A 1,025,143-nucleotide genomic window follows, 5' to 3' on the forward strand; every position below is an offset into this window, starting at 1 on the left:
CTTTTTGAACTGCAGTCCGCGCACAGTGCGCAGACCCCGCGATTTAAAAAATTATTATATATTTTTTTTCAACGTTCGGGGTCCTTTACAGACCCCATGACAAAACCTAGGAGGCTCAGGAATCTCTACCCTGCCTCCTTGTCAACTATTACACTTCTGTTTACAACCACTCTCATCTGCCACAAAAACAAGATGGCGGACAACACTTCCTCATTTCGACTGATTGGAATGTTGACAGACGTCCAACAGCCAATCAGAATTCCGCGCGTGCATACAAAGGTCCGCGCACGTGCAAGGACAGAGCAATGGCGGAGCATGCCCGTGCGCGCACCGTGTCCCGCCCATAGATATATAATTTGAAAAAAGTTGATTTTCTCAACAATTACTGGAGGGATTTTAACCAACTATACAAAAGGCACTTCTGCATACCAGGCTCTTCCATTTTGCCAAGTTTGCAGTAATTCCATTCAGACATTCGGGCTGTAGCTGTGTCTAAAGGTCCAATGGAAAATTGCATTGGACTCAATTTCACATTCAATTTTCTCATAAACTACTGGAGGGATTTACACCAAACATACAAAAGGCACTGCTCCATACTAGTCCCTACCATTTTGCCAAATCTGGTGTAATTCCGCTCAGCCGTTCGAGCTGTAGCCTTGTCAGAATGTCCCTATGGAAATTAACATGGGGAAAACACATTTTGGGACCCCCCTTTTTTCTCGGCCCCCGCTTGACGAATCCCCCTGAAACTTTCAGGGAAGGAGCGGAGAGCAGCAGGGCAAATTTGAGGACAATTACAGGCATATCCCTCAATCGGCGCCAAAGTTATTCCCATTTCGGCATTTCCTATGGTAACTAGGTCCTAACTATATATACCTACTGGCTATCACCAAACCACTTCACCAGTAAAGGAGAGCGCGGAGGCCAGAGGGGGGTCCTTTGAAGAAAGCTTTATTTCACAGCATTACAGGTAGGTGGCGGCGAATGCATTTCGGCTCCTTCCACCTTGGTCAGCGCCCTGCACCCACCAGAGTTCAAATGATTACCAGCTGATTGTGCTCCACCTTTGTAGCGATGATGTCACTGGTACCCCTCCCCCAGGTAATCGTCCATTCACCTGCTAGAGTCCTCCCACCTTGTAGCGGACTCCAACCCCCAGAGTGCACCTGCCATGTGCACACAGGGTGGTGGCGTGGGGAGCAGAGAAGAATGCTGCTAAATCCAGCGACTGTGAGCACTGCCGGTTGGACACTCGTTTGTGCTGCTGTGGTCCAAAGTTCCTCCTTGGGTCCCTTTGGACTGTGACGGCCTGTAAACAGCATGTGGCCTTCATGCAGGGGCAGCCATGAGGCTCACAGCACCCTTACGAAGGTTAAATACCTCCTTCCGCATATGACTCACTCTCCTCACGGCGGACACCGGATTCCTTGATTCCTCAAGCGCAAAACGCACACCGCAAGCAGTGTGCTGCCAGCTTCTATTATATATATATATATATATATATATATATATATATATATATATATATATATATATATACCTACTGGCGGTCGCCAGTAGGTAGTTATAGTTAGGACCTAGTTTCCATAGGAAATCCTCAACATTCTATTTGGATTAACTTTGGCCCCGGTGGATGAATCTTTGCGTATTTCTCAAAGAAGATGGCTCGGTCCGCTGCGCTCCTTCCCTGAAAGTTTGGGGGGGGATTCGTCAAGTGGGGGCTGAGATAAAAGGGGGGTCCCAAAACGTGTTTTCTCCATGTTATTTTCCATAGGACGTTTAAACACGGCTACAGCTCGAACGGCTGAATGGATTTATAAGAAATTTGGCAAGAAGGTAGAGTCCGGCTCGCAGATTACGCTTTTGTTTGAATGGTGTAAATCCGTTTAGTAGTTGCTGAGAAAATTAAAGTTGAACTCAATTATTTATCTATAAGCGCGCTCGGGTGCGCGCACTAATGCAGCTGTGCGCGAGCGGAATTTTTGTTTTGGTGTGTGACGTCTGTGAACGTTCGATTCGAAGGAAATCAGGAAGTGTTCACCGCCATTTTGTTAGTGCGAGTGAATATATTGTACATTTCAAAGCATTGGAACATGGAAAGGGGACAAGGTAGAGATTGTCTGGCCGCGTAGGTTTTCTCAGGGGGTGCAGTAAGGCCCTTGAACGCGAAAAGAATTTTTTATTTTTTAAAATAAAAGTTGCGGGGTGCGCGCACTCGGTCGCGCACACCTATTTACAAGAGTGTGAAAATGGAGATAAATCAGAAGTTTGAGTGTTTAGATATAAGGTGGCTCTGAAAAGAGCCCTTGTGTTAATTGAGTTTTTTCTGCTTTTATAAGTAAGTATCGATGCAGAGTCTCATATTACAGAGGAAGATTCTGTTTCCCTCATCCGTGAAATGAACACCATCTCTCCTATAGATGCCTTGCATGTTGTAACGCAAGTTGTTGTGGTAAATAGAACCCATGCTATAATCTCTGAGGAAAGCAGAAACAGATTTATTTACATGTTTCCTTGCTTTCTCAATTTGTGCACAATGTTGATTGGACCAATTCCATTTCTGTCTTTGGCATATATTGGAATATACCAAGGCAGTTCGAGGAAAAAGTGTCATCAATTGTCGAAAGGTGTCTTTTAGAAGCATTTCCAGACCTACCCCAGTCAATGTGCCTAGATCGTTCCCACCACAGTACACAATTATAAGGTCAGGTTCTGGAGAATGCATAAAAGTTTTCACCAATGGTATCAATTGGTGACATCTCAATCCTCTCTGGCCAATCCACGTTATCTGCACATTTGGTAAATCAAGGTTGGAAATTCGTCTGTTTGCTGCATATTTTCCACTCCAGTGAATATAACGGTGTCCTAAAAGCCAAAACTTCATTTTCAAGGCAGATGCACTCGTAGTCCGATGGGTTCTGGAAGTGGAATGGCAGTTAGAAGCTGAAAGTCAGGATAAAAAAATGGATGAGGCTTGGTGTGGTTGAAAAAATAAAAATGATTGGTTGATTGTAATACCTCAAGATTGAAGACTACGTTGCATGTTAATGTTTATGTAAAACGAAAAGTACTATTGGGTGTCAAAAAAATGACATGTAACAGAGCAGTGGATAGGCAGGTGTTTTTGGAGGGAAATCAGCATTCTTGGTTTGATGTAGAACGTTGAGATATGAACTTTTGACCTGTGCCTTCAGCCAGGTGCAGAATGAGGTGTTACCATGGAAACGGCCAGAGAAGGCAGTGGGTGATGGGTGACTTTTATGTGACATTGAAAATATTGTAAGGGACAACCAACTGAAATGCTAATTTGATTTTAAAATTTTGCGGGAACAAATATGATTGGTTGAAGAGACATATATGAGTCTGTATTGACAGGATATCTGTGCCATTGAATTTTGGTTGCAGTGATAGAAGCATTATTCAGAGTTCCGCAAACGAATATCTGTTTTGTGACTGTCACTGTTCTACATCGTACAAAGCATTGATAAAGGTAAGTCTGTAACTGTTTGTTTTGTCATGTACCGTAAAATGTGGTTTAGTCACTATAATTGGTTCATTTCCCTCACAGTCTCTGAGTAACCTCATTATTGACTGTGATAATGTCTTGTATTTTTAAAACTATTTTCCATTTCGTTTAATCACTCTTTAACGACATTATTTGTTTGCAATTATTAGTTTAAAATTTTGAATAATAAATTTCAATAAGCTGAATGGTCTTCAGTCATGTTCTTATGTAATCTTTTACTGTTAGTTTTTATAATTCACTGTCAGTCAGAGACGAAACTGGAACGAAATTTTGGGGGGGGGCAAATTAAAAAAATGTTGTTAGGCGTGCATGAATGTTTAATTAGTAGGCAGAGTAAAGCTACAGGGGCTTTTAGAAGGGGTAAAACAACTGAAAGGCCTAATTAACATGCAAATGGATGTTTACAGAGACGTGAAACGTTCAGGTGCGGCTGTGTGTGTATCTGGAATATATATGTTACCTTGGGCTGCCACACCAGACGGGAGGGGGGTGGGGGCCTGAAGGTCTGTGAATTTAATGGGGGTTGCGCGCCTTTTCTTCACATTCTTTCAAGTGTAAATTATAGTTTTGTATATAATTTTGGTGAACAGCAACAAATGGAGTATAAAATATGTTTAATATAGACAGTAATTATTTGTGTGATTTTGAAGGGTTTACATATAATGAGAGAAGTTGGTTTTGAGATGAAAAAATGGTATTAGCAGAGACACAGATAATGCAGATAGAGAGAAAAATGGTACATTACATGTGATACCGTCGTCAAAAAGTGCTAATGCTTAAGGTATTCCTAAACTTTCTGTCAGACGACAAAATTACAGTGTGGTTTGTGGCCGCGGGCTGCACTGGTGGGGGTGGGGTGAGAGGGGGAGGTGGCCGAGTAAAATAAAATGAAAAGTTGTGACCATGAGGTTGTATACAGGTTTGTGCAGGACATGACTTCATACATTGAGGTAGCAGACCGAGTATACAAATATCTCTCTCCCTCCTGCCGTTTGACTCCATCTTTATCTCCCTCCTGTTTTCCGTCTCCGTTGCCCTGTGTTATCTTAGTGTGTGTGTCTGTCTGTGTCTGCCTTCAGTCCGGGATGAGGAAGTTTTCTCTGCAGGCACACACAGATAGTCGCATCAAAGTACTTGGCAGGTTTTCAAAAAACTATTTATATAATTGAGATGCTTTTTTGAAGCGCTAGTGAATGTCTACTTTCACAATTACCGCTCGGTTGGTTCCATAGAGCAGAGGGTATGTCGTATTTGACTTCTTAGTGCCTCTGCATCTGCACTCTGTTCTCTGGTGGCTGGCGGAGAAGTGTTTGTATAGTGGAGATGACAGGGTGATAAGGAGTGAAATACGACATAGCGTCTGGTCTGTAGAAGCGGGGGAGCAGTGTTTATCAGTGTGAGTGAAGCGCAACTGCGGCGGTGCTTGGTAACAGTAATACATTATTTTCTTACCAGAGGTACGACTGTTTGCATGGTCCGTGACCCGCTAAGAAAGGCTTGACGGGCCCGCGGGTTGCAGTATGAGTAACTCAGGTCGACAAAAGAAAACATGAACTTAGTACAGCTGAGGTTACGTGGAAGACATGAATACTCTTTCAGTATACAATTATTTCAGTTCAGAATATGGATTAAAAGAGAGAATGTGTATATTTGAAATGTTTATTCAGAAATGCACTGATTTCAAGGCAAGTTTCTTATCTAATACGAGTACAGATATTGTAAGAAACAAAGTAATCGGCATATTCACTAGTACATAGAATACAAACGGTATAGTTGATGTAAAATGAATATGGTTTAGCAAAATTTATTCTACACCGTTATGAGGAAGTACATTACATTTTATTATATCTAAGAAGTTGTCTTGCCTTTAAGTTTAGCAACGATACATGAAAATGCTAGTGGTTAGACATCAGCTCATTAACAATCAGCTCTCTGCATGCGAAGCACTATCAACTTTGTGTAATGCTATTGTGTAAGGGAAAAAAAACGCACCAAAAGCGACAAGTTGGCTGGAGGTGCATGTATGTTATCTGTTGGAACGTTCGAAAATCAGTGTTGAGAACAACTACTGTATTGACATATCTTTGAAAGGTTTCAGTACTCCATCTGAAATACAGCACGAAAAGTAATGCAAATATTAGTGTAAGAACATATTTTTCTCGTATGAATTAAAAATATTTCAGTACATGGAAAACTAAAGCAGCAGAGGTGTGTGAGGTGCAAATAAGCAGCTGAAAGGGGAAATGGTGTTTAAACTTATAAAAAACTCATGCTAACTTTACACATTAATCAGGGCACATGTAGCATATATTACCCTGCTTTGCTCCGAGTACGTTTGAAATAAGATAAGATAAGATATGCAACTGAATTGTTGAAATTAGAGTTCAATAAAAAGTTAAGTTCGAAATCGAGTAGCTGAGGAAAAAAAATTTAGTCCACATAAAACACGAAAATCTGACCAGCAGGAAATTGTAATGTCAACTGTTAGTAAAGCCAATAGGTCTGTTGATATAAAAAAAGTTTAAGAAAACGTGAAAAAGGGAGGGAAGGGGGGGAGAAGCCAAGCCGGCGTCCACGATGGCCGCCCAGTCCCTCGGCTCCGAGTACCATCTCCTCCCGAGGGTACCTTCTGCCTAATATCCTGACCCGAAAGGGCACACACGGGTGCAGGACCAGTTCCGGCGATCGATGGCGCGTCCCCGAGGTTCGTACCAGCTCCACACGGGGAGAAACAGCCAGCGGCGTTTGCGGCCCGCGGCAGCTCAAAGACCGGGGACTCGTCTGGACTGCAGGGTCGGTCACCAAGTGAACAACAGCGGCCACCAGTTGCAGTGAGGGGCCGGTCGGCTCCGGATCAAAGCGGAACGGCTGATTTTTAGGATCATTCGCTTGGCTGATTGGGGGCATGAGTCGGGGATCAGCCTTTCATGGTTCCCCTGAGTGGATTGTGTCTTTCCTGGAACTTTGCTCGCTTGCCGCCGGGGACCGTGGTGAGACCCGTCCCGCTAACTGCGGGAGAATCCCGAATTTGTGCCCAGCCGCGTTTTAATAGCGCGGATTCCATCGGCGGCTGCGTTTTGGCTACACCTTAACTGTTTAGGTGACCTGCTGGCGGTATCATGACGCCTGACGCCCGCTGAGTATGCCCCGGCCCTTATCCATGATGGTGCTTCCCCGGAACGTAGCGAGGGGGGCAGAGTGCAGCTTCTGGGAGACCGAGTCCCGACCCGATTTACATCATATGGAGAAAGGGAGCTTGACAAAAGGGGGGCACGGAGCAGAACTACACCTTGGCGATCTCCTGGCTACCCTAGCTGACCTTCGCGACGCCTTGGAGCAGGATGCCCGATTAATGGGGGATAAACTGGATGATGTCGTCTTTGTGGCGGAACTAATGAGACCGGGTGGTTCGTGGACGCACAGTGAGATGCCTCACTTATTACCCAGACGCAACAATATGGCGTCGGCCACTGACACCGAAAAATCCGGGACACAGACTCTCGAGCCATCTCCAGTTAGTGACGTCGGTCATCTAGAACTATCCGTGGGCCCTAGCTTGGAACCGAGCGATGGACTTCCTTTCCACGTCATGCTGTTAGTGTCTCTGGTTCTGCTCCAACCGTGCTTTGACATTGTGATGATCTTCCCCTGCCCTGTTTTGCCGATCGAAATGGGGCGGTCATGTTATTGCGCCAGGTTGGGTTCATCACGCTGGCAGGAAGCGGGCTCGGATGAGGTCCGGTCACATCGCAGCACTGCAGACTTGCTGCTGTCCGGGTTTGCTCTGGTATTCCGATTCCCTACGATTGTTGATTTGGAGTGCGACAATTTGGTGGGCCATCGCGATATGCGCAGGACTGGACAAGGATAAATGCTGTTTCCTCTGTGTTGATACTTTCAGTTTACGGGTTTATGAGGGATGTGCGGCATATTGTTTTCCTTATTGACATACTGGGCTGATCCTGTGCCTAGTGCACTACTCTATTGTACTGATTTTAGCAGAAGTGTTTTACGTCCTGTCCACATACGATACTTGCATGAGGGAGAGGCCGGGGGACAGTTAGGGGGCTCCCCTCCGTTTTTCATTTCCTTCTTTTCCTTCCCTCACTTGGGTTCTTCTTTTAGTCTAGGTGGGTGGTAGTTCCTTTTCTCCCTCTACTAAATTTCGGGTTTCATACAATGGGCGACAGGCACGCTGCTGAGGGGGAGGCCGTAGCCGGAGGCAGGGGTGCAGGGAGGGGGATTGGGGGGAGGGGTATTCTCTGTTTTCTTTCCCTTTTTCAGTCTCTAGGGCCCCTTTTTCTCTCTTGTTCTGCTTGGCTTTTTCTTTCCTTTCTTTCTTTTTCTTATCTTTGGGATTCCGAGTGGTAGGTGGCTTGCTGGATGTTCTTATGTCTCAAACTATAATGGGGGATGTTATAATAGAGCTTTCAGATACGGCGGGCGTGTGCTGCATTGGGGGGCGTAATGTACTATTTACTGTCTATCCTGTTTAATGTGCGTTAGCGCCAACGCCCTGCCTGCAGTGGTCCCGAATGTGAATATCCTGTTTTGTGATATCCCCCAGTTCTGGTATTATTAGATTGTATGGTATCGGATCCTGTTCTACCTTTAAACTTTTTAAAAAAAACCTCTCTTATCCTGGTACCATTACGGTGCGACAGTATCCTGGGCGTCGAAGGGGAATTGAGGAGGTGGAATGTATATGATTGGATTTATTGATTTGCATTGACCGTCTCTGGAATAATGGCCGGCTGTGCTTATTCTGGCCTGATGTTGTATTTGCCTTATGTGATAATAAAGGTTTACCAAAAATTTAAAAAAAAAAAAAAAAGGGAGGGAAAACAAAATGTAGACGTCAATGGCTTGCATAAGAGTCATCCAACAACTGTGTAGGCGAAATAAGCAGCTACCGCTTCTAAAAGGAAGTCACTGTTATCATCCGAAAACATGTCAGCCATCCAATTGAAAAGAGGAAAAGAACATACATGGTCTTGAATTACCGGAGCCTCTAGTACCATCAGAGGGCAACTCAGTGTCTTTTCTATGTAGCTGTGTGCCAAGAAATCTTGCGCTGCTGCAAATATATTCCAATGACCCAGAACTCCATGTATCGCTGCAAAGGCCATAATCCCTCCGTCGGAACAAAGCTGTTCATGATCAATTAACGGATTCATGAGATGATTGTAATTCACTTAAGGAGACACCAAGTTGCAAAGACATAAGTCCAGGGCCCACATGAAATCACAGCTCAGGCAATGAAACACAGGCTGCACACAGGTGAAATAGGAAAATCGAAATGATAATGCATATGACGCACTCAAAGTCGCAAGTGGCAGGATGCCATAGTACTCAAGCATCCTCTGGCGAAATAGTTCTAAGTGCTCCCGCTCGTTTGCGAAGACAGGACGGACATTCATTTTGTAATAAACAAAATAGGAACAGAAGCAGCTGCCACTGGTAGTAGAACAGGAAGTCCAGAAAAATAGGTCGCCGACTATGGAGTGAAGAGTAGCAGAGTGACTTCAAATAATTTCTGGCAAAGAAGTCACTAAACCATTGCTTAGTAGTTATAAAAAAAAATAGGCCTGCCTTGAAGTGGAGGATGTGTTAAAGATTATGGGAGTCACCTCAGCAAATTGTAAAGGAAGGTCACTATTTTATAAGGAATGGACTTCTCTGTGAATATTAGCTAAGTGAAAGAGATATGTTTGTGAACAGATGGTAGGGTAACTTGTTTTTGTGACAATAAGGCTGTTGTTCATGTCTTGTGATTCAAGGCCGGAATTCGCGGCCAGATGGAAACATCAAGGTTCCCATGCGGGGGTGGATAAACTACATTCTTACAGGGAAGGATATGCAGAGTGACTATTACCGCGCAAGCTTTGCCGTTTAAAACCTCATAACAATTCTCATTACATGAAAAAAAAAAAAACAACGTTTAAGAATAAGGAAAAAGTCGGCATTATAGCATGCACTGGTGTATCTTTGAAAAGACATGCAACATTACAGCGCTTCTAGTTAAATAAGTCATGTAATTGAAAGTGCCTGGATGTGAACGACTAATTACATGTTTCAGTACACTCATCTCTATACAGACATAGGGGCAGATTAACATGCTCCGTGCGGCACTTTTGCTTCACTTGTCCCATGTTAAAAGTGACGCTAAAGTGGCGTAAGGGGATTGTAAATCTGGCCGACATTTTTTTGCCGTCTCCAAGGCATTTGTAAGTGAAAGGGAGCGACTTGGTTTTATGACTGTAGGAGGTACTGAGCCGCTGGTATCTATTTATGTGAAGAAATGTATAGAATTTGAACACTGAAAAAACGCGAAAGGTAGACTAATTAATTTGTGCATTAGCCATGTTGCAGTTGCGACTTCGGATACTAAAAAGGGAAAAGTGTCTAGGCGTTGAATGTGGAACATTGAAAAAAAAACGTGTGTCATGGAAAGCAAACGTGGTTTGTAAATGAAATGTAAAGGTTTAAAGAGAGAGGAGAAAATTAAGATAGTTTCAGGGCTTTAAGTTGGCCCGGTCTGTTCGGGTTTCAGCACAGGCAGTTTCTTAAAGGTAGGCTTGCTGTCTATCGGGCTGCACTTTTGAGGCCTGGCGTAGGCAGACTTTTTAGTTAACTTGTGCAGCTATTAATCTGTGTCAAAGGTATTAGTACTTAGTTGCTGTAGGTATGATGTTACGTGTTGTACCATACCTACATGTAAAAATATGGAGGGCAAAATTTACAGTGTGGTTTGTGGCCGAGAGCTGCAATGGTGGGTGAGAGTTCAGAGGGGAAAGTGTTGGGGCTAAAGGGAAACAAAGAGTTGTGAGTTAAGATTATGCAGAAGTTCCTGTAACAGATACGTTCTTGCACTAAGTTAGTGGAGTCAGTATACATATATCTGTGTTGCTGTTTTCGTTTTCTCAACATACTGTTTTTGTGCTGCTTACTTCATATATTTTAGTGTGTCTGGCTCGCCCTCTGTATCTCTGTCTACTGTGCAGTTTTTCTCCATGTTGCCTATCCTCTGATTTTTACCGTTCCTGTCTCTCATACATTTTCTCTCTATGCAGTTGTTGTTCTCCCTAACATGGGGCTTTATTTATGAAGGCCTTGCGCCGGTGGTGCGTCACTTTTAACATGGGAAAAAGTGACGTATCTGTGGCGCAAGGCTTTCATAAATGAGACCCTTTGTGTCCTATTCTTTTTGTTTCGCCTGCTCTCTCTGTCTTTGCTGTGCTTTTCACTATATTTATTCAATTCTGTCATTCTTTTATTTTCTGGCCTGAAAGAACTCTTACCTTCACTGTCCCTTGTGATATCTCTCTCTTTCTCGTGCTCGTTTTGTATCTTTCTCTGTGTCCTGTTCTCAGTCTTCCTCCTACATTGTCTGTATGGTGGTGTATATCTCTTTCCCTCTTATTCACTCGTCTTCTCTCCATCTTTCTCTCTCTTCTGCTTTGTTTGTCCATCTCTGTGTTCCTTCTGCTCTCTCTCACCCTATTGTAGTGTTTGCCTGCTGTCCTCTCTGTCCCTGTACCTAATGTCTTTTGTCTTCTTTGTGCTCTGTCTGTTATTTCTACTCTGTGACTCCGTCTGCATGGTCATCTTTTTCTTTATTGTACCTTCCCTTTCTTTCTTGACTTTTCAGTGGTGCTGTTATTTTTCTGCCTATCAATTTGGGCTTTGAATGCTAGTCTGTCTCTGTATGTTCCTCTTCCTGCTACTGTCTCTCTCTTTCCTGTAGTCTCTATCTCTCCTGTCCTGTATCTATTTTCTACTCTATATTTAATATTTTATTTAATATTTAGTTATGTCATGTGTTCAAAAAACAATTATTGAACTTAGTTAGGCATTAGGATATCTAATGGTAGAGAATCTTAGGTAATTTATCTGTTAGGCTTGTTGTTTGCTACAATGGCTCTATGTTGTGTAATAAATATGTCTGTAATATGTTAATTAAATGTCATTATTTCTCTTTTTTATAGTGTTTGGTGCTGAACAGCAACAACCTGCCTTCTACATTACAGAATTTCAGGAATTATATTCTTTTTTTCAGGTGAGTTGGTATTTTTGAAAGGCAATTTTTTTGGGTGCACATTAAAATAATAAGCCAGATTTTTTAAAATATTTGCAAAGTTTCGGTTTGGAGCATGATTTTATCTTCTATTTTTGCCATGTCTGTATCTGCTTGTACTAGATATGTATTTTGAGATATTTTTCCACTGACAGTTGATATTAACTTTTTATGGGCCTGGTGCATGTGTTCTTTTCGATGGAGTTCTGGTTCATCTATCATTTGACTATAATTCTTTGCGATTTCCATGGAATAATTCTTGCTAAGTGTTCATTATTTTTCAAACTCATGCTGTATTATCTTTGGCAGTCTTTTTTCTTCATTTACAGAGGTGTATTATGATATGGCTCTTGGTGTGATGGGCATCTTTTCAGCATATCTGTGACTGTACTATCTGTATGCACTGTTTTACATATATTTGCAGAGCTTTATTATGATGTGGTTCCTCATGGTTAGCATGAAATTTTGTACATGCTATGAAATTCACATGCTGAGTATGCTGTTGAAACATAAAAGCAACTGTCTCTGTGGGAAGTAGTAATCTGTTCAGTGAATGTTATGGTTTGTACAATGTGAGCCTCCCCTTCAGACTGTATATAGTTTGAATAGCAGTTTGTAGTGGTGAACTCAGAAAATGGATCCCTAAAAATTAATTATAAAGTTTATCAATAGTTGTGATATCTAGAAAATCTAAAAACAAATTTTACAGTAAGATGTCTTTTTACAGCAGTAATTATTAAATGAAAAAAAAGGAACAGTGTTAATGTCTAGGCTTATAGTGTCAATTTGTTTTCAAAACAAGAGGAAGGTGCTATCTTAATATATGTAGTTAATGAGTTAGAAAGTATAAAAATATATCTAGTTTAAAAATTAGTAAAGGTACTTTTAAGTTATATATTTATAAAAAGATATAATATAGTCTTTATATTTTTTTAAAAGGATACAGAAGAACGAAAACAAAATAGAGATGGAGAATTGTTCTGAACAAAAGGAAATACATTTTGAAATTATAAATGATCTGCTGGAGGACTTACTAGAAGGAGTGTTTGAGGACGAAAAAAACGTTGAAAATGAGGACTTTATGGGTATATCATTGGACAGTGCTTATTTAGAGATGGTGGAAGGGGAAGAGGAGAGTTTGGAGGATGAGGGTCATGAATTGGAAGAAGTACCCAATGACATTATGCTTCAAATTCTTTTAGATTATGAACTTTTAAATAAACAAAATTATTTTGGATAGTAAAGCATTCTTGAAGACAGTTTTCTTGTCCTATTCGTCGTTGATCTGCTTTATGAGAGTGACAATACATGTTCTCATGAAGTGTATAAGAGATAATAGTAAAAAAAATTAAAGCACTAGGATCACCGACAGTTCTTGAAAAACAGTGTACTGTTTGTATGCTTTAAAAAATAGAATCAGAAAATACGTCCATAATGTTAACACAGCTATGGACTGTCATAAATTTAGAACCAACATTCACTACAGGATTTCCTACTCTGTTCAGAGACTGTTTCCTTGTCTTTATTCTACTTAGAAAATGAATCTGTAGTTTTAATTTGTATGTTATATGCTAGTAGCCAACTATAATATTTGTTATGTTTGTGTTTTACAGATTGTCATTTTCATCAGAAACATAAATTAGTATGCCGACCAGAAGTGAAAAAAGAAAGCTGTATAAACGGACATACCATTTGAAGAGGAAAGAATTACAAGAATTATCAAAACAACAAAGGACGGATAAAAAGAAGAGTGCTCCTCGTAAGAAAACCAAAGATTTTTTAAGAAGATTATGTCAAAGGAAAAGTATAAACGATAATCTTCAAAAGGAAAAACAGTTATCAGTATCTAGAAGGACAAATGCTACAAAAAATAAAAATGTTTCTGGAATCAGCAGAGAGGAAAATGTATACAGCAAAACACGTACGAATCAGTTTACGGAAATCAGGAAGCGTATGTTTTATAACAGAGTAGTTTCGAATTTATTAAAAAAGGAGAAAGTTTGTAAAAGAAGATCTGCTTTTTATAAGAAGAAAAAACATATAGAGGATGTTGTTCAGCGTTTATTTTAGTAATTATTAGAATAAATACACTAAATAAGGCAATCAGAGTTTTAAAAGCTAAAAGTAAATGGAAGAGACACATAAATAGAAGTAATTTTTGTAAAGTGTTTTCTGGGAAGTGGATGCATTCTTCAACTTCTGAGCCATTTTTTAATGAAGAGAGTTACTTTCAAAGTAACGATTTGTTGCATGCAGTTGACACCAGTGGTCGAGCATATGAGGTGAAGGATGGTTGTGCAATTGAGAAAGAGAAAATTGTGGTTAGAAATGCAGAAGAGGTAATAGCTGGAGAAGTTTTAGAGGGACGTCCTAATGTTCCTGTTTACAGTTGGAATTGTAGTAGCATTTGCAGTGTACGACAGGATTCAATTGATTTCTTTCGCAATTTCTAACGTAAGTACACTAAGGAAAGTCTTTAAAAAAAATTGTAATGTTGCAAGAATTAGATCATTGCAGAGTGCGAGAAAAAATAGGTCTGCAAGGCCATTCTCTGGCTTGTCTTTCTAAAAAAATATGCCAGAGTGTGTTTCATCACTTCAGGATGTTAGCAGTACATCATACGAAAATGAGAAAATTAGTGAGAAAGTTGTATTACGCAAAAAGTCCAGCACTTAAACTTAAACAGTTAAATAGTGCTCTTTTGCATGGATGTGAATTAGATGTTAAGAAGATTTGTGCAGAAATTGAGGTAAGTTATTGTGACCGTGGGACTATGGTGGGCCGGAAAATCAGGCAAGGAGGCCGTATGTAGTGGGCAATGATGGGTCTTTATTCGTGTCTGGTGATGGATCGTGAGGGGGGGAACCTATGTACTAAGTGCTGTACAAGTTATGACGTGCTATACAGAGTCTTTACAGTGAAGGCCAGGCCTCGTGCTGCTAATTAAAGAGAAACGGACAATATATACAAAGCACCTAGTGTGCTACGGAGGCGGATTCGGTAGTACTCACACGCTCCGCCGCAACTCCCAGTTGAGTTGCGGCTGCTCTTCAGCCTCCCCCTCTGGACTCCACCAGTCCTCGCTCCACTCGTCTTCTCCTTCGTTCGCCTGGTCTGCTTCAACGCCGGTCCGAGCCTCCTGCCATGAGATCGCTGCTCCGACGGCGTCTCTGTCCTTGCTTCCGCTTTTTCCTTGTTCCGGCGGCGATTCCGAGGAGGGACTTCCGGGGTCAAGGGGTCGTGGTTCCGGGAGACGGCTGCTCCGGATTGGTTCCTGAAAGACAGAGAGGGAAGGGGTGCTGGTTGTCAAGGCTGTGTCTAAGGACGCCCCATTGCAGGTTGCCGCGAAGGGTGAGTGTCCGAGAATGGGAGGTCCGGGCGGGGCCGGCGTTAGACCCATATCACAGTTATTTTGGTCCAGATGAAGACAATGCAGAAACTGATATAATTATAGAAGGAAATGTGTTAGAAAATTTTGGAAATTTTAATATTGAAAATTTTGAACAGGAAATAACAAAGTTAAAGGTCATTGCAGGTGAGAAACCAAATTTTCCTTGTGTGTGTTGTCGACGCATTCATTACAAAAGTCAAACTAGGTTAGTTGATTTATATTTAAAAAGTGAAGATGAAAGTAATAGTCAATAGAAAGATTTTGCAACTTATTTGTTGGTAGAAAACTATTTTGATTTGGGTTTTAAGCAACGTATTTGTAAGTATTGTAATAATAAATTAAATGAAAATAGAATGCCTGCTAGAGCTGTACATAATAATCTTGAGTTGATAAATATTCCATCGGAACTGATGGATTTAAATACTTATGAGACTATTCTGATTCAATGTGTACATCCTTTTCAGGCTATTGTTCGTATGGAGCCTAAGACTGGCAAATTAAATCCTTCAGATTTACAAAGAGGATTAAAGGGTAGAGTTGTATATTTGCCACTTGATTTAAAAAAAAATATGGAAACAATTGGTGTTGAAAATGTAGAAGAGGAACCTCTAGTTATTCTGGTTAATGGTGTACCAACAAAGAGTAAGAAAATCTGGCAAGATTTAATGGTGTCATATGGTCACTGCGTTTCTATATACTGTGTTAAGTTAGCATGAGTTTATTAAATGTTTAAACAACATATTTTCCTTCGGCTTCAGTTTGCACACGACACCTAATTGTTATTGTAGCTTTCAACCTAGACGAAAGATGTGATTTATTTGAGAATAATATGTTATTGCTCTGATATCAGTTGTGCTTGGTACACTTGGTACAACTGTCTGCACACTGAGAACTGCACCCTCTAAGAATAACCTAACACAAGGTTGCTGAAGGCCTGATCCTCGCACCACATTAGACATAACACAAATAATGTTGCTGCCAACATTGGGCTCTACGCGGGTTTAAGATAGAGTTACAGGGAATGAATCAACACACTTGATGCTTAGCATGCAGAGAGCTGGTAGCTGTTGATGTGATCTTCTCCTACTGACCATTAGAGGTATGGGCCCGCCCTGTTAAAAACCCAAATGAGACCTTCTTAGATATAATCTAGTATGCTAAATAGGGTGCGCAAAATATAGGTGATACAGATTTCTATAGAATTTGTATTATAATATGCTATCACCTTTTGCTTACTATGGATTAGTGACTATGCTGATAACTCTGTTTTTTATAATATGTATGCTGGTATTATATAGGATACTGCGTTTGAGAACCTTGCATTGAAAAATAAAATTTCAAACTTGCCCGTGTGTTCTTTGACTCCCAGTTTTGGTTTGTAATGATTATATAACGAAAGAGTGTTCATGTGTTCCACGATACCTGAGGTACCCTAAGTTCATGTTCTGGATTGTCTAAGTCATTGGGAGTTTATTAGAACCAATGACACACTGTAGCTAGCTCGGTAAGGGGATTTCTGATGCTAAAGTGAGTTTTGGGTCACCCTAACTCACCCAGGTTCTAGATCTCTGTGCACAGTTCTGTGGGAGAACGGAAACCCTGCTACATGGCGCCCATACGTTGTTGGCCTTATATCATGACACTCGAGTAGTATATCATTCTAACCTTAACCCCTTCATTCCCATTTCCGGAAAACGGTGGTGTCGGACAACCTACCTATTTTTGACATAGGTCTTTTTCAAGCTTGAATTCATCTAAAACGGTTTCCTTGAATTACTACCCAGTTGTGCTACAAAGTATTCTTTGTTTTTTCGTTTTCCTGTGCTGACATGGCACAAGCCGTGGACATCCCGCAGCATAGTCGCATTGCGGTGCGTGACCACTTGCGGGCTTTTAATGTCCCTGTGGAAGGCTTAGCTGTGGTTCTGGTAGTGAGTGCGGAACATGCTTACCCGTACAAACTATTTTATTCGTGGGTGACATTTCCGGCGGTGGACGCTAATTCTGGAGTGTTCCATTCATACACTGCTTCAGCTGTACCTGCTGCGTATGCTCTGTACAGGGCACTGGAGGTTCCTATTGATGTTTGGCAGCATGGAGTTTGGTTTGGTGGCGCCCTACCACACGCTTTAACCGCTCCGAGGTTGGGTCCTTTGTCCATTCCGGGCACTAATTGGCCCGCTTTGGCTGGATTCACTCCTCACCCTAATCGCGCCACTTGTAACGTGGCTGATCTGCGGCGTCTTCATGAAGTCGCAGTGTCAGTGATTAGAGCGCTTGTTCATTACACAAGCCGTAATGTTCAGGACGCGGCCCCTAGGGGTGCGCAGCTTCGAGCAGAACAGGCTGGTTTGAAAATCAGTCCTGTCATGGTGAATTCCATAATGGGCAAGAAGCCCCAGGATAAGGATGATTTTCCTTTCTGGCTTGCCGAGAAATTCGACCAGCTTGAGGCTGTGTTTCCTAATACGAATCCTGGTGAAAAACCCCCGGATTCTTACACTAAGTTTACCAAAAGATTTGGCCCCTGAACTTGTTGACTGTGAGACCTGGGGTAAGACTTTTGCAGCGGTCTATTCGAGGTGCTATGGCACCCCGTCTGTGACCAACCTGTCTGCGGTCCTTAAACGTGTTCAAGATGATACGGACCGGAGTCGGCGGTTGAGTTGGGTATGCGCCTGTGTGGCACCTTTGATATAGTTTGCGATCTGATCCTTGCGAATGTCAAGGGGGATGCAGTGAACTTTCAGGTGGCTAATGCTTTGGCGTTAATTCCCGAGGCCGAGAAACCCCGTCAGTTAGCAAGGATAATTGTGGCGGCTTATAAAACGGTTGGCCGCAATGCAAAGGGTCTTAAGACTTTTTCTGATAAAGAGAAAAAGCAGCCCCAGGGTCAGTCTTCGGAAACTAGTGGTCAACCTAAGTCCAAGAAACAGAATTGGCCTAAAAAGCAGAATCACTGTAAGCAACAACAACAACAAACACAGGTTTCTACTCCTGTGTCTCCGTTGCCTGCGCAGTCGGATCGAGTTTATGATTTGCGCGATCGCGCGATGATTAAATCACCTGAAAGGTTTCAGGCTTCTGACCAACGCTCTCCTCGTTCCTTTCAGGACTCATCGGCTCCGTCAACCGGTGGTGGAGGGGGCGGCAGGGGCCGGGGTGGCCAGCAAGGACGTGGTCAGCCCCGCCCGCGTAACGGTGGAGATCAGCAGGAAGGCACTACGCCCAAGAGACCACAGTTTGCCACGAAGAAAGTCGCCGCCCTGACAGCGCATCGATATGCCCCAGATAGTGAGAACGCGGCTTCGGAATCTGACGTGGGCTCTGACCTTGCTGGACAGCGCGGCGGAGATTACCATAGTGAGAGAGGCCCTCCGTCCACTGTTGAAGTAGTAGTAGTATATCATTCTAACCTTAACCCCTTCATTCCCATTTCCGGAAAACGGTGGTGTCGGACAACCTACCTATTTTTGACATAGGTCTTTTTCAAGCTTGAATTCATCTAAAACGGTTTCCTTGAATTACTACCCAGTTGTGCTACAAAGTATTCTTTGTTTTTTCGTTTTCCTGTGCTGACATGGCACAAGCCGTGGACATCCCGCAGCATAGTCGCATTGCGGTGCGTGACCACTTGCGGGCTTTTAATGTCCCTGTGGAAGGCTTAGCTGTGGTTCTGGTAGTGAGTGCGGAACATGCTTACCCGTACAAACTATTTTATTCGTAGGTGACATTTCCGGCGGTGGACGCTAATTCTGGAGTGTTCCATTCATACACTGCTTCAGCTGTACCTGCTGCGTATGCTCTGTACAGGGCACTGGAGGTTCCTATTGATGTTTGGCAGCATGGAGTTTGGTTTGGTGGCGCCCTACCACACGCTTTAACCGCTCCGAGGTTGGGTCCTTTGTCCATTCCGGGCACTAATTGGCCCGCTTTGGCTGGATTCACTCCTCACCCTAATCGCGCCACTTGTAACGTGGCTGATCTGCGGCGTCTTCATGAAGTCGCAGTGTCAGTGATTAGAGCGCTTGTTCATTACACAAGCCGTAATGTTCAGGACGCGGCCCCTAGGGGTGCGCAGCTTCGAGCAGAACAGGCTGGTTTGAAAATCAGTCCTGTCATGGTGAATTCCATAATGGGCAAGAAGCCCCAGGATAAGGATGATTTTCCTTTCTGGCTTGCCGAGAAATTCGACCAGCTTGAGGCTGTGTTTCCTAATACGAATCCTGGTGAAAAACCCCCGGATTCTTACACTAAGTTTACCGAAAGATTTGGCCCCTGAACTTGTTGACTGTGAGACCTGGGGTAAGACTTTTGCAGCGGTCTATTCGAGGTGCTATGGCACCCCGTCTGTGACCAACCTGTCTGCGGTCCTTAAACGTGTTCAAGATGATACGGACCGGAGTCGGCGGTTGAGTTGGGTATGCGCCTGTGTGGCACCTTTGATATAGTTTGCGATCTGATCCTTGCGAATGTCAAGGGGGATGCAGTGAACTTTCAGGTGGCTAATGCTTTGGCGTTAATTCCCGAGGCCGAGAAACCCCGTCAGTTAGCAAGGATAATTGTGGCGGCTTATAAAACGGTTGGCCGCAATGCAAAGGGTCTTAAGACTTTTTCTGATAAAGAGAAAAAGCAGCCCCAGGGTCAGTCTTCGGAAACTAGTGGTCAACCTAAGTCCAAGAAACAGAATTGGCCTAAAAAGCAGAATCACTGTAAGCAACAACAACAACAAACACAGGTTTCTACTCCTGTGTCTCCGTTGCCTGCGCAGTCGGATCGAGTTTATGATTTGCGCGATCGCGCGATGATTAAATCACCTGAAAGGTTTCAGGCTTCTGACCAACGCTCTCCTCGTTCCTTTCAGGACTCATCGGCTCCGTCAACCGGTGGTGGAGGGGGCGGCAGGGGCCGGGGTGGCCAGCAAGGACGTGGTCAGCCCCGCCCGCGTAACGGTGGAGATCAGCAGGAAGGCACTACGCCCAAGAGACCACAGTTTGCCACGAAGAAAGTCGCCGCCCTGACAGCGCATCGATATGCCCCAGATAGTGAGAACGCGGCTTCGGAATCTGACGTGGGCTCTGACCTTGCTGGACAGCGCGGCGGAGATTACCATAGTGAGAGAGGCCCTCCGTCCACTGTTGAAGGTGACAGCGACTGACACTTATGTTGTAATTGAAACGGATGATACGCATGTTGCTCCCCCTGAACGTCTTTTTGAAATTGTCCTGTTAATCGAAGGTGACATGCAGCGAACTGTAAAAGGGGTATTTTGGGAAAATCTTTCGTCTACGTAGGACATTTTGCTTTCGGAGGCTGACTGGCCCCCACCTTTTGTTCTCGCAGCTCCGCGAGGGGAGGAGGTGATCCTCCCCAGTTTCGCGCACACTGTATCGAGAGTGGAAGCGCTGCATTTTGCAGAAGAGTGGGCTCCGGCGCTTGCGCCGGCTGTGTACCGCAATCGTGTGGCTGGGATAAATTGTCTCCAAGCCACAAGATTCCTTTACGGTCTCAGCCGCAGCCTCAACCTCAATATCCCATACGGCGTGAAGCCAAAGCTTCAGTCGCGGCTATCCTTGAACAATTGGAATATCAAGGTGTAATTGAAACGTGTGTGTCACCGATGAATAACCCCCTTTTTACTGTGAACAAGCCGGACGGCTCATATCGTTTGGTTTTGGATTATAGGCATTTAAACTCGCATTGCCATAACTGCGCAGTACAGAATACTCATGGCTCTGCTTTAGTGAATAGTCTTGAGCGTAAACGGTTCAAAACCACGCTTGACATTTCCAATGGTTTTTATGCCCATAGATTAGATGGTCTAAGTTCCCAACTACTTCATTAAAGGTCTAAGTTCCCAACTACTTCATTAAAGGTCAGGTACGTGAAACCCACCGTCCCCGGGATGATTCTTATCTCCAGATTGGTCTGGTTATCACGAGTCTGTAAGTATTCAGAAGCGAGCAAATCAGCCTGCAATGACTGCAGAATGGCTGAATGCTCAGGCAGCCAGCATGATTTGGAAAAAGATGGTTGTATCAAAGCATACAAAGGCTTGATACGCTGGGCATATTCCGGCATGTAAGTCCTCCCGAAATTCAAAAAGCCCAGTAAAGACTGTAATTTTTTCATTGTCGGAGAACGCAACTGTGCGCATTTCTCCAGGAAGTGAGGTGCCAACCCCTTTCCCTCTTTGTTAAGCTCGTAGCCGAGAAACAACACTGTGTACTCTGCAATGTGTGATTTTGCAAAGTTAAACTTGTAACCTATGTCTGCAAAGTTACAAATTATGCTATTAACTCGACACAGATGCTCCCAAAGATCGTCGTCTGTGAGATAAATGTCATCCACATACGAACAAGCAACTGGGTCGAATCCCTCCAAAAGAGAGACTATGCGGGCGTAGAATACTCCAGGAATATTCTTATAGCCCATCGGGAGACGTCAAAACATTTTTTGGACACCGCCGCAAGTAAAGCTGGTCCATTGGGAACTTAGACCATCTAATCTATGGTCATAAAAACCATTGGAAATGTCAAGCGTGGTTTTGAACCGTTTACGCTCAAGACTATTCACTAAAGCAGAGCCATGAGTATTCTGTACTGCGCAGTTACGGCAATGCGAGTTTAAATGCCTATAATCCAAAACCAAACGATATGAGCCGTCCGGCTTGTTCACAGTAAAAAGGAGGTTATTCATCGGTGACACACACGTTTCAATTACACCTTGATATTCCAATTGTTCAAGGATAGCCGCGACTGAAGCTTTGGCTTGACGCCGTATGGGATATTGAGGTTGAGGCTGCGGCTGAGACCGTAAAGGAATCTCGTGGCTTGAAGACAATTTATCCCAGCCACACTGATTGCGGTACACAGCCGGCGCAAGCGCCAGAGCCCACTCTTCTGCAAAATGCAGCGCTTCCACTCTCGATACAGTGTGCGCGAAACTGGGGAGGATCACCTCCTACCCTCGCGGAGCTTCGAGAACAAAAGGTGGGGGCCAGTCAGCCTCCGAAAGCAAAATGTCATACGTAGACGAAAGATTTTCCCAAAATACCCCTTTTACAGTTCGCTGCATGTCACCTTCGATTAACAGGACAATTTCAAAAAGACGTTCAGGGGGAGCAACATGCGTATCAGCCGTTTCAATTACAACATAAGTGTCAGTCGCTGTCACCTTCAACAGTGGACGGAGGGCCTCTCTCACTATGGTAATCTCCGCCGCGCTGTCCAGCAAGGTCAGAGCCCACGTCAGATTCCGAAGCCGCGTTCTCACTATCTGGGGCATATCGATGCGCTGTCAGGGCGGCGACTTTCTTCGTGGCAAACTGTGGTCTCTTGGGCGTAGTGCCTTCCTGCTGATCTCCACCGTTACGCGGGCGGGGCTGACCACGTCCTTGCTGGCCACCCCGGCCCCTGCCGCCCCCTCCACCACCTGTTGACGGAGCCGATGAGTCCTGAAAGGAACGAGGAGAGCGTTGGTCAGAAGCCTGAAACCTTTCAGGTGATTTAATCATCGCGCGATCGCGCAAATCATAAACTCGATCCGACTGCGCAGGCAACGGAGACGCAGGAGTAGAAACCTGTGTTTGTTGTTGTTGTTGCTTACCCTGATTCTGCTTTTTAGGCCAATTCTGTTTCTTGGACTTAGGTTGACCACTAGTTTCCGAAGACTGACCCTGGGGCTGCTTTTTCTCTTTATCAGAAAAAGTCTTAAGACCCTTTGCATTGCGGCCAACCGTTTTATAAGCCGCCACAATTATCCTTGCTAACGGATGGGGTTTCTCGGCCTCGGGAATTAACGCCAAAGCGTTGGCCACCTGAAAGTTCACTGCATCCCCCTTGACATTCGCAAGGATCAGATCGCAAACTATATCAAAGGTGCCACACAGGCGCATACCCATCTCAACCGCCGACTCCGGTCCGTGATCATCTTGAACACGTTTAAGGACCGCTGACAGGTTGGTCACAGACGGGGTGCCATAGCACCTCGAATAGACCGCTGCAAAAGTCTTACCCCAGGTCTCACAGTCAACAAGTTCAGGGGCCAAATCTTTCGGTAAACTAAGTGTAAGAATCCGGTGTTTTTCACCAGGATTCGTATTAGGAAACACAGCCTCAAGCTGGTCGAATTTCTCGGCAAGCCAGAAAGGAAAATCATCCTTATCCTGGGGCTTCTTGCCCATTACGGAATTCACCATGACAGGACTGATTTTCAAACCAGCCTGTTCTGCTCGAAGCTGCGCACCCCTAGGGGCCGCGTCCTGAACATTACGGCTTGTGTAATGAACAAGCGCTCTAATCACTGACACTGCGACTTCATGAAGACGCCGCAGATCAGCCACGTTACAAGTGGCGCGATTAGGGTGAGGAGTGAATCCAGCCAAAGCGGGCCAATTAGTGCCCGATGTGGACAAAGGACCCAACCTCGGAGCGGTTAAAGCGTCTGGTAGGGCGCCACCAAACCAAACTCCATGCTGCCAAACATCAATAGGAACCTCCAGTGCCCTGTACGGAGCATACGCAGCAGGTACAGCTGAAGCAGTGTATGAATGGAACACTCCAGAATTAGCGTCCACCGCCGGAAATGTCACCCATGAATAAAATAGTTCGTACGGGTAAGCATGTTCCGCACTCACTACCAGAACCACAGCCAAGCCTTCCACAGGGACATTAAAAGCCCGCAAGTGGTCACGCACCGCAATGCGACTATGCTGCGGGATGTCCACGGCTTGTGCCATGTCAGCACAGGAAAACAAAAAAACAAAGAATACTTTGTAGCACAACTGGGTAGTAATTCAAGGAAACCGTTTTAGATGAATTCAAGCTTGAAAAAGACCTATGTCAAAAATAGGTAGGTTGTCCGACACCACCGTTTTCCGGAAACGGGAATGAAGGGGTTAAGGTTAGAATGATATACTACTCGAGTGTCATGATATAAGGCCAACAACGTATGGGCGCACAACACCTAATTGTTATTGTAGCTTTCAACCTAGACGAAAGATGTGATTTATTTGAGAATAATATGTTATTGCTCTGATATCAGTTGTGCTTGGTACACTTGGTACAACTGTCTGCACACTGAGAACTGCACCCTCTAAGAATAACCTAACACAAGGTTGCTGAAGGCCTGATCCTCGCACCACATTAGACATAACACAAATAATGTTGCTGCCAACATTGGGCTCTACGCGGGTTTAAGATAGAGTTACAGGGAATGAATCAACACACTTGATGCTTCGCATGCAGAGAGCTGGTAGCTGTTGATGTGATCTTCTCCTACTGACCATTAGAGGTATGGGCCCGCCCTGCTAAAAACCCAAATGAGACCTTCTTAGATATAATCTAGTATGCTAAATAGGGTGCGCGAAATATAGGTGATACAGATTTCTATAGAATTTGTATTATAATATGGTATCACCTTTTGCTTACTATGGATTAGTGACTATGCTGATAACTCTGATTTTTATAATATGTATGCTGGTATTATATAAGATAGTAGCATTTGAGAACCTTGCATTGAAAAATAAACATTTCAAACTTGGACGTGTGTTCTTTGACTCCCAGTTTTGGTTTGTAATGATTATATAACGAAAGAGTGTTCATGTGTTCCACGATACCTGAGTATTAAATACACCAATTATCCCCGAATTAGAAGAATATTCAGGTTGGGGTAATTTTTCTGATTTGTCTATTCGTGAGATACAGTCTCTATTACACAATTCGTCCTTTAATGTATCCAGTTTGGATCCAAAGGGTTGGCTGTTGTGGCAAAGAAGTGCTGATTCTTGCCAACGTCGCTTTCTGGGGTTGGCTGAAGGGTTCACACAAGTCAGACCAGATCCCCGTTTTGAAACTGATTATACTGTCACCACTTACTCTGTGGGGAAACTGTGTCAGAATTGGTTACAACATTCCACGTTAGCTGCAGTTAAACTACATCTGTCTCAGTTAACTGGTGAGTGGATGGCAAGGAATTGCCTGAAGCTTAATTCCGATAAAACGGAGGTGGTTATCTTTGGCAATCTCTTACCAGCCTGGTCTGCCGATTGGTGGCCATCAGCCTTAGGTACACCTCCCTCCCCTACGGTCAAAGTCAGAAACCTAGGTGTTACTTTTGATGACCAGCTGAACTTCATGGCCCATGCAAATAAGGTGGCAGCCAACGCCCATTTCAAACTTAGAACGGTAAGAAAAATCATACCGTATCTACCGGACTCAGCAGCCAAAACGCTAGTCACCTCTCTAGTTTTGACATCACTAGATTATTGCAACGGTCTGCTGCTCAATGCTCAGAGCAGAGTTATTAAAAAACTACAGACCGTGCAGAATGCGGCCGCTCGCGTACTATCAAAAAGACCCAAATTTGCACCTATCTCAGATACTTTGAAAAATTACCATTGGCTGTCCATTCACAACAGGGTGAAATTCAAAGCTCTATGCACAGTCTACAAGACATTACAGGATCAAGGACCTCGTTTCCTTAAAAATCAATTGATACCCTACAACCCATCGAGAACCCTCCGATCCACCTCACTCAACCAACTAGTGGTGCAACGTAGCCGAACAGTTTCTTGGGGTGATCGCCGCTTTTCAATTGCGGCCCCTAGACTCTGGAACACCCTTCCAATCCACATAAAAACATGCCCTTCGCTCCTTCAGTTTAGAAAAAAACTGAAAACGTGGCTATTTAACCAGTAATTTACATCTCCGCACTTCCTGATCAGGGTGAGACAACACTTGCATTTCTAGCGCCGAGACGCCTACGGGTATTTGCAAGCGCTATATAAATATCATAAATAAATAAATAAATAAATAAATAAATAAACTGAAAATGTGGATTTAAATGATTTTATAAAAGGCCCGGCTAAGGGTAGATCTAAACGGTGGATTTATGCAGTTTACAATGAAATTTGGAAAGTTTCTCAAATTGAGGCTGCTAAGCGCCTAAGGGCAATTGACCAAGCAAATTTGGAAAAAGTACTTGCAGTTGTCGATAACAGTATTAACATGCTTTCTTCCCGAATTTACACGTTGAACAATATTGTTTCTTCTGTTGTTGACATTGTGCATGATGAAGTGTCCGTATTGTATCATGGTCAAAATCAATTGCGTTCTGTTATGCAGTTTGCTTGGACACTACAGACTCTGAAAGCTGGTTGAGTGCCTTGGAGTTACATGAACGTCTCATCACTATTTGCCCCATTTATTTTGACTGACAAGCAGCGCATGCTTTCCATGCGAGATGCATCATTTTCTATGTTACACATTGAAAAATTAGAATCTTTGCCCTTTTCTGTAGTTGAGGCAGCTGCTGCTACATGGCTTATCCATGGTATTATTACTTTACCATTTGCTCTGTATAAATTTACAAATTGTATGCGATATATTGCTACAGGGCGATATGAACCACTAGGCAGTGCTTTCCTACATGAGACATGGGGCCAGATGTATCAAGGCTTTTGCGACTCGCAAAGGCTGAAAATCGCAGATTTTCGGCCTTTGCGACTCGCAAACGGCCGTTTTGCGATATTTCACATGTATGAAATAATCGCAATTTATTTAATCGCAATTGTTAAGTCCAAACGCCCCCACGACGCTCAGCGCTGGTTTACCTCCACTCTTAAGGCGGACAAACTCCGCCTTAGACAGGCTGAGCGCCGTTGGCGGCGGAATTATGACCCTCTACTCCAAGTCACGTATTCTGATTTATTAAAGGCTTATAAACGGTCGATCATTTCGGCCAAATTATCTTATTTTTCTCAGAAGGTCTTGACCTCGGCATCCAAGACCAAAGAAATTTTTTCTATTGTAGCTGAGCTCTCCCTTCCTGATCGGGTCACCCCTCAGCCCCTTCCCACACAAGCTCTGTGTAACTCTCTTAACTCTTTTTTTTCCGACAAAATTTCCGCGATTAAAAATAACATTCCCCTCACTACTCTGCCTCATGATTCTGTTCTCCCCCCCCCGAATCCCCACTCGTTCTCTAAATTTCCCCCTATCTCCCTGGATACATTTCTCTCATTGCTTCAGACGGCGAGCTCTGGCTCGCCTAACGATTGCTGCCCCACGTCCATCTTAAGAGCTGCTTTCGCGGCTTGCCCCGGTCCCCCTCTTGATCTCTTAAATCAATCTCTTCTGTCAGGCTCTGTCCCTAAGGCTTTTAAAAGCGCTGTGGTGGTTCCCATTTTAAAAAAACCGGGCCTTGACCCCTCCACGTTAGCCAACTACCGCCCCATCTCCCTCCTCCCTTACTTAGGAAAGGTCTTAGAGACCTATGTCACCCGCTGCCTCAGTGCCTTTATCGAGGAAACTCATTTCCTCGACGACCGACAGGCTGGGTTTAGACCCGCCCACTCCACTGAGGCAGTTGTGGTGGCAGTCATAGACACACTGAAACAGGGAGCTGACAGGAATCTGTCCCAGGCCCTTGTACTCTTAGACCTCTCAGCCGCTTTCGACACGGTCGACCATGGTATCTTGGTCGACCGTGTCAGAAACGCTGGCATTTCTGGCTCGGCCCTGTCATGGGTAGTATCCTTTCTTCATTCTCGTTTTCAATCTGTCCGGCTTTCTTCCTTTTCTGCCCCTCTATCCTCTCTTTCCTGTGGTGTCCCCCAGGGTTCTGCTTTATCCCCGCTTCTGTTCAATCTTTATATGCAGCCCCTTCTTGTCTCCCTTCGTCAGTTTTCACTTATTGCTTTTAACTATGCAGATGATCTGCAGCTTATTTTTCCTCTCAATTCTTCTCCCTCCTCTTGTTCTCATTTTCAAAATGCCATGCTCTTCATCTATGAGTGGATGAACCTTAGTCAACTTAAGCTCAACCCCAGCAAAACGGAGCTGGTGGTGACCGGCGGCCCTATTACTCCCTGGTCTCCCAACTTCTGGCCTGTAGCTTTGGGTTCCCCTCCCTGTCCAGTGAACACAGTGAAGAGCCTGGGGGTCACTATTTCTAGTGACCTCTCAATGCGGCCTCACATTAACACCGTCACTTCGGCTTGTTTTTTCCACCTCTGCCGAATCGGGAAGATTCGCAGGTTTCTATCTCAAGAGGCCCTTATTCTTGTTATCCTGGCCCTCATCACCTCACGTCTAGATTATGCCAACTGTCTATACGTGGGGGTCCCTGCCTGCCATCTTTCCCGACTTCAACTGGTCCAGAATCAGGCAGCCAGACTAATTTTTCGGCAGCCTAAACATCAACATGTCACCCCTTTGCTGAAAACTTTACACTGGCTCCCAGTTGCACAGCGGTGTGTTTTTAAAATGGCCTGCATCATTTTCAAATCCCTGTTTTCATGCGCTCCTGCCTTTATTTCTTCCTGTTTACTTGCCTATGTCCCTTCCCGTAACCTCAGATCCTCGGCTCACAACCTCCTGATCACCCCTAGGTTTAACCGCAAGAAACATGGAGGAGCTTGCTTCTCCTTCCTTGCTCCGGCTACCTGGAATTCCCTCCCTCTTGCCATTCGTCTGTCTACCGACTATCGTTGCTTTCGTAACTCTCTAAAAACTTACCTGTTCCGTTTGGCGCATGGCTAGTTGCCCGGCCCCTGAATGTTCTCCTCCCACCCGGTCTTGAGCGCCAAGAAACCAATTGGTGTATGTGCGCGGTACCAAATCTTTTTTAATAATAATAATAATAATATTTGCGATTCCTTCTTTTGCATAGCATTTAAGGAATCGCAAATTTTGCGATTCCTTAAATGATATGTATGACACATTTTTGGTGTGCGAATTTGTGTAAAAAAATCGCATTTTACCATCAACTTGTAGTTGGTGGTAAATTGCGATTTTTTTACACAAAAGCCCTAATTGGCATTTGTAAGGGTGGCATGTGACACTCATACATGCCCATAGGGCATGTATGTGTGCCACATGCACACACATGTAGATTTGAGGGGTGCAGCAGGGTGTCTTTGAGACACCCCTGCACCCTTGAAATAATTCTCAAATTGCGATTAGCAAATTGCGAATTCGCAATTTGAGAATTACTGCACAATCATTCCTATGGGCCTCCTGGCCCATAGAAATGAATGGGAAAATTATTCCTTAATTGCGATTAGCAATTTGCTAATCGCAATTAAGGAATTTTAAGGAATCGCTAAAAAATAGCAAAATTCTACATACATACCATTTTGCACTTCTCAAATAGCGATTCCTTAACAATCGCTATTAGAGAAGTGCAAAATGGTTTCTTGATACATCTGCCCCATGGTCTTTACCATACACATACAGATGTCTGAAGGAAGGGAAGGAAGTGAATCTGAATGGTGAAGAATGCACTCAGACGCCTGACCGTTCACTGATATGCAGACACATCCAGTTGCATGGTTCTTGTAATCAGGACCGGCCTAATTTAGCCTGTGTTTTAAAAGGCACACCGGTTCCTGCAATAGTTCCCACATTCACTTTATTGACTAACGGTAGTTATTTACTTTTGAATAACGAGGAGTGTTGTGGGTTAATGGTCGGTATCGCCTATGTGGTTACTGTATCAGAACGTGAGGTGTGTTGCAAGAACGTGTTATATCCACCCACGCATGGGAATTCAGATGTTTCCATCTGGCCGCGCATCCCAACCTTGAGAGCGGAGTTCAACGGTTTGAGCCGAATAAGAGCGCTTTTGTCTCAAAAAGAAGTGGACCTGAGCTCGGCCCGTGAAACTTATGTCCTTCACATAGCTAACACACGCACAGAGGTGCAGGCACTTTTAAATACTGACTTGCCGTTTCATTTCTGCGAGCTGGTTCATCAAATCTTTAATGCCTCCTCCACGTCTGGACTCGCACATTTTTTTTAATTGGTTAGCAGTGGTCTTGTGACTACGTTTGAAAAAGTATTTGGTATTATCCCTGCGTTCTTTCATTCCATATTCGCAAGTTTGTTTGGCGGATTCCCTGTTTTGCTGGTTTTGGCTGCAGGCGTTTTGGTGATATTTTGCTTTATAAAACATGGATGCCCATCCTGGGCAAGAAGCCGCTCAGCCCCTTCTGGCGCTGTTCCGCAACCGGATGCTTGATTACTATGGCACCTTGCCGCTTGCGACTTTAAGCACGGCTTTTGGATTATCATTTCGATTTTCCTATTTCACATGTGTCCAGCCTGTGTTTCATTGCCTGAGCTGTGATTTCGACTGGGCCATTGAATTGTGTCTCTGCTTGACGACTTCTCCTGACGTCGATTTTGATCAGCTGATGAGCCCCGTAGTTGCTCACGAGTTGGTTTGTTCTGGCAAAAGGGTTATGGCCGTGGCAGCGATGCATGGAGTAATGGGTCAGTGGGACATACCCGCAGCGGCGCATGACTTTCTGGCACATGGCGTTCTCGAGAACCCACTGAGTTGTCCTCTGATGTTGCTAGAGAATTCGGTGCTGGAGGAGCACGTATGTTCTTTCCCATTGCTTAATTGGATGGCTGAACTGTTTTCGGATGATGACAGTGATTTCATGTTGGAAGCTGTGGCTACCTATTTTGCATATTCTATCCACCCATGAGTGGCTTTGGAGACTTTCACTGTTATGGCACGTGACTTTTTAGTAATTCTGAATGGTGCCTTTTCTGTTACGAACATTCGACTTTTATATGTTCTGGGCCTATGATTTTATAATTGGCCTCAAGTTCAAGTTTATTTATAATTTTGTGTGGCCACTATAGGCATTCATACATATTTTGTATTATTGATTTTTATATACATTTACATACATTTAGCGTGGCTCAATATTGTTGAACTCTGCTTTCATGTTTTACCTTTCTTATAGTTTTGGCTTGTTTTTTTTTTCCTTTTTTGACCGTCCTCGGATCATTGGGGGGGTGTCATATGGTTACTGCGTTTCTATATATTGTGTTAAGTTAGCATGAGTTTATTAAATGTTTAAACAACATATTTTCCTTCGGCTTCAGTTTGCACACGACACCTAATTGTTATTGTACCTTTCAACCTAGTCGAAAGATGTGATTTATTTGAGAATAATATGTTATTGCTCTGATATCAGTTGTGCTTGGTACACTTGGTACAACTGTCTGCACACTGAGAACTGCACCCTCTAAGAATAACCTAACACAAGGTTGCTGAAGGCCTGATCCTCGCACCACATTAGACATAACACAAATAATGTTGCTGCCAACATTGGGCTCTACGCGGGTTTAAGATAGAGTTACAGGGAATGAATCAACACACTTGATGCTTCGCATGCAGGGAGCTGGTAGCTGTTGATGTGATCTTCTCCTACTGACCATTAGAGGTATGGGCCCGCCCTGCTAAAAACCCAAATGAGACCTTCTTAGATATCATTTAGTATGCTAAATAGGGTGCGCGAAATATAGGTGATACAGATTTCTATAGAATTTGTATTATAATATGCTATCACCTTTTGCTTACTATGGATTAGTGACTATGCTGATAACTCTGATTTTTATAATATGTATGCTGGTATTATATAAGATACTGCGTTTGAGAACCTTGCATTGAAAAATAAACATTTCAAACTTGCACGTGTGTTCTTTGACTCCCAGTTTTGGTTTGTAATGATTATATAACGAAAGAGTGTTCATGTGTTCCACGATACCTGAGGTACCCTAAGTTCATGTTGTGGATTGTCTAAGTCATTGGGAGTTTATTAGAACCAATGAGACACTGTAGCTAGCTCGGTAAGGGGATTTCTGATACTAAGGTGAGTTTTGGGTCACCCTAACTCACCCAGGTTCTAGATCTCTGTGCACAGTTCTGTGGGAGAACGGAAACCCTGCTACAGTGGATGCTAGAAAAGTCAAAAAGGCAACGTTGTATTTAGTCAAAAACAATAAATACTATAAAGATGTATACGTAGAAGAAGAAGTAAGTGAAGAAGAGGACAATGATTTGTCTATTGGACAAATAGAAAAAGTTGACTTATCCAGAAGTGAAGAAATTTATGAGCATTACAGTGTTCATCCACTGCATTCCAAAGAAGCAATAGGGAATGCTATTGAATTATTTCAGATGAAAAAAGCAAAAGGAAATCCTATTAGTGTATGGGAAGAAAGTTTGGAAGGTCGTTGTTTCCCACAGTTATTCCCTACAGGTGAAGGTACACGATATGATGATCGACCTATGCAGATTCCTGCATCTGAGTACCGGACAACAAGATTATATGCAGAAGATCCGAGTTTTCGCCAATGCATTCCATATTTGTTTCATCTTCTGTTTGAGAGTAACTTAACTGGTCTTTCTCATGCAGTAAACCATATCTTAAAAAGTGGAGTGCATCTGCAGAATGTTTCAGCAAAGGAATTTATGGATAAAGTGCAACAGAAAGATAGTGTTTTGGATTCACACCTAATTAATTTAATGGCTTGTCAGCGTGGTACTAATGAGTATTGGTACCGTCGTCATGGAGATTTGAAGTGCATGCTTAGAAACTTAGGAGCACCTACATGGTTTTTAACTCTAAGCTGTGGAGAGTATGCTTGGGAAGATTTACTTGAATTTCTTCGGGAGGCGAATGCAAACATGGAAAATATAAACAACAAGACACCTGGAGAACTGTGTTCGTTGGATCCGGTTAATGTTTGCAGATATTTTAATCATAGATTTGAAGCTATGATGTCTTTTATTACAAACAAGAAAAATCCACCTCTTGGTGAAGTACTGGATTTCTTTTGGAGAAAAGAATATCAAGCAAGAGGTGCTCCTCATATTCATATGCTGTTATGGATCAAGGATGCTCCTAAATTTGGAACAGACTCGGATGAGACTGTACTGTCTTTTATTGAACAATATGCCACTTGTGACATACCTAATAGTACAACTGATAAGGATTTAAGAGGAAAAGTGTTACGCTTTCAAAGTCATCGTTGTGGAAAATATTGTCGGAGAAAATTCAAATCAAAGACTAAATTCTACACTAAATGTTGTTTTGGATTTGCACGACCTGTACTTTCCAAAGGAAGAGTCAACAATTTGATGTCATCTTTGCGACATAACATCACAAGAAGGTCACCTAAAAATACGTACAATTTAAGAAGAGGTGAAGAATCCAAATATATAAATGACTATAACCCAGTCATTTTGTCCATGTGGAATGCTAACATGGACATACAATATGTTGCAGACAACTCTATTGCTGTGGCTCGATATGTAACGTCTTACATCATGAAATCTGAAAAGACGGAACTGAAGGAGATGTGGGAAGACATTTCTCATGAAAAGAGCCTAAGCAAGAAATTGTATACGTACAGTTTGAAGATGTTGTCTCATCGAGAAATTGGAGCATATGAATGTTGTGATTGGTTATTATCAGCAAGTCTTTATGCAAAATCAAGAACTATCCTCTGGGTGAGTTTGGGTCTTGCAGAAACATGAAACCGTGTTCTGAAACCTGTGCAAGAAATTGAATATTTAGCACAGAAAGAACCAAACAGTACAGACATTCTGAAAACAAATATAAAAAAGGAATATTACAGAGAATATTGATAAAGGTGTACACGCTGTAATTGGACATGAAGGAGTTGCGAAACACCTGACAAAAGGGAATTTTACTATTTAGCTCTTTTGCAACTCTTTAAACCATGGCGTACAGAAGAGGAACTACTTGGTGACTTTGATAGTTATGAAGATTAATTTAACGCATCTAAAAGTAGTATCGAATGTCCTGTTTTCAGTAATTATCTCCAAATGTTGAATGCCGAAATAGAGCAAGAAGCAACAATTGCAGCGGAGATTGCTAGAGACAGTTCACAAGGTAGTCAAATTTCGGCTTCATTAAGTCAAGATCCACTGGGACAACCAATTATCCAAAATAAAGCAGCCACTGCCATGGATGAGGTGGAAAGAGCAATGCAGCAAGGTCAAGAGGAAGTAATAAACTTAGAAGAATTGAAGAAGCAATTTAATCTTGAGCAAAGACAGATATATGATGAAGTGACAGAGCTCATTGAGCATGGCTTTCGTCATGAGAAAAAAGAATGCTCATGTATGTCATTTGAACCTATTCGACTATATGTAAGTGGAGAAGCTGGAACTGGTAAAAGTTTCCTAGTTAAAGGAATTACTACATATCTACAGCAAAGAACTCAGTCAACACTGTCTTGTGTTGTTACTGCTCCAACTGGATTGGCAGCACATAATATTAAAGGTATGAATTTACATCGTTTACTGATGCTGCCAGTTGAACATGAAAATAAATTACAATATCACAAGCTATCTGGAGAAGCTTGTTTTGAAGTTTCTAGAGTCCTTAAAAAAATGAAACTTCTCATTATTGATGAGGTAAGCATGGTATCCAATTTCAATTTAATGCTTGCTTTTGTGCATTTAAGAATGCAACAGATACTTAAGACAGAGTATGATGTGTTATTTGGAGGTAAACATGTCATAGTTTTTGGAGATCTACTGCAGCTAACTCCTGTGAAAGGACAACCTGTATTTGAAACTGTTACACATGAAGAGACCAGAAAGTGCCTGGGCGGTATTGGAAATGTTAATATATGGTCACATTTCAAATATACTGAACTGATTCAAAATATGCGACAGGCAAAGGATACTAAATATGGAAATATTCTTCAAGATATAAGGATTGGAAAACTAACTGAAGATGCGAAAGAAACTCTACGAACACGATTACTTTCCAAGCTGTTTCCTAATGAAGATAATGTACCTGAGAACATATATAGTAAAGAGGTAGCAGATAAGTCAGTCATATGCTTGATGCCAACTCTCAAAGAATGTTCTGTTTTCAATGAAAAAATGTTGAAGTTAGAAAATCAAGAAATTAAGAAACTGGAAGCTAAAGATAGAATAGAGCATGAAGGTAGTACTATTGTTTTGTCTGAAAAGTTGAAGTTAAAATTGGATTCTCTTCAGAAATCTATATCTAAAACTGCTGGCTTAGAAAAAAATCTGTATGTATGTTTAAATTGTCGGATTATTTTACGAAGAAATTTACATGTAGAAAGAGGTTTGGTAAATGGAGCAATGGGGGGTAATGTTGTTGGTTTTGTCAATTACTCAAATAGAGATGAGATTGAATTTTTAAGAATCAAATTTGATGGAATTGAGGAAGTTCAACAATTCAGTCGCTGTTCAACTCGTTTTTTGCTTGTGAAATACTTATATGTCCGTCGGAAGCAATTTCCAATTTGTTTGGCATATGCAGTGACTATTCACAAATCTCAAGGTTTAAGTGTAGATTGTGCTTTGGTAAATATTGGAAGCACTGTATTCAAAGAGGGTATGGCATATGTTGCTCTATCTCGAGTTAGAACTTTATGTGGACTTTATCTAATTGATTTTGATGAGACAAAGATTAGTGCAGATCTAAATTGTGTGAAGGAGTATAATAGGTTAAGAAGAGAATATGCTCCAAGTTTACCTAATATCCTTTAATTGAAAAGTGTATGGTTGGTCAGAAAAGGAGACATGTGGAAAAATGTACCGAAGTAGTAGAGAAACGAAGAAAAAAAGATGTAGCTGTCAGTGGTAGCAGTAAGAAAAAGGTTAGTATTGAACAGATTGTTGGATTTAAGTTTGAAAACAGGTCTGGTGTCAACTGCTATGCAAATGTAGTAGTTAATGTTGTTTTTTTTCTAAAAGAATTTCAGCAACAGATTGTACAAAATCGGGAGCAAACATTTTGTTGTTCGTTAAATTCTGTATTTGAAAAATGTAGCAGTGATAATAGTGAAGTAGCAAGTGTTTCAGAACTAAGGAATGTTTTAGACATATGTGCAGGACTAAATCAATTTTCTCAGAATATTCAGCAAGATTGTCAGGAATTTATTATGTATATGCTTACAGTTTTGGAAGATGAAGGTGTAGATATTGATAGTCTTTTTGGCCTTTCTTATAAATGGGAACATAAGTGTGATAATTGTTCATTTTCAAGTACTATTGATATACACACTGAAAGATTTATATATTTAACATTACCAGACTGTAAAGAAGTGTCCTTTAATAAACTAGTTAAAGATGTGCATCAGAACATGGTCTGCTGTCAATGTAACTCTGAAATGTTATCAACATTATTTATCCACAGAAATGGACAATATGTAATTTTAATGTTTCAACGATGCAGAGCTGATGGGAGTAAATTGTCAACTTTAATTACAAATTTTGTGGCTTCTCAAGTATCTATTTCTAGAAGAACATTTGTAACTGTAGCCATTATTTTTCATGAAGGGCTTTCAACTTCATCAGGACATTACACAGCTTATTTGAAGTCTCCAATAGGCTGGACACTCTGCAATGATAGTCAATTGACTTTTAAGAAACGTTTGCCTTTTGACTTAACTAATTCTTATCTGCTATTTTTGCAACCCAAATTTTAGTAAAATTACTTGGTGTAGGAAGATTAACACTGTAAAGATATGAAACTCTGTTGTTTAGAAATATCATGTGACTGAGGGTGTGCAAATCTAGAAATTAAATTTATATTTGGCATAGTGATAGTATCAGGTACAAGTTTACTTAATGTTTGATGGTACAGAACACATTAGAATTTTTATTTGAAAGGTTGAGAAAAAAATGGATAACAGTAAGATTAAGTAATTTGAGAAAATAACTACTTAACTCATACTATTTGGCCACGCGGAAACATATGAGACAACAGAATGTGTACTTGAGATAAATGTTTTCAGAACATATTGCAACGGAAGTTTGTTGAGAGGTATTTAAAAAATAACGAGTTAACTCATACTATTTGGCCACGTGGAAAGGTATGAGAGAAGAAAATGTGTACTTAAGATAAATGTTTTTAGAATATATTTGGACGGAAGTTTGTTGAGAGGTATTTAAAAAATAATGAGTTAACTCATGCTATTTGGCCACGCGGAAATGTATGAGAGAAGAAAATGTGTACTTAAGATAAATGTTTTAAGAACATACTTGCACTGAGCTTAGTTGAGACGTATTTAAAAATAAGTGCTAGGGTTTAATTAGTTTGTAACTGAGGAAGATGTACTGTGCTTACTCAAGAAATTGCGAATTAGAGAAAAACATTTAAGACATGTTTTTTCAGGTATTTATATTATATATAGAGATCTTGTACGGGTTTTTTAAACACAATCATTTGGATTGTGGGTTTTTTCCCTGCTGTTACATGATGATTACTATTGAAATCACTGTTTATAGTGAAAATCAATATATTCTGAGGACAGCAAAAATAAACCATGTAATATGTTATTTAAGTTATTTTGTTACATTGGATCTCTTATCCTTATTCTTTTCATCACCTTCCTTTGTCAGTACTGTTCAGTCACGCTTATTTCGTTTCATTTATCCACATTTTGCGTTGTTTAATTTTCTCGCCTGTTTCTCTAACATCTTTTCTGTCACTATTTTATTCAGTCTATCTATCTCTTCAGTTTGATTCTTCCGTTGTCTCATGGTGACTCACCTTTATTGACCTTATATCAGCTTTGTTTCTAGAATCTTAATTGGTTTGTCTTACTGTACCTTTAATTTTATTCCCTTAGTCTGCTTTCATTAATTATGCTCAATTCTTAAACTTAAATCTAAAGGACCTCATTTATGAAAGCCTTGCGCCACTGATGCGCCACTTTTTCCCATGTTAAAAGTGACGCATGGGCGGCGCAAGGCCTTCATAAATAAGGCCCATAGTTTACTTCCCTTACCCTACTTCATTTCTATTTATTTGTCTCTTACAGTCCTTGTGTATTTCTACTCCGTTCATCTTCTGTTTCTCACCCTTTTTTACTCTGTTTCTCTTACTGTTTTTCCTTTATTTTATCTATCTCCTTAAGATATTCCTGTACTCTTACTGTGTTTCTTTAAGAGACTGTTTATTTCGTGTACTATCACTGATCATACTCTTATTTTCTCTCTCACTTTACTTTCGTTTAGACACTCATTCCTTCAGTGCTATTATCTCTTTCAATTAATTACCTTACTCATTGATTTATATACTACACATTCTGTCTGTGTCTCTTACTCTCCCTCAGTCTTTTTTCTTTCACTTTCTGTTTCATTCACTCCTACTTTTTCTTTGTTTTATGAAATGTACATTATAACCTTATTTTTACTTTTCTTCCACAGATACTATGTTTTTTAAAGAAATTTAGTTTTACTTTGTTACTATTTCTTAGGTAAGTATAAAAAATAAAGAAACTTTTCCATCACTGTGTTATTTCTTTGTGTATCCTGGTCATACCAGCACTTCCACAAAGGATTGGGTGCACTGTCATAAGGAGCACCTTAAAAGTGATTTTATGAAATCAGCGACATTTCACTAAGTGAGTTCAACAACGCTGATATATGAAAACATTGGAGGTAAATGATGTTAAATGTTAAATGGTGTTGTTTCCAGGGCTTTAAGAGGTGTTAAAAAAATTGGGGGGTCTCTTCAAAGAGAGTGTTGGTTGTAATTCAGAGGGCAGTTTAAAACACATAGGCTAAAAATCTGCGCTTAGTATAGTGTTGCGCCCGACTGGTATTATGTTGTTTCTGTCATTCTATGCAGATATATAATATAGCAAGTATTTTCTCACGAAAAAGAAACCATGACTATTGGCTTTGTGAATGATTGCTAATTTCTTAAAATAAAAAAGCAGCAACCATGACATTGTTGAATATAGTATTGTAAATACTTATGTTCAAGAATGATGAGAGAGTAAAAGAAGGTTAACCTGATCTTTTAAACTTATTTCACAGGCTTCTTTAAAGGAAGTGTTCTATATCATTGTAGTGTGGGCGTTTCACTTTATTATACCTAACACAATCCCTTCTGTACGCTGTAGCAGGAGGAGCGCTACATACTTGAACATCCTTCAGTGCCCCATTTTCATTCAGTGAGTGGCAATGAGCCCGATACAGAACTTCAATGGGCGGGAGGGGCTGCTCCTGTGCTCCTGGAGGAGTGCGAGTCCGCTACAGCAGTGGGAGTGAGGCCTCTCAGAGGGGAGCAGTGCAGCTTCTTCTGCTGGCCACAATTGCAGATAACAGGGTATGGATGTCCGTGGAATTTATGGACGGTTAGTCACTCAAGACTGTGCGCGGCGCCCCTGGCACCTCATTACGGCGCAGAGGGGAGCCGCGGTGCATATTTTGAGAATCAGAGACTTAGGAGATAAACCTTCATAATAGCAAGGCTCGTAAGTGATAAAAATCGCCGCTGCTCGGCGTTCTAAATATCGACGCTATCAGCGGAATTTTCTGCGGTGTTAGTGCTTTAATATCAATGGGAACACACTGGCTCCCGGTCAACAAGAGAATCACCTTCCGTCTCCTTACCCACGCACACAAAGCTCTTCACGACCAAGGCCCGAGCTACCTCAACAACCGCATCAACTTCTACGCTCCCAAACGACACCTCCGATCAGCCAGTCACGCCCTCGCCGCCGTCCCCCGCATCCGAAGAACGACAACAGGAGGAAGGTCCTTCTCCTACCTGGCCGCCAAGACCTGGAACTCCCTCCCGACCGACCTGCGCCTGACCCAAGACCACCTCGCCTTCAGGAAGAAGCTCAAGACCTGGCTGTTCGGGTAGCAGCAGCACCCCCCCCCCTAGCGCCTTGAGACCCTCCGGGTAAGTAGAGCGCTCTATAAATGCCTATGATTGATTGATTGATTATGTGATAGTAAATCCTGTAACAGCCGGCGGTACTTAATATTACCGCGTGAAAACAAACGTTGTTTTCACGCAGCAATGTGTGCCTTGTAATTAGGCGACGGGGTGGATTTAGGTTTATTTTCCACACCCTCATGTTAACGCTGCCGAATGCTTGATTAGAGCAGGCTTTAACAGTCCTACGATAAACAAGTTTATTCCACCTCTTTTTCTCGCTACGCCTCTTTTTGTGATAGGGTGTTTTCCCCTCCAACCACATTTTGCATGTGCTTTGATCTACGCCCACTTTGCATGTCATTAACTTACTGTGCGCAACATATGCAAAGTGGTCTTACGGCAGGCGATGTAATGCCGTTTTCACGAAGGTGCTGGAGAATATTTTCAAGGATAGGTAAAACCTTAACGCCGCTTTTATCGGCAGAAAAGTGCAGATATAGCGGCGATAACGGCCTTGATAATATGCTCTATGAATTGCAATCGAACCTAATGTTAGATGTAAAGACAACTAACGTAGGTTTTGGTTGCAATTCATAGAACATACTATGAAGGCTATTATCATCGTTTTATCGGCAGTGTCCTGTCGATGAAACCGATGATAATGTATTACGTCTCCTTCATAATATGCCCCAAGTATCGTCGCTTTTTTCCATAATTGTCCTGAAAAAAAGCGTCGATACTTCAGCTTGTGAATAGAGCTCTTTTTGGTACAATGAGTTAGTTCTAAAAAGAACTTTTTTTTTGTTTTTTTTGGTAACAAGTGTTATATTGTTTTTGACTTTTAAAACTGGAACCGAAATTTTGAAGTTTAACACTGTGAAACTGGATCAAAATGAAATGAGAAAAATCATCTTCTGTCGGAGCATTGATGATTATTAATTCTAATTTCAATAAGAGTGAGGCTCTGCTCTCCGTACACAATAACTTCTCCACACAAGTTGCATTTCATATGCACCTTTGACAAATATGGTCTCAAGTCCATCTCTGCACTGGATGGAGATACAGGTCGTCCACCAGAAGATGTGCTGGCCACAGCTGATGGTAGTTGTGTTGCCAGAGCTCTTGTCGATGCCTGTGCAAATTTCTCAGGATGCACTTGCCTCAGATGCCTCATCATCGTATGTATTGAAAACGAATACTTTTTGGAAGGATTTCCTCTTGAAAGAATTGCGTCAAAAATTGTGCAAGTGACTTTGGGCGCATTCACTGTTTTTTGATCCTTAGGAAAAGAAAAAAATTGCCAGATGAAAGATTCCTTCTTTTTTGTTAAAGGTAGCCGATAATTTTCTTCAGATTCTGACGATGAATTCTGTGCGGCAGCCATTTCACCAAAGTCTTCGGAAAGATGTAAAACGTTCTTCTCTCTTGAGAGTAAAGAAGATAGTGAGGGAAGTGGGTGGGATCCGAAATTCCAGAACAGAAACTACTAACAACCAATTGGAAGTGTTCTTTTCGAGTCACATGACTTGACATGCGCGCATTAGGACGTGTACGCGATGACATTTCCCTGGTTACGTACGTCATTTGGAAGTATCGGTCTAATTCACTGAAGTTTCAAAACGTAAAAAGTAGGAAAGCTAAACACAGCGTGATCTTGTACATCTTCTCAGAAGATGCAAGTTCAAAATTGTGAAAGTGTAAAACTTTTAATGTTTTTGTCCTGGGGTGCGCGCACCGGGTCGTGCACGAAAGTTGAAAAAGGCGTCGTGTTCGACTTAGTCAAAAGTTTCAAAACGTTAAAAGGAAGGCAAGGTACAGTCTCCTTGACCTATTATAACTTCTCTGGGGGGTCTATGAAGAAATTCGATGGGTCGAAACTGCAATGTTTTCCGGAAATATATAGCGCGGTGCGCGCACCCGGTCGCGCACGAAAGTTTACAAAGGCGATCTGTTTTAAAAACTGATAAATTTCAAAACGTTCAAAAAAAGGCAAGGTACACACTCCCTAATCCACTAGAGCTTTAAAAGGAGTCCCTAAACAAGTCTGCAAATTAACAAAACTGTTTTTTTCCCAATAAAAACATTTACTGAAATTCATTGATAAAACTATAAGTTGTAATCACGATATAATCAATAATTAGCATTTTAAAAACCTATGAAATTCACTGAAAAAACCATTGGTTTTAAACCCGTTATAGTTAGGAAGTAGCATTCAAAAAACCTATGAAATTCACTGAAAAAACCATAGGTTTTAAACACGTTATAGTTAGGAAGTAGCATTTAAAAAACCTATGAAATTCACTGAAAAAACCATAGGTTTTACACACGTTATAGTTAGGACGTAGCTTTTAAGAAACCTATGAAATTCACTGAAAAAACCATAGGTTTGACACATGTTATAGTTAGCTGGACATTTCACTCATATAAAACCAATGAAATTCCCCCGTTATAGTTACTTCAGCTAACTATTACTCGCGCGCCCGTAATGCACTGCTGATGACTTCACATATTACATCACTCATCACATGATCAGTGACATCACTCATGACATCACTGATAACATCTAACATATGCTGCCTACAACATATAGGAATAGTATGTCACTGATTCTTGCATGTATGCAATATGTAAAATCTCCTAATGTAGCATATTAACACTTAGACACTGAGACACTCTTACTAATAATAAAGAAACAATAACCTACATAGACATAATGTACCAGTCATATAGCTACTCATCAACACATTCAGCCACTAAAACAGAAACTGATAGACTGACACAGATATGTATATATTTAAACATTACTCAGTAACCCATGTACTCATTAAGATATATTTAATCAGTCAGTTATAGAATCTATTTTTCACCAAAAAAGCAACCGTTTATACACTTATATACTAAATTCTTGTTCAACCAACCTTCAGATCTACATATATAAAATATATGTAATTTTCAAAACTAACTCATTTAATAGATGATGTCATGAGTGATGTGATATGTGAAGTCATCAGCAGTGCATTGCGGGCGCGCAAGTTATAGTTAGCTGAAGTAACTATAACGGGGGAATTTCATTGGTTTTATATGAGTGAAATGTCCAGCTAACTATAACATGTGTCAAACCTATGGTTTTTCAGTGAATATATATATATATATATATATATATATATATATATATATATATATATATATATATATATATATATATATACCACAAAGCAGTTGATATCAATCAAGGATAAAGACACTCCGCTTTCAATTTCAAGGATAATTTTAATGTTGACACATAGACAAGGTGCAAGTACATCCAAATTCACTGCTTCGTCAAGTTTAACTTGATCTTTCCATGTGGTTGCCCTGCTACCTGACCCTGGTATCACCTGTCTACATGACTCCTCGAATACCATGATTTCAGGAGATTCTGTTGATAACACAAAGAGCCATCTGACACTCAAACACACGTACGCAACAGAAGGCAGAATTTGATGCACTCCCTCCTTCCTGAACAAGCACAACACAAAGCAGAACAGAGTACCCACAAATCCCTCACTCACATAGACTGTAAAACACTCCTCACACAAGAAGCCAGTCACTGAAAACACTCCCATACACACCAGGTGTCCCTTCTGATCCTTCAGCTTCTTTTTCACACTTTCTGCCACTACTCCAGTCATCCCACTCTGAACCATGTTATCTTGACTCCTTTGCTGTTCTAAACTCTTCCAAGCATTAACCACCCTGAAGGCTGGCAATTATGTATCGACTACACAATCAACTGCTCTTTCTTACCTTTTACTACTGCCTTAATTAGTTTTGAGCTCAAGAGAGCAATCCAATCCATTTATGCCTTTGTCCTAACTGTCAACAAACCTTTTGTTATTGTTTAGTCCACCCCCAAATAGAGGAGCGGGATGACAAGGGTATTTATGTGTATGCAGAGTAATACTCCTGTAGTACTCTTTTACATACCCTTGCATGCCTTTATTGTTGGAAAGTGGATTATTACTAGTGATAAGTAGTGACTTACCACCAATAATAATGCCACATGTTTGTGTTGGCTTTAGGACTCTGGGAAGTTTACCACTGCTGATCTGTGCTAAGTGCAAGTGCATCCTGTGTAAATTGTGATTATGATTGGTTATCCAGGCTTGTCATATTTGATTTACTCGTACGTCCCTAGTAAAGTACACTGTGTGTGTCCAGAGCCTATAAATCAAATGCTGCTAGTGGGCCTGCAGCACTGATTGTACCACCCACATGACTATCCCTGCTAACATGTCTCAGAGCTGCCCCTGAAGTGTCTGTGAGTGCATTTGTAAACTGCCATGTCGACCTGGCATGTGCACCCAATTGCCAGGACTAAACCTTCCCTTTTACTACATGAAAGGTGCCCCTAAGGTAGGCCCAAGGTATCCCCAGGGGCAAGGTGCAGTATGTGAAAGGTAGGACATGTATGTGTGTGTTTTACATGTCTTGATAGTGAAGTATTGCCAAGTTCATTTGTCACTATTGCAAGGACTATCTCTCCCTTTGGAGATGCCTTGTAACACCTTACAAGTGTAACTTTCGATTGTGAAAAGATAGAAATTTGGAGTTTAGGTTCCCTGCACTCAGGATTTAAAACCACGTTTCTGTGAAGGTGATTTTTAAAATATGGGTTTGAAAATGCCACTTTTAAAGAGTGGACATGTTCTTGCTTTACCATCCTGTGCCTCTGCCTGCTTGAGGGATCCATTTCTAGTTTACATTGACGGTTGGGCTGTTTGTGCTTTCTCTCTAGACAGTCACACAAAGGGAGCGGAGGTATGCACTGAATAGTATGATAAAAACAACAGTTGATGGACAGAATTTTTTTATTTATTTGTTTGCTTGTATAGCGCAGGATTCGACCCCCGAAGGGGTATCTCCGCGCTTATGCTATATCCAAAATAACTGGCCAAGGTCCATGAGATAGTACTATAATTTAATATGCCGAGAAAAAATGAGTTTTCAGTAATATCTTAAAGGCCTGGAAATTGGTGTTTTTGTCTCTGATTAGAAGGAAGCGAGTTCCAGAGTACCGGGCCTTTGTAAGATAAGAGCACGACCTCCCTGTCTAACCTTCCTAATTTTAGGGACCGGAAGAAGCAGTTGATTGCTGGAACGTAAAGAGCGCCCAGGATTATACAGATTGAATTTTTCTGCCAGATATTTAGGGCCTGAGCCAAAAAGACACTTGTGTATTATACAGCAGTCCTTGAACTTGACTCGTTGTCGAACAGGAAACCAATGAAGTTTGTTCAAGAGGGGGCGTGAGGGAGATCTGGCCGAGGCATTAAGGACCAGTCTCGCCGTGGTGTTCTGGGCCACCTGTAATCTACTGAGCTGCTCTTCATTGGCTGAAATAAAGAGGCCATTACAGTAATCCAGTCTGCTGGTAACAAGAGTCTGGACCAAGGTCTTTCTGTAATTGTCGGGCGGAAATGGGAACACACGCCTTAAGAGTCCGATGATCCGAAAACAGGAGCCAGTTACCTGGTTAGCATGTTCTTTTAGCAATAATGTTTGATCAAGCCGCACTCCAAGATTCTTCACTGCCTGCTTGGGGCATGGTACCGGTTCCAAATCTGATGGCCAACACTCAGGAGACCACAGGAGAGGAGCCTCCCCGAAGAGCATGACCTCAGTTTTGGCAACATTACATTGGAGGCAGTTGGAGGCCATCCAATCAGACACCGCTCGCATGCCTTCAGCAAAAGAGTCTCTAAGTGCGGGTGTGAGAGTCTTAAAAGGGAATAAGAGCTGGGTGTTGTCGGCGTACGACACCGGGGTGAATCCGTGCATTCTCACAATGTCAGCCAAGGGGGCCACATACACATTAAAAAGTGTAGGGCTTAGGCATGAGCCCTGTGGCACTCCCTTGGTGAGCTTCCTAGAGATGGAATGATGAGAGCTCAATTTGACACATTGTGAGCGGTCCGAGAGAAAGCTCTCCAGCCAGGACAAGGCCGAACCTCCAATCCCCACCTTCCGTAGACGACCGAGAAGAATATCATGTGATACCGTGTCAAAGGCAGCAGATAGGTCTAACAGCACTAGAATCATACAACCCCCTCCATCCATAGTCATCCTGATGTTGTTGGTCACGGAGAGAAGGGCAGATTCAGTGCTGTAGTTAGGTCTGAACCCAGATTGAGAGTAGTCTAGACCTTCCGCTGCCTCGATGTATCTAGACAAGTGGGTGTTCACACGTTTCTCGGTAATCTTGCTAAGGTATGGCAGAAGGGAGATGGGGCGAAGGTTAAAGAGATCAGTCCAGGGCAAGACCGCGTTCTTCCGGATAGGGTTCACCACTGCTTTTTTACACTCTAAAGGCACATATTCCTCATTAAGGGAAAGATTTATTATGGACCGGATTTCAGGTCGAAGCAGATTGCTTAAAGAGGCACCATCTTAGCAGGCAGAAAGTCATCAGGGGATCCTGTTTTAGTTTGACTAATGATGGAAGTAAGGTCAGGATCATTAACTTCCGGGAACTTCATTAATGAGAGTTGATGATATTGTTTCTAATTTCTGCGGCCTTCATGATTTTTCCATAAATCAACTCTATTTTGTTCTCAAAGAACAAAGAGATCTCATCACAGAGAGATTGTGAAAAATCATCAGGGCTCTCACAGGCCACTGGTCTTACAAAGGTCTGTAAGATTTTGTACAGTTCCTTAGATGAGTTGCCTGCTTCAGCTAACTGTAAAGTCAAACAATTCCTCCTAGCTAACTGTATGTTTTTATAGTAGCTTTATTGAGCGGCTAAGTATGCTTTCTTACTACCCTCAGTACGTGATTTCCTCAATTTTTTCTCCAGCTTTCTGCACCCCTGTTTCTCTGTTCTAAGCTGTTCTGAGTACCATATCTCTTGCTTTGTTCTGGGGTACTGTTTATGCAGTTTCAAAGGGGCCAGCAAATTAAATGCCTTTACAAGAGAGTTGTTAAACTTAGATATTGCGGACTCCGTACTGTCTGTTACTAATATGACAGGTTTCTTCCACGCCCTTTGTAACTCCTCTGCTGTTACCTTATGCCATTGACGACGTAAGACGGGCGGGAGAGGGGCCTTTTGGAAGGGCTTATCCAGACCTATCAGGGAAAAGTCGACCAAAAAATGGTCAGACCAATTTACTAGAGTTGCAGGACAACACCGGATTTTGGAACAGTTAGAAAAGACCAAGTCCAGAGTGTTACCCCCTATATGTGTGGGGACATTATTCTGTATCATAAGCCCTAAAGAAGATAGACGGAAAGCAGGGATATAGTATCGGGTGTGTGGGAATATCCACATGAGTGTTAAAGTCACCCAGGAGGAAGAAATCTTCATTTGCTTTAAAATGAGGAGCCAGTAATTCCATGAGAGAAAGAGTAAAACCTGAATGAGGTCCGGGAGGGCGATAGACCAAAGCTCCCTTCCAGTAATTTTTGGAGGCTGAGTTGATCTTAAAATCAAGATTTCCATTGATGAACAACTCCTTTGCTCAAGCACGGAAATCTTCAGATCTTCTCTATATATATTAGCTATGCCACCCCCTACTTTATCAGGGCGGTCCTGTTTTAAAATTTTATATCCCACGGGAACCCCCAACATTATTGCTGGGACTGTATGAGGTTTCAACCAGGTTTCCGTTAAAAAACAGATATCTGGTTTCGCCGAATGGATAAGGTCCCAAAGTTCAACATAATGTTTGGGCAGGGAGCGGATGTTCAAAAGAAAGTTTTTCAGGCCTCAAGGTTGTGTAACTTCCCTGGTGTTCCTGCCATTGGAGGTGGTAGTATGTGTGGCCTGAAAGCGACAGTTGTAACAAGAAAAAGGGCCTTCCAGACATGGCCAGGAGCTCAGAGCACATCTCGGCAACAAGACTATCTGAAGAACTTTCAGTGCTCGGGCTGTATATCTAATAACATGTACCTTATCCTGAGCTTGGTCCGTTAGGGTAGAGTCCATAGCCCCTAGCCCCGTCCTGTCGCGGACGGACGCAGACGGACCACTCTTTGGCTACTCTTCGGCGTAGCTTCGGCTCCCCTGTGCGCGACCGCTGCGCCCTCGGGGGCAGGCGAGGGCTAAATAGCCCCGTAAATACAATCACTAGAGCGCTAACCGCTCAGTGGTGAACAGGAAGTTCCTGGCTCTCCCTGACCCGCCCTCCACGCAACGGTACTGGCTACCGCGTCGGACCGGGGCGGGCAGGAGTGGTAACCGAGCCCAGGCTTCCTGCTACACTGAAAATACCGTCCCCCCCTCTCAAATCAGGATGGGGAACCGCGTGGGACACCAATGCGCTCCAAATAAAAGCGAGCGTTAGCGCGAGTGATAAATGCTTCAGAATTCAATTTTTAAAAATGCACAGTTAATAAAATAAAGGCATTAAAATTAGCACAAGCACAACATGGAGCACAGCTTAGGCACTTTGGAAGTTCTAGCGGGTTGGGGGACACTGCCACTGCCAGAACAATGTCATACATTCACCCCAGTACAGAGATCTGGGCCTTAATCCATCATTCTTTTGCTCACCATGCCATTCCCGTTTGAACACAGCCATATGCAAATCAGTCTTGACCCTGTGCCCCATGGGAATAGACTAGCCCTAACTGCCAAGCCAGGTCCTCCCTGGACTGGAAACAAGCCTCCTAGGACCGGTTTTGAGCTTTCAGCTTGATTGGGAAATGTGGCATGTGTGTGCACAACATGAAACTTTGAAAAATGCACAAAAGTGCATCTTTCAAAGTTTTCGCAAATTACCATGAGGTTCAACCCCATGGTAATTTGCTTCCCCTAATTACGAAATTGCAATTTTTAAAAGTTTCATGCATTGCCTTTAAGGAATCGCTAAATGCAATTCCATAAATGCAATCGCAATTTGAGAATTCGCAAATATTTGCGATTTCTCAAATTGCGAGGGCCTTCACCCTTCATGCATTCCAAAAGCAGATTTTGCAATCGCAAACGGACGATTTTTGCGATTCGCACTGTTTGCGATCGCAAAATCCTTTGATGTATGTACCTGTATGTTCCTATTTAGAGACTAACAGGAGTGGCATACACAGGGCTGGTCCATGTGTGGTACTGATGAAAAGCTAGGGGAAGCTTGAAACATGTCGACCGCACACTGATCCCACCTTCATTACAGGTCGGAACACAGTGTCCTACCCCTATTTTTGATCATACCAAACTAGGAGCAGTAATACATTTGTTGAGGCCCACTAGCACAGTATTTTTAATCACTCACACCCACTCCACTACACTTTGCACTACACATAGTCCTTCACAAAAAAGTGCTCCTATGTAATTCGCAAGTCGTAGCACGCCCCTTCTCGTAGAAAACTGGGATGGCCCCACCTTGGGCTCTATCTTTTCATATTTGTAATACTGCCCATATATTTCTACATTCTCGTATTGAGGTGTTTATATGTCCAACTAATTTTGGCTTTGTAATAAAATGATATAACTTGGATTAGGAGTCTGTGGTCCTTAGGGTTCATGGGACTTTATAAAATAATTGGCTAATGATTTTTCTTCCCCTACACACTTGCAAACAGGGTTATCAGCACAGGGTTCCAGGGTAAGTTTGGAACGTGGATCCCGGCTCCATCAAATATAATGGGATTTATATTTTGGCAGTTGGGATATCCGTCAACATTGTGACGGAGTCCCCCTTTTGCCAAGATATAAATCAAACATACATCTGCAAATCTTTATGAGATTTTCCTTTAATATGAATTGCCCAGTGAGGGTAAAGGATTGGCCCGTGGCTTCCTCCCGGAGTGTGCTACTTTACAGCCTCCAAATGTTCAGAGAAAGCTGTAAGTGCTGATGGGGTTTTTAAACTTTGTAAGAGCTCCTTTTCCACGTTATAATGAGTGAGTTAAGCCCTTATATGAATCAATCACTTCCATGTTTTCTGGGAAGAACTGGACGAAAAACACCAAGCAACTTAACATGTACTACAGGCAAATATGTTAAAGACTTGGGGCCAGATGGTCTAAGATAGCATTAAAAAATGGTCACAATTTGTGCACAGACTTTTTGCGATTCCTATGGTATTTTGTAAACTGACCAATGTACGTGTAGGTCGGTTCATAAATAACGTAATCACAGTGGGTCGCAATTCAGCCGACTCGAAGAATATTAATGAGATTGACTACATATTGTGACAAACTACAATTCGCTGCTATCTCAAAGAGGAGGGCCTGCTGAGGTTAGCAACCACCATTTATTTAATAGCTTTTAAATAAAGCATTTTTAGGTCGAGCAGACCTACCCTCAATGCGTGAGCATTGAAGGTGTCTGCTTCAGACCTATTGTGGCCCGTATTTAGGAATGTGGACAGCTACCAGACGCGCGCTTTGACGAGGTCAGATTTCACCTCGGGAGCGAGCGTCTGGTAGCTGCGCATGCGCGGTGCAAAGCCCTTGCTCACACACAGACACAGGCAGCCCCCACCCCTCTGCATGCACGCACGCACGCACACACACACACAGGCGCGCGCATGCACACGCAGGCATACGGCACCCATACAGGCACACATACAGGCACACTATACCCTACCTCGCATTCTCTCTCAATCACACACAGTCACGCATGCGCACACACGTTCCCTCGCGCACACACGCACACACGCGCGCACACACTCCCCCCCCCCCGGCATACACACAGGCACGCACGCACTTCACATCAGCCCTGGGCCCCACTCACCAACTGCGCTCTTCCGGCGGGGCTCCTCACGGCGCGTCTCCTCATCTAAATCGGGGCTCCCTCAGGTCAGAGGAGCCCCGCAACAGGCGCCACACTCCTCCTTCTCCCCGGCCCCCTCCTGGGGACCCGGGCTACACCGGACGGCAGGGCGCTCCATGCGCCGGCAGCTCGCGGACCTCGGGAGGCGGGACTTCCGGTCGGCCGCGAGCGGATTGGCCGGCCTGCCAAGAGCTTCCGGGTCGCCGCGGGCAGCGCGGCGGCACTCTCGTTCCTAGTAGTATTGGTAGTTGCCACTGTTGTTTCTGTATGTAATTGGGTGGATGTCAGACCTCTATCTGCTGACGGAAATGCCCCCCCCCCAATATAATCAACCCAATAAATAATAAATAAATGCACATGGGTAGATTTTCGCACGCCGCAGAAGGTGTTTTGTATCTTTTTATACCCATAACTAGGCTTTCGCTGGTTGGACTTCTTTCTAGGTAGTATAGTGCGTAAGAAGTTTGTTTTACGTCTAATTCCTTGACATTTTCTGTCCCACTAAATAGTCTATTTTTAAATGTAATTATTTCAATATGTTCACGTGCTTTTGATCGCAAAAGGGTAGTGTGCCTCGCTTTCGGAATTCGAGTAGAGAAGATTAATGCGTACTTGATCTCGTAACAGCATAGGAAAATACTGATATCTTGCCTGGGTATGACATGGCCGCCACACTGCGCAAGCTCGTTAGCGGGAGTTTACGGACCATGAATCGTGAGAGTGGCACGTGCGTCAAGACACGACGAGCAGTGCGCGAGCGTTTTAGATTAAGGGCCGGAAATTCTGTGAGTGCGGCATTTCCTCAGGCGATGCTTTTCTTCTTAAAAAATAGATTTATTCGAGCTTATGCCTATTATCTCTGTTGTTCCTTCGTTCCTCACTTGTGTTACTGTTTGTTGCCGGCAAAATATTTGCCTTTTTAGCACTTTAAATGATGTTATATAAAATTGTAGTTCCTGGTACCCCCGTCCATACAAGCGACGCAATGTAGTTCAATAGTCTATTGAGCTTTTTTCTTTCATGTTATTGTTGTTAACTATAACATGTTTAAACGAGGGACTTTTTTAATATTAATCGTGTGAGGTATTTAAAGGAGGGGGTGTTTACAGGTTTTGGTACGGAGACTTAGCTTTGAGCGGTGCTGAGGATGAATACTGTCGTTCGAGCGTTGTACACTTTGGGTTTGAAATTATATGGAATATCTGGAACATTTTTGGGTTTAAATAAAGACATTTTGAAAAAAAAATGGCAGAGATTTGGGGTTTGAATGAGGGACGTTTTGGTGTTGAATGAGCGACACTGCATTATTAAAGTAGATGATGGGGTTTAAATGAAGGGCTTAAAGTTTGTAAATATAATTTATCTTTCAATGCTAGTACTTAAGCTACAGAAAATGTGTCATTAAAATTAATTTGCATTATGTTATGCTAGGTTCTGCTACTCTACTGTATGTAAACAATGTGTGTTTGTTCTAAACACACATTGAGAGCAAGCACACATTAGACTGCTTCCGAAGCTCAGAAATAGAGTGGAAAGTTCTTGATCTTCAATCAATCAATCAATAAATCAATCAACCAGGGGTTTTAAGCGTGCTACTCGCCCGTGAGAGTCTCAAGGCTCTAGGGGGTGGGGGTTCTGCAGCTCTGTTTAGTTGAAAAGCCAGGTCTTGAGGGCCTTCCTGAAGGTGTTCAGGGTGAGGGGCGAGTCTGATGCCTGCCGCCTGCCGCCTGCCGGGAGCTCTTTCCAGGTTATGGCCGCAATGTGAGAAGGATCTTTCACCTGCTCTGGCTCTGCGGATGCGAGGGGTTTTGGCCAGTTCGAGGTTAGAAGATCGGAGGTTCCTTTTGGGTATTTATTTATTTTTATTTTACAGGTTTTATATAGCATTGGCTAGGCCCGGAGGTATCCGAGCGCTTCACAGGTGCCTAAACAAGATTCCAAGAGTTGATCAAAAACACAGAATATGCAATACAATAAAAACAGACGTTCTATTGTGGTCTGATAAACATGGTCACTACAAAAGCATATAAATTTGCATATAAAGTGGCTGGTGAGGGGAACATGCTTCAGGGCTGAGCTGTAGGTGAGGTAGAAATTTGTCAAAGGATAGGCGAGGTTAACAACAGATTGGGGGGATTGTTAAAAAAAAACATAGCTTAAACGATAGGATAACAACAAACGTTTCATTGAGGTCTAGTAGACATATACATAACAAAAGCAGGTACGTATACGCAGGGCCGGCGCTAGGCATGGGGAGCGTGGGCAGCTGCCCAGGGCCTCGCACTCAGCCCACCAGCATGGGGCCTGAACCAATCGTGTACCCTCCCCCTCACACCCTTGCACCCCTCACCAACACTCTCACACTCACACCCCCTTCACCCTCACACCCCCTCACCCTCACCCCCACACACCCTCACCCTCACACATCCTCACCCTCACACACCCTCACCCTCACACACCCTCACTCACCCTCACCCCCCCTCACCCACCCTCACCCCCTCTCCCTCACACACCCTCACTCCCTCTCACCCTCACACCCCCCTCACCCTCACACCCCCTCACCCTCACACAACCTCACCCTCACACACCCTCACCCCCCCACCCTCACACACCCTCACCCTCACACCCCCTCACTCACCCTCACCCTCACACACCATCACACACCCTCACCCCCTCTCACCCTCACACCCCCTCACTGAACCTCACACCCCCTCACCCTCTCACCCCCTCACCCTCTCACCCCCTCACCCTCACACCCCCTCACCCTCACACACACCCTCACCCCCTCTCACCTTCACACCCCCTCACTCCCCCTCACCCTCACACCCCCTCACCCTCACACTCCCTCACCCTCACAAAATCACTATGTGCTACCACAGCATCACTCGTTTGCCATCACAACATCACTCAGCGCCACCACATCATCAATCTCTGCGACCATTCAACAACACCTGGTTCAAATATGCTCTCTCAATGTTTGAAGCTTTATTACAAATGTAACAAAAACATGTTAATATTTCACTTCTGTTCTTGGAATTTCGTCACAATAAAATACACTGAACATGATCTTCACAAAAGTTATTTACAAAACTTTAAGCTATTGCCATTATAAATTACAATAACTTTTATTTAATTATTAACTATTAAAAAAAAATTAAAAGCCATTGTTATTTGTAATATCAATACATGTAAGTCACGTAAATACAACACATATTGCATTACAAATGCTATAGGTGTCACATTTGCGAAAGTTATAACTATTGGCATTGTAAATGACAAAGCTATTAATTTAGTTATTTTCAAAAACAAAATATAAATAAAAAAATTGTCATTTACAATGCCAATAGCTCAATAGCTCCTAATGCGAGACCTATTGCATTGCAAATGCTTGTTTTTTTATTCAGCCCGTATTCCTGGGCCCCAATAGCGATTACGCTGCACATCAGTACCGAGGCCGCTCCTTCGTGTTGGTGACTTGTGAGCATTTAGTGTTGAATTTGTAATAAATAATGTTCCGTGAATCTTATTAGGTGTCAGCTTTAGGGAGCACATTTTCTTTTAATCGTACCACCAGTGTGGTGAAGTTTTTGGCTTTCATTTTTTTCCCTTTTTTGTGTTGTCTTTCTTAATTCGCTCTTACATGGAATTTTTTTTGGGGGTGACCGGTGAGTTTTATTGTTTGCATTTGTGAAGCGATGATTTAAGCACTGATTAGCATTATGACCCCACATGCTATCCACAAACAGATTAAGGGACCCGCCCTCCATGCAACGGTACTGGCTACCGCGTCAGACCGGGGCGGGCAGGAGTGGTAACCGAGCCCAGGCTTCCTGCTACACTGAAAATACCGTCCCCCCCTCTCAAATCACTATAGCAAATCGAGGCAGCTCCCTTTAATGCCCAGTCCTGCTTGCAGCACCTGCTGCCTTCATTTCATGTTTCTATGAAATGGTTTTCAAATTATTTGGGCGATTAAATTCTGTGTGTGGTGACCTCAGGTTTTTGTACCCCCAAAACGATGTTTAAAAAAGTGTTGTGACTGAAGGTAAATATGATAAATATGTATCTTGATAAATTATATAGCTCATTATATTACACTACTAGAAAGACAAACCTATAATCTTTGCAGAAGACATCCCAGTGTATATGAATGTGATTTTCAGCAACTTTTGAACACTCCATTCCCAATGCATTTTGCTGATCTATTGCACACTATAATTCATGATTCAAATACGACTGGTATTATTTCATATTTTTCAAACCATTGTATCTGGCATATTGACAAGCTTTAAGGAACAAGTTACTTACATTCGGTAACACTTTAGCTGTTAGAGACAATATGTAGCTGCAGATTCCTTACCTTTGAATTTCCCCAGGTGTCAGACTGGATCATGAAGATTTTTCGTGAGCAGAGCGCCTGCATGCTAGTTGGTGGTGTCTGTTGGCTCCACGTGGCGGCGTCGTCCATGCCAGAAGTGACGTTTGGGTCACCTATAAAGGCACCACCTCAGCGCTCTGACGTCAGTTACTTTTCACGACTTTCCACGCCAGAAGCGCGGAGCCATGAAGTGCACGGACACAGGTTTGTCCAAACTACGGCCCTGAAAGGGATCAGCCTTGACCCTAGAATCTGTCCGCAGAGCGGGGAGGATAGGTGGTTAACTTGTTCATCTGATAAAGACATCAAGCCACAGATTCCTTACCTTGAATACATACTCAAGCAATACCGTGCCCAGAGGTGGGTCTGCAGACAAAAACAAATTTAGACCAGTCCTGTAGGACTGATAGGGTGAAATGCCCATCCCTGCGGATATGACTGTCCAGGCAGTAATGTTTGGTAAAAGTGTGCAGGGATGCCCACATTGCTGCCTGACAGATGTCCTGGACTGGAACTCCACATGCTAACGCAGTGGCCCCAACCTTAGCTCTGGTGGAATGAGCTTGTCACGTAACAAACAACACGGGAGGCCAAGGTGGATATCAAAGGTAGGTTTTAATTATACTATTGCTGGTAAGGTAGCCCATACAACTATGGGGATGTGGTGTTCCGTCCTTCTCTCCTGCCTCCTTGGCTCTGTTTGTCGGTTCATCTCTGGCTTTGGTCTTCCCCTCGGGTAAAAACACAAAAGAGAAACACAAAGGAGAGTATCAAAGTCTTACCTGTCGTTGATACTTGCCACTGTTATTCATCTGCTCCCTCCCTGCTGTTGCACTAGGGGTGTCGTTGCGGGATAACCGTGTTACATCACACGGTATGGGGACAGTACGGGACCGGGTAGTCGGTGTAGTGTATGGGTGGAATAGCGGGTGTGCAAATGGTGTAGGGAGAGATAATCCTCTCTCATGCCTTTACTATGTGTGCCTCCAAACCCCTAACCTGACCCTGTAGTCTATACCAGCTCTCTGGCCTATAAAAAGGCCTTCAAAACAAACCCATTTATGGGGAAAACAACAAAGCAACCGGTCCTTTACCCTAGGGTTTGTTGGCCGTGTTATATGCCCAAAAAGAACACCTGGGTGAAAATCCACCCTCCCAACAGTCTCCCTGCCGTACGGGTCCCTTGCCTGTAGCCATGGCTCTTTGAGTGAGCCACGGCTGCCTCATCCGAAAAGTCTTCCCTCGGGTAGACCTCGGTCTCTGCACGGTGGTTCCAGCCCTCCCTCTCTACTGGGATTTTGGTCTGTGTCTCCCGGTCCTCAGCTCCCATCTCGAGGTAGGTTTCTGTGCATGCTTCCTCCTTGTCTCCTACTACCTCTGCAGTTCTCGATTTCCTTTCCTCGCCTCCTTCGCTTACGTCCATCTACTCTTCCGGGTCTGGGCTCCACCCTTCTGTGGATGTAAAGAGGATCTCTGTGGTGCCCCGGAGCTTCTGAGGGCAGCCTCCGAGGTTGCCCTGTCACAGAGCTCTTAAGCCTTCAGAAGGTAGCTTCTTTGCCAGTGCGTAGCAGATCGTAATGCAGAAAATGAACCATTGAGCGATGGTGAGTTTCTGCATAACCCAACATTTCTTCGCACCAAAATACCCCACGAAAAGTTGATTATCCACCCAGAACTCTCCTCTGCGGTCAAGGTAAAATGACAAAACTCTTTCTGGGAGCAGACAGTGGAGTCGCTCCTCTTCTTCACAGGGATGTGGAGGAGCGTAGAAAGTGGGCAAGGTAACAGATTGGGCCACATGAAATTATGTTACCACTTTTAGCAGGAAAGAGGCCCTAGAGCAAAGCACCAGTTTGTAAGAAAAACCAGATATGAAGGGGGGCTTGAATGATAAAGCTTGCAGCTCACTAACCCTCCCGACTTATGTAATTGCCACAAGAAAGGCTGTTTTGATGGTGAGCAGCCTGAGGGGACAATTGTATGAAGGCTCGAAGGGAGCACACATCAGAAATGTGAGAAACACATTAATGGTCCCACTGAGGCATAATGAAAGGGTAAGGTGGGAACATATGTACAAAACCTTTTAGAAATCTACTTACAATGAGAGATTTAAAAAAGGAGGGTTTATCAGGCAGCTGCAAGGAGTCAGACAGGGCAAAAAGATACCCTTTTAGAGTGCCCAAAGAAGAGCCCTGCTGTCAAGGTTCAAAAATAAAAAGCAAAATATCAGAAAGGGAGGCAGAAAGAGGATCAATAGTCTTTTCTGTACAATATAATACACACTTTTTCTCTCTGCAGGCATATACCATCTTGGTGGAGGGACACTTGGACAGCAAAATGAAATTACAGACTTCGGGAGGATGGTTGAAAGCTATCAACTGCTGCCGCTCAATCTCCAAGCAGGAAGGTGAAGAGTTGAGAGTTGGGGTGGAGAAACTTCTGATGCTGTTGCGACAGAAGAAGGGGCAGCCTGATCGGAGGATCGATGCTCATGTTCAGAAGCTATGGATAGAAATAGAAATACCAGCATTTGTAAAGTGCACAGCTACCTCCGCAGAGGAGTCCTGTCGCTGGGGGCTGTCGGGAAGATTCAGCGAGCTATTGCCCAGAGTCAGTCAGTCAGTCATTGGATACCAGACTCTCCGTGCCCAGTCCGGAGCCACAAGGATCATTTGGGCTTGGTCATTCCTAATTGTCTTGAAAACACTGGCAAGGAGTGGTATGGGCATAAAGCCATACAGGAGGTCTGAGCTCCACTTGAGACAAAAATAGTCTTCGAGCAAGAGCCTCCTTGGAAACTCCAGTGCAAAGAGCTGCTGACGTGCATTCTCGGTGGAGGCGAACAGATCTAAGTAATGTTCTCCCCATTGCGGAAAGAGAACATGTGCCACCTCCAGATGGAGATGCCATTTATGTTCTTTTATGTTAGTGATATTTATACAGCGCAGCTGTTACCTGGGGTGTCCTGGCGCTAGTTACATCTCCTGTGACAAGAAATGGGGAGATTTATTGGACAAAAAAACAGGTTTTGGGCTTTTCCTAAAGGCTAGAAGTTTCGTAATGCATCTTAGTTGGAAAGGCAGGTTATTCCAGGCTGTAGCCGCACTGTAGGTAAAGCTTCTGCCACCCCATCAAACTTTTTTTATGCATGGTACTGAGACAAGCCTGGCTCCTGATGAACGAAGTTGCCTTTCCGTTGTGTACCAATGAAGGTTCTGATTTAAATAATCCAGTACTGAGCTGTGCAGTGCTTTGAAAACTAAACAAAGGGCTTTGAAGCAAACTCAGGGCCAGATGTAGGTAATCCAGACTTACCGATTCTAAAATACCGAATTTTACCGATTCTGTATTTTAGAATCAGTAAATGGGATGTAGGTAAAAATTCGTTAAATATTACAGAATCAGTAAAATTCGGTATCACCCATTCGGTATTTACCGATTTGGTATTTACTGAATCAGTATTTTCCGAATCGGTAATTCCCATTCATTCCTATGGCCTCCAGGCCCATAGGAATGGATGGGAATTACCGAATCGGTAAATACCGAATCGGTAAATACCGAATCGGCTATTCAAAAAAAAGAAAAACCCAGGAGTCAGCCAATCAGGTGCAACCACCCCCCTCCCAACCAAGTGGCTACACCCAGGCAGGTGCAAGCAATCAGAAGCTTCTGGAGAGGCTGTGAGAGCAGAGCAGAGTCCCTGAGCCACAGGAAAACTTTACTGTTTTTGAAAGTGTAAAAATGGCAAACACCAGTGAGAAGGAAGGTGCAGAGGGGAAGAGAAAAATAAAATTCAGCACCATAAAGCTGCAGGTCCTCGTGGAGGAGGTGGTAAAGGAGCACCGAAAATTGTTTGGGAAGCAGTCCCTGTGGGTGGCAGAATCTGCCAAAAGGAAGATTTGGCTTGAAATACAGTCAAAGGTAAATGCAGTTGGAGTGACCTCACATGAGATAGACGACTTGAAGAAGAGGTGGTACGACCTCAGGAGCTTAACCAAGAAAAAAATTGTAGAGCTCCACAAAGAGGCAAATCGTACTGGAGGAGGGAGGAACAGGGCACCTGCCCTGACAGAGCTGGAGGAGCTGGTGGAGTCCACCATAGAACCAGAGAGTGTCTGTGGACTGGGAGATGCAGACAGCTCAGCCAAAGCTGCCACCAGAAAAGGTAAGAAGCATACATAGCAATCACCCCCACCCTATCACCATCCCTTTCCAGTGTTAAACCCACTCCAGTAGAGGTAGCAATATACACCAGCAATGCATTATGTAAGATGTAATCATTGAAACACCTACCATGTCATACAGCACACCAAGCAACAAGTTATGCGACACACATCAGTGATAAGCAAGCTGAGGCAATAGCTACAGTGTTTCAGTGATTAGAATGTAATTGTATAAGCAGTGCTGCAGGAACACAGAGCTAATGTACGCTTTTATGTCCACAGGCGAGACATCTCGCAGGCGTGCCAGGGAGAATGAAGGCAGTGCACCACAGAGGGACGACACCCAGGAGGCAGACACAAGTGCAGGGAACATCACAGAGGACACAGGAGCACAAACAGCACAGCCAGCCTCTCAAGACCTGCAAATGTCTCCACAGCTGCTGGCCTGCCCAGAGCGTTCTGGCTCCCCTCTGCTACTGTCCTCACCTGAAATGCCTGCGTCACTGCCTCATACAACACCTGCAGTTCAAAAGAGCAAGAGGCATGTAGTTGCCACACTAGTCCAAATGGAGCCATCAGCAGGTGACATGGTGGGGGATGAGACACCAACCTTGGCTGGGGAAGAAAGCACTGCCATACAGCAGTCCAGCGCAGAGGGTGCCCTCACAGGTACCAGACGCAGCAGGCCTAAAGAACAGCAGTGCTGCACAACATGTGGAGGGTCCCAGTGTCTTCCGTGGGCTGGAGGGTGGCATGGTAAAAATACAACGAATGCAGGGGAAGGCCATCCAGTCGGTGCAACGCCAGATGAGGCACCTGAATAAACACATGGCAAACATAGGAAAGGGCATCAGTGCATTGGTGGATGAAAACAAAGAGATGGCATCAGGCATGAGGGAGATGGCTGCAGGGATGCGGGACATGTCACAATCCGTGCTGCTCTTGTGCACAAAACTGGACCAGGGAAGGACAACAAGGCGGAAGGAAAGGCAGCAAGTGCAGCAACACAGTAAGGCATTGAACCACCTGGCCACAGCCACTTCCCTTCTTTGCAGGTGATGCGTGAACATGCAAGAGGGACTAGCACACAGCAGCAATGAGGTGTCCAGGGGCCTTGCAAGGGTGACGAGTGCTGTAGAGGTACTGCTTAATGCTCAGTCAGCACATACTACTGCTATGGATGTACCTGAGAGCGAGGAAAGCACCAGTAGGAGCAGCATGACAATCCCCCTGTTGCTGAGACACGGAGGAGCAGCAGGCTCCATGGTGCTCCCACTGCCCACACACCCAGTGAGGACAGCCAGCCAATTTCATCTGGCACCGGTAGGCGTGGCCGTAAATGACTTATGCTGCCCACACTCCATGACCTTTAATGGGGAAGTGAGCCAGGACTACCATTATTGATGGATACCATTTGTGTTGCACATTTGTACCTTTGAGTACTTGCGTAGTGCCAAAAATTAAACTACGTTGAGTAAATACTCCACCTGTCTGTGTCTCTTCACTTACTTAAAAGTAGTTGCGTGTGATCTCAGCCCGTCTCTGTCTCCCATCTGTTGCTGGCGCCACTCCTGCTGCGTTGGGGTCAGGCAGTGCATGTTCATCATCGTGGTCCTCATAGTCGCTCAATTCCACCTCAGTGCCCTTCTTTGTAGCAAGGTTGTCCAACATTGCGCAAGTTGCAATGATCTTACAGCAGATGAGTGGTGAGTACTGCTGTGCCCCTCCGCTTTTGTGGAGGCAGCGGAACCATCTTTTTAAAAGCCCAAAGGTGCGCTCCACAACGTTCCTAGTGGATTTGTGTGCCACGTTGTATCGTCTCTCGCTCAGGGTTGATGGGCTGCGGTAGGGTGTCAGGATGAACGAGCGGACGGCATAAGCGGTATCACCTATTTGGAAATGAGAGAGCCATTAATCACATGCGCACAAACACATACATCTGCAATATCTATCAGGGTGTGTCACAGTGTTTTACCTAGCAGGTATCCTTCTCCAAATTCCCCCGCTGTCAGACGTCTGTGGATCCCACTGTTCTGAAAGATGTAGGAGTCGTGGGTGCCTCCTGGGAATTTGGCCACAATGTCTGTGTTTATCTTGTTAGCATCACAGATTACCTGCACATTGATAGAGTGGGTTGACTTCCTGTTTCTGTAAATGTACTCTGTGGCAGCAGGTGGGCAGATTTGGATGTGGGTGCCATCAATACAGCCGATGACGTGTGGGAACTGTGCCAGTTGATAGAAGTCAGTCTTGGTCTTTAGCAGTTCCGCATGTGTGTCAGGGAAGCTGATGTAATGATGCAGTCTCTGCATCATGGCCTCTAGGAACTTCCGGAAGAAACAAGACAGGCAGCTCTGGGACACCCCACCTACAGCAGCAATCACCCTCTGGTAACTCCCAGATGCAAGCAGGTGTAGGCTACAGAGCACCTGCATATGGGGTGGGATGGCGTGCCCCCTTGGTGTTGGGTGCTCCAAGAGTGGATGCAGGTCCCTAATCAAGTCCAGGATGGTGTGGGGGTGTAGCCTGTACCTTTGCAAGATCTCTGCCTCAGTGAGGTGGAAGAGCGTTATCTGTTGTCTGTAGACTTGCTTCTCCCATCGCTCCTCCCATCACCAGACCCTCTCTCCTGCTGCCTGTAGCAGTAGGCGCCTTGCTATCACGTAGAATGCCGCCATTCTGGTCACACTGTTGCATTTTGGAGCCTTTTTTATAGCCTGCACCTGGTTACCACCTGCTTTCAATCCATATTAATTACCGACTCTCAAATACCGAATTTCATGAAATTCGGTATTGTAGAAGTTTCCTACATCTCAATTTTCATTTTTTACCAATTCTTATTTACCGATTCGGTAATTCCGATTCGGTAAATTCCGATTCTGTAAATTCCGATTCGGAAAATAGCGATTCGGTAAATTACTGATTCGTATTTACCAAATCGGTCTTTTTTGGGCTCCTACATCTCAAAAGCCCTATACCAGTCGGTAATGGCCGAAATTCTGTATTTTCGGCCGTTACCGACCGGTATTTGGTTACCTACATCTGGCCCTCAGTTCTTTACTGGTAGCCAGTGTAGTCTCTTAATTTCCTTGGTCATAGGTGCAAATCGAGGTGTGTCTGATATTAGTCTGGCTGCTGCATTCTGTAGTATTTGGAGTTCATTCAGGAGCCTTTGTTGAGCATTAAGGTACAAACTATTACAATAGTCCAATCTCGAAATAACGGGACTGGTGACTACTGTTTGCCGGCTACTTGGGGGCAATAACAGCAATATTTTTCTGATTGTTTTCATCACATAGAAGGTTTTTGAAACTACAGAATTAACCTGTTGACTAAAGGCAAGACATTCATCCATTATCACACCCAGGTTTTTCACCTTATTTGTGGGTAAGGGGAGAGAGCCCATCGAAGCAGGCCAGCAATTTGGAGTCCAGAAGTTAGTATTGTTGCTGTACAACATAACCTCAGTTTTATCCGTATTGAGTTTTAGGCAGTTCTCTGCCATCCAACTCTCCACTGATAACATGCATTCCTGGAATCGATTGCCTAGTCCTGCCTCGTTTCCAGGTAGCAAAGACACCACAATTTGGGTGTCATCTACATATGATGTCACGCCAAATCCAAACGCCCTGACTATGGGTGCCAACAGGAAACCTAACATTAAAAAGCATGGGGCTAAGGGAGGAGCCCTGTGGCACCCCACAGGGCAGAACAAAAGGTTTAGATTGATAGTCTCCATAAGCCACAACTTGTCTTCTACCTGATAGAAAAGATCTTAAAAGATCCCAGGCCTGCCCGAGGATCCTGCATGCCTTTAGATGGTCCATCAAGATATCATGATGAATGATATCAAAGGCAGCGGACAAATCCAGCAACACCAAAGCTTCCTTGCCCCCTTGATCCACAGTTCTCCTGATCTAATCTGCAGCTTTAAAGAGGGCAGTCTCAGTACTATGACCCTCCATAAAACCATATTGAGAGGAATCCAAAGCTTGTGACTCTGCTAGAAGGGTACTGAGTTGTGTGTTCATGTTTTTTCTATTAGTTTTGCTGGAAGAGGAAGCCTAGAGATGGGGCGGAAATAGTTTGGATCCTTAGGGTTCAGACTGTTTTTTTTCAATAAGGGCAGGATAGAGGCTAATTTCCAACATATAGGAAACTGTCTCGATTCATTCCTGCCCTTAAAACATGATTGTAGCAGCGACGCAATAGGGATCGGAGCCAGCTTGGCCACTGCCACTGGGCATGGTTTGCAGGGTGACCATGAGTTGGCTGCTGTGAGGAGCTCTTGAATGTCTTCAAGGGACACTGGTACAAATGTCTCAAACGTGCAATTGGGAACTGTTAATATTAGTTCCTCTGCAGTTACCTCCATTCCCCCCATCCTTGATCCCCTGAAGGCACAGAAGATAGACTTTACTTTAGTCAAGAAGAACTTGGCGATGTCTTCGCAAAGTTCCTGGCTGGGCTGAATTTTCGCTGGACTTGGTGAGGCCAGGTTGGAGACTGTTCTGAATAGCTTTTTTGCTTAGTTCTTTGCCTAATCAATGCGGATCGCAAAATACTTTTGTTTAGTGGCAAAGATAAGTTGTTTGTAATTTTGCAGACTGAGTTTATACAGTGTTTTCTCGGTTTCACCATAGCTTTTCCTCCAGTTCCACTCCAGCCTTTTACGCTTGAGCTTCTGATTTCTCAGATCCTCTGTGAACCATGGTGCTGAGGGTAGCGATCTTTTAGGGGGCAGAGACTGAACTGGAGCTAATATCTTACAGGCTTGTTCCAGCCAATTTTTATACACTGCAGAGGCTTCATCCACTCCCACAGGCAGTTGCCCTGCTGTGGCAGTAAGAAGCTCCTGCAAATCTGCCCCTTCAACTTTATTCCATGCTCTAGTAGTTATGGGGCCTTTAGGGCACTGGCCCCATTATGCTCAATCCCATTAATGTCAGCTTGAATCGGACGGCGGTGTGATCCGACCAGACGAGTGGCATTAGTACCATAAACTTGAGACCTGGATGGTTGGGAAAAATACCATCTAAGGTATGCCCTGTCTCATGAGTAGGCCCGACCACCAGCTGCCTTAAGTACACGCTGTTCATTATATCATTTAGGGCCAAAGCACAAGTTACTTACCTTTGGTAATGATATATCTGTAAGAAACAGTAGTTAGCATTAGATTCCTTACCTTAGAATATCCACAAGCGTCAGACTGGATCCGAAAAGTTTTGAGAGCAGCACCACAAGCGTCGGTAGGCTTCGTCTGTGGCTCCGCGTCTGTCATCGGCATCTTGAACGCCGGGATGATGTCGTCAGAGCACTTAGACGCCACCCTTGTGCTCTGACGTCAATTCTTGTACATAGCTTTCCGCGCCAGGAACGCAGAGCAATGCCAGAGACCGACACTGGTGCCATGAAACTAGGGCCCTCAAAGGGAGATACCTTAACCCTAGATATCGGTTCACAGAACTGGGAGGATGGATGGGGCGGTAAGGAATCTAACACTAACTACTGTTTCTTACAGATATATCGTTACCGAAGGTAAGTAACTTGTGCATCTGAAAGAAACAGGTTAGTGTTAGATTCCTTACCTTAGAATAGATACCCCAGCAATACCAACCCCGGTGGTGGGTCTGCGAACCAAGATCACACCAGAAAGTCCTGGAGCACGGATAGCCGAAACAGCCATCTCTCCGGACTTGGCTGTCCAGGTAGTAGTGTCTAGCAAACGTGTGCAGCGAGGCCCACGTAGCTGCCTGACAGATGTCCTGCAAGAGGACTCCCCAACCCAGGGCAGTAGTAGCCCGCGTGGCCCGAGTGGAAGGTGCGCATAGCCCAACAGGAGGCTCCTTGTTGGCCAAAGAGTAACAGACCTTGATGCACAAAACGACCCACTGAGAGATGGTCCGTTTGTGCATCGCCCGTCCCTTCTCAGTGCCCACGTAACTAACAAAGAGCTGGTCGTCCACCCGGAACTGGCGTGTGCGGTCTAGATAAAAGGAGAGTGCAGGTTTTGGGTCCAGACGGTGGAGCCTCTCTTCCTCTTTCGAGGGCTGCGGAGGCGGAAGGAAGGAGGGCAAGGTGATGGACTGCCCGATATGAAAGGCTGTAACCACCTTGGGCAGGAAAGAAGGACGAGTACTCAAGACAACTTTGTCCGGATGGACAGAGAGGAAAGGAGGTTTAGAAGATAGTGCCTGGAGCTCACTCACACTCCTGCAGAGGTGATGGCAACCAGGAATGCAGTCCTAAGAGTCAGAAGACAAAGAGGGCAACTGTGAAGTGGCATCACGAAAGGAACAGGAGGAAACATGTGTGTGATGCCTTTCAAGAATCTAGTTACAACAGGGGACTTGAAAAGAGAAGGCTGATCAGGAAGCCTCAAGAAGGCTGAAATGGCAGAGAGGTAGCCTTTGATAGTGCCCAGAGCAGAGCCCTACTGGGCAAGAGGAAGAAGAAAGAGGAGAACCTCTGAAAGGGGGGCAGAAAGCGGATCCACAGCCGTTGCTGTGCACCATGCCACAAAATTGTTCCACTTGCAGGCGTATACCGATTTTGTGGAGGGACGCCTGGCTGCCAGAATCACATTACAGACTTCAGGAGGCAAGTCAAATGGCCTCAACTGTCGCCGCTCAATCTCCACACTTGTAGGTGGAGACTGGACAGGTTCGGGTGGAAGACCGTTCCCTGCTGCTGCGACAGAAGGTCCTCCTGAAAAGGCAGACGAATCGGGGGATAGACTGACATGCTGAGTAGCTCGGGATACCATTATCTTCGTGCCCAGTCCGGAGCCACAAGGATGACTTGGGCCCGGTCGCGCCGGATCTTCTTTAGCACTCTGGGCAGAAGTGGTATAGGCAGAAAGGCGTACAACAGACCGCAGCTCCACTCACGACGAAAAGCATCTCTGAGCGAGTGCCGCCTTGGAAATTCCAACGCGCAGAACGAATGACATTGCGCGTTCCCTTCTGTGGCGAATAGATCTAACCAAGGCTCGCCCCATTGCTGAAAGAGGCCTTGTGCCATGTCTGAGTTCAGACGCCATTCGTGATCCATCATGCACCGGCGGCTGAGTTTGTTCGCCCTGGCGTTCAGGGAACCTGCCGAGTGTTGAACCACCAGGGTGACGCTCTGGTGTTCCAGCCATTGCCAGAGTCTCCTAACAAAGGGTCCACGACTCCACCCCACCCTGTTTGTTACAGTCCCACATGGCGGTGGTGTTGACAGTGAACACCTGTACTACACTTCCCCGAACAGAGGAAAGGAATGCTTTCAGTGCAAGCCCTATCGCCCGCAGCTCCAGGAGGTTGATGTGGAGCCGGGACTCCGCCGGAGACCAGAGGCCCCTGATCTCTGCCTTTCCCATGTGGCCTCCCCAACCCCGGAGAGACGCATCTGTCACAACTACGTGCTCCGGTTGGGGTAGGGAGAGGGATCTGCCGCTGACCCAATCCCGTCCGTGAGCCACCACTGCAACTGTTTCGCAGTGCCCTCCGAGATCCGGACGTGGTCTGACAGGTTGCCCTGATGGTGGGTCCACTGAAACTTCAGGTCCCACTGCAGAGCCTGCATCCGCCACCAGGCGTGATGCACCAGAAGGATGCAGGATGCCATCAGCCCCAGAAGCCACAGCGTCTCTGAGACTCGGGATAAAGACTGGAAAATCGGAATCAGAGCCTGAATATCCCGAACCTGCTCTTCGGGAGGATGCACCTGAAACTGCGCCGAGTCCAGAACCGCTCCGATGAAGAGGAGCTTCTGAGAGGGACACATGTGTGACTTCGGCACATTGATGGAGAACCCCAGCAGGTGCAGGAAGTCGGCTGTAGTCTGGAGGTGGTTGACGACGGTCTGTGGCGAGCCCACCTTCAACAACCAGTCGTTGAGATAGGGGAAGACTGAGACCCCTGATCTGCACAGATGAGCTGTGACCACCGCAATCACTTTTGTGAACACCCGAGGGGTGCTGGTAAGGCCAAAGGGGAGCACAGTAAACTGAAAGTGCTCGTGGCCTACCGTGAACCGCAGGTAACACCTTTGGGCCGGTGGGCTGGTAGGACGGGGATATGGAAATATGCGTCCTGCAAGTCCAACGCTACCATCCAGTCTCCAGGGTCCAGGGCAGCTAGGACCTGAGCTAAAGTCAGTATCTTGAACTTCTCCTTCCGGAGGAAGCCGTTGACACTCCAAGGGTCCAAGATAGGGCGTAGGCCTCCTTTGCCCTTCTTGGGAACCAGAAAGTAGTGGGAGTAGCAACCATGTCCTAATTCTGGCCCAGGAACGCGCTCGATGGCCCCCTTGGGCAAGAGGGCCATAACTTCCTCCTGCAGAAGTTGGAAGTGATCCTCCGACATGTGGTGACACTGCGGTGGCATGGCTGGAAGGGTCGCCTCAAAGGGGAGGGAGTAGCCCCTTTGGAAGATATGCAGCACCCACCTGTCCAATGTGGAGGAGGTGATGGCGAACCCTGCCCCCAACTGGCGTCAAATGGGTCTGAAAGCTCGGGCTAGGAAGGCTTTGAGGCAGATGCTGCGGGGGCGGATGTGGAATGACCTTACTGTTGTCCCCCGGCATCGCCACAGCGGTTACCACGTCCGCGACCGCATTGAGGTTGGTTCTGCGGTCTGTCGCTAGCTGGACATGGGGGCGCCACTTCCTTGGCCACGAAAGGGGTGAAAAGTGGAAGTTTGCTGGCGTTGACTGAGGCCCAAGGACTTGGCCGTAGCCCTGGAGTCCTTGAAACACTCCAGCGCACTGTCTGCCTTGTCACCAAAGAGGCGACAGCCATCAAAAGGCATGTCCATTAGGGTGGCCTGGACATCTCCCGAAAAGTTGGCGGACCTCCCCCAGGCGTGGCGGTGAACCGCCACTGTTGTTGCAATCGCCCTACCCAGAGAGTTTGTGGTATCAAGTCCACACCGTATTGAATAGCGTGCTGCATACCGGCCTTCCGCTAGGGCTTGGGTAAGCTTTGCCTGGACCTCCACAGGGCCCTGTGGCAGCACTTCCGCAACCGTATCCCACAGAGAGTGGGTGTAACAGCCCAAAAGGCAAGCGGAGTTGACAGACCACAGCCCCAAACTCAGGGATAAGAACAGTTTCTTCCCAAACTGATCATACCTTTTGGATTCCCGATCTGGAGGAGGAGTCTGGAATGCGGTCTGGGATGTAGAGGCCTGGATCACCAGGCTCTTGGGGGTAGGGTGAACAGACAGGAAGCTGGGGTCGCCCGGAGGCAGGTGGTGTTGTCGGGCCACGTTCCGATCTACAGGAAGGCCCGTAGAGGGCTTGGACCAGGTGCCCACCAGAAAGTCAGTGAGGGCTTCGTTAAACAGCAGGAGAGGCTCTGAGGAGCTTGCCTGCAGTTTGAGCACCTCAGTGGGGAGGTTAGTTCTCACGGCCGCGACAGGAAGCTCAAGAGCCAAGGCCTTGGCTGCCCTAGTCAACGATGTAAGCAGACCCCTCCTCCATATCCACGGTAGGAGGGGAGACAAATCCAGTGTCGGGCGAAGTGTCCAGACCACTGGCCTCCCCCAGCTCGTCTGCCCAGTCCTGGCTCTACTGGCACTGCAGTGCCAGAGGGTCCTTAGACGCCTTCCAGTCCTCCTCGTCATCCATCTCCTGATAGTCAAGGTAAAATGATGCAGCCGGGTTGTCGGTGAATGGCTCACCGATCGGCGTCGAAGACGGCGCTGGGTGGCGCCGGTCCGACGCCGGACCCGGACCGGGGACGATGTCGTCCGGGGACGGCGTCGTGATCGACACCCTTGCGGACGGCGCCAGCGGAGGGGTCGTAAGGTCGACTGGCGACGTCCCGGATCCAGGTTTGGATCCTATGGAGCCCTGCAGCATCGGGACCAGAGTCGTCGACGGTGCGCGGGGCCCGAAGGCGCCTTGACAGGGCCCGGCAGAGGGAAGTGAGTCCTCATGGCCACGAAGAAGTCATGAATCTCCTCCGGCGTCGCGTGCAGCCCAGGGACCGGCGGGTGTGGAGCTGGATGCGGCGCTTCCGGCTCCAGCGGAGTCGTGTTGGCGGTGTCGCACAAACCCCCGGCTGCGTCGTGCGAGTGTCGGGGGGAGTCAGAAGAGCGATGACGCTTCTTCAACTTCTTTTTCGAGAGCCCCAACTTACCTGAGGATTTGGAGTACGACGAGTGGTGGTGACTCATCGAGCGGCAATGACTGCGGCCCCGCGACCGGTCCCTCAACCTCCTCCTGGATCGGGACCTCGAGCGGCGCGGGGCCGACTGCCGGAGCTCAAGTCACTTACGTGACCGCTCACGCCTAGCCTTCGAGGTCAAGGCCCGGCAGTCGGGGCAAGACTTGTCATCGTGGTCTGCCCGAGACAGTAAAGGCACCGACGGTGGGGGTCAGTCACCGACATCAAGCGGAGAAAAGCCTCGCAAGGTTTAAACCCAGACATCCCTAACAGCACCGCGAGTCGAAGATCGACTCGAGACGTGATCCAAAATAGATCAAAAAGTTAGTCAAAAAATGACCAAGAGTACAGCTCTTCCCGAATCTGCGCTTGCTGGCACGGAAAAAACAACTGATGTCAGCGCATGAGTGCGGCTTCTAAGTGCTCCGACGACGTCATCCCGGCGATCATGACGACGGACGCGGAGCCGCAGACAACACCTAACAACGCGCAGGGGCACTGCTACGCAAAACATTCCGGATCCAGTCTGACGTCTGGGGATATTCTACGGTAAGGAATCTAACACTAACCTGTTTCTTTCAAATGTTTCTGTGTCAGAAATGCCTCTAAATAAAAGTTGAAATCTCCCATAACCGTATAGGCATCTGTACATAGACCTTCTTCCAGTACATTGACCAGTGAGGCTAAAAATGAGTTTCTGTGTCCTGGTGGCCTGTACAATAACCATCCTTTAAAAGTGTGGTGATGGGATACACAAAATTAAAGAATAGTACTTCACATGCCTCCATTTTTTTGTCAAATCTGTTTATCGGCATTTTTTGAGTTAAGACAACACACTGTATGAGCAGGTTCAACAGTAGGTAAACAGTAAGCAGGCATGCCAGGCACTGTTCAAGAGTCCATACACCCTACATGTAAGCGTTAAAGTCTCTGATCGAAGTAAGAGAGGATTGTCCCGCATACTGCTGAGAGATCATAGGTTGTCGGGCACCTGCCATGAGAGAAGTCCGTGACCGCCCACACGCCAAGTGGATGCATTTTAACAAAATATATAGGGTGGATCTTCTCTACACCAGCGTTATGCACATCTTTGATACTTATACAAGAACTACAAATCAATAGTAAAGTAAGTAAGTACGTAATGAACAGCAGCGGCAGGAGCACTAATAAAGATATCATTTAGTACCGTTCCTATCTCTCCCCACCCACAGCTCCACCCCCCTGCCCCGCGCTCACGCGCCCGCCCCCCAGGACATTGCTAGGTCCACTCCCTGGACCTGTGTATCTCTGATGCACAGTGACGACGGTCTGTAGAACTAGTAGGTAGAAGCTCGCCACATTGCATACCCCACCCTCAATTGGTGCCGATTAGGTTCCCTCCCCTCCTGTGTCCCCAGTGTCGTCTACCAGCCGCAAGGCTCTAAGCATGACTAAGCATGACTTCCCAACAGTCAGCCATTGGTGTCAGACAGAGCCCCACTGTTTCCTCCCTGAGCAAGGCCGTCCACTCCGCTCGGCCCACGCCAGAAAGGAGGAGGTCCACGCCTGTTCATGTGGTGGGTCACGTGCCCTCCAGCGCCTTGTGAGCAGGCGAGTAGCCACCATCAACCCTAGGTCCAGGAATCTAGATGTTACTTTATCTTTAGGTAGCCTTCTAAATAAATGCAGAATATACTCCGGCCAATCTAGGGGTATAGCACGTCCAGTACAGTCGCGTAGCTGCTCACCGATAACACTCCAGTAGGAGCCTAGCCTGGGGCAGCTTCACAGCATATGAAGGACCCCCGCATCAGGTTCTTCGCATCTGGGACAGGACGCATCTGCGCGCTGGAAATATCTGTTAATAAGCGCAGGCGTGAGGTAGGCCCTGGAGTTGTATCTGGTGGAAGCGCAGGTTTCTGGGGATTCGCACCGGACTCCTAAGGACCCTGTCCCAATCCTTATCAGACAACTGCCTGCCCAGGTTGTGCTCCCATTTATCCCTTAATGGAATCAGGCTAACCGCTGTGTTCACCCTCAACGACCATTGAAATTCAGTGGCTTGATGTTTCGCTTCAAGGAAATGGGAAGTCAGTCAGGAAGGAAATGGGAAGTCAGTTTGGTGGCTTGTCTCGCACACCGGCTCGTGCTCTTGTGCTCCAATATACGTATGCGGACCTTCCTTGTGAGCAACCGATATGTCACCCAATAGGCGAACAGCCTATATGACATCCAATAGGACCGCTGTTCCTAACGGGGAGTTGTCCAGTCAGCTTATGCGAGTTGGACGCGTCACACTGCCGCGCTTCCAATAGCGGCTGGGGTGTGATTCAACCTTCACTTAGCCTGCGACTGACTGGGCTGACTCGGCAGCGTATTGCTGCATCGGATTGCGGGGACACCTGCCGATCCTCAGACGCGAGTGAGTACCCCACGTGATCTTTCATCCTATTACGGCAGGGCTTATTAACACTTCCTGACCAGCTGTTGGTACCTCCCCAGATGGCCAGGACGCCGGCCAGGAGTACCGACGGTTAGGTAAGGTGAACCCTCGCGCTATTGCCAGCATATTTATAACAGGGCTGTCTACTCACGTTGAGCTCGCCTTTTTTAACATCCAATTATTCGGTTTGGTCTAGATGACCATTTGTTCTCTGCTTTGGGATGCCTTAGGAGCTTTGTCTGTATTACGTGCATTTTATGTGTTAATGTGTGTCTCACATGTTTTTTAGAGCGGTGCTTCATTTTCCCCTGAGCCACAGCCAGGTGGGGTGAGGCTATCTGACCTTACAAGTTAAGGTAAGAGTTTACTAGCATTTGGTATTTTAAATTCTTGATCCAAATGTATCTAAATTACGTCTGCATTCAGGTGGTGCATTCTCATAACAACTTAAAGTTAATTTTCAGTCCAAATCATATTTAATGGTTGGACCATTTGGCCCATTTATTATTTTAAAACCTTCTCCTCACCTTCTTCCCACAGTGTTTTGCACAGACTGTAAGGACACCCAGAACGTGCAGGTGACTGTATGCACTTGTTTTGTGTTCCAAGGGTGTAACTTTGTTTCACTTGGTGTAGTAGCTTTTATTTTTAGCCTTTTGGTCCTGAAGAAAGCAATGACAAAATTAGTCCTCTAAATTGCTGAAACTAGTCGACCTGAGGCTGTCCACATAATTTGACAGTCAGCGGGCGCACTGATTTTAACATTGGTATGGTAAGCACAATTGTAATAAATCTTTGTTTGGTGCTTATCCCTAACCAATTTTAAACCCACTTCCTTTGGTTTTTTCCTTCACACCTTCCTTTGCACTACACACCCCAGTCCCATCCTGTTTCTACCACTCACCATCATCGAGTGGTACACCACACTGTCGTTTCTCTACTCTAGTGAGGATACCCCCTACCACCGGGTTGACCTCCTAGGAGAGTACCAACAATCTCTGACGGGTGGTACGGATAAAATCCCAAATGATGAAGGGCGGATCCGAATGGTGACTGATGGGTATTTGTCCTCATCCACGGGGAGCTCTCTGTGATATAACCTGTTTGTAGGGGTGAGTTCTTGTTTGGGTTTTCTTATGTTTATGGGCACATTTACCTGAGACCCTCTGGTACCTTTGTTGTTTACAGGTTCAGCGTGTAACAGTCCACACACACCTCTCAGATGTCCGCAACGCCGGGGCAGCCGGCGCGCCTCAGTTCAGTGGAGGGCACCCGTCCGACCCTTCAGCGGCCAAGTCCCCCCATCCGAGTGTTTCCAATGGCCGAAGTCCCCCCGTCAGTGTAACCCCCACAGGCAGTCACCGCCGGCACCCCCTCTCGCTTCTCGCACCAGCGGGCACTAGCACGGGGGCAACACTGTTCGTCTGACCACCACCTCTGTTCTCAGTGCACAATATTCAGGGGTCAGCGTCAGGCCCCCTGACGCACCAACCACGATGGCCCCTGACGCACCAACCACGATGGCCACCGCAGCCCTGGCCTTTCTATGCCTGTCGCCTGCCGCCCCAGATGGGTTCTCCTGGCTCACCTCCGGTAGTCCCGTCCTCGGACACTGTCCTCAGGCGCGCCATCCGGCTCACATCTGTTAATGGCCGCCTCGAGATCGGCTGTTACAGAAATGGTGCCAACGTCCACTCCAAAATGGCCCCCGGGGCCCACTGCGTCGGGTGTCAGGCACACAGTCCAGCCCAATGTTCGCGTCCAGCCCCAGCTAGTTCGACGCTCACAGGCACCTCAGGGCCCGCTCCTCAGGCCTCTTCTCCACCAGTCCCCGTGTCCGTCTCTGCTTGTGTCGGGCCGGCCTTCCCCGCTCCGTCAGCTCAGGAGCAGCACAGCACTTCAGGCCCCTGGGACTGTCTCCTCTGTTCGTTCCGCTCTCGGCGTGGGCCCCAGTCACCACATGGGGCCTCCAGACCACAGTTTTCTTGTAGGGCGCCGTTCAGTCCCCCAGATCAAGGCTCCTCTCAGGGCTCCTCGCAGTTCCCGGTTCTCGCTCCTTACCGGGTAATCGCTGGGGCTGGCACTCTCGCAGTTGCCTCTCGTGATGAAGGCACGCCCAGCCACAGGCAGCAAATGGTGGCACCAGCTCCGTCTGGCTGCAGCCGCAAGTTCTACCTCGGCCGCCCGGAGCACCTCGCCGGCCGTCTCAGGCTGTCACTCCGTCGTACTCCGTGGGCAGCAGCGCCAATGCCCCCTCGCCTCTTCGGACCAGCCCAGGCGCCAGCGCAGCGTCCAGCCTCTCGCAGCCACCACACAGCAGCCGCCGGTGCCCCACGCGCCACGGGCCTGTCACCATCTGCCGCCGGCCGCCCACTGTCTCGCGGTCCCGGCTTCGAGTCCGCTGGGCTCCCGAGGCTCCTCACCACGTCCCCACACCGGTTCCCGAAAGCACGGGCCCGGGGAACACCTCCAGCAGATAAATGTACAGGATAATTAGGGGCCGTAGTGCGGAGCTCTACACAAGCGCGTCCACCATGCCGGCTAGCTAGCCACCTACTTCACATGCCTCCATAACAATAGGCTGAAAGGCTGCCTTGATTGAACCGTGGTAGATCACAGCCAGACCCCCCCCTTTCTTATGAGGCCTGTCTGACGTATAGCATAAAAACCTAGGAGGGGTAGCCTTCACTATATCTGGCTCAATAGAATGGTCTGTCCAGTATTCTGTAATGAAAGCAATTTTTATCTCCTCTTCCTCTATTAGCCTTGTATATTCCAGGCTAAGCTTGACCAGAGATCCAGCATTGAACATTATGCATTTGAGAATTTGGTTCATGCCTCCAACCAGCCCTGCAGTCTTCGCAACCTTTGGGGAGATAGGGTGCAATAAGATCTTTAGTAAGGGCATGCTTCTGGAAAGGGAGCTGGCAGCACACCCAACGAAAGACTGATACAGTCCCTGCCCCTTTACACACCATTTAGCTCCAGCAATCTTGATCTATCATAGTAGCGTGGAGGGAACATACCTGATCCAAAACTGCCAGGGGTCTTGGCGCTAAGCGCGGGCCAAGCCTGGACGGGCGCAGATGGGCTTGCCTTTGGCACGCCAGCCTCGTTTTTAACATCAGGACAGGGAAAGCCTAGACCGCTGACCCTGCTCCTCCCCAAGATGGCTGCCCTCTGTAATTCAGAGCCACCTCAGCCCCACTATGAGCAGCAATTGCATGTGAGTAAAAACACTGTTAAAATCGGGTATTTAAAAAACAGAAAAATCAGTGCACCAAGGTAATTCAATAAGTGAATCTAGGTCTTATTGTGCAAATAGCAAGGTGCATAAACGCCGACAATTACAGAAACGGCCTTTGTATTCCCCCGGCTCAAGCCTCAGGAGGCTAAACTCTGCGCGCTCGCGCCAGCATTGTTTTAACATCATGACAGGGAAAGCCTAGACCGCTGACCCTGCTACTCCCCAAGATGGCAACCCTCCGTAATTCAGAGCCACCTCAGCCCTCTATGAGCAGCAATTGCATGTGAGTAAAAGCCTTAGGTTAGCAATCAAAACAGGCTAAAAACGAAACACTGTTAAAATAGGGTATTTAAAAGACAGAAAAATCAGTGCAACAAGGTAATTCAATATGTAAATCTAGGTCTGATTGTGCAAATAGCAAGGTGCAAAAACACAGACAATTACAGAAACTGCCTTTGTATTCCCCCGGCTCAAGCATCAGGAGACTAAACTAAAATGATCCGCTAGGCATCGACAACTAAGTTTGTCTACCCTGGCTTCAGGGAACCTGCCAGGTGTTGAACCATCAGGGATATGCCCTTCTGTTCCAGCCATGTCTAGAGACACAGGGCCTCTTGACAAAGGGTCATGATACCACCCTGTTTGTTGCAGTACCACATGGCAGTGATGTTGTCCATTAACACTTGCACTAGCCTTCCCTTGATTGAGGGAAAAAAGGCTTTCAATGCCAGTTGGATCACACAGAGCTCCAGCATGTTGATGTGGAGTCCGGATTCCGTCTGAGACCAGAGTCTACTGATCTATACCTCACCCAGATGGCCACCCAATTCCAGGAGTGAAACATCGGTCACTACTGTGAGATTAAGTTGGGGATGAGAAAGACGATTGCCTCTGACCCAATCGCTGTTCGTAAGGCACTACTGCAAGTCTTTTGTTGTTCCATCTAAGATCTGGTCCATGTCGGAGAGATTCCCTTGCTGCTGCACCCACTCGAACTTCAGGGCCCAGAACAGAGCCCTTATATGCCTTCTGAAATGTGTCTCTAGAACGATGCCCGTGCCCATGAGGCCCAGCTGCCTCACAGTCAGTCTCACGGAAATCCAGGATAGAGGCTGAAACATCGGTATCATAACCAGATTATCATGGACTCACCGCTCAGGAGGATAAGCCCAAATTTGCACTGTGTCCAGAACAGCTCAAATGAAAGGTAGAGTCTGAGAGGGAGTGAAGTGAGACTTTGGTATGTTGATAGTAAACCCCAGCAAATGCAGGAGGTCCACTGTAGTCTGGAGGTGGGAGACAACAGCCTCGGGCGAACCCACCTTCAGCAGCTAGTCGTCAAGATAGGGGAACACCGGCAGCCCAAATCTGCACAGATGAGTTGCAACCACCGCCATCACTTTGGTGAACACCCGAGAGGCGGTGGTAATGTCAAAAGATAGCACGGTGAACTGAAAATGCTCATGGCCTTTTGTGAACTGCAGGTAACCCCGGTGGGCAGGCAGGACGGGGCTGTGAAAATAGGCATCCTGCAAGTCCAACGCAACCATCGAGTCTCCTGGCTCCATGGCAGACATGACCTGAGCCAATGTGAGCATCTTGAATTTCTCCTTTTTGAGCAAGTAGTTGAAGGCTCGGAGATCTAGGCTAGGACGAAGGCCCTTGTCCTTTTTCGGGACCAGAAAGTAGCGGGAATAGCAACTATATCCTACTTCTGGTTGCCGGAACCCTCTGTATGACTTCCTTGACCTAGAGAGGCATGACTTCCTTGCGGAGCAGGGACAAATGATCCTCCTTCAGCCGGTCGCAATATGGAGGCATGAAAGGAGGGGCAATCTTGAAGGGGAGGGAGTAGCCCCTTCGGACAATCTGCAGAACCCACCTGTCCGATGTTATGGACTGCCAGTGGTGGAGGGGATGGTGGATCCTGCCACCATCTTGATGCCCATAATCTAGAAGGGCAATATTAGAAGGGTTTGGAGGCTGCAGCTGCCAAGGGGTGGTGGCTGGACAAGAACACTGGCTACTAGACCCACGAGGTTGGTATGAAACACGCCCTCGTCTGCGCAGAGGCTGGGACGCTTGCTTAGTTCAGTTCCTGGAATATGGTTGGCCACCGAACTGTCTGGAACCGAACTTCAGTACTTTGAGGGATTTCTCTGGTTTTGCTTCTCTGCGGCACCCATTGAAGTGCCTTGTATAGGGCAGATAGGCCCCCTACCAAACGGATACGAAATACAGATACTTATGACTCCTATATGGATGGATTCCTGAAACAACTTCTCTTCTAGAATACATATCTCACTATATTTATGACACATAGGTGGTGCATTCAGAAGCATTTTGTGTACAGGACTCACTGCTCATCAATTTAACTATAGGATTGGAATCTTCTCACCAGTATTTTTCTGACCTGAAGAAGTCCATTGTCTATTGGACGAAACGCGTTGGCTGTTTTTTTATGAGCATTAATAAGAAGCACCAATAAAAGATGTACACTATTGGATTGTATGAGATTTATTTCCACCAGTTTGCAAAATACTTATGTTTTTGTCTTGTTGTTTGAATGTGATGCACGCCTTGTTCTCGCATTTGTATCTATTTATCCAGGGAGGGGAGCACTTTTTGGGCAGAACGTACATACAGGATAGTGCACACATGATACATGATATTGTTCAACGTTTTTAACTCAGTGGGTATAACGGTGTAGGTGCTGCGTTCTTTTTAGTTCCACTGCCAATTTGTATGTATATCTAGAGATTCAGATCCACTGCGTACCACAGAGGATCTGCGAATCCACACGCCAACAGCAATGCCGTAATGGCTGGCAACAACCTGAAAGAAAAGATGCAGCCGCCATTTTGTCAATTCTGACACAGTTTCTGGGGGTGGGGAATAAAGTGTGTATAGGATATAAGGGGTCAGGATATAGATATCCTGAACCCTGGGACTGATGGAGGGTCTGTGAGGGATCCTTAAAGGGCAAAGAAATGTAAAACAATATGTTGGGGGGGCATGAGAGGATCTGCAGATCTTCCGCAGCGCTCAGTGCGGCCCCTTTGGAAATCCATTAGACATCCACAATCCTGATCTCAATTGAAAAAAAAAAAACACTCACACAACCACTCTCACATCCATTCAGCCACTCACACACCCATTCAGAGACCCAGAACACCACTGACACACCCACTCACCCAAAAAAAATTAAGGAAAAACCTACCCCATAGGAATACTTATATGTCTGGTAGAAAAGGGAAAAACAATGAAAAACTAGAAAGACTCCCACACGACCTGTATTTCTTCTATATAGGCCTTCTACGGCTTCATTAGCTGATCAAAACTGAAATCATTAAGTCATAAACATGTACATACTGTTGTTTGTCATTTTACAAAATTGCCAAAACTTATATGTATGCTTTTGCAAAAGGGAATTTATTTTTTCATTCAATAATGAACAAGTTACTTTCCTTTGGTAATGCTTTTTTCTGGTGCATACATTATCTGCCTGTGGATTTCTTACCTTTTGAATTACCCCGTGCACAGCATTCCACTGAAACTTTTCTCCATAGCTCTCCCACATCGACGAGGACGTCACAATGGTTGGCTCCGCCCGCAACTCCACGTGATGTTATTGGAGCCATAAGACGACCTCGTTGGCGTGCTGGTGTCAGCTCCACCCATTTTTTCTGTGCCTTTCAGGCGATTGGGTGAACCGACAACATTTTCGCAAGTATACACAGTGTACAAAATCCAAGAAAGAAACTAGAAATTCTAAAATATAGACATTTCCTAGTGACAAATATCTCATCATTTCAAATATACCACAATCAAATACATGAATGACATATCAATAATTTTTTCGGTAAACAGTTAAACAGTTAGGCAACGGGGAGGAGAGTTTGACAGTGAGGAATCCACAGACAGATACCGTATCCACCAGAAAAAAAATTACAGAGGGTAAGTAACTTGTTCTTCTGATGGATACATCTGCCTGTGGATTCCTCACCTTTTGAATTGAATCCTCAAGCAGTCATGTTCTTGGAAAGAGCGTGCCTGCCTACCTATACTGTTAGACTTGGCTGTCTCTAGTTGGCAGAGGTCTACACTTCTGACAAATAGGGACTCACCTCCTCTAGTCAGGGCAAGGGGATCACACACTCAGATAACCCCTGCTCACCCCCTTGGGAGCTTGGCAAAGCAGACAGGCTTGTCTCAGAGGCAGTGCGTTAAGCATTTATGACCACATACAGTAATAAAGTGAATACACTACAAATGGATACGACACAGTAGTATTATAAAAATAAGGATTTTTATATAAGGCTTAGCACAAGACCAAATAACGACAAAAATATACCACAATCTTAATAAATACTCTTGGAAGGAAAAATAATAGTTCAAGTGTAGTTTCTTCTTAGCACAAAGTCTTTAGTAACAAAAGCAATTCTTCTTCTTTAAATCACAGTTCTTGGCAACAATGTAACCCACACAGGAGTCACATGACGTCGAGGCAAAGTTAATCCAAAGGTTCGGCGTCGACCGCGAGGAGCGCTACGTCCAGCAGGACTCACACGGACCCCCACAACACAGTACCTTGGAAAAGCGAAGCACACGATGATCAGCGGCATCGAGATGTCCGGTGTCGCGTCTTCGGCGTCGATTGGGTCTCGGAGTCCGGGCGATCTGCAGCGGCGTTGACAGATGTCCAGCAGGAGCAGCGCTCCCGAGGCGAAGCAGGATACGGTGTCGTCGTCGATGTCGATGATGATGTTGCAAGAGTGAGCAGCGCTCACGGCGTCGAGAGGGCTCGGAGTCGATGCGATCAGCGGCGATGCAGACACAGGGTCACTTGGAGCTGGAGCCGAACTCACTACTCACTGGCGTCGCTACTGGCGTTGATCGGGCCCGGCGTCCGGCGTCGAGGAAGCGGGACACTGGAGCCGTTACTCACGATGTTGAGCTGGATTCGGCGGCGTCCGTCAGCGTCGAGATTGCTGGATTCTTTCAGAGGTGCTGGATTTTCAGGTTCCAGCAACAAGCACTTTTAGCAAATAAATGAAGTCCTTTAGCCCTGTGACTTCAACAGGAGGCTGGCACTCTTCCAACCCTTGGAGATTTTCTTTAGCAAAGTTTGAGAGTACACACACATTTCCTCTCTCTGGTTCCTTGGAAAAAATAAAGAAGTGACTGCAGGATTCCCCCCAGCAAACAACACACTGGCAGAAGGGTTAGGCAAGTCCTTGGATCAGCAGGCTTTTTGTCCTTGGTTCAGGTTTCCTTGTCAGAAGTGATCTAAAGTCTTGGTTCAGGGGTCCTTCTCTTATACCCCTTTTTGGCTTTGATCCCTTTGTCCATGCAGGGGAATTCCCCTCATCCTGGGTTTGTTGTGGATGTAGCCAGGCAGAGGCACCTGGCCTATTCACTGTGCAGGGCTGGGTCCTCAAACGCCCAGCAGGAGTTGGAGTCAGTATTGTCACTGGCAGGAGCATAGCTATCAGTCGCCCGGCAGGAGGTGGAGCCAGCATTGTATCAGGCAGGGCAGGCTATCAGGAACTACTCTCCCCCTACTCTCAATGCAAATGCACCACTCACCCCACATTGACTCATCCAGAATTCTGGAGCCACCCAGCCCCTGTCACACACACACCAAACCAGAAGAAAACAGAAATAGTTAGACAAGAAAATAGCCACTTTCTAAAAGTGCTATTTTCAAACCCAGAGTCCAAAAACCATCCACACAAACGGATGCGTTATTAAACCCCGAGTTCAGGGATACCAAACTCGACATTGCACCATGCTCCCTGAGCCAGCTAGGATTATAGCATTAATAACCCCGGCAGCCCATTCTAACTTATGGAGAGCAGGAAACCTTACAATAGTGAAAAACGAATATGGCTGTAATTCACTATTAGGACATGCCAACCTAGTCGGGCTTGTCCACCTTATGCTTACAACGCACCCTGCCCGTGGGCCTACCATAGGGGTGACTAACATGAAGTTAAGGGAAGGTTTAGGGACTGGCAAGTAGGTGTACTTGCGCAGTCTGCGTGACAGTACCAGACTGCACGTAGGTCTAGCAATGGCAGACCTTTAGACATACTTTTACAAGGCCGCTCCTGTGGGTGGCACAACAATTTGCTGCAAGCCCACGAGCGGCATTTGTATTTACAAGCCCTGGCACTCCTGGTGCACTAGACTAGGGACTGACAGTAAACCAAATAAGCCAAACATGGAATTCAATCAATACAGTAATTTTACATAGGGAGCACTTGCACTGTGGCACTAATCAGCAGTGGCACAGTGCCCAAAGCAATATACCAGCAAAATCATCGTAAAGAGGGGAGGCAAACAGAAAAAAATGGAGGAGAGACTCAGGCCAATGATGTCAGGTCTAACGTGTGTCCCCTCCAGCTGAAATGTGGGGAGAACTACCCTTGACCTAGGGAGTCCTCATCACTAAGGTGGAAAAATCTGGACAGACCATCAGCATTGGCGTGATCTGTTCCAGGGTGGTGTTCCACCGTGAAGTCCATCCCCTGTAGGGAAATGGACCACCTCAACAGCTTTGGATTCTCACCCCTCATCTGCATCAACCATCTGAGGGGCCTGTGGTCTGTCTGAACCCGGAAGTGAGTCCCAAACAGGTAGGGTCTTAGCTTCTTCAGCACCCAGACCACAGCAAATGCTTCTCGCTCTATCGCACTCCACCTCTGTTCCCTGGGAAGTAACCTCCTACTGATGAAGGCTACAGGTAAGTCTCTGCCCTCTTCATTCACTTGAGCTAGAACAGCCCCCACGCCATGCTCTGAAGCGTCCGTCTGGACAACAAATTCTTTAGAAAAGTTGGGTGCCTGAAGTATAGGTGCTGTGCACATGGCAGTTTTCAGGGTGTCAAAGGCCGTCTGACAGGCGTCAGTCCAGATCACATTTCGTGGCTGCTTCCTGGAAGTCAGCGAAGTCAAGGGGAGCACAATGTTACCATAATCCTTGACAAACCTCCTGTAGTAACCCGTGAGACCTAAGAAGGCTCTCACCTGAGTTTGGGTTTTGGGCGGTGCCCAAGCCAGGATGGTATCTATCTTGGGTTGCAGGGGGGCCACCTTGCCGCTCCCTACTTGGTGCCCCAAGTGCACCACTGAACCCTTCCCAATCTGGCACTTACTGGCTTTGATTGTGAGTCCTGCTCTGCGCAGGGCCAACAACACTTCCTGGAGGTGGCGCAAGTGTTCCTCCCAGCTGGCGCTGAACACTGCGATGTCGTCCAGGTAGGCGGCACTGAAATCCTCCAGTCCAGCCAAGACCTGGTTGACCAACCTCTGGAAGGTGGCAGGGGCATTCTTCATCCCAAAGGGCATAACCCGGAACTGGTAGAGCCCATCTGGTGTGGAGAATGCTGACCTCTCTTTTGCCCCATCAGTTAAGGCGATCTGCCAGTACCCAGACGTTAGATCAAACGTACTAAGGTACCGTGCAGCCCCCAACCGATCTATGAGCTCATCAGCTCTGGGGATGGGGTGCGCATCAGTCTTGGTGACTGAATTGAGTCCTTGGTAATCCACACAGAACCGAAGTTCTGGTGAAGCACCAGGCGCCGCAGCCTTCGGGACCAAGACCACTGGGCTGGCCCAAGGACTGCTAGAGGACTCAACCACCCTTAAGGCAAACATTATGGAGACCTCCTCCTTAATGTATGCTCTGACCTTGTCAGTCACCCTGTAAGCCTTGTGCTTCACAGGAGTGAACACACCACTGAGTGACACCAGGAATCAAGGAGAACAGATCAGGGAATTGTCGCAACAGGTGGCGACAATCTTGCTGCTGCTCAGGGGTCAGTGTGTCAGAGAGGACAACACCATCCACTGACCCATCTTGCTCTTTTGCATACAGGAGGTCAGGAAGAGGCTCACTCTCCTCCTCCATTCCAGCATCTGTAGCTAGGAGCATGCCCACTTCGTACCTTTCTAAGTGGGGCTTTAAACGGTTGATATGCAGGACCTTCAAGGGGTTCCTGGGAGATTTCAAGTCCACCAAGTAGGTGACATCGCTCTTCTTCTCCACAACCTTAAACGGTCCAGTCCACATGTCCTTGAGCGCACAAGGTTCCACAGGGGACATGACCCAAACTTCTTGACCAGGCTGAAGTTCGACCAGAGTGGCATTCCGGTCGTACCACTGCTTCATCTCTTCCTGGCTGGCCTCCAGATTTGCCTGAGCAAGATCTCTGAAGCGCCAAGTCTGGTTCCTAAAGGCCAGCATGTAGCTGTATGCATCCTGGAGAGGTTTCCTGGGAGATTGCTCCCAGCCTTCTTTGACCAGACTCAAAGGTCCTCTTACCGGGTGACCATACAAAAGCTCAAAGGGGCTGAACCCTAGAGACTTCTGCGGCACCTCTCGGTAAGCAAACAGTAGGCATGGCAAGAGGACGTCCCATTTACGCCTCATTGGTTCTTTAAGACCCATGATCATGCCTTTAAGGGTCCGGTTGAATCTCTCAACCAGCCCATTACCTTGAGGGTGGTAAGGAGTGGTGAACTTGTAGGTTACCCCACACTCCTTCCACAGAGACATCATATAATTGGAAATGAAGTTGGTGCACCGGTCTGACACCACCTCTCTGGGGAACCCCATGCGGGAAAAACACCAATCAGTGCCCGTCTCACCACGGGGGCCTTCACTGTTCGGAGAGGGATGGCTACCGGGTACCGTGTGGCATGGTCCACCAAGACCAGGATGAACCTGTTGCCCAGGGCTGTCTTGGGGTCCAGGGGCCCAACAATGTCAATCCCCACCCGGTCAAAGGGGGTACTGACGACTGGAAAAGGTTGGAGGGGAGCCTTCTGCTTCCTTCCGCTTTTCCCACTTGCCTGGCAAGTGTGACAGGTTTTACAATGGATGTCTACATCCCTTCTCATCTGAGGCCAATAAAAATGGGTGACAAGCCTGTCATAGGTCTTGTCCTGCCCCAGATGTCCAGCTAACGGAACGTCATGAGCCAAACCCAGTAGGAAGGCTCTGAAGCGCTGGGGTACCACCAGCACACGGGCTGACCTAGGCTCAGCAGCCTTAGGCTCGCTATACAGGAGGTCGTTCTCCCAGTAGACAAAATGTGTCCCTGACTGATCACCTGCGGTTTGGGCTGAGGCCTGCTGCCTCATACCCACAAGAGAAGGGCACACTTTCTGTTCTGCACAAAATTCTTCCCTGGAGGGACCACCATCCTGCTGCCAGTGGGTCAGCTCGGGCAGGTCTCCCAGTTCAGCAACTTGTTCCCCTGTGGGCTCCAGGGCATCCCCCTCAGGGTCTGCCTCCTCCTGGACCACGTGAACTATGGGGGCCGGTTTCCTGCGCCTCCTGCCTCTTCTCTTCACAGCTGGGTCCTGGGCCATACTTTCAGGCTCCGGGACCCCATCAACACCCCTACTTGCTGTCATCAATTGAGTGGTCGCACACACCCACTCTGGCACACCCAACATTTTCAAATGTGTCTCTCGCTCCACCTTAGCCCAAGGGGAGTCTTCCAATTTATTGCCCAGGAGACAATCAACAGGCATGGCGGGCCTCACAACAACTTGAAGGGTACCTGAAACTTCCCCCCATTCAAAGGGAACCTGAGCTACCTCACACTCTTTCTGGGAGTGGTCAGCAGCTATCACAGGGTAGAATGCGTGGGGAACCACCTGCTCTCTGGACACCAAGTGACACTTGACAGCTGTCACACTCGCTCTGGTGTCTCTGAGAGCTTCCACTCTAAGGCCATTAATGGTCACCCACTGCCTATATTTATTAGTGTTACTAGGCAGAGGGGGTGGAGGGACCATTTCCATGTCTCCAAGCGAGACCAGGGACATCTCTGCGGGACCCCTCCCACCAGGAGCAACCATCTCCTCCCCTCCCAGGGCTACACTCGCCAACTGACAGGGGGTGCACGTAGTGGTGCATTAGAGTCCCTCATGGGACACTGCGGATCATAAAAACAATGTCCCACCTGCTTACAAACATAGCAGGTCATTGGGCCCCTATGAACAGGTTTACCTGTCGGGGCCCCTGGCTTCTTCACAGGGGGAGGCTGGGAACCCTTCCCTTGGTTCCCTTGGGGATTACTTTGGGGCCCTTTCTGGAACTCCCTCTGTTTACCCTTGTCCCCCCCACTCTTCTGCTGGGGACCCTGCCCACCTTTGGCTGAGTCTCCCACTGGACCCTTGTGGACCCTGGTACTGACCCAGCGGTCCGCCTCCTCAGCAAGTTTTCTAGGGTTAGATATCTTGCTATCAATAAGGTGCTGGCGCAGCTCTGGAAAACAGTTATTAGACAAGTGCTCCCAAGCAAACAAATCTTAAAGAGCTTCATAACTTTCCACTTTGCTGCCCTTTACCCAACCATCCATGGCTCTGTAAAAAAATGACACATATTCAACCCACGTAGTACCAGGAAATTTCTTACATTCTCTAAAGGTTTGTCTGTACTTTTATGGGGTTAGGCCATACCTTAACATCAAAGCATCTTTCATATGAGCATAAGACATCCTATCCTCAACAGGCATGTCCAACAGGGTATCTCTCCCCTCATTCACAAAGCGACCCCACAACCCCGCTCCCCAATTCTTCTCAGGGACCTGGTGGGCCAACAATGCTAACTCATATGCTTTAAACCATTGACAAATATCCTCATTCTTCTGAAAATCTTTGATCACATCTTTGGGAAAATAAAACCTACTTTCTGCAGGCACAGATGGGATGCTGCCACCAGAGGGATTAAATTCTAAACTCTTAGCTTGGAGCTCCATTTACCTCACCATTTTTTCACGCTGAAAAGCTAACTTTTCTCTTTCAAACTCCAACCTTTTGATCTCCATATCAGCTTCTCTCCTGCCTTTTGCATTTTCTAACTCCAACTGCCCATTTATCTTAAGTTTTGCCATTTCCATGTTGTATGCACGCTCCTTCTCCCTTTCTTCTCTTTCTTCAGGAGAAAGACCTTTAGAGGACACACTGCTACCGGGAGGAGACACGGGCCCATTCACTGGCACCTCCTCCTCCCCTTCCCCTGGCGGTACCACCACCGTATCAGAGGGATTTCTGGCCTCTAACCAGGCTTCTAATGCCTTGAGATAGTTTTCCTTAATCTTGAGGCCTGTGGTAGGAACTTTAAACTGCTTGCAAAAGGATTTCAGTTCATGTAACTTGTATTCGTTTATCTTTGCTCTATCAAATTCCTCCACAACAACAACAGGGGTAGTGACTCCGGCATCACTCATGGTCAAAACTGGCAGTGTTAAAAAAATCAAGCTTCAGAAAAGCGGAGAACAAAAATAGGATCCTACCAAATTAGATTGTGGCTGCGCTATGGTCTGCTTTCACTATGTATCGCACACTAATCACTGCACATGGGTCATAAATGCAAAGTTCAAATCCCACCGCTGCCACCAATGTTACACTTGGCTGTCTCTAGTTGGCAGAGATATACATTTCTGACAAATAGGGACTCACCTCCTCTAGTCAGGGCAAGGGGATCACACACTCAGATAACCCCTGCTCACCCCCTTGGTAGCTTGGCAAAGCAGACAGGCTTATCTCAGAGGCAGTGCGTTAAGCATTTATGACCACATACAGTAATAAAGTGAATACACTACAAATGGACACGACACAGTAGTATTATAAAAATAAGGATTTTTATATAAGGCTTAGCACAAGACCAAATAACGACAAAAATATACCACAATCTTAATAAATACTCTTGGAAGAAAAAATAATAGTTCAAGTGTAGTTTCTTCTTAGGACAAAGTCTTTAGTAACAAAAGCAATTCTTTTTCTTTAAATCACAGTTCTTGGCAACAATGTAACCCACACAGGAGTCACACGACATCGAGGCAAAGTTAATCCAAAGGTTCGGCGTCGACCGCGAGGAGCGCTACGTCGAGCCCGGAGTCACACGGACCCCCACAACACAGTACCTTGGAAAAGCGAAGCACACGATGATCAGCGGCGTCGAGATGTCCGGCGTCGCGTCTTCGGCGTCGATCGGGCCTCGGGGTTGGGGCGATCTGCAGCGGCGTCGACAGATGTCCAGCAGGAGCAGCGCTCCCGAGGCGAAGCAGGATACGGCGTCGTCGTCGATGTCGATGATGATGTTGCAAGAGTGAGCAGCGCTCACGGCATAGAGAGGGCTCGGAGTCGATGCGATCAGCGGCGATGCAGAAACGGGGTCACTTGGAGCTGGAGCCGAACTCCCTACTCTCTGGCGTCGCTACTGGCGTTGATCGGGCCCGGCGGCCGGCGTTGAGGAATCGGGACACTGGAGCCGTTACTCACGATGTCGAGCTGGATTCGGCGGCGTCCGTCGGCGTCGAGATTGCTCGATTCTTTCAGAGGTGCTGGATTTTCAGGTTCCAGCAACAAGCACTTTTAGCAAATAAATTAAGTCCTTTAGCCCTGTGACTTCAACAGGAGGCTGGCACTCTTCCAACCCTTGGAGATTTTCTTTAGCAAAGTTTGAGAGTACACACACAGTTCCTCTCTCCTGGTTCCTTGGCAAAAATAAAGAAGTGACTGCAGGATTCCCCCCAGCAAACAGCACACTGGCAGAAGGGGTAGGCAAGTCCTTGGATCAGCAGGCTTCTTGTCCTTGGTTCAGGTTTCCTTGTCAGAAGTGATCTAAAGTCTTGGTTCAGGGGTCCTTCTCTTATACCCCTTTTTGGCTTTGATCCCTTTGTCCATGCAGGGGAATTACCCTCATCCTGGGTTTGTTGTGGGTGTAGCCAGGCAGAGGCACCTGGCCTATTCACTGTGCAGGGCTGGGTCCTCAGACGCCCAGCAGGAGGTGGAGCCAGTATTGTCACTGGCAGGAGCAGAGCTATCAGTCGCCCGGCAGGAGGTGGAGCCAGCATTGTATCAGGCAGGGCAGGCTATCAGGAACTACTCTCCCCCTACTCTCAATGCAAATGCACCACTCACCCCACACTGACTCATCCAGAACTCTGGAGCCACCCAGCCCCTGTCACACACACACAAAACCAGCAGAAACCAGAAATAGTTAGACAAGAAAATAGCCACTTTCTAAAAGTGCTATTTTCAAACCCAGTGTCCAAAAACCATCCACACAAACGGATGTGTTATTAAACCCCGAGTTCAGGGATACCAAACTCGACATTGCACCATGCTCCCCGAGCCAGCTAGGATTATAGCATTAATAACCCCGGCAGCCCATTCTAACTTATGGAGATCAGGAAACCTTACAATAGTGAAAAACGAATATGGCTGTAATTCACTATTAGGACATGCCAACCTAGTCAGGCTTGTCCTACCTTATGCTTACAACGCACCCTGCCCGTGGGCCTACCATAGGGGTGACTAACATGAAGTTAAGGGAAGGTTTAGGGACTGACAAGTAGGTGTACTTGCGCAGTCTGCGTGACAGTACCAGACTGCACGTAGGTCTAGCAATGGCAGACCTTTAGACATACTTTTACTAGGCCGCTCCTGTGGGTGGCACAACATGTGCTGCAAGCCCGCGAGCGGCATTTGGCATTTGCAAGCCCTGGCACTCCTGGTGCACTAGACTAGGGACTGACAGTAAACCAAATAAGCCAAAACATGGAATTCAATCGATACAGTAATTTTACATAGGGAGCACTTGCACCGTGGCACTGATCAGCAAATCAATCAAAAATGGAGGAGAGACTCAGGCCAATGATGTCAGGTCTAACATATACCAAAAAATCTTGCAGCACAGAACGTGGAAAGTGGCCGTCCCTCCTCACCTCCAAGTCTAAGCAATAATGCTTCGTGAAAAATGTGGAGGGAGGCCCAAGTTTCCTAAACAGGGACACCTCTAGCTAAAGCCAAAGAAGAAGACTTAGTTCTGGTGGAATGAGCTCCAATACCTTCAGGAGACACCTTCTTTGCCAGGTGTAGCAGATCTTGATGCAGAGGAGGATACATCTGGATAGCGTTTTCTTGTGGACATCCTTGCCCTTTATCTTGCCCACATAGCCAATGAAGAGTGGTTGTCCAACCTGAGGTCTTTAGACCTGTCCAGGTAGAAGCTGACCGCCCTCTTAGGGGCCAGGCAGTGACGTCTCTCCTTGTCCTTAGAAGGGTGTAGGAGAGGATAGAAAGTGGGTGAAGTGATAGATTGCCCTAGGAGGAAGGGAGTGATAACCTTAAGCAGGAAAGCAGCTCTGGTCCTAAGAACCATCTTATCTGCATGAAATTAGATAAACGGGGGCTTGAAGCTAAAGGCCTACAGCTCACTAACCCTCCTAGCGGAAGTGATTGCAAGCAGAAATATTGTCTTAAACGCTAAGAATTTCCAGGGACAACTATGCAAAGGTTCAAAGGGAGACCCCATCAATAAAGTTTCCAATCCCACTGAGGCACGATAAAGGAAGTGGAGAAAACATATTGGTGAGAACCTTAATGAATCTCATAACTATTTGAGATTTAAATGAAGAGGGTTGGTCTGGTAAACAGAGAAAAGCTGACAAGACAGACAAGTAGCCTTTAACCCTGTTGTGCCAGGGAAAGAGAGAAACTCAGAATATTAGACAAACAGGCGCACAATGGATCAACAGATCTCTCCCCACACCATTTTACAAACTTGGCCCACCTACCAGAATCAACAGATTTGGTGGAGTGTCTTCAGGCAGGAGAGAGAAAGAGTTTAGGTTGCCCTGTTCAATCTCCAGGCATGAAGTTGCAGGCTCTGGAGGTGGGTGTGTAGAACCTGCCGCTGCGACTACGATAGGAGGACTACCCTGAGAGGAAGATGGAGCGGAGGGTGTAATGAGAGGTAAAGGAGGTCTGTCCAGCACACCCTTCTTGGCCAATCCGGGGCGATCAATATGACTTGGGCCCCATCTCGGCGAATCTTCCTCAGAACTAGAGGAATTAAGGGTATGGGAGGAAACGCGTTCCCCAACCCTCTCCGCATCGGATAGTGGAGACTGAAGAACGATGGGCAGTGCGCTCTCCCGTGAGTGGCAAACGGGTCCAACCGTGGAAACCCCCACATTCTGAAAACGTGATGGATCACCTCTGGATGCAGACACCATGTAAAGGTTTTATTCCAAACTCCCAGGATCGGTATGTTGCTCCAATGGGTCCACCTCTCAATTGCCCCACTCTCTGATGCTATAATAGCACAGAGGGTTGGAGTGATTAAGCGGGGGAAGGAAAAAAAGGGAACAGCAGGGAGGGAGACCTAAAACACAAGAAACGAAATATAAGTGGCTGTCCTGCTTTCACCTTACCAATCTGTCCAAAACACAATTTGAGAAACCAATGCATAAACTACCTGTAAAGGAAAATAACACAACCGCCTTGTAAACATTTGTTGCTTGAGATGCCTTATCGTCTGAAGGCTCTCTAGAGATAAGACAACACCAATCAGCATGTGGTGAAACAAATCACAATTAAGATTCACTCAACTCACTCATTCGTTACCAACCACAATAAGGAATTGATCTGGCGTCACAGGGGAGGTTGGGAACACAACACACACACCTTATCCCCTGCTATAAAGGGAAACATAAGTACTACAACGGTAGTCAGGAGCACCATCCTCAGCCGCCTGGACTATTGCAATGCTCTGCTTTTGGGATCTCCGGGATAACTGATTACCAGATTGCAGAGTATCCAGGCGGAAGCAGTGAAGTTAGCACTCTCCCGACGACGTCGGTCATCAACAACACAAGCACTGGTGGATCTACATTGGCTCCCAGTAGCTCAACGGATCCGGTTTAAATAATTGTGCATTGTGTTTAGAGCACTCCATGAACAAGGCCCTAAGCGACTTCAGGACACGTTTCAGTTGTACAAAGCTACCCGGAATCTTCGCTCTTCTACCGCCAATTGTGTCAGAATTCCCAACATAAGGAGGGTGACCCTGGGAGGAAGAGCCTTTAGCGTGGCAGCAGCTCGCCTATGGAATGAGCTACCTTTAGAAATTAGGAGAACACAAGGTCTGCTGCTGTTCCGCAAAACAATTAAGACCTGGCTCTTCCCCAGGGTATAATATGTCTCTACTTGAGGGTAGTAGTAGACTTGCTGGATGGTAGGCTCTAATTCTCTGTTCCTGTGCCGGATTGTTCTCTTAGCGCCAGGATGCCCGCAGGGTTACAGGGCGCTCTCTAAATGTTTTATAATAACATAATAATAATAAGAACAAACATAAAGTAGTGTCAACATCATTATTTCACTGTTAATTTCCAGAAGATGCATTGGTTTCATGCCCTTCACGATGTTGACTGTTTCAGCACAGCCCAATATCCAAGTGACCCAATAAAAAGCAATAATGTCAGGAAATCAGCGTTCCACTAGACGCAGAATGAAGCAGTCCATAAACTCATTGACTAACAAGTGAGGCAAACCTAAATGTCAAGAAAGTTCTGCCCAAAGAATTTCAAGGAGGCTTGATATCTTTATCAAGCTTTACAAATTTCAGGAATGGTGACCGAGTCACCCTTACCTCCCTTGCAGTGTAGAAGAGTTTCAGCATCTCAGCTAAACTCGATTGAGCACCTGTTTCAATCCAACTCCACACGGAATACGCAGCACAGGAACTGACACAGCGAGGCTGCAGGAGATTAGGATGGTCTGATAAACCCGTTTTCCAAATACTGATCCAAGTAAATCTCAAGCTCATTTTCCGGTTCAGTGAGAGCATAAATTCTGCTACAGGGTACCACAGCTCCTGGCACTAGGTCTATCTGGCAGTCGTAAGATCTGTATGGGGGCAACACATTAGCTTGTTTCTCATTGAAGACATCACAATATTGCTCATATCTTGCAGGCAATTGAGTATCTTTTTCTGCTGTGGTGGCGACGTGAAGCAAAGAGGCTAAGGCCTGCACTGGAGGGTCTTTGTTGATTTCAACAGCAATATTCTTTGCACCATTGACTGTGAAAAAGAACAGTCTTGACAACTCAATCAATGGTAGGATTATGCTTTACCAACCAAGGTAATCCCAAAATAATCCTAAACTGTGGGGCACGTATTATGTTGAAAACAAAGATTCATGATGAAGAGGAGTACCATACACATCTAACAGTTCAGTGGAAAGATTATTTGGACCCGTTGTCAATTCCCTACCATCAATAGCCAAAACAATCTCAGGAGTATTTTTCACTACTAGAGACAATTGCAAAGCGTCTGCTAATTCTTCATCCATGAATAAACCAGTTGCCCTATAGTCTATCATAGTTTCCAGTTCCTTCCACTCCCCTTTTACAAGTATTTGAATGGGAAGACTAAAGTGTTGTGTCTTAAGGGTACTTGTTTCCAGTGTTGAAGGGATTTCTAACCCGCTCAAAAAGCTCCCTTCTTTTCCTTTTTCTTTCCTTAGTTTTCCGACCTTGGAAGTCCCGAACTACCCCCGTTACCAAACCCTGTTTTGTTCTTGGGTTTAGCCAGGCAATCTCTAACATAATGTCCCTTCTTGCCACAATACATACACAATCCCTGTTTTCACCAAAGATCTCTTTCCTCGGGTGTTAGAGAAGCCCTAACCGTTCCTATTTCCATAGGCTCGGGAACACTCATCATACTAGGTTTAGAAATCCGAGGTTTGTCAAACTCAGGATTAAACTTATCCGTTCTTCTGCGTTCATTCTTCCTACTATCTTACCTCAAAGCCAGATTCATAAGGTCATGACATGTGTTAGGCTGTGGATCTACTTGCGGAATTACATCCTTAAGGTCATCATGCAATCCTTGATAAAACAAGGCAGCTCTCTTTTCCTCCGGCCATCTAGTTTCTGACCCTAATCGCTGAAACGTATTAAGATATGCAGTTAAGTCTTTGTTGCCTTGTTTCAGCTCCAACAACTCTTTATCCTCTGAGAGACTATGTGCTCGTCTGTCAAATATGTTCTCAAATTCCTTTCTGAATTCATCCCAATCATACAAAAGAGGATTGTCATTCCGTACCAACGGAACTGCCCACGAGGCTGCATCTCCAACACCCAACACCAACAGTATGCAGGAAGCAAACAGACCGAGCAGGCACAAGACCTTCAGGACTGGCAAAGCTGCTCCATTCTGAAACAGTGGAATCCTAGCCTGGATGTCTTGAATCCTCTGCAGAGGTGGGAAGGCACAACTCACAGTAGTGTCTGGTACCGCCCCTATGAATAGGTTTTGCTGAGAGGGCACCAGGTGAGATTTGGGTACGTTTATCAAAAAACCCAAGTTGAACAACAGATGCGTTGTTACTTGAAAATGATGCAGCACCAACTCCAGCGACTTTGCTTTAAGCAGCCAGTCGTCCGGATAGGAAAAAACAAGAATCCCGATCTTCTGAGATATGCTGCTACCACCGCCATTACCTTTGTAATGACCCACTGTGCAGAAGTAAGACCAAATGGAAGGACCACAAACTGGTAGAACTGTAAAACGGAGATACTTCGGATGCGACTTCAGAATGGGTATGGGAAAATACGCATCCTGCAAATCGATCTACACCATCCAGTCTTCCTACTGCAATGCCAGAAGAACCTGAGCCAGGGTCAACATCTTGAACTTCTCCTACCTGAGGTAAAAATTCAAGACCCTGAGGTCTAGGAGTGGCCTCAATCGACCATACTTTTTGGAAATCAGGAAGTACTGGGAGTAGCCTCCCTGACCCCTTTCCTGCTCAGGAACCACCTTTATTGCACCATTCTGCAGCATTGATAGAACCTCATGTTGCAGAAGCAAAAGATGGTCCTCTGAGCATCAACCCTGGCATGGGGGAAAGGAGGGGGAAACTCCCAGAATAAAGGGCATACCCACTTTCTACGAGATCCAATACCCAGAGATCTGAGGTAACAGACCTCCAATTTCGTAGCAAATAGGACACCCGCCCTCCGTCGGGACCAACATGTTCTAGGATGGAGGAACTTAAGCTGCTTCCCTGCGGTATCAGTTGGAGGGACGGGAAAGGAGGAGGAGGACACTTGCTACCATGCTGTGCCTCGCAGACGACCTCTACCTTTTCCTCTGTACAACCTATACAGAGGGTTCACCTGTTGCTGATGGTGTGACTGCTGCTGCTGTTTGGCTCGAAAGGAAGACCTCCTGCCAAACCCACGAAATCTGCGGTACCCAAAACCTCTGGGCTGGGACTGAAGACACAACTATCTTGCTGTGGCTCTTCTATATTTAAAGCGCTGTAGCGCCGAGTCAGATTTGACACCAAAAAGACGAGAACCATCAAAAAGCAAGTCCAATAGGGAGGCCTGTGCATCAGATGAGAACCCATACCCCCTTAGCCAAGCATGCCTCCCGGTTGCCACGAAGAACCCATAACTCTGGTGACAGAGTCCGCCGTAGCAAGTCCTGACTGAATGACCTGATGGGCAGCAGCTTGGGTGTCCGATAGAACTTTCGCAAAATGGCCCTGAACATCCTCCGGAAGGTTGGGGAGCACCTCCTTTGAGGAGTCCATTATAGCATGGATATAGCGATCCAGCAGACATGTTGCATTTGACGATTTCATAGCCATACTGGCCGAAGAAAACACCCTTCTTTGCCGACTGTTCCATCCTCTTGGATTGTCTGTCAGCAGGCGTAGATGGGAAAGAGGCAGCAGACTGTTTAGTATAGCACCATGCCTGGACTTCAGGACCTACCTTATATCTCCTTACTAGCGATCTGGACACCGCATGGGCAGTCATTGGCTTCTGCCACACCTCTAAAATGGGCTCAAAGCCTCATTAAAGGGAAGCAGAGATTCCGAAGCAGAATTTGATACTTCTGTTAAAATACTGGATTTAAGCTCTGCAGTAGGTAACGGAAAATCCTGTAGATTCGCTGCCTTCCTTATTATTGAGTGATAAGAGGAAACCTCCTGCGATGATGGGCCTTTTTGTGATGAAAGCTGCCATTCAGGATATGTGTCCAATTCACTAGCCTCCTGCAGCCCCTCATGGGGTCAACAATCTCCTCCTCTTCAGCCTCCTCGAGCTGCCTCGGTGCCTAACTTCTGGATCTCATCCTAGGGACCGGCATCAATGGAGGCTCCACAGGAATAGTTGAAGGCGCCAGACGAGGTAGATTTGGCGCTGGACTGGAGCCAGATGGTGCCGGAGAATGCCCATTAAACGGCACTCTTCCCTCCAGGGATTGCACCGGTGCAGAGTAACTCGGCGTCCGGAGATGCCAACTCCCCGGAGCCAATGGCATGAAAGGTGCCTTTGTGAAGTGAGGTGGCAAAACTTCAAGGAAGTATGAAAGCGGTTCTTCCCATGCGGCCAACCAGCGCACTAGCAAGGTTAGCCGCTCTGGCAAACACGACAAACATCGCATTCAGGAAATGCGAAGGTTCTGTACCTGGAGCTTCAAAGGATGGATATCCTGGATCCGGTACCACCAGTTCAGAGACCGCATGAGGAGGCAGTCTAATTGGCTCTGGTTACGGTACTGGAGACACTGGAGCCAGGGATGGAGGGGCTGGAGGTGAAGACGTCACTTCTCTGGGTGCCAGTAAGACTCTCAGAGCCGGAGAGTGTGCCGGAGTCACCTGAGAAGAAGGGGAAGGAAAGACTTTATCCTTGCGGTTATGTTGAGGCACTGGAGACCCCGATTTTGGTGTTTCATTATTCTACAACCTACGTCTGGATGCATGGCGCTGCTTTTTTGTGTGCTTCCTCGACAAATTTGAAGTACGCGGAGTCGGTGACTTGGACTTGAAATCTGACCTCCTGCAGCCCTTTTATGCTTTTTCGCCCTGGCCATAAACAGCTTGGCCTCCCTCTCTTTCAAGGCCTTTGGATTCATGCACCTGCATGACGAATTCCCCTCGACATTTTGGTTCGCAGAGCCACCAAAACAATCCTCATGGGGGTCAGTAATCGAAAAAATGACCCCCACATTCCCTGCAAAGTTTAAAACCGGACTTCTGGGTAGCCATGATCACTGCTACAATTACAGGAAGAACCTGCAACAAAGAAACTCCAGAAATGGAGAGCTATGGCAAAAAATGTTACGCTTCGACGGCCCAGAAAAAAGTGAACTGACATCAGCACGCTGACCTGGTATCCATATGGCTCCAATGACTACTGTCAAGGCATTAATGCTTGGTAAACGTGTGCAGCGAAGCCCACGTAGCTGCCTGACAAATGTCCTGCAAGGGAACGCCGCGTCCAAAGGCAGTAGTGGCCACCGTCTCCCTGGTAGAATGGGCACCCATCCACTCAGGAGGCTCAGCCAACGAGAAACACGCTTTGATGCAGAGAACGACCCACCAAGAGATGGTTCGTTTGTGCACGGCCCGACCTTTTTTGGCACCCACGTAGCCAACAAAGAGTAGGTCATCCACCCGGAACTGTTGTGTATGCTTCAGATAGAACAAGAGCGTGCATTTTGGGTCCAGACGGTGGAGCCTCTCTTCCTCTTTTGAAGGATGCAGAGGCGGAAAGAGGTAGGCAAAGTGATGGTCTGCCCGATGTGGAAGGGCGTGACAACCTTTGGCAAGAAAGGACGGGTCCTTTAAACCACCTTGTCCGGATGAACAGAAGGGAAAGGAGGTTTAGAAGAAAGAGCCTGGAGCTCACTCACTCTTCTGGCAGAGGTGATAGCTACCAGGAAAGCCGTCTTTAGAGTGAGAAGACGTAAATGACAGTTATGAAGAGGCTCAAATGGAGCGCACATCAGATAGGTCAAGACAAGATTTAAGTCTGATTGAGGCATTATGAAAGGCATGGGAGGAAACGTGTGTGTAATGCCTTTCAGAAAACAGTTAACAACCAGGGACTTAAAAAGAGAAGGCTGATTAGGAAGCCGAAGAAAGGCGGAGATGGAAGAAAGATAAGAACAATAGTTACTTACCTGTAATCTGTGGTTCTCCAGTATTGGTGTCTTTCATAGATTCACATGTCTGAATCATTCCCCGTCGTCGGAGTGGGATTCCCACGGTACATAAAAAAGCAATAATATGCACATAATAACCAAAAAACCTTGGTAATAAGCAACCAGGATGTAAAGTAGCCCTAAGCTACAAGAGCAAAATCTTCCACACTCATGACTATCCTAATCATTTTGTATAGTCCAAACTGCAGCCAATCAGGCGAAAGCACCCGCTAGAACCTTCTCCCCAGAAGCTCAGGCTCTCAGATTTTCTTGCACAGGAGTGAAGCTAAACGCCATAGCCTAAGAGCCTCTGGGGGAGGTGGGTGGGTGCATGTGAATCTAAGAGACACCAATACTGGAGAACCACAGATTACAGGTAAGTGACTATTGTTCTTCTCCAGTATTGGGGTGTCTTTCATAGATTCACATGCCTGAATCAGAGTAGATTGCAGTCCAAAAAGATAATGCTCGTTGATGCCCCTTGTATCACAGCAGATATGTAAATTTGCACCTCAATGCAGTATGAGCAAATTCTTAAACATATATCTCTGTCTCTGTCTCTGTCTTTAATTATGCCGACGTCCTCCAGCTTGTCTTTGATCTCTCCTCCACCACGGAATCCATTCTTAAATTTCAAACCACACTCACCTTCATTTATGATTGGATGAATCATAACCATCTAAAACTCAATCCGGACAAGACGGGGTTGGTCTTGACTGGCGGCTCCACCAGCCCTTGGACGTCCGCCTTTTGGCCTTACGTCCTTGGTTCCCCCCGGTACCTTCTGTGTCTGTCAAAACCCTGGGAATTAAAATAAGCCAGGACCTTTCCATGCGTCCCCAGATCAGTTCCGTTGTCTCGTCCTGCTTCTTGTCCCTTAGAGTTATTCGTAAGATTTCCCGTTTTTTTTCTTTCGAAGCCCTCAAATTCATTATCCAGGCCATGATCATGTCCCGTTTGGACTATGGGAACTGTCTGTACGTGGGCATTTCTGCCTATGAGCTGCGGCGCCTTCAGTCCATACAGAATCAAGCCGCCCGTCTCATCTACCGGCTTCCCAAGTTCCATCGCACTACTCCCCTGCTTAAGTCACTTCACTGGCTACCCATTCTGCAGAGATCCCTATTTAAGATGGGCTGCATGGTCTTCATGACCCGTGCAGGCACGCCCCAGCTTATGTTAACTCCATGATTACCTCCTATGTTCCCAGCCGTAGCCTCCGCTCTTCCACCCAGGCCCTCCTCAGCGTCCCTGGGTTTCGGAGGACCAGGGTGGGCGGCATGAGGTTTTCTTCTTTGGCCCCCCGTTTCTGGAACCCCCTCCCCTTGCTTATCAGGTCCATAACCGTCTATTTGGATTTTCGTAAAGCCCTAAAAACCCACCTCTTCTCTCAAGCCTACCCATCATAGTAACCCTCCGGTGTCTCCCCTCCGCTGTGTCAACCCCCCAGCGCCAGGAAACCGCTTGGTAACAGAGCGCTTAACAAATCACTTCAACTTCAACTTCATATATCAATACAAGTGATTACATATGCATACTGTGTAAGATATAAACCACAAAGTAAGAATAAGCGTCTAAAAAGAGCATAGTGGAGGAGGGAGAACAGAGGCTCACCTTATTTACAAAGATTGCGAAGAACTGCTCGTCCCACTGACGTATCTGCATCACTTGCAGTGTCCAAACAGTAGTGTTTGGTAAAAGTGTGTCTGTTGAACCAGGTTGCCACTCTGCATATCTGATGGAGAGGTACACCAGCGAAAAGAGCGGTGGATGAAGAAATCATTCTTGTAGAATGCGCTCTTGGCGTGGTGCGGAGAGGCCTTTCCGCCTGTTGATGACACAGGCTAATTGTTGAAGACATCCATCGAGCTATTGTCTGTTTGGATACAGAGTGACCTTGGTGCAGTCTTCCATACGCTACAAAAAGCGTGATCTGACTTTCTAATTGTTGCAGTTCATTGCAGATAAAACTTAAGGCATCTTCTGATGTCAAGGGAATGCAAAGCTTTCTCTGCCACTGTTTGAGGATTTGGAAAAAATGTTTTCAGAATTACCAGCTCATTAAGGTGAAAATCCGTTGGTACCTTAGGCATAAAACTTGGATTAATCCGAAGCACCACTGAATTTGATGTGAATTGCAGAAAAGGTGACTTAATGAATGCTTGTATATCGCGGACTCGTCTAGTTGAAGTCAGCGCCAGCAGAAGAGATACCTTCCACGTTAAGAACTTGAGGTCCACTTTATGAATTGGATCGAATGGTTGACGCATGAGTTGCGCGAGCACCACATTCAGATGCCAGGATGGAGGTGGATTTCGAATAGGAGTGAACATCCGAAATAGTGCTTTAAAAAATTGCCGAATAATTCTAGAAGAGTAGAGAGAGTTAGAACCATCTTGACGAAACCTCGAAATAGCTGCCAAGAACACTTTCAACATGGAATGAGATAAACCCGCTTTAGCTAAATGAAGAAAGAATGGCAAGATCTGATCCGGTCTGGCCAGAATTGGATGCAAATTGGCATATTGACAGCAGTTGCAGAGCCTCTTCCATTTGAGCTTGTAAGTTTTAATTGTGGCAGGCGCTCTAGCATTGGCTAACACTTCTTGGCAATCCTCAGGGATATCGAAGTGTGCGAGCTCAAGGTGTTGAGGAGTCAGGCTGCTAATTTCAAGGAGGCTGGGCCCGGGTGAAAGATATGACCTTCTTGCATGGTCAGAAGGTTCGGTATTGGTGAGAACTGAATGGGACCGCACTCCGAAAGGAGGAGAAGTTCGGTGAACCAGTATTGGCGAGGCCATCTGGGAGCAATGAGAATGAGGCGACAAGGCTGTCTCTTCATTTTGCGGATGACTCTGGAAACCAACGGAATCGGAGGAAAGGTGTATGCATATATCTGAGACCAATTCATTGAAAGCGCACCCCCGCATGAGTCTCTGTGGGGAAGCTAGCTTGCAAAGTGTGGGCATTTGCGGTTCTTACTTGTTGCAAACAGATCCAGATCGGGGTAACCCCATTAATGAAAGACTTTGTTCAACGTTGGTTGATGTATCTCCCATTCGTGATTGGATATCGCAGATCTGCTGAGAGAATCTGCTAGCACATTGGAAACCCCTGGAACAAGGATCGCTGAGAGTTTGATCCCGTGACGTAGGGCCCAGTCCTTAGATCTCTTGGGCTTGCTGAGAAAGCGGGGCTGACCTCAGAGGGCTTAGAAAGTTTTTTGATTTTCTTCCTCTGACAGCCAGGAAGACGGTGACAGTAGCACTGGTAACATCTCGTTTGGACTACTGCAACAGTTTATATGCAGGATTAAATCGATCTGTCCTGCATAGGTTGCAAGTTGTCCAAAATGCTGCTGCCCGTCTGGTCCTAAAATGGCCGAGGAGGTCCTCTGCCTCTGCCGCCCTCAAGGCCCTACACTGGCTACCTATTCACAAACGCATACTTTTTAAAATCCTAGTGATTACCTTTAGGGCATATCACCAAAAAGGACCCAAATACTTCCTTCCCTGGTTCAAACAGTATGCACCAACACGCTCCTTAAGATCTGCCAACAAGAATTTACTACAGACCCCTAAATTCAGACTCTCAACTAGAGGAGGGAAATCTCTCGCAACACTGGGCGCAAAAGCTTGGAATACACTCCCTTCCAACCTGCGCCTGATCTTCGATGAGAAGATTTTCCGTAAGGCTCTGAAAACCTGGATTTTCAACCTCCCAGATTCGGTCTGTCTGACCCTGGTTTAGACACAGCGCTCGGCTTAGATGAGATAGATGTGTGAGTTGACCTTTCCGGCCTTCCATCTAGGCTACGGGCTACAAGCGCCAGGATGCTCCTTGGAGTGACAGTCGCGCTATAAAAGAGCACACTTACATTACATTACATTGCATTACATTGTTCCACCCTGTTTGTTTAGGTAATGCATATTTGTTGTATTGTCTGTCCGAATCAGTACAGAGGACCCTTGGATGACTGTCCCGAATGAATTCAAGGCCAAGAATATGGCACACAGTTCTAGGAGATTGATGTGCCATTTCTGTTGTTGTACATTCCACTTTCCGTTTACCTTCATTCCCTGAAGATGTGCTCCCCATCCCTCGAGCGAAGCATCCGTTTTGATGGTAAAGCTTGGTACTTCCGCTAGGAATGAACATCCTTCTTGTACATTTTTTATCTGAGTCCACCAGCGGAAGACTTTCCGCATCCAAGGATTTACTTGAATTTTGTTGTCGAATGATCCCGAAACCTGTAACCATTGCAGGTTGAGTTCTTCATGTAAAGGTCTCATTCTGAGTCGACAGTTGGGTATCAGAGGGATGCAGGATGAGTCATTCCTAGAAAAGATTTGAACATCCGAACTGAAACGTACTCTTTTCCTTGCAATAGGCGAGCCATCTTGCAAATCTTGAGCTGTCTTTCTTCTGAGACGAAAGCCTGGGTGAGATGAGTGTCTAATGTGGCTCCCAAGAATAACTTCCTTTGAAACGGAGTGAGATGGGATTTTTTGAAGTTGATTGAGAGACCCAGAGATTGGAACAGTGACAGGCATCTTTGAACATGCGCTCTTGCGGTTACTAAAGAACTGGCCTTGATAAGGCAATTTTCCAAGTATGGGAAGATTTGAATGCCCTGTAAGCGAAGATGTGCTGCCATGGTGCTAGAACTTTTGTGAAAACACGGGGCGCTGAACGAAGACCGAATGGGAGAACCTTGAACTGAAAATCCCTGCCAGCCACTCTGAATCTTAAGAACTTTCTGTGCCTGGGAAGGATCGGTACATGAAAGTAAGCACCCTGAAGGTCGAGGGTGGCCATGTGATCTCTCCCGATAGAAGCTGGAGGATTTCTTGAAGCGGTAACATCTGGAAGGACAATTTCTTTAGGTATTTGTTGAGGGCACGCAAGTCGAGGATGGGGCGCCACTCCCCAGACTTCTTGCGTATGAGGAAGAACCTCGAGTAGAACCCCGTCCCTTTTGCAATTGAGGAACTTTTTCGATCGCTCTTTTCCGAATCATTACATTTATTTGGGAGAACAGCTCCTTGTGATGAGCTGGAGGTGGGCCTTTGGAAGGAGAATTTGGAGGGGTTTTGACGAATTCTAATGCATGGCCCTGGCCACTACATCCAGGCGCCACTTGTCTGTATTAATCCTTGACCAGTGCGAATAGAAATGGGATATTTTCCTCCAACTTTTGACCTGGGAATAGGCAGAGATGTGGCAGGTGGCATTTCTCATTGCTTCTTGGAGGAACCCCTTCCCTGATAAGAAGACCTTCTATTTGATTGCGAGTAGTTTTTACTTCGCTGTCTGTATGTTTGTTGTTTGTATGGTTGAAACCTTTGGTTTCCTTGGGATGTTTGGTAAAATTGTTGCTGAGTGTAGCCCCTCAATTGGAGAAGGATCCACGTCTTTTGGCACTGCGAAAGAACGACCTACAAAACTGCAGCCTACCCAGTGACCTTGCAGTTTCTGTGTCTTTCTTTATTGTCTGAAGGGCCTCGTCAATGTGCTGGACAAAGAGAAACTCCCAATCATATGGCATGTCGATGATCTTAGCCTGGACCTCCTGGCGAAAGGATGTTGACTTCAGCCAACCCTGCCTCCTCAGCACTGCTGCCCCCGCCAACTGCCTGAAACCTGTAGATGCCGCATCTACAGCTGCATCGATCATTTCTGCAGAAGTGCACTCTCCTTCATGTAAGATCTTCCTGGCTTCTTATCTTTCAGGCTCTGGAAGCTTCTCAATATATGGTGAGATATCTGACCACATTTGTCTATTGTATCGCCCTAATATTGCTAGGGAGTTTGCAGCACGAACTGTAGTTGCTGCAATAGTTAAGACCTTCTTGCCAATGGAGACGAGACGTCTGCCATCCCTGTCTAGTGGAGCAGTAATTGGTGAAGAGGGGTTTCTGGCCCGTCTCTGAGCCGCTTGGGTGACAACTAAATCCGTCTTCGATTGCCCTATAAGGCAAGCAGGGGAGGTGTGCGGTGCTTTATATTTCTTGTCTACACAAGGCAAGACCGCAGGAAGGGAATTAGGTGTTGACATGACCTTCAGTCCCTCCTTGATGAAGTCTATTATGAGATTTGTTCTCACTTGCCTCTGCGGTTGATCCTTAAAATCGTAAAGGAAACAGTGGTCCTTTTTCGTTTCCATGTTAATTAGAAATCATTTTGTAGCTCTTTCTTTTATGAGATGGAAACCTCCAATATCTACAGGCGGAGAGTCCGCAGCAGGTAGAGCAGATGGTGATGGGGTTTGTATTTGATATGCATCCCACTCAGACAGTACAGACTTATCATCAACTTCTCCTTCTTCCCTGTCCACATCAGTGGTGACAGCCTCCAGGGAATGGTTGGATGGCGCTGGAGAAGGTGGAATTGTAAATCGCCTTTCGGATGCTGGTGTTGAAGAAGATTGTCTTGGAGATCTGAGCGCCGATACAGAGACTTGCGTCATGGGCGTCAAAGGAAGCGACTCTGCCAATTCAGATGGTGGAAATCGGCGATAGTAGTCCTCTAACATATACTGCAAGTGGTTGAGGAGAGCTAATGGCATCTGTGCCGTAGGCACCGTGGCAGGAGCCTGACCTGTAGGCTCAAGGAACTCTCTTCTTCCTGATCCTCGTCCTGATACTTTATAAGTAGTTCAGATGGACTCCTAGAGGTGCGGAATCTGTCATCCACATCAGATTGTTCTTCATCCTCTTCAGAATCCAGTAGCTGTTCAGGCAACTTCAGTGGGGACAGAGCCGCTAATAGAGAGCCTCATCTTTCCAATAAAGAAGCTATCTTAGACAGCAAGGCCAAGGAGACTGTAGATGGTGACCACACCTGCAATTCTTTACAAGATGAAAGAAGAGGGGTCAACAGTGACGTCAACGTAGATGGCATAAGGATAGTGGTCACCGACGAGGCAGTCGATTTCGTCGCCGATGTTCTCGACGACGAGGCAATCTTCATTGACGAAGCTTTCGACGACAAGGCAATCTTCGTCGACAATGTGGCTGTCGACGACTATGTAATCTTCGTCGACGGTGAGGTTGTCGACAGCAAGGTGATCTTCGTCGACGAGGAAACCGTTGACGGGGAGGCTTTCGTCGACGGAATAGGCGTCGACGAGGTGGTCTTCGTCGACGATTCGATCGTTGACGAGATCTTCTTACCCTTCGTCGACGATCGATGGCATTACCTTCGTCGACGAGATGGGATGAACTGACACAGAGACCAGCGTCGACGGAGAAGAGGCCGAAGACATTATCATTTTAGGCATCGGCGACGTAAAAGTGACCATCAGCGTTGAAGAAGCGGCGACGATGATGATCATCGGCGGTGGAGTCGTTTTCTGAGGTAAAACTTTCTGAGGTAGTCCTTTTGATGACAAAGACTTTGCCGACTTTCTCGGGGGCGTTTTAGGTCTAGATTTCGAAGGTGGAGAAGCCTTTTTTGAGGAAGAAGTTGAAGACAAGCTAGAATCCTTGGTGGATTGAGCTTTTCTCGACACCTTTGCCCCAGGAGAAGATGCATCTTCCTCAGCCATCCTCTTCCTAGAGGAAACAGTTGACCCCGAGGCCACACTTCCTACCTCAGATAGGGGGTTGTCCTTATCCTTGATTTTTTGCGTCCACAGAAATGTGTCCCGTAGGGTCTTTTGAGGGAAGGTCCTGCAGATCTTACAATCCTTTACCTCATGGTCTGTATATAGGCAGTAAATACATTTCTTGTGGGGATCTTCCTTAAAAAGCCTGAGCTTCCCACAACACTCACAAGGCCAGAAAAGAGATTTAGAAGATGACATTCTAAGGGTAGGTAAAAAACCAGCCAAAGATGTGAAGTACTGAGCAGCGCTCAGGGAGACTCCCTTCACATGACGTGCGGTAGAAACTCTGAGAGCCTGAGCCTCTGGGGAGAAGGTTCTAGTGGGTGCTGTCACCTGATTGGCTGCAATTTGGACTATACAAAATGACTATGATAGTCATTAGTGTGGAAGGTTTTGCTCTTGTAGCTTAGGGCTACTTTACTTCCTGGTTGTTTATTACCAAGGTTTTTTGGTTATTATGTGCATATTATTGCTTTTTTATATACCGTGGTACTCCCACTCCGACGACGGGGAATGATTCAGGCATGTGAATCTATGAAAGACACCCCAATACTGGAGAATCCTTGATAGAGCCCAGAGCAGAGCCCTGCTGGGCCAGGATAGTAGGAACAGAAGGACCTCAGAAAGAGGGGCAGAAAGGGTATCCACAGCCTTTGCTGTGCACCACGCCAAAAATGTGTTACACCTGCAGGCGTATACCGTCTTAGTGGAGGGACGCCTGGCTGCCAGAATGACATCACAGACTTCAGGAGGAAGATCGAAAGCTGTCAACTATTGCCGCTCAATCTCCACGCATGGAGGTGGAGGCTGGACAGGTTCAGGTGGAGGGCCATCCCCTGCTGCTGCGACAGAACATCCTCCCGAAGAGGAAGTCAGATCGGGGGATTGATTGCCGTGCTGAGCAGCTCGGGATACCAGTATCTCTGTGCCCAATCCGGAAACATAAGGATGACTTGGGCCCGTTCACACCGAATCTTCTTCAGCACTCTGGGCAGAAGTGGTATATGTGGAAAGGAGTACAACAGACCGCAGCTCCACTCACAACAAAAAGTGTCGCCGAGCGAGTGCCGCTTTGGAAATTCCAACGTGCAGAATTGATGACATTGCGCGTTCGCTTCAGCGGCGAATAGATCTAACCAAGGCTCTCCCCACTACAGAAAGAGACCTTGCACCACGTCCTAGCTAAGATGCCATTTGTGATCCATCAAGTACCGGTGGTTGAGTTTGTTCGCCTTGGCGTTCAGAGAACCTGCCAGGTGTTGAACTATCAAAGTAATGCCTTGATGTTCCAGCCATGTGTAGAGGCGCAGAGCCTCCTGACATAGGGTCCACGACCCCACCCCGCCCTGTTTGTTGCAATACCACATGGTGGTGGTGTTGTCCGTGAACACTTGCACTACACTACCCCGGACAGAGGGAAGGAATGCCTTCAGTGCAAGTCGGATCGCCCGAAGCTCCAAAAGATTGACATGGAGCCGGGATTCTGCCGGAGACCAGAGGCCTCTGATCTCCGCCTCTCTGAAGTAGCCGCCCCATCCCAAGTGGGACGCATCCGTCACCACTCTGTGCTCCGTTTGGGGAAGGGAGAGGGATCTGCCATTGACCCAATCGCGATTAGTGAGCCTCCACTGCAATTGTCATGCAGCGCCCTCCGAGAACTGGTCATGATCGGACAGGTTACCCTGATGCTGTGCCCACTGGAACTTCAGGTTCCACTGCAGAGCCTGCATATACCACCTGGCATGTTGCACTAGCAGTATGTAGGAGGCCATCAGGACCAGGAGTTGGAGGGTCATCCTGACTGATACCCGGGATTGACCTGGACTCACTGCTCTGGAAGATAAACCCGAAACTGTGTCAAATCCAGAACAGCTCAGATAAAGGGGAGCTTCTGAGAGGGACTCAGGTGCGACTTCAGCACAAATGCAGGAGGTTGGCCATAGTCTGAAGGTGGGTGACGACTGCCTAGGACGAGCCCACCTTCATCGAGGTAAGGAAAGACTAACACCCCTGACCTGCGCAAATGAGCTGCGACCACCGCTATCACTTTCGTGAACACCAGAGGGGCGCTGGTAAGGCCGAAGGGGAGCACGGCAAAGTGAAAATCCTCCTGGCCTAGTGTGAACCGCAAGTAACGCTGGTGGGCCGGAAGGACGGGGTTGTGAAAATATGCGTCCTGCAAGTCCAACGCTACCATCCAGTCTCCTGGGTCGAGGGCAGCCAAGACCTGAGCCAGAGTCAACATCTTGAACTTCTCCTTCCAGAGGTAGGGATTGACGTTCCTGAGGTCCAAGATGGGGCGCAGGCCCCCTTTCTCCTTTTTGGGGACCAGAAAGTAGTGGGAATAACAACCACGTCCTACTTCTGGCCCAGGAACGCGCTTGATTGTCCCAGTAGCCAAGAGGGCAGTGACTTCCTGTTGGGGAAGCGCAAAGTGATCCCCCCACATGAGGTGGAACTGAGGTGGCTTGGCTGGGGGGTCAGAGTCAAAGGGGAGGGAGTAGCCCCTTGGGACGATTTGCAGCACCCACCTGTCCCAAGTGACAGAGCGGCAGTGGGGGAGGTGATGTTGAATCCTGCCGCCCACCGGCATGGGATGCACCTCAAAGCTTGGACTTGGAAGGCGTTGAGGCGTATGCTGCGTGAGTGGAGGTGGACTGACCGGCACGCTGGCCCCCTGTGTCGCCACGCCGGCCACCAAGCCCACGCTGAGATTGGTTTTGCACAGGCTTCTGACTGAATGAACGTGTAGGGGCACCCCTTCCGTGGCCACAAAAGGAACGAAAGGTAGATGTGGCCGGGCGTGTGGTGGAGAGACCGAAGGACTTGGCCGTAGTCCAAGAATCCTTGAAACGCTCCAGCACACTGACTGCCTTATCGCCAAACAGGCGAGTACCATCAAAAGCATGTCCATGAGGAAACTCTGGACATCCCCCGAAAACCCTGTGGACCGCAGCCAGGCATGGCGACGCAAGGCCACCGTCGTGGAGATGGCTCTCCCTAAAGAGTCCGCGGTGTCCAGCCCATAAGAATGGCGATCGTTGCAGCATCCTTCCCCTCCGCAACAGCTTGGGAAAGTACAGCCCGAACCTCTTCTGGGCAATGGGGCAGGGTTTGCGCCACCATGTCCCACACAGTGTGAGAGTAACGGCCCAAGAGGCAACTTTTTGCCAAACTGCTCCAGTTTGTTCAACTCCTTATCCGGCGGAGTGGTAGGGAATGCACTTTGGGAAGTGGAGACCTGAATGACCAGGCTCTACGGGATCGGATGATTTGTTAAAAAGGCAGGGTCACCCGGTGCCGGGCAATGAAGCCTGGCCACGTTTTTATCCACAGGAACCCCTGTGGCTGGTCTAGACCAGGTGCCCAGCAAAACATCCGTCAAGGCCTCATTGAACGGAAGCAGAGGTTCCATAGAACTTGACGCCAGCTGAAGCACTTTGGTAAGGTGGTTTGTCTTGAGGGTAACAGTAGGCAGATCAAGGTCAAGAGCCTCAGCTGCTCTATGGAGCACCACAGTGTATGTGGCGTCTTCCTCCATGACAACGGGAGGCGACACAAACCCAGGCTCAGAGGAGAGGTCAAGGTCACCTGCATCCTCCGAGTCCTCCGCCCACTCAGTCAGTCAGTCAGTCAAAAAGTTCTTTATTCGGTTAAATAAAACCATAAAAGCATTCTATACACAGAATTTTAAATTGATATACCGTTTGTTAGCAGCAGAAATGTTACACTAATTATAAACATAGAATAATCAAAGACAAACAGTTTAAAATACGACATTAAAAACCCTGATTTGTTAAAATGAATTAATGTAAACTAGGTCATATAAATCACTCTCACTTTTTTCTTCCTTATTCTAACTGCAGCAGTAAGGAAACTCACTATACTAAAAATCTCCCAAACATTGGACAGCTACTGTAAATACATAAGTGCTGGTTTTGCCTGTAAAAATCCTTTGTTCTTTAGAATTGGGAGGATAAAACATTTCCGAATGTGCAAAAAATTCTCACTAAATAAAACAAAGTGCAATGTGTCCTCGGTGGAGAAGTTGTCACATGAACATACTTCCAAATCCTCCACCCTTCTCCATTGCGGCGGACCGGCAAGGAGAAAATGTAGCTGGTTCAGCCTGAATCTTACCAGAAGAAAGCAGTGGTTAGAGTTGGTTACCACATTCAAATAAGGTTCAATTGCACAAGACGTTTTTAGCAATTGGTGAGCACGTACCATTGGTTTTGTCAACTCCCTTTCTTCTCTTTACATAAAAGCATATATCAGTAAGATTTCTTCATCCACTGCATATAATCCTTTACTAATCTGTCTGGGGAATTAAATAATTCTGTCCGTCCGAATTTCACTGCCAGCCTTTTGACATGACACAGCCAAGGGATACTACTAGCCCACTCATGTTTGGACTTGCACTGCCGTGCAAGAGGGTCCTCCGACCCTTCCCAGTCATCCCCCTCCACCACGGCCTGAGGCACAGGCTGCAGCGGCGGGGGAGGCACAGGAGAAAACAAATTCTCCAACGTCACCGGGAACAGCGCAGATCCAGCTCCATGTCCCAATTAGGGTCCCAAGCTGGAGCAAAATTGCCCGGAAACACGGGCAAGGGTGGAGGTGGGACGAACGGAACCCATTACGGCACCAGGAACGGGCCGCAGGGGGGCGCCGGAGCCGGAGCCGCTGGCAGAGGACCCTGCGGTGCCGGAGCCACCGGCGGAGGAGGACCTTGCGGCGCCGGAGCTGTTGGCAAGCAAGAGCCCTCAATAGGGACCGCGGGGCCCAAAGGTGTGCCCGCGGGGACCCTTGGCCTGAAAAAGCGGTCCATGGCGGCAAGAAACTCTTACACCTGGGCCAGAGTTGCCGATGGACCCGGATAGCGCGGGTAGGCCGCGGGACTCTCAGGCTCCAGCAGAGCCATGGGTGAAGGACCTATGACCCCCTCGTCCACATCTGTAGACTGACGGGGGGACTTCGGAGAACGCACATGCTTCTTCGACTTTTTCTTGTGTCGTCTCTTACCCGATTCCGAGGGTGAAGACTTTGACCCTGAGGAGCGATGATGATGGCTCTGCGGTTGGTCCATCGAGCGACCCCTGGACCTCGAACTGCACGGAGACGACTGTCGGGCTTCCAGCAGCTTTCGTGACCGCTCCTGCAAAGCCTTCAGAGCCATGGCCAGACAGTCGGAACATGACCGGGAGTCATGGTCACGCTCCAGACAGTAGAGACAGACGCCATGGGGGTCGGCCAACGGTATCCTACGGTGACAGGCCCCGCAGGATTTAAACCCAGGCATCCCTACATAGCATCAGGAGTCAAAGACTCAAAAGAAGTAGAGACAAAAGTCTCAAAAAAGTTAGTCAAAAAGTAACTAGGGTACGTGTTCTAACCGGATCTGCACTTGCTGGTGTGGAAAAAGAAAGAACTGACATCAGCACACATGGGTGGCGCCTAAGTAGTCTCCGTGACATCATCTCAGCTCTTACGACGCCAGCGTCGGACACGGAGCCGCACGACCCCACCTACCGGCGCGCAGGGGTACTGCTGATGAAAAACTTGCCGGATCCAGTCTGACTCCTGGGGATATTCTAAGTTAAGGAATTTATCACTAACGTGTCTCTTTCAGATACAAAATTACATAATTAAAAACATATGAGACCAAAGATGCTATCATACAATATTTCCACATAGTGACACGTTGAATGAAAATCATCTACAGATAAAAGAGATTTAGAAGACAAATATCTATTGTTACAAAAAGTCTACTCCCTGTAGTCAACCACACCTGACCATTCTCACCTCTTCACACCAACAAACTAGCATACTCTCATCTCATACATGACCTTCCCAACTAATCGCATACACTGCTGGTTTCAGCTGCAACTATACATCAAAAGAATTTCTGTTGTAGTGTTGTGGGTTGGGAAAAACACCACTAGGTCAACGCACGTTTCGGTGGAATTTATAATCCATGCCTACCTTCATCAGGACCTCCCCTTTATATGATTTAAGGTGAGGGGGGTATAGCTCGCTTAAACCGGGTTTATAGGGTTAGACTGTATCCACCACATGGTCAAGAATTCAACCTCAATGTTTCTATGCAAATACGTGTAATAGGTGGTATTGGTATCCAATATATTCATCCAGCACCACCCCTAGGGCATCTTGCAAACCTGTAAATTTCGTAACTTTGAAAGTACTTACTATAAATCGCAGTTCTTGGTCTTAAAAATTACATTAAAATGTATACTATTTTTTATAAATTGGTCTTGGATCTATAAACACTATGACAAACAGAGTGTCAGTATTATCTACTTTTGCCTCTGTAAACAAATATGGGACTCACAGGACTCTGCACATTGTACTTCGTTTTAGTACACTATATATAGAGAGCCAACTTCAAACATTGGTGGATCAGTGGTGGGGCATACGACTTTGTGTTTGCTGATACCATTCTTTCAGTAAGTGACCACACAAATAAATCCAAAATGGTCTTTAGCCAGTCCAATTTTTTCAGGTTATTTTTCTAAATTTTTAAATTAACTGTTATGGCCTTGGTTAAGTCCCAGTATCCAGTTGTTAGAACTTAAAAATATTACTCTAGTTAAGACCATGAAAGGTGTTAATGTTTTTTAACTTTATAAAAAGGTTCCAACTTTAGCAAAAATAATGAGTTGTACCAATAACCAGGATCAGGAGCTCGACTTGACCCCTTACATGCACCTGTCCTATGCCATTTGCAGGGCCCTCTGTAAAGGTTATGGTATTAATAATGGCAAAAATGCTAACAAAGAATACTTAGAAGATTGAGAGAGATAACCCAGAACTAGTAGCTCAATCTGATGAAGATGAGACTGCTGAAAATCATACTAAGGACATGGCTGCGTCCATCCACTCAGAGCCAGATGAGGACCCCTCAGCAGAGGATCTCATGCTGAAAAGCTTGACCAGGAGATTGAAACTTAGAAGCTCGACTCCTGGACATATAAAGACAAAGAAAAGAGATGGGTATCTGGTGGCAGCAATTTTTCAAATATCGAGAGAGAAGATTCTTTTGACTCATAACTCCCCAAAGTTATTATTCCTAAATATTCAGAGGGTGATCATATCGCCAAATGGTTCACTGTGTTTGAGAGAACCTGCCTAGCTAGGAAAGTAGCCAGAAATAAATGGGCTTCTCTCTTGTGGGAAGTATTCTCAGGAAAATGCAAGGATAGACTCCGGACATTGAATAAGAAAGATGCTGATTTCTATGACTTCAAGAAGGGTGCCCTAAGTCAGACCTGGGTGGAATTTGTTGACTTTTCAATGAAAGCACTAGGTGGCTGGTTAACTGGTAACAATGTGCATGACTATGAAGGAGTATTGAATTTGAGAGAGCATCAACTAAGGAACTGTTACGATGAGAAGTTACATCAGCATCTAGTAGACCTAAGTCCACTTTCTCCTGTACAGTTGGGGTAGAAGGCATACCAACTTTTTGATTCACTGCATCGCCTGACTACACTTGGTCACTAGATGGCACCCTCCCAACTCCCCCTTTCTTAAGATAGCCTGGAGATATTCATTTCTTCAACTTCACCCTTCTTTATGTTCACATATACCTCTGAGTTGCCAAGGAATAGTTTTTCTCTCTATATTATTTAGTTTTGTTACTCCATCCTATACACTATGTCTCCTATGTGTGAAATCTCTCCATACCCATCCATGACTGGTATTCATGTGACCCTGAACTGTAGGCCAGCCAAGTTCCACCTGTAAAACGCCACTCCCAATATGGCGGCCGTATTTCCATACTTTTCTACCGGTTAAATATGTATAGTCTTTCTGGTTTCCCACCAGATGCTCTGGGTTGTGGTTGAAACTTAGGCACCTCAGGATGCTATTTAACGCTTTTCCTTCTATCCCCTCTTTACTTGCCGATTTCCAATGGAAGACGGAACGCAACTCTACACTCCATTAAGTAAGATTGCTGCGAGCTCCCCTCGTCCCTAAACTTCGGTTCTAGGAGTGCATCATCTTTTCCCGCTGCTACTACCTCCAGAAGCAGAACCTTTATGCCTTAACTTTTTCTTTATTCTTGGCAAACCCCAACCTCCCCCAATATTTGCTGGCAATCTGCCTATTGGTATTTCCAATAAATAGGGTTACCTTCATCCCTGTTTCTGATCCTTCACATTCCAAGTCTGCAGCCAACTGAGGTGGGGATACATTATATAGCTCCGTTTTCTCTCTAAGTCACTTTATTGATCTTCTCATCCCTTGCAGACTTCTTCGCATCATTTGAACTTATCAGGAACTTTGAACCATGAGATTAAGAGCACCACCATTTCACCTTGGTTACCTCTACTGATCCTAGATTGACAGTAGTGGCTCCTAGTTTCCCCTTGGACCGTATACAAGGCAAGTACTTCCTAATGCAGTTTCTGGAGACCCTTACTCGCCCTAATGACTCCGATTACTTTTCAATTTGTATACACATTTCTTACTTCTCTATTAACACCTGTCTGCATATACCATATATCTTTCCGTTATTTAGACACTTCCAATATCCTGTGCTGTTGATGGGAAACCTTTAAGTTCAGGCCTAACCCTGAACTTGGTACTTACAAGATGATACCCTCCATGGATTTGAGATGACAACCATAATCATATAATATATGAGTAGGTATTCCTCCTTACATCTGAATATCTCTCTATCTTTCTCTTTTTCAGAATGACCTATAGAATGATCACCTTAAGAAGGTCTATTTTTTCACACCACCTTCTATTCACCCCTCACGATTCTTTGAATTAAGGTTGTCACGATGGGACACACTGTGGTACTATCTCAACGATGCATGTGGGTCAGAGTTCTTATGCACCCATGAGCACCCCTGGGACACTAGAGCTTCTCGGATCTTTATTTTCCTTTCCCTGGCCCGCTTTTCTATCGTATGAATTAATGTTATACATTTTCATATTTCAGACCAGTACTTGAAATCTGTTGTGAGCCCCCACTAATGTTTGAATAAATTCAGAACGGATGGCAGTTGCCACTCATTATTGAGCACAGACAACGCCCTGATGAAGGTTGCACCATCTTCTTCAACCAGTTTCTAACTTCCAAAATGCGCGTAGACGCAACTCTGTCTATATATATTTTGCTTCACAAATTAGAAAAAGGATACAAGAAGTCTTAAAGCTGTATGACAATTTTAATCACAATATGGAATAATTATCATGATATCTTGCTTTATCTGTGTTAATGTTTTGACATGTTTGTCTTTCGTATAGTATGACTGGGTGTAATTGTTCCTTTAAACACGCTATGTTGTTATACCCCTTCTTTTGGTTTTGTTTATGTATATTTTGAACTAATGTGGCAGCTCACAAAATCTATGTATATATATTTATGAAAATCTTTTCTAATGCAAAATACAAATATTTATATTGATGAAAAATAAATTATGAATTTAACTGGTCTGACTTATGGTTCCTTAATATTGTAAACATATTGTTCATAATATATATACTTAATTGGAGAAGTTTATGTTCAATTTTGCTGTTAGTATCCTTCACTGGATTCTTCTCCATACACATACTAGTTTTTTCAGGGACCCTATTCTATATCTGAACACCACTGGGCCAAAACAAGGGTGACCAAGACTACAACTGGGGGTGACCAAAGAAAAGAGGTCAAAAAGATTGCCCAAGGGAAAGATGGTGACCAAAAAGATAAAAACAAAAATTAGCCTTCTTCGGGCCCCTAAAAACTTCCGCTGGAGGGTGGGCACAGATAATCTTCACATCCCGAGGGAGGGGTACAAGGGTACAATCTGGCATCCCAAAAAGTCTTGGTGTAGTGAGTGTAAGGCCCTTGAACACCAAACTGGAGACCCTAGCTGTAAAAACAAAAAGAATGCCTCTAGCACACATGTAGTAAATATAGTATTGGGTCTCTAGATGGGATCAAATACGAGCCCTGACAATATCAAGGTGTTCAATGAGGCAACTCGAGTCTCAGAGGGAGGGGTGGATGTAGATAACCTGGCTGTCTGTCCTAGTAACCAGGAGAGATACAGACAAGAGCCTAAATATCAATATGATTAGGGTGGACGCCCTGAAAGTCAATGAAGCCACTGGTGTCCTCAGATCAATATCTGCTTGGAAAGACCTAAACAGTCCTCAAAGCTGACAATCAGGCCAAAGTGCATCCAGTGGCAGTGGTGTCCTTAGATTAGATGAGGGCTAGTGGCCTCAATAGAATAGTGGTGTCTTCTGCTATCCATGTACAGTGTCTGCTTGGGAAGGAGTTTGAGGGTGCAGACACTCTAAAGGTAGGAAGCCCATAGCCTACTACCTGTGTCCCCCTTTAAAGAACCTGAATTTAGTATTTAGGTGGCATCCCTGGACCTTGGACCTTAGATTTGACGGACAAGAAGAAGACATGGATAAAGAAGAGCTGCTGCCCGAGAACTGAAGCCCTGCTGCAGAGAAAATTGGCGTCAAACCCTGCCTGCTGTCTCAAGGACTCGACACTCGTGGTTGTGCAATCTCATCCTGAACCTGTTAAGCCTTTGAAAAATCACCAAGAACCTCCCTTGGAGTGTAGGCATCACTCCCCTGCACACCGCAGGCACCAATCCCGCTAAGTTCAGTTTGTTGACTTGCTGCTCTCGGCAACTCTAAAGCAGCACCCAAACAAGAAGAAGTACATTCGCTCTGGAGGGCCAGATCTGTCTCCCCACCAAGTCTGGAGACATCAGGACCTACCGGAACCGCACAGTAGCATTACCCATGGTACCGGCCTCCCTTCAGTAAACAGCGAGGTGAAGAGTCCGTGCCGGATTCCAACTACCCTTGAAGTAAGCATCCGTCGAGGGACGTTGAGACCCCTAAGACCATCATAATGAGTGGCCCAGGTGTCCCGTTACAATTTGGACCTCATAGGCACGCCTGAGGGGTGGGAAGGGGGAGCAGGGAGGATGTAGCTGATGGCAGCAAATATAAAGATGATTGCACTACATGAATGACTGGATGATATTGACAACGAATACTGCCACATTGCTCTTTCAAATATTCTCACTGTAACTGTACTACCTGCCAGGGGTGGAACCTGTGCCCCCATTTTTGTTGTTTATAAAATCAATATAAAAGTGTTTAAAAACAAAATGAGTGGCCCAGGTGTCCCGAAATCGCCTCTCCATGTTGCCTGCTCCTAACAGCGAGGACATCTTGACGCACGGCGCCTAGCTAACCTATCTACTCTGCACCCGGCCTGACCAGCCCTGATAACGATGAACAAGCTGTGCTCCTGTGGTCCTGAGACCCTACTGGACTTACCTTTAAGTCCTCCTGTGAAGTGTTGTTTCAAGTGGCCCCCTACGTCGTAGTGCAGCAACTCCCAACACCCTCAGCACCCTGCTCCCGGCCAAATCGGGGAAGCTCCCGATCTTCTGCTGCTGGAACATTGGACCTGGTGGTCCTGCTATTGTATCCACGGGTCTAGCCAGACAGTTAGAACCACAAAAGACCTAAAAATGGTAACCATTAACCTACATAACTCTAGCAGACTATAGAAGGAAAAATCCTATAAAAGGACGGATTCCCATAACTCACCAATGGTGACATGGCTTGATCATCTGGGTCTCCTCCTAGTGTCACACTAGTGGCACAAAGGGCTGCAACCCTTTCAAAGGAGGAGCTTGTGGATGTTTTTTCCAAAGCTATACAAATTATAGCGATAAAACACGCTATATTTGGACCTACAGATGTGAGTAGTCGATTTGTGTGGGAGTACTAGGTGCAGTGCAAAAATACAGTGAAGTAGTGAATCTTTTATTAATATCTCTCAAAGATTAAACCTAAAAACAGTGCAAATGACAGTTTTCAACAAATGACTGTCTGAATGTGAAGGGTCAACATGTTTCAGCATAAACGGACATGTTTATCCTATGCCTTCTTCAGGACCACAAAATTATTGCTACTGCAAAGAGTGAAAGAGTGATATATATATATATATATATATATATATATATATATATATATATATATATATATATGCACAAAACTCCACACACCACTTCCGAGTCAGACCGGAGGTCAAGTCGGCGCAGGAACAGAGGAGACGGACCAGCTGATGCGCTACACAGGTTCTTTATTTGCGTTATAGTCGGTAGCAAGAGGGCACTACGCGTTTCGGGCTTCAAGAGCCCTTGTTCACATGCAAGTGAACCAGTTAGATTTTTTTAATTTTATAATGCAGTGTGACACGATTAGCCCGCCCAGACACGTGATGTTGCAGTCTGATAGACATAAAAGACATACTTTTATATATATATCGAATCAGTTGTTACATATGGTCTTTATACATTATTGCACACAAAGTATGTGTTAAAAGACATTCTTTAAAGCAACATACCATAAAATATAAACAAATGCAATAATAATGTCATATGATCCCACACACATAGCTGATAGGAATTTCATATTTTCAGGATAAATCCCTTAAAAAAGACCATACATTTCATATGTATAAAATCTTTAAAGTGACTAGCGGACTAATGTCTAAGTGTGAATATATTTAAATTAGACCGGTTCTGAGCCTGCGTCAAGTGGAGTATATTTAAAGTGCATGAGGGAATGAGGAGGATGGGAATAAAGTGCTGAGCCAACATATTGCACAAAAGTACCATGTGTATTCAATGCATAAATGCAGTTTAACAGTTAGAGATAGGACATTGTCCTTTACTATATCTCATATTAAAAACTGTAAAAACATTTGATACTGGTATTAAAACTACAATATGTAAAATTCATTATGACTAAAAACACCCAGTGTAAAAAAAGTGCTGATCAAATAAAATTAGGTAGTAAAAAGTGTATACAAAATTTTAAATAGTAGTTAGTGTATATTTACAAAATAGGAGGAAGTAAGGAGCTATCTGTTTTTATGAAAAGGAGGCCAACAAGGAACTTGACTGGCCACCTGTCTCGCCTATCAGATAAGTCATATCCTAGGTTATATTAGAAAACGATATGTATATATATTATTACATATACAGTCTTCTATATATTCATTTGGTCCACTAGGTAACAGGGAACCTGACTACCTAGGGGAAGTTACATCCAGAGCTGATACTTTGTTTACAAGGACTCCATGTTTACATCATAAACCTTATTATATAAAGTGACGAAGATCCTCTGTGATGTTAAGCCCATTTGGCCACTTACTATCATATTCGAGAATCATACGTGACTCCAATTGTCGGAGTTTTAGTTCTCGATTACCCCCTCTTCTTGATTTGAGAACTGAAGCCACAACATAATATGATAGACAATTGATGTCTTTGTTGTGTGAGCTCAAAAAATGGCGGGCGACAGGATAAGCAGGATCTGAGTGTAGAATGGCCCGAATATGCTGCAAGATTCTGACATGCACCGGTTGTATAGTACTGCCTACATAATTGAGGCCACAGGTGCATGTCAGTACATATACAGCATATTCTGTTTTACAAGTAAATTGGCCTTTGATAGGAAACTCAGTGTCGCTGAAGGGAGTTTTGTAGTGTGTCTTATTTATTCCAAAATTACAAGCTCTACACGTAGAGCATTTTCGGAATCCCTCCTTAATTAGCCAATTGGGTTTCAGTTTGAGCTCTGGGCTGCTTTGATCTAGTATAGCTCCCATATTCAGTGCCCGACGAAAGGTAACTAAAGGTTTGTCAGGAAGCATGTTGCCCAAAACATTGTCAGTTAATACCGTGGGCCAATGATGGTTGAACATTTGTCTTATTTTGTTGTGTTGGCTGCTAAAGTTCGTGATAAACCTGGGACATTCTTGTTTGGCAATATCCAATGTTTCGTCAGGTAATTCTGTATTATCAGAGGCTTGCATTAACAAACTCGCCCGGGTTCTACTCTGAGATTTAACTAGAGCTAGATTAAACATTTTTTCAGTGTAACCACGGGCTTTCATGCGGCTACGCAAGTCATCAACACAGGTATCAGTATCAGATGCAACACTACAAATTCTTTTTAACCTCAAGATTTCTCCATATGGAATACTTTGAATTGTGTGCCTGGGATGTAAACTGGCGGCATGGAGGGTAGTGTTGCCTGCCGTGCTCTTACGGTGAAGGGTAGTCTGCACTCTACTGTGATTGTCAATATAGACCATGACATCCAAAAATTCTGCTTTTTTAGTACTGATCTTTGAAGTAAATCTGAGGTTATAAGGATTGTCATTAATAGCCTCAACAAAAGCAGTAGCCTCTGTTTCACTACCTTGCCAGACTATAAAAATATCATCAATGTAGCGGAGGTACCGGATGACTTTCTCTCGTACCCACACTTGATGCGTAACATTGAGGACCCGCTCCTCCCACCAGCCTACGTGTAGACACGCATAGCTGGGGGAGAAGCAGGCCCCCATTGCCACGCCCCTCAATTGCCTCCAGATTTCCTTGCCAAACAAAAAATAGTTATTATTTAGGCACCATTCAATTAACCCCAGAATCATTTTGTTGTGCTCGTAAAAGTCAATTGGCCTATGACCCAGGAAATGAGAAACTGCATTCATACCATCGATATGTGAAATGCTTGTGTATAGTTGTTCTACATCCAAGGTCAAAAGCAGCATGTCATCTTGCCATTCTAGGTCCTCTATTTTAGCCAAAAAATCTCCAGTATCACGTACAAAGCTGGGCAGGTTGCTTACCAGTTCTTTCAGGAAAAAGTCCACATATTGTCCTACTTTTTCTCCACAACTGTTTATCGCGGAGATAATTGGCCTGCCTGGCACTGGTGATAGTCCTTTGTGTATTTTAGGAATTAAATACATATTTGGCAGAGTTGGATGTTCATTAAGCATGAATTTATACTCATCCTCCGAGATTAAACCCACTCTACGATGTTTGAGTAGGAGTTTGCTTAAATTTTCATTTGCCTTCATGTATTCCTTGTTGGTAGATTTTTGGTAACATAGAGGATCCGATAGCTGTCTTTGTGCTTCCAGAATGTATGCTGATTTGGGCCAAATAACGATGTTTCCACCCTTATCTGCCATTTTGATCACGATATCTGGATTGTTCTTTAGTTTTTTCATAAGTACATGATATTGTGCTTGTTTCACATTGAATCTCCTTCTTTTTTTATGGATATTGCTGGTTTTATGCAGTTTTTTCATTTCCATGATGATGCAGTCCTGGAACACATCAACTGCATCACGAGTCATTATAGGCACAAATTCAGATTTTCTCTTAAATGGAGTGATGCCTGCTCCAGATTTGGATATGTTAATCATTTCAAGTCGGTTCTGGGTACTCACAACTTCTCTCTCATTTATTGCCTCATTACTTAAATCATCCGCCAAATCATGGATAGTAAGGAGTGTAGATGCATCCAACACTGACAAGGGCTGTTCCGTGTTAGTAGTAGCTGTATTAGCTGGATTGTTTGTGCTGGCAGTACCTTTTAACTTTTGTAGGGCAAAGAATTTGCGTAACTTTAATTTACGGATGTAGCAGTACACATCTACTCTGGTGGAGGCATAGTTGAAGTTCTGGTCAGGGCAGTAATTTAGACCTAAAGCAAGAAGTTGTTGCTCCGCTTTATTAAGGACCACATCAGATAGGTTGATAATTGATCTATCCCCTATTGCTTCTTTTTCTTCCACTGTTGGTTGTTTTTCTGTTGTTGTTTTTTGGTTCCTTTGTTTGCGACTTCTCCGCCTTTCCCGACGTTTTTGGTTGCGGCGGGATCTGTTGCTGCCTTTTGATATGACCGGAGTGTGCGTAGTCTCTCTGCCACTAAAAAACCCAACTTCTCATCGATCTCCAAAACTGGCAAGGGTTGATTGATGGCATCTAAATCTGTGTTCGAACCACTGGACCCACTGTAGCTGGACAGGGTGTCGCTGCTTGCGCCAGCAAGAGCTTTATTATCGGTTGCATTTGCAGTTGCAGTTGCTGAAGGCTGTGCATTGGGTGTAGATTTTGAAGCACCTCTAAACTGTTGTCTTTTTGTGGCGTTGTACTTTCTAGAGAAAGTGAAAATTTGCCCATTCATATAGTCTGCGGCATCTCGGGCAAATTTGCTGATCTTTCTTGCCTTAATTTTCTCACCATGCTTCTTGAGGCGGTCATCCATTCCTTCTCTCAATTGTTTGACCCCTTCTACTTCACCCAATGCATTTATTTGCTCTTCCAACCCAGCAATGATTAACAGGATAGCCTCCCTGTCGATAGCGGCATATTTGATAAGAATATGGACCAAATTCATATATATATATATATATATCTCAAAGCTCGTTTTCCACTGAAAAGCGGAGCACTCCCAGGCGGGTGCGGCCAGCGGCAGTGAAAACCCGCTAGAACATCGCGCTCAAATCTTGCTGCATTGTACGCAAAATAAGCCGCACTCACACGGAGGGAAAACTTCTTAGCAGAACTTCTTTAATGCGTTGTAAACAGACACGTTTCAGCCAGAGCTGTGAACAAAGAAACATTGCAATGTTGCAGCTCCAGGCTTAAACCAGCCATTATAAGCCCAGAGATACTCCATTGTTTTCAATCAAGCTCCCAACATTCCAATGTTCTAATAAAACAATATTGTGTATATTTCAATAGACGTTGTAGTTACTTAACTACTGGATTCTGTAACTAAACAAGCACCACTTGATCTGAATCGCAGTGTAGGCCAGAGTTTCAGTGGTCATTAACACCTCACAGCCACGTACGGTTGGATTCGAAAGCACGGAGTTGGTTGCACCTGATCAGAGTGTTGTGTTTCTATCTAGGACCCTAATTCGATATTCCCGATTCATGCCCTTATGTGGTTATAATTAATAATATCCTTATAAAGGCATAAGAATCATATCCATATTCAGTAATAGCCCATGAGGTCCAAAGCACAGCACGGCTACTCCCATAGACTCCTAGAAAGCACAACGGTTTCTTTAAACAAACCAAGCCTCCAGCAGCCCGGGAAAGCCCCTGCTTTTGTTTTTATTTGAACAAGAACTCCTGGAGTCCAGAAAGAACTGTTAGTTCTTGGTGACGTCTTATGTCCAACCTTACGTCAAACCCGGCACATTTCAGGTATAAATATACCAACAGTTACCTTAAGCAAACACACGGTGGGTTGGAGCAGAGCGGCTATCTACTTGCCCGAGAGCCCAGCTGATGTGAGAGCCCACGGAAGCCATGCCTCCCTTTTGACGCACTGAGAGAGACGCTGTCTTTTTCTCCAGCCGAGACAATCCAGCTCCGGTGTTTCCAGCCACCCATGCGGGTTGCTGGGAGATCGAATCCTGAAGAAAGAGATACCAGACCTCCCACATTCTATTACCAAGGTACGGAGCTGACTAAACCCTTAAGAGAATTCTTGATCCAGATTCTTGGCAAAACCAACTTAACCAACTTAACTTAAACTGCTACTTACTTACTCCTTCCCAAGTATTAGGCTTAGGTCAGGTACACCGGGGTAGGCGTAGTTAGAAGCACCAGTTGAGTACGTTAGTCAATGTTTTTATGTGTGTATATATTTTATCTATTTTAAAGTATCATATGGCTAAGAAACCATATCAATGCTTTTACAGTATTATTTCATAATACTACTTTTACTGTACGCACTTTACTTTATGATAAGTATTGCAATTGTGGCAATTCATTTCTCTTGCATGAGAAAGAAGACTGTTCAATAAATACCAAATTTTTATTGAAAACGCCCGTCTCTCTATTTTTCTGCACTCTGGTGAAACTAAGTAGGCACGATTGACTGAGTGAAATAGCTGCCTATTGTTTTCACACGACTCTAGAGATACACTCTATTCTGAGGGAGCAAAGTTGTCATGTTTATATGGTTGTCAGAAGCTAATCCGTTCTTGTCTAAATCCGGAGAGTTAACTCTTTCCTGAACATTCGAGAAAGTTTCTAGTGACCTCTGAGCTAGCTGGCAAAACTAATTAAGTCTAATATAGTCAGTAGAGACCTAGTCGACCTCAGTCCTACGTCTACACTGCTGTTTATATTATTCCAATGCGCAGAGCCTATTGGGAATATAGGAACTACACTACATGGCGCCGAACGTTTGGTAAGGCGATAATCTAACGCAAGACACTGGAGTAACTCAGTCATGCTTTTTCACACAGAACCCTTTTCCCGTGAAAAATCCAAAAGACGTCTGGAGTGGGTAAAAGGTTAATATGCGCCGGAACTTAGTAGGAAGAGATTCCTATGTATTCGTTTTTGGTTTAGTCAACGTTGAAGGATACAGTGTTCCAAAATATTGTGCACCTAATCTTTGTTTCCTTGAAACTTGACCTGTAACAAAAAGCTTTCTGTCAGTTAAAATGCTGGAAAGTGACGATGAAGCAGAGAGAGCTAGAATAGCGGCTCAGCTCGTAGAGGATGACACAACCATCCAAGACAATGACCCGAATGCTATAATCATTCCGGTAAATGTAAGAAGAACTATAACTCTTAAACTTATAGAGAATGGACTATCACCAAGAGGTGGTACTGTCATATTCGTGGTAGAGGCCCGTGAATATCTGCAGACAGAGGTATTCTATTCATAGACACATTTTCCAGCAGCACACGCTGTAACAAAAGAATTCCACTATTACAAAATAGAGGAACCTCCGGATGAATACACTCCTTTCGAGAACGTTGAAATCCCACTAAATTACCAAGAGCACCTGCTCTGGTTTAAAGGCGCCCTAAAAACCAGGCACGGTCCACTAGGTAGACCAGGAGCCACGGGACCGGTTCTAGCGAGTTACGCAACACACCCAGACATTGAAACAATGTCAAGCGAAGAACTCCTAGTTAAACTAAAAGAATTAACAAAGGCATATAGAGAATTCGTTCAATTGGCAATGGATGACATAACGTACCTGCAGAAATTGAAAGAAACAGATATAGCAGACTAACCATTTGAACTTGCCAGAATCATAGAAAAATCCTATGAAGAACTAGGAAGAGATAGTTTGGGTGGGAAACCAGTAAAACCCCAACTAACTGAAAATCCTGAAAAAACCTTTATTAAAAATAATCTGAATATTCCAAAAAAGAGTTGGGATGGTAATAAACAGTCCACTCCCAGGGAAAAACAATTCCAGGACAGAGGAAGGTCTCCTCAACGGAGAGAAAAATCTCCAGACCGAGGAAACAAGTCTCCCCAAAGGGAGCCCTCTGAGAAAAGATACAACCTTAGAAATAGGGATAATTTGAAAAAACCTGATAGATATCAAGATGTTGATACACGTCCCTCTCGATCTTTTCAGACTTCCTCACAGAAATCGGAAAGAAGAGGACGGTCAGAACACAGAGAAGAGCACGTCAAGTCCAAAGACAAGGAACCTGCTCATCAAAGTAAAAAATTACAATATCCTAGAAAGAAGGTAGCTAGTATTAAAATTAAACATGCCGAGGATACTGAGAACACAACTGAAAAACTGAGAATGGGCCCAGACAATGCTAGACAGCGCCGCAGAAGTGACCATAGCTCGCAAGATCGTGATGAATCTTCTGGAGACAGTGGACACGAATGAATACATTCAGGTGGAAACTGCAGATACCAGGGTTAGCAAACCTCATAAAATATACGAAATAACATTGCGTATAGAGGGGGACAAGATGAGGAAAGTAAGGGGTCTCTTTTGGGATAACCTTTCAAAAGGCTATGACATCCTGTTAGCTGAAAAAGACTGGCACCAGAGTTTGTCAGGGAGTGCCCTCATGGCAAAGAAATGATTATGCCTGCCTTCTCAAATCATGTCCCGATTCATAAAAAATACACATTTGCAAGAAAATGGGCAGTAGCCCAAGCTCCTGCATTATATAAAAATCATGTAGGATGGGATGAGGATTCACCTCACCACAAAATCCAGTTAAAAAATCAGCCCACTGCAGTACCCAGTTGAACAAGAAGCTAAAAAGCAAGTCAGGGAGATCTTAGATCAACTTGAATATCAAGGGGTGATTGAAACATGCACCTCTCAAATGAACAATCCTTTGTTTCCTGTCTTCAAGCCAGACGATTCATATTGTCTAGTTTTGGACTACGGACACCTTAACTCCTGTAGTAAAACATTTGCAGTACAAAACTCACATAGTGCAGCACTAATGAATAATATTGTGCGCAAAAAATATAAAACGACATTAGATATCTCTAATGGATTCTTCTGTCAGAACATTGCACCTGAAAGCAGGTATTTGACCGCTTTTTCAATAATGGGATCGCAAAAACTATTTTGCCGACTCCCACAGGGATTTAAGAATAGCCCAGGATTATTCTCAGCAAGGGTCACAGAGTTACTACAAATATATGATGATGAGGCATTATCCTATGTCGATGACATCTATCTCACAGACGATGGCCTGGAGACACACTTAAAAAGAGCGAACACCATAATACTTGGGTTCGCATCAGAGGGTTACAAATTCAACTTTAAAAAGTCACAAACTGCCCATCTAACTGTCCTGTTTTTAGGATATGAATTATCAAGTGAAGGCAAGAGCCTAGCTGACAATTTCTTGGAGAAATGTTCTGTACTCCAAGCACCAAAAACGCTGAAGGATTTACAATCAATAATAGGTTTCCTGAATTTCTGAAGAACATACATTCTAAATTATGCAGAGAGGGTTAAACCTCTCTATGAATTAATAAAACCAGATTTCAAACCAATCAATTGGACTCAGAAACACACAGAGATTTTGAGATCGTTGCAAACAGACACGTTAGCTAAAACAAAATTACAAACTCGCGAAAACGTACGCAACCTTGTAATCCGAGTCATCCCAGGAAGATGCGGATTCACGTACCTGACCTCGAATGAGGGAGAAACGGTACCAATAGCTTACAAATCTCATTTGTACACACAAGCTGAAATGAAATTCAGTTCAACTGAATAATTTCTAATAGCGGTTCAAACTGCTATAGCAAAAGAAAGAGCCCAAGCCCAAGGCAGAAGGATAACTGTTTTAACAGCAGAATCAGCCCTTGAGGCATTAACAAGCCCACGCAATTTAAATACTGTGGCATTAGATCCAAAATGGATACAATGGGAAAATTCTCTTGCTACAGAAGACGTGAAATACTATTTTGACCCGAAACTGAAAAAACTAGATGATCTAGAATACTAACAAGAATATCCTCTGCCAATCGAAATTCTGCCTCTCGAACAGTACACATGTGTAATCTACATGGACAGATTTGCACAACACTACGATGTAGAGGAAAAATCCTACAACTCTGCGGGCGCGATTGTTAAAGGTCGCTGGCACTTTGGTAAATTCAGACCAAAAATAACCAAAACTGAATCACTCAGAAACTGTTCAGCTCAGCGAGCTGAAATAAGATCTTAAAAGATGGCGCTTGAAAATGCCGATCGTGAATTCCCGACACTAATAGTGTTCGATTCGCATTTCTGCATCAAGTCTTACAATAACGACTTGCAGAACTGGGTTAAAAACGATTACAAAGATGACACAGGTGCCACAATAAAGCATAAAAAGCTCTGGGAACAGGTAGTTCTTTTACAGAAAGAACTACAAAAGACTCACGTGATACATACAATGAGTCATCGACGTGATGGCGTTCACGTTGCAGGGAATTCATTGGCTAACAGAGCCACAGCGAAGCGGTTCAACCGGCTTCCGTAGCCACAAAAAAGCGTTCTAAAAAACACATAGTTGGAGAAACCATGCTGGCGGTAAAAGCCTCATTAAAAGGCAATTATGCAGCATTACCTCTGAACTATCCACTCAGTAATACATACATAATTGATGCAAACTCTGTTCCTTTTGCTCAAATCCCTGGAGTGGGGGATAGAGTAATTCCAAACATGAACAGGAGTGTCTTCTTGATTGAAGACGGACACATGGGACTGGGTCCGAAGCACCAGGAGATCTTGAAATCTCTAATAGAATTACAATTAGAGTACTGGTGGCCGGGAATGAGCGTGCAAATTTACAAATTTGCAATGGATTGTCCAGACTGCAACAGAGATCACAGTTGTGAACCGGACCAGACTGTTGCCAGGACATCTTTGTTAGAAGGCATCAGGCTATCTATAATGCAGAAATTCAACCGGAGAAATGCGTCCCCATAATTATTAAGACAAAATTAACTTTAAAATGTAGACCAGCAGCACTCGGCTGACGCCAGAACTGTTATAAAAGATTTGCGAGTCTTTATCGGCATATACGCAATTGGCATGCTACATTCTGATCAGGGTCCTGCGTTTAGCTCTAGAGCTTACAAAGAGGCCATGAACACATGGGCATTGCATTGCGGTACTCTTCTCCCTTCCATCCTGAGAGAAATGCGGTAGTGGAAAGAAAAAAACGGGACATAAAGCAATCTATAACAGCGAGGGTATTAGGTTCGAGTGATGTGTGGATCAAACATTTAACAAGTGTCCAACGTAGTCTTAATAATCTGCCAAGAAATTCTCTAAAAGGTCTCACTCCATACGAACTATTGTTCGGTACTAGAATGCACATTCAGGATCTTGATTGTCACACTTCAGTGGTAGAAGAAAAATCCTTTGATATCAAAGACCGTTTGGCTGTTTTACAGGATTTAAATGAAACAAGAAAAGGCCTGAGTAACATAATGTTGAAACAACAGCCGACAGCCACTGAAGAAAAAACACCTGTCCCAGCAAGACCTGTCTGGATTCCAAAGATTGGGGATCTGGTCAGAGAGAAGATCGCGGTGAAGAAGGAATTTGGGCCTTCTTACAGAAAAGCAGTACCTGTCTTAGCTGTCAGCGGAACAAGATCAATTGTACTACCGAGCCTTGCTGGTAAAAAGGAGAACCGAGTTGTATCCATCGACCTGGTAAAACCACAATCATGTGGCCAATAATATGTAGTAGGCCCAGTGGACTCCCAAGAAATAGCAGAATACCGAAATTTGCTACAATCCAAGAGGTTCAAACTGAGAGACTAATCACATTTGATAAGCCTGCAGTGAATAAAAAAGGACTATGCAATAATGCCATGGAACTTGCGCCTCTTGAAACCCAAATTGCAACAGTTTGTCAAGAAACACCAGTCTACAATGATGTAGCCTCTGATTATGCTAATGAAACAAAGAAAAATACAAAAGCACATGAAAGTCCGGAAATAATTGCAACAATTGACAGAACTGCATCTGGCTACTTCATCAATTTCGATGACTTTTCTGAAGATCCAAGCGAGCATGAAGAAACGCCAGCAACAAAACCTTTCAAAGACAAAGTAATTGAACTTTTTCACCAACTAAAAGAAACATCTGATTTCACCATGGATTGAATTTTGGATTGTGTTAGGTGTACTTTTTCTCCTGCTTTGGCTCATCATGGTTCTATGTTTGGGAAAATTAATTGATGGAAACTATAGTACAATGGACACACCAAGTCAGAACATCAACTTGGTCCTAAAGCCTCACACATACTCTCACATCGAGAAAAGAGAACTGTCATCAGTGAACATCACAGCCAATCCAATACCCGGTGGGGTAGCATGGGACAGAACTGATTATGACATTTTTGGCCCGGTTTAGCTCTTGAAATATCCACACCAGTTCAAGGTTTCAATAAGTGACTTTGTGACACCAAGTACTCTCTCTGATGATTGGGACTTTGAAAACATTAATAATATAATGTCAGATTTAGTCATGTCAGCCAAATTTACAGAACATGATTACTTACAGGGTTCATCGAATTATGAAGAGTTATACTGTTATAATAATTTTGGTGATCACTGTTTGCATAAAACTGCTCAGCCTAGAAATGTTTTATCTTATAACCAATGGGAACACTGTCCAACTCCGCCAAAAGGCAGCTCGAAAACATTTTATGAGAAATTCCAGTACTTCTCAGGGTTTAACAACAGTGATCCAGAACCGTTTTATTTTACAATGTTAATTAGGACAGGAATGAAAACAATGTTGACAAATACTAAATTGATTTATTCTGAAAAATTTTATGACAAAATGCCTACATTTGGTTTTGAATTTTGGAAAAACAACATTGAAACAAAAACGATCTGGGGTACCAAAGATTAGCAAGTACAAGGCCTAGAAGCATTATTTAGGGCCCGCATGATCCCAGAACAAATGATATTCTTGAATGACACAATTCAACAAACTACTTGTCTTGGCCTAGCTAAGATAAAAGACACCGTCTATTCCGAAACTGATAACTGATAGTAATAGCACTACAGATGTGGAGATAGACGTATCCCATATTTTACACCAAAACATAACACATCCTGATTGGAAAAAATGGTTGATCTGGCCAACAGACACAAATAACTGTCAAGATAGATTCCTGAACATAACACAGGGGTTCAAAATGACCAGGCCAGACCCAAGATACTCCCAGAGACAACATCCAGGGATAGTTACAACATACAGTGTAGGGAAACTATGCCTTGAGTGGCTACAGAAATCCACACTGGCTGAAATTAAGCAACACTTGACTTTACTTAAAGACGGTGCTGACTTGCGTGATTTCGTACTGGGACCACGCACACAGCGTCAAAAACGTTTCATAGCGGCCGGTATATACGCTGCGTACAACGAAGTTTGGAAAGTAATGCAAATTGAAACAGCAGAAAAAATACGAGAAATTGATCGTATACATTTGGAAAAATCACTTTCTGTAGTGGACAATGGGTTAACGACTCTGTCCTCCAGAATATATTCACTGGACAGCATTGTATCATCTGCTATTGATATAATAGAGCAGGACTTACTAATGTTACAACATGGTCAGTCCCAATTACGTTCTATTGTACAGCTTGGTTGGACGTTGCAAAATCTGCGTTCAGGCTACGTACCATGGCGTTTAATCAACACAACGTCATTATTCGGGTATCTTTAATCTTACTGATAAACAAATCAGTTTGTCACAAAAAGGAGCAGACTATACGATTCCGAGCATTGAAAAACTTGAGAGATTACCATTGACAATGTCAGAGAGATCTGTCATTGAATGGATAATACACGGAACAATTACAATTCCGATAACAACTTTCCAGTTTAAATACTGCCAAGAGTATATACCTGCGGGCCAGTATGAAAGGTTGGGTAAAGGATACATCAAATCAACCTGGGATTTACCTTATACACACAAATGTTATAGTGAAGGGAAAAAGGAAGTATTCCTTAGTGGTAACAATTGTAGAAAATCACTAAGCGGCACACTTCTGTGTCAAGGTATTAACTTGCATGGAGCCTGCAAAGGGTCTTCAAATAACCTTTCATGTCACCTGCATGGCACGACTGCAAAAAAGATAGAGACATTTTTTAGACAACTTTGTAACGGGAGTTACATTCTGATAAGTGACCACAGCTGTTGTGGAATGGTGCCAGGAAAAGCCTATCTCGTGACCGTTACTTCCAGGGTCGTTTGCTATATGCAAGTATTGTATCCACACAACAATCCAGGTATGGGGGCTGCGTTATGGCCTTCGTTGATTATCTCTTCTATTCCAATTGATACTTTAAGCAGAATGAAGTCTATTCTTTTACAGACAACTGTGCCTTTAACGTCATCCAAAGAAACGTATGATCTGCAAGTGGCAAGGACATCGGCAGAGATACATTCCCTTTTATCGACAAATTGCCCCGTACATTTCGTAGAAATGTTAAGCCAAATCTTAAACATGTCTGATACCAGTGGCATCGCACATGTATTTAAGACAGTTTTTTCGGGACTGTTAACACCCTTTGACACAGTTCTGGGCATCTTCCCGAATTTTGTCCATTCTGTCTTTGGCGGCCTACCCTTAATCTTGGGACTCGTGGCAGGAGTTTTATTTTTGTTCCTTCTGCTCCGACATGGCAAGCCAATCCACAGACAAGACTCCAGCAGCAATGGAAGAAACGATCCAGCAATACGATACCGAGACAGTATCACTAAGGTCCTCGGATTGGCCCGGCTAAGAGATCTGAGTACAACCTGGTTTCTTTCATTCAGACCAATCTGGCATAATTGCATCTTACCTGTGCTTCGATGTCTGCTATGCGGAGAAGAATGCGTGTTGGACGTCTGTCTTACACTACCATCAGCAGTACCAATGGATATCGATACCTTGCTAGGTCCTGTAACGACTCATGCATCGTGTTGTCCCCAGCGGCTACCTATTCTGATGACGGCATTCGTTGAGACTTCACCACTACGAGTAGGTGGCGGTGAGGTACGAGAGGAAAGCAGCACCAAACAGGTACAACCTTCTGCGAGCATTGCTGATCCAAACATCGATGATAGCAATCACGCTCCAAACTGCACAGTTACAGCATTTTCGAACTTGGTCAAACTTTCACCTGATGTTGTAGACCAATTTTTTGCGAGTCTGTCTGATATGATGTTCTCTCCAGTCAACGAGAATAACTTTTAAAAACAATGATCACACAGCGTTCCCTGAACTCTGAATTCGGCCATTTAGTTTTGATAAACAAAGCTCCTGAAAACATTTGGAACTATTTTTTCCCCTAAAAGCGAAATTATTTTTTCAATTTTTCCAAAATATTTACTTTTTTTGGCACGTAGTACTCTGCTTAAAGTAGAACTATTCTTAGAGAACAGAGCTTCTATTTTTAGGATACTAGAGACAATATTTTACCTCAGCCTCTAGCACATATACAGCATTTTGTATAAATATGTGATGGAATGGTCTCGACATTCTTTTCTGTATTTAGAGCCATTTCATGTGTAATTTTCGCAATTCATTCAGCTTATATATATATGCATTTAACTGAATGATGACACTGCTTGAAAAGCGTACAGTAGCAACACTCATTTTCGTGTATTTACCATATACCATTTCAAATGCGAAATATGTATTTTGGGGTGGGTTGGAAAACACACATGCATCGTTATATGTTTACTATTGCTTAGTTTTTTAGTAATGATGGACATTAATCCGTGGAGTGGGTGTTGTGTTTCTATCTAGGACCCTAATTCTATATTCCCGATTCATGCCCTTATGTGGTTATAATTAATAATATCCTTATAAAGGCATAAGAATCATATCCATATTCAGTAATAGCCCATGCAGTCCAAAGCACAGCACGGCTACTCCCATAGACTCCTAGAAAGCACAACGCGTTCTTTAAACAAACCAAGCCTCCAGCAGCCCGGGAAAACCCCTGCTTTTGTTTTGATTTGAACAAGAACTCCTGGAGTCCAGAAAGAACTGTTAGTTCTTAGTGACGTCTTATGTCCAACCTTACGTCAAACCTGGCCCCTTTCAGGTATAAATATACCAAGTTGCCTTAAGCAAACACACAGTGGGTTGGAGCAGAGCGGCTATCTACTTGCCCGAGAGCCCAGCTGATGCGAGAGCCCACGGAAGCCGCCCCTCTCTTTTGACGCACTGAGAGAGACGCTGTCTTTTTCTCCAGCCGAGAAAATCCAGCTCCGGTGTTTCCAGCCACCCTTGCGGGTGGCTGGGAGATCGAGTCCTGAAGAAACAGATACCAGACCTCCCACATTCTATTACCAAGGTACGGAGCTGACTAAACCCTTAAGAGAATTCTTGATCCAGATTCTTGGCAAAACCAACTTAACTTATTTATTTATTTATGAGATTTATTAAGCGCAAACAAATGCCCAAGGGCGTCTCGGCGCTGTAGACGGAAGCAGATCAATGAAAAAGTGAGGAGAGCTATTGGTTAAATAACCAGGTTTTTATTTTTCTTTTAAAGGCTATAAGTGTAGGGCAGGATCTGATGTCAATATCGAGCGAGTTTTGCTGTGGCGACAGTGAAACGGCGGTCACCCCAGGAGGCTGTTTTGGTCCGGGGCACGGTCATTAGCAAGGCATTCGAAGACCGTAATGCTCTGTTGGGGGCATAGAATGCTAGGGATTTTTTGAGAAAGTGTGGGCCTAGTTTGCGGGAGGCTTTATAAGCTATGCAGAGTGCCTTGAATTTAATTTGATTCTTCACCGCTAGCCAGTGGTAATTTTTAATCGTTTGGGAAATGGGTTTGAATTTTGGAGTACCCGAAAGCATTCTTGCTGCTGCATTTTGTACAGATTGTAACTTATGAATGACTTTCTGTTGGGCATTGATAAAAAGTCAGTTACAGTAGTCAAGAGATGACATGACAAAAGCAGTGACCAGAATTTTTCCTGAATTGTGGGGAAGAAATGGGAGGATTTTCTTAATGGTCTTAAGCTTGTAAAAAGCGGTAGACACAATGGAGTTTGCATGTGTAGCAAATGTTAGTTTGTCATCTAGCAGTATTCCTAAATTTTTAACTTTGGTGACTGGTGTAGGTGGTGGACCTAGTTCGGTGGGCCACCAGGAGCCTGGCCAGTGAGGGGGAAGGTTTCCAAATATCATCCCTTCCGTTTCGGTAGAGTTTAACTTGAGACAGTTGGTTGTCATCCAGTTGCTGATGGTTACCATACCCTGGTGGAAATTAGCGGCAATTTCATCTCCATTATTTTTTATTGCTAAAATCAACTGGGTGTCGTCCGCATAGGATGTTAGGCTCATCCCAAAGTCCTTGATGATCCTTGCTAAATCTGTCACGTAGACATTAAACAGCATAGGACTTAGGAATGAGCCTTGAGGGACGCCGCAGGGAAGTGTCATCGGGGCGGAACTAAAATTACCCAGTTGTACCGTTTGGGTGCGGTTGGAGAGAAAGGAGGAGAGAAGATCTTTAGCCTTGTCCTGGATACCTATGGCACTGACACGGTCGATCAAGATGTTGTGATCGACCGTGTAAAATGCCGCAGCTAGGTCGAGCAGGACAAGAACTGCTGTCCCACGTTGATCGAGAATAGTTCTTATCTCGTCTGTGGCTTTGATAAGGGCTGTTTCCGTACTGTGGTGTTTGCGAAAACCGAACTGGGTGTCGTCTAGTAGGGAGTGATCCTCGATGTATTGGGATAATTGTGCATTCATCAATTTTTCTGCTAGTTTTGCAGCAAAAGGCAAGCTGGCAATCGGGCGATAATTGTTAGTGTCCTCGGCGTCCAAGTGTGTTTTTTTCAATAGGGCTTTAAGAAGGGTATCCTTGCTAAATCTGTCACGTAGACATTAAATAGCGTAGGACTTAGGGATGAGCTTTGAGGGACGCCGCAGGGAAGTGTCATCGGGGCGGAACTAAAATTACCCAGTTGTACCGTTTGGGTGCGGTTGGAGAGAAAGGAGGAGAGAAGATCTTTAGCCTTGTCCTGGATACCTATGGCACTGACACGGTTGATCAACATGTTGTGATCGACCGTGTCAAATGCCGCAGATAGGTCGAGCAGGACAAGAACTGCTGTCCCACGTTGATCGAGAATAGTTCTTATCTCGTCTGTGGCTTTGATAAGGGCTGTTTCGGTACTGTGGTGTTTGCGAAAACCGAACTGGGAGTCGTCTAGTAGGGAGTGATCCTCGATGTATTGGGATAATTGTGCATTCATCAATTTTTCTGCTAGTTTTGCAGCAAAAGGCAAGCTGGCAATCGGGTGATAATTGTTAGTGTCCTCAGCGTCCAAGTGTGGTTTTTTCAATAGGGGTTTAAGAAGGGTATCTTTCCATTTGGCAGGATAGACTCCAGTAGAGAACATGGAGTTAAAAATTTCTGTCAGTTGGGGGGCTACTATTTCTATTGCAGGAAAGAGAATTTGAGGCGGACAGGGGTCATAGGCTGAGCCTGATTTATGGTGGTCATGATCTTAGAAACCTCGGCTATATTGGTAGCTGTAAACTGCTTAAAGGCAGGCTGGGTGGAGTTAAGTGATGTGGTTTGAAGGGGGTGGGAGTAGTCAATATTCCTATGAGAAAAGTTAGTGTAGATGTTATTAACTTTGTCATAGAAGAAGCTGGCAAGATCATTACAGAACGGCTGTGAGGGAGTAGGCAATGATTGGGGAGGTAGCTTAGACAGTTTAGATACAACCTTATACAGTTGTTTATTGGAGTGTTTAGCTTCCTCAATTTGGGTAGAGTAATAGAGGCTTTTTTCTTCCAGAATCATTTTTTTATATATAGCAAGTTCAATTTTGTAGAGAGATTTATCCTCAGGGGTGTACGTCTTTCTCTAATGTCGTTCTTGATTTCGACATATCTGTTTTTGTTTTCTAAGGGCGTTGGTAAACCAGGGGGCTGAGGGAGAGTTGCGATTTTTGGAAATAGTTTTTGTGGGTACTAATTTATTCATGGATGTGGTGAGCCAATGGGTGTATTCATTGGCGGCTATGTTGGGGTCCTTAGAAACAAATGGCTGCGTAGATGAGAGGGTTTCGATAAGTAATTGTTTGTCAAGATCTCTCCACGATTTAAAAGTCCCGGAGTGTGTAGTGGCGGTTGTTTGTATGGAAGAATTCAGTTGAATTTGAAACATTACAGCATGATGATCAGACCATACTATTGGCAGAACTTCCTTTATTTTGATGTTTTTATCATTAGAGAATAATCCGTCCAACGTATGGCCGGCTTCGTGAGTGCTGCTAGTAAATAGTTGTGTCTAGCCCAAGGATTCAAGATCTGATAAGAGTCTTTTGGTGTCTTTATCTTCCTGATTCTCTAAGGCAAAGTTGAAGTCACCTAAAATGGTGGTTGTATTATCAGTCGCTAAGGATTCAAGGATGTCAGTGAAGGAAGCTAAGAATTCAGATTTGCTACCTGGTGGACGGTAAAGTAAGATGCCTTTAAGGCGTTGAGAGGGTGTGAGTATTGAAGAGAATTGTATAGCTTCACATGTAGTAAGAGGAACTGAGTTTATAGAGGTTTTAAAGTGGTTACGATATATTATGGCTATTCCACCACCTGTTTTCAGGGCTCTATCTTGCTTAAGAATATTATAACCTTCTGGGACTGCGACTAGTAGGTCAGGTTCTGATGAAGGATTGGTCTATGTCTCAGTAATAAAGAGAAGATCGAGTTTTGAAGAAAGGATCAAGTCTGCGATTTCTTCTTTGTGTTTACATAGCGATCTTGCATTAATAAGAGCAGCCAAAATGTGGGTCTTTTTTTGTTTGTGATTGGGAGGTGAAAAATGATTGATGTGAGGTTCGAGTGCAGAAGGGATTTTAAAATGACAGTGTGTACATGCTTTTGGGAGGTAGGAGTTTTCATTAAAAGTAAGGGCAGTGCCAGAGCATTTATCCAGGGGACGCAGATTTAGTAGGGCCTGCCGAGAGTATCCTCCTTTGAACACAGGATCGGTAGAGCCAGGGATTGTGGCCCTGGGCCCGGGCCAGGCGCATACGAGCGCAGACGGGCTTGCCTTTGGCGCGCCTTCGGTGGCCTTCAGCGCGCCCGCTGCGCCCACCCACTGCGCGGACGGGAAGGCCTAGTGCTTTTATACATATTTAAGAGGGAATTAGAGGAGGGTGGGAGGGGTCCAACAACTGCACCGCAACCCTTACCTCCCAGCAAGATGGCGGCTGAAGTGGGTCGAGTCAGGTGTCAGCGCCTGAAAATCGGCTGCGCTGTGCGAAGAGAGAGGCAGTTGACAACCTCGGAGCGACGCTAATCTCACGCCAAGGTAAAGGGGGCAGTATTAAGATTAAACTGCTACTTACTTACTCCTTCCCAAGTATTAGGCTTAGGTCAGGTACACCGGGGTAGGCGTAGTTAGAAGCACCAGTTGAGTACGTTAGTCAATGTTTTTATGTATGTATATATTTTATCTATTTTAAAGTATCATTTGGCTAAGAAACCATATCAATGCTTTGACAGTATTATTTCATAATACTACTTTTACTGTACGCACTTTACTTTATGATAAGTATTGCAATTGTGGCAATTCATTTCTCTTGCATGAGAAAGAAGACTGTTCAATAAATACCACATTTTTATTGAAAAAGCCCGTCTCTCTATTTCTCTGCACTCTGGTGAAACTAAGTATGCACGATTGACTGAGTGAAATAGCTGCCTATTGTTTTCACACGACTCTAGAGATACAATCTATTCTGAGGGAGCAAAGTTGTCATGTTTATATGGTTGTCAGAAGCTAATCGGTTCTTGTCTAAATCCGGAGAGTTAACTCTTTCCTGAACATTCGAGAAAGTTTCTAGTGACCTCTGAGCTTGCTGGCAAAACTAATTAAGTCTAATATAGCCAGTAGAGACCCAGTCGACCTCAGCCCTACGTCTACACTGCTGTTTATATTATTCCAATGCGCAGAACCTATTGGGAATATAGGAACTACACTACAAGAGGGGGTACAAAGAAATCATCACAAACTTTAACTTATGACATCCTCAATAATAGATTCAAGACCGCATTTCACTGTTCGGACATGCTGTACCGCAGTATACTTCACCAACTAGTGTCAACCAAGCCCAATAACCATGTGCAGCAGTTAGCTATGGAAGCAAAGAGTGTAATGCACCTCAACAGACGACATTCTGACAAAAGCAAGCAGCAGGTAATATCAGACATCGTCCATTGTGGGATCAAGACACCGTTCCAATGTTGGGACCTAGAGCTGGTTGCACCTGGTCGAAGAGAATACCTTCATCTCCACTCTTAGATGCAGTTCTAACATCGCCCATTGTGGGACCAAGACACCTTTCCACTGTTGGGACCTAGAGTTGGTTACAGCTGGTCGAAGGGAGTACCTCCATCTCCACTCTCAGATACAGTTCTAACATCGTCCATTGTGGCATCAAGAGACAGTTCCACTGTTGGGACCTAGAGTTGTTTGCACCTCATCGGAGGGGGTACACTGACATCATCACAAACTTTGACTTCTGACATCCTCAAACATAGAATTAAGACCCCGTTTCACCTGCTGTACCGCGATGTATTCCAGCGATAGCAGTCAACTAAGCCCAATAATCATGAGTAGCAGTTAATTACAGAAGCACAGAGTGTAAAGCACCTCAACAGAGGGAGTTCTGTGAAAACCAAGCAACAATATCGGACATTGTCTATTGTGGGATGAAGACACTGTTCCACTGTTGGGACAAAGTGATTCTTGCACCTAGTCGAAGAATGTACCTTCATCTCCACTCTCAGACCCAGTTCTAACATTGTCCATTGAGGGATCAAGACACCATTCTTCTGTTGGGACCTAGAGTTGGTTGAGCCTCATCAGAGGGGGTACACAAAAATCATCACACTCTTTAACTTCTGACATCCTCAATCATTGAATTAAGACCTTGTATCACTGTTCGGACCTGCTGCACCACTGTGTGGTCCAGCGACTGCAGTAAACCATGCCCATTAATCATGGGCAACAGTTAACTACGGAAGCACAAAGTCTGTTGCACCTCAACAGAGGCAGCTCTGTGAAAAGCAAGAAGCAGGTAATATCGGACATCGTTCATTGTGGGATTCTAGAGTTGGTTGGACCTGATCGGAGTGGGTGCACAAAAATCCTCACACAATTAAACTTCTGACATCCTCAATCATAAAATTAAGACCCTGTTTCGCTGTTCACACCTGCTGTACCGCGCTGCAATCCAGCGACTACAGTCAACCAAGCCTAATAATCATGTGCAGCAGTTCACTACGGAAGCACAGAGTCTAATGCACCTCAATGGAGGGAGTTCTGTGAAAACCAAGCACAAGGTAATATCGGACATCTTGAATTGTGGGATCAAGACACCGTTCCACTGTTAGGACCTAAAGTTGGTTGCACCTGGTCGAAGGGAGTACCTTCATCTCCACTCTGAGATACAGTTCTAGCATCGCCCACTATGGTATCAAAACACTGTTCCACTGTTATTGCCTGTTGGACTACTGTGTTAGTAGTGTACAGAGAACTCCATGCTCCTGGGCCTCAGGCTGGGCGCTGTGTGCCTGTTTTGCGGTGGCCAGCGTTACTCTCAAGAGCCTTCGAAGGTCGCAGATCTCAGCCCAGGAGCTTCTGGCCAGCACATGGTGGGCACTCTTTCACATACGACTGTGTCGAAAGGTGAACTGTGCGGCATATATGCTTCGCAGCAGCCATGACGGTTTCTGGATACTGTGTCTGTTATTCAGAATGATCCTCGCACGTTCGAGCCATAACACATTTGCAGCTGTGGCCACCTCGGATACTGGTGCGTTTCATAATGCATTGTGGAGACAAAGTTACACACAGTTGGAGAACTTTCGTATCTTGACAGTTTGTGGAGCACTGAATGTGATCCACTACTGCTGAGTACCAGAGGTATGGGTCTGCCCATGTAATCCTACTAGACTGTTGTAGTTATAAACTAATCTGCTAGGTAGGGAGGGTGAAATGTAGGTATGTTTTAAATGTGTTTTCCTTTAGCATTATAGGATGTTTTTTCCGTTTGTATTTTATAGAATAGTAACAATGTTGACAACCTTGTTTCTGATAATATGTTTGGTTGTATTATCTAAGGTACTGTGCATGAGGTTATGGGGTTAGAAATAAACATTTCAAAGTTGCATGTGTCTTTATATTGTTTTGGACTGGTGTAAGACTATAATGAAAGAGTGCTCTTGTTATCCACTTTACTTCATGTAATCCAAGTCACATGTTCTGGGTTGACTAGTCATTGTTGTTTTTGCTCTAGGGCGAAGAACCAATGAGTCACTGATTGCTAGTCTGGTAGGGAGTTTGTGTAGTAAGGTGGGGTTTGGTACACCGTAATTCACTGAGGTCCTAAGTCTTTATGCACAGTTCTGTGTATGAGCAGAATTCCTGGAACAGTAGTTACAACAAAAAGGCTCGATAAAGGGCTTGGACTTTGAATATGAATATAAAATAGAAGAATAGTTGATAATCACAGCTAAGGAATGCAGCAATTAGATGTGTGTATGTTTGGATGATGTGTAGATTGAGTGGAAGATGAAAAACGTGAAAAATAAGAAAGTCTGGAGAGACGCAAACTACCCACTGCATTGTCAGTGAAGTGGATCTTTGGATTTCCAGGTCATTACACAGATAGGGTGTTGGATTCCGCAGTGGGAGCAAGAGACACTAGTACCACATCTAAGGAAGGCAGCTAGTGCATAAAGTACACACAGTTGGGCAGATTTACAAGCTTGTGGGGAAAATGATGCAAAAGTGGCACAAGGGGCTTGTAAACCTGCCCTAGTGTGTGGTAGAAAAGACGCAAGAAAGGACGGAAGTGTGCAAATTACCCACTGCTATTCACGGGTAGTAGTTACCAAGAAGGCTGAATAAATGGCCTGCACTTTGAATTTTAATTAAAGAAGGAGAATTGATTAGCTCAGCCAAGAATGGTAGCAAGTAGGTGTGTGTATTTGTGGTTGTTGTGTTGATTGAGCGGAAGATGACTAAGGTGAAAAATTAGAGAGGTTGCAGAGATGCAAACTTTCCATTTCTTTGTAAAGGAAGTGGGTGTTTAGTTTTCCAGTGCATATATATATTCACTGAAAAAACCATAGGTTTCAGCCACGTTATTGTTAGGAATTAGCATTTAAAAAACCTTGGAAATTCACTGAAAAAACCATAGGTTTCACACATGTTATAGTTAGACATTTCACTCATACAAAACCATTGAAATTCCCCCGTTGGAAATTTTAGTATCTATTTTTTAATGTGTGTATCAAAGGTTATATTAGGGTAAGAGGAGGTGTGCCACTCTTTCACAAGGATAATGTCATCAGTGATGTCATTTGAGATGTCATGAGTGATGTCGCTGACCATGTCATGAGTGATGTAGTATGTGATGTCATCAGCAGTGCATTGCGGGCGCGCGAGTTATAGTTAGCTGAACTAACTATAACGGGGGAATTTCAATGGTTTTGTATGAGTAAAAAGTCCAGCTAACTATAACATGTGTGAAACGTAAGGTTTTTTCAGTGAAAATATATATATACTAGCAGCCCGTCCCGACCTTGTCCGGGAGCAACAGGCTTCCCCGACCCCCGCCCGCCCCGACATTGTCCAGCAGCCCGGGCCCCAGCCCGGCCCGTCCCCCGCCTCCCCCGACCCCCGCCTGCCCCGACATGGGTCCCCTTACCTCAGCCGCCGCTCCTCCCGCCTGTCCGCTACTCGCACCGCCGCTGGTATGTCCGCTGCTCCTCACGTCACCGCTCCTCCCCCGCGCCATGTCCACCGCTCCCTTACCTCAGCCGCCGCTCCTCCAGCCTGTCCGCTGCTCGCACCGCCGCTGGCCTGTCCGCTACTCCTCACGTCACCGCTCCTCTCCCGCGCCATGTCCGCTGCTCCTCGTCGCGCTCCTCGTCGCGCTCCTCATCGCGCTCCTGGACGCCGCTCCTCCCCGTGCTCCTGACGTGAGCACGCACGTCGCGGCCGGCGCTACTTCGGAGGGACTACTTTTTTTTGTACTGTTAATTTTTAAAATAACGTTTTTTTATTTTATTTATATAGCCTATAACCATCTACACACCCTGACGATTCCAACTGTGTATCGGGTGTGTGGATTGGCGTAGTGGTTCCCGAGTTTACCCGCCTCAAAGGCGAAAGTTCTTCCTTTATTATAGTAGTATAGATATATATCCTGTAGTCAGGGGTGTGTAACAATCCCTCTGTAATTGACGGAATGTTGATAGTAGCTGCAAAAGAGTAAAGTTCAACGATCTACAATGTAAAGGTTGGTACGAAAAAAGGACTCAGGGATTCAAACCATAAAATATTGTACATACTGACAAATCAGATCATTGTCTCAAATAATGTCATTTCTTAAATGCATATGATGCATGCTTACCCGTGTTACACGAGGATAAGACCTCACCTGGCCGCGGCTCATAAAAAAGTAGGCACCTCTCTGTGAAAAAACGTGGGAAAAGAACAAGCCATGCTGATAATACCATGCTTTTCACTATATCTCTATTTCTCTCTAGTATAGCAGGAGCACTGTGTACACAGACAGACATAGGAACACAGGTCTAATTAAAAACCATAAATAAACTTGCTCATATAATGATATCCATACTTATCCCCTGATCTATAATGGGGATCACAATATTGTTACATGTATATGTTTTGAGAGTGAGAACCTGCACCGTCCATCATAGCTACCGTGACTGACAGCACTCGCCCCTACTCACATTCTCATATTTAACATGTTTCTCTACATATATCTATTTCAGGTAAAAGATAATAACTCCAATTCAGCCCGAATAATAGTGGACTCACTGCCTGTTTTTTTCAAGGGCATTCTGATATTGTTGTCTAATCGTGGCTCAAGCCATGATCGCTGTACATAATCATCGCAATCCAACCTTCTTTCTTTGTGCCTCGATGTTTATTCAATAGCTCAGCAGTGGAGCCAACTCCTGTCATGTACCGCCTAGTGGCTTCAAGCCTATGGGTGTATACCGCATCCACTCAGAGCTAGTAGTAGTCAGTAGTAATCTGCACAACATTTGAAATGTGTCCATCGTCAACCATGGAGCGAATACCAACCGGCTCAGAACTCCTTCTGCACTCTGCCAAAGAATTCACTTCGATGATACCAAAGATCGTGCGGATGCTTTAATTTAAGAAAACGCTTTAATTTAAGCACGTACCCACATATCAACAGGACGAATTTACGTATGCGCCTACCTGTCCGTCAGTACCTCAGGCGTTCCAATGAGCCGTCTGGGGAGGTAACGATCGTCAGGAAACGCCATCTTTAAAAAGATTGTTTGCATACCTGCGTCACACGCAGTGTTTGCAAAACGCTCGATCAAATGGGTTGTCAAATCTAAGGATCGAGGGAATTGTAGTTATGACGGTATATTTGCTGTGGTTCCGCTTTTCGACGATGAAAATAGAAAAAAAAGTATTTCTCTATAAAAACTGATAGTTTAAAAAATGAATCACGCTAATAATGCCCCGGAATAGCATTATCCTGGAATATTTTAAACACCGACTCACTAAAATGTGTGACATATCTCGGCCCGAGCTTATCCAATAAAGATTATAGGCATTGCCCAATGAAGATCATAAGCATTACAAACACCAGGTCAAAAATGCATAAAACGAGAGGCAACAACCCAGGGGTTCATATCTCCTCTTATCTCATACGCCAGCTGGCATAGTTATTTCTGGCTCTCCTATATGACTATATTCCCCATAACATCAAGTGGTACTCATTTTTTTCAATCATATGCGCGTTTTATCACTTGAGCAATTTTTCTTATATCTTAAGTCACTGCATTGACCTCTTGTCAATGATGCTGGATTGCTTCTGCATGTTATGTGTATTGCTACTAAAAAGGCATATGTTACTCTTGCCTGTCTCTGGGGCTCATCTTATTTCTTAATGATTACCCAAAATCATATGCCCCATTTATCCTGCTAATCTTACAGCCTGGTTAAGGGGTCGTTTAGGTTTGTATTGACCTCTTATCATTAATGCTGGATCGCTTCAGTATATTAGATGTATTGCTACTGAAAAGCATAAATTATTCTTGCCTATCTCTGGGGCTCGTCTTATTTCTTATTTATGCCCATCGTCATAAGCCCCATATAGCCCTCTAATCTTATGGCCTGGTTTTGGGGTTGTTTGTATTTGAATTATCTCACATATCATTAGTATGTCCGTGTAGCTATCCTAAGGATACCACTAGAAAATCATCATAGCTAAAATCATGTCTCATCATGTGTATGTCTTTGCCAAACAACTGGGGGAACATATTCTTGCGTGTTGGGTGTATATATCTCATAACTTAGGCAAAAATGTAGCCCTTACCACATTTCATCCACAGTGGAAACATTATCTCAAGACTGCATATTTAATTACCAAAAGCAGGTTTGACTCTCAATATAACCCAAGGTATTGCGTTGTTCAGTCCTGATTTAGCGCTCTGTAATTTAAGAACCCATTTCTGTTCTTTGACCAGTAGAAACCTAGAGATGTCTGTGACATTTTTATTTATTTATTTTTATTTATAGAGTTTTGTATAGCGCGAACGTGACCAATGGTTATCACAGCGCTTCTCATTTACAATGGGTACATATTAGATTTTTGCAGATAACTGATAATTTTTTCTTTTACCATCGTAATGTCTTTGTGGTCATTTTGTGCAGGTTGTATGTATACAATACAGGGCTATTCGGATTCTGGTTTTTAACCCCTTCCAGGCTCATGACGAGCTGGGCTCGTCATGGCGTAGCCTCCTCGCACGCTGATGCCGAGCCCAGCTCGTCATGAAACATGGGATTTTGTAAATCTGAGCACAGGAGGAGAATTCTCTGAGCGCGGATGTGGTTAAACATGGAGCAGACGAGGAGCAGTCCTGTCTACGGAAGGAACTTGCTCATTAGGAAGATCTTCGCTTCCCTCTTGAAAGTAGCCAAATTTTGAATTTTTCTAATGTTTCGAGGGAGTGAATTCCAGATTCTAGGTGCCGCTTCGGAGAATGCTCTCATATTTTTTTTTTTACTAAAAATGGCGGTTTCAGCAATAGCTCTTTGGCACTCCTGGCCGGCCTGCTTCCCCCGAATAGCTCAATTTTTTGGGCTAAGTACATTGGTGTTTTGTAGTGGAGCGCTTTGTGGGTAATACAAGCCAACTTAAGTTGAATTCTGGCTTCGTATGGTAGCCAGTTTAGTGCTTTCAGATGTGGGGAGATGCAGTTGTATTTTCTAGAGCCTGTAATGAGTCTTTGCGGCCACATTGAGACAAGCTTTTAGTGGTGCTTTGGGGATTTTTGATAGACCTGTTAGTGTTGAACATCCATATTCAATCCTTGAGATAACCAAGGACTGAACTGCCACTTTGAGGTCCTACGTAGTATTGAATGGTTTCATTTTTCTAATATAGTTCAGGTGAAAGCGGGCACTATTAGCCATTGATTTGATGTGGGCTTTCATGTCTGGGTTCTTATCAAGCGTGATTCCCAATGATTTGGTCGAGTCAACTAGGGTAGGTGTGCAGTTTAGAGCTGTGGTCAGCTTGGTCCATTCCTTCACATTTGTAGGGTTATTAGGTGGTGAAATTAGTAGGAATTCTGTTTTTTGTGCATTTAATTTCAGCTGATTGCTGGTTAACCATTTAATGTCATTATTAAGGCCTCATTCATTGTCTTGATCTCTTCCAGTGATGATATCTTGATATAGATCTGGGTGTCATGGGCGTACATGTGATATGTTTGCGCCTCAGAGGATTACTGTAAGGGGTTCGACATCAAGATTGAATAGTGATGGAGATAATGTTGATCCTTGTGGGACTCCAATCGAATTTGGGCATGATGGGGAAAGCATCTGGTTGACCAGGAATCTTTGTGTTCTGTCCTGAAGGAATGACTTAAACCATTTCAGAACATTTCCAGAAAGTCCCATCCTGTCTTCAAGCCGGGCTAGCAATTTTTCATGATTTACTTCGTCGAATGCAGACGATAGGTCAAGAAGAACTAGTAGGCAAGTTTGATTATGATCTAAAGCCTGTAGCGCATCATCCACTATATGTAAGATTGCTGTTTCCATACTGTGGCCTGGTCTGAATCCAGATTGGCAGTCGTCCAGCAGGCTAAAATTATTGATGTGGTTGATCAGCTGATTTTGCACACATTTTCCAATTAGTTTGGCAAGTAAAGGAATATTGGTTACTGGGCGAAATTTATTTGGGTCTGCAGGGTCCGCTGTAGGTTTTTTGATTATGGGTAGGACTTGACCTGTTTTTAGGCATTCTGGTAGGACCCCTTGAGATAGTAAGGCATTGATTATATTTGTCCATATTGGGACAACAATATGGTTGATTCTTTTTAGGCATTTAGAGGGGAGGGGATCATTGTAGTGGTTATTTGGTTTGATATCCAAGAGAGTTTTGGCAACGTATTCTGGTCAAAAAGCTTGAAGGCTGACCATTTTGCTTTGTTTTTCAACCTATCTAGGTCGTCTTTCATGGTAACATCGTTCAGTGGAGTAAGTTGGCTAGTGATGTTGTCAGCTGCCATCGTGAGATCTTTTTCAAGCGTGTTGGCTTTGTCTGTGAAGAATGTTGAGAATTCCCCACAGCTCAGTTTAGTTATGGTTGCTTCTTGGGCAGATTTGGCCAATTTATTGGATTGATGTTTTAACATTTCGAAAAGTTTCCGTGGTCTGTTTTTGGCGTTGTCTAATTTGGATCTAAAAAATTCCTTTTTGGAGTACAGAAGACTTTTGTTGTATTCATTTGTGATTTTTCTGAGAGATTTTAGCTGGGGGGATGACGGGTGCTATCTCCATTTTCTTTCCGCCAATCTCAGCTTCCGTCTGTCTTCATTCAATGTCCCATTAAACCATGGATTTTTATCTTTCGCAGAGATTCTTTTCAGTTTTAATGGCATGTTGGATTCAACTATAGTCATCATTGATGAGGTGTAGTGATCAGTGAGGTCGTTGACGTTCATCACGTTGTCAGGTGGGTTTAGATCGTTCTCACATCTTGCTACAAATTCCATATTAGGGTCTTTGGCGTCTTGTGTCCATTTCTTAATTTTGACAGGTTGCGTGATCGTGTTCCTTTTTACGGTGGATATATTGAAGGTTATGTCATGGTGATCCGACCAATCGCACAGAACAATTAAGTGGATCTAAATATGCTTAACTCTCGAGATTACCCATTCTGAGGTTTCTCCTTTTGAGTGTGTTGGCAGTGTTCAGGCTTGAGTTAGGTTTAGGTCTGTTAGAAAGTCTTTAAGTGCGTTGACCTGTTTGTCATTCTTGTCGTCCCAGTGTAAATTAAAGTCGCAGAGGAATATGTCATTAGTGTGACTGTCAGAGTTAGCTGTGATGATTTCCAGTAGCTGGTCTATGAAAGGGGCATTATCGCCTGGTGGGTGATATAGCGCATGTAAATTGCACCTTTGATTTTCTGCAGTTCTCATACCAAGACCTAGGTATACACAGGATTCAAGAGGGTCGTATTGTATTTGGCTGACCTCGATATCAGGTTGGTGTATGCAGACTATACCACCGCCTGTTTTTTTTTGTCTATCTAGTCTCATAATATTGTAAGGAGTAGGCACCAGCAGATCCATGACCGTGGATGAGGATTCCGTGAGCCATGTTTCAGTTAAGATTGTCACGTCGATTTCCTAATTAATGATGAGGGCCGCAATGTCCATCTGAAATCATCCGGACGGTGGTTCATTTCAAGGAAATGACTTGTCAATCTAGTCACCTGTTTTTTACATCTCACCATGCTTTTGTGCTCAAGAATTCTCAATTTTACCCTACAAGTGGTCATGCCCACATATTTTAAATTACATGGACATGTAATCAGGTAAATGAGTTTGTCACTATTGCACAATTGCAGTTGGTAAACTTCTTTTGTAATAGCAATAATTTTGTGGACCTGAAGAAGGCATAGGATAAACATGTCAGTTTATGCTGAAACAGGTTGACCCTTCACATTCGGACAGTCATTTGTTGAAAACTGTCATTTGCACTGTTTTTAAGTTTGATCTTTGAGAGATATTAATAAAAGTTTTTTTCTCTCAGCGGTCAATTTTAATTTACTACTTCTCGGTATTTTTGCACTGCACCTAACAACTAAATTATCAGATGCAATAGGTCTATTAAAACTGGGGGGTAGGGGGGACATTGCCTGCATCCATCGTTCTAGCCTCGTTCTGAAGCAGACCCATAATGATATGATGTTCTATTGTGAGGTACTAGTCACCGAAATCAGGAACAAGGGCAAGATGGTCTGTGTGCTTCACTCTATCTATCATCCCCCGGGGATAACCTACGTTTTGGAGAACAACTGATGGAGTCCATCTCTGCTAGCGCAGACCTCCACCCTACCATATCTTCCTAGGTGACTGCAACCTTCACTGGAATGGGGTGACAATAGCGGCGAGTCAGGCAGCTCACTTAGCGCTAGCCTCCTCCGTGTTCATGTTTTACTTTGTATATTGCTATGGTGTGATTTTAGACACTTGTTGCGAATTTTAAACTTGTTTAACGCTACTTACTTGCTGCTCTTCTTGCTCCTGACCCCGTTCCGCCGCGGCTGTGTGCCGATCGAGCGGAGGGTCTCCTTGCGAGCAACACGCCCTACACCACTTCCTGCCTGCCACGCTCTCCACGCAGGTCAGCGCGCTAGTTGCTGCAAAGCTCTAGGCTACTTCTAGGGGTGGGCTCTGTGCTCTATGTGACAATCGCGGCGAGTCAGGCTGCTTGAAGCTCACTTAGCGCTAGCCTCCTCAGTGTTCATGTTTTACTTTGTATATTGCTATGGTGTGATTTTAGACACTTGTTGCGAATTTTAAACTTGTTTAACTCTACTTACTTTCTGCTCTTCTTGCTCCTGACCCCGTTCCGCCGCGGCTGTGTGCCGATCGAGCGGAGGGTCTCCTTGCGAGCAACACGCCCTACACCACTTCCTGCCTGCCACGCTCTCCACGCAGGTCAGCGTGCTAGTTGCTGCAAAGCTCTAGGTTACTTCTAGGGGTGGGCTCTGTGCTCTATGTGACAATAGCGGCGAGTCAGGCTGCTTGAAGCTCACTTAGCGCTAGCCTCCTCCGTGTTCATGTTTTACTTTGTATATTGCTATGGTGTGATTTTAGACACTTTTTGCGAATTTTAAACTTGTTTAACGCTACTTACTTGCTGCTCTTCTTGCTCCTGACCCCGTTCCGCCGCGGCTGTGTGCCGATCGAGCGGAGGGTCTCCTTGCGAGCAACACACCCTATACCACTTCCTGCCTGCCACGCTCTCCACGCAGGTCAGCGTGCTAGTTGCTGCAAAGCTCTAGGCTACTTCTAGGGGTGGGCTCTGTGCTCTATGTGACAATAGCGGCGAGTCAGGCTGCTTGAAGCTCACTTAGCGCTAGCCTCCTCCGTGTTCATGTTTTACTTTGTATATTGCTAGGGTGTGATTTTAGACACTTGTTGCGAATTTTAAACTTGTTTAACGCTACTTACTTGCTGCTCTTCTTGCTCCTGACCCCGTTCCGCCGCGGCTGTGTGCCGATCGAGCGGAGGGTCTCCTTGCGAGCAACACGCCCTACACCACTTCCTGCCTGCCACGCTCTCCACGCAGGTCAGCGCGCTAGTTGCTGCAAAGCTCTAGGCTACTTCTAGGGGTGGGCTCTGTGCTCTATGTGACAATAGCGGCGAGTCAGGCTGCTTGAAGCTCACTTAGCGCTAGCCTCCTCCGTGTTCAAGTTTTACTTTGTATATTGCTATGGTGTGATTTTAGACACTTGTTGCGAATTTTAAACTTGTTTAATGCTACTTACTTGCTGCTCTTCTTGCTCCTGACCCCGTTCCGCCGCGGCTGTTTGCCGATCGAGAGGAGGGTCTCCTTACGAGCAACACGCTCTCCACGCAGGTCAGCGTGATAGTTGCTGCAAAGCTCTAGGCTACTTCTAGGGGTGGGCTCTGTGCTCTATGTGACAATAGCGGCGAGTCAGGCTGCTTGAAGCTCACTTAGCGCTAGCCTCCTCCGTGTTCATGTTTTACTTTGTATATTGCTATGGTGTGATTTTAGACACTTGTTGCGAATTTTAAACTTGTTTAACGCTTCTTACTTGCTGCTCTTCTTGCTCCTGACCCCGTTCCGCCGCGGTTGTGTGCCGATCGAGCGGAGGGTCTCCTTGCGAGCAACACGCCCTACACCACTTCCTGCCTGCCACGCTCTCCACGAAGGTCAGCGCGCTAGTTGCTGCAAAGCTCTAGGCTACTTCTAGGGGTGGGCTCTGTGCTCTATGTGAAATAGCGGCGAGTCAGGCTGCTTGGAGCTCACTTAGCGCTAGCCTCCTCCGTGTTCATGTTTTACTTTGTATATTGATATGGGGTGATTTTAGACACTTTTTGCGAATTTTAAACTTGTTTAACGCTACTTACTTGCTGCTCTTCTTGCTCCTGACCCTGTTCCGCCGCGGCTGTGTGCCGATCGAGCGAAGGGTCTCCTTGCGAGCAACACGCCCTACACCACTTCCTGCCTGCCACGCTCTCCACGCAGGTCAGCACGCTAGCTGCTGCAAAGTTCTAGGCTACTTCTAGGGGTGGGCTCTGTGCTCTATGGGACAATAGCGGCGAGTCAGGCTGCTTGAAGCTCACTTAGCGCTAGCCTCCTCCGTGTTCATGTTTTACTTTTTATATTGCTATGGTGTGATTTTAGACACTTGTTGCAAATTTTAAACTTGTTTAACGGTACTTACTTGCTGCTTTCTTGCTCCTGACCCCGTTCCGCCGCGGCTGTGTGCCGATCGAGCAGAGGGTCTCCTTGCGAGCAACACGGCCTACACCACTTCCTGCCTGCCACGCTCTCCACGCAGGTCAGCGCGCTAGTTGCTGCAAAGCTCTAGGCTACTTCTAGGGGTGGGCTCTGTGCTCTATGTGACAATGGCGGCGAGTCAGGCTGCTTGAAGCTCACTTAGAGCTAGCCTCCTCCGTGTTCATGTTTTACTTTGTATATTGATATGGGGTGATTTTAGACACTTTTTGTGAATTTTAAACTTGTTTAACGCTACTTACTTGCTGCTCTTCTTGCTCCTGACCCTGTTCCGCCGCGGCTGTGTGCCGATCGAGCGGAGGGTCTCCTTGCGAGCAACACGCCCTACACCACTTCCTGCCTGCCACGCTCTCCACGAAGGTCAGCGCGCTAGTTGCTGCAAAGCTCTAGGCTACTTCTAGGGGTGGGCTCTGTGCTCTATGTGAAATAGCGGCGAGTCAGGCTGCTTGAAGCTCACTTAGCGCTAGCCTCCTCCGTGTTCATGTTTTACTTTGTATATTGTTATGGTGTGATTTTAGACACTTGTTGCGAATTTTAAAATTGTTTAACGCTACTTACTTGCTGCTCTTCTTGCTCCTGACCCCGTTCCGCCGCGGCTGTGTGCCGATCGAGAGGAGGGTCTCCTTACGAGCAACACGCCCTACACCACTTCCTGCCTGCCACGCTCTCCATGCAGGTCAGCGCGATAGTTGCTGCAAATCTCTAGGTTACTTCTAGGGGTGGGCTCTGTGCTCTATGTGACAATAGAGGCGAGTCAGGCTGCTTGAAGCTCACTTAGCGCTAGCCTCCTCCGTGTTCATGTTTTACTTTGTATATTGCTATGGTGTGATTTTAGACACTTGTTGCGAATTTTAAACTTGTTTAACACTACTTACTTGCTGCTCTTCTTGCTCCTGACCCTGTTCCGCCGCGGCTGTGTGCCGATCGAGCGGAGGGTCTCCTTGCGAGCAACACGCCCTACACCACTTCCTGCCTGCCACGCTCTCCACGCAGGTCAGCGCGCTAGTTGCTGCAACGCTCTAGGCTACTTCTAGGGGTGGGCTCTGTGCTCTATGTGACAATAGCGGCGAGTCAGGCTGCTTGAAGCTCACTTAGCGCTAGCCTCCTCCGTGTTCATGTTTTACTTTGTATATTGATATGGGGTGATTTTAGACACTTTTTGCGAATTTTAAACTTGTTTAACGCTACTTACTTGCTGCTCTTCTTGCTCCTGACCCTGTTCCGCCGCGGCTGTGTGCCGATCGAGCGAAGGGTCTCCTTGCGAGCAACACGCCCTACACCACGTCCTGCCTGCCACGCTCTCCACGCAGGTCAGCACGCTAGTTGCTGCAAAGTTCTAGGCTACTTCTAGGGGTGGGCTCTGTGCTCTATGGGACAATAGCGGCGAGTCAGGCTGCTTGAAGCTCACTTAGCGCTAGCCTCCTCCGTGTTCATGTTTTACTTTTTATATTGCTATGGTGTGATTTTAGACACTTGTTGCAAATTTTAAACTTGTTTAACGCTACTTACTTGCTGCTTTCTTGCTCCTGACCCCGTTCCGCCGCGGCTGTGTGCCGATCGAGCGGAGGGTCTCCTTGCGAGCAACACGGCCGACACCACTTCCTGCCTGCCACGCTCTCCACGCAGGTCAGCGCGCTAGTTGCTGCAAAGCTCTAGGCTACTTCTAGGGGTGGGCTCTGTGCTCTATGTGACAATGGCGGCGAGTCAGGCTGCTTGAAGCTCACTTAGAGCTAGCCTCCTCCGTGTTCATGTTTTACTTTGTATATTGATATGGGGTGATTTTAGACACTTTTTGTGAATTTTAAACTTGTTTAACGCTACTTACTTGCTGCTCTTCTTGCTCCTGACCCTGTTCCGACGCGGCTGTGTGCCGATCGAGCGGAGGGTCTCCTTGCGAGCAACACGGCCTACACCACTTCCTGCCTGCCAAGCTCTCCACGCAGGTCAGCTGCTATTTGCTGCAAAGCTCTAGGCTACTTCTAGGGGTGGGCTCTGTGCTCTATGTGAAATAGCGGCGAGTCAGGCTGCTTGAAGCTCACTTAGCGCTAGCCTCCTCCGTGTTCATGTTTTACTTTGTATATTGCTATGGTGTGATTTTAGACACTTGTTGCAAATTTTAAACTTGTTTAACGCTACTTACTTGCTGCTTTCTTGCTCCTGACCCCGTTCCGCCACGGCTGTGTGCCGATCGAGCGGAGGGTCTCCTTGCGAGCAAAACGCCCTACACCACTTCCTGTCTGCCACGCTCTCTACGCAGGTCAGCGCGCTAGTTGTTCCCTCCCCTTGGGCTATTTAAGATGGAGACCTGGCGGAAGTGCAGCGGACGAGCGCAGCGGGTGCGCCGACTTCGCGCCGAAGTTACGCCAAAGTTAAGCCTGTCTGCGCCCGTCCGCCCGCGTCCAGCGGCCTCCCACTATGTCCATCGGATAACGTATTCCTCCGCGGATCTCCCTGCCCTTTAACATTCTGGCCCACTCCATTCCCGTGCTACTGGTGCCGCCAGTGACTGCGGTATTTTGACCTCTCTGGGCCCCTTTTTGGGTACACACGCCCTGAGTACCCCTACAAATTGCAGTGACTCTTCTATGACTTCACCAGTCGCTAGGCCCTCTGTACCACACTCTTTTGCAATAGTCTACCTCAATACCCGCTCGCTGGTGAAGCATCAGCTTGAGATATTTCAGCTGTTGGACGATAATAAAGTAAACATCCTTTTCCTTTTGGAGACTTGGTTAACCTATGACTCTACCCCTGATAGCCTCGCTGCTGTTCCCACAGGCTACTATATCTTACAATCTAACAGGGCAGTTGGGAGAGCAGGAGGGGGGGTTGCAGTTATTATTTGTTCTCAGTATAAGTTTACTATCCTTGAAACTTTTACTCTCCCTAAAACTGATATTCTTACTTTGAAATTTACATCCCCTCAAGAGATCTCCGGTCCACTGCCCACAACTTGCTCATTGTCCCTAGGTATAAACGCAAAAAGCATGGAGGCTTATGTTTCTCTTTTCTGGCCCCCTCACTGTGGAATTCCCTCCCGATTTCACTCTGATTTTGCCCCAGCTATACTTGTTTCCGTAAACTACTTAAAACTCATCTCTTTCAATTAGCTTATGATTAATCTTGTTGTTCTGTCCCCCCGCAATTGTCTGTGAGCGCCATGTAACCGCTTGGTGACCGTGCGCGGTATAAATATTTTTAACATAACATAACAATGACACTAATGATCCACTAGTTTGCTCTCTTAAGTTGTTACTCTCCGACCTCAACTATATACAGGCTTGCAACGAACCCACTCTGTCCAAGGGCGCTACCCTCAACCTTTTTAAAGCTAGAGATCACATCATTCAACTGGATGACATAGTACCATGCGATTGGGCGTATCATCACCAAATCTACTTTCACATCCAGAAAAAGGTATTGCTCAGCTAAGGCCAACCGCTCAATAACAAGCAACTGTCTCGTAACCTGAGAGTCATCAACTTCCCTAACCTCATCAACTTGAGCAAGAATCTTCTAGAACCTCCCACTAACATGAATAATTTGGAAGAGTTGACAGATCACTACGTCAACGCCATGCCAATCATTCTTGACTCTGCAACCCCAAAGCAACTCAAAAGGATTCCTTGCAAACAATCCAAACCTTGGTTCAATGGTGCCCTTAATGATGAAAGACGCAATTTGAGGCTCTCTGCGACAGCTGGAGAATGCCCCCTCCACTTCTAGTCTCAAACAGTTAAGGAAGAAGAGAAGCACTTATAACAAACACATTCGCATTGTTAAATCAGATCATTTCAGAGCTCAGCTTGACAGCGCTAAAAACGGTCCTAAAAACTGTTTGATATCATCAAACAACAGGCTTTTCCTACTCCGACAATCAAAACCACTGGTCCCTATGAAGAAGACTTCTCAGCGCACTTTTCGGAAAAGTCTAGGAGTATTGATCGTGAACTGCAATGTGCCGCCGCTAACCTGCTGTCGATGAGCTCCCTGGGTTTGACAGTCCAATGCAGCAGTGAGTGCTCCCCCTTAACCCATTGAGTAAACACCCAAAAACAATGCCTGCTGGAACACCTTCATACTCCCTGACTCGGAGGAGGTATCACATTCATTGGCATCTCTTAAACCATCTACCATTTCAGTGATTCACTCCCCGCTATGCTGCTCAAAGACCTCAACACAGCCTTACTGCCTCTCTGGTCCAAGATCATCCAACAATGTCTCTGACAGGGGAGGATTCCTGACTGCCTTAAAATGGGGCAAGTCTCACCTATCCCCAAGAAACCCAATGCAGACCTAGCAGACCCCAATAACTACCGGCCAATCACCAGCATCATGTCTTTAGCGAAGTTGCTCAAAAAATGCGCTCACACACAGCTATGCAAACACATAGAGAAATTTCAGCTGCTAGACCAACATCAGTCAGGCTTTAGACCAGGTCATAGTACAGAAACATCCCTAACGCACATTGTAGATGACGCCTTGAGAACTCTGGCCCAAGATACACCTGGTCTTCTAATTCTTCCGGACTTGTCCTCTGCTTTGGACACTATTAAACATGATAACTTGATTAACCTTCTGAAATAGAGGTTGGGGCTATCTGGCTCTGCCTTAAACTGGTTCTCCTCCTTCCTGCACAACGAACACAGAGAATCAAAGTCAACCAATCTTTGGCTGCTAGCACCCCGGTCACTATTGGGGTACCTCAGGGATCTGCACTCGCATCCATGCTCTTCAATCTCTTCATGGAACCACTAACTGCTATTCTGAACGGGTCAAACATTCAATACCATATGTACACGGACTATACTCAACTGTATTTGAAGATCTCCTCTCCAGATGCCATTAAAGTGCAAGTTACTTACCTTCGGTAACGGTGTATCTGGTAGAGATGATTCAAGCCGCAGATTCCTTAACGTAGAATTACCCCCAGGCGTGAGACTGGATGTGGAAAATTTTCTTTGCCTCAGCATCTCTGCGCGCCGAGGGACCATGTGACTCCGCCCTGACATGGTCCGCGGGCGTGACGTCAGCGAGGTCACATAAACCCCACCCCGGCACGCTGACGTCAGTTTTCTTCGGAGAACTTTTCCGCGCTACAACGCGGATCCATCACAAACAAAACTGTGGAGAGTATGGGAACAGTGTGCGGGAAAGCAGATAAAACAGAAAGGGGAGGAACGAAAGGTGAGGAAAGGCACCAGTCGAAAAAGTGCCAGGCACTAAGGCACAGAAAGCCATAGCAGTGAAAGAGCAGAGCACCGCTCTGAGGAGCAAACTCGCAGAGCTATGGCGACATCCTCCCTGGATGCCCTCAATGTCCTAAAACCTCAGAAAACCATCACAGTGAGAAGCTGTGACAAAGGGGGCGGGATTGTGGTTATTGATACTGACTGTTATATCTCTAACATGAACACATTACTTAACAATCCCCTACATTACCGAAAAATCACGACGGACCCAACATCTAGAGTTCAACGCAAAATTCGAATACTCACCAACAATGCTGCTGAACAGGGTATCATATGTCAGCAAGAGAGAGACTGTATGAATGTTCCGCCACCCCGTATGGCCAGTGTCTACGGAGTTCCAAAAATTTACAAGGATAGCAACAATCCTCCCTATAGACCTATTTTCACCACAATAGGGTCAGTAACGGAACATATCTTTAAATACATTGATCAAATTTTAAGACCACATGTCTCTAAAACTCCATCTCATGTTAGAGATACCAAGGATATGATTTCAAAGATAGAGGGCTTACCCTTCAACAGATAAATAGATACATTGGTATCATTAAGCATGGAGTCCCTGTATAGTAACATCCCTCAGATTGAGGCTGTAACAGCAGTGGAATGGTTTATCACAACCTTCTCCATAGACTATAATGTACCTTTTATTATTTACCTCCTTACCATTGTACTGGATGAAAACACCTTCGAGTTCAATGGAGATCTATATAAACCGATCAAGGGCGTCAGCGTGGGGGCATCATGTGTCCCCACTATAACTAACATCTATATGGCTTTCTTTGAGTACCAATTCATTTATAATGAAATAGCCCAGTTTTTTGAGACGATATACCAATGGTCACGGTATATCAACGATATTCTGTTCATTTGGAAAGACTAACCTGAAAAGCTCCATGATTTCTTGGAATGGATAAATCTTTGTGATGTGAATCTACGTTTCACCGCAAATACCAAGAATGAAAAATTCGAATTGCTGGATATTGAAATTAAAGAAGGAGATTCAGTCCTTCAAGTAGGTCTATACACCAAGCCAACAGCGAGAAATACATTATTGCACTTTTCTAGCTATCACCCTGTCCCAGGGAGGGCTGCGAGACGGGGAGCTGCCATGTAGAGACTGTAGGGCTAGGGGTGAACACAAAGATTGGATCCTTGATTAGGGATTTCAACGAAGGTTTTATTGGAATGTAAGTCTTAACTATCCAGCTGATAGTCTACCCACCATATGTGATTTTTGTAACCACACTCTTTCAGCACCTGAAAGTAATACCTTGCTCTTAGCGAAACCGAATATGATACTACTCAATTGTATGTCGATAAAAAAACATTAATTGGAAATACACAATCTTATAACGAGTAATAACCTCAAAGTGTTATTTCTAACTGAGACATGGTTGGATGAGGAGTCTGCCCCAGAAGCGCTAGAAGCCATCCCCCCTGGCTACTGCTTATTGCATCTAGACAGACACAAACAAAAAGGGGGAGGGATAGCCATCATTCATAAAACTGGGTTACAATGCACCCTTACAAAAGCTAATATATTGCACAGTGAAAGTGGCCAATTTACCATCAAATATGGACCGAGAAACATCATTAACGGCCTGTTAATATATCGCCCTCCGGGAGCAGCTGGACAATTCGAAAGTAATCTTTTTGAGTATATCACGCATCGCTATAAAAAGTTCATAATTTTAGGTGACTTAAACCTCTATTTTGAGGATAGGGAGTGCAAAGATGCACAAGAGGTGGCCACGGCACTGGCATCGAGTGAAGTAGTGTGGCTCACTGGTTAGAGGCGGCAGACCCGAGAGCAGAGGACGGCCTGGGACCAGGGTTCGATTCCCGGCGCAGCAGGTTTCTGGACCAGGGTCAGCGGACTCGATAATTCTCTCGCCTCGGTGCCCACTCTGATCAGCGATCACACTCGGCAACTCTGGGCATTAGCTTGCCTCATCTTCACTAACGGCCCCACCAGACCGCCGGGGATGCCTGGTCTCACCCTGGAGATACCCATTAAGGGACCATCTCTCAGGGAAGCCAGGAAGGGTTTCGCAGCGGTCGAAGCGCCTTGGGACCCTACGGGTAAGTAGTGCACTAAATAAATGCCTATACATTTACATTTACATTTACATCGTTGGGATTGAACTTACAATCGACTACTCCATCCCACCAACACGGCCATCTCCTGGACCCCATTTTTGCCAATTGGGAAGGCATTACTGCCTCTCCTCCGGTAAAAATAATTTGGTCCGACCATTTTGTTATTCCATTTTTGATACATAATACTCTCATAAATAACAAAATCCTTAAGCCCACTTCCTTTAAACAAAGAAACTGGAAGAAGTTTGACCAAGAAACCTTTAGACTTGCTCTCCAAAAAAATCCCCCCTTGCGAAGTAATTCTCTCCAAGAAGCCTAGGAAAATTATGAAAACTGGTTGTCCAATGCCTTAGATGAGATAGCCCCCTGGACATTTAAGCCCCCTGTCAGGCAGTCTAAAACCGCTCCGTGGTTTTCTGAAAAATTAAAACTTGCCAAAGCCAAATGTAAAACGCTAGAGCGCAATTGGAGAAAGCATTACAATCCGGAGGATAAAATGCTTTTTAAGACTGAACTCCATAAATATCACAAATTAGTGAGATCGGAAAAAAGCTGCCATCTCAAAAATAGAATTGCCTCAGCGGATAATCCTACTAAAGAATTGTTTTCAATCTATAGAGAACTTACTATTCCTACTAGATTGGAAGCTCAGGACATGTATTCCAAAGAACTATGTGACTCCATTGCCGATTTTTTTGTCAACAAGATTGACAAAATTCATGCCACCTTCATAAAAGATGAGTCTAGTTCTAGCGAATCGACAGAAGTTAACAACAGCAACACGAGGACCTCAGATCTTACGTGCTTCATCACCCCTGAGAAACAAGAACTTCTCAGCATTGTTAACAGTATACAATCTGGCTCCCCGAGTGACGTATGCCCACCGACTCGCTGCAGAGGAGTCATGGAGTCTACGGTTATTGATTATATCAATCAAATTGTATCTTTGTCCTTTGAGGAATGTAAGGTATTAGATGCCTGGAAAATCGCCCAAGTAATCCCCCTGAAAAAAAAGGCCAACATTCACATCTCCCAATTCCAGAATCTCCGCCCCATATCCCTCCTCCCTTTCTGTGCCAAGATTGTGGAGAAAGTAGTGAATATGCAGCTCATGAGTTATCTGAAAGATCACTCGCTCTTACATCCTACTCAATCAGGGTTTAGAGCCGGATACTCCACTGAGTCAGCCCTACTTTTCTCCACAGAGAGTCTTAGGCGCATAGTGGATGAGGGAGAGACAGCAGCGTTGGTATTATTAGATCTAAGTGCAGCCTTTGACACCGTGCTGCACTCAACGAACAAGTTACTTACCTTCGGTAACGATATATCTGTAAGTAACATTAGTTAGTATTAGATTCCTTACCTTAGAATATCCCCAGGCGTCAGTCTGGATCCGGAAACTTTTGCGTAGCAGTACCCCTGCGCGTCGGTAGGCGTCGTCTGCAGGCGTCCCCTGCGGCTCCGCGTCCGTCGTTGGCGTCGTGCGCCATGATGACGTCGCTGGAGTATATAGACGCCGCCTCCGCGCGCTGACGTCAGTTCTTTGTACACAGCTTTTCCGCGCCAGAACACGCAGAGCCGTGTGAGAACCAACACTGGTGCCATTTTGAAACTAGGGCCCTGAAAGGGATGTCCTTAACCCTAGGTATCAGTTCGCAGAACGGGGAGGATGGGTGGGTTCGGTAAGGAATCTAATACTAACTAATGTTTCTTACAGATATATCGTTACCGAAGGTAAGTAACTTGTTCATCTGAAAGAAACACGTTAGTATTAGATTCCTTACCTTAGAATAGATACCCCAGCAATACCAACCCCGGTGGTGGGTCTGCGAACCAATACATTCCTACACCAGAAAGTCCTGGAGGACAGAACGGCCAAAGAAGCCATCCCTCCGGACTTGACTGTCCAGGCAGTAGTGCCTCGCAAAGGTGTGCAGCGAGGCCCACGTAGCCGCCTGGCAAATGTCCTGCAAGGGGACTCCCCGGCCCAGGGCAGTAGTAGCCGCCGTGGCCCGAGTGGAATGGGCCCTCAGCCCAACAGGAGGCTCCTTCCGAGCCAAAGAGTAGCACGCTTTGATGCACAGAACGACCCACCGAGAGATGGTCCGTTTATGTACCGCCCGTCCCTTCTTCGCACCCACGTAGCCAACAAACAGTTGGTCATCCACCCGGAACTGGCGTGTGCGATCCATATAGAATGAAAGCGCACGTTTTGGGTCCAGACGATGGAGCCGCTCTTCATCCTTTGAAGGATGCGGAGGCGGGAAGAAGGAGGGGAGGGTGATGGACTGCCCGATGTGAAAAGTTGAAACTACTTTGGGCAGGAAAGAAGGTCTAGTCCTTAGAACCACCTTGTCAGGATGAATGGACAGGAAAGGAGGTTGGACAGAAAGAGCCTGGAGCTCACTCACTCTCCTGGCAGAGGTGATGGCAACCAGGAAAGCCGTCTTTAACGTCAGGAGACGGAGAGGACAAGAATGAAGGGGCTCAAAGGGAGCACACATCAAAAAGGTTAGAACCAGGTTCAAGTCCCAATGAGGCATCACAAACGGAACAGGTGGATACATGTGTGTGATGCCCTTCAAGAATCTTGTTACAATTGGGGACTTGAACAAAGAAGGCTGATCAGGAAGTCTTAGAAAGGCTGAAAGGGCCGAAAGGTAGCCCTTGATAGTGCCCAGAGCAGAGCCCTGCCGGGTAAGAGAGAGAAGAAAAAGAAGAACCTCGGAAAGAGGGGCAGAAAGAGGATCCACAGCCTTTGCTGTGCACCATGCCACAAATCTGTTCCACCGACAGGCGTATACCGACTTTGTGGAGGGACGCCTGGCTGCCAGAATTACATCACAGACTTCAGGAGGCAAGTCAAATGGCCTCAACTGCCGCCGCTCAATCTCCAAGCATGGAGGTGGAGACTGGACAGGTTCGGGTGGAGGACCGTCCCCTGCTGCTGCGACAGAAGGTCCTCCTGAAGGGGCAGGCGGATCGGGGGACCGACTGACATGCTGAGTAGCTCGGGATACCAATACCTTCGAGCCCAGTCCGGAGCCACAAGGATAACTTGGGCCCGGTCGCACCTGATCTTCTTCAGCACTCTGGGCAGAAGTGGTATAGGCGGAAAGGCGTATAACAGACCGCAACTCCACTCGCGCCGAAAGGCGTCGCCGTGCGAGTGCCGTCTTGGAAACTCCAACGCGCAGAACTGATGACATTGCGCGTTCTCTTCTGTGGCGAATAGATCTAACCAAGGCTCTCCCCATTGCAGAAAGAGGCCTTGCGCCACGTCCGAGTTCAGACGCCATTCGTGATCCATCGAGCACCGACGGCTGAGTTCGTCCGCCCTGGCGTTCAGAGAACCTGCCAGGTGTTGAACCGTCAAAGTCACGCCCTGACGTTCCAGCCACTGCCAGAGGCGCAGAGCCTCCTGGCAAAGGGTCCACGACCCCACCCCGCCCTGTTTGTTGCAGTACCACATGGCGGTGGTGTTGTCTGTGAACACCTGCACTACACTCCCGTTGACAAAGGAGAGGAATGCCTTCAGTGCTAGACGAATCGCCCGTAGCTCCAACAGGTTGATATGGAGCCGGGACTCCGCCGGAGACCAGATGCCTCTGATCTCCGCCTCTCCCAAGTGGCCTCCCCAGCCCTGGAGGGACGCGTCCGTCACGACAACGTGCTCCGGTTGGGGAAGGGAGAGGGATCTGCCTCTGACCCAATCGCGGTCCGTAAGCCACCACTGCAGTTGTCTCGCAGTGCCCTCCGAGATCAAGACGTGGTCGGACAAGTTGCCCTGATGCTGGGCCCACTGAAACTTCAGGTCCCACTGCAGAGCCCGCATCCGCCACCGGGCGTGATGCACCAGAAGGATGCAGGAAGCCATCAGCCCCAGCAGCCGCAGCGTCAACTTGACCGAAACCCGGGATAGCGGCTGCAAGATGGGAATCAAAGCCTGTATATCCCGGGCCCGCCGTTCCGGAGGATAAACCCGAAACTGCGCCGAGTCCAGAACCGCTCCGATGAAAAGGAGCTTTTGAGAGGGACACAGGTGTGATTTCGGCACATTGATGGAGAACCCCAGGTCGTGCAAGAGGTCTGCCGTCATCTGAAGGTGGTGGACGACTGTCTGGGGCGAGCCCGCCTTCAACAACCAGTCGTCTAGGTAGGGGAAGACTGAAACCCCTAACCTGCGCAGATGGGCTGCGACCACCGCCATCACCTTTGTGAACACCCGTGGGGCGCTGGTAAGGCCGAAGGGGAGCACGATAAACTGAAAGTGCTCCTGGCCTACCGTGAACCGCAGGTAACGCCGGTGGGCCGGCAGGACATGGATGTGAAAATACGCATCCTGCAAGTCCAACGCTACCATCCAGTATTGCGGGTCGAGAGCAGCCTAGACCTGAGCCAATGTCAACATCTTGAACTTCTCCTTCCGGAGGAAGCCGGTGACGTTCTGAAGATCCAAGATAGGACGTAGGCCCCCTTTGTCCTTCTTGGGCACCAGAAAGTAGTGGGAATAGCAACCACGCCCTACTTCTGGCCCAGGAACGCGCTCGATGGCCCCCTTGGCCAAGAGGGCCGAAACTTCCTCCTGCAGAAGTGTCAAGTGGTCCCCCGACACACGGTGATTCTGCGGTGGCATGGCTGGAGGAGTGGTCTCGAAGGGGAGGGAGTAGCCCCTTCGGACGAGTTGCAGCACCCACCTGTCCGATGTGATTGTGCGCCAGCGGGCGTGGTGATGGCGAACCCTGCCACCCACTGGCGTCACATGGGCCTGAAAGCACGGACTAGGAGGATTTGAAAGCAGATGCTGCGGGGGGAGGTGTGGTCTGACCCCGCCGTTGACCCCGACCGCCTCCACGGCGGTTTCCACGGCCGCCACCGCGTTGGAAGGATTGTTGCGGCGCGTGGCTGGCAGCACGTGTGGGGATGCCCCTTCCTTGGCCACGAAAGGAGCGAAACAAACCCGTTTGCTGGCGCTGGGTCGAGAGACCCAAGGACTTGGCCGTGACCCTGGAGTCCTTGAAGCGTTCCAGCGCGTGGTCCGCCTTGTCACCAAAGAGGCGACAGCCATCAAATGGCATGTCCATCAAGGCATTCTGGACATCTGCCGAAAAGTTGGCGGATCTCAGCCAGGCGTGGCGACGAATCGCCACCGTCGTTGACATAGCTCTGCCCAGCGAGTCGGTCGTATCAAGACCACACCGTATGGAATATTTAGCTGCGTCTCGGCCCTCAGCCACAGCCTTGCCGAGCTTCGCCCGCACCTCCATGGGGCATTCTGGCAGCAGTTCCGCGACCGTGTCCCACACAGAGTGGGTGTAGCGGCCCAAGAGGCAAGCGGTGTTGCAAGACCGCAGTCCCAAACTCAGGGACGAGAAGACCTTCTTGCCATACTGGTCATACCTCTTAGATTCCCGGTCGGGCGGGGCCGACGGGAATGCGGTCTGGGAAGTCGAGGCCTGGATCACCAGACTCTCAGGGGTGGGATGGGTGGACAGGAACTTGGGGTCGTCCGGACACGGACGGTGGCGTCTGGCCACGTTCCGATCAACAGGCGAACCTGAAGAGGGCCTGGACCACGTGCCCAACAGAACGTCTGACAAGGCTTCGTTAAACGGCAGCAGTGGCTCCTGTGGGCATGACTGCGGTTTGAAGACCTCAGTGAGGATGTTAGGCCTCACGGCCGCGACGGGGAGTTCAAGGTGTAAGGCCTTGGCAGCCCTCATCAGCACCACTGAATACGCAGCTCCCTCCTCCGATGCCACGGAAGGAGGAGAGACAAAGCCAGGGTTAGGAGAGTCTTCCAGACCACTGGCATCCCCCAAATCACCTGTCCAGTCCACGTCATACTGACACTCACGTGACAGAGGGTCCTCAGACCCCTCCCAACCTTCCCCGCACTCTTCATCATCTCCATATTCAGAGTCAACGATGTAGACCGGCTCCTCGGGGTTCACAGGCCCCATCGGCGTCGAGCCCGGCGTCGAGCGACGTCGGTTCGACTCCGTGTCCGGATTCGGGGAGGGTATGGGGACGACGCCGCCCGGAGCCAGCACAGGAGAACCGGCGCCGAGCGGGGGCGGCGTCGGGGGCAACCCCGATGGAATCGGCGCCGGAGCGGCCGGCAGACCACCCGGCGTCGACCCCAAAGGCCCTTGCGGCGCCGGGGTCGGAGCCGTCGGCGGCACCGGGGCCGGAGCACCCGATGGCGTCGAGTCAGGGACACCCGAGCCGCCAGGGCCCCCAGACGGGTTCACTGGGCCCGAAGGCGCCGGAAGCCCCGTCGGAGAAGTGAGCGCCCTCATGGCCACGAGGAACGCCTCAATCTCCTCAGGCGTCGCACCTTGCCCAGGGACCGGAGGGTATGGAGCAGGCCGCGCCGGCGACTCTCGCGGAGCCGCGGGGTTGGGGTCACCCGAACCCCCGGCCGCGTCGTGCGAGCGTCGGGGGGAGTCGGGGGTACGATGACGACGCCCCGACTTCTTGTGTTTCTTACCTGAAGAGCCCGACGAATGGTGGTGACTTCCGGAGCGTCCGGCGCGGCTCCTTGAACGCTCCCTGGACCTCCGGCCGGACCGGGACCGCTCCCGACGCGGGGCCGACACCCGGAGCTCGAGTAGCTTGCGGAACCGCTCCCGTCTAGCCTTATTAGTCAGAGCCCGGCAATCGACGCAGGCGTCCACGTCGTGGTCGGGGCCCAGGCACCGGAGGCAGAGTCGGTGATGGTCCGTGACCGACATCGTGCGGTCACAACCGTCACAATTCTTGAAACCGGGCATCCTACCAGGCACCAAAAAGAGATACAGAAAGTTAACAAACTTGGTCAAAGACCGGAGTACTGCTCTTCGGATCTGCGCTAACTGGCGCGTAAAAAAGAAGAACTGACGTCAGCGCGCGGAGGCGGCGTCTATATACTCCAGCGACGTCATCACGGCGCATGACGCCAACGACGGACGCGGAGCCGCAGGGGACGCCTGCAGACGACGCCTACCGACGCGCAGGGGTACTGCTACGCAAAAGTTTCCGGATCCAGACTGACGCCTGGGGATATTCTAAGGTAAGGAATCTAATACTAACGTGTTTCTTTCAGATGCTGCTGTCTCAGCTATCTGGAATGGGAGTAAAGGGGTCAGCCCTTGCGTGGCTGGAGTCTTTCCTGGCCAACAGAAACTTTCAGTTGCACTGCCCCCCCTTTAAGTCCTCTCTTAGAAATGCGAGCCACGGGGTTCCTCAGGGCTCAAGTTTGAGCCCCACCTTGTTTAATATCTATATGGAGCCCCTGGCTCGCATAGTAGGGACTCATGGGGTGGGCATTGTCAGCTACGCTGATGACATCCAACTGATGTTCAAACTGACGCCCGACCACAGAGAGGATGCCACCAATTTCTCCAACTGCCTCTCCTCCGTGGCAGCTTGGATGAACAATAACTGCCTTCGCCTTAATGGCGATAAAACCGAGCTGTTGGTGGTGGGAAAATCCTCCTCCGCATGGTCCCACATGTGGTGGCCAGCGGAACTGGGCAGTTTACCTTGCCCTGTGGCTTCGATGCGGAACTTGGGCATAACGTTGGATTCTAACCTGTCATATAAACCCCATGTGAATAAAATCACTGCAAGATGTTTCAGCATACTGAGGGTCCTCCGGAAGGTACTTGATCTTCTTCCCATAGACTCAAGAAAGACCATCGTCCATGCCCTAGTCACCCCCCATCTGGACTATGGAAATGCCTTGTTATTGGGTCTGAGCAAGAAGAGCACTTACCAGCTCCAATGTGCTCAGAACGCCGCTGCGCGCCTTGTGCTCAAGCTAACCCGAAGAGCCTCAGGGAGACTGGCTTTGACCAGACTCCATTGGCTCCCCATCAAGGAGCGAATTAAATTCAAGGCCCTTTGCTTTGCCCACCGCATAGCCCATGGAACTGGCCCAGGTTACCTGCATAGTTTACTTACTATACATCGCCCTACCCGGAATCTTAGATCTTCCGGTACGATGATGTTCAAAATCCCCAAGATAACTAGAGCCAAGATGGGCGGCTCCTCGTTCAGATACCTGGCTGCCAAGGGCTGGAATGAACTCCCCATCGAGATACGGATCCCCACCGAGACCAGGAAGACCGTCACCCAGGCCCTCGTCACCAGCCGACTGGACTACGGCAACGCCCTCTACGCCGGTACCACCGCAAAGCTCCAGAAGAGACTCCAGCGGATCCAGAACGCCTCAGCCAGACTCATCCTCGACATCCCACGAACCAGTCACATCTCCGGACATCTGAGAGACCTTCACTGGCTCCCCGTCAGCAAAAGAATCACCTTCCGCCTCCTCACCCACGCACACAAAGCCCTACACGACCAAGGCCCGAGCTACCTCAACAGCCGAGTCAACTTCTACGCTCCCAAACGCCACCTCCGATCAGCCAACCACGCCCTCGCCGCCGTCCCCCGCATCCGAAGAGCGACTACAGGAGGAAGGTCCTTCTCCTACCTGGCTGCCAAGACCTGGAACTCCCTCCCTACCGACCTGCGCCTGACCCAAGACCACCTCTCCTTCAGGAAGAAGCTGAAGACCTGGCTGTTCGAGCAGTAGCGGCACCCCCCCCCCCAGCGCCTTGAGACCCTACGGGTATGTAGCGCGCTTTACAAATTTCATTGATTGATTGATTGATTGATGGAACCTTCTGAAATAAGATTTCGAGGAAAATTGAAAACTTTCCTCTTCCCCCGCATCTGATCCACTCTCTCCCCCTTGCCCCTGTTCCGCTTTCTCCTGTGTTCATTCCTTTAGGCTCCTTTGCGGTTTTCAGCGACGGGGACACTCTGTTTTGAGTAACCAGGCGCTTTATAAATGGCTTCTATTCTATTCTATTCTATTCTATATTAGTCTTCCTTTGCATTGCAAGCAGTGCATTATATATGTCCTTGTAAATAGGGGGTTGCAATGGGCTAAGTAGGAAGGGGACCGGAGGCTCGGATCAAGGGTTGTAAGTCTCTCCCTTGCAAAGGCAGCGGGGTAAGTCGGGACGTTCTTAGGAAGGTTGGAGGGGTTCAGGGTGCTTCCGTTGCTGTACTCGGGTGTTCACTCTTGCTCGGGTAGGAGAGCCTTCTGCCACTCTGCTCTCCTGTTTGGTCGGCACGCCGGGGCTATAGCCGCTGTCTTCCGCTTCAGGCGAGGGGTCCACAAGACCGAGAAATGAAAGAATAAGGAGATCGGTTACTGGGGTGACCAGTACATGTAACGTAGGGGGGGGGGGGTGCAGGTGTTTTTATACACAACGTAGCGCAGTGCCAACAGTGCTCGTGAAGGTAGGGGTACAGGGGACGCTATGTACACTTTATACAACGGCTTCACTCTGTAGGCAGACCACGCCGTCCCACCCACCCCGCAACTCTGCCCCGTACCTTGGAAAGCCACGCTCCTCCCTCGGGAATGTGGCGGGGCGATGCACCGAGACGTTGGCCTCCTGGCTTGTTGGTTACAGCTGGGCTCGTCTGGTCCTCGTCTTCTTCCTCCCGGTTCTTCCTCTCGCTGCTTCTCCTCCTCACCGCACCGTCTTCGTCCTCCAGGGAAACGCCGTCCGTCGTTTTACTCTCTCTTCCGCCTTTTGACGTCCCGCCGCTGTAGAGGGGCGGGACTACTCCTTCGTCTTCAGTCCAGTTAAAGGAGCCATGTCCCGAGTCCGACGCTGTCCCGTAGCCTTCCTGTTCTTCCCTCTACGGGGTTTCTGGCAGCTGTGGGGACAACGGGCATGGTGAGAGGGGAGCGGCGGACCACCACTCCGGGGAGTTATTCCGTATGGGTTCTCCCAGTCCACTTGCCCCGTCACACACCCCAAGTGCCAACGAGAGAGTATACCTATGGGGCAATTTCTACGTGTTCAACGAATTTGCACCAGTGTACATGATTTTGACTTGAGGGCAATAGTAATGAAGCAAAATAGATCGTGGTTATCCCAGGAGACTTGTGAGAGAAGCATATAAAAAGGCCAGATTCTATGATCGGGACCATTTACTACAGACTACCAGGAAGAAAGATCCCCCAAAATTGGTATGTGTCACTAGACATTCATCTTTAAATGAGAAAATCCGACAAACAATAAATGCCCAATGGCACATACTCAATGTAAACTCTGAACCAGATAAGGTACTCCCTCGCCCTATGTTTGCTCATAAGCGAAACAAAAATTTAAAGGATCTGGTGGTTCATTCCAGAATGCAATCTAAACCGCCGTTCATACAAAAAACTTTAGGCGGTAGCGCCCCCTATCACTGGTAACCACAAATGGTTCCACTGCAAGGCATGTGACTGGGCTATAGTCACAAATACATTTCTTTACCAGAAGAAGGAAATTACTCTCAGGACATTCACCAACTGCAAAACAGATAATGTTATATATCTGTTACTCTGTCCTTGTGATAAAGGATATGTCGGCGAGATGTCACAACAATTTTCGGTCCGCTTGACAGAGCATCGCTCAGCCATCAAAACAAAAAAAACTCATGGCTCTGATAGTAAAACACTATCTAGAAATGAATCACCATGAGACAGAAATAAGATGGCTCATTCTGGAAAAAATTGAAAGTAAAAACATTCAACAGGTAGAGTAAATTAGAAAACGCAGGGAAGTGTTTTGGATCTTTTTATTGAATTCACATATCCATGGGTTAAATTCAGACATTCCATGGGACCAAGCTATACGCTATAATGACTAGCAAGATTAGTGGTACCCCATTATTATGTTTCTGGGTTAATCTTTATACTTACCAGCATATTGAGGACCTTCTTACATTCTGGTTGTGAACCCATAGACGTGGACAAACACGACGTAGTGACTGTAACGATATAGTTGCAGTAGGTGTTGCTATATATATATGTACAGAAAATTCTTTCTTGGTCAACATCATTCTCTGATTTCATATGAAACTAGCATGGCAGTTGCTGGGGTCAGGTTCTGCATCTCGTCTGGCCTCTTTGATTGTGTATCTGTTTTTGTTGTTGTCTGCCGGGCTTGGCTCCGCCCTCTTGTAGAGTGTTATGAATGGATACTCTGCTACCACTTTGTGGGTACCTGAATGCTTCGCACTGTTCTGTATCGATATATCTTGTTATACATATGTATTCTATTGGTTCTGGTCTATTCTTCATCATAGATCCATAACCATAGCAGATGGACGTTTTTTGTAGGCAGGGTAGGTTTCCTTCGTCTTGGACGGCTGGCTTGGCTCCGCCTCCTTACCACCTTGGCCGTTTGAGTGCAGGTGGGTGCGTGTTGCACTCCGGTTTTTTGTTTATTTTGGCCGGGTCTGACCCCGACTTTTTTCATCACGTGCCAAGGTCAGATGGCAGTGCATTCGCGAGCATTTAAAAGTAACGTTTATTTCGCGCCCTGTCCGTTTGGCATTTTCTCAGGCTCTCAGATACTGGGTGGCGGTGGCACGAAGATTAGAGCTGCCATCATCACTTCGCATTATCACAGATACTGGTAAGATACACTTGAGTGTTTGCGGAAGTTTTCACTCACAGGAGTTTGCTATTATCTACCCGATATAATTATATATGCACACTGCAGAGGCGCAACTAGAGCCAAATTTCGGGGGCTAAGAAAAAATTTCGGGGGGGGGGGGGCGCTGAACCGTTAATCAGTAGGCAGAGTGGAGCTGCAGGGGCTCATAGAAGGGGTGAAACAACTGCAAGGCCTAATTAACATTCAAATAGTCTTTTAAAGACCTGTGAAACGTTCGGGTGCAGCTCTGTGTGTGCCCGGTATACTGACGGAGGACAAGGTCTAGTTGTAAACTTACACTTAACACCCACCCACCACCAGGCGTCACAGGTCAGATGACCCTGGCTAATAAAAGGGGCTGAGTGCACGTGCTCATGGCCCATTACCTATCCCCATACCATTGTGTCCGTGTCTCATTTACCTGTCCACAGAATGAGGGCTTAGCGCCCTCACCAAACTCTACGATGGCGACGAGGCGGAGGCTGTGCCACGCGTGCTACAGCTGAAGAAATTTGTGGGGAAAGAGGAGAGAGCTGCAGGGCGACGTCGCCCCTCCTCCCCCACAGGATCGGCGCCAGCCTGCCGAGAGGCCCGCGGGGCGTGTGCCTTGCCCCGGGCCTAGATGTCTATGATGAGGTGACCGGGAGCCCACCCGGCACCTCTCAAGCCCAGCTGAGCCCCACCAGGAGGTGACCGACGTGGAGCCCACCCGCGTGGTCGAACAGGCCCGCCGGCCGAGTGTGAGCCCCAGCGCCGAAGGTACAGCGAGCCGACCGGAGCCCACCCGCGTCAGCCGCCACTGACCTGTGCCCCCAGGATGAAGAAGCGGACCGGACAGAGCCCACCTGCACCGGCCGCAACTATGCCCCAGCGAAGAGCGGACCGATCGGTGCCCACCTGAGTCGGCCGCCAGTAAGGTGAGGCCCGAGTGGCCCGCAGGCCGGAGGTAAGCCCGGGCAATGGAGGAGCCTCGGGGGGCCGCGTGAGCCTGAAGCGACCCCCCTTATGACTGTACACGAAGCGGAGCCCACCCGCATAGTTATGGCGTCTTGCCAAACTCAAACACTATAAACATTAGGTAAAGCAGGGCCAGCGGAGCCCACCCGCGGCCTGCCTGCATCGTCCCCTGTACCCCGTGTGTGAGATGAGCGAAGCCTACCCGCTAAAATGAAACCATCGCCCCGCCGGTGAAAGCGCCAGGCTCCGGAGGAGAAGCAAGTAAGGGCATGTGGGGCCGGACTGCCATGAGGCCGGCCACCGCTGCAAAGGGCCGAAGAGAGAGTGAGGCATGAGAGAAAGCGCCTGCAGCGTGTGGAGAGCTGCCAGGCGTGAGTGCATTGAAAGCGGAGCCCACCCGCACTCGCGACGAGGCCACGCAGTTGGCAAGCGCCCCCAGCACAGCCAGGCGAGGTATAGGCTGCCGAGGGCCCCAGCGTAGTGTGCCACCCGGAGGACTGCGCCAGCACCCCTCCCCCGCCGCGCCGTGTGTGGATTCTGAGGCGGCGGAGTATTGATAGAAAAGTGGCGGTATCGCACCCGCATTCACCACGAGGCCCCTCACCTCCCTCACAAAGCACCTGAACCATAGACACTCACCTGCTGTGATCCTGTTCCCAGGAGAAACATAAGCAAGGTAAGACTGCCTCACCAATGGTGCAGGGAAAGTCCTGCTGTAAGGCGTGAGTCCAGGAAAGGGATTGGGAGGCAGCAGATAGATTGGAGGCACGAGTCCCACAGAGAGGCGCTGCACCCAGCTTCAAAGGCCCAGAGTGAGAAGAGGGCCTGTGAGAGAGTGCTCCCGGGCCATCTACTGGACGTCTTTGGTACTGCAGCCAAAATGGGAAAACAAGCCAAAGGAGCATAGCAGCAACACAGGACCGGCTTGCAGCCGCCTGGAGTCTGGGCAAAGAGCACCCCTAAGGAGAAGGAAAGGACCTACTTGGCAGACACACAAGGAAAGCAGGCAAACATGCAAGAATGATTGCGCAAAGGCCTGCGACCAGGTGCCACCACACTCCAAAACTGCAACAAGAAGGCACTGGTCTGGGGAGAGTGCAGGAGTGCGCCAGGAGCGCATGGACTCTACACACACACCGGGACAGCACAGCACTGCGCTGCGCAGGCAAGCGCGAGGAGTGAAGGAACTCCACGCCCGAAGGAGTACGCGGCGACCAGTATTCACGCAGTGACCAGGAGCAGGAGACAGAACAGAGGCGCAGACCACCTGACGCACAGAGGACAAGCAGAGACCAACTGCCAGCGGAGCGGCACCTGATGGCCACAGTTTGTCGTTGCAACCGCAGGGAAGAAACTGCAGCACCACCACCACGGGAAGAGACAGAGGTCCCAAGACTCCCCAACAAGCAAGTGCAACACAAGGAGGAAGCGCGACGACCGCCGACACTGCTCCAAGGTCCCAGAAGAAAAGCAAGCACACCTGTGACGTAACGGGAAGCTGACCTAACACGAAGAAGCATAGAGTGGTGGCGTAACCCTCTGCACAAAAACGCAGCACAGGAAGAGCGCGGACGAAAGCGCGCCAACTCTCAAGCACCGGAACGGAGCGAAGAGCGACCCAACCGAAAACAGCGAAGCGTGAGGACTCACGCAGAAGACCACCCTGTCTGGTCGCATAGAAGGTAAAGCCGACCCCTCAGACGGTCGCACGTAGAACCGGGGCGGTCACACACGTGCCACACCCAAGAAGCCGGCCAGCCGATGGCCGCACCAAAAGCCGACCCACCGGGGGTCACGAAAGGAGGTGACCGAAGCAAGGGTCAACAAACCACAACCCAGCAAGTATCCCACAAGAGGACAGAAGATAGCCTGCCACCATCGGCAGAGTGGACCGGCCAGAGGTCCCAGAAGTTCGAACATCAAGACACAGTCCGCGAACAGCGACAAACGAACTTCACCAACCACAAGTCAACACTCAACGTCTAAGGAGAGAGAGAAGATCGCAACGCCCGGTCCAGTCACAGACGAGTAGAGACAGTGTCCGTGAACCAGAACAAGACTGAATGGAAGCAGGCGGAGTGCACGCTGCCTGGAGAAGTCTGGCCAGGAAGAGGAAGACAGCAAGGTGACCAGACCGCGTTGCGAAAAGGAAGTAGAGAAAGTCTGAGTGGCACAACGCCACCAAAGAAGAAGAAAGGAGAAGAGGACTGAGTGGCACGTCTGCCACCACCAAAGAAGAGAAAAAAGGAGAAGGTCTGTGTGGCACGTCTGCCACCACCAAAGAGAAAAGGAGAAGGAGAAGAAGTCTAAGCAGCACGACGACAGGAAGACAAGAGGATAGAAGAGAGCAAAGAGGAGTGTGGACCAAGACACTACGACACCCAAAAGGGGAAACACCAAGGAGAACGTGAGAGGTGCACGACAGTCCACACGCACGACCGGGATACAAGTAACACCACTGGAAGCAAGCATCCAAGTGCGAACCCGACAGTCATCCAGGAAGGACAGAAGCGAACAGGCTGGTTTGTTGGTAACAACCACCTTTGGGATGGAACGGACACAAGGGCCGTGGAAATCCAGCGGCAGAGGCCTCAGGGACACCGGTGGCAGCGGATCCCCAACGAGAGACGGACTGTGGAAGCTCGCGCCGAAGATCCTGGAAGACCGAAGGTCGCACAAGGCGGAACCAGTGCCAACAACACCCTTTCAGGTGGAACTCGGACACGGAGAAGAGGACCCGTAGCGACGTCCTTCAACATGGTGAAGAGGCAAGGCGGCATGTCCACCGGTCCAGTGGAAGCCTGGCAGAAGGGCCTCTGGGTCGTGCAGTGAGAGGGGACACCCAAGAGAGAGGGGTATCCGTGAGAGGGATAACCTGCAGCTGAAGATCCCGTCGGGAATAGACACCAGCTTGAACCAAGCACTTTGACCAGGACGGTCCAGCGGAAAGCAACACACTTGGGACCGGCTATGGATACTTCTACACGTTCACAGGATGTGAAGCAAAGCGAAATAGACTGTACGGCCCACCTTCAATCTGCACGTCTGCAAAGGCAAGAAAAAACACCATTGCCAGCAATCAACGTAACCCACAGTGGAGAGGACTACGTGGGAGTCGTCGTGATTAAGGTTGGGGTTTGTGTGAACTGTATTTCCTTCCCACAGGTTGGACTTTAGTTAGGGCAAGTTTCTTAACCAAGGTTGGGAGGGATGTACTGGCGGAGGACACGGTCTAGTGTCTCAGTCATGTTCTAATCTTACACTTAACACCCACCCACCACCAGGCGTCACAGGTCAGATGACCCTGGCTAATGAAAGGGGCTGAGCGCACGTGCTCATGGCCCATTACCTATCCCCATACCATTGTGTCCGTGTCTCATTTACCTGTCCACAGAATGAGGGCCTAGCGCCCTCACCAAACTCTACACCCGGGATCGGTCTCATCCCGGGCTACCACACACGACATGGGGTGTTGCGCGCCTGGCACACTGTGACATCTTAAAAGAGAATACTTCTGAAGCAAGGTAGAAGCTTCGGCGGCATTAGGCTTTCCTTTCTCAAAGAGAAACGTTATATCTTGCTAATCCTGAATGCTTTTGCCTATTAGATACAATTATGTATGCACCCCGTGATGTTTTAAGGGGGCACATTTCCAAAAGATAGCTGAAGTTTTGCGTCATTAAGCATTTTCCTCCTTTCAAGTAAAAGCGCCATTTTCCGCTATATATGCATGCCTGAAGTTTCATTTAAATATCGGAAACCTCCGCAAAATTATGGAGCTTGTAAAACTTCCCCATAAATACATCTTGTTATTTGTAATTGACATTAGACCGGCTTGATGATATGAATAGAAACATGTGTTTGAGAGTATTTTATACTAATAAAACACATTATCATTAATCTCCTTCTGATGTTTACGCCTAAAGTCAGATATGCGAGATTGGGTGGTCAGTCTATTTCTGTCCAAGCTGCTCGGTCGTGGAATGCCCTGCCGCTCTCTTTGCGAGCTTCAGCCACACTGACAGAATTTAAGAAGGGGTTAAAAACCCACCTTTTTAATCTCAGTATCTAGTTGCTTTTTTTTTCTTTCTCCTTCTGGTTTGGCCCTGTTTAAGCTCACATATCGCGCCAGGATACTCTGTAGTAGCAGAGCGCGTAATAAAATATTTTATACATACATACATACATACATTATTCCTGTGATTCTATCCCAGCACAGTTTTTTAATCATCTGAAGGATCTGAAGTTCGTCCGCCTTGACGGTTTTTGATTATAGAGCAGGTACGTTTTGCCGTTATTAGCAACTAAGAAATACATTTACCCTCCGTTATTTAGAATATCGGTTTGTCAACTATTCTAATATTATGTATTTGGGTCTATGTATCTGTTTCAGGGCATCCCCCCCTGCCTATTATTAAGAACCCGGTCATCTTTTTAAACTACTTTCGCAAAAGGGGTCGCCATTTGTTCAAGCTTTTTTAGAAGTCTACTAGCGCATCCTATATAAGAAGTATCTTCTCATGAAATACATGTCTGGAGTGTCTAAATAGACATACCGGATGAATATGTAATAAAAATTCATATTTACTAACATTGTTTTGTTATCTAATTTTGATTGATGTTTTTACATCCTGTAATTCATATGCATATCTGTGATCATATGCATGTTTTCTCTGTAGAAACAGCTTCCATTGGAATGTATTGGCATATTCATCTACTAGTCAGAGACATTCATCTATTTTTGTGTGGTAAGGGGCTTGGTTATTGCTACTATGGACCTCAAAACAAAAGTGCAGATTGTTAATATGAGTGACTATATGTTATTAATGTCTCTGTGGGACTATTTATATGTTCGTTATGTGTTGCCAGGCTCTTTCAGTTACGAAAAGAAAATGTGAGCTCAATATTTTTTTTGAGTTTAACAGATGGGTTTGTGCTACAATATGTAAATATTTGATTAATGTACAATAGTCACACTGTAAAGTTTTTTTGTATGCACATGATGTATGCATTATTATTATCTTTTACAGAGCACAACATTCTGAGATGAGACTCCTGATGAAGACGGGTTTCTGTCGAAATGCGCGTAGAGTCATTGAGCCACTGAGTTATTGAGTCACTTTGGAAACCACCCAAAGGAGTTTATCACTCTTGTTGTTTTCTGTCATTACATTTATTATAAATGTCATCAGTTCGTGACAGAATAATCATATATATCGATATGATTATGTAGCATGGTTGTGAATGTGAATGAATATAGTCAGAATGTTGTGTATGTGCTAGTCTCTGCATGAATTCCTTGTCTGTTAACATGTTTTTTTTAATATCATTTCTATATAAATTATTTAAAAAAGATAAAAATAAATAAACTGTTTTTCATACTTTTCTAAATTTATAGTGTCACGATTGTCTTTCTCCTTATAATGGTCTGAGGCGTTTATGATTTGGAGTAGCCCTAGAATATTTACACTAATGACATCCTCCCTGGAGGCAGGAAAAACATGTGACAAACATCATAGCAGATTAAAGAGAGTCAGAAATCACAATCCACAACAGTGAAGGGTAACAAATCCGGAATAGATAAGTAACAGCAAATTACCCCAAAACAACACCATCAAGGAGGGTCGTATCCGCTGGAAGGAACCAAAGGCTGAGGTACAGTCAATAGACCCCAACTCAGAGGACTGCAGAGGAATCAGAACCCCGAAGCCATTTAAAGGGAAGAAGAGTAAAAATAGGCCCCCACACTGGAAAAAACCAGGGTGTAGGGATGCAGAGGTACACTTGAACCAACCGACCTTGCGCCAGCAAGGAAGGGGTGGAACAATTAAACAGAACCAAGCATCCCGTCAGGGAGGAAGTGAAGCAGACACTCGTAGAAGACAAGCCACCCGGAGGGAGGCGAGTGCAGAAAACCAAGCTGAAGGTCCACGCAGAACGGGGAGGATGGGCGGGTCGTGAAGGAATCTGCGGCTAGAATCATCTCTACCAGATACACCGTTACCGAAGGTAAGTAACTTGTACATCTGATAGAGACTACTAGCCGCAGATTCCTTACCGTATACCATACCCAGAGGGGAGGAGGACCTGCAAGAGAATCTCCCCAGCTTGGAAGAAACACAGGGCCCCAACAGGGGATGTGTCATGGGGACAGGAAGGGCTGCCCAGCCCCCACCAAGCAGAAGGAAGCAAGAACAAGGTTAAGGGAAAGCCAGGATACCCCAAGACTACCCAAGGTACAAGTGACATCCATCAGAAAACCCAGGAGGGATAGAAAGCACCAGAGGAGCACCAAGGAAGAAGAACCATCCCAAACTCCAAGGAGAAGAGGAGGAACCGGAGGCAGAGCCAGCCGCAGAAGGACACACACATACCCAGCGAAGGGGACAGCCGAACAGGCATCAGACCCGAAGCAGCGGGCAAGGCCGGAACGGCCCAGCACCCAAGAATCGTAGGCGTGATAAGAAAGACACAGTCGCACAAAGCTCCAGCAGAACAAGGGGCAGGAGCACAAGGGCACACGCCAAGGCCCATAGAGGTGGACCATAACGCCCAAGCGTGTGCAGCCGGCAGCTGGCAAACACCATGAAGCAGAGCACCCAGAAGAAGCCAAGCGCAAGGTGAAGGCAGAGGCCAGGGAACCCCAGAACAAGCCCCAAAGAATGACCTTTCCAGAGATACCACCCAACCCACAAGGAGAAGTGGGACCAGCCAGTAGAGAAAGAGGAGAAATATATAGGACGGATCTAAGGCCGTCAACCAGAACACAAGAGAAGACTAGGAGTATCCTAGACGCCCTGGAACACAAGGCAGAAGACCAGGTCAAAAAGCCAAACAAGAAGGTGGAACCACTACGACACGACGCAGTGAACGACATGCCAAAGGCGGTCTGGCGATTTAGCGGATACTGAGAGGACAGAACCTGGAGAAGCGCAAGCTGCGCTAAGACAAAAGAGACCGCACCAGCGGTATACAGTGACGCCAGGAAAGGCGAGGAACCCAAAAAGGTGTCCACACCCTCCCAGCTCAAGACAAACCTACACAATAGCTACAAGTACCCCACTTAGGGTATGACACGAATGCAAACACAACATGGGAACACCTCTTAGGGAAAAAACTCTGCAGCAGAGGACAAGAACATAAAGGACCTGTGGGTAGAACCGCAGATGGGCTATCAATCAGCCAAAAAAACACACCACAAAGGCCAAAGGGCTGTACCAGCAGCCAACAGCACAGAGGGGCCAACCTAAGGACCCCAAAAGCACTTCAAGCCACACAGACGGGCCAACCGAAACACTAAGCCCAAAGAAAAAGGTGAGATAAATACCTCCCATAAAGCACCTAAGGACCCACAAGCCAAAGCTTACGGAGGGGGAGGAGGACAGAGCCCCGCAAGGAGCCACTGAATGGCAGGGTCCGCGTGGGTGTTAAACAAAAGAACCCCATCAAAAGGCAAGTCAACCAGACGTTCTCTAATATTCTCTGGCAAAACAGCAACCCACAACCAAGCATGGCGTCGGAGAGCCACCGAACTTGCCATAGCGCGGCTGAGAGCATCAGCAACATCCAAGGCCAAACGGAGAATAAATGCGGCCAACTCCCGGCCATCCAACACGTGGTGCCGCAGATCAGCACGGACACCGTCGTGACAGACGCAAGACAGAATGGACTCCACAGAATTCCGCAGGCTGGAGGTAGCCCTGGCCAACACACAAAGTGTGTTGAGCGCTTGCAAAGCAGCACTAGAGGAAGAAAAGATATTACGTCCCCATGATCCCAACAACCGGGCCTCCCCTGATGGAGGAAACAATACTGAAGGCAAGGAAGGAAAAGCAGTCTGCAGGAGAGGGTCCTGGGTGGAAAGAAAAGCAGACTGGATCGTGTGTAGCAGGACGGTGACGGTGCAGGAGCAGCTGAGGCACTGGATCACCCGTGGCAGGACGCCCCAGAAGAGAATTGTGGAGCGAAGCTAGCAATGGAAGAAGCAGCTCCCCTCCACCAGAGCCCTGGTAGAGAACTTCTAACAAATGGTCCGTAGGGAATGGGGTGACTGGGTCACCCATTCGCAAATTGGGAGCAGCCGTGGATATGGCCCTGACAAAGGCTACACCCGCCTCCGTAGGGCGTCGCGGGGGAGAAAGCAATTCCTCCTTGGGCGGCAGCTGTAAATTAAGCCGTCCATGCCAGAGTCCAGTTGGAGGAAGAAACGGCCAGTCCCTGAATAGTGGAAGATCCACAGATGAGTGGGGGGCCTGAAGGGCCTCCGGGGAAGGTGGAGAAGCCTGCGGAGCAACCAACAGCAAGTTGCAGAAGAAAGGGTCTGAGGGTTGTGGCCGCGGAGACGACGAAGAGCCCTCCCTGGAAGATGCCAGGGAAAAAGCAACGACACAGCATCCCGGCTCTGGAGAAGAGGAGACCAGAAGATGACAAACATCCGGAGAGGAGGGGACCTCTGGAGACGAGTCGATAACCCAATGCCGGCAAAGAGCTATGGAGTCCGCCACAGGCGCCTGTGCAACGTCGATCGGTACCGGAGCAGTCACTGGGGGCACTGAGTCGACCTCCACCACCACTTGCCTCCTAGGAGAATGGGGCGGGGTTGGAGCCGGGGCGGCTAAAGAACTGCGCCGACTCGACCTCCGACGAGGCAGCTGCCTGCGTAGAGGGCCAAGAGGGATCCGGGGAGGCACCCACCCCGGGCCCGAGCTACCAACTGCGCCGCCAGGGCCGGGGAGGAAAGCAGTCTGCGCCGGAACGGCGTTGGCTCGGCCTCTGGTAAGGCAGCTGCCTGCCCAGAGGACCAGGGGGACTTTGGGACGAACGGTGAGTCCCAGCGACCTCTTGTGACACCACAGGGACCCCTAGGGGATTTGCGGCAGGGCAGAGGCGCTGTGGGTCGAAGAGGGCAACCCCGTAGGGCCGCACCTCAACGACACCACACCTCCAACACCTGAAGCCGAACTCGGCGGCACCGGGGACTACGCAGAAGGCCCTGCACATGGCAAAGAACCTGCAGACGTCTCAGGAAGAGGAGGAGGAGGGGCCAAGGAAGCCTGCAGAGTTGTAGCGTAGGCCTCCATCTGGTCCCTAGTCGCCCCGATGCCAGGAAACGGCCGGTAGAGTGGCGACGAGCAAGGCCGCATGTCCCGAGGGGAAACCGCTGCCTCTGCAGGATGGGGACCAGGCCTCGGTGACACGCTGTAAGACTTACCGATGGGCAAGCGACGCCCATGGAGCCTTGGCGAAGGATGATGCAGTAGAAATCAGTGGTTTCTGGACCCTTCCGAGGTAGGGGACGGACACGGTGATCAGACCGACCTGGACAAGCGGGCCGAAAGTAGTTTCATCCGGCGCTCCCGTCGGGACTTTGGCTTCAGATGCTGGCAAGCGTCACAGTCCGTAGAATCATTGTGCTCGCCCCGACACCTCATACAAATGGGGTGAGGGTCCGTCGCCGACATCTGATGTGTGCAAACAGTACACATCTTCAAGTCCGAAAGCATTTGCACACTGTTCCTCAACGCAAAAGCGTGAAAAGAAGGCCTCAGAACAGGTCAGGGACGCGATCCGGATCCGCGTTGCACGCGGAAAAGAAGGAAAACTGACGTCAGCGCACCGGGGTGGGGCTTATGTGAGCTCACTGACGTCACGCCCGCGGACGACCTCAGGGCAGAGTCACATGGTACCGCCCCTGGCGCGCAGAGATGCTGTGGCAAAGAAAATTTTCCAGATCCAGTCTCACGCCTGGGGATAATTTTACGTAAGGTATCTGCAGTTAGTAGTCTCTATCAGATACTCTTAATGGAACGCTCCAAAAAACTCAACAATGGCTAACACATAACCATCTGTTACTAAACTCCCTCAAAACAGAATTTCTCCCGATTACACCCCACAACCAAGAGTCCCCAACGCAAAATTGGATCAAAAATATCTCTGCACTCAACTGCTCCCCGCACGTGGTGGACTCCTGGTCAGATATCTAAACATGCAAGGACACATCAGGGCCATTACTTAGAGTGCCAATCATCAGCTCAACACTCTCTGGGAAATCGAACCTTTCCTACCTCCCGAGGACATCCAGTCAGCAGTCCAATCCCTTGTTATCTCGCGAGTAGAATATGGCTTGGTAACCCTGGCAGGTCTTCCTAAAGCAAGGTTAGCTCAGGTAAGAGCTACTCTGAACGCTTCTGCAGACTTATCACAGGCTCCATAAAACATGATCATATTACACCTGACCTAATTCAACTTAACTGGCTTTCCATTGAAGCAAGGATCTGCTATAAGATATCATGTCTGACACATAAAACTATACACCGCAATAGCCCCGTTTACCGGGCAAAGAAACTCGAGCTCTCTGGTTCCAGTGTGGAAAAGTGTAAATTTTACGTTAGCATTAGCGGCAGACATTTTGACTGTCGCATCCATTTTGTTTCTGTCGTGCTCCTTTACTCTCTGCTGTTCGTCCTTTTACCCAGCCTGTGTCCTCAACTTTAGCTGACCTCGCTGACATGGTCAATTTGTTGTATGTGCTGGGGGTTTGCAACGGCCGGTGCACCTGGTCTCAGATGTTATCTATTCATAGCTTATTGCTGCCATCAACATTCCTTACTCCCCCTCCTCATCTCCGGACCATCTGGTTAGCCTTTGTTCTTAGCTAATAAACCTGTTCCCTCAGATTTTCCTTCCCATGGGATTGCAATGCACAAACAGTATATGAAGACAATGGTTTCTACATTATGTGTACTTCCTCCTGCAGCACTCAAGGGTGTTATTTGGATGCGGTCCCACTCATGAGTGACTAATAAACTTGATTTGTTTTGCTTCAACTCCAGTGTCGATCTCTATTTTGGTGGACGAGAGGGTAACCCTGCCCTAAAAAAGGTACATTTCCACAATTGGCTAATTAAGAAGCTCCAATACCTTACACCTGAAACCACCCAAATTCAACAAAAAAAGAACTTACAATGGCACCTTTTCAGGGCTGGCTCCAAGAATCTGGAATGCCCTACCGACGGAAATCAGAGCCAACCCCTCATCTAGCTTCTATGTCATGTGATAATCACTTCCCTCGAGTGCTTGACAATCATTTTTACTTTGTGTATTGTAATGTATGCCTGACAATCATTTTCTCTATATGTTTTGAAATATGTACTAAAGTCAAAATGTACTACATCGTTCTTGGGTAGTAGTGCGCTGCTTAAACTGCAGAGCCTCGTCTAATAGGGCCTTCACCTGGTTCCTCCCATTCTATCTTTTTTGTATTGTACTATTACTGTCTCCTCACGGCAACGCTAATTGTCCTCTTTCGACAGTGCGCTGATACCCGATCTGGGTCTTGTTCGAGCTTTATAAAACTTTTCAAATAAAATAAATAAATAAACTATAAACTGACTTTAACCTTTGCTTTTTTTAATTTTTGAGGTTGTTTTAACGTAAAGTAAAATCTTATTATCATTCCTAAATGTACTGTACTGTCAATTTAACCTTCATTAAAAAAAGTTTTTTGTCAATGTTAGGTTTTGTTTCCACGAGGTTCACTAAACTCTCTCACTGCATATAGCTTTCCGCCTTGCATAGCAAGGGGTTGGCCAAAACCCCTGCTTTACATGGCCAGAGGTGTGTGGTTGCCTTCTGGGCCTGGCCCGTGGCTAGGCAACGCACCCAACCACCTATAGGATGCCAACCACACACCAACACCAACCACACATTTAAAAAAAAATAATAATTCTGTAACACCATACGGTAGGTACCGCACCTGAATCGCCATCCGCAGTACCGTGAGACTGCAGCTGCAATTTTTCCCAATATTTCATTTATTAGTTGATATCGTTGCCATTAATCTGTTTGTTTTAATAGTCACAAGTATATTCAAGTATGTAACACACACAAGTATAGTGTGTATGTTTTGTGTGTTTATTGAAAAGGAAAAAAAGTTTGGAACCTACTAACAACAAGCATTTGTGAGTGTCACAGGACTGATTGTAATGCTCAGGTGGTTCTTGGGTTACAGTTCACCTGGTTCTTGGTCCCATGTTGACACTGCCAGACGATCTAGAGATCACAAAGCTATTCTGAATACGTTTCAGAAAAAGTATTACTGGTAGGGTTATAGCCTCCGACCATGAACCGGAGGTACTTTCTCTAATCCTTTTGGATAGTCAACTTAAAGTAAAGGCCCAAAAGTTGCTCAGTACTGCTGCTTGTAATTGGGTCAAAGTCAGAATCTTAAACTTTAGCAGCGAGAGGAACTGATTTAGATCGCAAAGATCAAGCAAGGATGGGGCTGAACTCACCTCCCATATTCCCTAAAAGGAAGTAGAATAAGTAATATACCTACCCACCTAATAGACATTGAACTACCTCAGTTACTCTTAAGGACCTCTTGCAAAGGTTCATGGACTGAAATATGATGCTTAGGTGGCCCGGATATTGTAGGCTATGTTTGTGTAAAATATAGACCGTCCCTAATTACGATGATGACCCATGTATCTGTGTTTATTTGGGGTCCAAGCTGGTTGGGGGGAGAAAGTCTTATTCCAAATGGGGATGAGGAGGTCTCATGAGATGGAGCAGAGTAAAGTGGCTTTTCCACGAAGGACTTTTTTGCCTTACTTGAGACCAGAGGAACATGCTTGCTGTTCCCCCTAAGGTGTCTCCTATTCGCTAGCCTGCATCCTGAAGAGGAGGAAGCCCTGTGTTCTTGGGGTGAAAAGAACTCACCTGCCTCAGTAAACTGTAAGGTCATTTCCAGCTTGAAAAGAAAAAGAGACAGGCTGGCACTTACTATTTAGTTGCACTTATCTCGTATTACTGGAAGACATCCTCTGTGGTGGGATCAAAAAAGTTATTTGCATCTAAAAGAAGACTTCTGACATTATCCTGGCCCACCGGATTCAGATCCGAGGACTTGAACTATGATGACTGCTGCATGGAACAAACAGTGCTTAGGGCCCTGGTGGCCTTATCAATGAGGACCCTGGTGATCAGCAGTTTCTGTTCTGTAGATTGTTTGTGTGCAATAAGCATGAATAGGTACTCTTCATGGACAACACAGGATGCAGGGAGGCACATGAGGTATACTCAGGCCACAGTTGGAGAGTGTAGAGACCATAATAGCACTGCCTGGAAGATGATTTTTACATTAATCTCCAAATCCTTCCAAAAAAGCCATCATTACAAGACATTGGGGTTTACAAGATTATACAGTGTTCTGTTGTGAACCGGCGTTCAGTTACCTGAAAATCCCAGGTTCTCCTTGGCCTTATTGAGGATGTGGGGCTCTATAACCATGGCTGGTCATATTTGGGAAGTAACTAAAGCCTCAAAGGTATAAATGTGGGGTGTGACAAGAGGGCATAACAAGTGGTTCTTCAGAGAAATCAGCCACCATTAATGACCAGTAGTTAGAGCTGGGATTGAGATTAAGGCCAGTACAATTATCAGAGGTGGAAAAGATGGCTAAGTCAGTGGCAATGGTGCTGTAGGGTGATCCTCAGCCCTCATGGAGCTGCAGCTTGCAAATGTAACAGCCAGATGGAGATTTGAACTGGAGGGTTCAACAAAGTGGAAGTTCTTGAACCTGAACGATACACCGTTCCTGGGTGATTCATGCCTTCTAACTGGAGCTTGATAAGTCATCATGTACTTTGGGGTGAGAGGAATAGATGTCCTTGTGACCAAGTGCTTTCATTTGTCCTGGGTTACTCGCATCACTTGTGTACAGCAAGTAAGGGTGACCTCCAAGAGATTGGCTCTCTACCTCATTGTGGCAGTGGTAAAGGGGCGCAGTGTACCATGCCCGGTAGCCTAAGATGTGTACTTGCCTCCTGTCTTTACTTCCTAGTGATCTGCTTTCAATACCGGTGCACCCTCGCTCTTCATGTAAGTCAGACAATTTTGGAGGGTCCCCACACCAGTGGTAGCACACAGAGGGGAGGTGCCTCTTGTCTTTTTCATAGACAAAAGGTTAAGAAGTTATGCAGGTAAACTGCTAATATCAGAAAGTCCATGGCATGAAGCCGGAGTTTTGCAGCATTAGCCACTAAAAGAAGGAGGAGATAGGAGGCAGAAATAAAAGCATATAAAAGGCGCAAACCCTGTGGCAGGAACCCAAAAGCTAGGGCAAAGTCCTGCTACAAATGTTCTGCATGCAAGACAAGCAGTTTTCTGATCCAAAGTGGAATTTGCAAGGTTGGACACACAGGAGTGGGGAGTCTCTTGTATGGCACATGCATTTGTACATAGAATAACAGTGCACAATTCTGAATTTTAAAGAGGTTTAGATGCAGTTTCTGGTCCTGCCATGAATGGGCAAGGATACCCACCAGTTAAGCAAGGGAAAGAGCTATGACATACGAGACATAGGGGAATCTCACTTATTTCTTACATATTTTAGATGTACGATTAACAACGAATGTGACATTTTTCATACATAAAAAGACAAAGGAACGTGCATATAAAAATTATTTAATAAAGATGTGTCCTTGAATGCAACTACTAAAACTTTGCACCATCAAAGTAAGGTACATATGATACCACAATATAGATGTTTTATTAATGTTTTCTTTCTGAACAGTTAACAAGGTTATCACCACAAATTACAGGTAGAAAAGTGAAAAAAAAAAGAAAATTGCATCTCAACAGCGTTTTCAGAAAGAGGTTTGTCCAAAACAACGTTTTAAAACAAAAAGCATCAGCCCTATTGTATGCCTAATTCACCACCATCACATAACTGCAAACAAGACCATCTTGCCATGAGAAGATAAAATCAGCGAAATTTTTTAAATAACATACAATAACAGAAGTAAAAATAGCATTGACTTAAAAAGAACATTGTAACAAATCAGTGGCAGTATCTTACAAAACCAATGTAAATGTAGAACACGGTTGTTAAAATTGTGTGAAGTCAGCACAGTTGTCCTACAAAACTTACAATTTCAAAGACCTTTGGATTCAACAAGACTGCACACCATCTAACTTAGTAAAGATTCCGGTAATCCAAATTTAACCTGAGTACCATTTGAAGATAAAACAGGTCTGCTTACATCATTAATGTTCATTGTGTAAACATGTGGTTTTAGTGGAAAAATACACAATTTTCCTCTGCTTCTAAACACACGTTATTTTATGTTATAGGTTTTAAAGAGAATAGCAATCTCAGTAATTGCTATATTACTGCAAAGACCATTTACAGTGCATAAAAGTATATCTTTAATAAAAAAAATAAATGTCCATAAAAATGGCTTGCAATTTAAAAAAAATTCAAGAAAACTTTACTGATTTTTGACTTGCGTGGCAAAAGTTGTAATGGTAAACACAAAAAGAATCGCAGAAGTTCTCCATCTTCTCATAACTTCCACGTTGATGATGCAACCAGTTCTGCAAAGAGTGCACTCACCAACCTCAGGCAACGGATCTTTCTCAGGGCCTTTACAGTACATTTGACTCAGGCAGCATGTATGCCTCACAGTTCTGCACGTCGGCTGCCTCCGTCCATGAAGAACGGTCTACCTCCCATTAAAAATGAAAGGATGACGCAGATGAACCCGTGAAGCAAAGCGGTTACCAAAACACGAGCCCCAGGACAGGACTTCAAATACATTCCACACAATCAGAAGACTGTAGAAACACTTTCTAAAGTCCTGTCAGAGTTTAAAGGGATCTATTCTTCCAAAGCCTAGCTCGAGCAGAAGCGGGATTCCCCTCAGTCTGACAACGAAGGAGAACGGATGGAACGCCCGCTGGCAGGACTATTTGAGAAGGTGAAAGGCTCGCGCTCCTTCTCCTTGCTTTCGTGCTTGTGCTTGTGTTTATGCTTGTGCTTGTGCTTCTTCTTTTTCTTTTTGTGCTCGTGGTGGTGGTGATGGTGGTGGTGGTGGTCACTGTGCTTGGATGAGTTTAGTTCCTTGCCGAAGAGCGGGTGGGGACTGAAGGGGACTGGAAGCATGTGCAGATCCAGAGATGACTGGTCTTTTCCTGGGAGGGAAAAAAATAGAAAAATTATTAGAAAGAGAATGTTTTATACCAGTTGGCCATACAGAAATCACATACTCCCCTTTCTAAACTAAACACAGGTATCTACTCTACCAGGTGTAATATTTCAATATGAAATGTTTCCAAACTACATTCCAGTTTACATCATAGCTGTGCGTGTTTGGGTTTACGGTATGGAAACATTCAACAAGGAAAAAGCACATAGATGGAAAAGACATATGGAAAACAAAACCGTGTATGCAAAGGCATCTATAGCTGGTTTAAAAAAAACATATCCTCCAAAACAATGTAAATCTGCTACCTGGTCATATGATTCAAAACAAAAACACCAGCAAGAGTGCTGCTTTTTTCTTGTATGAACGCCATAACGTATGGACATGGCTAATGAAGTTATCTGGCAGAAGAGGGCCAAATTATGGGGCAGGGTTAAGCAAATTATGTTGCAAGAAAAGCCATATTATGTGGCACATTTTGTAATAGTATTACTTTGCAATTTTGTCATTTTTAGGTCTCGCCTGGGCAGCGCAAGCGCTGTCTCTTCGATACATGCTGTATCTAGTACATGGACTTCAAGCATCTTCCATGTTTCTATTGGCTCCTGTTAATGTCCTTTGCATATGACTGCTTCTGATTGGTTAATATGGTAAATTCGTCCTGCCTTTTGCTGTTTTGGACCCTCCGAGCAGACAGCCCCTGTTACATATGCTCTTCCTTTTAACACCTTGGCTGCTAGAGGTTTTCCCCTCCTGTGCTGCTCATAAGGCTTTCCCATTGTTCATGACGAGCTCAGCTCGTCATAAGCACAGCTCAACCGTGCCTCATGACGAGCTGAGCTAGTCATGAGCATCAAAGGGGTTAAAAAAAATGTATTTTCCTTTGTGGCACTATTTTCTTTTTTGTTCGTCTCAAGAGCTCACTCCCACCTGGGCAGCGGAGAGCACGCATAGGAGGCTGCCGGGAGATTCCAGATGCCTCACTTGTTTTTATGGTTTCCTGTGTCTTTGGCTCTTATTTTCATATGCGACATTCCAGATGCCTTGTTTTTATTGTTTCCTGCATATCTTTGGTGCTTCTTTACAGTTCCATCCAAGATACATGCATAGGAGACTCCGGGGAGATTCCCGATACCTAGCTGTCATTGTTTCCTGTGTGTCTTTGGTGCTTCTTTACATTTCCAGCTATCATGCACGCATAGGAGGCTGTGGTTCTCCATTGCTATTTGTCACACTGAGAGCCTTTCTATCAAAGACGGACTGCACTATAATCTTCCTCAGAGATAAACTGCAATCAGTCATAGAGCTCATTGGCAACAAGTGGCACAATGCAACAAATATATTTTATGACACCGCTGGTTTTATTTTACCTTCACTTAATGCTTATTTAGAGCGTAGTAAGAAAGAATCATAATATCTAATTCCTGAGAGGAATAAAATAGGAGCTTGCAGTTTCGTACAGGATTGTGGGTATGCAGATATTTCACACAGGTTTGTGGGACTAGAGACGTCATTTCCTTCACAGCTTAATTTGAGGTGGCTCCCCCCTTCCTTCATTATCTCCACAACCAGCGGCTCCTCCTAATATCTCTCATACATGGCAGCGTTGGAGTAGCCCGGGTACAGCAGCCCTTTAAGGATTGCTTTGTTCAATGTAATGCCAGAAAAGGGGCATATCTGTTCCGGAACTCTCATCTTTCTCGCGCATAAAAATATGTGCATTTGTTTACTTGAAGGTTCGCATCATGCCACCTTACCATGAGACCTGCAATATAAATACATTTTCTATTTCCACACACAATTAAAATTGTAATGAATAAGAACAAAAAGTAACACCTTCTCACTCTCCAGGAATAGCAATAAATTATTTTTCTGCTCATTTGATTTACGGAATAAGCACAAGAGGCAGTGACTGGGTGTCCCTGTCTTAAGCTTGTGAGGGTGCAGTACTTCAAGTCATTACTAGATGTCACTGTAGAGTCAGCAGTACAAGGTGCAGTGCAGTAGGTCATTACTAGATGTCCATGCAATGTCAGCAGCACAAGGTGCAGTATGAAGTAGTATTCCCACAATACGATGCAACACTGGCATACATTTAATCAAAGTATTCCCCAAGCTTAGTTGTTAAAAATATGCTGCATGGCTACACTTTCTTTTAAAGTCATGGCTTGTTTGGTTTACTTCTGGCCAATCACTCCAAAAGAGCATTCCGGCACTCCAACCCCCGCTGCTCCCTCCATCTTCCCTTGGTAGTCAAATACATTGCAATTTACAAGGCCAATAGCTCTAACTTAAAAAAGAAATGTGAGACCTATTGCATTTCCCATGCTTGTTAAACTTGGCAACACTGTCTGGGCCTTGGCTGTACCTGTTTAACACCCAAATAGAGCAATAAGCAACAGAAAGGTAAAAAGTCCAGCTACGCAAAGGGCCTCTCACTGTGCCGCGACACGTGTTGCTGCATTTTTAGTTAACTTTTAAACCAAACTAGAAATAAATCGTTTTTTGTTAAAATCTGCAGGTTATACGGCAGAGAGATTGAGTGGCAAAACTTTAATTTGCGTAAATCGCTGCAAACTTACAATCACATAATTCCAGTGGCCCTGCGTATAGATAAAAACACAATTTGTAAGTCACACCCCGCAGGCTCCACTTCCACCCCGGTACACACGACTGAGCACTACTTATAGCATAGGAAAGCAGTGGGGGACCAGCGCACAGACACTGTGCTCCCATCATACACACACTACATGGTCTTTTTCTGAAGTGGTTGCTGGAGACCAGTCGAGGTGGGCAGATAAAACAGCGACTGTTATCCACCAGCAGATGTGCCAGTGTACAGTAATACCTGCACACAATGAGCTACTCATTGCTGTGCGATTCCACCTCCACATCACTTTTATTTCACCTCCATAACTGTCGTTCATAATGCACTTTCGAAAAGTATTAATCCTGGCCAAGTAATGGTATTTTCTTACTAATCTAGTATGGCAGTTAAAGAAGACCAAGAGAGAGTCTGTGGTAAATGCATGCTTTTTCAGCCTGTTCTCTTATTTACGATCAGCACGATTAAATCTGCATTTGTGCTTCAGTTTATGTACTGGTATTCGTTTCAATGATTTTACAGCAACGCCTTTTTGCAAAACCGTCTTAATGCACAGAACTGGCTGGCATACTTAAATCATAAAAATGACTGCATGAATGAAGTAATGAATGACATGATTTCTAAAGTACAACAGCTACTCCAAGGAGTGTCCTGGAGCTAACAAAGCAAGGAACTATCAACAGTGAGGCAGGCTAGCAAAATGAAAACAGACATTTGTAATCGTTTTCTGATATGCAACTCATCGTCAGTATGACAGAGTGCCGGAGGAAGATGGCTCCAAGCCTTGGTTGCCAAGAAAAAAAAAAGATTGCCTTCCCCTTCTGGAAAGTCACATCCTGGGAATCTAAATACACGTGCATCAGATCTCAAAGTTCTAGATGGAGTTGAAGACTGGCGTCGGTTAGACAGATAATTTGGACCAGAAATAAGAACTCTGGTGCGAAGGCTTTTTGCTTGAGCCCCACAAATGAACCACAAAGCACATGGCTTTGCCCAGGCGTAATGGTAATTTAACATACACTAAAGGCCCTCAGCAATTTAGAAATAATGTCGGAGCTGCTGTAAAGATTTAGATACCCGACTGTCCTATTAGTGAGAGTTGGTTGGTCCGCCAAACTTAACAGGTGCAACTATCCGCATTAAATGCTTCCCACTACTCTTGTAGACTCAAACATAACTGTCTGCCCAGGTAGGCGGTATTACCAAAGACAAGCACTCCATGACTGACGATTTTCACTTTGTGTACAGAGTTTCTTGGGATCATGTATACAGACAGCTGTCTTGGAAAACTCCGACATAATCTCCACACCCTAGTTTCCCAATGATGCCACATTTCGTTGACGCTTTGACAATGCTGCAGGCTGTACGTGTAGACGCGTTCCACATGTCTTTGGCTATATGTACATAGCGAGTTGTACAGTCGCAACCCACCTGATGAATGCACAATGGGTTAATAGAATGCAACTGATGGAGAACATCTTGTTTCCCATAGCTGAAACAATGCATCCAGCACTAGGCTAAAGGAAATCCATTTGTACCACAAACTGATCTGCTGCAGAATTGCCATATGGCCTAGTTTTATGATGCATCTTGAATTTTTGTTTCCTAATTATTTTTGGGAGGTATAGCAAATCCAAGATAGGACAGAAACCTTCTCCCAGTCAGAAACTGGACAAACTGTAGTAAAATCCTTGCCCCAGTTCCAACATATAACCTTCTCCACCACTCCCTTGGCCATGAGCTTTCCCATAGTACACCTTCCAACTGTAATTAAAGAAGAGGTAAAGTTGTGAAAGAAGAAGATGGCTGCTGGTACTGGCTGTCTCAAGAATACTCTTCCAATTGCAAAAAACAATGCTGCTGTCAGGAAAGCTTTCATTAATTAATCTTAACAGATGCGTACTTACATTCTAATTTGCAGTATTGTTGTCTTGCCTTGTAGATTGCTCTGCTTAAACCTCAATATCTATTGGCAATCAAAGGGCATTTGAATTTCCTATACATCCGTAGGAAACCTGTTGAACTCTTCAAGATTTGACATCTTATAGAGACTCCTGTGCACATGAATGCGAGAAATGACCCCATAGGGACATATTTTGTGCAGAGACTAGGCTTAGAGGCGGGGGGGGTCCATCCTTCACCAACTACATAAAGGAACTATACACATATTATGGTAGGCTGTACTTGTCCAAGTACATTTAGGTAACAAACAATTTGACATGTCAAGAGGGGTGTTAGGAAATAAATAGGACTTCAGTTTAGTTGACATTGTTGGGACCGCAAAGCTGGCTGGACCTAAATGAGAAGAAAGACATTTGATACCGGTAAAAGCAGGTCTCTGTCTCCTTGCCAAATGACCTGGATGGCGGATGCAGAGAGGGGGTTTTCCGATACAGCAGAAGTGGTGTGTATTAACGAAGTTCTGCTACGTGACCTGATGGTACAAAATTACTACAAGGAGATCAGAATTTTCTTCTGCGGGGGAAACTGTTGATCTGATCCAAGGCGTCAGCTGGTTTTGGGACTATCGCTGAACAGGACAGCTGCTTGTTGAAGGCAACAGTGATGAAGAACAAAATCTAAATATTTGTTACTTCTCTCTTAACATCGTCTTCATGCTTCCTAAACTGTTTATGTGTCACTAATCGCCGAAATACTTTGCTTTTTAAAACCTCACTCACCCGTTTACCTCTCTGGAGCGGGCTCAGAACCACCAAAACAGCGACCACTTCGCTGCAACGCTAAACCACCTAACAAACTTCTCTGCCGCCATTCTCGGCGAGGGAGAGAGGCCACGCCCACTTTAAGGCCACGCTCACCCGCCCCTTTCCTACACATTTAAGATGTGCAACTACCGGACGCGCAGCGGACGGGCGCAGCGGGCACGCCGTCAGCGCGCCGAAGGCGCGCCAAAGGCAAGCCCATCTGGGCCCGTCCGGGCCCAGAAGGCCCTAGGCCCCGTCACTACGCCGGGTACTCCTCAGGTTCGAATAATGTACACAGCGGATACCTTACACGACTTACGGCCTAAGAACATCCTAGCCTGCTACCACTCGTTTACTGCAGGTAAGGCATTCTCGACCTGTCCACAATGCAACCCGACTCCTATCCTGAAACCAACCACCCCTGCTTTGAAACTAGGACTCCTTAACTGCCGCTCCCTCCCCAAACATGCCACCGAAATGAACATCCTGATCCAGAACCAGGAGCTTGACCTACTGTTCATAACGGAAACATGGCTCACTGACAACACCGACTCGGATATTGTAACAGCCCTCCCCACCGGGTATATCTGCCAAGCCCTTAATAGACCTAGAGGGAGAGGAGGCGGGGTAGCTATAATCCACAGGGAACAATTCACCTGCCGGTTGACCAACGCTGGCATTGAGGACTGCGAGAGCGGTCAATTCTCCATCCAAATCTCCCCTACTCTTACCCTGGCAGGGCTTCTAATTTACCGACCCCCAGGGGCCCCGGGTAATTTTATCAACGCTGTATCCGAATCCGTCTCACAACTAGCTTCTTCCACCCCCAACTTTCTTATATTAGGTGACTTGAACTTCCATTTTCTGGACCCCACGGATCGAGCAGCATCGGACATTAGACACGACTTAACTTCTTTAGATTTTTGTCTAGTGAACAACGAGCCTACCCACGACAAAGGCCATCTATTGGATCCGATCCTCACCAACATAGCAACAATCACCACTAACCGACCGGTGACCCTACCATGGACGGACCACTTCCTGGTCCCCTTTTTTTGGGAAATCCCCACACCCATTTACCCAACTCCTAAAACCCAAGTCACCGACCGACAATGGCGCAAACTATCACCTGAGATATGGGCAGACTCTCTTGCAGAGTCCATCCCTGCGCTCTCCTCTGACCCCGATACAGCTGACAAACAATTCAGCGATTGGATCACTTCCTCCCTGGATACGCTGCTTCCAAAAACTACCACCCTCAAACAACCTAAAAGAATACCCCCTGCTTTGTGGTACACCCCAGAGCTCAAAGTTCTGCGTCAAGAGTGTAAAAAAACCGAACGCTCCTGGAGGCGCGATAAAACAACAGCCAATAAGAACATCTACTCTATTTCTCTTCTGACCTATAAAACTGCTATTCATAAAACCAAAAGCATGTTTTTTCAGGAGAGAATAGAGAAAGCAGGAAGCTCCAGTAAGGAAGCGTACGCCATCCTTAAAGAGCTGTCAAAACCCCAAGGACAAGGACTAGGACCCACGTCCGATCCTAAAGTCGACCTGGAGAAATGCCAGCAACTGGCCAACTTCTTCCACGACAAAATCCGGCGAATTCTGGAATCTATCCCCCCCTCCAGTCCTGAGGCAGAAATCGCTCTCCCATACACCTCCACCTGTCTGTCCACGTGGGACCAGGTCACGGCAGACGAGGTGAGAAATACCCTCAACTCCATGAAGAGCGGCTCCCCCAGCGACCCCGCTCCTCTTCGCATCCTTAAAGAGGTAGCCCCTACCATCATCCCCTCCCTTACCCACCTAATTAATATCTCACTCCAACAAGGAGTTGTACCCTCAAGCTGGAAGAAGGCGGTGGTAAAAGCCCTATTGAAGAAACCTACGCTTGACCCCGAGAACCTGGCTAACTACAGGCCCATCTCCCTACTGCCTGGAGTGAGCAAGGTCGCAGAAAAATTGGTCAACAGGAAACTCTCGCAGTTCCTAGAGGCCAATAACAAATTAAAAAGCTCCCTCCGTTCCAATGCAGAAAACCTTATCAACACCCCAAGATTCAGGAAAACCCGAACAGGAGGAAGACGTTTCTCGGTACAAGCCTCCCGCCTTTGGAATTCTCTTCCTCGCAACCTTCGACTTGAACCTCAATACCTGCGCTTCAGGAAGCTGCTAAAAACCCATCTCTTCCCCTAACCTGTGCACCCCCCCCCCCTGTCTCTGATCTTTCATTTTCCCTTTCTTCCTTTCTCAGTCTCTTGCCCCGCTGTTTGGTGAATTCAGGGTTCCTCAGCGCTGGGATACCTCCGGGTGACTATCGCGCTCTATAAAAATAAATAATAATAATAATAAAATTGAAGTGCCCTGAAGAAGAATCAAGAAAAACTCCAAATCTGCCCTATTCCTGTGGGGAAAATGTTCTGCATGGGCTAATTTTTCAAGGCCCCAAAAGTCTTGTGTTCACAGTTTAAAGGAGCTTGGAGCGCGAGCTGGTACCAAAGCTTTTGCGCTGGTACTGTGCAACTACTTCCTGTTTCGGTATTCCGTGCCGGCTGTATGAAAACCCTGTAATATCACGTTAGAGCTTGACTGAAGGTAAATATCTTGCCCTTCTGATGGATAGTTTTAACTGCAGATTCCTCACTTTTAGAATAGATATCAAATCAGTATCTCCCCCATGGTGGGTCTGTGGAATGAATCAATCAATCAATGTTCTGATACAGAGTGACTACTCACCCGTGAGGGTTTCAAGGCCCTGGGTGGAGGGTGGCTCTATGGTTCAGTTGAAGAACTAGGTCTTGAGGTCCTTCCTCAATTGCAGCAGTGATGGTGATTGCCTGAGGTGCAGAGGCAGGGAGTTCCAGGTCTTCGCAGCCAGGTAGGAGAAGTATCATCCTCCAGCCGTGGTCTTGCAGATCTGTGGGATGGTGGTCGTGGCCAGTTGTGTGGAGCGGATAATGCCTGTAGGTACGGTGTTGTGGAGGGCTTTGTAGGCATGTGTGAGAAGCTTGAAGGTGATTCTCTTGTTGACAGAAAGACAGTAAAGGGCTCTCAGGTGGCCAGTGATGTGGTTGCGGCGTGGGATGTTCAGGATCAGTCTGGCGGAGGCGTTATGGATGGTTAGCAGTTTTTAAGGAGTTTCTGAGTGCTGCTGGCATAGAGTGCATTGCCGCAGTCGAGTCTGCTGCTGACGAGGAAATGGGTGACCGTTTTCCTGGACTTGGTGGGGATCCACTTGAAAATCTTACGAAGCAGGCGGAGCGTGTGGAAGCAGGAGGACGAAACAACATTTATTTGGCGGTTTCCTGATAACGAGGAGTCCTGGATGATGTTGAGGTTTCATGCGTGGTTCGTGGGTGTGGTGAGATTCCGAGCACTGCCGCCCCCAAGAGTCGTTCCAGCCTGAAGGGGAGGAGCCCAGAATGAGGACTTCAGAATTGTCTGAGTTAAGTTTTAGGAAGCTGTCCTTCATCCAGGTGGCGACTGCCTTCATCCCATCGTGGAAGTTGCTCTTGGCAGATGTGGGTTTGTCTGCGAGGGAGATAATCAGCTGGGTGTCGTCGGTGTAGGAGACGATATGGCTTCTGACCAGGGCTGCAAGTGGGGTCATGTAGATGTTGAAGAGAGTGAGGCTCAGGGAGGAACCCTGAGGCACTCCATAGATGATCTCTGTGGGTTCTGAGTTGAACAGTGGAAATCTGACTCTGCATTCGGCCAATGAGGAAGGAGCAGATCCATTCTAGTGCTTTGTTGCGGTTGCTGGCGTTGTGGAGTCTTGCACAAAGTCTTACTCAGATCAAAACATCCTGTAGTATTGTATGTTCAAAATGCACTTCCTGTCACACATGGCTGTCAAGGTGGTAGTGCTATGGGTATATATGCAAAGATGACCACATTGCAGCTTGGCAGATATCCAGGACAGGTACTCAGTGTGCCAATGCAGTGGTAGCAGCCTTGCCTCTGGTGCAACCAGCTCTCAACTCTTTTGGCAGTTGTTTCTTGGCCACAAAGCAGAGGAATATCAATCTGGACAAAGTCAGTTTCTGCATTGCCTTTATTCACTCCAGAGAACCAGACAAAGAGCTGATAGTCTACGCAATGGCCTTTGGTACAATCAATGTAAAAGCTGAATAATCTCTTGGGGCCAAAGGATGGAGTTTTTCCTCCTCTTCGAAGTGATGAGGTGGGGCAAACAACATCTGGAGAATAATGGACTGTTTGACATGGAAGGAAGTTACAGCTACCAGAAGAAAGGCTGGTTTAGTCCTCAGCACCAGTTTGTTCAGAAAAGACGGTGGTGTAGGGCAGCTGGACTGACTCACAAATTTCTGAAGTTATCCAGATGAAAAAGACAATCTTCAGGGTGAAGAGATGTAGGAAATAGCTGTGCAATGGCTCAAAAGAACACATAAGGAAAGTAAGGACCAAATTAAGGTCCCACTGTGGAATCACAAACGTTTAGGGGAAACATTTGGGCCAAGCATTTGAGAAAATGCTTCACAACAGGTGATTTGAAAAAGAACGGTTGGTAGGTAAACGCGAAAGGGCTGATAATTTAATTACAACAGTTGCCACTGCAAGTGTTTTCTGAGCCAAAGAGAGAACAAACAGTAACACATCTGACAGTTTAGCTGGCAATGGGTTTGTGTTACGTGAATTACACCAAATTGCTGTGCATGAATTTGAAGGGGCTACACATAAGCAAAGCCAGGACCGAATTAAGATCTCCACAGTGGCATCATAAATAGTTTAGGAGGGAACAGGTGTCAAATCTTCAGTAAAATACATCTCAACAGGTGATTTAAACAAGGAAAGCTGGCCTGGCAAATGCACAAAGGTTGACAAATAACCTTCCAGAGTGCACACTTCAAGCCTTTACTAGGCCAAGGAAAACACAAACATAAATTCATCCATGAGTTTGGCCTTTAAGGAGCCTCTTTTGCAGACTCTGTACCAGGCCACAAGTCTGTCCCAGTGCCTGCATGGATGGACTTTGTAGAAGGACGCCTGGATGCTAGGAGGATATCCTCAACCTCAAGTAGCAAATCCTGATTTGATGATTGATGCTCAATCTCCATACATGGAATGTAGATTTTGCAGGTACGGCGGCAAAACCCTGTCCTGCAGCTGTAACAGAAGATACTCCGACAGTGGTAACCTGAATACAGGACAAATGCTCAGGCCCAGAAATTCCAGGTAGCAATCTCCCGTGGCCCAGTACATTGCCACTAGGGTGGCTTGAGTCCTGATGGTTCCGATCATCTGGACAGGCGAGGGAGTGGTAGAAAAGTGTACAAGAGTCCTGTGCTCCACCCTAGCCTGAATATGTCTCCTAGAGAGTGTGTTCTTGGAAACTCTAATAAGCAGAATTCTTAACATGGCATGTCTTTAATGGCAGTGAAAAGATCAAGTCAGTGCACGCCCCACTGCTGGAAGATGTCCTGAGCTACTTTTGTGATCAACTAGTGTCGGAGGATGAGCTCGTCCACCCTGGTATTTAAAGTTTCCGCCAGGAGGTTTACAATCAGGAGAAAACCCTGAAGCTCCAGCCATCTACAGAGGTGCAGCCCCTCTTGGTACAGGACACCACGCCGCCCTGCTTGTTGCAGTACCACATGGTTGTGATGCTGTCTGTGAGAAACTGCACTGGTCTTCTCTTGATGGATGACAGGAGAGCCTTCAACACCAGGTGGAAGGCCAGTAGCACCAAAAGATTTATGTGGGGCCAGGTGTATGCCAGAAAACAGTCTTCTGATCGCCACGTTTCCCAGAGGACCTCTCCAGCACAGAAGAGATGCATCTGTCACCACCATCAGCTGTGTGTGGGGAAGGGAGAGGATCCCGCCGCTGACCAGGTAGCGGTCTAGCACCCACCACTGCAGATCTTGTGCAGTCTTCTCTGAAACCTGGATGACATCTGGCAGGTTTCTTCAGTGCTGGACCCACTGAGACTTCAGATCTCACTAGAGAGCCCGCATATGCCACCTGGCACAGTGGACAAGCAGGATCCATGAAGCAAAAAGATCAAGAAGCCTCAGATCGTCTCTTACTTACTAGGGTGCATGACTAAGGCTGAAACATCAAGATCATAGCCAGCCTGTAGTCGTTAGGGAGAAAAGGCCTTTAACTTCACTATGTTCAGAAGAATTCCTATAAAAGGGAGTCTCTGTAAAGGTGTGACTTTCTCTGGTTGTTCGAGAACCACAAAGATGTCACAATCTTCGCGGTAATTTGGAGATGGTCTACAAATGACTGTGGCAAGCCAACCTTCAACAACCAGTCACCGAAGTAGGGGAAAACTGGTATCCCCAGCCTCCTAAGAAGTGTGGCGTCCACTGCCTTCACTTTTGTGATCACTTGAGGAGAGCGATCTGGGTTGAATCCATTATCGTTCTTTAGCTTAGTTTGCCATCCCAGTTCAGACTCCGCTATATGCAAATAAGTCTTGGCCCTGTGCCTCATGGGAACAGTCCAGCCCGAACTGCCAAGCAAGGTCTTCCTTGGACCGGAAACAGGCATCCTGGGACCGGTTTCGGGGTAACACCCCTCATCAGCCAGGCGAGCTTTAATCCAGTGGCAAAGTGAGCAAGGGATTCTGTCAACACTTAGTCCCCCTATACAAAGGCCATCAGCCAACTATTCACAGGCCTGTGACCCAGGACACAGGCTGTAGTCACCAAATGGTTAGGACAAGATAATGCCAACGTTCTAAAATCTGTAATGGAGAAGCAGGGGGCTGGTTTTAAACGCTCATGGCAGTGACCTCTGACGAAGGGCGCTTGCAGCCCGAAATGCATTGGTTTTTTTATGAATAAAACACTGCCATTGACGAAACATTGCTTCAGTCGTGTTCATGAATGAGAGGTCCGGATGGTCACGTTTTGAACATCATAAACTTGGAAAAATGCACATTAGTCTACGTGTGGGCGATTAAAGACTAAAAGGATGTGAAAAGAAATAAAAGTCATGGAATAGATGGATTAGATTGTTGAAAGTTAAGGAAATATGGATGCCAACTAGGTGCTCACTGAGTTGTGCAGCTGGTTGGGGGTGAGATGTCGCCTCCTCCTATCAAATTGTTTCAAATGGGTGCCAATATGGGCTGGCACCATACCAGCTGCACGCTATTTCATGATAACATGGTAGATCAGTTTAAAATATATCGCATTAGGTGTGCATCCCATCCACCCCACTACATGAACTTTCTAAAAGTGGCATTTTCAGAATTATGACTTAAAATCGGACTTTACCATTAAAGAAGATTTCATCTTACAATTCTTGTGAGACTAAACATGACATTTCTGCCTGTTCCCAATCAAAAGTTAGCACTTATTAAATGTACTAAGGTAACCCAATATCCTATAGGCGAGGTAGGCCTCACTGTAGTGAAGAACAAGTTCCTTACCTTCGGTAACAATGTATCTGTAAGAGACATAGGTTAGTTATAGATTCCTTACCTTAGAATTTCACCCAGGCGACTGGATCTGGAGAATCTTTCTTTGCAATACCCCTGCGCGTCGGTAGGTGGCGTTGGTAGACACCGCGACCATCGTTGGAATTGTGGTCGCCGGGATGATGTTGCGGTGCCTACTTAGATGCCACCCTTCGCGCTGACGTCAGTTCTGACACGACTTTCACAGCAGAAGCACAGAACCATGAAAGACACTGACCACTGGTGCGTCACAACTAGGGCCTTGTAAGGGAGTGCCTATCCCTAGAAGTCAGTTCACAGAGCGGGGAGGGTGGGTGGGGCGGTAAGGAATCTATAACTAACCTATGTCTCTCACAGATACATCATTTCCGAAGGTAAGTAACACGTTCATCTGAAAAGAGACAGTTAGTTATTGATTCCTTACCTTAGAATAGGTACACCAGCAATACCAACCCCGTAGAAGGGTCTGCAAACCAAGTTCACACCAGAAAGTCCTGGAGAACAGAGAGGGCAAAATTGCTGTCCCTCCGGACTTGACTATTCAGGAAGTAATGTCTGGTGAATGTGTGCATTGATGCCCACATTGCCGCCTGGCAGATGTTCATGAGTGGAACTTCACGAGACAAAGCAGTAGTTGCTGCCGTAGCCCTATTGAACTGAGCACGCAGCCTCACTTGAGGTTCCTTTTGGCTAAAGCGCAACTAATTTTTATAAAAAGGACAACCCATCTTGAGATGGTACACTTTTGGACAGCCCAACCTTTTTTGGCACCAACGTAGCCAACAAAGAGTTGATCGTCCACCCAGAAATCTTTTGTGCGGTCAAGGTAGGACTGCGCACGTTTTGGGTCCTGAAGGTGGAGTCTCTCCTCCTCCTTGGAAGGGTGCGGAGGTAAGAAAAAGGTGGGCAGAGTGATAGTCAGTCCTAAGTGAAAAGGTGTAACTACTTTAGGAAGGAACGAGGGTCTTGTCCTAAGCACCACTTTGTTCAGATGCACACTGAAGAATGGGGGCTTAGAAGAAAGAGCCTGAAGCTCACTTACTCTGCAAGCAGAGGTGATGGCAACAAGAAAGGCAGTCTTCAGAGTGAGGAGCCTGAGAGGACAGTTGAGAAGAGGCTCGACAGGAGCACACATAAGGTAAGTCAAGACAACGTTCAAGTCCCACTGGGGCATTATGAAATGAGATGGAGGAAAGAGGTGAATAATGCCCTTAAAAAAATCTATTTACAATAGGGGACTTGAATAAAGTGGGCTGAGCAGGTAGCCGAAGAAAAGCAGAAATGGCTGCCTGATAGCCTTTAAGAGTGCCCAGAGCAGAGCCCTGCTGCGCTAAAGAAAAAATGAACCAGAGAACCTCAGAAAGAGGGGCAGAGAGGGGATCCACAGCCTTTGCTGTGCACCATGCAACAAACTTGTTCCATCGACAGGCAAATACCGACTTAGTGGAGGGACGCCTGGCTGTCAAGATGACGTTACAGACTTAGGGCGGAAGGTCAAAAGCTGTCAACTGTCGCGGCTCAATCTCCACGCAAAGAGGTGGAGGCTGGTCAGGTTCGGGTGGAGGACCGTCCCCTACTGCTGCAACAGAAGATCCTCCTCCCGAAGAGGCAGTCCGATCAGAGGCTCGATGGCCATGCTCAGGAGCTCGGGGTACAAAACTCTTCGTGCCCAGTCCGGAGCCACAATGATGACTTGGGCCTGGTCGCGCTTGATCTTCTACAGCACTCGGGGCAGAAGTGGTACAGATGGAAAGGCGTACAGGAGGCCGCAATTCCACTTGCGACGAAATGCGTCACCAAGCGAGTCCCGCTTTGGAAACTCAAAAGCACCACACTGCTGACATTGAGCGTTCTCTTTGGTGATGAACAGATCTAACCAAGGCTCTCCACACCGCTGAAAGAGACCTTGTACCACCCTCTGAATTAAGACGCCATTCGTGATCCATCAGGCATTGACGGCTGAGTTTGTCTGCCCTGGCGTTCAGAGAACCTGCCAGGTATTGAACCACCAGGGTCATGCCTTGATGTTCCAGCCAGGTCCATAGGTGAAGAGCCTCTTGACATAGTGTCCACAACCCGCCCTGTTTGTTGCAGTAGCACATGGCGGTGGTGTTGTCTGTGTTACATCAATATTGGTCAATCTTTCATCAATGTTGCAGTACATTAAAACATGTATCCCCGATGCATTTCGAGCCGTAGCTCTTCTTCAGGGGGAATATTCTAAAAGAAACGTACAAAAATACTTGTATCTCTGTCCAAGGACGGAATGCATCTGATCCAAAAAAGTGACTGTTGTTCTAACATATAATGTGGAATCGACAGAGTGCACAGATGGAAAAAAGTGTACAATGCCTCAATGATCTCCAAGTGTCCGAAAAGCTGAATAATGTGCCAGTATTCAAGAAAGTACAATAATGCTGTAAGAAAAGCAAAGCGTGTGGAGTGAAACAAAAGTGGAATCGATGTGTGGCTGACCTGAATGATTAATGAGGTCATGCAAAAATTTGTCGCTGCGAAGTGAAGTGATGAAACGTGTGTGGAGCGAAAAAAAACGAGTGAAAACCTGTACTACTTCCCCTTGAGGGAGGGACGGAAGTCCTTCAGTATCAGGTGAATTGCCCAGAGCTCCAACAGGTTGATATGAAGCCCTGTCTCTGCCGGAGACGAGACTCCTCTGATCTCCGTCTACCCCAGATGGCCGACCCATCCCAGGAGGGACCCATTGGTCACCACTGTTAGTTCTGATTGGGGAAGGGAAAGGGATCTGCCACTGACCCAATCCTGGTCCTTTAACCACCACTGCAACTGTTGTGCAGTCGCCTCTGAGATCTGGACAGTCGGAAAGATTCCCCCAATGCTGTGCCCACTGGAACTTCAGGTCCCACTGCAGAGCCCGCATATGCCATCTGGCATAATCCACCATCAGGATGCAGGAGGCAATGAGGCCCAGCAGCCTCAGGTTAATTTTCACCGAAATCCAGGATAGAGGCTGAAACATCGGTATCATAGCCCGAATATCCTGGACCTGAAACTGCACTGTGTCCAGAACCGCCCGATGAAAGCAAGCATCTGAGAGGGAGTCAGGTGTGACTTTGGCATGTTGATAGTGAACCCAAGGGAATGCAGGAAGTCCGCCGTAATCTGGAGGTGGGATCTCGCCTTCAACAGCCAGTCATTGAGATAGGGGAAGACTAGCACCCCTGATCTGCGCAGATGAGCTGCAACCAACGCCATCACCTCCGTGAACACCCAAGGGACACTGGTAAGGCCGAAGGGGAGCACGGTGAACTGAAAATTCTCATGGCCTACCGTGAACTGTAGATAGCATCTGTGGGCTGGCAGGACAGAAATATGGAAATAGGCATCCTGCAAGTCCAACGCCGCCATCCAGTCTCGAGGGCAGGAAGGACCTGAGCCAACGTGAGCATTTTGAACGTCTTCTTTCGGAGGAAGCGGTTGAGGGCCCTGAGGTCTAGGAAAGTATGCAGGCCTTTGTCCTTCTTGGGCAACAGAAAATAGCATGAATAGGAACCACAACATACTTCTGGTGCAGGGACCCTTTCGACAGCTCCCTTGGCCAAGAGAGCGGAAACGTCCTGACGGAGAGGCGCCAAATGATCCTCCGACATGGGATCGAAAGACGGTGGCCTTAAGGGGAGGGAGTAGTCCCTTCAGACTATCTGGAAAACCCAACTTTCCGATGAGATGGTTTGCCAGTGTTGGAGGTGATGGGGAATCCTGCCACCCAATGGCCGTTAATAGCCCTGAAAGGTCTGACTAGAAGGGCTTGAAGGCAGCTGCAGGGGGGAAAGAGCCCTCCCGCTGGCTCCCAGACCCGCGGGACCGCTTGGTCCCATGTCCTCGACCATGCAGAGGCTGGGCAGCTTGCGTGGACCTGTGGCTAGACTGGCCCGGATGTGGTGGGATGCCCCTTCCACAGCCACAAAAGGAGCAAAATGCAGACTGTGGTGGACAGGAGGATGCAGCAAGGACCAAGGATCTGGGCGTAGCTGGAGAGTCCTTGAAGCGCTCTAGCGCCAAGTCTGTCTTGTCACCAAAAAGGCGACGGCCATCTAAGGGCATGTTTAGCAGGGTTGCATGGACATATACCGAAAAAAACAGACGTTCTCAACCAGGTGTAGCGCCAAAGGGCTACCGATGTGGCAATCGTTCTGCCCAGTGAGTCAGTGGTATCCAGTCTACATCGAATCGTGAATTTTGCTGTGTCTCTCCCATCTGTCACAGCTTGGGAGAGAACGTCCCAGGCCGCCTCCGGGCACTAAGGCAGCACCTGTGCAACCGTATCCCAGATTGAATAGGAGTATCGGCCCAAGAGGCATGTGGTATTCACGGACTGCAGTGCCAAGCTGGAAGAAGAGAACATGCGCTTCTCAAGATGGTCCAGCTTCTTGGATTTCCTGTCTGTCGGAGGAGAAGGGAACGCACCCTTGGATGAAGAGGCTTCGACAACCAAGGCTTCGACAACCAACCTTTCGGGGGAAGGGTGTTGGGTGAGGAAAACTGGGTTGCCCGGACCCAGGCGGTGGCGGCAGGCAATTGTTCTTTCCACAGGCGCCCCTGGGCTGGGCTTGGACAAGGTTACCAGAAGGACATCAAAGAGGGCTTCATTGAAGGGCAGGAGGGATTTAGAGGAGGTTGCCGCAGGCTGAAGCACCTCTGTCAGGAGATCAGTCCTGACTGCCACTGAAGGGAGCTCAAGGCCAAAGGCTTCGGCAGTACTTCGCACCACCACAGCATAAGACACTCTCTCTCCTCCATAGTCACGGTAGGGGGAGAAAGTATGCCAGGGTCTGGGGAAGTGTCCCGACCACTGGCGTCACCCAGGTCCTCTCTCCAGTCCGGCTCTTCAAGCTGGTCTGCTAAAGGGTCTGATGACCCCTACCAGTCCTCATCACCACCCGCTGGGCGATAGGGAAGACCAAGGATGAAGGAAACAAAAGTACCCTCCGGTGTCAGATTCGATGTTGGCCGACGTCGATCCGGCTCCGAGTCTATCTCGGAGATGAGGATGGGGATGGTATCAGCTGCAGGGACGGTGTCGGCTGGGGGCACGGCAGACGCCGGGGAAGGTCAAGTAAGGTCGACCGGCGTCGATCAGGATCCAGGCCTGGATCCTCGGGCCGGGCCGCTGGTATCAAAGCCCTAGGACCCACTGACCTGTTCAGTGGGGCCCAAAGGTGCACCAGCGGAGTCAGGCTGCCGGAAAGATACCATGAAGGACTTCATAAAATGCACAAAGGTGAGCAGGGGACGCCCCGGCTTCCAGAAATGGAGGGAGGCCCTGAATGAGGCTCCGAATACGGAAGTGGTGAGCGACAACACTCCCACCTGGCATCAGCCGAGACTAAGAGCGACATGGAGCCAACTGCTGGGTCCTCCAAGAGCTTACAGGACCGCTCCAGCAAAAACTTTGGATTCATGGCCTGGCAGTCAGAGCACAACTTTGGGTCATGGTCACGCTCCAGACACCAAAGGCACACAAGGTGCGGGTCCGTCACAGACATCAGTTTGTGACATGCCTCGCAGGGTTTGAAGCCGGTCCGACAATGGGGTATCCTTCAAGCAGCTCAAGTTGAGGACTCAAAAAGAACCATATGTATGCTTTTCTCTTGTAACCTACTTATGTATGGCTAGGAGGCTAGGAAATGGACTACCATGTAATTTTATTTTATTTGGACTAGGCATTTTTGCACATTATATTATGAATTGGATGAATCTAGTATGTATTATAAAGTCGTAAACAAAAGCTTCATCAAAAAATGATTAAAAGGGTAGCTCTCTCCAGATTTGTGCTAGGCTGGTGCGGAAAAAGAAATAACGTACGTCAGTGTGCAGGGGTGATGTCTAAGTAGGAGCCGCAACGTCTTCCCGGCAACCACAATGCAGACGACGGACACGGAGTCGACCGACACCACCTACCGACACGCAGGGGTACTGCTAAGAAAAAATCTCCAGATCCAGTCAGACGCCTGGGGAAAATTCTAAGGTAAGGAATCTATAACTAACTGTCTCTTTCAGATAAAAGAATTTTAGAACTGCACCCAGGTCTATGACATTTCAGAGCCTACCCTAGGCTCTTAAATGAGACTTTGGCTGAGTAGGGGAGGAGGAAGATGAGCCTGTAGTTGGCAGGTTAGTTGGTCCACTGAGGTTTTCTTGATGGGGTAAGATGTCTGAGAAAGTAGCAGCTTAGAGGTTGAGAATGGGTGTAAGGGCTATGTAGATGGTGTGTGCTCTTTGGTGAAGATGTAGAGCAGACACAGATCCAATGGAGTTTCTGATGGATGATGTTGGCTGTCCAACAGTTCAGCGCAGGTTTCAGGGTGTTTCCGTTGTTGGCGTGTACTACTTCGAGGGTGGAAGGAGGTCCGGTGGCAGGAGGACGTGGGAGAGGACAAGTTGCTCTAGATGGTGTTTATTTTGTTTGTGAGGTAGTGCAAGTGTTGTGTGCATGGCTCCTGGAATATGGTGAAGGCCATGAAGCCGATTGGTAGGGACATGAATTCCTTCATGATGGTGAAGATTTCTTTGGAGGTATTAGAGTTGTTTTGGATCCTTTCACGGAGGGCTAGTGTCTTGGAGGTTTTGAGGGGCTGGTGGTAGATCAGGAGAGATGGTGGAGCGGCACCACTGCCATTCTAGATGCTTGCAGTGAAGTTTAGTGAGCTGGAGATCCTCACTGTACCAGCCAGCTGGCAGCTTAGATCAGAGAGTAGGGGTGGTTCTTAGGGGGAGCCAAGGAGTCTACAAAAGAGGTAATCCACCTGTTGAAGTTGATGATGGAACATACTAGGGCAGGAGGGGGGGTGGGTCTGGGACCGGAGCACAGAGATCCAGATGTCCTCTGGGATTTTGTTCTATTGGCATCGGTTCTTCTGGGTGTAGGCGGTTATGGGCTGGCTGACCAGGTGCAGGGTGAAGCGAATGGGGAAGTGGTCCATCCAGGTGAGTAGAGTAGGTTTGTCTACCTTGATTCTGGGAAAATTGGTGAAGATGGGGTGAGGAGGCATTCGGCCACTTTGGTGGGGTCATGCCCTTACTGGGTGAGTCCTAAGATGCTGAGATATTTCAGGAGAGTGGTGGAGCTGAGGTTGTTCTGGTTCTCTAGGTGGACATTGAGGTCACTGAGTAGGATGGAGTTGGATGTAGGGTCCAGAGGGGGATGAGGTCAACAAGAGTAGAGATGAATTTTGATCTGGGTGAGTGGTTCTCCTAGGGTTGCGGTGCTCAAGGTACTGATTTTAAAAGCCATGTTTTCTTGCTGATAGCTTGTCTGAGCAAAAGTGGTGGAGCAGCCAAGGTCCTTTTGGTAGATAATGGCAAGTCCACCTCTGGGTTTGTTGGATCCTTCTTGTCTTGCGATACTCTACCTGGGGAATCTGCTGCTGCATCCAATTTTTGGTGAGAAATAAAAGGTCTGAGGAGAAGTCGAGCATGTGGTTCCAGACTTCTAGCATGTTTGGAGAGGGAGCAGGCGTTGAGGAGTATGCAGGTGAGGGTGGGGTGTATGTTGTGCGAGGTAGCAGTGTGCTTGTGTGGTTATGTCTGCAGTGTGCTTAGAGTGGGGCAGAAAAACCAGAAGGTGGAGAAGGAGAACACACCTTCTGTCTGCATTGGGGATGTCCTTGGGCACATTGTGGGTCGGGCATCTGGGGTTGAGCGAGCACAGGGTTTCAGTTGCAGTGGATGGGTAGTCAGTGGACAAGAGGTCCTAGCGCTGAGCACAGTCAGGCACAGATAAGCTTGCATTTGGTGTGCTTTCAATTTGCCAGCGGTAAGTCTACTTTGGCTGTCATTAATACAGCTTCAGTGAGGGAGGAGGCTAAAAAACTAGTAGAAAGAATAGAGGCAAAAGAGTAAGAGTCTGAGTGGCACAAAAGGAGAGACAGTAAGAGGCAGAAATGAAGGGCAGGAGGCAGAGGCACACATAGAGAGATAGGAATGGTAAACATACTGCAGACAAAAAAGGGTAGTAGATGAAAAGAGACATAAGAGGTACAAGAAAGAGTCAGTGAGAAGCAAGATAAGAGAGAAGCATTAGGACGGAAAAACTAGGCACGGTGAAAGGGACAAAGGAGGCGGTAAGAGGAGAAATAGGCACAAACTGAGAAATATCAGGAGTCGGCAAAGGGGGAGGGTGGGCAGACACATTGCAGTACCAAAAGGGCGAGGAGTCTTGGTTGTGGAACTCACACAGGGGGTGGGGAGCTGAAGCACCACCCAAAGATAAGGATCACACAATCAGGCAGGAGTCAGCCAACCCGCCTTCAATAAAAAAGATACATTGATCTTTCAATCCTAGTAGAGACTCTTCCTAATTTTTGCCTGGCAAAGGTTGCCCCTGAGAATAACACAGAGAATCCTGAGAGCCCCCAACACAACGGAGGAATAGAATAACTAGTAAAGTATAATAGGGTAACTTTGCTTGAGATCGTGGCTGAATGGTCTCTGAAAGTCTCCGCTCTTTAGTGTAATCACACAGACAGGGTAATAGCAGAATGCTTGTTGTGGGACGTGGTATGGCTTACTAGAGTATCACAACCCAAGCCTACATTATAGCTGGATTGCAAGCAAAGCAATGGACATCTGGGCTTCTATGACCGGTATTTCGAACATCATGACTTACATCCCAACTGATGTCCATTGACAATAAGAAAGATTTCACACCAGCCAGTGAAAGGTAAAGGATTTAAGTAAAGGCGGGATGTAAACAGTAGGATATTAGCAGATTGTAATCAAGGAGGCTAAATCAGGTCCTTTGAATATTGAAAAATGGCTTTAGTGATGCCAGAAATACAGCGAGAGATTCTGATATCAACAACTGCTCCACTGAGCACTGCACCTAGTTAACAGGGCTGCTGAAATGCATGAAAATAGTCAAAGCATTGGTTTACAGCAAGCTGCTATAAACATTCGTCATTAAAAAATATTGCCTCCATGAACTTGACTTCACACAGTTGCACTACGTTTACATTTTTTCTTTCTCTCCTTTATTTCATTCTCTCTCTGCCTTTCTTTCCGACTTTTTAGTTGTGTTTCTTTTTTCATTTTTTTCCCCTTGATTTCATCTTGCTCACCTTTCTAAATGTAATATCCTCTTATTTATCCTCCTTTATCTCATTTTCTTTGCTTACTCCTTTCCTTTTGTTCCTTTTCCTTCTTTCCTTTTTCTTTTCTGTTCCTCCTTTCACACATAGCATTTTTCTACCTGTTCAAACTTTTTCTTTTTGTCTTTCTGCCCCTTTCTTACTTCCTTTTTCCTTTCTCATTTTCTGTTTCTCGTCCTTTTTCTTTCTCTAATCTTTTCTACCTTTTCTCTTTCTTTCGACCTCCACTTCTAGATTTCTTTGCTTCCTTTATTCCTTTCTCCCTTCATTGCTCTATTCCTTACTTCCTGTCTCCATTCCTCTATTCTTTCCTCTCTCTGCATTCATTTCTCTTTCCCTTCCTCCCTGCTTTTTTATCGTGCTTTTTTCCCAACTTCTCTTCCTTTATCCCTTCCTTCTGCAAGTGTGACACTGCTTGAAGTCTGAAATTTCAGGGGACATCATCACCCTAATGGTATATTCTCAAATGTATTTTAGAAAAAGTAAAAAACAAAAGGAAAGGAAACTGGATATGTGTTTCAAGGGTGGGTAAAAAAGCACTGATATCAACACGCACAAAATATATTGCTCCATGACAACATATCTTAAGGCTGTTCTAGAGCTGGAGCCCTGTGGTGCCACCTGTTGGTGCTAGGGAGAAACTGCAATTTCCCAATCTAATTTGGTGAATGAGAAGGAGTCATGAGGTAAGTAATCTGCTAGTAGCAGTATCCACCAGAAAAAGTTTAACCACAACAATGTTAGAGTAAATGCCAAAAAATAATTGAACGCTGTAAAATCACAGCTGTTTCGGAGACTATGTCTTCCTGAGCTGATGATGCCCTCAATTATCCAGATGTACAACAATACATGATGCCACTCACCCACCTTGGGACCAGAGGGACAGATTTATAGACTAAGAGATTTTCATTATTAAATAACCTTATCCTGCACATAGTTATATGAACACATGGATCTCTAGTAGCCAAGGCTCAAGAGACCTGCCCTCAGCCCATGCCAATATTGCAAACTTTTTTTTGTCAACTTCTCTCATCCCAGGATAAAATGGTCAATAGGAAATAGTGCCTGCCACCTCCAGAACCACATCCCTGAAGTTAAACGATATTAATAGGTATACACAGACAAAACTTTAGCGGCGGACTGTTAATACTGCACCTCAATCCAAATACATCAAAGTAGGTGTCCCCTGCACAATTCATCCGGCACATGCCGCTTGTTAGGTGCCACTGAGAACCAGATCAAAACCTTTTTCAACAATAGGAAGGTGCACCAGGAAAGAAGTTCATGTTTAATCTTTATTAGAAATATATACTACATAAGCTAAAAACCAGCCAACGGGTTTCGTTCCATGTTACAAAGGAACTTCATCAGAGCTCAAGAGAAATGTTGTGTGGCAGTCATGTATGCCGTATGTGGTACAATATCACCACGTATTAGGAAACACTCTTATTCTTATGTTCAATGGAACAAAACGCGCTGGCTGGCATTTAATTTATATGCTATATATTACTAATAGAGAAGATGATCGCAAAATCAGATTAAACATGGACTTCTTTCTTGGTGTACCTCCTTATTGTTGAAAAAATATTAATAGGTATACCTATGATAAACACCAATGCAAGAAAAGACATCTGGGGGAAGACAATGATCAAGTTCTCGAACAGGTGCCATTTCCGGAGCTCACTGGCAGTTTTTGCTTGTTGTGTGGTGGGCAAAGCTCACAAGAAAAAAAACAACTCAGGAAGGTCCTGACAATACAAGATGTAGAATGAATCACTGTCTTGAGTACTCTATCATTCAGATTGGTAAAGATGTTTCGGGGGAATTTAAACACTTCTAAAACAAACTGATTTTCTTCTGGGTTGAGAGATTCATTTTCTTTGACAACAGAATCCCAATTGCTCAAAGTAGGTAGCTCGTTCAGTGACTAATGACAATTAAATTCTTACTGAGTTATTGCGCAAATTCAATTGCCCATATGCATTCCTTTCACGGACATCAGGAGGGCTGTCTTCAAGCTAAGCAGGTAGCCGTAAATCTCTACTATGCATCACAAGTAACAACTGTCTTAAAAATATAAGCAGGAAGACCTGCTATCTTGCTATCCAATTGTGGAAAGAAAATCTCTTTCCTGTAAGGAGACACCTACCAAGTGTAGTCCCAGCATCCTAAGGCAAGTTACTTTCAGTTCTTTTTGAAGGTGTATAAAGCCAGGCCTGTAGCATTCCGGAAATCATTGTTTCATCCACCTGGGAGGAGGGTGGCTCGCTTATGACTATAACAGAGATACTCCTTCTACTGAACTGGAGTTACAGGTAAGAAACTAATCCTTCTGTAGTAGGGGATCTCTGTGTATAGTCATAATCTGTGAATAGAATGGCAAGCCCATCCCAAACAACCAACCCAGCGGTGGAAGAAACCTAGAAGAAAAAACCTTACTGAGCAAATATATTCCTCAGCGAAGCCTGCCTAACTTGTGCATCTGTCCTGGCATCAGAATCCAAGCAGTAATGCTTACCAAATGTGTAGACAGACTTTCACGTAGCAGCCCTACAGATGTCTGCAATAGGAACGTTACATAGCAAAGCCGCTGAAGCGGCTTTGCCTCTAGTTGAATGAGACTTAGGCTTACCCCCTAGAGTCTTGTTAGCCTTCTGGTAACATAGTTGTATACAGGACACAATCCACCTAGATATGGACTGTTTAGAGGTACCAAGGCCAGTCCTGTATGAACCGTAATTCACAAACAACTGATCTGACCTACGAATGTCCTTGGTCTTATCTAAGTAGAATTTCAACACCCGCCTCACATCAAGTGAATGAAGGGACCTCTGCGCCAGAGAGGAGGGATGTTGAAAAAACGTAGGCAATGTGATTGTCTAGTTGACATGAAAATCAGATATCAACTTAGGGAGAAATTTAGGGTGAGTCCTCATGACAACCTTAGAAGCACGAAATACCGTATAAGGCTCTTGACAACACAGAGCCTGAATCTCACTCACCCTACAAGCCGATGTTATCGCCACAGGGAAAGCCGCCTTCCAGGACAAATGCTGTAGAGAAGCCTCATGAATAGGCTCAAAAGGCTCCTTCATCAACCTTCACAGCACTACATTCAGCTTCCACGAAGGCGAAGGATGCCTAACAGGGGGAAATACCTTCTTCAAACCCTCCAAAAAATCTTTAATCACAGGAATCTGGAAAAAGGATGTTTGTGAAGGGCATTCCCTATACACAGTCAATGCTGCGAGGTGAACCTTAATAGAATGGGAATTAAGGCCATATTGAGCTAAATGCAATAGGTAAGGAAGGATGGCATCTTCCTTGCAGGATGTAGGGTCAGCATTCTTGGACGTGAACCAAATGCAGAACCTTTTCCACTTGTAGGCATAGGAGGTCTTGGAGGATGGTCTCTTAGCCTCCTTGAGTATTTCCATGCAGTTGTCAGGCAAGTTCAAGTGTCCATGCTGTACTATCCCAGGATCATACATATACAACTTGCTCCCCTCACACTTCTTTTCTGCTTGATAATTTAAAGCACATAAATCAGGACTACTTCTGAATATGTGGGTTTATTTAGTTTCACCCTTCACTTTTCAATTTTCAAATACAAAAATTCTTTTATAGCATGTTTGAAAAAGACACGCAACATGTAACACTAAATGACAATTATGCAAAACAAGAATTACCAACACATTAATTTCAACACATCAACAATGAACAAAAATGAAACATATATGCACAATATTTTCATATGGCGGCAATTGTTCAAATCATCTAGTTTGGAATGCCGATATCAAAAGATACTCCTTTCTATTTTCTGTAAGGTCATTGAAGGACAAAAGAATCTGAAAAGAGGGCCAACTGAATACAAATAAATGAATCCAAATCGCAATTAATCCTGTTTCTTTCGTGGCCTTCTTAATGCATTAAGGCATTAAGAAGGCCACGAAAGAAACAGGATTAATTGCGATTTGGATTCATTTATTTGTATTCAGTTGGCCCTCTTTTCAGATTCTTTTGTCCTTCAATGACCTTACAGAAAATAGAAAGGAGTATCTTTTGATATCGGCATTCCAAACTTGATGATTTGAACAATTGCCGCCATATGAAAATATTGTGCATATATGTTTCATTTTTGTTCATTGTTGATGTGTTGAAATTAATGTGTTGGTAATTCTTGTTTTGCATAATTGTCATTTAGTGTTACATGTTGCGTGTCTTTTTCAAACATGCTATAAAAGAATTTTTGTATTTGAAAATTGAAAAGTGAAGGGTGAAACTAAATAAACCCACATATTCAGAAGTAGTCCTGATTTATGTGCTTTAAATTATCAAGCAGAAAAGAAGTGTGAGGGGAGCAAGTTGTATATGTATGATTTTGAAAAAGGGTCCAGCCCCCCCCCACGTCCCGGGACCTAACTCCTTAAGCTTTGGCGTACTATCCCAGGAGCCATACCGCCAAACTCAACAATGAGAGGTTGGGGTGCACCATCTGCCCCCGAACTTCGTTACAAAGTCCGGCAGACATGGAAGCCGCAGGTGGGGTTGAAGAGACTCCGGAGCAATGAGGATCATTCACGCTCTGGACTGAGACAGCTTGATGAGCACTGCCGGAATCAGGGGAAAGGGCAGAAAAGCGTACAGAAAGCTGTTCGACCAGCTGATCCATAGCGCATTCCCCTGAGTCCCCGGTTGGTAAAACCTGGAGGCGAAGTCTCGGCATTTGCTGTTTTCAGCGGTGGCGAACAGATCTATTTCTGGAGTGCCCCATCTTTCAAAGATGTCTCCTAGCACCTCGTTGTTTAAGACCCACTCGTGGTTTTCCTGAACGAGTCTGCTGAGTGCGTCCGCCTGAGCATTCTGCACACTTGGTAGATGGGTAGCCGTTATTGTCAGTCCCCTGGCTAGCAGCCAGTGCCAGATCGCTTGCGCTTCCTGAGACAGTGTGCACGATCTTGAGCCCCCCTGCTTGTTGAGGTAATACATTGTGGTCGTATTGTCCGTCTGCACAAGCAGGGAGCTGGTCCGGAAGGAAGGATGAAAGGCCTTCAGTGTCAAGTGAACAGCTCTGAGTTCCAGAAAATTGATATGATACTTGGACTCAGCCTGGGACCACATCCCCTGAATTTATAGATGGTCCGAATGCGCTCCCCAGCCCTGGAGAGAAGCATCCGTCACAGGGGTCTGTATTAGAATTTCCTTGTGGAATGGAACCCTCTTGAGGAGATTCTCCGCTGAACACCACCACTTCAGGGACTGCTGAGACAGTCTGATCCTGTCCTCCCAGCTCCCTCGTCTCTGGTCCCATTGATCCTCCAGACATTCCCACAGCGGCCGCATGTGAAGGCGGGCATGTGGTGTAAGGAATATGCAAGAAGCCATCGACCCCAGGAGAGATGACACTGTCCTCACCGCCGTTGATGGAACAGACATGAGAGCCTGAGCCTTCCAAAGGATCGATAAGCGTCACTCCTCCGAAGGACACACGCTTGCCCTGAGAGTATTGATGGAGGCTCCCAAGTACTGCAGACACTGAACCGGAGTCGGAACGGACTTGGACATATTGATGTGCAGACCCAGTTGGTTCAACTGAACAGCCGTCCTGTTGAAATGCAATTGCGCTTCCTGGAAGGTGGAGGCTTTGATCAACCAGTCGTCCAGGTACGAGTAGACAAACACCTTGTTCTTTCTCAGGTGTGCCGCCACCACTGCCATGCATTTTGAAAAAGTCCTGGGTGCAGACTTCAGACCAAATGGAAGTACGGTGTACTGATAGTGGTTGGTGCCGACTAGGAAGCGCAGGAACTTCCGATGTCTCTGTGCTATGGGCACATGGAAGTATGCATCGTGCAGATCTATTGCGCAAAGCCAGTCTCCTCGATGCAGCGGAGGATAAATCTGGTGCAAGGATAGCATGTAAAACTTCTCCCTGCGAATCCATTTGTTTGCCTTTCGCAAATCCAGAATGGGCCTGAACTCGTTCTTGTCCTTTTTACGCACAAGAAAGAACCTTGAGTATAGACCCTTTCCCCTTTGAGACAGAGGGACGCCTTCTATCGCCCTTTTTCTTAACAGGGTATTGGCCTCCACTTGGAGTTCGCGCAGCAGGTACTGTGAGCGAACCAGTGGAATAGCTGGAGGAGGGCTGATGAAACGAAAACTGTATCCATTGCAAACAATATTCAGCACCCACTTGTCCGGAGTAATTTTTCTCCACTCTGCCGAGTAATTCTGTATGCTTCCCCCCACCAGAGTGGGTAACAGAAGAGGGGGAAGTAATCTCTCAGGGCTTAGACCTAGCCGGGCCCTTATTCCCCGACGCAGCCTGCTGGCTGCCTCTGCCCCTCCGACGCTTAAGGAAGGGCTGCCTCTGATATTGTTGTTGTGGCTGCTGCTGTTGCCCAGTTTGACGACCCTGCCCACGATGGAAATGTTGGGAGGAGTAGCACCGTGTGGTAGGAATGGAAGGGCTTCCACAGTTCCATTGGCTTCTCCAAGCCCACAGCCTTCAGCGTATCAACTTCCGCTTTCATGCGGGCCATTTCCTCGTCCGCATGTGTCCCGAAGAGGGTGGAACCCAAAAAGGGCAGATTGGCAATCCGCTGCTGCGCCTCTGGTTTTAGGGAGGTAAGGCGCAACCAGGAATGGCGTCTCAAATTCACCCTGTGGCAGTACCCATGAGCAGCCAGGAGAGAGGTGTCTGCAGCCGCGCTTATGATTTGATTGGAAACCATCATGCCCTCATTCAAGATTTCTTGAAAATCTTCCCTTTTGTCCCTCGGGAGGAGTTCAATGAATTGTTGGAGTGACTCTCATAGCGACCAGTCATAGCGACCCAAAAGCGCAGTAGAACTTGCGATTTTCATGGAAGTGGCCGCTGTACTGCATACCTTCCTTCCCTCCGAATTCATCTGGCGGCTCTCCTTGTCCAGAGGGACCGTAGACGAAGGAGTAGTAGAATGTTGCTTCTTGGCCGCTGTCACAATGGCTGAATCCGGTGCAGGATCCGTTCTCAGAAAGGCAGAGTCCGAATCTGGTGGCCTGTACTTCTTCTGAAGTCGAGATGGAGCAGACTTCACCGAGGCAGGCGTCAGGAACAGCTCCATGGTCGGTTCCTCCAACCCTGGCACCAAAGGCAGTAACGGACGAGAGAGGTGCCTACGCTGCAGCGTTTCATAGATGACAGAGGTGGATGTGGTAGGCACCGTCAGTGCCTTCCCCAGCTTCGCTGCCCCCCTCAGAAGCACGTCCTGGAACGTCACAATGTCATCCACCCGCAAAATTCTCGTAGGCGGAGAGTCCGACAATGTAGGTGAATACCTCCTGTCACTGGAAGAGTCTGTGTACCTTGTATGTCTGGACCGCGACCTTTCTCTACGACAGCGATGTTGTGACCTGGTCGAAGACCTTCGCCCACAACGAGAGCAGTGTCTGCCCCGGGATCTAGGTCTCCTGGGAGCCTCTGGAACCACCGGCACAGGTGGTTGTGGAACAGGCAGAGGCTGAGCCGGAATAAAAGGCCTCGGTTGTGAAGGGGGTGGAGGCCGAGGAGGAGGAGGTAGTTGAGGAAGAGCAGGCGTAGGTGTCCTAGGACGTGAAGGTGGGTAGGTCCTGGAGTAGTCAAAGTCCGGAGACCTAATTACTCTCCTCTTCTAACGAGCAGGCCTCGGGGAGGGTGCTCTGGATGTTGACTTCCCAGATGAAGAGCGCCGGCGCCGGCGTGACCGGGTACTCTCTGAAGTGGAAATGCTAACCACAGAGGATGAACTTCCACTAGACACTGTTCTGGGCGTCGACTTTCCCTTTGACGTCGACTTTCGTCGCAACATCAACTCCTTTCGCGACGTCGATCTCCTTGACGTCGATCGTCTCCTTGACGTCGATCGTCTCCTTGACGTCGATCGTCTCCTTGACGTCGATCGTCTCCTTGATGTCGAATCAAAAAAGCTCAAAAAACTGAAGTAATACCAATAAAGGTAGAGCTCAATGCTCCAGGGTGCTGCTAGCAGGAGCCGGAAAAAAGAACCGAAAGTAACTTGCCTTTGGCTGTGCATCATGGGATACTAAGGGTCTCTGGAGGGTTCCTTAAAGGCACGGTATCCCTTTTCCAGACACATAATGGCAGCCTATGGGGCTTGTCTGTCCAACCCTTCCTCTCTATCATGACAAAGGATTTTTGTGAAGGGAAGTTTCTCTATGTGTGAAACTCTGTAGAATGTGTAAATTTCTATATTATTTGGCTATCCTTTTTCACTTCAGGATGAAGTGCTGGCCAATGTAGCCTTGTTAATGTCAGGCTGCATTATTTGTCTTTGATTTTCTCTTAAGTGTCTCTGCAGGACTGCAGAAGAGGACAACTTAAGAGACTATTTGGATTGCTCCGGGGTCCACGCACATGGGCGGGACTATTCACAGATTATGACTATACACAGAGATCCCCTACTACAGAATGAGCGCTACAGATCCCGACCCTACCTTCCTGTCTCAGATAGGGATGCTTTCCAGAGCAAACTGAGACTCCCCTGGATCACGCTGATGGTGTGTGAGACAGCAGAAACTCCTCTGGGGAATTACGGAACGCCATAAAGGAGATGGCACAACATAAAACGCCCGGCATAGACAGCTTGCCCATTAAAATGTACTCTACCTTTACCTCCCAACTGGTTCCGAAACTTGAAAAATTAAGTAGTGCTTCCATGGAGGCAGGAACATTGCCTCCGACCACCAAACAAGCCCTTGTCACCTCTCTAGTTAAGTCTAGCCGAGCCTCTGATGATCTGTCCTCGTATAGACCACTCTCCCTTCAAACGACTGAATATAAAATTCTTACCAAAGTACTGGCATGCAGACTACTCCCTTTGCTTTCAGGCCCTGATGAACAAGTTACTTACCTTCGGTAACGATATATCTGTAAGAAACATTAGTTAGTATTAGATTCCTTACCTTAGAATATCCCCAGGCGTCAGTCTGGATCCGGAAACTTTTGCGTAGCAGTACCCCTGCGCATCGGTAGGCGTCGTCTGCAGGCGTCCCCTGCGGCTCCGCGTCGGTCGTCGGCGTCGTGCGCCGTGATGACGTCGCTGGAGTATATAGACGCCGCCTCCGCGCGCTGACGTCAGTTCTTTGTACACAGCTTTTCCGCGCCAGAACACGCAGAGCCATGTGAGAACCAACACTGGTGCCATTTGAAACTAGGGCCCTGAAAGGGATGTCCTTAACCCTAGGTATCAGTTCGCAGAACGGGGAGGATGGGTGGGTCGGTAAGGAATCTAATACTAACTAATGTTTCTTACAGATATATCGTTACCGAAGGTAAGTAACTTGTTCATCTGAAAGAAACACGTTAGTATTAGATTCCTTACCTTAGAATAGATACCCCAGCAATACCAACCCCGGTGGTGGGTCTGCGAACCAATACATTCCTACACCAGAAAGTCCTGGAGGACAGAACGGCCAAAGAAGCCATCCTTCCGGACTTGACTGTCCAGGCAGTAGTGCCTCGCAAAGGTGTGCAGCGAGGCCCACGTAGCCGCCTGGCAAATGTCCTGCAAGGGGACTCCCCGGCCCAGGGCAGTAGTAGCCGCCGTGGCCCGAGTGGAATGGGCCCTCAGCCCAACAGGGGGCTCCTTCCGAGCCAAAGAGTAGCACGCTTTGATGCACAGAACGACCCACCGAGAGATGGTCCGTTTATGTACCGCCCGTCCCTTCTTCACACCCACGTAGCCAACAAACAGTTGGTCATCCACCCGGAACTGGCGTGTGCGATCCATATAAAATGAAAGCGCACGTTTTGGGTCCAGACGATGGAGCCGCTCTTCATCCTTTGAAGGATGCGGAGGCGGGAAGAAGGAGGGGAGGGTGATGGACTGCCCGATGTGAAAAGCAGAAACTACTTTGGGCAGGAAAGAAGGTCTAGTCCTCAGAACCACCTTGTCTGGATGAATGGACAAGAAAGGAGGTTTGACAGAAAGAGCCTGGAGCTCACTCACTCTCCTGGCAGAGGTGATGGCAACCAGGAAGGCCGTCTTTAAAGTCAGGAGACGGAGAGGACAGGAATGAAGTGGCTCACAGGGAGCACACATCAAGAAGGTGAGAACCAGGTTCAAGTCCCACTGAGGCATCACAAACGGAACAGGAGGATACATGTGTGTGATGCCCTTCAAGACTCTCGTTACAATAGGGGACTTGAACAAAGAAGGTTGATCAGGCAGCCTCAGAAAGGCCGAAAGGGCAGAAAGGTAGCCCTTGATAGTGCCCAGAGCAGAGCCCTGCTGGGCAAGAGAAAGAAGGAAGAGAAGAACCTCGGAAAGAGGGGCAGATAGAGGATCTACAGCCTTTGCTGTGCACCATGCCACAAATCTGTTCCACCGACAGGCGTATACCGACTATGTGGAGGGACGCCTGGCTGCCAGAATCACATCACAGACTTCAGGAGGCAAGTCAAATGGCCTCAACTGTCGCCGCTCAATCTCCAAGCATGGAGGTGGAGACTGGACAGGTTCGGGTGGAGGACCGTCCCCTGCTGCTGCGACAGAAGGTCCTCCTGAAGGGGCAGGCGGATCGGGGGACCGACTGACATGCTGAGTAGCTCGGGATACCAGTACCTTCGAGCCCAGTCCGGAGCCACAAGGATAACTTGGGCCCGGTCGCGCCTGATCTTCTTCAGCACTCTGGGCAGAAGTGGTATAGGCGGAAAGGCGTATAACAGACCGCAACTCCACTCGCGCCGAAAGGCGTCGCCGTGCGAGTGCCGTCTTGGAAACTCCAACGCGCAGAACTGATGACATTGCGCGTTCTCTTCTGTGGCGAATAGATCTAACCAAGGCTCTCCCCACTGCAGAAAGATGCCTTGCGCCACGTCCGAGTTCAGACGCCATTCGTGATCCATCGAGCACCGACGGCTGAGTTCGTCCGCCCTGGCGTTCAGAGAACCTGCCAGGTGTTGAACCGTCCGAGTCACGCCCTGACGTTCCAGCCATTGCCAGAGACGCAGAGCCTCCTGGCAAAGGGTCCACGACCCCACCCCGCCCTGCTTGTTGCAGTACCACATGGTGGTGGTGTTGTCCGTGAACACCTGCACTACACTCCCGTTGACAAAGGGGAGGAATGCCTTCAGTGCTAGACGAATCGCCCGTAGCTCCAACAGGTTTATATGGAGCCGGGACTCCGCCGGAGACCAGAGTCCTCTGATCTCCGCCTCTCCCAAGTGGCCTCCCCAGCCCTGGAGGGACGCGTCCGTCACGACAACGTGCTCCGGTTGGGGAAGGGAGAGGGATCTGCCTCTGACCCAATCGCGGTCCGTAAGCCACCACTGCAGTTGTCTCGCAGTGCCCTCCGAGATCAAGACGTGGTCGGACAAGTTGCCCTGATGCTGAGCCCACTGAAACTTTAGGTCCCACTGCAGAGCCCGCATCCGCCACCGGGGTAATGCACCAGAAGGATGCAGGAAGCCATCAGCCCCAGCAGCCGCAGCGTCAACCTGACCGAAACCCGGGATAGCGGCTGAAAGATGGGAATCAAAGCCTGTATATCCCGGACCCGCCGTTCCGGAGGATAAACCCGAAACTGCGCCGAGTCCAGAACCGCTCCGATGAAAAGGAGCTTTTGAGAGGGACACAGGTGTGATTTCGGCACATTGATGGAGAACCCCAGCTCGTGCAAGAGGTCTGCCGTCATCTGAAGGTGGTGGACGACTGTCTGGGGCGAGCCCGCCTTCAACAACCAGTCGTCTAGGTAGGGGAAGACTGAAACCCCTAACCTGCGCAGATGGGCTGCGACCACCGCCAACACCTTTGTGAACACCCGTGGGGCGCTGGTAAGGCCGAAGGGGAGCACGATAAACTGAAAGTGCTCCTGGCCTACCGTGAACCGCAGGTAACGCCGGTGGGCCGGCAGGACGGGGATTTGAAAATACGCATCCTGCAAGTCCAACGCTACCATCCAGTCTTGCGGGTCTAGAGCAGCCAAGACCTGAGCTAATGTCAACATCTTGAACTTCTCCTTCCGGAGGAAGCCGTTGACGTTCCGTAGATCCAATTAATTAATTAATTAATTATTAATTAATTAATTATGTGCTTATATAGCGCAGGACTCACTCCCGAAGGGGTACCTCCGCGCTAGATAGGACGTAGGCCCCCTTTGTCCTTCTTGGGCACCAGAAAGTAGTGGGAATAGCAACCACGCCCTACTTCTGGCCCAGGAACGCGCTCGATGGCCCCCTTGGCCAAGAGGGCCGTAACTTCCTCCTGCAGAAGTGTCAAGTGGTCCCCCGACACACGGTGGTTCTGAGGTGGCATGGCTGGAGGATTGGTCTCGAAGGGGAGGGAGTAGCCCCTTCGGACGAGTTGCAGCACCCACCTGTCCGATGTGATTGCGCGCCAGCGGGCGTGGTGATGGCGAACCCTGCCACCCACTGGCGTCACATGGGCCTGAAAGCACGGACTAGGAGGATTTGGAGGCTGATGCTGAGGGGGGAGGTGTGGCCTGGCCCCGCCGTTGACCCCGACCGCCTCCACGGCGGTTTCCACGGCCGCCACCGCGTTGATAAGATTGTTGCGGCGCGTGGCTGGCAGCACGTGTGGGGACGCCCCTTCCTTGGCCACGAAAGGAGCGAAACGAACCCGTTTGCTGGCGCTGGGTCGAGAGACCCAAGGACTTGGCCGTGACCCTGGAGTCCTTGAAGCGCTCTAGCGCGTGGTCCGCCTTGTCACCAAACAGGCGACAGCCATCAAACGGCATGTCCATCAAGGCATTCTGGACATCTGCCGAAAAGTTGGCGGATCTCAGCCAGGCGTGGCGACGAATCGCCACCGTCGTGGACATCGCTCTGCCCAGCGAGTCGGTCGTATCAAGACCACACCGTATGGAATATTTTGCTGCGTCTCGGCCCTCAGCCACAGCCTTGCCGAGCTTCGCCCGCACCTCCATGGGGCATTCTGGCAGCAGTTCCGCAACCGTATCCCACACAGAGTGGGTGTAGCGGCCCAAGAGGCAAGCGGTGTTGCAAGACCGCAGTCCCAAACTCAGGGACGAGAAGACCTTCTTGCCATACTGGTGGTACCTCTTAGATTCCCGGTCGGGCGGGGCCGACGGGAATGCGGTCTGGGAAGTGGAGGCCTGGATCACCAGACTCTCGGGGGTGGGATGGGTGGACAGGAACTTGGGGTCGTCCGGGCACGGACGGTGGCGTCTGGCCACGTTCCTATCAACAGGCGAACCTGAAGAGGGCCTGGACCACGTGCCCAAAAGAACGTCCGACAGGGCTTCGTTAAACGGCAGCAGTGGCTCCTGTGGGCATGACTGCGGTTTGAAGACCTCAGTGAGGATGTTAGGCCTCACGGCCGCGACGGGGAGCTCAAGGTGTAAGGCCTTGGCAGCCCTCATCAACACCACTGAATAAGCAGCCCCCTCCTCCGATGCCACGGTAGGAGGCGAGACAAAGCCAGGGTTAGGAGAGTCATCCAGACCACTGGCATCACCCAAATCACCTGTCCAGTCCACGTCGTACTGACACTCACGTGACAGAGGGTCCTCAGACCCCTCCCAACCTTCTCCGTACTCTACATCATCTCCATATTCGGAGTCAACAATGTAGACCGGCTCCTCGGGGTGCACAAGCCCCATCGGCGTCGAGCCCGGCGTCGAGCGACGCCGGTCCGACTCCGTGTCCGGATTCGGGGAGGGCATGGGGACGACGCCGCCCGGAGCCGGCCGGAGCCGGCACCGGAGAACCGGCGCCGCGCGGGGACGGCGTCGGGGGTAACCCCGATAGAATCGGCGCCGGAGAGGCCGGTAGACCAGCCGGGGTCGACCCCGAAGGCCCCTGCGGCGCCGGGGTCGGAGCCGTCGGCGGCACCGGGGCCGGAGCACCCGATGGCGTCGAGGCAGGGACACCCGAACCGCTAGGGCCCCCGCACGGTAGCACTGGGCCCGAAGGCGCCGTAGGCCCCGTCGGAGGAGTGAGCGCCCTCATGGCCATGAGGAACGCCTCAATCTCCTCAGGCGTTGCGCCTAGCCCAGGGACCGGAGGGTATGGAGCAGGCCGCGCCGGCGACTCTCGCGGAGCCGCGGGGTCACCCGAGCCCCCGGCCGCGTCGCGCGAGCGTCGGGGGGATTCGGAGGTACGATGACGACGCCCCGACTTCTTGTGCTTCCTACCTGAGGAACCAGACGAATGGTGACGACTTCCGGAGCGCTCGGCACGGCTCCGCGACCGCTCCCTCGAACGATCCCTGGACCTCCGGCCGGACCGGGACCGCTCTCGACGCGGGGCCGACAACCGGAGCTCGAGCAGCTTGCGGGACCGCTCCCGTCTAGCCTTATTTGTCAAGGCCCGGCAATCGACGCAGGCGTCCACGTCGTGGTCGGGGCCCAGGCACCGGAGGCGGTGATGGTCCGTGACCGACATCGTGCGGTCACAACCGTCACAATTCTTGAAACCGGGCATCCTACCGGCACCAAAAAAGTATAAAGAAGTTTACAAAACTTGGTCAAAAGACCGGAGTACTGCTCTTCGGATCTGCTCTTACTGGCGCGGATAAAAGAAGAACTGACGTCAGCGCGCGGAGGCGGCGTCTATATACTCCAGCGACGTCATCACGGCGCACGACGCCGACGACGGACGCGGAGCCGCAGGGGACGCCTGCAGACGATGCCTACCGACGCGCAGGGGTACTGCTACGCAAAAGTTTCCGGATCCAGACTGACGCCTGGGGATATTCTAAGGTAAGGAATCTAATACTAACGTGTTTCTTTCAGATCCATGTGGATCAATTTGGCTTTGTCCCACGCCAGAGGACATCACTTAATATTAGACAACTATATCGGGTAATGGAAACAGCACACAATATCTTCCCCAACACCGACTGTCTGTCTTTGGATACCCAACAAGGTTTTGATTCTTTAGATTGGGAGTATATGTTCACAGTTTTGCAGATCTACAATATACCTCCGTCTTTATTAACTGCGTTAAACTATTACATGTAGTTCCCACGGCAAGGGCCAAAACAGGTGCATACATCACGTGGAGTATACAATAGGTAGAGGTACACTCCAGGGCTGCCCCTTGTCACAGTTGTTTTTCATACTAACTGTAAAGCCTCTGGCACAATAACATCGGCAGGAGGCCTTGTTAGAGGCCCCCCGGCACATGCAATCTCCTTATACGGCAACAACATGCTTGTCAATACCCATAACCTGAATTATGGATCTTACGCCAATCACTTTGGTCATTCGGGGGCCTTGTCTGGCCTCCAAATGTTTGAATCAACCATGCAAAATCTTATGCATTCTCCTCTCAGGACACTATCCAGCATAACACCACTGACATGGGTGCGCAGACCGTACCACTTGCACGACATACATTCCGCTATTTAGGCATTCAGGTTTATAGCTCTCCTACTGACTTATTGGAAGGGAACCTACTTAAGGCTATTTTCGCGCTTAGGACGCATGCAAAGTTTTTAGTCACACTACCCCTGTTGGTGACAGGCCACCTAGTCCTTTCAAAATTGGTTATGCAGCCCAAATTACTTTATTATATTGTTAATCTACCAGTACTTATTCAATGGCGCCCTCGATTCCCTCTTACTGGACCTAATTTGGGGCCCAGGTCGATGGCGCGTTAGTCTCCAAAAATCACAAACTACCTACGGATGGTGGCGGACTGGGAGCCCCTGACTTTCGGTCTTAATGTTTTGCAGCCCAATTGCAGTGGCTCTACCCATGGCTTGAGGGGTACATTTACAGGAAATCGGCTATACACGGTCTACATTGTGCACGGGTCAGTTACATAAACTGCTGCTGCTAGGAGTTGCACGCTCCCCTGCACTTCCTCTACTTCTACGAAACGCCCTGCTGTACTGGAAGGCTGCGCTCCGTACCACACAAAACACTATGCCGGATGCCGCGAATGTGCCTTTGTACGGACAGCCTACCCCACTGGGCAGACTCATGTTGGCGAGATTGGCACTGTGGGAGGCGGTGGGGGTTACCATTGTTGGTAATCTCTTTGAAGACGAGCTGCTTTTGTGCCATCAGGACTTTATACAGCTCCACAGGCTGCCTGTGACTCTCTTCATTACATAAGTAAACATTATACGCTACGTCCGTACACACTGGTCATCGGCGGTCTCGGAGCTCGCCACACATGCATTTGTTCAAGCAGTACACGGTATGAGAACTGTTACACACAATGGCTCTATATGGGCTCCCACTTGCACGTTTCACTTATTCCACTGAGGACTCAATGGGAAACAGACCTTGGCCACATACTCCATGACAAGGAAAGGAGTTTTTCTGTAGAAAATCCAAGTTAAATACCCCACAACACGCGGTTCAAGTTCATCCAGTTTTCACTTTCACTGTTGCACACAAGATCTTCCCTACACTTCCATCCTTGTGGCCATGCTGTGACACTGACAAAGCAAACTTGTTACATATGTTTTGGTTATGACCCAACAGCTCCCTTATTGGGAGGAAGATAGAGAATGCCTTCAGTCTCTTACAGGATGAATACATTAGACACAGTGGAGCACTGTATATTAGGACTCTACCCTAGACCCAAATCATTAAAGACTGAAACCCGCTTTGTGGACTTGGTGCTTCTTCTGACCAAGCGGCAGATCACACGCCGCAGGAAGACTTCTACTGCGCCATCAATGGCTAGTTGGCGAGATGAGATCTGGAGATGGAACTCTGCTGAAAGCAAAGCACATCGCTGCACAGGGAAGAATACGGAGTGCTGCGCAAACAGCCCATAGCCATGGAATGGAATGCAGTGTTGGAGCTCTTTAGGCCTCAAGGAGAAGACATTGACTGATGGGCTGCTGTGGATTTGTGGCTGCCCAGATCCGATCTCCCAATCCTAGCGTTTCTACCATCTTTCCCATGCCCAACAACATTGACAAATTGTATATTTGCCTTGACTATTCCAACACAGGGACCCAAACTACTCTTATAGCTAATAATTGTGTAACTACATCATGACCACTGTTCCCTGTAAGGTGAACGCGCGAGCACCTCTGTCCCTCCGAGCGCGCAGTGCTGTGTGTGCAGCCCGCACACACAGAACAGCCCACAAGAGAGTTTGTGCCGCTGCTTTTAACAGGCGAGCGGCACGAAAAATGGGCATTTCCTGGTTGCGGAGCAAGATGCCACAGTGATGAGGACACAAGGGAGCTGCAGGTAAGTGTGTCTCTTGAGGCTCGTTGGATTATGGAGGGCACGCATTCACCAGCAATTGGCTCTTGCACTTGCTGCATTCTTTTGTTTAAAGCGCGTGGCTGCGGGCAGATTATGTGCTTTTGTTTAAGTATTCATGTTGATTGAAGCGCCGGTCACGAGCTACAATTAACATGAAAACTTTCACAAAAGCACACAATCTGCCTCGCAGCCGGGTTTTAGTATCAAACGAAATTCAACAAGTCTACAAACACGGCGTGTGCTTTCAGAATCACCTGAAAGCACACAACATGTTAGTAGTCTTGCTGTTTTTCTTTTCTTAATAGAGCAGGGCTGCGGGGTGATTGTGTGCATTTGTTAAAGTTTACATGTTAATTGCAGATCAGGATGGGTGCTGCGATTAGACATGAAAACTTTAACAAAGGCACACAATTACCCTGCAGCCCAGTTCTATCAAGAATAGACATGAAGCAACATAGCTGCCAAGGTTTCATATTGCTATGTAGGATTTTTTTTATAATTTTAGTGTACAGTGTACAAATTACCAGGCAATTTTAAATTGAAATATTTTTCCCTTTCTTGCTCATCATCCAGGTTCACAGTATCATCTGCATCAAAAGATACACACACAGGTTCTATCACAAATATGAAATGGGGTGATCCAATCTGACTGAAAACGTATAAAGCTCTCAGCTGGATACATGCAGTGTACTGTACTAAATTGTAAATCAGAGATATGTGGCAAGTTTATGTGGATGCTATTGATTCATGTTTGTAATTTTACACCGTTACAGTGTAATTATGAGCAGGGCTTTAAGTGGGATGACAAAACTGGGGGGGGGGGTGAGGGGGGTGTCTCTAAAAGGGGTATGGCCAACAAAATTAAGGGCATGCAAATCAAGGAATGTTGTATAGACTGGAAAAATGCATGAAGTAATACGTCCGCTTACAATTTTAGAGCTCCCCTGCTGTACACCACTAAGTAGATGAAAAAATTAGTGAGTCCTCTCTAGGTGCGAGCTCTTGGGGGCTCAGGGAGAGGCGGCAGTGGTCGATCTGACTTTGCAATGAATTCCTACAGGGCAGTATAATCACAGATGGCACCAGCAGTTCCCACATGGTGCTACTAGCATCCTTTCAAAAGTAGGCCTTAGGTTTCTCTGCATGACCAGTATATGTTCCTGTGCACCTGCACCCTCGCCTTTGAGGTGACATTAAAAATGAAAACAGATTATTTTGCTTAAAGTGCTAGTTTAGTATCGTGTCTGACCTTTACACCAAATTAAAATGTTAACAAGGGGCTGGTATTTGTCTCTCGTAAAGACGCAATCATTTTGGGATAATAAATAGGTATGTTGCAATCTGCGTAAAGCACTTTAAGACTAAGGAGGGAATGTTGTGTGATCTGCCATTGCAATGACGGATACAAATGACAATCGGGTTTTATGCACAGAATTATTCCATCAATGACTGGCTATACATTAATTAGAAATCCTTTCTTTGGGAGTATTTTGTTACCACTTCATACCACTCATCCCACAAGCCTGGCCCATGGACAGGTCGTGAAGTGTGAAATAAACAGAACTAACAGATCAGGAGTTTTACAAACCAGCTGCAGGCTTCAAGCAGTTGAATGTGTCTCTTTACCAAACCACAGCACTGCTAAGGCACCGGCATGCAGTGAGTAGCCAGTGAGTCATGGCCTAAACACAGAGCCCGATAGGGACCCATCTCAGCACCTGCTTTTTTGAAATACCGGGTCTGAGCACCTTCAAGATCGGGCCCACTTAAAGCCCCGATTATGAGTGGCATTTGAACAGGGCCAGCTTTAGTGCTGGTGGCGCCCGTCGCGACAATGTCTGTTGCCGTGCCCAGTGACCACCTCTACCACCCTTTATTAACAGTGCCCTCAGGGTCTCCATAACCGCTCTCTCTGATGAATTTATTTTGTTTAGTAGCGCCACTCATACCAGTGTAATGTGTAAGCACTTTACATCACATACACATTACACAGAGACACTGAATCATAGTGTGTAAATCAATGTATAGGAAATGTTCCATCAGACAGAGTACGGGTGTAGGAGTCACAAGTCATCCATACTGGTAGACAGTATAGTTTAAAAGTGCTTGGTCTGAAGAAGCACACACTGAGAATTTAAAACGTAACACCATGGTAGGGAGTTGGTTTAACTAATAAGAATTGATTTCTATCTAAGTGAAACCTTTTTGCAACATTAGGATAATGAAAGACTGGGGGGAAAAATCATAATGCTCTAATCTATACCTTGCAGTTTGCATGCAGCTCTTGTTGATAGTTAATAAATTCCAGTAGACAAAACTCCAATCTCTCAGTAGCAGGACCACCAGTCCCCAGAGTTATCTTGATATTTTTTATGGCTGCCTGAAAATTGTTGGTGGCAAGGAATGAGGCAGCTGGTGCTTTTAAAACTGTATTGTACCTTAAGACCCTTCTCGTGGCACTGTATGTGTGGAAATGCACTGTCTTCACTTTTTTAAGGAAAAGTTTGGAGTGATATTTGGCGCTGCACCCACACATGCAGTTTGGTTACTGACGCACATAGCCTTGGCTGCAGTGCACACAAAGCTTACACTGCCGCACACACAGGAATAAAATTAGATGGAACATTGGTAATGATGCACGTTTTTTTTCTTTGAAGAGGGTTTTTTGGGGGCGGGGGGGTGTTTTGAAAAACCGTGTAATATCTAGTTTTGCATTGTCAACTACATTCTCATAATGCGTATTTAATGAAACTATCTTCTCTGCTGCGTACAGACACGCTATGTATATGTTAACTGTACTTATGATACGGATAATGCCCAATGTTCCTGAGTGTCATTGTAATAAAATCTGATAAATGACTTGTTCTTGGTTGGATCAATCAATAAAATGCATTTACATTAAAGAAAACTACAGCGATATCCTGGATAAAGAACCCCCAGCAGCTTGCATCCCCCCGGCTTGCCATTCGGCATAAACATACGCTTGTTAATGTCCAAGAAGAGTGGTAGCCACCAGATTGACAACCGCTTGGGGAAGGGGGGATTGCACAGTACCATCCGGATCACACGTTCCCACACCCATACTACCATACAGACCACATGCAGGCTCGATGAGTCTAGCTGCGGTCCTGCCATCAAATTAACTGCCAGGCTGTCTGCCCCAGGGTCTCCTACCAACAATCTCTGCTCCCAGCTTTTGTCCACTGTGCACCAAGTAGCCACGTGTTGAAGCTGCGCTACAAGGTAATAAAGCTCGAGGTACGGAAGTCCCAATCCACCAAGGTCACGGTCTCTCTTCAGAACCTGAAGTCCCTCTCACCTGCGCTTGCCTGCCCATTCTAGCGCTATGAGGATACTGTTAAGTTTTTTTAAAGGGCTCCTTGGTATCCTGCACTGCATCTTCTGCAGGGCATACAAACATCTAGGGACCACCACTATTTTTGCAAGTGCCACTAGGTCAGCTATAGATAACAGCAGTTTATTTCAAAACATCAACGATCTCCTCAAGCCCATGAGGACCCTCCTTATGTTGTAGTCATATTGTTTATCCGGTGTGTGGGCCACCAGAATGCCCAAGCAGTGGCACTTGTCCAGTTCCCACCGTACCTCTAGCGCTGGAAGCAGATCCCGCAATTTATCGTTCAATCCGGCCAGCGGGAAAGTCAGTTACTTGTCCGTATTGATTTATAAGCTAGAGACCCTCTCATATCTCTGCAACTCCGGCATTAATAGCGGCACAGCCACATCAGGACTGCGCAGACATAAAAGAGCATCATTGGTGTGCACCCATGTTCCAACTCACATCTTTCAGTCATCCAGTGCAACATGTAGGTGTTCCGCCACTGGTTCCTTAGCTAGCGCAAATAGGAGAGATGAGAGGGGACATCCCTAGTGAGTACTCTGCTCAATATCCCATTTTTCCGAGGTATATCCTCCCAACTGGACTATAGCATTCAGCCCTATGTATAATAGTTGGACCCAATCCAAGAACTTGGGGCCAAACCCAGTTTGATTAAGACTGCCCGCATATAGTCCCAGTATACTGTATCAAACGCCTTTTCGATATCTAAAGCTATCAGCACTACAACTTCCTTTGTCCCCTGCACCGAACTCATGATATCCGTCAAACATCTGATATTGATTAGGGTGCTTCTAGCAGAAGTGAACCTGCACTGATCTACGTGAATCAAGGAGCAAAATGCCCCCTTCAATCTATTTGCCAGCACCATAGCCAACACTTTAACATCTGTCTTCATCATAGACAAATGGCGGTATGCCACCAGGCTCGGATTTCAATCCGTTTTTGGGACCATTACCATGACTGCCTCACACATGGTTGGTGGGAGTGCCCCCATTCTCCAACTTCCAGTAATACTTGCAGTAGTGTGTCTGCTATGATTCCCATAAATATATATATATTAACATTCAGAGGGCAGGCCATCCAGTCCTGGTGAGTTTCCCATGGGCTATTTCCTCCCTTGACAAGTCCCTCTCCAACGTCTCTAGCTGATCTCCTGTGATTCTGGGCAGTCGCAGCAGCCCTAAAAACTTCTCTAACCTTTTAGGCGGGCCCTTTCCCCAGTCTGTACAAAGTAGTCAGGTGGTGCCTAAGCACAGTGTTGAGGGCAGTCTAGGTTGTCGCCCTTTCCCCCTCGCCATCTTCCGGCACAATAATGGAACCAGAAGGGCATTCCCAATGCAGCTGCAAGTCTAACTATTTTCCTGGCTTCTCTCCCTCCTTACGAGGCAGCTGTCTGTAATTCTTATTTGTGAATTTGTCGTGTCTCCCCTACTTTGCACCTGGCTTTGAGTTCAGCAGTTCCACCACCTTCCGGCCGATCCCGACGCTGAACATGTGCCAATTCCTCCTCCTTGTGAAGTTCCTGATGCAATGATTGAGGAGTCAGGGCAGCACCAAATGGGGCTCCCAGGTTCAAATGTAGTCCATTAGGGCCCGGGAGGGATCCTATAAGTACCGGCCCAGATGCTCAACTTTCTGCACAAGACCAATTAGAGAGCGGGACAGCAGGATCCTGTCAAGCCTGCTATACATATTGTGAGTAGAGGAGTGAAAGTTGTTTTGTCGGTCTCTGGAGTTAAAGACTATCCATAGATCTACACAGTCCAACTGCGACATGACCCCTGTCATGGATCTCGTCATACCAGATTTAGTGTGGTATCTCGGGGTGAGAGATCCAGCTCTCCATCTAGGATGCGGTTAAAATCGCCCACCCAGATTAAAAAAACACCTTGACATCGCAGTTTGGTGCATGGGTTTCCTGAATCTAAAGGGAACTCCTGGAACTTCTTTCAGAGCTTCTTTGCCTCTGCGGACATCAAATGGGTATCTTGGAGGAGTGCAATGCCCACCTTGTACTGACTCACGTAAATATGAACCCTATACCCCTGGGCTTTGTCTAGTCATGCAGTCCTTTCACATTCCAGGACACTAATTGCATTTTCCCAACCATATAGCTACAGTGAACCTGTCCCTCTCTCTCTGGAAGGCTGGAGGCACTAGGTCCCCATGATCAAGCGTTCCCCGTCCCCCCACAACATCTTGCATGAGCCCAGGTGTTCTGCTCATGCCCTGCACTCCTGTCTCATCAAATATGTTATTTAAACGATCTTCTGTAACCAACCCATCCCCACCTCTCCTGGGTAAACACCCGCAAAAACATGTGTGTGCTTTTTACACATAAGCAGAGCCACAATTTGACCCACCTTAAACACTCCCTTAAACTAGTGACATGCCCCCTTTCCTCCTGAATCAACCCTGAACTAGCAGGCGGAACCCACCACCAGCTGAAACTAATAAGAAAAAATAACAAAATGTGAGAGCTACCCAGGAGCCTTTGCTCTCGTCCAGAAAAAAAAGCTCTGACCAGAGCGTGAAGAGCAGGTGATCCTGGAAATCCCACTGAAGAGCTCAGTATTGCACCTATTGGCTACTCAAAGTTTACAGGTGCAGCAACAATAGATGGGAGGACAACAGAAAATAGATATAGATGGGGTTAGGTAGAGCACCGACAACAAAGAATATGCATGTTGTGAACCCCCACTCCATTTTCGTACCCTCGTCTTCTAATACCCGATGTAGTATACTCCTCTTTTTGGTCAGTATGCAGCCTCTTTCACACCAGCAGCTCTCCCCCCACACCTGAACATTACTCTTCCCAACAGTCATGTCTTCTAGCCTGCCAGGTGGGCAGACCACAGCTCAACATTACCCTTCATGATCCCAGGCAGTATAAGCCATCAATCAATGGAGAGACAGGGAAGAGACCCCCCAGCCCAGGCTCGACACACTCTGATTGTCCTCAACCTCCATTTTCCACTCTCTTGGGTGGCAGGGTGTGTAGATTCTCTCTGCTCTGATCCATCTATTCCCGAGGAGGTCTCCATCTATTCTCACACCTCCTTGAGTCATTCATAAAAGTGGACACCTCCGCCGTGCAGCATCTTGAGCTTGGCAGGGTACAGTAACATATATTTCACATGAGACTGCACAGATTCTGTTTTACTAACAGGTAGGATTCAATGTTTTTCCTGCACTCTGTGTGCATAGTCCAGAAAAATCCTAATAGTTTGGACCCCAAATCGGGATCTCCATGATTGCGTCCCACTTAAGTAAATCATCACTGTCAATGTAGTTAATTAGCTTCACAATAATCGTACTCGGGCCCCCCCCCCCCCGGCCCTCCCCAGAGGGGATGCGGGACTAGGGCTCTGTGGGCTCTCTTGGTGACAAAAAAGGGCAACAATAGATCCGGATCCATTACTGCTTTAAGCCACTTCTCCGAAAAAGCTTTGGTCTTATTCCCCTCCCGTCACTCTAGGAAACTCAGAAATTGGAGGTAACACCTCCTTGCTTGGACCTCAACTTCCTATACTCGAGCATCCTGGAATTGCACCTTTCCTGACAGCAAGCAGCCTGTAGTCTGTAGGTCGCGCACCTCCTTAGTCAGGCTCTCCACTTTTTTCCTCATTCTCTGGTCCGCAAGTCTGCTCAGAGCATGTCCATATTGAGAGTTCACTTTTTGCTCCAGCGTCTGCTTTGATTGTTCAATAGCAGTCAAAATTTGGGTGCCAGCAGGTTCCAGCTGAGTTGGAGCGGCTGTTCATTCTCCTCCCGGGCCATGCCCTTAGCTGCTCCCGTAAATTCTTGCATGCGGGTCTGCTTGGCACTCTGATCACACCCAAACGTATTGCGCACTCCCTTTCACAAGTCCAGCTTCAGCTCTCCTCAAGAACAAAAAAGCCTAATGTCTAGCACAACCTCCCTGATGACACAAAAGCTTCCACCTCAGGACACCAGGGAGGAACGTACCTGTGTTTGTATGTCGCAATATGTCCTGTAAGGTCTGCATCGCTCCATATTGGGCTGAAGCCATTCTTCCCGTCTAGACTGGTGTCAGCATACAGTTCTCAGTGCAAGAGCTCAAAAACATCAGCTCCCAGTAGTCTCTGCATAGTGGTTCCCACTCCCTGCAGTCCACTTAGTAAGATTTAGTGGGCCTGTCCAGTTCACCAGCCAGAGACTGTCACTAGAGAAGAAGGCCACTAATCAGGTGAGAGTCTCAATCAAGGAAGCTTCCACCGTGCCAAGCCCAAAGTGTGGCTCCCCAATCAGCCTGCTTCTCGGTTACAGTTGGCAGCCGCTTCGCCCTGTGTACTCCTCTTTGCAGAAGCTGGCTGCTCCTTGCCACCTGCACTGCAGATCCACCCGCATCTAATGCAGTCTCAGCCACCGTGGGTCCAAGTCACTCCCCGCTGCTTCCGCCTTAAGGGGATACCAGAAGGCCGCTCTCCCGCTCACCTGCCCGCAAAGTCACAGCACAAATCCACAGCATCAGGGGTCTACCGTCACTCAACCTGGCTGCCATCTTGAGGGAGCATGGGGCGTGTCACCTCTGGTGTCACAGAATTACTCTGCACCGGGCCCAGCTCGGGAGGCGCTCCACACGGCAATGACTCTATGGGTCAAACCAGGCTCATCGGGAGGGCAGGAGGGGAGACCCACACTGCTCATCAGTCCACAGTGGGCGACCTGGGGCCCAGGCCACCTGCATCTTACTATCAGCCAACATCTAGTTTTTTAACTCTGGCCCAGCTCTCCACTTAGAGCGCCCATCGGGAACCCAGCATTCCAAGCCAGCACTTCTCCAGCCTCTTTGGGGCTCCTCCAACCTCTGCAGGCCATCAACCTGCAGCGGGGACAGGATGTTAACGGACTACAGAGGGAGTGGGGGAGGGTCTATGGAGCTTTCACCTAAAGCGTGCCTACAGTCATCTTGCTTGGCCACGCCCCTGTCTTAGTTGTTAATAGCAGGCTACATCCTTTTAGTGAATGTGCTGTGCCAATCTGCTTGTACTGATTTTGCTTTGATCAAACCGGAAGATAGAAATAGTGGAAACTGTTCCATTCAGGGAAAGGATAAGGAATTGTGAAGTCAACTGATCACTGATTGATGTGGCTCTAGAGAGGACAGCACCTGAATATTGTCCTGCCTGGTATTTCCTGGTTTTCTAGAGCACTTGATTGGCTGAGTCCTATCCAGAACTGAACCCTATTATGCCAATCCTGTCCAAAGACCTTTAAGATAACAGTAGAAAGGAATTGAAATGTTTGTTTTTGTAATGTTAAGTTGATAATAATACATATCATTTTACTCTATCCAGTCCGACTTCTGCTCTAAAGGTGTGGTGGAAGTGAAAGCCATCTGACAGAGACAAAGTCACTAGAAAGAAACAGACCACGGAGGAGATGAAGTCAAATTGCAAAAAGAACATATTAGCCTAGCCATGTTTATAAGAGTAGATAGTAGTTGTCAGTCAGCAGCATGCAAGACTATGGCAGAGAATGCAAAACAATTATTTGGCAATGAAAAAATTATTAGTTGAAACTCATAGTCAAAAAAAGACAAGTACATTGTAGTTGTTGCAGGTGCTGTATCCACCAACTTTTGGTCTCTGGAGGTAAGGAAGATTCAAAATGGAAAGGATCCATCATCTTTGCTATTTATTGGGTGTCATGCAGTCACCAGACAAGTGGACACTTGTCTCTCAATTTCAGTTGATGAGTATCTTTTAAAATCAGAAATCCAAGAGATAAAAAAGTGGCTGATATTGCCTAAAGTGTCAAGAAATTTAAATGCGTATAGAGCCATCAGTGAGAAGATTTTGAGGTTGGCTCTACAAGATTTTTTGAGGTTTTACGTTATACTTATTGAAAAATATATTCCTAACAGCAAACAGTATAATGTCTTGCTGGTTGAAGAGCGCTTCAATACAACTCTGCCTATGCTGAGTAAATAAATTATGCTTTTTGACCAAATGAATCTATTTTAGTGGTAGAATAAGCACATCCCAATCAGAAGTAAAAAACACAGCATTTGAAATGAGAAGGAACGGTAAGCGTAGGCATTTGATCCTATAGCTCCTCACTTCACAACCGAAGGGGAAAAGACCACAGGCTCTTCTTATTTTCTCAGCCATGATATCTGGTCTCTGCAACCCTATGTTGATAGTAATAAATGTCTTTATGCTTTGCAGATATGGGTAGTGATTCTTGCATGGCTCCTGAAGTACTTAAGAAGAGAGAGAACGTCTAAAAACTTAGCAGGTTCCCGGGATATCCCTGTAGAAGCAGAAAAGAGTACTGAGAGTATTATGAGCAAGTGCCAGAGGACAGGAGCATATTGACTGGAAATCTAAAAGATCACTACTTATGACTTTGAGAAGCTATTGAAGAGAAATGTACTTCTGAATGTTGCAGAATCCTCTGCCTGCAGCCAGGAGATTATTGAAACAGCATGAAACTAATTTATAACCCAACATGTAACAATTCATTTGTGACGCTGGGAGTGGGGGAATTAGTTTTTTTTTATCACATACTGTTTTCTCAGATCAACCTGGCAGGCTAGTTATAGGTCTCCTGGAGCAGAATTAAAAAGAGAAATAATTCGGACTTGTATAATTTACTGATATCACATATTCAACTTCTCTGACTCTTACCACGTTCACCATGCGGTGTAGACTTTCCAATCCTGTTTAGAAGGTTCATGTAAGCAGTTTCTGATGCACCTTGCATTTGACATGAAAGTAAAGGCAGATCTCGGCTTAGCAGTTTCTTTTGGAAATCTGAAGACGGGAGGGTGGAGCTATCCCGTTGGTCTAGATAAGTTAGGGCAAATAAAAAGAGATACTGTTTTTCATGTGTGAAACCTGAATGTACATGATTTCAGGGGCTGAAATGCGTTTTCCAGATTTGCTTAAAAATGAATAGAGAACCTGTAAGATGTATTATTTTTCATGTTTTATCATTCATTTGATTACAAGAAAGAATACATACTACACAAATGCAGAGATAGCAGCTATGTGGAACAGCTATGTTGACAATGTGTTTTGGACTTCCAGAATGTAATTGATGAGGGCAAAGAAAAGGACATACATAAGACTATACTTTTGTCATGTATTGATTGCAGTACAATATGCACATTTACAAATCACCACAGACTTGTATTTGACACTAGCCAGGTGCCTTTAAGCTACTTAACTCATTTTCAAACAGTTCAAATATGTATTTTTTCATTATGAGGTTTGTTCTTTCCACACCTTACTTATATAGGATGTTGGGTCTTCACACTAACTGCCCATCATGTGTGCTAAAATTAAGCTAATAGCTGCAGGTCTAACAAAGAAAAGGTTGAGATTTGTATCAAACAATACTCTCATTTGCCTACTAAAATGTTTAATGATCTCACTCTGATACTAGATGAGCTTGGGAAACATGGTAAAGTAAGTAAAGTAGCTGCAGTTATGACTAGTGCTGCTACCGTGATTTACATTTACCCTCCAACCCACTGATCAGAAACGTTATAAAGGGAAATAATTGGAGAAGAGAGCATTTTGGGATTATTAACAAAGAAGAAACTATTACTTTAGTTCAGTCAGCCCTTACACACATTGGGATGGTTGGGTTTGACTTGAATGAAAGTATCCATATTAATGGGCCTTCATAAAACATCTCGCCATGCTCAAGATGGGCCATTACATTTGAATTAGCAGAATGGTCCATCTGCAACTAGACCCGTTGGATTCCTCTGGGAGTCCTCAAGTGCTTGGTAGTGCCATTTGGTATGGTATATGTGGAAGGCTAAGGAGAATGCAAAACCAGATTGCAGTAGACACTCATGGAAGTTGTTTCCTTTCTACCCTACGCCTGTGTGAGTAAAGATGACGTGAGTCAATTGCCTGATTCTCATTGCCGGATTAGTGGAAATCAAGTCTACAAAAACAGCAACTGCGTATTTCCAGATAATATTGTTCAGTACTGCATAGAAAAAAGTTGCTGGCCTTCCCAAAGAAGAGAATTTCCATGTGCAAAAGTAAAACCATGGAAAAAGTAATCAATACCATTGCAAGGCCTGGCACCAACCACTGGCCTTCAAAAGACACCTTCAAATGTTTACATTTTTTAATATTTTCTTCTATGCAGGTAATTTAACCTAATGCACTGTCCCTCTACCCCAATCAAGATGACGCATTGAGACCTTCCATGCTGGTGAAAAATGATGTCTACAATACAAAGGTAACAATCTTCACAGGGGTGTCTCCAAGCTCTATCAGCCACATGCACTTAAGAGTCAGATCCCATTTGAATTTTGTCAAGCTGAAAAAAATCTATAAAGAGACTGTTGGTAGTCACCTTTCTCCATTAGGTAACATCGATTTTGTAAAAATTCCATCGACTCGCTAAATCCATTTCTTCTAGCTTTAGTTTATCGTTGAATATTTTGTGATGCCATTCTTTTAAATTAATATACTCAGTTTGTCCTACATTTGTAATTTATAAAATGTATTGCTTATTTGAATAGCTGATCTTTACACGCACAGTATCTCTTGACCTTCGACTTCACTGCTAAGTGGCGACACAAGGACATTTATACAGTTCTTCAGATTATAACGGCATATAAATGTTTTTTGTCTGTACTCCTCTCTGAGCTTGGCTAGTCACTTTGGTACACTTACCAAAAGGTGGCCTAAAATACTAACAGGTAAATGCAACTATTTCATTGGGCACTTTCGCTGAATTAAAGAAATGTGACCATTCATATCCGAGATAATTTTTCTTAAACTGTCAAGTGTTGAAAAGCTAAAGATCTTAACATGGCTGCAACGTACACATAGTGACGAGAAGAAGGAAACTCATCTCCACCCACTGTATTGCTTACCACAGACATAATTAAAAAACTGTTGGTTGTAAAGGAGTAAAATATGGATGGACACACAGGCAAGAAAAGAGAGGACGCTTTAGTAGATATTTCAATACATCAAAATGCATATTGGACCAGTTCACTGATAATAAGCATGTGTTTAATACCAAGAACATTCACATGGAAGTTGCCTATAGGAGTTTGGTGGACATAACAATTGCCTTGCTAAAAACTGATCGCTAAAGAACCTTATATTTGAGTTCTGTAGTTTTGAGTACCATATCACTATTATTGACTGTAAGCTGAGAAATAAATTAATTTTTGATGACAACAATTTTTAGTATTTTGGGACTAGGAATATAGTTTATAACTGTTACAAACTTGGGCAATATCACTTTGTTTATAACTATACTACACAGTGGGAAATCTGTGAACGTTGTACATGCTGTTAACACGCAAGGAGAAGTTTCTTCTAAAGCGATCAGCACAATCAGAGTATATCCTAGCTGCTGGTTAGTTGTTCCTGCACAGATAGGGAAAAGGAGCAGGAAAAGGTGGGTGTAAAAGCAAACAACAAGATTACTTGCCGCTGTATGCCAATTACATTTGCTACTATAACATGATCCCTTGACTTAAAAAGGCTTCAAAAACACTCAAACACTGTAATTCTCCAAACATTAACAGTATGCAAAAAGGTTTCCCAATATGCTGGGGATCATTTTCAAATAAGATAACAATAACATAGCAATTGGTATGAGTCAGCATTTACAAAGAAAATATGACCTGGAGTAACACCCACTGCGAGTTATAACCCAGAATTAATAAGAGCTCATATTATGTAAGGCCCACTCCTTTTAAATGGTTTAAAATATGTCAGAAACCAGCAAGGATTGTATGATTCTGATGTTCTTTTGTACTGCAGTTTTATGTAATTGTAAATGCTCGTTACCTCATCTGATGATGTTTTAAGAACGCTAGGCTAGCCGTCTATGGACCAACTTAAGAAGATGTGCATTTCTAAACATCATTTTCTTGAAAAACAGGCTTTCTGAAGTCTACATTTCTTTATCATTGCACAGTTGAGTTGTGCTAAGAAAGATGGATTTCCATTTCCGGCAGTAGAGCCAGAAGGAATGATTAAAACATTTTCAAGGAGCACACAGGCCTTTTCAGGAATGTGTATTGAGAGTAGAAAGGATAAGCTAGTTGGCCAACTTTCTAAACTGACATAAACGTCTTAAAACAGATGCACTGAGGTAGGGGCAGCCAATCAAAAACCTTCAGGAACAGTAAGATAAGATTTCTTTCTGTTTTTGCAATGCACCAGTCTGTGTGGACTGTTGTCTTTGTAGAGTGTTCTTTAGGAGTGTAGGCTGTAGGCAGCTGTGAATTATACTAAAAGAGAGATATTTTGTGGAAACTGGTTAAAGGAGGTAGTAATCTAACAGAGGTTCCACAATTCTCAATTGCTAGTTAATATAGCCACGTTGCCTATATTGGTGGATTCTGTGCCCTTGTTGTACAGAAAAGGGCTATATTAAAATCAGGCCCTTGCCTTAGTGAGTGTGTGTATCTTAGTCATATGTTTGCAGTAAGTGAGGAGGACTTTTTTCTGTTTCTATTAAGTTTCAGTGATATGATGGTGAATTAATTGGAAAATTTGTGGCAAGGATGTGTTGCCTTGTTATGTTTTTTCTTTTTGAAAATTTCTCGAGATGTGGGCCTCCTCCTAGCTTGAGTGCCTCCAGAACGAACATGACAGTGTTACACTACATGCTTATGCATAGAGGGACAACAATTTACAAAAATGCAAAATGATACTCAGTATGCAGAACCCACAGCCTGAGGTCAGGAATTGGTTCCTAAACAATCCAGTGGTTGGTAAGCCTGTATTACTTTTTGCATCCAAGTATTACTTGTCCAGAAAAAAAGAACTCATTCTAAAACCTCTGCTGGGACTGAAAAGTAGTGCACAAAGTGCAAGTATATATAGATCCTCTGTTTAGAACCTTACTGCTAGACTCTCTTCGCTTTGAGGAGTACACATTTAATATGTTATCTGAGAAATAGAATTAGAGTATCAAGCAGACCTCACTTGATCTCTTGTATGCTTTAAACAATATAGATTATATTCACACTTATTGCCCTAAAAACATTATAGGTATTTTAACTGGAGGAGTTTCGCTGAAAGGTAAACATGACATTATTTTTGCCATCCCCTAGACATTTTAGAACTCAAGAATAACATGTAAAAACGTACAAACATTACAAATTATAGGTGAAATAAAAAAACTATGTTTAATGGATCACAATATGTAAGATGAAACAAGCATTGTGTTGAGTTTGCATAACACATTACAAGCATTTCCCTGTATGATATAGCAGTATAGGTTTATTAGAAAAGTTTAACATTGTACCACAAACTAACATTCTGCAATTGTTAAACAATGTTCTATATTCCTTCTCCTTCATACTAGCCAATTGTTTTTCTCTAAGCCACCCTTTTGCTAGTTTGCATCAATAAACGAGACACTTAATTTACAAAATACATATGGGCTTGTCTGGCTATCAAAGATACATGACTATCTAGGGTACTTACCTGGGGTCTGCGGTCTTTCTGGAATATTCAGATGATGGTAGATAAAAGCTTGACTGTCATGAACAGTATCCATGTCAATCTCCTCTTCTTCTTGAGAGTTTGAAAACTAAGAAACACAAGTTAGAACAGTGAATTTGTAAAATTAAAAAAGAGATTATCGCTGAAAGACTTCACTCTCTATTCAGAATGGGGAGATTCTTTTTTAACACAAATGTGCAAAACAGAAAAATCTCCCATACTTTCTCTGCAAATCTTGCTTTTGTCCTTGGCAATTTCCAATAAAAAAGCAAAGAAAAGAAAAACACTGCCACCTCAAACAGATCTTCTTGTGGAGAATCGAGTCAGTGTACTGACGAACAGAGGGGGAAATATATCTGTAGTACAACTGAAACAATGAAGTTATCTGAAAGGCGATTTCTTGAATGATTGAATAAGCACACAGCTAACAAACATGGTTTGTTTAGGTCATGTTCAGGATGACAACATTTTGTCTTGCTCAGCCAATGCAGCAAAATGTGAGAGGCATCAAGAGCTCTGCTTTGTGTCCATTTGCATCATTATGAGGAAAAACGAAGGATTTCAGCTAAAACATAAAAAGATAGCCATGCTTTAAATATGTAATATGTATCAGGGCGACATGTATCTTTAGGGAGGATTTGTTGAAGTGTTCCACAGAAGACACTTGGCCAATAATCAGCTTGTACTATGTTTTACCAGGCAAACCAAATGTCTTTTTAAAGTTCTGGCAAGTTAGTGATCAGGGAAATGACAATAAATTTTAGGGGAGAGCAGGAAAGATGAGTGTTTGAATGATGAAATAACAAGTTAAGTAATTTGAAACAAGTTTTGATAAATGTGAGGTAAAACTTTGCAGGTGGTGGGATGGGTGGAGGATCGGGTGATTGTGAGAAAGTGCCATCTTTCTTGCATGGTATGCCCCCACTTTTTGCTGAATTGCTGATGTACTTTGACTGAGTGTGCCCTGGGTTCCTGCCAATCAGGTACCCAGGGCCTGTGTTCCTTCCCTAATCTCTGGCCACAGGTAAGCCCCTGGTAAATGGTACCCTAGGTACCCAGGGCACTGTGACCAAAGAAGATCCCTAAGGGCTGCAGCACTTATTGTTCCACCCTTAGAGGCCCTGTACCCTGACACACACACACACACTGCCTTTGCAGGCTGAGGGTCTTGGTGCAGAACTAAACAGAGAGTCGACATGGCACAAATCCCTGTGTGCCATGCCCACAAACATACTGCCCTGGTATACCTCAGCCACCCCTCTAGCTGTGTGCACTATGCCAGTGGTGTGGGCACAGGTGCATGAGCCCTGTGACCCTACAGTACCCAGACCCAGGGCCAATCCTGGGCACTGTAAGTGCAGTGATGCCATTAAGAGTATATGGTGCTGGGAGGTTGTCCTCACAAACTCCACAGCACCATAATGGCTACACTGAAGACTGAGAAGTTTGGTATCAAACTTCTCAGCACATTAAACCTGCACTGATGCCAGTGTGGGATTTAATTGCAAATGCACGACAGAGGGCATCTTAGAGATGCCCCCTGAAACCTAACCAACTCACTGTGTCCTGAATGCGTGGCTTCCGAGGCTGCCACCACTAGATATGTTTCTGGACCCCTGGGTCGAGAGCATGCCACTCTCGGGGACTGAAACAATGCACCTCCTGGCACAAGGTGCCAAGCCTCCTCCCCCAGGCTGGGCAGGGGAAACTTCAAAGGCATTCCGCTTTTTGTGAGCCACTTGCTGTACTCAGCAACTGTCCCCCACCGGTTCTGACCCCCACTCTGGTGGGAAGACAGGCAGGAAACCCTAAGTAAGGAAAGGGGGTGTGCCAGCCTCAGCCAACCCCACCCCTCAGGTGGGAGAGGCGAGGCGAAGCACAACTCCGGGCTCCCTACCCAATCAGAGCTAGGCTCCTGCCCCCTTCCCACTGGAGAGTGGCAGGATAGGGGGTGTGCTCACCCCAGGACAGGGACCCATTGGTCCCTGCCCTTGCCCTACCTGTAACGCCCCTGAATTTAGTATTTAGGGGCTCCCTGAACCTTCCTTCTTCAGATCCCTATTTTGAAACAAGAAGAAGAACAAGAAGAAAGAAGACCTGCCGTGCAGCTGCTAACAATAGGACGACACCAACTGACCTACCAGCCTGTTGATCCCTGAACCTGCTCCTGATAAATTCCGGCGTCTCCAGCGGTCAGCAACCTCGAAAACCCCGGAGGACTGGACTGCCTTGCTCATCAAAAGACTGGGACTCCCACGAGCAGTGGTTCTGCTCAAACAGCAACAACCCCTGGTGCCAACCAGGAACCTTCAAATCCAGCACACTCTGCAGCCGCGGAGCCCGGCCTGTGCCTGAGTGAACAAAGACCACGAGGACGTCCACCCAGCGATTGTGACCACGAATCCAGTGTCCAAGGACCCTCCTCAACGCTCCTGATGACGCCTGCTGCCTCACAACAAGGGACCCCTCGAACCGCGACAAGCTGAGGGTAAGATTTCCGACACCCAAAGTCACCCCTGCACCCGACACCCCACGGCCCCCTGTGCCCAACTCCTGGGTGGCTACCTAACCTCCAGCTTCCCAAATTACCTCTCGAAGTGGTGGTCACACCTGAAGAATCTCCGTCCCCAAGTCTGCAGCCTTTGTTCAACATTCAGCTTTCCTATTGAAATACATTGGGCGCCCAACGGCCTAAAAGCACCCTTCACCCAGCTGCCCGAGTGCCAATGGAAGTGCAGCAACTATACTATCTTACTTCCCCCCTTGCCCTGTGTAAGTGACCAGGAGCTCAGCTCCCACAGTTGCGTGGTCTGCCTGCTAGTAGCCACCAACCAAAGGCTCCATATCCTCGTAGGATAACATTGGGCCTACCCACTCTGAACCTGGCTGCCTCTGTGCCGCTGAGGGTTTAACAACTGTACTTACCTGACCCTGGGAGACCCCTGAGTCTACCCCCAGAACCTTAACTCTGCCAGCCGAGTACTTACCCAAAGACCAACAACTTTATTTTCTCCATAGGGTAACATTGGCTGGGTTTCACTCAGAATTTCTTCTGTCAAGTTTTGCAACTTTGAAATATTCCTTAAAAATCGTCAGAACAACAAAAACGAAATTACTCACCTGCAATCAGGAGAGACCCTAGTGCTGGATCTTTTGGCCCAGCACTCACCCTCAAAAGTAAATATAAGAGTGATTTACTGTTAACCCAATTTGCCTCCATTGGAATACATTGCCTAGTTTTTGCCAGACTTTCTTCCAAGTGTCGATTTTCAAAACTTACAAATATTCCTTAAAAATCGCCTGTGTAACAAAAACGATTTATTTCAACTGTTTACAAGAAATGCACCAGGGCTGAATCCAGGATCCAGCCCTGAGTAAAAAAAACATTCGTAAAGTGATTTTATTGCATTTACTTAAAACTTCCTATTGAGCTCAATGTTATTTTGTGTTTAACTTGTGTTGCATATTGCAACAACTGTAACTATTGCATTCTAAAGTCTATTGCTATTTGAAAGTATTCAATTGCAACATCTCATTTTGAGAAAGTATTTATGATACCTACTGTGGTTCTAAAGTATGAGTTACTTACCTTCGGTAACGATGTATCTGGTAGAGACGATTCTAGTCGCAAATTCCTTGACGTAGAATTATCCCCAGGCGTGAGACTGGATCCGGAAAACTTTTTGCCACAGCATCCCTGCACGCATGGGGTACGGCATCACGCGACTCCGCCCATGCGTTGTCCACGTACGTGACGTCAGCGAGGTCGCATAAGTCCCATCCAGCTCGCCTATGTCAGTTTTCTTCGGAGAACTTTTCCGTGCCACAACGCGGAGCCAACAGAGAAACTGTGAAAGCATGGGACCTGTGTGCGAAACAGCAGGAAATTAAAAAGAAAAAGGAATGGTGACGAAGAGCACCATAAGGAGCAGTGCCAACACTGCAGTACCCAAAAGCAGGGAAAGAAAAAGGGACAGAGCACAGTCCTGAGCAGCCATCCTGCCAGTCATGAAAACAGTACCCCCTTGTAGACAAGGAACATATGCAAAATGTCATGACAACATGTAGCAGGACTACAACCCCGACCAAGACCCATGTATGGGAGCCAGTTCCAAGACAAACAGGGAATGACAGACCTCCAAGGCAACCTCAGCACAGAGTGCGACAACCCATATCCAACCCCCCCCCCCCCCAAGGGAGCCAGGTCAGGGCTCGGCCAAGTGACCCACACCCAGAGGGTAGCAGAGGGACCAGGACCTTCAGAAACGCAAGGGAGGAAATGGAGGGACAAAGGAAACCCAGCCTCAATCCTGGAGCAACCAGAGCAGAGGAGCACAGGAGTACCCATAGATCCAACCTCTACAGAGGAACAAAAAGCAAGCAATGACTTGTCAAAATAGCGAAAGAATGCACACACTCACCATAACCATTCACCGGGAGGCGAGTGAAGAAGGGCAAGCCAAAGGGTACTCACAGAACGGGGAGGAAGGGTGGGCTGTGAAGGAATCTGCGGCTAGAATAGTCTCTACCGGATACATTGTTACCAAAGGTAAGTAACTTGTACATCTGATAGAGACTACTAGCCGCAGATTCCTTAAAATAGAATAGATACCCTTGCCATACGCACAGGGAAGGAGGGTCTACGAAAGGAACCCACCAGCCTGGACATATAGAGGGTCCCACAGGGGACTAGTTCAATGGACAGGGCGAAGAGCCCCGTCCTCCCAGGCAAGGGGGAAACCCCCACAAGCAGAACACCACCGACCGCAAGAGGGATGTGGGAAGAAGAAAGAATTTAGAAGAAGCCCGTTCACTCTCAACAGAGGAACCAAGGGCAAGGCCAGGGAGGCCGAAGCACCCCACGCCCCTACAAGGCAACAGAGCTTCCATCCAATGCCAGGACAAGGAAGAGGAAGAAGAAAAGCCTAGAGGGCCCAAGGAAATGAGGGAAAGAAGGAGAGCCCACCATAGACGGAAGGCAACAGACCAGACAGAGCGGCGCCAGCAGTAATAAGCCGCTATAAGCAGGAAGAACTGCCCGGGCCCCAGGAAGACCGGGCAGGTTACACCTGACAAAGGGAGAAACACAAAACCATCCCAGTCTCCAGGACAGGAGCATGAAGGCGAGGAAATGCCCGGACACACTACTACGAGGGGTCCGCGCACACGACCCAAAGAAGCATCAGACACATACATAAACACCATGGAGAGCAGAGGCCCGAAGGCGACCAGAACTCCCTAGCAGAGCGAAAGCTATATAACAGCTACCACTACCCCACATAGGGTAAGTTAAGTCCCAAGATATGGGAACCCTCTTTGGAAGGAACTTCCGCAGCAGAGGAAAAAACGAAAGAGCCACAGGGGGAAAAAAACCACGGAAGCCTTATCAAGCAGCCCAAGAGAAAAACAGAAGACCTAATCTCAGTGCCAATTCTGTGCAGATGACTAAAGCAAAAACACACAGTCAACAAAAGGGCCGTCCAGAAGCCAACAAAGCCACAGTCCCAGCATAGAAGGACTTTAGTGGCCATAAAACACACCACACAGCAAGTGCAACCGGCCCAAAAGAAGGTCCAGAACCAGCTCAACTCAAAAGTCAATGAGGAGGGAAAGGAGGAGGGGGAGGATAGGGCAGAGGAGGAGGACGGAGCCCTGCCAAGAACCTTTGGATGGCGGAGTCTGCCGGGACATGGAATAACAGGGTGCCATCGAATGGAAGATCAATCAGCTGCTCCCGAACATTTTCAGGAAACACGCCGTCCCGAAGCCAAGCATGGAATAAGCGCCGCTAGCTCCCGGCCATCCAACGCATGATGCCGTAAGTCCACCTGAACAGTCTCTTGTGAAGCAGCGGATCCCAAGGACTCAGCCGAGTCCCATAAACAAGAGGTGGCCCTAGCCAACACATATAAGATCCCGCAGGGCAGCGCTGGTCGAGGCGAACACGTTGCGCCCCCAAGAGACCAGCCAGCGGGCCTCCCGGGACGATGGAGTCAACAGAGGCGGCAGGGAGGGAAAAGCAGTCTGTAAAAGTGGACTTGAGGCAGAGGGGTGGAGGGAAAGACACGCCGGGTCACGCGGCGCCGGAAGTTGCCGGTGCAGAAGGTGTAGAGGCACAGGATCCCCTGAGGTGGGGCGCCTCCAAGCCCCCATCAGGGAAGAAAGGAGACAACCCTCAAAGGGAAGCAATAGCTCCCTCCCACCAGAGCCTTGGTGGAGAACTTCCAAGAGATGGTCCGCCGGGAAATGAACAACCGGTCACCCATGCGCAGAAAGCCCACAGCCGTGGACACTGCATGGGCGAAGGCCCCGCAGCGGAGAAAGCAGCTCCTCCGTGGGCGACGCTGTAAACTAAGGCGGCCGTCCCAGAAGCCAAGAGGGGCGGGCAAAGGCCAGAACTGGAAGTCAGAAGGAACCGAAGAGTGGGGGACCGGTCGCTCCTCTGATGAACACCTGAGCCTCGGGAATGGCGGGGAGCCGCCCTTCGATGACGCCGGTGAAAAAGCCACCATGCGGGGGCCTGTCCCCGGGGAGGATGACACACGTAGGCACCCAATCTCTGGAGAAGAGGGAGCGTCCGAAGACTAATCCGCGACTCGACCCCTGTCTGGTGCCATAGAGTCCGCCGCCTGAGGCAGGACGTCAGCACCATCCGGCGCTGAAGGAGACGCCGGATAGGGCTCCTCCAAGCCACACCACGTACCGGAGCGGAGCCGAAGTGGCCAAGGAGCGGAGCCGGAACGATCCGACTCGCCCTCCGATTAGGCAGCCGCCTGCGTGGAGGGACGAGAGGGGGCGGAGGAGGACGAGGGGTCCCCGTCCAGCCTCGATCCAGACCAGGACAAGGAGGGTCCACTGACCCCTGTGGCGGCGTCAGCTCAAACGTGGACAAGGCCCCCGCTTGTCCAGAGAGCCAAGCGGGGCTCGGGGATGCGACCAGAGCCCCAGCAATCTCCCGCGACACTACAGGGACTCCCGCTGGAGTTTGAGGCGAGGCAGAGGAGCCGTGGTCCGAAGGAGGGACCCCCGAAGGGCCGCAACCCACAGCACCACATCCTCCAAGCCTGGAGGAGAACCAGTTGGCGCCGAGGCGGAGCCACCGGCGATGCCACGGAGGGCCCCGCTCAAAGCAAGGGATCTGCTGGCGCCCCAGGAGGGGAGGAGGAGGAGACGCCAGCGAGGCCTGCAAAGCCGCCACATATGTCTCCATCTGGACTCTCGACGCCCTTTCACTGGGAAACGGTGGATAGGAGGCCGACACGCGGGGCCGCATCAGCCGCGGAGAGCACACGCCCCCGGCAGGCCAAACAACAGCTCCCGGGGACAAGCTGAGACACTTACCCACTGCGGACCGACACTCTTGCAACATCGGAGAGGGATGTGGACGCCGCCGACGCCCGTTCCTGAAACCGTCTGCCGAGGCTGATCGAGGAGATGAAGCCGACCTTGAGAGACGCGACGAGAGTAGTTTCATCCGGCACTCCCGGCGCGACTTCGGCTTCAACTGTTGGCAAGCCCCACAAACAGTGGTGCCGTGATCCTTCCCCAAACACCACATGCAAATGAGGTGAGGGTCCGTCGCCGACGTAAGACGCCCACACGACATGCAGGTCTTGAAGGCCGAAGGCCTTTGCACACTGTTCCACCAAAAGATATCACAATGATGAAAGAAAAACGGGCACAAACAGGCCCGAAAAGAGACCGGATCCGCGTTGCACGCGGAAAAGGAAAAAATTGACGTAGGCGGGCCGGGGTGGGACTTATGTGACCTCGCTGACGTCACGTACGCGACGATGCATGGGCGGAGTCGCGTGATGCTGTCCCCCCGGCGCGCAGGGATGCTGTGGCAAAAAGTTTTCCGGATCCAGTCTCACACCTGGAGATAATTCTACGTTAAGGAATCTGCTGCTAGTAGTCTCTATCAGATATAAAGTAACTATATATTTGTATATACAAAACAATTGGCCTAGAGTTCAGTACTTGAGTGTGTGAGACCATTTGCTGACTGAGTGTGTACAACAAATTATTTACACTGTCCTCTGATACTGCCTTACTGCTCGACCAAGCTACCACTTTAGAGAGTAAGGTTATATCTAACTTTAGCCTCTGCCATACTTCTGGGGACTGTGGACTGTGGACTCTGTGCACACTGAACCTTACTTTGGTGCAGTATATACAGAGACACTTTCTTACAGTGATTTCCAGCCAAACAGAACCAAAGCAATGCAGTGCTTTTAGTTACAGCTGAGAAAGCTACAGACGCTCTCATGTCAGTAGCCAACATGATCAGATGTTGAGAGGGTAGCAGGATCTTCTGGTACAACTCTGTATGACTGAAAGAAGTAAGATATCTTTATATTTTCATATTTTTAGAAAGTTATGGACTGGCTCCCTATCAACCCAGAAAAAAGTTGATGCAAGTCAACACACACACAAACAAATGAGTGTCCCTGAAGGTCAGGATGAATCCTGTTTCTGCCTTAGTTATTCACAACAACAGTTTCCACTTTACTCCTACATTTGAGGCCTAACCTGCAACAGTCAGTGCTATTAAAATATTGATCCCACCAAAAGATGACTTACTCTTATGCAAACAGGGTAACAACAAGATTTAGACAAATATGAACATATTAAAATTGTCCAACGAAAGACTTTCAATAATAAATGTATACTTTATTCGGCCAATGCCGCACAGCATGAAGTGTAAAAAACAATATAAAAACAATGTAGCAGCATCAAAATATTGCACAATTTTATCAGCAAGACATTTTATAAATATATTAAAAAAGGTTAAAAATTGCTCCAGAGAACAGATATAAAGTGTTGACGCGTTTCGGTGTCTCTGATGACCACCTTCTTCAGGACTGTATTCTCTCTACACAACCTACTGATTATTGCAACCTTCTGTGTACATCTGGGGCACGGATCTTACTATTGAGTGCTGCAAAACCGTTTTGTTAACACACTGTGTAGTAGCAGTGCGCTTTGTCAATTGACGCTCTTTATTTCAATCTGGTCTCGTACATTCAATTGTCTCTATACCTATTCTTCAATGTAGGTATATTGGAACTGAATGCCCACGTGTCTTTGATTTCGGTCCTATGGGTTGCCCTCTGCCAGATAGGAGCCACCGATTGTGTACCGAAACCAGAAACCCCGGAACTCTGCCGTACTAGGAGCAGGGAGGCCGACCCAATTTAAAACGAGATCGCGGAGGATAGAAGGCCAACCTCTACCTTTAATGTGCCAAGGAAGAAAAGTTGAGAATACCCGGCTACAGCGATAAACCCCTATTATGATATAGATCTAATTTTTCAAGAATAATCGGTGGCTCCTATCTGGCAGAGGGCAACCCATAGGACTGAAATCAAAGACAAGTGGGGATTAAGTTCCAATATACCTACATTGAAGAATAGGTATAGAGACAATTGAATGTACGAGACCAGATTGAAATAAAGAGCGTCAATTGACGAAGCGCACTGCTACTACACAGTGTGATAACAAAACGGTTTTGCGGCACTCAATAGTAAGATCCGTGCCCTAGATGTACACAGAAGGTTGCAACAATCAGTAGGTTGTGTAGAGAGAATACAGTCCTGAAGAAGGTGGTCATCAGAGACACCAAAATGCGTCGACACTTTATATCTGTTCTCTGGAGCAATTTTTTACCTTTTTTAATATATTTATAAAATGTCTTGCTGATAAAATTGTGCAATATTTTGATGCTGCTACATTGTTTTTATATTGTTTTTTACACTTTATGCTGCGCCGCATTGGCCGAATAAAGTATACATTTATTATTGAAAGTCTTTCGTTGGACAATTTTAATATGTTCATATTTGTCTAAATCTTGTTGTTACCCTGTTTGCATAAGAGTAAGTCATCTTTTGGTGTGATCAATATTTTAATAGCACTGACTGTTGCAGGTTAGGCCTCAAATGTAGGAGTAAAGTGGAAACTGTTGTTGTGAATAACTAAGGCAGAAACAGGATTCATCCTGACCTTTAGGGACACTCATTTGTTTTACAGCTATCTCCCCATGTCCCTTATGTGCTGACCCAGGGGGCCTCCTATTGTTTACACACAAACACACACACAAAGCCAATCTAAAACATAAGAAATGGGGGCGTGGCCAAGATGGCGACCGAGTAGGACGTGCCTGCTCGTCGCTCTGTCTTGCCGACAGGGCCCGTGGACACAACCTTGAACAGCGGGGTGGCAGTGTCGTATAATAGCCCTCAAGCGGTGGCCCGTACCGGAGGCTACCCAGCAAGGTGCAGGAAAGGAAGAAAGTGATAGGTGTCCGCCGGTGAAGACAGGGAGAGGCGCAGCGCGCCGAGACCAGACCGCAGAGATCCAGTGAGGGATTGGAGTGGAGCCCCCACCCCCCACAAGAAGCTCCACTAACTGCCGAGGGAAGAGCGCCTTCTGCAACCTCGGATTTTGGCGGAGATAGCACAGAGGGAGACAGATTCCCTCGAAAACAAGACACAAAGACACGGGAGAAGGTGCGTGGCGCCAGGAATGAGCGGGCCTGGGCGGCTGTGACGACGCAGCACGGCGGGCCGAATGCGAGGCCTCCGCAGCAAGGAGAGCTTTGCAGAAACTCCAGCCCGAGTGAGACAGCGGCTGCCCCCGGGGAGGCCGGGGGCTGACTGAGGCGGCTACGCCTAGGTCGGGAGAGGGAGTCTGCAGCTGGGATCCGCTGCATAGAGGTACCACCAAGAACTGTGACCTATGCGCTCCCCGCAACTTAAGCCCAACATATGGTGGGCTCTGACTCCTTTTAAGTGAGAGCCTGCATTGGAGGGACACAGTTGTGTTGGGTAGCTAAGGGCAGAAAAGTAGACTTCCCAGCCGGTCCCCGGCTTGATTTTCTGACCTCCTGCGGACTCCCCCCTGTCGGCTGGAGACCAAATAGAAGAGGGGGAGAATCAGCCTGTTGAATTGGACATATTGGGCAGTGGCCGGACCTCCTTTGAAGTCAAGAGTCCAGACGATGGCCTGAGCACTTACCTGGCGGCACGTTGAATTTCCACGCACAGAGGCCCAATACCTCTTGGATTGTCCTAGGGGCGGTTCGGCTTGAATCGGGGGTGCAAGCACCCTTGAGCCCTGCGGGCGAGCCCTGGTAAGTGGTCAAAGCCCGTGGACACGTGCCCCGTTGGCAGCGAGAGAGCCATCTATTGTGGTGGGTATGAGGGGCTCCAGCAATCAGTGCGCCCTCTAGCATGGCCGCACTAAAGGGGAAAAGGATCGATCAGTTAGGACTTATTGCTCAAATCGACCAATGTAGGATCATCAGAGGCGCAAAACACGGTGGAACAGGGTGGCACAAAGGCTCCTCTCACACATTCCTTTATCGAATCCCTGTTTGCCACGCTCCGAGAAGAGTTTAAATCAATGAAAGCAAAAATAACCCAGGAGCTTGGTGAGGTGTGAAAAGACGGCGATGCATTAGGAGACAGAGTTGACACGCTCAAGTCGCACAGCGCTAACTGGGACGAGGAGCTCGAGTCATTTTAGCAGGAGGTAATTTGCCTCTGGGACCAACATCTAGACCTTCAACCGTATACTGAAGATCTGGAGTACCGCTCACCGTGAAACAACATCCGCGTACGTGGAGCCACGCAAGGAGCGGAAGACCAGGATATTGTCCTCTTCATCGAGGGTCTCTTCAGATCACTACTGGAAGGCCCCAACGATATGGAGATCAAATTGGACCACATACATCGAGTGGGCCTGAAGAGACCTGCACCAGCCCCTCAGGCGGACTTCCTAGCTTGCATCCAAGATTTCCAACTGAAGGAGCACATACTGCAATAGGCCAGAGACTCCCACTCCATTCGCTATCAAAGCCTACAGCTCTCTCTCTCTCTACCAGGACCTGTCAGCTTCCACGTTGCAAAAACGGAGATCCTTCAGACCGGTCACATCATATCTACAAGCCAACAAGATCCCATACTCCTGGGGACACCCTTTTCAACTCATCTTCCGCCATGAAGGGAAGGTCCAGCATATCCACTCACTTAAGGAGGCATGCCAGTTACTGGAAATCGACAAGGATACTGCAGTAAGCCTAACACGTTCTGAAAGAGCTCCTGAAGGCCACGACAGGAACAGGTGGGGGTGGCCGGATCTGGTCGTGTCGCGCACCAACTGGACCCAGAGACTAATGCAAAAGAAAGACAGGCGCTCCTAGCCACCCTGGGAGAAGATTCGTCCGGCATCGCTTGAACACAACCATCCCCCGTTTGCATGCATTTCTTTGAGCCAATATGGTGACTGCGGCCCAGGGCAGTCACCACGTGGTGTCCGTGGGCCTGGGGGAGGCGGTACGTACCGAGCCACTTCCACCCTCTTCCCATGGCCCTGACCACCCAGGACATTACGACTGTATTATTATGTTGTTTGTTGGTTAATTTTTGATTTCTGGGTGGTTTCTCTCTCCTGTGCTGCCCAAAAGAATATGTTTGTTCTGCTCTCCTGCCGCCCACTCGCCCCTTATAGAAGTACGCCCCACTCCGCCGCCACAATGCCTCTATCATTCTCTCTACAAGGCATCTTCACAGTAGCACACCACACGGGATATGATGCCCCAGACATTTAAGATACTCACCCTGAACGTCAAAGGGCTTAATAATCCAGTGAAACGCTGAGCCATACTTTCCTACCTAGAGAATTCAAGTGTGTTTATCTGCCTCCTCCAGGAGACCCACCTCCTCCCGGATGACACACCGGCTTCGCGCCGAAGCATTTCCACAGCAACTATTCTCCTCTCTTTCCACTGAATCTGCGGGAGTAGCTATACTGATATCAGCCTCCTTTCTTGGAAAATTGGGCCCTAAACAAGCTCAACTCAAAGGGAGATTATTACTGCACTCCTTCCAGGTGGGCTCGCAGTCTCTCACGATTGGAACCATCTACGTCCCAAACAATAAACAAGAGAAATTCATTCAGTCAGCGGTATCGGAGGTCAGCCTTTTCCCCCTACAGATTGTTAGTGATAGGAGGGGACCTGAACCTGACATTTGTCAACACCCTAGACAGATCAGTCATATGACATGGACAGACAGGTGCGCTATCTGGGGGGGCGACAGACCCGGAAGAGCGCTGGACTGACGGACATCTGGAGAGATGTGCCCCCCACTGCCAGAGAATACACATTCTACTCCCAAACTCATAAAACGTATGCCAGAATAGCTGACCTCCTAGGCACCCCCGCCTTCAGATCATGTGTCACACAGGTGGATATACTCCCCCGCACTCTGTCCAACCACTCGGCAGCGATGGTCGATTGTACACTGCCTGCTGCAAACCCCAGCACCTGGCGCCTGCGAGACACACAGATATACCACCCGAGGTGGTAGAGAGAATCACTAAAACCATAAAGTATTACTTCCAGATAAATGACACCCAAGACTTTAACTGCAACCCTGTGGGACACCTTGAAGGCGGTAGGAAGAGGGGAATTCATAACTGTCGCAGCTTCCGATAATAAACTGCAACAGGAGAAGAGGCACCTTCTTACGGCTCAAGTGCAAGAACTTCAGCGTATGCATCAGAGAACCGGAGCCCCGAGGGTCTGGAGGAAGCTAGAGGCTGCACTCAGCTGGCTGTGCTATATATAGACAGAGCTGAATATGCGGTGCTTAGGCTAAGACACACCTTTTATGCGGAAGGTGACAGAAGCGAAGATTACTGGCTAATAGATTGAGAATGCAGAGACATGCAGGCTGTATTGCTTCGTTCTATGCATCCAATGGGGCGTTATGCGAGTCCAACCAGCAGATCACAGACGCCTTCCATCAATACTACGCAGAACTATAGGGGGAACAGAAACTACCGGACGGGACGCCCTCTAGGTACTTGCCAGGGGTGGCCCACAGCCAAACTGACGCCTGACCAGGCTGACGCCCTAGAATCTCCCATTCGACCTGAGGAGGTCATCACGGCTATTGCAAGGCAGAAGCTATTAAAATCTCCTGGAAAGGATGGGTTCACAGCCCTTTTTTACAGAACGTTCTGTCAGGTCCTGACGCCAGCTCTCACTAGAGTGTTTTATGTTATTAGGACATCCTAGCAGATCCCACAATCCATGTTAGTGGCCTCAGTAGTGGTGATCTCAACATATATTTAAAATTATTCACCTCAATCTTGGCAAGTCATCTGTTCCCTCTCCTTCCAGGTCTGATTGATCCTGATCTGGTGGGATTATTCCCAGGCCGCCAGTTTTCTGACAACACAAAGAGACTGCTGCACATAATAGATAAAGCAACACCCTAAGACGGGGAGGTTCGAAACCGAGCGCATGCTGCTTTCTGTGGGCGCTGAGAAAGCGTTTGACAGAGTTCACTGGCTCTATTTAAAAGATACCCTGGTCCACTTTGGGTTCCCCAACAGATATATAAACTGGGTGTTCAGTCGTTACACAAAGCCAACGGCTTCTGTCAAAGCGAATGGCTACACTTCCTCTCCTTTTCCGATCCCTAGAGGGACCAGACAGGGGTGTCCTCTTTCCCCTCTATTGTTTGCCCTCAGAGAGTACGAGATTACCCACATATCACAGGAGTGGCCTTCGGAGGGGATAGGCATACCCTAAGTCTGTACGCCGATGACGTGATCGCCTCGCTGGAGGTCCGCCAAGTGTCCCTTCCAGCGTTTTTGGACGAGCTAAACCGGTTCCCCCAAGCCGCAGGCTTCAAAATAAACATTCAGAAATCACAGGCCCTTAGCCTTTCACTTAAAGCCTCTACGTAAGAGAACCTTCGCGAGGCATTTCTCATCCAATGGGTGCAGGCCGAAATTCCATACCTGGGACTTAAGCTTGCTGTTTCTCCACACACACTGTATTGCTGAATTACCCCGCACTGCAACACCAGATATAGGCACACCTTAGTCGCTTGAAATCATACAAGCTTTCCTGGATTGGCCGCATAGCGGCGATAAAAATGACAATACTTCTCAAAATCTTATTTCTTTTCCAGACAATGTTGTTAGAGCCCCCACCAGGTATCATCCACTCTCTTCAACAAGATATAGAGAGGTTTATCTGGGCCGCTAAGAGACCCCGGATGCACCGGGAACTAACCCACAGGCCCCCAGGGAGGAGGGACTGGGGATTCCAAACCTTCAGAACTACTTTTATGCAGCTCAGATATATTCTTTTGTAGAACGGTCCCATTCTGAATCTGAGAAGCACTGGCTATTCATGGATAGGGCACAAGCCCTGGTGCCCCTATGGAGTAGTCTCTTTCTTCCTAGGCAAGCGTGTCCTCCAATCCTTTATCTATCACTGGTTACACTGACTCCCTTAGCGGTGTGAGACAAGGTAGCTGAAAAAAGGCCTTCACAACGTCCCCATCTCCTCTGACGCCCATAGTAGCTAACCCAGAGGGCAGTGGGTCAACTGGGCATTTCTTCGACGAACACGGACCCTTTACATTTGGGGACATTTGCCAACAACAGGGCCTTCCTGAGAATGAACAATATAGATACCAGCAAATTAGGCATTGGGTGATGCAACAAAGTATTCGCCCACAAGCACAGTGACACCTGACAGCCTATGAGAAGTGGCAGCTAGCCAAATTATCTGATACCCTCCTAATAACAGAACTTTATAATTTGTTGAAGCTCCCTCCAGCAACTTTTAAATCCCGCAGTCAGAGAAGATAGGAACACGAGTTGGGCCGGGAATTGACAATGCAAGAGTAGGAAGATATCTATTATAGAGCTAGACACACAGCTAGAAATGTAGCCGGTATTGACACAGCCATCAATATTGCTACCTATTGGTATCTCACGCCCGTTGGGCTGCACAAGTGGAATCCAACTAGGGACCCCCTCTGCTTGCGGAGGTGTGGGGCTCAAGGAACCTTGATGCATATCCTATGGGACTGCCCGAACTTAGAAGGGTACTGGGATCAGGTTATCGCTTTCTGGCCTACACCCTCCTAGGACTACCCAGCCCCCTTATGTTCCCCCCTAAATCTTGCAGAGGCCAACAGATAGGCTTGGCTCTTGGGGTAACATTAAAACATATCCTAGCGTTATGGGGCACGACCCGCCGTTCCACACATACTGGATTGCTACATCACATATTGCATGTCTTATGCATGGAGCGCATCTCTCTATCACTTGCTAATCAGGGAGCTTCATTCCCGGATCTAGGAAAACCATACATAAAGATGCTCTCTGCTGAGTTTAACAAACTCACATGCCCCAAGTATCTACAGATTTTAAGGCTCACGAATCAGCCACAGACTGAATCTCAAGGGATTGCATAGATGTACACTGATGGGAGACGGGGTAGGACAGGGGTAAGGGGGTAAGGGAGAGGGGTTTAGTTTGGGGGCTGATATGTTTCTGTTCAACGCTTAAACTATTATTTGCCTTGATGTGCATCAGTAGATCCAAAATGTTTGATTTTTGCTGTACAAATGTGTTTAAGAATTCAATAAAGAGATGATAAGCCTAAAACATACGAAATACGGAAAGGGATGAGGGGGCATTGAACAGGAATCAGTCATACACACTACACAGAAGAAGTGTTGGAGGAAAAAAGTGAGGGATAGAGTGCACAAACCTTGCAGAATAGCTGAATACAAATATTAACGTTACAAATGCAGCATTCCCAGAAATAATGACATTTTAAAAGGTAACACATAAATTAAACCAATGTGCTAAGCAAGCCATATGAACTCCATCTGACAGCAGTACAGTGTATGTAATCTTTTTTATGGCTATGTCATTGAAAAAGCTAAACTAGCTGAAAAGGTGAGAGCATCTGAATGGTAGTCTAAACACAACCTACTAAAGGAAAGAAAAAATGAAAGGTAAAGTAATTAATATAGTGTGCCTCAGCATCAAACAACACATGAAATGTTGATTTAAAATAAAGCTGGCAATCTTTAAAAGTCCCTCAACTTATGCTCACTGGTAAATCATGGCAAACTTAACATAAGATAGTTGAGAACTATCATGGCCGAAGAGCCTTACAGAGATGGGTTTAGGTGAGGTATCCAACCTTTATTTTAAGCTGTAACAAGATCTGGAATTGCACAATGATTGGAAAGCGTGCTACACTCCCTCAACAGTGGTCAAGTTTAGGTCAAACACTGCAGATACTGTGGCCAACAGGAAGCAACCCAATCGAAATGGGAGAGTTCATGGTAGGGGGTGATGATGAAATTGAACAGATAGGCTCCAAACACAACCAGGAGTAAGCAGGTCCTTCCACTCCCACCCTTTGGAACAGCAGATGCATGATGCTCTTATTGAAGATAAACAGAAGTATGTAGGGTGAAATGAAATGCCACAGAATGTGTGTGTATGCAGCTGTTCAGTTTGGCGGTTATCGAATCTGAACTATTGTGATGTCAAGCGTTTGTTGTGTTTGAACCTTTAAAAAAGGTTCTTGAGAAAACAAAGAAGAGCATTAAAGATGCTGTATAAATAATATTCCACAAACAACCCAAAATATAACAGACTGTAATGCCTAAAGCTTTAAAATGAACATGATGTTAGATTTTGATATGGAAATTATTCTTGGAGGCTCTCACAGTGAGCATTTAATAAGATATTTTAAATCATAGAGCTGTGTTGCTCCTCAAAGACAAAGTAAACTACAGCAATGTTCCTGTGCTTATTATATTTTTTTGTGTTCAAAATATTTTATTGAAAATTTTTATCATATGTAACAATAAACAATTTGATCAGTTCAATGAACTACATCCACAAATGTGTTCTATTTTCTAGGTCTACATTCATTTTTGCTGAGCTTCAAAATGGACCATAGTTCAAACAAAATCCACAGTGATTCTGTTATATAATGCACCAGTTTAAAGTATTAAAATATAGAAGTATTTGAGTTGTTTAAATTGAGTAAAACATATTGTCAAAAGGATTCCTGAGTCAGATGAGTTTGTTGTAGTAGGGAAGAAACTGATCTCAAAAATGTAAGTTTGAGGAAGGAAAGGAGAGGGTTTGCGTTTGAAAAAATATAATCTTATCAGAAAAGATCAAGTCTGTCTGGATTCTGGAAAAATGTCAACTTAAATGTAAATATGTCTTTACAATAATTGTATGTGGACTAAAGTCTAATGCTGCATAAGAAACACTGATTTTAGGTTTGATGTTACTGCTGTCATAATGTTTCTCCGCTACCTGACCAGGTTCCACTGGGGATCCAAGTGGAGACTCAGCTTTTCTTTTCACCCCTTGCTGATGGATGGGTACAGCTGATGGTGCATCTTTGCCAAATGGATCATCATCCTTAAACAGAAAAAGCATGGTCAGAATCTTACATGAAATAAGATTACACTGCATTTTCATATAATGAAAATTACCACTATTTTTCAAATCCTGGAGTAATGATCATCAAATGCAGTACACAGAACGCTTGACCACACTGAGCATTGTATGTAAAGTATGGAGAACATATGATTTGACTTTCCTTCGCATTATAAATTTGGCAAATTTCATGAAATGGCAACACAAAATCTGACATGATCACAACTTGTGATCTGAACTGGTGCAGCCTTGGAAGCAGAGAGAAAAGAATCAACACCTTTAGAAAAAAAATATCTATTTAGTTGTAAGAAGTGTCTGTTTTCGTTAAGGACACACATTTCTACTTAAACACAAGTGTGAGGCGCCCTAAACACAAACACACATGGCGCAATGTATCACTGCACTGGGTTATTAAAAAAACTCTGCTGCAGACATTACTCTATAAAACAGAATAAATATTAAACACAGTACAAACATAAGTATATTACTGAACTAAAGAACCAGTTACTTACCTTCTGTAACGTCTTAACTGGTAGCGACTATCTAGACACAGATTCCTTACTTTACAATTATCCCCAGGTGTAAGACTGGAGCCGAAAATTGTTCGTGAGTGGTCCCCATGCATGCCAGTAGGTGGTGTAGTTCGCCTTTGTAAGTGCAGAAGTGATGTGTGCGGTGCCTATATAGGCGCATCCCCAGGACACTGACGTCAGTTTCTTTTTGCGACTTGCCACGCCAGGAGCACGGAACCTCAAAGAACACTGAACACTGGTGTGTAAAACTAGGGCCCCGAAAAGGAGAACAGCCCTGTCCCTAGCAATCTGTTCGTATAGCAGAAAGGATTGGTGCGTCGGTAAGGAATCTGGGGCTAGATGCAGTCTCTACCAGATAAGGAGTTATCAAAGGTAAGTAACTTGTTCTTCTGATGTAGGGCCTTATTATGAGTTTGGCGGTCTTGGAGCGGCCCGCCACACCAGCGCACTGCTACATACCCGCCAAAACCATATTGTGATGGCCCGCCGGATTTCGAATAAAATCCAGGTTGGGGAGTCCGGTGCGGCTGGCCCACGGCAGTGCAGTGCTAAGGCTAGCGTTAGCTTTAACAAGGCACCGCAATGGGAAGCCATTGCAAGTACCTGCACGGCATGGACTGTTAAATCCATGCCCTGCAGGAACTAGGGATGCATGTATCCTTTGGCACAGATGCACAGGGAGCCCTGCAGAGCCCCCTTAGTTTCCTCACCGCCACACTTTTCATTGCGGTCGGACTGCCATGAAAATTGTGGCAGTAAGGAAACTGCCACCGCCAGCATAGTACCAGCCTCTCACAGCAGTCGATGTAGGTCGATGCTTTGTGGTCACACTCAAGGCACCGGAAACAAATATGGTGCGGGTCCAAAATCTGCTGATGACAGGCACAGCAGGGCTCTAAGCCGGCCTTCCCAGTTGACATCCTGCCACACCAGGAGAAAAATCTCAAAAAAGCTTCAACAAAAAATCGAATAAGGTCAGTCAAAAATTGACTGGGGGTAGCTCTCTCCAGATTTGCACTGACTGGCACGTAAAGAAAATAACTAATGTCAGCACGCTGCTCTGGCTTCCATATATCGGCACCGCACTTCTGGCACGGACGACGCCACGCAGAGCCGAAAGACGCCACCTTCCAGAGCGCAGGGGTACTACACATAAAAATGTTCCGGATCCAGTCTGACGCCTTTTTTTATTTTAAATAAGGAATCTGCAAAGAGAAGTTCTATTCTATCAGATCTCAAATGTAAGCAATTTTATCTTTAGTATTTTTTAGAGCAAAAGGCAAATGGTGGTAGGGCAATCCAAAATACTGACAGTGTAGCGTTTTTCTTTAAAACATTAAGTGTTTCCTATGTTTATTCCAGATATATTCATCCTTCAGCAAATTCCTTATCTTTTGAGATCCCTCCAGAAAGTAGACTAGATTCAGAAATCTTCAGTTGAAAGGGGCACCAGAGTCCCTGCATCTCCATGATAAAGGTACTACTTGACAGTGTAAAGGACACATTCACCATATATCTAAATGAAACCACATTTACCACTTTAACTAGGCCTCCAACAATTTCCCCACATCATAGCAATAGCAACTGGAGAGCGGTGGAATGAATAATGCAATAGCATCCCAGAGAAAAGGGAGGTGAGTGGAAACCCATATGAGGGGGATGTATCAACCCGAAAACAATGTTTCCGATGTTTAAACTTCTGATACATAACTTCCCACAAAGTTTTAAAACGTGAAAAGTCCAGGCTATAACTGTGACTCATAAGTATGCCATTATAAGGCTGTATCCAGCACATATACTTATAAATTATGACTGCCAATGCTCAAGAAATGCCAACGTCCCTGTGCTAAAGGGATTATGAATTTACAGATCTATTATTTGTGTTATGTAATGCCATCAATGATGTTATTGCGATTGGTATGTTTGGGATATATTTACACTGCCAACTGGAACTGGAAAATTTCATAGGGTTTGGGGTTTTGAATTCTAACTTTATCCTTCCCTTGAAGTGAAATTTTCTCAGTGGTATTATAAAGTCTTACAACGTAGGTTGATATATGGCTTTAAGCAACCATTACATTTCTGAAGCTTTTTTTCTATGAATTCCATCCATTTTGCAATTTTATTGATGGAAACTGATGCTGTGTCCTGTATGTTGCACCAACTGGGAATATACTTTGAGCACGTCATATGACCACTGTATTCCAGGTCAAACAGAGAAAGGTCTGGCCATTGTAAACCTTGCATAAAGGTTCTACCAGCTGCATGCAACATCCACAAATGGTAAAGAAAAGGTATGGCGTGGTGAAGAAAAACATAATTTTTTAGCTACAGATACCCATCCAGTTCCAGATGAACTTCAGATTGGAATTCCTGGTGGAAATTAGGAGTGCCTTTGAGCCAATGGAGACGTTGTGAATCATCAGTGTCATTATAAAGTCTACAGCCAGGCTGAGAAAGACCTAGAATTAAAGGTCCAATATAAACAATAAACAGCAATGGCGAAAAGGACGCACTCTGAGGTACACTGCAGGTAAGTTGAGAACTGGAAGAAGTGAAAGGGCTGAGCTGGCCTTCCTGTGTGCGAATCCCTCATGAAGGAAGATAACCAGTTAAGAGCCAGATCTGAAATGCCTGACACTCAAGATGGTCCAACAAAACGCGCATGGTCGACCGTATCAAAGGCAGCAGAGAGGTCGGGAGGATCGAAGCTGTGACCCAACCAACATTGGCCTCTAGCCTTAATCATCAATTACTAACAGCATCACTACTTAAGTACTGTGGTCTGAGCGAAAACCAGCTTGCAGCGGGTGTAAGGAGTTAGAGGCATGAAAATAATTATGCAGCTCCTGGGCGGCATATGTTCCCAGAATTTTGGCCGAGTAGGAAAGGAGAGAAATGGAGCAGAAATTCTTCAAAAATGTAAGATCATATCCTGGCTTCTTCAGCAACGGGAGAAACACTGCTGTTTTAAGTGTGGTCATGACATCTCCCTGGAATAGTGACTTGTTGAACAAGTTACTTACCTTCAGTAATGATATATCTGTAAAAGACATTTAATAGTTATAGATTCCTTACCTTAGAATTACCCCCAGGCGTCAGACTGGATACGGAGAATTTTTTCCTTAGCAGTACCACTGCGCATCGGTAGGTGGCGTCGGTCGACTCCGCGTTCGTCGTCAGCGTGGTGATCGCCTGGATGATGTTGCGGTATCTACTTAGATGCCGCCGCTGCGTGCTGACATCAGTTCTTTTACATGACATTCCACGCCAGAAGCGCAGAGCCATGCAAAATACTGATCACTGGTGCACAAGACTAGGGCCATGAAATGGAATCCCTTGCTCTAAAAGTCAGTTCGCAGAACGGGGAGGATGGATGGGGCTGTAAGCAACCTATAACTAATATATGTCTCTTACAGATATATCATTACCGAAGGTAAGTAACTTGTTCATCTGAAAGAGACTATTAGTTATAGATTCCTTACCTTAGAATGGATACCCCAGCAATACCAAACCCAGAGGTGGGTCTGCGAACTAAGTTCACACCAGAAAGTCCTAGAGAACTGAAGGGCCAAAGAAGCAGTCTTTCTGAAGTTGACTATCCAGGAAGTAATATTTAGTGAACATGTGCAGAGAATCCCACGTAGCTGCCTGGCAGATATCACTGAGGGGGACTTCAAGTCCCAAAGCAGTAGTGGCTGCCGTTGCCATGGTGGAATGGGTGCACAGTCTTACCAGAGGCTCCTTTTTCGCCAAGGAGTAACAGATCTTAATGCAAAGGAGGACCTTTCTTGCCGCTCACATAGTCAACAAAGAGTTGATCGTCCACCTGGCATTGTTTTGTGTGATCCAGATAAAATGATAACGCACATTTTGAATCAAGACGGGGGAGTCTCTCCTCCTCTTTGAAAGAATGCGGGTCGGGAAGAAGGTGGGCAAAGTGATGGTCCATCCTATATGGAAAGAGGTAACCACTTTGGGAAGAAAAGAAGGTCTAGTTCGAACAACAACCTTGTCCGGATGGACAGCAAGCACAGGGTTTAGAAGATGGAGCCTGAAGCTCACTCAACCTGCGAGCAGAGGTGTTAGCAACCAGAAAAGCAGTCTTTAAGGTCAAGATCACAATTATGTAGTGGCTCGAAAGGAGCACACATAAGGTAAGTTAAGACCAGATTCAAGTCCCACTCGGGCATTATGAAAGGAATAGGAAGAAAGAGGTGAGTAATGCCCTTAATAGGGGACTTGAAAGGAGAAAGATGATCAGGAAGGCGAAGAAAAACCGAAATGGCAGAAAGATGGCCTTTATGGGTGCTCAGAGCAGAGCCCTGCTGGGCCAAAGATAGAATGAAGAGGAGAACCTCTGAAAGAGGGGCAGAAGTAAGAGTTACTTACGTTCGGTAACGATGTATCTGGTAGAGACGATTTTAGCTGCAGATTCCTTAACGTATAATTATCATCAGGCATGAGCCTGGAACCGGAAACATTTTTGCCCAGCATCCCTGCACGCTGACGGGACGGCATCAGGTGACTCCGCCCTGACGTTGTCCGCGTACGTGACGTCAGCAAGGTCACATAAGTCCCACCCCGGCGCGCCTACGTCAGTTTTCTTCGAAGAACTTTTCCGCGCCACAACGCGGATACCTCAGACAAAACTGACAGTATGGGAACAGTATAGGAACAGTATGCGAAACAGCAAAAACATAGAAAAGGAATGGTGAGGAACAACACCATAAGGGGCAGTGGCAGACACTGCAGCACCTAAGGGCAGGGAAAAAATAATAAAGAACAGGACACCGCCCTGATCAGCAACCCTGCCAATACAGAAACAGTTCCCCCTAGTGACAGATCACATGAAAAAATGTCATGATAACATGTAGCAGGACTACTATCATAATCAATAACAATGAAGGGAAACCAGTCAGGGACAAACAAGGAGCAACAACCCCAGAACAAAGAAGAAATGCCAACGTCCCTTTGCTAAAGGGATTATGAATTTACAGATCTATTATTTGTGTTATGTAATGCCATCAATGATGTTATTGCGATTGGTATGTTTGGGATATATTTACACTGCCAACTGGAACTGGAAAATTTCATAGGGTTTGGGGTTTTGAATTCTAACTTTATCCTTCCCTTGAAGTGAAATTTTCTCAGTGGTATTATAAAGTCTTACAACGTAGGTTGATATATGGCTTTAAGCAACCATTACATTTCTGAAGCTTTTTTTCTATGAATTCCATCCATTTTGCAATTTTATTGATGGAAACTGATGCTGTGTCCTGTATGTTGCACCAACTGGGAATATACTTTGAAAATACATAAGTCCCACCCCGGCGCGCCTACGTCAGTTTTCTTCGAAGAACTTTTCCGCGCCACAACGCGGATACCTCAGACAAAACTGACAGTATGGGAACAGTATAGGAACAGTATGCGAAACAGCAAAAACATAGAAAAGGAATGGTGAGGAACAACACCATAAGGGGCAGTGGCAGACACTGCAGCACCTAAGGGCAGGGAAAAAATAATAAAGAACAGGACACCGCCCTGATCAGCAACCCTGCCAATACAGAAACAGTTCCCCCTAGTGACAGATCACATGAAAAAATGTCATGATAACATGTAGCAGGACTACTATCATAATCAATAACAATGAAGGGAAACCAGTCAGGGACAAACAAGGAGCAACAACCCCAGAACAGCCCAGCACAGAATGTGACATCCCCCATAAGGAACGAGAGCAGAGGCCCGGCCAAAAGACCCCAACCCACGGGGCAGCAGAGAAGCATAGGGGCTAGAACCCCAAGCACTGAAAGGGGGAAGAGTCAAGGGGGGTAGGGGGGTGAAGGCAGCCCCTAACCTGGAGCAACCAGAGCTAAAGGGCACAGAAGCACCCATAAACCTATCCTCCCATGACCAAAGGGGGAGGAATCAGAACAAATAACAAGACAACATTCTGCCAAAAAGGGACGAAAGACTGCACTCACAGAATACATAGCCACCCACAGGGAGGCGAGTGTAGAAGACCAAGACAAAGGCCCTTGCAGAACGGGAAGGAAGGGTGGGTCGTGAAGGAATCTGCGGCTAGAATCGTCTCTACCAGATACATCGTTACTGAAGGTAAGTAACTCGTACATCTGATAGAGACTACTAGCCGCAGATTCCTTAACATAGCATAGATACCCTAGCCATACCCAAAGGGGAGGAGGGTCTGCGAGAGGACCCCACCAGACTGGACATATTAGAGAGTCCAAAGGGTACGAGGCCAACGGAAAGGGAAAGAACCCTGTCCCCCACGGCAAGGGGAACCCCTGCATCCAGAAGATCCCCAACCCCAGAGGGGATGCGGGAAGACAAGAAGAGAGGCAGGCCGCCGTCAAGCAGCAGGGGAAACGAGGGCAAGGCTAAAGGAGGCCAAAGCACCCCACACCCATTCAAGGTATCAAGAATCTCCACCAGGAGCCCCAAGGCCCCAGCAATGAAGAGGAGCACCTAGGAAGAAGAGCAACCTAGAGACTCCAAGGAAAAGAGGTAGAATGAAGGCAATCGACAAGACAGAACGGCAAGGCGGCAGGCGGAGCAAACAGGGAGCCCGAGGTTACCCAGGGAAAACCGCCCAACACCCCACAGGGACAGACAGCGCCAGAGGAGGCACAAGAAACTCAAGAAACTCCAGCACTACCGCCACCCCAGTGAGGAGAGGGAGAACTGAAGACAGGGCCCACTCGAAGATGGTCAACAGACCCCAGCCTCAAGCAGCGGACAAGGCAAGGACGACTGTCCCGCCAAAGTGCCAGAAGACACAGAGATAGAAAGAACAGCAGGTCGGCACCACAGGTACAGCCCGCTGCGGAAAATGCACGGAACGATGCACCCAGGATAAGCCAGACGGCAGCCAAAGACAAAGGCCAGGAAGACCAAGAAGGCCTCGGACACACCCCAAAGGAGAAGTCCGCACACCCGGCCCAACTACAAAGAAGCGGAACCAGACAGGGCTATGAAGCCAGACAGCAGGCCAGCAACGCAGCGACCCCAGGGAAGGACAGACCGGGGTACAGTGTGAGCCATTCCAAAACCCTCAGCAAGAGGAACGCACCAGGGACATACCGTGACGCCATAGAGAGCAGAGGTTCAAAGGCGACCACACCTCCCCAGCACATGCCAGAGCTATATAATAGCTTCCAGAACCCCACATAGGGCAGGTTACGTCCCAAGACATGGGAACGCTCTTAGAAAAAGTTTCCGCAGCCGAGGAAAAACAGAAAAGACCTGCAGAGAACCCGCAGAAGGCGTACCAAGCAGCCAATAAGAACAACAGAAGGCCTAATCTCAGGGCCAACACGGCTCGGCAAAAGACAACAAAATCACAATTCAAAAGAGAGGCTGGACCAGTAGCCAACAGCACCACAGTCCTAACCAAAGGACTTAAATACATAGTAAGCCCACAGAACACACACAGGGGGGACTCGCCCCAACAAAAGAACAACTCCCAAATCCAGATCAACTCAAAGGTCACTGAGGGGGAGGAGGAGGAGGAGGAGGAGGGGTAGGAGGAGGCCGAAGCCCCGCCAAGAACCTCTGAATTGCTGAGTCCGCGGGGGGCGTGGAACAAAAGAGCGCCATCGAAAGGAAGGTCCACCAGCCTTTCTTGAACGTTCTCCGGGAACACACTGCCCCGAAGCCAGGCATGCGATGAAGGGCGACCGAAGAAGCCATGGCATGATCAAACACCTCCGAGATGTCCAGAGCGGAGTGAAGAATAAACGCTGCCAGCTCCCGAACATCCAATAAATGGTGCCGAAGATAAACACAGGCACCCTCCTGAGAAGCGGTACAAAAGGGGGTCGTGATGGACGGAGCATCTGAACCAATCAAACACTCAAACCCAGTCAACAGATCTGGGTTTAATCCATCACCGTTCTTTAGCCCACTCTGCCACCCCAGTTCAGACATGGCCATATGCGAATCAGTCTGACCCTGTGCCTCATGGGAACAGTCCAGCCCGAACTGCCAAGCCATGCCTTCCCTGGAGAGGAAACAAGCTTCCTAGGACCGGTTTCTGGCACTCCAGCCGTCTTCAGCCAGGCTTGCTTGAATCCAGTGACAAAGTGAGCAAGGGTCTAGGAAGCTTGTTTCTGGTCCAGGGAAGGCATGGCTTGGCCGGTCGGGCTGGACTATTCCCATGAGGCACGGGGTCAGACTGATTTGCATATGGTCATGTCTGAACTGGGGTGGCAGAGTGGGCTAAAGAACGGTGATGGATTGAACCCAGATCTGTTGACAAGGTGTGAGTGTTTGATTGGTTCAGATGCTCAGTCCATCACCACCCCCTTTTGTACCGCTTTGTTCGACATAAGTTGGCAGGGTATGCTCTGACGTGAGTCCCTTGCTCACTTTGCTACTGGATTTAAGCAAGCAAGCCTGGCTGAAGACGGCTGCAAAGCCAGAAACCGGTCCTAGGAAGCTTGTTTCCGGTCCAGGGAAGGCATGGCTTGGCAGTTCGGGCTGGACTGTTCCCATGAGGCACGAGGTCAGACTGATTTGCATATGGCCATGTCTGAACTGGGGTGTTATAGTGGGCTAAAGAACGGTGATGGATTGAACCCAGATCTGTTGACTGGGTGTGAGTGTTTGATTGGTTCAGATGCTCCGTCCATCACCACCCCCTTTTCCCTGGTAGAAGGGTGGAGGGAAAGACACACAGGACAAGCGGCGCCGGATGGTGGCGGTGCAGAAGGTATGGGGCACCAGATCCCCCGTGGCGGGGCGGCCCCAAGCCCCCATAGGAGAAGAATGGAGCGAACCCTCGAAGGGAAGCAGCAGCTCCCTCCCACCAAAACCCTGATGGAGGACCTCCATTAGGTGATCCGCGGGGAAATGGGCAGCTGGCTCAGCCATGCGCAAGATTCCCCCAGCCGGGGAAACAGCGAGAGCAAAGGCAGCACCTGCCTCCATAGGGCCCAGAGGGGGAGAAAGCAGCCCCTCAGTAGGTGATGGCTGCAAGCTAAAGCGGCTGTCCCCAAAGCCAACCGGAGGAAGGAAGGGCCAGGTCCGGAAAGGAGGAAGAGGGACCAAGGAGTGGGGGACCTGCAGCGGTGGAAGATTGCAGCGACGGCGAGGAGCCGTCCTTGGATGACGTCAGGGAAAAAGCCACGACGTGGCATCCCGTCTCCGGCGAGGCTGAGACCAGCAAGCGTCGAACCTCTGGAGAAGAGGAGGCGTCCGAAGACGAGTCAACGACCAGACATCGGCCTGGAGTCCCCAATCTGAGGCAGGACATCGTCGTCGTCTGGCTCCAGGGGAGAAGCTGGAACGACCTCCGCCACAGCGCACGGCACAGGAGACCAGGGCTGGACCGGAGCTGGGGTGGCAAGGGAACGGCGGCAGAAAGGCACCGACCTGACCTCCGACGAGGCAACCATCGGCGTGGAGGGGCGAGATGGACCGAGGGAGGGACGAGGGGTCCCCTGCCACCCTCGGCCGTGACTGGACGAGAAGGGCCCTCCGCTAATCCCTGTGGAGCCGCCAGGGTCATCAGCCGCCGGCGCCTAAGTGGTGCCACCTCAGCCTCGGACGAGGGCACTGCCTGTCCTGAGGGCCGATGGGGGGCTTATGGATGCAACCCGAGCCCCGGCGACATCCCGCAACACCACAGGTTACGGAGAGGCTCCGTGATCCAAAGGAGGGACCCCCGAAGGGCCACACCCCAAGGGCACCACATCCTCCGAACCTGGATCCGAAACAGTCAGCGCCGGAGCCACCGGCGACGGCGCGGAGGGCTCTACACACAGAAAGGGATCCGCAGACGTCCTAAGAGAGGAAGGAGGAGGAGGGGGGAGAAGCCGCGAGGCCTGCAAGGCCGCCGCATATGTCTCCATCTGGGCTCTAGATGCCCCCACACCGGGAAACGGCAGATAGGGGGATGACACGCGGGCCGCACCACCCGCGGAGTGCCCACGCCCCCAACAGGCCGGGAACCAGCCCTTGCGGACAAACTGCAACACTTACCAACAGGTGAGTGACGCTCTTGCGGCCTGAGAGAAGGCCGATGTCGAAGATGGAGGTGGCGACCCCTAAAACCCTCCGCAGGGGCCTGACGTGGTGACGACGCCGAGCTGGACATGCAGGCTGAAAGAAGTTTCATCCGGCGCTCCCGCCGGGACTTCGATTTCATCTGCTGGCACACCTCACAATCAGTGTAGTCTTGGTGTTCTCCCAAACATCACATGCAGATGGGGTGAGGCTCTGTCGCCGACATCTGGCACGCACAAGACGAGCACGTCTTAAAGCCTGACGGCATTTGCACACTGTTCCCACACACACGCAACAAACAAAGAGAAAAAAGGGCCCGAAACAGGCCAGGAGCACGATCATGAGCCGCGTTGCACGCGGAAAAGGAAAAAACTGACGTAGGTGCGCCGGGACTTATGTGACCTCGCTGACGTCACGTACGCGGACAATGCAGGGCGGATTCACGTGATGCCGTCCCCCCGGAGAGCAGGGATGCTGGGCAAAATTTTTACAGGATCTAGTCCCACGCCTGGGAATAATTCTACGTTAAGGAATCTGCGGCTAGTAGTCTCTAACAGATAGGGGATCCACAGCCTATGCTGTGCACCATGCTACAAATGTGTTGTATCTACAGGAGTATACCGTTTTAGTGGAGGGACGCCTGCCTGCCAAGATAACATTACAGACTTCGGGAGGAAGGTGAAAAGATGTCAACTGGCGCCGCTCAATCTCTACACAAGGAGGTGGAGGCTGGACAGGTTCGGGTGGAGGACCGTCCCCTGCTGCTGCGACAGAAGATCCTCCTGAAGAGGCAATCTGATCGGAGGATTGATGGCCATGTTCAAGAGCTCAGGATACCAGACTCTTCGTGCCCAGTCCGGAGCCACAGGAATGATTTGGGCCCGGTCACACTTGATCTTCTTCAGAACTCCGGGTAGAAGTGGTATAGGCAGAAAGGTGTATAGAAGACCGCAATTCCACTTGCGCCGAAAAGCGCCGATGAGCGAGTGCAGCCTTTGAAAGTTCAATGCGCAGAACTGCTGACATGGCCCGTTTTATTCGGTGTCAAACAGATCTAACCAAGGCTCTCCCCACAGCTAAAAGAGACCTTGCACCACCTCCAAGTGAAGATGCCTTTCATGATCCATCATGCACCGGCGGCTGAGTTAGTTAGCCCTGGCATTCAGAGAACCAGCCAGGTGTTGAACCACTAGGGACATACCGTGATGCTTCAGCCATGTCCAAAGGCGAAGCGCCTCTTGACACAGGGTCCACGACCCCACCCACCCTGTTTGTTGCAGTACGACTTGGCGGTGATGTTGTCCGTGAACACCTGCACTACCCTTCCTTTGACAGAAGGAAGGAATACCTTCAGTGCCAGACGGATTGCCCGGAGCACCAGAAGATTGATGTGGAGCCCAGACTCCGCCAGAGGCCTCTGATCTCCACCTCTCCCATGTGGCTGCCCCATTCCAGGAGTGATGCATATGTCACCACTGTTTGGGAAAGGGAGAGGGATCTACTGTTGATCCAATCCTGGTACGTTAGCCACTACTTACTACACTTGGTGTGCAGTGCCCTCTGAGATCTGGACACAATCAGAAAGATTCCCCTGATATTGCGCCGACTGGAACTTCAGGTCCCACTGCAGAGGCCGCATATGCCACCTGGCATGGTCCACCAGCAGGATGCAGGAGGCCATGAGGCCTAGCAGCCTCAAGGTCATTCTCACTGAAATCTGGGATGGAGGCTGAAACATCGGTATCATAGCTTGAATATCCCAGACTTGCAGCTCAGGAGGATAAGCCTAAAACTGCGCTGTATCCAGAACTGCTCAGATGAAAAAGAGCTTCTGAGAGGGAATCAGATGTGACTTCGGGCACATTGATAGTGAACCCCAGTGAGTGAAAGAGGTCCTCCGTAGTCTGGAGATGGGAGACGACATCCAGCCGTCGAGATAGGGGGAAGACTGGAACCCGTGATCTGAGCAGATGAGCTGCGACCACAGCCATCAGTTTTGCGAACATCCGAGGGGCGCTTGTAAGGCCAAAGGGGAGCACGGTAAACCGAAAATGCTTGTCATGGACGCAACACCACAGCACAATCACTACCCTGACACCACCAGCACCTGCTGTAGCTGATACACTCAAACGCTGCAATGACACAGCGGAATTTTTCCATACAAAAATTCAATCAATCTACCTAACTTTTCCTTTGCCGACTACCGCCAAAACCTCACTCAGACGGATATTGCGGGGAGACAATTAGCAACGACTTTAGAAGCCTTCCCTCCCATGGGCCTGGAGTCCCTATTAATTCTTTTGAATAAGTTAAAGTCAGGATCTCCAAAAGACATGGCCCCACCTATCGTTCTAAATCTAGTCTCTCACACAGTCGCCCCCACCATTTTAGAACTCATCAACCTATCCCTAAGCACAGGCAAGGTTCCATCTTCATGGAAGCGAGCCATGGTCAGAGCACTGCTGAAAAAGGTAGGAGCCGACCCAGAAGTGTTCTCGAACTATCGCCCCATTTCTTTGCTGCCAGGAATTGCAAATATCACAGAGAAACATGTGAATGGTATACTGTCCTCATATCTGGAAGGGAGCGGCTGTTTTCATCCCACACAAACAGGGTTCAGACCCCAGCAGGGCACAGAGACAGCCTTGATCGCCTTCACTGAGGAAACCAGAAAAATTATGGACGCAGGAGGTTCGGGGGCTATTATCCTCCTGGACCTAAGTGCAGCCTTCGATACCGTGAACCCCCACCTGCTTATCTAGAGGATTAGAGAGGCAGGAGTTTCGGGGTTGCACTTAGTTGGCTGGAGTCCTTCCTTGTGGGCCACTCCTTCCAGGTCTTTGAGGAAAATTCCACCTCCAAAATCTTGCCTCTGAATTGTGGGGTGCCACAGGGCTCATCTCTGTGCCCCACCTTTTTAAATATTTATATTAGTCCCTTGGCCAAAATTGTGGAGCCCTTTGGCATCCGAATCGTCACATACGCTGACGACACCCAACTGATAGTATCCCTCAACCAACCTGGACACAGCCCAGATAATCTAGCCAACTGTCTTAAAAAAATATCTCAGCCTGGATGGAACGCTCCTTCCTTCAATTAAATGGAGCAAAAACAGAAGTGATGCTCTTGCGTAAACCTCTTCCAGAGGGGTCCACTCATATTTGGCCTAACTGTTTGGGCACCTCACCGACCCCTAAAGATCAAATATAGAGTCTAGGAGTCTGGCTGGACAGTAAACTAAACATGAAAGTTCAAGCACAGAAGGTTGCAGGATGCTGCTTTGGTTTACTCAAGATGATGAGAAAAGTTTTCCGTCATTAACCTAGGAGACCAAGAAACTAGTGGTCCAAGCATTAATTCTTTCCCGCTTGGACTACGCTAATGGTCTTTATGCGGGAGCACCCCGGTTCACAATAATGAGACTCCAGGCAGTCCAGAATTGTGCAGATAGAATGCTTCTGAATATTCCCCGCAGAGAGTCAGCCCAAGCAGCTATAGCCTCTCTTCACTTGCTACCCGTCGCTGAGAGGATTTTATTCAAAGTCCTCTGCATCACCCATAAGATCATGACCAAGAAAAGCCTGACAATTCTACAGTCAATCATTGCCCCATACCACCCCAACAGAGCTCTTTGCTCTGCAAACAAATGCCTAGCTACTAAACCGAGAATCTACAAGACCAGAAGCGGGGGCCAACGCTTCTCTTACGTGGCCTCCAGAAGATGGAACACTCTCCCTGAGCACATTCCACTGGAAGAAAACCATTTGGTTTTTCGTAAGCAGTTGAAAACATTCCTATATCCATCCAGTTAAAGTGGACACTCACACAAGAGGTCCTTAGCGCTGGGAGGCCTCATGGTAGCCATGCGCTCTACAAATACCTTTCAGTTCATTTCATAGGAGGCTCCCTCCTCCGTGGCCATGGTAGGGGGTGAAAGTATACCAAGGTATGGGGAGGTATCCAGACCACCAGCCTCACCCACTCATCTCTCCAGTCTGGCTCTTGAAGCTGGTCTGCCAGAGGGTCAACAGACCCCTCCCAGTCCTTCTCACCCTCCTCTAGCAGCCACTCGGGACGATAAGGGATGCCAAGGTAGAACAGTTGTACAAAAGTGCAGGTACCAGCATCTGTCGATGCTGATCCGGCTCCTTGTCCAAATCGAGGGGGAGGCTGGGGTCGAAGCTGGCCGGGAACACAACCGGCGTCGGCGGCATTGTCAGAGGGATCAGCACCGGGGGAGGTGTTGTGAGGTTGACTGGCACCGATCCGAATCCAGGCCTGGATCGCTGGGGACCCTGCGGCATCGGGACCGGAGCCGCCGGTATCGAAGGTCTCATGCTCCCAGCAGAGTCCCCGGGGCCTGAAGGCGCACCAGTGGAGTTGGGCTGTCTAAAGATGGAATGGAGGGCTTCGTAAAAGGCACAAAGCTGGGCAGGGGAAGCTTCAGCTCCCGGAAAGGGAGGGTAAACACAGAGTCGTCCCAACATACCCCGTCACGTCTGCCGACGGATGGGGAGGAAGTGAAGTGCGACAGTGCTTTTTTGCCTTCTTCTTGTGCTTCGACTTACCCGATGATGAAGACTTCGAGGAGGAATGATTGTGGTGACTCAGCGACCGGTCCCACAACCTCCTGCTCGACCAGGACCTCGAGCGGAGCGGAGCTGACTGCCGGGCCCTCAGAAGCTTTCAGGATCGCTCCCGCAAACACTTTTGGTTCATGGCCAGACAGTCGGACCACGACTTCGGGTCATGGTCGCGCTCCAGGCACTTTTTTACTGTGTCTTATATAGCGCAAACTTGACCAGGTATCGGGTATCAGAGCGCTTTTACATAGCACCAGTTGCATTACATGAGGACACATTCATTTTTGTTAGGCGCGGGGAGATTAAGTGATTTGCCCAGAATCACAGGATGTTCAGCGTCATTGCCGGGACTCGAACCCGGTTCCCCAGATTCGGGTTCGACCGCCTAGCCATTAGGACAACTCCTCTCCCCAGGTTTGAAGCCGGTCCAACGATGGGACAGCCCTACGTGCCCCAGGAGTTGAACAACTCTAAAAAGATGTCGACAAAATTTGAAAAAGAGTTAGTCAAAAAGCGATTAAGGGTACCACTCTCTCCGGATCTGTGCTGGCTAGCGCGGAAAAAGAAGGAACTGACATCAGCGCTCACGGGCAGCGTCTAAGTAGATACTGCAACGTCATCCTGGCGATCACAATGCCGACAATGAACGTAAAGTAGACTGACGCCACCTACCGACGTGCAGGGGTACTGCTAAGGAAAAAATTCTCTGGATCCAGTCTGACACCTGATGGTAAATTTAAGGTAAGGACTCTATAACTAATAGTCTCTTTCAGATCAGTAGTTCAAGTAATGGTTCGACAACAAATTCAGACAAGGCTAGCATGGAGGTCGGAGAGCAGAGATCCTTAGAGGATCCTGAATCTACCTTATGCATAAGAGAGATGAGTGTGTCATTCTGTAGGTAAGAGAAGTGGACCAGGGGTTAAATATTCCAATCACTACTCCCCTCTATTACATCCATCTGATGGAGAAATGAATTAAAGGTAATGTGTTGCTTTATTAGCTTGGCTTGATCAATGAAAAAAGTATTTAGGAGTCACACAGTTCCTCGGAAGGCTCCAATTCCAGCCAGAGTGATCCTCTTAGAGCTGAATAGTTCTTTAAGATTTTTAAAAGACTCCTTTTGTTTGTTAGCGGCTTCTTTTATATGGGTACTAAAAATAGTGGACTTCATATTAAAGTAACAATTATTTAGAATTCCTCATGCCCTCTTTAAATAATTGTAGGTTTGTCGTATGATGTAATCGATAATTTCGTTTCTGACCCAAGTATGAAATCAAGAGACAAGTTTGTTGGGATATAAATATAATGCAACTTACACCACCTGCTGCAGTTCGGATCTTATCAAGCTGTGTATCAAACTAAATATATTATTAATGCAACATTTTATGTAAAAAAAGGGTTGAAGGGTACCTTCATTTATGCCTTTTGGGCACTACATACAGAAAAGGCCAAGAAGGGCATCACCTTCACCATGCAATCAACGGAGAATGCAGGCAGGATGCCCTGTGCACACAATATACAAATGCAGCACCCACAATTCAAATTTTATGTCAATATCACGTGGGCATGTACAAAGAGAATGATCTGTGATCATGCTCTATGCATGGTTCATTTACTAGTATTTTCCAGACAGGCAAGCCTGGTGTCCAAGAGAACCTTGTGGGTTATACATTGATCCTTTAACAGGGTATGAATGGCAAGGGTACCATAAAATATTTCGCCAGGGTTTTTGTGGGTCTATTTTGTTATATCGGTGCCAAATAATTATTTCTCCATCACTCTTTTGTTGATCGAGGGGCCTTGTGTAGGTGCAAAAGAAGATGACCCCAGAAAAGAGATAACTTAGGCCTAATCGACTTTCACCAGACTAGAAGGCCTATTAGGATGGCGGACGGACCTGCGTCCGTCCGCCACCCCGAGTTGGAGGGACCGTCCGCAGGGGCAGCGGCGTTCCCTCCCTCGGAATTAGGATGTGACCTCCACCCTGGTGGTCACATCCCGTATAGTTAACATTGCGGTGGGTGCTGCTTGAAGAAGCACCCTCCGCATTGTTAAATATGCATGTTTTCCCTTTGCATGCACAAAGCGGCAGGCACCGCGTGGTGCCTTCCGCTTTGTGCATGCAAAGGCAGGTGGGTACCATAGGTACCCCCCATGTGCAACCCCCACCCCCCAACACCCCTGGGGGCCCGCAACGGGCCCCCAAACACAAAAGACCACATGCTTTTCCACGCCGGAAAAGCCGCAGCGGAAAAGCATGTATTCTGCCCCATCCTAATATGGCTGGCGGTGTCTGATAGACACCGTCACCATATTAGAGCTTTTCCACCACGGTCGGAAGGTGACCGCGGCAGAAAAGCGGCGGACGGTCTTCCCGTCCGCCGATGACCCCCCCAGCCATCCTAATCTGGCGGGGGGTCTCTGAAGGCACCGCAGCGGTGAATCCGCATCCTCCGGGCCAGCGGTGGCTTCCACCGGCCCGGAGGTGCGGATTCACCGCAATCCTAATCGGCCCCTAGGTTCAAAGCCCAACCTATGAAGGCTTATTTAAACGTTAGAATCATTACATAAAGCAAAACGTCAGATCAAATCAAAATGGAAATAAAAGCATGTTTTCAGTCTGTATTATAATTATAAAGGCAGAACCAAATCCTATCTAGCACAGGGCAAATAAAGCATACCTCTGCTCTGTTCAAAGGCAAGGGAAAAATCCTGAAAAACATCCAAGTACCGAGTACATAAACGAACTAATGTGGAGTCTGTTCTCTAATGAAAGCCAAGAGGGTCTCAGGAAACATTTTAAAAACAGCAGGTTACATAGTTTTTAAACAGAGAAATCGCACTGTTGGCATGTGAAATAAATAATATAAAACAATATCTAATGGTAAGGGTAAACACATCAGATGGTAAATGACTTTTGAAATACTACTAATTAATAACCCTGTATTGTGAAAACAAAGGCACATTTGAAATTACACACACAACCTCTGCCAGCCAGAGAAAGTAGCCTTGTAAAAAAAAAAACAGTCAGGTCTGCTCCTTCCTCCAGAATGCATTTTAACAATGCAAGGAAAAATAGGAAAGTAAAACTGCTTGAATTAAGAGTATTTTACAAAATGCTGAAGGACACATTTTCATCTCAAGCTGCTAAGAGAGAAACAAGAAACTATGCTAAAATGTGCAATGTACTACAAATGCAAATACATTGGAGGCATGACTAGGCCTGTCAGATTTAAAGCATATTGCGTCAAATACTGCTCAATTAAATTATTTGTTACCAGCTAATGTTAATTAAGCACAATTTATGTATTAATTCTAAATTAAATTCTGCAGTTTTCACAGATCCTAGTTTGGATCAGCGGATCCAAAATGGTTGCCAGAATAAAAGTAACCAGCTCATTGCAGCCACAGCATAGTATAGATCTACACAATTGTTAGCATTTTTCTTCTGTAAATATTTCAAAATCAATAGAACACATTTATATCTAATAAAAAAGATTGCAAGTTCTGTAAGCGCTGCATTTTGTTTAACTATGGTGTCATTCTGCTTCTGTGCAGTCTTTGACAACAAATTCTTTATTTTTTTTAATGTGAGATACCGTTTTAGGACACCTGAGAACTCCTAATGACCAATTAAGACAACTTACCAGGATTAAACTTTAGTGGAGCAACTTTCTTAGGAAAGTTTTGTGCGGATTCGTCAAAGAGGGTCAAAGTTAAGCAACTGAAAAAATGATTCAACCTCAACAAGTGCTGTTGGTGGCAGCCTATGTTATTTACATTTGCTAAAACTTTATATAAAAGCTGATTCCTTAATTTGCGAATTCCCCCCACCCAGGCACCAAACTGGATCTGGAAACTTTCGCAGCAATTCCCTCATGTTTCGGTAGGAGGCGTTGTGCGGCTCCACGTCGGGTATGTCCTAGACATGATGTTGAGGCCGGTGAATCTGTGCCACCTCTGCGTGCTGACGTAAGTTTCTTTCTGATCTGGTGCTGTGCCGGCAGAAGCAGAGCCACTGAAATCAGAATATGGAAGTGTGTAGACTTTCAGATTGGGATCTTGTTAATGGACCATATGAGTCCATTCCACAGAATGAGGACAAGAGTGGATGAGGAATCTGTGGTTAGAGTCTGTATCAGAAAAGGTAACTTGTTCTTCTGACAGAGAATTCTAACCGGAGGAGAGGCATAGAAAGAAGACAAGGTAATCGATTGCCCTATGTGGAAAGGCGTGATTATCTTGGGCAGGAATGCCACTTTTGTTCAGATGACCAATTTATCCAGAAAGGAAGTGCCTGGTGGAACTAACGACAATGTCTTGAGTTCACTCATTCACCTGGCTGATGTTATGGGGTTTAACTATGCCGTTATGATTGTAAGTATATCTCAGAGGACAGGAAACAGCCTTTACCACACAGTCTTTACCACAAAGTGCCTTTATCGTGTGAGAAAGGCACTTTATCAAGCTCTCCTGTGTATCGGATCAAAGGGAGTTAACATTAGGTAAGCGAGTACCAAATTAAGATCCCATTGCAGCATCACAAATGGTATTGGCGGGAACATGTGATTGAACACTTTCAGAAAAAGCATCACAATAGGTGACTTTAGAAGGGATGGGTGATCGGGTAAAAGTAAGAAGTGCGAAAGGAAACCGTTAACTGTTAAAACAGCAAGACAGAATATGAGAATACGTGGTTACTTTACACTGAGGGGTTGAATCTTTTGGGAGGAATAACAGACAACAAACTTATCCGAGCGTCCTGACAGACAGATTTGGTAGGAAGGTCGAACTCCGTCAACTATCACCGCTCAATCTCCATCAATAAAGGTGTAGGTTGTGCTAGCTTGGGTGGAAGACTCTACCCTGCTGCTGCAACAGGAATTCCTCCTGAAGGGGCAGCCAAATCAAAGGATATTTGTTCATGGCCAGCAGTTCCGGGAGGGAGGTTGGAGCTCATGGAGTTGTAAGAGTCCCAATCCCCAATGCTGATGGGAGACACCTCTGAGGGATGACTGCTTTGGTAACTCCAAAGTGCAAATATTTTGACATTGCGCTTCTCTTGTTTGTTGCAATGCCACATGGTGGTCATGCTGTCCCTGAGAACCTGTACTATTGTCTCTTGATGGTCGCGAGGAACACTTTTACTGCCAAGCAAATTGCTTGCAGCTCCCACAAGTTAAGATGCGGGCAAGCCTCAGATGGAGACAAAGTACTCTGACCTCCGCTCCTAGATGAACTCCACAGCCCAGCAAGATGCATCTGTTATGACTATTAGCCCGAGGAGGGGTAGGGAGAGAGTTGTGCCGTCAGCCCAATCGCAGTTGAGCAACTGCTACTGGAAATCTTTCAAAGTCTCCTTCAACACCTGGATGTACTCTGAAAGGCCCCATTGGTGTTGAGTCCACTGGGACTTCAGATCCCACTGCAGTGCCCACATGGTGCCAGCATGTGTCACCTGGTGTGGTGCGTGACCAGGATGCAGGAGGCCAAGAGGCTTAGAAGCTTCAGATCCTGTCTTACTAAGAACTAGGCCAAGGGTAGCAACATCAGGATCAAAGCCTGAATGTTCTGGACTCGTTGAGGCAGAGGGATGCCTCGGAAAACCACTGTGCCCACTATGGATCCAGCAAAGGGGAGCTGTTGTGAAGGAGTCCGGTGGGAAAATGGGAAAACCCAGTGATGTTAACAGGAAGGCTGTCAGCCAATTGTAAAGGAATGGGAAGACTAGTATTCCCAACCTCTGCAGATGGTCCACGATCGTCACCATCACCTTTGTGAACACCTGAGGTGCTCTGTTAAGGCCAAAGGGGGGCCGATGAACTGAAAGTGCTCTTGGTCTACCTGAAACCACAGGTAATGTCTGCGGGACTGTAGGACAGGGAGGTGAAAAAATGTTCCTGCTAGTCCAGCATTACCATCCAGTCTCCTAGATCCAGGCCAGGGTGAGCATTGTGAACTTCACATAAGTTGTTCAGAGAGAGAAATTCTAGGATGGGGCAGAGGTCTCTATCTTTATTCAACACCAGTAACAAAAGTAGCAGCCAGTTGAGATCTCTGATACGGGCACCCTCTTTATTGCTTCCTTGGCCATGAGAGCATGAACTTCTCCACGGACTATGGAAAAGTGGTCCCCCTAGAGGTGTTGTGGTTCAGGTGGCGTGGAGTAGGGTAGGACAGAGAGGGTAAGCGCTATCTGTGTGGAGTACCCACTGATCGGACGTAATCCCCACCAGCTGGGTAGGTGGAAAAGTGATGTGATCTCATACGGGTTGATCCTGGGCCTCCCAGAAGAAATTAAGGTAGGTTTGCAGTGATTGTACAGGGAGGAAGGGGAGTGGCTGGGTTTTGGGTATCTTGTTGCTGCTGGGGTCTAGGAAGCTGTCGGCCTGGACCTCTGTGAAGTGCATATCGTCTCTGCCTCTGAAAGGGTCACCGTTGTCGGGGGACCTGCTGGACTGGCAGAGCTAAGCCGAGCGAGTGGTGATTGTCCTTACTCTCCTGAAATCTTTGAATTACCAAGTCTGCATTTGTTTAGAACAGCCTAGAGCCATCTAAAGGCATGTCCATGAGGGGCGGATGAACATCGGTTGAGAACCCCATTGAGTGAATCCAGGTTTGGTGCCTAAGAACCACGCTGGTGCTAACTGCCCTACACAGGCAGTCGATATTGTCCAGACCAGATTTAATTCAGTATTTTGCAGCACACTTTCAGACTAAAATAAGCCTCTGCAAGGTTGGTCTGGGACGACTGGCAAGATGTCCGACACTCTGTCCCATAAAGCATTTGTTGATAGAGTCACTCTTCCGAGGTTATTATATTATTTTGGGACCTTGCCGATTTGGATCCTGGCAAAATACTTCACACAGCACTGATTGCTGATCATCTGCTTTATCTGGGGCACTGGTAGACGTAGGGTGGCGCTCGCTACACTTATGCGACCAAGAGCAGAGGGTGGTCTAGCGGTCCCCGACTACGAGACCTATCATTTGGCAGCACAATTTCAATGGCTCACACAGTGGATAGCCAACGCCACCAGGGGGGGGAAGACGAGCGCAGGGAGGAATTCAGGATCATATTGCTACTATCCCGCATTATCCTGCGGCTCCCCAGCAAAGACACAACCATCAATCTGTAACTTAGCACAGCACGAAAATGCTGGAACATGAAAATGCTGGAACAGATATCTGCGCCGGACAAACACTAGATGCCCCTATGCGCGGGAAATCCCCGTACTTATGTGCAGAGCCCTGCCCCATGGAGGTACCTGGCAGAGGCTATGGACTTGGGCGGAACAGGAGTTGGCTAGCATTGGAGACCTATATGAGGAGGGAGCCATGATCTCATTTAATGGTCTACAAGCTCACTATGATCTACTCGGGGGAGATTTCCTACTGTATACAGCCCTGACTGCAGCTATCCGCAAACACTGGGGAGGGGGACTCAGGGAACCAAAGACATCACTGGGCTGCCAGTACATGGTAATGGCGGCAGGTACATTTAAAGGAGTAACGTGCCTATATAAGCGCATGGCGCTAGAAGCACTCCTTCCCTGACCTGAAGCTCAAGAGGGAAACTGATCTGGGGTAGGCCATCCCGGAAAAGTCATGGGGAGAATTAGTGTAGAGAGCTTGGAAGAGTACCTGGAATGCAGGATTCCAGTTAGTGCACTTCCATATTTTACATAGAGCATACCTTTCTCCAGCAGCCTGCCAGAGGTGTAATGCAGAAAGCACAGATTTTAAACATATGCTCTGGGATTGTCAGTTTTTAGCCAGCTATTGAGAAGAGCTGACGGCGCTACTATCAGATCTCATTGACCGAGAGTTAGAACCGACCTTACAACACTGCATTTTACAGTAGTTCCCCCACACCTCAAAGAACAAAATCACTAGCACATTTTTAGATTTGGGTCTTCTTCCTGCCAAGAGAAACATAACCATTCATTGGAAGGCGAAACAGAGTCCAAGCATAGCATGGTGGAAAGCAGAGTTCCTTGAATGGGCTGAATGTGAAGGAGTGGGCAGGTTACAAATAGCAAAACGAACGGGGAGTGAGAAGGCCCTTGAAGGGGCGACAACTTGGGAAGCACTTGCCGTAGCACTCAAATCCCCCGAAAATAATGCAGAAGATGCCTTCATAGGGGACCCAGCAGTGGCCGCAGACTAGTGCGTGGACAGTAACAGGAATTTAAGGGTCTGAAGCCTCACTGCCAGAGATGACTTTATATTCCCTAGCTGGATCAAGGCCCATCACAGCACTATCCCATTCAATGTTGAAGCCCCACTGAATAAGTTGGGCTACTGTACTTTAACAATTTGGCCTTAAGTGACACGCCTGGGGGGCGGGAATGGTGGGGGGGGGAGGTTGTTTTTGCAGCTGATAAGAATACACATTGTGTTTGATTACACATGAACGGTTTGAAGCCATGGATACTATATGTTGCCACACTTGTATCTCAAATAACCTGAATAACTCTCCTAAGTGGCAGGGGCGGGATCCTTTGGCCCCACACTTGGTGTATGTATGCAAAATCAATAAAATCTGTTAAAAAAATAAAAATAAAGCATTTGTTGAGAACGTGTAAGCTGGAAGCGGAGAACATTCATTCCCTGTCAGAAGAAATGGCTTAGAAAGAATTGGGGTTCAGGAGGGTGGCAGAAGCAGGCCTGTGACACATCACCACTAGTCTATCAACTGATGAGCAAAATCCTGGTTTGGTCCAGGAGCCCACCAGCTTATGTATGCAAAATCAATAAAATCTGTTAAAAAAATAAAAATAAAGCATTTGTTGAGAAAGTGTAAGCTGGAAGCGGAGAACATTCATTCCCTGTCAGAAGAAGTGGATTCGAAAGAATTGGGGTTCAGGAGGGTGGCAGAAGCAGGCCTGTGCCACATCACCACTAGTCTATCAACTGATGAGCAAAATCCTGGTTTGGTCCAGGAGCTCACCAGCTTATCATTCAGGGCCTCATTAAAGGGGATTAGAGGCTCATGGCTGACTTATGCTGGGTTAAGGACCCCAGTTAGCATGTTCGTTTTAACTTCTTGAGTGATCAAAGTAAGGTCTAGCACCACTCTTCAAGTTACTGTTGCAAAGGAGGCCGACTCTATATATAGTAGCTTAGTGTTAGGTGAAGACAGACCAATGTCTGGCTAAGTGTCCAGACCCCTGGCATCCTGGAAGTCATCAAATATGTTGCCATCATCCCCATACTGGTTATCACTGTCATAGTCAGAATCCTCCAGTGTCATATTGTGGGGGATAAATGTCTGATTCAGCATAATGTTGAATCCTGGGCAGCCGCCATAGGTTTCTGAGTCCGATAGAACTATTTGTGCCATTCCTGGCATCTGTGACATTGGTACTGGCATCGATACCCGAGGCGGTGGGGTCGTTTGTAATGTCGAAAGTGGTGTTGAGTGTGGTGCTGAAGGTGGATTCGAGGGTGGCACATGAGCTGGCAGCGCTGAAACCAAGGAAGATGTTGACCTCTGTGTGAGGTCAAGGAAAATAGTAGGTGTTCAGAAAGGATTCCCAGCCAGTAACTGGGCTGGTGGCCCCCTCTGATCCATGAGGCCCAGAGGCCACCCCACCTAGAGTGATCCGGTAGACCACCAAAAATGTCTTCCATGGCTACCTTTAGTTGCTTTAGATACTGTGACATCTAAGTCCATTTGAAAAAGGGACAATGCTGGACTAGCATTGGGATCTTCTCCACATGAGGGAAGCAACTCCTCTGACTAGAGGTGCCTGGAGCGTCGCATGACTCCGAGTGGTGGGTGTGGTGGGATGAAGAGGACCAATGCCTTGGATGTTTGTTTTTGGTGTGACTTTTTGGACTTTCCTGGGCCCTGTGATCTCAATGATGACAGGAGCGGCCTTCGGAGCACATCTGTGCTCTCGATTTCGACTGGGACTGCTGTGCTCCCGGCTTTGACTGTGGGTTCTTTTTTGATCAACGAAGTTTGGAGACAGTGAGTTTGCCATAACAGTTGCAGATGGCTTTCTTATTCATCTTGGCTACGGTGTGTACTGAGCAATGCGGTAGTGTGAATTATGGTGTTCAATGTGTGCTGCACATGATAACTGGTGAATTTATAAGCTTTTCAATTTTGTGATTGCTTAATTACTACTGACCATTAATTGTGTTGTTATCCAGTGAATCTCAAGTTTTTTATGTTCTATACCACAACCCCATGGAAATGCCCATTTCGATCTGTGTGCTTGTCAAAACCAACAGAAACCTAACCCACATAAAATATCTGCCAAAGTTCGTGGCGACACATCAAACAGTGTGAAGTACTGTAAGGAAATCGGTGACATGGAACTTACAGTGATCAAAAAAGAACAAATCACGTACAAGCTTTATTTAAAATGATGCACCTTCCTGGCTACCTCTGATCTGGCAAACTTCCCTCACCCGATCCTATGGGGTTTCAATCACTCACATGCAGGAATGTGGCGTTCTTCTGGAAGGGGTGGTTGGGGGGTATCAGGGTCACACTGGGTGGCCTCTACCTCTCCGAGAAAGTCCTCCTTTGATGGGGGCCGTGGAATGACTGACATTTATAGGTCTTACCTCAATGCATACCTGGTACTGATTAAATGAGGGGTTTACCAGAGGTTGGGACGACCCCGCTTACCGCGCTGAGTTACACCTCATGGGCCTTGAGGATCTCCTCGGTCTCCTCTATGGTAGCCGGATACCGGATGCTCTTCCTTCCTGTACCTGAGTGTCATTACTCTGATGGAGAGCAGCCCAGCGTTTCATCCATTGGGATTTCCGTCATACTGGAGTGCTGCCGCTGTGGGAGGATACATTGCTTCAGCAGGCGTTGGGTCTTCACGGGTTCACATAGTGGGCCTGAATAGGGATTACTTATTTGGAAGATTTTAACCGAGGGGGGACGCTGATGTTGTTTCAGGAGCTGCGAGAACTTTATCGCCTCTCCCACATGCAATTCATTTCTTACCTTCAATTACGTCATGGCCTGCTTGCCTACATCTCGGTAGGTCCCCAGATCCCAAAGTACAATCCTTTTGAAGCTAAACTGCTGATGGGAAGCTTGGGCCAAGAAGCCATTTCAATGCTTTATCATTTCCTGATAACCAATGTACCGGATGGCTTCCTCCTCCTGAGACATAAGTGGGAGGGTTGGGTAGGAGAATTGGATGATGATGACTGGAGGGAGGATTGCTTGGCCCCAAGAGAATTAGTGTTTTCCTCACACCTTCGGATCTTCCAAATCAACTATCTCCATGCTAAATATTTGACCACCCCCAAAAGATTGCAGCGGCACCCTTGCTTTTGAATATATTTTGTGTTACTAAGAGAATATAAACTTTTCTATGAATTGGTGTGTATATTGTTTCTTATTGATTAAGTGTTTGTAGAGGACTATTGCTTAGCTTTTAGGTGGGTGATTATTTGAGAGGATGGAACTACTGCAGGACTTTCAGAAAAGTCACCGATTTTGAAAATAGAGGAAACTGACTGACAGTCCACTCAACTCTACATCAGTCCAAAGGACAGTACAAGTTAGACCATAAAGAATCAATCCCCATGTTTCTACATTCATTTAAGCAGAGGGTCCCAACGAGTGAATGAGTTAGTAGTGTTGGAATTATTTACCTTTTCCAGGACGCTTGCTGGTAGGAATTTATATGAGGTATAGTGGATAACAATGCATCAAGTAACAGCAGTCTAGCAGACCTTGGAAAGAAGATGACTTCAGTGTTACAAATCAGCCTTTACTCTCTTCCTTGAGGTTTTTCCAAACCTCCACCTCTCTCGCTTTTACCCCTGCCAGTCCCACATGTTTTTACCAACCAAACTGTATGGCAATATCGGGTCAATCAAGATGGGCAAATGACACTAGAGTGAAATATTTCCCTTTAAGCATCCTTAACAAGGTTATTGTTTCACGCCTCTTAAGTGACTTTATTGCTAAATGTACAAGAACTGAATACTCAAATGCGGAACTTTGACTGGTCACTTTTTTCAGCCTAACTGGAAAATATATCTACCTTTGAGCAGGGTGCAGTGCAGTGGCGGCTGGTGACATTTAAATGTAGTGGGGCGTAACATGATTGTCGCACTGCACTGTGTTTAATAAAGCAATTATTTGGGTGTCACACCTTAAACACCCGCGCCCACCCGAAGCTACACCTCTGTACACAGCAGACACACCAAATATTGCATGTAATTTGCAACCTGACACACTCTACAGACTGTCCATGTGGCATCCTTCCAATCAGAGATGCTGATGCATGGGCAAAGTGGGCAAGCTTAGAGCTCCCTTCTTCCAGGGCCCCCTCTTACAGTGAATGGAACTGTCAGGCGTTGTGCTATAATAAAGCTTTTGACCTCGTCTACCTCACCTTCTCCTCTCTCAACCCAACCTCTTTCTTCATACCACAGCTTTCTAACACATGTGCACAGTGCACACCTATCCTCACAAGTGTGCATAATGGAGCACGCCTCGTCTCACACGTGGGCACACTGGAAGGTTGCCTGTCCTCATGTTTGTGCACACCTAAGCTTGCAACGCACAAAGCGAGAGAAAACATGCTCACGCTCAAACACAAACTTCCCGAGGTGGCGTATCCTGACCTCCACAGCACTGGACAAGCATACATTTCACAACAAGACAGAGCTTGTATTAAAGCAGGCGTCAAGGGAGCGGCGCTAAAATGCATTCCCAGACAGGCGAGCCTGATGTTTTGGGAAACCACAAACGCCAAAGTCAAATTGTTTTTAGTTGCTAAATGTTCTTACAGTGCCCTCGTGAACCATAGGCGCCTAACATATCAGGAAGCCTGCAGAATGAGGAGCATGGCACAAATGCAGTGCATGAGATGGCGGCCCCTGTTCCTTTCTCATGTTTGCGATCATTGAAGAGGGATTAGCGAAGACTCTTAGCAAATTAACAGAAGGATTAGGAATGTTACTGAACAACCAGGAGATTGTATACGGGATATCCCGTATTACATTCATAATGCCACTGTTCATCGTCTCCCCACCCCATGTGCCAGAAACGAAGGACATACATTTTAGAACAAACAGGCTACTAGTACAAATATATATCAAATAAATAAAAACAAATAAACTTACCGTCCGAGACTCGTCCCGTCTCCCGCCTTCCTCGTTTACAACTTCTTCAACGTCCTGCAGCACGTCATCAGGAAGGCGGCGCGGCAGGCAGCCTCCCTCCCCTCCACTCCACTCCACTGAAGTGCTTTTCATTGGTGCGGCCGGCTGCCCCAGGCTACGTAATTTTTTTCTCTGCCAGCATACAGAGAACAGGGAGAGTGAGTGGGTGGGTGCACTACTCGAGGGCAGGGGGGAGTGGCTTGGGGGAGTGGCTTTGCCACTGTTGTTAATACTGTCTGTTTGGGCGGCCTCAGGCTGTCCAAACAGTCAGTATTAACAACAGTGGCAAAGCCACTCCCCCAAGCCACTCCCCCCTCCCCTCGAGTAACACACCCACTCACTCTAAACCAGGAAGTGTTCTGCGTTCTCGCCGTGCAGAAGGCAGAAACAAATCACAAATGGTAGTTATATAACTACCATTTGTTTCTGCCTTCACGCACGGCGAGAAAGTAGGGGGGGCGGCGCCCAAATGCCCCCATGGAGGAACCGCCACTGGTGCAGTGTATGTTTTAGAGATCTTAGAGAAAGATCCCCAGATGTGTACAGCTTGGAACCCAAGAAGGTTAGCCATTTCCTTTGATGATCCTTGAAGAGGAGAGCGAAAACAGTCCAGTGTCTTCACGGAAATATACAGCTTAATGGTGAGTTGTTTACTAATGTTATAGGGTATGGCATATCTACAATGTAAATCTAGGATAGAGCTACCACTTTACTGAAGCCACTGTGTTGACAAATGCAAGAGACATAGTAAAAACATTTTTTTTAAAAACACTATCATTTTTCCATTAATTAAAAGAGAACAATGTTTTTGGTAATTGGCTTAGAAGAAAGGCTATCTATGGGACAACGTCAGTGACTGAAGATCAAACATATGACTCCTGTTAATTATTTTGGAAAGGAGTCTACCTCCAGCGCTTATAAAATCCACTGAATCCTTACTCAGACAAGGAACTTTGGTAGTTGCTGTGAAAATGTAAAAAAATTGCCTTTTATCTTAAATTATTCAATAAATTCTGCAAATCACTTTGGGCCTTTTGTACAACTCTATTGTTGGGTTGCAAATGCTGTGACTAGCAAAATATGTACGTGTGAAACCGCAAAATAGTTTTTTTTCTACGTACTAATTCCATTTTAGGAGTTATTATACTTTTACTGACCGCTAAAATGGGACTGCAAATGTCTACCAAATCAGAGCATAGAAGGGGAGTGTTGTAGGCGTCCCTTTCGAAATAAGAATTGGTATGTGAAAATCAATATTAGTGACCATAATCCGATTGCAAAACAATGAGAAATTACAGACTCTTGAGTTGGGGTGGAAATGAATTCGCAAAAAGGAAGGGGTCCCAATGGAACCCCTTCCACTTAGTGAATTATAAAAAAAATGCAGTGCTGTTTCTTTTAAGTTAATACAGACTGCATTTTAAAAAAAAGTTAACTTTATTTAAAAGCGATCACCGACATGTTGACCTGCTGACTACAGCAGGCAACCATCCACGTGATGGCATCCAATTTTAGTAGGTTACACTTTGCGACCCACCTCAATAAATTTCATGCAGTAGATCAGATTGTGACCCACTCCGAATGGGGATATTGCAAGTTGACCCACTAGTACATAGATCGCTTGACTAAATTCAACACTGGTTGCAATGTTCAAATAGTGTTTTCTACATGAGGCTCTTAACTGTATAACTGGAATCATATGTGCTATTAATAACGATGAGATTACTTAAGCCAATTGTCATATGTGGTATGAACCAGAAAGATTAATAGAATTTGTGTTTTGGTGTGCCCAGTGTTAATGGTGTCCGAAATGACAGTGAAGGGTACATTTATCACAGGTCAATGTGCGTGAGTAACAGCCTCAAATCGATATCACAGTATGAATGTAACCACTCAAGAAAGATTTCATTGATGTGTGATAAACCTTAATGTCAGTATATAAAATGTAAATGTAAATATAGTTGTACTTGTAAAGCGCACGGCTGCCTCCGCAACGGGGCGTCCCGGCGCTGCACTCATACCGCTGTGGAACCCTTCCTGGCTTTCCTGTGAGATGTCTACTCCTGGGCACCCCCAAGGTGAAGCCAGGCATCCAAGCGCTGCTGGGGCCGTTGTGTAAGCAAGCTATTGCCCAGAGTCACAGAGTGGGAACCATGATTAGACAAGGCACCGAGGCGAGAATTATCAGGTCCAGGGAAATTGAGTCCAAGAGCCGCCGAGTCGGGAACTGAACCCTGGTCCCGGGCCAGACCTCTTTATCAGGGTCTGCCGCTCTAACTATTGAGCCACACTATATATGCCAGTACAACCACTAATAAAATCACAGTATTTCTGTAATACCTTATGGAGTAAGGGTCATATATATGTCAATAATGACCTTTTAAACTAATGCACCGGGACTTCTATGCCCTATTTGATTACTCCTCTAATAATTAGAAGCCAATACAGAAGCCTACTGTATCTGCTGTGTCTTCAAATGAGAATCATGTCATTGAACATTATTTCCCAGTGCAGTGTAAAAGTAAGATTCTAATAAACACCACAATAGTACCACCGGAAGCCTGAAATACCTCCTAGGTTAGTGTATCCTTATATCTAGTCCAACCCTTAGAGCAGGGTTCTCCGAAGTCAGTCCTGGAGGCCGGATCCATGCCAGATTTTTATCATATCTACATTTAGATAAATGTAGTTATCTTAAATATCTAGGTTGGATCCGGACCTCCAAGACTGACTTAGGAGAACCCTGCCTTAGAGCACTGTTGTCGCAGGAGTGCAATATGCTTACATATATTTTGCAACGTCTAAGGGCCTGGTTTAGAGTTTGGTGGATGGGTACTCTAGCACAAACATGACAGATATCCCGTTCACCTTATTATAAGTACACTGCATCTTGATGCAATCGTAATAAGGTGGACGTGATATCTGGCACGTTTGTGATGAAGTACCGGTCCGCCAAACTCTAATTCAGGCCCTTAGTTTGAGACCAATAAGCCGATCAGTGCATAAACACTCCCAGTACAGTATCCTTGCATGTGTTTAAGAAAAACAAAATTCATGTATCAAGTGTAACAACCAACACAAATAACTCTCTTTTGGACACAAAACTTAAAATAAAAAATAAAAATTCAGGTCAATTAAAATGTAAAAGATCCTTACAATGATTTGAAATCCCATAATCTGTCCGAGATTAGAAGGAGCGGGCATTAGTTCTTGACCACTCATTTGCTCAGGGATGATGGTAGGGTTGAGAACAGCCTTCTTTTCTTTTAGATTAACGACCAATCCAAGCTCAGGTAAGGGCAAACACGAAGGCCTACTGAGGCCAAAAAGTATGTGATACAAGTCAACGGAACCACATCTTAATCTCCAGTCATGGGAAGTACCTACAACCAATAACACGAAATTTAAAATTATGTTTAAAGCAGTTTCTGTAAAGTAGCTTATTGTTTTAGAACAGATGACAACGTTTGACAGCTCATGCAAAGAATTAAGTTATCTGGAAATAGAAAGTTCGTGTTGAGTAAATAAAAACAAGATGTTCCGATTATTCATGCTAAATTTGTAATAATGATCTAAATGTACAGTGAATGGACAATAAACACAACTTAACTGTGGCAGATATGTTGTTTTGAGAGTCAGAAACAATATGCCACATAACGATATGAGGGTGGAGCTCCCACTTTATTTTTCCTTACAAGCTATTGTGCTGCTCTGCAGCATTTTCTGGCACATTTCTTAAAAAGACAATGGGTCAATTCACAAAACATTTGAGAAAAAAATTGACATTTGCTAGCTGTTGTTTATTCCTATGCTTGGAGCAAATTCCTTTGTTTATTTTTAGGAATGCTCAAATAATTCCTGGACTTCTCCAGGGAATCTGTGAAAGATACCGAATTATTTCATCTTGTGTCAATGTAATGTTAAAGTCTTCTGACACTTGTAAACTGTTTTTATGATTCTACCACGGGGAAAATAGTTCATCCTGTGTTAAATTCCAGTTCTGCGCCCCCTTCAATTTTGCTGTGACTTCTCTACATTCCTTTCATGAAAATACATTTCCTCCTGTCCTTACCATAAGTACAATTTCAAACGTTCTCAGTTTGATAAACTATCTACAAATATTTTCCAACACTGGCCATATCGCCCCTCCCCCCGTGTTAGTGATGTTCAACAACTGTCACTGATAGGCGTAATCAGGCTTAACCCACAAAACCTGCTGCAAGTAGTAGATGTGGCCACATGGACATTCCACCTCACTGGCATAATTTCTGTTTAAAAAGCAGGAGCAGATTCGGACCATTGCCGATTCTGTGAATAAGGGATGAAATGTTTCCCTCTCAGATGCCGTTGTTTGAATACCACAGATGTCCTGGTGAAGGCAAAAACTTTGTGAATTGATCCCAGTGACATCAAAGTAAAACACTGACAAAACCGATTGTTCTCAACAATGCTGTAAAATTATGTAGAAGCAAGATTCTTCCAAAGAACAAGTTCCTTACCTTTTGTAACAATCTTCCTAGTGGATGCTCCATGTAACCACAGATTCCTCAACTTGTCAATATTGCCCAGGTGGATCTGGACATTTCAAAGCAGTACTCCTCTGTGCTGATGGGATGCATTGTGCTGTTCTGTGTCAATGTTGTTCCGCTATGGAACTGACCAGCGGGGGCGCACGGAAGTGCAACTCATTTGCTTTCTCAGGCTGTTTACACCCTCAGGCGCAGAGCCGATCGGCAGACTGCTTTTACCAGTGTGCAGATCTCTGAATTGCAACCTTTTCAGATGTAAAAGAGTCCACTTCAAAGAACTGGGAAGTGGGAGGGTTGGTGAGGAATCTGTTAAGAGTACCGGGTCTGCTGGCTTAGTGGACTAATGCATCCACTGCAGGGGCCAGTGTTCGACCTAATGGTCAAAGGTTCAATTCCCAGCGGGTCCACTTAGCCTTTCTTCCATTCTGAGGTGGATAAAATGAGTACCATTGAGTTGGGTAACAATAAACATCTGTTATTCAGCGCCAAGTTGCCCCTTTGGGGGTGAACGTTAGCTTTACAAATACACATGTTATGTTACCGAACAGAAAAATGAAAGAAAGAAGGTAAGGAACTTGTTTTTCTGATGGATCCTTTTAACTGCAGATTCCTCACTTTGTGAATAGATACCATAACAGTACCTATTCCAGGGGGTGGGTCTGTGAAATCACTAACACCCAAAAATCCTCAGAGACCGACTGGGCAAAATGGTACTCTCAAGGGACCCAACTTTCAAGCAGTAGTGCTATGTGACTGTATGTGCCTATGCCCACATAGCTGATTGACAAATACCTATGCAAAAAGAAAGATTGATGTTAAACATTCACCATAGTACAGAGATCTGGGCCTAAATCTATTGTTTTTGGCAGTTCGGGCGGGACTGTTCCCATGAAGAGCAGGGTCAAGCCTAATTTGGATATGGCTGGTTCCGAACTGGGGTGGCACATTGAGCAAAAGAACAATGGATTTAACCAGGCTCTCTTGACTGGGGGTGAATATTTGATTTATTCAGCATTTCGTCCAGCTAGTGTTGCTTCAGCATGAAAAATATCTAGGACAGAAACTCTGTGCGAGCACAGTCGCCGCAGCTTTGACTCTGGAGAAATGAGCCCGTAAGAATTCTGGAGGCTGCTTCTTAGCAAGTGTGTAGCAGATCCTAATGCAGAGAACAATCCATCAGGAGATGGTATGTTTTTTCATTGCCTGGCTCTTCTTTGCTCCGGGGAACCCCACAAATTGCGGATTGTCTACTTTGTGTTCTTGGGTGTGATCTATAAAAAAACTTAGTGCTCTCTTAGGGTCCAACCAATGAAGTCTCTCTTCCTCCCTAGAGGAAATTATGTGGAGAAAAGAATTCCAAAGGATGATAGCCTGCCTGGCAATCAATGGAGAGAACACTTTCAGCAGAAAGAAAACTTAGGCCCACAACAACAAATTATCTGCGAAGAATGTTGTAGAAGGTGGGTAGACAGAAAAAGTCTGAAGCTTGCTCACACACCTAGCTGATGCTATGGCTATGAGAAAGACTTTTTTAAAGTCAGAAGCCTTAACGAACAACTGTGCATCAGCTCAAAAGAGGCGAAAATCAAAAAACTAAGAATTAAATTCTAGTCCCACCGTGACATCACAAACGGCTTTGGCAAAAGCAAGTGTTGCAAACCTTTAAAAAAATCTCATCACAACAGTTGATTTAAATAAAGAAGGCTGATCCAGAAACTGCAAAAAAGTGTTAAGAGCTGACAAGTAGCAGTGCCCAAAGCAAGTCCTTGTTGGGGCAGGGTCAAAACAAACAACAGATGTGATTGGGGGGCGCATCGCGAAATGGCCGCACGTTAGAGCTGCTCCACCAGCCGAGCTCCAGATCCGGCAACTATCCTTTGATGTCCTGGGCGCTAATCACCGCAAATTGCTGTATTAATCGCCCAAACGGCGGCGGACTGCAGTAGCTGTGTTTGAAGAAGAACTGCAGCGTCTTTCCCAAACAACTGGAGCGTGAGGCAACTGACTCGGCGCGGACAGCGTGGTGGCTCCGGGCAAGCTCGGTCTGGGCGCTTAAGGTAGGCCGAGGCTGGCGCTGTCGGGCCCGGGGGGTTACCGGGGCTGAGTGCGGATAACTGGCCTGGCACTGGTGTGCTGTGTGGCGGATTCGGGGAGGGCCGGCGACGCTCAGCTGCCTGGATATTGTGCACTGGGGTCCCGTGCTCCATCGTGCTGCCTGCGTGGCCTGCTGGTGGCGGGGCTAGAATCTGTCTGTGCTGCGTCTCCGGGACTTACGGCCCGCCGGCGTGGGAGTGCGGGCCTACTAGGAGCTTCTTGGTGAGCCGGGCTGCGCTCTGTGCTTCTGCCGCTTAGCGAGCAAGCTCAACCTGCGCACTGCCCTGTGGTTTGCTGCTGTCCCTCCCTGCTGCCACTGACCCTGCAAATACAACAGTTGATGGACAGAATGCAGAACAATGTCATACATTCACCCCAGTACAGAGATCTGGGCCTAAATCCATCGTTTTTTTTGCACTCCACACCACCCCAGTTCAGACATTGCCATATGCAAATCAGCCTTGACCCTGTGCCTCATGGGAACAGTCCAGCCCGAACTGAAGAGCCATGTCTTTTCTGGACCGGAATCAAGCATCCTAGGACCGGTTTATGGCTATCAGCCGTCTTCAGCCAGGTAGCTTGACTCCAGTGGTGTGGAGAGCATGGGACTCACGTCTGAGCATACCCATCCCATTCAGGGTGACAAATGCAAAAACAACAGTTGATGGACAGAATGCAGAACAATGTCATACATTCACCCCAGTACAGAGATCTGGGCCTAAATCCATCGTTTTTTTGCACTCCACACCACCCCAGTTCAGACATTGCCATATGCAAATCAGCCTTGACCCTGTGCATCATGGGAACAGTCCAGCCCGAACTGCCAAGCCACATCTTTCCTGGACCGGAATCAAGCATCCTAGTACAGGTTTCTGTCTATCAGCCGTCTTCAGCCAGGATAGCTTGACTCCAGTGGTGTGCAGAGCATGGGACTCACGTCTGAGCATACCCATCCCACTCGGGGTGACAAATGCAAAAACAGTTGATGGACAGAATGCAGAACAATGTCATACATTCACCCCAATTTAACGATCCGGGCCTAAATCCATCGTTTTTTTGCACTCCACACCACCCCAGTTCAGAAATGGCCATATGCAAATCAGCCTTGACCCTGTGCCTCATGGGAACAGTTCAGCCCGAACTGCCAAGCCATGTCTTACCTGGACCGAAATCAAGCATCCTAGGACGCATTTCTGGCTATCAGCCGTCTTCAGCCAGGATAGCTTGACTTCAGTGGTGTGGAGAGCATGGGACTCACGTCTGAGCATACCCATCCTAATCGGGGTGACAAATGTAAAAACAAAAGTTGATTGACAGAATGCAGAACAATGTCATACATTCACCCCAGTACAGAGATCTGGGCCTAAATCCATCGTTTTTTTGCATTCCACACCACCCCAGTTCAGACATGGCCATATGCAAATCAGCCTTGACCCTGTGCCTCATGGGAGCAGTCCAGCCCGAACTGCCAAGCCATGTCTTTCCTGGACCGGAATCAAGCATCCTAGGACCGGTTTCTGGCTATCAGCCGTCTTCAGCCAGGATAGCTTGACTCCAGTGGTGTGAAGAGCATGGGACTCACGCCTGAGCATACCCATCCCACTCGGGGTGACAAATGTAAAAACAACAGTTGATTGACAGAATGCAGAACAATGTCATACATTCACCCCAGTAAAGAGATCTGGGCCTAAATCCATCGTTTTTTTGCACTCCACCCCACCCCAGTTCAGACATGGCCATATGCAAATCAGCCTTGACCCTGTGCCTCATGGGAGCAGTCCAGCCATGTCTTTCCTAGACCGGAATCAAGCATCCTAGGACCGGTTTCTGGCTATCAGCTGTCTTCAGCCAGGTAGCTTGACTCCAGTGATGTGGAGAGCATGGGACTCACATCTGAGCATACCCATCCCACTCAGGGTGACAAATGCAAAAACAACAGTTGATGGACAGAATGCAGAACAATGTCATACATTCACCCCAGTACAGAGATCTTGGCCTAAATCCATTGTTTTTTTGCACTCCACACCACCCCAGTTCAGACATCAACCTTCACCCTGTGCCTCATGGGAACAGTCCAGCCCGAACTGCCAAGCCATGTCTTTCCTGGACTGGAATCAAGCATCCTAGGACCGGTTTCTGGCTATCAGCCGTCTTCAGCCAGGATAGCTTGACTCCAGTGGTGTGCAGAGCATGGGAAGCACGTCTGAGCATACCCATCCCTCTCGGGTGATAAATGCAAAAACAGTTGATGGACAGAATGCAGAACAATGTCAGACATTCACCTCAGTACAGAGATCTGGGCCTAAATCCATCGTTTTTTTGCACTCCACACCACCCCAGTTCAGAAATGGCCATATGCAAATCAGCCTTGACCCTGTGCCTCATGGGAACAGTCCAGCTCGAACTGCCAAGGCATGTCTTTCCTGGACCGGAATCAAGCATCCTAGGACCGGTTTCTGGCTATCAGCCGTCTTCAGCCAGGATAGCTTGACTCCAGTGGGGTGCAGAGCATGGGACTCACATCTGAGCATACCCATCCCACTCGGGGTGACAAATGCAAAAACAGTTGATGGACAGAATGAAGAACAATGTCATACATTCACCCCAATACAGAGATCCGGGCCTAAACCCATCGTTTTTTTGCACTCCACACCACCCCAGTTCAGAAATGGCCATATGCAAATCAGCCTTGACCCTGTGCCTCATGGCAACAGTCCAGCCCGAACTGCCAAGCCATGTCTTTCCTGGACCGGAATCAAGCATCCTAGGACCGGTTTCTGGCTATCAGCCGTCCTCAGCCAGGATAGCTTGACTCCAGTGGTGTGGAGAGCATGGGACTCAGTGAGCATACCCATTCCACTCGGGGTGACAAATGCAAAAACAACAGTTGATGGACAGAATTCAGAACAATGTCATACATTCACCCCAGTACAGAGATCTGGGCCTAAATCCATCGTTTTTATGCACTCCACACCACCCCAGTTCAGACATGGCCATATGCAAATCAGCCTTGACCCTGTGCCTCATGGGAACAGTCCAGCCTGAACTGCCAAGCCATGTCTTCCCAGGACCGGATACAAGCCCCTTCACTATGGAATTCTGTTCCCCTTCAGTTACGAAAAGAGCCCAACTACCTTAGCTTTCGCAAACAGGTGAAAAATTGGTTATTCAACATGTAGCCTCCTCCCCTCCGACTTCCCCTCTTTATTAGTTGGTTTTAGCGCCGGGAAACCTTCGGGTAGCTGAGCGCTTTATAAACTTAAATATAATAACAATAATAATAAGCATCCTGGGACCGGTTTCGGATCCATAATCCTCATCAGCCAGGCTATCTTGAATCCAGTGGCCAAGTGAGCAAGGGACTCACGTCTGAGCATACCCTGACAACTTAGGGCTAACAAAGCGATACAAAAGGGGATGATGGACGGAGCGTTAGAGCAAATCAAACACTCACCCCCAGTCAACTGATCTGGGATTAATCCATCACCATTCTTTTGCTCACTCAGCCACCCCAGTCCAGACATGGCCATACGCAAATCAGTCTGACCCTGTGCCTCATGGGAACAGTCCTGCCCGAACTGCCAAGCCATGTCTTCCCTGGACCGGAAACAAGCATCCTAAGACCGGTTTCGGATTCATAATCCTCATCAGCCAGGCTATCTTGAATCCAGTGGCCAAGTGAGCAAGGGACTCACGTCTGAGCATACCCTGACAACTTAGGGCTAACAAAGCGATACAAAAGGGGATGATGGACGGAGCGTTAGAGCAAATCAAACACTCACCCCCAGTCAACTGATCTGGGTTTAATCCATCACCATTCTTTTGCTCACTCAGCCACCCCAGTCCAGACATGGCCATACGCAAATCAGTCTGACCCTGTGCCTCATGGGAACAGTCCAGCCCGAACTGCCAAGCCATGTCTTCCCTGGACCGGTAACAAGCATCCTGGGACCGGTTTCGGATCCATAATCCTCATCAGCCAGGCTATCTTGAATCCAGTGGCCAAGTGAGCAAGGGACTCACGTCTGAGCATACCCTGACAACTTAGGGCTAACAAAGCGATACAAAAGGGGATGATGGACGGAGCGTTAGAGCAAATCAAACACTCACCCCCAGTCAACTGATCTGGGATTAATCCATCACCATTCTTTTGCTCACTCAGCCACCCCAGTCCAGACATGGCCATACGCAAATCAGTCTGACCCTGTGCCTCATGGGAACAGTCCTGCCCGAACTGCCAAGCCATGTCTTCCCTGGACCGGAAACAAGCATCCTGGGACCGGTTTCGGATTCATAATCCTCATCAGCCAGGCTATCTTGAATCCAGTGGCCAAGTGAGCAAGGGACTCACGTCTGAGCATACCCTGCCAACTTAGGGCGAACAAAGCGATAGAAAAGGGGATGATGGACGGAGCGTTTGAGCAAATCAAACACTCACTCCCAGTCAACTGATCTGGGTTTAATCCATCACCATTCTTTAGCTCACTCAGCCACCCCAGTTCAGACATGGCCATATGAAAATCAGTCTGAGCCTGTGCCTCACGGGAACAGTCCAGCCCGAACTGCCAAGCCATGTCTTCCCTGGACCGGAAACAAGCATCCTGGGACCGGTTTCGGATTCATAATCCTCATCAGCCAGGCTATCTTGAATCCAGTGGCCAAGTGAGCAAGGGACTTACGTCTGAGCATACCCTGCCAACTTAGGGCGAACAAAGCGATACAAAAGGGGATGATGGACGGAGCCTTTGAGCAAATCAAACACTCACCCCCAGTCAACTGATCTGGGTTCAATCCATCACCATTCTTTATCTCACTCAGCCACCCCAGTTCAGACATGGCCATATGCAAATCAGCCTGACCCTGTGCCTCATTGGAACAGTCCAGCCCTAACTGCCAAGCCATGTCTTCCCTGGACCGGAAACAAGCATCCTAAGACCGGTTTCGGATTCATAATCCTCATCAGCCAGGCTATCTTGAATCCAGTTGCCAAGTAAGCAAGGGACTCACGTCTGAGCATACCCTGCCAACTTAGGGCGTACAAAGCGATACAAAAGGGGATGATGGACGGAGCGTTTGAGCAAATCAAACACTCACCCCCAGTCAACTGATCTGGGTTTAATCCATCACCATTCTTTAGCTCACTCAGCCACCCCAGTTCAGACATGGCCATATGCAAATCAGTCTGACCCTGTGCCACATGGGAACAGTCCAGCCCGAACTGCAAAGCCATGTCTTCCCTGGACCGGAAACAAGCATCCTTGGACTGGGTTCGGATTCATAATCCTCATCAGCCAGGCTATCTTGAATCCAGTGGCCAAGTGAGCAAGGGACTCACGTCTGAGCATACCCTGCCAACTTAAGGCGAACAAAGCGATACAAAAGGGGATGATGGACGGAGCGTTTGACCAAATCAAACACTCACCCCCAGTCAACTGATCTGGGTTTAATCTATCACCATTCTTTAGCTCACTCAGCCACCCCAGTTCTGACATGGCCATATGCAAAACAGTCTGACCCTGTGCCTCATGGGAACGGTCCAGCCCGAACTGCCAAGCCATGTCTTCCCTGGACCGGAAACAAGCATCATGGGAACCGGTTTCGGATTCATAATCCTCATCAGCCAGGCTGTCTTGAATCCAATGGACAAGTGAGCAAGGGATTCACGTCTGAGCATACCCTGCCAACTTAGGGCGAACAAAAAGATACAAAAGGGGATGATGGACGGAGCGTTTGAGCAAATCAGAAAACGGTCCTCGGAAGCGTTGTTTCCGGTCCAGGGAAGGCATGGCTTGGCAGTTCGGGCTGGACTGTTTCCATGAGGCACAGGGTCAGACTGATTTGCATGGGGCCATGTCTGAACTAGGGTGGCAGAGTGGGCTAAAGAACGGTGATGGATTAAATCCAGATCGGTTGACTAGGTGGGAGCGTTTGATTGGTTCAGATGCTCCGTCCATCACCACCCCCTTTTGTACCGCTTTGTTCGCCATAAGTTGGCAGGGTATGCTCAGACGTGAGCCCTTGCTCACTTTGCCACTGGATTTAAGCAAGCCGTGCTGAAGACAGCTGAAATGCCAGAAACCGGTCCTCGGAAGCGTTGTTTCCGGTCCAGGGAAGGCATGGCTTGGCAGTTCGGGCTGGACTGTTCCCATGAGGCACAGGGTCAGACTGATTTGCATATGGCCATGTCTGAACTGGGGTGGCAGAGTGGGCTAAAGAACGGTGATGGATTAAACCCAGATCTGTTGACTGGGTGGGAGAGTTTGATTGTTTCAGATGCTCCGTCCATCACCACCCCCTTTTGTACCGCTTTGTTCGCCATACGTTGGCAGGGTATGCTCAGACGTGAGTCCCTTGCTCACTTTGCCACTGGATTCAAGCAAGCCGGGCTGAAGACGGCTGAAATGCCAGAAAACGGTCCTCGGAAGCGTAGTTTCCGGTCCAGGGAAGACATGGCTTGGCAGTTCGGGCTGGACTGTTCCCATGAGACACAGGGTCAGACTGATTTGCATATGGCCATGTCTGAACTGGGGTGGCAGAGTGGGCTAAAGAACGGTGATGGATTAAACCCAGATATGTTGACTGGGTGGGAGTGTTTGATTGGTTCAGATGCTCCGTTTATCACCACCCCCTTTTGTACCGCTTTGTTCGCCATAAGTTGGCAGGGTATGCTCAGACGTGAGTCCCTTGCTTACTCTGCCACTGGATTCAAGCAAGCCGGGCTGAAGACGGCTGAAATGCCAGAAAACGGTCCTCGGAAGCGTAGTTTCCGGTCCAGGGAAGACATGGCTTGGCAGTTCGGGCTGGACTGTTCCCATGAGGCACAGGGTCAGACTGATTTGCATATGGCCATGTCTGAACTGGGGTGGCAGATTGGGCTAAAGAACGGTGATCGATTAAACCCAGATCTGTTGACTGGGTGGGAGTGTTTGATTGGCTCAGATCTCAGTCCATCACCACACCCTTTTGTACCTATCTAAAACGGCAGCGCGAACTGCGTTGTGTAAATAGAATGTGTTTTGTGCTCGGATGATTTTAAACTCGCACTGTTTTTATAAGCTAATTTCTGGGCACTTACTGGCACTTGTATCTTTCGCCTCTGCTACCCCGGTCCACCGCAAGCCATAGGCTTGATTGCTGTGGAGGGTGCAGGGCGGTACCTTTTTTCTCTGGGGGCTGATGTCATTGGGCTAGCGTGGTGAGGCAGAGCTAACTAAGAGCCCGTTCGCTACTTAACCCCGAGGTCAGTCAACACGCGCAGCTGACGCGCTCTCTATCTAAAACGGCTGCGCGACCTGCATTGAGTAAATAGAATGTGTTTTGTGCTCTGATGATTTTAAACTCGCACTGTTTTTAAAAGCTCATTTCTGGGCACTTACTGGCACTTGTATCCTTCGCCTCTGCTTCAAGACTTCTGCTACCCCGGTCCACCGCAAGCGTTAGGCTTGATTGCTCTGGGGGCTGATGTCATTGGGCTAGCGTGGTGAGGCGGTGGTCGGACGGTCATCTGACTTAGAGCCCATCCCTACTTTAGCCAATGCCATGCAGTACGCACAGCGGACGCGCGCAGCGGACTCGTGCAACGGTCGGGCCGTCGTCGCGCCGAAGACGAACCAAAGACAAGCCCGTCTGTGCCCGTCCGGGCCCAGACGGGGCAAGGGGCTAAGACCCCTCCTCCAACAGTTCTAAATCCTCTGGTATTTACATCCGAACAATTAATGACCTTGCGCCCCCCTAAACAAAAAGAATGTACTGCACTTAAAGCCCATTTGGCAAATAGCGCAAGTTGTCCAAATTGCAAACTATCACTCCTAAATGTCCAACTAAACCCTCCTATTGATACAAATCAGACATTACATGATGCCCATATTGTCCGCACTGCCGATAATTTTCGATTTTACAGTTTAAATTGTCGCTCTCTGCCAAAACACAAACTGGATATTTTTAACCTTCTTTGGGATGAGCAGCCAGATGCTCTTTTTCTGACAGAAACGTGGCTACACGATAGTGCTGGCCCTGATATTTCAACAGCGCTTCCTACTAATTACGCTATCGTAAGGAGGGACAGAGCCACGAAAACAGGAGGTGGTATAGCTATCATCTTTAAAAATCACCTGAAATGTAGGTTTGACCCTGCAAATATCCCTGAATGTGAAGCAGCTACTTTCAAATTAACACTAACACCAAAATTCATCTTATCTGGCATGTTGATTTATGAACCTCCATTTAATTCTACCCAGTGGGCTAACACCCTAGCGAATTACATTACCCCACTTCACCTGGGCTCAAAAAACTGTTCCCTTTTAGGGTATTTTAATCTTCATTTAGAAGACCCTTCAAATATTACTTGCATTAATTTGATCGATGATCTGTCTGCCATGAATATCAAGCTTCTTAATTCCGGCCCTACTCATAAAGCGGGACACTTATTGGACCCTATTTTTTCTAGTCTAACAGAACTGGTATGGCACTCCGCAATTTCTTTATGCTGGTCGGATCATTTTTTAGCTAAATTTACTCTCGAATTACCTGCCCCATCAGCCCCTCTTCTTTTTTCACAAACTATAGCAAGGAAAAACTTGAAAAAGCTGGATCTCTTAGACTTCAATAAAGCACTTGGTGTAAATCCTCCCCCAAATGGCCTAAATATGGAAAGTGCAGCTAAGACCACTCAAAACTGGCTTTCTGACGCCGCTGATTCATGCTTGCCCACACCACACATAAAATTCAATAACCATCGTCCCCCTGCCCCTTGGTACAATGATGTACTAAAAATTGAAAAATCAAAGTGCAAAGCACTGGAGAGACAATGGCGAAAGTACTACGTACCGGAGAAGAAGGCTATATACATTAAAGCAAGAAATATTTATCACACTTCTTGCATAAAAACAAAAGCCTTATATGTCTCCAAAACTATACAAGAAGCAACCAATAAATCCAAAACATTGTTTAATATGATCAAGGTCTTAGCAGGCTCTCAAACAGTTGCAACTCCCCAACCTCTAAACCAACAACAGTGCGATAATCTTGCTCAATTTTTTATTGGGAAAATTGACAAGTTAATCAAGGAAATGAATATTTCAAATCATGTAACCAATGACCAAGAAGCAACTGAAAACGTCCCTGCTCCTACTGGCACCTTAGACTGTTGGCCTCCTATCAAAATAGAGGATTTTAAGACTATTCTCAATAGTATTAAATCAGGATCACCCATGGATCCAGTGGCAATTAATATCCTAAAACAATTGGATTCTTCCCATTTGGAAGTAATCCTTGATACCCTTAATACTTCCTTCCTACAATCTACGGTACCCGCTCTTTGGAAGCACGCAATGGTGAACCCTTTATTAAAAAAAGCAATGGCCGACCCCGAGGTACTGTCCAATTACAGACCTATCTCTCTCTTACCAGTGTTCTCAAAAATCTCAGAAAGACATGTCCATTCCTTTCTAACAGACTTTACAGAAACTAATAATTGTCTTCACCCCTCCTAATCTGGTTTTAGAGCAGGCTACTCCACTGAAACAGCACTTTTAGGAGTTACCGAAAAGATCCGTAAGGTCCTGGACGATGGCCAAACAGTTGCCCTCATCCTATTGGGCCTTCGATACCATGTCGCACAAAAGGCTGATTAACACCTTGAAAAATACTAGTGTAGGTGGCGCAGCTCTTAAATGGATTGGTTCCTTCTTGGAAAATCGCACTTTCCAAATTATGTCCGCATCTGCCAGTTCAAAAAACTTTATTTCACCACAGGGAGTACCCCAGGGTTCTATTCTTAGCCCCTGTTTTTTAATCTTTATGTCAAACCCTTAGCAGACATAGTTGACAAAGCAGGTCTTACCCTTATGACCTATGCAGATGATTCCCAAATCATCTTCTCTCTCTCGGACTCCAGTTCATTTGCTCCCTCTAAACTTAAACTGGGTGTTACTGATATTTTTGACTGGATGACTGCAAACCAGTTAAAACTAAATGGAGATAAGACGGAGGTTCTTGTCTTAGGACAACATAAAGATCTTTGGAACTCCTCCCATTGGCCTACCCAAATGGGAAATCTCCCAGTTCCGACTAGCCATGTTCGCAACCTTGGTGTGATTGTGGATAGTACTTTATCTATGAACCAACAAACTGGCAAAGTAGCAGCCCTTTGTTTCACTATTTTGAAATATCTGAAAGAAATTCTGTGGATGCTACCTGTTTCTACCCAAAGACCGTAGTCAATGCGCTTATAACATCTCGACTTGACTACGGAAACATCTTATACCTTGGGTCTAACAAGGTTGTGGTACGCAGATTGCAGTTGATACAAAACTCTGAGGCCAGACTGCTCTGCAAGGGTGCCAAAACAGTTAGCATCTCTGGCCATCTACGTGACCTACACTGGCTCAGGGTGGAGAATAGCATCAAATTCAAAGCCCTGAGCTACATGTTTAAGATAAAAGCTGGGACCGCTCTCAAATACCTCCAAGCACTAGTGCATCCTTATGTACCTACACGTCATCTAAGATCTCAAACTGCAGCTAATTTCTGTGTGCCGAGGTTTAAACTTTCTAGAGTAGGTGGGAGATCGTTTTCATACTTAGGTCCTTCTATTTGGAATACACTTCCCACCTTCATACAGAAAGAAACCAACTATGTGTGTTTTTGAAAAAACGTCAAGACATGGCTACTTGACCAATAAAATGTATGTTTAGGTTGTTTCTGCTGTTTTGCTCCGTCTTGGTGCCGGGAAACCCTTTTTGGGTAGCTGTGCGCCTTACAAACTTAACAAATAAAATAAAAAAAATAAAATAAATAAATGTCAAGACAAGGTTTAAGTCCCATTGAGGATGAAAAGTGTGCGTAATGCCTTTCAGAGAACGGTTAACAACCGGGGACTTAAAAAGAGAAGGCTGATCTGGAAGCCGTAGAAAGATGGCAGAAAGATAACCTTTGATAGTACCCAGAGCAGAGCCCTGCTGGGCCAAGGAAAGAAGGAACAAAAGATCTTCGGAAAGAGGGGCAGAAAAGGGATCCACATACTTTGCTACCATGCCACAAACTTGTTCCACCTGTAGGCGTACACAGTGTTCATGTAGGGACGCCTGGCTGCCAGAATGACTTCACAGACTTCGGGAGGAAGATCGAAAGCTGTCAACTGTTGCAGCTCAATCTCCACGCATGGAGGTGGAGGCTGGACAGGTTCAGGTGGAGGACTGTCCCCTGCTGCTGCGACAGACGATCCTCCCGAAGAGGCAGTCGGATCAGGGGATCGATCGCCATGTTGAGTAGCTCGGGATATCAGTATCTTTGTGCCCAATCCGGAGCCACAAGAATGACTTGGGCCCGGTCGTGCCCAATCTTCTTCAGCACTCTGGGCAGAAGAGGTATAGGTGGAGAGGCGTACAATAGACCACAACTCCACTCGCGACAAAAAGCGCCGCCGCCTTGGAAATTTTGATGCGCAGAACTTATGACATTGTGCGTTCTCTTCGGTGGCGAATAGATCTAAATCAAGGCTCTCCCCACTGCTGAAAGAGACCTTCCGCCACATCCGAGTTCAGACGCCATTCGTGATCCATCAAGCACCGGTGGCTAAGTTCGTCCGCCCTAGCGTTCATAGAACCTGCCAAGTGTTGAACATGATGTTCCAGCCATGTGCAGAGCCTCCTGATATAGGGTCCAGGACCCCACCCGCTCTGTTTGTTGCAATACCACAAGGCGGTGGTGTTGTCAGTGAACACCTGCACCACACTTTCCCAGACAGAGGGAAGGAATGCTTTCAGTGCAAGTCAGATCGCCCAAAGCTCCAAAAGGTTGATATGGAGCCAGGACTCCGCCGGAGACCAGAGGCCTCTGATCTCCGCCTCTTCCAAGTGGCCTCCCCATCCCAGGAGGGAAGCATTTGTCACCACTGTGTGCTCCGGTTGGGGAAGGGAGAGGGACCTGCCATTGACCCAATCGTCATTTGTGAGCCACCACTGCAATTGTCGTGCAGTGCCCTCCGAGATCTGGGCATGATCAGACAGGTTGCCCTGATGCTGTGCCCACTGGAACTTCAGGTCCCACTGCAAAGCCCGCATATGCCATCTGGCATGTTGCACTAGCAGGATGCAGGAAGCGATCAGGCCCAGGATCCGGAGGGTCATCCTGACTGATACCCGGGATAGAGGCTGAAAGATCGGAATCATAGCCTGAATATCTCGGACTTGCTGTTCGGGAGGAAAGACCCGAAATCGCGTCAAATCCAGAACAGCTCTGATGAAGGGGAGCTTCTGAGATGGACTCAGGTGCGACTTCGGCACGTTGATGGAGAACCCCAGCAAATGCAGGAGGTCGGCCGTAATATGAAGGCGGTTGACGACTGCCTGGGGCGAGCCCACCTTCAACAACCAGTCGTGGGGGGAAGGGGAAGACGGACACCCCTAACCGGCGCAGGTGAACTGTGTGGGACATACGGAACGGAAACTGAAAGTTCGCATAAATGAACATAAAAGCACTATCAGACTTAAATCTCAAAAAACTAGTGTGGCGGAACATTTCACACAGATGCAACATAATGTCAGCCAACTACGAGTATGCGTACTTGAAACACTGCCCAGAATGGAAGGTTCCATGAACAAAATTAAGTTGCTGAAACAGGAGAATTACTGGATTTATAACCTGGGCAGTCTGAAGCCCGGAGGACTCAATGAAAGAACAGAATTTCTTTGTTACTTATAAACATTCGAGTCACACCAAATGAGTTAAATATTTTTATTCGTATTGTATTGCATTAACACCTTTGAGCACAATTTTCATAGTGCAAGCGTAACAGCAGCATTAGTACATAGTGGAAACGAGCACTGGCTTAGATCCCCTAGAACAAAACACTAATAAAGTTAGTGAGATTACACATATAAAAAAAAAAAAAAAAAAAAAAAAAAAAAACAGAATAGCGAGAGTTAAATAGAGCGCAGGCGCCAGGGGCGTAATACCGGAAGTATCAGAATCAATCCGTAGAGGAATGGCGCGAGGAGCAGAAACGCTGAGGTAAGCCGATAACCAACTTAGGCTGTTTAAGCGCGTATAACAGCAATTATTCTAGTAATCAGACTTAGTCTAGCAACAGTGAACCTAAGCATGATGTGGTTGAGCTATGGTTAGACCGACACCGCCAGCGCGTAAAGCGAGACTTGTCAATATCCTTTGTTCGAGCGCTTCAGTAACGGCAGTAAACAACAGCCAGTAACCGAGCGTAACGAACCCAATCGTTTTAGAAACGAAGTGAAAACTAGTTTAACACATTCCCACAGCGCTAAGGAGAATTTAAAGCCCCTATTAATCAAAACAGAATGCTCGCTGACTTAGTCATTATAAAATGTTGGCAAATATTGAAAAGTTAAGATGAAAAAGATGCAATATACCAGACATGTATATAGATTAAAAATGTGTTTCTTTAATTTGTAGATATTCTATTTCCCTGATGAAGGCAGAATAATACTGCCGAAATGCATTGGATTTTCATGTGAAATAATGGAAAACGATTTTTTGGAAAATAATTTCATGACGATTAAATGAAATACAAATGAACAATGAAGTAACCGTTTTATTTGGAAATAAGGATCTTTATGAACTTAATATTTGAATAACTATAAACTTAGAGCTGATTCAGCACATATCGGTGCCCGGGGGGTCAGCTATACCCAGCCAGGTATAGCTGCTATCAGAGGTTGGAACTGCGACCACCGCCATCACTTTCGTGAACACCCAAGGGGCGCTGGTAAGGCCAAAGGGGAGCACAGCAAACTGAAAATGCTCCTGGCCTACCGTGAACAGCAGGTAACGTCGGTGGGCCAGCAGGACGGGGATGTGAAAATATGCGTCCTGCAAGCCCAACGTTACCATCCAGGGTCGAGGGCAGTCAAGACCTGAGCCACAGTCAACATCTTGAACTTCTCCTTCCGGAGGATTGATGTTCCTGAGGTCCAAGATGGGGTGCAAGCCCCCTTTGTCCTTCTTGGGAACCAGAAAGTAGTGGGAATAACAACCACGTCCTACTTCTGGCCCAGGAAAGTGCTTGATGGCCCCCTTGGCCAAGAGGGACATAACTTCCTGCTGGAGAAGCGCAAAGTGATCCCCCTACCTGAGGTGGAACAGAGGCGGCATGGCCGGGGGGTAGACTCGAAGGGGAGGGAGTAACCCCTCCGGACGAGTTGCAGCACCCACTTGTCAGAAGTGACAGAACGCCAATGGGGAAGGTGATGTTGAATCCTGCCACCCACTGGCGTGGGTTGCGTCCCAAAGCTCAGACTAGGAAGGCTTCCAGGCGGTCGCGGGCGGAGGTGGACTGACCCTCACGCCGGCCACTGAGGTAACACCTGAGCAACGGTATCCCACACTGCGTGGGAATAGCGGCCCAACAGACATGCAGTGTTCACCGACCGCAGCCTCAAGCTGGCAGATGAGAACAACCGCTTGCCGAACTGCTCCAGCCTTTTAGAATCCTTATCATGCAGCGCCGAGGGGTAGGCACTCTGGGACATCAAAGCTTGAATGACCAGACTCTCGGGCGTAGTATGAGTGGTCAGAAAGGCAGGGCAACCTGGAGCCGGGCGATGACGCCTGGCGACGTTCTAGTCCACAGGGGCCTCTGTGGCCGGCCATGACCAAATGCCCAACAAGACGTCAGTGGCTCCGATGGAGTGGACGCCGACTGGAGCACCTCAGTGAGGAGATTAGGCTTTAGGGCCACCGTAGGGAGATCAAGGTTAAGGACCTCAGCTGCCCGAAGGAGCACCACTGTGTACAAGGCACCTTCCTCCATAGTGGGCGGGGAGAGGCAAAACACAGATTAGAGGAGACGTCGAGGCAACCGGCCTTCTCCAAGTCGTTCGTCCAATCCTGCTCAGAGTCACACTGACAGGCAAGAGGGTCCACAGACCCCTCCCAGTCGTTCTCTACCTCCGCCGTATGTGGCGCAGACCTCGGGGCAGGGACCGGGGAAGGAACAAATGATGTCGGGAACGGCGCCGGTCGAGGCCGAACCGGCGCTGTGTCCCAATTCGGAGCCAAGGTGGGGACAAAACTGTCTGGGAACCGGGGCAGAGGCGGAACCAACGACATCCACTGCGGCACCGCAGGTGGAGCTGAGGGTGACGTTGGGGCCGGACCTGGCAGCATGAGACCTCGTGGTGCCGTAGCCTGAGCCAACGGCGCAGGATCATGCGGCGCCGGAGCAACTGGCGGCACCGGGGCCGGCGGCAGAGTCGACGTCCGGCAGGATCCTGACACAGGACCACGGGCCCAAAGGCGCACCGGCCGGAGCACGAGGCCTACACAGGCAGTCCATGGCAGCAATAATCTCTTGCACCTGTGCGGGAGTCGCCGACGGACCCGTGTAAGGCGGGTAGGCCGCGGGACACCCTGTCCCCCTCGTCCGCATCCGGGGACCGACGGGGGGCATCCGAGAGCGACAACTCTTCTTCAACTTCTTTTTTTAGTCATTTCTAACCTGAATCAGAGGGTGAAGACTTGGAGCCCAAGAAGCGATGATGGAGGCCCCGCAAGCATTTCCTAGAATGGTCCCTGGACCGGGAGCGGCGCTGGGACGAGTGCTGAACCTCAAGCAACTTCCAGGGACGCTCCCTCAAGACCTTCGGGGCCATGGCCCGACAGTCCAAACAGGACCGGGAGTCGTGGTCACGCTCCAGGAAGTAGAGACAGATGTCATGAGGGTCCGCCACCGACATATTGCAATGGCAGACCCCGCAGGACTTTAACCCAGGCATCCCTACGTGCACCAGAGAAGAACCACAAGAGACAAAAGTCCCAAAAAAGGAAGTAAAAAAGTGACTAAGGTACGTGCTCTAACAGGATCTGTGCTTACTGGCGCGGACAAAGAAAGAACTGACGTCAGCGTGCATGTGCAGCGCCTAAGTAGTCTTTGTGACGTCATCTCGGCGCTTACGACGCCAGCGACGGACGTGGAGCCGAACAACCCCACCTACTGACGTGCAGAGGTACTGCTATCGAAAACTTTCCTGATCCAGTCTGACACCTGGGGATATTCTAAGGTAAGGAATCTATCACTAACGTGTCTCTTTCAGATGTGGCTTACACAAGAAGCATAAGAGTGCCCGACCGGGCAGTATGAAGCCAAAGTGAGAAACAACCCACAATATAGACTTGCAGGCAGTAGGCAATGACCACTGCCATCAGAAGAGCTGCCCAGCAGGCATAGGTTTAACAAAAGTAGGTGATAATTTGGAAAAAGGCATATCCGAAGGAAGTGGCCAAAAAACACCACGTTAACAAATGGTGGAATAGTCTTAGAATCCGAGACCAATAATCCAGAAAAGACACGTACAGCGTCGAACACCAAAAAGGGAGCATATGTCAATTTGGGAAATCACTCCAGTAAGCGGAAGCAAGGAGGAACCTATGGGCAACTTGCAACAACTCAGAAAAGCTCCCCCACACATGGAGATATTGGCCCAGACATCGCAGCCTCGACAAGAGGTGGCGACTTAGGAAGAGGATACCAAGGCAACCAGCACGAGATAGAACTATTCAGGAGCAAGAACATGTCCATACCGGACCATACCTGGTTCAGTAAGGGCAGGTAGGAGCAGTTTTCGAAGAGGAGACCATGAAACCTCCCAAGGAGGTGGGTGACCATGGCATAAGCAGATAGCACCATGGAAAAACATAGAACACCGTACAACGGTCCACCAATCGATGCATGGAGCCCAAGGGATCCCCAGGCACAGGTGAGATAAGCAAAGCTATATAATAGCGTACAAGTACCCCAGATGGAGTATGCATACCCCAAACAACGGAAACACCTCTTAGGGCAATAAGCCAGGCCAAAAGAGCGCAGTAACGAACCGAACCCGTGAACTTGAGTTCCGAGCCATAGGACATTACCGAGCTGAGCGACAGGCTCAATACCACAGTCAAAGGACCAGACACAGCAACCTGTGGAACACGGCCACAGCCGGCCAACAGGCAGCTCAAAGCAAAATACATCCAAGGGATGCCAATAAAAGGGTAATCACCCTTGACAGGAAAAAGAAGATGTAAGGCTCACTGCCCATGGTAAACACAGAGCGCATGGAAAGGATGTGAAAGGAAAAAGTACCACCACAGAAGACATGTCTAAGAGGACCTAAGTGGGAGGACGAAAGGCCACCAGGAGCGGGTGAACCGCCGATTCGGCGGGAGCGGGAGCATCAAACAGCAAAACCCATCAAAGGGTAAGTCAACCAGTCGCTCCCGGATATTTTCAGGGAAGACGCTATCTCGCAACCAAGCGTGACGCCTTAAGGCAACAGAACCCACCATGGCTCGACCCAAAGAATCCGCAGTATCTAAGGTTGAACGGACGGGGAATTTGGCAAGGTCGCGCCCATTCCGGAGGAGGTGAAGGAGATCAACGCGAGCACCTTCAGAGTTGGCAGGAAGCAAAGACTCTGCAGAGACCCACAGGGCAGAGGTATCCCGAACCAAAAAACACACTGTATTCAAGGACCGTAGGGCTGCACTAGTGGATGCAAAGATGTTCCTACTCCATGACTCAAGCCATCTGGACTCCCGAAAAGGAAGAAGTGTTAGAGGGGGCAGAGAAGGAAAGGCAGTCTGTAACACAAACCCCTGAGCATCAGGGTGCACAAAAAGACAAATAGGATCATGTGGAGCTGGACGGTGGCGGTGCAAAACTGAACGAGCCGCCGGGTCACCTGAAGCAGGCCGGACCCAGGTACCCAAAAGGACATCATAAAGGGAAGCCTCAAAAGGCAAAAGCGGCTCCACATATCCAGACCCACGGTGGAGGAACTCAAGCAAGGGGTCAACAGACAAAGGGGCTGAAGGGGGTTGCATATTAAAAATGTGGGTGGCCTGCAGATCCCGGACATCAAAGACAGCCTGATTGAGCGCACTGAATTTTATTTCGCGGAAAACGTCGGTTCTGTGAGCTCGGCTGTCACGCTTTGGGAGGCATACCTAGCGGTAGTCAAGGGCGAGGCACTGGCACTTAAGATGGGGTATTTATGCAAGCACAACAAACAGATTCTTCAGGCCGAATCTGACCTCATTAGCCTCGAAACGTCCCATAATGCGGCCCCCTCGGAGGACACAGCTCGCCGTCTCCGAGCCCAGCAAATGGCCTACAAAGCGTTAGCAAAGGAAAAGGCACAAGCTCGATTGCTCCACACGCGCAACCACATGTATGAGTTCGGTGACAGTGCGGGTAAGGTGCTTGCATGGCTGGAACGCCGCGACCAGGGGTCTAGATGGGTGTCATCCATAATAAGACCGGATGGGTTCAAAGTTGTAGATCCACAAGAAATCGCAGAGGCCTTCGCCGACCATCTGGAACTCATTTATACCGCTGGAGCATGTTATACGGCAGAGGAGTCCAGGCAACTTCTGGATGAGATGCGCCTATCCACCATCTCAGACGCTGATAAGGAGACCCTAGACCCCGACATTACGGCGGAGGAGCTCACTACGGAGCTCTTTGCCGTTAACTCCGGCAAAGCTATGGGCCCCAACGGGATCTCCATTGAATTCCTGAAGGGCATGGTTCCAGGAATTGTCCCTTATCTCAAAAGCATGTTTGAAGAAAGTCATGAAAGTGGTACCCTCCCGCTTGATCAACGACTAGCCTCCATCGCGGTCATCCTCAAGCCGACCCACTGACTGGGGTTCTTATCGACTGATTTCCCTGATTAGTGCGGAGGCAAAGGTCCTGGCTAAGCTCCTGGCAAACCGCCTCCTTCTCGTGCTTCCCTCCCTCATACATGACGACCAGTCCGGTTTCCTCCCGGGACGTAACACAGAACTAAATCTACGGAGGGTGAATAATGTCTCGAGTCGACAATCTATCATACAACAAGACGCCGCCATTTTATCCCTCGATGCCACGATGGCATTCGACTCGATCGAATGGCCCTATCTCTTCGAGGTCCTGCTTCGATTTGGCTTCGGGCCCAAGTTTATTAGCTTGGTGCGGCTCCTGTACACAGACCTACTGGGCCAAGTCCGGGTCAACAACCACACGTCTCGACAATTTCGCCTCCACAGGGGAACCCGACAGGCATGCCCCTTCTCTCCGTTGTTGTTCGCCCTCACCCTCGAACCCCTAGCCCACCGGGTCCGCACGGATGTCTCCATCAGAGGCCTCCAATGGAATGAGATAACGGACAAAATTTCCCTCTATGCCGATGACATCCTGGTATATGTAGCTTCCCCCCGGTTCTCTATTAATAGTTTATGTCATATCCTTACTAACTTTGGGAAATACTCGGGTTACTCGATCAACTGGACTAAATCAACATTCTACATGCTACATGACCCCCCCCCGCCCGCCTACCCCGGGGGTTTTCCATCGCAGTGGCTCCAGATGGATTTAAATACCTTGGTATTTATGTCACGTCAGACCCCAAGGTGTTCCATGAACGCAACCTGCTGGGTCCCCTGCGCAGACTACACAGTGATGTGGCCCACTGGCGGTCCCTCCCACTTTCCCTTCCCGGCAGGGCGGCCTTGTTCAAAATGCTGGCGCTCCCACGCTTCCTGTACGCTCTGCAAAACTGTCCTTTTATGATCCGGACTCCTATTTTAGCACGGTGGAGAGTGAAATCCGTCTTCTGTTGTGGGATGGCAGGTCAGCTCGTATCGCCCTTCACAAACTCTTCCAAGGCTGGTGCAACGGAGGCATTGCCTTACCTAATCTCCGCCTCTACTATTGGGCGTCGCAATTGGTGGCTGTCAATCACTGGATTCATGGTTCGCCCCTGAATCCGGCCTTCCTCCTTGACAGATGTCAGACTGGACTGGAGGGATACCTGGGGCCCTCTACAGCAAACCAGCTTGGAATAGATATGTCGGACCCATGGCACATACGGTCGCAAAAGGGCCAACAAGAGTTTGGGGTGGTCAGATAAACTCACTGAGGCAACCCTCTTATGGTCGTCGCAACGCCTGGGTTCCCTATGCTTCCTTCAGGGATTCGACAAATGGGACACGATAGGGATATCGACGGTGGGAGACCTTGTTCTGCTACTGACATTTACAGATCTTCAGGCAAAATACTCCCTTGCATTGACAGAATCTTTCCGATATCTGCAAATCAAACACGCCATCCTTGCCGCCATCCCAGACCTTACATCCATACCCGAGACTTCCCCCTTAGAGATAAAGGCTACTATCAGAACCCCTCTCTGCGCAAGCCATCTCCTACACTTACCGCATGCTCTGTAACAATCTCCCCGATCCGTTCCAGTCCCTGCGGAATAAATGGGAGGCAGACCTGGGTCCCTTAGATGAAGAGGATTGGCGGGCGGCCCTAATGTCCCCTAGAGAATCGGCTATTTGCCACAGGTTCAGATTAATCCAACTGAAGGTTTTACACAGAGCCTACATGTCCACTCCTACACTGGCCAAAATTGGTAGACGCCCTGACGCATTGTGTCTGCGGGCCTGCGGCTTACCTGGCACCATCTATCACATCTTATGGGAATGCCCAGTGGTGCAACACTTTTGGGGTGGAACGATACGTAAAATGAGCAGTTCTCTGAGTAAGCCACTCCTACCGTCGCCAAAAGAATGTGTTCTCAATATATGGGGGGCCACAGACTTGAATGAACTGGAACTGCAGTGGGCGGCGTTGGGTTTTCTACTAGCTAAACTCTCCATTGCGATGAAATGGGGCTCCCAAGAAAAGCCGCTAGTGGTGGGTTGGATGGCTGAGATGGACCATTGTATGATCGCCGAGAAGACGGTGTACAAAATAAGAGGTTGCCACAAGAAATGGGACAAGAAGTGGGGACATTAGAACAAGTATCGAGGCGAACTCTGCGAATCTCCGACAACTGAGCTAGCCATGGTCCGAGCTGGACCCTTAGGACGAATTGCACGCTAATTTATTTATCTGCTTGATTTGTACCTTGACTCAAATGTATAGTTTTGATGGTGACTGAGTTCCTGACTCTGTTTTTCTCTTTAATAAAATCTTATGTCTAAAAAAAAAAATGTGGGTGGCCAATGAGACCACTCTCAAAAAAGCTGCACCAGCCTCTGTAGCCCTCCGCGGAGGAGAAAACAGCTCATCAGTGCAGGAGGGTTGTAAGCCGACCCTCCCAAGACACTGAGGGTGCGCCCAGTACCCCACGGAAGGAAGCCCCATGGAAGAATGAGGATCATGACGGGTCTCCTGGGAGGCGAACAGCCTGCCGGATCAGGGAGCTCCTGAGGAGGCTCCACAAATTCCAAGGGGGACACTGGCAACACTAGCTCCGGTGACGCTGGTTGGGAGGGCAGCGTCGAACTCTCTCCAGAGACCTCTATAGAAGAATCCAGAACTCTGCGTCGACACAGCGCTAAAACGACGAGCATTGGCGCCAATCGTGCCTTGTCAGACGCCGAATCTGCCGCATCCGGCGTGGAAACTATGACAAGCTCCCCTCTGAAGGAGAGGGCGCCGTGGCCGGTGAGGCAAACTTCCGGCACGGCCCCAGCGCCGGCTCTGCCTCATCCAGAATAGGCTCCTAGTCCGGAGAAAGGAGCGGAGGCGGAGCAGATCTCGGCTCCGGACAGGCAGACGCCTGCCTGTAAGGCAGAGGTGCTGCTGCAAAAAATTTCCGGATCCTGAGGACCCGCTTCTACAGATCCGCATGGCAGAGCAGAAAAGAATAAACCAGAGTCGACGTCATCACGGTGTCATACGACACCATCCAGCGGTGCAAAGAGGTGGTGCTGAAAAATTTCTGGATCCAGATTGGCACCTAGAGAGAATTCAAAAGAGAGGGAATCTACGGCTAGATGTCTCTATCAGATAGAGTCTTTCACTTTCTCTCTTGAATTAGTGAAGTAAAACTATGTCTTTAATATGGAAAGAATCTGCTCCCAAGCCAAGCATTAGGCACAGATACTCTGACAACGTCTCTGGCAGAGGAACAGAAGGGGACCCGGGCACCAGAGCAGCTATGCAGCGATTTTGTAGAAGATTGATCAGAGTCAAGGCAGGAGTCACCAAAAGATCTTTTGTAGGATCTGAAGATTCCATGGGCTTAGAATGCCCACCAAAAAGGACAGAGCAGATCAGATTTAGAGCATGGCCTGTCACCTACTCTAGTTCAGCAGACCGCATTGGAAACTAAAAAGTGCAGTCCAAGGGTGCTACCGCCTTTAGCACACTTGGTGACATACCGGATCCAAGTGTTGTTACTCTAAATAGATGAATGGGTGTTATTACCGGGGTGAGTATGAATGCAGAAGTAGAAATTGTTACTTTGGGATCATCTGAACACAATCTTATCTTTTGGAGCCTCAATGAGTGTTTAATGAAAGATGCATTAAAGTAGTTAAAAACCCATATTAAAGACACAAAAATAAACGTAGGTGCACGTTTGGTAATAGGTATGCTGGTGAAGGTGCAGTGCAAGTGTAATGGTGCAAAAACTGAAATAGTGCAAAAAGTGCACAAAGAATCCAATAAAACAGTCACATAGACAAATTAATCATGAGCCCAGACGTATACGAGTTCAGGGGTTTAGTTTTCACAATAAATGAGTGACCAAGAAATAATCTGTTGAGGTTTCAAACCACAGTATGAATTTAAATAGCCCTTCCTCTGGAAAAAAGAACAAATAGCACGTAACTTGTTTGATATACGACAATGGATTTGTCTTTGCATGTCTAATCACCGCTGCTTTGTCTTCATAGTAAGATAAGTGCTTAGAAGTCAAAAAGATAAAATTTTTGATAAAGGCCCTCAAGTAATATTGGCCAAACTGCTCTTTAGGTGAGTGCCAATACTTACACTGTTTTGCCTAGCCTCTTGTTCAATCAGTCCTCTATCTCCTCAAGCCACAGCAACAAGTTAGTGAAACCTGCACACCTCCGTGATCCTCTAGGGGCCTCTCCGGGCTGAGACTCGTTTGGGCAGCAAATTCCCTCATGTCATTTACACCTTGCCAAGTGTCTTCCGAGGCAATACATGCAGCTGAGTGACTCCAGATTGGATCAGCTTTCCAGACTCTCAAGGGCCTTTACTTGAGCTGGTGCAGCAGATATCTAACACCCCTCCTCACCTCTGCTCCACATTTCAGTTTCTGACCTGACCCCAGATATATAATCTTTTCTCTGGCGTACTAGGAGGCTGCTGAGCACAATATTTGTTACAGGCGGAAGGTGCAGGTACCACTGCCATTTTCAGCCTGGCAAACTGACTGCTACTCATTCTCATGTAGAGCGTCCAGATGGGCCTCTATTAGTGATCAAGCCACAGAGTTCTTGGCAGCTGAATGCAGTTTCAAGCTGAGTAGCTGCACAAAATCTTCCCAACTCAGGTGAAAGGAGCAGCACTGAGATTTTCCTTAGGCAGGTAAAATGGCACTGCACTGCTGCCATACTATTTTCCTACCCAACCTACAGCTGCAATTGGGCTCTGGAAAGCTTAGCCTTATGCTTGGATAGCCTCTCCAAGTTTTCCAACATCTACTCTGGCAAGTTGTGTGGCCACAGGGTTATTCCAGGCTGACGAGTGATGGTATAATGCCATGTTCGAGTGGAAAACAATCTTCAAATGTTTCACTCCATGCCTCTCCCCATGCTTGAGCCCTAAATTTCAACATTAGCCTTTAAAATGCAAGGGTCTACAGCAATAAACAACATCATGTAGAATACTTAACTTTGTTTGACCATTGAATCGAAACATAATTCTACCAATGTTCTTGACTAAACAAGACAACTAGTCAAATACGGCAGTGGTGATATTAAGGGAAGCATCAGGACATTAGGAAGGTAGTCCACTGGTACAGTTGTAGACTTGCACATCTGGCAGATATCATTGAAAGGTAATAGTTCTCGCTTCCCCATAAGTACAACAGCTGAAAACAGTTATAGCATTGCAAAGAGTGATGTAAAAACTGAACAAACAGGCTATAAAAACTGTATCCACAAAGCAGACAAAAATACTTTGGGTCACTCAAGCAGCGTGGTGTAATTCGGGCACATGGAATGGAAAAAAGGCTAAAATATGAATTGAATTCTCAAGAGAATGCAACAGAAGTCGACTAGTTTTAAAGGGCCTCAGTAAGCATTCTATAAACACAGATATGCATGTTTCTACCAAAAGAAGTTCGCATTTATATCCATGCGCAGCGCTTCAGGTATTTCCTAAGTAAACAGAGGGAAAAGCTGTGGAGTGGGTGTCTGTGTATGTCCACACAATTTCTAATACAACTTCTAAGCCCCCACTGCCTTGAAACCAGCCCACCTGACAAATGCCTCCACTCCCTGACTTTACCCAACCTTCCTACATCTCAGTTCCTTGCTCCATTTGCAACTAGGACTCAGATGAATGACACTTACCTGGACGACCAGCCCATTGCAGCCATAAGGGTAGCAAACACATACTACAAGGCAAATCAGCTATTAAAAGAACAGCAGACATGTCTCCATTCACCCAATCTCTCCATATTTTTAGGGCAGCAAACTGGATTCACACAAAAGTAGGTCACAGCTTTCCATATTCACTAAATATTGATGAACTGTCTAGATCCAGCAGACGACACCTTCAACTCCGCCGAACACCTGCACTTCCGGATCCACACCGACCCCAACACCACCCTCAGAGGGACACTCCTCTACAGGCCCCCTGGACCCTGGGCTCAGTTCAGCGACTCCATCACCGACCTTGCCAGCACCCAGGCACTCCCCTCCACGGACTACATCCTCCTAGGGGACCTGAACTTCCACATGGAGAAAAACAATGATGCCAACTCCACCACCCTGATCGACAACCTCGGCCTCAGACAACTCATCACCGCACCCACCCACGTCGCCGGCCACATGCTGGACCCCGTCTTCTCCACAGGCCCACGTCACCTTCAACCACACTACCGAACTCCACTGGACCAACCACAGCTGCATCCATTTCACCTTCAAGAAACCAACCACACACCACCGCCCCTAAAAGCTACCTCGCCAGTGCCGGAGCAAAGTCACCGACGACCAGCTGATCACCACCCTCGCCCAGAACCCACCCACCGACCCCACCAACCCAGACGCCGCAGCCCGCAACCTCAGACAGTGGATCGACGACTGCGCTAACACCCTCGTCCCGCTCAAGAAACCCTCCAACAACCACACCAGCAAGAGAGTCACCTGGTTCACTGACGAGCTCCAGACCTCCAAACGCGCATGCTGGAAACTGGAGAAAACATGGCTCCACGAACCCACACAGGACAACCACTCAGCCCACAAGGACGTCACACGCAAACATCACCACCTTATCAGACTAGCCAAGAGATCCTCTTCGAGTAGACAACAATGCACACGACAGCAAAGAGCTCTTCAGCATCGTAAAGGAACTCTCCAACCCCAGCGCCAACACCAACGACATCCCCCCCTCACAAGAACTGTGCGACTCACTAGCCATCTTCTTCCACCGCAAGATCACTGACATCCACGACAGCTTCAACACCACGACCACCCCGACTACGCCAGACGCCACCTCCTCTGTGAACACCACCAGCGCCAACCGCTTGACCTCCTGGTCCATCGTCAACGACGACGAGACAAGCAAGGTCATGAACTCCATCCACTCAGGATCTCCTTCAGACCCGTGCCCACACCACGTATTCAACAAAGCAGACGCAGCCATCGCACCCCAACTATGGAAGGTCATCAACATCTCCTTTGAAACAGCGACATTCCCGGAAAGCTGGAAGCACGCCGAAATCAACGCCCTCCTCAAGAAGCCCAAAGCAGACCCCAAGGACCTCAAGAACCTCTGGACTATCTCTCTGCTCCCGTTCCCGGCAAAGGCCATCGAGAAAACCGTCAACATACAAATGGCCCGCCACCTGGAAGACAACAACATCCTAGACCCGTCCCAGTCCGGATTCAGACGCAACCACTGCACCAAGACAGCCCTCATCGCTGCCACAGACGACATCAGGCGCCAACTAGGCAAAGACGAAACATCAGCCCTCATCCTCCTGTTTGAATGTTTGAATGTTTACAGATTTATAGAGCGCATGGCTGCCCGTAAGTGTCCCAGCGCTAGAGAAAGAAGAAATAGGTGAGAGGGAAGTGAGTTAAGGAAACAACCATGTCTTTAGGAGTTTACGAAAGGAGAGCAGGTTCGGTTGAGCCTGGATATCCAGTGGGAGAGTGTTCCACAACTTGGAAGCATTGTAGGAAAAGAGACGGCCGCTGGAGCGGGCTCTCTTAATTCTAGGTATTGAGGTGAGGTGGAGGTGAGATGAATGGAGGACTCTATTGGTTGTGTGGGGGATAATAAGCTCCTTCAATATCGGGGGGGCTTTTTTGTACAGAATTTTGTATACAGTACACAAGGCTTTAAAATGCACTCTTTGTTGAATCAGGGCTTTGAGGGAAGGTTTGGCTGAACAGTGGTTACGCGTGCCTGTAAGGAGACGGGCCGCCATGTTTTGTACAACCCGGAGTTGTGAGATCACTTTTTTGGGGGCTCCAAGGTACAAGGCGTTTCCATAGTCCAGGCGAGACAATATTAGACCTTGGATCAGGAGTTTTTGAGATTGGGGGGGCAGCAGTGGTAGTATTTTCCTAGAGGTCCGTAGAAGACCAAAGCAAGTGCCCGCTGTTTTTCGGGCTTGGGCGGAGAAGGTAAGGCCTTCATCCAACCAGATCCCCAAGCTCTTAATTTCATTCTTAGGGGTTGGAGGGGGTCCCATGCAGGGGGGCCATAGGGACTCGGGACGGTAGTGGGAGGGGTTGCCCAGGATCATGATCTCCGTTTTTCCGCTGTTTAACTTCAGATGGGATCTGTCCATCCATTTGGATATTCCTCCAAGGCAGGTGTAGAGGTCAGGGGAGAGGTGGTTTTGCTGACTAAGAGATACTACCATCTGGGTGTCATCTGCATAGGTATGAAGTTTAATTCCTGATGCAATGACGATCTTCTCCAGGGGGGACATATAAACATTATAAAGGGTTGGGCTCAATGACGAGCCCTGGGGAACCCCACAATGTAAAGGAATACTTTTGGAAATGAAATTCCCGTCCACCACCTGGAAGGACAGGTCACTCAGAAAGGAGGTAAGCCAGGACAAGGCGACCCCTGAGATTCCCGTATCCTTGAGCCTGTGAACCAGCGTGGAATGGTTCACGGTGTCAAAGGCCGCGCTGAGGTCCAGGAGGATCACTGCCACTGACCCTCCTTCATCCAGGATCTTTCTTGCTTCTTCGACCACAGCAACCATTGCGGTCTCTGTGCTTTGACCCGGTCTAAAACCCGTCTGGGAAGATTGGAGTAGACCATTAGACTCAAGGTAGTCGGAAATCTGAAGATTAATTATCTTTTCAGCAATTGTGCTGAAACCTGGCAATAGGGAGATTGGGCGAAGATTGTTTAAATCTAGTGGGTCAAGATTAGGTTTCTTGATCAGAGCTTTAACAATTGTTCTTTTCCAGCTAGGTGGCACCACACCATGTGAAAACGAGGTGTTAATCAAGTGGGTTAAGTAAGGCAGAATGGTCGGAGAGACCAATTTTAGAATATTTAGAGGGGCAGGATCCACAGGGGATCCGCTATTGATTGATTGTAACACGGATAGAAGTTTATCAGGGGTTGTAGGAGCAAACTGATCTAATTTGGGCATCTGAACATGGGAAGGGAGTTCCAGTGGGACAGGAGGGTCAAGAGTATCAAGGGAAGTGTCGAGATGTTCGGGGGGGGGGGGGGGGAGGCTGGGAGAGAAATAAGGATTCTTTTGATTTTGGCATCGAAAAAATCGGCTAGTTCGTTGCAGCGACTGGTCGAGGGGTCCACAGGCGGAGGAGGGTTAGGGAGTTTAAAAAGTTTTTTTTACTATTTGGAATGTCTCCCTGGACGAATTAGCAAATGACCTGATCTTTTCATCAAAATACATGGACTGTGCTGTTTTGAGTTTTTTTATAAGAGAGCATCATACGTTTGTAATCTAGCTTTTTTAAAGGGTCAAAGTCCTTCCTCCATGCCCTTTCAGATTTTTTGCAGAGCTTCCTTTGGAGACGTACTTCTGTGGTGAACCAAGGTGAAGACATTTTACTTCTAGGTTTACACGTGGATTTTTTTAGGTAAGGTAATATCCAGAGTTTTCCCTATCCATGTCGAAAACTCAAAATCAGCTGGTAGTGGATCAGGGACACACAATGGAAGGGAGCACTCCAGGTTGTGCTTCCATGTTTCTGGGTCCAGTTTTGCCCATGAGCGAGTGGGTTTGCTCAGTGGTGGTCTGTGGCGGGGGGGAGTGGGAATCTGCCACCTGAATGATACTAGATGATGGTCTGACCATGGTATCGGGGATGGACTGGAGATAGAGAGATGGGAAACATTGGAAAAGATCGGGTCTAAAAGGTGGCCCAACTTGTGGGTGTTGACGGAGACTCCTGGACCTGCCAGCCGCCTTCGACACGGTATGCCATCACACTCTAAAGACACGCCTCCTAGAAGCCGGAATCCAAGAGAAGGCCCTTGACTGGACCACGTCCTTCCTCTCAGGTAGAACCCAGAGTCCGCTTCCCACCCTTCCGATCCGAAGCCACCGACATCATCTGCGGCGTCCCCCAGGGTTAATCCCGACGCTGTTCAACATCTACATGGCACCCTCGCACAAGTGGCCCGCCATCATGACCTCAACAACATCTCCTACGCCGACGACACCCAGCTCATCCTCTCCCTCACCAAGGACCCGCACACCCCCAAAACCAACCTCCACGAGGGAACGAAGGCCGTCGCCGACTGGATGAGGAGCAGCCGTCTGAAGCTGAATTCGGACAAGACTGAGGTCCTCATCATCGGACCCACCCCCTCAGCCTGGGACGACTCCTGGTGGTCGACCACAATGGGAACAGCACCAACACCCACCAACCATGCAGGCAACCTAGGATTCATCCTCGACTCCCCCCTCTCCATGTCTAAACAGGTCAACGCCGTCTCCTTCTCCTGCTACAACACCCTGCGTATGCTCCGCAAGATCTACAAGTGGATCCCGACCGAAACAAGAACGGTGACACATGCCCTCTTCAGCAGCAGACTGGACTACAGCGACGCACTCTACGCAGAAATCCCAGATAAACACCTACGACGACTACAACGCATCCAAAACGCCTCCGCCCGACTGATCGTCAACGTCCCCCGGATAGCCACATCATCCCCCACCTGAAAAACCTACACTGGCTCCCCGTCGACAAGAGGATCACCTTCAAGCTCCTCACCTGAACAGCAGACTCAGCTTCCACACCCCCACCCGCCAGCTCCGCTCTGCCAGCCTCGCCCTCGCCGCTGTCCCCCGCATCCAACGTATGACCTCCGGTGGCAGATCCTTCTCCTACCTCGCCGCCAAGACCTGGAACACCCTCCCTACCCACATACGGCAGACCCAAGACCTACTCGCCTTCAGAAGACTCCTCAAGACCTGGCTCTTCGAACAGTAGCAGCAACCCCCCCTCCCCTCAGCGCTTTGAGACCCTCAAGGGTAAGTAGCGAGCTTTACAAGTACTATGATTGATTGATTGAGATCAGTGGATCTTCGCTTTGACTTCTGTGGACACACACTTAATCATAACTTAAAGTCAGGGACCTCAACTGAACCATTATTGGAGTCCGAGGATCTACAATGAGTCGTTACTGGAAGCCGGGGACCCCGGGCTCAGCATTTTCGATGATTTAAACCGTCGAACAATTCACAAAAATAAGCATTCATTAAATGCACCAATGATAAATTATTTTATTTAATTAAAAAAAATACAAATACATATATATATATATATGTATATATATATATATACATATATATATATATATACATATACACACACGCGGCACACACACACATATCTATATCTATCTATATATATGTATATATCTATCTATATCTATATATAAATTCATAGGAAAGTTTGAGCTTTGGATCCACTAGCAATGCCCCCACGAATCAGTCTGAGGATACTACTTTAATTTATAGCCTCCAATTTTAAATTCCTTCACATTTACAGAAATTTAAAACAAATTCAATTGTACATTTTGCTTCTTACACTTTATAAATCTGTTATTTAATTTTTTTAAAGAGTTGCAGACCCCCTAAGTAGGTTGCGTGGGCCTCGAGCGGGTCCTTGGACCATACATTAAGAACCACTGGTCTAGAGAAAAGACAACATGGTCCAAACATATACATGCATGGGATGGAAATCTGGTAAAGAAGTCTTTTTGCTCAAGAACGAACCTAATCCAATATGCTCTCACAACAAACTGTACACTTTCAGACAAAAAGGAAAAGCTAGAAGAACTCTAACCTGAATTCATAAGATTCCAAAGCTGATCGACTAAAGCTTCATTGCACAATGGAGTATCAGAGGTCTTCGTAAACGGTGGGTTCTTGGTTAACATACTCAAGATTTTATGCCTGAAAAAATGATCGGATTCCAAAATAAAAGTCATTATACATTATATTCTCACTGCTGTTGCCCAATTTTTTATACTCTCAAATATGTTATTATTTAGTTTAAACAACAGAAGTTTCTAAATGTCTAGTGCAAACTAAAATAGTTGCTTACATTACAAATATCAGTGATTGAAAAGAATATACAACCCTCCCCAAAAAAGGAGAGACAGGAATTTTTTTGCATTCATTACACAAATTTACAAAGACAGAATATGTAGTTTATATATTTTTAGTTTTTCTTATTAACACCTATTTCTGATGAATATTTATTCACACAAATGGCTCGCCTTATGATTATCTTTGGACATCATGCAGAATCCTTTCTTCGAACAGTAGCTCTTATAAGTAGCTTTCCAGTGCTCCCAGGTGGCACTACATAACTCCACCCAACCCACAAGTGAGGACACTCACCTATGTATTGTGCTACCTGGCATGCTGGCTTCAGTTCCTATTTGTCTGCACATTACCAACAAGGGTCCAGAGCTCTTCTTCGGTTTTTTTATTATTTCATTTTTCCATGACGCTTGCGCGTCAGAGTAGGTCAAATGTTACCCCTGAAGATGTCAGGATTTAAACACTGTAGATGCTCTTATAAGGAAATCTCTGTTCAATTCACAATAACTTGGTTTGAGGTAACTGGGACTGGATACAGATCCTTCAACATTTGGTTCTTGCATCTACATACATCCAAAGGCAAGAAGATGCACCTGGGACTGGATACAGATCCTTCAACATTTGGTTCCTGCATCTACATGTATCCAAAGGCCAGCAGGGAGCAGAGACCATGCTGATCTGGGACCATATCCGTAAGAAGACAACTCCGCTCGCTAGGAGCAGGCCTTCTCGCTGTCCCCAGACACAAGAAAGCCAGAATGGGAGGAAGATCCTTTCGTACTTTGGCGGCACACAAATGGAACTCTCTCCCCCTGAGCTTAAGAGTGGAAACATCGGAGCTCATCTTCCGCAGGAAACTTAAAACATTCCTCTTTCCTAAAGACTAGCCCGTCTTGTTCTGACTGACGGAGTAGCTGGCCCTTCTGACAGCGCGGGGACACACTGACAGTGTAACCAGGCGCTTTACAAATTCAGAAATAATAATAATAATAATAACCAATCAGTCCCTTTCACCTCCTTTAACAAGTCTCCTGAAACAATATGATCCTCAAGAGAAAACAAAAAAAAAAACACCCATAGGAAGTCCTCCACTTCCTCACCTAGAAAACAGCTGATACACACCATTACAGCCTCAGAGCTCTGTCTGGGAAGTCACCTCAGTAAAGATAGCAGTTAGTCAGGCACTTGGGTCACTTTCAACATCGTCCTTTCTGCATTTTTAGAGCTACATTTAGTGCCTTGTCAATCCTTGACATTGACAGAGACTCATCCACTAGCTAGAGAAAAGATGTGTCTTTTAATGATCAGCATCAAACTGACCCTCTGCCAGGCTGAGAGACTGGCATGCATTGGCACTTTGGCTCAGATTCAGACATCCCCAACTTGGAGTTCTAGTGCCCTTACGAAGATGATAAGGAAGCTCTTTCTCCCTTATCATATCTACTTTGGAATGTGTCCGGAGCTTCCCAAGGCAAGTGGCTGTCAGATTTGCGAAGGGATAAATACCATAGCTTTTGCTGGCTAAGGCGGTATGTTCCCATCATGTGAGAAATGGCAACATTGGTTTCCATGCAAGGAGCTCAGTCTTGGACTTTTACGGGATGGCTCTGATGCTTTTAAACAGATTCTGAAATATTATCTGTATTCTGCTAACTCTATGGAAGGTTCTTTGACCTTGAGCAGGCATGACTGGATGTGGGCAGTACGATTATTTGGAGACATCCAGATTGTACTGATGGATATGCTATTGTAAAACAAAACACAAAGAGGAAAAAAAAAGACTCCTCTTTGGAGGAGTTTAAGAATGGCCTCACTAAAATGCGCTCCCTGAGGTGGGCCTCCCTGATTATATAAATTCCCCATCATTACCAATATTAAATACCTGGACGGACGAGCTCACCTGTCGATGCCTAGCCGGTCACGAGTGGCAGTTGCATCAGGAGGTGCTGCAAGGACTCTTAGAGGAATGGGGAGAACCTTGGCTTTTATCCATTTGCCACTGTCAAGAATGTGCATTGTTAGCATTTGAGTGTTGAAGCTTCCAAAGCATCTCTCACTAAGAGGTGCATTCTGCCTAGGGTGGAATTAAACCCTATATGCCTTACTGCTGATACTCCTGCTGCTCAGAGTTCTAAAAAGGCTCAGGGCTAAATGGGCAAAAGTCGTACTTGTAGCCCTGGATTGCGCATGGAGAGTATGGTATCCAGAGCTCTTGGACATGAGCATCTATCCTCCAACCAGGCTGCCCCTCCGGGATGATGTGCTGCAGCAACGGAGCAAGGTCCTGCATCCAGACCTTTGCAAACTGCACCTTCATGCTTGGAGATTAAGCTGCGACGGCTGGTGGGGGAGGTGGTTAATGCCATCTTTGTTGCAAGGGATGCCTCAACAAAAACTGTACTTGCCCGTTATTGGGATACGTGTGTGGTTTAGTGTGGCACATGGCAGATAGAACCCCTCCAGACAAAGTTATCTTATGTTTTGCTACTTTGTTTGTCACTCGCCTAGCATAGCTGTGCTCTGGGCACAGTAAAAGGGTATTCTTTTGGCTTCTTCTGCCTTTTACAGTTGCCAGACCAGAAATCATTATTCAAACTACCTGCTGTGATGCATTTTTTAAAGATTTGCAACATCAGTTTTTTCTTTCTCATGCCACATTGTGACCTTAACTTGGTCCTCCCATATTTGATGTGCACTATCTTAGAGCCACTACACAGCTGTCCCTTGTGGCTTTTTAAATTCAAGACAGTATTCCTCATGATCATAACATTGGCACAGTGGGTGAGTGAGCATCAGGCTCTGTGTTAACTCGCCGTATACCACCATCTTCCAAGACAAACTGGTTCTGCTGGACACAGGCATTCTTCCTGCCAAACACGGTTGTGCAGTTCCATGTCAGTGAACATATCACCTTACCGGTGTTCTTTGCACGACTTCACCCCTCTTGGGAGGAGAGACTCCATTGCTTGGACCACAAAAGAGCTTTGAGGTTTTACACTCAGCATACCAGAGACAACCGGGTTGGACAATCAGCTCTTTTTTGCTAGAGCAAAAAAATGCAAGGCTATGCAGAAGAGGACAATCAGCTGATGGACTGTGCTCTGCATTAAGATCTGCTACACAATGGCCAAAACTCAGCCTCTGGAAGGTGAAACAAAGCTGCTTCCACTGCATTGGCACACAGAGCTCCTATCCTGGACATATGCCAGGTGGCTACGTGGATGTGCCTCCATACATTTACGACTTGTAACAACAAAGGGAGTTTGGCCCATGCGGACGGAAGTGGGGTAAGGGCCCAAATTACTGTGTAAAAAGAAGGAACCCACACTTCGATAATTTCACACCATTAAACTTAAGGCTGAAAAAAGAGATAAACAAAGTTTAATATGTTTATCTGGGCGATTAGTTGCGCCGTTTTATTTTTCAATTTTGTCAAGGAGTAAAAAGTAACTTCGGTCTAGAGAAATCACAGTGTCTTGAACGTACTCGCCACAAGCGTACGACAAGAAACTTAAATCAAACAGTGCATCAAAACACAATAATTTAACGCAACATACAACGTGAATTGTGAAAACATACTACCAATGAAAATTACAGTGTGCAAAAAAACATGTGACAATATTTCACAAAAGAAGGGGAAAAAAGATATATAACCATATATTTTAACATGACATGATCAGAAAATTGTTAAATTTGACCAATAAGGAGTCTATTGATGGATCTCCAAAAAAGAACAAAACGACCTCTCGGTAGCAATGTTAGCAGGCTTGTAGTTCCTAACAATTTAATCTGTTTGTCAGAACTGAGGACTTGATCCTGTCCGCCTACGCGTTTCGAGTTTGTGAGGTGTCTTCTCAAACTCTCCTCAGTTAGTTCTAAAAAGAGGCCGGGGGTTGTGCCGGTGGCCTTTCAACAGCGACAAGTGCCGTGAGTCTTGCAGCTTAGCAGCGTTCTTCACTTCCTCATTCCTTCACTTAGAGTGAATGCGGCTTTTACTCTGAAAGGCCACCGGCACAACCCCCGGCCTCTTTTTAGAACTAAGGCAACTCTAATTTCCGAAAAGCTGATCATAACAAATTAACTATGTGGAAAGTGATTTGAAAATCGCAGCAAACCAATGATTTTCCCTGCACGCACAGAACCCACCAACCCCCCTGAGATCGACACATGTGGGTTGGATGAATTGAATCACCTCTATTCCCCAGAGGTTTAATAAACGGGGAAAAGAATTCAATTGGCCCTGAGGAGAGTTTGAGAAGACACCTCACAAACTCGAAACGCGTAGGCGGACAGGATCAAGTCCTCAGTTCTGACAAACAGATTAAATTGTTAGGAACTACAAGCCTGCTAACATTGCTACCGAGAGGTCGTTTTGTTCTTTTTTGGAGATCCATCAATAGACTCCTTATTGGTCAAATTTAACAATTTTCTGATCAGGTCATGTTAAAATATATGGTTATATATCTTTTTTCCCCTTCTTTTGTGAAATATTGTCACATGTTTTTTTGCACACTGTAATTTTCATTGGTAGTATGTTTTCACAATTCACGTTGTATGTTGCGTTAAAGTATTGTGTTTTGATGCACTGTTTGATTTAAGTTTCTTGTCGTACGCTTGTGGCGAGTACGTTCAAGACACTGTGATTTCTCTAGACCGAAGTTACTTTTTACTCCTTGACAAAATTGAAAAATAAAACGGCGCAACTAATCGCCCAGATAAACATATTAAACTTTGTTTATCTCTTTTTTCAGCCTTAAGTTTAATGGTGTGAAATTATCGAAGTGTGGGTTCCTTCTTTTTACACACTCCATACATTTACGAAGCACTAATATATGGACACCCAGATTCGCTGAAAGGGGCATTTCGCCTAACAGTTTTGCCTGCAACGGGTCCAGACAGTCACCGCTCCAAACCATAAACTAGTCCCATCGTCCAGCATACACCAATTTTGTTGAAGGATACCTGGCTTCCGGGATGACATCAACTTCCTTGAAGGAAGGTCAAGTACTGGTTGCGGAGGGTCCGGTGCTGTACTCTTGCTGGTGGGGTAGTGAGAGGGCTCTGCTGCTGGTTCAAAGGCGACCAAGCAGCCACCACTCAGATCTTTTGCAGCCTCCTCCGACACCTGGATGGAATCCAACAGGTTCCCATGTGCTCACTGACACTTCAGATCCGACTGCAGAGCCTACATAGGTCATTGTGCACAGCATGCAAGCAGGCCAAGAAGCCGCAGAGCTATACTAACTGAGACCCAGCATGGAGGGCGAGACAATGGGATCATAACTCAATGTCTTGGACTCGCTGGTCTGGATGAAAGGTGTGTAAGTGCACAGTATCCAGGATGGGTCTGCTGAAGGCAAGCCTCTATAAAGGAGTCAGGTGTGACTTTTACAGATTGACTAGGCATCGCACAGATGTACGAAGGTTCGCCATCGCCTGGAGGTGGTATGCAACTAACTGTGGCAAGCTCACCTTCAACAGTCAGTCGTAAAGATAGGGAAGGACTGGTACCCCCAACCTCTTAAAATGACGAGTGACCACTGCCATCACCTTTGTGAACACCTTAGGGCACTGATGAGGATGAAAAGGAGCAGGGCAACCTGAAAGTGCTTGTGGCTCACTGTGAATCGCAGGTAGCGTCTCTAGACTTGCAGGAAGGGGATGTGAAAATTGCATCTTGCAGGTCAAACATCACCACTCCGTCTCAGGGATCCAGGGCATAGGCAACCTGGGCCAGTGTGAGCATTTTAAATTTGTCTTTGAGCAGAAAGGCATTGAGAGGGCGAGGATACAGGATAGGAAGGAGGCCTCTGTCCTTCAAAGCACAAAGACGTAGTGGGAGGAACGCCCAGTACCTACTTCCAAGACCAGTACCCTCTCTGTACTTCCTTTGTCCAAAAGTGACTTTTTGGCATAAGACGAACCTGTGGTCGTCCGAGAAGTGGTCTGAAGCAGGAGCAGTGGGTCAAAAAGAAATGGCAAGAGGTATCCCAGTGGAACTATTTGTATGACTTATTTATCAGTTGTGATTTGCGGTCACTCCTGCAGGAGTTGGCTGATCTTGCCTCCTAACTAGTAACTGTGTGCTGGCAAGGGTGCAATAAAAGAGCTGTGAGTTTGTGGCTTCAAAGGCAGAAGATTGTGATGATCGCCCCTAGTAGCCTGGTCTTGATCTGTTGGGCCTGTGGCACGGACCTTGAAAGGCCTGTTGTGCAGGCAGAGGACACTAATGCTGCCAACGTGCTATGCCCCTGGCATATCCCTGAAAAGGATGAAACTTTTGGGGGGGATTACCTGACTGGAGCTCAACCCCCAAGGAGTATACCCTGGCCCCGCTCTCCTTAAAGCACGTTCGGGCCGAATTTAACTTCCCACTAAACAGGCATTGAAAGGCACATCCATCAAAGACGCATGGACATCTCCCAAGAAGCCAGCGTGCCTCATTCAGGAGTGTGGTCGGAGCACCACTCTAGTTTTCCATAGCCTTACCTAAACATTCCTTGCTGTCAAGGCCCGAGTGAATTACAAATTTGGCCATATCCCAACCATCCTGAATAATTTGCCATACATTAGGTCTTTGGGGACCATGGGCAAGAGCTCACCCACCAGGCCCTACAGTGCATGGGTGTAGCGGCCTAACAAACAGTTTGTGTTGACCGATTTCAAGGCGAGGCTGGCAGAGGAGAATATACGTTTCCCCCTTGTGTCCACTCATTTTTTTTACTCCTTGACAGGGGTTTGTGGTCCGAAACGAGTCAGGGTTGACTCTACCGTGGATGCCTTTACAACCAGACATTAAGGGGTTGTATGCGGTCTTAAGAAGTATGGATCTTCCGGAGCAGATCTATGGTGGCAGGCGAACTGTCTGCTGACTGGAGGATCATAACATGTTTGAGCTAGGTGCCAGGCACTGAGTCAGCGAGTGTTTCATTGAAGGGCAAAAGAGGTTGTTGGTGCTTGGCTAGGCTGTAGGAGCACTGTCATTGAATTTATCTTTGCCTCGATAGTAGGGAGGTGGACCTCAACAGCCCTCCTGATCATTGTAGCAAATAATGTGCTTCCTCAGGTGGAGGCGTGAGGAAGGAAGAAGCAACGCTGGCTTGGAGTTAAACACTACAATAGGTTACGGTTCTTCTTCTGGCACTTATCGCGGATTACTTCAGAGGTCACCATTGACACAGAACCCGAAACAGGTTCAAGGGGCCCAGATGACGCAGAGGATGAACCCACTGGTGGGAACCCAACTGGGAGACCCTGAAGATCATTGGGCCCTAAGGTTCAACAAAGGAAACCAGTAGTGTGCCAAAAATAAGCAGCATGGCCTCACGAAAGGACTCTACCTGCTGCAAAGTAGCTGATGGACATAGGAACTCAGGGTGCATCAGGCCAGAGATGAAATCGACTCCTCCATGGAAAAGGACCGAGACTTGGAGGTACAGTGAAGACCTTGTGCCTTCTCTGAAGATCGAGAGTAGGGGGAAGTGGCAGAGCTCCACTTAAGACTACTGCACAAGCAGGACTTACGATTTGGATAACATTCTTTTGGTCGATTATGTATTTTATCTGTACAGGTGTGTTATGGTAAAGTAAAAGTTTTAATGATCTTTTATTTGTTTCTTCTCCTTTCACAGATGCATGGACGTCTGGTCCACCGGTTCATGGATCATCCCTCGGAGGAAGGGAAAAGAGGTAAATGGACAGGTTGAGGTGTACTTCACCTTTACTCAAGTTAGGGGCTTGTGAAGGATTGTTTTCCCAAATTGTGTTATCATGCCACAAACACTATCACCCAGTGTATAGAAACAAGCTTTGGCATAGCCAAGAGGTCTCGTCTTTGGGACCTTATAAGTTTTTAGTTATCCAGCACAATATCCTTTGTGCAAAAACATCAACTGTTGCATGGCTAAACACTCCCAAAGACGAGACCTATTGGCTATGCCAATGCTTGTTTTTGTTATTAACAAGTACACATTAGTGTCCATTTTGGCCAATTTTTAGGTCTGACGCGTTATGGCGCTGGGGCGAAGAGGAGGGAACTGCTGATCAAGAGGAGCATACATTAATATACACAAACCTAATTATTAAAACGGCAGTGAACAAATCTGGAAAGGAAAATGCTACTTACTAGTATGCTTCTGTTCTTGGCATGTAGAAGCGCAGAGTTGTACACTATGCATTAGATCGCCACCTGGTGTTAGGCTCGGATGATTGCAGGTTGTTGTCGTCTTGGAAGAAGTCTTTGTAGTCACGAGAAAGGTGACTCCTCCCTTGGACAATACAGCGCATGGTCATCGGCTCCATCCTTAGATTGTTTTTCACCATGATGGGAAATGATGGAGTTGGTAGAAGTAAAGAAAAAAGGATGTCCATGTGTGTGCATCTAAGTAAGATGAAAAACTGGGACGGATACAAGTCCCGGGGAGGCGGGAGGGCGTGTACAACTCTGCAGCTCTACATGCCAAGAACAGATGCATACTAGTAAGTAGCATTTTCCGTTCGAGGCATATGAGCTGCGGATTGTACACTATGCATTGATTGTGCAGCAGTGTCTCCCTTAGCGGTGGTCACCTGTATCCGTTGCAGTAGTTTGAAAGAGAGTTCTAAGGACAGCCTGGCCTACTGCAGCTTGCTGCTTGGCTTGCACGTCAACACAATAGTGTTTCGTGAAGGTGTGTGGTGTAGACCATGTTGCTGCCTTGCATATGTCCTCTAGGGGTATGTTTCCTAAGAAAGCCATAGAGGCTCCTAGTTTGCAAGTGGAGTGCGCTCTAGGAAGAACTGTTAATATACGTTTAGCTTTAATATGGCATATTTGTATACACTTTACAATCCACCTTGCAATCCCACCTTTGGAGATGGGGTTGCCTTTGTGTGGAGGAGAGAAAGATACAAACAGTTGTTTTGTCTTTTGAAAGGATTTAGTTCTATCTATATAGTATAAAAGAGCCCTTTTAACATCTAATGTGTGTAAAGCCCTTTCCGCTACAGAGTCTGGATTTTGGTAAAACACAGGTAACTCTACCGATTGATTTAGGTGAAAAGGAGTGATGACCTTTGGAAGAAATTTTGGATTAGATCTAAGAACCACTCTGTTAGTATGTATTTGAAAAAATGGTTCTTGTATAGTGAAAGCTTGTATCTCACTTACTCTTCTGAGAGAAGTAATGGCAACACAGAAAGCTGTTTTCCATGTTAGGAATTGCAGTTAACATTTATGTAGAGGCTCGAAAGGGGGCCCCATGAGTACTGTAAGGACAAGATTCAAGTTCCACACAGGAGAAGGTGGCAATCTGGGTGGGATTATTCTTTTTAATCCTTCCATGAATGCTTTGATTGCAGGTACTCTGAAGAGAGACAGATGTTGCCTGTTTTGTAAATAGGCTGCAATTGCTGCAAGGTGGAGGCGTATGGAAGAATATGCCAAATTAGACCTTTGTAAATGTAAAAGGTAGCAAATGATATTCTGGATGGAAGCATCCAGGGGATCAATTTGGTTATTGTTGCAATAAATGGCAAATCTTTTCCATTTAGCGGCATAACACGCTCCGGTAGTAGGTCTCCTAGCCTCTTTAATGATGTTCATACAGTCTGGTGGTAGGTTTAGATAATCAAACTCTAAGACTTCAGGAGCCAGATCGCCAAATTCAGTTGGTTTGGGTCTCGGTGTCTGATTTCTCCATGGTTCTGTGTTAACAGGGAGGGTGTGAGCTGTAGCTTTTGATGTGGAACTAGAGAGAGATCTAGTAGTGTGGTGAACCACGGTTGGCGTGCCCATGTGGGAGCTACTAGGATCAATGTGAGAGACTGTTGTATGAGCTTGCGCACTACTAATGGAATTAGTGGGAGAGGCGGAAAAGCGTACGCAAATCTACCTCACCAGTTCATCCATATCGCATTGCCTTCGGACAGTGGGTGTGGAAACCTGGCGGCAAAGGCTGGGCATTTTGCATTTTCGTGGGTAGCAAACAGATCTATGTGTGGGTGCCCCCACCTTTGGAATAATGGTTGAAGAACTTGCGGATGTATTTCCCATTCGTGAATCTGTAGTGACTGCTGACTTAACAGATCTGCTATCTGATTGTAAACTCCTGGAAGGTGTTCCGCTAACAGATGTATGTTTTGAGGAATGGCCCATCTCAAAATGTTCTGTGCAAGCTGGGACTATTGCAGAGAGTGTGCCCCCCCTGTTTTTGTATATAGTACATGACAGTCATATTGTCCATCCGGATTAGGACAGCTTTGTTTTGTACTTGAAATTGGAAAGTCTTGAGTGCTAAGAATATTGCCAGCAACTCTAGATGGTTGATATGGAACAGTTTTTGTTGATTGTTCCATTGACCTTGAGTTGTGTGATGTAAGAGATGGGCTCCCCATCCTGTGAGGGATGCGTCTGTTGAGAGCACTACTTGTGGAACAGGCTCGAGGAACGGCCGCCCTTTGTCAAGTTTTTGGTGTTCCACCACTGCAGAGAGCGATGAGTGCGGCTGTCGACCAACAACAGGTCTTTTAGTTGATCTTGAGCTTGTTTCCACTGTTGTGCTAGGCACTCTTGTAGTGGACGCATTTGCAATCTTGCGTGTGGTACTATGAAGATGCAAGATGCCATCATGCCTATTAGTCTCATGAACACCCTGGCTTGTAGAGACTGTTGGTGTTGAAAAGTGTTGACTAAGGCTTGAATGCTTTGTATCCTGGCTGGACTGGGATACGCTAGGGCTGTAGACGTGTTTAGCGTAGCCCCTAGATATTGATGTACTTGCGAAGGCTGCAGGCGCGACTTGGTGTAGTTTATTGTAAACCCTAAGTCGTGCAACGTTTGAACTGTCTGATGTGTGTGTTGGACACACTGATTGAATGACATGGCTTTTATGAGCTAGTCGTCTAGATAAGGGAAGACATGTATTTGTTGTCTTCTGAGATGTGCTGCTACCACAGCTAGGCACTTTGTGAATACTCGTGGTGCCGCTGTCACTCCGAATGGAAGGACTTTGAACTGATAGTGTTGTCCTTCCAGTACAAACCTTACATACTTTCTGTGAGCAGGATGTATGGGGATATTGAAGTAGGCGTCCTTTAACCCCTTCCATGCTGGGCCGATTTTGCTGCTGTGCTGGACTTTTAAAGAGTCAATGGGTTTATGACGGCCCCCAGCCGTCATCAGCACACGAGCACTGTAATGCATGACGGATGGGGGCCGTCATCAGCATGGAAGGGGTTAAATATAGTGTTGTAAGGAAGTCACCTTGTTGCAGCAGTGGAAGCATTTGTTGTAGAGTGATCATACGAAAATGATCTGATTGTATGTAATGGTTGAGGGGCCTGAGGTCGAGAATTGGCCTTAGTGTTCCGTCCTTCTTGGGAATTAAAAAGTACAGTGAGTAAACCCCTGTTTCTTGTTCTTCTAAAGGAACTATTTGAATAGCATCTTTTTGTAGAAGTGATAGAACCTCCTGTTGAAGCAGAGTCAGATGGTTGGTATACATTGGACGGTGCCTGGGAGGTATGGTTGGAGGGGTTGCTGTAAGTTCTAGGCAGTAGCCATGTTGGATAATCTGTCTTACCCACTTGTCTGTTGTAATGGAGTTCCAGACAGGCAGGACCTGTGTCAATCTGCCCCCTACAGGAGTGGAATGCTGTGGGGGAGTGGAATGCTGTGGGGGGAGCAGAGGGAAGTCACTGTTTTGTGGCGGAAGAGGATCAGTTCTTATTGTTACCGCGACCTCTTCCTTTGTTATTATTGCCTCTGTATCCTCCTTTAAAGTATCCCTTGTTAGAGGACGTCTGTGATTTGAAAGATGTTGTAGTGTCTGCTCCAGTTTGTTTGGAGCCTCCTCTGTAGAAGGAGCGACGAAAGGAGCTTCTAGCTGGTGTGGACTGTAAAGCCCCCATAGACTTTGCGGTGTCGGTATCTTTCTTCATTTTTTCCAGGGTAGTGTCTTCTTCTGGGCCAAATAACTGGTTCTGGTTAAATGGTTGGTTTAAAATGGTGGTTTGCACTTCTTGTTTAAACCATGACATACGTAACCACGCATGTCTCCTAAGTATGACACTGGTATTTACAGCCCTAGATGCTGTGTCTGCGACATCTAGCGCACATTTTATAGAGGCATTGGATATTAGCTTGCCTTCCTGTATAAGGTCATTTGCTTGATCTTTGTACTGATCTGGTAGGTGCTCAAGTAGTTTTTCTAATTGATCATAATGAGCCCTATCGTAACGAGAGAGGAGGGCTTGTGTATTTGCCCTACGCCAAATGTTTGAAGCTTGTGCAGCTATTCTTTTACCTGACGCATCAATCACTTTTGACTCCTTGTCAGGTGGGGGTGCTTCTCCAGAAGTTTGAGAGTTTGCCCTCTTTCTAGCATTGATTCAAAAAAGGGGGTGGTGATGAACAGAGTGTCTGAATTAAGCAGACCACTCTTACCCAGTCCAAAGATCATTGCTTGATCCATCACCGTTTTTTAGCTCACTGCACCATCCCAGCTCAGAACTTGGCTATATGCAAATTAGTCTGACCCTGGCCCAGTGCATCATGGGAACAGGGCAGACCAAACTACCAAGCCAATTCTTATACTGGGAAGGAAACAAGCTACCGGGGACCGGTTTCTGGCATTTCAGCCGTCTTCGGCCCGGCTTGCTTGAATCCTGATGGTGCAATGAGCAAGGGACTCACATCTGAGTATACCCTTCCACGCTTATGGTGGACAAAAATGATTCAGAAAAGGGGGTGGTGATGAACAGAGTGTCTGAATTAAGCAGACCACTCTTACCCAGTCCAAAGATCAGGGCTTGATCCATCACCGTTTTTTAGCTCACTGCACCATCCCAGCTCAGAACTTGGCTATATGCAAATTAGTCTGACCCTGGCCCAGTGCATCATGGGAACAGGGCAGACCAAACTACCAAGCCAATTCTTATACTGGGAAGGAAACAAGCTACCGGGGACCGGTTTCTGGCATTTCAGCCGTCTTCGGCCCGGCTTGCTTGAATCCTGATGGTGCAATGAGCAAGGGACTCACATCTGAGTATACCCTTCCACGCTTATGGTGGACAAAAATGATTCAGAAAAGGGGGTGGTGATCAACAGAGTGTCTGAATTAAGCAGACTACTCTTACCCAGTCCAAAGATCAGGGCTTGATCCATCACCGTTTTTTAGCTCACTGCACCATCCCAGCTCAGAACTTGGCTATATGCAAATTAGTCTGACCCTGGCCCAGTGCATCATGGGAACAGGGCAGACCAAACTACCAAGCCAATTCTTATACTGGGAAGGAAACAAGCTACCGGGGACCGGTTTCTGGCATTTCATCCGTCTTCGGCCCGGCTTGCTTGAATCCTGATGGTGCAATGAGCAAGGGACTCACATCTGAGTATACCCTTCCACGCTTATGGTGGACAAAAATGATTCAGAAAAGGGGGTGGTGATGAACAGAGTGTCTGAATTAAGCAGACCACTCTTACCCAGTCCAAAGATCAGGGCTTGATCCATCACCGTTTTTTAGCTCACTGCACCATCCCAGCTCAGAACTTGGCTATATGCAAATTAGTCTGACCCTGGCCCAGTGCATCATGGGAACAGGGCAGACCAAACTACCAAGCCAATTCTTATACTGGGAAGGAAACAAGCTACCGGGGACCGGTTTCTGGCATTTCAGCCGTCTTCGGCCCGGCTTGCTTGAATCCTGATGGTGCAATGAGCAAGGGACTCACATCGGAGTATACCCTTCCACGCTTATGGTGGATCTGGTAGGTGCTCAAGTAGTTTTTCTAATTGATCATAATGAGCCCTATCGTAACGAGAGAGGAGGGCTTGTGTATTTGCCCTACGCCAAATGTTTGCAGCTGTGCAGCTATTCTTTTACCTGACGCATCAATCACTTTTGACTCCTTGTCAGGTGGGGGTGCTTCTCCAGAAGTTTGAGAGTTTGCCCTCTTTCTAGCATTGGCCACAACTAATGAGTCTAGTGGTAGGTGGCCTTTAATGTAGACTGGATCTGTGAGGGCCGGTCTATATTTTTTCTCGATTCTAGGGTTTAATATTCTAGAGCGTACAGGGTCTTTAAATACCTCTGGAGCGTGTTTGATGACTCCCTTGATCATGGGAAGAATTTGAGCAGACTGCTGAGACTGTGCAAAAAAGGTATCTAGGAGAAAATCCTCCTCAATGTCATCGGAATGCATAGGGACTCCATGGTAAACAGCAGCTCTGTTTAACAGATGACCAAAACCAACGGTATCTTCTGGAGGGGAAGGTTTTGATGGAAATGACTGCAGTTCAGGAATGTCAGGCACATTTTGAGGGTTTGTAAAGTCCCATATCGGCACATTTTTTGGGTTTGAAAAGTCCCATATACCCTCATCTACATGGTATGAATCAGGTTCTTGCATGTCCTCCCCTCCACCCAAATTGTATTCATCATCATTCTGCTGTGGGGAATGTGATGATAATGGAGAATGTACAGGAGAGATTTGAGCTGATATGTGAGGAGGAACAGGAGAAAAAGGAAGAGGGGGTGGTATAGGAGAGGAAGGGTGCATAGGAGATGTTGCACAGTCCTTTTTCTTGGCAGGAACCACGATTGTGGGTGGAGCATCTGCTGGTCTCTTTTTGTGAGGTGTAGCACCTACATGACCTGTCTTTGGGTCTATGTAGATTTTCTTTTGTCGAGGATCTGGTCGAAAAAGTTCCTCCTCTTCTACAACCTTCTTGGGCGTCGATTTTTTTCGGTACCAGGGGGAAGTTGTCGTGTGTCTTTAGCCTTGGGAGGTGTTATAGCGTCCTATGGCATAGTTTTCGGTGCAGAAGATGTCGTTTTCTGCTTCGTAGGCATGTTCAAGGATTTGGGCACCTCGGAATCAGGCTTTGTGTTCTTCGGCGCCGAAGATGTAGAAGTGGACGGCTTCGGAGCAGGAGCTTCTTTCGGTTTCGGTAGCGGTATGTCTTTATGTTTCGGTGCCGGTACTATTTTAGGCTTTGGTGCCGAAGTGTCTTTCGGCTTCGGCGCCGAGGCATCTTTATTTTTCGGTGGCGATGGAAGAGGCTTGCTCGGTGCCGAAGCACTGGAAGGCTAAGTTGTTTTCTTCGGAGGCGGGCTGGAAGGCTGGGCTTTCGAAGCAGGTATTAGGTCTCGACTGGGCCCTTTGGGCGGAGTGCTGACCTTTGCATTCAGTTTGGACAGGATATGTGGTGCAGGGGCAGTAGTACTCACGCGCTGACACGATGGAATGGAGTCATCCGAGTCGTCTGCCTCTCATACGATCTGGAGATCAGGTGAGTCTTCTTCGGGAACGAGGGGAACCTCTTCGTCGAATATGTCTTCTGGTGCTGGAGCTGATCTCCTCATTTCGTGTCGACGGGGTCTCCGATCCTGGATGGTTTTCTTCGATCGGAAGGATGCACAAGCTGTGCAGGTCGACTCGTGTTCCGGCGATAGTCAGAGGTTGCAGACCTCGTGGTGGTCGCTATGTGGAAACTTTGCTCGACATACCAGGCATCTTTTGAACGGAGTTCTTCCCATGTGGTGTAGGCCGCACGGCGTCGGTGGGCCCAACTGCCCGCGTCAATGACCGGAATGGAACTGATGGCGTCGAAAGTATTGTAGTCGATGTTGAGGGTAGTTTGTAGAAGTTTGAGGAAGTTCTGGGCTTCGAAGTTGCTGAAAAGTCTTTTTCTAGCCAGAGCGGAGAAACTTTCATCCGAACCGAGTGGCGGAAAAAAACAATCAAAGGATGGAGCCGATGCCCATGCACAGTATTGTCCAAGGGAGGAGTCACCTATCTCGTGACTACAAAGACTTCTTCCAAGAAGACAACAACCTGCAATCCTCCGAGCCCAACACCAGGTGGCGATCTAATGCATAGTGTACAATCTGCAGCTCATATGCCTCGAACAAGTTATTACTGATAGGCAATTAAGTTCATTTCCTGGCTGGAAGTGGGTGACAAAGTGCATGCGTGTGCAGGTGGAGGTGAATGTCCTACTCTCATTTCCAATAAAATAAAGGACCACAAAGGGATCACGTAACAGTTACATTTTTAAAAGGGATAAGATATCAGCGCGGTCTGAATTGATGTGTGTTCAGAGTTGCCAATTATTTAGATTAATCACGGGAAGATACGTCATTCCGGGGCCCTCCGTTTTTCGGAGGTGGGGATCAACAACAGATAAAAGTCGGAAGGGTAATTTTTTAAGAGGCTATGTTTAAAAAATTAATAAACTTTAAGCCATTGGTTTCTTCGAATCATTACTTCATTGTATGCAGACAATACAGTTACCAGCAAAGAGTACAACTCCCAAAGGTGTGTTGGGGGTGGTGTAAACAATGCAGATTAATATCAGGGATATAGGACACGTGCCTTACCAAAAGGTGGTATGGCTACAAGGTACAGCAAATCCAACAAGTAATATCTACCTCAACAAAAATCGCTTGATAACCAAACAAAACCAGTTGCTTACGAGATAAAGGGCACGGCTCGCACAGAGCCTGATTTGTTTACAGTGGTGTATCCAAAGGAACCACTTCTAAGGAACAGTTCAGTAGCCAGACGGACCAGGCAAAGGGCATGCTTGCTTTCTTCAACATCCACTTGAGGAACGGATGTATATAAAGGGATTAAAGATGTTTCCGTGAATGACGGATGTGGTAGAGCCGATGTTAATGACCAGTCCGTAAATCTGGCCGACGGTGTTCCGTAATACCGATATTGCCAATAATGACTGTTCAACAGACTATTATTGGCAGGGAGGCAGTGGTCATCACACGCACTTCCATGGCGGGGCGACAGAAATGGCGAAACCTAGACCATAGGACAAGTTGAGTGGAACACATTGCATTTAAACTGCCTCTGATAAGGCAAACTAATCGGCAAACCAAACATAGCATAGTCAGTTATGGATCGCTGATTAACTGGGTCCGCCTAGTGGCACAAAAAAAAACATCTCATGCACGTGCTAAACGGATTTGTTATATTGGTGGGTGGCAGCAGCTGGCCCACAGGGAACGGCCCCTATGTAACGTAAAAGGAGGAGGCACTAAGAGTGCAGTCGCACACTAGGTAGAAACCTCGCACGTTGCAAACAGGAATCAGCGATTCGCTTCCCACAATATCCACACACTTGAACAACCAGGCAGACACACATCTTTGGAGAGGTACGAGGTACAAAGGAACTCGCTGCACCACGATACTTAGAACAAGCGCACACGCCTCGCGCAGCAGCAGGGGGAGGGGAGAGAGGAGGGGGCTTGCACGATTCCCTTGCCCTTGCCCTTGCTTGGTGCTGCTGCTCGCTTGAAAGCAATGCAACGCGTGCACGTTTTTGGCCGAAAAAGGGAACCGATGGCTAAAGGTCTTTTTCCTATGCAGCGAGACCTAAAAAGCACCATGGGGGCGTGGCTACAGTGCCAACCGTATGGTTATACATTAGAGGAGCTCTGCACCTGCTCGGGATTGTTTAGGAACCAAGGAGGCGATCCATTGTAGTGGTGGAGTAGGCTTGTGGCCCTTCCCTCGCCTGCACAGAAGCCTGGAAGCAAATGCCTGGGGAAAACACAGGGAAGATGCCTGGTGGCCAGAACGACCACGGAGGAGTGGACAGTGAGGCTGCTGGAAGGGGAAGGAAGAAAAAAATGGATTGAGTGCATGGTGAGGCCAGGCAGATAGAGCCACCTTGGGAGCCACAGAGTAGCAGAGAGACACACAATAGTGGATGGCAGGGCAAAAAGGAAGGTAACAAGCCCTGAAGAACACCCAAGGGTGGGACTGTACCCCTCTTTGTGATGAGGCTCTAGTGGGGTCTGCTTAGATTGCCTGGACACAGGCAAGAGGGTTAACTAAAAAGATCTGGACTGCCCATACTGCTTGGCAAAACAACTCCTGGAGAGGTAAAGCTACACAGGCCAGAGTGGCAACTGAAGGCGGCCTGGGGACCCGGCGGAGCAGACTGGAAGAAATGGACAGAAATCGCCTGGGAGGCAGAAGATAATTTGGCTATGGCAATACACTAATTGCACTACAACCGTGCAGGAGGTGATCACTGAAAAGCGTGAGGTGCGGAGGCAAAAGTGAGAAGCAGGGGAGAAGACAGTGGAGCATGGCGGGGGTGACTCCACTTAGGAGAGAGATACAGACATGGGCAAGGCCAAGCTAACAAAATGGACAACTATGCTGTGATTAGGACACAGGCGTTGAAGGCGGGGGACCAGTCAGAACACGAGGGACCAGTGGAACCCACTCTAGGAGAAATAATGGTGGCAATAGCAGATCTAAAGGGAACATTGAGCCTAAATTGGATGCAGTGACATCAGATGTTATTCTCCTAAATGCAGACGTCCATAAGATCTCGGAGAAGGTCTCAACAGCAGAGGTCAATATAACACAGTTACAATCATCGGCGAAGAGTGAGTAGATCATCTAACTAAACAACAAGTGGTCTTGGCAGCAAAACTGGAATATCAAGAAGGAAGGGCCTGACGGAATAACACACGAGTGGTGGGAGTGCAGGAGGGAGCGGAAAGCTCGATTGTCTACCTCTTCTTGGAAGATCTTTTCCTTAAACATCTGCACATCTGCAACCCACCAGCTTGTCTAATTTTTTCTCCGTTGAGCAGGCCCAAATGGTGCTAGTCCCTAAGCCACAATCGGGAGCGCCCCACGTACAATCATAACCCGGATCCTGATTTATTGAGATAGAGACGCTATCCTGCAGGCTGCACGTTCACATGGGGACTTGAAAAATGAGAATACAATAATCCGTTTTTCCAGGATTTTACTCTATAAGTCCAACACCAGTGCAGATTGATTAAAGCCTTGAAGAGGGAGCTTCGGGCCAAAGACCTTAAATATATGATGTTGTTCCCTGCCAGGCTCTGAGTTGTGGCAGAGCGGAAAATGTGGCATTTTAACACGCTAGAAGAAACGTGGGAATGGTTGGAGGGCTGGCTAACAGTGGGGCGATGCATGCCCCGAAAGGCAAACAATTGAGGGGTCCAGGGCGCATTGAACCGAACAGATAAGGACCACAGAGACAGAGGATCTAGATGACGAGGGGCGGAATCCACTAGAGAAGAAACACTGATGGTGGCACAATCTAACAAGAGGACAGCAGGCCGAACATTGTGATGAAACCAAAGCGATATCCTTTGGTTTGGTGTTTTTGGGGGGTAGGGGGAGGGATGTTGGGCAACGTAAAATTCGCAGCAGGTACTCCAGGGTCAGGACTATAATGACCCTGCTGTGGTCTTAAGCAAGCCAAGCAGCGGAGGTAAACAGAGGTCAGACCTAGACCACCCTAAAATAGTTGAAGGTAGTTATTGAGAGACAGGCACTCTCCACGATGGGGGTGGGAGGTAGTTCTAAACCCACTAGGCAGGGTAGCAGGGAGGGAGGAGCTAAGCAATGAGAAACATTATAGACAATTTGTTTTCTTTGTTTGTTAGGTTTGCTCTGAACCTGCTAATGATAGAAAACAGGGACCAATACATGGAACAAGGGGGGAGGGGTGGGAAGGGTGCATAAGCCCAGCAGCCCAATAGGTACAGATACATTGGGATCCGATATGATTAACCCATTGATGGAGATACAACCAAATGGTGATAGGTTAGCCTGTACCCCACTGGGTATCCAGGGGGGAGAGGGGTTGAGAGTTATGTCTTGGAATGTAAAGGGGTTGGGGAGCAAGATAAAATGCACAGTAATCCTACAAAGCAATAAGAGACATGCTCCGGACGTAGTCCTCCTGCAAGAAACACCTGAGGGGTAACTACTACAAAGCACTGGATCGATATGGCTATGCCCTGCGAGCACATGCGGGTTACACATCTGGCTCGAGGGGTGTGGTTATCCTAGTGAAGATCTTAACTCTGCTAGTATTAGAGCGTAAATGGTACAATACATTGGGCAGATCTGCAGTAATCACAGGAACATAGGGGGGAGTAACGGTAAATTTCTGCTTGGTGTATGTTCCCCCTGCTACATGGAGAGACACTTCTGGCACTAGGAACCCTACTGCATGAACGTCCGCTGGGAGTATTAGTACTGGGAGGGGACTTTAACTGGGCCATGGTTCCAGAAAAAGATAGAACCCCAAGCCTCATGGCGAGAGCTGGGAGGGAGCCTTTGCAGGGTTTCGTAGAAGCCATGGATCTGGCGGATATATGGCCTGAGAACAATCCCACACAACAGCAATACACATACTATTCTGCCTCCCACAACACCTATGCAAGTCTGGACTATAATCTTACACTATAAGCACACGCAGGTCTCTTCTGCTTGGCTACCCGTCTAGCAAGAGGGATCTCCGACCATTCACCGGTGGAGGTACAACTAAGGGGCCTCAGTGGGACAACAAGTTTCCCCGAGATTAGATGAATGTAAATTCAAGGACAAAAACTTCCGGCATAAGGCACGGGAGCAGCCGGAGCTATATATATTTTTTTTTTCAAAGAGTCAGTTACGTGTGCAGATATGCTGTGGGAGACATATAAGGCAGTCATACAGGGGGAGGGAATGATAGGAGGAAAACAAAAGGAGAGGCACTTGAAATATAAAGAGCTTGAGAAAGAAATTACAGAACTAGCTGCCGGGCATTGGCCGAAGGCGCGGAAGCAGCGACAACTGCCCATCTGGTCTGGGTTAAGCAGAAAGAACTGAGAGACCAGGCTGTCTATGCACTGGCAACACAGATGAAGCTCTACGATGTAGGAGATCAGGCCAGTAAAATATTGCCGTGGCTTGAGAGAAGTAACCAGGGTAGGAACTGGTTGCAGGAAGATGGGACACTTTACAGGACTGGGAAGGAAATAGTGAGAGCCTTTGCAGACTACTATGAACAACTGTATGCTTCGGTCTCAACACGCAACGCAGAGGACTGCATAGAGCTCTTGCCAGATATAACACTCCCAGGACTGTCCGTGGAGGACAAGCAGATCCTGAAGCACAACCTATCTGAGGAGGAGATAGTAGGGACTATCCAGGACCTACAATCGGGTAAGGCCCCAGGCCTAAACGGCCTACCAATCGAACTCTATAAAGGAGTGGAAAGTTAGAAGTAAAACATATGCTCAATATGTTCCAGATGGCTTAAGACAAAGGGGCACTTGCCAGATGATCAGCATAAGCTTTAATAATAACTATTTCTATGCAGGAGAAATCCCTGGAGCTATGTAGCTTTTATCGGCCTACATCCATACTTTACTAGGAGGTCAAGGTATTGGCGAAGGTCCTTGCATCTAGGCTGTCCACAGTTATATCTTCGGTGGTACATCCAGACCAGTCAGGCTTTATAGCACAAAGAAGCACTAGATTAAACTTCAAGCGTTTATATGGGGTTCTACATATTACCCAAGATAGACCAGGGGAATAAGCTGTCCTGATATCGCTGGAGGCCCGAATGTCCTTTGAGCGCATTGAGTGGCCGTACCTATTTGCAGTATTCGAGAAATTGGGATTTGGGTAGGGGTTCATCAACTGGGTCAGGTTATTGTATAGAGACCCGAAGTCGAGAGTCTGTGTAAGCCTTTACATTAAGACAGGAGACAGGACAGGGATGCCCACTGTCCCCGATGCTGTTCGCACTAGAACCGTAGGCAGCATTGGTCAGGGCTGATTGTATGGTGAGAGGCATTGGAGGCACAGAGGGGTGCGAAGAACGAATCTCGCTGTATGCGGATGATATTCTCCTATTTGTCACCAGACAGTACAGCACAGTGTCCAGACTGCTCCACATCTTCTGGCTTTTTGACAGCTACTCCAGCTACCAGATCAACTGGGACAAATCCCTCCTGCTTCCCTTATCAGGAGATATCCCACCTAGACTGACGACAGACACACTCCTACCAGTGCGGATGAGTTTTAAATACTTAGGTATACAGCTCACCAGGAACACACATGATTTTCTAAGAGATAATCTTCTTCCACTGATCGAGAGACTTGGGACAGACATGGCGCATTGAAGGGGCCTCCCCTATTTAAAGTGAAGGCCCTATCCCACTTTCTTTATGTTCTACAAATAACCCCTGTGGGGTTCCTCCTGACCTATTTCAGAAGTCAGACGGAGAGGTAGGTGGGCTCCTCTGGAATTGGGGCAGCTCTAGATTTGCACATTCCAAGCTACAGTGGAAGGATTACGAAGGGGGGTTGGCAGTCCCAGATATTAAGTAGTACTACTGGGCAGCACAGTTGAGTATGGTTAATGCGTGGGTGTATGCGAATAGGGAAGACCAGCATCCTGGTAGATCGACAAGTGATAGGCGACAGAGGCTATCCATCAGTGCTATACCAAAAAAGGGATTAAGAAAACTCCCGCTGTACAACCAGACACTGACCTAAGTATGGTATGAGATAAATCGATATCTGAAATGTGCAAATACCTTGATGGAAAGAACCCCTTATGTGACAGCGACATGCTAGGGGAAGTACTGGGAATAGAATTGCTGGGGGATGTGTGGAGGAGCCAAGCTCTGAACACATTCCAGGAATTGTAAGAAGAATATATTATGGTAAATACTGTAAGGTTTCACTATCTACAATTGGAACTTGCACTTAGGACACATATTCGGAAAGGAGAGAGCCTACCAGAGTGCATGCCTTTGGAAGATAGACTCCTGCTGCACTTTATAGAGTCCAAAGCAGTCTTGTTGACATACAGGAAGATCCTTAATAATTCGCCAGACCCCTTGGTCCCACTGCGAGAGGCATGAGAAGCAGAAGTAGGTATCTTAGAGGACGATGATTGGTCAGAAGCGCTACAGGGACTGAAGGAGGTGGCCATAAGATCCTGCTTCAGGTTACTGCAGCAACGAATACTAGTTCCTCTAGCTCACTCCTAAATAGGCTGGGACGTGGGGACCCATAGTGCAGAAGGGGCTGTCAGGAGGTGGGATCGTTCTTCCATATTTTGTGTGAATGCCCAATTATCCGGAGCTATTGGAGAGGTCACCAAAGCTTTGTTGGAAGTAGCCGGCAGGGCAGTATTATGTATCTCAGGGGAGAAGCTGTGGCCCAAATATCAGAAAGTGTGGCTTATGACAGCGGCAATTGTGGCCAAGAGAAACGTGGCTAGGGAGTAGGGGGAAGGGGGGGGCTCACCACCCAAGGGTAGAGGCTTGGGGACAGGATCTCGATGGTGCAGTCAGGCTGAGAAGATCATCTATTAAAATAGGGGCTACCCAGGGGAATGGACAAAGGTCTGTGATTGGTAAGTGGGAAGGCTACTGGGGACAAAGAAGAGATTCTCCAGCTCCCTCAGCAGGAGACATGAGCTGCTGTTAGGCTCGCTCAGATAGACCAACGGGGCGATACTAGGCACCAGCAGTCCTTTGCTATTCCACGGGTATGGGGAGAAAGACAACAATGAGGGTTTTAACCTGTGTTTAATTGATTGTAAATATTAAGTGTAATGTATCTGAGCAAATGGTTGAATAAACAGAACTTTAAAAAAAGAAAAGCATCACAGGAAATAAGAACACCAAAACTCCATCCTTATGGTTGAGAAACTATTAACTCAAAGCAAACAGGATTGCCCAGCACAGACTATCACCCATACCCAAATCATACATAAATTCCACTCAGGCCTAGATTAGCAATTGATCCTGATTCAGGCTATGTAGTCTGGGATTGCTCTTTACTTAAATTGTGGTTTATTCTGAGGCAGGATAGCTCACTCTATCCTGACTCAAAGAAGAAAAAGAAAAGAACCGCAACACATCACCCACGAAGTACTTGGTGTATCTTCACTTGATGATAGATTGTTAAAATGTGGCGGAGTGAGAGAATATGGACAACAGAGGGCTTTTTATGGGGGTGTACAGCCTACCAATCGCCTTAAATGACTAATATCTTTGCATTATCATAGGAGAGTCGCAGTCCCTACCCACCCTAGATCTGCTCCCTCCCACCTCCCTTGTCTTCCCAGGATACTCGAGACAACCATGCTCCTCCAGGAGCGAGGCGAGGCGCTGGGTCCGAACGGGGGCCTCCTGGCTTCTCAGTCGCTCCCTAATCTCGTGTTGTGCTGCCTGTCTCGATCGTCATTGTGTCCGAATTGGGAAGGGACGTCTCTCACACCAGGGCTTCCTTGTGAAGGTTGCGTTGTTTCTTCCTAGGCTCCGCTGGTTCCAGGCACCACGATGAATCGAGCTTCTGAATCGGCATGTGTGCCATGGTTACATTTGCAGACGTTTTAAAAGAAATGTGTCCCATTGGTTCAAGTTTCATCTCTACCGACTGTTGTGTGGCGTTTTAGGATTCAAGTGAATTTTTCAGATTCATGTCCTCATATAGGTACAATTCACATTGCCCTTATATAGGCATAAAAATCAAGCCCTTATTTAGGCATAGCCCATGCTACCCAAATACAGGCATGGCTACTTCCACCCGCACCAAACGTCACAGCGATTTCTTGGAAAACCAGCTTAAGCCGTCAGGGACTTCCTCTTGCTTGAATATTGATTTCTCCAAGAACTCAGTTAGTTTTACAATGAACGACTATTCTTTAGGGGTTCATTTATGATGTTCATATGCCCAACTTTACGTCAAGCTATTGCATTCCTAAACACCTTCAAGGTATAAATATACCTTCACTTGCTATGGCAAACTACTGTGGTTCGGAGCAGATTGAAGACCTACTTGCCCGACGCTGCTTGCTACAGCAAGTGCCGAAGGAAGACGACTCTCCAGCTGACGCACTGATCAGGAAGCTGCCTTTCTCCTGCTGAGAATCCAGCTCCAGTGTTTCCGGCTCCCCTAGCGAGGTGTTGGGAAATCGAGTCTCGAGAAAGAGATACCAGACCTCCTTCATTCTAAGGTATGGACCTGATTAGAACCTAGAGAAACCTTTGGTAGATTATTGGCAAAGAAAACGAAACCTATGCTACACAATACTTACTTCTTCCCGCATACTAGACTTAGGTTAGGTACATTGGGGTAGGCGTATTTTAGAAGCACCAGTTGAGTATTTTAGCCTGTGTATTTATGTATGTATTTTTATATGGCTTAGAAACCATAAAATGCTCTTACAGTTTTATTTCATATTACTGTTTATGCTGTACGCGTTATACTTTGCAGTCTGCATAACAATAGTAGCAGTTCACTTCTCTTGCATGAGAAAGAAGACTGTTCAATAAACCTTTTATTGAAAACGCCCGTCTTTCTATTTCTCTGCAACTCTGTAGAAACGAAGCATGCATGATTGACTGAGTGAAATACTTATCTATTGTTTCCGCGACTCTGAGAGATATATTCTTATTCTTGGGAAACAAAGTTGTCATGTTTATGCGGTTGTCAGAAACGAATCCCTTCTTGTGTATTCGAGAACGTTTCTAGTAACCTCCGAGTTAGCAGGCACACACACAATTAAGTTTAGTATATTCGATAGAGACCTAGTTGACCTCTGTCCTACGTCTAATCTATAGGATATATTATTCCAATGCGCAGAGCCTATTGGGATGCACCACTTCCAATCAGTGTGATTGCGACGTACCTTCAGTATGTCCCTCACACTGTTGCCTGAGCTACTAGAGTTGCCAGCTGTCAGCAAAAACAGGAGTTTGAATGGGCGAGTCAACATTGCCCCTCATGTGCCAGAGAAGACTGTCATCCTAACATAGACTTCTTGTGTTTTATCTTTAAATCACTCCGAACTTGACAGCAAGGAATATCTACCTCAGGAATTACTTCGATATCTGTTCTCACCCTTCAATCAATCGATCAGGATTTATAAAGTGCAGAAAATCACCTGTGAGGGTCTCAGAGCCTGCCTTTGACCTGTAGTGGGATCAGCATGGACCCTTCCAGTGTTTCACCATATAGAACTTTGCCTTATGGTCACGGACAGCCTTTAAGTGCATCTGGGTGCAGTTGTTGTACGGCATGGAGTTGTGAGAAAAACCTAGACCCCAGAGGTACAACTCATGGGAATCTGCCACAAATATCTATGTACAACAGTCTGTGCAAGCTTTGAATTCTTGAGCAGTACCCCATGTGCACTGGTAGATGGCTTTTTTGGCTCTGGGTCTGCTGCACGGGAAGAGATGTGTGCTGTGCCTATATAGGTGTCACCCCAGTGTGCTGACATCAGTTTCTTTTTGCGACCTTTCCACACCAGAAACGCAGAGCCACGGAGGACGCTGATGTACTGGTGTGCAGCAATAAGAGCAGCAGAAAGGTGATCCTTTGCTGATATCATTTCGCAGAGTGGGAAGGATCTGTAAGGGATTTGCAGATTGATAGTCTCTACCAGATAAGGCATTACTGAAGGTAAGTAACTTGTTCATCGGATAGAGACTTCTAGCTACAGATGTTTTATCTTGGACTAGATACCCAAGAAATATCTTCCAGAGTTGGGTCTGTGAACAGACTACACCAAAAACTTCTGAACGGGCTAAGTGCCCGTCATGATAGATCGGACAGTCCAGGAAGTAATGCTTAGTAAATGTGTGCAGAGATGCCCACATAGCTGCCTGACAGATGTCCTGGAAAGGGACTCCTCGAGCTAATGCAGTGGTCGCAGCCTTAGCTCTATCGGAATGAGCAGGCAAGCCCTCAGGGGATTGCTTTTTGGCCAGTATCTAGCAGATGTATATGCAGAGAGTTATCCACCATGAGATGATCCTTTTCTGCAGAGCCTTCCATTTTTTGACCCGGACATGGCCAACAAAGAGATGATTGTCCACTCGGAACTCTTAAGTACAATCAACTCCTTTTGAGTCCAGGCGCTGGAGGCTCTCCTCTTATTTAAAAGCACGGGGAGGAGCAAAGAAGGTAGGTAGGGTGATATTTTGACCCACATGAAAAGGTGCCGCTACTTTGAGGGGAAATGAGGCCCGAGTTCTCAGAGCCAGTTTGTCTTGGTTGAATGTCATGAAGGGAGGCTGCACAAAGAGTGCTTGCAGTTCACTGATCCTCCTGGCCAGTTTTATGGGCACCAGTTGTTTTAATAGTGAGTAAATGGTGTGGATAGTTGTGTGGTGGGAATAGATACCGGAGTCCCTTTAGGAAACGAGTCACAACAGGTCACTTGAACAAAGAAGGTTGGTCCATCTATGGCTAGAACGCCAAAATGGTTGACAGATCACCTTTACCAGTGCCCAGAGCTCTGTTGGGTCAGAGAAAAGAAAAAACAATATAATTTGGGATAAGAATGCAGAAAAAGGTCAACATTCTTGGAGGCAGACAACGTCACAAATTTGTCCCAAAGCACAAACTCATTCTCTCCAATCTCAGAAGAGACCTTGCACCACCTCCGGATGGAGGCGCAATCTGTGATCTGCTAGGCATAGACGGCTGAGTTTGACTGCTCTAGGATTCAGAGAGCCCACCAGGTGTTGAACCACTAGGAAAATGCGATGCCATTGCAGCCATGTTCAGAGATGCAGGGCCTCTTGACACAGGGTCAACCAACCTAACCCGCCCTGTTCGTTGCAGTACCACATGGTGGTGGTGTTATCTGTGAACACCTGCAGCAGTCTTCCCGTGATCGAAGAAAGAAAGGCGTTTAATGCAGTGAGATGACCCATAGCCCTAGTAAGTTGATGTGTAACCCAGAGTACCCTGAACTCTACCTCTCTCAGATGGAACCTCAGCCCATGTGTGACGCATCTGTCACTATAGTCCGCTCTGGTTGAAAAAGGGGAGAGGGGTCTGCAGCTGACCCAATTGTGGTTTGTTACTCAGCACTGCAGGTCTTTTGCAGTTCCCTGCAAGGTCTGAACTAGGTCGAAGAGATTCCCCTGATTCTGCACCCACTGGACCTTCATGCCCAATTGCAGAGAACGATTATGCCAATGGGCATGTGTCACCAGCAAGAAGCAGGAGACCGTGAGGCCCAATGGCCTCAGAGTCAGTCTCACCAAAATCAAGGATGGAGGCTGAAACATCAGAATCATAGCCTTAACTCGTCATTCGGAAGGATAGGTCAGAAACTGCATTGTGTACAGAAGAGCTCTGGTGAAAGGGAGAGTCAGCATTGATAGTGAACCCCAGCGAGTGCAGGAGGTTCACTGTGGGTTCTCCCTAGGTGCAAGACCACCTATGGAGAGTCCACCTTCAGCAGCTAGTCGTTGAAGTTAGGGGAAGACTGAAACCTTTCACCTCCGCAGGTGTGCTGCAACCACTGCCATCAGCTTGCCACACATCTGAGGGCTGCTGATAAGGCCAAAAGGGAGCACAGTAAAATGATAACGCTTGTGGCCCACTGTAAACTGCAGGCAATGCCTGTGGGCAGACAGGTCAGGGTTGTGTGAAGTAGATGTCTTGCAATTCCAGCGTTACCATCCAGTCTCCAGAGTTGAGGGCAGACAGAACTTGAGCCAATGTAAGCATCTTGATCTTCTCCTTCTTCAGGTGGTGGTCTCACAGATCTGTGGTAACCACATTTGTGGCATCGAAAAAGCTGGGAAGACTCTTAGCTTGCCAGCTGAGCTGGAAAAGATTTGATTGGTAACCCCTACAGTAGCTCTGGCAGGCTAAGGTTGGCAGGGGGGTTTGAATAGGCCCAAAGATCTGGACGTAGCCTGTCTTTAAAGCGCTCCAGCACTGAGTCTACCTTTTTGCCAAAAACGTGAGTCATCAAAGGGCATGCTCATGAAGGAAGTCTGGACATCAGCTGAAAAGCCACTAATTCTCAACCAGGTGTGCCATCTAAGTGCCACTGATGATGCAATCGCTCTGTCTAGAAAGTCAGTCATGTCCAACCCATATCGAATAGTGAACTTTGCTGCAAGTCACTTATTAGCAATACTTGGGTGAGTATGACTGAGGCCTCCTCTGAGACCATGGACAGTGCAACCGAATCCCACACAGTGAGGGTGCATCAGCCCAAAAAGCATGTGGTGTTTACCGACTGCAGTCCTGGGTTTGCGGAAGAGAACATCCTCTTGCAGAAGGTGTCCAGCAGGAGTGGTAGAGAATACACCGGGGTTGATTCGGGAGGTGGAGGCAAAGACCAGCAAGCTATTCCAGGGGGGTGCAGGGTGAGGAAACTGGGGTCTCTAGGAGTAGGGCGATGGCAGCAAGCAATTTTCCTGTACACAGGAGCCCCTGTGCAGGGCTTGGGCAAGGCCCCAAGCAGGACGTCCGAATGGGCTTCAATAAATGGAAGTAAAGGTTTGTTGGGGCAATTCCCAGCTGAAGCACCTCCAAGTAGACAGCCACAAGGCTAGCTGAAGGTTCACAACTTCAGCAGCCCTTCGCACCACCACTGCAAAAGAGGCTCCCACCTCTATAGCCATGTGGGAGGAGAGACCAAGCCAGTGTTTCCTCCAGTTTCTCGTATCAGTTGTCTTATGGTTCATCAAGGGCGTTGTGATATCCATAAGGGTCCGGGGACCCCTCCTAATCATCCCCCTCTCCAGGCCTATCAAAAGAAAAGGGTACTGGCCAGAGTCTGGTGACGCCGATCTGTTTCCATATCGGAGTCAGGGATGATGATAGGGGTCGGCGCTCCTGCGGGGCGTCGGCAGCACAAGTAACAATGGACCTGAAACAGGCTCCTTGGAAGGTCACAGCCTTGCGGGCAGAGCCTCTCAAGATTCAGCATGGATCCGTAGGTCCTGATTGGCACTGAGGAAACACACCAGTGGGAATCCAGTAGGGGTGCCTTCCAAACCCAGGAGTTTCGGAGGGGTCTGCCACCCAAATATGATGTGCATAGCCTCATAAAACTCCTTGAGGAGGGTGGAGTCGCTCCAGTTTCATGAAACTCTGGCCACACAAAGCGGAGCATACCCATACACAGGCTCAGCGGTGGAAGCAAGGCCTCGAACAGTGTTGTTCCTGTGCCTCTTCCGAGGACATGGACTGGGGCAATGAAGTTTACGGGCACTTCGACTTCTTCTATTTGTAGGACTTACTCGATGACTTGCAATAGAAAGACGAATGTCGGGACCAGTTACGTGAGCGGTCCCGGGTAGTACAGCACAACAGGGGTTTTGAAAGTCGCTGCGTTGTCCGACTTCTGCAGCGAGGAAATTCAGACAGTGTTACTGCAGCACCTTAGGATTCAGGGTGCAGCAGTCCATGCATGTCTTAGAGTTGTGGTCCCGCTTCAAGCACCTCAAACATACCAAGTGTGGGTCTGTTACAGACATCTTCCTGTGGCAGCTACCATAAGCTTTCAGACCTGCTGGTTTCTTTGGGAATGTCCCTAGCACAACAAGAGAAAAGTTTCTTGAAAAAACTTTTGACAAAAGCTAGATTAAAAGTCAGTCAAAAACTGAATGGGGATACCCCTCTCTGGATCTGCGCTGACTGGTGTGGAAAGAAAAGAACTGATGAACAAGTTACTTACCTTCGGTAACGATATATCTGTAAAAGACATAGATTAGTTATAGATTCCTTACCTTTAGAATTACCCCGAGGCGTCAGACTGGATCCGTAGAATTTTTCGTCAGCAGTACCCCTGCACGTTGAAAGGTGGTGTTAGACGGTGCCCTCGCGCGCTGATGTCAGTTCTTTTTCAAGACATTCCACGACAGAAGCGCAGAGCCATGCAAGACACTGACCACAGGTGCACATAAACTAGGGCCCTGAAAGGAAGTCCTTAACCCTGGAAGTCAGTTCGCAGAATGGGAAGGATGAGTGGGGTGGTAAGGAATCTATAACTAATCTACATCTCTTACAGATATATTGTTACCGAAGGTAAGTAACTTGTTCATCTGAAAGAGACAATTAGTTATAGATTCCTTACCTTTAGAATAGATAGCCCAGCAATACCAACCCCAGAGGTAGGTCTGTGAACCAAGTTCACATGAGACAGTCCTGGAGAACAGAATGGCCAAAGAAGCCGTCTCTCTGGACTTGGCTGTCCAGGACGTAATGTTTAGTGAATGTGTGCAGAGATGCCCATGTAGCTGCCTGACAGACATTGATGATGGGAACTCCCCATCCCATAGCAGTGCTAGCTGCCGTTGCCCTGGTGGAATGGGTGTGCAGTCCCACTGGAGCCTCCTTTTATGCCAAAGAATACCAAGCTTTTATGCACTAAACAACCCACCTAGAGATGGTCCGTTTGATCACGGCCCGACCTTTTTTTGGCACCCACGGAGCCTTCAAAGAGCTGGTCATCCGCCCGGAATTGCTTGGTGCGATCCAAATAAAAGGAAAGCACACGTTATGGATCCAGACGGTGGAGCCTCTCTTCCTCCTAAGAAGGATGCGGAGGCGGAAAGAAGGTGGGCAAAGCGATGGTTTGACCAATATGAAAAGAAGTAACCACCTTGGGAAGAAAGGAAGTTCTGGTTCTTAGGACAACCTTGTCTAGATAAACAGCCAGAGAAGGAAGTTTTGAAGAAAGAGCTTGGAGCTCACTCACCCTGCGAGCAGAGGTGATGGCAACCAGAAAGGCAGTCTTTAAAGTAAGAATTCTGAGAGGACAGTTATGAAGCGGCTCAAAGGGAGCACACATAAGTTAAGTAAGAACCAAGTTCCAGTCCCACTGAGGCATACGAAAGGAACAGGAGGGAAAAGATGAGTAATGCCCTTAACACCTTGGCTGCTAAGGCAATTCCCAGCCTGTGCTGGAAATTGCTATTCTTCTTTATTCATGACGAGCTCAGCTCGTCATAAGCACAGCTCCAGTGTGCCTTATGACGAGCTGAGCTCGTCATGAGCAGGGAAGGGGTTAAGAAAGCGATTTACAACAGGGGACTTGAAAAGAGAAGGCATATCAGGAAGCTTAAAAAAGGCTGAAATGGTTGAGAGGTAGCCCTTTAGAGTGCCCATAGCAGAGCCCTGCCAGGCCAAAGACAGGAGGAACAAGAGAACCTCAGAAAGAGGGGCAGAAAGCGAATCCACAGCCTTTGTTGTGCACCATGCCACAAATTTGTTCCATCCGTCTTAGTGGAGGGACCCATGGCTGCCAAGATAACATCACAGACTTCGGGAGGAAGGTTGAAGACTGAACTGTCACCGCTGAATCTCCACGCAAGGAGGTGGAGGCTGGACAGGTTCGGGTGGAGGACTGTCCCCTGCTGCAGCTACAGAAAATTCTCCCTAAGTGGCAGTCTGATCGGAGGATCGATGGCCATGTGTAACAGCTCGGGATACCTTACTCTTCGTGCCCAATCCGGAACCACAAGGATGACTTGGGCCCGGTCACGCCTGATCTGCTTCAGCACTCTGGGCAGAAGTGGTATAGGTGGAAAGGCGTATAGAAGACCGCAACTCCACTCGCAATGGAAAGCATCACCAGGCGAGTGCAGCCTTGGAAATTCCAACGCGCAGAAATGCTGACATTGCACGTTCTTTTCGGTGGTGAATAGATCTAACCAAGGCTCTCCCCATTGCTGAAAGAGACCTTGCCCCATCTCAGAGTGAAGACGCCATTCATGATCCATCATGCACCTGAGGCTTAGTGCGTCCACCCTGGCGTTCAGAGAACCTGCCAGGTGTATGTCCTAATGTTCGACATAGGGTCCACGACCCCACCCCGCCCTGCTTGTTGCAGTACCACATGGCGGTGGTGTTGTCCGTGAACACCTGTCCTACTCTTCCCCAGACAGAGGGACAGAGGGAAGGAATGCCTTTAGGGTAAGACGGATCGCCCGGAGCTCCAGAAGGTTAACGCGGAGCCCAGCCACCACCGGAGACCAGAGGCCTCTGATCTCCGTCCCTCCCATGTGGCCGCTCCACCCCAGAAGTGATGCGTCTGTCACCTCTGTGTATTCTGGCTGGGGAAGGGAGAGGGATTTGCTGTTGCCCCAATTGTGGTTCGTCAGCCACCACTGCAATTGTCGTGCAGTGCCCTGATGCTGTGCCCACTGGAACTTCAGGTCCCACTGCAAAGCTTGCATATGCCACTTGGCATGATCTACCAGCAGGATGCAGGAGGCCCAGCAGCCTCAGGGTCATTCTGACCGAAACCCGGGATAGAGGCTGAAAGATCGGAATCATAGCCTGGATATCACGGACTCGCTGCTCGGGAGGATAAACCCAAAACTGAGTTGTCTCCAGAAGTCAGGAGTGACTTTGGCACGTTTATAGTGAACCCTAGCAAGTGCAGTCGGTCCGTCCTAGTCTGGAGGTGGAAGACGACTGCATGGGACGAATCCGCCTTCAACAGCCAGTCATCGAGATAGGCGAAGACTGGAACCCCTAATCTGCGCAGATGAGCTGTGATCACCGTCATCACTTTTGGGAACACCCGAGGGGCGCTCGTAAGGCCAAAGAGGAGCATGGTAAACTGAAAATGCTCGTGGCCTACTGTGAACCGCAGGTAGCGCCGGTGTGCCGGCAGTACAGGGATGTGAAATTAAGCATCCTGCAAGTCCAACGCTACAATCCAGTCTTATGGGTCGAGAGCAGACAGAACCTGAGCAATGTCAACATTTTGAACTTCTCCCCGAGGAAGTGGTTCAACTTCCTGAGATCCAAGATAGAACGCAGGCCTTTGTCCTTCTTGGGCACCAGAAAGTAGTGGGAATAGCAACCACGTCCTACATCTGGGGTAGGAACTCGCTAGATGGCTCACTCGGCCTAGAGAGACGTAACTTCCTGTTGGAGAAGGGCCAGATGATCCTCCGACATTCAAAGGAACTAAGGTGACATGGCTGGGGGGCTAGTCTCGAATGGGAGGGCTTAGCCTCTTCGGACTATCTGCAAAACCCACCTGCCTGACGTGATGGTGCACCAGTGGGGGAGGTGATGGCGAATCTTGCCACCCAATGGCGATTTGTGGCCCTGAAAGGTCGGACTAGGAGGGGTTGGAGGCTGCTGTAGAGGGGGCGTTGGTGGACTGGCCCGCTCGTTGGCCCCCAGATCCATAGCGGTAGGTCCCACGTCGTCAGCTGCGCAGGGGCTGAACAGCTTGCCCCGGCCTGTGGCTCTGGGTGGAATGTGGCGGGGCACCCCTTCCGTAGTCACGAAAGGGATGAAAAACAGACGGATGGTGGAGCGGCCCAAGGACTTGGCCCTAGCCCGGGAGTCCCTGAAGAGCACTAGCGCGCTGTCTGCTTTGTCGCCGAACAGGCGACGGCCATCAAAATGCATGTCCATTAGGGTAGCTTGGACATCCCTGGAAAAACCAGTCGACCTCAGCGAGGTGTAGCGTCGAAAGGGCTACCAATGTTGAATTCGTCCTGCCTAGCGAGTCGGCGGTGTCCAGCCAACATCGTATGGTAAACTTCGCTGCGTCTCTCACCTCGGCGACTGCACAAGAGAGCACGGCTCGGGGCTCCTCATGGCACAGGGGCAGCACCTGCGCCACTGAATCCCCATGTAACGGCCCAGCAGACATGCAGTGTTAACCAACCGTAGTCCCAAGCTGGTGCAGTAGGGAATGCGCCTTTGGACATTGAGGCTTGGATCACCAAGCTCTCAGGGGCGGGTGTTGGGAGAGGAAATTGGGGTTGCCCGGAGCTGGAAAGTAGCGTCTGGCAATCATCCTATTCACAGGAACCCCTGTGTTGGGCCTGGACCAGGTGCCCAAAGGATGTCAGTTAGGGCTTCATTAAACAGTAGTAGGGGCTCCGAAGAGCTTGCGGCTGGCTGAAGCACCTGTGTCAGGAGGTTAGTCCTGACTGCCACCGTAGATAGCTCGAGGTTGAGAGCCTCGCCGCCATATGAAACACCACTGCATAAGAAGCTCCCTCCTCTGTAGCCATTGTAGTAAGAGACAACATGCCAAGGTCTGGCAAGGTATCCAGACCACTGGCTTCCCCCAAGTCCGGATCATACCCCAACTGGTCAGTTAAAGGGCCTCCACACCCCTCCCAGTCCTCCTCACCCGCCTCTGGTTGCCAATTTGGCATGAAAGGAACACCAGGGTAGAACAGGGGTACAAAAGTTCCCGTTGGCGACGGATCTAGCGTCAGATGACACCGATTCGGCTCCGTGGCCACATCAGGGTGGAGGCCAGAGTCGACGCGTGCTGGGGACACAACCGGCATCGGCTGCGGACGTGGTGCCAGTGGAATCGGCGCTGGGGGAGGTGTTATGAGGTCGACCGGCACCCATCCGGATCCAGGCCTGGATACAAGCGTACCCTGCAGTGCCGGACCTGCTGGCGTTAAAGACCCAGGGACCCCAGCCAAGTCCGCGGGTCCCGAAGGCGTGCCAGCGGAGTCGTGCTGCCCAAAGATGGCATCGGAAAGGGAGGGAAACTCGGAGCTGACCCTTCGGGCTCCGCACACGGAGCTGCGGGAGGGGTATCACCCGCATCCCTCGCCAGTCAGCCGACAGACGGGAAGAAGTCGAAGAGCGATGATGCTTCTTCAACTTCTTTCTGTACTTCGACTTACCTGAGGAGTGCGAAGACTTCGAAGACAATTGGTGGTGGTGGCTCCGCGACAGGTCCCTCAACCTCCAGCGCGACTGGGGAAGTTGAAAGGCACGGAGTGGACTGTTGGACCTTGAGAAGCTTTCAGGACTGCTTCCGCTAAGACTTCGGATTTATGGTCAGGCAGTCAGAACACGTCTTGGGATCGTGGTTGTGTTCCAGGCACCAAAGGCACAGGCGGTGAGGATCCGTCACCTACATCAACCGTCGGCAGGAGCCACAAGCCTTGAAACCAGGCATCCCTAACGTGCACCAGTGTTGACAAAAGTCAGTCAAAAAGTGACGGGAGGTACCGCTCTCTCCGAATCTGCACTGGCTGGCACGGAAAAAGAAAGAACTGAGGTCAGCGCACGAGGGCAGCATCTAAGTAGCTGCCGCGACGTCATCCAGGAGACCACGATGCCAGAGACGAACACGGAGCCGACCGACGCCCCCTTCCGACACGCAGGGGTACTGCTGACAAAAAATTCTTCGGATCCAGTCTAACGCCTGGGAGTAATTCTAAAGGTAAGAAATCTATAACTAATTGTCTCTTTCAGATAAAATCTCTTTGGTGTTGCATATATATAGGCACCATGCACGTCACTTCCCGCGCGGACGATGCCGATGATGAACCTACCAGCACACAAGGATACTGTTCAAGAATATCAAGATCCCGTCTGCGCCCGTCCGCGCCTGTCCCGGGCCCAGTGCCAGGACCCCTGGCCCTTGCCGAGGCAAGACGACCCGACGGACCTACGACGCCGCAACACTCAACGCACTCAACACCGACCGGAACCCTGCCTGCTACCGAGCCACCCCGAGACGCACCCACGGACCCTTCGTCTGCCAAGCCTGCCGTTTCTCCTGCCACCGAACCGGTACGGCCCCCGCCAAACCCTGCACCAGCAGCAACCACCTGAAGTGCATCCTGCTCAACACCCGCTGCATCCACAGGCATGCCGTGGAACTTTGGGACCTGCTCGACACGACAGCACCGGACGTTGCCTTCCTCACCGAAACCTGGATGAACGCCTCCTCAGCACCCGACATCGCCATAGCCATACCGGACGGATACAAGATCACCCGGAAGGACCGCGTCAACCAGACAGGATGAGGCATCGCCATCGTGCAAAAGAACACCATCCGCATCTCAACTAACTCCGACGAAACCTTCACCGCCGCCGAACACCTGCACTTCCAGATAAACACGGACCCCAAGACCACCCTCCGCGGCACCCTCATCTACAGACCACCGGGACTACGCACACGATTCAGCGAAGGCATCGCAGACTTCATCAGCCCGCACGCCCTTCCCTCCGCCGACTACATCCTCCTAGGAGACCTCAACTTTCACCTGGAGAACAACAACGACAGACACACCACCGCCCTGCTGGACAACCTCGCCAACCTCGGACTCAAGCAACTGGTGAACACCCCCACCCACTACGCCGGCCACACGCTTGACCCAGTCTTCTCATCCAGCAAGCACATCTCCTTCAGCCACGCCTCCGGACTCCACTGGACCGACCACAACTGCGTCCACTTCAGCTTCAAAAAAACTACGACCCACCACCACCCGCAACAGGTCCCCCGCCGATGCTGGAGCAAGATCACCGCCGAGCAGCTCACCGCCTCCCTCAGCCAGAACACTCCCACCAGCACAACGGACCCCAACGAAGCAGCCAGCAACCTTACCAAGTGGCTGACCGCCTGCGCCGATGACCTCGCACCACTGAAGAACCCTCCCAGCAGACACGGCAGCAAGAAACCCCCTGGTTCACCGACAAACTCAAGGAATCCAAGAAGAACTGCCGCACCCTCGAGAAAGCCTGGCGGCTCGACCACACCACAGACAACAGGACCGCCCTCAAGCACGCCATCAGCTGATCCGCGCCACCAAGAAGTCGGCACTCAAAGAACGACTGGACAACAACACCCACGACAGCAAGGAATTCTTCAGCATCGTCAAAGAATTCTCCAACCCCAGCGCCGGAAACAACGACATTACTCCCTCGCAAGACCTCTGCAACTCACTCGCCTCGTTCTTCCACCGCAAGATCGCCGACATACACAACAGCTTCGACGCACAGACCACGCTCCCTACCACCGAACCAACGCCCGCCACCACCACCCTCTGCAGCTGGATCCCGATCAGCACCGAAGACACCACCCGCACGATGAACTCCATCCACTCCGGATCACCAACCGACCCGTGCCCACACCACGTCTTCAACAAAGCCGACGCCACCATCGCACCCCATCTCCGAGACACCATCAACTCCTCCTTCCACACCGCCACCTTCCCAGAGAGCTGGAAGCACGCCGAGCTGACCGCCCTCCTGAAGAAACCAACGGCGGACCCCACCGACCTCAAGAACTTCCGTCCCGTCTCGCTCCTTCCCTTTCCGGCCAAAGTCATCGAGAAGACCGTCAACAAACAGCTGGCCGCCTTCCTTGAGACGAACGGATCCCTCGACATCTCACAGTCCGGATTTCGGGCCAATCACAGCACCGAGACCGCCTTGATCGCAGTCACCGACGACATCAGGACCCTGATCGACAACGGGGAAACAGCGGCCCTCATCCTCCAGGACCTCTCTGCGGCATTCGACACAGTCTGCCACCGTACTCTTGTGAAGCGCCTCAGCAACACCGAAATTCGAGAAAAAGCGCTGGAATGGATCATCTCGTTCCTCACCGGAAGAACCCAGTGAGTCCACCTCCCTCCGTTCAGATCCGAGGCCACCGAAGTCATCTGCGGCGTACCACAAGGATCTTCACTCAGCCCAACCCTCTTCAACGTCTACATGAGACCCCTCGCAGCCATCGCACGCCAGCGCAATCTCAACATCATCTCCTACGCCGACGACACCCAGCTCATCCTCTCCCTCACCAGCGACCCCACCACCGCCAGAGCCAACCTACACGAAGGGATGAAAAACGTCGCCGACTGGATGAGGAACAGCCGCCTTAAACTGAACTCAGACAAGACGGAAGTCCTCATCCTGGGATCATCACCCTCCGCCTGGGACGACTCCTGGTGGCCCCCGGCCCTGGGCACCGCTCCCAAACCGACGGACCATGCACGCAACCTGGGCTTCATCCTGGACTCCTCCCTGTCTATGACCAGACAAGGCAAAGCCGTCTCATCCTCGTGCTTCAACACCCTGCGCATGCTCCGCAAGATCTTCAGATGGATCCCCACTGAAACCAGGAAGACCGTCACCCAGGCACTCGTCACCAGCCGACTAGACTACGGGAACACCCTCTACGCCGGAACCACAGCAAAACTTCAAAAAAGACTCCAACGCATCCAGAACGCCTCCGCCCGACTCATCCTCGACGTCCCCCGACACAGCCACATCACCGGACACCTGAGAGACCTGCACTGGCTCCCCGTCAACAAGAGAATCACGTTCAGACTCCTCACCCACGCACACAAGGCTCTCTACGACCTGGGACCCGAGTACCTCCATACCGCATGACCTTCTACACGCCCACCCTCTAGCTACGATCGACCGGCCACGCACTCGCCGCACCACCACGCATCAGCAGAGCCACCGGCGGAGGAAGATCCTTCTCCTACCTGGCAGCCAAGACGTGGAACTCCCTCCCCACCCACCTCCGGCGAACCCAAGACCATCTCGCCTTCAGGAAGCAGCTCAAGACCTGGCTGTTCGGGCAGTAACCTTCCCCTCCCCCAGCGCTTTGAGACCCTCCCGGGTGAGTAGTGCGCTATACAAATGACGTGATTGATTGATTGATTGATTGATTGATGGCCATACTGTCTTGCTGTCCTCACATGTCTGCTACTCCTCTCTCCCAATAACAATCCACAGCACATACTGCACTCTTTGTTCTAATGACTGCACTAGCAAGTCAGAACTATGTTTCTGCCCTGGATTAGTGGCCCTATATACAACCTACACCATGTCTATGCAAATCAACTAAGCATAACTAACAGCGTGCACAGACGTGTTTGCAGCGCTTTCAAGAGGCACAAGCCGACATGTTCTGAGCTACAGAAAACATTAAAATAATCTCCATGAACGCTCGGCAGCTGAAGCACACAGCCCGCTACACCACCGAAGACCTAGGCCTGGTGTAGATCCAAAATAGAAGGAACAACATCCTATTCAAACCATATTAATTAACAATACGTGCATTCTTCTACTTTATTAACACTAGTTAGCGCACCCGTGCTGCCATACTGGGCCTGTAGTAGTTGAGCTTCTATCATTTACATGTACATTTTCATTGAGAAACAACTTCAATTTCTAAATATCATTCAATACTGCAAAGATTTGACACACTTCACAGCCCAAAACCTTAAGCTTCCTTTCCCCGGTCTCCCTCATCATGTGCTTGACCAACTATTTTTTTTCTTCCAACTCAAATTTTGATACTTGCTCTAATTCTACAACGAAGAACAACGGACTACGACTACCATCACCAGGAGGAGCGGGGGGCAATAAACAAGCAAGGTCTGGGTGAACATTTCACACACGATGAGCGATAGATACACTGACATTTTGCTTTAGAAGAAAATATTTCTTTGCACATCAGCAACACTAACCCAATGGGTGTAAAGGAAATCACAATTGGGCAGACATGTTATCCACCACATATAACACACACACCCCCAAGTTAGAGGAAGTAAAGGTCTGGAAGGCTCAACTGTAAAAGCAGGAGCGAGGGGCGGTCCAATCCCACTTTCCCGAGGGATCGAGATCAGGTCATTCAGGGCAAGTCATTTGAAGGCCTCCGACATTAAGTTCTCAAAACTGCCACTGCTCAGCGACAGGGTACATTACGGGATAAAATTATTATATAAAAATGACTATGAGAGGGATACACGTTCGGACCCAAATGTCATCAATAAACCGGAATCCCATTTTAGTGTCTAGGTAATTATGTATTTTCTTTAGAGGTCATGCGTCTGTGTTTACGTTTTCCTACGTATTAAAAAATGTAATATCTAAAGAGGAGTCCCTAAATGGCACCGTTGTAAAGTGCATGGGGGGTTTTCAACCTTCCCATCAGCACTTAAGTGGCTCTTCGAGAAAACAACTCGGTTACATCATAGGCTCAGCAGAGGAAACTACAAATAGTGCCGATTAAACTGATCCCAAATGCCCTTAAACAGTACAAGGCTGCCGGCCTGTTCAAGGGATCTTTGAAAGCAGCACCAAAGAGCCCCTGAAAGGAGAGACCGGGATAAATGTGCCTAGTAACCTCATGGCAACAGGCCCCCCACCCCACACATCAGCATGCATCCCGCAAATAACAGACTAGACACCAATGTTAGATTGGGAAAAAGCTGCGCAGGTTTATTACATACAACATTATGTAATCATAGTGGGTTAGCTTATGGGCGATCCAAGGGCAGGACGCCTTCTCGCCACCTGCCCGCCTGATGAGCCAGGCAGCACCGTGGCGAACCACCTATGTGCTGCCCCTTTTGTTAATGATTATACTCATGCCCCTTGCGGGGCGGTGCGTAGCTAGGCAAGCCCCCGGTTGCACAGGCCCACAACCGCCCGAAGGACTACTGGGGCACCGACACAGGTTCCCGGAACCTCCCCTGAGGCCCCTGGTATTAGGCTCTGGCACCCCTATGTGCCCGCTGAGGTACAGTGCTGTACCTCACTGCTTCCGGATCGCCCTGTAACTCCGCCTGCAACGAAAATAAAAACATTAACAAGTTCAACTGGTCTTCCCCCAAGCCAACACACCGGGTGAGGGGTCGGGAGGGAAAGAGTGTGTACGGCGACCCGAGGCCACCACGACGCGTCCGGAGCGGAAAAGAGGCAGAGAAAATGGCGTGGGTGACTTATGTACCCCTCGCCCTGCCTGGCGCCCCAGATATGACGCACCGCCCCCTCCCGGACTCCTCCTGTCCAGGGGAGGAGTGGTGAGCAGAGGAAAGGTGGGGGGAAGCCCTCGGTTACAAGACGGCTGCCCTCTTGAGTGGCCACCGGGTGGCCTCGGGCAGCCTTATTTCCCGAAGCAGGGCTGGAAAGAATAACCGAGGCGTGTCATTCCCTTCATTTATGTAAAATGCGCGTGTGTTTGTGGCTTGGCTGCGACTGCCGCTCTGCTGAGAAATAAATGCCTGTTATGCTGAGCTAATGTTTATCAACGTCAGCCGGTTACAGATTTACAGCGGGCTACACAGCGTCCTATTTTCGTGCTTTATCTGCATTTCCAGGGCAGCACTCGACAATGCAGGCTCGCAGACAATCCCGGGGATTCCAAACATTACACAATACCACTGTCTACACGGGAAAAAATTAACAAGCAAGTGGTGCGCCCGTGCACGCCACAGCGAGACATCTACTTTGCATTATCGGGCACGATAATGTAAAACAGATGTTGGCCGTGCGGGTAACAGACACCAACAGGCCATAGGCGGAGCTACGCGCCCGTCTCTGGCCTATTGGTGTCTACCTCACAAAACAGCAAGCAGTCAAAGGCCAATAGCAGGCCACAACAAGCATTTACAATGCAATGGTCTCTGCATTATTAAAGGTAGAGCTATTGGCATTGCTCATGACTTTGTTTTTCATTTTTTTTTTAAAACATAAATAAATGACACACACACAGACAGAGCCGAGCACACACACACAGACAGAGCCACACACACACGGAGCCCAACACACAAAGCCCCCCCACACACACACACACAGAGCCCCCCCACACACACAGAGCCCCCCCCCACACACACAGAGCCCCCCCCACACACACAGAGCGCCACACACACGAAGCCCCACACACACACAGAGCCCCACACACACACAGAGCCCCACACACACAGAGCCCCCCCACACACACAGAGCCCACACACACAGAGCCCCCCCCCACACACACACACACACAGAGCCCACACACACACATAGAGCCCCCCCCACACACACCCTGAGCCACACACACACACCCAGAGCCCCACACACACTCCCAGAGCCACACACACACTCCCAGAGCCACACACACAGGAGAGCAGGCACAGTGAGGGGGCAGGGAAGCAAGCACAGAGAGGGGGCAGGGAAGCAAGCACAGAGAGGGGGCAGGGAAGCATGCACAGAGAGGGGGTAGGGGAGCAAGCACAGCCAGGGGGCAGGGGAGCAAGCACAGCCAGGGGGCAGGGGAGCAAGCACAGCCAGGGGAGCAAGCACAGCCAGGGAAGCAAGCACAGCCAGGGGGCAGGGAAGCACGCACAGCCAGGGGGCAGGGAAGCACGCACAGCCAGGGGGCAGGGAAGCAAGCACAGCCAGGAGCCAGGGGGCAGGGAAGCAAGCACAGCCAGGGGGCAGGGAAGCAAGCACAGCCAGGGGGCAGGGGGCAGGGAAGCAAGCACAGCCAGGGGGCAGGGAAGCAAGCACAGCTCGGCTCCCCGTGAGAACCATGAAAGAGTACATATATCTGTACATTGGCCCAACGCAGCCAGCATGTACCTTGCCTTGTTCATTGGTCTATATCTGGCTTTAACTGCCTGCCGTGTGCATTGGCTTAAGGTGGGTTGCATCTGCCTTGCCCTGTGTATTGGCCCGGGGAGGGGCAGCGCTACCTGCTGTTTGTGTCGGCCCAGGCTGGGGCTCCAACTGCCTCGCTATGTGCATCGGCCTGGGTCAGGCTGCAGCTGCGTTAGCTTGTGTCTTCGTTGGCTCGGAAGCGGGCTGCGACTCCTGAGGAAGCCAGCCTCGTAGCAGCAGAAGCCACTGAGTACCATCCTGACAGTCCAAGGCAGCTACGCTCAGTGAAGACACGAGCTTTGCATGACGTCCATGGTGTCCATTGCTAAGGCAGCACATGAATACCACCGGCCACCATATGCGGTCAGAAGCCTCTCCGAAAACACTGAGGTGAGTGCGAGGATTGTTTTTCTGTCCATTCAAGCGACGGGTAAGAACTAGAGTGGACAACGAACTGACTGCACATTTTATTTGTGGGAAACGTAATTTGCACCTGAGCCTTATTCGGGCTCTACCGAAGCTGGCTGGGGACAATCTTAGAAAGGGTGACCCGGGTGGCAGAAACATGAAGAGGAGGGACAGGTTTTAGCCCCCACAGTGAATTGAGATCAGAGCCATCACTCTGATTTTGTCATTGATTTGTGTAGTGTTAAGTACACCTATGTCCTTAAAAGTACTTTTTTCCCAAAACAAAAAAGGTAGGCTGGGATTTAAAGTTAATGTTGGTCAACAGTCGAGTTGTGATCTTGTGTCCCCACGCTACCTTCCTGGGTAGCCTGTAGGGTCAGGGGGGTGCGGGGGGCACAAGCACAGCGAGCAACAGGGGGCGGGGGTCAGAAAAGCGAGTGCAACGAGGGTCAGGGGTGGGGGGGCACGAGCACAACGAGGGTCAGGGGGGCGGGGGACAAGAGCAAAATGAGGGTCAGGGGCGGGGGGGCCACGAGCACAATGAGGGGCGGGGGGGCCACGAGCACAACGAGGCACAGCGGGTGGGGGGGCACGAGCACAACGAGGAACAGCGGGTGGGGGGGCACGAGCACAACGAGGAACAGCGGGGTGGGGGGTCACGAGCACAATGAGGAAGAGACACACAACAGAATGAATGAGTAGAAGAGGTGAGGAGGAAGAGACACACATATAAAAAAACAGGAAAGCGACAGGCAGTCTGAAATCACAGCAGTGGAAGGGACAGAGATAGTCGAATGAGAAAAAGAGGAACGACAGACGCTAACGTACTAAAACAGGGGAGAGGGTGACCAGACTGAAACCACTACAGACAAACAGCCACGGCAGACCGGACACACTGTACAAGAAGAGACACAGCAACAGACTGAAACCTGCAGGGAAAGAGACACGGAAATACTGATAACGCAGTACAGGGAGAGACGCGCGGACAGACGAAAACCGTGACCATTCAGCAGACAAAGAGTCTGAAACACAGCAGAACAAAAGAAAACCACATAGAGAAAACACAGAAAGGCAAGAAACAAGATAAATACCGAAACACCTCCGGGGAACAGGCATGAAAACAGGTTGGAAGCACAACGGATGAAACGACGGGCGAGTATAGAAAAGACACATATTGAAAACGGAAAAGGGAAAGGGGCCTTTGACGAGGCTAAACACGCAATACATTAAGAGATAGGGAGAAACAAAAATCCTCAAGAGTCACATACTGAAAAAAAGCAAGGTTGGAATTAACAAACGAACAGGGTATGGATTAATGAGGAGCCGGTAAAGACAGGCAAACGGGGACAACTGCTATCGAGGAAATGCGCAACTAAGGGAGAGGCGAGCCTTCATATCTGAGTGTTAACTTTTTAACATTTTCTTGCTGAAAAGTTCGACGGTACTCTACCAACATTCATTTGAGCGAATTCCATAATAAAAAAGTGCAAATTCAGGAAGTGTGTTCCATTAAATATATTCAGTTCAATAGTATGACAATTATTCGAGGAATTAAGTGCAATGAGCTTTAGAATTGGGGCGAGTGGGGTACTTCTCATGAACTCATGGAAGAAAAAATTGCACGGCCACCGACTACCCAAAATAAATGAATGTGCTCCTACAGAGGGTTTGTTAACCTAACCACTGTGCAATGCATTTCTTTGCCTCGTATGCACAAGTTACCACTTGTGTAACGATATATCTGTAAGAGACATTAGTTAGTGATAGATTCCTTACCTTAGAATATCCCCAGGCGTCAGACTGGATCTGGAAATTTTTGCGTAGCAGTACCCTTGCGCGTCGGTAGGCATCGTCTGCGGCTCCGCGTCGGTCGTCGGCGTCGTGGGCGCCGTGATGATGTCGTCGGAGTACTTAGACGCCGCCTCCGCGTGCTGACATCAGTTCTTAGCCACAGCTTTTCCGCACCAGGAACGTAGAGCTATGCTAAAAACCAACACTGGTGCCATTGAAACTAGGGCCCTGAAAGGGGATGACTTTAACCCTAGATATTGGTTCGCAGAACGGGGAGGATGGGTGAGTCGGTAAGGAATCTATCACTCACTAATGTCTCTTACAGATATATCGTTACACAAGTAGTAACTTGTACATCTGAAAGAGATACGTTAGTGATAGATTCCTTACCTTAGAATAGATACCCCAGCAATACCAACGCCGGTGGTGGGTCTGAGAACCAATAATCACACCAGAAAGTCCTGGAGGACAGAACGGCCAAAGAAGCCATCCCTCCGGACTTGGCTGTCCAGGCAATAGTGTCTTGCAAACGTGTGCAGCGAGGCCCACGTAGCTGCCTGGCAAATGTCCTGCAAGGGCACTCCTCGGCCCAGGGCAGTTGTAGTCGCCATGGCTCGAGTGGAATGAGCCCTAAACCCAACAGGGGGGTCCTTCTTAGCCAAGGAGTAACACGCCTGGATACACAAGATGATCCACCGCGAGATGGTCCGCTTGTGCAAAGACTTTCCCTTCTTAGCGCCCACGTAACCAACAAAGAGTAGGTCATCCACCCGGAACTGGCGTGTGCGATCTAAATAGAAAGAGAGCGCACATTTTGGGTCCAGACGGTGGAGCCGCTCTTCCTCCTTTGAGGGATGCGGAGGCGGAAAGAAGGTGGGCAAGGTGATGGACTGCCCGATGTGGAAGGCTGTGACTACCTTGGGCAGAAAAGAGGGCCTTGTCCGCAATACAACCTCGTCCGGATGGACCGAAAGAAAAGGAGGTTTAGAGGATAGAGCCTGGAGCTCACTCACTCTCCTGACAGAGGTGATGGCAACCAGGAAGGCAGTCTTCAATGTAAGAAGGCGGATAGGACAGTTGTGAAGTGGCTCAAAAGGAGCGCACATCAGGAAAGTAAGAACCAGGGTCAAGTCCCACTGAGGCATCACGAAGGGAGCAGGTGGAAAAGTGTGAGTGATGTCTTTCAGAAAACGATTTACAATAGAGGACTTGAACAAAGATGGCTGATCAGGCAGCCTGAGGAAGGCTGAAAGGGCAGAAAGGTAGCCCTTGATAGTGCCCAGAGCAGAGCCCTGCTGGGCAAGAGAAAGAAGGAAGAGAAGAACCTCAGAAAGAGGGGCCGAGAGAGGATCCACAGCCTTTGCTGTGCACCATGCCACAAATCTGTTCCACCTGCAGGCGTATACCGACTTTGTGGAGGGACGCCGGGCTGCCAGAATGATGTTACAGACTTCAGGAGGCAAGTCAAATGGCCTCAACTGTCGCTGCTCAATCTACAAGCATGGAGGTGGAGACTGGACAGGTTCGGGTGGAGGACAGTCCCCTGCTGCTGCGACAGAAGGTCCTCCTGAAGAGGCAGACGAACCGGGGGATCGACTGACATACCGAGTAGCTCGGGATACCAGTATCTTCGTGCCCAGTCCGGAGCCACAAGGACAACTTGTGCCCGGTCGCGCTTGATCTTCTTCAGCACTCTGGGCAGAAGTGGTATAGGCGGAAAGGCGTACAACAGACCGCAACTCCACTTGTGACGAAAAGCGTCTCCGAGCGAGTGCCGCCTTGGAATTTCCAACGCGCAGAACTGATGACATTGCGCGTTCTCTTCGGTGGCGAATAGATCTAACCAAGGCTCTCCCCACTGCTGAAAGAGGCCTTGCGCCACGTCCGAGTTCAGACGCCATTCGGGATCCATCATGCACCGGCGGCTGAGTTCGTCCGCCCTGGCGTTCAGAGAACCTGCCAGGTGTGAACCACCAGGGTCAGACCCTGATGTTCAAGCCACTGCCAAAGGCGCAGAGCCTCTTGGCAGAGGGTCCACGACCCCACCCCGCCCTGTTTGTTGCAGTACCACATGGTGGTGGTGTTGTACGTGAACACCTGCACTACACTCCCCCGGACAGAGGGGAGGAATGCCTTCAGTGCTAGACGAATCGCCCGCAGCTCCAAAAGGTTGATATGGAGCCGGGACTCCGCCGGAGACCAGAGTCCTCTGATCTCCGCCTCTCCCATGTGGCCTCCCCAGCCCTGGAAGGACGCGTCCGTCACAACCACATGCTCCGGTTGGGGAAGAGAGAGGGATCTGTCGCTGACCCAATCGCAGTCCGTGAGCCACCACTGCAGCTGTCTCGCAGTGCCCTCCGAGATCAGGACATGGTCGGACAGGTTGCCCTGAAGCTAAGGCCCACTGAAACTTCAGGTCCCACTGTAGAGCCCTCATCCGCCAACGGGCGTGATGCACCAGAAGGATGCAGGAAGCCATCAGCCCCAGAAGCTGCAGCGTCAACCTGACCGAAACTCGGGATGAAGGCTGAAAGATTGGAATCAGTGCCTGTATATCCCGAACCCGCTGCTCGGGTGGGTAAACCCGAAACTGCACCGAGTCGAGAACCTCTCCGATGAAAAGGAGCTTCTGAGAGGGACACAGGTGTGACTTCGGCACATTGATGGAGAACCCCAGCAGGTGCAGGAGGTCGGCCGTAGTCTGGAGGTGGCAAATGACCTCTGCCAAAAACTTGCAGATCGAAATTACCCTAGGAATGTAATCAGCAAGTGTAAAAAACGGGATCACAACCAAAATAGAGGAGGTCTACTGAAAACCACAGAAAAAACAGCGCAAGAAGAACTGATAACATGCATCACGACCTACAGCCCTGTAACTAACAATGTTAACACCATCGCTGCTGCAGCAATTCTCCTCATATGCTGACTCTTATGTTTTCCCATTGTTCATGACGAGCTCAGCTCGTCATCAGCAAAGCTCAACCGTGCCTCATGACGAGCTGAGCTCGTCATGAGCATCAAAGGGGTTAAGAAAATAATTAACAAGAACTGGAGGATTCTAACGTCGGGTACATTGACATGGCCTAAACCAAGGTACGCCAACAAGAGAAGCCGCAATTTGAAAGACATTCTTGTCCACACAAGACCACCTCCCAATAAACCAAGAGTTAGAACAAATCTATGGGGACATCCATCAGTTACAGGTCACTACCCCTGTGGCTCCTGCTCGGTCTGTAGCCTAACCAAACACAAAAGAACTACAACTCCTCCTGAACTTCAAATGGACCATGAGGAACCATACCAACTGCAACACAAGTCACGTGGTATATATGATAACTTGCCCGTGCAACATGCGATACATCGGTATGACTTGTAGAAAGGTGAAGCAGAGGATATGCGAGCATCAAAGTAATCCACACAGTAGAAGAACTTAATTGGGTCATCCTAGAAACCCTAACTAACAAAGACAGGAATGCAGAAAAGATCCACAGACCCAAAACGAACTCCATGGGCCTCAATGATAATATTCCTTGGCTGAGCCTGGCAAAATAAAACTAAACTGAATGATAGAATGACGGCGACAGCCATTTGTTTTCTGCCAAATGAGAATGCTGAACACTTACATCTGTTTCTCAACCCGTGGACCACATTAGGTCCTGCCCACCTCTGGCAAAAACCTTCCCCCTTTTCTTTCCTGACGATGTAAAAAAAACCCTATTTCATTAGGACATTGTGTAAAAGCCAGAATTTAGGCCATTCATAAATAGGCTAACGTTAAGGATCATCCCCAAACGTTATTTCCCGGGCAGCAACATCCATCTGCTTCAGTGTTAACTTCTCTAGATGAGACGGACAGTGTTTCAATACATCGGAACCTCTTTATTAACATCTAGCATGATGCTAAATTTATAACATTCATCCATTTGGTCCCCTTTTTTGTTAACCTATATATGCAAATTACTTCAAAATACTCCCGTTTGGCCATCATGCCTTTGAACAGTTCCAATTGCGGCTCCAAAGCTTCGGGTTTTTTTTTTTTAACTTGACTTTTCTATGAGCTTAGCGTGTTTAAAATCTATTGGAAATTTAGATAAAATTTAAATAAACCCATTGTACACACATTAATCGTATTAGTCCTCTTTCAGTTACTATGATGGAAGGTTCTTTAAAAACAGACCAAGTAGCGACTTACAGCGACTTCAAGGTTACAGGAGCAGAGTCAGCACATGCGACGCTCGAGGACAGGAGCTAAAGGGTACCAGAGGCGTTTCTCCATCCAGTCTCTCCTAATTGGAACCGCAAGTATACACAAACTAATGTTCCTCTACCTCTTTCTATAGTCTAGCCCCCTTGAACCCCTGCACAACCCGAAGGAAGTGTAAAATCTACACACTGAAGGTATGTTTGCTAATTACTGCTCTAACCAGCTATTACGTCATTTAAGTAATGCGCCCGGTGAAAACAATGCTCCCGTACGCAGTTACAGGTCCTTTTTTCACGATACTTTAGTCGCGCACATGTCAAACTTGGAGCAGTGCACTTTAGCAATGACGCTAATTTTACCGCTAGTAACATTTCGCGCCCGATGAATGTTAATGCTCCCGTACGCAGTCACAGGTCTTTTTCATGATACCTTGCGCACGCATAAGTCTAATTTTGAGCAGTGCACTTAAGCGATGACACTAGTATTTTCGTCTTATCGACATGCCTAAATATATGCCCAATCTTAATGCGATTATTTTTGTGCATGTGATACTTTGTGGAGAAAGAGAGAGTTGACACCACCATTTACTAAGTGGTCTGTAAAGTATTGCCAACTTTCACGAATCATGATTTTAAAATGTCTGTAGAAAATCACTACATATATGTGTCTCCCCTCACCTTTACCCTTCTTTATGTCTGTATGTTTTACAGGTACATTGTGACCACATTCAAAAGAAACAGGTTGAAAATTTCCCTTTTTCTTACACTGTTTACAATAAGACAAATGATTGTTGTAACTTCTTGACTTCTTTCACTAATCATAGTTGGTCCTGAAGAAAGCCCATAAGTCCAAATCTGGCAGAACAGGCTGAAACATGTCGACCATTTTTATTGACCATTAGTGCGTTAGAATTCCTAATAGATTCACGGAACGCATGCAAATTAACATTCCCTCATGGGCTACCCGAATCCAGACCAAATAAAGTGAAATATCTGGCTGTCCGGATATTTTAACTGACCACTACCCACATCACTAGATCACTACTGTTTTTAACCATGGGCAAGAACCTCCTGGTGGAGGCTGCATAACCAAACTAACCCTATGATTATGCACACAAGTGTATGAAGAGCGGAGAACCAACATATACCGCTACCACGATTCAGAAAACACGTGCATGAGGGTTTTTTACCGGAGACACTTTGGATTTTTTCTGCATACCCAGGTTTTTGCAGGACGAGTGATCCTTTCCCCCTTGATTAGTTAAGCTCAAAATAAGGAAACTGAAGGGATCAGAATTTCCTCCTCCCCCACTTGATTAATAGGTGGCTGACGACTGTCTGGGGCGAGCCCGCCTTCAACAACCAGTCGTCGAGGTAGGGGAAGACTGAAACCCCTAACCTGCGCAGATGAGCTGCCACCACCGCCATCACTTTCATGAACACCCGTGGGGCGCTGGTAAGGCCGAAGGGGAGCACGGTAAACTGAAAGTGCTCGTGGCCTACCGTGAACCGCAGGTAGCGCCGGTGGGCCGGCAGGACGGGGATGTGGAAATAATCGTCCTGCAAGTCCAACGCTACCATCCAGTCTCCTGGGTCCAGGGCAGCTAAGACCTGAGCCAGAGTCAGCATTTTGAACTTCTCCTTCCGGAGGAAGCCGTTGACGTTCCGTAGGTCCAAGATAGGGCGCAGGCCCCCTTTGCCCTTCTTGGCTACCAGAAAGTAGTGGGAGTAGCAACCACGTCCTACTTCTGGCCCAGGAACGCGCTCGATCGCCCTCTTGGCCAAGAGGGCCGAAACTTCCTCCTGCAGAAGCCGCAAATGATCCCCCGATACGCGGTGGTGTTGCGGTGGCATGGCTGGAGGGGTCATCTCGAAGGGGTGGGAGTAGCCCCTTCGGACGATTTGCAGCAACGGACACTCTGGCAGCACTTCCGCGACCGTATCCCACCGTCGCCACGCCTGGTTGAGGCGGACCTCAACCAGGCGTGGCGACGAATCGCCACCGTCGTTGCCATCGCTCTACCTAGTGAGTCGGTGGTATCCAGCCCACACCGGATAGAATATTTCACTGCATCCCGCCTTCCACAAGGGCTTGGCCTTGTTTGGCCCGTACCTCCAACGGACACTCTGGCAGCACTTCCGCGACTATATTCCACAGAGAGTGGGTGTAGCGGCCCAAGAGGCATGCGGTGTTGGAAGATCGCAGTCCCAAACTAAGGGAGGAGAATATCTTCTTACCATAATTCTCATACCGCTTGGATTCCCTGTCTGGCGGGACCGACTGGAATGCGGTTGGGAATTCAATGCCTGGATGACCAGGCTCTCTGGGGTGGGGTGGGTGGACAGGGAACATGGGTCGCCCGGGGCCGGGCGGTGGCGTCTGGCCACGTTCCTATCTACGGGCGAACCCGTAGCGGGCCTGGACCAAGTGCCCAAAAGAACGTCGGTCAAGGCCTCATTAAAGGGCAGCAGAGGCTCGGCCGAGCTTGACTGCGGTTTAAGGACCTCAGTGAGGAGGTTAGTCCTCACGGCCACGACGGGGAGCTCAAGGCCCAAGACCTTGGCTGCCCTCATCAACACCACACTGTGGGTTACCCCCTCCTCCGTAGCCACGGTAGGAGGTGAGACAAAGCCAGTGTCTGGCGATGTGTCCAGACCACTGGCATCCCCAAGTCCACCTGTCCAGTCCTCTTGAGACTGACACTCTCGGGTCAGAGGGTCCTCAGACCCCTCCCAATACTCCTCTTACCCATCCCCTGATAGTCAGGGTTGTCAAACGATGAGGCCGGTTCATAGAAGCTAGACTCCCCAAGCGGCGTCGAAAGCGGCGTCCAGCGGCGCCGTTCCGACGCCGGAACCGGAGCGAGGGAGGCATCGGAGACGGCCTGTGGGACCGGCGCCGGTGAGGTCGTTAGGTCAACCGGCGACGACCCGGATCCCGAAGCAGATCCAGTGAGGTCCTGCGGCGCCGGGCCCAAAGACGCCGGCGGCGTCGGGCCGAAGCCCCTGACCCGCTAGGGGCTCCAGACGGGTCCACTGGGCCCGAAGGCGCCGTGGAACTCGTCGGGGAAGAGAGCGACGCCTGCGACTCCGGCGGAGCCGCGTGGGCGGAGTCACCCGAACCCCCGGCCACGTCGCGCAAGCGTCGGGGGGAGTCGGAAGAGCGATGATGTCTCTTCAACTTCTTGTGTTTCTTACCTGACGACGACTTCGACCTGGAGGAGCGATGCCGACTCTCGGAGCTGTGATGGCTCCGGCCCTGCGACCTGTCCCTAGACCTCCTGCGGGACCGGGACCTCTCTCAGCGCGGGGCCGACTGCCGGAGTTTGAGTCGCTTGCAGGACTGCTCCCGCCTAGCTTTCGAAGAAAGGGCCCGGCAGTCGAGGCAGGCCTTGTCGTCGTGGTCGACGCAGAGACAGTGGAGACACCGACGGTGAGGATCCGTAAACGACATCAGTCGGGCGCAATCTTCACAGGGCTTGAAACCAGGCATCCCTAGGCACCGTCCGGAGTCGCAAGACTCGAGAAATGTGTTCAAAAGAGATAAAAAAGACTAGTCAAAAAGTGACTAAAGTACTGCTTTTTCCAGATCTGCGCTTGCTGGCGCGGAAAAAAGAAGAACTGACGTCAGCACGCGGAGGCGGTGTCTAAGTACTCCGACGACATCATCACGGCGCCTACCACGGTCGCGGAACCACAGACGACGCCTACCGACGCACAAGGGTACTGCTACGCAAAAATTTCCAGATCCAGTCTGACGCCTGGGGATATTCTAAGGTAAGGAATCTATCACTAATTAATGTCTCTTACAGATATATCGTTACACAAGTAGTAACTTGTGCATACGAGGCAAAGAAATGCATTGCACAGTGGTTAGGTTAACAAACCCTCTGTAGGAGCACATTCATTTATTTTGGGAAGTCGGTGGCCGTGCAATTTTTTCTTCCATGAGTTCATGAGTAGTACCCCACTCTCCCCAATTCTAAAGCTCACTGCACTTAATTCCTCGAATAATTGTCACACTATTGAACACGACGCCGAAGACGGACGCGGACCCGCAGACGACGCCTACCGACGCGCAAGGGTACTGCTACGCAAAAATTTCCGGATCCAGTCTGACGCCTGGGGATATTCTAAGGTAAGGAATCTATCACTAACGTGTCTCTTTCAGATTTTGAGGCTATATTGAATTAAACAGAGATGCCTTCTCATCTAAATAACCGCAAATGTGATAGTTCTGTGGTCTTTGCCGCGCAATAGAGAGGAGCGTTGACGTCATCACGGGACGCGCTCTTCCCAGTGACTGACCGGGACCCGTGTCGGGTCATTCAGTGCTCTTGGAGGGAGGGACTAAACACGGCTCTGGGCACTGGCCAGTCACGGGAGCCTCAAGCACCAGTGTCCAAGGTTAGCCACGCGCTACTGCCCTCTTGGCACCGGTCAGTCTGAGAGACGCAAGCACCAAAGCTTCCGGTTTGGTGCCTGCTGCGGCTCCGACCTGTCAGCGCTGGTACAGTTCCCGGGTTTAATTTTTTCAAGTGAATTATTTGGCCCGCCCCTATGCGTTCAGTTTTTATATTCTATCATTTGTTGTTGTCAGGTGTTTTATATGTGAGGGTTTCTTATTAACTGTTTTCACAGAGTTTTATTCACTTTTTTACTAACTTTTTTTTATTTTAGCTAGCAGCTGGTTGTTTTAACAATCGTGCAATTCCAATTTTACATCTACATGCATGTGAATATTTCCTCTGTGGTTTCGCCTCCCCATATTTCCTGTACTTCATTAGTTTTCTGTCACTCTGAGCCATTAACCCATATTTATACGCAGAAACATATATATTTGCATTTAACACTTTTGTGCGTGTCTCAGTACTGCAACCAGTGTTACATTCGCAAGCCATCTCACCCCACATAGATTAGCATTAGAAAAAGGAGCGCCCGCCCAGTAAGTGGCCCCGAGTACCTGCGCTCGACTGCACCCTGGAAATAGAGCCTTTGATGTGTGACCTGGCTGGTTGCATCCCAGGTACACATACCCCCGGTGGCCCTCGCTGTGGCACGAAGATAGTACTGCCAGCGTGTACCAAATGCCTCGTTGCTTCATGGCACACTTCTGCCGTTTCTAAACCACCGATATATCATATATGGCCATTACCCAATTTAATGGTCATTTATAGACCTGAGAAGAATGGATGACTCAGTTGGCCCTAACTAGCCGTATATCACTGCAGGTGTCAGCGGCCCCTGGAATGACGTATGTTAACTGTGTAATTTTCGTTAAATATACATTCTGCTTAACTAGGGGCGTGATAATTACATAGCAATCGCATCGCTCACCCCGACATGACCCAAACAGAGGTTTCTGGCAGCAGCGACTGTGTTCCGTTAACAACGCAACACCGCCTTTTGTGCTCGTCTTGTGTGACGTGTCCACAAAACACGGCAAAGTGTCGCCATTGAAAAGCAATGGGCCGGTGTTATTTGCACAGTTCAATAGATCAACACAGCACAGCCCGAATTATATTCATCGGCTCATACGGACTGCCAGTAATCCCTCGAGACCTGTAAAACAAGACAAGCATTGGAAATGCAATAGGTCTCGCAATAGGAAAGTTGGAGCTATTGGTCTTATAAATGACATTTTTTTTAATTTATGTGTGGTTTTTTGAAATAGCTAAATAAATAGTTTTGTCATTTACAATGCCAATATTTATAACTTTCGCAAATGTGACACCTCTAGCATTTGTAATGCAACATGTTTTGTATTTACGTGACTTAGATGTATTGATATTACAAATAACAATGGCTTTTAACTTTTTTTAAATAATTAATACGTACATAAAAGTGATTTTATTTTATAATAGCAATAGCTTAAACTTTTGTAAATATCTTTAGTTAAGATTATTTTCAGTGTATTTTATTGTGACGAAAATCCAAGAACAGAAGTGAAACATTAACATCTTTTCTGTCATTTGTAATAAAGCTTGAAACATTGAGAGAACATATTTGAACCAGTGATGCTGTGGTGATGCTGAGTGATGCTGTGGTTGCGCTGAGTGATGCTGTGGTTGAGCTGAGTGATGCTGTGGTTTGCGCTGAGTGATGCTGTGGTTACGCTGAGTGATGCTGTGGTTGCGCTGAGTGATGCTGTGGTTGCGCTTGAGTGATGCTGTGGTTGCGCTGAGTAATGCTGTGGTTGCGCTGAGTAATGCAGTGGTTGCGCTGAGTGATACTGTGGTTGCGCTGAGTGATGCTGTGGTTGCGCTGAGTGATGCTGTGGTTGCGCTGAGTGATGCGCTTGCGCTGAGTGATGCTGCGGTTGCACTGAGTGATGCTGTGCTTGCGCAGAGTGATGCTGTGCTTGCGCAGAGTGATGCTGTGCTTGCGCAGAGTGATGCTGTGCTTGCGCAGAGTGATGCTGTGCTTGCGCAGAGTGATGCTGTGCTTGCGCAGAGTGATGCTGTGGTAGCGCAGAGTGATGCTGTGGTAGCGCAGAGTGATGCTGTGCTTGCGCAGAGTGATGCTGTGCTTGCGCAGAGTGATGCTGTGGTTGCGCAGAGTGATGCTGTGGTAGCGCAGAGCGATGCTGTGGTGGTGCTGAGGGATGCTGTGGTGGTGCTGAGTGATGCTGTGGTGGTGCTTAGTGATGCTGCTGAGTGATGCTGTGGTTGTGCTGAGTGATGCTGTGGTGGTGCTGAGTAATGCTGTGGTGATGCGATAGAGTGAGTGCGATAGATAGATAGAGGGAGGCGATAGATAGAGGGAGGGCGATAGATAGAGGGAGGGCGATAGATGAGGGCGATAGATAGAGGGAGGGCGATAGATAGAGGGAGGGCGATAGATAGAGGGAGGGCGATAGAGGGAGGGAGGGCGATAGAGGGAGGGCGATAGATAGCTAGATAGAGAGTGAGGGTGATAGATAGAGTGAGGGCGATAGATAAAGTGAGGTAGATAGACAGATAGATCAGCGATTGAAATATTCATTCGACCGCTCACATTTGCGAGTCAGATTAATTCAGGACGAGCTATTTTTAGGTCCTACTCGCCCTTTCTGGCGAGTTGGAATGCAAACTGACACTTGAAGAAAGATTTACAGACATGTTTTCAAGCCGGGGAAAGCTTTGTTTTTGATTGCAAGAAAAATCGCTGCGTCCATGAAGCGGGCTGATGCACGAGCCGAGGGAAAGAATAACAAGCAGTAGATTAAATGAAACTCCAGGGGAGAGAGAGGGGAGGTGCTGGCGGCTGGGGAGGGGGAGGAGAAATGAGAGCCTGGCTGTGTGCAGGGAGAGAGAGGGGAGGTGCTGGCGGCACCAAGCTGGGGAACAGATGGCGAAGACTGGCGATTTGATGCTGTGCACGCGCATTTTAACTCATTGCGCTTGCGCATTGAGCTAAAAGCGCACATGCACTTCATCAAATCGCCAGTGTAGTTAAACGCTGTTTAAGCCCCTATAGTCTCGCTCCGCTCAATACGCATGCGCATTGAGAGGGGAGACCTAAAAATCAGTCCATGTTTCCTCTTAGGGTCAGAGCTTTCTTTATAAGGTTTTTGATTTCATTTCAATTATACTTTATATACCTCTCTATTATTGCTAACTTAATAGTATTTTGTTATCTCGTGGCCACCTGCATGCGTTACAGGGTTACTGAATCTTTCAGAAGATTGTTTTCAGTTTAAAAGCTTTAACTTCGCACACGACAGGAACCATTCAGTCATTCTTAGATTAGAAACCAAACACGTGGAACTGGCTGCACTCTCCGGCTGAGGCAAAGCGCTTCAAAGTAAAAGAAGGAGGTCTTCAAGGAGAGGACGGAGGGATCTTTTTCACGAGGACCAGCTTCGAGAACCTTCCTCCCCTCTCCCACCCGCTGTGTTTTTCAAAGCCTCCCCATGCGGTAGCGTTCATTTGTTTAACTGCGTGGTCTCGGTCTGACGTCGTAGTTTCTAGTGAAACCAAAGAGACGCTCAGATCTAATGAGTAGACGCCAGCCCCTTATGTCTCGTAAACCGCCCCAGGGTTCAAGCCTCAGTTCGCGTGCCACAGGCCTCTCTTCCGGATCTCTGCGTCACTTCTGATTTAAAATAAAAATAAAATCATCCTTAAATCTCCCGTTATGTGCTGATTGCCTGCGGCATGCGTATGTTGATTGTTGTGGTTTCTATTTAGGGCTGCTGGTACACGAAAATTCTCCCGTTATGTGCTGATTGCCTGCGGCATGCGTATGTTGATTGTTGTGGTTTCTATTTAGGGCTGCTGGTACACGAAAATGTCATTTTTTCGTGGGCATGCGTTCGCATTTCTAAGCGATCCATAAACTTGCATGGGAGATGGGGAGAGACAACTTGTTTCCAGGCTGGTTAATGTAATTTCAAATTCTGCTGACGCTTGTACTCAGGGGCACAGCTATCAACAGTGCAACAGGTGTAGTGGCACCGTGGGCAGGGTAGCAGTAGGCTAAATGCACCAAATGATGGTAGTATTTTCTGGTCCAGTCAGTGTGTTGGGCCCATTTACATTGCCTGCACCAAGGCAAATTGTACCATTGCTACCCCACTGCTTGTACTGAGTTTAACTCCAAGTGCTGTCCTGTTTGTTTCAATAAAACAGGCCTTTCTGCTGATCGCTGTCTTGTAGGTTTCACTTTGCACAGCTAGCACAGCACTTTGACAAATGTCTCAGTGTAAAAAAAAGTTTACACAGTAACCACACATTGGCAAAGTCAACAGGTCTAGACTACAACTACAGGAGACGATGGTTTTTTATTTATTATTTAAGCGCCATCAAACCAGTGAGCAGGAATGAAGAATGAACAAGACGGAGGGCATTGCTGTGGGGAGGGGGAAGGAGAAATGCGACACGGCCGCAGCAGGGGGCGGAGCAGGGAGAGCGGCCTTTGAAGTGCACTTCACACGGCCGGCTGAAACTGAAAGCACGGCCGGGCGGCCGTGAAAGCCTTTGATGCCGCAGGGGGTGGAGCGGCACCAAGCTGGGCAACAGATGGCTGACAATTTGATGCTGTGCACGCGCATTATAGGTCAATGCGCTTGCGCATTGACCTAAAAGCGCACGGGCACAGCACCAAATCGCCAGTTGGGTAAAGTCTGTTTAAGTGCCTATAGTCTCGCTCTGCTCAATGTGCATGCGCATTGAGAGGCAAGACCTAAAAAACTGCACAAACAGGGAAAAAAATGGCGGACGCAAAGCTCAGAAAATTTCGGACTAGGGGGCGTGTTTTGACGTTCTGAGTGACGGGTGACGTCACAGTCGAAAGAACGCAAAAAAACACGCCCCCGAATCCTAAAGAGACGGGACTTTAAAGGAGTGACGCCAGTCTCCTCCAATGGCTGGCCTCCGTTTAGGAAGCCAGCCAATGGAGGAGAGAGGCGGGTTCAAGCCCCCATTCTCCAAAACATTAAGGGCCAGATGTAGGTCGCCAATTACCGGTCGGTAACGGCCAATTTCGACCGTTGCCGACCGGTAATTGGTTTTTGAGATGTAGGGGGCCCGAATTTTACCGAATCTGTAAATTTACCGATTTGGTAAATTTACAGATTCGGTAAAATACCGACTCGGTATATTTACCCAATCGGTAATTCCAGATGTAGGTGGCACAATTTGCAGTGCCACAGGCCCTTAGGAATTCTTATTTTACCACCCAATCCTATTGGGTGGTAAAATACCGAATTCCAGTCTGTGCATGTACATCTATGCCATGTGACACACAGACATGCCCTTAGGGCGTGTATGTGTGCCACATGGCACACAAGCCTGCAATTGGGGTGCTAAAGGGTGTCAAAGTGACACACCGTTCCCCCTGCCAGGATTCAGTATTTACCGAATCGGTAAATACCGATTCGGTATTTCCCATTAATTCCTATGGCCTTCAAGGCCAATAGGAATCAATGGGAAATACCGATTCGATTTACAGAATCGGTAATTGGAGAAAAAAAATTACCTACATCTGCCTACTTCCAATTTACCTACTCTTAAATACCGAATTGGTCAGATTCGGTATTTAAGAGTAGGTAAATCGGAATTACCTACATCTGGCCCTAAATCTCCTCCCGGAGACTGCCAAAGCGCAACCTTCGGTCCTCGACCTAAAAAGAAATCGCACGCACGAGCCGTGTGGAATGTGCAGGTCTATTTTTAAAACTCCTTTCAAGAGGGCTCTCTTGCGAGCACTAGAAAGAAGTAAAGAGAGGTGTATTTGTCTCAAGAGAGTCAAAGTAAGCAGGCTGGTGGTGGGGATGTACATATATGTGTTTTGTTGTGCGCTTTTTTTTTCAGTGGAACTAAAGTGAGGAAGGGCATTTTGAGGTTTGGTCAGTTTCAAAGGGTGACCGAAGTTGGTGGTCAAGCCAATGCTGGCAAATTGGCCCACGGTAAGGGGTAAAATTGTGAGCGTGGAATCAAGGTTGGCAGGTATCATGTGTTGGATGCGGGTGGAATTCAATCTGGAGGATTTTGCTCCTCGAGGTCCATTTGAGTGCTGGACATAGTGGGAGATATGATGGGAGAGGTCTAGATACTGCTCTGAATGAGGATTCTAAAAGTAGGTTAAGGACAAGCTGTCGGGAAAGGAGAAAGTTGCCTTTCAAGTTGAAGGTTTGTGTCCTTTATTGAAGTGCTTGTAAGGTTTAATTCCGTTTCAAATTCTAACTGTCCGTCTTGCCTTTTGTCGTTTTGTATTCCATTTAGTTTGGTTGTGTTCAAAGTATTTTATGCTTCGTGTCTGTGGATCTTGTTTTTTATTTTTCCTAAGCGTGTTGTCTAGTGTTGTACTATGACCTGTGCTCTCATTGGTTAAAAGGGAGGTCGGATATGTCTTCAGGGATCTGCTTTTGTATGAGGAGTTCTGGAATGTGTGTGCTTGGTTGGGCTGGGAGGTTCTCTCGGCAGCTGGGAGCAGATGTGGACAGCAGAAGACGCTCTTTACTGCCATGGCTGTTTCTGTTGTACCTCATTTTTGGAACAGATCTGTTTGACTCTGGCTCATCTGAATCTGTGTGGTCGGCTCTTCAATTTAACAGTGAAGTCCCTTGTCCTTGACAGTATTCCATCCTAGGTGTATAGAATAGGGTCCATCAAAACAGTGGTCCCGCCGGAAAGGATTTATGTCTTCTAGGCATTAACACTACCAATAAAGCAAAATCAACTGAAAACACCTTCAGAGTCTGTGCAATATATTTATACGAGGAGGAAGATCACTCACATGTAGTTGCATTTGTGACAAGGTGGGCTGGTAGTCCAAATGTGATATCCTATCACTATTGTACAGTATGCGATGCCGGATACAAAGGTCCACACTGCAGACAAAACAGGCGCTGTTGTTTATTACCACACCCTTCCTGTGAGGGTGCAAGCAGGGGCCTTAAGCTGGTGCCTCAGACAACATGTTAGGGGAGTATGACCAAGTAGAGACGTGTCAGAATGCAAACAAGTTAGGCTAAGTGGCATTTGGCAAGATGAACACATAAGTTGTTATGTAACGGTTAATTTGAAAACTCAATAAACAAACAAAAAAAATAACTTTTTATGGAATGCTTCATAACACACGTCTCTGTCTCTAAGTGCAATAACAGCTGTTACCATTGTTCAATGTATGGTACTTAATTTACCGACCATGGAAGGATAGAAGGCTGTCTGCTTCCTACAATTCAAACGAGCCCTGTATATCAAATACCATCAGACCACTGAAATAGCTAAGCAATACTGTCAGTAGTGAACTTCCTCTCAATCAGGACTACTGGCAGTGTGCATTTTACCGTGCAAGCCTCAAGATAACGCTGCACACAAGGCACTGGCAGCAGCATGTGCAGGGGTGCTGAGATACTGCTGCAATCTCACCAGAGTACATTTGCAGGCAGTTAAAATGTGACATTGTTTTGATTTGAATGTGGAGTGGAGGCCGCCAGGAAGCAAACAACTGCTCCTATTGGATACTGATATCTGCTGGCAGGCGTGAGAATTACTCTTGAGGACAGACACTGGAGGGAGAGAGGGGAACAGGAACTATAGACCAGACGGGAAAGTGGAGACCGTGGAGTGGCAGTGTGGAGGAGGAGAGGGGGTGCAGATGGCATCAGCAATCTGGTTCATTCATCCCCGCCGCCCTCCTCCGAGCTGGCCCTCCCTGCATCCATGGGAGGAAAGTCTGCACTACCCAGCAGCAGTTTGCTTCTCTGACTCTGCACAGCCACAGAACTTCTATCATTTAAGCAGTCATCTTAACAACAAATGTCTTTCTGATTGACAGAAGAAAAATGCAAAATAGAGAATTGAAAATTGTTATCTATAAACCATCTTTTAAGCGTGTAATCATGTTACTGAGTTATTTCAAAAACAAAACATGTCATTATATCGTACAGCACCGAGCTGTTCACGTTTTGCGAATTCCCTGCTGATGAGTACCACCACAGCCAGTGACTTATTTTCCTGAGCATCTTCCTTTGGTAAAGTCCCTCAGATGAGCTTACACTGAAAAATACCATGCATGCCTCGGCTGCGCAAGCTGGGGTGGTGGGATCTCAGATGCTGGACATACAGAAATACCCATTACAGACGCAGACTGCGCGCAGGAGAGACAGAAAGGAAGCACTACAGATGCAAAGTGAAAACGCAGATCTCTTCAATAAAGCAAAACAAGCCACATACATTCAGACACGCATTTAACCATCTCACTCAAGGACATTACCGACACTGTCTCCAGTTCTGAACGTTTTGCTTACATACCATTGTTTTCAGGTGTATTAGTTCATTAGATGCAACAAGACAGCAACACCCAGGATGCATTAGTTTATTTACTTGGAAATTCAGGACTGGACATGTATCCGTAATGACCTGAAGAGCAGTACTCACCCTAGATATAGATTAGTTGTGTTAATATACAATTTCTTGCACAAACAATAAAATAACAAAAAGTTTTGGGAAAATATATTCTGACAAATATTATATAGGGCATTCAAACACTTAACTGCATCGAACTTCAATTAGTTAATTAGCACGTTGAATGTGGTTCTGTTAATGGCGGAAACCATTTTCTCAAGCTTGCTTCCACATTTAATCAAACACTCCGACAAATTAAACAATTCCCCTCATGAATTGTGATAGACGTTTTGCCAGGAGGCAGAGCAACGCATCTAACCGCCAATAGCATGACGGTGATGGTAGTATACTCCTAGGGGCGACTGATACCGTCTTAAAGAAAGGGCTGACAAGAGCTGAGCCAAACAAGCAACGTTCAAAGTGGGTGGAACAAAAACCTCTCACTTTATACGTGCAGGAGATGGTTTTCCCAGATCTAAAGTGAGTTTCTTTTACTAAGAAACGAATATGTGAAATATGCACTCCTTGCAATAAATATTTTAGAATGATTTATGAACCCAGTGTTCATGGCACATCCTGTTATCACAGTCAGTCTGAAGGGTTTGTGAAATGTGCTACTAATAACAATACATATTATTTATGCATTGCAAGTCTGGACATACTCTTGAACAAACTGAATACTTTATACAAGACCCTAATGTATAGTGCTGTTCTATGAAGCTATATAAAATAAGCGGATTTGTTTTAGCTGGTGAACTTACTTGGTCAATTGACCCCTGCAATCCAGAGCCGTATCCTTCACAGGCTGTGAAATACAATTGTGTACACCAGCCTGAACTCACTAAAGCTAGAATTCCCTCTAGCACTCACCCCTCCGTTGTGCTCTGTCTTCTTACACCACCCCCTTCCTTGCCATAGCCATTTCTACAAGAATCCCCCAATGTATCCTATTACCAATGAATACCCGTGCTTTAAGAATCAGTGAGGAGAAAGATCGCCAAAGTGCTCTGCTTTCCGAGTACAGATGTGTAAAGTCTCTGCAGGATGGTACACTTATATTTATCCCCAAGGATTTAAAAAACATATTTTGTTAAACATCATGTGTGCCATTACATACCAAGACTCTCGCACTTGTGCATGGTCCTATCTGAATCCAGTCTTTACCTTATAAACAGAGCTCAGCTTTACATTTTAGTAAAACAAAAAATAAATCAAACCTAATATTAAGGCTTAGAGGGACTTTGCGCAATTAATCAAAGTTATTGTTGCATGAAATCCATAACTCACTGAAAGTTACCAAGAAGTGTTCAGGTGCAAAGCAATAGGTTTTGAGGGTGCATGTCTTTAGGTTTTTTAAGCTAATTAAAGAGGTGACTATGAAAACAATGAATATGAAGTGAACTTTCACAGCATTTAGAAAGTGTGAGAGAGGCATCTTAACATGTTACAAAACAAATATAATAGGTTGCAGACACAATGCTTGACCCACTGACCTTATGTAGGGAACAGTGTCATTTTGAGCCATGTCCAGCAGCCACTGGAACTCCTCATAGCTTCTGTCAACTTCAAACCAACATGTAATAAAATATATATTACTTAACAGCGAAAACAAACCTAAAGTACAAAATCTGTAATTGGCAAACACCAAATAACACATACATTTAATTTACATCAAAATATCTACAGGCACTCATTCATACCGTTATCATATGCTACAAACAAGTACATATTAAGTTTAGGTTCACATTTTTCCAGATGAAAATCGGCAATATGGAATAAAATGCACTTCTAAAATAACAATGTGAAACATGGAGCAACTATCGGGTACCAATTATAGGCTTAATGGGACTGTGCAATATGGGTACCAACTAATGGAAACAATGCTTTCTTTTTGGAATAAACTTCGTGTGCATGAAACGGAGTAAGCACAGGAACACAAATTACTGCGCAAGAAACTTTTATTTATCTCAGAGAGTCAGACACTTTTGCATGTCGTCCATATACAATTGCAAATTTCACTCCAAATAAAACTTGTATAGGCCCCCTCTGCATCAGCCCTACTGTCGGTGACACCCATATTATTTCCTTCTTTTTCTTCCTTGCTGTGTGGTGCTGTAGCATGTTTCAAACCTCTGAATATGATAAGTATCATATTCACCAGTGTGAAACATGCTACCACTATAACACAGCAATTGGGCACTGAATTAAAGCTCTATCACGTTGATATTTTCTGAACGTGAAATCATCTGCTTCATCTCTCCACTGACAATGGCATCATCATATATCGTTTCGACATTCTCCAGTCCCCTATCATCTTATGTTTGCAACTTACATATCTACTACAAAAGCAATATGTGACCCCCCAGGATTATAGCTTCAACTGTCAGTAACAACGTTTCTGTACCTTTCTGCTCCTTCATAATTTTAGAAATATCCCCCATGTGAAATGGGGATCCAGAAAAATACTTGACATAGTATAGACATTGAACCAAACTCTTTAGTGCACAGCCTTTCTGAGGACTACTTCCACACAGTGGCGGCTGTGTTGCCCCACTGCCTGGCTCACAGCCAGCAAATGGAGAAAAAGAAAACATGTTCTTAATTTTTTAATTCTTTAATTTACCAGCTCTGACCCAGCTCGTGCAGTGAGGGGCTGGGCGGGGCATGTGGAGGAGTGCTACGCGCACTCCCTGAGTGCGCATATGTGTTTTGCCGGCCGTCTCGGGCTGAACAAAAGACACATGCGCACTTAGGTTTCTGCAGCCTGGCTGCACTGAATAGCTGGGCTGGAGAAACCTCCACAGACTCCCAGGTCATAATATGAGAGCGCGAGGATTGCACAGGGAGCCCGTGACGTTGCTTGCTGGGACCAGGAAGAAAGAGGCGTGACACGAGCGTCAGCTCCAGGTAAGGGTTTATTTGTTTAATAAATATTAATCCCCCCCACATGCGCTCCCACGCTCCCTCGCACCTCTCCACCTGCCTCACCACCTTCATCGTGGCTTCCACAACAAGACAGTAGACATCTACAGCAACTTTGCAAATTATGTCGTCCACCTCCTGTCACACACAGACGATCCCACCCCCACCTGCTCACCGACTTGACATCGCTCTCCATGCTGAACACAACAGCCATCAGGACCTCGATTCAGTCCGGAGCCCGACCGACCCATGCTACCACTATGCCTTCAACCTGGGACAGAAGGAAATCAGCAGCGCACTCACCAAGATCCACAAGTCATTCATCACCACTGCCACTGCCCTCGACACATGGAAATCTGCATAGGTTAAACCCCTCCTGAAGAAGCCCTCCGCCGACTCCAGCGAGCTCAAGAATTACAGCCCCCATCTCGCTGCTCCCATTCACTGTAAAGATCCTGGCGCAAGCCATCAATCACCAGCTGACAGATCACCTGGAAGGAAACAACCTACTCTACACTTACTAGTCTGGCTTCCGCAACAACCACATCACTCAGACCGCATTGATGTACGAGTTACGTACCTTCGGTAACAATGTATCGGGTAGAGACGATTCTAGCCGCAGATTCCTTAACGTAGAATTACCCCCAGGCGTGAGACTGGATCCGGAAAACTGTTCTGCCACAGCATCCCTGCGCGCCGGGGGAATGGCACCATGCAACTCCGTCCTGACGTCATCCGCGCTGGTGACGTCAGCGAAGATACATAAGTCCCGCCAAGGCGCGCCTACATCCGTTTTCTTCCGAGAACTTTCCACGCCACAACGCGGAGCCATCACAACAAAACTATGAGAATACTGGAACAGTGAGCGAAGACCCAGCTATACAGAAGGGAAAGAGACGAAAGGTGAGGAACAGCTTATCCAGAATAGTGCCAGGCACTAAGGCACCAAGTCACGGCATGAAAGAATAGAGCGCAGCCATTGTAAGCAAGCCTGCAACCAACCAAACAGCTTCCCTGGAAATAGAAAGCATGTGAAAAAGGGCACAGTCAGACGAAAAAACCTGCAACCACCGCTCGGAGCCAAGAAAGGGTCCAAGGTCAGAATGGAAGCACAATTGGACTTGTCGGCGGCGTTCGACACCGTCCCCCATGATGGCCTTCTCGCAAGACTCTTTGAGATAGGTCTGCGGGGGACGGTGCTCGGCTGGTTTTCCTCCTTTCTAGCCGGCCGCCGGCAAACGGTCTGGGCCTCGCCAGATTCCGCCGTGATGCCGCCTCTGGGAGTCGGGGTCCCACAGGGCTCTATCTTGAGCCCGACCCTATTCAACATCTTCATGACCCCGTTGGCGGCATTGGCGGAGTCGTATGGGGCCCAGATCGTATCCTACGCCGACGACACCCAGCTCCTCTTCTCGTGTAAGAGAGGAGGAGACTTTGACGGGGAGAGTATCCGGGATTGCCTTGGGGCTGTTTTCCAATGGTTCCAACTGAACAGCCTCAAGTGCAATTCCAATAAGTCCGAGGTACTCTTCTTTGGGTGCGACACAGAGCCAGACTGGCAGGCCTGGTGGCCGATTAATATGTTTCCTCCGTCTTGCTCCTCCCAAGTCGCCAAGAATCTGGGGGTCAAGATGGATAAGGGGCTAACATTGAAATCCCAGATCCTCGGGGTGTCGGGCACCTGCTTCGGCATCCTTAGGATGTTGCGGAGGTTCCTTCCCCTGCTGTCTGAGGAGCATAGGAAACTGACAGTGCAGGCTCTGATCGGGTCCAGGTTGGATTATTCTAACATTCTTTACCTGGGCCTGCCAGAGTATTTGCTGCAGCGGCTCCAAGTGGTGCAGAACGCTGCCGCGAGAGCAATCTTTGGATTAAATAGACGGGCCAGTGCATCGGGCCTGTTGAAAACCTTGCATTGGCTTCCTATCCGGAAACGGATCGCCTTCAAGGCTCTGACTTTGGCCTATAAAGCTCTCCACGCGGTGGGAGCAAAGTATCTTCAAAAGAGACTGGTCTTCTATCAACCGACCCGGTCTTTGAGGTCGGAATCCCTGTTTTTGGCGGTTGTTCCGCGTGTGAAGAGAGCTCGCCTGGGAGGCCGCTCTTTTGGACTACTGGCGCCACAGTTGTGGAACTCTCTGCCGCTCACTCTGCGGGGAGCTACCAGCCTACTAGCTTTTAGAAAAGGCCTTAAAACCTGTCTGTTTACCCAGTAGCCTGTTTTTCCTGTATGTATTTGTTTGGCATTCTGTCCTTTTTTTTTTAACGGTGTTATGTTATTGTGTTGCAGCCCTCCTTTTCCAAAAAGCGCCGGGACACTCTTTTTGAGTAGCCGTGCGCTATACAAAAGAATAAATAACATAACATAACATAACAATCACAATTCATCCCCCAACAACACCAGCAGCAGCGGAGGGGGGATGGGTGACTCCTAAAAATAACCGAGGTCGAGACCCAGCCAGGGGACCTCAACCCCAAGGACTGTAAGAGAAGAAGTGCAAGCAACACAAGGAAGCAGGGCACAACGAACCCTACATTGGAGACCAAATGCATGGGCGCAGAAGTACCCAGGCATTCGCCCACCAATCACTAGAAAGGAAGGAATAGAGCAACGACAACAACAAGGCGAGCATCCCCCAGGGAGGGAGCAGAAGAAAGCACTGGGAGAGGACCACCGCGCTGAAGTAGGCAAGCGTAGAAGACCAAGAAGGGCCCTCGCAGAAACGGGGAGGAATGGTGGGTCCTGAAGGAATCTGCAGCTAGAATCGTCTCTACCAGATACATCGTTACCGAAGGTTAGTAACTCCCATCTGATAGAGACTACTAGCCACAGATCCCTTAACGTAGAATAGATACCCTAGCCATACTCCAAAGGGGAGGTGGGTTCTGCGAGAAGACCCCTCCATCTCAGAAAAGCCCAAGACTCTTCACAGGGGACCTGTTACGGGTACAAGGAAAAATAGGCCATGCCACCGCAGCAGGGAAGAGCCACCAGCTCCCCATCTGCACAGCCACACGGAACCTCGGCAGCTCCAATGGTAAATGATCAGACCCGGTAACACGAACTGGCAAGTACGAGTGGGGTACGATGGATTGCGCTGTACCACGCAGCAGCTGTAATGGCGGCCGGACAGTCTAAAGAACGCTGCCGAGAGCTGCGTGGTATTATCCTGATATGCACTGGGGCACAATGACATAACATTATTTGGAGGATTGCACGGCGCACTAGTGTGTTGTAAAAAATATGCCCCACGTGAGAGGTTATTAACGAGTGAGAAGGGCTGTGCTCTGGGCACGATTAACCAGCGCGGACAAGATGGCGGCGCCCGCGAGGCGGAGAGTTTGAATTGTGCCGAATATGAAGCGGATGGCAATTCATTTGGGCAGCACATACAAATCAGTGGTGGTTGGCAGTATTTATGTGGATTGCTGTTATAGCAGGGAACATGCCGAACAATGTTTATCCGGTGTGTGCTCTGTGCTTGTGGTCCCGGTTCTGCTTTTTAGATGAAGTATTTTGCAGAACGACTATCTACTTGTAAAGAATAGCCTTTGTCAAGATCTCTGAGACTATGTGAGAGCTGGTATCTTGATTTGCAGCATATCTGAAGGTTTTTGTCCTCGTTTACTCTGGCAGTAAGGCTGTGCCCGATGTCCTCTTCCTCTGACACCTCAAGCTGGGTTGCGCCTTACCTTCATCACCAGGCTTTAATCTATCAGTCACACTGGCTGCCATGCTCCTTACAGGATGTGCCTTCAGCATAGGAAAGCGATGGGCAGGGGGGGCCTGTGAGGGAAGAAGGGGCTCTCCAGAAGCATCAATGTCCAAACTAAAATTTTACACTAACTCCTAAGCGCAAAGAGACTGACCAACAAGGTCGATGTCCGGTGGAGCTGCCTAGACAGCTATAGAGGAGATCGACTCTGGGTCACCGCCTTGGCCGTCACCTACCCAGCTGGACCTTGGACATAGTTCTCATGTACCTTTGTAACATTGCTATTTGTTTGTCTTTGAGTATGCATCACCATGCTCCAGTAACTGTTTGTAACCATGTAACTTTTACCGATCTACCTACCCCCTTCCCCTCCTTGTTCTACTCCTCTCCACTTTCCTGCTACTGACCTCTGCCCTCACCTGTCCTGGCCCTAGCCCCCACCCTATTTACCTGTGAATTTTCCCTTGTCATTTGAGATCTAGCTATTTTGTTTGATGCCCGATGGAGCTACCTGGTTTAGCAACAGGGGAGACAGGTCGGGGATTCCCTCCTTGGATGTCACCTACCCAGTTGGTCTTAAGCCAGACTTCCTTTCGTCTTCCCTGTCGTCTCTTCCCGCATCCTCCCTCTATTTATGTCTCTCCTTCTCTCCTCTCTCAATGTATTGAGACTGAACTATAGGTTGCCGAATCAGCACTTAAGAAGAGAGGTTTTAAAACTGAGAATGGGCATAAACCCCTGTTATGTAAATACCAGGGTTAAAAATTACATGATAAATAGTAATGGCAATTGCACATGTACGCTAGGTACCTCCTGTGATATTATTCATATTTTATTAGACTGTAGGATGACCCTTGATCTACGTAAGGAGATTTTAGGCCCGCTATTCAAAACTTATAGGATTATGAATAGAAAGCAAGCTGTAGATCTCCTGGTGGGTGAGGTGCCGGGTTTTAGAGACCCGGTGTTGCCAGGGGACCACACCCGAAGACCTCTGAGTTCTCCCTGTTCTGGACTTACAGAAACACAGAGTCTTCTAGTTGAAGTCAGTGATCGAGTTTTATTGGCTGCAACCAAGTAACATGCGTCCTAGAAGTACGACAACACGGGCCGTAAGTTCTCAGGAGACTGTTCGTTTTTACAGAACCAGCCTTCTCCTTATATACATGAATAACAGCTGCAGGCAAGAATTCTTGAGTTTATGATATGGCTATACAAATATTTCCACAAAAATACAAAGAGCGAAGTCATGCTGGTCAGCACATATTTTAGATGTCCAGTTGGTGATGGATTACCCCGCCAGATCCAGAACTCCCATCAGATATCGATGAAACACCAATAAGGTCGGGCACCCTCCCATCATAAACGGGTCATAAACAGGAGTCATGGACAGGTGTGTGTGTATGGAAAACAGGGTCTGTATGTAGTGGATGGTTTATGACATGTTGTGCCTTGATGATATCTTGCTCGGCCACTGGGCGAGGAGCTGCCCAAACAGGCTTGGCTGGAGGCAGTGGAGGCAGCTTCGGCCAGGTCATGGGGAAGTCAGCTACAAAGGACGTGACCTTTTAGATCAAGCTCGGCTTTAATCAATTGACTTATATGAGGGCAAGTCATAAGATGGATGCCGTTTACAAAATGGAGTCCGAGGGTTCGGGCCGGAAACTACGATTTAAGGGTGTTAGCATCACTCAATCGTGACGCAAATGCATAGGGATAATGCCCTAATCATTACCGGTCTGTAGATACCAAATTCGTCATGGTACGACGATATTTTGTGACACGAGTGTTGGACCTCGATATCTGTGAAACAGCGGGGTCCGGATTTGCAGTACCACAGACCCTCCTTTTGCCCTCATATTAGGCAATAACTCACGCTAATCTGAGTCCAAATCTGTATTGATGAATTCACGGAGATGCTGCTGTAGCATCATTCTGTTGCTCAATTCGTCCCTTGACACAGGCTTCCTTACACATGAAGTGGCGCAGAGGCCACATATTGCAGGAGCGCAGTGCACAAACAGGCAGAACATAAACAGAACGGCTAAGATCATCCCGATGAAGATCAGAGTTTTCCATCCCCAGGCAGAGATCAGTTCCCAGAACCACCCTAGCAGAGACCAGTCTCCTTTCTCCATGTGAAGGGAGTCAGAGATTTTGTGTAATTTGGAGATGGCCTGGTATACCGTCGGAGCATTATCGGGGATGAAAATGCAGCAACTAGATTGGATCACTCTACATACACCACCACGGTCTGAAAGTATGACATCTAGGGCAACCCGGTTCTGAAGGGTCATAAGTCGATCCGACTGAAGCTCAGCTGTCAAGTTGCTAAGGGCACCGGCCGTTTCAGTCACGGCGGATTCAACTATTCTCGTCAATTGTCGAATGTTCCTGCTGTTCACCATGGGCCCCCAAAATGGCAGAAAACCCTTTGCGAAGTCTCCAAACTCCTGACCCGCAGTGTCGTCTTGACTCACGACACCCCTAACTGTCCTTGTCCGATGGTAATCTGCCCCGGCCGTGTAGGTGGGTGGCAGCAGAAACGAGATGAAACATGTGCCCGAGAAGTCAGGGGGCAACCACGTGTAGGCTTTGTCATGGCAGACGAAATAGGTGCCTTTAGCCGCCAAGAACGGAGGGGAAGTTCGGGAGGTAAACACATACGTCTCCGTGCATATGCTCTTCCCCAACTGCGCTTTGGGATCCCTGCCAATACCTTGCAGACATAAGTGATCTCGGTGGGCTACTATCCAGACTGGGGAGGATTTCTTGGATTTCTGGCTCTCACTTAAAGAAATCCCATACTTGGTGATGTTCCACCTGCTGTATGGGGTAAACTCGTCTTTGGGAGTTGCTCTAACCGTGTCAATGTCTCTACTCATATTGCGGATCCCTGCCACTAGTGCCTTATTGTTTGAGTTCTCCCCTCGAACGTATGGTTCAAGGGAAAACAGGAACATAGCCTGGAAAGCCCGTAGAGAACCGAAATAACTAAATGGCAGGACAAAGTAAGGGATGCCCTTATCTGTAGTGTGTGGCATGAGTCCGCATATCCAACCATTCGATGTGTTCATTATAGACTGGTGCTGGTGTAGGAGCTGGATAAAGGAGTTATTTACGAATTCTAGTCTTCTGGCAGACTCGTGTTCAGGTAGAGGGTGAAAGGAGTGTGTGGGAACAGTAGGAGGAGGTGCGAGCTGGGTGTTGTGTATGAATGGGATTCGAAAAATGGACAGAGCATAGCCAGTTAAAAACATTATTATACTACACAACATTAAGATGCTTAACACTAGAGTTCGTCTTTTTGCCATTACAGTACATATTTTCTTTTCGAAGGTCATGTGTCTAGCAGGTCTCTCAACCCCTGGAAACTCCATCCTCTGGTTGCTGCCCGCGGTGGGAGGTTGCTTCTGCCAAGATGTGCGCTCTGTCCAGTCCGGGGTAATTCCCTCAGACTGACCAGAACCGTTGACTTAGGCGTCCCCAGCTGCACTCCTCAGACTTCAACCGCGGCCCTAGCAGCAGAACCGGATGGCGGTTCGAAAATCAAAAATGAGCTAGTTCCCTGGGCGAGAGAGCTGTGAAATCAAAAATAGTTCATGGGAAAAGGGGGGGAAAATCGCACAAATTCGATTATGTCAGTTCCTTGGTCTTGGCCTCAGATTATATCGTTCCTTTCCAGGCACGGTGTGATCTTCAAACAATGTTTCAGGTTCTGTAGTGTCCAACTGCATCGACGGAGGCACAGATCCTTGCAAAATACAATCACTCTCTTTGTCGGTACCAGTTCCTTTTAATCGTGCATCGCTGAAGGGGACAAAACGAGGTGTAAACTCAGTTTCGGAGTCAGCGACTCCTTGCCGGACCCATCGGTCATATGGAAGGGGGAGCGGGACCCTTTTGCAATGGGCGCCGTGCACCCAGTGTTTCTTCCCGAGGACACGTACTGCAGAGCGGGTGGACAGCAAAACCTGGAAAGGTCCGGTCCAGCGAGGCTCCTCGTTCTTGGTCCGTCTGAAATTCCGAATCAGGATCCAGGAGCCGGGTTCGATGGCGTGGCCTGGATCGTCAGACGCCGGTGGAGAGGAGCTGTGGACCTGTTGATGTAAAGCATGCAGTTTAGTTGTCAGTTCGTGCAAATAGTCAAACAGTGCAGGGTATTCTATTTCACTGAGCCTCTTGGGTCTCGGTACTCCTCATATATTTGCTGGGCGCCCGAACACGATCTCGTGTGGGCTAAGTCCTAATCTGGAATGGACAATCATCCTGGTAGACAGGACTGCTAAAGGCAGGGCGTCTGGCCACTTGAGACCTGTGCTGGCTTGGATCTTGGCCAGTTTCAATTTTAACGTGCCATTATAGCACTCTACCAATCCTGCCGATTGGGGATGGTTTGCAGCATGGAACTTTTGGCGGATGCCTAGACACTCACACACTCTCTTCATCACTCGTCCCACAAATTCACTTCCGTTATCACTCCAGACAATTCTAGGCATGCCAAATCTAGGGAAGAATTCCTTGACAAGGGCTTTGGCAGTTGACAATGCAGTGTTGTTCTTAAGGGGGTACGCTTCTACCCACCTGGAGAAGGTGCAAACGACAACAAGGACATATTTCAGGTTATTGCACCTCTCCATGTGAATGAAATCGAGTTGCAAGACCTCGAACGGGTACGTTGGAGGTGCAAAATGACCAGCTGGGGTTGGGGTCCCCCTACCGGGATTGTGCTTCAAACACACCATACAATTTCTGACCAGATTCTCTGCACATTTTGGAATACCACTATTCTGCCATACTGGGGCCAACAGCTTACATATTCCTTTCACACTGATGTGTGCCATTCCATGGGCCATCGTTACCACTGCGAGCACATAGGCGTTAGGTAACAACCATCGCTGATGTTCTGACAGTTCGACCCAACAACCATTCGTGTCTAACCTACCCTTGCTTTCTCTCCATTCATTTTTTTTTTTTTTTTAATTACATTTGTTAAGCGCGCAGCTACCCGGAGGTTTCCCGGCGCTAAGGCAAACAGAACGGTATACAGGGTGAGAGGAACATCAGACCAGAAGTTTAAGTATTGAAAAGCCAGGTTTTAATTCCTTTACGGAATGTCAAAAAGCACAATTCAGAACGTAAAGATTGAGGTAGGGAGTTCCATAAGGAAGGTGCTAGCAGGGAGAACGAGCGCCCTCCCATTTTGGCTCTGTTGACGCGCGGAATCCTAAACTTGTTCTGAGTAGATGACCTAAGTGTGCGGGGGGGGAATATATTGCTGCACCAAAGCAGAAAGATAGTGCGGGGCTCTTCCAGTCATAATCTTGTGCATGAAACAAAGTGCTTTGAATTTAACTCTGCTCTCAATTCGCAACCAATGCAGTTTACGCATATGAGACGCGGCCGAGGCTCTGGCAGGCAGGTTACAAATAAGGCGAACTGCCATATTCTGTACCACCTGGTACTTCCTGGTTACCTCCTTGCAGGCACCCAGGAGTAGGATGTTCCCATAGTCCAGGCGTGAGGTGACAAGAGCCTGGACTACAGTCCTCAGGGTGTCAGCAGGCAGCATCCACGTGATTTTCCTCAGCCACCTGATGATGGTGGTACAGGTGGCGGAGACTTTCACAGCGTGTTGCTTGAAGGATAGTTGATTGTCGAGGAGGACCCCAAGATTACGAGCTGTCACGGTTGGAGTAGGTAGAGGGCCCATCTCCGGCGGCCAATGTTGTGGGCCCCAGAGCGAGGTATCTGAGCCAAACAGGAGCAGTTCTGTTTTGTCCCCGTTTAGTTTTAATTTGTGCTTAAGCATCCAATCAGATATTTGTTTCAGTCCAGATTGAAGAGAGGAGGAGGGAAGATTTTTATTGGTAGAAAGTGAGTAGATGACTTGAGTGTCATCAGCAAAGGAATAAATTGTGAGACCGGCCTGTTCCGCCAAAAAAGCAAGAGGTCTCACATACAGGTTAAAGAAAAGAGGGCTAAGGATAGACCCTTGGGGAACACCGTGAGTGGAGGGGAGTATTGACGAAACAGATGTGGAAGAAAAAACTTGAAACGTGCGATCAGAAAGGAAATTAGCAATCCAGGCCAGGGCGGAGCCACCGACACCCACAGATTTCAAGGTGGACAACAAGATGGAATGGGAGACGGTGTCAAATGCGGCACTCAAATCAAGCAAGATGAGTGCCACTGTCTCCCCATTGTCCACCTGTCGTCTGATGGTCTCCGACACACCAAGGAGAGTGGTTTCAGTAGAGAAACCAGCCCTGAACCCGGATTGAGAACCATGAAGAAGATTAGAAGTTACAACGTGGGAATTGAGCAAGGAATTGACGTGTTTCTCCAGAATCTTAGAGAAACATGAGAGCAAAGAAATAGGGCGAAAATTAGATGGGTTGTTGGGATCTGCGTTAGGCTTTTTTAATAATGGGACCACCATTGCGTGCTTCCATTCATTTGGGACAATCGCTTCAGTTAGTGAAGCGTTCAAGACCTCCAGAATAATATGGAGTAGGGCTGGGTCCAAGGAACTCAGAACTTGAGGGGGCATTGGGTCATGGGGGGAACCAGATTTTATGTCTTGGAGATACTTTTTTAGAAGCGCAGGGGAAATAGGATCCCAAACATGGAGTAGGGGAGTAGCGGGCGTAGAGCAGGGGATAGTAGCAGGAAGGGAATTGCATAAGACTTGATCAGAGTGAGTGGAAGCAGCGGGAGTGGAATTAAAAATATCATAGATCCTATCAATTTTCTCAAGAAAGAAGTTGGCTAAAGCATTACACTGGGCAGTGTCCAGACAGGGGTCCTTGGGTACAGAGGACGCACCTGAAAGCTCTTTGACTATTTTAAACAGGGCCTTGGGTCTATTTTGAGCCGTAAGTATAGTGTTATTAGCAAAATTGGCTCTGGCGATATCACAAGCCGAGTGATAAGCTTTAAGGGCAACCTTGTATTTTACTTTATGATCTGGGTTGTAATTGGAACGCCATATGCGTTCCAGTTTTTTACAGTTGGATTTTTCTTGGCGAAGGGAGTCATTAAACCAAGGTGCCGGTGGATGATGAATTTGTGATTTATTCCTTTGAGTTGGAAGACAGGAATCCAAAGCTGTTGTCAACCACGATCTGACAGCAGGTAGCTCTTTAATAGTCATACTGGAAAACGTAGGTTTTGAGTTGGCAAGAAAAGAGTTTAATTTGTCTACGTCTAGACGTTTCCAGTTCCTACTGGCTTTGTGAGGGAGAACAGGATTAGAGGAATTAGTCACAGTCATTTTAATTGAAAAGTTAACAATAAAATGGTCCGACCAGGTGACCGGAGTTGAAGATTGATAGGAAATGCCAGTAAGGTTAGAAATGATGGGGTCTAGAAGATTACCGGCCTTATGGGTAGGGTCGGAATTATGAAGGTGTAGATCTAAGGCTGCAAGATCCTGTAAGAGGCGTGTAGAGATGGCACACGAGACAGAGTTAAAATGGATATTTAGGTCACCAACGACAATAAAATTAGTTGATTGTGCTAAAAACGGGGCAATAAGTTCAGGAAGGGAGGAAGCCCAACTACTAGCAGAACCCGGTGGGCGATAGATCAGGGTGCCGGTTAAAGTAAAATGAGGAGAAAGAGAGAGTTTAAACAAACCAGCTTCACAGTTAGGAAAATCGAGGTCTTCCCATTTACAAGAGAATTCTCTCTTGAAAATAATGGCAATTCCCCCGCCCTCTTTAAGAACCCGGTTCCGCCCCACATAGGTGTAATCATTGGGGAGAGCCATGGCGATGTCAGGGCCAGAGCTATCATTTAACCAAGTTTCAGTGACAAACATGGCAGCTGGGCTAGCTGTCTCCAGTAGGTCAAAAATATCTCTCTTGTGTTTCGAGAGAGATCGACAGTTAATACTAATAAACCTCAGAAGGGAGCAGGGATTGTGCGGAGTAGAAGGGGAGGTGTGTATAGGGGAGGGAAAAATCCAGAAGGTAGAAGACATGCAGTCTATGCTTGAAGTGAAAGAGTCCAATGCAAGGGAGCAATTTGGGCAAGTAATGGGCGCATTTTGACAGTTAAGGACAATGTCCGAGGAACAGGGCGACCCCCGCAACCGCAGTAAGGCGGTGCGAGAATAAGATACATGATCGCGGGCAAGGGGACTGGTCCCTGGGCCCGTGCTGGCGCGGACGGGCGCAGACGGGCAGGACTTTGGCACGACTTTGGCGCGAAGTCGGCGCTCCCGCTGCGCTCGTCCGCTGCGCTTCCGCCATTGTGTCATTAAATATGCAAGGGAAGAAACTCACTAGACCGCTAACCTGCCAATTGGCCAGCAGGGCGGAAGTGAGGATGTGGGGGCGGAAATGAGGTTGTGCTCGTGTGGCCACCGCCGCTGCAAACGGCACAAGCCGTGGCGGATCGGTGCCAGGAGCCAGATACAGCGTGAACAAAATGCAAATATTTAAAAGCGCAGATGAAGGGGCGTTGCGCCAGAGCGGCGATCAAATGCAAGTACAATTTGTTTTTAACATCAACAATAGTACCAGGATGTCAAGCGCTAAGGAGCGATTACTACATTAACAATTTAATCTGTTAAAAGAGTTTTAAAAATTATCCAGTCATACACGGAGCCTCTGCAGCCTCTCTTACCAGCAGTTAGCCCCGACTGACGCTAGCGCTGGATTTAAGTAGAGCTGAATATTCCACTCACTAGACCGCTAACCTGCCAATTGGCCAGCAGGGCGGAAGTGAGGATGTGAGGATGGAAATGAGGTTGTGCTCGTGTGGCCACCGCCGCTGCAAACGGCACAAGTGGTGGCGGATCGGTGCCAGGAGCCAGATACAGCGTGAACAAAATGCTAATATTTAAAAGCGCAGATGAAGGGGGCGTTGCGCCAGAGCGGCGATCAAATGCAAGTACAATTTGTTTTTAACATCAACAATAGTACCAGGATGTCAAGCGCTAAGGAGCGATTACTACATTAACAATTTAATCTGTTAAAAGAGTTTTAAAAATTATCCAGTCATACACGGAGCCTCTGCAGCCTCTCTTACCAGCAGTTAGCCCCGACTGACGCTAGCGCTGGATTTAAGTAGAGCTGAATATTCCACTCACTAGACCGCTAACCTGCCAATTGGCCAGCAGGGCGGAAGTGAGGATGTGGGGGCGGAAATGAGGTTGTGCTCGTGTGGCCACCGCCGCTGCAAACGGCACAAGCCGTGGCGGATCGGTGCCAGGAGCCAGATACAGCGTGAACACAATGCAAATATTTAAAAGCGCAGATGAAGGGGCAATGCGCCAGAGCGGCGATCAAATGCAAGTACAATTTGTTTTTAACATCAACAATAGTACCAGGATGTCAAGCGCTAAGGAGCGATTACTACATTAACAATTTAATCTGTTAAAAGAGTTTTAAAAATTATCCAGTCATACACGGAGCCTCTGCAGCCTCTCTTACCAGCAGTTAGCCCCGACTGACGCTAGCTATTCATTCACCTCTTTCTCGGTAGCATCAGCTTGTATAGACTTCACGCTTTCGATGGTGTCCTCACACATACCCACATCAGGGGTCCATCTAGCAGGACCTACAACATACATCCGACTCATTGTGTTCCTTGCAGTCTCTTTCGCGACCTCATCGGCAAATGCATTCCCTCGGCCAACATCATCTCGGATTTTCCTATGCGCGCTACACTTCACAATCGCAACCTGTAGGGGCAAGGTCAGTGACTCAAGAAGGTCGTGTACTAGCTGGCCATGTTGGATTCTCGCACCGTGTGACGTCAGGAACCCACGTTCACGCCACAATCTTCCAAAACTGTGGGCTACGCCAAAGGCGTACTGACTATCAGTGTACACATTCACTCGTTTTCCTTTCGCCAACACACACGCTCTTGTGAGTGCGACTAACTCTGCTGCTTGTGCAGAATTCTGGGGGATGCGAGCTGTCTCTACAATCGTGTGTAATGTTGTCACGGCATATGCTGCAGTCGTATCGCCATTTGGCAACTTGAAACATGAACCATCAACCCATAAATTATCATTACATTCAGGGAGGGGGGTGTCCTGCAAGTCTACTCTCCCTTTTGTCTCTTCCTCTGTCCTAAAGCAGCAATCATGTTTGTCGACCTCTTCTGCCTCTGCTGGTGGAATGGGTAGTAATGTAGCAGGGTTGAGTGTATCACACCTCTTTATGTGAATGTGACTTGCTAACAGGGTTAATTCATAGCTGGATAGTCGAGCACTAGTTAGATGTTGTGTTTTCGTCCTGTTTAGTAGGATATCTACTGCATGTGGGACCATAACGGTCAGAGTATTATTCATGACTAACCCAGCCGACTGTCGAATACAGACAGCCGCTGCGGCAGTGGCCCTCAAGCAACTTGGTAATGCCTTAGCTACAGGATCTAGAGTCGCGGAGAAATATGCACATGGGCGTTGTTTGTCCCGAAAGTGCTGTGTCAAGACTGATAATGCGCAACCTTCCTTCTCATGGACGTATAATGTAAAAGGCTTGCTGTAGTCGGGGTTGCCCAACACAGGAGCCGAACATAATGCCTCACGCAACTCATGGAAACTCGCCTGACAATCTTCAGACCAAGGCAAAGGATTGGGTGTGTCTTTACGCATTAATGCCAGCAAGGGTTTGGCCAACAGTGAGAAATTCGGTATCCATTGTCTACAGTATGATGTAATACCCAAGAAGGCACGCACTTCTCTTTGTGTCTTTGGGACACTCAATTCTGCAATTGCCTGTATTCTTTCTGGGGTCAGTCTCCTTCCCTCCTTCGATAAGATGTGACCTAAGTAGGTTACTTCTTGTCGGCAAAATTGTAATTTGGAAAGCGAGACCTTGTGCTTCATGTCACATAAATGACGCAACAATGACAATGTAGCTCGCTTGCAAATCTCTTCGGAATCTGCAGCGATCAGTAAATCGTCTACATACTGAATCAGAGCCGCGCCACCAGGTAGAACAATCGTATCTAGTTGTGTTTTCAGAGCCTGACTGAATATTGATGGACTCTCACAGTAGCCCTGAGGAGCGCGTCTGAAGCGGAAGCTTCGTCCTCCTAAATTGAAGCCAAAGATATCTCTGCTCTCCTCGGCAATCGGGATGCTGAAGAAGGCGTTCTTCAGGTCAATCACTGAAAACCAATTGGCTGAGGCTGGAACCATTGTCAATAAGGCTGTAATGTCGGGGACGACTGGAAACTGCGGTACAACGATCTTATTCACTTCCCTTAGATCGATCACAAATCGGTACACAGGGGGCTGTGAAGGATCGGTACGCTTTAAGACAGGCAAAACAGGACTGTTACAAATGTTGCCTGTAGTCTCTTCGATGCCATCTTTCGCAATTAAATCGTGGACTATCTCTAGCAAAGCCTTTTCGCATTCTTTTGACATTCTATATTGGGGAATACGTGGCAACCTGACATTAGCTTTCAATGTTATGACATACGGTGCTATCTCCAAATGACCTACATCATTTGAACCATTCGCCCAAAGTACATCTGGAAGAGATGACAACTTAGTCGGAATTCTTTCCTTTGACAAATACATCGGGGAAATCACTTTCTTACCAAGGGTGAGTTGTACTCCCGAAGGAGAACAATACAAAGTCGCATATAATCTCTTCAGTAAATCCAAACCTAACAGATTTTCGCCACAACCTGTTGTAAGGATGAGGGGTGCTTCTAATTCGCATGGGCCCACAGAAAGGGGCATGGGACTGGAGATCGGGTTTCTAACAGGGGCGCCAGAAAAACCTACTGAAACATTCATTTCGCCGGACAAAGGTGCGCCAGGAAGTTTTGAGTGCATAATGGAACTTTTTGTAGCACCAGTATCCAGCAGAAATGGCTCAGATACTCCGGATGTAATTACCTCGACATAGGGTCCATTCTGATCTACTGGAACTGAAACAACTCCCTCTCTTTGTCCATGGCTGTCCTAGCAATTATTACCCTCATTCTCGTTTTCTCCGTAATAGTCATCTGCATAGTACTGAGCTGACCTGGAAGATGCATTGTTCTGTTGGTCAAAGCTATTCATAGAATTCTGAGGCGGAAAAGAAATGGTATTTTGGGAGAAATTTCCACGGCCCCTACCTCTAGGAGCCTGTTGAACACCTCTACCTCTTGCGCCGGAGACACCGTTTAAAAGTCGTGCAAGAGCTTGGCAATTACTTTTGAAATGGCCCTCTTCTTTGCAATATGCACATTGATTCGGGCCATACGGAAAACGCTGGTGGGAAAACTCGTTTCCTTGCGCGTTTCTCGAATACTGCTGTGGTTGCTGATAGTTGGGCTGACTAGGAGTGCGAGGCGGATAGGCTTGTTGGAGAAGGACTTTAGTTTTTAGTTCTTTAGTCTTCTTGTCTGACTTATCTAGCTCGTCTTTGCGTCTATTTTCATAGTACTGGGCTGTGGCTAAAATCTGCGCTGACGTGGAAACAGCCCAAGCACTCTCTGAATCTTTCAATTTATTGCACAATTCAGGAAGCAGATTATGTACAAATTTGTCTACAAACAATCTTTGGCCACCCTCGGTAGCCATGTCCTGACCACTATGATCAGTGAAAGTCTCCTCAAATCTCGTGAAAAAGTCAGACACATTCTCATCTTTCTTTTGCTTGCACGCAGATAGCTTGTCCCAATTTACACGTAATTCAGGCATCAACGTTTTCCTGTACGCGATAATCCTACCGGGAAGATCTGCTATTAAAGGCTCGGGTTTAGAACCACCAACTTGTCTAGCATCTGTACCAGTAATATTAGCCCATGAGTCACCTAGTTCTTGATCATGATCTACATGACGAATTTTACTCCATAAAGGATGCGGAACAACATTCCCGAACAACATGTCTATATCTGCTAAATTCATTATACATGAGCTGGCGGTCTGTGATAATTCCTTGTAATATCCTGCTGGGTTTTTACGGGGATCGGGTAGTGTCTGTTTGAGTGCTAAAACTTTGGATCTTTTCCAGGGGACATGTACCCATACACGCTGGAAATGCTGTGGAACAGGCGGTTGCGCATTCGCATCACCTTCCCTCCATACCGGAGGAACCTCTCTCATGGGGTACTGTCGCGCCTTTTTCCTACCCGACACATCATCCTCATTAAACGATCTAGAGCTGTTTCCCTTACTCCTATAAGATAACAGATCCATTGCTTTTTCAACATCTGCACCTATAATCATGCCTTCGTAAAATTTGAATCGCATGCGGGCTAGTTCCTGCATCCTGCGTTTTGGGTCATTGTCTTGTAAATCTTCCCAGAGGTACACACACATTTCCTCGAATACGTATCTTTGAGTGGATGGATCCCACTGACGGAAGACTGCCATAACAGACTGAACATCATATCTTACAGTATCAGTAACCCATTTGCGTGCTAACTCATTCAGTACCTCTCTTTCCTCGTAGTCGGGTAGTTGACTACGCAACTGTCTACGTTCTGGTTTAGGGGTCGTTTTAGGCGACCCAAAGAAGGGCGAGAATAGACCAGTGACAGTACTTGTCACTCTCTGTCTGACAGAAGGAGAAGCTTGCGGTGAGGCAGATGCGCCAGAAAAGACAGGCTGATGTAAAGAGGAAGTCGAAGCAACAGCAGAGGAAGTCGAGGCAGTAGCAGACGTAGTATCGTAGTGAATAGTTGGAGCAGTAGGCAAAGTTGTAGAAGTAGATGGAGTATGTAGCAAAGGCGGCGGCCCTTGAGAAGGCTGCGCGGGAGAAGTAGGAACCAGCTGAAGAGGAGCTGGTGCTTGCGCAAGAGCTGCTTTTCGTGCGCCAGGGCGCGGTATAACAATACGTCTCGGGGGTCCAACAATACTCGATGTATATGGGCGTGGTGAGTTCAATAAATGGGACATTAATGGATCTCTCTCGGATGTTCCCTTTGAGTCTTGTCCCCCATGTGGTAACATCGGGTAGCATTTATCTATTGCTGGGTTTCTTGCTTCTGAGCATTTGTTCACTTTCCTGTTCTTCCTCATTATCCCTGTATGCGATGGCAGCTTGTACCATCGACATGCCTCTTTTATTTTTCTTTGCTAATTTTATTTCTTTCTGTTTGGCTTCTTTGCGCCATAAGCGAAAAGAGTCAAACATCGCCGGCCGGGCTTTCTTCTTGAACAATTTGACCTCAAGGTTATCTAATATTTCTGAGTCAAAACTACCATATTGGGGCCATTTTAAAACACCATCCTTGCGGGTGTATTTTATCCATACCTCATTATATGTGATAGGACCTACTCCGTGCTTTATATATAACTCATATGTTGGAGTTCCAATCGGAGGAACTGGACACGAATCCTCTAATCGGGAGTCCTTACTACAACCAAGACAAAACAAGTTTCCAAGTCTGCTGAGACCAGGCATCTTCGCTCACTAGTCTAGCTTCAAACTTCAAGGGATTATCTAATTATGATATTTGTCGTGAATACACGAACCCCTCGGTTTTGGTGCTTGCAAGAACCAATACAAACCGTATCTCTGGGATACCAAAACTAAGAACCAAACTAAGAACCAAACTAAGAACTGGGAGACGCTCCACTTATACTTAACTGAATATTGAAGATCGGTGACGTCACTAGAAGACTCGTCTATCGTTTCGCTCTATCAAGGATCACTGGGTCCAAAACAGGGCGATAGTCAGGGCAGCAGTCCTTCGTAGCCGTCGGGACGCGGGGAACCTCGCAGCAAAGACCTTCGGAACCACGTCGACATGCAGGGGTCGCTGAAGTGGCTGGCCGTCCTCCGGAATTTTCACACGAAGCTCCTCACGAACATCTGGCTTGGACCGTCACTGCTTGATATCGCCTTGAGTTGGGCGCCAACTGAGGTGCCGGGTTTTAGAGACCCGGTGGTGCCAGGGGACCACACCCGAAGACCTCTGAGTTCTCCCTGTTCTGGACTTACAGAAACACAGAGTCTTCTAGTTGAAGTCAGTGATCGAGTTTTATTGGCTGCAACCAAGTAACATGCGTCCTAGAAGTACGACAACACGGGCCGTAAGTTCTCAGGAGACTGTTCGTTTTTACAGAACCAGCCTTCTCCTTATATACATAAATAACAGCTGCAGGCAAGAATTCTTGAGTTTATGATATGGCTATACAAATATTTCCACAATAATACAAAGAGCGAAGTCATGCTGGTCAGCACATATTTTAGATGTCCAGTTGGTGATGGATTACCCAGCCAGATCCAGAACTCCCATCAGATATCGATGAAACACCAATAAGGTCGGGCACCCTCCCATCATAAACGGGTCATAAACAGGAGTCATGGACAGGTGTATGTGTATGGAAAACAGGGTCTGTATGTAGTGGATGGTTTATGACATGTTGTGCCTTGATGATATCTTGCTCGGCCACTGGGCGAGGAGCTGCCCAAACAGGCTTGGCTGGAGGCAGTGGAGGCAGCTTCGGCCAGGTCATGGGGAAGTCAGCTACAAAGGACGTGTCCTTTTAGATCAAGCTCGGCTTTAATCAATTGAATTATATGAGGGCAAGTCATAAGATGGATGCCGTTTACAAAATGGAGTCCGAGGGTTCGGGACGGAAACTACGATTTAAGGGTGTTAGCATCACTCAATCGTGATGCAAATGCATAGGGATAATGCCCTAATCATTACCGGTCTGTAGATACCAAATTCGTCATGGTACGACGATATTTTGTGACACGAGTGTTGGACCTCGATATCTGTGAAACAGCGGGGTCCGGATTTGCAGTACCACATGGGGATGGTAAATCTGGATATAGCCTGCGCTTTGGGTAAATACATGAGCCGAGTCAGGGGGTTTCTCCAGAGTACAGAGGTATAGTCGTATGGTAACGAGATTGCACTTCCATGTATGTATTATGTTTGGAAGACCTGGTCACATATGTTTTCTCATGTTCACCCTTGTAATTTTCACATCCTAGGAGGATACTGATTAATAACAAAGTTACTGGGGTTTCCTCCCGGAAAGGACTGATTTGCAATTTTACAAATTTTATATATTTTGTGTTTTTATAAAGTTTTATAAATGTATTGTGTATACTTTTATGGTTGTAATAACCCGAATAAAGTTTTAATGACTGACTGACTGACTGACTGAACTATTTTGTCTGATGCCCAATGGAGCTACCTGGTTTAGCTATAGGGGAGATGGGCCGTGGACTCCCTCCTTGGTCGTCACCTACCCAGTCGGCCTTTACACAGACTTAATTTCGTCTCTCCTTGTTGTCTCTTCCCCTATTCTCCCTTTCTCACCTTCCCTGTCCCCTCTCCTCTACGCTCCATTTACTTTGCCCTCCATGTTCTTTAAATGTTTCCCATTGAGACCTAGCTATTTGGCCAAAGCCCGATGGAGTTACCTGATAGCTATAGAGGAGATGGGTTTTGGGACTTCCCCCTCGACCGTTACCTACCCAGTCAGACTTTGGGCAGACTTTCCTTCGTCTTTCTCCCGTATCTCCCTCCCACCCGTTTACCCTTACCCCCTTCCCCTCTACACTTCACTTATCTTGTTTTCTATGCTTTTGTAATTGTTTGTCTAGCAACTGATATAAATTGGAACTGATGTAATCTTGTAATTTTGTGGAACCTCATGTAAAGCGCTCTGATACCTCGGGGTCTAGCCAGTGCTATATAAAACTCTTAAAATAAAAATAAATAAACAACTAAATAACAGGAGAAAGCAATACGAAGGGGGAGGGGGGAGGCAGAACACCCCAAGCCCAGTCAACGTAGCAGGGACCTCCACCGGAAGCCCAAAGGTACAGGCAGCGCAGAGGAAGAAGTGCCACCTACAAACTCCAAGGAGAAGAGGCTCAAAAACGGCAAGCCCTCCACCTGGAAGCATGCCCAGGAAGAGGGCCGCCGAGACCATCACAGCTTGAAGTCAAAGACAAGACTGAACAACGCCTCTGCAGTAAAGCAGGCAGAAAAATAAGAATGGAAGCCCACAATGGTCCCAGAGGAGAAGGCAGAAGCTCCAGGGCCCGTGCCAAGGAAGGAGCCACGCAAGAAGATGCTGAATGGCGGAGTCTGCATGAGTATTAAACAACAGGACCCCATCAAAAGGGTGGTCGGCCAGACGCTCTTCAACATTTTCAGGGAAAACATCATTGCATAGCCAAGCATGGCGATGGAGAGCCACAGAAGTAGCCATAGCACGGCCAACAGCATCAGCACCATCCAAAGCCACACAAAGAATAAACGCGGCCAACTCTCTGCCACCCAACACATGGCCTCGCAGATCAGCACAGGCCCCCTCATGAGAGACATGAGAAAGAAGGGACTCCACAGAATCCCACAGGCCAGAAGTAGCCCTGGTCAACACACACAAAGTATTAAGCACCCTCAAGGCAGCACTGGAAGAGGCGAAGACATTACTCCCCCATGAATCTAACCACTGGGACTCCCGAGACGGAGGAAAAAACACTACAGGCAATACCAGCAGCCGTGGAAATAGCCCAAAAAAAGGCAACACTAGACTCAGTAGGGTGCCGCGGAGGTGAAAGTAATTCCTCCATGGGTAATGGTTGCAGACTGAGCCGCCCATCTCCAAGTCCAGGGGGAAGCTGCCAGCCCCCGCATGTAGGAGGATCCACATAGGAATGGGGACCCCGAGGGACCCCAGGGGAGGGCGGAGATGCCGGTGGAGAAGCCAGCCGTGAGCCACGGAAAGAAGGGTTTGAGGATTTAGGCCGTGGGGACGGCGAAGAGCCTTCCCTTGAAGATGCCAGTGAAAAGGCAACCACACGTCCCCCTGTCTCCGTAGAGGAACACACAAGTAGGTGACGGACCTCGGGAGAAGAAGGAGCCTCAAGAGACAAATCCAGAACCCGACGCCGGCGCAGCTCCGTGGAGTCCGCCATCAGCACCTGATCGGCGTCGACCTGCGCCAGAATGGGCCTCCGTCACCACGTGCTCTCCAGGGTAATGGGACGAGGCCGACGCCGAACCGGTGAAGGAGCTGCGGTGAAACGGCACCGGCTCGACCTCAGATGGGGAAGCCGCCCGCGTCGAGGACCAAGAGGGACTCAGGAGGGCGCCCCAGGCCTCCACCCGCGACTCCACCGGAGCCGGGAAGGAAGGCTCCCAGCGCCGAAATGGTGCCGGGCTTGACCTCTGGTGAGGCAACCGCCTGCTTAGAGGATCGAGGGGGACTCTGGGCAAAGCCCAGAGTCCCGGTGATCGCCTGCGACACCACAGGGAGCCCCATAGGGATTTGCGGCAAGACAGGGACGCTATGCGTTGACGAGGGAAGCCCCGAAGGACTACACCTCGACGACGCCACCCTCCCACGACTTGAAGCCGAAACCTTTGACGTCAGAGCCACCGGCGATGCCGCGGAAGTCCCTGCGCAAGGCAAGGGAACTACAGACGTCACAGGAGGTGGAGGAAGGGCCAAAGAAGCCTGCAGCACCGCAGAGTAGGCTGTCATTTGGGCCCTAGTCGCCTCCGCGCTGAGAAACGGCGGGTAGGGAGGCAACAAGCTGGGGCACCTGTCCCGGGGGGAGCCGGCGCCCACCGCGGAAGGAGGACAAGGCCTCGAAGACATACTGAAAGACCTACCATACCTACCAGCCGGTGAGCCACGCCCAAAGGGCCGCACGAAAGACGATTCCGCAGACAAAACTGGCGGCTTCTTGCCTCCGAGGTAGGGGACGGACGCTGGGACGACACTGAGCTGGATAAGCGCGCCGACAGCAGCTTCATCCGGCGCTGGAAAGAGAAAAAACGGACGTAGGCGCGCCGGAGTGGGACTTATGTATCCTTGCTGACGTCACCAGCAAGGACAACGTCAGGATGGAGTCACGTGGTGCCGTCCCCTGGTGCGCAGGGATGCTGTGGCAGAAAAGTTTTCTGGATCCAGTCTCATGTCTGGGGTAATTCTACGCTAAGGAATCTGCGGCTGTAAGTCTCCATCAGAAAACTGTAACTGACAACATCAGATCCATCCTCGACCAAGGCGAGATAGCATCCCTGATACTCCTCGACCTCTCAGCAGCTTTCGACACCTTATCCCACCACATCCTCCTCACCAGACTTCACCACACTGGCATCAGAGGAATTTCCCTAAAGTGGATCACCTCCTTTCCCACAGGATGCCCACAGAGAATTTGCCTACAGCCCTTCACCTCCGAAACCAAAAGCATAATCTGTGGTGTCCCCAAAGGCTCTTCCCTCAGCCCCACCCTCTGCAACGCCTACTGGACTCAACTGGCCGACATCATCCAGACCCAAAGATTCAACATCATCTCATACACCGACTACACCCAGCTCATCCTCTCGCTGACGGAATACACCATCACAAGCAGATCCAACTTCTGGAACGCCATGACCAACATCGCCGACTGGATGAGGTCCAACTGCCTGAAGCTTAACACCGACCAGACGGAAGTGCTCTTCTTTGGAAGAAACACCTCCCATGGGATGACACATGGTGGCCCAAAGCACTCAGACCCTCACCTACCCCCACCGACCAAGCCTGAAACCATGGCATTATCCTGGACAGCGATCTCTCTATTCAGTTCTAGGTCAAAGCAGTAGCCTCCACCTCCTTCCACACCCTCTGCATTCTTTGTAAGTTCTTCAAATGGATCCCTGTCAACACCACTGACTCAAGCCCTGGTCACCAGTCGACTGGACTAGAGAAAAGAACTCTACCTTAAAACCACCACCCATCTCCTCAAACGACTCTAGATCAAACAGAACGCCACAGTCAGACTCATTCTCAACCTCCCCAAATGGCCCAGTATCACCCCGCACCTCAGAAGCCTCCACTGGCTCTCTGTCCAGAAGTGATGCCAATCAAAGCTGCTGACCTACGCCTACAAGGCCCTCCAAAAAACCAGACCTTCCTACATAAACCACCGCCTGAACTTCCACTAACAAACCAAACTACTCCGATCTCCGACTCGCAGGACATCAGCAAACACCACTGCCCCCTACCCCACCGAAGCAGAGAAAGTTAACCGAGATTCAGTGGACTCAGGCCCTCAGCACCATAAAACACCATAAAACCAGAAACAGCAGCGGACCTCGGCAAGGCCATCCAGAACTTCTCTGATTAGATCACTAAATGGCCCGAAAAAATCGCCATGTGGAAACCAGCGAAAGCTAACAAAACCTCAAAACAAGCGAGAAGGTACACCCCAGAGCTCAAAACCTTCAAGTGCAACTGCTACAGACTAGAGAAGATATCGTATCCCACTTAGAATCCCTCTGACAGGGAGCTAACAAAGAAATACCCAGAAATTACCACCTACGCCTCAAGGAAGCCAAGAGGGCAACCAATACTGCCCGCATGGAAACCGTGGCCAACCACATGAAGGAGCTCTTCAAAATGGCCAAGGAATTCTCTAACCCGACAGCCACAGAGAACAACATTCACCCCTCCCAAACCCTCTGCAACACCCTCTTAGAATACTTCTACAGTACAATCAACACCATCTACAACAACTTCGACCCCCAACCCACCTCTTCCAGTCTCTGCAACCTCAACTTCTCAGCAGAATGATCACAACCTGTCCACTCACTACTCAGTCCACCACATACATCATGTCCCCCTCGACTCCAGGGCATCCACGAGCCATGCGCCCACCATCTCTTCAACCTCAGAACCAACCTGATAACCACAGAGCACACCAGCATAAACACCTCCATCACCACAGAAACCTTCCCGGAAAGATGGAAATATGCAGATGTCAGACCCCTCCTAAAGTAAACTGTTAGACCTGGCATCATTGGCATGGGTTTCCCCTGTATTTTTGTCTTTGCCTCCTGTTATTTTGCTGTGTGTTGGTATTCGTTTTGCTGGTGTAGATGCTTTGGGCACTTTGCTACTGCTGTTCAGTGCCAAAGTGCAAATGCTCCCTTTGTCAATTATTGTTATGGATTGGTGTTTCCAGGATTGGTTTATTTGGTTTACTGTTAAGTCCCTAGCACAGTGTACTATGTGTGCCCAGGGCCTGTTAACCAAATACTGCTAGTAGGCTTGCAGCACTGATTGTGCCACCTACGCAAGCAGCCTAGCAACAAGGTCTGCCATTGCGGTGCCTGTGTACAGTCTAGTACTGCCATGTCGACTTGGCAAGTGCACCCACGTGCCAGGCCATAACCTTCCCTTTTCTTACATGTAAGTCACCACTAAGGTAGGCCCAATGTACCCCTGCGGGCAGGGTGAAGTGTATGTTAAAGGTAGGATATGCCCTGATGTATATGGCATGTTCTGAAAGTGAAATACTGCCAATTTCGTTTTACACTACTGTAAGGCTATCTGTTCCATAGGATAGAATGGGGAGTTCACCCATAACATCTTATGAGCATTACTGCCCATGGGAACAAGATCGAACAATATAGTTTGATATGTGTAAACTCAGAATGTTAAGATGAATCTTTCAGTGAGGGTGATTTTTACACGCTGGTTTTGAAAATACCACTTTTAGAAAGTAGGTATTTTCTTGCCTAACCATCCAGTGTACCTCTGCTAGGTTGTGTATTGACTGGCTTTGGAGTGACGGGCTGGGGATGTGCATTCTGTTCAGACAGTCACTTGGGGGGGTTGAGGTGTGTCCTGACTTTCCAGAGTGATTCAGGACTGGGCTGAATAGACCGTGACTGCATGCAGAGTAGGGGAGGAGATTTCTTTTACACTTGAATGGACCTGGTCTGCCTTATACAATGCTGTCTCCACCACCTGCTGGTTTTGGCTGGACAAAGAGCTTCTCTGCCACAGAGAACAAAGAATTTGGATTATAAAAAGAGGACCCCAGACTTTTAGATTCCTTCTGGGAATCAAAAGGAACCATTGCCAAGGAGAAGAGCTGGAGAAACTGAGGAGGAATACTGCCCCTGTGCTATTTGCTGTCTGGGGTTGACCTGCGGTTATGTTGGCGGGGGCACTCAAGAGACTGATATACTTGGATTTGATGCTTGAGGAGTGTTTATTTAAAGAGTTAATAGTTCAAAGCAGGAGGAACAAGTGAATTCTCCTCTCTAATGGCATCTTTGTCAGGGGATTCTTTGATTCTCCACGACCTGCTGTTAGGCCCCTTCTGTTCTTATCAGCCAAGTACCGTCATTGGCCTCCCCCTTTGAGGCGTGGTCTTCGTCCTCTTCGTTGTAGTTAAAGGGCCAGTCTGCGGAAGAGAAGCCCCGCGTCTGATATCCTGGACTGGCGTGAGCGTCTGGGGGCTGAGAAAGAGAGAGAGAGAGCCTGTTTGCGGGGGTGAGTAGTTTTTGACAACAGGGTTGGAGGGCAATGAACTCCGACACCTGAAGTGGCTACTTTCTGCCAAGGAAAAGGAAAAGGATTTTGCTATTTGCTGTGTCCCCTGCTTGAGGAAGATCTCCAAGGGCTTGAAGAAAAGCTTGCCTCCTGTTCTAAAGTTTCAGGGACACAAAGACTTCAACCCCTGCTCCCCTGAATTTCCTTGATGGGAGTTCTGACCTGCCAAGGAGTGCCTGTAGCTGTTCTGGGCCTCTGGAGGTTGTACTGGCTGTTGGGAGCTGGAAAAGTAACGAAACAACGAGAAGCGCGACACATCCGTACCTGTTTCTGACGCATCGCCGAAGAAACCAACGCATCTCCTGTCTGCAGCTCAAGGAATCGCCGTACGCCACATCGAGTGCACAGGTCTCCGAAGTTCAAAATCACTGCACTGATTCCGACGCAAACCCTGCTATGCGGCTGCAAGAACCCACGTATCGTCGCATCGTTAGGGGATGCAGTAAAAAACAGACGCATCCCCTCCCCACTCAGTAAGAAACCAACGCCTCACCCCCTCTCCGGTAAGGATCCGAAGCATCATCTTCCCTGCGCTGCAGTAAAGAACTGGCGCATCACCTCCCCGGAGCAACAAACCGCCACATCACCTTCCTGGAGTGTAAGGAACCGATGCATCACCTTCCCTGCGACCATTTTTGTTTTTGTGCGCGACGCAGCCAAGACACTTTGTGTGAAAAGTGTTGCATCTGCAATTTGCTTTGAACTGAACTATTTCTACCATTTGAAAGTCATATTTTTATTATTGTATTGTGGATTTTTGTCGTGTTGGCCTTGTTTGGTTTAGATAAAGATTACTTATTTTTCTAAACTGGTATGGTGTTCCTTTGTAGTGTATTACTGTATGTGTGCACAAATGCTTTACACACTGCCTCTAAGATAAGCCGGTCTGCTTGTGCCAAACTAACAAGGGGGTGAGCAGGGGTTATTTTAGCAGAGTATCCTGCTTACCCTGACTAGGAAGAAGGGCCCCCACTTGGAGAAAATGTTGTGTGTTGATTTAGATACCGTATATAGATTTCCCGATTCATAGGTATAAATCACATTGCCCTTCTTTAGCCATAGAAATCCAGCCCTTATTTAGGCATTGCTCATGCTAACCAAATACAGGCATGGTCAACTACATCCGATCCTCTTCGTCACAACAAGTTCTTGGAAAACCAGACTCTTAAGCCTTTAGGACTTCCCCTTGCCTGGATATGGATTTCTCCAGGGAACTCATTTATTATGCATCAACATCTATTCCTTTAGGGTTCATTCATGACGTTCTTATGCCCGACTTGTACGTCAATACTGGCATTCCTAAACACCTTCAAGGTATAAATATACCTTCACTTGCTATGGCAAGGCACGGTGCGGTTCGACTACCTACTTGCACGACGCGGCTCGCCACAGTAAGTCCCGCAGGAAGTCAAGTCCCCAACTGACGCACTGACTAGGTGCTGCCATCCTCCTCGCCAAGAATCCAGCTCCAGTGTTTCTGACTCCCCTTGCAGGGTGTTAGGGATCGAGTTCCGGGAAAGAGATACCAACCTCTCTCATTCTAAAGACCATTATGGTCATCAGTTCTTGCACAAATCTGCAATGCCAGGAAATATATATATGTATAACTAATGGGAACATTGTCCTACTCCTCCAAAGGGTAGCTGAAAAACTTTTGCAAATAAGTTTCCATATTTTTTAAGGTAGAATATATTCAATCCAGAATCATTTTAAAAAAAAATGTGAACAAAACAGGAATGAAAAGTATGTTGACCAATACAAACCAGATTTATTTGGCAGCCTTTATTGCCCAACTGTCTAGACAGGGTTTCGACTTTTGGAAAGACAACATTGAGACAAAAACTGTCTGGAGTACAAAAGATTGGCAAGTGCAGTGGGTGGAAGCTATGTTTAGAGCCTGTATCATCCCTGAGCAAATTATGCTTTTGAATGACACTGTCCAAGAAACGTCTTGCTTGGGTTAGCCAAGATCAAAGACATGAACACACCGACCATACCTGTACCTACAAGTAATAGCGCTGCACGGGGGAGGTCGACGTACATAATATTTTGCATCACAACAGATCAGATCCATATTAGAAGAAATCGTTGCTCTGGCCAACAGACACAAACAACTGTCAAGATCGATTCCTAAACAAAACACAGGGTTTCTTTCATTATCAATAGGCCAGACCCAAGATATGTTCAACGACCACATCCTGGGGTAGTAACAACATATAGTTTAGGGAAACTGTGCCTTGATTGGCTACAAACATCTACACTTGAGGATGTAAAACAACCCTTATCTTTACTTAAAGATGGTGCAGACCTTAGGGAATTCTTGCTAGGACCAAGAAAGCTGCGTCAAAAACGTTTCATATATGCTTGTATATATGCTGCATATAATGAATTATGGAAGATTACCCAAGCAGAGACTGCAGAACGAATATGAATTTAGGCAATGGGTTAACGACGCTGTCGTACAGGATATATTCTTTGAACAGCATTGTGTCTTCTGCCATAGACATCATGGAAAAGGTTTTAAACAATGCTCTACTCAAAGACCTAGAACACTACAATCTTCGGGCACTAAACGGAAGATTCTCCACCGACTCTCCGCCTGTAGAAACATTCTACTCACAAACAGCGAGCTCCATCCTGGATTATACATTTGCCAGTTTGGCCTTATTTCCCCACATCCTGGGATTCAGAATGGGGGACAAGGGTGAAAGTGATCACCGCCCCCAGGAATGCCATTTAACGGCAAAAATACCCACTGCATTCAAGCCAGACAAATGATAGGGGACAAAATGATAGGGGCTATTTATTCCATCAATCAAAAAAGACTTAAATGCACGCCAACCAATCTAACATCTCTGGCAGAAACTGCCCTTATATTACATAACACGCTACAATCAAATGTGGTTGGGTACATTCAATGCTGGGAGCTATACACTGAGTCTCTGCTACGAGACCTGGCCACCAATCCCATCCAAAAAAGCAATCTTCCTAATAAGGGCACCACATCCAACTTAAAAAGAGGTCAGAGAGCACAACTAAGGTCACACAAAAAACAAATTAACTCGACCCTACGGAAGCTAAGATCATCTGCAGAGAAAACAAACCTTCGGATAGAGCTGAGGAAACAAAGAGCGGAACTCAAACGCACAAAATGGAACATAAAACAAGAGGTTGAAAACGAAACATGGGCAAAACTGCTATTTGATACCAAAAGCAGTAATAGCGCACGCTTTTGGCAATCGGTGAATAGGATTCTGCGTCCAGAATATAAAGAACCAGGCTCGCACATCATGGAACAGACCTGGATAAACCACCTCTCCAGCCATTTCAACTATCACCTGGAACAGGCAGGAACCCAAGAATCCAACAAAAAAGAGCCCCACCGCATAACGCCCTCGTCGGAGTCTCAGATTAAGAAGGAGCAAGGCCTACAGGAAAGCATTATGGTTGCATCAGCCTCTCAGCAAATAACACAAATATCAACACAAATTCGCAAGGGCAGGAAAGAAGGCGCTCCAGGTCCCAATGGCATACCGCCAGCTTTATTCAAGGAAAAGAGCACAGAATGGGCCACTATCATGCAACCGCTATTCTGTGAAGTTAGACTTCTAAATAAAATCCCAGAATCCTGGAGAGGGTCGACAATCGTCCCCATATATAAACAAGCATTTACAATGCAATGGTTTTGCCTTTGTTAAAGTTAGAGCTATTGGCATTGCTCTTGACATTATTTTTCTTTATGTTTTTTTAAACATAAATAAATGTCATTGTCATTTACAATGCCAATAGCTTATTCTCTCGCAAATGACACACACAAACACCCACAGAGAGCCCCCCCACACACAGAGCCCCCCCCACACACACACCCACACAGAGCCCCCCACACACACAGCCACACAGAGCCCCCCCCCCACACACCCACCCAGAGCCACACACACACCCAGAGCCACACACACACCCAGATCCACACACACACACCCACACACCCAGAGCCACACACACACCCACACACCCAGAGCCACACACACCCACACACCCAGAGCCACACACCCAGAGCCACACACACCCAGAGCCATACACACCCACACACCCAGAACAACCAAGGTCAGCCTCTTGTGCCAAAGAAATGGCTAGGAAGGACACAATTTCAGATTCTCGCGTTTGTAACTCATTTACAGAGGTCCCAGCACTTCTAGACATCTGCGTGCTTCGTGCCATAACTTTAAGTGGACTTCTGGTTTGAGGTGTAGGGCAACACCCGTAGTCAGACAGTTTTTACCAGTTTTATTAGACAGACCTTCCTAGCAGGCTGAAAGCCCCATTACAGATCTGTGATGGTCATGGTAGCGCTACACCTTGAACCATGAACCGAAGAACACAGATGCATGGCCTGAGGGTGGGAATACAGAGGACGCTGCCTACGACCTTCCAGATAAGGGGCTCTTGCAGAAAAAACATTGATTGGAAGGTCTGTAGGATGGAACTGTACAAATATAGCACATACTTCCCGGAGAAACAAAGGGCTGTACCATACAGTAAACTCGAGATTCCCTGATTAGACATTACTTCTAAGCTGGTGGTTAAGTAGTGTCAGACTCGTATGTATCAGGCATGGGAAAAGACATGCAGCGGGCTTCCTTGAAAGCAACACAATGTGATGTCCTGCACAGTAGTGCAATCCTTTGACACTGAAAGTTATTGTTTGAACCCACCTTTCATATTAAATACGACAGACTATGCCCATTCAGTTTTTGACCTCGCAGCAGTGACCGTTCTCTCGTACTTGCACTTTCACAATAAATGTACAGTAGCCTTTTTGAACATTGCTAATAATGGGCACTGCAGTACGGAAATAAAGAGACCAGTGCGAAATGGTAGAATGCCCTTACTGAAAGTAATGATTATGTGCATTAAAACCACCGCTATTAGACCTAAACGCACTGGTGCTATAATTATTTCAACCCAAAATAGAATTGGCAACACTTCTCTTATCTTCCTCCACTAACTACCAGGGTACATCATACTTACTCAGAAACATAAAGCATGGATTGGAGATGTCATGATCATACACTCCTTGGCCTCTCACACTGAGACATCTAACAAGTAATACGAACGGCAACAAAATTATAGCAGTGTACAGTGAAAGGTTGCCCAACAGCGCTGAAAGCACCACCTGCAGGCACGTGCTTGCGACCCTGACACCACCTGATGCCACGCGGGGGCGCTTGCACCATAAATGGCAGTGCACTCATTGGAGGCAGACTGCATGACTACAGTTCTCAGTAACAGAGGGCAGGCAGGCACTGCAGCCGCTCAGAAGATGATTTCATTGATATGATCATTCAAGACTGCTCGCCAGCTTAAAAAGCACATTTTATAGCATAGCAAGTGCAACTGGGAGAATTTACTGTCACCCAGTCTCAGGCGATTACTGCTTTTGTGAGCCTGGCAAGCTGGAGCCGCAGCAACAGGCAGGCCCTGCCACACTCACCAGCCCGGCTGCAGGTTTTCATTGCAGCATAAACCTCACAGGACAATGTAGAAACTACTTAAATTAATGCAGGATTTAACAGAATATATTGAACATTGGACAGAGAGTGTCCGCCTACACAACAACAAGAAACAACAGCCGCTACTCTTAAGATGTGCAATGAAAACCTAACAAAATACCAGATAACGTCAGCTTTATGCGTGGTCGCAATGCATCCAGGGGAAACATGTTTGTATACTTCAAATTACGCAGTGTTGCTGCGTGGAATGCGTTGAAAGTCATGCTCTGTTTGCATGACATATGTGCAGAATCTGCAGGTGCTCCTTAAAACACATTTTACTCCTTGAATGCTTCCCTTGAGCTACCTCGGCAAAGACATTGCAACCCAGTTTGAAACTCTGGTATTCAAGGCAGCATGTAGTGCCTGGAAGTGAGTCAACTAAGCTATGTATCAGGACGTTTACTGAAGCCTGAAAGTGCAACACTGCTATACAAACCTACTCACTGTACTGGGTCGCTGTGGTGTGGGCACTGTTTCAGCCTATTGCTTGGTGGTTGTGGTGCTGTTATAAATCAAAGGACAATGGAGTGACAGTTCGGTTTCACTAACTCATAGTGCTGTGTATGTAAGAGTTATATCACAGCTGTGAGAGAAGTGTTTCTCATCAAATTACAGTGAGGAGCAGGCCTGACAGTGAATCTGTGGGTGAGATGCACATTTTGCTAGTGTTTAAAACAAATCTTGCATGACACCCGTACATTGCTAGTAATTTGACAGGTGTGCATTGTATAAAATAAATTGTCTGTTTTGGTGCTAAATTGAAGTGAATATTTTTTTGTCTTTTTTACAGCGTTTTTTAGTAGGGGAAAGACACGCTGATCTACATTTTCTCCTTCCTTCATTTAGCAGTGAGTTGGTGTGCTGCTTTGCGCTGATGGGTGACTGTATGTGTTTTCAACCAAGGTGCACAGTTGTTGATTAAAATGTGAACCTCATACATGTAAATGCCCCCGTCTTGTCAGTGAGCTGCTAATTGCTCTGTCAGTGCACCAGGCCCAGCTGTAACGCAGAGAGTCACCCCCTGCAGGTCGCAGCATGTGCCTCAGCGTTTTTACAAAACCGTTTACACAGGTTCAGACTAAGATTATCTGCGGTCCTGCCCTCGAACCTGGCTCAATATTTACTTATGGGGCTGGACGCCCCTACAGTCCACGCTTGCCTCGCACCCAGTTAAACTATTTGAAACTCGGGTGCAGGAAGGAACGATCGGCACTCCAAGCCAGTGTGACCTCGAGGGAGGACTTCCCCGAGAGGCAGAAACTGCGTCATTTACATCAACAGTGACCAGCGTTTCACGAGAGAAGCCAACAGGCAGGGGCTCCCATCGCTGCCTGCATCTTCGAGTGGCTTCCCGTCTGCTGGGTAGCTGGGGGGAAGAGTTATTTATTTGTGTCGTACGAGGGCAGGCATGCTAACAGCAACAAGATGCATTAGGAATCACTGTGACCAGAGTCTGGAGTCCAACCACGCAACAGGTGCAGCTGCCCAACAGGCCGTTAGTTGATTTTTTTGCGGCACGATGTTGGGCCTGACCCTCTCACTTACCCCAGGGTCAACCAATCAGGAGGAGAAACGGACATGCAGCGGTCCACAGGGTGGCTCAGTCTTCTCTCAGAGCATCGAACGAGCGAGGAGCGAGGAGGCGGAGGCGAGGAGCAGGGGAGCAAAGGCCAGCAGAGGAGCAGAGGAGCCGAGGCAAGGAGCTGAGGAGCCGAGGAGAGGTGGGGAGAGGAGGACACCATCTCACTCACCTTCGCTTTTAGTGAGAAGCGACTCAGCATCCAGCCTTTAGCCTCCAGACTCCTGCAGCCTGCCTGCGTGTATTCGGCGGCGGGGGAAGCTCCGTGCTCCGTGTTCCTGCAGCCTGCAGTCTGCAGCGGGAGAGGACACGGACGGCGGTCGGTAGCCCTTGTTTTCTTCAATACTTGCTGTGCAGGGTCAGAGCATCGAACGAGCGAGGAGCGAGGAGGCGGAGGCGAGGAGCAGGGGAGCAAAGGCCAGCAGAGCAGCAGAGGAGCCGAGGCAAGGAGCTGAGGAGCCGAGGAGAGGTGGGGAGAGGAGGACACCATCTCACTCACCTTCGCTTTTAGTGAGAAGCGACTCAGCATCCAGCCTTTAGCCTCCAGACTCCTGCTGCCTGCCTGCGTGTATTCGGCGGCGGGGGAAGCTCCGTGCTCCGTGTTCCTGCAGCCTGCAGTCTGCAACGAGAGAGGACACGGACGGCGGGAGGGGACACGGGGGGGTCGGGAGGGGACACGGACGGCAAAGCACTCACGCAAGCAGGAAAGGGTGCCGGCTCAATGCCGGGACAGATTCGGGGGCGTTCCCGGCGTCGCGTGACGTCGGCAAAAGCCAAAGAATCTCGGGAACGCCCCCGTGTCTGGTCCGGCATTGACGGACAGGCCCCTCGTCCAATGGCAAGGCTCCGTTTACGGAGCCAGCCAATCAATGACGAGGGCCGACCCAAAGCCACACACACAACTCAAGAGGTTTTTTGGCACATGCGCAAAGCGCATGGCCAGTCAAAACCTAAAAAGGGGATAAAACTGATCCAAACAACTATCGCCTAGTAGCCCTTCTTGACAATGAGGCAAAATACTTTGCGGGTACAATCTTGGAGGAGATTGTCTCATGGGCGGACTCCAATGAGATTATACCTTTGAACCAGACCGGCTTCCGTAAAAACACTGGAACAACCACAAATATTCTGGCCATCTCACTAATGATCGACGCAGCAAAAACACGGAAATTACCGCTGCACATGTGCTACATTGATTTCAGTGCGGCATTTGATAACATCGATAGAGACAGACTCTGGAGGAAACTGGCACAATGGGGAATACCGCATTCCACGTTAAGTATGCTGAAGCTTCTCCATTCCGACACCTGGGTGCAGGTGAAGCTAGGAGGCGGCACACATTTATCATCTAAAGTCCGCACCACCAAAGGCCTTAAGCAAGGGTGTGTGCTCGCCCCAACACTGTTTAATCTGTATATGGCGGATCTACCAGGCGTATTAAACACTTGCAATTCACATCCCCCGAGGCTGGGAGGGAAACCCCTGAGCAACCTTCTGTACGCAGACGATGTCGTGCTACTGAGCCATACCTACATCGGCCTCAAGCAACTACTAATTCAAATGCATAGTTATGCCATGGAAAACAAACTAAAAATAAATTTAAGCAAAACTCGCACTATGTCAATAAACATACACAAAAAACCGCAGAAGATATGGACACTGGGCGGCCAAAATATTGAGCCAGCTTCGGACTATAAATACTTGGGAGTCATCTTCGACCAAGACGGTTCATTCTCACAGCAAATGCTGGAAGCAAAAAGGAGAGCGTCTTGTATTGCCGCCACATTAAAAAGCATAGCTAACCAACTAATAGGACCAATTTTGACTCCTTACTTGAAAATCATCCAGGCTAAGCTACTACCATCCATCTGCTACGGCAGCGAGGCTCTACGTGGGAGAGATGCCAAGAATCTGGACGTAATCCAGACAAAAGCCTACCGAACAATGTTTTCGCTTCCATCCTATACATCGCCCGCCCAACTCAGGCTGGAATTTGGACTACAAAAACAAGCTCTTGCAAGACAGGGAGATTACATCATCTGCTGCCACAAACTTCGTTCTGCTATTACTAACACTTTAAATGAGCTGTTATGGCAAGACATTCAAAGCAGGGACGTATCTCAGGCAAGATCTTACCTGAAGACAGCCTTGGGGACTACCAAACTAACTGCGATCTGGGATTTGCAACTCGGCCACAAAGCATTTAAAAAACTGGTCTGGAAAACTGTCAAAACTCTTTCACTACTAGAGGATAAAGAGTCATTCGCTAAAAGAAACCATGCATGGATGACCATAAACACATATAAATCCCTGACACCTCAACCATACTTCAGCCAGGGTTATCCCAAGACAATAAAACTGAAGTTTCTGAAATACAGACTAGGGGTCTTGCCTACCAGAGAGCATTTGCCACCATGGCTAAGGAGCAATGGCCATGAACCCTGCACCTTCTGCAATACAGAGAAGGGCGACATACTTCATATGACTTGCCTCTGCCAAGAGTTCAGGCCAGCACGCCAGCTGTTCTTAAAGGACCAACTTAAACAGATAGGAACTCGCACTAGAAGGCAAGCAGTACTGGCTTGTCTTAACCCTGCAAACACAAAACTGAACTGCAGGTATGTAAAGTTCCTTGCGCTAATTGAGCAGAAACTGCCCAAAAACATTACACAGCATATAGACACTAATTTGAACTTAATGACACCTGCTCTTACCCAAAAGTAATGCATCTGGAAATTTGTATTGGGCTTTTACTGTTTGCTCTTTTAATGACGTTTTAAAGACACAACTTCTTTTATGATATTTAATCTGTTTTGTAAAATGTTTGCACTGGTTTTAATTAACTATGCATAATAAAATTACCTTACCATAGACATCATGGAACAAGACTTGGGCATGTTGCAACATGGTCAGTCTCAACTACGTTCTATCATGCTATTAAGCTGGTCGCTACAAAACTGGCGTGGAGGCTATGTGCCTTGGCATTCAATCAATACTACGTCACTGTTTTCAAAATTCAATCTCACTGATAAACAGATCAAACTGGCACAAAGGGGAGCAGACTATATGGTGCTAAGCATTGAAAAGCTGGAAAGATTACCATTCACATTGGCAGAAAAATCAGCTACTGAGTGGATCATAGATGGTAAAATCACTCGGCCTGTTACAATTTTCCATTTTCAGTATTGCCTACAACACATACCAGCAGGCAAATATGAAAGGTTGGGTAAAGAATACATCAAGACATCCTGGAATTTAGCAAACACACACAGATGTTGGAGTGGGAAACGTTAATTGTTTCTTAGCGGTACAACTGTGAAATCACACTAAGCGGTTCTCTCCTTTGTCAGGGTATTAATTTACACGGGGCCTGCGATGGTTCCACTATGAACTTATCGTGCCATCTGCAAGGTTCACCAGCTGCAGTGATTAATCCAGTTTGTGGACTACTTTCTAATGGGAGTTACCTAATCTTGAATGATCACAGCTGCTGTGGCATGTTGCCAGGTATTCCATATCTAGTGACTGTTTCATCCAGGGTCACTTGCTGTATGCAAGTATTTTTTCCACAAACCAAGACAGCCATGGAGTCGCCTTTATGGCCTTCACTGAACATCTCTTCTATACGAATTGATACTCTAAGCAGAATCAAAGCCATTCTTTTACAAAAAACTGTGCCACTGACCTCGGCCAAAGAAACCTATGATCTACAAATTCGAAGGACTTCTGCCAAGATATGTACCCTTTTGAATACAAACAGCCCTATACATTTCTCAGAAATGCTGGGACGTATCTTAAACATGTCTGATACGAGCGGTATTGTACATGTATTTAAGAACGTATGTGCAGGACTGTTAGCACCTTTTCAAGCAGTCCTCGGAATGATTCCAAACTTCGTGCACTCTGTGTTTCGCAGACTACCACTACTTTTTGGACTTAAAGCAGGGATCCTATTTTTGCTCCTACTGCTTCGATATGGCAAGCCAAATCATCAGCGACACCCAATTCACCGCGCAGAGAGCTCTGCTGGAGATGAAATGTGGTGAGCGCATTGTCCAAATTTTGGGTTTACCTTGTGTACGATAATTAAATACCACATGGTTTCTGTCATTCAGACCAATCTGGCAAGATTGTATCTTATCTGTTCTACGCTGCCTGCTTTGTGGTGAAAAATGCGTGCTAGACATCTGTCTAACACTCCCATCAGTCATGCCTACGGATGTTGATACTCTGCTGGACCCCATAACGGCCCATGCTCTATGTTGTCGCCAGCGGCTACCAATCCTGATGGCGGCATTCATTGAGATCTCACAGACGCAAATTGCAACTGCTGAGGTACGAGAGGAAACAACAGGTGGGCAAGTAACATCCGATACGAGCATTGCTGATGCGACCAATGCTGAAGGCAATGCTTGTCATCTTTGTGCGATTAGTCTTCTAAACGAGGTTATCCAACTTTCCCCTACCACGGTAGATGACTTTTTGTCTACCGGATTAGAAGATTTCATGTTTTCTCCAAGCCCTAACACAGACGTTTGATTCTGGCACACAGTGTACTGAGAGACTATGAATTTGACCTTCATTGTTCAGAACAAGGTACTAATTTTGGAACTTTTTCTATGAATAATTTTTTTTTCGCCAAATTTGTATTTTCCATTTTCGGCACAAGTAATCTGCGTATAGAACTATTCATAGAGAATAGAATTCTTTGAATACTTCCAGAGACAATGTACGACCTTGTCCGCAAACGGTTTTATGTAATCTGACATGAAAATGTATATTTTCATGATTCATTCAGTTCGCATTCAAATGTCAACATATGCTTAGAATGCAACATTGCTTTAATATGTACAGCACCAATGCATTTTTATGCTTACAACCAGTTCTAATGCATGTCACAATGTATTTTGGACATGTTTTTAGCACTTTGTGTGTAGATGTATTTTAGATATATTGAACATGTTTAGGATTTAGTAATGCTGTTCATACGAAAGTGGAGTGGGTGTTGTGTGTCGATTTAGATACCGTATATAGATTTCCAGATTCATGCCCTTATATAGGTATAATTCACATTGCCCTTATTTAGCCATGGAACTCCAGCCCTTATTCTAGGCATTGCTCATGCTAACCAAATACAGGCATGGCCAAGTGCATCCGATCCTCTTAGTCGGAACGAGTTCTTGGAAAACCAGAGTCTTAAGCCTTTAGGACTTCCCCTTGCCTGATATTGATTTCTCCAAGAACTCCTTTATTATGCATGAACATCTATTCCTTAGAGGTTCATTCATGACGTTCTTATGCCCGACTTGTACATCAATATTGGCATTCCTAAACACCTTCAAGGTATAAATATACCTTCACTTGCTATGGCAAGGGACGGTGCGGTTCGGCTACCTACTTACACGACGCGGCTCGCCACAGCAAGTCTTGAAGGCAGTCAAGTCCCCAACTGACGCACTGACCAGACGATGCCATCCTCCTCGCCGAGAATCCAGCTCCAGTGTTTCTGACTCCCCTTGTGGGGTGTTAGAGATCGAGTCCCGGGAAAGAGATACCAACCTCTCTCAATCTAAGGTATGGAGCTGATTAGAACCTAGAGAAACTTTTTCCAATTCTTGGCACAACTAAACTAAACTATAGCTAAAACAGCATCTACTTCTTCCCTCGTACTATACTTAGGTTAGGTACACTGGGGTAGGATTATTTTAGAAGCACCAGTTGAGTATTTTAGACTGTGTTATTTATGTATGTATTTTTATATATGTCATAGCTACAGACCATGCTATTGCAGTATTATTTTATCTTACTGCTAACGCTGTACGTATTATACTTCGCATTCTGTCTTACGATTGTAGCAGTTCATATCTCTTGTAGGTGAAATAAGACTGTTCAATAAACCCTTTTATTGAAACGCCCGTCTCTCTATTTCTATGCAACTCTGTAGAAACGAAGCATGCACGATTGACTGAGTGAAACTGTAATCGATTGTTTTTACGACTCTAAAGATATTGTTACAACTCTAAGAGAAACAGAGTTGTCATGCCTATGCGGTTGTCAGAAACTAATCCCTTCTTGTTCATTCAAGAACGTTAAGTGACCTCTGAGTTAGCTGGCACGCACAAGTAATTAAGTTTAATGTACTCGATAGAGAATTACTGACCTAGTCCTATGTCAAAACTATAGTGTATATTATTCCAATGCGCAGAGCCTATCAGGGATATAGGAAGTACACTACAAAAGGTACCTACCTCTGCCAACTAGAGGTCCCCATTTCTAACAGAAACCCTCTGCTGAACCCAGCGTACCTCAAAAACTACCAACATATCTCCCTGCTCCCCTACCCAGCCAAAGTACTCGAGAAAGGCAATCAATAAATACTTGGAACACAATCACCTCCTCAACGTCTCACAATCAGGATTCCTTGCCAACCACAGCACCAAGACAGATGACATCAGAACTCTCCTCGACCATGTAGAACCCGTGGTCCTGATCCTCCTCAACCTCTTTGCTGCATTTAACACAGTATCCCACCACATCCTCATCGACAGACTCTTCAACATCAGCACACAGCGAAATGCCCTCAAGTAGGTTGCCTCCTTCCTTACAGGTCTCAACATAATCTCCTAAGCAGACAACACTCAGCTATTCCTCTGACTCACCGCCAAAACCAACTTCTGCAATGCCATGTCCAAGGTAGCCAATTGGATGAGAGACAACTACCTCAAACTCAACTCTGACAACTCTGACAAAACAGAAATACTGATCTTCAGGAAGAATACCTGCGTATGGGATATCAGCTGGTGACCAGCAGAACTCAGACTCACACAGACCAACCATGCAGGCAACCTCAGCATCATACTCTACAGTCAGCTGTCCATGAAACAACAAGTCAACGCAGTTGCCTTCTTCTGCTTCCACACCCTCCGCAGAATCTTCAGATGAATCCCAATCAACACCAAAATAAACGTCACAAGGTCCTTGTCATCAGCTGCCTCGGCTACGGCAACACTCTCTATGCCAGAATCCCCACTCAACTCCACACAAGACTCCAGACCATATAGAACGCCGCAGCCAGACTCATCCTGGACCCCTCCAAACAGACCCACATCACTCCATACCTCAGAAACCTCCACTGGCTCCCCAACGAGAAGAAATGCCACTTCAAGATCCTCACGGATGCCTACAAAGCTCTTCACGATGAAGGATCTCCTACATCAACCATTGCAGCACTTCCATCAGCTCTAAAAGATCCTGCACTCTGCCTCCCTCTCCCTCGCACACAACCCTGCATCCGACACAGCTGCAGCGGTAGCCACTCCTTCTCCTACATCACTGCCAAGACCTGGAACAACCTACTCCTCCACCTCCAGACAGCAAGCTCGCTGGCTGACTTCAGGAAGAAACTCAAGACCTTGCTTTTCAGACGGAGTCAAGGCACTCTCTGCGCCCAGATACCCTTAAGAGTGACGGTGCTGGGCTTTACAAATTACTGATTGATTGATTCAAATAATTATTGATGCACGTGGCCCATTAAATCGCGTCTCACCAATGCACTATTTCTTTGTCCCACGGAGATCAAGAGTATAGAAGAAAGTAGGTTAACACAATAGAAATCACTAGAATGTCAGAGCAGAGCGAGGACGATGATGTTTTTGCTGAAAGATAATTATTGACCAAAAATGTAATTGAAGCGCAATCTGATATTCAAATGCATGAATCTCCCTGTCGAATTCTTAGCTTAGTAAAATCTTCCAAATAACTGTTCAACGAAAGAGAAATGCTCTGCAAGGCTAAAACGAATCCTCAAAATAAGCACTTTTGCAAAAACACCCGCAAAACCGTGCATCATTTCAGGATAACAGGGTAGATCATAATCGCTGGGCTATGTGAGAACAGCAGCCCAATTTGCAAATTGAGACGTTGGAGGTTTTTGTGGATTAGTGAAGGAAAGGGACCTTGTCTTAAAGAAACACTCCTAGAGGCTCCTAGCAGGTGTGATAGCAAAAAAACAGCACACTCTCTAGAAAAGTAACTAAATGGAACAATAATGATGAGGCTCAAAGGACGCCCCAGCCTCAATTTAAATGTCTTAAGGCAAGCAGGAATGTGTGTGCTGGCACATACAGCTTTAGTGGGCATTGTTAGGGAAATCTAAGATGGAAAAGACAAATTAAATCTTACTGGAAATATCTACTAGTATCAGTGTGCAAGCCTTGGTATCCACCATCCCAATTAAAATACAGCAAAATGTTTTACTTGTTACCTTACTCTCAGCGCAGCAAGAGTTCCAATATTAAACAAATCACTGGTCAAATCATACAGACTGCACCTAATTCCTGGATTAATTGGTGAACTATAAATGTATTTGTACAATTAATGCTCCTTTTTTTAAGATGTCTGAAAACTGTTATGTACTCATCGTATGTACTGCTTAAATGCTATAATGGTTTAGCCAATCATTTGGAAGTAAAGGCTACTTTTTAGGCCTCGCCTACACCTTGCCATTAGCAACAAACCTATTCTACCCACTACAGACTTAGAGTGGATCTTGTGTATCCCCCTTGCTCCTGACTGAATGGCTTTCTAACCAACCTATGTTTGTGCTGCCCAAAGATCATTTCAGTCTCACCCGTTTCAATCAGATGAGCAGTATCCAGTGCTGGAAAGAGAACCAATTTACTCTTAGAACCCATGCATTGGGAATAAAGTGGGGTGGAAACAGATAGGGAGCAGAGTCACAAGGGGGTGGCGTCACATGGAGCCGAGTTAGACTGTCAACTTGTAAATTATTTCTTTTAACCATCCCCTCCACTGAAGATATAATATCAAAAATGTGTTATTATATCTGTTTGTTTTATTTAATTGGCCACAAATACTTTTAAAATGACTAACCAGATTTAGGCACCTGCTACAGAGATCTTTGAGGTCCCAGCAAGGCAAACCGCATAACAGCAGTAAGATGACTCTGGTGGTTAATGCACTTGCTTGAGAGCTCTGTGTGAATCTAATCTAGGTTTTACTCATTATGAAATTGTATAGAGTGTTACTGTTCAGGGGCATAACTCAGGGCCTTGTGCAAAGACGGGACAGCCCAGCCAGCCTCTGCCTATACATATCTGCAATATACAGGTGCATGCTCCCTCACCATATTCCACAGGGGACATTATCATTTTGCTTTACCAGTGTTAATTTGCCTGAGGTAAAGCATAGGCTGTAACATGCAGGTCACAGAGTAAGAGTTTATGTAGATGGCTAAATAGGATGGTACTTGTGTTGCAGATAACCTGGTGTTACCGGCAGGTCACAAGTTCCAATTCCTTGTAATGTAGCATCGTGAGCATAACCAATTATGAAATGGCACCAAGGAGTTGAATACATATTCCACAGCTTAAGCTTTGTTAGTCAAAGGTTATTCAAAGGCTACAAAACACAATTCCTATGGATAATAAATGCTTTTGTAAGTGCTATTAAAATGGTTATTGGTATAATTCACCGAAATTCAGCTACATCTGACATTCTTGCAGTTCATGCGTATCACTTTCCTAAAACTTTGAAAAGTAAAATACCTGGCTCAAAATCGCACTTTATATCTTAAGAACTTGTGAAGTGATGACAACCTGAGCGCCTTGGTCTCCTTGACACCAATCATACATGGGGTGACCAATTAACCCAGGAAGCAGGGACTATTTTGCAATAGAAAGAAAAGTGGTTACGTTCAGGAAGTGTTCTTGCAGAAGTCTGGTAAATAAGTAATATTGAAAATATGTAATGTCATACAATCATTGGTATTCAGTTGATGTTTGCAGAAGTATAGAGGACACTTAAATTAAGAAAAACAGCAAGTATATGGATTAAGGTGTATCTTCATTGATGTAATCATACATTAACTATCTTGTTAACAAGACCGCCCTGAAGAAATGAATGGCTACAGTGTAAGGTAAAGTAAATGGTGAAGTGAATACTGAGCAAAAGACTTCAAAAGAGAATGTCATAAAAATGGCTGGCCGGCTCACTGTAATGAGTTTAGCTCTTATTATGCTCTAATACAAGTGTATAACCATCCGGTCAGTGGGAGAAGGCAGTCCAATAATAGAAATAAGCATCAACGTTTCTACCCCTGTGGCAAAGTAGGCAGAGGCCTTCCTCAGGATGGTGTCAGCGATGCTTATAAGGCAGCAACCTGGTAGATGATGGGGAAAATAACAAAATAAAAGCTTACCATGGTGTCATAACATGGTGTGAGAACACTTTATTTCTTTATTCTTGTTTATATGCACCATACATAAACATGTAAAAAAAAATGTCAGTCGTTAATCTAATTCACCATGGCCTTCGGAGTGGTGAAATAATTAGTATCATCTGGGAGAAACACCGAAGAGAGAAGTCAATGGCATCATGGGGTTAAGCTCCAGACTGTTCCCAGCCAGGGTAAGACTAAAACAAAAGGAGCGGTGATGGCTATTTAGGACAGACATTTGTGCAGGGCCCAGCTGCAGCATAAAAGAATAGACCTCCCTCCACCCGGTGCAGGTTGATGCTCAGTGTGAGCTGCTGAATATGATATATGATCCAGTATCGGAAGATTGCATCAGGACAGGATTAATGCATTTCAGTGGGGCTGGCTAAATAGCTGCCAACGGATCTCAGATTGGAGTGGCTCTTCCGCATTTCTGGTACTTATTGTATCCTTAACTACCAATGTCAGGACCATTCACAGCAGTACATGAGAGACTATCTTCAGTCTCTCTGTTTCTCCCTTCATGCCCTCCTTTCCCATCTTTTGCCCACTTTATTAAAAAATGACACCCCAGCTCAAGCTAGTCTTGCAATCACAGCTCACCCTTACCTCAGCAAGAGGCCATCTCTTTAATTGGTTTTCACACCACTCAAAGATGGCTGCCCTTGTCTGTGCATGTGTACACACAGGGCAGCTATCCTGGAATGGTTTCGCTTATGCTTGAGGATGGTCACATGCATTCGCACACCATCAATGATTTTACTTAAAGCTAAAGTAAAAAACATTTGAAGATGTCTGCAGTGCATGCATACACACAGAGGCAATTTTGGGGTGATTTTCTAAATGCAAGCACGCATGTCCATTTTAGAATACAGTTCCTTCAAGAAAAAACATTCTACGATGGCCGCCTCGCACACACAACTGTGATCTTGTAGTGCTTTTAGTTTGGTTTATGGAAAGCCATTCCAATATGGCCACCATGTGCAAGGCAGCCATCTGGAGGAAAAAAGGATCAGTAATACCAATATGCCGCCTGCTTCTTCACCACAAAAACACTATTTTTTATATTCTTTCAGCAGAGCTTTTAATGTTTTGTTTCTAAAACATCTTCTGCTCTCACTGTGTTAAGTGTCTCAGTCTTACTTTTCCATTATGTGCATCTTCAATCCCTTAACTGCTGAAGTCTCCGTATGCACCCTTCTCAGTACTGAGCCGTTTTTTTGCAGTTTGGGGGCAGTTTGTGCTTAAGCCTTCAAATTATTTTACACAAAAGGTATCCAGTTCATAGTTGGGTCTCTTTTTCATTATTAGGGGGATTGTATATTTACCCAGGATTTGGGATTTATCTTGAAGGAACTAAAGAAAATAGCTAAAATAGAGCAAAATTGTTATTATTATTTTTTTATTCAAAAAATGTTAAAATGGGAAGCATCTGGTTGCACAACAAAGATAATTATAAAGGGCCTGCACCGTGGACTAGTTGCAGCTACGCTGAGAGATCTCCTGCTCCTTTTAACTTGTACTCACCAGACAGCTAAACTATTTTGGATTTAGGAAATGCTATAGTGTCAGTTGCCAGTGTATGGGGCATTGAAGGACTAGCCCACAGAGCACGAATACAGATGTTAACTTATGATGTTATGCATTAAGGACATTGATTTAATAAGCCAAGTGTGTCACACCTGCTGCCTAGTTTGCTCTGCTAAGAACACCATTTTCCCAAATTTCAGACATCAGCCGTTTTTGCAGCTTAGTAAGTGATGGCCAAAATTTACTATTTTTGTAGTTTCTACATATTTGCAGTTTGTGCAGGAAATGTTGTGAAACCCTTGGTTGAACCCGGAAAGCAAGACATTTGTGCAAACTAGACAAAATTCCTAATTCAACACAGAGTTACATGTGTAGCTCTCGTAAGGTTTTCCCAAAGATACTAACTGTCGAAATAAATTTTTTAAAAAGACGTGAAAGTAGGAAAAAAGTGATGTAAGTGACAATGTTTTCATCTGTAAGTTTTTGCACTGAAGGCTAATTTTCAAAAATAATATACTGTCTCTTCCATCAAACTCTTCTGATTGTAAAGATTTACGGTGCTTGTCAGTTGTTCAAAGTGATCCACAGAGCTATCACCCAAGCTTCAGCTCAGAAAGATTTTTGACCTTATATGAACTGATAAGAAAAAATATATTGAATAAAAAGTAGGCATGAAGGAAAGCTATATATTTTCGAAATGTTCCCAAGAATCTGAGTTTAGGAATAGGGGTTATGCAAAACCACTCTGAATTTTCGATAACCCATAATATTTGGATATTCTGAAGGGGTTCCACATATAGGCCAAAATATAGAGCCATTCGATATAGAATGATAAATGTTACCATTCTGTATTTCCAAACTTCTCTAAATAAAAATGGGACCCCACATATGTGAGATCTTTTGTACAAGACAGGTAAGGGCGAACAATCATATGAAGAGAGGAAATGATTTTGGATAAAAAAGACGACATCAATTCTGGACCGATATTGAAAGCTTTTAATATAATGCTGAGAACCTTTAAAGCCTAGAATTATTTAAAATAACACTGCATAAAACAATGTTTTTAAAGAACTTTTCATTATTGGTCAGAAGTTAGCAGAGGGACCCTGGACTTATTTCGCAACCATCTCCTAAAACTTGCTTTAAAATTAAGATTAGTATAATACACATTTGTACAGGTTATATTGTAAATAATGAATAAAATAAATGTGCTTGTTTTGATTTTAAAATGGATTACTTTTTTGTAATGATTTTATTTCATCTTATACAATAAAGTCTTACCTTATCTAAAATAGACCATTGAGGTGGTAGTTGTCTCCTTTTTGGACCATGTTCAACTGACACCCGAGGAAACCTACCAACCCCAGACATTTCTGAAAACTAGAGATTCAAGGGAGTCCATAGTGATTTTTGTTAGGCAGAAGACCTTTTAAAAATCAAACTTTGGGTGAAATCACATAAATTCCTCATATTTTTGTGTGGGGAGTCTTGAAACTATGTGGACTGAATACCTAGGAGAGTAAAGGCCCAAAATCATGACAAGATTTTTGCTTTGAATAACATACTTTTAGGATCGGGGACCTTGTTTTGACTGGCACCCGATGTTCTCAGAGCCTGCTCGGTGGGCTGTGCGACAAGCAGGAGTTACTGGGTCACAAGTATAGTGGATGAGGCATTCCCCCAAGTCTACACTTTCAGCACCTGACACACAGTGTAGCGTGGTGAGCAGTCCACTGCTTCTGACTGAGGTAAAGAGGGGATAGAAACTCAGAGCTCAAAAATTACCTAAGGCCTATCTACTCTATTGCTTATGTTTTTAAAAGAGATTTACATTATTATACCAAAACAAAATACCAAACAAAAGAGTAGGACAGTGGGCAAGGGTTTTATAGCAGGTACTACAGAGAAAATAGGTAAAAAAAGAACCAGGCTATGACTAATCTCATTGGTGCAGGCATGGGTCGGTGATCTGTAGGCCAGTCCTTCAATACCCAAGTCACTGCAACCCACACCATAGCTTTCCCTAAAGGCAAACTAGCTCAAATCTCTGGTGAGCACAAGTTTAAGCATAAATTCCCTGAGAGTAGCTGCAGCTAGGTTACTACCCTTAGGCTCTTACTCTGGAGTACGTCTCTGAAAGCCTCAGTAGTTCCCTGTGTTGTTTGGGGGCTCAGGGCCGACTGTGACTGGTAAGCGGGTACAGCTGCAGGATCCAACAGGGGAAAAAGCCTTAAGCAGTCATATTCTTCCTAAAGCACAAGGTTGGGTATCAAGCGCTGTCTTTAGAGGCTACAGGTGCCGCTACATTCTCTCATAACTCTCCTTATTCTTGCTTGGCACTGTGCTCTGATTATGGCTTGCACAGCGATTAATTAGACAGACAGACCCACTCCAGCACATGGGTTGGCACCTGACTCTCTTCTTCTCCTCCTACTTCATGGGGTCAATTTAACAGTGACCCGGGTGATGGGAAGAAACTCTCCAGTACTCGAGCCACTTCCTGTGTTGCTACCAGGTTATTCTGCACTCCCGGGCTGTCCCTCTCAATTGGGCACAGAGGCTCACTCTTATGGGAAGTATCCTCCTGTAAAGGTATGTGTCCTCTCTCAGCAGGCCAGGCAGGATACTGTTCCGAGGCTGTCCAACAGCTTCTCCAGAAGATCCATGCACAAATTCAAGGTAATGTCCAGAGAGTCTGGAAACATCATGGTAGTGAGAAAAATATCCAAATGAAGAAGGTAGGGATCTCACTCTTCAGGAACAAGAAAAAGGGCTGTGCGGCACTGTACTACAGATCAGGAAGCTGCCACCACCACTCCAAATATATTTTCCAGGACATTGACAGCAGTCTTATGTCATAGGTAGACATGCTTAGGGCACCCCTCCAGACCAAATAGCCATGCTTTGGGTCTGATAACCTTTCACACAGCCTAGGCATCAGTGCACGCATATGTAAATGTAAATGTGTTTGTATTTATATAGCGCCTTCTACCCAGAGGTCTCGTAGCGCTGTATTCATACCGCTGTGGAACCCTTCCTGGCTTTCCTGTGAGATGTCCACTCCTTAGCACCCCCAAGGTGAAGCCAGGCATCCAAGCGCTGCTGGGGCCGTTGTGGAGATTAAGCAAGCTATTGCCCAGAGTCATAGAGTGGGACCCATGTTTAGACTAGGCACCGAGGCGAGAATTATCAGGCCCGGGGAGATTGAGTCCAAGAGCTGCAGAGGCGGGAATTGAACCCTGGTCCCGGGCCAGACCTCTGCATCAGGGTCTGCCGCTCTAACCATTGAGCCACGCTTCTCTGCATATGACTGGTGTGCGTGGTGGGCACAAAAATAAATCAGAATACTAGTGAAAACTACTGTTCAGTTTTATCAGGCAGTGCTGTACCTCTGTAAACTACAAAGAACCAACCAACCCGAGAAAAGTGTGATTACTAGATACCCTGAGGAGTCCAGCGTGGCGTGGGTGAACACTACTACTTTTGCTTACACAGAATGCCTTAAAAATGTTAAAGTTTGGGTGAAAACACATAACGCTCCGGAATCTGCAAGGAATAACAAAGGTCTTGCAATCTAGCAATCCCACACCTCTCCCAAAAGAAGTGGGATTCCACTCCTATGGGTAGGTCTTATTGTCCATGATAAGAGGCCCAGAAAAGCATAGAGGGCATGTCAAGAATGTTACTATGAATTTAGGAATCGTGGGATCTTGGTAGCTGCAGTATTTATTTTAGGACCAGGGCTGGCAGGCACCCAGGGATATCGCCCAACCCTGACCTCTGAAAAGTTTAGACGCAAAGGAAACAAGATTTGTGCAGATAACAGAGTACTTTCCTTACTCCGAATGGCCTGCAAATGTCATAACAATGCCCTAGAAACACCCTGTTTTCTCTCACCGCCTATAGGAGACAGCTGCAGTATTCTGGCTTTTTGTTGGCCAGCACTGACGGAATGCTACCATCCCAGGGCTTTTCTAAAAACTTGTGTCCGAGGAAAATCCAGGGTGGCGTGGCTTCACATTTGATGACATTTTATAATGTTAGTATGCATGGCATGCTGAGCGTCATAAAAAACAAAAATATGGGAAGCACTTACATTGCAGCAAACGGTTGGACAGAAATAGGGAATTCCTCTGATGCAAGTAAAAGAGGGAGTCCCACCCAAGAGTGTGAAGACGTGACTTCTTTGTTAGTGGGGGAAGACATGGATGCATTAAAGATGCTTAACAGCTTACATAATTTTTTATCAATCCATCTAGTATGTTAATTAAGCACCTCATTCTGGCTTTCTCTGAGGTGCTTATGGGTCTTGGCTAACTTTCACAGTCGTCCCATTGCAAGTGGCCTGGTAAACAAAAGGTGCAATAATACCACAACTAATATTACTGTTATGGGTGGCACTACTATACAATGATATGTTTTGAGCCCGGAATGGAGACTAACATGTATGTTTTTCCTAACTACCATCCCTTTGTCCAGACATACATACCAGTGGTAAAACCTACATTTAGCAGCTGAAAATGTGCATGGAAATACTAAGTCCTCTTGTTATGGGTCACACAAAGTGGTGGCACCAGATTTTCAAACATCTCAAGAGCCATGCTATAGTGAGAATTCAAGTCTGTAATTAATTTCAAACTCTGGTCATTGTCCCCCATCATAATCAATGGAGGCATTTGGTCTTTAGTTACCATATTTTTCACATAACCTGCCCCTTTAACTAGTCTTCTTCCCTATTCCCTTGCTCACTCCAATTAAGAACCACAGCTAAAAATTCCACTGAAACGAAGGACAAAGAGCCAATAAACTAATACATAGTCCTCAGGATAGTAGATTTACCTACTCTTCTATGAACTGGTTTAACGCTGCTTTACCCAAATCTGCCTTTGAGATCCCTTCGGTCACGCCTAGCCGTTTTTAATAGGAGTGGACATCTTAAATTTTCTTTGGCTTAAACTTTAGAGACACTCGGGTAGAGTAACAGTGCGCTTTACAAGAATACCACATTTACATTTACATAAATTTACATTTACTTATCTAGCCTAACAGTTTCATCGACATCAAGATTTGGTTGCTTTCTCTGTCCTTCATAGTGAATTTTGAATTTAAATCGCCTCACAGTAAGACCCTACAGAAAATAGCTTCTTCCAGTAACTAGTGCAAATTATTATATAAAATTGATAACTCCCTCAAGGTGGATGTAGACAATAAATATCCTGATGGTATAGGCTTGATCCTTACTGGAAATGTATAAGAAATGTATAACAAACTAAACACTCACATTGCTGGTATAACCTATCCATCTAAAAGACATACCATTTTGATCTTCACTATATTTAGCAGGCTTCCTTGTATTCACCTCTTCTTTGCAACTCTTGTTGTTTTGTTAAAGCTCGGAACCCTACAAAGAGTTTACCCAAGACAATGCAGACTTATGCTCTTCTTAGCAGCTCATTGTTGCACGTAACGTCTTGTCTGAGGCAAAGGTTCCTTACTGCTGGCCGACACCAGTGTTTCCACGCCAGCAGGGTCCCTGAGAAATTTATTGCAGGATGCAAGTAACACAAGCAAAGTTCCAAAACACTGCACTGAGCACAGAGGGTAAAACTTGGGCTTCTTCTTCAAGGAAGAGTGGATACCCTGAGTTTCCAAATGAAGGTAGACCTTGGTCTTATAGAATGCCATTTCTAAGACGGTGAACAGTCCATTGGGAGTTATTGTATCCCAATCTAAGATGGGCCGGAGTTTTTTCCAGTCATGCCATTTCTTATTTCAAGCAAATAGAAAGGCAGTGTTTGGAAATGCATGATGCGTCACAGCACATCTTGTTCTCTAATTTTTCATTGTGCTCAACATCTACTTGTTAGTCTTTTTTGTCCTTTATTTTCATTGACAGATTAAATTTGTTCCCTTCATGAATTATCCTTTTTTCAGACATTTTCAGATTGGCTTTTCCTCACTCTTGTTATCTTTTTCTCAACCAGCTGGAATTTCTTGTTGATCTTCTTTCTTGGATATGTTGTTCTGAATGATTCTCTTCACCCTTCCCTCCGGCAACCTAGACTGGGTTCTCACCACGGTTTGCCATTTTTACATATGTGTGGATAGAACAGTGCAGTATTTTCTGGAAAGTTTTAAGGCCACACAATAACAGATGGATTAAAAGGACGGAGAAGCTCTTCAGCTAAAGAAAAACCCCTTGGCTAAGAGAGATGATATTTTTCAGTCAACAAGCAATTTTTATTCCCAAAAAAAGAGTATAAGTGTAAGTAATGATCATGTTTTAGGACTACCATTTCTAGCCACATGTCAGTTATGACCCTTTTAGTGGTCATCTGGTTATTCAGACTTCCAAGAATACAGTCTTGCTTGCCCTGTCTGTGATCAACATCTAAGCAAGTCTAGGAATGGAGACGGGATATCTTGGGGTATAGAAGCAAGGGGCATGAATTCCCAGAATGGAGAAAGTTGTTCCTGACAAAATACAACAAATTGTATCCAAGAGTCAATGGACGGGCCCTTGTGGCTTTCCGAGGGTATTGCTAGTTTCTGCTTGGCCAGCAGCATCGCGACTAGCCTTCAGTCAGCATAGGGGGCTTCTTTGACAAAGCCTAGGAGGCCTACCAGTGGTGTGCGGTCAATATCCACCCATGTAATGTCTCGCACTGTGCTGCACACTTTGGTCCAGCAATCCACTATCAGCGAGCAGTACCATTCCAAATGGAGAATTGGGGCGTCTGGTAACGTACATTTCCAGTAGTTGCTGTCTGTCCTTAGACCCATTTGCAGGAGCTGCAAGGGTGTTCTATACAGCTGGTGAAGGAACTTGAAGTGGATTAACCTTAATCTATATTTAGGAGACAGCAGCTCAAGCTGACTGCAGCAGTAAATCCATTGTTCAGCTGGGACTGGGGTCTTGAGATCAGAATTCCAGGTCAGCAGCCCTTGTGGGTGGATTATTGGGTGTGCTCGCTGTGTGGCAGCATATAGTCAAGTGATTAGTTTGCGAGGTGACGCTTCTGTCAATAAATGTCCCAGGGGAACAAGGTTGAGGCCGGAAATGTATTATGCAATTTTCTGCAAGTTGCTCACAATTGGCAGTAGAGTAAAGTATCTGATAGATTCGGGGGTCTCTGTCTATGACTGATGGGGGGCCATAAATCCATAATCTGAGTAGAGATCTGCAAATTTAGTAATGTGTAGGTTGCTTGCCCGCCTTATTGCACCACTATCCTGTAGCATGGGGTAGTGAGGATTTCATGCAAGTGGGATCGATGGGGCGTACAGATCGGAAAGGCCCACGCTCATCCTTAGTCCATTCCATGCCCACCACAGAGTCTCTACTGTATTTATTTCAGTGTTCGCATGCTTGTATTTCTGGTACAGGGGGAGTGTAGCAGCACTGTCACTTTCTATAGCTATGTGGCGTTGGAATGGAATTGGGTATAGTCATTGGTGCAGAAATTGAGGTTTTGCGCAACACGCGTATAGGTTGAAGTCTGGTGCTTCCATCCCCCTTGGCGTAGTGGCAGTGTCAGAACTTCCCAGGTTATTTTAGGTTGCCGTCCAGCCCAGACCAAGGTAATCATGTTGGATCTGAGTCTTCTAAAGAAGCCCGAATTTAAGGGTATGGGCAGATTTACAAGTAAAAAGTAAATATAATAGCTTGGGAAGAATCTCAATTTTTGCAACTGCTATGCGGCCTGCCATCGAGATAGGCAGTTATGTCCAAATGGGTATTAATAATAATAATAATAATAATAATTATAATAACAATAATATGATATAGTTATTTGTATAGCACAAACAGCTACCTCAAACAGAGGTGTCCCAGCGCATAGCGGCAGGCAGGTGAATTGATTGGCGCATCGTCTAAATCTAGCAAAAGAGCCACGTCTTGAGGTTCTTACGGAAGGTGAATTCAGAGTCCAGCATGCGGAGTTGTAGAGGTAGTGCATTCCATAGCATAGCTGTCCAGACCGCAAAGGCCCTTTCTCCCTTTCAGGCTTTGACAAACCAGGGTATTCTCTTCCAGCATAGTTCTTTCATATCTATGTGAAACCATACACCCAGGTATTTGAATGGCCCATCAGCTCACTGTAGTGGTTTGTCCAATGTTAATGGTCACGTAGTGTCAGTAAGAGGAAGTAATATGGACTTGGAACAGTTGATAAGGATCCCGGAGAGTTGGCCAAATTTGAACAGTTTTCGTATCATGGGATTTAAAGTATCTATTGGGTTGCTGACAAAGTGCAATGTCTTCTGCGTATAGGGATGCCACCAGACCCCTGGTTGCAAATCCTAGGCCACTGTGTGCATGATGCTGCTACAGTCTTGCGGCAAGGGGAGCCATTGCTATAGCAAAAAGCAGGGGCGACAATGGGCAACCCTGTATTGTACAATAGAATATAATAAATGGTGTGGTTACTACATTGTTAAATCTGGTCTGTACCATGGGGCACGTATATAGCAGTTGTATATACCGTATGAATTGTTTGCTGAGCCCAATACCGGCCAATAGAGCAAACAGATATGGCTGCTCCAATTGCAGGCACTTGCAGGTGTAAGAAGTGTAGCACTGAAAAAAGTGTATTCAGGTTTTGAGAGGTTATCTGCTTAGGATGAAGCAGGATTGATCAGGTCGGACCACTTGAGGTAGGAGTGGCCATAGTAGGGAGGCCAGTAATTTTGTGCATATTTTGTTGTCTACATTAATCAGGGATAACAGGCTATATGAGTCGCAGTTTGCCAGGCTTAAGTATTTTAATTATTAATGCCTCCGCATACATGGTGGAAGAGTACCTCTCTCGAGGGTCTCTAGGTGACTTTAAGTAAATGTGGTGACAGTATCAAATCATATGCCTTGTAGAAGGAGGTTGTAATGCCATCTGACCCTGGGGCCTTCTCCCCTGGCATACCTTGGATCACTTGTATAATACCTCCCTCAATAAATGGACATCCAGATATATGCTCACACAAATTGTTTCTGTTCGATCCAACTAAATCTGCTCTTTAGGGTGTACCGGCTCCCACAGGCGAGCCTCTACAGGTGGTCTGTGCAGAGATTTCTCTGTTTGTGTAGGGCTGGGATGTTGAGCCTGTGCGTTACTAGGGCAAGTATATACCTGCTGTCCTCAGCTTCTGCAGCATCTTTGGCTCCTCATCACTCAGGCGTCATCTTTGCAGACCTCCTCCATCTGTTGCATGACCACGGGCCGTCTATCCCGTTGCACCCAACGTGCTCCCCGCAGACTACTTGTGGCCCGCCCTAGTGCAGCTCTCCCCCTCACACTATTGTATTGTGCTCCTCAGATCTCGCTGTATAGGCCAGTCCAGCACTAGCTACTATTTATCAGCCTCAATGCCCAGCACAACAGCTGCAGCAGTACCGAGTTGGGGGGAGGGGTTGGGGATGAGAGGATGCCGCTCACCTCTCCTGCTTGGATGTATGGCCGGTTTTCCCCCTGCAATCACGGAGTGTCAGGTATACGGCGCAGGCGATCTTCCCCGCAGGCGGATAGAGTCTCAGGCTGCACCCAGTTCGACAATCCGTATCGGACAGGGCACACAGCGATCCTCCGGCGCACCACACTGAGGTCCCACGGCCTACATTCAGCGTCTCAGGCCCAGCCCAGCGGCAGCTCTCCCAGCAACGCCGTTCAATATCTGGCACCAGGGATCGCAGCTACAGGGCCTGTACACCCAGTTCCAGCAATGTGACTATCTGAATTCTTCCGGGCAGTGCTAATAAGTGAAGGATTTTTCCTTGACCAATAGAGCACTCTTAATGAGCGGTCATTTTGCTGCTCGACTAAGCAACACCCACACTAATGCGTTTCTTTTTTTTCTTCAGATTACCTCATACAATCGTCTCAGACAAAGGTACTTCATCGACTAAATTTTCAGAAGGCTTTCTGTAAAGCCTTGGGAGTTCTACAAGCTTTAGAACAAGGTCATGATGCCAAATCTAAGGGATAAAGAAAGCAAATCAATCAAGAGCTTAGAGCAATATTTGCTACTTGAAACAATTAGGCTTTGTTACTTGCCAGCCGTAGAGTTTTCATACAACAGTGCAATTCGGAGTACTACTAAAATGTCACCATTCTTGTGTATACAAGATTTTCACCTTAAGAGTTTTTCCATCTTCTACTTGAATGGATCGTTTGACTCCAGCAGCTACGTAATACTTGATTCAGTTGGAGACACAGCTTGTTTCTGACAATTTAGATAATTCCAAGATTCTTCTGGAAAAAAAACATGCTGATAAGTAAATATCAGGGTTTGTTCTTTTTAGGTCTCGTAGAGAGACCTAATGCCGTCCATCCACAAAGCTGACTTTTTACGATGAGGATTTTCAACAGTTCACGAGAAGCGAATCATGTGACAAGCTCCACGTGCACGAGCTTGCCTTTCTCCACAGGCTTCCCCCTGCCAGCAGCATTTGCCACATCAAAGGCTTCAGCTGCCCCGCCCCCCGCCGTCCTTGCACTCCAATATCAGTTTCACTTTCACGGGCAATGCTTGTTAACTATCTGCACCCATCTCACGGCCACTGCACTATTATCAGTAACTTTTAAAAACATTTTGCTTTCAGCACGTCACTCATCTAACGACCGTCGCACTGTTCGGTAACTTTCTTTTAAACATTTTTTAACCAATCTCCCTCTACCACTTATCACTCCCATGTGTTTTAGCAGGAGGGTTGTACACTGAAGCAGCAAAGGCAATGTTATCTAATCGTAGCACTCTTTGCCAGCTGCAGGGTAATTAGTAGAGTGACCGGAGCCTCAACCACGCCTTATCAGTGTCATCAATCATGATAGATACCAGGGCAATGGCGGATGACTCACTCATCTATTCTGATTCCGATATGTGTGCACTGTCAGGAAACGACATCGGGTTTGAAGAGGAAGCGCAATTGAAGAGAGACTGTTTGCCGGCTGCAGCAGAGAGCTAGAACGGAGCACTTTAAAACGATGCTGCTGCACCAGACAAAGAGAAAATATTGTTTTAAAGTGGCGGTGCTGTAAGTACAGCTCACCGATTACAGTGGTGCAGTGCTAATCTGGGCGGACCAAATCACAACCCAGCGGTAGTACATATGTGCATACCCCTTCTCAATCATCAATAATGTCCAGGCTAGGGTAATGGCAGATGACTCACTTATCCACTCTGCCTCAGCCATCGGGGGAGTGTTGTATATAGCGCTTCACACCACATAGGCGCTATTCTGAGCACAGAAGCAAAAAATATTTTTCCACGAACATTTGGAATTAGAAGTGGGCACTTTAAACGTCATGCCTCTCACTCTAAGACCTCAGCTGAGAGAGTCCAAGGGTTTGCAAAGCTGCCTTTGGATTCTTTCTGAAGAGGAAGCCGAGCCACTACAAACAAGAAGTGCATGTGGTCTCGTGAACGCTCAGCCTGCCTGCCGAAGGCTTCACACACTTAAAACGCTCCGCTCCCGCCCCAGCCTGCACTTCGCACTCTCCGACTTCCCCTCCCACCTCCCACGGCCGCTATTCCCATTCACGCGCTCGTTACCATTTGCTCCCGAGCCGCATTTCCCCTCCCCCTCCAATGCCAGGAGCTTGTTTTGTAAATACGCGTTGACAGCTGGGGTGGACAGATAGACAACCAGAATATATCCTGCTGGCTGGAACCCTTTGAACCCGGGGGGGGGGCTACCCTGCATACATATTACACTATAGCTGTATTCTCCGAGCCCTGTCTTGCCTGCATGTTTACAGTGTCTCAAAGCGCTTTGAAACGGCAGACAGGCACCATACGAGCGCTACATGACAATTTTTCAACACACAAAACAGTTCAGACACTCTTTGTCACTGCTGTTCTTTACAATGCTGCCCTTATGTGTTTGAAACCAGACCCCTGACCCACAACCGCACACATAGCGCCCACAAATCTTAAGAGGCGCTCAGACCACCAGTCCGGTAACAGCGCCAGAGGTACTTGAGGCTGGGGTTGAGTTTGCATGACATTTTATTTATTTCCCTGTGCCCTTTGTTAGCATTAAGTGCAAACTTCTAGTTTCACAGAGCACTGTATAGACTGGATCGCTTCTGGGTGCTATATTTAAATGTAATGCTCTGAAGGATGTCCCAATGACAACACAGGAAATGAAATTGATATAAAGTAATTGCAGATCACATGCTTTTCAGGTTGGGCAGGTCCAGCCCCTTTAGATTCATTTGCATCATGGTATTCGTAGTCTCTCAATTGTCATTCATTCATGCTCAGCACTGTAACTTTTCACAAACATATGTTGATTTTTCTTTAAGTTTTGTAAAAAAAAAAAGCATCTACTCACAGTGTAGACAAGGGCACAGATCAAAGGGCAAGGGATAGAATTGCCTCTCGAGGGGCGCACGCACCCCCGCACAGCAAGGCTCCGACGGACCATGTTAATATGCCTGAAAGCGTGAGAGCTACCCCGACAAATCAGCTCGTTCAACATTTAAAAGTGCTCGGCCCCCGTTGAGGGATTCATTTCACGCGAGGTATTATGGGACTTGTGGTTTTTATAATTTCAATTCATTCATTCATGTTTTTCCGCCATTGTAATTCACGACATGTACGTACTTTGCTTTATGCTATACTAATCAGTTAAAAAAAACACACACTTCCTGCAGCAGATGAGCCAAGAAGTGAGGGGAGGCAGAGCCTCGCAGCATCCCTCCCTGCTCCAGGCACCAGGGCTGCCCTCCTGGAATTGGAGCCTCCCATATCCTCTGCTGCGTCAGCCCCCAGGGACGCTAAACTCCCATTGCTGCACCCCCCACATCCATACTCCTTCTTTCACCTCTGCTGAGATTTCATACAGGGGTTATAACTCCTGCTATTGCTTTGCCCACAAGTATGTATTTACTCTACCCTTCCCCTGTGAAGTCATGACTCTCTTGCCCCTTCCATTGCAAAATGCTGATTTTAGCCCCAAATACAATTTGTCCCATATGCCTTCCTTTAAACTGCTGTATTTCCAGATCGTGCTGCTACATTTAACTACACTTAACCGCACAACAGTTCATGTAACTTTAATATTTTTATAACTTTACAAACTTGTTTTTTGAGTGACATCACACTGGAAATGTCCAATGTCAACCTTGCGCTTGTCTTTCTTTTTTGCGATGTCACTCAAAGTTCATGTTAAGATAGAAAAGTTTGAGTGACATTGCACTGAAAATGACATATTTCAACCTCACGCTTGTTGAGAAAGCATTTCAAAAGTCAGTCATGCGCTTCCTTCCACTTTCATTCACCCATCATTCATCCACCCATCCACCCGCTCTCCATACTTCCACACTTTCATCCATCCATTCATCCACCCACCATTTCAACCGTCCATCCATTCAGCCTTCCACACTTTCATCCACCCATCCTTCATCCATCCACCCATTCTTCATTCATCTACCCTTTCATCCATCCATTCACCCACCCACCGTTTCACCCACCCATCCATTCAGCCTTCCACCCTTTCGAATATAAACGTTTGAGTGACATCGCACTCAATGTAACATCGCACTCAAATGTAACATCACACTCAAATGTAACAGCGGGCTTGTTCATTTTGATAGAACCCTTTGAGTGACATCGCACTGAAAATGTCCAATGTCAACCTTGCGCTTGTCTTTCTTTTTTTGAGTGACATCGCACTGAAAATGTCCAATGTCAACCTTGTGCTTGTCTTTCTTTTTTTGAATGACATCGCACTGAAAATGTCCAATGTCAACCTTGCGCTTGTCTTTCTTTTTTGCGATGTCACTCAAAGTTCATGTTAAGATAGAAAAGTTTGAGTGACATTGCACTGAAAATGTGAAATTTCAACTGACATCGCACTGAAAATGTCAATTTTCAACCTCGCGCTTGTTGAGATAGCACTTTTCAAAAGTCAGTCAGGCGCTTCCTTCCACTTTCACTGTTTCAAATAAAAGCGGCTATTGCAGTGCAAGGGTGCATATTCACAGCTTCTCCCTTGACTCTGGAATTAAAAACGCTTAAGGGTGAATACAAGTATGTGCAAATTTGTGTGCTTTGGTACTGAGCGGGGGAGATGACTGGTTCATGAAGTCGTGCTAGTTTTGTTTATTGTGACACTGGGTTTTGGTCACATTATTACATACAAGGCCATGTTGAGTTGACTGATTTGATATGGTTCACTGCCATATTGTAGCACTAGGACTGTTGTTGACCGTTCTTATATTGGCACTTTTACAATTTTGTTTCCTGCACATGGTGCACATATTGGTTGATTCACTTTTCCCCCACTCATTGTCGAGTGTTAATCAGAAGGTCAGCACATCAGGGTTTGGGAGAATATCACCCTCACACCCCCTCACCCTCCCAACCCTCTCAACCTCACACACCATCACACCCTCGTCCTCACCCTCACACCCTCACTCACCCTCACTCACTCACCCTCATACACCCTCATCAGCATAGCATAACAAAACATAGCATGGCATAACAAAAAAAGCATAGGATACACAACCTCACAACAATCTCACCCTCACCCTCGCTCTAACACACTCACCCTCATTCACCCACCCAACCAACCTCACCCACCCACCCTCACCCACCCACCCTCACTCACCCACCCTCACTCACTCACCCACCCTCACTCACCCACCCTCACTCACCCACCCTCACTCTCACTCACCCTCACCAGCATAGCATAACAAAACATAGCATAGCATAACAAAACAAAGCATAGGATAGAAAAGCATAGGATAGAAAAACATAGCATAGCATAACAAAGCATAGCATAACAAAACACAACAAAACATAACATAGCATAACAAAACATAGCATAACAAAACAAAGCATAGCAAAACAAAACATAGAATAGTACAACAAAGCATAGCATAGCAAAACAAAACATAGCAAAACACAACAAAGCATAGCATAACAAAACATAGCATAACAAAACATAGCATAACAAAACATAGAAAACCATAGCATACATAACAAAACATAGCATAGCATATCATAACAAAACACAACAAAGCTTAACAAAACACAGCAAAGCATAGCATAACAAAACGTAGCATAACAAAATACAACAACAAATAGCATAACAAAACACAACAAAACATAGCATGGCTTAACAAAACATATAGCATAGCAAAACACAGCATAGCATACCAAACACAGCAAACCATAGCATAGCCTAACAAAACATAGCATAGCAAAACAAAGCATAGCATAATAAAACACAACAAAGCATAGCATAGCATAAAAAAATAGCATAACAAAGCATAGCAGAGCAAAACATAGCATAGCATAACAAAACATAGCATAGCATAACAAAACACAACAAAACATTGCATAACAAAACAAAGCATAGGATAGCAAAACTAAACATAGCATAGCATAACAAAACAAAGCATAGGATAGCAAAACAAAACATAGCATAGCATAAAAAAACATAGCATAGCATAACAAAACATAGCATAACATAACAAAACATAGCATAACATAACAAAACATAGCATAACATAACAAAACATAGCATAACAAAACACAACAAAACATAGCATAGCATAACAAAGCAGAGCATAACATAGCATAGCATAGCATAGCATAGCAAAACATAGCATAGCATAACAAAACAGCATAGCATAGCATAACTAAACAAAACATAGGATAGCAAAACAAAACATAGAATAGCATACAGCATCACTCAGCACCACCACAGCATCACTCAGTGGCACCACATCACTGAGCTCCACCACAGCATCAATCTGTGCAACCATTCAACAACTGGTTCAAATATGTTATCTCAATGTTTCAAGCTTTATTACAAATGTAACAAAAGATGTTAATATTTGACATATGTTCTTGGATTTTCGTCACAATAAAATACACTGAACATAATCTTCACAAATGTTATTTACAAAAGTTTAAGCTATTGCCATTATAAATTACAATAACTTTTATTTAAGTATTAATTATTTAAAAAAAATTAAAAAACATTGTTATTTGTAATATCAATACATGTAAGTCACGTAAATACAACACATATTGCATTACAAATGCTATAGGTGTCACATTTGCGAGAGTTATAACTATTGGCATTGTAAATAACAAAGCTATTAATTTCACAATTTTCAAAAACAAAACCTAAATAAAAAATGTGTCATTTACAATATCAATAGCTCTAACTTTCCTAATACGAGACCTATTGCATTGCAAATGCTGGTTTGTAGAGGAAAGGAGGTTTGGTAGTCTGCTTGTTTTCTCCTAGTTAATACTATAAAAGTTACATTGAAACCCACATTCCTTGGTTCATTCATGATATCTTGTCAAATGAAACCTGTCGCCTTTTGGTTAATTTTACACTGCACTTGGGAGATTCTTTGTTTTTCATTTTTCTCAACTGAAGCCATACATGCAAGACTCTTTTTCTACTTCCATCAGAAAGTCCACTAGTATTGGTACAGGGACAACCAGAATGTGATGTTTAAGAGATGTGTGACTCTCAGATGTTTTAGCAAGAATATAGTTTTTGATCCAGCAGAAAGGCTGACCTCTGATTAAGCCATTCTAAGGAGCTATCCTTCAGGTCATACGCGTTTGTTGGCTAGTTGTTTTTTCTCCAAAGGGACCTGGATAAACCCAGAGCTTCTGATGGGGGCACACTGTCAAGTGTGCTCAGAAATATACAGAGAGCTTGACCAGGCCGATACACTCAAAAGGGGAATGCATTCCCAATATGTGTGCTCCTGCACATTGTATCTTGTCTAACATGGGGCTTCTTTATTACCGGACCTTCTCCATTGTTGTTGCACAAACAAAGACCCAGAGGAGATTCTCAAAGCAATAGTGGCGTTCCAAAATAGCAGATGGCACCAAAATGTCAAACTAGGGATTCTCCAAGATACAGCAGACACTACCAGTTCCCAAATACAGGTAGGTGCTTTTCTTGATAACATTTTATTTTTTTTCAAGGCTGTGGTGAGTTAATTGGTACTTAATGGAATTTACCAATCCAAGTTGTGCCAGTTTCTTCCTGTATGGTCAGTTCCTGTTTCAAGCATATGAAAGGCAGAACTTGAAAAGGCATGATGTGCCACAGCACATCTTGTTCCATTATTTTTTGCCACTCTCAACAAACACTTGTTACTCTTATTTGAGTTTCAGTGACACTTTTATTTTTTTCTGTTTGGCTTTTCGCCACTCTTGTTATTTTTTCTCAAGAAGTACCAATTGCTATTTTGGATTTGCTGTTCTGCATGGCTCTTTTGCTCTTCCTTTTGTCCGGAGTTTGGTGCCTTACAAACACTATTCTACATCTTGACTCAAGAATCACGAGATTGTCAAAGGAGGATTTCCCAAATGTGAGTTTTTTCCTTCTAGAAAAAAAGATATCAGTCACCTTTTCATGTACATTATTATTTTTTTTTATAACACCTTTATTAACATAGTCCAAGTCATACACAGCACTCCGCCTACAACCCCCTCGGGCCGGCGATGCGACAATGATGAATATAGTCGAGAACCAGTTAATCTGAAGTACACAGCCAGATGCCGTCAACCCTGGGGTACGGCAGCGCAATATCACTGTACAACAGGCAAGTAGGCTATGAGCTATTGCTAGTGCTGTGACGGTATATATGTTAATGTCCCCCACATTTTCAGAAGATGGGATATGTAGGTCGAGTGCTGCAAAACCAGAAATGTAGGTGTATTTTGTGTTATGTATCCCCCCCCACCCCCCTGTAGGAGGCTCCCCTCCCCTCTCCACATTCAAACAGGAAAGAAAACACCCAGGAAACTCCCACTACCCCCCCCTTCCTCCCGCTGTCCAACCAGTTCGCTGATCCACCCATTTCTGACAGTGCCATGTCGAATTTCGTGTCGGTGTCCATCTCCCTCGCCCCAAGTGTAACTCCTTCGGAGTAGCCCGGGTGTGTCTTGACCTCAACCCTCGCATCATCCCTTGTACCTTACCACCCGTCCTTCGCCACAGGACAGCCAGGTTTCAATACTCCACCCAGCCGTCGCCATGTCTCCCCAGTCGCTTATCAGTTATTGTGTACCCTCCCTCTCGTCTCCCTGCGCGTCCACTGCGTCCTCCCTAGCGTATCTGAAGGTGTTATATAAGCCCCAGAAGTTTTTCGGCCTACTAGTGGAAGGGAGGAGCTCGCTGTAGTGTTCTGTTTTAACAAAATGGGGTGACCCTGTGTCCCTCAGAACCTGGGTATATGTGATTCACAAACAAGTGGTTCTGTTGGGAATTTATAATCTCTTTCGGGTGGGCTGAAGACAGCTCCAAGACACACAAGCAAGCAAAACTCTCTGATAGACAAAGTTTTTTTATATTAAAAACAGAAAAAAAAACCAATATATTGGAATTACTTCATTCCACTACATTACTGACGAGTACTTATCAAATACGTGAGTAGTGACTGTGGTGATTCAAGTGACAAGTGCAATGTATATAGTGACACTTATTTACAAAAACATTTATTTACAATAAAATCACAGAAAAGGGACCGGGGGAAGTTAGAACGATGTGATTTCTATCGTTTTGTGGCCAGTTTATACGAGTTAATGTTCCAAGGAAGACAAGTGGTTAGTGTCCATATTCCTGGAATTAGCTTGGCCAAATGTGAGAGCGTCGACGTTTCGACCCTGGTTGCGCCCCAGTTGGTGGTCGCGGCGGGTCTTTATCAAGACAGGGGGGGGAAGGGGATCGGTCTAGAAGTGATTTATTCCAGAGGGTCGCCCGTTGGTCAACCCTTGATGCAGTAACATCAGCGATGAAACTCCGCGATGTAGCAAAGGCGATCTGGTTGTGAACGCCAAACGAGCTGTCCGTGACGAGCGCTTGTCACGGACAGCTCGTTTGGCGTTCACAACCAGATCGCCTTTGCTACATCGCGGATTTTCATCGCTGATGTTACTGCATCAAGGGTTGACCAACGGGCGACCCTCTGGAATAAATCACTTCTAGACCGATCCCCTTCCCCCCCCTGTCTTGATAAAGACCCGCCGCGACCACCAACTGGGGCGCAACCAGGGTCGAAACGTCGACGCTCTCACATTTGGCCAAGCTAATTCCAGGAATATGGACACTAACCACTTGTCTTCCTTGGAACATTAACTCATATAAACTGGCCACAAAACGATAGAAATCACATCGTTCTAACTTCCCCCGGTCCCTTTTCTGTGATTTTATTGTAAATAAATGTTTTTGTAAATAAGTGTCACTATATACATTGCACTTGTCACTTGAATCACCACAGTCACTACTCACGTATTTGATAAGTACTCGTCAGTAATGTACTGGAATGAAGTAATTCCAATATATTGGTTTTTTTTTCTGTTTTTAATATAAAAAAACTTTGTCTATCAGAGAGTTTCGCTGTAGTGTTCAGCTTGTGTGCAACAGTATACCATGTCCCTGGCCCATCGTTTTTTGGTCGGGGTCGGCCCTCTCATCCAACACTGTGCCACCGCACGTCTCGCCAACAGTAGTCCCATATCCGTCAACCGCCTATACGCCACCGGCAGAGGTTTCGAGTAGCTCAACAGCGCCAAAGCCGGATCGATCAGTAGTTCATGATCCAGTATCTCACTTAATTCCGAAATGACCGCCACCCAGAACTCATGAATCTTGCGGCATCTCCACGCCATGTGCAGGAAGTCCGCCACCGGCGCGTGACAGCGCTCACACTCCGGAGACTGTCGGAGGCCATATCGGTGTAAGCGTTCGGGAGTGTAATACACTCTCTGTAAGAATTTAAAGTGTATCAACCTGTGCCGTCCATTCAGAGACACTTTTCTGGTGTTGGCACAACAGTATGTCCACATTGAATCATCTATCTCCACCTCCAGGTCCCTCTGCCATGCCAATCGGGCCTTGGAAGGTTCCTGCGCTCTGTAGGAGATAATGCTCTTGTACAAATGCGTCGTCAAGTGCCGTGGAGAAGCAGTAGCTATGACGTATGAGAGTTCCGAAATGTCCGGTGGCTCTGCCATATCCGGGCCCAGGACGTCTCTCAAGGCACCCCGAAGCCTGTGGAACTGGAACCGCTGCAACAGTGTCGGGCTCTCAACCGTTTGGGCTATCTGGTCCCACGTTTTGACCTTACCGTCCTCAAAGAAATCACCCACAGTCTCAATCCCCAAGTCGTGTAGCGCTCGGATGACGTTCCTGTCCCCAACGGGGGCCAGCCACTGTAGCCATTCCACCGCCATCGCGGGAGAGTATAACAGCACTTCCTCCCTAGCTTTCAATAATGCATTCCAGGCATGCTTTGTAGCCGTTATCGAATCCAGTACGCCTACCCGGCGGTCTACAGGAGTGCAAACCATGGCCGGGAGCGGAAGAGGTTCCGCGAAGAGCTGCTCCATGCGTACGTGCGGGATGTTCCGGTCTCCATGGATCCATGTGTGCAGGTGTGTGGCCTGGGCCACTTTTCATGTACATTATTTTGTGCATGGTGGCACCACAGCTCCTACGAGGAGCCATCTTTTACCTCTTAAAATCTAGAAGGGCTCAACAGACTGTCATCACTTCTAGACGTGCTGCACATATGAAATTCAGACAGCACTCATACGTACCTATCCAGTCTGCTTCGTGTAAAATAATCAGTAGTATGCCCTTTCACACTTATTTTAGTATTTTCATTTAAACAAATTCAAATATTTTGACCGTTTTAGTTCTTACTAAGTCCAAGCACTTATATTCTAGTGGGAATTAAGAGGTAATAATTTGCCTTTAGGACCACTGAAGGTATCTTAGCTAACACACTGGTTAGAAACCAATGTTTATTTTTTCAAAACCACAAAATGCATTATTTTTCATTTGTTTGCCTTTAGGAATTGTTTAGACCCAAAACCTTAATTAAATAATCTATTTTTTAAACTAATTTAGATATCAGAGTTATTTACATCAATATGTTTCAGAAACACACTTCATCACAATGACAGTCCCAAATGCATACAAATTCATAATTTGTCTACATAATTGTAGTCACCTCAGACTAGAAAACATATTCTGCCTGATGTACTATCCCCATAGCAAACCATGGATATGTAAATTACACATCAACTGGGTTTGTAAATAGGATTTAATTTGCAATGTGACTTATGTGCTAATAGATCGTATTGCAAAATGCCTGCTTGCAGGGGATCAACAAACACAACTGCCTAATGAATGTTAATTACACAGTTGCAATGTTGACTCTCTGTGAATGGCTGTGAAAGCAGGGATGGTGGCCTGCAAGGGACAGCAGGCCACCATCCTTGTAGTTGCTTTCTAAAAATGGCAAACGTTTTTTTTAAAGTAACTCAAGCAATTAAAAGGACAATTCCTGCTTTAAAAAACGTTTCCTACTTGGAAACAATTCAGTGAGTAGTAATGGACTACTTCCCTTTCCTCCCTAAGGCAGTCTGACATGACTGACATGATATCGGCCCAGGATGGGTCCCCTTTCTGCATCAGTAACTACCTCATTTGAGGTGTTGGTAACTTTTTAATAGTTTGCACCTGCAGTAGCACTGATACATTGCGACTTCTAAATAGGAAGAACGCCCCTTTCACACACCCTCCAAGCATTTGCAATGGTTCGCAAAGAACAAGTTACTTACCTTTGGTAATGCTTTTTCTGGTAGATTCAGTATCTGCCTGTGGATTCCTCACCTTTTGAATTCACCCCTTGTGCCAGTTCCACACATTTTTTTCCATGCCTTCGAGGCTAATGGGTGAACTGACAACATATCGGAAGTATACACAGTATACAATATTTCCACTCCACCCGCATTAAAACCACGAATTGACGACACTTTGTGCTGGCCAAATTGATTTATTTAGGACAGCCCTTCGGACGCGTTTCGCTTGTCCAGCAAGCTTGATCACCCGAAACGCGTCCGAAGGGCTGTCCTAAATAAATCAATTTGGCCAGCACAAAGTGTCGTCAATTCGTGGTTTTACTGCGGGTGGAGTGGAAATATTGAGGACCTGACTACGGAGGTCCTGTATGTGACGACACACCCGCTGTTCAGGCTAGGCGGCGGTTTATCCCGTGGTGAGGAGTTGGGAGACAGTATACAACATATACACAAATATACACAGTATATGATTGAGAGAAGAAAGAATACAGGAAAAGGTAAAGCCAAGACATTTCCTAGCGACTAGTACCATAACAATGAAATACGATAATGTCATGCCGAAATATCTTTTCGTATACATAGGTAGACAATGGAGAGGAGAGTGAGAGAGGGAAAAATCCACAGGTAGATACTGTATCCAGCAGAAAAAATGTTACCGAAGTTAAGTAACTTGTTCTTTGGAAGGATACATCTGCCAGTGGATTCCTCACCTCTTGAATTGAATCCCCAAGCTGTACCCCTACCAGAGGAGGGTGTCCACCTACTTATTCCAAAACATCCTGCAGCACAGAACGTGCAAAATGGCCATCCCTCCTCACCTCACAATCACAGGGACACCTCTAGCCAAAGCTGAAGAGGAAGATTTAGCTCTAGTAGAACGAGCTCCAATACCTTCAGGTGGCTCCTTCTTGGCCAAGGCGTAGCCGATCTTGATGCACAAGATGATCCACCTGGAGAGAGTTCTCTTGTGAACAGCTTTGGCCTTCATTCTTCCCAGGTAACCAACGAAGAGCTGATCGTCCAGCCTCAAGTCCTTGGTTCTGTCCAGGTAGAAGCTGACCGTCCTTCTGGGGTCCAGGCAGTGAAGTCTCTCCTCCTCCTTGGAAGGGTGAGGGGGAAGATAGAAGGTAGGCAAAGTGATAGACTACCCCAGATGAAAAGGTGTAATCACCTTAGGCAGGAGAGCAGCTCTGGTTCTAAGAACCATCTTATTTGCCTGGATGGTTGTAAAAGAAGGCTTACAACTAAGAGCCTGAAGCTCACTTACCCTCCTGGCAGAGGTAATAGCAATTAGGAAAACAGTTTTGAATGTAAGAAGCCTCAATGGACAACTGTAAAGAGGCTCAAAAGGAGACCGAATTAAAAAAGTAAGAAACAGATTTAAGTCCCACTGAGGCACAATAAAGGGAATGAGAGGAAATGTATTAGTAAGGCCCTTAATGAAACTCATAACTATGGGAGACTTAAACAACGAAGGCTGGTCTGGCATACAAAGGAAGACTGATAAGGCCGAAAATTAACCCTTAACAGTTGCCACAACACTGCTGGGTCAAAGAAAGTGAAAAACTAAGAACTTCAGATAAATGGGCCTTCAAGGGATCAATCGAACTCTCTCCACACCACCTAACAAATATAGCTCACCTACAGGAATGAACAGATTTGGTGGAGTGTCTTCTGGCTGATAAAATAACATCCACCACATCTGATCTGATTTGTTATGTTTTCCTTTATATTTTCTTCCTGTTTATAATACCCCACTGGAAACCAAGAAAATAGGCTCCAATAATTGGTCCTCATTAGACTAAATGCACTTATTAAGTAAAATTGGACTACAGACAGGGAAGCTTCTGGGGATGGAAGCAAATGAATGTTCCCTTTTCAATGATTTCACTATCAGCTGTTTCAATTTTTATTTTATTTTTTATTATGACTTTATCCAAACAATGCACTCACTGTGTCATAGGGTTAACACTGAAATGTATCCTTCTATCAATTGCATTAAAGTGCTGTACAAATTCTTGAAGCTCCTCTATTGTACCTTATCCACATTCACATAATCTTCACATTGCTTCCAGTGCACCAGAGTGCCTTGGAATATTTGGTTGCTCAGAAAGAAATAGATTTGCTTTAGAAGGCACTACACTGAATGGTTGCATCGGTGAACTGCAAATAATGTGAACGAACTGATACACAAAGTCTGTTGCATTTTCCGCATACGTATCAAATTGTTTAAGGTTTAAGAAACTCATCAACACATACTGCAAGTGGTTATAAAAATTAATTAACTCCAGAGGTATTCGATTTCAGAGAACCAAACTGTTACATCTCAACTAAAAGCACTTCCAGTCACTGTCCTCATATTTTGACCCAAGGCCAGCCATTTCACAGCAGAAAGAAGAAAACCAGTCCTTATCAACCCCTCCCTAGATTATACCCTGGAACTTTGGCCAACTCAGAAGCAAGTATTACTCCCAAAAAAATGCTTAGTTTGTAATATAAACATAGTTGTCCCAAATCAGTGTAATTATTTAAATAGCTGAGCAAAATGCATAGGATCTGAGGCATTGATTATGTAACAACTGCCATTTTAGGGACATAATTCTTTTTGTGTAACAAAATGTGCTGGCTTACGAATATTTATTAAGGACACTTGTCATAATAAGGACACGAGAGGCAGGACTAATGCAAGACCGCCTGCAGGCAAGAATGTCAGTTCTCTTGTGGTCACACATTTCACCTTCACATTAAGCAAATTGTTAGACAAATCAGGCTACCGGCCTGAGCCCCAGAAACACTAACGTCTCATGCATAATAACACCTCCATCAACATCTCTCTCAAACTTTATTTTGCCTAAATACACTACACTAGCCCCTGGCTTATACACAAACAACGTTAGCAAACATCCCTACATATTACTGAAAGAGTGTTCGCTCCCAGTTCACCTCTGGGTGGTTTGAAGGACATTTTTTAAGAACAAGTTACTTACCTTCGGTAACGTATTATCTGGTAGAGACTATCTAGCTGCAGATTCCTTACCTTTGAATTTCCCAGGCGTCAGGCTGGATCCGGAAACATTTGCTGAGCAATACCCCTTGCACCCGACGTCTGGTGGCTCCATCCAGCTCCGTGTGACGTCATCGGTAGCGTCGGTTATGACGTCGTGGTGACTATATAGGCGCCACCCAGGCGCACGGACGTCAGTACTTTTTGTATTGTCCACGCCAGAAGTGCAGAGCCACGAAGTAATTGATGTAGTCATGTGCAAAAACTAGGGCCCTGAAAAGGGGTAACAATCCTAGATCTACTACATCAATCCACAAGGTGGAGCGGCATGGGTGGGGCTGTAAGGAATCTGAAGCTAGATATAGTCTCTACCAGATAATGCATTACCAAAGGTAAGTAACTTGTTCATCTGATAGAGACTTCTAGCTGCAGTTTCTTTACCTTTGAATCATATACTCGAGTCATACCATCCCGGCAGTGAGTTGCGGACTCACGATCTAGACTAAGAAATCTTGAAGGACTGAACAGGCAAAGTGTCCGTCCCTGCGCACTTGACTATCAAGGCAATAATGTTTTGTGAACGTGTGCAATGATGCCCACTTTGCCCCCTGACAGATGTCTTGGACTGGGACACCCCGAGCCAAGGCCGCAGTCGCAGCCTTTCCCCTGGTGGAGTGGACCCTTAACCCCTCAGGGGGCTGCTTCTTCGCCCAGGCATAACAGATTTTAATGCAGAGAAGGACCCAGCGAGAGATGGTCCTATCTGCACTGCCCTTCCCTTCTTCGCTCCCACACACACCACAAAGAGTTGGTCATCCACCCAGAACTCTTTTGTGCGGTCAAGGTAGAAAGACAACGCTCTTTTTTGGGTCTAGTCGGCGGAGACGCTCCTCTTCCTTAGAGGGATGTGGGGGAGCGAAGAAGGTGGGCAAAGTGATGGAATGACCCAGATGGAATAGGGTCACTAACTTTGGCAAAAAAAGATGCCCTGTTGCGAAGTACCACCTTATTCAGAAAGGACATGAGATAAGGAGGCAAGCTGGAAAATGCATGCAATTCATTTAACTTCCAGGCCGATGTAATCGCCACCAAGAACGCTGTTTTGATGGTCAACAGCCGGAGGGGACAATTGTGCAAAGGCTCAAAGGGAGCACACATCAAGTAAGTGAGGACCAAATTAAAATCCTACTGTGGCATAACAAAGGGCTTGGGTGGAAACAAGTGAACCAGCCCTTTTAGAAATCTATTTACAAAAGGAGCTTGAAGAGAGAGGGCTGGTCTGGCAGCAGCAAAAAATCTGACAGAGGAGAAAGGTAACCCTTGAGAGGGATAGAATGAATAAAAGGACAGTAGAAAGAGAAACAGAAAGAGGGTCAATAGACCTTTCTGTACAGTATAAAACTAATTTCTGCCAACAGCAGGCATATACCGTCTTAGTGGAGGGCCGCCTGGCCGCCAGAATAACATTACAGACTTCGGGAGGAAGGTCAAAAGCTATCAACTGTCGCCGCTCAAATTACACGCAAGGAGGCGAACAGTTGATAGGTTCGGGTGGGGAACCCTCCCCTGCTGCTGCGACAGAAGATCCTTCAGAAGGGGCATCCTGATCAGAGGATCAACACTCATGCTCAGAAGCTCTGGATACCATGCTCTCCTTGCCCAGTCTGGTGCCACAAGAAATGACTGGGCCTGGTCGCTCCTGGTCTTCTTCAGAACCCTGGACAGAAGTGGTATGTGCAGAAAGGCGTACTACAGGCCTGAGCTCCACTCGTGACGAAACATGTCGCAGAGCAATAGCTGCCTTGGAAACTCCTGCGTGTAGTACTGCTGACATTGCAAGTTCTCTTCGGAGGCAAACAAATCTAACAAAAGTTCTCCCACTGCTGAAAGAGACCTTGCGCCACCTCCGACTGGAGACACCATTCGTGATCCTGAAGGCATCAACGGCTGAGATTGTCCGTACTGGCGTTCAGAGAACCTGCCAAGTGTTGAACCACCAGGGATATGCCCTGCTGTTCCAGCCATGTCCAGAGACGCAGGGCCTCTCGACAAAGGGTCCACGACCCCACCCTGCCCTGCTTGTTGCAGTACCGCGTGGTGTTGTCCGTGAACACCTGCACCAGCTTCCCCTTGAAAAACAGAAGAAATGCTTTCAATGTCATCCGAATTGCTCTGAGCTCCAACAAGTTTATGTGGAGTCCCGTCTCTGCCGGAGACCAGTGACCCCTGATCTCAACCTCTCCCATGTGGCCGCCCCATCCCAGAAGTGACCCATCCGTCATGACTGTGAAATCTGGTTGGGGAAGGGAGAGAGGTCTGCTGCAGACCCAATCGTGGTTCGTTAACCACCACTGCAGATCCTTCCATGATCTGACCCACTTCTGTGAGATTTCCACGATGCTGTGCCTATTGGAACTTCAAGTCCCACTGCAGAGCCAGCATACGCCACCTGGCATGTCTTACCAACAGGATGCAGGAGGCCATGAGACCCAACAGCCCCCGAGTCAACCTCACCAAAATCAAGGATAGAGGCTGAAATATCAGGAACATAACCTGAATATCCTGGACTCGCTGCTTGGGAGGATAAGCCCAAAACTGCACTGTGTCCAGAACAGCTCAGATGAAAGGGAGCGTCTGGGAAGGAGTCAGGTGTGACTTCGGCACGTTTATAGAGAACCCCAGCAAAGGCAGGAGGTTCGCCGTAGTCTGAAGGTGGGAGACGACTGCCGGGGGTGAAGACGCCTTCAACAGCCAGTCGTTGAGGGAGGGGAAGACTGACACCCCTAACCTGCGCAGATGAGCTGCAACCACCGCCATCACTTTGGTGAACACCTGAGGGGCACTAGTAAGAGCGAAGGGGAGCACGGTAAACTGAAAGTGCTCGTTGCCTACCTTGATCCGCAGGTAACGCCTGTGGCCTGGCAGGATGGGAATGTGAAAATACGCATCCTGCAGGTCCAACACCACCATCTAGTCTCCTTGGTCTAGGGCAGACAAGGCCTGAGCCAAAGTGAGCATTTTGAATTTCTCCTTTTTGAGGAAGAGATTGACGGTCCGAAGATCTAAAATGGGTCTAAGCACCTTGTTGTTCTTCGGAATTTAGAAAGTAGCGGGAATAACAGCCACTGCCTACTTCTGAAGCTGTGACCCTTTTAATAGCTCCTGTGGCCAAAAGAGCTGTAACTTCCTCTTGGAGCAACTTCAAATGATCCTCCGCCAGCCATTCCTGACTTGGTGGAATAGGAGGAGGAAAAGAAAGGAAAGGAAGAGAATAGCCCTCCTGGACAATCTACAGGACCCACTTATCTGTTGTTATAGATATCCAGTGGGGGAGATGATGACGAATTCTCTCACCCACTGGAGTAGTATAGTCCTGCAGAATCAGCCTAGGAGTGCTTGGAGGCTTCGGCTGCCAGGGGCAATCAGGTAGACACGGAACCAAGCTGAATAGTAAGAACCTTGAGTAGAGAGGCAGCCTAAGCACCAGAGAAACAAGATACCTGGATTGTAAGAGCAGGAATAGAGGATTAGCAGGAAACAGGGAAAGCTCCAGCCTATACAAAGCCAGGATGGTGGTGGTGTCTTTTATCGGAAAAGAACCGAACAACCGGCAACTTTGTATGAATGGGCTTCAACCCAACGTCTACTAGGGAAGCTGTGGGAAGTTAGGGGCTGTGAAACTAGTTTACTCATTCCTACAAAAGGGGCTGGGATGAAAAACGTTCCAGATTCTGTGAGAAACTGTGCAGCACTCCTGCCTCTGTGAGGGCATAGAGGAGAAAAGAAACTTGGCTAGCTTAAGTTAAATTGCATATAGATGCAAAATCCATCAGCCATGCATCTTTAGTCCAACGGGCAATCCCCTTCCCAAGGGTGTCCTTCTGTCCTAGCCCTCCTTCCCATACTGCTCCAAAGTGGAAACATGCCTCACATTTGGCATTCTGCACCGGCCTTCGATATCATCTGGGTAATGGAATTTAAGGTTAAGGTTCAAATGCAATATATCGTCAGTAAAAATAGAAAATAAGTTCAAACGGCTCTAGAATCTCCTCGCTCTATCATGGCCAAGCAAACACAACCACAGTGGCAGGTGTGGTGAGGAACAGCGTCCAAATACTTCTGGGCTGTTGACGTGAGGGAACATCTATGACTCCATGATCCAAATGACAAGTGATTTGCTTCACTGACTCCCTTGGTCATTGAGCTTGCCTGCACCTCTCACCTGCTGGCTAATTCAGCCATTGTGGCAACATTCTGGCATATCTTTTGTCAATTGGTCTTCTGTAGGAAGCTGGCTCTGTATATGCTATACCAAAGGGAGGTATAGTGTGCACAGAGTCCAGTGGAACCCCAAAGGAAGGCAGAGGTAAAATTAGATAGAATCTTACTCTCTATTTGTGGTAGTGTGGTTGAGCAGTAAGGCAGTATCAGAGGACAGTGTTAAGCATTTGTTGTACACTCTCAGTCAGCAAATGAATTCACACACTAAAAGACTGAACTTCAGACCAAATGTTTTTGTATAAAAATATTCTTTTAGTTATTTTATTTCTCTAACCAAGCAAAGCCTGGCACAAGTAAGCAATAAATACTTTGCAGCAGTAAATGCTGGTTGTAAAACAGTTAAATTGCAATTGTAAATGTACTATGATTTGACTTACAGTATTGTTTCACAGAAATGTAATCACTTGATAATACAGTACATAGACTTGAATGGGATTTTCAGTAAAATAGCAGGTAAGTTACTTTTGGATTACTTTACTTACTCAGTGCTGTATGCCTGGGTGCAGCATTGGGACATTTCATGTAAACAGGTGAGTAAAAGTGTTTTTGTTAAATAGTACAATTTTAAAGAATTTCTTTAGGTTTCAAAACTCAACACACAGAAACTTTTTCAGGAAAAAGTGTCAATGTTATCCTTCACCTTCAGCTGCATGAGGGCAGCCGGGTGCAGGGTGCTGTTTCGACGTCGGATGCCCTGTTTTCAATAGAGAACCTCCGGTTTGAAAAAGCACTGCAGGCAGGGAGAAGGAGGACTTTTGGGTGCGACCACAAACTTTCCGAGGTAAGTTGGGAAGTTAGGGGTTGGTTAGGCACCGTTGGTTTGGGCACACAAGGCAGTGGGGCGTCGGGTGCAGGGGTGCCTTTTGGGGTCGGAACTTCTAAGCAGGTCCCGGTCACGTTTAGGGGGGCCTTCTGGATTTAGACTGCAGGTGTCGGCTGGAGGCTTGAGGCAGGTATGGGGTTGATGGATCTCTGTTCAGGATCGCCGGGGTGACCTCCTCGTGGTATTTGCCCACTCGAGCTCAAGCCGTGGATGCCGGGTGCAGAGTGGGGCCGATTTGCGGTTCCCGGCTGCCGCCAGAGGTTGCAGTTGAACAAATCCGGTGTTCACGAGAGAAACAGTCTTTGGAAGTGAAGGCAGGCGAGCCCTCCGGGGTTTTTGAGGTTGCTGGCTGCAGGACACCGGGATTTTGTAGGAGCAGTTTCGAGGGGAAAACATGCAGGTGGGGCTGTGGCCAAGTCAGTGGGCGTCTTCCTCTTGTTAGATGCTGCACGGCTGTTTGGTCCTCCTCCTTCTTTTCCTCTTGTTTCTAGTCTGGATCTGAGGAATCAAGGTTCAGGGGTGCCCCTGAATACTAGATTTATGGGCTTTACAGGTAGGTAAAAGGAAGGGACCAATGGGTCCCTTCCCCGGGGAGGGTACACCCCCGATTATACCACACTTCAGTGGGAGGGGGGAATGTGACTGTCCCTGGTTGGTTGAGTCCCCCATCTTCAAGATGGCATGGACTGAGAGTTGTGCTTCCTTCGCCTCCCTCACCTGAGGGGTGGAGTTGGCAGAGGTGGGCACACCTTTCTTCATCACTTGTTTTTTCCACCAGTTCTCCCTTCCAAAGTGTGGGTCAGAACCAGCGGGGACCAGTTGCAGAAAGCAGCAATTGGCCTGGGGAAGCTCACAAAGGCGGCAAGCCTTTGAAGCTTCCCCTTCGTGAATCCTGCCCATCCTGGGGGAGGAGGCTTGGCATTGTTTCAGGCCCCAGAGAGCAGAAGGCTCTCGACCCAGGGGTACAGAAACATGTCTGGTGTTGGCAGCATGGACACTAGTGGTGGGTTAGTTTTCAGGGGGCATCGCTAAGATGCCCTTTGTGTGCATCTTTCATGAAATCCCACACTGGCATCAGTGTGGGTTTAATGTGCCGAGAAGTTTTATACTAAACTTCTCAGTTATCAGTGTAGCCATTATGGTACTGTGGAGTTCATAATGACAAACTTCCAGCACCATATACTCTTAATGGCAGCACTGGTCCATCTGCATTGGCATGGGCAGTCCCAGGTCTGTGTTCTAATACAAAGTCCATTCCCTGTCGGGAGATGGACCACCTCAAAGCTTTGGAATTTCACCTTTCATATGCATTAGCCATCTGAGAGGTCTGTCGAAGCCCACCGACAGCTAACACAAAAATAGTAAAGGACAAAAAAGGTTTTGGAGACAATTCCGGACCCAACCACTAAATGGTAGAATAACACACAGCATGTGAATCCAGAAAAGATTCACATTGCAAAAGGAATATGCTACTTACCAGTATGCATCTGTTCTTGGCATGTAGAGCTGCAGAGTTACACAGTGTTGCATAGATCGCCATCTAGTGTTGGGCCCGGATGTTTGCACTTGTTTTTGTCCTGAAAGTCTTTGGAAGTCACGAGATAGGTGACTCCTCCTTTGGATCACATTGCACATGGGCATCGGCTCCATCCTTAGATTGTTTTTTGCCAGCAGGGAAATGATGGAGGTTCGTAAGAAACAGGAAGGATGCACATGTAAGCTGTATCTAAATAAGATAATACTGGAATAGATAAAGGTAGCCGGGGAGGTGAGTGGGCGTGTGTAACTCTGCAGCTCTACATGCCAACAACAGATGCATACTGGTAAGTAGCATTTTCCGTTTTGAGGCATATGAGCTGCAGATGACACACTGCTTCATAGATTATATAGCGGCGACCACCAGTATCTGTTGCAGTAGTTTGAAATAGTGTTTTGAGTACAGCCTGGCCCACAGTAGCTTGTTTAGTTTACACATCTACACAATAGTGTTTTGTGAATGTGTGCGGTGTAGACCATGTAGCTGCTTTGCAAATATCATCTAAGGGAATGTTCCCTAAAAATGCCATTGAAGCCCCTATCTTTCTTGTAGAGTGGGATTTAGGAGGAACAGATAATGTATGTTTAGCTTTGTGGTAGCAAATCTGTATGCATTTAATAATTCACCTAGCTATCCTAGATTTTGATATTGGGTTGCCTTTGTGTGGTGGCGAGAAAGACACGAAAAGTTGTTTGGTCTTAGAAAAGGGTTGTGTTCTCTCGATGTAGTAAAGCAATGCTCTTTTGACATCTAAGGTATGAAGAGCTCTTTCTGTGACTGTTTGTTAATGTGAGAAAAATAGGGGCAGTTTCACAGATTGATTGAGGTGGAATGGAGAAATGACTTTAGGAAGGAATTTAGGATTAGTTCGGAGAACAACCTTATTATGATGCATTTGCAGAAAAGGTTCCTGAATGGTTAGTGCTTGTAATTCACTAACCCTTCGCAGAGAAGTAATAGCTACTAGGAAAGCAACTTTCCATGTTAAGAATTGTAGCTCACATTTATGTAAAGGTTCAAAGGGAGGTCCCATTAGCCGTGTGAGAACAATGTTTAAATTCCACAAAGGTGAAGGCGGTGCTCTGGGAGGAATTATTCTTTTGAGACCTCCCATAAAGGCTTTTATGGCACGTACTCTGAAAAGTGATAGATGCTGTATATTTTGTAGATATGCTGCCATGGCAGCAAGATGCAGTCTAATAGACGTGTAGGATAAGTTACATCTTTGGAGGTGTAGTAAGTAGCCGATGACGTGTTGGATAGACACATCTAGGGGATTGATGTTGTTGTTATGACAATATATTACTAAACGTTTCCACTTCGCTGCGTAGCATGCCCTAGTGGTGGGACGTCTAGCTTCTCTTTTTAACTTTATTTTCAGTTTTTACATCATAAAAAATAATACACAACTGGCATCAAATCAGTGTAGCAATCAGATCGACGACCTTATTAGTGGCACTTAGGACTACAGGCAGGGTCAGGGAGGGAATTGACCCATGGAGAAAGGAAACAATAACATACAATTAAAGCACTGTGAGGAAGGAACCAGGCATGGCACTGATGCGGGCGGTGAACATCACTGGGGTCGACCCTCTCGCTTCCCATAAGACCCAGACCCAACGGGCATGTCCAACCCACTGCCCTCACTGTCAGATGTGCCCTGTGGGGAGGGCTCCTCTTCTGCCAGCACAGACGAACACATAACCCAGCAAGTCATTAAGTCGTCCTGCAGCTCCTCATCCCTCTGAGTGAGTTGCATGGGGGTTTCCTCTGCCAGGGACCATTCTCAGACATCTCTAAGCCAAGTGGGTATCTCCGGGGGCCCTCTGCCCCATCCAAGTTATCGCCACCTTGCACCTGGCTAGTACCAACATTAATTGTAGGAGTTTATACGAAAGTTTCCGGACTGATGCAAGCAGACAATGCAGGGGTTTGAGTGCCCGCCGAAGGCCTGTAGCTGCAACTATTCGCTCCAAAAACCCCCACCCAGAATTGCCTGACCAAAGGGCAGCCCCATGCTAAGTGTAGGAAGCCCGCTTTCTCAGCGTCACATCTAGGGCATCCATCTCCCCAGAGATACGCTTCAGGAACACATCTACGCAGCAGCACAAATTGCCACATAACTCTGCTAGTGGTTCAATGAGAATAGGTGTGAGGTGGTTGAGGCCCTTGTTGTTGAATATCTACTGAGTGGGGGGTGGCCTCTTTCCCCTTTTCCCCCTAGGGCTCCTTTTGATTGAACATTAATTACCCTGACAAAATGACCAGTAATGCAAAAAAGAACTTCAAGCACAGCACTCTAAAACAACACCCTGAAATACTCATTGTAGATAACTATCACTCAGCGACCAACGGCAGCACGAAAACAAACTTCATTTTCTACACTAATCGCCCGGCTCAATGGAAAAACACCTTCTCTCTTCACCTTCACGTTGCAAGTCAGTAACAATTCCCTATGGTGAAAAAATCTCCACTACCATCTACCCGACCTTCAAAGGGGATCTCACCATTTTCATCTACAGAACTGGAACCATTCTCATACAGGCCACCGACCCGCACCTCACCACTTTTGTCCGCCACTTCCCAACATTTCTCTCCTCGCTAACCTAACTGAGCCTTCAATCCCTTTCTCCCCTATCCCCAACTACCCTCACTAATATTGTGGAACCGATCCAATCTCCCTGCCCTGAAGACCCTCCTCATAACTCATGGACCTCCACCATCACTCACTACCCCTATTCTTACTCTCCGTCACCATACACCCACCATTTTCACATCTACTGATCTCACCAGGAGCAAACAACTCACAACCAAAAATCCCCTCAAGGCCAATCTTAACAACTTGGTCTCTAACCTCAGCCCTCCTGCGACTGAAATCCCCACAGACACTCCCCTCTCCACCCCTGAGAATCTGAACCCTCCCCCATAACCTTCCCCTATCACCTACACAGACCCTGTTCCCACAACCCTTTCTTACCCCTGGTCGAACGTCATTTTTAATTCAGTGGTCTATCTCCCCCATCTACAACTACACCATCCCCTTTCGCTGTCACACCTCCCCATACACAACCCGCCTTCAACTCTATCCTCTAGGACACGCCACGGAACTCTGATGGCCTTTCTTTAATTTCTCTTCCTCCTCACCTGGACTCTAGTCCCACTTCTCCTCAGCTGAACACCACGAATGGGAACATTACAAATCCGGCTCCCTGCGTCCAACCTCTCCCCTCTCCTAATCCCAAGGATCTCACACACGCTCTCCTCTCTACCCCTGATATTCGGAACCCTCACTCACAACCTTCCCCTACCGCCTACACTGTCCCCCCGACCCTTACTTCCCCCCTGTCTAACGTTATTTCCAATCCAGTTGTCTCTCTCCCCCCTTCTACCACTACATACTCCGCTTCCGCTGTCACACTCCCACATTCACAACCTGCCTCCACCACATATCTCTCTGGCAATGCCCGGAACTCTGACGTCCGTCCCAGAATTTCTCTCCCTCTTCCAAACTCCTCGAATAGGAAAATTACATTACCGACTCCCCGCGTACAACCTCCCCCTCTCCTAATCCCAGGGACTCCGTCCAACCCCTGACCCCTGCTCAATCTCTCGCCATAGACACAAGTCATCCTCGACCCCTGCCTAATACCTTAAACTTTCTCAGCTCAATAGCACAGCAACTGAACAAAACTGAACTCCCAACCCTCCAGCCCATCATCGAGACAGGCCCTCAGTCCTAACAAGGATAGCCAACCCTTTTCTGTACCGAAACCGGATGAGCTCTATGACTCTCACCTCGCTTTGGACCAGAAGTCAGCCCCTTTCCACATCCCTGTTATTATCGGCACTAACAAAATCGAGAATACTGTCCACTCGCCTAGACCCCCTGCTCAATACACCTCTATCCACCTAACTCCCCCATCTTCGAGGCTCACCGTCCTCTCTCTTGCATGCTCCTAAACTGCAGATCAGCAGTACAACAAGCTACTGACATTGCTGAAGCTCTTCTCGATGAAGAAATTGACATCGCCTTCCTCACAGAATCCTGGCTCAATGCCCACTCCACCCCCATTCTCGACATTCTCACACCTCCAGGTTACAACATCAGACAAGACAGGCCGATCAAAACACGGGGGGTGGGGTACTAGCCAATATTCATAGAGATGGAATACAGATTACCAAACTCAAACCTGCAGAATACTTATCATTTGAATACCTAGGCGTCAAACTCACTACCAAGGGCACCCCACCCATCAAATTCCATACCATCTACCATCCTCCTGGAGAGCGTACCCTTTTCCCCGAAGAACTAACAGACCTAATAACACGATTCTCATTGACAGACATTAATGATGTGTTCTTGGGTGACCTCAATATCCACTGGAACGACAAGCTTTCCAACCTTCTGGAAATATATAACCTCAAGCAACTCTGCAATTATCCAACTCACATCAAAGGAGCTACACTAGATACGATCATAACCATCAACGATCTGATCTTCCTGAGAGAGATTTCTCTCATTGACTGGTTCGACCACCACCTCATCATTCTGTTCAGGATTGACACACTTGCCAGCCTCCAACCTATTTGTGTTGTCAAACCTAAACTTTTGATCAGAAACATCAAAGAAATACCTTTATCCAAACTTGAAGCCAAGATTCATCCCCATCTTCAACTCCATCCCTCATCATGGACGGCTGATGACGAATGACAGAGGTTTTAGGCCAAATAGCTCCTCTCAAACTCAAACAACTGAGAAAAACCATATCAAAGCCCTGGTTTAACGTGGAGCTGAATGATGAACGGCGTCAACTCAGACAAGCGGAAAGGTTTTGGAGACAAAACCCCTCGTCTTTGCACCCAACACATCTTAGACCTGCTCGGTGGTCATACAAAAACTACATCTTCAATAAAAAGGCATCTTTTTTCCGCAGGCAACTTGATCTGGGGAAAAACAGACCAAGAGAACTATTCAACATTGTAAAAAGCCAAACTAACTTCATTCCCTCTCAAGAAATCGAAGCCACCAATGAGCGATGCGAAGAAATTGCCACCTTCTTCACTAAAAAAGTCTCTAAAATTCATCAATCCTTCTTACAAACGGCTAACCCTCCTTCCCCCTTAACCGGCCCCCCTTCAATCTTCCTTGACCACTCTGAAAAAGATCTTAAGGACAATCAAACCTACCTCCAGATAAAATACAATGCGCATTGATCTGACTTTGAGCTAATGTCGGTTAGCGAGGTCTTCAATATCATTTCTAATCTAAAACCTTCCTCCCACACTATGGACCACCTCCCTTCCACAATTATGAAAGATCTCAACCACACCATCTCCCCCTTCTGGACAAAAATCATCAATGCCTCTCTCACCTCAGGCTGTGTCCCAGACTCCCTTTAAGTAGGACAAATCACACCCATTCTCAAGAAACCTGGGGCTGACCTTAATGACCTTAACAACCTCAGACCTATCTCTAACCTCCCATTCCTTGCAAAAACATTGGAGAAATGTGTTCCCTTCCAACTCAATAAACACATTGATGAGTTCAACCTCCTTGACACCTTTCAATCTGGTTTCAGAAAAGGCAGTAGCACGGAAACAGCTATGCTTAACTTCTCCAACGACATTCATAAGGCCCCAGACGAAGATGATGCCTGCCTACACATGCTTATTGACCTATCTGCGGCATTCAACACAGTAAACCATCCAGCCCTTCTAGAGACCCTGTGGAAATGTTCCGGCATCAATGGGACAGTACTAAAATGGTTCACCTCCTTCCTTCAACACCGGTCGCAACAAATTAAAATGAATTCCTGTCTCCCAAAGCCTATTAAAGTCACACTTGGGGTCCCATAAGGCTCGATCCTCTCCCCGTCCCTCTTCAATCTCTTCATGGAGCCCCTCACAATCACATTGAAAAAAGCTGGAGTAAATTACCACCTTTACGCGGACGACACCCAAATCTATTTCAGGATCAAGTCTCCCAGTGACATCCAACTCCTCAATACCACCCTAACCGAGATCCAATTTTGGTTCTACGTTAACCACTTAAAGCTCAACCCAGACAAAATGGAACTAATCCTATTCTCTCCAAAAAGTAACCATCGCCCAATCAAAGAATGGCTCAAGAATCTGATTGCCCTAAACTAACCCCTTACCCTATCCGATTCAGTTAATTCTCTTGGCATCAACCTTGACAAGAACTTATCAATGGAGGCCCACATCAAAAGCGCTGCAAAAGTGCTCTTTTCTCTCTAAATCACCTCAAGAAAATTGAAACCTTTTCTACCCAACGATGACCTCAAGACAGTAGTCCAATCCCTAGTTCTCTCTAAAATCGACTACGGGAACGCCATCCTTACAGGGACTCCAAAAGCTCACCTAGCCCCTCTAAGGGAAGTGCTGAACATGTCCGCTTGACTCATATCTGAAGTTAAAAGATTTGAACACATCACTCCAGCTCTCAACTGCCTCAATTGGCTTCCCATGGAATAACAAACTGATCAGAGCAGGTCAATCCAGAACGCTGAGAAGCTCCAACTCTCTCCTTCTTATTCCTCCGAAAACGAAAAAACCCAATACCGATCATTTTCTGGCCACGCTCCCAGGATATGAAACGCTCTCCCTGGAGTCCTCAGATGCAACCCCTCCTTCTCCTGTTTCAAAAGGGACTTGAAACTCCATCTCCAAAACAAATACTTTCAGGACCAACGTCAACTTACCTAGACTACTATATCCGAGTTGTCTCCTCTCTCCCTGGACATTCAAGGATAGTGGGTGACCGGACTATGTCATTCTCACCTGTTTCTTTTTATTGCTCTCTCTCCCTCCGCTGCACTGCATATTTATTTCCCATGCTGTATTTTTTTTCTTTGGTTTGCTTCCTTACTGCCGGCCTACTATGTAATGTAATGTCCTTCTGCTGTTTACTGTGTGTATGTAAAGCGCTCTGATACCTACGGGTTAAGTTAGCTCTATATAAGATTTTAAAAATAAAAAAAAGATATTGTGATCAGTCGATACGATGAAGGCTCGTGGGCGTCCCCATCCGCCTTCAGGATCATGTATATTTCCCCCAGCGTCATGCTCGGCGGGAGAGTCCCGCACTCAAACGCCTCAAGATAAACCTGTAATAGGAGTCAGGTAAGTGTACCCTCGAATGCCTGATAAAACTCAGGAGGGAATGAGTCACTATCCGGGGACTTGGCTCTCGGTAGGCGCTGCAGGGCGGAGCGTACCTCGCCCAGCGTTAGAGCTTCGTCTAGGTGCATCCCATTTCGTGGCCATTGAGAGATCCCTCCCACCCCAGTTAAGGTCATCGTAGTCAGTTATGGCAGTTTCTAGGTGATGCTTCCCCACCTGGTCCTCAAGAATCTCTGTTGGTAACCTCCAAGTCCGTGGGCGACACAACGGAGCCCCCAAATTCACCACACACGCCACAGGGGAGTGGTCAGAGATGAATCGTGCCTGATGGGTTGCCTCAAGGGACATGGTGGCCGCTGGATTTGCGAGTAAGACCCTGTACAAGCGACCATGTGTATTGTGAGTGGAGGAAAAAAAGGTGAATACCTTCTGAGTCAGGTGTCTCTGGCGCCAGACATCCTGGACTCCTATATTCCCCATGACCTCCCGGAGTTTTCCTGTTGTTCGTGGTTTTGTGCCAGCACGGGGTGAGAACCTGTCAAGAATGGGGTCTGGGACACTATTAAAATCCCCCGGCCAAAGTAGCATTACCTCCAGCCCCGAGTTAAGGACCTCCTGCAGGGACTGAAAAAAGTCTGGGTCATCTGTGTTCGGTGCATAGGTGTTCAGTATGGCAACATCCCTACCATCCAGTTTAGCTCTAAGGAGCAGGTACCTCCCATGGATGTCAGCTTCCACATATTGGACGGCAAACCGGACCCCGGGGGCCACCCAGACTAGGACCCCCTGGCATATGTGGAGAACGAAGAGTGGAAAACCTGTCCCCGCCATCATTTTTTCCCCAATTTCTGAGACCCTTCGTCCGTGAGGTGAGTTTCTTGGAGGCATACTATCGAGAACCTATGCCTGCGAAGGAAGGACAGGAGCCTATATCTCTTTGTGTATGTACCCAGCCCTCTCATGTTCCAGCTCAGAAATGTATGCCGCATGTGAGGTGAAGTGACCGGTCCTGTCGTATTCCGCGTCCCGTGTAGCCACCCCGATCCCGTGCCCGAAATGCAATACATACGATGCCTCAAAAAAAGACAACCCCCCTAAGAACACCCTCCCCCCTCCCATGAGCAGTTTACTGACAACAACAAAACATGCAGAAATGCTCTTTCCATGTTGGTGCCAGGACGTACACAGCCAACTCATGAGCCCAAAAGGGCTGAACTACTCAACAAGTGGAGAAGAGAACCCCCTTCCCCCAAGTCCAGCTCCCGACACATGCCAGCCGCCCCAAGTCATTATGCAAAGTCTCGGCCTGTCTGAGTAAGAGTCCGGGGAACTCCCAAGGAAGAGCAACCGGCAACCCCCACTGATGGTGACAACGACAGTCCAAGGACTGCAGGGCAGGCCCACAAAGCCAAGCAAGGGAAAAAAAGAGATCGCCAGGCGTCTAAGTATCGGCCCACCCACCCCAGCAGTGGGTAATAAAAAACAAAGGATATCAACTGCAGGATGGTACCGTAGCAGACGTGGAAGGGTCCATGGCTTGGGCCTTCCCATTTGTGAGCACCTTGAGCTTCGCAGGGTACAGGAGCATGTACTGTAGGTAAAACACCCCCAGGACTATCTCCCAACTCAGTGCAGCAGCCTCAAGGCATATATCTCACTGTCTCGAATTGCCCAGGTGTATACACATGAAGCCCTCAGGGTATTGCATTGAGGATTGTTCACCCCTGACTTGGGACTTCAGCACACCTCCCCCTTTTGTTTTTTCCCCCCATTTGTTATTTGTGGTTTTTTGACTACCCAGAGCCCTCGTGCAGGTTAACAAACCCCAGCCCTTAAATGTCAGACACCCCCTACCACAGCAGTATGAGTAACGAAAAAAAGAAGGATATCGGCCTCAAGGCAGGACCGAGGAGGTTGTAAGTGAGTCCATGACGGTTTCAGGAACTGTATCAGTGGTTGGCTGGAGAGTTTCCGTTACCCGTTCCTCATCCGGAGGACCTTTCACAGAGAGTGTAGGGGGTCGTCAGCCTCTGAAGACTCCAGGTGGAGGGCGCTGTCGTCCCCCACCGTGATTCGCTGTCTCTGCCCCTGGGCGGCAAGCGCTGTTCGATTCCTGCGCCTGTTACCTTGTCTCCTCGGCGGTCTCGACCCCCATGTATTCCAGGCCCCCCCACATTCACCCTGCGGCAGGGCATCTCCCCTAATTTCAAGCTACTCCCATACTTCCTCCGGGGCATCAAAGAAATGCACCTTTCCTTGGGATATGACTAAGTTTGGCGGGGTAGAGTAACGTACTGCATGCTGAGTTCCCGGAGTTTCTGCTTGACGGCAAGAAAGGATTTCCTCTGCTCCTGCACCTAGCGGGTATAGTCCGGGTAGATGGATACTTTGGCATTGTCAAAGGTGAGGTTCGCCGCTTATCTCACCTCTTTCAGGATACAGTCTCTATCCCGATAATTCAGGATTTTAGCAATAAGGGCCGGCATAGGAGCACCCGGCTGAGGCGGCGGGACCAGTGCCCTGTGGGCTCTTTCTATCACGAAGACCTCGGACAGACCTGTGGGGCAGAGTTTCGTGCGTATCCAGTTCTCCAAGAATCGTTCAGCATTACCCATTTCGAAGCGCTCTGGAATACCCAGGACCCTGATGTTGCTGCGGCATCCCCTCCCTTCCCCCTCACGCCCCAGCACTTCTGTCGCAGTGGTGAGCTGCGACACCTTTTTTTCAGGGAAGCTACTTCTCACTGTAACTGGACGATATCCCCCTCTGCAGTAGAGACTTTATCCGCTACTTTCCTCAGATCCGCCCGCAACAGGTTTACATCAATGGAGACTGTCTCTATTTGTTTCTCCAGGGCGGTGTGGGCCCCCTGTATTGCCTGCAGGAACTCTGCCTGAGAGAGCTTGTCGTCCACATCACTCTCCCCATCCAGGCCCATCTGATGCTTGATTCGCTGCGAGGGGAGGCTTTGTGTGGTATATTGCGAAATGGTGTTGGGTTGAGAGGCGCGGAGCAGCCTGTCCTTACCTATTGTGTTGGCTTGTGAGGGTCACTTTGGGGTCTGCAAGGGCTGCCCAGTTCTTAAGCGTCCCAGGTCCACTCCCCACAGAATGTCTGTCCAGCTGGCGAACCAGAGGAAGTACTGCAAGAGTCCCACAGGGGAAGAGCCCAGGCCCGACCACAGCTTGCCGCCTTCGCTCCCCTCCGACCTCATTCACCACAGTATAGGGGACAACACATTTGCTGTGGGCCCTCCGCTGCAGGCCACCATCTCCCTGGTACACATGATGTCGCTCGCGCCAGGAAACCCCGGACCACGGACGTAGCCTTCTCTTGGGGGCAGTATCGCAAACCCTGACCCTCAAGTGCGCCTCCACCGTGCACCGAGTGCCACGCAACAGTCCCCGGAGCCTCAGGGCAAAGCAGGAGTCAGTACCCCTCGGGGAAGCCCCTGATGACAAGTGCTCAGGAGCATCAACCGGGAGAGAGCCAGCCGGTCTACGCGTCTCACCCCCTTTGATGCAGGCCGCATCCTCGGCCTTGCGTAATTATGGCCCCGGGTTCCGTCCGTCAGTCGGCCCGCCTCCAGACAGGGTGCTACCACCACTCACTCCCCGCCGCACCTCCGGAAGGATCCTAGAAGCGATCGAGGGGAGGATCAACTGCTCCGGCCTGCAGATGTTATTGCTGGCCACTGGGCGCCTCGCGGCACACCGCGCAGTCCACCGTCCACCCGTGGGGGCCAGAGGCGATGTAGAGGTTCAGCCGTCTGCGGGAGGCCCCCGATGACAGTGGGTGCCTCCCCCGCAACAGCAAGGTGCCCAGTTCAGTCACCGGGTGCGCGGTAGCTTCGATCTCCGGACCCCACTCGTGCTGATACAGGCCGTATCCCCGGCCCGCCAGTCTAATGGGCACAGCGTCGCAAAGTCCGATCCCAGGCCGCCGATCAGGCTTGCTTCCCTACAGGGTGTTCCCCCTGCTTGAAGGGACCCAGACACACCCACAGGTCCGGTCGAGCACTGTGAAAAGGATTTTTCCAGGATTTATGCGGCTGGCTGGTCGGGAGCAGAAGGAGCTCAGGTCCTGACGGCCATGCTGCTTGGTCACGCCCCCAACGTCTAGCTTCTTTAATGACATTCATACAGTCAGGGGAAGGTTAAGGTACCCGAATTCTAGGACCTCAGGAGCCATATCGCAAGGTTGAGCTGAGCTGGGTCTGGGTCTGGGTGTCTGATCTCTCCATGGTTCTGGGTTAAGAGGCGTGGAGATAGGTATAGATTTTGGTGCGGTACTACAGAAAGTTCCAGCAATGTGGTGTACCACAGTTGTCTGGCCCAAGTTGAAGCAACTAGAATGAGGGTTAGGGAATGTTGCTGTAGTTTGCACACCACTAGTGGAATGAGTGTGAGAGGTGGAAAAGCGTACGCAAATCTGCCTGACCAGTTTATCCATATTGCATTGCCTTTGGACAGTGGGTGCGGATATCTGTGGGGGAAGCTTGGGCATTTGGCGTTTTCGTGGGCGGCGAAGAGGTCTATCGGAGGCTGTCCCCACATTTGAAAGAAAGGTTGAAGAACTTGTGGATGAAGTTCCCACTCGTGGATCTGTTGTGTCTGACGGCTCAACTGATCGGCTATGGTGTTTTGTACTCTTGGGACATGTTGGGCTAAGGGGAAAATGTTCTGAGGTATAGCCCACCTCCATATGTTCTGTGCTAGCTGAGAGATATGCAGAGACTGTGTCCCGCCTTGTTTTTGTATGTAGTACATGGCAGTCATGTTGTCGGTGCGGACTAAGACAGTCTTGCCTGATATTTGCTTTTGGACTGCTTTTAAGGCTAGGAATATGGCTAGTAACTCCAGGTGGTTGATATGGTGTCCACCTGCCCTGCATGGTGTTTTGGAGTAGGTGAGCTCCCCAGCCGGAGAACGATGCGTCCGGTGTCATGACTATTTGAGGAACCGGCTCTAGGAACCGTCGCCCTTTGGAAAGGTTTTTGGTGTTCCACCACTGCAGAGAGCGGTGAGTACGACCGTCCACCAACACTAGGTTAAGTGACCTTGAGCCTGGTTCCATTGGCGTGCTAAGCACTCTTGAAGGGGACGCATCTAGAGTCTTGCATGAGGCACTATGAATAATCAAGAGGCCATCATCCCTATGAGTTGTATGAACACTCGAGCTGGAAGAGTGTGTTCTGGTTGAAATTTTGTGAGAAGAGCTTGCATGTTTGCTATAGTGACAGGAGAGAGATAAGCCAGCGCTTTTGAAGTGTTAATTGTGGCACAGAGGTATTGTTGTATGTGGGACGGTTGCAGATGTGACTTGGTGTGGTTTACTGTGAACCCCAAGTCGTGAAGTAATTGGATAGTGGCATGAGAGTGTTGTACACACTCTAAGGATGGAGCCGATGCCCATGCACAATGTGATCCAAAGGAGGAGTCACCTATCTTGTGACTTCAAAAGACTTTCAGGACAAAAACAAGTGCAAACATCTGGGCCCAACACTAGATGGCGATCTATGCAACAGTGTATAATCTGCAGCTCATATGCCTCGAACCTTCTGTTTCGTATCTTCTTTCGAAGCATGTCTTATGTTCTTAGTTCCTTCCACCTTTCCTCATTATCCTTTGTAGATATTCAACCGCATCAGGGCAGCTAATGCTTTTGCTTCAGAACCTAAAGGCTATAAAAAAGTATCTCAAGGTACGGGAAATGCAAACAGGAATTGTGGACTTGCGCTCTATGTTACAGAATCCAACTATGTTTAACGCCCTAAAGAAAAAACTTAGCTTACTTGAGATATTTCCAGACCTATATACAAACAATATGATTCTATCAATGGGTGAAAAAAAGGATTTTTTATTTTAGTTTTCAAAATTAAGGAGTGTGGAAGGCTGATCTTTGCAAATGGCAAAGGCAAGCACTATGTGTTTTTAAAATTCCCCTCACACACTATGAATCCCATAGTGTCATGCTGCATTATTGGGGTCTTCCCGTCCCTCTACGGGGCGGGGCGTGCTACGACCTACGAACTACGCGGGAGCACTTTATAATTGGGAATAGGCTATGTGTGATGTGCAAAATGTGTAAGTGAATTGGGGTGTGTAGGGACTTATGTGTAAAAAAAATTTAAAAAGATTTCCTGGCTAGTTGAAAACATGATTTATTTGCTTCCCTTGCTGGAAATGTTAACAAGCATTTACAATGCAATGGTTTCGCCTTTGGAAAAGTTAGAGCTATTGGCATTGCTCATGACATTTCTTTTTTTTTTTACTTATAAATAAATGGCATTGTTATTTACATTGCCAACAGCTCTCTCAGCCCACACAGCTCTCTCAGCCCACACAGCTCTCTCAGCCCTCACAGCCCACACAGCTCTCACAGCCCACACAACTCTCACAGCCCACATAACTCTCACAGCCCACACAACTCTCACAGCCCACACAACTCTCACAGCCCACACAACTCTCACAGCCCACACAGCTCTCACAGCCCACACAGCTCTCACAGCTCTCACAGCCCACATAGCTCTCACAGCCCACACAGCTCTCACAGCTCTCACAGCCCACACAGCTCTCACAGCCCACACAGCTCTCACAGCCCACACAGCTCTCACAGCCCACACAGCTCTCACAGCCCACACAGCTCTCACAGCCCACACAGCTCTCATAGCCCACACTATGCTGCTGTCTCTAAGAGAAGCACTTCCCAAATTCAAAACAGATTTCAGTTACTGAGAATCATTCCCCAAATGCAACTACAGACATGTGCTTTCCCAAGGAAATATACTGCAAAAATAAAGCAAGCATTTACAAGTGGGGCCGGAGACACGGACAGCGGGAGGGGGGGCAGGAACGGGCACACGGACAGCGGGAGGGGGGGGGGGTGCAGGCACAGGCACAATCAAAAGGCAGAAGGCAAGAAAAAACAAAACAAAGTAGTATCTGTTATTTTGGTGCAGGTTAGAACCCACTTCCCTGAGCTAGCTTTACAAAGGCGGAGTCTCATTTCAGGCCTGGAGGGACTCCCTGCACAGGGAGGGAGACTGAGGACAGGCCTGGAGGGACTCACTGCACACAGAGGGAGACTGAGGACAAGTCTTGAGGGACTCACTGCACAGAGAGGGAGACTGAGGACAAGCATGGGGGGACTCACTGCACACAGAGGGAGACTGAGGACAAGTCTTGATGGACTCACTGCACAGAGAGGGAGACTGAGGACAAGTCTTGAGGGACTCACTGCACAGAGAGGGAGACTGAGGACAAGCCTGAAGGGACTCACTGCACACAGAGGGAGACTGAGGACAGGCCTGGAGGGACTCACTGCACACAGAGGGAGACTGAGGACAAGCCTGAAGGGACTCACTGCACACAGAGGGAGACTGAGGACAGGCCTGGAGGGACTCACTGCACACAGAGGGAGACTGAGGACAAGCCAGGAGGGACTCACTGCACACAGAGGGAGACTGAGGACAAGCCAGGAGGGACTCACTGCACACAGAGGGAGACTGAGGACAAGCCAGGAGGGACTCATTGCACACAGAGGGAGACTGAGGACAAGCCTGGAGGGATTCACTGCACACAGAGGGAGACTGAGGACAAGCCTGGAGGGACTCACTGCACACAGAGGGAGACTGAGGACAGGCCTGGAGGGGCTCACTGCACACAGAGGGAGACTGAGGACAAGCCTGGAGGGACTCACTGCACACAGATGGAGACTGAAGACAAGCCTGGAGGAACTCACTGCACAGAGACGACGAGTCGGGTCAGGTGTAATCCTTACACATGACACAACACCAGACACGTATGTGTACTCTTGTTGTGGGCAATGAGGAGTGTGTGTCTCGTGTTTATCAGTGAAGCCTGCTTGTCTCCTGTTTAGTAGTGAGCCTGTGTGTTTCGAGTTCAGCAATAAGCTCTGCTTGTCTTGTGTTCAACAGGGAGGCATATCTGTCGCGTTCAGCAATGAACCCTGAGTGTCCTCATTAGTAGTGAGGCCTGTGTGTCTTTTGTTCAGTTGTATAGCTCGTGTGTCTCGTGTTCAGCAAGGAGGCCTGTCTGTTTTCTGTTTAGTAGAGAGGCTTCAGTGTCTCGTGTGTAATAGTGAGGCTTCCGTGTCTCATGTGTAATAGGTTGGCCTGTCTGTCTTCTGTTTAGTAGTGAGGCCTGTGTGTTTCGAGTTCAGCAGTAAGGCCTGCTTGTCTTGTGTTCAACAGGGAGGCATATCTGTCGCGTTCAGCAATGAACCCTGTGTGTCCTCATTGGTAGCGAGGCTTGTCCGTCTTTTGTTCAATTGTAGGGCTCGTGTGTCTCGTGTTTAGCGGGGGGGGGGGGGGGGGGGGGGTCTGTCTGTCTTGTGTTTAGTAGTGAGGCCTGTGTGTCTCGTGTTCACCAAGGAGGCCTGAGTATACCTATTCAGCAGGAGCCTGTTGACTGTCTTCAGCGGGGAGGCCTGTCTGATCCTTGTGTAGTAGTGAGTCGGTGTCTTTCTTATTCTTGGGTTGAGCCTGGAGGTCCGCCAGGCTCAGCAAGGCAGACATGTCGGTGTCTAGCGCCGAAGCCAGCCAGCCTTGCTTCTAGCAGTAAAGCCTGCGGGTCTGCGTGTCTTGTGTTATCACTCACGCGTGTGTCACTATAGCTGGTGATTGATTACCAGTAATGCCCTAGTGCTCCGGAGGGCTGTGACACCGTCTCACTGCAGCGCTATATATAGCACTGAGGTGAGTGTGAAGGTATGACTGGGCTGGCGTTTCATGCCAATGGCATCATGTTGGGGCGTGCCAGTGTGTCACGGTGCCTGAGTAATATGCGAATGGTGCCCTCTTAAGGTCTGCGGTTTTTGTGTGTCTCTCTCGGTGGTGTGTCAGTGCCATGTTTAGCAGCGAGGCGAGTGTGGTGAATGCATCACTGTGTCACAATGGCCTGTCTATACATTCTTTTACCATTTTTACTCATCAATCTGAGCTAGAACGGTGAATTAAAAAAAAAGGAGCATTAAAGCGTTGTTTTAAAACGCAGCACGAAAGTGCTTAAAATTAATTTTATTTACCAATGGGAGATAAATCCTTAAATAAAAAAAGTATGAAAGCAATGTTTTAAAATGCAGCATGAAAGTGCTTAGACATTGTTTTTTTCCATTAAAAAAGATGACTAGTTGCAGGAGCAGGTTGGAGGACTGGATGGGGGACAAACAACCCGGTGAGCCGAGGAGAAACAACACAGTGGTCAGGGGAGAAGCAACACAATCAAAAGAGAGCAACATGGACCACATGGGGGAGGAGAGTAAGCACACACAGGGGAGAGAGCGCAACACTACTGTGAGTGGGGAGAGAAGCACAGGGGCAAGCGAAAAGGAGGGAAGATAGCTGGAAAACACATACACTCTCATGGGGCTACAAGCCCCTGTATGTTCTTGTTAAGCCCACAATATATCTTTTGCAACCACACAGTTTGCGCTGTCTGTTAGGCTCGAACTAAACTAGGCTGGCCGGAGTGGGGCCTCGCTGCCTTGATCTGTTATTGCACTGTTCTTTAAACTGTAATACTATCTGGTTGATATGTAACTGTGAACGTTGTATAAAATATAGGCCTTTAATATTTGCTTGGTACTTGGAACACTAATCAGTGACGTTTTCAGGAATCCCATGGATTGCTCTGCCTTTTCCTTTTAATCTACATGTAGATAATAAAAATGTGTACTGGTTAAGATGATAAAAAACTCTACATGAAGGCTTTTATTGATGTAATTTTACAGAGAACACACAAAGATGAAATGTGCATATATGTATAGGGTGGAATACACTTTAAAAGAAGCAGAGCTTGCTGTTCATTTTTAGACAGTGACAATTGCAATGTATTATTAATGGTTTATGCTGTATTTTAATAATTGTGAAAATCGAAATGTATTTTTTCGCCCACTATTACTGTGGCGTGTTATGTTCGGGCACACATTATTTTGTTTGAGAGTTTGTATTCTGTTACCTTTTTATCTGAACAGAGCAAGTGGATAAAAATTAATTGTGAAAATGCTGCACAAACTAACTCAAGAGATCGAAACTATTGTCTGGTCTTTCGTTGATTCGATACTGCTGCACAAAGTGGTTTTAAGGACGAGACAACGCTAAAATGCAATTCGACACAAACATTTGTAAATGGGGGGCAGCGCTGCAATGCAAGACGTGCCTTTTCTAAAACAAACTGGAGCAGGTATGCAAAACTGGTCTTTTCTTAAACAAACAGGACAGCAATATCCCTGGACAGGCCCGCTCATTAAATATTCGTATTTATCTGCCCCGAGCTGGCGAGCCGTCCCCACTGAGGGTTTGGGGAAATGGCTTGGTGTTCGGCGATGGATTTTATGAGCATTACTTCATGATGGCATTAGCATGTGCTTTGATCCACGTGTGAAAAGCACCGGCTCGGCTCTTGTTGCCATATCCAGATGGCGGGACTGGGAGCAAACCGTGGTGTTTCTGCGTCTCTCAAAAGGCTGTCTAGACTGGCCCTGCAGCAGACCGATACCGTGCCCATCAAATTAGCGCTGGTCAGATTTATGCTAATAGCTCACCAGAACCCTTCCTTTCACTGGCAGCAGCCACGATTTACACCTCCACAGTTATTTTGTCTTTCACGGGGACGGGGATGTGATTTCATTTTTTTTTTTTAAGTCTCCCTCCGTTTCTTTGAACAGGGGTCACAGTTCTGAAAGTGAAAGCGGTGCCTGCGGGTCAGGCACCGAGCTCGATTGATTGGACAAGCTTGCTGGAGGCCTGGTTAGAGGTTTTGTTAATGACAAAATATGCCCGTCGTCCCCGTTCCGGTAGAACAGAAACATGTGCCGCATGTTTGCCGCCCTGGCCGCGCAGAGCTTTCAAGTCTCGCCCCGGCAATCCGAGGTGCGTGCGTCCGCGGCGCGAATTACCTCCTGACAGACAGTATATCCACGCGACTGGAAATGTTTTTCCAAGTCTGGGCAGCGCCCCTTTGATCTTACCTGACTGGATTTGAGGGGCTTGGGTACAGCCCGATGTTAAGACTGGAGGTTTTTGGCACGGCGCCCGGTCATTCCATGTTCAACTGCACGTAAGCGCCGTGTGTGCCTGGGCTTCAATAAATAGTATCTGCGTCACGCGCACCTACCTTCGCCTTGTAACGGCTCCATTGGTTAGTGCAGGATTCCGCCCACCGCCGGGATGACGCGCACAGAGGGGCGGAGAGGGAAGAAATCGCGGGAACGCCCACGAATCTGGTCCGGCCATGACGGACAGATCTCTGTTCCAATGGCTAGCCTCCATTTATGGAGCGAGCCAATGGAACAGAGGGGCGGATTCCCAAGCCACACTGTTCTAACATTAGATTTCGCCTGCGCCGAAAAGCTGCGCAGTGCGCAGCTCTCGACGAGGCAAAACCTAAAAAGGGGGTTTGTGGTAGAGCTATGATGTACACTACTTGGTCGACATGTTTCGTAAGCAGTCCCCTACTGCTTTACTCATCAGGACTTCTATTAGTCCCTACTAAAAAAACTCAGGTAACTCACTAAACGTAGTATGCCTATTGTCCTAAAATAGAGTAGTAAAAATCGGCTATTCTATTTCACACTCTGGCTTGAGTTGGCCTTTTTATTGATGAAAAAGTAGACCCAAATTGGTCTCCTAAAAAGAGGGGGGAGAAATTGAATAAAACATGTAGTCCAAGAACTGTTGACAGACATTTCATACGTTAATTGTCACTCAAGAGATTTGTATCTCTCACCTGTAAAGGAAAACGTGATATATTTTTCTCATAGTTTTTTTCATAATTCATTATGTGTGTTGGCCTATTTTTGCAAAACACACTGTTGTTTCTGACAAAATTACTCGTTGATAATGATACATTGTATCATATGTATCGCATCATACACACACATGAAACACACTCATTTTCAAAGGAACAACTTTAAAATAAGTGCGGTGGGGAAATGGTGCTGCCACTTGCGACGATCGCAGATTGTAAAAGAAAAATGGCACACATATTTAAGCAAGGGGTTGCATTATCATTTTGTTAAAATTCAAGGTTGGGGAATAATTTTTCTGTGTACTTCATTCATACAACCTAAGAACGTTAAATATACATACATTAATCAGTTATTTTGCGTGCCCCATGAGCAAGCATCAGAGGATAGTCCTAGCGATCAATAGTTTGTGCACTGCATAGAAAACATGTTGCACTTTTACTAATTTATGTAATCATTAACAAACACTGCCCTTCGCAATAACAGCAAACTTTACTTTGACCAGCGATAAAGAAAATGAGAGATTATATGTAGATCAATAAATACTTGCTATGAAACACTATCTTTTGATGTGGCTCGGGGAAGGAAAAACACAATATATTATGTAGATAGGCCAAGAAAGGCAATGTTACTGAACATCTAATTTCAAATTACTATGAAGGAAATTTGCAAATGAAAGTAAGCAGCACCAAACTCTGGCTCATGGACCCTTCAAAAATGACAACAAACATACTTTTCACTCAGGGAAAACACTGATATCACCAACTGCAACTGCCACCTAACCTTAGGATTACTGGAATTTAGACAACAGAAAAACCACATGGACTGCTTTCTCATCCACTAATTTGTAACATCAATTACTCAACCAGGTTGCTGTATGCGCCGTACATATTACTGTCTCACATCATGACTTGGGTAATATGAAAAACCATTCAAACTTATCTATGAACCATATCTAGGGACCTTTGAGTGGCCGGTTTAGTATTTTTGTAAGATTGGTCGGTTTGGGTTGATCAATATGGTAACTGTAAAAGCGATGGCTTTGATGGGTGCTTTCAAAGAGACGTTTTTAGGGTGTGTCTGAACACCATGCATGTGCTGTCAGCAAAATCTACTGTAACCAAAAAAAGCTTAAAACAGATGTAGAGCCCATCCATTACTTACCATTGGCTGGCTTCCAAATCACTCATTTCCTTGTTTCTGATTGGTCACCGCCTCCTTATTCTACCTGCTTGCTCCATGCGCTTCAATGTGTGCCCCTGCTGTGGAGCATGGACCTAATACATCTTTGTGCATGCAGCTAGTGTCCTTCCACTGCCCGCCGGATCCTGCAGGAACTTTATTTGTTTTAACTTGTATTATTAGCACCCCCTAACAGTGCATATGTCTCCAATCACTCCATCCTCCTATTGTCCATGCTCTTGCCTTATCCCCGCTCTCCCTTCTCCTGTCATGGTTTCTTCCAGGGAGGATTAGCAGCGTGTATGGTGGTTTCTGGTCCATGGTTGACGTGCAGTACTGCACGTCTCGCCAGCGGTCTAGCAATCCAACCAGGAAGTGCACCCAGTCAGGTGGGAAGCACTACCGGGTGAGACCGCATAAAGCTGCAGTACTCAAACCCTTCAGCGCTTCCAGTACTGTCCCTTGGTTAATGCCTGCCACTAGCTACCTGCCTACAGACGCTCTGAAGTCCCCGACCAGCCTGAGACCTTCGCCTTCACAGACGGGTGCAAGCGTCTTCCCTGCCTGCACCTCTGCTGAAAAACATCCCTGGTGTATGGACACACGACACGCACAGAAACGCGTGGTCGCGGTCTTCTTGGCAATTTCCCCATGGCACAGGAGCGCCTTGTTTTCTGTGACCAAGCGACATGCTCAGGGAACGCGTGGTCGCGATTTCTTGTTTGTTTTTCACGGCACAGGAGTGCCTTGTTCTTTGTAACCTCGCGACACGCTCAGGGAACGCATGGTCGCTGTTACCTCCTTGTTTTCACTGGCGCCGGATCGCCTAGTAACATAGCCCTCATGACACGCACTGGAACGCGTGCTCACGGCTTCCTTTGGTTACCTCACCGCGCAGGAGCGCTCCTTGTTTTCTTTCTGTTTCTAACCTGCTACCACCCAGTTGAGCGTGGCAGCCTTTCCCTCTCCTTTCACTGACGTTGGGATCACTGGCCCCACCCTTTTCTGGTGCTTCAGAAACTGGAGTATATCTTGCCTGCCTTCAAGATGATCCTTCTCCAGCCATTGTTTCCAGGTGAATATACTGACCTTTAAACAACGTCCCTTGCATTGGTTTGAGTGCTGTATGTGTATGATCAGGGTAGAAGGGTGGGCAGACGCACTAACCGATTGGTTCTTCCCTTATTTAGCTGGCGATTCCAAGACGAGTGCCTTCAGTCTAGTGAGACTCTTCACCAGGTCTTCAAAGACGGCGTCCTTTCCCAACACCTTTAGACTCCTTCCCCTGGTCCCATCCTTGCCTTGGTCAGTATATTCGCCTTGATTAGTTAAGGAAGGCGACGGTGGAGGTTGTTTGCGTCGTCCCCTGCGAGATAGCCCCACGAGCATACCAGGTAAGTCTTGTGGGGTTCTGACATCTCCCCCGCACCTACCTCGTTTTGCTTTTCCCATACCCTCTACCCCTCCACCCGCTGCCTCTTATTGCTTCTCCCACTCCCTCGACTCCCTTGCGTTGCTTTTCTCCCCTCCGGTTTTATATATAAAACCAGAGGGGAGAAAAGCACCACAAGGGTGGTGAGGGAGTGGGAGCAGCAATAATAGACAGCCAGTGTATGTATGAAAACGTATGTTTGTGTACATGTATATATAATTTTTTATATACTGCTTTGGACAGTATTTTTACTGTCAGCTACTATTTCCATAAGATTTGTTTATAATTGCCTTTCATTATCAAAGACTATTAGAGTGGCTCCATAACTTGCTACAGTTTTCAATGTTCCATCACATAGACTTAAAAAAAATTGTGACATTAACCAAAATGTTTTAGAGCCAGGAATGAGAAACAGTCATTTATACTTTTCAATTCAACCCATCAAAAGCAAACAATCACAAAGAAAATTACCTCTTGTATAATCTACAACTGCATCCAAGGCAGCCACACGAACATCTACAAAGTGTCCAAACTCTGCATACGATTTGAAGAGAGTAGGGTCACTGGGGACATGGCCATTCTTCTGTAAGATACGAATGGCTCTCAGGCAGCTGCAAAGAGTGAAAGACCACACCCTTTACTGCACAATTCACAATGATCACACTAACAAGTGCATTTTAACTTTTGAGCAATAACTTTTAATACATTTCTATGGAGACTATTTTACAGCTTTGTGACTTAAAACCAAACAGTCCTGAATCCAATTAGAGGCTTCAATGAAAGCATGCTGTGTTCTTCTTTCATTTTGATATCTACCAGCATTGGAGAGACTTGAAGGTTTTTTTTCTACAGTAGGAGTAAAGTAATAAATATATAGATACATAACTACATAAAAAGGTACATATATATATTAAAAATAATAAAGAGATATTAAGTTGTATTATATAAAGTCCCATATGTGCATGTATGGATAAATAGTTAGAAACTCAAACGTTCAGTGTTGCTGTACATAAGATTAATTTATTTGTGTATTTTTATTAATTTGTTTGTCATTTCCTGTATTTTATTGGTTTATTTATTTGTATTTATTTAGTTTTGTTGTATATTTTCCCCATTATTTCAATAGTCAAACTCTTATACAATTATGATTATATTTACACATTGTGAAAGATTAAATAAAACAGAGACCCATGAGCATATAATCAAATAACATATGCACACGATGCTGTGACCTATATACATATTAAGCTTAAAATAAATATAAATATTATTTTTACCATAAATAATATCTACATTTGTTATGCAGACCTATAGGAATATCTATATACTGTTAAACCATAAGTGGTGTTTGTGTATATATATACATATATATATATACACTCACACACACACATATATAAATTCACTTGAAAAAAACAAAGATTTCAGTAACATTATAGTTTGGCTCAGATTACACTCGGACAAAACCAGTGAAATTCATCAGTTATAGTTACCTGACCTAACTATAAGGATAAGTTACTTACCTGTAATCCTAGCTCTCTTCCAGGGGTATCCTCATCAGTCATAAGCATTTGAATATTCACGCCAATGCGCGGGGACCCCGGGAAATATATAACAATTATATATGAAAACATATATATACAGCTCTATATATATGCATATGAGTTTTAAAACAATCAGCCTCCCAGAAAAACAAACACATAATAAGCTAAGCAATGCTGTGAGACCCTGTCTATGCACATACACAAACAAACCAGGAAGACCAAAAGACACTTGAACTGCTTTTAATGAACAGCAGAAAAGTAATCCTGCAAAGAAAAAGGCAGGCATTGTTAGCCTATAGGCTGCATTGAAACTTCAACAGCATAGAAACTGAAAGCAAATGTAGAAACTCAAAACTGGCACCGTGCCTTTAAGGCAGTCAACACCCCCAGCTTCCCATCATGACTCAGGGGTGACAGTTGCGGAGACCCGGAGGTCAGGGCACGAAGAGATGACATAATTTTGAATTATTTGCCCGGGGAGGTCGGTGGGTTGCTCATGACTTTGACGAGGATACCCCTTAAAGAGAACTAGAATTACAGGTAAGTCACTTATCCTTCTCTTCCAGGGATCCTCATCAACAGTCATAAGCCCTTGAATCGCGTAGCAAGCCCATCCCCTCTTCCTTCGGGCAAATGACTACCATAAATGACATCAAAGAATAGCTTCAAAAGACTTTAGCATTTCAAATAAATTCATCAAGGAGACTTGGCCTACTTGAGTATCTGCTCTGCAATCAGAGTTGAGCCAATAGTGTCTTGTTTAAGTATGTACAGATTTCCAAGTGGCTGCTTTGCAGGTCTCAGCCATCAGTACATTGTGCAGAAAAGCTATTGTAGCTGCCTTCCCTTTAGTGGAATGCGCTTTGGAAGAAGCCAGAAGGGGTTTATTTGCCAATTGATAAGCCAGCTTGATTCAAGACACTATCCATCTGAAAATGGAACGCTTGGGGGCTGGAAAACCTGTTCTGATGGAACCATAGTTTAAAAATAGCTGATCAGATTTCTTAATGGTCTGAGACTTATCCATGTAGAGTTTCAGAACTCTTTTAAGGTCTAGGGAATGGGGAGACCTTTCAGCTGGCGTAGATGGATTGGGAAAGAAAGAAGGTAGTGAAATACTCTGATTGACAAGAAAATCCGCCACCACCTTCGGAAAGAAGGAGGGGTGGGTTCTAAAAACCACTCTGCTGCTGTGAAAACCGGTGTACAGTTCTTTGGAACAGAGCGCCTGAATCACGCTTACTCTATGAGCTGAGTAATTGCCACCAAAAAGGCGGCTTTCCATGTAAGGTGCTGAAGGGTCGCTTTGTGAATAGGCTCAAAGGGGGCATACATAAGCTTGGAAAGAATCAGGTTCAACTCCCAAGGAGGTGAAGGAGGCCGGACAGAGGGAAAAACGTTCTTTAAACCCTGAAGGAAACCCTTAACCACCTGGAGCTGGAAGAAATAAGGCTGATTTGGAGACATTCTGTAGCCGTATTGGCAGCCAGGTGTAACTTAATGGAAGTAAACTTTAGACCTGACTTGGCTAAATGCAGAAGATAAGTGAAAATTACCGCCTCTTGCCCAATGGAAGGTTGGAAACCATTACGTAAACCTTTTCCATTTTAAAGAATAGGAATGTCTTGTGGAAGGTCTTCTGGACTCCATCAAAATGTTCATACAGTCCTGAGGAAGGCTTAGGTGGCCATACTGGAGGATCTCAGGACTCATGCTGCCAAGTTCAACAAGGGAAGGTTGGGATGATGGATACTCCTGTTCATCTTGGACAGAATGTACGGTCTGCACAGAAGCCTCCTGTGTGGACACTCCGAGAGATGCAGAAGGTCCGGGTACCACCACTGCCTTGGCGTGTCTGGTGCTATTAGAATCAGCCTAATCCTGGAGCGTGTGAGTTTGGTTATGACCTTCGGGATGAGAGGGAGAGGTGGAAAAGCGTAAGCAAAGGTTCCTGACCAGTCGAGCAAAAGGGCATTTCCCTATCGATCCTGGTCGGTAAAACCTTGACGCGAAGGCATTGCATTTTTGTTTGACGCGTCCGCAAAGAGATCGATGGTTGGACAACCACATTGTTGAAAAATGTTCGCCATTACTTTGTCGTGTTGAACCCAGTCTGTTTGATCATCGAAGTGACGACTTAGAGAGTCCGCCTGAAAATTTTGCTCCCCTGGCAGATGGACTGCTTTGATTGAGAGGTGCCTGGCAAGGAGCCAAGGCAAGATTGCCTGAGCCTACAGGGACAGTGGGTGAGAGCGAGTTCCTCCTGCTTCTTTAGGTAGTACATGATGGTCGTGTTGTCCGTCTGTACTAACATGGACTTGGACTGTATGGATGGGTGGAACTCCTTGAGGGCTAGATGCACTGCCTGTAGCTCAAGAATGTTTATGTGTTATGCTTTTTCCTTGCTCGACCACCTACCCAGAGTCTACAGAAGACCCATGTGTGTTCCCCAACCCTGAAGTGAGGCGTCTGTGATCAAAGATTGCGTCAGAGGAGGTTGGTGGAAAGGCACTGCTACCAGGAGATTTTCTCAATGAGTCAACCATGGGATAGATATTCTCGCAGCATGGTAAAGTAGTATCCGGTCTTCCCATCGCGCCAACGTCTGATCCCATTTGTCCTCCAAGTCCTGCTGCAGAGATCTCATCCTCAGTCTGGCGTTGGGGACTAGAAAAATTTAAGATGCCATCAACCCTAGGAGCGAACCAACCTGCCAAACTGAGGGCTGATAAACTTGAAGATGATTGCACCTCAGCTTGATTGATAATAGTCTCTCCTCTGAAGGAGACACTTTTCCTGTGTAGGAGTCCACAGTAGCATTCAGGTAAGGAATTCTTTGAGTGGGCTGATGGACTGACTTCTCCATATTTACTTGAAGGCCCAAGATTTGTAGCAATTTCAGGCAGATTTGATAGTGGTCTTTCACCGTTTGAGGAGATGAGCTCTTTAGGAGCCAGTCGTCATGGTACGGATAGGCGAACAGACCATGTCGACGTAGAGCAGCTACGACTACTGCCATTCATTTTGTGAATATTCAAGGTGCAGTTTGTAGGCCGAACTGTAGGACTCTGTACTGATAATGCTTGGAGCCTACCAAGAATTGCAGGAACTTCCGGTGTCGTGGAGCAATTGGAACATGGAAGTACGCTTTCTGAAGATGGGGATATATTTGATGGGAGAGCCAGCATACAAAATCATTTTTTTTTTATTACTTTGTTGAGGGAAAGAAGATCCAAATAGGTCTGAAACTCGCTTTTTGACCCTTCTTTTGTACCAGGAAATATCTGGAGTAAACTCCTTTTCCTCGTTGTGATGGAGCAACCGCTTCTATGACTAATTTCTGTAAGAGAGTGGATAACTCTTGACGCAACAACGCCAGTTGGTGAACTCTTGTCTTTACTGGAGGAATGCATTTTGGAGGAGAAAAGAATCGTAGCGTATCTCCATTTTGCAGCATATTCAGCACCCATATATAGTTTGTAATGTTGCGCCACTCTTCTACATGGCAGGTGATAATTACTCCCACCGGAGTGGGTAACAGCGATAGAGGAAGTGAATATTCATTGTTTGCCAGTGTTTTTGGCCCTGGAGGAGGGCTGTCGGGACGCACCGCTACCCATGGAAGGTTGACGTTACTGATTGTGAGACTTGGACTGGTGGTACTGCCTCTGGGACCGTTGAGGGGCTTGAACCCTCTGATGGAATGGTCTACGATCATAAGGCCTGTACCAGCATCTGAATTCCTTCCTTTTTCTAAACCCACAGCCTTAAGAGTGTCCAGTTTAGATTTCATCGTGGCTATCTCTTCATCTGTGTGAGAACCAAAAAGAGAATTCCCAGAAAATGGAAGGTTCAAGATGCGCTTTTGGGCTTCCTGCTCCAAGGCTGTAAGCCGTAACCAGGAGGATCATCTTGTGCAGATGCCATGCGAGTAAGAGTGCGCAGCTAGAGATGCTCCATAAGCTGCTGCACTGATCATCTGATTAGCAACGAGGGCTCCCTCCTGGAGAATCTCTAAAAAATCTTGGTGATATTCTTTGGGCAGTTTTTTTTTGTAACGCTCTGGTGAATCCCACAAAGCCCTACCATAATGTCCTAAAAGGGCCGCAGCACTAGAAACTTTCAAAGATGCAGCGGTAGAGCTGCAAGCTTTGCTCCCCATGAATCCTGAGCTCTGCTCTCCTTGTCCGGAGGGACCGATGAGGAAAAGGCTACTGCATGGGTCTTCTTTGTAGCAGCAATAATCACTGAATCTGGTGGTGGGGGGGGGGGGGGGGGGGGGGTCTGCCCTGAAGAACAGAGGATCTTGCTCTGATGGTCTATATTTCTTTAGGATCTTTGCTGGAGCCGTTGTGAGCATTGCTGGGGTAATAAAAATGCCCATGACTGGTTGCAAGGGACAAGGAACCAATGGCAGCAGAGGCCTCGACACAGACCTCTGATGCAGAGTCTCAAAAATGACAGACAGACGTCTGAGGAGTGGACACTTTGTGCCCCTCTTACCAGCACATCATGAAATGTGTTGATGTCATCCACAGGTGACACTCTGGAGGGTGGACTGTCCGTTAATGTGGGTGAGCAATCCCTCTTGGAGGAATGAGTAGAGGAGGACGACCAAGAAGGCGATCATCGCCTCTTGTGACGGCCATGGGAGGTGGATCTCCAACCTGATGGAGATAGAGACCGGCCCCTTTGGCAACCCCTGGATGGAATAGTAGGTGAACGATCCACTGCCAGCACCAGACGAGCCAGAGGAGATCTATGGAGAGGACTTGAATAATCCAACGGCTGTTGTACCTGTGCAGATGTTGTTTCTGCCAGTGATGTATTGGGGGAGCCACCTGGGAGAAAGAAGAACATATAGAGATCTGTGCTCTTCTGCTCGTTGTGTAGGGGTAACAGATCTGTGGAGAGGTTTTTTGCACTCGCCGTTCTGGAGAACTAGAAAAAGACCTTCTCGACGTTGAAATAACCTGTGGAAATCCGGCACTGAAGGTTCAGAGAGGCCCTTTAATGCAGAGTGGTGCCTCAGCAAGGTGGAGTGCTGTGTCGACACCGATACCTGCGAGTGTCTCAACATCAAGCGGGTACGCAGCACTAAGACCTGTGAGTCCACCGACGGAGATCTTGCCCTCGACGTCGGTTGTGTAGCCTCCTTCTGTTTCAACGGCGACTGATGTCCTGTAGACGGAGACTTGTGCTTCAACGTCAGGAAGAGAATTACGCCCGCAATACACTGCTTATGACCTCAACTCATGATATGGTCAGTGACATCCCTGATCATATCCCAAATGATATCACTGATGACATCATCATGCGAGTAAGGGTTTTTAAGAGTTTATGAGAGCTAAATAAATATACTAACCTACAAAAGTTAGATTTGTATACTAGTTGTACTACTAATGATTGATACCATCTCTAACGTGTGATCTGAGTTGGTGTGCAAGTGGCTGTATGGGTGTGTGAGTGCATGCATGAGTGACTGTATGAGCGAGTAGATTTCAGACTAGGTATGTAGGTGTGTCAGTGGTTGTATGGGTGTGTAAGTGGTTCTGTGGTGTGTGAATGGCCATATGGGTATGTGAGTTGCTGTATAAGTAAGTATGCAAGTAACTGAGTGGGTGTGTGAGTGACTAATTTGCTGAGTGAGTGGTTGTGTCAGTGACTGTTTCAGTGAGTGATCGGTTGTGAGTTGTTGTGCGAATGGTTGTATTGGTGTGTGAGTGTGTGTGAATGACTGTATGGGTGTGTGAGCAGATAGGAGAGTGCTTGTATGGTTGTGTGAGTGGTTGTGTGGGTGTGTGAGTGTGGGCACTTATAAGGGTGAGTGGCTATGTTGAAGGGCTGTATGGATATGCAAGTGGGTATGTTAGTGGCTGTATAGGTGAATAAATCTGTGTGCAAGTAGCTGTATGGATGAGCGTATGACTGTGTGAGTGGCTGCAAGGGTGAGTGACTGGTTGTATGAGAGGCTGCGAGGGTAACTGAATGGTTGTGTGAGTGAATGTGCGAGTGGCTCTATGGATGAGTGAGTGGGTGTGGGAGTACTGATATGGGTCTGTGAGTGGGTGTGTGAGTACTGATATGGGTCTGTGAATGGGTATGTGAGTTGTTGTGTGGGTGTGTGAGTGAGCACACAAGAGGTTGTGTGGGGGTTGAGTGGGGGTGTGAGTGGTTTTGAGGATGAGGTCACCAGTGATGTCAATTGAGATGCCATCAGTGATATCACTGACCATGACAAGAGGGATGTAATATGCGAGGTCATAAGCAGTGCAGGGGTGTAAGTTATAGTTAGCTCAGGTAACTATAACTGCAGAATTTCACTGGTTTAGAACAAGTGAAATCTGAGTCGGACTAAAACATTCCTGAAACCTTTGGCTTTTTTCAGTGTATTTCTATGTTTTTTTTAATTCTATTACCTAGCTATAACGTCCCTGTAACCATTGCTTTTTTTAAGCTGAATTTCTATGTTTTTTTTTATCTAATGGTCAAGTTTGCAGAGTAGTGAAGAAAGGGGGCCGGCCTCCGACCGGCTCACAGCAATCCCCTTATGTGGGACTTTCTGGAGGTAACAGGAGGGGCTGTTGGCCCTCAAGGACCCTCAGGAGCCAAGAGAACTTCATCTCCCAACATGTTATGCACCGGGAGGCCACTTTGCAGAATAGTTAAGAAAGGGTGTGGGACCTCCAGAGACTTCCCACGGCGGCCTTTTAAAAACAATTTTTTAAATCTTTTATTTGGGGAGGAGAGGGGCTGCGTGCCCACCCCCGCGTTCCTAGGCTGATTTCGGCCCTGGGGACCACATCCTCAGGGGCCTGGCTCTTTGTAAATGGGGAAGGAGGGTTGTGCGCCCACCCTGCCTGGGCCGAATTCGCCCCCGGGGACCAAATCCCCATCTTTCTGAGCGTGCCCCCAGGTCACCCACTCTCCAATGGAACCGCAAGGGGAGCCTGAAGCACCCGCGCTCCCTGCAAGAGCTCCGTGTCCTGTGGGAGGCTGCGTTGCTGTCAGACATAGGGAGATGCTAAACATGCAGCTCCCTGTGTCTGAAAGCAATTCTGCTCTGCTTTCAGCAAGCAAGAGCCTTGCTTGCCATAAGCAGAGCGTTTGCTGTGGCTTGGCAGGAGCGGTAAAGCTCCTGCAAAGCCACGGCAAACAGCAATGTCCCGGGTGTGGGATCCCAGGGACACAGCAGGAGGTGGCCCTGGGGGGTGGCAGTCACCAGGGCCATCTATGGCCCACCCATTACAAAAATAAAAAGCCCCAAGGAGTTGGTGGTCCCCGGGGGTGGGGGGGAGGGGCGGGGGGATGGGTTACGGGTCAGAGTCCCCTCCCCCCCCCCGATTTTCATTTTAAATGCAGCCCCAGGAGGGTGGTGGTTCAAGGCCCAGGGGGGTCAGAGAAGCCCCCCCATTAAGCCCCAGGGAGGTGGTGACCCCTGGGGCATTAATAAGCCCCAGGATGGGGGGGGGCAGTGCGCCTCCTCATTTATTTATAAAATCCCCCCGGGACCTGGCCCACCCAAGGGCAGATTATGAAACTTTTTGTTTCATTTTCAGTGGGAGCTGTGGATCCAACATGGCTCCGCCGGAATTAAACACAAAATATGCTCTTTTGGGCCCTGTGGAACCCCTCTAAACAAGGCCTAAGAGGTCAGGGTATTGCTATCTACCACCTTTTCTTTTTTGTTTATGTTTTTTCTGGGACTCAGCTCAAGCCAAGTCCCGAGATGGGTGCCAACACTTCCACGTTTGAAGTGTTGGCAACCAACCACATCTCAGCAGGAGATCGGGAGGGGTCGTGGATCCTCCCCTCCCTGTATAAACAACTAATAACTCTACAACTACTGAACTGATTTACACCAAATTACAAAAAGGCACTTCCCTGGACCAATAACTACCTTTCTGACAAATTGTTTAGTAAATCCGATCAGCAGTTCCGGCTGTAGCCATGTCTAAAGTTCCTAGGCAAATGAACTTTGGGGAAACACGTTATGGGACAGCCGCTTGATGGATCAACCCGAAACATTCAAGACAGCAGCTGAAGTGAGTGGCAAACTAATTTTGAAAATTTCGCGAGGATTCATCAAACAATGCCAAAGTTATTGGCAAATGAAAAAAATTATTTTCCTAAGGAAACTAGGCCCTAGCTATGACTACCTACTTGCGACTGCCAGTAGTTAATATATATATTTATACTAAGAAATGCACATATCTAAATACACACATAGATTCAAATTACAAATGTTTACATATACAGGCATACACTGCACATTTGTGTTTTGAGTGTAGTGGTCATGTAGGAAAGCGCCAACTCTTGAGTAGTCTTCTGAAGACAAGATAGTTTTCCGTTAATCTTATTTTTGGAGGTAATAAATTCCATAGTTGGCAGCTTGAACAGAGAGAAAGATGTACCACACATGGTTTGTTTCTTGTATGTTGGGGTTTTGAGGTGGTGTGCCAATCTGGAGCGGATGCATTTAGGAATTTTTTTATTGCTGATGTAAAGTGGGGATGACTTTGGGGCTTTCCAGTTTGAGAGGCAGTTTGTGTATCATCTGCATCGTTATAGCATGTGAGCTGAAATTCATTGATTATTGCAGGAAATGACTACATGTAGATGTTAAAAAGCATGTGTGAGATGATAGAGCCTGGAGGGACCCTTGTAGTTATGAAGTATGGTTTGGATGAGAAAGGGGGGTGGGGGGTGGGAGTGAGTATGGATGTTTTTTTTTCAGTTTTGAAGGTAGGATGTGATCTAGTCAAGAGTAGTCCTCTCTATGCCAGCTTTGTAGAGACTTTGGATTAGAGTGTCATGATCAACTCGGTCGAAGGCAGCTTAGAGGTCCAAGAGAAGAACTGAAGTGACTCCGTTCCGGTCTACTGTGTTTTTAAGGTCATCCCAGGAGGTGATGAGGGCAGATTCTGTGCCTCCTCCTGGACGGAATCCTGTTTAGATGTCGGAAAATATGGAGTTATATTCTAAGAATAGTGACATCAGGGTGACTATTTCTATCAGTTTGCCTAGGAAAGGTCCACTTCTAATCGGCCTGTAGTTGTTTGGGTCATGTGGGTCCAGGTTTGTTTTCTTTAATGATACGCTATGTATGCCTTTTTTCAGTCTTCTGGAAGAATCCCAGCAGTTAAAGTATTATTGATGATTATTCTGACTGGTTTGGCAGCAGAGGTAGCTAAAAAAATGTTCTTGAAGATTTGAGGTGGATAAGGGTCAGATTGTGACCTGTATACTTGCTCGCTCTCTGCTTCTGTGATTAGTTATATGTTGTAACCGGTTGTTAGGAATGTAAACATTGTTATTGAATAATGGTATGAACGCACCACCCCTCCCCTTCCCGTAACGTGGTACTGCCCACGGTGGAATGCTCGATAGGAGCTCACCTTAGAACGTTGGTGATGAGGCGATCGTGCTTGAGGCCAGAACGAAATAAACTGCTCAGCTTCAATTACTGTGTCCGCAGTTATTTCTAACATTATATTTATTAGCTTTATATTTACAGTAAGGCCTTTTATCTTCATGTGATATTATTGTGAATAAAATGGCATGCAGCAACTTTGGCTAGTCTTGGGACACTGTAAAAATGAAGAGTATGCTGTGCTACACATATCTTCTTACCAATGTGCTTACTAAGCTATGAAGGCTCCAAATTGCACTACAATGCTGTTTAACTGTAAAATGTCTAATATTTATCGATGACCTTCCAGGAAGGTATCACTTAACAATAAAATTACAGACTGAAAACATGTCAATGCATCTATGAAAGGAGCATGCTGAAGGAGTTTAAGGTAATGTGGCATTTGAACGATCAACACTGAGTAAGATTAACACTCTTAGTTCATACATGAACACATTTCATGCAACTTCCATGACAATTAATTCTGTTTCTAAAAACAAGATATGGAATTTTGTGGAGTCAGCAGACGCATGCATTGGCTTCCACAGTTAACTTCTCCATTTAGTTGCCAACTGGTCACAAGCACATTATTTTTTAACAATTTGCAACACATAGGAAGAGCAGAGATTCCTCATATTAAACGTCCTACTATTTTTTAGGTCTCGCACCTGCGAACCGATCGCAAAGCGATCGTCGCTGCGAGACTCTATTGCAATCGTTTTTGCTTTCAAGGAGGTACAGGGAGCGACAAGAGATGTGCACGCGCCGCCTGCCGTAATCCGATCAGGTCGCGCGCGAGTTCAACATCTCCTGTCTCTCTCAGAACGGGCGTGATCGTGCCGTCCCGCCTAAAGAGCCTCACCGCCTCCGTCGCACCTCTCCTATTAGTCAGTGGTCCCCCGGGAGATGATGCGAGCGCCTGTTTCTCCCCCCCCCCGCCTTTAAACACTCACCGGCTGCAAGGCAGGGCTCCTCTGACGGCGGCAGGACGTCTGTGGCTCTCGTGGCGGGGGCAGGCACAGACAATGTGCCTGCTCTCGCGGCGGGGGCAGGCACAGACAATGTGCCTCGCGCCCCCTCCGCTGTCCAACAATGCTTGCTGGTTCCTCTGCCGGGGCTCCCTCCAGTACATGGGAGCCCCGCAAAGCTGTGTCTCCTTTCGGCTGGCGGCCCAGGGCTCTACACACTCCAAGGGAGCCCCGTGCCGCGGGAGGACGTCCCTTCTTCTTCCGGGCGGGCGCTGGCCAATCACAGCGCGGCGGCGGCGTGCTCCCCCCCCCCCGCTCCTCTGCGGTGTGTGCGCACCACTACTTTTGTTTTGTTATATCTGCTGGTGTAGGTCTTTAACAAGCACACATGGATGAAAAAAAGTGATTGCGATTTTAATTCTGCTCAGGTGGCGTGGCACGTGGTCACACTTTATTATCTCCAGAGAGTTGTTTCTCTGCGATCATTTAGTTATTTTCTTGTTTAATAATCGGCCTTTCACGTGAGTCGAGCCAGATTTTTGTTGCCGATATTTTGTGCTGGGCCGCTGCGCCGCAGGGACTCGAGGCGCTGGTTGGTCGGTAACGGTTTGTGCTTCACTGGAGGAGGCTTGTCCTATGAGGTATATTTGCAGGGGCCTCATGACGCGTTGTTTGTGGCAAGGACTGCGCCCCCAGCCTTTTTAACATTTCGCATTTTCTGAGGACCGTTCACTTATGTTCATATTTTAGCACCCTCATGTTTATTAAACAATTTTAAAAAGTTTGGATAATCGGGTGGTGTTTGAACTCACGGGCTCTTCTACTAACTTGATGGCGCTTTTTTGTTTACTCAGTACTTGCAAACTAAGCCACTTGTGTAGACCACTGCGACTTTATAGGAGTTTTACCCACCAGTAATGAGCATTCTGGTACTTGTAGTTTCCCATTCAAGGTTCTAATCATGAGTTAACAATGGCATTTTTTTTAATGTGCCTTTAGTCAAACCTGGCTTAAGCTTTCGTACATGCTATGGGGCTCTTTATCAGGTAAACCTGCACAGCCTGGATAGCTACCAAGTCAGATCTCGGCGAAGGTGTCCTAAATAAGACAGGGCCATTGGGTTGCTGTTGGAATTTATAGTCCCTGTCGGGGCTTGAAACCTGCCCTGGAGAATACCATTAGCAGCCCTGTGTTCCACTGACAGCTATATGCAATGGGTGGGTTCGCTCCCGGCTCCGCCCCTGGTGCCTGTGCAACTGCGCGCACGCTGTCCCCCGGTGTTCCAAACGCCGCCATAGCATCAATAACAGATGTGTATCCGTAGACAGGTTAGTGTTAAGGTGAGTCCCAGTCATTCCTACTAGATGTGAACATGTGAAGACACTGCCTTCACCCCACTCACTTCCGTGCATACACCTTGCACACATCAGCAGTGAACATAGAGGCTCACGTGCGTGAGGTGCATCATCAGAGCTGTGTGAATAATAACAGCTGTGAGCCCGTGCCTGAGGTACATCATCAGAGCTGTATGAATAATAACTGCGTCAGCCCCGTGCGTGAGGTGCATAATCAGAGCTGTGTGAATAATAACAGCTGTGAGCTTGTGCCTAAGGTGCATCATCAGAGCTGTGTGAATAATAACACCTGTGATCCCGTGCCTGAGGTGCATCATCAGAGCTGTGTGAATAATAACTGCGTCAGCCCCGTGCGTGAGGTGCATCATCAGAGCTGTGTGAATAATAACAGCTGTGAGCCCCGTGCTGAGGTGCATCATCAAAGCTTTGTGAATAATAACAGCTGTGAGCCCCGTGCTGAGGTGCATCATCAGGGCTTTGTGAATAATAACTGCGTCAGCCCCGTGCCTGAGGTACATCAAAAGAGCTGTGTGAATAATAACTGCCGGCAGCCTCGTGCTGAGGTGCATCATTAGAGCTGTGTGAATAATAACTGCGTCAGCCCCGTGTGTGAGGTGCATCATCAGAGCTGTGTGAATAATAACAGCTGTGAGCCCGTGCCTGAGGTGCATAATCAGAGCTGTGTGAATAATAACAGCTGTGAGCCCGTGCCTAAGGTGCATCATCAGAGCTGTGTGAATAATAACAGCTGTGAGCCCCGTGCCTGAGGTGCATCATCAGAGCTGTGTGAATAATAACTGCCGGCAGCCCCGTGCTGAGGTGCATCATCAGAGCTGTGTGAATAATAACTGCGTCAGCCCAGTGCTGAGGTGCATCATCAGAGCTGTGTGAATAATAACTGCGTCAGCCCCGTGCTCAGGTGCATCATCAGAGCTGTGTGAATAATAACAGCTGTAAGCCCGTGTCTGAGGTGCATCATCAGAGCTGTGTGAATAATAACAGCTGTGAGCCCGTGTCTGAGGTGCATCATCAGAGCTGTGTGAATAATAACTGCGTCAGCCCCGTGCGTGAGGTGCATCATCAGAGCTGTGTGAATAATAACAGCTGTGAGCCCGTGCGTGAGGTGCATCATCAGAGCTGTGTGAATAATAACTGCGTCAGCCCCGTGCGTGAGGTGCATCATCAGAGCTGTGTGAATAATAACAGCTGTGAGCAACAGCATACTCTTGCACACACTCTCACTGCTCACCAATTCAAAGTTTGCTAAAAAATGTATGCAACGCATTGTCATACACAATGCCAACAACTGAAACTTTAATGCTGCGAGACCTATTGCATTGTAAATGCTTGTTTTAATAAAGCCACAGATGTGTTTTCAATAACTTAATCACTAATCATAACACAAAACCATGACATATGCGTTCGTATTGCAGAATGATCCATTGTATGTACATGGATTCTAAAACAAAATAAACAAACGAAATACACTAATCAATGAAGATTTAGGGAACACAGTGTTGTGGGGCTCTTTCCAGAGGAAACCATACTTGTGGACATGTGCTCACAGGACACACAGTTTGATTTAATGCATGATCGATAAAATAAGATTCCTATTTCTTCAGAAATAAGCGCAATGAAATCAAGTATTTGACACAGTTCTACAGAACTTTGGAAGAGGATCAATTGAAGTGAAAATTTGGAACGACTCTTGGAAGCAAATGCACTGTATTTTGGAGGTCTGTTGCATGTTTTTGCAAGACTAGAAGATTCATTCTGCTGACATTACAGTAAAATGTAATACAACTATTATTCCTTAGAGTTTTCATACCTGACTGTTATGGTGTGCCGATAGCTCGGCAGGAGTTTTTCCATATTTAAAAAGCGAGTGATTTCCTCCAAAATGAGACGCACATCAGAGTTCAAGTTATCAAGCGTCCGACTCTCATTGTTCACACTCACTGCAGGAGTTACAGAGTTTGAGAGGGCATCAATCAATTCGGCACGATAGTAATTATCTGAAAACTGAAGCACAGAGTGAAGAATTCAAGCCACCTGAATACAAGACAACAATTAGCTTTAACCATAAATCAATTTCCTTCATTAATATATCTATTTCGTTCATAAGATTCCACTAAAAACGTACGAGTTTGATAAGAAACCTACTTCTCTGGAAAAAGATTAATGATAAAACTCTCTATGGTGACTTAGTGACCCTTACTCAGAGCCAATAGAATTATGCGACACGGAAGGACCATACTATGTTGCAAGGTTGAGTAAATTATGCGGCAAGAAAAGGCAAATAAATAATGCAGCACATTTCCTGATAAAAATGCTTAATTATCTCTTCTCATATACATGTTAACATAGTCTGGCTAAAGATCTCTCCCCATTACTATCAGTTCAGTTTAACAACCAAGTACAGTAATAAGCAACTGAAAGGTGAGCAGTTACCCTTTGCAAACGGCCTTCTATTGTGTCATAATACGTGTTGCTGAGTTTTTTGTAACGTTTGATCTGTTTGAGCTAAAAACATTTTTTTGTTAAAATCTGCAAATTATATAATGCAGCATATGATGGATTATGTATCACGTGTGGAAAATCTTCAATAATGCGAAAAGGGCAGTGGCCACAGAATCGCCTAATTCTAGTCAAGCTGGCCTCAGTCTATTAACTTGTACTACAGCCAGTGGTGGAACACAACATTTCTTATCCCGAGGTTAAATGCAAAGCCTTTGTGTGCTCGCAAATTTAAGGGGGAAAAAGGAACAAGAGTGATCTTTCTCACTGGTAGCAGAGAGCACTGATAATGGCAAAAAGCCTACGGACTTCGTGTAACAAAATCTGTATAAAGGTAACTTTCTGTCCTACCGACCTGGGTCATTCCCAGTCCCAACTAACAGGTAGATTCCACAGCAATTCTAAAAGAAAAACAAAGCAGCATTGGGAACTTTAGGCCGAGGCAAACAGGTTATGTTGAACAGCCGTGCAAACACTTGCTTTGCCTTGAGAGGACGCTTCACGAGCGCATTCGTGGCAGAATGCATGTGGCGTTTCTGGCATAGCAGCCCAACATCCGTTTTTCACAAGTACATAGCTGTGCCAATACTACAAAGCCTCAGCATGGATAAAGCATGCCACGACACCACATGGAGTTTTTCCCCTTTGTAGATTGCAGTAATGGGGTGGGTACTTAATCTGATAACCATCTGGTAATAGTATCATCATTCATACAGAATTATAGGTCCCAAAAGTTACAAAAAGCAATCCTAAGAATAATTTAAGATGGAAAGAAAGAAGAGTCCAAAGAGCCACCCTGTGACAATTTGTAAGCAGCTCTTGGAGAACACTTATGAATTTGGCTGATAAGATGAACAAGAGAAGAACAAGCTGCTTACCTTCGTTACGCTCTTCCTAGTGGATACTCTACCTAATCGTATATTTCCGACCTTAAATAATATCTCCATGCGCCAGACTGGATCCCGGGGCAGCAGTGCTCCCCGGAATATGTGACGTTACAATGCATGCCATTAAATTGCCTGCTGTTGCAATGCCAAAAGTTAACCCGACTTTCTGTCGGGGGAGTGCTGGAAGTTGGAAGAGATTAATTTTCTATTCTAACTCCAGTGAATGCAACAGTAGGGAAGGTGTTGGCGTTATCCCGGGCACCGGTACGTTGTTCCATGTGGTTCCGCATTGACTTTGTTCAGCTTTGAAAGTGATGGAGCAGAGCAGCATACAAGCACCCTTCCGCCCACACTCCCCTCTGCATGTCGACATCAGTTTCATCTTGACTCTACTCACTCCCTCGGACGCACATCCCAAAATAAATCAACGGTGCCAGTGTACAGAGTTCTAATTTGAGACCTTTATAGTTGGAAAAGTGAACATTTCATAGAACAGTAAGGAGGAAGAACAGTGAGGAATCTGAGGTTAGATAGGTTACTCACCAGAAAAAGCATTATCAAAGGTAGCGTGTGTTGACGGATCCTTCTAACTGCAGATTACCCATCTTTAGAATAGATACTAAGCAGTACCTCCCGAGGTGGAAAGTCTGTTTAATGGTCTCAGACAACAAAATGACCAGCAAGACTGAACAGACGAAATGTCCTTCATGTCAGACCTCGCTGTCAAGGCAGTAGCGGCTTTTTGAGTGTGTGCACTGACACCCACAACACAGCCAGACAAATATCCAGGCCAGGTACTCAGCATTCTAACGTAGCAGCAGCAGAATGGGACCAGGTGGAAAGAGCCCTCAGCCCTTCAAGAGGCTCCTTTTGGCCGATGCGTACCAAATCTTAATGCAGAGTACTATCCACCTTCACAAAGTGCTTTTCTGCATCGCCTTACCTTTCTTTGTCCCCAGAAAAGCAGATAATACACCAGATGGGCTTTGGTATGATCGATGTAAAAGCTCAAGGCTCTGTTGGTGTCCAGCAGATGAAGTATCTTGATCCTCCTTCAACAAGTAAGGCGGAGCAAAGAACATTGTGATGGAATTCCGAATGTGAAAAGGAATCATCTGTGTTGGTAAAAAGGCCTCCCTGGTCTTCAACACCAGTTTGCCTGGATATAAGGTGGTTCAGGGCGGCTGCACAGAGAAAGCCTGAAGCTCATTTAAGGGATGAGCTGAAGTAATCATGACGAGGAAGACAATTTAGAGTTTAGAGTCAGGAGACACAACAAGCACCTGTACATTGGCTCGAAGGGAGTACATGAGGAAAGTCAGGAGCAAACTGAGATCTCAATGTGGCATCACAAAGTATTTGGGAGGAAATGTGCCCCAAACCTTTTATAAACCTCATCTCGACAGGTTATGTAAACAAGGACGATGTGTCCAGCAAACGCAAAAAACCCGAAAGGGCCATCAAATAACGTTTAATGGTGCCCACTGCAAGTTCTTGCTAGGCCAAATACAAACGCACAGAAAAACATCAACATCCAACAGGTTGTCTTGTAACGGGTCTGTGTTGCTGAATCCAAACCAAGCCATACATTTGTGCAATGGGCCATGATAATTGGAATCTGGAGCCACTTTGATGACTTGGGCCCAGCCAGTTCTGATGTTTTTCAGAACTCAGGACAGTAGAGGCAGAGATGAAAGAACGTACAGTAATCCCATGCTTCACGTTAGCTGCAATGTGCCTCCCAGAGAGAGCCTTCTTGAGAACTACAGTGCGCAATCGTTTTGACACTGAGCATTAATAGTGGCAGAAACATCCAACCAGGGTTCTCCCCATTGCTGGAAGACACTGTAATCGTGATCGGCCAGGAGCCACCGGTTGAGCTTGTCTGCCCTGGAGTTCAAAGGATCCATGTGTTTGAGTTTGAGTTTGAAAGTTTTTGTAAAGCGCACGTATACCAGCGGCTTCTTGGCGCTATAGCTAACGGGGACTGAGGTTAGAGGCAGGGAGATCAAAGGGAACATTTAATCAAAGGATTTTGTGAATAGATGGGTTTTAAGGCATTTGCGGAATTGTGAGTAGAGGGGGATGGAGCGGAGTTCAAGGGGGAGGGAATTCCAGAGGGTAGGGGCCAGGATAGCAAATTTAGATCCACCCCACTTCTTTCTCCGGAAGCGTGGGATGGTGAGGAGGGACTGGGAGGAGGAACGTAGAGCCCTGGTAGGGACGTAAGAGACAATCTCAGAGGAGATAAAGGCTGGCGCCGAGCCCGATCGGGCCAGGAAGGTGATGGATGCGAGCTTGAATTGGATTCTAGCTCGCACGGGGAGCCAATGAAGTGATTTCAGGAGAGGGGTAGAGTGGTGGAATTTAGGGAGATTGAATGCCAGGCGGGCCGCCTGGTTTTGTATTTGTTGTAGGCGACGCAGGCTGTATGCAGGAATACCGGCATACAGGGCGTTCCCATAGTCCAGGCGGGACACCACCATGGCCAGAATGATAAGTTTGAGGGCAGAGAAAGTGAAGAAGCGGGACACCCTGCGTATAGTACGCAGTGAAAGAAAGGAAGAAGATACCACAGAGCTAACCTGGGAGTGAAGGGTGAGTTGAGAGTTAAGTTTTATGCCTAAAGTTTTAACTGAGGAAGAGGGAACAGGAGAAGGACCAAGAGAGGGGGGCCAAAAAAGGGGGGACCAGGGGCTGGATGAACCACCCGTCAACACCAGTTCGGTTTTATCAGGGTTGAGTTTAAGGTGGTTGTGGTTCATCCAGTCCCTGATATGAAGCATGACAGTTTGAAAATTAAGAACAGCAGAAGGAGAAGAGAGATTAAAGACCAGCTGGAGGTCATCCGCATAGTTAAATACGGTGACCTCCATCTGTTGAAGAGAGAAAATCAGAGGGGCAATATACAGATTAAACAAGAGGGGGGAAAGAGAGGAACCTTGGGGGACCCCGCACTGAACTTTTCGGATGTCCGCTGTGAAATCACCCAGGCGGACAGCCTGGGTGCGGTCGCTCAGGAAGGAGGATAACCAGACCAGGGCACTCCCCCCGATCCCCGCCGCCGCGATACGGGAAAGTAAGAGGTTATGATCCACCGTATCGAAGGCGGCTGAGAGATCTAGGAGCACAAGAGCCTGGTACTGATTGGTGTCCATACCCTCCCTGAGGGTGTCAAGAACCGACATAACAACGGACTCCGTAGAGTGTGCGGGGCGAAAACCAGCTTGACGGGGGGCAAGGGCTCCATACTTCGCCACAAAGGAGCTCAGAGCGCAGGTGACATGGCGCTCGAGCACCTTAGCCAGAAATGGCAGAAGGGAAATGGGGCGGAAATTGGCCGGGACAGAAGGATCAGCCCCAGGTTTCTTCAGAATGGGCACAATGACCGCGGATTTCAAGGAGTTGGGGACTATGCCTTGAGAAAGGGAACTGTTGAGGAGGTGAAGGGGAGGGTCTGGGCAAGATAGAAAGACGTGACGGAGGACCTGAGCAGGGCAGGGATCGAGCGGAGAGCCAGATTTGATCAAAGGCACCACAGAGGTCAGACTTTCCCGAGTGATAGGGGGAAAGGTGGTCAGTGTGCCTTTGGGGGGAGGACATTGGGGATCAACAAAAGATGGGGAAGGAGGGGGGATGTTGGCCTTGATAGTGGCAATTTTGTGAATGAAATAGTTGTTAAGAGAGAGGCAGAGATCTTCGGATGGAGCTGGTTTTAGAGTGGTTCTGTCCGAGAACGCCAGGTTGTGGACGATGGTAAAAATCTCTTTGGACTGGTTCTCTGCTGCTAAGATTTTGGAGGAGAAATGTGTCAGATGGTATACTCACTACCCCTGAAGTAAATGTTTGATTCTGCCTCCTGCAGGGTGGTCATGTGCCCATAAGACCAACTAAAGCGGCTTGGAGGCTGAGCCAAAGGGTGGGTGCTGGAAAGGTCTCTGCAACTGGTGAACTGTATATTGTCTTGCTGGTGGAAACCTGGACCACCTTACTATCTGAGGTGGGATGGTGAATCAAAATGTCAGGATCACCCAGTGCCAGTCTACGGCGTCTGACTACCTGCCTGTCCATCGTTGAGCAAGAACAAGTTTGCAATTAATGTGTCATTAAAGGCTTCATTGAATAGGAGTAAGGGCTCAGAGGAAGCTTGTTCAGGCTGTAGCACTTCTGTGAGGACATTAGTTTTAACTTCCACAGATGGGAGTTGTAAATCCAAAACCGCAGCTGCAAATCTAATGACTACAATAAAGAAAGCACTTTCCTCGATTGGTGGTACAGGGTTTGAGGGGTTGGGGAGGGGTTAGGGCTATCAGCATATCAGGGAAAGTATTAAGCCTACTAGTCTCATGTAATTCCATGTATAGATTGTCATATTCATAGCGTATGGGTAAGTCATTACGATCATCATCTCCAAGTGGTGGTATAGTCTGACCAGAGTTTGAGCCAAAACGCTGGTGGAGCACCTGAGGACTGCTCTGTGGTAGAGATAGTGTTTTGTCTGAATCTGCCTGTATGGGAACTGGGTTTGTCAGGGTCAGTATGGGATGCACCTTTGATCGGGCCTGAGATGAGCTCATCTCAGAGTTGGGCATCAGGAAACGGTCCTTCGCTGGCGTTAACAAGCCAGCGTCGACAGGAAAGGTACAGTTTTTGCCACTGGAGTGGAGGTCAGCATCGAAGCTAGTGGGCATCCTAAAGGGGTTCAAGAAGCACATAAAGCGTCTCTATCCAATAGTAAGCCACTCTGGGTTCTTGAGGCTCAAAGACGCCTCTCTTAAGGCCTTGATCTGCTGCAGCATCGCTGATAAAGAAACTCTTGGTTCATCTGGATCAATTGTGTAATCAGCTCCTCGTCGAATATCGGGAACGAGGCAGAGTGGGACTTTGATGCGCTCACAGCTTACCCAGAAATAGACTTTAGCAGGATGGGACAAGTTCCAGTTAGCCTTCTTGTTTTTACGTTACGATTTGGACTTACCAGAAGACTTTAAAGCAATGAGGGCCTGTTGCAGAAACAGCCTAAGAAACTAGTCAGCACCCTCGACCTTGAGTGGGAGTTTCATGGTTTCTTCCAATATTCTGTAACTTACAGTTTCACTTCATGATACAAGATTGCTTATTAGTTCATGAGGCCATATTGCTCACACGACTCAAACGTTGTGTCCTAACCTAAATACCAAAGGTAAGTCTTGTGAGGGTCTAGTCATCAACATTTGTTTATGACAGTCAAGGCATGAACTGAGCCCTGAAGTTTGTGGAGGGGACATTGATCCTTTGCACACTGGTTTCTCAAAATGTTTTGAAGTAAAAACTTGCCAAACCAATAAGATAAAAAGGGACGAGGGGAGATCTGGATCTGTGCCCAAAGGCATAGAAAGAAAGCAACTTATTCGGGCGTAGAAGGTGGCGCTTATCTGGGGTTTTGCTCAGTCAAGTCGGCAGAATTAAGTCAACCCTGAGCTACACGGCGCCAGCTCCCAGTGTGCTTGAGCACTGCTATAAAAGCTTCCTGATCCAGTCTAGCACCTTGGGATGTTCGGAAGGTGAGGACTCGGTGATTAGAGGTATCCATCTGAAAAGCTGTTTTCCAGGAAGTGGGCCCCAATTTGTACATCCACCTGTTGAGAACCAGATAATAGCCCCAGGAGTTAACAGGACCCCAACTGGACAAAATAATTGCCTAAAGCTCTACAGATGTCTCTTGACAACTGTTGAGCAGGTCTCCCAAGGCCTATTCTGGTAGGCCCATAAGACCATTATGTCGTTTTGCAAGTGTACATCCGCAATCCTGTCTCTCTCCAGGTGAATTGAAAACAATATAACAGCCCGTCGAACACATAAAGCGGTTGACATTCCTCACCATTGGTTCAGGGTTGGATCTTGGGCAACTTGGTCATGTAATAGATTCTGGCAGAGGATTTACTAATGGCCAGCAGGGCCTCCAATATCGATGAGCACATAAATAGTTGTTGAAAGATTAACTTCTCAGCAACCAGGTATTCAAGCTGAGTTGTTAAAAGGGGTGGTGTAACTCCACTATTCCCACATGATGTGGATATCTCAGTTTCTCTGTTCTGGTGAAGGTACAACAGAGCAGAGTACCAGACCGAGCTAAGCAAGGCTGGTGCCATAAAGATCACGGTACTCCTTGGACTCTCCCTGATCTTCTGGAAAAACCCACAGATCTAGGTGAGTCAGATTAAAGGCTGACAAGATTCCCCATTGCAAAAAATTGTCAGGCAGAAACCCCAGAGAGTCTGGTTCCAAACCCATCTAGGTAGGGTTAACCCTCTCGTGTTTGGTGTTCTGATGAGTTGCAAAGGAGTCTACGAGAGGTCGACTTTTAGGAAGATTTCCTGCTTGTGAGATAAGTACAGATGGAAACACAGGGTGTTCGCACTGGCGTTGTCAAATCTCTCAGGTGGAATACAAGCAGGAACATGCCAAGTTGCACAGCCCTGTCCCACAGAGCTATGTAAAGCTGACACCCTATTAACTCATGATGGAAAAGAGGGCTGTGGTATTATCTGTTACCATCACATCATGGATCGTAGCATCAAAAGAAAGACCATCATCAACAAAAAGATGGCCTTCAAGCTCAACATACTACATTCTGAAGAGTCGGTGGTGACTACAAGCTGGCAGTGGTTCGAACAGAGAGAACACTCCCACCGGAAGGATGAGAAAAGTTAGCACCACAGTTAGATGGATTGGAACAGGTTTATATTGCTTGTTCCCCGTTGAGCTCAGTACTCTGTTGAATGCAATTGCAGGATGTGCACATGGAGCTTGGCCTGGGTACCACCCAATGCAGAAGCCTCTGGACCACCAAGCAGACACTGTTATCTTGGTAACTGGGGAATGCATTTCCCAGGCTGTTCTCCAAAAGTGATTCAGTGAAATGAATACTTCTGGAGGGTATTGTGGAGCATTTATAGTAGTTTATGGAGAACCCAAATTTGAAGTGGGTCTGCAAAGTAGGGGCTGGAGGAAGTGACAGTACGGAGCAGTATGTAGGTGCCACTCCTGCAAGTTTATGTCTGTGCTCTTTTGAATCTCTTCCACAGACTCAAATCAATTATGACTGATATTGACATGAATATGCAAAACCTTATTTGGAATTTGTTTATAATCATCAAGTCCACTCCACAGAAGGGGAAGGAGGGAGGACAGCGAGAAACCTGCAGTTACATGCATGTCCACCCAAAAAAGCGTTAAAGTAAGTTGTTCATCTGAAGGATGCTTCTAAAAGCAGATTCCTCAACCTTTGAATAGATATCAAAACAATACTTCCTAAAAGGAGGAGGAGAACTCCACCAGGAAGTTCTGCAGGACATAGCAAGCAAAATTGCAATCCCTGCTTAATTGAGACAGTAATGTCTGGTGGAGGTGTGGACACACACCCATGTAGCAGTATAGTAGATGTCCAGTACCAGAACACCTCTCGCCAATGCCATTATGGCAATCTTGTCTCCCATGGCCCTCAGGAGGATGTTTCTTTACCAGGGTGTAACACATTTTTATGCACAGAACATTCCCCTCAACAAGGTTTGTTCCTGACCTGTCTTTCTTTGATGGACTGCCCAACAAAGAAGGACAATACTATTTTTGGTAGGAAAGATGACCAAGTTCGAAGCACCAATTTGTCAGGGAAAGAGTTGGCATATGGTGGTTGTAGTGACAGTGCCTGCAGCTCACTGACAAGGTGCACAAAGGTCATCATTCTTAATGCAAGTCTTAAGAGTCAGCAATCTCAGGAACATCTATGAACAGGCTCAAAAAGCGTGCACTTAAACAAAGTGAGTAACATGTTAAGGTTCCATTGTGGCATGGTAAAGGACACAAGTGAAAAATGCTAGGCATTTAAAAAACCAGACCACAAGTGGTGACTTAAACGATACAGTTGATCAGGCAAACATAGAAAGGCCTAAAAGAATAACAAATAATTATTACTGGTGCCAAGAGCAAAACCTTCCCAGGATTGTGACAAATCAAATGTCAGAACCTCAGATAGCTTAGCGTAAGAGGATCCGCCTAACAATCCACGTACCAGGCCACAAACTTTTCTCAACGACTACAATAAACTGACTTGATAAGACAGGCACAGAGTCACCAGGATAAAGTCCATTATTTCAGCAGTCCCAATCAAACCCCCTTAGTTGCTTCCAATCAATATCGCATATAGGTTTAGGTTATAGAGGTTCGGGCACAACCTGCCCTGTTGCTGGGAAATGAAGTACTCCCGAAAAGGGAGATGGAACAGGGGACAAATGCTGAGGTGGAAGTAACACATTCTCCTGCCACAATTCGGGGCTAACAGGGTGATCTAAGCCCAGTCCTTCTTGATAATCTTCAGAACTTGTGGCAGAAGCAGCAGCGGGTAAAACGCATACACACTGTAGATGGAATGCGTCTCGCAGGATGCCTTGAGGTGGAGACACCAGCACAAAGTAGTCTTAACACTGCTAGTTCCCAGAAGTGCTGTAAAGATCTATCCAAGACATATCCTACTGTGCAAAGACGCCTTGAGCCGCCTCCGGGAGCAGGCATAATTTGTGGTTGTGTCCTCTTTTTAAGTAATCTCTTTCTCTGGCATTATTCAACTATTAATGTAGAGATTAATGATAAATACATATCTACAAATAGAATCAAGCACATAAAAAGGGACATTATGGCATGAGTTGAGGCTCCAATTAGAAACAGAGCGTACCAGTATTTTGGTTGCTTGAAAAGTTATTTGCTGTCTGCTCAGCTCGTATGACTTGGCATTTAGCAAGCCTTCCAAATGACTGGCCTTCAGAAATATCCCTTGGAGGTGCAGCCATCAGAATCTTAGTGCCTCCATGCAAAATGCCCGCAATTCACACTGTCCAAACAGTTGTAGTACTACATGGCTGCTCTCAGGGGCAGGCCTATGATGCCTAGCTACTAACTGGAGAGTTGAGCCACCTTAGAACAGGTTGCTGTCAAACCTTTTGTTGGAGCCTTATTAAAACGCAGAAAGAGCTCTAAAGTTGGAGTCCCAGGCTGTAAGAATATAGTTAGTTGACTTGCCTTGGTTTCTACTGTGGGCAACCGTAGCTCTAACACTTCTGTGACTCTGTGGATCTATTACTGCATAAGAGGCACCCTCCTCTGTAGGGAACCACAGTGGGGGATGCAAATCTGTTTGAGAAGTATCCAGGCCTTTGGCGAGTCTAAAAATGCGTCATCATCAGTATAATGAAGGGGCAGTAAATCATCTGCTTTCTCGCCATCTTCATCAAGAGGAATATTCTGAAGACCCTGGACAGTATCTGAATCCGATCCAAAAAAAGTCTCTAGCCTACTGTTGTACTGGCATAGAGGTAGTGGCACTTCCCCCGAAGACCTCCCAGATCAGAGGCAGCGCCTTAGATATAAAATACTAAAGATGGTACAGTTCCTAAAAGAAAGTGAGAGGCCGGCAGCCTATTATGGTTGCACGTCAGGATAAGGTGTCTCCAAAGACAAGGAATGAATGTGTCAGAGTGGGGAGTGGTTCTCCTGTGAGTGTTGTGCCCTCACACACCCTTGCGAGTGTAGAGCATCATCATTGGGCACTGCTCCTCGTGGGGGTGGCGCTGCAGTCCCTCACAGGCCCACCAGGAGGGCACTCTGGTGGAGATCTTTTAGAAGTGGCCGCAGTTGTGCATGTGGGTGTGTGGGCCAAGTAGTGAGTGTAAGTGAAGATAAAATAACCTGTTGGTACCTCAATGTGTTTATTAGAGGGTCCTCAGGGTTAAGCTAAAATCTGGACGTTATGGAGATGCACTTTATGCTGATAGAGAGGGGAAAAAACAGATAGATTCCCACTTCTTTCAACCCGTGTGACAGTGTTATTGTGGTGTTACACGTGAGAGGTGGTCGACATGTTTCGCGCGACTAATGGGTCCCTAATGGATCCCGGAGCGCTTCATCAGGACCGTGAGTAGTGATAGAGAGAGGGAGGAATCAGGAAAAAGGCACCCTATATTCCTACCATACCTTCGTTGAGGATGTATTGACAGAGTATGTTAGAGACACGTCTTATTCGTGTACTCTGGTTCAAACTCTCCCTGAGTTGGAATAGGGCTTCTTCAGCGGATAGCGGTCGAGTGAGGAGGGAGAGAGGACACCCTCCAACCGATTCCTGGAGATCTAACAGCCTGCCAGTCGGCCTTAGATATTCCATAATGAGACCCTGGCCAAGCTTGGATGGAAGTTGGCTCTGGATGAGCGGACTGGAGACCGGGCAAGGGGCCCAACGGGGACAGTCCACTCCAGGGCAGGGGCTACAGGCGGATATCCGACTGGTGGATCCAGAGGGCCCTGGAACAGTCTAAAAGACTTGCATCATAGTCTCCTAGAAGACCTCTCCCTAATGCAGGGTCCACGAAGGCCAGGGAAACTCTGGCCATATTGGGACTAATCTCTGGATTGGTTCTGAATCAGTTGAAGTAGACAGAGTTGGATACTTCAAGTGCCACTTTCACAATTTCTCCTTGGAGCTGAAGTGACAGGAGAAAGAATAATCCCATTATATTTATGGCAAAGCTTGTGTTTTGGCTTGATTTTCGACTTACCAAACATGACAGCTATGAATGAGAAAGGTGAGTGGAGCGGCGTGGGACCTGGACCATTACCGGTCTTGCTTCTTGTGCTCAGTGATGCACTACTGTGCCTTCCACACCCTGATGGACTTTGGGGGCATCAGGATGCCTTTGTTAAGGGACTTTCAGTCATGATTTGACCCTAACACCACAGGGAGAAGCCATGTGGGTCCGTAAGAGACAACTGCTTATGTAATCTCAGCAAGGTCTGAAGCCTGTGGTCTTCGGTAAAGACACTGTAATAGCATACTGTTTAAAAAGCATTTCGGTGCCAGAAAATCCCTGAAAGTTAAAGAGCGAAGATCCAAATCCACGTTGAAGGACATCGAAAGACAGGAACTGACAGAGCACAGGGATGAAATGGAGTGCTGTCACTTCAAAGGCAAAAGATGATGGAACCTACTGGAAAACAGAAACAATTGCTGAGAAAGATCCAGGTCAATCCAGCACCAGAAGGAAATTGAAAAGGTGAGGAATCTATGGTTGGAAGTTCTCACCAGGACTACTAGTTTAGGTTTCTTCCTATGAAATGGGGGTGCTTCCTGTGCTCCTCTAAAAGGGGCATAAGAAAGCAGGCTTCCAAAATCACACTGAGTAGTTTCAGGCATTTAGGATAGCGCCTCTAATGAATTTGCAATGACTGCTTGGTAGTTCTTGGGGTCTCCAATGTTAGTCACCTGGTCAGTGTCTGAATGTCCAAGGAAGACATTCTTGCAGCCTTATGCAATGGGGGAATTGTTTCCCTAACACAAAACTAATCACTGCTCCAGTAAACATGGGCTACCTTGTCGATGCATGTTGTTTTTGCAAGTGTAGAGATTCCGCAACTCCTGTGATAATTCTTACAATATTTTTACAATATTTTTTTTAAGTTCCTTTGCTTCTGTGATAAATCTTCGAGGGACAATGTCCACTGTGTATTGAGAGTGTGCAAAGCAAATTCAAATTATATTTCAATAACAAACAGAGTATTAACAGAGGCAATATCTTTGAACAACTTCTACTGAAGTTTCATTAGATTTAGTAATTCAGCTCAGACTGGCTCAATGATATCAGATGGCTTTGCATTTCTGTTGTAGTAAGCAAGAAAAAAATATATATTTAATGCGTGGCAACACATGTTAGGAAAGAAAGCGTACAATACCGTGCCAATTCAGTGAACTGGGTTGTTCTAGTCGGCAGACATTGGATTTTAATCAAAAACAGGAATCACAACTAATAAAATCTGGACCTCATCAATGATATGGACCATGAGATTGTGCATTCTAATACTTGGAAGCCCAATGTCTTATTGCTTGTAGATCATTTGCATTTTTGGAACATCCACATTTTTGTGACTATTTTTCACCTTCTCAAAATGTGATAATTTTTTTTTTTTTGCACTTCGAGTTTAAATATAAATAAGTATCAAGTTAATACAACTTTGTGCTTCCAATAAGAAGTGGTCACTGACCCAATGCGACGGGTTTTACACCACCCTTGGCTCGTCTTCTGCAAAGTACAGACCTGGGACTAGGAGACTGCAGAAATGCTCTACAAATTGTGCACCTCCGTACAGAGTTGTGAATACGCTAGTCACATTAAAATAAGTCGTAGAGTGAAAGGGCATAGAGTGGAGTGGCGTGGCATAGATAGGAGCGGCATGGCATAGAGTGGAGTGCATGTAGTAGAGTGGAGTTGTGTGTGATAGATGGAGTGGTGTGTAATAGTGGAGTGGCAAATTGTAAATTTCTCCTTAAAACCCAGAAGACAATCTAAGTGTGGTTTAAACAATATTTTGCCCTTACAAAATTAAGCCATAGTGTGTAGGTCACACTTAGTCTGCGTTCTAGATTTAAGGGGAAATATAGTTTTTTTAAATTGTTCATACATAAAATTTTTGTTTTCAATTTCGTTAAGTCCTGTGGTACTCCGTAAACTTTAAAAAAAATATATATACAAAGTGATAAAACTACTTTTCCCTACCTTTACAAGCGTATACACAACTGCGATCTAAACAATATGGCTGCCTTTTAATTCTGTAACGGTTCACCCAATCATATACTTTTTTGTCAACGTCCATTACTGCAAAATTACCGCAGGCCATTATGTCACTAAGTTTGTGCATCATAACTTTAAAAATACTAAACTTATTTAGATCTAATACCAAAAATTATTCTTTCCACACCATAATTTATATTTCTGCCAAATGGCAAAATGCGTTCAGCCGTTTTGGCGTTTTGCCCGAATAAAACGTCTATGGAAAATGCATTAATAGAAACTCGTGTTTTTAGACTCCCATTTTTTCTTTTTATCCAATTAATAACTAATCGTCACAAACGTTGCATCATCAGCCAATGTAGAAAAGGGAATAGGTCTGCAAAGTTTTGACATGATTCGTCAAATGGTGGCAAGGTTATTAACAAATATATATATGCGCGTAAGTAGGTTTGGTAGTAATGGGAATAAATAGCATATTACACTCAGTGTGTGTGTATTTGTTTATTTGTTTGGGGTCAAACAATTTGGGATTAATACATACCAAAATGCCTTTTTGCATTTGAAAATAGACTGAGTCAGCGAACATCTGGTCCTTCGTTTTAAACTAGTGAGCCATTGATATACAGGAGGCCTTTGTGCTGCAAGGACATTAGAACCACAAAGTTCAGATGATACGACAGCACTGGTAAAGCACAGTGTCAAACATAGCTCTCATTGGCTCCGTAGGACAATGTTAACCTACGTTTAGTAGTGTCAATGCTGGTTAATACAATGGTCACTGGTGACCTTTGCAATTGTTGTCATGACGTGTGATGGTTCATCAAATAAAATGCCCTCAGAATGCAGAAACTGTTCCATTAATGTGGTCTCATCACCCAGTCCCAAGAAAGAATAAGAACACATCTCCTGCTGATGCAATTGGTTTCCAATATTTATCTTGGTTAACAAAATTTGCTAAATTTAGGGCAAACTTGAGACTGTGTGAGTTGTAATTTTGAATTTACAACCACAAAGTGGAGAAAGTTGAGCAAACCTTTCTGTCCCTGCCATGGAAGCATCAGTAGTTGCTAAACCTCAGTTAGGTCATAACCTGACTCCCTACTGCATGGAGGCTAAGACTGAACCAGTGATCGTCTCTTAAACTTTGACAAATAACAGTTTTTTAGCCCCTAACAGGTATAAATGGTGCGGACCCTTTCATATTATGAAGTGAATTGCGTAGAAAACCATTCCTGGTATCTGAATTCCTCTAGGACTAATCTACCAAATTTAGGTTTTCCGAATCTCTGTAAGGAGTTCTGGATTTTTCAGCAGCGGATGTTGGAGTGATGTGTGAAGCTCACGTAGAACTGAAAGTTTGAAACTATAATCTAATGAAATGATGCATGGTGGTTCAGATGCGGAGTCCAGAAATATATACATTCTATGAGGAGAAAGGGACAGCCCTTCAAGATGGTACTCCTAGGCCTTTGATTCTACTGGGAAGGTGCGAATGTGGCAAAAATGACACCTGTAGATCCCATCAACAGCTTAGCCGTGTGAAACAGAGAACTTAGACTGGTGGCAGTGTGGACACAAAGGCCCATTAGCAGCTGTTTAGGCTCTGCACAAAAACACTCTCCATCGGGTGCCACATTTCCATATTTCCCCTTTTATTCAGTGTTTGGGCAGGTAGAATCATTTTAGCAAGGGAGCATTTTAAATTCACTTCACTGAATTCTCCATTTATGAACACTCATTCACAAATAAAATGTATGTCATAGAGCCACAATGCAGCTTTACCAGTCGCAGTAGTATTATGGTAATACCATACTTTTCTTGCCATTTCCTTCGGTGATAAGCCTAGAAGAGTTAGTTTTTCCCTGACAGAAGACATATTTTTCAGTAGTGAAATAAAGCAAAGTGGTATATCATGGCACTTTAAAAAGTGATATAGTGAAGGTGGGACAGGCCATTCAAGCAGTCTACTGAATTCCAATTAGCAGGAAGCCTAGGCGGTACCCCTAGGGCAGATGTGCAGCCATGGTTTACCTCTCAAAGTGTTTATTGAATATATTTGAAAAGCTGTGCAGTCATTTGTATTTTTTCGATGCAATTTTCTTATCTTCTTTGAGGCAGGGACGATACCCACATAGGGAGGATCAAGCACGCACTCTACCACGATCCGTATGAGGCTTATTTTACTGTACCTTGTGCTGACTCCCTAAAATGAATGCTATAATATGGCCTCTTAACTTTCTCTTATTACCATTGAGCAACTGTTAGACCTGGAGTTACCAGTCCACATAGGGTAGCCTGGCACTGAGTAGGAATGGCTAAACTCAAAGGCAATTCTGTTGTGCTTACATCACACTCTTACAGTAACTCTGCGTCCAACCACAAGAAAAGAATGACACTACACCAATCTGGAAAAATAAGGTCTGCTTTATAAAACTCTTTGTTAGGTTTACGACTTCTAGCAGATTTCAGAGTCAGTCATTACATAACTTCACCTTCAATTATTAGTTTGTGCCAAGTTTTGTATGACATTAACAACACTTCCCTCTCTTTTCCCAAATGAAAGGAACTGAGTGATAATTCCTGCAACTTAAGCAAGCATTACATACATTCTACAATCTTAGATAAGGTATCAGCAATTGTCAAGCTTCTTTACAGTAAGGCAAGGCTGTACATTACCCCTGAGGACTCAAGGACATTACAAACAGGTTGGTACAGGCTTTCAGCAACAGCTCTAATATTGGCATACCTATGCCTCGGTGCGAGCAGCTGGGGATCTGAATGAAGACAGACAGGATGTTACTCAATTTAATTAAAGTTATTTTTAACTTGCTCTGAACCCCCATTAGGCTAGTCGAATCCCACATTGACTCCTCTCGGGCACTGAATGCTCTGTGTCAAGTGCAGCCCCACCCTTTCTTATCCCAGGTTCAGCCCTAATTCCGTGGTTTTCGTTATCGGCCAATTAAGCCTTCCTTCGCAGTGAACCTTACTCAAATAGGGAGGCACTGAAGACAGGAGGACACGTTCCTATGGGGAAATATACATGCCACAGTTCATCAATTGGAGACTGTCCTGTAGCCTGGCTGTGAGTTCACGGCCAGTACCGCTGTCCCGCTGCAGTCCCAATAACGCTCCTCACCTCCCTCCAGCCAAGAGCCCCCAGCGTACTTTTTTTTTCGAGTGGTTCTTTCAGTCCATTTTCACCATGATCCAGAACTGCTGTCCGGGGTCTGGGGAGGGGTACACCTCCAGCCAATTTCGTTCGTTTTCCTGGCCGCAGCTGAATCTTGCCGCTTCCGCTCCGTTGGTTCTCGCGGCGTCAGTCAGCTCCTCCCCGCCGTCTCCACACGCAGGAAGTTCCCCGCCTACGTCCGGCCTCCTCCAGCGTTGGTCCGCCTCTTCCGACGCTACCTCAGACTTCCTCCAAAAGTCACGGAGCCTCTGCCGAGTGCCGCTTCCACCAGCACCACGGAAGGAATCCACGCTGGAGAGGGGCGCCTCTGCACCACAGGGTCGTCAGCTGGCCTCACGAGTCCCACATGCGGTGAGTCCTCGATAAACTGGGCACACAGCCCTGCCGGTTAACTCTACACAGGCCGTACAAGGGGAGAGTCAGGTTCCACGGCTACTTTGGATGTCCCCTCAGAGCTAGGATTCTTCAGCTCCTCAGTAGCAACACAGTTCAGGGTTCCAGGGGCATTGGGAGTAACACAGGGGCCTTTTGGGAAATTAGAGGTGATCTACCATGGCAGGGTTTGGTCAACGCAAGAGGGGTCGCGTCAGCACAGGAGAACAGCCGGCCCACAGGTCGATCCAACTCCTTATAGTGCACTGTCCTCCTCCTCAAAGTCGCCTCTCTCCTCACTAGTTCCACCCCGTGCTCCCACTGGTCACTCTAAAATGGCCGCCCTGATACTAGCCTTAAATAGTCTGGCCTCAGGCTTCCAGAACCAGCTGCAAGGTGCTAGAGTTTCCCTATGTTGTCCCATGGGTCCATTCCCTGAGGTAATCAGTTGTGGCAGTTACTAGCCACCATTTTGTGTGACTAAATTTCCACCATTATAAGGGACACCTAGGCCAAAAAAATTATAGGGACAAGGAAGCACCCATCCCCTAGGACAACACCCAAAAAGTTTCAGTGAACACAAAAATGAAAAACACTAGGAGGCAAAAATTGGACAAAATAAATAAATATTAGGAGGGACCACCCAAAGGGCTGTCAGGTCTCACACGCGTTCCCCCCAGCTGAAAGTGGGGTGAGCTACCCAACCCCTTGGGAGTTCTCATTACTAAGGCGGAAATACCTAGAGAGACTGTTTGCATTGGCGTGGTCCACTCCAGGCCGATGTTCCACCCGGAAGTCCATTCCCTGTAGGGAGATAGACCATCTCAAAAGCTTGGGATTTTCTCCCTTCCTTTGCATCAGCCAACGAAAGGGTCGGTGGTCAGTCTGAACCAGGAAGTGCGAGCCAAACAGGTATGGCCGCAACTTCTTCAGAGCCCATACCACCGCAAAGGCTTCCCGCTCAATTGCACTCCACCTCTGTTCCCGGGGAAGCAGTCTCCTGGACAAGAAGACAACAGGTTGATCCAGACCTTCTTCATTGAGTTGCAATAACACTGCCCCAATGCCATGCTCTGATGCGTCTGTCTGGACAATGAATTCCTTTAAAAAAATCAGGGGCCCTTAGGACTGGAGCCGCGCACATTGCTTGTTTCAAGGTGTCAAAGGCTCGTTGACAGGCCTCTGTCCAGACTACCCGTCGGGGTTGCTTCTTGGAAGTGAGTTCAGTTAAAGGGGCCACAATAGTGCCATACCCCTTCACAAAGCGACGGTAGTAACCTGTGAGGCCCAGAAAAGCTCAGACCTCGGTTTGGGTCTTGGGGGGCTCCCAGGCCATGATAGCCTCAATCTTCGCCTGGAGGGGCTGCACCGCTCCGACCCCTGCCTGATCTGACATTTAGTGGCCTTGATTGTCAAGCCAGCCTGTTTCAGGGCCTGGAGAACAGCTTGTAGATGACACAAATGGTCCTCCCAACTGCTGCTGAAGACGGCAATGTCATCCAGATAAGCAGCGGAGAAGACCTCCATCCCGGAGAGGACCTGGTTCACCAGCCGCTGAAAGGTGGCAGGGCCGTTCTTGAGCCCAAAGGGCATTACACAGAACTGGTAGTGGCCCTCAGGCGTGGAGAAGGCTGACCTTTCCTTTGCTCCATCTGTAAGGGAGATCTGCCAGTACCCTCATGTGAGGTCAAAGGTACTCAAGTATTGGGCTGCTCCCAGCCGGTCAATGAGTTCATCCGCCCTAGGGATCGGATGAGCATCAGTCTTAGTCACTGAATTCAGTCCCCGGTAATCCACACATAACCTTAGTTCTGGAGTGGTGCCCTGTGGGGCAGCTTTTGGTACCAGAACCACCGGACTGGACCAGGGGCTACTTGAAGGTTCAATTACTCCTAGCTCCAGCATCTTAGTGACTTCACTGTGGATGCTGGCCTTCACCTTGTCTGACAGCCGGTAGATCTTAGACTTCACAGATGGGCTGTCTCCTGTGTCAACATCATGGGTACACAGGTGGGTCCTTCCCGGGACAAGGGAGTACTGCTCCAGGACCTGGCGGCCGTCCTCCCACTGCTCAGGAGTTAGGGATGGGGAGAGAATCCCTCCCTCCACCGACCCATCCTTTTCCTGAGACGAAAATAGATCAGGGAGAGGCTCACTCTCCTCTTCCTCTGCTCCATCGGTCACCATCATCAGAATGACCTCGGGCCTCTCATGGTGGGGTTTGAGGCGATTAGCATGGACCACCCGCAGGGGCTGCCGGGGGGTCTTCAGATCCACTAAGTAAGTGGCCTTACCCTTCTTCTCTATCACCTCAAAGGGGCCTGTCCAGCGGTCCTGGAGGGCACTAAGCTCCCCAGATTCCATCACCCACACTTTCTGGCCAGGCTCCAACTCCACAGGGTGAGCATTGTGGTCATACCACTCCTTCATCACAGCTTGGCTGGCTTCCAAGTTGTCGGAAGCTTGCTTCCACAACTTAGCCATTTGGCTCCGGAAGGCCAGCAAGTAGCTCACCACATCCTGGGGAAGCTTCCTGGGAGTCTTTTCCCATCCGTCTTTCACCAGGCTGAGAGGTCCACGCATAGGGTGCCCATACAGAAGTTCGAAGGGGCTGAAGCCCACTCCCTTCTGTGGCACTTCCCTGTAGGAGAACAGAAGACAGAGTAGGAGGATGTCCCATTTCCTCCGTAGGCTCTCAGGCAGACTTCTGATCATGCCTTTCAAGGTTTTGTTGAACCTTTCCACTAGACCATTGGTCTGTGGATGGTAAGGAGTGGTGAACCGGTAGGTAACCCCACACTCCTTCCACATAGCCCGCATGTAAGCTGACATGCAGTTGGTCCCCCTGTCGGACACAACTTCCTTGGGGAAACCCACTCGGGTAAAGATCCCCATCAGGGCCCTTGCCACTGCAGGTGCAGTAATGGTCCTCAAAGGAATTGCCTCTGGGTACCGTGTGGCGTGATCCACCAGAACCAGGATAAACCTGTGACCAGCTGAAGTTGGTGGATCCAATGGCCCCACAATGTCGATGCCCACCCTTTCAAAGGGGGTGCTAACGACAGGAAGTGGTTCCAGGGGAGCTTTCAGCTTCACCCCTGTTTTCCCACTGGCTTGGCAAGACACACATGTCCGGCAATAAGTGTCGGACGCCACCTTCATCTGAGGCCAATAAAAGTGGGGGACAAGCCGGGCAAAGGTCTTGTCCTGACCCAAGTGTCCTGCCAAGGGTATTTCTTGAGCCAGTTCTAAAAGGAAGGCTCGGTAACGTTGAGGGACAACCAAGGCCCGTGACGAACCGTGCACTGGTGCCTTAGGTTCACTGTAAAGGAGTCCATCCTCCCAGTAAATGTGGTAGTTCCCATGAACGTTTCCTGCTGCCTGGGCTTCGGCCTGTAGCCTCAGTCCCTCAAGGGTAGGGCACTCCTTTTGGACCTTACAAAACTCCTCTCTGGTAGGTCCTCCTGCATGCCACTCGGCAGGGATAGGTAGGTTCTCCAGGGAGATAACATCCCCCTCCATGGACTCCTGGTCCACCACCGCAGGTGGCCTATCCGTCTCACGGGGCGTGGATGCCGAGGCATGCTTCTCCTGTCCCCGAATCTTTCCCTTTCTGGCAGCTGGCTGTGCCTTTGTTCCAGTCCAAGCGAACTCCCCCTCCGGGTAGTCGCGGACCTTGTGCTAGCACAGGCCCAGTCAGGTGTACCCAGCATCTCAGAATGAGTCCGGTATTCCACCTCCTTCCAAGCATTGTGCTCCATATCATTCCCCAACAGACAATCAACTGGCACGGCAGGGCTTACGGCAACTCGAAGTAGACCTGCAACCCCTTCCCACTCAAATGGAACCTTGGCCACTGGGTAGTAGCCCATTCTGCCGTCAGCCATCGCGGCGGGGTGGAGTACATGTGGAATCACCTGCTCTGGAGACACCAGTTGACTCCTTACCATAGTCATACTGGCTCCTGTGTCTCTCAGAGCTTCCCCTCTTTGGCCATTGATGGTGACCCACTGCCCATACTTAGTAGTATTTGAGGGCACCTGGATCTTAGGAACCATCTACCGATCTCCCAGGGACACTAAGGTGACACCCGCCCACTCCCCCCCCTTATCTAAGGGCAACACCTCCCCGAGCACTACACTAGCTACTCCCGGGTCTTTTCCTCCAGTGGGAGGGGGTGGTCTCTTTGGGCACTTAACATCTCCCTTATAGTGCCCAACTCCACCACACTCATAGCAGTGGACAACCCTTGGCTGCTAACTTTGGCCAGGATGAGGGTTTCTTGGCGGGTTAGCTTTGTGACTGTATCCTGTTCCTTTTCCCTGGAAATTGTTTTGGGGGCCTTTAGAGAACCCCCTCTTTTTATCTCCCCCTCTTTCTTCTGGAGGGCGCCCTGTCCGGTCCTTTGGGAATCCCCTCCAGTCCCCTTTGAGGACACCCGGGTACTGGCCCAGATGTCCGACTCTTCAGCAAGCTTCCGGGGGCTGGTCAGCTTGCTGTCCACCAGGTGTTGTCGCAGCTCGGGAAAACATTTCTCAAGTAGGTGCTCCTTGAGGATAAGGTCATACAACCACTCGTAGTCCCCCACCTCGCTGCCTTGTACCCAACCCTCTAGGGCCTTCTTTGCATAGTGTAGGAAATCCACCCAATTCTGTGTGCCTAGTTTGTGACTACTCCTCAACTTCTGTCTGTATTTTTCCGGAGTCAGCCCAAACTTTTTACCAGCGCCACTTTCATGGTGGGGTAGTGGGTCTGCTCTCCCTGCTCTAGGGCCAAAAGGGTATCCCTTCCTGCAGGAGGCATGTATTTGTACAAACCACCCCCCCAGTGTTTTTCCAATATCCCATGGGCTCTTAAGGAGACCTCATAGGCAGCCAGCCACTTTGCAATGTCATCCCCTGTGCTGTAGCTGGCGACTACGTCCTTTGGCAAATAGGGTCTGGGTTCCCTGGTTGTGTCTTTGGATTCGCTGCCACCATTAGGAGTACTGGGAGTCCCTATCTGCAGGGCCTTAAGGTCTAACTCTCTGATACTCAGTTTGTGAGCCAGCCTTTTCTCCTCCCTCTCCTTCTCTAATTTTGCCAACTCCCATTTTAACTGCCTCTCCTCCCTCCTGTCCGCTAGTTCAGCTTCAGTTAGACTCCTCATGGAAACACTGCTGCCCTCCCTTGAGAGTGTCCTAGGACCTGTTAGTAGGTTCCCCCCCTCCGGTGGGTACAGACCATCAACCTCGATGACAGTGTCCCGGTCCCCTCTTCCTCCTCCATCTTCCCCCCTTGGTGCGCTTCCCCCCATGCCCTCAAGCTAGTTTGAAGTTCACTCTTTTTCGCACCTCGCTTGAAGTACACCCCCTCTCTCTGGCAAAAGTCTCTGAGTTGGGCCGCAGTATAGGTCTCCAATTCTTCCAGATCAAATTCCATTTTGCCACTTAGGGTTAGGGACAGCCACTTGGAAGAAGTTAAGAAAGGGGGCAAAGTGAGAGTTACCTCCACCCACCACCAGGAGTAAATTTGGAGAAGCAAAAATATTAATTAGGGAGTCCGCTAGGAGAAAACTCCAGGTGTAGGCGGGTAGTGCACACTGAGTTACTGCCAAGTGGACGCAAGCACAAGTTCTAATCCCACCGCTGAACACCAATCATGTTAGACCTGGAGTTACCAGTCCACATAGGGTAGCCTGGCACTGAGTAGGAATGGCTAAACTCAAAGGCAATTGTGTTGTGCTTACATCACACTCTTACAGTAACTCTGCGTCCAACCACAAGAAAAAAAATGACACTACACCAATCTGGAAAAAATACGGTCTGCTTTATAAAACTCTTTGTTATGTTTACGACTTCTAGCAGATTTCAGAGTCAGTACATTACATAACTTCACCTTCAATTATAAGTTTGTGCCAAGTTTTATATGACATTAACAACACTTCCCTCTCTTTTCCCAAATGAAAGGAACTGAGTGATAATTCCTGCAACTTAAGCAAGCATTACATATATTCTACAATCTTAGATAAGGTATCAGCAATTGTCAAGCTTCTTTACAGTAAGGCAAGGCTGTACATTACCCCTGAGGACTCAAGGACATTACAAACAGGTTGGTACAGGCTTTCAGCAACAGTTCCAATATTGGCACACCTATGCCTCGGTGCGAGCAGCTGGGGATCTGAATGAAGACAGACAGGATGTTACTTCATTTAATTAAAGCTATTTTTAACTTGCTCTGAACCCCCATTAGGCTAGTCGAATCCCACATTGACTCCTCTCGGGCACTGAATACTCTGTGTCAAGTGCAGCCCCACCCTTTCTTATCCCAGGTTCAGCCTGATTCCGTGGTTTCCGTTATCGTCCAATTAAGCCTTCCTTCGCAGTGAACCTTACTCAAATAGGGAGGCACTGAAGACAGGAAGACACGTTCTTATGGGGAAATATACATGCCACAGTTCATCAATTGGGGACTGTCCTGTAGCCTGGGTTTGAGTTTACGGCCAGTACCGCTGTCCCGCTGCAGTCCCAATAACGCTCCTCACCTCCCTCCAGCCAAGAGCCCCCAGCGTACTTTTTTTTTTTCCCCCGAGTGGTTCTTTCAGTTTATTTTCACCACGATCCTGAACTGCTGTCCGGGGTCTGGGGAGGGCTACACCTCTAGCCAATTTCGTTTGTTTTCCTGGCCGCAGCTGAATCTTGGAGCTTCCACTCCGTTGGTTCTCGTGGCGTCAGTCAGCTCCTCCCCGCCGTCTCCACACGCAGGAAGTTCCCCGCCTACGTCCGGCCTCCTCCAGCGTTGGTCCGCCTCTTCCGACGCTACCTCAGACTTCCTCCAGAAGTCACGGAGCCTCTGCCGGGTCCCGCTTCCACCAGCACCACGGAAGAAATCCACGCTGGAGAGGGGCGCCTCTGCACCACAGGGTCGTCAGCTGGCCTCACGAGTCCCACATGCAGTGAGTCCTCGATAAACTGGGCACACAGTCCTGCCGGTTCACTCTACACAGGTCGTACAAGGGGAGAGTCAGGTTCCACAGCTTCTTTGGATGTCCCCTCAGAGCTAGGATTCTTCAGCTCCTCAGTAGCAACACAGTTCAGGGTCCCAGGGGCATTGGGAGTAACACGGGGGCCTTTTGGGAAATTAGAGGTGATCTACCATGGCAGGGTTTGGTCAACACAAGAGGGGTCGCGTCAGCACAGGAGAACAGCTGGCCCACAGGTCGATCCAACTCCTTATAGTGCGCTGTCCTCCTCCTCAAAGTCGCCTCTCTCCTCACCAGTTCCACCCCGTGCTCCCAGTGGTCACTCTAAAATGGCCGCCCTGATACTGGCCTTATATAGTCTGGCCTCAGGCTTCTAGAGCCAGCTGGAAGGTTCTAGAGTTTCCCTATGTTGTCCTATGGGTCCATTCCCTGAGGTAATCAGCTGTGGCAGTTACTAGCCACCATTTTGTGTGACTAAATTTCCACCATTATAAGGGACACCTAGGCCAAAAAAAAATATAGGGACAAGGAATTACCCATCCCCTAGGACAACACCCAAAGATTTTCAGTGAACACAAAAATGAAAAACACTAGGAGGCAAAAATGGGACAAAATAAATAAATAATAGGAGGGATCACCCAAAGGGCTGTCAGGTCTAACAGCAACCAATATCAATTTAAAAAACACAATTCAAGACATCTCTGAATTCAGAGAGTTTCCGGTACAGAAATCGGACTCTTGGAGGACTTCTGCTTATAAAATACATATGTGAAATAGACAAAAAAAATAAGAGGTTATCTCAATTACCTTGAGACTTTCTCAACCTAATGTCACCTATAACTCTTGCCATTTATTTTTTACAGCTGTTGTTTGCTATACCTTTATTCTTATAGTCTTACAGGACCGAAAGTTGTTTTCCTTCAACATTTCTTTCTAACATGAAAGCTTAATGGGGAAGAAAAAAGATTTTTGGAAGTTTAGGATCGATTCTAAAATATGATAATAGATTTAAAATATTTATTATTTACAGCATTCACTGTTTGCATTTGAAGAGAAACTATCATACTCACCTTATTTTTCCTGTTGTCGTTGTACTTGATTAAATCCAATATAAATGACAAAACCTCTTTGGGGCAGAGATTGTGAACATCTCTCAGCAGTGCCATAGCGACAGGCATGGTCTATGAGGAAAATAAACATTTTAAAGATGTTGAAGCACAGCTATAGTTACTGAACAGTTTTTTCCTTATCATGGCAGCAATTGTCTACTATAGAACGTTATAGTTAAAATTATGGCTCCCACTAAACTGGTTGATTTTGAACAAAAAGAACATATAAAATAAAAATAGAAAATTCTGCCTAGAGAATTGATCTGCTCTAGTACTAGGATTCCACTAGGTCTATGATCACCTCGGTAGATGAGCTATTCCTGTTTTCGGGACTTTCTATGGCTTATTTTCGTTTTGAAACAATTTTTAATATTCCCTTCACAACTGTAATTGTCTGTAGAAACAATAAAGTGCCACACAGACAAGCTGCTGAGAACGTAAGAAGCCAAAAACTCAGCAAAGACATGAACTTCCAAATAGAGCCGGTGAAGATATACAATGAAACGAGCATTATCAAAGCTGATAGGTCTCGCCTAGGTGAAATGTGTTTTTAAACAAAGACAATATCCTTTTTTAACAATTATTTAGTGCGAACGTAGCAGTGCAGTGTTTTGGATTGTTATCAGTGATGTTGAAATTAGTGCAAGTGGTATTGTTCACAGCTCGCTACATGACTGTAAACAAAAGTGGTTAATTGACTTTACCAGGTATTTCTTTTACTTTCAAAAGATATCTAAAACAACATTTTTGGGTTCCGGAATAGCGTGCTACTCACTGAAAAGGGCTTAAACACCTCATCAGGGGAAGCAAATACTATATAAATGCAAATATTTTCCCTCTTCTATCCCTCCACTATCCTTCTCAATCCAAATAACAGACTAACATACCCACCACTCAAATTACTTTATACTTCACTTTACTAATTCACCACTAATCCTTTATGGGTTCCGGAGTACTGTGCTACTCACCAAAAACGTGCTGCAACACCTCATCAGGGGTAGCAAGCACTATATAAATGCAAACCTTTTCCCTCTACTAACCCTCCACTATCTTTCTCAATCCAAATAACAGAATAACACATCCACCGCTCAAATTACTTTCATAATTCACTATTCTATTCACCACTAATCCTCTATGGGCTCCGGAGTACCACGCTTCTAGACAAAAAAGGGCTTCAAGGCCTCATTAGGGGTAGCACGCGCTATATAAATGCAAACCTTTTCCCTCTTCTATCCCTCCACTACCTTACTCAATCCAAATACCGGACTAACCTATCCACCACTCAAATTACTTTCATATTTCACCACTAATCCTTTATGGGTTCGGGAGTAACGTACTATTCGCCGAAAATGTGCTTCAACGCCTCGTCTGAGGTAGTAAACGCTATATTAATGTAATTACAATACAATATGTTGCCAGCTGTAAAACTGTCCCAAGGGCTTTTTCTCAGAGAATTAAGCAGGGAGATATGATTACGGGCAGAGCTGTGGACTTTGGAATTGGGGAAGTAGGTTTGATTCTCAGCATCGGCTGCACATCATGTGATTCTGGGTACATCACATAATCTCCCCGTGAATGTGATTTTGTGAAAAAAGAAACCTAACAGCTCCTAAAATGATATAAATCCATCCCAAAAGTGTGCATGGGAGAGCCTGATGGTGTGAAGATCAGATGTTTTATGCTTGCTAGAGGCTTCCAGTTCCTTGTCAAAGGTGGCATGTGTGCCCACCAGTTTGGTCACTTGATGGTGTAGTATGGGTTAGGTGGAGCAATTAACATGCCGGACCTGGCAAAGATATTGTATGCATATACTTTTGATGTGTGGTGTTTACCTTTACCACATCGAGCCCGCACTGCAAACAGATATACATTTCAAATTAAATGGTGTTGCACCCCAAGTTAAACAAGGTCACACCAAGACAGAGGCCAGCCTGTTTAATGGATACAGACACGCAATGTCACATGCAAACTAAACTTTGGGAATGAAAATGTTAATCTGCTCTGTTGAAAGAAGCGCTCCCCTGAAGTTCTGCTAGAACAACATGTCTTGGCAACGCAACGTGCTCCAGGCAGCAATGCCCCGGATCTTGCAATCAATGATCAATTTAATAGCACCATCAACAGCATGATCAGAACAAGTTTAACAAACATTCACAAAAGCTTGCTGTCAGATCATTAACAATAGTAAACCTCCTAACACGCTACTTATCCGGTAAAGTAAGTTCCGTGATTGTATTGCAAACTGATAGTATTCACTAAACATTTAATCATGTATTAATGGTTTAATCATGTAAATGAGCAAAACATATAACAAGTTTCCTTTTCCTTTTTTGTTAAATATTGAGACTTTTTGTCTCAGAAATAAATTTGATTCAAGGTAATTAACAAAAAGGGCTTTTAGAGTTGCGACCAGATTAAGAAATTTACATATTTGCAGTGTTGAGGTATTTCAATTATAAACATCAGGCATCAAAGAAAACAATAGGAGTGGAAAACCAAGAGTGTAAGTGATATCGCTTTTTTAATTTGTTAATTATTACATATATTCAGGTTAAAAACATCAAATGTATTCATAAAAAAACATTTCATATATAAAACAGTTCATGAAGAAAAAAGATTGTATGTCGACGCGGCGTTTCGGTGATAAAGGTCGTCACCTTCTTCAGGACGCTTTTTTCATTAAAAAGTAGTCTAAATTAAAAAAAAGATTTAAAACACTTGTTACATAAGAAATTTATACTTAGTGCATATTGTTTATAGAGATATTTAAATATAGTCTTGAACTTCCAAATTACTCTTTACACTCCACTATTTATTAGCCTATTCAGAACATGACCATTGTACGACGGTTTGTTTGGCCTTGAATGGTAACAGGGGAAGTATCCTCCTTAACATTCTGAGGAGGCCAAAACAGGTGGCCGATAGCTTGGTGGCCTGAAAATCTAAAGTCAGGGACCTATCCAGCCAAATGCCCAGGCTCTTAATGGCATTCTTGGGAGCTGGAGGGGAGCCCAGACAGGCTGGCCAAATCGAGTCCACCGAAAATGGAGCCGAGCGTCCCAAAAGCATGACCTCTGTCTTGTCCCCATTAAGCATGAGACAAGACAGGGTCATCCAGCTGTTCACTTCGCCCAGGCAGACTGCCAGATCCACCATGGCCGCAGAGCCCTCGGCCCGCGTCAGAGAGACCACTAGCTGGGTATCGTCCGCATAGGTAATGATCTTAATACCATATGGACGGACGATCCCAGCCAGCGGCCTCATGTAGACGTTAAACAACGTCGGGCTAAGCGAGGAGCCCTGCGGGACCCCACAGCCCAAAGGTCTGCTAGTGGAGGTGGTATTTCCCTCAAAAACCAGAAAGGTTCTATCACTAAGGAAAGATCTGATCCATTTCAACGCTCCCCCCTGGATTCCAATGTCATAGAGACGCTGCAATAAGATTTCATGATTCACTGTGTCAAAAGCAGCGCTTAGATCGAGGAGGATGACAGCCGCCGATCCTCCTCGATCTAAGATTCCCCTAGTTTCCTCCAGAACTGCCAGCAAAGCAGATTCTGTCCCGTGTTTGGGGCGGAAACCCGTTTGTGAAAGGTCAAGCAGCTGATTGTTTTCTAAAAAATTGGTCAAAAGACTGTTGATATATTTCTCTAGTATCTTGCTGATCCAGGGGAGCAGGGAAATGGGACGATAATTACTGAAGTTATTTATATCCATATTAGGTTTCTTCACGAGTGCCCTCACTCTAGCCTCTTTCCATGCTGGTGGAGTTAACCGCTGACTTTTCTGCACTACAGCTAGCTCAGCTTGTCTCACTACCCACTCATACTAAAGGGCACTTGCTTGATCCTGTGTTCAGTAACTGCCCTGATTTGAAGGCAGAGTCTCCCTCCGCGCTCCCTTGGACTGACCATTGGCTAGTCCCGCTTATCTGGAACATTCACAAACCCCCCGCATTGACACCAGGGCCACGGGAAGCACGAAACTGGTCCAAACTTCCACTTGACAAGTGGGTCGATGAGTTACAAGCCACAATACGACCCATCAACACAGATCCCTGGATAGCTAACGTTGAATTTAACAACTGGATAACTAAATCACTGAACATCATACTCCCCGTTAGGAAAACTATGGCAAAGAGATCCAGGACCTCGGCCCCTTGGTATTCGGAGGAGCTTAGGGACATCAAACGCAAGTGTAAGAGGCTAGAGAGAAAGTGGTGTCTGGGCTACACAGACCCAGACAAAATCTTATATAGAAAATCCATCAGTGACTACAAGAAGGAGATAAAGAAAGCTCAAACCCTGTACTACACACAAAAAATATCCGAAGCCAGTTCTAACTCTAAGGAGATCTACCGGATTGTAAAGAGTCTTACTAAACTACCTCAACCCCCCGTAAATAGTGAAGACTTACAAGCTCGCTGCAATGATCTAGCGGACTTTTTTTTACAACAAAGTGGATCTCATCTACTCAGCATTTTCAAACACCATTTCAAATGCCCCAGTAGATATCCTGGCAAACTCTAAGCAGGATAAACTAGGTAATCTGTCATCTGTGCTGGTTGAGCTCCCTCTACTACACCGGACCTACTTGCCACTTTAATGAGGCAAGTAAAATCAGGCTCTCCCTGTGATCCTGCACCTCCGATTTCCCTAATGGCCGTTAGCCACACCATCCTTCCTGTTATGTTGGAGGTACTTAATGCCTCAATCTCCACTAACACGGTCCCACCAGCATGGAAAGAGGCTAGAGTGACGTAACGTAGAAAAGGGATATCTGTGAACACTGAAATTGCTTTCTGAACCAAGAGCTACCTTTTGTCAAATTTGGTATAATTCCGGAAGGACAGCTGGGCAAGAAGGAACCGCCGTGGGGCCCAGCTGCTGCTTCCTGGTGGTCCCTGGTGGCCTGCCTGTGCTCATCTCTGCCCCTTTGCATTTGGGACTTAGTGCAGTGACCGGAGCCCACACTGCCCTGAGGAGTGCCTGAGGGGTTTTGCGCTCAAAAGCGCTGTGCGGCAAAGCTGAAGTAGCCCCTCCAAAGGTGCTGGGATTCCCCTGTGTTGCCTGGAGGTGGGATGGACCGCCGGAATTCAGGCAGAGGCAGGGGCCGTGCCATACGAATCATGGAGCGGGAGCCCACCCCGCCTTCGTGGGCGTCCAGGGCTCCGGAGGACAGAAGTCAGGCAACTGTCCACCTGGCTGTGGGCGGGGCCCACAACGCCGAGAAGAGCAAGGATCGACGGAGGATTTGCTCCCGACCGGAGGAAAAGCGGCCAGAGCGGAAGACAGGCAAAGCTGCCTGGTTCAAAGCGGGGCTCCCAGAGTACCAAGAAGAGCCCCGCGTACAGTCCAGAGCCCGACGGAGCTTCGTGGGCTCCCGGCCTCATACCAGTACTGTTTGCTGAAGTGATGGCGAGAGAGAGAGAAGGCTCCGGTGAGCGGGGCCCAAAAGGCACACAGTTGGGGCCTGCTTCCTGCCACGACTTCGAGCCGGCTGGAAAAAAGGAGAAGTCTGGTGAGTGGGGCCAAAAAGGCACATGGTTAGTGCCTACTAGCTGCACCAAGAGGAGCCCCGAGAAGGGGGGGCTCCCAAAGCACTGTTTGTGCCCGCTGTTGTGCCTATTTCTTTTCTGCAAGGAGAAGCCCTGGTGAGGGGGACTAAGGAGGCAACCTGTTTTTGCCCAGTGGTGTGTCAAAGCTGCGCCGCCAGATTGAGGGCAGCTGCAATGATGGGGGCATTTCTGTTTTGGTCCAGAGAAACAAGGGTGAGTTGCACCCTCGCCTCCATTAGAGCATGGGCTGGTGGAAGCCACATGCTCCTAGAGCCCCGACTTTGTGGGACAAAGGGCATTTAGGACAGCGCAAGACGCCCCTCCACCCCTCCCCCCCCCCCTAGGAAGACAAGTGGGCCTTAGAGTGCCTTGTGTTATGGTAGGGAGCAAGGCCCTAAGGTGATGTATGCACCTTGTGAGAGTTACTATGGTGCACTGTTGACCTAATGTGATTACTGCATAATGTGGGTGATGCCCAATGTGACTGATGCATAATGTGTGTGTGCTAAGTAGTTACTGGCTGTTTTATTACTTACCAGTACTGATGGTTTTGACAGCGGCCCGATTGGCCCCGTCCTGTATAGAATTCCCGTAAAGTATAACCGAGTGGCAGGAGGCACAGTGTACATTTGTGATTATGCCCTAATGTGTTTTATGAGTAATACAAAGGCTACTTTTACATAATCTTGTGTGGAGTTTCTTTTGTGGTGTGCCTAGTGTGTCACTGCTGTGTGTGTGCGTTGCGCAAACACTTTACACATTGCCTCGGGTCTGCCAAACTACTAAGGGGGTGAGCAGGGGTTATCCTCAGTGTGTAACTCCCTTGCACTGACTTGAGTGGTAGTTTCTGCCTGGCATTGGCTTTTGTCCTAGCCAACCAGAAATCCCATTTCTAACACATTAATTACTAGGCTTCAAGATTTTGTTTGCTTACACTGAATTCGGACTCCACTTTGATAGTAGGTAGTTGATAGGAGCAGCCCATACAGAAATGGTTCAGGACCCGAAGAAGTCTCTAGATCTAAAATGATTTACCTGCATTTACTTGTTGCTCTTACCAGCTAGTGACAGCAATAAAGTAATTATTTCAGCGAGAAGGAAGTGTTAATCCAGTTTACCCTTTCTGGTTTCCCCTTTTTCCTCACTAGCTTGACTAATAGATAAGTTGGAAGTAGTAATAGCTCCCCTATAGGGGGTAGAGTCCATATCAGTTAGAAGACTCAAGCTCATGAGAGAAGCGGGACTTATGATGAAGTGTTGCACCAAATGGTGTGTGAGGCCATTTCGTCCTTTTCACAAAAGTTATCCTCATAGCAATCACTGATTCTCTATCGGCCGGGTAACAATGGACAGAGTCAGCACTTTTTATCTTACAGTCGGTGTTTTGGTCGCCACCCAAAAAAACACTTGGTGTGTAGATGGTGTATTAATAGGGTGATCTCCTGAGTTTGTTCTACTCCCTTCCCCATCAGTGGTATTTTTAATGAATTGCCATCAAGATGGCAAGGCTCACTCAGCCTTTTTGTCCCCTCTCGTTCACATAAACGCAGTTGATTTGCAATTCTTCAAAACTCATATAAACTTCTATATAACAAAATATATATCAGGAAGACCTAGAATATTTTAATAGACCTTTTCCAAAGGGTAAAACAGGATAACTTTCAAGTAAATATTGTAACATGACCTACTCTTATAAAACCTTTAATTTTGGAGGAAATGGGTTTACAATATTTTTCTTGGTTGGATTTATCTCCAGAGTTCCTTAAATCGACAGCCCTCACATCGCTATAGAAGGGTCAGACACATAAGGAGGCATTTTATTATTAATTTATTCTCATCGAAAATACATGCACAGCAAAACATTTTTTTTCAATTTCTCAAGCAATGTGGGAACATATGTTAGAAAAGAGCATTTTGCCCAAATTCTTTTTTTTTTTGTTTAACTTGGAATGAAAGTACCCAAAAGGGGTCGGGCTCACTGTATAGTTGGGGATAATGCACTGCACCGGTAGTATGATGTTACAACGCATTCTGTTGCAACGCATGCCTTTACCGCGTGGAAACAGCCTTGCGTTGTAATGACTGTTTCCCTGCAGAAACGTGCATCCTTGTGTGCGCATCCCTTAGCTGTTAGCACTTTAAAAAAGACCAATTTACCTTGCCAATGCTCTTTACTGATTGTTGTAAAAGACAACAGCAACACACAAGCAGTGCGTGCTGCGCTCTTATGTTTTGTGGCAGCACCAAGTCTATGTGTGGACGTTCAGAACAAAATGTTAAAGCATTCAAACCAGCCTCTTCACCTGCGCATCATTAAACAAGGTGAGCACCGACAGGTGGACGTCAAGCTTCAGTAGCCTTCACCAGCCCGGCTCAAGAGCAGGCCGGTTGGAAGCAGGCAGTCGAGACGAGAGCTCAGGTCATGAGCAGAGCAGGACGTTCCGGCCGTGACGCACCGGCCGAGGCCAGTTCCGCCCCCGGCTGCGCACAGCGAGATCGTATCACGGGGAGCGGCACCATTTGGAGAGAAGTATTAACTCCGCGCGCCAGTGACTTATCACTGAACTGTAATGAATTCACCGGGTGGCCGTAAGCAGCTAAAAGGATGAAGGTAATGCAATTTTAATACACTCAAGTCATTTTCAACTGTGATCCACTCAGCTATATTGTGATCAAGCAAACGTCATTAAAATGCTAGTTATTAAGACACAAAGGTGGTCTAGTTTGTAAACGAGAAAGACACAAGTGACATAAGTGGTTTCCAACACAGAAAATTTTTGGGAGACTTAAACTGTAACTTTGGTCAAACAGTGCAAGAAAACAATAATTAAACGAAGCACATTTATGTGATATGCATGTATATAGTCAAAAATGATACTGGGCAGCACATTATCTAAACGTGTGCCAGTGACCTAGTATTTTTCGTCCAGGTACTCACGACTGAAGAACCCCAATCTTCCTGGTGTAGAGGTCACATTCCATAGCACCCCTCTATTCTCATAAGTGGAATAGTGTCTTACTACCGTTTTCCAATTAAGGTTTCCACTCGCACTGGTAACGAGCATTGGCAAAGCCATAGGTCTCGCCCATGCACCGAGATGGGGCAGTTGTAAACACCGACATGGCGGTCTTGCCAAGGGTCCCCTATCTAGTTCAAACACTCACTATCCGACTCAAAGAAACCCTAGGAAAAATGCAACCATGTTCACTGTGCGGGAACACAGAACATGATGCACTCCACGGGCAGATATAAGGGGTTCCAGACTTTTCAAAAGATTATCAAGCAGTTTAACTCCATTATCTTCTGGACTGAATGAGGAGATAAACAGGGGAGATGGAGAGCTTCGTAGACCACACCTTAACAGGCAGACCACTGTGGGCGGTATCTTGGATTCAAAAGAAGCACAACATGGAAGATGAATATATATATATACATATACACACCACAAAGAGGCCCAATACTGGAGTAGCAGGCATTTATTCACCAGCATAGCAACGCAAAGGGTGTCCCCATGTCCTTACGCGTTTCGGCGTCTCTTCAGCCTTGATCACAGGTGGGGTTCATTAGCTTGCAAAATGCATACGTGCGTGCTTTAAAGCTCTTAGGTCACATGACTTACTGTTGTAAAAATACAATCCCCATGGTGCACTGCGCTAGTATTCAAAGTACTGTTCAGGATCTTAATAAATCCATTTTCGTTTTTCATTTCCAGGTGTTAAAAAGTTCATTTTGCGTGGCATCCATGTCATAATTAATGTTCATTACTCACGCAGGCATGTGATGAAAAAATCTTCGCATTGTGCTGACTTTCAATGTGCATCTGATGTACATGCCCGTGCTCCTTCGTGGTGAAGGACTCCTCACTACGATCGTTGAAAATCATTGAAAGTCAGCACAATGCGAAGATTTTTTCATCACATGCCTGCGTGAGTAATGAACATTAATTATGACATGGATGCACGCAAAATGAACTTTTTAACACCTGGAAATGAAAAACGAAAATGGATTTATTAAGATCCTGAACAGTACTTTGAATACTAGCGCAGTGCATCATGGGGATTGTATTTTTACAACAGTAAGTCATGTGACCTAAGAACTTTAAAGCACGCACGTATGCATTTTGCAAGCTAATGAACCCCACCTGTGATCAAGGCTGAAGAGACGCCGAAACGCGTAAGGACATGGGGACACCCTTTGCGTTGCTATGCTGGTGAATAAATGCCTGCTACTCCAGTATTGGGCCTCTTTGTGGTGTGTTGTTGAAGTGACGGGCTGCTCCGTGCCCGTTGTCAGAGGCCGCCCTGTAGGGTCGGGGGCTCCATAGCTCGGAGGCTTTTTTTGAAATATATATATATATATCTCCAAAATAGTGCTTTGCGAATTCTGAATATGAACATCACATGTACAAGATCATTATGGTATACGACAGTCATTATTCCAACCATAGCCGCTTTTCTTAGTTCCTAACAATAGCTAAAAGGATAATACATATGATCATCGGACAGAACTTAACCAAATCACCTCCCCCACCAACTAGATCGGGTACTCACTAGAGGTACCTTAATTTTACCAACTATTTTAAACGTTTCATTAAATATTTAATGTACTAGCCAATTTTTGATGCCAGGAAGTGCTAAAAACATAATTGTTCAATGTATGAAGTTGGCTCTGTATATATTATACCAAAATTAGGTATAGTGTGCACACCGTCCATGGAGTCCACAGAGGTATAGCAGAAGCTAAATTAGAAAAGTACTAACAGCTCTCTTTGTGGTAGTGTGGGCGAGCAGTTAAGCTTATCCAGAGGGTGTGCTAAGGGGGGCGTGGCTAGGACGCCGATGTAGGTGGACGCGGGACTCCGGAGCTCCTCCGTGCCCGCCTCGCACCACCACACATCCTGCATCCCGACTCACTCCTTGACCCCCCAACAGTGCCCAGGTGGACACCAGGGGCACGCAGGGAGATTTTGGAGGACCGGGGGCCCCTGTAACTGCCCCCGCCGGACTTCTGTTGGTGAGCGCGGCACACGGGGACGGGAAAGCCCAAAATGGCGGCCGCCGTCCTGATGGGACGCGCCTGGTAACGGAGCCCGAGAGAAGGGGAGAAGCCCCCTGGAGCTGAGGCGGCGGGCCACTGGTGAAAAGAGACCCTCCGGGAGCGGGCAGCGGTGGGGGGTAGAGGCTGCCACCCTCGCGGGCGGATTTGGGGGACCGGGGAAAATCGGCCTGCCTGACCCCAAAATGGCGCCGACAGAGACCCGGCGATCGCCTTAGCGGCCGGCTGGAGATCCACTGGACCCGCGTGGGGCACTGAGACAGCGTGGGACACCTGACCTGCCCCCCTGGTGGTGATCTGAGGGGAGAGCCTACACCACGGGGGATCTGGGGACACACAAGTGCGGCAGGCGGCGAGAAGTGCCGGGGACGAGGTACTGGCTGCCCTCCCCCACGCGCCTCTGACTTTGAAGGCGGGAAGAGGCACCTATCTGGCCTTGACGGTCGTTTGCTGGGCCGTGGTGGCCGCGTGGGGTGCTGGACTTGCGGAGAGCACCTGTCCTGCCCTCCTGGCGGTGGCAGTGCCAGGGAGCCTGCGCCACAGGTGATCGGTGGCACATACGTGAAGAGGGCGACGGGGAGAGCAGGGGACGAGTTGCTGGCGTCCCGCCCTCATGAGGCGCTGAAATAGAGGACGGAAGAAAGCGCCTAACTGGCCGGGGACGCCCGAATACAGGGGGCCACACTGGGACTGGTGATCAGTGGCGCACACCCTGCCTGAGCCTTCCAGGTGCCCTGACCTGGGGCGCTGGTGCCCCACGACGCTGGTGGGACAGGACCAGGCCTCTGGACGATACCGCGGACCGGACCCCGCGAGGCGCAGGCCCAGAGGTCGAAAGGGACGGCGGACCTGAGGAGGACGGGGAGCGGGAACATCGGCGGCCGCTGCGGAGGCATCGAACGAGCGCTGCCCGCAAGGATGGTACGTGGCAGCAGGAAGAAGGGCTTCGAGGCCCTGAGGCTGGACGACCCGGGGCACCCTGACGACGACGTCCCGCCTGGGGGGGGAGCTGGGGGCTCGGCCCACCCGCGAGACCCCTCCCTGGGAGACATTATGCAGGCGATTGTGGCGTCGCGGGAGGCTCTCGAGAAGCGCATAGACACCATTGGGTCGGACCTGACCCTACTGAAGGACGACCACAAGAAGCTGAAGGAGCGAGTGGCGACCTCTGAAGTCACCCTGAAAAGTCTCCCAGGGGACGTAGTGGAGCTGAAAAAGTCACTGGCGGACATGGCTCAGAAAGTACGGGTGCTGGAACTCCGAGCGGAGGACAGTGAAGGGCGCTCTCGGCGCAATAACCTTCGCCTCGTTGGGGTCCCTGAAAACACAGAGGGGCGGGACGCGGTCACCTACCTGGAGGGCTGGCTGCGATCTGAGGTGGCCCCGGAGGGGCTTTCGCCGTTCTTTGCCATTGAACGGGCACACAGGGTCCCTGCGCGTCCCCCCAAACCGGGGGCGCCTCCGCGTCCGATTGTGCTGCGCCTCCTGCACTTCAGGGACAGAGACCACATACTGCAGAAGGTGAGAGATGTCCCGGACCTGAGAATCGGCAACAGCAGGGTCATGATCTTTCCGGACTTCACCAGGGATGTGCAAAAACAGCGGGCCTCCTTCCTGGCGGTCAAGCGAAAATTGAGGTCGCTACAACTGCCCTATGCTATGCTGTTCCCGGCGCGGCTGCGGGTGGTCGATAGGGAACGCACGCACTTTTTTACAACGCCACAGGAGGCCTGGAGCTGGTTGGATGCGAGGGGGGAGCCGAACACGGACCCCACACCGCAGACCCCTCCCAGGAGACACTCCACGGAAACGACACCACCGCGACGATCTGGCTCCCCTTCGGGCTGGCAGCAGGAACGGGCCAAGGCGGTGCAGGCAGTGGTGGCCATCAGCCAGGGGGACGTCAGCCCCTCCAGCAGCGCGTCGGAGCAGTCGAAAGCCAGTGCTCCCAGCCCTGGCTCCAGCAGCGGACACGAGCTGTCAGAGACAGACATGCCGGTGGTGACTCCCCAGACGGCGGATGGTATCCTGGGCTGAGGAGGCTCGTGGGACACTGGCCACATAAGTAAGGTATTGGGGCGTGCAGGCGGGGGGGGCCACTACTGGACGCTATGCAGTGGGGTGCGAGGGCCCCCCGGGACTTTTTACTGAGACCTTGGGGACGGGGAGAGTTGGGAGACCGCTCCTGTTTGTTGTTAGGGGTGTGGGGCGGGGGCGGGGGGTTTCGGGCCTGTATGGAGCCGGCATCGCTGCCTCTCCAGCCCTATTTTGTAGTGACACGCTTTTTTGATACTTGAGTTTGGATGGGGTTTCCACGTTGGTTGTCTGTCCGGGGGTGTGGGTGTTGGGGTAGTTTGACTATGCAAGTTGGGGGGGGATCGAGGGAGGGACCTAGGCGTGCCGGGGGGGTTGCTGAGAGGGCGAATGGGGCTTGGTGGACTCTGACATGGGATCCGACTTAGGCTACAAATGTCTCACATGGAACGTAAGGGGGATGCACTCGATGCATAGGCGCCATAAGATCCACTCCTATCTGGTCAGGCGGGGCATACACATAGCCTTCCTTCAGGAAACCCATCTGCTGGACAAAGAGGGGAAGGCGCTACAGAGGCGCTGGAGGGGACAGGTCTTTCACACAGGTTACTCTGCTTATGCTAGGGGGGTGGCCGTCTGGGTACGGGCGGGGGTCCCCTTTCAATGCACACAACAGGTAATTGACCCGGAGGGGAGATATATAATGGTACGAGGCAAGCTGGACGGGAGGGACCTTAACCTGGGTTGCGTGTACGCCCCGAATGTGGACCAACCTGCATTCCTCTCCCTACTGTCCAATAAACTAGCCCAGTTCTTAGTGGAGCCCCTGCTACTGGGCGGCGACTTTAACAGTGTGGCTGACACCGCCATGGATAGATCCCACCCCCCCCTTCCGAATGCACCAGCTGGTAGACTCGCACTCGCGCGCTCAGCCTGGCAACGCCAGTGGGGACTGGTCGACTCCTGGAGGGCTAACCACCCGGCGGACAGAGACTACTCATTCTTCTCCGCCCTTCACGAGTTACATGTCCGTATTGACGCCTTCCTGTGCTCGCAGGACGTGCACGCGGAAGTGTGCCAGAGTGAGTATCTCACGCGCTCGATCTCGGACCACAACCCGCTTCTCGTGCGGCTGCGCTGGTCGCAGATCCGCCCGAGAATACCGGCTTGGAGGCTCCGCCCTGAGGCACTGGAAGATCAGCTCTTCCGCGCCACGATCGCCTCGGGCATCGAGGAGTATTTCCAGGTGAACGCGGGCACGGCGGGTTCGGCCACAACGGAATGGGACGCCTTCAAATCCGTACTACGGGGCCAGTGCATTGCGACGTCATCGGGCGTGCGGAGAACACTACTGGCAGAAATTGAGAAGGAGGACGAGACCCTCCGGAGGATGGAGAGAGAGAGACCTGAACGGCCGGACATTCACGAGGCCCTGCTGGGGGCGCGGGAGGCGGTGGCGGCAACGGTGGAACGCCTCCGATGCTTTGATTACAAGGCCTACCTAACGCGGGCGCACTCGGACCGCGACAAATCGGGGGCTCTTCTGGCCTGGTTGGCCAACCCGGCCCGCCGAAGCTCGGTCATCCTTGAGCTCAGAGACCACGCGGGGGCGGCGAGGTTTGATCAGCAGGGGATCAACGCACTGTTTTACGACTACTATACAGAGCTCTACCGCAGCAGGGTCCTCCCTTCGGTGGAGGAGTTCCAGTCCTTTGTGGAGGGTCTTGACCTGCCGGAAATGGAAGAGGCGGACGCGAAGCGGCTCGGGGACCAGATCATGGAGAGTGAGGTGCGGGTCGCCATCAAGAGCATGGCGAGAAACAAGACACCGGGCACCGATGGATTCCCTACGGAATTCTATCTCACCTACGTGGATCTCCTGGCGCCCCGGCTGACGTGGCTCTACAACGAGTCGAGGCGGCTGGGCTGTCTCCCTGCGACCACGAGAGAGGCGTTGATTGTCCCCCTACTGAAGCCGGGTAAGCAGCCATGGGACAGATCGGCGTACCGCCCCCTGTCCATGCTCAACCTGGACTACAAGATCCTGAGCAAGGTCTTGGCGACGCGTTTGCTCCCCCACATGCCCGTACTGGTGCATGCGGACCAGTCGGGTTTCATCCCGGCACGCAATACGGCGCTTAATGTGCGACGACTCCTGCACATCCTAGAGGCTGACACATACGATGGCGACGAGGCGGTGGTGTTTGCTGTCGACATGGAGAAGGCCTTCGACAGCCTGGAATGGCCTTATCTCTTCCATGTGCTACGAACGCTGGGCCTCGGCGAGGGCTTCGTCGATTGGACGAGACTGCTCTATACGAACGCGACGGCGAGAGTCGGAACAGGGAGGGTAATCTCTGAGATGTGTGGGGTGGGCAGGGGCACCCGACAGGGATGCCCTCTTTCCCCCTTGCTGTTTGCCCTGGCTGTCGAGCCTCTCGCGGCGCGGGCCCGGCTGGGCCGGGCTTATCGGGGCCTGGACGTCTATGGCCAAATACACCACATCGCATTGTACGCTGATGACCTACTGATGTTCCTGGCGGACTCGGCGGACTCCCTGCGCGGAGCTAAGACTCTCCTGCAATCGCTGAGTACGGTGTCTGGCCTCCGAGTGAACTGGGCGAAGTCCCACCTATTCCCGACCCGCCCACGGAGAGAATGCCCGCAAATAACGGAAGGCGTGACTTGGGAAGAGAGATGCCTGCGATATCTTGGCACCTCGATCTTTCATGACAATGCTGATGTCCTTGAGGGGAATATCGGTACGGCGATCAGGCACGCTAAAGGGAGCTTCGACTTCTGGGGCACACTCCCATTGTCACTCATGGGGAGGGTGGCGCTTCTCAAGATGGTGACCCTGCCGCGGCTGCTTTACTTCTTCGGGACCCTACCGATTTGGATCCCAGCGAGCTACTTTCGACGGCTGCGGTCAATGGTCATCGGCTTTCTATGGGGGGCGGGCAGGCGTAGGGTGGCCCTTGCCACACTTCTCCGCCCTCGGGCGGACGGAGGTCTAGCTGTCCCAGACTATGAGCTCTACTACTTGGCGGCACAGCTGCAGTGGCTGACGCAGTGGGTGGCACGGGCTAGGAGAGAGGCGGACGGGTCGGGGGAGCCGGCGGGTCCGGTCCAGGTATTATCCCGGATTGTCCTGGGGCTTCCGATGGGGGACTTCCATCTCACGCAGGAGTTTGCAACGGCCAGAAAATGCTGGAACAGATACCGCCGGAGGTGCGGTGTCGCGGTCCCGTACGCACCTGAGATCCCACTTAGACTCTGCGAGACATTGCCGCACGGGGGCTCGTGGCACGGGCTGGACGGCTGGGATCAGCGGGGGCTCTCGTCCATGGGCGATCTGTATGAAAACGGGGCGATGTTGCCCTTCGAACTCCTGCAAGAGCGCTTTGAGTTGGCGGGGGGGGACTTCCTCCTGCATGCGGCTTTAACGGCGGCGATCCGCAGGCACTGGGGGGCGGGCATGTCGGAGCCGGCGCTGTCGCTGGGCTGCCAGTACGTCGTGATGATGACGGGGACGGTCAGGGCGGTCACGTGCCTATCTCGACGCATGGTCTCGGAATCCACCGCTCCACTGTTGGCCTTGAAGGCAAAATGGGAGGCTGATCTGGCGACTGAGATCCCCGAGGAGGCCTGGAATGGCATACTGGAAAGTGCCCGTAATGGCACGCGCAACGCGAGATTCCAGCTGGTGCACTTTTATGTCCTACATAGGGCTTACCTAACCCCTGACAAACTACATAAGTACTTCCCGGCCCACCCGGCGTCCTGCCCGCGTTGCCCGGCGGACCCAGCAGACTTCCGGCACATGTTCTGGTCCTGTCCCGAGCTGGGACCCTTTTGGGAGGAAGTAGTAGAGGTTCTGAGGGAGGTGACGGAGAGGGACCTGCAACTCACCATGGCACATTGCATGCTGCACTGGTTCCCGCACACATCGAAGAACAAAGTCACTAGCAAGTTCCTGGACTTGGGGCTCCTCCTGGCGAAGCGGGCCATTACGTCCCAGTGGAAGGCGTCCCGGGGCCCCGTGGTTGAGCGCTGGAAGGCTGAGCTGCTTAAATGGGCTAGATGTGAGGGTGAGCTTCGCCTGCGGGCCGCACTCAGGATAGACAATGACATGGCACTGGAGAGAGCCAGGGCGTGGGAGGGGCTGGTCCTCGATCTCATGCGCCTGGACGAGGAAGAAGAGGACTCCCCGGTGCATAGTCCGGCTCAGGCGGGGCACCCGCCCACCGAGGGGACGGCTTAGGCCCACCTTGATGCTTCACTACCCTTGCGTTCCAATGTGATGAACTATGACTGTTCGCTGATAAATCCTGTTGCCATGTCTCGGATCTGGTCCTACGAGAGGAGATGAGAGCTCGGTTAGGTGACTCTCTGGCACGCCTGGGGGGGTGGGGGGACCGGAAGGGGGCGGGGGGTGGTCGGGGGGGCTCTGGTCGAGGGGGGCGGGGTAGTTGGGGACGAGGGTGTTACGGGGGGAGGGAGGGGGTTTTGTTAGAGGGGGGTGTACGTTGACTCCTGATTCCACTGGGCTTGAGACATGAGAGAGGGTGTGTTAGGACTAAAAAGCAGCTCTGCCATCTCCCATCCAACTGGTGGCTTTAGATATACACGGATTGTCCCAGCGCAGTTTCTTTTGCCCGTGACTTTGCCGCTCGACCTCAGGGGTGTGAGCTGAATGGCTGTGTGATACAGGAGTAAGGGGACGGCGCTTCAACCGAATATCAATGGGAATGGTTTGATTATACTGTATGACTCTCTGAATTTGCTGCAATAAAAAAATATTTACAAAAAAAAAATCCAGAGGGTGTGCTAAGCATTTTTTGTTTTCACTCAATCAAGACTGATGGCTCACACTCAGACAGAATCCAGACCTGTTAGGTAAGTATAACATGCATTTTCAATGCAGTAGGTCTCGCATTTGCGAGAGTTTTAGCTATTGGCATTGTAAATGACAATGCTTTCTATTTATGTTTTTTTAAACCAACACACATATAAAAGGCATTATTATTTATAATGCCATTAGTTCAAACTCTCACAAATGCGAGGACTATTGCATTGAAAATGCTTGTTATACTTACTCTAATGGTGGGTGCTCGCCGTATTTAGGGTACAGTGAGCAGTGTCTAAAGAAAGGAGCGTGGCCAACATTAAAGTGAAAGCAGGGTATGGGACGCCCAAAAATAAAAAATAAAAAACAAAGGTTCGGTAGCAAGGCCGCTAAAGTTAAAGCGGACCGCGCTGGCAAATTAAGTAAAGAAACGCAGCTGCTACAGTTAAAGCGGACCTGCAGCCATTACTATTAAAAATATAAAAGCGGGCGGCCTTGTAGGAAAGCACGTTGTGGGTAGAATAGTCATGGGTGGAATAGTGGAAGATTAATAAAGAAAACAGTGCTCACAGACTAGATAAAGCAGACCGTTTAACAACACAAGTAAAAAGTCCAGCCCTTGTGGGAGGTTACAAATGCAAACAAGGCGGTACCATGGAGGGACTACTAACCCTATTTATCAATCAAAAGCAGCCATTTCGAAAGGACAGTAACAGGAGCCAATTGAAAAGATGGGCAGAGCTCTATTCCATACCTGAATACAGCATGCGTCACAGTGTAGCGCATGCGCTGCTCAGGCTTGACCTAAAAAGGTATATTTATGTTTTATTTTAGAAGCAAGCGGGACTTGGCACAGGTAAGTGATCTATACTTTCAAAATGCAAGACTGTTCAAGGTAACGCAGTTGTGCTTGAAATGACAATTGTTACAGGTTGGTAAATGCTTTGAAGACCGTTTCAATTACACAGTAATTATTTTCATTCCTTTTCAATAACTTTGGATTACTTTGAGCTCTGGGGGTGGTATGCCTAGATACCACACCTTAAGATCTTTACATACAAGTTAAGTACAACTTTTTATACTTTGCAATTGAGTTCACTTTTCCCCATACAGTAACAGTTCCACACTTAGAACAATTTTAGGCCCTAAATCTTCCAACATGGGTTCCTATGGGAGAAAAAAGGTTATCGGTGTTGGAGGTTAGTACTTGATTTATGAGGGTGAGCGTTGGAGGTGAGGACGAAGGTTCCCCGAAGTCTAGATGGGCACTGAGTTTTGCCACTAGCGCCATTGGGCATTCGGGTGCAGAGGCCATATGTCAGCCAATGCGGCTAAAGGGGTTTTCTGCTTAGGGGCTGCTGATGAGGAGGCCACTCGGGTGTGGAAGCAAGCTCCTAGGGTTAAGGTCAGCACTGCAGGGGCCAACCAAAAGTACAGGAACTGCACCATCAGTAGCACTGGGGCAGCCGGGTGCTGGGTGCAAAACAGACGTCGGGGACCTTGTGTTTCCCAATGGAGACCTTCCGTTTCACAAAGTTGCTGCCGGCTCGGGCAGGGAGACTTCCTGAAGGGGACCACCAGTTGGAGAGGTAAGTTGGGATCTTGGTGGATACCTGAACACCATCTGTTGGGCCACCCAATGAAGGGGGGCTTCGGGTGGATGGTTGTCTTCTGGCGTCCCGGTTTTCTTACCAGTTCCGGTCGCAGGGACCCTTCAGGTAGTAGCTGCAGGCGTCATCTTGAGGGAGGTCGGGGATCACCAGATACCAGGTCAGGATCGCTGGGGAGACCTCCTTGGGGTGTTGGGCATCAGGTGCAGAGGGGTGCAGAGTGGTGCAGAATCGCAGAGTCACTGGAATACGGATGTGAGTTTTTGGTTGAGCAAATCCAGTGCTCAAGGGAGACAGAGTCTGTAGGAAGGTCGCAGGGCAGTTCCTCCGGGCTCTGGGGGTTGCTGGCTGCTGGACTCACTGGCGTTCTGCTGTAGGCAGGGCGTAGGTGGGACAGGCCGGTAGGGCTGGGGGCCAAGACAGTTGGTGTCATCTTCTCCTTCCTTGGTCAGCACTGCTCTTCAGTCCTCCTATTTTCCTCGAATACGAGGAGGCATGGTTCAAGGTCACCCTTAAATACAAAATTTACAGCCGTTAAAAGGGTGAGCAGGTCAGGACCAATGGGTTCCTTTCTTGGGGTGGGCAGACCCCGTTATACCGCCCTCCAATGGGAGGGGGCATGTGCCTCTTCCTAATTGGCTGAGTACCCTCATCTTCAAGATGGAGGGGACTGAGATTAGTGATTCACCTCACCTCCCATACCTGAGGGGTGGGGTTGGCAAAGGTGGGGACACCTTTCTTCTTAGCTTGGTTTTCCTGACTATTCTACTGCCCTAAGTGCGGTACAGAACCGGTGGAAGCCAGCTGCTGGGGCAGCAAAAGGCAGGGACAGCTTCCGAGGGCGGCAGTCCTTTGAAGCTTTTGCTTTTGTGGACCTAGCCCATCCTGGGTGAGGAGGCATGACCTCTGCCAAGGATGGGATTTGTTTCTGTACCCAGAGAGCAGAGGCTCTCCACCCAGGGGTCTAGAAACCTGTATGGTGGTGGTAAATGGCGGGTAGCCATTCAGGAACACCACCAGGGCTGGTCGGTTTTCATGGCGAATCTCTAAGATGTCGTCTGAGTGCATTTTACATTAAATCCCACATTGGCATCAATGTGGGTTTAATGTACTGAGAGGTTTGCTACCAAACTTCAGATTTTAGTAAAGCCATTATGGAGTTGTGGAGTTTGGAATGACCAACTCCTAGACCATGTACTCTTTAAGGCTTACCTACGTTCCAGGTATTTTCCCCAAGGCCAATTCCAACATTCACTCTTCCCCTTATGGCGTACCTCAGGGTTCTATCGTTAATCCCCTGTTGTTTATTGTATATGTTAGACCCTGGAGGAGACTGCAGAGAAGGCTGGGTTGTCCTTGTTTTCCTATGCTGACAACACCCAGATTATCTTCTCTCTCTCTCTGCGGAGAGGGCATCTGAGTCATCTGCTCTACAGTTGGGGTTAAGTAAAAGTGCATCCTGGATGCAGGCCATTTTTCTCAAACTTAATGGAGACAAAACTGAGGTTCTGATTTTGGGGAAAAATAAAGATCAGTGGGGGCCCCAACACTGACCTGCGGTAATGGGTGCTCTACCTCAGCCCACCCGTCAAGTTTGCAACTTAGGCTTCATCACTGATAATCAATTATCAATGAGACGACAAGCTGTGAAGGTGGCCGCAACCTGTTTTACCATCTTGAAATAGCTTAAGAAGATTATCTGGATGCCGCCCAGCCCCACCCAGAGAACAGTGGTCCAGGCTCTTGTCACTTCTAGACTGGACTATGGTAACATTCTCTATTTGGGGGCAAATAAGGATGTAAATGTAAATGCAAATGTAAATGTGACACGCAAGCTGCAGGTGGTGCAGAATTCTGCTGCCAGACTACTCTGTCAGGTCCCCAGAACTGCCTCCATCTCTGGCTCTCTGCGCGATCTACACTGGCTTAGGGTAGAGAACCGGATTAAATTCAAAGCCCTGAGCTACGTGTTTAAGATCAAATCTTGTGTGGCTCCTCGGTATCTGTTGGCCCTGGTCCATCCATACTTACCAGCACTTCCTCTCAGGTCGACTACTCAGGTGAAATTCTCCGTTCCCAGGATTAGACTGTCACATATGGGGGGGCCGATCTTTTTCCTACTTAGGTCCCTCCTTATGGAATTCTCTTCCCATACCACTCTGCAACAAAACGGTCTACAAATATCTAAGAACTTGGTTGTTTAATCAATAATTTTCTGACTTTCTTTCTGTTCCTCTCAGGTTGGCGCCGGGAAACCATTTTGGGGTAGCTGTTGCACCCTACGAAATCAATTAATACAATTTCTAAGAATGGACTTAGACACTGTTGGGGTACAGGGCACATGCCTGGCACAGGCATGTGTTCCCAGTCAACTCTTCACTTTTTTCTGCACCAAAACACGTAGCCTACAGTGGCAGTTTGTGTGCGTTGGGTGCAGGGCTTCGAAGGTTGGCACAATAGATGCTGAAGCCCTTAGAGGCCTTCCCTGGTCACATTGCCCTTGGCACCCATGGTTTATTTTACAAGGGGCTTACCTGGTGCCAGGTGTAGGGTCTGCAATCCTATTGTCACCCCAGATTTTTGCTTTTTGCTTCACTGGTTTACGACTTTCCTTGGCTGTGGGCCTGCTAATCAGACCCACAGCCTAGCTGTTCTCTCTCTAAATTGACATCCATGTACTTTAGGTGCATTTACCAATTGGTATTGGGTCACTCTTGTCAGTCCTTGTACAGTGTACCATAGGTACCCAGGGCATAAGTGAACCCAAGGCCTACCAGGGGATGCAGCATGTATTATGCCACCCCTGGCTGGCCATCCAAATCTGACACAACTGGCTGATCAATCAGCTGGGGCAAGGAGGTGTAATCACCCTCTGCTTTAGATATAGTATACCTATATCTAAACCTAAAATGGACACATATACTCCTATAAGTCACTCCTATGGCAGGCCTTAACAATCCTGGAGGCAGAGTGCTTGGAATTATGTGAGATAGTGCTCTGGCATGGGCTGAGCCTGTCTACAGCTTTCGGAACCAAGTCCTTTAGCTGTTTCCATGATAACGCTATACCATATACTCTTAAGTGCATTATAACCTCGCGGTTATTGCTAACTTTGGCATAGCATTATCAAAACATGTCGAGTAAGGTGTCATACGAATTGGAATATTACCCCCTCGCCAGTTCTGGCGACGGTGGTAGCATTCCACCCTTCTAGAGGGACACGACATGTATCTAACTGTGAACCCCGGTTAAAGTTACCTCGAGCCTCAGCGTCACAAAATGGATGCTGCCACCACAGACACAAGTCTGACCTCCTGCTGCTGGGAGTCCTTCCAGCGAGGGAGGCTTGGACAAAGGGTTTCTTGCCTTGGGAGGTGCTAGCACCACCCCAGACAGGATTTTGTGTATTAGGTAGGACAGGGCTGAAAGGAATGAGACATGCCTGGGGCACACAAGGTGTCCCTGTGCATACACCGGTTCAAACCAGTTGCTGGGGCACTCCAGCCCCAGCTCTGGCGCGACACCGGACAAAGGATAGGGGGTGTAACCACCCCCCTTCCTGGTCCCACCCATAGGAGGGACCTAGTGATAGTACAGCCCCCTTTAGAAGGATAAAGGTAGGAGCTGGTCCCATTCCAAATCAGATTAATCCTGAAGTGAAATTCTACAAGAAGAAACCCCGGACTTCGACTTTCTACACAGCAGACTGAAGAAATCTCCCTTGTGGGCAAGGAGTGTCCACCCTGCACAAGCAGGCACCAACAAGCGTCCAGCGGCTTCACTTTGTCGTCTTCCCTCGAGGATCCGGACTTCAGAGCCCGACGAGACCCGGATTCCCAGACCTCTCCGACCTCAACTCACATCTGCAGCACAGCTGAGATCCGTGGGTGCGACGAGACACTTGGGACTGGCCATCTTGGAGAAACTGCACTTCGCTTCCAGCACGACTTCTGAGGTAACCTCAACTAAGTGCTTTGGGGATTGAGAAGCCCCAGCCCCGAGCAGCTCCTGCACGAAGACCAGCCCTCCAGCATCCACGAGATCTGCGTGGGGCCCTTCTGCCTATTTGCTGCTCGACGTGTTGTCCGGTCACTTGCCGGCTGGCTAGTGGCCTCCTAGACGACGATCCACAACATCAACACCGCTGGTCTGGTTGCTCCAGACTGGCTCTTGCTTCCCTGCAAAGGAGAAGCACCCCGGACCCTCCTGGTCCGCACCAGACGTCTTTTCCACTCATCGTGTGGGTTGCCTTTGCCAAGGCCTGTTGACACCGAATCCGGAACCAACACCGCCGACAGCGAGAGCCTGCGTGGGACAGCTCGTGCCTCCATCCTGGTCGTCGAAGACACCTCCTGGTCCGTGTGGCTGCAGAGTCAAGCGTCCACTCTTCACCTGATCGCGACAACAGCATCTGGTTCCTTCCTGGTTCCACTCCAGTCACTGGCTAGTGACTTTGAACATTGTCCCCTCTGCTTTCAGGTCTTCAGCATTCCTGATCCACCCTTGGATCACACCGGACATGTTCCTCCTGGTCGCCTGCAGCATCTTTTCTTTCAGGCTCCATAGACTTCAACGCAGAAACCCGACACGACTTTGCACCTATGCACCCGCAGCCCGTGGGTGAGGTAACAAGAGCATTTCGGTGTTCAAGGGTAGATTGACTCTCCTAGTGTCCAGTTTCACAGTCGTTTTAGTCCTAACTAGTCAGGATTGTCCGTACTTACCCTTTTCTCGAACTGTACTGTCCATAGACGTTGTTACGCATCTCGCGTGTGAGTTCACACTCTGCACATGCGTTCCGTGGGCCTCCTATTACTTACCTAAAGTTAGGATAGTGTAGTCCCAGCGATCCTACAGCCTCTGGACAGCTCCATTCCTTCTATCTACTTCCTTATACCACTTGTTTAGTATATGGTTTGTTGCGCCCCTAGGGCAACATTGTAACTTGTGCAACTTAACATATTTTTCTTAAGAGTCTTGTCTTGTGCTTAGCCCTCTGACCTCATAAAGAGTTCAGAGGTGTATGTTAGTTAATAAATATCTTGTTTATTTTCATAACTACCTGTGTGGTGTCCTTTCATCTGGTGTTCAAGGGGTTATATGTGGTAAAACAGCTGGCTTCACATGCCAAAAGAGTTCAGCCTAAGACTGCTTTGTCCATGCTACCATTAGGATAGCTGGTCTATACGGTTGACTTACAACCAATCACCATAAGGGTTGTTTGGACTGATACAAGGTGATCACTAGAATTAGTGAGCATCATATATCAGGCCAACTTCTCACATTGGTGTGCAGTGGTTGGGATTTGAGCTTGCTGTTGTTTTTACCAAGTATAATCTTGAGATATCATTTGAAAGATAGGAAAAGTGTTCGCTAAATATCTTTTAACTTTGATTAATAATTGGATAGATCTTAACTGTATTTTACCTTTGGAACAAACAGGATTTCGTAAAGATCATGGAACATTAGATAATTTAACAGCTCTGCAGGTGATTACCGATAAATATGTACGTGTTCGGGGTGGTGGAATTTACGTGGCATTTATAGACTTCTCCACAGCGTTTGATAAAGTCGATCGACCAACGCTGTGGAGAAAGCTTGCAGCTTTAGGTATGCCATTACAGCTTCTTGAGCTCGTGAAGGCCCTTCACTCGAACACATGGCGCAAGGTGTTATATGGTGGTGAGAGAGGACTCTCGCAATCTATACCCTCTCCAAATGGTTTGAAACAAGGGTGTATTTTGGCCCCTACATTATTTTCTTTATATACGGCAGACCTTCCTAAGCATATCTCTGCCTGTGAGGGGCAAGCCCCAAAAATTGGAGAATCTGCGATATCGGTTTTAATGTATGCAGACGATATTCTTGTACTAGATTTAACACCAAAGGGCTTGTCCAATCGTCTGCAGGCATTGAATCGATTCGCAGTAACACATTGCATGAAGATCAACATCTCTAAAAGCAAAATAATGTGTATTTTTGGTAAGAGAAAATGTAGATCAGTTAATTATTGCTGGGCTATAGGAAGACAAAAACTCGAGGTGGTCAAAACTTATACCTTTTTAGGCAAAATTATTTCAGCAAATTTAAGTGAGAAACCCCATATTGATCATAATGCTCATAAAGCATTAGCTCATGGTATGGGGTTAAGTTCCCTGTACAATGCTACAGGGAAGAGACATTTCTCACTTTTTCTAGAGGTATTTAGAGCAAAGATTCCCTCCACATTACTTTATGGATTAGAACTTGTGGAGTTAAATAATTGGGGATTCCTGCATAAAATAGAAGGAAAAGTACTAAGAAGAATTTCCTCTCTTAACTCAGCCTGTTCAGTTTCTGCTTGCAGGCTAGAATTCGGACTCCGCAGTTGTTGGGTACAGGGGCTGATTGCCCTCGTAAGATGGGTGGCCTGTTTAGCGAGAAGTAACCCAGGTACCTTACGGGAAGCAATTAAAAAATAACTTTTGGGCCACTTCAATGAGTTCTCTTTGTTGGTTAAGAACTTTAGAAAAGCTGTAGTTTTGTTAGAACTGGATGAAAGCTCATTATTTTCACTTACTCCTGCTGAACTAAAGTCCAAATTAAAATCTGCCTCATGGGAGCTCAGTTTTAAGTTGGATATGATTGCTAAACAAGGGAATAAAGAAAGGCAATTATTGTTGAGTACTTATACACCAAAAATGACCCAACAATATCTTACATGGAATATTCCCCACAGAGTCCGTAGATTGTGGTACCTTTTAAGACAGGACTTGCTCCCACTTAATCACCTTATTGCGAAATGGTATGGTGTATCCCCGATATGCAACCTTTGCAGTAATGCCATTCAGGATCGTAATCATGTTTTGTTTATTTGTCCGGCATTGCGCCCTTTGCGTGCTAAGTGGCTAAAACCAATTTGTTTGCAACTAGGAATTTTAAATGTTGAAACTTTTTTCCATGCACTTTACTGTCCGCCAAATGAAATGTTCTGTTTTAGAATTTTTAATTTCTTCAGGGGGTTTTTAGATATTTATTAATTGTTTCATGGAGAGGAGCTAGAGTACTGCTTAACTAGTGAATATGTTGAAGCTCTATTAATTCTGTAATCTATGTTTTTCTTTATAATTTATCATTGCATAATTGTATGTGTTTTATGTGGCCCTCAGTTGAGAGCCAAAACATAATAAACTAAACTTGAAACTTGAAACTCATTTGAAAGATCACATAAGGTACCAAAGGTACATATAACAAAGCTTAGAAATACTCTGAGTTCTACTGAACCAGCTGTTGTAGTAGAAAGGGAGTAGCACACCCTGACTACAACTCTTAGCAAGGGATCAGTAGGAAAACCCATAGTGTAGGTAAGTGCACCACTTACACCTCACTAGAACGCATGTCTACCACAGGAGAGAACTCAGTGACTCCCCTTGTGGTTAGTGACCCTCCACAGGTCATTTCAAGATATGCAGCCCTCAGCTTCCAGGAGACGAGACAATTGTGTACCTCCAGGAGACTGAAACAGGGTTCTAACCCTACCCTTCCTTTTCTGATAGGTCTCTTAGAGACATATGATGCAAGAAGGGCTTCTAATCCAGGCCCTCTGATCTTACAGAAGGAAGCATGCCCCCCTTAGAAGGTGACCCTGAGTCTAACCTCCCTGAAACAGAAGATGTAGAAAGGGAGGAGGATGGGGAATCCTCTGAAGGAGAGGTAGACAATAGTCTGGTTAGAGTCAGCAGACTTACCAGGGCCAACTTAAGCCTACATGAGAATGGAACTGGGGGAGCCCCAGGCCCATCCTCAAGCAGGCCTAACCTTGGGAATAGACGAGTTAGGTCTCACTCCAGAGGCTCTAACAGATCTATTCACACCCATGTCTCTCAGGCATCTTCTCAGAGAGGGATGACATCCCCTCAGAGAAGAGAGCATGCAGCTAAGATGAGGGAAGTGAATCTGAGGATTGAGAGGGAAGAACTTGCCCTTGCGAAAGAGAAACTTGCCTTTGCCAGAGAGCAGAAATTGGGTGGGTTAGAACCCACTAGTGGCAGCATTATCCCTAGAGATAAATACAGGAGTTTTGATAACAGAAACCTGAGTAAGATAGTGTCCCCCTTTAAGGTAGGGGATGACATCCACAAATGGATGACTGCTTTGGAGAGAGCCTGCAAAGTACAGCAGGTACCCCAGAGTCAGTGGGCAGCTATATTGTGGCTCTCCTTTGAAGGTAAAGGTAGAGATAAGCTCCTCACTGTTAGAGATAAGGATGCTAACGATTACCAAGTCCTGAAAAATACACTGATTTATGGGTTTGGCTTAACAACTGAACAGTACAGGTTAATGTTCAGAGACACCCAAAAAACTCCGGCCTAGGATTGGACTGACTTTGTTGATTGTGCCACTAAGGCTTTGGAAGGCTGGTTACTGGGAAGTAAAGTTACTGATTACACAGGATTGTATAATCTAATTATGAGAGAGCAAATCTTAAATAATTGTCAGAACCAGTTGCTGCATCAACACTTGATTGACTCAGATCTGACCTCTCCCCAAGATTTGGGAAAGAAGGCAGACAGATGGGTCACGACAAGGGTAAAGCAGCAGAACCAGAACCAGGGTGGTGGCCAGAAAAAAGCAGAACAAAAGGGTAATCAAGAGAATAAGCAAAATGACCAGAAGTCTTCAACAGGGCCCCAACTTTCTAAGGAGGGTGGTCCCAGAATTCCCAAAAGAAGAAGAATGATGGTCAGAGAAAACCATGGTGCCAATACTGTAAAAGTAAAACTCACTGGTTTAGTGAGTGCACCAAGAAAGGCACAGCTCCTACCGCTACTGGCCCAAAGGCACCTGCACCCCCTAGTACAGTTAGTAGTGGTAGTGCACCCCCCAAGGCTACAGTGGGGTTAACCCTGGGTACTGAGATGGATTCTGACTTAGTTAGAATACCTACTCAGGCTGTTCTTGTATGTACTGGGGACATGGATATGACCCCTACTATAAGTCCCAGTACTCTGGGCAAGTACAGGCAAACACCTTTGATCAATGGAAAGATGGCTCAGGCCTACAGGGACACTTTTGCCAGTGTCACTATGGTGACACCTAACTTTGTGGACCCTGAACAGGTAATACTAGGTTCAGACTGGTAGTGACATTGCTAGCATTGGTCACTAGGTAATCACAGTATGGCAGTTGTTAATTTCTCCTGGGGAGGGGTAACTGGCCTCAAAAGGGTTGTAGTTAGTTCAGACCTCCCAGTGGACTGTCTGTTGGGCAATGATTTGGAATCCTCCTTATGTCCTTATGGTCAGATGTGGAGTATAGGACTCATGTGGAAATGTTAGGTTTGTCAGCACATGTCCTTGCTGTGACCAGGTCACAGGCCAAGAAATGCCCAGTTGAACAAGTGCTGTATCCTGGAACAATGGACCAGACACTTCCCAAGAGAAAGAGCAGTAGGGTTAAGGCAGAGCCTTGCCCCCTGCCTCAAGGTGAGGATGAGCCCTCTCAGGAGGCTGACCCAAAGACCCCAGAAGGAACTGTCCTAGAGGAGCTTGAACCTGAACAGGTTGAGTTCCTTGGGGCAGGGGGACCTTCCAGGGCAGACTTTAGGCAGGCACAGTTAGACTGTTCCTCTCTTGAACCCCTCAGACAGCAGGCTGCTGCTGAGGCTGCAGGGAATGCTACAGGTACCCACAAGGTGTACTGGGATGATGGACTCCTATACTCTGAGGCAAGAGACCCCAAGCCTGGTCCTATCAGGAGGCTGGTTATCCCCTGGTCTCCGAGAGGTTTCCTTCTTACCTTAGCCCATGAGATTCCCCTTGCTGGTCACCTAGGCCAGAACAAGACTTGGGTAAGACTTGTCTCACACTTTCACTGGCCTCATATGTCTGAAGACACTAAAGAGTTTTGTCACTCATGTGTCACTTGTCAAGCCAGTGGCAAATCAGGTGGCACAACAAAGGCCCCCCTTATACCACTACCTGTGGTGGGGGTAGCCTTTGAAAGAGTGGGGATTGACATTGTTGGACCAATGGACCCCCCAACAGCATCTGGGCACAGATTTATACTGGTGATAGTGGATCATGCCACCAGGTACCCAGAAGCTATTCCCCTTAGGACCACTACAGCTCCTGTTGTGGCCAGGGCCCTACTTGCAGTTTTCAGTAGAGTAGGGTTCCCTAAGGAGGTTGTCTCTGACAGAGGTGCAAACTTTATGTCAGGATACTTGACTGCAATGTGTAAGGAGTGTGGTGTGAATTACAAATTCACCAGCCCCTATCACCCACAGTGCAATGGGCTTGTGGAGAGATTCAACAAGACCCTAAAAGGGATGATAAAAGGGTTACGAGAAAAGCTTAGGCGAAGATGGGACATCCTTTTACCCTACCTTCTGTTTGCTTACAGAGAGGTCCCACAGAAGGGGGTTGGCTTCAGCCCTTTTGAGCTTCTATTTGGGCATCCTGTAAGAGGACCCCTATGTCTTGTGAAGGAAGGATGGGAGTTACCTCTCAAAAAGCCTAAACTTGACATAGTGGACTATGTACTTGGTCTCCGCTCCAGAATGGCAGAGTACATGGAGAAGGCATCTAAAAACCTTGAGGCCAGCCAAGAACTTCAAAAAGCTTGGCATGACCAAAAGGCTGTCCTTACTGTTTACCAGCCTGGACAGAAGGTGTGGGTGTTGGAGCCAGTGGCCCCAGCAGCTCTCCAAGACAAATGGTCTGGACCCCATACCATCATTGAGCAAAAGGGAGAGGTCACCTACCTGGTAGACCTTGGAACTCCCAGGAGCCCTCACAGAGTACTTCATGTGAACAGGCTCAAGGCATTTGTTGACAGGGAGGACATGGGCTTGCTCATAGCCACAGATGTGGACAGGAGGAAGAGAGTGACCCTCTCCCAGACCTGCTCATTCAGAACCCTGATGATGGGTCAGTAGATGGTGTAGTCTTTTCTGACAGCCTCTCTGAACATCAGCAAAAGGATTGCAAACAAGTTCTTCAGTCCTTTAGACAAATGTTCTCTCAGACACCCAGTCAGACAAACTGGTGCACCCATGAGGTGGACACTGGTGACAGTCTGCCTATAAAGAGTAAAATCTACAGGCAACCTGACCACGTCAGGGACTGCATAAAGAAAGAAGTACAAAATATGTTGGAATTGGGAGTCATTGAACCCTCAGAGAGCCCTTGAGCTAGTCCTGTAGTTCTAGTGCCAAAACTTCACACCCTGGATGGTAAGAGAGAGATGAGGTTTTGTGTAGACTACAGGGGTCTCAATGCTGTCACTAAGACATATGCCCATCCAATACCAAGATCAGATGAACTCCTAGATAAATTGGCTTCTGCCAAATTCTTGAGTACATTTGACCTGACAGCTGGTTATTGGCAAATCAGGTTAGCTGAGGATGCCAAGGCCAAAACAGCATTTTCTACCCCAGAAGGTCATTACCAGTTTGTGGCGATGCCCTTTGGTTTGAAAAATGCACCTGCCACTTTTCAAAGGTTGGTGAACCAAGTTCTCACTGGGCTGGATGACTTCTGTGCAGCATATCTAGATGATATTGCTGTCTTTAGCTCCACCTGGGAGGATCACCTGATCCACCTGAGGAAAGTTTTGTAGGCCCTGCAAAAGGCAGGCCTCACTATCAAGGCTACCAAGTGCCAGATAGGGCAGAGTCAGGTTGTATACCTGGGCCACCTCGTAGGTGGAGGCCAGGTTCAACCATTGGAGAGCAAGATACAGGCCATAAAGGACTGGGCTCCTCCAACCACCCAGACCACAGGTCAGAGCTTTCTTGGGCCTGTCTGGTTACTACAGGAAATTTGTCAGAAATTATGGGACAATTGTGACCCCTCTTAATGACCTGACAAGTAAGAAAATGCCAAAGAAAGTTCAGTGGACAGTTAGCTGTCAAAAGGCATTCGATGACCTAAAGCAGGCCATGTGCACTGCACCTATTCTCAAGAGTCCAGACTACTCCAAACCTTTCATTGTCCAAACAGATGCTTCTGAGTTGGGTGTGGGAGCTGTTCTATCTCAACTGAATATTGATGGTCATGACTAGCCCATTGCTTTTATAAGTAGAAGGCTGACCCCTAGAGAGAAACGTTGGTCAGCTATTGAGAGGGAGGCCTTTGCTGTGGTTTGGGCCCTGAAGAAGTTGAGGCCATACTTGTTTGGAACTCACTTCAAGATTCAGACAGACCATAAGCCCCTCTTGTGGCTAAATCAGATGAAGGGTGAAAACCCCAAACTTCTTAGGTGGTCCATTTCCCTACAGGGGATGGACTTTACAGTGGAGCACAGACCAGGGACTGACCATGGCAATGCAGATGGTCTCTCCAGGTATTTCCACTTAGAACAAGAAGACTCACCTGGTCAAGGTTAGTTTAATGTCCCTAAGTGTGTGTGTGTGTGTGGGGGGGGGGGGGGGGGGTTATGTAGGAGAGTAGGGTCTGCAATCCTATGGTCACCCCAGCTTTTTGCTTTTTGCTTTTTGCTTCACTGGTTTACGACTTTCCCTGGCTGTGGGCCTGCTAATCAGACCCACAGCCTAGCTGTTCTCTCTCTAAATTGGCATCCATGCACTTTAGGTGCATTTACCAATTAGTATTGGGTCACTCTTGTCAGTCCTTGTACAGTGTACCATAGGTACCCGGGGCATAAGTGAACCCAAGGCCTAACAGGGGCTGCAGCATGTATTATGCCACCCCTGGCTGGCCATCCAAATCTGACACAACTGGCTGATCAATCAGCTGGGGGCAAGGTGGTGTAATCACCCTTTGCTTTAGATATAGTATACCTATATCTAAACCTAAAATGGACACATATACTCCTATAAGTCACTCCTATGGCAGGCCTTAACAATCCTGGAGGCAGAGTGCTTGGAATTATGTGAGATAGTGCTCTGGCATTAGCTGAGCCTGTCTACAGCTTTCGGAACCAAGTCCTTTAGCTGTTTCCATGATAACGCTATACCATATACTCTTAAGTGCATTATAACCTCGCGGTTATTGCTAACTTTGGCATAGCATTATCAAAACATGTCGAGTAAGGTGTCATACGAATTGAAATACTACACCCTCGCCAGTTCTGGCGACGGGGGTAGCATTCCACCCTTCTAGAGGGACACAACATGTACCTAACTGTGAACTCTGGTTAAAGTTAACTCGAGCCTCAGCATCACAAAATGGATGTTGCCACCACAGACACAAGTCTGACCTCCTGCTGCTGGGACTCCTTCCAGCGAGGGAGGCTTGGACAAAGGGTTTCTTGCCTTGGGAGGTGCTTGCACCACCCCAGAGAGGATTTTGTGTATTAGGTAGGACAGGGCTGAAAGGAATGAGACATGCCTGGGGCACACAAGGTGTCCCTGTGCATACACCGGTTCAAACCAGTTGCTGGGGCACTCCAGCCCCAGCTCTGGCGCGCCACCGGACAAAGGATGGGGGGGTGTAATCACCCCCCTTCCTGGTCCCACCCATAGGAGGGACCTAGTGATAGTACCGCCCCCTTTAGCAGGATAAAGGTAGGAGCTGGTCCCATTCCAAATCAGATTAATCCTGAAGTGAAATTCTACAAGAAGAAACTCTGGACCTCGACTTTCTACACAGAAGACGGAAGAAATCTCCCTTGTGGGCAAGGAGTGTCCACCCTGCACAAGCAGCACCATCAAGCGTCCAGCGGCTTCACTTTGTCGTCTTCCCTCGAGGATCCAGACTTCAGAGCCCGACGAGACCCGGATTCCCAGACCTCTCCGACCTCAACTCACATCTGCAGCACAGCTAAGATCCGTGGGTGCGAAGAGACACGTGGGACCAGCCATCTTGGAGAAACTGCACTTCGCTTCCAGCAAGACCTCTGAGGTAACCTCAACGAAGTGCTTTGGGGATTGAGAAGCCTCAGCCCCGAGCAGCTCCTGCACCGTAGACCAGCCCTCCAGCATCCACGAGATCTGCGTGGGGCCCTTCTGCCTGTTTGCTGCTCGACGCGTTGTCTGGTCACTTGCCGGCTGGCTAGTGGCCTCCTAGACGACGATCCACGACATCAACACCGCTGGTCTGGTTGCTCCAGACTGGAACTTGCTTCCCTGCAAAGGAGAAGCACCCCGGAGCCTCCTGGTCTGCACCAGACGTCTTTTCCACTCACAGCGTGGGTTGCCCTTGCCAAGGCCTGTTGACGCCGAATCCGGAACCAACACCGCCGACAGCGAGAGCCTGCGTGGGACAGCTCGAGCCTCCATCCTGGTCGTCGAAGACACCTCCTGGTCCACGTGGCTGCAGAGTCAAGCGTCCACTCTTCACCTGATCGTGACGACAGCATCTGGTTCCTTCCTGGTTCCACTCCAGTCACTGGCTAGTGACTTTGAACATTGTCCCCTCTGCTTTCAGGTCTTCAGCATTCCTGATCCACCCTTGGATCACACCGGACATCTTCCTCCTGGTCGCCTGCAGCATCTTTTCTTTCAGGCTCCATAGACTTCAAAGCAGAAACCCGACACGACTTCGCACCTATGCACCCGCAGCCCGTGGGTGAGGTAACAAGAGCATTTCGGTGCTCAAGGGTAGATTGACTCTCCTAGTGTCCAGTTTCACAGTCGTTTTAGTCCTAACTAGTCAGGATTGTCCGTACTCACCTTTTTCTTGAACTGTACTGTCCATAGACGTTGTTACGCATCTCGCGTGTGAGTTCACACTCTGCACACGCGTTCCGTGGGCATCCTATTACTTACCTAAAGTTAGGATAGTGTAGTCCCAGCGATCATACAGTCTCTGGACAGCTCCATTCCTTCTATCGACTTCCTTATACCACTTGTTTAGTATATGGTTCGTTGCGCCCCTAGGGAAACATTGTAACTTGTGCAACTTAACGTATTTTTCTTAAGAGTCTTGTCTTGTGCTTAGCCCTCTGACCTCATAAAGAGTTCAGAGGTGATTGTTAGTTAATAAATATCTTGTTTATTTTCATAACTACCTGTGTGGTGTCCTTTCATCTGGTATTCAAGGGGTTATATGTGGTAAAACAGCTGGCTTCACATGCCAAAAGAGTTTAGCCTAAGACTGCTTTGTCCATGCTACCATTAGGATAGCTCGTCTATAAGGTTGACTTACAACCAATCACCATAAGGGTTGTTTGGACTGATACAAGGTGATCATTAGAATTAGTGAGCATCATATATCAGGCCAACTTCTCACATACAGGGATGTGCCAATTGTACATACAAATGTACAGTTTTGGGAAATAACAGAGACCCTGGGAACCTGATTGGCAGGGACTCAGGGCACATCAAGTAATGTTGCATTAGCTTTCAGGCAAAAAGTGTGTGTGGGGGGGAAGGTAACAAGGCAAAAGGGGCACGTCCTACATTTAGTTGGCCTGGATATATGATTTTCGACTTAGGTCTTACTTTTTTCCTTTTATTCATTCATCTCTTTTTCTCCTTTGTAATTATGTGTTTTTTTAAACCTCAGTTTTTCTTTCTTGTTTTACTTTATGTATGTGTTATAACAAGTTACTTATCTGTAAACTTTGGATCTCCAGTGTGATATCTTACATGGATTCACATGCTTGAATCAGTCATCGAGGTGAGAGTCCTGCGGAATTATAATAAGTATTACAATATTGGAATGTTGGCGCTCCGGAATTCTAATGACTGGTAGAAGCCCAGAGCGCCAACATTCCAATGTTGTCCTTCACAGCTTTTGCTGTGAACAAAGCTCTCACGGAGCCGGAGGAGATTTCAATCTCCTCGGACTCCGTGAGACCTTTGCTTTATTTGTACTTGTGTACAGGTTGGCTAAATCCTCGATAGGGAGGTGGGAGAGTTGCATGTGAATCTATGAAAGATATCAATACTGGAGAACCACAGAGTACAAGTAAGTAACTTTTTCATTCTCCAGTTTTGAATCTTTCGTAGATTCGCAGGCTTGAATCCGAATAGGAAATCGTAAAATACTCGACAAAATATGAAGAACATTCGGAGGTGGGAAACATACATTGTAAAAAGTGTAAACTTTCCATTTATAGAAGAAAAAAGAATAAATTGTCATGAAATTATATTCAACAGTTCAATGTGTCATTTTGTATAAACGTTTGGATTGTATTAACTGAAAGTGTGATTATTATTATTATTAGGTTGGGTACAGCCATATAACAAAACAATAAAAAAGTTAAATGAAAGAAACCGGTATGTTTTGTTTAGAAACACACAATCACCTACTGAGCATCAAGCAAAACAGTGTCAAGGAGCATAATAGCTATCACCACAAACGTCTGAAAAGTCCCTGAGGCCCAACTCCATCTTATGCAGGCCCCAACCCCATCTTGGCTAATGGAGGTCGTCATCTTCCCACTTTCTAACAATGGAAGTCACCATCTTTCTCGATTTATGCATAATCATAGCCATGTCTGCACTTGGATGCAGATGTTGTCTGACCTTGTCTTCTAAGAACTGTGATAGCGTCAAGTCATTAGATTAATGAGATAGATACAACACAATGCTACATTTGACTGGGTCAAATTCCTACTCTTCACCATGTCATGGTTTAATAGGAATATATGCAGCTGTATAACTAAAATAATATAGTCTGAATTGACGTCCTTTTACTTTATATGTTCATAAGGAAACATTTGTGACATACACCTTGATGCACATAATCTATGTCAGACATTTCTAAACTTATGTCAGACTAACAATTTTTGGTAAGATTTAGTATACAGGAAATGCCCTAGTAAAGAGAGGTCCTTTGTCCAGATTATTACCGGAGATTCTGCCAGAGACGTTCTCATCTACTGCCAACACACTTTGCAGATTATACATCTCACATGAAGCCTATAAAGTCGACTCTCCGAGGAAGACCAACTGACTGCTACTGCAGTGGGTGTTTGCCCTTCGCGGGGAACACGGTCTCCATGTCTACGCCAATAAAGACAGCCTTTTCTGTCAATAAGGTATGCAGCTTGTCTCTTCTCGCTAAGAAACTCTAGACTGCAAGTTACTCTGCCTTCCATGTTCTCTTAACCCCTTCGATGCTGATGACGAGCTCAGCTCGTCATCAGCCACGGGTGACGTGTGCGGATGACGAGCTGAGCTCGTCATGTAACGCGGTAATTAGAAAACAGCCGCACAGCGCAAAAATAACCGCAGCAGCGATGCGGTTAATGTAGCATAGAGAAATAGGCATTAGGGTATTCGATTTTAAATGACATTTTAAAACATGCTAGAAATTTTCATTTTATTCTTGCTATTTATAACGTGTCTGCTTACTGTTTTAATAATGTTCTGTGTATTTGCTTCAGATGTACTGAGAGGCAGATTATTCCTGTGGTAATAAATACTTTTTGCTTTAAAGTACTCACTCCTTTTAGTACAGGGTGTGTGAAAATGTGAATAGGGAAATAAGGTATGTTACTGGCACCACAGTGCCCCTGATCCCTTTAAGGGATAGTTTGCAATCCATAAGCATTCAAGTGTTTTGCGGGGCTACAATAACCTGCGATTCACATTCATAATTGGTGCATTGAACCAAGCTCTCCCATGTCACCTGTGAGTGGGAAAGCACACCTCGTATAGTAATGCCAAAGTTGTAACTTAGGCCAAAAAAACTACACCTTAAACCATACTAAATAGGAGTGCATCCCATTCATTTACAGGCAACATGGTGAATGAAATAATACAAATCCCTAATGCTCCTCAAAGGATATTCCATAGAGTTGAGACTTTTTTCCTACATTCATTTGAACTGCATGGGAATGGCCCATTCTTAGTCATTGTCAGACATTTAGGGTAGCATAACAAGATTTCAATGGTTTCAGTACAACATTCGGAGTGGGCTAGTTCCTTTAACAATGGGTATTTGTGGAATTAGCATGGCTGCAAAATGTCTCCTTGAGTAGATGTGTTTTCAGACTAAAGATTTGGGATGAGTTCCAGAAAGAATGCAGCAAGTCCCAGGATCTCATTCTAGCACTTTGTTGATTCTTTCCATGTTGTATACCCTTGGCCAATTAGTATGGTTTTGATACCAGGGTTCATTTGGGGACTAACACATACAGGCATTCCAGGCTTCTAAATTGGAAGGATCAGCAGACTATGTATTGGAGTCTGAACTTTATTCTTTGTTCCAACAAAAGCCAGTGGAGATATGTTAAGATCGGGTTGATTGAGATGTGCATAGAAATATCGTGGTGGATCATCTGGAGTACCTACAAGTCTCTCAAACAATGCTGTGATACTCTGAAAAAAATATTGGAGTCAATGGAGACCTCCATATGTGTTGACTTCTATACTATAGTGATAATGCATCAACTTCTTGGAAGCACTACACTGGAAGAGGGGTATAAAAAGAGTTAATGGCATACAATGTTCTCTGTTTCCGCGCCATTTAGGTGCGTAGGTTGAACCTCATACTGTATTGGGTAGTATGTCGGTGGGGTTCATTTGGAATTGAAATTGCGTGAATATCTCTGCCATAGTCGTATAGAGATATTTAAGGAGATAATAGGGTCTCTTGGAAAAACACGTTACCGATTTTATTAATAATGTTCATTTGCCAATTCTAGTTTATTGATTATATCCTGATAAGAAGACAGTAGAACAATTGAAGGGCTGTGCTAGAGATTCCAACTGAATTAAAAGTCGTTCCAGGTGGCTGCTGTAATCAAGAGTCATGTGCCAACAAGAGTTGAGGGACAGATACGAACTTTCTGCTCTACTGAAATGAATGTTGAGAGTTCTCCTGTATCTCTACTAGAGAAGATTTGGTACCTCTAATCAGTATGATTCACAATTTACAATCACAGGGTGTAATTCAACACGGTTTTGAGTTATGATGTAATTTCACCAGCTTTGATCTTGCTTTTAAGGGTAGTTTGGATACGGGCAGTAGTAGTGATCAATACAAAGATATCCTTAAACCAAAAACACAGTGAAGAACATAAATACCGCGGAGAAATCAAAAAGAATTACAGAATGCGATCGTAGACAAGGCTGCAGAGGAATAATGGTAAGAAATTCAGAAGCAAAACACGGTCATCATATTGTGCTTTCAATAAATACCTTTTCAAGAAAATAGCTTTGAAAATTCATAAAATTGTTGGTTTTCACAATGTTTGGACAACTCTTGCAGCAAAACATTCGGGTAAACAAGGACTTCATTGCTGGTGGGCCGGTCCAAGTGCTAACCATGGAATTTGCAATCTGTGTGAAAAAGGTTGAGACAAAGGAGGATTACAATCAACGTGACTATATCTTTATCATGAGCTGAAAAACAGGTTTGTTTTCAGGATGAAGAACGATTAAAAAAAAAGTTTTTCCTATGTGAGGGTTTGTATTATGTTATCACATTTATCTTTTTCTAACACAGAGGTCTTCAAACTGTGTGATGCGCTCCCTAGGGGTCCGTGGCTGTATTTCCAGGGGGGTGAGGGGGCAAAAATGCCTCAACAAGTACTTGTAAATGAAGATGGCCTGGAAGAGTAACTTTGTTTAAATAACACATTTCCAGGCTGTGATTGAAGTGCTAAACAGTACTATGGGAAATGTGATCCTGAATGCTGTGGTGGCAGAGACAAAAACGTGACTAAAAAGAATAACATGTTCTGTAGGTGTCTTGTTTTTTCATCTTCAGATAACTGATTATAAAATAAGCATAATCCTTGAATGAAAAATAAATGCAAGTTAAACTAATCGCTTGGAGATGCTCTTTTCCCTTATGAAATCTCAGTTGCACTGAATGTCTCTTGATGATCAGAGACACAGAATTGGATACTGTTTGGTGCAGTTGAGAATAGCGACTTGTGTATTTATAGTGCTATGAGATCCCAGTCACTAACAGAAAGCACTGTAAATGTATTGTACACGGTTTAATATAAGCTGCTGCAAAATCATCAACGTCTAGATTTACCATTGCTTTGCGTCAGGTTTGTATTGCAAACCAGAGGAAAAGTGTTACGGTAGGATATACTATCCAAAGCAAATCTAGATTTGCATTAGATAGTACCCTAAATTAACACAAAGTCTGATGTAAATCCCTATCTATAAAGAATTGCAGACAGAAATTTACACCAAAATCCTAGGTCTCCTTGTTTTTCCTACTTTACATGTGTGCTAAATTGTAGAGCACACATACCAAGTTGGAAAAGCCGTAATGCATAGTTTTTGCATACTGCAAAGGGACCCTTCCAGTACAAAACCTATGCTTTAGAATGGGCAGATACCCTTGTAATATGGTGCCAGGGTATCTGTGTAGGCACACTGCTGCCAAAAGTGAGCCAGCTCAGGGAGAGAGAAGAGCAGCACCATATCTTAAGATATATGGTGCTGTTCTGATGTCTCCCTTTCACCAAATGCAGCTCAGCAACTGTAGCTAATGCACTGTATTTCTTGCCTTCTTAGTAAATCAGACGCCCTGAGTTTAAGATAAAACAAGTGCTTTCAAAGTATATATTATAGTAAACACAGGGACCCTTTTTCCTTGCTAGCATTAGGGTAGATGACACGCTTGTGCACAGGGAAAAGGGCCCAAGCAAAAGGCGACTAGATGTGGGGGTTTTCCCCCTTATTTTTATCTTTACACAAAGCTTTCTGCCTCAGGCCTAGGAGTGCTTCCCAAAATGAGTTGACAGAGGAAACTGCCAGGGAGTCAAGGTCCAACTAAATCACAGTTATGGCTGTTTTTATCATCCTTCCTTGCTTGCATTAGGGTCTAGAACACCTTTGCTTTGCCAGTGTTGATATGGGCCCAAGGGAGGGGAACGGCTCCAGAGAGGAAAAAAATTAAGCAGAGGAGACACCTAAGCTGGCCCTCAGAGAGATGGCAGAGAGGCAGTTGGGGCCAGATGGGGGCCAATATTTTCAACAAATGCAGAGGAAACTACCCTCTTCGCAAGGAAGTAGCTATCATTAGTAAAGCAGAAGCAGTGGCATGGAGCCTAGGAAAGTGAGGGGCTCACTGCATCACAATTATGACTGTCTGTCTTTATAAAAGTGGCATGAAGGCTCATTTTCCTTGCTCGGGTTAGGGCCAATGGCTCCCTTGCTGCAGAAAGGGGCAACATGTGGAAGCTATTTTTTGTCTGAAATGGACAGAGTCTGTTTCAAGGATGGAGCGATGGCCAGGTATTGTCACACAGGGGGGAAAGAGGCAGAGGAGACAGCCTGAAACTCAGGGTGACAACTATCATTAGTGCAGCAAAAGGGCGCCGGAGGATGAGGGGCTCACAACAAACTAATTGTGGGGAATAGTGTTTTTTGGTCAATTAATGTTTTTGTTTGACACGTTTTCTCTTTTAGAAGTGACACATTTGTGGCGAGTATGAGCTACAGAAAATGTACTCCTGAAATTTCATAAGGCCCGCCCACTGCATTCAACTGTGCCCGCCAGGGAGTTATTGCTGTAAAGGTTTGGAGGGGGGCCGCTTCAAAATATTTTGCTCACGGGGCTCTGAGCAAAACCATTTACAAACCTCTGCCCGAACACATCTAGATTTATTTAGCACAAGGGGCAATACAATTTAAGCATAGAGCTATAACAAATGTTTTACATTGCAGTGGCATAAACATTGCCAGGCAAGGCTGGTCAAGAACATGAACATCTATGAATCTGAACACACATCTAAGAGCTTCCCCTAGTAGTTTTGCCAAACTCTATGTGTAACACACTCAGTGCTGCATCCGAAGTAAGTACAACCATTCAGTATTGAGACCTTCAGTGTCTAGTCTGTCGCCATAAATGGTCATGGGTCCCTCAGCATACCCCGCCACTACCTCAGGGAAGGTCCAGGGCCTTTGCAGCGTCAATCTGAGTTTGATCCAGCCTATGTTTAGGATGCCCCTCTATAATCAACACAATATTTGGCTGGAGTAGTGTTAGAAATGGGATCTCTGGTTGGCTAAGGCTTGCGCCAAAGCCAGGCAGAGACCCCCACTCTAGTCAGGGGAAGGGAGTTACACGCCAAAGTTAACCCCTGCTCACCCCCTTGGTAGCTTGGCACGAGCAGTCAGGCTTATCCCGGATGCCATGTGTAAAGCGTTTGCGCACGCACACAGCAACAACATCCCAGGCACACCACAAAAGGAACTCCGCACAAGGTTATATCAAAAATAGCCTTTGTATTCTCATAACACATTACAATAGTACTCACATAATATACATCGTGCCATCTGGCACTAGGTCATATTTACAAGGGATTATTGACACCTGGCAGGGCCCATTGGACCACTGTCAGAACCATCACAAAGTGAACTTAGTACAAGTAAGACATATCATAAACGTACAACCAGTAATCACTGGTAACCACTGTACTCAGCATCAGCCTGTAACATAAACCACATTATGCACAGTATCACATTAGGCGCCAAATCCATTGTACGCCAACCTCATAAGTCTAACATCTTAGAACCTAACCTCCTAAGCATCACTCACATTAGGGGTATACTCACAGTAGGAAATAATCTCACTGGCATAAACATATTACGCACATAATCTCATCCCCAAACGCATTTAGAGGCATGAATCATAGTAAAGCATCACACTTCCTAATATCGTGTAAATCACTAACCCCTTTGGCCAACTGGCCTTCTCAAAGTGGCTCCAATGCTCTGTGTCCAGAATGTCAGGGCTCCTGCCTATGCAGCGGATTCCAAAGTGCGCCATTGCGCTAGGGCAAAGGAGTGCATCTCACTCCTCTCTCAAAACATGCCCCCAAAGAACTGGCCCTAAACGTGGCAGCTAGCAAGAAGTGCTGCGCAGCTGTAAAGCAAGTGAAGGTCAGACACCACTGTGCCTCCTGTCCCACTCAGGAACTCTGAATTAATTGTGCCTAATTCTCGTCAGCAGCCCGCGCTGGTGCGGCGCAGCTGTAGCACTTTCCTAAAGAGGGGCCCGGCACCTCTGTGCCCTCTGGACCCCCATGGGGCTGTAAAACATGCCTCCCATCGTTTGGGCGGCCCGCTCTCTGGCGGGACCGCCCAGGCACCAACAATGTGCCTCGATCTGCCCCATAGACTCTGGGGCTCTTCTACTCTCAAAGGAGACTGCCCCCAAAACGTTGGAGCTGCCTGCGCTCTCGCAGGACAGCTGGGATCAGCTAAAACACAGGGAGAATCAAGGGCCCCTCTGGGCACCCAAACACTCAGTATGCCTCGTTGGAGCAGCCCGCTGCCAGACGAGGCCGCTCAGGATCGACCCCTGCACCTGTGCTGTGCCTTGACAGCACCACCACATTGAGCCTTCACTCACCAGCTCCTCGTGGGTCTCTGCGCTGCTCCTCTCTCGGCAGGCGGGACCGGCAGCACTTCTCCTGGTCTCCTCTGTGCGGGGAAAAACTCTAACTTCTCTCGCTGCGCGGGGATTCCCTTCACTCTTGGGAGCCTCGCGCGGCCAATCGGCAGCCTCTGCCGCCTGTTTCTCTTCACCCGGGCCCCCACCTGGGACTTTACATCAGTGCTCATGGAGGCGGGGTAGGCTTTCGTCCTCCTTTCCTCGTCGCGGCTCCCATTTGCTCACTGGAACACCGCTGCACAACACGGGCACCTCTTCCGGCCCTGCCCACAACTCGGCAAGGCCGCAGGACTTCCGGGTCGCGTTGGGAGCGGCCCGGCAACGTTCCTCTGTTCCTGCACTGCTGAGTGGGCTCCCGCTTAACAAAGACGCAGGAGCGGGTTGAGCCCCCATAGGAAGCCAGAGATGCCGGGAAATCCCTACGTCAGGATTCCTTCGAAGACGATCGCAGCCCAGCGCTGCACAGGGAAAACAGAAGCGCTCCTTCTCAGAATAAATAAAGCACTCTGCAGAAATAGCAAGTAAGCGCTCACTAGGCGCTAGGATTGAAGTCCTGGAAGTATTTAAAGATGAGGGGGCAATGCAGGGCCCATCGAGGCAGCCCTCATGGCAGCGCCCCCGCCCCCTCCCACCCCCCGGGCCCCAGCAGCAGCAGGATCAGCACCAAGGTACAGAACAACATAATGGGGACACTGCCCCTTCTTTTATACACCCTTTGTGTCACAGCACAGGGCTTGGGAATACCAGTAAGTACTGGTTTAGGGGGGATTTGAAGCACTTTGTTTTGTAAGCTCCTCTTCCTCTTTGTCAGGTGGGAGCTTAGTGATCAGACACACCACAGGGGGCAGAGCCAGCATTGTACAGCCTGGGCACAGTTCTATTCAGAGTCAGGGGATTACCCCTCCAACTTCTCTTAGCCCAGGTGTCCCACTCAGCCTAGCGCTGACTCACCCTGCCCCTCCTGGAGCCACCCACACCCCTCAAATCCTGTCAATTCCAAGCCAGACATGCAATTCACATCAGGCAGGCAGACACATAGCACACAAAAATGCCAACTTCTAAAAGTGGCATTTCTTCACCAGTCACCATAAATCTGCGCACACCATTGCGCAGCATTTATCCTCATACATACTAAACTTGAACCTGCACTCCTTTCATACCAGGAATTACCATGGACACACTTATCCCTGCATTCCTATGGGAGGGCACGCCAATCTCACCACATGTACACAGAGAGTGCACGCACTTTAGTCTGGACCAGAGTGCCCAGAGGCCTAAAACCACTACCACCATGTCAGAGCTTAAGGCAAAAAGATTAGTGGTAAACCTGCCAAAAAGGTCCAAGTCCAACACGCAGCACCAATGGGAAGCCCACAAGCAAAGCGATTCAACTCCTCAAAAGAGCCTAGCCCAACAAGAAGCTGGAAAACACGGGGACTGAAACTGCAAAGGCAGATCATGTCCCAGCACAAGCCTCCAAACTGATTCTACTTTAAGCAGCGCAAGTGTGTCTTGCTCACCTTTTTAGCGTTGCAAGACGTCCAATTTATCTGAAAGAAGGGAGCCGGGGACAAAAGTGTATTATCTGCTTAGAATTGTTAGACAGATTGTTGGAAATTTGCTCTTTCTGCACTCACCCTGGATTTGTTTTTGCCTTTTTGCTTAACTATATTTTTGCTTGCTACAGAACTCTGTGCTCTTTACCCCTGCTAAACAGCGCTCATCCTTTAAACATGATAAAATTGGTATACTCCTTATTGGCATATTTAAATTACCCATAAGTCCCTAGTATATTGTTATTGTTAATTGTAATTTATAAAGCGCTTAATACCGGCAGGTCTCGAAGCGCTGAGAGAGGGAAGCTACAGCACCCCTGGGTAATGAAGGTCCCAAACTAAGTGGAATTAAGCCCAGGCTTCAATGAAAAGGAGGGTCTTCAAATTCTTCTAAAGAGTAGGAGGGCCTTCTCCGATCGGAGATGGAGTGGGAGCCTGTTCCACAGTTGTGGGATGCAGACGGAAAAGGCCCGCCCTCCTTTTGTCGTGAGATTAAACAGCGGGCAGGATAATTGGTTCCCTGTGGAGGATCTTAGAGAGCAGCTTGGAACATACTTCACAAGGCGCTCTATGATGTAACTTGGGGCATGTCCATATTGAGCCTTATGGGCGATACAAAGTTCCTTGAATTTGGTCCTTTGTTTTATGGGGGGCCAATTAAGTTTTTGCAGAAGAGGGGCAGCTCTTGTATATCTAGGGAGTTTAAAAATCAGCCTAGCTGCATCATTTATTACCACCTGAAGTTTGTTTAACAGGTTATCCGGTAGCCCAATATAAAGCGCGCTTCCAAAGTCTAACCGAGACAGGATCATAGCTGTCACTACCGTATGCATGGTGGAAAACGCGAGGATAGGTGAGAGTTTCCTTAATTGCCTTAATTGGCCCACATATGTCCCAAAGACAGTGGAAACTTGATTAGACAAGGAAAGATTAGCGTCAATTTTAATACCCAGGTTTTTTACCACTGGTGCTGGAGACTGAGTGTCTCCCAGTTCCTGTGGCCAAAAGGGATGAGACCATGGGTTATCATACATAGTAATGGCCAGCACCTCAGTTTTGTCCGGGTTGACCTTTAATGAGTTGAAAGTCATCCAACTCACGACAAATCTCAAATATCTTGTATACGTGCAGGCTCGAGAGGACTTAGAATGGCGTTGGTCCCTGTGGCCAGGACTGCCTCACCAAGCCCTTGGACCGAGGAGCAGCTGCAGGAAGACCCCCTTCGACTGCATAACATCCATAGCATCCTTCAGCATCTTCAGCATCCTGTATCCTCTGCATCAGGACTTCTTCGATAGGAAGTTATTGCAAGGGGATAAAACACCCGGAACTTCTTTTCTGGATGTAAATGTTTCTGAGGTCATTGCTGGTACCCCCGACTGGCTCCCTGCTGGAGTTGGTCACCCAAAGTAACTGCATTGATGTTTATCCAAGTTTTGCTTTAAGTGTCAGATTTGTTGAATTTTCCAGAGCTTGTTCTCAGATAAATAGAAAGTGCATATTTACTGTACCTTATAAATGTTGTACTGTTTAAATGCTTTACATATTTTCCTGAGTGCTCAGAGCCACAGCTACCCAGTATTGTGCTAAGGGGTTCACAAACTAAACCAACTGTTCCTAAAGGGGATGGTAAGTATAATACAGAGTGTGGTCGCACAACCACACCATATAATATACCCTATTTCCTCACATTAGGGAACAGAGGCAATTGTATAACTTGTGGAGAGCTGCAACCCGACATCAAAATGAAAAGTATCTGGATGCTTTGGCAACAGAATTAACCTATATCTATGGAAGAGATATATTCACTGAGAGCCTAGTAGACGGCTAAGGGTCAGGCTTAGGCAGCCTAATTGTCTATTTCTATAAAGCTTAAAAAATATATTAGCTGAACACCTTCTTGATGTTTCCATGAGGCTCTGAAATATGGTGAGTTACATTCCCCCTCACTGCTGAAGGCTATTATTTCAGTGCTCCTGAATCTTGGTAAGGAGTCTAGTAAAAGTGCAACATATCGCCTACATTCACTACTTAACGTGGACAATAAGATCCTGGCAAAGGCGGCAGGGAACCATATGTCCTTACTGGTGCGAATATCATCTCTCCTATTCAAATGAGTTTCAACCCACATTGATCAATCTGTGGCAGTTAATATGCGTACTGTGTTTGTGGATTTACGTCATCCTAACCCCGAACAGCAGGTTGCAGAAATCCTTTTGGACTCTGAGAAATCCTACGACTTTCAAAACCATGGCGTGGGGGAAATTGTTTTTTGCAGTTCATATCACGGTTATAATTCAATTCTGTTTGTGCAAATAGTTTCATGTTGGATGTGTTTCCAGTGAATGGAGGTACTAGACAGGGCTACCCTGTCACCCTTACGTTTTAAATTAGTCTTAGTCCAATTAGTCCCCTAGAGATTGAATGTCATTAGCACATGGGAAGCCAAATCTGCTCTGGTTGCCTATTGCTCTATATACAAACACAGATGATATTCTGATATTTGTCCAATAACAAGTTGATAACTTCTCTCCCTGATAAGAGAGCCAGACTATACCCCCTTGCAAGTAGCACAGTTAAAACTGTGTTGGAATTCCCTATCAGATGGGTGGAAGACTCAGTCAAATATCTAGGGTCATGTTGCACAGTGACACAGAAGCCACTGCAAGGCTGAACTATGGTCCAGCACTGAATAGGCTAGCCCACTAAATAAAAGGCCTATCTCCATGGCTGACCGAGTAGCACTAATAAAAATGGTAGCACTTCTGACATTTCTTTACCTGTTCTTGCACATTCTTTGTACTCATTCCACTCAAAGAATGCAAGATGTTGCAAACTCTGACCTAAGCTGAAATAGGCCACCCCTATGCTGAAGGTAACCAATACAAGATCAGATGTGACTACCAACTCCTCTGTATATATTCACTTATATCTGACTACGACATATCACAAAGGAGATGATCTGAAGGTTTCCTGAGGAACCTTAGGAATTTTGGCCTCTAACCCAGTTAATCAGATCCCCAGATTTCACAAGATGGTATTTAAAACTGGAATATTGCTGTATGTAGACCAGGTTGGTCTCCATGAATTATAGGCATATGCTACTTAATTTAAAATGTATATTCCAACCTTATTTCAAACATGCAAAGCAACAAAGAATAAACCCTGCAAGGCCATACCATGGCCCGTGTCGTCAGGCAGCTCATGGGGGGTTCCTCAACCTAGCCTGGTCTTGCCCCCCAATCTTTGAATACTGGTGTGAGATTACAAGTGCTAGCTCCAGCATGATTGGAGGCCAGGTGGAACCACAACCAATAACAGCTTTGCTGGTCTATGTCAATGACCCCCTGTGGGACCCAATGGTTCACAGTTTTTCTGGCTAAGAGCAGAGTTGCAATGAATTAGTGTAGAGTACAGTTCTGAAAAATAGAAAACTGATTGAAGGACCTAGCTATATGCAATGACCGAATGGAGGTGTATACAGCACTGCAACCCACATACTGATAGGCCCATGGACATATGGGGCTACTCAGGGCTTATTTGACACAAGATGGCTCGGAGATTTCAGCAAATCAGGAGGGAGACACTGCTAGAGCTACTGGGACTTCTCATACTGGTACTGTGATTACAACACACTAGATAGACATAGTTACATTAGTACAGGCACCCTGCCCCACAAGGCAAAAGATAATCAGATGGGCTGATCACAAGATGTTACGACAATTGTTTGTGCGGGGTAATGTTTGTTTCTCAGCTTTAACATTTCCCCTTCATTCTTTGTTAGAGATGTAGGAAGGTAAAACACTCTATAGTCCTGCATGCAGGGTATTCAGCACGGCATAATATATTTAAAGCATATGTAACAGTCACTGTTCAGCTCATTTGTTAATTACTAAACAAAAATAACAAATGATTCGTTTTTTCAACCTGGAAAGTGAGTGACAAAGATAACTCACACTCACTGAGAACTGGTATTGAGAAAGAGGACTCTCCAGGCTAAGTCAAGGACTTTATGGACAAAAACAGGAATTGTAGTGGTAGCTGAGAAGGAGCAGGGATGCCACCTGATGTCTAAGGCGGACTCAAAAAACACGTGAGGGTCTCTATCTGCTGTGGCTATGCAAGTTAGAAACACCCACACAGAAACTCTGTGGTTTGGAAGCTGTGAATTGTGCCTGCCTGCACCAGAACTCTGACTCTCATCAAGCTACTAAAGGCCAAAGGCAGCCGAGAGCTGGTAGTCCTGCTGTGTGACTGGAGGGAGAAGAAGTCTCCCATGCCTAGTTGCAAGTGTTGAACAGGAACTTTCACTGACTATGCATACAGAATCAAGACAACATGCTGAATGGAAGTGACACTTTAAAAATAAAAACTCCCCAGTGACTGGTCTATTTTTGATATTTTAGATTTCTTTTAATCCAATTCCAATTCCAAAAATTCTTTATTTCGGCCACATAGGCCATAAAAGATACAATAAAATACAGTACATATATTACACAGTATTTACATATAAAAAGATCTACTAGATCTGCATGGGGTAAGGAATACATGGTACCAGTTCAGGGGGACATTTTCTTCCTTATTATCCATGCTGCCATTAGGAATTTTGAGACAGCAAAGACAATATGGCCCAGGGTGTTAGTTTTCATAACCCTGTATGCCTGTAAGTACTCCCTAAAACCCAGGTTTCGGCACAGGGGTGCTATCCAACGCTTCCTGGGACTCTGGTAGGCGTGGCAAACAAACATTATGTGTAAATCATCTTCATCCTGGGTTTTGCAACAAGGGCAAAGTTTGTCACCCCCTGTGGACCATTTATGGGTGAATACTTTGGTGGGGAGTGTACCAAACCTCCATTGCAGGAACAGTTTCCTCGCCAAAAGAGGAAAGATAAAATCCATAAAAGGTTCGAAAAGATAAGAATTTTTGGATTCCATAAAACGTCCCATCAAGGTGCCGCTGTTATGAGCATTATCCATGTCAGCCAGATTTTTGTTTTTGTAGAGCTGGGTGAGAGTTTTGCGCGTAATCCTTTGGCAGCCCTGAGCTGGATCATCCCATAGGTCTGGCAAGTTCAAACTGTGCAATTCCGTCTTGATAAAAGCCAGCCAGGGAATTTTGTTGCTACCATTCAGCCTCAATACATGAACAAGGTCCTGTCTGTAATGGTACAGTTCCTCGGTAGTCCATATCCGGTGCCAAAACTTCACGGGTTTCGACAGGAGATCTTCAGCAATGGAGTGTAAACCCAAGTCTAGTCGTAGGGGGAGGAGTGGCGTACCTTGCGGGAGAGCAAGTAAGCGTCTCAAAAAACTATTTTCCACCGCTGCCAGTGCCTTCCCTGCTTTGTGACCCCACAACTCGCTGCCATACATGGCTGCTGCCTTCGCTTGGGATCTATATGTTTCCAGGGCCGGGCTTACAGGCTTAAAGGTGGACTTGTTTGCCACCTTCAGGAGTGCGCCCGATAGCTGGGATAGTTTCAGCCTTGATCTCGCTATCTGACAGTCCCAAGCTAAGTTTTCTTGTAATGTTACCCCCAGATATATAAAGGTCGAGACCCTCTCAAGACTAACTTCCCCGAGTTTTGGATTGGGTCTGGTTTTGGTAGGGGGATTGAAGATCATGAACTTAGTTTTTTCTGTGTTCACCTCCAGCCCATGTTGACGACAAAAGAGGCCAAAACCATTCACAATCCTCTGGATTCCCATGGGGGATTTGGAAAACAGGAGGGTATCGTCAGCAAACATAATTGCCGGGACCCTCCTGCCTGCCAAAAGCGGGGCGTCATTGTCCTTAACAGTGTCAAGATGTTGAATGACACTGTTAATGAAAAGACAGAACAGGGTCGGCGCCAAGACACAGCCCTGTCTGACTCCTCGACGGACCGGAAATTTGCCCGAAAGCTTGCCATCCCTCCCACACCTCACTTGTGCATAGTTGTTCTCATGCAACCTGATGATAATACTAAGGAGGTGGGGGGGTACTCCTAGCTTCTGCAGAACCTCCCATAATTTCCCTCTAGGGACTAGGTCAAAGGCTGACCTCAGATCCACGAAGACCATGTACAGTCTTCCTCCCTCTAGTGTTACAGTCTTCCAATATAGAAGGAGAAGGCGGAAGATCTGGTCCATGGTCGACGTGTTCTTTCTGAAGCCAGCCTGAAGGGGGCTCATGATGTCATTGTCCTCCACCCAGTCCAGGAGGTGATTAAGGATAAGGCGTGCAAAAAGCTTTTGGGGTACATCTATTAGGCTAATGGGCCTATAGTTCGCGGGGAGCAGAGTAGATCCCTTCTTGTGGATCGGAACAATCTCTGCCCCCAGCCACGACCCGGGGATTGACATACCTCCTAGAATGGCATTGAAAAGAATGAGAAGGTATGGACCCCAGATGTCCAAGTGATGCCTGAACAGATCCCCAGGTAGCCTATCCAAACCTGGCGCCTTCCCCAATGATAAATGCTTCAGGGCTGCCTCCACTTCCCCCAGGGATAGTTCCATGTCATGGTCCTGTGCGCCACAGGGCGCTAACAGGGCTATATCAGGGCAGGAGTTAGTGTCTTGGTAAAGCGCCCCAAAGTGGGCCTCCCAAACCTCGGGGACAATGTTGGGTTCCACTGCTTTTTTAAGTTCCCCTATCCCATTATTAACAAGGGCCCAAAATTTACGGGAGTCCCTGACTTTTAGGGCATCATGAAGATCTTGCCAGTGATTCCAGTCCCACTCGGTCCTAGCAGTCGCCATCACTGCTTTGTAGTGTTTCCTAAGGTCACGTACCTTGGCCTTATTAGACCCCTCTTTTATTGCAGCAATAAGCTCAGACTTTGCTGCCCTACAAGAGGAGGTATACCAGGTGGGAACATGGGTCTTTTTCTTTCGATTTGGCACCACCGGGTGAAATACCTCAGCCAAATCCCTGACAAGATCCTGGTGGATGCCACCCAGTTTCTCATGATATTCTGGGGTTCTTGGTGCATTTAGAAGTGCGTCCACCTCCATAAACCTTGGGAGTGCCAACTCGTATAGCTTACTGATTGCCTCTTCTGAGCTCACAAGCTTTTCCCACTTAACCCGGCGCCTGTTAGTTGTAAGGACCAGTTCCCCCGTGTCTCCCCCCGGACTTTCTACCAATATGCCCGCTATGTGCAGGGGCCACTGGATGTTTAAACAAAGGGCATTGTGGTCACTATCTGACCTGTTTATTACCCTAAAGTCGAGGACTTTGGGCCAGAGTGTAATATCTAACATGATATAATCTATCCTCGACTCATGGCCCCTCCTATTGAAAGTACACACTGAGGGGGTATCGGAAGGGGTGCGCCCATTGCAAGCCCTCAGTGCGTAGTTCAGGGTAAGGGACATAAGATGTATTGCAAGGGGGGACCAGGCTTTGGGATGAGGGGAAGACGAGGGTGGGACCCCCCAGTAGTCATCCTCGGCCGTGAGGGCACCCTCCAATATGCCCTCGAGAGGTTCAAAGTGGCAGTTGAAGTCTCCTCCAAGCACCACCTTGAAATCTCCCGGGAGTTGCCCCAGGAAGGAGGACAAGTCGTTTAGGGTTGGTGATTCATTTGGCGCGGCAACTGGTCGCGAGTAGACATTCACAATAGCCCATGATGGTTTGCCAGGCCATGTGAGCCGAACGCACTGGATGTCCTGCGAGAACGTGTGCACCTGTTCCGCCTGGCACCCAGTGTGACTCGCGATCCAGATTGCCAAGCCACCTGACGGCCTCCCCCTCCCACCCCATTTGGCAGGGATTTCAAATACTTCAAACCCTCTCCTAGCTTGGGTGTCCCTCGCCCATGTTTCCTGGAGAAGGAGAATGTCACTACTACCCACCAGATGGTCCCACTCCGGTGTGCCTTCCTTATTTGCAATGCCTGCCACATTCCATGAGACAATTCTCAAGCCCTGATCTGTTGGTAGAGGGCCTTGGCCTACAATAGGAGGTGCCGCAAAGCCTGTGGGTGGATGGATTCCTGGCAAAACAGTAATGCAATCCGCGATGGCGGATGGACCAGCCAACTCCGCCACCCCGGGTTGCAGAATATGGTCATTCCCGGTGTTGGGTGGGGGCCCCTGTTGACCCAGACTCTCACCCGTACTAAGTGATCGATCTTTAGCATTATCCTGCGGGCCATGTTCAATTACAGGGGCTACACTCACTCCCACCCGACTTTGCACCTCATCTATAGCATTATCCTGCGGACCATGCTCAGTTACAGGGGCTGTACTCTCTCCCGCCCGACTTTGCACCTCATCCGCCATCTTCCCAGGGCTGAAGGATGTCACCCCGGTTTGTGGTCAGTCGACCTGATCTAGGCAGGAAAATCTATTATGATGTATGAAATTTACCTGGGCAGGTGGTAAGTAATGCCTTGGTCTGTAACATGAACCGTCTACCGCGAAGCCTACTCTAGTCCACCCCTTCTCCCCCCCTGCCTCTGTATTGCTAACATTTGGGTAGAAGTATGAGAGGGGGACTAGTTCGATATTGGACTTGTCAGGCCTTACAAGCCAGTTGCAGATGTAATTAGCAACGTGGGGGCTTTTAAAACTTATAATAATACAATCCCCTACCCTATTCTTTGGGGTAAGACCAATCCAAGGGATCCTCCTAACCATCAGGACCTCGCCTTTCAGGTTAGGAGGCAGCGGCCTATTAATACTAAGCCAGCTTATCACCTTGTTGCGTAAAGAGTCTTGAGGCTCCCTCATATCACCAGTTAACTCAGGTACTCCCACCATGATTGCCGTGTATGGGACTGCTTCTGGGGGCAGATTAACCACCCTGCGCCTGTCAAAAGGGGGCGTGGTACCATCAGTAGGACCATTGGTAGAGTTCACCACTCCCCCTGTTTGTGGTGCAGGAAGTTGCTTAGATCTCCTTGGGGCCGGGACAGGGAGCCTAGGTGCTGGAGGTGGCAGAGGGTGCGTCTGGGGAACAGACGCACCGTCCGTACTCAGCAGTATCGTATTGGAGCCCTGAGACGGTGCAGAGAGCAACGGTCTATTCACTGATGGTGCCCGGGGGGCTGGAGGGGCATTTGTCGCATTTATGGCTGACCCAGGACTTTTCCTTAAGTGACTGTTTTCCAAGGCCTTCAGTCTAGTCTCTATGGCGTCCAATTTAGCTGAGATGGGGTTTAGCAAATTCTTCATGATATCTGTGAGTGAATTAATTAATGTGTCAGTGCTATTAGAAGTTGCCCCACCAAAAATAAAAGGGCCCGAGTGCAAGGGTAGGGCAGCAATAGTTGGAGAACCCATGTGATTCGACCTGGACCCTGACAGATTAAGATCAGGGGAGGCGGAAATGTCTGTGCTGTCAACCTGATTTAGCTCAGTTGTGTCGACTTTAGCCCTCTTTGCCTTCTTTGCTTTCCTGGACCTTTTCCGTTTTGGGGGCTGTTCCACGCCACTGCCTGCCGGGTCTGGAAGCAGGTCGACCTGGCCTGCATCTTGCAAGTCTATTCCCCTAATTTCCGGAATGGCAGGATGGTCAGAGATCCCAGATAGCCGGGAGGAGTTCCTATCCCTCTGCGTCAAGGGGGTTCTTAACTGCTGAAGGACCGACTCAATCGTCTGGTCAATACTGTCCATTAATGACAAATGGGTGGCATCCAGTGGGATCGGTGTGCTAGCATCTGTAGAAAAAGTATCCCCCTGTTCCAAGAACACACTTTCCGGACCCATCTCGAGGTGCGCCTCTGTGATTGACGAGCATTTGCTAGCTTGATTACTCGCCTTTGGGAAGAATTTTTCCAGGGTACTTAGTCCTTGTTGGGCGGACTTACTTCGTGAAGTTCTGGTCGCCATTATGGAGTGTGTAGGGAGGCGCTCCAGGGGCGGGAACGTCAGAGGGGTGGCCCGGTCCGGTCTCTGCCGGCCTCTAACGGCCTAGAACGGCCCGGTCTTTGCCCGGTCTTCGCCCCGGTGACCGCCCCGCGCGCGTCCCGCGATGCGCGTGAGCAGGTTCACCGAAGTATGACAATGGGGCGTGGCACTGGGAGGGGGCGCGGCGCGGCGGGAAGAGGAACCAGCTGGCGATGTCAAATGGAATGCTGGTCCTCGCAGTCCCGCTCGCCTGCGCCTCTCACCTCGACTGCGGCCGGACTGTGCAAAGGACGTTCCCCCAGGTAGGCGTTGGCTCCCAACCACTCCAGTGGCGAGCAAAGCAGCAGGACAGACTTCTCAACTCGAGCGGCACCCGCGAAGCGGGGGCCGCGAGGAGTAAAGTACACTTCCAGGCAGGGGGGCGTGGCACTGGGAGGGGGCGCGGCGCGGCGGGAAGAGGAACCAGCTGGCGATGTCAAATGGAATGCTGGTCCTCGCAGTCCCGCTCGCCTGCGCCTCTCACCTCCACTGCGGCCGGACTGTGCAAAGGACGTTCCCCCAGGTAGGCGTTGGCTCCCAACCACTCCAGTGGCGAGCAAAGCAGCAGGACAGACTTCTCAACTCGAGCGGCTCCCGCGAAGCGGGGGCCGCGAGGAGTAAAGTACACTTCCAGGCAGGGGGGCGTGGCACTGGGAGGGGGCGCGGCGCGGCGGGAAGAGGAACCAGCTGGCGATGTCAAATGGAATGCTGGTCCTCGCAGTCCCGCTCGCCTGCGCCTCTCACCTCCACTGCGGCCGGACTGTGCAAAGGACGTTCCCCCAGGTAGGCGTTGGCTCCCAACCACTCCAGTGGCGAGCAAAGCAGCAGGACAGACTTCTCAACTCGAGAGGCACCCGCGAAGCGGGGGCCGCGAGGAGTAAAGTACACTTCCAGGCAGGGGGGCGTGGCACTGGGAGGGGGCGCGGCGCGGCGGGAAGAGGAACCAGCTGGCGATGTCAAATGGAATGCTGGTCCTCGCAGTCCCGCTCGCCTGCGCCTCTCACCTCCACTGCGGCCGGACTGTGCAAAGGACGTTCCCCCAGGTAGGCGTTGGCTCCCAACCACTCCAGTGGCGAGCAAAGCAGCAGGACAGACTTCTCAACTCGAGCGGCACCCGCGAAGCGGGGGCCGCGAGGAGTAAAGTACACTTCCAGGCAGGGGGGCGTGGCACTGGGAGGGGGCGCGGCGCGGCGGGAAGAGGAACCAGCTGGCGATGTCAAATGGAATGCTGGTCCTCGCAGTCCCGCTCGCCTGCGCCTCTCACCTCCACTGCGGCCGGACTGTGCAAAGGACGTTCCCCCAGGTAGGCGTTGGCTCCCAACCACTCCAGTGGCGAGCAAAGCAGCAGGACAGACTTCTCAACTCGAGCGGCACCCGCGAAGCGGGGGCCGCGAGGAGTAAAGTACACTTCCAGGCAGGGGGGCGTGGCACTGGGAGGGGGCGCGGCGCGGCGGGAAGAGGAACCAGCTGGCGATGTCAAATGGAATGCTGGTCCTCGCAGTCCCGCTCGCCTGCGCCTCTCACCTCCACTGCGGCCGGACTGTGCAAAGGACGTTCCCCCAGGTAGGCGTTGGCTCCCAACCACTCCAGTGGCGAGCAAAGCAGCAGGACAGACTTCTCAACTCGAGCGGCACCCCGCTCTTTTAATCGTAAAATAGATTTTGACTTTACCAAATTAGTCTAAGAGTTTTTCTAAGTGATTTCTTGATCCAAGTGTAATGCATATACTGTTACCCCTAAACACAGATTTCCTGAAGTTGGCTTCCATCTTGCTCCTTCACTACTAAGGGTAATCTTAGAGAAAGAGTGTTAGTCCAACTAGGAGCTAATTTTGCACATCAGTGGGGGAAATTGCCCCACTGGGTTATCCAGCTTCCTACAGAACCTATTTACAGCGTGCAAAAAGAAAACTGGGAATTTCCCTTTCATATAATCAATGGGACAATAGACTAAGAAAATAAATTAAAGACCCTTTCCATTCTAGTGGAGCTTTTACAACAGCTATTTAGAGACAAAGGCTGCCATTTGTCTCTGTTGTCTGTACCTCATCCGAGCTCAAAGCTTATACCTGCAGCAAAGTGCTGAGGAGAAAAAAGCACAAATACGATACAAGCTAACTGAGGGTACACAAAAAAGTAGATATGAAAATCCTAAAACGTACATAATAAGCACTAACATGGTAGACATTGAAAACATGAGCAACATGGATCACAATAACCTAAAACTAACTGCTCAATAAGGTTTAGGATCATTCTCCTCTGATGGTGATGTAACATAGGGTCTCATTACATTTTCTGTGACAGCACTCAAATTCTAAATGGCTCCATGGGTTGTTTCAGCATGACTAATGTGTTCAGCTATGATCCCGCCATGCAGTTTTGCAGTGGAGCTTGGTGTCAATGAGTAATGCTACTCCGGGACTTGTGAAACAGTTTGCTTACTGAGATCTAGGCAAAGTTTGTAGAAGTATCATCTTACTTTTCTAACTGAAAAATAAGGCAAATACCAAAGGGACTGCCTTTTTTCCACAGAAATTTCGAGAGCCATTTACAGTGTCTCTCGAATGAGTAACGTTTTCTCTAGGGTAGAGCCTCACATTCTAATGTGTATATATTTAAAGAAGTCCTACTAACAGATAGAACAAAGATGGGCCTCTTTGTTGCGAATGCAAAGCGTGCACTTGCAATCTACATAATAAAATACTAGGCAAGCCATTTCAGTAAACATGGCAGTTCTATTGAAAACATATTTATTCATTCAAACACCAAAACTTGCTTTCACAATTCACTTAAGAAAAACTACACATGTGACTGAGCCACAACAAATTTATGACTCCCAGATTTCTTATAGTCTACGCAGGAGGTACATTGTATTTTAACCATCTAAGCAGTGAATTGCTAAATCTTTTATTAAATGGTCTTACAATTTTTACATTTTCAGTAAAGCTGCAAAAAATAAAAGCAGGTGCCTAAAAGCCTATTGGGAATTGTTCTCTAAAGAGGCATCGGAACGTTTAATGTTACACGGTCTCTGTTCCATCTCCTCAAATATTAAAGGTCTCTGTTGTCCCTATTAGTAATACAACATTGAAGTCCCTCCACTCCAATTTCCTGCCCCATCAAATAAGCATCCAGTGGTAGGATAGGGCTAGGGGGCTGAAAAGAGGGTTACCTCAAGGCACACGCCCATCCGTATATCACTTATTGAGTCAAGGAGTGCAGCAAACCTTTCCATAGTGAAGATTCCATAGCAGAAACAGGAAGGGCCTGACGGAAAATTGCTATGTTGCATGTTGAAATGATTGGGAGATCACAAGAATAATAATGAGCTCAGAATTTCTTTATTTAAGCTAGGCCATGTAACGTTTGTAAGTGATGACACACCTCATTTAAGTAAGGACTGGGACAATTTTGGTTGAGAAAATAATAAACAGAATCGCTCTTTTAAGCACAGTCATGCCAAATTTCATCCCATGCAGCTATACTGTTCAGGATTTCTCTTAGCCCCATGCAGATGTACTTATCAGTCTGGTTGCCCCTATTATACATTATGTTTTCAATGCTTATCTTTAGATTTCAAGCAATTTAAAAATATAATTAATTCATTTTGTTCTGTGATGCATTATCTTACCTTGGCCAGACAGAAGCATGCCATCATTCTTACTCGATAAAAGCATTGCTCTTGCTCAAGTATATCAGTCAGAGCAAGCCTGGATGCAGGGGTGGGAAAGGTTTCCAATGCTAAAATGGATTCTTCTTGTGCAACGACATCACGCTCATAACGTAACTGGTACTGCCACATGAAGTCAGCTTGCTCGAACTCTACTTTCCTTAACACAGACATGTCTGGGTCGATTCTTATCCAGAGCAAAGGCGAATCCGCACTAAAGAGAAAAAAATATTGGTTTTGTGAAATCTCGACAGAGAAAACTTTATTAGAAGAAGTATCCACAATCACACTTAGAGTGACATGTCGAACATACAACATTCTATAATGTAGGGTCAGAAAATCTGAAGCCTAAATTCAAACAGTATGTTGCATTGCTAATATCTTCATCTGATTTAAAGTTTAGTGGGGTCTTGATTTAGGGGAGACTACACAGGCATCAAAGATTTATTTGAGATTGAATCCCACCTTCTGAACTATGCCCAATGCGGATGAGGTGCAACCTGGCTTGGAATTCTATCAACTTCTTTTCCACCTGCTGTGAGTCACCAAGTATTTGAGAATGGAGATCATATAATGATCGCTGTTGATTATTATTTCCATTTTTCACTGTTAGAAGATCGTTCATTCATCACTCATGAAAAGATTTATTGAAAGATTAGATTGAAATTTGACAACCGCCCGTCCTTCAATAGTCGAGAGTTAAGGGACTTTCTCAGTCATCTCAATATAAAAGCATCAGAAAAGTACTCCTCTTTGGCCCCTGGCCACTGGACTGGTAGAATGGTTCAGGAGTACTCTACAGAAAGCTGTGAAGTGTACTGCATTAGAGAAGCTCGACCTCAATGTTGTTTTGAATACCACTCTTTGGTCTTACTAATTGACCCTTCACTCGAACACAGGAGAAAGCCCTGCAACCTTAATGTTTGGGAGAGCAATGACAACCAAGTTACCTCAATGGACCAACCTCAGATCAAAAATTGAGAAAGTTATTTGCACAGAAGATTCTGATCACAAACGGAAAATGAAAAAGATATCAATTTCAAGAAAGGAGATCGAGTCCTAATTCGACAATCCAAAAAAACTAAAATCTGATGCTCGTTTCGAGGCTGAGCTCTTTACTGTCACAACCACTAAAGAACACATCGTGACTCCCCAACGTTCTAGGGAGTCTCTTAGGAGAGATTCTTCGCACTTTACACATGTAGCTCATCACTCACTCACCAAACGTCTATGTCATCGAGGAGACTGGGTCCAGACAGACTGTTAATGACCCTGCAACTGCTGTTGTTTCTACTTCACCTATGCAGATCACTGACACTTTGACTGCCAGTTCCCAGAATCCAATAACCGGAACAGGACGTGTGATTCAAGCATCACGAGGCTCATTGAAGAGTTTTAAGTTCACACGTATTTGTAATAATTTTTGTATTAATGTATTCATTTATTTATTGTAAAAAGTTGTAAATTATTATTTAACAAAGGGGGAGATGTAGTGTTGTGTAAATAGAGAATGACAGAACTCTTTTGGTTCCTGATAGGCCTGTGATGTAAGCGTTGAAGGGTAATAAAGTGAATGCAGGTTTAGAACGTGGAGTTCTTGCTTACAAGACTGTAGAATAAAGACGTGTATACATGTATAACTACTCTCCATGTGGGGCCTAGTCATTGATGAGTACCTTGGCTGGGTAGCAAGCTACAGTTGGTTTCATCTAGAGGCCATAGATGATGGGAGGCAGGATGAGTCCCCTAGAGAACCGGAGCTAGTTACAGTCAGGGCATAGGTGGATTTTGAAGCAATGAATATGGTAAGAAGAGGTGAGGATGATAAACAGTTTTCATGAAGGATGAGAGTGAGACAGCGTCTTCCTAGGAAGAGACTTTGAGGTAGTTGAGATTGAACCCCCCCTTCCAGAAATCCTCCCTCAGTGACAGAAAGAGAAAATAGATGTGGTGAACATCAATGTCAATCTAATGAGAACAGACTTTAAAAAAAAAATCACAAAGAGAGAGGGCACTGCAGAACAATTGTTGAAAGGAGTCACAGAGGAGGTAAAATCGCTGAAATTCTGTACAGTGAAAGCCCAATCTGAAAAGAAACTGATGGCTGCAGGGATAGATGAAGAAGGAAAAACAGCAAGAAACAACATTTGATTGCTTTGGTACATAACTTACGTAGATCCCAATTATAGAAATAGTTCTTCAGGACTGGATTTGAAATATACTAAACCTAAGGCCATGTTTTTCTCAAGAGCAGGCACAAAGTGCCCCAGTGCTGCCTCTTCATAATTTCGCCTTTCTCCCCTGCTCCTGGGTGCTATTAGTGTCTGTATACTATACTTCAAAGACAGTGACATCATACATAAAATGACACAGCCTTGTCTTGTAAAAAAACATGACCACAGTACTGTCCACATACTTTGCCTTAGCAGTGCATAAACAGGGACACAGTTTTGTTGCACAAAAACGATCCACACAAGAGAGAGCCTTTGTAATATCTGATGCTATTCTCAGCCTTCCTCATGTAGGGCAAGTCCTGGCATTTGTAGTCCCTGGAAGAAGTGGGGGAATGGTTGGATGTCTTGCAAAAGATGGAGGCAGAAAGGAGACTGACTTCTAGTGACATTGATGACTTTGCTGGTGAAAATAGGACTGAACAGATTAAAGTTGCGAAAGTATGTATTGTATGTATGTATTGGCATTTATATAGCGCACTACTTACCCGTAGGGTCCCAAGGCGCTTCGACCGCTGCGAAACCCTTCCTGGCTTCCCTGAGAGATGGTCCCTTAATGGGTATCTCCAGGGTGAGACCAGGCATCCCCGGCGGTCTGGTGGGGCCGTTAGTGAAGATGAGGCAAGCTAATGCCCAGAGTTGCCGAGTGTGATCGCTGATCAGAGTGGGCACCGAGGCGAGAGAATTATCGAGTCCGCTGACCCTGGTCCAGAAACCTGCCGCGCCGGGAATCGAACCCTGGTCCCGGGCTGTCCTCTGCTCTCGGGTCTGCCGCCTCTAACCAGTGGCAGACTTGGTGGCACAGTGGACAGCTCATAGACTGGGACATGGAAAGAGCAGCTGACCATAAACAAATAGCTAGGGGTGGGCGGAATTTGAGTAGTTGCGCTACGCATAGCTCCGCAAAACTGTATAAAATCTCTGCGAGCATGCAGAGTTCCATGAACACGTGGAATCGCTTGTTCCGCCCATTCGCGATGCTTTTTTCCTGTTCGCGAATGCTGTTTGCGTGCTCGGGGGGGAAATATGCATTTTAAAAGCACAAACAAACAAAAAATCCTGCGAAGTTACGGATCGCAGAATTTTTGGCAATCCCGCGTTCTCTGCCGAACGCGAAATTATCAAAATTCTGCAAGCGGAACGGAATTTACCAACCAGGCCTACGAATAGCATCAGTGATTTGCAGGTCACCAATCAAATTGGCTGCCACCTGGGGTATAAGTCCGGGAGTCCTAACATTGACACTGAATGTCTTTGTTGATGTTGTCGGCAGCCAATCAGTTCTTAGCTTTTGATCTGCCAGTCCTGCTGCACTAGATATCAATACATTGTAAACCTTAATCTCTCAAAAACTACTGAACCAATTTACACCAAATCACAGATGCATGCTCGATACATATAAAGAGCTAAAATGAGTGATGATGCCGTTGCTCAACTAAATGCTTAGTCTTCCAGCAAAAAACGTTTGTTTTAACCCGTTGCCTGCTGATGACGGAACCGCTCAGTCATCAGCTGCGGTGGCGCTGTGCTGATGACGGAGCGGTTCCGTCATGGCTCGCTCGGAGCGCCTGCGCGGCGCGAATTCCGCGCCTGCGCTGAGCGTTCCATTGAGCGGGGCGGGCCATGACGGAACCGCTCTGTCAAAAGCACAGCGCTACCGACGCTGGTGACGGAGCGGTTCCGTCACCAGCATGCGGCCGCCCCACCCCCTTAGCACTGCGGCGGAATAGCCGCCGCAGTGAAGGGGTTAAAAATACCTTTTTGTTGTGCAGTTTTCACTATGTTCACTTATCACTTGCACTGTGCCGGTTTTCCATCAGAGCACCTCACTCAAATTAGTTTTGAATGAAATGATACCTATGCGTTACGTATTTTAAAATACCAAGTATTAAAGATGCATGGGATATGTATTTATCACTGCACTCTCTGTGCCCCAAATACATGCACGTGCCCTGGTTGATTCACGTATTGTTATTAGAGGTGTACTGTAAATCTTGTTGAAAAGTAATTCTTTGATTCAGAGGTTTCTTGAGAGTGCAGTACCCAGATCCCGCCCCTTGTATTAATTAAAAGTATTTTCATTAGTGTTTATAAAAGAAACATTGTGTTTTTGCAAGAATTTAAAGTGCCAGATATCTGAGAACTTGCGGCTGCCCGATGATCACCGGGGGTGGGGGTAGTTGTCGCTTGGTGAGTAGAGCCTCTGAGGCTGAAAGCAGCACACCATGCTTGCATATTGCTTTTTTCTGATCCAACCACTCCTATTATCCTCTTCTAAAATATGTAATACTTAAAATAGTATTCATAATATTATTAACAGTAATGCTGATTATAAGAAATTATCGTTTGCACCCTAAATGTAACAAAATAACAATTCATCACATTTAACTACATCATTTATGTTTGAGCACTAACTACTGGTATAATCTGCAACTGTTTCTTGTCCACAATAGTGGGCAGAGAAGCAACATCTAGATACATGACACTTCTCTCTGCTGGAAACTCCGTCCATGCCCCCATCTTCTTGTTATAGTGAGCTTACTCGAACATACATTTACTTTTCTGGTTTGATTTAAAAGATTTAATAGATTACTATTTTTTTTAATTAGCTATCACAATAGAAGTGTGTTTATTCATGGTTATCATACCTTCAAAACTTTTTTGCAACATATATTTTCTTATAAATATGGACATAATGCTAATAACCCAAATGTAGTTCCAACCACGATTTAACAGTCATAGAAAGATCTTATGCATGAGTAACACTTTCCGTCTGATTTCCAACTATGCAAGGTTGCTGTGCTATACGGAGTTTCCTGTGCTGCTTTAGCAATATTTCTTCTTTAAAAAACTGGTATGTAGCACTTTTTCAGTGACAGAACAACTAATTATGTAAGTATTGCTACCAACATTCAATTTTTAAGCCACACTGCCAATAGTGGTGTCCACAAGAGATTCTTACACTCTGTCAAACATTTTTTCTCCTCCCACATATCGAGATTCTTGTGTCAGCGAGGAAATTGTTAAATGAAGAGATGTCAAATGTCACAAGAGATATGAATTTTCTCTAAAACATGACCAGGTAAACTTACTCCATCGCAGACAAATCCATGTCCACTTCTTCTCCATTCATCAGTGGAATCTTTTTCTTCTTATTCCTTGATTGAAAAGAAAAAAATAATTAATTTCCTCGATCTGATTTTTAGGACATTTTTTTGTTTCCTAATGCGCAAACACTTATACTGAAGGAAACCGATAAGCGTTGATGTACCCAAACTTTAGCAAAACAAGATAATTTTTTTCTACATTTTATTGACATTTTGTAAAGTACAAAGAAACCGTGCAGTTTAATTTTGTGAATGCAAAGGGACAAATACATTGCAATTCTTCCTCGCTGGGCTGGTTTCTAACAAAACTTAATAACCCATCATATGTCAGATTATTCAGTAAGGGCAACGTCACTCCATCGGAGAATATGCTCATGTTTTACACCAAATAAAATGTGCACATCGAGCATCTGAAGAGACACCACATAAAATACAAACTTCACAAAGTGTCGATTGACCATAATTTAGTCCCAATTAAACTGTTATACATGATCATTCAAGTTTTAGACGACTTGATAACTCCTAGTCTGATCCCCACTCTTGAGTCTGTCGTAGTGCGAGTTCAGGAGGTTTACCATGATTTTTTCAGCTAACTACAGGTGATGTGCATTCCAAGTATTTATTTGGTTAATTCCCCATTTTGTTTTTTGTTGCACTACCAAAGTCCATCTCTGCATCGTTCTAACTTCCCTTCTCCAGTGTCCAACCTGTGGTGCAGCGCCAAATGCAGAAGGAACCTAATCATCTTACCTTTCGTAAGCTGTTAAAAACCTGGCGTTTTCCCTAGTTATCGGTTTCTGCGGCTTGTCTCTATCAGCGGCTGGATGCCTGAGGGTAGCCATGCGCTTTATAAATGTATCTTTCATTTCATTTCATCTCCATGTCATGGTTGCTGTAGAGCCAGTGCCCTAGCTAAGTCCACACATCTGCACTTGTGCTGGTTTTACTTTGTTCGTATTTGTACACCCAGGAGGCAGCATTTATGGTTGCTAACAATTGAAATACCCGCCAGTTGCTCTGTTGTGAGTACTACGTTTGACCTATGCTGACGTATGGCTAGGCAGCATCAGAACATGTATGTGCATAAGATCTTTCTTGGAGGTGTGGCATCTAGGGCATTCTTCAGGATTCCACTGATATTTTGTATAGGCAGTTAGCTCTTAAATATGTGTGGTGTTATATAATTTGTTGCATTAGTTTGAATCCTGTTTCTGGACAATGAGTACACATAACATGAAAAACTATTAAGAGGAATCAATAAAATATTCTCAGATTTTGTTACTGGAAGGCAACCATGGATAATTACAATGGCACCTAGCAAGGTTCAGAAAAGGGCAGGAGGCAGCTGGAGACACGCAGAACTGGGTGGATGTGATATAAACGTCACAGGGGTGGAATCTGACAATCCATGGGGGTCTGCTTAGGGGCACAGGACATTTATCTGTCCGGTTGCGGAGTTACACTCATTCTAAGCCCTTCACTTCAAATGCCTACTTTAAATATATTGTCTGTGATCACCTTGTGCAACAATGAACAGACATAGGCAGTTATAGAACATTGGAATAGCACCATCTGGGAACCTGCTTTTAGGTATTTGGTTGAGTCTTCAAAAATGTGGTAAAGTTTTCATCCTGTGTATGACATTATCCCGGAGCTACTTCTCCTTATAGTATGCGATACTAATGGTCATGTCCACTTCCATTGATGAGAGAACATATCCTTGGAGCAGGTATGACTGCGTAGGGGGAAAGATTAATCAAAGACCATGCCTTGAACTAGAGTTCAGCTTACATAGGGCCTACTCTACTACAACCCCGCATGTATGCTCTCTTGGCTAGGTTGTGGAGTTACCCATCGATGTGCATCATGCACACAACAGTGCACTTACACAATTGTTAATTTAGGAATAATGATGACTGGAGCATGGCAGAAGAGATACAAATTGGCTGCAATACGTATGGGCTCCAGTGCTGTTCCCCACTTTCTGAGCAGAGTGAGAGAGCCTTGAGCACAGGGGAGTACACCAATGAAATTAGCGGGACATTTGCAGTAATGCTTGGAGCGATTTTAAAAACGATCCCTCAAAACACGCTGGTGACTTTCCTTTTCCTCACTCCCTTTGCTGGGGAGGGTGTGCAATCACACACACTGCCAGACAAAGTAAACCGTGGTGAGACGTTTGCCTCCATGGACTGTGAATCTTCTCCAGAAATCCAGATGGCATGAACATCCTATCTGGGTTTCGGGTGTGGAATAGTGGCACGTGTCATTGGGTATTCTGAGGCTGAACTGGAACCACAACAAAGATGTTGGCGTTTTCAAATTCTCTGATTGCAGCACGGTTTCAGCAATGCTGTCCTACCAACGCTGATGAAAGCTCTATCTATGTTCTGGCTGTATGGCCCTTACTCTCCCAATCTCAAAACTAAGTGAGGATGATTGAGAAGCTAACTCTGTTCGTACCCACGAATGTGACAGTTAAGAGAAAGCATAGGGGAAGGGCTAATCCCTGAGCTACGAAGCAGATAAGCCAACAGAAAAGGTTATTTATCTTTGATGATGATATTTCTGGGTGGATTTGTAATTGAGGTCAAAGATTGAAAAGCCACCAAGAGGAGTCACTCTTATTTTATAAAAGAACCCTCACTCACCAACCTGGTTGGTGACAAGCTTCATCATTGGGTTCACACCAGAGAGGCCGAGTACCTCTCCGGTGTGCTACAATGCATTATTACAGCAGAGGTTTTTTTTTTCAATTTGTGGATGTGAAAAAGTGATAGTGCAAAAACTTAAAATTGCCTTTATTGAGCAAGAGTAGATTTAATGGTGACCAGTTACCTCCTAGGGTAAAAAAGAAGTGGTACCCTAGGATGTAACTGGTTAATCTATCCAGCACAAAACATCCACCTCACTGTTTTTACTCTTGCCTTATTTTTCCACCCTTAAATTTACTCTGGGTGAATAAAGGCAATTTTCAACTTTTGCACTATCACTTTTTCACATCCACAAATTAAAAAAATAACGCTCTGCTGTAATCAGGCATTGTAGCACACCGGAGAGGCACTTGGTCTCTCTGGTGGGAATTCAAGGATGAAGCATGTCACAACCAGGTTGGTGAGTGAGGGTTCTTTTATAAAATAAGAGTGACTCCTTTTGCTGGCTCCTCAATCTTTGGCCTCACTCTTCTGTTGTTTATTTACCATTATCATTAGGGGGACCAAGAGTGCTCCCTTTTTTCCTCTACCCTCTCTCTCCTTTTATTTGAATATATGGATTTGTAATTGCCCAGCAGATTCCTTCCCAATCTGCCTAGCTAAAAATGGTAGAGGTATAGGAAATCAGAGGAGATCTTGACAGTGGAGGTCAAGCCGCCTTGACCCTATTATATCTCTCAATGGCCTCTGATACGTTTCACCACAGTATCTTTCTGGACTGGCTTGAGTCCATAGGAGTGCAGGGGTCAGCACTCACATTACTGCGTTCCTACCTTTTAGATAGGATGCAATATGTAGAACTAGATTCCTTAACTTCCAAGTCCTTTTCTCTCCCTTGTGGAGTTCCACAAGGGTCTTCTATCAGTTCAGCTTTGTTCAACATTTTTGTCACTAAGCTGTCCCCCATAATCAGATTCTTCAGATTCACGCTGACGTCCTATGCGGACGATACGCAAATTGTTGTTTCCATCTCCAATGAGGACACAAATATTAACAACCCCTTCCATGATTGCATGATCGTGGTCAGTGCCTGTGTCCTATTTGTAACTGAATCAACCAGTCTCTAAAGGTAAGTCTATGGTTCATAATAACTCCTAAATTTCTTACTTTTGTGGCTGGAGTAGGGATTGAGCCCAGGTCTGCAGGCAGGCCACCAGGAGGGAGAACAGAAGGAGGGATTGTTCCAAATAGGACACAGGCACTGACCACGATCATGCAATCATGGAAGGGGTTGTTAATATTTGTGTCCTCATTGGAGATGGAAACAACAATTTGCGTATCGTCCGCATAGGACGTCAGCGTGAATCTGAAGAATCTGATTATGGGGGACAGCTTAGTGACAAAAATGTTGAACAAAGCTGAACTGATAGAAGACCCTTGTGGAACTCCACAAGGGAGAGAAAAGGACTTGGAAGTTAAGGAATCTAGTTCTACATATTGCATCCTATCTAAAAGGTAGGAACGCAGTAATGTGAGTGCTGACCCCTGCACTCCTATGGACTCAAGCCAGTCCAGAAAGATACTGTGGTGAAACGTATCAGAGGCCATCGAGAGATATAATAGGGTCAAGGCGGCTTGACCTCCACTGTCAAGATCTCCTCTGATTTCCTATACCTCTACCATTTTTAGCTAGGCAGATTGGGAAGGAATCTGCTGGGCAATTACAAATCCATATATTCAAATAAAAGGAGAGAGAGGGTAGAGGAAAAAAGGGAGCACTCTTGGTCCCCCTAATGATAATGGTAAATAAACAACAGAAGAGTGAGGCCAAAGATTGAGGAGCCAGCAAAAGGAGTCACTCTTATTTTATAAAAGAACCCTCACTCACCAACCTGGTTGTGACATGCTTCATCCTTGAATTCCCACCAGAGAGACCAAGTGCCTCTCTGGTGTGCTACAATGCCTGATTACAGCAGAGCGTTATTTTTTTAATTTGTGGATGTGAAAAAGTGATAGTGCAAAAGTTGAAAATTGCCTTTATTCACCCAGAGTAAATTTAAGGGTGGAAAAATAAGGCAAGAGTAAAAACAGTGAGGTGGATGTTTTGTGCTGGATAGATTAACCAGTTACATCCTAGGGTACCACTTCTTTTTTACCCTAGGAGGTAACTGGTCACCATTAAATCTACTCTTGCTCAATAAAGGCAATTTTAAGTTTTTGCACTATCACTTTTTCACATCCACAAATTAAAAAAATAACGCTCTGCTGTAATCAGGCATTGTAGCACACCGGAGAGGCACTTGGTCTCTCTGGTGGGAATTCAAGGATGAAGCATGTCACAACCAGGTTGGTGAGTGAGGGTTCTTTTATAAAATAAGAGTGACTCCTTTTGCTGGCTCCTCAATCTTTGGCCTCACTCTTCTGTTGTTTATTTACCATTATCATTAGGGGGACCAAGAGTGCTCCCTTTTTTCCTCTACCCTCTCTCTCCTTTTATTTGAATATATGGATTTGTAATTGCCCAGCAGATTCCTTCCCAATCTGCCTAGCTAAAAATGGTAGAGGTATAGGAAATCAGAGGAGATCTTGACAGTGGAGGTCAAGCCGCCTTGACCCTATTATATCTCTCGATGGCCTCTGATACGTTTCACCACAGTATCTTTCTGGACTGGCTTGAGTCCATAGGAGTGCAGGGGTCAGCACTCACATTACTGCGTTCCTACCTTTTAGATAGGATGCAATATGTAGAACTAGATTCCTTAACTTCCAAGTCCTTTTCTCTCCCTTGTGGAGTTCCACAAGGGTCTTCTATCAGTTCAGCTTTGTTCAACATTTTTGTCACTAAGCTGTCCCCCATAATCAGATTCTTCAGATTCACGCTGACGTCCTATGCGGACGATACGCAAATTGTTGTTTCCATCTCCAATGAGGACACAAATATTAACAACCCCTTCCATGATTGCATGATCGTGGTCAGTGCCTGTGTCCTATTTGGAACAATCCCTCCTTCTGTTCTCCCTCCTGGTGGCCTGCCTGCAGACCTGGGCTCAATCCCTACTCCAGCCACAAAAGTAAGAAATTTAGGAGTTATTATGAACCATAGACTTACCTTTAGAGACTGGTTGATTCAGTTACCTCCTTCACATTCCTTTTTTTTCCGAATGTCAAGAAAAATTCTGCATTTCATAGTGCTAGATGCCCGGAAATCCGTAGTGTCTTTGCTCAATCTGTCCAGACTAGACTACTGTAACAGTCTGTACTTGAACATGCAGCAGCAACATCTTCATAGGCTTCAGGTCCGCCAGAATGTGACTGTCAGACTTCTTTCTGGAAATCCTAAATCCAGTCCTATTAAACCTGTGATCGTGGACCTCCATTGGCTCCCTGTCATAAAGAGAATTAAACACAAAGCACTTTCTATAGCCTTTAAGGCTTCCCAAAACTCTAATCCTGCCTTCTTCACACAAAAGATGGCCTGGTATCTTCCCAGTGGAACTCTTCGATCCTCCAGTGCAACGCTCCTGACAGTCCCCGGATTAAAAAAAGCCAACTATGGAGGGCGAAGGTTCGTCCTGGGCGATGTCAAGATCTGGAATATTTTACCCCTTTCCATCCATTCCTTCTCTAGTTTTCCTACCTTTCAAGAAGGTTAACAGTTGGTGTTGCTGCTCCTTGAGATGTCAGGGGGAGCACCAAGTGTTTTTAAAATAACCCTCACACACTTTGAGTCCCATAGTATCATGCTTCATCCTAGGGGTCTTCCCGTCCCTCTACGGGGCGGGGGCGTGCTACTACCTACGACTACGCGGGAGCACTTGATTTTATGAGCATAGGCTTATGTGAGGTGCGGTGTGGGTAGTGTGAGTGGTAGGGTCTGTGAAGAAATACTAAATTGAAGGTACTTAAAAATTCCCTGGCTAGTGGAAAAAACAGACTTTATTCACTTCCCTAGCTGGGAACATTAAAAATGGGGTTCTAATTAGTAGAGGCTGGATTTGTATAAAATAACTTCTACTGGGTCTACATGTTTCGTAAGCAGTCTCCACTGCTTTACTCGTCAGGACCTAATACGATCCCTACTACACTCTAAACTGTAAATTATTATGTATATAGTATGCCTATTTTCTTTGATCAGACTGCAAAAATAGGCTAGTCTGAAAAAATGGGGTAGGTTCACCCTTAAATATAACAAAAACCGAATGGTATAGTAAAAAAAAGAGGTATTTGGGCCCCATGAGCTCGCAATGGAAGTCGGAGTTTAATCTTCAAAAGAATCAATGAAGCTCCTGTATTCTGTATTCCGTGTGGTGCCTACCACGCAGTGCAGGGAAATGCAGGGGGCACCATGGGTACTCCCACCAGTACAGCAACACTTCTCCCCAAAGCAAGGGGTCCCTCAACAGCCCCCAAACCCAATCCTCGCCAGCCTTTCTAATGGCTGCATCGTTGCCGTGGAAAGGCTGCTTTTAACCAATATCCTAATTTGGAGGATGGTGCCTGCTAGGCACCGCCACCATTTTAAGCACCCTGCACCGTCTGCCAGGCAATTGGACCGAATGCTGTCGGCAGTGAAGTGGCGGATGGACTTTGCGTCCGCTGTGGTACCCACTGCCACCCTAATTGGGCGGTGGGTAAACCGCTGTGTGATGGCGGAAGGACCGCCGGCCCTGTGGTGGTGGTCCTTCTGCCATCCTAATCGGCCCCTAAGTATCTGGTGTGAAAAGGCAGTGAATAATCAGAGCCTTGCAAATCCACACCCTATAAACCTGGCATAATCCTTGCCTGCTATTAATAGGTGCCTCTCATCCCATGAACAAGTAGACTATTTTATAAACTTCCACACCCCTGCATTAGCAAACTATACAACTGCAACAGTCTTTGAGTTGACAACAACCCCTATGCTTTTGAAATTGGTGCAGGGCTTCAGGTGCTGCCAAATCAAACTGCATTCACCCGAAATTGCAAACCGGCCAATCAGCGCTTCCAGAAAAGATTTTTGTGTCTTTGGAATCTACTAAAAGTCATTGATTTCATATTAGACCAAACAATAAACTTGTCAGCTTAACAATTATCATGAAATACGTTGTAGTTAAGCTTCTTTCAAATAAAACTAGTACTTAGCAAATTTCTAAACACTCCCAAGTTTATCGTGCCAGGGACCTGGAGCGCAGGGAGGTAGTCAAGTGTTAAGAAGTAAAAGTCATTGACGGTTACAGTAACAGTATGTCACACATACAAACATCTTTTTATTTTATATTGTATTTTAGTATTTTTCCAGCAAAGAACGAAATAAGAAACAACAAGTCGTGGCATCGGTATTCGCAAACATATACAGTAGACACAAGAAAAAAAATATTTTGCCGAAAAGAGAGCAATAGATGACATACAGAGAAATTAAATCTAAAAAGAACGATTATGGCGTAGATCAAAACACGATTAGCAATAAGCAAATGGCAGAGCAGAAAGATTCTTCAAAGAGGGCATTACCTAGTAAGCCTCAAGACTACTAGCACCCAGCTCTGGGGAAATCACCACCGGAATATCCAACACTTATTTAACCCCTTCCGTGCGGCCGCGATTTTCCCCGTGTGCGGCCGCCGGCCGAACACGGGCGGGCCATGACGAACCCCAGCCGTCATCAGCACACGAGCACTGTAGTGCATGACGGCTGGGGTTCGTCACCAGCATGGAAGGGGTTAAGAAAACCTCGATTTCACCCAAAAAGTTCCCCAAATTTGGACCCCAAAAAACATATGGGTAGCGTCGGCCGCTTGAAGTCGGCACCTAGGACAACAATCTCCCTTTCGTCCCGCCCCATTTTGCAAGTTTAGCGGGAGTGAAATATAAATCAAACATAGCCATGGAACTTTGTGTCCGTAGGCTGCCAGAAACTAGAACATAGCTAGCTATTTCTAACGCCGGTCTAATATTCACTCGTAACATGCTCAGTTTCCCCGCCCACTTAGTATTCTGTACATCCAAATCATCGGAGAAGCCTGATAAAAAATGTTGATCGATAATACCTATTTTGGCCCACCTACGGACCAATTAAATTAAATTGATTTTGTCATACATTGTGGGGGCATTAAGATAATATTAATCTAAAAAGCTTATGATTTGGAGAATTCTGAAAAAAATCAATGGTTTGCAAGTGAAACTTTTCCCTTAAACAGGAGAAGGAGGCCAATTGCCCATCCAAGCATAAGTCACCTATACAATTCAAGCCCAGACTTGATATTGTCCTGAAATATAGATGGCAAAACACCTATAGCATTAAAAGGCGTATAGATATTGACCTTCAAAATAATATATTTACGGCGGATTTTCTGCCAAACTGAAAATATAGTCCAAACAGTTTTCAACCTCAGTTTTTTGGAATAGCTAGGTTCCAGTACTCGTGTTAAGTGTCATGGTGCCAACATTTTATCCATCTGTACCTTGGAAGATTTATTGTACTGTCTTTATTTTCAATTTTATCTTCAATAAAAAAGATTTGAATTAAAAAAAAAAAAAGATACCCTTAGCCGTCTCACCCAAAGCTAGCTCATATATCGGTGGCTTAGTACACAATGGAACACCTACCCGATCACCCAGCAATCATGGCCCAAAGTGTTGTAACATGACAGACCAATAATAGAATAAGAGGTTGGGGACCACCCAGCTCCCTCGATCTCTAGGAAGACAAGTCCACTTGGCCGCCCTTGGAGGGCGATGGTATCCCCAAAGGAACCGAAGACAAATCCTCTAAGCCCTGGCCAAAGTTACCTGTGAAATCTCCAGAGGTATAGTCCTAAACAGATACAGGAACTTTGGGAGGACTAGCATTTTCAAGACATTGCATCGGCCATACAATGACAAATGCAGATGATCTAACCTCTCCAACTGAATGTTAACAGTGTCGGCAACTGGGAGGATATTTAAATCCGGAATTTTATCAACAGTAGGGGTAATTTTAACCCCGAGATACGTTGCTTCAGTAACGACAGACTCCAGAGGGAAGCATAGAGGCCGACTGAATGACCTGAGTTTTTGCAATATTTAGCTTATAGCCTGAAAATGCCCCAAATTGTTCGGCAAGGACTTCTACGTCTGAGAAAGCAGATCCAACATCACTAGTTAAAACCACAATATCGTTGGCGTAAGCCAGTGTCTTATATTCTCCCCCTAACCCTAACCGGGGAAATAGCTACACGTTCTTCGATTTTGCTGAGAAAGGGTTCAATAAACAGGGCAAAGAGCAGGGTGAACACGGGCATCCCTGTCTGGTGCCCCTGCTGATGTTAAAGCACTCTGACTCCTGCCCAGAAATTCGAATTGTTGCAACTAGGGAGATATATAATGATTGGATGGCCCGAATAAACTCGAAGTTAAAGCCCTTCTAGTGCAGCACAGACCACAGGAACCCTCAGGAGATCCTGTCAAACGACTTCTCGGAGTCCAACAGAATCACGCCAAAGCGAGATCCTGTAGTCTGGGCCCAGTCCAGAAGTGCAATAACTCGGCGAACGTGGTCAGCCGTGTCCCTGCCCGGGATAAACCTGTGCTGGCGCAACGAGACTAAAGGAGTGATGACCTGTGCAAGTCTAGAGGATAGTACTCTGGAACATATTTTGCTATCAATATTTATGAGTGAAATTGACCGATAAGATGAGGGATTTAGCTCGGGTTTGCCTTTCTTTTTAAACAGTACCACCGTGGTTTGGCGCCAGGAGTCCGGTATAGCACCGCACTGCGCAGCCCTAAAGACTGGCAATATATCTTGGCTGATCAGTGCAAAAAACGTATTATAGAATTCTAAAGGGATAGCATCTGGGCCAGACGCCTTCCAGTTAGCCAAAGATTTAATTGCGGACTCAACCTCTTCCAGAGTAATTGGCGCAGAAAGTGCCACATTCTGCTCCTGTATAATCACAGAGGTATCAATACTCTGGAGAAAGCTATCCCCCATAGTCTCATTTTGAGACCTACAAACATCCTCCTCATACAGCATAGTATAAAAATGCTTAAAAACATCCATGACCCCCTCTGGCATATCCTGGATAGCACCCAACTGATACTGAATCCGAACGATTTGATTTGTAATACTTTTCTGTTGCAATCTTTTAGCAAGGACTTTACCCGAATTTTCTCCAAATTCATACATCAGCGTACAATATTGTACGTATTTCGCAGCTAAATCCTGGCCAAAAAACTCAAGCAACCTAGATTTTAATATAGCAACCGCCTGCTGCCTCAGATCAGTCTCGAGACCAAGCTGAATATTAGATATTAATTCCAGCTCGGCCACCCGGAGCTCCTCAAATCGGCTTTTGATGTGCGCCTGAATACTCTTCCAGCGATAAGCTGCGAAGCTTTTGGTCTCACCGCGAAGTGCTGCCTTGAACGTATCCCAAACTATGCAATCAGTTGCTGTCCCCCTATTGATGTTCAAGAATTCGGTAATCCAACATTTCATGTGATCCTGACAAGAATGATCTAAAAGGAGCTTCCTTTCAAATGACCATGGTCTAGGGACTTTAGTGGGGCGCACCCAAGGACACTCGGTTACCAATGCATTATGATCCGAAAGCGTCCTTGGCAGAGCTACAATAGTGACTGCACCTGTCTGCTGCTCAGAAACAAAAAAAGAATCCAAACGGACCATTTTGATGTGAGGAGCAGAGTAATGTGTATAGCCGTCATAATCTTTGTTATGTTGATGCCACACGTCAATCAGCCCGTGCTCTAAAGCTACAGTCTGAAGAGCTTTAAAAACCTGTGGTTTCTGTAGGAAGGTGGATATCTGACTATGGTTACCCCAACTTTTTGCCTGGTGTTTTTCTGGTTTTTCGACTTAGTTGACCTGGGACCCTGCTATTCAGGGCCCCAGGCCTACTGCTCTCTCTGTAAAATGGATTCCATGTACCTTAGGTACATATCTAATTGGATACTGAGACACCTTATCAGTCCCTGTACAGTGTACCTTAGGTACCCAGGGCATAGGTGTACCCAGGGCCTACCAGGGGCTGCAGCATGTATTATGCCACCCCTGGCTGGCCATCCAAATCTGACACAACTGGCAGCACGACAGCTGGGGCAAGGTGGTGTAATAACCCTTTGCTTTAGATATAGTATCCCTAAAATGGACACATGTATTCCTATCAGTCACTCCTATGGCAGGCCTTATCAATCCTGAAGGCAGAGTGCTTGGAATTATGTGAGATGGTGCTCTGGCATGAGCTGAGCCCGTTTGCAGCTTGCGGAACCAAGTCCTAATAGCTGTTCCACGATAACGCGTACCATATACTCTTAAGTGCATTATAATCCTCGCGGTTATTTGCCAACTTTGGTATCGCTTTATCAAAACATGTCGAGTAAGGTGTCATACGAATTGGAATACTAACCCCTCGCCAATTCTGGCGACGGGGTTAGAATTCCACCCTTCTAGAGGGACACAACATGTATGTAACTGTGAACCCCGGTTAAAGTTAACTCGAGCCTCAGCATCACAAAATGGATGCTGCCACCACAGACACAAGTCTGACCTCCTGCTGCTGGGAGTCCTTCCAGCGAGGAGAGCTCGGACAAAGGGTTTCTTGTCAGGGGCGGTGCTAGCACCATACCAGACAGGGTTTTGTGTATCCCAGGTAGGCAGGGCTGAGAGGAAGGTGACTGCAAGTGGCACCCCGGTGCTCACTGTGCATATGCCGGCTCAAACCAGTTCCAGGGGCACACCAGCCCCTGAGCTGGGGAAAGTACGGACAAGGGAGAGGGGTGTAAGCACCCCCCTCCTGGTCCCACCCATGGGCAGGACCTAGTCGCGTGCCAGCCCCTTTTTTTAGAATAAAGGTAGGAGCAGGCCCCCTTCCCAAATTGGATAATTCTGAATCTTGAACTACTTTCCACGAAGAGAACTCTTGATACCTTCTGAAGACTCTCCCTTGTGGCTAAGGAGTAGCCACCCTGCACCCGCAGGCACCATCTAAGCATCACGGTTTGCTGTAATCCATCCTCCGGATCAAGACTGCCCAGCTCGACGAGACCCGGATTCCCTGGCATCTCTGACCTCTACCTGCATCATCAGCCCAGCTGAGATTCGTGGGTGTGACGAGACCTGAGGGACCGGCCATCTTCAAAACTGCACGAAGCTTAACCAGCACGACCGCCGAGGGATCCTCGAGTGAGTGCTTTGGGTTTTGAGAAGCCCTAACCCTGAGCAGCTCCAGCACCGAAGTCCAGCCCCCCAGCATCCACGAGAACTGCGTGGGGCCCCTCTGCTCTCTGCTGCTCACCGCGTTGTCCGGTCACTTGCCTGCTGGCTAGTGGCCCTCCTGACGACGCACCACGACGATTTCACCGCTGGTCTGGTTGCTCCAGACTGACCCTTGCTCCCTTCCAAAAGAGGAGCACCCCGGACCCTCCTGGTCCACTCCAGACGCCATCTTGACTCCACCGCGTGGGCTTGCCTTTGCCAAGGTTTGTTGCCCCCATCCTGGGTCCAGCATCGCCGACAGCAGACACCTGCGTGGGACAGCTCGCACCTCCAGCCTGATCGCCGACAACGCCTCCTAGCCCGTGTGACTGCAGAGTCCAGCGTCGCCCACTCACCTGGTCGAGGTGACTTCATCCGGTGCCATCCTGGTGCCCACACAATCACTGGCTAGTGATTAAGAACCGAGTCCCCTCTGCTTTCAGGTCATCTCCATCATCGATCCAGGCTTGGATCACTCCGAATATCTTCACTGGTCGCCTGCCAGCAACTTCTTCTTTCAGGCTCCATAGACTACAACGAGGATTCCTGACGTCTTTTGAACCCTATGCAGCCGCGGCCCCAGGGCTAGGTAACCTGAGCATTTCGGTGCTCCAACGTAGGTTCACTATCTAAGTGTCCAGATCCTTTTTCGTTTTTAGTCTACCTAGTCGGATTCGTCCGGAAACAGTGACTTTAGAAATACTAGCCTCCATAGACTTTGTCCCGTATCCCGTGTGAGAGTGCACACTCTGCACCCGATCTCCCAAGGCCTCCTGCTCCTAACCTTAGGGTTCTGTAGTTTAGTCCTAGCGATCCTGAAGCCTCTGGATCTTGTTACTTACCTGCTAGTATTTCGCATTCCACTTCTAGAGTATATGGTTTTTCGTGCCCCTCGGGCATTTGTGTAAATTGTGCGACTTAAAGTATTTTCTTAAGAGTTTTGTAATGTGCTTAGCTCCCTGACTCATAAAGAGTTCAGGGTAGACTTGTTATAAATAAATATCCTTTATTTTCATAACAACTTGTGTGGTGTCCTTTCACTTGGTGTTCAAGGGGTATATGTGATAGTATAACAGCTGGCTTAACACGCCCTCTAGAGTTTAGCCTAAAGACTGCTCTTGTCCATGCTACTAGGATAGCTGGTTAATAAGGTTGACTTACAACCAATCATCAATAAGGGTCGTTTGGTATGATACACAGTGATCACTAGAATAGTGAGCACTATATATCAGGCCAACTTCTCACAGTTTCCTGCCGAAATACTTTTGATCGCTCATCAGATTAAAGTTGCTAGTCAAATTGGTATTAAAGTCCCCATAGAAGAACATTGGGTGCGGCCATGCTGCAAATTTTAAATTTAGACATTTAATAACTTCTTGATCATCTACATTAGACCCGTAAACCGTACAGACTGATAAAGACACAGCTGATGTTCTGAGATTGTTACCAGAAATTGAGTTCAACGTCGAGACAGACCTATTGGTTAGTTTTGACGTTGAGTCACTCTATACCTGTATACCACAGGAAGAAACCTTAGAGGCGGTCAGACAACTATTGTCCCTGCGAGACCTGGATAGTATCACCCCTGTGAGTTTTATACTTGAGTGCCCTAAAATAGCCATGATGGAGAACTTCTTCAAATTCGAAGACGAGTTCTTTCTGCAGATCTCCGAAATTTCTATGGGGAGTATTTTTGCCCCTAGCCTCGCCAACCTTTATGTCCACCAATTTGAGCAAGACCATGTTCTCAACCATAGCAACCCATTCTTACATCAAGTGTTGCTATGGAAGAGATACATTGATGACATCCTGGTGGTATGGCGAGGCTCAATATCAGAGATCCAACTATTCCACCAATGGCTTAATACTCAAAATCAATATCTGAAATTCACGCTTGAGTTTAGTAGTGAGATGCTACCCTTCTTGGATTTGTCAATCTTTCCATAAGCGGGGAGGCTTCAATGCGAGCTCTACACCAAACCTATGGCCAGAAACTCCCTCCTCGTGTACAGTAGCCACGATCCACGCTCACTACGGGCCAATTTACCAGTGGGCCAGTTTCTTCGAGTCAGAAGAAATTGTTCATCTAGGGAACTCTTTGACAAACACGCAACCAAATTGTCTGACCAACTACAGGAAAGACAATACCCCAAACACCTAGTCAAAAGGGCTTGGAAACGTGCCTCGAATAACAATCGGGAGGCACTCCTGGAAAGGAGACCTACGAAACCAGCATTAGAGAGACTGACATTTGTGAGCACATTCAATGTTCACTCCAATAAAATCCAGAAAACAATACGTAAACATTGGAGCATTCTTATCATCACAGACACTAACATACCTCTACCTTTGTTCTCTTTTAAAAGAGCACCGAGTTTGCGTGACAGTATGGTCCATACCAGACCTAGAGTTCAAGAGAAAGATAGACCAACTACACTCTGGGATCTTCCGCCAGTACAGGGCCACTACCCGTGTGGCTCATGTAGTGTCTGCCCGCAGACCATTAAAACTGACAAAATTGATCTGGGTACAGGCAAGATATGGCTTCTCAAGAAACAAACGAATTGTAATTCTGAAAGAGTCATATATATGGTAACCTGCCCGTGTTCCCTAAGATACATCGGGTACACTACCCGCAAAATCAAGTTAAGAATCGGTGAGCATAAGAGTACGATTCGCTGCCAAAAACAATCAACACGCCTGACCGATCATTTCTTGACTCACAAGCACACTGCATGAGATGGGTGATTTTAGAACAGCTGTTTATTCCACCCCACATCAGTGACATCTCCAGATTCTTATTCATCAAAGAACAAAAATGGATCTTTTCCCTTAAAAGTGATAGTAGGGGACTCAATGATGATATAGCGTGGACTTCACTGTAGATGTTCTTCTCTTGTCTTTTTTATATGTTCATTACACTTCTTATGCATACAGGAGAAATTATGGTTCATCCCATAGGTCCCTACAATACTAGTACCTATGTACATGACTTTATCATCTAAACATGTGGTGGCTTAACTTGCTGTACTCTGAGCACCTAAAATGCTTTTTAGGGCCACATACCTCTCTTTCCAAAAGATAGGGTTCAGTATGTCTGAACCCAAACACGTGACTTCACTACCCAAAAATGAAGTGGCTTAATCTGCTGTACTCTAAATACAACATGTTTTGTGATGGCCACACACTTTTCCTTTTTCAATAGATGGGGCTCAGCTTTCTTATGATATTGACTATGCCCTAATCTTACACTTACCATGTTTTAAGATACACGTATTTATGGTTATATATAGTTGAGCATATAGACTATTGGTTGAGCTGTGAGTACAACTTTAGACCTTAATTGATTTGGAGATACACGATCTACCCACGAGATTCTTTTTTGAGCCTTAATACCGATCCTTGGCAAGTAACATGGCCTTTACTGAGACTTTCTCAATGACAGCGGTCTTTATCACGGTACCGCGCATGCGCACGTAACTATTGATACCGCGCATGCGCCACTGTTAGCGTCTTCTGTTTTCATCGCTCGCGCATGCGCGGCGGAAGGAAGTGGGCGATCCTACGGCATTCCATTTTCAAGATCGGCCCGGACTTTCTAATGACGTATACTACCAAAGGGTGCAACCAATTATTCAATCATCCTAGATACATAAAGGCGCGCTTTCCGTCCGTTCGGTACCTCCACTCCCACTTGGAAGCAGGCGAGAGGTACCGACGGACAGGTAGGCTCGTACAGACCACTCTTTGAACCACTACTGCCTAGTTGTTATTTCTAGCATTTTGGGTTCTTCTCTCTCTTTCTTGTCAAAGCTTGGCAGCAAACCCTGTGTTATATTAATCTACTAACTGGGTCCTTGCCTTACTTCTTTACTGGACAAGCATGTGTTTAGGCATGCAGTCTGACAGGGAGGTGTCTACAATGAGAGCAACTGGATTTAGTTAAAAAATGTTGTTGGAAGTCAGCATAAGCTTAATAAATACACCGCAACTATACAAATATTGTGGTGGAACATATTTTATTATCTCTTCCATCTTTTTAACAGAGCCGGGCCTCATTTTCCCGAGCGGGTGCCGGGTGAGGTGAGGCAACTTCCCACATAAAGCTGGGTGAGTATAAGATTAAAATACTACTATGACTACTGTCATGCAAATCAGTAGGACGGCTGCCTTATGTTAAATAATGAGACTTTTGCTCGTTTTGAAATATGTGTTGTATGTACTGTTTTCTTTGTAACTGGAGGATTAATGGAAACACAGTTTTTGATATCACATATTATGTGCACGATTTCTCCTACAGGCAAGGATAATTTACCCAATTTTCCACCAGTCAACATTGGGGACCCAAGTTCCTGGTAGGATTATCTTGATTTGATATTGGCTTGCTTCACAATTCACAATAAGATTGTTATTCACTGGCATTTGCAGTTGTTATTAGATCACGATCCTGAAGAAAGCTGGATACAATCTATCCGCATAGCTGAAACATGTCGACCACTCTGCACTGCGCCTTCACAAAGTCATATTTTCACACTATGTGGCGTTATTTTAATCTTAACACTGTAACAGCGCCCATTAAACATATTTTCTGTTACAGTAGTTAATTTTACACTTTTCACGCACATTGCACACCATCACCACCGTACTGAAATACATTGTGGCTAGAGGTTCACCTTGGAATCCATCTCTACACCATCACTTGATGGGTTAGGTGAGACTTGGATTTACCATCCGTATCCCACGTGACGATATTCCGCCACAATGGTGGTCTGATGGGAGTTTTTCAGCCACATGTAATTTCTGGGTGTTCCATGACTCCGTCTAGTTCGTAGCTTCAGTACAGCACACATCCTGACTTTGTATCTCTTGTATATTTTTCTAATGCAATTAACCGCCTGGCCCTAGCCATCATGCAAGTGGCTGAACGACCACATCTGCCTATGGTGCGCCTCTCGCTCGAAGCTGAGAAGGCATTTGGCAGGGTCGAATGAATATACCTGTCAAAGGTCCTTGCTAAACATATGGGCCCTAAGATGATGGACTATATACAAGCCAACTTCAAGAAGCCTGCAGACCAGCTAAAAACGAATGCTTACTTACCGCCCACCGTCCAACTCACGAGCACGCCCCAACAGGGAAGTCCCCGTCGCCCTAGCTCTTTGCCTTAACTATAGATCCACTTGTGGCAAAGATTCAGCTCAGCTCTGATTTCCACAGCATGCAAGTGAGTGACAGGGACCATAAATTAGCCCTCTTCGCTGACGATATTCTCTGCTTTAACACAAACAAGAGTCTTCTATATCTGCACTGAAGAGGGAGCTAAACATGTTTGCTCTGGCATACAGCTTTAAAATAAACCTTTCAAAATCTTAGGGTATGTGTGTGTCAAATGCAGACGATAGCCTCTGAGAGACAATTCGGAGCGAGGGCTTCCATTGTTCATTCTCAAGGATTACATACCTCGGGATACAGCTTCCCACCCCCACAGAGGCAGCAACCTGCATCCTCTGCTTACGATCCTCTTCAAAGACTTATATCACTGGGTAAAACTAGAGATCTCTTGAGGCATCTAAACAGCTTCAAGATAAACTTTCTACCCTGCCTGTTATACCTCCTCCAGACTCTTCCCCTCTCAATACCCAAACCGACACAAATCCAGATACGCAACAAAATGGTCCACTTTATTTGGGACAGACAATCACCACGGGTGGCTGGAGCAACATTATATAGACTGGTAGCAGAAGGGGGCTTAGGCTTTCCTAGCATCTAGACTTATATCCTAGCAGCTCAGATTCGTCCCTCATTGGACTAAGCCCACAGCCTAGACCTCAAGCAATGGGTGCAGGTCGAGCACTGGATGGCCTTCTATGGCTTCCATGACAGTGAAAGCCCAGGACTCCACACCTCTCCCATTGACATATACGTTATTTAATTATTTGTAGGCGGTACGAGAAAGGTGACACTTCCTGTTATATCCATTTCCTGTTACCCCGCTGACACCTTATGAGGATTTTCCACCACATTCGGACTCTTTCTGCCAGGCTCAAGGTCGATAGCCCAAATTGTTGGACTTTTATAAAAATGGGGAGTTACAGACTAATAATAACTTGAGGGACAAGTTTCTCTTGCCCAGGGGAGGTGCATAAAAGGTAGGACAGTCACTGTACTGGGCTGGATGTCCTGCTGCTAGCCAGGCTATGCAATGGGAGGAGACACCAATAGAAACCATGTACCTTTTTAATGTCAATGGTAAGGGCATATCCCTGCTGTGTCGGTATATGCTTAATCTAACCCCACTCAAGAAACATGCCTATAAGAAGCAATGGAAAGTGGACTAAACGTGGACAATACAGACGCCACTTGTGGAGCAATATGGCAAAAGGCTTCCTCATCCTCTATATGTCTCAGTTTTAATGGAAACTCCTATAAACTCCTCACTCTGTGGTATTTCACACATGTGAGCCTACACAAAATGTTTGGAAGTCCAGACCTATGCTGGTAGGGGTGCGGGTAAAGGGGAACATTTTTTACAAACATGGTGGACATGCCTGAGAATACAGACATTTTGGGACAAGGTTCTGCTTATGATCCATACTACTACTAATGTTACTTTGCCCCGGGCCCCCTAATTATTCTTCTGTGTGATCCAGGGGAACATAGAACCCTCACCTTGTCAACTTTCCTGGGGCAATACCTTTCCCACCGGTGACTGGCAACACAGCTTTGCATAGCGCAGATGTGGAACCTATACGCCATGGAGAAACTCAATGCCACATTACGAGACAGGGCGGCTAAATTCAATGCTACATGGAGTCCTTTCACAACATACATACACAGACAAGATACAATAGGGGGCATACATCTTACCATGTCTAAAACACGGAGGGCCTCAGATAAATGGCTATTAACCCCCAGAATCAGAAGGTGACCTATAATGCTTTGAGCTTCTTTTGAGACTTATTTTGTCAAGCTGTTAGGACACCCTATTATAAGACAGTCCATTTCTTTTTCCACACAAACACTATATAGGGTAGGTTTCTTTACTTACCTTCCACTGCCTGTATGATTCACGGTGGGGTGAATGTAGAGGCTATCAATGTTAAAAGAAGGCTATGGGTTTTCTCCTGATTGATTATTTTGTATACTTTTGGGGAGGGAAGTGTTGTTGTTTCTTTTTCAAGAAAATACTAAATAAAGATGTTAAAAAAAGGCACTATTGCTTTATTTAGCACATATTCATGTACTAATTAGTCAGTTAGGATACTCTTTTTTTGTGATTCTATCACTATTCACAGTGCTTGCAACCACTTGAAGTCTGGCTTTGCTTCTAAACCCCTTGCAACACCTTCTTTCATTCTTTCTCATCAAGCACTGTAAACAAACAGATCCTTGGCAATTGGAGCAAATTAATCCTGTTGTAGGTCAGCCCAGGGTGTTGTATACTTATTAAGTGTTCAAACAATTGTAAGGAGTAGTTTCTGTCCTGTAACTCCAGTTCTGTAGTAGGGTTATCTCTGTTATAGTCATAATCAGGTGAATAGTCCCGCCCATGTGTGTGGACCCCGGAGCAATCAAAAATAATCTCTTAAGGTGTCGAAAAATGCAGAACTGCACAGACACTTAAGAGAGAATTAAAGACAGATAATGCAGCCTATATAAGCAGACTACACTGTCCAGTACTTCAACTAGAAATTCCACCAAAAATCCACAAACAGCAAAGTTTGTCCAGATTTCCCTTGCTTTAGCAGCAAAAACCCTCTGGAATGATAGAGAGGAAGACATAGACAGACAAGCCCCATAGGCTGCCATTATGTGGCTCATAACAGGATACTGTGCCTTTAAGAGAACTTTCCAGAACTTCACAGTATCCCAGAATTCACTGCAGGTGCCTTTTACTTTCAGTTCTTTTTGAAGGCTAACACGCCAGACCTGTAGCATTCCTTACATGAATATCTTTCTCCACCGGGGAGGAGGGCGGGCGCTTATGACTATAACAGAGATACCTCTACTACAGAACTGGAGTTACAGGACAGAAACTACTCCTTCTGTAGTAGGGGATCTCTGTGTATAGTCATAATCTAGTGAATAGAATGGCAAGGCCATCCCCACACCAAAGCGGCGGTGGAGAACGAGAAATAACACCACTATTGTGCGAACAGATTTCGCAGCGAAGCCTGCCCAACCTGAGCGTCTGCCCTGGCAATAGTCTCCAGGCAGTAATGCTTAGCAAAAGTATGGACCGACTTCCAAGTGGCCGCCTTGCAGATTTCTGCAATTGGAACATTACGGAGCAAAGCCGTCGGGGCAGCTTTGCCCGTGGTGGAATGAGCCTTAGGTTTACCCCCTAAGGTCTTATTAGCCTTTTGGTATCACTGTTGTATGCAGGACACAATCCACCTAGATATGGACTGTTTAGAGGTAGCAAGACCCGTCCTGACTGATCCATAATTGATAAACAATTAGTCTGACCTACGAATATCCTTGGTCTTATCCAGATAAAATTTCAACACCCTCCTAACATCTAGGGAATGCAGACACCTTTCCGCTGGAGAGGAAGGATTCTGAAAAAACGTAGGTAAAGTTATGGTCTGGTTAACATGAAAATCAGATATAACCTTTGGAAGAAATTTAGGGGGAGTACGCATAACAACCTTAGCAGCATGAAATACAGTATAAGGTTCCTGGCAACACAACGCCTGAATTTCACTCACCCTGCGGGCCGATGTAATGGCCACGAGAAACGCCACCTTCCAGGACAGGTGCTGCAACGAAGCCTTATGAATAGGTTCAAAAGGCTCCTTCATCAATCTGGACAGCACCACATTCAATTCCCATGAAGGCGAAGGAAGCCGGACAGGAGGGAACACTTTCTTCAAGCCTTCCAGAAAATCTTTGATCACAGGGAAGTCTGTGAAGGGCATTTCCTGTAGGCAGTCAGCGCAGCAAGATGAACCTTAATGGAATGGATATTATGGCCAGACTGCGCCAGATGCAGAAGATCTGGAAGGATGACATCTACCTTGCACGTCGTCGGATCATAATTCTTGGACTTGCACCAGATGCAAAACCTCTTCCAGTTGTAAGCATATGAAGTCCGAGTGGAAGGTCGCTTAGCCTCCTTCAGTATGTCCATGCAATCTTCAGGTAGATTCAAATGGCCATATTGCACTATCTCAGGAGCCATGCCGCCAAACTCAAAGACAAGAGGTTGGGGTTCAACATCTGCCCCCCGAACTTCGTGAGAAGGTCCGGCCTGCACGGCAGCCGTATGTGAGGAAGGAGAGACCGGTGAAGCAGGTCCGTGAACCACCACTGCCTGGGCCATTCCGGGGCAATCAGGATCATCCGCGCCCTGGACTGTGACAGCTTGATGAGCACCGCCGGAATCAGGGGAATGGGTGGAAAAGCGTACAGAAAGCAGTTCAACCAGTTGATCCATAGCGTATTCCCCAGCGCCCCCTGCTGGTAGTACCTGGAGGCAAAGTCTCGGCATTTGCTGTTTTCGGCGGTGGCGAACAGATCTATGTCTGGAATCCCCCACCTTGCGAAGACTTCTCCTAGTACTTCGTCGTTTATGACCCATTCGTGGTTTTCCTGAATCAGTCTGCTCAGTGCGTCCACCTGAACATTCTGCACACCTGGTAGATGGGTAGCCGTTATCGTCAGTCCTCTGGCCAGAAGCCATCGCCAGATCGCCGGCGCCTCCTGAGACAGAGTGCGTGATCTCGAGCCCACCTGCTTGTTGAGGTAATACATCGTGGTCGTATTGTCCGTCTGTACAAGCAGAGAGTTGGTCTGAAAGGACGGATGAAAGGCCTTCAGTGCCAAGTGAACAGCTCTTAGTTCCAGGAAGTTGATGTGATATGTGGACTCCGTCGGGGACCACGTTCCTTGAATCTATAAGTCTCCAGAGTGCGCCCTCAGCCTTGGAGAGAAGCATCCGTCACGATAGTCTGAGTGGGAATGCCCTTGTGGAAGGGAACCCCTCTGAGGAGATTCTCCGCTGAACACCACCACTTCAGAGACTGAAGAGCATGCTGAGACAGTCGTATTCTGTCGTCCCAAAACCCTTTCCTCTGATCCCACTGATCCTCCAAGCACTCCTGCAACGGTCTCATGTGCAGTCGTGCGTGTGGCGTTAGGAAGATACAAGAGGCCATCGATCCCAGTAGAGAAGATACCGTCCTCACTGTTGTAGATGGAGTGGTCATAAGAGCCTGAGCCTTCCGAAGGAGTGATAATCTTCGCTCCTCCGAAGGAGACACTCTTGCTGACAGCGTATTGATGGGGGCTCCCAAGTACTGAATGCACTAGACCGGAGTCGGGACAGACTTGGACATGTTGATGTGCAACCCCAGCTTGTTCAAGAGAATGCACGTCTTCTGGAAGTGTGCTTGAGCTTCCGAGAAGGAGGAGGCCTTGATCAACCAATCGTCCAGGTACGGGTAGACAAACACCTTGTTCTTCCTTAGGTGTGCTGCTACCACTGCCATGCACTTCGAGAATGTTCTGGGCGCAGACTTCAGTCCGAATGGTAGTACTGTGTACTGATAATGATTGGCGCCGACTTGGAATCGCAGGAACTTCCTGTGTTTGTGTGCAATGGGCACATGGAAGTACGCATCTTGTAGGTCTATAGCACATAGCCAGTCTCCCTGTTGCAACTGAGGATAAATCTGATGCAACGACAGCATGCGAAACTTCTCTCTGCGAATCCACTTGTTTGCCTGTCGCAAATCCAGAATGGGCCTGAACTCGTTCTTGTCCTTCTTGCGAACCAGGAAGAACCAGGAGTAAAGACCTCTTCCTCTTTGAGACAGAGGTACGTCTTCTATCGCCCTTTTCCTTAACAGGATATCGGCCTCCGCCTGGAGCTCGCGCAGCTAAAACTGTGAGCTGACCGGAGGAATTGATGGAGGCGGGCTGGTGAACCGAAGACTGTATCCATTGCAAACAATATTCAGCACCCACTTGTCCCGAGTAATTTTTTCTCAACTCTGCCAGAAAAAATTGAACGCTTTCCCCCACCGGAGCGGGTAACGGATGTAAGGGAAGTAATCGCTCAGGGTCGAGACCCAGCCGGGCCTTTGTTCGCTGTAGAGGACTGCTGGCCCCCTCTACCCTTCTGGTGCTTCTGGAAGGGTCTCCGGTACTGCTGCTGTTGTTGCTGCTGCTGTCCCGAAGACTGTCCTCGCCCTCTGCCCTGTGCACCGAACCGTCTCTGGAACGGGCGGTAGGCCTTCTTTTCCAAGCCCACAGCCGTCAGGGTATCGGCCTCCGCTTTCATGCGGGCCATCTCATCGTCGGCATGCTTGCCGAACAGGGTTTCCCCCGAGAAGGGAAGATTGGCCACCCGCTGCTGGGCCTCCGGCTTGAGTGATGTGAGCCTGAGCCAAGCATGGCGCCGCTGGTTGATCCCATGACAATACCCATGGGCCGCCAACAGAGAGACATCCGCAGTGGCGCTGATGACCAGGTTCGAAACCTGCATCCCTTCCTTGAGGATCTCCTGGAAGTCCTCCCTCTTATCTCTTGGCAGGAGTTCCGTGAACTGCTGAAGGGATTCCCACAGGGCACGGTCATACCTCCCTAGCAGAGCCGCATCGCTAGAGGCCTTCATGGCCATGGATGCTGTTCCACAAGCCTTCCTGCCGGCTGAGTCGATCCATCGGCTCTCCTTACCCGGCGGTACGGTTGAAGACGGGGAAGTAGAATGTAGCTTCCTGGCCGCCGTCACTATAACAGAGTCTGGAACAGGGTCTATCCGCAGAAAAGCCGGGTCAGAATCCGGGGCCTTGTACTTCTTTAGAAGCCGGGAGGGAGCGGCCTTCGTCACTGCTGGCGTGAGGAACAATTCCTCTGCAGGCTCTACCAATACAGGCACTAGGGGTAGTAAAGGTCGAGACAGATGCCTCTTGTGAACCGTCTCAAATATCACGAACGTCGTGGGTGTTGGAGCCGTCACCGTGATTCCCAATTTTGCTGCCCTCCTCAGGAGAACATCCTGGAACGTGCTGATGTCGTCCACCGGAGACACCCTTGTCCCCGGGGATTCCGACATGGTCGGTGAATAGGTCCTGGTCCTGGAGGAGTCCGTGCAGGACCGCGATCCACGCCTCCTATGGCGCCGTCTTGACCTGGTGGAGGATCTATGCCGACTCCTCGATCTCCCCCTCCGTCCAGAGCGTGATCGTGACCTCCTTGGCTTCGTTCGATCTGCCGGTTCCACAGGGGAGGGCGACCTCGGTTTGGCTGGGGCCCTCGACTGAGGGGTCCCCTTGGGAGGAGTCGGTAATCGGGGCAGTAAGACCGACCTCGGAGGGATCGGAGGCGGCTTGTCTGCTGGCAGCTGAGGTTGAGGTAGAGATTGAGGACGCGATGGAAGTGGTGGGAGCGGAGGAGGAGTAGGGGCCCGAGGAGGGAGCCCCCTCGGTAGTGGAGGCGGTGGCGTAACCTGCCTCGGGGTATACACCATTGAGTACACCGAACACGGTGATCCGTCTTCCCTTTCCAGCCTGGGACGTCGGCGACTGACTCCTGGTGCCAGACCTCCTTCCTCGTCTCTTCGGTGTCAAAGAACGGCGACCAGACGGCGAGCGTCGGTCCCTCGACGGCGAGCGTCTTTTCCTCGACGTCGACCGTTTCTCCCTCGGCGGCGAATGCCTTCGCCTCGACGGCAACCTCCTTCACCTCGACGGCGACCTCCTTCGTCTCGACGGCGACCTCCTTCGCCTCGACGGCGACCTCCTTCGTCTCGACGGCTACCTCCTTCGTCTCGACGGCGACCTCCTTCGTCTCGACGGCTACCTCCTTCGCCTCGACGGCGACCTCCTTCGTCTCGACGGCTACCTCCTTCGTCTCGACGGCGACCTCCTTCGTCTCGACGGCGAACTACTTCGCCTCGACGGCGACCTCCTTCGACTCGACGGCGACCTTCGCCTCGACGACGATCCTCCGACGCCAAGGATCCCCTTGACGACGACCTTCTCTTTTTCGCCGACGGCGAACGGCGGTGTCGCCTCAATGGCGAGGGCCGTCACCGGGCCTCTCGACGACTCTGACTCAGACGACGATGAAATCGTCACAGGAGACCTCGACGGCGGTCTATTCAGTTCCCTCGACGTCGACCGTCGACGTCGCTTCGACCCAGAGCCCTGGGGAGACGGGGAACAGACTGTAGTCATCCCTCTCGACGCCGTAGTCGGTGCAATCGACCCAGACGGAGAATGAGGACGCTTGCTGGTCTTCCTGCCCCTGGGGAGCCCCCCAGAGGCCTCAGCACGGGCAGAGGAAGCCCCTACAGACCCACCTTGCGCCTTCAGCCTTCTTTCTTCAAGGCCCTGAAGCCTGATCTTCTTTCTGTCCTTCAGGGTCCTGCCAGAGAAGCCCTGACAAATGACACACTCCTCTGGGACATGGGTAGAGGGAAGGCAGAGGATACACACCTCATGTGGATCAGATTTGGCCTTCTTCCTGGAGCACTCTGGACATTTGTCAAATAATGCAGGCATATTGACAACCAAAGAGTGCACCAAAGGATTAACAAGAAGAAAGGCACCAAAAACTTGAACAAAAGTGAAAAAAAAAACAATAAACCCTTGAAAAGGGAGAGCTCAAGGCTCCAGGGTCCTGCTTGCAGGAGCCGGAAAAAAGAACTGAAAGTAAAAGGGACCTGCAGTGCATTCTGGGATACTGTGAAGTTCTGGAAAGTTCTCTTAAAGGCACAGTATCCTGTTCTGAGCCACATAATGGCAGCCTATGGGGCTTGTCTGTCCATGTCTTCCTCTCTATCATTCCAGAGGGTTTTTGCTGCTAAAGCAAGGGAAATCTGGACAGACTTTGCTGTTTGTGGATTTTTGGTGGAATTTCTAGTTGAAGTACTGGATAGTGTAGTCTGCTTATATAGGCTGCATTATCTGTCTTTAATTCTCTCTTAAGTGTCTGTGCAGTTCTGCATTTTTCGACACCTTAAGAGATTATTTTTGATTGCTCCGGGGTCCACGCACAGGGCGGGACTATTCACTAGATTATGACTATACACAGAGATCCCCTACTACAGAAAATTATGTTACATTACATTTCACTAACCCCAAACAAGGTCTCAGAAAGCACTTCCAGGCTGAAGGTAGACATAACAAATAATTGCTTTGGTAAGATTATTTAAAGAGTTTTAACTAAGAAAGAGAAGTTAACCTCTGCAGCTAAGAAATTCGCTCTTCAAAAAGTAAATTCTGCCGCCGAGAATCAGGTCTTTTGCTAATTAAATTTCCAACCCATGCGGTGATTTATTGCACACTGTGTTCCATTTAACCTCTGCAGCTAAGAAATTCGCTCTTCAAAAAGTAAATTCTGCCTCCAAAATCAGGTCTTTTGCTAATTAAATTTCCAACCCATGCGGTGATTTATTGCACACTGTGTTCCATTTCTCAAACACAACCTGCATTACTCATGTTTTTAAAACTACTGGCTATAACTTACTGATTGACTCCAAGACAAATTTTGGATTCATTGTTTTTGTTTTGGTTTTTTGTTTTCAAATCCGTTTGGTGCAATATTAACAACTATCCTCATTTTAGGGTGCATAATTTGTCTTTTTTCATGCTCGAGAAAGAATTAACATGAACGACAATGCACACCATACAACTGAATATCAATGCTGCAAAGCTATTGCATCCTATCTTGAAAGAGAATTGCTTATTAGGCTAAGCACACTGGGCTCTGTTTTCTAAAACTTCAACTTCAGCGTGAGACCAGTGTCAATGCTTGAATTGTTTACAAACAACTGGCAAAGCTGCTGTATATCATTCTTCACCTGCGCTGACATTCATGAGTCTAATAATCTCATTATTGGGGGAAACACTGTGTTGCTTCACAAAGTGCTTCAACACCTGCTGTTGCACCTTTAATTTTGCCTCTGATTTTCTACTTATCTGCGATTGTAATGTCTTCAATCACACCTCCTCGTCATCAAGTAAAAGTATCACTGCACATAGTTCCAACATCTCTGACTTCTGACTTTTCTGATACAAATGATACTTTAAAATACCATGCCATAGTTCGTTACCATCTACTTTTAGAGTGATATGAACACAGTAAAACAAGATAAAGATAATAATAGCTGCGGCTCTTTCTCTATACAGTGGTCTTTAAGCCGGCTTTAGGCTTTTGATCCCTTTTTGATTATTTTTTGATTTAGCAGCATCGGCATAGTCCCATTAGGCAGTAGGCATTTTTGCCCAGCTTTTTTTTTATCATAGCACATAGAAGTATCCAGACGTGTATACACATATGTTATTATAATGACTGCTCTATCACTACGGTAAGGATGTAATCCTTGTGTTGTCTTGCTTATGTACTCCCCATTGCATTTCATGTATTTATTTGAGTTCACAAGGTCCTTTATAAATGTGTGCCTGTTATGTTTAGTATTCCTTACACAAGTACAATGTATACCATTTACTTTACATTAGTTTGATATTGCATCAGTTTTTAATGTATATGTATTCATATGCTTTTTAACGCGTGGCAGAACTCCGTAACGGTGCAAGATTAATATGTCAATCCTTGCAATTCAATTCAATTCAATTCTTAAACTTTATTCGATTATTCATAAAAAACAATCATAAAAGCATACAGTTTAAAAAAGAAGGACACATAAAAAGATGTTACAAAACAAGAGAATTACGGTACAAAGAGGTTGATACAACTCAAAGGGGCAATATCAAGAGCTTAGCAGCAACTAGATTGGACTAGTACAGTATTAAAAAACCAGACTTTTTCTAACAGATATAGATTTTAACCGCATGCGCGCTAGCGGGTTTTCCCGCTGCGCGCTGACAATTTAAAAATCCTGCGTTACGTGACAAAGCCAGCTCGTCATGCGCGCAGCGCAGGTAACGCCCATGACGAGCTGGCTTTGTCACCAGCATCGAAGGGGTTAAGATAAAAGTTGTGATAAAAAAACAAATATCTGGGGTGGCAAGAGCAAAAAGAAATCTCATGGCATTGACAGTACTGAACACAGAGTTAATCTTAAACAGTGGTTTGAGCAGTGGCGGTTCCTCCATGGGGGCATTTGGGCGCCGCCCCCCCCTACTTTCTCGCCGTGCGTGAAGGCAGAAACAAATGGTAGTTATATAACTACCATTTGTGATTTGTTTCTGCCTTCTGCACGGCGAGAACGCAGAACACTTCCTGGTTTAGAGTGAGTGGGTGTGTTACTCGAGGGGAGGGGGGAGTGGCTTGGGGGAGTGGCTTTGCCACTGTTGTTAATACTGACTGTTTGGACAGCCTGAGGCCGCCCAAACAGACAGTATTAACAACAGTGGCAAAGCCACTCCCCCAAGCCACTCCCCCCTGCCCTCGAGTAGTGCACCCACCCACTCACTCTCCCTGTTCTCTGTATGCTGGCAGAGAAAAAAATTACGTAGCCTGGGGCAGCCGGCCGCACCAATGAAAAGCACTTCAGTGGAGTGGAGTGGAGGGGAGGGAGGCTGCCTGCCGCGCCGCCTTCCTGATGACGTGCTGCAGGACGTTGAAGAAGTTGTAAACGAGGAAGGCGGGAGACGGGACGAGTCTCGGACGGTAAGTTTATTTGTTTTTATTTATTTGATATATATTTGTACTAGTAGCCTGTTTGTTCTAAAATGTATGTCCTTCGTTTCTGGCACATGGGGTGGGGAGACGATGAACAGTGGCATTATGAATGTAATACGGGATATCCCGTATACAATCTCCTGGTTGTTCAGTAACATTCCTAATCCTTCTGTTAATTTGCTAAGAGTCTTCGCTAATCCCTCTTCAATGATCGCAAACATGAGAAAGGAACAGGGGCCGCCATCTCATGCACTGCATTTGTGCCATGCTCCTCATTCTGCAGGCTTCCTGATATGTTAGGCGCCTATGGCTCACGAGGGCACTGTAAGAACATTTAGCAACTAAAAACAATTTGACTTTGGCGTTTGTGGTTTCCCAAAACATCAGGCTCGCCTGTCTGGGAATGCATTTTAGCGCCGCTCCCTTGACGCCTGCTTTAATACAAGCTCTGTCTTGTTGTGAAATGTATGCTTGTCCAGTGCTGTGGAGGTCAGGATACGCCACCTCGGGAAGTTTGTGTTTGAGCGTGAGCATGTTTTCTCTCGCTTTGTGCGTTGCAAGCTTAGGTGTGCACAAACATGAGGACAGGCAACCTTCCAGTGTGCCCACGTGTGAGACGAGGCGTGCTCCATTATGCACACTTGTGAGGATAGGTGTGCACTGTGCACATGTGTTAGAAAGCTGTGGTATGAAGAAAGAGGTTGGGTTGAGAGAGGAGAAGGTGAGGTAGACGAGGTCAAAAGCTTTATTATAGCACAACGCCTGACAGTTCCATTCACTGTAAGAGGGGGCCCTGGAAGAAGGGAGCTCTAAGCTTGCCCACTTTGCCCATGCATCAGCATCTCTGATTGGAAGGATGCCACATGGACAGTCTGTAGAGTGTGTCAGGTTGCAAATTACATGCAATATTTGGTGTGTCTGCTGTGTACAGAGGTGTAGCTTCGGGTGGGCGCGGGTGTTTAAGGTGTGACACCCAAATAATTGCTTTATTAAACACAGTGCAGTGCGACAATCATGTTACGCCCCACTACATTTAAATGTCACCAGCCGCCACTGGGTTTGAGGTAACAAATACGCAGATGCTTAAACAGTGGGCATATTAGCATAAAGTGCAGCGTGCTTTGTTTAGTAATTCCATCACAAGAACAGGGAGTAGAAGTATAGATTCCCATCCTCGGGAATGCCACAAGGTTATGTACAATGCCTAGTCTCAACCTTTTAAGTACGTATTAATGAGACTGTCTGGTGATAACTTTTAAAAACATGGGCAAGCCATACTCTTCCTGCTTGTTAGAATGATAATAAACATGAGTTGAGTAGTGGCTACATTGTTCTTTACGCCTGTTATATTTATGCCTCAGGAAAACTCTTTTAACCTCCTGCTTCGATAAGTCAATGGCACATAAGGGATCACCATGGACATCCAGGTCAAAAAGATCCTTAAAAGATGTTAAGACATAGTTCAACCACGGGATCTGACGGGCATTGTCCAGGCGTAAACAGTATTGGATTATTCGCCTTGTAAAGCCAGTTTCATCTTTGGACCAGATAGACTTCCAGACCATATCCTGTTAAGTCGGTTAAATAATCCAGCCCTACCTCATTGTGGATCAGTTCGGTAGATGCCGAAGGTGGAAGGCAAAGGAGTCTCTTTAAAAATGTATTTTCAGCAACTTGCAGATCGCCCTGGGTCCAGTGTCCCCAAACTCCTGAGCTGTAAAGGGCAATTGAAACACACCTGTGCCGATAGACATTCAACATGTCGGGGATGCCCCCGAAGCGCTCTTACCCATCTTAGCCTTGACATTAAGTAATTCCGGGGCCCAAGACCCGCTTTTGCTAAAGGTTATACCCATGTAACAGAAATTGTTCACAACCTCTATTTGATTTTCCTTAAAATAAAAAGTTTTACGTTGATTCACCTTTTTCCCGCATGCCATGATGAAGGTTTTAGAGTTGTTAATTTTTAATTTCTTCCCCTGTATAAAATCGTAAAAATGATTCATGAGTTTCTGGAGACCTATGGGTGTTCTAGAGAGTAAAACTGTGTCATCTGCATAAAGCAGTACCGGGATTGGTTGTCCCTCGACTTGGGGAGCGTCGGCTTGGACATTCTTCAAAACGGACTCTATGGAGTTTATAAAAAGGGAGAAGAGTAGTGGGGCCAAGACACAACCTTGTCTAATGCCAGAATTAACCCTGATCTTCCTTGTACATTCCCCCTCATGTCCATAGCGGATTTGGGCAGATAGCTTGCTATAGAGTCTAGCCAGGAAGTGGATTATCGCGGCTGGTGCTCCCATATCTAGTAGGGTAGACCACAGCAAATTATGGTCGACCAGATCAAAGGCACTAGAGAGGTCTGCAAAACAAAGGAACAGAGAGCCCTGTTTAGCTTTGGTGTATTTTCCTATAAGATCTAAATTGATACACTGCTCAATAGTGCCAAGGCCCTTCCTAAAACCGTATTGGGATACCGCAAGGATGTTGTTGGTTTCAGCCCATTCCTCTAGACGTAGCAATAAAACCCTGCTCATGATTTTTAGCGAGGAATCCAGGAGGTAGATAGGGCGGTAGTTCTTAGCCTCTCCTCTATCTCCCTTCTTATAAATTGGCAGGATTACAGATTCACTCCAGGTGGAAGGAGTAGTATCGGTGGCAGCAGCATTAAACAACTGGGTCAGAAGGGGGCTCCAGAGGGCCAGATCAGTTTTATATAGATCTACTGGTACGCCGTCCGGTCCTGGAGCCTTCCCCCCTTTGCTGTTTCGGATGGCATTATCTACTTCTAGGAGTGTAATCCCCAGGGGTTGGATAGGTCTGGTAGTGTAGGCACAAAGACTATCCTGAACCTCACTATTTGGGTCGAAAATTCCTGTAAAGTATTGGACCCAACTGTCCTCACTAACCTGGGCAGTTAAGACTGGGAATTCCTCTTTTTGGAGGAAAGGGCTGTTGACAGTGCACCAGAATAACTTGCTGTCCCGCAGTTCTGCCGCCTTTGTCAGGTCCTCCCAGGCTTGTTCCCTGAGTTCCTGTTTCCTACGGTTCAGCTGGGATTTATAGGCAGCCCTGAGGAGAGCTACAGCATCCCTATCTCTAGGGTGGCTGGACAGTGCCCTCTTAAGATCTTGTATTGAGGACGTACAAGCTCTGTCAAACCAACCTAGCGATGCCCGCTTGGATTTACCCTTAGAGATGGTAAGGGACGTTTTAATTATATCTCCCAGTTCCTCGAAATCGACAATAATGCAACTTGAGGCGGCATCAACTTCGAGACAACGTAGTAGCACCTCAGAGCCTGCTCCCACAATTTTCCGTAACAGTTTATCAGAGTTATCCCCACACCATTTAATTTGAATGCCATTTTGCCTGCAGGGAGTAATCTCATCAACAATCCTACCATTAAAGCGGGTCACAGGACCCCAGATGAGTATTGACAGAGTGATGGCATTATGATCGCTAATTCCAAAATCCACGATGATAGGGATCGTACAAAGGGGGGCAATATGTACCGATATCAGCAGATGGTCAATGACTGAGGCTGTATTTCTCCCAGTGAACGTCGGGACGATATTACCCTCATTATCCAAAGCAGGTTGGTGAATGACCAGGTCAAAATTTAACAGGAGGGTGTTAAGGGAGTCACCATAAGCAGTGTGGGTAAAATGAGCCCGGTTCTCCCCGTCAAACCCGCACACATTACTATATGAATAAGGACAGGTTTGAATGTTAAAATCGCCCCCCCCAGATGATGTCACATGGCTTGTGAGAGTCTCTACAAATTTTGTTAACAGCTGACTCGAGTTCATCCACAACAAGGGTACTCGTAGGGTCGAACATATTATTGTAGTGATTGATTAACAAAATGTCCCGACCCCCACTATGTTCCAGCCTAAGTATTTGGGAGTGTGAACCTACGATTGAATGGGATCTCACACAAACTGGGAAGTGCACAGATAGAAGAATTACCAACCCTCCTTTTGCCGTACCCATGGTGGATTATTGTGCTAAGCAATTGTATGACACAAAACCATCAAAATGGATATCTGTTGTGGACCAGGTCTCCTGTAAACAGAGGATGTCAAACCCGGAGATGGATTCCCTCCAGCCCAGGGATGGCATCCTCTGTCGCCAACCGGCAATATTCCAGCTCGCGATTTTAAAACCTGGGGGACTAGGTTCAGGTACAGGCTCTACCAACGCGTGGTTAATAGGAGTGGGTAGCGGCTCCCCTGACATATCCAAAGCAATAGGTGGATGGTCGGTGTCAGCTAAGCCCTCATGCGAGGAAGGCTCCATTGTTTATTTATTTATTTTAAGTATTTATAGAGCGCGACTGATACCTTGCAGGCTTCCTGGCGCTGGAGAATACTCTGCTGAAGGATAGACCGGAGTAGTTAGCAGGTGGGCAGAAATTTAGGGGAATAGCCAGGTCTTGAACCGCTTCCTGAATGGAAGAAGTTGTGAGATCTGGCGTATGTCAATAGGCAGGCTGTTCCATAACTTGGCCGCTGCAACCCTGAAGGATCTGCCCCCGGTTCTGGCTTTGTTGAATCTGGGCACCTTTACCAGACGGGCTGATGATGATCGTAAGTCTCTGGTGGTAGTGTACCACAGGAACAAAGCTTGCAGGGGTCTGGGCCCAAGTCCATGCAGAGCCTTAAAGACGATGCAGAGGGACTTGAATGCCACACGCTGCTTTAAGGGTAGCCAATGTAGCTCGGCCAGGGCTGCTGTGGCCGAAGACCTTCTCGTCCAGCCAAGAGCCAGCTTGGCGGCGGCAGATTGAATTCTTTGAAGCCGGTCCATCAGCGTGACTGGAGACTCAAGGAGCAGGGCGTTACAATAGTCAAGGCGACTGAGTATTGTGCACCTGACTATCGACGCCCGGGCTTGTGCAGGGAGGAGTGGCATGATTTTACGCAGGGAGCGTAGCAGGGCTGTGCAGATCCCCACTGTTTTTGCTACCTGGGTTTCCATACTCAGCTTGTTATTGAGCATGGCTCCCAGGTTGCGGACCGAGGAGACTGGCAGAGGTTTATCCCTAGTCTCAGGTGGCCAGAATTCACTCGGAAACTGGCGGGGTATGTTGGTGCCCGCACAGAACAGAACCTCTGTTTTGGAGGAGTTGAATTGGAGGGAGTTTCTGTGGAGCCACCCAGCCGTCTCTCTTAAACAGTCGTGGAAGGTGGTTAAAGGAATGGAGTCTTCTCCTTCCCAAGAGAGAATGAGCTGCGTGTCATCAGCGTAGTTGATCGTTTTTATCCCAAAAGACTTAATTAACGTGATCAGCGGGATGAGGTACACGTTAAAAAGAATGGGGCTGATGGAGGAACCCTGGGGAACTCCCTGAGGCACCGGTGCGAAGGTGGATTGGAATGGGGGGAGGGAGACAGCCTGTCTCCTGTCCCACAGGTAGGAGTGAAACCAGAGCAGCGCTGTGCCATCCACACCTGCCTCACCTAGTCTCTGCAGCAGCGTGCTGTGGTTGACCGTATCGAATGCGGCAGACAGGTCCAGCAGTATCAGTGCTACTGGCTGGCCCCTGTCTGCACGCATGCGAAGGTCTTCCATGGCTGTCAAGACCGCTGTTTCGGTGCCGTGGGCGGGACGGAATCCGAACTGATGATCGTCTAGAAAGTTGTTCTGTTCTAGGTGACAGGAGAGGCAAGAACTGACCCATCGTTCAGCGACTTTCGCCGGAAATGGTAATAGGGAGATGGGTGAACCTTTTAGATGATGAGGTGATTGGCAGGCACTTATCTGGGCACACTACATTATTTATTTATTTATTTATTTTTAAGGTTTTATATAGCGCGAACAAGATCTTTGCAGATATCAGAGCGCTTTACAGAAACAGTAGGTAGGGTAAACAAAACTCTTGAAACAATATAAAATTCAGTAGTCAGTGAGTTGCAAAATAGGGTAGCAATCACACAAGAGTATGCAGACTAATAACAATCAAGAAACAATAATATGGTAGCAGTACAATGTCTAATCGGGTAAGATTATAGCACCCCAGAGGGTGAGTAAACACAATGTGAAAGCAGAGTAGTAGTCAGTAATGGGTGCGTTGCAAGTTAGTGAGGCACTCAAGTCATAGTGTACAACCCAATAGCCAAGTTGGAAACCAATAATATAGCATCCGTGCGATGATTTAGATCCGAAAGCAGTCAAAAAAGAGACTCGCATAGGTAAGCAATCAGAAGGCCGATAATGTAGGAGCCAAGTACTGTCATTGTTCCAGTATCAATAGTATTCAGGTGAATTTAGCCTGAAGGATGGCCTTCACCTCTTTCTTGAAGAGTACAGTGGAAGGGATAAGCCTAGTTTCTGGCGGGAGTGCATTCCAGATCCTAGGCGCCATTCCTGAGAAGGAGCGTTTGTATGTTTTTTCCTTCCGGAATCTCCGTGGTTTCAGGAGGAGGGTTTTTGTGCTTCTGTTGGATCTTGAGCCTCCTGAAATGGTCAGCTTTTCAGTGAGGTAGTTGGATGACTTGTGGTGTATAGCCGAGTGCGTCATACAGGCAATTTTCAGCTGAATTCTGGCTTCAATAGGCAGCCAGTTTAGGGCTTTTAAGTCAGGGGATATATGCAAGTGTTTTCTTGAGCCAGTGATGAGTCTCGCGGCCGCGTTCAGGGAGGCTCTTAGGGGAGTCGTTGTTGTAAGGGGGAGCCCGCTGAGAGCCGCAATACCGTAGTCTATCCGAGGAATGACTAAGGCTTGAACAACAGTTTGGAAGTCCTTGGGTGGAAGAAAGGGTTTGAGTTTTCTCAGCGTGTTGATTTGGAAGTTGGCTCCTTTAGTTGCTTTGCTAATATGCTGCTGCATGTCGAGATTGCAGTCCAGTGTGATGCCAAGGGATTTCGCGGAGTCCACGATGGTGGGCTGGACATTGAGTGCGGTTAGATGATTGAGCCATGTTTGGGTGATGGCCTTTTTCGTAGGAGGAGAGATCAGAAGGAACTCAGTTTTCAGAGCATTTAGTTTGAGGTGATTGTCGGCCACTATTCAAAGAAGGTGCACACAGTTCCCCTGGGAAGTAAAACAAATATGGAAGAGTGATATTCCTTCCTCTCTCCAGGTGTGGTTGTTTTTGAGGGAACAAGGGCAGATGTCCCTTGTCGGAACTAGGGATGCCTCACACAATAGGTTGGTTCAACGGCTACTGTCATATCACCAGCCAATTGCCTCGTGTCATCATCGGCTTCCTGCTCCTACGTCAAGCCGGCGCTGCAATGCCTGACGGGTAGCACTGGGTGCTACACTTTTACGGAGATCTTTTGTTCCAGGCCGTTTAAATGAGTGGGTGTGAGGGGCCCCAGTTGTGAAGAAGTGAGCGTGAGGTGGGGTGTATTAAAAAAGGTTAGTATAGTCTACTCAAGTCCCTTTATTCATGTAGCTATCTACCTTAATTAAAATTAAGAGGGGTATGGGGACTCAGCCAAACTATGGGTGGGAGACCCGTTCAACCCTCATTAGTGCTAAGGTCAACATGTTTCATGCCTTGGTGGCAATTCGTCAGGACCTAAAGGTTGCTCATAAACTTGAAAAAGAGCCCAGGTTGGGTTGCGAAGTGTAGCAGATACTACCTGAAGGGTCAGAGACTGGAACAGGAAGAGTTCCTGTGGTGGAATCCGCCCCTCAGTAGCTGTAGACGGTCCCCATAGTCTGCTTGGGTGGGACCTATGCTATCAACTAACAATCTGTGCGGCGTGGAGACCAAGTATCTACACCTACGCCCACCGGACCGGCGTTCGGTCGCAAAGCAGCTAGTCGAGTAGTGAAAGCTTCTGGCGTCCATGATTGTCGGCCAGCCAAGCTTGGGTCTTTCTTAGTGTGGTATTCAACAGTTTGATGTCTTCAGGGGATTGAAGCTTGAGGTAGAGCTGAGTGTCATCGGCGTACATATGGAAGTGTACCTTTGAAGATTGAAGCAAGGTGGTGAGTGGTTCCATGACGAGGTTGAACAGTGTGGGGGATAGGGAGGAACCTTGTGGGACGCCTAGTGTTACTGGCACACGCGAGGACAGAGCGTTGTTGATCTTGAACTTCTGAGACCGGTTGTGCAGAAAGGATGTGAACCATTTGAGAACAGTCCCGGATATGCCCATTCTGGTGTTTAGGAGCTCCAGTAGTTTCTTGTGTTTGACCGTATCAAATGCTGAGGAGAGGTCAAGAAGGATGAGGAGGCAAGACTCATTGTGATCAAGGATTTGGAGGGCGTCATCAATTATGTGTGTCATGGCCGTTTCCGTGCTATGCTTTGCTCTGAATCCTGATTGGTGAGAGTTGAGGAGCTCAAACTGCTCAATGTGTTTTGTCAGTTGGAGTTGTACGCATTTTTCTAACAGTTTTACCAGAGTGGGGATATTGGTGATAGGACGATAGTTGTTTAGGTCGGTCGGGTCAGCTGTGGGTTTCTTGAGTATAGGCGTGACTTGCCCAATCTTGAGAGAGTCTGGGATGAGCCCTTGTTGCAAGGAACAGTTGATGATTTTAGTCCAGAGTGGGAGGAGCAGGGGGGTGAGGACTTTAACAGAATTGGCAGGTAGGGGGTCTGTGTGGTGATTGGCGGGTTTCAAGTTGACAAGCAGCTTGTGAATTGATTCTTCAGAATAGGTGTCGAAGGACGACCATGAAGCGTTGTTTTTAGGTTGAGTGTTAGTTATGCATATGGAGCCGGAGTATCGACTTACATCCTTGAGGAGATCACTTCTTATAGTGTCGTTCTTTTGCTTGAAAGAGCAGAAAAGTCTTCACAACTTGGAATAGCCTTTGTTGAGTTGTTAGGTTGTGGAGGTTGCGTTTTGGTTTGGGTTTTGACTAACTCGAACAGTTTTTTAGGTCGGTTTTTAGCTTGATCCAGCTGTTGGCTAAAGAAGACTGATTTTGAGCGTTTGATTTTTCTGAAGTAAGCGTTTCTCTTACTCTTAAGCGCTCTAAGGTGCAGTGCTGAGGGGTCAGATCTCCACGAGCGCTCAGCCATGCACATAGCACGTCTGTCTTCATTGAGGCTGCCATCGTACCATGGGTTCGAATTCTTGGTGGCTACTCTCTTCAGTTGCAGGGGTGCGGCTTCATTGATTATGGCAGACATGGTGTCTAGGTAGTGGTCCGTCAATGAGTGCACATCAGAGACGCCCATCGGGGGAAGGAGGAGACTGCCTGTGTGTGCAGGCAAGGAGTTTGGGTTGAGATTCTTCATGTCCCTCTTCCAAATCTTGGTTTTGGCAGGTTGAGCTGGGTTAAGTTTGACCTTTTCGTTGATGAAGAAGGTGATGATGTGGTGGTCTGACCAGTCACATGGTTCGATTGCCACCAGCTGGGTAGAGTCTTCTTTGGCGATGATAAGGTCAAGGTTAGAGCCTTTTTCATGTGTTGGACCGTTGCAGATTTGGGTGAGGTCAAGCGCGTTGAGGAAACTCTTAAGGCTCTTCACCACTGCGTCTTTCTGGTCGTTCCAGTGGAGGTTGAAGTCTCCCAGGTAAATTTGATTGAGCTGTCGACCGGCGTTGGTGGATATCGTGTCCATTAGTTGTTGGGAGAAGGGGAAGTTGTCCCCGGGTGGGTGGTAAATAACATGTAGGGAGCACACAGGTTTGCCCTCACTAGTAATATCAAGGCAGATGAGTTCACAGGAGGAGAGGGAGGGGGAGGGGCCTTCAGTGATAGCGAGGTTGCTCCTGTAGATGCATGCGATTCCCCCACCCGTCTTGCCATTCCTGTCGAGTCTAATAATGAGATAGTTCGGGGGGACTAATATGTCCATTATAGGTGTGGATGCTTCAGTTAGCCACGTTTCAGTCAGAATGGCTAGGTCAAGGTCCCTTGATAAGATGAGATCCGCGATGCCAGGGGAGTGTCTCCGGGCCGATCTGCAGTTGAGCAGGATACACTTTAGTCTAGGGGTGAGGAGAGTGGGTGAATGTTCTAAGGAGAGGGAGATTTTTTTGAGATTACAGGGGACAGAGCTTCTGTTGCTCAGTGTGGGGGGTCTGAGGGGATTTGTGGGAATCGTGGGTATGGGGAGGTGTGTGGTGGGTGGGCGTTTTGTGGGACCTGGGCCATATGAGCAGAGTAGATTGTGTAAGTCTCGGCCCGAGAGGGGGTTTGGGGTGCGACGGGAAAGGCCGGTGGCCTTGCGATCAGGGATAGAGGGCCAGCGCGGGTAGAGATGCGTGGAATGGTTTGAGGGGCGAGTGGAGTCCTTGTTGGGCGGGGAAGTGTAGGGTAGGGGGTGCCTGGGGTGTGTGAGAAGAAGTTCTTTGATGGTATGGAGCTCTTCTTTGACTTGTAGGAGGGTGGAGATGATCATGTCCAGAGTTGGGTTGGGGATGGAATTGGAAGTGAGAGCAGTGGGTGCGTGTTTGAGTAAGGTAATGGGGTTGGCACTGGATCGAATGGGGCAGGAAGTGCGCGCGATGGAGCAAGGCTCTGAGGTCCTAGTAGGTGGGGTAGCATTCGATGGAAGAGAGAGTTTGTGAGCCGGGGGCGAGGATGAGGACAGGGGGAGGTTGATAGTGTGGGTGATGGCGCTTGTGGAATGCGGCGCAAGTGAGTTGAGGGATGAGTGTAGGCTGGAGAAGGAAGTAGTGACAATAGGATGGTGGGGGCTAAGAATGGGAGGGGATAGAGGATAAGGGGTTAGGTTGAGAGAGGTGGTGTGTTCCGTGAGTCTGGCCGATAGAGTGGGGTAGTGGGGAGTGGGGGGGGAGAAAGGGTGAGGGTTGGTCATGTCGTGGGACGTGGGAGATATGCTCAAGGCGGTGGGGGTGGGTTCTGCGGATGGGTGATTGATTACAGAAGGATCTGCGACGTTCGCAGGGGTCGTGTGGTGGGGGGTGAGGAGGGTGGGGGTAAAGGGAATGAACGCGGGGGGGTGATCTTCGCCAGTGCATGGGGGAATTTGGGAAATATGAACGGGTGGTATGATTTGGGCAGTATGATAGGGTGGGTGACTGGTTACCGCGCAGGGGGGAGGGGAGAGGTGTGAGATGTTCCTCTGCTGTGATGGTGTGCGGCTGGTGTATATGGGGGAGAGGTCTATGTCTGTGATTGAGAGGTGTGGGGTACCTACAGTAGGTGAGTGAGTGACTAAGGTGCTGGGGGTAGAGGAGAGGTGCGAGTCGTTTTGGGGCTGACCTATGTTAGACGGGTTGTGATTGAAGGCTGTGTAGTCAGGGCTGAGAGGGCTGGGGGTGCTATGAGTGGGGGTCCGTGGATTGGAGAGGTGCTGTTTGAAGGTGGGGAACAGGTTGTCTAGTAGTTCCAGGTTCCTGTCTGAGGATTGAATTAGGACAATCCCGTTATTGTAGATAGTGATGGTGGTTCTGCCTGGGAAGAGTTGAGATGGTGTGATGGAGAGTGTTAAGCCATGAGCGGATTTCCTGGTAGAGGAGACGGTGAGTAAGGTGCGGAACGCTTTTCTCCATTGGGCTCTTCGTGTGGTGTGGAAGATGATGTCAATATTCATGGATCCATTCACTGATGAGAAGTAGGTGTCGACAAAAGGGGTTTCAGGGTGGATCCTAAGGAAGTTATGTTTAAAGCGCTTAGCGGCTTTTTTGTTGAGTAATGATGGGTAGTTGATTTTATATGTGTGTTTGCCGATGGGATCCATGTTGGGATGGCGGTAAAGGTAGGCGCAGGAGGGTGTACAATAATGATATACAGGAGCCAAATACAAGTGCAAACAACAAATTACAAGTAACGATAGTGACACTGGTGAGCAGACTGAATATATGAGGTAGCAATCAGAATCAAGATGACATTAGTGATCTTAGTGAGCAATCAAAATATATGAGGTAGCAATCGGTGCGACCCAAGAGAAAAGTGAACTGGGTGCATGTTACAAAAGTGAACAAAATACAGGTAAAAATATAATATGATATAGGAGGTAGCATTGACATTAGTGTGCAATCAAAGTATATGAGGTAACAATCAAAGTATATTAGGTAGTATATGAGGTAGCAGTCGGTGCGTCCCAAAGAGAAAGTGAACTGGGTGCAGGTTACAAGGTGTACAAGATACAAATACAAATATAATATAGCAAAACATAGTCTATCTCTATCACAAGTAGTAGTGGAAACATATAGGTATGACCCCAAATATAAGAGGTAGCAGTCTCTGTGTTACATGGGAAAGCGAACAGAGTGCCGGTTACAAAAAGGTATAATACTGCAGAAATGTTTATAATACAGGTAGAGGTATAATCCTGCAAAAGAGACCGACATTCTGTCAAAAGTGAACAAAATACAAGTAAAAATATAGTGTTGCCACAAAAAAGGTAGCCACTCTATCAGGGAAGTGGTAGATACACCTAGGTGTAAACCCACGAATAAACGGTAGCCGGTGTTGAGTTCTTAGTGTAAGTTCAGATAGTGTGAATGAATGAATGATAGCCCAGCTACAATGACTAGTCCAAGATGGCCACCCGAGAGAGAGACTGGGCAAAAAATGGCCGCCCCATATGGGAGAAAGAGACAGTAGTCCTCTTTTTATTTTTGTTGCTTTGTGAGCAGGGAGGGCAGTTTCGCTTTCAGCTAGCCCAGTTTCTAAGTTGCTGTGAGGGAGTCTTATCTTGCAGGAGCCTCGTGGGCATCTGAAGGCACAGGTGATTTATTGCCTTAGTTTCTAGACCCCGCCATTTTGGACAAAGGGTTTTACCATCATAAAAAGCGAGTTCAAGAAAATACCTTTTTTGTCACAAACCCTGTGAAGTAGCTCTCGCGGGTCCTCTGCGGGAAAGTTGAGACACCCTTGTTTCAGCAATTATAGGAGGGAGGGAGGGCATCCACAGCCGCCCGTGGTCTGCAGGTCTCCCCAAGCGAGGCTGATCCCGCGCTAGTCCTGGGATACTCCGGGGGGGGGGGGGGGCCGGGGAGAGGGGGCTTGGGGGGGGGAGTTCCGAAGTTGTCGCCTCGTTCCTCGCTGGTCCCGGCTGTCACCGACGTCCTCTGCTGTCGGTAGGCGGTAGGATTCCTTCTGCTGCGGAGGGAGGGGGTGTTCCGTTGTCCCGCGCTGGTCCCGGTGCTCTGCTGTCCTCTGTTGCCGTCGGGAGGGGGTCCTCTGCTACCGTTGTCGTCGTAGTTGCCTCGACCCTCTTCAGCCTCCGCTTCTGTTCCGGAGCGGGGGAAGGGTCCGGCGCTAGCTCCGCTCTGGTCCCGGTTCTGGTCCTGGCCGCTACAGTTTCGGGGCAGCAGCTCCCAGCGTCACAAGCCGCTTCCAGCCCTCCGACGCCGCTGCAGTATTCCTTCTGCTGCGGGAGGAGGGAGGGGGTGTTCCGTTGTCCCGTGCTGGTCCCTGTGCTCTGCTGTCCTCTGTTGCCGTCGGGAGGGGGTCCTCTGCCGCCGCAGTCGTCGTTGCCTCGACCCTCTACAGCCTCCGCTTCTGTTCCGGAGTGGGGAGAGGGTCCGGTGCTAGCTCCGCTCTGGTCCCGGTTCTGGCTTTGGGGCAGCAGCTACCAGCGTCTCGAGCTCTCCCAGCCCTCCGACGCCTCTGAGCCCCCTCTGCTGTGGTGCTGGCCAGCCGCGACGACGATACACGTAGTCGATGTCATCCAGTACTTTTAGGTTACTCCTAGTTACTCTTGGGTGTTCCTGTTACTCTTGATGATCCAGCGAGCGATTGATGGTTGCTGCTAACAGGGATATACCCGGTTCGGGGATCCCAAGCACGGGGAGCTCCTCCAGGCAGCTCCTACCAGGCGGCCATCTTGCTCATATAGTCACAGCTTCTCTATCTAGAAGGCCATTAACCATCTCAGTTAGGGAGGACCTTGAATCAAGTGTTGGGGTTAGTCAGTCAAATCCCTCTAAGCCATCTAGGCAGCTGTACCGGTTAGTATCACAGAAGGGAGTGTATTGCGGCAGCATAGCCGGTCTAGCATCATATCTCCTTTGTCTCCCCCTCAGTTCAACCCTAGTCCAGTCGCCCCTGCCTCTGCCATGGGTTATAAAATTAGGTGGAAAAAAGAAGGACACTGGAAGTGTTTGGATGGTGGAGTCAAAGGACCTATTAAAACCCGCGCAGATATGTGACACAGTTCTGAGATCTCTGAAACTGACCGTTATACAGTCCCCATTTATGGTCTTAACCGTCTTACCTAGCCAGGGCACCCTTATTACCATAATGATTTTGTTGTGGACGTGGGCCGGGAGTGGTCGATTCCAGTTAAGCCACTTGACAACTTTACCTTTGAGGGAACTAAAGGTTTCTGTCTCTCCTGTCTCCAGGGTGGGTGCTCCCGCTAAAACTACCATATAGCGATTTGTTTCAGGTGGAAGATCAGGCAAACGTGGTCTAGGGGGTCTGAGTGCTTTAGATGGGGAGCTTTGTGTACCATCAACCGTAAGCCCATATGTATTAATGTTACATGGTTGCGGCCCAGATGTATGTTGCGGGGGTGCATTACTACCCTGGTTGGAGTCTTGGTGGGCTACAGGGGGGCCTATGGGGTCGGTGGGAGGATTTTGAGCCTCTTTAACATGTAGGGGGCCAGAAATGGTAGGGGTGATTTGCTGGATACTCGGGCTGTTAGTTTTGTTAGAGTTGGCTAAAATAGTAGCTGTGGCTTTCTCTATAATAGACAATCTCATTTCTATCCTTTCCAATTTGGCCTCTAAGGGGAATACGATCTATTTAAAAAGGGCACCCAAGCTTTCAATAGAAACCTCCCTACTAGGCGGGGATTGAGATCGGTTTATAGGAGGGGGTACTGGATCGTGTTGCAGCTTAGCAGTTTTCGATTTTCTACCAGCTGTCTTGTTATACGACCTTTTGCGTTTAGAAGTGGCCCCTTCCCTAACCCCCTGTAACATTATATTATTAGCGGTATCCTCGAGTTCAGAGACAGTGGATGCATTATTTATATCAAGAACTGAGTAAATTTCAGGGAGTATTTCGTTAACCAAAATGTCCAGGTCCACTGAAGCCTGATTATCGGTTTCAGTAAGGGATACTTGGTTAGCCACAACCGAGGTAGCAATATCAACAGTTTTTTTGGGGTGTTTTGGTGTTAGCTATAGTCCCCAGGGAAGATCTCTTAATGGCCAACAGTTCTTTGAACAAGCGTTTCTCCAGAATATTAATTTCAGTGTCAATAATGGTATTCGCTCTGATGAGAAATTTTTCCATACCTCCGGCTGCAGATCCTCCAGCAAGCGAGGTCTTACTCCTCGTTTCGCGACCAGCCATTATCCCGGTGGAGCGTGCAGATGGTTGAGAAAGAGGTAAGAGGGTGGGCCCGGTCCGGTCAAGACCGGTCACAAACGGGCACGCCCGCAAGCGTCCCGCGTGCGCGTGGGTGGGTGAGACTAAATAGGGGGTGGAGATGGGGAGAGGCGGGGCGGGAAGAGGAGCCAGGTGCGGCCGATCGCTCACGGCAAAGCAGCCTAGCCCTCGCAGTCCCGTTTGCAGCAGTACTCCTCAGCCCCTCATCGCGTTACACCAGGAAAGCCCCGGAGTCAGGAAACAAGCAGCTCCTCAGGGTCCAAAGCCTCGAGCGGCTCCCGCGAGCGGGGACCGCGAGGCGCTATGTAGTGGGGAGAGGCGGGGTGGGAAGAGGAGCCAGGTGCGGCCGGTCGCTCGCCGCAAAGCAGCCTGGCCCTCGCAGTCCCGTTTGCAGCAGTACTCCTCAGCCCCTCGTCGCGTTACACCAGGAAAGACCCGGAGTCAGGAAACAAGCAGCTCCTCAGGGTCCAAAGCCTCGAGCGGCTCCCGCGGAGCGGGGGCCGCGAGGCGCTATGTAGTGGGGATAAGCGGAGCGTGAAGAGGAGCCAGGTGCGGCCGGTCGCTCGCCGCAAAGCAGCCTGGCCCTCGCAGTCCCGTTTGCAGCAGTACTCCTCAGCCCCTCGTCGCGTTACACCAGGAAAGCCCCGGAGTCAGGAAACAAGCAGCTTCTCAGGGTCCAAAGCCTCGAGCGGCAATCCTTGCATTTTACATCATTCCGCAAGATGCTGGCCCTTTCTAAAATAACCAGAAACATGTATTTACATTTGGTACAGACATTCTTTCGGCAGAGAGGTATTTTCAACTTCTGGGAGACTTCGTTTGTGCAAGCTGTAGCAGAAATCATCCTCAGCGAAGGGTATCAGCTTGTCGGTGCCAGCCTAGCCTTACTGGCTTGATTGGGAACACCATAACTGAGGCAAAGAACCTATTCAAAGTACAGAACAACAAGCCTTTTGTCTGGCTAATGTACGTGGGCTGGAGGCCACCTCAAGAATCTCAGACAGGTACTTTTGGTTGTGCTAAGACAACTTAGCTATGGCTAGAAGGGACAGACTGAACAGAGGTGGATTCCATCTACAATGAATTGAACGTATGCAATATTGTCACAATGTTGCACTTATTTTTAAATGCTCACACCACTTTGTGCATCTATAATGGGTGCCCCAAGCTAGACAAAAGCTGCACCTGGAGAGAAGCAATAGACAATATTAGAAAGAAGAACCTCACCAAACTCTTTCTGAAAGTACAGACAGCTGATCTATATCTCCTGTCTGCTTTGACTGAATAAAAGTGGGACCCATTGGCCCACTTCTTGAATCAGTTGCAAGTTCTCTATGACCAAGAAAGGCCGTGGAATAATGAGTAGTGATGTGCAACCAGAGCGTGTCTGACAGCAAGCTTCTCAGAGGTGAGAAGACATTACCTGAATTCACCCCTTCTTGCAAGAGTTGATTGACTGTCCTGAAATGCCTTTAAACAAGCATGGATACCGAGCAAGAGAGAGAACCTGCCAACCATGCAGGAAGAGTGAATGTCCAGGAAGAGTGGGGTGTAGGGTGACCCTTGAGCAGTGGGCCTACAGAAGCAGAGAACTGTAAAGATAGCTTTCTGTGTGGTCAGGTGTCTGTATGCCCCAGACTCTCCAGTGAGATTCCAGTTAGGAATCATGAAACTGTGACATGATTTGGCCTGCTGAGCCTGATCTATGAAGATGTGACGTGACTTGAGATGGTACACCCATATCATAAAACTGCAGCATGGTTAAAGGGTAGCTAGGAAGAGGATTGAGGGATCAAGCAGTGGAGGATCAAGGCAATTCTGGCCCATTCACAGACTATTTGGGTGACAGTCAGTGAACTGAGTAAAAAGACTGTGCACTAAGACAAAAGTACAGGGATAATCTGCCCATGAGCCTAATCAAACCGGACCTGGACAGGGAACAGTCAGACCATAAGGAGATCTGGATCAGGTTCGATAGTGGGACGAGGCGATGACATACGCAAGCACCTGGACACTAAACTGCATAGCGTACATTTTTCTGTGTGAAATATTTAATTCTAGTGTTTATTAAAGTACTTTTCTTCTTCAAAGCCAAGCACTTGTTTGGACAATCCTTTATTATACTAATGTGCATTTCTTTGAGTGCAAGCTTGAGCACCCCAACACCACCTCCATGAGAAGCCTGTAACAACTGCCACCCCGACATCTGAGAGGTAAGTGCTGAAGTGGGTGTAATGAACCCAGTAGTGACACACTAAAAGAGAGCCAGAAACATTCAAGGCAAATGACCACACACCCCGAAGTTGAGGCCCAGTAGCGGCTGCTTGCACCGTGGCCCCACGACATGTGATGCGACACAAACCACTTACCTAAATAAATTACTTTTGCACAAGAGAATCTCCAAAACTTCCCAGGCAAGTCATATGCAGAGCAGGCTATCATCTAAATTTACAAGCATTGCAGGGGCAGCGCCAATACAAGACCATAGACTAAGGAGCATGCCATGCAGAAAACAGCTCAAATGCATGAGATTGTGGTGCCAAGGGCGATTCGCCAAATCTGTGACAAATCTCCCCCAAACCACAGACCAATTTATTTATTTATTTATTTATTTAGTATATTTGTAGAGCGCAAAACCTGTCACCCAGAGGGCATCCTGGCGCTTTGATCAAGAACCATAGACTTTAACAACTCAGGCCATTTATGGAAACAGGTGGGTTTTTAACGCTTTTCTAAAAGGAAGGTAGTCCTTGTGGCTTCTCAGAGAGAGTGGCAGGGAGTTCCAAAGTTTGGCCGCTGCGACACTGAAGGAGCGGCCACCCATCCTCACTCTGTGAAACCTCGGAACTACAAGAAGATGCGCCGAAGAAGAGCGGAGGGGACGCGATGCAGAGTACCATGCAAACATCTTTTGCAAAGGGATGGGGCCCTGTTGGTGAACAGCTTTAAACACAAGACACGCAGCTTTATATTGTACCCGCAGATGAACCGGGAGCCAGTGTAGGTCTCTTAAAGCAAGAGTGGAGGAGCTGGACCTAGGGCGAGAGAGAGCCAGTTTGGCGGCCATGTTTTGCACCCGCTGTAGCTTACCGGTCAGATTTTTTGGGGCCTCCAAAAGAAGCCCATTGCAGTAGTCGAGGCGACTTAATATGGTCCCACGAACTACTTCCGGCCTTGCTTGAGCGGGGAGAAGGGGCAAAACCTTGCGCAGCATGCGCAGCAGCATCATACACGTAGAAGTGGTTTTATTGACGTGTATGTCAAGCTGTAGGTTAGGGCCAAAAATCACCCCCAAATTACGGGCTGATTCCGAAGCCAGTACTGGCTCAAGGAAGGTACTAGGCCAAAAGTTCTCTGGGAGTGCCCGCGGAATCCGGTCGATGGACCAATGGAGTACCTCCGTCTTGGAGCTATTAAATTGTAGGGAATTAGCTCGTAACCAGTCTGCTGTGGCTGCCATGCAGCGATGGAAAGTATCCAGCGAGACCGCATTATTCCCTTCCAAAGAAAAGACCAGCTGGGTGTCATCGGCATAATTAAATGCCGAGACACCGAAAGATTTTATTAGCTGGACTAAGGGACGGAGGTACAAGTTAAAGAGTATAGGGCTGATGGCCGAGCCCTGTGGGACCCCCTGTCCTACACTCCTTGGCTCAGAGCTGAATGGTGGAAGTGAAACCAACTGTTGCCTGCCACCAAGATAGGATGTCAGCCAATCTCTTGCCACCTCAGTGACCCCGCACTCCTCCAGTCTCCTGACAAGGGTCCGATGGCAGACCGTGTCGAACACAGCTGACATGTCGAGCAGCACTAAAAAGGCTGCCCGACCACTGTCGACACGCGAACGAAGATTGTCCAACACGGTCACCAGCGCGGACTCCGTCCCGTGTCCGGGGCGGAAGCCAAACTGGTCCTCATCGAGCCAGCCGATGTTCTCCAGGAAACCTGGATGACCAATCATCATCTCTTAACTAATAACAAACAGGCACCAACAAAATGCTATCAAGCAATTCCTCCCGTCACAGAGATGGCATTTCCATAGTCATACAAATGTACGTCTGCATTATGATACATTATTATACCATCAGAATATGTATCATATAAATGTGAATACCATAACATCTTCCTTTTACTCGAGGATTAAAATATATTGCTCCCTTCCCCAAAATTTCTAATCCCTTCCCAGCACCATCATATGATTAAATGCCATTTAATCTACTTTGCAAATGTCATAATATACACCGTTAAGCTCACAAGTGAAACACATACTGTTAATACCCATAACTAAAATATATAAATAATTAAAACATGAAAAAGGATCCACTTGACCCATACCTTCTGCTCTTCGAATGACATGGTATGTCGTGTTTGAGACTGTTCTCTTCAATCTGCAAGGTGTGGTTGAAAGACCCATCAAGTTCCTGCACAGTTACTTTTAGGGGGCCCTATGGGAAGGACGAGAGGATAATTAAAGAAGTAAAAATTCATGCAACTTCACCACAACTGTCAGGCAACTCTTAAGTACATTAAAACTGTTTTCAAAAACAATTGCGCCAGGGGCAGGACTGCAAGTCTATGAGAAACTACACTGGATTCCCAAATTTGTTTTATGAAGTACGCACAGTTGCACAGGCTTACTGTACAGCATGCTGCTGGACAGCAGCGAGAGGAGCTGCGAATAAGGGGGCAGTATGGGTGCTCAATGTAACAATGCTAATAGGCCTGAAAAGTGGGAAAGGATGCACTAAAACCAAATGAGTCAAATCACAGTTGGGAAATAACATGAAACATGAGATGCTTAAAAAAGTTCCCAAATTAATTAAACAACTGGATACTTTTACCGGTTATGGAATCCTCCAGATGCCCAGAGGGTACAAGAAGTCATGAGTGGAGATATTAAATGAATGTGTATAGCATTAATTATACGACAGATGCTAAATTTCAAAAGTATAGATTATGCACACCACATACATTTAACAGAAACAAAGAAATCAGACTAAGAAGGTGATTTTATATTGAATACATATCATGGGTAAAACAGGCTCCAAGGTTAGCACTTAAGGCACTGGAAATGCACTTCATTCTGTTAGAATTAGGAACCTTTAACCAGGCATATCCTGTTGCAGTCCAGTTGAAAATGGTCAGAATAGTAGTACTTACTGCTATGTCTTTCTACATTGATACGTAGGAGCTATAAACTACACAAATGAGACATTAATAGATACACTCATACACACAAATTAGAGAACACATCATCGTACCCAACACAAAAGCACCCGTTTTAACCTCTACTGAAAAACCAAAAGCCTCTTGAGGAACTATGTGTACCTCAAAAAAAGTCTCCAACTTTAGTACCAATTGGCTTCTGTGGAAGTCCTGTATGATATATCCTAAAAGTGCAGCTACAGATGTAAGTATGCAAGTATGCCATTTATTACAATTGCTCAGTGCATGAGAGGGGTTGTGAGTAGATGTGAGAATGTCTAAGTGGATCTGTGAGTGGGTGTGTGAATGAGTGTATCAGTGTCTGAGTCGGTCTGTTAGTGGGTGTGTGAGTGCCCGAGTAGGTGCCCAAGTGTCTGTGTGGGTGTGTCAGTAGCTGTGTGAGTAACTGAGCCACAACGGAACCATGCCTGCTCCTGTATGCAATAGGAGTCCAAAGTTTTGCATAAAATATATACTCAAGTGGGGTACCTTTTTCTGGTTAGTTAGTAACTGCTACCTTGTTGGGTAAATGTCCAGTGCATAGTCTACACTACATCTGTGTCTTGGACAAAGCGGAAATGTCTCCAGTGACCTTCTGTGCGTTTAGGACCCCACACAGGGCACCCAGTCAGCAGGGTGGCAGACCGAGGGAGAGGGGATCCTGAATGTCACTGTGGTCCCTGCCGGTTCCCCGCCTTCAGCGGGAGCCGGCATTGCTCTCACACACAGGGAGCTGCTAAACATGCAGCTCCCTCTGTGTGACAGCAATCATTTTGTCTGTTTCCAAACAGACGAAAAACTCTGCATCCAGCAAGTGGGAGCGGTTTGAAATGTTTGCTCTGAATTGGCAGGAGCTGTCAAAGTTCCCCACCAAGTCAGAGCAACAGCTATGTCCTGGGGGAGGGCACCCCTGGACAAAGGGAGTCGGCCCTGGGTGGTCCCCAGGGTCATATATGGCTCCAGCAGGGGGGACCACGCAGCTCCCCTCCTTTGTTGTGCACGGGCCGCCCCACAGAAGTAGTGGTCCCCGGGCCATATATGGCCCGGGACGGGGCCCCCTCTCAAAGATAACATGATGTATTTTGCTCCTGGAAGGTGGGGTCCCTTAGGACCCAGGGAGGTCGTTATCCCCAGGACCCAGGGAGGTAGCGGCCACCAGGGCCCAGGGAGGTAGCGGCCACCAGGGCCCAGGGAGGTGGCGGCCACCAGGGCCCAGGGAGGTAGCGGCCACCAGGGCCCAGGGAGGCAGCGATCCCCAGGGCCCAGGGAGGCGGCGATCCCCAGGGTCCAGGGAGGTGCAAGTCCCCAGGGTCCAGGGGGGTGACAGTCCCCAGGGCCCAGGGGGGTGACAGTCCCCTGGGTCCAGGGGGGTGACAGTCCCCAGGGCCCAGGGGGGTGACAGTCCCCAGGGCCCAGGGAGGTGGCAGTCCCCAGGGCCCAGGGAGGTGGAGGGCTCCTGGGCCCAGGGAGGTGGAGGGCTCCTGGGCCCAGGGAGGTGGCGGGCTCCAGGGCCCAGGGAGGTGCGGGGTCCAGGGCCCAGGGAGGTGGCGGGCTCCAGGGCCCAGGGAGGTGGCGGGCTCCAGGGCCCAGGGAGGTGGCGGGCTCCAGCGCCCAGGGAGGTGGCGGGCTCCAGCGCCCAGGGAGGTGGCGGGCTCCAGCGCCCAGGGAGGTGGCATCCCCCAGGGCCCTGGGGATCCACGCAGTCCACTGGCATATTATTCAATGTTGCCCCAGTGAGGTGGTGATCCCTGGGGCATATCAAAGTCCTAGGAGGAGGCATGCGCAGCTCCCCCCGCCTCCAATGTTACTGAAAAGCCCCGGAAATGGTGGTCCCTGGGACTCTGAGGAGTAGGAGCAGTTGGGGGACCGCGCCCCCGTCAACATTAAAATAAAGCCCTAGGGAGGTGGAGGTCCTCAGGGCAAAAAACAGGCCTAGAAGGGGGGCCTGTGCGCCAGGTTTCTGTTATTTTTAAATGCCTGCATTCCCCCGGGGCTATAACGTAAACAAGTGCGGGAGAGCATGCTTGTTTTTTTTTTTATTGTTTTTTTGCTACGGGTTCACAGCTCTTTCGCGATTTTGTGCCAATTATTTTATTTTTAAAGTGCCTTTGTGCCATGGCGGGGTCCCTCTGGGGCCCATGGCCAGGGCTACGGGGTCAGGGTATTCCTATCCTGCCCCCTCTTCTTTAAATGTTTTTCTGGGACTCAAGATGGCTACCAACATTCCTGGTTGAAGTGTTGCCAGCCAATCAGAGGACGAGATTGGGAGGGCTAGCTAAGTCTTCGCACCCCTAGATAGCCAAAGGAAAATGCTACTTACCAGTATGGATCTGTTCTTGTAATGTAGAGATGTAGATCCGCATACTTTTGCATAGATCGCCATCTGGTGTTGGGCTCGAATGTTTGCACTTTGTTATTGTAGAAGTCTTTGTAGTCACGAGATAGGTGACTCCTTCTCTGGTTAGTAGTGCACATGGGCATCGTTTCCATCCTTAGATAGTTTTGACATGAAGGGTGATGATGGAGTTAGTTAGAAATAGAAAGATGTCCACGTGTAATGTATCTAAGTAAGATAGAACTGCAACACATATAGGTGTCCGGGGAGGCGGGTGGGCGTATGCGGATCTACAGCTCTACATGCCTAGAACAGATGCATACTGGTAAGTAGCATGTTCCATTTGAGGCATACGAGCTGTGGATTGCATACTTTTGCATAGACTATACAACAGTTCCCCAGTTAGTTGTGGCTACCTGTATGAGCTGCAGTAGTTTGAAAAAGTGTTCTTAGTACAGCCTGGCCACACTAGCTTGTTGTTTTGCCTGCACATCTGCACAGTAGTGTTTTGTGAAAGCGTGTGGTGTAGACTATGTTGCGGCTTTGCAAATGTCATCCATGGGGATGTTTCCTAAGAATGGCATGGATGCCCCTATTTTGCGTGTGGAATGCGCTTTAGGGTGAATTGATAAGGTACGTTTTGCTTTTTGGTAGCATATTTGAATGCATTTAACGATCTACCTGGCAATTCCAGCTTTTGATATAGGATTGCCCTTATGTGGTGGCCAAAAAGCTACGAAAAGTTTAGTTTTCCTGAAAACATTTTGTCCTTTCAATGTACTAAAGAATAGCTCTTTTGATGTCAAGCGTATGAAGAGCCCGTTCAGCTACCGAGTCTGGTTGAGGGAAAAATACTGGGAGCTCAACAGACTGTTTAAGGTGGAAAGCTGAAACTACTTCAGGTAAGAGTTTAGGGTTTGTCCTAAGAACCACTTTGTTGTGATGGATATGCAAAAAAGGTTCTTGTATGATTATCACCTGGAGTTCACTTACTCTTCTGAGAGATGTGATGGCCACAAGGAAAGCCAGTTTCCATGTAAGGAATTGCAATTCACATTTATGTAAAGGTTCAAATGGGGGACCCATGAGCCTAGTGAGGACAACGTTTAAATTCCATACTGGAGAGGGTAGAATTCTGGGAGGAATTATTCTTTTAAGGCCTTCCATGAATGCTTTGATGGGAGGTACCCTAAACAATAATAAGTGTTGTCTGTTTTGTAAGTAAGCTGCTATAGCTGCAAGATGTAATCGTATAGATGTGTATGCCAGATTATACCTTTCTAGATGCAGGAGATAACAGATAATGTTTTGAGTTGAAGCATCTAGTGGATTGATTGTTTTGGTATTGCAGTAAATAACAAATCTTTTCCATTTAGGTGCATAGCTTGCCGTAGAGGTAGGACGTCTAGTTTCTCTAATGACGTTCATATAGTCTGGTGTGAGATGAAGGTAACAAAACTCTAAGACTTCAGAATCCAGACTGCTAGGTTCAGTTGAGCTGGTTCTGTTTGTCTTATCTCTCCATGGTTCTGTGTGAGAAGCTTTGGAGAGAGGTGCAGTTTTTGGTGCGGAACTACTGAGAATTCTAGCAGTGTCGTGAACCATGGTTGTCTGGCCCATGTTGGAGCAACCAGGATCATTGTGAGAGACTGTTGCTTGAATTTGCGCACCAGTTACGGAACGAGTGGAAGGGGCGGAAAAGCGTACGCCTGACCAGTTCATCCATATCGCATTGCCTTTGAACAATAGGGGTGGATACCAGGAGGCGAAGTTTGGGCATTTTGTGTTTAAATGTGTGGCGAATAGATCTATGTCTTGGTGGCCCCACATTTGAAAAAACGGAAGAAGAACTTGCGGATGAAGTTTCCCATTCGTGAATCTGCTGTTGTTGATGACTGAGCAGATGCGCAATTTGATTGTGTATCCCAGGTAGATGCTCTGATAAAAGGTAAATCTTTTGAGGAATGGCTCATCTCCAAATGCTCTGAGGCGTGATAACTGCAGAGAGTGTGCCACCCCTGTTGCTGTCATGTTGTCTGTCCGGACGAGGACAGCTTTGCCTATGAGATGTTTCTGGAATGACTTTAGGGCGAGAAATATGGCTAGTAACTCCAGGTGTTTGATTTGGAGGAGTTTTTGTTGAGGGATCAACATACCTTGAATGGTGTGGTTCACGAGATGAGCTCCCCAGCCAGTAAGCGACGTGTCTGCTGTTAGTACTACCTGTAGAACCGGGTCTAAGAATGGCCGCCTTTTGGAAAGATTTTGTGTTTTCCACCATTGCAGCGAGCAATATGTGCAGCAGTCTACCAACACCAGATCTGTAAGATGACCTTAAGCTTGGTTTCACTGTTGTGCTAAACATTCATGTAACGGACGCATTTGGAGTCTTGCGTACGGGACAATTAAGATGCAAGAGGCCATCATCCCTATTAATTGCATGAACACTCAAGCTGGTAGCAAGTGTTGCTGTGGAAATTGTGTTATGAGGGCTTGCATACTGGCTATCCTGGCTGGATTGGGGTATGCTAGGGCTTTGGAAGTATCTGTTGTTGCGCCTAGATACTGTTGGGTGTGGGACGGTTGGAGATGTGACTTGGTGAGGTTCATTGTGAATCTTAAGTGCAGCAGATGGATTGTGTAGTGTGTTTGTTATAGACAACTGCTGCATGACTTGGCTTTTAGGAGCCAGTCGTCCAGGTAAGGAAACAGATGAATGTGTGGTCTTCTTAAATGGGCTGCTACCACTGCGAGACATTTTGTGAAGACTCTGGGTGCTCTTGTGATCCCGAATGGAAGGACTTTGAATTGGTAATGTTGTCCGTCCACCATGAACTGTAGGTATTTCCTGTGGGCAGGGTGAATAGGAATGTGGAAGTAGGCGTCCTTGACATCTAGAGTAGCAAGGAAATCGCCTTGTTGGAGCAGTGGGAGGACCTGCTGTAGGAGTGGAGTGGAGTGGTCTGGTGGGGGTGGAGGAAAGTCACTGTTCTGTGGTTGGAGAGTTGCGAGAGTTAGAACCACGTCCTCTGCTTCCGTTGTTATTGCCTCTGAAAGACTCTCTAAATATCCTCTGTCAGGGGAAGTTTGAGTGGGGCTTTTATAAGTGGAAGAAGTGTCTATACCAGTGGTCTTGGAGGCGCCCCTATAAGAGGAGCGACAAAAGGAACCTCTACTAGTTGTTGCTTGTAGAAACCCCACGGATTTGGCTGTATCTGTGTCCTTTTTCATCTTTTCTAAAGATGTCTCCACAGTGGGTCCAAACAAGTATTCCTGATCCAATGGTTGATTGAGGATGGTAGATTGCACCTCTTGCTTAAAGCCCGATATGCGCAGCCATGCATGTCTTCATAATAACAAGCTTGTATTAACTATGCGGAATGCTATATCTGCAGCATCCAGGGCACATTTTATTGGGGTGTACATGATTAACTTTCCCTCTTGTATAAGATCATTTGCTTTGGTCTTGTGCTCATCTGGAAGATGTTGCATGAGTTTTTCGAAGTTTATCATAGTGAGCCCTGCCGTACCTTGCAAGTAAAGCTTGTGAGTTAGCAATGCGCCAGAAGTTTGCTACCTGGGACGCAACCATTTTACCTGATGCATCTAGGAGATTTGATTCTTTGTCTGGCGGAGGGGCATCACCTGTGGTTTGGGTATTGGCCAGTTTGCGGGCATTTGACACTACCAATGAGTCCAGAGGGAGTGGACCTTTGATGTAAGCTGGAAAGCTTGGAGCTGGCTTGTATTTTTCTCAATCCCAGGATTAGGCACCCTAGCCCTGACAGGATCTTTAAAAACCTCAGGGGCTTGTTTAATCATCCCCTTGAGCATAGGGAGAGTGTTTGTAGTTTTTTGTGGCTGGGAGAATGTCTCTAGTAAATAATCCTCCTCTAGAGGGTCTGAAAGGAGTTGAACCCCATGGTAATGTGCAGCTCTATTTATCAGTTGCGCAAATCCTACATTATTATCTGATGGGATGGTCTAGAGGGATATACATCTGGCTCAGGCACATCTGGGACATTGTAGTCATCCCAAGAGTCATGATGTGGGGTACTGTTGGTGTCATCATCAGTATATGTGTGATGTGGGTCTATTCCCTCATCCTCACCCCCTATATCCTCATCATCGTCTTGTGGCGTAGGTGAAAGAGGATGCAGTGGAGAGTGTGCTGGAGAGGGTATAATGTTTGCTGGTTGTGGAGGAGAGAAAGGCCTCATAAGTGAGGTTGATGAGTCTTTTTTATTGGAGGGTATCTCAGGAGTTTCTGATAGCCCAATTTTCCTCTATTTAGGTGGTATGGAGGGGACGTGGCCAGCAATGGGGTCATTATGGAGCGTTTTTTGCTTAGGATCAGGTGAATCTGGACGGAAAAATTCTTTGGACCTGCTGTCTTTTTTGGGCGCCGAGGACTACGGCTCCGAGTGGTGTTTTGGCCTGTCTTCCTTAGCTTTAGGAGGGGTTTTTGTCTCCTTTTGCTTAGGTGGATTTTCGACTCCGAGAACTTCGTTGGTTTTTTCGGCTCCGAAGACTTAGATTGAATTTGCTTCAGTGTCAAAGAGTCTGTTACTTTTGGTTTCGGTTTAGGTGCTTAAGATTCTGGGGTCCGCGGGACCTTGGTTTTATGTTTCGGTGCCGAAGATGGTTTTTCGGCACCGTTCAAGTTCAAGTTCAGAAATTTGTATAGCGCACTACTCACCCAGAGGGTCTCAAGGCGCTTGAGGGAGGTGGAGTGGGGGTACTTTATTTATCGAATATCCAAGTTTTAAGTTGCTTTCTGAAGGAGAGGTGGTTCTGTGTAAGGCGGAGGTGAGTGGGGAGAGAATTCCAGGTTTTGGCCGCTAAGTAGGAGAAGGATCTTCCCCCCATAGTGGATCTGTTGATGCGCGGAATAGCGGCGAGGGCCTGATTGGACGAACGAAGTTGGCGGGTGGGGGAGTAAAAGGAGAGGCGCGTGTTTAGGCAATCCGGTCCTAGGTCGTAGAGGGCTTTGTGTGCGTGGGTGAGGAGTCGGAACGTTATCCTCTTGTTGACGGGGAGCCAGTGGAGGTCTTTCAGGTGACTGGAAATGTGAGCCTGGCGGGGGATGTTTAGTATAAGTCTGGCTGAGGCGTTTTGGATGCGTTGGAGTTTTTTCTGTAGTTTGGCTGTGGTTCCGGCGTAAAGGGTGTTGCCGTAATCCAGTCGGCTTGTGACAAGTGCGTGGGTGACTGTTTTTCTTGTTTCGGTGGGTATCCAGCGGAATATTTTTTTGAGCATGCGTAGGATGTTGAAGCATGATGAGGAAACGGCATTGACTTGTCTGGTCATCGAGAGGGAGGAGTCCAGGATGAAGCCCAGGTTACGTGCGTGGTCCGTTGGTTTGGGTGCGTTTCCCAGGGCCGGTGGCCACCATGAGTCGTCCCAAGCAGAGGGGGATGAGCCTAAGATTAGGACTTCCGTTTTGTCCGAGTTCAGTTTTAGACGGCTGTCCTTCATCCACTCGGCAACATCTTTCATTCCTTCGTGTAAGTTGGTTTTGGCGGTGTTTGGGTCTTTGGTGAGGGAGAGGATCAGCTGGGTGTCGTCGGCGTAGGAGATGATGTTGAGGTTGTGTTGGCGCGCGATGGATGCGAGGGGACTCATGTATACGTTGAAGAGGGTGGGACTGAGTGATGATCCTTGAGGTACGCCGCAGATGACTTCGGTGGCTTCTGATCTAAAAGGGGGGAGGCGTACTCTCTGTGTTCTTCCGGCGAGGAACGAGATGATCCAGTCCAATGCTTTTCCTTGTATTCCGACGTTGCTGAGGCATTGTATGAGGGTGCTATGACAGACTGTGTCGAAGGCTGCGGAGAGGTCAAGTAGGATGAGGGCAACTGTTTCTCCGTTGTCTAGAAGTGTTCGAATGTCGTCTGTTGCTGCGATGAGTGCGGTTTCGGTGCTGTGTTTGGCTCGGAAGCCGGACTGTGAGGGGTCGAGGGATTTGTTGGATTCGAGGAAGGCGGCGAGCTGATTGTTGACGGCTTTCTCAATGACTTTGGCAGGGAATGGGAGGAGCGAGATGGGACGGTAGTTCTTAAGTTCAGTGGGGTCTGCTGTGGGTTTCTTCAGAAGGGCGCTGAGTTCGGCGTGTTTCCAGCTTTCCGGGAAGGTAGCGGAGTTGAGGGAGCAGTTGATGACGTCTCGGAGATGGGGTGCGATGATGGAGTTTGCTTTGTTGAAAATGTGGTGGGGACATGGGTCGGTAGGCGATCCTGAGTGGATGGTGTTCATCAGGCGGATGGTGTCTTCAGTGGTGATTGGGTTCCAGGCGCAAAGGTTGTTAGAGGGGGGATTTGGTTCAGGGGTGGGTGGAGTGGACTGGTCTCCGGACTGGTTTTCAAAGCTGTTATGTATGTCGGCGATTTTGTTGTGGAAGAAAGAGGCTAGGGAGTCGCAGAGGTCTTGGGATGGGGTGATGTTGGTGCCGGCGGTGGGGTTGGTAAATTCTTTGACGATGTTGAATAGTTCCTTGCTGTTGTGGGCGTTGTTGTCAAGTCGATCTTTGAATGCTGATTTCTTGGTGGATCGGATCAGTTGGTGGATTTTGCGAGTGGCGTTCTTGAAGGTGGTCAGGTTGTCAGTGGTTGGGTTTTTTCTCCAGGCTTTCTCGAGGGTACGACAGAACTTCTTGGAGGTCTTAAGGTCATCGTTGAACCAGGGGGCTTTTTTGTTACTTTGCTTGATTTGATGGTTTTTCAAGGGTGCTAGTTCGTCGGCGCTGTGGGTGATCCATTGTGTGAGGTTGGTGGCAGCCTGGTTTGGGTCCGATGATTTGGCAGGAGGGTTTTTGTGGAGCGAAGTGAAGAGCTGGTCGGTGGTAATTTTGTTCCAGTTTCTTCGGGGAATTGGTTGTGGGAGGTTGTGGGTTGTGGTCTTTTTATAGTTGAAGTGAACGCAGCTGTGGTCCGTCCAATGGAGAGCTGTGGTGTGGTTGAAGGAGATGTGCTTGCTGGAGGTGAAGATTGGGTCGAGCGTGTGCCCGGCATTGTGGGTGGGGGTATCAACAAGTTGTATTAGTCCGAGATTGGCCAAGTTGTCCAGGAGGGTGGTGGTGTTGCTGTCATTTTTCTTTTCCAGGTGGAAGTTGAGGTCTCCCAGTAGAATGTAGTCCTCAGATGAGAGGGCGTGTGGGCTGATGAAGTCAGTGATGTCTTCGCTGAATTGAGTGCGGGGTCCTGGTGGTCTGTAGATGAGGGTGCCTCTGAGTGTGGTTTTGGGGTCGGTGTGGATCTGGAAGTGAAGGTGTTCGGCGGCTGCGAGGTTATCGTCTGAACCGTGGTGTGGATGGCTCGATCCTGAGAAGCCTGAAGGCTTTGTGGGCTTCGGAGCCGGGGCTTCTGCAGACTTGTCCCTGTATCAACCCAGACCCGAAGGTGAAGGTGTTACCGGAGCCTTTTGTGTTTTTGGGGCCCGGGCTTAAACGTCAGTACTCACACTCCGTTGACCTGGGGTAATCGTCTGATCTTCTGAGTCCGAATCGTCTGCTTCAGAGAGATTGGCCTGTTCATCTCCTGTCTCTGGTTCCGGATCTTCGGTGCCTGCCTTTAAAATGTCTTCAGGCACCGAAACTGTTGATCTGGACACTTCGTGACGTCGAGCCCTGCGATCACGTATGGTCTTCTTAGACCTGAAAGAGTCACAGGCCTGGCAGTGTCGACTCTCTTGTTCTGGCGAGAAACAAAGGTTGCAGCCCTCGTGGAGATCTGTGTGTGGGAATTTAGCCACACAGTTGCATTTTTTAAATGGAGTTCTTTCCATATGCTGGTTGATGGTACCGATCGGCCAAATGGCCCACGTCGACGACCGGACTCAAAAAGTTCTTTGGAACTGGATACGCGTCGAGAGAGATCACGATCGAAACAATATCGCGATCAGTGAGAGTTTTGCGCGTCGAAGGGGAATCGAAATGACGTCGACCCGGAGTGCAGCAAATTACACCCGAACCTGATGGTGGAAAAAACAATCTAAGGATGGAGTCGATGCCCATGCGCACTACTAACCAGAGGAGAAGTCTCCTATCTCATGACTACAAAGACTTCTACAATAACAAAGTGCAAACATCCGAGCCCAACACCAGATAGAGATATATGCAAAAGTATGCGATCTACAGCTCATATGCCTCGAACTTTTGTTTTCTTTAAATATCTCAAAAACTACTGAATGGGTTTAAACCAAGTTGCCTTCTGAACCAACAGCTATAATTCTGCCAAATTTGGTGCATTTCCGTTCAACGGTTCGGGCTGTAGTGGTGTCCAAAATTCATATGGGAATTAACATGGAAAACACACTTTTTTGATGCCTCCTTTTCCTAGGCCCCACTTGATGGATCACCTTGAAACTTTCCATGCACAACAAGACCCAATTTGACACTTGTTTTGGGTGAATATTCGTCAAATGGCTCTAAAGATATAGGCAAGTCAAAAAAAATGCTTTCCCTATGGAAACTAGGTCCTAACTACCTACTGGCAAGACACAGACACACACACACACTTCAGCTCCTAACATGCCCTATGGGGGATGAAGACATCAACACTGGTGGAACACCCAGTGAAAAATATGCAACTCAGAGAAAATAATAAAATTAAGACACTCATTCAATCTGTAAATGTGCAGCTAATCCCTCTATTCCATAGCCCATCACAGATTAAATGGAGAAGATGCGTGTCAGACATGGCACCCTTGATCACATGACAACCAAGCAAACCAGGCTGTGTGAAGTAGAGTTACAACATAAATGACAAAGTTTGAAAACGGTGTGGGTGATTGCAATCCTGGAGTGGAGGTAATGTGCCCAGTATACATAATAAATCTGCAAAGAACATAAATACATGACAACAGTTAAAGTGGAGGAAAACACAACACACATAATTCAAGGTATTGATAAACTGAATTGAAAACCCTACCTACCGAAGGAGTAACAAGTATGCAGGGATTTCAATAACAAAAGAGTAGTGTTCCAAGGCAGAGACTGATATTAAGAGAGATGCCCAAACTACTAACAGACCCAAGTGGGCAGTCACCTATTTCAAAAAAATCTGAGCTCCAGAAGGTGATACATGTGAAGGAAATAAATGAATGTACAGAGAGATATGAAAAAAGGAATAACAAATAAATAATACAGTTAGTCAGAGGAATATAAGAAGTGAATAGCTCCTGTGGCCACCTTGAAAATTGAGCACCAGATTGTAAGTAGAAACAGAAAAATTGCAGCATGGGGATCATTAAACAGCCTGCGTGCGTCACTCAATGATGGTGTAGTGCCTACGGACCCCAGAGCGACTGAACACCTTCCAAACGTGCAGATAGATGGCCCACATAGGTAACAAATTTAACGTTCACAAAATTAGGTAAATCATGTATTTGCTCAAAAAATCTTTTAAACAATGGAGAGAGCATGTGTTAAATGACACTCAAATTGGAAACCCTTTAATAAATATACGAGAATACAGCACTAACTACCTACTTCATTTGAGGCAAACAAATAGATATCAGCGCAAATAATAAACTAAAGAGTCTTGGAATAAATATAAATAAAATTAATCAGCGGTCAACAGAAAGTCAGATAAGACATTGATAGACAAGTGAAAAAGATCTTATCTGAAGAGCATCACTTTGTTATTCACTTCATGAATAGGTCATCCATGTATCTTGACAATAATGTAAATGTAAATGTACAGGAATTTATATAGCGCAAATCACCACTGGTTTCTAAGCGCTTGCTTAGGGAACCCGTCCTGGTATTCCTCTGTGAGATAACCCCAGCAGGGTATGTGGATAAAGGTAGGGCTAGGACCTTTCTCATGATTTGCCCGGCGCTAACCGCCCTCGTACCATTCAAGTTTACCAAGCAATGAGGCAGGCGCCGGAGACCAGAAGGCAGGAAACAGAAGTTTATTCCGACGGAGCAGAACACATCAGATCAGACAACAAGGTATCGTCTCGAGGTGCTCTAACAGCCTCTCGGAGGCCTGGCCTCTTATACACTGGTTTATGGCATGTGACCTTTCTTTATTACAATCAGAACATTGTAGCATAAAGGAAAAGACATCCCCGTAATCCTCGTGTCAATCCCACCCCCATATACCTTCACAATAGAGGTCCTCAACCTGCTGATAAGAGGAGGGGGTCATCACGCAGCTAAGTGTTCCGTCGAGTCTTAGGATGTGTGCGCCTGATCATATCACAGGGGGTGGGGAGGCCTGGATCAATAGAGGGTCCTTTGAAGGAGAGCGACCTCATACAATAAGGGGCAGTAAATGATATCTCCCGGCTTAGGCAATGGCCTCGGACCTGTGTGGACAGTCGGACACGGGGTGAGGGGCCATCAATGGAGTGGTATTCATGCTGCGTGGACAATCCAGTGCAGAGGGGAGGTTTATCAACAGAGGGGCATTCATGGGAGGAGAGGAGGTGTTGGTCAGGCGTTGGCGTGACTCCCAAGGACAGGGTCATGCAGACGGGTCACGCTCATGAGGGGGAGGGAGGGGGAGCCAGGGTGCGCGGAGGATGCTTGCTGGGTCAGAGGGGCGCGCTGGCGATTGATCGTGGACAGGGAGACCATGATATCTAAAATGGCCACCGTGCACGTAGTACATAGGTGACCTAAAATGGCTGCCGTGCACGTAGTACATAGGTGACAAGCTGGCGCAGATGATGTTCAGATCGCAAACTAAAATTCCACAGTCCTCCCTTTTAACATGTCTCGCCAACTTGTCAGTTTGGATTTATCCCCATAAGGCCACGTATTTCTACTTCATAGAGGGGGCTCATGTGCTCATTTCGGAAGTCCAAAGTCTTTGGGCACATAGAGTTAGAAACAAGGCCGCACAAAGGTGGCAGACATTGGATACCTAAGCAACACCCACATAATATCACAACAGGTATCAGTACGAAGGAAAACAACTTCCAACCCCAGTTCTTCAAAGTGTCCCAAAACCAGCTCCCAAGCGACCATCCTTCCTGTTCTTGGTGAACCTCTGAGGACAGTCTGTGGAGGTGTTCAATGGCTTTGTAGACTGAAGGCGAGTTGTCTGGCACGTAGGTGCAGCAGCTGGATCCGATGATGCGGCAGGCTCCTCCTCGGTCGGCTAGGACCACGTCTAGGACAAGACGATTTTGAAGGGTCACGAGGCGGACCGCCTGAAGCTCCGCAGTGTTGTTGGCGAGGATGCCAGCCGTGATGTTGATCGTTGTTTCTACTGCCTGGGTCAGGTGTCGGATAGCACGGCTGTTTGCCATTGGGCCCCACAGAGGAACAAGACCCTTTGCTGCATCCAGGAACTGTGCTCCGGTGGAGTCGGCTTGTCCAAGGTCGTCTGCACGCCTCTGCCGGTGATGGTTGGCAGGGGCTACATATGTGGGTGGAAGAACGAAGGCAATGTAACAGATACCTTTCCAGCCTCTCGGGAGCCAGGTGTAAGCTTTGGTGCCACACACAAAGTACATATTCGGAGAAGCAACGAAAGAAGGGGGGTCAACTGAGTCCAGTGTTCTGGTGATTCGGCAGGAACTGTGACCCACCAGCTGCGTTCCCTGGCCTTCGAGGCACACAAGGCCAGTGACATTGATTACAGACAGAGCCACAGTCAGGGTGGCAGTAGTTTGTTTTTGCAGATGAGAGACGGTGGTTCTGGCTGGATTGTGGAGCACCTGCACTTCGACTCGTTCTTTGGCTGGAATGTCTTTGATGAAGGTGGCGCCTGCGAGCGCAGGACACAGGGCAGCAGGGGTTTTTCCTGTTTTGTTCAGCCAGAACCCAGAGTAGAAGTGTGACACTGTCCGGCTGGAGGTGGCGTTGTCCTTGTGGCTCTCTTGCATGAGGATCAACCAGGCGAGGCAAGAGCCGTGAACTGAGAAGGGTGAAGGGATGAAGGGGATGGAGTGTCCAGTGGCATGCGGGAGCAACCCGCAGATCCAACAGTTCGTAGCATTCGCAGCAAGGTTGTGTTGGTGCAACAGTTGCACGAAGGAATTGTTCCAGAATTCCCTGCGCGTTTCTCGGAGCTGAGGCGACAGAGAGATTAGGTGATGCTCTTTCAGGGGTGTTGGCTGTACAGTAGGTAGCAATGTCTCATGAGCCGGTGTGCTTTCCTCCAGAATCCAGAAGGAGGTCATGAGGAGGAGGCAGAAGAGGAAGACAATGAAGAGTGCAATTGTCTTTGATTTGTGCAAGTTGTCAGTCTTTGGATTTCTATACTGGGTATTTCCTGTTGCTTCCATCATCTTCTTATCTGGCGCTTCCATCATCTTCTTATCTGGCGCTTCCATCACCTTCAAGGGGCTCGGTAGTGGGCAGAACCACAGACTTCGTTTAGCTTCTCTCCCGGTAACCCTTGATTGTGTTTAGGTCACCGTTCTGAGATTTAACTTAGTCCGTGGCCTACTTAGCCGAAACTCCCTCCTTTCGACGCAGGAAATACCCTTCTCTGGATGGCACAGTGGGATCAGAGAATTTTGCAAGTTCGAGTGCCTCAGTATCGGGATAACAGTCCAATATCGGTCGGTCTTTGCTCAGGAGCTCTTCTTGGGTGTTGACGTTTTCTGTCGTGGCCAGGTTCGCAGAGACCTTCCGGCAATGATGGGCGTGCAGCCAGTGCTTCTTCCCCTCCACTCGAAGCGCCGTTCGGGTGGTAATCAGCACTTGCCAGGGGCCCGTCCACCGCGGTTCCAGACTCTTGGTCCGCTGGAAATTTCGTATCAATACGAAATCTCCCGGTTGGATGTCATGGCCGGGGCCCCTGGAAGCATCGGGGATGGCCTGCTGCACCTGTTGATGAATGACAGACAACGTTTTAGTCAACTTGCACAAATAATCAGACAGTAGGACGTCTGGGACGTCATGAATGGAGGTCGGTTTGGGAGCAGTCCAGAGATTCATCGGTCGCCCAAACACGACCTCGTAGGGGGTCAAATGGTGCTTGGTGGGAGTGGAGCGCATCGATAACAATGCCAGTGGGAGGGCATCCGGCCAGTTAAGTCCAGTGGTGGCCACTATTTTTGCCAGTTTCAGCTTCAGTGTGGCATTATGGCGTTCCACTAGACCAGCGGATTGGGGGTGGAAGACCGCATGAAATCGTTGCTTCACCCCCAACCCCTTTAGGATTAATTGGATAACCTCAGCTATGAAGTGGGGGCCATTGTCGCTCCATAGAATTCGACAAAGGCCATAGCGAGGGAAGAATTCCTTCAGTAGTACTTTGGCAGTAGTCATGGCAGTGTTGTCACGGGTTGGATAGGCTTCTACCCATTTACTGAAGGCACACACGATGACTAGTACATACTTCAGGTTTTGGCATCTCTCTAGTTGGATGTAGTCCATCTGAAGGACCTCAAAGGGATGATTGGGGGTCCCAAACCCTCCCCGGGGTACTACAGTTCCTTTCCCGGGGTTGTGTTGCAGACAGATAAGGCACTGCTGAACTAGGCGTCTGGCTGAGTCAGGGATTTTGTCGTTATGCCAGACTTTGGAAATGAGTTCGATCATGGGTGCAGATCCTATGTGTGCGGGGGAGTGAGCCATTGTCAGTATGGGAATCAGATATGAGTCGGGCAGCAACCATTTGCTTGCATCCTTCGTTCGCCAACAGCCCTCCTCATCCTTCAAACCCACCCTTGCCCACTTAGTCAGCTCGTGAGGGGTGCTGGCCGACTGTATGTCTCTGATCATTATCCTTGTGTCACTCCATGTTTCTGCTTGTGACCTGGTCATGTACATGCGTGTCACCGTCCTATTCTCAGCTGTGGTTCGTGCAGTGATGTCGGCCAATGCATTCCCTTGTCCGACCAAGTCTGTCACCCTTTTGTGTGCCTGACATTTTATCACCGCTAATCGTTTGGGGAGGAGAACTTCTTCAATCAGAGCGGAGACTAGATCTCCGTGGAGGATCGGGGTGCCGTGGGACGTCAGGAATCCCCTCTCCCTCCACAGGAGCCCAAAATGGTGGACCACTCCCAAGGCATACTGGCTGTCCGTATATACGTTCGTGGTGGTCCCTGCGGCTATGATGCATGCTCGGGTGAGGGCTATCAGCTCTGCTGCCTGGGCAGATCGTTGTGTGATGCAGGCTGTCTCAACTACTGTTCGGGCTGTCGTTACTGCATAGGCAGCTGAAGTGGTGCCATCTGGGAGTTTGATGCATGAGCCGTCTACCCATAGCTCTCCATCGGGGTCAGGAAAAGCAGTGTCTCGGAGGTCAACTCTACTCCTAGTTTGTTCGTCCGTGAGGGTCACACAGTCGTGGATGGGAGGAATGTCGGGGTCATTTTCAGGCAGGGGTAACAATGTGGCAGGGTTCAAAGTCGTGCATCTCTTTAGTGTGATGTGGGGTGCAAGCAGAGTCAACTCATACCCTGTCAGTCGTGCGCTAGTCAGGTGTTGGGTCTTGGTCTGGTTCAAGAGGGTGTCGACTGCATGGGGTACTAGCACTGTGAGGGAGTTGGAAAGTACAATTCCCTCGCTCTGACGGATAGAGACAGCAGCGGCGGCTACTGCTCGAAGGCAGGCAGGCAAAGCTCTGGCTACAGGATCAAGAGTGGCGGAGAAGTAGGCACAAGGGCGCTGCTTAGGACCAATTGATTGAGTTAGGACAGACAATGCGCATCCCTCCCTTTCGTGGGTGAAGAGGGAGAAGGGTTTGGAGTAATCCGGGGTTCCTACGACAGGCGCTGAGCAGAGTGCATCCCGTAATTCCTTAAAGGAGGCTTGACACTCAGCGGTCCAAGGAAGCGGGGAGGGGACATCTTTGGTCAGCAGAGCAAGTAATGGTTTCACAATGAGGCTGTAATTAGGCAACCACTGTCTGCAAAAAGAGGTTAGGCCAACCAAAGAGCGGACCTGCTTTTGTGTTTTTGGGATGGGGGTGTCTAGGATGGTTTGGATTCGGTCGGGTGTAAGTTTCCTCCCTTCTTTGGACAGAAGATGGCCTAGGTAAGTCACCTGTGGCTGACAGAACTGTAACTTCTTTTTGGAGACTTTATGGCCATTTTCTGCAAGAAAGTGTAGGAGTTGGACGGTGGCTGTCGTTGCAAGCGGGGTGGTGTTGGCTGCCAAAAGGATATCGTCAACATATTGGATCAACACCACTCCATCTGGTAGCTGGAAGGCATCTAGCTGCCTTTTGAGGGCCTGGCTGTAAATGCTGGGACTTTCAGTGTACCCCTGGGGAGCTCTACAAAATCGGTACGAGCGGGATTTTAAAGTGAAGCCGAAGAGATAACGGCTGTCTGGATGAATGGGGATAGAGAAAAACGCGTTCTTAAGGTCGATAACAGTGAAGGTGGTGGCAGTGGACGGGATGAGGGTCAGAATGGTGGTGATATCGGAGACTACAGGATATTGGGGTACAACCACTTTGTTAATCTCTCGCAAGTCGATGATGAAGCGGTACGCTTTCTCATCTCCTTCACCTTGCTTCTTAACAATAGGTAGGATTGGGCTGTTGCAGACGTTGCTAACCACTTCTTCAACCACTCCTGCATCTACCAGAGACTGAATGATCGCTACCAGTGCCTTCTCACCCTCTGGCGATATCCGATATTGCGGGAGTTTCGGTAGCATAGCGTCCTGTCGTACAGTTATGTGAATAGGATCAATCATCATTCGCCCCACATCAGAGTCATTTTTGGCCCACAGGTACGGAGGTAGGGTGTCAAGCAGGGACAGGTCAGCGTCAGTTATGGAGCACATGTGCCGTGGGGGACGGGATCTGGGCATGTCTGGGTTGTCGTACAGGATGACTCGTATTCCATCTGGGGAACACCTAATGGTAGCTCGAAAATGTTTCAGTAAGTCAATGCCCATAATGGCGTCAGGGGAGTTGGAGGAGAGTAGAAATGTCGCGTCAGTGGTGTTGTTTTCTAGGTCAAAGGTAATAGGTACGGACAGGGGGTTAGTGGAGGGCGTTCCATCGAAACCTATCGACGTTATGTGTGAGCCAGACAAGGGTGCCCTTGGAATCAGTCGTTTTGATAACACACTACGTGTCGCCCCAGTGTCTACCAAGAATGGAGACTCTGTACCCAGGACCTTAGCGGTGACATAAGGACCTTGCTGGTCAACACAGAGCTCGACTGGATCCCTCCCTTGCCCCTGGCAGTCCTATGCAAAGTCGGGGGCATTTTCACCTTCGGACAGCTGATATTGGTTCTGTCGGGGACGGTCAAATGTGTTCAGTCTCCCTGATCTGTCATTGCTGGTGTCGTTGGTGCTCCCTCGTCCTTGTACTCTATTTCTCGGACCACCTGCTACATCCCTGGAGTCTCTATTTCTATTCACTTCTAGCAAAACCGGACACTGGGATTTCCAATGGCCGAACCCTTTGCAGAAGGCGCATTGGTCATTGCTAATGTCTCTACGTCCAGTGTGGGATGTTGGGGTGTGATCTTTAGGAGGTAGATCTCTGGGGGTGGTTGATTGGTAGTTCCCCCTTTGGGGTTCCCGTCCTACCGCTATACCCTGTATCTGGGCTATCATTACCCTTTCCTTTAAATCTTTCTTCTTTTTCTCGGACACCCTATCATTCTCATTCTTTTGGTGCTCGTAATACTGAGCCATCTGAAGGATAGCTGCGGGTTTGGAGGCCCCCCAACTACTCTCACTCGTCTGCAGTTTTTGGGAGACTTCTTGTGTTAGTCCCTTTACATAATTTTGCACAAACAGGTGCTGTCCGGTTGCGGTGGTCATGTCTTGGCCACTGTAGTCGGAGAACACTGTCTCGAATCGGGAGAAGTATTCTGACACATCTTCCTGGGGTTTCTGTCGACAGGCCGTGACTATCGACCAGTCTACTTTTCTTTCCGGGACCAGTGTTTTTAACTTCTGGACCAGTTTGTCTGGGAGTTCCAGTATGTCTTTCACTGGTTTACTCCCCGGCTCTCGCTGTCTATCTAGTTTACCGAGTTGGTCCCAGGTATGTCCAAACAGATCCGTGTGGTCAGCCTTCCGGATTTGCTTCCACACATCAGCTGGCAGGCATAACCCAAAGAACAAGTCAATGTCCGCTAAAGTCATTATTGTCGAACCCAAGGCTGTGCCTAATTCGGTATAAAATGCCGTCGGGTTCTTTCTTAAATCGGGCAGGGTTTGTTTGAAGGTTAGGATATCCTGTCGGTCCCATGGTTGGTAAACCCAATTGTACACAACCCTCCCCTTTGCATTTTCATTATTAATATCATCGTTCGTTCCCTGGCCCCGTGGCGGGATCCAGTAAGGAGCCGCTTCTCTGATAGGCATCATAGTATTGGCTACTTCTGCCGAGGTTGTTTCAGGGACCGTAACCTTGGCTTCTGGTTTCTGTTCCGCGAGGTGGCGGAAGACCTCAAGCATTTGCATGAAGAGTTCCGTCGCCTCACGTTCAGTCCCATCTCCAACATCAATCTTCCTATACAGTGTTGTTAGTTTAGCGGGACCCTTACTCTGATACCTATCTTCATACGCGTTCAGGGTGTGGTAGCTGAATCGCAAGATGAAATGCCGTTTGTGGCTGTCGGCATGTGAATTATATATGCTCATTGTATATTCTTCGCTCTCCCCTCGTTCTACCAACGTCTTTGCTATTTTGTCGATCCCATCCCGCTCATCTTTGCTTAACCTACTTAGCCTGGCTGATGATTGTTTGCTAGCCTCGGGGTCGTCTGATGAAGGTGTTAATGTGGCTGGTGCGGAGGCCGTGAGGGCCGGTGCACTAGCACTAGGGTCACTTTCACTCACGCTCGGGGTTTGCAGGTTTTGTTGGCTGGGAGCATATGGAGGGGGCATGTAGATGATTGGGGGACCTAGCAGTAACTCATCGCTTGCCCGTTGTTTGGAGGGCAATTCAGGGTAGAGTGCAGAGGGGGTCCTAACAGGGCATTGGCCTGTTGACCCTGATTCTTGGTTTTGTGTAGCTTCTTTTCTTTCTTTTATTTCCTCTTCTAGTTGCTTTGCGGCTAGGTGGGCTGCCTTTCGTAATTCTTTCCCTAATTTTGCTTCTTCTCTTTTCTTTCGTTGTTCCGTTTCTTTGCGCCACATGCCGAGACTATCAAGCATAGTGGGCGTGGTCTTATTCTTCTGGAGCGCTATTTCTAATGTTCTTATTTTATTTTCATTAAAGGAACCTATCAGTGGCCACTGACTTTCAGGGTTCTTTTTCGTATATTTATGCCATAGTTTGGTGTAAGCTATAGCGACTAGTCCATACTTAGTGAACATGTCCTTATTAGGGGTGCCCTCCAGTGGAGCTGGATGGTTCATCTCCAATAAGCGGTCCGGGCTAAACAGGCTACCAACCAGTGGGGAGAAGATAGGCATGACGGATTACAACGGGGACAAAAGTCTGCACTACCTATCTTATCACGGCGGGCAAAGACTAGACAGAATATTTCTATTCTCCGTTGTTTGCCGGCGGTGAATACCTCAAACGAACCAATACCGAACAATCGGTCAATCAAAACAATCCAGTGGGGAGAATAAGTGGGCACGAAAAGTTATCGTTACCTACTCTTTCTCTCCCTGCAAAGAGAGACCTTGTTCTTCCCTGTTTGCAGAAAAAGAATCTCCAGACAATAATCCACGAACGATAGTTCGGGAAACAGTGGGGGAGGAAGATAGGCACGACGGATTACAACGGGGACAAAAGTCTGCGTTACCTATCCTTCACTGTTTGCAAAGAGAGAGCCTGTTGTTTTTCTCCGTTTGCAGACAGCGAATCTCCAGAGGTTTCAACAAAGCGTAATACTAGTATTATCCAAACAAAAACAATTTTCCTCAATTCGTCGTGTTTACACGACCTTACCCGGACCGCATGGACGGTTTCCTGTCCTCTGGATCCAGCGCCCGATCGTCCTCTCTTCTTCGTGATGCCCGTGGCACTCCTGATGGTTCCCAGTCAGGACCGTAGATCACTCGAGAGAGGTCTGTTCAGAACTAGTGAAGGTCGGATGATCGGCTGTCAGACGAGGGTCTATCGGACACGAGCTCTTCCCGATCGTTGCAGTCGTTCACTCTGTCATCGGGACCTCTCCCACTGGATCCACGTGTCGCTGATGGGCCCCACGCTTTGGGACGCCAATTGTGGATAAAGGTAGGGCTAGGACCTTTCTCAAGATTTGCCCGGCGCTAACCGCCCTCGTACCATTCAAGTTTACCAAGCAATGAGGCAGGCGCCGGAGACCAGAAGGCAGGAAACAGAAGTTTATTCCGACGGAGCAGAACACATCAGATCAGACAACAAGGTATCGTCTCGAGGTGCTCTAACAGCCTCTCGGAGGCCTGGCCTCTTATACACTGGTTTATGGCATGTGACCTTTCTTTATTACAATCAGAACATTGTAGCATAAAGGAAAAGACATCCCCGTAATCCTCGTGTCAATCCCACCCCCATATACCTTCACAATAGAGGTCCTCAACCTGCTGATAAGAGGAGGGGGTCATCACGCAGCTAAGTGTTCCGTCGAGTCTTAGGATGTGTGCGCCTGATCATATCACAGGGGGTGGGGAGGCCTGGATCAATAGAGGGTCCTTTGAAGGAGAGCGACCTCATACAATAAGGGGCAGTAAATGATATCTCCCGGCTTAGGCAATGGCCTCGGACCTGTGTGGACAGTCGGACACGGGGTGAGGGGCCATCAATGGAGTGGTATTCATGCTGCGTGGACAATCCAGTGCAGAGGGGAGGTTTATCAACAGAGGGGCATTCATGGGAGGAGAGGAGGTGTTGGTCAGGCGTTGGCGTGACTCCCAAGGACAGGGTCATGCAGACGGGTCACGCTCATGAGGGGGAGGGAGGGGGAGCCAGGGTGCGCGGAGGATGCTTGCTGGGTCAGAGGGGCGCGCTGGCGATTGATCGTGGACAGGGAGACCATGATATCTAAAATGGCCACCGTGCACGTAGTACATAGGTGACCTAAAATGGCTGCCGTGCACGTAGTACATAGGTGACAAGCTGGCGCAGATGATGTTCAGATCGCAAACTAAAATTCCACAGGTATCCGCAAGGTGAAAGCCAGGCATCCCGCCGCGAGGGGTTGTTGTGGAGATTAAGCAAGCTATTGCCCAGAGTCGCAGAGTGTGAACCCATGAATGGAGTAGGCACCGGAGCGAGAATTGTCGAGTCCATGGACATTTTTAGGACTCAAGACCCGCTGAACCGGGAATTGAACCCTGGTCCCAGGCTGACCTCTGCTTCCAGGTCTGCCTGTTCTAACCAGTGAGCCACACTTCTCCATGATCTTTTCCAGCTAGTGTTAATTGTGTTGTCCCCTGGCAATTTCCTTCTCCCACCAGTCTCCCAAAAGGCTGATGGAAGAAAGCAATTGCATTAATTTTATAGCATGGTACACAGCTACAATTTATGGAGTACAATAACATCTTTAACAACAACGACATAGGTTTGATATTTACTTGCTCCACCAGTAGAGAGAAAATGTATTATCCAGATTTCACTATGTACATAGGAGACAACATGATTGAAACTACTGTATAGAGGAAACCTATCTTTACCAAAAGTATCTTATATAGAGATAGCTTTCATTCTAAACCACTAATAAAAATAATTTCATATGGAGAATTACTGAGAATGAGAAGAATGTGTGCCAATGATCCTGATTTGACCAGAGAAAGGGACAGTTTCAAAAGAATGTATCTATACAAAGGGAATAATGTCAAAAAGGGTCTAAGAGTATGAAAAACAAAACACGAATATGAACATTTATTCCAAAACAACAATTTGACTCTACACAAATGGAGGACAATCTAACTATATTTATAATAAAAAACAGCAAAGAAAGCTCTGATATTATAAGAGTTTTTAAGAGACACTGGCATCTAATAAAAAAAGATCCTAACATAAGAAATACAACTGTTGCACAAAAGGTACACTGTTCTTAGTAGAATCTTTTGAATACTCTGTGGTGTAACTCTCATGAAAGTTTCAGGGTTTACAAACAGTGTGGTGAACAATGAACTTTCTACGTAGAGTAAACAGTGTTTGCAGGACTCAGTTCTCTAACGTTTATCAACTTCCTTTCTTAATGTAAGTCCGGTGTGTGTCAGGGGTTTGATACATATAAAAGCTGTCTGAAGACAGGCATTTGTTTTGGAATTGGCATTCACTATGTTGGCTTTCTCTGAACAGTTGTATACTGTTAGAACTGGGATTTCTGGTTGGCTGAGGCTTGCGCCAAAGCCAGGCAGAAACCACCACTCTAGTCTGGGCAAGGGAGTTACACGCTTAAGACAACCCCTGCTCACCCCCTTGGTAGCATGGCACGAGCAGACAGGCTTATCCCGGAGACAATGTGTAAAGCATTTGCTCACGCACAAAGCAACAACATCCCAGGCACACCACAAAAAGAACTCCACACAAGGTTATATAAAAATAACTTTTGTATTCTTAAAACACATCAGATAGTAAAAACACAATAACCATGGTGCCAACTGGCACGGGCAATATTCACAAGGGATTATTTACACAGGACAGGGCCACTGTCAAGATCAACACTTAGCAGAAATAGTACTTAGAGTAACTGTAGCACCAAATAACAATTATAGAACACAACCAGTAACAACTGGTAAAAGGTAGGTACACACTACGCAATACTAATCACCATAGGCATAGATCACGCAGGGACACATAAAATCACTAATATAAACTATACTAGGCAAAACAACCTCCTAAGCATGAAAACACATTTTGAGGTATCAGGCATAAAGGCATTGCACATTACGCATAAATCACATTAGGCCTAACCAGTATAAATACAGTAGGCAATCTCCTCTCTAGTCTAAACACATTAGACCCTACCTCCTAAGTATAACTCACATTTAAATCACAGTGAAGTACAATCTCACTACCACAAACCTTCACAGGTAAAACCATCTCTAGAGGTATCAACACAGGGTGCGTAAAACATACTAGATGCATTACATTTCCTAGCACCACATTTAAAGTACATATCAATCACATTAGGGCCTTGCGCCCTATACCTCTACCAGTCCCCCTGGCCAACTGGCCATCAAGAAAGGGCTCAAATGCCCTGTGTCCAGAATGTCAGGGCGCGCTGCCAATGCGGTGCCAGTCAGGGGTGCGCCACCGGCGCAAACCTAAACGATGCAGCTGCCCACTACTTGCTGGGCAGCTGCGAACCCTCACTGGAGCCTAAACGCTGCCGCTGGCACTAAGTGCTGCGCAGCTGTGGAAGGCCTGGCACCTTTGTGCCACTTCTGTCCCCCTCAGAGACTCTTTCTCAAATGGCGCCTAAACGGTGCAGCTGCCCACTACTTGTGGGCAGCTGTGGGAAGTAAACTGCAGCAGGGGGGGGGGGGGCTCTCAGTAGCCCCTTTAAACAACTTGCGCCAAACATGGGAGCCACTGGGTTCTAAAAACAAACATGTCCCCTGGAGCCCACTGGCTCCTCAAATAATAAGCATTGGCCCCTCTGGGCCCAGGTAACCAGGTACGGCCCGTTGTTGGAGCCCGTAGGCTCAGGATCTACGGGCTCCAGCAAGCGCACCACTGGCCGTGGGGACCCCCACTGGGGCCCCTAAACAAAAAATGTGCCCCAACGTTGGAGCCATCTGGCTCTGAATACCGATGCCCCAAAACGTAGGAGGCCCGCTGCCAGACGGGGCCGCTCAAGACTCGGGTGCCTCGCACTGGGACCATCAACAAACACCATCTGCCCCCCTGTGCCGTAGTCGGCACGAACAGAAAAACAACAATGGGGGCAGGTGCGGCCTTCTGGGCCCCTAACAAGAATTAGAGGCCCCTCGGTGGAGCGCGCTGGCTCTGGGAGAACACGGACCCCCGGGACATCAGGACCCCCACGGGGCAACAAGGCTGACCATCGGTGGAGCAGCCCGCAACGGCCGGTCCGATCCTGCATCCACAAGAACTGTGCCGCTCTGGCGGGGCGCCTCCCTCTGGCGTCCCCCACCCACCTTCAGGCAGCTCTACTCACCAGGCTGCTCTCCAGAGGCGGTGGTGGACGCAGTCTCTTCTTCTCGGTCTGCCGGGGCTCTCCCTAGCTCATGGGAGCCTCAGTGGGCTTCATGGAGGCATTGGGCGGGACTCTCTCCCACTCCCGGACGCCCCGCTGGCGGCGGCTACAATTTTCGGTGGCGCGGGGCTTCCCTTCACCTCTGGGAGCCCTGCACTGTCATCAGCCATTTTCATCTCGTGGCATGGCTACCCCCAGGCAGGGGTAAGCAGAAGCCGAGCACCACAGGCCCCGCCCACAGTCAGGCGGCGCGGGCCTGACTTCCTGTGTTCCCGTGGCTGCAGCGGTATCTCGGGGCACAACGAGGGGTAGGCTCCCTCTATCGTAAAAATGTGCAGCGGGGTGGCACCCGCATAATTAAGCACCGTGACGGGCTGGGCACCCATACATAAAAATAAACAAATAAGCGGGGTGGCACCCGTAAGGACATATTGCAAATAAGCGGGTTAGGCTCTGCCATTAAAAACGGGTCTCAGCTTCGTGCTGCTAAGCAGACACGCTCCTCTCTTGGGCCCCAAGGCACCCTGCAGGCACCAGCATATAGCACTTTCAAGGCGCTAGATAACAGAAATAGGACTCTGGGTCCATGGCATCAGGGAAAGCAAGAGATCCTCCAGGCATCCAGGGGCAGGGCAGAGCCCAGGGGGGGCCAGGGGCTCCAGCAGCAGCACACCCCTGGCAGAATTAGCACTCATGTACAGAACACTTTCATGGGGTCACAGCCCCTCTTTTATACACAAAAATCCTTTGTTTACACAGGTGCAGGACATCAGACGCACCACAGGGGGTGGAGCCAGCATTGTGCCGGGAAAGCACAGCCCTATTCAGGTCCAATGTGCACTCCTCCCTGCCATCAACATGCAGACCTCTCCATTCACCACCAGGGCAGACCCATCCTGACTCCTGGAGGCAGGCACACCAGCCAGCTCCAGCCAATCACAAGCCAGACAGTCAATTCACATTTACTGCACAGACAGGCCAACTTCTAGAAGTGGCACTTCCACACTAAACAAAATAAATCCGCGCACATCATTTTGCAGCATTTAATCACACGAGTTCACACATACCAAACTCGACCCTGCACTCCCCACTCATCAGGAACTACCATGGACACACATATTCCCCGTGCATTCCTATGGGAGGGCAGGCCACTCTCACCAGACATACACAGAGAGCACATGCACTTTACACTGGACCACAGTGAAAAAGTGCGCAGTGGCCTAAAATCACCAACACTAGGTTACAGAAACAGGCTAGGCAAATGCAAAAAGTTTCGGGGTGAACCTGCGAAAAGGGCCAAGTCCAACATATACAGATTGAACACCTTACTCAATGAGGATTTCTCACATATCTGTGGTGGATTGTTAATGTGAACTATGATACCTGTAAAGTGTATGCTATAAGGTTAATATTGCACCTAGAGGAGTTCTTTCTGTGTTGGTAGTAATGATGCATGATTTTCTCCTGAGATATTTTGTACTTACTGTCAGACCTCTAATCCCAAAGTAAATTATACAGTAGTAAGTGGGAAAACAAAGCTTGGATGTGGCCATCAATGTCACAAATGATGTCAGAACATGTAATCAGTGATGTCATATGTGAGGTCATAAGAAGTGCATGGTGTGAGCGCAAGTTATAGTTAGCACTGCTAACTATAACTGGCAAATTTCTGTGTTTTTTTGTTCAAAACTTAAATTTTGTCACTGACAAATCTCCCGAACTTCAATGTTGGATTTTTAGTTTTTTTAATGTAGAGTATTATTTAATTACCATGGTTAAATGCAACTGCCTGTCGCAGCCAAAGCCCCCCCATACAGCCAATCCCATGCTGGGCACGGCTGGTGGCTGGCCATAAGGCATGGGCTGTGGACCCCATCTCCCAGGTACGTTTTTTGCTTGAAATTAAAGGGTAATTTTGAGCCCTTATTAGCACCGCAGACCCCATCCCCCAGTACCCCCTGCCCATTGGCCGCCCGCTCCCTCCTCCCAGCTGCTTCTCCCTCCCACTTCGCCTCATATGGAGGCCGCACGGCAGCCGTGCGGGCGCCAAAGACAAGCCCGTCCATGCCCGTCCGCGACTGGACCGCGCCCGGACCCCTGGCCCCCGTCGGTGCCAGCCCACACGACGGACTTACGACGCCGCCACCCTCCACGCACTCAACGCCAGCCGAAACCCCGCCAGCTACCGAGCCATCCCGAAACGCACCCACGGACCCTTCACCTGCCAAGCCTGCAAATTCACCTGCCTCCGAACCTGCGCTGCTCCCGCCAAGCCAGGCACCAGCAACAATCACCTGAAGTGCATCCTGCTCAACACCCGCTCCGTCCACAGGCACGCCGTCGAACTCTGGAACCTCCTCGACACAACATCACCAGACATCGCCTTCCTCACAGAAACCTGATGAACGCCTCCTCAGCCCCTGACATCGCCATTGGTTGACCCGGAGGTACCGCGTCAACCAAACCGGAGGAGCCATCGCCATCTTCCACAGAAACACCATCCGAATCACGACCAACTCCGACGACACCCTCACCGCCGCCGAGCACCTTCACTTTCAGATACACACCGACCCCAAGACCACCCTCAGAGGCACTCTCATCTACAGACCCACTGGATCACGCACACAATTCAGCGAAGCCATCGCAGACTTCGTCAGCCAGCACGCCCTAACCTCCTCAGACTACATCCTCCTAGGGGACCTCAACTTCCACCTGGAGAACAACGACAGCAACAACGCCGCCCTGCTGGACAACCTCGCCAACCTCGGACTCAAGCAACTGGTGAACACCCCCACCCACTACGCTGGCCACACGTTAGTCTCCATCTTCTCCTCCAGCAAGTACATCTCATTCAGCCACTCCACCGGACAGATCACAGCTGCGTCCACTTCAACTTCAGGAGAACCACGACCCACCACCACCCGCAGAAGCTGGAGCAAGATCACCGCCGACCAACTCACCACCTCCCTCAGCCAGTACCACCCCCACCAACACGATGGACCCCAACGAAGCAGCCCGCAACTTCACACAGTGGCTCACCAACTGCGCCGATGACCTCGCACCACTGTAGAACCCTCCCAGCAGACCCGGCAGCAAGAAAGCCCAGTGGTTCACCAACGACCTCAAAAACTCCAAGAAAACCTGCCGCACCCTCGAGAAAGCCTGGCGCCATGACCAGACAACAGAAAACATGACAGCTGGTCCGCACAACCAAAAGGACAACATTCAAAGAACGACTGGACAACAACACCCACAACAGCAAGGAACTCTTCAGCATCGTTAAAGAGCTCTCCAAGTCCAGCGCCTGCAACAACGACATCACACCCTCACAAGACCTCTGCGACTCACTCGCCTCGTTCTTTCACCACAAGATCGCCGACATACACAACAGCTTCAGCGCACAGACCACGCACCCAACCTCCGAACCAGCACCCCCCACCTCCACCCTCTGCACCTAGACCCCGGTCAGCACCGAAGACACCACCCGCACGATGAACACCATCCACTCCGGCTCCTCAACCGACCCCTGTCCACACCACATCTTCAACAAAGCCGACTCCATCATCGCACCCCAACCCTGGGACATCATTAACAGCTCCTTCGCATCCGCCACCTTCCCGGAGAGCTGGAAACATGCCGAGCTCAACGCCCTCCTGAAGAAATCAATCATCGGTATTTGTATAGCGCGCTACTCACCCGGAGGGTCTCAAGGCGCTGGGGGTGGGGGGGGGCGGTCCGTTACTGCTCGAAGAGCCAAGTCTTGAGGAGCTTCCTGAAGGAGAGATGATCCTGGGTCAGTCGGAGGCGAGTCAGGAGGGAGTTCCATGTCTTGGCTGCCAGGTAGGAGAAGGATCTTCCCCCGGCGGTGGCTTTGCGGATGCGTGGTACGGCTGCGAGGGCGAGGCTGGCCGATTGTAGCTGGCGGGTGGGCGCGTAGGTGGTCAGACGGTTGTTGAGGTACTTGGGGCCCAGGTCGTGGAGGGCCTTGTGTGCGTGGGTGAGGAGTCTGAATGTGATCCTCTTGCTGACGGGGAGCCAGTGCAGGTCACTCAGGTGGCTGGAGATGTAGCTGTGTCGTGGGATGTCAGGACGAGTCGTGCGGAGGCGTTCTGGATGCGCTGGAGTCTTTTCTGAAGTTTGGCTGTGGTTCCGGCGTAGAGGGTGTTTCCGTAGTCTAGCCGGCTGGTGAAGAGTGCCTCGTTTTGGTGGGGATCCAATGGAAGATCTTGCGGAGCATGCGCAGGGTGTTGAAGCATGATGATGAGACGGCGTTGACTTGTCTGGTCATCAAGAGGGAGAAGTCCAGGATGAAGCCCAGGTTGCGTGCGTGGTCCGTTGGTATGGGAGTGGTGCCCAGGGCAGGGGGGCACCAGGAGTCCTCCCAGGCGGAGGGCGATGATCCCAGGATGAGGATTTCTGTCTTGTCTGAGTTCAGTTTCAGGCGGCTGTTGTTCATCCATTCGGCGATGTCTTTCATCCCTTTGTGTAGGCTGGTTCTGGAGGTGGCGGGGTCGTTGGTGAGGGAGAGGATCCGCTGGGTGTCGTCGGCGTAGGAGATGATGTTGAGGTTGTGTTTGCACGCGATGGCTGCGAGAGGGCTCATGTAGACGTTGAAGAGGGTTGGGCGAAGTGAAGATACTTGTGGTACGCCGCAGATGACTTTGGTGGTCTCGGATCTGAACGGGGGGAGGCGGACTCCCTGGGTTCTTCCGGCGAGGAACGAAATGATCCACTCCAGTGCCTTCTCTTGGATTCCGATGTTGTTGAGGCGCTGTACTAGGGTGCGGTGGCAGACAGTGTCGAACGCTGCAGAGAGGTCCAGGAGGATGACGGCAGCTGTTTCCCCGTTGTCGAGCAGGGATCTGATGTTGTCAGTGGCTGCGATGAGAGCGGTCTCAGTGCTGTGGTTGGCTCGAAAACAGGACTGCGAGGGGTCGAGGGATCCGTTCGTCTCGAGGAAGGCGGCAAGCTGTCTGTTGACGGTCTTCTAGATGACTTTGGCAGGGAATGGGAGGAGCGAGATGGGGCGGTAGTTCTTGAGGTCGGTGGGGTCCGCTGTTGGTTTCTTCAGGAGGGCGCTGATCTCGGCGTGCTTCCAGATCTCCGGGAAGGTGGCGTGTTGAAGGAGGTGTTGATGATGTCCCGGAGTTGTGGAGCGATGATGGAGTCGGCCTTGTTGAAGACGTGGTGGGGGCAGGGGTCGGTTGGTGATCCGGAGTGGATGGTGTTCATCATGCGGGTGGTATCTTCTGTGCTGACCGGGGTCCTGGCGCAGATGGTGGTGGTGGGGGGCGTTGGTTCGGTGGTTGGGTGCGTTGTTGGTGCGCCGAACCTGTTGTGTATATCGGCGATCTTGCGGTGGAAGAATGAGGCGAGTGAGTCGCAGAGGTCTTGCGAGGGAGTGATGTTGTTTCCGGCGCTGGGGTTGGAGAACTCTTTGACGATGCTGAAGAGTTCCTTGCTGTTGTGGGCGTTGTTGTCCAGTCGATCTTTGAATGCTGTCTTCTTGGTGGTGCGGATCAGCTGATGGTGTTTGCGGGTGGCGTGCTTGAGGGCCGTCATGTTGTCTGTGGTCTGGTCGTGGCGCCAGGCTTTCTCGAGGGTGCGGTAGTTCCTCTTGGAGATCTTGAGTTCGTTGGTGAACCAGGGTGCTCTCTTGCTGCCAGGTCTGCTGGGAGGGGTCTTCAGTGGTGCAAGGTCATCTGTGCAGTTGGTGAGCCACTGTGTGAGGTTGTTGGCTGCTTCGTTGGGGTCCATTGTGCTGGCGGGAGGGTTCTTGCAGAAGGAGGTGGCGAGCTGCTCGGTGGTGATCTTGCTCCAGCTCCTGCGAGGAATCTGTTGCGGGTGGTGATGGGTCGTGGGTCTTCTGAAGCTGAAGTGGATGCAGCTGTGGTCAGTCCAATGGAGTCCGGTAGAGTGGCTGAGGGAGATGTGTTTGCTGGAGGAGAAGACGGGGTCAAGCGTGTGGCCGGCGTAGTGGGTGGGGGTGTTCACCAGTTGCTTGAGTCCGAGGTTAGCGAGGTTGTCCAGCAGGGTGGTGGTGTTGCTGTCCTTGTTGTTCTCCAGGTGGAAGTTGAGGTCCCCTAGGAGGATGTAGTCAGGGGAGGGCGTGCGGGCTGATGAAGTCGGCAATGTCTTCGCTGAACTGGGTGCATGGTCCCGGGGGTCTGTAGATGAGGGTGCCTCTGAGGGTGGTTTTGGGGTCGGTGTGTATCTGGAAGTGGAGGTGTTCGGGGGCGGTGAAGGTGTCGTCGGGGTTGATCGTGATGCGGATGGTGTTCTTGTGTACGATGGCGATGCCTCCTCCAGTCTGGTTGACGCGGTCCATCCGGGTGATCTTGTATCCGTCCGGCGATGTCCGGCGCTGAGGAGGCGTTCATCCAGGTTTCTGTGAGGAAGGCGACATCTGGTGATGTTGTGTCGAGCAGGTTCCAGAGTTCGACGGCGTGTCTGTGGACGGAGCGGGTGTTGAGCATGATGCACTTGAGGTGGTTGCTGCTGATGATCGGCTTGTCGGGTGTGGCGCAGGTCCGGAGGCAGGTGAATTTGCAGGCTTGGCAGGTGAAGGGTCCGTGGGTGCGTTTCGGGGTGGCTCGGGAGCAGGCGGGGGTTCGGCCGGCGTTGAGTGCGTTGAGGGTGGCGACGTCGTAGGTCCGTCGTGTGGTCTGGTGTCGAGGGGGGCCAGGGGTCCTGGCGCTGGGCGCGGTCCAGGCGCAGACGGGCTTGCCTTTGGCGCACAATCGGCGGTCGCTCTGAGAGCATCATAAATCAGGAGCCGGGAGGGAGGAGCAGCTGGGAGCCGGGTGGGGAATGGGCTGGAGGGGGGCGGGGCTGCAGGGAGGCAGCGGCGGGAAGATCCGAAGGTCGGGCGGCTCAGCGGCGGCTGGGTCGTCAGGAAGCGGCACCAGCAGGCAGGCTGGTTGTCAGGCAGCAGTGCTTGGGGGCAACCTAGCCTGGTGAGAGGCTCAGCGGTCGCTCCCTGGCACAGGTACAAGGTCCCCTTAAATCAGGAGCCGGGAGGGAGAGCAGCTGGGTGGCGGAACGGGGTGGCGAATGGGCTGGAGGGGGGCGGGCCGCAGGGAGGCAGCGGTGGGAAGATCCGGAGGTCAGGCGGCTCAGCGGCGGCTGGGTCGTCAGGAAGCGGCACCAGCAGGCAGGCTGGTTGTCAGGCAGCAGTGCCTGGGGGCGACCTAGCCTGGTGAGAGGCTCAGCGGTCGCTCCCTGGCACAGGTACAAGAAACCCACCGCGGAGCCCACGGACCTCAAGAACTTCCGCCCCATCTCGCTCCTCCCTTTTCCTGCCAAAGTCATTGAGAAGATCATCAACAAACAACTCTCCGCCTTCCTCGAGACAAACGGATCCCTCGACCCCTCGCAGTCCGGTTTCCGAGCAAAGCACAGCACTGAGACCGCCCTCATCGCAGCCACCGACGAAATCAGGTCCCTGCTCGACAACGGGGAAACTGCTGCCCTCATCCTCCGGGACCTCTCAGCAGCCTTCGACACTGTATGTCACCGCCCCCTGATACAACGCCTCAGCAACACCAGAATCCAAGGAACGGCCTTGGAGTGGATCATCTCGTTCCTCGCCGGAAGAACCCAGAGAGTCCGCCTCCCCCCGTTCCGTTCCGCGGCCACCGAAGTAATCTGTGGCGTTCCGCAAGGATCCTCGCTCAGCCCCACCCTCTTCAACATCTACATGAGCCCCCTCGCAGCCATCGCACGCCAACACAACCTAAACATCATTTCCTACACTGACGACACCCAGCTGATCCTCTCCCTCACCAACGACTCCGCCACCACCAGAGCCAGCCTCCAGGAAAGAATGAAAGACGTTGCGGAATGGATGAGGCTCAGCCGTCTGAAATTAAACTCAGACAAGATGGAAGTCCTCATCCTGGGACCATCCCCCTCCGCCTGGGACGACTCCTGGTGGCCCCCTGCCCTGGGCACCGCCCCCAAGCCAACGGATCATGCACGCAACCTGGGCTTCATCCTGGACTCCTCCCTCACGATGACCAAGCAAGTCAACGCCGTCTCGTCATCCTGTTTCAACACCCTGCGCATGCTCCGAAAGATCTTCCGGTGGATCCCCACCGAAACCAGGAAGACGGTCACCCAGGCCCTCGTCACCAGCCAACTGGACTACGGGAACTCCCTCTACGCTGGTACCACAGCCAAACTCCAGAAAAAACTCCAACGCATACAGAACGCCTCTGCACGCCTCATCCTGGACATCCCCCATCACGGCCACATCTCTGCCCATCTGAGAGACCTGCACTGGCTCCCCGTCAGCATGAGGATCACGTTCAGACTCCTCACCCACGCACACAAGGCTCTCCACAACATGGGCCCCAAATACCTCAACAGCCACCTAACATTCTACACACCCACCTGCCAGCTCCGATCCGCCAGCCTCACCCTCGCCACTGTCCCACGAATCCGCAGAACCACCGCCGGAGGAAGATCCTTCTCCTACCTGGCGGCCAAGACATGGAACTCCCTTCCCACCAACCTACGGCTGACCCAGGACAATCCCTTCTTCAGGAAACAACTCAAAACCTGGCTGATCGAGCAGCAGAGACTCCCCCTTCCCCCCAGCGCCTTGAGACCCTAGCGGGTGAGTAGCGAGCTATACAAATTCACTGATTGATTGATTGATTGATTGATAGGGGGTACATGTGGCACCCCTCCTCAAGGCTTGATAGGTCCTAGAGATCTTATCCCCCAGGGCCACTCTTTTATCCACATCCCTTACGACACAGCTTGATTGTTTAAGGAGGGGGCCTGTGGCCACTCTCCCTGGACCGATTTTGGCCTCAGGGCCAGGCACAATCTTTATGGGGAGGGAGGGCACGTAGAACTCCTCCTCTAGCCATATTTCAGCCCTGGGGACCCCATCCCCCTAGAGCCAGCTGCTATTTTTATGGGGAGGGAGTCAATGGCCTCCCTTCCCGGACAGATTTTGGACCTGAGAACCCCGTCCCTCTGGGCCCGGTAGCATGTTAAAGGTGGAAGTAGGCACAGGGCCAATTTTGGCCCTGAGGGAATTCCAAAGGGGGGGGTCATGCAGTCCATTCCTCGGGTCTATTTCAGCCTAGAAGACCCCATCCCCCGGGGCCAGGCTCAACAAAGGGTGCAGGCCAAGGTGCCCACACAGGGCACCCATAACTATTGTTGGGGGCTGCAGGGGGGGCCGCAAGGCTCCCACTGCCCCAGCTGGCTCCCCACCTCCAGCGGAAGCCAGTACTGCTCCCGCCTGCAGGGAGCAGCTAATATTGCTGCTCCCTGCGGGCCGGGAAACAGATCTAAAGCATTTTTGAAGCTCCCACCATCTGCGGGAAGGGAAACCGCGATACCCTGGGAGTGGGCACCCTGGGACATAGCTGCTGAGCTAGCCCCAGCGTGAGCTTCCCAGGGGAAATGAATGGATCAGGGAGGGGTGCTGTGTGGCCCCCTTCTATAAAGGAATCGGCCCGGGGAATGGGCTCCCGGGCCTTTTCAGGCTGGGGGCCACTCCCCATTTTCTGAGTATCCCCACCGGTGGGCATCCAGGGCCTTGAGAGGCTCGGAAGGGAGGTTGTATGGACCCCATCTCCATAAAAATGAATGTTGGCAGGGGTGGGCTCCCCGGGGCCTCTTGAAGTGGAGGGGGAATGCATGGACTCCCATCCCTTAAATGCTAAGATCGCCCCGAAGGTGGGCTTACTGAGGCCGCTAATGGCTCAGGGAGGGGGGAGTAATGTAGCCCCCTCCCGATACAAATAGTTTTTGGCCCCGAGGCCTCTAATGCTGGGGAGGGGGCCACACAGTCCCACTCCCGTTTGTAAACACAGCTCCAGGGTTAGGCTCCCCGGTGCTTTTAATTAAGAAATGCGGCTCGTGGACCATTTTTTAGTTTTGTTTAATAGATACCGAAAGAGCCTCATGGAATTAAATTATTTCTTATTTTTTTCTCCTATTTGGTCAATGAGCTCTAGGAGGTCCGGATATCCCTACCCTCGCCCCATATATCTTTTTTTTCACATCGTCAGGACAGGGGAGTAACTCCCCATGTCCTGTATGCCTGCCAGGACCATTTTTCTAATGTTGCTGGCAGCCAAAGTGCTCACTCTCGTGGGAGTCTAATTACCGCGGGAGCGAGATGGCCCATGGGAAATAAAGCTCCCTGGGCCAATCAGGATGCTTTGTTTTTAAACTGACGCTTCTGCAATACTCTTCAAGACTCTCGCAAGCCTAAGTGTCAAAATAAACAATTATTTTTGGCCATTGATTTCTCAAAAACTACCAAACTGATTTACACCAAATCCCAAATAGCACAATATGCAGCTGAAGATCTAGCTTCTTGCTAAATTTGCCCCCCCCACACCCCACTGCGCACGACCGAGCACTGCGTATAGCGGGATGGTGGCCCACAGATCGGTTGGGCATAAGAAATGGCCGGAGGTCAGACCCTGCTGCAAAGCCCCCACCACAATGGTGAACGCAGTCTGGCCTGTGCAAACTCAAACACTCCCAAGCCCCTCTCTAGTCAGAGATTATAAATAGCTCCCTGGAAACAGGAATCATGCCTGACTGCCTCAAAATCGGTCAGGTAACACCATTACTAAAAAAAGCAGGTGCTGACTCTAATGATCTCAACACTTTCAGGCCTGTTTCCAATCTCCCATTCCTAGCAAAACTACTAGTAAAATGTGTACTCCGTCAACTCACCCATCACATAGACAACAACAACCTCCTCAAGCCTCACCAATCGGGTTTTAGAAAAGGCTGCAGCACAGAGACTGCCATCTTAAATGTCATTGACGACGTTCACAAATCACTGGACAAGGACCGTTGCGGTCTATTCATACTCCTGGACCTTTCGGCGGCCTTTGACACAGTCGACCACAAACTACTTATCAACGTACTCCAAGAAAGGGTAGGAGCAGAAGGGGTGGTCCACCTCCTTCTTGCAAAACCGCTCTCAAAGAATAAAAATCAGAAACTTCATGTCCGACCTAGACCCTATAATCATAGGCGTTCCCCAAGGTTCAGTTCTCTCACCCGCACTGTTCAACATTTACATGGAGCCACTCACCATCATCCTCAAAAAAGCCAATATTCCCTTCCACCTCAATGCCGATGACACCCAGATCTACCTCGAAACTTCCACCATAGCAGACATGCAAAGACTCAATAACACCCTAATAGAAGTCCAAAAATGGCTGTCTCAAAACCATCTGAAACTCAACCAAGCCAAAACGGAAATCCTCCCCATAGCCAACAAAGAACATACCCATCGCATCACGGAGTGGATAAAGTCTATTGATGCTCTTGACTGTACTCTCTTCCCGGCAGACTCCGTGAAGTCATTGGGTATCACTCTAGACCCCAACCTTGACATGGTCAAACACATCAAGAACACCGCAAGATTTGCATTCTTCAAATTAAAACTACTAAACAAAATCAACCCGTCATCCCACCAAACTACCTTAAGCAAGTCACGCAATCCCTCGGCTTATCCAGATTAGACTATGGGATCGCCACTCTCAGAGGCACGGCTAAACTGCACCTTGCTCCTCTCAGATCAACCCTAAATGCAGCAGCCAGAATGGTGACGGGAGTAAATAAATACGAACACATCTCCCCCACTCTAAAAGAAATGCAGGCTAACTTCAGAACTGCTTGTCTCACCCACAAAGCTCGGCACACTGGTAAACCCACCTATCTAGCCGCCAAACTCAACAATCAGAACAGACACCCTCACTCTGCTACTCATATCCCCGAAAACCTGCAAACAAAAGACCTTATCTCTGTCCTTCTCCGGAAATGCACCCAGAATTTGGAATGCCATCCCTATACATATCAGGACTAAGCCTTCCTTCAAAGAATTTAAAAGCCAGCTTAAAGTGCTCTTCCTCAATCGAGCCCTCACAAAGTGACAACGGACCTACAATAATATTCCGCCACCAATCAGAGGACCCAGTCACTACGAAAAGAACACTCCTTACAGCATCTTCCTCTTGACCCGCACAGTACTTCCCCCTACTTTTACCGCAAACATTACTACTCTGCATCTGAATGCTACATGACTTATACTGATCAATGACCCACCTTTGAACACTGTGTTTACTGTGCCACTCTTTGTATACTTGACCGTTATTGACAAATGTTGTAAAGCGACCGATACCTTCGGGTCTGGCTAGTACTATATAAAATGTAAAAAAAAAAAAAAAAAAGGTGATATACAGCAAGTGGTTGGGGGTCTGTTTGCGGTTGGTCGCCCAAACAGCTGCTAGGCAACACTAATGGCCATAAGCAGTGATGGTGTTCATTGAATAAGATAAAAATACAAAAAATCTCTGGAAAAAAACAAAGATTAACGCAACATTATAGATAGGTATTGTAATAAGATCTTAACTTGCATGTGTCACTGAAAACACATCTTCTGCCAAGCCCTACGGAAAACACACTGTAGTTTTGTTATATACAGTACGCACATTCCTGAGTAAACTATAACATGTACATTTCTGTGCTGTTTTATTTTTTAAACATTTCTTTTATATCAGTTTGATAACTGACCATAATAAGCAACAGCAAAAAGTGTTTTTTCTTTCCCTAAACAACAACAGATGACATTTTTAAATAATGTAGTTGTCAAATTCACTAAATGATAATCAGTACTGACCAAGAATAGGGAATGATTATTGAAAGAATTCTTACCACATATTTCTGCGTCCCAGGAGAAGTGTAATCCTGTTTTATTTCCAGTTCTAGAACATTGCGTTTTCGATTGAATGCAAAAGTGCCATAAAACTTTACCACCCCACTTTGGTCACTGAAACAAAATGGTTAAGGAACCATAAAATCATTATAAAATCAATGAAGTAGATAACCTGGGACCTTCAGATCAATGTTCTGTATACTGAGCTCTGCAAGTCATTCTACAACTTAAACTTTTATCTCCCAAGGAAGCCTTGGTGACTCACCTCAGTAAAGTAGGCCAAAGTAAAAAAAAATGCTAATTTCTTTGTGCATTAGAAAATCTTTGCAATCACTAGACACTTCAATGTTAATAAAGGGTGTGGTGTAAATTGATGAAATGAACAATATAAATGTCCTCAATAGACATGTAATCCAAGAACTCTCAATAAGGGAAAGCAGTACACTCACCAATATATATACTAAAATTATACTAAAATTAATTAAATGCGAGATAAACCTGTCAGGAGCCAGAATAGCTCCCCACAAATTGAGCATTTACTTAAGCATTGATGAGGTGCTTCTTGCATTCTACCATTTAGTGTTGTAAAATGCATTGGGGATTTTGTGAATGTCACAAGGTTCAGTGTTTATGGTTGTTCATAACATTCCCAAATGGTACCTCTCTCTATTCTTGAGAATTCCATTTTGCACCCTTTTCTCAAATATATGACTTGGAAAACTACACTCACCCAGTGAATGTTCAACAGTTGAAAGTTCAGCCTATGGCTATCAATATTTTCAAATCCAGATTCTGTAGTAATAGATGACACATTTTGCACATCTATGTGAAACATGGCAGCGCAAAATATTTTGAAACCCAGTCTTTAGTGTTCTACTCTATTTAGATATCAGATGTTAAGCATTACATTGTTGCTCCCAAATATTTCCTCACATCTACCATACAGTGTAAAAGGACCATCCAGTGCAAAGAGAAAAAAATCAGTTCTTGTTGTCCAGTTCTGTATCTCAAACAATCAGCAACAATAAACTTTCTCCAATGTTTGTTTGTCTGATGATGTCAGCTGAGGTTTTTAGGTCTACTGTGACATCATTCACTATATAGCCCGTTTAAACAATGCAGCATAATGGTTTGCATGGTTTGTTCTAGCATTCGGCTGGTCTCCATTGCGTACAATTTTGTCTTTGGCACTTGCCTAGCTCTCTCCTCTCAGTCACCTCTGTCCAAAAAAATGCAGATTATTTAACAGCTTTTTATGTCCTGGTATATTTTCTTGGGGCATCTTACAAGCAGATAGAGTCCGATGATCATGTGAATAGGGGAATTACATACCAGCAAAAGGCCTGACATATATTCTTTCATCTTTGCCATGAAGGAAAAACATGTGGAAAAGTGGTGGACACGCATCACTCGGTCTATTAGGCAAATGGGAAGATTTTCAGTAAAGTAATTTGTGGAGCAGGCATCGGACCGTGCATTTGATCTAGCACTGGATAAATAGCCAGTTAAGGTTCCTTGCTACTGGATGCCATGGATTTGCAAGGTTGCCATATTTTGGATTCTCTGAGGTGATTAAATATTAGGAGAAGGATGGCATAAGAAAAATATGTTGCAGTCTAGTCTAATGTAATAGTTCTAATGTTTTAACCAGGTTTTAATTGCTAATCTGTGAAAAATGGGTGGATTTTTTTATGACAGTCATAACATGGTTCACATGGTGATTCCAATTAGTTTGTAAATCGTCAGATTTTTAAATATTTGGCTAAAGTGAAACTGGCTGTGGTGGTGTGCATGTAAATATCTCAGAAACCTGATTTCAGGCCATTTATGTAGTAGTGGCTGTATGAAACTCTGGAATGTAACACTGGATATTAACAGGCACAGTGGCAACACATTTTTCACTTTCTATGAAGGAGGAAAGGTAATCATAAATACAGTACCAAAAAGGTGCCCTATGATGTTTTACAGTGCCAAAGAGAATATCAGAATTAATCAACTCATTTAGCTCACATTACTTTCTGGCTTTGGCTTCACTATTTATTTAAACAACCAGTATTAGGTTTTAAAATTCAGTGCAACATGTTAAAAGCAGGGGATTAAATGGGCACCCTGTTGGCTTGGCTGGCTGACCCCGTCTCTGGATGTGTACCCATACTGGCGCTGACCTCGTTCTCGGGACGTTTAGAATATACGCAACATCAAATAAACAATCGATTTTGGTCCTTTTATGCAGGCCTATACACGAGCCAATTGCAAACCGGGGAGACGGACGTGCAGGCGTTCTTGGAGGAACTGGAGCTGCCTACCGTTGAGGCGGAAGAGGCAGAGTCCCTTGGCCAGGACATCACAATAACTGAAATTCGCTGCGCCATTAAGCAGTTGGCGCGCAACAAAACTCCGGGCAGTGATGGACTGCCCATCGAATTCTATTTAGCTTATATCGACCTCCTGGCTCCCAGATTGCTGGCGATGTATAGAGAGGCCAGGCAGTGGGGTGTTCTGCCGACCTCCACTAGGGAGGCTGTCATCATTCCCCTCCTTAAACCAGGGAAATCTCCGACCGATCCGTCCGCGTATCGGCCTCTATCTATGCTCACCACTGATTACAAAATATTGAGTCGTGTGCTGGCTACTCGACTCCTTCCCTTTATGACGAGGCTGGTTCACTCTGACCAGGCCGACTTTATCCCGACTCGCAACACTGCTAGCAGCATACGCAGTCTGATACGAATATTGGATGGAGACTACGGAGCAGATGGGCAGGCAATGGTCCTCTCGGTTGATATTGCCAAGGCGTTTGACAGCCTGGAATGGCCCTATTTGTTCTCAGTCATGAAAGCCTTTGGGCTTGGAGAAAGATATGCCCGCTGGACTGAAATACTGAATTCATCTGCAACTGCTAGGGTGAGGGTTGCTAGAGTCGTTTCCTCTCCATACCCTGTGAGGCGTGGTACTAGACAAGGCTGCCCGCTCTCCCTGCTGCTTTTCGCCCTAGCAATGGAGCAATTAGCGGCCCGCGCTAGGATGGGGAGGGCATTCCGAGGCTTGAGACTTAACGATCGGTCGCACTATATCTCGCTGTATGCGGATGATCTTCTATGGTTTCTGAGAGATGCGGGGGGAGCACTGGAGGGAGCGTGCTCCCTGCTCGGCCGGTTCGGAGATATCTCTGGACTGCGGGTCAACTGGGCAAAGACTTGCATATTTCCAGTAACCAGAACGTGCGACCCACCTGCACTACCACCTGACTTGACGTGGGAACCTGGGTGTCTTCCCTACTTGGGACGCATGTGTATCATACTCCGGCAGACCTCCTTGAAGATAACATAGGTAGAGCGCTAAGGGGCTTGAAGGGTAGCATGCATTTTTGGGGGACTCTATCATTGTCGGTGGCGGGTCGATTAGCGCTGCTGAAGATGGTGGTGCTTCCTTGGCTCTTATATTTTTTCCGGACCCTGCCTATACGAATACCCGTTGCATTTTTTGGGCAGCTCCGCTCTGCGGTGGGGGGCTTTATCTGGGGTGCAGGGCAGCGCCGTCTATCATTAGATACTTTGGTACGCCCAAGAGCTGAAGGGGGCCTTGCCGTCCCGGATTTTGAACTGTATTATTTAGCTGCACACTTCCAACATCTTACCCAGGCAGTGGCACATGAGTTTCGAGGACCAGGGAGGGAGTCTGAACCTGATGTGCCGCGGCATGTTCTGTCCTTCGTGGTCCTGCAGCAAAGATTGCGGACTACTGGTTTATCGACTGCGGAATGCGCCCTGAGGCATTGCTGGAAACGATTTCACAATAGAATTGGGGTGCAACGACCTTACGCTCCGGAAATACTGCTGGGCATGTGCACGGATCTACCGCATGGTGGAGATTGGTCTGCCCTTTGCGGAGTGGGAGGTACTGGGCCTACAGATGGTGGGAGATCTATTTGAAGACGGTGTACTATTGCCCTATGGCACATTGCAAGAGACTTTTTGCCTCCCGCGAGGTCATTTCTTAATACATGCGGCCCTGGTTGCCGCTACCCAGAAACATTGGGGCACTGGCCTCTCTGAACCGCCAACAAGCGGGGAGTGCCAATATGAAGCGTTGGCAGCGGGCACGTATAAAGCGGTCACTTGCTTGAACAAACGTATGCTGGGAGAGGGGTTGGCCCCGCTGCAGAGGCTACACGAGCAGTGGGCGATGGATATAGATAAAGAAATACCCAACACGGCCTGGTCACAAATACTTAAAAGAGCATGGAAGGGCACCAGAAATGCTAGGTTCCAATTGATCCAATTTTTTATCCTGCACAGAGCATACCTACGCCGGCAAAGATCAACCAATATTTCCAGGTTAACACAGCACTATGCCCCCGGTGTAGACTACAGGATGCGGATCTACTGTACATGCTGTGGGATTGTCCGCAGTTGGGTACATACTGGGATGAGATAACTGCTTTACTCTGTAGGATAACGGGCAACTGATTACTCCGGATAAGGGGACTTGCTTATTACACTGGTTTCCACACACTAGCAAAACTAAATTGACTAGTTACATTTTTAGACCTAGGATTTTTGCTGGCTAAGAGGGAAATTACATCCCACTGGAAAGAAGCGGCGGGGCCTAGCTACCCTAGATGGAAAACTGCATTACTTATGTGGGCTAGTAGCGAGAGCTCAGTTAGACTGCAGCAGGCTCATAGGTCCCATAATGACAAGGCATTGGAGGTGGCACGGGCTTGGGAAGCCCTGGTGATGGAGCTAAAGGCGACAGATCTAGACACTGACTCATAGACAAGCGCCCTAACTAAGGAGGAGGACCAGTAGATCAACTCCCCTGGATATTGGGGTGCCAGCATGTGAGGCGATTCCCGGCTTCCGTGATAGTCAGAATATTTAATGGAACTGTTAATGTGATGACACTTGTGGAACCCCCACAATATGGTTTTAATTCGATTGCATTTAGCCTTCTGATAGTAGCGCCGGCGGCTGGGGGGGGGGGGGGGACCTGAGGATGGAGTGAACTTTCACTCATAGTTGTATATTATGCGTGGGAGGCTTGACACTGTATCGGTAGGTATATTAAGGGACTTTGCGCCACTGATTCGTTTCTGGGTAATTGATTTATCTTGATAGCCGGAATAGTGTCAATGTTCCCTTTATTTCTAATTGCCTCTATGTGAATGTGGTGGCCCATCCTCATGTTTGTTGTTTGTGTTTGAAAACAATAAAAAGATATTTTAAAAAAAAACCATGTTAAAAGCAGACTGCTTTCCTCTAAATGTCTGTGCATTAAAATCTTACTGCCTACGATTAAGTATTTTACCATTGAAAGTCTTCTCCTACTGACCACATATGTACGCACGTATGCCTGTATGCATGTGGAATTTGTATAGCACAGACCTGGCAGAATCACGTCAGAATGCTGATTATGCTCAAAGGCAGAGATACAATCAGTGGATCTAGGGGTGAACTGCTGGGTTGTTCATGGAAGTGTATGTTTTTGCCTGATGAGAAGCTATCAGATAACTTAGCTGTGCATTAGGCAAAAAAACATCACGCCTCTTAAATGATCACATGAATTATGAATTAGAGGAAGAAGGATGGACTATGGCAACAGAACACCAACTGCATTCCTTGCTGTAAACTGAATCATGAATTGACAGATTTTGATCAACATTCATGTTTGGACTTTGACAATTAGCATCTTGCTTGCTTCATAATGATTTTTACATGTTTGTTGTGCAAAGCAAGTGTTGTTTGTAGGTTTAATGATTTTCTTGATTTACTTAATTTCTCCTGACAAATGTAATGGGATATTTAGTTCTTCATGGAAAATTAGGATTACGTTGACCAAATAAGAAAAATATATTAATTGACTGAGAAACTACTTACTCAAATGTTATTTTGAAAACATTTAAACATTCTTGGTCATTTTCCTCAACAAGAGAGGTTATTGTGGGACAATGAATCTTGAAAGAAAGCGAAGACTTTATGAACAACATTGCAGAACACTCTACATTCATTACTCTAGAGAACTTTATGCAATTTACTTCACATGGAGTGCTTTGCAACTGTTTTTTGTTAATCATCTTTGAACTAACGTATTCTACATGGACTCAGCAACAGTCTACCACTGAATATGAAAACATGTTAGTGTTATAATATTGCCTGTTTCTTGTATATGTCATTTTGCGTGCTTAAAATTTATGAGCTTATCAATCTAGGAATACCAAAAATATATAACTAAAATACAAAATAACTAGAATCTACATTTTACCAAATACATTTGTAAGCGGCTTAATCCAACATTGAAGAGTGACATTTAAAGGTAGTGATACATTCCATTTCACTGTAACAACTGGAGCAGAGATGGCATGGCAAAAACATTGAAACTCAAGACTTGCTACATTTGAGATGCTTAAGTTGTAACATAGACTTTCATTTGTTGTGAAACTAAATATACTTCAAACCTAGAATGATTGTGAATTAAATGGTGCTAAACACAGAGTAGACACGCTTTTGAAAGAGGCCTTCTTATATGTAATGTTGTTTATCATTAGGGTACTCCTTATATTCATGGTCCCTGAAGCCTGCCAATGCAATACCACTTCTCTTTAGCATAATAAAATAAACTTCACCTGAGCAAGAAAGGATACACCCACTGCTTTATTAATGGCTGAATGTCTTTGCCAGAGACATTGGAAATAGATTTCAAAAATCCTGATGTGGAAACCAGCATCTGACTCCACATGTGGGACTGGAACTTCTGAGAGGAGGCAGTGCTGGCCAGACTCAACAACTTGTTGAAAACCTACAAAGACAAAAAAACAATGTATGCATTAGCATTTGATATGCAATCATTAAATGTGTACAATAATATTCATCCAAACAAGCATCTCTCTTAAAAAGAAAACAATTAAAATATTTCCCAACATTTACATATAGAATTGTAGTAATTAATTCAACAATCAGTAGAGGTGCTTTAAGTAGCTCTGAAAACAATTATTTACATAAGATAACAACCTTACTTGGTATACACTATTTCTGTTTGCTACAGTGGTTCAAGACAAAAGTGTTGCAAGGAGGAATGAGAAGGGGAACAGATATAATTCGGGATTTTGACTAATTACAATGGGAACACCCAAGCTAATGGACGGAGTATTTCAATGCCATATGTTACCGCAGGTGTCTTGAAAAGAGGACTTGTCTTAACAAAACCCGCCGTGAGCAGAGAGGCTAAAGTACTAAAGACTGAAAAGAAAGAATAGGCATGCTTTTGGATAGGCATTTCTCCTCTCGTATGTGACAAAAGCTGTAACTTGGTTGGAACTAAATGTAAAGGGCTAATAGATGTAGTGCTAAACTGATTAAGTGTGGAGCTTTTAACCACCTGGCATTTGGCAAACCTTGCAAAATATATGGTACACAAGCACACTTTGCTGAGTCCCCAGAGGCAACAACATATCAAAGTTTTATCTTCTACATGTGTCATGTAATGTAACGTGGTGCACCAGACAATAACAAAAAAAGATACCCCACTTTTACAAATCTTGGAACAGCCCAACAAACTAAAACATATTAACAAGCTTCTACTGTATTTCTACAGGTCTGATCACTGTTGCAGATATGCAAGAAAGTGCCTTGCTGTGTTCATTAACAAAAATATCCACTGCAATACAGAACACTACAAGGTTCAGATGATTAAGTCTTCCGATGTGAGGACTATCTTTACCTTCTCTACAAGGAAACTACTAGATAGAAGCCCATTGTGTTATCCATACTGTCACAAGATTTTAAAAAACTTTCCAATACTGAGATCAGAAAATACTAAGTATGAAATGATTAAAAACAACTGGTGATCGCACTTATGCTCAATAGGCAAAAGAACACATAAGCATTCAACCAAAGAAAAATAGGTTTTGCAGCAGATGAGGAATTTCTGTGATCATATAAATACCATCACAATTTAAAAACATTTACAAACTCAGTGAAACAATCAGCATTCAGATTCCGAGAGTTCAAGCTTGATAAGCTTAAGTAAAGGGTAGAATTGTACATAAAAATTATCACAACAGATATACATGCTTGAAATACTAGGCATGGTTTAGTCACAAATTGGTAAAAACCTTTCCACAAAACATTTCTGGCGAGCAACATCTTATCTACATACTTGTAACATAAATTCCATACTGATCCGGTTTTCAATCAGTCGCATGACAAGATGGGCTTTGCACTGGAACATCTTGTAATACTCCCAGGACAAAGTGTGAGGATGCTTTATAGAAAAGTGTAGATGTGATGAAGGGCTGGAACAGACAAAGTACATAGATAAAAATCAATTAGTGGTCACTTATCTTCTTACATGCGAGAAGAAAATAACATTAAGAAACAAATTACATTCACATAAAGAAATCAATGCAAATGTGTTTAGTTAGACATGGTGATAATTATGGAGGGGGGAAAATGCCACTGTCATATGGACAAACCATAGTACTGCATGAAATGCCATAATATTGAATCGCAATTTTGAAGAATGTGGTTTCAATAAGAATCACCATACTTGTGAAACTCTGGTATATACACCATGAAGTGTAGACAACGCAGGTAAAGTCCAAGGGATTTATGACGTGTTTGGCCGTCTTCCTGTAGGACCGCTGCAGTCCCAGGAAGACCACAAGGCCCGTGGTCAACCCAACTGCCGTATTACGAGTTCAACCCAGGGCGGGCGGTAAGGCACGTATGTTAGGCTCAAACGAGAGCCTAAACAGCATGCTGCCGCCATTACAGTGCCTAAGGTACGTTTGTGCATGGTGTGCCATGTACCATGTCGTGCATGCCACACTGTGAACACATGGCCGTGCACTTTTAAGGGGGGGACATCATGTGCCCACTGCATGCATCCCACCATGGGCAGTTTTGCCTGGGGTTCAGTTTGGGCCCCCTTCCCTGCCTTTCCGCACCGCCACCATTTCAAGCCCATCTCAACAGTGCTACCGCCGCGGGATCCTGGCAGTGGTGGAGATCATGTGGCCACCATCGTAATACAGTGGTTGGATCAGTGGGGTGGACGAGGTCGGACCACCACTTTGAGTAGGCAGTCCCAGAACCGCTGTACTCGTAATAAGGTCCTAAATATGTTTGTCACCACTGACCTACAGCACACAGTCCACAAGTTGGGTTTAACATCATTCTGTTACTAATGACGTGCAGTCTGTGCAAACAGAGTTACACTATTGATAGTGCACCATCAATGATGTACCAACAAGATTTGGTTAAAATGACTGTGTCACTTATTCTTTCATTTAGGACATATATAGTTAATAGCTTAGCATTAACTGCACTACTACAAAATTTGGGACACATTATAATGATGAAGACTTCTACACTCGTTTAATCATATCAGTGGATTCACATCAGCAGCAAAATTAGATTTGCCATCCTTCTGGTTTTGACCAAACAGTTACGGCTGATCTTTTCTAATCAGGGAAAATACAACTCATATACTGTCCTCACAGAATCTCTAAAAAGAAAATTCCAAAACTTCACTATGTGTAACCTTCCAGCTTACAATTAAAATGCATTATCATATTTTTTTCAAATTAATCTACAGAGCCTACACCACAATCTCAAAGTGAGAAAATATTCTAAACTGCTTTAGAAAATGAAATAATATTAAGAGCTAAAATAATTCCCGAAATATCCTCATGAGCTCCAGAGTTGTAACTGGCCTCATCTCCACTGTCCATATACTTCTTTCCAGAGACCGAGGATCTACTTATCCAAACCCTTTCAGTGGCACAAAACTCCCTTTTAGCTGTAATGCAGAGCTGATCCTCAAGAATGCCTGTGAGTTACAACCCTCTCTGACTCTCTTGAGTTTCAAGCTATCAAGGGTATCTGGTAACTTGTATATTCTTGTGATGCTCACTGGTGAGAGTGTGAGGGGTCAGGAGTGCTGTCAGAGGAGGGATATTCTGACGAAGAAAGAGGCAAACAGCCAGGACGCCAGCAGAGAGAACTCACTTTAAGTGGTAGATGGTGGGTAGCTATCTCAGAATATCTGCTTACTATCATCTGCCCTCTGCCTTCTTTGCCTGGCAAAGGAGATAACCAGATGAGCAATGGACACAATAGAACCATTCTAAAAACTTGGCACTGCAGGTCCGAGGGTAACAGAGGACTGAATGGAAAGGTCTCCTTGGGGGAAACAGAAAGGTAGACAGATGCAACTCAGTGGATAGCGGATTCTCTCTGTAGGACACAGCCCTGGATGCCTCCTCAGGATGTCTCTGGAGTGTCAATGAATTGCCCTAAGACGATGAAGATCATGCACACCAGAAGGGGGCCACCTACAAAATACAATCATTGCCCTTGAACAACAGTTGTGCTGCAGTTCGGACGTATGGGTCGCCTGGTGTAGTAGATGAGTAGAAGCTATTGGGAGAACTGGAACCTTTTTAAGGTGAGAGCTTCTCATGGAGACTTTCATGAGAGTTTCTGAAGAGAAGACTGGTGTTCAATGGCACTGGTCCATGCCCTTCTAACATGAACATGTGCACAGTTTTAGCTTGATAACACACTTTGAGTCATTCTTGGTACTCCAAACCTGTTCCCCTGTACTTCTGTGGTATGGCTGCAAGTTAATTGGGTCCCGTGGGACGCAGGTGCCAACTAGAAGAATATATACAAAGGGCTAAGGTTGTCTCCAGACAGACAGGAGGGCCTTCTTTTTCCACCAAACTCCACTCTACCTCCATGAGGTCAATGACCATCTTATAGCTTTGTTTACTTACTTCTCCAACATTTTATTACTATCCCTTTTCCTCATTTCTTTTCACTAGGATACAGTGTGCAGCCACCTCATAGCTAACGTACTAGGTGCTAGTGTAACTTCCCTAACTTCAATCAGACCGCACGCTGAGGTGATTAGAAATCACATCACACCCTCCAACTTCAGAGGATTGACATTTCTGTTTGTCTACAAAATTAACCACATTAAACCATTGCTCACAAGTTCCCATTTTATTTCTAACCCATTGATGGCATGGTTGTGAGCTTTTGTGATAGTGCTGTAGCAGGGATTCTGCACAAGCACAGAACGATGCGCTGAATTACGGGGCCTTAATATATAGGAACTGAGTTACCCTACCACCTTAGTACCCATGAGCCCAGGACCGACTAGCTACAGTGTCTCATTTGCCTTCATACTCACTCAAAGAGGAACAATTGATTAGACATACCAGAACATAACACTCCCGACTCTCTCAGGAATCACGGTTGCGAGACACACCCTTTTGTACAGATCATTGTATTAGTTCACAATAAGATCTGACAGAGACACGAACAAGTTTAAAATATTTATTTTAACTAACGTGCTCTAGTATGCAGTGTATGTGCCACAATCAGCAGAAAAATGCATAACACAAATATGGTCAGCATAGCAAGTAGTCCGTAAATCATAAAAAGAGCAGTCATGATGAATGACAGCGTAGCGTAACCTAACCTCCTTCCCCTTGTATAGAAGCAAAATGATTATGTATTAGTAGATCTCTGGGTGTTATCAGCAGACTCCATACCTCAGTCTATAGATGGCAGATCTACATCATAAGTGCAGTCATGCTCTTCTCCCTGGAAAGGTCCCTCTCCAAGTGTGCATCACCTATCCATGTATTCCAATAAGACCAAAGTATGTGTTACCAAACAACAGCTATATATGAATGTTTTGTCTAGGTGTTAGGGCCTGACCAGAACAGAATAACAAGGGGCATTGTTGTTCGACCTTGTTCACAATGTTCAGACTAAATCCCAGGAACCTGCAAAGCGTGAAAACAAATGTTTGTTCTTATGTGTAAGTTTCAGAATGGCACTTGCAAAATAAACGCATGTAGTATTGTGCGCAAAGCAGCGGCTAGTATGCTGCTTCCTCATGCTAACTTAGGGATGACGACAATGTCCCCGTTGGCAATATGACAGTGCATTTCTCATGTTATTAATCACTGGATGACATTCAAATTGCAAAGAGACTGCACTTATGTAATCACTCATGGTACTTAGAGTAAAAATAAAGCTGAAACAGAAAAAAACAAATACCTTGTCTGGCTAAGTTTTCACTACCTATGTAACTCTAAATTAGCTCAAGTTTTGTAGTGAATCACATGGTTTTTGCATAAACTCAGCAATTCCTGTAAGGTCCACTACTTTGTACCACACTTCAAACCAAAGATCCAAATAAGGTCACAAAGAAGTTTTCAAATAAACTGCAGAACTAAATTCTAATTTAGCAATTAAAAATATTTAAAATGCCTTGAATGTCCTGTGGATCATGTGCGAGATGATTATGATGCAGAATGTGAATGACTATCTGAGGGGAAGTAGGATCTGCTTCTTATGGTTATCCCCACTTTTTGCTAAAGGTAATACTGTTTTTGACTAGTCCGACTGGGATCCTGCTAATAAGGACCCCAGTCTATTGCTTTCTCCATAGACTGTTATTTTATGTACTTAGGTACACTCCAGATTGGATACTGTGGTACCTTTCTCAGTCCCTAGTATATGGTGCCCATGTACCAAGAGCATAGGTACCCCAGAGGCCTCTCCTGGGCTGAAGCATGTATTATGCCACCCATGAGAGGCCATGCAAAATGGAACTACAGGTCTGCCATTGCAGCCTGTGTAAGTTGGTGCATGCACCACTTTCTTAAGATATAGGTTTACTATACCTAAGGGTCACTACAACTAAAACCTATAAATTACCCCTATAGCAGGCCTTAACAATCCTGAAGGCAGGGTACTTGGTTCTAAGTGTGAAGGTGCCAATGAATGAGCTGACACCCCTGCAGCCAACAGAGTCCATTCTCCAGGGTTGTTAGTGAAGCAGCCATTTACGACATATCGAGTGGCATTATACTACCGCGTGATGACCAACGACTGAAACAACCCTATCGTGTTTGCTGTCAAAAGTGTTGGATTCATACCCATACACGGGTAACCTGTGTGGGAGGTACGATTCCACCCTTAGAAGTGAGCTTTGTTGGGTCCCTGGTGTTCCTGGTACCAGCCTTCTAGTCCCGGACAGCACAAAATGGTTGCAGCCGACCAGAGACACATTTCTGCCCGCCTGCTGCTGAGCCAATCTCGAGCAGGGTAAGGCAGAACAATAGGCATTCTGTCACAGGGAGGTGTGACCACCTCCCAGACAGGATTTAGTGTATTAGGGCTCGGTGGGTGCGTTTGCAAATGACTGAAAGTCTGCATGAGGGCCACATTTGGTGTCCCTGTGCATAGTCCAGTTCAAACCAGTCCTGGGAGCCGTTGGCTCCCACTCTGGCGTGAAACTGGACAAAGGACAGGGGAGTATCCTCCCCATTGTCCAGACCCTCCCCTGGGAGGGCGTCCCTGCAATCTGTCCAACCCTCTCACGTGGGTACTTAAGGGCTTAACTGGCTGTAGGATCCTAGATTCTAAGTGGACAAGATTCTGAACCAGAAACCACTGAACTTCGACCGTCTGGACACTCTGGACTTTGTTTGGGCCCGACTTTGTCTCCCTCTCAGTCTGAAGCATTGTCTGTGCCCGTGCACCATATAGGCTTCTTGCAGGACCTGTGGGGCATCAAGGACAACTGAGGATATTTCCCTTGGCGTGAAGGAGTTACTCCACTGCATTCGCAGGCACTGCAACACTGCTGTCCGGTCTGCTAACCCTGAGCTCCTACGGACTCCGAAGGCTTCAGCAACACACGACCTGCCCTCTAACCAAGCTTGAGGTGGAGTTTCCCTTGTGGGGGCTGCAAAACCCAAACCCCTGTGCACCGTGTACATTTGCAGGTGCATATGCTTGTTGCCGTTTCCCGAACAAGTGCATTGGGCATAATTTCCTACAAAGAACTTCGACCTCCTCGCACTGAGTGCTCCGTGGGCTGTTTGGTGAAATCGTTCGAGGTCCTCTCGCAACTTCTATTTCCCTGGCCTGTGAGTCCACTTGCGGGTAAACTTTCTTGAGCTTCCCTGGTTGCTCCAGGCCTGCCCTGACTCCCCTTGCTGTAGTGAATCTCCTGGGCCTAGCTAGTCTGAACCGTAACCATCTTTGACCTTCTACGTGGGCTTGTTGGTGCTCCCGCTGGACACCGACCCCTTAGCAGTCAACATACCCTGATCCCCGCAGCTGCAAAGTCAAGGACTCCCTCAACCAACCTGAGGCATCCTACATCGGTGGGCATTCGTCTACCGGACCCCTCGTCACTCCTGAGTGACCCAGGCTTTTTCCCCCCTGCTTTCAGGTACTCTTCAACCAGAATCCACGTTTGGATTCCAACTGACACTTTTCTTCGTTCCAGCAGCAGCTCTTCTTCCAAGTCCCCCATTGAGTTTAAAGCCGGTTTCCGACGCCACTTCAGACCTATGCACCTGGCTTCTCTGGGATAGGTAACTCAGGCACTTTGGTATTCACAGGTGTGGTGGCTCTCCAACCTTCTGTCATCCACAGGGTTTCTTCGAAGTCCACTGGGAAGGGTCCTTAAACTCTAAAACTACAATCGCATCTTTGTCATAGAATTGTACAGAGCACGCGGTAGTGTTCCTACACTGCACCCGTCCTCCGTGGGGTCCCTATTTACTCAAGTCAAAAAATAATTCCCTTTGGGCGAATTACCATAGACACATAGGTTCTTACAGACAAACAAATAGACTTACCAATATCAAATAGTAACAAGGAAGCAATGAAAATAGTTAAAAAATCAATACAAGCGAAAACACTATAATAAAAGTAAATCTTTGGACAATTTATTAACATACATTATATTTTGTTAAAAATTGGGAAACACATACAGGACGAAACAATAATAAATAGATTCAACATTCCAATAAAAAGGAGCTACGGGAAAAGGACTAAATTCAAACAAAACGGTTATTTTGAATTTTCCTTAACTTCTTATTCCAGTTTCGCTCCTTGAGCATCGACGCGTTTCGGCGGTATAATTAATATATGACCGCCTTCATCAGGGCAATTGTAATAATGTTTCCCAATGATTCTCGGACAAAAAGCATCACTCAATGTATGATAAGGGGTGTTCTTCCTCCTTCTCACTTGCAGGAGATATTCGTCCAGCGAACTATCTTCTCAACGTATACACACACAATATTCAAAAAGTTAGGAATTGTATAGACCCAACACGCGGTAAACTTGTGGTCATAGGCATACACAGGATGTCGATTCACAGATAAATTAAAAACGTTATGCGGTCCCAGGATACCGGAATCACCAATTACACGAGGTTCTAATCTCCGTGCCTTTCCTTTTGGCTGATGATAAAAAGCGTCCCGCGTGATACACTATGGTCCTCGTAGCGGCAAGCTCAAGGAGCGAAACTGGAATAAGAAATTAAGGAAAATTCAAAATAACCGTTTTGTTTGAATTTAGTCCTTTTCCCGTAGCTCCTTTTTATTGGAATGTTGAATCTATTTATTATTGTTTCGTCCTGTATGTGTTTCCCAATTTTTAACAAAATATAATGTATGTTAATAAATTGTCCAAAGATTTACTTTTATTATAGTGTTTTCACTTGTATTGATTTTTTAACTATTTTCATTGCTTCCTTGTTACTATTTGATGTTGGTAAGTCTATTTGTTTGTCTGTAAGAACCTATGTGTCTATGGTAATTCGCCCAAAGGGAATTATTTTTTGACTTGTGTCAATTGTGAAACCCTATCCCTTTGGTCTTGGGGTCCATCTCTCTTTTACTAGAGGTCCCTACTTACTCACCTTGGGTGGTTCCTTGGGGTCCCAGCGATTCTACGACACCTAGACACTTTCTTGACTCGAGATGTGGTTCTTATAATGCTATTTTAGTATATGGTTTGGTCCCACCCTGGGGCCCACTGTGTATTAGTGCTGTTTACTTTCATTTCTGTGTTTTAGTATTGTTTGCTTTGTGATTATCTCCATGTAGGAGATACTGTGTCGTACTAGATAGTGCTCTATTAATAAATACATGTTTTATATAACTACTGTGTGGTTCTCCTTTCATTTAACCAATACTATAGGTTGCCTTCTGGTAAAACAAGCTGCTTAATATTCCTTCAAGACTAAGCCTGAAGGCTGCTCTCCACAGCTTCTACTTGGATAGCTTTCTTTGACCTCTTAAATCACCATAAGGGTTGTTTGGAATGGTGCAAGGAGCCCACTTTAATTAGTTGACAGCATATACCAGGCCAACTTCTCACACTATCCGTCCAAACTAGAAATGCGAGAATGAAGGTGACTTATCAGAGCATCTACCAATATGCCAATGGTAAAGTCGAAACAGCTCCAGAATCTAATGGTCAAGAATGCTCAAAGTAAGCATGTAGCAATATTATTTCAAGCACAAAACAAATCTGGCTTGGCAGAAGGAACCATCAATCACAAACCCCTACATTGAACTTTATTGGATGAGCGAAAAAAGAAAAATCAGGTGATTCTGTAAACAAGTAGCAAAACTGAAATGGTACTTTAAAATAAAAGCAATGTGTCATGGTTGGCAAAAACCCACTACAAAACATTGCACAAAGGACATCAACCATACTATGAAATGATACATCTAGTATAACGGGGTGACACAGTGCCCCTCAGAACCTGGATGTACAGGAATGTGGAGAAATGTGGGTCTGTCGGGTACCCGACAGAACCAACTTTCTCCACACACTATGAAATGAAGCATGTCTAGGGCATTTGTCAAGATAGAAGGAACTATCAAATGAACAAAGCAGAGAAAAGTCTTTAAGGATAATCTGCTCCTTCTGCAAGAAAGCTGAATGTAGGAAATATCAATAGAGTGTGGAAACGTAATGTGAGGAGTGCTAGAGATCTGAACCACAGAAAGGAAAACACAAAGGATCCTGTCTAAGATTCAAAGACTTCGCGCCTGATTACGGTCTAGGCGGATGGGATACATCACAAACATGACGGACATCCCGTCCACCGTTTTACAAGATCCATATGATATAATGAAACTTGTAATACGGCGGACAGGATAACCGTCACGTTTGTGACGGAGTATCCCATCCGCCAAGATCGTAATCGGTCCAAAGTGTTACTCAGAAAATGGCAACATCAACAACAGTGAGGAAAGTAGTAGGCAAATTACATTCGATCAGGTCTTTAATTTGACAGAAAGAAGTCTTTTGCAATAAAAGAATCGGGAAAATCGGAAGTTCATAAGGCCTTACATAAATGCCAATCAAAAAGATAAGAAAAAGTTAAGGTTTACTAACAGCACAAATGATTATGGTAACCAAAACTCATTCAGTGGCAGAAATCGGAAACTCATGAGGCCTTACATAAATGGCAATCAAAAAGATAAGAAAAAGTTAAGGTTTACTAACAGCACAAATGATTATGGTAACCAAAACTCATTCAGTGGCAGAAATCGGAAGCTCATGAGGCCTTACATAAATGGCAATCAAAAAGATAAGAAAAAGTTAAGGTTTACTAACAGCACAAATGATTATGGTAACCAAAACGCATTCTGTGGCAGACCTATACACCAGCCAACAATTTAAAAATGTCACTGACTTGTGAGCTGAAGTGCTGTTAGTTTTTCTATTTTTGCAATCAAGGGGACAATGCTATAACTGGACAAACGCAGCACGTCCATGGAAAGCCCTACATACAGCACAGCTATTTAACAGTTGGTCAGGTGTTGTCACCTTCTGCTGCCACCCTCTGCCCTTTCATTCTACTCCCTCATCCGCAAACCTTGTTGTCATCATTTACCTTTGAGTTTTTTTCAGGCAAGTAATGTGTCCTAAGCTTCAGAAAGCCTACTATAGCACAGCTTGGAGAAAATGTGAACAAAAGATGAACACTAAAAGGTATTCCTCCTACTTGAGTCCTCACTGTTATGCTATTAATAATATGAACCTCACTAAGTGAATCCCATCACGGTGGGGAAGCAACAGCTTGTGTAATTAAAGGTTTCGCATTGGTGTGCCTCTTAATATATAAATTATAATACTCATTTGCACACGATACGAGATTACCGCAGCACGTTCAGCGCGATAGCCAAAGCGTGATTGTGCATTTAAGGCTGCTAATTCTTAGTGGGGCATTGTGTGCATTTTAATATTGTTATTAATCAAAGATACTTATTTTTAACAAAAATACTGTGTACCTTTGCACCCCCTACCTTTTCTGCTGCACAGTCACTTTCTTCTCACGCTCCCTTGATGTGCTTGTGTACTCGTCTGTGATCGAGTCACGGAGCGACGCCATCTTGGGTAGTGTTCTAGTCGATAATTTGCACTCCCTCTATTTAATGGAGGAGGTGCAAGCGCGCGGTTAGATATGAGATTACCGAAGCGCGTACAGCAAGATAGCCAAAGTGCGATTGTGCATTTAAGGCTGCTAATTCTTAGTGGGGCATTATGTGTATTTTGATATTGTTATTAATCAAAGATACTGCTTTTTAACAAAAATACTGTGTACCTTGCACACCCTACCTTTACTGCCACACTTAGTCACTTTCTTCTCACGCTCCCTTGATGTGCTGGTGTACTCGTCTGTGACAGCGAGTCACCGGAGCGACGCCATCTTGGGTAACGTTCTTGGCGATAATTTGCACTCTCCCTATTTAATGGAGGTGGTGCAAGCGTGCAGCGCGTGCGTGCAGCGGGCAAGCCGACAGCGTGCCGAAGGCGCGCCAAAGGCAAGCCTGTCTGCGCCCGTCCGCGCCCCTGACACGCACAGCGCCAGATATGCTGTCCCAATTGCTCCTCGCTTGGTCTATTCTAGAGACGAGCTTGCCCGGCTCGATACTCGGAGAGATGGGACCATGAGTAATGAAAGTGTCACTGGGTCAGGTAAGTATCCCCTTAAGAAAGCAATTTCAGGGACTCTTAATTGTGGATTGATTAATGCCAGCTCTTTGAGCAAACATCACTTGGAGATCTCTATTCTATTGTATGATCACGACCTCGATGTCCTGTTTCTTACTGAAACTTGGACACTAGCAGATAGCGAAGTGGAGCTTGGTTTAGCTTGCCCTCCAGGTTATAAAATCTGCCATAAGCCCAGGATGGATGGAAGAGGAGGAGTAGGTTATATATACAAAGACATTTGGAATACCACCCCACTTTGTGTAGAGGAGATCCCGGGTATTGAATCGCTGGGGTTCTCATTCAAAGGTACTAGGGGTGTTCTGTGTACAGGCCTACATTGTTATAGACCACCAGGGTGTGCTGTCCATGTCTATCAAGAACTGATCGATGCTATATATAACTTATCATATTCTCACTCTAAGCTATTGATCCTCAGAGACTTTAATCTCTGGGAGAATGGCACCCTTGACACCGTTTTTAAAGAACTTTGCCAGGCCTGTAAGAATGTCAATTTACAACAGCTGGTACTACATCCTACCCACCAGAAGGGCCATGTGCTCGACCTTATCTTTGCTGATGAAAACAATATAGTCGTAAAGGAAATACTTCCACAATGCTGGACAGACCATTTCCTGGTCTCTTTAGCCTTGAAAGTTGATAATCTTCAACAATACAATGCTTACACGTCAGCTACTCGTACTAGTAGGGAATGATCCAAAATATCAAAACTAACAGACCTTCCCTGGCTTGTTGACGACCGTTATGTCATGCATGATTCGGTGGAAGTGAACTACCTGAATCTATGCCATCAAATCACTAATTCGTTGGAACAGTTAGCGCCTTTGAGGAAAGCTAAAAGTTGCAAAAAACCTTCTGCTCCCTGGTACAACGAAGAGCTGAGGTTGATGAAGACTAGTTGTAAACAAGCAGAAAGGGAATGGAGGAGGAACAACTTTCAGATAAAGTAGCCTTAAAAAATCTGCTTCACACTTACAAGGAGTCGATAGGCAAGGTCAAGGCCAAATACCTTGAGGAGACTATTCTACCCTCGGCTAACAAATCTCAAACTCCTTTTCAGATTTCAGGAAACTGGATTCAGATCTGCTGAATCCAGTTTCCTTGTTTAGCCACGCTGTAGATTGACTACAGTGGGTGGGCGTGCTTTCTCACGCACTTTGCCAGCTATGTGGAACAAATTGCCGCTGGAACTTCGGAATGAGACCAATTTAATGTCCTTCCGTAAGAAATTAAAACCGGTGCTTTTCAAGCAAGCGTGGGGCGGCCTTTAATTGTAACCAGAAGTCTCCTTTGTATTGCCTAGCGGACCCTGACAAAGCGCTTAGAGACCTCTGGGTTATATTGCGCTATATAAATCTAATAAATAAATAAATAAATTAGCGTAGTAAGAGGCCTGTCTAATCCAGAATGTGTCAAGCCTAACATCCCGGCATCACAAGAATTATGTGATGACTTGGCAATATTCTTCGAGGAGAAAATTAGTAAAATTTTAACTGGTCTTAAATCCATGATGATACGCACCAGCACACTGGCAATAATACTTGAATAAATTGTGGCATAATTGAGAGGGAAAACGCAACAGTTCTGGACCATTTCCAGGTTCTCTCACAAGAGGAATTCAATGCAATTGCTGCTGGTATTTCCTCAGGCTCCCCTACGGACCCACTCCCTCACAAGTTTTGGAAACTTTTTGGTGGTGAGCTTTTCCCGCATCTATACCATATTTGCTGCCAATCCTTAAGTAACGCTGTAGTTCCGGACTGCTGGAAAAAGGCAGTTGTTTCCCCACTGCTAAAAAAGGCTTCCCTGGATCCCCAGTGTCCCACTAACTACAGACCAATCTCCTTGCTACCCTATCCAATTAAGAATTCTGGAGAGGGTAGTGACTAAATCTCTTTCAAAAAACTTCGAGGACAATGAGCTGTTGGACGAAGCCCAATTTGGGTTTTGGCCTGCACACGGGACCGAGACTGCCCTGGTAGCAGTCTTGGATGACCTGAGAATGCGGGCTGACAGTGGTCAAGCAGCCTTTCTAGTGCTGCTTGACATATCAGCCGCGTTCGATACGGTTAATCCCCGGATCCTGATTAAGAGGTTGGAGGAACTGGGTGTTGTTGGCAGGGCAAGGGCCTGGTTGCACTCTTATCTTTCCAATAGACAGCAAGCAGTGACGTTATCTCCGTTTATTTCCCAGTACAGAGATGTTAAACAGGGGGTCCCTCAGGGCTCGGCCATCTGCCCAATCTTGTTCAATCTATATCTTCTCCCTCTTATTGTTTTAATAAAATCATTTGGCATTGATGTCGTCAACTATGAAAATGACACTCAGCTCATCTTTGCGGTTGAGAGCAATAATGCAGTCTCTCTGGAAAAATTCTACAATTGCCTGCACAGAACAGCAGACTGGTTGAAAGAGAATCCTCTACAATTTAATGGGGAAAAAACTGAAGTCCTGTGCTGTACTGCAGGTAAAATTCATCGTCCCCTTCCAGCAGACTTTTGGCCAGATCTGGCTAACAACTCTTCTGTGCCCGCTAACACAGTGCGCAATTTGGGAGTGCTGCTGGACAGCAACTTACAGCTGGTTTCTCAGGTGAACAAAACGGTGAGCACCTGTCTATCTCTGCTTAGAGGTCTTCGGAAGATTCTCCCGGTTTTACCCACCCTTGTTAGACCTCAAGTGGTACAGAGTATTGTTCTGAGCAGAATTGTCAAATGCACTCCTTCTGGGTGCTCCAGCCTCGCTAATAAAGAAGTTACAAAGAATACAGATCATGGCGGCCAAATTGGCACTGAACTGGCCACGAGGAGCTTCAGCCTCCTTGGCCTTAAAGGACCTTCATTGGCTGCCTATTGTGCAAAGAGTTCATTTTAAGGCACTCTGTATTTTCTACAGGGCAGTACAAAAAATTGGGCCTAAAGTCCTACTTAGGAAATTTGTATGGTACTCCACTGCTAGATCCCTGCGCTCTTCTTCTGCTAACCTGGTCTGCGTTCCCCATGTTAAAAAAGTTCGAACGGGTGGCAGATATTTCAGCTTCACGACATCCAGACTTTGGAATACACTACCCCTGGAGCTCAGACAACTGAACACCTTGTCATGTTTTAAGAAGGAACTGAAAACTAGACTGTTCCCTAGAGATTAGATCTTTGCTTATCTCAGTTCTGTTATTCGCTGGTTGGTAGTCTAAGCGCCAGGATACCTTTGGGGTGACAGCTGCGCTATACAAGTGCACGTTACATTACATTAAATTACCTATAGAAGCAGAATTGCAAGAACCTGTCCAAACACCCTAGAAACAAACCTACAATAGTGCATCGTACTTTTCCTCCACCTTCCCATGACCACAGCCTCTCTCTGATTTAATGCACACAATCAAACATGGAATCTTCATTTGGGACACAGACAAGCCATACAACTTATATTCAGAAAAAAGTATCTCTGCACACAGAGGAGAAAAATCTGCTCATCAAGAAAGTCTATTTATGAAAAAAATGTATCTTTCTTTGAAGATCTGTCTAAATTAGGAATGTGTGCTGGAGCACTTTGGCACAGACTTCATTCTACAGTAAGAGCAAAGTATACCTCTTGAGCTTAGTCGCTGGCCGACCTTCCCTACTTTACAGGTCATGGTTAATGTTCCTGAAGCCAAATTCCGTCTGTACTTATGAAGCAAGTACTTAGTGAAACAGCAATTTAAAATCTACTACCAATGACGCACCATTTCAGGAGAAAATCCAAGAAAAATGTGAAGTTGGCAACGACCATCAAACGAAAAACTGCTTGGTTTCAGGAACAGTCAGTAATAAAGATTTGCTAAGCCAAAAGCAACAAGAAGTAAAATAGTTTATGGCCAAATTCCAGGTATAAAAATGTTACTGCTACCCTATTACAGTTTGCACTACTACTACACAATATATAAGGCTACATAGCCTTGACAAGTCGAAATAGTACTTATACACTGAGACATGCCAAGGTGTGCCTGCTGACAATCTTAATTTATAAATCATAAAATATGCCAACTATTTCACAAAATAGCATGGCAGCATAATGTTACAAGTTTCACCAACTATACACAACAATACAGAAATTGTGTGCAACTTATTGGATTTATAGAGCACTTTTCCACTTTAAAAGGTATGGGGGTAACATAGGCAGTGGTGGCAGATGAGCAAGGAATATGCCAAAAGATCAGAAGCAGAACTTGGAAATCAGAAGTGAGGAGAAAGGCTAAAACAGTGTTATGAAGCAGACTAACAGGTAGTTGAACAGCTTCTTGGGGAGAGTGATCAGGTCAGCCCGTGACAAAGCAGAAAAGAGGTAATTTTATAGGCTTCCATGGACGTACAGTAAAATGGGTTACATTTGCATGTTAGAAGTAAGGGATTTCTAGATGAAGACAAAGATTGTTTGGTTTTAGGGCTGAGAGACAAAGGAGCAGTTGCTTTTCAAGCTCTTTAACAAATGTAAACGGTAGGCTCTGACTGACTGTGTTCTTTAAGAACTGGCATGATTGGGCAAATGTCCCATCTCTGTAGGATGTCTGGAAATAAAGGTAATAATAGCAGCTAAGGGAATAGAGAATGATGGTACATTTAACAGTGCACAATGTGGAGTCAAATGCAAAAGATAACTAAAGTCTGGATCGCGGTTTGAAATACGACAGACAGAACAGCTAATCTTTGTTCGTGGGCGATTGGAGGTTGCACTTTTCCGATGTTACAGTACGTTTATGTGTGCATGAATGGTTAGATACAAGCACAGAATAATGTTCAGTGATTCCACATGTGGAACAAGTAATAAAGTGCAGTCCGTTCTGATGGTGTTAGCAAGATATGATAGCTTGAACATGTTCGTGTTTTTCGGTGAACATAGAAATCATTAGTTTTTTTCTGGGTTTTTGGCATAAGGAAATCACTTGACAAAAAGAGCAGCTTTCTCCAGGAGGGATGAGAAGAGGTGTATAATTCCAATGGATGATGTGACAGTGAAATATCATTAAATTGTGGTGAACAGGGGCTGCCTGTCTCATACATAAATATTCTCAAATACTCCATGCATGTATTCAACTGAATGAAGCTAACAAGGAGCCATGAATGGTTCTGCAATTATTTTTTACAGGCTCTATGTTTGTGGTATCAGTTCAGACCAATTACCATCTACTACGTAGATAAACTGGTAAATAATTAAGGACCTTGCACCAAAAGTTCATATCTAGTGTCCAGTTCAATCACCCTAGTCAACTGAGGCATGAGCTACCTCTCTCGAATAAGCAGAATGGACTATTATATTGTGAGTAGCAGGGTTATCACTGAAGACTGGAAGTCAAATTGGTAGTGAGAGAGGAGTTTCTATTCTTCAATGTACATGGCAGACTGGATTAAGACTGATTGTTGGAAAGATGGTGGTGGCGTGGTGGAAGTTATTGAAGATTTTGGGATGCAGCTGGGGCTTCTTGAGGAATTCAATTACTTGGGTCATTTTGAGAGCATACGCAAAGCTGCCTTGAACTGGTGAAGAATTTATGATAAAGCACCAAGTGGTGCTGGAAAGGGTTACTTCTGATTTTATGGTCTTGTCTGGAAAGTGATCTACAAAGTTATTTGTGGATGTACAGTTATGGCATATTTTGGTTAGTTATAGATGAGTATAGGGGGAAACTCTGAATAGTGAATACTGGTTTGAGTTGCAGGTCATCAACTTTGGGGCTGGTTCATAACTGATTTTGGCTCAAAATACTTAGTATTTGTTAATTCAAGAGATTTGTAAAATGCTCAACACAGCCTTGAGGCTAGTACAAGTGAAAGAGAAAGTGTCCAGAGTGGTGTAGGTAGAGCCCGACCGAAGGTGAAGTCAAGCACCCTTATTTAGTATTACTCCAATGCCGCTGTTGTTGAATTAGAAGATGGCAACAATTGTGAAACAAAGCAGAGCCGAGGGTATACCACAGCATCATAACACACACACAACTCTTTTCTCCACTACAAAAGCCCATAAATGCTCAAAATACTAAAGAAACAAGATCACTAGGCAACTTCTTTTTATTCTTTCGGTTGAAGGGGACACCATTTTCTTCTTCAGGTTTTCAAAAGAAGATTCCAGGCTATCAGAGTTTTAGAGATAACCCTTTTGGAGGCAGGAGTTTTGAGCAGATCTAATTTCAGCTGTGTTTCTGTTCAGGCACAACGAATATACATTTTCACCTGCCCACCATTGGCTTCAATAGCTGAAATTGATATTTGGCTCAAGTTCTTTTCTCTGGTGGTCATCCACCATTAGTTGAATATTAGCCATTTATGTAAATATACTCCTAAAATGCCCTGGAAGACTAGTCTATTCAGTTGAGGTTTATAAGCAAACAAGTTTTACGTCATGGTCTGGTGTATTTCTTTTGCTCTTTTTGGCGTTTTTGTTCAAACACAGATATGGATACTGAATAAGAATATCCTAGAGGTCTTGCGTAGTAATGGGAAATATTTTCAAAATGTAATGGAAAACTCTAAGCATCTTAAAGCCAAAATCAATGTGAGAAGCTGAAAAACAATGAATACATATGCTACTCTAATGTCCATTGTTCCGTTTGTAAGGTCATAGGATAATGTTTTGAATTTTAGGCCTCATGTGAGTTGGCTGTGGGTCAGTCCCTTTCAACCATTGACTTGTTTTGCGAAGGCACTTTCAGCACTTCTTAACTGAATTTTCCTTCAAATTTTGGGTAATTCCGTAGCATTTCACAGATTTACACTTTGCACTGCTAATGAGCAGATTCTCCAGGACCACATTTGTTGTTATTCTCTGTTATGCATGTGCTGTGCTCCATCACCAAGTCTGCAGCCTCCTTAACATGGCCCAGAGAAATTCACAGATGTTCCTTTAATCCTAATTTCAGCCCGTGACCTGACGGTACTGGTCACTGACCATCCCTCATCTCCAGTTTCCACCCCCATTTATCACTCTGCGTTACCACCTCACACTTCCTAGGTGCAAAACGATAGGTTAGTACAGGAGAGAACAATTTTGCAGTTCATCATTATAATGTTGTCTGTTAAAAAATAAAAACATCTTTTGCATTTTATTTGCATCTACATGAAAACTGTTGATAAACCATTACATTATTTGACAGGATTATTAAATAACATCAAACAAAGCAAACGCAAGCATGGGCACTTCTGAAGTCGTCATGGTCGATTTTATTATTTAATTTACATCTTTAAAATGTTGTCCTTTCCAGGCTTCAATTATGCCAAATTATGGACACATTTTGTGGGAGGACTTGGCTGCCAAGTGGCTAATCGTGGGGTAGTGGGGCTAGTGATAACACAGGTTACCACTGAAGAAAAAAATGGGGTCATGGTAGAAAATGTTCTCCATGGATTTGGAAAACTTTGAATATTATTTTCTTTCTTTAACTTGCATTGCCATTCTACTGTGTGTTTTATACAAATACAAATTCATTTGACAAAAGCAGCAAATAAATTGTGTTACTTAAAGGTTTGCAATGAAAAGCAAGTATACACTGTATACAAGGAAAGAATGAAACATTTATTGACCAAAATAGGAATGCATGAAAGGGAAAGACCCGCAGCGGCTCTTTCGCTAAGGAGGAGGAGTGTCTCCCCACTGCTCTCTGAGCAGTGCAAAAGGAAAAATAAAATGATGAAATGACAACCTTATTATCATTTTATTTTTAGTAAGGAGCCAGGTTAGTGCTGGGCTTGGCTGTTGTCAGAAGGAGGAGGACTGGTTAGTACACCATAAGTGCACATGGCGGTTTGACCAGCCATCTTGGTCCGGCCAAACTCACATACGCACTTAGCTTTTCTCCTACTAGCTGTGTTGCACAGTTGGGTATATATCAGTCCTAGACACTGTCTGAGCGGCAAACCATGTCGCTCAGACCAATCACAACGCTGCTGTCACGCTGATGACAGCAGCGTCGTGATTGGCTTTGGAGAGTCTGGGAGCCTGTGTGCTGCGGGGAGTCAGAAACAGAGGGAGGGAGGAGGAGAGGCAGCGGACAGCAGGTAAGTCGTCTTTTTTTTTTTTAATTCCTTTTTATCCATCCACCACTACTGTTCCCTAGCAGCCACCACTGGGAAAGACTGAATGAGGAAGTAAAAGGTAAGAAAGGGCATGCACAAGTCTCTTTTTTACCAGGCTCTTAATTCTTTTTTTATACACCATCGTTAGTACCATACCATTCAGTTAAGCAGTAAGACAATATGGGGCAGAGGAAGTGTTTGAAATTTTGACTGAACATGACACTTTTTATAGGATTAACACGTCATGTTGTGTAACTTTTCAATGAATGACAAATGAGAGACCTCATTGTAAACGTGCAAGACTGGAGAAATTTCACATGGAATACATCTTTTATTGGATATTGTCATAAATTGGGAGAACATATTGGATAGGACTCTCAGGATGTCAAGAAACACCACATTTAGGCCGATCAGCTTCTACATGCTACACCGGGTATACCTCACTCCAAGTCGAATTAACTGCTACTTCCACAGAGAAGATGCGGGATGCCAGAGATGTGGAAAGGTGGGAGCGTACCTCCTACATATGAAATGGAGTTGTCAGGATCTAACTCATTATTGGCAGGCAGTGATAAATGAAACAGTCCAAATCATCGATCGAGTGGTCCAGAGTACTCCGGCACACTGCCTCCTTAAGTTATTCACCTACACAGCTAAAACAAAGGTCACCGACAAATTTCAGGACTTGGCCTTCATCCTAGCCTAGCACGCAATTATTAGCCAGTGAAAGGCACAGAGCGGCCCAAGAATAGCTGGATGGAAGCGGGAATTGGAGAAGTGGGAGGGCTGCGAGGGCAGGATCCTGCTTAGGAATGCACGAAGGGGACTGGGAAAACTTGGGAGGGCCAGGGCAAGCGAGGCACTGGCAGAGAGTTTGAGACACGCCAACCAGGGTTGAGGAATCACTACACCAGGAACACAGTCCAGATAGGGAAGTCCAATATGACACAGTCCAGAAAGGGCCTTAAATCAGGCACCACCAGCTGAGGAAGTCTAAGATAAACCCGGGAGTCCAGAGGAGGCTCAAAGACGAAGATCAGTACTAGGAGAGACAGGCATCCACACAATAGCAATAACAGATAAAGGGCGCCACATACAAACGTAGACAATCACTAATGGCGACCTGAAGTGGGGACATGAGATGGAGGGGGGGAGTTGTTGGGGAAAATTGCCACAGTAGCAGTTGTGAGTTATACAGATTATGTACAAAATAAAAATGTAAATGAGAATGCAAGCGAGTGCCGAGAAGCCAGCGCGAAAATGGTATGTAACGGGCTAAATCTACGCATCATTAGATACGGTCATTTCTCTGGCAGTAATGTTCATGAGTCTTTCTAGAGAAAGGCAGTCAGCTAATGGCGTCAAGTGGGTCAGCACTGCCGTTCCCTGATGCTATGCCTTGTTTTAATGCAGACCGTTCAAATAGAAACCCACTGAGAAGGAAGTGACAATTTTGACCATATCCATAGGTTTCCTGGATCTGGCGAATCTGCTTTGGAGGCTTGAGGGAGCGGTTGGGAATTCTTCCAGTTTGTGCCCACGCATATTTGATAACTCTACCACGGTTGCCTCAGGCATTGAATTGCACACCGGAACAATCTAGGAAGGAAAGAGCCCTCAGCCTTAATCCTCTCCCTTTCTGTCAACTGTGTCTGGGAAATCATGGTAATTTTTGAAGGACAAGGGGGTTTAGGGGGTTAGGAAGGGTACTTAACATACACCACCACTTCCCCTTAGATGTGAAGCCAATGGTATGAAAACGATGTGTGAATGTATTTTTTAATGTGGTATTTATAGAGCGAAAACCTTGGAGGAAGGAAGCAAAATGCTGCACATGGTCCAAGGCAAAGCCACTGCTAATGACTGCCTTAGGGGTAGCTGGTTTCTTAGAGCCAAAGTGAATGCTAAATTTCCTAGCTAATGTGCAGGAAAGTTTCAATTCTATTAAGGAGGCGGAGGCGAGGATTATCGCAGCTGGAGTAAATAAAGCAAGAAAGAATAAGCCTAATCAGAAGCCTCCGCCCCTGACATAGAATTGTTACTGCATCATGGTGTAGTGTTTTTTATAGAGGTGTGTCTTCTGTAGTATCCTAAAAGGAAGCAGGTTTGGGGCAGTCCTGGTGGATACAGGTATGTTGTCCGAGATCTAGAGTGCATATGTGAAAAGGGCCTGTTGCTTTTTTTGTTTATATACTTCTTTGTCACCAGTCTATTTTTGTTCTGGCTGTGCTGAGAGCTACGAGATATGATGAGCCTGTCATCCAGATAGGCAAGTGATAGTTTTTCGATGATGCAACTGACTTTGAAGATAATGCAGGCTGACAAGGGCAGGGAGTTGAGTTCCATCAGGGTGTGACTGATGCGTCATTTTAAACAGTAGACCTAGCCATTTTTCAAAATGTACTGCTGTATTTCGCAGTTATTTATGGGTTTTGTTGAGAAAGGGACTCAAAGCGTCTGAATCCTAGTGATTTTGGCAAACCTCATTCCATTTCCTGGAGGGAAATGTTGAACAAGTTACTTACCTTTGGTAAAGCCTTATCTGGTAGAGACTTTATTTCCAGGCGTTAGACTCTAGTTCCATTTGCAGAGCGAAGACGATGGTTAAGTCAGTAAGGGAGATAGATTCCCTACCACATAAGGAGTTACCGAAATGTAAGTAACATGTTCATCTTCTAGCCGCAGATTTCTTACTTTACAGTAGATACACAAGCACCACCTCCCCTGAGGTGAGTCTGCCAAACTGTTTCACACTAGAAAGTCCTACAGGACTGTACAAACAAAGTGTCAGTCCCAAGGACCTGGCTGCCTGGCAGATATCCAGGACTGGAACTACATGTGGTAGCGCAGTGGTCACAGCCTTAGCTTTGGTGGAATGAGCACGCAAACCTTCTGGGGGTTGCTTCTTGACCAATGCGTAGCAGATCTTAATGTAAAGCACGATCCATTGGGCGATGGTCTGATTCTGCAAGGCCGTTCCCTTCTTCACTCGGACATAACCCACGAAGAGTAGATGTTCAGGTATGGAGGCTTGAATGACAAAGCCTGAAGCTCAGTGTCCCTCCAGGCAGATGTTACTGCCACCAGGAAGACCACCTTGATGGTAAGGAACCTAAGAGGATAGTTATGCAATGGCTCAGAGTGAGAGCACATTAGATTAGATTCTCACTGAGGCATGATGAAGCGTGAAGGAGGAAACGTGTTGCAAACCTTTCAAGGACATATGTACAACTGGGGGTTTGAGGAGGGAGGGCTGAATAGGCAACCGAAGAAAGGCTCAGATGGCGGAAAGGTAGCCTGTTAAGGTGCCCATAGCAGAGCCCTGCTGTGCAACGGAAAGGATAAAGAGAAAGACCTGAGAGAGGGAAGCAGAAATATGGTCAACACGCATCTCTACACACCATGCCACAAGCTTGCCTCAATGGCAGGCGTAAACAGTCTTGGTGGAGGCAGGTCTGGCTACCAAAAGAATAGTGCAGACTTTGGGGGGAAAGTCAAAAACTGTCCACTGCTGCTGCTCAATCACCACAAATGAAGGCAGAACGTTAAAAGATTCTGGTGGAAAACCCTCCCTTGCTGTGGCAACAGAAGATCCTCCTAAAGGGGAAGCCTGATCGAATGACCAGTGGCCATGCTTAACAGATCAGGGTACCAAACTCTCTGAGCGCAGTCCGAGCCCAGTCCAGACCCACAAGCATGACGTGGGCCCAGTCATTCTTGAACTTCTTGAGGACTCCGAGCAGAGAAGGTATGAGTGGACAAACTCTGGGTGGAGACATCATTTGTGATCCGCTAGGCATCTTCGGCTGAGTTTTTCCACCCTGGCGTTCATAGAGCCTGTCATGTGTTGAACCACTAGGGAAATGCCCTGATGTTCCGGGCATGCCCAGAGACACAGGGCCTCTTGGCAAATGGTCCATGATCCCATCTAGTCTTGTTTATTGCAGCACCACATGGCAGTAGTATTTCCCTGATGGAGGGTAGAACGGCTTTTAATGGCAGCCAGATCATCCTGTGCTCCAAAAGGTGGTTATGGATTCAAGAATCTATCGGAGAGCAGAGGCCTCTGATCTCCACCTCTCCCAGATGGCTGCCCCATCCCAGGAGTGACGCATCTATCACCATTGTGAGATCTGGTTGCGGAAGAGAGAGGGGTCTGTTGCTGACCCAATCAAAAGTTTGTTAAGCACCACTGCAGATCTTTTGCAGTTTCCCCTGAGATTTAAACCATGTCAGAGAGATTCCCGTAATGCTGCACCCACCGGAATTTCAGGTCCCACTGCAGAGCCCACATAAGCTAGCGGGAATGTGTCACAAGCATGATGCAAGAGACTGTGAGCCCCTGCAGCCACAGAGTCATTCCAGGATAGAGGCTGAACATTAGTATCATAGCCTGAATATGCAGGACTCACTGTTCAGAAGGATAGGCCTGAAAAGGTACTGTGTCCAGAACAGCTACCATGAAATGGAGAGTCTAAGAGGGATGTTGGCTTTGATGGTGAACTCTAGCGAAAGTAAGAAGCTCTGCCATAGTCTTGAGGTAGAAGACAACATCCTGGGGCAAGCCGCCTTCAACAACCAGTCGTCAAAATAGGAGAAGATTGGCACCCCTAATCTCTGCAGATGAGCTACAACCCCTGCCATCGCTTTGGTGAACACCCGAGGAGTGCTGGTAAGGCCAAAAGGGAGCACCGCAAACAAAATGCTTGTGGCCCACCATGAACCTCTGGAAATACCTGTGGGCAGGCAGGACGGAAATGTAGGGTACAGGGCAGACAAGACTTGAGCGAGAGTGAGTATTTTGAACTTCTTCTTGAGGAAGAAATTGAGAGGTGCGCAGGCCTAGGATAGGACAAATGCTTTCTGGCACCCAAGAAGGATGGAAGCTATCAAAGCCTACTTCTGAAGTCTGCACCCTCTCTATGGCTTCCTTGCCAAGAGAGCCGTCACTTCTTGACAGAGCTAGGAGAAATGGACCATTTCTCCTTTACCTTGTCGCAAGTGGGTGGCATGGGGAATGGAGGGGTCAAGAAAGGGAAGGAGTAGTCCCTTTGGATAATTTCAAGAACCCAGAGGTCTGATGTTATTGACCTTCAGTGTGACAGGTGATGGTGTATCTTGCCACACACTGGGTGCCCATGTTGGTGAAAGGGAATACTAAAGGGGTTTGAAGGTTGCTGCTGCCGGGAGGGGGCAGCGGATGGACTAGCCCAATCTCTGGCTGCCCGACCCTCGGGCCTTTGTGTACTACGCCCTCAACCACGCAGAGGCTAAGAAGCTTGCACACCTTGGTGGCTGGGCACGTAAAGACGCAGCTGAAAGCCCTTTCCCTGGCCACGAAAGGAGTGAAAGGTGGTCTGGGGTTGGTGAGGGGCCATGGAAAGACCCATTGGCCTGACTGCAGTCCTGTTGTCCTAAAGCGCTCCAGCGCAGAGTCAGCTTTATCACTGAAGAGACAGCGGACATCAAAGGGCATGTCCATGGGTGACACTTGCACATCCCCAGAAAAGCCAACTGTCCTCCGCCAGGCATGGCGCCGCAAGGCCACCGACAAGAAACCTATCTGCCCACAAGTTTATTACATCCAGCCCACATAAGATTGTGAACTTGACTGCATTACTCCAGTTTGCAATAGCTAGGGAAAATGTGAGCTGGGCCTCCTCTGGGACAATGGCATCACCTGCGCCACCAAATCCAACAAAGCGTTGGAGCTGCAGCCCAAAAGGGACGCAGTGTCACGGACCGAAGTACCAGGCTGGTGGAAGAAAACATTTTTTTTTAAGGTATCTAGCCTCTTATATGTCTGGTGGAGTGGTAGGGAATGGGCCAAAATGTACACAGTAGGTGGAAGCTTGGATCATCAAGCTCTTCGGGATAGGGTATTGTGGGAGGAAATTGGAGTGCCCTGCGGATTGTGGAGGCAAGCAACTGTCCATCCCACATGAGCCCCTGAGTAGGGTTTTGACCAAGTCCCAAACAAGACATCGGTGAGAGCTTCATTTTTTTTTAAAACCTTTATTTATCAAATGCACAATACACAGCGTCTGCCTACAACCCCATTGGGCCGGCCGCTATGACAAACATTAAAAGAATAAAGAAAAACAATACGCAATAGAGGCGGCCACTTAGCGTCCGTTATGATGTGGTGCACAATACAATAATCAACAGGATAGCGAAGGTTTAATTTTATAGTTTTGTCGAGGTAAGAAACAAACAAAAACAAACACATGGTATTATACTGGCAAGGTTCACAGGAGGGGGGGGGGAAGGGAAGGAGTATGCAATAACAGGAGCAAGTCTAACGTGGGGGGGTGATCATGGAGGGAATATAGGATATGATTAGAAAAGGGAACGCCAATCATGGGGAGGAGGGGACAGTATCGGCATAATCAAGTGGAGGGGAACAGATATCGCCACGGTACGCATTCCATTGCGCCCAGACCCTGGTCCATTTTTTAGGACGACCCCGTGCCTCGTACACCGTCTTCTCTCGAAACATGCACCAGTCCATGTTGTCTTTCCAGGCACTAAGCCTCGGTGGTCTATTGGAGCCCCAGAGCTGAGCTATGTCCCTTTTGGCAACCATGTTGCCCAGAGTGACCCAGAATGTCTGGGCAGCCGTACAATCTGTGGGCTCCCACACATTGAGCAGACAGCGCCGTGTCTCAGGGAGGAGAGGGACTCCAGTAACACGTCCCATCACATCATGTACCCTGGACCAGAAAGCTGAGACAACCGGGCATTCCCACAAGACGTGAAGAAAAGTACCATCCATACCACAGCCACGCCTACACAGTCCATCTGTCGCAAGCCCCATTCGCACCAGACGCATACCGGTCACATACACACGGTGAAGGATCTTTAGCTGGACAAAGCGAAGCCGGGCCGGAATAGCCACCTCTTTAGGGGAAGAAACAGCCGACTGCCAATCCTCGTCGTCTAATTCGAGCCCATCTGCCGACCAGGAGGCACGAAGCTTCCCCAGCAGGTCAGCCCTGTTGTTAATAAGTTTCTTATATATTAACGAAATCGTGCTGTCAGGGACGTGGCCATCAAGGATACGGTCCTCCAGTGGGGATGACTGGGGAATATCAGTCCCAGGGGGAAAGGCAGAAGATAAGGCATGTCGTACCTGCATATACTGAAAATACTCCCTATCATCAAGCTGATATTCCAGTTTTAGGGCTTCGAAGGAGATCACAGCGCCCCTGGCCCAGAGATCCTCCACCTTACTAATCCCAATCATATCCCACCTATCAAACCCTTTCGTTCGCCACAGGTTGCCCAGTCGATCAGAATCATACAGTGGGGTCATACGCGTCAATTTGCCACCCCAGCCCGTAGCCACAGTCGCATCCTTCCAGGCACGCACCGCACACTTCGTAGGACCAGTAAGGAGACGGATTGGTGACTTCGAGTACAAAGCCCTATTAAAGTTGCCACCGGGCAGTAGGAATTTGTCCAGGGCAAAAGCAGGAGCGGGTTCCGATGAATACGTTACGTGGTTAATTGCGCTTAAATGCGAGGCCCAGTAATATCGTTTGATATCCGGTAAAGCGATACCGCCATCGTACCAGGGGAGTGTGAGTTTAGACAATGCGATACGGGCACGTCCGTCCAAAATCAATTGCCGCTGTAGGCTTTCGATCTCACGGAAATAGCGGGCGGGGACCGGGTCGAAGAAATTCTGCAACGCATAAAGAAATCTAGGCAGCGACATCATTTTAAAAAGTGCCGCTCGCCCCAGCGGGGACAAGGGCAATTGACGCCACCGCCGCACATCCTGCTTGAGGCGACGGAGGGGAGCATAGAGATTCCGATCGTATCGCACCGCGGAAACCATGGAGACATAGATCCCCAAATATTTAAAACCATTGCTTGCCACTTGAATTGGAAACCTACGGGGCAGCGGCGGCAAGACCCCCGCTATGAAATAAACACAGGACTTGGTCCAATTGATAACCAATCCGGAGTTCTTTCCAAAGGATGTAAGAACGTCAAAGAGCACGTTCAAAGACTTCTGGGGGGAAGTGAAATAAAGAAGGATGTCGTCGGCGTAGAGCGAGACCCGATCTTCCAAATCCGGCGCCCACCGGATCCCTTTAATCGAGGGTTCCCACCGGAGCCATGCCGCAAGGGGCTCGAGCGCCAGTGCAAACAGAAGTGGGGAAAGCGGACACCCCTGACTGGTGCCGCGTCCCAATGGAAACGGGTCAGAGCTTCTGCCATTCACCACAACTTGAGCCAGTGGTTGCTCATACAGGAGCCTCACCCACGCGATGAAGTTAGGGCCAAAGCCAAATTTGGAAAGGGCCGCCCACAGATATGGCCATTCAATGGTGTCGAAAGCCATTGTAGCGTCCAGGGAGGCCACCACCGCTGGCTCAGCAAGAGTTGCAGCTCTCGCGAGAACACCCTGGAGTCTACGCAGATTAAGGGCCGTGTTCCGATGGGGTATGAAGCCGGATTGATCCGGATGAATCAGATCGCAGATCACAGACAACAACCGATTGGCCAAGACCTTGGCAAGGATTTTGGGTTCCGCGTTCAGTAAGGAAATGGGGCGGTAGGAGGTGCAGCGGTCACGAGGCTTGCCATCCTTATGAATGACCACTATGGTGGCCAGGCGCTGTTCAAGCGGAAGGACTCCAGCCTCAAATGCGTTCAGAAACATGGTCCGCAGGTGGGCGGCCATTTTGTCTGGGCGAAGTTTGTAGAGCTCGATAGGCAAACCATTAGGCCCCATCGCCTTACCCGAGCGCAAGGACCTGATGGCGTGGGCGATCTCGTCCACCGTAAAGGGAGCTTCCGAGACACAAGGAAGAGCAATATCACGCAACAGTAAACGGGAATCGGCCTCATCCTGATCACTCACTGGGGTATAAACCTTTAGGAAATGGTCCACGAAACAGTCAACAATCTCACCGGGGTCAGACACACATTCACCAGACTCACGGGTAATAACGGGTACCACACGATTCATTCTTTCAGCCTTATCCAGCCACGCAAGGAGTTTGCTAGCCTTGTCACCCACATCGTACAGACGGCCCAACTGATTCGCGCGCATCACCTTAGCAGCATCAGTCACACAAGCTTTATAATCCGCCTGCTTCAATTCCAAGGTGTGTAGAAGCGCAGGCGTGTCATCTCCACCCAGCTCACTCTCGAGTGCAGTGATTTCGGTCTCAAGGGCCAGCACGGCCTCCCTCCTAGTTTTCCGTTCAGCTGCAATAAGAGATAGTGCGGATCCCCGTATGACCGTTTTAAAGGCCTCCCAGAGAACAGTAGGGGAAGTCACCGAACCCACATTCTCATCAAAATAGCAATCAATAGCCTTCACCAAATCTGAGCGGAGCCGGGGGTTCCGAAAGTGCCAGGGCGGGACAGGGGGAACTCTGTTACCAGGAGGACCACCCACAGAGACCTCAATCAGCAAAGGGGAATGGTCTGAAATACCCCAGGGGAGATGACGAACCTCCCGCACCAAGGATAGGGTAGAGGTCAGCATGAAAAAGTAGTCTATCCTCGAGAGGCTGCCATGTGCACCAGAGTGGAAAGTATACTGCGTCTGGGAGGGGTGCAGCGAACGCCAAACATCCACCAGACCAAAAGTTTCGGCCATGTCAGTGAGCCACATCTGGGACTGCGGCAGAACTCTAGGGGGCAGCCGATCACAATCACCAGACATCACAGAGTTAAAATCCCCACCCATAATCAGCAGACCATCAGGGAGACCAAGAAGAGTCCTGCCAAGATCAGCATATGTGGTTGCCTGCAGCCCCGGGGGAATATACACAGCCACTATCACAATTAGCTTCCCCTCCCATCTCCCCGAGACAGCAGCATAGCGTCCCTGATCATCAAGGGTGACATCGTCAATCTCAAGGGCCAAGGAGGATTTAACCATTATACCCACTCCCCGAGAGCCAGACGTAAAACCAGCATGGGCGACCAACCGGTAGCCTCGACGGTCAAGAGCTTTACAGGCATTACCAATCAAATGGGTTTCCTGAAGTAACACAACATCAGGGGCATGACGCCTTATAAATTGCAACACAATGCCACGTTTAATTCTGTCACCCAAACCATTGACGTTCCAAGAAAGAACCTTTATCTCACCCCCCCCATCCCAATAAGATCGACCCAACCCAGCCCCCTCCCGGAACCTCAGGTCAAGGATGTATGCAATCAATAATGTACCATGAAAAAGGAAGAACAAGAAACACACAACACAACCAAGTCCCCACCAACCACCCCCCAACCATGAACCCGTTACAACGCCCCCTGCTGACTAAAGAGCCACCCCAAACTGCAGTGTGCCTGTCGCCCCATCTGATCTACACAAAGAACCCCCGAGGAGGAAGGGAGTAACTACCCCAACCCGCACCACCACGGGCATAAACATAAAGCATACGATAAAAGGTACTCTGTAGAGTTCATAATCCAAAGCCGGACCTCAGGGGCCCCAGTTCAGCCCTGGGCCGTTGCACCACCGTCCGTGCCTCCGGGGCCTCCGCTCTCGGTGTCATCTTTTGGCAGCGAGTCCAACCAGTCGCTGGCACTGTCCGGTTGATCGAAGAAGTAGGCACGTTCCCTGTATTCAATCCGCAGGCGAGCGGGAAACAACATAGCATATTTAAGTCCCAAATCCCTCAAGCGACGCTTTACTCCAAGGAATCCAGAACGTTGCCGTTGCACTTGAGGAGTGAAGTCAGGATAGATCGAGAGAGTTATTATCGAAGTTCAACGGGCCGTGCTTGCGGGCGGCCTGAAGAATGGCGTCTCTGTCTCGAAAGTGAAACAGCCTAGCGATGATAGGCCTCGGGGGTCCCCCCGGCTTCACCTGTCCACCCGGGAAGCGATAAGCACGCTCGACCGCAAAAAACTTGCTGAGGCCTGCAGGAGCGAGTTTAGCGACAATTAGCTCCTCAACCAGTAGATCGATTGAGGCAGCACCATTATCCTCCGGCACTCCGACTAGAAGAATGTTATTCCGCCGGGCCCTATTGTCGTAGTCCTCCATGCGCTTGGCCAACAGGTCTTGCGAGGAACGCAGATTCCCAATCTCCGACTGCGCTTCCGCCATGTCTGTCACCAAACTCGATGCCTTTAGGTCCAGCGCCTTGACCCTCTCGTTTGTCTTGGCCAAATCGGCCCGAAGAAGAGTAACATCAACCGCCGTGTCAATCTTCGACACGATGGCCTCATACTGTTGACTCATATCGGCCTTGAGTCCTGCAATGGCGGCCAGCAGGTCCTGAAGGGACACTTCCGAGGCGGTCGCCATGTCCGTCTTCGGGTCTTCCAAGCTACGGCTGGCAGCACTGGGAGAACCTCTCGGTTGCGTATAGCGGTCGATCACGTTGGACTGGACCGACCCCCCACGAGTATTGGTCTTCCTGCGTTTCTCCATCTCGGGTTTCGTGGCCATGTTGAATTCAGCACCCCGCGGGGACAATCCGGGTGCAAATGAATGTCGGCGATTCTTGACCCCAAAAGTCTGGTTTTTGCTAGAAATTGTCGCGGGCCACTGAGCCGGCACTGCGAGAAAGCGTGTTGCCAGTGAGAACAGCAAACCAGGATGGAAGAGCAGGTCACAGGGAGTCAGGACACGAGAGGGCCAGAAACCGAAAGTGAAAGTGGCATACAATCGGTGAAGCAAATGCCAGGCAGCCGTTGTTGTTGCATTACTGCTCGGCCATCCAAGGCAACAGAGACCCCGGTCCCGTCCGGGGTTAGGCCAGGAAGTTAGAGACGATGTAAAAATGGTCCCCGAAGTCCGATCTCGGCCCAAAAGGGATCGACAGCATCAGTAAGAGTAGCACTGCAAAAGCCCGTCGAAGCGACCAGGATAACTGAAGGATAAATCAAGAAGGGCGGCGCGGGTCTCGGGAGCTCTCTGCTCACGCGACCATCTTGGATGCCCGCGTAGCTCCTCCCCGGTGAGAGCTTCATTAAATGAGAGAAGCGGCTCTGAAGGGGTAAGAAGCACCTCCGTAAATATGTTACTCTTAAATGCCATGAAGGTAGGCTGAGGTCTAGAACCTTGGCTTCTCACCACAATAGCAAACGAGGCTCCATCCTCCATAGCCCAATCAGGGAGAGAGACCATGCAGTATCTGGAGAGGTGTCCAGTCCCCTGAAAGCCAAGGGCAACGGGACTGGTGCTGGTGAAGGTCGAGGTAGTAAGAACTTTGCTGGTCCAAATCCAAACATGGATCCAAGGGGCTCAACTGGAGCTGGGGACTGAACTGGTGCCAAAGAAACAGGAGGGCCCCTCCTGAATTCGAAGACGTACCAGCAGGAATGGGCAGCACAAATATGAGGTGAATTGCCTCACAGAACTCCGTGATTACACTACAGGAGACCCTCACTTAAGTTGCTTTCTGCTGCAGCATTTTGTCCCTGGTTTCCTGTATTTTCGATATGTGAAAATACAATCTAAAAAAGGAACTCAGACCCATGTGTGTTGTAATCATTTATTGATATTAAAGAATTAAAAGAGAAAATAGAAAGTGTAAAACTATTTAAAGAAATAACCATCTCCCAACAGAACCATTTGTTCTCACATACAGCTGCCTACTAACAGGGGCAAAGGGAGCACCATGTCCCACAGGGGCATTCTGCCCAATGAAGAGGTTTTGTCCCTAGCCTCACACAAATCTAGTGTATGTGTGACTAGGCCTGTCCATTGACATGAGTAAGGTCCTAACCACGTCTTGGGGCATGGAGGTGTTGCACCAAGTTTGCCCAAGTTACACTGACAGTGGACAACGGTCCCTGTAAAGGGTTTAGAATGCAGAGCAGTGGTGGTTGCGTACTGTGTTTGGTGAACGGACCTTTTATCCTTATCGCTGAAGTGGAGGTCTACTGGACCCCTTGTGTGAAGTTCTGCTTCCATGTGCTAACCCAGATCCCAAAGCTAACAATCAAAGTGTATGTTGTGCTTGTTTGAGTAATTGGCATGTGTGGTACATGTACTGTGTGTACGAGACAGAGTTATGGAGGTCTGTGGTATCCATTATGGAAGCCCCTGGTCTGTTCCTATGCTCACAATCGATGTAAGGTGGTTTTGTCTGATATTGGTAGATTATTACTGATATTCCTCAAGCTAGAGGGAGGAGACCTAGATACTGAGAAGTAAAAGGGAAGACAGAGGGTTAATTAGAAATTCAATTAGGCCTTTAAGTGTGAGAAGCTGATGATTAGTTTTTGGATAGTCAAAGCCACCTTGGGAACAGCTACACTTCAACACCTGGCAGGAAAATTCTGCCCTCATGCCTTACCCCTAAGAAATGTACTAAAAATATTATCAAAAAAACAAAAAATACTCAAACATTTGTAATATTTGTTAGCTGAATGCATAAGGTAACTTTGGCAGGAGAGTCATTTCACATTTAAATCTTTTTATTAGAACAGAAAATTGGGTAGACAGTGACAGGTAAACAGGACCCAACAAAACACCATTACACAGGAGGTCTAACCCCTTGCGCGCAGCGCTAATTCTCCCGCTGTGCAGGCTTATTAGCGAGTGGGCGGGATTCGGACGGCCCCCGGCAGTACTCCGCACACGCCCGCCATCACGTGGGAAGGCCGGGGGCCGTTCGCAACACCAAAAGGGTTAAAGATTTCATACCAGTTTCAACTGACCCATTCCTACCCCAATTACTGCAACATAAGTGCTGCACCACCAAACTTTTAAACTGTTATGAAGTCCTTCATGTTGCTCTCCAGACCAATCAACACTGAGAAAAGGGTAAATAAATACTTAAGAGGAACTTTGAGGAAATTGGGAATGTGGACAAGGAAGGATGCAACAATAGGGTGGGGGAGAACACAAGAAGAGAATGAAATGTAAACAAAATCTGGTTGTAGACCAAACACTGAAAACATTCCAAACCTCAATGCCACACCTAACTTTGACTATGAAGGAGAATTAAGAACAGTAAAGTAGCAAAGCCCGCCCTTCCAGTTGACAACAGGTGTGAAGACAATGTTTTCTATTAGGCTGCTGTTGTAAGTCTGGACTGTGAGGCTTCCACGAAAGAGAAACTATATGCCTTATTATCATGCCCTACTTTTAGCCTGAGTTCCACATCAGAACTCAAACGTTTAGAGTGGCTGGAATTGTTGCCGTCTGCGTTAAATTTGTAGCACCGGAACAGCAGCACATACTTGCATTCCACTTGGCGCGTACCCCTAAATGAAGATGACTTGTGCAGGATATGGATCTTCGAGACACAGGTCACGAAAAACAGTAATAATGGTACTGCTTGGAAGCTTGTCTCCCCTTTCAACCTGGAATGGTAGCCTTAAGCTTTCTGCACCATGTGCCTATTTCCACTTTGAAAAGATGCCAGGTGAGTATGTTAAAGGGCTCTTATCACCTCAGTAGCAGAAAAACCTATCCACTGAGGGAATCCAAGGATGCCCCTTCATCACTGCCATTTATTATCCAGCATTATTATTTGAAATACCACCCAGGTGTCTAAAGGTATTGGTTCTTGTAGCCATTTCACCACTAACACCATCCCACTCTAGAATTGCAGCTCTCAGCTGTCCAGCACCTTCTCCACTGTCTTAACCCATACTAAGCTGGACATTTTCTCGAAGCAGACCTTCCCATCAGAGGTGGATTTCTCAACCTGATCTGGATTTTTCTAAGATTCCAAAACACTCACCTGGTCTCTAGCAACAGTGAGTATTTTCAAGTATTCCAGAAATCACCTTTGTGGTTTCCTTGATGTGACACCCTCGGTTCAATGAGCATGCTCAAACGTGGGCCCCTAACTAGGCAGTTTCATCTGGAAAGCTGTCTGGAGTTGCTTGTGTTTCAGTTCAAAGGGGATCTGGCCTGGCAGGTCAGGTTACACTGTTGCTATTTGAGCAGGAAAGAGGTTGATTTGCATGTGGCTGGTTTCTGTCTGCGTTGGCATAGTGGGTGAAAAACATGGAGTGGAATGTGGGCTCAAGCACTTAACAATGGCTATATGTGCAAGCACTGCACCCGTCACCTCTGTGTTATTCTCAGTGTGATGAGTATGGCCAGAGATGCATGTGCAATGCTCACTGTGCCACATGACTCGAACTATACCACACTGACAAGGCCTAAGTAGGCTGAAACCAGTCTGGGCCTGCTTATGTTCCTGTCAAAAAAGACCTAGAATGGCAGTTTGGGCTGGACTGCTGCCACTGGAGCAGGACCAAGTTGCGTTTCCATATATCTGGTCTCTGTTTTGAGTGGCAAAGTTGGCAAAAAGACCTGATGGACTGAAATTGAGCCTGAGCAACTGCCAGTGACAAGACTACTTGCAAACATTCCTTCCATCACCTTTTTACTCTGAGACGCCTTATACATGACCCATATGAAGCAGTTCTTAAAGCTTGTGATCCAAGGCTGATTTGCATACAGCTGGTCTGTGTCTGAAGTGGCACAGTGGTTGAAAAAGATGTGCTGGAATGTGGCCTGAGTGAATGTCAGTGGTTGAAACGATGTAAAAGAGTTCCACCCATCACCTTTTTGTTTTCTACATTGTCAGTAGATAGATCTTCAGTCCCCCATTCAATGTAGCACAATTTCTCCTACATGGGTCGAAAAAGTCCTGTTTAGGCAATGATTAGGAGGTGCAGAGTACTGGTAGGGTGGACACACTGCACTCATAAAGACCAGTACTGTGGAGTTATAAGTTAGACACCAAGGAATGGGAGACTGCGAAAAATGATTTACCTCCTGGAATTCCACACTTGTTTACCATCTGCTATGAGGAGGCGGTAAATGTATGAGTGGAGATACTGGTACAAGGTGAGGGAGGAGAACAGGAGCAGTGCTGGGATGGCGATGGAAAGGGAAGAAGTGGCATGGCAGGCGATAGCAAGCTATGCTTCCGGCTTATCAGAGGAGGTTGGGCTGAGGCAGACAAGTGGCTGCTTTGAGAGATTAAGGCTAAAGCGATTTTACTGGCAGGATTTTTCGGCCAAAGAAATAGTGTCCGGTGTTCCCACACTGAGTGCAGGAGCACCATTATCAGTCATGATTGGACGGGGACACCCATATCCCAAATTCGTAATCAGTGCCTTAGTTTTCTTCTGTTTGGCCGTCATTATTTGTCACACAACACTGAGCACCACTGGCATGCAGCAGTCTAACTCTCTCAGAAGTCCACTCATAAGTGCTGCCATTCTAGGGGTTCTCTTCTCCGCCAAATCGCTCTCCAGCTCTCTCAATCTCCCGGGCTTCCCAGTTCCACACTAGCCTTGGTTTATCCTCCCTCATTGTCTTTGGTAAGTCCCCACAACTATCACGGAGACGTGGCTGGCCATTGGGACACAAAAAGAATGTGGTGTTGTGCTCTCACTAGCGGTGGCCGTCTGTGGATTGCTGAATGGTCTCGCTGAGCACCATATCTCGGTCTTCCAAGAGCTATCCTTCAAAATGAAAAAAATAGTTCCCTCACCATCTTTTCTCTTCTACTAAGCAGTTGATTTACGGTGCCTCATAGGCGGCACGGAGAGGAAAATCTGCAGGCTCAGTGTGGAAACAGTGCAGACATACTGCTAGCTGTCCAGCTCTGCCTCAGGAGCATCACTTAAAACATTTATTTCTCCATCATACAGTTAGTACGTTAAGGAATAACCAACTATCACAATTCTCAGGTATTATAACAGCACAAACTTTCTTGCAAACCCATGAGTGAATCTCCCAATTTTTTGAGGCCATGTTAAGCCCTAGGATCCAAAAGCATGTTTTCACAATGGGGAACTTAAGCCATATAAATACATACACAGAATAAAAAAAGCATACCTTTCTTTTTCCTTTCCAACTGCAAATGTTGGATGCAACAAAACTCCACCAGTTTTCAATTCATAAATCACCATTTGGTCCAACTCCTACAAGAAGTATTGATAAAAATCAGAAATTCACCAATTTTACAGACCAGAAACAAACTACAAAACAATAAACAATACAGCCTCATTTTAGGGGTCTTGTAAATGTCTGGCGTAAAAAACACTGGATTCATTATTGTGCCAGGTTATTTGTTTTGCTGTTTGTAATGGGGAATGATGTACAAAAATGGTCTGTACAATTATTTCTCTGCATGGTACTATTCCTACAGCACTGATTTGCCTGCACAATTTCTTGAAGGTCTAACCTAGAGGAATTATCCTTGGAAAACCCAGGAAGTGAGGCCCAATTTGCATTAATCGCGAACAGTTTGTGCCTGTTTTTATGGTATAGCTTGCAAGCGCAACTGTCGCCATACAAATATGTGAGTACCACAAGGAAGGGGTTTTGGCTCCTCCTACATGTCGGGAGCCAGGAGTACACGTTTTGATTGCACAGAAGTAGTGGGCTTCAGCATTAAAAGTGCCTGCATGTGGGAAGCTGGCTCTTTATATAGTGGATCAAAAAGGAGGTACCCTGTGTAAAGAGTCCAAGCAAACCCCTGCCAGCTTATAGAGGCACAAATGATATCCCAAATGCTCTCTTTTTGTTGTAGTGCGAGTTAGCATTTGTTGAGAAACAAAGAGGCAATAAACGAGACACACACTCAAGAATAAAATCAGGACCAATTTAGAAAAATAAGAAATATTTTTAGATATATAATGATACCAAGAAGTTTGAGAGTAAGTAAGTACTTTTTACGATAATGATTTTATCAGGTAAGTAAAATGTTCACTCAAATGCGTGTTTACGCGCAATGCTTTCCTACGGGAGAAAAGGCATGTGTTGCATACAGTTAATTGTGTATGGTTTCTGGGGTCTCCTTCAGAACTTAGGGTCATAGTGGGCCAAGGTCCAAAGTACTACCAGCAGATTCTCGTTACCTGCCCTGGGGCGCCTGGATGCAAAGATGCTGGTTGCGTTTGAGCTGTGTGCGCTACATCTGTAAAGGGAAGGGGGGGTCACCATGGAAACAGTCAGTAGAGGGGGACTTCGGGACAAGCCCTGATGCCCCCAACACGGGCTAGGGTGCTCCGGTGCAAAGGGAAAAGGTCAGCTGGCCTCTGTGCGCCTTTGAACGTCTGGGCTCGTGCTTTGCAGGTCCTTGCGGTTGTTAGTCTTGCCGGTTGAGGGTGCAAAATCAGGACAGTTGGGCCACTCTGAAATTGGGTCTCTGTGGTGCTGACGCTCCTAGATGGCTGCTTTGTCTTTGAGTCCTGACTGGACTCTTATGCTCTCCATTTGCTGCAAGGGGACCGATACCCCGGGTATTGGTCCTGTGAGACTCCGGTTGGTCTTAGTGTTCTCTCACTTTGTGGGGGGACAGATTTGACATTTAGGAGCAGAGGGTCCTTTTCTTGGGCGGCAGCGGCCTCGGGTTTCATACCAAACATCTCTAGTTCAGTGAAGCCATCAAGTAGCTGGGGAACTTGTAAACACCAGTGTCCAGCACATGTACTTAAAAATGGCTTCCCTGTTCACTTCTAATATCTAAAAATCGACATAGACATTACAGGGGGCACACCTGCAGATATGTCCACACATGTAGTATAGTGTACCCCCATCTTAGGGCTTTAAGACCTGCTGTATGGGTGTCCTACCTATACTGCATTCAGTGTCTGCAGGCATGGCACTCAGGATGCGTGCTATGTTGTCTTCACTTTCCTCTACACCTTGACACACAGCTTACAATGGCAGTCTGTCAGTTGGTGCTGAGGGGTCTCTTAGGGCAGCACAATACGTGCTGCAGCCCTGAGAGACCCTCTTTAGCACTCCATATTCTATGCCCTAGGTACTAGGGGTACCATTTACTAGGGATTTACAGGGGGTGCTAAAGGTTTTGACAATTAAGGAACAAATGCACAGTTTTAGCTAAAGAGATTTGACACTGGGGACTTGCTAAACAGGAACCCAGTGCACTTTCTGTCAAAATTGCATCAGATACAAGCAAAAGAGCAAAAGGTTAGAGGGACCATGTCAAAAAGGGGCACTTTTCTACACTGCCCCCCATCAACTGTGATGAGTTTGATTATTTATCCAGCTAGCTGACCTTGAAATTTCAAGGGTAAACACATGACATTTTAATGCTGTAAAAGAGTCTAAGATAACTAGATAATTTATAGTGTTTTTCTCTGCCAGCAGCAGAGGAGGGGAGTCATTAAAGTACATGGATTTTTAGGTCTGGCTTGACAGTGCAACTGCCACCTGACTACACCAATATTCTTCTATACTTCTTTGCTTCCACAAAAATACATTTACTTGTAATGATTCACATTACCGTACAACATTCCTTTAAAGCCAGACCTATTGGCATTGCCAAAGCTTGATTGAGTTTGTGTTCACCTCAGAATGAACCCAAGCGTATTTAATATGAGCCTGGTATAACGCTGAGTGATTAAAACTCTTACTGCCGAAATCTTGGCATAATTAGAAAAACAGACTGTAAAAAGTCAAAGAACTGAAAAGCAGGGAGATTCAATTCAGAGTTTCAAATCAGAGTCTAACCCTCCTGAGGCTGGTAAATGGATACCATAAATTGATGATTTCAAAACAGCTGCTATTTTCAGTGCTGCAAAATGCTGAATTCTAGGGTATTCACTCATGAGGGACAATGGACAGTCAAGGTGCAAAGATTGCTCAAGAGAGAAAATCAATGGCTTTGTTGCAGACATCGAGAGAGGCAGCTTCACATCTGCTGGCAATTGAAATTACCTATGACCACAAGTATATTCAAATCACACCATTATAAGATATTGATATGGTGCTATTTCAATACTCATTAATATGCAGTGTAATATATAACCACTCAAACTGAAATGTAAGGACTGAATGTAATAGGTGCAGAGATATATGAATTAGTATCAGCTGCTTCCAGAAGCCCAAAATCAATGGCTAAAACCCAGAATGTTTATTTGACCAACCGCATATGGAACAATTTCGACCACATTCCAACTTACATCATGTAGATCAGTTATGCAAAATACCACAATTTCTTCTTTTTTCTAACCAAATGAAAGTACAATGTTAATAAACCACAAAGCTTTGAGAACAAATATTACAACATGAAATACCAAAAATACATGCACGTACGTTTCACTCCAAACTTGTAAAAAATCAATTAGAAAATAAAAGGATTAACAAAAGCTTGTCAATTCTATTAATTGTGTGCCCTTTTACTTCTTGCATCTGTTAATGTTTGAACCCTCTCTAATACTTGCCCTTTTCACTATTTCCGTCTTGTCCACCTAATCCAACCTCCAAACATTCCACCAGGGGTCACTTAAAAATTCACAAGCATTAGTGTAAACTTCCAGCACCTCCACAAGCTTCCCAAACTTTGATAGTTCTTTACATACAAAGGATCCTTAACGCTAACTCAATCTTACGATTGAACCCTACTCTCTTTTTTGAGTTATCTTTTTCTAAACATATGTTCCCTTCATCTGCTTTGGATCATCTCTCTAACACCACCTTCTTTCTTCCTCATACTCTCTCACTTCCTCAACCAACACTGTGTAAGCTCCTCATGCCTTCGAAATGAGCTGTTCCAGTCGCACTGTTTGGTGGTGTTCTATACAACAAAATCACACTACACACATTTTTACCCACTACCATACACCTCTCAACCCCCACTATATGGACTAAACCATAACCTTTGTTGAATCTCTCAACTTAACAAATGGCTTGAGGTTAATTAAGTGTCATCCTCAAATTAAATACTCCACATTGTTTCAAAAGGCTCTCCATTTTAAACTGAATACAATTGTCTATGATAATAGTTCTAGGAAAACCTTCTTTCACAAACACCTATTTAAAAATATGCAATCAATTGCGCTTACATGCTCCGCTTCAAAACTTTATCTTGACCCACCTAATTAAATAATAAGTTATACGTAGGATGTGCCTTAAGTGTTCAGCAGCATAATACATGCTCCCTAAAAATCGACACCAAACTTCTTATATCCCCTGTCTCGACCCTCTACAGCCTTCAGTCGCGCAGTGCCAGTCAGCAAAAAATGCTCATCTCCAGCACTGCGTACTTCACACCTCCATACTGTCTTGTTCACATCCTGATCAATCCATGGAATCCTATATTGCTCTCTTATCATCCTTTTGGTTATCATCATTCCTACATAAAATGTGTATGATTCACTTATAATCTTTTCTCGCAATGCACAAGGAGAAATTAGTTATCAAAGCATGGTTTTCTGCAACCTTCAAATAACCTTATAGTAGCAGTTCAAGATGTTTCTCTCTTAACTCAATGATCATCCTAGGTCTTACCTCCCTCAACACTACATTTATGTCCAGTAATACAAACCACTCCTCTTAACTGCAGCATATGACCACATCTATCAAGCCTTTATCCACTGCCTCCTTTTCTCAAGCTGCATCTTAATTATTTAAGGGTAACTCTAAAAGGCATCATGCCCTCAGATATTTACACACAAATATATATTCCACCTGGTAATTGAATTGTAACATAACAGTCTAGCTACCTTGTTATGGAGATACCAGTTCTATTTCTATATAAGATATCTACGGGCAGTCTGTGATGTGCCCTCAGAACAACATGTCTTCCCCACAAATACTCTTCAATATTTCAAATCACCTATAACTAGCAATATTGTTTTTTCAGTCACCAAATATCTCTTCTCTATTTCGCATTACAGGATGCATAACATATAGTATGTCCCCTTTGCACATCTTTGAGTTAGAATAGCACCCAGCACACACACACTTGTTTAAACTAGGACACTAGTGACCCTACCATGTACATGTGTTTGCAAAACAGGTGTCGCCAGAATCTATTCCTCTGTTACTGTTGAACTTAAGCGGACAGTAATATATTTATAAAGATATCAACCCTTGTTTGAGAAGGACCTAAAGCATTCTGAGATATTTAACAAATTCCAGGAGAACATGGCATATATTTAAAAGAAATCCCAATAAATAAAACCAGTCCTTTTCTATATCAGATTGAGGGTGCTGCCATAATTCCTGCAACTAAAATCTGGTCTGTTTCACCAATTTGCCTCAAGAAAGTCTTGGTTAATCTACTTCCCTTGTGCCAGAAGGATAAGTTGCTTGCTTTCGGTAACACTTTTCTGGGGGGATACTACAACTTAGAGCAGATTCTTCACCTTACTATACTCAAGAAGCAAAAAGGATCCCAAATACTATATCTAATGCTAGATGGTATCCTCTGGCTCTGTGTTGACCCACCACCACTCTGGAAATGTTGGAGCAGAGCCCTACTTGTGTGCCAATGTCAGATTCCTGTTTTTTCCCTGTCTGCGCCCTCAAACTCAGAGCAAAGGCAATAATTAGTACCATTGTACTGAATACCAACTTCGGCCTTTTTTAGATTTCAAAAAGAGGCCACTCCAGAGAATGGGAGGTATGAGGAAGGTGAGGAATCTGTAGTTGGATGGAGTAGCTAACAATAAGAGTGTTACAGAAGTAACATCTTGTTCTGATGGATGCTTCCAACCATAGATTCTTTACATTAGACTAGATATCAATGTGGAGGATCAGTGGAGGGGACTCCGATCAGAAAATCTTGAAGGACCAAACGGAAAATGTATTCCTGCCGCACCGAACAGTCAAAGAAGAAGTAATTAGTGAACATGTGCACTTACGCCAACATGGCAATTTGGAGCTATGTCAAGGACGTGCAATCCATATGACAATGCAGTATCAGCCTTAGCCCTGGTGGAATGGGCTCCTTATTGGCCAGTGTGGGGCAGATGCTAATGGAGAGGACAAGCTACTTCACCTGGGTCCTCTTTTGCACAGCATTCCCTTACTCATATGAATATAGGTGTAGAATAAACAGATTTGAGTGAGAAGTCTGCTCGTTTATTGAGATCAGAGCTCCTTGCAGGAGGTCCTGATCGGAAGACAGATGCTCATACCAAGAAAGGTCTGGGTACTACATTTGACATGCCACAAAGATGATGGGCCTGGTCATTTTTTATCTTCTTCAGAATATTGGGCATGAGAGGCAGGGCAGCAAGGTACCACCAAACACCATTTTCCTTTCTTTTGAATATTCACTTCTTATTTCAGAGACCCAACCTCGACAGTGGTAAAAAATAATTTTTGAAAAGGAGTGCATGACGGTCCAAAAAGAATTTCCAAAGAGAAATGAATCCAACAAATGTTACAAAGCCAATATTAATTCTACTATTATTATAAAAAAAATATCACTAATGATGTTTGGAAAAATAAAAAGATGATGAAATTCATGACTATCCTTTAGCGAAAGGCAAAGTGGCTAGAAAATTACTGTATGAGAAGCCCAAGGAATGAGGTAGCAAATGTTTTAATTAATTTCTTTGTATGCAATACATTAACTCGCTAGGGGTAGAATGATAACATTATTTGCAAGCAAAAGAAGTCTTAGTTACTTAAATCAGGACTGGATTTGCTGCTATGCTCCGATTGTGGAGGAGGGAGGGACACATGTGATTCTATGAACGAAACCAATGCTGGAGAACTGGAGTTTCAACATCTTCTACAGACTCATATGCTTGACACAAAAAATCAAGCAATATATTGCATTCGAAAATAAGTGGTGAAACATGCAGGCTAAGTGCAGAGTAGACATTCAATAATGACGGTTAGGGTTAAGACCAGGTATGCACTTCAGATTGATCAGGATCGTACATGTCGCCGGTGCAGCTTTACGATCTATATACTTTGTGAAATAAATAAGATCATCTATTGGATTGAAGCAGTATCATTTGGAGCTAAGCGACACCATTGTTAACTGGATTTTGTTGTTCAATGGTGTTGATGATTGAACCTCAAGTTTTGTATGGTATGATTGAGCCTTATATAAATTCGGACCAATTAAGAGTGAAGCCCTGATGATGTCCAAGTAGGACGAAACGCGTAGGCTCTGTTAAAGTGACTTTCACTTCATGAACATTGAGATATTGGCTGTGTTAAAGTGATTTTCACTTCATGAACATTGAGATATTGAATTGGATATATCTTTATCTGTTGGATAACCTCGGATCTTGGAATAAGATTGCAATAAAAATAGTTGGACTACAGTATTGGACTGAAAGATTTTTCTTGAATTTGGCGCTCCTTCCCTTCATATACAAATCTAAGTGCAGAATAGGTTGTTACAATCAAGTTGAGGTAGTAGTGCTTCGTGATAGTGTGCTTGCTTTTTCATGCAACTATGCTGCAGATGTCCAGGAGCAGAACTCCCACATACAGAGCAGTTGTCATCAAAATGCTTACAGAATAAGCCCTCAACCAGTCCTGAAGCTTGAGCCTACTGCGGGAGAAAGTGATACAGGTATAGATCCAGCAGCCAACAAACTGCTGAGATAGGTGGCAGCCCCGGTATGGACATGAAAAGAGCTGATCAGAGGGACGTATGTTCTTTGTTCAGTCCATGTAAAATTTGATGCACCTATAAACAACCAATAAATGCTGATATAGTTGACTTTGGAATTAAAGAAAAAACAATTATTGGTTCATTCAGATGAAAATGTGAGGATACCTTGGGAATGAATAAACAATTGATGTGTGAGAGGACTTTGTCCTTTGAGAAATGAAGGTATGCTTCCTTGAAGCTCAACAACTGTCCTTGCCTAGGAGTAGAGGATCTTGCCACCAGAAGTATTTGAGATGTGTCCTATGATAGGCTTAAAGCAAGGTAGCATCTGCCGGATTGAGCACTGTATGCAACTCCCATATACTGGAGGGCTTCTACAACGAGGAAAAGCCCCACAGAGGGCTTTAATGAACTGGTTGATGATCCTTTGGGAAAATAATGGACAAGAATTCTGAGTTTTTCTGAGTCTTGACATTGTCTCTAGATGAACCCTGACCGTAGAGTACTTGAATCCTTCCTGTGGCTAAATGTAAAAGGTATGGAAGCACTTACAAGGGTTACATCATGTTGGGATTCATCCCTTTATCCCTGCACCACACAGAGAAATCTTTATATTAAGGGTTGTAAGATTTTGTACTGACTGGGGAATGTGCTTACCCCAGTATTTCCCCCGTGCTCAATAACTAAGCTGTCAAGCTAAGAAACTTCAAGTCGTGGTGGAGGACATGAGTGCTGTATCAGGAAAGAATCGTGGGGTGGCACTTCAACAAAATTGGAGGTGATCAGAACAGACACACTAGGTCAGTGTCACAAAATTGGTATGGCCAGGCAGGTAGCAATCAATATCAACAATGAAAGAACTGACCCTGAATCCTGGTTAGTGGTACCTAGGTGCACAGTATAGGCATTTCTTGTTCTTCAATAAGGGGAAACAAATCCTGATTCGGGTGAACCCCCTTGCTCAAAACATGCTGTAGCAGACCCTGATCAAGCTCCCACTTGTAGCAATCTCACAGGGAGTGCCAGAGAACATCTACTTGATTGTGCTGAGCCCCTGGTAGATTCTACAAACGATAAACTTGAACTTCCAGTGCTGGCTATGACTCAACATACTGGTTTTAATACTTTTTTTAGAGAGTTCCCTGAAGGGTGTTTTTTCCCCAGTGTAGTAGATATTCAAACTTCACACAGCATAACTGCCCTAGTAGAGTAATGACACAGTAGGCAATTATAATCAGATGCAGCCCAAGATATACAGCCATAGTAATACTGCTGAGAAAGAAGCTATCTCTTGATCTGACCAAGCCAGTGAATTATTTATGTATTTTCTCCCACTCATCACCACGTTAACATAGTCAATGGAAATGTCTTTGTGACACCATTTTGTAGGGAATTATCATCTGTTAAGCCATCTTCAAATGAGATTCAGACATGACCACAGCAAAGAGTTGGCAGTCATCTAAGTGTCAGACAAGTTAAGGTTTATTGTGGACAATGGTTGTGTCAGGCCTTGACTTGGTTAGATCGGTCAGCAGCCTTCAGTAGCATCCACTACAGTATCCCTGCTCTCATGTCTAGCAGAGTTTGGCATTTGAAGCATAATCTTGAAGTGGATTTTCTCCTTTCTTTTGGGAAAAACATTCATGTACAACTATGCAATTTGTCTCAGAACCTAGGAATCTACTTTGGAGTGTCCCTTTGGGCTCCAGACCCTCCTCCCCCCAACTATTTAATTGTTCCTGCAGACACGAGCCTCCTTATCATAAGTTAGGTTTTTCCTTCCAAATATAAGTCAACGACATGCAGCTACTGATGTATGTAAGACTGGGTTGCAGTAGAGGCTGGGGGGACCAGCCAAATGCTCTAAGGGCCATTAATTGCTAAGTAAATAACAGTTCCCGGACGATAAATCCTTCAAAGATTGAGATCCCTCTTACTAATAATGCTACCAATTAGCCAGACTCCATTCCTGAGCCTCATTCTTTGAGCTCTAGCCCCTTCCCGGCATCAGCCGTAAAGAGCTTAGGAGTGCACATTGATGCCTTGCTTTTATTTATTTATTTTTCCTGAAAGGATCAAACGGTTAAAGGGACGTTTTAGTTAGGCTCAGATTTCCCTTGTACAAAACCAGTGAAATTCAGCTGCTATAGTTACCTGAGCTAACTATAACGTATGCCACGCAATGCACTGCTTATGACCTTATATATCACATCACTCATAACATGGTCAGTGACATCACTGTTTGCATCATCCAGTGAGTGTGTTTTCTGAACGTTTATGAGTCAAACATTTATACTAAGGAGGCCTAAAAAAATAAATCTCCACCACATGCAACTGCAAGTAAAATGTTATCAGATCGAGCTATTATTAGCACCTACTTGTCCCATCTGGCAAGTAAAATTAGGCAGGAAAGGAACAGGTGTTCTGATCATTTAAAAAGTGAATGAGCAATAAAGATTCCATTAAATCATGGTTTTATCTTGACACATTTGCTGTCTGTTCAAGGAAAGAGATCAAATGTCAGTTTCTCTTTAACTAATTGCAGTTTGGAAAAAGTGGTTTATTTTTCACTCTCTTGCTAGAGTCAGAGGTTTTTGTCAAGTGAGATGTCTGGATGTGACACATTACATTTAACATTTAAACAAATAGCCTGAAAATTAATATTACAAATATGTCAAAATATATCAGGAGTTACAAAAGCAAAACATTTTTGTAATTAAGACGAGTGATGCAAACAGAGTTAAATAGGAGCAAAGCAAACCAGAACAATTTACATGCTGATGTGTAAATTACACATATTTGCAGAAACTCTATTTCCAAACATTATCATTTGCACACTATATAGTTTGAGATAAAGCTGCATGTCAGTGGGAAAGTGTGTCGCCATTTCAATGTAAAATCTGCTGATTACAAATGACAGTGTGCTACCACTTCATGCTTTAGTTATGAATGTAATAAAAGAGATTTAAGAAACATTCCTCCCCCGGCCAGATGAAAACGCTGTTAATGAACTAAGAGGCAAGTCAGGGGGCATGTTTATCAAATATATGGCTAGATTTGTATCATATAAGGAAAGAAAGTTTAGTCTATTAAATCAAACAAAAGAGTTTTTTGTACAGCAGACATGCTGAACTCGCACATTTGAAGGTACTCTTATATATGATAATGAAGAAAATGGAGGCTTAATAAATTACATTATTGACCCATGATCTCATCATTTGAAACCAGTTTATGGGTAAAGAGCATTAGAAATAGGTCGAGTAGATTATTTAAGTCACTAGAACTGGAGGTCTAGTAACATTTTTATGATTTTCAAGGCCTGTCAAGCTACCACAAAAGTTAAATCAGTACACTTTGTGTACTACTAATGAGCGATACTATTTCTAATATATATTATGTGAGTGGCTGTCTGACTGTGTGTATTCATGTGTAAGTAGGTGTTTGAGTGGCTGTATGGGTATGCAAGTAGCTGTGTGAGTGGCTGTATGCGTGGGTGTGTGAATTGGTGGGTGTCTCAATGGCTGTATGAGTGAGTGACAGGGTGTGTAAGTGGCGGTATGGGTGAGTGAGATGGATGTGTAAATGGGTATCTAAGTGGTTGTGTGAGCGAATATGTGAGTGCTTGTATGAGTGAGTGAGTGACTGTTGAGAGGCTGTATGGGTGAGTGGGTGGCTGTATGGGTGAGTGACTGGTTGTATGAGTACCTGTATGGGTAAGTGACTGGTTGTATGAGTGAGTGAATGAGTGGGTGTGTGAGTGGTTCTATAGATGAGTGAGTGGTTGTGTGAGAATGTATATGGGTGTGTGCATGGGTATGTGAGTGTTTTCTGTTAGTGTATGAATGGATTTGTGGATGTTGTCATCAGTGATGTCACTGACCAGGTCATGAGTGATGTAATTTGTGAGGTCATACAATCAAAAATAAGATCCCACTTGACCTGTATTTCTTCCTCTATGCCTATACAGCGGTGGCCCAAAAAACCCTAAACAGTTGACAAACCAATTTATACAAACATTTGTTTGTTTTATTTTTATTTTTCAATTCACTTAATATTACCAATAAATACCTTTGTCACATATTAACAATAATTTCACAATATTGGACATATATGTTTTTGAAAAACACATGTAAGATACATTATGACAAAATCCTGTACACATAAGATAGTATAATCCCCAATCCTACAATCCACTCCCCCATACATTCATCAGACATGACCTACCATACCATCCATGCAAACCAAGCCACTACACACATACACAAGAAAAATACAAGTGGAAGAGATGCTCTATTTCAGCTGTTGTGGTGTAATGGTCAGGAATCACTCCTAAAAACGGTCAACGTACGTTTCGGTGTGAACATTTTTTCATCCAAACACCTTCTTCAGGACCACACAAAATAAACCTACTTCAAAAGGTGACCAGAGGGGAATAATCAGATTTATCTTGTGCTCCCCCACTATAAGTGCTTCTAACTGTCAGTAATGCTGCTGGTTGAGCATTCAACCGCTGGGGCACCTTGATTTTGGGGAGACACTTAAGATATTGGAAATGTGATATTTACAACGGTACAAGACAATACAAGAAAGATCTAAGGGTCTCATTACTGACAGTTAGAAGCACTGCCTCGGAGTGGAGGATTATTCCCCTCTTGCCACGATGTTAGCTGCTGATTTATTGTTTAAGTTTTCCTCAGTTAATGCATTAATTACTTTTTATTCTGCTCTTGAAATCTATTCTCGCACTACAGCACACTTGCGATTCGCAGGCAGTAACTTTAACGCACTGGGTTGGGACTTTCTTCAGGGTTGCCTGATGTAGAGACCCTTTGCCTGAAATGTTGGACTACCATACTGTATGCTGTATATTCCCTTTGCACTGATGGCTGCACTGGATTGTACTATTTTGCCTTCTGTGATGCTAACTAGTATGCCATCCTGTTGTATTGCATACTGTGCTATTGGTGAATAAAACCAAGATAAAGAAAAAAAGGGTTACAAACTCAACATTTGAGATAATTCACTTACATATCTGGATGATAACGAGATATTATGTAAGTGGCATTGGCACTGCTTGGGCATGGAATATATACGACCCAGTATTCCGTCACTATTTTATTTTCGACAAAGTGTAACAAAATGGAATACATCTGCTAAACATTGCCTAGAAGTGATATTTTAATCACACTGCTCTTAATAACAATCTTATCATTCTGACCTTTTAAATAAAAGAATTTCTACTTTTTTCTGGCCATAAAGGTGTAATTAAATAATCTGCTAACATGTTTAAGGGACATTCCAAGATGCCATGGATCCTTCTGGTAAAAACTATTTTTTGCCCAAAATAAAATAATGTCCTCACCTCTTTAATCCAGTGTCGGTATTGATTGACCCCAAATGTCTTTTTCATCCAGAGGCCATAAATATACCCTGAGATTCCCTTCAATACCCACTCATCTGACCTGCAAAAAAGAAAAAGAAAAAGTGTTTGTTACTGCTCCCATAACCTGAATATTATTTTGAATAACTTAATGAAAACTAAATCGAGAAAAAAAAATGAAAAATACTTTTTTCATGCATGACTACTTAAGATATTACAGTCTGCTTTAATATTATTACTTCTCACAGGTAACAAAACACCAAGATTTGATTTAACATGGGAATGAAAATATAAAGGCTTTGATTTGCTAAAAAGAGAAAGCTCAGAAACAAATGTGCATTACTCGTCTACTCTACAGCCCATATCTATGCTTGATACAAGAATAATAACAACAAAAAAGGGTTTCAGAGAACCTCTTTGGTTATAGATAAATTCTTGGATAGATTAACACCAAGCATGAGAATGAAAATAATAGTTGGATAAAAGGTTATGATTGTCATTAGACACATTTCACTGGTGGTAGACGGGTACAGCAGAAGGCAGCAGGTAGTTTTTCTCCACATGACTAAAGATAGATTCTTTCACATAAAGAGTCATGATAAGTCAACTGTTATCAATCAGTGCTAATGTAGAGGCAGAAAGGAAAAGAAGTCAGGCATCTTCAGCCAAAGGAGAGAAGGCATGCCAAAGAAGAGGTGTGTTAAAAATATGGATACACTACCATATTTGGGATATTTCTGCCCTTCTATTGGGCCAGAAGTAACACCACAGGCTCTCCTTTCTTGGCCCAACACTACCAAGGAAAAACTGTTCAAGATGCTGCCCCATAAACTTTGAGAACTGAAGAAAAGTAAAAGAAGAAAGGCAAAGGGAGAAGTGTTTAAGAGAGAGAGAGTAGATCAAAAGGGAGGGGAGAGGAGAGACATAGGGAAGTAAAGAACATGGAAGTAAGAGCGAGGAAGTGGGAAAGGAAAATGACTATGAAGAAATGTATATAGAAATTAAAGAACGTCCAAAAGTGTTGAATTTACAGTGGATTCAAATTTAAGTTGGGGGCAGCCACACAAAGTAAAGAAAAAGCCACACAAAAAGAGGTAAAAAGGTAAATTTAGCAAACATTGAAAAGTCAAGCTAAAACCTTTCAACGTGATGGACATTCACAAATATGAAGTGGGGTTAAAGAGTCAAAGGAAGAGCTACGAAGCAATACATGAGAACTATAAGAAAAGGAACAAACTGAGAGGCAAGGGAGCAGAACCCAGTAATTCACAAGGAGCTTCAAAGAAGTACTACATTTGTATCATGGCATTCTCAATTTTGGAAGGCATGGGTCATGATTTACAGCAAGATAAAATAAATTGTCTAACATCATAAAATTAACAGTATATGAAAGAATAGAACCCAGGTCTCTTGGATCCAAAGTCAGCACCATAGCCAAAGAAAAACTCTTCTTCTTCAAAGAGTGGAGGAGTTCAAATGACACAAAGACAAGGGAAAAGTCTGTCAAAGAGGGAGATACATTAGAAATAAGGGATAAATATGGTTAATAAAGAGGACCTATTTCTGAATCCATGGGCTACAAGCAGGCCATTCACCTCTTTATGTAACCCAAACTCTGTCCAATTAAGGGAAAGGACTCAGAGCTTCAACTCCCTACAGAGGCTTAACAGCTCAAATTTTGTACTGCAGTGTGGGGGACACTACTCTGTGAACATTGACTATTGAGGATTCCCAGCCTGACAAAATCGAGCTTTCAAGCATGCATATTTGAGAAAGATAGAAAAATATAATGGTGAAGAGCATAGTTGTACAAGACCTTTTTTACAACCTGCCTTTAAAAAATTGAGGAAAACTTAAAGATATCAAAATGTGTCTTTTATTCTTGGCTGTGTGCACATCATTTTTAGTTGTGGCTAACTTTGGGGATCGTTAGATAACATAATGCTAAATAGGGATGGTGTTCATTTCATGGCTACTGCAATGTTCAATGAAATTCTATACATACTCACCAGGACATCCTGGATATGAAGCAGCCAAAAAACTGCTGTGCCAAAGCTTCAGCCAAACATCGTCTAGTCAACGGAGTCTGGTCAATAATCATTGCACTGTGCAACAAGTTAGTACTGCATTGAAAGAAATCTAAGGTTAGAAGAGGAACATTGTAAGGCCTTGGTGTTAAACACTCAATGTTAATAATTCAGGTGTTACCTTGAACCTGTCCCTTCCTTTAAACATGAGGAACCCACATTAGAAAATCACAAGTTCAAGCAAGCATAAACTATGAATTTTCTGCACCCTTATACCTACATTCCTTTCTGTCCGTTCTGCAAAATTATACACCTTGTGGTCACTTCCAAATTGCCCTTTGCAATCTTCCACCTAACTTCACCCTAGTTGTGTGGATACAGACATCCACCTTTTCCACAGTTTTTTGTTTTATTTTAATACAATTTAAACCCTTAAAAATACCTTCACCTGAAAGCCTTCCATTCCATTTTCTCTACCACTGTGAAACCTTTTGCTTTGAAACAGAACTACATCAGCAGTGCATTAGATGTACTTTTTATTTTTTTCTCCATTGACCATACGTCACCATGGAACTGAGAATGGCTAAGTGCAGTTATGAAACATAAAAACAAATCTAAAATTAATAATTGGTTATCTGCCCAGTCCAGCCTTGCAATGCTGAAATTAGTCACCTTCTTCAAACCTGTATGTGAATTAACTTCTTTAGAAGCATATGCCTATTTTTTTGCTTTTCTATACCATTCCTTGTAGCAAATTTTCTGTAGTATTCTGGGTTTAGTATTTATGTTACTGCACTTCTCTGCTTCTAGCTACTCAGCCAGTGTGAGTGTTCCAGATTAGAATGTGAGTGTGATTGACTTTGATGGAATGCTTGTGTGACTGGTATGAGGGTTGGCAGTTGGAGTATGGGCTGAGTAGCTAGGAGGCTGCTCCTGGTGGGGCTGCTTGTTCCAGCATAATACTTCCTGTAAACTTATTTATGGCTTAATAAACCTACTTCTAATCTCAACCACAGCTGCCTCGGCTACATCCTTACTAGTATGTATGGACCTGCATACTAAATTATTTTTGGCGACGATCTGGAGACTTTCCTGCGCAAACTATGCCTATTTACAAGAGTTGGGAGTGTCCTGCAACTGAAGTGGAACAAGCATCTATCATCACAAAATAAGGAACCTCTACAAGCACGTTTAGTAGCCCCACCAGTGCCAACACACCAGGCAGCCCTAGCAAAAGCGTGTTTTCAAGTCATCTTGAACAAGGTTTCTGCGCAGAAAATCACCTAAGTGACGCAGAAGGAAAAACGTCTACAAGCAGTTTCAGCAAAGAACTTGTCCTTGAAGTTACAGCAAAGAACTTGCCCTTGAAACCAAGGTAATCGATTATTTTTCTGATTTAAGAGACTTGTGCTAAGAAAAGTCTTTCTTTTACTAAAAAAGACTCTCATTCATCTCAAGATGTTGGATGTGTTACCATCTTCGTGTGAGAGTTGTCTGTACTAGCGCCCACTGTCGCTGCAATGTAAACTTTGTGTCCCCATCTTTACTGCATCGAGTATTAAGCAGCTATTTGTACTATGTGCCAGCACCTCTGCCGCTTGTGTTAAAATTTGTCTGCCCTTTTCCTGTGGCCGTACTTTATGTTGCTTAGCGCAAGGAAAGCGCACTAAATTTATATGAGACACTTTAACTTCGAGTAACGTGAGGCGGCTAACTGCTTACTTGGAGCCGTTTTTCCGTTGGTGAGGAGCTCTTTTCATCTCCTCTGTCAGCTCGCTTTGGTGACGCATTCGAACCCTGCAGGAGGGTTCAGTGAAGAGCAAGCGTCGTGTACACGTCAGCACTCCAACGAATACCGCATCGTGTTGACGCATTCCTAGCTACGCTGTCTTTTGTGCTGCTGTCAGACGTCTCACAAGAGGGGCGTGCCTGCAGCCATCCGGCACAGCGCAAAGTGCGTGCATCCTTCCGATGTTGATGCCGCTGGAGTGTTTTGAAACCGGAAGTGCTTTGAGGTATTAATTTGCTCTGTGCCTTTTGCTCGCCACGTTTGTTCTTTGCCTCGGTTGTCTTGTGCCACTGCACTTGTTCGTGGTCGATTTTTCACATCCGTGTCTCAAGCATGGGAATGTTTCATTTTGCCAGTAGCTTCCTCCTGGTTGTTCATCAAGCTCAGCGAGCTCAAGTGCCTGCAGCTCCGGACTGACTGCTCTTCGTTTGTGCACACCGACTCAGCCTTGTGTTCTTATGCGCTCAAATTGACCTTCGACACCTCAGTTCTTCCGTTGTTGGCTATTCTACCCAGTTTGTTGTCATTAGTCATGAGTTTTCTTCACGCATTGTCAAACATCGTTTGGGCCATGTGTTCTTTTCAGGAATCTCCCCAGCAGCAAGGTACTGTTTCATAATCTTCTGGTTTCTGTCACGTGTGTTTGAAGACTATTGAAGTCTATTTCTCAATCTTCGTTCTACGTGGTACAGTTTGTGTAAGCTAAGCTCCTGCACATTGCTACTTGAAATCCTTCAACTGAGTTCATTGCCACGTTTCGTTTCAATCTTCTATGGGCATTTTTCCTGTTTAAAAGTACTTTGTTCTGCTGCCATGTGGTATTTCCGTGTACCTGACATCATGCCTGTCTATCTTCGCGGTGACAGGCACACCTATGACTGTGGTTAATTTTGTGCATATTTTATATAACTTACAGAATGCTCAATTTTTGAAATGTATTAGAAATGTGACATTTTACTTTCGTTGGGTTCTCTCACCTTTATGTCTACACTGCATTTACGCTTGTGTCACTTTTCATTTGTGGGTTCTCTCACCCTCTTCGTTTAGGGTTCACTCACACTTTCTTTTTCACTGTTTTAGTTTGGTACATGAGTTCTCCCACTCATGTTTGCGCTAAGTATTAGTTAAGGGTTCTCTCACCCTCATTTGCATTATTGTATCCCTGTTTTTGGGATGGGTTTAGGTCGCGATCCTATTTCCCCTCATGGTTTTACCATATGTTAACCCTCATGTCTGGGTTATTGGGTCTAGTCTTTGTTTCCGACTTTGCCTTCTCTACCTGTGTTGGACACCCTTGTTGTTCGTTGATTGCGTGCATGTCGCACTGTGCGAATTTCTCTTTTGTGTCCAGTGTGTAAGATGCCCTGTGCATCACATTTTTGTGTGTAGTCATTATTTGGCTCACTTTGTCTTGTGTAAGCTTATTGTGCTTCACTTTTCCTATGTGTTTGTTAGACACATTGTGCTGCACCTTTTCGTGCCGCTGGTGTTTTTGGTTATGTCCTTTTAACACCTTCGTCTATGGGTAGCCCCATATTTTGAGTGTCCCTCACATGAGGAGTGGAATTGTTTTGCCACATTGTGCTGCACTTTATCGTGCTGCGTGTGTTTTCTTGGGTAGCCCCATATTTTCAGTGTTCCTCACATGAGGAGTGGAATTGTTTTGCCACATTGTGCTGCACTTTATCGTGCTGTGTGTGTTTTCTTGGGTTTGTCCCTGGTTACACCTTTGTTCATGGGTTAGTCCCATGTCTTCTTAGTTCCTCTCTTGAGGAGTGGCCTTGTTTGCCACAGTCTACCTTCGTGAAGACGTTTTCTTCATGTTAGGTCTTGCTCATTTGTTGTTTGTGAGTTCGTCTCTCATATTTCATTTTTCTTTTTCTTCAGTATTAAAGGAGGAGGATGGTGTCAGTTTTAGTGTCTACTGTCTCTTTCTTCCTTCTTTCTTGGCTTTTGTCTATTTACCCTCTCGTGGTGTGAAGTCCTTCTCATCCCTGGGTTTACGGATACATTTTACGGTTGTATACTCTGTTTGTGGATAGTTTTCTTCTTCGCTCTCTGGTTCTCTTTTGTTTTCCAATTCGAGAGGGAGAGGATGTGTAGTATTCTGGTTTTAGTATTTATGTTACTGCACTTCTCTGCTTCTAGCTACTCAGCCAGTGTGAGTGTTCCAGATTAGAATGTGAGTGTGATTGACTTTGATGGAATGCTTGTGTGACTGGTATGAGGGTTGGCAGTTGGAGTATGGGCTGAGTAGCTAGGAGGCTGCTCCTGGTGGGGCTGCTTGTTCCAGCATAATACTTCCTGTAAACTTATTTATGGCCTAATAAACCTACTTCTAATCTCAACCACAGCTGCCTCGGCTACATCCTTACTAGTATGTATGGACCTGCATACTACATTTTCCCTACTGTTCAAGCTACGTATATATATCAGAGGCAACCAGAAAAAAAGTGGGTGGCTATGAAATGATATCTCTATTTAATCCCTGTTCAATACAAATTTAAATGACGTTAGATGTGAAGCCTTGCAGTGATCATGATCTCTCCCACCCAGTGCTACTCAGTAGATTACAGGAAGCAGGCATAACTGGAACAGTACTAAAGTGGCTTACTTCGTTCCTCACAAATAGAACGTTTTAGGTATGTGAGGAAGGTATACTATCAGAAAACGACACCTTGTAATGTGGGGTCCCGCTGGGATACTCACTAAGTCCCATCACTACTCAATCTGCATGTCCTCTCACGGACTAAATCATACAAACCTACGCTTTCTCTACAACACTGTATGCTGACGACACTTAGATTGCCATCTCACTCTCCAATCAAATAGATAGTACATCTAACCATCTCAACAACTGCTTTAAAGAGGTGCTATATTAGATAACAGAAAGCAGTTTCAAACTAAATGGGGAGAAAATTGAGGGAGGTGGCTAGAATTGAATTGGCCTGACTCTCTTGCCAATCAACCAACTCCTAAGAATCAGAAGTCAAGATCCTGGAGAGGTACAGCTTGATAACAAGCTGTCAATGGCAAGTCAAGCAAACAAAATGGTATACAGCTGATTTGGCCTATTAAGGACCTTGAGAAAGATCCTGGGATGGCTGCCAAAATCCTCGAGAAGGATTACTGGGACGTTTTTTTGCTTTACAAGGTTGGAGCTTTTCTAACTTCAATTGAGTTCATCAATCGTCCATACTATATTCTGTTTGATGCACTTGCATTGCTTCCACAATCAATCTTAATTTTTGTCCTCTAACCTTAAATTCCTACACACTTATAGAACGTTTTCTAATTTACATCATCATTTATATGCATTTTATTAATCTGTTCATATTTAGTTTTCTAAGCAGTTGCGCCCCTTGAGTAGATGTTACAGCTCCCTGGGGTTCCTGGACAACAGGTTAAAAAACGCTGTGATAGAGTATCCACCAGAAGGAGCGCTCCTGAAGGTAAGTAACGTGCCCTTCTGATAGCTACTTCTGACTGCAGATTTCTCACTGTGAAAATCTTCTTCTGCAATTGCAGAACCTGGTGATGCAATAGAATGGTGTTGCGGGGGAGTTCTAGAGAAGGCTATCAGTTGAAGAAGCTGGAGGTTACTATGAAGCTGTAAAGATGTACTTGTGAATAAACAAGCTTTTACTTACTACCACTGTGTGCGTGGTTACTACAAATTTTGGTGAAGAGCGATCTGTGTACGGGGTGGAGGTTACTCTGCGCAGAGTGCAGAACCTGTAAATGTTTATGATATGTCATTGCAAATGTTACCGAACCATTTTACGCCCAGACTTAGTGTGGTTTTTGAAAGGCATACGTTTTTTTGCTGATCACAAGCTCATGATGAGGACATAATGACTTATGTTGTAACATTACGAGGTCTGGCAGTAACATGTAAATTTCAAGGTTTGATGGAATCTCTAATTCGTGACCAAATTATAAGATGTGCCAGAGACAAGAAAGTTAAAGAGAGACTTCTATCTTTGGATCCACGTTGGACGAGGCAGTACAGATTGCCAGGTGCATGGAGCACACCGCGGTTTGGATGAAGGAGATTGATAAGGGAAAACAGAGTGTGAAATCTCCAGAAAAAGAGGTCGTTGCACTTGACGTACAAGAAGTTACGATGAAAAAGTCTACTAACGCAGTAGTGCCTAATACAGATAGAGTGGGAGAAAGAAGAAAAATCATGTGTTACAGGTGTGGTTGTCCTGGGAACATTGCTTCTAGCTTTGCATGCAGGGCAAGAAACATGACGTGTAGATCATGTGGGAGGAAGGGACACTTAGCTAAGGTGTGCAGATCGAAGTGACAAAATCCAAGCATGAAAGTAGTAGAGAACTTTGGAGAAGTTCAGGAAGAAATTGTGCTATCTATTGATGAATATGACATTTCTAACCAAGATTTCAAGGTGCAAAGCAATGAAAGTACGAGTATAAAACCGGAAAGTGCAGGAAAACTAGAAAAGCCTCATTGTAGTTTTAAGGAGGGGAGAGTATGTTTTCCATTATTATGTACATATTATTTAGAGGTTGAATCCTGTAGTCATGAATTCAAAATGCCACTTCAAATAATAAGGTCGCTCCAGTTTTGGAAAAGAACATTTTTATTGGTGCAAATTCGACATTGACAGCCGACACGTGTTTCGCCCTCTGTGGCGATTGGCGCCAGGGCTTTCTCAAGGCTGTAAGAATAAAGGAAGATGTAGGTTTCAATAGAGAGTGCTAGTTGAGATACTTGACCCCAAGAGAAAGTGTGATTAAGTGCAAGCAAGAAAACGAAAACCGCCAGCGTAGAAACAACCTTCGCATTTTGGGGGTTCCCGAGGCGGCAGAGGGGGAAGACACCCGTACCTTCATAATCAATCTTTTTCGCGACTCCCTGCCTGAGCTCTCAGCTGGAATTGGGATGCTGAAACCCAACGGGCCCATCGTATGCCATTCACTCTGAAGACCCCCGCGAAACCTGGAGCCTACCCCAGAGCTATTCTAGTTTTCTTTGGCAACTTTTTGCTCAGGCAGGCAATCTTCGAAAAAGCTAGACCAGAAGCCAAGCGTACCTCCAAAGGAATATCATATTTCTCACGCCCAGACTTTTGCCATTCAACAGTCGAAAGAAGATGGAGGCTACGCCAACTCATAAAACCGTTTCAGGACCAAAAAGCTCTGGTCTATCTTAACAATCCAGCACGGCTCAAGGTTATCTATGGGGGGCAGACTAAGTTCTTCGTTTCTCAAATTAAAGCAAAGGAATACCTAGATGGCTTAAAGTATTCGAACATCCTTGATAACATTGCTTTAATCGGGATCATCAAGTTGTGTATATACACTAAGGGTCTCTGACAACCACTTCCTGAAAATCAACAAAATTAATTGATATGAGATATATATGTTGACTGATAGTAAAATTAACGTTTCTATAGCAAACCGATATTAGTACTGTAATATTGATAGGATTTATTAAGGATGTCGTTTAGTGGGATCTTGTTTTTTTTTTTTTGAGAGCTGGCCAGGTAGGCTGTTAGAGCAGTAGCTCGGACATAATTTATTCACAATTATTTTTTTTATTTCCTACGTATAATATGTTCTCGTATATATTCTAAATTCTTTTTTTGATATCAAGTCTTAGTCGGGACCAGATAACATGTTGCACCTTCATTGGTTTTTTTTAGACTCCAATGGAGTCTTTTTGCCTTATATTGGGCGCAAGGGGGAGGGGGAGAGAGGGGGGGGGGGGGGGGCAGGGGATGAAAACTTTGAAAAAAAACAAACAACTCCAGCTATAGAAATAAGAAAAGAGACAATATTAAGCCAAAACCACAACATTACATTAGCAGTATGCACAACGGTAGGGAACACAACATCTCAACTTAATAACATCTACTTACACATCGCCTTGAATAATGGTACCAAATATACATTATTATGGGGAGGATAACTATATGTAGCTGGAATATTGCAGGGCTATACGACAGAGACAAGCGGGGCGAATGAGTGAGATAATTAAACATAACTCTTTCGTCATAATATGTCTTTCCAGAAACTCACCTGCCCTGGGAGAAGAGAAGTTTATTAAAAATTCAGGGATATAATGTTTTATCAACCACTACTCAAACCTCAAATACCCGCGGCGTAGGTATACTTGCTAAAAACTTTATAGGAAAACCCATACGTCAAGCTGCCGATCACCAGGGCAGATGGGTTATTATTGAGCTTGCCCTAGTCTAATCCTTTGCTCAGTTTATGGATCAAACCTGGACGATCCCTCCATTTTTGAGACCTTAGAATTAGAGTTAGCCTCCTGGTCAGGACCACTTCTATTTTGCGGAGACTTTAATATCTAGTTCGATCACCTATTTAATGACACAAAAAAAAGAAAATATATCGGCCGGAAACCCAAAGTATTTAATGCAATTAGCTTACTTAGAGATAGTTATAATCTAGTTGATATTTGGACCCTTAAAAACCAAAGGGATCCAGGTTACACATATTTTTCACATCCCCATAATAAATATGCCAGGATCGACTATATATTCACAACACGCGATATTTCTGGCCAAGCAACAAATATTAAACACCCTAAACTAGTCTCTGACCACAATGCCCTTGTTCTTACGCTTGAACTAACCTGTCCTGGCAGAAAACGCTCCGCCTGGACATTTGACAGGAAACTTTTGGTCAATAGGGACTATATCAACTTTATTAGAAACTGGGCCCAGGATTTTTTTGATATCAATCGATATAGCGCCCCCAGAATTGTTGTATGGGACTGCTTTAAGGCTGCCCTTAGGGGGGAAACTGCTAGCTATGTCGCAAGAGTTAAAAAACAACATACCACTGAATACAGCCAAAAGATCAGGGAGCTAGCTAGGTTAGAAGCAGATCACATAACACTAATAGCACAAGGGGCGATGGAAAAGATACAATGCGTCAAATATTAATACTTAAAACCGATTTGAATAAGGGTCAGACTCAGAAATCTGCAGAAATCTTTAGCGTCAACCAAAGAAACTTATGAAAATGGAGAAATAGTGGGTAAACAACTGGCCTTACATACTAGACAGAAGATCTCCTATAATACAATTCCATCTATAAAAATAAATGATCTTGTACATAAACAAACGGAGGATATTGTCGAGGTTTTCCAGCACTATCATCAACAACTATAACAGAATGATACTTCTGTCAATCGGGATGAAACAAAAAAAAGTTTTTAAAGGACTTTATAACCTCCGCAGACAGGAGTCTAGATAACCTCACTAAAAATGATCTAGAGAAGGAAATCACACCAATAGAACTTGAACTGGCTCTGGCTGAATTGTCCTCCGGCAACGCTGCAGGCCCTGATGAAATTCCGCTCGAACTATATAAAATTCTAGGCGAATCTATACTGCCCCTTCTACTAGATCTATTTCTTGGAATCCAGTGGAGCGGTATCTCACCCGATTCTTGGAAAGACACAAATATTATCATCTTTCCTAAGAAAGGCAAACCCACAGACTGTCCATTGTCATATCACCCGATTTCACTTATTAATTCCGACTCAAAGCTTTATGCTAAAATTATGGCTAATCGGCTAGGGAGGGTTATTGAACATCTGGTTAGCCCGTGGCAACACAGCTTTATTCCCAGGAAGAGCACTACGGATCACACACGCAGAGCCATCTCTCTATTTGACATCATGTCCGCGACGGGTGGCCAGATGTCAATGATCCTCCTAGATGCCGAGAAGGCATTCGACCGAGTCATGGGAGTTCATGTGGGGTATCTTACAACACTATAACTTTGGGCCTAGCTTCATAAAATCAATAAAAGCAATGTATAAAGACCCAAAGGCTAAACTACAAATGATGGGGTGCGAATCAGGTTCCATCAATATATCAAGGGGAACCAGGCAGGGCTGCAGGTGCTCCCCAATCTTATTTGCCCTCTACATTAATCCCTTGTTATTAAAACTTTTAGACAATGCGAGAATCAAACCAGTTGTGGCAGGAATATATGAGACCAGGGTATTAGCATACGCTGACGATGTCGCAATCTTAACACCTGACCCAGAAGGGGCGATCATAGAGATAGAGGCAGTCTCGCACTTATTTGGATTCTATTCTGGATACTCCCTTAATAAAGGGAAAACAATGATTTTATGTACTGACAATATACATTGTATCGACCCTAGGAGAACCAATAATGCTACATATTTAGGGGTATGCATAAGCTCAGACATTCAAAATATCTCCAAAATCAATTATGAACCTCTAATAAACAAGATTTTAATAGAGAGAATAGCCTTCACCTTTCAATCATAGGGAGGGGGAACTATGTTAAAATGAATGTCCTACCCAAGGTACTTTATTTATTCCATGCCATCCCCTTGTTAATTGAAGATAATTATATTAAAGCTCTTGACTCTCAGATTTCCAAATTTATTTGGCAATACGGCAAGATTAGGAGATGTTTGAAATATTTAACCCTACTACAAAACAGAGGTGGTCTAGCGATCCCACATATGCTATTTTATTTCTGGGCGGCCTTTCTTCAACAACTGGCACCTCTAATCAACTCTGCCCCTACCGCTCAAAACACAGAGGAACTGGATATACCCTCAATTTTTGAATTAGCCTGTGGTAAAAAGGTCAAAGGGCTCCTCTTGAGACAACTAGAACCTAGCTATTTTAAGAAGGTTACATTTAAAACTATCTCTAGTGCATGGAAAGTTTGGTCGAAAGCTGCAAAACATATGCAAATACCTAAATATAACCGATATACTCCTCTTTGGCACTCATCACTCCTCCCTCAGCATGTTAACGATGTAATCTCAACTAAATGGGAAAGGCTGGGGATTATCACACTCTGGGACTTTGTAGGCAATGACAAACATGCAACCTTCCCTAATCTTCAAAGCAAGTTCAATATTTCGGGGTCAGATTATTTTAAATGTATCCAAATAAATACAATTGTAAGTTCTCAATTACTCAGTATTAAATGGGATATCGTACCGCTTATTGAAATTATTAATAAAGCCTCTACAAAAATTGGCACAATCTACACTTCCCTGCTTGAAAAATTACAAGATGATATAGAACGCACTGAAATACTATGGGCTGGTAAATTAGATAACCCAGACGTTGACATTGATATGATTCTGGCATTGTCCTCAAATGTGTTGCTATCATCGAATTTAAAAGCACAATTGCATAAAACAATATACAATTTGTACTTCACTCCAGCTAAATTACATGCATGGGGAAAGAGATTAAATGATGAGTGTCCTAGATGCAACACTGGCCCGGCCACGCTATTGCATATGTTTTACGAGTGCGACAAGCTTTTATCATTTAAGAAAATGATCTGGGAATTTTGGGAAGAGGTCTTTAAGCATGAACTCCCAAACTCCCCCACAATTTATATGCTTGGATATGATAGTATGCTAAAATTAAATTCAGAAGAGGAAGCCATTCTCTTCATTGGAACAGCAGTATATAGAATCATATTTATTTATGTATTTATTTATTTCATTTTTATAGCGCTACAGCTACCCAACAAAGGGTTTCCCGGCGCTGATGATCCAGTGCATTGAGTAGTTCAGGTTTTAGATGTTAAACAGCCAGGTTTTCAAGGCCTTCCTGAATTTCAAGTGGTTGGTTTCCTGCCTAAGGGTCAATGGAAGAGTGTTCCAAAGAGAAGGTCCGAGATATGAAAAAGATCTGCCGCCCATTCTCGTCAGCCTGATTTTGGGAATCACAAAGTGGTTGGCTGCAGCTGAGCGAAGGGTACGGGATGGACGGTAGGGATGTATAAGATTTTGTAGATATTTTGGTGCCTTGTTAATTGAAATCCTGTGCATAATACATAAGGATTTGAATTTTACCCGATTCTCGATTTTCAGCCAGTGTAATTCGCGGATGTACTTGGTGGTGGGTGAGGAGATGGGAATTTTCCACAGTAATCTTGCGGCAGCATTTTGCACCGTCTGTAGTCGTCGGGTTGTGGCCTTATTAGCCCCCAGGTATAGCACGTTGGCATAATCAAGCCTGGAGGTTATCAGAGCGTTGATGACTGATTTTTGAGTATTTTTGGGCAGCATCCAACAGATTTTTTTTAACCACTTTAAAATCGCGAAGCATGTAGCTGATGTCTTTGCAGCTTGCTGGTTAAGATTGAGTGATTCATCAATGATGACTCCCAAGTTGCGGGCTGATTTGACTGGAACCGGGGGGGTACCCATCACATCAGGCCAGTGTTGGGGTCCCCAGAGCTCTTTGTTCTTACCCAAAACAAGTAGCTCTGTTTTCTCGCCATTAAGTTTGAGAAAAATTTTTCTCATCCACTCTGCGATGTTGGTGAGGCCGAGTTTTAATGACGAGATGTTGTTGGAATCCGAGGATGATAGAGAGAAAATAAGCTGAGAATCGTCAGCATAAGAGAACATGAGTAGTCCAGTTTCTTCTATCATTTTGGCCAGTGGGCTCATGTAAATATTGAAAAGCAGCGGGCTCAATATGGAGCCCTGAGGCACTCCATGTTTAAGGATCATAGTGTCAGAACAGGCGGATTGGGAGAAAACTTGGAAAGTACGTTGTTCAAGTAGAGATTTAATCCAATTGCAAGCGGCAACTCTGATACCGGTGGCGTGGAGTGTTTGCTCAAGTACAGCATGTGACACAGTATCAAATGCTGCACTGAGATCCAGTAACAGCAAGGCAACCGTTTCTCCGCGGTCCAACATTAGACAAATGTTCTCAGTTACGCCTAACAGGGTCGTCTCCGTAGAGAATCCTGTGCGGAATCCTGACTGGTGAAGGGGTAGTAGATCATGGGTAGTAATGAAATCAGTGAGGACTCTGTGAACATGTTTTTCCAATATCTTTGCAAAGGTTGGCAACAAAGAGATAGGCCTGAAGTTGGATGGCAAGTTGGGATCTGTTCCTGCTTTTTTCAGTAAGGGGTGAATCATTGCATGTTTCCACTCCTTCGGTACGGTTTCTTCCTGTAATTATGTATTGAGAAGATTGGTGATTGTCTCCAGGGCTCTGTTATTGAGTTTTTTCAGGATAGAACAAGGTAGTGGATCGTTTGGTGAACCTGATTTGATGGAATTTAATAGTTTACGAACCAGATCTAAGTCAAGCAGCGGCCATTTGTCTAGAATAGCTGGAGATGTTACATCATAGGGGAATACACAGGAGGGCAGCTCAGTTTCCGCAGGGATGATGGGGGCTGAAGTATTGGTTTCAAGGCCAATGTCAGTAGCCGGCAGAATCACCATGGAATTGGCAATTTCCTTTGTGGTTTGTTCTATACCCTGGTATATCTTATCAACTTTTTCTACAAAAAAAGCTGCAAGAGCGTCACATTGTGATTTATTTAGGTCTGGAGGAGATTGTAAAGTGAGGGAACCAGCTAGTTCTCTCACAGTTTTAAAAAGTGTTTTGGACTGGCATAGGGCTTCAGTAATTTTTGTGCAAGCATGTTCAGCTTTCGCTTTGGCGCAAAGCCTCTGGTAATTTGAGAGTTTGTTTTTGTAAGCCAATTTGGCATCAGGGCAGTAGGATTTCCTCCATTTACGTTCTGCAGTCTTGCATGTACTTTTTTCCTGTTTCAAGGTCTCAGTGAACCAAGGAGCAGGGGGGCGGTGGGGATTTTGTTTTAGTTTAGTGTTAGACTGTACTGACTCAGAATTCATAAAATAATAGAGAGATGCTATTTAATAAACATCCTCATTATGCAAAATAATTACCATTTCTTTCAACAGAACACTTTTGAAATTCACATGCCCAGGACAGAGGGCGTGGGGAGGAAAGGAAAAGGGAAAAAGGAAAGTGTAAGGTAGTGTAACAAATGAAGTTAGTCATACAAATTTGTCTGTGGTCCTATACACATTTCACATTAAGTACCACACCTGACATAGTATACATTGTCACAAATCGATTCATGTACTTAAGAAGCCTATCCTGTTATCAAAGCACACAGTCACTAATGATCCGTTGTTAACAGGTAGGAGTAGACAAAGGCGTGTCGACGTTTCGACCCCAGAAGAGTAGGCGACGCTATTGCCCTACAGCGGGGTCTTCTTCAGGACTAACAGTGTTGGGGTGTGGGGGTGAAGTGGGAGGGCACAAAGGAGATGGTGGTATCCTTAATTCCGTCTGGTATGGATGGTGGACCAGAGGCTCCTGGTTTGAAAGAGAGCGTAAGCCTATTCACGCTAGAGCTCCGTTGCAACGATTTCCAGAAGAAATTTGCAGCTAACGTTGAGACGCCCGCGCGTTTGCACTGGTATGCCGAGCACGGATTCATTCCGTTCCTGTAACGTCGAGATTAATACGTGGAACAGCTCTCGATTTATCAACGGAAGCGCTTAATGTTTTGTGACAAAAATACGCACAAGAAAAACACGGGGATTCTTTCCATCCATTATCCTTCCCTTTTGGAACCTTGTTTAAATACTGGAAGCCGTTTTTTGGTTTATGTAAACAGTGGATTTTCTTCTGGAAATCGTTGCAACGGAGCTCTAGCGTGAATAGGCTTACGCTCTCTTTCAAACCAGGAGCCTCTGGCCCACCATCCACACCAGACGGAATTAAGGATACCACCATCTCCTTTGTGCCCTCCCACTTCACCCCCACACCCCAACACTGTTAGTCCTGAAGAAGACCCCGCTGTAGGGCAATAGCGTCGCCTACTCTTCTGGGGTCGAAACGTCGACACGCCTTTGTCTACTCCTACCTGTTAACAACGGATCATTAGTGACTGTGTGCTTTGATAACAGGATAGGCTTCTTAAGTACATGAATCGATTTGTGACAATGTATACTATGTCAGGTGTGGTACTTAATGTGAAATGTGTATAGGACCACAGACAAATTTGTATGACTAACTTCATTTGTTACACTACCTTACACTTTCCTTTTTCCCTTTTCCTTTCCTCCCCACGCCCTCTGTCCTGGGCATGTGAATTTCAAAAGTGTTCTGTTGAAAGAAATGGTAATTATTTTGCATAATGAGGATGTTTATTAAATAGCATCTCTCTAAGCTTGTGTCTATGAAATTTTGTATGGTTTATTTTATGAATTCTGAGTCAGTACAGTTTAATTTTGTGCTAACTGGGACCCCCCTTTTCATATACTATTGACTACCCAGGTCCCAGTACTTTTGGGTCAACCCGTATGTTGTAACATTAGTTTAGTGTTAGGCAGAACGGAATCAATAGCTTTTATAAGCCAGGTTTGGACTGATGTTGAGAATACTAGTACTGGTGATTTGGTACAGGGGAGATGGCCCTCAAGAAAGGAGTTGAGGTTATCTAAATCAAGCTTTTTCCATTTCCTGACTAGTTGCATAGGAACTGATGTTCTAACCCCGTTAGAGAATTTGACAAGAAGGGAAAATTTAATCAGGAAATGGTCAGACCAGGGCACTGGAATGGCCGTGAGTATAGATATGTCATTTAAGTTGGAGAGGATGGGATCTAACAAATGACCTGCTCTATGTGTGGGGCCGGAGTTCTTTAAGGTCAAATTAAGGGATGCTAGGTCCGTTTTAAAATCATTGACTATTGTGCAATCATCTTTCTCCAAATGTAGATTCATGTCTCCTAGAATAGTAAAACTAGCCATTTTCATAGTTAAAGGTCCAATAAGTTCAACAAGGTGAGGTATCCATTTAGAGGCGGTTCCTGGTGGCCTATAAATAAGTGCTCCTGAGAAAGTAAAGTTCGGTGTAAGTGAAAGTTTAAAAATTGCGCCTTCGCAACCCTCACATGGGAGTTTATTGAATTTGCAGTTGTAACGGTTTTTAAAAATAATAGCTATCCCTCCTCCTGGTGGTTTTTCACGATCAAGTCTGACAATAGCATAAGTTTCGGGGAGTGCCATAGCTAAGTCAGGTCCAGAGCTGTCCTGCAGCCAAGTTTCAGTTTGAAAAATAGCATCTGGAACCTCATCCAAAAGTAAATTGAAAATTTCAGTTCGATGCTTGGGTAATGAGCGGCAGTTAATACTATAGAATAAGAACTGTTCTGAACTCATCTTAGCATTGTTAGTAGATTTTCTAACCTGTAAGGCTTTTATAAGTACGTGGTCAGTGGATAAATGGCAACATTGGCATGTAGTTTTCTTTAAATCAGGATCTATTGTCCTGCACAAAGGATGACGAGTGGGTCGTAGGGATAGTAAAAAGTCAGATGAATATTTTAGGCGTGAATGGCCGATAGTATTAGTTAATGCATTGTTTATAGAGGGGCATTTATCGTGTTCCCTGATACCTGATGGAGATGGCGCCATAATTCTTGGCACGTCCAGGGCACGTCCGAGGCGCGGACGGGCACAGACGGGCTGACTCTGGCGTGACTCCAGGGTTGGCGAGGCGCGTCCACTGCACGCGTCTGCTGTCGCTGAGGATATCCGTATCCTTTTGTAGGAATGGCTAGAGCGCTGAACCAGCTGCCGCCTCCCACTCAAGATGTCTGCCGTGAAAAATGCTTCCCTTCTGCTCGGTAAACAGCCCTGAAATCAGCTGTTACCGGCGAAAGTGCAAGGGGAGTGATTTGTAGGGGCGGGGTAAGTGCTAATGCTATGTCAAAGCAAATTACGAATAAATGATAATTTTTAAAATTTCGGCATCTAAAAACGCAGCTAGCGTTCGTGTGCAATGCGCTTTCATACTTGCTGCACGTTGGAAAGCCTCCGACCAGCATAACTTTCAAATGTGGCTAACCTGCTTTTTGGGTCTTTATAATCATGAGAAAGCAATCTATTCCACCAGGGGCAGGAAATCTAAACGATTGGGCGATAAGATCTGGTCTCCCATCTCAGCCTGGAATACCGAACTAATGCCAAACTGAGAGCTTAAAATTTTTCGTTTCATTTTCTGTATCATGGCAGATAATATGTATGTAATTGCCCTGTCTCGCTCTCTCTGTTCTTTTTCCTCTACTCTTTCAAGTCCCTAAGTGCACATTTTCATTATATTCTGTGTTCTCTCTTCTTATGATATATCATTATGGCGTTTTTGTTGCTTAAGTCTTATATGCTTTTTTTGTCTATGTTTGAGTTTTGCATTTCTGTATACACTGGAGTTGTTTAATAAACAAACAAACTAACAAAAAGGTGTTGTCCCAGTAGTACTTATAGTTATGTCCATACCATTCTTCATGAGGGAGCCTATTCAGAAGGAACTGATAAATTGTTAGAAGGTAAGATCATTGAACCCATTGAGTCCTCTGAATGGCTTGCTCCAACAGTGGATGCTCCTAAGGAAGGCAACAAAATCCGTCTTTTCATAGACTTGAGGGAGTTAAACAAGAATATATGGGTGGGCCGTCAGCCACTTCCCAATATTGCAGAGATGCTGAGTGTGATGGGAGGTGGAAAACGATTCCGCGTTTTAAACATGTCTGCGGCCTATTACCAGGTGAATATGCATCCGGAATCACGTCCTCCGACTTCCTTTGTTACACCGCTAGGGGCCTTTCGTTATTGTCGAATGCCATTCGGGTTGGCGTCGGCCTCTGCGGTGTTCCAGAGGATTATGCAGAATATTTTTCAGGGGATGGAAAGGGTCTTGTGTTTACAGTATGACATTATGGTGGTTGGTACGTCTTTTGAAGATCATGATGACTTGTTGTATGAAGTGCTAAGAAGAATTGCAGAACTTGGATTGACTATAAAAAAAGAAAAATGTCAACTGAGAAGGGAACAAGTGAGTTATCTGGGGCATGAAATATCTGCAGGTGGGATTAGACCAAAAAAAAGTATTGTGAAAGCAATAGATGATGCTCCTCACCTGCTGACAAAGAGCTATTGAAATAGTTTTTTGGCCTTGCCAAGTACTGCTCTAAGTTTGTATCTAATTTTTTTGAAATTGTAGAACTTATGAGATCGTTGTTAAAGAAAGGAGTGCTGTTCGAATCGAGCATGTTGTGTGAGACGGCATTCAATGATATTAAGGCATTGCTGGTTCGTGCGCCTACTTTAGGTCACTTCAATGTTAAGAAAACGACCACAGTGATGACTGACACAAGCAATGTGGGGTTGGGTGCCGTGTTGACCCAGAGAGTTGATGATGAAGAGAAGTGATTGGTTATGCATCGCGACATTTGCAGGGTGCAGAAAGGTCGTATTCTGCTATTGAGAAGGAAGCGTTAGCTTGTTGTTGGGGAATGAATCACTTCAGATTTTACTTATGGGGTTTACCTTTCACATTTCGAACAGATCACAAGCCCTTATTGCATATTTTCAATGGCAGTAAAGGTCTTGAAGGAAACGTGAGTCCACGTATTTCCCGATGGTTGTTGTCTGTGATGGATTTGAATTTCACGATTGAATTTGTCAGAGGTAAAAAAATGTGATAGCTGATTGCTTATCGCTTATGCCAGTTGATGTAGAGGAGGATGTTTCTCTAATGACTGAAGTAGACTGATTGACGCACGAGGAGTGGATGGAGGCATAGAGTGGAGATGAAGAATACAGAGAATTGAAGGACGTAATAGGTGGTGGATGGCAAAATACTTCAGTTTTTAGTGAGTGATTGAAGCAGTATGTTAAGGTGAAGGATCAGTTGAGCATTCAAGCAGATAAGGTTTTGAGATGCAACCGCATAGTTCCGCCTAAGGCATTGAGAGGAATACTGATTAAGGTTTGCGCATGAAGGACAATTGGGGAGTAGCATGAGTAAAAGGAGATTGAGGCAGTGTTTGTTTTTGGTGGCCTGAAATGGGCAGGGAGGTGGAAGAGGTTGTTAAGAATTGTTATGCCTGCAGCAACAGTGACAAGAGCAGGGTGGCCCATTAGCCTCCTTTGGGTTGTGTAAAGGTACCTGATCGACCCTGGTGGAAATTAGCTATGGATTTCCTGGGTCCTATAGAAAGATTGGGGATCAGGAAAAGATTCCTAGTTGTTTTAGTGGATTACAATAGTAAATGGTTTATTGTCAAGTCTGTGGAGCACATTATGTCCATGAAGGTTATTGAGTTTCCGAAAGGGGAGTTCTTGGAGGAAGGGATACCTAAGACGTTAGTCACAGATAATGGGGTACAACTGGTTTCCACAGTTTTGACAAAGTTTCTTGCAGAGATGGGAATCAAGCATGATTGCGTTTGAGGCCACAGGCTAATGGATTGGTTGAGAGGGTCAACCGTATCATTGTGGAAAATATCCAATTATCCCTGGCTAATGGATTGGCGTGGAAGGAGGAACTGGACAAAATGATGTGGGCCCATAGAGTAACGCCTCATTCTGTCACTGGAGTTTCTCCATTTGTTGCACTTCAAGACAGAGAACCTTCAACGAAAGAGTCTACTGTGTGGTTGCAAAAGAAAAATAAAGTTTGGGTGTTTTGTTTTTTTTGGTGGGTTTTTTTGGTCCTCATCTCACCTGTCAAGCCTCTGCGGGTCTTATGAAGCCAGTTTTTCGATCTGAGGCCCCTCCGGCTTACAGCACTCGCTTGGGTCGTCCGACCGGTCCCTTTTTTGTGAGGGAGCCTGGTGTAATCATTAGACCAATTATATTAATCTTAAACTTTGGCCCAAACTCACAAAGGGGTGCCAGATGTTTGATAGCTTGTCTTCCGTGCCCTCATAGTCCAGAAGCGCCATGGAGAGTGATGCTGTAAGCCAATCCTCCCTCTGTGGTAGTAGGGGGTCTTTCCACCTCTTACAAATTTCCCTTCGAACCAACAGTACCAGATAAATTAATAGACCTCTGTTTTTCAGGGAGAGAGTCTGGCTAAGTCGACCATCATCGCCAAAAAACACCAATGACATATTGATATCTAAAGTGGTGTTATGGATATCACGAATATTGTCGCCCACCTCTGGCCAGAATTTTGCCAGTACTGGACACTCTAGGAAAACATGTAAATCATTGGCCAAAGGTGACAAACATCTTGGACTTTTATGGGGTGGCTCCGGGGCAAACTTGGCGATCCTAGCAGGGGTGTAGTAGAGTCTGTTAATAACGAAGAAGTGTTTTTTTTTTTTTTAAACAAGCAGGTTTGACAAATTTATACAACACCTTTAAAGAAGACTCATAGAACGACTCTATTGATGGCCCAAGAGGAGTTTCGGACCATACTGCAGCCAAAGGAGGGGGCCACGTGGTCGTCGGCTTCCAACAAGTTGTTATACCATACTGAGATTTCCTTCTTAATTGGGAGGGTAGATTGCCACAACCCTTCGATCTCTCCATTCCCACTGACGTCCCCTTTTTCTGCATCGTGCCATGAGACTAACTGTAAATATTAAAATCTTGAGAAGCCTGGCCCAATCTTTGCTCTTAAGTATTCCCATGGGTGAATCCCTCCAGAGTCTACGAGCTCGGCCCATTTGGTGATGCCTGCCCGTCTCATGGGCAGTGCGAAGCTATCTCTGAGGCAGCCCGGTGTTCCTGGTGAATCCCAGACGGGGGCACTATCCGAATAGTATCCTATGCCCCAACTACATCTGAGCGAATACCATAACTCCAGGGCCACCCTCAAAACCTTCAGGCACACTCGCTTGAAGAATTTTGGAGATCCAAACTTTTATAGGAAAGCCTCGCCTTCTCCTCCACCCTCCGCTCTTGCCATTTCACCAAGCAGCCTGCTCCACTCCGACTCCTCTGGTTTAATGAGTAGCATCCGTATGCTTTTAAACTGGATGCTGCTGCATATAGCCTGACATCAGGAAGGGCTATCCCGCCTTTCTTCAGTCTGCGTCTGATCTTTTTCCACGCCAGCCGGACCCCTTTTTCCCCCCACACAAAGCTCCCAATTTTACTCTGTGCCCTGCTTAAGCTTTTTTTTGTGAATGTTAATGGTATAGAGGAAAATAAGTAAGACAACTTGGGCAGAATGACCATCTTTACCAAATTAGTTTTTCCATAGATAGTCAAGGGGAGGTTCCTCCATCTGCTAAAGAGGCCATCTATTTTCTTAATAACCCTGTTGAGGTTAAGCTCAGGTATCTTCTCCACGTCCTTGACTATATATATATCCCCAGATATCTCAACTCTGCACTGACTCTTCCCGGCCACTCCAGGTTCCAGCACATCACCTCTGAATTAATTTTGTTAACTAAATATCCAGATAAGGCCCCAAATTCACACATAGTCTCTTCTACCCTCGGAATTGTTGCCTCGGGGTCACTCATGTACAATATTAGGTCATCGGCGTAAAGGGCGATTTTAGAACTGTATTGTTCAGATCTAAAAGGATAAATTAGATTGTCCAATCTCAATGCCTGTGCCAGTGGTTCCATGTATATATTAAATAAAAGAGGCGAGATCGGACAACCCTGCCTGGTTCCTCTCTGGATGTTAAAACTCGATGTAAGTATCCCGTTTAACAGGATTCGTGCGGAGGCACCATGGTAGCAGTTCTGCAGGGTTTGAATAAAGACGGGACCGAACCCCATTACCTTCAAAACCTCCTAGAGATACACCCAACAGACTCTGTCAAAAGCCTTGGCCGCGTCCAAGGAACTACGGCCAAGGGTTCAGTCCTCTGAATGGCAAGGTCTATGTTGCCTATTAAGAGCTGTGTTTGCTCCTGGATGTGTCTCCCTACAACAAACCCTTCCTGATCCGGATGGATTAACTTCGGGATCAGTTTTGCCAATCTCCCTGCCAGAATGCCCATAAAGATCTTATAATCGGCATTCAGCAGGAAGATTGGTCAATTACAGTCCGCCTTTTTAGGGTCTTTCCCAGATTTTAAAATCAGGACAATGATTGCCTCCTTCCAGGTCTTGGGAACCTTTCCAGTTAAGCTATAGACTGAATTGAAGGTGACATCTTGAGTTGTGGAACCCATATTCATATAGAAAAATTCCAGAGAGGGAGCTTGTACTGCCTCAACAACTTCAGAGTCTAAAAGCTTGGCCCTATTGAGGGTCCATCTCACTGGCTGCCGCTGTACCTCTTTACTCTGATATATGAACTGCAGAGGTGCATGATCAGAAAGGTGACTCGGAAGAACTGATATCTCCCGTAGGCTATCTCTAGACATTCTATCCGAAAAGACATAGTCAATTCTTGAAAATGACCGTGCTTTTTACTGTAGAATGTGAACCCTTGTTTATCACCTTTTTGGGCCCTCCAAACGTCGATCAAATCCATATTGTTTATCATGTTAAGTAATGCTCGATTTATCTTTACTGCTCCAACATAGTAACTCAAGTTGGATCTATCTTTCAACGGGTCCAACAGGACATTGAAATCCCCTCCGATGACGTAGGGTGGAGATTCCAATATTAATGCCGACTGTAGTTTTTATATATAAGCCGGGTCATCGATGTTAGGGCCATAAAAGGATGCGCAGCATGTTAAGACTACGTTTTCAGATGCCAATTGTGCTACCAACCACCTTCCCGAGGGATCTGATTGTGTTTTTTTATAATACAAGGAGCTCCTTGTTTAATTAAAATTGCTACCCATCTGCTTTGAGATGTTGGATATGAGGCACAGAAGCTTTTAACCCAGGGGACCTTCGAGAAGATTGCGCTGCTTTCTTCATGGCTCAAATGTGTCTCTTGTAGTATACAGACTTGAGCGGTTGAGAGTTCTAGATGTTTAAAATTAATCTCTGCCTCAGAGGACACCTTAACCCGTTAACATTCCAGGAGGTAAAGATGGTCTTTCTATCCCCTAGGCCCAGGCCGCTCGTCATCCCCTTGTTTTATCTGGAAAAGTAGACACCCCTTCGTGGCATAAATGTCTGTACATATGGTCAAGATGAGGTAAAAAAAATTCCCTTTTTTCCCCACTGCTCCCCACTCTCATGCCCCCCTGCCTCCCCCTTTCCACCTCCCCATAGCCCCGTGCCCCCCCTACCCTTGAGGAACCCTCCCTTTTAATAGGCAAAGGCATATTTAGCCCTCTCCCCCCTATGGAAAAGCGATAACATTTTCAATTTTTAGCTAAATTCCTGCTGATTACAAATCATAAATATAGAAGGACCCACTAAGTCTACATCCCCCCTTGCCCGTCTCTGATCTTTGCAATAAGAGCGTCTGCCTCTTCCCCAGTTCTGATTTGGTGCATGTGGTTATTCCACATCACCCGTAGCGATGCCGGGAATTTCAACTGAGCCTTGGCCCCTATGCTATTTAGCTCCTCCAACCTTTTCCCCAGCTCCCACTGTCTCATTGAAGTTATATGCGATATGTCGGATCTTATTTGGAAGGTAAAAGGGTTGGAGCTGTTGAAATGTATGGAGCCTTCTTTCAGAGCGGAGGACAAAATCTGCTCTTTTACAGAATACGTTAAAAAGTTCACCAGGATCCTCCTGGGTTTCTGCTTTGCGAGGGTTCTTCTAAAGAGATCCAGATGTACCCTCTGAATATCATGCAGCAGATCTACCCCTGGTGAGTCTTTTAACACTGCTCCCTTCAATAAAGAAATTACAAAGCCCTTGATGTCGCCCCCCTCCAGGGCTTCAGGCACATTCAGGAGTCTCAAGTTGTTCCGGCGTGTGTAATTTTCCAAGCGCTCGATGTCCTCTTTTAATTCTTTATTCTGAACAGACAGCTTGATGACCTCCGCTTCGGTGGTACGCATGGATTCCTCGATCTCAAGGATTTCCGACTCAATTGCCTCGGTTCTAAGGGTAACTTCGTCCAGTCTCTTGGCCAGCACTGGATGCCTGAATTGCTGCTTGGTTGGCTTCAGAGATTAAGAATCTATTAGTCATTTCTGCTTGATTTGTTTCAGATGCCGTGAACCTGCTGGCGATCTCATCCTTCATAGCTAGTAATATGTCGGCCAATGTGCGTGAGGTTGCATCTGATTTATCTGTGATGCTCTCTGCGCCATTGTCAGACGAGGCAGAGTGGTGTATTTGTTCTAATTGTGCTACCTTCGAAGCGTCGGAGCTTTTTATTGTTTCTGTGGGATCCATTAGGGTGTTTCCTGATCCATCCCGCCCGAGCGCTGAATACCTGTTTGACAGGCTAATGCCTGAATGCCCACAGCCACCGCCTCCATCGGAACTGGGGGCTTGTCTGCGCTCCCTTCTTTAACAAAGCTCACAGGAGTTATGGGAGTTACAGTCTAGCCTCCTTGCAATAGTACCCCCATATCATTTACTGCTATAGTAACTGGGGTGGACTGGATAGACTGAGACTGAGTGGGCTGAGTGAGCTGGGTGGGTTGAGCAGACGAGGGAGAGCAGGTGGTAGCGGAGGTGATAGCAGAGATGGTAGACATTACCTTGTAGTAGGTTTTGAGTGAAGGAGTAACTTTTATGTTGGCGGTAGCTCCTTTATCGTTTTTACGTCTGCCCTTACTTTTTATGTTTTTCACACTCAAATATTCTTCCGAGGTATTCAACTTAGCTTCACCCCTTCCTACACGCACCCCCACTTCAGAGACTGGGGCTGAGATACGTGGGGGATAGAGGGGCTTCCCCTTAGTTGAATCGAACACTGCCCTGGCTCTTAGTGCATACCTATTTGTTTTATTTGGATCCGAACCCTCCTCTCTGTCACTGGGACTTCTAGGGCTGATCTTAGGTCTGACCTTACTGCCAACACCAGCACCCTCACCAGACGCTCCCCCTACATCCATACAACCAGTTGGAGCGCTGAATAGATTTGCCTCGTTTAATTGTAGGGGATTTAGTCCTCTAAAAGTACCATCGGGTTCTTGTCGAATAGTTACCAGAGCCAGCAGAATATATGACGTTATCCTGTGGGATAATATCCCGCATACCAATAGTCCGCATTTTTAATAACACAAAAGCAATATAACGAAATACCATGACCCCGCAAACATTTACTCCCCATATGCCTTTACCGCGCATGCCATCACCACGCAAAGGCATGCGTGGTGAAGGCATATACTTTGTAAAAGTACAATATATATATATATATATATATATATATATGCGCTCAAAGTGTAGAAAACACCAACCACACTTCCGGGGCTTCTGTGCAAGGCTTTATTCTCACAATAGTTGCTAGATAGCTGAGAAACACAGGAACAGGGTTCGTGATGCAAGCCTGATTCGTCGTGTGTCCTGACGCGTTTCGAAGGCGGCTGCCTTCTTCTTCAGAGGAGGATGAATAAAGTTTTCAGGGTAGTGGCAGGAAAAGCCCTCTTTTATGTTCATGACACGCCCCTGGATGGGCGCTGTGCCTTATGGTACTTGTATTCCTGCAAGTGATGCCTTGGCGCTTATGGCGTCCGAGTCCTGAATTCTCAATTGTCGGGAAACAGCCCTGGACTGGAAACCCCTCGCCAGCCAGGCAGCGTCATGGTATTTGATCAGGGGAAAAGATAGATTCATCTCCCCACAAGCTGGATGCTCACCATTACGGGCTCTTTCCATCTCGCTGTTTGGCGGTGCTCGACGTGATGCAGTTTCACTACAGCGCTCCTATCCCCATCAGAACGTCGTGCACTCTTCTCAGGCGGGTGCGGAGAAGAAAGGTGATGGGACCTTTCAGATATGTGCACTCAAAGTGTAGAAAACACCAACCACACTCGCGGGGCTTCTGTGCAAGGCTTTATTCTCACAATAGTTGCTAGATAGCTGAGAAACACAGGAACAGGGTTCGTGATGCAAGCCTGATTCGTCCTGTATCCTGACGCGTTTCGAAGGCGGCTGCCTTCTTCTTCAGAGGAGGACGAATAAAGTTTTCAGGGAAGTGGCAGGAAAAGCCCTCTTATGTTCATGACACGCCCCTGGATGGGCGCCGTGCCTTATGGTACTTGTATTCCTGCAAGTGATGCCTTGTCGCTTATGGCGTCCGAGTCCTGAATTCTCAATTGTCGGGAAACAGCCCTGGACTATATCCAAAAATAAAGGTCTTCCCCACTTCAAAGAGCCAACAATCAGGTAGGTATCAATCTTCGTTTTAATTGCAGGTTTTACAGTGCAGAGAGGGACGAGCAGAAGTCCTGTAAATCTTGGAAGCCTAACGCGTTTCATGCTCTGATGAGCACTTCCTCAGAGGCTGTTCAACACTGCGCCGAGCATAAAAGTTAATAAATCACTTGCACCTGCCATGGTGGGCGTTACCCCAAAACCCAAACCTACCCCTGAACCCTAAAATACCACTGTACCCCAAAACCCAAACCTAGCCCTGAACCCTAAAAATACCCCTGTACCCCAAAACCCAAACCTATCCCTGAACCCTAAAAATACCCCTGTACCCCAAAACCCAAACCTAGCCCTGAACCCTAAAAATACCCCTGTACCCCAAAACCCAAACCTAGCCCTGAACCCTAAAAATAGCCCTGTACCCCAAAACCCAAACCTATCCCTGAACCCTAAAAATACCCCTGTACACCAAAACGTTCCCTGAACCCTAAAAATACCCCTGTACCCCAAAACCCAAACCTATCCCTGAACCCTAAAAATACCCCTGTACCCCATACCCCAAACCTAGCCCTGAACCCTAAAAATACCCCTGTACCCCAAATCTATCCTTGAACCCTAAAAATACCCCTGTACCCCAAAACCCCAAACTATCTCTGAACCCTAAAAATACCCCTGTACCCCAAAACCCAAATCTATCCCAGAACCCTAAAAATACCCCTGTACCTCAAAACCCAAATCTATCCCTGAACCCTAAAAATACCCCTGTACCCCAAACCTATCCCTGAACCCTAAAAATACCCCTGTACCCCTAAAACATATACCAACACCACCAAACACCCGTAAAATACTCTTGAACCCCTAAAACATATACCCCAACACTCCCAAACTAAAACCATATACTTACCTTACACTTAAATATTAAAAACATATGCTTTTACCAATTCATGCTTTTACAACAAATTTCATTGTAAAAGCATGCGTGGTAAAAGCATATAAGATATAATGGACAGCGTTTTAAAATTTTGCGGACTGATGGTACTTTCGTTATAATGGTATGCGGACTGAAGGTATGCGGAATGAAAGTTGCAGTATGAAGGTGTTGAACCGAGCCAACAGCATTGTTACAACCACAGGGCGGGGAAAATAAATATTGTTGATCCCCCACCTTAGAATCCGCTTCACTGCAATACCAAATTATGATTTTACTTTCCCTCCTGTGTGCAGCTCCTCGCACCGGCTCCACTCTGCAAAGGCTGCCACTGGCTCTACCCCCAATGACCAGGAACGAAAGCAAGGCAAAGTCGCGCCTCTTCTTTGTCCGAGCCGCCTCCTCCCAGAGCCAGCGCCGGCCTCCATACACGTCGTCCCGCTCTCGCTGACTCTCCTCGCGGTCCTCACTCATCCCAAAGCTCGGTCCAAGTATCCACGGCTTCACACTGTTCTCCGGGGGCATTTTCGGCAACAAGGAACAAATGGCAAGTTTATTTTTTTACAGGGGGAGTGGGGGGGGGGGGGGGGGGTTTAACTGATCGACAAAATTATATGTGGGGTCGAAAAGGTACGCGAGCGAAAACAGGAATTAATTATTCCATAGGGGGAGACCGGCTGCGGCCGTTCAGCTGGCGGCCGCCATGTTCCTCAGAACCCCTCCCCCAAAGTTTGGGTGGTTTGTGAATGCATTGCAGCTAGAGTGAGAGAGTCTCATGAGCGCAACAAGGCAGGCTATGATATGAGGAAAGGAGTGAAGATTGTTGGAATGAAATGTGGTGATTGGGTTGCTACGAGAAAAATAGGTTTTATTAAGAAGGGAGAAAGCAAGTTTTCTCAGCCACAAAGAGTGTTCAAAGTGATGAAGTACATGGTCAAATTAGATTATGGAAAGGAATGGAGTATGGGTAACTTGTGTAAGGTTAATGCTCCAAATTTTAACAAATGAAATGTAGTTGAATTTTCTTTCCTTTTTGCACATTTCACATGTGGAAATCTCTTTATCTTTACCATTAGGTTGTTTATTTTTTTTTCTGCTATGTTAAGTTTAGGTTGGTAATGTTATTATTACTTATTTTATATTTACTTTATCTATAGTGATGGAACTCTTTGTAAGAGGGTTAGATGTGTGAAAATCTTCTTCTGCAATTGTAGAACCTGGTGATGCAATAGAATGGTGTTGCGGGGGAGTTCTAGGGAAGGCTATCCGTTGAAGAAGCTGGGGGTTACTATGAAGCTGTAAAGATGTACTTGTGAATAAACAAGCTTCTACTTACATACCACTGTGTGCGTGGTTACTACACTCACCTTGTGAATAGAAACCAAAGCAGTATCTCTCAGGTGGTAGGAGTGGTAAATGGCTCAGGCCAAAAGATCACGCAGGACTGGGTAGGCAAAGTTAACGTCTCAATGGATCTGGATGGCTAGACAATAGTGCTTTGTGAATGTGTGAACTGACGCCCACATAGCAGCCTGGCAAATATTCAGGAGAGCCACTCTGCATGCCAATACAGGGGTAGCAGCCTTGACTCTGGTGGGAGGAGCCCACAAGCTATTGGGTGGCTGCTTATTAGACTGTGTGTAGATTGATGCAGAGAACAATTCAGTAGATGTTTTTTCCTCAAATGAATTGCCTTTCTTCGTTCCACTGAATCCACCAAAGAGCAGCTTATCACCACAAGATGTTCTTTGGTGTGATCAAAGTAGGAACCTAGGATAGAGTCTCTTCACCCTTAGAAGGGTGAGGTAAAGTGAAGTTTGCCGGGAGCTTGACCATTTGCCGGACATGAAAAGGAGTGACCACTTTTGGTAGGAAGGAAGCCTGTGTCCTTAGCACCAGCATGTCTAGAAACAATGTCTTGTACGACGGGTTGCCCAGGAGGGCGTGTAGCTCACTAGCATTCTGCGCCAATGTTATGGCAATGAGGAAAATCGTCAAGAGTGAGGTAAGACAATAGGCAACTGTATTGTGGCTCAAATCACATGCCAGTTGTGTTGTCTGTGAGTACCTGGCCAGCCACCCTGGGATGGTGGGCAGGACAATGGCCTACAACTCAGCAGCTTGAAGTGGAACCGGTCTCTGCCAGAGACCAGGTACCTCTGATCGCCACCTCTCAAAGATGCCCTCTCTAAAGCGGGATCTGCCATTAACCCAATAGCAATCCAGAAGCCACCACTGCAGATCGTCCGCAGTCTCCTCTGATGACAGGAAGTTGTTGGAGAGATCCCCTGGGGCTGTACCCACTGGGACCTCAAATCCCACTGTAGAGCCCACATATGTCATCTAGCATGCTTCACCAGCAGGATGTCGTATTCCAGTAGTCATCCTTACTGAGATGCTGGACCAAGGCCAAAACATCAAGATCATAGCCTGAAATTCCTGCGCTTTGGGGGGAAGACACACAACTGTATCTTGTCCAGAATAGCTCAGATAAACAGAAGCATCTGCGAGTAAGGTGTGACTTTGGCACGCTGATAGTCCTAAGCCGTTTCCCCCAGTTTTTAACCTTGCCAGACAGACCCGTGAATAAATACAGATTTGGGCACCACCTAGGACATTTTAAAGATTACTTCATATAGATCACACACCCTTTTTCCTTAAAAACTGCTCCCTTCTAAGGAAAGAGATTGCAGCATGCCTAGACCCTCAGAGGGTTGGGAAGAACTCGATGATGAAGCAAGTATAACATTCAGTGAGTAAGAGTTCCTTTAAGAAAAGGCCTTTCCTCTATATCAAGTAGACCCACCCTAGATGACTCGAGGCAGGCTCTCTTTTAATTGTAATGACTAAACTAGCCAAGCAATGTGGTAAAATCTGAAATCACCTGTCTTTCCAGATGTCAAAGGGAATAGGGAATTATCACTTCAGGGTAGTATGGATGAGTACACAAAGCCCAACCTGTTCACAAAACAACACTAAGCCTTGTTAGTGGCTAAAAAAGTGCAGACTTTATAAGGAGGCAATCACAATTGCATGGCAAGAAAAGTTTGCACTATCCTCAAATCTACAGCATCTTCAAAATCAAATGAATCCCCTCAGATATTGCACGTAGAATATAGAGGGGATGGATGTGATACAAAAATTCTGTAAAATTAACCACAGCAGCATAAAAACAGAACTTGGGATCAAGGACTAAGACCCGCTTGTCTCTATGTCACCAGTTAGATTTTCGCTTGAATTATGGCAGTTAGACACAAGTAAGGGGGCAAGGAGGTACGAATGCCTCCTTTCCAGTCCTTGGAAACTCTTTGTCTGCAAATAACTTTTAGTTTCATGGAAGAAAGCACACAAAATGAACATTTTACATTTTTGTTTTTATGCACGTTGCACTTTATTGCTGGCATGCTAATATGGGAATATTGTACTGCAGCTTGATGGTGGTATTTTACCCTAATATTGATTTGCTGATAGTAAGAGTTGAATTTGACAGCCATCTGACTGACACGTACGGGTATGTGTGCAAAGTTTATAGTGGTGGTGAGGGGCAAAGACTTTTGAACAGAAACAAGACATGACACTGAGGAGATTGAAGGGCAGCCCATTCAGGGTGGAATTATGAAGAGGAGTGAAATAATTATGGCCATCCTTGAAAGAGGTACTCAGTACTATCTTTTTTTTGTCTATGCAAGACTAATATTGTATTGGCTCATTTGGGACAGTATAAATGAGGAATATAAAAAAAATTGGATTATATGAGTGAAATAACATTCCAGCATGGCCGCCGAAGTAACAGTATGTAAACTGTAATGGCAGTAGTCCTTCCTTGTTTGCCATGATGATATCGTCCAATAGGAGCAGTTCAAATGATTTTTTTTTTTTTTTTTTTTAAGACGTTTATTAAATATTCCAGTTGTACACAGCGTCTTGCACACAACCCTGAGGCTGGCCGCTATTCATCATATGCAAGTATCACAATAGTACCACAGTATTTACGACCATCCTCGCCAAGTTGCTGATTATGAATACATCACCTGGATACATTCGGATAGGAATATTCACTGAACTAGTCCGTCTTGTTTTGTATTTAAACAACCATAACTTGTCTCCATCAAAAGTAGGATTAAAGCATTCAAAGTCAACATCCTACAGGGTTATACATCACAAGCATTGGCAAATGGGTCCCAAGTATACTTATCATACTATGGAACATTTCCTATCACAAGCCATACCACCCGCCTTGATTAGCACTCTCCGTGTCTCCTCCCATCCAGCACGACATACCTCAGAATTCCAACCACGAACCCTCCCTAGGCGAAGTATAAGCCACACACGCTAAATCGCATTTCCCTTGACCACTGCTCAGCATACGGAGTCCCAGAGAAGTCCCCTCCGAGTCCCACAACACATTGAAGGCCATGATAGAGCAAAGTCATAGTATCATCCCCTCTACAGGTCATCATCAGGTTCTAGCAGTTCCTCTGGGGGGTCACATAAGTTCCCTCGATATTCGTTCCAATTTTTCCATATTCTCGACCATTTCTTAGGGCACCCTCTATGCACATACACTGCCTTTTCCGCCACCATTGCAGAATCCATATCGTTACACCACCGAGTACATGAGGGTTTAACACCAGATCCCCATCGCCTAGCAATGTTACGCTTTGCAATGGCCATACCCAGTGTCGCCCAGATTTGAAGTCCCTTGTTCATATCAGTTGGTGACCAGATATTCAGTAGACAACATTTAGGTTCATTCTGCAGCACCACCCCCGTCGCCTCCGATATCTCAAACAAAACCTCCTCCCAATATGATTGTATGTTGGGGCAATCCCATAGGGTATGAAAGAAGGTCCCCGGGGATCCACAGCCTCTGAGGCAAGTAGGTTCCAGGGTGCGCCCTAGCTTGTGTAGTAGAGTACGTGAATAATACACTCTATGTAGTATTTTTAATTGTACCAGTTTCAGTTGCGAAGGTATGGTGGTCTCTCTGGGTGATGCCAATGCATGTAACCAGTCCTCATCCGCTATGTCCCCCAGATCCACCTCCCACCGACTGCGCAGGACCACCGTGGGGTCAGGGAGATTATTGACGAGCTTTCGATACGTAAGGGAGATCGCCTTCTTATCCAGGTGGTCAGTGAGGAGTCTATCCTCCAGGGGGGAGGATGCAGGAAGTATTGCACCAGATGGGATGGCTCCCTGCAAGGCATGTTTGATTTGTGCATAACGAAAGCGTTCATTTACTCCCATCCCATACTTCTCTTGTAGGGCCGGGAATGAAATAATCTCCCCTCTTATCCATAGGTCTCCAATTGTCGAGATGCCAATTAGATCCCACTGCCTGAAACCTTTCGAATTCGACAGCGTGCCAAGTTTGCGGGTATCCCAGAGTGGTGTGGCAAGTGTAAGAACCCCCTCCCACCCCAGAGCTCTCTGTGCAGTGTGCCAGATCTTGATTGTGTGAGCCGTTGGGCCCGTGAGTGTGTGCCGGCGTTTGTCAGAGTATAGCGCCTTCATAAGGTTGCCTGGGGGCAGGACGGTTCTGTCCAGAGCGTAGGCCGGATCTTGTTGCGAGGCATGTATCCACTGATTCACCACCATAAGCTGTGCTGCCCAGTAATATAATTTGATGTTCGGTAAGGCAATGCCCCCATCGTACCAACTACGTGTCAATTTAGCCTGTGCAATGCGGGCCGGTTTACCGTCCCATAAGAGTGCGGTGATCTCTGCATCGACCGATTTGAGGTAAGTGAGAGGGACCGGAAATGGGGTGTTTTGCAAGACATAGAGGAGTCTAGGAAGCGAGAGCATTTTAAAGAGGGCTGCCCTGCCTAGTAAAGTCAACGGAAGGGAGCGCCAGTGCTTCACATCCGACTTTAGCCTCTGTAGAGGTTTCAGTAGGTTTTCCTCCATGAAGACTGTGACCTGTGGAGTGACGTAAATGCCAAGATATTTAAACCCTCTGGTTACCGTTTGTAAGATGCAGCCATGGGGTAGTATGGGCGGTGAACCTCGTAGGACATACAAGAGCGACTTTGCCCAGTTAATTGTATATCCCGAGACCTCTCCATAGGTCGTAAGTATGGTCATTAGTGTCGCTAGGGACGGGGTCGAAGACATTAAATACAGCAGCACGTCATCAGCATAAAGGGAGATGCGGTCTTCCCAGCCCTCTCCCCACGAGATGCCCCGGATCTGTGGATCCATACGGATTTTCACCGCCAGCGGCTCTAGAATGAGGGCGAACAATAGCGGGGACAGGGGGCAACCCTGTCGGGTGCCGCGACCCAAAGTGATCACTCGTGACGTGTATCCATTCGCAATGATCTGCGCTAGGCAAATGATTTTTAAAAGCATTTCATTTACTTTGCAGTGTTGACTTTACGAACATTGAGGAAGGCAAATCGCTGAAACGAGTCTGCTCATCGAAATAAATGTCTAATAAGATCCCGTGAGTGCTCCGCGTTTGTTTTGGAGAGAAATGTATGTGAGCCCACCCTCACGATAAAGGATGCACCCGCTTTGGAGTTCGGCAGTCTTGGTGGAACTTGTGTTGGGAGATATATATATATATATATATATATATATATGTATATATATATATAGAGAGAGAGATAGATAAGATAAGATAAGATAAGATAAGATAAGATAAGATAAGATAAGATAAGATAAGATAAGATAAGATAAGATAAGATAAGATAAGATAAGATAAGATAAGATAAGATAAGATAAGATAAGATAAGATAAGATAAGATAAGATAAGATAAGATAAGATAAGATAAGATAAGATAAGATAAGATAAGATAAGATAAGATAAGATAAGATAAGATAAGATAAGATAAGATAAGATAAGATAAGATAAGATAAGATAAGATAAGATAAGATAGATAAGATAGATAAGATAGATAGATAGATAGATAGATAGATAGATAGATAGATAGAGATAGATATAGAGATATATACATATAGATATTGTTAGAAATGGGATTTCTGGTTGGCTAAGGCTTGCGCCAAAGCCAGGCAGAGACCACCACTCTAGTCAGGGCAAGGGAGTTACACGCCAAAGATAACCCCTGCTCACCCTCTTGGTAGCTTGGCACAAGCAGTCAGGCTTATCCCGGTGGCAATGTGTAAAGTGTTTGCGCAACACCCAGACAGCAACAACATATTAGGCACACTACAAAAGGAACTCCACACAAGGTTATATCAAAAATAGCCTTTGTATTATCATAAAACACATTAGAATAGTAATCACACTATATACACTGCGCCAACTGGCACTGGGCAATAATTTCAGGTTATTATATACACACGGCCGGGCCAATTGGGCCACTGTCAAAACCGAACAAGTGGACAAGTGCACAACCTCTAGTTTTTTAGAAAATTTTTAGTTGTTAGTGAGTTTTTTTCAGATAGGTTTAAGGTTGCTCCCTTGGGTACGTTTTCCGTCCAGTGAAACGTAGAATTAAATCATAGCTGTGTGTTTCCAAAAGACATTTGGTCACAAATCCCAAATGGGGCACTCCTTGTAAGTGATCACAATGAAGGCTTCTTGTTTAAACCTGTTGAATTTTATTCATTCAGAAGGTAAAAGTTAATTTTCTTCACTCAATTATTATTTCATTTCTGTTATTTCAAATGCATCATGAAATTATATTTTTTAGCATATTCCAACCTCCAATGCATTTCGAGCAGATTGCCTGCTCTTCATCAGGGAGTACATTCTAGAAAGATACAATGCAACCAATAAATTTAAAGTTCAACACCAAAGTATACATTTCATTAATACATAAATGCGATTACCAAAACACAGTTATAATCAACACTCATACGATCTCAGTGTAAACCTTATAAGCCAGATAAACCTTATAAACCAAGTGTAAACGTGCTGTGATAAAATACTGTGAATAGCCAGCTACTCACGTAATCAGGTTGACAGGAATAAAGTTAGTCTGAAAAGGTAATGGGAATCGCGTGTCAGACAATGGGTAGTACTGACATTGTAAGAAATATTCGACTCGCGCTTCGAGAAAACCAAAGCGCTTCAGAAAACGTCGTAACATTTTCAGGACTTCTTACCTGAAAAAAGATGAAAACGCGGGTTCAGATGAACGTCCGGTACACCGTGTGCAGTGGTGTTAGTAACGATTGGGTGGAGATTTTAAACGCGAGTGTTCGAGTGAATGGTAAACATAGTAGGATGGACTAGTGTAAACAAACGCGAGGCCGAGAACAAAAGTGTGGCGGCCATCTTAAGGTGGTAGAGTATCGACGTGCAGTGTTACAAGTCTACCAGTATATACAACAAAGTACAATGAAAATCAAAGTAGGGCATCACATGATCAGAAGGTAAAGAGCAATATAATCAATATTCAGAAAATTTATAGATAACAAACAAATTCAGTCCGTTCATTTAAACCATTCGGTTTTAGAGCCTGTAGGTGATACATCCAGTAATTCTCTCTGCGCAATAGTTCCTTGTTATTATCTTTTCCCTCAGTTTTTTCAACAATTTCCAGTATGAGGAACCTCAATTGCGCAATATTGTGTTTGAATTCATGGAAGTGGGTAGCCACAGTGGATTTAGCATTTTTGGTCCTAATATTGGATTTATGTTCATTTATGCGCAGACGAATTTTGCGTTCAGTCTTCCCTACATAAATTTTTCCGCAAGGACATTTTAAAAGATAAATAACATTGTTAGTTTCACAAGTGGCAGATACTCTTAGTTTGATTTCCTGACCCCGCATGGGGTGATGAATAACATTTCCACGTATGATGTTGTGACAGTTTTGACAGTTCAAGCAAGGCATGGTGCCTGTGTACGTCTTTTTACTTAATTCTTTTCTCTTGATGATTTCTCCTAGGTTTCTGTTCCTAGTATAAGCAAATAGAGGGGGTTCAGTGAACGTGTTTTTAAAGTCAGGTTCCATAGTTAGCATTGGCCAATATTTGTTGATGATTTTCTTAAACGTCTGACTAGACGTAGTGAACTTCGTGACTACCACCATCCTGGTGGTTTCCTTTTCCTTGCTTTTGGTTAAAGATTCATTCCGTGTGATTTGTTGACATTTTAGGGATGATTTAGCAATGACAGTTGCAGGATATCCTCTTTTAATGAATCTTTCAGACATCTCTTTGATTCTAAGTTCAACTTTTTGTTCATCAGATACGATTCTTTTAATCCTCAACATTTGAGATGTGGGTAAGTTATCCTTCAAAGAATATTGATGATGACTGGAGTAATGAAGAATGCTGTTCTTGTCGGTAGATTTCCTAAAAATGTCTGTTTCCAAGCAATCACTCTTTTTTGATATCAGGACATCAAGAAATGTAATTTGAGTATCAGAAATTGTGTGGGTGAATTGAAGGTGCTCATTAAACGAGTTCCATGTTTCAATGGCCAACCTTGCACTTTCTTCATTACCTTTCCACAACGTGAATATGTCGTCTATGTAGCGTTGATACATTAGGATGTGAGGCATCCACTCCAAGTTTGACAGAATGTAGTCTTCCTCAAATCTTTCCATTACCAGATTCGCATACGAAGGGGCCATACAATTTCCCATGGAAGTACCGCTTAATTGGAGGAACCACTCCTCCTTCCATTTAAAGTAACTATGGTACAACGAAAAATTCACCAATTCCATGATGAATATTTGCATAGTGTGTTCCAAATTGCTATTTAACAATGTGTGTTCAATGGCTTCCAAACCTAATTGGTGAGGGGTAGATGTGTAGAGTGATGACACATCAGCTGTACATAATGTGATTTCCTCTCCTTCTAGCCATTTTATTTTTTGTAGTTTTAGGATGAAGTCAGTCGTGTCTTTGGTGAAAGATCTCATTTTTTTCACACTCGGTTGTAAGTATTTATCAATGAATTGGCCAGTATGTTCGTGAATACTCCCACAGGTAGAGACTATTGGTCTAAACGGTGGGTCTGTGAGATTCTTATGAACTTTAGGTAGCATATACAAGGTCGGACTTTTGGGGTTCGTGACAAGTAGGAACATTTTAGTTTTCTCCTTTATGGTGCCCATCTCTACAGCTTTTTCTACAATCTTTTTCAATATCAAACCGAATTCTTTGGTGGGGTTATTCTCAACTTTTAGATAGGTATTATGATCCATTATATGTTCCAATACTTTATTCTCATAGTGTGAAGTGTTAATAATAACCAATCCTCCTCCTTTATCAGCTTTTTGAAAAGTTATTTCAGAATTATTAGACAGTCTTTTTAAGGTATCCCAATCTCTCCGTGATAGGTTTTTTCTGTTGGTGGGTTTAAATTTCAAGGAATCGAGTTCTTTTTTCACCAAGTTTTCGAATAGGTCAAGGGTTTTATGGCTCATGGGAGCCATAAACGTACTCCGGTTCTTTAAGCCCATAAGTTCATCGTCTTCCTCTATTTCACCAGTCGTTTCTGTTTGTATCACATTGTCAAAAAAATTCCTCAAACGAAGTTTTCTCATCAGTTTGAATAGGTCTATTTCAAGTTCCAATAGATTACTGTCTGATGTTGGTACATATGAGATACCCTTTTGTAAAATAGCTAGTTCTTGAGGAGCAAGTTTGTAGTTAGATATGTTAATAACTAGGTTTCCTTCACTGTTTTCTTCTTGTCCTTTTTCGGAACATTCATACTTCTGGTGTTCGGGTGTTCCTTCTCCTTCTCCTTTTCTCTTGTGTTTTCCCCGCCTGGGTCTTCTATTGCGTCTTGGCCTACCTCTAAAAAAGCATTTCCAGAGGTGGTAGGTGTAGATTTTTCAGAAGTCGTAGGTATGGATCCATCAGTGGATTTAGCGCTGGTATGGCTAGTCATGGTTCTTATCTGTTGAGTCTTGCGAGATTGACGCTCACTATTGTCACTAGCGGAAGATGACGTATCCGTGGTTTGAGTATATGGACGGTTTCTGCGTCGTTGGGCGTAGACATCAGCCCATGTATACACTTCCCCCAATTTATAATCTAAAGTGTCTCGTTTAAATTTACGTATCTTGCGTTCATTGACCTCTTGGGAGTGTTTGGAAAGTTGGTTATTGATATCTTCCAATATCTTTGACCAATCCTCTGTTGACATCATTTTGCTTAGATCATCCTTAACTTCAAGAATTTCCTTCGATAGTTCTTCCAAGATGTTAGATAATTCTTCTACAATTAACAGGATCAGGTCTAGTGAACACTTGTTAAGAATAGCGTACCAACGCTCTTGAAATGTTTTTGCATTCTTGCACAGTGAAGGTTTCAAGGCGACACGTAATCCCCGGGGAATCCTTAGGGCCCGATGGTACTTAATCAGTGTGCTCGCATGTAACCGTTGATTTACTTCTCGTTTAGATAAATAAAGGAGATGTTTGATACTTTGCTCTTTAGTTCTGTGTGTGGATGCCCCCGAAGTATCCTCTTGAATCAAAGCATAAATTCTGGTTGCTGCATCCTCTTTGAAGGCAAATGTCAAAACCATCACAAAGCACAAATTGTAAATGTAGTACAAATAGTAAATGTAGAGCACAACCAGTAATTTCTGGCAAAATACTGTACATAGTATTATATCCTGCAACATAAATCATTTTATGCAATCAGCATCACATCAGGCACAAAACACATTATGCGCCAACCTCATAAGCATAAACCTATTATGCAATAACCTCCTAATCATGAATCGCGCTAGGGGCATAAATCACAGTAGAAAGTAACCTCATAACATAAATCCCATTTAGCATATCAATCATCACGTAAGGGGCATAAAACACAGTATGCACCAATCACTAGCATAAACACATTATGGGATTTGTAGAGCCTGGCGCTCTATCAATCTCCCCCAAAATGACCCTAGGCCAACTGGCCTTCCTCTGGGGCGTAAATGCTATAGGTCCAAAATGTCAGGGCGGGAGGCTGCCACTTGCAGCTACAGGGAAGGTACGTGAAGCGCTGGGGCAGGGCAAGAGTGTCACTCACCCCTCTCTCCTCCAAGCGAAAGGCTCCCAAGGAAAAGAATGGGGCTGGCACTAATGTGCGTCCTGAACCCACACTGGGGCTCCTAATCAGCAAATGTCCCAACGTTGCAACTGCCCGCTCTCTCTTGCGGTGCAGCTGGAGAATTTGGCTGGGCACCCCTGTGCCTGGGGATCCCCACTCTGGGACACCCAAACTGAAATGGCCCCAAGCCCCGCTCCGGGACTTCTAAAAAGAAATGGCCGACGTGTTGCAGCTGCCCACTGGCTGGTGGGGAAGCTGGTAAAATATGCTGGCACTCGCAGTGCCTCGAGAGCCTCCTTTATTGGGCTCCTAGTGCCCTCAATCATCACAACCACTGCTCCACCTTTCAGTCTCCACTCACCAGGGGCTCGCCCCGACTCCTCTGGTCTCCCATAGGGAGAAGGCACCGAAAAAGTGCCTCGACGTGGGAGCCATCACTCACCGGGGACTCCACGAGGACTCTGCTCCTTTCACTGGGGAGACTTCGGCTGGCCACACCTCGCTCCTCTGGGTGATTCCGGCCGGTGCAGCAACATGCGGGGCTCTCCCTTCACCATGGGAGCCCCGCGGATAAGTTGCAGTCCCTCTCCTCCCTTCCTGCGGCTCTCCTCTGGTCACGAGAGCAGAGGGGGCGGAAATGGAGCCGGGAGGCTCTCGCATTCGTCAGCAGCCCCGCCCAAAGTCAGGCGCGGGGCCTGACTTTCGGTTTTAGGATCAGGCTGCGGCAGTGATTTTTCGGCAGCGGCACAGTGCGGGGTGGGCACCCAGCTTCCAGATACCATAAGCGGGGTGACCACCCGCCGTTAATCAAAAGCATAAAGCGGGGTGGGCTCCCGCTTATTTTGGCATTAAAAATGCGGGGTAGGCTCCCACAAAGGCGCACCAAACCGCGGGGCCGGCTCCCGCTCTCCTTCTGCAATTCGGGGGAATCGAGACATCTGGATTCCCTTGGCAGATGACGCAGCTCAGCGCTGCGAGGCCCACACGCTCCCCTCTCCTTAGGCAATTTAAAATACAGCGCTCACAGGGCGCTAGGAGCCACCAAGTCTTTTAGCAGGGAGGAATAACAAGTCCTTAGGGCTGGGGACACCCAAAAACAGTGCAGCCAGGCAGGCACGGACGCAGGGACCCCCAAGAAGCTGCAGCTGGGTCCCACGGCGGTTCCTCCTGGCAGAGTGTCTCCCCCAGCCCAAGTAAGGAGAGAACAGCACATTTTCCCTCCTTTGTCCCCAGTGTAGGGCTTGGTGAACCAGATGCAACTGGTTCATGGGGGATTTGGAGCACTTTGCTTTCCAAGCTCCTCTTCCCCTTTGTCAGTTGGGAACTAGGTGATCAGACGCATGACAGGGGGGGAGCCAGCATTGTCCCGACTGGGCACAGTCCTTTTTCTGGGTCAGGGGATTACTCCTCCCACTACTCCGAGCCCAGATGTCCCATTCAGCCTAGTGCTGACTCACCCTGCCCCTCCTGGAGCCACACACACCTTCCAGCTCCTGTCACTCACCAGCCAGACATGCAATTCACATCAGGCAGGCAGACACATAGCACACAAAAATGCCAACTTCTAAAAGGTGCATTTCTAAAATAGTCATACTAAATCTGCGCACACCATTGCGTAGCATTTATTAATACTATTCCAACCATACTAAACTTGACCACACTGCTCCTCTCATACCAGGAATTACTACTGACACACTCATCAGGGAACCCCCCAATTAATTCCTATGGGAGGGCAGACCAATCTCACCAAATGTAACTCAGAGCGCGCACACACTTTACACTGGACAACCGCGCTAAAGTCCCCAGAGTCCCAAAACCACTACCACCAGGTCACAGAAAAAGGCTACGAGAAAAAAGTTTAGGGATGAACCCCCCTAAAGGGCCAAGTCCAACAAATATAGATATATAGAGAGAACTGTGCAGCGGTCAGATGGCTGATGCACTGGCTACGCCCTCAACTGTCATTCAAATATTTAATGTCCCACCTCATTCTTTCAGTGATTTGAAAGCTTACCAAAATGAAGTTGTCCATTTTATGATACACAACTGGGTGATACAGCTACTGAAAAGAAAAGATTAGGAGCAGGACAGGTATGCTGCCTGAGATGTCACTCTTCTTTTGACTTCATAATCTTGGTGTTGTCGTCAAGATGCCTATGGGATAAGATATGACTTCCTATTCTCTACACCCCTGGAAAAGGACCAGGTTTGTATCCTGGTTTGCTTTTTGCAATCTTAAATTAAGGGCAATATGTCACTGAGCCTTTAAGGCAATGAAGAACAGTGTATTTCTTTATCTGAAATTGCCTGTTTACTCCTTTACCAAAGAGCTTATGGTGGAGTCCTGCCTACTCCCCGAGCCACATGCAACTATAAAAATGGTGCTACTGATTTAGGCAAGGGGAATGATGAATTGTTGGATATCCTGTACCCAAAACTACATCACGTAGGTGGAAGAGAAAGTAGCTTCTCAGCAACTGCAAGCGCCCTGCAAAGAACATGATGCTAGATATGGTAGGACAGAGAGAAGTGGTCAAAATGAAAATATGACTAGACAAATCAGAGCATCTGCCAATGTGTGGGAAGAGGATTTTCAGAGAGATTTTCAGTGCAGGTCTTGTTCTGGAATTAGCATGATCAGTACTGGGCTGACTGAGATTAGAGGCACAAGAAGTGAAAAGGTGATAAGAGCAAATTGTGACTGTGAAATAGTATTAGTGAAGTAAGGGAAAGCAACCTGGTAGGCATCTTGCATCAGTAAACTCTCCATCAGCACCTCATCAAACAGCTACATAATAATGTTGCAAAGTAACTGCTAGCAGTATTGGAGAAGGGGTTCGGACTAGAAGGGAAGTATATAAAGGAAGGAAATAAACTTCTGCAGAGTCCGTGAGAATTTTACATACAAATTACAATATGAAAAATAAATAAAGGAAGTAGACACTTGCTTACCACCTGGAATATATAAGTAAAGCATAGAAAGGCATCAGTTGCACTCTCAAGCAGAGTCTTCCCCTAGTTAACTGGGGGACAATAGCAATCTCTCATTTAACAAAAAAAATATAAACTCATTTGTGGGTTGACAGAGTTTGAGGCAGAACAAGCAACCTGAATGTAATTACTTGTGACATTGACAAACAGCCTCAGGGTGATGAGTAGGGGCATTAATTTAAACATGAAATAGAAAAAAACAACTGGTTGCAAGATCAGAGCACTTAAGAATTCGATCATTCTGAATCCAAGGATAGTCCTGGGATTTCCAGCCCAAATGAAAGGCAAGGTTACAACATTATTTATGACAAAGTAAGTTATGGGGTGGCTACGCCATGATTGTCAAGAGGGTTCCAATATATGTGTTTAGATACTATAGAATTAAATACAAGAAAGGTGAAACTGCAAATACAAATGGAGGTGGATAGCGAGTGACAGCATTCAGGGACCCAGAAAGAACTTATATATATATATAAACACACATTTTTTTGTTTTTGTTTTTAAATAGAAGTTCCACTATTACATTTTTCAACTGAACCCCTTGCATATCCGTAGCAAGAGACCTCTGCAATGAATGTATAACTTGATAAGTACAAACATGTGACTATGTTCTCACCAACCTGAAAATACTCATTGAAGCATAAGCAGCTACATCGACGTAAGCTTCATCTATGAAGACAGTCTTAAAACAGGAGTATGGGTAGCGACAGGTGAGAATCTCCTCATAAAATTCAAATACCTCATGGAGGTAGGACGTTGTATGCTTCAAAAGAGGCAGAAGCTGTGGTAAGCAAAAATGAGTAACCTAAAACGAAAAGTAATAATACATTTGTAAAACAATGCCTGCAATCTCTACAGAAATTATTGACGTAGGAAGTTACACAAGTACCAAAGACGCACAACCCAAAAAGCATTACAAATGTATTTATTTGTAGAGCATTAAACACTGCAGTGAGACAGTTTCTAAGAATTATATCAAACAAGATATTTAAATACAGTATACAATGAGGTAGAAGATAGGCAGGTATAGAGTTAAAGGGAATTGTCAAATGACCGCATAGTCTTTGGAGCAGAGAGAAACGGTTCTCATAGTTAGTCTTCCTTTCCAGAGTAAAACTACAAAAACGTAAGTGAAAATACCATTTAGCATGATATTGCCTATGTAAAATGTCTCCTTATAACTGGGCCGGATTTGAAACCATACACAGAGAGCCACACAATTAAGTGTAGTACATATTTTACTAGAGACATTTTCATCAACGTTGGATGATAGTTCATCCATATGAAAAGTATGCCTTGATTATATGCCTTGTATTTCTAGTTCAGCATTATAGGATTCTTCACCAAAGTCATAAACGGAGAACATTTATGCTTGTATGGGGTGACCGGGAACATTTCAATTCCAAACGTAGAATATGTTTTCATGAAAGGTGAAAAACAGTAATTTCCCAAATGCAGGCAAAAGCCTCCACAGCCTCAGCAGGATCGATTTTTCCCCAAAATCTTTCATTGTTATTTTAAATAATACATATGGGACTGTTTCAACATGTTTCTACCAAAAGAAAACCTAAGCTCATAGATCAAAGAATGCACAGCAACGAAAATACCCTAATAGACAATGTCCAAAGAACTGCAAATATGCACTGTTCCTTCCCCGGCAGCTTCCATTGCCTATCATGTCTTGTTCAGGCACTGGCCTCATAGGCTAAGCTTTTTCTCTTTGATAAGCATGCCAAACTGTAATTTTGATTGACTACATATTTGCAGTTCAGATTTGGAAGGACCGGGGAGGTGGGAGGGATATTACATGAAGATTGCTAGAATGCAGAACTAAGATTATAAGTAACATTTCCTACTGTAACTACAGTGTTGACAGTCCTAGAACAAAATAGTAAACTCATCCAAAAAGCACAAGGGTTCTAATCTTGAACGGCAAAGCCATCAAGAGAGGAGCAGAACCTTATTGAAAGATATTCCTTAGGTTGACCAACTATAGTATCTGACAAAGTCTGCATCTAATGCTTGATAAAAAATAAAAATAGTCGTTCAAGTATCTGCTCTACAAATATCTGGAACTGGGACGATTCTTAACAAAGCAACAGTAGCCATTGTGTGATGTGCTTAAATGGACACAAGCTGAACGGTCAACGCTACTGGCCCAGTGCAGGAGAAATATTAAGGGCTAGCCAGATCGCTGGTGAGACCACCTTGGATGAGTCATTCAGAAGACCAAACAAAGCATTTAGGACTGAGAGGCAAAATGGCGCCCGGAGCGGACGCATAGGAGGATCGTTCTTTTGCCCCCTCTCATGGCTACAGCGCAATAATCGCTACTTTGTTGCTACCTTGTTGCTACCTTGTTGCCGGTTCACTTACAGCGGCTTTGTGACTTCTGGTCCGGCAGTGCGATGAAGTGGTGACGCCGGGCGCTGGCGCTGTCTGAACGGAGAGAAGCCCTGGGAGTCCAGAGTTTGCTGCGTTGGCGTTTCGGGACCCAGGCTTGGACAGCGGAGTTTTGGTGTCTTTCTCATTCAGCAGTGGATTTACCTTGCCTGCGGGCTAGAGTGAACATCTGTCTGCCTCTTTGAGAAGGTTACCAGGAGGTACAGTACCCGACTGAGTCGGCGGACGGTGTTTGACGATACGGCGTTTTCAGGCATCTGTGTGGATTGTTGGGGTTTTGTGATATCCCCGCGGTGGTGAGATAAAGTGCTATGATTTAATTGCCACACAACATTTGAGGAGAGATTAAATAATCAAGATGCTCCCTAAGGGAGTGCGTGGGAGACCCCGGGCGCTTGATAAAAATAATGTGAGTATCAATGGTAGTAGTGCTGATGTGGAGGCACGAGATAACACAGGTGAAAGCTTGGAAAACTCTGGGAAAGCTGGGGAGAGTCTTGGTGCTGTTCTGGTGTCTGGATCAGCCAAAAATAAAGACAAAGATAAAGAGGAAGTGGAGAAGAAAATACCAGCGATATTTTCAGCCACTAAAGAAAAGCGCAAAGGTCAACTGCCCCTCCCCTCTGTCGTGGAGAAGTGTGGCTCAGGGGTTAGAGGCGGCAGACCCGGAAGCTGAGATCGGCCCTGGACCAGGGTTCAATTCCCCGCCTCGGCGGGTCTTGGGCTCAAAAATTCCATGGACTCGATAATTCTCGCTCCGGTGCCTTCTCGACTCACGGGTTCACACTCTGCGACTCTGGGCAATAGCTTGCTTAATCTCCACAACGGCCCCTCGCGGCGGGATGCCTGGCTTTCACCTTGTGGATACCCTGCGAGGGTTATCTCACAGGGGAATACCAGGACGGGTTCCCTAAGCAAGCGCCGGGAAACCCACTGCGGGTAGCTGTGCGCTATATAAGCTCAAATACATTTACATACAATGGCTCTGCACAATTGAATTTAATTGTGGATTCTATGTCTGTGACTTGTTCATCTTCCGTGCAGAGCAATGATTCCTCTAGTGGTGTAATGATGAGTACTGGACGAGGAAATGGTGATTTAAATCCTGGTGGAGACACGGTATGGAGAGAAGGGGTCAGCGTTGTAATGGAGGAGTCGACGGCTACAGGCAGAGCGAGAGAGGTATCAGATTGTCTTTCACAAACTTCACCTGATGATCAAAACGTGATGCCTGATACAGAGTCTGGCGACTTCTTTTCATTGTCTGACCAATCTAATGCATCAGGGGATGAGGCGGAGCTACAATACGCAACTCAGATGAATATTAATGATGGTAGTGAGCATAGTAGCTCATTCCTTGAGGATGCTGCCAGCCTTAATGAAGGGCAATCTCTGACTGTGCGGAAAAATGGCCGTTAAATGAGGATAAAGTTCCACAGTACTCTACTGAGAATTTACAGCTGTTAGGGGAAGAGGAGATTTCTTTGTCTCTTATCTATCAATCTATCATGTCTCAACGGGCCGAAACTCGTGAAGAGAACCAGCGAGTCCAGAATATATGTAGGAAGCTACAGAACTCTGTACTGCGGATGTCTAAGTCATAGGCTGATTTTGTCTCTAGGGTGACTGAAGCTGAAACTGGGATATCCAATTTAGAGGATGCACTGGCTCAGCAAAAATCTAAAACTGCTTCTATTCAATCTGTCAAGGACGATTTACAATGGAAGATGTCAGATATTGAGAACCGTGCTCGGCGTAATAACCTGAGAGCGATTCAGATTCCCGAGGGGAAGGAAGGACAGGACCCACGGCGTTATATTGTTGAACTCTTTACGAAATCCCTCCCGGAACTGTCCAAGTGGGATTGGGACCGTGAAATTGAGAGAGCGCATAGTTTTCCATTTAATAGGCGCCCTGTGTTGGGCGATAGTAATGCTCAGCAGGATGTGCGCCCTAGAGCTTTGTTAATTGCAATCAATAGCTTTTTCGCTCGAGAGGATGTATATCGCTCTGAGCGACCTGACAAAAAAAAGATCAGGGGGTGACTGAGTTTTTTGTACAGCCAGATTTTTGTAAGCAAACAGTTGAGCTTAGAAGGCAGCTTCACGAGATGATCCCCAGATTTCAGGCAAAAAATGCGCACGCATATTTGCTGAATCCAGCAAAATTGAAATTTATTTTTAGGGATCGCACATATTTTTTCTCCAGGTAGAGTTTGGCTAAAGACTTTTTTAAATCAATGTAAGTGGCCGGGTCACCTTAGCCATCTTAGCTAAGGGGCTAACAATGTAGTGTTAGTTTAATTTTGGTTTGTTGACTGAGCGATGTTGTAATTTTGAATTTTCTGTATTACTGTGTTTAGATACAATTATGAGTAGGGGCAAGGGGGAGTGCGATCAACCTGCCTCTACAGGACCTTGTGTCCTAAAGCCTTGTTAAGGGGGTGGTGGGTGGTGAGGGTGGTTAAAGTAGGAAGGGGATGGGTTGGTGGGGCGGGTGGGGCACTGAGGTGGGGGAAAATGGGTCAAAAACTCAAAGTAACTCAAGGAGTTAATAAAGTTAGATTTATTTGGATGGTTCTTCAAGTAAAATGCGATGAAGGCTTGGTTGATATGACAGTGTCAAATTATTATTACTATGATGACTAAGGGGGTTTGCTCATTAAATGTCAGTGGCCTTAATAATTGGCATAAAAGAAATAGAATCTCTGCAGAGCTGCGTAGCATCTATCCAGACTTGGTATGTCTCCGAGAGACACACATCCCTTGGTCACAGCGCGCAATTTTAGAAACGCTGGGGTATTCGTTACTAGTGGCTTCTCAACAATCATCATTGATCAGGAGGGTAGCGAATCTAGCTAGACCCAATTTAGTTGCAGTAGGGCGAAACTTAGCTGATAAAGCTGGGAGATGGAGCATTGTTGAGTGTCTGATAGGGCAGATTAAATTTACTTCTGCAAAATGTATGGTTCCAATTTGGACAACGCTTCTGCTTTAATAGAACTTAATAATGAGTTAGCAATATGGGGGACACCTCTCTTAGTCTGTTGGGATATTAATATATCTTTATCCATTGGAGAATTAAAGAAGGGGCCCCGGTACTACAAGGGACGCAAGTCAAAAGTGTTTAAAGCTTTGCATAATCTGGTAATAGATCATGGACTAGTGGATGCCTGTGGGGACTTGAATGTGGTAGATCCGGGATATACTTATTATTCTTTTCGCCACCAAAAGTTTGTGTGTCTAGATAATTTTTTTGTTTCGGGCTCACTAATTGATGGGGTTTCAATGCAAACCTTATCAAAAATTACATCTGACCACTCTCCAATTGTGGTTGGCGTTCCTGCTCTTGCTTTTTTACCTCCGATTCAAATATTTTCTTTTGACCGGAAATTATGTCTGAATGAAGATTTTCTGGGATGCATGTCGGAGTGGATCAGGAATTTTTTTTCTATTAATCATTACTCTACACAATGTGCTATAGTATGGGATTCATTCAAGGCATGTTTCAGAGGGGAGGCACTAAGCTTCGTGAGTTACCAGAATAGGAAGAGAAAACAGGAGATGTTGGCGCTACATACGAATTTGAGGGAAGCGAAAAAGAAATTAATTCACGGGACCGCTGCATGAGCAGGTAATCTGCAAGTACTAGAGGAGGCTGTGGAGGTGGCTAGGTCTAAAATTAAAGAAGTCTGGAATGATGATAATGCCAGGAAATACCTGGTCCATAAGAAACAAATTCATGAATTTGGCGAATCTGTCGGCCGGTGCCAGGCGCTTCGCCTACGTATGAAAGAATCTGGGCGGTGTATTGCGGATATAAAGAATAATGCTGGAGTACGGTGTCAGGACCCTAAAGGGATTTTAGCTATTTTTCAATAGTTTTATTCAGAACTGTATACGCAAAAGCTGTCTTCTAGTATACCTAGTTCATATAATAGGGATTGGCCCATATTAGAGCTTGATAATGCTGAAAGTTTGAGGTTAGATGAGCCAATTACCATGGAAGAGCTGGAAACAGCTGTTAATGGACTAGCTTTGGGGAAAGCGGCTGGACCCGACAGACTTCCGGCAGAAATCTAGAAGTCATTTTTCGATGTTTTGAAGGATGATATGTTATGTACATTTAGAGCTGCTCAGAATGGATCCGCTCCTAAATCACGGGCAGAAGGCACTATTGTGTTTTTTGGAAAAAAAGGCAAAAGATGCTGAATTGGTGGGCTCTTATAGGCCAATTTTATTAATGAATTTTGATAGCAAGATTTATTCTAAAATTTTAGCTTATCGATTGCCTCAAGTCATAACTTCTTTAGTGTCGCAAAATCAGCATGGTTTTATCCCTGAGCGTAGTACAGTAGCACACGTCAATAAGGTGGTGACGTTGTTTGATATTGCGCAGACCGAGAAGCGGGAATTAGGCCTCATATTATTGGACGCAGAAAAGACGTTCAACCGTGTAGGCTTACTTGTGGGAATTGATGTTAATGATGGGATTTGGTACACGGTTTATAAATGGCCACAAGTTTTGTACACTTCGCCGGTCGCTAAGATCGCGTTAATGGGTCTACTTTCTGAAACGGTTTAAATTATTTGTGGCACAAGGCAGGGGGTGTCCCTGTTCCCCGCTCTTCTTTGTGCTATTTATAAATCCGTTTTTTGAACAACTAAGGAATAACTTGTTGATCAAGCCTTTTAAGGTTCACAATCTGTCTTATTCAGTGTTTGCATACGCAGACGATATTGCAGTAACTACCTCTGACCCCGTTTTAGCGCTTAAAGAGATTAAGCGGCTTGCATTTTCATTTGGGCAAGTATCTGGCTACAAACTAAATGTTGCTAAGACTCAGGTTTTAATTACTGATCAGGTGAATATGCAAGACCCTTGTGTGGTAAAAGAAGTGGTGTATCTGGGTATCAAAATTAGGGCATCTATGGATGAATTGGTTAATGTCAATTGGATCTCTTTATCACGTAATATGCAAGATTCGTTGGATAGATGGTCCAGAATGCAATTTACCTTGATCGGCAGAAGCAATATTTTTAAGATGAATGTTTTACCTAAGGTGTTGCATGTATTACGAATAGTTCCGCTGGAAATCTCTGTGGCACAACTGCAGCACCTGCAGTCTATCTGTTCTAAGTTTCTCTGGGCCCCGGGTAAACCAAGACGAGCAATGAGATTTATGACTATCTATTGAGCGGGGAAGGGGTTGCTATTCCTGACTTTGCCTTATATTTTTACGAATGTTTTCTTTTAAAAATGCGTATTTTATTTACTGGAGAAGATGTTGGTAACATAACATTGCGGAGGCCCCGTCTATTTTCCAGGTTTTGCTGGGTCCTGTAGCACGTCAATGCTTCTTTAAACAAACTGATGGCAGTTACTACAAGCATACAAGGTTTAAGGTACTTATATCTGCTTTTAATGTTTGGAAAAGAATACGAAAGCTCTGCCTAGTTGAGAAACTGTCCCGGTATACCCCCAAAAATGCTGTAAATATTCTTCCTTCAATTTTCTGGGGAAATATTGCTATGGGCTGGAAGGGTACGGGCGTTGTCCAACTGGGGGATTTCTTTTGTAATGATGGTTTCCTGATGTCTTATGAAGAATTATCACGACAGTATAATTTGCCCCAAAATCTTTTTTTTAAGTTTCTACAGTTAAGAGATTTTATTTTTCGGAAAAGAGTCAGATTGTAGTCTAGTTCAGTAGTCACTGCTGTCCAAAGTCAGGTCAAAATTGGGGCACTGTACCAATTATTGTTATCCTGTAGAAAGGATGATCTAGATAAACATAGTGTTAAATGGGCTGTGGTCTTGGGCATTGAGAATTTGAGCTTAAAGGACCCTATTATTAGATCCAGGTAGACTCTGTTGTCTGCAAACCTGAAAGCTCAATGTTTTACATCTTTTTTTAAATTTATATTATACGCCGGCACGGATGTTAAAATGGGGGAACGGGCAAGATGGAAAATGCTTTCGATGCCGTGGGGATCATGCAGATTTGTTGCATATTTTTTTTTTCATGTGCCTGCTTGACAAATTATATTCCACACATTGAACAATTTTTGTCTAGAGTAATAGGAGTTCAAATTATTATAACACCTATAATGATGCTTTTGGGTATTGGACCGGATGTTGGTAAGGGTTCTCCCTTATATAAACATAGATATCTTATTTTCATTGCAATGACTGTTGCCCGACTTTGTATTGCGGCTGAGTATAACTTGTATAAACTGAGCATAATACCACGTGGCAGATGCAAATGATAGCATGCTGGGACTAGTACCAGCCAAGATCACATAATTGTAAAGATCTAACCAACTATGGTTGCATGGCCTATGTTATGACTGTTAAAATATAAAAGTTCAATAAAGATCTACTTAGAAATGCAGCAATAGCCATTTTCATTATGCAGAAGGAGCTTTTGGTTTATCAGAAAGAGGCTATTGCATAGCAGATAGCGAAAGGAAATGAAATACAATAGACCATCCATCAGGAAATTGATTGCTTGGAGGAAATAAAACCAGTCTGCAGTGGTTCCCAGTTGAATAAAAGCTTGCTAGATTTCCTTATATATTTTGTTACATTTAAATAAAACTCAAATAGTCTCCTCACATCAAAGAATATAAGGACCGTTCTGCGTGATATGTGGGAATACTGAGGAAAACTGGCAAAGGTATTCTTCGACTGGTGTTGGATAGGAGGGTACATCTTATTTAATCCCTCCTAAAACCATTCATGGCCAGGATTGGGAATACCAATCCTTGATCAGGGCCTTTCCTGTATGCCCTAATGTGGAGGGATGGGTAGAAATAATCCTTAGGAGGCTTGTCTGGTTTGTTTTACGAATTATGGTTTTATTTAAAAAAAAAGAGGGGGAAAAAATCTTTGTGATAACAATGTCTTGTATAGGCTGTTTCTTGCACTTCCTATACGCTGTATTGGTGCCCTGGAATGTTTCTTCTCTTTTTCTTTGTAGGATCGTCTTAGTTGTGCCACCAAGTGCCCTTGAGAAAAGAAGGACAACTAAGGTAAGTAACTATTTATAGTATGATGTTATACCTTTTACACTGCCTGCTTGTCCCTGTAGTCTCTTCCAAACCTGTTGGTCATGAGACAGGAGGCATTGTGAAAGTATTATCGCTATTAACTCGTCTGAAGCACCAGGTACCCTGAGTTGTCTCTTCCCTCCTCCATGAAGTATTGTGACCCACACTATGAGTTTGTGATAAGGAGCCTTCACCCAATTTCAAGAAATCTGAAAGCAGATGTTCGTATGCCCCAAAGTCCTATCTTTGGGCTTAGGTTTTTATCTTTCTCTCTTACATTCTCCCCCAAGCTTATATATATATTTTGGCTCATTACTGTGCTTGAAAGAAAACAAATACAAAAAACGAAATTCGAATTTTTTCCACTTTCATTGTCCATCAGTAAGTAGAAAAAAAACAACTCCACCAAAAAGATTAAGAAAAATTACCTAATAAGTGCACTGTGCTTTATCGCAGGGCTCTGGTTGGAGCCAAAACGAGAGTAAACTTCTGGAAGACCTTGACTTTAGCTCCCATAGGTAGAGTAGTCTTGGCCAAAATGATGTTAGTGCTGCAATTCTTCTACTACTTTGCCAGTAACCCCGTTTTCCCCCCACTCTCCTCCTTCTGAGAACTAGATACCCTATTGAGCTCCCTTATAAGGGGTGATAGACGCCGGAGAGTTGCACTTACAAAATTGCAACTTCCAATAGATCAAGGGGGATTGGGAGCACCATACTTTGAGGCTTATTTCCCTGCTGGACGGCGGGGCGTCATTTGGCAGAGACTGCCTCGGAGGGAGGGCCCATGTCAATACAAGCCCTGTGCAAACTGTTCCTTCCAGGCACCCACCCTACGGCTACACATTCTGTGCAGGTGAAGGTGGCACAAACATGTATGTTGCGCCTTCACCGCATCTCTGGTGAGACACCCCTATACACCCCTATATACTGGCCTGCCGGATTCTACTCTGCTCGGGCACGGCAAGTTTGGACAGAACACGCAGTCCTGGAGGTGGGATCCCTATTCGCGGAGGGTCAGCTAATGCCATTCGATTGACTCTCAGACGAGACGGGCCTCCTGCCAAGGCAGTTTTTACTACACAGACAAATAGTCCTCAGCAGACTCCGCATTTGGGATCTTTCTGAGGGGGAACCGGCGACGCACCCAGTACTACACACAATTCTCCACATGGGTATGGGACAACAATTAATTACATGGCTTTACAAAGCAATTCGAGACCTCACCGCCTCCACGCTTACCCCACTGCGACAAAAATGGAAGGAGGAGACAGGACGCCAATTACATGACAAGGAATGGGGGAGCGCCCTAGAATATCCCAAGAGAGTGTCTCGGAACGCCCGTTTTAAAAAGCGCTTTTACCCAGGCACACAATTTGCATGCCCGAGATGCCAATCTACAGATGCGACTTTCAAACACATGTTTTGGCTATGCGCCACAATACAGTCCTACTGGAATGCAATACACGAGACGCTGCAGGAATTAACAGGGCTCACTGACATCAAAACTTGGGAAGCCAGGGGGATAGGGATCTTCTGCAGACGTAAATCCCTTAAAGTACAAGCACGTTTTGCTTCCCTAGCCCTCCTGCTGGCGAAGAGAGGGATCACAAATTGGAGAACCCTGGACGGACCCCCCTTGGCGGCCTGGGTGGGAGTGGTTGGAAAGTGGGGTTCAGTAGAAGAAGACACAATCAGATGGGAAGAGGCCCAGGGAGTGCGCAGACAACACATATCTATGGAATGGGTTACAATACTGCACCAATTCAGCCACCACATGGCCAACACTCAACAACCACCATCACTACCGACTGCACAAAAAATCCAGAGTCAGAATACACAACTCAAGTCCCCCCACACACTCATGCAGACGGCGTCACTTCCAGGCCATCTCAAGAAACATGACCCTGCAGCGACCCCAGGAGTATAGAGCATCTATAAAGCGCCCAAACTCGATTATGCCATGCTCCTGGAGAGCCCCATTCCCTCATTCACCCCAAACCCCTCGTAAAGGCATGTAACTCCTATTTTTGGACGCCCGCGGGGGCGATTCTAGTCCGCCCAGGTCCGTTTACTCCAAGTTCCAATCCCCAGTTAGCCACACACACCGACAGTTTAAAAGACTGTAGACTTTTCAAAAAGATAGCCCTTTACCGGAAATACATTGAGGCATACTATTATACCACATGATGGCTACAGAGTGTTCAATAGCCAAACCGGTTTTCTTTAATAGATTACCCCATGCTTGAAAGGTCCAGGAAAATGTACTGCACAACTGTATCGCTTAGACCAATCGTTTTGTCTACATTCATGTAAAGCAATATGAGAAAACTAATAAAAATTGTTTTTTTTTTACAAAAGGAAAGGTTACAGAGTTTCATATATCATAAGTATAAGGATACTACAAAAATACACACGTAAAGACTAAAATGTTACAGAACTAAAACAATTAACAGAAAGCCTTTACATTTCTAAATGTAAATGTATAGGCATTTATATAGCGCACTACTTACCCGTAGGGTCCCAAGGCGCTTCGACCGCTGCGAAACCCTTCCTGGCTTCCCTGAGAGATGGTCCCTTAATGGGTATCTCCAGGGTGAGACCAGGCATCCCCGGCGGTCTGGTGGGGCCGTTAGTGAAGATGAGGCAAGCTAATGCCCAGAGTTGCCGAGTGTGATCGCTGATCAGAGTGGGCACCGAGGCGAGAGAATTATCGAGTCCGCTGACCCTGGTCCAGAAACCTGCCGCGCCGGGAATCGAACCCTGGTCCCGGGCCGTCCTCTGCTCTCGGGTCTGCCGCCTCTAACCAGTGAGCCACACTACTTCACTACTACTCTACATGTACTTAGCAACAGTATACAGAACATCAAAGTGAAGGCGGAAGGAGTGTAAGAGGAACAACAAGAACTAGATACGATATATAAGAAAACAAGTTGATCTACTGTGCATGTGCCCGTTTAAAAGAGCTAATTATTCTAATGTAAAAACTAAAAAAATGCGTACCCAAAGCAAATTATGACTCACTACCTGTGAAGCCAATTACCTCATGCATATATGGATCAACGAGGATTTCGAATGGTCCCACTGCTAGAGCAATGTTTGGAGATGCAGTTGGAATGGTCAGCATGTAATGGAAGGTCTTCTTTCTCATATCATGAGTGTAGATGGTTTCAATTAGATCCCCATTGGAGACAGCTACCATAGCAGCATCAACCGTGAACTCCAGTTTCCATGTGCATAGCTCTGAGTAAGAGTCTACACAAGGGAACCAAAATCTGTTGGGGAAGAGGAAGCACGTTAAACATCACACTTTCAATTACCACCTTCAAAAACGTCAGTAATTTGATTATGTATACTCCCGTTTTAACAATTAACCATTCTGCAGAGGTTTGGATCAATTATAATTAAGCATTCGAAGACTGGAAGGCCTTCAAGCATAGAATTACAAAATTGAAGGAGACGAGGCACTGTGTACAGAATTACACTAAGCCAGAGATCTTCAAACTGTTTTGCTGTGAGGTCCCCCTGCCCCCCCCCCCGCCAAAGCAAAATGCTTGTAAATCGGGACCCCATGCCCCCCCTCCTCCCCCCCCAAACTTTATGGCACAGATTGTGAGAACAGGAGATGGGTGGCCCGCGCTTTTGAGATCATTTCATGGATACATTTTCTGAAGCCTGTAATTCACGATAAAGGTGAGACTAACAAAAGGCTGAAATAATCTGACAAAAACAGAAATGGACTTAAAAAAATGAGCTTCCCATAATTTGGGTGTCGTGAGCCCCTCATACTCCTGGACCACAATGGAAGAGCACCTAATGCACTAATGATAGCTGCAGCCCTAAGTAGCAGTCATCTTCTCTGCCTCTTTCATCCCTTCCCCACCATCCCTGGCCCCCACTCCAATCTTGAAACATGCTCATTTTTTTTTATGGGACGAAGATGGTTATGTAGTGCAAACTCAGGTCTAGGGCATCTTACATGAGCACTATTTACATTACACAAGGTCAGGTTAATTTATTTTTTTAAGAACTGGCCGATTAAGTGATTTGCTCAGAACCACAGAAAGTTGAGCGCACACCAGGATTTGAGCAGGGTTCCAAAAAATAGGTAGCTCCCATCATTAGGCCACATCCCCTCCATTTTAGGAAAATAATGAGCTTCAGCACGTTGTCCCCACCTTTTTGTAGCAAAGGTGGACTCAGCTTTATGCTCACAGGGAAAATTAACTCCCAGCCATAATTGTGATCCAGGGAATCCCTCAGACGCCGGAACCCAGTGGGTCCTGCAGGCCTGCTTCACTAATAGCAGCAACCCTTCTTGCTCAATCCTCCTCGCCGCCATCTCTTAGATGCTCAAACTAAGGTGTCTCCTCTGGTTCAATTTTCTCCTCACGAGGGCCCTTGTTCTGTAGCCCCATGCAACACTAGCTTAGCAAGTGTGTATTACACCCCCCCCATGCAAGCAAGGAAGGATGGTAAAACAGCCATAACTGGGGTTAGTCAGAGCAGTTGAAATTATGCAATTTGGGGGCCACTGTTTTTTCTGCATAATTATGGATTTGCCGTATTTGCCACATAATCTATCATCTGCTGCATACTCTGTAGATTTTAACAAAAAATCGTTTCGAGTTCACACATATCAAGTTACTATAAACACTGCAACATGTGTTGCTGCTCAGAAGAAAGCCCTTCGCAAAGCGTGACTGGTCCCCTTTCGGATGCTTATTGCTATATTTGCGTATTAAACAGGTATTAATTTAGTGGACCTATGCCCACAGTGTTCCCAAACGTAAAAATAACACCGTAATATTATCACAAAATGTGCTGCATTATGCCGTATAATTTGCCTTTTCTTGCCACATAATTTAGTCAATCCTGCCACATGATTGGGTCTTCCCCTGGTGCATAATTCTAGTGACCATGGATTAATCTGGCCCCATATACCGATCTACCCTGTGCAACTGGTTAAGCATCAAAGATAAAAGCTGCCTGGGAATCAGTACATTCTTTAACTGATGGGAGTCACAGGCTGTAACCTTGTAGCAATATACATACACACGTTGCTATTCCCAGTGTGAAAACCAGGATTCAGTTTGGTGACTCTCTAGTCACATACAGACATCTGAAGTGACTGCATTAGCTAACTGAGGTTTATAATGTAAAAGAGTACATTTTCAACAGATTAGTTTAACTTGCATTGATTTGTTCATTTAATGTGTATGTGGCAGTGCTTAATTTGTAAACCTATTGCCCCTGCCAGCGCTGCCAATGAGGATACCAAAACAACAACTAACCATCACACTCCTACAAGTGTGACAGTTCAGACTATTCCATGCCACCCAAAACTATAAGAATAGCTTGGGCAGCAGGTATTTGCCATTTTTTATTAATATTAAATTATTAAATAACTGTTTTATGTTCATTTCAAAATTGCCCAAACAGCACCATCATGTGGCAGACTGTCATAAGTACCATTGTTGACAATTAAATGTATATGAAGGGAGCCTGGAAACACGTACGATAAATAGTACTGTTGCTTCAAGATCATCTTGATGTACAGGTCCTTGCACAAGCACTTGCACCCCCTAGAAATGCAGTCAAGGACTCCCCGGGGGTGAGGCCCCACAGTTTAAAGAACTGGGCACTAACAGCCTGATTCATCAAGCCGAAATCGGCTCGCAAAGGGCCAGATTCTGAGAATCTGGCCCTTTGCGAGCTCTATTTTTGCATTTGGGATTCATCATCTCAAATGCAAAAATCGCTATTTAGAAAATCGCAATTTTGCAAGGAATAGCATTTAAGGAATCTCTATTAGCGTCACTTGCCAGCGCCCGAAGGCACATAAAGAAGAGCCGCTCTTGCTGGGGAGCGGGGCCAAAAAACTACTGGGGGCAATTACGAACCGCCACCTACCTGTGTGGATTGCTGGCTGCCACGCTCTCTTGTCTCGCTCTCCCCCGCCGCCGCACCTGCCATAGCGGCCGCCGAGAGGGGGGAGCGATCACCGCATCAAACTGCCTACAATTCCCAGCGTCCCCTGCTAGGACTCGGGGACGCCGCCTGCAGCGTCACTTGCCAGCGCTCGGAGGCGTATAAAGAAGAGCCGCTCCTCCCGCGTCGCGGGACCCGCGCCGGCGACGCCGGGCGGAGCCCGGGCAGAGGGCGGGCCGTCTGTGGCCGTCCGGGGACGACCAGGGACGGGACGACCCCTTGACTTTGACTAACTCTACAGGTACTTTCCATTTGGACCGGCATTTTGTTATTGACTGGGGTATTCAACACGCTGATACCGAACCGCCTAAAGCGGAGAAGTGGGTGAAGGGCAGACATAGCTTATTTCAGTCCCACGGAGTAATTTACTAGAAGGAAGCCAGGATCGATAGATAGGGTTGGAAATAGTTATTTAAAATCCTACTATGTCCAATCCCCCTAAAACACGCTCGGCTACGAGCAAAGCATATCTAGCTGGCACTCCAAAACAAACCATGGCCGAAACAAATATCGTACCTCCTAACAAAGTAAAAAAACCTACTGCAATTGATTTGATGTTGAGGAAGGTATCTGGGGAGATAGAACGTATGGAAAGGAGTTTGTCCTCCTCACCAATCCCTATATTAGTTACCCCAACGCAATCCAGGGATCAAACATTATCTGAAAGCCCCAATATGACTGGGAATATAGTGTTAGCAAGTAACTCAATTGAGGGCATTCCCTGTGCTCAACATGTACTACAATCTGGGCAGAAAATCTAGGGCACAGCAACCTTACCGCTCATAATAAACCCAAACAACGGGCGTGGCAAGGGCCAGCATAGGAAAAATAAATCAAATATAGGAGCTTGTCGATCTAAAAATAGACAAGAGGTCACCCCTGCAGATGATAAAGTATCATCCAACGTAAAACCACCAGGGTGGATAGAGGAGGTAATTGGAGAACTCAAAAAACATCTGGAAGCTTTTATTATTACCCAGTTAAAACTGATTGTAAGCAGGATGGATAAAATAGCCAATGAATTGACTAAACAGGGCAAGATAATGGACCCGACAAGTAAGAAACCTTCCTCAGGCCCCAATCAACCCACAATTGTGGCCACTGATAATATAGCGACCAATAACAACTGTGTCAGTAACATCCAACACATGATCGCCCAGGTACATGACCCTCCTAAAGCTCCTCAACACCCTGAGAGGGATCAAATCACAAGACTGGCACCAAAAATACAGAAAAAGTCCAACAGCAACCAACTACGCAAATGGGGCAGGAAGACCATTACTCAAGGCAAGGCCCATCTAGTTCATCCCAAATGGATTATGACCCATTCCATAACCCAGAAAGTCCTCCACCACATATAAATCTACCACCGGAAGCCAGCCCCTATGTTATAGTATTTGCAGGGGCACCGGAACTCAGGGCCGCAGAAAAAGAATCACACTCACAATTACACTCAAAAATTGCAAAGTGGTTGAATATCCATAGGCCCTTGAACACCGGGGAAAAGGGGGAGATACTACATGTAAGAAGAGTGAACTGGCTAGGAGGCAGGAAAAAAGATATAAGAGGGGATTGCATTGTGGCAAATTTCAGAGATGTCAATCTGGTGGAATATATACTGAGAAATTCAAATAGAAATCACACCAGCACAATTTGCACCCTCCCCTGGGTTATTTTTACCCAAGGAGATGGAGCATTAATAACCTAAACTATCCAATGTGGAGCACTGGAAGGTTACCAATTAACCAAAGGGATAGAATCCTGAATCACCCCGACCAGTTTTTATCTTCCCGAGACTACCCACAGTGGAGAAACAGATTTACCCCTCTGCAGTCGCTCGATGAAAACGACTGACTACCCCCTATAGACAACGAGCAAGCAAATATTGTAATAGGGGATGCAGCTGTTCGTAGCATGGAAGGGACAGGAGGAAGTGCGGAAGCTATGAGGACAGAGATCCCCCAATGCAGAGGGAGGAGGTTGATAGTGTCCTAAAGACTTGTAAAAAAAGAGTGTGTAGACTGAATGACCAGAACGCAGAGGGAAGGAAAGATTCTAGGGAAGGGTTAGTCTTTTTGTCCTGGAACATAGCGGGCCTGGGGGGTAAATTCGAAAATATGGAGTGGAGGGAGTACATTACGGGCTTCCACATTATAGCCTTACAGGAGACATGGGCACGAGACCCTGATTCCCGTCAACTGGAGGGCTATAAATGATTCTTTAGGCCAGCGCAGGAAGGCAGATCAGGGAGGGCGAAGGGAGGGCTAGTAATATATGTTGACCTAGATCTAAAAGGCACTTGGTCACAACCCCTATTGGTATCAGACACCATACAAGCAGTGGCATTCCAGGGACAGAGGTTCCTAATATAACATTTTTATAATTCGGGTCCAATTGAGGGAAACTACCCTGTGTTACAAGAGCTAGAGAGTAGACTAAGTGACGAAACTGACCTAAGGGAGGGGGGCCCTGAACCAACTATTTTGTTGATGGGTGACTTTAATTGTCACCTGTGCCCAAAACTACTCCCCATGTCCCCTGATTGGTCATCCTGCCCTGAAGAAAGTGGACCACACTTTGAACACAACAAAGAGGGAACACTGCTTATGAAGCTACTTGATAGATTCGCCCTCACCCACACAATGGACCTGCTGGCATTGAAAACAGGGGACACTCTTACACCAACATTTAAGGGAAGAGGCTGCTCTTCCATCATAGATTTTATTTTAATATCTGCCTTTGCTAAAGAGCAGATCAAAGAGGTAAGAACGGAGTGGAGCCCCTTTAGCAATCACAACCCCCTAACCCTCGAAATACCATATAATGGCCTGCCTGTAGGACATGCCGGGGAAGTCACTGTAATTTGCCCAACTGACCAGGGGAGGCGCCTAAGATGGGCAAAGATTAATGCACAAGAATTCTACAGCACCCTAGTGGAAAGAGGGAAAGAACATATAGAGGCCTGCCTCGAACCTACAATAGAGGGCAGAGATGTGGTCCTGGCATTCGAGTCCTTAACTAGGGTGGTTGATGGATTATTAAAAACCAAGCGGCCCATAAAGGATTCGCCAACCCCAAGATGGTTTGACTCTAACTGCTCGCGGGCTCTGAGTGAGCAAAAACTGAGCCTTAAGAAGTCCCCGAGAGAGAAGAATGAAATTGCCCTATGTAGACCTAACTATAAAATGCAGGTCAATCAGAGAAAGAGCACACTACAAAAGGAAGTGTGGGCAGTCCTGAGGGAAGCAGGTGAAAACAGGGACTATACCCAATTTTGGAGAATTATTAATAGACCCTGCTATCAAGACTCTAGATCCCTTGTAATTCGTACCAACATACTTCCCGAACAATGGATTAACCATTTCAAGAGTCTATACAACCAACAGGGGGAGACAGTTAGGGACGGAGTGTGGGAGGGGGCTAGACCCACCGAATTAGAATTCTCTCTACTGGAAATCTCAAAGGCATTTCAAGGCCTGACTCGGAATAAGGCACCAGGCCCGGATGGCACCCCCCCAGACCTCTATTTAAATAACATTGAATTATGGGCACCAATTATGACCAGAGTACTAAACGCAGCAATACAATCTGGGCTCTCGAGATCTTGGTCAACAGCGTTGATTGTCCCCATCTACAAGAAATGGTGCAGGGATAACCCGCAATGCTAAAGACCAATCTCGCTGATTTATGTGTCAGCTAAACTACTAGGCAGGGCAATTCTAAATCGCCTTGTTGAGTGGACTGAAGTGCACCACACCCTAGCAGACACCCAGTAAGGGTTCAGAGCAGGCAAATCAACTAATGACTAATGCCTTAATCTTTATCTACTAGTTGCCAAATACACGAAATCTGGTAATGGAACAATGTATATGTGGTTCATGGACCTGGCAGCTGCGTTCGATAACGTAAATAGAACCAAACTCTGGGCCCTTACTTTTAAATTGGGAATTGATCCAGATCTTATAAACATCCTAAAGGAACTCCACTGGAACACCACTGCCAAAGTCCGCTATAAGGCAGTCAAATTACTTCAAATCAAATGGCTATTTATAACAACAGTAACATCTTCAAGTGGGAACTCAGTGCACACATATGCCTATATTAAAACCATATAAAGATTTTATTTAATTTAAAGTCAAAAGATACATCGCAAATTGTACAAATGATGCAACATGATTTCAATGAATAACGCAAAAATACATTATAAGATGTTGCTGTTGTTATAAATAGCCATTTGATTTGAAGTAAGTTGACTGCCTAGGGTGTTTGTACTCAACCGGTTATGGCCCTGCCCTAGGAGGTCTAGAGTTATAGTAGGGGTCCTTGATATATGCATTGTTTAATCCATTAATAGACATGTAAACCAGACTGAGTCCTGACAGAGTGAGTGTGAGAGGTAGTGAGATTTTTTGGAGGGCAATGAGATTTAAGTGTGTGTGGGAGTGCAATACACAGACTTTCTGTGTTTAAAAAGGTCGAACATAAGTTAATTGGGGGCACTGCCAATGAGAAGACACTACATACACTGCATTACTTTCCCTTTAAATTAAACAGGTGCTTTATAAAAAAAATCTCTGCAAAAACATGTTTACCAATCAAGACAAAAAAACATTTTGTAACCAATGGAAAAAAATATATTTTGATCTATTTTGTGTGTTAGGCAGCTGCATAAACATTGATAAGCATAGATTTTAAAAGGTTTTGAAAATGCAGAGAAAACACCACTAAAAGCCACAAAAAATAAATATTGAAAACAGGACAGTCTAGATATAAAGCAGAGAATGAGCAGGCCCTATTGTAAAGGATTTTGCTGAACTACAACCCAATGACCACCGGAAAGAGGCACATAGTGACCCCATCTGCCAGTTTAAAAAGGGACCGTTGGCTAGAGCAAAAATTACAGGATCAAGAACGTAACAAACCTGCTAGCACAGGAGAGATAATGGCAAACACCCCTACTGTAACAAAAGCAGGGACCACAGCAGTGGCCCCAGCTAAAAGGAAGGGACAACAGAAGTGAACACAGGTGTGAAAACTGTAGCCACAACACCTGACACTAAAGCTACTAGCAAAGCAATCTGCACTGCCACAGCAACAATAGCAGCTATAAGCACAGCAAGAAACACAGAAATGGTCAAAGTAGTTACATGGCAGAGACCAGTGCAGTAATAGGCACAGCACGGACCACAGCAGGAACCAAAGCCAACAGTAGACCAGAAACAACAGCAGCCACAATAGTGTCAAATACAACATACACCACCGGAGGAACAAGAAAGCCACAATACTAGATGGAACAGCGATAGCGACTACCACAGTAACAACAACAGCTGGTACAATGGTTGCAAAAACAGCAGGGACCACAGCAGTGACAACAGAGTTAACACTAATAAAAACAATTGTCACCACGACATGGATACCAACAGCTGTTAGGCAAACAAGAACCACAGCCGCACCAACAGCAGCTTTGAGCATGGAAGGGACAACAGGAGCAACAATACAAGTGGCCTTAGTGCAGCTACTACCACCGCAGCAAAAGCTACTACTCTACCAACAACAGCTACCAAGCACAACAGGGACATCAGCTATGACATTAGCAGCCACTGCTGCCAACCACAACGGCAATAAACAGAGCAGTGACCCCAGCTGGAACGAGACCGGGATCACAACAATAGGAGCAACAATTTCAACAAGAGATTCAAAACAGTTGGGACTACTGTAGCTCTCACAGCTTTCACAACAGGGACCACAGTCAACATAGCAATAACCACAGCAAAAACACCAGCTGCCAACACAGAAAGGACCAAAGAAGTAAGTGATCATGGCTATCTCAACTGCATGAGCCACAGTAGCTAACACAGCTGCAACAACCTCAGAAGGGACCAATATTGGCCTAACAACTACATCAGGGACAACAAAAGCAACGATACTAACATTATTAGCTACCAAAACCTCTAAAACTGCAGTGATCAATTCCAGGACCAAGTAGTGATTACAGCCGCCACAATAAGGGCAACAACTACCAACAAGACAGGAGCAACAACTGCAACAAATGGCAGCACGGTAAGTGACAGTAGTAGCTACCACTGTTCCAACGACGGAAAAAACAAAAGTGATGAGTGGGATGCCTAACAATCTCAGAACTGGTAAAACCACACTGCAGTCCATTTATTGTTTGTTCATTGTGCTCCTGCAGACAAGGAGCAACCATATGCAAATCGATAACTCCAATAAGCACCCTCCAGCCCACACTGCTAACCAGTGTTACACTGAAGAGGAACACAAACAATCACCACACCAATTTCGACCATCTAGCTATCCTAATGAAGAAAAACTTGAGTACTATGGCACAGCAAGCAGAAAACTTAGGTCTTTACTCATTGCAGTTGGAAAAGCAAACAAGCCCTGGCAAAGTCAATAGATCTGGTTTTGAACTTTTGATGTGTCAATGAATGTGCACAAAGGCATGCACAAATGTGTTCAGAGTACAATTAGCGTTTCATGTCTGTGCACCTGTCAATTTCTGTTCCTCCTATATTTGTGCCTGCATGTCCCCATAAGCTTGTGGGAGCAAACAAGTCATATTCAGAAACACACACATTCTTAGTTTTTATGCGAGCCTGTATATTCATGCATTCACACATTACACTTTGCTAATGCTTCTTAATGATGCTACTAAACCTAAAACAGTTGGAATTCAGGAGATTAGACCTGCAGATTCAGTCGGCATTTAACTATTTTGAACAATGCCTGTTTCTGCAACATGGTCCGATTAGCACTTTGATACCTGTGCGGTATAGAGGCATTGAAAGTACATTCGTAATAGAGCTAGCAGTCAAAGATGCAACTAAATCAAACCTATGAATAGAGTACCATCTGGTGGACATTCCCATATATCACAGACTGAAGATACCGACATTTTAGGAAAGTGGTCGACAAAAAGCGTCATTGGAGTGAAGGAAGCAGTGAGGAATGAGGGCTTAATGCTTCAGGGGAGGAAACAGGATGCACAGCATGGCAGGGGGTTGAGGCATCTTCTTTAAGGTTTCTAATCAGTCTGACGTTTCTCTAAGGCTCCCGTTGGATACAACACGCGCTACAAAATTCTTCAATAACTATCGAATGTAATTTATATGACACTGTACTCCATGTAAATGGTATCTAACCGCTGCATACGTAAATTCATAGATAATAAGATGGAAATAAACTTTAGGGTCGGAAATGGCAAATCAAGTAAGATTGGTATAAGTTATTTACCTGACAAATATCCCTTTATCCTCCCTTCTCTGCACCAGAATACACTAAAGAACTCCAACTTAACCTCAGAACGGGTAATGGTGTTCTGCTCAACATCCCCAGTCCTGAGCGATAACTACCTTCCAAGCAGTCTGCGGAGAGCAGAGCTCCCCCTCTAGAATGAGCTGGAAGATCCTGTATGTGCGTGAAGGACACAGGTGGGAAGAGGGTCGGTGAAACAAGCATTGCGGTCCCACTTGGCATACGGAATCTGACCGTGTGCCATGTGTCTTAACATACAATCAGGGCTTTAAATGGGATGAAAAAACCAGGGGGGGGGGGGGGGGGGGGGGGGGGGGGGGCGCGGAGAATGTGTCTTTCAAATGGGCGTGGCCAGTGCAATTTAGGGCGTGGCTTAAAACATGTTAGCTAAAAATCTGTGCTTAGCATATTGCCCGCCCGACCGGTATTGTGCTGTTTCTGTCATTGCATCCAGATATATGATACAACGAGTAACATCATACCTAAAACAAGTTAGGACTATTGGCTTTGTCAATGGTTGTTAGTTGCATAAGATAAATAAGCAGCAACTAAGGCTAGTGCATATTATTGAAAAAGCTTCCTAAGACAATGTTGCCGCTCCTGAGTTTAAAAAAGAGAAGGGAAATCCAGAGAGAAAATGACTCTCTTTAATGGATTTCCCTTCCCCTAAATGCTCACCTGGCCTGACGTCATGCCCTAACTCTTCCACTAGTGAGAAGTGAGCAGTGTGAGCATGGGTCCATCGACGTGCCTGCTGTCACTGCAGTCTGGAGAAAAACGGACCACCTGTGCCGGTCACAAAACAGAGCCCGATAGAGACCAGTTAGCACCAGTGAGACCCGGCTCACTTGAAGCCTTGCATACAATTCCAATGGTGGCTGTGCCTGAAATGTACGTGTACAATTTAGAACTACTGCGATAGTAGATGGCTTAAAGTAGGGTAGCTAAACAAAACAAGCATTGGAAATGCAATAGGTCTCGCAGCATTAGAGTTAGTGCTTTTAGAATTGTTTATGGGTTTTTTTGTAAATCTTTAGCATTTTTGTTTCCTGTAGCCAATGCTAAAGAATTAAAAAAAAAAAGCCATAAACATTTCTAAAAGCTCTAACTCAAATGCTCCGAGACCTATTGCACTGTGTGAGGGTGAGGGGTTGAGGGTGAGGGGTTGAGGGTGAGTGAGGGTGAGTGAGGGTGAGGGTGAGTGAGGGTGAGTGAGGGGTTGAGGGTGAGTGAGGGGTTGAGGGTGAGTGAGGGGTTGAGGGTGAGTGAGGGGTTGAGGGTGAGTGAGGGGTTGAGGGTGAGTGAGAGTGAGTGTGAGTTAGGGTGAGGGGTTGAGGGTGGGTGAGGGTGAGGGGTTGAGGGTGAGTGAGGGTTTGAGGGTGAGTGAGGGTGAGTGGGTGAGTGAGTGAGGGTGAGTGGGTGAGTGAGTGAGGGTGAGTGGGTGAGTGAGTGAGTGAGGGTGAGTGAGGGTGAGTGAGTGAGGGTGAGTGAGTGAGGGTGAGTGAGTGAGGGTGAGTGAGTGAGGGTGAGTGAGTGAGGGTGAGTGAGGGTGAGTGAGGGTGAGTGAGGGTGAGTGAGGGTGAGTGAGGGCGAGTGAGTGAGAGTGAGGGTGAGTGAGGGGTTGAGGGTGAGGGTGAGGGGTTGAGGGTGAGGGGTTGAGGGTGAGGGGTTGAGGGTGAGGGGTTGAGGGTGAGGGGGTGAGGGTGAGTGAGGGTGAGGGTGAGTGAGGGTGAGTGAGGGTGAGTGAGGGGTTGAGGGTGAGTGAGGGGTTGAGGGTGAGTGAGGGGTTGAGGGTGAGTGAGGGGTTGAGGGTGAGTGAGTGTGAGTTAGGGTGAGGGGTTGAGGGTGGGTGAGGGTGAGGGGTTGAGGGTGAGTGAGGGTGAGGGGTTGAGGGTGAGTGAGGGTTTGAGGGTGAGTGAGGGTGAGTGGGTGAGTGAGTGAGGGTGAGGGTGAGTGGGTGAGTGGGTGAGGGTGAGTGAGGGTGAGTGGGTGAGTGGGTGAGGGTGAGTGAGGGTGAGGGTGAGTGAGGGTGAGTGAGGGTGAGTGAGGGTGAGTGAGGGTGAGTGAGTGAGAGTGAGGGTGAGTGAGTGAGTGAGGGTGAGTGAGTGAGGGTGAGTGAGTGAGGGTGAGTGAGGGTGAGTGAGGGTGAGGGGTTGAGGGTGAGGGGTTGAGGGTGAGGGGTTGAGGTTGAGGGTGAGGGGTTGAGGGTGAGGGGTTGAGGGTGAGGGGTTGAGGGTGAGTGAGGGTGAGGGGTTGAGGGTGAGTGAGGGTGAGGGGTTGAGGGGGAGGGGTTGAGGGTGGGTGAGGGGTTGAGGGTGAGGGGTTGAGGGTGAGGGGTTGAGGGGTTGAGGGTGAGTGAGGGGTTGAGGGTGAGTGAGGGGTTGAGGGGGAGGGGTCGAGGGGGAGGGGTTGAGGGTGAGTGAGGGTGAGTGAGTGAGAGTGAGGGGTTGAGGGTGAGTGAGTGAGGGTGAGGGGTTGAGGGTGAGGGGTTGAGGGTGAGGGAGGTTGAGGGTGGTTGAGTGAGGATGAGTGAGAGTGAGGGTTAGTGAGGGGTTGAGGGTGAGGGGTTGAGGGTGAGTGAGTGAGGGTGAGGGGTTGAGGGTGAGTGAGGGTGAGGGTGAGGGGTTGAGGGTGAGTGAGGATGAGTGAGGATGAGTGAGGGTGAGTGAGAGTGAGGGTGAGTGAGGGGTTGAGGGTGAGGGGTTGAGGGTGAGGGTGAGTGAGGGGTTGAGGGTGAGTGAGTGAGGGTGAGGGTGAGGGGTTGAGGGGGAGGGGTTGAGGGGGAGGGGTCGAGGGGGAGGGGTCGAGGGGGAGGGGTTGAGGGTGAGTGAGGGTGAGTGAGTGAGGGTGACGGGTTGAGGGTGAGTGAGTGAGGGTGAGGGGTTGAGGGTGGGTGAGTGAGGGTGAGGGTTTGAGGGTGAGGGGTGTCCCCAAACAGAAAGTTCCAAACTTTGCCATTGGCATATTCTAAACCTCACTCTTAAACATTACATACCAACAGTCACTATGCAATGCTGAACAAACCCGGCAATTGGTGAAAACGGCCAACTTTCAAAATCTAGAAAAGTTAATGCCCTGTAACAATTTTGTAAAACCCCGGTCAAAATCGCCCAGAAAACAACCCTGAATAAAAAATAAAACTGACAACTAAATAGATTCCTACTTGCCTCCCTACTGGGTCCATAGACTGACACCAAAGGACATCATCAAGAATCAAGAGGATGTTGAGCGTCGTTCCCGATACTCTTTCAAAAAAAATTGCGAATAAACGTGAAAGGCTTTCACGGCCGGCCGGTCGTGAAACTGAAAGCATGGCCGGCCGGCCGTGAAAGCCTTTGATGTAATCAACACACCCCACACACCTCCTTTGTAGTACAAATTGGAGCCTCTGGAGGGGTCTTCCTGCCTCGCTCTCTCGCACCCAGCCAGGCCCAGCCCTTTAATATTCAAGGGTCCAGACACTGCAGGAAGGAGCACGCAAGGCTGATGCAGACCCCCTAGGCAGGGCTTGTGAAAGAAACCAAACAATGACCTCTCCTGGTTCACATGCAAACCCATCCCGCGAAGAATTTGGAGCATTTCTTGCCATGGAATCCGAGGCCACTCAACATGAAAGGAGGGCTTGGGGACTATTCAGTAGAATGAGCAACGCTGACCCTCTTAAAGCACAAAGCAATTGAATTATAGTTTTATTGCACTGGTTAGAGGAAAGTAACTCGGCATGCTTTCGACAAAGATGTACAAATCTGCATCACAAATGTTTCCGAGCCAGGGAAGGACAGTACAGCAGAATGGAGCATCTTCTTGGGTTCCCACAGCAAAATACTACAACATCCGTTTATAGCTGGAACCGGTATGCTCGGCAGTCAAATTACTTCAAATCAAATGGCTATTTATAACAACAGTAACATCTTCAAGTGGGAACTCAGTGCACACATATGCCTATATTAAAACCATATAAAGATTTTATTTAATTTAAAGTCAAAAGATACATCGCAAATTGTACAAATGATGCAACATGATTTCAATGAATAACGCAAAAATACATTATAAGATGTTGCTGTTGTTATAAATAGCCATTTGATTTGAAGTAAGTTGACTGCCTAGGGTGTTTGTACTCAACCGGTTATGGCCCTGCCCTAGGAGGTCTAGAGTTATAGTAGGGGTCCTTGATATATGCATTGTTTAATCCATTAATAGACATGTAAACCAGACTGAGTCCTGACAGAGTGAGTGTGAGAGGTAGTGAGATTTTTTGGAGGGCAATGAGATTTAAGTGTGTGTGGGAGTGCAATACACAGACTTTCTGTGTTTAAAAAGGTCGAACATAAGTTAATTGGGGGCACTGCCAATGAGAAGACACTACATACACTGCATTACTTTCCCTTTAAATTAAACAGGTGCTTTATAAAAAAAATCTCTGCAAAAACATGTTTACCAATCAAGACAAAAAAACATTTTGTAACCAATGGAAAAAAATATATTTTGATCTATTTTGTGTGTTAGGCAGCTGCATAAACATTGATAAGCATAGATTTTAAAAGGTTTTGAAAATGCAGAGAAAACACCACTAAAAGCCACAAAAAATAAATATTGAAAACAGGACAGTCTAGATATAAAGCAGAGAATGAGCAGGCCCTATTGTAAAGGATTTTGCTGAACTACAACCCAATGACCACCGGAAAGAGGCACATAGTGACCCCATCTGCCAGTTTAAAAAGGGACCGTTGGCTAGAGCAAAAATTACAGGATCAAGAACGTAACAAACCTGCTAGCACAGGAGAGATAATGGCAAACACCCCTACTGTAACAAAAGCAGGGACCACAGCAGTGGCCCCAGCTAAAAGGAAGGGACAACAGAAGTGAACACAGGTGTGAAAACTGTAGCCACAACACCTGACACTAAAGCTACTAGCAAAGCAATCTGCACTGCCACAGCAACAATAGCAGCTATAAGCACAGCAAGAAACACAGAAATGGTCAAAGTAGTTACATGGCAGAGACCAGTGCAGTAATAGGCACAGCACGGACCACAGCAGGAACCAAAGCCAACAGTAGACCAGAAACAACAGCAGCCACAATAGTGTCAAATACAACATACACCACCGGAGGAACAAGAAAGCCACAATACTAGATGGAACAGCGATAGCGACTACCACAGTAACAACAACAGCTGGTACAATGGTTGCAAAAACAGCAGGGACCACAGCAGTGACAACAGAGTTAACACTAATAAAAACAATTGTCACCACGACATGGATACCAACAGCTGTTAGGCAAACAAGAACCACAGCCGCACCAACAGCAGCTTTGAGCATGGAAGGGACAACAGGAGCAACAATACAAGTGGCCTTAGTGCAGCTACTACCACCGCAGCAAAAGCTACTACTCTACCAACAACAGCTACCAAGCACAACAGGGACATCAGCTATGACATTAGCAGCCACTGCTGCCAACCACAACGGCAATAAACAGAGCAGTGACCCCAGCTGGAACGAGACCGGGATCACAACAATAGGAGCAACAATTTCAACAAGAGATTCAAAACAGTTGGGACTACTGTAGCTCTCACAGCTTTCACAACAGGGACCACAGTCAACATAGCAATAACCACAGCAAAAACACCAGCTGCCAACACAGAAAGGACCAAAGAAGTAAGTGATCATGGCTATCTCAACTGCATGAGCCACAGTAGCTAACACAGCTGCAACAACCTCAGAAGGGACCAATATTGGCCTAACAACTACATCAGGGACAACAAAAGCAACGATCCTAACATTATTAGCTACCAAAACCTCTAAAACTGCAGTGATCAATTCCAGGACCAAGTAGTGATTACAGCCGCCACAATAAGGGCAACAACTACCAACAAGACAGGAGCAACAACTGCAACAAATGGCAGCACGGTAAGTGACAGTAGTAGCTACCACTGTTCCAACGACGGAAAAAACAAAAGTGATGAGTGGGATGCCTAACAATCTCAGAACTGGTAAAACCACACTGCAGTCCATTTATTGTTTGTTCATTGTGCTCCTGCAGACAAGGAGCAACCATATGCAAATCGATAACTCCAATAAGCACCCTCCAGCCCACACTGCTAACCAGTGTTACACTGAAGAGGAACACAAACAATCACCACACCAATTTCGACCATCTAGCTATCCTAATGAAGAAAAACTTGAGTACTATGGCACAGCAAGCAGAAAACTTAGGTCTATACTCATTGCAGTTGGAAAAGCAAACAAGCCCTGGCAAAGTCAATAGATCTGGTTTTGAACTTTTGATGTGTCAATGAATGTGCACAAAGGCATGCACAAATGTGTTCAGAGTACAATTAGCGTTTCATGTCTGTGCACCTGTCAATTTCTGTTCCTCCTATATTTGTGCCTGCATGTCCCCATAAGCTTGTGGGAGCAAACAAGTCATATTCAGAAACACACACATTCTTAGTTTTTATGCGAGCCTGTATATTCATGCATTCACACATTACACTTTGCTAATGCTTCTTAATGATGCTACTAAACCTAAAACAGTTGGAATTCAGGAGATTAGACCTGCAGATTCAGTCGGCATTTAACTATTTTGAACAATGCCTGTTTCTGCAACATGGTCCGATTAGCACTTTGATACCTGTGCGGTATAGAGGCATTGAAAGTACATTCGTAATAGAGCTAGCAGTCAAAGATGCAACTAAATCAAACCTATGAATAGAGTACCATCTGGTGGACATTCCCATATATCACAGACTGAAGATACCGACATTTTAGGAAAGTGGTCGACAAAAAGCGTCATTGGAGTGAAGGAAGCAGTGAGGAATGAGGGCTTAATGCTTCAGGGGAGGAAACAGGATGCACAGCATGGCAGGGGGTTGAGGCATCTTCTTTAAGGTTTCTAATCAGTCTGACGTTTCTCTAAGGCTCCCGTTGGATACAACACGCGCTACAAAATTCTTCAATAACTATCGAATGTAATTTATATGACACTGTACTCCATGTAAATGGTATCTAACCGCTGCATACGTAAATTCATAGATAATAAGATGGAAATAAACTTTAGGGTCGGAAATGGCAAATCAAGTAAGATTGGTATAAGTTATTTACCTGACAAATATCCCTTTATCCTCCCTTCTCTGCACCAGAATACACTAAAGAACTCCAACTTAACCTCAGAACGGGTAATGGTGTTCTGCTCAACATCCCCAGTCCTGAGCGATAACTACCTTCCAAGCAGTCTGCGGAGAGCAGAGCTCCCCCTCTAGAATGAGCTGGAAGATCCTGTATGTGCGTGAAGGACACAGGTGGGAAGAGGGTCGGTGAAACAAGCATTGCGGTCCCACTTGGCATACGGAATCTGACCGTGTGCCATGTGTCTTAACATACAATCAGGGCTTTAAATGGGATGAAAAAACCAGGGGGGGGGGGGCGCGGAGAATGTGTCTTTCAAATGGGCGTGGCCAGTGCAATTTAGGGCGTGGCTTAAAACATGTTAGCTAAAAATCTGTGCTTAGCATATTGCCCGCCCGACCGGTATTGTGCTGTTTCTGTCATTGCATCCAGATATATGATACAACGAGTAACATCATACCTAAAACAAGTTAGGACTATTGGCTTTGTCAATGGTTGTTAGTTGCATAAGATAAATAAGCAGCAACTAAGGCTAGTGCATATTATTGAAAAAGCTTCCTAAGACAATGTTGCCGCTCCTGAGTTTAAAAAAGAGAAGGGAAATCCAGAGAGAAAATGACTCTCTTTAATGGATTTCCCTTCCCCTAAATGCTCACCTGGCCTGACGTCATGCCCTAACTCTTCCACTAGTGAGAAGTGAGCAGTGTGAGCATGGGTCCATCGACGTGCCTGCTGTCACTGCAGTCTGGAGAAAAACGGACCACCTGTGCCGGTCACAAAACAGAGCCCGATAGAGACCAGTTAGCACCAGTGAGACCCGGCTCACTTGAAGCCTTGCATACAATTCCAATGGTGGCTGTGCCTGAAATGTACGTGTACAATTTAGAACTACTGCGATAGTAGATGGCTTAAAGTAGGGTAGCTAAACAAAACAAGCATTGGAAATGCAATAGGTCTCGCAGCATTAGAGTTAGTGCTTTTAGAATTGTTTATGGGTTTTTTTGTAAATCTTTAGCATTTTTGTTTCCTGTAGCCAATGCTAAAGAATTAAAAAAAAAAAGCCATAAACATTTCTAAAAGCTCTAACTCAAATGCTCCGAGACCTATTGCACTGTGTGAGGGTGAGGGGTTGAGGGTGAGGGGTTGAGGGTGAGTGAGGATGAGTGAGGATGAGTGAGGGTGAGTGAGAGTGAGGGTGAGTGAGGGGTTGAGGGTGAGGGGTTGAGGGTGAGGGTGAGTGAGGGGTTGAGGGTGAGTGAGTGAGGGTGAGGGTGAGGGGTTGAGGGGGAGGGGTTGAGGGGGAGGGGTCGAGGGGGAGGGGTCGAGGGGGAGGGGTTGAGGGTGAGTGAGGGTGAGTGAGTGAGGGTGACGGGTTGAGGGTGAGTGAGTGAGGGTGAGGGGTTGAGGGTGGGTGAGTGAGGGTGAGGGTTTGAGGGTGAGGGGTGTCCCCAAACAGAAAGTTCCAAACTTTGCCATTGGCATATTCTAAACCTCACTCTTAAACATTACATACCAACAGTCACTATGCAATGCTGAACAAACCCGGCAATTGGTGAAAACGGCCAACTTTCAAAATCTAGAAAAGTTAATGCCCTGTAACAATTTTGTAAAACCCCGGTCAAAATCGCCCAGAAAACAACCCTGAATAAAAAATAAAACTGACAACTAAATAGATTCCTACTTGCCTCCCTACTGGGTCCATAGACTGACACCAAAGGACATCATCAAGAATCAAGAGGATGTTGAGCGTCGTTCCCGATACTCTTTCAAAAAAAATTGCGAATAAACGTGAAAGGCTTTCACGGCCGGCCGGTCGTGAAACTGAAAGCATGGCCGGCCGGCCGTGAAAGCCTTTGATGTAATCAACACACCCCACACACCTCCTTTGTAGTACAAATTGGAGCCTCTGGAGGGGTCTTCCTGCCTCGCTCTCTCGCACCCAGCCAGGCCCAGCCCTTTAATATTCAAGGGTCCAGACACTGCAGGAAGGAGCACGCAAGGCTGATGCAGACCCCCTAGGCAGGGCTTGTGAAAGAAACCAAACAATGACCTCTCCTGGTTCACATGCAAACCCATCCCGCGAAGAATTTGGAGCATTTCTTGCCATGGAATCCGAGGCCACTCAACATGAAAGGAGGGCTTGGGGACTATTCAGTAGAATGAGCAACGCTGACCCTCTTAAAGCACAAAGCAATTGAATTATAGTTTTATTGCACTGGTTAGAGGAAAGTAACTCGGCATGCTTTCGACAAAGATGTACAAATCTGCATCACAAATGTTTCCGAGCCAGGGAAGGACAGTACAGCAGAATGGAGCATCTTCTTGGGTTCCCACAGCAAAATACTACAACATCCGTTTATAGCTGGAACCGGTATGCTCGGCAGTCAAATTACTTCAAATCAAATGGCTATTTATAACAACAGTAACATCTTCAAGTGGGAACTCAGTGCACACATATGCCTATATTAAAACCATATAAAGATTTTATTTAATTTAAAGTCAAAAGATACATCGCAAATTGTACAAATGATGCAACATGATTTCAATGAATAACGCAAAAATACATTATAAGATGTTGCTGTTGTTATAAATAGCCATTTGATTTGAAGTAAGTTGACTGCCTAGGGTGTTTGTACTCAACCGGTTATGGCCCTGCCCTAGGAGGTCTAGAGTTATAGTAGGGGTCCTTGATATATGCATTGTTTAATCCATTAATAGACATGTAAACCAGACTGAGTCCTGACAGAGTGAGTGTGAGAGGTAGTGAGATTTTTTGGAGGGCAATGAGATTTAAGTGTGTGTGGGAGTGCAATACACAGACTTTCTGTGTTTAAAAAGGTCGAACATAAGTTAATTGGGGGCACTGCCAATGAGAAGACACTACATACACTGCATTACTTTCCCTTTAAATTAAACAGGTGCTTTATAAAAAAAATCTCTGCAAAAACATGTTTACCAATCAAGACAAAAAAACATTTTGTAACCAATGGAAAAAAATATATTTTGATCTATTTTGTGTGTTAGGCAGCTGCATAAACATTGATAAGCATAGATTTTAAAAGGTTTTGAAAATGCAGAGAAAACACCACTAAAAGCCACAAAAAATAAATATTGAAAACAGGACAGTCTAGATATAAAGCAGAGAATGAGCAGGCCCTATTGTAAAGGATTTTGCTGAACTACAACCCAATGACCACCGGAAAGAGGCACATAGTGACCCCATCTGCCAGTTTAAAAAGGGACCGTTGGCTAGAGCAAAAATTACAGGATCAAGAACGTAACAAACCTGCTAGCACAGGAGAGATAATGGCAAACACCCCTACTGTAACAAAAGCAGGGACCACAGCAGTGGCCCCAGCTAAAAGGAAGGGACAACAGAAGTGAACACAGGTGTGAAAACTGTAGCCACAACACCTGACACTAAAGCTACTAGCAAAGCAATCTGCACTGCCACAGCAACAATAGCAGCTATAAGCACAGCAAGAAACACAGAAATGGTCAAAGTAGTTACATGGCAGAGACCAGTGCAGTAATAGGCACAGCACGGACCACAGCAGGAACCAAAGCCAACAGTAGACCAGAAACAACAGCAGCCACAATAGTGTCAAATACAACATACACCACCGGAGGAACAAGAAAGCCACAATACTAGATGGAACAGCGATAGCGACTACCACAGTAACAACAACAGCTGGTACAATGGTTGCAAAAACAGCAGGGACCACAGCAGTGACAACAGAGTTAACACTAATAAAAACAATTGTCACCACGACATGGATACCAACAGCTGTTAGGCAAACAAGAACCACAGCCGCACCAACAGCAGCTTTGAGCATGGAAGGGACAACAGGAGCAACAATACAAGTGGCCTTAGTGCAGCTACTACCACCGCAGCAAAAGCTACTACTCTACCAACAACAGCTACCAAGCACAACAGGGACATCAGCTATGACATTAGCAGCCACTGCTGCCAACCACAACGGCAATAAACAGAGCAGTGACCCCAGCTGGAACGAGACCGGGATCACAACAATAGGAGCAACAATTTCAACAAGAGATTCAAAACAGTTGGGACTACTGTAGCTCTCACAGCTTTCACAACAGGGACCACAGTCAACATAGCAATAACCACAGCAAAAACACCAGCTGCCAACACAGAAAGGACCAAAGAAGTAAGTGATCATGGCTATCTCAACTGCATGAGCCACAGTAGCTAACACAGCTGCAACAACCTCAGAAGGGACCAATATTGGCCTAACAACTACATCAGGGACAACAAAAGCAACGATCCTAACATTATTAGCTACCAAAACCTCTAAAACTGCAGTGATCAATTCCAGGACCAAGTAGTGATTACAGCCGCCACAATAAGGGCAACAACTACCAACAAGACAGGAGCAACAACTGCAACAAATGGCAGCACGGTAAGTGACAGTAGTAGCTACCACTGTTCCAACGACGGAAAAAACAAAAGTGATGAGTGGGATGCCTAACAATCTCAGAACTGGTAAAACCACACTGCAGTCCATTTATTGTTTGTTCATTGTGCTCCTGCAGACAAGGAGCAACCATATGCAAATCGATAACTCCAATAAGCACCCTCCAGCCCACACTGCTAACCAGTGTTACACTGAAGAGGAACACAAACAATCACCACACCAATTTCGACCATCTAGCTATCCTAATGAAGAAAAACTTGAGTACTATGGCACAGCAAGCAGAAAACTTAGGTCTATACTCATTGCAGTTGGAAAAGCAAACAAGCCCTGGCAAAGTCAATAGATCTGGTTTTGAACTTTTGATGTGTCAATGAATGTGCACAAAGGCATGCACAAATGTGTTCAGAGTACAATTAGCGTTTCATGTCTGTGCACCTGTCAATTTCTGTTCCTCCTATATTTGTGCCTGCATGTCCCCATAAGCTTGTGGGAGCAAACAAGTCATATTCAGAAACACACACATTCTTAGTTTTTATGCGAGCCTGTATATTCATGCATTCACACATTACACTTTGCTAATGCTTCTTAATGATGCTACTAAACCTAAAACAGTTGGAATTCAGGAGATTAGACCTGCAGATTCAGTCGGCATTTAACTATTTTGAACAATGCCTGTTTCTGCAACATGGTCCGATTAGCACTTTGATACCTGTGCGGTATAGAGGCATTGAAAGTACATTCGTAATAGAGCTAGCAGTCAAAGATGCAACTAAATCAAACCTATGAATAGAGTACCATCTGGTGGACATTCCCATATATCACAGACTGAAGATACCGACATTTTAGGAAAGTGGTCGACAAAAAGCGTCATTGGAGTGAAGGAAGCAGTGAGGAATGAGGGCTTAATGCTTCAGGGGAGGAAACAGGATGCACAGCATGGCAGGGGGTTGAGGCATCTTCTTTAAGGTTTCTAATCAGTCTGACGTTTCTCTAAGGCTCCCGTTGGATACAACACGCGCTACAAAATTCTTCAATAACTATCGAATGTAATTTATATGACACTGTACTCCATGTAAATGGTATCTAACCGCTGCATACGTAAATTCATAGATAATAAGATGGAAATAAACTTTAGGGTCGGAAATGGCAAATCAAGTAAGATTGGTATAAGTTATTTACCTGACAAATATCCCTTTATCCTCCCTTCTCTGCACCAGAATACACTAAAGAACTCCAACTTAACCTCAGAACGGGTAATGGTGTTCTGCTCAACATCCCCAGTCCTGAGCGATAACTACCTTCCAAGCAGTCTGCGGAGAGCAGAGCTCCCCCTCTAGAATGAGCTGGAAGATCCTGTATGTGCGTGAAGGACACAGGTGGGAAGAGGGTCGGTGAAACAAGCATTGCGGTCCCACTTGGCATACGGAATCTGACCGTGTGCCATGTGTCTTAACATACAATCAGGGCTTTAAATGGGATGAAAAAACCAGGGGGGGGGGGGGCGCGGAGAATGTGTCTTTCAAATGGGCGTGGCCAGTGCAATTTAGGGCGTGGCTTAAAACATGTTAGCTAAAAATCTGTGCTTAGCATATTGCCCGCCCGACCGGTATTGTGCTGTTTCTGTCATTGCATCCAGATATATGATACAACGAGTAACATCATACCTAAAACAAGTTAGGACTATTGGCTTTGTCAATGGTTGTTAGTTGCATAAGATAAATAAGCAGCAACTAAGGCTAGTGCATATTATTGAAAAAGCTTCCTAAGACAATGTTGCCGCTCCTGAGTTTAAAAAAGAGAAGGGAAATCCAGAGAGAAAATGACTCTCTTTAATGGATTTCCCTTCCCCTAAATGCTCACCTGGCCTGACGTCATGCCCTAACTCTTCCACTAGTGAGAAGTGAGCAGTGTGAGCATGGGTCCATCGACGTGCCTGCTGTCACTGCAGTCTGGAGAAAAACGGACCACCTGTGCCGGTCACAAAACAGAGCCCGATAGAGACCAGTTAGCACCAGTGAGACCCGGCTCACTTGAAGCCTTGCATACAATTCCAATGGTGGCTGTGCCTGAAATGTACGTGTACAATTTAGAACTACTGCGATAGTAGATGGCTTAAAGTAGGGTAGCTAAACAAAACAAGCATTGGAAATGCAATAGGTCTCGCAGCATTAGAGTTAGTGCTTTTAGAATTGTTTATGGGTTTTTTTGTAAATCTTTAGCATTTTTGTTTCCTGTAGCCAATGCTAAAGAATTAAAAAAAAAAAGCCATAAACATTTCTAAAAGCTCTAACTCAAATGCTCCGAGACCTATTGCACTGTGTGAGGGTGAGGGGTTGAGGGTGAGGGGTTGAGGGTGAGTGAGGGTGAGTGAGGGTGAGGGTGAGTGAGGGTGAGTGAGGGGTTGAGGGTGAGTGAGGGGTTGAGGGTGAGTGAGGGGTTGAGGGTGAGTGAGGGGTTGAGGGTGAGTGAGGGGTTGAGGGTGAGTGAGAGTGAGTGTGAGTTAGGGTGAGGGGTTGAGGGTGGGTGAGGGTGAGGGGTTGAGGGTGAGTGAGGGTTTGAGGGTGAGTGAGGGTGAGTGGGTGAGTGAGTGAGGGTGAGTGGGTGAGTGAGTGAGGGTGAGTGGGTGAGTGAGTGAGTGAGGGTGAGTGAGGGTGAGTGAGTGAGGGTGAGTGAGTGAGGGTGAGTGAGTGAGGGTGAGTGAGTGAGGGTGAGTGAGGGTGAGTGAGGGTGAGTGAGGGTGAGTGAGGGTGAGTGAGGGTGAGTGAGGGCGAGTGAGTGAGAGTGAGGGTGAGTGAGGGGTTGAGGGTGAGGGTGAGGGGTTGAGGGTGAGGGGTTGAGGGTGAGGGGGTGAGGGGTTGAGGGTGAGGGGGTGAGGGTGAGTGAGGGTGAGGGTGAGTGAGGGTGAGTGAGGGTGAGTGAGGGGTTGAGGGTGAGTGAGGGGTTGAGGGTGAGTGAGGGGTTGAGGGTGAGTGAGGGGTTGAGGGTGAGTGAGGGGTTGAGGGTGAGTGAGTGTGAGTTAGGGTGAGGGGTTGAGGGTGGGTGAGGGTGAGGGGTTGAGGGTGAGTGAGGGTGAGGGGTTGAGGGTGAGTGAGGGTTTGAGGGTGAGTGAGGGTGAGTGGGTGAGTGAGTGAGGGTGAGGGTGAGTGGGTGAGTGGGTGAGGGTGAGTGAGGGTGAGGGTGAGTGAGGGTGAGTGAGGGTGAGTGAGGGTGAGTGAGGGTGAGTGAGTGAGAGTGAGGGTGAGTGAGTGAGTGAGGGTGAGTGAGTGAGGGTGAGTGAGTGAGTGAGGGTGAGTGAGTGAGGGTGAGTGAGGGTGAGTGAGGGTGAGTGAGTGAGAGTGAGGGTGAGTGAGTGAGTGAGAGTGAGGGTGAGTGAGTGAGGGTGAGTGAGTGAGGGTGAGTGAGGGTGAGTGAGGGTGAGGGGTTGAGGGTGAGGGGTTGAGGGTGAGGGGTTGAGGTTGAGGGTGAGGGGTTGAGGGTGAGGGGTTGAGGGTGAGTGAGGGTGAGGGGTTGAGGGTGAGTGAGGGTGAGGGGTTGAGGGGGAGGGGTTGAGGGTGGGTGAGGGGTTGAGGGTGAGGGGTTGAGGGTGAGGGGTTGAGGGGTTGAGGGTGAGTGAGGGGTTGAGGGTGAGTGAGGGGTTGAGGGGGAGGGGTCGAGGGGGAGGGGTTGAGGGTGAGTGAGGGTGAGTGAGTGAGAGTGAGGGGTTGAGGGTGAGTGAGTGAGGGTGAGGGGTTGAGGGTGAGGGGTTGAGGGTGAGGGAGGTTGAGGGTGGTTGAGTGAGGATGAGTGAGAGTGAGGGTTAGTGAGGGGTTGAGGGTGAGGGGTTGAGGGTGAGTGAGTGAGGGTGAGGGGTTGAGGGTGAGTGAGGGTGAGGGTGAGGGGTTGAGGGTGAGTGAGGATGAGTGAGGATGAGTGAGGGTGAGTGAGAGTGAGGGTGAGTGAGGGGTTGAGGGTGAGGGGTTGAGGGTGAGGGTGAGTGAGGGGTTGAGGGTGAGTGAGTGAGGGTGAGGGTGAGGGGTTGAGGGGGAGGGGTTGAGGGGGAGGGGTCGAGGGGGAGGGGTCGAGGGGGAGGGGTTGAGGGTGAGTGAGGGTGAGTGAGTGAGGGTGACGGGTTGAGGGTGAGTGAGTGAGGGTGAGGGGTTGAGGGTGGGTGAGTGAGGGTGAGGGTTTGAGGGTGAGGGGTGTCCCCAAACAGAAAGTTCCAAACTTTGCCATTGGCATATTCTAAACCTCACTCTTAAACATTACATACCAACAGTCACTATGCAATGCTGAACAAACCCGGCAATTGGTGAAAACGGCCAACTTTCAAAATCTAGAAAAGTTAATGCCCTGTAACAATTTTGTAAAACCCCGGTCAAAATCGCCCAGAAAACAACCCTGAATAAAAAATAAAACTGACAACTAAATAGATTCCTACTTGCCTCCCTACTGGGTCCATAGACTGACACCAAAGGACATCATCAAGAATCAAGAGGATGTTGAGCGTCGTTCCCGATACTCTTTCAAAAAAAATTGCGAATAAACGTGAAAGGCTTTCACGGCCGGCCGGTCGTGAAACTGAAAGCATGGCCGGCCGGCCGTGAAAGCCTTTGATGTAATCAACACACCCCACACACCTCCTTTGTAGTACAAATTGGAGCCTCTGGAGGGGTCTTCCTGCCTCGCTCTCTCGCACCCAGCCAGGCCCAGCCCTTTAATATTCAAGGGTCCAGACACTGCAGGAAGGAGCACGCAAGGCTGATGCAGACCCCCTAGGCAGGGCTTGTGAAAGAAACCAAACAATGACCTCTCCTGGTTCACATGCAAACCCATCCCGCGAAGAATTTGGAGCATTTCTTGCCATGGAATCCGAGGCCACTCAACATGAAAGGAGGGCTTGGGGACTATTCAGTAGAATGAGCAACGCTGACCCTCTTAAAGCACAAAGCAATTGAATTATAGTTTTATTGCACTGGTTAGAGGAAAGTAACTCGGCATGCTTTCGACAAAGATGTACAAATCTGCATCACAAATGTTTCCGAGCCAGGGAAGGACAGTACAGCAGAATGGAGCATCTTCTTGGGTTCCCACAGCAAAATACTACAACATCCGTTTATAGCTGGAACCGGTATGCTCGGCCCATCATACTCCCGGGGTCGATAAAACGCGTACCATTTCTTCGGTGAAAATAAACATTTGTTACATGGCGCCAAGAAACCCCCGAGTGCGCTTAAGCTTTACAGATACAATTTATTTACACAAGAAAGAGTATTTTGGCGAAGGAAAGAACGAAATACAGAAAATATAAAGACAGTGAGATCAAAATGAGAAAGAAAGCGAAATAAAGACGTGCAACCAGACAATGAAAGAAAAAGAGAAACGGCAAGGTGAAAGGCTTTCACGGCCAACACACCCCACACACCTCCTTTGTAGTACAAATTGGAGCCTCTGGAGGGGTCTTCCTGCCTCGCTCTCTCGCACCCAGTCTTCTACGTGATAACGTCACCTTGCTGTGGAGACACTATTAATTGGGGCTTTTTACACTGTGACTCTTTTACTGTGGCCTTTGAAACACTTATCTTAAATTTCAAAATTTGGTCCAATTAGCAGACAGGCAAAGACGGCACATCGGAAGTAATGTCGCTACTGGACCGGATACACGGGCCCGTTTCATTGCACAAACCCGAGTTATTTCTGCGGAACAAGGTTGCCCTGGGTAGACCGCATTACACTGACGATACACTGCTTATATTGCCTCGCTTGTGGAGTGGGGTTGGTTCGTAGGCCTCTGCTTTGAACTTTACAAGACTTTTAGCGAGGTGTTAAACTCTAGTTTTCCCAGGTCCCTTTTCCTAATTGTGTCACTTGCCTATACATTAGTAGTGCAGCGGTATTCAAGAGGGCATGTGTGAACTCTAAATCCGATATTGCGGTTTTGGAATTGTTGAGAGGTTGGGGGACGTTAGAAGAAGACCTTCGTTTAGTGTCCACAAACGGAATTCGACGGAATCATTGTGTTTACGTAGCTTTGCTCTTTTAATATGCGGAGCATTATGTTTAGCCAAGCATGGAAGCGACTCCAAAACACTCGCCTGCAATACAGACCACGGACAAACATTGTGTTACCTTCTGTTCTGTGTGTCTGCGGTGTGTAATGCGTATTCAGGAAGACTGGTACACAGATCCCGGCTTATTTGCTGAAAAACAGGATATGATCGTGGTACACGGTGGGCCGTTAGCAAGGGGTGCTTGATAGCTCACAGGAAAAAACAAGCTTCTCAGCAGTGGCCGCAGGCTGCCAGTGGGAGGGAACGAGCGAGCATATGGCGAGCGGCGGGGGAGTCTGGTGCGAGGCGCGGGGGGGGATTGAGCACACAAAATAGGCAGTGTCCACAAACGGAATTCGACGGAATCATTGTGTTTACGTAGCTTTGCTCTTTTAATATGCGGAGCATTATGTTTAGCCAAGCATGGAAGCGACTCCAAAACACTCGCCTGCAATACAGACCACGGACAAACATTGTGTTACCTTCTGTTCTGTGTGTCTGCGGTGTGTAATGCGTATTCAGGAAGACTGGTACACAGATCCCGGCTTATTTGCTGAAAAACAGGATATGATCGTGGTACACGGTGGGCCGTTAGCAAGGGGTGCTTGATAGCTCACAGGAAAAAACAAGCTTCTCAGCAGTGGCCGCAGGCTGCCAGTGGGAGGGAACGAGCGAGCATATGGCGAGCGGCGGGGGAGTCTGGTGCGAGGCGCGGGGGGGATTGAGCACACAAAATAGGCTTGCAGACGGCGTTAGACGGAAGGAAGAGAGGGGAGGGGGAGGAGAAATGCGACACGGCGGGAGGGGGCGGAGCGGGTAAACAAAGACGGACGTGCACGCGCACGCGCTTTTAAGGTCAATGCGCATGCGCATAAACTCAATGCGCATGCGCATTGACCTTAAAAGTCACGGGCACTGCAAGGAATCGCCACGATTCCTTGCAGTGTAGATAAAGAGTGGATAAGTCGCAATAGTCTCGCTTGCTCGATGCGCATGCGCATCGACAGGCGAGACCTAAACATCTACTCAAACTGTACCATGGACGGGCAAGATTGTAGCAATACAGTTTCTACGTAATGGAGTCAGTAAAAGCAGGACTGACAGCAATTATGAATAATATTGCAGAGGACACACTGTTGCCACTCTTGGGCAATAACTTTCTCAAGTATCCTGCCTAAGAAGGATGGTTGCATTCCAGGCACAGGTTGTTGATTTGAGGGATCATTGTAGGGTTGCTGGAGGATGGGTTTTCAGGGGTTCGTCGAGGGAAATTGTAGACAGATAATTGTTAAGCCTCAGACATATTTCTGTCTTTTTTAGTAGTCACTTAGAGTAAACTGGTGATAAAAGAACAAATGGAAGAGATGTTATATTTTGTAAAGTACCCCAATATAGGCCTGGGTAGTCACCAAACCTTTCACCTACATTTTCCCTGCCATTGTACAACATAACCTTTTTTTGGTATTAACCTTCTACCTAGTGAGGTGATGCATACAATATCTTGGGGGATACATGAAAAAGGATCTTTGTTTTGACACACAGCTCTATTCTTCATAAAAAGGAAAACAAAGATCCTTTTTCATGTATCATGATGTCCTTCTAATATATATTTAAAGAAGAGCCACATGATCTTTTTTTATGTATTTTATGTGATAAGTGTATTTATTGATCTTTTTATTAAAAATTATCTATTTTGATATCATTTCAGTCCATTGCATTACTTTTTATCTGGTACACATTTATGTTTTTATTTTACCATTTAGCCAGCTTTTTGTGTTTAAAGTCTGCCTGGGTATATGCCATTACATAAAAATTGTTGTCCCTGACCCAGGAGTCGTATCCACATCAGGGGGTCCTTGTTACTTACAAGAATGTATTTATAAGCTTGCATATATTGTTTTAGGCCTATTGCAGAAATCTACCATCCAGTTTCTCTGTTGGTGCTTATAATCGATGATATCCATTTCTGTTTTATGGTTGTTTCAGCACACCTATTTTACACTACAATGACGCTGGTTCATTAAATGCTTATGAAAAACGTCCCCACCGTTTATTCTGTGTCTCTCTCTGAGACAAACTGAGCACAAGTGACTAAGTGAAAAAGTACTGTACGGTTTCCACAATCTCTGATGGGACAGGGTAGTCATGTTGTCAATAGTTGCCAGGAACTTTTCTCTCCTTGTAAGAGGAGTTTCCAGTGGCACTGTGTGCTAGCTGGTGTACAGGCGAACATACCCAGTGGGGGGGGAGTGGGAGGAGGATCTGGAATCAGCCTGGACACCAATCCCACAGTTTACATTGTCTAAACGCGCATATCCTATATAAATGTTTAGGATGTGCACGACATGGCGCTGCCAATGTTGGTTTGGTTCTTATTAACGGTCAAATCTCAGTGTTTCAATCATGCTTTCTCAGAGACCCCTACTCACATCTACCCAGAGACGTCTGGACTGTGAAAGTAAAAACGTGCTGCGTCTGTGTAGGCATATCCTATATATTGGCTGTAGGTTTATTTAAGCTTGAATGATAAATAGTTCCCTATTGTCCATAAAACATTATCTCAGTTTCCTTGAAACTCTTTCATCAATGACTGAAGAAGAAAATGCTGCACCAGCGTTACGTGCAAATGCAGCAGGGGAAGGAAAACCCGTGACAACACAGAGAGCCATTGCAAGGTGGCTCAAGTTCCCTTTGAGTGTGGGGGGGTCTCTGGTACTCTTCAAGTAGCTGTGAGGCCATCCAAGCCTGTTGTCTGTTAGGCAATGATTTAGAAAGCTCCCCTTGGGCTAAGGTGGAGAGGAAGGCGCATTTAGAGATGTTGGGTCTGCCTGAGTGGGCGTGTGTAACCACTCGGTCTGTGGCAGCTAAGGGTGTTCAAGAGACCCTGGAGCCTGAAAGTATGACCCAGGGACCTGCATTAAAGAGAAGAGGTAGGGGGCGCGGGAAACCAGCCCCCATTGTTCCCACAGTGCAGGAAAAGGCAGACCTTGAGGGGGAAGCCCTGGAACCCACTGGTGAACAAGATTCTGAACTGGGTAACCTACCTGAGCTGTCCCATTGGCAGCAAGAAGGGGGTCCCTCCAGGGAGGAATTTTGTGAAGAGCAGCAGAAATGCCCTCTCTTGTGGATTTGAGGCAACAGGCCGCAAACCAGGCAGCAGGTGATCAGTCTGGATCACATTGGATCTACTGGGAGAATGGTCTCCTGTAGAGCGAGCCTAAGGTTGCTGAGTCTGGGTCAGCCCGTGTGCTGGTGGTACCCCAGCGCTTCAGAGCCTTCCTACTGGGTTTGGGTCATGATGTTCCTTTAGCTGGTCATCTGGGGCAGAACAAGATCTTTGAAAGGCTTGTCTCCCACTTTCATTGGCCCCAGATGCGGAAGAGTTCAGATACTCATTGTAGGACCTGTAAAACTTGCCAGGCAAGTGGGAAAAGTGGAAGGAGGCACAAGGCCCCTCTCCAACCTTTCCCTGTAGTCAGTACCCCCTTTGAACGGGTGGGCATTGACATTGTGGGGGCACTGGACCCCAAGAAAGTCATGGGCAACAGGTTTATCTTGGTGGACCATGCTACCCGGTACCCAGATACCATTCCGCTCAGGAGAGTGACTGCCCCCGTGGTGGGACGTGCACTGATGGGGATCTTCTCCCGTGTGGGGTTCCCCAGAGAGGTTGTGTCTGACCGTGATACTAACTTCATTTCTAATTATATGAAGTCTCTGTGGAAGGAGCGTGGTGTTACTTGCAAGTTCACCACTCCTTACCACCCACAAGGTAATGGGCTGGTTGAAAGATTCAATCGGACCCTTAAAGGCATGATCATGGGTCTTGAGGAACGAATGAGGCGTAAGTGGGACGTCCTCCTGCAATGCCTTCTGTTTGCCTACCGTGAGGTGCCACAAAAGTCCCTAGGGTTCAGGCCCTTTGAGCTTATGTATGGTCACCCGGTAAGAGGACCTTTGAGTTTGGTCAAGGAAGGCTGGGAGCAATCTCCCAGGAAACCTCCCTAGGATGTATATAGCTACATTCTGGCCTTCAGGAACCAGACTCGGGGTTTCAGAGATCTCGCTCAGGCGAATCTGGAAGCCAGCCAGGAATATATGAAGCGGTGGAACAATCAGAATGCCCCTCTGATTGAGTTTGAACCTGGACAGAAAGTTTGGGCCATGGCCCCTGTGGAGCCTTGTGTGCTCCAGGATAAGTGGGCTGGTCCATATGAGGTGGTGGAGAGCAAGAGTGATGATACCTATCTGGTGAACTAACGGTCTTCAAGGAACCCTTTGAGTGTCCTACATGTTAATCGCCTGAAGCCCCACTTAGATAGCTCCTAAGTGGGCATGCTCCTAGCGACAGATGATGGAATGGAGGAGGAGACAGACACTCTTCCTGACCTCCTGTCTGCAACAGAGCAAGATGGGTCAGTGGATGGTGTCAGCCTCTCTGCCACACTGACCCCTGATCAGCAGCAAGATTGTCGCCAATTGTTGGGACAATTCTCTGATCTATTGTCCTTAGTTCCTGGTGTCACAGAGTGGTGCGTCCATGATGTGGACACTGGAGACAGTCCTCCTGTGAAGCACAAGGCTTACAGAGTGACTGACAAGGTTAGTGCTTACATTAAGGAGAAAACCTCCAAGATGTTTGCTTTAGGGGTCATTGAGTCCTCAAACAGTCCTTGGGCCAGCCCAGTGGTCTTGGTCCCAAAGGCTGGCTCGCCGGGTGCCACACCTGAACTCCGGTTCTGTGTGGACTACTGAGGGCTCAATTCAGTCACCAGGACTGATGCACACCTCATCCCCAGAGCTGATGAGCTCATTGATCGGTTAGGGCTGCACGGTACCTCAGCACGTTTGATTTGACGTCTGGGCACTGGCAGATCGCCTTGACTGATGGGGCTGAGGAGAGGTCAGCATCTCCACACCAGATGGGCACTACCAATTCCGGGTTATGCCCTTTGGGATGAAGAATGCCCCTGCAACCTTTCAGAGGTTGGTCAACTAAGTGTTAGCTGGACTGGAGGATTTCAGTGCCGCCTACTTGGACGACATTGCAGTGTTCAGCGCCAGTTGGGAAGAACATTTGCAGCACCTCTGGGAAGTGTTGATGGCACTGCGCAAGGCAAGCCTCACGATCAAGGCGAGTAAGTGCCAGATCAGGCAGGGTTCCGTGGTGTACTTGGGTCAGCAGGTAGGAAGCGGCCAGGTAGCACCCTTACAACCCAAGATTAATACCATCCTGGCATGGGAACCCCCCAAAGACTCAGACACAGGTGAGAGTCTTTTTAGAGCTCACGGGGTACTACAGGAGGTTTGTCAAGGGGTATGGCAACATTGTTGCACCCTTGACTGAGCTGGCTTCCAGGAAGCAGCCCAAGAAAGTGAACTGGAAAGATACCTGTCAGAAGGCATTTGACGCCCTGAAGACTGCCATGTACAACCATCCTGGTACAGAACACGCCAACGGTCTGTTCAGATTTTTCCGCCTTAGTGAAGAGAACTCCCAAGCGGAAGGGGAGTTCTCCCCACATATCAGCTGGAGGGGACAAGTGCTAGACCTGACATCATTGGCATGAGTCTCCCTTCCATTTTTGACAGATTGCCTCCTCTGTTTTGATATGTTTTTGCTGGTTATGTTTTGGCCCTGTGCCACTGCTAATCAGTGCCACAGTGCAAGTGCTCCCTAGGTTAAATTGATATACTAATTGGATTCCATGATTGGGTTATTTGATTTATCTGTCAGCCCCTAGTACACCGCACCATGTGTGCCCAGGGCTTGTATATCAAATGCTGCTGGTGGGCTTGTAGCACTGGTTGTGCCACCCACAGAAGCAGCTTGTAAAATGTGTCTCAGGCCTGCCATTGCAAGGCCTATGTGCAGTCTAGCACTGCCATGTCGACTTGGCCAAGTGCACCCACTTGCCAGTCCCGAAACCTTACCTTTGCTTCATTTTAGGCACCCCTATGGTAGGCACAGGGGCAGGGTGCATTGTAAGTGTGTCGCATGTTTTAATAGTGAATTACAGCCATTTTCGTTTTTCACTATTGAAGGTTACCTGTTCTCCATAGGCCAGAATGGGCAGTTAGATTATTACATTCTTATAATCCAAACTGACTCAGGGAGCATGGTAGAAATTCGAATTTAGTATGCCTGAACGCAGAATAATAAAATACATGTTTTAGTAAAGTTGGTTTTAATATCCTGTGTTTGAAAATACCACTTTTAGAAAGTAGGTATTTTTCTTGCCTAACTATCCAGGCCTGCCTCTGCTGGGTTGTGTATTCCTTGTCTGGGTTTGTGAGTGACAGGGCTGGGGAATTCCAGGAGACAGGCTGGAGCAGCCCGGTGGTGAACAGAGAGATCTGCATCTAGATGGGAGGGATGAGTTGCACCTGTGAATTGAATAGGGTTGGGCCTTCCCTCTACAATGCTGGCTCCACCCCCTGTGGCTTGTCTGATGTCTCTGCCCTGCACTGTGAAAGGAGAGGAGTAATCATGTCAACAGAGTGCTCCAGAGCTGTATCTTCCCTCCCCTGTGCTGGCTCCACTTTCTGTGGGGCGGCTGATGTCTCTGCCCTGCACAGTGAAAGGAAGAAGAGTGTCATGTCAACAAGTGCTCAGGAACTGGTTTGAACTAGGCAGAGGCCTCTCTGCCTTCACAGAACAAAGGATTTTGGGATATAAATATTGGGACCCTGATCCCAAGAAATTAGATCACTTCTGGAACAAGAAACCTTTCTGCCAAGGAGAAGAACCAAGGAAGCTGCAAGAGTTTGGACTGCCCCTCTGGAAAGGGGAGACCTCTTGGTCACCCCGAACGTATGGCTGGGTGCCCCGACCGCTCGGGAAACCTTTGCAGGCGGGGGGCGTGTTCCCGGCCGGTATGCCCAAAGTGGCGTGGTTGGAGCACGCCCCCGCCGCCGAAGAGGGTTGTCCTAACACCTGCCCGGAAGTCCGTGCACTTTGGGCGGGAGGGGGATGCCGCCCCGCCTCCTCGCTGCAAGTTAAAAGGCGCGGGGGTCCAGGCTGGCGTCCTCTTGTTCCCGCGCTCTGAAGGCTGCACCACTCATCGCTCGTGAGCCCTCAAGGGAACAAGCAGCAGTTTTTTTAACGTGGTAATCGTTGTTTTTTCTGTTTCAGTCGTCGAGGCGTATCTGGGATCCGAGGAGCTGCGGGAAAACAGGCGGAGAGAAAAACAGTATGTCGGATATGCCTGGAAAGAAGAATGGGAAGAGCTCCGAGATGGAACGGATGCTTCGCACTCTGGTAAACCAAGTGTCAGCAATGGACAGGAAATTTGGTAAAGTGGACCGACTGGGTCGCAGCTTAGCAGCACTCCAGAAGAAAGTGGAAGCTCAGGCGGGGCCCTCAGGGAGACCTAAGAGGATTGTGGGGCCTGCTTTGCCAAACGTTACTCCAGGGGGGGACAAGGGGAAAAAGAAGAGAGAGAAAAGGGGTCCTAGCGAGGTCCCGGTCCTGATGGAAGTTCAGCTGGTCCCAGTAACCCCAGTGGCCAGCCCGGTGCCCGCACCGGAGGGGGGATTGCCAATCCCTGTGATTATCACACCACTGGATAAGGGACAGGTACCCCCCGAACTGGCGATGCATCTAGCGGCGGTATTGCCTTGGTTTAAGAAGGGAGCGGGGGGATCCGCGGCGGCGGAGGGTCCAGCTGAGGAGGCCAGGCAAATTATCGACCAGCTCAGGCAGGCAAGGGGCTCGGGGGCAGGGAACATGCCTTCTATTCCTCTGCAGGTGACGAACAAGGCCGCGGTCGAGAACCAGAATAAGACGACGGACACGACCGAAGGTACGACGGAAAATGGTAAGAAGTCGCTCCCAATAATGGGGGAGGGCGCGGTGCCTTCAAGGCGGGAATGCCTGGCACAACATGTTCCGATGGCCACGAAAGAGATGGTGTGGGCAAATAAATATATTAATAGGTTTTCATTGTTGACGGACAATCGTGAATTAGAGTATGCCAAAACCCAGAAGGAATGGTTGCACCCAAGTGAATGGAGGGCCAAGATGGCAGAATTCAGGGTGGAGGAGTCTATGATGAATTGGATCAGGGCTTTTTCTGTGTTTGTGGCTATTGTGGGTGAGCAAACACCAGATTTGTTGGGAGACCTTGCTTGCCACCAGAGCAGGATCATGGGCTTCCATGAGAAGTATGGGGGGGATACATGGAAAGGGTACGATGTGTCGTTTAGAATAGCGAAAGAGTTTAATGAATCGTTGACTTGGGATTGTTTAGACACTGTATCATGGCATGCGCAGTTCACGCCAGGCTCGGCGACAGGAACAGGGTCGAGTGCAAATGGTTTCAGGGCTTTTCAGCAGAAACAACTGCAGCCCTTTCGACCAGCCCACGGGGGAGAAACGCAGTCGAGATCGGGCGGGAATGAGAACAAGCGAGGGGTATGTTGGGGTTTTAACAAGGGAACGTGTAGTAGGCCGCAGGGAACATGAAGGTTCAGGCATGCCTGCGCAGGTTGTGGTAACACCTCCCACCCCAAAACTAGCTGCGGAACAAGAGGCAATGTTACCGGGGGAAAAGGGGGTACCAAGCAGGATTGACACGGTGGCTCGGATGACTAAGCAATCGCCCGTGGATATTTTGGCTATGACCCCCTGGCTGAGCAAATACCCTGATCATGTGTCAGCCGGGATCCTGCGGGATGGCTTCTCCTATGGCTTCAGGATCCCGGCGGGTGATTTTCAGGGGGCCCTCTTATGCAGGAATCAACTGTCCGTTACGCACAACCCGACTGTGGTCGCCACAAAAATTGCAAAGGAAGTGCGTTTGGGGCGGGTTGCAGGACCGTTTGGTGAAATACCAGCTGCCAATTTTGTGTGTTCCCCATTAGGGGTAGTTCCCAAGAAGGAGCCAGGCGAGTTCAGGCTCATACATAATCTATCTGCGCCAAGGGGGGCTTCCGTGAATGAGGCAATCGATGCAGGCATTTGCAGTGTGAGGTATGCATCGTTCGCTGACGCAGTGGTCATGTTGAATCGCCTAGGCCCCGGGGCACTTTTAGCAAAATCGGATATTGAATCCGCATTTAGATTACTGCCGGTGCATCCCAAGGATCAGCACTTGTTGGGTTTCGCATTCCAGGGAAAGTACTACATGGATATGTGCATGCCGATGGGTTGTTCAATTTCTTGTGCTTACTTTGAAATGTTTAGCTCATTTCTGGAGTGGCCATTCTCAAGGGCCTCGGGGCACCAACATGTGATGCATTATCTGGATGATTTCCTGTTTCTCGGTCCAGCGGGCTCTCGGGACTGTGCACGGGCATTGCAGGAATTTTGCGTGCTTATGCGGGGTTTCGGGGTTCCGTTGGCGCCAGGTAAGACAGTGGGGCCAACTACCTCCCTGGAGTTTCTGGGTATTGAACTAGACTCCATGGAGGGTTGCTTCCGTCTGCCGGCCGAGAAGATCGCCAAATTCAGGGCCTCCTTGCGACAATATCTTAGGAACGACAAGGTGACACTGCATCAACTGCAGCAAACAGTGGGACAGCTGAATTTTGCTCTGAGGGTTATACCGATGGCTCGCCCTTTCTCACGATCCAACGCCCAGGCCATGGTTGGCCTCAAGGAAGGGCACCATCGCACGACACTGTTGGCAGAGGTGCGCCAGGACATGCTCATTAGGCTGGCATTCCTGGCGGATTTCAATGGCCGGGTAGTCTGGAGCAAAGCCCCGGCCTCGTCAGCAGAGTTAGGTCTATGGACTGACTCGGCGGGCAGTGTGGGGTTTGGCGCGATCCTTGGTAACCGATGGTAGGCCCAGAAGTGGCCAGCATGGTGGGAGGCAAATGGCTTGACGAGCAACATTGGTTTCCTAGAGTTATTCTCGATCTGGTTAGCGTTGTCGGCCTGGCCAGAAGAGTTCCGAAACCACTCGGTGATATTCTGGTCTGATAACATGACTGTGGTGGGAGTGCATTAACCAGCAGGCAGCACGCTGCAAGTGGATATTGCGATTGTTGAAAGAAATTGTGTTGAAATGCTTGAGCCTAAATGTACAATTCAGGGCAAAACATGTGCCGGGAATAGTGAATAATGCAGCTGATGCGCTCTCTCGTTTCAAAATGCAGGCATTCAGGGATTGTTTACCCTCAGCGGAGCTAGTGGCAGCGCCATTTCCCGAAGCACTATGGCAAATCGGCGCCCCGGACTACAAAACCTCGTGGCAGCCAGTTTAGTGCCCAGGACAAGGAAAGCTTATGAAGGGGCGTTCCGCTCGTACTGCGCCTTTTTGGGCCCTGAATGGGAGCATAGATGGGGTCAGGGGGGGTCCTTTACCCAATTTTTAGTGGCACTTCATGAGGAGGGCCGGTCGGCGGCAACGCCAGTCGGTATAAGGCCGCCATATCATTTATGGCTCAGCTCCAAGGGATCAGGGACCCGACTGACTCCTTTATAGTCAGAAAGGTGCTGCGCGGCTGGCAGTGCTTAGAGGGGCGCAAAAAGGATACCAGGCATCCGATAGGATTTGACAGGTTGACCACCTTGCTGGCTAAACTAGGGGAGACGTGCTCCTCACCTAGTGAGGTTGTCCTATTCCGGGCAGCATTTGCACTGGCATTCTATGGGGCCCTGCGGGTAGGCGAACTAGCGGCTGCCAATAGGAGGGATACCGAGGGGGGTCTGCGCAGGGACCACACGTAAGTGAGGGGGGATTCCCTGCTGATCACGACTGCCAGGTCAAAGACAGACCAGGAGGCCCAGGGGAGTAGCATTGTGTTGCAGCGCGCTCCGGGTAGTCCCTGTTGTCCAGTGATGCGCGTTGAAGCCTACCTAAAACAAAGGGTGACGACGTGGGGGGGGGGGGCCTTGCTGCGGCATGCTGACGGCACCCCGTTAACAAAGTTTCAGTTCCAAAGGGTGCTGGCGATCACGATTGCAGCTGCGGGCTTGAACCTGAGTGATTTTGGAACTCATTCATTTAGGATAGGGGCCGCTACAGAAGCGACAGCCGGGGGTCTGCAGGCAGACAATGTTAAACAGATGGGGCGATGGTCTTCAGACTGTTTCAAACGTTACGTGCGGTTGCACATGTTGTAATTACTTGAGAGGTGCACTCACGCTTGTTGTCTTTTGTTTGGATTACAGTTTCACGAGCCTGTGACGCATGGCGGAAATTGGGACAGGCCCAGTATCAGCTAACCACCACTTCAGGAGCGAAGAATGGAAGACGTGTGGTCTGGGTCGTGGGCCACTCATACGTGAGACGGGCCGCGGACATATTCAGGGCAGGTGATACGATTCACACATCTGAAGAATATGGTTTCAGGGTGACCTTCCATGGGAAGGGCGGTTTGTGTATTGACCGACTGCAAAGTTTTGTGGAAGAATTGTTAGGGCGGCACAGGTCACCGCCATCAGTAGTCCTAGTGCACAATGGGGGCAATGACTTGGTGAGGCTGGGCAGACGGGCTTTAATCGAACACATACTTTCAGCAGTTAGTTGGTTGGCAAAAACACTCCCGGGGTGCACAATAGCTTGGTCACACATGATTCCGAGGAGGGTATGGAGGGTGGGTTGTCCACGACAGCGTTGAACAATTCGGTAAAGAGGGTCAACAATAAAATGGGGAAATTGTTTCGATCTAACCACCTTCAAAGTATACCTCACGGGTGCATCTGGGGGACCACTGTTATTCAGATGATGGGGTACATCTGTCCAGGGTGGGGAATGACATATTGATAGGAGACATAATAGCTTGGCTAGTGGGATTGAGGAGACATAACCTATAGGCTCTGGTACCTTATCTTCCCACAGCGACGCTGTTTCAGGCGCTGGGAAGCTATCAGCTTGACTTTGGGCGCCATCTTTAGTTGGGAAGGCTGCCCGGTTTGCTCTGCGTCCCTCCCGCCCTCCCAGGGTATTTAAAGGCGTTCCTTCGCTCCTCCAGTAACTGTCTATGTTTTCCCTCTGAGGCGGAGGCCGGAGGTTTGCTTTGTTTACTCGTGCTGTTTACTTAAAAACGATTGATTTACTAAACTTGTTTTAAAATTTGTAAAATATTTTAAAAGGTGCTATTTTATATTTAAAAGGCCCCCCACCTCAAGGCGAGACTAATTCGCCGAGGCTCTGGTACCTTATCTTCCCACAGCGATGCTGTTTCAGGCGCTGGGAAGCTATCAGCTTGACTTTGGGCGCCATCTTTAGTTGGGAAGGCTGCCCGGATTGCTCTGCGCCCCTCCCGCCCTCCCAGGGTATTTAAAGGCGCTCCTTCGCTCCTCCAGTAACTGTCTATGTTTTCCCTCTGAGGTGGAAGCCGGAGGTTTGCTTTGTTTACTCGTGCTGTTTACTTAAAAACGATTGATTTACTAAACTCGTTTTAAAATTTGTAAAATATTTTAAAAGGTGCTATTTTATATTCCCGCCCCCCCACCTCAAGGCGAGACTAATTCGCCGAGGCTCTGGTACCTTATCTTCCCACAGCGACGCTGTTTCAGGCGCTGGGAAGCTATCAGCTTGACTTTGGGCGCCATCTTTAGTTGGGAAGGCTGCCCGGTTTGCTCTGCGCCCCTCCCACCCTCCCAGGGTATTTAAAGGCGCTCCTTCGCTCCTCCAGTAACTGTCTATGTTTTCCCTCTGAGGCGGAAGCCGGAGGTTTGCTTTGTTTACTCGTGCTGTTTACTTAAAAACGATTGATTTACTAAACTCGTTTTAAAATTTGTAAAATATTTTAAAAGGTGCTATTTTATATTCCCGCCCCCCCACCTCAAGGCGAGACTAATTCGCCGAGGCTCTGGTACCTTATCTTCCCACAGCAACGCTGTTTCAGGCGCTGGGAAGCTATCAGCTTGACTTTGGGCGCCATCTTTAGTTGGGAAGGCTGCCCGGTTTGCTCTGCGCCCCTACCACCCTCCTCCCGCCCCGCCCTACTATGCATATTAACAACAGGTTCGCCCGACCGCGCAGCGGGCGGGCGCAGCGGGCGCGCCGGCGGCACGCCAAAGGCAAGCCCGTCTGCGCCCGTCCGCGCCTGGCCCGGGCCCAGGGCCACCCCCCCTGGTCTGCCCCTTCCTTCCCCACGTATCCGTTACTCGGCCGCTCAGCTACAGCTTCTTCGCCCCATGACCAGTCCATTATGTCTTATATCCCACCCTAACTCTTTGTCTACAAATCCAGCAGCATACTGCCCAGGTTGTCATGTCATGTTACCGTCCACCCGCAAATCACTCCCGGGTAGCAAGCACTATCCTACGGAATTTCACACCATTGCGCTCACGAATGTCCGCTCGCTTGGCAAACATAGCCAAGACATCCATGAGCTGATCCAGGACCATAAAATAGATATCATGTTCATGACGGAAACATGGATGGGCCAAGCGTCCGATCCGGATCTTGTCATAGTCGTTCCTGCAGGGTTTACCACCTACAGATTGGACAGGCAAACCAAGAAAATAGGTGGCGGTATTGCCATCATCGCTCGTGACACCTATATCGTAAGGTACACGATGATTCCGCAGACTTCCTGTGAAGCCTTAGAATTCGCAATCAAATTGACCCCTTCCTACACCTTTAAAGGGATCCTTCTTTATCGACCCCCGGGGCCCAGGAACGATTTCCTGGGGGCTCACAGGTCTTTTTTGGAAACACCCGCACTGGACAACTCCTTCACCATCCTAGGTGATTTTAATTTTCATTTTGACGTGCCCGACAATCCCGACACAGCTACGCTTTTAGCTGACATGTCCACCTTTGGCCTATTTCCCCTGGTTCATTCCCCTACGCATGAAGGAGCTCACACGCTAGACAGCATTTTTTCTAATGCCACGGGCCTTCAACTCACAGAAATACTCCCCTTAATTTGGTCGGATCACCATCTCATCTTGGCATCGTTACAAGTGGACGACCCCCTGGTCGACAAACCCAATCCCAATCCCGTCACCCCTACCTGGCATGGGATGATATAGATGTATGCAGGTTGGAAACCTTGCTCAATGACACCCTCCCCACGCTAATAACGCCACTTCCCAATTTTACAACTGGGTAAGCTCGGCAGCAAAAGACCTTGGTCCCAGTTAAACAACGGTCACGCAATAGATCTACCCCTTCGGCCCCGTGGTACATGGAGGAACTGCGTACCCAAAAGCAACAGTGTCGAAATAGAGAGAGACACTGGCGGAAGGACTACACTCCCGAAACCAAATTCCTATATAAGGAGTCTGTAGCAAAATACAAACATCTTATCTTGGATGCAAAAAAAAAGTACTATTGCAACAAAATAGAAACCGCACAAAATTCGAATAAATCCCTATATGAGACCGCTAAACAATTAGCAGGTCTCTCTGTGGATCTCACACCTCCCCCGTCCCAAACTCTCTGTGACGCTCTATCAAAGTTCTTCTTTAGTAAAGTCGACGACATTTACCGGGTCTTCGCCAATAACGTAACCCTCTCCCACAGGCCATCAACTCAACTTGAAGGACCAATCCTCTCGCAGTTCAGCGAGGTTACGTGTCCGCAGGTGCTAAAAACCATATCCTCCATTAAATCCGGCTCGGCCCTTGACCCTTGTCCCCTGAAGGTCTTGAGACCAATCATGGATGCAGTTCTACCGACAATAACCAACATCTGCAATTCCATGTTTAGCACTGGTATCTATCCCGAGACACTAAAGAAAACCCTAATAAAGCCACTGCTCAAAAAACCTACCCTTGATAAAGAAGAACTCAAAAGTTACCGCCCCACTATTAGCAAAAATAGTGGAAAAAATCATGAATGCCCAACTCTCTTCCTTCATCGAGGAAAACAAATGCCTTGATGAATCGCAGTTTGGCTTCCGCCGCTTCCACGGAACGGAGACGGCCTTGGTCAAAGCGGCGGACGACATCAGATCCATCCGGGATGCGGGAGGCACTGCCGTCCTGATATTACTGGATCTATCGGCGGCCTTCGACACGGTCGACCATACCACCTTGGTCGACCGTGTCGAGAGCACAGGCATTCAAGGCAATGCTAAAAATCTTCTTGCCTCCTTCCTGGCTAATAGGACCCAGGTCGTCACTGTAGGACCTTTTGAATCCCCCCCCTGTCACTACCATGTGGAGTCCCCCAAGGCTCATCCCTTAGTCCGACACTATTAACATTTATGTGTCGGACCTTGCCAATGTCATCAGGGCACACGGGATGAGCCTGACTTCATACGCTGATGACACTCAACTGGTCCTTGCCGTCAAAAATGACGGGCTTCAGAAAGCCAACTTGTTCAACCAGGGCATGTCGGCAATCGGGAACTGGATGTCACACAATTGTCTGAAGCTAAACTCCGACAAATCGGAGGTTGTTATTTTTGGCAATCTCTCACCGGAGTGGTCCCCCCTTTGGTGGCCGTCACCCTTGGGCCAGCCCCCAGACCCGGTTGACAAGGTGAGGAGCCTGGGAGTCATGTTCGACAACCGTCTGAACTTCCTACCACATGCCAACCAGATATCCTCCTCAGCCTTTCATAAACTAAGGCTCATCAAAAAAATTCTGCCCTTTCTACCTGAAAACACCGCGAAAACGTTGGTAAGCTCCCTGGTGCTCTCCACCCTAGACTATTGTAACGCTCTGTTTCTAGGTGCCCAGGAGAGAGTGTTAACGAAAATGCAGTCTATACAGAATGCGGCCGCCAGGCTCTTAGGGCGAATTCCCAAATACCAACCGGTTTCACCCACCATAAGACAGCTTCACTGGCTCCCGGTGAAGAAGAGGATCAAGTTCAAATCCCTGTGCTTGGTATACAAGGCTTTACACAATGCCGGACCAGTGTTCTTCACTCAGAACCTAACCCCCTACTGCCCGTCTAGAACACTGCGCTCCTCCAGTTCCTTGGAACTGGTGATCCCCCGAACTAAATCTGTCAACTGGGGTGACAGAAGATTCTTTGTGGCCGCTCCAAAACTATGGAACACATTGCCTCATTCGATCAAGACCAGCACGTCCCTTTGGTCTTTCCGCAAAAACCTTAAAACCTGGCTTTTTAATCAATGAACTCCCAGTCCCCTTGTTGGTTAAACATTGCAGTTACTTAGCGCCGAGATGCCCACGTGCCTTCGTTTCGCGCTTTACAAATGTTTTTATAAATAAATATAAATAAATAAATAGGAGTTGTGGGGGGGCCAGATAGTCGGTCAACTATCTGGCCTGTGGCAGTAAGGTCATGATCGGTGAGCAGTGATTTCAAGGTCCCTAGTGGGGGCGCCACCCATTATGGATGGGAGCGCCCGGGGGAAGGCGGCCATTGGCCCCTCCCACGGAGGGGTTGCACCTATTACGGATGGGATCGCCCAGGGGGAGACGGCCATAGGCCCCTCCCAGGGGGCGATGGCTATATGCCCCTCCAACGAATTTCCCGGGGGCCGGATATCCGCTGCGGCAGAAGAGTGTGGGGAAAGGGGGGGGGAATCTACTCTGTCCTTCTTACGGTTACCCCGCACAGGAACTCGGACGTCCTTAAGATGGCGCCGAGTGGAAGGGGCCCCCATGACAAGGGAAGTTACGGTTGGCTACAAGGGTAAAGTCCTCTGCGCATGGGCCACTCACATGTGAGGGTGGAAATTTGGTGATAGGGATCTGACACCGGTTAAGACCTTGCCGTTGGCCCCGAACGAAAGGATGTACAAAATACGTATGGAATGCATGATGTCATGATGTTAGACTCGGTTAGGAAAATCTTTGTATTAGAGATTTGTTAAGGTTAGCCTGGATACCCGTCTTCATCAAGTGTAATGAAAGTTGAATTTTGTACATGATAAATGAAACATTTTTAATTTAAAGTTTTAAATTTTGTTTAATATTGTAATAAATACGTCCGGGGGGGGTCGAGAGGCCCCCTGCCTTCCAAAAGGTCAAAATGTGTCTGTCTCCTACCATTGGGATTGGTGGTGGAAGGGGTGGCGGGCATCCCGGACCATATGCCAGAGTGCTGTTTGCTGGGTTGGCCTGCAGTGGTTGTGTCATTGCCAAGGGAAAGGAGAAGGAACTTTGTAAGGACTTTCATCTACAGAATATTCTCCAAGGGCTTGAACTGTGCTTGCCTCCTGCGGAAGTCTCAGGGACAAAAGACTTCACCTCCAGCTCCCCACTGAATTTCCTTGCTGGGAATTCTGACTTAACACACTGCCTCTGGGATAAGCCTGTCTGCTCGAGCCAAACTACCAAGGGGGTGAGCAGGGGTTATTAGGGAGTGTAATCCACTTATCCTGACTTAGAAGTAAGGGTCCCTATTTGGACAAAGGTGAATACCATTGTCAACTAGAGACCCCCTGATCTAACACACTCACTTTAAAATTGGCAGAATTTGGGGTCACAGAAAGAGGCGGGGCAGTAACCTTCGTGACTGAGGCACACGAGTCGTACAAGACAGAGGTATTCTATTCATGGGCCAAATTCCCGCCAGCAGATGCACGCACAAATGTAATGTAATGTGTCTTGTAAAGCGCACTGCTGCCCTGAGGCGTCGTGGCGCTGTAGACCGCTGGGGAACCCGTCCTGGCTATCCCTGCGAGATGGTCCCTGCTGGGTATCTCCAGGCATCCCCGGCGAATGTGGGGAGCCGTTGTAGAGATGAGGCAAGCTAATGCCCAGAGTTGCCGAGTGTGATCCCTGGTTAGAGTAGGCACCGAGGCGAGAATTATCAAGTCCGCTGACCCTGATCCACGACCCTGCCGCGTCGGGAATTGAACCCTGGTCCCGGGCCGTTCTCTGCTTCCGGGTCTGCCGCCTCTAACCAGTGAGCCACACCACTCCACATACATTTCATTCATACACTGAAGATGAAATACCAGAGGAATATTGTCCATGCGTGAGCATTGAAGTTCTGCTCACCTACCAGGAGCACATAAACTGGTTTAAAGGCGCCCTCCCACACACAGCAGATAAAGTGAGTCTTGTTTCGCTCGGCAGAGATGGAGCCACTTGGCCGGTCCTAGCTGCCTATACACCGCATCCAGACATTGACACAATGACGGTAGCAGATGGACGTCCACTACATAAGGAAATAATACAATTTTACAGAATTCTCCGAGACAAAGTGAGCACGAGTGACTGAGCGAAAAAAAAATGTACTGTTTCCATGATCCCTGATGGGACAAGGTTGTCATGTTCAATAGTTGCCAGGAACTATTCTCTCCTTGGTAAGTGTCAGAACAGAGAGTGGTTAAAACTAACCTAGAAAGCCGGATACAGCAGCAGCGATGGAAGATGCTAGGTAACCCTTTCCCCTTATGTATCAATATACAATATGTGTTGTACTGCACTTACAGTTAATGCTGCCACAATCATCCCGATACAAAAAGGCAAAAAAGGTAAAAATAAAGAAAAGAAATCAAGGCTGTTCTTCAACCCAGAGTTCAAAGTAAAGTGCACACTGTAGCAAATGACACTGCTTAGGATTCAACAAGAAGTCACAGTAAGAAAACAAGTTACTTACCTGTAACTTTGGTTCCCCAGTATTGGTAACTTTCATAGATTCCCATGCTTTTGTATCATTCCCCGTCGTCGGAATGGGAGTCTCTGTAACAAAATAAAATAGCAGTAGGTACAAAAGAGAAAGAAAAAGGCCTAGGCCTCATTCCCTTTAGTATCATATCCGCCTCTTTTTGTAAAAGAGACCAAACTTAGACATCAGCCAATCAGAAGAGCCTCACCCCTTAGAACCCTCCTGAAGGAACCTCAGAGCCTCAGATTTTCGTAGCCGTTGTCTAACAGTCACCACATCTGCTGAAGGCTGAGCTTTCCTCAGGGAGGTGGGTGGGCGCATGGGAATCTATGAAAGTTACCAATACAGGGGAACCAAAGTTAAAGGTAAGTAACTTGTTTTCTAGCCCCAGTATTGGAACTTTCATAGATTTCCATGCTTTTGTATCAGAGTAGTAAGCAATAAAAAACACATTTTGCAGCAGAAATATACCTTGTAACAACCAGCAATGCATTAAGATACAAAATGTGCAGAATAAGGAAGGTGGGATAGAAAGGAAAGCTCACCAATCAGTGGAAGAGGTTCCTCAGGACTGCCTGGCCCACAGTCGTGTCTTCCTGTTGCAAGGAGTCCAAGCAGTAATGCTTTGTAAAGGTGTGCACGCTGCTCCAGGTCGCAGCCCTGCAAATGTCTTTGATGTGCACTCCCGCAAAGATAGCTGTTGAAGAAGCCACTGATCTTGTGGAATGCACTCTAACTTTGCTGGTCAGTATCTTACCCGCTGCAGTATGGTAATGTAGAATGGCACTTGTAATCCACCTCGCAATACCTTGCTTTGATATAGGGAAACCTTTGCAAGGACCACCAAAAGCAATGAACAATTGGGAGGATTTACGGAATCCCTTGGTGCGATCCAAATAAAATTTTTAGCACCGTTGTATATCCAGAGAATGCAATGATCTTTCCGCTGGTGTAGTAGGGTGAGGAAAGAAAGCTTTAAGAATAACCGGCTCATTTAAGTGGAAGTCCGAGGGCACATTGGGTATGAATTTCGGGTTCGTTCTCAAGATTACTGTATTTCTTTTGAATTGGAGAAACGGCTCTTGGATCGTAAGAGCCTGCAACTCCCCAATGAGTCTTGCAGATGTGAGAGCAAGAAGGAGAGCCAATTTCCAAGAAAGGAATTTCATGTCTGCTCAATGTATTGGTTCAAATGGGCCCTTCATGAGTTGAGTGAGGATCAAATTCAATTACCAAGTAGGAGGTGGAGGCCTCACCGGTGGGTAGACACAGAACAACCCTTTGAGAAATTGTTTCACAATCCTGGAAGACCAAAGAGAAGGTCCAGACTCAGAACGTCTGTATCTAGAAACTGCTGCCAAATGAACTTTAATGGACGAATGGGCCAGCCCCGTCTTAGCCAAGGGCAAAAGATAAGGCAGAAGTTGATGAGATTTTGAAGAAAAAGGGTCAACCCCTTCCTACTGCACCAAATACAAAATCTCTTCCATTTGCGACGGTAAGTCTTGTTCGTGGAAGGGGCTCTAGCCTGGGAGAGAACTTCTTTTATTTCATTAGAGATAGGAAGATTCATAAATTCTCGCTGCTCAGGAGCCATGCTGTCAGGTGCAAAGACTCCGGATCTGGATTCTAAATTTGTCCTTCGGACATTGTGAGAAGGTCTGGAATGGTTCTCAAGGGAAGTGGAAGAGCCAGCGACAACAGATGGAGTCCCGTGAACCAGTACTGTCTAGGCCAAGCAGAGGCTATCAAAATCATCCTGCAAGGTTCCTCTTTGATCTTCCTGATGAGTCTCGGGATCAGGGGAATGGGGGAAAGGCGTAGACAAATGTCCTTGACCAGGCTATCGAAAGAGCATTCCCCAATGATCCTCGGTGGTGAAGTCCGCTTGCATAAGACCAGCATTTATTGTTGGTCGGTGTGGCAAATAGATCTATTGTAGGTTTGCCCCACTGTTGAAAGATCTCGTCCAGAATCCGCTGGTTCAGTTCCCACTCGTGACTGATCGAGGACAATCTGCTTAGTCTGTCTGCACTCTCGTTTAAAACCCCTGGTAGGTGTTCTGCCTGCAGAGATATCTCGTGAAGGATCGCCCATTCCTAGATTTCTTGAGCTTCCTGAGTCAATGGGAGAGATCTGGTTCCTCCTTCTTTGTTGATGTAATGCATGGCCGTGGTGTTGTCCGTTCGGATGAGAACCTTTGAATCTCTTAGGCGAAGGAGAAAAGCTTCAAGAGCCAGTTTGATTGCTCTGAGCTCCAAGAGATTGATGTGGAGCCGACGGTTCTGTGGAGACCAATGTCCTTGACATGCATGTCCTGCAGCACTGCTCCTCAACCATCCAACGACGCATCCGTCGTCACCACCTGAGGAGACGGATCGCTTACGAAGGATAGACCTTGGGACAAGTTTTCCTGCTTTGTCCACCACAAGGCCGCTTTTTTCATTGCCAAGGTGATGGTCACCTTGTTGTCGAACGACCCATGGATCTGTTTCCATTGGATGTCCAGTTGCTCCTGAAGAGGACGCATCCTCAATCTGCAGTGCAGAATCAGAGGAATGCATGATGAAATCACCCCCAGAAGAGATTTGTAGCGGCATACTGAAAGACACCTTCTTTTTTGTAAGTCCAGCGCTATGGTCTGCAGTTTTACTTGCCTCTCCAAGGTTGGGAAAGCTTTCTTGAGATACGAGTTCAAGATGGCTCCCAGGAAGCGTGCTGTCCTGGACGGGACCAGAGAAGACTTCTCTTTGTTTAAAGTGAGACCTAAATTCTGAAAGAGGTTGGTACATGCCTCGACTGCATCCCTCGCAGCCTCCCTGGACGGAGCCTTCAGTAACCAATCATCCAGGTAAGGAAAAACCTGAAAGTGATTCTTCCGCAGAAACGCTGCTACTGGTGCCAGCACCTTCGTGAATATTCTCGGGGCTGAGCGAAGACCAAAGTGTAAAACCCTGAATTGAAAGTGGCTCTTGGCTACTGTAAATAGTAGAAACCTTCTGTGTGCTGGGTGAATCGGAACATGAAACTACGCATCTTCGAGATCGAGTGTGGCCATGAAATACCCAGGAATGATTAGACGAAGAATGTCTTGAAGAGAGACCATCCGGAAAGACAGGGAGATGAGATGGGTGTTGAGCTCCCTGAGATCTAAAATGAGGCGCCATTTCTCTAGCATCTTCCTTACCAGGAAGAACCTGGAATAGAATCCTTCTCCTCTTTGAGCGTAGGGGACCGGCTCTATAGCACCCTTCAAGAGCATTAGATGAACTTTGCGCCGCAGAAGACGCAGATGTTTTGATGGAATGGCAGCCGGGGGCTTGGATGGAGGGATGTGTGTGAATTCCAAAGTGTGGCCCTTTCGAAGGATGTTTAGCACCAAACGGTCTGATGTTATCTTGGACCTATTCTGAAGGTATTGTGACACCCTGCCTCCTACTGATGATCTTTCGGAGGTGGGCACAGTAGGAAGAGCCAGGAGGCCGCTATTGTCTCTTGGACGTATCAAGTCCTTGGCGAGCCTGCTTCTCTCGGTTATTAGGTCTCGAGATATTCGAGGACTGGCCCTGCCTTTGCTGATAAGGTTGGCGGTATTGTTGTGAACCTGAGCCATATGATGAGTTCCTTTGCTGTTGATAAGAGCCTCTGTAGTTGGTGCTTTTGCCTCTGGAACCTCTAAAAAGAGCCTTACGGTACTGAAGCGTACCCAGAGATCTAGCGGTCTCAGTATCTTTTTTAATATCTTGGAGAGTGTCATCTATCAATTTTCCAAATAATGCTTCTCCATCAAAAGGAAGATCCAGGATCTTATTCTGGATTTCAGGTCTAAACTAAGTCACCTTAAGCCATCCCTGGCGATGAAGGACCGCAGCTCCAGCCAAAGAGCGGAATGCCGTCGTGGCAATGTCCATTGCACAGTCAATGATTTCCATTGATGTAGCCTCACCTTCTTGCAAAACGTTTTTAGCCTCCGTTTTTGCCTCTGGAGAAAGTTGCTCCACATACGGCGAAATATCACATCATTATTGGCGATCGTATCTCCCCAATATCGCCACGGCATTAGCTGCCCGCAATAGTAGACTCGCCATGGAAGAGAATCTTTTCCTGGCGTTATCTAACCTGCCCTATTTATCCGGAGGAGTCGTTAATGGAGCTGAGAGGTTGCGTGACTTTCTCTGCGCCGCTTGAGAAATAACAGAGTCCGGTCTCGGATGTCCCGTCAGAGACGCGGACCATCATCAGGCGCTTTGTATTTCTTGTCGAGGCGCGGTATCACAGGGACCACCGTCGCTGGATTTTTCATTGCTTTAAGGCCCTCATCCCAAAGATGCTGGAGAATAGGGATAGATCTTGTTGTCTTCTTATAAGGCTCTTTAAAATCGTACAAGAAGCATTCAGTGGCAACGGAGGGCATAGATAGTTTGAATCTCCCAGCCGCTCTCTCCATTAGCTTATGAAATCCCCCCATATCAGCTGGCGGGGAGTCCACCGGATCCGGACATGGAGATGCTGGGTCCGGGATGACATATTCATCCCATTCGGTATCTTAATCAGTCCGGTCATCAAAATTTTGATCCTCATCCGAGGAATCCTCATTGGTGTTCACTGGAATCGAAGACTCCTGTGGAACCGGTGTCTGTGGCCGAGAAGACTCCTGGGCTGGCAGTTCTGGTGCAGCCATTGCTGGAGTCGCAGGGACAGGCATGGCTTGAGCAACTGGAACAGCAGCAGCAGGTTGTCAACACCTAGACTTATAATCCTGTAGCATATTGTGAAGGTCCTGTAAGAGAGACTATGGTACCGACACCATATCTTGTCTCGAGTGCTGTTGTGGTTAGGCAGAATGATGATGATAACCACATTCCTGGTTGTACTCTCCATCAGAATCTGTCTCTTGGCATTTAACCAGAAGTTGAGATGGGCAGTTTGCATAGCCATAAGAGTCCTGATCATCATCCTCTGATTCATCCTCATCCTCCTCTAAAAGTAAAGCTGGAGGCAAGGGGGGTAACTCTCCTAGGAGATGTCATGTCCGGTGTAATCCTGGTCATTGAAATTGTAATCCTTTTCTCCGATGATAAAATCGTCGACGATCCCGTCGACAATGGTGCTATTAATACTGCCGTCATCGGCCTCGTCGACGAAAGAACACTCGACGACGAGACCGTCGTCGTCGTAAATGTTGTCGGCGTCGAAGCCCTCGATGACGACACTGTCGTCGTCAACACCGTCAGCGGCAGCAACTGTCGTCGACGTCGCTGTCGTCGTTGGAATCTTCGTCAACACCGCTACAACTGCCGTCGTTGACACAGTATTCGTCGACGATCCAGACGACGTCGATTGCACCGTGGACGAGCCAGTCGACGGTACTTTTTTAAGCTTAGGCTTCAATTTCGCCTTCATCGTCGACAACTTGGAACTTCTGTCAGACTTTCCAGAAGACTGAGAAGTGGGTTTCTTGAAGGCTGGAACAGTCTTCACACCCAAAGAAGGAGTAGATGGTCCTACCCTCTCCTTTTCACCATGGTGAGGAGATTTGACTGGAACTTGGCTCTAAGACGCTCTGGGGGTCTTTTTTGAGGCCTTAGAAGGAAGTTCCACAGAAGGAGAAGGGGAACCCCTACTGCAAGGGAGAAAGTCCACCCAAACAAATCAAACAATGGCTCATAAAGAGTCCACTCGTTTTAATATACAACATGGAACTCACCACAGGGCGAAAGAAGGGTCACAAGGTGAAATGAATTACAAATATAGATGTACACAAATCTTTATTTTCTTTTTTTCATTATTTAGTTTATATACTTTTTATTCAAAACATTAGATAACATAGTACATCAATTAATAAATACATAGAAATTGCATCAATAAATACACAGAATATGAATTCCCCACATCAACCTCTCAACAGGCATACACTTTTCTCATTCAGTCACACACAGACATCCACAAATATACCACACTAGATACACATTCCTCAACGTAATCCCCAAAGTGACACAAGGAGAGGACCCTGCGGAGCTTCGTGGCACACTGCCAGGAAGTCCAGATCGATGAGGCAGGATCCAGAATTCATGTAATGCCAACGCGCGTTTCGGTGCAAGGCCCAGATCTACGGGCGCACCTTCATCAGGGCTTTCACGTAGAGGGAGAGGGGAAGACACGACACATAAGAGATACACCAGTGACCAATCTTACACTGATTCAAGGATCCAAAAGATTGCAGCTTGATATATCACTGGTCCGACCCAGCAGGCATAGAACCCCCACTGATCCGCTCGGAATCCGCTAAAGATATTTGTTCCTCCAAAGGTCTTTAATAGGTCTCACACGGATAGTACCTTCCTGCTTCAAACGGTCCTCTGTACGTATATAGTAAGATACACAGCAAAGGAGGTCATAGTTTCCAGCCCACAGTTGAGAGGAGAGTCTTCTAACGCTTCTGCCCACAGATATAAAAGCTTCGTATTCTCAAATATAGTGTCGTAAGTGTGACTCTCCTCTCGTCTAATGGTCTTTACAAGCGGTCAACGGGTATCAAGCAACCCTTTTGTATTGGCGAAGGGGAACTCCTACCCCTTTTAACTGACCTTCTAGCTGATGTTGCTGAAGAAGAGTTCTCATCACTGGAGACTGTGTCCTTTCTGGACTTCAACTTCTGGAGCCATGTAAGAAGCCTACCCTCACGATCCCGGAGTGTCCTGGTTAAAAAGGTGCGGCAGATCTTGCAATCCGCAGCCTTATGATCAGGATAGAGGCAGTAGATGCAATACTTATGCTTATCCTCAACAAAAAGCCTTTTCTTGCCACAGGTGGAACATGGCTTGAAAAGGGCCATCTTCTTTTCCTTATCTGACATCCTGGAAAGAACAGCTAGCAACTTGTAGAGAAATCCTGAAGAAAAAACAGCTGAAAGAGTAGAGATTGAGCAGAGCTCAAAGGAGACTTCCTAAGCACAACGTGCAGTAGACAATCTGAGGCTCTGACGTTCCTTCAGGAGGGTTCTAAGGGGTGAAGCTCTTCTGATTGGCTGATGCCTAAGTTTGGTCTCTTTTACAAAAAGAGGCAGATATGATACAAAAGGGAATGAGGCCTATGCCTTTTTCTTTCTCTTTTGTACATACTGCTATTTTATTTTGTTACCGAGACTCCCATTCCGACGACAGGGAATTATATAAAAGCATGGGAATCTATGAAAGTTCCAATACTGGGGCAAAAGTACTCATCTTAGACCAAACTTCCGGTAATGGTGAGCATCGCCTTTCAGGGTTCAAAGGAAGTTAGTCTCCAGTAACGCACAATTCTAGTGTGTGTTAGAGCAAGCAGCTAAAATAAAAAATTCCAAAAAATGAGTAAGAGAACTCCGAGCCTCTCAACAGCTCATGGGAAATATAGTACCCAGGATGACTTGTAGCCACTTTCCAGTGAGTGACGACCGCCGTGGGTTGGCCCCCAGATGATCACGTTGCAGAGCGATCCAACTCATACACAGAGAGCAAGGTTATCACAGAGATTTGCAGAGCGCACCAGCGTATACACAGAAAGCAAGGTTATCACAGAAATTGCTTTTCACAAACAGCCTGCTGGGAGAAGAGCGGTCAGAAACGTAGTCGCACTCCAGCGCGAATGCGAACAATAACTTGCTCGTGGCAGCCTAGTATCCGTCAGATATTGTCCCTTGCAATACAGGAAGACTTGGACCGAGAACGTTTCAAGGCAAACGTTCAAAACTTACTTTCGAATTCAGGTGACAAGCACCAGGTGAGGGGAGGGAGGAGCTTAAGTACAGATCGAAGGAAGAGGTAGGACAAGGAAGTACACTCTTGGCATTCTGGGAGATGTAGTCCCAAGTTTCACACTCTTCCATATTGCCTCATACACAAGCTAAAGGAGCATTCCGTAGTCACTCCCCACACTACCTTTGCCTTAAAGTGACAGTAAGAGGCGTTTACAGTGGCACTGTGAGCTAGCTGGTATACAAGCGAACGTACCCGGTGGGGTGTCTGCAATCAGTCTGGGCACCAATCCCACAGTTTATGTTGTCTAAACTGCAGATCCTATATAGATTTATAGGAACTACATGACAGACATGGGTTCTACTTAGAAGGCTGTTGGCTAGGGGTGCATGATAGGACGAGTGCAATTTGTTAGAGTTCTGCTACAGACAGGGTTGCTACTGGGGTGTCTTGGTAATGGAAACTTACATATTTTATGATTTTCGCCAACAACAATTCTCTTGCTCTAGCCTACTGAATTAGAGGTAGCAATAGTACAATGTTGCAGTTTTATATAGTGCTAACTTTGGACCAAAGACATTGAAGCACTTTACATAATCAGTAGGTAATATATCACACAAGGTCAAATTCCTTTTTTTATTTTGATTTATTTATTATGCACGGGGAGAGTGCATGATTTGCTCAGAATCACAGACTGTTGATCCAACGCTGGGACTAGAACCAGGTTGCCCAGGTCCAAGGTCTGGCTGATACGCTACATAGTGTTGAATGAGGTTTTAATCTTATATTCCATAATAGTGCTTTGTATTTCAAACCGAAGCATCTTACATTAATGTCTAGGGTGATGTATAAAGAACTACAATATAACAAAATAGCAACATATATAGAAAAAAAATCCACCTGTGCATGTAAGAATTACAAGAGCTTGTAAATGCTAATATGCAGCCATTTGCCTTCCCTTGAATTCAGTCTTAAATAAGCTATAAGAAGTCCTATCAGCATTCTGATAATTTGCCCACCATAGACACTTAGGACTAGGAATTGGATGAAAGGAAAATGCTACTTACCAGTATGCATCCGTTCTTGGCATGTAGAGCTGCAGAGTTGTACACTTAGCATTAGATCACCTTCACTAAACACTACTGTGTTGATGTGCAAGCCAAGCTGCAGTAGGCCAAGCTGTCCTTAAAACACTCTTTCAAACTACTGCAACAGATACAGGTGACCACCGCTAGCGGAGACACTGCTGCACAATCGATGCTAAGTGTACAATCTGCAGGTCATATGCCTTGAACGGAAAATGCTACTTACCAGTATGCATCTGTTCTTGGCATGTAGAGCTGCAGAGTTGTACACGCCCTCCCGCCTCCCCGGGACCTGTATCTGTTCCAGTTTTATCTTACTTACATGCACACACATGGACATCTTTTTTCTTTACTTCTACCAACTCCATCATTTCCCATCATGGCGAAAAACAATCGAAGGATGGAGCCGATGCCCATGCGCACTATCGTCCAAGGGAGGAGTCACCTATCTCGTGACTACAAAGACTTCTTCCAAGACGACAACGACATGCAATGATCCGAGCCCAACACCAGGTGGCGGTCTAATACTAAGTGTACAATCTGCAGCTCATATGCCTCGAACACATGTTTTATCATGTTTTTGGTCCAATTGGGTAAACCTTTCTCTGTAAATTAACAACGTGGGTGCCAGTGCCAATGGCCATTATTGATTGTTATGACAAAGTCATCCAGTAACAACTAATTGGTCACATTTCCTTCAAAACAAACAGGCATTGGCAAAGCCAAAAGGTTTCATCTTTGAGACCTATTGCTTGTACCATTGCCTTTGGGTGATGCTGTGCAGCATCGCCAAAAAGCAGGGGGGGGGGGGGGGGGGGGGGAGGAACACAACACGGCCAAAACAGCCGGGCGTAATTTTGTAGGAGCAATAGCATGGGGATGTATTTGCATTATTATGCATGTGCTCCTACAAAATTATATCAATAATGCATACAGCACACCAACATGTTTGTAAACAAATCGACAACATCTAATAGTCAGAATTGGAACTGGCAAGATACAACTCATTTCAATAAGGGTCTCTACACACATCATTTCTGTAGAAGAAATCTAGCAGTGCTCAATTCCTTTAACATGACATTTGATTATAAGAATGCCTGCCATGAGGTTTATAAAATATGTTTCCTGCACACTTTGTCTTACTAAAGTCACATCATTTAACCCAATCAAAAGCAATCTTCATATGCTGCTTCCGATACTGTGGTGCCCTGATTCCACCGTTAGAAACATGCCACAGTTTACATACTTTGAGTCTGATAGTAGGAAAAATAAATCACAATACCATGAACAAATAAAAATAAGCCATGCCAACTTTACCTTGTAGAATTCTGATATCCATATGAAAAGACATGTGCACTCCTTTCAGCCATGCTTCCTTCCACATTGGGCACAACAAAATGGAGACCACCTTTGGGCTGGTCCAAAGAAAACTCAATGTACACTTTCAGAACCTTTAGCTCTACAACAACAAGCAAAACAAATGTTCTTTATTTCACATAAATATACATTATTTTGTGCAACTATTTTATTACAATGAAATCGATCATTATTTCTTATAGTCTTCCAACCACAGATTCCTCACCTTTTGAATACTTCTCAGGTGTCAGTCTGGATCTGGAAAATGAAAATCATAAGCAATAACCCAGCACACCAACAAGTGGCACCATGAGACTCCACTCTGGACGTGAGATGTGCAGCCCTAAATAGGTGCCACTCATGCTCACTGGCATCAATTTCTTCCTCCTCCCCCCACCTCACAACAGATTCAAAACCAGACCTTCCTTTTTCTCTCTGGAACCATTTTATTTCCCAATATATTCTACCAGTGTCTAGAGGAACACTTCACCTCCTAAATCTACAGGGTTCAAACCCTGTGGGGAATGTTGCAGATAGAGGTCTGGGTAGGACCAACACATGGTTTGACTGTTGAGCCTGGGGTCAGACCACAACAGCAAGGACTGCAGCAACTGACCCTTGATGCACCCCAAACCCACCAGAGACCCCGACATGATGCTCTACGAGCCAAAACATTGTGAGGCCCCCAATCGCAATCTATCAAATTCCAAGGACAGGTTTCAGTCCTGCTCCTCAAGCTGTTCGTGTGACAGATCATCACAGCAATTCAAATCTTCAGGTAAGTGTAGGAAGCTGGCTCTTTATACAGTGGACCTAAAAGAGGTACACTGTGTAAAGAATCCAGGACAATCCCACAAGAATTACAGAGGCACAGATGACACTACAAATTCTCTCTTTTGTGGTATCGTGGGCGAGCAGTTAGGCATACCCGAGGGTTGTGCCAAACATTTATTACACACACACACACACACACACACAAAGGCAGTAAGTGTGACCACACTCAGTAAAAAAATCCGACACCAATTTATGAAAATAACACGTACTTTTATATAAATTTCGATACCAAGATCATCATAATCTGGTGAGTACTTATCAAGATATGAATTTTTAACGTTTTCAAAAATCAGCATTATTATCCTATGGAGGAAAAACATGTATTGCATTTAGGCACTTAGCAGCAACTTACGGTTCTTCAGGACGAAAAGTGAGTATGGGGCAAGGTCCAAGGCCACACTAACAGGTCACCTTAAAAGGCTAGGGGGCGTCCAGGTGCAGAGGTGTGTCACGACGTCGGGTGTCCCATTTACTTCAAAGGGAGAACAGTCTGGACAGAAAGAGGGTGCAGGCGACGACGGCAAGTCTAGTCTGGGCAAACAAGTGCGGCCTAGCTCTTTTGGGTCTGAGGACCCTGTTGGCACTGTCATTTTGCAAAAGAGGGGCAAATAGGGTTGCTTGGCCACTCACAAAGTGGGTCTCACTGTCCCTGAAGTACCTCCCCGTCCAGGTTGGTCTTACTCGGCATTGGTATCCGGACTGGGCACAACAACTCTTGCCTGCAACAAGGGTTCCAGATCCCGGGTATTGGTCCTGGGCGGCTCTGGTTGGTCCTGGTGCCCTCTCACTCAGTGGGAGGACAGATCAGACCTTCAGGGGTCCGGGTCCTCTTCCTGGGGAGCTGTTGCATCGAGCTGCGGGGGTGGGGGGAGGAGGAGCGACAACTCGCGGGACCACACCATGCGTCTTTGGTGCCAGTATCTGCAGGGGAGTAGCTCCTCTACTCTAAGGGAGTTTCTTCAGGCAATTGGCGTAGCACTGGCAGCCATGCAGGTTTCTTGGAGACTGCACAGCAGCAGAACGAGTCAGCTTCTTTTACGACTGTTAGGGGCAGCAGTCAGGCAGACAGAGCTGGTGCCAAGTCAGTTGTTGCTCCTCTGTTCTCGTGGCAGGACTCTTCTTCATCCACTCCTCTTGATCCGTCAAAATGTGAAGATCTGGCATCAGGGGGTCCCCTAAATACTCAATTAAGAGTCGTTAAGAGGAGTGATCAGTAGTAGCCAATGGGCTACTTACCTCAGGGGTCACTACACCCCCTAGATGGCCACTTCCTTTGGGGAGTAGCATTCACTGTGTCCCATAATTCCTAATTCCACCACACACAAGATAGTGGAATCTCTAAAGTCGTATTCACTTCCAGCAGGTCATCCTAGAGATGCGAGATGTGTCCAGCCTGGCAATGCAACACGCCTACTGCGTAGCTAGTTTTCCCACCTTGTCCAGGAGCCAAATGGGCCAGGTCAAGGGGGTTATGGGGTTGGCATACTCTCCTGTGAGGGAAGCCAGATTAGCATACCAAAGGCAGTGGGTTCTATGAAGCTCCCTGCCTTGGGATGGTAATTTGCATGTCATCCTGTCGGAAAGGGTGTAAACACCCTCTGCCAGAGCAGGCTTGGTTTCAGTTCGCCTGAAAGCAGAGGCCCTCACCCAAGGGGGTCGAAAACTCGTCTGTGGCAGCAGGCTGGCTAAGACCAATCCTGCAGCACCCTAGTAGATGGTAGGCTTTCAGGTGGCACCTCTAAGGTGCCCTCTGAGTGCTTGTATGAATAAATCCATCACAGGAAATCAGAGTAGGCTTAATAATACGAGATGTTTGATACCTTATGTTTCAGTTAAGTCATTATATATTTGGGGGAACCCATTTTTGACCAGTGTCCAGTGCCCAGTACATACCTTAAGATGGTTTCCATGCCCACTTGCAATATCCAGTAATAGAACTAGACATCACAGGGGCATATCTACTTATGAGGATATGTACTCACATCAAAAATATTGCACACTACCTTAGGACTCAAAGGCCTGCTGTAGGAGTTAAAAAAAAAAAAATTAAGGTTTTATATAGCGCTGGCTAGACCCAGAGGTATCAGAGCGCTTTACATGGTTATCAGACAATAAATTGCAGATTACAGCTTTACCAAGTTTACACAGTTATTAGAGGGTTAGAGACACGGCATGGCAAGAGGAGGGGGAGGGTGACAGGGACACAAACCGGTAGGCGAGTCAAAGCTGCGCCCAAAGTCCAAAAGCTGTGATCCCAGGGGGAGTGGTATCATTTCCGGAGAGGCTCCCTAAGCGCAGTGGACTCTCTCAGAGAAGTCTCTGAGACTCCAAGCCCTATTTACTGGAACCTTCCACAGAAAGGGGAGAGGGAATGCTTTGCCAAGGGGTGCCATACCATACCTCAATTGTGAGTGGATCCCTTGGCGCTGGGGACTCTTTCAGCGGGTATTCTGAGACTCCAGCGTATATAACTTGGATCTTTACCCAAAAAGGGGAGAAGGAGTCCTAAGTCAAAGGGCACAAAAGGACAGGGGGCTAGGCGGTTAAGCGGGCAAGGGGAAAGATTCAGGTGAGAGGGAATAGGAGCAAGGAAGCAGACAAAGAACGAATACGCTGAATAGGAACACATAGATAGGAGACAAGGAAAAAGCAGTCACAGAAATACGATTGGGGGGGAAGACAGGGAGATGGGGAGAAAAAACTGTGCCCAAAGTCCGGCTGGGTAGGTGACGGTCAGGGGATGAACCAAGGCCGATCTCTTCAATAGCTGAACAGAGCAGCTCCACCAGGCGTCAGACATAGTGCTCGGACTCCGCTGTCAGGACGGGGATTTGGGCTGGCACTACCAGAGCTGTTCCTGGTCTTCGGTACAGGTGTCCACTGTTTTTTCATGGCCATCTGCCCTCTGCAGGTGTTTATAGAGCAGGCTTAGATGATGCCATATACATGACTTACATATATCAGATGCAGTGACTTTGGCATGACACACCGGAGTGTGTCATGACACATTTTCGCTCTTGGTTTGCAACAATGTCACGCAGCCCGTGTTGGACTTGTATGTGGGTCCCTTAAGGTGACATAAGATATGCTGCAGCCCTTAGGTGCCCTTTTTAGTATCCATGCCATAGGTACCTGGGGTACCATTTACTAGGGTTTACAGGGGTGCTGAAGAACTTTGCCACTTGTAGCACAATTAGACAACACCTTGTTTTAGGAAAGGAGCACTTACACTGAGGTCTGGTTAGTAGGCCTCAGTGCACTGTCACATTCGAAAATCAGCATCTAGTAACTAAAAAGAGAGCAAAGGGTGGGGAAGTAACTGCTGAAAAAGCCCAGCCTTCTGCAGTACTGGGACCCATCCTGCCACTCTGGATCACTTGAGAAGACAATTTCCCAGGCCATTAGCGACACCTCAGAAAATTAAGGAATTTCTCTGATTCAGTACCTTTGCCCTCAGGAAGAACCCCTGATCTTCGCTAATTATTTGGCACAGATTCTGACAATGGTAGCTATTACGGTGGGGAATAATTTGCACAGCCATACCATTGTTACTCTTTGCAGGCACGTTACTATGTCATCCACTGGCTTTTCAGGTAACAGCCAGGCCAATCTCATGGACATACAATTTGATGGTAACAGACTTTTCGGGAATAAAGCAAACTCAGCCCTACAGCGCTTGAAAGACAGCATGGCCACAGCTTGCTCCCTGGGTTGCACTGCTCCTACATGCCAGCCACATCAGCAATTTAGCCCCCTCTGCTGCTATATTGGGGAATTCGAGTATCACCGACAATCTCAGCTAGCACAAAAAGGCACATGATGTACAGAATGAGGAACAAATCAAACATTCCCCCCATTCAAGAAATCTGGGATAAATCCAAGTCAAGTCAAGTCAAGTCAGGATTTATATAGCGCGCTACATACCCATAGGGTCTCAAGGCGCTTGAGGAAGGGGGGGGGGGAGGGGGGGGGGGGGGGTTACTTGTCGAATATCCAAGTTTTAAGTTGTTTTATGAATGCCAGGTGGTTCTGAGTAAGGCGTAGGTGAGTGGGAAGAGAGTTCCAGGTTTTAGCTGCCAGGTAGGAGAAGGATCTACCTCCCATGGTGGCTTTGTTGATGCGAGGTACAGTGGCAAGGGCTTGGTTGGAGGATCGTAGCTGACGGGAGGGGTTGTAGAAGGACAGTCGTGTGTTGAGGCATTCGGGTCCAAGTTCGTAAAGTGCTTTGTGTGCGTGGGTTAAGAGGCGGAAAGTGATCCTCTTATTTACGGGGAGCCAGTGGAGGTTTTTCAGGTGACCAGAGATGTGTTCTTTACGCGGGATGTCTAGTAGGAGCCTGGCTGAAGCGTTCTGGATGCGTTGGAGTTTTTTCAGGAGTTTTGCGGAGGTACCGGCGTATAGGGTGTTTCCATAGTCCAGGCGGCTCGTGACCAGTGCGTGAGTGACCGTTTTTCTAGTTTCGGTGGGGATCCAGCGAAATGTCTTTTTGAGCATGCGAAGAATGTTGAAGCAAGATGATGAAACGGCGTTGACTTGTCTGGTCATCGAGAGTGAGGAGTCCAGAATGACGCCCAGGTTCCGTGCGTGGTCTGTCGGGATGGGTGCTTTTCCAAGGGCCTCTGCCCACCAGGAGTCATCCCAGGCGGAGGGGGAGGTGCCTAAGATGAGGACTTCGGTCTTGTCTGAGTTAAGTTTCAGACGGCTGTGCTTCATCCACTCGGCTACTTCTTTCATTCCTTCGTGTAAGTTGTTTTTGGCGGTGTTAGGGTCTGTGGTGAGTGAGAGGATCAGTTGAGTGTCGTCAGCGTAGGAGATGATGTTGAGGTTGTGTTGGCGTGCGATGGCTGCGAGGGGGCTCATGTATACGTTGAAGAGGGTGGGGCTGAGTGAGGATCCTTGTGGCACGCCGCAGATGACTTCAGAGGCCTCTGACTTGAAAGGAGGGAGCCGGACTCTCTGAGTTCTTCCGGAAAGGAACGAGGTGATCCATTCCAGTGCTTTTCCTTGGATTCCGATGTTTCTGAGGCGCTGTAATAGGGTGCTATGACAGACTGTGTCGAAGGCTGCGGAGAGGTCGAGGAGGATGAGAGCGACTGTGTCTCCATTGTCCAATAGAGTTCGGATGTCGTCTGTTGCTGCGATGAGTGCGGTCTCAGCTGACAAGCCAGGTACTCCCTGGACCAGAAACAAGCATCGTAGTACAGGTTTCAGGTTTCATCAGCCAGGCTAGCTTGAATCCAGTGGCACAAAACGAAAACTGTCACAAGCTTTGTATTGCTATCCTAACGATACTTCTTCACAGCTCTGGTTGTCAGAGGATTAGATGAACAAAGGCTTTATACTGAAGGACCAAAAATGCTAGAGAAAAATGTAGAATTATCCAATACTTCATGAGGGATACAGACAGAGGATGTACTCCCTCTGAAAGACGTGAAGGACTGAGAGAACACCACCCAGTAGGAGCAGATTTGAGCCACTATGAGAAGTAAGAATCCAGGCAGTCATTAATTCAGAGACCAAGAAAAGACAAACTAGTAACTTTCATGTTCAGTCCAACAGCAGCAAAACCCCAAGGATCACTGTTCCTTGTTCAACCATTAACCAAAAGACTAAGTTACTTATCTATGGTAACGCATTATCTGGTAGAGACTATCTAGCTGCAGATTCCTTACCTTTGAATTTCCCAGGCGTCAGACTGGATCCGGAAACATTTACTGAGCAATACCCCTTGCGTGTGCAGTCGGTTGGCTCCATTAGGCTCCGCGTGACGTCGTCGGCGTTGTTAGCATCAGTTATGTTGTCGCGGTACAGGTGCCACCCAGGCATGTGGACGTCATTACTTTTAGTTTTTCCCACACCAGAAGCGCAGAGCCACGAAGTAACTGACGTAGTCATGTACAAAACTAGTGCGCTGAACAGGAGAGTAACCCTAGCTCTACAACATTAGTCTGCACAGTAGGGAACAATGGGTGGGGATGTAAGTAATCTGCAGCTAGATAGAGTCTCTACCATATAATGTGTTACCGAAGGTAAGTACCTTGTTCATCTGATAAAGTCTTATAGCTGTAGAATCATTACATTTAAATTAGATACCCAAGCCATACCCTCCCAGCGCTGGGTTGCGGACCAATACCCCAAACTAGAAAGTCCTGAAGGACTGAACGGGCAAAATGACCTTCTCTGTGGACTTGATTGTCCAGGCAGTAATATTTGGCAAACGTGTGTAAGGATGCCCATGTTGCTGGCTGACAGATGTCTAGGACTGGGACACCCCGAGCCAGGGCCGTAGTCGCAGCCTTTCCACTGGTGGAAGGGGCTCTTAATCCCTCAGGGGGCTGCTTCTTTGCCAGGGCATAGCAGATGTTAATGCAATCCTTTATTGTAAGCAGGCATTTTTACACGTGACATGTATTTATACCCACAATTTTAAACTTTTTCACAGAGTTATATCTTATGACAGTATTTGGCGCCACACTTACCCTTGTTTTTTTTTGTTTAACCAATTTTTAATGGCTTTAATTAGCTGAGCATAAACTAATAAACTTAAAACTGGATACTTTAATGCAGCGAACAACGCAGCAAGAAATGTCCTTTTCTGCACTGCCCCTAACTTCTTAGCTCCCACGTACCCCACAAAGATTTGGTCATCCACCCGGACTGTTTTGTACGTTCAAGGTAGAACAACAATGCTCTTTCGGGGTCCAGTTGGTGGAGACGCTCCTCTTCCTTAGAGAGGTGCGGGAGGTACCACATGGCGGTGGTGTTGTCCGTGAACACATGCACCAACGTTTCCTTGACAGGGGGAAGAAATACGTTCAATGCCTACCGAATCGCTCAGAGCTCCAACACTTTTATGTGGAGCCCTGACTCCACAGGAGACCAATGTCCCCTGATCACCACCTCCCCCAGATGGCTGCCACATCCCAGATGTGGCCCATCTGTCACTACTGTGAGACCTGGTTGGGGAAGGGAGAGGGGTCTGTATTTGACCCAATGACGGTTCGTCAACCACCACTGCAGATCTTTCGCAGTCCCTTCTGAAATCTGAACCACATCAGTGAGAATTCCCCGATACTGTGCCCCCTAGAACCTTACGCCCCACTGCAGAAACCGCATACGCCACCTGGCATTCTTCACTAACAGGTTTCAGGAGGCCATGAGGCCCAACAACAACAGAGTCATTCTCACCAAAATTCAGGATAGAGGCAGAAATATCGTTATCATGCCCAGAACAGCTAATTATGAAACAGAGCGACTGGGAAGGAATCAGGTGAGACTTCGGCACGTTTATAAAGAACCCTAGCGAATGCAGGAGGTTTGCCGTAGTCTGAAGGTGGGCAACAACTGTCAGGTGCAAGGACGCCTGTAACAGCCAGTCGTCAAGGAAGAGGATGACCGATACCCCTAACCTGCTCAGATGAGCTGCAACCACCACCATCACCTTGGTGAACACCCTGAGGGGCGCTGGTGAGGCCGAAGGGGAGCACGGTAAACTGAAAGTGCTCTAACCTAGTTTGAACTGCAGGTAATTCCTCTGGCCCTGCAGGTCCAACGCTAACATCCAGTCTCCTTGGTCTAGGGCAGACAAGACCCGAGCCAGAGAGCGGATCTTGAATTTCTCCTGCTTGAGTAAGAGACTGACTGTCCAAAGATATAAAATGGCCTGCAGCCCTTTGTTCTTCTATGGTAACAGAAAGTAGCGGGAAGAACAGCCACTGCTTACTTCTGAAACAGGGACCCTTTTTATAGCCCCCTTGGCCAAGAGAACTTTAACTTTCTCCAGGAGCAATTTTTTTGTAAAAGTTGTTTTTATTAACAGTTTGATTAGAACCATAAAAGAAAAGCGACAGTCCCGCTCAACTTCCCTCGCAGGGGGGTACGGTATCAGGCACATGGATGGCAGCGAACCCGGTGAACAAGTGCATCTGGACGAAGAACGCCCTCAAGCTATACAGCAATTTTGGTTAAGTAGTCCAGGCTATAAACAGGAAGGCAAGGCATCCGGGGGACTCCAGGCCGGAGCGGGCGTACCTCCCAAGGCGCCGATAAGCCAGCAAGGACGTCTAAATTTCGCCTCCTCCACCGCCCCGGTAAACTACACTGCGGGTGTCGCCAAAACCCAACCCACAACACCCCTATCCACCCCGCTCCCCTCCCCTTACCCCAGTGGTGGTAACCTACACGCACACATACAGTCAGTCAGGCAGGGCCTATCAGGTTTGGAATAGGTGAAGGGCCCCGTAATGAGGGCAGATAAACCGCAGAGGGCAAGCCGCTAGAGAGGAAGTGGACCAGAGGACCCCATCGAAAGGAAAAGTTCTTAACATCGCCCGAAAGATATCTGCCATCCGTTCTATACTCAACAGCTTCCATAACCTCGCATGCCACAGAGAGAGCACTGGGGCCTCCTTTTTCTTCCAAGCTGCTGCTAAAGTCAGCTTGGCCACCCCCGTACATAGCCAAAGAATCTTTTCGTCAGCCCGCATCTGATGCTCAAAGTCGGGGTCCCGAAGGCCTAGAAGAAAAAGGTCCAATGAGTCCTTGATAGGATAGCCCAGAATCTCCCTGATGTGGGACAGAATTTCAGCCCAGTAGAGACGGATGATCGGGCAGTCCCACCAGATATGGCGGAAATCACCCAGCAGCCCGCAGCCTCTCCAGCATCTATCCGAAGAATCCGGAAAAATTCTCCGTAATTTGGCCGGGTACAGGTACCAGTCCATCATGGTCTTGAGATGGGCATCCCTAAGGTCTAAGGAATGGTTGTGTTTCGCTATGTCATGCCACAGGTGGGACCATTCCTCGTCCGATATGGTGCGTCCAAGAAGTTCCTCCCAGTGGCCCATGTAACGGGGTCTAGGAGAAATAGAAGTAGAGAGAAGGAGGCCATACAGAAAGGAGATGGTTTCTCGCATGGTGGAAGTTTTAGCGAGGAAAGCCTCAAAAGGAGTGGGCGGCCTGGTGGCTGCATCTCTAACCGCCGGCGACAGCGCCCAGTGGAGTAGCTGGGTGTGGTGGAATTGCTCCAGGTGCGAGACCGAGTAGTCCCGCATACAATTGGCAAATGTGAGTGGGGCAAATCCATGGAACAAGTGTGTAAGGGTGAAGCAGCCCCCGGCTCTCCAGGCGTCAAAGGGACCCTCTCGCTCTGCAGGGGGAAAAGCCGGGTTAAAGTGAATCGGCGTGAATGGGGACGGAAACGACGTCCAGCGTACATTGTGGGAGACCGAGTCCCAAACCCTCAGGGTGGTGCTCGTGGGAGTACCGATGTACGCATTTTTAGGTCTATCCCCTTTAGGTTTCCACACTAAGTCCCAAATCATCCTCCCCGGCACCGACTGATCCATATGCAACCAATGCTTCTCGGAGAGGGGCTGGGACCACTCTACTAGGACCCGCAGCTGTGCCGCCTTATAATATAGGTGCATATCCGGGAGGCCCCCCCCCACCCTTCTGTGGGCGCCGGAGGGTGACGAAGGAGAATCGAGCCCGACCTCCTTGCCAGATGAAGCGGAGCATCATGGATGTAAGACGACGGAAGAAATCGCCCTTAAGGACGATAGGCAAGGCCTGGAAAAGATGCAACAATTTAGGTAATAGGGACATTTTGATCGCGTGGACCCGACCCAGCCAAGAGATAAACATAGGCTTCCAACGGGCCAGATCGCTCTGAATCCTCGTCAGGAGTGGGGGAAAGTTGGCGGCAAACAATTTCCCAATAGTCGGGGTCAAGTGGACCCCTAAATACACTATGGAGGTTGTTGGAAACGGGACCCTGGCCGGCCAAGACTCGCGTCGAGGTCAGTCAGGGATCACCATTCCCAAAGTCAGGGCAAGGGAGTTACACGCCAAGATAACCCCTACTCGCCCTCTAGGTAACGTGGCGCGAGCAGTCAAGGCTAAACTTGGAGGCGATGTAAGTTAAGTATTTGCGCAAGCACCCCAGCAACAACACCCAAGGCCCACCACAAAGGAAAACTCCACACAAGGTTATGTAAAAATAGCCTTTGTATTATAATAAATATACACCAGATAAAACACACATCTTGTTACACTGTGCCCACAGGCACGGGCGGAATTTACAAGGGATACTTGTACAGGACAGGGCCACTTGGACCACTGTCAAGGGTATCAGCACTTTTAGAAATAACACTTTCAGAAAGTAAAATCAGTGTAGCACACAATATAAAAGTAGAGCATACAACCAGTAATCACTGGTAACAGGACCTCTCTAGCACCACCTGTACTAGGGAGAAAACAACCACCTACATGTCACAATACCTATAGTGGTGCAAGGATAAAACACATGATGTATTAACATTCAGAGGTGTACAAACAGTAACAATTGCGCCAAACTCACAAGTCACCACCTGTGACTGTCCCGGTGTCCCAATGTCAGGGCCTAAACGTGGCAGTTGCCCACAAAGTGCTGGGCAACTGGAGCAGGGAAAGTTAGGGCAACGTTGGAGCCTCTCTGGGCTCAAAGAACCACCACTGTGGCACTGGCGAACCTCTCTCAGGCTCTTAAACAAATAAGGGTGCTGCTGAGCCTCTCAGGGCTCCAGCAACAAAAGGTGCAGCCTCGCTGGGCTGTGGGGTCCCTCGCTTTGGGGACCCGGAGCAAAGACAAATGCCCTGCAAGAGCCTCTCAGGCTCACGGACGAAATGCCCCTCAGAGCCTCTCTGGGCTCGTAGCAAATGCCCTCGCGAGCCTCTCTGGCTCGCCAAACAAGAAATGCGCCTGTCGTTGGAGCCTCGCTGGGCTCTCTACACGCAATGCCCCCGAGCCTCTTTGGGCTCTCTAACACGAGGGCGCGAGGTCGCGCTGCCGAGGGGCCAGGGGGGGGGGGGGGGGGGCGGACACCGACAATTTGTCCCGGCGCCCCTCCCTCCAGACCGGCCACACTCACCGGCTGGTCTCCAGCGGAGGCGGGTCTCTCCCGCTGGTCCCGGGGCTCTCCTCTCCACTCGGGGAGCCTCGGGGATCCGGCCGGCAGCTTTTCTCCTCCCGGCTCAGCTATAGAGGCGGGACTTCCGGTCGGCCTCTCCTGGGCCGCGCTAGGATTGGGCGGACCCCCAATCACTTCCGGGTCGCCGCGGGCAGCGCGGCGGCTCGCTTCGTAGGCAGGCAGGCGGGCTCCTATGATCCGAGGAGTGGGCTCCCTCGTGGATCAACAACACAACGGACCTGGGCACAATAAAAGCGGCAATGAGCGGGGTGGCACCCGCGCCGCCAACTCGCCACACGGGGCAGTCAGATGCCGGGTGGGCACCGGCTGTGCACGCCCAGCGCTAGCAGCGCTAGTAACGAAGGGCAGGCGCTCCCAAGCGCCTCCAGGACAGAATACAGCGCTCACAGCGCTATGGCCAAAATCCAGCACTTTCCAAGCGCTAGGCAGGCGATTTCAGCGCTCCCAGCGCTGAAGGGCAGAGAGCAGCGCTCTCAGGCTGCAGGCAAAGAATCCTCAGTGCTCCCCAGCACTGGAGGACAGGACAGGGCTCCAGCAGGGGCTGGAGGCAGGCAGGGGGCAAGGCTGGGCCAGAGCCAGCACACTGGGTCTCCAGGCAGGGAGACTCCCCAAGTGGCGGTCCTCCTGACCCCAGCAGCAGCAAAAGCCCCCCCTGGCAGGATCCAAGAGTAGAACATCTTCTAAGGGGACACAGCCCCTTCTTATACTGTAAAATCCTTTGTTTCAGGGTGCAGGGTGGGGGGAAAACCAGTCGCAGCTGGTTCTGGAGCACTCTTGATGGCCCAACCACCCATTTCTTTCACTGGGGAGGCTAGGGTCGTTAGACACACCACAGGGGGGCGGAGCCAGCATTGTGTGGGGAAAACCCAGCCCATCCAGGACACAGGTACACTCCTCCCACACATCACTCATGCTAATCTCCCACTCACCACCGGGCAAACCCATCTAGACTTCCTGGAGCCTGGCATGCCAGCCAGCTCCAGCCAATCACGCTCCAGCACCCTCACAGCACATGCTCACATATCTCAATGTCCAGAAGTAGCACTTCCCTTCTAGACACATACATGCCGCAGACACCATCTTGCAGCATTCACTCTCACGAGTTTAAGCATACTAAACTCGAGCCTGCACTCCCCACGCATCAGGAACTACCAGGGACACACACATTCCCCATGCATTCCTATGGGAGGGCAGGCCAGCCATACTACACGCACGCACTTTCACTCTGGGACTCAGGGGAAAGTGCGCAGAGACCCAAAAATCACTGACACAGGGTCACACATAAGGCAAAAAGTCTAGGGGTGAACCTGCCCTGCGGGCCAAGTCCAACACAACCCCCTTCCAGCCAAAATGCAGGGGAGAACAATCACCACCGTGATGGACTTCCCTGCTTGGGGCGATAGAACACGGACACAGGCCCGCCACTGCCGGGACACCCTCCTGTTCTATGCCACGGTGAACCCCTATGGTTCCTTCTAAAGCTACTGTAAGGACCAACTGGGCTACCCCACTGGTACTCCTCAGCTGTCCGCGGCCAGGACCAGGCCCTGGGCCACCCAGGTGCCACCGGTCCTTGCCAATTCGCAGAGCGGGGGGTAGTAACCCCTGGCACATAGTGTCCATTCTCCACTCTCCCTGTCTGCAAGACAGGACTAGACTGCCACTGGTTCACCAGCCTTTGGTCTACAACCTCAGGCGGACCAGAAGTCTCAGGGAAGGCTCTCCTCCCCTTACCTCTTCTTCCAGGTTTCCTCCTCCTCCTGCGAGGGGTACCCTTACAACGCCACTCCAACCCAGGGTTTAACCCCTCAGGTTGCACCGGGGTCAGAGGTGGGCTTTCCCACCCTCTGCACCCCCTTCCAGAGGTCTGCCCTCTCCCAACTGGAGAAGTTCCTCTGGAAGAACCGGTCAGGACACTGGTTACAGTCGTCCTACCCTTCAGGTCAGGCCGAACCTGAACCTGGCCTCCCACCCTCCGGTCTAAAACCTTGGGTGGAATAATTGCCTGGCACTCCAGGACTTCTGGGGACTCACACGCAATCCCCCTGAGGCTGACACATGACCCATGTGTCGTGTGACTGTCTGTCTGGCGCAGATCTCCAGCCTCCTGTCCACCTGACAGTGCGCAAAGATCCCCCAGACCAGAAGTGGTGCCACCCGGGTCCACCCAAGAAGATCTAGCCCAACTGGCTAGTCTCTGGTCCACTGGTGCATCCACTGGGAAACTCATCCCCCAATCACTCCTCGCTTCGGACTTCTGTGCCCTCCCAACTGGAGCGACACGGCCGGACACTGGAACCACTGGAGCTCTAGTTACAGACGCTCCAGGTTCCCTAGACACTAGGAGATCCTCCTCAAGTGTACTAACAGGACAGCCTAGGTCCCTAACCTGGTGTTCCCTCAAGAAACCACCCAAGTTCTGAGACAGGGCTTCGGGCCTCTGGGGGCTCTCAGCCACCCACTGACTCCTGCTCCACTGAGCCAGGTAGTCAGCCCCTCCACCCTTCTCACTATACTGGGACCTAGCTGGGCTACACTGAGCCTCTTCCACCACGCTGGGCTGGAAGCTCCCTGTACCACTACTGTTGGACTCACTCACCAATGACTCTACAGAACCTCTGGCACTCTCCCAGCGCTCTGCTTCATCTGCAAGGCCCCAAGGACTAAAACACTTCAACTTCAGCAGGTGCTGACGCAACTCTGGACAGACAACACTGAGCAACTGCTCTTTGAGGAACATATTTACCACACTGTCCACCTCATCATCCACCTCATCGTTCAAGTTAGCCTTCAGCCAGTCCCACATTGCATCTGAACAGTCATCCACAAAATACTTCCATTCCTGGTGAGGCGGTTTTCTAAGGTTCCTAAACCTCAACCTATTCTCCTCCTCTGGAGACACAGGAACCATACTCTGGGAACTGGGAGTGGGACTGTCAACACCAACACTTAAAAAGCTGCCACCACCAGACTCCACCCTCCCTGGGGGATCCAGAAAATTAAGACTGCGGTCAGGGGATAACCTACACTCTAGGGCCATCTCCCTGGCCACGGCCCTCTCAGCCTCTGCAGTCCGCTCATTCACACCCAGCTGCGCCATCTCTCTGGCATACTCTAACCTGAGCTTCTCCATGGCCAGCTGGTGCTCCCTCTCTTCTCTCCTATCCACCCACTCCTCTGGGGACAGGGAAAGGGATGGGGTGCTACATCTGACCCGGGACCCAGCAAGAGACTCCCTATCTAGGGGGTACTCGCTCTCTGCTGGCGTCCCTGTGCTGTCATTTTCTTCCTCCTCTTCTGAATCTTCAGGGCTCCCCACAGACCCACCACCCTCATGGTGTGAGACCCGGGCCCTTTCCTCACTGCGCGCAAGATCCCACTGACCCTTTTGCCATAGGATCAGGCTGCTCCTAAGTTCAGACTGAGTATCTGACTCATCCACTCCTATGCCTCTCTCTCCACAGAACCTTACCAACTCTCCCATACTGTATCCAAACAGATCACAGAAATCAAAAGCAGGGTCCATTCTGGCGGACGTTCTCGTGAAAAGATTACACAGGGAACCTAGGGGTCTGAGCTTAACACAGGAGTACACAATTCACAAAGGTTCAGCAAGTTCCCTCTCCCAGAGAACTCACACTCACTTGCCTAGTGCCACACACTATTCATTCACACACAACCCCCCCTCGGACTGGTAAGGCAGTTTCTACCACCCCTGATTCCTCAACCTGACCACACGTGACACAGGTACCAAACTCTGGGCGCGGGGCAGGGGAACAAATGTACTGGACACAATTGCACAATGATACCTTCAGGAGAAGAAAATAATGGCACTTTACCAAAAACACAATAATCCCGAAAAATGTGGTCATCTAAAATGCAGAGCTTTGTAGTGGCCAGTTGCCACTGTGGTACAACGCAAACACAAATCCTTATCCCACTGCTTGCCGCCAATGTTGGAAACGGGACCCTGGCCGGCCAAGACTCGCTTCGAGGTCAGTCAGGGATCACCATTCCCAAAGTCAGGGCAAGGGAGTTACACGCCAAGATAACCCCTACTCGCCCTCTAGGTAACGTGGCGCGAGCAGTCAAGGCTAAACTTGGAGGCGATGTAAGTTAAGTATTTGCGCACGCACCCCAGCAACAACACCCAAGGCCCACCACAAAGGAAAACTCCACACAAGGTTATGTAAAAATAGCCTTTGTATTATAATAAATATACACCAGATAAAACACACATCTTGTTACACTGTGCCCACAGGCACGGGCGGAATTTACAAGGGATACTTGTACAGGACAGGGCCACTTGGACCACTGTCAAGGGTATCAGCACTTTTAGAAATAACACTTTCAGAAAGTAAAATCAGTGTAGCACACAATATAAAAGTAGACCATACAACCAGTAATCACTGGTAACAGGACCTCTCTAGCACCACCTGTACTAGGGAGAAAACCACCACCTACATGTCACAATACCTATAGGGGTGCAAGGATAAAACACATGATGTATTAACATTCAGAGGTGTACAAACAGTAACAATTGCGCCAAACTCACAAGTCACCACCTGTGACTGTCCCGGTGTCCCAATGTCAGGGCCTAAACGTGGCAGTTGCCCACAAAGTGCTGGGCAACTGGAGCAGGGAAAGTTAGGGCAACGTTGGAGCCTCTCTGGGCTCAAAGAACCACCACTGTGGCACTGGCGAACCTCTCTCAGGCTCTTAAACAAATAAGGGTGCTGCTGAGCCTCTCAGGGCTCCAGCAACAAAAGGTGCAGCCTCGCTGGGCTGTGGGGTCCCTCGCTTTGGGGACCCGGAGCAAAGACAAATGCCCTGCAAGAGCCTCTCAGGCTCACGGACGAAATGCCCCTCAGAGCCTCTCTGGGCTCGTAGCAAATGCCCTCGCGAGCCTCTCTGGCTCACCAAACAAGAAATGCGCCTGTCGTTGGAGCCTCGCTGGGCTCTCTACACGCAATGCCCCCGAGCCTCTTTGGGCTCTCTAACACGAGGGCGCGAGGTCGCGCTGCCGAGGGGCCAGGGGGGGGGGGGGGGGCGGACACCGACAATGTGTCCCGGCGCCCCTCCCTCCAGACCGGCCACACTCACCGGCTGGTCTCCAGCGGAGGCGGGTCTCTCCCGCTGGTCCCGGGGCTCTCCTCTCCACTCGGGGAGCCTCGGGGATCCGGCCGGCAGCTTTTCTCCTCCCGGCTCAGCTATAGAGGCGGGACTTCCGGTCGGCCTCTCCTGGGCCGCGCTAGGATTGGGCGGACCCCCAACCACTTCCGGGTCGCCGCGGGCAGCGCGGCGGCTCGCTTCGTAGGCAGGCAGGCGGGCTCCTATGATCCGAGGAGTGGGCTCCCTCGTGGATCAACAACACAACGGACCTGGGCACAATAAAAGCGGCAATGAGCGGGGTGGCACCCGCGCCGCCAACTCGCCACACGGGGCAGTCAGATGCCGGGTGGGCACCGGCTGTGCACGCCCAGCGCTAGCAGCGCTAGTAACGAAGGGCAGGCGCTCCCAAGCGCCTCCAGGACAGAATACAGCGCTCACAGCGCTATGGCCAAAATCCAGCACTTTCCAAGCGCTAGGCAGGCGATTTCAGCGCTCCCAGCGCTGAAGGGCAGAGAGCAGCGCTCTCAGGCTGCAGGCAAAGAATCCTCAGTGCTCCCCAGCACTGGAGGACAGGACAGGGCTCCAGCAGGGGCTGGAGGCAGGCAGGGGGCAAGGCTGGGCCAGAGCCAGCACACTGGGTCTCCAGGCAGGGAGACTCCCCAAGTGGCGGTCCTCCTGGCCCCAGCAGCAGCAAAAGCCCCCCCTGGCAGGATCCAAGAGTAGAACATCTTCTAAGGGGACACAGCCCCTTCTTATACTGTAAAATCCTTTGTTTCAGGGTGCAGGGTGGGGGGAAAACCAGTCGCAGCTGGTTCTGGAGCACTCTTGATGGCCCAACCACCCATTTCTTTCACTGGGGAGGCTAGGGTCGTTAGACACACCACAGGGGGGCGGAGCCAGCATTGTGTGGGGAAAACCCAGCCCATCCAGGACACAGGTACACTCCTCCCACACATCACTCATGCTAATCTCCCACTCACCACCGGGCAAACCCATCTAGACTTCCTGGAGCCTGGCATGCCAGCCAGCTCCAGCCAATCACGCTCCAGCACCCTCACAGCACATGCTCACATATCTCAATGTCCAGAAGTAGCACTTCCCTTCTAGACACATACATGCCGCAGACACCATCTTGCAGCATTCACTCTCACGAGTTTAAGCATACTAAACTCGAGCCTGCACTCTCCACGCATCAGGAACTACCAGGGACACACACATTCCCCATGCATTCCTATGGGAGGGCAGGCCAGCCATACTACACGCACGCACTTTCACTCTGGGACTCAGGGGAAAGTGCGCAGAGACCCAAAAATCACTGACACAGGGTCACACATAAGGCAAAAAGTCTAGGGGTGAACCTGCCCTGCGGGCCAAGTCCAACAGAGGTGAGGGACCACGGCAGGGGCGACAGTGGGCGTAGACGGTCGACTTCAGCCGAGGGGAGCGTGAGGTTAAGGATATAAGATTTATTGTAGTTGACCTTAAAGCCCGCCACTTTCTCGAAACGCGATAGGACGTCCTGGACATAGGGAAGGCAGTGAGCAGGATCCGCTAGGGACAGTAGAACATCGTCCGCAAAGAGAGAGATCTTATGTTGTTCCCCCGTGAAGGGCAGGCCCCGAATGTCTGGGTTCTCCCGCACCGCCAACGCGAGCGGCTCAATGCTCAGGGCGAAGAGCAGGGGGTGAAAGGGGACAGCCCTGCCGAGTGCAGCGAGAGTGTGGGAAGAAAGCAGAGCAGTGTCCGTTCACCGTGACTCTAGAGCGGGGGCTACTGTAGTTTGCTTTTAACATCGTGAGGAACCTAGCTGAAAGAACAAATCCCGACAGGGTCCGGAACATGAAGTTCCAATCCACTCGATCAAAGGCCTTCTCGGCATCGAGGCCTACCAGGACCGCTGGGATCTTAAAGCGGTTGGCCTTCTCAATGAGGTGGATCACCCTCCTGGTATTGTCGTGTATTTGACGGCCCTTAATGAAGCCGGACTGGCCCGGGTGTATGAGGGCCGGCATGAAGTCCTTGAGTCTATGCGCTAGAATGGTGGCGTACAGTTTGGTTTCCAAATTAAGCAGTGCTATGGGCCTATATGAGGAGCATACGGTAGGGTCCTTTCCAGATATGACGGCTTCCACCATGGAGCCTGAAGTCAAGCCCGTCTCCCCCATGGTATTGAACAACCGCACCAAGAATCCACAAATGTCCGAGGCGAAGGTTTGGTAGAACAGCGCGGTGAACCCATCCGGCCCTGGCGCTTTATGAGGTTTCAGCTCTTTAATAGCCTTCCGTACCTCTTCCTCAGTAAAGGGGGCCGCGAGAAGGTCGTTCCACTCCGCGGAGACCTGGGGTAGCGGGTGCACCCACAGGTACTCCTCCTGATCTTCGGAGGACAGGGCCTCGCCGAGTAGAGAGCGGCATAGAAGTCCCCAAAAAGGTCCGCCTTAGCCCCGTCTTGGTGTGTCACAGTGCCCGACGGGTCCTGAATACCTCTTATGTAATCCTTCTCCCTCTCGTCCCTGAGTTGGCGGGCCAGATGTTTCCCGACCTTGTTCGCCTGGGAGTAGGAAAGGCGCCTCAGCTTCAATAAAGTAAACTCCGCTCGATTATTGTAGTGGGCTCTAAGTTTGCTCCTGACAGCCGTCAGTGGGCGCAACGTCATCGTAGAGGGGTTCTGTTTATGCGCCCGTTCGAGAGTGGAGAGTTCGCATTCTAGTTCGTCCCTTTCTGCTCGTCGTAACTTGTTAAGAGCGGAGTTGAGGGCGATGCACTTGCCACGTATGGTGGCCTTGAAGGCGTCCCATAAAGTAAAGATAGAGGTGTCTCCCTCGCGATTGAGGTAAAAAAATTCACAAACAGCCTTTCGCAGTTCTTTACAGGATGTGTCGTCCCGGGTTAATGATGGTGGGAAATACCATCTGCGGTGGACAGTCGTTACCGGGGACCATGTCAGACAGAGCGCCTGCAGACTGTGGTCCGACACAGACAGGGGAAATATGCTGCCCTCCCGAAGATCATCACGCAGGGATTGACTCAAAAAGATATGGTCCAATCGAGAATAAGAGTGATGGACATGGGAAAAGAAGGTGTAATCCCTAGCCTGAGGGTGAAGGGCACGCCACCCATCCAGAAGGCCTAAGTACAAAAACATGTCCTGAGTGTCCGCGGCAAAGAGGCCGGCGTTGGATCTCTGGTGGTGGGAGCTATCCAAGTCTCTGCCCCAGATCAAGTTGAAATCCCCTAGGACAACCTATTCACCCTCCACAAAGTCCCCCACCTCCCGCAGTAGGTCCCGCAAGAACCCGTTTTGATCAATGTTAGGGGCGTAGAGGACCAAGAACGTGCAAGACCTGCCAAGGAGCACACCTTTGACCATGAGCCAACGTCCCACCCTGTCACTCCGGACACCCAGAGGTTGAAAATGGAGAGTGGAGCTAAACAATAGGGCCACCCCTCTATGCTTCGTAGCAGCGGAGGATCGATAAATAAGGGGGAATTGTTTATGCTTGAGACGGGTTTCGTCCTTACGAGCGAGGTGAGTCTCCTGGAGGCCCACCATGTCTAAGTGATGGTCAACTATGTACTTCCAGACTTTTTGGCGTTTCTGCGGGGAGTTCAAGCCTTTCACGTTCCATGTGCCTATGACTAGAGGCATTACATATCAGGAAGCCCCCCTCGCTCTCCCAGACGGCCCACAGCAATCCGCTCAGGACCGTCAACTCAAGGCGGGCACACAGCAAGTCCACACACACCGAACCATGACCGTCAACCCTCAACACCACACAAGTGACAGCGCGGGGCAGCCAGCGCGCAAAGTCCCGTCCCCGCCCCCCCCCACCCTGTCCCCTGTCACCCCGCAGCCAGCCTCGAGCAAACGCGGATGCCACTTGACACCCCTCATCCCCCCACCACCAGGCCACCAAGACACCACCATCAGCAGGGCAAACCCCACACTGCTGAAGCCACCCGGCATATCAAAAAAAGTCCACCCCGGTGAGCAGGCCACACACCTACCATAGAAAGCAAGATGGAATTTACGCAGACATACATATCTCGGGTGCCACCACTCCCTCCCAACCCCCCAAAAGGCCCCACCAACCCCAAAAACAATAACACACAAACCAAAAAGAGAGAAGGAACCGAAAGACCCAAGAGGCGTGCCACTAGAGGTACCTTCAAAGCATGTGGGTCAAGTCCACAGTCAATGTTCCTCCAGTTATCCGAACCGTGGTGTCCTTCCACAGAGTACATATTATCGCACGGTACCTGAATCGTCTTCCACGGTCCTGATGCAGGACTCACCCACGGAGAAGGATAGAAATACTAGTGGTACCTCTTCGGGGGTTGTCCCCCCGACGCCTGTACACAACCCTCTCAGGACCTCACGTGCCCACTGTGCTGTCCAACGTAGCTGCTTCAGTCACTAGGGCCACAGATGCCACCGCAGCTCCTCTCTCCTGCAGGCTCGCGGACAAGTCCGGTCTCCTCGTCAAGGTGTGCCCTCCAACCTTCTGCCATTCCGCTGACCGCCGCCTCCTTCTACTGGTGGAGTTGCCGCTGCCGGATGGTGAATCAGAACCCTCCAGGCCCAGGAGGTCCATGGCCACCCCCAACGACCTTACTTGGACCAATTTATTCTGCCATCTGAAGATGAGTCGAAACGGGTGTCCCCAGGAGTAGGGTATGTTGAGCTCGTGCAAGCGGGAGGTGACTGGTTTGAATGTTCGCCGCTTCAGCAGCGTGGAGGCAGCCAAGTCCTGAAACAGCTGGGGACGGTGATCACGGAACTCCAGGGGATTGAGATCACGCGCTTTACGTAAGATCCGTTCTTTCAACTGAAAATCTTGGACGCATACCAATATGTCCGGTGGAGGAGCCTTGCCGTGAACTCGGTCCATTCGGATCTCTGTTAGGTTGTCTTCATTGAGGACGTGCTTAAAAAGGCTTTCCACGTATTCTCTCAGGTCCGCCCCCTCTCCTTTCCAGGGCACCGCTCTGATCCTGATGTTGTTGCGACGAGATCTGTTCTCTAAGTTCTCGGCATGTGCTTGTAAGTCCAAATTCTGCTCCGTCAGGCGTACCACATCCCGTTGAAGCTGGTGTATGTCCTCCGCGGTCCCTAAATCATGCTCCTCCAATGTGGCTACACGCTCCCCAACACCATCCACATCTCTCCTCACCTCCCGCAAGTCAGAGGCTAGTTGGGAGCGCAGCTCCGATATGTCCTCCTTAATGGCGGCGAAGAGCTCGATCATAAAGGCTTTGGTTGCGGGCCCCTCGTCTTCACCCCTCCGCGGGGATTTATCCGGGCCAGGAGAAGCAGGTTGCACCGTTCCCTTCAGTGACCCCTCCTTTGCAGGCTTGTCTTTTCTCTGCCTGGCGGTGGCCATCTTGACAGGCCGACAGGTCAGTCCCAGAGGAGCAGGGGAGGGTGATGATGGGCGCCGCTGCCAACCGCAGCCACAGCCGCGGTTGTCACTCACGAGCTGCAAGGGGATCGTACACCCCCGGAGGGGCTCCGATTCACTCAGCCTGGACCCGGGAGCGCCAGCTACTGCTCCGGCGCCGCGGAGGGGTTGCTGGTTACGCCGGTAGTGCCGGCCTACCAAGGCCCGAAAGCCCTGGCCTCGCTTGAGGGATGTCGCCGGGTCTCCGCACCCCCAGCCGCCTTGCCCGTCTGCACAGCCGATCACCTGCGGGAGGCGGGGATCGCAGCCGCGGCTCCTCCCGATGCATCCGCTGCAGTCCGCCACAAACGGGGGTGCCGGTGTCACAGGCTCCCGGTCGGGCACTCCCGGCTCTGCGCCAAACTCTCCTAAACGAGTACGCCGGAACAGGCCGTGCTGTGTTTCCGTGCGATCCGCTGGGATGGCGATTGAAATGAGGCCACCAACCGGTTCCGAACAGCATCTGGACCCCAGGTAAGTGAAAATCACGGCGGATGGGGTTCCCAAGTGGGTGCTTCTCAAGGCTAGAGAACTTGTGGCGCCGGGGGGACTTAGATGCACGTCCTACTTCGCCGCCATCTCCCAGGAGCAATTTTAAATGATCCACCGCCAGCCACTCCTGATTTGCTAAAATGAGAGAGGAAGAAAAGCAAGGAAAAGAAAGAGAATAGCCCTCTTGAAAGATCCGCAACATCCACTTGCCCAATGTATGGACCTCCAGTGGTGGAGATGGTGAGGGATTCTCCCGCCAACTGAAGTGGTGTGGTCTTGTAGAGTGGCTGATGACGTCTGGCTTCCATTCCTAGGTTGGAATAAACCACGTCGGCGCCCACATCCCTGCACAGCTTGGGAAGCCTTTGCAGGAAGGAGTCTAGGATAGGGTTGACGCAGCTGGAAACCCCTTCCGTTGCCACAAAAGGAGTGAAAGGTAGACTGGCCAGAAGGAGAAGTAGAGAGGCCCCAGGATCTGGCCGTAGCTCAACAGCCTTTGAACCTCACTGGGCCGAATCTGCCTTGTCCCCAAAAAGGCAGGTCCAATCAAAGGGCATGTCCATCAGATTTTCCTGGACATCCCCAGAGAAGCCAGTTGTCCTTAGCCAGGAGTGCCGCCTCAAGGCCAGTGTTGTGGACATCGATCTACCCAGCGAATCAGTCATATCAAGGCCACACCTGATGGTAAATTTGCTGCAACCCTCCCGGCCTTAACAGCTTGAGAAAGCACAGCCTGGGTATTCTCCGAGACCTGTGGCAGCACGTGCACAACCATATCCCAAAGGGAGTGGGAGAAAAGGCACGGAAAGCAAGCAGTACTTACCGACTGCAATGTCATGCTGGAAGAAGAAAACTTTTTCTTCCCAATTAGTTTATCCTCTAGGATTCCCTATATGGAGGGGCGGAAGGAAACGCGTCCTGGGACGCAGAGGCATTTCACCACCAAACTTTCTGGGGTAGAGTGTTGGGTGAGGAACTTTGGGTTGTCCGGAGCTGGGCGTTGGCGACAGGCGATTGTCCTTTTCACAGGAGCCCCTGTGATAGGCGTGGACCACGTGCCTAGAAGGACATCAGCAAGTGCTTCATTAAAGGACAAAAGGGGTTTTGAAATGGAAGACTCAGGCTGAAGCACTTCAGTCAGGAGATTAGTCCTGACCTCCACTGAGGGCAGCCCCAGTCCAAGGACCTCAGCTGCAATCTTAACCACCGTGGCATAAGTTGCCCCCACCTCCGTAGCCACAGTTAGCGAAGAGAGCATGCCAGTATATGGAGAACTGTCCAGTCCACTGGCCTCCCCAAGTTCCCCATAATAGTCCAACTGCTCTGCAGAGTCATCCTGGCGATCTAGAGTGTCCATAGACCCCTCTCATTCCTCTCCCGAGCCTATCACATCAACAAAGTGCTCAGGCAACAACATAGAACCTCTGGGTTCAAAAGACATCGGAATTGGCGTTGATCGGCGTCTTTCCGGCTCCATGTCTTCGGGAATAGGGCTGGCACCGCCGATGGCACCATAAGCACTGACTTCAGGTTCAACACCGGCAGAGAATGTGGTGGCATGACCGGTGTCGACCCGGATAGGATCCCTAAGGCCCTACCAGTGCTGTCTGGGCCCCTCAGACCCCATAGGCCCAAAGGCTCACAAGAGGGGGTGGCCCGCTAAAATAAGTGGTGCATGACCTTATAAAACTCTCCTCTGAGCAGGGGTCGGTTCAGCTCCCAGAAAACGGGAAGGCGCAAAGTCGACCCTAACTCCAGCTCCGCGGAACGATGCCTAGAGCGTCAGTGCTACTTACCTCCTGCATCGACAGATGACATTTGAGGTGAAGACGAAGTCCGCTTCAACGTCTTCTTCTTATTCCCCAGCCCCTCCTCCTCTCCACCCACCCCACTCCTCCGCGAGTGTCCAGACGACCTCGAGTGGGATGAAGAGGACTTTGGGCCCTGGGAGCGGTCCTGTGACCTCCTCTTCCTCGATCGGGACTTGACGGTGTCAGCTGTCGGGCTGCAAGAAGCTTCAAAGCCTGTTCCCTCAAGGTCTTAGGAGCAATGGCCCAACATTCCGAGCATGACTTCGGATCATGGTCATGCTCGAGACACCATAGGCAGATGTGGTGGGGATCAGTGACCAACATCGTGCGGGACAGGCCCTGCACTTCTTAAACCCTGTCTTCCTCAAAGACATCCCACGCACAAGATGAAAAAATACATAAATCGACAAAACGTTGAGAAAAAATCTGTCAAAAAGTGACAGAGGGGTAGTTCTTCCCGGATCGGTGCTTAACTGGCGCAGAAAGAAAAGAACGGACATCCGCGCGACTCGGTGGTGCCTATATAAGTACTGCAACATCATAACCGACACCAACGACGCAGAAGACGTCACGCAGAGCCGAATGGTGCCACCAGACGCGCACGTAAGGGGTATTGCTCAGCAAAACTTTCCTGATCCAGCCAGGAGCCTGGGAAATTCAGAGGTAAGGAATCTGCAGCTAGAAGTCTCTATCAGATTATTTGTTTCTGGATTATAGTGGGTCACAAAGGCTTGTATGTCTGAAGCTTCTTAGCCAGAAATATGGTATTGAGGACATCATGATAGAGTTCAACACTTTGGTGGGTAGGGGAAGAGTGAGATGCCTTCTGAAGTTGTCTTTACTGCCTTTTCTTTTGTCTACAATAAGGGACAAATGTAAGACTATGACGAGGGTGATGGCCAGCTGCCAGCCAGCAAAGCGCCTCAGAGTGAGTGTTATCTTATGGAGTAGATTTGTGATGTTGTACGTGTAGACCATCGCCACTCTGGGCCTGGCCACAAGGGAATGAATGCCTTTGAAAGCTTTGTAGACTGCCATTTTCTCTATTGTAAGTTTATGAGAAATGGTATTTTGATTTCGTACCACAAATAATTGATAAAGAAATCGACATAGACAACTTTGAAGATGAGGCGAAGGGGGTCCACCATTTCAAGAATGACTGGTAAAACTGGTGGCACATATTAGCTTTAAGACTTAGAACTTAGCTCATTACTCTGAAAGGCGGTGGTGTATGGCATGCAGATAGAACTTCGCATGGGGAGCTGGGGGGGAGTGACTGCTCCGGTGCTTGATGCCTGCAGTTCCACAAGCCTTTAGATTAATCAGTCTGTAATTACAAGACTTTTATAAGAACAGGTTTAAGGTCAGCTTGAAAAAAAGGCTTCTTCTCCAAGAGACAGAAGGTCAGAAAGATTCACAATTTTACAATGCAATGATCATTTGTATACCCCTTTACCAGAAAAAGAGGTGATTATGGGCAATTTGTCAAGAAGTCACAACTGAACTATGTCCCGAGAAACAGAGGTGGCCAGTCTATTCTATCTTGACTGACAAAGCCCACTCAAGGCAATTGTGTTGTTAGAGGTAGTAGATAATCTAGTCACAGAAAGAAAGACACTGCAGAGCGTAGTAAGGATAATGTATTCTTGTCCAGTTTGAGCTTTAATTTATAGTCTTTATGGGCACAAGAATAACGGCAGGATTGTAGTCAAACTCAAGCCACAAATGCAGTTCAGAGCTCACCATACCATGTGACTGTATTAGCATAAATGAGTTAGGCTTCCTCTCGGACAAGAGTTTACTGCCTTAGGACTCAATAAATCTTTCATCCTGGTCAGCATGCCAGGATGACACTTTATATGCTTTGGGGAGATTACTGTCAGTTCAAAGATTTGAGCATGGGAGTTACTCAAGAGAAAAATAGGGCATTTCTTGGGCACCCCGTACTTGTTCTGCTGAGATAGAGAGGGGCGGTTGTAATGCCAGAGGCCCTTGCATGTATTCAGACCATGTGATGACTTTTGACTACCATTATTTTAATTGACTTAAGGTGTTTTCTTGAATGTACGACATCATGTATCCTGCATGACCTTTTCTCCTTGAAGAATTCTTTCATGTCTCCTTGTAGCTGGAGAGGTGGATTGTTTGTGAAACCCCGAAACCGGTCCTAGGATGCTCGTTTCACTCCAGAGAGGACCTGGCTTGGCAGTTCGGGCTGGACTGTTCCCATGAAGCACAGGGTCAAGACTGATTTGCATTTGGCCATGTCTAAACTGGGGTGGCACGGTGAGCAAAAGAATTATGGATTTAACCCAGATCTCTAGACTGCTGTGAATTTTTTTATTTCTTCTGCATTCCGTCCATTAATTGTGTGTCTTGTGTTTGCTTTTTACAGCCTTGCCAGGAACAGAACGTGTGGGATGTGCGTTTCAAAGCACTGGAGAGAAAGGTGTGGAATGTACTTCTCTGTCTTGGAGTGTAGTGTTATAGGCAGTGGTGCACAAATGTGAATTATGTTGTACATTCGAAAGTATTATGAAGTTCTTACTATTGGCTTTGGCATGCTCTCATGCCATCTTGAATTCTGACTCTGTCTAGCGTGAGCTTTGCGCACTTAAGCAGGCCCCCAGATCGCTCAAGTTGTGTAGGCTACTCCTGTTCAAGGTTGTTTTCTGTACTTTTGGAGACTTTCGTAAGCTTCACTAAGATAATGTGTAGGATGCGCGCTTGGTACCTTTCAGGGGAGATTGTTGTTGCCAGAGAAATGTGTGGAATGCACAGCTCTGTCTCAGCGTCAAAATACAGTGGCCTGGACAGCTTCTGTCTAGACCCGGACACAGACCAGTACGGTCAACTCGGTTTTCGAAACCGAAGAAAGGGGGAAGATTTCCAGAAACTTCTCCTCAAGTTGAGTAAAAGGTATTAAAGGTGGGAAATCTTGGAGCAGATGTGTTGCCACAGGGAAATTTTTAGGGTCCCAATCGATGCTTCTACCTGGCTGTCAAGGGCTCCTCCAGCCGAGTTGGCAAGAATGCAGAGAAAGAGCAATTGGTGATGTGTTTCTTTTAATTATTGAAAGTGTGTGTGTGTGTGTGTGTGTGTGTGTGTGTGTGTGTGTGTGTGTGTGTGTGTGTGTGTGTGTGTGTGTGTGTGTGTGTGTGTGTGTGTGTGTGTGTGTGTGTGTGTGTGTGTGTGTGTGTGTGTGTGTGTGTGTGTGTGTGTGTGTGTGTGTGTGTGTGTGTGTGTGTGTGTGTGTGTGTGTGTGTGTGTGTGTGTGTGTGTGTGTGTGTGTGTGTGTGTGTGTGTGTGTGTGTGTGTGTGTGTGTGTGTGTGTGTGTGTGTGTGTGTGTGTGTGTGTGTGTGTGTGTGTGTGTGTGTGTGTGTGTGTGTGTGTGTGTGTGTGTGTGTGTGTGTGTGTGTGTGTGTGTGTGTGTGTGTGTGTGTGTGTGTGTGTGTGTGTGTGTGTGTGTGTGTGTGTGTGTGTGTGTGTGTGTGTGTGTGTGTGTGTGTGTGTGTGTGTGTGTGTGTGTGTACACACACACACATTCAGGTATCCAGTGGTTATAATAATCTGATGTATTAAGAGTATACATCTTTCTGATTATTTACATTTAGCAGTGCTTATTTCTTGCAGTGCACGTCCAATATGAAAACTAGTTACTTACCTGTAACTTTGGTTCCCCAGTATTGGTAACTTTCATAGATTCCCATGCTTTGTATCATTCCCCGTCGTCGGAATGGGAGCCTAGGTAAATAAAAAATATCAGAACCATAGGTACAAAAGAGAAAATTAGGCCTAGGCCTCATCTCATTTTGTAGCATATCACCCTTGTTGTGTAAAAGAGCCCAAATTTCCGCAAGAACCAATCAGAACAGCCTCACCCCATAGAACCTTCCTGAGAGAGCCTCAGAGCCTCAGATTTTCGTAGCCGTTGTGCAAACAGCCACTATCTCAGTAAAAAGGCCGAGCTTTCCCTGGGGAGGAGGGTGGACGCATGGGAATCTATGAAAGTTACCATACTGGGGAACCAAAGTTACCGGTAAGTAACTTGTTTTCTTACCCCAGTATTGGAACTTTCATAGATTCCCATGCTTTGTATCAGAATAGCTAGCAGTAAGTCACCAAAGCACATTTTGTGTAACATCAATATTATTGCATGACACCATAGCAATGCTCAAAGTAACAATGAAGAAATGTTATCATGGAAAAAGAAGCATCATCGATACAAAATGTGCTACACAGGAAGGCGGGATTGTAGGGAAAGCTCACCTCTCATTGAAAAAGATTCCTGAGGACTGCTTGTCCAACAGCAGCGTCGTCCTGCCCTGAAGACTCCAGGAAGTAATGCTTCGTGAAGGTATGTGTACTGCTCCACGTCGCTGCCCTGCAGATGTCTTTGATAGGGACTCCAGAAAAAAAAGCCACCGAAGATGCCACTGATCTTGTGGAATGTGCACAGGCTTTTCTTTCAAGGGGCTTGCCCGCTCCTTGATGGCAGAACTGAATAGCACTGGAGATCCAGCGGGAAATGCTGGCTTTAGTTAGAGGAAATCCCTTCCGCGGTGCACTGTAAGACACGAACAGTTGTGAGGATTTTCTAAAGGACTTCGTGCGCTCTAAATAAAATTTCAAACACCTCTGAACGTCCAAAGAATGTAAAGCTCTTTCTGCCAGAGTAGTAGGCCGTGGAAAGAATGATTTCAAAATCAAAGGTTCATTCAGATGGAATTCAGAGGGAACCTTAGGGATGAACTTTGGATTCGTCCGAAGGATGAGGACATCTTTCTTGAATTGAAGAAAAGGTTCCACTATTGACAACGCCTGGAGTTCACTAACTCTCCTAGCAGATGTCAGTGCTAAAAGGAGGGCTAGCTTCCAAGAAAGGAATTTAAGATCCGTTCTGTGAATGGGTTTAAACTGAGCTTTCATTAGCTGAGCCAAAACCAGATTAAGTTGCCAAATTGGTGGCGGAGTACAGACTGGAGGATACATCCGAAACAGGCCCTTTAAGAACTGCTTGACAATTCTAGCAGACCAAAGAGAAGGACCTGAAGATGTCCGCCGGAATCTTGAGATGACTGCTAGATGAACATTCACCGTAGAATGAGCCAATCCAGATTGAGCCAGTGATAGGATATATGGTAAAATTTGATGTGGAGCTGACTTGTAAGGGTGGAGATGTAACGCGCCTTGGCTTCGTCGACGCTGGAAAGGTCTTCGTCGACGGAACTTTCATCGTCGAAGATGGATTTATCGTCGACGGAGCTCGTCGTCATCAACATCACAGCCGCCGACGTAGTTCTCGTCGTCGAAGCGGCCGTCGACAGTATCTTCGTTGACATGATCGTCGACGTCGAGAACAGGAAGGCATTTTGAATGTCGACGCAGTCATTGAAGGTGTCGTCGTCGACACAGCCGCCGTCGATGGTCCAGTCGACGGAGCCATCGGAACACTCAAATCCTTATGAGAGACAGTCGTCGACGTACCTGCTGATTTCGTAGTCGACGGATGCTGTTTCTTGTCATGTTTTGTCTCTAAGTGACCGTCGAGAGTTTCTTACCGTCCTTCTGTTTCTGGGATGCTTGTGAAGGAACAGAAACCTCCTTTCTCACCTTCTTGGCTGTGTCCTTCTCAGCAGCCTGTCCCAGCCTCTCCTTTTCACCTCGGTGAGGAGATTTAATGGGACTAAACCTACCAGACCTATAAGAGATCTTTTTGTGGGCTTTGACAGGGGGCTCAGATGAAGTAGAGGGAGGAGACCTACCCCTCTTTTTCAATCTTCTGGAGGAAGTTTTAGATATAGAATCCTCCTCATCTGAAGACAGTACTTCCTTCCGTGCCTTCATCTTCTCTAGCCAGGTCAACAATCGGCCCTCCCTGTCTCTCAAAGTCTTTGTTGAAAAGGTCCTACAGATTTTGCAATCTGTGGCCTTGTGGTCAGGATACAAGCAATAAAATTCAGTCCTCATGCTTATCTTCCACAAAAAGCCTCTTTTTCGCACAGGTAGCACAGGCCTTGAATAAAGCCTTCTTCTCCTTGTTCGACATTGTAGATTTTGAAGAAAAAAGTTGAAGAATAAAGTTGAATAGAAAGAAAAACTGAGCAGAGCTCAGTGGAGACTCCCTTGCACAATGTGCGGTAGAAAATCTGAGGCTCTGAGGCTCTCTCAGGAAGGTTCCATGGGGTGAGGCTGTTCTGATTGGTTCTTGCGGAAATTTGGGCTCTTTTACACACGAGGGTGATATGCTACAAAATGAGATGAGGCCTAGGCCTAATTTTCTCTTTTGTACCTATGGTTCTGATATTTTTTATTTACAGAGGCTCCCATTCCGACGACAGGGAATGATACAAAGCATGGGAATCTATGAAAGTTCCAATACTGGGGTAATATTATCTGCTTGTGTTTTATTTCATGTATTTTATTCAATGCATTTAACAGTTGCTTTTGATTACTTAGAAGTCTGTTATTATTGCTTGAGCGCATATACACACACAAGTATATACATACACATCGATATTTGAATATTGTTCATTTGACATCTGGGAAAGCCTTTTTGTTAACGAGTGTTGCACAAATTAAACCCCATGCTTTATTCTGAAAACTGTCTTTTGAGATGCCTCATTTTATGAGAGTGAAATCTCTTTCTAGGTGTTTTTATTGCTTCCCCGTGTGGGAGTGCGTCATTTTCTAATATTTGGGAGGATGAAGCAACACAATGGTTCAAAAGTCTGACTTCTCCTATACAAGAGATGCAGCCCAACATGGTTATGTCACTGTTTTGATGTGCAGAGCATCTAGTGCTCCAAGAGAGATCACATGGTAGGAGGAACAATTTCACTGTCACCAGTAATTTCATCAACGTTTTAAAGAATACGTTGGACGAGTGCCTGTCCCGCTAAAAAAGGCTACGAATCAGCTGCAGGTTTGTAAAGTTTATTTAAAAAATTCACTCAGGGAAGACACCAGATTGGTGATTCCCATACCCAGATGAAATGAGAGAAGAACTTGGTGGTTCAGGTTAATGTCCTACTTTTGGTGATCCAAAGGATTGGAAGAGTGCATCATGTCTGACAGAGCTACTATTTGAGAGGTGGGCAGCTTGTGGGGGAGCCCTGTAGGGATGGGTTGTTGGTCCTAAGTAGGTAAAAGTAAACAGAAGAACAGTGGATGGACCACAGGCTTTAATCAATCTCCTGATCTAGCAGAATCAGGTCGGAGATGGAAGCAGAGCATTTTCATCTTAGGGCAGTATGGTGAGTTAGGAAATATGGTGAGTAATCAAAATGACAATGGTACGGCTCAAAATGGGCACAGTGGACAATATTATGGCAGCAATCCTACGCTCTCCAGTGCAAACCCTATACTGCCTCCCCATTCCTGCTAATGACTATGTGCATGAAAATTATGTATACATAGCATATAATTAGGAAGATAAGAGGGGTGTAAACAGCTATGGATTCAAGCAACCATCTTGCTAGCTATTACCAAGGTTTCTCAACACATATTCCCCACCTTCCTACCCAGTAACCAGCCCTGCAGAGGACAAATGTATAATTCGTTCATTAGCCTAAGGAACTATAAACTAAGGCAAACTGTAAGAAATTCTAATGAAGGTGGTGGATTTTATCTTTTCAATTAGAGGCATCTGACAGATACAGGAAAACAGAAGTGACGCAGCCACAGTTAATAATTAAAGTATCATCTTTGTTCCAACAATCTTTCATTTATGATTTAATGATTTGGCTGGATAATTTCTGAGGCATTTGCAGGCTCCATGAAATAGCTAACTTGGGAGAATAAAAACTTACTTGCCACTGCTGACACAATCATCCCTCTGCCCCCAGTCACATATTTAAGATGGTACTAGTGCAGTAAATAAAATTCTGTCTATGAAGTAAAAAATGCTACCTGAATCGTATACTAATATCAAAATATATAAGAGGTAAAACAGAAGGTAGATAAATGTTAACGAGAACAGTGGGTCCCTTTGCTCAGTGCAGAAAATACTTCAGGATAAAGAGATAATGAAGAAGAATTTACGTAAGGAACAAGATCCGAAGAGCAAATATTGCAATATATTTCTTGCAATAAAGAACGTATTTTAGATTTAAATAATGTGGTCAAGTTTATATATTTGGAGCGATAAAGTACATTTTCTTTGTATGAGCTTTAAAGAACTAGGAACAGAGATGTAGGGCGTGGTTTGGGCACGACGCATGATGGCTGCGTGAGCGAAGAGCGCTACAACATATCCTGCTATAACAGCCTGCTGTCTGAACCAGAGCGAGACCGCTGAGGAGGGTCGCTGCTAGGGAATCAGCAAAGAGGCGACAGAGCAGCGAACAGATGGCCTGGAAGCCGTGGACTGGTGACGTAGAGCTCGGGGGAGGCTGTCAGAGATCGCGGTTACCTGCTGGAGTGCCAGCCTGCACCGCACAGAGGAGAAACGACTGTGGAGCGCTGAAGCACCACTTTTGTTGCCTGCTTCACTGGGAAAGCCCGAGCGACCTTTGACCCTGCCACCAGGTAGGTCGCTCCCCTCACCGCCACGCAGCCCCCTGTGTGATCGGATCCGCTGCCTACACCTGTGTCAGCCCCCTGCATCCCGGCTGGTTGCTGTGTTGCCTGGTTCCTCCATTTGCTCCTGCTCGATTGTATTTTTGTTGTACACCTAATCCCTTTTTACATTCTGTACCCCTGTGCTCTTACCCTTTCTTTTTCCCATTGTGCCCCCTTTTCTTCTGTTATCCCCCTCCCTCCGTAACCCTCGCCGTTTTCTCCCGCTGCTTTCTCCCGCCGCTGAGGCCCTGCGGCCCGCCCCCTTTCACTCCCATTGGCCGACACACTCCCACCTCCCAGCTGCTCCTATCTCTCTCTGCCCCTCATATGGAGGCCGTGCAGTGGGCGTACCGCTGGCGCGCCCAAGGCAAGCCCGTCTGCGCCCGTCCGCGCCTGGACCGAACCCAGCGCCAGAACCCCTGGCCCCCACCGAAAACAGAGAACTCGACTGAGATACGACTCCGCCGCCCTCAACACCGGTCAACCACCAGCCTGCTACCGAGCCGCCCCGAAGCGCGCCCACGGACCCTTCACCTGTCAAACCTACAAATTCACCTGCCTCCGAACCTTCCCCTCGCCCGCCGATCCAAACAACAACCACCTCAAGTGCGTCCTTCTCAACACCCGCTCTGTCCACAAGCACGCTGTCAAACTCTGGGACCTCCTTGATATGACAGAACCAGACGTCGCCTTCCTCAAAGAAACCTGGATGAACGACTCCTCGGCCCCCGACATCACCATAGCCATTCCGGACGGCTACAAGATCACACGGAAGGACCGTGCCAACAAAACTGGAGGAGGAATCGCCATCATCTACAGGAACACCATCAGCATCACGACCAACACCGAAGATATTCTCTCCACGCCGAACACCTACACTTCCAGATCCACACCGACCCCCAGACCACCCTCAGAGGAACGCTCATCTACAGACCCCCGGGTCCGCGCACACAATTCACTACCACCAGATGACACACAATTTACTACCACCAGATGATCCGCACCACCAACAGGACATCATTCAAAGAGCGGCTGGACAACAACACCCACAACAGCAAGGAACTCTTCAGCATCGTCAAAGAGCTCTCCAACCCCAGCGCCAGCAACAACGACATCATACCATCGCAAGACCTCTGCAATTCCCTTGCCACTTTCTTCCACTGCAAGATCATAGATATACACGACAGCTTCGGACCCAGTCTGGGGTCCAGCTGCCAAACCTACGACCACCACCACCACCACCCTCTGCGCATGGACCCCCATCAGCACTGAAGACACCACCCACGTCATGAACACCATCCACTCTGGCTCCCCCTCCGACCCATGCCCTCGTCATATCTTCAACAAAGCCGACACCACCATCGCACCCCACCTCCGGAACGTCATACACAGCTCCTTCACGCCAGCCACCTTCCCTGAGAGCTGGAAACACGCAGAGATCAACGCCCTTCTGAAGAAACCCACAGCGGACCCCAAAGACCTCAAGAACTTCCGCCCCATCACCCTCTTCCCCTTCCTGGCTAACGTCATCGAGAAGACCGTCAATAAACAGCTGACTACATTTATCGAAGCAAACAACTCGCTCGACCCATCCCAGTCCGGTTTTCGAGCCAACCACAGCACCGAGACCGCCCTCATGCAGGCACCGACGACATCAGGACCCTGATGGACAACGGAGAAACAACCGCTCTCATCCTCCTGGACCTCTCAACAGCCTCTGATATCGTCTGCCACCGCACCCTAATAACTCGCTTCTACAATACTGGGATCCAAGGAAAGGCCCTGGACTGTATCACCTTGTTCCTCTCTGACAGAACCCAGAGAGAACGCCTCCCCCCCTTCATCTCTGCGGCCACCGAGATCCTCTGCGGCGTACCCCAAGTCTCCTCGCTCAGCCCAACCCTCTTCAATATCTACATGAGCCCCCTCAACGCCATCGCATGCAAACACAACATCAACATCATCTCTTACACCGACGACACCCAGCTAATACTCTCCCTCACTAAAGACCCAGCCACCGCCAAAACCAACCTCCAGGAAGGAATGAAAGATGCTGCTGAATGGATGAAGCACACCCGTCTGAAGCTCAACTCGGACAAAACGGAGGTCTTAATCCTCGGACAATCCCCATCCGCCTGGGACGACTCCTGGTGGCCCACAGCGCTGGGCACCCCACCTACACCCACGGACCACGCACGCAACCTGGGTTTCATCCTGGACTCCTCCCTCACGATGACCAAGCAAGTCAACGCCGTCTCGTCCACATGCTTCAACACCCTGAGCATGCTCCGAAAGATCTTCAGGTGGATCCCCACCGAAACCTGAATGACGGTCAACCAAGCCCTCGTCACCAGCCGTCTAGACTACAGGAACGCCCTATACGTAGGAACCACAGCCAAACTCCAGAAACGTCTGCAGCGCATACAGAACGCCTCCGCACGACTCATCCTCGACATCCCTCGCCAAAGCCACATATCTGCCCACCTGAGGAACCTGCACTGGCTCCCCATCAACAAAAGGATCACGTTCAGGCTGCTCACCCACGCACACAAAGCACTCCATAACATGGGCCCAGAATACCTCAACAACCGCCTCTCGTTCTACACCCCCACCCGCCGGCTCCGCTCCGCCAGCCTCGCCCTCGTACCACGGATTCAGAGAACCACCACCGGAGGAAGATCGTTCTCCTACCTGGCAGCCAAGACATGGAACTCCCTCCCCGCACACCTACGACTGACCCAGGACCATCTCACTTTAAGGAATCACCTCAAGACCTGGCTTTTCGAACAGTAGCAGCACCCCCCCCCCCCCCCCCCCCCTGCCTTCAGCGCCTTGAGACCCTCACGGGTGAGTAGCGCGCTCTATAAATGTTCCTGATTGATTGATTAAGTGGTGTTCTGGCGGCTTGTGCTGGTCCCCGGTGAGTGGTGGTGCAATTCGTTGATGCGGACGGCATGAAGACCAGAGACTGGTAGTGCATCCGTGCCCAAGGAAGGCTATCTGAGACCCGCACCTGCCCGCTGGAGGGCCAGTCCACACTGCAGCAATGAGAGATAGCTGCGGTGCACTGAAGCGCCAATTTTGAGACCCTGACTGAATCGGCACGGCCCGAGTGGTGCGCTGGGGGCTGGTCTGGGTGCCTGGTGTGAGGCGGCATGGGCCCCACCCGGCATCCGCGGCCTGTAAGATGGGCCTGAAATTGAGAGGTATTCCAGGTGGGCTCCAGAGGTGCTGCGGATATAGGCTCCCAGGGGTCAGAAAGCTTGGAACACTTGCACAAGAGTTGCAAGACCTACCCACGAGGCAGTGAGTCAACAACACGCAGTAAATTGGGGGGAAGCACCTGGAGTAGCAGTGTGTGGTGCACATGGCCGAGACACCTATTAGGCCCAGAGGACAGTAACTCAAGTTTAGATCTTATGGTCAACATTAAGAAAACCTATGAAATGTATTTGGGTAAAAGTGTAAAAAAAGTCAAGAGGTATCTTTATTGATAACACCAAATTGGAATGCACCAGCTCCTACCCCTATCTGGGCATCCTAATTGACAAAAAGTCTTGCTGGCAACAAGCAATCTCGGCTAGGAAGCTGTCATTCCTTAGAGTCTCCACGGCTTTGGTGGCCTTTGCCCAAAAGCTGGGGAAGCGCCCACCCCAAGAAATGATTAAAATATACCAGGTGAAATGCCTCACCGGAGCAACATACGGTGCTGGTATTTAGGGCCACGTTCCTGGAGACTCCCTAAAAAAGGTAGAGAATGGTTTTATAAGGTACCTTCTGGCTGTTCCAAAGAGCTCACAGACCTTTGGTTGCCATATCGAACTAGGTCTGCATTATCTAGCAGATATAATTCGTATCCAGCCAAATCTTTTATGGCATCGTGTTTGGCAAATAGAACACTGCAAACTGACCCGTAGTTTGATTACAGACTGCCTTGGGTTAGACCAATGGAAAAATATCCCCTGGTTGGTTTATGTTCGTAATTTCCTGAAAGATCTATATTTAGTATCTTATTTTTCCCATCCAACAACCATCGCATCGTAGGAATATCAAGGAAAAACCTAAAAACCCTATGTTTATCCCACCTCCGAGAGCTACGATTAACCCAGGAAATTAGTCAAATTTCGAACAGCCAGATACTAGCCATTCAGACCTCTTTTGGGGTACAACCATACTTGCAGTACAATCTTAATGGTTACGAGAAATACCTTCTGACCCGATTCCGGTTTAACAGTTATTATCGTCTGATAGCATTCCTGAACCGGAACGATTGGTCTAGTAATCTCCCATTGTGTCCGTGCAATGAAATTTCAGAACAGTCTACACTGCACGTAGTATTTTTCTGCAGCTATTACGTGTTCCCACAAAGGAGGAGGATTATACCCTTGCTGAGACTTATGGGCCTGCGATCTTGTCGTCTGGCTTTCCTTGCTTTACAATGCCTAGACACTGAACTCTGTGCCAAACTAATTGCTTGTTTTCTAAAGGCTTGTATTAAATACCGTAAGAACTATGATTAATTCGAGACGCACTTTGTGAATTTTAAAACGGTATGAAATTCTAACTCTAATGTACTGTTTAAATTTTTGCACTTAGAACTAATTGCGCTTTTTTAGGTCTCTGGACCGTTAAGCTGCGAAGCAGCTTCCGGTCAGGAGATCTTATGTTGTGTAGTAGGACTTCAGAACCCGCCTCCCTGCTCTGTCTCTCCACCATTGGCTGGCTTCCTAAACAGAGGCCAGCCATTGGAGGAGAGAGCCGTCCCTCTAAAGAAGCCCCATCTTTTTCGGATTTGGGGGCGTCATTTTTGCTGTTCTTTAGACAGTGACGTCGTCCGTCACTCAGAACAGCAAAACACGCCCCCGAATCCGAAAAATGCCGGATGCTTGAGGCCGCCATTTTCCTGCTGGTAAGGTTGAGGTAGGCTGCTCTCGCTTCCTCCTCCACTCCTGGCTCAGCTCCCCCTCGTCCCCGGGCTTCCATGCAGCGCCCTCAGTGTCTCATGGATGTTGTTTTTTTTTTAATCACTGTGATTCGCCACAATCCGCCTCTGACGCACCCTCAGCTCCTCCGCGTTTACCGGAAAGATACACAACCCGACAAACACTTCCGTCGGAAAAGCCCCGCCCTACCTCTGTGTGCGAGACGCCATCGTTTGCGCACCACAGCTTCCCTCAACGAGAGTGTATCTGCGACTGTCCTCCCTCCAAACTAAGGATCCGGGTAGGTTTTACTCAGTGAATTTACTGACAAACGCGAGATTGGGTAGTCGTTTTGTGCCAGGAGCTGCAGAATTTCGTCTGCGTGGTGGCTGTGCGTGTGTTTGTGTGTTTGTGTGTTTGTGTATGCCGGGGCCGTGGTCACCTGGGAATGGGGGCCGTGTGACCAGGAGAAAAGAAAAGCCGTTGCCGAACTTGGAAAGTTTTAACCGCGGGTCGATCTCTTTCTCTTCTGCAGCCCTCGCCGTCAGGTATGTTTTCGCCGCTCGTTTCTCCTAGTTTGCCCCCTGCTCTTTCCCTTTTATTTCGTTGCCCGTCTTCCCAGCACTTCCTCTTCTGTTCCCAGTTTCTGTTCCAGAGAAGAAGGAAAGGCCGGGTCAGCCCTGCTAAGCATACTCATTAACCCCCTCCCTCCGCCCGCAGCTCTCCTTCGTCCCCCGCTCTCGTGCGACATTGTAAATGTATTTGAGCTGATTCACCACCTCTGGTGCACGTGTAATTGCTGCTGTGTGCGGTGGCCAGCTCGCACGTGACTGCACAGGCCCTGCTCCGGTTTATGGGACCAACACTGAAATTCTTTACGAGTAGTCATGCAGTGAATACAAGAGACAAAAGTACGATATTTATTGCGAGGGTTGAGGAGCCTCCACACTTCCACTAAGGCATAGTCATGGAGCAGGTCTTTGATCATGCCGGAAAATATGCCACAGCTTCATCCTGCTAGATCGGTCTAATGCTATATTCAGACCTCTGCCCAAATCCTGTTTATTGTCGCTAAATTCTGATATCACTCTTGAGAGGTCAGAAAACAAGTACGATTTGGTCCCTGCTGGTGCATGCGCTAAATCGAATACTAATACCTACCCCTGAATTCTGACTTTTGTAAAGACATATCACTCTGCTAAGTATTACAAGTTTCAGAATGCCCAGGGAGAAAAACGTACAAATTAAAGAATCGCCACCCCTCTCTTGTACAGTGCATACTTACAGCATCTGTTCATGAGTCCCATGCATTGCAATAAAAAAATAACCTTGAACACCCAATCTCTTCTCAACTTTTCAGACTCAGTAGGAGCTAAGTGTGAATTCTGTATTAGAGCAATATTCATATGGCTAAACATGAACTTCTCAAGAACTTTCTTTCATCTTATATGGTGTGTGAGTCTGTTGGCATTAAGTGAGAGGAGTTGGATATTTTGCAAGTGAGCATTAGGGTTTCTGTAATTTATCTAAATACCAGGGTGCGTTGTTACCTTCTACCAATGGTTCCCATCAGTAGAAACCCATGCCACCTAATGTGTGAGTGCCACCCAGGATTCAAGGACTACTTGTAGATAATGGGCATTTATGTCAGAATAAATATAGTGCAAAAAGAGGGCTGTGAATAAGTGCATACATACTTTGTGTTGTGTCATTCTTGCCAACAGCCGTTTCGCCTGTTGCACTGCAGTGCCTAATTTAACAGTGGGGCAGTTGTTGGCAGCGAAATATCCTTCGGCTGGTTGGGAAGGGGAGTGGCGCACGAGGGGCACCCCTTATTTTAAAAAAGGCAATCCGTGCAGGTAGACACCAATGTCAAGACTGAGTTAGCGTTTGACCCGCAATGAAATGTTAGCAAATCATGAATAACATAATAGACTAGAGTCATTACATTTGTGCTGTGTGCGGTGACCAGGTCGCACGTGACTGCACAGGCCCTGCTCGGGTTTATGGGACCAGTTATTGGGTGGTTTAGATATCTTGTAAGATGTGGGTTATTCGCAAAACAAAGCGAGTTAAAACTGTCTAGAAATGAAGTGGGGCCGAATGCCACGCTTGACGTTGTCTGCGGCGCCACCACAGACTGCTGACCGCAGATCAGTGCATTTGAAGTTGCCATTCAAGTGTCGTTCATTTCGAAAACTATTTCCTCTGATGGTAAGGCCTGCATTCTGACGCTTCCTGCACTCAAAAACAAACGGATTCCAACCATGCAGGACCACAGTGCTAGGAAAGAGAGGAGTACAGGGATGGGAAAAGCCTAGCAACCTAGTTTATACGTGAGATCTATTCATCATGGTTGCAGAATGCCTTGATCTCGAAAAACTGTGATTTACCAACCTGAATGCAGATCTTTCAAAGAGAAGCATACCTTCATGCTTGCTGCATTTAGTTGCTGACCGCATGTGCCTGTTGTTACTCATGACCAGGTTACTTACTGCTAATCTTCATTACTCCAAGAGTTTTTTTGTGCTGTTCTGTTGGGGAGCTGAAGCTCTCAGTCATGTGGCGAGGAAGATTTAGGAGGTCATTGTTAATAAAAAGTAGTGATAATGATGGCTTTTGAAACATACAATGGTCTACTCTCAGAGTGTAAGTGTAAGTTCAATGATGCAGTAGCGGTCGGTAGTGGGAGTAGCTGCCGGGCGGTGATGTGGGGAGGGGGAGGGGCATTGTGGGGTGTAATAATCTATGAATTACGGAGGATTACAGGTAAGTAAACATATAAATAAATAAAACGATTTTCGTTGTGTGCACTGCATTACATTTGGGGATGTAGTGCATCCAATACAATTATTTTTATTTATTTATATGTTTACTTACCTGTAATCCTCCGTAATCCATAGATTACTACCCCCCACAATGCCCCTCCCCACATCACCGCCCGGCAGTTACTCCCGCCACCGACCGCTACTGTAATGATGAAGAAAAAATGTTGGTGAGACTTCTATGGATCCAATGATCGCCTCCATATTGATCTCTTTTCTTCTGAATGAAATTAAAAACATTGTAATACCTTTCTACAACACTGAATATAGAGCCCTTTCTGAGGACCTACGTGGGCTGAAGTTAAAAATTAAAAATGTCTCTTTGAAAAAGTTCTTCATAGTATTAATAATGCAAAAGCTACCATTAGTTTTCCGCTTTGAAACCGTCAAATCCATGAAGAGGCGACTATCCTGTATTTAACATCAAATGAGGCTTGGCCTGCTGTGAGGCAGGAGGCCACAACCCACTTTTAGTCACCCCTTTCACCTCAGTTTGTGCTGCCTACATCAGCATGTTGGGTTCAAAGGCAGTTAGTGGTGGGAATATGGTGGTCTGAAAGGCGCCAAACGTCTCATTTAAGAGTTACTGGCTGTGTTTGCTCCCCTGCCCCCTGGCTGTGTGTGTGTGGGGGGCTCTGTGTGTGTGTGTGGGGGGGGGGCTCTGTGTGTGTGTGTGTGGGGGGGGGGGCTCTGTGTGTGTGTGGGGGGGCTCTGTGTGTGTGTGTGGGGGGGAGGCTCTGTGTGTGTGTGTGGGGGGGAGGCTCTGTGTGTGTGTGTGGGGGGAGGCTCTGTGTGTGGGGGGGGAGGCTCTGTGTGTGTGTGGGGGGGAGGCTCTGTGTGTGTGTGGGGGAGGCTCTGTGTGTGTGTGGGGGAGGCTCTGTGTGTGTGTGTGGGGGGGCTCTGTGTGTGTTTTTGGGGGGCTCTGTGTGTGTGTGGGGGCTCTGTGTGTGTGTGGGGGGGCTCTGTGTGTGTGTGGGGGGGCTCTGTGTGTGTGTGGGGGGGCTCTGTGTGTGTGGGGGGGCTCTGTGTGTGTGGGGGGGCTCTGTGTGTGTGTGTGGGGGAGGCTCTGTGTGTGTGTGTGGGGGAGGCTCTGTGTGTGTGTGTGGGGGAGGCTGTGTGTGTGTGTGGGGGAGGCTCTGTGTGTGTGGTGGGGGGGCTCTGTGTGTGTGGGGGGGCTCTGTGTGCGTGGGGGGGCTCGGTGTGCGTGTGTGGGGCTCTGTGTGTGTGGAGGGGCTCTGTGTGTTGGTGGGGCTCTGTGTGGGTGGCCCTGTATGTGTGTATGGGTGGGTGGCTTTTCGTGTGTGGCTCTGTGGGTGTAAATGCAATAGGTCATGCATTTGCGAGCGATTAACCTATTGGCATTGTAAATGACAATGCCATTTATTTAACGATTAAGCTATTGCCAATGTAAATGACAATGCCATTATTTAAGATGTAAAAAAAAAAAAAGTCATGCACAATGCCAATAGCTCTACCTTTAATAATGCCGAGACCATTGCATTGTAAATGCTTGTATTGTTTTATATTATGCAATGTTTTTATTATGTGCTTTTATGGTTGTCCAGAAAAGTATGGAAACCGAATAAAGATTATTGAATCAGTAACTCAATCTACCGGATGCCACAGACTAATGCCCAGAAGGGGCATAAACCATGAGTGAGTGCCTTGTTGCTGAGTGCAAAGTTGTTTTGCAGCGCAAAACACAGTTTGTTGGCAGGGTATGCTCAGACGTGAGTCCCTTGCTCACTTTGTCACTGGATTCAAGCACGCCTGGCAGAAGACGGATGCAATGCCAGAAACCGGTCCTAGGAAGCTTGTTTCGGTCCAGGGAAGGTATGGCTTGGAAGTTCGGGCTGGACTGTTCCCATGAGGCACAGGGTCAGACTGATTTGCATATAGCCATGTCTGAACTGGGGTGGCAGAGTGGGCTAAAGAACGGTGATGGATTAAACCCAGATCTGTTGACTGGTGTGAGTGTTTGATTGGTTCAGATGCTCCGTTGTTGGACAGGCCTCGTGAAAGGCCCGCTCCCTCCCCGCATGAGAAGACTCGGACGCCGGCTCCTTTTGTACCGATCTTGATACAACAGGCCCGTGCCAATGGACCTTACCCCGTAGACAACAGCAAGGTGTGCATTTTCCCAAACTTCACTGCTAAAGTGCAAGCCCAACGCACTTCCTTCCTGGAAGAGAAGAAAGCATTGCGAGCAGCGGGAATCAGATACTCCTTAATGTTCCCGGCAACGTTACGGATCACGCTAGATGACACCACACATTTTTAGGATTCTCCGGAATTGGATCTACAGCACAGGTGGGGCCCCACAGCTCAAAACCACCCAAACTACAGCGAAAGTGGCTATGACGCTCGTCCTGACGGATATAGTTACAGAAACCATCCGCATCACAGACTGCACGTGAAAGGAAGGCGGCGCTGCAGGCTATGGCTGAGGTACAGACACAACCCACAGAGAAAGGTGGCTCCGGGAAAACTTCGGAACACAGCGCGGAGGAATATGAATCAGGGACATCGGCCAGGCATGATTTAGAACTGCCAGATGTGACCCCACAGATAGCTGATAACATCAGTTAGATTAGCCATAGTGACTCAGACAAAGGAACATACGAGTACAAAGCGAGCGAGGCACTGGGATTACACACGGCAGGGGGGATCTATAGCCCATGCCAGAACATAGTGAGGCCTGGGAAGGCGAAGCAAGCCTTGTCCAATACCTCGCACACCCCCACCAAGATAATCCCTACTAGGTGGATACCAGGGACAATCTTCCACTAATGGTTTTTCCTTTTTTCAGGCTTGGCAGCCAGCCGTTGTGAAGCTACCCTGGGTAGAGGGAGTTACTTGTTGGAACAATGTGACAGTCTCTAAGGGATTTTTGCTCTTGCCTGTAGAATTGCCAACAGGTGGTGGGGGGAAGAGGGAGAGGGGGGTTATAATGGATCGAGTTACTTCATGACATGCCGCTATTACACCAAGAAGTTAAAACTATCTCCTGGTAAGCACGAGGAATGGGGTCTATGTCTATACGGTACAAAATTCACAGTGGCCTCACACGCCAAGATGTGCAAGTGGGGATGCGGCACGAAACGCATCTTACACTAGAAGAAAGTGTTAGACTCAGGCGTAGGTGGCGCGGTCATGAATTCAGCATTTTCAAGGGACACACTAATATGGATAAGGGCAGGTTCTCCCATCGATGTGAGTAAGGTCCAAACAGACCCGGAAGGCAGATATGTCCTGATACAAAGTAGGATCCTGGGTAAGGTGTTCCTTCTGAGAAGCATTTACGCACCAAATTTTGAAAAGGTCCAATTCTTACACCAATTGTCGATACCGCTGTCTTCTTTCGACACCTCCCAAACCTTGCTTGGAGGAGATTTTAATTGTTTAGCTGACATCACATTAGACAGGTCAACACCTCCGCTGAATGACACATCAGTAGCTAAGGTGGCCAAGGGGTTTCGGGAGTGGTTGGAAGGATGGGACATGGGAGATAACAGCATGGAAATACACTGGATTACTCATACTTTTCCCACTTGCACAAATTACATACTAGACTAGACATGTTTGTGTCTTCAGGTGGACTGGGACCGTCTATTACAAACACGGAATACTTGGGGCATATTATATCGGACCATTACCCACTCCTACTACACATCCGTCCAATACCTGAGCCCAAATTAACCCCTACAGGGAGACTGGATCCTACATTCCCGGAGGACGCTTTGTTTTGCAAACTGTTACAGGGGTCTGTCACAGAATACTTACAGTTTAACTATGACGTAGTTAGGTCTAGGGCAACCGAATGGGAGGCCTTCAAAGTGGTGTTGAGAGGGAAATGCATGGGCCAAAAGGTCGAAATGAGGAAGGCAATATTGGAGGTACTCACCAACCTAGAAACCCAACTGCACGAGGTAGGGGCTCACCCGACTAAAGAGGCAGAGGCTCATGAGAAGCTACACGGGCTATGGCAAGCCTATGACGAAATGCTACAAAGACTGAAATGCTTCGATATGCGTGAATACCAGATTCAGGTGCACATGGAGGGAGGAAGAGCAGGTAGATTACTTGCTTGGGTAATACACTCTGAATATGGGAGAACTCCCATCTCCCAGATACAATTGTCAGAGGAAGGGATTACGCACCACCCTAAAGAAATAAACAAATCATTCGATCTTATTATGCCAAACTATATTCTGAGCCAAAGGCACAAAGGTGAGAATCCATAAATAATTATTTAACACTCTTGCCCCTAGTAATCCTATCTCCTGATAAATGCGAGATGCTGGTGGGACCAGTAACCGCGATGGAAATCATTCCAACGCTTAAGGGGATGGCCAGAGGGAAAATGCCCGGCCCGATGGTCTGCCGATGGAGTTCTATGCCACTTACCCCCAGATCCTAGCACCAAAATTAGAGGAACTATACACAGAAGCCTGGGACAAAGGGGAACTACCCTCTTCATCCCAAGATGCGTTGGTCATGAAAGCTCCCCAAGACAAAAGAAATGCACCCACAGGTGTCAGACTTTCGCCCCCTCTCGATGCTCAACGTTGATTTTAAAATCTTGAGCAAAGGATTAGCTTTTGCCCTATATGACCAGCCTAATACATATAAACCAAAACTGGTTCGTACCGGCAAGATCCACCCATGGGAACCTACGAAGGCTGTTCCATATATTACATTATTCCAACCAGGACCAGTACCCGGACACAATCATACTATCCATAGACCTGGAGAAGGCATTCGACTTGGTACGATGGGATTTTCCAGAAGACACAATGGAGCAAATGGGGTTAGGCGAAGACTGGACCAGGTGGGTGAAAATACTGTACAAGCACCCAACCGCATGAGTTAGGACAAATGGGGTAATCTCAGAACCATACAACATATACAGAGTACTAGGCAGGGGTGTTCATTATCCCCATTATTATTCGCCATACGAATAGAACCACTCGCGACAGCATTTCGGCAACAGGAATGCCATATTGGTATCCGGTTGGAACGGAGGCCGCATGTGATGTCTCTCTACGCGGATGATCTGTTGCTGTATTTGGGGGATGAGGTTACAGGAACACAATGGGCCCTGGCCATGTTAAAATAATATGCAGACCCAGCAGGACTTAAGATGAATTAATCCAAGACCTGTGCCTTCCCGCTTCTGGAGGGTTACGCACAACCTGGGAATTTCCCAGTGGGCCTCACATGGTCACCTCGCTCCTTCAAATATCTGGGAATCTAAATTTCCATACGTTAGATGATTTACGAGAAGGCAACTTGAGCCCGATTGTTAGATCCCTAAAAACGTCCATAGAGTTCTGGCAGTCTCTTAAAGTGCCTCAGATGGCACGCATAGCACTCTCGAAATGATCATGTTGTCCAGACTGTTGTGTAACTTTACGAACCTCCCCGTGGTGATACTCCCACAATGGTTCTCGGATCTGAACCTGCTACTTCGGGAACTGATTTGGGACGGAGGGGGGAATAAAGCGGCATTGGAGTTAGTGCAAAGGGCACCTGAAGATGGAGGGCTAGGTGCCCCAGACTCTGAGATATTTGGGACTGCTTCCACCTTGGAGTCTTGATACCCATAGATGATGTAATGTCCCAACACGATTTACCTCACAGGCAATTCTTGACTTACCATTCACTGACACGAACAGTCCGAGATATGTGGCAAAGTAACTCCACGGAGCTTGACACACAGAGTGCTCCAGGTACTGCTGACCCTTGGGACAGCTAGGCACCTGATAATATGGTTATATAGAGCACTCCTGGAATTGGTCAAAAAACACTGGACCGGACCAAAGGGAAATGGAAGGAGATTATACGGAAAACACTAACAGATAAAGAATGGTCGCGAGCATTGATGGGTTTGAAACAAGTGTCAAGAAACTCTAACTTTAAAACAATCCAATTCAACTATATACATATGGTGAATCGGACGCCTTATAAACTGAATGTAATGAGAGGAGATACTGACCAATCCGGCGCTAGATGTGGACTAAGGGATGCTGGCTTTGTACATATGACCTGGGACTGTCTCTCCTGCTGGAGGAAAATGAACCAGATGCAATATTTCTGACGGAGACCTGGTTAAGAGACGCCTCTGACATGGATATCACCTCTATTCTGCAAATGGGATATACCTTGCAGAGATTGGACAGATCAGAGGGTAGAGGAGGAGGCCTAGGCATCCTTCATAAAAATCAGTACCTTTGTAGAACCTCATCGGCCGATATTTCCAACTGCGAGAGCATGCTATTCACCCTTGAACTTTCACCCACAGATTCTTTTTCTGGTGTACTTATATATCGCCCCCCCAATCAAATAGGGGATTTCATTGAATCACTCCAGTCAAAAATAGCTAACTCTGTGGTTAGTAGATCCAATTTCTCTGTACTAGGAGATATAAATATTCACTTAGATGATCCTAGCAACTCCATGGCCAAAGCATTTCTGGACAGTATGGCAGCCCTCCAGATTACACAGAAAGGCTTTGTGCCTACGCATGAAAAGGGCCACCTTCTTGACGGTGTTTTTAGCAATGATAACAGACTAGAAGTAGGGACCCCACTACCTCTTACCTGGACAGACCACTGTCTAATACCTATTCAGTGGACTCCAGCCACGCTAACTCAGTCCTCTCCTCGCACAACCCTTCTTGGAAGAGACTGGTCCAAAGTCTCTCCAGTCCAATGGGCCAATTTACTTTCGGCCGCTCCCCCCCAAAGGGCAACTGACCCTGCAGTACAATATGAGAACTACATCAAATGGCTGTGTACAGCTTTGGACTCTATCGCACCTATCAAAGTTCTTAAAGAAAAAACTAAGTCCAAGGAATCACCTTGGTACACTCCTGAACTTAAAGAACTAAAAAGGGCATGCAGAAGATCTGAAAGAAATTGGAGGATTTCCCGTAGTAAGGAAGACAAAATCACACACCTTGAAGCCATTAAAACATATAAACTAGAAATCAGACGAACTAAAACCTTATATTTCGAGAAAAAAATTCTAACTGCCTCCAACTCTTCTAGAGAAATCTTCCAGATAGCAAAATTCCTGGTTGATATCCCCTTGGTTCTTGCTGATCCGAGTACAGCTCAGGCCCGCTGTGAAAGTCAAGCTGAATACTTCCACAGCAAAATACAAAAAATTGCCTCTGCCTTTAGCTCACCTAACCCACCCCAAGATACTGGAACCAGCTTACCTAACATCACGACTCCAAAACTAGATGAGTTTCCATTGCTGGATGAGAACTCACTTGCAACCATTATGATGAAAATAAAATCCGGATCTCCTACAGACCCTGCCCCTCCCCATCAGTTAGTAAAAATTGAGAACATCATCAGACCTGTCATTCTCAATATACTAAATTCATCTATTTCCACAGGTTCAGTACCAACTACATGGAAATGTGCACAGGTTAGGGCTTTGCTGAAGAAACCCACTTTGGATCCAGGGAATATGGCCAACTATCGGCCTATTTCCCTCCTTCCGTGGATCAGCAAACTCCTAGAAAAACATGTCAATTCATCCGTTACTCAATTTTTAGAGAACCATCATCTCCTCCACGATTCCCAAGCGGGTTTTCGCCCAAAATTGGGAACTGAGGCGGCCCTCCTGGCGGTAACTGAGCTGGCCAGGAAGCAAATGGATCAAGGCGGCACTGCAGCAATTATGTTGCTTGACCTCAGTGCCGCCTTCGATACCGTTAACACCAATATTCTTCTTCACCGCCTCAATCAGATCGGAATTTCTGGGAAGGCCATGCAGTGGCTCCAGTCATTCCTGGAGAATCGATCTTTCAGGGTAGTTGAGGGCACTACTCACTCAAAAGTCTGGCCCCTGGATCAAGGTGTACCTCAGGGCTCCTCATTGAGCCCTACTCTTTTTAATATTTACATGCGGCCGTTAGCCGACATAGTGCACTCCTTCGGCATTGATATAATAACCTACGCCGATGATACACAATTAGTTGTATCCATGAATCAAGCAGACTCTTCCCCGTCCAACTTAAGTAACTGTCTGGTAGCGGTAGCTCAATGGATGGCCACCTCGCATTTGAAATTAAATGGCGAGAAAACCGAGCTCATGGTGCTGGGTAACTCAACCATTCCCAGCCCTCTGTCAGATTGGCCACCTTGCATGGGGCCCACACCCCAACCGAAATGCCACATAAAGAGCTTAGGCATTTGGCTGGACTCCAACCTCAGCTTTATGCAGCAGGCTACCACTCTTTCTGCCACATGCTTTGGGCTAATGCGCATGCTGAGGAAAGTGCTGCCTCTTCTTCCTTTTGAAGCCCGCAGAATAATGGTCCAAGCCATTATCCTGTCCCGTCTGGATTACGGGAACTCGCTATATTTAGGTGCCCCCGCATTCACAATCAAAAAGCTACAGGTGATCCAGAATGCTGCAGCTCGCCTCCTGCTGGGCCTCAACAAAAGAGAGTCAGCCACCACTGCCCTGAGGAAACTGCACTGGCTCCCTGTTAAGGCTAGAGTGCTATTTAAATCTCTTTGTTTTATGCACAAAGCTATGTGGAAGAATGCCCCTACTATGATCTGTTCCTTGGCAAAACCCTATCTTCCTCACAGATCCCTAAGATCCAGTACTGCCTTTCTGGCTACTGTCAGTAAAGTCAGACGGACAAGATGGGGCGGACGCTCCTTCTCCGGGAATGCCGCGAAGGAATGGAATTCCCTGCCCACCTCCCTTCGCAGTGAATCTAGCCTTCTAAAATTTCGGAAGGCTTTGAAAACGCATCTGTTCATTTAATCTCTTTCCTTTTAGTATGACGGTACTTAGCGCTACGAGGCCTCCGGGTTGTTTGCGCTCTACAAAACCCGATTAATAATAATAATAATAATAATGTACACATTTAATAGGATTCTGTGAGAAAGTCCTGACTGAGATTGGGAAAACTTTGGCCCGATCCCTCCCAAACACACCCGGGATTTGTTTGTTACGCCTATTCCCTAGACCAAAAGCCAAAACAATAGGAAACAGATTTGTAGATCTAGCACTGGTACTGGCATGAAAACAGATAGCCCAACTTTGGGAGGCAAACACAGCACCCTTGATAAAGACATGGGAGAGAAACATAAATGCCTATTCTAAAGCAGAGTTGAGGGTCCTCCAGAAAAATGATGCACGGAGAATACGTAAACGTCCCATGGCGGAGTTATGGGCAGAGGTGCTGCGAGACTGGGAGACTAGAAACATGACAGACTCAGGGGGAGAGGACGAAGATAAAAGAGATCCAAGAGAAGACATTGCCAGCACGAGAGTCCTAGACCCCCCCAGCAACCCCACCATTGACACATAACTGAATATACAAACTTATGTAATATCCTGACTTATACCCCCCACCTAGCCTAGAATCATGCCGGAACCCATACTACCTATAACAGAAATGCTAGAGACAGGCCACAACAAAGTTTATTATAGATTGTTAAGCGTTCATAGAATAGAGTGATTTGATACTGTAAACTTGGCTAAGTGTGAAAGTGACTCCCTTTAGTACACAAATGCCGTGGTACAGAATTCCGAAGTGAAAAACATAAGACTAACTTAATAAAAATGTACATTAATGTGCAAACTCTGTTTTATTTATGATTTGTAACATCCAGATTTGTATGGGTTAGCAAGTATAGTGAAAAGATATGACTAAATATACATGTACAAAACGTATAATCTGATTTAAAATGCCAATAAAAGGATGTTTAAAAAAAACTATGAACAAAAGGTCTAAAAATAAATGTCTAACAGATTAAACTTAAGTGAGGACGAACCACTGCCTCATGTACTTTATTGCTTCTGGATCCCAAGATCTAATTTTGCAGTGTGTATTACCGTCAACATGCTTCCACAGTTCGGAGGGGACTTTAATGCATAGCTCTCCATTTCCAGCATCTGGGTCCACAGCACTGACCGCAGCAGCATACGCATTTGAAAAATAGTTGAGATTTCTTCTGCAAAGAATAACACAAAAAAATCACTAAGCAAACTGATTTTCTTATAACTGTTGTCTGAAAGCATACTCAACATATATATAGTTGGCCCTCAAATTTATCAGAAAACTTAAAAATATTAAGATTATCAGAAACATCCATCACAGCTGCCGCTTGCTGCACTGCTGCCACACTGCACCACACAACATGGAAGGAGCGTTCACATCTGCCTACTGCAAGTTTTCATGCACGCTCTCACACCTTACACTGTCATTCACGCACCTAAAGCACCGCACTCACTCATACTCGCACAAACCAGCCACCCGCTCACACAGACCAAACACCACCCAAACAACAAGCCACACTCGCATGTATGCTCCTCAACACACTCGCTCACTAAACACTCATTAGCAGAGTGCCTCAAGGCTCATCGCTCAGCACCACCCTCTTCAACACATACATGTTCCCTCCGGCCAACATCATTCACACATACGACATCAAGAGCCTCCCCAGAGTACATGAAACTCATACCCTCAGAAAAGAGCCCAAACACAAGACAGAAGTTCACCGGCTGCATGACCAAAGTCGCTAACTGGATGAAAGAGAACTCTCTCAAGATTAACATTAACAAGACAGAAGTAATGATCTTCGGCAAGAACACTTCACCGTGGGAATTCAACTGGTGATTGACCGAACTCGGACCCACACCCAAAACCAACACCAGAAGCCTCAGAATAATCATAAATCGCAAACCGGACATGACCGCACAAATCAAAGCAGTCACTGCACCCTTCTTCCTTCCACACCCTGAAGATGCTGAGGAAGATCTTCAAATGGCTCCAAGACAACACTAGAAAAACTGCCACTCATGCCCTAGTCAAGAGCACACAGTTAGACGAAGTCTCAAGTACACTATAAGATCTTAGATTATCCGTAGCCAACTTGTGAAACACTAAGTGTAATTTGCTTTACCGTAATGGGTTAGGTTGTAGTTCTGCTCTGTATGCACTCCAGCTGCAAATAGTCAGCAACAGGACAAAAGAAGGTGATCTGCTATTAAAGGAGTCATCTGAATTGCTCCGCAGATGACACACTCAGTGATTCTTTACTGGTGCTGCTGTTGTGGTCTCAAAACAGCTCAAGAACAGCTGTCAGATCCAGAAACCAGATGCATCTCACTCAGTTCCAGCACTGATCTGTTTAGGCATTCAAAAACAGTCATACCAACGTTTGTGCAAAGCAGTGTACTATCATCATCCAAGCACATTTAATACCACAAACCAAAAATGATTTGTGACCTCGCCCCGAGTGAATGTAATCACAATAAGAAGGTAGTTTTACCTTCGTACTAGAGGTGGTCAAGACTACAATTTAAGGGGGAGAGCACAGCCAGAAAAAGGCAAATCTATTGTCAGGTGCATCCTGCATGTGGCCTTGATTCTTATTGAACATAGGGCAAGAGTTTAGTCTACTACATCGAACACTAGAGGTGTTTGTACAGCACACATCCTGAAATCACATATCTGAAGGTGCTCTAATTTGTGATAATGAAGGAAGAAAGAGTCTTGGTGAAATAAAATATTGGCCTCAGATCACACAACTTGGTAAAGCAGGAAGGTTATGTGGATTTGTCTAGTCAGTGTGACTAATCACCCTTGAGGGTATCCTGGAGCTGGAGCAGGCATGTAGGCTGAAGGTGTTTGGTGTCAGCCTCAATGAGTTAGTCGAAAAGCAAGGTCTCCAGCTTATAGCGGAATTCAAGAAGTGAGGAGGAGGCCCTGATGTGTTAAGTGAGGTTGTTCCGGTTGTTCCAGGCCTTGGGTGCAATGTAGGGGAACGCTCTGCTGGATTTCCCATTCTGTTTTTGCAGATGAGGGCGGTGCAAGTGAGAGAGTGGTTGAGTGTAGGTGTCTGGTGGGTGGGTAGAAGTGACGGCAGTTGCTCAGGTATATTCAACAGATGTTGTGTAGTGCCTTGTATGAATGATTGAGGAGTTTGAATTGGCAGCATTTGTATCCGTGTAGCCAGTAGACCTCTCAGATGTGGTGCAGTGTGGGTGAGTCATTGGAAGTCAGGGATGAGTCTCGCTTTAGCGTCCTGTATGGTCTGGAGTTGTTTGTGGAAAGGATTGGAGATCCCAGTGTATCTTTAATTTCTGTAGTCTAATCTGCTTGTGAGAAGGGCTTGTGTGACAGTGCGTCTGGTGTTCCGGGGTAGCCATTTGAAGATCTTGCGGAGAACGCACAGAGCATGGAAGCAGGAGGAGTTCACAGCGTTGACCTGTTCTGTCATGTTGAGCTAGTCATCCAGAATGATTCCTAGGTTTCTGATGTGGTTGCTTGGCACGGGTGTGGGTCCGAACTCTGATGGTCACCAGGTGAAAAAAGGATGAGCTGGGTTTCATTGGCGTCAGATATGATGGAGATGCTTTGTGACCGGATGATTTTAACGAGCAGTGTCATATAAATGTTTAACATAATTGGGCTGAGCGATGAACCATGGGGGACTCTGCACATCAGATTCTTGAATTCAGATGCACAAGATTGTAGCCTAGCTCGCTTTGTTCTTCCTGTGAGGAAGGACCTTATCCAGTTGAGGGGCAGACCTTAGATGCCTCTCTCGTGCAGTCTTCTGATGAGTGTGTGGGCTGGAGTGATCCTGGGTTTTTGGTTTCAAATTATGCAATTCATTCACTAGATGGACTGGGATTAGAAATAGGCCTGGGCATCCAAAACCAAAAGTGCCCAAATTTGTAGGTAGTGCCTTTTCAAGAAGAACTGCTCAATTAGCGTATTTTAGGAGAACTTTATGGTAAAGAAATCCTTTTATAGCTTGCATGACCTCTCGGTCTGGATCTGCACAGCGCTAAGACACCCACGGGTAATGCACGCTTTATAAAACTACCTCATTCATTCATGACCAGTAACCTGGTCATGACTGAAAGCACCATGATTTCACTCGATTCCGACACACATTTTCAGGTCCACAGATCTGCTTTAGCCAATACTTTACTTTACATCTCTGAGTATCCTATCGATAAACCCCTATAGTTTCTTCTCATATGTGGGCGAAACTTGGCAATTATCCCCTACCTCTGGGAAGCTGGTTGTCAGGCAGACACCTGCTCTGGTTGTACAACAGTCCTAGGAGTACTCTGTGGAGTGCTTTGCATACTCTGTCCTTAGACATAGAGGACTTGGAACTGGTACAACCAGTAAAAGTAGACAGCAAATATGTATCCACTGTCTGCACTTTCAATCCTGATTTGAAGTGGTTCCCCTTCAAGTGTCATTTTTAGGCTGCTCTCCAGACAAAGCCTTTGTGTAGTGATTCTTTTCACAACAGGGTCACCTCCAGCCTGGAGTACTCACAACAGAAACACAAAGAGGTGTGAGATTTCTTCATCTGGCTGCATTCATCCAAACTAAAGAAATATTCAAAGACAAAAGGCTCTGCCTCACACATTGCACAACAGAGCCTGCAGTCTCAGCATTCACCGCCAATACATAGTAAATGGCAGTGCTTTAGTAAGACTAATCCGCAGTTCTTTACTAAGCAAAAGGCTAACTGAATTTCTAAAGGAGCCCCATTCCCTCCCTCCAACTTCAGGAATGTCAGCTATTCACTTCCACTGTCTAGCAAAACAACATTACCTCTGTCTTGTGCGAAAGGGCAGGCAAGGGGCATCCAAAATGGACCCCTAAGGACATCAAAACTCTGGTTTTCTCAAACATCCACCAAATAAGCTACACACACAAACAGGCAAAACAAACATTTATAATGTTAGATCTAGGATCTGGGTAAGTGCACAGAAGCAGAACTTTACACCAGTGGGCCATTACATCTCCACTTCAGCAATACAGATAAGCACACCTGGTCACAATTATAGATTCACCAAACATGGCACGCCCCTACTAAACCCATGACAGGTATGTAGTAGCCCACTGTCTGTAAAATGACAGCACACATGGTGGGCTTCTCCAGGTCACAGGATAGGTTCAAGACCTCACTTATGTCAAGTGATAGGCCTAGGACTCGTCTCTACACATGCACTAGATTAGTTTGAGGTTAGGTTCAAAAACCAGAATCCCAGATGCACGCAGTTGGGCACTCAGGGTAGGGGAACACAACTGTATACTTAGCAATTAACATTCGCACCCCGACAACACATATACATTTTCATTGGGAAATCAGGACCACTGAGTATCAGACACGCCTGGGAAAGTGAAACCTCACAAGTGGGCTTAAATTTATTGGAATGAAGGTAAGCAATACAATTTCTTAAATTCATCAGAGAAAACAAGGAAGCAACTTGAGTCAGATCCGATAGCATTTCAACAACATTCTTCAAAGTGAAACATGAAAATGGCGAGATAAAACTGCTGTCAAATGGCAATGATTCGGAGGCATTGGGCACTCTGCAGGGAAATATCCTCTCAGTCCTCTCTGCCATCTGGTAAAAGCATTTCTGATATCTGATGGATGAAATGTGCACATGGTGTTCCACCAAAGGTTTTTCTAGGATCAAGAAATGTTTTCATGACCATTCTCTTTGTGCCCATCTCGGTTAAAAATTTCTTATAGTGTCTATCTTGGTTAAGCAAACATGGTTCTCGCACCTACAAGAATGTTGGTGTCCATTTAATAAAACTGCACCTGCCCTAAAACTGCTTCTGCGAGTTATAATTGAGAGTCACAGGAACTGAAAAAGGGCTCAGGAAGGAGAAACTAAGATGGTATGGACTTTCATTAAAGGTCATGGGTGTACTGTAGTGTAGTAACATTTATTTAAAACTATCCTACCACAAATGAATCACAAGGCTCTAAAAGTATGGTTGCACAGTAGCTACTCCGCTCGTTGTGTATTGTTTGAATAGTATTCGTTAAGTTGTGGCCTAATGGTACTTTGGTGATGTTGTGCATGAGAAGCGGGGTGTGGGATTTTCTCATGTTAAGGGATTTGTGATGAGGTGTTAGATCAAGCAGACGATAAGACAACAACAAAAAAATCACAGATGGTTGTGGGTGTGGTTACTTATAGTCAAACATGATTGCAGGGAGCAGATCACAATTTCTACAAAGAAATGGGAACAGGCATGATTTTTAATAGTTATGGTTCAAAAAGACATGCAAAGTGGTTGTAGCCAGTGATTTAATACATCAGCAAATAAGCCACCTAACTTTATTTTATGGATTAAAAAGGGAAAAAAGTTTGTAAGCATTGGGTCTTGCTTCAAGTTCCGTCATTTGAAATCTGTATGGATAACATAGCCAAATTGGCTAAAATATAATGCTCTGCTTATCAAACCTGGGGGTACTTAGAGCCCAGTGGTTACTAATCTTCACAGCTCTGATACTGGAATAAGTGTTCATTAAAGCTACGGCACTTAAGAAATTAGCAAAAAGGAGACATGACGAGACTGTGTTTATTAGGAAACCGATGTGATTGTGCAACATCAAATACATCCTAGTTTCCTTGAATGCACCAATAAAACAGTATCATATCATAAAGCCAACTGTCAAGATTCAAAAGCGTATTTCTACTCCCTAACCTAGCAGATCCTAGATAACCTATTCCATGACACCATCAATCAAGAATAAAGGAACAAAGCAATTAAAGCGTTATTTATAGATCACATTTTTTTTAAGTTAGATGGTCAAACAACGGGGGCTTAATACTTATTGACATTATGCAGATCATCATAAATTGGTCTCTTGCTAAATGTTTTCAATAAACTCCCCACCACACCATGAAAAATGCAAGTAACTTCATTAAAACAATTAGCACTTACTGTTTTGACTCATGATGACAGACTTCCAGCGTGGGATCATTGTAGATAAATGCTGCTTCTAGATCATTGACCCGCACTCGGTAGATTCGACACTGTTTGCTGTTGAGTTTGATTCTGTTCAAATTGCCCACCGTCGGGAATATTGTCAACTCCACATAGCCCTGCAGGGGTGGAACATTTGGCAAGGGACCATGTGAATTTTACGGTTACTCATAACATTCAAATGAATAACATTACAATTCAAAAGACTACTTACTCAAATGTTACTTATTAGTCAGAGATAGTTTTACCTCAAACCATTCTAGTACAGTTGTTCAGCATGCCAGGAGAAGCATTTACTAAAGGTTTATAGCCAGCTGCCAAGGGCTATACCGGTTGTTAAAGGCCGGAGTTATAGGCCCGAGCCGCAGGGGAGGGCCTTTACGGAAGAAAAGGGCCCCTAACAATGGGTATAGCCCAAGGCAAAAGGGTTTTGAGGCTATTAGAACATTCCAACCACTAAGAGTAAAATTATCTCAATTAAAAAGGGAGAAACATGAAAACAAACCTTGGAATGTTGGAGCTCCAGGCTTATACTAGCCCCTGTAAGACCGGAGCTACTACATTATCTTCAATAAACCTCTCAATATTCCAGTGTTCTAATATAGCCTTATAGGCTTCCGTAGCGGGCTTTACCGGCCTTTAAAGGTTCAGCTCGGGACTTTAACAAGGGAACGGGACTTTAAAGACGGTATAACCTGCTACTTTTTGGAGACTTTAAGGCGATTACGACATTCCACCCCTAGAGGGCAGCATGGTCTAAGAAATAGAGTAAAGACCTCACAAAGTCCAAGGGGGTTGAAATCCCCTTGGGCTACGCGAGGCCTTTGTTCACAGCAACAATTATGAAGGACAAAATTGGAACGTTGAAGCTATGGGCTTTTACCAGCCATTAAACGCACGGAGCACTACATTGTTTTCAATGGAGCTTCCAACATTTCAATGTTATAATACATGAAAAAAAAATCTGCACTTTATTACAAGTAGGCTCTTTCTTTTGTTCCCTTTCTACTCACTGCAGTGTGCTAGGGTATAAGTATCAGAGAAGATTACATCCAGAGGGGGCTATCCACTGCCCAGAATGCTGGATTTTGGCTGGATGAGCAAAGTGATGGCACTTGGGCACATAATGATGTAAATAAGAATTATAGATGGGTAGCTATCAACAATTGTATGGTTATAGAGCACTTTCAATACCTCCTGCGGTTATATTTTTCACCAATGAGTTATGAGTGACTTCTTAAACAAAGCAAGCAAAGCTGCAATAGTCTGCAATGTCATTCAGAAACCATAGTCGAAACATACCATTTATAACGAACAAGTTACTTACCTTCGGTAATGCTTTTTCTGGTGGATACAGTATCTGCCTGTGGATTACTCACCTTGTGAATATCCCCTGCGTCAGCAACATTTGGAAATTATTTTGTAGCTCTTCACGCCGACATGAACAACGTCACAGAAGCACGGCATCGCGCGCGGCTCCGCTGACATCACTGACTCCATATTAGGACTCCGTCGGCGTGATGACATCAGTTCAGCCCTTTTTTCCGTGCTTGGCCCCCCAAACAATGGTCTTTTTTTATCTGTTAACAGGAGAGGCCAGGCGGCATATCAAAGCCAACAGAGATAGCACAACTGTATATGCTTATGTGAAGCAATACATCATGGACCGCCTCGGAGTGGACGACGAAACACACCAACTATAATTCAGAAAAAAAAGGCATGCCCCAGGAGACACCCCAAAGACCCTTTTCTAGAAGTTGAAGGATGCAGCGGATTGCTGGCTTATGCCTTTCGAATCCATCAGAGAAGAAATCATGGACATAATCTACCTCGAGCAGTATCGGGAGGACCAGCCTTATGGGACTCAGAAATGGTTCAGACAGCATGCATGGTTAACCTTGGAAAATGCAGTGGATTTGGTTATGACTTACTCTCATCCCCAGAATCTTAGTTTTCTGGCAGAACCAGACATACCCTTGAAGGTCCCTCCCCCTTTGAGACAAGAAAAGAAGCCGAATAAACTGTCTTATGAGTCTTTTCATGCTAGGTCAGGATGGTCGGAAGCTCCCTCAGCATTAGGTCCCCAATGTTTTGATTTCGGGAAGTGGAGGCACATCACCAAGTTCTGCTGAAAAAGGAAAGAAAAGATGGAAGAAGAGCACAAGGATGTCAGCTATTTGCCCCAGTCAATCCTCTACGCCCAGGAAATGGGTCCAGTATATTATGTAAGTATGAAACTAAATAACCAAACCGAAACTGCTCTACTACATTTGGGGTGCAGACAGTCCGTAGTCAGAGGGGAGTTGGTGTTTCCCTCTCAGATCGTTCCCAATTGGAGGGTGGGGATCCGCTGCTTACACAGAGACACGGAGGACTATCCCATGGACAGATGAACGCTTCATAGCAGAGAAGATCAGGGAACCTGTTGTTGATGTAGGGATCCTACCTTCCCTCCCTGAACAGCTTATTCTAGGCCTAGATAATCCCTGCTTCTACGATCTCTTGGTTGGGAACCTTAGGGCTTACACATGGAAAAACAACACACATAATACCCTTCTCACCTCAGAACCATGGGCTATGGATAATAATTTGAGGGTGGTGTAGGAGAGTAGGATCTGCTTACTATGGTTACCCCCACTTTTGACATTAGTCTGGCTGGGGCCCTGCTATTCAGGACCCCAGCCTAGCTGCTTCCTCTCTAAAATGATTACATGTACTTTAACTACACTCCAGATTGGTTACTGGGTTACCATTGTGAGTCCCTAGTATATGGTACCTTAGGTACTAAGGGCAAAGGTACCCCAGAGGAATACCAGGGGCTGAAGCATGTATTATGCCAGCCCTGAGAAGCTTTCCAAAATGGCACCACAGGACTGCTACAGCAGCCTGGGTAACGTGCTGCATGCACCACTAACTAAGATATGGGTTACCTATAGCTACCTTTAATCACTAACACATATAAACCTATCAGTCACTCCTATGGCAGGCCTTATCAATCCTGAAGGCAGAGTGTTTGGTTGTGTGTGAGAGGGTGCCCATGCATGAGCAGGACCTCTCTGCAGCTTTCAGAATCTATTCTCTAGAGGCTGTTCTGTGATACAGCCAGACCATATACTCTTAAGTGAATTATAACCTCGCGGTAAATGCTAACTTTGGGATGGCTGCATGGAAACATGTCGTGTTTGGTGTCAAACACTTCGGAATCATTACCCCCCCCTCGCCAGTCCTGGCGGCGGGGGTAGAATTCCACCCTTCTAGAGGGACAGACGTGTACACACTGACCTAACTGGTAATAGTTTAAAGGAACCCTAGCATCACAAAATGGATGCTGCAGCCACAGACACTGGTCTGACCTCCTGCTGCTGGACGAAACTTCTTACAAGAAAAAGGAGTTAGGTCCTTGAAAAATGGGGAAGGCTGGACCTTATAAATACTTTGACACAAAAATTGCCGCCCCACTTATTCCATTAGCCCTTGGTTATAGGCAACACATCAACTTCGATTAGATATGTTAGGTATTTTATTTACCTTTGTTTTCAATTCTTTTTATGAAAAAATCATAACATCTCATGACAGAGAAGGAACACTGCACGTGTAACATATAAATACATCAACTGTAATACAACATTTAACAAATGAAAAAATCACGAAGTGAGACATACAAAACAACTGTACCAGTTTCAGACTGTTCAAAAAAGGCAAGTTAACTTTACAAGCCTCAATGACCATCAATGAACGAAATCTTAAGAACAGTGTTAGACAGAATCACATTAGCAGGAGATATCACAGTGCACAAATGACATGAGTCTAAAGCTTTCAATGATCATGAATTGCATCTCCTTTCATGCCGACGCGTTTCGAACTCCAAACAGTAGTTATGGGTTCTCTTCAGGGCCTTGTCATTCTCTGTCTGTACATATATAAAAGAAAGGTAACAGTGTGTAAGTGTGATTGACTATGGCCTCCTTGTTTTGTACTGCTAGTGGTATAACACATATAAATCTCATAGTACCTTGGTTGTAGCTGTGGTTATCCTATGGGAGTTTGTGCATCTTTGGAACTGCCGTCTACAAGGTAATTAAAATCAAATTGTCATTTACACATAGCGTTCAACGCTCGCTCAGCGGTAACCTCCTACCAAAACACTGCAGGACGTACCTTTCACTATTTTTTGGTCCGTGTATGGGCCGTCCCTATGGTGCGGTGAAGTTTATCGGACCTAGGGGGAAGGCGGAGATCGGGTTACTATCATTGTGCTTCTATCGTAGTCTGTCTGGGTATGAAAGATTGTAGAAACAATCCTACCTTATTCGCGTTCACCGCGAGCTTAGGGAGCCGCCGGCTCCGTTATCAACCGTTTGCCCTCGAGTTCTGTTTTGTTTGGACGGATCCCGTGTTAAGTCGCGTGTTGTCCTCTCGAGTCGCGCACTGTTAGCAAAATAGGGAATTAGGTTTGTGTCCCTGTGGCGGGAAGCATATGTGTCTAAAACCCTCTGTCCCGCTCACCTTGTTTGCCGCGACTTGCTCTCACTCTGACTCCGTTCGCTATGGAAGGCGGCGGCCTGGTTGCCTAGTGACTAAAAGCAAACCCAGGACAGTGGGTGTTCTGGGATATGTAGTTCCATGGGAGTGCGCCAATTTACAGCAGATTACGAGAGCATTATTCTGACATCCCCGATTTTCTACCCTTCAGTCAAGGGGGTCACAACACCCCCCGTGGAGCCCCACGCAATTATGGCATTATAGCCTAGACACTTCAGAGAGAGTTTAATCCATTTTGTGTGCTATTAAATTTTAGAATGAGGTATGCCTCTTTCCTAAGAAGTGTTTCTTCAATGTCAATTGGACCTTTATTGCCACTTGGCGCTATTGTCCAGAGTACAGTCCATTTAAAGTCCATTTCGCTGTGGTTTAAATCCAGGAAATGTTGGACCATGGGAGCGCTTACAACTTTTCTCTTGATTCTTGATCTGTGTTGGGTGACCCGGCTGTTGACCTGTTGAGTGGTTTTGCCTATATAGATCTTGTGGCAGTCGCAAATGATCGCGTATACCACATTTCGTGTTTTGCAGTTAGAGAAACTGGCATGTTTACATTTGACTCCCCTATGGTCAAACTCGGACCCTTCAATTGTGGAGTCACATGATATGCAATTTCCACACTTGTGGTGTCCTTCAATTGGCTTAAGGCCCCATATTGATAGTAGATCGCTTTTGGGCTTTGGGGTAGACACGTCTGCTCTAATGACGTCCTGGCCAATACTTTTGTTCTTCTTATATGCGAACAACGGTCGCGGAAAGGGGCATTCAAGTCCATCAAGTAGATGCCAGTTTTTCAAGACCATTTGTCTTACTTTGTGTGTGTCTGGTCCGAACGTAGTCACACAGACCAGTCGGTCCATATCTTTCTTAGCCGTTCTCTCAAGTAAGCACTCCCGGGGAGTATACTGTGCCCTTTTCTTAGAATTATTTAGTAGTCTCTTAGGGTAACCCCGATTCTTCATCTCATTGCAGAAACGAGTTGCATGTTTTTCATAATCTGTCACCTCCGAGCAGTTTCTCCGTATCCGAAGCAGCTGCCCGTAGGGCAGATTGTCTCTCAAGCTTCTTGGATGTGCACTACGGTGGTGGAGGATAGTATTTTTGTCCGTCTTCTTTCTAAAAAGAGAAGACTTCAAAAGCCCATCCTTGCAACTTATCTCTAGGTCTAAGAATGTCATTTTCTCATTGTTGGACTCCAGTGAAAACTTAATGTCGCGATGTCTCCCATTAATCCAAAGGTGGAAGTCCACCAACTCTGCGCGGCTCCCCTGCCACAGGAGCCACACGTCGTCGATGTACCTCAACCATTGTTTAATGTGTTTACTGAAGGGGTTGTTGGAGTACACAAATCTATTCTCATACTCCGCCATGTAAAGTATGGCCATCTCCGGCGCATACGGACAGCCCATGGCCGTACCTTTGATCTGCATAAAATATTGGTCATTGAACCTGAAGTAGTTCTTTTTAAGCGTTAGTTCAGCTAGTTTCAGGATGAACGAGGTAGGGACCTGATGGGGCCTGTCTCTTTTCTCAAGGTATAATTCCAGCACTTCTAGTGCTTCATCTTGGGGAATTTGGGTGTACAAGGACGTTACGTCCATTGTCACCATAAATTCCGTCATTGGGTCAAATTGTGTTCCCTCAACTTTTAGTAAAAAGTCGGTGGTATCCTTCAGATACGATTTTACATCGCCGATGAAGGGCTTCAAAAAGAAATCGATATATTTCGAGAGGGGTTCCAAACATGACTCGCACCCGGAGACAATTGGTCGTCCTGGGGGCTCCTCCGGGTTCTTGTGGATTTTGGGTAAAAAATATAAAATCGGCGTTCTGGGAAATTTCTTTATCAAAAACTCGCTTTCTTTTGGTCCCACAAATCCATCTTCCACACCACATTTTATTATTTCACAGATTTGTCCCTGGATGGCCCGCATCGGGTCCTCTGGGAGTTCTCTGTACCATTCGAGATTGTTAACCTGTGTCGCACCTTCCTTAAGATATTTATCCTTGGACCAGATCACCACCGCTCCGCCCTTATCCGCGGGTTTGATAATGACCGACGGGTCACATTTCAAGTTTTTAATGGCTATGCGTTGGCCTTTGGTGATGTTTGGTTTAGTATATTTCTTATTCTTCTCTAGTTTATTGATTGCTGAAAGCATTACCTGTTCAAACGCCACCACCTGCTTCGGGATATTTTGATAAGGGACAAAAGTGGACTTATTCCTTAAGCCTGTTACCTCTGTGTCCGTGCTTGGTGGTTTATTTGCAAAAAAGGCTCGCAGTCGGATCTTCCTACAAAAGGCAATGGTGTCTAGTTTGAGTCTGGTGAAGTCTGTTCTCTGGCTGGGGACAAACTTCAAACCAATGTTAAGGACAGCTTCCTCGTCTTTAGTAAGTACTTTGGTGGAAAGGTTCACTATTGTCGATGGTGTGGAGTCTAGGACTTGTAAAAGTTCCTGCGGGTGCGCATTTCCCATTGTGGTTTGAACCGAGTTTTTGCCTGTGGGCCTTTGTCTAAAAAAGGCCCTTTCTTGTTTGAGTTATTCCCTCTCTCCTCAGGTCCTGATGAGTTTGAGGAGGATGATGTATCAGAGAATGTTTTGTAGCGATTTCTTGATCGACCCTGGAAATTGTATAGGGCTCCACGTGACTCTGTTTGGGTGTAATAATCCTCCTTGAGGAATGGGTAGGCCCTCTCTAGTGTAAACGCTTTTGAGTCCCTCTCGTATTGTGCAGATTTTGAGTTTATGGTTATGTCTCTAAATGTTTGAATATCTTTCTCTATTTTTTCGAGCAGTGTTTTGGCATCAGAAACCGCTGGGCTTTCCTGAAGACTCTTAGTAAGTACCTCAATTTCCTCTAATTCCTTCGCACATAATCTTTGGGCCGTTTCGATGGTATGGACCATCAGGTCCCGGCTACACTTAGTGTTGATGCAGCTAAAACCTTTTTTATATTCACTGTCCTCCGTAAATATAACAGGGACGTTTTTAACCTGAAGACCCCATGGGATGGTCCCACCCCTGAGGTGTTTCAGGAGAAAATGTCCGTGAAGTTCGGTTCGGATATGTTTTTTCTTGAGTCTGATAAGTTTGTCTGACTCTTTCTGTTGTTGAGCGGAGGTACTCAGGGTAATATTATCAAAAGCAGATGAGGCACATAGGTTCTGAATATGTGCTTCAGAGAAGGATAAAGTGTCTTTCTCTGCCATCACCTTGGGAAGACCTCAAGATCCCCCCACAATTATTATGATGGGTAGTTAGGGCGTGACTCGTAATGCCCGTATTCTACTCTCGCGAGTGTGCACCCGCTCTCAATTTTTACAAGAAAAAGGAGTTAGGTCCTTGAAAAATGGGGAAGGCTGGACCTTATAAATACTTTGACACAAAAATTGCCGCCCCACTTATTCCATTAGCCCTTGGTTATAGGCAACACATCAACTTCGATTAGATATGTTAGGTATTTTATTTACCTTTGTTTTCAATTCTTTTTATGAAAAAATCATAACATCTCATGACAGAGAAGGAACACTGCACGTGTAACATATAAATACATCAACTGTAATACAACATTTAACAAATGAAAAAATCACGAAGTGAGACATACAAAACAACTGTACCAGTTTCAGACTGTTCAAAAAAGGCAAGTTAACTTTACAAGCCTCAATGACCATCAATGAACGAAATCTTAAGAACAGTGTTAGACAGAATCACATTAGCAGGAGATATCACAGTGCACAAATGACATGAGTCTAAAGCTTTCAATGATCATGAATTGCATCTCCTTTCATGCCGACGCGTTTCGAACTCCAAACAGTAGTTATGGGTTCTCTTCAGGGCCTTGTCATTCTCTGTCTGTACATATATAAAAGAAAGGTAACAGTGTGTAAGTGTGATTGACTATGGCCTCCTTGTTTTGTACTGCTAGTGGTATAACACATATAAATCTCATAGTACCTTGGTTGTAGCTGTGGTTATCCTATGGGAGTTTGTGCATCTTTGGAACTGCCGTCTACAAGGTAATTAAAATCAAATTGTCATTTACACATAGCGTTCAACGCTCGCTCAGCGGTAACCTCCTACCAAAACACTGCAGGACGTACCTTTCACTATTTTTTGGTCCGTGTATTGGCCGTCCCTATGGTGCGGTGAAGTTTATCGGACCTAGGGGGAAGGCGGAGATCGGGTTACTATCATTGTGCTCCTATCGTAGTCTGTCTGGGTATGAAAGATTGTAGAAACAATCCTACCTTATTCGCGTTCACCGCGAGCTTAGGGAGCCGCCGGCTCCGTTATCAACCGTTTGCCCTCGAGTTCTGTTTTGTTTGGACGGATCCCGTGTTAAGTCGCGTGTTGTCCTCTCGAGTCGCGCACTGTTAGCAAAATAGGGAATTAGGTTTGTGTCCCTGTGGCGGGAAGCATATGTGTCTAAAACCCTCTGTCCCGCTCACCTTGTTTGCCGCGACTTGCTCTCACTCTGACTCCGTTCGCTATGGAAGGCGGCGGCCTGGTTGCCTAGTGACTAAAAGCAAACCCAGGACAGTGGGTGTTCTGGGATATGTAGTTCCATGGGAGTGCGCCAATTTACAGCAGATTACGAGAGCATTATTCTGACATCCCCGATTTTCTACCCTTCAGTCAAGGGGGTCACAACACCCCCCGTGGAGCCCCACGCAATTATGGCATTATAGCCTAGACACTTCAGAGAGAGAGTTTAATCCATTTTGTGTGCTATTAAATTTTAGAATGAGGTATGCCTCTTTCCTAAGAAGTGTTTCTTCAATGTCAATTGGACCTTTATTGCCACTTGGCGCTATTGTCCAGAGTACAGTCCATTTAAAGTCCATTTCGCTGTGGTTTAAATCCAGGAAATGTTGGACCATGGGAGCGCTTACAACTTTTCTCTTGATTCTTGATCTGTGTTGGGCAGGGGAGGCCTGGACAATAGGTTTCCTGTCACATGGAGGTGTAACCACCTCCCACACAGGCTTTAGTGTATTGGAGCTGGGTGGGTGCATTCAGAGAATGCTTTCCAGACAGTGCTGAGGATACACTTGGTGTCCTTGTGAATACCCCAGTTCAAACCGGTTGCAGGGGCACTCAGCCCCTGCTCTGGCGCGAAACTTGACAAAGGAAATGGGTGTAACCACCCCTCTTTCCTGACCCTCCCATAGGTGGGTCCCCAGAGTATGTCCAAACCCCTATCTTAGTAGAAGTATGGGAACCCAGTCCTTAGGATTTCAGATTACACCTGGACGAAACTCTGCAACATATATCCTGGAACTTCGACATTCTACACAACTAGAAGACGGAAGAATCTCCCTTGGGGTCAAGGAGTGACTTCCCCGTTCAAACAGGCACCAAAGAAGCATCTTGCCGGTCTGCATTTTCGAAGCTCCCGCCGGACTCCGAAGTATTTGCGACTCAGGACACGGACTTCCAGACTTCTCAGAGGCCGACACGAGATCCCAGCAAAGCTGAGACCCGCAGACCTCACGAGTGACGTGGAACCGGAACTCCTGGACACTGTGCACATTTGCAAGTGCATCGACTTCCCGAGCTTTCCTGAAGTTTTGAATTGGCCTAATTGTAGTCCAAGCCCCGAGCACCATCTGCAAGGAAGATAGATCTGCACGAGTGTTCCGTGAGCCCGCTTCTAGCATTTCTGCTCAAGGCCCCTTCGCGATACCTGGTCAGTCGACTGGTGGGTCCCCACAAAGGTAACTCTTCTTTCCTTTGGGCTTCCCTAGTTGCTCCAGACGTGCCTTGACTCCACACTGAGTGGTGAGTACCTCAGAACTTGCTGGTCTGCACCGAAGCCAATCTCTGCTTTCTGTGTGGTTTGCTTTTGCCAAGGCTTGTTGGGTCCAATCCGGAAACTGACACCACAGCACTCGACATCCTTCGTGGGACAGATCGAATCCAGAACCTGGTCGTCGTCGACGCCTCCTGGTCCTCGTGGCTGAAGAGTCGAGCTTCACCTTCTTCACCTGCAAGCACCCGACATTGGTGTGCATCCGCTCTTCGCCTTCCTGGTCACTGGCAAGTGACCCAGACACTTTCCCCTCTGCTTTCAGGTTCTTCACATCTCCGATCCACCCTTGGATCCACCCGGACACTTTCCTCTTGGTCGCCAGGAGCACTTTGCAGTACATCGCCATTGAAATCGACGACAAAACACGACGTGAAAAGACACCTATGTACCCGGCTTCCCTGGGTGAGGTAACTGGAGTACTCCGGTGCTCCTGTGCGTGTTTAGGGACCAGATTATGTTCTTTGCTCATTCCCGCCTATTAGCTGGTCATTGTGGGGTAGAAAAAACAGCCAATCCATCCTGAGAGCTTTTTTTGGCCGAGATCTATGCTACGCCTTTCCCCTTCAAAAACCCAAATGTATCATATCAACCTTTTTTAAAAATGGTTGGGTCCCCCTCCTAGTACCGTTCCAGTAGACAAAGAGACCTCTCATACTGTCAACAACACTGTGGTCAATCCACAATTAGTGGAAGAAAAAAGACAAGAGACATATAACCTGCTCCACTTTTTTTCTGACGTCTTCTCAGATCATCCCGGGAGAACACATCTAGCCATGCACTCCATACCCACAAATGAAGGGGTCATAGTTAAACAAAGGCTTTATCGAGTTCCTGAAGCCAGTAGGGCTACCGTACAACAAGAAGTCACACAAATGTTAGAGACCGGCATCATAGTTCCGTTTAAAAGCAATTGGTGCTCGTCTATTGCGCTCGTCCCAAAACCGAACACTAGGATCGGTTTTTGCATAGACTTTAGAGCAGTTAATCAACTCTCCAAGCAAGACGGATATCCCCTTCCAAGGGTGGATGAGCTCATTGAGCGGTTAGGGGAAGCTCGTTACATCAGTACCATTGACCTTACCAAAGGCTATTGGCAAATCCCTTTAAAGCCAAAAGATCAGGAAGAGACAGCTTTCTCCACTCCAGACTGTTTATATAACTTTACCGTCTTGCCGTTTGGATTACATGGCCCCCCTGCCATTTTTCAGAGGCTCATGGACACCCTCCTCGCACAACACCAGAAATATTCTTCCGCATACCTGGATGGTATCATAGTATACAGTAAAACCTTGTCCAAACACCTGCACCACCTTCAAACTATTCTACCCGAACTCAGACCTGCCCATATTCGTATCAAAGCTAAGAAGTCTAAATTCGCCTACCAAAAAGTCAAATACTTGGCTTATATGTTAGGGAAAGGTATGATCAAACCTCAGACAGAAAAGGTCAAAGCCGTACAAGACATCCCTTTTCCTAAACCCAAGAGAGAACTGAGGGACTTTTGGGGGCTTGTAGGTTATTACAGACGCTTTATACCCCAGTTCTCAGACATAGCTGGCCCACTTACAGATCTACTAAAAAAAAGAAATGCTTCAAGGAGGTGAGCCGTCTAGCGCTCCGACCTCCTCCTCCTCAAAAGCAGGGTTGGAACGGGAACACGCCGGACGTGCTGCTGCTGCGGCTGTGTTGTGATGTGAATTTTTAAAACAGCTTTTAAAAAAGAAACTGCTCTCTGTATTTCTACTTTGCTTGCTCACAGCTGATCTAGAGCTGTTTTCTATTCTATACTTTGCCCGCATTTGCTCCCTTACCTCTCCTGAGTGTGGCTGTACCTCTGGACTCCCCGTTCCACCGCGAGCTGACTACTAGCTCGATTGATGTGGAAGGAGCCCATTGGCCGCGACACTTGCTAGGGGTTACTCACTTCCGGTTCAAGGAGGTGAGCGGTCTAGCACTCCGACCTCCTCCTCCTCAAAAGCAGGGTTGGAATGGGAACACGCCGGACGTGCTGCTGCTGCGGCTGTGTCGTGATGTGAATTTTTAAAACTGCTTTTAAAAAAGAAACTGCTCTCTGTATTTCTACTTTGCTTGCTCACAGCTGATCTAGAGCTGTTTTCTATTCTATACTTTGCCCGCATTTGCTCCCTTACCGCTCCTGAGTGTGGCTGTGCCTCTGGACTCCCCGTTTCACAGCGAGCTGACTACTAGCTCGATTGATGTGGAGGGAGCCCATTGGCCGCAACACTTGCTAGGGGTTACTCACTTCCGGTTCAAGGAGGTGAGCGGTCCTCCTTATAGCCCGATATAGCCCGATGCAGCCCACGATGCGCAGCGGACGCAGGCGCGCCTAAGGCAAGCCCGTCCGCGCACGGCCGGGACCAGGGGCCAGTCCCCCTGCTTGTCGGCCCTCCACCTGGGTGTACTCAGCGGAGGAACTGCTCACGTTACGTGGCAAAGTACACCTCTCCACGCCTATGCTGGGCTCAGACAATCTTGCATGCCTCAGCCTAGCGCAACCCCCCACTTACACCCCTGTCACTGCCACGCCGTCTTCCGGGGACTTTGACACGGACCCCTCATCAATCACTCTGCCCTCAGAAAGGCCGGGTGCCAGGCATGACTGTTTGTCTATCTGGTATCTCAATACCAGATCGCTGGTCAAACACCAGGTACTCGACACAGTCAGGCCTGACATACTTTTATTGTCTGAGACTTGGCTCACGGCAGAGTCCTCCCCGGTTATTTTGGCAGCTGTTCCTGACGGCTTCTATGTCCTTCTGGCAAACCGCCCCCAAGGTAAAATTGGAGGGGGGGTGGCTGCCATCATTTCTCACTCCTTTAAATCCAAGTCGTTCGCTATGCTCCCTATACCCTCAGCTGACTATGTTCTCTTCAAACTAGAGTTGGAAACCCTCCCCCTTACTTTTGCCCTATTCTACCGTCGCCCTGGCCAGTCGCCCAACTTCCTGCACCACTTTGGCAGCATGATAGCAGAGCTAGCAATAAATCACGCCAGCATCCTCATAATTGGGGACTTTAATTTCTGGCCCAATGCCCTGCAGGAAAGTGCCCACTTCGGGGAGTTCACTGACCTGTTAGTTGGTCTCAATTTTTCTCAGTTCATTCATGCACCTACTCATGTTAAGGGACATATCCTTGACCAAGTCTGGTCACTGAATCAGGACATCTTTGATGAGCAGATTTCCCCATGTGCTTGGTCGGACCATTTCTCCATCTCCTTCACGGTCCCCAAATCCTCTATTATTACAACTCGCCCCTGTAACCCTCCACTAATTCGTAGTTGGGGCCGAGTCAACCTCCCTTTGCTCTGTCTCTCGCTTGCCACTACGACTCCTCCTTTGACTGGGGAGGCTGGTCTTCCCCTGTCCATCAATGCTCAGGCAGAGAACATTCATAACTGGCTGGCAGATGCTCGGGACACTTTTGTCCCATTAAGGAAACTTAGGACTAAACACCCCCATGACGCTCAGCGTTGGTTCACTATTGACCTCTCCAACATGAAACTTGCACTACGCCAAGCAGAGCGCAAGTGGAGGGCTCACTACTGTCCTGACAAGAAGCTGACCTTCTTGACGGCACTGAAGGAATACAAAGCCGCCATTCTCGTTGCAAAAACAGAATATTTCTCGCAGAAAATTCTCAACTCCTCAAACAAATCGAGGGAGATTTTCACGATAGTCAACGAGCTCGCAAAACCTGACCGGGTCACGATGCCCCCTCTGCTCTCCCAGCCTCTCTGTGACTCTCTCAACAATTACTTTGTTGAGAAGATAGATCTTATCAAAGCGAGCATCCCCAGCCCTGATCCCGGACTCGACATAGGCAGCCCCCCAATTAACCCTCTTTCACTGTTGAATTTTCCCCCTGTTACCATTGCAAGTTCCCCCTGCTCCTTTGGAGAGTCCGTTCCGGCACTCCCTCCGACAGATGCCCAGCTCATGTTGCTCGGAAGATCTTTCTTGACCTCCCTGAGGTCCCCCTTGCCCTGCTTAATAATTCCCTCAGCCAGGGTAGGGTTCCCAGCCCCTTCAAATCGGCCATTGTCACACCTATTTTGAAAAAACCAGGGGCGGACCCGGCCACCCTCAGTAACGTTCGGCCGATATCCCTGCTTCCATTTCTGGGCAAACTGCTGGAGGCCCATGTCTCCAGCTGCCTTGGCTCATTCATCGAATATTCCGGGTGTCTGGACCAGCACCAGGCAGGATTCAGACCTCAGCACTCTTCTGAGTCAGTCATGGTAGCAGTCCATGATGAACTCAGGAAGGGAGCGGACCGGAACATCTCCAGGCCTTGGTGCTCCTCGATCTGTCGGCGACATTCGATACCGTTGATCATTCCATTCTTATTCAACGGATCGAGATCGCCGGCATCAGGGGCACCCCGCTCAGGTAGCTTACCTCATTTTTACAAGACCGCAAGCAAGCAGTTCGTCTTGGCTCTTTTATGTCTGAGGCAAAGGACCTGACTTGTGGGGTCCCCAGGGCTCTTCCCTTTCCCCCTTATTATTTAACCTTTATATTCTCCCACTGATTGCTAAACTTAGACCAGTGGTCATTTTCAATAATGCAGATGACATGCAGCTCATCTTCAATACTGACTCCTCCCCTTCCTCAATAGAGAATTTTCAGAGCACAATGGTGTTCATCAGTAGCTGGATGAATGCTAATCAGCTTAAACTCAATCCAGACAAGACTGAGTTGGTGCTCACTGGTCCCCCTAACAATCCATGGAATCCCAGCTTCTGGCCACTCACGCTGGGCGGAGCCCCCCGTCCAACGGGCTCGGTTAAGAGTCTTCGAGTTACCATCAGTAATGATCTGTCCATGAAACATCAAATCAAATCTGTGATGTCGGCTTGCTTTATACATCTGCGCCGCATCAGGAAGATTAGCAGATTCCTTACCCATGATGCCCTGGTTCACATCGTACTGGGCTTAGTAGTGTCCTGCATTGATTATGCGAATTCCCTCTACATCGGGATCCCCCTCTACCAGTCCCACCAACTCCAACTTGTCCAAAACCAGTCTGCCAGATTGATCTTTCGGCAGCCTAAGTCTTGTTCTGCGAAACCGCTCCTGAAAAGCCTACACTGGCTCCCAGTAGTCCAGCGCAGTCTCTTCAAAGTTGGCTGCACCACGTACTTAGCCCTCACCAATCAAGGACCCTCCTACATTGATGCTTTGCTCGATCGATATACTCCCTCCCGAACACTTCGGTCGGCTGGACTCAATTTCCTCTCCACCTGCACGTTCAAGCGTAAAAGCCTTGGGGGCCTAAGATTTGCCTCACAAGCCCCCCGCCTGTGGAACTCTCTTCCGCCCGGCCTACGCCACATCACCTCCTACCAGGTGTTCAGGAGAGCTCTGAAGACGTGGCTGTTTGCACAGGCATTTGATTAAATTCCTCCTGCTCTGTTGTTAGTGTCAGTTAGTCTCAAAGCGCCATGAAGCCGCTGGTGTACGTGCGCTGTATAAATGTCTTTTTCATTCATTCATTCATTCATTCATTTTTTCATTCATTCATTCATTCTTCTCCCTATCTACTCAAAATCCCTTTTGGCCCCCAGGTCATGGCTTTCCGGACTCTGAAATCCGCTCTGACCACTGCCCCTGGATTCATTTCCCCCAATTTTCAGAGATCGTTCATTCTTCAGACAGACGCCTCCGGGATAGGGATTGGAGCCGTCCTTTCCCAGTTGGACCCGGACGGACAGGAGAGACCAATCCTCTATATAAGTAGAAAGCTCTTCCCGAGTGTCACGGGGCCACCGCTGAGCTGGGACGGGGTGAGGACTTTAACATTTATTCCTTTCCACCCCGTCCACAGGATGACTGCGGGCCCTTTAATTCGGCCTGGGCTTCCCCTGAGGCGGAGCCCTTCATCATGACGTCACCCCATGTCGACCAATCAAGCGGTTGGAAGGCGGATAAGGAAGCCTTACCGGAACCTGTCGGGGCGAAAGGCGGTGTTGGTGAGGAGGAGACACTACCAGGGGCGGCTCTAGGATCATGGTGGCCCTGGGCAGGGAGCGTAGGTAGGAGGCCCCGGAAGAGGGGGTCCAGGCGGGGCGGAACCCCCTGGAGCTCAGGAAGGTGTTTTAATAAAACGTCCAGAAAAGGCACTAGATGAGTACCTGCGGCTGCTCCTACCCTTCTATGCCCTACCTTTACACGCACTGCTGCCTCCATACAGTTCTTGTACCTCTATACCTTCCAGTGTATATAGTACAACCCTGAACTGCACCTTATCCTTCCTATACCGCTGTACCTTCCTAAAACAGCAGCTGTCTCTGCCTTATACTTCCTACAACTTGTACTCTTTTTTTCCTTCCTATGCCCCAGTGCCGTACCTTTCCATACACTGCAACCTCCATATCACCTCTATACCTTCCATTTTACACAGCGCGGCCCTCTGCTGCACCTCATCCTTTCATACCCATGTGCTCTCCGTTTCCCTGCACTGCAGCCTCCCTCCCTATCATTCCCGTACCACAATAGCTTCACAAACCCCTCCCCCTTTATTTTGTTTTTTCTAGAGCCCCTACCTTTCGCATATAGATGTCTCACTCTATACCACACCCCTAGACAATGCACATACACCATTCAGTGCACTGTCCTTTGCACATTTCCCACGCAACACACCCCTAGACATTTATTCCAGTACATCTACTCCTCTAAACATGTCTGCCTATGCACCCTCTTCCTCTCATGTCACCTTCTGTCCCCAGCACATTTCTTCTTCAGTAACCCACATCTTTGGCTCTACAACTCTCTGCACATCTTCGTTTATATACCCTTTCTTTTACTTTTCTACACCCTACACATTTCCCCACACCCTACACTGCTCCACCTTCCCAAACCCCTGCCCATTTGCCTATCTACAACCCATTTCCATACGAATGCCGCCTTTGCCACCACCTCCCCTACGCATGACCCGTATATAGTGTCAACCCCTACTCATGGTTCGCTTTTCTACTCACCCTCTACAACGGCACACCCCACTCTTCTTTATATTGCCCCTGTTCCACACTTCTCTTTCAGTTCTCAGCATTGTTTCTTTTCGACATACTCTCTTTTTGAACCCCCTTTCATTGTATATGTCTCTTTCTGCAGCCTCTCCTGCACATTTCCCCTTCTTTCCCCCTCTTATCCTATCGGCTTCTCCTTGTATACATTCTCTGCCAGTCCCCAGTGTGCATGGCAGGCTCTGCCCTCTGCTCTGACAGCTGAGGCCGCTACCTCTGGCTTGCGCGTCTATGGGGAGGCCCTGGGGTGTCAAGGGCCGGCCCACACGGCCTCACTGAGTGGAAGCCCATCCCTATACCGTCACTGCACAGCACCGTCTCAAACTGCAGCCACCGCCGCATGTGGCTTCAATAACACGCACATGCTGGGCCCGTCAAGGGCGCACAAATGCAGACATTTTTTCCCATATAATAATTTAAGCTTTTTCAACAATACTTTTAATATCCTCGTGGCACATTGCATAAACACTGGACGCCCTATGATTATTAGAATCATGTTAAAAAGTGAAAGTAATTACTTACTGGGACAGCCTTAATTGATCTGCGATGGAGGCCTGCTGCGCAACACGCTGCCTGCTTCTCTCTTCGGCTGAAGATTATCTCCTTGCAGTTGGGCAGTATGGTGGGCGGGCCGCGGCCAAAAACAATCCTTATTGGCCTGAATCTGGGCACACACTTGAAGATTTGCCAGGGAGGGACGGGGTGGGCTATTAATATATTTTACAATAGTTCATTGGTAGCTCATGAACGATTGTAAAATGCGGTGTGACGGTGACCTACACCCGAGGCAGGGACCCAGGCAGTTTCATTTTCTGGCAGTGATGTGAGACTGCATCCAATTTAAAATATATTTAAATTAAGCACTGGTGTGGTGGCCCCTGGCGTTTGGTGGCCCTGTGCAGGTGCACAGCTTGCACATGCCTAGGGCCGGCCCTGACACTACGGAAGGCGGAGTCGAAGGAGAGCAGAGGACGGGAGGCGAGGACGGAGGAGAGCGGAGGAAGGACGGTGCGAGTCGGAATCGGAGGGGACGAAGGTACCAAGGAGCCAGGAGGCCAACGAGGCCGCGAACCGCCCGGCCACGCTTCAAGGGAAGTGTGGCTAGAAAAGGTATGGGCTCGTATACGGAACGCTTGGTCACAGGGAGGGACGGGGTAAAGCTACGGGGAGGTCACAGGACTGTGCTGGTGGTGTTTTCTTTCTTTATGCTTTCTTTTTGGCTCATAAAACCATTCACCTTTCTGATCTGCACACCCCCCGGGGTTTTATCACCCGAGGTCCAGTACCGGTTTAGGTGACTCCTCACCCCGTTCCCTAATTAGATATTTGGTCCGAGAACCGTACCCTAAAGCCTCTTTTTCTTTTATTTTTTGATGCCAATTTCCTGTCCGGTTGGAGGGAAGAGGAGAGGAACGCCAGAGAAGAACATCGGGATCAAGAGGCCAAGACTGCTGTCTTCATGCTTGTAATGGAGTGTCTCCTTATCCAGCAGCAATATCAATAAATATTTCGAACAAACCAGTGTCTCCAGTCGATACCTTAGTGGCCCCGTGGTGCGGCCTCACACCGAGGGAATGTGTGTATCTCACAATCGAAAAAGAATGTCCAGCCCTAATATAGAGCACTGAATAACTCCATTATTATTTGGAAAGCAGGGCATTCATTCTGTATACCGATCATGCGCCTCTTACCTGGCTCCAGAGAAAAAAGGGGAACAATGACTGAGTCCGCAGGTGGTTCATAGCCCTACAACCCTTGCAATTTGAGGTCCGGCACAGGAAGGGCAAGGATCAAGTTAACATGGATTCTGCATCATGCATCTCAATTTCCCATGATCTGGAAAATCCTAGGGGAGGGGAGTGTCGCAGGGTCAAGAATGACTTGGGGGAGGAGATACCATACACACCGGTGGCACGGACAAATGAGGTACTCATCCTCCATGTACAGGATTAATCTCCGGGCAGTCTCTTTAAAACACCGGAGCTCAACATCCAAAAAGAAGGCGGCTCACAAAGCCGGACGATGTCTCCAACCCCGGACCAATAGGAAGAGCAAACCACGAGGACAAAAGCGGAAAAGGAAGCAGGAACGACGGCTGAGGTGAAAGCGAACGTCGGACAACGCGGAACCAGAGAGCATGGACGAGAGCCGAAATCCCCTCGCCTATACAAGGCGGAGAAGAGATCCCGGAGGACGAGAAGACGCCAGGAGGCCATCGGTCCCATGCTTCACCCTGCCATTCTCCTGGAGGAGCGTGACTGGACAAGGTACAGTTCCGGCTGCAGGTCCTTACGGTTTTGGACCTGGAAGGTAAACAAGTAAGGGGAGGACACACCTTTATTAAACCGGAGTGCTAACCGGGTTACACTTAGTGGTGGTATAGTGTTTGGTTGTGGTGAAACCTCCAGCACAGGACCCCTACCCTTCAGCCTATTGTCACTGTCCCAGATAGTTACCAGTGGTTATTTCTTTCCGGGGGGCACCTGAAATCTATGATCGACCCAGTAGCTGTCCAAGGTGAAGAAAGGGAAGAAGCATTCCTAGCCAACGCCTACCAGCCCCTGAAAGGACAATATAGAATATAAAGAAAACTGACCTCTGTAACGAATAAAAATAGAAAAAGGAGTAAAAGAACCCAGTCGCCTTTCGATTCCTTCGAGGGCTTAATCCCTTCATTGAGCACTTGTGACAAACTAGCAAAATAAAACCAATTATCTGGAGAATGTTCAGATTGTTCCATCCTGGCTCCATTTACTGATTTTAAATGTAAAACAGAAAAAACCTGCTGTGGTCCTTGTCTTTGAAAATTGATAGTCAAACAAATTAGAACCCCCGATTCCAAATTGTGCATAACTGGGTGGTGTATTCTAACACACCAGGTCAATATCATAACTCCAGAGTGAGGAACTTACCAGGTGTGGTGCATAACTTCAATTCCAAGTTGTTTTAAACGTACAAATGAGGCATAACATGTAGAACCAGCATTTACGAAACAGAATTTCAAAAGCTTTGCCTTTTACCTCAATATATTTCGACAGGTGTGACCTGCAGGAATCTGTTACGGAAAACATGATAATTATCACTCAAGTCATAATTCTGATCGGTGGCTTAGGGCCAGATGTACGACCCTTTTTTGTGGCCGCAAATGGGAGATCCTACCGTTTGTGACCGCAATAGAGGGTAATGGCATGTACAAATGCTATTTTGCGAGTCACTGACTCGCAAAATAGCATTTGCGACTCTTAGAAAGCGGTGTCCCTTCCTAATAGCGTGTCACCATGACATGTACAATTGTTTTGCGACCGCATTTGCAGACGCACAACACTTGCAGTTTACCATCTACTTCAAGTAGGTGTAAACCACTCGCAAAAGGGAAGGGGTCCCCAGGGGACCCCTTACCCTTTGTGAGTATATAAGAAAATATTTTTAAGAGCAGGCAGTGGTGCCCTTAAAAACATGAAACGGAAAAGTTTAATTTTTGTTTCTAAATGCAGCGCGTTTTCCTTTTAAGGAAAATGGGCTGCATTTTTTAAACAAGCATTTGCAATGCAATAGGTCTCGCATTAATTAAGTTTGAGCTATTGGCATTGCTAAATATTGCAACACCAATTGCAACAAAAGTCTATAAATTGTAGGCCAAAAAAATGTGTATTTATTTTTATAGCAATGGTGGCTTGCTGCACTTGGATGAATATGTTTAAAAGTAAAGTGTGCCATACTGCGATTGCTACAATAGTTAATTGTGGATGTGTTAACAATTGATGTGTGCACTGATGGCTGGTGGTGTGTGTGCCTGTAGAAATTGTGCACTGATGGCTGATGGTGTGTATGCCTGGTGGAAATGTGCACTGCCACCTGATGGTGTGTGCCTGGTAAAAGCGTGCACTGACGGCTGGTGGTGTGTCTGTGCCTGTTGAAAGCATGCCCTGACGGCTGGTGGTGTGTGTGGGCCTGGTGAAAGCGTGCACTGACGGCTGGTGGTGTGCCTGGTGAAAGCATGCACTGACGTCTGGTGGTGTGTGCCAATGCAAGCGTGCACTGACGGCTGGTGGTGTTAGTGCACGGTGAAAGAGTGCACTGGCGGCTGGTGGCGTTTGTGCCTGGTGAAAGCGTGCACTGACGACTGATGGTGTCTGTGCCTGTTAAAAGTGTGCATTGACTGTGTGTGTGGTTGTGTGTGTGTGGTTGTGTGTGCGGTTGTGTGTGGGTGGTTGTGTGTGAGATTGTGTGGGTGGTTGTGTGTGTGGTTGTATGTGTGGTTGTGGTTGTGTGTGTGGTTGTATGTGTGGTTGTATGTGTGTGGTTGTGTGTGTGTGCTTGTGGTTGTGTGTGTGGTTTTGTGTGTGGTGGTGGTGGTTGTGCGTGTGGTTGTGTGTGTGGTATTGTGTGTGGTTGTGTGTGTGGTGTGTGTGTGGTTGTGTGTGTGTGGTGTGTGTGGTTGTGTGTGGTTGTGTTTGTGTGTTGTGTTTGTGTGTGTGGTTGTGTGTGTGTGTGTGGGTGTGTGTGGGGGTGTGTGGGAGTGTGTGTGGTTGTGTGTGTGGTTGTGTGTGTGTGTGTGTAGTGGTGGTAGTGTGTGTGTGTGTGTGTGTGTGTGTGTGTGTGTGTTGGTAGTGTGTGTGTGTGTGTGGTGGTAGTGTGTGTGTGTGTGTGTGTGTGGTGGTAGTGTGTGTGTGGTTGTGGTAGTGTGTGTGTGGTTGTGGTAGTGTGTGTGTGGTTGTTGTAATGTGTGTGCGGTTGTGGTAGTGTGTGTGTGGTTGTGGTAGTGTGTGTGTGGTTGTTGTAATGTGTGTGTGGTTGTGGTAGTGTGTGTGTGGTTGTGTTAGTGTGTGTGTGGTTGTGTGTGTGGTGGTAGTGTGTGTGGTGGTTGTGTGTGTGGTTGTGTGTGTGGTGGTAGTGTGTGTGGTTGTGTGTGTGGTTGTGTGTGTGGTTGTGTGTGTGTGGTTGCGTGTGTGTGGTTGTGTGTGTGTGTGTGTGGTTGGGTGTGTGTGTGCGTGTGTGTGTGTGTGTGTGTGTGTGTGTGTGTGTGTGTGTGTGTGTGTGGTTGTGGGTGTGTGTGTGTGGTTGTGCGTGTGGTTGTATGCGAGTTGTGTGAGTGGTTGTGAGTGGTTGTGTGTGTGGTTGTGTGTGTGGTTGTGTGACTGTGGTTGTGTGTAGTTGTGTGTGAGGCTCTGTGTGGTGCAAGGGCGCATGCATTGGTGCAAGGCAGCGCTAGGAGGCAGCAGAAATGCACAATATCTTTGTAGATGTGCCAACATTTCTCTGTTTCACGCAGCGCAGCAACTTTGCTTGCGGCCCTGCGTTGCGTGTAACGTTAGTAAATATGCCCCAAAATGTATAAGATGTGTGCATGTAAGTTAGTAAAATGTTTACTACCTTAAAAATGTATGGTTTTACTACAAATGTACGTAAGTGAGCTTTTGGGTGTCAGGGTTGCCCCTGTGTTTGTGCATAGGGTCTGTGCTCGAGAGGATGAAACAAAGCTGTCCGGCCGCGTTGAGCGCTAGAGTGCAGTATTCCCGAGGCGCTGGTGCACAAAGCTTTTGGCGCCAACATGTCTAAATGAACTGAGTGCCGTATTTACGACGTCACACCTATTAACCCGCAGTCGCTCCAATGAATAGAACATAGGGATCGTGTCCTCTCAGGGCAGTATACAGATGTTTTCATTTATCCACTATGCTTAGTGCCTGGAAACTTCCCTGGTAATGTGCGATATATCGACGCGCAGATCTCATCATGGCGAATGAAATGGTTCACTACGAGTCTGAACAATAACTTCTCTTTTATAGCGCTGCATACAGCCGTTTGGAGCGCGATTCCATTTGAGCTGCAAACAGCGCGTCATTATTTCCATATTTAAAGGCAAGTCATTTACAGAAGTCGGCAGAGAGAGTGGGTGATACTGGCATTCGAACCCACGACCGTCAAGCCCATGATCGGAATACAACGGGGACACGTGTAATTTTCTGAACCCTTTTGCCAACTGTAAAACACTTCGTATTACGTTCTTGTTACGTAGGATTTGCATCTTCCAATAGGAGGCCGTTATTTACGTCTAGTTGCGATTTCCACGGCTTCTTTTGCAAACTAAATAACACGCAATAGTGTTACACGGAAGGGCTAAGATTTCTGAGCGCTTTAGAAACAAGCAGCGGCACACGTCCCTCACCCTTTACCCCGCTTACCCCTCGTCCTGCTGGTTTTTGCTGGCGTTTATGTTTGATCCCTCCGCGAATTCATCAACGGAGGCCCCGCCAGAGGGGGCGGGTTTTTTTTTTGCGAAACTGACCATTTCTGTCATGGTGGCCGAGGCGGGAAGGAGTCACGGGCCCTGGTCAATCACGAATGGGGTAAAAGCGGAAGGAGTCGCGGTGTCCAAGCGTCTGAGATGGGTAAATGGGTTGGTCAGGTCTGTAGGGGGGAGGGGGGCAGCGGGGAGGGGGTCTCGGTGCGCTCGTGTGTGTGTGTGTGTGTGTGTGTGTGTGGGCGCGTGTGTGTACACGTGTGCGGCGGCGGGGGGGTGTCTCTGTATGTGTGTGTATGTGCGCTCGTGTGTGTGTCTGTGTGTGCGCTCGTGTGTGTGCGCGCGCATGCATGTGTGAAAGCTGGGGGAGGTGTGGCTGTGTGTGTTGGAGCTTCCCAGGAGACAGGAGATGTGCACACGCGCGCGCGGCCTGCTCCGATCCGATTCTTGAAGATGCGCGTGGCCATCTCTTGTCTCCAGGGAAGCTGAGCCGGTGACTATAGGTCTCTGGCGAGACAGCGCTTTCACGCTGTAATCGCCAAAAAAAGACTGCTTTATTTAAAAGCAGTCCCAGACATGGTGGTCAGTTGACCCCAGTAGGCCACCATTTCTGGTAGTGCTAGCCATTTCTAATGGGTCGCAAATTGCGCCTGCCTCATTAATATTCATGAGGCATGCAATTTGCGACTCCATTAGGAATCGCAAACAGTGTCTGAGACACTGTTCTACATCCCAATTTGCGAGTCGCAAATTGCGAGTTGTGAATGCGACGCAATTTGCGAGTCGCAAATTGGTGGGTCATATATCTGGCCCTTAGTGGACTAATGCGTCCATTGTAGGGGCCTGTGTTCGACCTCATGGTCACAAGTTCAAATCCCGGCAGAGCATCTCAGCCTTCTGAAGTCAATAAAATGAGTACCATTGAGTTAGGTAACAAACATCTGTTATTCAGCACCAAGATACCCTTGGGTGAACATGCGCTGTACAAATACACGTTATCCATGTCCAAACTTCTATCTGTGCAGGGATTGAAATATAAAACTGAACTTGTAGCTTGGGCTTCAAGCTGGGGTTATAGAAAGATATTGACTGGACTTCAAAGGTTAAATAGTTTTGAAAGAATTTCCATTATAAAATCTCTTAAAATAATGTCCCAGGATAAGTCTTGTTCTTGTTTCGGAGATACAGAAACATCTGTTTTTCATAAGGAAAGGGTCCCTGCATAATTTAAGTAGAGAGGGCAGATAGACTATTAACCATCAGATCCCCTTCTTGTTCTTAAGAAAGACAGTATGTCAACAACACATACAAATGACCATTATATAAAACAATAGGTAACCACCCTCATTGGAGTATAAAGTAATATTTCTTAGGATGACAGTTCTGACTAGCTAGTCATAATACCATAGCTTTTAGTAAAATTCCTTGATCATCATAGTTCTCATGAATACCGCTTCCGGATGTCTCAAATGTGTGATATTTGTTTATTTAAAACGTTCCCGGCACATTTTTTTGTGTCGAGAAAACAGAGCATGTTCAAGATCAAAGAAAGTATCAAAGGGTTGAGGACTTTAAAAGTGGGAAATATGCATTTGTATTGAAGTCATTTAAATTAAAGTATGCAAGCATGTACACATACGAATTATAAATATGAATAATTATACTTACAACCACAGATTTCCGCTGAAAGTTTATATTGTTGATGCAGACTATCTGGTGGGTTGTACAGAGGAGAAAAGAAAAAAATTACAATTACTAACTGTAAAAACATTGTGTCTTTTTTAACGTAATTGCATTGCGTAATAATTACGTCGGTGGAAGCGTACTTGAAAAGAGCTAAAATAAATGATGGATAGTGTATGCTTATTTCTTGCTAGTACTTAAATGCTCTGGAAAAAATCGAAAAGGATAAATTTACTCAATTAAATTGTGTTTTCGCACATTCAGGAAGCATGTAATGTTTAGTTGTGTGTCCAGGAACCCTCACTTCTTTTCCGAATATTCAAGAAACTTCACGTAAATAACACAAAATATTAAGTTTAGCCTCCAGTTTCCTGATGTTAAGTGACATTTGTATGAAGACAAACATGACTTCCTAAATTGTAGTTTTATTTTTCCGTGAAAGTATGATGCTTTAAAAATAAGCAAAAGCCAGTGTTGCACAGCAGTGTCCACGACAAACGTAGATACATTGTTCTCTGTGTACAATAGCCACTGATAAATAATTTGGCAAAATTGCAATCCTACTTTGCTACGCAACAAAAGGAGAAAGTTTACACCTAATTGACAAATGCACCCATTAACCATAATGTACTGCTGGATAAATATATTTGCTGAGGGAGCCAAAACCTAACTTATTTGATTTTAAGACCAGATTAGCAATTCCTTTTAAGTCCATACTGTGTCTTTAATTTATAGGTTTACAAACTGGAGAAAAATTGAGGTATAATCAAATGAAATTGGGAACTGTTAAACTGCAATAATAAATTCAGATCTCAAAAATAACTGCCAATCTCGTCCTAAATCTTAGTAGGATCTTTAAACTCGCATCTTTGTAACGAGTTGTCACGTCATGAAAAATCACCCGCCAGGGAGTTCTTACTTGACTCTCTAAAGATACTGGGTCTGTCCGACATTTGGGCAACCTCTACAGATCACCAGAGTTTTAAAAAGATCGTAATAAAGGTAATAAAGGTAACCAAATGGGTATCCTTCGTAGAAGACCAGGAAACACTGGCTAAAAGGGCTCATGGCTGGACAGTACTCAGCGACTATAAAATTCTTAAACCGCAACCTTACCTGAAAACAGGAGTAAAACTGTGGGTAAAAGAAATATTCCTAAAGCTCCGCTTTGGTATCTTGCTAAGAAAAGGCTATAGCACAGAAACTGCGATTCTTAACATCATGGACGATATTCATGGATCATTAGACTCTGACATATGCTGCCTCCTCATTCTCCTTGACCTCTCGGCAGCCTTTGATACTGTTGGCCACAAACTCCTCATAAGAGCTCTCCAAGAAAGAGCTGGTCTTGGGGAGGTAGTTCTCAAATGGTTCTCCTGTTTTTTCCTCAATCGCACGCAAAAAATAAAAAATAAAAATGTCACCACCGAAATCCAGCAAATCAACAAGGATCGGTGCTCTCTCCACAACTCTTTAACATCTACATGGAACCTCTTTCCAAACTACTCAGAAAAGCCAACATCCGCCTCCATCTCTATGCGGATGATACGCAGATCTATCTGGAAACTACCTCTCTCAAAGATATTCAAAGACTAAATGATGTCCTGAAAGATGTACAAGATTGGCAGACAAGCAACCACCTGAAACTAAATCCTGACAAGAACGAGACACTCCTCATCTCGAACAAGGATGATAACCCCCAAATCACTGAATGGTTAAAGGCTATCGATGCGCTCAAGGGGAATCTCACTCTAGCAGATTCTGTCAAATCTCTAGGCATCACCTTAGACCCAAAACTGAACATGATGAGACACATTAAGAACTCTGCCAAAAGTGCATTCCTTAACCTCAGACTACTGAACAAAATCAAACCCTACATTCCAACCAAGGATCTCAAACTGGCCACCCAATCTCTGGTACTGTCAAGACTGGACTATGGGAACGCAGTCCTAACAGGAATCCCTAAATCGCACTTGGCCCCCATCAAAACATTACATGCGGCAGCCAGAATGATCACCAGCATCAATAAATCTGATCATATCTCCCCTGCACTCTAGGAACTCAAATGGCTTCCAGTAGAAATGTGAAGTAGCTTCAGAACAGCCTGCCTAACCCATAATGCCCTTCACACCGGCAAACCCGGGAACCTGGTGAAAGAAACTCATAAAAGTAGGCCAATCCAGGAATCTGAGAAGCTCTAACTCCCTCCTACTCATCCCACCTAAAACCAGAAGGAAAAGAACAGCGGAATGTTCTTTCACTGGAAGCGCCCCAAAAATTTTGAATTCCATCCCCCGCACATCAGAACCTTGCCCTCCTTTGTTGAATTCAAACGACAACTCAAATCCCTGTTCCTCAACCGCTCCCTAGGAAGTGGATAACTTGGGACAGTCAGTAATCATCGAGCTCTGCCCCAATCCTAAGAATCTGAAGAATCTTGAAGCCAAAAAGGTTCTGCACTACAACACGTTGCTCTTTACTCTGACACTTGTTGGTTGTTACGTCGCTCCTATTTCATGTATCTGATGATTATATGCTATGCTCCTACTGTAAAGCGCTCCGAAACCCCTGGGTCTGGACAGCGCTATAGAAAACTTCTTATATATCCTATGGATCTTGTAATTCGGCGGACGGGATATCTATCAGGTTTGTGACAGAATATCTCATCCACCAAACTCGTAATCAGACCCATTGTCAAGTTCGCTGAACAGACTACGACACTGTTCTCTGACAAATCACTCAACTAGTTTAAAAAAATAAAAAATAAATTTTTTTAAAACACTGCTTCCTGGATAATGCTATCAACTAGCCCTGGGAAAAATATAGACAAATATTACACTAACAAAGTGAATAGTATTGACACAAACATTAGGCTTGAACAATGTTAAAGTATCCCGTTGTCTTTCTTTGGGGGAGGGGGCAGGGCGGAAGGGCACTAGAAATCGCTCCAAAAGACTATTTAACTTTTATTCATGAGTCAAGGTATATGAGCTGTACTACTGGATGGGGAGTCTTAAATTAAAGATCATGCTGAATCATAAGATTAATCTTAAATGTTTTCTGTACTGCAACTGGCAAGACAATCAAAGTATTTGTCTTGTCAGTTGCAGTACAGTCTCTCACTGGATGTGAATCTCTCCTTTGAGCACAGCATTCTTTGCAGGGCTTATTGGCCCTACTTATGTAAGCATTGCAATAAAGAATGATAACTTTTGTTTTGATAAAAAAAATCCACATGGAATGAAGGTTAATTATTGCCTCACATTTCCAAGCATAACCATTTTTTCTTAAAATATAAGACTTAAAAAGCACTGCTTTCAGTCTCAGTCATTGCTCAGTCTTACTCAATGTCTGCGAGGTTCATAAATAGGGCAGTCACACCCATTAGGCGTCAATCTCAAACCTTGGAATAGTGTCACTTTGAGACCCATGTGGAGGGCAGTCTCAAATTTTGCAGCAGTCTCACAAATAGATATCTGTCAAGTAGCTACTATATCATGGTAGTTACTTTCTGTCAGTCCTAGTTTTCGGCCAGCAGCACTAAACAAGCTGAGATTAGTAGTTTGACTTTTATGAACAATTATGGAACTAAAAATCCAAGCATTCTTTTTAATTATGGCTGCAAAACAATGCTATACAGCAACTGATGGCAACGCCATTCCCAAGAATCTCGCTCTGCATGGCCTACCACCGCATTACCTAGTTGGTAGTATGGGGTGCGATGTGTCACACATATGTATCACGATTTAACTGTAAACAAATATCTAGCTCTGGCTCAATCATTGTCTCTTGGGGACAACTGCTAAACACAAATAGAGCTCAGACAAGCAACCCAGGCAATGCCCGTCTGGTTCTTGAAATCTGTTTTTAGAAGAAAAAAAACTGTTAAACGTAAGACAGCTGAGCCTGAGCACTGTCATATTCAACAGGGTGCTTTTCAATTTGGAATGTTTCTACAGAAGCTAGAGATCAAACCAGTGACAGAACATATCCGTCTCAAGCTCTGATGCAGTTCGCAGGTGTTTCTTTGAAGCGTAGCTACCGCAAAGAAACTTTGTGAGCGCTCCAAATATGTTTTGATTAGGGTCATACAGCTACATTGATATTACCTCCAAAAATGTTACTATCACTCAGTGCAGTGCTCTAAAAGTATGTAATTAATTGCCACGCTATTGAAAAATGTTTTAACTTTATTTTAAGGAAGCTTCATAATATCTCTTCATGTCAATAGTTTCTCGAGTAACCTGTTAACTCTTTGGATGACTCGACTCGTGATCTGGGAATTTGGACCCTGGTCAGACTCTGGCTCGATCGTCTTTGAAATTGCCAGATCGCCCACCTCTATTCTCACGTGAGCCCTCAAACATTGAGCTCAGACACAATAATGGACAAGCATTTGCAATGCAATAGGTCTCGCATTAGGAAAGTGTGAGCTATTGGTATTGTAAATGACACATTTTTTTTTATATATGTTGGCTTTGAAAATATATAAATTAATAGCATTGTTATTCACAAAGCCAAAAGCTTACACTTTCCTAATGCAAGTTCTATTGTCTATGGCAATGCTTGTTGGTAGCAAGCAAGGACAGTGCTGTTGTGGTGCTGAGTGATGTTGTGGTTGGGCTGAGTGATGTGGTGGTGTATTAGAGTGATGTGGTGGTGTATTAGAGTGATGTGGTGGTGTATTAGAGTGATGTGGTGGTGTATTAGAGTGATGTGGTGGTGTATTAGAATGTGGTGGTGTCCCCGAGTGATGTGGTGGTGTCCCTGAGTGATGTGGTGGCGTCACCGAGTGATGTGGTGGCGTCACCGAGTGATGTGGTGGCGTCACCGAGTGATGTGGTGGTGTCCCCGAGTGATGTGGTGGTGTCCCCGAGTGATGTGGTGGTGTCCCCGAGTGATGTGGTGGTGTCCCCGAGTGATGTGGTGGTGTTCCCGAGTGTTGTGGTGGTGTCCCCGAGTGATGTGGTGGAGTCCCAGAGTGATGTGGTGGAGTCCCAGAGTGATGTGGTGGTGTCCCAGAGTGATGTGGTGGTGTCCCCGAGTGATGTGGTGGTGTCCCCGAGTGATGTGGTGGTGTCCCCGAGTGATGTGGTGGTGTCCCCGAGTGATGTGGTGGTGTCCCCGAGTGATGTGGTGGTGTCCCCGAGTGATGTGGCGGTGTCCCCGAGTGATGTGGCGGTGTCCCCGAGTGATGTGGCGGTGTCCCCGAGTGATGTGGCGGTGTCCCCGAGTGATGTGGTGGTGACCCCGATGATGTGGTGGTGTCCCCGATGATGTGGTGGTGTCCCCGATGATGTGGTGGTGTCCCCGATGATGTGGTGGTGTCCCCGATGATGTGGTGGTGTCCCCGAGTGATGTGGTGGTGTCCCTGAGTGATGTGGTGGAGTGCAGCAGTGTGAGGCGTGCAGCAGTGTGAGGCGTGCAGCAGTGTGAGGCGTGCAGCAGTGTGAGGCGTGCAGCAGTGTATGGCGTGCAGCAGTGTATGGCGTGCAGCAGTGTATGGCGTGCAGCAGTGTATGGCGTGCAGTAGTGTGAGTAATGCAGCAGTGTGCGGCAGTGTGAGGCGTGCGGCAGTGTGAGGCGTGCGGCAGTGTGAGGCGTGCGGCAGTGTGAGGCGTGCGGCAGTGTGAGGCGTGCGGCAGTGTGAGGCGTGCGGCAGTGTGAGGCGTGCGGCAGTGTGAGGCGTGCGGCAGTGTGAGGCGTGCGGCAGTGTGAGGCGTGCGGCAGTGTGAGGCGTGCGGCAGTGTGAGGCATGAGACAGTGTGAGGCGTGAGGCAGTGTGAGGCGTGAGGCAGTGTGAGGCGTGCCGCAGTGTGAGGCGTGCCGCAGTGTGAGGCGTGCCGCAGTGTGAGGCGTGCCGCAGTGTGAGGCGTGCCGCAGTGTGAGGCGTGCCGCAGTCGTGCCGCAGTGTGAGGCGTGCAGCAATGTGAGTAATGCAGCAGTGTGAGTAATGCAGCATTGTGAGTAATGCAGCAGTGTGAGAAATGCAGCAGTGTGAGAAATGCAGCAGTGTGAGAAATGCAGCAGTGTGAGAAATGCAGCAGTGTGAGGCGTGCAGAAGTGTGAGGCGTGCAGAAGTGTGAGGCGTGCAGAAGTGTGAGGCGTGCAGAAGTGTGTGGCGTGCAGAAGTGTGTGGCGTGCAGCAGTGTGTGGCGTGCAGCAGTGTGTGGCGTGCAGCAGTGTGTGGCGTGCAGCAGTGTGAGGCGTGCAGCAGTGCGAGGCGTGCAGCAGTGCGAGGCGTGCAGCAGTGCGAGGCGTGCAGCAGTGCGAGGCGTGCAGCAGTGTGTGGCGTGCAGCAGTGTGAGGCGTGCAGCAGTGTGAGGCGTGCAGCAGTGTGTGGCGTGCAGCAGTGTGGCGTGCAGCAGTGTGGCGTGCAGCAGTGTGGCGTGCAGCAGTGTGAGGCATGCAGCAGTGTGTGGCATGCAGCAGTGTGTGGCATGCAGCAGTGTGTGGCATGCAGCAGTGTGTGGCATGCAGCAATGTGTGGCATGCAGCAATGTGTCGGTTGATTCTTTGGCAGGTCCAGAGACTCCAATTATTCTTCTTAGTCTTTACTATGCTTAACAAACAACAGCCAATCAAAAAACAGAAAAGCTAAAGGAAGACTCACGTGTATATAAACTCTCAAACAAATGTGTAACAAGGCAGAAGAGACACGAGACGAGGTGCACAATCTTCTGTCCGGTACACAATGGAGGAAGGAGGGGCCCGACGGGAGGGGGGGGAGGAGGGAAAGGGAAAGCGCTGCATGCGCGCGTCACTGCCGATGCCGTGCAAGGTCCCCGGGAGCTTCCGAGATGATATGGAGCCGACGCTTATGCGTGAACATCTCCTGTCCGTATGCATGCATATCTCCTATCCCCCTTCCAGGGGTGTGGAATTGTTTAAAAAATGAACTTGTCCAGTGGACAAAATTGTGCAGAAAACTACTTGTCCTGAAGAGAAATCTCCTTGTCTTACCTTTTCCCTAAATCAATTAAACTGACCGCCAAAAGTGTAAGTTTGGTCTTAGAGAGTGCATTTTAGACATCCTAGTGCTTGAAGCATTGAAGCCGCCTCTTGGGAGAACAATATCAACAAAGAGGGAGCATACAGGAATCGTTTTTGTACAAGATATAAACAATGAATATAAAAGACTGTCACAAATCAGCTAGAACTAATCCGGTATCTACAAAACATCTGAGACCCAGGCAGAAGTCAGAGGTAGATATGAATATGATCTGTGACTATATCTATATGTGAACCATGACTTTTCTAGCTCACCTAGGAAGGGCAGGAGACAACATCCCTTTTTAGGGGATGGTTCTATCTCAGCCCACATAGATCAAAGAATCATCTGTCAAAACGTGTGAGCTTTTTACTTGTACAAATTGGACACTGTGACATTATGTTACATAATGGCAAGATTGGAAACTCCTGCAGCCAGTTTGGGGTTTGAGGTACATTTAGGCCTGTGCTTTAGAAATTAACTCAACATTCCCAAAGGGAAAACGGACAGTTCTAGAAGTATTATTGAGGTGTGCATGAGAGTCCATTGCGATACTGGTTGGCTGGTCAGTAATATCTTCAACAAGCTCAAGATTCCATTTATGTTAAATAGAATTATTAAAGAGCATCAGGCACTCTTAAATGAGATTGCAGACAGACAATCAAGAGGTCTTAAGTAGAGGCCAGAGGCTAACTGCCCTGCATCTGCTAGTTATATGGAACTGGCAAAAGGAAAGTTCATGTTCTAAATCTAAAATAACATGTCAGTGGATGATATCGAGACCAACGAAGTACCATTGCTTCGCTTATAGATAGTTAGTTTCGACACCCTAAGGTACAAGCTGCAGAAATTTGAGCGAAATACTTGTATTTTTTTAATATAGTACACTGTGGTATAAGCAGACGTCCAGCGAGAAACATGAATAAGGTGACTGGCAGGACAAATCTATCAAAGAAAAACCTCTAGGGCCTGATGACAAAAGCCAGAAGAATTAACTTATTTGTTTTTCAAAACTTTCCCCATCTTTTCAGATGGAGGCTTGAGAGTACTCTGGCAAAGTGTGTGGGCATTTTGAAATGGCTTGGGTGCAGACACAGGAGTTTGACCCAGAAAGCCATCTCACAAGTCTGCAGATAGACAGAAAGGAATGATAGGGTATGGGATGGGGTCAAAAATCAATGGCAAGTCATAGAAGGGTGACATAGTTTGGTGTTAGAAAGACAACATGAAAAGTCAGAGAGATGACAAGAGTGAAGATTTAAGGACAATTCAAAAGAAGAAAGAGGAATGAAAAATAGGATGAAAAGAATGAACTTACAGTAAACGTGACAGTCACTGTGGTCATGAGGGTAATATGGAGGTGGCTGCGCCAGTATTCAGCTCCAAAAATTGATAATGTCCCCAGTATGTGATTAATACTTCACAAATCCGTAGGTGTCTCCCTCAGGACAGCAGCCAGAGAACAAGTCAATACAGACTACTGAGGCAAATGTTGCATCGGTGCACTGTATTCAAGAAATTTAAAAGGGAGCACCTGTCACTGTTCTCTAGGTGTAACATGTTTTAGGCATGTTCCGTCACCAGAACATGGGAAACTTCTCCATCACATTTAAGACAGAGGTAACAACATTTACAAACATTCACATCAGTATTGCATAGGCTCTAGAGATGGAAAAGGTGTTTCAGTGGGAGTCAGTGATGACCAAGAGGTTATATGGATATCCAGTGATGAATGGGGGGTGTGCAGGGTGAGTTACAGAGGGAAGCAGTGATGTCCTGAGGGAGAAGTTACACATGGTGGCAGTGATGTAACTGGGTGGGAAGGGGGAGTTGTAGAGGAAGGCAGTGATGGCCTTAGGCTGGGTTAAAGTGGGAACCACTGATAGCCCATTAGTTCACAGCTAAAGATGGGAGAGGTCTTAAAGAAAGAGCCACATATGGCTTCAGGGGAGAAAATACAACACAGCTAGGGTTGTGCTGATTTTTAAAGAAGAGAGATGGTTTGGTGCTTAACAGAAAGGGGAGATGAGAAAGACAAGGAACTAGATGGATGGTAGAGGGCAGAAAGAGAAGGGAGGGCGGCAGGTCATGGAAATGGAGGGATAGTGGTTGTACCCTGGTAGTTTGAGAGCAAAGGAATGGAGCAAAAGTTGGCTTAAGATGTATAAGGATCTAGATAAAAAAGCAAGAAAAGAAAGGGGACTTTGATTGGGTAAGAAATACAGCATGGTGGCAAGACTAGGTCACAGTGGGAAACTGGACCAATGGCAGAGACTTTAGACACAGCAAGCAGCAAAGGAACAGAGATGAGTTGAACAGGGAATTCGAAAAATGACAGAGCTCTGAGACTGCAAACAGTAGAAGGAAAGGGTGGCAATAGTATAAGACATTCCCAAGTGGCCTCACCATAGTTTCTTCAACGGTATTACTCAAATGCTTTCATGAAATTCTCCCTTCAGATCAACACAGGTACACTTAGAGCATAGTATATTTAGTATTTTTATTCATTTTTTAGCATATGTATCAAAATGTCTTTTCTTATTCATTTTCAATCTTCAATATATTATTTTTTTCATTTGCATTGATTTTTTTTTTAAAAAAGACATATTTCATACTCATTGTATACATAATTTAGAAGTCAAATATGAAATTAATTTTCTCTTAACCCCTTCCGCGCGGATGACAAAGTCAGCTCGTCATGGGCGTTACCTGCGCTACGCGCATGATGAGCTGGCATGGTCACGTAACCCGCGATTTTCGAAAATCCAGCGCACAGCGGGAAAACGCGGTAGCGGTTAAAAAACACCACGTCCGTGCGGCCTCGCATATGTTGGTGAGACTGGACGGGAATTTCGGATAACGTTCAGTGAGCATAAATCTGCCGTGAGAACGCAGAAAATAACAGCACCTATAGTACAGCACTGTCTTGACAATGGTCATAAGGAATCAGACTTAAAGTGGTGCATTCTGGAAAAAGTCCAGCACAGACTCGGACAATCTTCAGAAAGCACAAGGAAAAAACGTGCAAGTTTCTGGACCTTTCAACTAGACACCGTCCGGAAAGGCCTAAATGAAAATATAGCTTGGTACATTACCAGGTAAACATGACTCAGTTGTTTAGACCGTCATCATCTCAGATTTCCCTTAATATCGTCAGTGATTGTAAACTGACTTTTTGCTCTGTAAGGTTGTTTGCCATGTCTGTTTCTTGGTCTCTTAAACTTATGGTGGTAGTAATGTTAAATGTAAAATAGCTCTGAAACAGTTATACACTATCCTTTAGTTAGCTTAGGAATCTCATCGTTAAATGACTCATGCCACAAATATGATAAACAATGCAGAAATAGTAACATTACATGCCCCTCACAGATGTGTAAAATGATACAGCTTCCAAATTATTTACCATTATTTGTACAATTTGGAGCTTTGTTATATAAACATAGGAATAGAACAAATAGGCATGCGTGATTTCCATCATCGTGAATGACTTTGCCCCTTTTCAAAATGGCGCCGACATTAGGGACAAAATAACCCACACCGAAAGCGCTATAACTAACATCAAAACTTCTATATCATTTTCCGTTGTTAATGAGCATATTAATGCAGCTCCCAAAATATTCGTAATTATGGAAAATTAAGGAAAATGCGTGATTTTCATCATCGTGTATGACTTTACCCCTTTTCAAAATGGCGCTGACATTAGGGACTAAATAACCCACGACGAAAGCATAACTAGTTAATATCGAAACTTCTGTACCATTTCACATTGATAATGAGCATATTAATGCAGCTCCAAAAATATTCGTAACTATGAATTTTTTTTAGCTTCAAACAGGATGAATATAAAACATTAAGTAAATATCCTTTGCATTATTAAGGAGGATCGTATCCCTCTTCAAAATGGCGCCGGCATTAGACATAGGCATATCGTGTTATCTCCATCGATATACTTCCGGGTCACGTGACCTCCAGATTTCGCGCCAGTAGAGGCATTTAAAATACGACTCGCGGGTAACCTTAAAACACCTTGGCGTTTCCAAAGGCGTGTAGGGCATGGTGACCCGCTGGAAGGACCTGAAAAAGTAAAAACGGTAGGTGTAACTATGGAAGCCGGGCATGGTTTAAACCTAATGGAGGGTAAGGAATCGGACCTCTTTATGGGGCCTGCGAGCTTTTTAAATTCTTTACTTAATGGATGAGCCAGACTCCTGTATTATCCTCATTTATAAAATTGCTGATTCGTACAGCTTAATTGTGTAAACGAAACCTACCCGTCTGTTTAAACCTAATGTAGGGGAAGGAATCAGACCTCTTTATGGGGCCTCCGAGCTTTCTTAATTCTTTACTTAATGGATGAGCCAGACTCCTGTATTATCCTTGTTTATAAATTTCCTGATTCGTACAGCTTAATTGTGTAAACGAAACCTACCCGCTACACGTGCAGAAATCCTAGTAATATTCGGAACAACCTTCGCCTCTCTTGGAGGAACGTATTCTATGGGGATACGTACAGTCTAATTGTGCCAAAGAAACCTACCCGCTTTAAATATTCACCACAATTCCTGTCCCTTTAGAGGACCGCAATTTATGGGATATCGAGTTTTTTCGATTAAAATTTAAACTACTATATGTTTTTAACGGCACCATATACATGCTACGAGAAGGGGTTGTGACCTCTGTAATCCTTTGGGTTTGCATTCTCATTTACATCCATCAAGAATATACCGTCGGTTGACTCAAGATGGGGTTGATCTGGGTTTCTATCGGGGCCCATGTAGGCTTGATGGTTTGGAAAGGTCCTCTATTGCAACATACTATGCATAGAAAATCTTAGTTAAATCAAGGTAGACTCTAAACGATAAGACATAGATGGAGCTCTGACTTATCATTGTAGCCTATATAGTCTTGTAAATCCAGAGAGATCAGTCAAAGTACTAGATTATAGGTTAAGGGACGTAATCATATTTGGGCAGACTCTAGATAAGTGAACACATATAGAGTGGTGACTCTTTAAATCCAATATTCTTTGTGTCTCGCTTCAGGTCAAATTGTGTATATTGACATGATGAATCGAAAATAATAATCCGGAGATACAAGTAGGGGGAAGGAAAATATCTTTGAAAATTTGGAAGGTTAGTTCATAAAAACTAAAAACCTTTTTTACTTTACACTAAAGACGACAGAATTGATCAAACTAAAAGGCACAAATATTCCCTTTAGTCTATAATGATTGAGAGTGACTCCGCTGAATATTAATACAGGATAGAAGGCAATGAACACACCATCCTAAACTTACATCTCGATAAGGTAATTGGTTTAACATTGGGTTGTACTAGTATAAAGACCAATTATGGCAAAAATAAAGTTGAACCTATCCCTGTTATATCTTTCCTCCTTTAGATCTCACCAAGCTGGAGAAACTTATGGGACAGGTTAAATCTGGATCACCTACCGACCCAGCACCTCCCAGTACCCTCACCAGATTACTCATCTGATCTCGCCCACCCTTCTAGACCTGCTCAATTCCTCACTCCATACTGGTATTGTCCCTCCTCTATGGAAGAGAGCAATGGTCAGAGCTCTATTAAAAAAACCTAATCTTGACCAATCTAACCCCGCCAATTACCGTCCCATCTCCCTCTTACCATGGCTCAGTAAACTCCTCGAGAAGCATGTCAACTCCGTTCTCACCGACTTCTTAGAAGCCAATAACATCCTAGATCTCTCCCAGACCGGCTTCAGGCCCCGTCACGGAACAGAGACGGCACTGATTGCAGTTACGGAGGAGGCGCGAAGGATCTTGGACGATGGCGGATCCACGGCCATCGTCCTACTTGACCCAAGTGCCGCCTTCGACACTGTCAATCATAATATCCTACTCCAGCGTCTTGAGGGAATAGGACTGTCGGGGACCGCTCTCAGCTGGATGAAATCTTTCCTGACTGACAGATCCTTCAGGGTTTTTGAGAAGGACTTTTCCTCTGCCAGTAGACCTCTTAATTGTGGAGTTCCTCAGGGCTCCTCCCTGAGCCCCACCCTTTTTAATGTCTATCTGCGCCCCCTAGCTGATGTCGTCCGCCCATTTGGTGTGAAAATCGTCTCTTACGCGGACGACACGCAGCTAGTGGTATCATTGGACCCCCCCCTAAACTCTCATCACAGCCTACACAAATGCCTGGAAGCAGTCGCCACCTGGATGTCCGGCTCTTGTCTCAAACTTAACGGGGACAAAACAGAGATAATGCTCCTTGGAAATAACATCGCAAAAACCATTGATTCCATCTGGCCTCTCTGTTTAGGTAATCCCCCGCAACCCAAGGAGCAAATCAAGAGCCTAGGCATCTGGCTGGACAACACCCTCTCTTTCAACCATCCGGCTACCAAGCTAGCTGCCACTTTCTTTGGGCTGATGAGACTGCTGCGCAAAATTCTACCTCTCCTCCCATTCCATTCGAGACGAATTATGGTTCAAGGACTGATCCTCTCCCGCCTCGATTGTGGTAATGCCCTATACCTCGGAGCACCCCAATCCACACTAAACCGACTCCAGGTTATTCAAAACTGTGCGGCAAGAATCCTCCTGAACGTTCCTCGCCGAACCTCAGCAAGAGCCAGACTGAGAGACCTTCACTGGCTCCCGGTGAGAGCCAGAATCGAATTTAAGAGCATGTGCATTGCACATCGCTCTTACTGGGGAACAGGCCCCCTCATCAATTCCCCCCTGGTGAAAGCCTATCAGCCCACCCGTTCTCTCAGATCTGCAACCTCCCTCCTCGCCTCAGTACCACGCTTCAGGAAGGCCAGATGTGGTGGCCGAGCGCTCTCCTACAATCTAGCCAGGATCTGAAACTCCCTCCCTCTCCACTTCAGATCCGAACCTAACCTCTTCACTTTCCGGAAAACTCTCAAAACCTGGCTATTCAGCAAAACTTCGGCTTAAAACCTCACTCCGCCTCTCCCCTCCCACCTCTCCGAACCAGTTCAAGCTCTCTACAGCGCTGGGACGCCCCTGGGTAGCCAACGCGCTCTACAAATCCTCATTCCTTCCTTCCTTCCTTCCATATCAGTGAAGGGTTGACATAGTTCAGTCAAATACCATCTAATTACACAAGCCCTGAATGTTCACAAAGGGTAAGGATGTATTACCAGTCTATGGAGTGTAATTTGACTCTAGAACTAAAATGAGTACTTGAAAATCTAACAGTTCTTGCATTTTATAAAAATAAAAAATAAAAATTACTAAATGAATTTTGACTTCTATGATTGTCTATTATTTAAAAAACTGGTCAGGTAATTAAATAACCAATGACCATTTATTAGAGCAAATATTTCCCTCTTTTTCACCTTGTTGTTGTTTGTAGCACACTAGTGGTGTCTTCCAAGAAAACTAGAAAACAAGAAATATCTATTTAGTTAAAATTGTATTGTATTTACTTGTTAGTCTATGTGGAAAATGTAATTGACACGGATACATGACACTGGATTTGTCATTTCAGATACTCTGTAGCAACACCACAAAAAGACAAACCTTTTATCTGTTGGTCCTGAGGAAGGTGGTACAAGTCCACCGAAACGCGCGTCGACCTGGCATGAAGAGTCATCTATACTATCTGTGTCATCTCAGCTTCGGAAAAAGAGCTTGTCCTGATTATCAAAAGAAGTGTGTGTAGATGTATGAATGAGTAGCGTATGTCTGGTGACTAGTGTGTGGTTTTCGGGGTGTTTTTTAAGAGAAAATTAATTTCATATTTGACTTCTAAATTGTGTATACAATGAGTATGAAATATGTCTTTATAAAAAAAATCAATGCAAATGAAAAAAGTAATATACTGAAGATTGAAAATTAATAAGAAAAGTAATTTTGATACATATGCTAAAAAATGAATAAAAATACTAAATATACTATGATCTAAGTGTACCTGTGTTGATCTGAAGGGAGAATTTCTTGAAAACATTTGAGTAATACCGTTGAAGAAACTATGGTGAGGCCACGTGGGAATGTCTTATACTATTGTTAATGTTGTCCCCTCTTTTCCCTGGCCAAAAATTATCTAATAGAGGGGGTCCCAAATGTATGCTGAAGGAAAGGGTGGCAGACATAGCTTGAGGTGGTTGGGGTGTTACATAGCAAGTAAAGGAGGTTTTATAGTTGGTACTTTAGTCATTTCTGCCAGCTGGCACACGGCATATGTACACATTCAATTGCTTCTACTACCTCTCCTGAGAGGTTAGCAAAGTTAGCTGTTTCTGCTTTAAGCAACTTCTAACTGGAACTTTTCCATGCAGTGTATTTACTTGTTTTGGATTTGATTAATTTCCAGCAGAAAAAAACGCACTTCCTGACTGCCTGGGAGTAAAAACCTTGGATCTGTGGTGGCATTTCATGTTCAGCTTCATTGGAAGATGTAGCTGTGAAAGAGAATCCGGGGCTCTAGAGGCAGATTTGTTTGGAATCACTTACATTGCCTTCTCAACCCAGTTTACTTTCCTATCTATTTTGAAGAAGCGTGTTTCTGTGCACTGTATAAACACATTATCCTGTCGTACATGCTGCTTTAACTATTTACCCCTCCCAGTTCATTTGAAGTACATTTCTGCCTTATGTAGGCACACAATGCACCAGGCTCTTATGGAAATGTGGCTTAATTATCGGCTGCCACGGGAGGGCGCGGAGCCTCTAATCACAACTACTTAACCACATTGTGTGATCCTGGGCAAGTGTTACATTTTCATGGTTCTCCTGTCCTAATCTTCCAGGATTGGTTGTGCTTAGATAAGGGTTAACCCCTTGTACTAAGCTCTACCTTAAACAACTATATCTTTCTAAACAGCATAGGAGCCAGAGGTTTGACCAGAATTTTGATAGTGTATGCAGGGGCAGCAAGGTCAAAAAGAGCTTTCAGAGACTTGCTTGCTATAAATGAGATAAAATGTGGGATATTGGGATGCCTGTAGGCATGACTGTGTTCAGTGAGACTAGAGCTTTAGTCCCTGTGACGGTCTGAGGTCACCTATCCCACAGCAGATATTGTAAATGGCTGCCTTTTGTCCTGGCAATAGAAGGGGTCACCCCTAGTAGCGCCTCAGTGCTTCCCTAAAGTCATGCTTACTGCTGCACAGAAAAGCATGTTAAGTCCCTGATAATTTTATGTGCAAGGTTTTGGTAACGTTGTTTAATTGAAATTAAGGCTCGAAGGCACTGGCAAGAGGCAGGACCAGTTAAGCTACGAGGAAAGATAAAAAGCATAGTGCAGGCACCGGATGAAATGTGAGGCTCATGGAAACGAAAGTACCGGCCGGAGTTTTAATGTACATCCTAGTTGAAACAGGAGAGCCCCAGGGGCGCGGAGCAGGGGGTTGGAGGTGAGGCCAGTTGGGTGCACGGGCACCAAATAATTACAGAGGGAAAGCAATGTGCGAAGGGAGGGGCCCGTTAATTACTTCACTGATAGAGGCAAATGCGAGTGAGTGGGAAGCGACCAGGGGGCTGTATCTGAGAGGCCCATGGGAAGCACATTAGAAGGGTGAACAGAGAGCCCAGGTGAGAGGAGGGTCCACCAGGCTCTTACTCGCCAATGCTGTGGCTGTTCTCGGACTGCAGAAGCTGCATCATGTTTCCCTCTTGCTCTAAGGATTGAAAGAGCCAGAAGAGGAGCTCGGAAGCCGCATGAAAGCTTTGTGGAGAAAGACAAAAACCACTTAGCTGACAGCGCTATGCAATTTCTGTATGAAGCTGCCAATTTGAACTTAATCAAGCAGCCGACTTGGGAGCTGGGGAACCAGGTTTGGTTCTTAGTCTCTGTTCAACATCCTGTGAGTCTGGGCAAAACTTTTAATCTCCCCGTGCCTACAGAAACAAAACAGGAATCCTTGTGTAATGTAACTGGCTCTCATATAAAGCACTTTGTTTCAGCCAGTGTCTCGGTTTACTATAGTGCACGGTCTTCTTGTCCTTCGGACGAAACCGACATTAAAACTTCTTGCCCTTGCAAGAAATCTAGATGTCTCGGGCGTCGGGCGATAGGAATTCCCCTTCCCTGCCCCTCACAAGAAAAATCAACGACAATAGATCGCCCAAGCGAGCAGCGCATGCGCTGCGTCGCTAGGCCAGACTTAAAAACAAATATGTGTGATGAAAGAAAGCACGGCGTCCATGAACCGGGCTCTGCGCTCATCAAGATAAAGCGTGCAAAAAATACAAAGGGGCTGAAACATGAAGCGGGCGTACGTGAAGCGGGTGCCGCACTCAGTTTCAAAAGTAAAACAAGCTGCACCGTGTACATAACTACCGGGGAAGCGGGCGGTAGCATTCTATCGAAGAGGCAGGAGCTACCATTGTGCGGGGGAGGCCATTCCGGCTTGCGCCACCTTACACTGCACAAGGTGGTGGATGTGTGAACGGAGTACAAATGAAGTGGTGGCAAAGCTCAGGTGCATGCCAGGGAGCGGCGGGTGGTGGTATTCAACTGACCGAGGCTCCATGGATCGATTATGGGTACCACGGTACAAGCAGCGAGAGGTGGGACGTGACGCACTGCAAATAACAAGCTGCGGGAGGTGTTGTGGGAATGCAAGGAGATTAAGTGAACTGCGAGGAGAAAGCAGAAAAGACAAAGTAGCGCACTGAAGCAAAACATATAGCGCATAGTTAGAGGATCCATGTAGCAGGGGCAGTCGCCAGTGCAGAACAAAACAGCCCGAAGGCAGGACAAATGTATGCCATTGAACAAAGAAAACAAAGGAATTTGTAAAGGCAGATGAAAGAACCAATAGTTAGCAATGAGCGAGTTCAAAGCCCATAGACTGAATACCACGTCTTGAAAACAGTGGATGAGCTGCCGAAGTGAGACCTACAAATAAGGGAATTACAACAATGGAACGAAAGTCTCTAAAAAAAGAGGGAGAGTGTACCCTTCCTTCAGAGGGATCTGAGAAAGGAGACATACAGAAGTACATCCTCCTTAAAAGCATTAGCAAAATAAACGTACACCTCTTCCAGTAAGTTTCCACTCCCCATCCTTCCTCAGCATATACAATATACATAGGTCATTTTTAAGTTCCAATCAAAACCTGCTCAGGAAAAAACTGGGCAAAAATATACAACTGTACACAAAAGTAAATACATATCCCAAGATACAAATTTCTCATTTCATCCCCATTAGTTTAAAGTCCTTGTATGCCTACAGAAAAGGTGCACCCATCTACAACTTGAATTGGACCTGTAATGGTACATTTTATTAATTAGAGCAATGAGACACCCTTCCAAATGCAAAAACAAAGTTCAGGGTACATTGAAAAGGAAAAGCGGTCCTTATTTGACAGACACCTTTTGTAGAGGAATAAAATGATTTGGAAAGCACGGTTTGGCACTATGAAATAACACTGCATGCTCTGCAGACAGGTAAACGGCAATCTGAGGTTAGCAGATAGACAGTACCAATGATCACACATTGTAAACAGTCTGTGAGACAAAGAACCAAGACGATCCAAAAGAATTGGCACACCGCTCTGCACAGAGGAAATAGTTTGGTGAATATATCAAAATTATTGGTACCCACTTGCTGGAAAGCAGAATATTGGGAGTAGTGCCTGTGATAGGCCTGTTTACAGTTAAGAGTAGAATGGTGGTACATTCATTGTTTTCTAGAATCATAACGCAAGCAGAAAAAGGTGCAAGTGTGCTACCACAGGTTAACAGTTGGAGCAAATGTAAGACTTTTCAAGGATTCCCAAAGAAGCTCTGCAATACTCGTGAAAACCTAGCCCAGACCGGGCTGCAAAGGGCACTTTACAGGCAATTTCAAAGAGTAAAAACTAAGAAAAGCCCAGCAGGGCTTTTTAACAGTCAGTAAGGTCCTGGTTCTATGGAAAGTTCCATTTTAAAAAAAAAAGATCAGCCACAATATAGTATGGCTATTACTCGGCAGGGAAATTTGAGCAAGAACATAAAAGCAGTCGTCCCAAAACCTCCAAGGCTAAAAAAGGCAGAAAGCCAGATGGAGAGAAAAAGCAAGAGCAAACAAACTCTCCAAAGTAAGTTTAAAAAATCAAATCTCGGGAAAACAATTCTCGGACTGAGAACCTGCCCTACAATTCTTGCCACTAAAATGAATATACGATTAGTTTATTCCAAGTGCCTGCATATCAAAACAATATATAGTCCACAAGAATACCGCTATATGCCCACGGAACAGGGGTCAATAAGGATTATCCAAACAGTTGCGTGGGACTCATTTGAATGAGAAAACCTTGTCTATTCGTTGGAGGAATCCACACTCTAATTGACAACAAAATTGTACTTCAACCTAATCATAAAAGAAAAAAGTAATTCTCAGAATACCAGCAGCTGACAAACTTCGTTTCTGCCACAAATATATTAAACTAATACATATGAGGTACTGTATAATAACATGTGATACATGTGAAAATTGTGCAGACGACGCAGTGCTCACAGTGATGATATTTACAACATATAATACATAAGACACTGTACAATACCCAGTGGTTATATAAATTGGTACAAAAAGAGATGGGGGAATTAAAATTTCGCGCTGTCTGAGCAAATCAACCAACAGTAAAGAAACTGAATGAAATGCATGATCGCAAACAAACTAGGGAAACACTTTTTAATAAATCAAGGTTAATCGTCAGTAAAAACCTTCCTCTTGTTTACAGGCGGCAGCAAGATTATTTGGAAACGGCATGACGTTGAACAGTCAATCTTTAAAGTCACAACCAGAGCTATCAATAACACAGTGAAAGAGTAAACTCTTTGATGCTGTTCACGTCTCAAACCATTTCCTATGGGCAATTATTTGATATAATCACTCGGAATGAACAAGAAGAGTTCAAGTGCACCCTTATTGCATCTCACAACCAGGACATGCATAGACCATGGTGTCTCACAGAAATGAAACCGTTTGCACAGGCATACACACAGCCAGGCGTAGACATAGACACAAGAGTCTACAAGGCCATAGGCCATATACACACACCCCCGCATGCATACAACCATATATACTCAAACACATGGCCGGTGCCACGCAAACACACACAGCCCAAAAAAATGCTGATTCACAAACACATAACGCACATGTAGACAGATACACAATCATATACAGATCAAGTAAACAAGTATAGCTTTTTGATGTTAGTGCTTTTAAAATGATTTACAATTCTATGTGTGTTGTGAAGTTAGATTTTTGTCGGCGATTATAAACATTGGTCCATGGCAGGATATGTGAGCGGGTTTAGGGATGAGTGAATGCATATACTTAATGGGTGAGTGAATACAAAGTCATATGGTAAGAATAATAGCACATTTTATGGGTGAATACGTGAATGAGTGCAGGGTGCTTCAAATTATATCTGAGTGAGTACCCAGATGGGAAGTGATATTGGTGGCAGTATAGATTTCTTCACTTACCATGCTATTGCTCTCACTCGTCGTTCACCTACTCGCCCATTCATCCATGTAAAATTGCAAAAAACAGCATTCTTTAGCGCGACCATCGACATAACCCCAAACGCACACTCTCACTGATATATTGCTGGACACTTTCACTAACAAAAAAAAACCACTAATCGAATCTACCAAAACCTGTTCCTCGTGTAAAGAGCTCCGACACCCTATAGTCTGGTATACCGATTATAAAAGCTAATCAATAAATATACAACTAAATATTGTATCCTGCTATACTTAATAAAAGGAACCTGCGGTTCTTGATCCCTTTAATTGTGCATTTGAATTAGTCGTGACACTCAATGAATCACAACTAGTCGGGACACTCAATGAATCACAACTTCTATTCAGCTCATCTGCCACTGAAAATACAGTCTAACTTGAACTTTTCAGTAACATGGCTTACACTTGGATACAATTTGCTAACGTTAACATCATACCAGTTGAAATAAGTGTCACTTGAAAGCTAGCTTGTAGTAAACTACACCATTCCAAATATTAGTGCACCTCTGGAGCCTATACTGCTTAGGGAGTGATATGTTCTTCTGTCTTAAGAGTTAATGTATGAACAGGTGTGAGAGACGATGTGAACACACAAAGTATACTTATAATTTATAGGGGCGGGGGCTTTCGAAGCCCTTCTCTCCTTTCTTCCGGTTCGTCTTGCAAAGCTGAACGGTCTGCATTGGAAAGCTGCAAGGATTTCAGCCTTCCTTTCCGAGTCTTCTTCATGAATTAAGCGTCGACTGTGGGAAGCAGGGTTACAGGAACAACAAATATAAAATAAAACAGCCTGTCTCCTAATTCCAATGAACACCAGTGCATTCAACTTGATGTCTGTAGTCCGTTATTGATGTTTCAACGAATGACATTTGTCCATAGTTTCTGTACTTCCGGGTCAAGTTCGAGCTTTTGCAGCCATTCCGATGGCTGAACAGACGCTGGTAGAAAGGAAGAGCTGGATGACTAACTGTATGGCGGTCTAGGATTGGAGCATTGGGGTTACCACAGCCAATCTATGTGCACTCCATAAATTGGGACGTGGCTATTGGCTGTCATGTTCGCATGTGCCTCTGTAGTGTATAAACACTGTCAAAGCTAAAGTAGACAGCCAAGCAGAGTCAGTTGCGGACACGATACAACGTTAACAGCTACGCCAAGCGTATCGCACAACATTCTGGTAATTCTTCCGCTTTACCGCACTGGGGAGAGGGTGTGGCTTAATGCCTAGAGCAGCCGACTTTGGAGCTGGGGCACCAGGTTCGAGTCAGGTGGGAGGCTTAAACATCCTGCGACTCTGGGCAAACCACTTAATCTCCAAGTGCCTAAAAATTGAATGTGTCCGTCTGTAATGCAACTAACTGGTGCTCATATAAAGCGCTCTGATGCCTTCGGGTCAAGCTCGTGTTCTATAAAACTGCACGGAGAAAAAATGCCACGGAATGCTTACGCAACTCAACAGTTAAAAATACATTTTCCTTGCCTGAGCATTATCCCCATCTCTGCAGGCTCTCTGAGCCAATGAAGGCAGGGTTATTATAAATCTCACTCTACCCCTTGCAGTCTCTAAGATAAAGAATTGCCCTTCTCTCCCCAGGGATGAATGTGATTGGCGAGTATCCGATATTGCAGGCTCACACATGCAAAGTAGGACAGCACACAGTTGTACCTGTCCATATATATGTCTTCTGATGTGTGCGTGTGGGCTGCAGAGCAAGGGGGACTAAACATCGGAGGACTTAGACCAGGCTTAAGTATCTCTCGAGCTACCTGCAAATATAGCTCGCCTATGTGCAAGTCAGCCTTCTATAATAGAAGATTTTGCTTGGTTGAATATATGTGTACCAACGTTGTGATTATTGCAAAAAACACAGTTGATGGACAGAATGCAGAACAATCTCTTACATTCACCCCAGTACAAAGATCTGGGCCTAAATCCATCGTTTTTTTGCACTCCACGCCACCCTAGGTCAGACAATGGCTATATGCAAATCAGCCTTGACCCTGTGCCTCATGGGAACAGTCAAGCCCGAACTACCAAGCCATGTCTTTCCTAGACCGGAATCAAGCATCCAAGGACCGGTTTCTGGCTATCAGCCTTCTTCAGCCTGGATAGCTTGACTCCAGTGATGTGGAGAGCCTGGGACTCACGTCTGAGCATACCCAGCCCACTCGGGGTGAAAATTGCAAAAAACACAGTTGATGGACAGAATGCAGAACAATCTCTTACATTCACCCCAGTACGTGTGGCAGGGTATGCTCAGACGTGAGTCCCTTGCTCACTTTGCCACTGGATTCAAGAAAGCCGTCTGAAGACGGCTGGAATGCCAGAAACCGGTCCTCAGAAGCTTGTTTCCGGTCCTTGGAAGACATGGCTTGGCAGTTCGGGCTGGACTGTTCCCATGAGGCACAGGGTCAGACTGATTTACATATAGCCATGTCTGAACTGGGGTGGCAGAGTGGGCTAAAGAACGGTGATGGATTAAACCCAGATCTTTTGACTGGGTGTGAGACTTTGATTGATTCAGATGCTCCGTCCATCACCACCCCCCTTTTGTATCGCTTTTGGCCGCCATAAGTGTGGCAGGGTATGCTCAGACGTGAGTCCCTTGCTCACTTTGCCACTGGATTCAAGCAAGCTGGGATGAAGACGGCTGGAATGCCAGAAACCGGTCCTCGGAAGCTTGTTTCCGGTCCATGGAAGACATGGCTTGGCAGTTCGGGCTGGACTGTTCCCATGAGGCACAGGGTCAGACTGATTTGCATATAGCCTTGTCTGAACTGGGGTGGCAGAGTGGGCTAAAGAACGGTGATGGATTAAACCCAGATCTTTTGACTGGGTGTGAGACTTTGATTGATTCAGATGCTCCGTCCATCACCACCCCCCTTTTGTACCGCTTTTGGCCGCCATAAGTGTCGCAGGGTATGCTCAGACGTGAGTCCCTTGCTCACTTTGCCACTGGATTCAAGCAAGCCGGGCTGAAGACGGCTGGAATGCCAGAAACCGGTCCTCGGAAGCTTGTTTCCGGTCCATGGAAGACATGGCTTGGCAGTTCATGCTGGACTGTTCCCATGAGGCACAGGGTCAGACTGATTTGCATATAGCCATGTCTGAACTGGGGTGGCAGAGTGGGCTAAAGAACGGTGATGGATTAAACCCAGATCTTTTGACTGGGTGTGAGAGTTTGATTGATTCAGATGCTCCGTCCATCACCACCCCCCTTTTGTACCGCTTTTGGCCGCCATAAGTGTGGCAGGGTATGCTCAGACGTGAGTCACTTGCTCACTTTGCCACTGGATTCAAGCAAGCCGGGCTGAAGACGGCTGGAATGCCAGAAACCGGTCCTCGGAAGCTTCTTTCCGGTCCATGGAAGACATGGCTTGGCAGTTCGGGCTGGACTTTTCCCATGAGGCACAGGGTCAGACTGATTTGCATATAGCCATGTCTGAACTGGGGTGGCAGAGTGGGCTAAAGAACGGTGATGGATTAAACCCAGATCTTTTGACTGGGTGTGAGAGTTTGATTGATTCAGATGCTCCGTCCATCACCACCCCCCTTTTGTACCGCTTTTGGCCACCATAAGTGTGGCAGGGTATGCTCAGACGTGAGTCCCTTGCTCACTTTGCCACTGGATTCAAGCAAGCCGGGCTGAAGACGGCTGGAATGCCAGAAACCAGTCCTCGGAAGCTTGTTTCCGGTCCATGGAAGACATGGCTTGGCAGTTCGGGCTGGACTGTTCCCATGAGGCACAGGGTCAGACTGATTTGCATATAGCCATGTCTGAACTGGGGTGGCAGAGTGGGCTAAAGAACGGTGATGGATTAAACCCAGATCTTTTGACTGGGTGTGAGAGTTTGATTGATTCAGATGCTCCGTCCATCACCACGCCCCTTTTGTACCGCTTTTGGCCGCCATAAGTGTGGCAGGGTATACTTAGACGTGAGTCCCTTGCTTACTTTGCCACTGGATTCAAGCAAGCCGGGCTGAAGACGGCTGGAATGCCAGAAACCGGTCCTCGGAAGCTTGTTTCCGGTCCATGGAAGACATGGCTTGGCAGTTCGGGCTGGACTGTTCCCATGAGGCACAGGGTCAGACTGATTTGCATATAGCCATGTCTGAACTGGGGTGGCAGAGTGGGCTAAAGAACGGTGAGGGATTAAACCCAGATCTTTTGACTGGGTGTGAGAGTTTGATTGATTCAGATGCTCCGTCCATCACCACCCCCCTTTTGTACCAACGTTGTGATTCAAGCTAGCCTGGATGATGAGTGGTGTTACTCCGAAACCGGTCGCAAGATGCTTGTTTCTGGTCCAGGGAAGCCATGGCTTGGCAGTTCGGGCTGGATTGTTCCCATGAGGCACAAGGTCAAGACTGATTTGCATATAGCTGTGCCTGTACTGGGGTGGCAAAGTCAGCTAAAGAACGATGATGGATTCAACAAAGATCTGTGACTGGGGGTGAGTGTCTGAAAAGTTTCACCGCTCCGGCTATCATCTCCTTGTGTTTACTTTGTTCGCCCTAAGTTGGTCGGCCTAAGTTGGCAAGGTATGCCCAGACGTGGGTCCCTTGCTCACTTTGCCACTGAATTCAAGCTAACCTGGCTGGTCTATTGGCTTAATATACACTGGATGTGAAAGCCAGGTCCTTATAAATGGTACACTATCTGAGGGGTTCCACATTGAATCAGGGGTCAGACAGGGATGCCCCTTATCATCAGCACTCTTTGTATGTGCAATTGAACCTCTCCTATGTGCCATCAGGAAGGACAAGTGCATAACTGGTACCGGGCAGCCAAGGCAAACAGGTCAAATGTGTAGCATACATAGACAATGTCACCATTGCTTGCACTGACGCTAGATCCATAAATAGAACTTTCCTTATAACCCAACTCTTTTCCCTAGCAGCTGGGCTACAGGTGAATGTGGAGAAAACGCACTGCATGACGGTGGGACAATGGGACAAACTGTCTCAGCTCCCAGTGAAACCTTCCAAAGACCCAGTAAAAATACTGGGGATTCTTTTTTCACAGGACATGAAGGGAGAAATAAACTCAGAGAAGATCCAGACAAAGCTCAAGCAGAAAATGGCGCTCTGGATGACAAGAAAACTTTCCCTGGAAGGGAAAGTCTTGGTGCTGAAAGCAATATGTCTACCAATCCTGATGTTTATTGCCATGATTTTCCCTCCATCATACAGGTGAACAAAAGTGACACAAATTCTTTTTGCAAACTTCTTTTGGGGGTCAAAAATTGAAAAACTAAAAAGAGACACAGTTTTCAAACTACCCACAAAAGGAGGGAAAGACATGCCAAACCTCCATGACTTCCTGATGTCACATTTTGTTAAAAACGTACTGGGGAATGCAAAGAAAGACTCACATGTTGCTGCTTACACACTGTTTGCTACATGCTTCATCTTATCAAGAGTGGGCATATGTAAACTGGACATAACAAAGCCTTTTTTACTAGAACCACCCCCTGCGTACAAAGGCATCAAACCTTTCTTCAAGAAGCTGGAAGAGAGGCAAATTCAAGCGAAGGACATCACACCCCAGATGGCCTTAAGCAAAGAACTGAAAGAAACTGACTCAGTGACAATGGTAAACAACTTACCAGAAAAGCAATCAGGGAAGGTTTGGGAGATGGTGAACCACAAAGACTTGACAAACTCCCAGAAAGACTTGGCATGGATGATGGTATCCAAATGCCTACCAGTGAAGCAATTCCAACATGCAAGGAAACTGGCAAAAACAGCAAGATGTCCAACACCAGGCTGTGCAGCAGATGAATCCCTGATGCACCTCATTTGGAACTGCAGCGGAGCACAAAGCATGTGGAAGGCAATGGGACAGCTCATTAAAGAATTAACAGGACAGGCATCCCTGTCCTATGAACTGGTTCTCTATGGTTTGGGCATGAATTGCAATGCAGATAAAGAAAAGACGCTATGGAGAATAATAAACTGCGTGAAAGAGGCGATGTGGGAAAACAGGAACCTTTCCTTATACAAATACCAAGCAATCACGGAAAAAGAATGCCAAAAACTTGTTTTCACTAAAATGTTCTCTTACATGTGCATAGACACCCATAGATTTGGACAAGAGTGGGCAAAGGAAACCTGGAAAATCAGGAGTTGGTCTGGATGGGTAAAATGGGAAATCTTGATGAAAAACCACCAAAGATAGCCTATGTGCGCTTCTTTGAGAATGGTTAAATGTACAGCACCCAAATATAAGGGACTGCTTAAAATGTAAACCTGACAAATAATGTTAAATAAAGTATATTTTTACAACAAAAAAAATCCCATGGTACTACAGGGAGGTGGAAAAGTTTGTGGGTAAATTTGGGCTAAACTGTGTCACTCCTTGCCTTTGGAAGCCCAAGACAATCCGCAAACTGATCAGGACCAGGGACACCACCAAACCAGTGAACGACCTGCCAACAGCAACGGCAACGCACGTGTGGGGGAATGTATCCTCCCCGAGTCTGACAAACAGACACAAGACATAGCATGGATGACTCTGAAGGGGGGCCTGCCAGTGAGGTCCTTCATGCACAGCAGAGGCCTGTGCCCACACAGGAACTGCCCAAGGGGATGCCCTGCAGAGGAATCTGCACATCACTTCTTCTGGGCCTGCCCCTTTGCTTAGAGACTAAGGGCTGCTTTACGACAAGAACTGCTAGCCCTAATCCCCTACGAGAACATTACTGAACAGTCCATGCTGTACGGGCTGTTTCCAGGGACACACACAGAGGAAGCTATCCATGGGTGCTGGAGGCTCCTCTGCTGTAGTAAGGACATTCTCCTGTTCGCCAGGACCCGCCTGGTGACCAATGGAGAGGTGGTGATCAGAGAAGGGTGCCGCAGGATGGTGCTCAGCCTGCTTAGAGACTATGCAGCCATGGACAAGAAGGAAAGTGAGGAGGAGGAAGAACTGTAAAAACACCCTCCTTCCCCACTGTACTCTTTAAAGTGGCGGCCCCATTAAACAATATCTGCAAATATTTCTAAACTGATGACATGTAAATGTTTAAATGCTTTGATTGAATAGTTAAAGTGGACTGCCTTCCCTAAGGGGGAGGTACCACTTCCTTAAAAACTATGTATCGCAAACTTTTAAGCACTTAATAAAAGTCTTTGCCCCAAAACTAAAAAAAAAAAAAAAACAATCCCAGGATGCTTGTTTCTGGTCCTAGAAAGACATGCCTTAGCAGTTTGGGCTGGACTGTTCTTATGAGTCACAGAGTCTAAACTGATTTGCATAACGCTTTCATTACATGTGCCTTACACATGCCATCCACTCCCACCTGGATAGAAATTCCGCCATCCCGGAGTATTCCCCTCTAGAGGATAGGCTATTATTTATTATACCCTATATTAGAGAAGCCCACATCCACCATCTATCGTAAACTCATAAACAATATGCCGGACTCCTTGGTGATGATCAGAGCGACATGGTCCCGAGACATAGGTGCCCTCGAAGATGATGACTGGCAGGATGCCATACAGAGCCCACATGAGATAGCAATTCGTCCTAGGTTCCAATTGGTTCAATTAAAAATACTCCACCGTATATACTACCCCGCACATATTTATATGAATGGGGCAGGTGTCCATCAGCCCTCTATTTGGGGGGTTGCCAGGAGGAGGGTACTTTCTACCACATAGTGTGGGAGTGCCCAGCGTTAGTCCCTTTTTGGACCAAGGTTGCGGACACAATGTCAAGGGTTGTGGGCGACACGGTCCCGCTGGAGCCAAGGTGGCTCTTGTTGATGATTAAGAGAGACACAGATTGGTCAAGACACGCTGAACTGTGGCTTGCTTTGGCTGCAGGTTTGGCCAAAAGAAACATAGCTAGGGGCTGGTGCTCACGGACGCCCCCGTCCTGGGAGCAGTGTAGGAGGGACCTAGATTGGTGCCAAGGAGCCAAGGAAACCATCTATAAGAACAGGGGTTGCAGGAAGAAATGGAAAAAGATTTGGGGACCATGGCGGAAAAAAAAAGCGGGGCGGGAGGGGAGTCTGAGGAGTAATCATGCACTTGTTTAACCCACTTGTGTACTGTTGTGCTATTTTTCGTTATTCACCACAATGCAATTTTCTAATTTGTCTATTGTTTATCGGCCACTGTGAATTGGTACTAAGAGCATTGTTCAATAAAAAGAATTTTAAAAAAAAGACTGATTTGCATATAGATGTGTCTGAACTGGGGTGGTGAAGTGGACTAAAGAATGATGATGGATTCAACCCAGATCTGTTACTGGGGGGATGAGTTTCAGCAGCTCTGTCTATCATCTTGTGTTTGCTTTACCAAAATTGTGAAGCATGAATTTGAGATTATAAATCATGCAGGGTAGAATGAGAAGTATTACTAATTACTGCTTTGGAGCAAGGGATAATAGTGGTTTGTGACGAATTTTATTGAACAGAAATAGCTCTTATTACAGAAAAGGTTGGAGACCCCTGACTTAGACAGACAGAGAGCTTTATATCACTTACCTACGGTCAGATTGATCACAAATGCTAACCAAGGGACTGAAATCGGAGCCGTAGCATCTTGCAGTGAGGGTAGAAATATGTTACATGCCAGTCCAGGAGCCACTCCTGTACGAACTTTCAGGCAAAGTATACACATGGGCTAAGTTACTCATGCGTTTTGTTCCTATAGTCGCCGTTGTTCCATTATCTCCCTTTGTATCTCTTTTACAAATACCCCCGCTCTAGCCTGTCTCCTCTTTCTTTCATCCTTTCAAGCCCCTCTTGCTCTCTCCGTGTTTATAACACTTCAATCGCGCAGCTTTAATCCAGTCTCTCGGGGCTTCTGGTAAATATTCTAAACCACGAGCCTGACTTTGAATACTCCAATGTTCAAACATATATTTATGTATGATATATTTATCGAGGTCACGGGCCACGCTCAACCCAGTGTCCACCCTATATAACTAGCCCGCACTGCCAAAATGCATGAATAAATTAAGACTGGAGTGCATCTCACTGGGACACTTGAGCCACCATAAGTTGAACTTCTGTTTATTTTTCATATTCTGTGTACTGTGCATATGACGCTATGCAAGAAAAGAGAAAGGGATCCAAGTCATTACTGGTGTTGACTAGTATTTGGTATTCCATGAATTTGTAGATATCAAATATCATATTTACTAAAGCGCCCTCAGTAGGATTGTAGCTATCATTGGTGCAGCAGGTTCAGTGCACCAGGGCACTTTCAGCGCTGATAATTGCTGTATTTTCCTACTCCAACAGTAATGAAATTGGCCATTTTCTTTGCTTGCACTAGGGCCCTTGACATGATTGCTACGGTGCTGTCTCTCAGCCTGCACTGTATGTGGGTGGCTGTGTGGGGGAGGGGGTGATGATCCCCTCACTGTAAATTGAAACTGGCTGATCCGAGCTCTACTTCTCATTAGAAGGTTATCTTAAATTGAAGTTAGCTGTTTAATACTAGCTCATCCACTTGACATAATGTATCATTGTTGACAGAATGAATGATCTGACTAAATATTTTTGGGAAGCAGCTGGAAAGTAGAAAGAAATGCAGGTATTCTGTGGGTTGGAGGCTAATCCCTAGAGGGTACACCATGGACAGATTTATTGGACTCCGATCAACAGATAGCCACCTAATTTCTACACAGACACTATATCAGACTACAAGCTGACTTTCACAAGCCAGTCAATGCCTACACACACAAGAAGCATTAAATGTGTTTTATGCCCTTTTCAACATTTTGTGTTAAAGAAAGAGTTTATTTTTGAAAATGTTTGCATTACACGGTTGGAACTGATCTGGCACTCAGAGTGTGACACATAAAGATTGAGGTGTCACACATAAGTACACAGAAAACATGGAAATGTCAAACATAAGCACACAGAAAACTCGCCAGCTATGCATTTGCATATTGGGGCATGGGAGATTTTGAAATAAAAATTTGGGGAATGTATTTTTCCCATTGACTTCTTTTGAAATAGAGGCAATTTTAGGCGAGAGACAGCTAAAATGAAGACATTTTTTGGTTAAAAAATCATGAGGCTCCCTGCTTGAATTGGGTCTGCATGTATGGCATGGCAATACATTTGCACTGACCATATATATGCACTCTCGGCGTAAGCACATCATGCAGGTGCCACTACCAAGTATAGTTGGGAGGAGGCAAGGATCTATTAAGGATGCAAAAAGTGGGGGTCTCCAAAGTGGGCAACGTCTATGTAATTATGGGTGTGGCTTAAACAAAAACTTCATTTATGTGGTTCCCATAGTGTGCCAACCTACCAGTATTTTTGGTTCATTTCTGAGTTTTGTGTTATCGCATCCAGATATATAACACTGCAACTGACATACAGTTAAACCACATAAACAAAAGGAATCCTACTGACAGTGTTAGGAAAGCGTTTCCCACAGTGGTGTGGGAGCACTTAGTGATTTTTTAAAATACCCCTCACACACCAAAAGGCCCCTTGGTGTCATGCTTCATCATAGGGGTCTTCGCACCCTTCTAGCGGGATGCGGCGTGCTACAACCTACGGCTATGCGGGAGCACTTTTAGTAATGACTATGTGTGGTGTATGTGATGCAAGTGATAGGGATATTTATGTGAGTGATGGGATTTAGTGAAGGATTAAAAAGATACCTGGCTCGTAGGTATTATGGAAAATACTTTATTCACAACCCCGGGCTGGTACTACTAAAAGAAGTGAAGTGCGAGGTTGGACCTGTCGTGTTAATGGACAGTACCTCGTGTGTGCGTCGACATGTTTCGGAGCTTACGCTCCTTCTTCAGGACGGGGTCACCACTTCCCCACCTTACTCACGTTTCACTAGTTTGTAACAAAAATTGTGTAAATAACAAAAAAGTGAAAAATTCAATATGTGTATAAAAATACAGGCTATAATGTGCCTACAGCGGTTTAGCGCAAGTTCAATGCAAATTGCATGACCTGAGAGAGGAAAAAGAAAAAGAAAAAGATGGTCACCCTGGTCATGGGTATCTCATACAGGTGCAGTCACCTGGAACAAACCATTCGCTCAATTGGCCCTGTAAAAGGAAACTGACAAGACATACAACACAGAAAACACACACTCTCTCAAAGGATGTTAAAGAAGTTGTGATCATACTTGCTTGCTTCATGAGCATTCAAGAACGTCTGGGGGGTGATTACTATTGTGCAATCTAGGTAGAGAAGCAATGTAGGTTTTAATATGGTGCGTTACTTACTTAGTCTTAGGAATGCTTGTATTGCACATTCTATACTCACAAACTCGGGATGAGTTGTCCTCCGTCTTACCCCACACGCTGCTCCGCCGGGCTGATTTGGAAAGCCCGGGGCGTGTGGTATTTATACCTGGTTTTCAATTAGTGGTTCGAACTCGTTAGCATTTAACCGGATGTAATTGTGTGTCCATTTAAGGATGATCCGCCTTTAGATGGTAAATTATCAGGTTAATTGTAGGTCCTTTTTTGGCAGATCCGGCGAGAACGATCACTTGTCAGCTCCAAGGTTCCATCAAGGTGGTGTGCGCATGTGTGAATAGCATCCACTCGCTTGCGCATGCTCAGATCAGGTTTACAGTATAGCGCATGCGCGAGGGATGGCAGAGTTTCCCTGCGCATGCGTGCATTATGTTCAGCGCTTTGTTGTTCTCTCGGAAGGTGCTCTTGATCCGAGGATTGTCTATCATACCTTGCGATTTAATACTTGGCTATGGGTAAAGTGTGATTGTATATTAACCGATTCTCACACACAAGATTGTGTCAACCTTTGCCTAGTATTTTGTAGAGCCAAACAAAGATGGAAGTAAAAGATCATTATTATATCTATGTACATAGTGTCAATCAGTTCATCTTGGTAAAATCCTCCAATCTGAGGATGGTAATGATGTCGGCTAATTAGACAGCTGTCCCCAAGGGACCTCATCATTCAGTCCCATGATGTGGGTGCCCTGACGGAACACCCACCTTTGTTCTTTCTGAAATAGACCCACTTCTGATGGCATTTGTTCAATAATTGTGCATCTTAGGTCATTTACACAGTGTTGGGCGTCAAGGAAGTGTGTTAACATCTTAGTTGTGCTCTTTTTGCAACGCACATTACTCTTGTGCTCGTTTATGCGTGTTTTCACAGCTCTCGTGGTCATCTCCACGTATTCCAACCCACAAGGACATGTGTTTAAATAGACCACATTCTTGGTATTGCAATTCGTCATTTTTTGCTGTTCCCATGTGGTGCCATTTCTGAATGTTAGTACAGTGCTTTTTTGGGTCAAATGGCAGTTGCTGCAGTTCCCACATGGGAAATGACCTTGTATTCCAATCGTGGTTTGTCTTGTCTCATGAGTAGGTTTGGGTCGTGTGTGTACCAAAATGTGTTTAAGGTTTCTACCTCTGCGGTGTGCGTACATTGGTTTTTCCAGGTTAAGGGTGCCACATGTGAGGATACCCCAATGTTTATTAATGATCTTGGAGACCTCATTAGACATGGTATTGTAGGTGGTGACACATATTGGTCGTCTGGTTTCTTTTGTCTCCTGTGGTCTATCCTCTAGTAGAGCTTGTCTGTGGTTGTTTTTCGCACGTTTCATAGCTTTGTCAATAATTTTTACAGGGTACTGCCTCCGTATTAGTTTTACTTTTTTAGGTACCCGCCCCGGATCACGGGGAGGAACAAAAAAGGCAACAATGTTGCATGGGAGGACCAAGATCAGGGCAATTCCCGAACCACGAGGAGCATGACGGGATCCCTCCCACACCAACCCTCAACTAGCAAGAGAGAGACCTAGTGGTTAATTTGACCCCTTGGCCCTTGACTGAAATCCAGACGAATGTGTTGAACAAAGGCTTGGGCTTTGTACCAACACAAAAACCGCACATCTTCAAACTAAATATGGAGATACAAGACTTCATTAGAAAATTGAAGTTACAGGCCTTTTTCCAAACAAACCATCCACTCTGGCACCAACAGACACAGGCCTCCGACCAAAATCTACTTTCACTCCTCCTGATTCAACACTACCCATTGAACTTCTAACATTTGAGAAAGCCATCGTGACAGAAGTTATCAAACTCAACCTGACAGTTACCAATGTCTTTCACAACACCAGTAGACTAGAACAACAAGCCATAAAAAATCTGGCGGACAACAAAGAAATAATAATAAAACCAGCGGACAAGGGCGGTGCCATTGTCCTACAGACCATGGAGGCATATGACACAGAGTGCATGAGATTGCTATCAGACAGTCGTAATTATACCATCCTACAGGAGGACCCCACTCAGAACTTGTGCATTAGAATAGGAGGCATGATTGAAGAAGGGCTTGCACATGACTGGCTGAGCAAAAAGGAAGCCGAGTTTTTAGCACAGACAGCACCACGCATTCCCTATTTCTATTGCATCCCAAAAATTCATAAGAACATCACAAACCCACCAGGAAGACCCATCGTATCGGGTATCGGCTCAATCTTGGAGCCTCTATCCAAGTTCGCAGACGCTTTCGGGCGCCCACTGTTACAGTCCACCGACACCTACTTAAAGGACACAAAATCGGTCCTTCAACTACTACAGGACAAGTCCTTTGACCCCATGAACCAACTCTTAATGAGTTTGGACATGGAAAGCTTGTATACGAGCTTACCACATGATGAAACACTCCTAATTATTGAGGAGGTTCTTTTCACGACACCATGGAAATACCAGACACCCAGGGGTTTGGTCCTTGAGTGCATTTCACTGGCACTACAGTAGAACTTCTTCCAATATAAGTCAACCATCTACCTACAGAGCCATGGTACCAGCATGGGCAGTACTTTTGCTCCAAGTTTGGCTGGGTTATATGTGCACCACTTAGAAGCAACTAAAATTCTTCACGCACACAACCCATACAGAAGGAACATCAATACCTGGAAAAGGTACATCGACGACGTCCTGGTCATCTGGGACGGAGACCAACAGTCTGCAGACGACTTCCTGATCTGGCTTAATAACCAGAATGTATTTCTGAAGTTCACCAGCGCAGTCTCTAACCAATCATTGGTTTTCTTGGACTTAAACATCTATACTGAAGGGGGGAGGCTCAAAACCACGACCCATTTCAAACCCACAGCGAGGAACTGTCTATTAAGATACGGCAGTTTCCACCCACGACATCTCAGAGAGAACTTACCATACGGCCAATTTTTGTGCCTCAGACGTAACTGCACTGAGATATCACAATTCAGGACACAGGCCTGTGACCTGAAGGAGAAACTAATACGGAGGCAGTACCCTGTAAAAATTATTGACAAAGCTATGAAACATGCGAAACAAAACCACAGAGAAGCTCTACTAGAGGATAGACCACAGGAGACAAAAGATACCAGACGACCAATATGTGTCACCACCTACAATACCATGTCCAATGAGGTCTCCAAGATCATTAATAAACATTGGGGTATCCTCACATGTGGAACCCTTAACCTGGAAAAACCGATGTACGCACACCGCAGAGGAAGAAACCTTAAACACATTTAGGTACACACACGACCCAAACCTACTCGTGAGACAAGACAAACCACCATTGGAATACAAGGTCATTTCCCATGTGGGAACTGCAGCAACTGCCATTTGACCCAAAAAAGCACTGTACTAACATTCAGAAATGGCACCACATGGGAACAGCAAAAAATGACGAATTGCAATACCAAGAACGTGGTCTATTTAAACACATGTCCTTGTGGGTTGGAATATGTGGAGATGACCACGAGAGCTGTAAAAACATGCATAAACGAGCACAAGAGTAATGTGCGTTGCAAAAAGAGCACAACTAAGATGGCAACACACTACCTTGTCGCCCAACACTGTGTAAATGACCTAAGATGGACAATTATTGAACAAATGCCATCAGAAGTGGGTCTATTTCAGAAAGAACAAAGGTGGTTGTTCCGTCTGGGCACCCACATCATGGGACTGAATGATTAGGTCCCTTGGGGACAGCTGTCTAATTAGCCGACATCATTACCATCCTCAGATTGGAGGATTTTACCAAGATGAACTGATTGACACTACGTGCATAGATATAATAATGATCTTTTACTTCCATCTTTGTTTGGCTCTACAAAATACTAGGCAAAGGTTGACACAATCTTGTGTGTGAGAACCGGTTAATATACAATCACACTTTACCCTTAGCCAAGTATTAAATCGCAAGGTATAATAGACATTCCTCGGATCAAGAGCACCTTCCGAGAGAACAACAAAGCGCTGAACATAATGCACGCATGCGCAGGGAAACTCTGCCATCCCTCGCGCATGCGCTATACTGTAAACCTGATCTGAGCATGCGCAACCGAGTGGATGCTATTCACGCATGCGCACACCACCTTGACGGAACCGTGGGGCTGACAAGTGATCGTTCTCGCCGGATCTGCCAAAAAAGGACCTACAATTAACCTGATAATTTACCATCTAAAGGCGGATCATCCTTATATGGGCACACAATTACATCCGGTTAAAGGCTAACGAGGTCGAACCACTAATTGAAAACCAGGTATAAATACCACACGCCCCGGGCTTTCCAACTCAGTCAGGCGGAGCAGCGTGTGGGGTAAGACGGAGGACAACTCATCCCGAGTTTGTTAGTATAGAATGTGCAATACAAGCATTCCTAAGACTAAGTAAGTAACGAACCATATTAAAACCTACATTGTTTCTCTACCTAAATTGCACAATAGCAATCACCCCCCAGACATTCTTGAATGTTCATGAAGCAAGCAAGCAATACCTATTAAGTATGACCACAACTTCCTTTACATCTTTTGAGAGAGTGTGTGTTTTCTGCGTTGTATGTCTTGTCATTTTCCTTTTACAGGGCCAATTGAGCGAATGGTTTGTTCCAGGTGACTGCACCTGTATGAGATACCCATGACCAGGGTGACCATCTTTTTCTTTTTCTTTTTCCTCTCTCGGGTCATGCAATTTGCATTGAACTTGAGCTAAACCGTTGTAGGCACATTATAGCCTGTATTTTTATACACATATTGAATTTTTCACTTTTTTGTTATTTACACAATTTTTGTTACAAACTAGTGAAACGTGAGTAAGGTGGGGAAGTTGTGCCCCCGTCCTGAAGAAGGAGCGTAAGCTCCGAAACTTGTCGACGCACACACGAGGTACTGTCCATTAACACGACAGGTCCAACCTCGCACTTCACTTCTTTTAGTAGTACCAGCCCGGGGTCGTGAATAAAGTTTTTTCCATAATACCCACAAGCCAGGTATCTTTTTAATCCTTCACTAAATCCCACCACTCACATAAATATCCCTATCACTTGCATCACATACACCACACATAGTCATTACTATAAGTGCTCCCGCGTAGTCGTAGGTTGTAGCACGCCGCATCCCGCTAGAGGGGTGCGAAGACCCCTATGATGAAGCATGACACCAAGGTGCCTTTTGGTGTGTGAGGAGTATTTTAAAAAACACTAAGTGCTCCCACACCACTGTGGGAAACGCTTTCCTAACACTGTCAGTAGGATTCCTTTTGTTTATGTAATTAAGTCACTGGAGTAAGAATCCTACTTCGTTACTCTACCTCCCTCCTTTTGTTTATTTTACAGTTAAACCAGCCAGGACCATTGGCTTTGTCAATGGGTGTTCGATGTTTAAACTAAATGAATAACAACAATCTGATTTTGTTGTAAATAACTAATATTAAAAATGTTTCTATTGTGAGACTGGGAATTAAACATTACTGAGGTCTGTCGAAGTGGTAGAGGTTTTCAGTGTCTAATCACTCACTTTATGTTCACTCTATGTTACATGTATGTCCTTTTTCTCTCCATATCTCCTCCATCTGCAGATCTTAAATAACATCTCTATCCTCTTTTCATTCTATTCTGAATACACATCTGCGTATCTCCTTCCCTTCTCCATCCCCAAACATACAACAGACCCACTCATATGTAAGCACCGCATTTTATTTTACTTTCGCCATGTCAATATTATGACAACTGTGTACCTCCTTCTTAACCTCATAGATGCTATTAAACATTCCTCCCCAGTGCTGCGCTGTCCATTGGAACTAGTGCTGAATGGACGTCCAATGGTCGTGCGCAGCACTGGGGAGGTAGTGCTGCCGTCGGCCAATGCACCGAGGCAGCACTTAAGGGGATAAACATTTGCGAAGAACCACAATTGCAACAGGAAAACATGCTGTATGCACTCTGCAGAGAGGCCAAGGGTTTGAGAATCAGGCGTTCTCAACACCTTTTTTGACCCACTGACAGGCAATGAGAGAAACTCGGAGTGTCTTGTGTCTAGTTATAAACACTTTGCAGCGACTCAGATCAAAGTGTAATGTGGTACCCAAAGAAACCTGTAACAGAACTTCCTGGGAAAAACAAACACTCTTGGGCAATCCAAGATTAAGTACAAAAGTAAGGAAATAAATCGCTGACATGGATTACCTTAGCTTTTTTATATTAATTTTTCTGAAGTCGATAAGTGTTATTAGCCAGCAAGTTAAGAACATGAATATAGAGCCTGAAGAGACCTGTTTCAATGTCTGTTTTTCATTACTAAAATGTCAGTTTTTCATTACTACTGGGTCTCAGACCCAGAAGTACGTGGTCCACTTTAAGCCCTCGGAGGAAGGGTGGTTGGGAGGCAGTGGGCAGCAGGAGTTTTTTATTTTGTCCTCATTTGCCTTGCTTCCACCCTTCGTCCTTCTGTCGATGCCAGCCTTGGGTAATCTAACCTCATATGCTATGACAGGGGTAGTAAGGTCTAGGCTCTTAAGATAGCAACCATGCCACCTTTATCGAGACCTCCTCCTTCTATCCAATACAGACCCTTCCCCATGTCCTTCTGCTCGCGCAGAAAAGACTATACACAGCAGAGGCAGAGGAAGGCTTAATCATTGGACCAATTCCTCCAAACATAAAGTTCCCCTAGACACAAAGGGAGTCCAAAATTCATATCTTCTTTTCCCCTGATCTGAAATGTCCAAATTAGCAGTATAACGCATAGATTTCAGCCAATCCTCCAATGTTGGAGGTGTCGGAGATACCCACAATTTACATATCTCCCTATGCGCTAAATGCATAGCTTAAAAACCCCATTTTGTACAGTCTTTAGTAACAAAACTTTGACATTCCAAAGCTTCAAAAATAACCAAAACAGCGCTTACCTTAATTTGCAGGTTGAGAGCGCTAGCCAGACACTTACTTACTGCCTCCCAGAAGAACTGTAACTTCAGACAGTAGAGAAACATATGTAGGTCATCAGCACTCTGACTGCTGCACTTAGGAAATACCACCGTTCTTCCTGACCCAAATTTAGAAAGCCTTTGTGGTGTCCAGTACGCCCTATGTACAGTAGAAATGGATTCCTCCTCAGATATGCGGGTTTAAGTGTTTTATAAAGTGCAGACATAGATACTTGCCATTGGTCTTCCAGCTCGATTTCTGGCAAGCATCCTATCCACAGATCCACTTGCAAGGTAAACACACATCCTCCATTTCCAGGATCATCCAGTACCATAGTGTGATTTCTTTTTTAAAGACTGAAGTAGAGAGCAGCTTTTCCTCAAGTTCATTTGGTTCTCCTAACTTATCACCCATTGTCCAACCAACTTTGAACCTGGAGGTATTTAAACCTGGAAAGCCTTGAGCCCACTACCTGCTCGCACCAGTTCCATGACACCAGCTGACCATCCAACAGCAAGTGCTCCCATCTTAGAATGCCCGCTTCTTTCAGGGGTAAAGCCAATGAGTCTTTCGTCCATTCTGGAGAACCTGGGGCATCCCAGATCGGGGCCCAATGACTAAAATATGGTATATTTAAAACCTTTCTAATTTTAAACCATGTTTCCGCCATCTCCCTCAGAATCTTCAACCTAACCTTCTTAAAGTATTTCGGATCAGCAAATATAAACATGAAACCAACTCCAGCTCCCTTCTCCTTTATAAGCATCACTCTAAACAACCTGCCTATCTCTGAATCTAAGGGGATATCCAAGTGCATTCTACCATTTTTCAGAGAAAAGGCCTAGGAATAAAGCCTAAAATCTGGAAGAGCTAAACCTCCCTTCAACAGCCTGCTTCTGAGTTTGCGCCAGGATATTCACGGCCCTTTTGGTGCCCAAATAAACAAACTTATATCACTCTGTAACTTAACAAACCACTCTTTTCTAAATGATAAGGGGATCAAATCAAACAAAAAAGTTAATTTCGGAAGCAATTTCGGAAGCAAGATCATCAAAATTCACTCTCCCGAACAAAGTTAGCGGAAGGTGCATCCAACCCTGAATATTAGCACAGATCTCTTTTCTAACCCGGTCAAAATTAACCTTAGTGAGGTGAGCAATATTTTCTGTAATCCTTACTCCTAGATATCTATAACAGCAATGCCCATCTCCCCCATATTCCAACTCATCACTTCTGTCTTGTCTTTGTTAATGTTATAACCTGACACTTTGCCAAACTCAGTTGTTAATTCCATCACAGCCCTCCTGGTTTTTGCAAGGTTTGTTGTAAAAATTAAGATATCATCTGTGTACAGCCCAACCTTCTTTATCCAACCGTTAAACTCAAAAGGCAAAATACTGTTGCAACTCCTAATTTTCCTAGCTAGTGGCTCAATGTAGGGGTCAAACAATAACGGTGAAAGCGGGCACCCCTGCCTAGTACCTCTCATGATCTTTACTGGAGAAGTCAGTGCCCCATTAACTTACACTCTGGTTTCCGGAGCGGGGTAAATACTTTTAAAAACTCTACGGAAGTTGTTGACCTAGATTAAAATGTTTAACCACATTCTGCAAATAGGCCCAATTGACACGGTCAAACGCCTTAGCTGCGTCAAACGCTATCACTGCCAAGGGGAGACCATAAGCAGTTGCCATGTCAATAGAGCCAATCAATGAGTATGTCAACTCTTTCGGCGCTCTTCCTCTTATAAACCCCTTTTGATCTTTATTCACCATCCGAGACATAAAACCATTCAGCTTTCCTGCCATAACCTTTGCAAACACCTTATAATCTGCGTTTAGCAGAGAGATGGGCCTTTACGAATCCACTTTTTTTAGGGGATTTCCCTGGTTTTAAAATTAGGGTTATAATAGCTTCCTTCCAAGAATCGAGAAAGGCAGTGTCTGTCTGAAATATTGTGTTAAAAAGTTAGCTGGAAATAGGAATTATAGTACCAGCCAAAGCTTTGTAGACCTCAAGAGGAAGGGCGTCTGGCCCTGGAGCCTTCCCACGCTCCTCCCCACCCCCCCCTATCACCTCTTCAAGCTCCTCCACTGTGATCTCATCGTTTAGGGCCTCCATTGCCTCCTCAGGAAGAGGTTCTAAGTGCTCCAGCCAAGGCAACACAACCACCTCATTTATAACCAGATCTTCTTTGTATACTCTCCCAAAGTATCTAAAAAAAAGCCGAACTAATCCCTTGGCTATCACTCAACACTGCCCCTGAATCTTCACAAGGGATCTCTTTTATAAAATTTCTAACCCAATCACTCTTCGCCTTCCATGCTAATAATTTACTGCATCCTTCGCCGTACTCAGAATGTGCCAACTGACTGCCTTCCCACCTCTTTCTAACACGATCACTTATAACTCCTGACAGCTCGGCCCTTAGCTTCGAGATTTCGGCCATCTCCCTCTCGCCTTCCTCCAGTCCACCTAGGTTATTCAAAACCCATTTAACTTCTGGATCTGCTCTTCTAATCCCAGAACCTTTCCATAGTAAGCTCGCCTTTAATTTGCCGCTAGAGTACCTTGTTTTCCCCTTAAATAAGCTTTATAAGTGTCCCAGACTGTCCAAATCGTGGCAGAACCTAAATTACTTAAAAAAATTCTTCGGTCTCCATTCTTAAAATCTCAATAACCTCCTCCTCCCATAAAAATGTACGATCTAGCATCCACCTAGAACATTCACTCCTTTCTCCTAACCTCAAATGAAAGAGAGTGGCTGAATGATCAGACAGGTGTACACCAATGTGTTTAACTTAGACTACCACGTCCTTTAGTACCCTGTCGATCAAAAAGTAATCAATACGAGATTTATGTTTATACATTTTGGTGTAATAGGTAAAACCAAGTTGCGACCCTGCCATACACCTCCATATATCACAAAGACCCCACTGGGCCATAAACATCTGAATTCTAGATGACATTTTAGGATTACACACCGCTCTACTGTGCTGGGTCTATCCATTTTATGGACTAAAACAGTATTAACATTTCCTGCCATTATGATCTGATCTGGGAAACCTAAGATCTAATTTTACCAGCTCATCTAATGGACCTGTTTCATCCTGGTTCGGCCCATAATACCCTACCAAAGTATAGTTCTGACCAAAAATATTTAACTTTGCTACCAGCCACCTTCCTGCAATATTAGAGACACTTCTTTCTACTGAGATATTTGTTCCATGCTGAACCAATAATACTACCCCCTTCGTAACCAATGTCTGATTCGTATAGACAGCATGTGCAACCCACCTCTGCGATTTAAAGAACTCCCTACTTTCTTCTTCTGTAAGATGTGTCTCTAGCAGGATAATAACTTGTGCTGGGCAATCTGTTACATACATTATCCTGTCTCTCCTGCTCTTTACCCGAAGCCCATTTACGTTCCATGCTGAAATCTTTATCTCATTAACCCTATTTCTAGAAATCCCCTATAATAAAAAAAAATACAAAAGAAAAGGCTAGCATTGCTGACTGAAGTGGTGTAAAACAAGATATTTGAAGTATTTTTCCCCTTTATGCTCCCCACCCTGTGCTCACCCCACACCACCCCCCAACCCTTGGGAAACCCTAACCATCTTTCCATGGCCAATGAAGGCCATATGGGAGAACCCCAAAGCGCGCAAACGGATTTTAATCAAATACATACGAATATATACAGACTAGAGCAATTTAAGCGGGATCTTTCTACTAGACCTCTGATTGAAGCTCCTCAATAAATTTGTCAACCTCCTCCACAAATCGGAAAGAATGCATTTTGTTCTTTAACATCATCTTAACCCCTTCCATGCTGATGACGAACCCCAGCCGTCATGCACTACGGTGCTCGTGTGCTGATGACGGCTGGGGTTCGTCACGGCCCGCCCCTGTTCATGTTGTTTACAGCACACCAGGGGAATCGCGGCCGCATGGAATGGGTTAAGTAAAGCTGGTGTTTTCAATTGAATCGAAGCCCCCAACTTTTTCAAGGGCTCCATTCTTTTCCCCAACTCCCATTGCCTATTAGATGTTGCTGCTGAGAGGTCTGATCTTATTTCAATTTTTACCCCGTCCAGATCTAGCGATTTATTCTTCAGAGCCTTGGCCAGGATTTCTTCTTTTAAGGAGTACGAGAGGAAATTAAAGTAAAATTTTCCTAGGTTTGGACCTATTTACATTGAACCTAAACGGGTCTCTGTGAACCCTTTGGATGTCTCTAGTAATTTCATCTTCCGATTCCTCCAGCTGAAGCTGTAGTGACAAGAGTTTAAAGAATGATTATCCAACTGGGGCTCAGGCCGGTTTGATGACTGGCATATGGGTTACAGAAGAGGTCCGCGAGGATACTGTTGCATTCCAAGGCGTGGGGGCATGTTCAGAATTTATTAACATGAATATTTCATTTCACTGCCCCCAGTTCGATTCGCATTGTGCAGCTGCCACCTGGCCTGAATATATCAGTTGGAACCCAGTAGCGGTTCACATTCTGCAATGCATTCATACATGTGAGAGTTTTCATTAAATGCACAATAGTATTAAAAGAACACGATTAACATGTAGTTGAACCCAAGACATGATGTTGGAGAAACTGCGCTTATCTCAACATTGGTCAATGTAGGCCTCATTTTGAAAATGGTGTTGCTTGCATCCATCTCTCTAGCATGTAATCACCTTTCTGTCTCTTTCTCACCTTGCACACAGACAGTTCATGCACATCCTATTTTGTAAACAATGTTTGAGATATTATGCCACTTTCCCAGGTACTGAATGAAGGTTTGTTTTTTGTTTTTTAAATTTGTAGCGTTTTTTCCAAGGTCTTACCTATTGGGGCCAGAGTGTGATTCTTCATTATGAAAACTTAGCATTTTATATTCAGTAACAACATTTGTACTAACTATTAAGGCGTCTGTAGAGCACGAGGGATGGGAACTGTATTTTGGCGAATCTGGGGGATAATGTTGAAAATATGAACTCAGAAACTATATTGTTTTTTCTTTTATGTGATTGGTTCCAATCATGCATATCTTGCACAGTTGTATTCGTTGTATAACTTCAATTGTAAACACATTATAAAAGAAGTCCCTTCTTGGGAGTGTTGGGCTTATTCTTCCTTGACTTTTAGGAGGCAGCATCACGTCAGACTGGCCTCTGGTTTATAACTTTAAAAAAAATCTTTTTTATTAAAGTTAGGTAGTCATATAGCAGATGTTAATGGCAGTCATTATATCTGACAATCAAAAGACAATTTCGAATTACTTTCCTACAATCAGAACAAAACATTCATGACCGATTGGATTTCCTCAACATTTTCGTTTGTGGTACATCCATGCCAGCAGAATCAATCCGGGATTTTAGAGCGCACTACTCACCCATGAGTGTCTCAAGGCGCGAAGGGGGAGGTGGTGTGGGCAGCTCAGTTGGTCATTCGAAGAGTCAGGTCTTGAAGTCCTATCTGAATTGGTGCAGTTTTTGGCTTCATGGGATGCGGTGAGTAAGTTCATTCCAGGTCTTGGCCGCGAGGTTGGAGAAGGATATGACACCTGTTCTGGCCCGGTGGATGCGGAGCACCGTGGCTAGGGCAAGTTCTGCAGAGCAGAGATTTCTCTTGAGGGCATGGAAGGAGATTCATTTGTTGAGGTATTGGGGTTGTGGAGGGCTTTGTAGGCATGTGTGAGCAGTTTGAAGGTTATTCTTTCGACGGGGAGCCAGTGGAGGTCGCGGAGCTGTTGGGTGATGCGGTCATATCGTGGGAGGTCGAGGATAAGTCGGGCTGCGGCCTTCTGGACAGTCTAGAGTTTGTGAAGGTTTTTTTGTTGTTTCCGGCATAGAGAGCGTTTCCGTAGTCCATTCTGCTGGCGATGAGTGCATGGGTGATGGTATTCCTGCCGTGGGCTGGGGGAATCCATTTGGACCTGTTCCCTCGTGTGGAGTGCGAAGTACAAATATTGCCCCATGAGCGTTCCATTTGCCCAATATCCAGTCCCACTTGCAGGGGAATCCCCTGTTTTCTTAATCCACTTTTTCTGCCAACATAGGTCAGTCCATATCTCGTTTCCATTCCTCTAATTTCAGCGATTTCGTTGCTCCCCACCTCCGGGCTATATTTCGTTTTGCAATTGCCAGCCCTAGGGTGACCAAATCTGCTCCATATGTGTCATGTCTGTTGCCTCCCACACATTAAGAAGACATAGTCTGGGATGTGGAGAAAGATTCCTCCTACACACTTCTCACAACTGAGACACCATTGCCTCCCAATACAGTTTAATTACCAGACATTCCCATAGTATATGGTAGAACATACCCTGCCGCACACACCATTGTCCCTTCTTCCCATTTTGACCAAGGTGTCACAGGAAAAATACGTTCTATGGAGTATTGTCACGTCCGCCGTCAAAACCCCGCAATGCCCTAACACAGTGCTTCTGGTTCCGAAGCCGATGCTATCCGGAACTCTGTTCTTGCAAGAAGAGTAAGTGCCGGCGCACTCACTCTTCCTCAATTCCTTCCACGGTGAGCGCAGGAGAGCATCACCGTTCTCTTTTAGTCGCGGTAAGCGCAGGAGTGCGTTACCGCTTTCTCCGTTTGCGGTGAGCACTGGAACGAGTCACCGCTCAATACCTTCCACGGCGAGCGCGGGAGCGCGTTACCGCTTTCTTCCTTTCGTGGTGAAAGCTTGAGCGCGTCACCGCTCATTACCTACCACGGTGAGCACAGGAGCACATCACCACTATCCTTTTTAGGTCGAAGGCCTAAAGGCTGGGCTTGCGCAGTCTTAGGCAGGAGATTTAATGATTCTTAGTAGCGCTGTAGGTCCCTCCTTCCTGCCCCGTCTCTCCTTCATTGGCTGGCTTCCTAAACAGAGGCCAGCCATTGGAGGAGAGATGAGTCACTCCAAACAAGCCCCGTCTTTTTCGGATTCGGGGGCGTAATTTTTGCTGTTCTTTAGACAGTGACGTCATGCGTCACTCAAAACAGCAAAACCACGCCCCCGAATCCGAAAAATTAAGAACCCTGCAGCAGCCATTTTCCTTTCCCCGCAGTGAGGGTGAGATCGAGCCTCTGCCTCTGCCCCGTTTGTGCCGTGTATTTGCCCCGCTCCTTGGCGATTTTCGGGTCCCCTGGCAGGTGCCCACCCTGCCAGGGACATCGCCGTTTAATTTAAGGCCGGTGCATTGCCAAAGACTTCACCGCCGGGCCCGGGATTCCCACACGCTGCACCCGCCTTCCTGCTCGGGGCCGCACTGCTATTGGCGGACCCCTGAGGCAGGAAGACAGGCAAACGGAGAGAGGACGGAGGCCGGCCTACAAGCCGGCATTGCCAAAGACTTCACCGCCGGGCCCGGGATTCCCACACGGTGCACCCGCCTGACATCGCCGTTTAATTTAAGGCCGGTGCCCACCCGGCATTGCCAAACACTTCACCGCCGGGCCCGGGATGCCCACACGCTGCACCCGCCTTCCTGCTCGGGGCCGCGCTGCTATTGGCGGACCCCTGAGGCAGGAAGACAGGCAAACGGAGAGAGGACGGAGGCCGGCCTACAAGCAAGCCGGAAGTCCCGCTGCGGAGGAGAAGGAGCCAGCCGCCGTCCCATCTGTGCAGAAAAGCTGCACTCCACTCAGAGGCGGCAGCGGGTACAGCAGATACTGTGCACGGGACCTGTCCCCCCCCCCCTGGCCGGCCGGAAGCAGTCCCGCCGCAGACCTGTGCAGCAGAGAGCACAGTGCACGGAAGCAGTCCCGGCAGAGAGCTGTGCAGCAAAGCAGCGGCATGCCCCTCTCAGCCTCCTGCTGACCGTGGACAGGGCTGCGCCGCCGAGGTTCGAATGATGGTAAGGGTAACGCTCTGAAAGTTGTCTCCGTCCTGGCCATCCAACTCTCACGGCTCCCTCTCCCACTCCCCTGACCTGCTTGACACTCTGATTTTGTTTTTTTATTTTTTTCCCCCATCGCTGAAACCCCCATTTTGATCTCGGTGCAGCTCTATTCCAGCCCTTCGGCATCTCCTGTTGCAGTTCTGGGAGATGTACACTGCTCTGCCTGTGCAATTGGTTATCTGTGCGGTCAGTCCCATACAGTTTGCGGTTGGTGGCAAGTGTCCTCCCACTAGCCCCATGATTCTTGAGGTACATTGATTTAGTTAGGTTCTAACACTCCATAAGAGTGCATGTGTTTCCCGACTGTCTTCCCTCTACCAGCTCACCCTTTCCATGACACTTCCTGCACCCAGAGCATCTTCCCCCGCGTCGTTGCTTACACCAGCCTCCACGCACACTCTTAAACACCAAGTAAACCTTGGTAAACCCGTAGACCACGTGGCGCCCACAAGTAAGTAGCAGGCAGGAAAGGGATCGCCTTGGTAAGTTCTAAAATCTTTAATCTGCTGCCCACCCCGGTTTGTAAGAAAGCATGCTCCCTTTCCTTGCATACTCTATGCTAGCGATAAATGTGCCATCTGTTGCACTGCACAGGTATGCGCTAGATCCATGCTGTGAGGAGAACCGCACACAATGCGGTATTAATTCTAGTTTTGCTATTTCGTGGAATTGAAAAATGAAACATTCTCTTATTTGAGTATCAGAATGTTGGCAAGCATGAGGTGGAACACTCTTGATGTCATTGGACACTGAACAGATTATTCTGTGGCTTTTTTTTTAGGACTTTTGCCTCATTTTGCTTACTCCGTCCCCCGAAGTTTCCCAACGCCCCCATTGAGAATAACGCCAGACACCATGAAGTATCTTGACAGTTTATATGCAATTTAGACACCCCCACAACTAGGAGTGTCAGGCAGTTGCTGGACATGTCCTGGAGCAAGCGGGTCACTTCATGTGGATGTAGAAAACCAATCACTGTCAAGCTAGGCCTGCCACAGGGAAAACAAACAGAGGACGAGCACACGGCACCGGCACTTGCGCTGCGCGCGAGAATGAAGTGGCTTATTGTACGTTCTTAGGGATGGGGAATAAATGCACCCATTGAGCAATGAAGCACAGAGGCAGCATCAAACTAAGAGGCCCCAGCCATCAGGGGGCAGCTTGGAACTAGCAGCTGCTAATGGCTGTCAGCAAGCTTCCATATTATGCTTTGTTATCCATCCAAGTGTGCAATCTGTGCGAGTAATTCATGGTTTATCTGCAGTATTTGTTTTATTCTTTTAAATGTTATGTTGTTTTATTGCTATTTGTGTAGGGCATGCATGCCTATGGAACGTGGTCCGGATATATTCAGGGCCCCAAGCCCTGACCTGAAGTCAGCCCCCCATTATCTCCAACCAGCTCTGCTTAGGAACATTTTATTCACAAAAAAACAACTGCTGACTGGAATCGACGGGTACTTCTTAACCTGAGTGACGCCACGACATCCGGCAGTAATCGCCCGCTCCTCGGCATTTAAAGATCTTTCAGGGTCGCGCATTGTCCCGAGCCAAGTCCCGGCGTAACCTAGACTTCCAGGATGTGCTGGACAAGCTTGCAGACATGGGGATTGATATCCGTGTGGCTTCTCCGAAGCTGGTGATGGAGGAGGTAAGTGGGAGGCTACTCTCAGATGTTTATTCTCTCTTTCCTAGATTCAACATGGCCCGTGGTGATTCCCTTCAGCGATGTGCACCGCTGTGCACGAAGTTGTTCAGGCAGGTATGTATGCTGATTTTAGTTTATGTTAGAGGTAAGGCATATTTTTATTTTTACACTGCACTGTCCTTTTACTGCTGCACTCTCTCCTCAGCCTCTCCCTGCGCCATCGCTTCACTGCTGCACTCTCTGCTCAGCCCCCCCCCCCCAATCCAGGCTGTAGCCCTCACTCCTCCACTGCACCATCACACACTGCTGCACTCTCTCCTCAGCCTCTCACGGTACCATCGCTTCACTGATGCACTCTCCTCAGCCTCTTACTGCACCATCCCTTCACTCTCTCCTCAGCTCCACTATACCGTCTCTTCACTGTTGCACTCTCCTCAGTCTCTCACTGCACCATCCTTTTACTGCTGCACTCTCTCCTCAGCCTCTCCCTGCACCATCCTTTCACTGATGCACACTCTCCTCAGCCTCTCCCTGCACCGTCCCTTCACTGCTGCACTCTCTGCTCAGCCTCTCCCTGCACCGTCGCTTCACTGATGCACTCTCTGCTCAGCCTCTCCCTGCACTGTCCCTTCACTGATGCACTCTCTCCTCAGCCTCTCCCTGCACTGTCCCTTCACTGATGCACTCTCCTCAGCCTCTCCTTGCACCGTCCCTTCACTGCTGCACTCTCTCCTCAGCCTCTCCCTGCACCGTCCCTTCACTGCTGCACTCTCTGCTCAGCCTGTCCCTGCACCGTCCCTTCACTGATGCACTCTCTCCTCAGCCTGTCCCTGCACTGTCCCTTCACTGATGCACTCTACTCAGCCTCTCCTTGGACTGTCCCTTCACTGATGCACTCTCTGCTCAGCCCCCCATTGCATTGTCCCTTCCCTGCTGCACTCTCCTCAACCTCTCACTGCACCATCCCTTCACTGACGCACTCTGCTCAGCCCCCCATTGCATCATCCCTTCATTGCTGCACTCTCTGCTCAGCCCCGCCCCCATCCAAGCTGCAGCCCTCACTCCTCCACTGCACCATCACTCACTGCTGCACTCTCTCTCAGCCTCTCCCTGCACTGTCCCTTCACTGATGCACTCTCCTCAGCCTCTCCTTGCACCGTCCCTTCACTTCTGCACTCTCTCCTCAGCCTCTCCCTGCACCGTCCCTTCACTGCTGCACTCACTCCTCAGCCTCTCCCTGCACCGTCCCTTCACTGCTGCACTCTCTGCTCAGCCTCTCCCTGCACCGTCCCTTCACTGATGCACTCTCTGCTCAGCCTCTCCCTGCACTGTCCCTTCACTGATGCACTCTCTCCTCAGCCTCTCCCTGCACCGTCCCTTCACTGATGCACTCTCTGCTCAGCCTCTCCCTGCACTGTCCCTTCACTGATGCACTCTCTCCTCAGCCTCTCCCTGCACTGTCCCTTCACTGATGCACTCTCCTCAGCCTCTCCTTGCACCGTCCCTTCACTGCTGCACTCTCTCCTCAGCCTCTCCCTGCACTGTCCCTTCACTGATGCACTCTCCTCAGCCTCTCCCTGCACCGTCCCTTCACTGCTGCACTCTCTGCTCAGCCTCTCCCTGCACCGTCCCTTCACTGATGCACTCTCTCCTCAGCCTGTCCCTGCACTGTCCCTTCACTGATGCACTCTACTCAGCCTCTCCTTGGACAGTCCCTTCACTGATGCACTCTCTACTCAGCCCCCCATTGCATTGTCCCTTCCCTGCTGCACTCTCCTCAACCTCTCACTGCACCATCCCTTCACTGACGCACTCTCCTCAACCTCTCATTGCATCGTCCCTTCATTGCTGCACTCTCTGCTCAGCCCCGCCCCCCATCCAAGCTGCAGCCCTCACTCCTCCACTGCACCATCACTCACTGCTGCACTCTCTCTCAGCCTCTCACGGTACTATCCCTTCACTGCTGCACTCTCCTCAGCCTCTCCCTGCACTGTCCCTTCACTGATGCACTCTCTCCTCAGCCTCTCCCTGCACTGTCCCTTCACTGATGCACTCTCTCCTCAGCCTCTCCCTGCACTGTCCCTTCACTGCTGCACTCACTCCTCAGCTTCTCCCTGCACTGTCCCTTCACTGATGCACTCTCCTCAGCCTCTCCCTGCACCGTCCCTTCACTGCTGCACTCTCTGCTCAGCCTCTCCCTGCACCGTCCCTTCACTGATGCACTCTCTGCTCAGCCTCTCCCTGCACCGTCCCTTCACTGATGCACTCTCTGCTCAGCCTCTCCCTGCACTGTCCCTTCACTGATGCACTCTCTCCTCAGCCTCTCCCTGCACCGTTTCTTCACTGATGCACTCTCTGCTCAGCCTCTCCCTGCACTGTCCCTTCACTGGTGCACTCTCCTCAGCCTCTCCCTGCACCGTCCCTTCACTGGTGCACTCTCCTCAGCCTCTCCTTGCACCGTCCCTTCACTTCTGCACTCTCTCCTCAGCCTCTCCCTGCACCGTCCCTTCACTGCTGCACTCACTCCTCAGCCTCTCCCTGCACCGTCCCTTCACTCCTGCACTCTCTGCTCAGCCTCTCCCTGCACCGTCCCTTCACTGATGCACTCTCTGCTCAGCCTCTCCCTGCACTGTCCCTTCACTGATGCACTCTCTCCTCAGCCTCTCCCTGCACCGTCCCTTCACTGATGCACTCTCTGCTCAGCCTCTCCCTGCACTGTCCCTTCACTGATGCACTCTCTCCTCAGCCTCTCCCTGCACTGTCCCTTCACTGATGCACTCTCCTCAGCCTCTCCTTGCACCGTCCCTTCACTGCTGCACTCTCTCCTCAGCCTCTCCCTGCACTGTCCCTTCACTGATGCACTCTCCTCAGCCTCTCCCTGCACCGTCCCTTCACTGCTGCACTCTCTGCTCAGCCTCTCCCTGCACCGTCCCTTCACTGATGCACTCTCTCCTCAGCCTGTCCCTGCACTGTCCCTTCACTGATGCACTCTACTCAGCCTCTCCTTGGACCGTCCCTTCACTGATGCACTCTCTACTCAGCCCCCATTGCATTGTCCCATAACTGCTGCACTCTCCTCAACCTCTCATTGCATCGTCCCTTCATTGCTGCACTCTCTGCTCAGCCCCGCCCCCCATCCAAGCTGCAGCCCTCACTCCTCCACTGCACCATCACTCACTGCTGCACTCTCTCTCAGCCTCTCACGGTACTATCCCTTCACTGCTGCACTCTCCTCAGCCTCTCCCTGCACTGTCCCTTCACTGATGCACTCTCCTCAGCCTCTCCTTGCACCGTCCCTTCACTGCTGCACTCACTCCTCAGCTTCTCCCTGCACTGTCCCTTCACTGATGCACTCTCCTCAGCCTCTCCCTGCACCGTCCCTTCACTGCTGCACTCTCTGCTCAGCCTCTCCCTGCACCGTCCCTTCACTGATGCACTCTCTGCTCAGCCTCTCCCTGCACCGTCCCTTCACTGATGCACTCTCTGCTCAGCCTCTCCCTGCACTGTCCCTTCACTGATGCACACTCTCCTCAGCCTCTCCCTGCACCGTTTCTTCACTGATGCACTCTCTGCTCAGCCTCTCCCTGCACTGTCCCTTCACTGGTGCACTCTCCTCAGCCTCTCCCTGCACCGTCCCTTCACTGGTGCACTCTCCTCAGTGTCTCACTGCACCATCCCTTCACTGCTGCACTCTCTCCTCAGCCTCTCCCTGTACCATCCCTTCACTGATGCACTCTCTCCTCAGCCTCTCCCTGCTCCGGCCCTTTACTGATGCACTCTCTCCTCAGCCTCTCCCTGCACCGTCCCTTCACTGATGCACTCTCTGCTCAGCCTCTCCCTGCACTGTCCATTCACTGATGCACTCTCTCCTCAGCCTCTCCCTGCACTGTCCCTTCACTGATGCACTCTCCTCAGACTCTCCTTGCACCGTCCCTTCACTGCTGCACTCTCTGCTCAGCCTCTCCCTGCACCGTCCATTCACTGATGCACTCTCTGCTCAGCCTCCCATTGCATCGTCCCTTCACTGCTGCACTCTCCTCAGCCTCTCCCTGCATTGTCCCTTCACTCATGCACTCTCTGCTCAGCCCCCCATTGCATCGTCCCTTCACTGCTGCACTCTCCTCAGCCTCTCCCTGCACCGTCCCTTCACTGGCGCACTCTCCTCAGTCTCTCACTGCACCATCCCTTCACTGCACCGTCCATTCACTGGCGCACTCTCCTCAGTCTCTCACTGCACCATCCCTTCACTGCTGCACTCTTTCCTCAGCCTCTCACTGCACCATCCCTTCACTGCTGCACTCTCTCCTCAGCCTCTCCCTGCACCGGCCCTTCATTGATGCACTCTCTCCTCAGCCTCTCCCTGCACCGTCCCTTTATTGCTGCACTCTCTCCTTAGCCTCTCCTTGAACCGTCCCTTCACTGCTGCACTCTCCTCAGCCTCTCACTGCACCGTCACTTCACTGCTGCACTCACTCCTCATCCCCACTGCACCGTCCCTTCACTGCTGCACTCTCCTCAGCCTCTCACTGCATTATCCCTTCACTGCTACACTCTCTCCTAAGTCCCACTGCACCGTCCCTTCACTGCTGCACTCTCTGCTCAGCCCCCCATTGCATCGTCCCTTCACTGCTACACTCTCCTCAGCCTCTCCCTGCACCAGCCCTTCACTGACGCACTCTCTGCTCAGCCCCCCATTGCATCGTCCCTTCATTGCTGCACTCTCTGCTCAGCCCCGCCCCCCATCCAGGCTGCAGCCCTCACTCCTCCACTGCACCATCACTCACTGCTGCACTCTCTCCTCAGCCTCTTACGGTACCGTCCCTTCACTGATGCACTCTCCTCAGCCTCTCACTGCACCATCCCTTCACTCTCTCCTCAGCTCCACTATACCGTCCCTTCGAACTCTCTCTCTCACTACCTCTCTCTCTCTCTCACTACCTCACTCTCTCTCACTACCTCACTCTCTCTCACTACCTCACTCTCTCTTTCACTAACTCACTATCTCTCTCACTACCTCACACACTACTACACTATCTCTCATTCACTCTCTCTCTACCTCAATCTCTACCTCACTACTCAACTCTCTTTCTCACAGCATCACAATATCACTACCACAGTAACTATCTCTCTAACACACTACTTCACAACTTCACTCTCTCTATCTCACTACCTCTGTCTCTCTACATCACTACCTCACTCTATCTATTACTATCTCACTATCTCACTCTCACTGCCTCACTATATCACGACACGCTCTCTCAAAAATTCACTACAACACTCTCTCACTACCTCACAACTTCACTCTCTCTCTCTAACTCACTGCTTCACTCTCTTATCTCACTACCTCACACTCTCTCTATATACTACCTCACTCTATTTCTATCTCACTATCTCTCTCTCACTATATCACGACACACTCTCTCTAAAGTTCACTACATCACTCTCTCACTACCCCACAACTTCACTCTCTCTCTATCTCACTGCCGCACTCTCTCTCTCTCTCAAATACACTAACTCACTTTCACTCTCTCATACACTACCTCACTCTCTCTCTAGCTCACTACTTCACAACATCGCTCTGTTTCTATCTCAATACAGCACAACAACTCTCACCCTCACTAGCTCATTCTTTCACTACCTCACTCTCTCTATCTCTCACTGCATCACTCTATATCTACTTCACTCTCCCACAAAACAAAAATAACTACATCACTACTCAAATTATATCTATAAAACTATCTCACTCTCTCTCACTAACTCTCTCCATAACATCACTCTATTTCGATATCACTCTTACTACCTAACTATAACACAAGTCACTCACTCAAAAAATAACTACAACACTCTCTCGCTGACTCACTCTCTATCTCACTAGCTCACAAGTTCACTCTCTCTCTCCAACTCACTACGTCACTCTCTATCTCACTAACTCTCTCTCTTTCTATCTCACTACGTCACTTTCACTCTCTCTTACACTACCTCAATCCTTCTCTATTTCACTACGTCACAACATCACTCATTGTTTCTATCTCCCTTCCACCAAAAATCACTCTCCATCACTAACTCACTCCTTCACTACCTCACTCTCTCTGTCTCACTACCTCACTCTATCTACCTCACTCTCTCTCTTTCTATCTCACTAAGTCACTTTTACTCTCTTTCACTACCTCACTCTCTCTATCTCACTACCTCACAAACTCACTCACTGTTTCTATCTCTCTACCTCAGAACATCCCTCTACCTCACTCTTTCGCTACCTCACTTTCTCTGTCTCTCACTACCTCACTCTCTATCTATCTATCTCTCACTACATAACTCTCTACCTCACTACTCCACTCTCTCACTACCTCACTATCTCACAACTTCTCTCTCTCAAAACATCACTACCTCACTCTCTCACTACCTCACTCTCTAGCTCACAACCTCACAACGCCACTCTTTCTCTAACTCACTACCTCAATCACACTCTATCTCACTACCTCACTCTTTCTATCTCACTAACTCACTTTCACTCTCTTTCACTACCTCTTTCTCTATCTCACTACATCACTCTATGCTTATTTCTCACTACCTCACAACATCCCTCTCCCTCACTACCTCACTCTTTACTACCTCACTCTCTATCTCACTACCTCACTCTCTATCTACCTCACTCTCTCTCACTACCTCACTCTCTCTTTATTTTAATACCTCACTTGCTCTCTCTACCTCACTACCTCACTCTCTCTCTGCTAATGCAATAGGTATCACATATGCAAAAAACAAAGCTAATTCCAATACAAATGACAATGCCATTTATTTAGGGATACAAAAAAGATTAAAAAAATAATGGACAATTCCAATAGCTCTACCTATAATATTGCCGAGACCATTGCATTGTAAATGCTGGTTTATCATTTACCAAGCGCAGGAGCGCATCACCACTATCCCTTTTGCCATATACCGAGCGCAGGAGCGCATTTGTTACTTTCTCCTGTTTCCACACCACAGTGAGCGCAGGAGCGTATCATCGCTTTCCATTTATTTGCCACGTATCGAGCGCTGGAGCGCCCTGTTACTTTATTCCCCTTTACGGTGAACGCAGGAGCCTCTAACACCATAACCACTATGTAAGGAACTCCCTGTTACTCCGAGACCGTGGTTTCCAGCGCTGGTGCTCTGCCTGTCCTTTCCTAGTACCTGGGTGGTAGGCACCCTTACCGGAGGTTCCTGAAATCATCACTTCCTTCAGGTGACGGTCATTCTCTTCTACCATCTTCTTGATGAATGCATGGGTGTGTGTATACCGGTTGAGGCAGTAAAGTGACCGACTGTTGGTTATCCTTCCAGACTCCAGGTCAGGAAAGACAACAAACTCCACGGAGGGTCCATTATCGTTTCGTCACACCTTCAGGCACGTCCCTTCCCAGGATTCCTTCCCTCAGTCTTCACCACACCCCAGTCTGGTACTAATTAAGGTAGGACAAGGGAGCAGGTGGGAGACGGTGAAGGTTATTCATATCATCCCTGCGAGACTACTCTACAGGCAGACGGTAAGGCTTGTTGCGTCCTTGACAAGTATTTTAAGCTGAATCAGTGTAAGTCGCAATGTAATAGCTATTTCCTGTGGAAAGGAGAGCTCTTCTTGCGAGTCCTCGTCTTCTAGGTCTCCTAGGTCTGCCTGCCAAAGTGAGCAGTGTTGTTTGAGGGGGGCAGGTAAGTTATGGATTTCTTTTGGTATGCCATGGAGATGGCTCTTCATTCCATGTGATCTGTTGAGAGTCTGTCTTCCAGAGGGGAAGCTTCAGACAGGACCCAATCCGGCGGGATAATTGCCATCAATGCATGTTGTATTTGTAAGTATCTAAATGTCTCGGTTTCTGACATTTCATATTCTTTTTGTAATTCTGAGAATGAGAGTATTTACCCCTTTACCCACAGAACACCCACCCATGTTATACTGATGGTGTCCCATTTGTCAAAGCCCGAACAGAAGCTAAGTCTTCCCACCCTCGCCACCTCCCAAAGGGGGTAGCTTGTTTCACCTTGTTGTGCCATCCCAGCTTCTTTGTCACTCGATGCCACCAGGGAGAGTGTTTGGGCGTTGGGCCAGTGAGGTGTCGATGTTTTGGGTTCGTACACAAGGCGGTTCTATAACCCCACTGGACCCTTGAGTCATCTATCCATCTGATATGATGGTTTGATGTGTGGGCGGTGAACCCATTGATGTAGGACAGTCAGCTAAGCTACCCAGTAGTGTGCTCGGATGTTGGGCAACACGGTTCCCCCCCTCATACCATCCCCAGGTCAGTTTATGGACCGCAATGTGAGGGGCTGTCCGTCCCAGAGTAGTGTCCTGACTTCGCCCTCTATCATGTTGAAATAAGCCTCAGGTACTTTGTATGGTGTATTCTGCAGGACATAGAGGAATCGAAGTAGCGCCATCATTTAAAAAAGCGGTACAAAAGGGGGTGTGATGGACGGAGCATCTGAATCAATCAAACACTCACACCCAGTCAAAGGATCTGGGTTTAATCCATCACTGTTCTTTAGCACACTCTGCCACCCCAGTTCAGACATGGCTATATGCAAATCAGTCTGACCCTGTGCCTCATGGGAACAGTCCAGCCCGAACTGCCAAGCCATGTCTTCCCTGGACCGGAAACAAGCCTCAGAGGACCGGTTTCTGGCATTCCAGCAGTCTTCAGCCCGGCTTGCTTGAATCCAGTGGCAAAGTGAGCAAGGGACTCGCTTGAATCCAGTGGCAAAGTGAGCAAGGGACTCACGTCTGAGCATACCCTGCCACACTTATGGCGGCCAAAAGCGATACAAAAGGGGGTGGTGATGGACGTGGCATCTGAATCAATCAAACACTCACACCCAGTCAAAAGATCTGGGTTTAATCCATCACCGTTCTTTAGCCCACTCTGCCACCCCAGTTCAGACATGGATATATGCAAATCAGTCTGACCCTGTGCCTCATGGGAACAGTCCAGCCAGAACTGCCAAGCCATGTCTTCCTTGGACCGGAAACAAGCTTCCGAGGACCGGTTTCTGGCATTCCAGCCGTCTTCAGCCCGGCTTGCTTGAATCCAGTGGCAAAGTGAGCAAGGGACTCACGTCTGAGCATACCCTGCCACACTTATGGCGGCCAAAAGCGGTACAAAAGGGGGTGGTGATGGAAGGAACATCTGAATCAATCAAACACTCACACCCAGTCAAAAGATCTGGGTTTAATCCATCACCGTTCTTTAGCCCACTCTGCCACCCCAGTTCAGACATGGCTATATGCAAATCAGTCTGACCCTGTACCTCATGGGAACAGTCCAGCCCGAACTGCCAAGCCATGTCTTCCCTGGACCGGAAACAAGCTTCCGAGGACCGGTTTCTGGCATTCCAGCCGTCTTCAGCCCGGCTTGCTTGAATCCAGTGGCAAAGTGAGCAAGGGACTCACGTCTGAGCATACCCTGCCACACTTATGGCGGCCAAAAGCGGTACAAAAGGGGGTGGTGATGGACGGAGCATCCGAATCAATCAAACACTCACACCCAGTCAAAAGATCTGGGTTTAATCCATCACCAATCTTTAGCCCACTCTGCCCCCCCAGATCTTTGTACTGGGGTGAATGTAAGACATTGTTCTGTATTCTGTCCATCAACTGTGTTTTTTGCAATTTTCACCCCGAGTGGGCTGGGTATGCTCAGACGTGAGTCCCAGGCTCTCCACATCACTGGAGTCAAGCTATCCAGGCTGAAGAAGGTTGATAGCCAGAAACCAGTCCTTGGATGCTTGATTCCGGTCTAGGAAAGACATGGCTTGGTAGTTCGGGCTGGACTGTTCCCATGAGGCACAGGGTCAAGGCTGATTTGCATATAGCCATTGTCTGACCTAGGGTGGTGTGGAGTGCAAAAAAACGATGGATTTAGGCCCAGATCTTTCTACTGGGGTGAATGTATGACATTTTTCTGCATTCTGTCCATCAACTGTGTTTTTTGCAATCATTTAAAAAAGAGCAGCACGGCCGAGTAGGGACAAGGGTAGGGATCTCCATTGGCGCAATCACTTTGTAGGCGTGTGAGTGGGCCCATGAGATTGTGTGTGTAGAAGAGGTCAGGATCAGCTGTAACGAATATACCTAATATGGAAAGCCCTCTGTCATTATTGTTGCCCCACAATTTCGGGGCAAGATTGGGGCGGGACCATGCAGCAGATATATAATGGATTTTGACCAATTTATTGAATATCCAGAGTATTTGCCAAAGTTGGTGCAGATCAGGAGAATTCTGTTAATAGAGGCCTGTGGCGATGCAACGTAGACAAGTACATCGTCTGCATATAGGGATATTTTATCTTCCCACCATTCAGTTCAGGGACCAGTGGGTCCCTGCGTATCCAGACTGCCAGGGGGTCCAATACGATGAGGAATAATATAGGTGACAGGGCAGCCCTGCATTGTTCCACGACTGAGAGAAAACATCTGTGACGTATGTCCATTTAGCACTACCTGTGTCAATGGCTCCGCACAGAGCAGGTGGATCGACGCCATAAAATTTGGACATAGTCTCATACGTTCTAGAACTGCAAACATTTAATGGTATCGAAGGTCATGTGGGTGCCCAGCGAAAGTATTGCTGCTTCCTCTTTAACTGTGTCCATGTGACCCATAACTCCGTGCAGCATGAATCCAGACCTGTCAGAGTGCACCAGTCTAGTTGGGACCTGGAGCAAACTTGTAAAAATAATTTTGGCAAGGATTTTGACCTCCACGTTCAGCGTAGAGATGGGGTGGTATGAGCTCTTGTCATCTACTGGTTTGCCCTTCTTGTGTATCACCACTATACAGGCTAGTATTTGGCGGGCGTGGCCTGCTGGGGCAGCATGACGGACGTGTTTTAGTCTTGCTCCGCTATCCAGTCCCGTAATCCAGTATAATTATCCAGCATCGCATCAGCATTTAGCCCCAGGGTTGAGTCTGTAGACTCAGTGAGGCCCCCGGGGGTACATGGAAGCAAGGATTGGGTATTGTGACCCCTCTAGCGGCTGCTGCTTCGAAGCACCGGAGAGCACCCGGAAGGCCGCAATTGCCACCAAATGGACTGGGAGCCTGTGGTAGGGCCCCGGCTCGCAGCTGCTCGAGGAGTACGAGTACTATGGGCGAATTGATGACCCAGAGAAGTGACATGAGACCCATCGGGGACTGAGCAGCTGTCTCCGGGCTGCCGGAGGAGGCCAGAGGCATCGGCCGCGTTGCAACTGGCAGCACAACAGAAGACAGAGGTACACAGGATGGGTCCATTCCCCATACCATTGGTAGTGACTATGATGCATTGGCGACGACTCATATATAGTTGGCAGTAGCCTGCGAGGTCTGGGGGACCTGGTGACTAACGGCAGGCGGGAAGAGCGAGGGAAGCCTTTTGCAGTGTAAGCGGAGCAGAGCCTGACCAATCAATCAATCAAATAATTTGTAGAGCGCACTACATACCCACAAGGGTTCCAAGGCGCTGAGGGAGGGGAAAGAGGGGGGGGGGGTTGTTGCTACTGGTCGAACAGCCAGGTCTTGAGTTGTCTCCTGAAGGTTAGAAGGTCTTCGGTTTGTCGTAGGATGAGGGGGAAGGTGTTCCAGGTCTTGGCGGCGCGGTGGGAGAAGGATCTGCCTCCGGCTGTGGTTCTACGGATGCGTGGGACGGTAGCCAGGGAGAGGTCTGCGGAGCGGAGTTTCCTGTTGGGTATGTAGAAGGAGAGTCGACTGTTGAGGTGGGTTGGGCCGGTCTTGTGGAGTGCCTTGTGTGTGTGGATCAGGAGCTTGAAGGACATTCTTTTGTCGACTGGGAGCCAGTGCAGGTTCCTCAGGTAGGGGGTGATGTGGTCGCGGCGCGAGACGTCGAGGATCAGGCGTGGAGAGGCATTCTGGATTCTTCGCAGTCTGTTGATGTGCTTGATTGGGGCGCCGGCATAAAGGGCGTTTCCGTAGTCGAGTCTGCTGCTGACTAGGGACTGGGTGACTGTTTTCCTTGTGTCTGTCGGGATCCATCTGTAGATCTTGCGGAGCATGCGGAGGGTGTTGAAGCAGGCGGAGGAGACAGCGCTGACTTGTTTGGTCATGGTGAGTTTCGAGTTGAGGATGACTCCCAGGTTGAGTGCGTGGTTGGTGGGTGCGGGGGTGTCCCTAGTGATGCGGGCCACCAGGAATCATCCCATGCTGAGGGGTTGGGCCAGAGGATGAGGATCTCCGTCTTGTCTGTGTTCAGCTTAAGGTGGCTATCCTCCATCCATTCCGCGATGGCCTTCATTCCCTGGTGGAGGTTGGATTTGGCGGTGAGGGGGTCCTTGGTGAGGGAGAGGATCAGTTGCGTTTTATCGGCGTAGGAGTTTATGTCGAGGTCGTGATGTCGGCGATGCGTCCAAGGGGCGCCATGTAGACGTTGAACAGTGTCAGGCTGAGGGAGGATCCCTGCGGGACGCCGCAGATGATCTCGGAGAATTCAGATCGGAACAGGGGGAGGCAGACTCTCTGGGTTCTGCCGGAGAGGAAAGAGGAGGTCCAGTCGAGGGCCTTGTCTCGGATCCCTGCGTCATGGAGACGTGTGCGTAGGGTGCGGTGGCAGACGGTGTAGAATTTGGCAGAGAGGTCCAGAAGGATGAGGGCCGCCGTCTCGCAGTTGTCCAGTAGGATCCTGATGTCGTCTGTGGCAGCAATGAGGGTGGTCTCGGTGCTGTGGTTGCTGCAAAATCCTGACTGGGAGGGGTCCAGGATGCTGTTGTCTTCGAGGTAGTGGGTGAGGTGGATGTGGACTATCTTCTCAATTACCTTAACTGGGAATGGAAGCAGGGAGATGGACCGGAAGTTTTTGAGTTTGCTCGGTCCGCCTTGGGTTTCTTCAGTAGGGCGTTGATCTCGGCGTGCTTCCAGCTCTCAGGGAAGGTTGCGGTCTCGAAGGAGAGGTTGATGATGTTACGCAGGTGGGGTGCAATGGAGCTGCTGGCTTTGTTGAAGATGTGGTGTGGAAAAGAGTCAGACGACGAGCTGGAGTGGATTGTGCCCATGGTCTTGATTGTGTCCTTGATGCTCACGTTGGCCCAGGTTGTCAGGGGGTCCAAGTCGGTGGGGTGTGGTAGGTCCGGCGTGTTGGGGCCTGTTAGGGTCGTCCGGGGGTTGAAGCTGTAGTGGATGTCGGCGATCTTGCGGTGGAAGAAGGTGGTGAGGGAGTCGCACAGGGCTTGCGACGGCGGGATGTCATTGGTGTTGGAGAGTTCCTTCCTGAGGTTGAAGAGCTCCTTGCTGTTGTGTGCGTTGTTGTCGAGGCAGTCTTTGAAGGAGGTTTTCTTGGCCATCCTGATGTGGTGGTGGTGGTTGCGGATGGCGTCTTTGTGGGCTGCGCAGCTGCTTGGCGACTTCTCGCTGTGCCATATGTTCTCCAACTTCCAGCAGGTGCGTTTTGATGCTAGGAGTTCCGGGGTGAACCAGTTGGCTCTCTTGCTGGTGTCTTTGAGGGTTTATTTTTGTCAGCGGGGCTAAGGTGTTGGCGCAGTCGTCCATCCATCTTCTGAGGGTGCGCGCACCATCGTCGGGGTTAGAGGGGTGATTTTGCCCCAGCAGCGACAAGATATCTGTAGGGTGCGGTGATGTGCGACAGGTTTCCGAAAGGTGAAGTGGATGCAGTGGTGGTCTGTCCAGGTGGGCTCGGAGACGTGGCTGAAGGAGACGTGGGGGCTTGAGGAGAAGATGGCGTCCATCGTGTGTCCGGCGATGTGGGTCGGCGTCGTGACGAGCTGTTCCAGTCCGAGGTTGGCGAGGTTGTCTATCAGGGTGCTCGGCAGCGAAGGTGATGGCCCCTCGGGCCTCCTAGTTGGCGGACGAGCAGAGCGGAGTGTAGCACTGCAGACACAGAGCGACGGTAAGGGCCAGTTGATGCTGGATGCGGCCTCTGCAGAGGGCATGATCGGGCACTGGCCTGCTGAGACATGGATGGTGAGAGGCGAGCGACAGGCTGGGAGGGCTGTGTGACGACCTGGCACCCCCTGAGACAGTAGAGGAGAGCCACTGATCAGGGCTGAAAAGGGGAGATGTGAAGGGAAGCAGAGCGCAGCCCATGCGAACAGGCAGACGCGGTATGATGATGGCGGGAGCCAGTGGGCCCTGGGAGCTGTGCGTATTCCCTTGAAACAGCTAAATGAGAGCGCTCGACCTGTCGATAGGGGAGGTTTGTTGGAGGAATTGTGACGCGAGTTGTTGTTCTCCAGATGGAAGTTCAGGTCTGCAAGGAGGATGTGGTTGGTGAAGGTCAGTGCATGCCTGTTGATGAAGTCGGTGTTGGCGTCGCAGAATTGCGGCCGGTGTCTGGGTGGTCAGTATACGAGGGTGCCTCTTAGGGTGGTCTTGGGGTCAGTGTTGATCTGGAAGTGCATGTGTTCGGCGGTGGTGAGAGTGTTGTCGGTGTTTGTTGAGACCCTGATGGTCTTCTTGAGGACGACGGCGATTCCTCCTCCGACTCCGTTGGTGTGGTCTCTGCCGGCGATCTTGTATCTGTCGGGGATGGCTATGACGATCTCTGGAGAGGAGGCTTCGTTCATCCAGGTCTCGGTCAGGAAGGCGACATCTGGTGATGCAGTGTACAGTAGGTCCCAAAGCTCAACGGCGTGTTTGCGTGCTGAGCGGGTGTTGATCAGGATGCATCGGAGCTGGTTGTGTTCTGTCGTGGCGGGAGTCTCTGCTTCTACGATGCAGGAGAAGCTGCAGTTCTGGCAGGTGAAGGGACCATAAGTGCACTTCGGGGTGGCCCTGCAGCAAGTGGGGGTCCGTCCTGGGTTGAGAGCGATGAGGGTGCTAGCATCGTATCGGAGGCGGTCTTCATGGCTGGTGCAGGGTCCAGGGGTTCTGGCGCTGGGCGCGGTCCAGGCACGGCCGCCATTTTAAGGGGAGGTGGGAGGGAGGGGGAGGTGGGAGGGAGGAGCAGCTGGGAGGCGGGAGGCAGGGGGCAGTGAATGGGCGCGGGGGTGGGGCCGCAGGGGCAGCAGCGGCGGGAACTGTGGGAAAAGGGCACAGAGGGTCAGGGAACACCAAAATGGTCACAGAGGATCACAGGGCACAGAGGACACTTGGAGCGCCGGTGGAGCTGCAGCGGGTGGGGAGCGACCTACCTGGCAAGGTCAAGGGTCGCTCCCCCAGCCGGGCTCTCAGGCCTTCTGGCTGGGGGACTTGTAAAGCAGTGAGTGGAGCTGTTGCCACGGATGGATGGCAGGGGCCAGCTGCTGCTGGATGCAGCCCCTGCGGAGAGCATCACGGTGCACTGGCCTGCCGTGCCATAAGTGGTGAGAGGAGCGCGACAGACCGAAAGGGCTGAGTGACGTCCTAGCGCCCCTGAAATTGTGGGAACACTGGCCAAGCCTGTTGCCTGCAGAAGAGAGCCATGGAGGAAAGTAGAGCGTGGCCTATGAGACCAGGCAGGCGCGGTGAGTGGAGGGTGAGAGCCGGTGGGCCCTGCTGAGCGGCTCAGGCTTCGGAGCGGAGTTCGGCAGAGAAGGTGATGGCCCCTCGGGCCTCCTAGTTGGGGGACGAGCAGAGCGGAGTGTAGCACTGCAGACACAGAGCGACGGTAAGGGCCAGCTGATGCTGGATGCGGCCTCTGCAGAGGGCATGATCGGGCACTGGCCTGCTGAGACATGGATGGTGAGAGGCGAGCGACAGGCTGGGAGGGCTGTGTGATGACCTGGCACCCCCTGAGCCAGTAGAGGAGAGCCACTGATCAGGGCTGAAAAGGGGAGATGTGAAGGGAAGCAGAGCGCGGCCCATGCGAACAGGCAGACGCGGTATGATGATGGCGGGAACCAGTGGGCCCTGGGAGCTGTGCGTATTCCCTTGAAACAGCTAAATGAGAGCGCTCGCCCTGTCGATAGGGGAGGTTTGTTGGAGGAATTGTGATGCGAGACAGCTTGACACCGTGGAGACCTGAGATCATGCCTGTGTGACATAGGGAGACTACTAGTTGGATATGGGGGTCTGATCCACGCACATGGCCAGCATGAGGCACTGTAAAGTCGCGCCACACCTCATGCGCTGGTTGTGCATTGGAAGGCTGGTCTTCAGTCGACGGTTGGTTCCACCTGTGGTGTGCGCAGGGGACTTGTGCACCCGGCGGGCTGATCTACCTCACTGGGTGATCTGAGACCCCGGTGACAAGTAGGGTGAGGCCGGGTGGAACGATGGGGCGCACCAGAGGCGCTGGTTAGAGGGCCTCATTGCAGCCTGCGGGCAGTACCGAAGTGGAGCATTCGCAACACGTGGAGGGCCAGAAGACTCCAGAGGACAGTTTGGATGCAATCCTGAACGCTATTGAATGTTCTTGTGCATTGATAGAAGCCATGCTGGACAAAGTGGCTTTGGACCTTAACCTGCTTCACGCCGACCATCAGAAAGTGAAAGAAAGGGTCACTGTTGTGGAGCAAGAGATAGCGGAATTGAAACCGGCTACAGAATTTCAGGAAAAGCAACAGAATGCTCTTAATGTCAGGATCTGATATCTTGAGGAGCAGATGAGGGATGCGGAAGGCCGCTCCAGGAGGAACAATGTTCGACTGATTAGACGTCCAGAAGCAGCGGAAGGCCAAGATGCAGTCACCTTCATTGAGTGCTGGCTCATGGAAATACTACCAATCACAGAGTTTCTTCCATTCTTTACTATTGAGAGGGTGCATCGGGGTCCCGGTCAGGAAGCTGGCCCCAGGTGACAGAGCGCGACCGCTCATCTTTAAAATGCTGCACTTTAAAGACCGCAATGTGATCTTACGAGAGACGAGGAAACGGGATGAAGTTAAATTCGAGAACGCTAATGTGTTGTTTCCCCCCCACCCGACTACACAATGAAAGTCCAGCACCAGCATGGGTCCTTCTTGCCTGTTAAGCAACAGCTCCCGCAGCTGAATATTTCTTACTAACTGCTGTTTCCGTGCAGCTCCGTGTGGTCTTTGAAGGAAAGTCGAGGTTCTTTGATATGCCCTAGGATGCCTGGGATGTGCTCGGAATGTTGGATCAATACTCGAGCCACGGCCTACAGGTATCAAAGCTGCGTGCGTTGATGGGTCAGGCGGAGGAGACTCCCGGCGGCGGCAACCTAGGAGGGGATTTCTTGGCTCATCTGCCGCACAGGGTCCGGACTAGATTCACAGAGAGCAACAGGCGGTGGTATGCATCGCGAACAGATAGCAAATGCGGCGGAGCCAGAGGATAAAGCGGACACTTCCCTTCGTTCCTCAGGGGCCGGAGGGTCCTCGGTGGCAGACTCATCATCAGACAAGATCTTGCTGAGAATGCCTGATGTCATGCCCCAGACGGCGGATGGTATTGTATGAAAGAGACTGGGCCTGATACTCAATACAAGTAATATCGCTTGAACTGCAGTGGGTGAGATCTTTGTATGCGGTTATCTACAAGGGATATGTTTTGGGCTATGGGGTGGTGCATGAGGTGTGTCTCTGTGCTCCTGGGGGCTGCCTCTTTGTTGCAATTTCTTTTGGTGCTGTTTAACTTGATGTTACTGTGGGGATTCACAACGGTGCACCTTACATGGTTACACGTCCCTCTGCCTCTTCCATATCTTGGGAACTGGTAGGACATGCGTTTGCGCTGTTGTCTATCAAGTTTGGTCGACACCTCAAGGTTGTGGGGGTGGCCCATGTGATGTTTTTTCTCTACCTTGTTGGCTTATCCCTTTTTCCATTATCGCAGGAATCTCCCGGGGGTCATTGAGGATGCTGCAGTGCATACCCGACTATCACTTCGGGGTGTTTGGTAAGACCGAGAAGCTATTTATCGCTCACATAAACTAGTTCCGGGATGGATCACACAATAGTTACGTGGAATGTGAGGGGAAGACCATCCCGCAGATTTGGTTTACTCTTATCTTAAGCGACACAACATGCGTATAGCACTCCTACAGGTGACGCACTTGAATGCGGTAGAAACAACCAACTGCAGCGTAGATGGAGGGGCAAGATATATGCCACGGACTATTCTCTATTTGCATGGGGGGGTACTTATTTGGATGTGCCCGGGGACTCCGTTTGCGACGAGGTCCTAACTGACAGGGAGGGTAGATATGTGCTCATAAAAGGCAGATTGGACGGGCGACACATATTGCTGGGAATGTGTATCAGTGTCAGTTCTTCAGTCAGTTGTCCCCTGTGATGCAGAAATGGTTGCTGGGTGGGGACTTTAACAGTGTCCTAGACTTAGGGGTGGATAGATCCTTTCCCCCGTTCCGGGGCACGGCTGTCACGGCCAACTCTGTACTGCTAAACGGTTGAGCAAATGGCTGGGGTTTAATCAATGTCTGGAGACACCGTAATGCAGGGGTGAGGGAGTCTTCCTTCTTCTCAGTGACACATAATCTGCATGTCCTTCTAGACAGGTTTTTTGGAGCTCCCCCTTTACTTCCTTACATTTCTGACTCGGAGTATTGGGGATGTTCACAATCCATCACATTCTGGCCTGGGAGGGTGGGTTTCCCGGGGCCCCTATCTGGAGATTGCAGCCGGCACTGCTGGAAGACTCAGTTTTTCGGGAGGCAGTCGGAGAGGTTATAAGGGAGTACTTTTTGCTTAACTCTGGGACTGCTTCATCTTCTTCAGTTGAATGGGCAGCAATGAAGGTCACTATGAAAGGGAAGTGTCTGGGACTAGGATGTTTGTTGCGGAAGCAGGTAGAATCCGACCTGATTGAGGGAGAAAACAAACTGCTGGTGCTGGAGTCACAAGCGATTGCTCATAATGCAGAAATGTCCTCTCTGTTGGAGGCGTGAAAGAAGCATGCAGAGATCTCAGACCAAAAACGTGCCTCAACTTTGCAGCCACTCCGCTTCTGTACATGCCAAAGTGGATAGGTCGGGCCGCTGTTGGCCTGTTTGATCAGGCAGGAGTAGTCGGCTGGGCCCATTACAGCTCTTTGCTCTCTGGATGGAACGCTCAAATTTACGCAGCACGAAATACACGCCGAGCTGTCTTCACACTTCAGGCAATTATACAGATCTGCCCGGAGGATTTCTGAAATGACGATGCAGGAGTTCCTAGATAGCCTTTCTTTTCCGGCCCTGACACCATAACAGCGGATGGAGCTGGATGCCCCACTCATGTTGGAAGAAGTTAGAGGCACAATGAGAGTTCTGCCATCTGGAAAGGTGCCGGGACCCGACGGGCTCCCTCACGAATTCTACCAATCATACGCTGACCCCCTGAGCCCGCAATTACTCAAAGTATACACGGAAGCACTAGAGAAGCACTAGAGAACCTCTCCCTCCCTACCTCATTCCCTGAAGCTACACTGATTACGCTTCCCAAGCCGGGTAGAGATCTCTCCTCTAGGGCCGCATACTGCCCACTGGCGTTATTGAACGGAGACTACAAAATTTTGGTGGGCATATTAGCAGTGAGATTGGCGCTGGTTATCTCCCAATGGGTTCATAGAGACCAAAATGGGTTTGTGCCGGCTCGGAACACATCACTTAACATTTGTCGGCTGCTCAGGGTGATGCGCTGTGCCACAGTAGACTGGCCTGTAGCAGTTGTTTGAAACAGTGTTTTTAGTACAGCCTGGCCCACAGTGGCTTGTTGTTTAGTTTCACACATCTACACAATAATGCTTTGTGAATGTGTGCGGTGTAAGCCATGTAGCTGCTCTGCATATGTCATCTAAGGGGATGTACCCTAAGAATGCCATTGAAGCCTCTATCTTTCTTGTTGAGTGGGCTTTTGGAGGAATTGTTAACGTGCGTTTTGCTTTTTGGTAACAAATTTGTATGCATTTAGCGATCCCTGATTTTGATATAGGGTTGCCTTTATGTGGCGGTGAAAAAGACACAAAAAGTTGTTTTGTTTTATGAAACGATTGTGTCCTTTCGATATAGTACAGCAGTGCTCTTTTGACCTCTAATGTGTGTAGAGCTTTTTCTGCGACTGTTTGAGGTTGCGAGAAAAATACGGGCAGCTCAACAGATTGATTTAGATGGAATGGTGAAATGACTTTAGGAAGGAATTTAGGATTAGTATGAAGAACCACTTTGGTATGATGCATTTCCCAAAAGGGTTCTTGAATGGTAAATGCTTGTAGTTCACTAACCCTTCTAAGAGAAGTAATTGCTACCAGGAAAGCTACTTTCCAAGTTAGGAATTGCTATTCACATTTATGTAATGGGTCAAAGGGAGGACCCATTAACCTTGTAAGAACAATGTTCAGGTTCCACACTGGTGCTAGTGGCGTTCTGGGACAAATTATTCTTTTGAGTCCTTCCATGAAAGCTTTAATAGCTGCTACTCTAAAAAGAGATAGATGTTGTCTATTTTGTAAGTATGCTGCAATGGCAGCAAGGTGTAGCCTGATAGACGTAAAGGGTAGGTTACACTTTTGAAGGAGTAATAGATATCATATGATGTTGAGGTAATTGAAATTTTTATGGTCAAGTGTCCCCTAACGTGTACCCCAACGTCTCCATTTACGTGCTTAAAGTGCATGTAAGTTCCCTCCATGACCGAATATGAAGACGCAAATACATTTGCGTCCAACGTTAACATGTCCTCTTTCAAATCCACCATGAATGGATCGATAATTCAGTTCCTAACCATACCATGCCAACGTCTTTACATGGTACACTTTTTCGTTTTTCCTGGCTCTGCCGAGCTAGGCCCTGATTTCTGTCTCCGAGCCCTTTCTGCCTTCTGCCTCTGAAAGCTGCAGCATGGACGCGTATCCCTGACCTCTGCCTTACTTCCTGCCAAGCGAAGCGGTGCCTGGCTCAACCTGGCCTGCCTGCCAAAACTGTGTTTTGCCTTCAAGTTATCTGCTCAGCCTCCTCGAAAATACATTCCTGTCTAGTGATTTAGGTAAACACCTCCCCGGCTGCAGAGCAAAGAGCAAGCCTTCCTGCCCCCATTCAAGTAATTTACAGTTCCCGTTGCCATAGTAGGCCCATGGCCCTGCACGTAGACACGTAGACACATATGCACGCACTAGCCACAGTATAGAATAGCTTCTGCCCAAGAGACCTTTTACTCCAGATAAAACATCCTCCAAACATAAGATACCAGATATGTTATAGGTCCAGGTCGTTCTGACATCCCAGACTTCTGTCTTCTCTACTAGTGTTAAAGTTCTCCCCAGTTACCACATCCATGTCACGTCATGCTAGATGCGCGCGCATCCACACTTTTCTGCTGATTCCGCAACTCTCTCTATGCACCCACCCACATGTGACGATTCCTGTGACGTTCCTCTGACATGTACAGTGCACGCCCTCGTGTACGCCTATTTTCACGCCTCCTATTACGCACATGTGCTCTTATCTCGCTCTTTTTCACCTGTTACGCCTACTGTATTGAATGCAATGATGTTTTTTACTATATATAATGTGTAATGTTAATAAAACGTTGACTATCCCTTCCCGAACCCTAGTGGTGACGGAACATGATCTCCAAACCTCGAGGTTTTTCTAATAAACCCCGTAAACCTCAGATACCACGGACTCTGCCTCTCATTTTCATGAGCTGTCTTGTAATGATAATTATACGGAAAAACTAACCAGGTAATTTTATTTACCACATAATTTGGCGCCCGAACAGGAACCCTCCCCCACCCCACGCGCCGGCGATGCGTCGCAGGCCTTGTCCCCTGCCACAGCTGTGACGGACATCCATGCGCATCTGCAGGTTTTCCTGTATCTCCCTCAGGCCTACGGAGGTGACTGAGACTGCGGTCGACATCCAGACGAGGCGGTGAGGAGTGCGGAGGATCCCGACCAGAGCCCAGCCGAGAACAGCAGTGTCCGAGGTATCCAGAGGCCCACCTGTTCCGATGTGACGAGGCGCATGCGTAGTAGCAGTATCAGTAGATGTCCAGTCCAGTCCGAGGCCTTCAAGTTCAAGTATTGCTCCCGGTGAGTACCGTTGCTAGGGACGCATCTAGACGGGTGCATTAGTTTGTGTCCGGTAAAGACAGGTCTGGGTACACAGTCCTGGTCCGTACGTGTTCACTCAGGTGAGCGCGGTATGACGTGTCTCTTTATGGGACCGGTCTGTACTGTTTAGCAGTGCATCTAGTAATTCAGTGATTCAGTGATTCAAGATTTAAGCCTTCTAGTATTATTCTCACGTGACTCCAGGTATTGTGTTCTATGTACTAGGCAGTATCTATTCTAAATGTTTTAATGTATTTCATGTTGTGGTATGAATGACTGTTTGCTTTTCATTATTGTGTTTATTGTATTCAAGTTAAAGTCAAGATGCCGTTATTCTCGAAATTACGTCAGATAGGAACTAGGAAAGGGATATTAGAAGAAGCAGTGCCTGTCCCACCTAGGGACACTCCAGGATATTTTATGTACCACAAGCACGGCTTAGACGCTGTGTTGTATTTAGACTTATGGGTGGACTACACTAAGCATTTAGAAGAACAGTTTAGATGGCCTGTCTCAGGGACATGGGATGCCGAGTGCATTATGAGAGTAGAAGAAGCATTATGGAAAAAGAAAGCCCGACAGTCTCAGAAAGATGCCATAGAATTGTGGCGTAAAGAATCACATAGAAGAACAGAAAAAGCACTCAGAAAAGCAGATAGAAGTAGAGAAGAATCCGAAAAAGCCAAAGAAAAAGAGTTACTAGAAGAAGGAGAACAGGTCAGAGCAGAACAATTAGACCGTAAAAGAAATGCACTCATTACAGGCATGTATCCAGTTCTTGCTGAGGGCCTGCCTAAGGCCAACCCGGAAGTATCCAATAACTTGCCACCACCATTGGTCCCGACTAAAGTACGTCACCATAAAACCGCAGCAGATATTTTCCTTTCTTCCTATTTAGATGATGTAGCTCCCGCATATACCAACGTACCCGTACATCCTGCTAATAATAATCTGCCACTGCAGATTCCTGCCGATCAAGCTCAAGCCACGACCCCTCCACGTCAGCATGGTCCCGCACCTGTTATCACTTCCCCCATTGTTGTTCCCCCTACTAATCCTTTTTCGACAGACGCAGCCCAAGGTTCTACCCCGCTACAGCCCGGTTATGCCCAGGCATCCGCTTCAGGAGGGGCCACAGGAGGTCCCTATCACACCCCGCCACAAGTGCAGCGCCTGACACTGAGAGAATTAGCTACGCTGCGTACCCCGAAAGCGACCCCAGCCGAAAAGCTTAAAGAATATCTTACAGATTGTAGATATGATTCAGTACCTGGCAAGACAGGACCCATGATGCTAGCATCGTTACGTTTAAGACGTGCTGCAGACTTTTTGGTTACACTACCAGGAATGCCCGAACAATTAGACAGGATATATCATTTTATTCAGACAGGAGTAGGCCCTGAATGTGTTCGTGAAGCCATGGTATATCAGAAAGTTGATACACAAGCTTTAATATTACGGTTCTTGATTAATTGTTTGATAAGAGAACGAGACCGACCAGGTTTTGATCAAGAAGAGATGAATGTATTGACTAAATGGAGTCAGAATATTGCAGATTGTAAGCATGACAAAGAGAAATGTATAGAGGCCATGTCTAGAAAAATCCGTAAAGAAATAATAGCCATACATACCCGACAGAATGCCGATAGGGCAGTAGAGTCAGACGATAAAGACTCCTCAGAGGAGGAAGAACCAGAGAGTACTACAGTAGCTCAAGATATAGTAGCGTATGTAGGTAGAACGAAACCTCCTAAACAATACCCTTTAGGTAATCCTTTTGACAGACCCATTCGTCTAGAAAGCAAGAAACGATACCTTTCCCCGATACCTGAGCAATGTTCTCTTGAACATATTTTCCAAGTTACTGACAACATCCTGAGAGAAAGAATAGGTTATCATGAACTCACTACCTTACGTGATCAGGAACTAGCCCGGTCAGCGGTTCAGTGGGCCGGGGATGACAATATATATAAAGACGGACAGGTAGCGCAAACATTTTTAAGTCTTACTCCAGAAGAACAGCGATTGGCTGGTATATATATGACCCAACATCTCATTATCCAGTATGAAAACCAACAGTCTGATCCAGGTCCCCTGTATAATCTACTGCAAGACTTACTCCTGAGAAGATGGAGAGGTCTAGGTACCGATTTAATTGATATCATTTTAGAACAACGCCACAAATATAGTACGTTCCTGACTCCACGTCACGTTTCAGTTCCACCCCCAGTCAGACAGTCATATCACCTAGACAGACAAAATCCTTTACGAGAAGTACATCCAATTCGTAAGCCAGATAATACGCTTGAACGTGTATTTGTATACACTCCTTTGACTAAAATGGAATTATTGGAAATGAAGAAAATAGTACCTTGCCACGATAAAGACCCTGCAGGATTCCACCGTGAATTAAAAGACATGTTACTTATGGGCGATTACACATATTCAGACATCCTTAAGATGCTAAAAGTATTATTGCCAGCAGGGATTTACGAAAAACTGAAAGAGAAAGATTGGGAGGTGGGAGATAAAAAGATTAATTGGACCGAATTAGAAGATGAAGATAAAGGACGCACCCCAGGTTTAGGTCTTTGGGATAAAACGAAAGCATTACCCGGATTATTAGTACAGGTTTTGCCTAGATTAATGACAGTTAAAAAGGAAGATTGGGATGCAATTTCAGCCTGCAAACAAAAACCAGACGAAGACACTAGTGATTTTTATTCTAGATTCGAGAAATGTTTTATTATTAACAGTGGACTAAAAACAAGTAGCGAGCCATTCCCACATCTTTTCGTAACCAAATTAGTCGAGAATTCCTTACCCCAGGTTAAGAACAGAGTATTGAAAGTCGAAAGTACATGGCAAGCAAATACGCCTTCCCAAATGTTACAAATGTTACAGTACCACCAGAATAGAATCAGAGAGGAACACGATCATGAACAGAGACGCATGAAAGACACTAAAATGAAAGTACTAGTTGCCCAGTCTGTTCCAGCAGATGGTCAGAAGAGGGGTAACATACAGAACACACAGACTAGTCATCCTACAGGTTCCGTTAAAGGGAATTGCAATTATTGCAAACAGCCAGGTCATTTTATTAGTGATTGTGCCGTTCTGAAACATAATATAGCTACAGGCAAACCGAAAGAAAGACCACGCCCGCCTAGGCCAGAACATGTCCAACCAAATATTCAACATAATCCGCAACTTGCTCCGCCACGTGTTCAGCAACAGACTGTTGCGGTACCACAGCCCCAGCCCATTGCCGCGACACAACACGTTACGCAGCAGATGTACCAATATGCACAGTCAGAGTATCCAGATTACCAACAGTATTCATGAAACAGCCTAGAGAGGGAAGTGGGTTTGCCTCTCATCGAGATTCCTGTGGATCAAGACGGTCCTTATGTGCGTAGTCAGGTACTAGGGAAAGACAGAAAATTTTTGATTGACACAGGAGCAAGTAGAACTACCATTAGTCATGACGAGGTTCCAGGGGCACCCCTCTCAGGCTCAAAGAATGTTTCCCTTGGATTTTCAGGAAAGCCTATTGTTAATGAAGTATCGAAACCAGTTCCCTTGGCAGTTGGTCCATTGTCCCGTACTACTGATTTACTGCTTACGAAGTCATGTCCCGAAAACTTGTTAGGTATTAAAACACTGAAAGCTCTAGGAGCTGTAATATGTTGTTCTCCGGAAGGAGTGAGATTGTTTTTGCGTGACTTTAAGGGTCACTATGTGTTGAGAGATTTTGATCCCCGATTACAGAATGTACCACAGCATTTATGGGCACAAGGTCCGACTGATGTAGGTTGTATGCATATCACACCATATCGTGTCACACTCAAGCCAGGAGTTGTTCTGCCCAGAATTCGACAATACAAATTGCCACCCGAGGCTGTAGCAGCCTTATTGAAAATCATTGACGAGCTTATTGCTCACGGAGTAGTTGTAGAAACTGACTCAAATATTTGTAATTCTCCAATCATTCCGATTCTCAAACGTACAGATCCAAAAGAACCTCCTGTATATCGTCTAGTGATTGACCTTAGAGAGCTTAACAAATGTATCATACCTCAGTTCCCAGTGGTCCCAGATATTTCATCCCTATTGACTGCCATTGATTCCGAAGCGGTGTTCTTCACTGTCATTGATCTGAAGAATGCCTTCTTTAGTGTTCCCATTGATCCAGAAAGCCAGTACCTTTTCGGATTCAGTTTAAATGGCCGAAGCTTTAAATTTGCACGTGCACCTCAGGGGTTCACGGAAAGTCCGAGTATCTATAGCCAAGCACTGAAAAGACAACTTGACAGTATCCACATGCCTGCTAACACTGCCCTACTTCAGTATGTCGATGATCTATTGATCACCGCTCGAAGTGAAAAAGAATGTGAACAAGCATCTCTGACAGTCCTGTTTTTCCTGGCCGACAAGGGACACAAAGTGTCTCCTTCGAAGCTACAGTTCTGTGTTCAGCAAGTTGTGTACCTAGGTCACTTGCTGTCCAAGAGGGGGAGACAGCTTACACCTGACCGCATCCAGTTGATTGTACATATGCCACAACCCAAGACACAAAAGGAGGTACGGGCCTTCATAGGCCTAACCTCTTACTGTAGACAATGGATCCCTCAGTACGCATATCTAGCCAAGCCACTGATACAGTTGACAACCCAGGAGGCAGCGACATCGACTGTCCTCCCTTGGACTCAGGAACATACACATGCCTTTGACGACTTGAAGAAAGCCCTATGTCAAGCACCTGTTCTAGCGACATCATGTTATAACAAGCCTTTTACACTTTTTGTCACAGAGCGCGAAGGTACTGCGTTGTCAGTACTCACCCAAGACCAAGCAGGTTCACACAAGCCATGTGCTTATTTTTCCAGTACATTAGATCCAGTAGCCCAGGCTCTGCCTGCGTGCTTGAAATCTGTAGCAGCAACAGCTCTAGCAATCAGACAAAGTGATTCCATAGTATTAGGACACCAATTGACAGTACAAGTTCCACATTCCGTGGAAGTTCTTTTGAACCGAACACAGACCCAGCATTTGACTATAGCACGATTGACAGGTTATGAATTGACATTATTTCAGCCACACATAGAAATCAGACGCTGCAACACACTGAATCCTGCTACACTTTTACCAGTTAGCACAATAGACCCTTTGGCACATGACTGTGTGGAAGTCATTAACACTATGACGAAGCCCAGACAAGATTTGACAGACATCGCATTACCAGATCCGGACCTGACACTTTATGTGGATGGTTCATGCATGAGAACCAGTACAGGAGAGTTGGTGGCCGCATATGCAGTGACCACTGAAACCGAAGTCATAGAAACACATCGTATTGACACCCTGTCTGCCCAAGCAGCAGAGCTCATCGCTCTGACCCAAGCCTGTATTCGAGCCAAGAACAAGAAAGTTAACATATATACAGATTCCCGTTATGCATTCGGAGTTATACACGACTTCGGAGTCCGCTGGCAGGAAAGAGGTTTTTTAACTTCCCACGATGCCAAGATACAGCACGGTCCCCTCATTCAAGCTCTGTTAGAAGCAATACATTTGCCTACAGCCATAGCCATCATGAAGTGTAAAGCACATACGAAAGTCACCGATACCATTTCCCAGGGTAACGACCTGGCAGATCGAACAGCCAAACATACAGCACAGACTCATACTCAGATTGATATGACAAAGACAGTAGTTCCAACACATTGCATGACAGTGAGGGATCCCGCACTAGATGTAATCGACATACAGACACATGCTACCCCAGACGAAATCAAGAAATGGACAGAACTAGGAGGGATCCAGACAGAACAGGGATGGATGACGAAGGGAAAATCCACTTGGTTTCTCCCCGACTCTATGGTTCAAGTTATCATTAACACAGCACATAATCCTGCACATTTAGTAGAAAAAGCTATGTTAGACAGTATTCAAAGCCTCTGGTTCAATAAACATTTACGAGCAGCAGCAAAACAGAAAGTGCGTACTTGCATGATCTGTTGTCAGTTCAACCCAGGTAAAGGCATTCCCGTAGAGCAAGGTGGATTTCATCCTCCTGATCACCCTTTTGAAGTCCTCCAGATGGATTATATCCAGATGGAACGTTGCCGAGGATTCAAGTATGTCCTCGTAGTTGTATGTGCACTTTCCCGATGGACAGAAGCATATCCAGTCCCAGATTGCACTGCCCCGACCACTGCCAAACAGTTGGTTCGTGAATTTTTCCCGAGGTATGGTTTGCCTCGTGTCGTGTACTCAGATAACGGACAGCCATTCTCGTCCGAATTGATGAAGCAAGTTTCCCTTTTGTTAGGATATCAGTGGAAGTTCCACTGCGTTAGACATCCCGAAGCAGCGGGATTAGTCGAGAGACACAATCAGACTCTGAAAACACGTCTTGCCAAGGTCTGTGCGGAGAAGGGAGTAGACTGGATAGTAGCTCTTCCAGTTGCCCTCTTCTATATGCGAATGGTAGCCCACTCTAGAACAGGGCTATCCCCGTATGAGGTGGTTTTTGGCCGGCCACCGAATATGTGGGGGACGCCTCTGCCACGAAAAATAACTGATGTTGATAGTAACATGTTGACAGATTACCTTGCTTCCTTGATGTCTGCACTACAATCATGTCGTTCACAGGTTGCAGCAGCCTTCCCAGACAACACCGAGGTGAAACCACATGAACTGGTCCCGGGAGACGTTGTTGTAATCCGGAATTTCGACAGGTCAAGCCCTCTGGAGCCCCGCTGGAAGGAGCCGAAGATTGTTTTGTTAACAACCAGGACCGCAGTCAAATTAGAGGGGAGGAAGGGCTGGGTACACTCAAGTCACGTGAAACGTTTTTATGGACTTCCGCCAAAGACTGATTCCCAGGACTTTCGCATACCAGAAACTGATACTAAACTCCCCCTGGTAGAGAAAACTCCGTCCCAGGAGTATAAATTGAAATTAAGGTCTAGTAAGTCAGACAGTTTAATTGTTTAAGTCCCCCCTGGGTGAAGCGGTTAGACGGGTTCCTGACATGTACAAGCTAGACCCCCATAATGAGAGAGATAGACAGGAGATCAAGAAACAGAAATACTACAAGAATCTGCGAAGCAGATGTATCGTTACTTTACTTATCATGTTTTTTCTGAGTCTTACGATTATATGCCTAAGCTATATGTTACATGTATATTTTCCTATACACGCACATTCTTCTTTAAATGACACTGCAGACCACACCTTTAGTGATCTGCCCCCGCATGAGCTTTCTTACCGACTTGCACTGCGTAACAATTCCTTCATCCGTATGTTACACCATTCCCATCAGACCAGCAATGCCACTAATTGCTGGGTATGTGGCCGACTCCCTCCCTACCAGAAAATGACGGGAGCCTTGCCTCTTTTTCCTTATCCGTTTACACATAATGGTTCGTGTGGTGCATGGTTTACATTGATGTCCTCGTTAGACAGTAAGTCCGATGTTTCCCAAGGTAATTGGATATGGGGAGACCTGAACACCGTTATGAATAAGGCATGTTTCCCTGACAAGGAGGGTCTTCCCCGAATGACAGGTACTGATCTAGAAAACGAAGTATATGGATTAGGTAATTTTACACTTAACCTCATGATTTTGAATGTCCAGACAGAAACTAGTTCGAACTCACCTTCAATTTTAGTTTTACCAGTGAAAGGTGACCTATGTGTTAGAAAGAATGGTTCAGTACATCTAGGACACAGCGATTGTAATACAGTTATTGAATTCAGTGATAAAGGCAAGTCCACATTTAAAGCTTCCCGACATTCCTATTTCATTTGTGGTCATACGGCTTACATACGTTTACCTCCAGACTGGGATGGTACTTGCTATATTGCATTCCTATTGCCACCTATTTTTCTAGCCCCACCTGACTACCACAGAAATTCCCATCTCGTTCATGTTAGACCTAAAAGAGATCTCCCAATTGTCGATTACTGAAACAACATGGGAACAATACACAGATTTCAATAAAGGATTCTTTCCCTATTTAGGAACTGTCTCTAACAGTAAACTGATACGTAAACTGACCAGAACCCTTGAAGCAGTAGTGAATGAAACTACTTTTGCCCTAGGTAACTTAACAGAGGGGCAGTCTGCTATGAGACTTGTCGTTCTTCAAAATCGTCTCGTCCTTGACGTCATCCTGGCAGATAGGGGCGGGGCTTGTAGAGTCATCGGATCCAGTTGTTGCGTTTTCATTCCAAATAATGCACCGTCAGTATACAGAGCCATAACTCGGCTCCACAAGATTGCTAGTCAGATACACCAGAATCCAGGCACCTGGACCTGGTCCGGTTGGCTCTGGAGCATAGTATCCGCCTGGGGATGGAAAGTCCTATCCTTCCTCGGAATAGCCCTCCTCATAGTATTCAGTTGTTGCCTATGTCTGCAATGTGGGCCGGCGATTTGCGGCTTGTGCGCCACATCATGTATTCCCCGTCCAAGTCCACGTTCTCGTGCTCGACTGAAAAAAGATGAGCAAATGATGTTATATGAACAGATAGATGGACTCATGAAAATAGATATATCCTGATGGGTCCGTAGGGGACAAGGAGGGAATGAGGTAATTGAAATTTTTATGGTCAAGTGTCCCCTAACGTGTACCCCAACGTCTCCATGTACGTGCTTAAAGTGCATGTAAGTTCCCTCCATGACCGAATATGAAGACGCAAATACATTTGCGTCCAACGTTAACATGTCCTCTTTCAAATCCACAACGAATGGATCGATAATTCAGTTCCTAACCATACCATGCCAACGTCTTTACATGGTACACTTTTTCGTTTTTCCTGGCTCTGCCGAGCTAGGCCCTGATTTCTGTCTGAGCCCTTTCTGCCTTCTGCCTCTGAAAGCTGCAGCATGGACGCGTATCCCTGACCTCTGCCTTACTTCCTGCCAAGCGAAGCGGTGCCTGGCTCAACCTGGCCTGCCTGCCAAAACTGTGTTTTGCCTTCAAGTTATCTGCTCAGCCTCCTCGAAAATACATTCCTGTCTAGTGATTTAGGTAAACACCTCCCCGGCTGCAGAGCAAAGAGCAAGCCTTCCTGCCCCCATTCAAGTAATTTACAGTTCCCGTTGCCATAGTAGGCCCATGGCCCTGCACGTAGACACGTAGACACATAAGCACGCACTAGCCACAGTATAGAATAGCTTCTGCCCGAGAGACCTTTTACTCCAGATAAAACATCCTCCAAACATAAGATACCAGATATGTTATAGGTCCAGGTCGTTCTGACATCCCAGACTTCTGTCTTCTCTACTAGTGTTAAAGTTCTCCCCAGTTACCACATCCATGTCACGTCATGCTAGCTGCGCGCGCATCCACACTTTTCTGCTGATTCCGCAACTCTCTCTATGCACCCACCCACATGTGACGATTCCTGTGACGTTCCTCTGACATGTACAGTGCACGCCCTCGTGTACGCCTATTTTCACGCCTCCTATTACGCACATGTGCTCTTATCTCGCTCTTTTTCACCTGTTACGCCTACTGTATTGAATGCAATGATGTTTTTTACTATATATAATGTGTAATGTTAATAAAACGTTGACTATCCCTTCCCGAACCCTAGTGGTGACGGAACATGATCTCCAAACCTCGAGGTTTTTCTAATAAACCCCGTAAACCTCAGATACCACGGACTCTGCCTCTCATTTTCATGAGCTGTCTAGTAATGATAATTATACGGAAAAACTAACCAGGTAATTTTATTTACCACAATGTGTTGGATAGACACGTCTAGGGGATCTATTTGGTTGTTTTGGCAGTATATGACAAAGCGTTTCCATTTAGCAGCATAACATGCTCTGGTAGTGGGACGTCTAGCTTCTTTAATGATGTCCATGCATTCTGGAGGAAGGTTGAGGTAACCAAACTCTATGACCTCAGAAGCCAGATCGCTAGGTTGAGCTGAGCTGGGTCTGGGTGTCTGATCTCTCCATGGTTCTGTGTTAATTGGCTTGGAGATAGATTTAATCTTTGATGTGGTACTACGGACATTTGCAGCAGTGTGGTGTACCACGGTTGTCTGGCCCAAGTTGGAGCGACTAGAATGAGTGTCAGGGAATGTTGTTGTAGTTTGCGCACCACTAACGGAAGTAGTGGGAGAGGAGGAAAAGCGTACGCAAATAGTTTTGACCAGTTCATCCATATCGCATTGCCTTTGGACAATGGGTGTGGGTATCTGGCGGCAAAGTTTGGGCATTTTGCGTTTTCGTGGTTGGCAAAGAGGTCTATCTGAGGTTGTTCCCACATTTGGAAGAACAGATGAAGAACTTGCGGGTGAAGTTCCCACTCGTGGATCTGCTGTGTTTGTCGACTTAAAAGATCTGCGATAGTGTTTTGTACTCCTGGAACATGTTGGGCTAAGAGGAAGATCTTTAGCGGTATAGCCCATGTCCATATCTGCTGTGCTAACTTAGAGAGCTGCAGAGAGTGTGTCCCCCCTTGTTTGTTTATGTAGTACATAGCTGTCATATTGTCTGTGCGGACTAAGACAGCCTTGCCTGACACTTGAGTTTGAAATGCTTTTAGACATGAAACACAGCTAGCAACTCCAAATGATTGATGTGGAGTAACTTTTGCTGCGGTGTCGACCTGCCTTGCATGGTGTGATGCAGTAGATGGGCTCCCCAGCCGGAGAGTGATGCGTCCGCTGTCATGACTATTTGAGGAACTGGCTCTAGAAACGGTCGTCCTTTGGAAAGGTTTTTGGTGTTCCACCATTGCAGAGAACGATGAGTCCGACCGTCTACCAACACTAGGTCTGTTAATTGACCTTGAGCCTGGTTCCATTGGCGCGCTAGGCACTCTTGAAGTGGACGCATTTGCAATCTTGCGTGAGGTACTACAGATATGCAAGATGCCATCATTCCAATGAGCTGCATGAACACTCGAGCTGGTAGCGAGTGTTGTGGTTTGAATTTTGTTCGGAGAGTTTGTTGACAGAGGGGAACTGGAGGCCCTTCCGAACCCCCTTTAAGGGTGTGGTCACGTTCACTGTGATCTGGAGTACCGTCTCAATAATGCACTGAGAAAGGAGGAAAATGAAGTGAGATGATGACCTTTCACGTTGAAGTGGCACTTTTATTACACAAAAACACATGTATTACAAAAAAACGCTTTGCTAAAGAGCATTTTTAAGAAAACCTGGCTTCACTCTGCCAGGGGTACATGCTAAATAAAGATTGCTTGGAAAATGCTGCGAGGCAAGCAGGAGTGACTAATTACTAAAATGCGAGATTTGATTAAATTGAAACTTTAAGAAGACATTAAAACCCGTTCAAGACAATACTTCGCCGTCACACAAGTCTTCTGAAGAGAATCATTTTAGCTAGTTTAAGCATTTCAGAAAGAACAAATACCAGAGGCTAAGATCCTTAAAAGGGCACAATTGAATTTAGCTGAGTAATACAGAGTACATTTTTATCCGGCCTAGCGCCTAAAAGCACCTAACTAGGGAGAGCAACCCTGCAAGATCTAATGCTGCTAAGATACCTTAAGAATACAAGGGGTTGGGTGTGGATGGAAAATACTTGGTAAAGTCAAGAATTCTAAGAGAGATAAAGATATTATCTTATCTGGGAAGGCATCACCTGATAGAGTAAGCTTGACAGTCCCAAATCAGATAAAGGGTCGACCGGAGAATCTCACCAAACACAGCTGGAGAGTTCTACCTTCGGATTGTGATGCTGAATCTTTTATACTTGAAATTGTAGAACTGACACTGTTCTGACGTATTTTCTGACGCATGTGGCTTGACCGCATTGTCCTAGGACAGTGGGGGCGGTCAGATGTCCTAACGGTTGGTCGGACATGCTTGACCGCAGAACATAAACAAAGAACATCTTGTCCTGTACATATTTCTAAAACCGTATGCGAGAGCAGAACTTACGCCAGGTACTAGCATTTGCAAAACATTGCGGCTTTTATTTCAGCAAGCTAAGTTTCAAAACAATATTTCAGTAAAAAGTCCCAAGATGTGGCAACTTTTACCAGCTGGGTTTGTGTACGTGTGTGGGCGTTGGTCTTGATGCTGTGTAAAATTACTATACTTCGTGGTGGCCCAATTTACCTAGTTCTTTTCAGTGCAACAGAAATGCATGTTTAGCATTAGTGTGGGCCTAGAGCATTTTGTTAGCCTAAGACGTGCCTTTTTGGCCTTTGGCTTGGGTCTATAACCTCAGGATTCAGGGAATTGGCGGGATTTAATTTGCTGATTATACATGGCAAAGAGTGAGGGTTTTAAAGCATATTTTCAGATTCTCTCTGGTGGGGCCATGTAGGACCTTTATGCTACCAAGGTAGATAAGAGATGCTCTTTTTGGTGATCAAATGGTAGAGCGTGATTTTAACCCTTCATCATCTCCCTCCTCTTGTTCATTTATGAACACACTCTTTATTGAGTATCTTGGTGACCCTTCCGATAGTGGCTGTAGCCAGGGCGTGTTGTTAACATAACACTTAAAGCTGCCTTGCAGTGGCCCTTGTTGCCTGGCTCCTTCTCCTATTTGAAAAGTAAAACAAGAAATTTCCCAGTGGGAGATATTGTTTCCTGCTCATAGGTCAGGGCTCAACTGTCAAACACCATTCATGCCATTCATCTTTGTGGAACGGGAGAACACTCGCCAGAAAGGAAAACCACCCAGTCTATTAGTATTATAAAAAATATACACTTTATTCTAAAATATACAACACTGGTCTGAAAATAAAAATTAAAAAAACATAAACACAATAAATTGCACAATTAAAAGCCACCTAATGTGGACGTGGAGAAATTAGTCTAAGGAGACACTTATATCTGTCTTTGATCTGTCATTTCGGACTCTCATTTGTCAACACTAAGAGGAAAAAATATTCCTTTTGTTCAGTCAGATTGTTGGCAATGCCGAATATGACTTTGAAGTTGGCGTCGACGCGTTTCGGAAGCTTAAAAACTGATAATGGCTTCCTTCTTCAGGACAATTTGTGTACGTATTCTCCACACGTTGATAGTAAACCGTAGTCGTTGCTATTTCTGTATAGAGGCCACCAGGTATATAGTAATCCTCTGTTTCTCATCCGTAACAGACACCTGAGGTTTGTTTACTCTTCTACCTCAATTTGTGGATAGGAGTTTTTATCGCGACACTCGTCTATTTCGATAAAAGTAATTTTCATGGATAGTGGGCTTTACGAGGTCCTTGTGCTCGCACAGTGCGATGTTTCTTTAAAATTTCAAGTCTCGTAACAATTTCAGGTGCTGTTCTTAAACCCAGATATAAATGGGTCGCCTTCCCTGAATGGGGTTCTTGTCCAGCAACCGGGTAGGGTAATACACGTGGCTAGTGGATGCACACGGCTGACTTCCCCGGTGCTAATTCTCGTGGCGTCTCTTCGATCACCGCTGTGTGGTCAGGATTTGTAAACTGACCATTATCAGTTTTTAAGCTTCCGAAACGCGTCGACGCCAACTTCAAAGTCATATTCGGCATTGCCAACAATCTGACTGACCTATGAGCAGGAAACAATATCTCCCACTGGGAAATTTCTTGTTTTACTTTTCAAGTATATTGGTGCTCTATTTCCCTTTGGGTCACTAAGAGCCCCTCTCTTTCCTTTTTTACCTATTTATTTATCCTTCTCCTATTTGCCTACCTTGTATTTCGGCATAATCTGCACCGGATTCATTTAGCAGACGCTCATATTGAACTGCTGCAGAATTCTTCTTTAGTGTGTTTCTACCTGGGGGAAGTGGGGGAGCAGTTGGTATGCCATAGTGAATGTCTGGTGGCGCTAGCTAGTCCATTTCTAATTGTTCTCCAGTCCCATCCCCGGGAATCCTATCCATGTCTTCATACTTTGCTACCTGGTAAATCCCTGTGCTAGCATAATTCATCCCTACTGCCTTGGTACTTAATCTTTTAATACAGTGACTCCCAATCTGAAAGGCGCAACACAGAAGTAACATAATCCCAACTATGGGTATCACTAATTTCAGTATTGCTGTAAGCCATGAGGGCATCCAGCCAAAATCGAACCAGTTCGCTGGAATAATATCCGCAGGGGCACCTCCTTCGGTCGTCATTTCTTTTCCCAAGTTGGTCAACTCCTCAATGGCCCTTGCTATTGATCCGTTATCCACGTCATTTCCTGGTATGAAAGTGCAGCAGGATTTTCCTATTCGATGACACAAACCACCATCTTTGGCAGTTAGCATGTCCAGGAAGTAGCGATGCTCCAGAACCATCAGTCTTAGGGGGCGTAGTTCTTCCCTAATTGCATTCAGTCCGTTCCTAGTGCTGTTGATGGCTTTCATGGCCTCATAGCCCGTCACTTCCAGCCAGCGAGCATTAGCCTGAGTTTGGAACATTGGAAGTACCCTGCTGAAGAAAAGCTGGACGTCGTTGAAGAGGCGGAATTCTTCTGGAACTTTACCAAGGGCCTCTGCTGCGAAGTATTCCGCTGTTCGCCGGTGTCGGTGGAGGAATGTCACGTCGCCTGACATGGGGTGTGACAGTATGTGGGAGGCATTCGATGCCGGCACAACCAGATGTACTTCATGCAAAGTTACCAAAGAGCACAGTCCGAACCACTGAGGAGGAAGCTGGAGATAGATGTATTCTCCGCACGCCCAGTAGTAGTCCATTAAAGTGGAGGTGCCGAACTGCATATCGAAATTGAAGATAGTTGTGTTACAATCTGCGTTATGCCCAACAGATACAGAGCCGTTACCTATGAAAGAGAAGGGTAAATCCTTTTTTAGGTTCGGACATTCCTTCCCCGCTCCAGGTATACCTTCCGCTTTCCTTATCCCATATTTGCTTAGAATTTGTATTTTCTCCTACCCCTTGCTCTTTCTGCCCCCCCACACCAGTTATGCTTTGCCTCCCCTTGTACGCAGAAGAATCCTCTAATTCCTCCACCCTATCTGCCCCCCCTTTCTACCCCGTGAATACCTAGGTTACCCTAACCATCCAGCCAACTCGCCTATTTTTATCACTGACGAAGATTCCTCAGTAGATTCCATACAGTCAGCATCTGAAGCGGCGTCCATTCCACCTCTGGAAGGCGAAGGTCCCGACTCCCCTACACCCTCAGTCTCCGACACTAATTCTTTCCACTCACAGTCTGAGGACGATACAATACCTCTTCTAAGAGCACTATTGTCTGACTACTTGCAAGACCCCGCAGAGCCTGCATCCTTACCTAACCTTGACAACCTACCCCATTGTTCCAACTTCATGTAGGGGAATGAACGATAATACCCACAACAATATCACAATATTTCTGATCAACAATAACGTTGTGGGCATTTCTGACTGTCGTCCGTCCTGCTTCATCCACGTGACACCCCTCACCAGCACGGTTCTTCTCACAATACTTCAAACACTCAACATTGACTATAGCCACACCAGACAGGTTACTCTATCTATTGCACCAGCATTTTCGTGCCCCCTTGAGCCAGAACCAAACACCTTCAAAAACAGACGCAAATAGTACACCCTCATTCAGTTGCACAACTCATTCTTTTACAAGCCTAATGCAGGCGCTTCAGGCAGTATTTGACAAAAGAATAATAGGCGTATCATCGCTCAAAACACCAGAGTGGATCCACGTATATATCCATCTATTATCCCCAGGTTTAGAAATCCCCAAAACGTTTACTTCTTCCTGGCCTCGAAACCCTATACAGAGTAAGATTATCCTTGCCATTGCCCGTTATAATCTTGAATTCTCTGACTTCTCAGCTACAGGTATATATCGGGGGCCTGACGAATTGGACTTAAGGGCAATTCTTATGCACATTGTTTTCTGTGAAGTCGGAGACGAACTCATAAAAGATAGATTCCCCAACTACCCCAAAGTCTAGAGCATGGGTACTCACAAAGTTTCTCTCGGGGGACAAATTTACAGTGTGGTTTGTGGCTGAGGGCCGCACCGGTGGGGCGGGGTCGGTGGGGGAAGGGGGCAGGGCTAGAGCAAAAAAAAACTGTGACCAAGAGGTTGAACACAGGCCCCTGCAGCGGATGCCTTCATCCACTGAGCCATCAGACTCGGCATACACACTTCTTTCTCTCTCTCTCAGTCTTCCTCCCTCTCTCTCTGTCTTCCTCCCTCTCTCTATCTCACCCTCCCTCTCTCTGCCTGTCTCCCTCCCTATCTGTCCCTCCCTCTGTCTCCCTCTCGGTCTCCCTTCCTCTCTGTCTCCCTTCCTCTGTCTGTCTGCCTCCGTCTCCCTGACTCCCTCCCTCTGTCTCCCTCTGCCTCCCTCTCTCTCCCTCCCTCGCTCTCCCTCTGTCTCGCTCTCCCTCTGTCTCCCTCCCTCTCCATCTCTCTCCCTCCCTCGCTCTCCCTCCGTCTCCCGCTCCCTCTCCGTCTCTCTGCCTCGCTGTCTCTCAGTCTCTGCCTCTATCTGTCTGTCTGTCCCTGTCTCCCTCCCTCTGTCTCCCTCTGTCTGTCTCTGCCTCTATCTGTCTGCCCCTGCCCTATCTCTGCCTCTATCTGTCTATCTCTATCTCTCTGTCTCCCTCCTTCTCTCTCTCCCTCCCTCTGTCTCTCTCCCTCGGTCACCCTCCGTCGGTCACCCTCCGTCCGTGTTGTACCCCTCACTATTTCCTTGCCCATATCCTTGACAATATAAGCCTTACATGTAAAGCAGCCCACTCGTCCTGTCCTTACTCTGCTCCTTCCCCCTCACAGTCCTCATAACCTGCAATATCATTACTCTGCGCTCATATTTGACATTGCTCCTACTCCCTTGCTCTCTTATGTTGATCCCTCACCTTTCTATACCTCCTCACTGCACTCCTCATTCGGCTTGTATGCTTTACTCATAAAAAGTCAGCCAGTACCTCTGTTTTTCCTTTCTCGGTCCCTTCCCTTTAACTCTGCCGTCTTATTCTGCCTCTGCCCATTCATCTCTATGTACACACTGTGCCCCTATCCCCTCAGCTCTGACTCTACCTAATGTGTGCCACAACCAATAACTATTTGCTGTTCAATTCTGCAGCATAAACGACCTGATGCTACATCTGTGCAAAGACTCAGACTGGTAGTGTTGGATGACTAAAAAGTAACATACTTTCTAAAGAAATGCACAAAGCAAGCTGAATTGCCTGTAAAAAATGTTAGAAATATTTTCCACAACACAAGCACATAAATGTTTCACTCAGAATCATACAATTTAATAAAGAGGGGAAGCTGGGATTTGTACACAATTATTCTGCTGGGCTGCTTCCGAGGCATATAACTGTGTATAAACTGCATCTCCCCCAATTTCACCTGTAAACTTTCCGTAGCACCACAGTTGTGAACCGAGAGCCTGTGGCATCCCATTTACCTAAAGTGAAGCTATGCATGAAACAAACGGCTAGGCGCAGCCACGGATCCATGTGAAGACTTTGCTGGATCCTTATTTGATTTATTCTGCTAACACCACATGTCTGCTCTGAGACCATGAGGAAGTAAAGTCCGGGCTCGGCGGAAACCCTAACCAGGGGCCTTCAAAACATACATTTAACCACAGAGACCGCTCTGTTTTAGTGGCACCAATCGAGATATTAAGGAGGCCCCACTGTCTGCGAGCAGTACGTACAAGTAGCACAGCCAAGGTTCTCAGTGGCAGGGCGAGCAAGTGAAGCCAGAGACGGAGGTGAGGGCAGGGGGCTATGGGTGAGCCTGCAAGACACTGTTTGTCATCGCATGCCTCTTTTATGCTTTTCCGGGCAAACGCGGTCCCGAGTAATTACAATAGGCAGAAATTATGCCATTTCTGTGCCTGCTGATTTCCACGGGGGCCGCATGGAATGGCCTGGCGGGCCGCAAATGGCCCGCGGGCCGTACTTTGAGTACCGCCGGTCTAGAGTAACATTAAATAGGTGGATTACACCCTCCCTTTTGTGCAGAACACACAGCATCGCCGGTACATTAGTGCCCCCATGAACAGGATACTGAGTTCCACTATATACCAAAACATTGTACACTTGTTATCCTGGCTGGAGAGGGATAAGCTAGTGTTAGTTGGGTGTTTATTGTAGCGCCGAGATACTGTTGTATGTGCGAGGGCTGTCTGAGCAATGTTAAATGTTCCTGTGACATTTGACGCTGCTTGGGTGGTATGTTTGGGGGGGTAGATGTTAGTTCCAGACAATAACCGGATTGAATTATTTGGAGCACCCACCTGTGTGATGTTTTCCCAGGCTGGCAGGTACTGTTGGAGTCTTCCCCCGATAGGAGTGGAATGAGGCGGGGGAAGGGGAAGGGAGTCATTTGGCAGGGGTAAAGGCAGAGCGTGAGTTGTTATTTTTGCCTTTGCCTTTATTATCGTTACCCCTGTACCCACCCCTTTGGTAGCCTTTACTGTAGGTAGACTGTGTAGGGGCTTTGTACGAGGTAGAAGCTGTGTCTGAGGTATATCCCCTGGTGGCACCTCGATAGGATGAGTGACGAAATGAACGTCTGGGAGCCTGCGACTGCAGGGCTCCCATAGATTTGGCAGGGTCTGTATCTTTTTTTATTTTCTCTAATGATACATCTACCTCTGGTCCAAATAGGTGTTGTTCGTCAAAGGGATGGTTAAGAATAGCGCTTTGTACCTCAGGTTTGAACCCTGATATGCGAAGCCAATCGTGTCTGCGTAGCAAAACGCTGGTGTTAACTGCCCTAGAGGCCGTTTCTGCTGCATCGAGGGCACACCTAATAGAGGTGTTTGTGATATTTTTCCCCTCTTGAATGAGCTTGTTTGGTCTATCCTTGTACTTGTCAGGGAGGTGCCTCATTAGTGACTCTAGCTCATCGTAATGTGCCCTGTCATATCTGGCTAGCAGTGCCTGTGTATTGGCGATAAGCCACATGTTTGCTGCTTGAGACGCTGTTCTTTTGCCTGATGCGTCAAGTAGCTTAGACTCCTTATCTGGTGGTGCAGCCTCACCCGATGTTTGTGAGTTAGCTCTCTTGCTTGCGTTAGAAACTACAAGTGAGTCTAGTGGTACTGGGCCTTTAATATATGCTGGGTCTGAAGGGGCAGCTTTATATTTTATCTCTATCTGAGGGTTAATGACCCGAGTTCTGACTGGGTCTTTGAAGACTTCAGGGGCATGCTTAATCACTCCTTTACGCATGGGTAAAATTGATGAAAACCTTTGTGCATTATCGAATGTATCCATTAGGAAGTCTTCCTCAACAGGGTCTGTATAAATGTCTACCCCATGATAATGTGCAGCCCTGTGAATTAATTCATTAAACCCTATAGTGTCTTCTGGTGGGGAAGGCCTTGAGGGGTATATGTCATCCTGAGGGACAATCAGGACATCTGGGGTGGTATAATTGTCCCAGGGGTCTGGGGATCCTGTGGGCGTGGTTGGATGAGGTATGTTACCCTCCCATATCATCAGAGCTATCATCCCTTTGTGGTGTGATAGGGGCTGCTGGAGAATGCTGTGGTACAAGAGGTGGTGGTGATGGTACAGGTGAAAGAGAAGGGGAAGGCAGTCTTAAGGGAGAGGTAGCCATGTCCTTCTTTGAATGCGGAGCTGGTGTGTCCAGTGGTCGCTTATTTGGAGCCAAAACTAGGTGTCCAGTGATGGGTCCTTGGCCAGAGTTTTTTGAGCGGGGTCTGGATAGGGTAAATCCACTACCGGGGATTGATCTTTTGTGCAGAGGGAGACTTGTGCACCGAGATGGCTTGTTTTGGTTTCTTGGCAATGTCTTTCACCGGCGAGGCAGCTGTCTTTTTCGGCTCCAAAGCTTTTTTCGGTCCCGAGTGTTTTTTCGGTTCCGGTACGGTTTTTGGATCCGACGACTTTTTCAGATCCGATGATTTTTTCGGTTCCGGTGGTGTTTTGGAATCAGAAGCGGGTTTGCTTGGATCCGGCCTGGGTTTCAGTGCCGAAGGAGTAGTGTGCTTCGGTGCCGATGGTTTGGATGTCGGGGCCGTTGTCTTTTACGGTGCCGGTATGTGTGCGCCGGCACCGTGTGAAGGTTGAATCGAGGTCGAGTCGTCTGAAGGCTTGGTTAGCTTCTAAGCTGGGCCCGAAGGCGGGGCAGTAGAAGCAGTTTGACGGTGTGCACCCGAGCTGGAGGGCGAGGGTGTGACCGGGGCCTTCTGTGTCGAGGTGGACGGTTTTACTTATGACCCGCTGAGCTGGAGTGATGTTCTCGACTTCGGAATCTTCTGCTTCGGAGCTGCTGTTGACGTCATACTGTTATGGGACGTTGAAGTCTTCCTCGAAGATGTCGTCCGGATTGGGAGCTGAAGATCTTTGAGCCATTGTTCTCCTCGCTCTTCGGTCCCGGATAGTCTTTTTGGAGCAGAAAGTGGCACAAGCTGAACAGTCTTTCGCCTCGTGCTCCGTAGAGAGACAGAGGTTACACACCTCATGAAGGTCGGTGTGGGGAAACTTAGACCCACATTGAGGACACTTTTTGAATGGTGTCCTTTCCATGAGCTGGAGTCGAGGCCTAGGTAGGCCCGAAGGACGTCGACAACGACCGGAATCGAGATCCTCGATGTTTGAAGAATCGCGTTGACTGGAAAAGCATTCAAAACTAAGTTTTGTAGTTTGGTGAGGATTGCGCGCCGAAGGAAATCGGTTCCAACACGGAGCGCTGGAAACACATCCGAGCCCGGAGGCGGAAAAAAACAATCTGGGGATATAGCCGATGTCCATGCGTAGTATCATCCTAAGGAGGAGTCACCTATCCCGTGACTCCCAAAGACTTTTCTACAACAAAACAAACTGCAAACATCCGGGCCCAACACTAGGTGGAAATATTAGCATAGTGTGTAATCTGCAGCTCATATGCCTCGAACACTCGGTTCGCCAAATCCATACTGATAGAAAGGGGTACCTGACAGGGGTGCCCTCTCTCCCCATTAATTTTTGTCTTGGCAATTTAGCCGCTGGTGATGGCGCTACGAAATTCGGCGCCTGATTGGGGGATACACCTTGGGGACGGGCTGCACGCAGTCTCACTTTATGCAGACGACATCCTGCTCTATGTCAAAGATCTCCGGGCACACTCCAGTCATTTGCTTTATTATCCGGGCTTGGTGTACACTGAGGTAAATCTGGTCTTTTTCCAGTCATCCCTTCACCTCTGGAATGGAAAATCCTAATCTACAGGTGGATGGGACAGTGGTTGACTGGCAACTGGTGGCATTCCAATACTTGGGTATACACATCTATCATGATGACCGTGATCTTCTAGATGGCAGCATCTCTAGGGCAATCACAGCGCTCAAGTCTCAAATCGAATTTTGGAAGGCTCTCAACCTTTGTTATAGGCAGGGTGGAATTGATAAAGATGGTAATGCTGCCACGTTGTCTTTATTATTTCGCCAATCTCCCGCTATCTACCTGCTTACTTCCCTTGAAGGGATCATCAGGGCTTTTATCTGGAATAACACGCGGTGCAGGGTGGCATTGATGAAGCTGTACTTGCCACGGTCGCAGGGTGGGCTGGCCTTACCCAACCTAGAGCACTCTTTTTTGGTGTCCCAGATATTGTGGGTGGCGAAATGGGTGGAGGAACTACACTTGACAGATTCGGCTGAACAAGAGCTTCTGTACTCCTCGGATAGGATCCTCTTATTATTTCATCCCGCGAACAGATCCTCCGAGTCTCTACCTTTGCTGGTCCGGATTGCGCAGAAATGTTTTCGCAGGGCGCTGCGCTTCACCAGGCACGTCACACGGTATGCACTCCTTCTGCCTTTACTAGGTATGCCGACAGCAAGGGGACGAGTCCGGGCAACGGATCTCCCCGACTGGTTGGAGGCTGATATAACCACATTGGGAGATTTGTACGGAGCAGGCGCGCTATGGCCGTTCCTCTCCTTAACAGAAGAGGAAGTAGTCCCCCAGGTCAGTTCCTGAATCATGCCGCCTGGACGGCCATGCTAAGATTCTGGTGGGGTGACATTTCGCAGGCACCCTCAACACATCCCTTAATACAATATGTGCACGTAATGGGCACGGGCAACATCTGGTGAAATGGTTAGCAGAGTCGATCCGGGAACACACCATGGTGTACCTAACACTGCGACTCACCAAATGGGAAGCGGATCGGGCGAGACCATACTCAGACAAAGAATGGTCCACTGTTTTGGCAAGCCCCAGATTGATCCCTAGAACCGCTCGCTTCAGACCAATCCAATTTTATGTTGTCCGTAGTGCATACCCATCACCATACAAGAGCAATAAGTATTTGAATAGATTAGATGAGTGCTGTACTTGTTGTGCGCTAGTAAATGCGGATTTGTTACACATGCTCTGGTCTTGCTTTGCATTGTAATCGTAATGGGATGGGGTTTTCTGTGTGTTGGCTGCTAGCACAGATAGGGAGTTGCCGCGGACATGGGAGGCATGCATAACATGGATTTTTCCAAGAAGCAAAAAACAAAGTCTCTTCTAGGTTTCTGAATGTAGGCCTAGTTGCAGCCAATCGGCTTATCACATGCCTGTGGAAGGCAGAGGAACCCCCGCCGCTGACAGCGTGGTTTCACTCTATGTTAAACTGGGTTATGGCTGAGGCAGTCTCGCTAATAATAGAGGATATGTCGGGTCTTCATCAGTTTCCCATCTCTACGGCATGGAATGTAATGGTGTGCCTGCCACAAGGGATGCTAACTCCGGATGACCCACCCGACAATCCTATCACTTTTTAGTATTGCTTTCTGTATGTATCGTACTGTGGCTTGACTTGTGAACTGAACACTATGAAGTTCCCCATATACCCCAAATTGTCGTTTATTGATTTTAGGTATTTCACTATGCAAACGCACGATTGTATGAACAGCATTTTCTGCACTGATGTATGATGACGTCCTTTTCTGTTACCCACCTATGTGGGGATCCTGCTTTCCTTCCTTATGGTTCTGTTCTTGGGTTTATGTTATCTAAAAGATTGTTTGATTGTTTGGTTAATTGAACTCACATGATGGATTAAAGCCATATGAAAATTTGTATTTGCAACCAATACGAGCCCATACAATTTGTTCATACTGCATTGCAACCAGGACAAGCTGCTCCGTAGAAAAATATTTACTTGTGTATGTAACCTGGTGGATGATATCTGCTGTTACTGAGTTTGTACTGATGTCAGCCGGTTGTCATGTCCCTGCAATGTTATGTTGGGCACTCTACCTTGTGGACTACCTACAGATTCTTTATTGCAATGTGTATGCTGTTAACTGTACTACTCAATGTAAAAACTTAATGAACAGATCAAACAAAAAAAATGGAGGCTAGTCTTTGGTCCTGGAGCAGTATTCCTCGCTGTTTACTTTCAAGGTACATTTGTCGTAAATGTGGGTTACTTTGATGGCTGTTAGTTTATAAAATTCTACGGGGAGGCAGTTCAGCCCCATCGCCTTCCCAGATTGTATGCTGCAGATTGCAGAAATTATTTTACCATCAGTGGGGTCAGCCTCATATGTCTGTGGAGAGAGTCGGAATTGGGAGATCTACCAATATTTCTCTGGACTCCTGGGCAGTGGCCGGGGCTGCAGGGAAATTCAGTTCGTCAAAGTATGCCGCGAAGGCGTCCGCTATTGCCTGCGTGTCCTTCAGTATCGTACCATTATCTGCTTTCATGGTGGTCACCCAGCGATTTGCCAATTCCTGCCAGTCGAGCCATGCAAGCTGCTTTCCCGCCCTGTCTCTGAGTTCATATATTTTGTGTTTCGCTAAGTGTTGGGCCCTCGCTGCCTCCGTTAGTAAGTTATTATATTCCTGTCGCTTTACGGCTAGTGTATGTGTGGCAGTCCCATCTGGGGTGAGTGTAAGATTTAGTTCACAGGATAGTAAGTCTTTCTCAAGCTCCTGCAGCTTTTTCCTCTTTTATTTTTTGTGACCTGTTATAAGCAAGAGAGCATCTCCCATCAGTACTGTCTTGAAAGCATCCCAAAGAATCTGGGGTGAATCCACTGACCCAACATTTTCTTTAACATAATAGTCAGTGAATTTGATGAGGCCAGATCCCAATAAGTGAGACCGTCAGGTACCAAGGGTTGATTTAAATTGTCAGACGCATGGGTGGGTCACTAGGGAGTAGCGTGCCCAAATTGGGGAGTGATCCGAATACCCCTTGCTAAATGCTGTATATCTTTAAAGTTCTGCAGTTTGTAGGCCAGTGCTATAATATGATCTATTTGGGAGAGACTGTTACGAGCTCCGGAGTGGAATGTGTATTGCAATGCAAGAGGGTTGATCCCGCGCCACACGTCCACGAGTCCAAAGTGGCCATACAGTCAGCCAGGTTGATTCTGGAGCTAGGGGAGCCTCTGGGTGGGTGGTGATTTTTCTGATCACAGAGCATTATGTTTAGGTCTCCTCCTATAACCAGATCGCCATCTGGTAGGTCTATTATAATTTTGCTCATGTCTGGGAGACCAGCCCTGTGAAGTGTTGGGGGGACATATGCCGACATAATGTTGTTACATCTTCCCTCCCAGCTGCCTCTTTGGCCGCAAAGCAACTCTATCGGTCTGTATGGTCTGGTCTACCATAAAGGGGAAGTGCTTGCACAAGTGTATACCTGTTCCTCTAGACCCCGATGTGAAGCCCAAGTGTGCAATTAATCTGTGTCCCCCTCCGTCAAGCACTTTGCATGTGTTCCCGACTAAATGGGTTTCCTGGAGAAGGACAACATCAGGTGAGTGTCTCTTTATATATTGGAGCACAATCCTGCTTTTAAGTTTGTCTCCTAGCCTGTTAACATTCCAAGAGAGTAGTTTGAGCGAGGTCTCTGTACCCCTATCCTGCATGTATGGGCTTGCCGGGATCATTGTGGAGGTGACGGAGTATTGGTTTCGCGTGCCGGAAGTATTTTAATTGCCAAGCTCTCATGTTTATTTGACTGTTTCCACCGGTCAGTGAGATACAATAAGTTTAGGGTCAAGTGATGCGATGCATGTAGTCTGTGGAGGAAAGCTCCCCGTTGTGACTCCTTGCTAGTACAACGGTAACTATAACTATTACCAACAACCTGAGAGTACTCCCACCCTGCCTCCCTTCAGGACGATGTCTGAACTACCCCTCCCCAACATTGCAGAGCAACAATGCTACCTCCTGGTCCCACCCCCGATCCCCAAAAATGCATAATAACATGACATGGTGTGAATACATTACAGTGTTTGTTCCTTTTGTCTTCTCATAATATGACACTCGTCACAGTATTCGGATATTAGGATAGGAGGCCGATCACTGTGGGTCAACGTCCTGGAGTATTAGTCCATTCAGACCATGACTGTTGCAAGTGTGGATAGACGGAACAGGTTTAAGCCATCTGTTTCCTAATGGAGTGCCACTATGAAGCGGATTTTGCTGCGCTTACACGCTCTTCGGGCCCTCAGGCGTTGCATTCTCTGTGGGCTGTACCTCGTCCGTGCGAGGGTCTACTCTCTTCTGGGGCTTCCAGAATCGCTGCATCCGCCTATCAGGGGCGCCCGGATCACCAACTCTGTGCCATCCATCCAGCCATTCCCATGTATCCTCCTGAGTATTAAAGAACCATGTTTTGCCCTTCGCCTCTACCCTCAGCTTGGCAGGGAACAACATAGCATATTTATGTTTTTTGTCCCTAAGGACCTTTTTGATGTCGAGGAAACGTTGTCTCTGTCTCTGCACCCTCAGGGTGAAGTCTGGAAAGATGGTGATGGTGTTGTTCTCGTATTCGACTGACAGGGCACTGTAGGCGTTCTGCGATATGATATCCTATCCCTAAAGTTGAAGACTGTAGTATCCTGTATATTGTGTGTATGCATATTTCCCACTACTCCATCTGTAGAACTCTCTGGTATGATGTCATTTGGAATGTTGTTCTATGAAGCAGTCAGTTGGAGTAGGGCTGAGTACCTAACTGGGTGCTCCTGGTGGGGCTATATACTGATGTACTACTGATCTCCCATCTATCTACAATAAATCTACTTGAACATCACCAACCTGCGTGGAGTCAGTCACTACAAAGACCCAGGCTAATATTGATCTCGGTGGCACGCCCGGTTTAGGTTTGCCTGCCGGTACTCTGTGTGCCATTTCCATTGAGAAATAATTGAAGAGATTTTGAGGTTGTAGATAATTTAAAATCAAAGAGTTCTTCTGTTGCTGGGCCCTCTGCTCTTTCAGGGGCACATGGAATCTGAACGTTGTTCCGTCTAGATCAAGTCGTCCAGTTGGGCAACAAGTAGCTAACAGATGGCCTCCAATTCATTAACTTGTTTCTTAAGAGCTGAAGAATCTGCCACAAGCGTGTGTGTTGCGCCTTCGACTTCTTTGACCCTGGTGTACATTTTCCGCAGGTCTGCTCTTTTGAGTGAGACCTCCGTTGATATGGAGTCCATGCGCGATTCAGGGGAGGTGCTCCCATTGCCGATGTCTGCCATTATATTGTGTAGGGAGAGGTCGCCCTGTTCCCCTGCTGCTTGAGACTGAGCTTGTGCTGATTCCATGCGGCTGTCTGCCACTTCCTGGTGTTTCTGCCAAGAAAATGTGTCAAGTTTAGGCTGGTGGGAAGCGCGACCCCCCCTTTCCACCTGTCATTGCGCTGGTTGAGGCGCTGCAGCCCCTGGTTTCAGTCCAATATGAGCTGTCAGGTACTCGCCGCCGCCTGCCTAGGGCTTTTCCCCCTAGCAAAAAACTGAGGGTATCCCCAAGCAATCTAGTTTGTGCCAGAGGAGGTGCCTATCCTCGCTGAGAAATGCTGCACTGCAATCAATCATATAGTGTAATGACTGACAGTCATATAGTGTAATGACTGACAGCAGAACGTCTAGCATGGATTCACCAGGGCTTAAGCGGAAGTCTAAAGCAGGTAAAACTTTATGAGCTTGGTTCATTCACCTGTGTGTTAATAAGTTGTTTACTCTCATTATGCCAAAGTGCAACCAGCATGTAGTTATTTGGCGTATGTCCTCCTTTTAGGTCTGGCCTATTGTTTTCCAAAACATTCATAAATAATATACTGTGGGACTTTTGGTCAGAGGGCTTCATGCATTGATCTGCTAGATCGGCGGTACTCCAAGTATGGC

The 1,025,143-nt window shown here is 47.0% G+C and overlaps 1 protein-coding gene across 2 annotated transcripts; it reads right to left on the reverse strand.

Moving 5' to 3' along the window:
* Nucleotides 1–183,349: 183,349 nt before the first annotated feature.
* Nucleotides 183,350–949,219, reverse strand: TAF2 (TATA-box binding protein associated factor 2). Of its 2 annotated transcripts, XM_086966159.1 has the most exons (27): nucleotides 949,041–949,219; nucleotides 927,965–928,018; nucleotides 902,605–902,765; nucleotides 896,715–896,833; nucleotides 845,833–845,974; nucleotides 789,436–789,667; nucleotides 777,560–777,744; nucleotides 735,435–735,548; nucleotides 733,408–733,507; nucleotides 720,545–720,630; nucleotides 684,998–685,133; nucleotides 683,484–683,638; nucleotides 676,840–676,954; nucleotides 637,932–638,041; nucleotides 588,863–588,928; nucleotides 583,501–583,753; nucleotides 564,209–564,349; nucleotides 526,025–526,135; nucleotides 500,264–500,457; nucleotides 485,628–485,767; nucleotides 386,028–386,097; nucleotides 322,313–322,422; nucleotides 288,555–288,781; nucleotides 256,967–257,074; nucleotides 238,784–238,889; nucleotides 233,984–234,142; nucleotides 183,350–184,874 (listed from the first exon to the last, which is right to left on the reverse strand). In XM_086966159.1, exons 1-27 carry the CDS (start codon nucleotides 949,116–949,118, stop codon nucleotides 184,603–184,605), a joined length of 3,744 nt encoding a protein of 1,247 aa, XP_086822285.1. In that variant the 5' UTR covers nucleotides 949,119–949,219; the 3' UTR covers nucleotides 183,350–184,602. The 2 variants fall into 2 exon arrangements, with proteins under 2 accessions (XP_086822285.1, XP_086822286.1); XM_086966160.1 differs by lacking the exon at nucleotides 233,984–234,142.
* Nucleotides 949,220–1,025,143: the final 75,924 nt, after the last annotated feature.

Source organism: Lissotriton vulgaris, chromosome 4_1, assembly GCF_964263255.1.
Source record: "Lissotriton vulgaris chromosome 4_1, aLisVul1.2, whole genome shotgun sequence".
In the NCBI taxonomy this organism is placed as follows: Eukaryota; Metazoa; Chordata; class Amphibia; order Caudata; family Salamandridae; genus Lissotriton; species Lissotriton vulgaris.

Bases quoted from the DNA above. Each gene is read 5' to 3' on its own strand.
- TAF2 (XM_086966159.1), bottom strand. From the start codon at position 949,118: ATGCAGACCGTTCAGCTTTGCAAGACGAACCGGAAGAAAGGAGAGAAG. The intron at 735,549-777,559 runs GTTGGTGAGAAC...CTTTCAATGCAG, and splicing joins GCTTCAATGAGTATTTTCAG to TACTAACTTGTTGCACAGTG. The intron at 638,042-676,839 runs GTAAGAATTCTT...TCCTTCCCATAG, and splicing joins CTGGGACGCAGAAATATGTG to GGCCCCCTAAAAGTAACTGT.